General features: G+C 39.7%; 2 protein-coding genes and 1 long non-coding RNA gene across 9 annotated transcripts; 2 read left to right on the top strand and 1 right to left on the bottom strand.

The window, feature by feature from the left end:
* Positions 1 to 71,660: 71,660 nt before the first annotated feature.
* NBEA (neurobeachin) lies at positions 71,661 to 598,896 on the bottom strand. 7 transcript variants are annotated; one of them, XM_064173040.1, is made up of 59 exons: positions 598,252 to 598,896; positions 506,991 to 507,222; positions 500,829 to 500,929; positions 500,477 to 500,572; positions 496,696 to 496,817; positions 489,029 to 489,155; positions 479,429 to 479,548; positions 472,899 to 473,045; positions 466,757 to 466,954; positions 466,194 to 466,327; positions 452,865 to 452,973; positions 451,618 to 451,770; positions 450,292 to 450,460; positions 440,044 to 440,123; positions 439,242 to 439,304; positions 439,036 to 439,133; positions 437,279 to 437,371; positions 434,750 to 434,858; positions 432,903 to 432,984; positions 432,572 to 432,695; positions 432,006 to 432,198; positions 430,715 to 431,734; positions 426,831 to 427,048; positions 425,246 to 425,399; positions 418,404 to 418,427; positions 415,243 to 415,423; positions 414,042 to 414,178; positions 412,432 to 412,539; positions 410,545 to 410,713; positions 409,103 to 409,198; positions 394,909 to 395,347; positions 384,002 to 384,156; positions 379,840 to 379,966; positions 375,810 to 375,937; positions 354,695 to 354,756; positions 342,153 to 342,217; positions 321,230 to 321,338; positions 316,901 to 317,067; positions 272,380 to 272,504; positions 251,603 to 251,746; positions 248,445 to 248,483; positions 236,721 to 236,857; positions 181,983 to 182,100; positions 181,019 to 181,121; positions 174,745 to 174,860; positions 166,629 to 166,741; positions 155,874 to 156,014; positions 149,715 to 149,834; positions 137,329 to 137,481; positions 123,660 to 123,827; positions 99,333 to 99,422; positions 97,651 to 97,843; positions 94,710 to 94,781; positions 92,464 to 92,619; positions 91,428 to 91,598; positions 78,334 to 78,435; positions 75,977 to 76,173; positions 75,131 to 75,282; positions 71,661 to 73,444 (listed from the first exon to the last, which is right to left on the bottom strand). In XM_064173040.1, exons 1-59 carry the CDS (start codon positions 598,522 to 598,524, stop codon positions 73,354 to 73,356), a joined length of 8,883 nt encoding a protein of 2,960 aa, XP_064029110.1. In that variant the 5' UTR covers positions 598,525 to 598,896; the 3' UTR covers positions 71,661 to 73,353. The 7 variants fall into 7 exon arrangements, with proteins under 7 accessions (XP_064029110.1, XP_064029117.1, XP_064029122.1 ...); XM_064173047.1 differs by having other exon boundaries at positions 384,020 to 384,156; XM_064173052.1 differs by lacking the exon at positions 248,445 to 248,483.
* On the top strand, positions 230,175 to 234,822 carry MAB21L1 (mab-21 like 1). The gene is made up of 2 exons (XM_064173030.1): positions 230,175 to 230,494; positions 231,887 to 234,822. Exon 2 carries the CDS (start codon positions 232,899 to 232,901, stop codon positions 233,976 to 233,978), a length of 1,080 nt encoding a protein of 359 aa, XP_064029100.1. The 5' UTR covers positions 230,175 to 230,494; positions 231,887 to 232,898; the 3' UTR covers positions 233,979 to 234,822.
* Positions 598,897 to 737,464: 138,568 nt separating the features above from the next.
* Positions 737,465 to 738,751, top strand: LOC135173790 (uncharacterized). Its single transcript, XR_010301435.1, has 2 exons — positions 737,465 to 737,884; positions 738,446 to 738,751. It is a non-coding gene; the product is annotated as an uncharacterized LOC135173790 (long non-coding RNA).
* Positions 738,752 to 1,027,566: the final 288,815 nt, after the last annotated feature.

Raw genomic sequence — 1,027,566 nt, 5'->3', positions numbered from 1 at the left:
TAAGCACTCCTTATTTCAACCCGTGTGGTTTTGCTATTTATTCTGGATTTTCCCTCCCACTGCCCTGGGGCATGGAGGGGAGCAGTTGTGTGAGCAGCTGTGTGGGGCTCAGCTGCTGTCTGGGCCCGAAGCACAACAATGGTCAGCAGCAGCTTCCAACACTCAAGGACTGATAATGCCTTAAAAACCATTTAGTCTGGCTAATTGAAGGTCTGTGAACTCCTCTTTTTGAAACACTTCAACTAATGATAATGATTCCCTCTATACTCAGTACTGGTGAGGCCACATCTGAGTACTGGGCTCAGCTTTGGGGCCCTCAGTACAAGAAAGACATTAAGATGTTGGAGAAGGTCCAGAGAAGGGCAACAAAGCTGGTGAAGGGTCTGGAGAACAAGTCTTATGAAGAGCACCTAAGGGAATTGGATTGCTTTGCCTAGAGAAAAGGAGACCAAGGGAAGACCTTCTCACTCTTTACAACTTCCTGAAAGGAGACTGTAGCGGTGGATGTTGGTCTCTTCTCCCTAGTAACAAGTGACAGGACAACAGGAAACGACCTCAAGTTGCACCAGGGGAGGTTTAGATTGGACATTAGAAGAAAATTCTTCACTGAAAGTGTTTTTAGATGCTGGAAGAGGCTCCACACAGAGGTGATTGAATCATTATTCCTGTAGGTGCTTAAATATTGCACAGTTATGGTGCTAAGAGACATGGTTTAGCACCAAACTTGGTAGAGTTAAATAATGGTTGGACTTGATGGTCTTAAAGGTCTTTTCCAACTGAAACAAATCTATGATTCTATAATCATACAAGACTGACTTCTGCGAAGAGCCAAAAAAATGCAGCCACTGGAGTGCTGTTTTATTGCCTCAGTGCTGGCTGTGAGGATGTGCCAGGCAACAGGCAGCAAATGAGGACCCTGTAGGCAGCTTGCAAATCAGTAGTAAGTGGTTATAACCAAGTCTTCCCTGGAAAACAGATGGATTTGGTTTGGGGGCTTTGCTTTCATTTTTCTGAACCAGTAGCTTGTTCAAAAATCACACTTACCTGTTGCTGTTTGCTTCTGTCATGTGCAGGGAAATAGACCTTGGAAACATAAAAAAACCCAAACCAATTTACAGCATTACATCAAAGAACTATTCCAAATCTTACTGTGATTCTTCTGTGTGGGCAACAGGCATATAAGGAAGATAGGATCTAGACTATGTCCAGCTGCTCATTCTGAAATACAGAAATTGCAGTCTAGGCAGAGAAATTATCTGAATGGAAATATTGGTCCCTTCAAGTGACATGGAGCTTGGCATTGTTTTTGCATGCAATTGCCACATAGTCAAATCTATTGTGTGATATGATCACATTCCAGGATATCCCCCTCAAATTGATAACTTTTATACTGATATAAGTAGGAGAAATAAAACACAGAGTTGGTAAGCTTGGTGAATAACATGGCAATTAGAAAGTGAAAAGTGAAACTTTGAGCATGGAGGGAGTTGCCTTGTTATCAGAAGTTGCTGAATTTTGGATCAAAACCATGAGTTTGCACTTGAGAGATACTGTACTTCAAAATATAGCAAATTTAATTATGCCAATACTGGGAAAAAACAACCAAACCAAAACCCCCACCTCTCTGGTCCACGGCTCCACCTGCATAGAGAGGAATCAATGTGTGTGTTTCTGTTAAATTCTGAAAAGGTAAATCCACTGACCCTGAAAATAGATCTCTTTTTATTCTTGGCCACATCCGTATCCCTCCTTTCTTAATAGCTGAAAAGAAATTCCTAATTAATATGCCACTAGAGAGTTTTCATTTTTTCTTGAGAATTACCTCTTAATTTACTAGATTAGCCTGATTAAGTAATGAATTTGTCAGTTCCAGTTTTTCCTTAAGAATGTGGAATATCTCATTTTTGACCAGGTGATGCTGAATTGAATTGCAAGAGGAAGATATTTCAGACTAGATTTCTTTTTTTTTTTTTTTTAATTATTTCCTTCATGCACATCTAATTACTGAAGGCTGCAGGGCCTCACAAGCCCTCTCTGCTGGTAGACATAGCAGCCACAGAGCTGGGAGCAAAGCACGGCAACACGGCAAGTGGTTCTCTTTGCACTGAAAGCCATGACACAAAAGGAAGTGTGGTATTGTAGAACACAGTCCTGCTGCTATGACACAGCAGTTTGGTTTTAATGAAATGCTGGGTTTGAAATGCCACTTGATATGTGCAGGCACTCTTCTGCAGAAGTGGTCCCTTCCATTGGCTGGAGGAGGAGAAAATCCTGATTCTCTTTTTTTTTAAACTATTTTTTTTAAACCCTAATATAGATCCAAATCTTTTGTACATTAGTGAAGAAGACCATCCTTCCCTTAACAGCATGTAGTAGAAAAAAATTATGTTGTTTCCATGTTCTTTTTTCAGAACTGTGGGCTTTTCCTTTTGTTTTTGTTGTTGCTAAGAAAACCTCTGTGGGTAGTTAATTATAACATTTTCTTAGGCTCTAGATTCGAATTGAGGACCAAAAAGTGTCAGCCTCTTCTCTTTACATGTCAGGATAAACTCATCCTCATTTCCTGCAGCTTTTCCCTTTTCACCCAAATGGATCACTGAAGTAGCTAACTTATTGACTATATATATGTATTAATGTGCTCAGTAGCCTCATTTGTGTAAAATACGCAGTGGTTTCCATTAAAATGCCAATCTTTATCTCTTTATAGCAATACATTTAGAAGGGATACTTGTAGGTTTCTGCCTGAGATTCAAGGTTTATGGTTTATGGAAATTTTCTGATGCCATTGGAAAGGTTTCATGACCAGCTGTGTGCCTGTATAGAGGAATACGGACTGGCTGAAACTGACTTGTTCTGCCCTGAGGCCACTGGTAAAGCCCTGAGAGAGGCTGAGAACTCAGTCAGTCTCAGGAGTTGGAGTGGGATGAAGGTTGGTCTGTGTATGTCTATGATAGATGGAGAAATCCAAACCACAAATAACCATGTGGCACTGAAATTCCTAGAGACCAACAGCTCACAAATCAAGAGAACGTACTCAGTGAAGAGTGATGAGCTGAAAACGGAGAGCACAAAAACCTGACACACTGAACCAAGCCAAAGTTTCCAGACTGCAGGATTTCAGTGACTCACAGTCTAAAAGGTTTGGTGGTTGAGAAGCCAGTGATGGACAACCAGCTGCTCTGGCTGCACAGCATTTCACACTGCATGAGCATGCAAATGATGTAGTAATGGTGAAGTGCAATGCTATAAAGGGAGAAGCAGTCAGCTGGCTCATACAGAACATGCCAATATGAGGGCAGGAGCTGGCTTACCCAGCTCTCCACTTTGAAGGAATAGACTTAATGTTTTTCACTTGATTTTTCAAACCTGTGGCCAAATGAAGAGCTGACTGCTGCTTTTGTTTTAGCCTCTTGTCTGTGACACTTATGTTGCATTTGCTTTCTATAGCTGACTTGGAGGAAACTCTGAAACACATAAAGCAAATAAATATTTCTAGAAGTAAAACTCTAATGACCTGCAGTCAGCATGTGCAACTATTGGTATCCAGAAACTTTTCGACTTGCCCAAATCACAGGAGCAGCATGTAGCCTCTCTCTGACCCCAACGTCAGATTAGTGGATAGTTTTACATCATTGAATTAGAGCATAGAGATGATAGATAGAGCTTTCCAAGGAAACAAGGGAGAATGAGCTGTCAGTTTGAAAAACCAAGGCCTGTGTGATGGCCAAGATCTTGTTTACTTCTTTTTTTTTATCCTGCTTGAGGTGTTCTTTAAAAGATGGTCTGTGTGGAGGGGTGGCAGTCAGCTCCTCAGGGAAATGTGCAGGCTGCTCCACTGAGCCGTGGAGCCTGCAGAAACAAGCAAGCTACTGAAAACAGTAGGGAACAGAAATGAGGTTGAGGTGAAGGAACAAAATGAATTTGTAACAACCAAAAAGTGGTGAAGTTGGTTGAAGTGGAGGCTAAGAAAAAGTATGTGTCTTCAGGGGTGCAATAAGGAAGAGGAAGTGTGCTAATATATCCTTTTTATTTCTATTCCTGCTCTGTCCAGCATAGTCCCCCTGAGCTTAACACAATTTGGCTGACCAAGCTCATGTTTGAATATAGCCTCTCTGAGAGGTCTGAGGGTTATTTTTGCAGCTACTCCATGGAGGAAAAAAAAAAGGTTTGGTGTGGCCAGTTCAACTCTGCCCTAGTGAGGCTGCATCTGGAATTTTTGTGTCCATTCTGCCCCCCCAACCCCACCATGTTCAAGAAGGACAAGGAACTGCTTGAAAAAGTCCATCACAGAGCCACAAAGACAATTAAGGGAGCAGAACATCTCCATTATGAGAAAAGGCTGAGTGAGCTCTGTCTCTTTAGAAGAGAATGAAGGATGACCTCATTAATATTCATAAATATGTGAAGGGTGAGTGTAAGGAGGCCAAGCTCTTCTCAGTGATGTCCAGTGATAAGACACTGTGGCAGTGGGTGCAAGCTGGAACATAGGAGGTTCCATGTGAACATAAGGAAAAACTTTTTCACTGTGAGAGTGACAGACCACTGAAAGAGGCTGCCTGGAGAGCTTGTGGAGTCTACTTCTCTGGATGTGTTTCTGTATGACCTAATCTAGGTGATCTATGCTGGCAGGGGGGTTAGACTAGATGATCTTTCAAGATCCCTTCCAACCCCTGACATCCTGTGATCCTGTGACTTGAGCCAGTGATGTTCAGGGAGACCTTGGCCTTTTTTAAAAGCCCTTGTGCACTGTTACCTCTCTGCCATCCCAGCAACTAAGTGCCACTGCTCAGTTCAGTGAGAGGAACAGGAAAGTGTTTGCTCTCCCGCTTCTGAAATTAGAATGGACATCAGATAAAGGCAAAGATTTCAAGGCCTGTTCAGCCCAAGTAATTCTGCAACAGAAAAGCAGAGGGGTGTTGCATGTAGGCTCTAGTGCAAACAAGGTAAGTTCAAAGTACTTTTCCAGTAAATGTTACAGTTCCAGGAGAAATAATGAGGAAAAAAAGTTTCAGGGGCAAGTAATATAGGAAAATAAAGTGAAATGTGCCTATCAGACTTCAGAGGCAAAGTAGCCACACGTTTCAGTATGAGTGCACAAAAGGCAGTGAGCTCCAAGCTCAGTTGGCTGGCTGATTTCTACTAATTTGGAGAGAAGAAACAGAATTCTCAAAAATAATGAAGGACATACAAGTATTGTGAAAATCAGCATCTCAGTAGATGAGAGAAGGCTAAATTAGGCACTGACCCTTGTGCTGGAAAGAGGCAAGTGCAAGTCATCAGTGCTCCTGCACCAATGGGCATCTTAATGGTTCTGTCTGCCTTTCTGGAAGGTGTGTTGGACTGTAGTGGCTGAAGGGACAGATGGAGAACTGACTTGATGCTGCTTTGGATTGTGGACAGTGGACCTTCAGGGCGCAGCTTTGGTGTCACCTATTCCCACTTGCAGATGGAGGAGTTGATTTCTCTCTCCTGCAGCATAGTCAAATGGCAAGAAAGTCCTGAGAAGTAGTAACAGCTCCCTTATCTTATTCTCCTCTTTCCTGCTTCTGCTTCATTTCTCATTTTAAAGGAATGCTATTATCCATCCTCTTTTTCTGTAGGAGAGCAGTGCCTTTTTGGCTTCCCTTATTTTTTATTTTGATGCACTGAAACTAGAGGTAAAAATAGCTGCTGCTGGGCTTCCTGTCACAGGTAGAATTGCATCATTTTGGCCTTTCAAATAAATTACACTTTTCTGAAATTTTGTGACCATGCATCACAGAATCATTTTGATTGGAAAAGGCCTCCAAGATCATTGAGCCTACTGCTGAATGTACCTCTCATTGAAATAGACCTCTTCAATATTTCAATCCTGTGATTATTTCTGGAAACCAGCACTTTATTTCACAATCCTAATTTTCTTCTCAGACAAAACACTGATTTTCTTGCTAACTCTTCATAGAAGCTATTATTCAGCCTTACCAAAAAAAGTTAAAAGACTGGGGAGAAAGCAGCAGGGAGGGGAGGTGGAAATCACAAAACCAACCTCCTGAATATTTTCACACTCTTCTAATATTATTCCTCTAAAAAAACCCCACAGGTACTGACTATGCAAGGGACACTGCCTTGCAAGTCTGTGTGAACAGTTCCTTGGTTAATGCTCATCAATCTGAGGAAGGAAACCAGACTGTGAAATGCTGACCCTGCTGCTTGTCCCCATGCCATATGGCAGCAGAAGCTGGCATTGTTCTTTGGCACTTAGACCAGAAAGCTCTTTTGCCCCAGCCCACGGCTGTTTATAGAAACAGTGCTTCAGCCATGACCATTAATGCTGTGCATGTCGGATGACAATGCTGTGAACTGCATTAATCTTGTAAACTTGAGGTACAGCACAAACACTCTGAGGATGAACATGGTGAAGCTTTTAAGTGAAAAAAAAAATAAGTTTGATGTGGTTTAATTTACTAGAAATGAGTAAAAGGAATTCCACTCTTGTTTTTACAGGAGAAATCTGGCTGGAGAGAATCACAGGTCTGTGTAGGGGCCACTGGCTTTATCAGGGAGAATCCACCCTACATATAAATGTTATAAGCCTCTCAGTGCTCTTTGGTCCCAATGTTAAATTCTTTGATAATTATATCTTGAACTACTTCCCTTGGCAGCCTGATCTTTAACCCAGTAACCTCTTTAGATGGACTCTTTTTCCTGTCATCCAGTTTAAATCTTGTCTTCCTTAAATTTAAGTTTATGTCTGTTTCTCCTGTCTCTGCTTTTCATCCTGAGTGCTCACGTTTATGGACTGAGTCATTCCTACTCGAGATTTCTTTCCATTATTTTCTATTTGTTCTGCTAACTTAAGCAATATGTTTCTCTTTTGTTCATGTACAAGAACGTAACATTTAAGAAACTCTTATTTTCACCATTCATTTTCCCCCTGCATCATCTGTCTGACCTGTCATGTAATTCAGTCCTTTTAGATGGTTTTATACAGAAAAACTGTATATGGGATGTGACTGGTCCAGAGCATCAAAAGCAAGTTTTTGAATATTAATTACTCTGCTTTTTTATATCCAGGATGCCAATATGAACACCTCTGAAATCCTTTCTAGGACACTGCCTACTTCAGTTTGGCATTAATTTTACTAATTTTATATAGGGGGTTTTATGTTTTCTAGTTTGTTTGTATAGTGGATCTTTCCTCTCTCTTCCCCTCCTTTTGTATTTGATTACCCTTTTGATCAGTGGATGGATTAATTAGATAATTGTCCCACTGACCTTCAGCAAATCTTTCTTTTTAGAAGTGTGATCCAACAGGTACATGACATAGATTTAGGAATATTTGGGTCTGTTCAGGGTTGCATAATTTGGCATGTTTTGTACGTTTGTGCCACTTTCTTTTCTACCTTCTGTAAGGTGTGGATTGGTGTACATGCCTAATCTGAAGCACTGAACAAAAGCTATTTTGGTCCCTAATCCAGTCTGAGCAAAGGATTGCTTTCCCTCACTATGTCCTTTAACAGAAATAGCCCTGTAATCCTGCTGTGCAAGTCAGAGCACTCACTTTCATCTCATAATTAAATGAGTGTGTCCAAGAAACGTCTTTGTTGCAAAGGGAAGAAAATAACTATTTCAAAGCTTTCAGCTTAAAAGCAGACTAATAGCCAATGAAGCAAATTATTCTTCTAAATCCATGAGCACATACAAAAATGAGAATGGGGAAACAAATCTCAGAGAAGGGCGATGAGGCTGGTGAGAGGCATTGAGCACAGCCCTACGAGGAGAGGCTGAGGGAGCTGGGATTGTTTAGCCTGGAGAAGAGGAGGCTCAGGGGTGACCTTATTGCTGTCTACAACTACCTGAGGGGTGATTGTGGCCAGGAGGAGGTTGCTCTCTTCTCTCAGGTGGCCAGCGCCAGAACGAGAGGACACAGCCTCAGGCTACGCCAGGGGAGATTTAGGCTGGAGGTGAGGAGAAAGTTCTTCACTGAGAGAGTCATTGGACACTGGAATGGGCTGCCCGGGGAGGTGGCGGAGTCGCCGTCCCTGGAGCTGTTCAAGGCAAGATTGGACGTGGCACTTGGTGCCATGGTCTGTCCTTGAGCTCTGTGCTAAAGGGTTGGACTTGATGATCTGTGAGGTCTCTTCCAACCCTGATAATACTGTGATACTGTGTGATCTTCCTTTCTCTACAGAGAAGAGGCAAGGGTCAAGACCACTCATGCAAAACCCTTTGCTGCCTCAATGTGGTTGATTGCTGTCTTCTCTTGGCAAATATTGGTAGGGAATTATATGCAGGCAGGGTGCTACACACATAAGTTTCTGAGTACAAAGTTATATAGAATTGCACCAACAAGATACCACAAGGAGGGGACAGCAAATCTATCTGCTATAAGCAATATCCTGTGCTTTTGTGCTATGGGTAGAACTTTATGGAGCTTGACAAAGTCAAGCACATGCTGGACTTGAAACTGGTACAAGGTCTCACTTAGGCATTTGGTAGATATGTTGTGGAGGGCCTGTAGGCCCGAAAATAGGCTTATTTATGCCTTACCCTGCCTGGACATGTTTTTCTGGCCAAACCAGAGGTAAACACATTAAATGGATAAAAGGGGCACAACAGACCTGGTGCCACGAAGTCTGGCCTGCCCAGGACCCCTGTTTGTGAACATGTTGTGTAAGCCCCACACGCCCAGCTCGTGCCTGCCTGGTGTGAGGCCTGTGATTCCCATAGTTGGAAGGTCCAGGCCTGTGGCTATTGCCTATTATGGTAAGGTTTGGCTGACTGCCAACCTGATTGGTCATTCTAGTGGCCAAAGGACCGTTAATCTCGGCCCACATTTAATAAATAGGGGTACACAGGTAAATAACATGCTCAGGAGTCCCCCAGTCACTCATGTTCAGGCTCACTCACTTATTATTAGACTTAGACTCACCAGCACTGCTTAAGCTGTAGTCTCCCAGCCAGCTGTGCACACTTGCACACCACTGTGGTGAGTTATCAGGACCAGATCCTGTATTGCCTGCCTTTACTTATGGAGCTCAGGCTCCCATGCAGCCATGCACCCTACTGCATGCCCGCTGCCCGATCATTGCCTGGTAATCACTGTTGCTACTGAGTTAACCAGGAGCAGCCTCCATTTGTCTGCATGCAATTGGCCTGCTAGCCAGCATTACATCGTGCTGAGGCTGCATGACATCCTGCCTCTGCACCTGAAGGTCCTGCCTAAGAATCCCTGGACAGAGCATCCAGAAGTAGTCAAGAGACAAGGGCAGAGATTGCATCCTTTGCCAGGAGAACAAGATCAGAGACCGTCATTTTCCCCTGAAGCCAGGAGGATTCTAGCCTCCAACTCCATGGGCAAAGACTCCCCTGAAGTTTGGACACTAGTATAGGCTGTGACATAGGCCGGAGGGTGAGTACTGATTAAACTGAAATTGTAAGTAAATGCTTTAATGCCTCTGTAATTTCTATTGCCTCCTGCCATAGAGCAGAAAGAGCTTTCAGCCCACCTGCTGGGCAAGTAGCATATAGACCCCAAACGGTATTTGCCACAGGGAAAAATCCTCTTTCTGTTTATAGTTTGAATTGTTTGCTAGTTATTAACAAGTTACTGTTGATATATTCCCAGAATGTCTTTCATGACCGTGTAGATCCATTTAATATTAATATTCAGTGCTTGGGGGTGGCGAGAGTTCAGAATATTGAGTTTAATAAATATATGTTTTTATAGAATATTTTCTCACACCATTTAATTTCTCCCCTCTGCCACAATCGGCGTCGGCGGCAGAATACCCCTTCGCGACAAGAGACTGTAACAAACAGATAATGCTATGTCAGAGCATCACTGGCACTTTCCTAACTGCCCTTTCATGGAAAACCTTACCCGAGAGAGGCCAAGTTTCGTGGTTGCAAATGTGAGCGTGCAAACCCATGAAGCATGTGTTAAAACATTCCTAAATTTGCCAGCCAGGATTCCAGTTCAGCCTGAACAACTTGCATATGCTGGCTTTCACTATGTAGGTCACAACAATGACGTCAAGTGTTTTTGCTGTGATGGTGGGTTAAGGTGCTAGGAATCCAGAGATAATCTGTGAATTGAGCATGCAGAGTGGTTTCCAAGGTGTGAGTATCTGCTTTGTGTGAAAGGAGGAGAGTTTGTAAGTCAGGTTCAGGCCAGGTTCCCCTCTGTGCTTGAATAGCTCCTTTCAATCTCTGATATACCTGTAGATGGAAGTATTGTTTCCCCCAGTTATTCATTTGAACCTGGAGAGAGTCATTCAGAAGATGCAATCACGATGAACACACCTGTAGTTAAAGCTGCCTTGGAGATGGGCTTCAGTAGAAGGCTAGTAAAAAAAACAATGCAGAGTAAAATCTTGACCGCAGGAGAAAACTACAAGACTGTGAATGATCTTGTATCTGATCTACTCACCACTGAAGACAAGAAGAGGAAAGTACAGACTAGTTTTTCACATTCATATTCAGTTTAGCCACACTGCTTCACTCACTAGTTAAGAATAGAAATTGAGTCCTAGTGTAGTAGTGTTTAAACTATTGTTATATTGATAATTTGCTACAGCTGACCCAATAAGCTACTAGTAAAACAAAACAGCAACATTGCTGTATTTGGGAAGCAACCTTTATTCCACTCATGAGGATGAACAGCCTGTCTCCTACTTCAGGAACTATGAGATGTAATTAGGGGTGAAAAATGAAGCTAGTTTTTACATTTTAGGATGTTTCAAAGGGCCTGGGGACTATAAAAGCTGAGCTACTCATTCAGAAAAGAAGAGTGGGCAAAGGCAGAAACTTATCTCAGCAGGAGGTAAACAGCAAATGCACTGAATAATGGAATGAGGGAACTTTTTCATGTTACCTCAGTATAAACAGATTAAGCATATTTTTGCCTTTGTTTTTTCTGCCTATGTATTTTATAAACATTTGTGGCTGTGTTGTCTGCTTTGAATATTATGAATAAATGCATGGTTTTGTTTAGCCTGAGGTGAGGGAAGTGCAGCTGGCTCAGGCCTGTGTTTCAGGTTACCCACTGGCAGCAGCAAGTCATTTTGCTTCTGGCCTGTGACAGGGTCAGCCCTGGCCTTTAGCAAATGATTCTTCTCTGCTCCACTTTGCTCATTGCATTCAAGGTGTCCAACAGATCAGGCCCACCAAATCATGTGGGGAGCTAATGCAGGGGTCAGGAAAGGCAGAAATCACTTTCAGCTATCTTAGTGGTGAGGCAGAAGCTCTCTGCTAATCTGGAAGGTGTCAACAACACCCTTCTGGTCCAGGTGTCACAAGGGCTGAGGGCATTGCACTGGGATATGAGAGAATGGAGCTGTTCCCCACCATGGTAGTGAATTTATTAAACAGCTCAAAGCACACTCACAGTTTGATGCCAGCCTCCATGGGAGTGTGGCGAGCTCACTAAGGGAGTGGCTTCGCTAAGAGAGGAAAAAGACCAACAGGTCTGGCAGCTTCAGCTCTAGCAGTGGGAGTTGGACTGGGTGATCTCCGGAGATCTCTTCCAACCCCTAGCATTCTGTGTAACAGTAGGAAGGGAACAGGGCATAAATGCACAGCCCAGGACTGCACCAAGCTGTGCCATCCCACCGTGGGGAAGTCAGACTTCTACAGGCTGAACAGACACTGACCAGTAGCAGCTGCTGCTACATAAATTGATGTGCCACAGATTTGACAAGGGAGCTCTGCAGGTGGACGTATACAAAAGTCCCTGGGAAGGCTCTGACCTGGCAGTGAGGCAGATCTGCCTGCTCCATGGGACAGATTCACAGCGAAACACAGATTGAAAGTGAAAGAGGTGTCATATCTGTCTGCACGGGAGCCTCTCACTCCAGACTGCACTTGTAGTTAACGCAGAGGAACAGGCACTTACAAGAAAAACTCTTCTCATCCTAAGGTCACGTAAACTGTGCCAAACGAATCATCAGCTTGCTCAGATGTACACGTCTGTAAGGCTAGCATTACCTGGGAGCAGTCCTTTCTGATTTTGTGCCTTTGGTCTACCATACTGTTTATTTCCCCAATTCTGTGATGTTCTGAAGAGCATTATCTGTGTTATTGTCATCAGGAGTCAGGATCTCTGTACTCCCAAGACTTGGATTAATTTCAGGCTAACATCTTAGCATGAGTTTTGCAGTGGTTTACTCCATAATAAGTTACAGATTAAGTTATGAGCCTGTACTTTAGATTGAAGTCTCCATGTATTTGCAGGTGCAGGTCCTGTGGGAAAAGGCCTGTCTAATACAACTGTCCATACCTGTTAAGTATGATTGATGAACCTACTGTCCCTGATTGTTGCTTTGGAACAAAGAACCACGACTGCTGCCAAAAGGGACTGATGCCCTGGTATTGGTAAGGGAACCATGAACATTAGTGAACTCTGCTCATTATAGTATGAAAACACACCTCCTGGCCTAATGCTACCTGTTTTCAAGGCAGGTCATACGTTGGGCACACCTCCTTCGACCCAGACCACACCTCAGTCATTCATCCTCGGGCACGTGTGGAAGCCTTAGTCTTGTGGGGGCACAAGGGTTGGAGAGAGGTGGAGTTCAGACATTGGCAGATGTGAAACTGATTATAAAAGTTATCTCCCTAGCAGTGAGACTGAAAGTACAGGTTTCACCACCAGGATCAAGAAAAGATCAGAAGGACCAGCAGGACTGGACATGGGACCAGAGAGATGTCTTTGGACCCTTGCATTAGTGGTAGCTATGAAACACTTTTGCTTTTCTCTCTTTGCTTTATTTTACATTTCCCCTTTCTCTTTTCACTTTTCCTTACCTATTGTGTGCCATCTTATGGGCAAGCAAAGTTTTTATGTTGAACTTCTGAGTTTTTGTACTTTGAGATCACAGGATATCAGGGGTTGGAAGGGACTCAAGGAGATCATTGAGTCCAACCCCTGTGCCAGAGCAGGACAATACTATCTAACACAGATCACAGAGGAACACATCCAGACAGGCCTTGAAAGTCTCCAGAGAAGGAGAATCCATGATCATGGAGTCCACCACTTGGACCATGACATGTTTCTGTAAGATTTTTCCTAGTGGCAGAATTCCTCCACATTTTTTTGGTGTCAGGTGTTGTGTGCTCAGTGAATAGTTGGATGGAGCCTGTTTGAACCACGAATAGCAGAAAGCTTTATTTCGGAGTGAAAATATTTGTCCACACTCAGATGTGATACATGTGCAAATAACTAATTCTCTTGGTTTAACGCAATCCACTCTCACAAGCAAGCTCTCCCCTGCCCTGAGACAGGAGATAAAGTAACACAAAAAGCCTTGGCTTGAGAAAGGGAGTTTAATGAGATGATATGATACACAGTTACCTTACCTATTTCACAGAAAATGTACTTCTGCCTCTGTACTTGGCACTGGTGAGGCCTTGAGCACTGTGTGCAGTTCTGAGCCACTCACTTCAAGAAGGATACTGAGGTGCTGAAGCAGGTTCAGAGAGCTATGAGGCTGGTGAGGGGGCTGGAGGGAAAGTCCTGTGAGGAGAGGCTGAGGCAGGGTTGTTCATCCTGGAGAAGCGGAGACTTAAAGGGGACCTTATCATGTTCTACAAGTACCTGAAGGGAAGTTGTAGTCAGGTGGGGACTGAGCTCTTCTCCCAGGCAACCAGTGACAGGACAAGAAGATGTGACAGGGAAGGTTTAGGTTAGATATTAGGAAGCACTTCTTCACGGAGAGGGTTATTAGGCACTGGAATGGACTGCCCAGGCAGACGCTGAAATCTCCATCTCTGTAAGTCTATAAGAAAAGATTGGATGTAGCACTTGATGGCATGGTTTAGCTGATGTCGTGGTGTTAGGTCATAGGCTGGACTTTGATGCTCTTGGATCATCTTTTCCAGCCTTGGTGATTCTGTAAAAACACAAGAAAAGCACAGGCAACAGCAGAAGCCAGCAATAAAACAACTCCCCCACCCCACAAGCTCACAGCCAGTCCAGTGGAAAAGACTAACATCTCAAAACCAGAAGAGAGAAACATCAACCAGAAGCAAGAATCTTTTTATGTTACAATCCAAACTACAATGCCCTATGATACTTTGCTCCAGGCAGCACTTTCATTTTAAAGCTGCCATGACATCAGCATGGTATCGAATATTCACCAGCAGATTCATCAGAACTTATGACACTAATATTGTTCAGTGCTTGTTCTGATTATTTAGATACTAACAGAGCACTGCAGGAGCAGCTAGGACTTGATGGCATCCTCAGCTTGGGAATGCATGTTACAATGCAATGAGGCAGGGAAATAGCTGTGGGCACCTAAGTAGATTTTGTACCTTAAATCAAAGTAAATTGTGTCTTCCTAGGAAAGAAATGCAGAAAAAAGCTGCTTTGGGAACAGACACAGCAGTAATATGAAGAAGAATGGGGGAAAAAGCAGGTAGGACTATTGCTTTGCCTAATGCCTCTGTAACACAGCAAATGCAAATCCAGAGAGAGGTGCAGGAAACAGAAGAGTTGTTTTGGGATCAGGGGAAAGTACAACATCTAGAGAACAAGAAAAGCAATCTGAAAGATGTGCAGCCATAGTGGTTGAGTTGATAAAAAATCCATTCTTTCTATATAAAATCGCAGTTATTCCTGGGTCTCATAGCATCACTCCTGAAGCATCAAGATATTTCCTATACCTTTTAATGGATATTTCAATTCTATTTTAAACATTTTTTCCTGTGTAAGCTTGTTTCCTCATAAAAGGTCATGACATATTTTATACCCTGGCAGCATAGAAAGCTACAATAGTAAAATTATAGAAGTGGCACTTATTTCTACAATAAAATGAAGAAACAAAATTGTTAAATAAGAGCATTGAAAAAAGACATAGTCCACATTACATAAGATATACTTGTGCAAGTTATGTTCTGCTGTCACAAGCCTATGAGTGTGTGGTGGGTTGGGAACTTCTCCCCCAACAAATTTACCAGACCAGCTCAGACAGCTTGGAAGTAAGATAAAGCTACATTTTACAGCAAAGCTAAATTTACAAGCATATATACACTATGTATTTACACCTATTTACAAATTTATACAATTTAAAAATAATACAGGAAATTAATTTCCCCCCCCTCCCCAGACAAAGAGAAAAAAAAGCCCAGAAGGGGCCAATGCCACCCTCTAGCCACAGAGAAAACCAGCAAGATTTCACGTGTTACCTGGTCAGTCAAGGTTAGTGGAAGAGAGGAGTGAAAGAACAGCAAAAAAAAAAGCCCAAGAGCCAAGAGATTGAAATTGTTTATATGTTGGCTTTTTACACCAGCTGGCAAACCAATAAATGCTATAGACTTTATCATTATTATTCTTTTACAACCAATGCCCTGCTCGTTCAGCTTCTTCACTGAACTTTCAGGAAAGTCCTGATTTCTCTCATTAGAATTTTCCAATAAGCCTTAAACTACTGCAGAAGGGAACTGCCACTACAATCACCAGAGAAGCTGTTGTGGTAGGCCTGGATAGGCCAAAATAGGCTTAAATGTGTTCTGGCCTGCCCAGACATGTTTTTCTGTTCTCCCTCCTCCTGCTACAGGGAGAAGCACCATGATTCACCCAGATGAGAAAGATATGGAGACAGCAATATCATTTCAGTGCCTTGCTCCATTTTCCATCCCTGGTAAGGATTCCTTTTCCATTCCCAGTGTCCTTGAAGATGTAGGCTTAGTGACTGTCTGAACCTTTACCTAACCCTGATGGCTGATATTCATTGAAGCTAGCATTCTCTAGCACCACAGATGACACACGACAGGAAGGTACGGAGACAGCAGCCCATTGTAATTGGGACCTAAGTCTCAGTCCTTATCTGCCATTAGGATGAAAGTGTTAACTTCCAGCAGGCCATTAAGTGAATCTTCACATCTTGAAGAAGTGTCTTTTTGTGGAGCCTGAGTTTAGATCCTTGATTGACATTTTGTTCTCCTGAATCATCATTTTTGTGTACCCATTAAAAAACTTTTGCTTGAAAACTCTCATCTAGCAATTATAGGGATAAATGTAGAAATAGCTGTAATGCTCTGTCATAAAAATCTTGGTTAGTGTTTTATCTTCTCCTGTATTGCATAGTAAACTTGTCTTGAAGATTGATTGTTTTCCAGAAATAGTAACTAAAACTAAGATATGGAAAGATTATATTTTTATAGGGAGTGGTCTTTATATGTTACTGTGGTGGAGGGCCACATTGGCCCAAGCAGGCTTGTTTACAAGCCTATGCTTGCCTGGACATGTGTTCCCACCAAAAGGTGTTTTTCTGTCTAAACCAGGGGAAAAGAAATTAAGTGGACAAAGGAGCACAACAAGCCTGGCGCCTTAGAGTCTGGCCTGCCCTGGTTATATGGTTGATGTAAACAGGTTGCATAAGCCCAAGAGCTTAGCGTGTGGCCCACCTGTGCTCTCTCCATATTTGGGGGTACCAGACCTGTGGACTCTACCTTATTTGACATGCTCTGACCAGCTGCCAGACGCTTATTGGACAGTATTGTGGCCAAAGGGACAATCAATCTTGGCCTACATCTCATAAATAGGGCAATTCAGTGCTCCTGCCACCCTCCTCCGCTCACCTCTGCTGGCCTCTTTGCCACCTGGGGCCACTACCGCTGGGTATGACTCCATCCCACAGTACTTTGCACTGATCCAGTGGACTATCAGCCAAGGCGCTCCTGGCCAGCCGCCGCTCCCAGCCCATCACTGCTCCAGCTCGCTGTTCCCAGCCAGATCGTGCCCGTGGAGCCTTCTCAGACAGCGTGCCCCAATATCCGAACTGAGCTATGTAGATCCATGAGGATAAACCACGTGGCTTTTGCTACACATATTTGGGGCCACAGAGACTGTGACTCCAATTAGTGAGTAACTGAACAATCTCGATTTGAGCAGCTAAGAAATCTCAGTGACTTTGCCCGTGGCACTTTATGCCACAAGACTCTCTACCCAAAGCCTTTCCAAACCTCTACCAAATTCCTTAATCCTGCTGCAAATAGACATTCTGTAAAATATTTTCACAAACTGCATGCAAAGAACTTGTGTGGGTTAACTGTATATAAGTTTGGGGGAAATTCATTAAATTATTAAAAAACCTTTCAAAATTTGGCCTCATATCTTACCCCAAAACACAGACAAAACCCCTTCACAGCAATAAACTACCTCTATGGATCTGCATCAAGTTGCCAGTTGTGGTACAGGCAGTTGGAAGAAGTAGCCTGATGACCAAGTACTGTAAAGTGCTTTACATGCCTCACAACTTGCTAACAAGTGTCAAGTTGTGGCCAGTGATTAGATAACCAAACATAGTTTGTCAGAATTTTTTTATTAGTGAATGCCCCTGAGAGACTGAAAAGCTGTTGAATGATGAAGAGCCTGGGTATGTTCACTTCTGTGCTAGAGTAATTAACTACCTTCCCAAATAATAAAACTCCCAGTGATAGGATTGGATAAAGAGAAAGAACAGAGATGCATGAATAACTTTTCATTTTTCCCTGAAGTCTTCTTTGCAACTTGTTTTCAGCCATCCCAGGGATTTTCTTGGTTTCTGCCAGCCCTGCCCAGTGATTTTTGGTTGCTAGGAAAGCTTATCTTGTCATTTCAGAGATCAACCTTTGTCTGTCACAGAATTTTGTCTTCATGCTGGAAGACAAGTGGACTCACCTCCTGACTATGCCTTCTCTGGTGTCAACTTCTGCACACCCTGGGGGAGACTTACCTGGCTCTGACTCCTTACAGAAGTATCAAGAAGGCATGGACAAGAATCACAGAATCAAACAGGTTGGAAAAGACTTTCAAGATCATCTAGTCCAACCTATCACCCAACATTATCTAATCAACTAAACCATGTCAGTAAGTGCCACATCCAGTCTTTTTTTAAACACTTCCAGGGACAGTGACTCCACCACCTCACTGGGAGGCCCATTCCAATAGCCAATTGCTCTATCTGTGTAGAACTTCTTTCTAACTTACTAATTTTCTAAACCTTCCCTGGCACAGCTTCAGGCTGTGTTCCCTTGTTCTGTCACTAGTTGCCTGAGTACTCAAGAACTACCTGTCACACAAGGTAGACATATTTTTATGGTATAATTTGAACTATTTAAAGAAAAGTAAAGAAATGGATGGGGCTTTGGCCAGCCTGATCTAGGGTAGGGTGTCCCTGCCCATGGCAGGGAGGGTTGGAACTAGATGATCCTTGTGGTCCCTTCCAACTCTGACTGATTCTATGAAATCATATTTTGTAGTCATCTCTTTCATGCTTAGTTTTTATAACATCTTATTCTTGAGGGCAGAGACTATGAATAATCTAAACTAGTGTAAAGCTGAGGTTTCTGAAGGCATTTTCTTCATAAGAACTTGCTTTTTTCCCCCTGCTATATTAATTTCTTCAATTTGTATTTGCTTTGCATCTCCAAACATAAACTAGAAGACTGAGTTTTATGGTCCTTCCTAGAATTCTAAGAGATTTGGAAAAGTGCAGATAAATGTTTCTTGGCATCAAATCTTAGACAAATCTCATAAGGAAAACAAAGTTTCAACAGTGTCTGGTGCACACAGGTTGACTTTTCTGTGTCAGCTATGGCAGATTATTGTTTCACATGGAAACTGGGCAAAATTCTGTTTTTCACAGTGTCATGGTTCACACCTAGATTAACCATGATGGTTTAATTTAGTTTCTGGTTTGTTCAGTTCTGAAGCGCTATGAAAACACAGCACTATAAAGGGGCACAACCTCTGCAGAAAGGAAAACACGACAAGGTCTTGCACTCATGGCTGTAAAATACTACTGCTGAGTTCAGTGTTGTTTTAACAAATTCACTAAACTTTTGCAGTCTGTCTTTATTTAACAAAAAAAAAAAAAAAAAAAGAGAGAATTTTCCTCTTCATTGCACCTGTTGCTCCTTTGCAAGTAATGTGTATATATACTTAAATGTTTACATGTATTTATACACAGACATGTGTGCACACATATATAAAATATGTATGTATTATTATATATGCATATAATGTGTTTGTCTTCTTACTTGAGCAGAATGGCAAAAGTCTAATCAAAACTTAAATATTATCCAGCCCACGTAGAACCAACACCTAGGAGAAGTACCTGTAGCACAGATGTGGGGACTGGGAAAGAAAAATCTGTGTTTAATATCTCTTAAGTGCTATGACAGTTTAACAGAGGTCAAGCTTTGGACCACTGAGCTTACCTTTTTCAGCCTTTACTTCACCTACTTAGGATTCAATGTTGTGAACATACCCAGAAAATGTAAGTACTGAGTTATTTGTTAAAACTTCAAGTTTTTTTGATGGCTTCCCATCAAATATACATGAGGCACTTAGTGCCATGGTCTAGTTGACTGGCTAGGTTGGACTGGATGATCTTGGAGGTCTCTTCCAACCTGGTTAATTCTATAATTCTATGACTCTGGATTGATGATGACTTTTCATGAAAAATAGCTCTTGGTTCTAACTGAACACTTTCCCAGAGGAGCTTTTCAGTGGATATATACCAAGAAGTACATAGTCTCATACAGCATATACTAAAGGGCAGGATGAATATCTAATGGTCTATTCTGCTCATGATATATGTGTATACCCCACTAAGACTCTGGAGCCTACTAGAAGGTAAAATTTAGTTGAGAGGTAGCATCCATGTATCGTATAGTAAACTATAATGTTGCCTATATTGGCTCAAATATCCTTTGAAATAAGAAGCTTTTGCTGTTGCCATAGGGTATTGCACAGAGGCACCAATCACAAAGTGGAACATCACCACAGTAGGTACAATATAAGAGTTCTGAAAAAGTCAAAGAAAATTGTAAAATTACCATTGTCTACTGTATTTTATTACAGGTATTGGAGCAGAAAACAGTAACTAAGAAGTAGCTGTGATACCTGCTTACTATGCAATAATTTGCTTATATCCTTTTCTCATATACAGCTTTTTTCAACTCATCTTTTTTTCCTGTCCCATCCTTACATTTGTCAAGACAGGGTTCCAGATTTAGCAGATATGGACTTGGATCTCTTAATAGTTTGGGATTTTTGTCTCGTTTTGCTAGTGCAGTACTCTTTAAGGGGCAGTAAAACATGTAATTTTTAAATTAGTCTTTGATTTCACATATATGTGTAGAGACAAAGTGAGCTTGGAAGGGTGAAAAGAGCAGAAAGCTTCACTGCATCAGCATATAAGGACTGGAAGCTTACAGCAGTTCCTACAAGCATAAAAAAAACCAGGAAAATCACTAGGCTGCTAGTGATGGCACACTAGCACACGGCACAAAAAGGCCATTTGTAAGTAAGGATTAGGGAAACACTTTTCAAAAGGAGAAATTATCAGTGTGTATTTATGTGTGTGCATGCCAAGATGGCATGCTGTTGGCATGGGTAGCTAATCTCTTAATTCTGAGTATTGGTTTTGTTTCAAATTTTTAAAGAAATATTTGTATCGTTATTATTAGAAAGGAGCTCTTTACAGTGAGGGTGGTGAAACACTGGATCAGGTTGCCCAGAGAGGTTGTGGATGCCCCCTCCCTGGAGGTGTTCAACGCTAGGTTGGATGAGGCCTTGAGCAAGCTGTTCTAGTGGGAGGTGTCCCTGCCTATGGCAGGGGGTTGGAACTAGGTGTTTTTTTGAGGTCTCTTCCAACCTAAACCATTCTATGATTATAGGGACTGCAACACACATCATGTTAAAGTGATGCTGTAGAGTAATGGCCAAGTATAAAGGACACCAAGCAAAGGCTGCATCATTTTTCCTTATTTTTGCTACCTAACTTTGTAAGCTTGCTCTGATTAATTTAATGCAGCTTTCACTTTGCTTTGTCTAAGCTTGAATCTTTTTAAAGGTGTGATAAAAACACAGTGTTATGGTGCCCAGCATATCTTGTTTTCTATTTCAGTCAGTAAGTTAAACAACATTTATTTCCTGACTTTTCCAGATAATACCAGAAAAGGCAGCAATGTTTTAGGAAACTTGGAGATCAGATGAAGAATTTTCTCTTGCCAAACCTCCTGGCTTTGATGGAGTCCCAGCAGGTTTTTGTAAAGATTTTTCCCACTTGCTTTTCCATCTGATAGGGAATAAGTTCAGTAACTCTAGAGAAAATGGCTGTTTGCCATGCAAGAATTTAGCATTTAAGCTAAATCTAATAAATGTCCAGAATGTGATGTGTATTTCCTGATTTCACTGTTAGGTAGATGTAAAGATTTTTATCAAGAATACTGGCCACTAGTCTTCAAGATGCTATCTGAAAATCAATTCGCCAAGATGAGATTGGTTATGTTCACCCCAGACATGTGCTCTGTAATGTCAGACACTTAATTAATACACCCCAGGTCTCCTGTAGATTAAATCTCCTCTCCGTCTGTGTCTCATCTCCAGTGATGCTGAAGAAATATTTCACAGTGAATTTCTATTTATAACTTTATACTTCTTCCCAGTTCTAGAGCTATGTTTTGTTACCTACAGAGTTTGTAATCATCTGAGTCTATAAGCAAGAAGCAGGTAATTATATCCAAGATCAGTCTGGCTTTAGATAACCATATTGAATAATCTCTTTTCTTGTAAAATTTGCTTCAACAGTTAAAATAACTAACACTGGATTGAGGGTTGTGGCTTCTTCTTTCTTTGTTTTTTTAAACATTAAAAAAAAATTATCTGTTCCTCATTCTATATACTCAAAAGTCTAAGACAGAGGATATACTATTCAAGCTTTTAATTGCTTATCAGGCAGTAGAGGCATGGAGCAGCTGACATACCCCACAGATCATTTTTCTATATGTTTAAAAATGTCACAAAGTCATTTATGCACAGCCCTCAAGAGTATCTGGTTCTTAAATGAAGTTTTAATTAGTCATATGCCTTGCTGAATTCTAAATTAACTCATAAAAGACACCTGGGTACTGTTATAGGAACATAATTATAACTTCTACTCAATGTACAAAGCCAGCTTTAAAAACAACAACAATAACAAACCAAAACACAACAACAAAACCCCCACCAACAGTAAATGAAGCAATATTTTAGGAAAGGGATGACGATAATTCTGGAGATATTAAAAATCATCTACATAAATCACTAGCTATTTCAGAACATAAATAGTACTAAATAGTATGTTTAATTCAGGTAAAAGATACATTTGTGGCAAGCATTTATGAAAAAGGAAAGTGGTTTAAAACATGGGAAGAAATAACTGATAATCAGAAGGTGAAAGAGCTCTGTTTTCATGCACTTAGAATGGAGAAATAAGAGTACGCTCAATGAAATTGGAAGACAGTGCATATCAAATAGAGGGGGGAAAGTATTTTCCTTTGCAGTATGATCTACAACTATTCTACAAGGTGAGAACTCCTTAAAAAACTAGCAACAACTTTGTAAACAGAGTTTTTAAATCCTTTAAAAAACATCTGAAATTCTCTAGGGATTAGTTTTAATGAAGGTTGGAAGGCATAACATTTCGGTGAGCTTCAAGGCGTGAACCCGCTTTCAAATAGTGGTAAGTAGAAATAAATGTCATCAGGCCATGATTGGCTCACAGAAAGTTTCTTTTGTCTTTCGTGACTGGGATGGCCCTACCGTTGATAAAATCTGCAGATATTTTCCTTATAATCTTTCTAAGATCCATCTATCTTGAGAAAACCAATAGAATCAGTGAGTCAAAGAATTTGTTAAAATCTTTGAGTCACTGGATTGATTCCAGTGATAATTTACTAGGATTTTAATGAGTTTGACTATAAGAAATGTAAATACTATACTTACTGTAGAAGAATTTATTACAAATAATATCTGAAACTGTAGAAAAAACATCCTAAATATATTGGGTGGTGTTATCAGCAATGTATTAATTATATATTATCTTTATTCAGTTTCTTCTTTCTGAACCTCACAAAAGTAGGTTGTGATTGATTCTTTACACATTGTCATCAGATGTCACAGAATCACAGAATTAACCAGGTTGGAAAAGACATTTGAGATCACTGAATCCAACCTGACTGTTGATGACAGTTGAGCATTAGGTAGTTCTGAAATGTTTTGTTCAGAGAATACCTTTTGTACACCATTGGTTTGACTCTAGAATGGTTTAGGTTGAAAGGGATTTCAAAGTTCCTATCCCCCGCCATAGGCAGGGACACCTCCCACTAGAACAGGTCACTCAAGGCCTCATTCAACCTAGCCTTGAACACCTCCAGGGAGGTAGTGTCCACAACCTCCCTGGGCAACGTGTTCCAGTGTTTCACCACCCTCACTGTAAAGAACTTCCTCCAAACCTTTAGTTTAAATCTTCCCCCTCCCAGTTTAAACCCATTACTCCTCAACCTTGTAAATAGTTGTAGGCCCCCTTCAGATACTGAAAGGCCACGACAAGGTCTCCTTGAAGCCTTCTCTTCTCCAGGCTGAAGAGCACCAACTCTCATAGCCTACCCTCACAGGAGAGGTGCTCCAGCCCTCCTGTTTTCATTTACCTAAAAGGAAAGATTGCAAACTGATTAAGTCATTTGGTACATAATAATTAGAGAAAAGAGTTCACTGCTGTTGGATCTGCTGTAGCTGTAAAACAAAAGTACAGAATACAGCTGCCTATTCATTGGAATTCTTTGCAGGAAGTACTCTACATCTGTTCTCTGTAGCATATAATAGTTTTCAAATTCTTTATAGCAGTATTATAAGGAATCGTATTTGATGCTGTAAACCCCTTGGAAACCAACAGTTCTGGTTGTTCTGGGCAATTTTTTTCTACCTGTCTGATTTCAATATAGTTGCAACTCATTTTGCATGAGAAGTGACTGCTTAAGGAGACTTCTTTGATCTGAGAATTTTATCCCATCCTTTAATCCCATTGTGTCTTAGTTTGTTTACTTTGTTGGCCTGACAGCATAATTTGCATACCTATTCATATTTTCCTGAGTTGGTGAGATTTGAATAACCTTACTGGTTCTGTTTGAACAAGCAGCACCCATATGTGACATTCAAACCCAGACTATTGTCTTAACCAAAGTCATTCCCTTGTCAGATACTTGCTAAACTGGCAACACAATTGCTGCAGCACCTCATTGTCCTTTGCAGAATGGCAGATTAGTGCAGTTTACTGAGGACATAAGTAACTAATTGTTTAATAACTCACTTGGAGTCACAGAATCACAGAATCAACCAGGTCGGAAGAGACCTCAAACATCATCCAGTCCAACCTAGCACCCAGCCCTATTCAGTCAACTAGACCATGGCACTAAGTGCCTCATCCAGGCTTTTCTTGAACACCTCCAGGGATGGCAGCTCCACCACGTCTCTGGGCAGCCCATTCCAATGTCAAATCACTCTCTCTGTCAAGAACTTCCTCCTAACATGCAACCTATACCTCCCTCAGCACAACTCGAGACTGTGTCCCCTTGTTCTGTTGCTGGTTGCCTGGGAGAAGAGACCAACCCCCACCTGGCTACAGGTCAGTCTGTAAAAAAGGAAGAGATTCATCATGTAATTGCAGGAGTTAATTGAAGTGAACAATGTAGAAGGTTCAGCTTGCTTCTAATCAATGAAAATTCTTCCAGTGAAACATAATCACTGTGAGCATAAAAAAATGGTGAAAGTATTTCTAAGAATTATTAGTCACTCTTTGCCTGAGATATTCCTCCCTAAGAAACATTTGGGATAAACACTATAAAGAAGCTTTGGGACTATAAAGAGACTCTGTGTCGTGTAAGTACATCAAAGTGTTGTCTAAAATATAAAACAAAAAAATTCCAAGACAAAAAGCTCAGGGGTACCTGCTCGTATTTAGAAAGTGATTAGAAGGTGATTGTGCACTATTAAGGACTGAAAAGTCAGCTGGAGGCTTGACTAAGAGCAAAGTCCTGTATCTGTGTTCTCTATAGAAGGTACTATTTGGAGGGCATTTCCTATGGGAAATCAGATGCTGGCCTTAAGAGACATTTCGCTCTCTCAAGAGGAAGTTATGAAGCAACTCAAGGAAGATAAATGCAGTGGATTACCAGGAGCAGATGGTATTAATCTGAGGAGTCTGAAAGAAATAAAATGTGAAATAGCAGAGATAGTGCTGAGGTCCTTCCATGTACAGTCATTGTTACTGAGAGCTTCAAAGTAATTTGATTCAATTAATTAATTTTAAAAAAATTTTCCTCAGCAGAGGAGGGTTTGTTCCAGGATCTACTGCCTGGATGGACTTCCTTGTGGTCTCTGGGCTGAGAGGATGTAAGGAAGGTTAACTTACTTGGCCCAGACCAGTATGACTACTGCCGAGGAAAACCTTCAGTGCTTGAACTTACAGGCAGAAAAAGGAAATAGGGAAAAACCAATTCCCAAGTTGAGTCATGGGAAAAGATTTTCAGTGAATGGTTGTTTGCTAGTGTCAAGATGTCAGTAGTGAGGAAGGAGTTGAATAAATCTGTAGGAGACAATGTAATTGTGGGAACTAAAAAATTGTAAAGAAATTGAAAATATGCATATATACATATCTTTGGGCTGAGAAACAAGATGTCAGATAAGGTAAAATCAAATAAGTACAGCTTAAGAAGTAGATCCAACATAAATAACATGTCCTTATAGAGCAATAGCTGGTGAATTCATAAAAGATTCTGTGCAGAAAAATATGGGAAATGTCAAGGAACGCTGAAAAATATATCTGTGGATAAGAAACTTGAATTGAAGCAAATTTATGTGTAGAACAGCACACAAAGTTGGCAGGGAAGGATCTACAGAGGGTCCCAAACATGCTGGATAAATGGGCCAAGGCTAACTCTTTGAGATTCAACAAGTGCTGTATCCTGTGCTTCTGTCACAACAATCCCATGCAATGCTGTGATGGTTTGGGTGTTACCTGCCCCCCCCCCCACTTAAGAAAATCACCCATACTAGACTCAGCCAAGCTAGAAATTAGAATGAAGATTTATATTTACAGCTTAGCACAATATACAAGTATATATTTACACCTACTTTTCTCCCCTCTGCTTTATCCCAGACTTTGCCTTACGTTCAAGGTGAGTTTGGAGAATCAGTTGGGAGCGGGTAGGAAAATGATGGATTAGTTACATAGACAGCAAGTTAGGGAAAGAAGGGAGGCAGCCAAAACCAGAGAGCAACTCTGTTATCTATGTTTATGTTCTTTTTTCATACATCTCAGTAAGCCTATGTGTGAAGTAGACATCACCATTGTTTCCTTTTCACAGCCTACAATCTAATTCCTCTCACTAAAATATCCCAGCTAAGCTCAAACTAGCACAAGTGCTACAGGCTTGGGGAAGAGTGTCTGGAAAGCTGCCCAGTAGAAAGAGACCTGGAGGTGTTAATCTACATTTGTTAAACGTGAGCTAGCAGGTGCTTAAGTGGCCAAGAAGGCCAACAGCATCCTGGCCTCTGTCAGAAATAATATGACCAGCAGCACCAGGGTAGAGATTGTCCCTATGGACTCAACACTGGTGAGACCACATCTTGAGTGCTGTATCCAATTTTTGGGTTCCTCACTACAAGAAAGACATTGAGATATTGGAGCTACAAGAAAGGCATTGAGACAATGGAGTAGGTCCAGAGAAGGGCAACAAGCTAGTGAAGGGTCTGGAGGATAGGTGTTATGAGGAGAAGCTGAAGGAACTGGCATTGTTTAGTCTGGAGAAAAGGAGGCTGAGATCTCAGCTTCTAGAACTCCCTGACTTAGTAAGAGGATGAGAGGAAAAGGCCTCAAGCTGCACTGTAAGTGTGCAGCTAAAGCACATGGCTTAGCACTGAACCTGGAACATGTTTGGATTTGATGAGCTTGAAGGTCTTTTCCAATCCAAACGTTTCTATGATTATGCAATCAATTCACACATATGTTTCCTGGAAGCAAGAAAGCTGTGGAAGTGAAAAGTCTTGGAAATTATTTTCACTGCATCATAACAATGGCAAGATAGTGATAAACATTGTATTTAAAAATGATATCATTACGCATGTCGTCTCTAAATGTTCAGCTGTGACATTAAAAGGAATGCTATTTGTATAACTGTCATTTTCTGTGCTTGACTTTAGATTATATATTTTTAATTAGATGTCATCAAGAAAATAGGAAGTGAGATTAAGTATCTGGAAGACTCTAAGAAATTATTTGTGAGGTTTTCTTTTCTACTTTAAGAACAGGCATGCATTGAGACGAGAAAGGGATGTGGTGACTGAGGTGAAAATGGAGTGGATCTGGAGAGGGAGGGAAAAGCAGAAGCCACATTCTTCTAAGGTGGGCTCCTACATACATTTCCAAGGCAGAAGGTGTTCACAGTTGTAGATGGAGAAGGTGCCAGGAGAGTGAATGTCCAAACAAGCAGATGTGGAAGTCAAACAGCTAGAGAAAGACAGCTGCATGTGTCAAAACATGGTTACAGGACAAAGGCAGTTTGCTTAGAGAAGAGAAATAAAATTAACAGATACAAATGACAGGGACCAGACAGAATAATGGTGATGAAGGAAAAAAGGAAACCAATTACAGCAGAACATGAAGAAAGAACTCTCTTGTCTAAGACTGGAGTGTAAAGAAGAACACAGATACTGTTGTTCAGGTAGTTGTGACACCAAGAGAGATGATGAGACTGATCTGAGGACAGACCCAAAAAAAAAAAAGAGAAAGGCAGTAATTTGCTTGAACATAAAGAATAAAGGTTTTATTAATGAAATGACTGCTCATTACTGTGAGATGCTAGGCCTGCACAAAATATATGCAAAGAAACTAGAGGATGTGCTTTTGATGCACATGAAGCTAGAAAGTATTATGAAATAAAATCTATGAGTCAGGCTTCAAATGAGAGCAGATGGTACTCCCAAAGTCTCACTGAAACAGATGAAAGATAATTACCTGAGTTGGCAAAGTTACTCAAAGAAATGGAAACTCCATTGATCCTCTGAAGAATCCTCCTGTTTGTCAGGAAAGCAGGGACAAAGTTTGACAAAGCTACAAAGATAGTATCCAGCTTGGAATTTTTAGAGATGCTTTGTGACATTGACCACTCAGAACAATTAATAAAAGGCAAATATGTTACATTTCTGTGGGCCTCCCTTAATGTAATCTGATTTTAGACTTCTGGGACTCAGGCTAGCACAGCTGGTAGGGAGATCTCTAACCTTGGAAAAAGAAAAGCAAAGTCAGCAGACACTTTTATATTCTCCAGGCTTGGATTTAAGACATAAATGTGAAAATTCAGCAAGTAGGGGAAAAAAAGTTATAAAAAGATCTCCTGTCCTTACAGGTACAAGCAGATTTCAGAGAGGTAAGAGAAACATACTAAAATAGCCACATTGTCTAGGTCAGCTGCTGACAAATGCATACAGTTAAAAAATATAGGTGTAAAATTGAAGTTAAGAGAGGTGGATTGCATATAATGGTAGATAATAGCATATATGTATATAATAGTAGATAATATCAATACAACAAATTGTAGAATGGACAAAGTTTGGATCAAAATTACATCAGTTAAATATACAACCAAAAAGGATTATTTTGGGGGGGGGGGGGGGGGGGGGCGCTATTAAGTCTTCTGCAATCACCCTGTAAGTGGTCCCACAGTTTTCACTGCTTTTGATCAAAGAAGACAAAGAAGTTACAAGGCTATTTTGTTTCCCTTGGTTTGCCTTCCCATTCTTCTTTGCACCTAGATTACTTTTCTCCTAGCTTTGCTGAGAAGTTTCTTGCTAGTTACTCCTTTGAGGCCACTGAGTATCCTACTGGCCATAATGGTTTTGCTTTGTGACGGGGTCCCTTGACTGTGCATTGCAAGACTTGTTTCTTACATTACTCTGTGAGCTTCTCAGGGCAGTCCTGTTTGTATGCCTTCCAGTGAAGCAAAATGCTGTCCTTTTAGAGAGTTATGAGAATATCTGAGTTGTCTAGAAATGCTTGTGACTTACATGAGGTCGTAAACAAAATCCTATACTGGGGATTTCTGGACTTCATTCTTGAGTGCAGTCCAACAGCATACCACAATTCTGAGAGGGAAAGTCACGCAAAGTGATGACAGGTACTTCCTTGTGGCTTCAGAGATGATGCGCAACCAACAGTCTGAACAGCTTAATTTTGTGTCCCTAAAACCTTTATCACAATGCTAGTGATGGTAAAACATTTGAAATGCTGCATCCAGTTTATTTTAATAAGACTTTATAAATAACTTTGGCTCACGTTCATGTTACAGAGAATTTTCTTATTGAAATTCTGTGTTTATGTACTTGATCTGACTGATTTATCTGTTTTGTTCTGTTACAGCTGAATTGTCCAAAAAAAGATAAACTTGCATTTGTGTGATGTCAGCATCTTCTGCAATAAATTAATACGTTTCATCTGATTGGGTTTTACTATACATTTTTTGCTTGATAAGTGGACTTAAAGTATTCTTTGACCCAACAGCTGTGGGGTTAGAGAAGGGAGGAAATAGAGCTATACTTGCTCCAAGGGGACTGTAGCTTGCTGAATCAAGGATCAGAATGCTCAGTACTTTAATCCAACTTTTTTTATAGCCCCACCCTCGAGGTGCACCACCTGTCTCCAAATACATGATGTACCTTCAGGAATAGAGAAGCCTGGTTATCACTATGAGATTTGTCTACAATCAAGGTATTTATTCCCCATTGCAAACCCAACTGCTCTTACTTTCTGTGTTTGTGCTCTGCCTGTGGGGGAGCACCAGCTCAACAGGTAATCATCCATTGATCCCTTGGTTAACTATAAGCTATTTCCGGGTTAGTCAAGTATATTTGTGAACAAATACAGGCTGGGCAGTGAATGGCTGGAGAGCAGCCCTGAGGAAAAGGACCTGGGGGTCTTGGTTGATGAAAAGCTGAACATGAGCCAGCAGTGTGTGCATGCAGCCCAGACAGCAGCTGTGTCCTGGGCTGCATCACGAGAAGCATGGCCAGCAGGGCAAGGGAGACAATTCTCCCCTTTTACTCTGTTCTCATGAGAACACACCTGGAGTACTGTGTGCAGTTCTGGAGCCCCCAGCACAAGGAGGACATTGAACTGTTAGAGCAACAGAGGAAAGCCATGAAGATTATCAGAGAGCTGGAGCACTCTGCTATGAGAACAGGCTATGAGAGTTGGGGCTCTTCAGCCTGGAGAAGAGAAGGCTTTGAGAAGGCCTTTTAGTAGCCTTTCAGTATCTGAAGGGGGCCTACAAGAATGCTGGGGAGGGAATATTTACAAGGTCTTGTAATGACAGGATAAGGGGTAGTGGGTTTAAGATGGAAGAAGAAAGATTTAAAATAGATGTTAGGAAGAAGTTCTTTACAGCGAGGGTGGTGAAACACTGCAACAAGTTGACCAGAGATTGTGGATGCTCCCTCCCTGGAGATGTTCAAGGCTAGGTTGGATGAGACCTTGAGTGACCTGTTCTAGTGGGAGGTGTCCCTGCCTATGGTAGGGAGTTGGAACTAGATGATCTTTGAGGTCCTTTCCAACCTAAACCATCCTATGATTCTCAATTTGGTGGTAAGTGGCTGATATTTTTTTTAGGAGTGGGACAATTTTTATCTGATCTGTAATATCTGAAACACATAGATTTTTAGATTAATCTGTCTTGGCATTTTATTGTCTGAACTGGTGGTAGGCTGGGCTGTCTTTTGCCTGGTAATCATCAAGAAGTTAACATAAAAGGCAGTAGTCTGTTAGGGATGTGAAATGCATCTCCTTCTGCAGTGAATGGGGTATTTCCAGAAAGGAATTCTTTAAAGCTGCCTCTTTTACACCCAGCTCAGACAGACATAATCAGTTTAATGTGAGTATGTACTGTCATGTGGTCAGGCTTTAGGTGAGAGCAGATTTACACAGAGAAATCCAAAGGAAATGGCACTAGCTGCCTCTTGCTTGATTCTATGACACTAAGTGGCCACACAATGGAGAGCTGCCTGCTCTAATCTCTAATCTTTTCTCCTTTCTCAGAAAGTACTTTTTAATTTTATGGAATATTAGTTTCCAAGGTACCCATCTGCATCCATTAAATATTTTTGCCTATGTTACAAGAGATGTATGCAAACAAAGAATCCAAATTCTAAGGAACTTAAATGCATGAGAAAATTCTATTTAGGGCACAGACTTAGAAAGCTAAGTGTCATACATTAGTTGTTAGAAAACAAGGTTTCTGGGTGGTTAAGATGAATTGATATCTCAAAGCTATTAATACTTAAGATATGTATGTGAGGAAAAACAGGGAGGTGTTCTTTAGGTATGTATTAAAAAAAAAAAGCATAAAGGGGAAAAACAGAGAGGAAAACTGTGGCTGCTGAGAAAAGTTGTGACAGGGTATTTGGCTGAGAAGTAATCTCCTCAGGGAAAAGTCCTCTGAACAAAAAAACCCAGGCAGAGAAGGGGCTATAAAAAGTTCAGAATTATATGCTGGGATATAATGGTTGTAATTGCATTGGTTTTCTTGTTTGTGTTTCTCACAGTTCTTGCAGTAGGTTTTCCTAGGGAGCACAAGTTGACTGTCAGAGACAAGGAGTCAGTTTTGTCATCTGCATGTCACTGGCAGTGCTACTCTCTCAGCAGCACAAAAGGGAGTTTGATGACAGGGGACCTGTGCTAGGATGGGCAACCCTTCCCGCAGCCAGATGGGGCTTCATGATCCTGGCTGCAAGCAATGCAGATGGAAAAACAGCATCGAGAAGGGAGTTGTGGGAGTGGGGATGCTCACAGGACCCTATGCTAGCTGCAGAGACATGTTCTGGGAGCCTGTAGGCAGCTCATTTAAGTGCTTCCTGGCCAGCTTCAGTGTGTGCATGGCACAGCATTCAAGAAGCCTCTATCCTGTTCCTGATAGGAGTACCCAGGGGTTTCCTGACAGCCATGGCAAGTGATGGTGGGAAAAGCAAGCTGTTCAGGAGCTCTGCTTGCCTTGTGGTAGGAATCTGTTTTCAATCTGTATCAGAGGCAGCTACAGTCCCTGCCAGCAGCCCAGTACAACATGGCTAGCAGCCATTCTCAGCAGGCTCCTCAGCCCTTGCCAGCTGCTTGTCACAGCTGTTTTTTTGCCTGCCTTCCCCACCTTGTATCCAGCCAGTAGAGTGTGACAAGGATGGGGAGCTGGGAGAGGGTGACTGCAAGCAGAGCAGTGAGCCTGTCCTACACTGGGCAGAAATGGGAGTGTGGTTGGCGAGGCAGCAGGGGGAACTTGTTCAGAGTCTGTGCAAAAGAATGGCAAAACTGGTAGAAAAACACAGGGCAAGAAGGGGAGTGGTAGTCTTACAAAAGTTATTTTGTTTGTCTTTTAATTGTTGGTGAGTAAAAATGTGTGTGTGAAAGAGTTGCAGATCTATAAAATATATCTCTCTACAGAGGAGCCTGTGCATGGGGCTAATGTGGAGGAGGTGTCTTCTGCTGCAGTGTGTCATGCACGGTAGAAATGGCATAGGTTAAGCTTTCTGAACATAATTTTGGAGAAGGAGATCTAATTTATCCATTTGGGTACTTCGATAGAATGCTGCTCATGTGGTATCTGAGTGCATTTCAGATGCCTTCAGCTACTGGAACTCAGACATTCGCAAGTAAAGTGAGACAAGTGGAAGTTGGGAAGGGTTTCCTAGGGAAGACTTGCCAAAATGAGATTCTTCCCCTGCCTCACATTGCACAACCCCCCACCCCACCCCACCCCAACACACATTTTTGTAGGGTTTTCACTCTAAACCCAAACACGTACCAGAGAAAAGAAGCAATGAGATCTCAGGGTCAAGGGTGAATTCTGCTTGTAGCAACATCTGGTTTTGCTTACACAAGGAAGTTACATGGGTGTAAGGAACAGAAATCAAAAGAAGTACTTAAAAAATGATCATGAAATGCTGGAGAAAATAATTTCTTGTTCCTGTCAACTTTCCCATTCCCTGCCCTTTTGGAAATCCTTAGTTACATTTTTGACCAAAAAGTAAGAAGTGGATTTGAGAAGTCTGTGACTAAACAGAAATTGGGAAAGGAGGGGAAAATGGCTTTAAGCAAAAGAAGAAGAGTTCCCATTTTTAAGAGAAGAAAATCAAGCTTCCCTCTTCAGAAGACTAAGGCAATGGCATATTGTTTATATAATGAGTTGCAGCTTTACTAATATGGAAAGCAAAATAATGTACTGATTGTTTTGTGTCTATAGGTGGAGTTATGCCTTATGCCACTCATTTTGATTTACATGATCAGTCTGTGCCTTGCCACCCAACACTCTGCCCAGGTGCTGGGTTGTCGTAACAAGAAAACCTTTGATACTAATATCATCACTACTGATTTTCAGAGTCCTTTTTAGCATGAAACAGTGAATTCTACAGCAAAGGTAGAACAGATATATAGGACTTGTCTAAATATCTGAGACTCTAGGAAAGTTAGGATTAACAAAAGGATCAACTCAGCACAGTAGACAGCAATTAGATGGTAAAATAGAGATTTATCTGCAATGCAATTACCAGGAGGAACTCCAGCAAATGACTGTCTGACAGGACAGTCACTGTCAGATATCTCTGCATCAAATAGTTGCTTGCTATGGGGTCTATTACAGGGTAGCTCCACACTTTTTGTTTATATGAGGAGATGCAAAATAAGGTGGCTTCACTACACTTTTCAGATATTAAAAGGTTGTGTTCTTCACCCAGAACAGTTTTACCTATCTACCTTTGTGTTGCATTTTCCATTTTCAATCAGTTTCATATGTCACCACTGGGTTCACCAGGACTAGACTGATCTGTTTAAGGTTTGTTTCCACTACCAAGTTTCTGCTCTACCTTTCATGTGTATGATTTTCACATGCAGGTGTGCAAGAGCCTTATCCCAAGTACTTGGTGTTTCAGTCCAGACTGAAATTTCCAGCAAGGCAACTTAAGATATCTCCAATGCATCTGGGTAGGGAAGAAAGACTTGGGATAGGTCCCTTGTACCTCATTTGTTATCAGTTTGATGGTGTTATACTCTCTGAGCCAGTTTGTCTGGTCAGCCAGCAGTGACAGAGCTTGTCCCTGCCACCCAGGTAGTCTTATCAGTGAACTTTAGTGCCTTTCTCTCTTGATCCTACAGTAGCAGTGCTGAGCTGCTGTTTTCACTTGATGCTTGGCTTGGGGCACAGTGCTCATCTTTCAGAATAAAAAGTGCTTGCGTGTCCTAAAGGCAAATTTTTCTCCAAGATTTTGGACTGGTCCCGTTCAAGACAATACAAGTCTCCCCACTATTACATCATGATAACATACAGGTGACTTCTTGATAGTCCTTTAAGTCCTCGTGTCTTATTGCTGGTCACCAGAGGGAGGAGATCAGCACCTCACCCTCCACTACCCCTCTTGATGAAGCTGTAGATTGCAATGAGGTAACCTCTCAGCCTTCTCCAAGCTGAACAAACCTGGTGTGCTAGTTTGAGGCTAACTAGAATATTTTAGTGGGAGAAATCAGATTATAGGCTATGAAAAGGAAACAGTGATGATGTCTACTTCACTCATAGGCTTGCTGAGATGTGCAAAAACAAGAACACAAAACATAGATAAGACAGTGTGTGGGAGTCTTTGTTGAAGTCTGTGATTTCTCCCTGGACTTTTGCTGTGCAACTAATCCTTCTGCTTTCTAACCCCTCTTGCCAATCCTCCAAATTCACCTTGCATGTACGGTATACTCTGGGATAAGGTAGAGGGTTGGAAAGAAGGTGGAAGGGTGGTTGGGAGCCCCTCCTGGGAACTCTGGTTTCTGGAAGGGGTGTTGTGTTTCTGTACTGCTTTTAACTTGTATATTTCTGTAGATAGCTGTATATATTGTAAATATCTGCTTGTATATTGTGCTAAGCTGTACATATAAAGCTTCATTCTTTAACTTCCAGCTCAGCTGAGTCTAGCATGGGTGATTTCATAACAGCTGGGGGGCAGGTAACACCCAAACCGTCACACCTGGTGACCTCAGCCAATCCTCCTAAATCTTGCCCTCTTGGTCACCTTCCTCTGAATACACTCTGATGATTTGATGTGTCTTATATTGAGTTATGCAAAACCACAACACAGTACTCAAGGTAGGGCCACACCAGTGCAGGGCAGAGTGGGACAATCTCTTCCCTCAGCCAGCTGTCTATGCTGTGCTTTATGTGCCTGAGGACACAACTGACCCTTTGGTCTACCAAGTTTTGCTTGCTGCTTTTCAAGCTCTGTTCTGCTGCTGTAAGCAGTTTTCAAAATACAATTGCTTTGTTATCTAGGTGTTCTGGAATGAAATTAAGGTAGGAAACAAACAAACAAAGCAACCCAACTATTTGTAGGTGAGAAGGTGAGTTGTACCTTCTGCCATTATGCTGTTCTCCACAAGGCTTCTGTGTTGTATGCCTCCCACCATTATGCTGCTCTCCACAAGGCTTCTGTGTTGTATACCTCCCACCATTATGCTGCTCTCTGCAAGGCTCCTATGCTCACCATAGCAGCACCCATTTCAGCTGCCAGCTTGTAACTTTACCTGCTAAAATCCACAGACCCTGAACACTGAGCTTTGTCTGTGCTGAGGGAAATCTATGTTTTCAAGCCTCTTCCTTACGTCTCCAAGGATGTCCACATCACAGGTTTCAGGGAGGAGTTTAGAGCATTTTCTCTGGACTGTCTTCTCGGTGGATGTAATTTTTTATGGTATTTTTTTCCCTCCATCTTAAGAAGCTGCCTCCAGGCCAATGCTCATCTCATATCTGCACTGCTAAAGTATGATCCATTTCAGAGTAGATCACATTAAAACTTAAAACATACTAGCAGAAGTAGGAAAGAGTTTGAGCATTTGAAAAGTCAGAGAAATCTATTTCTTTTTCTTTTGGAAAAGAATAAGCAGCTGTATAATCCCACAACATATTCTTCTCTTTGCTAGATCTGTTCATCTCTGCATTTATTGTTCTATTGCAATCTCTTGTACAAAGGAAGTTTGAGATGTGAAGAGAGAAAATATATTCCATGGTCCACCACTGCTCTTCAAATTATTTCTGTAACTTAGATTGTGGTGAGACTGCCCTTTTTCTGTAACCTTCCCTTCCCATGTTCCCTTGTGCCTGTGTTTATCCAAGTTGCACAAAGACAAGGAAAAAATATATGACTGCCAGTGTCTTAATTAATGCATGGTAAAACAAAATGGAGAGGTGGCTGCTTGGAATAAGGGATTTGATATTTGCAGTCTTTTTCGCTTAGAATGTGTCTTTAATGTGAAACAGGTACAGGAAACTACTTTTAGTGTAGTACCTTTACTGATTTATCTCTGTGAAACCAGCCTGGTTTGCTTCTCAATTCACAAAATTAACCTTGGAGTCACATTTTAAGTTGGGAAGACCAATGTTTGAAACTTTGAAGTGTTTTGCTGTAGAAAGTGGCTAAAGATTGATTTTGCTACTGGTATATGCATTCAGTTGTTTAATATGTTCAGTACTAAGTGTGGACATACAACAATGCAGGTCTGTGAGTTTCTTGGGCCTTGAGGGCTTTCTCCCAAGAAGACCTACTGAAAAAGTGCCCCAGTCTGCTGCTAAACAGAAAGTCTTGATGAGTGAGCTTTTTTGGTTGCTATTAAAAAATAAAAGGAGAGTCAGCTTCCACCATCTGCACACTGATTTGATTTTAGTAAAGTCTTAGTTCAGCACAGTAATATTTCCAATGCAGAAAACAAAGGTGGAAAATTTCATCAGCTACACATCAGCAGGATTTTCAGTATTTTCCACCTACTTTTTAAATCAGTGAAGTTCCATCTTGTGTGACCTTTTCCTGTGACTAGCAATGACAGGTAAATTGGTAATGTGAAACAAAAGGACAGGAAGGCAGTTGACAGTTGTTAGGATCTAAGACACAGGATAAAAGAAGGTGTGATAGGTAAATACTTAAACAGTGGCTTTTGTATTAAAGCAGCAGCAGAAGGTGGAATCCATGTATCACACCTTGAAGTGACACACAGAGGAGTAAATGCACAGCCTGAGCTCTACAGGCTGCGTACAAGCCTTGAAGCCAGAGCTGACCTGAAGATGAAGGCTGGCACTGCTGCAGCAACAGCTGAGGAAGCTCCAGATAGAACCCAGGTGACAACTGCACAGAAAGTGGCACTGAGAAGTGCACTGAAACAATTGTTTTAATACCATTCTTGTAGACACAATCAGGCCTGAAGCACTGATGTCACAAGAAGTATCTTCTTGGTGAGCTCCCTGAGTAACCTGTGGGTGCTCTAAGTAGAAGTCAAGAACCTATTCAGGTACAATTTGAGATCTGAGCTCCTCTGAGAACCACATGAGAAAATGTACTGACATGAGACTTGCATGTTGATTTGTGTGGTCTGAAGTTCATGTGAACTGCCACTTGTTCAGCCTGTAGTTCTGACATTCTTCACCTTTATCCCCTTCATCATACCCTCCGAGTTCCCCACTGGGTCTCCTGGGCACAGTATTTGCTGAAGTGTGCTTGCTTTGTCTCTCCAGTGCTGCAGCTAGAAGTCATCATTCTATTTCTATAACAACAGATTAGTTCCCACTTATTCTGTGCACTGATTCCCCTGTATGCCCCAAACTGGTTTCTTTCAGGCATTTCAATTTACTCTAGTTCTCACAGGATGTGTCTCCACTTTTGAGACTTAAGTAGCACCTCAAAGATTTGTATCTTTTCTTGGGTGGCAACAAGAAAACAAGCAGCACCATTTTCCATGAGCTTTCTCCAGGGCCACCAGACAGGAACGCTCAGCTCAGTCCCAGAGGACAGCCACCTACTGCCAGCCCTCTGCAGTGGCTGCTCACAGATGCTGGTTATGGTTTTTGTGTTTGCTGATTTGACAAGTATGCTTTAATGTTGTCAAAACCTTGTTGATGCTGCTTGATTTCCTGCTGAACAACTGTACAGCTTTTAGTACTTGTTCTTATTAACAAAATGATCATGCCATAGGGTCAGATGCTGCTTTCTAGCCTGTGCTGCAGCTGAGTGAGCCAAAGGCACAGCATCCTGTGGGACTGACAGGTGCACATAATTCTGAACTTCTGCTAGTGTGTTTTGGGCTCTGTGTTTTGAACTATTGGTTCCTCAATATTACTAATTATAAAACTTATATACTGCATTACTCTTTCCTCACTCCTTGTACTGAATGGGTCAGCTAAGGGAAAGTTGCTGGAATTTGAACCAAACTCACACCTCCTGGCATTTTGGGGGTAGAGGCTTTATTTTTGAGTACAATTTCTGTTATTAGCAGCTATCCTTGTTTGTGCAGGGTAACATCACTGGAACCACTTTAGCAATATGTGTAATGAATACTTCTGTCCTTCAAATATTAGATCCTTGAGGGCTTTGTTCTGAATTGATGCTCTTCCCTCAATTAAAGGCATAGCAGAGAGCAAGATATGTGAGGTAGGAAAGGAGGGAGCATATTCTTTAACTGCACCTGACTAGAGATGTACTTGAGGTACAAGCAATCCTTTAGGAGGAAAGGGATGGACTCTTAAATCTTCTTATGCCTTCTGATTTCAGAATCAGTGAATGGAAGCTCTGTGACTGTTGCGGAGGGCAGTAATAATTCGTGGCCGAGAAGAAAATTTATCAAAAATAGATTATTTTTTATTTTTACAAAACCCGCCCCCACAACTATATATACAAAGATTAATTTCGTTTGATAAACAGGTTCAGTTGCATGAGAATTCTACGAGGATACCATTAATAATCTGACTATATGTATTTGGAAGTCAGTTTTTGGAAAAGGACTCAGCTATTAATTAATAGCGGTTTTCTTACTAAATTAAGCTAAGCCAAATAACTCACTCAGGCTGGCTCGTGCGGTCTGTCTTCCTCCTCCAGCGGCTGCAGGAGTCGTTAAGGGTCGTTAGGCAGACAAAGGTGTGTGCCTAACACCAAAGCAAGTCCTTAGTCTCTCTGCAGTCCAGGTACAAGGGAGTGAGCAGCTCAGGCAGAGACATGCGTCCAACACGGGCAAAATCCAAAGCGGGAACCCCCAAAGGCGGGAAGACCCCCAATATTTATACCCTTCGCTAGACAAAGGGCAGAGTTACCACACTTTAGGCGCGAAAGCGCACGGCCAATCCCAGCCTGGCTCCAGCGCGGGAACTCACGGGGCAGTCGCCGCCCCCTTCTCGGCTGCAGGGCAGGCGAGGGGGGGGGGAAACCAGGCGGCTTTTCCCCTTTCCCCCCGAAGTCCGGGCAGGAGAGGAATTTAGGGGTACAGGACTCCAGGACAGTGACCTATCAAATTGTTTGCACTACAACAGCAAGGTCTGTGCTACAGTCCCACCTTCTGAGAATGCTCGTGGGTAAGCACTTGCACTGATTCTGTCTGGGGAAGTCAGTCTGGATGGAATTTCTGATGTCCACAACACAGAGCTTATTTTTTTCTAAGAAATGAATGCTAAAATAGTTAAATGTGGGTGAAGCTTACTTGGTCACTCTCATTTGCACAGTGGTTCTGCTACAATAGCTATCCTTCAGGATGTATATGAGACAGTTATAATATGTGGAGGGATGAATGCTCTCTGGTCTTCATTGTATTCAGACATACCATGAAATTGGCTGATTAACTACATTCTAGGACTTGATATTTGCTAAAGATTAAAAGCTTGTATGGAACCACATTTCTCCAGTAGTGTTAAGTGCATAAGGATGATTTGGAGATCAGCTGTCCACATACACAAGCTTCTACTTGGGAATAGCTACATTTTGTTAAAATAGAAACTAGCATCTTAGTGAGAAGCAGATATTTATAGAAAAGTCATTACCTGTAGACCTAACATAGGCCACCTGCTTTAAATATTTGTATTCTGGAAGGCCAACAAACAACAAAAAGTCAGAACAGAAATCCAGGCACAGACATCATATTTAGTCTTTGTAGAAATGGAGAAATTACTTTGCTTTAGGAAAGCAACATTTTAGGTTTTGATACCACACTTGAAGGTTTCACTGGAAGTCTTACAGATAGCAAAGGGGAAAATGGTAATGAGATGTCCTGATTTTTAGAGGAAATCCTGCCCAAACTTAGTGTATCACTGTAACTCCTACTGTGTTCTGAAAGACAGTGCATGGAGGATCAATAAACCACTACTTGTAGCTCACTAATTAATCTAGTCTAAAAGAGCTTCCAGAGCTTTTTGTTCATTGGAGAATATATTTTGTACTGTATACATACATATATAATATTTTTAGTGGACAGGAATATTCATAAAGCATCATAGAACCACAGAATCATTCAGGTTGGAAAATGATCATTGATTCCAACCACAAACTGCTAAAGACCTCTTTGAAATACTTTCTGAGATAGTGATTCACCATTTTCCTGGGCAGCCTTTTCAATTCTTGACAACATTTACTGGTGCAGCTTGATGCCATTTTGTCTCATACTACTGATTGTTACTTGGAAGAAGAGGCTGACACCCACCTTGCTACAACCTCTGCTTTCATGTAGTTGCAGAGACCGATAAGATCTCTTCTGAAGCTCCTTTTCTCCATGCTAAATAACCCCAACTTCACAGAATCACAGGGGTTGGATATAATCTAATCCAACACTTCTGCTAAAGCAGGTACAGCTTGATCAGGTGCACAGGAACAAGTCCAAGTGAGTTTTGAAAGTCTTCAGAGGAAACTAGAAAGTTTGTTCCAGTACCCTATCCCTCTCTAAGTAGCTTTTCCTTAAGTTCAAGTGAAACTTCCTGTGTTCTAGTTTATACCCATTGCCCTTTGGCCTATCACTGAGCACTACTGAAAGGATCCTATCCGTTTTAGATATTTATTTTGGATCTTTATAAGCACTGATAACATCCTGCCTCAGTCTTCACTTTTACAGGCTGAAGAGGCTCAGGTCTCAGCCTGTTCTTCTAAGACAGATCACAGAATCACAGAGCTTTGAAGGTTGGAAGGGACTTCCAGAGATCATCAAATCCAACCTCCCTGCCAAGGCAGGATCACCTAGGGTAGTCAGCACAGGAACACATCCAGGTGAGTTTTGACAGTATCCAGAAAAGGAGACTCCACAACTTCTCTGGGCAGCCTGTTCCAGTGCTTTATCACCCTCACTGTAAAGAAGTTCTTCCACATGGTAAGGTGAAGCCCTTCTATGTTCCAATTTATAGTCATTGCTCTTTGTCTTATTGCTTCTGACCACCAAAAAGTGATTTGCCCCATCCACCTGACGCCCACCCCTCAGATATTTTTATAAGATCTCCTCTCAGTCTTCTCTTCTCCAGATCAAACAGCCCCAGGTCTCTCAATCCCTCTTAATAGGGCAGATGCTCCAGCCCCCTAATCATCTTTGTGGCCCTCTGTTGGACTCTCTCCAGTAGCACCCTGACCTTCTTGAGCTGGAGAGTCCAGAACTGGACACAATACTCCAGGTGTGACCTCACCAGAGTAGACCTGCCAGCCACAGTACTCTTAATGCACCCCAAAATGCTATTTGCTTTCTTGGTCATGAGGGCACATTGCTGGCTCATGGTGAGCTTATGCACCAACACTCCCAGGTCCTTCTCCACCAAGCTGCATCCTGTCATGCTCAACAAATATTGTTTGTTCTACTTGTCTGGCACTCTTCCTCTTTTGGGAACTTTCAGGTTCACAGAGCAACTTCTCTATGGAGTCGCTGTGGTTTCCTCATTCCCAGGCACGGAGCTGCCACCATTCACTCCCAATAAGTTAGAAACTTCACTTTTGCCAATCAGAAGCAGTACAGTATTTTCTTTGAGAGTAGTACTGCCCATCTTCTAGTGAGACATTCCAGTGGGTTGAAAATATAAAGTGATAAAACAGTAAGTCTGAGAGCATCCTGGACTTCTGCTATGTATAATGGGAAGGATCCCCATTTACTTATTTAAGAAATTTCCCTATGCAGAAAAAAATATTTTTAGCAGTATTTTAATTGTATGTGTTGGAAATGGTTCATATCTAATATATTAGTTCTGCCATACAGTGATTAGATCTGTGGCTGGGTCTATGACCAAATATTGAGATATAAAGGACAACATAATAGGGAAAATATGTTTGACCATTAAATAAAAGTGAGAACTAGATCTCACAGTGAAAGTCTGGCCTCTGTGTTTGCCTAGAGCAAACAAGCTGGAAAGGGAAAGCAGTCATGTGGAATGTGGATAAAAATAATTCAGCAGGGATGACTGTAAATACTGTAGAAAAACACTGGTGAAAGCAGATTAAATTCTTATTACAAGCAGATCCCAATTGCTGCAACAGTAAGGAGTAAAACACAGAGAAGAGACAAAATAGTTTAGTTTAATAGTTTTGTGTATACTATGGAAAGATGTCTTTCTAGTCTCATAATATCTTCAGCAGTTATCAAAGCAAATACAGAAGCTGTTTCCACAGCCCTCTCCCAGGGATGGCAAAAATTACTTGCAAATTAATCTATGCAGGTTCTTTCCAGCATAAAAGTATAAAGTGTTTATCAAGATAAGGCAAACATCTGGATTTTGTTTTTTTCAAGTTCCACAAAAACACTGCACTGGATTTTTTTATATTTCTATGTATTTCCTTTTATAATGCATATATATAAAGAATTATGTATATGCAACATTACAAAATATCAAGGGGAAAAACCCACTCTTAAAGAAACTCTGTTTTATTCTTCACAGAATAAAACTGTATAAAAATCTCTTTTGACTACACAGAATTGCCTTTAATTTCAATTTTTGTGGAAACCATTTAGTTCATTGCAGTACCTTAATTATTTCGTGTACACAAAGGAATTGGCTTACAATGTAATATGTGCTTTTGGTGGGGAAGTAATAGAATTAACTGTAATTGCTAGATTTCTTCTTTGAAGACTTACAGATGATGCTTGCTACATAGGACTGGAGATATCCTATATTTTCAAAGGAAAGGAAACTTTTATGACCCAAGTACTTCATTTTGGAAGCACTGCAGCTACATTTTGGTAGTTCTTTGGGTACCTACTCCAGATTATAGCCAATAAACTGAAAATCCACCTGGCTGATGCAACGAGAGATACAGAATATTTCCAAAGGATATGCAAATACTGCTTAGTAAGGTGTATGCTTTGTATCACAGGCCACTGATAGGAGATAGCCAGCCACAGCTGACCATAGAATCTGCTGCATGAGGGCAAAATATGACAGACATCAAACCTTGTTTGTAACTTTATTTTCTTAATCTATACAACAGTGAACTCTCCTCTGTACATTTTTTTTCTTCTTTACTCCCTTTCTCTGCATTCCTCTACATGTAATTTTAAAGTGAAAACATATGACTTACTGTCTAACTCTATCCATTTATTCAGCTGTACTTATTTAATCAGTTTAAATTGGAAGGAGAGTTGACCAACTTTCAAAAATAAATCCAGGACCAGTGCAGTGTATTGTATAAACATAGGTCTAACTTAATTTTTTTGAAGAAGTGAGTGAGGATGACATTTTAGATTACCTTTCTGCTAAAAAAGCCCAACAACAAAAACAAACCAATCCATAATATACATTTAAAACAAATAAACAAAGAGAGAAAAACAAACAAAACAAAACACAAACAAAACAAAAACTTACAAAAAAACCCAACCAAAACATATAACCAAAATACAAAAACAAAATAAAAAAACCCCAACCAAAATATATAACCAAAATACAAAAACAAAATCAAAAAAACCCAACCAAAACAAAAAAAAAGACCCCAGACAAATGAAAAAAATCAAACTAAACCAAAACCCAAACACAAAAAAGCAACAAGGAACATGGTGGTTCTTTACTCAGATTCTTCCTCTTCCAAGACCACAACAAAATCAACAAGCCCTGAAACAACACTGAGAGTTTAAATTAATGCCTTATGGCAAACTGTCAACCAATATTAGCTTTATCATTCAACACAATGTCAGTTTGAAAAGCTTCAGGATCAGGATAGGGCATTTGAATGTTAGAATCCAGATTAACAGATTAAATGAATTCCACTTCATCTTTCAGTCCAATACTGTGGAACAGGACACCTGATTTACTAATCTTCTCTGACTTTTGGGTAAGTATCACTGACTGCAGCTTGGACTCAGACCATCATAAGACAGCATGGCAGATAGCTTAGCTGCTGTTTTCTAGCAACTGCTCTGTTATGTTGACTGGCCAATTTAGATCTCATTAATGCTAATACTGGAATAGGCTCATGACACAATCCTGATCTATGTTTCATGTGGCCTGAATTTTCTTGGAAGTAGAAGTTGTTAAATATTTATATTATGTTAGCATTTAGTGCCACTAAGCTCCATGGACCTGTCTTGCTACATTCTGCAAAAATGTTTAGTTTATGCAATCCTTCTCCTAAGGTGCTGCTGCGCTTTGTCAATGGCAGAAAGCAGCATGCTTTCCAGGCCACTGACTTGCATGTTGCTATGTGCTCGTTCCCATTTTTAAATCTGAACATTCTATAGCTTTCCAGCAAATACCAGCAAGCTTTGTTTGTGCCATTGTTAAGCAAGCACTACTTCATACCTAGCATTGCAATGAGATTTCCAGTTTTCCCAGGGATTTGGTTTTGCTCAGGCAATAGCCACTTGCAAAATTGAGCTCCTCTAGGGTTTCACATGCACATGGAATTCAGATGCACACTTGATTTTACACATGCAGGTGTTCACAGAACAGTGCAAGAGAAACCCAAAAAACCCCCCACATTTTCACAATCAATTTTGGTGTGTGTTTGGAACATGAGCATGGAAATAATAGCACATGGAAATGGTTAAAAACATTCCAAGGCCCAAACATGTTTGTTTGCTGAACAGCATTCTCAAGTTTCTTTTCTTGTGGTAGGCAGTAATATTTCCAACATCTCAGAAATTAAAGAATTACCATATCATAGAGATGTGTTTTGTTGTGACAGCACAATTGGAAGAGGAAATTCGTCTTGGATGAACCTTGAAATGGGATTTCTCATACCACCTTAGTCTGTCTATAGGCTGGATGTTAGGAGGAAGTTCTTCACAGAGAGAGTGATTTGCCATTGGAATGAGCTGCCCAGGGAGGTGGTGGAGGCACCGTCCCTGGAGGTGTTCAAGAAAAGCCTGGATGAGGCACTTGGTGCCATGGTCTAGTTGACTGGATAGGGGTGGGTGCTAGGGTGGACTGGATGATCTTGGAGGTCTCTTCCAACCTGGTTGATTCTATGATTCTATGATCCTGAACCCTCTTCATAGACAAAAGAGAGAAACAAATATTTTTAAAACACATCTCTTTTTGAAGTGTTTGCTTTAGAATGAGAGGAATTGTATTCTTGAAACTTTTGTTTATTTCCTTTATCAGTGAAGGGCACTAAGGACAATTAGCTCTGCTGTGGATGTCTGCAGTGCATATGAGTTGTGCAAACTGAGCCACACTTGATCACCTTCCCTTTCTTGTCCCAATGTCTATTCCCAAGTATATGACAAGTAACTCCCAGTATATTCTTCCCATTCACCTCCTCTTTCTTGGCTGATTCTTTTCTGAAAATAGCAGGAGCTTGAAGTTGTTAAACATATTTTCCACTCTTCAGATTTGTTTCTTGCATGTCTGCTAAATGAGATCTGCATTTGCACCAGTGAAAAACTTGCTGGTTTTGCTGTTTGCTGCAGAGTTTCTCTTTCGGGAATATGGGCCTGAAGTGTTGTTCCTTTTTAATGCTATTTTCCCTTTCCCTTTCCAAGAAGGATAGCACCTGATGGTGAGGCCATGACAGTTGATTAACTCTGGTTATCAGGATGCTTTTTTTTATTCCCATTAAGTCTCTTGCAGATGTGTGATTCCAGCTTATCACATCACTTTGAAAGGAGTCGCATTGTGCTCCTTTGACCTTTTGACCGTTCTTCATTAAAAATTCATTGTTATGCTTCCCTCAAGAAGTGTATATTTCTCCTCAACCATGTTTTAGCCCTGTAAACCCTAACATGCTTATTAAACCCTTTTTTTTGCCTATTCAAAAAAGCATTGCGAAGTAGTGCCTCTGTAGCACCTCCTGTTTAAGAATGCCAGAGCTCTTTGCAGACATAAACATGATAGGAAAGGAAATATCACACTCAAAAAAAGGACAATGCAAGATAAGGTTTTGTGAATTGCCAATGCTTACACAGAAGCACCACAGTAGTATACAATACCTTCTGCATGCTCTTTTTTTCTGACATCCACTCCTTTACCCTAACCACCAGCAGCCTGTAGGAGCACATTCCTCTCTGTGTTTTCAAATTAATTTATCACTGTAGGGATGGTTGATTATGCAGCACCATGTAGTAAATTTTTCCAACTCTAATGGCTGATAGAAGTCTGGCACTGCGATGAGTTCCTGCTCATTTACTCTCTGGGTATTGGGTAGGCTGCTGATGTGAGAATGAGCTTCCTGGGAAGTCTCTCTTAACATAGAAATGTGAGAATCAAAGAATTCAATTCTATTGGATTTTTTCCCCATTAATCAGGGATGTGAATGGTTTCACAACCCTTTGTTTCATCTTCGTTTTTATTGCATCCCAAGTTTTATAGGGAAGCTTTTTTTTTTAATGTATTAAAAAAAAAAACAACCCAGGAGACAAAGAGCCAAGCAATAACAGTGAACTACTGCCTCAGTAGGACTGTTTGTTCAACACAGTCACACAGAGCCAGGCTGCTCTAAAAATGTGTGCAGCTTCAATTCCGTTAAATATAATTTGTCTTAATGCAAACAATAATCAACAGTGCATGTGCCTGTGAGGAAAGAGGGAGGGCTGAAAAGGCAAGGGATCTCCCATACCCTTTGAGGTGATTTCTATAGTCTCATTAATTTATTTAGGGGCTTGGAAAGACTGTTTATTTCACTACAGGAATTGCTTGCTAGTGCAAGCAAGGCTTAATTCATAAGCACTCTGGTGTCGTAGAGTGCTTTACAGTCCTCGCATTGAAGGTGTCCCTGTAGTATTGTCAGCATGGAGAAATGACACAGTAATGTGAAAGATGACTCTTGGAGGCTATATCTGAATGGAAGTCATAAAGCTGCAGCTCATGTAAGTATGCTTTATCTAGCTGCAAATAGACTGTTTTGGGTAAGGATGGCCCCATGTCCACCCCAGTCTGAAAGCCGAGTGAGCACAAAGGAAAATGGTAATGGATTTTCCCTCTCTGCTATTTGAAAGGACATCCACTTTGGGGGGGCGGGGAGGAAGGGAGGGAAGAAGGGGAAGGGAAAAAGAAGGAAACGATTAAAATTCAGCTCCAGAAAACCCAAGGTAAAACTGTTACCATATAAAGATGATGTCTTCCATAAGATCTGCATTATGAGATAGTTGTTCTCAGTGGCTTTCTGTTAGATCATTCCAACACAACTTGGTACCAGATAATGACATGCCTGTTTGTGAGTGGCCCAGTGCTAAGTACACACCTAAGCACAGTGATATGTGCATTTTTGTACTTAAAGCAAATTCAATCTATGAAGAGTGAAAGTGTCACCCTGATAAAGATCCAAGGGGTCCAATTACAGCAGGTGTTCCACTGACTAATGTGTTAATGTGAACAAGCCACTTCTGGGCTCAGTTTTCTATTCTGTTTTTTTTTTCTGTTACCTTTCTCTCACAGCAGCTGCCTTCTCTGGGAACAATGAAACTGGCAATGAGCTTGCTGGGGTCACCCCTGAGCAGTGAACTGGGAGGCAGTCCTCTTCCTACTGCAACTGGGAAGGCACTTTGAAAAACCTCCTGTATATTATGATGGACTTTGTTGTTCAGAAGGAAAATGTGTGACTCTTGACATTACCAAATAGCAACCTCTGCTAGAGCTGTACTTAACCAAGTAAGGTCCATAGTGAGATGGAAGGATTTTCAGTCTGTTGCTACAGTAGAGGTGGCCCCTCCTGCACCCACTCATTTCACAAAGGGAAAAGAGAACTCCCCCTCAACTAGCAGATCTTTTACAGATGCTGAGGGTGGTTTTTTTTGAACACGTATCTCAAGTAGCCACCTTTTCCCTGCTTCAGCTGAGCACAGTGCAGATTCCACTTTGCTCCTGCCTCAGCCAGACATACTGAACATCTTGATCACATTAAGTTGCCCTGTAAAATAGGGGAAGGGGTGAGTGTTGGGGGTTGGCAGCTCTGGGTTGAGAAGTGGTTAGGAGGAAGATTTTAGGGAGGCAGGCTCCCAAGAGGAAGGCTGCAGCTTCAGGAAGGTTGTGCTTACAGTCCGGACAGTACCCAAAACACCTGGAGGGATGCTACTGTCAGTATGGTAACTGGTAAAAGCTTTCAGTTTCCCCAGGAATGTTGCAGGGTGTCTGGGGCTTGCACAGTGCTTTGACCAGGTCTTGGTCCATTCTCTGGCAAATGGTATCCTCCCAGGGCTCCTGGCTTTGCATGGAGATTCACAGGCATGCAGGCAAGCATGGTGTCTTGCTACCTGGCAATAACTTGCTTTCTTTCTCAGCATAAACTTCATTGAGGTCAACTGTGAGTGGCAGTGATGCAACTTACTTGGGGGCACTTGGCTCTCCCAGTCTTGCATGGCCCACGTTGCCGTTACCTGCCAGTGAGGTTGTTCACACTAAGGCTGGCCATGGTTTTGGGTGTCTTTCGGCAGTCTTCTTTCCTATGGCATGGGCACTTCATAGGATCACAGAACTTTAGAGGTTGGAAGGGAACGCTAGAGATCAACGAGTCCAACATCCCTGCCAAGGCACAATCACCTAAGCTAATTTGCACAGGAACGTATCCAGACAGGTTTTGAAAGTCTCCAGAGAAGGAGACTCCACAACCTCTCTAGGTAGCCTGTTCTGGTTCTTCGTCATCCTCACTGCAAAGAAGTTTCTCCTCATGTTGAGGTGAAGCCTTCTATGTTCCAGTTTGTAGCCATGATTTCCCCAGGCACAGAGGTGAGGCTGACAGAGTGATGTACACTTTTTTAAGATGAGCCTAATGTTTCCCTTCTTCCAGTCCCCAGGAACTTTGTCTGACTGCTAGGACTTTTCAGATATCATGGAGAGTGGCTTGGCAACTACATCAGCCAGTCCTCTCAGGATTCCCATAGACCTCTGTGTGTGTAAGTTTCTCAAGTGGTCATGAAACTTTTCTTCACTTAGCGTGGGAGGGACTTTATTCCCCTGGTTCCCATCTTGTGGTCCTTCACCTTGAGAGATGTGAGGATAGAGGTTGCCAGTGAAGACCAAGACACAAAAGTTGTTGAGACCTTCAGCCTTCTGCTTGCCTGTTCTTACCAGCTTGTCATTTTTGTTCATCACAGAGGATGTCAGAATAAGCCTTTAGTTAAAAATATTTCCTCTGGGTTTGGCATCCTGATCTGCTTGCAATCTATTAGATTTCACAGCTCTCCTCGGTACCTACCATATTTTGAATTGATTTCTCCTGTGAATGGTTGACCAGGAAATTGTACCACACTTCTGATGAAATCTCACTGCAGTATGTTTGTCATTCAGCAACAGTGCCTCCCTCTGACAGAAGCAGCTCACACAGAAGGCAAACTCGAGATGGCATTTCTCTCTTTTTGCAGATACATAACATTGCATTGTAACAGGAAGATTATTGCGGCCATGACATGTTGGAGTAAAAATTTTATGTGCCTTGGCTGCCTTGCTGATATACATCCCCTAATCAGGCATGACAGGCTGGGACTCTGCATCAGGCATCACATCTCTAACCCCCTCAACCAAAGAACTATGGTCTTGTCTGACCACACCTTGAGAGAGAGAGAATTGTGTAGCTGGTGAGGAAGTGGTATATATGAATATGTATCATCCACTTGTCCTTTATTGAGATTGACCTTTTCCCACCTAGCTTATTCATCAAATAGGATTTAGGATGAAATTAAGTGTTGGGAAGCTTATCGCTATTAGGGCAGAGGGATTCATTAGTGTGTATCGTCACAGAAGCGTAAGCAGCAGGAATGCTTCAGCAGTGGAAACCCAGATGCTCGGTAAGAACTGGTCTGAGAATAGCAGTGGTAAGAGCACACAACTGTAGATACTCATGGCTTACCCTAGGTATAATAGAAGCACCACAAAACAGTTCCAGAGTCTAGTCATACCTGCTTTTATACATATTTAAGTATGGCTTCTTACGCAATGGCTTCTGAACAACCCTTCTGATGCATAAGCCCCACTTGTTTCTACTGGAGTCACTTGAGTTCCACTGACTGTGGAGAGTAACAGCCGTATGCTGTGTTTTTCCAGTTGTAAGCATGTGGTGGAGGGTCACACAGGCCCCAATAGGCTTACATATGCCCATGCTTGCCTGGACATGTTTTTCTGCCAGGACCCCTGGCTGTAAACAGGTTGTGTAAGCCCTCACACACCCAGCTCGTGTCTCCCTGGTGTAAGCTCGTGTGATCCCCGTATTTGGGATAGTCCAGGCAAGAGCCTTTTGCCTATTATGGTAAGGTTTGGATGACTGCCAACCTGATTGGTCATTCTAGTGGCCAAAGGACCCATTAATCTCGGCCCACATTCAATAAATAAGGCGATTCAGGTAAACAAAGTGCCTTCTGCCACCTCCTCCGCTCACCTCTCCTAGCCTCCTCGTTGCCTGGGGCCGCTACCTTTATCCGCTATATATGACTCTGTCCCACGGTACTTTGCACCGATCCAGCGGGCGATCGACCAGGGCGCTCCCGGCCGCCCATCGCTCCAGCCTGCCGCCGCTCCAGCTCGCCGCATCAGCCTGATCAGGCCCGTGGACTCTTCTCAAGACAGCGCTCCCCAAACCCAAACTGAACTATTAGCTCCACGGGAATCAACTGCGTGGCTTTTGCTACACATATTTTGGGACCACAGAGACTGAGTCTTCCAATTAGTGAGTAATTGAACTCTCTCGATTTGAGTAGCTAAGGAACTTCATTGACTTTGCCAGTGGCACTTTATGCCACAAGACTTTCTGATCAGGACCTTTCCAAACCTCCACCAAACTGCTTAATCCTGCTGTAAAATAGTTCCACTAACTGCGTACAAAGAATTTGAGTGGGTTAACAGTACAGAAGTTTGGGGGAAATTCTCTTTGTATATATGCTATTAAATTATTTAAAACCTTTCAAATTGGACTCATATCTAACCCCAAACACAGACTCAAACCCCTCTAAAACAAAGCAATAGACTTTTTTTTTTTTTTTATGGCACAACTTTCCTGCATAAAAACTTTTGGGTTTTGTTAAGAAGGAAAGATTGTTCACACATTTAAGGTTTGCCCTTATATGAAACACTACCTTTCAGAAACCTAAAGCCCACTGAATGTTAGAGAAGCCATCTTACTTAAAGAAGGGAAAACCAAGTTATTTGGGTTCCTATTTAGCTGTAGATTGGTACGGGATTTACTACGGATTACTGATTTCCCCTCAAGTTTATCCTTTTTGTCGCGAACCATCAGGTCATAACATGAAAGAATGAGCAGCCACAATGGAGATTTCTTCCTGAAGAAAGCCATGTGTATTTGTGTAATGGTCTGTGCTAGTTTGAAGCAAGCTAGAATGTTTTGGTGAAAAGAACTAGATAATGGGCTGTGAAAAGGTAAACATGTTTGTGTCTCTTCTCTCACAGTCTTGCTGAGAACTCTGGGAAGAAGAAGTAAACAATAGATAACATTCTCCATTTTGATTTTCATTCTGCTTTGAGCTTCAGACCTAGCCACATCTCCTTAACCTCACTGCCACTAACCTTCCTTCTTAACCTCTTGGCTGCACCTCTATTCCTTTCTCAGGATTTGGGATAAGGTTGAGAGGGCAAGGGGAGGTGTTGGGGTGGTTTGAGAGCCCCTCCTGGGGACTCAGGTTTCTGGGAGGGGAGTTGTGCTTCTGTATTGTTTATCCTTTGTATATTTCTATATATAACTGTACATATTGTAAATAGCTGCTTGTATATTGTGCTGCTGTAAAATAAATAGCTTCATTTATATTCCCGGAGGCCTTCTGAGTTAGCTGGGGCAATTCCAAAAGTGTGAGGGGGCGGGTAAAAGCCCAAACCATCACATGGTCACAAAGTTATAGATGTTAATTTCCAGTATTTAATTTGTGTGAGCTTCATTACCTGATGTAGGCAATGGAGATGACACTTTCTTTAAAGGCACATTAGTAGTTGATTTTATTTTCTTGATCAATGTAGATATGCTTGTCGGTCACCATCACTGCTGAAAATGTGCACACTTCCTAATGTTTGGGCTTCCTATGTACAAATGATATGGATAGGCTGAGAATTATAAAGAACAAAAAGTCAGCAAGGTGTGATGGTTTGGGCTCTTACCGCCTCCCCACACTTTTGGAATTGCCCCAGCTAACTCAGACGGCCTCTGGGAATATAAATGAAGCTATTTATTTTACAGCAGCAAATATACAAGCAGCTATTTACAATATATACAGTTATATACAGGAATATACAAAGGATAAACAATACAGAAGCACAACTCCCCTCCCAGAAACCTGAGTCCCCAGGAGGGGCTCTCAAACCACCCCAACACCTTCCCCGGCTGCTCTCAACCTTACCCCAGTTCCCAGGAAGAATAGAGGTGCAGCCAAGAGGTTAAGAAGGAAGGTTAGTGGCAGTGGGGTTAAGGAGATGTGGCTAGGTCTGAAGGCAAAGGCAGAATGAGAGAAAAATGGGGAATGTTATCAAACATTTTCCTTCTTCTTCCCAGAACTCTCAGCGGGACTGTGAGCGAAGAGACACAACCATGTTTACTTTTTCACTGCCCGTTATCCGAGAGGTGGGTGTCAAATGAATGGGGTCAATCTCTTTAACTGGTCAGCATCAGTAAGACAAGGAGCAATGACTACAAATTGGAACATAGGAGGCTCCACCTCAACATGTGGAAGAACTTCTTCACAATGAGGGTAATGGAGGAGTGGAACAGGCTGCCCAGAGAAGTTGTGGAGTGTCCTTCTCTGGAGACTTTCAAAACCCACCTGGATGCATTCCTGTGTGGACTACCCTAGGTGATCCTGTCTTGGCAGGGGGGTTGGACTCACTGATCTCTGGAGATCCCTTCCAATCTCCAAAGTTCTGTGAGGTTCTGTCCTCCTGGAGAACTCAATGGCTTTCTTAAGGGGACCTGGGCCAAACCACCACTAGGGGTATCTGTTGTACATCACAACTTTTTCTTTTCTTTCCATGACTGGTGATAATGTTGACGCAGATACTTTGATCTTTGACTGGTTTGACTTCATGGAAAAGATTCTGACTGCATGGATGTCTAAGTAACTTCCAGCAGCTCGTAAATATAAAACATTCCCAAACTGTACTACTGGTTTTATGATCTCCTAAAGTATATAGTCTGACGTATTTTTCAACTGTTCCACATTTCTGGCCAAGTCTTAGGAGATGGTGAAAGCCGAGCCTTTAGTGTCCTGTTCCTATGGCAGGAAGAGCACAGGAAGCAATTGTAGGCTTAGGCAGACGAAGATGGTTTTCACCTGTTTTGTTCTTGAACAGATGTGTGTCATGCTTAGCATCCATTCTCCTTTTACATCTTTATTAAAAACCTCCCCTCCACACAGCATACATTTTGGAAGCTACTTGAACTCTTATTGATGTTGCAAAACTCTTTCCATGGTAGATTTGAGTAAAGGACAGGTATATTCATGTTTTTTTTTTTTTTTAGTAATAACTCCTGTGATTTAAGAGAGGTTTTTTGCCACCACTGAAATGCAGTAAAAACCTCTTTTGAATACTTCTGACAAAGGATGAAGCCTTTCCATGCCTGCACGTGTGCAGGGGTGTGTGAGCAGTATCCACCAGGGAATTGGGTCCCGCTCAGTCTTCCTCATACTGGTCTTGACATTTGAAAACTACTTCGAATTAAGGACTCCCTCACCTCTCAGATCAGCACCTTGCAGACACAACTCTGGGCTTCCTATTTTTGATAACATCTCTATTTGAGAAGTTGTTTCCTCCAGACTTCTCAAATTCCTGGAAATGTATGATTTGTAGAAGACATTCCACTTTGCCAGTAATGTTCTGATTAAGCAGAGGAGGAAGCGAAGGAGAAGGAGGATCTTCACATTGACACATCCTCCTTCTGAACTCTGTGTCCTTCTGGTTTCATTCAGACCAAACATGAGTCTTTGGCAGATTTTTTTGTGTGAAATGACTCCAAGTAGGGCTGTTTCATTGTATTGTATATCAGCAGGTTAAAATTGCTGAGGCACCTCAGAGCACAGTAACTATCACTGCTGTCATCTTATCCAAATCCTGCACGGCCAGCAATGGCACTTTGCAGCCAGAGGGAAACAAAGAGCCATTACTTTCAGTGTCTGCTCCTGATCAGGATATATATATTGATAGTTTGTGCTAGGAAGAAGGGTTTATGAGTGCCTCTGGCAACTGGTGGTGTGAGCTGTGCACCTATAAATTCTAAGTTGGCAATATCAAACAAAAAATATTCTCTGGCTGTAGCCTGAGGTAACAGGGAGTGGGTAAAGCCAAGCCACACTACTAATCCATAATCACAGAAATGACCTCCATGCCTGAACAAACACTATATAATTTTTTTTAAAGCTGGCCAGCACAATATCTGTAATAAAATGTCAGTAGTATAATTCAAACCAACCACAGAAATTATGATATATTGCATTTGGTCATTTATACACAGCGTTGGCTCAGAACAAAGGTTGACAACCATTCAGGAGATCCTACTTCCCGATGAATATTATCGCCAAACCATTCTGCTTTGACAACAATACTTGCTAAGTAACAGACAGCATCTGCACAATAACCCAACTATACAAATTGTAGAGAATTCAGTTTCATTTTAAAAAAAATCAGTAAAAAACCTTGTCAATTTCAGTATAGCTATTATGGATTTTGCAATACTGTAGCTGAGAGAAGACTCTAACCTTAGAGATCTGGCAGCTGTTTCATTCAAGAAGTGATAAACCCATTATATATTCAGTAGATATCCCCCCCATCTGTTAACAAAACAACATTACAGAAAATGTTGGACTAAACTCAAACGGGTTTAATAACTTAGTTTTCTTCCCCACCTCCCCACCCCCAATATGGGGGTTCTGAATTTTTTTTCTGTGGAGTTTCTCCAGGTATTCCAGGCAGGTGTTTGTGCTATTTGTAAGGCCCTCTTGCTACAATGATTTTCATTTTGTGGGAACTTCAATTACTCATCCTGATTCATTAAATTATTGAACAAATTAGTTCTGTTTTGTTTCTAACTGTTTGCTGCATCTGTGTTTCATAGCTGAGGAACAGAAAACAGGATAGCGTCAGAGCTGTATGTTTTGTTAGCCAATTGAATTTAAAATGCAGGCACAAAATACAGAAAATAGGTGGGTTTTTTTTGACTTCTCGCTAAGGTATGATGCTCCAAGTTTAATTTTTGTTGTTTGATATGTCTCCTGTCTTTAGATTGACCTGTTGGAGCATTCTGATCTTTTTTTGTCTCCTCTATGTTTCCCTCCCCCAGAAGACGAGTTTGACTGCAAACTGTCCTGCTGTGGACGCAGTAATGCTCACTCTGTTAGTGAAGACATTTTCTTAGATGAATGCTTTCAATGGTAGTAAATGGCACAAACTAAGGACATATCTCTGGGTTTAAGCATGCTTCTCAAATGCAACTAGCAACACTGGGGAATTTTTCTGACTATAACTGGTTTCTGGGAGACACTTCTTCACCTGATCCTCAGATCTTAGTCTGGCTTGTAGAGGTGTGCTGAGCTATTCTTTGACTACCTCCAAGCAGGGCTTTATTCCTTGTGGCAGTTAAACCTTGTGGTTTAGAATTGCAGTATCCTGTGTAAGGAATTCTTTGTTGTAAGCAGGTTGTATCAAGTCATCCTTAATTCAAATCATAGGATATAATAAAATGCAAATCCATTTATTTACACCATGCTAACAGAAATCACAGTTACCCACAGTTAGAAAGAAACACAAGGGAGAGGAAATCATGCTGAAAATACTGCCACCAGGATTCATCCAGGAAAGCTCCTCTCCTTGTATTTGCCTAATTTGCAGCAGATGCTTCCATGATGTATTTCTTCATACACAAGCTACGGCCTCAGGCTGTGCTCTCTAGGGAAAACCTGCTCTCAGCAGAGCATGTCAGGTTTTTTAGCTCATCCCTCTCCTGGGGTCTTTTATCTTTCTCCTCCCTTCTACCTCCCACCTCTTTACACATTATCTTTTTCAGCCTTATTCCAGGAATACCTATAAGACGACTCAGAGAGGGGTGCCTGGATAGCAATAGCTAAGCTTTAATCCATCCAATGAACTGATCCAGCCAAGAAAGAAGCCAATGAGGAATAGAAAAGAGAAAGAAGGTATCTCCAATATGATCTGCTTCATTATCCACTTTAGCTGGCTGTGGTGGAGGGGCAGCAGCCACAAAACTGAGGCTTCTCTATGCCTCCACATACCTGGACATGTTTTTCTGCCAGGGACCTATGGCAGTAAACAGGTTGTGTGACACACACTCCCCCAGTCCATGTACCCCTGGAGTCCGCCCAGGTAATCCCCTATTGAGAGGGTCCAGGCAAACAGCTACTGCCTATTAAGGTAAGGTTTTGGGCTTACTGCCAACCTGATTGGTCACTTTAGACGTCCAAATGAGCCACGAATCTCGGCTCAGAGTCTATAAAGAGGGGTGCAAAGGTGCACCACGTGGTCAGAAGTTCAGAGCATTCGGAACATTCAGACTCAGCTCTCTGATCCACATAGCAGCACCCTGCTGCCCTGACCTGCTTGCATGGCCTAGACAGAGAGTCAGGCCCTCTCGCAAACATTACTGAGGCTCAGCCCTCTTGCATTGATCTCAAGGCGCAGTTAAGCTGTCTGTGAACCCTTTGAGAAGCAGAGCGCATGCACGCCTGCATTTCATACATATATGGGGAGCTGAGAGCCCCCTGCCTAAGCCTAGGGCAGCCGTACATACTGGCTTGCTATCTTGATTTGTCTACAGAGCTCAAGTCTCCCTGCAGCCTGGCAGACCCTGCTTGCCTGGCATATACTGCTTATCAGCTGTTCTGTAAGCCTGGAAAATTCTAGGCCCAGCAGACCCTTTCCAGATAGTCTGCAAACCTACAAACACAGCCTGCTAGCTGTGAGACTGACTGTGCTAAAAGCTGCATGGACGAATCCTTCTCCTGCACCTGGAAATCCTGCCAGCTGATGATCTCTGGACACACACAGGATCCAGAAGCAGCAGCACCAAGGCAGAGACCACTTCATCAGGAGAGAAGGTTAGAGAAATCCTGTTTACCCCAGAGACTGGGAACATTTATTCTCCTGCAAGCTGGGACAAATTTCAGCTTCACCAAGACCTGAATACTGGGCACACACTGTGACACAATCCCGGGAGGGTGATTAATGATTAATACTTGAAAGCAACACATTTTAAGCAAGCTTTAATTTCTTTGTAATATAAGTTACCTCTCTCTTAAGAGCACACACAGTTTCAGCCCCTACTGGGCAAACAGTATAGTTGTTAAGAGGCATTAAGCCTAAGGAAATCTTTCTCTCTGTCTGTAGTTGTTAATAATTTGATATTTCCATTTAATAATCAATCCCTGTAAATATATCCCAAGCTGTTTTCATAACTTTGCAAATGAACCTGATTTCATAGTGGTTGGGGGTGGTAAAAATTTGTAAATATTAATTTTAATAAATAATTTTATAAAAAAAAATAATACCACCTCAAATTAATTTCTCACCTCCCCCTAACAGAGGAGGAATAAGAGAAACCCCTCCACAACACTGGCAGATGGAAGAAGCCCTATCTGCAGAACAGTGAGGGTCCAGGTTTGTCTGGACCAAATGGAAAGGAGGGGCTGAGTGGCCAGTACCAGTCTAAAAATACCTTAACGTGCATAGATGTGAGGTATTTACATCTGTGTGAGTCACCCCAGGGTGTGTTTGTTTCCAGTGGGGAGAGATAGGTATTACAACAGGAAGATTTCTTTCATTAGGTATCCTGGATACCTAAACCAGGTGTCCCAGTAATTCGGATGACTCTCCCTCCACAAGTGCCTATTTGCATCTTTCCACGGGTTTACATGTGTGGATTTGGATACATGATCTCACACAGCTGAAGCACTGGGTGAAACAAATCCTGAGTTTGGTGTGTGCATTTCCATGCTGAGCATGTCTCAGAGAATGGATTTAAAACCCAGCTGTAAATAGCTAAATGACACAGCCCTATGTAGAGGCTCCTTAGTTGACTTGTCTCAATGGAGTTGGCTGATACTAGACATACTAGAATCGGGACATACTAGACTGGAATTGGTAAGTTTTGAGTCTCAATCTTCAGGGGATGTTTCTACAAGATGTTACACTTCAAATGCTAATGAGTCATATATTTAGTTCAGGGGGTCATGTCAGACTTTTGTGAGAAATTTAGACTTCAGACTAGTTCTTGTCTCCACTGGAAGACATAGGGAAAAGTATGATAAATTAAGTGTCAAGTGTGATATACAGATAACTGTTGCCATGAAGTGTGTTTCTCTGGAATTTAACCAGGCCTGTAAGCCAGTGTATCACTGCAACCTAGGTTTAGTAGTAGTAAAGGCAATTCAAAATGTTTTCCATCTGTATCTGCATACCTGTCAGTCTTCATTTAAGTGAGATCTCTATCATTATATATCTTTTTTTTTAAATGCATGAAACAATTTCAAAATTTCAAAAGCTGTTTTCTCACAACTTGTCTACAAGTGTAGATTCCTACTGTAAATAGCACTGAGCTTAAGTGTCTTCTGGTAGCAAGTGTCTTGAGTCCCTTTAGCCTCTGCATTCTCAATTACACATTGATTTTTTCTTGTAGTGGATAGATAAGGAAAAGTGAACTTGGTAGTTAAATCAAGGTATGCATCTAGTCTTTCCTTAATTCAGATATGGACTTTCTGAGAAGCATTTAGGTTAACATTACCAAGTGTCACTTTCTACTTATCAGCTGTAACCAGCATAAGGATGGACTCTCCAGCTTCACTTTGCAGTTACAGTGACTGGTTTCTGAAGATAGAGAGTTCACTCAGGTGATTCACCCTGAGTGTTATGACAGTTGCATTCTTATTTTCTTCCCTGATTTCACAGCAGTGTCCCTAGATAAGGCTTTGAAAGACAGAGCTAATAGGATGCTTGTCAGCAAGATGGCCTTGCTGGTTAAGAAGAGGAGGCACTTGTATAACTCAGATGATGGTGGTGCTGCTCCCAGTTTCATTTATCTGGATGTTCCTAGTTTATGGAACATGTGATGAACAACAGTGTTTTGTATGATTTCTGCAGGGCAACTTGATTACTCTGCTTTGAAAAGAGGATGCTATGGTGCTTTAGCAAAGCTTTGGAAAGCTGTGCCAGGATGTGTGTTGTGTGAGTTGTCTCATGGGGAGAGGAGGCTGTTGAAACACCTAGCTGTGTGATTTCTGCTCCTTCTGTTTGTTTTCTTTCTGGTATGACTCAGTGGTGCTCAGCCCAGGTTCCATTGCCACATCTAGCCTTCTAGGGAAATATCTTTTGGAAATCAGAGCTAATCTAACTGTCTGTCTGCTGCCTGACAGTCCTTGCTTAGTAGCTTTTTGATGAATTTGCTCCTCTTACTTGCTCAGTCCATCACTTGTACAAAAAAAGCTCTATGAAAAAATCTGCAGTATTTGGTCATCTTTGTGCTTTCATGATAAAATTAACGAGACTGCATTATCTAGGCAACTGCCAGTCATAATGGTAAACTTACTGATCTGACATTTGAGTGATCTTGGGCCAAAAAAAGTTGATTATGATTGTACCAATTAAGCATAATAATATTTATTATACATTAAAAATAGAGATGGTGGCCTGAAGTATTCTCAATAGTATGTGTGGCAACTTTCTCAAGTAGAAATATGTTTGTAGTTGGGTTTAATTTTGTTTCTGAAGTTTGAGTTACATCTCTTAGGTGCAATTAGATATAATATATCTAGTAATAGATATTGTAACCAATAATAACCTTAAGATGTGGCATAACTTTGTTTCTGTTTTGCTGGGTTATCTTATATAGGTAAGATTGCACAAAATATGTAAATAGAAAGAAAGGCAGAGCTGAAAAGAAGCTTGAGGTTACGAGGATGATTAGGGGATTGAAGGGCATGACTTGTGAGGAGAGGCTGAGAGAACTGAGGCTTTTTAGTCTGGAGAAGAGAAGACTTAGAGGGGATTTGATAAATGTTTATAAGTATCTGAAGGCTGGGCAGGGGTTGGGGACAGGCTCTGCTCACTTACTCCCTGGGATAGGACAAGGAGCAATGAGTGTAAATTGCATCAAGAGATTCAGCCTCAATGCAAGGGGGAACTTCTTTACTGTAAGGGTCACAGAGCATTGAAATAGGCTTCCCAGAGAGGTTGTGGGGTCTCCTCTGGAGACTTTCAAGGCCTGTCTGGATGTGTTCCTCTGTGATCTGTGTTAGATTGTGTGGTCCTGCTCTGGCAGGGGGGTTGGACTCAATGATCTCTTTGGGTCCCTTCCAAACCCTAACATCCCATGATCCTGTGATCCTGTGAACACTGTTGGGTAATACAGGACACTGAGGATCCTGCATCTGCCATACTTTGTACATTTAAACACAGTTTGCACATACATGCCTAGGTCTAAGTGCAGAAGAATTCTAGATAGCACACCAATGACTAAATGCTAAATGGTAAAATGCAGTTGCAAATGAGCTGATCCTTTTTTAGCCCTTGTCTTTACATGAATAGTGACTATTTCTGTAAAAGCCCTCTTAAGTTCCACATAGTCTTCTCAGAAGCAACTTTCTACGTAAAAATATTTTTTTACATGTTCTTGTCATGCCAATAGGAGATCCACTTTGTTATAGAAAACATTTACTACCTTTATTACCGCATTAAGTTGATCTCATTATTTAACGTTGTGTTAGGTGTATGTCAAAAGCCACATTCACAGTATCACAGTATTATTAGGATTGGAAGAGACCTCACAGATCATCAAGTCCAACTCTTTACCACAGAGCTCAAGGCTAGACCATGGCACCAAGTGCCACGTCCAATCCTGCCTTGAACAGCTCCAGGGACGGCGACTCCACCACCTCCCCAGGCAGCCCATTCCAGTGTCCAATGACTCTCTCAGTGAAGAACTTTCTCCTCACCTCCAGCCTAAATCTCCCCTGGCGCAGCCTGAGGCTGTGTCCTCTCATTCTGGCGCTGGCCACCTGAGAGAAGAGAGCAACCTCCTCCTGGCCACAACCACCCTTCAGGTAGTTGTAGACAGCAATAAGGTCACCCCTGAGCCTCCTCTTCTCCAGGCTAAACAATTCCAGCTCCCTCAGCCTCTCCTCATAGGGCTTGTGCTCAAGGCCTCTCACCAGCCTTGTCACCCTTCTCTGGACACGCTCAAGCATCTCAATGTCCCTCCTAAACTGGGAGGCCCAGAACTGAACACAGTACTCAAGATGTGGTCTAACCAGTGCAGAGTACAGGGGCAGAATGACCTCCCTGCTCCTGCTGACCACACCATTCCTGATGCAGGCCAGGATGCCACTGGCTCTCTTGGCCACCTGGGCACACTGCTGGCTCATGTTCAGGCGGGTATCAATCTGCACCCCCAGATCCCTCTCTGTCTGGCTGCTCTCCAGCCACTCCAACCCCAGCCTGTATCTCTGCATGGGGTTGTTGTGGCCAAAGTGCAGCACCCTGCACTTGGAGCTATTGAACGCCATCCCATTGGAGTCTGCCCATCTGTCCAGGCGGTCAAGGTCTTTCTGTATAAAGTCTCTTACTTCCAAACATCACAAAACACTGAGATCAAATTCAGACTGAAAAAATAAAGGTGAACTAGTCTCAAATTCACTGAGAAGAAAGTGTTAAACAGGAGATATCACAGTGCCTCCTGTCTTGTAAATGAGTAGGTTTACTTCAGGATGCAAAGGGATCATATACATTTGGTTATTAGTCTTTGTTGCCAATCATATATTACTGTGTACAACCACAAAATGTATGCAAAAGTTGTCCAGTCAGTATACATCATCACTAGCACTTAGGACACTGATCAAACTGGAAGATGCCTTCTGTCTGAAATGCTGCCGTATATTCATCTGCAGTGGCACTTATAAGATTGTCTATTATATCCTCATGGCTTTCAACACAGTCATTTATTTTTCAGCCTCTAAGTATGTTCCTATGAGTCCTTTATTTTTTATTATGCCTTCCCTGTAAAGCCATGAAAGCTGCTGTTTTACTAGTTATTGTCATATGTGGTTGAGAGGCTAGCCTGTACCGTAACATGCAGGGCTCCTTTAGTCCAACAAGGGAGTGAGCGAGCTCCAAAATACAAATTAGGTGGACTGTAGGTGTTGTTCCACACCGACCCCAGGAAGTTGCCAATGCACAAGGAACACACCTTTTAATATTATCCCTATCATGTGCTCAGAATTACAGCTCTGTTCCTGGCTTGACTAGTCATATGGCTCTCTTTGTTGAGAGTTTTGAAGCCCCAGCTCCTCTTCCCTTACTCTCTCAGGCTGTTGACTTGAAACAGCTTCCGGATTAATAATCACATGGAAATGAAGGAGCAGAGAGGGTGTCAGTGAAGTAATTTGATTGAGCTCAGGTGTTTTGGCTCTAAACCTTATTGCTGCAGTCACCAGGCAGAGGGGCTGTTGATGCTGCACCTCAGCAGGGAGCAGCTGATGCCTCTCACACGTCATCAGCATAATCGTGTAATGAGTTCAGGCAGCCACAGCCGCCCAGCCCTACCACTGCACGGGGATTACACCCTATCACCACCACTCTAATCTGCAGCCCTGGGGAGCACAGGTGTAACTGAGCACCTAATTTGGCCCTGCAGCTCTGTTATTATTGGCAGTGTGCAGGGTGGTTTGACCTGATGTGTGAGGTGCAGAGCCTGAGACCGAGTCAGTAACTAGAATCCTTCTCCTTGCTTCAGACTGGAAACTGTGTCTAGGACACAAATGTGAAATTGGTTCTTGTAAGATGTTGTCAATGTCTTCTGAACTTCCAGCCTGCCTGATAGAAATCATTGCCTTCTCTCATCCAGTATTTATGCACTCTTGCCTTTGGTTTAATAAAAGAACCATTTGGCTCTGCAGGTATTCCTTCCCCAGATATTTTCTTAAACCCCCTTTCATCACACTGTCACAATGAGGGACATCTCAGAGAAGCTAGGTCATCTTTGTGTTTACTAGCAGGAGGTAGCTGCTCTGGGTGTCTTTACACAGCAGATTGACAGGAATTGATGTACTCAGTCACTAACTCTGAGGAGGAGAAAGAGCTTTGGTTTGTCTCTGGGAACCCCTGTTTTCCATGTTGCATCAAAAAAACACCATGGAAACAAAACATGTGGTGTCAGAAGACAGAGAAGGCTCTGTGTAGCTCCTTTGTCCCCTCAAAATAGTATGTAATTTGGTATTGTCTCTACTGCTATCTCTACCCCTTTTTATAATAACAGTTTTCTTTCCAACACTGTTTCAACCCTTCCCCACCCTCACCTTGTTTAGTTCAGGAAGCCTGGCAAAAAGCTCAATCAGAATGGAGTTTTCTCTATGGGAATCTGATGGTTTGGGCTGGGGAAGGCTTAGTTTTCTTCATAGTAGCAAGTATGGGGACTGTAACTTGGATTTGTGAGGAAAAGAGTGTTGACACTGCAGAGTGCTGACAGCAGAGTCAAGATCTTTTCTGCTTCTCACTCTGCCCCACTAGCGAGTAAGCTGGGAGTACACAAGAAGTCAGGAGGGAACATAGCCATGACTGCTGACTTCAACTGACCAAGGGGATATGCCACACCGTGTGATGTTCTGATTGGCTTATAAAGCTGGGGGGAAGAAGAAGAAAGACAAGGGGGATGTTCAGAGTGATGGTATTTTATCTTGCTAAGTAATCCTGTCCTACTTTCCTGGATATCACTGAACACCTGCCAGCTGATGGGAAGTGGTGAAATAATTCCTTGTGCTGCTTTGCTTATGTGTACATCTTCTGCTTTACTTATTGAACTATTTACCTCAGCCCATGAGTTTTCTCAGTTTTATGACTCTATCCTATCCAAGCAGGGGTGAGGGTGTGAATGAACAGGTTATGTGGGTCTTAGTTGAAAGCTGGGTTTAAACTACATCAGGAAGAAAACTCTCAGCTAATATGCAAGGGGATAACCTTTTTTTTTTTGCCTCCAAATGCCTTGTTTGAAAGTCTTGCAGCACTTCCATGAATTGGTCAAACTAAATCCCGTCCATTTGAAAATTATTCACAACAGAGAAACATATTAGTGGAAACTGGGCATGTTCTTCCCACTGGCTGGTGGCAGTTTGGGCCTCTGGAATGATAAGGGAGCTTTCTTGTAGAAATCTCCTTAGCCTGGAACAGTACATGAGGCAAAGGAAGAACAGGGAAAATGTGGGCCCACTGCTGAATAAGGTGGCAACCCTGGTGACAGAGGATGCAGAGAAGGCAGAATTACTGGATGCCTTCTTTGCTTCAGTCTTTACTGTTAAGACCTACCCTCAGGAATCCCAGACCTTGGAAGTAAGAGAAAAAGCCTGGTGGAAGGAAGACTCTCTACTGGTCAGCAAAGATTTAGTTAGAGATCATCTGGGCAAATCTGCAGGCCCTGATAGGATGCACCTGCAAGTGCTGAGAGAGCTGAACTGGCTGATGTTGCTGTGCCACTCTCAATCATTTTTGAAAGATCATGGAAAGCAAGAGAAGTGCTTGAGGAGTGGAGGAAGGCCAGTGTCACTCCAGCCTTCAAAAAGGGCAAGAAGGAAGATCCAGGAAACCACATGCCTTGGAAAGGTGATGGAGCAGCTCATTCTGGAGGTCATCTTTAATCATGTGAAAGAAAAGAAGGTTATCAGGAGCAGACAGCATGCATTTATCAAAGTGAAATAATGTTTGACTAATCTGAGACCCTTCTATGATGGTGTGACTGAATGGGTGTATACAGGGAGAGCAGTGGATGTTTGCCTTGACTTTAGTGAGGCTTTTGACACTGTCTCCCATAACTTCCTTGTAGGCAAGTTCAGGAAATCTGGGTTAGAAGAGTGGAAGGTGGATTGAGATTTGGCTACACAGCAGAGCTCAGAGGGTTGTGATCAACAGTTGGAGATGTGTAGCTAGCAATGTTCCCCAGGGGTCAGTAGTGAGTCCAGTCTTATTCAACATCTTCATCAACGACTGGAGAGCTGGGCAAAGTGAAGAACTTCAAAGTGTTCAAGTCCATGGTACCTGATGGGATACAGCCATGGGTGCTGAGGGAACTGACAGATGAGGTTGCTAAACCTCCTCTCTATTATATTCCAAAAGTCATGGCAGTGTGGTGGTGTCTCCACTGACTGGAAACGGAGAAATGTACATAACTCCCATCTAAAAAAAGGTTAAGAAGGAAGAGCCAGAGAACTCCAGGCCAGTCAGTCTGACCTCTGTGCCTGGTAAGATCATGGAGCAGATCCTCCTGGAGGCACTACTGAGACAGAAGTATAGTGGAGAGGTGATTTGCTACAATCAGAATGGATTCACCAAGGGCAAATCCTGCCTGACAAACCTGGTGACCTTCTACAAACAGGTCACAACATTAATTGATGAGGGGTGAGCAACTGATGCCATTTACCTGGACCTTAGCAAAGCCTTCAACACTGTCCCACACCACATCCTGATTTCCAAGCTGGTGACACATGGGTTTGATGGGTGGACCACGAGATGGATAAAGAATTGGCTTGATTGCCACACCCAAAGAGTGTCTGTCAATGGCTCCATGTCCCAGTGGTGGCCAGTGACAAATGGAGTCTCTCAAGTATAAGTCCTGGGACCAGTCTTGTTTAACATTTTTGTTGGTGACCTGGACAGTGGCATTGAGTGCACCCTCAGCAAGTTTGCCAATGAGACCAAGCAGTGTAGTGTGGCTGACATGCTGGAGGGAAGGGATCCATCCAGAGAGACCTTGACAGTCTGGAGAGGTGGGCCCAAGCCAATCTCATGAAGTTAAACAAGACCAAGTGCGAGATCCTGTATCTGAGTCAAGGCAATCCCAAGCACCAATATAGGCTGGGCAGTGACTGGCTTGAGAGCAGCCCTGAGGACAGGGACTTGGGGGTGCTGGTGGATGAGGAGCTCAATGTGAGCCATCAATGTGCTCTTGCAGCCCAGAAAGCCAACCAAATTCTGAGCTGCATCAAGAGAAGTGTGGCCAGCAGGACAAGGGAGGTTATTCTTCCCCTGTACTCAGCACTGGTCAGGCCACACCTTGAGTACTGTGTCCAGTTCTGGGCTCCTCAATTCAAGAGAGATGTTGAGATACTGGAAGGTGTCCAGAGAAGAGTGACAAAGCTGGTGAGGGGCCCAGATCACAAGCCCTAAGAGGAGAGGCTGAGTGAAATAGGATTGCTAAGCCTGCAGAAAAGGAGGCTCAGGGGTGACCTCATTGCCGTCTACAACTACCTGAAGGGAGGTTGCAGCCAAGTGGGGGTCACTTCATGCCAAGGTCTAGGTGACTGGACAGGGTTGGGTGCTAGGTTGGACTGGATGATCTTGGAGGTCTCTTCCAACCCGGTTGATTCTATGTTTCTATGATTGATTCTATGACTTTTTCAGTTACATTAAAAGTGTTTTTTTTCTTTTGGAACATGAATAGTTTGTATTTGAGTGTTAGTTTTCATGGAATAACACAGAAATCTTTTTGGCTAGGCATTGTGGAAAAGAAGTATTACCAAGGAGGATTTTTTAACCAAAATTTTACTTAAAAGAAACTGCTGCAACCATTAATGTCTGGAAAGGAAAACAGTCTTCAGGGGCTGCAGGTTTTGTGCACTTAAAAGTACATTCACGTTAAATGCCTAGAAATGGACATTTCCAGAAGTTGCAGTTCCATAATTTGATTGTCTGCAGACCAGCTATAGATTGATATTAGATTCTTAAAACAAGATTTGAGTGTAATTTAAGTGGTGGCAATGTAAATATAAATGTTTTACCCTTCAGACCCTGCTTTGTGACTGGTTTGTGAATGGTCTTATTATTCCTATGCATGTCTGCAGACTACTCTAGGATTGTCAGTGGAGACGTCTTATTTCTTTTTGCCTTAGTTACAAAAAAATGGACTTGGGCTTTGGCTCTTAATTTTGCTCTGAGCCCAGGCCCTGCTAGATGCTGTGACTAGAATTTCCACTGCTCCCTTTCGCCTCCGTCAAACCTTGTGATTTAATGATTTCTTTGTTTTGGTGTGGTTTTTACTAGAAAGCTCCTGAAGTAACAAAATGATAGCTGAGCTGCTTTGCACACACACATGCACACACATGCATACTTGCCTTTGAAAAATACAGTGCTCCCTTCCCCCTCCATGGCAAACACACAGTGGCAAAAGGGATACCAGAAACAGGAAGACACTTGAAAGAAAGAAGCTGAGCAATAGGTTGAAAATAGCCCTAGAGACAACTCATCCTGAACAAAAATTGCAGGCAAACCTTTTTTTTCCATATTTTTGTCTTTAATGTACATTTCAAAATGTATCCTTTAGCCATGAATACAGATTGCACTTTGCAGAAAACTGTACCCTTTGATCTTTCTAGTTGTGTGTGTGTAGCCTCATCACATTCATTATGGACTGCCATGGAACTTGGAAGGTATTCCTGACTAGTGTACTGGCCAGATCATACATCAATGAAGAAGGATCAGCACCCCTTGGGACACTAATCCAGCCTACATGGAATGAGGTGCATATGAGTATGCTATCTGTATGCCAGTTTCTGCACATATTCATTCATTACATGTCCAGAGTTTTATGTTCCAGGTTAATCCTTCCCACTTGACATTTCTAAGTGCTGTAGTAAGTGTCTGGCTGACAGGTTTATCTCCCACAAGATAGCTTTTTACTATTGAGTGACTTATCAAGTTGGAGCATAGGCCTCTGCAATGAGGCTCTGACAACAGAGGAAGTTATAGCAATGGTGATAGTAGCTTATAAACTCTTTCCAAGGTATCCATTTTCATGGATCTGGAGCTGGTGTCAATAGGCTTTATGAAGTAATGGCCAGGGAGGAACCCTGAACACAAAGTTTATGGGGGCTATAGAGTGAGCAGAAGCTCTTTTCAGTCAGTATTGGTGTTCTCTAGTGTTGGGTGTTCCCTGATGATGAAGGCATGCTGCCTTACATACATAAGGCAGCATGCAAGAGGAACATGAGTCTAAGAACATCACAAGGCACTACGACCTTAGTCAGATGAGTGCCTTTCATGTAAACTTATTCCAATAGCTGTGGTCTGTGATCCAAAAACTGTAGTCTTAGCATGTAGTGCTCAAAGAGGATAATCTTGTGTATTAACTTGTGCTTGGGAGTTGTTACTGGGTCCTAAGACCCATTTATCATGACCGTGCAATATGGTTGATACACTGATGATAACGGAGCCCAGGGAATTCCTTACATGCTGATGATAATGGACCCCAGGGAATTCCTTACAGGTATCTTAACTACATCCAGCACCTTGAACAATACGAAGTGGAAACTCAGGCAGTGTGCTTTGCTCATCTGTATGGTGTAACTGGCATGCTTGCAATTTGTCACCCTCTAAACAAGTCTCTGCAGTTTCCACAGGCTAGGATAGGTTAAAGGCTGGTCCCAGGGAGCCTGGCAGCATGGCTAGAGGCTGTCATGCCACTTGGTCTCAGGTCAGAGAAAGCCCTGACCTGTGTTAATTACTAGGAGAATAATACTCCCACATGACTGCTGGTTCTGCTCGAATAGACAGCTGAAAGATAGGATAGCCTTTTCATTTCAGGGTTTTACCTACTGCAACTCATACCAGGATAGTAGGAAGCCTGTTGAAGAGACTTTTGTGGACCTTCTGGAGCCTCACACGTGCTTTATGCTGAATTTGCTTTAGGTCTCCTTGGCATTAAGGGGGAATGAGAGCATGTGATGGATAAGGGGAGGGACATGGTTGCAAGAGAGAGAAAAGTCAACTTACAGCCTGCTCTTAATGGCACATTAAAATAAGGGGGTAGGAAGGGTTTAGTAGAGGAAAGAGAGAAGGAAGTAACATTGCTGAACAGGACCCAGGACTATCTGTTTGGAAGAAATGGGCTGAGTGTTTTATTGCAGAGGAAATCTGTCCCTCTAACTTTTCTCCAAGCTTCTGGTGCCTTTCCAGAGCCCTGCTGCCACTCTACTGAAACAGTTTGTCTTTTCTCTTACTAGACACTGGTCACCAGGCACTATTTCATTCCTGTTTGGTAGCTCTGTGCAACCTAATGTAACTGAACAGCCATGGGCACTGGATTTATATGCATAGCTGTACAGCATGACTGAAAGACCACTTTCAATTATTATGCTGCATTTTCTGGCAGTCATTAGTTCTGGTACACACTGAGGGAAACTAAATGCATCATTCTTAAATTTGCACAGCTATGATACTAGGATTAGCTTTGCCACAGGGTTTGGTCACTGCAGCATCCTGCCAAGAGTAAGTCTCTTCAAAGTACAAACAGATGCAACTTTTAAGCCAAATCCACTAGTGCTGATAGCTTTTAGCTGTCTGTAATCTTCTGGCACCAGAGGAGGCTTTTTTCTCCCCTTTCTAGTTTCATACATAAAAGCATATTCTCTGCTTCATGTTAGGAATTCTAGGCTGAAGGTAGCTTGGCACTATGGCACCCTTAGGCACACAGAGCCCTAGAGTTAATCCTTTCATGAATAAAAAAAGCACTCCAGGCAGCCAATTTTGCACATAGGTTCCCATTTGTGCAAATGGGGTGCAAATGAAAGAGGACTTCTAACTAATGATGCAAATCTGTAATGATGTTTAGGCATGATGTCACCATAAAGGGACCCATAAACTGACCCAGCTGCTTGGCAGATTTTGATCTACATAAATTCCTCTGTAAACTAATTATCTGGCCACAGTTGATAAATTTTACATGAAAGCAATCTTCAGACTTTTCTTGTCAGTTGCAAATCTTGAAACTGAACTGTAGAAGTTGCAAAGCTAATCACTGGGGTTAGAGATATAAACTGTACTGTACTGCATAGACATACAGATTTCCAGTACCTCTTTGTGCATTTAAATACCAGTGTAAGTGTTAGTGCCCTCATTTTTAGTGCCTGCAGGTAGCACACACGTATACACACAAAAGCCTAAATAAAACCAGTCCACTTTTGGAAAATGTGAGTACAAACTCCATCTAGAAGGCTTCAATTTAAGTATTTATATGTACTAGGCATCTTCCACGAGGAGGTGGTTCACTTGCTGTTATCAGAAGTCAGCCTTTCGCTCCCTGTGTCTGCTTCAAACACTTTTATTCCTGGCAGCACAAAGCTGGCTTCAAACATCCTGCTTTCTTGTCAGCAGGGTTGATGTACTGTATTATAACAAGCAGTCACCACAACTGCTGTTCACAGGCAGCATTTTTGCAAGCACAATCCATGAGATTCTTTATCAACACAATCATTTTTATCCAGTAAATTGAGTCTAACTAGTTTTCCCTTGAGGTAAAATGCAGTAGCCTTTCTTTTATTGTTGCTCTTGTACAGAAAGTGGCATCCTCCTCAACAGTGGTAGGATATGGTCAAAGACCCTAATAGCTGTTGCATCATCCTCCTGATACAGCATAGTCCAATTCTGAACCTAAGACTGACTGTCAGGAACACAGTCAGTAACTGTGTGTTATTTTCACTGTAGGTATATTTTGGTTGCACAGCTGTATTCTTAGTGCTGCATCTCCCTTAACTAAGAAATTGATCACATTTAACTGTTTTGGTCAAAGCTGCTACATCTTCCACAGGCAATTTTCAGAGATTCTCTGGAACCAGTAACTCTCATTTCTATGGAGAAAATCAAGGTAAGTCAGCACAATTTTGCTGTATGACAGAAAAGGTGTAGCTGAAACTTTGGAAAAAGCTTATGATATAAACTGGAGATGTGTGTGCATTGTCTTTTAACCTGTAAGATATCCTCCAAGAGATGGGTCTATAATAATGTAAAAACCACAAACCAACCAAACTATAATAGGAACAAAGGAGTTTAAATATTGTGACAATCACAATTCTCTTTTGGGTTTTTTTCCCTTAAAAAAGTAGAAATCAACTATAGCGAGAAAGGCAACAGTGGTGTTACACCACAAAAACTCCCTTAAGATGGTCTATGTGACTACAGCAGCCTGTCAATACATTCTGCTTGTCCTGTGCCTTTGTGGAAACTTTGGTTTTATAACTTAAACCGTAACAGAGATGGCATATTACCATTATTACTACTACTAAGACTGCTATTATTATTATTATTATGAGTCTGACTTGTTTGGGTACCTCTATCTATGAATGCAATACAGAATAATTTTTTTTTCTTCTTGTAACTCATGGCAAATTTTGCATTCAAAAGTTTTCCTGGGTGCAAAACCTTATATTTTGTGACTAAACTGTACTTTACATAATGCAGAGACTTCATGTACTCAGTAATGTTAATTAGCATTTTGTTCTGCTATATAGAGAGTGCAGATATTTAACTTTTAACATCCAAAATAAGATTAAATTAATTCCATCTTATAAGGTATCAGAACATATCTAAAGTGGCTCCCATCAGATCTTTGCTTTATTTGAGGTCTCTTTAACAGGATTATTGCCTGTTTACAAGGATAGTAAATATCTCTTAAAGGCTTTGATTTTACACTTTTTCTGATCAAAGTATCTGCAGTAGCTTTTCTTCATTTAGTGACAATCAAAACACACTCTGCAACCTCTGTTTTATTTCCAGATACCCCAGGAAATACAACCACCCAGGCAGGCATAATTTTTGGCATATACACAGGATATAGGAGAGTATTTCTTAAAGTAACTGTCTGTTCCTAACGATAATGTGAATGTTCTGATGAAAAGTCCACTGAAATCAAAACCAATCAATGAATTCTTTGCATATTTTATTTTTCTTTTTGATTTCCAACTCACACACATCTGGCATATTTTACATCTTTGCAATAAAACATGGTTACAATAGCTTAAGGAATTTATATATCCAAAATATTTCACCATGATCTCAAGATGAAATGAACTTGTCTTCCAGATGTTCAATAGTCTCCCAATTCTAAGCTACAAACTCAAGATATTGCTTACAGACGGGTGATGAATAACTTAATCATTACACTGATCCCCGATGATTTCCGAATCTTATAAATACAAACAACAATGGAGAGGGAAATTCAGTGCTAAACTTACTAATACAAGGTGGATAACAAATAAGTAATCACATCAATAAATAATGATATGTTCCTGGTGCAAAGTGCCATTACAAAGAATCCATTATCTTTTTAAATAAATGACTGCAAGTGAGTGTAAATTCTGAGAAAATTACATTCCTGTTACATGCCTCATAGCCCTACCGACACAATATGTACATCTATGACAATACAGTCACCAAATATACAAAGAAGAACCATGAATTAAAGTGTATATACCCCTGGGTGTGTAATTTGACCGGTATAATGTGCAGAAAATTATTCCAATAGTTATCATTACAGTATTGTAAAACATGAAGAGCCTTGGTCTGAGTGGCTTCAGGTGAGATTTTTCAGAAGAACCAAAAGGAAAAATTTCAGTCACCTTGATAATGAAGCTAAGGCTGTCAAATAAACCAAGCTGCTCAGACTCAAAACAAGGGGAAAAAAATCACTGGGGGCTCTTTTGCCCGTGATTTGTATGCCAAATGTTAATAAATCCAGAAATATAGCACTTTGTCTGTATTGGGAGTCATTAAGAATTGCAAAGCATTAAACCGAACTTCTCTCTCTGCTCCCTTTCTCTCTACTCTTTGAATTCAAAAGGGAGAGATTTAATTTCTATTGTATAAAGTATAAATATGGCATATGATGGCTTTTTATCCAAATGCTTCATGAGCAGAACTCCACTTAAGAGGGGTAAAGTTGAGATTCAAAAAGTGAAAAACATGTGTTGGTGGAAATGTCAAAATTACTGTTTGCGCCCAAATTCAACCCTTCCACACAAGCTGTACCCTTAGGAGATCTCCAGTTTGATTTGTGAGAATGCACCTGTTCCTTCAAGACATCAGGTTTAAAGTACATGCAAGTTGTAGCTCCACAATAAAATTAAGAAACAGTTTTGTTCTTTATACAAGGTTTTACTTTTACAAAAGTATCCCTTTAAAGTTAAGATGTGCATCTGATGTACAAAGTATCAAACGTATTTTTTTATCTCAGCTTGAAAAGAGGCTGGAGATGGGATGCATGTTAGGTTCAAAGCCTAAACATTGAAGTAACTGGTTCCTCAGAATTTTCAAAAGTCTCTTGTGGCACATCCTACTACCTTTTCTCAATAAACAAAGATATATGAAATAATTACCAAAACATCTCCTAATTCATATAATTTACATGATACAAGCTTGCTTTTCAGCAGCTGGTGTTCAGTTGTGAAAAAACACACAAAGTAAAATGGTTGCTGACTACAATGTACAGCTATTGCTGGGTGTAATGGAATGTACAACGGAGGTCAATGCAGACGTGGTTTTCCACCAGAGACTACACCTTTCATTGCAGCACTTGTGCTCTCAGCTTTACCTGGGCTTTCAGTTCTTCATTCTGTTTCAGTATCTGTTCTGATGTTCATAATGCCACCGATTAAAATCTATATTAAAAGCTACGATGCTGCCAGAAGCCATGCCAGTAATCAGAGTTCTGAAAAAGGTAGAATAGATGGTCAAATTAAGCCTGTATTACCTTCTCACACAATAGTTCACCATAAACAGTTGAAAAAGCTAAATCAATAAGGCTCTTTTTGCAACACTGTCTAAAGATTAAGCTCATAGGTGGGATTCAGTTTGCAATGGAGATATGCTCTTGCATATTCTGTCTTGCCTTCAGCTCACTCTCCAGAAGCGTGTGAGTCTCCACTCGGTCCTTTGTCACATATATGCCACCCCAGATCTCTGAGGTATACCAAGCAGTATTAACTGGTTATGGGTAGGCAATCAAATTAGGCCCTAATCAGTAGTACCATCTCTGCAGGCTGAGACCAACTCTCTACATGTCACTTGGCATGTACTTTAGGCTGAGCTTAATTGTCCTTGAGACTCCACAGCCAACAGAAGGTAAATCACCATGATTTTTACAGGTGCTTATTCCTGCAGTTCACATGAAGATACCTATGCACCTATGCAAAAAAAACTTCACTCAGGTATTTTAAAACCCAGCTGCCTAATGTTAGGCACCTCATGCCACTGGAGGTGCACTGGGATGGCTGATGTGTTTGGGACAGCTAGCTGGCAGCTGGGACACAGGGCCTATGGAATCCACTTGGGGCTGCAGGTGGAAGTAGCTGGTATCCTAGGGCCTTCCAGACAGAATAAGATGCCTCTGTGAAGACAATGGACCTGGCCCTTTGTGATAAGCTGACAACACCTTGGTACTTTCAGAAAGTTTCATACTGAAATGTAGGCCTACATTTACATCGTTTCAGTGACAATAATTGAGGTGATTTTTAAGTTATCACATGTCCTCTAACTCTGACAGCTGAGTTTTAAATTGAATTAGATATCTATCACTACTTCTATCAAACCATTTTAGTGTCATTGTGGGGACTGCACAAATCTAGGTCTGCATATTTCCATTGCTCAAAAAGGTCAAAGGAAAACACCACACTTGCTCTTGGTAGATAGATAAAATTACACATTATAGTCTAGATGCAACCCCAGGGGGTTCCCAATGTACCACAATTTTCTGTAATTAGTTTTATGCCATATCGGTTCACAGGTACTGCCACACTCTGACCCTGTCTGACTATTCCTGTGCTCTTATGTTAATGCAATTTTACTCTTTTTTTTTTTTTTTGCTGAGTGTCTGTCTTGCTGACTTCAATGATGTAAGGACCCACCTTGAAGTTTAGTACTTGCATTACATGACTCAAGGATGAGGGAAAAAAACTGTCAGATAAATTCATTTGATAACAATCACAGAATCATTAGGGTTGGAAAAGACTTCCAAGATCCTCAAGCCCAACTATCAACCCAACACCACAACGCCCACTAAACCACGTCCTAATGTGCCACGTCTACACAGGTGTTTTTCCACACCTGCAGGGATGGTGACTCCAGCACTTCCCTAGGCAGTCTGCTCTAGTGCTTGACCACTCTCTCAGTAAATATTTTTTTTCCTAATATCTAATATAAATGTCCCCTGACCTCTTCTTCTTGCCATATTGCTAGTTAGTGGGAGGTGACCCCCACCTCACTACAACCTCCTTTCATGTAGTCGTAGAATTACTGGGGTAACAATCTTGTACCATATGCTGTTAACAACTGCATGCCATAAATTCATGGTGGTGCAACTTTACCATTTATGCACAACTATTAACAATGAATTCACCTCTGATCATGAGACAGATCCATAGCTCTTATGCCAGCATCACAGCCAGGGTAAATATAGAGCTGCTTGAAGTCACAGGCCTGCCACACTTCCACTACACCATTGTCGCCCCCTGTCACCAGGTTCTGCCCATCGCTGCTCAGGAGGATGGCCTGCAGGAGAAAAAGACCAAATCCAAGCATACAGTTAGCTCTTATGAGAATGGGTCTATGTTGCAAAAATTAATCACCAGACAAGCACTTATTTTGCTCTGCTCACTTAAATTTGGAGAAAAAGGCTCCCACTCCTCCTTCTTCCCAAAGAAAAGATAAACCAACACATAAACCAATTGCATGGTTTCAAACACAATGCATAATCAAAAAGCTCTTTAACTGAATCTGCCACAATTTGAATTCAGCATGTAACATTTCACTATTTGTCCTCCAATACTCAGTGCCATCACTAACACCTAAAGCAGTGCAACGATATGCATTCCTAATGCTGCTTCAAGTGCTAGTGACAGAGCAGCGCCCTGAAGGTAGGAATTCATGTCTTTGCTAATAAAAGGAGACTGGTCTCTTTTAAGAGCATTTTGTTTTAAAGGCACATTTCCCACTGAAATTTAATTCCAAACAAATATTCCAGGAATTCTGTGGGATCATAAACAGTTTTGTTTTATTTATTCTAGAAAAGCTTAAGTGCATTTTCGTATTTGGAGACAGAGAAAACTTGTGTTTGAATATGACTTAAGCAGGAGGTGGCAATCTTACATCTGTGATTTCATTTAACCCACAGTGCAAATAAATTTGATTCATTTTCATAAATAAAGGCGAGACACAACAAATGTTTGTTTGCATTTAGATTTACCCTGGTTGAATCATTGATCTCCATCTGAGCTAAGAGTTTGCCATTAATGCTGAAATTGCTGAATCGTCCTCGTTCATAGTAGATGATGCAGTGACCTTCACTAGATACTGAAATTAAACGAGGATACAAGCAGTTTTCTGTTCCTTCCAGGGCTCTCAGCAAATCTCCAGTAATTGTGTGTACCAGACAAGGACCTTCTGTATATGAAAACATAAGACATCATATATCTGCTTCTTATACAAACTATATGCTCTGTGCAAGAAAGCAACACATAACACATTTATATCACAATAGTTCTGCAGATACAAGATGATGCAGTATTTGGTTGAAGAGTTTAAAATACGCAATAGAAAGGGACATACAAGAGCTAGCATATTAAGAGAATATATACAACATGGCTTAAGGTGGTAGTTTATAATTTACTAAAACTGGTAGGAGCTTCCATTGATCTAGCTTCTAAAATATTCTTTCCTCTTTCCCAGCATTCAGAACTCTCAGTTCTACTGCTTTCCTCCAACAACATGAACTCTCTTTGGCCTGCCCATTCACATTAAACAGATGGGGCTCTATCAGTGACTAGTAGGAGCAATTCCCAGAGGGCATATAATTGTATCACTGTATATTTCTCCAATAGACAATGGCAGTTCCTGTAGGTCCTCTCCACCAGCGATGACATTAAATGCGTAGATTTCAGTCCTGAACTGTTTTAATAATTGGAGTCATCTGACAACCTATAGTTACTATATCTGGACTATAAGAGCTTTCAGGAGACCATGCTCTAATTGTGTTTACTCCAGAGAGATTTTAAGATGAGGTTATACTGTCTTTGTATTGCCGCTGATGAAAGAAGAAAACAGATATGAAATCTGCAATGTACACTTGAAGATGCAAATTTGGTCTATTTCCATTTCAAGCTCTTTTGAAAGTGAGATCTGTACACCTGCTATGAAAAAAGTCTGTTCTGTAATAAATTTAACAAGTCACAGTAAATACTAAATATTTTCTTTTATGAACCACAGGATACTCCTGGACAGCACAGTAATGTCTTCCTTAAACAACTGGCTCATGACCTTGAAAGCACATTCACATTGGCAGGCCCAGCCACCTCACAGTAAGCCCTTTTAACTTCTCTGAAGTTCACAGAGCAGCTGGGTATGCCCAGGCAGAATCACAGCACCAATGCATTCATCTGCAAACCCTCTGCTACAGATTTGTAACTGCATTTGCATAAAGCCTTATGCAGAAAGCCTGACTGGGTCTGGAATTAAAACTTGGCTTAGGATGCTACTGTAAAGACATACAGACTGATGGCTTTTTTGGAGGATTTATTGGATAAGAATATGCAAACATCAACTTGATGCACAGGATTTTTTCCCAGAGGAGTCCTGTATATGTACCTTACCACAGTGCCACAGTTCCAGAGGCACAAGGCACCCACAAGGGAGCACAGACAGTGTGCCACCAGGACAGCAGAGCAATAGAGTCCTGCCATGAAATGCAAGCTAAGAAGCTGGAAAAGGACTGGAAAGGGCAGAACTGAGGAATCATCTTGAAAAGAGGCATCTGATGGAAATAAGGAGGAAGAGAGAATGTAGCACAAAATAAAGTAAGAGAAGAGGGGGGGTAAATAGGAAAAGAGAAAAAACATAGTTTGTCAAATTAAGAAAAGCTAAAAGAAAGTGCAGTGAGTGAAGAAAAGTATATGTGGAATTCAGGGGAAAAGAAGGTAGACAGAAGTGAAAGGGGACAAGAAGAAACAGAAATAGAATGATGAAGTAAACACTCAGTGAGGTGGGTGCTTTATTTATGCTGATTACCAATTATGCAGGAAACTGCTGAAGGTTTGGAAAGGTACTTTGAACATTTGTATCAGAAGTGGCTGAATATTCTGGAATCCATGGATATGTAACAGGGCAAAAGTGTGAACAGATGGCTTAAAAAGTTTAACAAAAAACAGAAATCTGCAAGCTCCTTATTGTTGGGAATCCACCACAAAAAGTCATACTGGGTTAAATGCTGTCCTCAGGTCCAAACCCAAGCAAATTAACCTTGCTTTGCTTGCCTACAAACTGCCATTTGGTTAAGATCAGGATGGAGAACTTTATCAATTACTCTTCCAGATTTGGGAAAAACGGTAGCAGAGACTGAAGTCAGGAGGGAATGATCAACTTAATTTGCATCTAAACCTCTTAAATCCAGGTATTAAGAATGTTCAGAGTAAGATCCTGCAGATTCTCTCAGAATTACAGCACATCTTAGCAAAGGAGACTTTAGATAATTCAAGTGTATGTGGCTTGAGGAAAGATGAGAAGTATCACTAAAAAAGCTAAGACCTAATTCACAAAAACGTTTCTGACCTTTAGCACCACTAATAACAAGTCCCAGCTCTGCACAGACCGACACGCAGACAACTTCATGGTCGTGCCCAGTTAGAACAGCTCGAGGAGCTGGATAATCACCTGGTGAAACAAGAACACAGCAAGAATTTATTTTTAAAAGGAAGCAACAGAGGTATGCCGAACCAGATTTGCCTTATCAACAAAAGAACTGTGCTACAGATTGCCCTTAAATCAGTAAGCATCAAAGAGAGGAGCAGTGCGCTTAAATATCGTACACTTAGGTTTCTGGCCAAAATACACTCAGAGATAACAAAGTTTCATAAGCACAGCTTCTCAATGTATTAATTCATACATTAAGAAAATGCAAGCTTCTTTGGCTTAAAAATTATGGACTGTGTGCTGTTTACAATACACAAATTATAGCAATATACCACTGTTTTATGACCTAAAAATACTGAAATTATACTACATCAAATTAAGAACACAGAATGTGGTGGATTAAAAGCAGCTGTAATATCACAGAATTATATCATAGAAACATTCAGTTTGGAAAAGACCCCATGGATCATTAAGTCCAACCACTGACCCTACCCTGCAAAGTTTATCCCTAAACCATATCCCCAAGCACTGCCAAGCACATAAAGGTCTGTATTGAAAAGACATGCTTCTAGACTTCTACTAAGAACCTGAAGAGCAGCACTGGTTGAATATATTCCTATATTAATCATCACAATTTGTTTCATGAAACTGGGGGTATGAAGAGAGAAGGAATAGCACTGTACTGGAAAGATACTACTATTGCATAGACATTAATGTCTCAGAGAATGCTTATAGATTAAAATTATACCTAAGAATGGTTATGAGTATACATCACTTTATATGTCTCTCTGTGGATACCCATGCCATTTATACCACATTTAATCTATTAAAGAGTAGGACAGATTACTCCCTGAATATTTGATTTTTATACTCAGGATTGAAGTATATTTTATTTTGGGTTCAAACAAGTGAGCATTTATGGAATCTTAGATGAAAAATAGCAACATTGCTGCTTTTTTGCCAGGCAAAGAAAGTTAACCAGTAACATAAAATTAGCAGCTTGCTAGATAACAGATTTCATCTGGTTACATTTGTTTTGTGTACTATGAAATATAGAAAATTCCAAAAGACTGGAGTTCCACCAGTGTGGTACAAATACTTAAAAATGATAAAAGAAATGACCTAGGGAACTCCAGATGAGTTACTGTAACATTACTCCTATGCAGAATAACAAAGTGGTTAATTCACAGTTCTGCCAAGAATGAACTGGAAGCAGAAGTCTCATTAATACCAGTCCCCATGCTGTACTGGAGTAGGTGCCTCGTCAAGCAAGCTGATGTGTTTTTGACAGGATGACAGGTATAGCTGATAAAGATGGCTATGTTAAAATGGTCTCCAGGTATTTTTTCCAAAATATTTGGTTTAGTAACATGTTTTGATTTAAACTTCCTTTACATGGAGCTGACTGTGGACAGCACGGATGGCACAGAAGCTGGTTCAGTGACGAACCTTAATATTTTTTATCCATAGAAAAGTATCTACTATGAGCTATATATTAAGATACTGGAAATTATGATGTCTAGTTAGGAACTGAGAATTCATTGTTGATTGAACAGAACAATAGAATCATAGAATGGTCTGGGCTGGAAGGGATCTCCAAAGTTCATCTAGTCCAACTGCTTTTGCAGCAAGCAGGGGCATCCTCAACTAGACTAGGCTGCCCAGAGCCATGTTGCCAGGGATGGAGCCACAACCACCTCCCTAAGCAGTACTAGTAACAATACAAAGTAGTAATGTTATCTACAGGAGAATATAAAATCTTTGCTGATAAGATACAGTTGCATATAAAAAGTAATACGATGATTCATTAGTAACTGCATAATGAAGAGAGAAAGTCAGTATTTCAACATTATCCACATAGCATAATTAAATTAAAAAAGTAGCAAAATATCTTTTCTTTATTTAATCTATTTTGAATGCAGACCGATGCTCCTGGCCAAGCACAAGTTCTGCTCACTGGCCAGGAGATTGTGTTCTGGAAGACATTGTGATGGAAAAGGATTTATGCAGCCAGAAAGGATAATTAAAACAACATTAACATTTGCTGCAATATGCAAGAATAGCAAATAGGAGTTGAGAATTCTTTTGCCACTGTAGGCCAGAAAGATTAAAGTCTTGTACCCATATTTACAGAAATTAGCTCAAAGAAGAGTCATGCAAATGATACAAAAAAAGAAGACAGAAAGTTGTTACACTGTATTTAAACTATTTTCTATCTTTACTGCACGGGCAACAAAGCAGTGACTTGATCATGGTAGCTGGGAGTCACAGGAATAAAAGATGTCCAATGGCCCAGAATTTTTTCCTGCAGCTACTGATTACAATGAGTCAGTGGCCGCACACATTTCAACCATGCAATAAAATGCAGTTTCACAGTATCACAGTATCACAGTATCATCAAGTGTTGGAAGAGACCTCACAGATCATCAAGTCCAACCCTTTAACACAGAGCTCAAGGCCAGACCATGGCACCAAGTGCCACGTCCAGTCCTGCCTTGAACAGCCCCAGGGATGGCGACTCCACCACCTCCCCGGGCAGCCCATTCCAGTGTCCAATGACTCTCTCAGTGAAGAACTTTCTCCTCACCTCGAGCCTAAATTTCCCCTGGTGTAGACTGAGGCTGTGTCCTCTCGTTCTGGTGCGTCCCTTCAGGTAGTTGTAGACAGCAATAAGGTCACCCCTGAGCCTCCTCCTCTCCAGGCTAAACAATCCCAGCTCCCTCAGCCTCTCCTCATAGGGCTGTGCTCAAGGCCTCTCACCAGCCTCGTCACCCTTCTCTGGACACGCTCAAGCATCTCAATGTCCCTTCTAAACTGGGGGGCCCAGAACTGAACACAGTACTCAAGGTGTGGTCTAACCAGTGCAGAGTACAGGGGCAGAATGACCTCCCTGCTCCTGCTGACCACACCATTCCTGATGCAGGCCAGGATCCCTAACTAGTTTCCTAACTAGAAGACAATTAAACACTAAAACAAATTTAAAAGTGAGCTACTTGTGTAGCTATGCAATATTGCATGGATTTCTGAAAGACATGCATTAGGAATGGAGGTTTGGATGGACTTTTGTGGGTGAATTAATATAGTCCTTTTTTCTTGTGGACACTCACATGAAATAAACCTCTTAATAGATTAGAGAAATAGTTACCTGGATAAGGGACTTGGAAGGATGTTCCCGCTTTCCTACTCTAAAGGAGTGAAATACTCAGGTTTCCAGTCTGATATTAATCTTATCTACCTTGTACCTCTTTGCTCTTGTGTAAGCACTGTCTGTTAGCTACAGGTCTCCCCCTCCTGTGTTTTCCCCACTTAGACAATAAAATAGCCCCCTTGGTCTTGCCTTTCGACTCTGCTAAACAAATCAAACTCTTACAAAAGCCTTTGCAGTGATGGGCCTGCTATTTTTTAGCCACTGTAACAAGTCATTTCTGTGCCTGTCTAGGTCCAAGTTCTTTCTTAGAATTTGGGTAGTCAGAACTACATACAGCAACAGTTCTTGAAAAGTTAGTTTGAATCTGTAGTATGTCTTGCCAAACCCTAACATCTCCTGACATCAAAATTTTAATAGTAATTCCAGTATTTTACTGTCTTTCTGAAGCAGTTGAAAACTAACAATCATGGATTTCTGGACTTCACTTTTGGACCCAATAATACAGGATGGGTCAATCATAGAATATCAGAATCACAGAACGGTAGGGGTTGGAAACGACCTCTGGAGATCACGTAGTCCAATCGATCTTGTCTTATCATTGCATTGTACAGGCACATTAACACTTTCTTATCTGTAATGAAAACAGCTACCCCAATAAAATCTAGTTTCCCAATCCTTAACCTATTTGAACAAAAAGAATCCTTCTGGTTTGGAAACTGAAAATGTGAAATGAAAACTGGGCTTACTGCTAGGGAAGGCTGGACTTTGAAAGAAAGAAAAGAAGATGCTTTGCACTTCTCATTCAAGGCTAGATATATTTTGAGATTTTGATTTTTATCATTTCCTCATCAATGTTGCTGTTGAGAAACTCATCTCTTTTGGTGATTTTATTTTCTCCAAGTATACAAGAGAAAGGTGACCAAAAAAGTACAGTTCAACTAAATTCAGAATTTTCCTTTTTTTTTTTTTCCTCCTTCTGTATGTCCTTCTGAGGGAAATAAAAACCCTAATTCTGCTTCTGGATCATCTTGGTGTGAAAGGTGTGCACAGTGGTGACATCAGACTGCAAAGGTTAATGTCTGAAATTATCAGATGGTTAGAATTTTCAGGGGAAAGAGCTACTAAAATTTTCACAAAGACACTTTCCTCAGTGTTTCCTAGCAAAACACTGTAATATCATGACATTACAAAATGTCAGAATATGGAAAATGAGCATATTTTAACTTGACTTATGAGAAAAAATGCTTATAAGAAACTGCCCCAAAACATATATCTCTGAGTCCTCTTTTTCAGTACATACAAATTAACAATAGAACATCTTTATAAAGAGCAACAGTCCAAAGGTAATTGAAAATGGGATTTTTCCCACTAGGGCTCAAAGAAAAAAAAAATTTAGTAATACTTTCTACAGGACAAGCTGTGCCATGGGGAAGAGAATATCAATCTTATTATATTTTATTGCTAAGGACAGAAGTTGTGAACTCCAAGAATGATTCAAAATCCAGCAAAATATTCTGTCGCTGTTGCATCACCAATGATAGATGCAGCCAGAGGTCAAAAGCTGCAGCTCTGAGGGAATTGCAGGTGAAAATATTCTACCTGTGAACTGAGATACCATCACTGTAAATTCCCTGTAATTTCCCCATAGGAGCACCTTTGAACTGAATTACTACAGGGCACAAGAAAAAAAATCAGCATTACATTTCCAAACAAGTAAGCTTTTCTACAAAGACTAAAATAAAAATACATGTTTCCTTCTCTTTGAAAGAATGTAATGCTTAATAATGTTTTAACATTCTTCTTGAGCAAACAGTACTCTTGCACAGTAAGATAAAAAAAGAAAGACAAAAGAGAACAGGCAGTGTTACTATTTCTCCCATATTGCCCTTTTCCAGAAGTTAGGTACAGACTGCTATGGAGTCTTCTGTATAAAGAAGTGTGGAAGCACAAAGCAAATTCTAGCTTCTGTTTCATCTCTGACTTTGATGGAATCAAATACGAGGCTATACCTGAATTATTTCTTCAAAATAATCTATCTTATGATTAGCACTTTTGAAGGAATATTAATCAGGAAAAAGTATCTTGGAAAAATACTATGATTTTCATGGAAATTAATGTGTAACAACCTTTTCATTGTCAGTAAATAACATCCTGGAGTTTGATGAAAAGATAAGGCTACAACCAATAAATGGGAATTTTCCAAACCAGGAAATAGCCAACAACAATATCCACTGACATAAAGATGCAACGGTTGTAAAAGAAAAACTGCTAACAGGAAAATATTCATATATTCAAAATGTTCTCACCTCTGGCAGAACTGGTCTGTTTTATGAGGGATGTGAGCAGCATTGTAGCTATTTACAAACAACCCAGGCAGGTAGACTTTCAGGCACCTTGTACCTATCCAGACCCCAAAATGCAAAATACAGCAGAGAAGAGTAAGGATTTGTAGCTTCTCTTCCTGTTTCTTCAGTTAAATTGCTTTGGGATCTTTGGCAAGCTGCTGAACTGCTCTGTACCCTTCCCACGGGATACTGCAACAAAGCATGGACACAGCCATTTCTTCATAAAATGCTAGATGCAATTGCATTAGTTCGGATATATCATCAACTCATTTACCTTTGCACGGAGGTCTTAGAAGAAAGACCTCTGACTACCAGAGTAGAGATGGTGCCAGTATATATTACGCAGCAGCCAGAACAGTGCTAAGATACTATATTTTAAAAGTTAATTCTTAAAGTGTACAAACACACAAGTACCACAATAACTCTTTGAACACGCAAAGCAGATTGCATGCGTGCCAATGTGCTTGTGCAGGACCTTCAGACAGCCATCCAGCCCACTTCCTAAGGTAGCTGATTTTAAACTGCTGCTCTTTCAAGGTTAAACCAGGGCATGTTACAGGGTACTAAAATGTAAAGGGATATAGAAGAATAAGTGAATATTCTGAGTTCAAAATGCCTACTCTTTCAAGAGACAAACTCATTAAACCTGTGATGTCCACAATTTTAAACTGCTGCAAAAATATGCTATGTAAAAGGAACACATGGCAGACTTCTAAAAAAAAAGTACAGGTTACCTTGAGAAAGATCCTTTATGGTATTACTTACCTTCCCTTTCAGGTATGTAGAGAACACACTCACTGGGATAGGATGAATTGTTAGCACCTCTAAGGATTATGTTACAATGTTAAACAAACCTATCTTAGGGATGATAGACATAATATTTTCTAAGGGCCAGCACAGCTCCTGTTAGAAAAAAGAGGGTTAACTCTCACACCTCTTGTGGCCTTCCTCTTGGAAGCCACAATAGGTAATGAGAAATGTCAAGTCCCAAGATCAATAAATTTCAGGCTCTAGGGACAAAGCAGGAATAGCATTGATCCTTTTAAAGAACACCAGTCAGGGGGTGAATGTAATATATTGCACAGAGAGGCTCAAGAGGATAAGCGGCCAAGTCCAACATACTTACCTGACAAAAAATTCAATCAGCTTTTAGCACAAGCTGCCTAGCATTCCTTTCTTTCACGTAGGAGTCTGACTCCAATTAAAGTGTGCAAATTAATTTTTATCACTTCCAAATTAGTTTCTGAATTTGTGTCTGTTTCAGATGAAAGCATCTGTCCCTCACTTTTCTGCAATTCTATCATCCACTTTGGTATCTGCTCGAAGATTCAGAGAAAATTCTCATTTTCAAAGCAATTTGTTTGAAGGAAACAGTCAATAAAGCAATCATAAAATATAAAAATAAAGCAAGTATAATGATACATGCTGAACTCTAGGGCATACCATGCACTTTCTTTGCTCCTCTTTGTGATGACTGCTACAGTCACTATGTGAGAAGTCTGTATACAGATTAACACTCAGCTAAAACAAATCCCTACAGATCATAAGAAAAAAAAAATCAAACCATAAAATTTAAAACTCCACCACAATAGTTTTTCTGTTCAATTTATTAGAATTGCAAAGCTTTACATTTGCCAGATCTGTCCTCTGCTTTTGTCTATCTTCCTAAGAGAAAACAGATTCCCTTCACTGTTCTCTCAAGAACAGTGGATTATTATGGTGTGCTCATCAACTTAATAAGGTGCAGGTTCAGATTACCTATTTCAGATGAACAATTTTGGCTCAGAAGTTAGATATCTGACCCTGCAAGATGTCTGAGCATCATTCAGTTCAGTGTTCTTCCCAAAGTTGGTACTTACCTAAGAATAAAGAAATAAAGGGAGCCTCAAACACCTGAATTCAACTGCAGTTCTTAGAGGAATAAATGTCACATCTCCCATCTTTCCAGAGGCATCCCCAGGCACCAGGCTCTAGTGTAGGACATTTTTCTCTTGCTGTTGTTGGAACTTAGTCAGATTTTTGTTGGACTGGAGAATGTATAAGGCATGGAGAAGATTTGCCCTGCATACTGCTGTTGAAGGTATGCAGTTTCAGTTGCTGATTTCTTGATTTTTACTTTTTTCCTTGATTCCTCTATGTCCTGGTTTGAGCTGGGGCAGAAAGAGTCCTCTCCCAAAGGAGGACACGCTTGAGCGTGTCCAGAGAAGGGCGACGAGGCTGGTGAGAGGCCTCGAGCACAAGCCCTACGAGGAGAGGCTTAGGGAGCTGGGGTTGTTTAGCCTGGAGAAGAGGAGGCTCAGGGGTGACCTTATTGCTGTCTACAACTACCTGAAGGGTGGTTGTGGCCAGGAGGAGGTTGCTCTCTTCTCTCAGGTGGCCAGCTCCAGAACAAGAGGACACAGCCTCAGGCTGCGCCAGGGAAAATTTCGGCTCGAGGTGAGGAGAAAGTTCTTCACTGAGAGAGTCATTAGGCACTGGAATGGGCTGCCTGGGGAGGTGGTGGAGTCGTCGTCCCTGGGGCAGTTCAAGGCAAGGTTGGATGTGGCACTTGGTGCCATGGTCTAGCCTTGGGCACTGTGGTAAAGGGTTGGACTTGATGATCTGTGAGGTCTCTTCCAACCTTGGTGATACTGTGTGATACTGTGTGATACTGTGAGGTGAATAAACACATACGGAGTTGGAGGTTAAACAGAAACACTATTTAAAAAAGTAAACAAAATATTAAAGGTGCCAAGGTAGAAGCACACATGTACAGTCAGAACCAAGGCTGGCCTAGACCCACCCCAGCTAAGCTCCAAACCAGACCACAGCTAGGGCCTCAACCAGGCCCCAACCAGTCAAGCTTCTTACCCCTTGACTAGGCCCAGTAGGTTCATATTAGGTGGCAGTAGGCCTCAACTATGCAGCAAGAGGCCTTGAGCACAGCCCTACGAGGAGAGGCTGAGGGAGCTGGGATTGTTTAGCCTGGAGGAGAGGAGGCTCAGGGGTGACCTTATTGCTGTCTACAACTACCTGAGGGGTGGTTGTGGCCAGGAGGAGGTTGCTCTCTTCTCTCAGGTGGCCAGCACCAGAACAAGAGGACACAGCCTCAAGCTACGCCAGGGGAGATTTAGGCTGGAGGTGAGAAGAAAGTTCTTCACTGAGAGAGTCATTGGACACTGGAATGGGCTGCCCGGGGAGGTGGTGGAGTCGCCGTCCCTGGAGCTGTTCAAGGCAGGATTGGACGTGGCACTTGGTGCCATGGTCTGGCCTTGAGCTCTGTGGTAAAGGGTTGGACTTGATGATCTGTGAGGTCTCTTCCAACACTTGGTGATACTCTGATACTGTGATACTGTGTGATACTGCGATAATTATTAAGAAATAACTTGCCAGCTGGGCCCACCCCCACACCAACCAAAGGAGGAGAGAGTCGAGAGCAAGAGCGAGAGAGCAGCTGTCTGAGCAGGCTGCTCTAGGATATCCTGTGGCCTCGCTCAGGAACAGACTGTCCCTGCTGGGACTTTCTGGTCCTCCAGAGGACTTTATCTCTATGGTAGGACAATTAGTCCTAAACCTACCACATTCTATCCAACTGTCAAGTTACACAACATCCACAAAGAAGAGCACAGAAAGAAGAACTGTGCTTTCCACCAAAGCTGGAGGCTCAGAGCGGGCCCGTCCCACATTAATTTATAGACTGATAGCATATGCCTCTGAACATGGGAATGTGGGTTTGAATTTCTCTCTGGAGGCCAAGAACTTCCTCTCTCACTTCTTGGACAAATTTTCTAACCAGAAGGTTTATTACAAGCTATTTTTGAAAGCTACTCCACAGACAACACCTTATTTAAAATCTAGCCAAACTTCAGCCTTCCCACTGCAGTTGTGAGAAGCGCCACGAAATTGCGACAAGCGCAGGCTGAACCAGAAACTCCTTTTTGATACTTACCGTAGAAGTGATAATGTAATAAATGCAGTGATGGGGAAAAATATTTCAGAGCAATAAAATCAGGCTTGCCATACTCCCATAGGCAAGTTTTCATTCACTGAACTGAAGCAGCCACCTGAAAGAGTCTTCTCCAAGACACCATTTTCCTACGTTCTGCTCTTCACACCAGAGCTGATTCTGTATTTCCCACAGACACAGCTAAGGTCACCCTCTGAGCACATGTTCCCACAGGTATTTCTGCAGAAGACTCTACAGAAGGTTAGGTTATTGGCATATATGTTGTCTAGCAGATTTTACCTTATGGATTTGAAATAGAGGAATTTTAGTAGAATAGGTAAGGAGTTCAATCTGACAATCTTTTGCCCCAGAGTACTTCACAACAAATGACCGTGACTGCTACGGTATCTTGTGAAATGCTACCTGCACTTTTCAGTGCAAACGTTAAATGACATAAACTGTTTCGGACTGTGGCTTGCTTTCTCTTCTTTAACACTTTCTGAAACAACTACAGTTTCTTTCAGTAACTGGATGCATTGAAGCTGAAATTGATAATTAACTGTCTCTCAGCTTAAAAGTTCATTATAAAGTCAAGCATATAACTTAGATAATTACTATATCTGACATTTTTCTTTGAAATTTTCACCTTCTTACACTCTGTGGCATAAAATACCTTATCTATGTCTCCAGATGACAGCTTTTGAAAAACTACCCTCCCCTTTTTTCCCTGGAAAATATCACCTACATCTTTCTGGAAATTCATTCTAAAGATGTTAACTAATTGGATTTGACCTACAGGGAACATCTCACTTTCATTTTTCCTACAAGGTAAACCCTAATCTTTTACCAGTGAGTACACAGAAGAAGAACATATGAGGAAATATTTTATACTACTTTGCTGGGCTATACTTATGTACAACTTCAATCATATTTTCATAAGGATTGTTTAGAATGCTTCACTCCTTAAAATTAGTGTATGGGGAGTTCATCACACAATAACTGTTATACCTGCTCATGGTAGGGAATAGAATCTTGCAGTCGTTATTTCAGCAGAAAGATTCTGCAACTGTAGAAGTTTTAATAGGCAGAAGGTCCTTCAGGCACACTTATGTGCATGTTCACAAAAAGTGAAAACAGTTGTTAATAAGGATATGTTTACATCCTATGGAGTTCTGGTTATATGTGGTGGATTAGGATCTCCCCCCCTACTACTGAAATTTTCCAGACCAGCTCAAATGGCCTGGAAGTAAGAAGATAAAGCTACATTTACAGCAAAGCAAAATTTACAAGCATATATGAACAAAATATTTACAAGTATTTACAGCTATATACAAATCAGAAATAATAAAGAAATCCAAACTCCCTCCCAGAGAAAGAAACTGCCCAGAAAGACCTCAAAGTCTCTCTCTCTCCATCTTTCTTTGCAGACAGAAACCGAAACAACAGCAAAGTTTACTTGTTAGCCAAGGTTAGTGGAAGATATTAGAGTGAAGGGAAAACAAATAGAAGCAGCATCCTGGAACAAAGTGGGACAAATTGTTTACATTTTGGCTTTTTATCCTTTACAGCAAACCAATGAATGATACACACTTCATCATTATTTTATTTTTACACTCAATGATCTAATTTCTCTCATTAAAATATTCCAATTAGCCTCGAACCAGCACATTACAGAACAGTCCTATTACATAATTAATAAATCCATGATAATTTTAATCAACATGAATCTTCAACATGTCTTCAACAAGAGTACTAAGAAATGTGGCCAATATATTTTGTAGCTACCATAGTGGTCTTAGGTATTTAATTTTCCCGAGTTCTGCTACCTGTGCCTGTGAGGTAACACTTGTCTGGACGTGACTTCCTACAGCACAGTCTCCTATTTATCTGGCCATAAGGTCTTGTCATCAGCAAAACAGTGCCTTACCCATACAGAGGCAGAGACAGAGATAAAATCATTCTATTTTCACTGATTTCTGTCAAATGACATATATAATTTTTTTTTCCCCAAAATTAAAGATCTCTAAGTCAGACATATCCAAAGGAACACATGTAAGATATCAAACCTGAGATTCCAAAAAGTACCACTTCTTGCATTCAAATATGTTCATGATGATAAAAAAAGTTATGGGAACTAAAATAAATTTATCTGCAAAAGAATTGAAGCAGTTTATATCAGCCAGTAAGGAGGTACTAATAGCAAGGCTGTCCAAGCCTCATATAATCAAAGAAAATAAGGGAAAAGTCCTATTTTTTTTTCTTTAATGAAAGGAGCAAGCTCTTATTTGTTGGTTGCTTTTTTTTTCTGAGTCTAAGCACAGAAATTATGAATACTTGATATGAAACACACAGGCATTCATAAAAGCAAAATGGTGTCCTTTTCAGAACTAATTTCTCCCTGTTTGAGAACATGCTTACAAAGATCTGTAACGCACATAAAAATAAGATACATTTGTGATGGGACCAGTTTTATTCCCCTCTGCCTCTTTCTCTTCCTATGAAAAAAGCAGGAGAAAGTCAGGCGAGAAAGTGAGACTTTTATGTTTCCCTTTTGCTCTGCATACAGATAAACAGAAGAAAACTAAAACAGAATAAGAAACTGCTGCCAGATTAACAAACTATTTATTTTGCAACAAATAAAACACTTTTCTACCACACAGACCACTAAGGAAATACTGTCACTTCACAGCTGCTTCACTGTAACTGATAGGTCTTACAACTGCCTACAGTCAGTACTTGAACCAAAGAACAAGACTGATAGTGGTGAATTCTTCCATGTTTATCTAAAGAAGCAATATCTTTGTCCTGAAAGTAATCATTACAATTAAAAAACTGCTTTAAATGAAATGTAGTTAGTATTGTATAAAAACAGCATATGAATAAAAGTTGTTCTTGTCTTCAGCTATGGTCACATTTCTGGTTTGGGTGAGGTGACCCTGTAAATTAACCGTGCACTTTAACTGCCTTCTTCCATTAATTAATGTTTTTATTATTGTGTCCCTATCACTTTACACAGCATTGATAGTTAGTCCACTTCAAATGACATGTAAACTCTTCCTGACATTTCAGCTTTTCCTATTTTTATTCAGTCACATTGCTTCTCCAAAGGTTTGCTTGCTATAGACCTTTCTCAAAGAGACTCATTTAATTCTATGGCATGTGAGACATTCCCTTTTTGAAAAGGCAAGCAGCTGATATGGCATGCTGTAGCACAAAAGGAGTAAGTTAAAATGCCAGAAAATATTTCTGGGGAAAGGAAAGTCAAAATATAGTGATATACCTCCTGTCACTTAAAGGCCATAATGATCTTGTTCTAGTTTATGATGACATGATGCTGTACGTGACAAAGACAACTGAATTTAAGAATTACTCTTCTCCCCTACTATTATCTGCTACCGTGCACAGTTCAAACATTTTTTGGCTAGTACTCAATGTACTACTTAGCATATGGAGCACTTCTTATACCAACTTTCAACCTGTAAGTGCAGTCATTGATCTATTTGGTAGTACCTTCCGAAGCTGACAGAAGGAACGCTAAAAATGAATAGGTGTGATAGAGGACATCTCTGGAAGGTGTTTTTTACAGAATACTTACTGCTATTTGGATTGTCACCTATAATATGATGTCGACCACTCCAGTACCAAAGCAGCAATGTAGCATCGCGAGACCCAGACACAATGTAGCAATCACCACCAATGTAGGACTCTGATCTGGCAAGGCAAGTCACGACATCCCAGTGGCCAAACACAATCTGAGTTAATTTTCCTGGGGGGGGAGGACAAAGTGTTAGACATTTAGGGGGTTTAGAACTACTTGCAGCATTTAGAAATTAACTAAACCATTAATGAATACTAGCAAAAATGTAATTTCCCCCCCGTGTCCCTTAATTAGAATTCACTATATGCTACAACAAAATTAAAAAATCGCAAAGATAAAACCTTTTTTTCCTCTTTTTTTGTGTTCCTGTTGAGGATTCTGCTCTGTGTCACTCCACAGCCTAACCCTTATTGCTGCAAATCAAGACAGTGCTGCAGTCATTGAATATTAAGTGGAGTTACTATTTAAGTGATGGTGTTAAAACACTATTTGTGAATTTCATGAATGATATGAATAAGACAGCACATGAACTTTTCCATATTGGTGCTACATTGTTATATTTAAGAAGTATATTTCTTCTGTGTTAATGTCAAACTAAGGTTTACTTCCTGCTATTATTGCAATTGTGTTTTAGCACTATGTTGAATGATTTTAGGCTATATAATCAGGCAAACAAAATACTGGCTCCTGGTAGCAGGCTATACACCCAACTTCTATATTACATGAAATAAATATAGAAACAATACAGCCATGAAAACACAGCAACAAATAATTTGATACCATTAATTTCCTGAATACAGCTATGCTTTTCAAAAGTTACCACTAACAAAATTGCCTTTCTATTTCATTTTATACCCTTTATTTTCAAAAAAAGAGAGCATCTTAAAGCTATTATGCTTAAATAATAATGCAGGATTTTATAAACTGCCCTTTGTCGTTTACTGAGGGGTAATAACAGGCATTATATATGATATTATTAAGACAACTGCCCACTTTGTGACCTAAGAAGAAACAAGTAGTTGTATTTAGTCACCTGTTTCTGTAGAATAAACCCTAAAGCTCTTGTCCCAGAAACCACAGATAAGAATGTAGCGATTGTCTGCTGTGACCACGAAGCAATGTGCATTGATCTGGATGCTCTGATCCACAAGGTCTGTGATCTGCCGTTTGTTCACACCAGAGTTATTGGCTGTAACGAAATGCAAAACACATCTTACAAGCAAGCCATTCCAACACCTTCCTGTCATCCACTTACAGGAGAAAATGAATATATTTAACTTTCAATGAACTGTGGATTTGTTGTTGAGTAAGCATTTTTAAGATGAACATTTAGAGCTGTCTATATGGGTGTCAGAAATACAAAATTATCATGAGATTTCTGTTTTCCCTTTGAATAAGACAAAAGATTTTACAGGAGATGACAATTTCTTATAAATGGTCTGATGCACTGCATAATATGTGGTAATATTTTAACTGCTCTGCTGAAGTAGTCTCCAAACCCAAGCTGAACTAGCGGAAAGTGATGGAAGTCGTAAATACCATCTCAGTGCTAACAATACTGTAGAAAGTCAGTTCTTGCTGGTTGGTATTTCTCCTACAGAAAATATTCCAGCTTGTATTGTCTGATCCTAACATCCCCCATACTTGTAAATTAACTTAACTGGACAAAAGACATAAGAATTCAACCAGTGAAGCTATTAAAATCTAATGTGCTTTTCCAACACTATTCCTCAAGCAGGGAGCCAGTTTCACCTGGAAATTTCCCCAAAGAGGGAAAAGAACAGTTCATGAAGAATCCCAGCACCGCAACTGTCAAACAGACTTGTTGGGAAGGACAGAGAGTAACTAGCTTGTATGCTCATATAATGAACAGGATTTGGCAATACAATAAAGGTGTGCTCCTTCTCAGCGAATACTAACTTTGTAAAAGCTCAGGATATGATCTAAGTGCTCTTTACTCACTGGAGAGCGATTGCTTCACATTCAAGTTACCTCACACTCTAATAGCTGTCCAAGTGCTAGACGACTCCAGGAATCTCTTTCTACAGTAGCAGTGGAGGGAATCTTGACAACTAGCTTCAGCTAACAGAAGTTACGTGAGATAAAACTCACTCTGAAAGATGGTTCTTCTAATGTAGGAATATGACTCAATATAGATGATACTCTGAAATTTATTTCTGTCCTTGTTTTTCATTATTCTGCTTGAATTGCTCAAAATTGCTTGAAATAGGAGACTCAATATAAAAAGACCATATTGGAAATTTGCTTGCAGAAGTTAATGCTGTGTTTATATACATTCACAAACCGCATATTAAATTGCCACAGCTTCTGTGATCATCTACTGAAAGTTAACAAATAGCAAATTATTCAGTGAACAAGTGAACACAATTGTTGCACCCTAGCTATTGAGAAGAAATTTTCAAGAGAAAATCATTGTCCTTATATCAGCAAAGCATACAGAAGGAGAAAGCTAATTCCCCTGAGGTACTTCTACATAGATCTTTGAACTGCAAATATTGATACAGACAAAAAAGGAACTTTTTATCTAGCGATGTTTAAAAATGCAAACCTTTTTCTCACTGACACTGCAAAATTGCCTCTAAGAACTTTCCCTATCCCTAATTTCTGTCTCAGAAATATGCCTACTGCAAAACAAACAAACAAAAAACCCCAAAACCCCAAACCCAACAAAACAAACCAAAATACCACCCTCCCCACAAAACAAATAGCTGCAATTAAAAGAGAAATAATGAACATTAGAAAAAGTCCTACAATCTAACAGTTCTAGCAGATGCTAATTCTCAAAATACTTCACTTTCCCAAATATTTCTGCATTTACAAAATACAATCATGTACCAATCTTAAATCCAGTCTTTATTAATTTAGTAATGCCAACTAAATCTTAATCTTAAACTGAAGGAAAAGAAATGGATGTGCATCTGCACTGATACAGTGTTGGCTGTATGAAATGAAAACATGTTAAGTCTACCAAGTTCTCACATTCTATTTTACTAACATGACCTGAGCTTAGAACAGAATTATAGGTATGAGCTAACAAAGTAACTGGTTCTTTCTTAAATGTCAATTGTGGGTGATGGTCAATACCAAATAGCACTCATGTAATTCATTCAGCATCAATAGGTAACACTCCTAGGTCTCCAGAATAAGTATTTTCCTATCTTCTGTGTTAAATGAAGCATAACATACAAATATAGCTTAATCCATAATGATTGAAAATGCCATTTTCAAATACACTGCTACATTTTCATCTTGACATACCAATCAATGGATCCATTTCAATTGGAAGATGATGGGCTTGATCCAAAGAATATCCTGGGGCTCCCCGCAGGCCTACATATGAATGGAAGAAAGAAGCACATAGGAACACTGTTGTCTAATTTTTAATATTATTGTTCCAGTTTTTAAACTTCAATATTTGATTATTATATATATTTAAGAATAACTTCTTACTATGACCTTGTTCTATGAATGTTTTAAGATTCCTTTCTCTGTAGTATACAAAGATACATTTGTTAATTCTTCAGTTATGCAAGAGTAACTATAAAATGTGAAAGTGCTAATTTCATCACCCTCTTTGCCATCACACACATTCCTTAAAAAACTCCTTTAAAATAGTGCAACAGATGATCTTTTCTTACATTTGAGTATGGCATGAGATCTTATGGACATGCTGGAATATGCCCAGAGAAGGGCCATGAGGATGATCAGAGGGCTGGAGCACCTTTCCTATGAAGACATCCTGAGAGAGCTGAGGCTCTTCAGTCTGGAGAGGAGAAGGCTCTCAGAAGACCTTATTGTGGCCTTCTAGTATCTGAAGGGGGCCTACGGGAAAGCTGCTGAGGGATTTTTCTTTAGGATATCAGGTAGTGATAGGACTAGGGGGAGTGGAGCAAAAATAATAGCAGGTAGATTAAGATTGGATGTTAGGAAGAAGTATTTTCACCATGAGGGTGGTGAGACACTGGAACAGCTTGCCCAGGGACGTGGTGGAAGCCTCTCTGGAAGTCTTTAAGGCCAGGCTGGATGGGGCTCTGAGCAACGTGATCTAGTGTGAGGGGTCCCTGCCCATGGCAGGGGTGTTGGAACTAGATGATCCATGTAGTTCCTTCCAGACCTGACTGATTCTATGATTCTATCTTATAATAGCACAGAAAAGAAAAATAATTGGATTAAACGTTGTTATGAGGTTCTCACATACATAATCCTGTAAATGACAGTAACTTAGACCTTTTCATGGATATGGCTAGAATTTCTAGCTGGTAATTGTAGGCTACTGTAAAGTTGCCACAATTAATCCTATGAGTTCTATCTTAAGCAGCCTGTAAGCTGCTGAAATGTGCAACAGTGGCTGCACGCTTAGTGTTATCTGCTCTCCTGCACAGCTTTGGCTCTTCTGAGTACCTTCCCTAGCACATAGATCACAATGCTCACTACCAAACTGCCATATTGCACAACAATATCCTCCATAAGAGGAGACAGAGAGTTCTGCAGAACAAGCTCCATTTTCTACTACTGCAACAGACAACCAGAGGAGGTGAAAGAAAGTCTACTGCTGGCCTCTGTTGTCTTCTGAAAAGTACTGTTCTGAGAATCATAGAATCAACCAGGTTGGAAGAGACCTCCAAGACCATCCAGTCCAACCTATCACCCAGCCCTAGCCACTCATCTAGACCATGGCTTCCAGTCTTTTCTTCAACACCTCCAGGGACGGTGACTCCACCACCTCCCTGGGCAGCCCATTCCAATGCCAATCACTCTCTCTGTCAAGAACTTCCTCCTAACATCCAGCCTACATCTCCCCCGGCACAACTTGAGACTGTGTCCCCTTGTTCTGTTGCTGATTGCCTGGGAGAAGAGATCAACCCCCACCTGGCTACAACCTCCCTTCAGGGAGTTGTAGACAGCAACGAGATCACCCCTGAGCCTCCTCTTCTCCAGGCTAAACAATCCCAGCTCCCTCAGCCTCTGCTCATAGGGTTTGTGTTCCAGGCTCCTCACCAGCTTTGTTGCCCTTCTCTGGACACATTCCAGCACCTCAACATCTCTCTTGAATTGAGGGGCCCAGAACTGGACACAGTACTCAAGGTGTGGTCTGACCAGTGCTGAGTACAGGGGAAGAATAACCTCCCTTGTCCTACTGGCCACACTGTTCCTGATGCAGGCCAGGATGCCATTGGCTCTCTTAGCCACCTGGGCACACTGCTGGCTCATCTTCAGCCTACTATCTATCAGTACCCCCAGGTCTCTTTCTTCCTGGCTGCTCTCCAGCCACTCTGTCCCCAGCCTGTAGCGCTGCTTGGGGTTGTTGTAGCCAAAGTGCAGAACCCTGCACTTGGCCTTGTTAAATCTCATCCCATTGGCCTCTGCCCACCCATCCAGCCTGTCCAGGTCCTTCTGCAGGGCTCTCCTACCTTCCAACAGCTTGGTGGAAGGTAGGAGAGCTTCTAGCTTGGTGTCATCTGCAAACTTCCTTATGCTGGACTCAATCCCTCCGTCCAGATCATCAACAAAGATATTGAACAGGACTGGGCCCAGCACTGATCCTTGGGGAACACCACTAGTGACTGGCTGTCGGGGAGGGCCTGTAGGCCCAAAAAGAAGCTTATTTATGCCTATGCCTGCCTGGGCATGTTTCTCTGCCAGGACCCACGGTCGTAAGCAGGTTGTGGAAGCCCCCACACAGGGGAGAACTGGGAGAGACTGAGAAAACCTCTTTAGAACAGCTCAGTATCTGGCTGCTTAGGTTTATTTAGGGTCCCACAATATCTAACGGTGACCCAGGGGAAGGCTTATGACAAGCTTCTGGGCAGACCTGAAATCTCTCTCAAGCAGCAGACAGTGATGTGTGCTGTCTAGCATACTAGCCAGTATGGATTCCTGAAACCTGGGACATATTAATATCCACTGTGTCAAGAACAGCAGCACTCTCCTGCAAAGCATTATATCAAAGGCTGATCCTGATGTAACCACAAATCGATTGTCTGCCGTGGTGATGTGCTGCTGCTGGGGAGAGTCTTTCCAGGAATGGCACCACAGAAAACACAAACTTTGGTTATTTGATGCAAACCAGGAAAAATAGTAAATTTTTGTGCCCAGGCAAGTGAGGGAAATTAACCCACTTCCAGCTAAGTGGCACTTGAAATTAAAGCTGTACTGTCAAGGTCTTAAATCTGAATGAAATGTGCCCGTGAGAACCTACCTACTGTGTTGTGCCACCGATTGACTGCAAACAACCTGCTGCAAGTGACTGTCACCACGGCCGGTATGGTCAGATGGGGCAGCGTGTTGGCTGCCACGTGTGTGACGGGGGAATTTGATGGGAACTTCAGCACCATGATGACATCCTGCTGCATCTGATCTTTAAACATGAGGGGGCTCTGTGGAAGGAAACACTGTTGAGTAGAAAGGAGAAGAGAGCAGAAGAAAACAGAAGGGATAACACAATTAGTGAGGAGGTCTGAGGGAAAAACGAGGTTAAAAAAGAGCAGGCAAGCATGTGCACATACAGGGAAAACAACACTATCTGTGCATCTACACTAGTAATGGAGGAAAGCAAAATCAGAAGCTGTTATTGGATCATTACACGAGGACAAGCAGAGAGTAGGTATGGTAAGGGTTATTGTTATGGGGTTCAAAATGACCAAAATCAGCACTGATTAATATACAGCAAAATAGAAACTTATTCAGCAGTTAATACTCATACAATAGAGATAACGAATCAAATAAAAGAGTTAATCAATTAATGCATCATAAATATAAACGCTATAACTACAACTGAAAAACAGAAATTCTAGTAGGGACTTGAAAACAGCTATTTAATTGTTCTTAATGATTCTTTCTATGAAATGCAACACTTCTAAACATAGACAATGTAATTCTATGTAAAGCATACACTTATTAGGAAGCCTGAAAGTAATTACAAAGATGTTTGACGATTCTACAACTGACACCACTTTTGTACATGGATAATAATACTGCTATTAAGTACTGGGTTTAATGTGTGGGTTTTTTTACCACGGTGATAACAAATAGAATTATTTCTAGTAGTCCAAATAATCTTTTCTCCTTATAATTTTAAATTATTATTAAAAATATATTCTCTATATATTAGGAATATAAAATAATCATGGGTATTTAACATCCACACATTACTTAAAGTAACACAGCCAACGCTTCCAAATCAATTCTCATTTTCACCTTGTACAACTAGACAGAGTGATTTCCTTGTAGATAGATAAAATGATTGAAACCACTGCACATATTACTGTCTATTTACAAACCTGAAAGTGTCTAGTTCTAAGCATTTAATCAAAGTCACCGAGGGGCACAGAGATCTGTCTCATTCAGTCTGGCTATTTCATGTAATACTTCGCAAGAAGCACAGAGAAAAATGCATTAGGATTGCATTTTGGAGTTGAAATTGAAAATCAAAATATACATTGTATTCTCCCAGGGGAACAGGCAGGAGGATTCCAACACGACTTGAACTCCATTTTTTTCAAGCAGGCATTGTTCATATATCAGCCCCTAACAATGCAGCTTTACAAACAAAACAACACAATCACTCTAAGAAAAGTCTGTAGTTGTTTCCACTACCTGCAGACATAAGAATACAAATCTCTATTTATTCAGTGTAAATTTTATGTAAAAAGGGCCTTTTTATACAACATTAGAGAGGAAAATCCAGGACTATAGGGAGCTAAAGCTATTCAAACCTCCACCTTGTTCCGCTAGACAACTGTGAGCTGTTGCTGCCAGGAGAAAGTACAGCTGTATGGGCAGTGGAGGGCATTAGAAGTGTTGCTCAATGGATACTTTACGACCCACAAAGGATCCTCAGGTTCAAAAGGAATGCATTCCCAGCCAGCGGTTATGTCTCACCAGGTGCATGGCAGAGCTCCGAGGTGGATGGGGCTCAATGAGCAACTGCGATGGCGTCTGTCCAAAGTTCTGTATCTGCGCCTCCATGGCCTGCAGGCAAAGGAGAGGGACTGTCATGAGCAATATGCATCAAGGAGAGAGGTCAGCACACTGTGTGACAATGCAGGCATATCCCAAGTCAGCCATGAAAAAAGTCCAGAAAATTCACCCGGTGCTCTCCTCCCAGGCTGCAGACTCATCCAAGTGTTAGTATTTTGTAGACAAGCTTTGCTTCTCCTTTCAAGCATGCTTCAGTTAACCAACTAACCATTCTCATTTCCAGTAACTGGCATTATATGTGAAAATATTAACCTGTGAGGACATGCAGCTGAGGTCTTGCGAGAGGTTGGGTTTTTTTAACACTAAAAAGAATATATATATACCTTAACAAAGTCCTTTGTAAGAAGGAAAGTATGAGGATCTCTAATAAAATAAGCTTCTGGAATCTTAAATGAGGGGAAAGGAAAGAAAAGCAAACTAAGAAACAAAATTCATGTATAAAATATAATAAAACCAAAAGAATCACCATTTAAACAACACTACTAGTTTAAAACAAACAAACAAACAACAAAAAACCCTGCCAAAAATAGATCTTGCCAGACATATTTAGACTAACATAAAAATCTTTCCAAGTTGTGTACATTCATTTCATGTATTTATTTAGTGTTTAATTTTATTGGTTTGGGTTTTTTTCTGGGGTTTGGATTTTTATCATCATTATTATTATTATTATTCCTGGGCTTTCAGGCATCACAGGTTTGAAATGAAAATGTAGCAATTTCAGTGTATTTTTCAAGACTAAAATCTACTTTCAAAATAAATCTGGAGTAATTCCATAGGGTGTAGAATACAGCAGAGTGCTGCGATGTTTCCACTACTTGAACAAAAATCTATTTAAGATAGATTCTTAAAGATTTTGGCATAAAGATTGCTGCTGGTGAAAGCAACCCTGTTAAAGAACTCTCCTTATTCTTCAGGCTGACACTGTTTTGTTTGACTTTGAAAAATTGAGAATAAAGTGTTCATAGAAAACTAAACTGGCAGATTTTGAAATGCATTGTGCATATTGTACCTATATAGGTAGTGTACCATGCACTACTGACCCTGAATATTCTGCTTGCAAGCTTTATGAATTTTTCACCCACTACCACACAAGAAACATGAAAAAACATTAAATACATGACTATCTTGGTAAATTCTGTTCTTTCTTTTGGACAAAAAATGGTGAGAAGCACAATAAATACTTCATGACACAGAAGAATCCACGTATTTTGTAATCCCTACAAGCCAATCCATATTTTCCTCCTCTTCACAACATAGATGCAAGAACAGATGTTGGAGATTTCCTCACAAGTCACTAATGTCTACCATTCTTGATGCCTTAGATTGACACATATATAATGGAATTCCAGAAACAAACAGCTGACAAAAAAAGAAGCTTAACGCAGAGTCCAGTCAAGCAGCTAAAGCCCATCTGATGCTGAATTATCCCAATACAGGTGATTTCCTATTTGCTAACTAATTCAGAGTGAACTTCAACCTCCAAGGCACAGGGTGCTCTGTGGGAACTGTTGAGCATCTCAGGTTTTATCAACATCATTAATTAATTTTAAATAATTGAATAAATGAATACAAAACTGACCTGTTGGAAAGCAGTGAAAAGGAAAAGGATCTGTGGGTCCTAGTGGATAGGAGGTTGACCATGAGCCAGCAGTGTGCTCTTGTGGTGAGGAAAGCCAATGATATTCTGGGGTGTATTAAAAGGGCTGTGGAGAAGTAGGTGGAGGGAGGTTCTCCTTCCCCTCCACTCTTCTCTGGTGAGCCTGCATCTGGGGTACTGTGTCCAGCTCTGAGCCCCCCAGTTAAAGAAGGACACAGAGCAGATTGAGAGAGTCCAGCACAGAGCCAAAGGTGATTAAGGGAATGGAACATCTACCTTATGAGGAGAGACTGAGGGAGCTGAGGTTCTTTAGCTTGGAGAAGAGGAGACTGAGGGAGTGACCTCATTAATATTTATAAATATGTAAGGAGTGAGTGCCAAGAGGATGGAGCCAGGCTCTTCTCGGTGATGCCCAATGACAGGATAAGTGGAAGCTGAGGCATAGGAAGTTTCATGCAAATATGAGTAGGAATTTTTTCACTGCGAGGGTGATGAAACACTGGGACAGGCTGCCCAGAGGGGTTGTGGAGAACCCTCTCTGGAGATATTCAAAATGTGCCTGGACACATTCCTGTGTGATCTGGTACAGGTGATCCTGCTCTGGCAGGGCGGTCAGCCTGGATGTTCTTTCAAGGTCTCTTCCAGCTCCTGACATTCTGTGACTCTGTGAAAACTAATGCATTTGTGTGACCATATGCGTATGTGTGTGCATGTCTATATAGCAGCTATCTACACATACCATACAAATAGTACCTTTTTACACACTGTGTACAGCTACCATCACTCATGAAGACATTTTATAAACAGGAACACAAACTTCACTTCAGGTAATTCAAAGGGAACACGATCTATCACATTTAATATTCCAGAACTGATTTGCCTGCTGGCGAGGAGGGAAGGGAATTATACTTGTTTGTGAATTTCATTTTCAAAATGACCAAGGCTAATATCAACACGATAAAAGCACTGTGTGATAGATGCTTCTATGCAGACCTGACAATAATATTTTCACAAAAGCAATTTCCTTCTTTTTTTTTTTTTTAATAATTAACAAGGTTAATTCAATTTTAATTTTTGAAAGAAATCTGTGTTGAAATAAGAGTGTGAATTGCATTTGGCAGCAGTACTGAACAAAACCCAGATCTTCTTCTCCCACCCTCTATAATGATCACTTAAATAATATTTCTGTTCTCTCACTGGCACACCAAACTGAATTAGCAAATGCTTTTTCAGTGCAGCCCAACTCTGATTTACACATTTACTTTCATGTTGTTTAGTTTTGGCAAATTCTGATTGTTGGGTTGTAAATTCTGCACATGTGAACTTTGTTGGCTTTGCCTCCCAGTTCAGGTAGATTTATGATAGTAACAGGAGAAAAGAGAAACAGAACGAGATAATAAATCAGGATGAATTTTTCAGATTATGAGGAATAGATAATTTAAACATACCTGTCAAAATCAATTGTTATTTCACAACTGAAAATGTCCTGGTAAATACTCTCTTACATAATTTACATTTTAAAACATTTAAGTTAATGTCAAGTCCTTCTGCAACCAGAACTAATCCACAATCCAGATCCAGATATTAAGGGAATATTGAGCATTTCTACAGGCTTGCACTTATGAGACAACCACCTCTCTCTACATTTTGAGGATAGTAATGTTACCCTTTTCTTTCAAAAATACCCTTTCTAAAACTGCCAATTCTTAGAATTGTTAAAATAATCCAAACGCTGTTTCTTAAGAAACAATACTGAAGTACTGCACTGAGACCATAGTCAGTACAATACCACAGCTGTGTGCAGCTACAACTGGTCCTCCTCTCTGAAACTCACAACAATTTAAAAGGACAGAAAAACCTTGTCAAAACTTAAAACAGAAGATAAACATAAGCATACAGAGATAAAGTGTCTGGCCCAAGGGTATTCCTAATGCTGCCTCCTATCAGATCACTTGACACGAAATGAAAAGCAGGTACAGAACAGATCCGTGAATAATAATGTATTACATTGATTTGTTTACAAGAGAGCTCTGTCTGTATCTGAAATTAAACTAAAATCTGGCAAGTGTATACCACACTTTTCCCTGAACTGTAATTTTTCAAACTAGATTTATTTAAGGGCCTTAAACATTTCATTGTAATGAATCAATTTCTTTTCTCTCAACAGATCTTCAGTATTGTGTGTAAAGTGCTACACCACTTCCTGAGACACACATGCTAGTCAATGTAACACACATTTTAATAAAATACAGTTTATTCTCATTTCACCTTGAAATGTACTTCATGCAGAAACAATAAAAGCTTGGAATTCAGCAGCTACCAGATTTAATGCTTTTGGAACAACAAAACGGGAATTATATTAGTTTTCACTTTCTTAATAAGGTGTTGCAGAAAAGCTATTTAGTGAGCTGATTTGAGATTCCCTACTGTTTTTAATACACACAAAATGAGATTTGTACTCTAGACAATTCAGGGAATATCTGTTAGCATATGATCATGTATTGCAGAAAGATAAAATGGGTTTTAGCCTATTATCTGGTAATCGCGGGCCAGAACAAGGGAAGAAAAAATATCTGCAAACTTACTGGCAATTTCAAGTTTAAAATTAGGTGTGCCACACTTCTCAATTTATACAATCAAGCATAGTACTTTATATTGGCCATTTGATAATAATTCAGAGACAGTAACATTATATGCTTTAAAAAATATATTTTGCTCAAAGAAAATTACAGAATCACACAAACACCTAGGTTGTAAAAGACCCTCAGGATCACCAAGTCCAACCTACTCTATAACCCTACTCTACAACATTCACCTTAAACCATATCCCTAAGCACCACATCCACACGACCCTTGAACACCTCAACCACCTCCCTGGGCAGCTCATTCAGGTGCCTAACCACTCTCCCCATTTTCTTAATGTCCAGTCTAAACCTCCCCAGTCTCAGCTTGAGGTCATTCCTCCTTTTTCTGTCTCCAATTCTCTGTGAGAAGAGACCAGCACTAGCCTCTCCACCAAATGCATTATTGAGTGCTAATTTTTATGCTTGAAGGCAGGCTACACATTCTGCCTTCAGACACTGGGATGCTCTCTGCAAGCTGGAGGAGTGTGATCCAGCTTCCTGTGGAATGAAGAGTTCAGTCCATCTACTTATTATGCAGTCTACTGAATCATTTGGGGTTTATCTCATAATTTTGTTTTTAAGAAATACAATTTGACATTAAATATTTTTTTAAAACCTGTTCATTTAGGTGTAAGATCCATTTTCAGTGGTCAAAGGCAATGCCTCCAACAGCAAGAAGAGTAGAATTCTTCTGAAGCAGAGATGCAGAGCAAAAGAATTGGGTTTGGAATAGAAAAGGGCAATTTTTTTTTTTCAATTGCAATGGAAATTGCAGTGATCACCTAGTCCAATCACCTGATAGTTGGCCAAAAATTAAAACATGTTGTTAAGGCCGTTGTCCAACTGCCTCTTACACATTGACAGGCTTGGGGAAAACCCCACCTCTCCAGGAAGCCTGTTTTGGTGTTTAACCACCCTATTAGAGAAGAAATGATTCCTAATGCCAAGTCTAAACCTCCTCCACTGCAGCTTTGAACCATTACCATATGTCCTGTCACTGGATACCAGAGAGAAGAGACCAGCACCACCTTCCTCATGAGGCACCCATGCTGCAGCCAGGCCCACTGCAGGGTTTTCCCAACACCTGGTTCCAGCATGGACTCTGGACCCCAACAGTGGCTGACCTCTGCTAGCTGCACGCCTGGAACACAGCTCCATGGTGTGAATGAAAGCATGGCAAACAGGGATGACTGGCAGACTCATTTCAGAAGCACAGTCCTAATCTAAAAGACAATGCTAGGATTGACTCTTATGAAACACCACAGAAGTGCAGGTTTTGTTAACATACCTTTGCAAAGATGGGTAAGCCCTGAAGCAGTTTATTTTTAACACACTTCCTTCCCCCCACCCCCCCCGAAAAAAAAAAAAAAAGCTATTAAGAAATGCAGGTAATATCACCAAAGAAGATGGTCCATGGTGCTTCCAAACTCCTCTTTGCTGAGAGAGGCACTTGGTGACTACGTAACAAACTAAACATAAAAACATGAGCACTTTTATTTTGAACCATGTAGGGAAGAAAGAAGTTCCTAAAATCAGATTGCACTGCAGATAGAAAGACAATGCTTTTACTCTTATGTGGTGTTCATTATCACTGATTACTACCATAGAATGTTAAACTTTCTAAAATACATATTATCTGAGGTTCTCTGGGTTTTGATTGGTTTTGGGTTTTGTTTTGATTTTTTTTAACTTATTTAGTCAACATCCCATAATCCTGATATCTTTTGCTCCACCTGCATATCACACTCAGGTTTTTCTATGATCTTGTTTTCCCTTGTGCTTGGGGACTGACTCCAGTGAAGAGAAAAAAAGTATAAGCATTTGAGAAATCTGCAGCATAGCAATAGCCATCCAGCTTTGCCTTTCCTGAAAGTTTATTTCATTTGTGCATCTAAGTGAACACAAGAATCCTCTATATGCTCTCCCATCCATGCAGTCAGCGTGCTCAACAGCCCCCAAGCATTGTTTTCTTCAGAGCAAACATGATTGACAGCTCTTTGGTGGGTAGCATAAGCAGCTTGAAATGTTATTGTTTCACGGGAGTGGTGTGAGGTCCTGCATTTTTATTTGCATGTACAGCTGTTAAGCAGCATCAATATCATTCAGAATTTTGATAAGTTAGGTTAAGAGTATTGATTTCCATTTTATTACTGTATGTTTAGAGGAAAGAAATGCTGTGGTTTAAACACAAGCAATGACTCAACTAGTCTGGAGGCTTCAGTACAGTTGGTTATTTAATCAGGATACCCAAGGGACTGAAAGATGGGCACAGAAATGGATTTTCTCCACAGGTCACTACTTTATTAATTTAACAATGGAGAAGGGGCAAGCTTAAGCTCCTTCCCCTCACAGGAGGTATCTCATTGGATCCAGTGTGCAATTAAATGGCTTCTCAGCAGAAGACCAATAGCTCAGAGCTGACCTTCAGCCTTCTCCCAGAGTCAGCCCACCTCTGAACTTCTTCCTTATTCCCTTGTGAAATGAAACAGCACTATAAAAGGAATAAGAATGTGAAAGGTAAGATCTCTCATTCTCTTCACAGGCATGAACCACATCAGTGACCTTATTTGTCCCAGGGAGCACTGCCTTTTAGCTTTGACATTTGCCTCATTAAGCTACTAACTGTGATATCTAGTTCTTCCCTTTTCCATCTTTATAATTCTTCCGTTCTTGCCCCTGGTGGTCCAATATGCTGCTCATGACACAAAAATATTTTAAACACTCTGGCAGCTTAAGCAAGAAATTGGTCAATCCGCTGCATGTGGGAAATAAATACAATACATCTCACAAACAGCATTATATAAAGCAAAAATACCATAAAGACATCTATTCTACACCCAGGGCAGGTTTAGCTGAGAGTACCTTACTCTTTCAGGCACACTCTCACATGCAAGGTGCTCATGTGCCTGAGCACAACTACATCCTTTTACCTTCCAGCAGCTTATAAAACCCTTGCTTACACTGGGGAAAGGGCTGATGCCAAAAGGCGAAATGCTCCCCTCCCTACCTAACTGTACCAGAGGAAAAAAAAAAACCAAAATATTTTCTACAGTTTTCCTCTTTCCTGTATCCTTCCAACTCTGCCTGGAACAAAGGCGTTTACCACTGGTATAATGAAATTCTCTCATTAAATCACACTAAAAACTACATCAAATTCTGTTGTGCTCTAAAGCATAAGCTCTATTATGCTCTTCAACTTCCAAGTCCTCTGATGTGGGCTAGAACGTTGTTATAGGGGCTCCTCAGGCCGCACTGTTCAGTTCATCATTTTATAGTTGCAATGATTTTTACAACTGTGGGTTTTGCTTACAGGCCATGGCAATTTTGCTGCCTTTTCTTCCCTGATGCTTGTCTATATACAAGGCAGGCAGGAAGCATCCCTTTACTTGTATAGTCATCACTGTGCAAAACTCTGAGCATAGTCTGGAACTGACAAAAGTCATACATTTATTTATAATCTTGTTTACAATGACATTACATTTATTTTCTAGAATAGGATAGAATATTTCAGTTGGAAGGGATGTACAGTGATTATGTAGCCTAACTGCCTGAACAGTTCAGAGCTGATCAAATGTTAAAGCCTGCTGTTAAGGCGATTGTCCAGACACCTCTTAAACACTGACAGGCATGGGGCACCAATCACCTCTCTAGGAAGCCTGTTTCGGTGTTTGACCACCCTCTAGGAAAGAAATGCTTCCTAATCCCAGTTTAAACCACCTCTGGGGCAGCTTTGAACTATTCCCATGTGTCCTGTCACTGGATACCAGGAAGAAGAGATCAGCACCTCCCTCTCCACTTCCCATGCTCAGGAAGCTATAGAGAGCAATGAGGTTGCCCTCCACATAAAGAACATTATATTCTTCTTCTTTCATGCCATTATTCTCTTCAGTTGAAGTATTGTATTTCCTATGTTCATGTTTGCAATAATTCCTGTCCCACACTGACCGGTAACATTTACTGAAACTCTTGTGTGCTCATTGATGTCATGCCAAATGAAATCATTGCTCTGTCATCATTCTCCCAAATCTGCACTAAGTTTATAAAACAAGATGTTGCTTTCTTTGATCATTAAGTTACTCAGTACCACACATTAAAAAAGATTTTACTGCTAAGTTAGTTTTGTGAGAAATGTACCAGCATGATACAATAATTCATTAAATATGTAACTTCAATGCCATAAATAGCAATCAGGACTTTTTATTTTTAGATGATTGATGATTTCTGTGAAACAATTTCTCTTTTTTACATAATAGACAGCCTCAGAAACAAGGATTCCTCCTGCAGTGACAAGCAGATTTGTCTTTTCTGAAGACACTTCCTCACTTTTTTTTTCAAGAAGAATTTTTGATTGTGCTTTTGTATGACAAACATTTAAGGTGACCGACTGAAATAATTTCTCAATCACCTTAAGTCTACCAATACAAGGAAATGCTTCCATATCATCTTTTTGTCATTCAGACAACAACACTTTAGACTACATTCACAAGGCTACATGGAGAAAGCCTCTATGTGATTTGTTGGGTGAGTGGCAAGTCTAGATGATCTTTCCCATCTGGTGCTTAGGTCTATGGAACAAGCTTGTCTTTGACATCTTGATTCTGCAATGCAAATTACTAAAATGTACACCTGCAGCGTAGAATTTCCCTGCTGATATTACTCCTTTGTATTACTCCTTTATGTGATGGTAATCAAAGCATCACAACACACAGAACTGCAGATGTGTCCCTGATAGAACTTGAAAACCAAACCAGTTCTGTTGCCTCAGTGTGCCTCCTGTTGTGTAACTCCAGTTACTAAGAGAGACTCCTTGGTCTTAGCAAGATCTTGATCAGAACATCATTTTCTATTGTGGCCAAACTGACCCTTTCTTACTGAGTTTGTATCACCACATTCAAGAAATGTAAGTTCTTGTTATCCTCAAAACTGCTCTTGAAGCTTTCTTTGCCTGCATCTTCCCATTTGCTTAAAAAAAATAATTAAGATCTATCATAAAAGTTTTAGGTTTTGTCATACTTCTCATTTCTTGACACTCCTGCTCTGGAGTTTTTTGCTTTTAAGTCAAGACTTCACTTTCGTCTCCCTTATGTTATCATTCAACTAATTTCTCTTCATATTTTGCATAAGAAATACAAGCCAGGGTGATGAAATCTTAATTTATGTTTCCAGATCTTTGAGATTAATTTTTTGGTTCGTTTTGAAACAAGAGTAAATTTATGACACAAACATTATTTCCCCAAGTGTGTTATCTCCAATAATGAGAAGTCACTTCGTGGCTTTTCTAAGGCAGAGATCAATTTGTTACATTTCCTTGAATATGAAATGAAAAAAAAAAAACCCTCTGAATTTTAAAATGTAGCTTCTCTCATGAGTGGAACCACTACAGACTTCCAAAGTTTAACAAGAAAAAAGGAAGTGAAGGAATAAAATAATTATATGAAAATTGCCATTATCATCCCTTAGCTGGGAGTCACTAAAGTTTACAGGCATTTTAAAAATAATTGCTGCTGTCTGGGAGGCTGCAATTGTTTCCACATGTGAAAAGCAGTGAATAACAGCCAGAAAGACTGAAATTCCAGTTGTGCCAGCAGTATTTCTCAAAACACCATCAACTGCATTGAGAAACCTGCTACATTTTACAAGTCAAAAGCACTTAGTCTTTTTTGTTTAGAAATGCCTAACTTGATTATATTTTACAATACCTCAATGAATTCACTAACGAATAAAGAAGTCCCAAAGGTCAAGACTAAAAATTCCCATAAAACACTGGGAAGGTTGCAAACATCATTTCTCTGCTTTAATAACCACACTAAGAGCTCCCTGATCTACAGTAATTCCTCCACTTCTACAAGGCTCTCAAGGACTTTGTAGCTACCTCTTTTGCTCCACCTCTTCTGCATCAGGAGCTCCAAATGTCTTTTCTGCCCTTTTCCACACTTTGATCTTCATCTGGCTTCTTATGCTTCATTCCACCTTGGTCTCTCTCTCCCTTTCTCAAGAAGACAAGAGTTGTGTGAATGTTCATTGTCCAAACCAATTCCATTTCCACTCCTTCATCCCACATTTTTATTTCTTTTCTTCAGACATGACAAGAAGCTGATCACTCTAACCTGTTCAGTTAATCACTTTAACCTGTTCAGTTAATCACTATAGTATCACAGAATCAGAAAATGTTAGGGGCTGGGAGGGACCCCAAAAGACCATCCAGTCCAACCCCCCTGCCAGAGCAGGATCACCTATACCACATCACACAGGAATGCATCCAGGTGGGTTTTGAACATCTCCAGAAAGGCAGACTTCACAACCCTCCTGGGCAGCCTGTTCCAGTGTTCCATCACCCTTACAATGAAAAATGTTTCCTCCTATTACACAGAACTTCCTGTGCCTCAGCTTCCACCCATTGCCCCTTGTCCTGTCACTGGGCATCACTGAGAAAAGCCTGGCTCCATCCTCTTGGCTCTCACCTTTTACATGTTTATAAACATTAACGAGGTCACCTCTCAGTCTCCTCTTCTCCAAGCTAAAGAGTCTCAGCTCCCTCAGTCTCTCCTCGTAAGAGAGATGTTCCATACCCTTACTCATCTTTGTGGCTATGCACTGGCCTCTCTCAAGCAGTTCTACATCCTTCTTAAACTGGGACAGTAAACGCAGAGCTTTATCCTGAGGAAAAATTGAAGGTACTTTTGTTTTCCCTATCATTTAAAAATTATTTTAAAATACACTCAGACTCACATGTTTCTGATCCACCACCACTTCCACTAACCAGAATGCTGAGCTGACAGCAGAAGGTAGTTTGTGGAAATGAAGGCAGTGGCATTATGGTTTGTATGCCTATAATAATAAAACTCCTGAAGAAGAAAAGCTACAAATCAGAGAAGGTACTTGTGAGAAACCTTGTTACTCTTCCTCTTCATTGAGGCAGAAGAAAGAATAAACTTGTCCCATTCAGGAAGATCTACAGAAAGACACATGGAGCTATCTGTACTTCGGACAGAGAAGCAGACTGATCACCTCTGTCTTGATTCCACAGTCTAGCCTAGAAAGCAGAATCAGTCAAGCTAACTTCCACCCCCAGCTCTAAACAGGCCAATACATGAAGTGAAAAAAATCAGTGGTATTTTTGAGGAAACTGAGTGAATATTTCTGAAGGGTCCCCAAATTCCAAGTTGAGTGACCAAATGTCTGTGACTTCCAGCCAGGAAAGGCCACAGAAACAGAAAGAGCCTGGCTTTGCTGGTACCCACAGAGCTGCTGGAACAAAAGGAAATCTAACCAGGAAGAGAACAAAAAAAAGTACCCTAGACTTGTTAAAATTCTTTGGGGAGTAATTGGGAGTGGAGCCAAGGAAGTAGCACTGGGCTGCTTCCCATGGTTTTCAGGGAGGCTGATGTCATCAGAATAGTGCACTGCTTCTTACACATAGCCAAATTTTACTCCATGTCACTAAAACAGAGGATTTACTGGGGACTATATTAGTTTTAACACAATTTATTAGCTTCCCCTGCCTTTGTTTTTGCTTAAGACCCTACATGTTTCAACTGACAGCACAGAGACCTTTAAGCTTAGGCATCCTATCCATAAAGATGCAACAGCAATATCAGCAGATTTCACTGAAGCTTTGAAACTACATTCACCCTTGTTTTTTTCATGACAAAGAGGTTTAACAGTGCATGCTCACAACTGGGCTTTACTACACGTTTTATTCTAAAAGTTGCATTGTGAACTTTAAAACTCTCCAGTTGATTTCTTAGAAAGAAACAACAAATTAAAATGTTTGTTTCAGGAGGGAATTATTTTTTTAAAGAATAAAAATTCTCTAATTTCTCCACTTCTTTCATTATTCTTCTGTCCATCAACAGAATTTATCCCTTTTTTTAAAAAAGGAAAGTGTCTGAATTGCTTCCTCACTCTTCTTCTACTTCAATTACATTTTCCTCTTTGATACTGTCCTTTTCTGTCTTAGGAAATGCTCAGATAATAGCATTGTGTTCTGTCAAACCAGTACAAATCTATACATTCTGTGCAACATTCTGACAAAGTTGGCAATACGAAAAAGCAAAAAAGAGAATGTCAATATTTCCACAGAAAATGGTGCAAATGGCACACAAATGGGTTTGGTTGGAGGAAGTTTAGTAAGCTACAAGTCTGTATATCTATCTATACATGACAGATGCTCAGGACGTTTTTTTCAACCTGTTGACTTTAGCCTCTATAAGCTGGTAAAGGACCAGCCCCTCAGACAAAGGAGCTTAAACAGCAAAGAGCTCCAAAGAGTTAAACTGACTCTTTTGAAAAACTTCTACCCATAATGAAGCAATTTAAAAAAATAATGACTACATTAATCATTTGTTCATAAAAAACTAAAAACTTATGAATATAATCCTGAATTAAAGCAAAAAAGATGCAATGATTTATGATGGAAGTTAGTGTAATCATAAGAGGCACAGACTAATGTAGTTACTGACAAAGTAGTTATGTTTATGTTATGCTTATAACTATTGCTATAACAGAACCCAGCAGAATAAAAAGATTTTAAAAGTCCTTATTTTTCTATTTGCTCACAGTGTACATTCTTCCTAACAATGCATTTTTACAGTGCTCGCCCATTCTACGTTGAAATTACTACTTAATGATGCTTCTACAATATCTCCTACAAGATTTGCCTAGTCAAATTAGTTTGTAGACCTTAGGAAGCTCCTGCCATTCTGTCTGAATTTGATCCTGTTACTGCTAGTTAATCTGGCATCAGACTACATAATATCCCTATCTCACCTGGCAAAAGCAACCATCCAAATTCATGCCCTTCTGCTACATATCTCTTTCACTCTGTTATTTTCTGTAGAGCTCTTGAAATCCTCATATACCATACTTCTCATTACTAGGATAGTATTCTCTTATCTCCCCAAATCTTTGTGGTAAGCCATCAAAGAGAGTAACAGAGAATTTAAACCAAAACATTAGCGAAAAGGGTGTCTATTAGTGATTGTTTGTACCTGATGGCAATTCAGCCAGTAGTTGTCAAGAATTCAGATTATACGCAGGCAGTATTTTGAACTACTGAGATCGACATCTTTTGATGCAGAAGTAAATAAATGAAGGCTTTGGATCAAGTCTAGAGAATATCATCACTGTGAAAAATACATGTTATTAATAGCTCAACTAGTGAGTAATCTTTATTGCCAAAAGTAGAATTTACACAGGTTTCAGAAATCCATTACACAGAACACAGACATTTATTTCTACTTAGTTTACAATTAAGAACTTTCCCTGTAGGAAAATGCAGAAGAAAATGAGAAAAACAGGGAAGCAAACAAAAGAACAGGCCTTCTGAAAGCCTGCAGTAATAAAAGAGGACGTGGTACTCAATCATTAAAGAATGCATTTTAGTTGTGACTTTTTTTTTCCTTCTGGTTCATTATTGAAATAAAACATGATCACTGAAGACATTTTTAATGCTGGGAAAGCAGAACAGATTCAGATTCAGCAAACCAAAGTGTCTAGCTTGTGTGATTTGTTCTTGTTTTATAAGTATAAAACTGCATAAAAGTGTGACTTCATGATCTATTTCTGCCTTGTACAAAAAAAAAGAAAACAAACCAAACTCAACTAAATTCATTGACAAAATATTTCTTTGGTAATATAATAAAATATAAAATAAAATGTAGTAATATAATGTAACTGGTCTTCTTTTTATCTGAATAGAGAGCAAACAGGCTGGGGACAGAGTGGCTGGAGAGCAGCCAGGAGGAAAGGGACCTGGGGGTACTGGTAGATAGTAGGCTAAAGACGAGCCAGCAGTGTGCCCAGGTGGCCAAGAGAGCAAATGAAATCCTGGCCTGTATCAGGAACAGTGTGGCCAGTAGGACAAGAGAGGTTATTCTTCCCCTGAACTCAATACTGGTTAGGCCACACCTTGAGTACTGTGTCCAGTTCTGAGCTCCTCAATTCAAGAGAGATGTTGAGATACTGAAACGTGTCCACATTGATCCTGTGAAGCTGGTGAGGGGTCTGAAACACAAGTCCTATGAGGAGAGGCTGAGGGAGCTGGGGTTGTTTACCCTGGAGAAGAGGAGGCTCAGGGGTGACCTCACTGCTGTCTACAACTACCTGAAGGGAGGCTGTAGCCAGGTGGGGGTTGGTCTCTTCTGCCAGGCAACCAGCAACAGAACAAGGGGACACAGTCTCAAGTTGTGCCGGGGCAAGTAAAGGCTGGATATTAGGAGGAAGTTCTTCACAGAGAGAGTGATTTGCCATTGGAATGGGAGGTGGTGGAGTTGCTGTCCCTACAGGTGTTGAAGACAAGACTGGATGAGGCACTTAGTGCCATGATCTAGTTGATTGGACAGGGCTGAGTGCTAGGTTGGACTGGATGATTGTGGAGGTCTCTTCCAACATGGTTGATTCTATGATTCTTTGCTCTCAGCTTCATCTTTCTATCACATGTTGTTTACCATATGAAGGTGTTCTGAGACTTGCAAAGCACATGCTCTTGACTGCAAAGTGTGGTTATGATGAAGGTCCAACCATCTTGCCCACTTTCAGTTTACCCACTGCAGGACACAAGAGCTATCTCAGAGAACAGGCAAGACTTCAAAACTAACAGCTGAAAAAGGACTGATAGGGAAGCAGGCAAAACACGCCTTCTGAAAGGCATCATATAGAGTATTCATGAAGCTTCAGTGTATGTTAGAAGTTCAGTTTGAGAAACAGGTTATACTCTTATATTTCAAGTAAATGTCCCCAGTTATTTTTCAGAGTTTACCTTATAAAGAAATAATTCTATCTGGATTATTTCCCAGAACACGTTCTTCAAAACTTCACTTTATTCTTGACATAAATTGAAAACAATAATATAGATATACTGTACCCAGGCTTCAAAATGGCATTAAAGAGGCACATTATCAATATGTTTAAAACATTTAGAAAGCTCAGCTTGGCACATTTCTAAGTGAATGACTAGATACTTAGACTGAGTAATATCAGTTTCAATAAACCACTGTGTGTGAAATGTTTTGAATAATAGTTAATTTATGCTGAGGTAATGACAGTGTAATATAACTGAAATCTGTAGGAACAGGAAAAAATAAGCCCCTTCCAGCTATTTCTGTTACCATCAGCTGCAGTAATTTTCACCCCATCTCTCTCTCTCTCACACACATAAAATATTACTTTAAGTGTATGTTAAAATGCTTGTTGCCAATTTTAAAAATCAATAATTGGTATGTGTCATCCATATGGAGAAAAATAAAACAATAAGAAGAAAAATTTCATGTAGCAGATCTATATTTTATATATTTCTGCAATAAAGGAGAGCAATGCAGTTATGGTTCTTTTTATATTGGCAAAACATTAAACTCAGCTCGGATGAGACTCCAGGATGATTGGGCAAAAATGAGTATGAATTTTCTAAGGTAGATGAGAACTGGCCAAACAATATATTCCAAATAATGCTCAAAGTAGATTGAGATATTTTTCTGGGCTATGAGTTATTTATAAACTCTGCTTGGCCTGCATCAGGAACAGTGTGGCCAGTAGGACAAGGGAGGTTATTCTTCCCCTGTACTCAGCACTGGTCAGGCCACACCTTGAGTACTGTGTCCAGTTCTGGGCCCCTCATTTCAAGAGAGATGTTGAGGTGCTGCAACGTGTCCAGAGAAGGGTGACAAGGCTGGTGAGGGATCTGGAACACAAATCCTATGAGGAGAGGCTGAGGGAGCTGGGGTTGTTCAGCCTGGAGAAGAGGAGGCTCAGGGATGATCTCATTGCTGTCTACAGCTACCTGAAGGGAGGTTGTAGCCAGGTGGGGGGTAGCCTCTTCTCCCAGGCAACCAGCAATAGAACAAGGGGACACAGTCTCAAGTTGTGTCAGGGGAAGTACAGGCTGGATGTTAGGAGGAAGTTCTTGACAGAGAGAGTGATTGGCATTGGAATGGGCTGCCCAGGGAGGTGGTGGAGGCACCGTCCCTGGAGGTGTTGAAGAAAAGCCTGGATGAGGCACTTAGTGCCATGGTCTAGTTGACTGGCTAGGGCTGGGGGATAGGTTGGACAGGATGATCTTGGAGGTCTCTTCCAACCTGGTTGATTCTGTGATTCTATGATTCACTGAATGAATTATCTGAAATATTTATTGAATACTTGAAGATTCCTCAGCTAAATAGGTGATCAGCAGTTTATTTTGAGTGTCAGTGCTTACCTCTGCCTGGATGCTGAGTTTTTATCACATGTACAATGCACAATAAACAAATCCCAAACCTTCTCATATGTCATTTTGGAACAATAAAAACCAGCCAACCAACCAAAAAAAACCAGAAGCAGCATCCCATGCCCCACACAAAAATACCCCAAAACAAAACAACCCCCACACTACATCTGCATAGATTCATAGAACAGATTCATAGAATGGTTTGGGTTGGAAGGGATCTTCAAGATCACCTACTTCCAATCCCCTGTCATGGGCAGGGGGATAACAGCAAAGTGAGTTTGTTAGCAGAGAATAGAAGTGGGACAGTGTGAAGTAATCCAAGCAAATAATTTCCCAAGCCTGATAAAAGGTAGCTTTGTCCTGGAAAAGGGCTGAGGGTGACAAATAATTGTTTTTGTACACGTGCTGTAATAGCCTTCACTTCTCAAAATCTCTCTTACCATGCACATGCTATTTTTATTAATTATGAGGGAATAAACAGAATCACAGAACTGTCAGGGTTGGAAGAGACCTCAAGGATTACCTCGTTCCAACCTCACTGCCATGGGCAGGGGCACTTTCCACTAGATCAGCTATAATTTGTTTTGCTTCCAGAATGTGTACTTTCCTGACTATAAGAAGATTCTGAATTCCCATTAACATATAACAGCATAACCCAGGAATGGTCATGAATTCTGACCATCACAGATTCACTAAAATACTGACTATAGATCTTCACTATCACATTCATTAACTGGAGTTACCTACAGCTAACTTAACTGCAGATAATTGTTTTCAGCAATAGTAGAAGAATGGCTTTAATTTGGTATGCTATGCATCAGATGACAATTTCTGAGTCTTTGTCAGAAATGGGTTCTGTAACTTAAAAGCATGTGCGCTCAGAAAGTGTGATTGGATGCATTGCTAAAATGTTTCAGTTATTCTGCAGTAAACACCTTCTGAAAGTCCTTTCCTCAGAATGAGAAACAAGTAACAGAGCACATAGCAATTGCAAAACAAAAGCCTATACAATAGGCAATTACTGTGCAGTAACTGACCTCGTGCAATTTACATGTTCTGATTATAGGTGCCCCCTCTCATATTCATTGTCTCCTGGGGAATTTTCTACCTCCAGAAATAAATGTCTTACTCTCAGAAAATCACTGTGCTATTCTTCTTGACCTACAGAGAGCTATCATAACAAAGTGACAGCACATGAAAACTCTTCCTCTATCATTTAGAGGATATGAGCTCTGAAACTCACTAGAAAGACATAATAATTATTATATCCATAGATGCTCCCAGAGAGAAACATAAAAATCCAGTTCATTTTCTGTCGATAACCTCTTAATGCATACAAAACACACAGGGCAAAACCATTCTAAAATAATAAAGGTAGTTTTCCCCAGATTAGCATAAATTAAAACCAAAGAAAAAACAATCAAAATGTCTGGGAAACAATGTATTTGAGAGTGAAGGAATAAATGTAGGCTTCTCAAGAAAAATCAACAGGATGCAGCTACACATTTGTTAGAGAAGAACAGTACCCTTAGCATACAAGAAAAGAAATTCTACTTTAATGACAGTTTGTATTTGATTAACTATTTTTACTATACAGATTCCTTCCATTCTGATTCTGGATATTGATACTTCATCCAGCTTCCTACTTATTTCACCGCTATCCACATCCACGCCTAAGTAGGACTGCTCCTAAAAAGGAAGCAAAGACTATCCCTTGTATGGAGGCAATTAAGCACAACAGAACATGTAAGTGGCTAGTGCTGTGGGTACAATTCAACCAAACAGATCCACAGGGGTGGTTTTGATATTCTTGTCACATCAAAGAAATAGTGCCCAGAAGAAAAGATCTAACAAGTTAAAACCAAAATCAGAATTAATAGGAATAGCATCAAGCAAAAGTAAGAGTAAGCACCTGGTTGCAAGGGCTGGTGCTACTTTGAAAGCATTATGCAGTGCTATTAGAAGAGTGTTAATTTTTTTCTTCATAAATTTGCTAGGTGCAGCCACCAGGGAAAGGCTAATATTCCAGCTCCCTTTGTTAAAGATATATCTATCTTGCTGAGTCTTGACAGCCCTATCATGTCAGCCCTCTGTAGTAGCAAAGAGTGTTTCAGCAAGGAGAGGGGGAAAAAAGGAAAGAAGAAAAAAAAAACCCACAGAAGTGAAAACTGATGTGATCTACTCTGTTTCCTGTGGGCATATTTCACTGCAGCAGATCCAGAGGGCTGCTTTGTTATTCCTGTCAGATCAAAGAAAGAGATACAAGAAGAAAATGTAAGAGGAAAAATAAAATCCAGAAATGAGGATAACTGAAAAGCACTGCAAGACTACTGCATCATTATGACTTTTCAAATTATTTAAATATGCTAAATATCAACTCGCCAGCAAAGCAATAAATATTGCATAGGCCATATGCTCTGGTAACTGGCAGCAAAACTGTCCTAGTAGGATTAGTTTATGGGCACAGCAACTGCCTGTCAAACACTCACAATTTTAATCATTTTTCAATTTGCTGCGTGAGTTGCAAGCATGCTCAGGTATTTTGACAGGTGGCTGCTCAGAAGAAATATCTGAGGCCAGTAGCTTCACACTGCTGTGTTTTCCTACACTTTGGCAATTCCTGTCTGATGTGGGGATACAAGTGTTTGGTGAAGACAGAGGAGGCATGAGAAAGTCCCTGTAGTGTGCTGCTAAGGTGTACTTGCAGCTCACAGAACACAAGGGATAGCACAAAGCTATAGCTGTGTCATACAGTGTTTCACCTGATTTTTTTCAAAACATTTGAAATCACAAAAACCTCTCAGCCTCTAAAAGAGAATAAATCAAGATCTGGCTGTAGTTTTAACCAGAACAAGGGGACACAGTCTCAAGTTGTGTCAGGGGAAGTACAGGCTGGATGTTAGGAGGAAGTTCTTGACCGAGAGAGTGATTTGCCATTGGAATGGGTTGCCCAGGGAGGTGGTGGAGTCATCATCCCTGGAGGTGTTGAAGAAAAGCCTGGATGAGGCACTTAGTGCCATGGTCTAGTTGACTGGCTAGGGCTGGGTGCTAGGGTGGACTGGATGATCTTGGAGGTCTCTTCCAACCTGGTTGATTCTATGATATGAGATGCAAATAATGGTATAAAGCAGTGAAAATAAACCTCAATACTGAAGTGTTTCTCCAGGGGAGATAGTCTATTAGGGAGATAGGAAAGGAGAATGGAAATTAGCATTTCTGGTCTTCTGGTTAATGTAATACTTCAAAATCCCAGCCATTAGTTTACACTTAATTCGTTATCAATAATTGAATAATTAGTGACAGAGCTTTATGATTAGAAATGGATTGATTCTTCAGTGAATGAAAGAAAAAGGAGGTCTTGATTACATGAGGAAAAATTAACAAATGGAACCTTCATATTTGAGCCAATCAGGAAAACATTTCAGTAATGGTTCTGTTTCTTTTCTGTAGAGCTTTCCATCTGAACAACCTGTTCTATGATAAACAGAAAGCCTGAAATAGTATTTTTCCTCCCACTGGGCATGCTTTCACTACTACATGTGATTGATTTATTATGCACTAATTGCCCACTTGATTGTTTTGTGTTTCATCTACAAAGTAGTACTGAAAATAATTTTAGTTCTTCTGTTGTATTTTCTAATGACCAGCGTAACTGTGCTGGTCCCTTTCAGCCACAACACTCTGTTTCAGACATAACCAAGTTCCTAACTTGAAAAAAATACCATAACACTATTTAAAGTTCCCAGGTGTTTGGGAAAAATAAGGCTCTTAAAATCTGGAAACATTCTGGGAGAATCCAGGGTAGCTTCTTGAAGAAGTGAACCAATAATATGAAGCACCATAAATAAAATGCACTTCAGATATTGTTCTTAATACATTAGCACTCCCAGCACCAACCTCCTCAAGTCAGCCAAATCTGTCCAGTGGAAAGGATTTGGATTATGATGTAAACTAAGGGTAAAGACAATTCCAAATAACACCTAATGTCCAACATAACTACTGTTTACATATTAAAAAGAGATACAGGCTTTGTACTCGGGATGTTCTGTCATGTTTCTCCACAGGAGAAGACTGTCATAGTAAAGTTCATTATCAATTACTGCTTTACAAGTACAAGATGAGTTAAGCTGTCATAATTTGCTCCACCAGAGATCCTGTGCTGTCAAAGAATGTCAATTTTTAATCTGACAAAAGGAAGAAAATTATATGTTATTCTGACCTCTAATTTCTTGACATTTTAATGCCATAATTGCTGTGGTTAGTGCTGCAACAATGATTTCACCTGTCAAGTAAGAATGAATCAATATCCTTAAGCTGCTCATCAAGTTTTAGCTTTCACCTCACTGCTCTTAGTTTAAAAAAAGAAGAAAGAAAAACCAACAGAATTTTACAAAGAGCATGTGAAAGGTTGCAGTAAAAAAGTAAACAAAATAATTATTTGGGGCCTTCTAATTTGGGGCAAAATGTTTGTTTTTTTTTTTCTCCTCATTACAATATGAAAACAACTTTCCAACATGCAGAGTAAGAGAGACCAACAGAAGCGACAGAACTGTAGAATTTTCCAATTTTGTAATCATAAAAGTTTTAAAGAATGAAATTAATTTTCATATGCCCTGTGGAGTGTTTAAGTCAGAAATTTCATCTTGTCTTGATCACTACTTGAAACCAATGACAGTGATCAAAATCTTTTTTTGTGGTATCAGAAAATTACAAAGTTGTTTGAAAAAAAATCAAAATTAGTATGTTTAAAGGAATTCAGAATGTTTTCCACATCCAGTGGAGATCTTAAGCTGCCAAAGAGTTATTACAAGGCCAGACACATATGATTTCAGAGACTTCAGTAATCTAAAACTTCATGGTATACCAGCGTTCCGGTTTCATTCATTGTGAAATAGAAAAATAAGAAAAGAAGCCAGATGGAGAGAGCCTTCTACTAAATAGACTCAGAACAAAAGTGCAAGATGGTAATTTTTCCAGTATTAAACAATAGAGCTCCTAGAGAGCTTCCCTATACATGTGCAAGTTTGCATATGACACCAAGTTAGGTGACAGTGTTGATTATCATGAGGATGGAGAGGTTCTACAGAGGGACCTGCATAGATTGAATCAGTGAGCCAATGTCAATGGCATGAGTTTCAACAAGGCCAAGCCCTCCATTTGGGCCACAACAACCCCAAGCGATGCTGGGGCTGGGGAAGTGTGGCTGGAAAGCTGTCTGACAGAAAGGGACCTGGGAGTTCTAATCGACAAGAGTCGAATATGAGCTGAATATGAGCAAGCAGTGTGCCCAGCTGGCACAGAAAGCCAGTGGCATCCTGGCTTGTATCAGAAATGCTGTGTCCAGCAGGAGTAGGGAGGTGACTGTCACCTTGTACTCTGCTCTGGTGAAGCCACACCTCGAGTGTTGTGTTCAGTTTTGGGCACCTCAATACAAGAGGGATGTGGAGGTGCTGGAGTAAGTGCAGAGAAGGGCAATAAAGCTGAAGGGTCTGGAGAACAAATCTTATGAGGAGCAACTGAAGGAGCTGGGGCTGTTTAACTTGAAGAAGAGGAGGCTGAAGGGAGACCTCATTGCTGTGTACAGCTACCTGAAAGGAGACTGTGGAGAGGCTGGTGCAAATCTCAATTAAATTTGAATTGCAGTGTTTCTAAGATAAGAGGCCAGACACCACCACGTGCCACTGTAAACCATACTAAACCACTGTTAGCACTGTCTTAAAAGGTGCTAGTGTTCCTATCCTCATATTTCTGTATTTATAAGTGCTCTTCAGAGACTTTTAAAAGGTTGGGGTTTTTTGCTTTTATTTTCTGCAATATCTTGTAAAAGCCAGAATAAAGTTAAAAGAAAAACACAAAAAGACCAACAGAACTGTATACAGAACATACACTTGTAAGAGAATCACATACACTTGTAAGAGAATCATGACATCCCAATACTCATTCTACTTATCATCAAGATGTCAGATGCTTTATTACTGGCCAGAGAATGTCTGCTAGTCTGAAAAATATAGCTCAAGGAAACAGGTGAAGGCCCCAAATCTGTCTATACTTGCACATGGATTTCAATTTCTGATTAAAAATGAATGAAAAGCATATTTTAAACTTTTAATGACAAACCACAAATCACCACTGTCTAAGATCTCTTGGAGGAGAAAGCATACTATTTTTAAATGTATGCACATAGCTTGCTGTAGCTATACATAAAAAAAACCCAGGGACTCTCTTTTTCGAGACATGCTACCTTCTCATTCTTAACAATTAATTGTGTTTACTGACCTAACTTGTGGCAAAGATTAAAAAGTTGTGAGTTTTAGAAGTTTCTGTGGTTTATATGCTATGGATTGACAGGACATGAGGTAGATGTACAAGTGAGTGAACAGTGAGATCTCCATGAGTTACTCGAAATTTCTGATGACAAGAAGAGCCACAGGAGAGATGAAGAGACTCATCATGTCAGACTATGTCAAATAAGGTGCACAAACAGACAGACAGACCTCAATCCTGCAAGCTGCCCTGTGGGAGTAGACCCTTAAAGTCAAGACATAGGAGTCTGCCCATGCAAATCAGGACCTTAAGCCATGCAAATCCCGTGTATTCATGGTGCCTGACATATGTTTTATGCTTTAAACTGTATTGCTCCTTCATATCTCCAGGTTTGTACCTTACTGACTCTTCTCATGCTCCAAGGTTTTAAACCCAGAAAAGCATTACATAGATGTGAATGTTACATATTTGAGGCAGTGGGTTCCAAATGGCCCTGGCTATTCTTAAAACTAAGCAAATACTGTTTACAAAACATAAGCTTTGCAATGCATGGTGTATAAATCCAGCTGTAAGAAGCTAGGGGTCTGAATGGTTCTTGGTTCTCCTCCTCCTCCTCAAAAGGCACCAAATGTAACAAGATGCAACAATTCACTAATAAAAACCAATATGCCAGCTCTATATTTAGCTGAATGTGAATGCTTTCAGAGACCTGTTTCTTTCTGAAATTGGTAGATTTCTTTCTCCAAGATTGGAAAACAAAACAAACACACGAAAAAACAAACAGCCATGGCCTGGCAATGTATAAATTATTACTGTTTTGCATACGGCAGATGGCAGCTATCTGGGGGAATGGAAGATTGTGTGTACAGCTTCATCACAGCGGTACTCATCTAGCAGCTGTTGCTTCTTCACACTTTTCACCAAATTTCAATTGTTTCATCCAACAAATGGATGATATTAGAAAATGATCATTCAGATTAATGGTCTTATTAAAAACAAATACAGCCACTGGAAGGGAAATGTATCAAGGCTGCTGGTACAATTCTTTTTTCATTTACTGATATATTTTCAAAGCTTGTGCATATGCACACATAAATGTGTGGGTTTTTTTCATGCATACATGTATGCAAGCATAAATACTTGCCCAAGAAATAGCAAACATATTTTATTTTGGCAATGGTCTGTTTATAATTTATGTGATTAACACAAAAGTAACTGGAATAATTGCTTGTGTCTTTCTAGCAAATACATTCATATACATAGTGTTGGCAACATTATCTGACTGAAAAGGTTGGATTTTTTTTTTCCTGGGACTGTGATGCATTTTTTTCCTTCCACCATTTCTACTAAGTAAATTACAAAAGGTAGCAGAGTATTTATTACACAACGCATTAATTTCCCACACCATAACTGACCACTTAATATATTATTTCTGAGTCGAGTGATACACAACAATTTCCTCCACCAGTGCAAGATGGGGAAAGTGCCATTTCTTGTGAGATGACATCAATTTTTAGAATAAAATGGCAGTAAACACCTACCTCCCTGAGGACAGGATCAGTGATACTGTCCAGGTTCACAGAGCCTTCATATGTTAGGTAGTGGAAAACATTGAGTGCACGCACTGCTTCTGGTCCTCGCTGCTTGTAGCCAAATATAAGGTCAATCCACTGATGAAGTTGACATGATACAAACTCACTTTCCAGTGCCTGCAAGTGAAATTCAGAGTTAGAAAGTAAATTACATCTTGAAAATTGCATCCTACTTTTTCATGTTAACTGAGGAAACATAATAGGAATCATCACACTTACTGTTTAGGATGATTTGAAATCCTTCGAAAATTAGAAATCAGAACTCATTATATTGAAAGAAACACTAAAAAAAAACAAACAAACAACCTTCTTCTTTACTTTGGCTTTATATCATCCTGATTTCTTCTTGGGTACTGTTTTTTTCCCAGCTGCAAGGGCTTAATTATTAATTTTTGGGCTCATCAAATGTCCTGGTTTCACACAGCCTGCTCCCACAAGCAAATCCCACTCTCCCACCCGGCCCAGAAATCAAGCCCTGGGTTGAGACAAGGAGTTTAATGAGATGATACAATGTAATTACCATAGCTTGTTTCACAGAAAAGCACACTGAGAGCAGAAACAGCAGCAGAAGGCAGCAATAAAATGATCCTCTCACCACCCACAACTGCAGCCAGCCCAGCTGAAAAGACCAACACTCCAAAACCTGAAAATGGAAGCAACAACTAGAAACAGGAAGCTTCCCATGTTACAATCTGAATGATGAGCCCTGTGATATTTTGCTCCAGCCAGAACTTTCATTTTAAATCTGTCATGATGTCAGCAAGGTGTTGAATACTCACCAGCAGACTCAACAGGCTAAACCCACAACAGCAACTAAGTTAGAAAATTTGCCAAGAAAAAATGATGAAAATCAGAAAACAATTTCCAAACCACAATCTTCCACCTTGTTTCCCAACTAGTTCTAGTTAGCCTTAAAGCTAAAATGGAAACTTGGAGATTAAAAAGCTGTATTGGCTAAATGAGGTTCTGAACTCCCTGTGTAAACAGTGACCAATTTCTCAAAGGAGGAGAGCAATTTTTACACTAGTTTTTTAGATCCGTTTGGTTCACAGGGAAAACACAGTTTAAAAATGGGTTCAAGGATTGCTATTCTTTTGCTCAGTGTATGGAAAAAGATAATTCTAGATCAAAGAAATTATTTCAGTATTATCACTGAGTCTGATCCAGGCAGATAAAGTTCTTTTAAAAAAGAAATGTGTTTTCATTCATTCATTCACATAAAAAGGAGGCTGCGTCAGAAATCACCACTGGACACTGAAGTGTCATGCCATTCACCTTTGTGCTTTGGCAGACCTGTCGAAACCCATGACTGTTATTTCTTAGGAAAATGGATGGGAGGTTTAATAGCTGACATGTAGTTCAGTCTTCAAGGGCTCCAGCATACTGTAAGAAGCTATGCAAAAGTGTCTCAGAGAACCATATAGAAACTTGTGGTATCCTTTTCAGAATCAGAGGCCATCACATGCAGATTGCAATTAATACAATTTAAATAGAATTAATACTACTTAATACTAAATACTATTAAACTAATACTATTTGGTTTCAAAGCATGTCTCCCAATAAGTCATTTTTAAATACCAGATCCTTACTTATATTGCACTGTGAGCATGTGACGTGAGAATGTCTGCAACTACGTCACCCCGTATAATCCTTTTCATAGCATGCTTGATGTCAGCATGCAAAAAAACCCCACAAAACTAATTATGCCACAGCAACCATAAATTGAGTATTTCCTGACTTTTAAATGCTCAATTTTTAACATTCCTTTGTATGTATTTTCCAGCAGTCCTGGTTCACCGGAGAGGTCCCAGGAGACTGGAAAATGGCCAACGTGGTCCCCATCCACAAGAAGGGTCGGATGGAGGAACCTGGGAACTACAGACCTGTCAGCCTGACCTCAGTGCCAGGGAAACTGATGCAGCAGGTTATCATGGGGGCAATAACTGCACACCTGAGGGATGGCAAAGGGCTCAGGTCCAGCCAACATGGATTGCCTCTCCAACCTGATCTCCTTCTATGATCAGGTGACCCGCTTGGTGGATGTGGGGAGGCCTGTGGATGTGGTCTATCTGGACTTCAGCAAGGCCTTTGACACTGTCCCCCACAGCAAACTGCTGGCTAAGCTGTCAGCCCATGGCTTGGATGGCAACACTCTGTGCTGGGTTAGGAACTGGCTGGAGGGCCGAGCCCAGAGAGTGGTGGTGAATGGTGCCACATCCAGCTGGCGGCCAGTCACTAGTGGTGTCCCTCAGGGATCAGTGCTGGGCCCCATCCTCTTTAACATCTTCATAGATGATCTGGATGAGGGCATGGAGTCAGTCATCAGCAAGTTTGCAGATGACACTAAGCTGGGGGCAGATGTGGCTGGGTTGGAGGGCAGAAGGGCTCTGCAGCGGGACCTTGACCACCTGCACAGATGGGCAGAGTCCAATGGGATGGCATTCAATAGCTCCAAGTGCAGGGTGCTGCACTTTGGCCACAACAACCCCATGCAGAGATACAGGCTGGGGTCAGAGTGGCTGGAGAGCAGCCAGACAGAGAGGGATCTGGGGGTGCTGATTGATACCTGCCTGAACATGAGCCAGCAGTGTGCCCAGGTGGCCAAGAGAGCCAGTGGCATCCTGGCCTGCATCAGGAATGGTGTGGTCAGCAGGAGCAGGGAGGTCATTCTGCCCCTGTACTCTGCACTGGTTAGACCACACCTTGAGTCCTGTGTTCAGTTCTGGGCCCCCCAGTTTAGGAGGGACATCGAAATGCTTGAGCATGTCCAGAGAAGGGCGACAAGGCTGGTGAGAGGCCTTGAGCACAAGCCCTATGAGGAGAGGCTGAGGGAGCTGGGATTGTTTAGCCTGGAGAAGAGGAGGCTCAGGGGTGACCTTATTGCTGTCTACAACTACCTGAGGGGTGGTTGTGGCCAGGAGGAGGTTGCTCTCTTCTCTCAGGTGGCCAGCACCAGAACAAGAGGACACAGCCTCAGGCTACGCCAGGGGAAATTTAGGCTCGAGGTGAGGAGAAAGTTCTTCACTGAGAGAGTGATTGGACACTGGAATGGGCTGCCCGGGGAGGTGGTGGAGTCGCCGTCCCTGGAGCTGTTCAAGGCAAGATTGGACGTGGCACTTGGTGCCATGGTCTGGCCTTGAGCTCTGTGGTAAAGGGTTGGACTCGATGATCTGTGAGGTCTCTTCCAACCTTGGTGATACTGTGATATTGTGATATTGTAATAAAACTTGTATGTAAGAAACCAGAATTTAACACCTGTTGTCTTCTCAGCATCCACCTCTGATTAACTTACAGTGAGCAGCCTAACTGTTCTCTTCCTCCTCCAAGCTGTGCATATTCATAAGTTTCTTTTGCACCTGTACATTTTATTTATTAATTAGAACATAATTAACAACAACAACAAAAGTGCTAAGCATTTGCTTTGGTCAGAAATAGCACTGTAAATTCTAAAATATGGAAACCATTTCAGGAGAAAGGCAAATCTTTCCACTATTTAGAGACGGGATATTACATGTGAAAAGATAAATCCTTGGATCAAGTAAGATGTTTCATCCATTACCTTACCTAACATCCTTCCCCTGATGTTAGAATCGCAGAACAGTGTGGCTTGGGAGGGATCTGTAAAAGCTAGCTCATTCAACTCTGGTTGCTCAGAGCCTCATGTTGCCCAGCCTCGAATGTTCCAGTGCTTCACCACTCTCATTGTAAAAACTTTCTTCCTTGTATCTAGCGCAAACCTACCCTCTTTTAGTGTAAAACAATTACCTTTTGTACTGTTGCAACAGGTTCTACTACAAAGTCTGTTTCTGCCCTTCTTATAGGCTCCTTTTAAGTACTGAAAGGCCGTAGAAGCTTCATGTGGGCCCACTTCTCCAGCTTGTCCAGGTCCCTCAGCTTGCTGTTGGCTGCAAACTTCCTGAGAGTGCCCTTGATTCCAGTGTGTATGTCATTGATGAAGATAAAAAACAGTACTGCTCCTCCCAGTATGGACACCCCTTGTCACTGATCTCCAACTGTACACTGAGCCTTTACCCTCTGGATCTAACTGTCCAACCAGTTTCTCATCCACCTAACAGTCCACTCATCAAATCCTTCTCTCTCCAATTTAGAAAGAAGGATGTTGTGGGGGACCATGTCAAAAGCCTTACAGAAGTCCAGATAGATAACATCCATAGCTGTTTGCTTGTGCACTATGTCGTCAGTCCATTGCAGATGACCACTAGGTTTGTCAGGCAGAACTAGCCCTTAGTGAAATATATTGGCTCGTCTGAAGTCATCTCTCTGTACTCCATGTACCACAGCATAGCTTCCATGATCTTCCCAGAAGTGAGGCTGGTAGTTTCCAGAGTCCTCCTTTCTACCCTTTCTGAAAATGGGTGCAATGTTTCCCTTTTTCCAGTCACTACTGGTTGCAAAAAAATCACTGATTTTTTTTTTCAGGTATCATGGACAATGGCTTGGCAACGACAGTAGCCAATTCCTTCAGGACTCTCACTATGCATCTCATCAGGTCACATGGACTCATGCATATCCATGTTACTCAGGTGGTCATGAATCTAATCTCTTACAGTATCACAGTATCACAGTATTATCAGGGTTGGAAGAGACCTCACAGATCATTAAGTCCAATCCTTTACCACAGAGCGCAAGGCTAGACCATGGCACCAAGTGCCACATTCAATCTTGCCCTAAACAGCCCAAGGGAGAGAGACTCCACCACCTCCCCGGGCAGCCCATTCCAGTGTCCAATGACTCTCTCAGTGAAGAACTTTCTCCTCACCTCCAGCCTAAATTTCCCCTGGCGTAGCCTGAGGCTGTGTCCTCTTGTTCTGGTGCTGGCCACCTGAGAGAAGAGAGCAACCTCCTCCTGGCCACAACCACCCCTCAGGTAGTTGTAGGCAGCAATAAGATCACCCCTGAGCCTCCTCTTCTCCAGGCTAAACAATCCCAGCTCCCTCAGCCTCTCCTCGTAGGGCTTGTGCTCAAGGCCTCTCACCAGCCTCGTTGCCCTTCTCTGGACACGCTCAAGCATTTCGATGTCCCTCCTAAACTGGGGGGCCCAGAACTGAACACAGGACTCAAGGTGTGGTCTAACCAGTGCAGAGTACAGGGGCAGAATGACCTCCCTGCTCCTGCTGACCACACCATTCCTGATGCAGGCCAGGATGCCACTGGCTCTCTTGGCCACCTGGGCACACTGCTGGCTCATGTTCAGGCAGGTATCAATCAGCACCCCCAGATCCCTCTCTGTCTGGCTGCTCTCCAGCCACTCTGACCCCAGCCTGTATCTCTGCATGGGGTTGTTGTGGCCAAAGTGCAGCACCCTGCACTTGGAGCTATTGAACGCCATCCCATTGGACTCTGCCCATCTGTCCAGGCGGTCAAGGTCCTGCTGCAGAGCCCTTCTGCCCTCCAACCCAGCCACATCTGCCCCCAGCTTAGTGTCATCTGCAAACTTGCTGATGACTGACTCCATGCCCTCATCCAGATCATCTATGAAGATGTTAAAGAGGATGGGGCCCAGCACTGATCCCTGAGGGACACCACTAGTGACTGGCCGCCAGCTGGATGTGGCACCATTCACCACCACTCTCTGGGCTTGGCCCTCCAGCCAGTTCCTAACCCAGCACAGAGTGTTGCCATCCAAGCCATGGGCTGAGAGCTTAGCCAGCAGTTTGCTGTGGGGGACAGTGTCAAAGGCCTTGCTGAAGTCCAGATAGACCACATCCACAGGCCTCCCCACATCCACCAAGCGGGTCACCTGATCATAGAAGGAGATCAGGTTGGAGAGGCAGGATCTGCCCTTCCTAAACCCATGCTGGCTGGACCTGAGCCCTTTGCCATCCCTCAGGTGCGCTCTTATCACCCCCAAGATAACCTGCTGCATCAGTTTCCCTGGCACTGAGGTCAGGCTGATGGGTCTGTAGTTCCCAGGTTCCTCCATCCGACCCTTCTTGTGGATGGGGACCACGTTGGCCATTTTCCAGTCTCCTGGGACCTCTCTGGTGAGCCAGGACTGCTGGAAAATGATGGAGAGCAGCTTGGCCAGCTCAGCTGCCAGCTCTCTCAGCACCCTGGGATGGATCCCATCTGGTCCCATGGACTTGTGGGTGTCCAGGTGGCTCAGCAGGTCCTGAACTAATTCCTCATGAATTTCCAGGGCAACACACTTCTCCCCAACCCCATCCCCCAGTTCAAGTGGTAGAAGCTTTGCTTCTCTGGTCCCTACATTGCGGTCCATCCACTTGAGAGGGGTGAGAAGAAAGACTGACACTGAAAACTGTGACAAAAACTTGGTGACTACCTCAGCCTTCTCCTTGTCTGTTGTTACCAGTTTGGCAGTTGTGCTCATCCAGGGGGAATACACTTTCTTTGACCTTCATAGTTGTGAGAGTTAGGAGAATTGAATGCCTAGGTTATGTTTCCCTGAGGCAGTTTCTACTTGCATGACCATCCCTTACTCAGCAGCTTGTCATTCCAGAGAAGGTCTTACTGACCCTGGCAGGTTTGGAGAACTTCTATTTCACATGGATGGTTGGTTCTTTAATAACTGTCACGAGCTGAGTTGAATCTGCTGATATTCAATACCATGCTGCTGTTCATTATTAAATAAATGAGTGACTTTTTAACAGCAGCATGTCATGTCTTTGTCTCCAATTCCTTAAGTGGTTCTATTGTGCTATCTTTACAGGTCTAGCTGTTCTTTTAAAAAACTTGAAGTCTTTTGTTCCTTGGGGAAAAAAACCTATAAAGTTTCCTGGAGAAACTTTGGGAAAATTGGTAAGGAGTAAATGTAATTTTTTTGAACTATAAATTTCAGAACTGCATATAAAAAAATTTAAGTTGGAAGAATTGTTGTCGGGGGGGCTGTGAGCAAGGGGATTAACAGTGTTGTACCTGCTAGGCACTGTGTGATGGAAGGCCAGTGCAGTAGAGGATTTGTAATAGAGACCAGAGTAGAAGGTAGCCAGAGAAAGGAGCCAGAGTTGTGAAAGAGAGTGGCTCTATATGGGCCTCAGCACTCAGCAGCCTCTGGCTGTGGGTTGTGATGTGTGCTGTGTGGTGTTCATGTCCTCCCCAAAAGGGTATCCTGTGGGGTATGGTGCTGACCATAAACAGTAGCTAGGGTCCACTCTAGTACAGGTCACCAACTCCTACCTGGCCCTTGGCTGGGGGAAAAGGCTTCTGATCTGTGCTTTGTAACACAAATTGTTTTAGTCAGGGGAAAGTTTCTGATGGTTTGACCTGATTTGCTGGTACTTCTGCAATGCTACTCATGCAATACTTGTAGAATCCTCTCCCTAATTTGCTCTAATGCACAGGCTGCTCCCTCTCCATGCAAAGTACCTCCTGCAAATTTATGAGCTATTCACTGTCAGCAGTACATAATTTGGTTTTTTACAGAATATGCAATATTTAGTAGGCAATAAGGTGATGGCATTTTCTGTATAAAAAATAATTTGTAGGTACAGCAGGAACAACACACAGGAAAAGGTAACAATAAGATCCTTAAATCAGGTTGGTGATGGCCTTAAAGGACAACATGTTTCAAAAACATTTTGGCTTTAAAGCATTTCAAGGAAGTTTAATTTTTTTGGAGCACATTTTCAATATGAAATACGAGGAAACAATTTTACTTCAAAAACAATAATAATTAGTAGTTATATAATTATACAATGTTATTCTTAGGCTTTAAGTTTCTTACTGTTAAACAGAAATGGGTTCATATCCAGCTTACCTTTGATTACAAATAAAATGTACAGGAAATTGTTTTATTCAGGCACTCTTGAACTGATCTTGTTTGAACTACTGACATTCTGGATTCATTCTCCAATAGCAGCATTCCAAATAGTATTTATTTTTCGTGTGGTTTGTTTTGAGGAAGGAATCTCTTGTACTACTGTTTTCAATGGAGTGGTTTCTATTGCTAACAGGTTAATTGCAAACATTGTTATACGTCTAACATACACATATTTTGAAGTAGTAGTACTATGAGTTTTGTGTGTTTGCAGGCAAGTGTATGTGCACTTTCCACAGGCTGAAAATACAGGCTGTAGTTGTTGTAAAATGTAAGTGCTTATTAGTAAGCTAATGTTTATATGTAAACAAAAGGAAGGTATTGCTTAGTGGTATCAATCACTGTAGCCCTTCCCGGACTTTTGTGCAGGATTGAATGTTGCACACTTTCCTCTCTGCTCATCTCAAAATTGTCTCTTACAGAGATTCTATTAGAAGCCATTGTTTTTATTACAATGCATGCTATGTGCTGTGCAGAGTATCAGGAGTTCTGGATATATAAAACATGCCATTCAAATCTCTTTCTAGCTCAACATTCTGTGTTACCTGGGTATTTTGTGTCACGAGAGAACAGGAAAGCTCTGATGCTGCCCCTTGTCTGGACCACAGCTGTCCATGCCCCTCGTGTTTCTGCAGTTCCTCTCTTGCTTCCCTCCCCTTCATAGTTACATGCTGTCTGCCTCTTGCTATTAATTGACATTCAGTACATTTTAAAATACTTTCTTAAAACCACTCCAAGACACTTTGGTTTTGTAGATCTGCTCAATAGCAGACCATGAACTGTTTCAATGTGAGCTGGCTTTCTCTTTTCTCTCCCTTCACACCCATGCTCCTCTGTAGCCATTGAATACATGGACACTCTCTGCTTAACATTTCTCTACCTCATTTACTATTTCTTGTATGGATTATCAGAGTAAAATCTTTGACTCTTGCCAAATTGGCCAATACTGATATTTGAAATTACTTATATTAATTTAAACAAAGTATTATTTTCATGGAAGTCACACAGAAAATGCATTCTACAGATTTAGGTTATTCAGGAATGTCTGCACAGAAATGGATCTTTTAAATGAACAACTTCAAGGCATAAATAAGATTCTTCAGTGATACAGAAAGATTTTATAAGAATCACTGCCACTTCCAATTAGATTGAAACCTGTTAGCTGAGTGGTTTTCTATTGCATTGAGAACAAATCTTGGCAGTATACAAAATAATATCAAAGTCACTACTGAGAAAGTATTATCAAATCTTATCTACTGATTATCTTGTGAAAAAGAATGTCAACTACTGTCGAATGATGAAGAGATAAGATAAATCGCCTAGATTCTTATATCATGGAGATTTCAGAGTAGATGTTTCTAATGACTATTCAAAAAGCTTTTTAATTATGAAATACTATGTATGCTTCTGAACAGCCAAGGAACTGTACAAAAATATAACTGGCAGACAGCAGAAGAGCACAAATAAATCATTTCATAAACAGAAAGAAAATTTAGTCTTAGTAACATTTATGTAATAGAAACAAAACGTGTAACAAAACCAGGGCACCATTCAGTGTTTCAAAAATGTAATTTATAGTGAATGCATTTTACACAATGCTGTAATTTGTAATTTAGTATGTGCACAAGCCATAATGAAAATATCATTATAATTAACTTTGAATTACACGATCCTGCATCTTTTGTTTCAAAACTAAAGAATGCTTATTACAAAAGCTCTGCTTCTGTGTTTCACAGTGGTGTTCCCTGCCTTGATTTAACATGCTTGACTTACTGACTGAATCTGTTCTATTTCTGGCTCTCAGGGCCGCTCTGAGTCTGTGGGGACTGAGAGGCTGAGCAGGACTACAGATGCACATCTGTGGAAGGTTTTATGCGTGGCTTTTTTTTTCCCTGGTAAACTGAGAGATTATGATTGATGAGCCTAGCATTAGGGTAATGTTATCAGGGACACTTTCTGCCTCTGTCCTTTGTGCCATCGCCGAGGTCAGACCATAATCATGTTAGCATAGAACATAGTGCTTTATTAATGTTTCATGAGTTACTCCATAGTAATCAGTCTAGCTTTGTATGGATAAATAAAACTGCTACAACAATCTCTGATGAATATGCTGAGTGCTTTAGAAGCTACTGTAATAGGTCTTGAAGTAACTTGACTGAGTGTCTTTTCTGCTCTTTGTATCAAGTTTAATTTTCAAAAGTTTAAAGGACTCTCTTTTGATGGAAAACCATTTCCACTTCCATTTCAGTGTTTATTTGCAAGTGTAAAACTCTCAGCCAAACAACACTAAAACAACACTAAAACCATGTCTGTTTTTATTAACTTGCACAGAATTTTAGTGAAGCTTGTTAACCAATTGGCTAAATTACACTGATTTCTGTCATTGTACTGCTATAATGTTTTCTAGGGTGTTCTCTATTTGCTTTGGTAAGTATCAGGATGAAATGGTGAAATTCTTGCTGTTATTTAAAGAAAATGGTTACATTCACAAATATGCAAGTAGGCTATATATAGGGATTTGAATAAAAAAAAAGACAAAAAAGAAAGAGAGAAGAAAACATTGCCAGCTAGGGAAAAACAGGATCCCACTGTATGTTATGTACATACATACAGTGATCCTTTCCACTGAAATGGAAATTACTACTGATCCTTTCCACTGACATGAAATTACTACTGCTGGTTTCACTAGACAAGGGATCAGGATAAAATTTATTTGAAATATTCATCAATTTTCTGCGGTTTGCCAGCAAATGTAGTCTCTACTTGCTTTGCTGTGTTGCTGTGTTCCAGGCTTGCACAAGCTTGCTGTGTTTTACACGTCAGCACCACACCCAGATCCATTTTTTCCCCTCTCAAGATAGATTCTTGTATAACAGCCAAAATTTGGCCTGGAGATGACCTAACTGCATAATACATCTGCTGGCTGGTTCAAAACATGGTGTTCAGACATGAGGGAGGGAATGCTAAACTTTACAATCCCTTTATGTTTTTCCCTTACTTTGATCAGCCTCGCTTTAGTGGCCAACTACACTGTATGTGCTAATAAAACCCTACATGAAGAAGTTTATCTGAAAAAAAACAATTACACATTCAAGTTGCTACACTTTCAAAATATAATTCCATTACTTCTTACTATTATTTTTGTGAAAGAGATTATCCTTCTTTAGCTACTTACTACTTTAGAATAAGCTTTAAAAAAATTATGCATATAAGATGCTCTTTAAACATCCCAAACTTGTTCATTTTGTTTCTATTTTCTGAATTCCATCCAAATGTGAATACTTCTTCTGTCATCTAGTCACCCTGAAGTGAGTTTAATATTCCAGGTGCAGTCTCAAAAGGTCCATACATAGGAACAACTGTTTACATCCCTTGTGATGCAATGGTTCTCCATAGATGGCATCAAAATACATTTATTTCTGGTGTATATAGAATTACAGAGGTTTGTCTAATCTAATTACCGCTCATTGTCACATTTCTCTTGCTCCTGCTTTATTTTATTACTATTTTTGTTTCCAGATGTCTGCTACCTATTGAATATCTTTAATCCTTTCCTCCCAAGGTGATTTTCAGTGTATTTTCTGTATCTAATTCAAATAAATCTAAGCTTCTCTATTCTGTTTTCTACACAATTCCCAACTTTGTGAACCTCAAAGTGTTCATCTGAAGACAGCACATATCTGTGTAGAAATGAATTTTAATTACTAATGTTCTTGCTAAAAGTAGACGCTGGGATGAATGAAGGCCATGCATAAATTGCCTCCAGGCAAAGCTATATAATAGAAGTATGATGCTCACATCTGTGAAGACAGGGGTGGAAGGCAGTATAGGAAGGGTAGGATACCTAAGTGAGATCATTCCTGACTTTAGAAATCTGTGAAGTACTCAGTTACTGGAAGCCTGTAATACCAATGCTACTCTAAACTTAACATTGGCTTGTCTGTCTCCTGGCAGCCTGCGCATACATATATGGAAGCAGTTCTTAGTACTACTACAGCTTAATACTGAAAAGGATTTTGCAGCTTTTAACTATCACACTTTCTTGAAAGTGTTGTCCTGAAGGGGTATAAATTTTATCTCTAAATGCATGCAAGCAGCTGTTTTCCTCAATAGCACAAAACGTTTATGCAGAGATCTCCTATGGTATTTTCTTCAAAAACCAGCAGCAACTACATGAGAGGAATTGTGCAATTTAGCAAAAGCTAAAGCTTTTGTTCATGTGATCTCTTCTCGTACTGTGACATTTATTCTCCTGGCCATCATTCCACCTTTGTGGAAAGGTAAAATGGAGAAAACATAGCTTAAGATACAAGAAGAAATATTCTTTATAAAATTTCCCAAAGGGGATCAATATGCATCTCTCAATATATTCCCCAACAGGTGGCAGCTTAGCCTCTTACTGGGTATCACATTTGTATTCTTACCCATGTCAAAACTAAACCTCTTGGTCAAGTTTAGTATGTTTACTCCTGTTTACACAATCACAATCCAAAAAAGAATGCGTGTGCAGTGACATGGCCACTCTGGAGACAGGTACCTGTGACTGCACATCTCAGACTTGTGAAAGCTAATGAAGTGCAAGTCATCCTTAGAGGCCATCTCCCTCTTTGCTAGTAAAATTGCACTTGGATTTATTGAACCCAGCTGTGAATATCACTTGATTTTAGAAAGAATGTTACAATATATGCAGCTGTAAGAGGAATCAGTCAAGAAAAGGAAGGAGAACGTTGTTCTATTTCTTCCTGGAACACATTTCTTCTGATTTGTGTAGTGCATGTCATATGTCTCACGTTATGAGGGCCATCATTTCTTTAGGAGACTGCTGTACATATGTCAAATCATTTGCTTTTCTAAATGAGAGACACTTCTAAAATACATATAGGAATAAGTTTGTTTTTACAATGACTTACTATTCTTTTGAACTTCATATAGCTTTCTTTTTCCTATCATCTCCTGAAAAAGATCTTTAATTGAATTGTTCTTGAAATCAAATTACCAAACTGATCTGAAAATACCCAACACTGCTAGACCTAAAACGCTAACACAAAGCACTACAGGGAATAATGCACAACCTGAACAGTTCTGCAACTGCATGGAAACCCATAGGTTATTGAAAGTATAGTCCTGACTCTATAAGGTTCTATAGATTCTATAAGCCATTTTAAGGATGATCCATTTCCAGAACAGAACCATAAACTGAACTGGCCATAACATCAGAATATACCTTGGTTTTCCTAAAAATTACTAGAACTATAAGTATGTATTAACTCTACTAGTAATAGAGGCATTACTGATCACATTAAAGTATGAAAGATACAACATAGAGAAATGATCAAATTAAAGTATGAAAGATACAACATAGAGCTTAAGCTCTGCAGACTTGATGGTGATTAATATGAGACCAGTTCTTTTGCAAAATTTCCTCAGTTTTTGGCCCACGTTCACATCTCTGTACTTCCAGTTCACCTCTGATGTACAGGTTTGGTTAAGCATTTTTAATAACCTTTTATTTACTTATTTATTTTTGATGTAGAAAGTGGTGAGGAGAAGAAGACTTTAAAGTTTTCAGGCTATCTCTTATTGTTCAGCTTATGTCCATCTGATGCTTTATCATAAGAGAGTGAATAACTGAATTTAATTTCCCATGATTTGGACACGTGCAAAGTAAGTCCACTTTAAAATAAAGGGTTCTGTCAAACAGGGTAGAATGCAAATTCTCCTTCACTTTCTGTTTTCTTTTCTTAAACATAGTTCTGAAGAGTGAAAACCAACATTAGGTTAGAGCGTTAAAACCTATGCTAAAATTAAAGTGCAGCTTACCATCCTGTTGATACGGACAAAGTCTTCAGGCTTTTTGGCCCACGGTGGGAGATCAACATCATTCACAACAACTTCATCTTCCCTGATTCCTAGGTTATAGCCATTACTGTTGACAAACATCTCTGGTAGGTAGTAAAACTCTGGAATTAATTCCTAGAAAGGACAAAATACACAATGAGACCTTACATTTATACAAAGATGATAAATGGTGCTGCCAGAATCAGGCTCTGTTGTAGTACACATTAAAGCATCCTGGTTTTGCTTATGCTGCTGTGCATTTCTAGAAGAAATTTTATAACCTGTTTCCTCGTACTTATGGTCAATCATATTTTTCCTAATGGAATATTCAATCCTTGTTTTTCTCATATCTGTTATTATGAAAAGCCTAACTTCAGAAAGGCTGAAGTTTATTCAATAAACTTCCTATCAGTAAAGCAGATTTCATATCAATAAAGCAGACTTTTTCAGAATAACAGGTACTAAGTAGTGTGCCCAGAGAAGGGCAATGAGGCTCCTGAAGGGTCTGGAGCACATGACCTACAAGGAGCATCTGAGGGAGCTGGCGTTGTTCAATCTGAAGAAAAGGAGGCTAAGGATAGACCTCACTGCTCTCTACAATTTCCTGAAGGGAAGTTGGAGTGAGGAGGGAGCCAGCCTCATCTCCTTTATGACAAGCGACAGGACTAAAGGAAATGGTTACAAGCAGCACCAGGAAGTGTTTAGGTTGGCTATCAGGAGACATTTCTTCACTGAAAGGGTTATGAAACATTGGAACAGTCTATCCAGTGCAGTGGTGGAGTCACCGTTCCTGGAGGAGTTCAAGTGGTGTGTGGACCTGGAGCTTTGGGACATGGTTTAGTGTTGACCCTCCAGTACCAAGTTGAAGGTTGGACTGGATGACCTTTGAGGTCTCTTCCAACCACATATATTCTGTGATTCTGCAGTTCTATGATAGAAGAAATTGTATGCTAAGCTTTTGATAGCATAAATACGTTAGCTTTTTTTAATCACTATTGAATTAAACTACTTAAAAGGGGGGAGGAAAGTTGCTGATATAACTCTGTCCTGATTTTACTTTCTCTATATACTTTAATTGCATAAGAAAAGGTGGGAAAAATAATTCAGTGCAAATTATTTTTTCTACTCTAAGAAAAACAAAATAAATGGAGAAAAAATGTCAGTACCATAAAAATCCTTAAAACAGAAATACATGATGTTTACATTTAGAGACTGGTAACTGAGTAGTGAAGATCACCTACAGTGCATTAATACATTATAGGTAAGTAAGGGTGTGAAGATTTTCCATTTCAAGGACAGAATTATTTTTGACATAATAAATATCAACATTTGTTGCTGTCCATTATTTTAGCAGGAATTAATAGACCACAGCAATAAAAAAAAAAAGTCTAAAGTTTTCTACCTATTTTCTAATATCCAGATATGGATTAATTTCACTAACCTACATTGTTAAAAGAATTATGGTATTCAGTTGTGTAATGTGATCAAAAGTGATGACAAAGCACCTGAAACCTGAGTTTCTCTGTGGTCCTTTCAAGGCTGCAGACATGTGAAGCATAAAAAAATAATCACCGCAGACAAAAACTTATCTAATTAAATCTGATGTGTAGCTCCATAGAGAGTAGAACAGTTAAAACATAGATAGTCCTTTCAAATGTATTCATTTTAAAAAGGAAAGAAGGAAAAGATAATATTTATGTTACAAAGCTAAATATGTTTAAGGAGACAATTTACTTACTTCTTTACATCATATTTAATATACTATAAACAGTCTGAACTCAGATTAGGCTAAACTGCAATGCCAATCAATACTTAACCAGTGCAAAAACACTAACCAAGTCTGACATGCCTGAGTTTGGGCAGTTCATTACGGAATGAGTTGTAGTTTCATAGAAATCCAGCAAAAAAAAACAACCATCACATGCAGTAACTAATACAATGGCAGGTAGAGCAAAGACAAACGAAAAGCAATGTTGAATATCCTCTAAGGCTAAAAGAAAAAAGAATTATTTTACTAACAATTTTGAATTAGACTATATATCTCTAATTTCCCCAGAATATATCTAAAACCAAAATTCAGCTTGTCATCTAAACAGGACTCACTCTCAGGTTCTCTAGGAAGTGCTTTGGTTTTCTCTAACATATTGTGCTAGTTTGAAGCAGGGTAGAATGTTTTGGTGAAAAGAACTAGATCATAGGCTGTGAAAGAAAAACAATGGTGATGTCTACTCCCCTCAGAGTCTTGCTGAAGAAGAAAGGAAAACATTAGATAACACTCTCGCCATTTTGTCTCACTCTCTGGCTGGGCACTTACTGAGCTGCATCTCCCTAACTTCACCTTCCACTCACCTTTGCTTCTTAACCTCTTGGCCGAACCTTTGTTCTTCCTTGGGACCAGGGTAAGGTTGAGAGGGGCAGGGGGAAGGTGTAGGGGTGGTTGAGAGCCCCTCCTGGGGGCTCAGGTGTCTGGGAGGGGAGTTGTGTTTCTGTATTACCTCTTACCTTGTATATTTCTATATATAACTGTATATATTGTAAATATCTGCTTGTATATTGTGCTAGCTGTAAATAAACAGCTTCATTTAAATTCACTAGTCTGGGTGATTTCTAAAGTGGAGGTGGGGGGGCAGGGAACACCCAAACCATCACACATATCCCAAAGAAGAATGAATAACTGTCACAGTTGGAAGAAATTAGACGTCAATCTTTCTACATCTCAACAAACTGCTAGTAACTTGGGAGTAAGAGAAGGCCACAATTCACTATGTGCTACCATACAAAACACTGATAAAGTCAATATCAGAATGCTGAAAGATCACCTAGTCTAGATCAAATTAAAAGTCAGCAATCACATTAAACAATTCCAACAAAAGTAAAGAAAAAAAGTAAGCAGAGGTTTTGGTTTTTTTTATGTGGATGTCTTGAAACACATATTGCTGCTTTTAAGTATCAGCATTTTTATTCAACATGGTGGTGTGCTAACCTGGAAAATCAAATAGCAAACAAGGCTTTGATTCCATCAAATATACATCAACTGTAAAATTTCCTTTTCTAGTTTTAAATGCCTTACGATCAAGTTGTGAACCTTTACATCCAACATATCTGAAAGAGGTGTGCTACCCCGAGACAAAGAAACAGAGAATACTACCAATCTTACAGCTCCAGGGAAATCAACGGGATTTAAGTCACTGAATGGTATTTCCATTTAGCAACTTTATCTTTGTTACTCTTTGCTTTCAGTATAATTTAATGTTCCCTTGTCTAGTACAGCAGAAAACATAAACAGATATAGGATGAATAGAAAGCAGTTGATTAACTTTCTTCATATGATTTACTGTGTTGTATATATTTAGTTTGACCTGTCTTATTCTTGTGCTCTGGAAACTAACCAGTGCCAGACTTCTAAATTCTCTTCAAATAGCACCGTCTCTAGAACCCTAATCATATCAGTCACACAGAATCACAGAATCACACAGAATTAACCAGGTTGGAAGAGACCTCTAGGATCGAGTCCAACCTATCACCTAGCCTTTCTAATTAACTAAACCATTTGGTATTTAAACACATTTGGTATTTAATTAGTTTTTAGTCAAAGTAACAAAACTGTACATAATATTTAAATAAATAAATAAACACACTGTGTTAAAGTCTCAGCATTATCTTAATGCTAATTTTAGTGCAGCTTCAAATTTCTTTACTTATTTGAATACTATTTAGCATGAATTGAACCTCTTCTTGAGATATGAACAAAGCTGCATGCTGCCTTTCCCAGATACTTGCATATTTCCCATTTATGCATCAATCATTTCTTTTTCTTTAGTAGCATTTGGTATTGATTTTACAATTTTGCTATCTTCACCATTGATTAGATTAAGAAACCACAACTCTTACACGCAGCTCAGATAAATCCATTTCCTTCTCATTTCTAGAGAATGAATACATACTAAAATGTAGGCTCACTATGAAAACTTTTTTCACTCCATGAGCATGAATTTTCTAACATTTGGGAAAATCTTCAAAATGCATATGTAGCTACTTAGATGCACAGGAAATGTAACTGATCTGGAGCACTGCAGTAGAAAGCTTTGGTTTTGTGCCCACTGCTTATTCTGTTGTGAAGAAATGAAGAAGCTGTCTCTTCTACCTCATGCCTTGGGGAGGTACCCGGCAAGGATGTAAAGGTGAATACTCCCTTACCCAGGACCCCTGAGCATACTTCACAAGGAGATGTAACAAGCTGAGAGAAGCAGAGAGAGTTACAATTAGCAAGGACAGAGCAGGCAGCAAAGACAGAGCCTGAGAGGTTGCTGGGAAAAAGAAGCTGCAGACAGGAATGAATCTCAGTGGAGATGGCAAGATGACAAGTGGGGCTCAGAGAGAACTGCTTTAATCGAGAAGCCACTGAACACTGTGAGAATGAACACATAAATGAAGAGAAGGGTAACACTATCAAGGGTAGAGTTACTTTTAAAACCTATTTATATTTTTCTTAGCTAGAGACAGAGCTTGTTTTGTAAGTGGATTTGTGCCAGCTCATATTCAAATAAAGATTATGGCTGCAGAGAGACAGCTGTTTTGGTGCTTTTGCTATAAGGACAGAGAACGGATAGCTCAAACATCTAACTGCTCCATTGTCACATTTGGAGAGGTGATCTTGCCCATTCTTTCATTCCAGAAGTGTTTCAGGTGCAGTAACTTTTCCTGCAGATACCTGGCTTCCTGTTGTCCCCAAGTTTCCGTGACAGCAACTCCACAACTTTTCCACCAACTGATTTCAGTATTCTTATGAGGAAGTTTTACCTAATGCTGGGCCTGAATTTTTCATTACACAATCTAAGCATATTTTCCTTGCCCTAGCTATCTATCCCACATGCAAACAAATTACTGTTCTCTCTTTGCTTAATTACATTTGGAAAGCATTATCCTACCCACAGCCTATCAGCTCCTAAAAACCCAAATGAAGTGCAATGATTTTATCTTCTCTATTGTCACCTTGCTTAAGTCTTAGTTACAGATATATAAAATAGTATTTTAAACTCCTCAAATTAGTTAGTAGAATTATTCCTAAACAGAGCATAACTATTACTGTATACACTTTGGCCTTCTTATATTTTGTCACATGCTCAAAACACAGAGGCCAAAATAAATGTTTTGATCAACCTCTGTGGTCTTTAGAGGTTAAGAATACATAATTTTCTGATATTTGCTATTTTTCATTCATTTTTATGGAGAGTGTAATTTGCCATACAACACAGCTTCATCCAGCCATCACCAGTTCCACGTTTTAGAAGGGTCACTGCTAAATTCACCCTGAAGAGAGAGGGACAAGGAGAACCAAAAATTAACAGGGAAAAAAGGTATGGTCAGGGATGGTATTGACACCAGGGGATGGGACACTGAGTACCTTCTGACTTCCAACCTGCTTTTCACTTAACATGCAAAAGAGTTGGTAACTGGATCCTCAAAACTACTGCACTTTCAGTAGCACTACTGGTAAAAGGTCAATTAAAAGCCAAGTCACTACTGTGATATTGATAACTTTATGTTTCAAGCTACAAATATTCATAAGAGACAAATCTCAAAACGTTTTCTTTCTACTGTACAAATATCAAGTCTGTCAGCACAAATCAAGGCATGAAGTAATCCATCAAAAATAACAACATGAAAAAGCTTCCCTGGGAGTTACATCAGTTTGTAGGCATAAAGGCATGCGAAGAAAAAAGTAACTGAGATCAATACATTTCAAAGTCTCATGCTTTGGAAATATTAACAGACCAGATGAGCAATTTAAGTGCATATTGGTTTTATTCATCATTCAGTTGATGCATAATTTTGTATTAACTGATGCAATTCAGAACATTCTATTGGTGTCTTTGCCTTTGCCAAAACATATCAAAGGTTCTAAATAAACCTTTCCAACTACATATCCTGTCATGGGTAATTTCTTACCACAATAAATACCTAGAGTTCAAAGAGTTAAGAAAAATAGGTATTCTAGTGATCTAAATCTATTTGCAGTAATTTCTGTCTAGTTGTCCTTGACATTTCACAAGCTGGTAACCTCCTCTGCTCCCCTCTCATTCACACTTCTAATAAGACAGGTTATCCTTCTATCATTTAATAGTCAGCTACCTTTCAAACTGCCTGCGACGCTTGGCTCTTCTCAGATGAAGAACAATGCAGTAAAGCTACTGAATGGTGTGAAAAACAGGTAAAATGAATATTATAACAGACATTTCTTGTCTGTAAATGTGATCTCTAGTTTATTTTAATAGCTATACTAAAACCCCAAGGTATAGTTAACAGTATTACATGCCTTGTGTCTTTATATAAGAAAACATCCCCAAATGCATTTTCTAATTTACAAGCCTGTGACAAATCCAAGCTGCTGAGAAATTAAACTTAAAATATGTCTTGGGGTGATAGAGGACCACTATTAACACTACCATAACTGTACACCACTTGCATCAAATCTGACGTTTCTGTTTAATATGTTTTGCTAAGGGTATACCATTTTATGGCCTCCCAGTGAAATCAAATCCAACCCAGACGTTTTCACTTTTCTAATATAATTCACTTCAAGGTTTCAAAGCTGCCATTTCTTTTTCTTTCTTTCTTTTCCTCCCAAAAGGTTGATCCCCTGGCATCCATTAATTCCATGAGAGCATAGTACTGGGTCAATGAGTTAGCTATGAGTACCTCTATTAAATGCGTTAATTCACATTAAGACATCTTAATGACATTTTGTCAGAGCTACCTTTCTAACTTCTAACACTGCTATTCAAAAAAGTCATATAACAAGTTTGAGAGGCATTAGGAAAGATTAGTCCCTGAACAAGAGGTTCTGGGTAAGTCAGTGCTATCAAAAACGGGAGCAGGGAGGGGGAGGTAGAAAGGCAAAAACGTGAAAGCTGACTGGCCAAGTTATGGTCATTTCTGGGTGAGTTGCTTCCTCAAAGGTCACTTTGTGAATGCTCATTCCTCCTCCAGCTTGTACTGATTATCTCAAGAGGAGGTGGACGTTGATAAAGGGAGACACAGTAAAACAAATTCTGTTATCCAGGTTGTCCCTTGTGTATTGCCACTCTAACATAGCACGTACCATATTAATTCTGTTTCATCCACTGTAGGTGAACAGGTTTCTTCAAAAATGAACCAAATCAGCCCAAATGTAAGTAACAAAATTGTCTAAATAGATCTTTAATCATCCATTGAACAATATGCTATCATACACTGTATTTTCTGAAGGCTTTTTACCTTTTGACACAATTCAAGATGTAGCAATTGCAACCTTTTTTTTTCTTTTTCTTTTTTTTGTTTTCTTTTTAGATTGATCAAACTACTGCCACAGCCCTATTTTCACTAGCTCACTGTGAAACCATTTAATTTCAGAGGAGACTGCACATAAACAGAGACAGAGAAAACGAGGGAGGGGAAGCAGAAAAGAAGAAACAGGGAAAATGCCACTGAGGACATACATGCCCCCCAAAAACAAAAGGACACTAACCCACGGAATTACAGCTTCCTAATGAGATTCCTTTGCAGGTGTCAGGTATTTGGTTTTCATATTTTAATGCAGAATTCCTAAAAGTGGTTTGGATGTTTCCTTTAAAACTACATTAAGGCTACAAAAGAACAATTGTGTGAAGTGTCTCAAATTTCCAGTTAAAACCAACTTACTTCACAGGCACTTAAGAATTAAGTACCTCATAGACCTTCTCGTTAAACAATAAGAAAAGAAATTGTAATTTCATTTTCCTTAAGAAAGAAAATGAATTTTAAAAGAATTGTTTTCATTTGATCTTGTTAATAAAGACCTAGAGAAATCCATATTATTAGCCAATAGGGAAGCTGAAAGCAAAAACTGTGCCCATGTTACAACGCAGAAGGATGTCAGATTAATTCATTCCACACGCTGTTTTTAAATTATTTCACAACCTGTGCCACAGTAATTAATAAGATTAGTGAGATCAGAGATTAAATGTACTTAAAGCAGCTCAGATGAATTTCAAATGCATGATAAGCAATACATGAATTATGAACACTTGCTATTCTTAACAGTTTTCCACCATTGCTTCTTTGATGGATACCTTGTATTCCACACACCAAATATTGACTATAAAGACTCAAAAAATCTTTAGGGTGGGAAAACGATTTCCAGTGTGCACATCACATGGGAGTCTACATGACTCCCATTTATTTACTGCATATGCAGCCAGAAGAAACTACAAAAATACGCAGAACACTTTGACAGAGAACATGCTTTAGGGTTTTACGCTCACACACAACCTCTATACATCTTCTCTTGAGCACAGTATTTACTTTCCTGCAGGACTGCTAGATAAATACTAGAAGTTGTCAGACAGCTGAACATGAATTTCGCAGTTGTAGAGCTGAAGTCATTTTGTTGTGCAAGACAGTGCTTGCTCTTTGGAAAGTGAACAAAATGGGAAGAGATTTTTGAGGGGGCTTCTTGATAGTTTCTGTGATGGTTTGGGGGTTACCCCGCCCCCCCACACTTTTGAATTTGCCCCAGCTAACTCAGATGGACCCTGGGAATATAGATGAAGCAATTTATTTACAGCTAGCAGAATTTACAAGCAGCTATTTACAATATATACAGTTATATACAATTATATACAGAAATATACAAAGGATAAACAATACAAAAGCACAACTCCCCTCCCAGAAACCTGAGTCCCCAGGAGGGGTTCTCAAACCACCCCAACACCTCCCCCCGGCCCCTCTCAACCTTACCCCAATTCTCAGGAAGAAAAGAGGTGCAGCCAAGAGGTTAGGGAGCAAGGTTAGTGGGAGCAAGGTTAATGAGATGTGACCAGGTCTAAGGCAAAAGCAAGAGTGAGAAACAAAATGGAGAAAAAGTCTTTCTTCTTCCCAGAGTTCTCAGCGTGACTGTGAGAGAAGTTGACATCAATTGTTTTCATTTCACTGCCCGTTATCTAGTTCTTTTACCAAAACATTCCAGCTTGCTTCAAACTAGCACAGTTTCCTAAACCTTACAGATTTTCCAGTCTTGGCATAATGCTTGAATTAAAAATGCATAAAAAGCTTGTGAGGTGTTCCAAGCAGGAACACAACTAGTCTGAGAGAAAAAAAAAAGAGGTATTTGTAGTATTAATAATAGCTTAGTCTCCCATCCTTTTGCAGGATGAACTCTAAGGCCTCAGGGAGAAGTTGGCCCTGATGTCATGGCATTGAGAAATGCAGTTCATTAAGATCTTAAGCAACAAACAAGAGCAACAATTAGCTACTTTATTCATTCTTGATTTATCGCTAAGAAACAGATTCTACAAATGGAAAGGGCCTAAAGGGTCAACTAGCATATCCTCTTGCAAATTCATGATTGTCCCTGATGCTTTTCCAGTGTTTTGTGAGTCTACATTTCTAATAACATTGAGAAATAAGGGGTTTACTCCATCTCCTTTTGAGGATATTCAAATTCAGAGAACACTTTTTTGGTTAAGTAAGCATTTTACAGATCTGATCCCTTTCCTCTGAGGTTTATCTCCTTGTTCGCTGACAATTCTCTTCCTTTTCATATACTTGCATGCCTCATAGCATTTGTTACCACTTTTAGACTTAATTATCCCACATATACAAATACTTTTCATCCTGTATTCAACAACTTCTATGTGGTTTCTGCTCTCCCTATGGCTCCCTCCAGTTTGGGTTTTTTTTTTCTTATATATTTATTTCCACTAGCTATCTCTAGCAAAGAAAGCTCTAAGGATTTGCTTTATCCAGCATGAACACATACTAGAAATTGAATGAGGAAAAAAGCAGAATTTATGGTCTCAAAGAACATCAGAGCTTTGGGAAAAAATGGATGACTAACCAGAATGTTCCACAAAAAATTTAGATGCCATGAGATAATCTAGCTGTTTAACATACAGATATAGCTTCAGTCTCACTACATGCTTTCTGCCATACTGCTGATCTTTAAGTTTCCTTGTTGCATTGACATACACTGCTTAGGCTACTGAAGTGTACTTCAGTAGATTTATTCCAGTAGTGACTTTGTATTAATACATATGGAATATACAATAGTCACTTTGCTGGTGTTAAATACATTTAAAAAATCTCTTCTCATTTCTACCTTTTTCTGTCATTTTCCTGTTTTATTTAGATAGCTTATGAACTTTTCTGTCTGCTTTTATACCCTCTAAAGATTCAGCTTATTTTTTAATCTGCTTTTCTTTATCTGTTTTTATATTAAGCTGAATCAACTTGTAACAAATCAATTCAAGATTAATTTCTAAAATTTCTCTGCATCTTCATTAATTAACAGAACCATATTTTAAATAGCATCTTTAATCCCTAAAGTATCCCTGAATAGAAAGATCAGGGATTATCTGGAGAAAACATTTACTGGCTATAACACACCACATCTGTGTCTCCCATATTAGATTTTCTGTCATGACTTAGCTTCAAATAGTATTTCTGCTTTTACTGGCATAACAGAAATGTGTATATATCTAAATCTGTCTCTGGGGCTCTATGTTAGACTCACAAATGTATTTTAGGATACAATATTTTACAGTCTCTCCACCAGTATAATTGTTTCTATTTTATCCAAGTTATCCCCAACTCCCTATTTTAAACTGAATGACAATCAAGTACATAGCTACCCCACATCTTTATCTTTTGGCTTGCTCTTCTGAAGGTGAGAATCTAGTTCTGAGTATCTTTTTCTAATACTTGCTTCATTTAAATAACTCATGCTTTTAAAATATAAAATACATTTTAAAATCAACTGTTATCCCTCCATAATTCCTGCATCTTTGCAATAGCAGCAGCACTTTAATTTATCCCACTTAGTTCACAGGATGCCTGGTATTTTCATACAAACATTTCAGTTATTTGTTTTAGCCTGTTCAGCCTCTAGTTTAGGAGCAATCCATTCACTAATTATATACCCTAGTTGAATACCATCCCCTCGTCTGCCCACAGATATTCCTTTATCTTCTGAAATGCCTTCATGTACTTAACTGCCCTCCTCCTGTGTACTAAAGCCAGACAAGAAGATTACAGTCACTTCCAACTGTCTTCCCTTATTCCTCACTGTAAGACTCTTATCTTTTGTTTCAGCCCCACTCCTAGGAAGCCATTTCCCCAGATAGTCTGGTGGAATTCCAGGAAAACTAAATTTCATTGACAGGAAAAATCAAAATGTCAGCACTTTCAAGTTGAAGAAATATCTGCATTTCAAATATAGGAGATGTTAACCCAAAGTCCTTCAAAGTTCTGAAATTTTCTTACAAAGGTGACAGTGACAGTATTTAAAATACTATGGACTTCTAGAAAAGCACAATGATGAAAAGGGCTGTAAATGGTTTAGCTTAAATTCTTTTCTTTAAAAAGCATTTTTTCCCATATGTTAAGATGGTCACACAATTTATGATTAGCTATTCCAACTATAATATATAATAATATAACACATAACTACAATGGTATGCTTTGGCCACACACACTTCTGAGATTACATCTTCCTTTGTCAAATTACATAAAAAATATATTGATAATGAGATGTTGATGTCAGTATTACCTAGTGTGAGTTGCAGCATCAAAATAGAAGAGAGAAATATTCACTTTAAAGCAAAGTCTTTTTTCAAAAAGTGCCATTGTTGGTATAGTGCAAAGATAGGCTTTGTCTACCTAATTACTAGAAAATTAGAATCAAGGAAGTACCACACTATTTAAAAATACTGTTAGAATTTGGGTTCTTCTGATAAGGTTTCGTGTATATAAACAATATCCCTTTGTATTTAACAATAGGTAAGGAATAACAACAGTAAAATCACCCTGCTCTCTGGCTGTTTCTGTATATCTTGCAGAAGTTGTTTTAATCTAATGTGTATTGTTGCATAATATCCCCAGGCACACTCAAGTAAAAGCTAAAGCTGTATAGAAAAGCCAACATTTTAAATGGGTCTTGTCATTAATGCTTTATTAATTGCCCTAGGCAATGCAAACCCAGAGCTAGGCAAGCTATAACAATATGACACTTTAAGGTCAAATCCAATTCCTGCTGTGTTTTATGGAGTGGGCCAAATATTGAGTTAACAGCAGGAAAGAACAATTTATTGGGCTTTTCTCCATCTCCTGATTATCTGATCTAAATTAGATCAGTTAGGCTGCTTTTCTCTAAAAACAAAACACCTTTTGTCCTCTCAACTTCAAAGAATATTTGATTGCTTCTGCTAGAAAAACAAACTATAGTAACATCTACCTTTTTCTTAAGCTATACTTATTATACTGAATATAAAAATATGAAATATGAACCCCTCATTGTCCCTACATACACCAAAATACCTTAAATGAAAACATACATTTATCATATATGTTACCTTCACATCCGAGGTATCTCTTTGGCTGTTCCTCCAAGACCTGGCTACTGAAGAGAAGGTTCTGTCTGGGTGGTCAAACTTGCTGTCATTTGCATTTAGAAAGAACGTTGTAAAGGGCTCCTGTAATCAATGACATGAAGATGGATTAAGAAAACAACAAAAGGAATCATGCAGCAGGTACCTAACAAAATCCAAATAACTTTTGCAGCTCAAAGGACTTCATAAAAGCAGAATTAAAGAAAACTATAGGCAGACCTATATATGCATAGGTACCTGTATGGAACATCTCAATACTTCATTGGCACTAGCACATTTTGCACACACAAATCCCAACTTCTGGCAGGAAAGATTATTTTGTACATTGATTCTTTCATAAAAGTAATTACCTATCAGTAGAAGTTCATAATCAGCATATCATAATTCTTACTACAGTATTGCCCCCATACTATTTGAAATTTACCCTGCACATCCTCTTATTTCCTTGTCTGAAACTTTTGAGAGAATCAGGGATTTCCTTCAATAGTAAGGAATTACATCACATTATACACCCAAGATTAAAGAGGACTGAAGTAAATATTTTTCTGTACCATTTAAGAACAATTAGAATATCTATATATGGAAACCATGGATGCAATGGCAGTGAAAGAATCTAAAAAGTGAATGAAATGGAAGAGGGCATGCAGATTTCCAGAGACCACTGTTTCCCCAGTCTTTGCCTGTCTTCCCAATTAATCTTTTCTTTCACACACAACAGCCAACAGAGGCTACTTTCTTTAAAAGAAGATAAAATCTCCAATTTTATCTCTCTAAATGAGATACTGTCATCAAGGTGTCACAGAACTTTTTAAGTAGCTTAAGGAAATTGTTTATATTTGAATAATTATTATATTATTTTTGGTTATTTAAAAAAAATCTAGGGACAGCATCTTAAGTTTCAGTTGTCTGAAATATGGAATAATTTAATTATAACAATGCAGGACATTTTCCTTTTAACTGAATGGTGGAGTCCGATTCCTTTTGTTTTTTTTCTCACTTCATACACCGGTGATTTACTTTTAAAAGATACATTCAAAGCAATAGGTAACAATCTAAGAAACATACTTGCACCACTACATTTTTTCCCATCAGGGAATCCTAATATGTGTTAAATAATTAATTTAATTAAAACACAACATCGTCACAAGGCAGTTTCTTGTTGGAGGACCCCAGCTCCCATTGCAGACTAATTTTGCACTCATGAATATGAAAAGAGTGCGTGGCAAGTCAGGAAGAGGTTTAGATTTTGAACAGAATATTAAAATTTAACATTAGCTCAACTTGATGAGCAGTACAAAAGTATCACAATGAACTGAAATATTGAAAGAAATTAAGTTTTAATGTGTCTAGATTTTACAGTGCTCCATATAGTGAAAATATAAAATATAAATGAAGAAGTGTATGATTCAGACTGAGAGAAACTGCAAACAGAAAACAATGAAAACAGGAATTCGATTACATTAATTTACCTTAAAACTCTATTAATATTCTATTGTTAACATTACATTTAAAGACATTCTTTTAAGGCTAGAATTATTCTCAAATGAATTGCGCCCCCCCACCCCCCGTGTACACATTTGCAATACCAATCTTTGCAAATGATGCTGTTTTTCTAGCTTACTCAGACCAAAAAACTTTCTATGCTGTTCATCTGAGCACAAGAAAAAATTCTGTCTTCTACCAATCCCTATCTATCTATTTTTTCCTTTTCTTTATAAGATCCATGTAATTTGTTGTGAACACAATTGTGGAGCAGACTGTGGGTCACTTCTTAAATAAGAAGCAGCTGATGGATAAAAAAAAAAAAAAAAAGAAGAAGAAACTATACAAATGATGTAATTACAATAAATTATGTAAAAATATTAATCCAAAATTCCATGACAACATTATTTTAAGCATTTGAGACAAATATACAAAAGCATAAAATTCATAATCAAGGATTACACTTTTAATAGCTGAGCACTACAGGGTGCCTTATTATGTTCTGCTGCTATGACCTGTTGTGCCTATCTGTTTGGATTTTTAATCCTTAGCAGAAATTCAGAGCTTTCACTTGCTTTATCTCAGACCTCTCACATAATTTCAAGATAATTTTTATTCTCTGCAAAGTCAAGTGCTTATGTTATATAAATACAATTCATATCTGTATTCAATATACTCATTTAAATACTGTTATTCTATGATACCGATTACTGTCATTTCATGTAAAGGTTTTGTGGCTGTGAAAGCTATAAAGCTGCACAATGTTTTCATTATAACCCCATCTCACTCTTTCCTAATATTCTGAATAAAATTCATGTCTTGTTCACTGCCAACAAGATGAGAAATTCGGGGGGTACTTGATTACAATGAATACAAGCTTGAGCTGTGGGAACAAGGAGATTTTTCATTCAACAGAATTTCTATCCCTCCATTTGCTTTTACAGCACTTAGTCCTATTTGCATCACTTATAGTAGGAGTAGGAGTGAAAGGAGGAAGGGATGTGTCATTCTAAGACATCTTATGTCAAACAAAAAATGTCTTTTCAGTCATCTGTAAGAGGAAAAAGAGTATTTCAGGTTTTGTCACAGCGATGGAAACCTTTTGTCTGATGTATCTGTGAGTGTCCTGGTCATACCAATCAAAAAGAAGGCTCAGATTCACTTCAGTTTACAAGATGATTTTCATCTTTGTATCCCACTGAAAACTCACTTCAGCTGAATGAAGCCTGACTCATAATAAATTCAGAATTTCTTCTACCTTGTACAAGTATTTAGTCATTGCAACAAAAACTGGAAACCAATTATTCTCTACAAAGTCTTTGACTACCACATTAGGAGAACCATGCTCTTTAATACTGGTCTCTGTTTCAGAGATGATGTAACTGGTTCACAGAAACACAACTTTTTCAAAAGCAGCTACTGAGAGCATCCAGTTGCACCATAACTCTTTCACCAAAAATCTGAATTCAAGTTAGAATTCATTATTCTGTCTCCTTTTCTGTTTTCTTCTGTCTGCATTTCAAGCTAACATTCAAGTGGCACTTTGATGTAGCATTCTAGGTTTAAATATTCTTGCCCTCTTCAACTTAAATATTCCCTGGACCAGACAAAAAGCACATGAAAAAATGTTACTCTTGAACTAGGTGGTAAGGTCACCCAGTCACAAACTATGAACATTCCATTTAATTTATACAAAAAATACAACAGAAAAGTAAATCCCTTTCCAGAAAACCTTTTACTCTGTTTGCTGGAGCAAACCTGTTGGTAATGTTGGCTACTACAGAGTAAGCAGAACTGTCTTGGGTTCAGATTTAAAGATGTGTAACGTACAAAACTGTTTGTGATTTGATTTCAGTAACATCTCAAAGGAGGGCAGGGTAATATTATATAAATTGTGATGTTCTCTGTTTTATCAGCATTACTAATGTGACTGAACACTAAGGTAGACTTTCACACACGTCTCTGCAAAGTAGTTATCTGATCTTATCTGCTCTTATCTGAAGCTTTGAAAACACACTAGTAGCTCAGAGCTTCTGTTAAGGATTATACTCTATTCTATTAAGTACAATGAAAGGCAGAACAAAAAATAATAAAGTTATCATTTTTTACTAAGAAATGCGATTTTGTAATCAGTGTTTTGAAGAGAACTGACAGGAACCAGATTGCATCTGTCAAAGTCAACAAGCAAGATTCAAAAGCTATTTTAAGATTTTGTGGCATATACATGGCTTTCTCTATATGTGCTTCAGAATGCATGAAATTTCCCTGCCTACTCCAAGTACTGTTTCCTTCAACACAATGGTCTAGTCACGGATCCCCATTGCTCTGTACTGTTTTGTTCTGCTTCTGTCTTGGCCATCTCATTCCCTGTGTACTTTTTGTCATAGCTTTTTGTTTGCTTGCTTGTTTTCCTCCTAATTTCTCTTTTTCTTTTCTTTTTTCCTTTCTCTTTTATCTTAGTCTTCAGTCTGCACAGCCTTCTCCAGTGATTATACTTTCCACTTCTCTTTTCATTCCCAGTTTATGGTCATTACTACCTAAAGCTCTGCTGTAATGTATCCCACCACATGAATATTCTCCAAACTCTGAAAACACCAAAAGCACTTTTCTCTCTGAATCTCTGCATCTCTTACTGTCACCTTCCTCTTCCTCGACTAGACTGTAATTTACCCTTTATAAAATGTTCTTACAGAGTCTTCTTCACAAACTCACACCAAAATGCCAGGTCAACAATTTCATACACAAAAATCCTACTTTAACTTCCAGAAATCTCACTTAGCCTTATTTATTAATCCTTAGGATTTTAACCCTGTATTTGTAACCAAAAGTACTTCTCTGGGTCACTGTGACTCTATAATCCCCATAGTTATAATCTTTACCAGTCTCTATACACATTTACATTCAAAACTTTATTTTGGGTTTCCATATGCAGGCTTATTCAGTTTCATCACCTTATTTCCTTTTTCCTTTAGCCAAGCTTTAAATTTTCCCCATGTGTGTCTCTCTCTTACTTTTCTTGTCTCCTCTTGCTAGTGACTGCTTTTCTTTGCTGGTGACTGCTACTTAAATAATTTTTGTAATACCTATATTAAAAAGATTTTTTAAATACCTATGTAGGTATTACTGGTTTTAAAATATCTACATAGGTCCTCATATTTAAATTCTCCCTTTGTTGTTTTCACCTTCTGGACATCAGTAATCTCTTCCCTGGAAAGCACTGCTCTTCCTTTTCTTCATTCTATTCTCACATATGTGTTTTGCTCTAACAAACCTAAATTGTCACGTCTGCATTGCAAGGCCATCAAGGCAGAACCTTTGTCCTCTCACTCCTTTAGGGCAGAATAGAAAAAGAGCAAGAACATCTACAACATTACATAAGCAACGGTAGTAAAAATGACACAGCATTAGCTTAATATAGGAAATGAACAGTCCTTAGTGTGTTGTACATTCAGCCTGTAAGCAGACTTTTGGACCTAGGAATTTGCTAACTAGCAAAGCAGAATCTTTTGTTGAATAGCAGCCAAAATTAATAGATAAACATGCAAATAAATCCACTGGTTTTAATACACTTTAAGGCAATAAAGAAGCACATGTGAACCATAAAATGTACTCACAGTACATTAATAATTTAGCAACATTTAAGAGTACAGTGATCACCCCATATAGGAGTGTAATCAACATTTAGTTTCCCATGGGTTACAAAGTATATCCTGAACTCATAGACACATGAACCCTTCCCTTCCAAGCAGAAAAACAGGACATGTCTAAGAGAAGCTGAGATGAGTGAAAACTCAGATGTTGAGCTTTCTGCACCTCTACTTTGCTTGGTTATGTGAAAAACATTCTTAGAATGCACCTTAAGGGACAGATTTTTGTTAGAAGGGTATACTTTAAGGTCAGTAATTCCATAGTGACTCTGTTTTCCCTTAATCTATTTTTTTTGTTAAGCCTTAAGTCTCTTTACCATCACCCCATTTTTTTTTGGTAAATCATTGTGATAACATGTAAACTCAATTCAGATTCCTTGTAGCTTTGGCATTTGGCCCACTTCCCTAGATCTGATTTTGAGCTTAGGATTTAAGCATGAGGTTTCCAGAACTGAAATGGCAGTTTGAAATTAGAATCTATGATTTTACATTTCTGAAAAGTTATTAATTCACTGACAAGCATATTTCATTTGCATAAAATATTACTCCATGATGCCGTAACATAAAACTGGTTCTGTAATTCCCCTCTCAATTTGACACAGTTTAATCTGCTTTTTCTGGAAAGATTTTTCTTTAAGGTTGTATTTATCTGTCTCTAGCTGAAAATAACAAATTAATATATAAGTAACATCAACTTTCCGCCCAGAGACTTTTTTAAGATGGATTTAGTTTTAGATGGATTTTCTTTATCACATGTGTCCTCACGGCACCACAATTTCGTCTCTAAATATGCCTCAGATTATTTGGGCAGGAAGGGCTCCTCATCAACGCAAATGAGTATATGCAGCATACCTAGAGAATTTCTGAGATTTGAAAGTAGGAATGAACAATGAGATTTTCATAGAAAGGTATTTTCATTTTAAAAAAATAATGGTGACAGAAGAGATTCTGTAGATAGAAACACTACTGAAAACCAGATTGCAGGAATACTTACAATACGAACAAGCCAAGCCAGCGTAGAAGTAGATGTAGAGTAGTGAGTGTTGTAATGGTAAGGTGGAGTCTGATCATCCTCCCATGTCTCATACCGTTCTGCATAGAAGACTGCTCTCTTTGGGTTCAAAGCACCAATAGGCTGCAACGGGATAAAAGGTCAAATACAATATTAGCTGAAGAGCAGCATGTCTGATATGCCATAATACATAGAAATATGCCATCAGTACATAGGAAACTCTGCAACCAAAAACAACCCCTCAGATTTTTTGTAATCTCAGAATTTCTTTTCAAAGGCTTTGCGTGCTAAAAGTCTTACGAGTTTCCTTATTTCAACTGACAAACATAATTGATCCACATCTGCAAACTTTCAAGGCCTTCTTGAAGTATGAATTGTTTCCCAATTAATTCAGTAACATTGCTCTGGAAATACACTTCTAAAACTGCATTTAAAATGCATTGAGGCCAAACTAATATTTCTGTTGCTGTCATTCACCATAATCACACAGCTAATGAAAACTGACTTTTGCTCACACAGGATACTTTATAATGCACAGTTCATGATGAAAAGATTTCACATGGAACTGCTGATGGTGTCTGGTGATCCTAAGCAGAAATACTTAAAACCCATGTATAGTCCTGGAGGACTGGATGTACTTTGTGATGGAACAAAGCCAGGTTTTACTGAACAAAACAAACAAGCTCTGTAATTTAAACAAATAGAATTGGGAAATTATTCACAAATTCGAAGTCCCTTCTAAGCATACTTACCAGGCAATATATACAGATTAGGTGGAAAATAAAAGAAGCTTTAAGACAGTAGTAGGAACTGTTGGTTTTGACAGGTCTAATTAGGGTATGTAAGTTTTTCTCTGATTCTTTTTTTTTTACACACTTCATTGTGGAATTTTTTATAGTAAAATGTATTTGTTATCGCTTGACACAAAAATCACTGGGATAACATAAATACAACATAGAGTAACTAAAATGTTGTAGTAAGTATATAAGTGATCTTAAATCTGTTTTTATCAATGAGATAGTAGAAGTGTGTTTATTACCTATCCTCAGATTTTCGCTTCTGTAGTAAAATGAATCAAACAGAAAGTTTAATACTTAGAAGAGAGCACAGTTTATTCTCCACACCAAATAATTTTCAAACTTACTACAATTTTAAATGATTACTTGATTTGCATTAAACAAAAAGTAAGAGTTACAACTGATATTACTAAGGGAATTACGACTTGAAAACATATTCTCAAGGACTTTGACCCTTCTGAAAATGCAAACAGGCATTCTCACATTTCATTCCACTGCATAATGTTTCTACCGCATCAAAACTCAAAGTCATCTGGAATGGAAATAGCCACACAAAGTCAAATCAGGGTATTTCACAACACAAAGTGTGTAACTGAACAATTTTAAAGTTCCAAGTATTTAATTCCTTCCGATCTGTTATGTCTTTTTGAGATGCCTATTAAAAGGCTGACATAGGAGATGATGCTTTCCATTTTTCCGTATTAGAGTTTGTTTTTAAATAGCAGTGTTTGATGAACACTTATGTTTTAAAATGCTATGATTTCAGTAGTTTTCACAGGAAGCACTATGAATGCTTAATACTTTGCTGTGCCTTGGTAATGTTAATAGCTTTCTCATAGGTGTAAAATGTATGAGTAATCCCTATGGAGCAGTGTTATCTGGTGCAGACTGCACTGCCAGACCTCACAAAACATTCTTGAAAAAGAAGTATGAGCTTCCTAGGCTTGTTTTCCAACTACTAGGAAAAGAAATAGATATGTATTTGCATTTTTGTTATACTCAGTTCATTACACATCCTGCCACTGTCAGGAAATACAGTGGCATTATTATATCCTGCAAGTTGCCAGTGAATAAAAATTGTTGTTCAATCACAACATCATTTATTAAAAGACATTCTTTCCCTGTTGGACTGACAAACTGTGGATACATGTTCACTTTGCTAAATCATATCAGGACTCTGGATTGCTTTGCGGACTGCATGGGACCTGCTGATACTGTTCTCATTAAGGTACTGTGCACCTACTTCTCTGGCAGACAATTCCAGTCTCCACCTGCACATTTCAAAAGCTAAAGCAATAATTCACATCCTTCTGAGAAGGAAACACAAAATGGCAGAAATATCAGTGTGATTGCATTTCATAATGGAAAAACACCCTAAGATTATCTCTTCTGACCACTGTGAAGGTCCATTTTACCTGCTGTTACAGTGAGTTGAGGCTATGAAAGACAGAGGTGTCATCTGTCATAATATGATTGTACATATGTGTTTGAAGGCACAGTAGAGAAGAGATATGGTGATTAATGCAAGATTGAAAAGCAAAACTCAAGACTCTTCAAAAAGCATTTGAAGTTGCTCAGATGTCTTTCATCAAATAAGTTTTATGTTTTCATTCTTCATTGTAAACTGATTATGGCAGTGACATCTGTGAAGCATAACATGCCCAAAAATAATTACAAGGCATTTTATTGTATAGACTAGAAAATTTTAATGATAGTTTAACCCATACTTTTAAATAACTGATATATATATATATATATATATATATGTGTGTGTGTGTGTAGTCGCTGTCTGTTCAAGGCAAGGTTGGACGTGGCACTTGGTGCCATGGTCTAGCCTTGAGCTCTGTGGTAAAGGGTTGGACTTGATGACTTGTGAGGTCTCTTCCAACCCTGATGATACTGTGATACTGTGATATTTGTAAGCAATGAAAAAGGTACTTTCTCTCCGGAACTTGACAATAATTTTCTGTAGTCACACAAACCACTAATGCAAGCTCCCTATCATTTTCCAGCTTCTTTAGAGAGAAGCAGTATTTCAATTTAAAAGATAAAGATATAATGTTGTAAAATGCTACATTCCCATTTTCATGTAAAAATGCCAGCACAAGTAGCTAAAATAATCTACTTTCAGAAGACATATGTTCAGTTTATTAAATGATAAACCTAAAAAGCTGTATTCTGAAGATTAACTTCATCCTCATCAATATTCTTTTCAGAGTCAGAATCCATTTTTCTTTCAATTACTTTAGGATTCATTTGAAGAAAAATGCAGAAATGAACAAAATATCTGCTGAATAAAATGGAGTAAGTGAAATATCATGAAATTCATCTTTCTTTTTCCATGGTATCGAAATAATCGTATGAAAATCTCTGGGAAGAATCTTTGCTGGGAATTACCCCTTCTTGCCCTAGAGAGAAAGAATGACAGAAATGAAGGGGCGAGGTAGAGATTGTCTTCATCTAGAAAGTCTCACATTGACATCTCAGATCAGATGACATCCTGGATTGGATGAAATAGTGATCTAGATGGTAACTGGGGCTTCAGGAGATATAGGTTCCTGTCTGTCATTCCACAAAGATTTTCAGTGTTGCCAGGTAAGCCAGATTGGAATGATCAAATTGCCTAAGCAGCAAGATATACTACAGTACAAGTGCCTCTCTGCTTCAGTGGCAGTCCTTTCAGAGGTTTTGGTGCCACACAGTCAGACCCAGCTGGCTCTTAGAATGGTAGGCTACCAGCCTAAGGAAAAGAATCTAGGTGCTCCACATCTCTTAGACCACTGACACTTCATTTTCATTGCAAGGACAACTGAATTTGACTAGTTAAGTATGACTTAGCAGAATAAGGTTGCAGAAAGATAGGTGTCAGTGTCCTTCTATGTAACAAGCCATAGAACAAGAGAAAATGGCCTCAAGTTGTGCCAGGGGAGATTCAGACTGGATATTATTAAAAATGTCCTCACTGTAAGGGTTGTCAAGCACTGGAAAAGGCTGCCCAGGAAGCTGGTTGAGTCATCATCCCTGGAGTTATGCAAAATGTGTAGACATGGTGCTGAGTGATAAGGTTGTGGTGGACTTGGCAGTGCTGGGTTTACAGTTGGACTCAATCTTAAATGTCTTTTCCAACCTAAACAATCCTATGAAACTGCTTAGGTATGACTACAGCTTGCAATACAATGCTAGGCTAGAAATCCCAGAGCTACCTCTAGAGGAGCTGGCATGCAAACGTGGCACCATTCAGGCAAAGATGACAACTGGAATTTCAGAAGTAGTACAGCTGTCTCAATGCAGCTCTTCACAGGGAGAAGAGCTGGGAGCTGCCCACGCTTATACAACTCTGCAGCTTCTGATTCAGTGTCACATCAGTTTTCTCTGACCTGCGGCAAAGAAATACAAGGAATATCCAATCCCTCTTTTTTCTTCTTCTGTGTAAAGAGCCCTCTGTGAAACACTTCTCCCTTACGTAGGAAACCGTACACATTGAAAATGCTAACAGCAAGTACTCAAATCTCTTCTCTGTTGTTGTATAATTAAAAAAAAAAAAAAAAGTTTAACCATAAGTAGAAAAGCCTGTGTGTACCAAAGGAGCAGGCATTCTCTGAAAGTGAACATTTCTGTAAATAAAATAGCAGGGACTAAATTCAGAGAGGTCTGCCCCTGACCTCCTTAGTAGTTATAGAATGTTTGTATGGTAGAATGCTGTTACCCAAAGAAATAGTAACAGTGCATCCTTCAGTAAAGACATATATTTTCTGTAAAGCCTTTCTGTACAGACTAGTAAAGAACCTAGTTTTGCTCTGATGAGGCATATGTAGCATTGGGTAGCAAGTTCTGCAGTATTTCACAAGAAATAGGAGTATAGAGAGTTTTGGTCACTTTTCTGCAGAGTTATAGTGCTATTCTCAGTGCAGAAATTCAAATACTAAGCTTTTAATCTGATACTATGTCTATAAACCAGAGATAAATTTTATTTTCAAATCAGTCCCTCTATCTTCACGTAACGGAAGAAAATTACTTTATTTCCACTTCAGTGAAATTCTGCTGCTGTGTAAACTAGCTAAAATGACTTGCACAAACAATGAAAAGGAAAAGCACAATTCACGTACTATGTCTCAATCCACTACCTTAAACATTAAGAGCTATACAGAAATTGAATCTGAGTCAAATTGTTCTGAATATTAAATAAAAAGATATGTCTCTGTTTTATGAAATGTTGTTCTCCAAACACCAAGTTTGTCTGTTTATTAAAAAAAAAAAAACCTGTGCAAGGGCTTTATGTATTATATAAAATAATATTAACTTAAAAAAAAAAGGGTTTATAATACATTCTTTACTCCAACCTAGCAAAACAACTCACTGTTGTGAGTTTCAGACATGCCAATTCAGACATTTCACTTCTGGTGTACTAAAAGGTGCTGCTTGAGTTTATTTTATGCTTATTTTTCCACTTAAAAATAATGTATTTACTTTAACATTGAAAATACACTGCAATTAATGTCATTCTTTTTTATCTGGCTAATCTCTTTAGACAGCTGGCCTTTGAACCTGTGTATTGTCAATACATCTCATGTTTATAACCACTGGACATGTTATGTTAGCTCATGTAATATTTACTGTTTTGCCAGCTATCTCAATAAAACTACATTCTCTCATGAGGACAGAACTGGATGTAGCATCCTATTTATCCAGCCACTGAAATACTCTGCTTATCTTGGCTCTAATTCATGCAGTAGCTACCTTATCTGTTTATCTCACTTTTTCTTTCTTTTTTTTTATTTTTAATTTTTGAATGTACTGTGCAAAATTGTAACTGAGTACAAAAGAAATACTGAGCTTTATTTGGCTCTGGGTGAATACAGACTTAGATTTTCCTTTCTGCTTGCTTTAAAAAAAAAAAAATCACTGAACAGCAGCAATTAAGTAGGACATTTTAGGATGGTACTTCAAAGTTTCAAATAAATTCTGATTTTACCTGAATTTGTCAACATTTTTTTTCAATACATCATTATCATCATTACCAAACATAAGACTTCTGGCAGGCTTAAAGTGCCAGAGTTTCGCTCATCAAATGAACTTTTCATTTAAGGCAAGAAAATATTTAATCATGCCATTTAAACCAAGTGTGCTAGTTTGAAGCAGGCTAGAATGTTTTGGTGAGAAGAACTAGATTACAGGCTGTAAAAGGAAAACAATGGTGATGTCTGTTTTGCTCACAGCCTTGCTGAGATGTATAGGAACAAGAAAAAAAACCATAGATAACCACTCTCACTTGGGCTGCTGGCTGAGCTGCTTCTTACTCTCTATCCTCACCCTCCATTTTGGACTAATCCACTTTGCTTCCTAATCTCCTGGCCGAATCTCCATTCTTCCTTGGGACTGGGGTAAGGTTGAGAGGGGTAGGGGGAAGGTGAAGGGGCAATTGAGAGCCCCTCCTGGGGACTCACATTTCTGGGAGGGGAGTTGTGTTTCTGTATTACCTTTTTATCTTGTATGTTTCTGTATATAACTGTATATACTGTAAATATCTGCTTGTATATTGTGCTAAGCTGTAAATATAAGCTTCACTCATATTTCCAGAGCCGTGTGAGTCTAATCTGGGTGATTTCCAAAGTTGGGGGGGGGGGAGGCAGGGAACACCCAAACCATCACACCAAGCAAGAATAAAACTACTATTTTTCTGAAGGTAGAGTTGGGCATAGAAAAGAGAGAAGTTTAAGTCACTTTGCAGTGAAACTGGCTCTTCATAAGCCCATAAACTCTATTCCACAGCACACATACTTTTTGGAACTATTAAGTGTGGTTTGCCTTGAAATATTCACAGTTTGATGCATTCATTTGCATTCCTACATTTAGAAGCCTTGGGGCTTTATCACTTCCTTTTCTTGAAATGGCACAGTAATAAGGAGAAGTGGTTATGCTTATCACCACCCATCAGTCAAACACCTTCTATATTAACAAAATAGAATTTTTTCCACTCAGTGAATGGGCGTGTGATGTCTCATACATATGTCAATATTAGTATTACTTTGCCTGGTGAAGAAATAATTTTATTTAACAGTATGTAGGACTGGAAGTAAATGAGGAGGAATTCCCATTTACACTTTAATGAGCAGGGACAAAGCAGCATGTCAAACCCATGCATTTTCTGTAATTTAGGAGTAAAAGTCATACAATTTGGCACAAACAAATCATACCACGTTTTAAGTGTGTTGAAATCCAAAACCCCTCAGTGCACAGTACAGGCTGAATATGCGTTTCCTGTACTAATGTTTAATACCATAGGTATTCCTCCAAAGGAAATCTCAATAAAGAAGAAAATAAGCAGATCACCTAGCAGTTTGATAGTGAAAAGATAATCTATGTATCTATGACAGCCTCTTTCATTAGCTTTTCATCCTGTCAAACAATAAATATAACCTTTAACCTCATGTATGTAATGAATAAAACTTGAGCCTACACTGTCTAATCAAATGAGAGGCCCAATATATCCTACTGCTGCAGCACCTTTCATGCCAATAGGCCCTGCCTTTAAATCTTATGTAAAAGGGAGAAGAAAAAGAAAAAAAAGAGCCCTGATAGAAGAATATCCAAACACTTCAAAGAAAAAAAGGCAGTGGAATTTTCAGACTAATATTTAAATATAATTGTTCTGAGAGAACAAGCAACAACTGGATGTAAAAGTAGTACAATAAGGAACACTACATAAAACCAGAATTCAATGGAATGGAAGGAATGGGTAGGTTACGTGTTCAAGATGGCTTTGCAGAAATGTAAATAATTAAGTCTGAGGTAAATGCAAAAGGCATTTATTTTATGCTGTGATGACATCATAAGCAAGCCAAATAGATCTAATTTCATTTACACAAAACATATAAATTGCGTTTGTTGTGTTTGTACTTAAGACTTGCAATCTTACAAAAGTGAAGCATCACTTTTGAGCACAGGAATCAAAGTTCAAAAAAATTTCATAATTATCCTAACTGATGCCAGAGCTTTGTATGAACCTTGTGCAATAACACATCATTAAAAAAAAAATAGGTATTACAGTTACATTTAACTACCAAACTACTTAAATCAGCGATGGTTTCTCTTTTCACTTCATTGCTGTTGTGGGTTTTTACCACATATCTAATACTGTTACAATTCTAAATAGTTTCAAAAGATTGTTTGAGGGGTATTAATTACTAATTATTAAGGACAGAGGCGTTGTGAAACCTAAGAAGGGCAAACTTGCAGGAAGATAGAAGGTCAGGAAGTGACCAACAGCTTAGCCGGAGGTTCTGATTTGCCATCAAATACGCAGGAACATTTCTCCATTGCAGGCTGAAATCTGACAGAGGGAAGTAGCTCCTCACAGATAGGATACAGTGTGTGTCTGTCCCAGAGGTCTGTCTGAGGCTCGATAGCACACCCTGGTTCATTAATGTGAACAATAAATCACCAACTCCTGCTTTTAAGCACTAGGCCACTCAAGATTCACCTCCCTAACAAGGAAAGAAGGGGCTAGCTTACAGATACAGGACAATATAAAAAATTAAAACAGAAGAGCCAAGGAAATACTTCAGATACATTCTGATTCCGAAGATTTTTACTGGTAATGCACAAATTGAAAGAGGATGCAAGTAATGCATAACAGCCCAAGTTCACAAAGTGAGGTATTTCATATTAACTGGTCATTGCTTTTCAAAAAAAAAAATCATTAATCTATTTTTCATTTTAAAATCATTGTGAAATGAAACCTATCAGATGTTGTTATAATAAACATTGAAAAAAAATACAATTATATCCTTTTTATTCTGAGGGATCCCACAACAGTCTACAGATGTGTTTTTGCATTTATAAATGCATTCCAGATATTGCCAGAGAGGAAAGACCAATTGCCTTAACTACTTTTGTGTAGGTTTTTTTTTCCAGTGGTCAAAAACCTAGCTCTTCCAGAGGAAACCAGTAGTAGCTTTCGAGCAAGGGAATGCAAGTTACCAAATTGGGTAAGAAAAGCTCTTCAGACAAAATACTGCTGTGCACATTGCATGGATTCTTGAAGAAACATAAATAACCAGGGACTTGATTTTACATTTCCTTTCAAGGGAGAGCTCTACTAGGAGCGCAGTGCAGTGGTACTTAATAAGCTATACAAGCACTAATTCCATAATAAGTCTTAACTAACTCATGAGGAAAACCTATCTATTCAACTATCACAGCACTTCCTCTAGCAATTACACACTTTAATAGGCTACCATAAAAATTTGGATTCAACCAAAGCTAAGTATCTAATGAAGGACTCATGACACACTGCCTAATCTTGTTGCACTTCACCACACGCAGTGCTATTAATGCCAGAAATAAATGAGTTTAAGAGATTTTGAAAAGTGTAAGCATCTTAATGAAAGGTTTATCATTATAAACAATTCTAAAGCAGAAGTATTTTTATATATGCTAAAGAACAAGACAGTGCAAGATGATCACTGTTCTTTGTTTAATTAATGTCTGGATTCTCTTGTATTATTCCTGGCACAGATTACAGTGGTGTTACAGAACTGAAAAGCAATTGTGAAACAGACCTATAATATTGGGAAAGTTTTACATAAGGTAAACAGAATCTCAATCAATTTGTTTTCACTTGAAGCATGCTTTGAATGTATCTTAACTTCTGTTTTCATTTACATATTTATTTATCTAAGAAAAAAGGAAAAGGAAATGTAGGTGCCTCTATCTGATAATATGCAATCGAGTCCTGCTCAAATTCTTTTGGAAGTACCACAAAAGCAGGCTTCCAGGAATGATTACGATACATCTGAGTGTACTGCAAGCATACTTCTTCCAACAAGGATATGAGACTATAAGATACCCAGAGTGAGATCTCTCCATTGCTACCCAAGTATATGTGCTTTGCAGGAAGGGGAGGAAAGTAGGCAGTCAGAGATCCCAGAAATTCTCAATTCTGACCAGCAGCAGAAGGGCTGCAGAACAGGATTTGGGAGTCATTTTCTCCTCCCCAGCCTCCTTCTTTAAGTCAGGAAATTACAGCCTCACATAATTTTGAGCTTCACACCACTACTGCAAACAATTTATCTCTCCTGACTGAGGAACTGCAGCAAGGATGCAAGAAAGCTGTCATTGTCCAGACAACAGAAACCTCATGCTGTGGGTCTTGCAAGGCTACCCACCTTCACTGGTAAGAAAGTGCATGCACTTTCTTAATTGATAGGAACCAGGAAAGATACTTCCCATAATAATTTCAAACTCTGTGTTTTGTCTTTATTCCAGTTTGCCAAAAGTAGAGCCTCTCAATATCACAGGATCAAAGTATGTCAGGGGCACGAAGGGACCTCAAAAGATCATCTAGTCCAACCCAATATACTTGTGCTATGCTTGGCCAGGACACACTTTCCAGTCTGTTGACATGTTCAGAGTACCAGAGTTGGGTATAGATGGCAGTCTGGTGTTAGTAAGAGAAACAAATGCTGGGGATTGTGTTATTGCAACACATTAACTGAACAAGTCTGGTTGGGGGAAAAAAAACATGAATAATGACAGGAACTAGATACTCCAGGATAGAAAATACAAAATGCCTCTTTACTGAGTAATTATTAAACCAAAAGGAGATGCTGCTCATCTAGTCACTGCAAAACAGAATGAAAAATTAGTCCACGTTTTTTATTTCCAAAGGATCAGCTTTCACTGAGATAATTACTGAGAGGAAGTGATCTGTTGCACTTGTGATCCGTTAAGTAAGAAGGAACAGAAGAGGTGCAGGTTTTGAACCAGATCAGTCAATGATATGGAAGCAGCATACTGTAAAGATTCAGCGATTGTAAAATAGAAAAGTCTATTTCAGACTTTTCTGACTTCAAGACCTAATGTAATTGGACTATAAATATAAACCAAAATCTCTTCTTAAAAGGGCTGGCTGAGTCTCATTAACAGAATCGAAGCATACCTTTGAAAGATCTCTGAAGTTGCCTGGAAGGGTCAGGTCTAACTCCTCAGATTCATAGTTTGTTAGTACCCATGGAAATACAGGGTATTGGTTCAGATCATTGTACGTTCGTCCTATTAAGAAAGAAAATGATTTAAGAATTAGTAAATAATGTTCACTTCTCCAGTTGAAAAACAATCTGGTGGTTATGGTTTTTTGCATCATGTTCCAAAGTTTCAACATTTGACAGAATCAGGTAGAAACCTTTCAGACAAAAGTAGTTGTTCAGATGTAGCTATCATGAATCAGATGTCAGCACAGAAATCAGCTTACTACAAAGAGCACAGGACCTTTCAAGACCATTTCAGCTGAAACGCACCACAGGCGTTTCATGAAAATATTTTCATACCATGAATGCTGATATTTAAAACCACTACACTATTACCTTCCTTGAAGCTGTACACAGCTGGCAAATATTAAACGAAACTCCAAAGAGCAAGAGGCTAAATTTGAGGTTTGCAAATCTCAGTCTACCTTGGATAAACCATGTTCCCACAGTTGTTCTTCACTAAAGAAGCGCTAGTGTTTCCCTGCGATAGTGGAATCAAAGTGGAAGAAGTAATCACAGTATCACCAAGGTTGGAAGAGACCTCACAGATCATCAAGTCCAACCCTTTACCACAGAGCTCAAGGCTAGACCATGGCACCAAGTGCCACGTCCAATCCTGCCTTGAACAGCTCCAGGGACGGCGACTCCACCACCTCCCCGGGCAGGCCATTCCAGTGTCCAATGACCCTCTCAGTGAAGAACTTTCTCCTCACCCTAACCCAAATTTCCCCTGGCGTAGCTTGAGGCTGTGTCCTCTCATTCTGGTGCTGGCCACCAAGTAATGTTGGCTTTAATACTATTTCATAACCACTTTGAAAATTAAAAAACAATTTCTCCCTGCCAAAAGACATAACTGACCGCTCAGGCCACGCTCTCCAAACCTAATGAAAGAAACATTGATTTCATACCAGCAGCTCAAACATGCAAAAGCCCTCTTTAGATACACTTTCAGAAGAACAATCTGCAGCTGAAGCAAACTGAAAATTATGAATTCATGGCCAGAAAAAGTGTGTTTAAGAAAGGCTATTATTTCTGTGTCAGCTGGTATTTAGCATTATCTAACATTGCATTGATAAGACAAATGAAGTTGCCCAATATAGAACCGTCCACCATGCTGATTTACTGAGAAACCACACAATATGCAACATGAGTCTTAAAAAACAAAATCAGGTCATAAATATATGTGTGTGTGTATTTATATAATATAATTAGCAGACTGAAATAACCCAGGTTAACAATTCCCAGTCCTGTGGCAGATTTACAACCCTGTCTCACTAACTGCTTCCTTCCAGATTCTGGACAGATTCCTGAGGTACAAAACCCGGCACAGGAAAACACAGGCTTCCTTGTTCTGAGTAGCATTTGCTGTTCTCCACAAAAATCAGTTCTGCTTTAATGAAATGTGAAACTTTCACTGCTCTACAAACACCTTATTTTTTCAACAGAAATTGATGAACAAGAATCATGTTTCTATTTTGTACATAGTTTCATTGAAAACAGGAAAAGTGCATATTGTTAACAACTGTGTCCTCAGTTTTACATTTTGAACACACAGATGTTCAGAGGAATATAAAAAAGTGCAAGTAAAACTTTGTTTGAAAAGCAATACTTTGAAACACATAAATAAAGAAGGATAGAAACAAACCAACAAACCCCCTTCTTTGATATTAACAATGAATGAATGAATGAATACAAACTCATTCTGGGACAGAATGAGAATTCATCAAACAACTGAATCAAGAATTTATCCACGTGAAGGAGGTAAAGGAAAGGTATCCTCTGGCAGAATATTAATTGGGTTAGGGTTTTCTGAGGGGGCTTTACATATCCTGAAGTCACACAACTTTGCCTCATTTTCCAGATTCAACAAAACAGAATATTCTTTTGCTTTGTGGCAAGGAATTAAGTACATACAAATTGTTTCTTGAGACTGTGAAATTGAAGGTTCTGTAAAATAAGGCCTTTCTAAAACTACATCTTTGTATAACTAATTTTTTTCTTAACACAGAAATCTTAATTAACAATAGAGTGTGAGCAAAAGCTTCCACAAAAGAAAAACATTTGTGTTTATGTAGACAGACAGACTGAAAAAATATGAGATTCAGGAAGAGAATGACTGAGATGGTTGCAGTCCATTATAAAGCATAGATGAAAAATTACAACTCTTCATATTCAGAAGTTTTGTGGAAAGACTTCACAATGATAAAGACCTTCAATTGAAAGCACTTCACAGAAAAAACATGAAAGGAGAAAAAAAAATTGTTATTTTCCATATTCAGATTTCTATTTAATGCTGATAGTAATTTTATTCATTTCATTTCGGTTCCAGTACGGAGTCAAAAAGATTTTGACTTTTTGTTCTTATTCCACATGGGAAAATCATAAATATGTACACAGTGCAAGAACAAAAAGTCAATCCTGAGCCTAGCTGCTGATACAAGCTCACTTTTGCTATATGGTTTTGATACTTACAGTATGAATATATGAACAAATTATCATGTTGAATTTGCTCCATGTTGGAACACCACAATAAGTGCATTTTTCTACCCCACAATGAGAACTAATTTGAAGCAGCTTCTCTTCCAGCTTTCAAGTTACAAACAACGGAGCCTTTACGATTATGCATTTGATAAATGTAACCATACTCTTGTGAAAAAATACTTACTACTGCAATATTTATAAAAGAAGTTTCATTTATTAAGAGATTAACATTAAGAATAACAAATAATTTGTTAACTAAAAAAAAAAAACAAACGAATGCAATCCTTTTCTTTTTGATAGCAGCACAATAAAATTACTTGAGAAGATGAACCATAATTTAAATTGAGAAAAGAGACCCAACCTACCCCATGAGATAAGCATCTAAGTGGAGGATAGCAATCTTGGTTTGTAATGGGATTATAAATCCCTGTTTCCAAACATGCATAAATACTAGTTAACTTTAGCACCAATGTTTTCTTGATCAGTTCTGGCTTCACAATGATTAATTTCAGGATAAAGTCAGATTGTGAATATATTTAGGTATCTCATCAATTGTCTGATGCTCCCACCAATAATTTTTTTGTTCTTTCTTTAGCTAAATAAATATAAAAATTAAACCTGTACTGCTATTGGTAGTCCCTATACCTTCTCAGAAGCTTCAGATTTTTCCCCCCAAGTAGGCTTACAGAGATTAATATTAAAGGCTGAATATTAAATATTGCAAGCCTGTGACACTAATCTACTTGAACAATAAAACTGAGGCACAGTAAATGAGATCTCAGAAATACTGGATATGTTTCTTCATTAAAAAAAACCTTTTTAATTAAACCATCCAATTTAATGTTTTTATATGGCACTTTAGTTTTGAAGGTAAAGTGAGCTAGAGACAGCTGACAAAGAAATTATAACTGCAATTCCTTGGTGAAAATGTTAATGACAGCAAAATATTGTTTAATTAGATGATTGCAGCATCTGGATTAACACTCTTTAAGAGCGATGTTCCTGTGCTTGTCTGCTTCTTCACACTTTACAGACATTTTGTCATCTCTAGGTCATTAGGAAAGAATTTTTAATGATTTTTCTAGAAGCAAGTAGTTCAAGTTACATCTAATTAGATGACAATAATAAGCCCAACACATGCAGTAGCTAAATATATACATAATTAACCAGTGAGTGCTTGTACATCACAGAATAAAAAAGTGGAAAATGCTAAACAGGAAAAAAAATAAAAAGGAGGAGGAGAAGGGCAAAGAAGTTTAGCTGAATTTATTACCTGACTGAAGATGTAGTTTTTTTTTCACAAACTATTAAAAGTAATCCCTTTCCACTACAAGAAATTACTTAGAAAAATCATGGATATAATTATTCTCCACTTCTTTTAAAAGCTGTGGCAGGTAGGATTTAAAATAATTTAAGTTCCAATAAATACAAATGCTAACATACATTTACTATACTGTAATTTCAAAAGGAAATGTCAGCAGAAATCTGTTAAATAATGAGAAATAGATTTCAAAAGAGTGAGTAATGCAACCATATGACAAAACAATGTCCTGTTCCCACTCCTCCTGCCCCTTTTGCTGTGATGGGAATACTTTAAAGTACTTTTTTCAATAATCTTGTAACTGAGAATAGTAAAAATTACTTGTTCCCTTTATCACGTAGAGGGTTCAGTTGACGTACATGCTGTTCATATGCAATATGGTCTTTTCCTATGTGCTTGAAGAAAGGGCAACTAGCACAATCACAGTTGCTTCCAAGAAAGGATCCCAGAGACAGCAATAAGTAGGAGGAGAGGGAAGGTTTATGTCTACACAACCAGGATAAAAAACAGGGGCACAGAGACTATAACACCAAGACTGACTGATAAGTAGCAGAATGCACTGTTTACCTTTGGGAGAAAAACTCAGAGCTGTAAACATGATGAAATATACTCCTCAGAAAGAGGGCAAGAAAGAGGTGAAGACCTTGGAAACAGAACAGGGAGGCAAGAAAATAGTTGGCTATAGGGCCAGAGAAACAGGTTGAAACGAGACTTTAGAGTTTTGAAAATAGAGAGTGATTTTGAACTAGAACTGAAGAGACATCAGGCAAGGCAACTGATGGCAATGATAGGTGGTTGGATAGAAAATGTTCTAGAAAGAGAGAACTATGGAAGCAGAAAGATATTGTCATGAGTAGAGATTACAGGTGAAACAGCTAAACTGAAAATAAAGCCAGGCAACGTTTCAGAGGTGGTAACAGGGTGATGTATAATTTGTTTTATAAAATCATAGAAAGATGGATTTCTTCCAAGGGGACATTTCAAGATTGGAAACCTTGGTTAAGCACTTAGAGAATATCCAGGGGTCATGCTTGTCAGGACAGGCAAACCAGGGAGAGATTTAAGGAGAGATTCATGTATTTATTTCAGTGGATCAGTTCTACAGAAACCAAACGGTCTGCGTAATTAACAGCGTCAAGAAGCAGGCAAAGGAAGTCTTGTGGGAAAGGACCCAGTCGCATGTAACAAATGAATGAAACAAGTTGGTGCCAGAAGACTTAACATCTGAAGGGCTCTCTTCCAAGGCTCCTAATTAAGCACCATTGTAAGAAGAAAGGAAGCTACAAAGAAAAGGCCAAAAGTGTGCTAAACCACTTTACTAGTGGACCTCTATTTATTTGGAAGAGGAAAAAAGCCCAAGCAATAAGCAAAAAAATGACAAAGGGACCTGAATATCACTTACCAGAGTAAAATTTGCATTTCTCAAGTGCCAACCCTCCACTTATTCGGCTCAGATATACTGAGTAAGCCAACAAAAGCTAAATGGCACAATGAATTAAAAAAAACCTTTGATGAATATATTTCTCAATGGCTACAACCAGTAATAGTGCTAGAAAAGAAGATGCTGCTTAAATGAACACTTACAGTCTAAAATTAGGCCATTGCTGCCTACATGCATAATTACTGGCAAAGAAGTTTTATCTTTTAAGGAAATATTTCCAAAGAAGAAAGAAAAGAAAACACATATCTTGTTTGTATTTGACAAAGGTGGTCATGAATGTATTTAGTAGTCTGTGTTCAAAATAGAAAAGTCTGCATTTTCTTCTGATTGCAAAAGGTCCTGCCTACAGTGTAAAGAAAAATTTGCTTCTGTTTTAACACTCGTGTATCTGGACAGTTATCAGCTCAGTGTTATCAAAATGAGGGCAACATGTAGCAGAGGTACTTTGCTTCCAGTACTGTATTTCTGGTAGAGATAATAAAATTTCTTCCACATACTCAAATTTACCTCCCTGTCTTTCAGGGAATATGTTCTTTACCTACATTTGAATTTCATCATGCACTACTCAAAGACTTCATAAGATGGTAGGTAATGCTGTGAAAATGAACAAGTGAGCCTATAAAATTAACAATGAGATTACATGAACAAATGAGATTTACCCGTAAGAGACTGATACTAAAATATCTGTCATAAATTACATGCTTTGAGTCAAAGAGACCTTACTAAGGTACTGACCACACTTCTGTAAGCTTTTCCAAACACACACAACAAAAACAAAGCCGTTAATCCTATAAACTTCCAGCATAACAGGTAGTACCTCAGATGCAAATGTCAGATCATCCTATTGTAGGGCAAGTGAATGACAGTAGATGATGTTAAGAGAAACATACCTAGTGCAAACACCCAGGTATCTGACTGTAAAGCCTGCCTATCAATACTAGTACCAAACAACAGGTCAAAAAATATTTTTCCTGAGATCTGTGAGATAACCTGAAGGAATCTCTTCAGGCAGAAGCTTGTTTACTAATAGGTACTTTAGTATAAGTGCCACTGCAATTCCTAATTGACTTCAGACTTCATAGTATCTTCCCAGGTTGGGATGATTTGATGATGTACCTAAAAAAAAAATGATTGTAGAGTTTTAAACTGATTAAAAATGAAAAGCAATTTATCAAAAATTATCTCTGCTCTTGTCTACTCTCATTTAAAGAGTTTAGACACAGCTTATAGAAAAAATTAATACATAAAAAGGAAGTGAAGGACGGTTCTGTCAATAATGTATTGGACAAAGATTGAGGGAATCTATTCTACCTTCCCAGCTCTCCAGTAAATCCTCCACATTCAAGTGAGGTAGTCAGGGAGACTGTAAGGCTCTGCCTGCATTTTCTCATCACCAGAAGGGCAGTGGATGTGCAAGAGATACAACATATCTGGAGGCAGGCCAGTGTCCAGAAGCAGGAGAGAGGCATTTTTCTGGCACAGTGCCAGAGAGACAGCAGGGCTCCTTCTTTCAACAGAGATATGCAGGACTGTAGTCATAATGCTCAGGAATCAAGCTGGTGAGCCTGCACTGGACTGCACCCTATGGACTTCCCTGCCCAGGTTTTTGGGAGCTTCAGGGCTTCTGTGTTGTGCTCCAATGCACAAGGTAAACATGCCTTCAGATTTCCAGCTGTTCACTGATAGTACTTCTGTATCACACTGGGATAATTTGATGGCACATTTATTAACACCTATAAGACTGGATGCATAGAAGATGACTACCATATAAACACAAAGGCAAAAGCTTAAGGTTCAAGGCAAGTGATTTTGACAACTCCTGAATTCTGACACTGCCCTGCTGGGAAGAACAGAGTGACTCTCCTCAGACTGGTCAACATAACAGGTGCTACATTTGAGTCTCAAAATAATATTTGTGTCCTATCTGGCCAGAGGATAAACTTAAACATAAAAGTCATGACCAAATAAAGATCAGAGTTGTAACAATAAGAGTATCTAGTGGACTTTAATTTGGGTTTCAAATTAAAGCTCACTGGAGTGAAATGTCTGAGGAAGGCTCTCCACAGGCAGGTTCATAAGCAGCATGTGTGCTGCAGGCAGGATTCATAATAGTAGACAACTTCCTGGAAATCTTTGTATATGGCATAGAAAACTGCTGCTTTTCACACTTGAAATTACCACAGGAGTTAACACACAGAAAAGGGAAAGGTGAAAGGAATAATGCCATTCTGAATGTTTAATTAACAACAATTGCCAGAAAAGCTCTTCCGTTGCCAATAACGAATGGATGTCAACGGCAGTTATTTCTCATTTTAAATACCTAAGCTGATCTTATACTTCAGCTTGAAGAACTAAATGAGAAAAGATGCTGTAATCTAATCATACCATGATCCAGGTGACATCTGTACTAGGCAGAATACTGTTGTTATTCTGCTGTCTGGTTGCTGTTGCTGAGAATGATGAAGTAGCGAAATTACATTTTCCATTATTATTTCCAGACACTCTCTGGCAATGGTTTGTTGACTCTAATAAAGCTTCAGACAAAGCTGTCAGCAGAGGAAATGGCAAAAGGGGAGCAAGAAACAGTCTCCAAAACAATACTTGAATCTAAAGTCTCACAGATAGGTTGTGAATTTTCTGATAATATTTAATGTGTGCATTTCGAAATCTATCAAAAAGTTGCAGCTGAATTCTGGAGGGATAAATGTGTTATGTCAAGACATAGTGCTTGAGACACTGACAAACATAAGCATATTACGAAGGATTCAAGAGTCAGAAACCTTACCTGCTATAGTGTTGAGGAACATCAAGTATTCAAAGTTTGATATCTCCCGTCTCTGCCAGCGCTGAGTCATGTTGGAGGATTTATAAAGCTGTCGGGGAGTGGCCAAAGAGATTCTCCTAGGAAATACATTTAAAAAATGAGGGTTTTTAAGAGCCTCATTAAATGTTAAGATGTAGGGCAATGTTATTAGTGTGATTAATTCTGGATTCTCTCAGAGGCTTTTTTATTTCATTTAATGAAGTCAAGAAGAGACTATTATCTTTATTTGAGAAATTACTAAAATTAAGACCTGTATTTTATTTTACCAGTAATACAGCACTGTAAGAATTCAGAATAATATATTTTATTTTATTCTGAATCTGGTTAAAAGACTGGAAATAAAAGGAACTGCAGACCTCCTGGTGCCTGGCTTGTCCAGAAGGAATAAAAGAAGAATACCATTTCCTTTTTCAAAAGGATAAACTGAGATAAGTTCATTAAGGTGAGTGATAAAGTGCCATACATTTCCAGCACATGGGTTTAAGATATTAATTCCATAAGTTGTGCATCTGCTCCACGGTCATTTATGCTCATATCTCAGTAAGCTTTGAGATTTCTATTTTAGCCTGATTTTCTGAAAGAAACAATGTTTATCCAGTCACCTGCCTGTTTCTCCATAATAACTTCTGAAATGCATTTCATTCAGATTTGGAAGAGAAGTAGAAGCTTCTCATACTTTATGCACATTTTCTAAGACTTCCATGTCTGGATAAGAGGAAAAGAACCAAACTACTGTGATAGGAAGAGAAAACCTGAAACTCTGGCTCTTCTATATTCAATTTGACAACATCACAATAACAAAATCCTGGGCTCAAAGTTCTACATTACCTGTAGTACATGCTGTCCCTGGTTGGTAAAATATAAGAGACTATATTCAGTATGGACTGATGTATTAGAGAAAAAAAGTCTGCAATAAGCTGAAATGGTCTTGCTGCTCACATCTCATCTCTAGAAAAAACAGCCCTTGATGAAAAAAAGACATGGAAAAATCTTTGGAAGGACAAAAAAAAATCTCCTCCTTTTTTTTTTTTTAACATAACTTTAAACCTTACAAACAGGTCAAAACAGAAAATGTTTACGCCTGTTAAAAAAAGAAAAAATGGAAGTGTGTAGCCTATAGACGAAATGAAAGAATGTATCTAGCACTTGCATAGCTAGGCTAAAGTAAATAGGGACATCTGAGGTTTCAGCTTTCAGTTGTACACTAAACACACTAAATGTTCTATTTCTAGATTCTGAATGCTGAGAATTTCCTTAAAATAAGTAATACACAAAGGTGTCAAACTCAGCAGAGATGCAGACTATCTAATTCTGAAGATGTATGTACTTAGTACTCCTACACATGCACTAAACTCTGTTTCTGGAGAAAGGATGAGTAGTACGTGATTGGAGCACACAGTGACCACAACCACATGTCAGAACTGTCAATGTGTAGGCTGCCAATGTTTGCTATACATAGGTTTACAAATAGGGCATATAAAAATTACTATCCAGGTGTAGGTACACCTTCTCTTTCTTCTAAAAATGTTGGTATTTACCTGAAATAGCAGCACAAAAGGTCTTATCAGCTTGGCTAGCTTTATTTCATAGTAGCCTCTAAGATGCCCCCAGTAAATACACTTTATGATACACAGAAGACAATACAAAGATTTTTCAAGTTGTTTCTGTTACATTTCTGAACAATTTACCTAAAGAATTATCTGGATGTAGACATACTTTATATTGCATTTCATAGGATAACAATTAATTCTATAGTGGAACTCTCAAAAATGTCTTGTTCTCAGCAAACTATGACTGATCTCACACTCGAATGGCTGAAAACAGAAAATAAAAACACTGAAGAGATCACTACATTTGCAAAGTATTTCTGTCACAGACTCTCTGTTCCTGATTTATGAATCAGTACAGCTTAATAACTGCTTTTAGGCTTTACTCACAATCTCCTGGGTGTCTCAAAAAATCTACAAACTGTCAAGTGCTGGACTTTGCATTTGAATGTCTGCTTTCAGAGAACTCTACAGAAAAATCAAAACATACTAAAAAAATTCTTATTCATATCTAAGGTGTTTGAAAGATTCACAGTTATTTCAGCAATGACTGGAAAAAAATATGCACAATAAATTGGTTCCACATCTGCTTGCTTCAGTTAACACTGTTTTGTGTTGAGCTAAATCCACCCAAATTTGATCAAATTATTTCTCTCCTTCGATCTGCCATCACCAATATGAGGATGCACAAATGAACGTGCCTCCTTTGCTTCTGCAGAACCATGGAGTACCTACTCAAACCAGCAGAAACTCCCAAAGACTCTCTAATGTACAAGGGACAGTCCACTTTCTAAAGTTTTATATGCTTTAAATATGGCATTGTGGTGAGGGAAGGGATGTTATATATCCCATATGTGGAGAATGACTCAACCCTTCCACAATCACTTTTAACTTGGTTAGCTACAATCCATTTTCATACAAGGAACCCTTGAGCATCCTGTCAAAAATGTAGCACCTGCATAAAATTTTGTGTTGTGTTGCTCCTGTTCAGAAAAAAACACAAAAGGCTTTGGAAAGTCACCAGTTTCTGACTTTTATTCAAAGTTCTAAAAGGCGGTTTATGTTTTGATTACATCAAACCTTAGTTTCCCTACCCTTCTCCCTATCCAAAATCTAACCACTGCAAGCAGATATACTGAGATCTGGAAACTGATCACCAAGCTACTGATGTAGGATGTGGCAAAGTTAAGCTGATACTGGATATAGTCAGTGTACCAGCTAAAACATGTTTTCTCTCATTAAAAACTTAATCACTGGTATTTCTTAGCTTTAATAACTGGAACCATTGTTTCATTTAATACATTAACAACCCATGGGATTTCTGTGAAAGGTACTTAAGGTACTAGCACATGTTTTGGGGTGAAGGTTAACTGGAATATTCTAATGAGAGAAATTAGATCATTGGTTGTGAAAAGAAAATAATGACAAAGTCTGTATCATTCACTGGTTTGCTGAGAGGGAAAAAAAGCAAAATATAAACAATTTATCCCTCTTTGTTCTGGGATGTTTCCTTTCATATCTCCTTTGCTCCACTCTAATATCTTTCACTAATCTTGGCTAACCAGATAACACGTAAGCTCTGCTGGTTGTTTGGGTTTCTGTCTAGGAAGGAAGGGAGTGAGAGAGAGAGAGAGAGAGAGAGAGAGAGAGAGGGAGGGGCTTTGAGCCCCTTCTGTGCAGTTTCTTTGTCCATGAAGGAGTTTGGATTTCTGTATTATTTCTAAATTGTGTATAATTGTAAATACCTGTAAATATATTGTGTATATATGCTTGCAAAACTAGCTTTGCTGTAAATACAGCTTCAGCTTACTTCCAAGCCGTCTGAGCTGGTCTGGTAAATTTCAAGAGAGAGAGGGGGAGGAAAGTTCCTAACCCACTACACTGTATCTTTTACCAATTCTTTGATCTCTATACACTTAGAAAAGAGGCAGCTCACAGTTGGCTTCTGGGATGTTACCTTCACTAAAAATGCATCAGTAAATTACACCTAGGGTGTTAGAACCCTAAAAAATGGTCTGCTAAGAGTGCTGCAAAAAATATGGATATTACTCTACCTATGTAGAAAGGAGTTAATTATAAGGCACAGTACTGTCTGCCCAGTTGTATCATATGGCAAGGTCTTAAGGAAGCTTCAATCAATGCAACATGTTTCAGGAACAGTGAAAATGCATTTATCAAAGACAGATGAATTTGATTACCAAATCATACTGAACTCTTCAACGTTTTACTAATTTTAAAGATGTAATTACCTCTTTGTAACATTAAGCAGAGACTTTAATGCTTTGAAAGCATTAGACAGGCTGCTGGGAAAAGTAGCAAACACATAAATGAGACTTGCTCAGAACAGCAGGTCTGTAGCAGTCCAGGGAGGACATACCAGTTTGCCTGCTTCTAATCCTTTGTGCTATTAGAAGACCATAAATACTGTGCCTTGCCCTCTCCTCTCCTCTCCTCTCCTCTCCTCTCCTCTCCTCTCCTCTCCTCTCCTCTCCTCTCCTCTCCTCTCCTCTCCTCTCCTCTCCTCTCCTCTCCTCTCCTCTCCTCTCCTCTCCTCTCCTCTCCTCTCCTCTCCTTTTTTCTTCCATCTTTGTTAATAAACATCTCCATAAAAACAGAAAGGACTTCTCCATCGAAACAGAAATGCACTTAAATTGCATGTACTGCACTAACGAATATTATACTCCTGAATGCAATTCCTCACGATAATAAAATTAACTTTAAATGAAATGTTTATCAGAGTAGTATCAGAGAGGAACTATTACTTATGAAAATAAAACTAAGGACTTAAGCAAAACAACCAGAAATATTTGCTTTTCTAAAATATTTTAAAGGACAGATCAATCCTGAAAATTCCTCTTAAAAAAGGGTAACATTTTACACAGTGTGGCATCTTCTTTTGGATGCTCAGCAGAATTTCTCCTTACATTAGTTACACAAATAAGCATTTTAAAAAATTAGTATTCCAACATAAACAAAATATTAACTACAAAGCAGCTAGTGAGCCAGATTTCCCCCTTATTCCACTGCATGCCAACTGAAGGCAATAAGGGTATGCAGACAGGAAAAACCATGATTGCAGAGTCTTCATTGTACATAAATCACACCCTGATTACTCAAGAAAAGCAAAACAACTTCACTACCATATGCCAGATTTATTCTGAAGGCTAGCAAGCCTATTTTAGATTCAAATTGAACTTTAATCAAAAAGGTATGGAAATAACTGCATATAATATTGAAGATGGAACTTTTCTAAATAATTATATATCAACAAACTTTTCCAGACAATTATTCACTGAATAATGCACAAAGGATATGAATTTCAAACATAAAAAATGTCATTGTGGATGTGAAGTTCTGATTGAGAAATTTGCATTTTGTTTGTTCTAGAACATGTGGCCATTTCTTTTTCAGAAAAGAATAATATTACTTTCCATTTAGAGACAGAAATTCCTTTAATTTGAGGATGTGGAAGAGTAACACAAATATTAACAAGATGCACCTTCCAAAGAAATGCCCCAACTTTCCCTTGATCTCAGTGAAAACTTGAGAAATTTGGCAGTTTGCCTAAGAACTTCAGCACATTCAAGAGATCAAGCCTTAGGCACTGTGAGGCTCTTGAGCTCATGACAGGGAATGGTGTTCAGCTGGGAACGAAATAGTTCTCCAATCCCACAAATGCTTTGACACTTGAGACTATTTCCACATTCTACACTGGGATAAAACTAGGACAATCTGAAGTTACGTTTGCATTAGATTACTCAGAGAAAGGCACATCCAAGACAGTACACTGATGATACATTGGCTTTTGGTCAACTCAAGCCAAATGGAGATCTGAACCCAAAGGAAGAGATTTTCCTAATTTTTCTGCTGTTTCCTCATTCTCTTATATTTATTTATTTATTTTTCTTTAATTTTCACCACAAATTAATCCTGAACTTAAATATCTTTCACCAAGCTTCTGCTGATAAGATCCTGAAAATATTTTTTGGTAGGAATGGACATTTCTAAACCACCAACACTAAAAAGTGGGGCAGGAAACTTCCCCTCAACTGTATGAAGTACACGTAAATATTGTCTTATTCATCAGTGAAATATAAACACATTCATAATATAAGATCTGACAATTCCAGTCTTATTTCTGACCATAGGTTGATTTAATATCAACGTTAATGAGGTAATTAAAAACTGTACTTTTTCACAGAATGTGAAAATCTTCAAAACTGAACCTTTAAAATAGAACCTTACACTTAGAGCTTTGTACTAATGAATGGAAGAAAGCTGACAAATCAAAGTAGCCACTCTACTGACTAGCAATGAATTAAAACCCACACACATTCATATAAAAAGCAACTGAGAAGATGTCAATAAAATAAAAAAGGCCATTCAGCAAACACAAAATCTGCATAACTATAACAAGGATGAATCTTTGTACATTTATAAAACCTGAGTGAAACCCAGACTTTGAAGAGGTAAGGTATATGTAGTTTTCTGGTCCCTCACTGGAAAATACTTATTACCTGTAATGATTAAAAAAAGAAAATCTAATTTGCAATATTTTTGCTTCTATTTCATAATAACAATCCATAGAGTAAATAAAGCATTTTTTCTCAAACTAACCTTAAGAAAATCTAGTTTTGTGTCAGGAATTTGAATAAAACAATAAACACAAAATATACAGAAGTAATTACCTGGCTTGTGGCAACCCATAGCTGGTTCCTACTCCAACACGTGGTAAGCTGTACACAACTTTCTTCACTGTTGCTTGGTCAGGAAAATTAAACATAACAGAAGCTAAATAAAGAAGAGAAAGTAAGAACTAGTAAACCATCTGCAGACATCTGTTTCTACACCTACATGTATTTTTTAAAAGCTATTTTTATTTGGGAAGAGAAGTCAATTCCACTTTTATACTTCAAGGGAAATTAGAACAGAAACTCCTGGTATTTCCATGTATCACCAGCTGGTTAACATTTTGTCATTAACTCTCCCATTTTGTAGGAGACCCAAGTGAAGTACACTTCAAAAGAATCATAGTTTAGCATCAATCCATAAAAAAACTCTTATCGGTCTGGGGAAGCTGTTGAGTAGCTGGCTTAGCATTCAGTCCTCTAACCGGTGCATTAAAACATAGGATCAGAAACTGCTTAATTCTCTCTTCTTTTGAAATCAAAACTTACATAGAAGCTCCTCAGGGCAAAAAGCTACTGACACACCTTACCAATCACTCAACTCTGATTCAGAGAAACGCAAAAAGAAAACTGAGTGGATCCATTTATTGGTCTGATCCTTTTAACTCAGTTTGTGATTAAAAAAAGGATACATCCTTTTAGATGCTTCACTAAAATATTTACCAAAAATGGAGGAGAGAGGTAAGATCATAGGAAAAGCAAATTTCCTATCAAACATTTGAAGAATTTACCAATTGCAGTGGATTTATTTTTTTAATAAATAAATCTGCTGCACAGAAAGCAGTGAGATTTATGTGACTGATTTTAATACAAAATAAATGAATACATGCAAGAGTAAGCAGTATTGAATCCCAACACAACCACTTTATCAGAGGAAGCATGGAGTTCAAATTCCAAGATTAATAAATAACATGCCAAACAACTACTAGCACACTTCTATGCAATAAAATAAACAAAGGCATACTTCTGTTTGCCATAAACACTTCCAAAGCTGTGTTCTGGAGAAGGTAGCGTCTTGAAAAAACAGCCCGAATCTCACTGAACATCCATTTTCCATGAAGGCCTTCTGTGTAGGCAAGGACCTTTAAAGAAAGTCAAGGTGACAACTGTTACCTATTAGTTATTAATCTTTCATTACAATATTGCATAAGAATACAGTGATTTTTTTACCCATCTACAAAGTACAGTAAATTGCATCTCTTTAAAACCTAAAACCCATGAGTTAAAATATGAAGTTACGTAGGGTTTTTTTGAATGCAGTGAAGTGTAGCTGTTAGAATATCAGTGAGTACTGCAACCTGATGCTCCTCAGGCCTATTTCTCATGAGTCACATCAACTTATTTTACTCAAAAAAATAAACCAAACTAAAACAAAAACAAACAGACAAACAAAAAACACACATAAAAACCCCATCAAAACAAAAAAAAAGAAAAAAAAAAACCAACCAAAACTCAAACTCTACAAGCAAGCACAAGGTAACAGACACAGTTGCCATTATGCTTTGGCTTTATTTTCTCCCAACAGTAAGCATTACACAATTGTCAGTCATGTATCAGATAACAGATTCACTTCAGAAGCTCTGTTGGGCAAAGTACAACCAAAACAATATAACTTTCTATTCACATTCATTTCAGGGTCACAAATTTGAACCCATTGAATTCCATTCATATAAACAGAAATTAGCTGGAACGGTATGCTAACACATACTTTTTCTAAACTTAAGTACATCTAACACTCAAATCCATGAATGGAACACAATTTTTTTTTCATTTTTAAAATGGATGCAAAAAATATTTTAAAATAAAATAAAACAATCATTGCAGTTTGTCAGTTTCTCAGTTGCCTGTGCTGCTCTAAAATATATATATTAATGCCTAGATAATCTTTTCCACTCCTCTTTCACTATTCTAGACATTCACAATTTGATTAGGTATCTGCTTTATTAACTTATCTGTGAACTATCATTTCAGCAGTATGTAGAACAAGTCTTCTTAAATCCTTTTTACCTACTGGAAGGCTACCTTCAGCCCTCCATCTCTGCTCTGGTGGATGCTGCCCTTAGCTGAGATCCTGACGCTTCACCCTATGAGAGATCAGTTGTTTGGGATGGAGACCATCCCCTTGCCATACCCAACTGCACTTCCCAGGCTCTGTAGACTGCTTTCTCCTAGGCTGCAGTTCCTAGAGGAGTTGCAGCCTCAGTCAAACAAACAACAAACACCTTCAGTAAAGGGAAATGCAAAAAGAAGGTTTCAGACTAGAGAGACTGAATTCCTCTGTTCTTCATTAGGTACACAAAAACTGTTGGCATACCAGCTTGTGGTGCTTTACTCACTCTGTTGAGGTCTTTGCTTTCTGTATTCATAACCTCCCCCAACTTCTGTACAGGGAAATGTTAGGGAGACCCTATGTTGCTGCTGTCAATGATCCTTCATGCTTGATGTAACGGAAATTGTATTCCTCCATTATTTTCTCTGATGCAGTTAGTAACACATTTTTATGTATGAAAAAGCTTACTTAAGTTTTTACACTAGAGGTTAAAAGAGCTTCTTGGATTTTTGTTAATTTGTTCTCCATAACGTTTTTCTTTTAACCATGGTGAGTCTATTTCAGAGATGAAGCCACAAAAGCAACAACACAAATATGTTTCAGCACACTTTATAGCATTCTAATGCTATATTCAAATGTCTTTGATGGAGACAGGACAAAGGAATACACTAAGCCCTGTGTTCTGTCTAGATGAGAAGAAGGTTCGAGATAAAATGAATCATAGAATCATAGAATCAACCAGGTTGGAAGAGACCTCCAAGATCATCCACTCCAACCTAGTACCCAGTCCTAACCAATCAACTAGACCATGGCACTAAGTGCCTCAGCCAGTCTTTTCTTGAAGACCCCCATGGATGGTGACTCCACCACCTCCCTGGGCAGCCCATTCCAATGCCAATCACTCTCTCTGGCAAGAACTTCTTCCTAATATCCAGCCTATACCTACCCCGGCACAACTTGAGACTGTGTCCCCTTGTTCTATTGCTGGTTGCCTGGGAGAAGAGGCCACCCCCCACCTGGCTACAATGCCCCTTCAGGTAGTTGTAGACAGTAATAAGATCACCCCTGAGCCTCCTCTTCTCCAGGAGGAGAGCAACACTGCTGATGGTGCTGTTTCCTTCGCCTTGGCTCTCCACACTAACTAAACATAGCCTTGAAGAAGGGAAGGGGCTTGATTTTTTTGGACATCTCCCAGACACACACAAGGGTCTATATGCTTCCCCTGTTCAGTCACAGGCCAACCATGGAATTAGTATGTCATATGACAAGTTCTTGCAATGGTTAAAAATCTGTACCTTACTTTTACTTTGAACTCTGTTGACTTCAGCTTCTAGCCACTAGATCTCATGACACCTTTGCCTGTGAGATTATTCTAGTACCAGATAACTTTTCCTTGTATCAGTAATTACAGTCGGTGATCCAGTTAGTGCTTAGCTTTCTCCTTGATGAGCTAAATAAACCAAATTTTCCTTCAGTCTGTCACTGAGATCAGATAGTAGGATACAGCTAGTATTGTGTATGCGAAATTCAGATGGATATGAATAATAACTGAAGTTTTTATCACCCTCCACCTCTGAATGTATTTTGCTGCTGATACGTATTTTTTATACATTCACAAGTTCTCAAGATACAGAGAGGAAATAGGGAGGAAAAAACTCAAGTTAAAAAAAATAAAAGATAAGTGCAGTCTCCCAGAGAGAGGGTTTTGAAATGTATTTAGTAACAAGATCTACATCAGACAGCAGATTAGCCAAAAAATTAGTTTCCTGACAAAACACTATGCTTCAGGAATTCATGTTCTGTTTCAAAAATGTTTCTAGTTGTCCTATTTTCTTTTCCTAACAAAAAATGTTTAATAGTGACTATATCTGATGTATTAACATTTTAGATGATTTACAGTAATACGCTTAGGATGTCTTGTTATATACCACAGCTCAATTTCAATAAAACAACACTAAAAACACATTGTATATCAGTCATACACTGTCTGCCTCTTTCTTCCTATTCTTCTTAATCAAATATAAAGCAATTACAACTTCGTAAAGGTACATTCACCCACTACCAAACAAATGACTTAAAATAGCACTCCAGTGAAATCAGAGGAAACGAAAGAGTCTATAATTCAATTACTGTCCGCAATTACACTCTTCTTAACTGTCTATTAGTCCTAGAAATATCAGATTATCATGTCGATATCGAATCATCTCAATTATTTCAGTATTTCTGCTGTATTGTTTTCCTGTCCAGGATGTACTACCCGTTTCTGCCATCCTCCATAACATTCATCTAACACTGTTTTCAAGCAGTGTATTAAACCCTCTGTTGTTAGGCATCTACAGCTCACACCAAAAATTACTGACATTGTTGCAGGATTATTTCTTCTTGTTGCTATAGGAGCCAAAACAATGTAATTCAAATTTTCTTAATTTGAATCCTCTGAAAGCTTTAAAAAATCATTATTTTGTTTTTCACTTCAAGGATCACTTTCAGCATTTCACTTTTCATATCACATAAATGAAAGATGGGCTATTTTATTTTTTTTACAGACTGCATGTATTATTGTCAAGGTTTAGGGCTGGGCCAGCCAAAAAACGACTGACATACATTCTCTAGCAGCCCCTCTCCCTTCTCAAAAGGGAGCAAACAGGAATAAGGAAGAGAAACTTATGACTTATGGGCCAGCCAAAAAATGACTGACATACATTCTCTAGCAGCCCCTCTCCCTTCTCAAAAGGGAGCGAACAGGAATAAGGAAGAGAAACTTATGACTTATGAACTCCAAACAAAAACTAAAACAATTTAAATGAAAATAATAATAATAAACCCCAAAATGTTTACAAACCCATCCCCCCTGATGGTAAATTAGTCATTGTCAAGAGTGATGCTGTGGCTTAAGTTTCAGACTGGATTCAGCAGCACCCAGGAATCAGACTTAGGAGCTGGATTCTGGAGCTGGATTCAGGAACTCATGGAAGAAGATCAAGACAGAAGGGATAGAGTCCTCTTCAGATGCTAAGCATTGAAGATGAGAAAGAGAAAAGCTTGGCCCTTGTGATCATTCACCTTTATACTACTATTATATATGTGAAATGAATACCTCACTGGCCAGTTTAGAGTCACCTGAACAGCAGGCACGGCCTTTTTCTCCACACCCCCAACAGAGTACAACAGATTTAGCAGTGACCTTGGTCCACATACCAAGCCTTGGCACTAACTAGAGTTGTTATTGCTATTGAGTGTTATTACTACCAGAAGCAGTGTCTGCAAAACATGCTGCTAATTTCAGGAAGTGCACTTAGTTATAAGAGACTGATCTGAAAAGTAAAATCACTGGCCAGAATTAGTTCTGTTTTAACTCAAGTCAGGACAATTATGTATTTAAATATTTATAAAATCGTGGAAATGCCACTTCATTCACCAAAACACACTGAAATTATGTTACCTAGACATCTGAAGTCAAAACTACCATGTGCTCCATTCCATATTCTATTGTTTTTAAAGTCAGTACTCATTATTTCGGTAGCTGTACGAGTTTTTCTCCTACAAACACTCATGAAGACTTCTTGTTAAAGGTATGCCTTAATGTTTGAAACTTCATCACAAATCATAGAATACTGCATATATGTCCTTAAATAGTTTTAATACATGTTTTAATACAATAAAATCCTACCAGCCAACCAACAATATCTAAATCTGAACTGAGCATAATTTTTCAATATCAGCTGCAATTGTTTGGCTTAAAGCTCATTTCTCCTTGTAAAATCATTTCATTTACTCATAAATACAGCTACTTTTAAAAGACAGCAAGGAGTCCACTGGCCAGACAACAGACTGAGAATAAAATTTTGCTAGGATTGCTGCAAGATGAAGATGTCACCCTAACAATGGAATGAGAAGTCTTTACATCTCAGAGTTCTGTAATACGAAAAATCAATTAATGGTAACAGTTACTTAGATTAGATTAGCAAAGTAGCTTGGGTTGTTCAGAAGGAAAGCTCTACAGAAAGGAAACAGAACCATTACTGAAAAGTTTTCCTGCTTGGCTCAAATATGAAGGTTCCATTTGTTAATTTTTCCTCATGTAATCAAGACCTCCTTTTTCTTTCGTTCACTGAAGAATCAATCCATTTCTAATCCTAAAGCTCTGTCACTAATTATTCAATTATTGATAACAAATTAAGTGTAAACTAATGGCTGGGATTTTGAAGTATTACATTAACCAGAAGACCAGAAATGCTAATTTCCATTCTCCTTTCCTATCTCCCTAATAGACTATCTCCCTTGGAGAAACACTTCAGTATTGAGGTTTATTTTCACTGCTTTATACCATTATTTGCATCTCATATCATAGAATCAACCAGCTTGGAAGAGACCTCCAAGATCATCCAGTCCACCCTAGCACCCAGCCCTATCCAGTCAACTAGACCATGGCACTAAGTGCCTCATCCAGTCTTTTCTTCAACATCTCCAGGGACAGTGCCTCCACCACCTCCCTGGGCAGCCCATTCCAATGGCAAATCACTCTCTCTGGGAAGAACTTCCTCCTAACATCCAGCCTATACTTCCCCTGGCACAACTTGAGACTGTGTCCCCTTGTTCTATTGCTGGTTGTCTGGGAGAAGAGACCAACCTCCACCTGGCTATAACCTCCCTTCAGATAGTTGTAGACAGAATGCACCAGACATAGCATATGAAACTATTCTGGCCTTTTTGATTATTGTTTCTGGAATTGAAATAATCACAAAGTAAGGTGACAAAGAAATGGAGGAAAGCAGTCTGTAGAAGGGCAACCTATTCTCTTGCTAACTTCATGGTAAGATTGGTCACTCCAGCCTCTTGCAAGGAATTGTTGCTTATGGCTCAACATTTCCTTTTTTAAAAGCAGCCCTTTGGGGTGATTCATTAATGTCTATGTATGTGAATGTAATCTATTCTTTCCAATGGAAATTCATCACTTGTCTTTTGGAACCAGATTTCTGGTTCAGGGTATTTTAATTCTAACCTGATTCCTCAGTGAAAGTATCAGTTGACACATAACATTTATCAAGCTTTGTTTACATAGTGCAAAATGCATATATCCATTAATATGTAATATAACTTTTTATTTGGGCTTTGTGGTGGGTTTGTTTTCTGAAATTTTATTTTCTAAGCACTTATTCACTGATTTCCTTCATCATTCTTTATTTTTTGTACTAATAATGTCAAACAAAATGATCAGCAAGGGACAAGGTCGCCTTGCACTTATGTATAGTAGAACTGGTTTGGGTTTTGCTGCATTTCCACAGATACAGTCCAAAATTCCTAAACATTCCTTTTTTTAAAAGTCTGAAAATGATTCCCAGAGTCATGCTTTCTGAATAAAATGGGCATTTCTTGAAATCAAATATTTGGGTTTTTTTTCCCTCTTATCAATGAACAGAAGGGCTTCTGAGGATACTGTAATTTTGATACTGAAAATACTTCACCATTTTACAAAGAAAGATTTATCCACTGCTGAAGTGGATAGCACTACTACGTTGTAGGTATTAACTACGATTATTTTAGTTAGAACACTAAAGGAAAGAACCCTGGTACACCCTTACTTTAGGCATCAAAAGCCCATCTATCTGTTAGATGTCTCTGTTACCCAGCAACGCAAGGTATTCTCTTTGCCATGTGGTACTTCCTTCATTTTCTTTTTCCTCTAGGGATACAAGAAACTTCTATGAATTTACCCTTTCACCTCCTTCTAAGTCTATCTCTCCTACTTCTTCAACTTTAATCTTTCACATTTCAAAAGTATTGGTTCTGCATTTGAACAGGTTTGTCTTAACTGAGTAAGGTCTAGTGGGATGTCGTTGTGTCCTGGTAGCTCAATCCAAAGCAAACCTTCAACTTCTTACTTGAATCAAAAGTTTTGGAAGCATATAATTAAAATAACTATATTGTATACTCACCATTTGTCCCATAACCCTCATAACTTTAAAAAAGTTTCTTTCTATTTTCCAGTGTTTTAAATGTTCTGAATTACATGTCCAGCATTTCCTCCTCAGTGCTGGCAATTACAGCTACAAGTATTTTATTTGTGTATTAACTACATGCTGTACTTTTTTTGGTCCTTTTTTTAAAATCAAGTTTTCAAAGTTGTGTTTCTTCCACTACAAAATGAGCTCTTGTCATCCCCATATATGGTGGTCCTTCAGTTAAAAAAGAATCTTTGTTTGCATTTCATTCTTTATTCAACATTACCAACTTTGGGAAGACAGACTACCTGCAAGAGCCAACCATGAGTCTCTGTTATGTGTGACAACCTCAACTAAAAGACAGGAAGAAGAAATCTGGGTTCAGTTCAGTTACACTGCAGTCCCTACACCTACGTTATCAAAATAAGCAAAAGTTAAAAAGCCTTCGTGTTCCAGATTCCAGGCCAGGAGTTTGCATACGGCTTCTCCTGACAGACATTCCTGTGAATGCAGCTGCCAAGGAGAGAAGAGAAATTCTCAGAAGCTCTCTTGTCCATCCGTGTCAAATCAATATTTGATATTCCCTAAAGCTGAGAAAGTAGGGGGTTTACAATGAAATTATATTGTAAACTTAAACTTAAAAAAAATAAATCTGATATTACCCTCCTGAAAAATAGCCAAACAGTTGTGATGAGTATGGACCATCCAAAAAGTTCTACCTGGGTCCTTTGCCTCCCTATTATCTGGCGAAGATTGTATTTCTTGCTTTCTGTATAAAGTGATATAAGAGAATAATAATAACAAAAAAGGCAAAAATCTAAATTTGTGGTCACCTCATCTTTTTTGTACAGGAGTAAGCCGGTAAGAAAAAAAAAATCAAAATATGCCAAGAAAGGGAAGAAAAAAGAAATTATAATTGTGGGAAAAGCTGCTACTCTTTCTAGTTGTATTTGACATAGCAAGGAATAGTGTGCTTCAGTCATAAAGCAGCAGCCAATTTCATGTTAACCATTTCAGAACAACTTGGGAACCAAAAAATGTCATGGAACTTATCTGGTACACGCCCTGTATTAGTGTCTTACAGGATGCTCCCAAGTTTTCAACCTCAGCACCTAAAAGAGGATGCCTACCAACAGAACATGGAGTACTTCACAAGAGCAGAGAGCTGTCTAGAGCCAGCTACACAAGTGTTCTTACATGCTTGACCCAGGTACACAATAGTTATTCATAAAATGGTTTAGTATCATTGTATGCTTTCATAGGTTAGAAACATAAGAAAACAATTAATGAAAATCATTCCTTTCTGTCAAGGATCTGAATTTCCTTTTAGTGTTTGGTACTATTGCCATTTGCTTCAAGGACAATGTGAAATGCTGAATATAGATCCTCACAGGTGTTACAGGTTTAAGACTAATGCCTTAGTTGTAAATTGTACACACAAGTTTTCCAGAGAATTTCAGAGTCCAGGGGGTGGACTCTTCAAGGGGCTGAACAAAACATAAGATACATCCTTATCCCATTTCATTGGTCTGAAAACCTGGAGTTACAGTGTGTCCTCCCCTCTTCTCTGAACTTTGCTTTACTTGTTCTGTGTCAATCACTGTTTGAGTTACTGCAGTAGGAGGTAAGGCCTCTGTGCTGCAGTGCACAGGACTGGCTCTGAGCTATTGTGTCCAAGGGGGTAGCTGGGCTATTGCCTAGTTGTATGTGCATTTGTATATGTTTATTACCTTTTATATTTAGCCTACTTTTGTAAATAATAACTTAATTTCACTTCCGAATTCTAACTAAGCACAGTAATTTACTTTTTTGGGGGGTAAATCCCAAACACTGCGTAGAGCAAAATCGCCACAACAAATTAAAAACAAATGGCTCCTGTGCACATGCAGCAAACTCAGAGCCATCTAACAATACAGAACTCATTACAAATACATGGCAATTGTATGATTGCTTCGTGTATTCTCAATATAGGCTGAAAAGACAGGCATTAATGGCATGGATCCACGACCTGAAGAGTTTATGAAATGCCATATTGAATGAGCATTTTGTAATTTAAAAATGTTTGATAAAGTACTGGATATGATCAACTTTCAGATTTAGCAGGTGTATTGGGTTTGGCTGAGATGGAGTTAGTTCTCCTCATAGCATCTTTCATAGTGTTGTGTTTTGTAGTGGCAGCTGGAAGGGTGTTGATAACACTCCTGTGTTTTGGCTACTGCTCGGCAGTTCTTGCACAGCACCAAGGCTGTGCTTTTTCAATGTTACCCCCCTCAATAGTAGGTCGAGGGGTGGTTGAGAACTTGGGATGGGACCCAAACTGACCACAGGGGCATTCCACACCATATGATGTGAATTCAGATATAAAAGCTATGGGAAAGAAGGAAGGAAGTGTGGGGGCATTTGTTGATGCCATTTGTCATCCGGAACAACCACTATGTGTACTGAAGCCCTGCTTTCCCAGAGAGCGGTGTACATCATCGGCTGATGGGAAGTAGAGAATAACATCTTTGTTTGCTCTTGCATCTGCACATGGTTTCAGCTTTTGCTTTTGTTCTATTAAACTGCTCCTGTCCTGATCCATGGGCTTCTTGTTATATTTTCCCTCTCCTCTGTCCATCTAAGAAGAGGAATGACAGTGACTTTGATGAGCACATGGCCCCTGGCCAGGGCCAAACTACTACAGCAGGAAAAGTAGGCATGCAGCATGCAAAGAGATATATCATGTCAGGAAATGTAAATATAGCATGAAAATATATTTAAGACATTCCAAATCTGGGTAAGTAACACCTTGTATTTTGCTTTTCTGAAATGGGAAATTGAGAACCTAAATACAGAGGAAGGACAATTCAAATTAGTTTAATATTTCAGTTCATCGACTTACTATTTTCTTTGTATTTTACATACATTTAAGTTACTCTATGAAAATCCTCTCAGACTCAATTCCCATAGTCACCCAAGAGTAAACACTTCCAAAATCTCACCAACATATCATGTAATAATTTTTCATTCTGCCCACTTTGGTCTAGGACAATGGTCTCACTTTCTCTTCTCATTAAGGTTTCCTTTTTACTTCAACATGCTTCCATGCAAAATGTTTCTTTATTGTAAGCCTTAAACACTTTCCCCACAAAGCTCTTGTGATCCTGTGCTCTGCAGGTTCAGCTGAGTACTGTCTGCCATTATAATTTCTCCATTTGCATCAGTTTAAAGCTTTTTAAAAAACAAATATTGGCACTCCTGATTCATTTTTCTCCTCTTCAGGGATCTAAAAAATGCAGATATTATTTTTGTGGTTTTGGACTTTACTTCCGTGCCAGTTTTTCTCAGCTTATACTTCTACTTCCAATGTTTTTTTAAGCTTTCAAGAGGCCCCTTTTCTTGGAATAGAACATACGGTTCTGTTCACCCCAACCTTTTCTCAATTTGGTTTCTTTGGTGAGTGCACCCCTTCAGTATCCATTAAAGCAATGCCCACTCAGCTGAAAGTAACTGACACTCTTATTCCCACTATTCGTTTTCAGTAATCTGAAAAAAATATTTGAAGTTGGCCCATTTTCAGGACATTTTCCTCTTTCCATTGGTAAAATGGTTTTGCATGCTACAATTTTCTGTTTGAGGAAAGTAATGGAAAGGACATGGGGATTTCTTGAGAAGCAGCTGCAGTAATGTTATTAGAGAAAAAATAACAACTGCCTCTAAATATGGAAACATTGTTGCTAAATATTAATATCCAGATTAAAAAAAATCCAAAGATAATATTTTACATATTCTAAATGCATTATTTCTAACTCTGCTTTTCTGAAATATCAATGCATAGCTTTAAATAGAAAAATAGGTGGTACAGAAGTTGAAAGTAGTACCTTTGTGAAAAGAGAGTTCTGAATAAGAGTTATTTTTATTATTCATTTCATAGGTGCCACACATTTAGGTGTCTTTGTATGATTTCCCTTCTACGCAGCATGCAAACAGACTCAGTTTAGACAACTCTTGAAATGTCGGCAATGGACTGAAATTCTTAGGAAGAACAGCATCAGGAAGAGGTGGCAGATTTAGATATTACCACATTATCACAGTATCACAGTATTATTAGGATTGGAAGAGACCTCATAGATCATCAAGTCCAACCCTTTACCACAGAGCTCAAGGCTAGACCATGGCACCAAGTGCCACGTCCAATCTTGCCTTGAACAGCTCCAGGGACGGCGACTCCACCACCTCCCTGGGCAGCCCATTCCAGTGTCCAATGACTCTCTCAGTGAAGAACTTTCTCCTCACCTCGAGCCTAAATTTCCCCTGGCGTAGCTTGAGGCTGTGTCCTCTCGTTCTGGTGCTGGCCACCTGAGAGAAGAGAGCAACCTCCTCCTGGCCACAACCACCCCTCAGGTAGTTGTAGACAGCAATAAGGTCACCTCTGAGCCTCCTCTTCACCAGGCTAAACAATCCCAGCTCCCCATCTCAGAAAAGGTCTTTTTTAGGCTCTACATCCAAACTAAATTCTAACAATTACTGCGTTAAGCAGATGCTTCAGCTCATTTAAAGATTCTAGAAGTGGGAATGAAGCTGATGGCGTCTAGGGGGGCAAAAGCGCATACAGGAACCAAAGACAAATACATTCTAGAGCCATATTAGAGCACAGCCCAACTCAAAACACAGACACTGAGGAAAGAAATAATGGAGCAAAATCCAATGTAGAGAAACTCAATTAGTTCACAAATTAGATTCACAAATCCAGGGAGAAGGTAGTGTTGAAAAATGCTTGTAACTTGAAACTAAACCCAGACATTGTTTCATTCAATTAATTTTTGACAGAAAAGTGCAGTTTTATTAAGTATTTGGTAGATTTGATAGAATTTGTGAGATTTTTAGCTGAGAAAAAATGGAAGACTAAAACAAAAAAATAGCAAGAAAACAAAAAAGCTCTCTTTTGCCTAAAGCTAGAAGTTGGGATAGACAGATCATTTCCCTTCTATCTCAAAGGTACATGAACCAAAATAACACCCTTCCCAACAGTGGTGTCACTTCCACCTCTCTGCTGTATTCTGAATGAGAGGACATAGCTCCTCAACGGTCCAGAATGGACACTGCATCAGTCAGCTGCATCATTTGCTGCCCCAAGGAAAGTCAGTGACAAGCAGCTCCTAGCAAGCTCCCACACACTTACAACTGATTAAACAATAGAAAGAGAAGTTCCCTGACTCCTGCCATGTTTCTGAAAGGACTGCAGAACAAGCATCGCTTGTTAGTCATAATCTGCCAACATACAAGGCAAACTGCTCCCTTCAAACAGGAAAGAAACAAAGCTCCTCAGTTTCCAGGTGAATGTGTTGTCCATCCAGTTACCAGAAAGGACTAGATGAAAATCATGTTCTGCTACATTCTGAAACAGTGCCTTCAAGTATTTAATTTATCTTTATATGTTTAAGTATTTTCCTTGCAGAGAAGTTCTATGACACAGCAAAAGCAAAAAATATAGTAATAGTTTGAAGAAAAAAAAGAATGTATGCTATCTACAAGTACATAATGCATTCTTTCTTAAGAATTAAGTCATGAAATCCTCAGCACCTTTTTTCTTAGTGAGAACTTGCATGGCAACGTACTTGTTCAAAAGTGCAATGCAATAAAAAATGTCTGAAGACTTAAATGTACCATGATGCAAATCCTTAACACGACAATAACTGAAGGCCTATAATTGGTTTGGAGAAAAATACAAAAATTGAGTTTTGTTAAACATTACCCATTTCCTAAAAAATAACAGGTAGAAAGATAGGTTTATGCCTCTCTTCTCTCTTTTTGTAGATGTGAACTCAATGTCATACAGAAGATATATACAAGCATCTTGGATTTTAATAGTTTCCTATTTGACTTAGAGCAGAATGCGTATGAACTAAATTCCATAAAAGCAATTAGAAGGCAACACTTTATTACAGAGCACGTTTTTTCATGTTCTGTTCCTAATATTTCTTCCTATGCAATATTGATCATAAAACAGTAACACTTTGCTGTTAACTTCATATACAAAATCTCTTTTATACTGCCAACATTTGGTAATATAATTGGAGTAATATATATATTGCTAAAATGTTAGGAGTACATTAATTTTTAGAGCAATTTATTTTTATAAACAAAATACAATTATATGTATTGATGAAGTGATCAGTATTATACATCTACAACATCCTCACCACCCCCAAACTTTCTGTATTGCAGTTTGTAACAGCTAAGCATAATCGTCAAGAAATTAAAAAAATCTACAGCTGTCATACACTCGAAGTGCCCAGAAGTGTTGGATATGGAGGGCTACTGACTCCTGGAAGATAGTTTGCTCTGTGTTGGAACTTAGAGCAGATTCAAGGCTACTCTATGCTATGTTACCTTCTAATGTCCCTAAAGAACAATTATACTGCCTATGAATTATGGTGAACACACATCATCAAAACATCTTCATATGAAATTATAACTATGAGCCTAAGATGAGCCTAAGATGGGTTTCTTTTGAACTGATGGAGACGACAAGGTATTATAACACTGGGAAAAACTCAATCAACAGTTACAACATCAATCAAAATTCTACTATGCTTTCTATTACTATATAAGAAACATCTTATATTACTAAGTGTGCAAGGAAAGAAGTGCAAAGTTTTGTCTGAGAATTTTAACTTGGAGTGCTTGCAAAACTGCCTGCTGCTAATCATTTAACGAGTTGGCATTTCACTACACCTATTTTGCTTTAAAATTAGGTAAAACGTACCTATGCATTTTATATTTGCTTTAAGGAACAGTTTTTTTCCCTTTTAAATCAGATACAGTAATTAAGCACTGAAAAATCTGCACAAAAAATTAAAATTGCAGAAGTTGTCAGGTATTGAATATAAACAGCACATAGAAACTTCATGAATTATTTTTATACTACATGCAGTAACAGTAGCCACATTTACATAATATTTTTAGTATGTGAATTCTGTTTATTCTGTGTGTAGTTCCACATCAACTATAATCTTGTTTAATTTGAACAATGTAAAGGGTGGCCTAATCCTGTACAAAAAAATTCTCATGAAAACAGGGAGTACTATTGTCTGCTCAGTTGACCATCAAAAGTGGATTCTGGTGCACAGAATCTTGTGATGTCTGTAAGAGCTAGAGGAAGAAGAGCTATAGCAGATTTAACATACAGTTCCCTCCTCTTCTGACTTTTAGCCAGCTGGAATGCAAACCTGCATGTCTTAAATTTGGGCATACTCACAGGCTTTCCTGTGGTGAACTCTAGGTTCCCAGTATGAAATTACTGCAACACCTGTCAGCATGTAGAGATACTTTGTGTGAATGTGTCTTTGATTTTATCCAGTATAAGCTGCTCCACCATAGAAGGTATTTAGATTTTATGGACATCTGGGTACCGTGCAAATTATGAAAAACTGTGCCATTCCAAGTCGAAAAAGGGTTCCTCAAAGATCCTCAATTAATTTACTATTAACATTTATTTAATTACAATTAAAAGGAATTTATCTTAAGCTTTAAAAAGGGAGTTTATAGTTCCAGATTTTTTTTTAATATATTGCAACAGCTAGCTATTAAAATTCTCCTATCAATCTAGATTCTTATCTTACTTTTACACAGGTTACAAGCTAATTGCTTTAGCAGACAACAAACTCTATTAACTTGTACAGATAGATTACTGTCCATACTGCAATCGGTTCCATTTCTACTGCCATTAAGGTCAGATTTGATGCATATCACATTCCTTCTACAGAAACTAAGCATCCCATGTAATAGGCAAGCTCTGATAGACTTGATTTTGCAAGTTGAATCTTTTATTGCAGCTGAGCATCTCAACTCCTACCATTTGAAGGATAAGCTGAGTACTGAGCACCTAGAAAGAGAGCTCAGCATCCTGTAAATTTGCTTTTTTTTTCATTGAAAGCCAAAAAAATCAGATATAGAGGAAAAAAATTAATGGAGAACAAAAGAATGAAAGAAAGAACAAAAGAAAGAAAGGAAAACTAAAGGCCGGGAAAATTATCATGTCAAAATGTGTCTTAGCTCTCTAAAATGCAATGGTGCCCAAAGTATACTGAAATCTTAGAAAACATACAATGATTCTCAAGTTTCATTCATTATTATGAAACTCGCATTTTATAAGTTTTTTTGTATGTATACATATTTGTGAGAGAAACAAAAAGGATCATACAGTTTAAATAAAGCAGTCATGAGATTTTAATTCAACAGTCCAACGTTTATAGTCACCTTCCAATCTCCTCACTGTACAAACCCTGCTACAAAGTCTGCTAATTGTTACCTTAATTGTTATATGACTGTATCTGGCTATTATGCACAAAAAAAGCCCAACCAACAAACAAAAGACCAAACCTCAACAGCCAGTAGACACATAGCTATAGAAAGAATCTAGTTTTGTTAGTAAGAGTCTACAATGAGATTACTTGCCCTTTTTCATTTACATGAAAAAGGGAATTAATGATGAAACTAAGGTAAAATCAGTTCCCATTCAGCTTTATAGCGCAAAGATGGATGACTTTTAGGGTGATCTTAGAAAGTCCAACACATGCCATTTGACTGCTGGAAATTAATCTTCACTCGGCTTCTATTTCTTTCTATGAACTGCAGTGCAAGGTCCAATAGACAGTCTGATGTGTCTAAGGTCCAGTACATGCTTTTCAAACTTAATTAAGGGAATATAGAAATGTATATACAAAGATGAAAGTGTCTTTGCCTTTATATGTACTGGGGGGAAAAAAAAAGCTGGGGGAAAAAAAGTGAGATGTTTCATAGGGGAAGGTTAAGTCTGATGCTAATGCTTATTTAAAATGGTGACAGTCTGGAGTAGTGAAGCCTTGCTGGGCTGCTTTAATTTCTCCCTGGAATAGCTCTCTCCCAACCTTCGGCAGCACATCAAAGTCTCTGGAGCTCAATTAAAATTGGATTATATTGAAATGCTCTATCTATGGAACTGTGTGCTCACTAACACTTTTCTTTCAGTAATACTCCAGATGACAGTTGCCCATCCCAATTTAAACAGTTGTCATAGAGACCATGAACTAAAGCAGCAGTAACTAACAATACAAAGGAAAGGTAAGTGGCAGGATTTCTGTGAATGAAGGGCTTGGTTTTCAGCCGCAGCACTCACATTGCAAGCAACTAAAGGCAGAAAACAAGAAAACGTTGTAATGCTCTCCACGCTCCTAAGCAGTAGGACAAAGTAAGCAAAATAGTAAACATCTTCCTTTTTTCCCCCTGTAGCTAGAGAAGTGTTTTACACACCAGCATGTTGTAAAATGTAAAATGAGTGACAGTCCCTGAGAAAAACAGCAGGTAACCTCAAAGTCAAACTACAGTCACCAGTCTGCAAATTAAAGTAGTCAGTAGGTACCACACAACTGCAATAGAAAAAATAAAATATTACATGGGTTGTTTTTGTTAATTAAAAAAAAAAAAAGGGGGGGGAAATTCTTTAACTATAGAAAATGTAAATATTTTGTGGTTTTATAATAAAAATCTAAAGGGAAGATTCGATACAAATCTGTAAAATACTCTGAATAAATTTAGTTAATGTTGTGACACTGAACGTGCCTAATACTATCAAACCGTTTTATTACTGGTTTGAATTGTTTTATAATCTACAGCCACGGTGATGTTTGATGTACTGCACCAAAGCTTGACAATACCACCAGAAAACTCTGGCAGCCTCCAAAGAAAACAGAATAATATAACCAGTTTACATTTCTGGCACCACCAGACACCAATGTATTTAACAGCATCGATTGCTAGTAATGATACTATTTTCTCATGTAGATGGCATGTTTCTGGCACTATAAAACTCTTAACCTTTCTTGTAATTGGCTTATGGAGAGTCCCAAGGTTGTTTTTTGTGCCACTGGGCTGATCACCATGGAAATGAACACTTATTGCTGTTTCACTGGAGTGCTCGATTTCTCTTCCAAGCCCTCCGCGAGCATCCTCCTTGCTCTCTCGGGAGCACGGCGTTAGGATTTTGAAGCAGCAACAAGGCAGAGTGCAAAGAGCGCAGGCCAAAGGGGAAGAAAACAAAAATGTGTCAGAAAATGTAAAAACCACATAGATCAGAATTTGTCAAAACAAGGCCTTGGTTTAAACCAACAAGAAGGGCCTCTACTGCCTGGGCCTTGACAAAGTGTGGCCTATTCTTTTTTTTCCCCGTTGTTGTTATTATTTTTAGCCCAGCTGTAGAAAACACCATCTAATGAACCTGTCTGGGGCTGCTGTCCCCATCCTGTCAGGCATGTCAGGAGATGACAAGCACTGGGGACAGGCCGCCGCCAGTCACAGACAGGCCTGCCAGCTGGAGAGTTCAGCCCCAATCTAATCACACCACCAGAAAATAACTTCCACGCTTGCAGCCTGACAGGATGGGCTCAAGGAAAAGAAAGAGGAAATAATAATAATAATAATAAATTTTTAAAAAGAGATTAGGAGAGAAACAATTCTTTTATTGCAATTACAGACCTTTTTTCTTGTTGAGAGAGAGAGAGATGTGGGGGGAGGGGAGAGGGAAACAAACACGTTTGTAAAAGCTCCTAGTACTTCATGCTTGTTTCTATCAGTGGAACTGTTTGTGTCTTTTCTTTATCAAAAAGAAGAGCAATAAAAATAATAATGTCAGCAGTTACAGAAAATGAGACAGCACTTGCAGTACCTGGCTATGATTTTACTGTGTTTATTACTGCGTATACACATTCTTTTCCAACATATATATGAAGATATCTGCAACCATTGGCAGAGCTATACTTACAAAAATATATGACTAATGGTATGTGGGTTTATTCTTTCAAAGAAGCTGGGTTCATTGATTATTATATCTCTTCATAACTATCATGTAGGGTTTGTATTATCATTTGGGAAAAATCTGGTGGGGCTGGAAATTAGTATTTATACCAAGTGCAACAATTTTTAAGAAAAGGATTGGAGTCCACAGCCTCAGCATAGGTGCTTCTTTCCTATTTATACACAGACTATGAATAAACAGAAAGGAAAATCTTGACCAAGTATCTTCAAAGGAGCTGTAATGAAAAGGAAATAGTATACTGGTAGGCATACTGTCTTTCTCATTCAAGAATTGCCAACAGAGATTTCCGCTCCATAAATTTAATAATCGAAAATTGCTAACATAGATCTCTGCTGCAGAAATCTAATAATCATTAAATCCACAGAAAGGGAGGCTGAAAATTCTTATTTAGGAGAAATTAAACAAAGCAGTTCCCCCCAGTAAGCATTAAACCAAATCATGTGGTCCATACGCAAACCAAATTATTTAAAAATACATATTGAGTTAAATTGAAAGTGCAAAGTGTTAACTAAATGTATCTTATCACCTCCTAAATTTAAATCAAAGTATATCTTATGTTTCTTAATAAGTACACCTTAGTCAATAATTTCTGGAATGTAGTAAGGATGAAAAATGATTGGATCATGTAGTACTTAGTAATTATTTTAGGCAGAAATTATGAATGAGAGTAGGTCCATCTAATCCCTATAAAATAATGAAAAATGAAGATTGGTTATTGCATTCTGCCATTCATTCACTCTCTTCTGACATTATAGATGTCAGACAGTCTGTTTAAAAGCTTGCTATCTCTATTCATCTTTATTTCTGGCATGAAATACAGACTAAAATAATCTTGTCAAACCCACATTTAGACACTAATTCATGACCCTCTGCTACAATTTAGAGAAAATTCATACATAACTCTTTTAAAACAAACTATGACCCCAGATGGAAGGGTAATATCTAGATTCAGCTGCAGATATACACTGACTAAAGTCACAGCCACCCTGATGTTTCTGTGTGGATGAGATGGTTCAAGCCAGTAATACAAACCATTTTTTTTCAACCTAGAGACCAATCAGAATTATTTCCTCCATTTTAAGACATTAGGCATCAATTAGGCATCATTTTGCTTTCTTGGGAAGAGATGAGGAATCATCTTTTTCATAACTTAGGAACTACAGCCACAACTGTGAAAAATAAATGCTGAGACTGGATGCAGCCCTCACTGCCAATGCCAGTGAGAAGTGGTGACTCTTGATCTTCCAGCAAAGCCTAAAACTCTCCATTGAGGCCCCAACCTGAAAAACTCATGCAAAAAAAAAGCTGACCATTACTCAAAACCTATCTGTAGACTTGAGAGGAAAAATTCAAATGTAAGCAGATTATTGTATACATAAACCCAGAAATCTCTTCTATGAGCAGGATAGATGCAAGTGTACTTCCACAAGAACTCTAGATACAAGAACAATATAATTTACAATTTATAATCCCCTAATCATCTTCTAAATCTGAAAAATGCCACAAATTCTGTTAACATTTTGATACATAAGCCACCTAGATTGCTAAAATCCTTAAGGGAGCAGGAAATTAAAGGAAAAAAAAAGGTGTTTCTTTGTTGGGGTTTGTGGATGTGGGGGTTTTTTTGTTGTTGTTGTTGTGTTAGTTTGGGTTTGTAGAGTTTTGTTTGTTTGATTGTTGTTTTGGTTTTTTTTTTTTAAGATAATTTTAATTAATTTGACAAAGATAATGGGGGAAAAGTATTCTTATTATAGGAGAAACTAAAGTATGCCATACTGTCCTGATGATAGTAAACTAGCTACCTAGCTCTGCCTCTCCAAGGCAAAGATTTACATGATGAAGGGCAATGACAATGATAGATTTCTTATCTGCTGTATTTGGTATTTTTATATGACCAGTTAGAGATTGACTGGAGGGCAGAAGGGCTCTGCAGCGGGAACTTGACCACCTGCACAGATGGGCAGAGTCCAATGGGATGGCATTCAATAGCTCCAAGTGCAGGGTGCTGCACTTTGGCCACAACAACCCCATGCAAAGATACAGGCTGGGGTCAGAGTGGCTGGAGAGCAGCCAGACAGAAAGGGATCTGGGGGTGCTGATTGATACCCTCCTGAACATGAGCCAGCAGTGTGCCCAGGTGGCCAAGAGAGCCAGTGGCATCCTGGCCTGCATCAGGAATGGTGTGGTCAGCAGGAGCAGGGAGGTCATTCTGCCCCTGTACTCTGCACTGGTTAGACCACACCTTGAGTACTGTGTTCAGTTCTGGGCCCCCCAGTTTAGGAGGGACATTGAGATGCTTGAGCATGGCCAGAGAATGGCGACGAGGCTGGTGAGAGGCCTTGAGCACAGCCCTACAAGGAGAGGCTGAGGGAGCTGGGATTGTTTAGTCTGGAGAAGAGGAGGCTCAGGGGTGACCTTATTGCTGCCTACAACTACCTGAGGGGTGGTTGTGGCCAGGAGGAGGTTGCTCTCTTCTCTCAGGTGGCCAGCGCCAGAACAAGAGGACACAGCCTCAGGCTGCGCCAGGGGAGATTTAGGCTCGAGGTGAGGAGAAAGTTCTTCCCTGAGAGAGTCATTGGACACTGGAATGGGCTGCCCGAGGAGGTGGTGGAGTCGCCGTCCCTAGGGCACTTCAAGGCAAGATTGGACATGGCACTTGGTGCCATGGTCTAGCCTTGAGCTCTGTGGTAAAGGGTTGGACTTGATGATCTATGAGGTCTCTTCCAACACTTGATGATACTGTGACACTGTGATGTAATATCTTAAATTCTTTCACATACACAAGTATTACTTTGTATAGACCAAAGAAAAACAGTCAACTCCTGTTGATTTAAGATAGGGAAGTGTCATCTAACATCACACATCAGTTGGATCATGAAGTGGTACAGAATAGTGCACCCATCTGAAATGCCATACATTTCTGCTAGACTGAATGCAATTATTAAAAATTACTTTTTTTCCTGAACATCATCATTAGTGGTTTTATTAATAACAAAATGTATTGCATACATTTAAAAGCCTCAAAATAAAAAATCTACACATTTTTAAAACAATGCTAAAATTTAATTGTTCTAAGCCCCCAAATTCACTGATTTGAAAGAGCATTTCTACAGATCTTTTTTTTCCTTATAGGCAGTATCTTTCTCAAAACCAGCATGTGCTATTTTATCATTAGTTTATACACTGATGCTTTATGGTGGCATTATTTAATTTATTTCATTCCTGTTGAAGCAGAGAGCTCTGGCCTCTTGACCCCAATTTTCACTTAAAGAAACAAATTTCTTTTTTGCAAACTAACTCAATTTTTCTCCTGTCAACCTTTAGCCTCACTTTAAAATATTAACCTTTTTTCCTATCATGATATGCATCCAACATTCTTGTATCCAAATTTAATGTTAATCACTGTATCTTCTGATAATGCTCTATTCACTTTCAGGTACCTCTGTCAAGCCCACAAAAGTAATTTAAATCTATACATCCTCTTGGAACACAGTAGCACTTAAGCATCTGGTGGGGGGAGGGGGAAAGGCATAATTTCTTTCTGAGCATTTGCATTTTTTGTATTTTGTACTGTAAAATGTTAGCTAAAAGGTGTGTTTCTGCTTTGAAAGTACAACAGGAAACCGAAACAAGACTGAGGATACACTTTGAAAACACTGAGCACTGGAAAATCACCATAACTGCTTCCCTGCCTTTTCTGCTACAAATCATTAGGCAAAATGAAGATACAGCAAAATTAGGGAGAGTAAGCCTGAACTGGAGTAAAATCTTTCCTATGTTAATTTTAATGCTAACCCAGTGAATCACTTGAATGAGTCCTATCAGCGTCACTGACTGAAGAATCAATCTTACATGGATTACTATAAAAAATTTAAAACTTTAACACCACAGTAAATAAATAAGAGTAGTTTTTATATCATTGCCCTACAAGAAACATTTATAATAAGCCATTAGAAATAAGAGTGCTGATTTTGGACTTGTTTGCAAAAATTGTGAGTGCTCTAAACACCTGTTACCTTTGGAACTTTGATGTAGAAGTCAGAAGTACTTTAAAGAGTTCAAGCTTGGGTTTACATACAGGTACTCACTGTCAGAAGCCTATAAAGTGACCTTACTTGCTTTCCCATACAACAGTGTTTCACCCATGTATAACGAAATGATGCGACGAAATATCTATTTGCTTCAGGAGAAGGAATAGTTACGTGCATTTTTCCTTCCTGGCATTAATTGCTCATTTTGAAGAGTCTGTGGTATCATTCATGTAAAAGATTGAAAAATATAAACAGAACGAGTTGTGGAAAACCTCAGTGAATGAAAACAGCAACCCTTTCTTTGGCCATTTCAATCTTTTAATGCAGTGTCCAATAGTGACATGAGTTTCCTGCACCATTAGACTGTACCTTATTTACCATAAGGTAGTCAAGCTATATTAGGAAAAAAAAAATCAGTGAGAGCATTATTCTTGGAACAGATTTTTAAAAATCAGTTGGTTGCTGTTGAAACAGCTTTCTCTCAAAACAGAAAAAAAATGGGTATTTTTAGTATTTTAGAAAACAGATTAAAATTTTACAATGGAACATGTCAACTAGTTCTATAAAAACCCAAGCACTTGAAATGCTTTTTTCTAGTTTTATATTGGAATGAATCCATAAATATGATTTTTCAACTTATTATTAAAAATTAGAATATGGGAAGAGTAAGACTGATTCTGCTGTGATCTGAGCAAAATATTCCTACAAACATTCCCTTTTTTTTTTTTTTTTAAATAAGCTTACACCAAATAACTTCAGGAAGTATCCTTTTCCTGCCTCGGTACAGACAAACGAAATAGATCACAACCAAAGAGTAAAACCAAAGGTTATGGGCAATTGCTGTCTCAAATGTGTTGGGTTCTAACAACATTAAGCTTGTTTGCCCACTAGAGGGCAAAGAGGTGGAAATTAAAATGTTGAACCAGGACACCACATATTTCAACAAATATTTCAAGTAAAACTCCTGACAGTATTAGCTAACATAATATGAACACAGTGTTAGGTGGAACTTGTATTCACTAACTGAGTTTTCCTCCATGATAAATGATCCAGTTCAGATGAGGATGGCAGTACTTCTACACCTCTGGAACCTACTAACGTCTAAGGATTTTCATGGATATCAAACTGAAAAGGTCAATTAAAATTGCAGAGGTGCTTGATTTTAGAATTGTGCTTTATTCAAAACCCACTGAAATCATTCCAAGTTTCAGTAGCTTTGGATCAAAAGGAACTCTGATCAGAGAGAAACTAAAAAGTGGAGGAAGCAGCCCTATGCATAACAAAAAAGACAGAAAGAAAGTGAATGCACTGCATTATCCAAACTATTAGGCCATAAAGACAGAGAGGGTTGGATAGACAAAGCACAACAATAAAACAGTAAATATGTCCTGAAAGATGACGATATCACACAACCATACAACATACCACACAACGAAGTCATCACTATTTGCCTTTTCAGGATGTCCCACTGGTTCCCTGGGTGAGAATTACACCTCAGTTTAATATGAACACATCAGTTCAGATACTTGTCCAAAACTTTTCATAAAGCCAGTTTTGCAGTCAGTGTGTTCCACCCTGCTTAGTTTGGGCCATATATGAATAGTTTGTATGTAACAGGATGAGATTTCTTTCATAATGATGAGTCAAGCAAAATCATCTGTGAATCCCATTGTCAAGCTGGATTCTTCCCTAGTTGAACATAATCACCAGTAACTGTAAGCTACCTGAGGCATATGCCACATGTTGACATTGTAAAATTGCAGTGTACAGCAAAATCCACAAGGGTTATCTGACCACTCTCATTATCTATTGATAATTATTTACTGATAATGAAAGTGATTCTAGACTTCTAAAGGCAACAATCATACTACATACCACGAACAAGTAAAATCCACAAAAAGGAGCATGATCTGAACTGTCAAACACAGAAATGTGTTCTGCCTGTAGGATCACTCAGTTTCTAAGTTACACTGTGCAAGATTATTGTGAGAAGTGTCTCAACATGAGATTCTGAGATTACTAAGAAAACCTCTGTAATGAACCTAAACGGAGTCCCGTAGTCCTGTTAGACTTCTCAAAACATCGTTGGATTCCTGGGCAGCACAGCTTTGCTGAAACAACCTTCTCCCGTACTCTTGTGCTTAATATATCAAAGCATAACACTGAACATAATTCCTCTTGATTCTTTTCACACATATATTTGTCAATTATTGATTAACCATCAATGATGGATAAACCTACTGCAGTAAAGTGCAGCCCCCTCTCAACCTAATCCAGCTTCCAACTCCCTTCTGTCCTCCAGTACTCCTCTCTGTTTATCTTGCTATTACGCATGAGGTGGCAGAAAAAAATCCTCCCCCAGTGACTTGGTTTCAGACTCTGCCAGTGAGTGAGTCTGTGCTGCTGACCTTAGCTATTCTTTCTGAAATCCTGTATATGCCCTTTACCGTATGCGAGCAGTTCAGTTTAAGAAATACCAATTTTCACTACTAGAAAAAACAATTGATTGAGGCATATTTTCTACCTTTTTTTCCTTATCAAACTGCAGATTTTCATCATTCTCCCTTACAGTACCAAAGTCCTTAAAAAAATATTCACACACACACAGAGTAGCTGAGAAATTAATTTCCTTCTCTCTCTCTCGGTGTAAAAACTTTGGAATAATTTCTATCAATTAAGGAAAAAAATCACCTCAGTTTAGTTAATCAAAATCACTCATATGAAATAAACATTGAAAAAAAAAAATCAAAGAATTTGAAGACTTTTTTTTTCATCTACAAAGGTTTAAAATCCAGAAACCATTCAGTGAATATTAATAGCTATATGATCTTAATTATCCAGGCCCTTAACATTGCTTTTGAAATTAGAATGTATAAAGGGAAGGTGACATTATCATCTGAAAATTCTGTATCTATACAATGTTTAAATAATTTTAAAAGACTGTCTTATATACCAAGATTTTTAAATGCAAATGGAATGTTTTAAAAATTATAATCTGCAGTAAAATCAGCTGCTGCTTGAGAATATAGAGAAAATAAGGACAGTAATTGAAATTACTTGACCCAGTGATAACTCTCTGAGTAAGCAAAACTTGACTTTGACAGGAATTATACTTAACACTTCAGGATTGGTCTGCACAACTGCCAGATGACTTCCTGTTTCTTCATCTTGTCTATTAAAACCTAGTAAAACCCTGATACTTTGACATAGTTTTATGTTGTTACTAACATTACAGGACACTCCAGCTTGCCTTTGTGTTCAGAAGAAGCCCTTCTGCTGACATCTATTATGTACAGTCTGTTTGCATTTGCAACTGTACAATGCAAACAATGTGCAGGGAACCTGTTCAGTTCCACCTCATCGACAGATAAAACTACCGAGTTTGGAAGCACAATTAAAAACAGTAGCTGTGGCAAAAAAAATAACATCCTATAGTTTACCATTCTGACCACAGGAAGACCTCAGGAGTATAGCTGCTGTATGTTTATAGAAACAGGGAGGTGACTAAAAAGTGCCCTGTCAGTTTTCAGCTCTGTCTTGCCAGCTGCATTAAAATGCAGCCCTGAGCAATTTTTTATTTTATTTTTTGTGTCTGGAATTTCAAGACCAGAGTACAAAAGAGCTGATGAGCAATGAATGCTTCACCCTTCCTCAATTAATCTTGTCTCTCTACCTTTGCTTTTGCTTTCCCTCTACATGAAGGTAATAATGACACCCTCATCCATTATCCTTTTATCCCTGTTATTCTCGTGAAATTGCTTAATAATATGTTACAGATTCGTCTTCACTCACATAATTCTTCCTGTCATTTGCAGTATATCATCCTGCAAACATACAGCCCACTTTCACTGGCCGTTCTTTGAAGATTATTGTCAGTGACATCTTCAGGATGCGTTTGGAATCTGGAGCATCATTTCCGTTGCGATGGGGAATTACACTGACTTATCTGTCATTGCCAAAAGCACAACAAGCAATTCAGTGTTAATGCAAAGGTAACACAGGTTTTTATCATGCCGCCAGAACAAGAGCTCTTGTAAATTTATGCTAATATGGCCCTTTTATAGTTTAATAACCTCCTCCCCTACTGGAAAAAGGGGCATACACACATGCACGAGCACACACATACACACACACACACACACACACACGCTGGTAGTTTAATAATCTGTGTCACAGTGTGGTAGGTAATTTGTAGCTGATCCTCTTGTAATTATTTATTTTAAATCTTTTTATGAATGCTAATCTTATATAGTACAGCGGATCTCCAGTTTTGTTAGTACATAGAATTTGTAATAGGCAACTGAACACTTCCTATGTCTAACAGTAGGCATCCCCACAACACAAATTCCCCTCATTTTTAACAAAATAATAATGCAGTGTTTGTTTGTGTGTTTGGGGGTTTTGTTTTGTTTTTTCCTTTCTTTTCTCTGAGGCTATGACTGCTTATCCCTTTTGCTTTCCTCATCAAGAAACCCACAGTACTACAGTCCTTCTCCCTGATCCAGGGTGGCATTCCAGAGGGACCCTGGCGATCCTGCCTGCATGCCAAATCTGACAACACATGACAAGCCGGTCGGCGTGCAGTAATTTGACTAATTATACCGGATTAGAGCATATTAATGCAAGCTGTTTTCTCCAGAGTTAATGACCTGCTGACTGGGTTCTGCAAGGCCCCACTAGGTCTACAGACAGCTAAAAAACAAAACCCTGCTTTCTAAGCCCTCGTCATTTCACATCAGCAAATGAGTATATCAAACTACTGAGCAGCAAAATTCAAGCGACATTTTGTGTGCTACAAACCCATGCAGCTTTCCCTAACTTTCCACCTCAAGGGTTTCTTTGATATAAAATTTAAATCTTCCTTTTTTTTGTTTTGTTTTGGGTTTTTTTGTTATTTATTTCCTTCCTGCATTGCACAGCCCAGAAACTGAGGAAGATGAATTTTTTTTTCTAGATTTCCTCCAATTGAAGGAGAGGGAAATAATTTATGGGCGCTACAACTGCAGCAATTTCATTATGATGTTAAGAATCTACACTTCTTCTCAAATAATTCACTACCACAAACAAATTTATGAAGTGGTGTTCTCAAATTAAATGTGTATTTCAGAAGACAATGATTTTGGAATGGATTTTTTTTGTCTATTTTTCTAGATGAATAATTTTTTCATTTACAAATTTTAAGTGAATTAAAAATATTTTTTAATTGTAACTGTATTATTTTAAAATAATTTCTTTTTCACCTTTCTTTTGGTTGTTAGGAACACAATCATTTTGACAAATATGAAACAACTGGGCTGAAATTAAAGGTTTTTTTCTCCCAAGAGCCAAGGATAACCTTTAGCAACATGATGAGGGCTTTGCATGCAGCTGTGTGTATGCACTGTAGTTCTCATATTCTGAAATGTAGAAACAAGCTTTTAATTTAATTATTTTAATGTATACATAACTGAAATATCTTACTAATCTAACACTTATATCATCCAAACTGAAATATCTTACTAATCTAACACTTATATAATCCATTAAGGATTCTAAAATAAATTAACATGTGGAGTTCTTCATATACATAGGCTTGTGTATTCTTATTTAGAGCTTAGAATATTTCAATACTCCACTGAATATTGAAAATATGCCCATTTGGCACAAGACAACAGTTCTTTCTTTTCTTTCGTTCTTTTTAATGCCATTTTTTTTTTAAACACATGTATGTGTTACTTTCTGGAATAACTAAAAATATGGTAAGTTTTTCTTGAAATACACATGAAAGGGGGCAAGTGAATCGCAGCTCAGATGCACTGACCACTTATTTCCAATAGAAATGTATTGCTGGTGCAAAATGCTATCAGTAAATCTATCGCAGGGCATAAATTAGAGTTTCTGTTAGCACTATACTATTTGATCCATTTTAATTCTGCACGTACTTTTGTACTATGTCTCATAAAGGTCTAATTACCTACATCTAGTACATAAGTTATACACACATAACCAAGTACTGCACTTATGCTCATGTGTATCTACTCTAACTCAAGCTGAATTTAAATTTATTTTACCATAAATGAGATCAGAAACCTACTCAATTAGCCCATATGGTCTCTGAGTCAAACTAAACTTGGTACATTCCACTATCAAATTAGTTATGCTTTCCATTTTGTAAGCCAGAAGAAAATTAGGCTGTGACTTGTGCTTGCAGAAAATAATCTTTCTTTCCAGTGAACAGAAGAAGAGTGCCTTAGGAACATTTGTAGTGTTGTAAAACTTCTAGAGGACTACCTCAATTACAGAATTGCTAATAGGCTGGAGAACCTGGCTCTCATTTACTAGACTATCTACAAAAATTGAACTAAAGCCTAGTCTTGCCTTTAATTACCTTAAGGCCTCTGCTTTGCCATCATCCTGAATAGCCTAAAAGTCATCACCCTCAGACTGCGATTCAATAATCTATGGAAAAATGAGATGTCCACTGTGACCTGAAAAGCAGTTATCAAATGTACACAGCAAAAAGGCGCCACCACCCTGGCATTCTTGTTGGCACTCTCAGCAGAGGACTGCAGGAGTGAATGGGTATGAAGGCTACTAAGCTGTCACCTCTAAGGGGGATCCTTTAGGTCATGGGTGAAGCATATCAGGAGGGCAGTGTGGGAAAGGCAGAATTGTTGCTGCTCATGCATAAATAAAGGATTTTGCTCTTCAGGGCTGTCAATCTAGCATCTTTCAAGAGGACTAAATTCACTATACACAAAAAGTGTAGATGGCCCTTCTGAAAGAAATAAAGCTGGCCCTGATCCTCCTCTGGATAACTACATAACTGATTTTATACTGAAGTTCCTTTGACAGTTAAACTAGGTTTAGTAAACTGTTTTGTATGTTAGAAGTTAGAAAGGAATTTTAAACAAACAAATAACCCCAAAAAAAACAAAACAAATAAGGTATATGGTGAGTTTGTTACAAGAAGAATCCAAGTAACTTCATATTTTAATATAGATAATGTTTTACATCAACACATAGAGAGAAGAAAACACAAATTTTAAAATAGGGGGGGGAAGTATAAAATGGATAGTAGTGAAAATATATGCACTGATACAGGGAATTTCAAAGTTTAGACTAGCAGCCTTTTTAGATTAGCAGCCTTCCAAGTTTCATTACTTTTAATTCATGCTGTACAGATTTACTGCAATTAAGAAGAAATATCTAATTCTTGATGGTGTGAAAGGTCTTTTTAGCTAAAAATCCAACCTCTGTAGCTGACAGGATTTTTCAGGCTTTACTTGAACAGACTGTTTATCATTCACTGCTTCAGATATCTGTGACACTCTCACAAAATGGTGACTGAGTGATCTTCCAGAAAGTTACATGGATGCATAAACTGTGCTGTTGTATTTCCTCTTATGGCTATATAAATTCTGGTAGAGTGGGCAGAAGGTTTGTGACACTAAGATCCACACTGATAACTTACCAAGAGCTCAACATTCTTATCCAATTTACATAGAAATGTCCACATGTATATCTGTAAAACACCCTACTGAAATGAATGAAAAAAAAAAAAGAACAGTTTTTCTATTGATGTATTTTATGGTAGATAAATATGAACTAATGACTGGTAATCTTCATCAACTGCAAGCTCTTCAACCTGTAAATTCTGCTATTGCAGCTGTAAAATGCATTCTTCTTTTCTTGCAGACCACCTACGGTACACAAAGTGAAAAAAACAAAACAAAACCAAACAACCTATAATGAAAGGATCTAGGAGGAATGCAAAAGGGACTCTTAGTCAGCATAAGGTGTTCATGAGCTTCATTTTGAAGAAATAATAAAGTATTTTTCAGCTTCTCACTCATGTAACATCAGACCACAAAATATATCTTATGATAGGGAAGTTATTTCATAGCGTCCATGAGTCTTCATTTCAGTCTATGATAGCCTTGTAAAGGGCATTTCTCCAGGGACCAGAATGTCAAAATTCTAAAAAGAAATACCTTTTCTGATGGTATGCAGATTAAAAAATAATTGCAGCTGTTGGATGTGTGTTGGATATATACATGTAATGGCACTCAGCAAGACAGAATACTGCAAAGTAGTGATGGAAACCTTCTTCAATATCCAAGTTCTGTTGACACCCTAAAATACAGAACCATGGCAAACAGCACCTGGAATAAATGCTTCTATAGTCAAGTGACTGGGTTCTTCTTGGTCTAAAAAAAATTAGTAATAAAGAATCTATGGCATTCTGGATCTTGTATTACTCTGATTCTTTCAGATTTCTAGAGCTCAGAACAACCTGAATATCTTCAAACAGGCTTATATAATACACTTCAGTTTCATTTAATTAATTTATGATACTAATTTATGCCAAATCCTTAAAACTGGGGCAATTAAGTAAAAGCATCAAACCAAAGCAAAGTACACAGCTCCACATCATTTATCATTATTTTAACTCTCTTATCCTAGGCAGAGATCTTAAGACCAAAAAAAAAAAAAGCCACAGGAGACACATGCTATGGAAAGATCTGGATAGCCAAGATTTTTGTTTCACCAGTCACCATGTGTATGGCAAATCCAAACAGAAAATGCATTCCCATTCTGATGAAGAAGTTGACAGAACAACTCTTAAATTATTTCTTGTTATTTTCATCGGACACATCATATTAGTATTTCACTGAGAGATGAGCATTTAAAATGTAATTATCTATGGTGTCCAAAGCCCTAAAGCCAGCTTTTCCTGACTAAATGTAAACAAAAATCTGATTGACTACAGACACAGACTACATTAAACTCAATCACCATCTATTATGCACAGTTTACTGTTGAAGCTAAACTCTAATCAAATGAGATTCAAGACACAGGTCAACACTTTTTTTTTTTTAAATTATGTTTTAAGTGATATTTCCTAAAATTTAAATTCAATGAACAATAATATATGTAGAGTTTTTTATCTGGCTTAAGTATTATCTAATAATGATGGTACTAAATAAAACTCAGTAGAAAGCTATAGCATCTGCAAGACAACAGAAAGGGCTTACAGCAGAGACTTCATGAAACATTTAGCTGGTATTTTCCACACACTGATCCAGTGAAAAAGGGTAAGCTGTAAAAATGTGCTTCTGAGAGTTTCAAACCATATTGTACAGAAGTCACATCAAATTAATACTGAGGACCATTTAGAGCTTTTATTCTGAAAAGCTTTTGAAAAGGGATTAAACTATGAAAACTCACATGATACTAAAGTACCTATTAATGGGTTTAGGGGGGAAGGAACAATGAAAGTGTTATTTTTAGATAAATCGTTACTTTGTATGTAGGAGCACAAAGCATTTGCTAAAGAGACACTGCAACAGTTCTCCAGCAATATCCCACACATCTAAACACTGACTAGCAGGAGAATTTTTCTTGTCATTAAGAACAATCTTACACAGAAAAGAGGGTCTTATGGTTTTCTCTTTAATTTTCAACTATTTCCATAAATAATTCATCAGGAAAATGCAGTCGTAGTCACAAACTGTGTAAGTAAAGCCAGCATCGTTTGGACGCTGATACTGTAGAAAATACAACTGCATGTTTGTAGCCATCCGTAGGCACATCTGATTATTGAAAGCTTGCTGACAAACTACTTGTATGAAAAAAGTTTGCACTGTACAATGGATTTAACATGCAGGAAAATTATGTTTTCAAAAAATAACAGGAAACAGCATGAGTGGTTCGAACAAGGAACTGGGGTAGTTGTCATCTCATCAAAAATAATGAATGCTCAAGAGATTTCTAACTTCATCTCTTCCCAGTCATTTGTCCGATAACAATAGGCTACCAGGAGAGAAAAGACTAAGTGCAGAGCACGTTCTTCTTCCTTGGCTCTAGCTAGCACCTGTAACCTCCAAACGACTATGTACCAGCTGAAATCCACATGACGGCAGCCCCAAAAGACAACTAGAAATGTTGTTCCTAGCCTGCTGTGCCTCCATTCAGCAACGGGATGCACCACATGGTGGATGACAGCTTTGTGTCTGCCCATCTTGCAGCCTCCCCTCCTCCCTCGACACACAGTCGTGCACACACAAAACAGTCTTATGGCTAATGATGCAAACATGAAGTGTAAAGTCTCCTTAATTTGACCCTTGTTAAACTCCTAATTGGATTGAGGCGGTCTCAGAGTGGAAAGCAACCCTGGATTATTCAAGAAAGCTTTTACAAAATGAAGACCAAATTACAAAAGGCTTCCACTCTGGCTGCAGGATACCACAAAGAACAGGCAATGAATTGCAGCTGTCACTTAAGTTAAAAATCTAATCAATTGCCTTTTTCAAAAACAGGTAACTTTTGGAACAGTTTCTTCATTGTGATACTCTTCAGAGTGCGCTTGACCCAAATTTAATAAGCTGCTATTAAAGCAGAAGAGCAGCTGTAGAGCAAACACTGTAGAATGATACCGTGCATTCAGGCTCTTAATGATTTTAAAATGACTACAACCACTGCTTCATTCAAGAGGAACAAAGCTCAGGGCTCTTTGCTCAACAATGTCTTAACACAAACTGTCTGAACAGACAGCATTCATTTGTCCTTCATGAACCCAAAAGGTCAGCTGCAGTGCTGAGAACATCTCAACAGTTTAATTGTGTTTCTCCTGTAGGAAGACTGAGAGGAGAAACTTGGGGATTCCTGGTATATGAAAACTAGCCTTCCCTTTTTTTTCTTTTTTTCCCCCCTTTTCCTTCCAAGGAAATATATAGCTTAAGTATGGAGACAAGGGATGCATGATATGCAGACAGGTGTAAAACATGAAGTAATTATAGAAGCTCAAATTAGTTCCTAGGCCTGAGGCAAAAAAGAGAACAGTGCCTTGACAAAAGGGAATAGCAAATAAGGATAGCAAACAAAAAATGGCTTGAATGTGTAAATTAGCAAGAAAAATGAGACAGAAAAGCAGCTTTACTCTACTATTATTCACCACATGAGAACAGAGCAGCTGAACATGATCAAGAGGGCTTTGGAGGAAGAGAGGCAGGCATCAACACCGAAACGAAGCCAAAGAGTGGCAGCTCCGCACTTTCTAGTCAGTCACTCATTATGTGGTGAAGTGCTCTTGAGAAGTGCCTCTTATACTTGACCTATCATATTACTTCTTCTGTAAACACATAATCCCTGCTTGTTAGGTGGTGTCAACACTAGCATTCATTCACTGTGGTAGTCCTTTTGTGTATAGACACTTTAGAAGTGCTGCCAAAACCAAAGAATTGACACCATAATAAAACAATTTGAATTTCAACCAGGTAAACAGATCCTGTGTGTTTCTGTAAAATGTACTGTGTCGAGCTTTACATCCAGTGTCCCTTATTTCACACAAACCTGCTTTCTTATCACAATACTGTTTGCTTTGTGTGCCCTTTTAGCTGGATTAATAACCACCTAATTATTAACATTAATACATAACAGCATAATGCATTATGGCCACTACAACTTAGTTGCTTCAGAAGTTTAAAAAAATAAAAAATAAAAAAGGAAAAAAAAGTTTGCATATTTTGTACTTCCAGTCAGCTAAACAGAAGACATCAAACAAAACAAATTGTGGTTGGCAAAACTGAGTACCTCCTGCACACAACATATTGCTACCACGACAGTCAAAACCCAGAAACCAGGATTTAATCCACTTGTACAGACATTTGAGTTTTCGCAGAGAGGTATTTCGTCTTATTATCACAGAATCACAGAATGTTAGGGGTTGGAAGGGACCTCAAAAGATCGAGTCCAACACCCCCTGCCACAGCAGCATCGCCTAGAGTAGGTCACACAGGAACGTGTCCAGGCAGGTTTTGAATGTCTCCATAGAAAGTGACTCCACAACCTTTCTGGGCAGCCTATTCCAGTGTTCTATCATCCTTACAGTGAAAAGACTTTTCCTTATGTTCACATGGAACCTTCTATGCTTCACCTTGCACCTGTTGCCCCTTGTCCTATCATTATCAAACATGGTAGCTTTTGCTGATAAAAACAAAAAATCATACTTGGGAACATTAACCAATACAAGAAGTTTGAATAACAGAGGTATTCTAGACAGGATATCAACCTAATGTTTATGAAGTGCTCTGAACACTGTTGCAGCCTATGTGACCAAAGATGGACCATTCTTTCATTTCCCACTTGACAAAATATGAGTGAACTTGCTGGTGAGTATCAATGAAATACAATACTAGAGTGGTAGCATTTTGTAAAAATAGGAAGTTTTACAAAGGAGTCCACAAAGATACAGAAATGGAAGATTCAGATATGTAGCACCTCACTGCTCAAAGCTGAACAACTGCATTAGTATTGGGTATACCAAAAGTTGCCCAAGGACTTGAAGAAAGTTTTAAGTTGCTTGAGGACTTGAAGACACTTAAGTCTCTAAAGAAAAACCCAAGAGGACCCAGGAAACTACCAGTCAGCCTCACCTCTCATGTGACCAGCTCGAGCTGAACCTGTTCTAGAGTGGGGGTGGACTAGCTGATCTCCAGATATTCCTTCCAACCCCTACCATCCTGTGATTAGCCGATTACAGACCAAATATTGCAACAAGGTGACATGATATATTACTGGAGCCATGTCTAAAATATAACAAATTATCATGTTACACCAATGTTAGCATTCTCCTGACCAAGAATTTTTTGTTGGGTTTTCTTGGAAAGTTGTGCTCCTATGCACACATAAACTTTGCAGCTGAATGATTTGTGTTCATGCACTGAGCTGTGCATTTCTGGGAAACCCTGCCCCAGGTTGAGGCTATAGGGTTAAAATGACACCAGTGTTTGGCTCATGTAACTTATCTATCAGGCAGCAACAGGAAGCCTGCTTACCATTTGGTCTTCAACTCATTCACCTGGAAATCCACAGCGAAATATTTCCCACCTGTTCTTGCCATTGTGTCATTCAAACATCTCTGAATTCTCAGCAGCTTCAACCAACATGAACAAACTCAAATCAAAAACATCTTCTACCTTTGCCTTTCAACTGTTGCTTATCCCAGTCCTAACCCTTAGATAGAACTTCTTTTCTACATCATTGCACTTTCAGAAATTACATTTTTTACTGGCTTAAAAAAAACAACAAACAAACAATATACAAGATTCCTTCATAATATAGTAGCAAGCATTTTTAATACAATATTTTAATCCTTACCATTACCTCTTTTATTTTTCCCTTCACAATTTTTTTACATTTTCCAAAATTAGACTGTAAAAGGACGCTGGAACCACACCATTTTTCTTTCTCTAAGGCAACAGGAAAATGTTTGTCACTCTAGAAATATTAAACAAGATCAATAACAAATAATGTAGGCTTGTGAATGAAGTCCTCATAAGTCCTATTTCTAGCAATGTTAATTTGAGAAAACGCAGCACCATGCAATACAAGCAAGTTCAGCAGTTTATGCATCCAAGGTCTCATTCAGTCCTACTTATTAGGACTTAACTTACAAGATAAAGAAATACCAGCCAAGGTGTCAATATAATTATCTCCTCTTTTAAAAATGTTCAATGAACTTCATTATAAGTATTCCCTCTCAACTTCTGCAACCTCTGTTATCTGCCTGTTCTCAAATATATTCTATTTCCTGTTCTAATAAAGCTTTCCTTTACAGAAGAGATTACATAAGCCTCTGGACAGGTTAACCTCTAGAGCAGTGAAGGATGATGAAAAAGTGCTGTTGTCACTGTCTACAGCTTTGGAGAACAGCTGCTGGAGAACTATTTTATTTGCTTTTGTAAAGCAATGACTTCTGCCTAGAAAAGCAACAAATACATTGAGTTTGGATCTGTTAAAGCATAGCCAGGAGTATGCCTGGAAATGCTGACACTTTCCAGCATGATTCACATCACAATCACCATGTGGGCCAACTGTGCTTAGGTGCACTGGTAGAGATTCCTTCAAACTGTGATTTCTATTTAGTGTTTCACTTATCTTTATATGGACAAAACCCTATACAATTCTATTTTCATTCAAACTTCTTTAAGCAAAGAATTACTTCTTCCTTCATAATGTGCTCTCTGATTTCCTCTTTTAGTTCTTTTTATTGGCTTTTATTTAGTCCCTTCATTTCAATTAAACAAATATTACTAGAAATTTTCACAGTAATTTTTCATGTAGAGTTTTCATGTCTCCCATTTCAAATTCATTCTCTTTAATTGTTTTGCCTCATCTTCAGTCTTTTTTTTTTCTAACCTAAACACAGCATATTTTTTTGTTGTCTTCTTGTTTGTGATTTATTTCTCCTATTCTGCAAAACCATACAAACTTAGTTAAATGGATATAATAATTGAATCACTATCATTCTGCCTGCACAACTGATCATCACATACAGTATCACATGGTCATCATGAGGTTGGAGTTCAAATTCCTTCCACATTCACTAAGCTCAAAGGTGCCAGCACTTGCTTTACAAGTAGTCCAACATATCACTGTTACTGATCAGCACGTACAAAATACACCAAGCACTGTTTTGTAAACATTTTTTCACAATTTCTAGAAAACAGAAGGTCCAAGTAGGCAGCTTGGACCAAGAAATCTGGGAGGCTGCTAGGAAGAATGGAAGGGCATAACTTACCAGCAGGGTGAGGAAAGTTTGCTGCTAACACCAGTGAGCTTTACAAGTAAGAAATTATCACCCAAAAAGGAACTCAGCTTCTTGGTTCAGTTTCTGCTAAATGGTTATCATTGCAAGCACTAATAAACACTAATGTACTACCATTTTGTAAGTATTACCATGAAAAATTATTTTCACCTACCCATAACTGATAAGCCTATCATATGTACTAGCCCTATCACAGCATAGCATAAATAAATGTCTAGGTTCAAGGTGACTTAAACAGCCATCTCTGTAATAAAATTCCTATAAAGTATCAAAGGAATGGAAATTAATAAAATTAATGCAGCTCCCAAAAGAAAAGAAAGCAGAACAGAGGATGAAACTACAGCTGCAGTTCCCAGCTTTCAGAAGGCCACATTCTGCCTGACGCAATGATGCCTCTTGTAGAAGCCAGCTAAAATCAGACATGAGTTCATGCAACAAAAGTTTGGTCAGCGCAAAAGAATGGCATGTAAGCTTTACTGACCCAACTACATCTGATGCAATTATTGTCATCGTTTTAGCTAGTGCTTGACTTGGACCATTAATCTTAAATATTTTAGGAAATGTTTAAAATTATATACAACAGATGTACAGATGTACTCTGACTAAACATGATTAGTCAGCAAAGAAAACTACACCTGACAACTACAGTATTTTAATGGCACAGAAACATAATTTCAACTAACTATTCTTCAAATATGTGACAGTCTTTCTCCAAGGAAAACAAATTATCTTTTTCAGGCATTTTCCAATATACCAGTCACTGCAGTTTGTCATGGTTCTTTAACATAAACCAAACAAAACTCCAGAAAATGTGCCAGATACTGTTTTCCATCTGTGAGGTGCAGTCTATCTAAGGCTTTCAATTGTAAGTATGTGTCTTGCAATAATCTGGATTGGTAAACAGGTAATATGTGAATTGCCCCAAAAGTCAAAACCTACCACAACTGCATTGTCAGTAAAGCCAAACCTAGATCAGATTTCATATTGCCCTAAATCACTGTGAAAAAATTGTCCTCAGAACACACATTTGTATATGGAGGAAATCCAGAACAAAGCATAAAGCTAAACATTCCTACTAGCAGAGTTCAAATTCAAATTTCGTTTAACAACTTAAGCACAACTGCTGCATGATGATAAACTGCCCTCGTTGAACAAGTCAGTCTTCATACACACATTACATACAGGTATGTTCACGCTCTATGTATACACAAAAAACCTATCTAACACTCCTACCTTCTGATGGTTATCATCTGTGGTATGTGATACTACAGACTCCTACTAGGAGAACATGCTCCATGCAAATGCAAGAGCAAGAATGAAGTTACTGACAGACTCTGTCCACTTTTATCTTGGTGGTTCTGAAGATACAAATTAGGTTGATTTTTTTGTTTATTTCCTTTTATTTCCCAGTGGAAGTACTGATTTTGAAAAATGCTGTTGATATGACAAACTTCTTTACTGGGACAGGTTAGGAAACAGGCAAACTTCAAGTCTGCTGGTGACCACACTGTCTTGCTTAATAAACTAGCTGAGGAATGCTATCTTATAAAATTCACTTCTGAGAACTAATGACATCTTATCACTCATTGTGCTGTTAATATTGCCTTAAACAAACTCCAGGTTGTTTGGTCAAAACCAGATGAAAACAATAATTTGTTCTCAGTAAAGCTGCTTTCCTGGTCACACAGATAATAGGAAGGATATGAATTGCCTTTTCTAACCAGTTGTTTACAAAATACTTTTTTATGAAATGTGCTCCATTTCTAAAAACACTATTATAAGTTTTAACTTCCCTTTATTTCTGTGAAGGAAAATTTTATTTAAAAACAAACAAACAAAAAAAAGCAAAAGTCTTTCAAATCTGGATACAGAGTTAAAGAGTGAAAAATGGGAGAAGATAATATAGCTGAAGACAGATATAATTGAAGGCTATTATTATAGAACACTGATGCTGAGATAGTTGTAAAAAACATCCAGCCAGCTTGGATATCTGTGAAACTGGTAGAAGAAGTGCCAAACCCTGCAGCTTCTGTAAGCCTCACTGCTTCATGACTTCAGAGGTATGTTAGCATCTTGGAAAAAAAGATTTTTAAAAACCACCCTGACAAACAAATGCATGAGTACTTCTTGTAGAGAGGATGAGTCTCACTAATGTCAGTGGATTTATTTGCCTGAGAGACTGGTAAGTCAAGATAAATTAGTGTGAGAATGGTATATCTAAGGTTAAATAAAGGTTGACAACCAGGCTTCAGTAGTGATTTTGGTTTTGTTGCTTTCTGAAACCTGCAAAGCTGGAAGGTATTTCCTTTCCAACTTTTAAATCCTTTTTTTCCACAAAATATCATCAGTTATCAGAAATCAAACTGCATAATAAAGTCTGCTTTGCTTAAAGGTATAAAAGGATCCTAATTTCAATTTATGGGGTTCAGAGGAGCGCCGAGTCATTTAACAGCACTACATCTAAGTAAGTCAGTTAATACAAGTCTGAGAAATGACTAAACAAGACCCATATTGAAGTCAATATCCCTAAAGTTACAGATACCATTTATAATTTCAGTTTATCCCTACAGTTTTAAACAGATGTACCCAGCCAATATCTTTGTAATTAGTCTGTGGTACATTGAATAGCAAATTTTCTCAGATGGACTCCATACCACATGCTCCCATACATGTCCACAGTGGAAGGCACAATATAACCATTTTACAGAACTCTCAGGAATCAGACAGGAGCATTATAAATCACTCTGCGAACAAGCTGTGTACCAGGCTTCATTAGTTATAATTACCCCCAAAATATGCTCAGCAGAATGCACACGTGTCATCTGGGAGTGACACACAATAGAGTGGGCAACTTATAAACTCCTCCAAGCACAGAAAGAGTCCATAAAACAACTGGCCTGTGCATTTGGATTCATGTGATAACACCTCCTATTGCATAAGCCACCAGATGACACAGATGGGACAAATCCAAACAAGGAACATTTCTTTTGTATAGGCATTGGACTTCATTTGATGCCTATTCAACCAACACGCTGAGAAAGCTGAGTATGAAACACTAGATCTTTGTCTTTTTCAATTCCCAGATTGTGCTACACTTGCTCAAAATAAAGAAACATGTATAGTTTTGAATACTTTGAACATAATGACCAAAAGAAAGACAGAAAGAAAGATAAAGAAAACAAAATGGGATGTTAAATTAAACATACTTATGCATAGGCAAAACCGGACACTCTTCCCCAAACTTTAAAAGGAAACATTTCTAATATATTATTAACCACCATCTCCCTTTCATACATTGTATTGCCAAAAGTGGTAAGTACTGACTGAAGCTCGTTGAGAATGAGTATATCAGCAATTAGATCTATTTTTTTTTTGAGAAAATAATATTAATCAACCTTATGTTTGTGGGTCAGATTTCTATTCCTTTAATGGTTACTAAAAATCCAAGTACAACGCAATTATTGCAGCGTTGACCTCAACTTTAACTTTGTTCAGTATACTTGCTCATTTTTTTACTACTTTCTGTACTTTCTGTCAGTCATAACTTTTCTATCTGGGACATTCCAGTCTCATACCAAATGCACATTTTTCTCCTGTTATTCTTGTTATTTCTTTGCATCCATGTACTATAGCAATCATAGCCTTCTCTTTAAGCACCCTTCCACATCTCTTCTGTAGTCTTCTATAATTGCCCACTGCTATGAATCATGTGAAAATATTGGAGGCATTTGTTTACTGCAATGAAACTACGCTTTGACCAGAAGGAAACTGATATTCATATACCATTTGCTGTACCGGCTGATTTAATGGCAAATACAATGCTCAAGTTAAACATAGTCACATATGTCAGTATTTTAATATAAACACAGAAATATACATTGTTTGGATGCTACATGTGCAGACTAGTGCATGTGTACACATATTAACATGACCATCCATGTGTATTTACTTCTATATTCAAGTGTATAAACACACATAAATATGTGTATACACATGTACACAGTTAAAAATCACTTTACACCTTTAGGTGGCATATACAGTGCTTACACTGTATTGTTTCTGATGTGCTGTTAGGAAACTATGTGATAACCTCTCATCTGTTAGCTACTTCCAAGAAAACCCAGAAAACAACTCCAAAACTCTGACTGAAGAATATATTTAAATTAGTAACTTTACATTAACCACATGACACTGAGTTCTGTGAAACCACTCATACCCAAGAAATAAACACTCTGTTATATTTCGATACAGTGGATTCTGAGTTTCACAGACTTTCAGTGGTAACATGAACTGTCATGGAGCGAGCAGAGTATATCCACAATATTGAAGATCAATTAAAGGTCTATTATAAATAGCATCAGTTAACCTGTGATCTGTCAGATCTGTGCATCAGTAACACTGTGTGGATGTAAGCAAGGACAGAGTTTGGCCTGCTTGGCCTCATTTCCGTGTAGTGCAATCGAGAGGTCAGGTTCAGTATTTATGCATTCAGTGCCAGCAAACTCCACACAGTGCTCACAGGCACAGTGGCAGCAATTTCCTATTTTTAAAACATCAGAGAAGCATGAGCAATTTGTGAATATGAGCTGCTATGGTATTTGAAGTTGCTGCCACCTTCCTTCTTTTCTTTTCTTTTTTCTTTCCTTTTTTAAGAAACAGATATTGAAAGTATTCCAGCTAATAATTTCATTCTGACACTTGAGTTTAAAAGGTTAAGTTACTATCTGAAGAAAGGTAATCTGGCTGCCTTTCATAGCAGCCTGCAAGCTCTGCAATCTGCATAGAGAGGGGCATTTGTCATCATTAGCTGAGCAGTGACAGCTGGCACCTAGGGTGTCCCAGATTCAAGAAGTGGTAAAGGCACTCTTTTACCTTAAGTTGCCATCAAGTATAGCATGCTTCATAAGGAGCAATATTTTCTTTTTTGTTATACAGCATGAAATAACAGCAGTGAACACATCTGTATTTTCTTCAGCATAGAGAACAGGCTGATACACAGGTAGCAGTTGCCTGTAGACTATAAGACACCCGGTTTATTATATGAGCAAACATCCAATCCATGTCACTTGAAAATAGCTACAATTGGCTCAAAATTAGAACAGTATATTTTCCTTCAAAGATATTTCAGACTGATCGATTTGTAAATGTTATTTATAGACAAGATAAATAGTGAATAAAACAGTTTTAAATAGAGGTATAGTACTGTCACTTCAAGCTAGAAATGCCTAATTACTTAAACCAGACAGGTTATTAGATAGGGGGAAAAAAGTAGTTCTATACTGGCATACAAACTAATGCAGTACATTAATGCCTTGAAAGAATAGCTGATGGGGCACTATTTCTATAGTAGCATTAGAAACTTAAAAGTATACTTTTATAGTGTATTCACCTGCTAAGTTTCTGCATTTTGTTTTTCAAAACAATTTGATGAGATTTTGCAAATGCATTCATATTTAATATTGTATTTAATAAATGAATGTGTAAAAATCTATGAAAGAAGTCATACCATCAATTATTCAATCTACAAAAGACTGAGCAAAGGGCTTACAAACACTAAAAGGCCCTGAATTGATTATAGAAATAAAGTATAAAGCTATAAAATTATAAAAAAAAAAAAAAACAAACCAAAGCACCACCACCAAAAACCAATAAATGGAAATTATTTTTTAAAAAAAGAAGAAAGAAAGGAAGAAAAAGAACAACCTCATTTATCCAGTCCATTCCATTTGGAAATACTATCCATAATGCTATATTTTGCATTATTATGTAAACTAGTTTTTCACAAATAAAACTAATTTTTTGTGTTAATGTAAAATCTATGCAAATACATGCAGTCATTTATCAGGGAAGCTGACAAGCATTCCATATTGGAGAGGGAAAATGAAACTGCCTCAAGAATAGAGGCAATTAATTATTTCTGTATTTTCTCTTCCTCTGTCTTGAGGCACAAAAGTTATCCATCCAGTTAAAACAGCAAATGAAATAAAGAGATTTTTTTTTTATTTAAACACATATGGCTTTTGCCTGCAATACTGATCACCACAAGGTCTACAGATGCCCGTGGCTAAATTGTACACTGGCAGATGCACACAAGGGAAAACCATGTTAATGCAGCATGGTGAACAAAACAAATGAAGAACTGAGTTTTGGGGGCAGTGAGGGAGAGAGGACCAAGAATGGATTAGGTTACTTAAAAATTCAGCATCGAAAGTTTTTCTTCGTCTTCCACGCCAAAAATCTGAATAGTACGTGTAGAAGAAACATCAACACAGATCCACACAATTTTGTAAGGTACAGGTTATAAATAATGGGCTTGCCAAGATAAATGGCTATATTATTTCATCTTTACGATTAAGGACTAATAATACATAATGAATGTACTCACAGAATATAATGAGAAAACTGTTGTCCAACATGCATGCTGTCATTTTTTACCTACTAAAAGAAGCAATTGGTTGAAGTGTAGCTTAAAATTTCCAGCCTTATGGTACAACCTAGCATATGCCACATATTCTTCTAGGCTGCAAAGGGCTACTAAGATGTCTGCACTTGTTAATTGCTCGTTTTGATAAGGTTATTTTTAAAATGAATGCAAAATCAGCCAGTTCGTTCCTGGAAGCAATTTGAGGAAGAAAGCAAGAAATAGAAAGGGTAGAACATTTGCTGAAAATAAGACAAAATAATGGTGATCAGAATAACTTTTCTCTTGGTAGGCCTGGATATGCTGCATAGCTTTAAAATTACCACTGTAATGAACAAAGAAGTCATAAAGAATATATTTATAGTCAAATTTTGACATGTACTTTGAATATGTCACACAGCATAAGCAAATCGACCCTATTAAAGCCAGTGTTGACCAAAAAAAACCAACTAAAAACCTGAAAGTTTCCTTTAATTTTAAAAAATAATTTCTCAGAATTGGGTATCAAACTGTAAACTGAAAAAAAAAAAAAGTGAAATAACAAAGGTAGCTCCTTTGCCTCATCTAAAACAAAGGAGACTTAGGAGGAAACATTATCACTACCCTAACAGATACCACCTAGCCTACATTTTTTCCTTCTTTTCACTATCAGTAATGTACTACAGACAACATGCCCCAAAGGTTCAATGTATTTCTGCTATTAAGAAAAATCAATATGATAACCAGGTATTTCTATAACAGAAAGTAAGTTAGTGTTTCTTTTTCAACAACTCTATTGGCGATTTAGGAAATTACAAGCCAATGTGTTATTTCTGTAGTCTTTCTCATTTCAATGCTACTGGCACTATGCTGCAAAGGATACAGTGCTGTATATTCTGTACATACATGGTAGGGTAAAATAAGAAGGGTGGTAGGTGATCTAGGTTGAATTATCAATCCAAAGTAAGAGGAGAACTAGTGATTTGATGCTCTTAATAAAAGACTCAGCTCTCCCATAGATAAAATACTACACTCCGCAATGATAATGTTCCATCAATCAGAAGAAAAAATGATCAGAGTGGTGGTGGGAAAACCAACACATTTAAGAGGCCAAAAGATCTAAGTACCAAGTTTTTCCAGAACAGATCTCTCCCTGTCTTCTTTAAATAGTAACCTGTTTGACTTATTTACATTACAGTTGTAGTTAGGATATTTTCAGGGACAATGAATAAATGTTTTTAGCAAGTAGGTTGCTTATGTTTAAGACTGTTAAAAGATTCTGTACCTTTTGGGAATTATAGAAATAGTCCTCAACATGTGAAATTACATAAATAATACAATTTTAATAGGGAATTGAAAAGCATAACCCTTCACTCAGTTCTCTTAATAACTTCACCCTTCTTGTAAAGCTTTAAAGCAGGCTAGGGAAAGCATTTTTGTGGGAGCATCTTGTTAAAATATGGACAGAACAGAATTGTCCTTTCTCAAAAAGCTAATTGGACTTAACAGGAAAGTTCTATGTGACAGAAGAGTAGACTCTATAGCCAAAATCATAGCTGCTCACCAATGTGTATATTTGATGCATTAGCTATTTTACTGGCATAGCATATTTTATCCTATTCAAATGTAAATCTCCAAGAGTTATCTGGCTTTGGTCCTGATCCTGCAAATAACTGCCCATGTGCTTAAGTGTGAGCCTAAAGAAGCCTGTGACCTCACCAGAACCAGCTGAATGTTTCACTAACCATGTGTGCATTGGCAGGACCAGGGCCTTCCTAAGGTTCAATGAAACATATTAATCACTCACAACCAACTCACTCAACTCCCGCCTTCGCTGTTATTTGGAAAGAAAATATCAGAGCGCTATATACTACATTACAAAATAAAGGTCTGCATTGAAATATGCTAGGCATGTCTTTCTATAGTTAAATCAAGATAAAGTGAGTTACACAGGTAATTTACTATACCCATGCTATTGTAAGGGGAAGGGACAAGCTTCATTTTGATTGAAGGTGACAACATGCCTGAAGTATTTGCGGCATGAAAATAAGCAACAAACACATAACATAGTAAAATGTAGTAAAACAATGTTGCTTACTTCTAGCTTTATGTAGGTTGGTGTTCAAAGATGTTACGTAACCTGCTTTCTGCTGGTTTCAACAGCTCTAGCTGCTACCTACAAGACGATGTAGTTTAGTGTACTAGCTGATATGAAACTGTTTTACAGAAAAACACCAGCCATGAAAATAAATGTGCTCAGCACATACCATCCTCTTATCTCAACTGGGCAAATAAGATGTTGCATTACTCATGAAACACAGCATGAACAAATTGAGTGATGTAATAATTTACACAATGATGCATTTCGAATGCTCCCATGCTTCATTTTTGACTTACATTTTCTAATGCTCTAGACCTCACCCAGACCAGGGCTAGAAGCTACCAAGGGGAAAGGTTAATTCAGACATGAAGTCTTAGTAAGCTGCTCATCCAACATACACAGCCTTATTTTCAAGGTCAGTGTTGAATATTTTCAGTCATGTAATCATATACAGCATGAGAGAGTAATGAGAGTTCTGAAGTGTTGAATGACCCACTATAGATGTAGTAGATTAAAAGAAGTTAATCCCCACTGATTCCACACTCTTCTTGCAGTTCAGCAGAAAAGAGCACTCTCCAAGATCTTTAAAAAAAAAAAAAAAACCAACAAACCAAAACCCACCCAGTGTTGGATTGCTTAAATAAAATGCAATACTTTAAGGAATGCCTGGCTGATGGAGAAGTGAACCAAATGAATAATTCAAAGCATTTTTTCCTGCTTGAATGTTTCTCCAGTTCTAGCTAAAATGACAGTTGTGCAAGCTCTATGTTTACTTTTGAGATGTAACATTTTAAAGAAAACAAATCAATTATTGTGGGGGTTGGTTTTTTTCCCCTTTAACAGACCGCAGATTAAAGGAACTTAAGGCATTAACTGTTCATCCCTAAGACCTAGGATGAGGAAGTCCAACACTAATACAAACTCTTCTCAGGCCTTTATTTTTAGTTGGAGGAGAATACATACATGTGTTGAGTTTAGCATGAATGAGTTCAAACTGTGTGCTGCAAAAAGGAGCTATATAACTTTTTTTTTAAAGTAGGAAAATGCAGGTAATGGAAGAAAACTGTTTGCATCTCTCATTATTCAGAAACTTTTATACAAAAATCTAATTAATGAAATGTATGTCACTGAAATGGGACTTTTGCAAACACTAGAGCAACCTACACGTAAACTTAAATTTTTGGTTGTTACAGAGTTTGAAAATGCTGTCAAAAGGTATTAGAATACAAATAATAATACAGAAGATTGCAGATGCCATCAATTCCTATCACAAAAAAAAAAAAAACCACAAAACCCAAAACTGCCTATTTTATATAAACTGACAGAGCAAATGTGGCACAAATATATTTCTTCAGTTTTCCTACTTAGAAAAGGAAAAAAAATGTAAATTTACTGTTGCTGCAAGGATGATATGGATGAAATAACTAGGATGAATTGAGGGGGGCAGGGGAAAAAGATGAGTCAAGAAATCAGATACATTCAATGAACCTTCAAACTCACTCCAGCAATAAGGATAAATAATTTAATCAACTCAGCTTCACTCTTTTCTTCCTACCTCCCAAGTGCAATGCGCAGATATTAAAAAGTAAAACTTTAAAATTCATGAGCAGTTATATGTGTTAGAACTATCACTATACAATAAGAGATATAAAGCAGTATCAACACAAGCTCTTCTTCTGTATATGTATCTGTACGTGCAAACGCACACTTATTCTTCTCACCATATGAAAAAGAATTATTGGTGACATTTTTATATATGGCAACTTCCCCCCCCCCCCCCCCAATTGCATTTTTGGAGGAGTGGGTAAATACCTGCAATCAAAGATTTTTTTGCATCGTTTGGCTTTTTGGATAACATGAACAATACGTGATAGGGCACTACACTTTGAAAGACTTGAAATAAGTAGAGTTCAACAAATGCTGCTATAGTACCCTCGTAATAGGGAAAAATACCTAGAAAACTGTAATTTGGTAAAAGCCACTAATACTATATGGTACCATTGCCATGACAAATGATCAATCATCATTTTAATGAGGTGGTTTTAATCTCAATTTTCCAGAAAAACTCGACACATAGGAAAAAACCACAAAAACTCAGTGACAAAAAGGTGTTCCTTCATTTTGAAATGTATGAAGGAGACATCAACTACAGAGAAAAATCAAGTGTAGTAAGTGGTCAGAAGTCACAAATATGTTCATATTCTCTGTAATATGGAGTTCAGAGAATAATTTTTGGAATCTCAAGCAAACTATCGACTTTTTTCATGATAATTTAGCAGTCACATTTCAGTAGTTGACTTGTGTCAACGCCTAAATGCAGAAATGTTCAAGCTATCAAATGTTCATTGCGTACACATGGAATGAAATACTGTAGTGAAGGTAACAGTAACCTTTAGTACTGAACATCCCCCAGCCAAATCTAAGGCTAATAGTTCCCATACCCATCAACAGACAATAAATACGTATAACCTGGATTACATGATATCATAGGTTAACCTAAGCATTTTATATTCAAAGCTCTGAATTAGGATATATGATTTTTACTTCATTTTGTCGCACGAAAATTAGGAGTTCTGACAGCTTTGAGGTACGACCTTTTCCCCTTAGCAACTGGATATACTGAGCTAAACGCTACGGGGCAAGCAAAATAGCCAAAACCTCGTCCGAAACACTGCCACCGCAGCTCTGCTGCTGTAGCAGCGATAGGAAGCTGAACGGGAGTCGGCGTGCCCCCTCCGCAGGAAGAGGGCTGGTCCCCTTTGAAGAGATTTCAGGAAGGGATAACCTTTTGCCCGCCCGCCGTAACTTTCGTTTTTACACGGAGCTGGTATGTAACCTCGCGGGGAAACAGCTCTTTCTTATTTAAATCCCAAAGAAGCTGCTCCCGACGAGGCAGGGCCGTGACTTTCGCGCCGACCGGCTCCAGGACCGAAGGACCGCCGGCGGCACCCCGCCGCCGCGCCGGGGCGGAGACCAGGGCCCGGGCCAGCACGGCCGCGGGCCTTCCCCCCGCCCCAGGCGGTCCCGGGACCCGCCCGCCGGAGCTGAACGCAACTTCGCCGCTTTTCCTTCCTCCGCACAGCCGTGCCTGCTCTGGCTAACGCCGCGCCCCGTGTTTGAAAGAAGAGCGCGACCGGCATCGCCCCCGGGAGCAGGGGGCGGACAGGACGAGGGCGGTGGGGGTCGTCCACGGGGGCAGCGGGGTGGGATGTGCTGGGTCGGCGAAGTGCCTCCCCCTCCCCGCCCGCCGACGGAGCCCGCGGCAGTGTCTCCGAGCCGACTGCTCGGCGCGCCTGCAACCCATGGGAAGGGTGAGAGGGCCGGTCCCCGCCACGGCCCCTGCCGCAGGTTCTTCGCGCACTCCGGGGCAGCGGTCGGTAAGAGCAGCGGGGCACGGCGGCGGGGAGGCACCCGCCTGCCCCCTCGGACCCAGACAGGACCCCAGTAAGTGCCTGCTCGGGAGAAGCGGGAGTACCCATCCTCCAGGAGCCTACAACCGAACGGTCGCGCATGCCACTGCCCCGGGGGGTAAGGGAGGCAGCAATCTCGGATCCTGTGTGGGGATGGCGGCAGCGGCCGACATCTGCACATCGCGGGAGGCGCCGGGACCATACGCGCTGTGCCACTGCGGCACTCTCTACGGCCGGGGGGGGGAGCCAAGTGTGTCCCGCTCGGCGCCCGCCGCCTAGCCGGGAAATTAGCCGGAGGAGGGAGAAAAGCCGGGAGGAAACTCTTTCCTCTTCGGTTGAAACAGCTAGAAAGCAGCCGCCCCTCCGCCACTGGATAGGGGGCTGCGGCCGAGAAGTGTAAAAGCTTCTTCGGGACGAGCTGTCACCTGTGGTTTTTCAGCGAAGCGCCCTAAGACAGACCTAGTGCTGCTTTACTAAATGGGCAGAAAATGATTCCCACATCAGCTTCCACTGACAGGGCACGCCCGTATAAACACTGTGTGCAATAAAGTTGGTCGCATTAACACGCTGAATAACCGTCTTGACATTCTTTGCGGGACGCTTTCTCCTTAGCGATGGATATGCCTGTGACAGTAACTTTATGAATTAGTAACCGGGCAGTAAAGATTTCAAGAGATTAAAAGCTTTGTTAATGTGCTTTTTCTTAAAAAAAAAAAAAAAAAAAAAAAAAAAGGATTCTCGCACAGTGAAGCTCAGTAAGTGCAACAAAGCAGAGGAGTCTGCCACTCCAGCTCATTTGCAAATGAAGGTCCCGATTACTAACACTTAAGTACTGAAGGAGAAATTTGCTAATTACATATCACACATGAAACCCCAAACTGTCAGATTAGTAGCACTGCCAGCAAGTTTGCAGTCTCTATCATCCCTCCCGTGTGCACATTTACTAAACGCAGCTTGCTAGCAGAGCTCACTGTACGATAAATGCTCCAGGTCTGAAATTAACAGATACTTTTAGTGCGTCTCAAAAAATAGTCGAATACCCACTCTTCCCAACATATTAGTGCGCTAGGAGGAATATAAAAATGAAGCTAAGAATTGGCAGTTGAGATTTACCGCTCGCAGATATGAACGACCTGGTTTCTGGAGGGAACGTGTAGAAGACGTGACAGTACGTTTAGCGATTGATTCTCCTTTCATAAGGTACAAACACAAAACGCAAGGCAGAGGCAATGCCGAAAAGCATTAAAGCTCAAAATCGATTAAAGCCCGTCAGAAGACCTTTTAAAACAATACAAATTGCGGACTTCTGTGTAATATTTTATTCCACAGGTCAGTAAATTTGCTGTGAATCAGCTGCCTTGTTCACTGGCCAGTTCACAACAGGGAAAAAAAAAAAAAAAAAAACCCAAACAAACAAACAAACAAACAAAAAAACCCAAAACACCCACACAAAACAACAACGACAAAAAAGAAACACCCCATCAACCCCAATCAACTTTCTTGCTTGCAGTTACAGACAAGTATCGGGAGGAAAGGACAGCGGGATGTGACGCCAAATGTGAGTTCATGAATTTACGCCTCTGCTCCTGCAGGAGCGAGCCCGGTCTGTATCTCCCTAGTTGATGGATGCCCATTAATACACCTGCATTCACGTCTCGGCCGTGGGTAGGCACGCAGGGGTTCAGTGCGGCGCAGCACAGTTTTGCCAAGTCCTTTCCAAACGCCAGTACCCTTCAAGTCACACCCAAAGGAGAGCGATTTCTCTGGATTTCCAAGCGTACCGATGACCGAGGCGGTTTTTCTGTCGGGAACCTTCTACCTTTCTGTATGTGCCTGCGTGTGTGTGTGTCTGTGTATACATATCTATCTCCTGGAGAGGGATTAATTAGCCGGGTTTGAGCTGAAAGAGGCTGCAGTGACGAGCCCAGTGGCGATTGGCCGCCCGCCTGCCTGGCCCTGCCTTTATAATTTCCACACGAGTGCATCTGGGCTCTTATACAAACCAACAGCCAGCTTCTTCTGACATACACACACACACACACGGCACTTTTTTCCACCATCCGATTAAACACCCTGCATACACACAGTGATTACTACGGGAAAACATAAATAAATAGGGAGAGGTTTTATTATTTTGACTCCTGGAAGCCTCACTGTCTCAGTGCAACTTTTATTTTTCTTGCTGCTGGGGAAGGTGCAGCTCTCGATGCTTTGCTCTCACTCACGGACCCTTTAAAAAAAGGGGGAGGAAAAATATCGCCCCCTCCAGTCCCCCGCCCGTCCCCCTCCCCCCCCCCCGCCCCCCCTCCTCTCGCCACACACACTTCAAGACGGCTGATCTAAAAAAGCAGGAAGAGAGCATCTGAGAAGCAGCAGCCCCAGCACATTTTGAAAAACATTTGTTACATTTCAGAGTGCGGCAGCCTGTTTCTCCTCTGAAGTTGGCTCCAGCCTTAGCAGCCGCATTGGATCCCACAGCCTATTGCGAGACTCCGGTATACAATCCGGATCTCTGCCCCAACATGATCGCGGCCCAGGCCAAGTTGGTGTATCATCTGAATAAATACTACAACGAGAAATGTCAAGCCAGGAAAGCTGCCATCGCCAAAACAATTCGAGAAGTCTGCAAAGTGGTGTCGGACGTGCTGAAGGAGGTGGAGGTGCAGGAACCTCGCTTCATCAGTTCCTTGAATGAGATGGACAATCGCTACGAGGGGTTGGAAGTCATCTCCCCCACGGAGTTTGAAGTCGTGCTGTATCTGAACCAGATGGGGGTTTTCAACTTCGTGGACGACGGCTCCTTGCCGGGCTGTGCGGTGTTAAAGCTAAGCGACGGGCGCAAGAGGAGTATGTCCCTCTGGGTGGAGTTCATCACGGCGTCTGGCTACCTCTCCGCTCGCAAAATCCGGTCCAGATTTCAGACTCTGGTGGCTCAAGCCGTGGATAAGTGCAGTTACAGAGACGTGGTAAAGATGGTGGCGGACACCAGCGAAGTGAAGCTGAGAATCAGGGATAGATACGTCGTGCAGATCACTCCGGCGTTCAAATGCACCGGGATATGGCCGCGGAGTGCTGCCCACTGGCCGCTTCCCCACATCCCCTGGCCGGGACCCAACAGAGTGGCGGAGGTCAAGGCGGAAGGCTTTAACCTTTTATCCAAGGAGTGCCACTCTCTGGCCGGCAAGCAGAGCTCGGCAGAGAGCGATGCCTGGGTGCTGCAGTTCGCAGAAGCCGAGAATAGACTGCAGATGGGCGGCTGCAGGAAGAAATGTCTCTCTATCCTCAAAACCTTGCGGGACCGGCACCTGGAGCTGCCGGGCCAGCCCCTGAATAATTATCACATGAAGACTCTGGTTTCATACGAATGCGAAAAGCATCCCCGCGAATCGGACTGGGACGAGTCGTGCCTGGGGGACCGGCTCAACGGGATTTTACTGCAGCTCATCTCCTGCCTCCAGTGCAGGAGGTGTCCGCACTACTTCTTGCCCAACTTAGACCTCTTTCAGGGCAAACCTCACTCGGCTCTGGAAAACGCCGCCAAACAAACGTGGCGACTGGCTAGGGAAATACTTACCAACCCGAAAAGTTTGGAGAAACTTTAGAGGGTAACTATAACAACAGCCTGACCGAAAAGTCTGCTTGTTTCCTGATAAAGTTTTAAGATGCCTGTTCGAAAAGTCAAATATTTCCACTCGACAATGCAAATAATAATCTCTTTAAAAAAATCAACACGAAAACCAACCAACAAACAAACAACAGTAACAACAACAAAAACCCCAGGATATAGCTGAGGCTCTTCACCGTGAAAAGAAAAAAAAAAAGGCAAATAAGAATAACAAGTATCGTTAGCCGCGGTTTTGTTCTTCCCCTTAAAAAAAAGAAAATAAAAAGGGAAAAAAAAAAAAGAAAGAAAAAGGAGAATCGGCCGTAATTTAATACGATTGTGACCATTCTGCCTAGAAATGTTACCAACGGATTATAACAAACCCGGTATTTTTATGTAAACCCTCTGTGAGTAAAAGCTGTTTGGATATGCCACCTGAACAAATCCTAATGTACCTTTTAATTTGTATCAAATATTGTGATCTCACATTGTCTTTGAAATTGTGGATGTTGGTGTTTTGTGATTTGGTGAACAGAAGTTAAATTGCCATTTTGGATGCTTCAAGGACATTTTCTGCTAAAAAGAAGATACCATTTTAAAAGGTAGATTTTATCACGGTACTTTTGTTAATTGTCTTTTGAAGTGTCTGAACTTAACAAGTTTACATTTTTCGTTTCATATATATTGCTTGTTCTATTTCTAACATTCCATAAATATACTTGAAATGTTATTTAAATATATTCAAAAAGAAGTTTGGATTCTGCTTATATAATAACGCCTGAATATTGGAATTATATATTTGAAAATGCACTTGAAATACACTGGATAATTACCTTTTGTGATTTAGATTTTGATTCCTGTTGCTGATTTATTTAATTACAAGCTAATAAATGAAGTAAAATGCATACGGGCAAGTGTTTCAATACCAGATCAAGTTTTCTACTCGAAAAAACAGAGGAAGCTTTGGTTTGTGAATTTTGCCTTTCTGTGGATTGTTGCTTAAATCCTGTAAAGCATTAAAGTTAAGGGCAGCATCCTGATTTTGCATTCTGAATAGTTTTGAAGAACAGGGAAGTATTAATGGTACAAATGTGTTAAAATTTAGCTCCAGATGACCATCAACAACTGCAAGTAATACTTTTTCAGCCATCGGAAAAGAAATCAATTTCTAAAAGGTTTACTACATGACCCTGATGTGTTTTCTGCTTGATTCTGGACAAAGATGAGGAAAGACAACATGTCTCTGAAACAGTCAGTGTACTGAGTAAGCAGTGAGCCTGACAAAACTATCATTTTGATGCAAGCAGTAAAAAAAAAAAAAAAAAGGGGGGGGGGGCAAAAAAGGCAGCAAAGAAAATTGATAGGTGAAAAGTTCAAACCAGCACCAATAAAGTGAACAACAATATTACTTCTGACCTACAAATCCGTTTTGAAGGTAGTAAGATTGCCAGTTGCACTCCCCTGTGCTCCCACGGCATTCAGAGAGAATAACATGTGTGTGCCTACAAAACTGCAAGTGATCCCAAGTTGCTTATTGGTACTGCAACTCCTGGCCCATCTCAAAGTGCATTTCTTTAAAGCAGCTTTAAAATCAAAACGTGTAACAAGGCAGATTTTGCTTAGAACCCTAGCAGTCAACAAGTGCTGGAAGAGGCCGATTGTCCAGGCAACACTCACTAGCAACTCTTTCCAGCGAGTGCACTTCAACGAAACCGTTATACCCACAGATTCTGACATAATGTAATTTTTTTTAAACTAACCCCTCTTTTCCTCGAGCACTGAGAAGATTGATATCATTTGTTAAAGAGAAATGACTTTACTAATAACATATTCAGACGAGGTCGCTAGCATTTTCTTGGAAATTATTTACATTTTTTCAGGAGAAAAAAAAAGCCCCGAAGTCTTAGTAAAAGTATCTTCCTCATTTCCTCTCTTCTAACATTTTCCAACGCAGTAACAAAGAAATAAAGCAATAGCGAAAAAAGCGATGCAGGCAGAGGAGCGCCCCGTGACATACGTCCCTTCCGTACGCCCCCTCCTCCCCCCGTGGCAGCCCCCTGCTTCGTTCCTGCGGGGAGGAAGCCACGCAAAGGTTTCTGCTCGAGTCACGCACTCCTGCTCTGTTGCGGCTGGGCTGGAGGATTTAGCGGAGGGGAGGGAAAGGGGGGGCGGCGCTGGGTAACTGGTAGTAGTAAATGACTTCAGAAAAAAATCCGGAGCTCTCCCAGGAATCAGCTCGTGGGTGCATGCCTACTTCCCACTTTTTTTATTTTTTTAATATTATTTTTATTATTACTGCTATTTTCTCCCAGAAATGAAGCATAAACTTGCATTTTCGCAGTGTTTACTTAAATGCACCCTGTTTTCTTGCAAGGAAACCAATATTTTCGAAATAACGGGATTCTCCGGTACGCTCGTAAGGGGAAACCCTCTCCGCTGTGTCGCGGGAAGGCAGCGGGCTGGGACTGCTGCTCCCCCAGGGATTTCGGAGCAATTGGCTTAACTACTAAATCTGACCACGTTGATACAAAGGCACTAAGCGAAAGGCTGCTGGGAAACGCTCACGCCGCCGTAATAGAGGAGGATTTAACATCATTAATACATTGCGCTTTTTTTTTTCCCCCCTTTTTTTTTTTTTCCCCCTTTAAATAAACGCAGCTAGAGGCGACTGACGGGAGCGGAGTTTGGAAGGAGGGGGCGGCCTCGGCGCAAATGGGCCGGTACCGCCGGGCGCACTCACCTTGGGGTCGATCTTCTTGAAGGCCGGGTCATCCTCGTCCACCTCGAAGTAGATTTCCGTGGTGGTAATAGAGAGCGTCCCCTTGGCCACCACCACGGGGGCGATGAGCTGTGCCGGCGTGCTGAGGACCACGGGGCCTGCAAGGCAAGGGTAGCGGCGTCAGGTTGGAAGCTCCCGGCCGGCCCATTCCCGGTGGCCCTTCCCCTTCCCTCCGCCGAGAGAGCGCCCGGAGAGCCCCCTAATAAACTCTGTTTGTAAACTGCCGTGTTTATTCCCCTCCTGCCCGCGGTCAGCGCTTTGAACTCCGCAGTCAGGACAGAAGCGAGTTTGTGAGCTCCGGGGTTGCGAGATAAATCAGCCATCAGCGAAATTCAGAGGGGTTAGAGTGAAAAATAGCTGCCTCTTAGAAGTAGGTCCCCTCTCTTTTCATGCCCTTTTGATCCTCGTTAACACTATCGCTGTTTATGTGCGATAGCGGCGACTCATTTACACACAGCTTCGACGTGACAGCAGAGGATCCCTGACCCAGCAAAGCAGTCCGCAATGTCTGCCACATCGAGCCTGTGAAGCCTGTGGACACAAATTTTAACTCTAGGTCCAGATCTCAACTCCGAAAGTATCATGAAAGATACAGAGACTAGCATTGTTAAATACATTCACAGCAAGATAGTCTTTATTTCACCTTGCTGTCACTTAATCTTTTTACAATTACTTTAACAGTATTTCACTTAAGTATATTCCTTATTGAGATGCTTGAACAGGCAGCTAAAAGATGGGATGGAGTAAACCTACTGTTAAAGACAGCCTTTTCCACACAAATTGTTAGGTTTTAATTTAAGGGGAAAACCTCAAAGTTACGCAATGCAAAAGAAAACAGGGGATCACTTTTTCACCAGCTTATCTTCCCTGTGAAAGTAGTCTACTGTTAAAGTGTGGGTGTGTAGGAAGCTCACTCGCTCTAAATCAAATGAAAATACTAAATATAAAAACCTCTAATAGATTCAGCCACTGAAGTGCATAGAGTAATTTATATACACACGTGTAAACACCCCACCCCCCACCCCCCCCACATGCATGCACAAATACACATCTGGCATACAATAATAAAGCCTCAGTACTGAGTAACTAGGTGCAGCATCCATCCAGCACAGGTCTGTGAACATGGCAAACTGATCATCTCAGTGAATGCTGAAAAGGAGGTTGGTTGGCTTATGTAGTTAAAATCTCCCTCACAATAAGGAAAACCTTGCTCAGATGGCAGCGTGTCTGCTTGTACCTTCAGCTGCCGTCCCTGGGCATTCATTTCTCTGGGGACCAAGGCAGCAGTGCAGGGAACTGCAGGGCCTGGTGCGGCCGGGGAGAGCCCTGGGCTGCAGGTCGCACCAAGGCTTATATGCATGGATGCAGACTCTCCTCCTCTCCTCTCTCAGTACTACACGCACACTTTACTACCAGATCTTGCAAGCAACACTTCAAATTATTCACTTAGCCTGAATTAGCCCTGTATCGGTGCATCTAACTGTCATGTTGTTAATGTTTTACTTCACTGTAACACCCAATTTGAGACTGTGTTGCACAATGTTTTGTCATTTGCTCTGCAAAATAAATAAAGAGGAAAGCATGGATTGCTGTGTGCACAAGGGGAAGCTAAACCGCACAGTTTCAGTGACAGCTTTCAGCAGCCCAGCGTGGCAGGCTGGATAATATTGATACAAACTCTATTTTCTTTCATTTTATTGTTTTCCATCTCCTAATAAACCGGGGTAGCCTCTTGACCCTAGTCAGCTGATCGGAATCACATGTGCTAGGCTTGCTTTGCTGCTCTCCCCGACTCGCCTCCATCTTCCCTTCCTCTCTTCGCGGTGAGAAAAGAGCCGAGCCAGGGAAGCCCGGCTGTAGGCTCCAAAGGGCAGGGTGATCGATCCGAAACGCCGCTTTAAAGCCTCATCAATCTTCATCTAGGTTGCTCAAGTAATTACGCCCGATTCTCTTGTACGATTACAAGTGGATTTGGGTTTCTATTCCCCAGGCCCCCCTTCTTTATGTTTACAGAAGGGGGGCCTGGGCAGACAGCGGCTCCCTGCCCTGCAGAAGCACTTGCCCTCTCAAGCAAAGCGTCCCAGCCCTCCCTTTGCCCTTCCCCGCAGCGCGGCCAGGAGCCGCCGCCTGGCCCGGCTCACTGCGATGGGATCCCGAGCCTTTGTGCGGGAAGAAAAGCGCTTTAGAAAGATGCATCCTGGAAACGACTTGATATTCTATCATTTTAAGGAGGCGTTTGTGGGCTTTGCTGAATCCCAGAAGGAAGACCATCAATTTAATCCAATTACCTCTTTTCCCTGGTGTTATGTGGCTAAAATAAAAACAAAGCCACTGCTATTCAATGGTCAAAAGGCCAAAACCTATAATATGATATCCAGGAGAAGACAATAGGTGCACCACAGCTAGCGTGCATGCACTTATGTACTGAAGGAGGGTGCAGAGATGCAAAAGCAAGGGTGGATGGAGAAGGAAAGGGGATATTAATTTCTTAGCTCGTTACTGAATGCTGGGTAAATCCAGGATTTCTGGCTTCCTCTTTCTCCTGAGAAAAGGCTCCGAGCTTCCAGACCAGTACCTTGGCATCTGCCTTGTGTTCTGCTCAAATGACACCCTCGATTTGTTGCAATGTAAACATGTCAGAGGTATTAAAGTGCGACAAAGAATAAGTGTTATTGTACTCTCCAGATAAGAAAACGTTTGCTTCGTTTTGGTTTGGGTTTTTCTGTGTGGATTTTTTTTTTTTTTTAATTCCCTTTTCTTCTAGTAAAAGAGAAGCAAAAAGCTTAATAAACAGTGGTGAAATTAATAGGCTTTTGGGGGACAAGTGGTTCAAACTAAGTTAAAAAGTCTTCACATGCTGTTTTGTGGTTTTTTTTTTTTTTTCCTTTCTCCTGAAAGCACAAAATGAGAAAAAAAATGGTATTAACAGTGTGTGATTTTTACACTTGTCCTTTGGAAATCTCCAATTACAACTTCCAATTCCATAGCATGTTTAAGGAGCACTGAGTCTTTTTGTTGTAGCCTTCAGGGAGCAAGCCAGCCACTGAGAGAATACGAAATTAATCCACTACAGCTATATATAGAGAGGATTATGTTTTAATCCCCTTTGGGATAGTCTCTGGATTTTAAGGATCCGATATTAAAATGTTTACATAGAGCACAATCAAAATACTGCAGATTTTCCATATGGCACCGAGCTACGGGGAAGCTCTCGGTCCCCTTTTCAAACACAATTGATAATCTACTGCAACAAAAGCCGGGCACACCTGAGCCAAGAGCGGCGGGACGGGCTCATTCGCATGCCGCAAAGATAACGAGCTCCGGCTATCAGCCTCACCCCGGTCCCTCTGCGGCAGTGGCGAGCTGCGCTTTTGCAAGGGCTGTAAATATTCATTCTCAGCCTGGCTGCAGCCGCCGAGAAGCGAAGTGCAGTGGGCCTTGCCCGCGGCACCGACACAGGCACACGGTGATACTGCCGGGCGCTCCCAGCCTAGCCCAGCAGCCGCCGGCAGCGCTGAGGGCCTTTCCCTCCCATCTCCGAGGGAAAGCAAACCTGTGGCTGCTCCGCTTCGCCAAACAGCCTGTGGTTCCCGGGAAGGACACGCGTCCAGAGAGATTGTCAGTTGTTGGGGCTCTAAGCCTGAAAACCTCTTTAGAAGAATCGTTTCCCTGCCCCTTCCCAACCTTTCTGAAGAGGTCGGGGCGGCCCACGGCCGACAGGCAGCGACCTAACAAAGAAATTCTGGCTTTAAAACCAGACCAAAAATTACTTCAGATCCACAGGTCCTATACTCTGTTCAAATGGAGCATTTTCCACTTTGCCTGATCCCTGTGGTCTGCACATGTGATTTGCATTTCTAAAATAAACGCTACCGCGAATATACATTTTAAAATAATATTTTCTTTCCAAAAGTAAATGACTGTGGGATTGAATAGTCCCAGTGAATAAAAAGCCCTCCTCCTCTCCGTTAATTTTTGTTAAACTGAGACTTCAATCCTCGTATTTACTTCTTGTATCTCAGCTCTTTCATCTTTCAAGTTCGAGTAGAGAAAATCAATGCAAGTGAGAAGGTCTATCAGGTGAAAGAGTTTGCTATCTGCTACAGCAATGCGAGTAAAATTACATTTCTTGAGGGAAGCTCCAAAAGACTGGTATTTTGGACTTATTTAAAACATTTTCAGTTAAAGAAACTGTTATTTTTAACTCTAAGAGCTAAAAGTGTGTTACATTTATGACCCTAAAAATTACACCAGAGGTGTATTTGCTAAGGTGATTTGGTATAATTACTCCTAAGTAGGATGGACTATACGCTTTTACATGCTGAATTATGAAAACAAGCAATTTACCTGCTGTAGACTTAAAAGTCAAGACTTTTAAATTAGTATTTTGGTGATAACTTGTAAATGAATAAAATACTAGCTAGGAAAAAATACTTTGAAAAAATATCCAATCAGTTACACCAATTTGAATTTACAATCTGTTGGTAGTTACTCTGAAAAATAAAGAGAAGTAGTGAATATTGTCATGTTTAATTTTTAGCTGACATTATTTTAAATTAAAAAAAAGTTTCACATATTGTTTAATGTGGGAAATACAAAACAGATAGATAAAAAATAATAACTTTACTATGTAAAATAGTTTACATAAGCTACAGTTTCTAGTTTGATATGATACTGAAACAGGAACTTTGAACACTAAGAATAATAACAAGGTATCTAAAATAAGACAACTGAAATTCCTACAGGATTTTAGCTGTAAAGTCCAGTGTATTTGACACCAACTTACATTTAGAATTATTACAAATCCTTATACTTGAAACAATTTATTTGTAACACACACTCTCACACACAAACCCCTCAGTTTCATGTAATATAAATCACATAGCATAGAAGCAGAAGTAGGTATAGTCACCACAAGCCTTTGGGGAAAGCTCTCCAGTTGAGAAAATATTTCAACCAATTAACATCATTAATAGAATACATGCACTGCCATGTATTAGAACAAAAAGCAATGTAATATTCTTTTAAAAAATGCACAAAATTTAGATCTTTTTTGTTCCTATTGTCATAAATCTGATCCTAACTACCCTTTACAAAGACTTCTGCAGTAAATATATTGAACTTACATGAGGATGGTTGCCCCCAATTTGTTCTCTACTACAGCTGATACAAGGAGTAACTCCATCACTCAAGCCAAGACTTTTGTAAGAGTGTATACATTATATAGATCTCCCTTTGCATTCTCAACAGTTTCCATAAAGATAATGATTTGCACAATTTTTTCACTGCAAAAGCTGGAATCAAAGCTTAGTAAACATCGCTATTATCTTGTTTTTCTCTTCCACCACTAACAACCTCAGTTCCATCTCCCTGTTTTCAGAGGTATCCAAGCTTACTTTGTTGGCTTTTTACTCTTACACAATCATATGTTTCATATTGTGAAGGGAGGAATTGATTTTTTTTTTCACGTGTCAGGGCCAGTGTGGAAAGGCCCTAGTATCCCAAATTTTTCCCTCTTTCTCCCCCTTTGCTCCATAAAGCATGTAACATTACTACTAACATCAAAGATCAACTTCAATCGTCTTTTTTCAACAACAATAACAACTACAGCAACTCAATTCCTTTGAGTAGTGCCATAACAGCAAACAAATGTGTTGAATTAAAAAGAAAATGGAAGTAAAAATAATATTACATATGTGAATAAAATAGTAAGAAATAAATGCATATTTTCTGATGAGACTGAAAATAGTGTTGCATAAGGGGAAAAGAAGAATTTTCTCTCAGACATAAAAATGTTTTCCATACATTCAAATTAAGTGACATATGCACATCCACAGGTAAATTCTTACTTGGATTTGTTCCTGGTCACATTGTAAGAAAAATACAAAATAGTACTTCTTCCTGGAGAAAAATGTGTTTCAGAATGTTCCTAGGAATAAGTATCTCTTTCTATTGTTCAAAGTATGCTAGAAAGCAACCACTTAATGCAATGGTTACAGAATATGCAGCAAGCTCAATAGCATACCACAGTCAATATCATTAGGTATCTTCTCATTGAATGTCTTATGCAACAATTAGCTGTATGTCTAATAGCCTAGACCAAATCAGAAAATTATCTCTTCCCTCCTTTCACAGGTAAAGTCTGATTTGCTCTGTGGCATACAAGAGAACGTCTGAACCGTGCTCAAGTTTTGAGTGGCTTATGTGGGTTTAGTGTTACTCCAGGATGTGTTCAAGTGCCAACCTGCCAGATCAAGTATTGATGATAATCAAGACTCCCCTTAACAATTTACAGATGGCCAGAGAATTAAATGTTTGGGATATGGACTTCAGTACTGTGACGCACACATTTGCCACTTCACAATTAGATTCATACAGTGTGCTCTGCCTGAAGCTATACCTCGGAAGGACTGAGCAATTTAAGCTGGTTTAGAAACTAACGAGTTGATTATTAAGCAGTATATCCAGATGTGAGTATACTACACTAACACTCTATGACCTGCACTAGCTTCCTTCCCACTTTCAGGTAAAATTTAAGGTAGTTCTTTTCTAGAAAAGAACTAGAAAAGTAGAAAACCTTAAGTGATGCTGAACGCACCCATATAAATTACAGTTTTTGTCTCTGACAAAGTCAATATATCTGCCTATTTAATCAAAAGGTAACAGAAAAACACACCTTAGAAAAGGGTATTTAATGTTGGAAGAAGGAAGGAGAAATCAGAGAGCATCCTTCTGTAGTCGTATACCATCAAAACAGGAGCTCACTGTAATGATTAGGAACACAAGGGATCAAATCCCACTTGCCAGTCTGCATGAACCAGACTTGACAGGTATATTATACAGTCCAGCCTGTGTACCTTGTCATGCCAATAAAGCTCAATTGATTAGAAATTAAATGAAAGATGCAAGCCCTCAGCTTTCATTTCTTTCAGTTTCCACTCTGGAAAAGCTCTTCAGGATAAACTGTAAGCCATGTACTTCTTGAGATCATAGGGGGAAGTGTTATGTTCACATAGCTTGTGATAACTGAAAATTCACTTATTTGGCTAGCTGTGTGTGTAGGAAGAAATACATTGCTGAATTAACGTATAGCTTGCTGGAAGAATCATCTAAGATGCAGTAGTACTAACTTCAATTTTTTTCTGAAAATAAGTATCTCTAAGCACCACCAGAAATAGTTAAGTCTTCTAGTCTAACTGTGTCTACTGTTTGATTGCATGTTTTGCTTTCCCACAGTTAGGGAAGTTCTGAAGATTCTCCCACATGATATTCTCCGGTACCTAATAAAAGGAGAACCAATGTGGCAAGCTCTGTCATACAGGCTTAGGCTTCTTTCCTTGAGCATCTGATTCCACTGCAGAGATTTTATTGTTTCTGAAATCCTTACTCCTGTGTTAAAGTTTGTTCAAAATGGCTTCCAAGTTCAGAAATTGCAAAGATAGAGGCTGACAGAGGATGCTCCTGTAAGACCTTGTTTCTTTAGAAAAACAAGTTAAAAGCAGTTGCACACAGGCTACCAGTGATGACTGTCCAAATGCAATGGATGAGGCTGCCTCTTGTACAATTTCTGGCTAATGAAACCAGGACTAAACAATCTGTCCTCTTGATTGATTTTTAAACTTGCTTCTATAACACCATTAGGGGAAAACAAAACAAACAAACAAACAAAAAAAGGGCAGAAAAAAATCAAGAGTCCTGTCCATAGGTAAATATAGTTCTGGACAAAACCCTACTACTAATCTATGTAGATCTGTCCCTAGATGTTCTTCGGAGGTTTACAGGGATTTTTACACTGGAATCAATTGCAGTGATGAAGAAAGAGGGTACAGAATGGTGGAGTCTGAGTCCTTGTGTTTAGGCCTATCTTTCTGCAATCTCTTTTCTATATGTCAGGTTGCTGATCAGCACATCCATCTAGGATGTGGTACCTCAGGGCAAGAAAGATGCTACAAACTTGAACTAGGTATGTCTGTCTTTGGCTTCACTGTAGTGTAATTTTGCAGCTTTAGAAAATTCAGATAAAAAGATTTCTGAAAGTTACAGGAAAAATAAAAAGAATGTTATGAGTGGACAGCAAGAGCACATGAAGCACTCTCAGAGCCATTCATAGCTACAAAACAACAAAGTTGGAATGTATTTGATTTTATAGCTTGGAAGATAGGAAATCTGCCTGATACTTTAGAAGTTGAAGATGCTCAGACTTAGAGTGGAGTTTAAAAAGGTACAAACAGAAGAACTCTTCAAAGCTGTGCTTAGGAGCACTATCACATGTGACTGACAGCCACGTTATGAAATATTAAGCTATTTTGGATAGTTACATGGAAAAATGGTTAGAATAAACACTGAGATGTCTAAAAATAGCATGTTACTGTGAAAGAGTAGGAAACTGAGGGGGGGTATTTTTCTTTTAAATGTGAAAGCCAATTACATATCAAAAATATAACTGTTTTCAGCTTATGCCTGAATCTATACTCTAAATTAAAGTCATACAAATATGTTTTTCTTTTTTATACTTAGACTTGAGGATCAAAATCTGAATATATAATGAGCATATACGATGGAAATACGTCTGAATTAAATTTCCATGTTTGGAAGTACGAGGCTTGTGTGGTTACGTGTCTACCATAAAAAGGGAAGAAGAATCAACTCCTCTTCCACATTCCTGTCCTTTCCCCAAACATGGCAGCTACTCCCACCCTAAATGAAATTCCTATTTGTAATGCTAATTTGTTAAAAAAAAAAAACGGAGTTGGAGGGGAGAAAACTACTCAAGTAGTGCATGCTGAATACTTTCCAACGATAAACTTGAAAAACTGGGAGAAATAGTAAGACTTCTTTGTGTGTGTGTGTGTGTGTTTTCTATTGAAGCTGTTATTTAACTGATGTATTTGCTTGTGCACATATACACGTACATGCTTTCTTAAAGTAAAAAACCCACAAACTATGGAAAAGCTTAAGGTACCTTAGCCACCTCCAGACAGAGAGAAAAAGAGTGAGAGAAAGAATGTATTAGACAGAGAGAAGACAGAGGAAATGTTTTTAAAAAGAGTAATTACTACTACTGACTGAAAGACTCAGAGGTGCAAGATGTTGGAGGCCAAGAGAAAACTTCTAGGTGGTGTCATTGCCTACTTGTTACACTCAGAATCACAGGATCACAGAATTAGCCATGTTGGAAAAGACCTTTGAGATCACCAAGTCCAACCTATCACCTAACCTATCACTCCTTCCTGGGCTTCCCTTGTGACTGCTGTTTTCTGCCCCCTAGCCCCCCCCCCCATCTGGTGTATGGATGGCAACTACTGCAGCAAAAGGTGAGCACAGATGGGCAGCACAGGGCTCTTGCAATCTCGAAGGACAAAACACTCCAGGGAGGAAGGAGAAGGGCTGGGAAAGGAAGATGAGACTACTTTTGGAGCCACTGTCATGCTTTGCTCTCCAGGATTTGAGAGGAGTGATGATTCCTGTCCTCTAAAACCTCCTGGGTAGGCTGTGGTCACTGCTGTAGACAATAAAATGTGCTATGTCATCATTACTCTGATACCAGATAATGTATAAAAACTTTCTTTGGTTGGCCACAAAGAAATGATGCTTTTTTTTTGTTTTTCCTGTAAAATTTAACACCTTGAAAACCTGCCTTCTCAGTAGAGGTTCAAGTTATCGTTTTTTGCTTTAATTTAAAAAATCTACTGTTTGTCCAACTCCATTAATAAAAACTATAGAAATAATGTTACATACCTGAAATTAATTTTCAGATGGCCACAGAAGAAAAAAAGGAAACAAAGAAAGAAGACTGTCTTGAACCAGTTAACTCTTGTGAACAAAATTTGGTGTCATATTTTGGCCATAAGAAATGTTATTATAACTAAATATGTACATGTAAAAATATATACATGTATAATCTACATAAACATATATATAAATATTTTATATTATGTATCTAAAGCTGAGTCAATCTTATTTGAGTTTTCCATCCCAAAATCTTATTTTGTGAGCTTTTTCTGGCTGCATATGCAGTTCCTTGGTGTGTCAATGTTTTTATTACTTCATCTGGCCCTATAAAAGGCTTCAAAATAATTTCAGAAATGTAAATGAGTCCTTTGTTAGAACCTGGAATAGAAACTTTCCCTACGGGCTAAGTTATTTACTTTTTTTTTTTTTTTCCAGATGCTGCTATACAATTTTGACTACAATTGTATGTAGTAGAACTTCTGGAGCTATTCCAATTTCCTCTAATGTCAGAATCAAATATTTCTTCAGTTGAAAACTACTCAAAATCATGATGATTTCTATTAGTGTGTCTGAAATGAGACAAAAGGCTTATTTTGCATAGGCCACAAAACAGATGTTGAAAATGTTTGGTTACCACCAGACTTGTCTGGACTTCAAACACATGACCTGGAAGTGAAAGGTCTTCTATCTCATTAATAATAATATAAGCTGTCAAATCCTTATGACCTGGTGTGTTCCTTAGCACTGACCAGTAAGTAAATACACAGCACACTGCCAAGAAGTTTGGATAGAGAGCTTATCACATTTAGCCCTTAAGTCAGTATGGACTAACTTCTCAGGCTAGCTTAGATGGAAGATCAGCTCTTGTTTAGACACAGCCATACGGCTTTCTAAAAATATTTCTACAATGAAGCTCAGAGTTGCTAAAAGTTAGGGCAGTGCTGGGATGCTGCGTCTTAATCTTCCCTGGCACATTTACACTGAGGGTGGTGGATGGTGGTTTGCTTTCACCTAGAGACAAATGTCTAAGGATAATGGAAGATTCTTTAATAAAAGTTAAGATACATTTAAACTAAGATGTATTAAAGGCTGTTGATGTCTTTCCTTGGGTTTATTTGGATGAGTTGCTCAATCTCATATAATGGAATAAATAATATATATTTATTCTTGCTGGGCTGCTGTGAGGCTGTAATTCTGAATTGATTTAGTCCATGCAAGTAACCAGACAGATGCCTGCATAAGCCTTCTGTCTTCTTAAAATAACCCAAAGCCTCATATCCTCCTATCTTTGTTTCATTTTTTTTTCTTTCTAGAAACTACTCTTTAGAGAGCAGCGAAAGATCGTGTCAGGCATAGTTTGCTTGGCTATTTGCTGTTGCCACTGGCCATAAAACAGCTGAAATGTTCTCCAGTTGCAGAACATGCGTCTTTCAAAAATGTCGTTAAGACTACATTCTGCTTTTGGATGCACACAAACATATTCAGCAAGTCAGCTGCAACTTCACAACAAAGAGAAGAGAATGGATTTCTAAAATGCAAAATGTATAAAATCTGAGTGGTCCAACATTTTTTTTTTTTTTTAAATGACCTAATTTAGTGCAAGATTGGTGCTTAAAAAAAGTTTTGGGGAAGAATATTATTTATCTATCAAAAAATACACCCCTCTGAGAATGTCACTTTACAATATCAGCATATTTTTCATTTTTTAAAAACAATCAGCAACTAAGCAGGAGAAAAACTGTTAGCAAATTCACATTCTTGGTCTTTATAAAAGGGGATATTTAAGAGTCCTATTTTCAGTGTTAGAAAAGGGAAAGAAAAGGAGAAGAGTTAGTAATATCAACTCGCTACAGTGGATTTGATTGTATTACCCACAGATGTACAATATATTAGAAAACTGTTAAAATTGACTGGACTATCTCAGTCATTAGTTCTAACACAGATGTGACTTGCCTCTTGAAGTGAACAGTCTGGGAAGAAAGGGAGCTAAAGCTGAAACAGAAAAATGTAAAATATTTTAATACATAAATTCTAAACCAAGAACAATTTCTTTCGATAACTCATACTGTGAGACAGTTAAAATACTGCTTTAGTTAAAAATCTCAAAACAAACTTAGAAGTCATAATTCTAAGACCATAGTAACATGGAATTTTATTTTTGTATTTTATTAAAATGCTACTTAAGATAATGAAATCTGACTAACTGCCATTGCAACATATGGAATTCTGAGATTATATAATAAAATATTCAGACTATAATTATTTAAAAATTCCCCATCCCATATGTAATTTATCAAAGTTAACTTTACACTGATTTGTGCCACATGGCTGATGAAAAACTATAGAGAGTCTCTGGAACAAAAGGTATGTACAGATAACTTTGTATGAGCAGTCTCAATCTGTTTCAAACTTTCCTTTTTTAAAGGTTTAACTTCACAAATCAAAATACTGTAATATTTATACTCTTTTACTTAGATCCTTTTAGTTAGAAGTTTTCTAAAACCTAAAGTCCTATTTTTTAAAAAGGTGCCTTTGTTTAATGGAATAAACAATGTTAAATTGTTTTAGTTAAAAGTGGACAATCTTAAATCAATTTAAACCTGGTTTGTAATGATTTTGTTTAACTCCTGTCCCTTACTGAGACAATCCAAATAGCTGTAAACTAGGTTTAAATAGATTTAAGCTTTAAAGTCAAATTGGAGGCATATCTGAAGATAGAAATGCCTATGAACAGTAATGAGATATAAATGATGCTGTGACATGCTATAACCTGATATACCTCAGAGATTTCCAGATCACATGCAGCAAATCTACATAACTCTTCAGAATTAGACAAGAATGGACAGTGTGGTTTTATCGAGAGCTGTTCTTTGGAGCTGTCTGAATTGTTCGAAACTTCTTAGGCATAAACTCCACCTTCCTCCCTACTGCTTTTCTTAGTTTCAGTTGCTAGACTCAAGTCACATTGTATATATTGAGAACTGTGGAAACAACTGACATCATTATATATCAAATCATGCAGTGAAACAGAGGACATGGAAGGATCCAGTTTTTGTTTCCAGTGGGTAAAATTTGCAGAAGACATGTATGATACCATGTGTGGCCACTGACTCTCAAAACCATTTCAACTCCAAAAATGAGCAAGAATTAAATAGTAATCTAACAGTAACTCTATTAAACTCTATTAGTAATATTAATCTAATAGTATAAACAAGGTAGTGGAATGTGGGTTCCTCTGGTGAAATTCACAGGTTTTGGTACACATATAGCCATTATCACATTATCTCACCACACTTGGAGATGCCTTGCTTGCCCTGCTGGTGTTGACAGGGAACAAAAAGGCTAATTTCTGCCATTGGCAGGACAGATATCCTGTCAATATTTAGAAAGTTAATTTGCTTCAATTTATTTTTGTTTTGTTTTTGTTTTTTAAATACTGACATTATGTCCCAATTTCTACAAACTGTAAAAGCAAGGGACTAGAATTACTGTGCCATGTCCTGATGGAGCATAAGATGTACTATATGTGGTTATCTCCAGTAAAAGGGTACTTTGCATATTAACACTTGAGGACATGCTGAAATGCCTTTTTTTTTGTTTTCTTTTTTTTTTGCCTTTTTTTAGCCCAGAGGGATGTATCTAGGGATTGTATTACATCTGTGGGTTTGAATGACATGGCAATATTGGAGTACATATAAGAACTTCATAGATGACTGTGAGATCTTCCAGGTTGAGCAGTATTTTTTCATGTCCACTTTGCAGTTCTAATCAACATTTTAATGTATACTGAAGCCTTTGAACTACAGGTACTATATGCATATTTAATTGGAAACACTGTTCATAGATACAAGAATTTAGCCAAAACAGTACAGAGTTCTACTTCTAAAGCAGAATGGGATATTGTTCGCATTATCCTACTAACAGTCTCACCTGAAAGACTATTTTATTGACCCAAAATAATGGTTAGTTGCAGATTGAGAAAGCAAGCAGATTGACATATTAACTGTGATAATCATATACTGAATGTTGCTCCCAAATAAAAACATTTACTTTTCTCCTCTGCTCTGTTCTAGTTTCAGGTATGAGCCTAACTTCCATGCAGGACTTTCTTTTTTCATTTGAACATTTTTGTTGTTTCTTTTTTTTAACCATCCATTTATGGTCTTACCTTTGCTATGAATTTCCCCTATTGCATCAGAATAAAGTACAGGAGCAAAGATAGTTATTTTAGAAAATCAATTATGTAGAAAAAATCTTGAGACATCACAATACTTTCCCATAGTGAAACAGTTTAATAAAGGTACTCTTAGGTGAATTAACCTAAGCAAATTCACACTGCATTTCACAATTCTCACATTTTTATCTCATCTGAGAGAAGAGTGCCTTTTCAACTTTCAATATGCCATTCTTTCCAGACTACATGTCCCAGGACATGTAATACTGCCTCAAGACAAAAACTTACTAGAGGATGGATAAAACTGAAGCCTCACTGCATACTTCCATGCAAGGAGAAAGGACCAGAAGGGCTCTCTCATGTATACATTTACAGAGGATTCATTCCCAGCTCATATGCTAACAAAGTTCATTGCTTGGTTACAGTTTCATTCCCTCTTAGACACTGGTTACAGCCCGCAACCGTTTTCCTCCCTGTGACAGATGGGTTGACATACAGCAGATCCCTCTTACTCCATCACTGAAAGAAGTAGGTGCCAGCAGGAGTGCAGGTGTCTCCTCACAAGCTCCACAGCACTTGGGATCAGGTCATGAATGCACACAACTGCACTCTGACTCACAAAATCCCGAGGTGTGGAATTAGTCTGCATTTCCATTTAAAACAAAAAGACACACTGCACAGTGTTTTTATAGAATTTTCAATAAGAAGTCACAGGCAGCAATAAAGCACTTAAGGCATTGCTATTTCTCAGATCATGTGAGAGTATGTGCTTTGTAATCAGTTCTCCTAGTTCACGGAAGTAGGACATCATATGTTTGTACTGTAATTGTATGCTTAAGCTATCAATAGTAAGATACTAAACACAAGGGTTACAAATTAACAAGTTTAAAAGAGGCTTTTGGCTCATATCTTAGTTACAATGAACATTTATTATTACCTGCAAGGTTGTCAATCTCTTTCTCTTGAAGCAGGCTAACAGCATCATCATCTCCTTCCAGCATGAGCTCTGTTTCTGCATTCTGATTTACCACAGCTTGACTTCGGAAAGTTTTCTTTGACTTCACTACATCCTCTTCAGTGCCTAAAAAAGTTACAAATGTTGTGAATTTAGCTGAATAATATCTTAAATATAAAACAATCACAGCCAAGTAGTAAAAAAAATACAGTCTAAATAATCTTTATTGAAAAAGGGAAGGAACATTTTCTATGACTTTATCAAACAGTCTTGAATAAAATACAGACTGTTTCACAAAGACTCTCTTGCTTTTAATAACTCCAATTTACTTCATGTTCAATATTATCTCATTAGTTTTCCACCTTGAAGAAAGTAATCAGGAGTTTCTCTCCTGATGGTGTCCTGACTCTGACTGACCTCTGAGAGCTCAAATCTCTAAATAAAGGAATTGTGTCATGATTTTCATCTTAGATATAGGAGAGACAGTATGGTGGAGATGGGTTGTCTCAATATAGAGTAATCACAAGGTAAGCTCTGCAGGCGGTCAAAAAAGCCAAGCATTGTGAGGGAACTTTGGTCTGCATCTGTGTGTGTGTTTTGAAGGAGCACAATAAAAATGGTGATGTATGGACATGTGCCAGTTACCACAAAGAACTTCACAAGTCTTATCCTTTATTCATGCCTACAGCTGACTTCTATTCAGACTGATAGTTCCTTGTGGCACAAGATACACCATCTTATGTTTTGGGAAGGTCCTAATAGAGCTTTCCAGGGTTTATTCACATGATGTAAAAAAATGAATTATAGCATGGCCAAATGATAGTATCATAACTTTCATAGCATACATATGTTTAATGTTATTGTTGTGATATCTACACAATGTTTCTTAGCTAGGGAGAGGTAATTAATTTGTTTGTTTGTTTAAAGTACAACATACTTCTATGAAGCATTAGAAGTATTAACATACTCTAGTCTTAGGCAAGAAAGCTTTCTGATTTTTTTTAACTTGCATATTCACCTTTGATCTGTATAACTTGGAAATTTGCTTTCTACCTAAGCTGCAGAATGATGGGTGAAATCTGAGTGTAACCAGACATGCGTGGATTTTGTCTTCCACAATGCCTGCACTTTAACATGAAGAATACTATTAAAGCAGATGTAAAATGTGGTAAATCCCAGTAAGACTCATTGCCCCATATTAATAAAGGATAATGAAGAGGGATATAGTAAGCAGATAGTGTAGTGAAGAAGCATGGAGCGGAACATGATGCATGGCAGTTTTGTTATTATAATCAGTGGTAGAGGTGTTATTATTTTATCTCCTATTCCAATATGAGTAATTTAATTAATTTGTGCACAAGAGAGTAACACTATACAAATAAAAGATGCTGAAGGCATATTTTTCTGTGACTCTGTTTATCCTGTTTGAAGATCACTGCTAGCATGCCACCTGATAATGGACTCCACTACAGGCTGAGACAACCTCCCGTTTTACATTGGCTGATAGGATCCTTTGATATACTACTGATATTATCCAAACTGCTATTTCTGAAACTTCAGGTCAGATAAACACAAACAAGAAGGCAACCAGCAGCTTTTTTACCAAGCCTCAAACTAAGGACAGCATCTGTAGTCTTCCTGATTGTTGCTATCTTCATGAGGACCATACTGATATTGACAGCAATTAAGACAATACTGATGCCAGTGTACACTAGTGAACTGAGTTGTGCTGTGTTCAGTTATTAGGCTGTGATCATTACCTCACCTGCATAGGTTACAACTTAGTATAACTAACTATAATGATTCATCCAATTTAAAACTGAATAAAGTAGAGAATGATTGGAAAGCTTTTCAGTATTATGTCCCAGCTTTTTGCTGTTGTTGTTTGGCTTCTTGTGGGATTTTTGCTTTGTATGTTGTTTTTTGTTTGTTTGTTTTTCTAATTCACAAAGGGGAGCAAAAATTGTAGGAGCTTAGAAAACCACAAAGGAGTAATGTGCTATAACAGACCTTCAATTTTATTACTTCAGAATTGTCCTGAGTATTTAATTGCTGGATCAGGATCCTATTGAACTTCTGTTTAATGTGAGGGAGTTTAGGATCATTCGACACAAGTAATAGCTCCTGCTGTGAAGCATTTGATACTCAAGGAGACCAGGCCTGAAATGAACTAATACAGTGGAAAAGGAAGCACGAGAATACTGTTCTCCTCCTTTTTGTAGATCTAGTGAGTGTTACAAAAGTTTTTGAGCATTGTAAAATGTGGTGATAATCTTCAAATCAATTACTCCAAAGGCACTGATATGTACACTATTAAAATTATGAGATAAATAGTTTCAGCCCTAAATTATTGCTAACACTTAAAATAAATCGGGAGAACTGGAAATTCAGAGTATTTTAAATCCTTTGTGATAGGAGTTTCAGTTACAAGATTACAAAAATATTGCCAGACACCACTGTATGAAATGTGGCAGAGTAAATTAAATTAGTTTGGCAAATTTGGAGCTTAGCAACAAGACAAATGTTTCTAAAATCCATTCTAGTTTATAATATTAAACCTACATTTATCAAAAGAAATATAGTAAATGGCACTTCTTTGTCTTGATGGAAAAAAAGCTCTGGTTTGACTGTTGTTTAAATTTATCACTTTGTTGAGTGCACCTCAGTTTTGCTGTGCTGTACCAAACATTTATCTAAATGAGAGTGTACGAGACCCAAAGCTGCCCTTCAATCACTATATCCTTTATGAATTAGAGTTCCATTTATCAAAATTACAGCAAGAAGAGTAAGGTCTCCCAGGGCTGTCTCATTACAAGGCTTGTAAACACTGTCCTTACAAAGAAATGGTTTAACACCTAACAAATCAAAAACTGATTGGGAATAGAATTTATTTGAGATCATCTATCTTCAGAAGACGTGCTGTACTGAGTGCACTTCGTGGCCTTTCTACCCATTCATCAAGAAATTAACAAGCAAATACCACAGACCACCAGATCTCCTTGGATCCTGAAATGTGAAATATGTTCAAACCAGATCTGTCACAGATGTTCTATTTTTATATTTCAAGATGATTTCAAAAAAGGTTTTAGAAGAAGAGTAAAAAGCTAAACAACTTGTCTCTTTAAAAGCAGACAACAAACTGAATAAAAAAATTATATGTCTAGTATTGTTAACAGTGATATAAAAAGGAGAGGTGAATAAATGAATGCTTGATATTTCAGCATGCTTAATAAAAAATCAAACCTCAAATCATATTTCAAAACCCCAGAAAAATTACTATGAAACTAAATCCATTTCCAGAATTACCAGACATTTTACTTAAAACTCTTTTTAGGACACAGAGAGTTTGCATTTTAAAGACACAGTACAGAATTTATTAATGGAAGTTCTGAAGTGTAATTAGGAAATATTTCAAATGCATTAAAATAGAGGAAAAAAAACAACTAAACTAGATGTAATTTGAAAAGTGCAACATTTTGACACTGGGGTGCAGAGAACTGGAACTTGTCCTTATCAAGCTCCCTCTTAAGGGATATTTTCATAGACTGGGATTTGGAAAGAAGCCTTGAAAGAATCAGCTAAATATTTCATAAGACTGCATTTTGCACAGAAGTTAAAGGAAATAAGTTGCTCAGCTTGCATGTTAGTGCCTTAATTTCTTGAAATTTGAAGCCTCTGTCTTAAAGATATTTCAAGACAATGCATGGATAAGCCTAGATAAACTATAAAAAAAAAATCCATCTTTTGCTAAACCTGATATTATAGTGAGAATTCTTTACATGTGCCTGTTAAAAACTGTTGTCCTACACTCTCTTCAGAATAACAGAGAGAGCTCATTTTTGAAAGTAATTAAAGAAACCAACCACTGCTCCCTACAGACTCTCAGCTTCCACAAAAAAGGGTGTATTTTACATGTCTGAAGGGTTATACAGGCTGCACAGTAAACTCCTAGAGTACTGCCAAGAATTTACTAATCTTTCTTCCAGTAGCATTACTTTCCTTTAAACAGAAATTAAGCAGATAGAAAAAGTCCATACTGAAGCCTCCCAAAACCCTAGTGAATTCCTGAGAACAGAAGCATTACATGTTATTTTGCAGCTACAGCCTCAAGAAGTACTTAAAGTAGGCAAAATTTAAACAATCAAGTGAGAGGGTTATCATTATTGTACGTCTGTATTCCTACCCCTCTCTTTTCAATCAAATCAATAAATTCCCTGTTGGGTTTGGTAGGTCACAACAAGTTCTGGGGATGAAATCTAAGTTTCAAAGACACTGTAGATGCCCAGATCGACAAAACTGGTTCCCACATAACACTTGAAAATTGGCAGTACAAATATAATGTATTGCTGACTATATTTATGTTTGCATACACATATTTTGTTAAGACATTACACTAAATACTGTAACTAACACAGGAATGGAGATTCCAATTCTCTCTTCACTTTTAACAATTTATTATGCTTTAAAACACATTGTGTTGTTTTTTTTTTTTTTCTCTCTGCACTTAGTACAAAATGAGGTTAAAAATACAGTTAATTTTAAGAAAAGTTTGCTTGGTAATACTGTAACCAACAAAAGGAGACTACTGCTTCTTATAATGTTGTTTCCATAGTTTACTTCAACGAATTACCGATAAGGCAATTTATGCAGTGAGTGCTCTTTGATCTTTGCAGAGAGATGGCAGAATGGAAAGTTAACCTCATTTTAATGTTACCTAAATATACTGACAGGAAATTCTAATGTTTCCAAACATCTGGAAATCTGCTTCATGGGACGGTGTTCTTCTTTTCTACAAGAAACCTTTTTCATATATTGTCTTTTAGAGTTTTATGTGGCTTCTAAAGCAGCATTTTGACATAAGTAAAGTCTGTTCTCTTTACAGTAAAATGCTGCATTTAATTAAAACCTCTCTTTTAGAGCAGCTAAGTACAGTTTTTCTGAAGCTTAGGTCTCCTCAGAAACTTTCAAGGATAAAGCTGCTTTTTTCTCCTTCCAGATCACTGGTATGTACTGCTCTGTAGAACACTGCTTTTGTTGCCAAATTTCAATATTGTAAAGTAGCTTTTAATATCATATAAAATAAAGGAATTCAGAATTAGTTTCTTACTAAAGGCTACCTTATAGGTCATGATGTGAGCTATGAAATTATATCACAGGTGAAATATAATTTATTAATATGGTTTGAAAGAACTAAGCTTTCTCTTGGGAGAGATTTTTTATTTTACAAACTAAATTTTACAGGAAGACTCAAGCTTATGTTTACACAGAATTAAAATGAAACTTTATTATCTACCTTTTTTGTCCGTTCAACATTCTTAGTAATTGAAAATATTTAGTAACTGAAAAAGTTTTGCTAGATAATCTTCCTGCTTTATATATTCTGACAATTTAAAGCCCTGCTTTCACTGCTAATCTTTGCTAACTTGATTAGATGCTGGGATCCCTGCAGCAGTCCCAGCTATGGAGAGCAGCTGCTAGGGAGTCTGTCAAACGACCTCTACAAAAGCTACTAAGATTAAATCATTGATATGGTGACCACTCCACCCCAGCTTAACATCTTTCTGCATGGCTACAGAGCCAGCCCTCCTAGGACTGCTTTCACTTCACGGGAAATGTGCACCAGGTATCCCTGGATCTACTCAGGAGACCGGCCTTCTGACTCTGAGTAGCAGACCAGTGCTGGCATATCATGATGAACTGTCCCCACCTGTGTCTGCTAGAGTTGTTATTTAAATTGCAATGTGTCTCTGGAACCGATGGCTTTGACTGGCATATAATTGAGTTTCTCCAGAAAATCAGAGAAGAGACTGTTATTAAAGGAAGGCTGGTTTTAATAGAGTTAATAAACACCAGATAAATCTAAATAATATTTGAATTATTAAGAATCTTTGAAGAAACAAGGGAGAAAAGTATGAAAATTGCATGAAAACTAAAAATTGCATAGAGTTGTATTGGAAGTTACTTCCACCAAAAGTAAAACCAAATCACATTTTTATTTTCTATATAATATAAATACCTGAAAAATTAAGCATAGACCTTCCATATATTTTTCTTCTAATTTTTTACATGTTATATCTGATCAAGTTATCTTGAGTCATTTGTAATTAAATATTTTATTGTTGCATATGCTTTCTCCTTTAAAATCCTCACATGTTTACTCTGTGTAAATGAGGCTGATGCAAACTATGCCAAGGAGGAGTCTGAGAATATGAGAAGACCAAAATAAGTATTTTTCTCAGATGAGGTTAAGGGCTTTTAAATAATAAATACTTGTAGTTAGTCAAAGTGTTATATATTAACATAAGAGATCTTGCATAAAAATAAAGATGAAGTTACCATGTTGGGTACTTATTAGTTTTTCATTTACAGATAGGAAAACTGAGATTAAGATTAAATGAATTTTTAGAAGTTAACAATATTATATTTACTTGAGATTTCAAGTGTTCTTAATACAGAAGAAAGGATCATGCACTGATCCAGCACTAACCATAAACAGCCACTGAGTGAGAAAGATTTGGATATGTCCAAGTCCAGCAAACGTTACAAGACATTTCAGGTTCCTGAATTCATCCTGATTGGAACCAGGAGAAGTCCTTCTAACAGGAACTGAAAACAATTAAATGTTTACATTTGGATTAAGATGTAGTTTGCCACAGCAACTTGCACACAGAAGAATAGGTTCGTATTTCATGACTGATGACCTTTGCAAATCCCTGTCACTTTGAAATGCAGTCTTTTGGTGCATACTGTACTTTGATAAATTGCAGAAAGAAACCAAATTCTATGATACGCTGTGGATCACTTAAACAGACAAAGATGATATGAAAGAGAACTAACGAAGAACAATAACATTTTCCTAACTGGGATTCCAGCCATTTTACAGAAGTACAGTAATAGCCGAGAGGAAAATAACTACATCACACCAACAGTTATTGCTCAGTGGAAAGGACATCAAGGACACTTGCAAGTAAGAGAATTGGATCAATATTAACGCGATTTTCATTTCATGCTTCCCCAACTCCAGTAAGCTGACAATATACTCTGATTATGTGAACTGCCTCTGAGTAACATAGAAAAGGTTATTAGAGCAAGAGGTGGAAATAGAATGCACTTTTTATATTGACAGGTCTGCTAATAGAGTGTACTGATTTTCAAAACCATGCAATGCATTTTCACAATTTGGTTTTGACAGCAAAAAGGAATTTCATTTATCCTTAATTCAAAATATTCACATGTAAGCAAAGGTTTCTCGAGACAGGCCACTGAAGATGGTAATCAAACTATTTCAACAGAAAAATGTAATTAATAAGGTAAGAAGAAAAAGCTGATTGAATTTCAATATATAAGACATGATAATGAAGTAATGAAATGAATCTGCAAAACGAGGCATCCTATGCTTTTGAAGTAGTATTTGATAAAACATTTTTAAGATAACATGTAAGTGAAACACATCTTAACATTCAGGTCTGGATTGCGTCTGGAAGGTTTCAGGTTAGTTCTCAGTTTTAAATACTTAATGCAAGCACATATTCTGCTTCAAAAGCCATGTTCTGACTCTATCTTCTTGTGAAGTATCAAAGCTGTTGCATTTCTAAAGAGGCATACTCCATATTCAGGAACTGCATCCACATATGCTAGCCTCAGTTTTGCTTCCTGCTCATAAAAAAATCTGACTGAAAAGGCCAATAATGATAAAATCTTGGGAAGAAATGAAATGTTCTTTAGAAATACTAACACTTGATGTATGCCAGTGCTAGCAGCCCCATGGTAACACAGTGGCACCTGAGAAACATGATCTTACCTCCTACACTGGGGTATTCTACATTAATGTATTTAACCCTTACCCTAGAGCCTTCAACCCATGAGACTGGTCTAAACCCTAATATTTTTTAAAACAAAGATATATGCCTGCAGTGTTGTTGTTTGTCTTTAATTATTGAATTATCTCTCTCTGTGTGGACAAAGCATGGACTAGAAGGCAATTTTGCCCCTCAGCACTTAAGCTTTTGCTATCATGTTCAAAGAAGATCAGCTCTTCGGAAACACTCACTGTACATGGATAGAATAGGATGGCTAATAAAAAAATTAAATCATTCTGTAGGACAGAGAATGAAGTGCATGAAGGTTTAAATTATTTTGTAGTAGCTATCATAATTTCAGTAGTTAGCTATTTTAATTTCTACTAAGACTACCTATTTGCAGAAGAAAGGCTCAACAGCTCATGACTAGTGCTTTGTTAATAAGTCTGAAATATTTTTTTCTTAATATGTATTTGTTAATAAGTCTGAAACATTTTTTTTCTTTCTGGAATGGTAATAATTTCAAATTAAATTCTGCTCTTTTGAGACATACAGAAGGAACATCTCATGCAGTCTTTACACAGGGAAAACCTCCTGTACGTGACATAATGCCTTCCATAACTGTTTCTTAAAAAGATTATCCCCATTATATATAGAAATAATAAAACTGTCAATATAATAATGCTACTAGAACACCTTGATTTACTTTCCATTTCATTTGTCTTTTTACCGTGCAATTCCAACTGGCTCAGTGTGCTGCACTGTGTTGTTTGTTTGTTTGTTTTTCTGTACATATTTCACATCATCCTCACATAGACCACCACAACTTTAGAACTGGCATACATAATTCTCACTTCAGCAGCAACCTACCAACCAACTGGTGGGATGAACTGTTTCTTTTTCTGTACAGATTAATGCCTGTAGCAATGCCAGACAAAGGATATACAAATTACCCACAGGATACACACATTTGTGAGGCTGCAGTGTGGTACTAACATTGAGATTTGTGTTTAACTCATAGTGCTACTAAGAGACCATGCTCTAGTAGAAACAGACAGCAGTTCTGTTTGTTTGGTCCAGGTTGCTGCAAATAAATAATTTCCTTCTAGATAGAAATTATCTATCAAATCAATCAAAGCCTTTCTACATGCTTCACTTGGGATATCTGTTTGCTTCACTTGAGATACTCTGTGTTTTTTGTGGTTTGTTTTGTGGTTTGTTGGTTACTGTTGTCCTTTGTTTGTTCGCTGTTTTGTTTTAACAAAAATACTTGCAAATAGAAAATGCATTTGTTTTATGCAGCCTAGCACATGAAAAAGCAAACCAGTAAGGGTACACAAGATATTAATTTAGAAAGCAGAATCTAAGAGTCTGTTTTTAGACCAGCTCAATAAGATAACCAACAATATTTTAATTACTTTGCTTTTGAAATAAGTGAAAGGTTATGACTGTCCCAGGTATCAAGCCAGTGTGGGGATTAAGGAGAGCTAACTCACAGAAATCTTAGCAGCAGTTCAGCAGCATTTTATTTTGCTTTCCACTAAGCTGTCACATGTGGTCTTCCATTCTGGAATGTCTTTCATTCTGCTTTGCAAGGATTGCAAAAGAGTGCAAACCTTCTATTTTGCAACTTGCAAAATTTCTAGGTTTATGTTACATTTTCAACTACTAGTAACACTATTTTCCATTCAGACTGAGTTCAGATGCTATTTAGACAACATGATCAGCTATTTAAAGGGTGTGGGATTGAATGACTTCTGCTATACAGTGAAAGTGACACCAATAAAACACTCCTCAAGCATTATGCATAGTTCTTTCAGCTGGGAAATTACAACTGTTGCAGATGATGTTTAGGGCTTTAGACAAATACACTGTGAAATACATGCTTCAGGCATGCAGTAAGAGTAAGAAAAAAGTCATCTCATGATGTAACATACATGACATGAAAACCAAAATTAAATCACAGAATCACCAAGACTGGAAAAGACCACTGAGATCAAGTCCAGTCTATAACCTAACACCACAACGTCAGCTAAACCATGCAACCAAGTGCCACATCTGGTCTTTTCTTGAAGACCTCCAGGAATGGTGACTCCACCACCTCCCTAGGCAGTCCATTCCAGTGCCTAATCACCCTTTCTGTGAAGAAGTGCTTCCTAATATCCAGCTGTGGTGGAGGGGCAGCAGCCCCAAAACTGAGGCCTCTCTATGCCTCTACATGCCTGGACATGTTTTTCTGCCAGGGACCCATGGCAGTAAAGAGGTTGTGTAACACACACACGCCCAGTCCATGTACCCCTGGGGTCTGCCCAGGTAATCCCCTATTGGGAGGGTCCAGGCAAACAGCTACAGCCTATTAAGGTAAGGTTTGGGCTTACTGCCAACCTGATTGGTCACTTTAGATGGCCAAATGAGCCATGAATCTAGGCTCAGAGTCTATAAAGAGAGGTGCAATGGAGCACCACGTGTTCAGAGCGTTCAGAGGTCCAGACTTAGAGGTTCAGACTCAGCTCTGATCCATATAGCAGCATGCTGCTGCCCTGACCTGCTTGCATGGCCTAGACACAGAGTCAGGCCCTTACTCTCTTGCAAACATTACTGAGGCTCAGCCCTCTCAAATTAATCTCAAGGCGCAGTTAAGCTGTCTGTGAACCCTTTGAGAAGCAGAGCACATGCATGCCTGCACTTGGTACATATATGGGGAGCTGAGAGCCTCCTGCCTAAGCCTAGAGCAGCCGTACATACTGGCTTGCTGCCTTACATTTATCTACGGAGATCGTCTCCCTGCAGCCCGGCACACTGCTTGCCAGCTGTCCTGTAAGCCTGGAAAGATCCAGACCCAGCAGACCTTTCAGACTGTCTGCTAACCTACAAACACAGCCTGCTAGCTGTGAGACGACCATGTCAGAAGCTACACGGACAAATCCTTCTCCTGCACCTGGAAATCCTGCCAGCTGATCATCCCTGGACACACACAGCATCCAGAAGCAGCAGCACCGAGGCAGACCACTTCAACAGGAGAGAAGGTCAGAGAAATCCTGTTTACCCCAGAAGCTGGGAACACTTATCATCTCCTGCAAGCCAGGACAGATTCCAGCCTCACCAAGACCTGAATACTGGGCACAAGCTGTGACACAATCCCGGGAGAGTGATTAATGATTAATACTTAACAGCAACACATTTAGGCAAGTTTTAATTCCTTTGTAAAATAAGCTATCTCTGTTTGAAGAGCAGACACAGTTTCAGCCCTTGCTGGGCAAACAGTAGAGTTGTTAAGAGGCATTAAGCCTAAGAAAATCTTTCTCTCTGTCTATAGTTGTTGACAATTTGGTATTTCCATTTAATAATCCAATCCCTGTAAATATATCCCTACTGTTTTCATAACTTTGCACAATGAACTTGATTACATAGTGGCTGGGGGTGGTACAAATTTGTAAATATTAATTTTAATAAATAATTTTATAAAAAATTAATACCGCCTCAAATCAATTTCTCACCTTCTCCTAATAAGGAAGGAATAAAAGAAACCCCCTCCACCACCCCAGCCTAAACCTTTCCTCGTGCAGCTTCAGACCATGCCCTCTTATCTTGTCACAAATTGTCTAGGAGAAGAGCCTGACCCCCACCTGACTACAACTACCCTTCAGGTACTTGTAGAGAGTGATAAGGTCCTCTCTAAGGCTTCTCCAGGCTGAAAGACTCCAGCTCCCTCAGCCTTTCCTCATAATACTTCCCTCCAGCCCCCTCACTAGTCTCATTGCTCCAGCACCTCAATATCCTTCTGAAACGAGGGGCCCGGAACTGCACAGCACTCGAGGTGAGGCCTCAACAGTGCCAAGTACAGGGGCAGAATTACATCCTTAGTTCTGCTGGCCACATTATTCCTGATACAGGCCAAGATGCCATTGGCCTTCCATGCCACCTGGGCATACTGCTGGCTCATGTTCAGCTGGCTGTCAACCAGCACTCCCAGTGTCCCAGTAAATACATAACTGGAAACATGTATACTATACTGGTTGACATAATTCTTAACAAGGTGTCTTCCTTGTCATGCTGGTGAGTGTGTATTTGAGAATTTATCCATGAAATGTATTCCACTTCTAATACAGTGCTTTCACTATAGGTTTCTTCATCCCTGCCTGTACTTTGCACAAATCTGAACGTTTCATCAGTACACTGGTACTTTCTGTGCATGTTTCAAAGGCAGCACTATAAAATAAGAAACACAAAGTAGTATTGAAGAACTAGTGATACATGTAGGGATATGGAGTAGCCATTGCACTAATTCTGTGCTCCATGTGTTTTGTAAAACTCTTACAAAAATGTTTAATATGATGTAATAGATTCTGTGATAAATACAGGGTAATGTAAAGAATAAAATATTTAGGTATATTAAAATATACACTGTCTTTGAAAATTAATTCCTTATTTCCTTTGCAATCTATACATACTGATGCCTTATGCTTTGTCAAAGGCAATAGGTAATCTATATTGAAGAGGTTCCTGCAGTGTGCTTCTGTTGACTTAACCTAGCTTTAGGTTACAGTAACTAAGAAGCTTGCCTAAACCGGCACTCATTGCCTGAATGCCTCTCATGCCTCCTGCTGACTGTCAGAAAGAGCGGGAGAGCGAAGTCTTCAAATCTGCACTATGGTATCCTAATTCTAGATTGCAATGGTTGCAGCACTGCTGGAATAATGGCCCTCCATTTCAGCTGTGTCTAAGCAGGCTGTCCTAGACAGATCTTCAGAAAACACCTTATTCCATACAGACAGAAGTGAAACTTCATCTTGCATGTTTAGACCCATTTGGTCTAGCTTTGGCTTCCTCACACAGTTATTGGTGCTGTTAAACAACTTTCTCCATTTATAAATGGCACATGTTTCCACGTACTCATATGCAAAGGAGAGAACAGAGTTCTGCAGTCAAAAAGACATCAAGAATAAGAAAGAGTTAAGAAAACTTTAAAACTGAAATATTTTGTGCTTTTTCGTATAGCCAAAGAAGTATAGCCATAGTGAAAAGAAGATTGCTCAATACAGAGTCTTGAAGCATATAAAATAGGAGGTAAAAAAGCACATAGTAAAACCTGCGTCCCAAGAGACACGTTTGCTCAACTGTGAAAGCTGTCCTGAAGAACTCTTATTAGGCTTCCACTGACAGAATGTTCTCCCAAAATATTTCTGTGAGATGCACTGCATATACATGGGTCAATAACTTCTATTTTTTCATCAGTTCGTAATAGAACCAATACACCCTTGACAGGGGTTTTAAAAGTTTTCACATGATAGTAATTTACTGTCTTTGGTAAGTAAGTGACTTTTGTTTTTCAAAATAGTGTATTTTTTGACATGAAAAATGCTTCTAGAACTCCAAGACTGGCAATGGTTGTGATGTTTAAGGCTTAGCAATAGTTTTGCAGGGCAATTTGATTACTTCAAGAACATTCTGGAGTCATATGTTTCCAGATGAAGAAGGGAGAAACAAGTAGTTATGTTAACTGCTCCTAAAAAGCCAGAAGGTTAAAGGCAGCTAAAATCCAGGTCATGCCACACAACCTGAAAATCTCAGAGGGAAGGTGTCAGAAACCAAACACAGAGGTTTTGAGGTAGAAAAAAAAAGTTTTCATAACCCATTTGGCTCTGTGAAAACCTTGAATAAGAGTCAAGACACAGAATCTGATATTCCAGGTTTAAGGAAATAATTGGGGGGAAAAAAAGACTGTTTCATGAAAATGTATTTGAAATATTATAAAGTTACTATGAAAATATCTGTGCTATAAATAGCATATAACAGGGAATAGATATTTGGAGACTGCAAAGACCTTTTAGGATGCAATTTCAACTCATTTCTATCACCTAACGGGCAGGAGAAGCTCAGACACTGAGTGTTCACTACGAGTCAGGACAATAGTGTGCAGCATTCTCCCTAAGCAAACTCCATTACAGTGTACACCTTGAAGGTATCTTTTATTACATTGCAGTGGGCTATAGGAATGAGTATCATCACAACAGTAGATATATTTAATGATAATATATGTATGATGAGAATGGGCAAAGAAGCATCAGAAAGAAGAGAGCAAGTTAAAACTAGTATTTTAGATGTAATTATTCTCACAATTAGGATTTTACTTTGCAGATCCTTCCAGTAATACCTAACATGAGCCCTTATTCCTGGACTTACAAATTTAATTTTAATCTGTATCTGACAATTACCATGCAAAATATTAAGCAGACACAATTATTAGGCCTTGTTTTCCTTAAAACCCTGTGAGGGTGAAATATTTGGAAGTTTATTTGGAGAAGCAGTGGATGGCACTGTTGGGCTACAATTATAAGGCTGTAGATGTAAATCTGAAATCTTAAAAACTTACACAGATTTTTGCAGCTGCTTCAGGCACATAAGTCTGATGTCAACTCGGTCAGAGTATGTTGAAGATTTCACAATGAATGTGGAAGTTAGTTTATATACTGAAAGTTGTGTAATAGGGGTATTATTTCAGGTATTCCAAGTGAAGCAGAATGGCTCACATGCTTGTCTCACATTGCAGTATAATCACATTTAGACTAAAGAAGAATTACTTGACAACACATGTGAGTGTTGTTATGGATTAATGACTGCGTATATATTCTTAAAATGCTCACTACTGAGCATCAAAACTACTAAACCATGTATCTTAGCACCACATCTATGCACCTTTTAAACACCTCCAAGGATGGGGATACAACCGCATCCCTGGGGAACCTATTGCAGCATTTGATAACTCTTCCAGTGCAAATGTTCCTTCTAATATCCAATCAAAACCTCCTCAGGTGCATAGGGAGCAGAGACCAACACTCACTTCACTACAACCTCCTTTAGATAGCTGTGGAGAACAGTAAAGTCTCCCCTTAGCTCCTTTCTTCCAGAATGAAAAAATAACGGTTACCTCAGCCCCTCCTCTTGAGATCTGTTCTTCAGACCCTTCATCAGCTTCACTATCCTCCTCTGGACCCAGCCCAGGATCTTAAGGTCTTGTAGTGAGGGGCTATCATGGGTGCTGAGTACAGGGGGGCAATCACTTCTTTAGCCCTGCCAGTCACAAATGAGTAACTGAGATGTGTTTTCTATTCATAGGCTGGATGCCACTTCTTAAAACTGTTTGCAATTAATTCTCAACTTGTTTTCCTACACACTAACATTACACATGAATGGGGTGAGGGAATGGGGTTTCTCTTTAGTCAAGGGCTTTTCTTCTTTAGTTTATCTTCTGTATTCATACTCAGAACACTAAGTATTAGTTTGGAAAGTTATCTTAAGTAGAGTTCATTATCCAGAGCAAAGTATTTTATGATGTGTGTGTGTGTTACTCATTTTCAGGACAGCACATTGACTAAATAATAAAAAAAAGAAAATTACTATTAAAAAAATCATGGCTCATAACCACAACAAACTCAGTTTCAGTAGTAATAAATATTATATTGTGCATGAAAAATTGGTATTAAAAAAGTGTTTATGATGATCCATTCATACCTGTTCAACATCTTCATCTGCACATGATATAAAACTGGGAGCAGTAGCAGATAAGCTACTTAGGGGTATGCTGCAATCCAAAGGGACTTCAACAGGTTGGAGAAATGGACCAACATGAATCTCATGGAGTTCAATAAGAAATGCAATGTCCTGCATCTGAGGATGACCAATCCCAGGTACCAGTCTATGCTGGGAGTCACTCAGCTGGAAAGCAGCTCTCACAAAAATGACTTGGTGGTCCTGGTGGACACCAATTTGGACATAAGCCAGCAATGTCTGCCCCCGTTGAAACAGTCAGTGTTATTCGGGGCTGCAATAGGCTAAGCACTGTCAGCAGGTGGAGAGAGGTGATCCTTCCCCTCTACTCTGCATTGGTGGGCCACATCTGGAATGCTATGACCAGTTCTCTCCCCATTATTACAAGAGAGATATGGACAACCTGGAGACAGTTTAATGAAGGGCCACAAAGATGATTAAGGGACTGAAGCATCTCCATTTCATGGGACATTCTGATGTCTTATCACCTGAAAATGTCAAAGTAAGCTTGTTTGTAAAACATTGACTTTGTTTTTTAGAACAACATTTGGCACATGCCAAGTGTTTGTCCAAAGTCTCCTCCCTTTATTTCGTTCTAACACTGACTGCAGAAGGCAGGGAGCCTAGCAGTTCCAAAGATGAAAGTCTGAAGGTGAGAGAATCAGCTGCTCTGGAATTCTCAACACTAAGGAGTTGCTCTAAAGCTACAGTTATCGAAAGTTCATCTTGGCACATTTTTCTTTAACACTAAGGATCTTCAGAAATTGATTTGTTTTCTTTAGAGTCCACAAAACATGTAGAATCCCTGTTCTGAAGACAGTCCCTGGTTTGAGTATAACTTCCCATGGATTTTGGACTCTGTTTTATAGCAAGGAACTCCACAGTGTTTCTTTTAAGGGAGCACTTGCTTGAAGTTAAATGTTCTGGGAAAGCAAGTTCTTCAGCAGCCTAAGGAATCCTGCCCACAACTCTTTGAAAGCAGACTTCATATTCAGACATTATAGATTTTGAAACCTGATGCTTTTTAATTGTTTGTATAATGAAACCATATTTCTGATGAAGAGTGCACACAGCATTTACTGAAACTTAGAGCACTAACAAGTCCCAAAAGGAGCCATATACAGTCTGCCTCAGCTAGAAATACACTCTTGAAATAAGGTTGCTAATTAGATGTTCAAATGTATAATGGAATGAGTAGGCAAGTTCAAAAAGAACTGTCATATTGCACATATAAACCATATCTGTAGCTTTATTTCAAAGTTCAAACTTGAATGTATTACATAGTACATTATGAAGATTTTTTTTTTTTTAATTTTCATTCTAAGCATTTGGGATCTGTCACAGTAATCAGCTTAACAGGCCAAATAATCTTGAGCACAGATCCTAGAAGTATTTGACCAGCCTATATATGTTTTTTCAGAACATGGGCACCAAATGATTCATAACAGTTTCTTCCAGTGCAGACTAGAAAACATGTCCTTTCTTGGACCCTCTCTATGTGAGTGGTCTGTGGACCACTATCTTGAAAGACTGAAGGACCAAAGCTTAAAATATTGCCTATTTTGCTTTTAACATGACCTTTGTGCTGTTCTGTGTCATTGGCAGGGTGGTACAGTAGTGTCTCATCTATACTAATCTCTGACGACTGTAAACTGTTAAGGTGATTAACTAGAAAAGACAGCTCTCTCACCACATGTATAGAATCACTGTGAACTGGGTCATATCTGCATATTTCATGCACTCCTTGGTAGCAAAATTTGATAAAGGGAAGCAGAGTTTATAATATTTTATACAATCCTTTTTTTTCTTTTCAATCTAAACTTAAGAACTGTTTAAAATCCATTGACACTAAAATTAAAACTCTACTAATAAAGTTCCCAGGTACTTCAAAATCCCATTACAACTTGCTCTTTGATACTGCAGTAAGTGCCCCTTCAGCTTCACAAAATGAATCTTTATTACAGTAAGAATTTAAAACAAAAGGGCACAGTGGAGACAATGATGAACTAAGTATGCTTGAATTTTAAATCTAGATATGAAAATAATTTTTAACAGATTACAAACAAATCCAGTGCCTAATACCACAATGGAGACTAATCCAAAGGGGAAAATTTTCCAGTCCATCTCCTGTAAATGCTTCTGTGATCTCAACAGCTGTCTCAAAAGACAGCTAAGTATATAGTCACAGAAATAAGCTATAATTTTTCACACACCTGTATACGGCCATAGAAATTAATTGTATTTTCTCATTGTATTTATTTTGAATCTACTTGAGGTAGATTTTAACATTTCTGGTTGCTTCTCTAAAAAATACAGATCACAGGCAGAGCTTTCATTTCCAAGACACCTCTATTCCTTGATGCCTGCATTATATAATTACAGTATCCACACATTCGACGTCATCTCTGATTCAATACTAGAGTAGCTGTAGAGCACTTTTTTATTTATCAAGGTCATATCTTGATGGCTGCACAAGCTTAGATAAATCAGGTGTTAAGCAGGCACATCTCCAAGGAATCTGGAAATTCTCTCATCTGCAATCCTCAGCATATCTTATTATTTACTGCCAAAGAAATGACTGATTAATTTTGTCATCTTTGCTCTGTGATTTTTGCTCAGCTGAAACTGCCTGCCCTCTTCTGCAATGCCTGATCAGACCTATTTAAGTTGATGCCTTTGATCGCAGACACTGAGGAGCTTGCTGACTTAGGCTTTGACTAAACATTCTTCCACTGCAATATTCATGCACAAAATCCTAAATGATAACTGACAGTCAATGTAGATAACAAAAACTTGTGAGAAATTGCCACTATTTTACTGATGCTCAGAATAGCTTTACTTGTACTAGAGATATCAGTCAAGAAGAAAAGTTGCTATTAATATGACGAAGGCCCGACAAATTTTCCTTTGATGAATAGTTTATTTCTCACAAAGTATCTGAGGTCAGGGAAAGAAAGGCTGTTACTGAAAAGCTATGCAGTATGATTTTCTAAAAAATGCTTTAAATACTTTCTGAAGTGTGATATCATACTTAGTTTTGGAAGCTAGGGGCATTTTACTATCAAACTGGTCCAAACAAAATTATCAAAACAAAGCTAATAAAAAACCCCCAAAACCCAAACCAAGAACACAATGAAAGTTAAGCCCTATGAAAAAAAAAATCTGCCTTCAGCTCTTTATTAATCACATTCCAACACCAGAGGCTAAAAGTACATCAAACTGCACCAAATCCTTTTCACATGACAACCTCATAAATTATTCAACTCATTAGTAACATGAAGAGGCATAAAAATAACATCAGTGTTAAGGATGTTTTCTTACAGGGAAAGGTCAGCTAAAAGTTTTAGTATTAAAATTCAAAGGCTTAAGCCTCTGAAAAGCACACCTAGATAAGACCTGTGAATTGTAACTTTAATGCACATTCCTTTCAATTTCTGTATGTTAATATGTCTGCAAAATTAATATAATTAATTTGAATTCTGCAAACAAGACAACTTCAATCTACTGTAATCTTTATGCCACCATCAATTTTGATGTGAACCTCCCTTAAACACACCTGAACTTTAATTTTCCTGTACCGTGAATGCACTAACAGGTGAGTAGTGTGAAAATATACAGACGCTATCCAATACAAAACTAGAACTATTTATGTCTCTCTTTTTTTGGTTGTAGCTTTGTCTCACAGACTAGCTTTACTACCAAGCAGCTGTCCCCTGCACTAAACACAGAAACTACATAAATGTAAACTATTTCCAGCATTCTTGCAAAGATACAATATTCCTGTTGTAAAGGCATGAAACAAAGCCCACGCAAATGGAAAGCTCCTGCTCTTAAAAAACAAAGAGACAAACAAAAAAAACCCCTTACAAACAAAGAAACAAAAAACCTTCCAGGATAATTTAAAGGCTTAAAACTTTGTAATAGTTTTTCCTGTTTAGTGCTAGTTCAGTATCCAATATGAAAAATATCAGTAAGAACATTTTAAAGGGTTTTTATCCCTGTATAACACATAAAGGCCATTTCCCTTACAGAGGCAACACAGTAATTAGCATGTGTTTGCAATGCCTCTCATCTCTATTTTAATGTTTTGAAAGAATGTGGAGAAAAGAACCATTTGGCAAATATCCAGCATTATATACTACTAGGGAAAATGTCTTCCTTAACTTATGAAGAGCTTATGACCTTAAGTCCTTCACATGATAGCTTTCATGCTTAAGTGAATATTAATATATACTAGCTAGTATAACTGCACATGCAGATTTTAGTTTATATGTCTAACTTTGTTGGAATACCTGCTATTTGCCTGAACAACCTGCAAAGTTCATGAAATGCACAGGTCACGCAATGTTGACTTTGTATCTATGATATTGAGAACTTGCGGCAACATTAGCCCTTGGCTACACATCAGCTGAAAGGTTCAACTCACTTTGTGTACAATTACTTCCATTTTTAACTCCTAGAAGAGCTAAAGAATTACAGGATTTGTTTTCAGTATTGCCGTTTCTGGTTTGGTTGTTTTTTTTTGTTTTTTTTTTTTTAACAACAACAAAAGGATATAAAAACATAATCCTATTTTTAAAAGTCCTGTCTGGTAACTTAGAGTGGTACCCCATCTTAAATCTGAGAAATATACTTACTTTCAAATTGGGAGTACTCAGGTTTTATTTGCTATTGCTACAAGTCACTAAACATATACAAATTTTACATGATATATGGAAATTTTATGCCTGTTCCTCCTTTCTCTAGCTACCTCTCCATGAAAATCAAATGTTGTCTAATTCTTCAATTCCTAGACTAATGATCCTACATAGTCAGTTCACAAACTCACAAACTTCATAATAGATTATAAATCAGATGCTAGCTCAATATAAGAAATTTAAAATACTCATCAATAGGAATATTTTAAAGGGTTCTTGTATGGGTATAATGCATGAAGCTCATGCTTTTGTTTAAATTACTTTAAAGAAGTTCTTTTGTATTTAGTGATTTGCAGAAAACATATATGGCTGGATGCTAGGACAAAAAAAAAAAAATCAGAACCAGTTAATTTCTCATTCATAGCAAATATCCAATGGAACTATTACAACACATTAGTTTGATGGCCTAGCAGTTTCATTCTGTCACTCTGAAGAGACAAGTTCAGTTTCTTTTACACGTGTCTCAAAATTAGTGTTTGGGAATGCTAAAGAGGCACAGTGTGAATCCCTTGGGGATGAGAAAAATTAACAGCCCACAAGCTCAAGTCTTCTGGTTTATTAAAGTGTGAGAATTGAAATAATTCCTTTCCTAAAAATATACTGTCCTAGGGATTCTCAACACTGTCTTTAGAAAAGAAGGGACATGATCCTCACGGATTCATGGACATCAAGAAAACATCATAAGGTATATTTTTAAGTAGGAGTTAGTACTGACCATATTCCACAGCAGCTTTTAGAAGAGCATCAGAATGAGTAGACCCAAAAGCATTGCGAACAAATCGCCTCCGTCGTCGCAAATCGTCCTCCCAGTAATCCAAGCGCCAGAAATCATGCAGTTGGCTATGAAATAAAGAACACACAGACATCAGCACCTACCACAGCTTCAACTGGATTTACAAACATTGTACTGTAATTTCACTGCTGCTTTTTTCAGTTTCAGGAATACAGTCTTGTAGAAATATATATTACTAAAACTTACAATATTCTAATGTTTCTTTACATGCATTTATATATTATAAACCTCAGCACTGTCTGTCTCAAAATGTTCTGCCTGCTGCTAAAAACATTAATCACACTGAGCCCATTAACAAATGCAGCATCAAATTACAAGTATTAATGGCACAGCTTGCTTTCTTTTACAGTGTTTTTAACAAGGCTTGTAAATCATAGAATGGACCTTAGTGCAAATAGTTTGCAATTTAATGACTATGGTCCCTTAGCAGACTGAACTTAGAAGTATAAAATATTGCCCACTTGAATTTTGTGGAACTATGATTAAACTAATGTGCTGAAATATTCATTGAAATAATTCCCCACTGCCCCTAGCAACCTGAGAAAATTGCAATTTTATTCATTATTAATAACACTGAATTAGAGCTGCAAAAAAAATCCACCATGTGGTAATTGTCTTGGTAAATTATTATTTCAGCATTAACAGAGTACTAGGACGATTTTATAGCTTCCAGCTAATACAAGCTATTAACAACCATGGCCATCTTTGTGTTACATTGCCTTTTTACATTCAAAAGCAACATTAAAGTTCCATAGAATGATATAAACCACTGTTAATCTGTTTTCAAGCCAAAATACACACATAATAATCTGTTACTAAATTTCAGTTCAAAAAGAAATAACCAGGTCCACTTTCAGAAAACTTCTTGACCTGATCAGCACAAACACCTCTCATATCAATTTTACAAGCGTGCTGCAAGATATTTGGCCAAAGCTGTGTTTTAAGACAACATATATTAAAACATTTGGAACACTATCTAAATGGGAAAATAACTGATACTCAAAATGTTTGTAGATGCCTGCTATCACCAAACTCACAAACATGCTATGCACTTAAAGTGATTCTGCAGATCATGACCTTGTAGACTACAACTAGGGAATTACTGCCTTCAGCCAGTCATTTTCAATTTATTTGCAGAACCCTGGTGGTGCAAGGTCAAAACACAGATGAAATAAAAGAGGTAAGTTTTTCACTCACTAGTATGGACTAGATCTTTGCTGGACTTTTCTAGGTGCTACTTAAATCACTGTTGCCTTCATTTTGCCAAGCTATCTGCTGGTAGCCGTTTCCAGAGGAAATGCAGAAATATGTTAATGTTGAACAGATCTTTAAATTTTTTACCCTTAACCGTTTGTTTGGGTTTTTTTAATGCTTGCACGAGCTCTTATCCAGCTTTACTAAATGCTGTCCTGAGACATGGATGGGTTCTGCAGGGTACAGCACTAAGGGCAGTGGAGGTAGCAGCATACCTTCTAGCCACCTACAAATGTTCAGAAGCAGCACACCATCATTTTTAGTTGGTGCTGTATTTGACATTTTCACTATATGTTTCTTGAGTGTGTGTGGAGGTGCTGCTTTCACTGCTGTCTTGCAGAACAGGCATTTTACTTATCTACAAGTAGTGAGGAAACATCTTAGAAGTTTATTGAGAACTGCTTCCTCACCGGAAGCAATTCTGAGCATCTTGTGTAAAGCTGAGACAGTGTCTCTAAGCTCAGTGGAGGGAAAATGCATCATTAATGGCCTGGCCTACATGCTATGAGACAGAAATATCTTGCTACCATGAGTGCTAATTATCTTTTGCTAAGTAAAATAGCTTACTTCAGGTTTGTACTCCACTACAGTTTCTAGCTCACAGATGTTGTATTAGCCTTAAGTATCAGTCCCTCATTTCTCCTTCTACAGTGAGCACTGAATAATTTTATTGCAGCTGCTAAATCCCCTTGACCCTTATATATTATGAATGTAAAATGAGCAGACCACTGCCCCATAGTTTAAAATACAAAGCTTAAAGATTCCTTGTGCACTCCAAGTCTGTATTTTGAACTGAAAATATCAAAGATAATCCTAAAGGTTTTCTATGAGAGATTTTTTTGAAAAGGAAGAAAGTTTTCAGTTTTAATTTTATCTAAGAGTAGGTCATGATAGGACAGGAGTAAAGATATGTATTAAACGAAAGCTCATTCAAAGACAAGAGTTCTCTGAAATTGTATTTGTCTCAGTAACCACAACAACTGTTAGATTGATAAAATGATACAACTATGTAAGAATAATAATTAAAAAAAAATTCAGAAACTTTAAAAATTACTTTGTAAATTTATGTGTTTGATCTAGAAATTCAATAATTTCATTAGTCAGTCTCAGAAGAATACAGAATAATACAGTATATCCTCAGCAGAAAGTAAACCAAGTTTTGAAGTCACTACTTTAATGAAGTGCTAAGTAAAGAAGTGATGAAATTGACAGAGGATAAAGTCTGTTTTGGGGATTCAAAAAGAGGTCACAAGTTCACCAGGGATCAAAGTCTGAAATGTATACTAATAGTGCAAAATAGAAAAATTGAAATAATGGAATACAAACTGTATTCCTAACCGCAAATTATATGGCTTTTGAAAACACAACTGAAGCTTCTTCCTAGAGTTTTCCACAGTCTGTTATTACATACTTCTGGAGACTAGCAGATGGTATGTGAACACAAAAAAAAAGTTGTCTAAATCTTACCCAGCTAATCTCAGATTTTCCCTTGACTCCTTGAGCAACATCTTGAACAAAAATACAAGACACTTTCTCCTACCCTACTATTAGCAAGAAAGCAGATACCTGAAAAGCTGATGGTTATACTTCTAGTATTGAATGGTTTGAGTTTCATCACTTGCATTAGAGACAGAAAAATAAGTGGGATTTTCCTAAAAAATTCTATTATTGCATCTCTGGATTAGACTAAAATCAGCAGTAAGTAGTAGACTGTAGACACAAGCTCAGGCCTAAAATGAATAGTTTAACCTGCTTTAAAAGCCCAGAACTATGAATTGGATCAGTATTAATTTTTTTAGCCCTCAGATTAGAGTACTTTAGAAATACTTACATTCTAATCCAGTGCATATTATTCAGGCTTTAATTTATTTTAGGAATTTAGGTAGCTGTTAGGTAGTTCCAAATGACAGTTGCAAATCAAACAGAACTACACTTCCACAAGTCAGTCCTATAAGACAGCACATCTGCAAATTGTTCATATCTACTTCTGCTGCAATCCATTTTTCCTAGAAGTGACTCAACTAGATCAAGTCATCTCAATAATTTATTTCTGCAACAAGTATAATATCTTAAAAAGCTTTACTTTTTATAATAATGTATATTATTAATAATCCTTATTTCCATAGCCAACTAGATTATATGTAATTTCTCATTCCCCCATATCTTATACTAGTTAAGTGACATTTTTGAATCAAGGTCGTTTGAATGAATAAGTGCATATTAAGCATACTGTAATGGATTTCATTTTTTTAAGAACCAAAAGTTTGTAGCATCATTCATGAGCTACTTCCACAGACTTTAAATATAAATATTTCTGCATTGTTTAACTGAACAGTTATTTAAAATGCACCTTAAAACACGTGACCTAAAGAAGTCTGCACTATCAGTTTAATTGCCAAGATCATTTCCCTACAAACAGTAATATAATCTAATACAAATCTTTCTCATTCTTATAAAGAAGGCTGATATAAAGCCAGTTATATTACAAGGTTACTAATGATGAAAAAAATTATTTGGAGTGGTGTGCACATTGTAAACTTAATCCTAGACTTCAGATGTGCTATATTTGTTACAGCTAACACAGACACAGAATGCATCTTTACTACAGTTATATAAGTATTACAAAATCTGTTTCACTACCACTGACATCATTGGTGCCCACTTAGCAGCTCACTGTGCATGTCCTCCCACATCAAAAAGCATTTTATCTCGTTAAAGGCCAGCACTGGAAGGAAAGGGGAAATGGTGTTATGCTACTCCAGATAGCCAAGAGAGATTTAGAGGAAATGTCTTTGAAATCTCGCAGGAGCAAAACTCTGAACTGTCCATAATTCTGTACGTTAATCTGTTACCATACTGCACATAACCCTTCTATATATTTGAGAACAAATGTCATTGAGGACTAAAGTATTTGAGCTAGCCCAAACTCTTTCCCTCTTAGAGGTAAAATTGTATAGCTCTCTGTCACCAGAACAATTAGAGGAATACCAAGCCAGCTTGCACAGCAAAGTTCTCTCTGACTTTTCATAACATCTATAGGGCTTGGATTTTTTAAAGACAACTTTTGATTTGCTGTTAACTCTTATGGCTACAGCTCCTAATAAGTGTATGTGGATACTTTTTTTCTTACTTATGGATATTGGCTGTCCCAAACAGCAAGCCTTTGTTCACCTTGTGGGCAGTCAGCATCCATGACAGCAGTTCCATGGCTGTGAAACCCAGTGTGTGTTCATGCACAAATGCAGTTTGTTCTATGTCATCTATGGCTACATCAACTAGAGAAAAATACAAATAGTGGCAAGTAGCTGTACACATGTCCATAAAAGATCCTCAGACTGCAGACCAAAGGATGAGCTGCCAGATGGAAGAGATTAAGTTTGAATATGCTAATGAAGAGGAGCAAGCCCGAAGGCACGGGGGAAGGGGAAAAAGTTGTTTGGAAAAAAGTTTGGTCACAAAACTGGAAGGTTGTCTGAGAATCCACAGTTTTTTAAATACTGTGAAACTGCATAGAAAAGGCAAGGAAATGATTATCTGCAATTTCAAGAATTAGTTCTGGTTATATTTATATAACATATTTTAAAAAGGAAAACTAATTCTTTTCACAGTGTGAAATTATGACTCTGTTTTGAAGAACAAGAAAAAATGTTTATTGGAAAAGCGTAAAGCTTTTCCATAAGGTAATACAAAGAACAGAAAATTTGTTACACTAAAAAAAAGAAACAACTAAGAAAACTCAAGACACAAAAAATGCAAATTCTTAGGCAATATTTTTTACAGTTAAAAAATACAAGGAAAATATAAACATATATGCCAGATGATCGAAGTAGTAAAAGCCTTTGGTAAGGCTTTTACTACTAGCAAATACTATTCAGGAATGGGATAGCAGTAGATACAAGACTTGCATTATAAGTTTCTCTGACTGTTACTGAAACAGAAACAGTGACTCTTGGTTTTATTAAGATGATGAGACAGGAAGGTAAAAATTACTTCCCACATTATAATGGCTAAAAGATAACAGGGCCTTGCTGTACATAAACAGAAGCAAGTACCATAACTACTTACATAAACCAAAGATTTTTATAGTGACCAAACTCAGAAACCTTCACATTATTTTGCCAAAGTATGCTAGAGAATGCCAGAAATAAAACTAGAAATATTGACAACTAAGAAAAATACTAAATAAGTAATATCAATAATAATGTGACTAGTAAGACAGAGAATAAAGATGTTGATGAACCTGAGAGACATCTAATACACTGAAAATTGATAGTTCAAAAAAATCTTTAAGCATTCTTAGGACCTTTTTTATTTTCTCTTAAGTGCATATGCATAATTATTATTGTCAAACATCAGAGTATTTATCAGAGATTCAAGATAGGAAGGAGAAAGTCTCAGAAAAAGAGATTATAATTTAAATAGAAAGATGCAAAATATTGAGAGAAATTTAAGTAATATTTAAGTTTCTTTTAAGAATATGACGTTGAGTGATTCAAATCCTGTGTGAGAAGCTTCATATTGTAATTTTTGGAAGAAGCTGGATTGACATGTTTTAGGGAAGTCACATGGATTAATAAGGATTGCTGGAAACAGGGCTACAAAATGTAGTGTATCAGTACAATACATAGCAGTTATTATGCCCACAAAGTAGTCATGCAGGAAAACAAGCCATGAAGATGAACATCAGCTGGTGGAGAAGGCACTGGCAATAAATACCAGGGGGTGATGACTATGGCAAAGGGCAAACAAGGGATGCCTAGGGTGTTGGTTGGAGATAACACCTCTTAAGGGATGGCTCCACATATGTCTTGTATTTGTAACCACTGCAGCAAACTAGCATGGGTAGAAATGAGAGAGTTCCCTGTGAATTTGGTTAAGCAGTTAGAGTCCTGGACACTGACAGCTGGAGGAGATGATGTGGAAAGCATAGCAGACCAGATAGATGACTTACATCCCAGTGGCATGGCTAGACAGTGCACCAGCACCACTGTATTTATAGGTGTCATGAGAGATTAGAAGTATTTTTGTGCCTCCTGTGAAGGACTGACAAAAGTGTGAAAAAATAAAGTGAGAAGAGACATGAGACAGGAATCATTGGTGAAATTTCAGGAGAAATGTAGACTAAGTCAGAGTCCCTAAAAGGAAAATGGACTTGATAGGAAAGTCTAGAGTTAGGCAGTAAAATAAGAAAGGTAATAGGGTCTAACCAACAGATAATATTAGAATAATTTTATTGGAGCAAGAGTGAAGAGTTGATTAAAAGACTTATTCTAGCAATGTATTCCATAATACTGGGAAATGAGAAACCACTAAGATAACAGGTAGGGATGAAAAGACACTGAAAAGCATACTTCAAAGGTTTGAAATATAATTATTGATTAGTGAAGAGAAAGCAACACTGAGCTGTAAAAAATGGAGAAGTGGCAAGTTTGTAAGAAACACAGTTGTGGGAATAAACTAATGACTATGGAAACCAGTGGAGACTGGGAAATCGTCAAAGTTTTTACAATATGAAAGAAAAAGTGTTGAAGTTGTTTATATTTGTAAAGGATGAATACAATTCACAAACTTGCAAACTTCTACAGAGTTCAGTACTCGTGTGCTGTTGCCTTGCAAGGTTTAGGTGGAGGGGAAGAGTTTTCATGTGGACCTGGAAATAAGGGTGAAATAGAGCATGTAGGAACTCAAAATAAATACTATCCATATACTATTCATATCCAAGAAAATACTATCCATAATCAGCAGAACCAGAGCAGAGGAGTCACCTTTGAAATACAAAAAAGAAAACTGTCAACTCAGTTTCTCTCCTATTATCATGTTTCTAATGGTCTTGCATTAATAATGAAGGACAAAGCTGACAGAAACACAGGCTACAAATGAACAGAGGCTACAAATGAAGACAGAGAAAAAACTACCATAAGTCACCTAATGATTAAGCATCCACCAAACTCCTGGAGAAGAATTTTCTGGGAACTGTTTTAAAGTGCAGCATGCTTGTCAGAACAGTGAGAGTGATTCATGTGGCTTTTATTCTCCTCTAAGGCACTGGATAAAGGTATATTTAATAAATAGTCAGTCTCAAGGAAATCCTCCAAGTTCTGAAACTTTTATGACTTAATTTTGGAGAAAAAATTGAGAACATTGAAGTGTGAAAGATGAAAAATAAAAAAGGGAAGCTGAAAACAGTAATCTCTCTAGATGTATTAATCTTCACTTAGATGAGACATCAGAGAGGAATGTCAGTAGATCAGAAAGAGAGGCTGTGCTAAAAGAGATGCTCCTTTTAGCTATGGCAGCACCTGAAATACAAAATTCTGTCCCAGATTTTATTGTATGGTCTGAAAACTTGCTTCTGATCATCAGGAAAATTCATATAAAAGGCAGACAATTTTTATAGGAATTGAGGATTACAATATATTGTGTAGGACCTGAAGGAACAAAGTGATAACACACAAAGGAGGACTAACAAATGTCCTGACCATCTAGTTATTGTTTTAAAGCTTCAATCTCCAGAATGAGACGTTCATTCTGGAATGGCTTCTGTATTATTAAAAAGTAGTAAGCATATGTCGTGGAGGGCCTGTAGGCCCGAAAAGAGGCTTGTTTATGCCTTGCCTGGCCTGGACATGTCTTTCTGCCAGGACCCCTGGTTGTAAACAGGTTGTGTAAGCCACGCACACCCAGCTCGTGTCTCCCTGGGGCAAATCCATGTGATCCCCATATTTGGGAAAGTCCAGGCAAGAGGCTTCTGCCTATTATGGTAAGGTTTGGCTAACTGCCAACCTGATTGGTCATTCTAATGGCCAAAGAGGCCATTAATCTCAGCCCACAGTCAATAAATGGGGGTGCACAGGTGAGCAACACACTCTGACCCTACCAAAGCTCAGCTCTCTGGCCCTGCCCGCAGCTCTCTGACCCTGCCCGAAGCTCAGCTCGGACCACACTGCACTGCCCTGCTACTCTGACTCACCTGCAAGGCTCAGACATAGCTCTGATCTGCACTTGCAGCACTCAGAGGCTCAGACCTCATGCTTTGACTTATTCACAGCTCACCTGCCTGCGTACCTTAGATGCAGAGCTCATTTAAACCTGCACATATATATATATATAAGGAGCCTATAGCCTCCTAAGCCAGCTACGCACATCTGCGTGCTATCGTGCTATCAGGACCAGATTCTGCATTAATTTACCTACGGAGCTCAGACTCCTAGCACACACACACGGCTTGAACCCATGAAAGACCATGCCAGAGATAGCACAGATATTCTCCTGCTCCTAAAATCCTGCCAAGCTGATAATCTCTGGACACAGCATCCAGAAGAAGACAGCAGCATCAAAGGCAGAGATAATCCCTCTCCAGGAGAAAAAGTTAGAGGAAATCCTATTTCCCCAGAGACTGGGAAGATTCACCTATCTCCCCAGAAGCCAGGAAGATTCCAGCCTCAAAGAGTCCACAGGCAGATCCCTGAAGTCTGGACACTAGGCACAGGCAGCCCCGGAAGGTGATTAATAACTGATAAAGAGTTGTGAGTAAAAGCTTCAATACCTCTGTAATATAAGTTGCCTCTGCCATAGAGCAGAAGGAGTTTCAGCCCACCCTGCTGGGCAAATAGCATAGAAAGGAAACTCCTCTCTCTGTTTATAGTTTGAATGTTGTTAGTTAAATAACAAATTCCATGTACATATTTTATCCTAAATTGTTTTCATAACCATGCACTGAACTGGATATTAATATACAGTGGTTGGGAGTGGTGAGAGTTCAAAATATTGAATTTAATACATTATATTTTTATATAAAATTTTACCACCCCAAATTAATTTCTCTCCTCCACCAAATAGGTGTAGGTACTGAGAATCCCCCTCTGCAACAGCATATACCAAGAAGCAGCAGTTTTAGAGAAACAAGACTGACTGCATAAAACTATATGTAAAAAAAAGTGTAAGAAAAAAGCCATGTACCTCTTAGAAAAAAGCAATGGAAATGATAATAACTCAGATGTCTACAAAGTAAAACTAAAGGTAAGTGAATTTTTTAGTTAGTTGATTTAGCATAAAACATAAATTAATACAATATAACTATGGCAAATCTATCCAGATACTACGACAGAATCAAAGAATCGCCTGGTTGGAAGAGATCTTAAGATTACTGAGTTCGACTATAACCTGTACATAACTGTAAAATGATGTCCCTAAGTTCCTCATCCACATGTCTTTTAAACACCTCCAGGGATGGCACTTCCCTTGACAGCCTGTTCCAGTGCTTGACAGCCATTTCAGTGAAGAAAGTTTTTCTAATATCTAATCTAAATCTTCTCTAGTGCAACTTGAGGCCATTTTGTCTTGTCCTATCACTTGTTACCTGGGAGAAGAGGCTAGTTCCCACCTCACTACAACCTCCTTTCAGGAACATTGTAGAGTGTAAGGAGGCATCCCCTCAGCCTCCTCTTCTCCAGGCTGAACAATCCCATCTCCCTCAGACACTCCTCACAGAACTTGTGTTGAAGACCCCTCACTAGCCTTGTTGCTCTTCTCTGGACATGCTCCAGCACCTCAAAGTTTTGAGGAGCCCAAAACCGAACACTACACTCAAGAGGTGCAACATCATCAGTGCCCCAGTTTGGAGTAAGACTGTATCCCTGGTCCTGCTGGCCACATTCTTGATACAAGTCAGGATACTGCTGATCACCGTGGCCACCCGAGCATACTGCTGGCTCATATTCAGTTGACTGTCCCCCAGATCCCTCTCTGCCAAGCAATTTTAAAGCTATGCTTCCACAAGTCTGTACCGTTGCATAGGGTTTTTGTGACCAAAGTGTGGGATCTCACACCTTGCCCTATTGAATGTCACACTGAATGACACCTACTATGTGTGAAAGTAGAACACTATGTGTAGTACAGCTAAATGAAGCAACAGTTTCCTGAAGTTTCATACTCAGCTCCTTTTAGGCAATCTAACAACACTGAATGAACAATTAAAGTAATCTAAAAAGTCATCAGTTTGACACATCAGAATCATAATGGGTTTATTCAGCAACAAAATATCAATAATAGCAGAATGCAAATGCACCAAATTCTAGGAATAATAAATGGTATTTCTAGAAACACTAAAATTCACTCATCTTTTAAGGTTACTAAAATGAAGACATCTGTTTATCTTTTTTTTTAAAAAAAAAAAAAAAGGAAAAGAAAATGGTTGGAACAACAGTCAGTGCCTTAACTCAGATTTCTAGTTTGGACTCTTTATTCCATTTCAGAATATGCTGTCATCCCTCTAAATAAAGAAGAAACAACCCCCCCAAGTCTCCAAAGGACTCAAATCTCCTTTTTAAAGTTTCAGATAAAGGAAAGTTTGGGTAAAATTAATTTTGGAAGATACATTGAAAGAATATACACAATTTTAGGCCATTTAAAATGCATTTTTTTGTTATACCATGCCATCTCAGCAGTGTTATACCTACTAAGGTATCATAAGTACTGCCACAGTGTCACAGTGCAACAAACTTCAAGTGTAGCAAACTCCAAATGCTGCATTGAGGTTGCCCCTCTCTTGATAGCAAAAAGAAACATAGAGAACAGCTTAGACAAGAAGCAGAACTGCAGATGGCAAAAGTAAAAACTATTCCATGGTAAGTGTGCATCTTTTCTTATTCAAAATGTAGACATATCTCGAAGTTTAACTGACACAAAAATGGAATTATCTGTCAAATTATCTTCCGATTTCAGGTGAAAAAAATTGCTTATTTAACATCTTCTGTATTATATTTGTTATAATATCAACTTATACAGTCCTGGTGTGAAGAAATACAACAAAAAAAATAGAATAGTATAAAATTTCTAAATCAAAATTTTGAAAGCTTTTATGATCTCAAAAAATGAAAGAAAAAAAAATCAGATATTTTTATAGCAACTTACACCCTCTCAGTTTTTCATCAGAAGACTTAAGCAAAATATCATTTTCTGACTAAAAAAAGTTTTAAAACAAAATTTCCATGCAGCTCTTCTTCAGTTTATACAAGTATACCACCTGCTGGTAGCAACATTATTTTACTTCTTAAGCATCTTATTTGTCAGACTAAAAGAAGAATAAAAGTGGGTAACCTCTGAACATAACAAACAGGAGACCTTGTACAACTTTTTGTCAAAATCACCAAGTATTGTGCCACTTTACAGCTGTAATCCATAAGAAATCAGATAAACATCTCAGAAGATAACTTATCTTGATTCTTAAAATGTTAAATGCTGGTTTAAACTACATTGAAAATGTCAGGAAAAGTATTAGCTTTGCCATAAAGGTTCTGTTTTCTGAGCAAGGTCAAACTTCCGTTTTTCAGTCAAGAACATTTGAGTAAGAGGCATGGTGACTTGGTTCTCTCTGTGGAAGGTGAACAACTGGCTACAGAAACCCCAAAAAGCCTGGTGTTATGACCACTGGGAGGTAAGAGAACTCCCTCTAGTAGCTATTCTTTGCCTCTGGTATAGCAACTTAATGCCTGACTCTCTTCTCTTACAGAAATCCACTTAAAGTAAACCACAAAACCCAACCTTTGCCCACCTAATTATTCTGTTTGTTGCTGAGGGTTTGTTTGGTTTTGTTTGATTTGTGTTTTTTTTGTTTGTTTGTTTTTTGTTTGTTTGTTTTGTTTTTTTAATTATTTGTTTGGTTCAGATGTTGTACTGAAAAGGGAAGATAGAGACAACAATTTATGCAAATCTCACAAAGACACACTCCTCCTTTGCCTTCTGCATGAGGGCTGTTTTCTTTATTTATGTAAATGATGGGATATTTTGCTTCTGAGTAAAATGACACTACTAGATTTTTTAGATAGCTTTTTTTATCTTTATGGAAAAAAAAAATCAAATCTATTTCCCCTTTGCATTCTGAATAGCAATAATTCCACTGCATTAGGACATTTCAGTAAGAAAAGCTGCTGGAGGCTAGGGACCCTTTCTTAGTCTATGGGACACATCACTCCCATACAGTCCTCATCAGCACAACACAGAAGTTCTAAGATTTTGCAGATGTTATGATGAAGTAGGTGCTTTTTACAGAAAATACAATTCAGTCTGTATTTCTAGATTCATAGAATAGAGTCAACCAGGTTTGAAGAGACCTCCAAGATCATCCAGTCCAATCTATCACCCAGCCCTAGCCTAGAACAATAAAGTCTTGTCCCATGAAAAAACATCTAGAGCAAACAATTTGCGCTCCGCTAAGTAATCCTAAAGTGTTCACCTGAAACCCAAAGAATGCAAATAGAAGCAGAAATATAAATATATAATTAGGGACTTAGCTTCTTGAAAAAATCTGGGCTTTTGTGACTTATTTGCAATTAAGAGTTGAGCACCAGCTAAAAGCTGCTTTAGTTAGGGTTACCATGCTTGAACAACTGAAAAAATAGCCCCAGGTTTTCAAAATGTGTATCCAAAGTAAGGACCTTGTGGAAGCTCATGAAAACTTTGGTGCCTCACTGGCTCACTTACATGTTAAACTCAGACATAAGTAGGGATAATATACATGTGACTGCTCATGAGGATGCTGCCCCAATTGTTTGCTCCATGCCAGAAACAGATTAAGGTGTCTGGATTTCTTGTGAAAGAACAATTAAAGAAGCTATTGAGCATAAAAATTACAGTCCTGTTTCAAGAGAAACCAGCAAGGACTCATTATCACATTAATGACTCCTGTTTGGCAAAGGCTATGACACACAAGAACAGAGAATTTGTATCTCAAAGTATTTAATTAAAAAACAAAACAAAACAAAAACTAAATATCTTTGAAGTGTTATTCTAAAATCAAGACCCACAGCTTTTTTCTTTTTAATACTGTTTCTAAAAAGCCCATAACGAATTACTGTTTCAAACCTTTATATATTATTCAAGTTGCAACTGCTTAAAGACAGCTAACTTATAAATCTGGCATTGAGATGAAATAATTAGCTTCCTGGAGGCCTATCAATGAACAGCAGCAGTAATCAAAATCTAATAAATAAATAATAAAGTTTTACCTAAGCAATTATTTTGATTTCTATCATGCAGAGCTGCTTATTAAAATGTATGTCTAATAATGCACTATTTTAACAGAATTATACTTTCACAAAATGCTTTTTCAAGCTTGGTAATTGGAAATCTTTGAATTCAAAATTTATACAAGTCTGAAGTTTCACACTTTGTGCAAGTTTTTCTGGAGAGACTGCTTTTTCTCTGAAGTATCACCTGCAAGTACAGCATAAGTTAAGACAAATCACACATCTAACTTCAAACCTAACACTGTTCTTAAGAATTGAAAAAAAAAGACAAGGTGCCCCACTTTGTGGATATGTCTTGACTGGTGTATAAATCGTCATCCCTACCCAAAAATGCAACTTGTATCGATGAACTAAACATTTGCCAAGTGGAATATCCAGGAGTACCACAGAATTTTAAATAGAGACTATATTTACAATCAAATAAATGCTGAAATAATCTTAACTTTGATCTTTTTTGTTCCTGGGAATTTTTTGTAAGACTAAGAAACCAGCTTGGCAAGTAAATCAAAACTGTTCTATTTATACTTTATTTCTAACAGTTAAGAGGTTCTTTAGAAGTATAGAAACAGTCTTCTGTAAAACATACCAAAGTATATCAGCATGACCTAATGGTTTATTTTTGGCTCTGCAAAAGTCATGGGAGAAGAAGCAGAAATGCCATTAAAAAAAAAAAAAGAGAGAGAGAGAGAGGAAGAAAAAGGTTATTTTCTCTCTCTTGAAAAAAAATAGGTTTTTGTTGATTTTGAAGATAAATCAGCATAGACTTTAAAGCATGTTTTGCATATATAAAGTATTTGACAATCCATTATTCTGGATAAACCTTTTAACATTTTCCTTCCTTTTATCTACTCTATCTGTTAGGCAGTTTTGTGTAACAGTCATGGGACACAGCAGATTTTTTCCCTTGTTTGTACCTCAAATCTGTGACATGTATCTGCACTTCCCATGTACTTTCATAGTTCAGCTGATGTTGATATTGTATAGTATGATTTCCTACAGGGATACGGTTTACTATTGTGTAATGTATATTTGTCTCTGTCTGGCTCTATGTTCTTTCTGAATGAACACCTGGCTTGAGGGCAGCACTGTGGAGAGGGACCTGGAAATACTGGTGGACTAAAGGCTCAACAGGAGTGCACAGTATGCTGCAGTGGTAAAGAAAGCCAACAGTATGCTGAGTTGCATAATAAGAGTATCACAAGCAGGGATAAAGATGTCATGCGCCCACACCACTCAGTGCTGGTCAGACCACATCTTAAATAACAGTTGTCATTCCCCGTCATGTAAAAAGGATGTGGACAAGCTGGAAAAAGTCCAGAGAAGGTCCACAAGAATCATCAGAGGACTGGAAAACTTATCATATGAAAGAAGGCTGAGAGAACTGGCCTTGAGAAGAGAAGACTTAGGGGAGACCTCATAACCATGTACAAGTACATGAAGGGCAGCTATCATGAGAAGGGAGACTTCTTTTTCACAGAGTCACATGGTAAAGACAAGGGGTAATGGGCACAAGTTGCTACTGGGGAGATTCAGCCTAGATGCCAAAAAAAAAAAAAAAAATTCAAACTATTAGACATTGGAATAAACTCCCACGGGAGGTGATGGATCCCCCCACATTAGACACTTTCAAGGCCCAGTGTGACAGGGTGATGGACCATATCATTTAAACTATATTCTTACTCTGAGAAATTGGACTAGATCCTTGAGGTCCCTTCCAACCTGATATTCTATGAAGCCATGAATATTCCAATTAAAGAAAAATCAGTAGGAGCAGTATAATAACTGTATAAAATCACCATGAGGAACTGCAATTCCCAACCTTGCTAAACAAGCCGATTTCAACCTTTACATGTTCATTGCTGTTGTTTTTCTTAAGACTTTCTTGCCATAGTCTGCATAGGGGATGAGAAACTAGGACTTTAAGCCTTCTAGCTGTGCTAGTTTGAAGCAGGCTAGAAAGTTTTGGTGAAAAGAACTAGATAATTGGCTGAAAAAGGAAAACAATGGTTGTGTCTCCTTCCCCCATCAGTGTCGCTGAGAGCTCTGGGAACAAGAAGGGTAAACATTAGATAACATTCGCCATTTTCTCACTTTGCTTTTGCCTTCAGACCGAGCCACATCTCCTTAACCTCACTGCCCCTAACCTTCCTTCTTAACCTCTTGGCTGCACCTCTATTCTTTCTCAGGATTTGGGGTAAGGTTGAGAGGGGCAGAGGGAGGTGCTGGGGTGGTTGAGAACCCCTCCTGGGGACTCAGGTTTCTGGGAGGGGAGTTGTGCTTCTGTATTACTTTGTATATTTCTGTATATAACTGTATATATTGTAAATAGCTGCTTGTATATTGTGCTGCTGTAAATAAATAGCTTCATTTATATTCCTGGAGCCCGTCTGAGTTAGCTGGGGCATTTCTAAAAGTGTGGGGGGGTGGGTTACAGCCTAAACTGTCACACTAGCTCTTCGCTGGAGACTTTTAAGACCCATCTGGATGCATTCCTGTGTGGCCTGCCCTTGATGATCCTGCTTTGGCAAGGGGTTGGACTTGATAATCTCCAGAGATCCCTTCCAACCCCTACCATTCTACAATTATGGGAAACCCATTTACTATTACATGAGAAAGGAAAGCTTAGTGACTCATCAGCACTGAGGTAGACAATTGATGAGGGAAGGAAGGATGCATTTAGGTACAGAAGGATGTGTTGCTCTCCCTTCAGAGCAATTTCAGTTCTGTGAAATACAAGCTATGAGTTTAAAAGAAATGTCGCTGTAGAAGTTCAAAAGTGGGATACAGTAAGACAAAATGGAGCTGGACTCAGTCTGTACTTGAATTTAAATGAAAATTAAAATTATAAGCTATATAGATTCTGTTAAATGAGAGAATTGGAGAAATGGCTGATTGACTTGTCCCAGGTTTATATTGCTGTAAGTAAAAGCTACACAGAGGTGTTGCCTGATTGACCTGCTAAGGGGAATGCTAAATAAATGATAAATAAAAATCACAGAAATCATCTCCTCTATTAAAAACAAAAACAACAACAACAAACAATCATTCCTATTTTAAAGAATGGGTTTATGGCTTTATTGATAAAACCAGCAACAAAGAATTGGAGGATTAGCATTCAAAATCCCCAGACTCAAGACTGTAAATGCCTTACTTGGAAATAAAGGCATTTTGAACTGATACAAAATAATGAACATAAAATTATATACATTCAGGAAGTAAAAGCTATATAAATTCAAGCAATAGAAAAAAGAAAAAGCCTACACTCTCAAAAATCCAACTGTATTACTAAAGGAATTGTAAAAGCTTAATATGTAAATACTCAAAACCAGAATACTCTTCATTATGCATAATACAATGTAAAAATTCAGCGGTGTTATTTTGGAGAGTCTGAATCTGTGGTGTAGCATATGCATAGTTTTCAAGAGAAAAATAAAATTTAGAGCAGATTCTAAAAATAAATCTGACTTTAAGTATAAGCCTTTCAGAAATACCATTAAAGTCAACACCAGATTTACAATGAGACATGTTTGAGGATGTGTGTTAGGGGTTTCATACTACCAAAATTTGAGAAAATGCTCTAAGCTACTGAGAGAATATTAATGTACTTTTTTCACACTATAGATTGAATACCAGTAGAAAACTATATTTATACATTGTTATTTATTATATACAGATAAGACTTTAGCTGAAGTAATTTTGTTAACTTTTTTTTTCCTGCTTTCTAAACCAGCTCTCTTTTTTAAAAGAGCAAACAACCAAACTAAAAAGGCAAACTTGCAAAAAGTTTCCAACATGCCTCATAAGAAACGGGTTGAATTGACACCAGAGTGAAAAATTAAATCACTCTGAAAGATTATTAATCTTTTATACAGCAAATTAATGTAAATTCTATTCTTATTTCATGCCTTATGGGAGTTTTCACTGAATAGAACTCCAATAAATTTCTAAAATAGTTTTTGTCTATTCTCTCATGCTTTATTTAAGCACACAGGACTAGATTATACACATCAGGTCTGTACCCTGTATCGCTCACTCAACAGCTGTGTTATTTTTTTCTGATGTTCAATTCAACTAGTACAAGCTTCCTTGTTCTACCACCAGTAGTTAAGTCCTTCCTCAGTATTGTTTCACTGATGGATATTTATAGACTAAGACATTTAATGAGTCCTTCTTTTCCCAAACTATCTAAATCAAGTGGCTGTAGTCATATTATCACTGACCCAAAGTGTCCTTGTCCTTCTGCAGATGTTCTGCAATCTCTGCAGCTAGTGAGGTGGTTCTCAATTGCACATACAAACCAAGGCACAGTATATAACAGTTTGACAATTGTTTTAACACCAGTATCCTCCCATAGTGCAGCAAAGCTGAGTTATAGACTAGTTTACCATTAAATCTGCCTAAAGTTTCTTGTGTGGTTTGGGAAAAAAAAATCACAGAAAATTATGCTGTTCCTCCCTGTTCCTGCTGGCTGCAGTGTTTCCAATACAAGCCAGGATGCCATTTGCTTTCTAGGCCACCTGAGCACACTGATGACTCATATTCAGTCAACTATCAATCAAGATCCCCAGGTCCCTCTCCAGGTTGCATCTTTCCAACCACACATCCACAAGTCTGCAGCTTATCATGCGGCTGTTGTGACCCAAATGCAGGACCTGACACTTGGCTTCCTTGAACTTCAGACAACTAATCTAACCTGTCCAGATCCCATTGTGAAGCTTCTCTATCCTCTAGCAAATTGACAGCCACCCAGCTTTGTGTCATCTGCAAATTTACTGAGAGTGTACTCAATCTCCTCATCCAGATGATTAATAAAGATATTAAAGAGGACAGGCTTCAGTACTGAATGCTGTGGGGAACACCACTAGTGACTGGGTGCCATTCACCAGCAGTCTTTGAGCCATTCAGCCAGTGTTTTATCCAGTGGAAGTGCACTTATGGAGGCCTTGTGCCATGAGTTTCTGAAGGAGAATGATTATTAGAGAGGCTAAGGCCCAGCTAGAACTTAGGCTGGCCACTTCTGTGAAGGATAATAAAAAGCACTTTTATAAATTTATCAAAGCCAAAAAGAAGGGCAAGAAGAGCCTCCACTGCTTACTGGACCAGGAGGGGAACACTATAACTGATGACAAGTGACGAGGAAAAGGCTGAGGTCCTGAATGCCTTCTTCACCTCAGTTTTCAGCAGCAAGGAGGGAGGAGGAGGCAAGTGGCCTCTTGAACTGGGGCATGGGGTCGGGGAGCAGTGTGTTGCCCTGGAAATTCATGAGGAATTAGTTCAGGACCTGCTGAGCCACCTGGACACCCACAAGTCCATGGGACCAGATGGGATCCATCCCAGGGTGCTGAGAGAGCTGGCAGCTGAGCTGGCCAAGCTGCTCTCCATCATTTTCCAGCAGTCCTGGCTCACTGGAGAGGTCCCAGGAGACTGGAAAGTGGCCAACGTGGTCCCCATCCACAAGAAGGGTTGGATGGAGGAACCTGGGAACTACAGACCTGTCAGCCTGACCTCAGTGCCAGGGAAACTGATGGAGCAGGTTATCATGGGGGCAATAACTGCACACCTGAGGGATGGCAAAGGGCTCAGGTCCAGCCAGCATGGGTTTAGGAAGGGCAGATCCTGCCTCTCCAACCTGATCTCCTTCTATGATCAGGTGACCCGCTTGGTGGATGTGGGGAGGCCTGTGGATGTGGTCTATCTGGACTTCAGCATGGCCTTTGACACTGTCCCCCACAGCAAACTGCTGGCTAAGCTGTCAGCCCATGGCTTGGATGGCAACACTCTGTGCTGGGTTAGGAACTGGCTGGAGGGCCGGACCCAGAGAGTGGTGGTGAATGGTGCCACATCCAGCTGGCGACCAGTCACTAGTGGTGTCCCTCAGGGATCTGTGCTGGGCCCCATCCTCTTTAACATCTTCATAGATGATCTGGATGAGGGCATGGAGTCAGTCATCAGCAAGTTTGCAGATGACACCAAGCTGGGGGCAGATGTGGCTGGGTTGGAGGGCAGAAGGGCTCTGCAGCGGGACTTTGACCGCCTGGACAGATGGGCAGAGTCCAGTGGGATGGGTTTCAATAGCTCCAAGTGCAGGGTGCTGCACTTTGGCCACAACAACCCCAAGCAGAGATACAGGCTAGGGTCGGAGTGGCTGGAGAGCAGCCAGACAGAGAGGGATCTGGGGGGGCTGATTGATACCCGCCTGAACATGAGCCAGCAGTGTGCCCAGGTGGCCAAGAGAGCCAATGGCATCCTGGCCTGCATCAGGAATGGTGTGGTCAGCAGGAGCAGGGAGGTCATTCTGCCCCTGTACTCTGCACTGGTTAGACCACACCTGGAGTACTGTGTTCAGTTCTGGGCCCCCCAGTTTAGGAGGGACATTGAGATGCTTGAGCATGTCCAGAGAAGGGCAATGAGGCTGGTGAGAGGCCTTGAGCACAAGCCCTACGAGGAGAGGCTGAGGGAGCTGGGATTGTTTAGCCTGGAGAAGAGGAGGATCAGGGGAGACCTTATTGCTGTCTACAACTACCTGAGGGGTGGTTGTGGCCAGGAGGAGGTTGCTCTCTTCTCTCAGGTGGCCAGCACCAGAACAAGAGGACACAGCCTCAAGCTATGCCAGGGGAAATTTAGGCTTGAGGTGAGGAGAAAGTTCTTCACTGAGAGAGTCATTGGATACTGGAATGGGCTGCCTGGAGAGGTGGTGGAGTCACCGTCCCTGGAGCTGTTCAAGGCAGGATTGGATGTGGCACTTGGTGCCATGATGTAGCCTTGAGCTCTGTGGTAAAGGGTTGGACTTGATGATCTATGAGGTCTCTTCCAACCTTGGTGATACTGTGATATGTGAGATAGCATCAAAGGCTTTACTAAAGTCCAGGTGGACAATGTCCATGGCCCTTCCCTTTCCCACTTAGTGGGTCGACTTATCAGAGAAGATCAGGTTGGTCAGAGAGGACCTGACTTTCTTAAACACATGTTGACTGGGCCTGATGGTCTGGGTATCACATAATGGCTCTCAGCATGACCTGCTCTATAACCTTTCCTGGCACTGAGGTCAATACAGGGACACTGACACTCTGGGCTAAGAACTGGCTGGATGAAGCCACATCCAGTTGGCAGCCAGTCACTAGTGGTGTCCCCCAGGGATCAGCACTGGCCTCAGTCCTGTTTAATAAAGATCCTTAGCTGATGATCTGGATGAGGGACTTGAGTCCAGCATCAGTAAGTTATCAGATGACACCAAGTTGGGAGCATGTGTCAATCTGTTAGAGGGCAGGAGCGCTCTGCAGACGGACCCAGACAGGCTGGATAAATGAGCACAGTCCAATGCCATGAGTTTTAACAATGCCAAGTGCAGGGTTCTGCGCTTCGGCTACAACAACCCCATGCAGTGCTACAGGATGGGGACAGAGTGGCTGGAGAACAGCCAGGCAGAGAGGGAAATGGGGGTACTGGATGACAGCTGACTGAACAAGAGCCAGTAATGTGCCCAGGTGGCCAAGAAGGCCAATGGCATCCTGGCTTGTATCAGGAATAGTGTGGCCAGCAGGAGCAGGGAGATCATTCTGCCCCTGTACTCAGCACTGGTTAGGTCACACCTTGAGTACTGTGTCCAGTTCTGGGCCCCCCAATTTAAGAAAGAAGTTGAGGTGCTTGAACTTTTCCAGAGAAGGGCAACAAGGCTGATAAGGGGTCTGGAGCACAGCCCTACAAGGAATGCCTGAGCAAGCTGGGATTGTTTAGCTTGGAGAAGAGGCAGCTCAGAGGAGAACTTATTGCTCTCTAAACTACCTGAAAGGAGGCTGTACCCAGGTGGGGTTGGTCTCTTCTCCCAGGCATGCAGTGACAGAACAAGAGGACAGAGTCTCAAACTGTGCCAAGGCAGGTTTAGGCTGGATCTTAGGAAGAAGTTCTTCAGAGAAAGAGTGGTTGCCATTGGAATGGGCTGCCTGGAGAGGCGGTGGAGTCACTGTCCCTGAAGGTGTTTAAAAGGAGGCTGGATGATGCACTTAGTGCCAAGGTTTAGTTAATTTGAAGGTGTTAAGCTGGACTTGATTATCTCAAAGGTCTTTTCCAACTTGGTTAATTCTGTGATTCTGCGATAATACTCCAATGATCCTAGAGCAGCAGTAGATCCAGTACTAGGACTATATGGAAATTTTAGAATGATAAAGAGGAATCTCTCCCTAGCTTGCAAGGCCTCTAATCCCCAGATTAATTTTTCCCCAAGAGTCAGTAAGTCATTCAGGACTCTAAGTGTATGTGCTATGGGAAGAATCATGGTTACTCTCTCTGTAATTTTCAAGTTCAATCTGCAAGCAAAATATTTTTAATTTGTAAATTGCATACAAAACTCCAGAGAAATTGCTGTCCAGATCTGTGAAATACACATATGCTCTAACTTCACCAACATCCAAAGGCACGAGAATGCAATTCACTATGTAGCACTGTGCCTGCAATCTTCTGGAGATACTCTTTTGGCCTAAACTTTTTTACTTCCCCCCATAGAATTGCCAGTGAAGTGATTATCTCACAAACATACACACCAATAATAATTTGTGCCTAGACTTTTACAGCTGATTATGTCTGAACATAAATAAAATTAGGGAAGAAATGCTATAGTGGACATGACATGCTTCCCTCATGAATCATTACAGTTTTGCGCAGTGGAACACTGTCTCACTTTACACTAGTAAAACACTGACTGAGATGGGATATTAAAGGTCTAGAATCATATGGATCATCTCTTACCACATTGCTCTAATTCAGAATCCAATTTTTTTCCCTTTTGAAAATACTGATTCAGTGAATCTAGTCAAGGAATCTTAAATCATTCATAGTTAGCTTCCTAAGTGTGATAAAGCTACAACCTGGCACACTGTAGATGGGGGAGGGTGGATAGGGAATGAGAGAGATGCAAGTACATATGTATGTCATTCTCCTCTCTCTGGCTATTACACAAAGTAAAATAGCTCCAGCTGGAAGGATTAACAGAGACGTGCTCCAGAATAAGCTACAGCCTGCTAGGAGAGCCTCCAAGAAGGTGGACAAGGCTATTTCAGACCTCCTCAGCTAAAGAACAGAGCCATAACTGAGAGGCGTATGATAATGATCTTTAACTTTCTGAATGGCATCAAGATGGTGAAATGGCAACAAGGACTCACTATTTCTCCTAAGAAAAGACCTAGGGAGAACACAGATACCCAAGGAACAACTCAAAGCAAATAAAAGTGCACTTTGTGTGAATGTCTCACACAATAATCTCAAGGCACAAAGCTCAATGCTCTGCCATATTGTCGACAGCACAAATTTACATGAATTCTTAAAGGGATTAGACATTTCCTTTCATAGAGGGGAAAAAAACCCCAAACACCCCACAAGTTATTAAACTCAAGGATATCACCTCTGGCTCAGGAAATCCCTGAGCTACAATTTGCTGAAAGCTGGGAGGATATGCTGGGGGAGTATCATGCTAAAGTCACCTAGGGAAATACTACCCTCTTCCCTAGGCCTCCTCAGCTGGCTGCCAACAGATATTGGAGTAGCAGACTTGCAACCTGATCCTTGTAGTTCTCTGTTATGTCGTTTTCCACTGTTATTTTGGGGCTGATTCCCCAGTGCCATCAAAATAGTCCCATGTCAACTAAGTTTCAGTCAATTAACTTTATTCCCCAGGTTAACAGCAGTACTAAGTAACTCATGCCATTGCTCAGTTAATGAGCACAGAACAGCACGTTCTCAGCAGGAGGACTAAAGCTCTCTAAGTACTCTTTTGAAGAATACAGATTTGGCCCAAACCTTTGAAGGTGTTCATACAAAGGCTAAGGCACACTTAGACATGCTGTGAAATTCAGTGGTCCTGAAATACCAACTAGTTTATAATATAAAATCCCTTATGTGACTCCACGAGCTTACATTCATTGCTGGGTCACAAATAGTGTTCTGTAACATTTGAGTAAGATGATTAATTTATAATCTTAACTTCCATTCTACTGAAGTAAGTGCAATAAATATAACTGTATACAGTTGAGATGGGGAAATTAATGTAAACATTAAAAAAAATTCATAGAGCTTCACCAATACTATGGTATTTTGCTAATATAAAAGAGAAATCACCCTGGTTGCACGTCAACTGATGAAATACAGCTTTCACAATTTCTTTCACATATTTGATTAACAATACATTTTTGCTGCCATTTTAAAATGGAGATACCAGTAAAGTCACAAGGCATCTGTGTATGAGAATGTGGCTATGGAAGGAATGTCTTCAACAACTAAATTGCATAGAGATAGATTGTGAGGAAACTGTTAATAAATAAAATATTTTTCAGATTTTGAAAAAAGTGACCTTTTTTTGGACTTGAACAGAAAACTGTGAAACAAAAAGAAACATGAAGTTAAACAAAATTAAAAAAAAAAAAAAAACACAGTATGCTTAGAGTAGCAGTTGATCCATTTAAAAACACCACTTTATCTGTTCTCTTTTCCTTTGCAAAATCCAATAAACTGCCATTATATTCCTTTTAAATAGTTCCATTACAAGGATTCTATAACAACAGACTAATCTCTTGATAATTATAATAAATGCCTGTAATCAAAGCAGGAACCATTTAAAGTAAGAGGAAAGGCTGTTTTCCATCAAACTCATTGTAGTTCCATGACCTTTGGGGCATTAAGCTACATCATATGCTGCCACCTCTAACTGCAACATAGCTTTCCTACCAATCTTGCTCAAATAAAAATAAAAAGCACGAGAGATCAATGGCAATGTGGATTGGCACATGGTAAGAGTTCTTACTTTCCAGCTCTGAGCCTTGTAGAACATAAAAGCCTCAATTTGCAAGATTCCAAAGGCTCAAAGCCGGCAGGATTCAGCCAGCAGCTCTTTGACGGGCTTTGATACATGGTGCTTCCCTTCAGGAGGGAATGGGAGACAGAGCAGACTGGTATTTTAAAAAGTCCTGCCTTGGCAATGTGAGCTGTATGCCACTATTAATGCTTAAGAAAGTATTACTTTTCAGAAAGACAGGACATTTTATCACAAAATTCGATATTGTATTCACATGAACAAACAATGATTTCCAGAGATCATTTAAGAAACTGAGGGCTGATAAAATTACGGGAAATGACTATATATGATCAGAATGGCTTTCATCTGCATTTCGTTAGACCCAGCATTGATTTCACTTTTCAGCTGTGAACAGCAAGAGGCCAGCTGTGGCCAAGGGAGAGAGCAAGCAGTGAACCAGGGTCACAATAGAGGCTGAGCTGTCAGAAAATTTAACACTTTTAATGACTAAATCGCAGCAAAAAATCTTCAAGTTACAACCATTTGAAAATTATATCCAGTGGGTCCCACACACTGTCAGAGAACAGAAGATTTAATTTATGATGAAGTAAAACCTTTGAACTCTAGTTATGTGAATAAACAGCATTATAAGGGGAAAACAAACAGAGCAAGGAAAATATAAAATACATTGCCTTCAAGGCAGAAACAACTACGTTTTACTTCATATTCCCAGATGTGTTAAAGGGAAATTTATGACAGCATACTGAAAAGCAAGATTCCCATTGTGAAACCCTTCACATTTATTTAACTAAGCACAATCACTGAAAATGACCTTTATCCAAACCCTTCACAGCTGTCTTAAAATGATCTAAAACTATTGCCAGATTTTCTTTAACTAGCATTACTTAACAAAAAGTCATTACCCCGGGGCCATATTATACTACTGGCAAGTAAATACAAATCCATTTTCAACAACATGCTACGAAGTTTTAATGAAATACCGGTAACAAATTGTAAACTCTCCATTAAAAAGGTGTCAAACAATACAAATCACCATAGTTTCCTATTCTAGCAATAAATACAATTTCCTTATTTCTGATAACATATTTGTCACCTGTTAGACATACATGTGAACAGAAAAATGGCTAATACTTATAAAAAATTCTTACATTTAAACCTGTTATTAAATGAGGTGTCAAAATTATTATAAATGAAGCTGTTTTAGCAGCATATTGTGAAAAGATATCCTCATCTGTTCTCAAAAGACAGCACATCCAGCGTGTACATTACTCTTATAAAATTAAAGGACTACTGACAATAAATTCATATGGCAGTTTTCATTGCAGTACACTAATAATTTACCAGTGCGTTAATAACATTTGATTCCAAGATTTAAAAAGCAATGTGTCAAAATGACAAATACCTTTATCTTTCTACTTTTTCCACATGAACATTAAACACAAACTTCCCTCCTGGAGATCTAAGTCCACTAACAGGGAATGGGGAAAAAAATTAAAAAATCCTACTTTTGGACTCACAACAGAACAGTTTAGTTTAAAAAAATAATAGTATAGAGCCACAATTAAAGCAGTGCATACTGCGGGAAGGGGAGAAAAAGGACTTTATTAAGGGGCTGGTTAGCTCAGTAAATCATGGCTTTCAGATAAAGATGATGATGGTGGTTCTTTGGTGTGAGAAAGGTACAGGAGGTTCATTTCACCACCAAGTAATTATGCTGACCCAGAGTGTTACCATTTATCATGGCTGAAAGATGACACTCACTGTTAGCCAAGGGAAGCTGCTAGTCAAATGCTTCCATCTAGATCAATACACACCACGTTTTTCTACAGTCAAAAGTAATTATAGAAGAGCAAACTTCACAATCAATAGTCACTCCAGCTAACTTATATTCTGCTGTACAGACGCGAAGGTATGGCACTGTCAATTGTCACTGAAAACTACTGCATTTGACCCAGATTAAAGGGCTTTCCCCCACCTTAATAAAGGATTTTGCTATTTATTTTCTGAGCACAGGTACATGCATTCTCTTTTTTCTACCAGTGAGCAACCATGCAGGTTTTTAAGACATGTTGCAAGAAAATAAAAAAGAAAATCAGTCAATTAAAGAAAAATCAATCTTCCTAACTACTGGAAGATAAAATAGGTTCTGGAGCATTAGTTTCTAAAACCTTCAGTTGAAGACCTGACCTTTGTGAACTGCAAAGATTAGAAAAGAAAGAAAAATATTTACTTAAGTATTAATGTAATTTTCAATATTAAACATATCTTCATGCTTGTCTACATAGAGGTGCACACACAGGACTACCAGCAAGTCAGACAAAATAGGGCTTTAAGCATTTCGGTTTTGTTTCAAAATATATCTAAATGTCAGTTTTGACAACTGCTTTCAAAAAGGCAGAGCTTAGTCTTATAAACCAATCTAACACATCAAGAAAGGTTAGAGGGCAGAAAAAAATCACTACTTCAGTAAAAAAAAAAAAATTGACATCCAATTTTCAAGCTGATTTATCAGTGGAAAGCTAAAATTGATAGTTTGCCATTACTGGGTAGCAGGCTGTCTAAGAAAGCTGTTACAAAGCCTTTCATTTTGATTTAGCCACACGGATCAATACAAACCTATACTGTTTCAATTTTACAAATATTGATTTTCTGATATAACCTCTGTGGGAGAACATTCATCACCTGCCACACTGAAAAAAAATATGAGTAAAATTTTACAAAATAAATTTCAATAACAAAATATAGTGTTCCACTGAGCAAAGTGAAATCTGCTTTTCTAGATAACAGCTAATCAGTGTTAGAGTGATTTTTTGAGTAATACACATTTTTGCCTTTTCATTTCAGAGTCTGTCTTAGGTCCTTAATCCTGTAACTGGATTCATACCAAGGAAGATCACAAAAGTTTAGTTTGCTTTTTTCATCAAGTATCTTGAGATCCTTATCCAGTTTTACTAAATAGGAATACAGACTAGAACTTCAAGTTAAAATAGTCAGTTATGGTGAACATTAATTTCTTAGACTAAGTTGCTTCCCAAACTTAGAATCACTCAATGCTTCAAAAAAGATAATTTTTTTTCCCCTAGGTATCAATGAAAAGGCAAAATTTTAAAGTAGAAACAGTTACTTTACAAACCAAAAACCTTTATCCTCTATTTACACAACAAAATTACTCAGACATTGGGTTTTATGCACCTTAGGTTGTTCTAATCTTACTTTGGTGACATCTAAGAGGTCTGCTGTTCCTTAACATTTGAAGCATATTGCATTTTTAGATGTTCCTTTGCCTGCATATACTGCTTTTGTAGCTACTGAACCCACTCCAATTGATATTAATACTGAGTTCATAAAAAAAAAGTGTGATTTTGTAAGACAGTTTTTAATTGTGTAAATGTTATCGTTTGAAATTATTTCATCAATGCCAAACATGTCATTCAATCTTTATAAAACAAACATTTCTGAGTGTCACACTGGTGCTGGTAAATACAGATAGACTATCCAGACAGGGCATTAGTACAGACAGACACTGTTTTAGGAGGAAATACACCTTGTATAAAAATGTAAGAGTTTTCTCAGACCCAGATGAGAAACAAATGAGAAAAATCATAATCCTATGTTGGCAGGACACAATCTAGGGATGAGCAACACTCAAGAGGGTTTAGATTAGTAAGTGCACACTCAAACTATGTGCTGGTAACACAGGGCATGCAGATTAGCGATTACGAAACAGGACTGTGAAAAATTCCTAAATGATTGCTAAATACTAAGCAAGAGAAAATATTGAAATAAAATCACTGTTTTCACAATGGAAATAATAAATGCTAAACTTTCTTGTGCAATGTCTTTGTAGACTTAGGGCTCAATATGGACACTATTTATAGAAAAAAAGAATGTTATTTATAGCTTTTGGATACTGAATTAATCTTCTTATGTTTACCTGATAGCAAATAATACCAACACCAAAATTTAAAAAAAATAGTATTACAAAAATTCTGTAAGATAGAGAGGTGAGAGACAAAACTATGGAGGAGAAGCAAAGCAATTAGCCTGAATACAGAAATACAGACATGCTAGTTGAACCAGATATGCCTTTTTATTCTGCTCCAAAAATTCCAGAAACAGATCTTAAGTGCAATAGCAATGGCGGTATGCAGCTATAGGAACCATCATACAACACATCCTGTTAGTGTTCAGATGCTGCTGATTTTAACCATTAAATCACCAGAGTGAACCTGAAGCATAGCAAAACCTCGTTAAGGAATCACAGAATCACAAAAGGTTGGTAACTGGAAGAGACATCAAAAGATCATCTAGTCCATAGCAGGATCCCCTGCCAGAGCAGGATCACCTATACCAGATCACATAGGTGGGTCTTGAGTATCTCCACAGAGGGAGACTCCACAAACCCCCTGGACACCCTCTTCCAGTGTTGTGTCACCCTCACAGTGAAAAAATTCTTCCTCATGTTTACATGGAACTTCTTAGAATTTCATGACTACAGTATGTTTAAAAATAAAGCAAGACAGAACTAACTATTTAAACATTTTCACTTCAGATATTAATTAAGCACTATTTTCAGGTCTTTTTTTCCCATCAGCAGACCTCAAATCACTCTGTTAATGGTGTGCCATAATTCCTGTATTAAAGATGGGGAAAAGAAGGAGGATAGATAAAGACTGAAATGATTTATTCAGTGTTGAGGTGTCACCTCATCAGCACTATCAAGATTATAACTTCATTATTTAGAGCATAAAGTGTCTGCTTTCATAGCTGAAGAAAGAATCTTGCTGTCCCATACAAACTGTACTGCAAATTGTGGAGGGGAGAGCGGATGGAACAGTCTGTGTGTCTTAGTTGGCAGTATCATGAATTGCTGCTCTCATTTGTTAATGGTACTTATTAAAGCCACCAATCTCATAAATATTAATAAGTATTTTCAACAAAGATGTTAAAACTACAGGAAATTTGAATAAATATAATTGAAATCTCTCTAAGTTATTCAGTTAAAAATTCCACAATTTAAAAAATATAATTATGTTTATTAACAAAAAAAGAAATCCTGGTGAAAAACAATGTTAAATAATTTCTGAAAAATAATTTATTTCCTTTCATTTTTTTGGTGGAAAGAACAAGTCTTTCATGGTCTCTATTTTATTGGGTTGGGTTTTTTTTTTTTTAATGTAATGAAGAAAGAAAAAGACAAAAGCAACGTATCTTGGTGAAACTTGAGTAGCATATAACTAAAAAAGACAACATTTGTAGGAAATATTTTTAAGGATCCCTTCTCAAGTTGAGGCTTTTCTGTATCTATGTTCTGAACAAGAACAGAATGACCTTCTAAAATGTAATGATGGTGATTATCCATATAATGCTTGTAGCATGCAAATATACAGCAGCCATGGAAAGGAACAAAATCAGGCAGCAACTTCACAGCGCTTAAGGGCTTCATATTTTACAGCACCAGCATTAATGGAAAAGTTAATGTAGCATTGAATAACAGTGAGTTGCTCAGCTGCTGCTGCTGCAGAACATTTAGATCATGGAAATAACATATCATTTTTTCACTCCTGTAGCTTTCTTGACCCACAGGAAAAACAACTCTCATCCACTCCCAAAATCACACACAAAATTATATCTGTGTCACTCCATACCTCAAGAAATATGACCCAGCATATAATTTTTAAAACAAAAAAATCAAACAAATAAACCTCAAATGTGCTGGAGAAAATCTCAAAACTATACTGCGTGACTTTACTCATTCTAGGAGACAAAAGCATGCATGAGCACAATCATTTAATGCACTACACAAACAAACCAGCATTTTACAGTACTTAATTCCTGATCTCAGTACAGGAAACATCCAGATAAATTATGCATGTTAAATTCTCTTGTTTCCCATATACCAAAGAGTAAAAACCACTGAGTGCACTCAGCACAGTGCCATTTAAAAACATTTCATCGATCTAAGTCTAAAGGAAAGTTATGGAAGGTAGACAACACCTAGATACTGTAAATGAAGCCGTATAATTGGCTCGAAATTGAGTTGCATTGACAATTGTGTTTAGGGAGAAATCTGAGGAAGGGGCCACAGACTCCATGACAAAAAATCCTGTAAATCATGCTCCACCTCCATTATTGCTGTCTGGTTTAGAAAAGAAAGGAAATTGTTATGATTAAATGCTGGTATATACCAGTAATCTTTCCCTCCTTTATAAATTCAGGTAATGACCCTAAGAGTCTTGCTCATTCTTGATGTAAACTGCAAAATGAGAAGACATATCAGAATTTAGACTTTTCATTAAGAAAAACAGTACTTCCTCAAATTCTTGAAAATTATTCCAGCTCATAAAGGACTTTAAATTTTAATCTTTCTGCACAGAAGCTGGACTACTAAAACTTCTTCATTTTGTTGTTAATTGCCTTTTTTTTTACCATCAGAAGCAAAATGAAGTGAGGAGCAGTGAGCATGGTTATGGAAAAGAAGATTCCCTTTTTTGCTTTCTCACCCACTCCCAAAACAATCAAAAAGGTGCTACTAATTTGAAATTCAAGCTGCTCAAAAAGATACATAAATGCTTGACTCATACTTTACAGTTTCACTGTTGATGTCAGACATAAGAATAAAAACTAGGTAGTAAGGACCATTGCTTCCTGATCCTCAATGCAAAGGTTTTATAAAATGACTCTTCAGTAACACCTATAGCACTCTCTCAGTCAGATAGTGTTTGTCAGGTAATGTGAATATCTTCCTCTCCCTAAGCTAATTCATCTGCTCTTGGTGTCCAACTGTAATTTCTGAAACCAAAATCATCATCATTCAGTTATATGTATGCTAATTACACCATTCACTGACCTTTATGCTTCTCTAGTGTCTATAATGATATTAGCTATGAATTTCTAATAGGGTTAAAAAAGTACCAGCAGAAGGTCTGCCTTTGCAACTGATAACACCAACTAGTATGGCGAGAAAAACAATAAAAACATTTGAGTAGAAGACTCAATGGAGAACCTAAGAAACTAGCAGCCAGGAAACCAATTATTAACTAAAAACTACCACACAAAACTTGCTCGTGATTCAGCTTCTTATATATGCTTTGGAAAATAGGAAGAACAACAGGAATCTGTAAAGGAATATCCATTTTGCTATTTTCATTTTAACAGCAGGGATTTTTCTCATGGAATGTATGTCTTTTAGAAAATAGCAGCATCACAACATTACTGTGGGGATTGTGAAAAGTGAAATTCAACAGAAGAAGGGAAAAGGTAAATATATTTTCTTGATCCTAATATTAAAGAACAAGAATTTAGAAGTATATTATTTCTGCGCTTGCTTTAGCTTACACAAATCGGGACTTAGTTGATTACTTTCAAAGATGTGGAATTGTCTAAATAAATATTGCGTTGAGAGAGCTGCATTTAGCAATTTGTCACTTTGTCACTGTGTCACTGTGAAATAAAGGAGCTATTCTAGTACTTTCAGAACAGGACACTGACAAGAAAAGGTCTTTGTTTAAAATTTACTGGTGTCCAGCAGAACCTTCTGAACTTCCCTGCAGAGTTGGCAATAACACCCCTTCATAGCTCAGCTAAAGATTATCAAAAGATCCAGATATACAAGGAACACCATAGCCAGGATCCAACATATGACCTGTGGATTTAGCTTCTGCAACACACATTAGAAAAATTTATGTACCTGGCCTCCATTGGATATTCATTCAGAAAGAAACATATCTGTTTCTTTTGAAGGAAGAGAATATATTCATCACAAAATGAAAGCAGGAATATATGCAGTGTAATCAGTCCAAAAATAAGTTGAACATTAAGCCTGAGTATATACACTAAACAACCACTTTTGTTAATGGAAAAAAAAATTAGTATGTAAAAAATCACATTTTTCAATACAATTGGTAACATTCTGCTAACACTGCTGCAGTGTACATAAATTCCAATCTATCTTTTATACTAATTTTAATACTTTGTTTTTACTCCATCAGGCCCTAAATCTTTGTAACACCTTTTTTTCTTAATATTTAATAGACAATTTAGTTTTCATTGAGGCCATTATCAGAGAAATTGTTTGCCATTCCCACAACTTTCCAATCACAGTTTTTCAGTTCCAAGCTTGCTAAAAATGAAAAGGGGACAAATTTAACAGTTTGCCTGTCTGGGTCCTCTAAAAGTATACAAAAATATTTTCATTAGCTTATCGTGATGATCTCAAATGGAAAGAACAGCATTTTATTCTATTGAAACTTTGTTTTGCTTTTTTTTCTTTATCCAACCTTGTTTGGCTTTTAGCCAAATAATGTAGAGCGTTTTCTTCTATTTTCTCTCTTCTCAGTGATACTTAATTGAGATTAACTCAGAAAGGATAGCAGATTCCATTTTGTTCTAGTGGAAACCCATAATACCTTTCTCATGGCTGCTCTTTTTTTTTCTGGCAGGTTTCACCCAATTAATTCTCATAGATTTTTAGCTCGACAGTTCAGTATGAAACTCTACCACTGAAAATATGGTTCACTAAATAAATTTCCTCAACTACTAAGCTGTCATCAACTTTAAAAACATCACTTTTTTTATTCAGGAAAATACAAGAGGCTGGAGTACTAATGAGTGTAAAAGACCATTTATCTGAAAAGAATGCATTGTTAGTTAACAGAAATTGGAAACTGGAACAACTATACATGGAAAAAATATTATAAATTACCATTTTTCAATAGTACCAAAACAACAATTCCACTCACTATGGGGCAAATACATCATGCTTTACTTTTCTGCATGTCTTCAATAGCACAAGATATATTATGCATAAAAATTAAGGCCCTCTTACGGCAAAGTATCCCAAAGGCTCCAGTAGTATTTCTAAATTGGGCCTAAGAGGCATCAAATTTAGCTTCCTCTCTATGTACATTTTTATTGCTTCCTACCATAAGTGCAACTATAACTTCTAGTAAATCATCAAAAGAAATTTCTTACACATGAATCTTTCCTAGACTTCAAATTGTGACTGTAAAGAAACTAAAAAAGCACTCCTACCCAATAAAGATTTCCTATCAGGACAGAAGAGGGGAAAAAAAGTGAATCTGACAAATAAGTGCACATAAATTATAAGAAATAATTTAATTTTAAATTTTAGTCTACTGGCACTGTGTATACAGAATACTATCTAAAGCAATGGCTAGCACTCTCAAACTGAACAGCAGAAGTGCATGTGCCTTAAGCATTTTTTGGTGGATTTTCTAATAATCTTGACAATTGGATATTTTGGTACATTACTGAGTTTTAAATGGCTTGGTGCTATTGCATGTTTCAGACATAAGGCAATATATTCCTGAAGCTGAAACAATCATTAGACTCTGATGTTCATCTATTTTATTGAACTACCCGCAGGGAGCTTTATGGGCATACTCTCATGTCAAGGTCACAGGATTAAGTGAGCAGTGATGACAGTAAACAAGCCTTTTCTGTATATTCTAAAGGGTCTTACTGAGTTACTTAAAATGCCATAAACATAAATAGTCTCCTATCTCTACAACACAGCCATGACAGATCATTTCAAAATATAACACTCTTGAGCAACCGAGTTTACAAGCAAACCAAGAGCCTGTAGTACTGACAACAGATATCAAGATACTGAGGGGCACAAATATTGGGAGAAGCCTGCAATCTGTTATTGTCAGATATTTTATGTCTGTAAAGCGTACAAGAAATATAACTGTGCAGTGCCGGAGAGCAGCAGTTGCACACACACTTGCCTATCACTCCTCTGTAGCAAGATAAGACCTCAAGAAGATTAGAAATTACTGCAGAGTGAGAGGAGATAAAGTGAAATAGGCACAAGCACAAAGTATTTCTTCTTGATGGTAAGGGTACAGATAGATGAAAGCTGCAAATAATAAGGACAGCATAGATGCTGTTGAGATATCTTTGATATCCTCAAACAAAACCTATGAACCAAAACAAAAACCTGTTATGCAGAGATAAAATGTTTTCTTTTTACCATTGGATGACCTGTATGATTGACACCTTGACTTAGGAAAGCTCTGAACAACTTTGAAGCAGGATGATGTACTATAGAATAGTAAAAATAGTAAAAAAAAAAAAAAATCCTCCAAGTTTTAACAGTTTGTTTCTCTCCTCAAGGGAAAAGGATGAAGATGGAAAAAAAAAAAGGAAAATTGAAAATGCAGAACAAAAAGTCTTAATGTCCTGAAGATAAGACTTGGACTGGCATCACAAAAGCTTGCTAAGACAAATCAGGGATTGTTCTTGTGAAAAATGAGAACAAGAAGAATTACTTTTTGTTTAGCACATAATAGTTTACTTCCTCTGAAGTTCAGAGACAGGCATGAAACATTTATTGAGAGTCTGGGCAATGTTAAAAGAAAAAAAAAAAGAGGTAGTACTGTGCTTTGATATTTAACAGAAAAATCTTTATCACACCTTCTGAAAAATGATGGAGACGGAAAATATTTAATTTTGTATTTTTTAAAGAACTAAATGGGGAAAAGGCCAAACTCAGTGATAGAAGGCTAATTCATTAGAATAAGAGAGCTTTTAAAAAGTTATACAAATATGAATATTTGGCATACATGTGTATGACAGTTTGAAAAGCAGCTAAACTTTGGTATTTTAGAGTTAAATTTCTTTCCATAAGAATATCTAAGAGGAAATATACCTCCATCATGGTGAGCCCTCATCTAGAGTATTGTGTCTAGTTCTGGGCCCCCCAGCTCAAGAAGGACAGGGAGGTGCTTGAGAGAGTCCAGTGCAGAGCCACAAAAATGATTAAGGGAGTTGAACATCTTCCTTATGAGGAGAGACTGAGGGAGCTGGGGCTTGTTAGCTTGGAGAGGAGATGACTAAGGGGTGACCTCATTCATGTTCATAAATATGTAAGGAGTGCCAGGAGGATGGAGCTCTGCTCGGTGATGCCCAGTGACAGGACAAGGGGCAAAGGGTGGAAGTTGAGGCATAGGAGGTTCCATGTGGAACATGAGGAAGAATTTTTTCACTGTGAGGGTGACAGAGCACTGGAACCATCTGCTGAGTGAGGTTGTGGAGTCTTCCTCTCCGGAGATATTCAAGAACCATCTGGATACATTCCAGTGTGATCTGCTCTAGGTGAGCCTGCTCTGGCGGGGGGCTGTACCAGATGATCTTTTGAGGTCCTTTTCAGCCCTTGACATTTTATGATTCTATAATAAAATGCAGCAAGTAATTGCCAATTAGCAGAAAGGAAAAATGAGTAGGTGAGTGGTGGCAGTTGCAATGACTTTGCCAAGGGCAAATTGTGCTTGACAAATTTAATGGTACCATGACATGGTACCAGCACTGATGGACCATCAAAGAACAACTGTCATCTACTTGGACCTGTATACAGTATTGGTCTCTAAATTGGGAAGAAATGGATATGATGGATGGAACACATGGTGGGTAAAGAACTGGCTTGATGATTGCGCTCAGAATGATGGTCAACGGCTCAGCATCTCAGTGGAGACTGTGATAAGTCATGTTCCTCAGGGAACATGGACATGTCAAAGCAGGTCCAGAGGTGAACCCCAAAGATGATCAGAGGGTTACAGCACCTCTGCTACAAAGACAGGCTGAGAGAATTGGAATTGTTCAGGCTGCAGAAGAGAGGCCTCTGAAGAGATCTTATAGCAGCCATCCAGTACTTAAAAGGGGCCTACAGGAAAGACGGCAAGAGACTCTTTGTCAGAGCATGTAGTGATAGGACAAGGCATAATGGTTTCAAAATGAAAGAGGGTAGATTTAGATTAGATGTAAGGAAGAAGTCTCTTCCTTGTAAGGCATTTTAACAAATTGCCCAGAGAAAGTGTGGATGCTCCCTTCCTGGAAGTGCTCAATACCAGGCTGGACAGAGGTTTGAGCAGCTCTATCTAGTGGATGGTATCCCTGCCCATTGAAAGGCATTTGGAATAAGATGATATTTAAGGTGCCTTCCAACTCAAACCTTTCTATAATTCTATGCCAAACATGTGATAGGGATGTGCTAGCCTATGCCTGCCTCAATGCCTGAGGCTGACTTAACCACAGAATCACAGAATGCTAGGGTTTGGAAAGGACCTCAAAAGACCATCTAAGTCCAACCCCCCTGCCAGAGAAGGACAACCCAAGAGTAGGTCACACAGGAATGCATCCAGGTGGGCTTTGAATGTGTCCAGAGGAGATGACTTCACAACCATTCTGGCCAGCCTATTCCTTTATATATGGTTCTTTTACAGAGCTATGAAATTATTTTATGAGCAAATAATTTGACATAAATATATTTTAGATAAAGGTTTTGAGAGGAGTGGAATCAAAATGGCTGCATGGGGCTTTCACTTCTGGTTAAACTTTGCATGTGTGGTACTTCCAATAAAAAACATTTGATAAGTATGTCAAAACACCACAGATGTTTCACTTAGAAAAAAATATCTACAGCTTTGCATTGATTTCCTGCAAACTACTTGAATCATCACATGGGAAAGAATCCTGGACTGTATAGGCACAACTACTTACTATGACTTAAAAATTACTTTCTCACTTATTTGTGTCACCAAATAGAGGAAAAAAATGGAAGAATTTTCATTTTTGATCAAAAAAAGACCTTCACAAACCCAGAAAACTTCAGAATTTTCTAATCTGTGGCTTTTGTTCCTTTTTCATTCTTTGCTTTCTACTTTTTCATATGGGGAAGATGGGAAATCCACTGCTGTGCTGTACTGCACAGGTATTACTAGACAGACATAGGAGGGAAACTGAGCATCATGTGAGGGAAGTGTTATCTGCCTAACGAGTAATTCTTTTATCGTAGTTTCTATCTCTGTTTAAATGGACTGCAGGGAAAGAAAGAACACAGATGCTAGGAATATTGTCCAATACTAGCAACTTCTGGTCCATTCTACTGGCACCCATTTCAGAATCTATTTCTACTGCAGGAACTAGGAGGAAAACATTAAGAAAGGCAGTTGGACTTTGAAGCCCTGCTGATATGTTGAAACTTCAAAACTGAGACTGAGATTCCTCAGAAAATCCTGAGCTGAAAATTCAAGGAATCTGACTATTAGATCTATTGTGTCTACTTATCCTATCTTCCTGTTTCATAAGTGTTCATTTACAGTTAAATACAGGTTACAGGGCTAGATGGACTGCTGGTCTGAACTGTTACAGTTCGTGTTGTGACCAGTATCCTGGAAGCTGAATGGCTGCATGTGCACATGCTAGCTGTATGGATCCACTCAAGAAGGAGCAGAAGTCTCTCTCAGTTTGCTAAAATTACACTTCCTCTAAAAAAAAGCTCTTCTTGTGGGGGGAAAAAAATTGATCACAAACAATATCACAGTTTAAAATAACTGAATAGCCTTGCACAAATAGAGAACTGAATATACCTCACAAAAGCAAACCATACCCATCTCTGGTTACACAATACTCCTTTCTTGGCAGGTATCTCAGTGCTGCAAATAGCATCCCAGATCTAACCTGCTGTTGTTAGAAAAGCATATAGCATTCTTCTACCCTCCCTTTTCCGTTGTGCTCATCAAATGCCACAGCATCATTAGCAAGAGCTCCTTCGAATAGTTTCTGCCTTCCACCACAGTGTAAGCAATCAAGGACTGAGGAAGGAAGAGGGTACGTAATAGGCAGAGGATGCAATATAACAAGGTGCAGAGCAGCAGATGCAGCACAAAGTTAAAAGCAAAGGAGGACAAGTAAGAAGATGATTGAAATAATAAATTACTACAAAAGATCCACCAGGTTAGAAAAATTGTCAAACTCACATTTATGTTTAATCACCTCTACAGAAAGATGACTAATACTGGACCTAAAAAGTGAATAAGATTCACACATTTGCAGTCAAACACTGCAAATTTGAACAACAAAAGACAGGACAACATTTTCTTAATGTTATGTTGTAATGATATTTGGAACTTGTAATCAGGGTAGCTAATGAATGAGCGAAAAGAGTGCAGTTCCACCAGCTCAATCTATAGGGATCTATCCTGCAAAGAAAAAAAATATTCTGCCAACTCCAGAAACAGAGACAATTCATAATTCTTACAGAGTATGTACAAAACTACAGATCTTTAACAGATCCTCTAACAGCACACATGTCAAACACACTTCTGGATCCAGTAGACAGGATTTGGTCCTACTCTTTTCTACTGTTCTAAAGCTCCCTTTGTAATTTTTGTCCAGCAGTTAAAATGAGCCAGAAATGAATAGCTAGACTAGATGAAGTTGATTTGCAGTGGAGGACAGAATAGGTTCTCTATCTCTCTGAACTTCCCAAGGCAGCGGCTACTATAGCAATGGAGTCAGGGGATGACAAAGGTTGTTTGTAAAGTGAACTCCTTCTTAACTATATTCCTGCATTCTGGTCCTCCTTGCTGTGAACTGCAGCCTCCTAGAGTCAACTTAACTGCCAAGGCCCACAGGCTAACAAAAATCGGAGGTCTCTTTCCACTCTCTTACCCGGGCCCCCAGCAGAACCCTGCAAAAGCACATGCTGCCTTGAGAGGCAAAACTAGCTGTCTAGCAAGAAACTTTTTATTTCCAGCCTGTTTCCCTAGACGAATTTGGTCTTCACCACAGAATGAGTTTGACAGCTCTGCCCTCCACCATGAATGATTAATTTGTTATGGGTGTCTAGTTTAACCTAAGATGGATTTGAACAGAAAAAGCCCTTGTATACTTGCTTTTTTTGGTAAAGCTGTTTTAATGCAGGTGGAATCTCCTTCAATGAATCACAGAAAGCAAGAGAACAAACTCTCACTTTAAAATGTCATTTTTCTTATTGTAATAAACTTTATGTGTATATCAAAACTGATCATGTGAAAGCATCTACAACAAATATTTCATATTTAGATTTAGAACACTGGAACTCAGAACTCTTCATATTGTCATAGATTACCTAAGCCCATAGGAACCGTAAGGTAGATATATATAGAACTCTTGAATACAAGTTTTTATAAAGTTGAGGTCTCTGATTAAACCAAGAAGCTGAAATAATAGCACAAATAAACATGGTAATGGATTATGGCCTAAAACACAGGCATGCAAATAGTTTACTGGGAATTCCAACTGTACTACAGACAGGTTTAAAGATGTGTATGGGGAGAGAAGCAGATGGGGAAGAAGAGAAGCACCATATGAAGCTGACAGAGAAGACAGAAGGAAGCATATGCTGTGACATGAAGACTATAACCCTGAAAAAATGTTAAGGGTAAGTGTTGGCTTAAAGAAGCTTTGAATACTAAGCTATGAAACACCCTTGATTCTTCCTGAGTTCAAGGAGATAGGATGTTGAATATTCAATATGAATAAGTGACAATGCATCAAAGAAATAACCAACTCCTTGATTTCTCATCTGAATGGGGAAAACATGCAGAATTCTCATTTCAGTAAAATGCTGAAATTAAAAAAGGGGAAATGAGTATATTTAGGGTAAGATATTAAGAAAACATCTAAAAGTGTCAAATTGTGAAAATGAGGAAAACAGAATTAGTTTGCTTTAAGGGCATGACCTATAACAAAGACAAAAAAAGATTTATTTTGAAATCTGTTGTTCTTTATCTGAGATATGTAACAGAAAAAAAAATACTTTCCTTTTGTAGAAAAGTTCATGCTTACACCTGCAAGAAATTGCACAAAATAACTTAGGTTCTCACTTTAGTAGGTGGAGGGGGAAGAAGTTAACACTGAGAAGCAATACAAAATATTTTATTTTGTTCAGGACTGTTATTTTTAGACAGAAGGAGATGTAAGAGTAAACAGGTTCTCAGACCAGCTTGAAATGTACTGACTGATTAATGTATAGATGGGGATAAGTTGTACAGCGCTACTGTGTTTGTAGGCATTTATTCATGTGGCGAAGCATTTGCATCTAATTAATTTCTCCTTCATAAATTAATAGCTAATTAAAAAGGTAATTTAAATGCAAGTCATCTATGATTTTATGTTATTTTTAGTTCAAGTATTTTTATGTAACTATAATCTAACTTAGAAAGATTCATATGGTGTTTTGTTGACTCACACCATTAAACTTCATTCTTGTTTCTGCTGACATTTTGAGAAGAGTTTATGATGATATATTTCAAATTCATCATTTCCAAATACTATAGAATTTCTCCATTAGCTCTTTTGTTTTAACTCCCAGGACTAAATTTCAACATTTCTTAACAATCTCTTTGTGAGAATGAAGTAAACTTTGTGACGTCTACAGATTAAACACAGTAAATGCTGGCTGCTGCTTTCTGCAAAAACAACACATGCAGTCACAAATGCTGGAGAGGGTTATGAGCTCATTGTGTTGAACTGCAAACACAAGGGAAAATTTTCTCTACAGCTGGGTATTTTGCAAAATGAGACCTTAATATTGTGTAATATGAGCACCTGTCATGGAAGGTCAAAACAGACCTAAACATGTCCTGGCTTACCCAGACCTGCTCCCCTGTTCCCCTTCTCTTCTCTCTCTGTGGGAAGCAACATGGTAAAGGAAGATAAAGGTCTGGCGCCATCAAATCTCCTTCTCTCTTTCCAAGTTGTAAACATGGTACCCACATGTGTTTATACAATTGTTTGTATTCTGCCCTAAAAGGGTAAAAGCAAGCCCCAGCTCACCTAATATGATCAGGTTTGGCAAACTACCATTCTGATTGGGTAATCTGTGGCTGAAGAGCCATTAGCATCTGGCTGAATTGATCAAAAGAGAGGAGCAGGTGAATACAATGTGCTCTGCCTCAGTGCTCTCTGCCACTGTATCCTGCCAAGATCTGCTATGCTTTTGCCTTATCTGCGTTGCAGCATTAAGTCTTCTAAATTCCAAACCAACTTTCCTGCATAATAGCAAGCCCTGATGCTTTGGGCTTGTATACCTGGAATTACTTTAGTTTACCAGGAATAAGCATTAAATGCTTTCATGCAATAGGCCCACTTAGCCCGCGTGATATTGTGCCCAGCTGTACATCTGCCAGACATCCTGCCAAGTCTGCACATCTGTGAGGCTTCTGCTGAGACTGGGAGTCCTGGAAAGGGCACAGAATCATCCAAGAAGAACCAGGATCAGGCCTCTCTCCTGAGTCTGGCAAGATCCAGAAGCCTCAACTACTGATAAGCCACCGCAAGAACTCCCTTCAAGTGTTTGAGTACTCTCTGAAATGATAATTTAGCCCCAGGAATCCGGAGATAATATTTTGTAAGTAAATATTCAAAGCCTCTATGTAAGAAATTCTGTAACTAATTCTAAGTGCCTTCTGCCTTAAGCAGAAAGGAGCCTCTCGAGTCCCTCTAGTGGGCAAGTGGTATATTGACCGCAAGAACCTTTCTTCCAGTTCAATTAAGTTTAATGTTTGTATTGCTAGTTATTTCTTAAACGGTCTATATTTGCCTCTGCTTTTTCATCTGTGTAATATTTTTCATGACTGTCCCAAGAACTTACTAAAAATTAAATACTGTGGCAAAATTCCTGGATATCAAAATTAAAAAACTATATTCATTTTGAAAGATAAAAATCCTGCTTGTCCATACCACTACAGCAACTATGTTAAACAACTTAAAAACTGTGCTTTACCTTGAAGATAGACAAAAACATATATATATATATATATATGCACTGAAGCTGCAGATTGTGTATGTGATAGAGAATTGAATCTTTTAACAATTGCACTCATTCTCACTCAAACAGATTTTTACCTATTTTGTCCATTCTGGACATGAAAAGGCACCACTATTGCCCTAGTATTTACCATGCAGAAGAGGTTACCTGCTTCTTTCCCTGCTCCTTCTGGGTCTGACAACAATCTCTCTAATTCACCATTTCAATGAATGGTCTCCCGCCCATGAGATGGACAGGAGACAAGCAGTGTGCCTTCAGAACTGCGAACCTTTTTGCCAACAGAAATAATGGAGTCACTACAGAGGTCTAAAGGTCTGGAGTTTCAACTTATTATTACTTTTCTCAAAAAGTAATTTTGTATTCTAATCAGATTGTATCTCCTGGAGCACAGAGAAGCATCAGTTTATAACAAGACTAACATGGTTACTATTTGTCAGGAATTAAAAATAGAAATTTGAGGTCTGTTGCGTCTTCAGACAGCCAAGATCAGAGGTATATACAATTTTAGAATCCATTTTAATTTCTAAGATATAAAAAGTATTGGAAGAGCTACCTAATTAATTATGCCTAAGCCTCTCTACTTTCTGTGCTTGAAGCCTTTTAAATCTGCCCACTGAGAATCAGTGACCTTGGTCCTTAGCAAAGCTTCGAGGCTGTCCTAAGAGGGCATCTGTCCTTACATGCTGCCATCCTAGACCTTTCCATTCCATCCACTAAGTCTTGATGACAGAAGGTGCAGTTGTGTGGTGGATCACACAGCTACCACGGTATATGGTGAAACCTGCTGTACAAGGCCACTTGCTTCCTGATTGGCTTCTGTAAATGAAGAACTCCACTTCAACACCTATGCTGTCATTATGTCCTTCATTCTCCAGGTTAAGCAGCAGCCAGCAGCTAAAATACGACCAAGCCAACAGCTGCACCTAACACAGCAAGTGCTGAAATGGGAAAGCAGCACTACAAATAATTGAGAAGCAGACACACTGGGAAGTGCCATGACAGCAATAAAACGAAAATTTCTTTTGCTTGAGGTAAGAAATTTGATAGGTTTTTCACAGGTGTCAACCTGCTTCATGGCCCATCAAAACCTATCATGGACTGAAGAGCAAAAAAAGCTGTAGCAGAGGTCTGTTCCTATTTAGGATGCCATCAACAATCTAGGAGAGGAAAGTTAACTGGCCCAAAGAAGAGACGGTCTTCTGAAAATGTTAATGACCAGGAACTGATTTATGCCTGCAAAGTATTCACTGTCATTCAGTTGCTGCTTAAGTTTACATTATTCAAAAAAATTGAAGATATTAAAAGGACTGAAGATTGCTCTTATCTTCCTTAAGTTCAAATCTGCAGATACACAGCTTTAGCCTCAACTAGAGATATCACAAGTGTCTATTATAGACTAAGGATGTTTCAAATTAACCATATCACAATCTTCACTTGTCATTTTTGTAATTTCCACCAGGACATCTGTGGAGTTAGACTACAGAGTTTCTATAACACTTAATTTCCACAGTTCCTACCATCTTAACAAATAAATACACCTCTACCATCATTCAGGAAATGGTTATTTCTTTGGAAGATATAAAGATGATGAACACCAGAAAAAGATTTTTTAAAACACAGTATAACTGCAGGAACCAACAGCACAAAATATCAATAAGAATGAACAGTATGTGTGTAATTCATTAAACATTATTACCGACATGTCAAATTTATTACTTGGTAAATTTTATAACAGGTTTAAGCACTAGCTATGTATTCAAGCCAAATAAAAATAATTTTTGAAAGAATATATTTATCTAGAGCAAAGCATCTGTGTTTTAGTCTACTAGCTGCAATTATTTTTTTACTGAGAGGGTTTTTTAGAACTAAAATGGAACTTCCTTTTCTGCTCTGTCTGACTCACGGCAGACTTAAACAGGCTTTAGGTAGAAAACTGAATTGTAAAAATGTGGATACTTGGAATAAGAATTTCCTTGATTTCTCATTTGACCTGATCTGCCCTGAACAAATAATAAAATATTTGTGGCTAGAATGCAAAACAAGAGAGATCTGGCAGTCTCTAGTTTTGCATGTGGGGCACTCACATGGTACATCCAGGTTCAAGACCTTGCTCTGAATGAAGGAAGGGAGCAATTTCAGCTTAAGTCTTCCACATGAGGGTCAGCACCTTAGCCACTGGCTATTTTTGTGATTCAGAAGAGAAAGGCTCTGTTTTTTGGTATGATATATGAAAATGTTTAATTTCAATTCTGTGTTTAATAGAATGAACTTTTAAAGACGTAGTACCCAATCCAGCTCTGATTAAAACATCAAATACTATGATATCACTTAGATACTGTAGAAATTATATATTTTGATGGTGGTTTCTCTTTAAATTATTTTTTTAAACAAAAGTACTGGCAGAATTGAGATGCACTTTGGTTATGTTCAGTTTTGCACATGCTACAATTAAGTAAAATGTAAGATTTGCTTTAGGCATAAATAGTTTGTGCCTGGCTGACACTGACTGCAGTTTTGCTGTAGGTGAGTTAAGACTAATTTTACTAGTGAATCTTACCAGGCTGGAACTAGATGATCTTTAAGATCCCTTCCAACCCAACCAATTGTATTAAAAGACTTAACAGAGGAAATTTATTTTAGCAATACTAGCTCCTTGTAAATTCATATTTCTGTTATACAATGACTGCTTCTCTTAAACTTCACAAGTAACATTTAAAAACTGCACATTTTAGGTTTGCAGCCTACCTGTGAGAAACAGCTCCCCAGGCACCATGCTTATTTGTCAGTATGTTGAGTATCTTCTGTTTCAATTGATTGGCTGTAACATGATCACGATGCTTTGCAGCACTGATAAGATGATCACACATCTTCTCCTCCTCTCTTCTGTCAGCAGCATACTGAGCACACTGTGACTAGGAATGAAAAAGTACAACCTTATAAAAAATAGGCCATTTAAAATCATCTTAAAATGATAATTCACATTATTTACATGTGATGAGAATTCATTAAAATACTTTAAAGAGGAATGGGACACACCATTCAATGAAGTGGTTCTACTACTATGTGTTATCACTGAAAAATCACTGTTAGAACATGTAAAGATTGAAAACTCAAGATCAACAGCCACAAAAATGTAATTAAAACAATCTAGCTATACATCTCTGTGTGTAACATATGTCCATGGACATGCCTTAAAAGTAGGTCTCTGTAAAGCTTCCTGTGTTCTCTGGTAGAAAATACAGGTACAGCACACATAGCATAATATACAGGGGAAAAAAAATCAGGAAAAAATTATGTCTTGTTAGGGTTCCTTTTGTGTGTTTGTTCAGTTGTTTTTTTAAATTGCAATAAACCCTCACTTAAAAAGCCATTTGTAAATATTATGAATGCTAAAGAGAAACTCCTTTAACTATGAAATTAAGGATTATATTTTCTATTCCATGTCACAACATAGAAACCTTTCATAATATGCTACCACTTTGTGGTGGTTTGGGCTACTTGCCCCTTAAGAAGGCCACAGAGTTGAGTCACCCAGGAAGTCTAGAAAGGTCCAGGAGGTGGACCCTGGAAATGGTAATTTTATTATTCAATCCCATAATTCTGCTCTCTCTTTATGAGTGGGCAGCAAATGCAAACCAGTCTCTTTTTTCCCTTCCCTTGGCTCTCCAGAGGGAGTCTGGTAAACAATGGGGGAGTAAACCTGCCTGCAGCCTTCAAGTTCAGACTGAATATTTTGCTGTGCAATCAAGACTTCTTTAGGCCTAATGGGAGACAAAATGAAGGGGGAAGAGGGAACAAGCACTGGGGTTTTGTGGTTTAGTTTGGTTGGGGGGAAGGTTTGGGGGGAATTATCATGTATCTTCTATCTGTATTGGGTGTTAAGGACTCATATATTCTGTATTTTCCTGTACATCTTTAAGTACAATTTCTGTATTCCTCTCCAATTCATTGAGAGCACCTTTATTTTACTTCCTTCAGGAGAAAAATTTTTTACTGTCAGCTTTTTAAACTAAGACGCACTTCTGAAAAATGCTAATGGTTAAAAAAATGCTCATCTCCTAAACTTGAAAAGATTTAATGTGTTCATCATATTTCTTTTGAGATAACTTTCTAAAATAATGTTGTGGTTATTGACCTTCATGCAAATTCATTTATAAAACTGTCAAAACTCTACGATGTATTTTACTTCTGATAAATCCTTTATTTACACATAGTAAGCACAGTATACTTTTTCAATTTCTTTTCTCAAATTTATGTTAAGTTCAAATTCAGCTTTGCCTCCTAGTAAAAATACCTTCAAAATGTTTGAACAAAGCAAATGTAGCCATACTAATTAAATCAAGACCATTTTGAGTATCATTTTCTAGGTATAAATTTAAAAGGCCAGCTTATTTTCAGAACAATTGATTTTAAAATCAACTGTTTAGAGACATTTTTCCATGCACAATTACTGTGCACCATTTTAGAACATTTAACCAACATTCAGTGCTGTAGTACAATGCTGAATAGAATCCTATTTTATAGTATTCAAAAGAGTCATTAAGTTAACCTGATACTAAATTGTACTTTATTCTTCATATTTCTGCACACTGCCATTTTAGTATAGATCCCATTAGCATTCAGTAAGATTTTACCAGTGGTCTTTCTGTTGTGCTACAGCCATCATTTCAAGCAATCTATCTAGAAAAGAACAATCATTACACTAATTCATAAAGGGTTAATTCATTTTCCAATTTATCTTCTTGTACAGGGAAGCACCAATTAGTACAATGATCTGCCTCAGTAATGAGGTTAATATTTCACCAGCTCATTGGACAGTAAAATTAAATTTTCATTTTTCTTCCTGAACAATTACAAAGGTTAACAAAATGGAAGTTAGCTGTGAAGCACCCATCCTGAGAGGAATTTCCCTGGTCTGGACTGCAACTGGAGTTTACAGGATAAAATTCAGATGCTGGTACAGGGCCTCCTCACTACACAGGTGACACAGTAACTTGGTGCAGCTTGGGCCAAAAAATTTCACCCATAATGATTCAATTAAACTTTAAAAGGTAAAAATAAAATAGCCACTCACTTCTCTGGCTGAGAGCAATGATTAACATGTACTAAACCCCAGAACATATACCTATACAGCTTATTAAAACAAAATGACAGATTTACAATTATGCAACAGAGAACTACCAGAAATCTCTTTATCCCTACTACTTTCAAGTAGGATGACAAATAATAAAACGTTCAGTTATATACCTACCATTATTAAAGACAATATATAAAACAATCTTTCAGACTTTAACCATCACCTTATTTAAGTACATCTGAGTTTTATATTTAACACAGGCTACATTTAATAATTTTCTTTTATGGCTTGCAGATTTTATCTTACTCATCTAAAATGTGTAGCTGAGGTTTTTCATATGACAAATATAATGAAATTTTTCATATATGAAAAATGTGTTGGTTTCCTTATCAGACAAAAAGACTGACTTAAGGCCATTCTTTAGGGAATTTAGTTAATATTCTAAATCCTATTTGCTAACAGAAGCTGGAAGTTAATTGAATATTCTCATTTTGTCTAGAGTTCTGACAGATCTTATACCTCAATGTATTCTTCAAGGAGCAGATAACTCAATCTTCTATTGTCATCTTATGTTACTGCATGATGCCCTGATAAATATCAAATGTTATTTATTGTTGAGGCAATATGAAACTTCACTCTGCCACACACTTAATTGTAAATGTGATTTTATCTAAGTTCAAACTATCCAGTATATGCTTGGTAATAAAGTTGTTGCAATCCCATATGACAAGTGTCTGCTGGCTGCTCTGACATAATGAAGTAAAGGTTATGTGTATCCAAAATGACAACAGATATCTCTGTATCACACTTTTCAGCTAGGACAAGGAGCGCAAGAACATCAAAGCACAGGTTTAAGAAAGCTGTTTCAAGGAGATAAAAACCTCATAAAACTAAGATTACCAGTTCCTATTTCTAGCCACCAGGTGCTTGTTGACATTTTCTGACAGATGAGTAAATTGACATAGCCTTTTATTATTATCAATACTAAGTTAATTCTAATATTAGGTCACTTGCACATTGAAACGTATTCACATATACACGAATGTATGCAAGCACAGACAGGTTTGGAAATAATAAACAGCGATGCTGAAATGTATAAAGCATCATAAAAATGCAAAGCCACATTTGATAAAGTCATACAAAAGTGAAATGTTAATTTTGCTCCATGCCTTTTGCATAAAGTGTTATTAAGAACAAAATAAATCTGAAGATATAATAAAAACTCTGTTAAGCTGTGCAAGGTTTTTAAAAGTAGCTTTTTTGTGTATTTGTATAATTTTCAAGCAATGCAATTTAAATTGATTTAAAAAGGTATTTAAAGTTGACTCCTTTTAGGAGTAAGAACTACAGACATTAAGAGACATGGGAGACAGCTGGTCTTTTTACTTCTTCCAACACTTAAAGAGAATAGAGATTTCAAAAGCTATCTTATTGTCAATAGTCAATGATTCCTAACTAGCAAGAGAGATATGTAATATTATACTTCAACACACAAATTACAGCAAATACGTATTCTAAAGTGCTCCAAAGTGCAAAATGTTCTAATAAAATAACCTTAAAATATTAATTCTGTTTAACAAAACATTTCTATTGTTTTTCATGAAGTGTCTCAAGCGTATCAGCTGCTTTTCTTTCTTATTGAAATAATACATACTACTGATAAAATCCAAGAAAGATAATTACCAATTTGCCTATTTACAATAAATCAAAAAAGTTCTTTGTGAAGCTAAGGGTCTGACATCTGACAGTTTAGATGTTCTGATTAAGAGATTTCTTCAAGCTGCAAATGTTTTCATTAATTTCAATAAGGAGATGAGAAACTAAACCCATTGCTTATGTTTGACATTTACCAAAACTTTTAAAAACTAGTTTTGAAATGCCTTTGATTCTAAAATTCTTTCTTGGAAGGAAAAAAAAAAAATATTCTTTGGGGTTAGAGTACAGGTGACAACTGAGTGAAAACAGAGAAGCAGAAAAGCATTGACTCTCAGGCTTACCTCAAACTCAGCATGTTTGTGGACATCTTCAGCTCTTTGTCTGTTTAAAATAAATTCTGCTTCATTTGCGACACGCACTATATGGTCTTTCATTGCATGACATAATAATCTAAAATAAGAAAAGTCAAAATCAACCTTTGTATTTGATGTACTTAAAATAAGCCACTTCAGCAGATTAACTTTAAATGGAAAAAACGTAATAAAACTATTTTAATACAACTGCCAAACTATTTTAATACAACTGCCAAACGAGTTGGCATGAAAAATTTAATTTTATCCAAACTCTACTGCGTTTGTGAAGGCATGAAGAAATTATGTGTAAAAATCTTGCTGTTTATTATTGAAAAGTTCTTTACAGAAATATATTTCAAGTATGATTTTAGCAGCCATCTCAATATTAATATGGACACTACACTATCACTGACAAGTCTAGACTTAAACTCTTCTTGATACTGTTATATGCTTAAATATACATATTCCAAAGTCTTAAAAAAATAATGAGATTACCAAAGATTTAAAATTCTATTAAAATTGCAAAAATAATATGAATACCCCTTATAAGTTTTTCAAACAGTAGAATGAAAAATGCATCATGCTTCCATGTCTTCATGACATGAAAACTTAGACAAATCTTACATAAAAGGAGGGAAAATATATTAAGATTGGACAAAGATTGAAGATATCAATCAGATACCTAAATTAAAACTTTTGTAAAGACCACCAAATACCATGAAATGTATAATGAAACTGCAACATAAATAACACTGCTTTTAATAATGCTGATATCTTATTGTGCAGGATGAATAGAAGCAACTCCTTCTTGTCCCTGCAGTCCACATCTAAGATTGCCTGCTCTATTAAAAATCACTTTGGTGTTTTTATCAGCATGGAGGAAATATATTTTGGGATGCAAAGATATGACAGGTCTGTTTAGGATCAGGAAGAACTGTTTCTCTTTGTGTCAAATTGGCACATGGTCTGGGATTCTCTTTCTTGCAGCATCAGGGAAATACTTTCAGAGATTCTTATACTAAGAATGTGACATTTCAAGACATTTCACCCTCAGGTTAGTGTCTGGTGCTTTAAGGCACTGCAATGAAAGTTGTGATTATTAGAAGTGAAAATCATGATTATTAAACCTTACACCTATAAGATAGAAAGATTTGAATTCTCTTCTCACATCCTTTGGTGTGTTCTACCATCTGTGAAGGAAGGAAATCACTTAACCTGTGCTACTGCCTAATATGGGTGTGTGGCATGGGAAGACAAAAGTGCTGGGGCCTCTGTTTAGAGATAAAGACAAGCTTGCATAGAGGCTTCACAATAGATACTTAATACTTTTGGTAAGCTCTTTTATTATATCTAGCTCCTTCCTATTCTTGAAAGCAAAGAAGGTTTTGGCAAACTATATATAATCTGAAAGATTTAAGTTGCCCCCATTGTGCTCTTCAAAATTGACCTTTATTTTTAAATCAACTCTGCTGGAAGATATACTTCAGTATTTTATTATTGATAAACGTTCAAATTTTTATTGTTAAGATGTATGTATAACAAACTTCTTTAAAAGGAGAAAATACTAGAAGTGAGTGCTTGACAACTGAAATCAAAGTCTGCATCTTAAGTCTTCTTGAACTTTTATGTATTATATTAACTACCTTGAAGCACCTAGCTAGGATTTCAAAACTGAACACACAGATTTCAAGTGTCTGCTACTTGTAGATCTCTTTCTGAATGAATAAACTACTGAATAAATGGAGAACAGTGCAAATTCATTATCTTTGAGCCAGTTGTGGTCCAGGAAGGATTTCTAGTTTCAAAACGCTTTAGATGAATCAATGAATTTCTTAGGCACTCTTTGCCACCAAGACTGGTGAGAAAAGATCGAGACTAATTTTAACTCAATGGCTACATTACTTGGCCATCTAGGCATAGTTTTTATACCTCAAAAAACAAAGCAAAACAAAAATTAAAAAAAAAAACCCTGCACAACCTCCCCTCACTAAAACAACAACAAAAAAACAAAACCTAAAATAAACCCCCAACTAACAACAACAACAAAACCTCACCAAAACACAAACATCCCCTCCAAAATAACCTAACCCAAACACCAGCCAAAAAAATCCCAAACATCTAAACTGCCCCTGTTCATGAGCAATGATAAATACCTGCTCTCTTATTTTTTTTATTTTTCGTGTTATCTATGGGATCTGTCAATATTATTTCAACTGTGTCTAGCCAGTTGTTTCATGTACTCTCACATCTCTACCACTGATTGTGATTTCTTCAAGAAAAAGACAAAAAGTTGTTTGTATTGTGGTAGCACAGCTGGATTATGACAAAAGTGAGACTACAGCCTATTGACCCTATGCAATCATTAAATAATATTGTATTGATGTGTGCTAATAATAATTATTGTGATTCTTTTACCTTAGGTACATCTAGGCACCTAAGACAGAACTCCAAAGACTAGATAGACTATGCTTTTGCATCTAGAAGATCATTAAGAATTAAATTAGTCTTAAAATAACTTGCTAGAAAGACAAACATTTGAAAAAGAGAAGAGTTAAAATCTAGGCCATAATTTAGAAATTTTGCATGCCTCTAGAATAAGCCTTGCCCTGGATCATAGAATCATAGAATCAACCAGGTTGGAAGAGACCTCCAAGATCATCCAGTCCAGCCTAGCACCCAGCCCTATCCAGTCAACTAGACCATGGCACTAAGTGCCTCATCCAGTTTTCTTGAACACCTCCAGGGACTGCAACTCCACCACCTCCCTGGGCAGCCCATTCCAATGGCAAATCACTCTCTCTGGGAAGAACTTCCTCCTAACATCCAGCCTGTACTTCCCCCAGCACAACTTGAGACTGTGTCCCCTTGTTCTGTTGCTGGTTGCCTGGCAGAAGAGACCAACTCCCACCTGACTACAACCTCTCTTCAGGTAGTTGTAGACAGCAATGAGGTCACCCCTGAGCCTCCTCATCTCCAGGCTAAACCCCAGCTCCCTCAGCCTCTCCTCATATGGCTTGTGTTCCAGGCCTTTCACCAGCTTCGTCATCCTTCTCTGGACACGTTGCAGTATCTCAACATCTCTCTTGAATTGAGGAGCCCAGAACTGACCAGTGTTGAGCACAAGAGAAGAATAACCTCCCTTGCCCTACTGGCCACACTGTTCCTGATACAGGCCAGGATGGATGTTTTGATTTGCAAATGTAGTAAGTGAAAGCAGTTACATGTGTCATCTTGGCTTTGAAAGGAAAAGCAAGGTCTACAACAAGGTCATGGAAGCAAGCCCTTACAAAGGTTTTTGCAAAGGAATTTGCCTACGTGCTTGCTGTACCTGTCCAAGGAAACTTGTTATTTTTTTAAATAAAACCTCACTATTTTAAAAATAACATTTATCTGGCATGAGATTAAGTGGTTGTATCTGTCTTTTCAATTCTCATATTAAAAAAAAGAAACAAAACAAACAAACAAACCAACCCCACAAACAATAGGAATAATTCAGAAAGGATCCCAAACCAGGCAAAATCTTACTCTCACACTCAGTATCAAAGGCTGCCAATGAATCAAAAAATCTCCCTTGCACTGTAAATAACAGAAAAGAACCTCTGGGTCAGCAAATTTGCTCTTTCAATGTTACATACAGCTATGTCACACAAACTTTTATAAACTATCTTTAGAAGTAGAGTTCATGAAAATATCATTAATAAACTATTTTTAGTATTTTCACAAACTCTAATTCATGAAGTGCCTTCAATTAATGAAAATGTGTTTGAGTTGTTTGCCTGCCACACAACTTTAGAAGGTCCTCTGATCATTAACACCCTTTTACTCTCCAATCCAAATGTACTCTTTGGCTACCTTCAGTGTTTCATTTCATGTAAATTTTGCACTTAGATTTACAGAATTCTTCTTTCTGCTGATCTTCTGATATTTCATCTATCCCTATCTTGCTATGCTAAGTAAATCAGCTATCTGACTTCTCTTGTACGGCAAAACAGTAAAAGAGGTTGCCTTGCCTTTTTTATTGGTTTTTGGTTGGTTGATGATTTTGGTTGGTTGTTTTTCCAATTACATACACTGATTTTATAAACCTTTTCTGCAAGTGCATGGCCAAAGCTGTCAGCAGTGTTCTAGACAAATTCTAGCCACTATTTAACTAGAAGCATTAATGCTGTCTTATTTCAGTGGAAATACCTTTTCTGATACAATTTTAGATTTGTGTTTTCCTTAGCCCTATATTCTGTAATTTTGCATGAGAAAATGTCAGTGAAAGATTGGTCATTTACCTCCTCAGACACTTTGCAAAAGATGTACCAACAGTCCCAAGCATATACTCTAAACATTAACTTCATGTACTGTTACATTATAAAGTATTTATGGAACTTATTATCATGTATAATTTTTATATTAGTGCAGATTTGAAACCCATTCTACATATCCTGACTGATATTTCAGTCATCTGCTCAACTATGTCTCCCATCCACAGATTTTTACAGAGCACTCCCTTTTGGGGAAAAGAAAATCTGTTCTCTGCATCTTTGCTGAACCATCATCATGTATTGGAGTGGCCAAGAAGGAGTTTTAGGTACAAAATGTATATATACTTGCTAAATAGAGGGAAGATCTGAAATGTGAGAGCAGTACCATTTTTATGCTCCTTTGTAAACATAATCTTTAGTGAGATCTTGTCACTGACAACTGAACATTGGTTGTGACAGAATTATACCCACTGTCTCATTCTTTCTTATAAATCCTCATCCTGCCTCAGCAAGCACCACCCTCAAAAGACTAGTAGATAGATTGATGTTAAGACAGTGATGAATCAGACCTTTTTGGTCATGCTTACTAATCTCTACACAAACAGTCCTCCCACAGTGCTGAAGAGTTGTATGGAAAGTGTCACCACAGACTTGCTGTACTTTTTATACTGTTTTCCCCTAACTCATGATTGATAAAAAGAAAAAAGACATTGATCTGAAGTAACATTTGGTTTTATCTCATGTGTCCACTTCTTCAGTTGCACCACTGAAATTCTTACCAGAATTGAAGACAAGTGTGCTGCTATGTCTTCTCCCATATCAGCTAATGTCAAGCAGCAACTGATGACCAGCAAAAATTGTATCCTTTTTTGAGCAGCAAATTTAAATGCATAAGGTAGACATTAAACACTGACTTTGTAACTTATGGTTTCTCTTTGCCAAGCTTGTTTTCTATTGATGCCCACAAACTTATGAACCACAGCCGAAGCTCCCTCACTAGGAAATGTATTTGATTTGTTTTAGACTGAATAAAAAAAAAACTTTCTCTAAGGAATTCACCAACAAAGCAGTCTGAAATCACTCATGACTTAACTCCTGGCCCACTTCTGTAGGGAAATGAGCTTTCTGTGCAGATAGCTGTTAAGTTTCCAGGTGAACAAATGGAAAACTAAAGCAAAAAGTAAACAAGATTTGCTGGTACTTTAAAATACGCAGGACAGGGTTTAAGTATTTGTAGGAATAAGAGGAAATGGCAGGCTGTCCTTCACCTAAAAATCAGAGTTCCAGACTTACATGTGACTGCATCCTGGGCAAGAGTACATCTCAGACCGTGACAACTCACAAATGCAAGTTATTTCCAAATGTTTAGGGGTAGATAAGAAGTAATTTTAAATCCATGTGGCTTGCTTTCCTGCGTTCTGTCCTCACCAAGATTATTTCCGAAGTCTAGAGCTGCTACAGGTCAAAGGAAGATGTGAAAAAGGATGTGTAATCAGCCAGAAGCCCATGTTCTTTTCAGATGCTGAGGTTTAAATGGCTGGATTGTAGAGTTCCACATTCCAGAAAGTCATTCAGGCTAAAAACAAAACCAAAAGCCCACAACAAAAAAACCTAAATCATGGAATAATTAGGATTTCTTTAGAAAATGTCTATTTTTTTTTTTAAATAGAGGCAGTGGTAAGACTGCACCCAAACTGCCTTCAAACAACGTAAAAAGCCATGAAATGTCTGCAGCACATTTAGATGTGGACTGGGACAAGTTATGACAAGCAGTTCTATTTGTACCCCTACCAAAACTGAAGGATGAACATGTCTACCCCACTAACTATTTTAAACTCGCTCTCCAGCAGTCAGCAGTGACTGCACAGAGAGAAAGAGGGCTTACTGCTCCTACACGGCAAGGTAAGGCAGTGCTTCATGAGGCCTGCTGGGGCCGTGTGGGCCTGAGCTTGGGAGGGCAGCTTTGGCCTACTCTCAGGCCTGCTGAGGTTGGGCAGGGTGAAGGGTTCTAGGTGGTTTTGATTTGTTAAGCTTGGCCTCGTTTGGGAATGTATTCATTCTACCTGAATGCCTTCTGCACATATGCACTTGTACAGAGAATCTCACAGGATCACAGGCTCACAGGATGTTAGGGGTTGGAAGGGACCTAAGGAGATCTCTGAGTCCAACCCCCCTGCCAGAGCAGGACAATACTATCTAGCACAGAGCACGGAGGAACACAGCCAGACAGGCCTTGAAAGTCTCCAGAGAAGGAGACTCCACAACCTCTCTGGGGAGCCTTTTCCAGTGCTCTGTGACCCTTACAGTAAAGAAATTCCCCCTTGTGTTGAGGTGGAACCTCTTGTGCTGCAACTTACACCCATTGCTCCTTGTCCTATCATGGGGAGCAAGTGAGCAGAGCCTGTCCCTCCCTCCTGTCCAGCCCTCAGATACTTATAAACATTTATCAAATCCTCTCTAACTCTTCTCTTCTCCAGACTAAAAAGTCCCAGGTCCCTCAGCCTCTCCTCATAGCCATGCCCTCCTGTCCCCTAATCATCCTCCTAGCCCTCTGCTGGACCCTTTCCAGCAGATCCCTGTCTCTCTTAAACTTGGAAGCCCAAAACTGAACACGGTATTCAAGATGAGGTCTCACCATGGCAGAGTAGAGGGAGAGGAGTACGTCCCTTGATCTGCTGGACACACTCTTCCTAATACACCCCAGGATCCCATTGGCCTCCTTGGCCACAAGGGCACATTGCTGTGCCATGGTTAACTTGTTATCGACCAGGACCCCCAGGGCCCTCTCCACAGGGCTGCTTTCCAGCAGATCACCTCCCAGCCTGTACTGGTGCAGTTTATTATTCCTCCCCAGATGCAGGACTCTGCACTTGCCCTTGTTGAACCTCATCTCCCTTTAAACTTCCAATCAGCTCGCAGCATTTTTATTTTCACTCCCCAAAAGGAGCAAACATAATTTCTGTCCTCTGGTATTGGGTAGCTGTGCTAGTTTGAAGCAAGCTGGAATGTTTTGGTAAAAGAACTAGATAACAGGCAGTGAAATGAAAAACAATTGTGTCTACTTCTCTCACAGTCACGCTGAGAACTCTGGGAAGAAGAAGAAAACATTCTCCATTTTGTTTCTCACTCTTGCTTTTGCCTTAGACCTGGTCACATCTCATTAACCCTGCTCCTACTAACCTTGCTCCCTAACCTCTTGGCTGCACCTCTATTCTTCCTGAGAACTGGGGTAAGGTTGAGAGGGCCGGGGGGAGGTGTTGGGGTGGTTTGAGAGCCCCTCCTGGGGACTCAGGTTTCTGGGAGGGGAGTTGTGCTTTTGTATTGTTTATCCTTTGTATATTTCTGTATATAATTGTATATAACTGTATATATTGTAAATAGCTGCTTGTAAATTCTGCTAGCTGTAAATAAATTGCTTCATCTATATTCCCAGGGTCCCTCTGAGTTAGCTGGGGCAAATTCAAAAGTGTGGGGGGGCGGGGTAACCCCCAAACCATCACATTTTTTATTTGGCTTTCCCAACGTGGGGCTAGATATTTCAGTGAGTGGAAATTAGCTCTGGGAATTAAGATGAAGCTAATCAAGCAGCTATTGTATTTGGTTGGTGCATTGCTCTGGTCTGGTTTTGTTTTCTTGGCATTTAGTTGGTTAAAAGGTCAAATTGTTGCTTATTTCATTGATCTGGCTTATAATAAGGCTAAAGCTAAGGTTTCAGATATGTTCTGGAGCTGGGGTGATTTTATTCTTGGTTATGCTGGTTTTAATATCTCTGAGAATATTACCAAGGACATTACAGGAGCTCTGGTTAATAATGTGACAAGCAATGGAAATTCTGCTTTAAATATGGCTCTAATGAGAGTTATTCAGCCTAAGACAGGAATCCCAACTGTTTGCATAGGCACATGCTCGTGTAAAACTGTTTTTCTTCTCACAGTTTTTAATATTTGCCTCATGATTTTGATATTCATATTAATTTTGGCATTATTGGTGAAAAATTCAAAACCAGCTTCTGTAAGAGCTAGGAAAAATTCTGTGTCTCAGAAGCAGTCTCTTTCACAGCAAAACAAGGGAACACAGTTATCAGCTTCCCCCTTGCCAGCCTCTGCCCCTCCTTCTCCAAGTGCTGGGAGCACAGCCAGTGTTCCTGCCACTAACGTAAACAATGATAGCAAAACCAAAAACAACAATCCACAGAGTTCAGCAGGAGCCCTAGGAGCACAGGCAGGTACCCAAAATCAGAATGTTCCTAGCAAAAATGAAAACAAGTCAGGGTTGGCAGGCATCCCAAGAGGACAGGCAAACAATCCTACTAGTGCTAGTAACGCTAGCCCAGTCAGTCCAAATCCTAATGACACCAGCTCAGCCAATTCGAACCCCCAGCCAGCAGACCAGAACCAAAATCCTCCTGTTAAAAGCAAGGCAGATTTGAACTCACAAGCTCCAGGTCAGACCCCTAAGGATTCAAACCCACCAAGTCAGACTCCTAAAGATTCAAATCCTCCAGCAGACACATCCAAGTCTGTTGCTGCTCAGGCCCTTCTGGCACCTGCTAAGGCAAAAGCTAAGACAAAGAGTGGTTCACAGGAGGATGTAAGAGATGGAACCTCTGGTGATCAGCAGCAAGAGGAGGAGGATGAGATAGTTAGTCTGCGAGACCTTGTAGATGTGCTGAGACAACAATACTCAAGTGAGAGGAGTGCTGTGAGGTTAGCTGCCAAGAGAGAGGATGGTTCCAATGAGTTTAGGAATGCTATGAGGAAGATTGTGTTAGGCCCGGCACCACCAGAACAACAGGAGGAAGAGGAGGAAGATGACATCCAAGGCTCCAAGGATCCACTCAGAGAGGTCAGGGAAGTTAGGAAGGAATACACAAGGGAATTAGGTGAGCCAATCCTAAGCTGGCTAGTGAGATGCCGTGGCATTGGTGCTAATGCTCTGCAGGTAGGAGACAAGTCTGCCAAGCAGCTGGGACCACTCACTAAGGAGAGTGGAGTGGACAAACACCTGGCAAGTCCTCTTGGTAGGGTTAGCTTGTGGACACGCCTTCTGTTGGCTGTGGCTATGAGATATCCTTCCCGAGATGATTTGCCATGGGCTGCCAAGAAGTGGAACACCGTTGAGCAGGGAATTAAGCTTCTGAAGGAGTTTGCTGTGAAGGAAGTGCTTTATGGAGATCATGGCACTCATGAGCCTGACGATATTCCTTTGGGAACAGGTCTCATGAAGAAGCTGATTAAGCTTGCTCCTTCATCCTATGCTAACATCATGGCCAGTAAGTTTCTATCAAGGAGTGATAATGGAAGATCTTTCACTGTTGGTGAATTCACTGATCAGCTCAGGCAGATTGAGGACAGCTTGTCACATTCTGGTTTAGTCTCTGCCATACAAACTATGACCACAGAGATTAAGAATACCATGAAAGAACTGAAGGAGGATCTTACAACCTCAATTTCCAATCTGGTCAAGGATACCATTCCTGCATCATCTGAATGGGTGAATGTTTCTGCAGTCAGGAACAGACGCCCACCTCCTGCAAGGCAATTCCAGCCTAGGAGGAGACAAATTCCACCTAGACAGCAGCAATCACGTGCGTCACTGTGGATACTTCTGCGTGACACATACGGGGAGAACATGAACAAATGGGATGGTAAACCTACTTCAGCTCTTTCAAAGAGGGTCAGGGATCTGCAGAGTGGCAGAAACAGAGGCAATAATGCCAGGAAAGTAGCTGTCACTTCTTCAGCTCCTGAGAGCAACTGCAATTGTTCCAACAGTTGCAGTTCCTCTCGCAACAACACCAATCACTGTGTACACCCCACATGCCATGTTCAGCATTAGGGGTGCCCTGCCTCCAGCCAGGAGGAGGAAAGGGATAGTGGAGAGAACCGAATCTATTGGAATGTATTCATTAGGTGGCCTGGCAGTTCAAGAGTTCGGAAATACAGGGCTTTAGTTGACACAGGTGCTCAGTGTACTTTATTGCCATCTAATTGCAAAGGGACAGAGTCCATTTCTATCTTTGGAATCACTGGTGGATCTCAAGAGTTAACTAAGGTACAGGCTGAGATCAGTTTAACTGGTAAAGAGTGGAAGACACATACTATTGTAACTGGTCCTGATGCGCCTTGCATTCTGGGAATTGACTTTTTGAGACAAGGTTGTTTCAAAGATCCTAAGGGTCATAAATGGGCTTTTGGAATAGCATCTGTAGAGATTGAGGATGATAAATTGAAATTGTCTATTAGACCTGAACTTTCTGATGAATCTGCAGTTGTGGGACATCATGACATAGAGGACCTGGAAGTGCCAATTGCAACTCAAACTGTTCATCATAGGCAGTACAGAACTAACCGTGACTCTTTGTTGCCCATTCATCAGCTGATTCGTCAATTGGAGAGTCAGGCTGTCATCGAGAAAGCTCATTCACCTTTCAACAGTCCCATCTGGCCTGTGCGTAAACCTACAGGCGACTGGAGACTGACAGTTGACTTTCGTGCCCTCAACGAGGTGACGCCACCCATGAGTGCAGCTGTGCCGGACATGCTGGAACTCCAGTACGAGCTGGAATCAAAGGAGGCTAAATGGTATGCAACCATAGACATTGCTAATGCTTTCTTCTCTATTCCCATAGCAAAGGAGTGCAGGCCTCAGTTTGCATTCACCTGGAGAGGAATCCAGTACCAGTTCAACCGTTTGCCTCAGGGGTGGAAACACAGCTCAACCATCTGTCACTCAGTCATCCACAATGCACTGGAGAAAGGTAAAGCTCCAGAGCACATCCAGTACATCGACGACATCATTGTGTGGGGCCAAACTGCTGAGGAAGTCTTCGAGAAAGGTAACAAAATCATTGACATTCTGTTGCAAGCAGGTTTTGCCATTAAGAGAGACAAGGTCAAAGGACCTGCCAGAGAAATTCAGTTTCTGGGAGTGCGGTGGCAGGATGGTCGCCGTTACATTCCTCAGGATGTGATCAACAAAGTCTCTACCATGGCTGTTCCCACCAGTAAGAAGGACACACTTTCTTTTCTTGGTGTGGTGGGATTTTGGAGACTACACATTCCTGGTTTCAGTCAGATTGTCAAACCTCTGCATGATGTGACTCGTAAGAGAAACAATTTCGAGTGGGGACCTGAACAACAAGCAGCCTTTGATCAGATCAAACGAGAAGTAGTCCATGCAGTGGGCTTGGGTCCTGTGAGATCTGGTCCGGACATTAAGAACATTCTGTACACGGCTGCCAGTGACAATGGTCCAACTTGGAGTCTTTGGCAGAGAGCTCCAAATGAGACACGTGGTCGTCCACTTGGTTTCTGGGGACGTTGTTACAGAGGTTCAGAGATAAATTATACTGCAACTGAGAAAGAGATACTAGCAGCCTATGAGGGAGTGAAAGCAGCTTCTGAAGTGATTGGAACTGAGTCACAATTGCTTTTAGCTCCTAGACTGCCAGTTCTTAACTGGATGTTCAAGGGCAAAGGTTCATCACCACATCATGCCACAGATGCAACCTGGTCTAAATGGATGGCTTTGATAACCCAACGAGCACGAATGGGTAATCTTGACCGACCTGGTCTGGTGGAGGTGATCACCAACTGGCCGGAAGGCACAGACTGTTCCAAACCTCCAGAGGAGAAAATAACTCGTGCTGAGGAAGCTCCTCCCTATGGTGATCTCTCTGATGAGGAAAAGAACTATGCTTTGTTCACAGACGGTTCCTGTCGTCTTGTTGGGAACAAGCGAAGATGGAAGTCAGCAGTTTGGAGTCCAACCAGGAGAGTTACCGAAACGAAAGATGGCGAAGGAGAATCCAGTCAGTTCGCTGAGGTAAAAGCTGTTCAACTTGCTCTTGATGTGGCTGAACGTGAGAATTGGCCTATCCTTTACCTCTACACCGACTCGTGGATGGTAGCCAATGCTCTATGGGGTTGGCTAAAGGACTGGAAGAAGCATGGTTGGCAGAGGAAAGGAAAGCCTATTTGGTGTGCTGATCTATGGCAGGACATTGATGCACGGCTGGAGAAAATTCCAGTGAAGGTGCGGCACGTAGACGCACACATGCCCAAGAGCAGAGCCACTGAGGAACATCAACACAACCAGAAGGCAGACCAAGCTGCTAAGATTGCTCAAGTTGATACCAACTCTGATCTTGACATTGACCTTGATTGGAAACACCGAGGTGAGCTGTTCTTAGCTCGGTGGGCCCATGACTCATCTGGACATCAAGGTAGAGATGGAACATACCGATGGGCTCGTGATAGGTCAATTGACTTGTCCATGGACGCTATCACCCAAGTCATCTATGACTGTGACATTTGTGCTGCTATTAAGCAGGCTAAGCGAATCAAACCCTTATGGTATGGTGATAGATGGTCAAAGTACAAGTATGGTGAAGCCTGGCAGATTGACTACATCACTTTACCTCGATCTCGTTCTGGCAAGCAGTATGTGCTGACGATGGTAGAAGCCAGCACTGGATGGTTGGAAACCTATCCAGTTCCACATGCTACTGCACGTAACACCATTGTTGGTTTGGAGAGACAGATCCTGTGGAGACATGGAACTCCAGAGAGAATCGAGTCAGACAATGGAACTCATTTCAAGAACAATCTTGTGAAAAACTGGGCCAAAGAGCATGGTATTGAATGGATCTATCACATACCCTACTATGCACCAGCTTCAGGGAAGATTGAGCGCTACAACGGTTTGCTGAAAACCACCCTAAAAGCCATGGGGGGTGGAACTCTGAAAAACTGGGACAAACATTTAGCAGAAGCTACCTGGTTGGTAAATAGTAGAGGTTCAGTAAACAGAGCAGGACCTGCACAATCAGATTTGGTCCAAACAGTAGACGGTGATAAAGTTCCTGTTGTACATGAAAAGAATCTGTTAGGGAAAACTGTTTGGGTATTTTCTCCTTCGGGCAAAGGGAAACCTGTCCGAGGGGTGGTTTCTGCTGAAGGTCCTGGTCATACATACTGGGTAATGCAGGAGAATGGTGAAATCCAGTGTATTCCACAGAGAAATTTAACTTTAGCTGAGAGAGCTTAAATTCAGAGTGTGTAGCATAAGTTGTTAGGAGTTTTCTGTTCTAGGTAACATCGGCGCCCAACACTGAGAGAATCTACGATAGAATCTACAGTACGTGAGCACGAACCCAACATCACCTGGGAGCCCCTGTTCTGAGCTTTTGAATCACCTACATCTGATTGAAGTGTGAACTGAACTTGTATATATTGTTTTAGTGTAAATATTGGTTTAGATTAGATTGGAAAATTCTCAGCGATACTCTGAGCGAAGTAGACAGGGGTGGATTGTGCTAGTTTGAAGCAAGCTGGAATGTTTTGGTAAAAGAACTAGATAACAGGCAGTGAAATGAAAAACAATTGTGTCTACTTCTCTCACAGTCACGCTGAGAACTCTGGGAAGAAGAAGAAAACATTCTCCATTTTGTTTCTCACTCTTGCTTTTGCCTTAGACCTGGTCACATCTCATTAACCCTGCTCCTACTAACCTTGCTCCCTAACCTCTTGGCTGCACCTCTATTCTTCCTGAGAACTGGGGTAAGGTTGAGAGGGCCGGGGGGAGGTGTTGGGGTGGTTTGAGAGCCCCTCCTGGGGACTCAGGTTTCTGGGAGGGGAGTTGTGCTTTTGTATTGTTTATCCTTTGTATATTTCTGTATATAATTGTATATAACTGTATATATTGTAAATAGCTGCTTGTAAATTCTGCTAGCTGTAAATAAATTGCTTCATCTATATTCCCAGGGTCCCTCTGAGTTAGCTGGGGCAAATTCAAAAGTGTGGGGGGGCGGGGTAACCCCCAAACCATCACATTAGAGCTACTCATGGCTCTAAACTAGCACACCAATCTTTCTTTCATTTGAGATAAACTGAAAAAACAGATCATTCCCAAGCAGCATTTTTCAAAACAGATTACAAAATGAACATTTGTTATAATTTAGCTAAGGTCTTGCATCCTCTACTCACTCCTGAAGTTCTGCCAACCCACACGTCCAGGAAAACAGATGTTTCTCTGACTTACTTTCATCAGATGCCCATAGCTTAATTTTTCCAAGAAGCAGCCTGGAAATATGCCCCTTTTTCACCAACACGCTTGTTTTGACAATTATTGCTCTTAATAGTATTCATAAGAAATGAAAACTATTGTTGCACTTAGCATCTCTAATGGGATAGATAAACTCATCTAACTTGGAGAGTTCTACAAGATGCAGTACTGCTGTAAATACTTTAAATTCCTGCAAACTTTAGAGGATAATGTCTAATACAGAGGCCTAATTTCAGCAAAATGGCAATGATGAAGAATTTACTAGAAAAGAAGTTGAAATTATAGCATGCAAAGACCAGCTAGTGGGCTACAACAGGAGCACACTGGCAAGATAAACACCATGAAAGGTAACTCTGAATGTTTCAGAACTGTCACAGAAGCTGTAACAGACTTGGTGAAACTGAGAGTTGTCTATCCCACTCCTTGTAAAGATTTCCTGTTTTCATAATAATTTGCCAAATGAAGAGGAATCTGTCTTTCTGAAATAGCGAACACCCAAAGGCCAGCAGTTACAACTGAGATGGTCTGCATCTCAGAATCAGCTTCTCCTTTGAGATATGACTGGATCAAGAAAGGCTGGAAGGTAAGAGGATTCATTGAAACCTCTTGAGATCTAAAAACTCCACCTATACAGACTCCTACAAGTACAAAAATAGATACAGTGTATATTTTGTCTAACATAAACTATTAGTCCAGAGGTCGGGCAAGAATAGCTGCAGTAAAGAACATGAGATCATAAAACCCCACATCTAACAGGGAGCTCAACCTCACGCCTCAGATGGAAGAAATACAGACATTCGGTGCTCATTTTTATAGAAGTACCTATGATAGAAATCCTCTACCAGTGGAAGATGACATTAAAGATAAATTTCCATGAAACAGCAGCTCATGCTTGATAAAAGACTCCTCCAATCAAAAGTTACAGTAATAGAATTTGGTTACGTCTGTCAAACACAGAATAATAAAACAAGTTTACTTCATTTATATACTGTATCTGAGTGCTGCTGCTTCCCCAGTGCTATTTTTTTGCCTGGCTTTGCATATACTGGATTTTGCACATCAGACAAACACTTTGCCCTCAGATGCAAAACACTCATGATGTCTGAGGGCTAGGTATCTTGCACTCCTGGATGACTCAGGTGAACTTCCCATTTGAACCACAAAGTTCCTGAGGTCAAGATCATTGTCAAAATAGAAACAAGGAAGAGTATCTTTTCTTCATCTTTCTTGGACAGAACTACTAAATGAGTTCCTCAAGGGGTGTCTGGGGACCCAGTTGTAAACGCATGTCATAAATCAAACATGGCAAATGGCACTACAGATATACCTTTTAACACAGGGCCTGGGCATTTAAGTATCTGAGACAGTGAATAATGACCGTGAGCTCATTTACCACAAACCACACATATCAGACCTGCCAAATGGCAAAAAAGGATGTCCAAGAGAAAATTTGCTGCAGTTACCCAACAAATCCTAGTTGAAGTAACACGGAAAGAATGCAAGTCTATTAGTCTCCTTTCAGGACTTAATCAGTAATTCATCTATATTTAAACAAACACAAATTTCCAGTCTATTTAAACAATCTACTACTCTTTCCAGAAAATTAGTGATGTTTCTCAACAAAGCAAAGTTTAAAAAGAAAAGGCCTCCTGTGAAATTTTAGTATGACTGGAGGTCCAGGTAGCTGGATATGCAAAAGTATATTTCTCACAGCTAAAGGCAGAAAGCAGATATAAGTACAAAGGTGAAGTTATAAAAACAATGCTTACAATTTAAAATCTAAGTTGAGACATGGTCTCATGTATCCTCAAATTTGTATTATGATCAGACTACTCTTGCTATTTAAAATGAGGAAATTCTGTGAAAAATAAAGGAAATTATTTTAAATTAAACTACAAGGTCATCTCTTTAATGAGGTGAATGTTGTGAAAACATTAAGGGGGGAAGGAAATGGGAGGTGAGAATAGTAATCCAAATCTGAAAAACTAATAGATAATGAACTGTGACATCCATTTCTTAGGCAGGACAGACCCTGAGATACTTCACTTGTCAAAGGCATCAAGGTAGACTATAAAAAAAATTAACCACAACCCTTGGAACCCCATTATATAGTCAGTATTCTATGGAGTCAGTTGTCCATGCATTCAGATGTAGCATTCTAACTCTGATACGTGAATACTGTGGGACACAGTGTGGAAACCTAGCCAGTGTCAAGGTAAATGATGTTCACTGCTTTCCCCATGTCCACAAATCTATTTCTTTAATTGTAGAAGGTAAAGTGTTTAGTCGGTGATGGTTTAGGTTTTGCAAATCTATGTTTGACTGTTCTCAATTACTTTTTCCTTCATGCAGCCAAAACGTACTCCAAAAGGACTTGCTACATAGTTTTCCAAGGGGCAGAAGAAAAGCAGACCAGCTTAAAATTCTCTGGCTTTTGTGGAATATTTTATAGATGAGCACAACATTTGCCTTTCTCCAGGCACCTGTGGCCTGCTCCAGTTTCCTTGACCTTTCATGGAGATAATAGTTACCAGACTTGCAAGAACTTTCACTGCCATGAGATATGCCTATCAGGTATTATGGATTTGTATGGGGCAAGTTGTCTCAAGGAATGCTTGGCTCAATCGTCATCTGGTGCTGGTAGTTCTCCTTGAACTCCTTCATTAAAGACAGAGGTTTGAGAAACTTTGGTGGAGACTTAGGCAAATAAGGCATTGAACATCTCAGTCTTATCTGCCACTGTATCATCTGACCCATTAAGCAAAAGGTCACATTTTCCTTGTTCAAACTGCTACTACTAATGATGCATCAGAAGCTCCCATTGCCCTTGATATCTCTCTTCCAAATCTCACTTCCAGTTGAGCTCTGGCCCTCCCGACAACTTTCTACACATGCTTAAGCATCAAACCAAGTCACTTGATACATCTACTTTTTCCCTGTTCTTGCACTTGGATGACACTGTACTCAAAGGCCTGCCACTTTTCTGGTGATTGTCGATTTCCACATCTGCCTTCCATGGGATTCTATCAGTTTCCTCAATAAGCTAAAATCTGCACTCATGAAGTCTGTACTCTGCTACTCTCTATCCTCACTATTTCAAGGTAACTACAGGCAAACTACAGTGCCATTAATTACCATATTCAAAACCAAATTTTGATTGCTAGTGAATAGCAGATTCAGCTGTGTGTCACTCTTAGTTATCCTGTATCTGGAAGTTGTGCCCAACACTCACTAGAGATTATCTTGACTGCATGTATCCCACCTTGCTGCACTTTCAGAGGATGTCAGGAAAGTTAAACCCTGTGAGAACTAGGGAATGCAATCCTGATACTTACTCATATTTAAAGAATGCTTCTTCCTTTCGCTCACCCTGAATGGGTGGTCTATAACAAACTCTCTCTCCAGTATCATCACTGTTGGACTCTCCTCTTATCTTGTCCTGTAAGTTATCAACCAGACTGTCTTTCATCCCATTTAAGAGCTCCGCACATCTGAGCTGCTCCTTCCAGAGAAGACAATATTCTCTATTTGCTTTTTCCACTTGCCTTTCCCAAGGAACTTGTATCTGCCCATCACAGCATTTCTGTCACATGGTGCAGACTGTACCACCAAAGCTCACTCATTCTAGTGATGTTACAGTTTTGAGACTACATGTGGAGTAAATTCTACTCCTGGTCTCCCAAACTGTATGTATTTGTATACATATTTACTTGAGGGGGATGCTACTATCTCTTGTTCTTGTCATCCTGCATGCTTTTTTTTTTTGACCTCATTCATTATAACACCACTTAAGTGTGGGTTTTAAACTCCTTCCACATCACACCTAGAGTACTCTTTTCATGTCTCTTTTTACAGCCAACGTTGTACATGTATCCAGCTTTTAAGTTAAGAAGCCTACTTATATGCATATGCTAATGTAAATTTGAAATACCAACTAAGGTACTACTAGTGATGCTCTTGACATGTGTGTTACCCTCAACATCACAAATTCTTAGCATGAGACTGATTAAAAAGCATGAGGTTCGAGTTCATAACTGGGATATCTAAATCTTTCAAGTGTATTACAGAGTGATTTTCTACATTTCCAAATTAAGCATCTTTACATATGTTTTCCTTGAAAATATTAGTTTACATCTATAGGCACAGCCCTGCTATATGAAAAAATAACAGTTCCTGTATTTAGAAAACTCTATTGGAGTGGTTGTAAGCTCAATTCTACAAATGTGTGCTTCAGATCTTCCTAAACAAACATTATCTAAATGAAGGAAAAAAAAAACATTAAATTAAGTGATTGAAAATTAAAATTCAATTGATTAAAGTGACAAGAATATATGTATTTTTTAAAACTACAACTAAATTTAAATATTTTATTTCAGAATATTTCTAATAAAGTTAAAGGTAAAAAAAAAAAACACTTGAATTATTTCAATCAGAAACAACAAAAGCTAGGTACAGAGAAATCACCTTATAGCATCCATATGTTAAAACAGATAGACATCTGATTGAAGAGCCTCTGCATTATATTTAAACACCTTTTCTTTCATGTTCAAAAGAAAAAGTTCTCAAAGCTGTTGATTTATTACCCAGGTCTCTCAAGATCTTACCCAGAAAGTCCTTCAAAATATTCTTAGTCTTCATTTTGCTTTTAATAATTTAAAATTCAATCATTATTGCACAGCGATTATATGCAATTTTACATCCCATTAACCCTGCTTTGTTTTAATTATAAAGATCCTTTGTTATATTCCTTTAAATGATCCAGTTTATAATTTCAGGTTATCCTAGGGAGCACTTTAATTCAGCTGCACATTCATCAACTGTTTATGTCCTGTTAATTGTTGACAACTGCACAATTGCATTCTCTAGCTATGATTGATGAATTGCATTCACAAATTCAGCTATTAAGCAGAATAAATATTTATAACAATTTCCAGTTAAAGGACTGTTATCTTTATACCCAAAAGGGTAAATTAAAAACAAATGAGCTGATTGCAAAGGAAAGGACTCAAGTAATTCATACACACTTGTTCTCAAGCTTCTTTCTGACAAAAGTATATGTAGGAACATGTGTCTAAGAGTAGTTGGACTAGACACTCCTTTGATTGGATTTAAGCAGCAGTACTACTTTGTTTTGAAAAGCTATTGTTAGAGGGGAGTAGAGATTAAACTCATATCTTAATACCTCACTGCTAAAAGATGTAAATGTAGGATTTGTTCAGAATGAGCATTTTATCGACAGTGAGCATGCAAATAATATCTGAACTTACTAGCCTGAGCGAGAAAAAAAAAAGGTCAAAACAGGATTGCATATTCCTGTCCAAGAACATAATCTTACTATAATTAGTCTATTACCATGCACTATTTATTGTATAATGTGCAGTACATGACTCAGTCAGGTGAGCCCTGTTCTGGTATAAACTCATATTTGCCACTTCATAGCAAGAATTTCCAACAAAAAGACTACAGTTCTGACTGCTGTGTTGCAGTGCAATTTTAGTGTTCACAGGGAATCTTAATGGATTTTCACCACGCAGAAAGTGGATAATTAGGTACATGCTCTTGATAATATATTCCTGCACTCTCATGTTTTCAAATTTCATTTTAAGTGAATACATGGTTTAACCATTTAGGTATCAGGTAGACCAAAAATAATAAAGAGAAAATTTGATACTTTATGTTAGTAATGACATCTCATTGATGAAAAAAAGTAACCACAAATAAAATGACAGTATCTCTTTCACAAATAAAATGACAGTATCTCTTCCACAGGCATATTGCTGTTTTTTTGGTTTGGGTTTTCTGTTTGTTTGGGTTGTTGTTTTTGTGTTTGTGTGTGTTTGTTTTGTTGTTGGGGTTTTTTTTGTCTGTTTTGTTTTGTTGTTTTTTTTTCAGCTCCACATATCAAGACATTTCTGAATTCAAATAGATTTAATGTACTGGCCAATACGAATCACACACAAAGTGGTTCTGTTTGCCTTTGGCATTCCACTACCAGGAAGGCCAAAAAGTCTCTCTTTGATGCTCAGCTTGCTTGCTGGAAGTACTGACAAACACTGTACAGAGCAGAAGACAGATACAGCATTAAAATTACTTAAGGATTCATAATAAAGCATCTAACAGTTCGCAAAAGCAAGGCAGCTCTTACAAACTGTCTTGTGCATTCTACTGGTCTCAAACTGGACCAGAATTTCTAGATAAAATAATATCTCATGAAACGATAGTACAGAGAAGTGCATTTGCACAATGAATGCTGTGCTAAAACAGATGGAGCAGCAGATGGGCTTACAGATTGGGCTCCCTAGACTGAGTAAAACAATCTTGCTGCTCTGGAAAATGGCAGCTCAATTCTCAAATAAACTCTAACCTATATACAGTTCATGGGTGCTCTATTTCACTCTGTCAATAAACAAAATCTTCAGAATTCACACATTTCCACATGAAATATTTACTATATAAGGTATCTATACAATAAATCTCTTAATTAAAATGGCCTTTACACACTCTTTCTGGAACAGATGGTGAGGAAGTATTATCACCCAATGGAATAAATGCAAAATGACTACTTGTTCAAAAGCTTTAAAATTAATTACCTTCCTTCATTGATGAGCTCAATAAATGCAAGTCCTGCATTCTTCTGAATAGAATTTTGCCATTCCTAAGAAGACAAAATATGACATGATCAAAACCCAAGGATTTCAAACCACATTTCTGAAGTTGACCCTTAGAAGTTTGACTTTAGGCTGAAGGCTAAACTTCTTGATGTGATGCCCTTCTGCCTTTCTCACTTTTTTTTTTTTTGGGGGGCTGTTTTGCTAAAAAAAAAAACAACAACCAACCAATGACTTGGCCATTTAAAAACTGTAATTCATTCTCAAATGAATTATTTTAAGTGGTCATGATTTTTATTTCACCCTTAAGCAAGCTTTAGTTTCCTTGTCTAAAGAGTATGAAAATACATCTTGTTTCTCCAGTTCATGCAGTTGCCCAACGAACATATTAAGTGTGACAAACTATGGCAGCCATAGTTTCTTCACATTCAAACCTTGTTTCTTCCCCATTATAACTGAAAACAAAGATAAACTTTCAAAAGATATTTAAACTACCTAATAGATACTGAAAAGATGACAACTTTTACCTCACTAAGTCACAGAGAAAATTCTCAACACACAACTGTTTTTTTGGTCATACAACACACTGCCTCTATCGCACAAACACTTCTCAGAGATACACAAGATGAAAAAAAATGTTGAGCTATCTCTTTGGCAAGAAAAGATTATTTTCTTTTGAGATAACTCATTAAAGCTTTTCATTGAGAGCAATAAACATTTCATTTTCATCACGCAAGAAAAAAACAAACAGCCACTAAAGCTTACATGGATTATGGTTCAGAGATAAACTTCTAGTCTAAGACTCCATGTTATAAACAAAAAATAGGTAGAGAGAATTACAGTTCCAGAAATATTCTGATTTACATTTCATTTTTTTCAGAACTAAAAGTTCAAGCAGAAATTCCCAACAATTATTTCCTGATGTGGGAGAGGGGAAAAAAATAACAGCTTTGCACAGATAAAGTAAGTTTCTCAAAGAATACCTGTGAAAGTTAATCACTAATAATCAAGGTGTTTCTTACCGATTCTGTGAACGCTCACAGATTTGACCAATTCCTGCATCTTAAAAACCCTAACAACAATAATCTTGTACTCATTACTGGTTTTACAAGAAACAAGCCACTAAAATATCCAAATCATAGGCACACCCCTAAATCATTACTGAGCCAGCTGCGTCCTGATTAGGGAAGCCGGAGTATCAGCATCTAGTCTGTAGGCTATAAAACCACTATAGCAAGTTTTTGCTTCAGCCCTGCTGATTTTGTTATTTTTCAAATTTAGTAATTGAAACAAGCCTAATTATCTAGCTCTTGAAAGCAATTAAATCCCCTTGTTAGAGTACAAAGTTACTTTCAGAAACTGAGAAGGAAAGGATCCAATTATTTAAAACACAGACACCTAGTGACATTTTAAGAAACAATAGTCTGGGTTAGAGACAGTATTATTTCTAATTAGAGCCTTTTACTGTGCATTGTAAAAACCTCTATTAGCACTTTTTTTGAGATGCTCTTCTGCACCACTGCTGTGACTATGTAGGCAGGAAAGCAGAACTGCTGTAGCTACATTTCAGGAAAGAAGCTGAAAGAAGAGAAGTGGAAAAAAAGAAAGAAAAAAGAAAAGGCTTACTAAGATAACTAGAAGAAAGCATGATAATTAATCTTTTCAAGAGAGACAGAGTTTCTATCTCTGTCTTTAAGAAACCAAGAGATTCTTCAAAGTCTTGTCAGATCTTCCTGGTCAATGCAAAAGTCTCATCTATTGCACAGTATCAAAAATGGCTAACTGGATTTTAGGTGAGATATCCTAAAGTACCTGATGAATCATTAGATATCTATGTGGAAACAAACAAATCTCACCTTATGTCTCCATTGGTGGCAAGTCTCATAAATTTATACAAAGTAATTATTAATGATAAAATTGTGTGAAATGTGCCAAAATCCAGTAGGCAACATAATAAAGTAGGACCTCAAAGAAACCAAGACTCATGATTTGTGCATTACTTCACTGCAAACATGACACCAAAAGCCTCACTATAAACTCCATTAATCCATAAGTAAACAAATAATTATTATTACTACCATTTCCTCTCAGTATTTTTTAGTTTTAATGTAACAGATTTAGGATGTTGAGAAATTATCTGTATTCGTGAAGAGGCTTCTTTATTTCTTCCAGTTTTACTTTAAAAGACAAAGCAATACATTGAAATGCTTAGAAATGCCATCATGACAGTTGCCTTTGCAATAGCCATCCAGACCCCCAAAAGTAATTTAAGAACTAGATTAAGATGCTCAAAGAATGGACAGTGATTTTGTTTATATTATCTTAGATGGCACAGAACTTTTTTTCCTCCACCTCAAGAAGCAGAAAAACAATCACCAAATATAATGGACACAGTGATGGTGATTGGAAAAAATATTTTCTGTGCCTCAAAAATGCTGACAATGATGACATGCTGAAGAAATGGAAGACTTGAACAAAATCATATTCCAGAAAATATCTTCTGTAGAAGAATGCATTGATGTTTCCTCCCTTGGGACTCCTGCTTGAAAGGGCAGGGGAGATGACTATGATTGCCAGCAGTGCACCTCTCAGAACAAGGCAAGTCATAATGCTTTGAGAGAGAGGCACGTTTAGAGACTAACACAGAGTTCAAGAATGGTGGCACATCACTTCTTGTACTAAAATCAGAATGAAGATATCAAATTTCATTATCATCTTTATTCATGTAAAGCTAGTAAAATAATTAAATATTATAACTTCAGACATTCAGTTCAATTCCTCTAAGTTTGGCTATGTTCTATGTTTTAATATTTTATATTATGCAAGCTTCTATTGAAGACATCAAAACCATCTAAATTATTAGGATATTGGCAATTGCTGTCTGCAGACCCCACCTAACTTGTCATCCTCCTCTATTCTGCCACTGATTGAAAAGCATCATTGCATGCAAAAACATACAGTACATGTTTCCTGACAAAAGGCTGAGACTGAAACCTGTGATGAAACTGTCCATGAAGAGGAGGATAGAAGGTAAACGAAACTAGGAAGAGTAAAAGCTTAAAAATGCCAAATAATGAACCATAACCAAACACACCGCAGATACTATTTTAAATTTGGGGGGGGTTGGTTTGTTTGGGTTTTTTTTTCTTTCAAATTATGATGGACAAGTCTCAATCTCTGACAATTTTATTTTTTTATTTTTAAATGTAGCTCTCTATTATTTCTTCAAATGTCTCTATATTAAAATAATAGCTAAGGCACAAAGAGGAACAACGAGGCTTGGCATGCTAGGAATCTTTTTTAGTTTATGTTATATTTCTTTCAAAATCATCTCTTGCTTAAAAGATTTTTTTTTTAAATCACGATGCTTAGAAAATTTCCTTTAAAGTATCTTGTGATAAATAACAAAAAATAACTTTGACAAAATATTTTTTAAAAAGAATAGTGGTTCTCAGATTTTTCATAATTTACAGGACAGCTTTTAGCCTTTCTGCTTCTTGCAAGGAAGTCTAAAATTGTGTCACAAATTACCAGTTTCTCAACCAACTGCAGTTACTGGATGGACAGATACTTGGTGTAGATATTGCCCCAGGATTCTCTGTCCAATACAGGTGCCACTGTCATGATCAATTGTAACTTTGGAACTCTCTCTTTTCCATGTTTTAAACTAATCTGAGGGGTTTTTTTTGGTGTCTGGGTTTTTTACCCCTCCCCACCCTTTTTTTTTTCCCTTTTTCTGTCATATTGAACATTTATCAAATTTCCTAGTCTGATATTAATAACTCAGTTGACAACCTTAGTTCCTCCATCACTGTATTTTTCATAACAGCTGAGCTAGATGAAATTCTAGTTTATTGATTCTCTTTTTTCTAAACCCTTGAATCTGTTTGGAGAAATATCTTATACTGAAATGAACAGGTGCTACCTTTTATCAGGAGAAGGAAATTACAACATGCATGCAGTTGAGCTTGGGTTTGAACTCCACATTGTGAAGTTAGTTACCTTCTGGAATCACCAATAACTTGCTTCACTTTAAAAGGAAAAATGAATGGGAAATGATATTTAATGGCAGAAAACCATGCCCATTACAAGCAGGGAAACCCAGCAAAACTAAGATGCAGCCTTATGAACTTTTGAGCAGAATATTCATAATGTTTTGAGAAGATTGCACAGTTTTTATGATCATAGGACTGCCCTTACCATTTGTAGAAAAACTGATCTGAAGACATTGAAATCCTAAAATCTCCCATTAGTGTTAGAACTGAGAATTAGATCTAAGATTAGTTTTACCACCTTTAACCCTTCTCTCATATTCACATATATACTGCTGTTGGTTGATAAACAAAATGTAATCTTTAGATGTATTTAGTTTGGGTGAGCTGTAGTTAATTGTCCCCATAATGATCTTTCACAGTGCTCTGTTTTGCAATGATGTAGCTGGGTGTTGATAACACAACCAGTGTTTTTGCTGCTGCTGAGCAGAGCTTGCACAACACCAAAGCTGTGCTTTTCCAACGTTTCCACTGCCATAGTATGGTGAAGGATGGGCAAGATCTTAGTAGGGGACACAGCTGGGCCAGCTGACTCAAACTGACCAAAAGGGTATTCCATACTGTATATTGAAAGCTCAGATATAAAAGCTAAGTGAAAAAGGAAGTGTGAAGGCATTCGTTGATGGAGTACGTGCTAGGGAGCAAGTCTTGATGCCTGTGAGGGACAGAATATTGTCTGCTGATGGAAAGAAAAGAATGATATCTTTATTTGCTTTTCCCTCTGCACATGGTCTTTTGCTTTGGCTTTTTATCCAATTTAATTGCTTCTATCTTGACTCATGGGCTTTTGGTTATATTATCCCTCTCTCCTGTCCATCTAAGAAGGGGAGTGATAGAGCAGCTTTGGTGAGCACCTGACCCTAAGACAGGGCCAAACCACCACATTACAAGTTACTTTGGGATCGATTTTAGGACTTTAAGGCTGTTCATTCATGTTAAAAGCAACTATTTCCCACAATAAAGAAGTTGAAGAATGACTGTCAATGTCTTCCTGGATGGCAAATCTGCAAGCATTTGAATAAACCAGGCTTCTGGCCAAATCACAGAAAGGGAAAGAATGTGAAACTTCCACTACGCTATGTGGCTATGACTTCAACAACACAACAAATTTAGTCTTAAGCATTAGATCACACTTTCACAAGACTAAATTTTCCCCACTATTTTCTTGGCATGGAGCAATATGTTAATTTTTCACTTTCTTGGAAACACAGAGACCCACTGCCCTTCTTATCATCTGTGGCAACTGCCCCATTTATGTTGCAAATGAAATCAAATATTCCCAGAGGAACATTTCATTGGTATTTTAGAAGAAGAGACTCCCTTAAAAAAATCAGAATGGCAAAACCATTGACATTATCTAAGCAACAATAGGGGAAGAATCAAATTTGTTTAAATAATACAGTATTAACTTCCATCAACTTGCAGAAATTTAACCTATTTTCCAATACAGACTGAAGACAGAAAATACATGCACCTCTATAGTCCTTCACTTAAGAGACATTACAATTATTGTCAACAACATGTGTTGTTGCCATGTATGACTGTTAATCCTAAAAAGCCAATCTACTTATTACTCAACAAACCTTTGATGTTAGAGATGGATACCTGAAGTCTTCCAAAAAGCAAAAGAGAAGACTTCTGATGCACAGAAAACTACTCTTCATGTTGTCTCCTTTATATATACATGGAAGACCCTGAAAACTGTATTTATTAACAGCTTCATTTCTAGAGGAAAAAAATATACATTACATGTTTTCTTCTTCCCCTGTGACTTGTACTGCAGCTCCTTTCTGTTGCTGGCAATTGCATCTAATAATCTGAGTATATTGCATCTAATAATCTGAGTATAGAGTATGTTCTGAATTGTGAAGGAACCCAATTCAACACTGGAACACAAATACGTGTTGAAGTTGTACCACATTTCATAAAGAAAAATGCAGAAATGTTGTACTCACTTCAGCTAGAAAGATTTTATTTACAGAACTTAAATTTGGCCCCATGATAAAATGTGAAGTTACAAAGTCCCAGTTTGGAGCTCCACAACTGATATTTTCATACATCTTTCTAATGCTTTGTCCAGCGTATGACCACCTGTGAGATTTGAATTTATTTCTCTTCCACCAAATGTGAAAATTTCCCTTTTCTTGACTGCCACAGAGGTAACCTTTCCTCCCTAGAGCCCCAGCCACCTTCCCTTTCACCTGCTATGACCTACTGCTTTCACTGCCACTCTAGAAGCACAATTAATTAAAAATGTGTTATTTTGTCCACAGTTACTTTTTGTTTAGGTGTAATTGTTGCCATCATTACATGTACTGGTGAAAGGGAGAGAGCAGGAATATGGAATTAGGCAGGGAGATGTTATGATACATTTGTGAGTCTGATGTGGGCCAAAGAGAAGTCTAAGCTGATAGGCAAAACTGTGGCCTAGGAGTATGATCCCATTAGATTCAGAGATCTGAATTTCAGCTTGCTGCCATGAAAACATGAGTGCCATTTTCTCTCTTCTCTCCTGTGCTCCTAGATCTGCAGTTTTGAATCCCTATCTTTGAGTGATTCAAAAGCTCTGTGGCTTTTGAACGATGGTCTCTGGTAGCTTAATGCACTAAACCAGGAAACAACCATCTAACAGTTTTCAGACGTGTTTGTGAGTCAGCCTTTCACACATCGGCACTGGTACCAAAGTGGGTTTAGCAGAGAAGATGATGCAGGAGAAAAAGTATATCAGATCCAGAACTTTGTTGGGATAAATGTTTTCATGATATGTTGGAAAATGCATTATTGAAACATAAAGTTTCTCTGTGTATGTTTCTGTGTGTCCTTACATTCTACATCAAATTTTAATTCAGGCTTTTGCAGTGATATGATATGCAGCATTGTCTCCTAGTTGCACTGATACAAATATAGAGTCAGTGAATAATCCAACAGGAGAAAGAGAAAAACACATCAAAATGTAAAACATCCAAATTGTTTCCTGATTAGGAAAAAGGAAGATTGTATTTCCACAGGATTTTGCATAACTGACCTTAATTTCAACACTGAAGTTTTAACAGACTTAATTTCATAAAAAGACTAAGTCTCAGGTTCATTTTTCTCTACATTTGAGAAGCAGTCATTATTTAACTTGTCTTCAACCTTCCTAATGCAGCTGGTGTCAAAAAGACAAATAGCAAATGCTTCTGCTACTGTGCTGCTATCACAGTTCCTCAGAAAGAACTATCACTTATCAAACAAAAATTAAGAGTATGAGAACTCTAGGAGTACTTTTGGAGGGAATAAATAAGGCCCAACAAGCATAATGCAAGTTGAATCTAATCCTGGCAACGAGGGAACAGATACAGAATTATTACAAGTAAAGCCACAATAAAAATGAAAATAATGTCTTTAATGAAAATGAATGTTTTTAATAATGGTCTAAAGTTAAAATGTAAAATAGACATACGAGCAGTGTAGAAGAGAAATAAAGAGTCTCAAGATGCAGCCTGGTCAGATACCTGTTGCTAAGTAGAGCTGGAGAATTCCTACTTAAACTTTTCTAGAAAGCCTTGAATAGAGCACGTTAGTATCAAGAAGCATGGCTTGAGTTTCTATTATATGAATCCTTTGTGTTTCCATTATATAAATTCCATATTTCTGGGATTCTTCTAGTCAGAAAAAAAGTTATTCTTTTACATGGTTTCTGTGTTGGGCAGAAGCCCAAGAGTTATCCCATGCTTTGAGGCAGAATTTAACTTCAGATGTGCTAGTGGGTACTGAAATCGATCTTACATTCTGAGAGGTAAACCTATTAGTGAACTTGCTCCGTGAGAACTTCCTCTGAACTTGCACTGATAAGGCACATCTTTTGAGGCAAACTGCTGTAGTATATATAGTAGTATGCAATTGTTATGTTCTGTGTGTGTCAAACTGCCATAAAGTGTTTTATGGACTCTGCTGCGTAGAAGATCCTTCAGAGATCTTTCTTCATTGAGTATGTACTGAATGGCTGCCTGTGGCATGGAAAGACAGACTATATTCACCCCATGCAGCTACAAAGTTTCCAAGTTAATAGATAAGACGGTAAGGACAGACAACTCATTTGTGAATTGTTAACCAACATTTGAAAGGTTTAGCTGAAGCTCAGTTTACACATCAATTACATACTGAACTTTAAGTCCTGGATATATTCTTCATATATCTTGTGGTGTTTACAGCTTAATTCTAAGTGGAACTCTGTGTTATCATTTATTTGAGAACCTCCTAGAAGGTTTTATTTGCAGTGTAAGTACACTTTGGTTATGTATATCCTCCTCGCTCCTCAAGTCTATTTAAAAGGGCTAGCACCTAAAAGAAAGCTTTTCCCTCAGCACAGTGATTCAGAAGAGGATTAGTTTCATTACAGTTTTCCTTTTGAAGCTCAATTACAACTTTGGTCAAACTTGGATCATGGGGCAGGGGAAAACAACACAATGAATGAGCTACTTAAAACTACAAAAATCCTGAAACTTGTCAAATATTCTATAACCACAACTGACAAAGACCTTTTTAACTAAAGTAGTGATTTATCCATAATTTATCCATTATAATAGTCAGTTTTAAACAGGCCAAGTAGCAAGATGGTTCATATACTAAGACAATATTTTCCATTTAAGAAAATAGATTTCCCCTGTTAATAGGTAGGATATATAAAAATATACGTGGCAAGAGATAAAACTCCTTTGGGATAATACCATTCAGTTTCTGCAGGAGCTGTATCCCAAAGAGAAAAATCTGCAAAAATATCTGGAATCAATTAGAAAGCATTGGTAGCTAAAAATATAAGGACAGAGAAAAGAAAGAATAAGGAATTGAAATATACATCTGATGTGAAGAACTACACTGTAAAAAATAATGCATTAAAAAAATAATTCTGTAGTTTATTGAAGAAATCTGCCACTCCAACAGCAACACAGCTGTGACACTCTCAACTACGCTAACGGAACAAAGACCAGCTAATCAAGCACAGATCTTGTCAAACGTAACACATCTTCATTTGTTTCACGTTAAAATAGACTAAGACCAAACGAAAATGCCTGTTCCATGAAAAGTGAAAGTCATTACATGTTTATTATCACATATTTGGCAAATATATATATATATAAAACAAAAGCTTGTAAGTACTTTGGATATAAGAAATAAAGAAAAAGAAAGCCTTCAAATAAACCTGGGTTTTAGTCTACTGAAGAAGGTCATCACAGGGAAGACATAAAATGGGTGCAGGGAAGCAAGATACAGTATAAGGGAGATTTTGAAAGTACAAAGAGTAGAACTTTTTCTTCTTCCCCAAATGGACAAGTGATGCACTATCTCTACAGGAGTTCCTTTACAACTTAAAATATATTTTCCACAGAAACTCAGAATTCCACTGGGGGGAAAAGCTTGATTGCATATCCTTCAGAGTCTAAAAGGCTGCCCATATGAACTGAATTATCCATGACATGTACCTTCAGACATTTGTAATGTGATATTTCATGTAAATTTAGACCATACCTTGGATGTGAGCCACTGGCAATGTTGATTTTATTCAGGAGCTCAGATAAGAAAAAAAATTCTGACATCCTTGCTAATCTGTAGTCGTTAACATGGAATTTCCAACATAAAGAGCATAAAAGCATCTAATTTGCTGTAGCAAATGAAAGGAAAACAAACTCTGCATTTCCCTTTCCTATTCAATGTCTAAAGTTACTCTGTTCTGTGAAAACAAAATTGTACTTTTCAAAGGTTTTTAAGATCATCATCTATCTTTTGAGCAATACATTTCAAACTTTCCCACATAATCTGCAAAGTGCCATTCAATTTGAACACGGAGGATTTACCCATGTGAGGGAGAAAAGCCCTAGTTACAACAGGATTAGTGAAAAACTGCTGTTCTTTGAACAGTCTTTCTACTTAATACTTCTCAATTTATCATATGGAAAAGCACAGGTAGCACTATCTCTTTTACTGTAGAGATGCAGAAAACATCTGCTAAAACCCTAATTCCCTGTTCTGTTAGCTATACGCAGGATTATGGTATTTGTCTATCTGCTATTCTCTTCTAGTCATTTTATGTGTTAGTACTTACAAAAAGAAACAAACCCAAACAACAGAAACACACGAAACCCCAAAACCCTAAATAAAAAAACAAATACAAACACAAGTGCCTTGTTTTTCTTTCCCCCGCAGATAACTGTACAGACCTCTTTAGTACACCTGTAAGGTTAAACACAACGCTCTGTGGAGTTGCAGTTTACAGAAGCAGTGCTTTTGAAGCTAGCAAGGTGAAGGGAGGGGAATGCAATTTGCACCACTACAGCCCTCTGTTGACCAGTTCCTGTAGAAACATCTAACACCACTACTAACAATTCTAGCACCAGCTTTTGAAAGACTTAACTAATAAACGGTAATCAAGAAACAAAATCTTCCATATTTCGAAGTTGAAGAAGCAACCTTGAAGTATCAGATGGGGCATAAACATTAAAAGCTTGCCATTTCCCCAAATAATTGGGTAGCGCTCCCAGGCAAACACAAAAGAAAATTAATAAATGTTCAAACATTTAATTAGGCTTTTCACAGCATTTAATGTATAAAATGAGTCTTATTTGCAAAATAGTCAAATATTTGTTTGAAATAATGAACAACATGTATAACAGTCCTAAAAATAACAAATTGATTTTAGCTGCATTTGTTACATTACTTTGCTTGGATGTCTAAGGAAAAAAGCATTGCAGAAAGAGCTTAAATTTCTCTCTCTTCCTTTCAATCAATATTTGAGGCAAAGTTTCATCTCTAGGGCCCTTAATGGCAGGAATTCCTGGAGCCAGCAAATGAGTAATGTTAAACCTATGATTAGATGATGAGGCCATCAAAGACGCTAGACCTTAATGCTACATTCCACTTTATTCCTGAGAACTGCAGTAAAAACAAAGGCTGGTGAAGAAAGGACTGTAAGTTATTCTTTCCCTCAAGAAAATGTTTCAAAAGCTGCTAAAAAAAAAAACAAAAGAGAGAGAGAGAGAGAGAGAGAGAGAGAAAAGAAAGAAAAGTTGCATGGCATGAACACAGAACTCAGAAGTCTTAATGGATCTTTTGGAATTTTCTTGGAACTCAGGACTTCGCCATTAAGTAAAAAAATTTTCAAGTGCCCTGTTGGAGAAGGTTTGAAGTTCAAATCCCACTGAGAATTCCTGCCAGTGATATATTTTTCTTTTCCTTAACCAATATCCATCCTGGCTAAAAAAGGAAGGGGAAAAAAAAAAAAAAAGGAAGAGTTGGGAAGAAAAAAAATCCAAGGAAAACAAGATCTAATGGTTTCCTTATGACACAAGGTTGAAGAAGCGCAACTTGCAGACTAGCAAACAGCAGGTAAGTTGGAACCCCCTCCCTAAAATAATCAGTTGTGAACCTTGATTATTTTCAGATAGATTCCTCAAATGCAGATCTTAATTTCACTGACTTCTAGACACTTATTTGTTACAGGACATTTTTGGTGCACGCTTTCAATGTGTAGCAGGGAATGCTCAAGTAAAGCTTCAAATAAGTAATTTTTCTTACTAATAATGTAACAAGGTTATATGGGTATTTTATGTACTAACTTGGTTTGAGTTTAACAGGTATTAAAAAATCTGGGGGAAACTTGGTAAATGAGACACTGCTAAAAAGCCCTTCAAGAAGAGTAAAAACTTGTGCAATTATTTGGATCTGTTAGGTTGTTGTGGTTTTATTTTACAAAAGGAGCAAAATTCTAAACTGTTGATAATTTATTACTCCCAGTTTGAAGCAAAAGACTACATATCTGATATTAGCGAATGACACTTCTGTCAAAACAAATAAACTTAAAACTGAGAAATAAACAACCCAAACAGTATGAGGAATTATTTTAGCTTTGAATATTTCACTTGTGAAAGCTGCTCAAAATGTTAACTGATTCATATTTCTGAGAAAACTACTGCTGCTGGGCTAAAACCCTCATAAGTAACTACATTTTTAAAACAGAAATATTTTACTTCTGCCAGTTCTCAAGGACTACCTAAGCCACGTTCCTCTGCTTTTTATATATTGATGGTTACATAGAGTATCCAGTAAGTTATGTCATGTATAAGGAAAAAAAAGCCACCACAAAGTAGATTTAAAAAAAAGTTACAAATTCATAGGCTGATTTCAACACAAAATTATGACAACAGTATCTTTAGTATCTTTCTATACAAGTCTTGGTTGGAAAAAGAGTTCCTATACAAAAACGTCCATAATGTGCATCCATACACTTAAAACAAATACAAATATAAGTTGCATACCCTAGTGAATATGGAGAAACTGTGGATCATATATAGAAATCAACAGGCTACCAGAAGAGACTAATTCATATTCTCTTATACTGACATGGAAGAATCCAGTAACAGCAACATATAATTAGCCTGGCAGTAATCCAGCACTTTGTAAAGAAACTAATACAATTAAAACCAGAGAATGTCTTACCTGTGAACAAAGCAGCATAACAAGTTCAACCACTGAGGTACTTGACTTCATACAAACCAGACCTGCAATAGAGTCAAAAAATGAATTCAAAAGGTTGTTGATATTTAGTTGTCACAGCTTGATGGCTTCAGAAATTCTATAAAGTATCTAAGTAGCATTAATCACTCCAATTCACTGAAAGAATTTTCAAGCACAATTATCTGAAAACTTCATTCAAACATCCTCAAATGTCCAGAAAATATCAAAGAATCACCTTGAATAACACATACCAGGTTCAGGAAAGTATGCTCTTTAACTGTCAGGGTTTTTTTTTTGTTGTTGTTGGGTTTTTGTTTGTTTTTTTAGCATTTAGCTTTGTTCACTAATCAGGTAAATAAATAGCTAGATATGCATATACATAAATACCTATCTATATAATCCAATTAATATATAGTAAACATAAGAAAACCTTTGAATCTCAAATAATGTAAATTCTTAAGAATAAACTGATCAGATATTAATAGGTAGAAGTTATTTTCATCATTAGCTAATTGATTTTTTGTAATTGAAAAGTTAACAAAGTAATGGAACATTAATAAGAAAACTTATTTATATTAAAATTATAAACCATAATTTGTAGAATATGTTACTTAAAACAAATACTGAAATATGCAGCATTACTGTCACTTTTTTGCACTTAAATACAATCTCCAGTACTATAAATAGTTGTTTGCATTTCTAGAGATGTAGATTTGGTTTTGGAGAGAAGGATATCATATCTAAGCATATAAAAGATGCATTGTGAGGAGATGAGGAGGAAATCACACTTCTGTTAATTTTCTATGTGGTACCTACTGTTATCTAAAATCATGCAGACAACGATAGGATGGCTTAGGGCATGGAAACATTTCGGTTGTGTTATAGAAAGGCTAACTTCACAAATACAAACCTTATAAGAAGTAAATAGGAAGCTCAACAGCAAACTGATGTGCTTTAAATAGGTTTCTACAAACAGCAATTAGAAACAAAAGTACTCCTACACAACAGCACATATATTTATTGTGGGTAGTGGATAAATACCCTTTTGTGCCTATTTTGCTAACAACCCCATCCTTATTGTATAGTAACACAGAACACGCTGTAAGAAGCCACCAGGCTTCCATTCTATCAGATATATGGGCAGACAGTTAACTAATGAAATAAGAGGCAGATGTGCAAAGCTCATTTAGGGAGACAATTGCTGTAATTGATCAGCTATTCTCATACTCAAGTGCTAGTGGATCAGAAAGATTAATGGGATACTTATCACCTGCAAGCTACCTCCACTGTTTGAAAGCTGACAAAATAAAATACAAACAGGAGATGGAAGCAGACAGTTAAGCCAATGCAGATAGCACAAATACACAGAATCATAGAATCAGTCAAGGTTGGAAAGGATCACAAGGATCACCTAGTTCCAACCCCCCCTGCCATGGGCAGGGACACCTCACACTAGATCAGGCTGTCTATCCCCTCATCCAGATATATAGTTATCTAATATTTATCTAACATTTTATCATAGAATGTTCTGTGGTTTACTATTAATTCACCTCATGTTCTGTAAAACTCTTTTTGGTTACACACTCTTTTTCCAAAATCATTGAAACGTAGTTCAGATTGCTGCAGGTACCTCAGGTCTATTAAAACAGGATCAAACTAAAATAATACTCCCAGAAATAGTCTTCTATACTTGTGAATGTCTTCACATTCTGATTTTATACCAAAAGAACAAATATATTCATAATGAGCATCCTACACAGTTCCAAAAAATAACCCAATTACATTACATAATAAGTGTTTATGCATCAGCAGTATTTTCTTTCTATCTTCACCAGGTTTAGTGAAAGAAAACCTGGTGTAAAATACACACTTTAAAAAGAAACACATTGTGAGTATTTCCTGGCTTAATTCATTAAATTAGAATTTCTTTATTTTCCAAGACAGTTAGCTGGTGACACTTCTGCCACTTGCGTGGCTTCAGACAACATGAAAAAAATTTGGAATGCCAACAAAACCAAACATGCCTAAAATGGCAAAAGTTAGGATAAGTACCATTATTATGAAAGCAAATTTTCCTGTTTAAATAGTAAGTTCTATATATATACACTATATCTAACTTTTTTTATTGCCTGATGGTTCAATAGGTTTATGTAACAGTGGTTGCCTGACCTAAAATTGGCACCTTTTCTCTATGTGTCTGGACATCACTTCATAATTTTGCATATCACATTTAGTCAACTGCAAGCATGGATGTCCCATTCTAGCATCAGAAAAGAGAATCAAACTGAGTTTGGTGAACTTCAGAAAAAGAAAGAGAAGTACACACCCACTAGTTGTACCCAGCTCTGTAATTGCCTGTTGATCAAAAAACCCATTGATAATAGCCTTTAAGACCTCTTGTAACCAACAGTATTCAAAATCTGACATTCTAAGAGGTTGCTTTTCTGTAAAACAGAAACAAATAACTACCATAGAAACTATCACACTTTTCACATGTGAAAATAAAGAGGAAAGCCTTTCAAAATAAGTTCATGGTGTCAAGGATGAAGGGGAGATCTTACTGCTTTCTTACAGCTACCTGAAAGGAGGTTGCAGGGAATCAGTGTTAGTCTTTTCTTCCAAGTAATTAGTGATAGGATGAGAGGCAATGGCCTTAAGTTGTGCTGGGGAGGTTTAGATTGGATATTAGGGAAAATTGGATATTAGGGAAAAGGAGTGATGAAGAGTTGAAATAGGATGCTCATGGAGGTGGTGAAATCACCATCCCTGGAGGTATTCAAGAAGCATGTAGAGATGGTGCTTAAGGACATGGTATAGTGGTCATGGTAGTTTGGTTACAGTTGGACTCAATGATCTTAAAGGTATTTTCCAACCTTAATGATTCTATGATTCTAAGACAGATTCAAGGAATTACTTTTGACAGTGAGCTCAGTCTGCAGCAGAAACTAAGTGTGCAGCACTGAAGTTGTAAATAAGAAAAGCAGGAGCAGCTATGACAGCAAATGGAGAATTCCATGCATATTCATAGGTAGGAAAAAGGGAAGAGAAACATAAGTACTTTCTATTCGACTTTAGCTATTCATACCATATATTCCTTGAAGCTAAAAAGAATACAGAAATGTGAAACATTCATAGCAGAGCCACCATTTCACATTGTAAGTTTCTTGTTCATCAGCCTCTTCCTCCCACTTCAGGGACTCTTTCCACTCAAATCATATGAGGGAAAGTGTGTGCCCTCTATTATATGCTCCATTTCCTCCTCCCTAACTGCAAAGTGCTCTGGTTTTGTGTTCCTTGTGCTTCTTCCCATTTCTGCTCGTTCCTGAATTGAAAAAAGTAAAGATTTTTTTTTTTGGTCTGTTATGCAAAACAGCTCATCCTCAGAGCTTACTCTCAGAGATGTTGTGGAGTCAATACTAGAGAACAATTAGATGTAGTGGAGGACAGATCCATTTCTGCTTGTTAGAGCAAAGAGTCAGAACGCAGTCTCTGCTTTATGAAGATTCCACATAATCAAACATGTAAGAGTAAGCCAAGGAAGAATCCCTGTCCTGTTTGATTTAGCCTACACAGACCAGAAAATAAAGATCATTTTAGTGCCTTTTTGGGTTTTAAGTTTGCATGACCCTCTTATTCTAGGAAGTCCAACTTGCATGAACTGCCTCACTGCTTTTGGTTTGGTACTAAAATAATTTCCTGCAGCAGATGGCATATATTCTACCAGAAAAGAAAGAGAAAAAAAGAAAAGGGGGGAAAAAGGGGGAAAAAAGTGGAATAAAATGTTCTACTCCCATTTTACAGAGAGAATAGATGGCCAAAACTGGCTGAGGTATCTTCATAAAAATCCAAAATAGAACTTGTAGCACAAATCAGAACAAAGATCAATTTCTCAAGTCCCAAATGCACTAGCTACTGCATTTATTCTTCCTTTTCATCATTTTGCAGGATCCGAGATTTTTAGTGTTCAAACTTCTACGTTTTAACTTCATGAGAAACAAAAATGATAACAAGGGTTGAGAAATAATGGCTCCTCTGATTGAGAACACACAAATCTAGTTTCAGTTATCTTCCACCACCCCACCCCCCTTTCAATCCAATGAGGAAAAGTATTTGCAATTCAAGCTAAAACTGTTGCGTGCATTCTTCAGCTGCAGATAAGTTCTTCCTATACCATCTGTATCAAATGCCATTAAGGAAGCTAATGTAATTACTAAAATACAAGTGGATATTTCCTGCATACAGCAAGGTTAAAAAGGTCACTGTTTAACTGAATGGAGTACGTGCTCTTTATTATTTGCTGTTCTTAGTACTTTTCTTCATGGTCTATTCTCAGTCCATTAAATATAGCCAATGAAATTCAGCAATTTGATGGCAACAATGACCACATATATATAGATGCAAAAACTGGGAGCATCAAGTGCGTGACCTTAGCTAATCTGGAATAAATGACGTATGCCTGGCAATTATCTTGAAGTGCTCTGGTTTACTTGACTTCTTTTTCAGTGTTCTTCTGTTGGCTCAAAGATATGCTAATTATTTCTTTTCACCATGACTTATTAATGTCTAAAAAAAGATTAATTTCAACTGTACTATTTTAGTCATGCCCATGGCATTAGTGAAGTCATGGGTTCAAAACCTCTAAGTCACCATGCTGAACTAGTCAGTGTGAATTTCTATTTTGAAGCAATAGGATGTAGGCTGATAAAATCAATTGCAAGAAAAAATCCTTATGAAATAAGATCATGGTTTTGAACTTCTTTTTATTATTATTAATACAATGTGTGTATGAGTTTAACTGAATACCACCACAACAGCATCTGGTCTTTATCAAGGTTTGCCTGCATTTTCTTTCAATGATTTTACTTCTGTGTCAACTTAAACCCTTATTGGAACTGGAATCAATTGTAGTATCAGTAAAAACAAAAGTTAAGTATTTTTGTGTCTTATGCTCAACTTAGGGAAAAAGATGCAATTAACTACACTTCAGAGCCCGCAGAAATCTTTCACTCAATTATAGCTTCTACTTATCTGAAAGTCTCAAGTATGGACAAATATAAATCTTGAGAATGTTTAATCCATATAAAGAAGCTCGCAGAGAAATCTTGGCTCTTATTACTGCTGTACAGCATGTCACTTAAACTAGAGCATATTGTATAGAAAAAAAACTTGCTTATGACATAATAATGACATGCTATTATATGTACTGTTTTATTGACATATGAAAAATGCATAAAATGTAGTCAGAAAAGAGCACAAGGCCCTAAAACGAGGCATGAAAAAAAGCAAGCTGGAATTTTCCTTTTTAATCTGTGTTTCTGTGAAACTAGATATTTTCTTCTTCCTACTGATACAGTCTTCCATGTGCTTTCAGCAAAACTGCATCATTTCAAATGTTTCACTATACTTACACCACAGTATCTCTTCCTGTAATCCTCACTGACCTCTGCAACAAGAGACAGTAGGAATTTTCTGCCAAGAACTACTGCTTAAAAATTGTGTCTTGATTTTTGATAGACTACTCCCTTACACTCTGTTCAACGTTTGTTAGGAGCGGCATAACAAAGCTTTGAGGATAGTTCATGCTGGTGATAGAAAGTAAAGCATGTTTAGGCTGTGACAGGACTAGGAAAAAAGGTGATGGTGACATTTTGGTTGGAAATGTAAGTTTTTCTTCAAGTTTGTTCTTGCAAAATGTCTTTCTTCTGTCAGCAAAATCTTATGGCAAATATTTTCTTGATATACTCCAATTTAGAATCAAAGAAATAAATTTAGGATTATTTTTTAGGCCATTAGCAAAAATTGCTTGGACAGTTTAAATCTGTATTATTTCTTCTGTAGCATATATTGTCAGTCAGAGAAACTATTGTGAAACTGTGTGAAGCCTAGATTCAAACTGATGTTTTCATTCAATTATCACATTGTTAGTGAGTTCACTACAGATCTGAAAACAAATAGTATGAAGGGAAAATACAAAGATAGGTGATAAGTTTGAAAGTATATGCTAAATAGGTAAAACTATTAACTGAAAGGCTAGAGATGCTTTTATTCCAAGCAAAGCAATCATTAGGAAAAACAAAACAAAAACCAAACAAAAAAAAAAAGTAATAAATTAAGTAATTATTTGCAAAATTAAACTAAAAATTGGTTTCAGAACCAAATATATGTCACATATTTTGTATGCATTTAAATTACACTAATGGTCTTAATAGATGAAATGTGAAGGCTGGCAAATATTCAGGAATGGCAGAAAGTCTGCAGGTGGAAATCACAGCCATGTTGCAAAATAATTACAACTCCACTTTCACCAGATGAAAAGAAACACTGTTCCAATGAACATAACTCACTAAAATAACAAAGTCAAGGTTATGAATTTAACAATTCCATTCAGCAACCTTGTCTGGCAAAACACAACATTACCATCCACTCTAGGGACCATGAGGGATGGCTGTATTACTACTCCAGAACATCCTTTTCAAGGGTAGATCTCCTTTACAGAGTTGAAGAGTGACACAGAAAAATGTGATGAACATGAATTTGATTCAGTGCATTTTCAGCTGATCAAGATATTTATACCTCATGTAGGATTTGTTACAGTGAAAGACACTGCACAACACACAATATTCTTTGTATCTGCTACCTGGAAATTTAGGAAAGGTATCATCCAGGTTACAAAATACCTTTAAAATATTACCAGAAATCTTTAAAACTCATACCTTAAGATTACATCTAAAACAAACACTGGCAGATAAACACAAAAAGTGCATTTTAGTCTGTTCAAATCCAGCTCAAAGGGTTCCACCTTTTGAGTCACCCTTGTAAAATAAAATGTATCATAATACTAGAATATTATTTAAAATACAAAAAAAAGTTATATAAGAGTTCCTTAAATAATTTTATTAAAGTAAGAAAACCTGTACTACTTCTTAACTGCAGCTACCCAAAAGGAACCTAAACGAGGACTATGAAATATCCAGATGGAACCACAGAATGGCAAAAACCCTTGAGAGCATACCCACAGAGAGGGGATTTACTACAATGTGGACATGATTTACTTTTTAAAATCACAGACTTTCAGACTATGAGCCCATGAGCTGTAATGATATTGGCAAAATTGATGCTGGTGCCATATTACTCTAGAGAGTCTAGCCTTGTACCAATGTATGAAATTTTGGTCAGTTTTCCATTACTGTTAACAGGATGCACAAATTCACATTCTTTGATTGAAAGGGAGATCACTTAATCTATTAAATAAAGCCCACTACCACCGTTCAGCTTAATATCTCACTGAACATTTTCAAAACTGATTCTGTTTTTCCTTTAGTGATTGTGGTAAATTTTTTCCTTGGCCAATGGTCATTTTGGATTTACCCAATATGCACATTTGTGTTTCTCTGTCTTTCTTTTAACACAGTTTCTCTCTGAATAGATCTCTCTTCTAAAGTCTTTTGTGACATAGCAAACTAAGATACTTATCTAACTGCCATACCGGGGCAGATCTAAAATTCATAGCAATCTATCATGTATCAATTGAGTGCTCTAATTAGCACTGATACACAAAATGATCCTTTTAATACAAAACAATATAACACAAATATTAATTATGAGAAAACCATACTCTGATAAATTCAGGTAAGGCAGAATGTTTCAGAACAATGTGATACTTATTTTATTGAATTTGGAAATTGAATTTGGGAAGTAAATGTTGCCTGTTCTTCCAAAGTCCTTTCATGTACAATAAGTTAAAAAAAAAAAAAATCAAACCAGTGACCACACTGCATTGCAGCTGATGAAACTAAAACAACTCTCATCTTCAAAATATCTATAAAATTGAGCTATTACTTCTCTGTTGAAGGCTATTTCAGTTTCAGGTAGACTTGACTAACTTATACATGTTTTATCTCAGTGGAAGCCTGGAATAACCGAAAAATAAAGGACAAATCATGCATCTGTCTAGATATAACTTCCATGAATATCATGAATATTTTTTTCCTTTTTTTTTTTTAACCAAGCACCTAATAGTCCACTGTGAAAATTAAAATAGGATCCTAAAAGTCTTCTGATTTTCTCCTTTATTCCATGATATAACTCAAATAAGCAGCTCAAAGTTGTGGCTAAATGTTTGCCTCGGCTGCTCTCAAGTATTCTGAGATTTTTTTCCTACTGATTCCTCTCAATTTCCTTATTGAAATGATGAAACATCTACCCTTCCTTTCCCTCTCTCTTTTTTTCCCTCAGTCCTTCACTCCTCCTCAAAATCAGGAAACATTTCAGAAGAATTATCTGAACAGTGATTTATTTTCAAAGTGTACAAACAGAAATCAGAACACTAATTTCACTCCATAACCATAAGCAAATATTTACACTTTATACCTTAACTACAACTAGAATGCTTAATCTTAATCTCAAGAATCTTCATTTTTTTCTAAAGTTGTCAAAAGTGACATCCTGGACAAGATGGATTATAAGTATGATCCCAAATGGCAGTTTCTGGAATATCACACTTTCCTTGAAAATGCACTACTTAGTGCTATTTTTTTACTTAGGAACAAGGTTTTATTTTTCTCCTGTAATTTATCAACTTTTCCTTAGCTACACTGTATAACTTACTCCTATTTGATGCTCTGTTTTCTATGGGGTTTTTTGTGTTCTCTCATTTTATTTTTTTTAACTTAGGAATTGTCTTTTGTTTCTTTCTTTCTACTACTGTTTTCTAGTTCTTTGTTAGATTCTTTACTACTGTTAAGGGGAATATTATTGTCATAGCATGAGACAATTGAATGACCAAAAAAAACCTAAACAAACAAGGAAAAAAAAGAAAGGGGAGGTAGGGAGAACAGGCAAGAAAAGGATAAACTGCACAGGGGTAATAACTCTGTAGCAGTCCTCCTTGCTTCCTTATATTTATTCTCTCTGGCAACCTTGGGGCCATGCTGAAAGACCAGTGAGTGAACCAGTACAATTTTACATAGGAAGTGTAACAACTCCCTTCCAGAGCTCATGCAGATTCCTAAATTTCTAAGGGCAAGATGACCACCATTCATAGGTCCATACATCTAGGTGTAATCTCCTGAGTAGCATCAATCATCAGCTAATTTTTGTATCTATCTGAGCAAACTGTTGGTGAACCATTACTTCTATTCAGAGGGTAATTTTTTTTCTGAGAATTTCATAGCAAGGGAGAAAAATAAATCTCCATTTCCATGCTGAACTTTGCTGACCTCAGTTGGCAGCCATCAGATATTGCTCCCATCCTGAAGCCCTACTGACAAATGGTAATCATTCTGAAACAGTCTCTCAAAACACAGAACCATGTCATACAGTCACAGATCTCTTGAAATAACTTGTATTTCTTGTGTTTCAGTTTTCTTTATTTACTTGACAGTAACATTGTTATGAGCTCTCCCTAGACCTGCTTTGACATCACTTTGCCATCTTAATTTGACATATCACAACTGTCTTTGTTGTCTGACAAGTTCTTTCGGCATGAGGGTTTTGCAGTGCAGCAAAATCTCCACAGACAACATCACTATTAGTATAAAAAGAATGGATCATAAAATTCCATATACCAACAGACAAAAATAAGACACGATACAAGAAAATACATATTTAGCAGGTTTGTATTTTTTTGTGGGGAAGTAAATTTTAACATAAAGTTATACTAAAGACAGTAAAGATATATCCTCTTAGTCCTTGCAAAAATCATCCCACGTCTGTCAGGAGTCTGTTAAAATTTAGATAAATCAAGCCTGGTGATTCATTAATGTTTATGCTATTGTTAAAAAAAAAAAAAAAAGAAGGTATGTTTTTAAGGTTCAAGGGTAGTAGTGTCTCAAGTTAATTGACCCAAGAGTTTTTGTGGAATATTCTTTGTTTATTGTCTGAAGGCAATGAAACAGGCATATACATATCCAATAAGATGAAATGCAGAAGTGCCTTTAAATCACCAGCACAAGTAAAAGAGTTTTGTAAACTTAGTCCTTGATTAGAAGGTTTCATTCTGGGTCATAAGAACAGATGATAAGTAGACACAGAGTTAAGGAATATACAGAAGGAGAACCTGTAACCAGCTCTAATAAGATTAGTTTTGTAAAGAACCTGGATATAGAGCTCAGGCTACATGGAAAAGGATTATTAGCCTATACCTCACACGGAGTACATCTTTTAGGGCAAATTCTGATACAGAGATGTTTATCAAACTTAGGTAGCTCTCTGGAAAATACTGCAAGGATAATAAAGCAGATTGATTCAGTTTTAAAGCCCTTAGAGGACAAAGAGTGGGGCAGATACCAGCCTAACAGTTTCAAGTCCAAAAATCAGGCAGAGTCCCCTGCTGAGTTCTGAATGATGAATTAAGTGGAATAAGAACCAGAGAACCTCTGCCTGTGGGGAGCTTCACTCACAGCATGAACATCCTGTAGATACTAAATACCTTTTTGGCACACCACCTCGTTTTTCTCTGGACCTGGACAGTAGTGGAGAAAACACTAAGAGGGGAAAAGGTGACTGTTTTAAATAATAAATTGTACAACTTTGTCCACTGATACCACTCAGTACTGCTGTATATCTGGTATCATGAGTCCACCTACAGGCTATGTTACACTAGTGCCTGCACGTGTTAAGAACTTGATCAAGAAACCTTAAAATACTCATCTCCTTGAAATACCATTCCATCGAGCTCTTGCTACTCTTTTTGCAGTAGGAGGTGAAACCTACTGAAAGAAAAAAAAAAAGACAGCTGACCTGGATGACATTAGGAGAAAGAAGGATTACGAAGTCATCAGGGACAGAATACTCCTAGAGTTTTAAGGCAAAAAAAGTCAGTTCTTTCTAAGACCTATAAGGACAGAACACTTCTAGAGTTTTAAAGCAAAAAAACCCAGTCTTTTCAAAAACTTAGCGCTTGCAACTGGAATACAGGCTACTAACGTCAAAAAGAAACTTGAGAGGAAGCACCCAATACTGGTGGACCACAAACAACTCCTTTCCTTACTCTTTAAAGGCTCCACTATTTTGTGTGTTTCTTTATGTGCTTTTAAAGAACAGCAATAGGAATTTGGTTTCTAGAAGTATAATTTTTATAGCAGCATTTTCACAGTAATTTAGTAGCTTTAAACATTTGGTGGCTTCTGTGTTTTCATGGATGGCTTTCAGAGCTTCTTTTCAGCAAAACTGACTACTTTGTTAGCAGCTGTTGTTTTCCTGAGGGCATGTAGTTATATTTTAACTGCATTTTTATTGCACTCTCTTAACCCCTTCTTTTGAATATATGTAGTTTATTCTAAACTTTACAATTACTCTCACATTTCCAGTCACTTTTTCTCCATTGGCAAAGCAACAGAGCCACCTCAATTTGTGCCTAAGAGAAACATCATATATTTTGGATTGTAAAGACAGCCTGATTATTAATTAATGTAACAATAATAGTATAATCTAGGACATATAACCCAAGTGCCAAGAATTTCTACTGTTAAGTTACAGTGGGACCACACAAGCCAAATATAGAAGAGAGGACATGAGCAGTTACTCTCTGTTACATAGCCTAATACATCTTTGTAAGTGTCCAATTCATTAGACAGGGATATGTGTAATTAATTATTGGCAGGTTTACTTTCACAAGGTGCCAGATGCTACGCATTTCATAGTTGCTATCTGATCTCTGATCTATAATGTTTCCTGCCATGTTAAACATCTGTTCAGAACACATTTCTGCACATAGTAATTCAAGGGTTAAATCTTTAAAATCGAATGGATGTGCACCTGCTTTACTTCTGGTGATCTCCCTTAGTGACAAAGAAAGTTTTTAAACATACTGAAGAAAAGCATTATCTGTAACTCATCATTGTTCCAAACTCTTCATCTAAATAGGGCTTGTTTTTGGACAGCAGTGTGATTTCACTAGGATCTTTTTGCAAGTGATTACAGTGAAAGATAGGGAAAAAAAATCTGTGAAGAGGAATTCTACAACCACAAATTAAGGAAAGTGATCTTCCAGTTCACTGGCTTTAATTTCACTGAGCTAAGCCTGAAGCATCAACTCTTACTAGATATAGAGGAATGCATGCTGAGACACCTAGGCCATACAGAAAGGAAGGACTGAAAAATGGCACAGCAGAGAAGGAATGTATTATGAACTTCTCAGCCTTGAAAGTCAGTTCAGAGTTCCTGCCCTAGTACAAACCAATCCATAAGATTCCTGACCCTAACCGACCAGAGTGATCATGTTCAGTGAGACATACATGCATAGCAAATGACACTAGCTTGACCTCCCCACGTAAGCATTTCAAACATTCACCTTGATTTCTAACATCAATTCTGTGATGTCTAATACAGTTGAGTTCCTAACGCTCTCCCTTCCCTGCTTTATCACTTGCTTTCTTGTGTTCCTTATGCTGCAATATCCACAGTATAGTACTGTGCTAGTTTGAGGCTAACTGGAATATTTTATTGAGAATAATTAGATTATAGGCTGTGAAAATGAAACAAGGGTTATGTCTACTTCACTCATAGGCTTGCTGAGATGTGCAAAAACAAGAACATAAAACATAGATAAGACAGTGTGTGTGGGTTTCTGTCAGAGTTTGTGCTTTCTCCCTGGACTTTTGCTGTGTAACTAATACTTCTGCTTTCTAACCCCCCTTGCCAATCTTCCAAACTCACCTTGCATATAAAGTATACTCTGGGATAAGGTAGAAGGGTGGAAAGAAGGTGGAAGGGTGGTTGGAAGCCCCTCTTGGGGACTCTGATTTCTGGGAGAGGTGTTGTGTTTCTGTATTGCTTTCAACTTATGTATTTCCATACATAGCTGTATATATTTGTGATATATCATAAGTATCTGCTTGTATATTGTGCTAAGCTGTAAATATAGCTTCATTCCTTAACTTCCAGCTTGGCTGAGTCTAGTCTGGGTGATTTCACAAGAGTAGGGGGGCAGGTAACTTCCAAACCATCACAAGTACCAACACAGTTTACATCTACACACACTACACAGCTACAAAAAAAAATAGGATTTTTTTTTTAGTTACTTTTCAGTTTTGCCTTTATTCACTACACAGTGATGGCATAGCCTAAATGACAGCAAAGGGTAAACACTGAAGTTGATTAAGAAACACACATGTAGCTACTGCCTCAGTCAAGACCTTGTAGGATCCCTTTTATTTAAAAAGATGTCTATATTCATGAAGGCTGTATAAAAATAGTATCTTCTACACATCCTTTGTTAAACTGGCCAATGCACTGAGAAGTCATCAAGGGAGTAAAATGCTGTTCTTCCTCACCCAGTGTGAACACGTAAGTCTCATACTCTAATGAAATCACATTAATGTATGGCTATGCATTCACACTTTTGCAAGAGCTCTCTGCAATCTGGGATCAAATTATATCTAGCATGAGCCTTATATGAAGCTTGTCTAAATAGACAAACTTCATTATGCAGAAAGAGCAGAAAATGTCTCATACTAAATAAACTTCAAGATATGACTAAAGAACTTATAAAATAGTATGTATACACACACACACAAGCACTTAAAAATTTCAGGAAAATAAGAGGCTTCTTTCATACAGTGACTTGAAAACTGGCCATCTTTCATGACTCAGGGGAAGATGATACATTTCCAACTGCATCTGCAGTTGAGGTGCAGTCAACTGCAGAACAAGAGAATAACACTTTTGTTCACTGATCTCTGCAGGTGGCTACCTGATACTGAATCCATCCATCTATAACCATGAGAACAAATGCAGCCACGACAACGTTAGAGCAATTTAAGGTTAATGCAGAGTATAATTCCTTGCAAGATACAGCACAGATGAAATGGGGATTTACAGGCTCCAAAGACACAAAAAAAAATCTCCCAAACCAGTCAGTAAATACATTCTTTCTTTTCCTCCTGAGAAGTTGGATTGAAGATTATATTTAGAAGTAACACTAAAAACAGTCAAAAAGACTCCAAGTAACATGTTCTCAAATGTTATTTACCCTCATTAGGCATTCTCTTGGTAGAAAGGCTAAGACATCCTGTAGTATCTAACTTCTTTTTATCTATTCTCTTTGGTACATCAAACAAATCAAGTTCCTTGCATTGTACTTCATGGAGTTTATCTTCCATTCATTAATCACTCCTATGCCCTGGTCTTTTGTTCCCTCTGCAGTGTGTGCATCATTCTTGAAGTGCTGACTATAGAACCAGATGGCAGGAGTTGTACTGAAGTTGCACACAGAAATGGAATCACCTCCTCGTATATTTTCCTACTCATCTAGGTATTAGACAAGTCTTCATTGCCTCAGCACTGAGCTTAGAGAAGCCAAAACATGCTAATTATTATAATAATCCCTATACTTTTTGAATAGCTTCATCCTTCATCTCCTATTTTTTAGGTATAGTTTATATTACTTCTTCCTAGAGACTGGACTCAGCCTTTGGCTGTGTTGAAATCCAGGTTTTGGTTTGGGAGATTTTCAGTTATTCCACAAAATGACTCAATGTATCCCTTAAGTGGATTGTTCTTTTTCCTTCTTATTTTGGATATCTCTGTCTAAACAGTTAACTTTTTCTGGAACAATTCTGCATTGTAATCAGGACTGTTAATAAGAATATGAAAGTAGGATCAGAAAGTGCCATGTAGACATTTCAGCACTATGAACAGCTTCAGGTTTTACTAATGTGCTGCTAAATTCCAGTTAATGTGGATTTTGCAATCATTACACTACTTTTTAATTCTCTTGCTTGTTAATATTTATTAATTTATTTATTTTGTTCAGAATGTTGACTACATACTGAAAAGGTCCCAAAAGGTTTCCAAGAGAAAGCCAAGGTAAAAAGTAATACAGGAACAGAACTCCCCTCCCAGAAACCTGAGTCCCCAGGAGGGGCTCTCAACCACCCCTGCACCTTCCCCCTGCCCCTCTCAGCCTTACCCCAGTCCTAAAGAAGAATAGAGGTTCAGCCAAGAGGTTAAGAAGCAAAGGTGAGTGGAAGGTGAGGTTAGGGAGTAAGATGTTGCTCAGCCAGCAGCCAGAGCAAAAGTGAGACAAAATGGCAAGAGTGTTACCAAATGTTTTTGTTTCTCCTTCAGCAAGACTCTGACGGGAGTAGACATCACCACTGTTTTCCTTTCACAGCCTATGATCTAGTTCTTCTCACCAAAACATTCTAGCTAGCTCCAAACTAGCACAGATAGGCACCAAAAAGTACCTTTATTTTTCCAGAAAGTATAAGGGATTTCCAGACCCCTACCATATCTCAGCAAAACAGCTACAATGTTCTAATTGTTCAGAAATGAATTGTTCCAGCATTGGTAGATGCTACACTTGTGGTCTTTGAGAGTTTTTAAAGTAGTGTCATTTAGCACTCAAGTTCTATCTGGGGTTACCAAAAGAGTGTTTTCAGCAGTTTTTCAATTGTTTCAAGAAGCTTCCTGTCAAACACCATACAAAACTAGTCCATCACCACTTCTTCTGGATATTTTCATAGGGCCATGTGGTGAGTTAACGAGGAGAAACAGATTCTGCTCATATCAGCATGAAAATGTTTTCTCTTTCATCTGATTTAAATTGTGCGTGTACCAAATGCATGCCAAAAAAAAATCCTAAGAGCTCTTTTGGAAAAGGGCTACTTGGCTGACCTTCCAGCCAGGTAACTGATACTGGAAGACAAAAAGCATTGCTAATGTTTGTTTGGTATCCCCTTAAAGAGAAGGAAAAGCATTTTATCTCACTGTGTTTCTATCTTGGACCTGTCGTGACAGTTCAGGACGCTCCAAGAAGAGCTGTAGTGAAAATACTTTTACCCATCTGTGCTTAACAAAAAGAGGATATAGCTGTTCTTTCAGATACAGATCAGATTACACTTGCCTGTAACATTTTCACCTAAAAGCTAGAATGTTGTAATGCTCTTTGCATGTGAGGGAATTTGCAGACCATATGGAAACTAGAGTTAGTGAAAACATATCTGTGCAAGTGTTAAATGGAACTCCACAATGAGTGCTGCCAAGCTTAAATATGCGACCTACACATATTGCATGTTTGTTTCCAATTAGATTCTATATGGACAACTTTAACCTTTGCAACTTCTGTTCTCTGTGGCACTGAAAGAACCTCACTTGATGAACCACAGTAGTGATGGGCTGGTTTTGGTATACTCTGAAATGATTTCCATTCAATTGCAATTTTCAACCTATCACAGAGGACACTAATTCTGGGAAGTTGAAATATTTGGACTGTAATAAGACACCTTTGAAGAAAGACCTGGTTTTAGGAACAGAGGCAAAAATGAGCACTACTGCAGAGAGTAAACTGACTAAGAGTTTTACCCGTAACTATGTTCTGCAATGTCAGATTACTACACCATAAAGCCCCTCTGCTACTAGGCACACTTAGGAATTTTCATTAACAAATGTGGGAAACTAACAATTTTGAGTGTAATGGAGCACACAGTTTCAAGGGTGATGCAGCACTGGAGCAGGATGCCCAGAGAGGTTGTGGAGTCTTCTCTGGAGACTTTCAAATGCCACCCGGTTGTGTTCCTGTGAGAACTACCCTAGGTGATCCTGCCTTGGCAGGGAGGTTGGGCTCGATCTCTGGAGGCCCCTTCTGACCTCTAAGGTTCTGTGATTCTGAGTATGAGTAGCCCAAGTTTTTGGTGTAGGCTGACAAGATGATTGCAGCCAGTTCATTTCAACACCATTCAAGAGTTAAGAAGTCACTGCTTAGTTGTCTAATTCAAAGAACAAACCAGCCACTCTTCCATGGGACAGACTGATAGTACAAGCTAAAGCCATTAAATTAAGTGGCATGGCATGATGGCAAGAGTTTTCACCAAAAGCTCAAGACAGTTCAGCTACTACAAAAAGCTGAGATCATAAATTGCATATATATTTTCAGATACCACAGAATCACACAATTGTTTGGCTTGGAAGAGACCTTAAGGATCACCTAGTTCCAATCCCCCTTCTACTAGACCAAGATGCTCAAGACCCATCCAACCTGACTTTGAATACTTCCAGCGTTAGAGCCTCCACTGTTCCTCTGGGCAACCTATTCCACTGCCTCACCACCCCCATGGCAAGGAATTTCTTCCTAACGTGTAATCAAATTCTAGCTTCTTCCAGTTTGAAGTCATTACCCCTAATGCTATAACAACATACCTTTGTACTAAGTCCCTCTCCAACTATCCTGTAGGCCCCCTTCGAATACTGGGAGGGTCTATTTGGAGTCTTCTCTTGTTTGAGTTAAAAAAATCTCAACTCTCTCATCCTATCTTCATTTTTATGGGCCTCTTCTGAATCTGCTCTAGTAGTTACATGTCCTTCTTGTGCTAGAGACTCTAAAGCTGGACATGGTACATAGAGGGGAAGACTTGCCTTGGCACAAGTGCAAGTGGGCAACATCCATTGCTCTTCCTTTTTCCATCAGTGCTATTACCCCTTCATAAAAGTGCACCATGTTTTTCAAGCACAATTTGACCCTGGTGACACTATGCTGGCTACTAGTACCCAACTTCTCCTGTTTTACGTGTCTTAGCAGAGTTCCCAAGAGGATCTGCTCTGTGATCTTGCTGGGCAGAGAGGTGAGATGGTCTGCCCTATAGTTCCCCAGATCTTCCTTTCTTCTCTTTTTGAAAATGGTGTTCTATTTTGTCGTTTCCAGTCAGTGGAAACTTCACCAGACTACCTCAACTTCTCATATATGATGGATAATGGCTTAGCAACTTCATTTGTCAGCTTTCTCAGGACCTGCAGATGGATTCCATCAGGTCCCATGGACTTGTGATTCTTCCAGTGGTCTTGAGCCTGACCTTCACTTTTAGTGAGTGTGTTTTCACTTTTCCAGTTTTTGTTCTTACCTCCTGTAGCTTGGATGGTATGGTTACAGCTCATGCTGGTGAAGACTGAAGCAAAAATGCCACTGAGTACCTCAGTCTCCTCCTTATCCCCAGTGAATAGGTCTCCTGTTTCCTTGCAGGGAGAGTCCATTTCTTGTTTAGTCCTTCTTTTGTCACTGACACACTTAGGTTTTCTGTTGCCCTTGATGTCCCCAGCCATTTTTTTTCTTTATGGACTACTCAGACAACTCCTCTGTACTCCTGCTAGGATATCTGTTCTTGCTTTCACCCTCTGTAGGCCTCCTTCTTGTGTCAAAGAGTGTCCAGTAGTGCCTTGTTCATCTATGTAGGCCCCCTGGCATTTTTGTCTGCCCTCCTCTTTGCTGGGCCACATTGCCCTTGGGCTTGAAGGATGTAATACATGAATTACTGACCAGCTTTCTTGAGACCTTCTAGCCTCCAGAGTTTAATCCCATGGTACTCTCCCTAGCTAATCTCTGAATGTAGCAAAATCTGCTCCTTTGAAGTCAAGCATAGCAACCTTCCTGCACACCCTCTTTGTTGCGTTAATGATCCTGAACTTCACCATTTCATGATCACTGCTGCCAAGCCTGCCCTTGAGTTTCACATTCTCCATCAGCCTCTCCTCGTTAATAAGAACAAGGTCCAGTCTAGCACCTTTCCTTCACAGGAACCTCCTGAATTGCATGAGCACTGCTGTGTTTTCTCTCAAACATATACTGGGGTCAAAGTCTCCCATGAAGACCAAGGCAGGCAAACATAAGGCTGCTCCTGTCTCTTTATAGAGGGCCTAATTCTCTATTCTTGGTAAGGTGGCAGTGGGAGCAGACTCCCACTATAGTGTCACCTGTCATTGACTCAAATTCTGGCCCACAAGCTCTCGGTCATCCATCCCAGGGCAACACTCCCTCAGAGAAGCTCTCAGAGTCTGTTTACTTCCTGAATAGGTATTAACAACACATCTTTCACAGCATAATTTTTCCATAATTAATCTGTTTTGAAAGTATTACAAATATTTTTTTCTGTTCCTGTTTCCTTTGTGCTGCCTCCTCAGTACAGAAAACTGGCTATTTTTCACCAAATCTGAAATTATTAAGCAATGTGCACACACATGCATACACAAGAGCACTAGAGAGACCTCCAGAGAAAAGGCACAGGCCATCAAGGCTGACCTGAGGGAAAGTATTTAGATTTTAGCAAAATGTGATAGGGGAGGCACTTCATATGGACATCATATGGAGGATTTGAAAGAGGAGAGAAGGTATTTTTATGTTATGAACTTGGATAATCAGGAAAAGAAAAGGACATCCTATATATACTTTTGTGCAACAGATACTTTTGTGGTAATTTATTTGAAAGACAAACAGCACCTGCAGACTTGATTACATAAAGTTTATTTGTTCCTCATAAATTGTTATAATGAAAACAAAACCTTTACACATAAAGCAACAGCTTAAACTATTTCCTATAAAACTGTCAAGATAATTACTGCTTGCCAGTAAAAATCAGGTTTAAATTATCAAAGCCCTACAGGAATCCTGTGTACTCATATACCTTGAATCACGCCACTAAACCCTCTGTTTGGCAAAGTCACTACATGGAAAGTTCTTTCAAGAACTTCAAGGACCATCATCAGCTTTAAGTAAACAGTGACAAAAAATTATCAAAGTAAATCAGGTAATGGTCTAGGGAAGAATTTAGAATTCCCTTTTAAAGGGAACATAAGCAGGCAACAATTCAGTTTAGTTGAGATCAAGGGTCTCATACAGACAATGAAGAAAGAAAAGTAGTACACAACGACTACGGAAGCTGCTGAGTTCTCTGTTAAAAACAAAAAAACAACAGCTATTCTAGAGGAAACAAACAGGCATCCAAATCCTGAGGCATGTAGTGTAAAAATCTAAACCATGATTGGATTTTTTTTCTCAGTATCTTTAGAAGCAAGGACTAGTTCTTACAAATCAGTTATAAGCGACAGCGATTGAAGAGAAAGGGAAAGTCATGGGAAGGACAGTAGCTCTTCTGGGTAGTAAACAATGACTCTTGAGTCACAGATGGGACAAAATTTGGAACAGTAGTTGAACTGGGTATTAGCAGAATGCTACAGTAAACAAAACCATGTCTCTGTCTAAATAGACAATGACATAAACACATACTGCCTGGTAGTTGTGTGGCTCTCCTGTGGCCTCTAGCTTTTCAGTCTTTGTGATATACTGGGAACTGCTGAAACACTGTTCACACCAGAGAACAAAGTCAGAACAGTATTGGTGAATAATTACTTGAATTGATAAAAGACTATTTTATTGGGATTCTAGAAACACTAAATTGCAACTAATGCATTTTCAAATGGAAAAAGATAACACCACTACACATTTTGCAATCAGCTTCACTGAAAGGAGAATGGAATCCAGCAAATATCTTACAGCCATCTCAATGACCTCAATGAGAATGTCAGACTACCAAGAATTGCAAGTTACTCATAGCTATAAAATAAGCCATACAAAACCCCTGAGGCTTCTGAGAATTACTAAGCTACTATACCACTTCTTGGCATTATTAAGAAGTAATTTAATTAAACAATAATTAGATTAAAAAAATATTTCAGTTACAAGGTGCAACTATTTCTAGCATGAATAATAAAAAAAGGGCCAGTGTTGCTAGGAATAATAACTGAAACCACAGAAAAACTGTACACGAACACTTGGATAAAACATATGTATAAATAAAATACTGAAGGCAACACTCAAACCCCATAAAAATCCTTGAAAGTATTCAAGGACACTTTTTTTTTAAGTCATCACTTCTTATTCTTCTCTAGGGACAATTCCTTATCTACCTGTCTGAATCCCACCTGAGCAAACAGTGTCCTACCAAATGTAGACACATGTATCGATGATGTTGGACTACACCATTCAATGGACCTTTCCCATAGGAATCAATTACACTTACTAATTTTTTTTTAATTTGTTTTTCAAAGTCAGGCTAAAAGGCTTACATAATTATTCTGAGGAGGAAAAAGCAAATTATTGAGAGATTTTTGTATTCACAGATGGCAAAACATCTCGTGGAAAAAAAAGAAGTACAAAAGCTTTCATTTTTCAATTCTTTAAATGATGTTAAATGTGAGGAAGTGAAATCACAACACATTAACAACCAATCTAGTTATATATCAAAATCAATTACATAAAGTCTTATGAAAAGGAAATATTCATACCACGACTAATAGCTAAAATAACACAATTTTATAACAGAAATAGTACCTTCAATCAACAGCTCTTGTCCATGACTGCCCAACAATGTTCGGGATAGAAAAGGGGCAAAGTCGACAAAAATTTCTCGTAAGAGAGGGGCCACCTTTTCTAAAGCTCTTTCAAGCTTTGCAGTGATACTGAGGAAAAAATAAAGACCATGTTCAGAAGAATATTTAATAGCAAAAGTTAAATTATGTCAAATCATACCTGTTTTGAAGTTGCTGTAAGCTTCTTCAGAAAAGAGGATGATCATAATTTGATCACTCTTTAGTGTTTAAATGGCTTTAAGTAAATGCAAATGTCATGTCAGAGTCAGCAGCATGTCAGTCTCAAATTCTACAACATTCACAGAGTACTCCAGAACAAGTAAAACTTTTGTTCCCATTTTCAAAGATGATAAGAAGAGTGTCAGATATTCGAACATAATTCTGTTTCAGCTGTCTCAGTTTATAGGCATCTTGACTTTTTATATAACTTTGAAAGCTTGAAAGAAAAAGAAGTTTTACACACTCAAAGCAATCATGAGTAACTCCCTTTTTGTTCAAGCATTCAAATAACATCTAGCATTGCAATGGGAGTGTAGGACTAGCAGAGGGAAGTGGACTAGCACAGTTATCAAGAAAATCAGTAATATTTTTTTTTCAAATTTGAGGAAACATAATCAGTTAAAATTACTGTCAGTCATAATCAGTAAATCAATTTGCCTTTGCATTTTTACCTCTCTGCCTAATGAGGCTCCTGGAAGCTTAAAGCTTTCTTTAATTTTACCTCGTGAAATGAAAATAAGTGTGATTTCTGTTTGCTTCTTGAACATCAGAGATTATATTTCTTTGTCTGAGGATACAAACTTAGCAACAGCATGCAAGCATCAGCAGTGTGCCAAGGACTGTACCCCTTAGGATCCTTCTTTCTTTTTCAAACTTAATGGAGCACAACACCTATGCCCTCTGAAACTCTTATGCCAAGATTACAAACCTGCTGTGTTATCTCAAAGTAGTGAACTATTACTTTAAAACAGAAATGAAATTGCATACATATTTTTGTGTACCAAGAACTTTTGCTGTTCTTTTTCAGACTGCTGGTGGCTGAAGTGGTTTTCTTTGTGTATGAATCGTGACACCAAAATATTGGCATTTATAGGTGTGGTTACAGGAACCAGCTACATTTATTGACAGAATCTAAGAGAGTGAACATTGACATTTAAATTTTATGCTGTATCTACTATCTATAAACAATATATAAATGTGGACTTTTAAATTCATATCACATGAATATCCCTTAATTTAAAAGAAAGCTGATACTAGAAATAAATTGGAAGCTTTCATTCATTAGCTTAAAATTACTGAATCCCTACAGCTTATTTTCTTTCAGGATCCTGCTTTCCCATTTCAAATTCAAATAGTGATTTTCTAGTATTCTAAAGGATGGATTCATATCACCAGCTTTTGGTTTAGATAATTAGTCGAAGTGAATTGCACTATGCTAAAGCCTTTATTGACTATATCTGGAAATGCATGTAGTCACCTGCATTTCTTAGAGTTTCTCCTGTACAGTTTACAGTTTTAAATTTTCAATGTGAATCTACCCACACGTTGAGTCCTGTGTTCAGTTCTGGGCCCCCCAGTTTAAGAGGGACATTGAGATGCTTGAGTGTGTCCAGAGAAGGGCGACGAGGCTGGTGAGAGGCCTCGAGCACAGCCCTATGAGGAGAGGCTGAGGCAGCTGGGATTGTTTAGCCTGGAGAAGAGGAGGCTCAGGGGTGACCTTATTGCTGTCTACAACTACCTGAAGGGTGGTTGTGGCCAGGAGGAGGTTGCTCTCTTCTCTCAGGTGGCCAGCACCAGAACAAGAGGACACAGCCTCAGGCTGCGCCAAGGGAAATTTAGACTTGAGGTGAGGAGAAAGTTCTTCACTGAGAGAGTCATTGGGCACTGGAATGGGCTGCCCAGGGAGGTGATGGAGTCGCCGTCCCTGGGGCTGTTCAAGGCAGGATTGGACATGGCACTTGGTGCCATGGTCTAGCCTTGAGCTCTGTGGTAAAGGGTTGGACTTGATGATCTGTGAGGTCTCTTCCAACCTTGGTGATACTGTGATACCCCAAGCTTTTGCTGCTGGAGATAAAAGGCCTACTAGATTAATCCAGACTTCTCTAAACCACGTTTAAAATAATGCTTTCACAGTAAATTTGTTTAGAAGGCCTGATTTTAGAGTACATTTAACTCTGAAAACTTTACATACAATTAAAAAAAATCAAGATCAAAAATTTTACATTTAAATCTTTTTTTAAGATAAGAATCAAGTAATATGGGAAGTGTGGATGTGCTATTAATCAACATATTCTTAAATGGATAGCTGATAGGTCTTGATTATTATAGATCTATTCATGGGAAACTGGAAATAATATCTGTGAATATCTGAGAACAAAGTTTAGCACTGTTTAAAAAAGCAGATCAAAGGACAGAAATTAATATTTCAATAAAGAAGAAAGAACAAAAGGGTTTCTTTTTTCTCCATACAAATCCCTGGTGCACCTACATTTTGAATACTGACTGAGTTCTGGTCCTCAAAAAGAACAAACAGAATTTAGAAAAAGCATACCCCCAAAAAATGCTTCAAGGCAAACAGGTAGCCCATCTACTGCTTTTCTTGTCCACACATGTGCACACAGTGCAGCAAAACAGAGAGACTGATCTGATTCTACAGCTGTTTCTAACATCTATTATACCTTGTAATGCATCTTGCATTAGGGAACTCCCTGTGGAGATTAATGTAAGCAGTTTTCATGACTGAAATGCTTTGAAATACTTTTTCTTTGTTTTTGTGTTTTGCTGTTTTGGTTTTTTTTTAATTGGTTTATTTTTGTTGTTGTTTCTTAAAGATAACAGTGATTTATAACCTCATAAAAGCTGAAGCACAATGAATTCAAAGGGAGAACACTGAAAGTTATCTACTATAAAGTTTTAATTGTTTCTTGGGAGAGGGCAGAAAAAGGAAAAAAGCCCAAAAGACATTTCTTGAGCTAACTATCTACATTTCTGATACTGTGTGCAACATAAAAAAAAGGAGGCATTTTTTGCACTGTATGTTAAATCACTGAAGCACACAGAATCACAGAATGTCAGGGGCTGGAAGCAACCTCAAAAGATCACTTAGTCCAACCCCGCCTGCCAGAGCAGGATCACCTATACCAGGTCACAAAGGAACACATCCAGGCAGGTTTTGAATACCTCCAGAGAGGGAGACTCCACAACCTCCCTGGGCAGCCTGTTCCAGTGAAGCATCAATACTTTTTTTTTTTTTTAAACAGGTTATAGAGGGCCCTTGATTTAAGTTTATTTACTACCTAGCTCATTTCAGGGAATGAAATTCTCTTCTCCATGAGCTTGGTTGCTATTTCAGTCCCATTTTCTTGAAACCATACCTTGATGTGTCTCTGGCCAATTATGGAACACTTGAAAGCTCCTCAGTACGCCCTATGTGCCTACTTTAGAGCATATTTGACCTTGAAAAGGTCAAATATTTGTCTCTGAAGTGTGCTGTGGCACAACTGAATGCTCTTATAAAAATATAACCTACTACACAAAGATATTTAACTGGAATTTCAGAGGGTGCTTTCCTGGCTGTCAGTCAGGATAAGGGCAGTATTAGCTCTCCCATGGCATGAGTCTCCTGCAACACCAACTCAGGTCTGGTGCACAAACACACGTCTGGCTTTGTTAGTTCAGAAAGGTTTGTGTCTCTCTTTCAACTTACTATTGTTAAATTTTGCTTACATTCCAGTTCTTACTGTCACTACTGTGTGATGCAAAATCTCAAAATAACTTTTAATTAAGTTTTAATGTTTGGTATAGTTTGAACACTTTTCAGTTAAGTGTTATTTTAGTATATACATTCTTAGTACTAAAAAATACACAAATATACACTGTATTATATCAGTAACTACACCAATGCATACTAGAGGAGGTGAAATACATTTAATTTTTTTATTTTATGCTACTTTGCATGTATGAAATTGTATTAAAAAATAGAACTCATGTACCTCATGTTCTCAGCTGAATCCTCTGGCATTGGAGCAACAGTTTGGACAGCTGGGAGATTTTTGCTGGTAGCACCATTCACAAAGCTGGATGACGAAGAGGAAGAAGAAGATCCTGAGTCTACTGCACCTGTCCCCCAAAAAATACAGGTCTAAATTCAGTCTGAAGAAACATAACTTTAAGAGATTTTTAACACAATCCTTGTCTTGTTCATCTAATTTTAAATAAGGAAATAATGTTATTTATTATAAAAGAATTCCACATGATTATCACATAAATTAGTACTCTACTTTGCTAGTATAAAAAGTAAAAAAGCTACTGAAATCAGGCAAAACAAATCCTTACCTCATTTTCATCATTTTCAAATTACATTCCAAAGATGAAAACATTTTTAATGTCATCCTGTAAAGCAAGATCTTTCTAAAACAAAGGTATATTTAATATAAGCTAGAGTGGACAACAGAAGTTTAGCTATTTTTATGCAATATATCTATACACACACTTCTTGGCTGCCCAGTTAGAACTGCAGGCAGAAAAGAAAGTGCAAATTAAAAAATGTGGAGAGAAGATAGAAAATGTATATTCCTTCACGAAGTAATACTGGCAAAGAGCGTGTGAGGAGTATTAAGACTGTAATTATAGTTTTTCTGTTTCCTTCCTTAAGTCAAGAAGAATGTTAAGATTTTAAGCCACAGAGGGCAATGGGGGTACCATTTCAATGGGTTGTGAATAGCTGCCCAGTAAGAAGATGCAGACAGAGAATACATTTATAATTTAAGTGGTCTGGGCCAAAGCTAAGGGCTAAACTTAGACTCTAAATGCCAATATATCATGTTTGCTGAAATGGCTTTGTGATCTCAGCCTCTCTGATGCAAATCAGCAAAGGTTCAGAATGGCTATGATCAGCTAGGAGAGCAGCACCTTGATAAATGCCCTCCTTGTTTTGCTGCACAGTCTTTGTGCAACACATCACTGCAAGAGAGGTAGCAACAAATGGCCTTGCAGTCAGGAGTTCAAAGCCTGAGCGGCTCCAATGCTACCAGAGGTGAAGGCAACAGGCAAGGCTTATCTAGGTTAGAAAGGAGGGTTGGAGAAGCTCTCTTTAGAGATCAGTGACATTATTCTAGTAATTGTTTTTAAAATGATAACTGGAAACTCCTTATTGCTGGTCAGTTTTAGCACCTGATATATCACTGTCCTTTACATTACCTAACTGGATATGATTTTTCAGTTTCCTGAGCATCTGTACAAAGCATTTATGGTTTCCTAACTGCTTGAGCAGAGAGTTGATAGTGAAGTGGAGGTTAAACATTGGTTACAGAAATTCTCTGGCAGCAGGGGTGGTTATTATTTATTTTTAACTTTTTAAAAAATATTTTTACAGGTTAAAAAAATAAGGTAAAGATCAGAAATCTGATTCATTCAAGAGAATACACATTAAATTCAATGTATCTAAGTGCAGCAGGATGTGCTGAATTTGCTGATGCTAACTACTGAGTTTCTACATTTACATTAGGAACTGACTTAACCTCCCTGTTTTAATAACACTAGTAGCAGGTGGCTTACACTGTGGATTCTGACTAGGACTAAATACAAACTGCAAATGTACCCAAACATGCTGAGAAGGAAACACAAAAACATAAGGTAGGCTACCTATCCTAGCCTGGGAATCAAAATAACTTGCTGGGAATAAGATAGCTTAAAAAATATGAAAGCTCTATACATATGTATATATATGTGCATGCATGTATTTATATCATTTACATATTTATATTCACATATACATAGATAACACATTTTTATTGCTTCTTCCCTTTTCCTTCCAAAGCCAAATTTTCTTCATTAGAGGTGTTGTCTAAAAATGCAGTTGCAAAGTTGTTTAACCAGGTAGGCTCCCAGAAGAGAAGGTGAAACGGACCCAAAACTACTGGATTAACATAGAAGTGAGAATCAGGATATGAATGACAGAAATCCAATCTAAAACCTATAAAGCCAGCTTCTTACAAAAAGAGATGAAGAAAACCTATCTCCCACAAGATACATTCAACGCACTAAAAGGACTTCAGTAACATACATCTCATTACATTGTGACAGTGACATTGACTATGACAGCGACAGCAGATGGAATGCAAACATTGATGGCAATCCACGAATAACTGAAAGAAAAAACACCTCTCACAAAAGCTGAGCACAGAATATATCTCAATGATAAAACTGTATTTCTAGAGTATCTGTAAAGACAATGTAAATAGGTTTGGGGAGACATCTAGTGTTCCTAGAAAAACTGTATGCTGTTTCTCTTTCAACACAGTGGAAAAAATGCTGTTCCATACACTACTTGAAAATTATTAATAATTTCACAGACTACAAGCATATAAACCACAAAGTATCTGGATACTTTATCTTATATCTCAAAACCTGACATAGATCATCAGTGTTTTAACTCCTGTAGATACAGTTTAATTAAAAATGGCAACATGATGATTTTAATTAAAATTCACACTTTCAATGCGCTATTACTTCTTTTTTACTGTCAATAATGTGTTTAGCATTGCTAAAATGTTAACATAACATTCAAACATTTAAAAAGAGTAGGAAGAGAAGGCCTTTTCAAACTGTTTCCTCCTAAGAATTCATCACTAAAGCTCATTCAGATGAATTCATGCAGACAAGGTTTTACTAAAGAAGTTCAGTATATATCTAGCTCTAATTAGATATGATACCTGCTGAAATGCCATTGAATAAATATTCTTCCTTCAATCAAGCTAATCCATAAATTAGGAGACAAAAACAGTTTTACTGAATTTAAAAAAATCAAAAAACAACCAAACACAAAAGAGGTTATAAGATCCACCAAGAGAAATCAGCCTTTAACCTGCAGTGAATGGACCATGGTACGTTGCAATACTGTCCTGTACCAAAAACAGTATGCAGAATTTACTGATTTTTAAATGCAATTACTTACAAAGACCTAACACATTCCAGCCAAAACACTTCAGATCTTTAATGAGAAGACTGAAAAGCTTACACTGTTCAGTATCTCTTGGAAAACAAGGTTTCCAATGAAGGATATTTTTTGTATGCCTTAAGAGTACCTAAAATGAAATCCATTCAGGATTAACAGAAATGGCTAGACAAATGGAACTGTTCATAGAAGTGGTAACATTATTCAAAGCATTCATTCCTCCAATCTGCCTCAGGATAATTAGAATTTAAGATTTTTTTTTGTCCTTATAAAAATCAAAGTTCAATTACCAAGTATTAAATATAATCTGCAAAAGGAAAGAAAAAAAATGAGTGTGTCTTCACATTATTCCATGAAGTTGAAGGATGCCAAAAGTTTCCCCCTTCATTTTATTCAATCCCAGGGAGATTTTAACTTTCTCAGACCTTGACTGAAGTTGTGATATCCTTGAAGAGAGCTCTTCTCTCAAGTGCTTTTGCTTGTTTTACAAAGAAAAAACTGTAGCCAGACATTTCAAAGGAGCTTAGGTAAACATCAGTTGCTCTTGGAAAGGATTAATTTCTGAATGAAAACCACAGTCTCCATGGTCAACTGGCTCCTTCATGATAGATAATCTCATCATTAAATGATTGAAAAAAACAAGGTACTTTTTCTGCTTCTGTAGGTCACAATAAACAACTACTGTTAAGACAGGACTACAGTTAAATTATGTAGGTTCTTTGGGAAAAATCTTAGGAAAAAAGCATAGCATAATTTTTACTGACAATTAGTAATTGCCCAAAATACTAATCCTCAACAGTCTACAGTATATTAAGTAGTGTGTTGTCTTTACCTTCTTTGACACATAAGGAGGGATTAATTGGTGTATATCATATAAACATCCTCTACTGCAGAGCAGTAGAGAAGTTTGTGCATTTCAATCTAAACTACAGTTCTATATCAGTATTACGGCTAGTTATTCACTTATTTAAGGCTGTGCAAGTCCAATGTGCACTATCAATGATTAGAAAGATACACCAAGGAAAAATCTTGGCTGAAACAAAGGCTGTGATTTAATCTTTCTAGGTTTTTATTTCAGAAGTACAAAAACCGTAACAACAAAAAAAAAAGATGACTAAAAAACAAAATGCCACTAAAAGTAACAAAACAAAAAACAAACAAGAAATAATGAGCGTCACAAAAATATTTAAGGACAATACCTGTTGTATTAATCATACTTTTTGGTGTAGCTCCTGTTGCTGCAAATATATTAGGTGTACTACCCGGCGGCAGTCCACTCCCAGCTGCTGCAGCTCCCACCGTGGTAACAGCCAGACTACCTGGAGGGGGTTTCTTTACTGGTACAACCACACTCCTGTGGAAAAAGAAACAGCAGTTTATTAGAACTGCACAACAGAATCAGTGTTTATGAGGAGATTATGCCGTGTTATAATGGCACCGCTGAGGAACACATAACCATGTCAATTTTCTTAGCCTTTCTGAAATGGGGCATATTAATGGATGCAAAAACCACACTCCTATCTTTTGTCTGCAGCTTTACGTGACTCTGAGATACTTACTTTGTCTTTTAGGGCCCACCTGGTGAAAGATCCTATTCCTTCAACGATATTTTGTGAACACCACTACCGCCTGTGTTCTAGATTTGTAAACAAAATGCTGTGTTGGAAAGGATAGTAGCATACTGACAGTCTATATGCATGCAGTTTTACTCAGTATGCTATCTTGTTGACCTTACTGAAGTTATCTAAGATGACAACTATTTTGCCAGTCATCTGAATGCAGTAGTTGATTCTTCAGTACTATGCATAACTACTCTTCCACCTCTAGTTGACTAACAAATATAGTTTTGCACTCAGGCTTCTAGAAATCTCTCATGCACATTTAAATAACACATCACTTAAACTGAAGACCTAAAATGCAACACAGTAAATATTTGTTTTCACAATACTGCTATCACATCCATTTAAAAACAAACTTTAAAAAGTAGTCTTGAGAATTTGAAGCATTTCAGAGGAGATCAGGTCATTTATAGAAAAATCTGACATATATACAGACAACACTGCCTTCAAACAAACTTATTCCTATTTCAAAACACTTAAAAAAAAACCCTTGAAATTAAAAGATTTGCTGTGCATGTTAAAAAGGAAAGAATAAAAATATGATAGAGACATTAAATTAGTATTTTTTCAACACTGGACAGCTGTTAGAGTGTAGACTATTTCCATTTTTCTATTAAAAAATTATCCTAACAAGTCTGTTTCAGTAGAAAACAGTAATAAAACTTGAAAAGATGTTTTAATCTTGAGATATATATTTTCATCATCATACATTTACTTTAAGCAGATACCCCTTTCTTTGAAATTAATTATTGTGATCAAATAAAACAAGAAAATGCAACTACCTAGGGTAGTAAGGCTGTTATTTTGCTCCAGAATTTCCTTCAGGAATTATTTTGTTATACATCTGTGTAAATAAGATGGATCAAAAGTTGCAGCATATTTTTTAACAGTGATGTAGTTCCTTCATATATGTCTAAATCACATCTCCCTGGATTATAAAGACTGGTGATAAAAACTGTATTGATGAAGCCACTGTGAGAATTATACAGAAGTATTATTTTTTGTGATCTCCTCTTATATGATGAAAGTGTGCAAAAGAATCTGGAAGGAGGGAGCTAACAGTGCCAGTCGATGTCTATGCATTCTGAACAACAGATTTACCACCACCCCAAAGCATGCACTATTAGAAAGGTAATTCGAGGCATATTGATGGTTTTCTGTCTCCTTCCATTTATATTAGAAGAAGATGAGTCTGCTCAATGCAGTAGCTATTGATTAAGACACGTGACGCTAAAATAATTGCTTTTATCTGTAGTTAATAATCTCTTACAATTACTGCTGATATGAAACGTTTACATAGGAGCAGCTACAGGTGAACAAAGCCAGATCTACACAGGGTTGATTAATCTGCTCCCTAGCACAATGTAATTTCCTAAAATTAGCTCTTACCCTCACACAAAAACCTCTAGGTCTATCAATACTTTAAACACTTGAGTTGTATTTTTACAGGAACAGTGAATAAGAACACAAGAGTGATGTCCCTCTAGTACCATAGAAACACAAGAAGAAATTAGGACTTGCATCTTAAGTGGGAGCATCTCCCAATTACATTAATACGGAAACTACTATCATTACCTATATCATCTTTGCAGAGAACTGCAATAGGAGGGCTAAGATTAGTTTGAATGATGAATGGGAATATTTGGGTGCGGAGGCACAAGTTGAGATATGGCAGAAGGTGGCATTCTAGGCTGACACATTCTAGTGTAGAATGCATCATTCTAGACTAATGACACATCCATGATCAGGTTGTCAAGGCTACAGATGTGTACAGCTTCACAAGTTAGAATCATAGAATAGAATAGAATCATAGAATAGAATCAACCATGTTGGAAGAGACCTCCAAGCTCATCCAGTCGAACCTAGCACCCAGCCCTAGCCAGTCAACTAGACCATGGCACTAAGTGCCTCATCCAGTCTTGAACACCTCCAAGAACAGTGACTCCACCACCTCCCTGGGCAGCCCATTCCAACAGCAAATCACTCCCTCTGTCAAGAACTTCCTCCTAATATCCAGCCTAGACCTCCCCCAGCATAACTTGAGACTGTATCTCCTTGTTCTGTCACTGGTTGCCTGGGAGAAGAGACCAACCCCCACCTGGCTACAGCCTCCCTTCATGTAGTTGTAGACAGCAATGAGGTCACCCCTGAGCCTCCTCTTTTCCAGGCTAAACAACCCCAGCCCCCTTAGCCTCTCCTCATAGGGCTGTGTTATCAGCTTCATTGCCCTTCTCTGGACACGTTCCAGTATCTCAACATCTCTCTTGAATTGAGTAGCCCAGAAGTGGACACACTACTCAAACCTTGGAGACAAAAGCAGTGAACTCACAGAGATTCAAAGAAGTGGGGAAGGACAGAAAGACTATTGGCATATCCAAAACTTAAAAATCATTGCCAGCCTATGAAGAACCTATGAAATATGAGGAAGGCTTGAGAGATCATATCCCATGCTCTTCAAGCCATTGCAGCATATTCTGGAGTTAGTGAGGTCTGTTTTGGTTTGGGTTTTAAGTAAAATATTTTTTCCCCTTCCCATAAAGTCTGGTATTAGTATCTGCTGAATTGCTGATAAAATAGCTGCAGAAGTATTTGCTATCTTCCTGCTACTTTTCCAAAGAAGATGATGCTAAATTCAAAGTCTCCTTCTTTACCTTCAGACAGCTCAGTGGTCTTTCAGAGTATTCAAAAGACCACTTAATTCTGCATAACAAAGACTGCATATGTCAATCATAGAACAGTTTGGTTTGGAAAGGACCTTTAGAGGTCATTTAATCCAATACCTAAATGTACTACCCCACTATAAAACCAAAGATGCTTTTTTTAGTAGGACTGAAATTCAGTTCCTATAGCGAGAAATCCTGCCCAGATGTCACAAATACACCTGTGGGATGTTCTACATATGGTTGATATTCTTCTGTAGTATATTCTTCTGTAGTTCTAAATAAGGACATTAGGACTGGTCAGCTGTCACTAAATCACAAATTATAAAGAAACATCATGAGTGTCACCGCTTGAGTTTTAATTTGCTGCTATTCATACCATGCTCCCTACCTCTACCATAAGAATAGGCAAAATCAGTGAGACATCATCATGCCAGACTGAGGGAAACTGCAGTTTTATGACATGTCATACATGGTGACCTTGTCAAAATGTCTTTTTCCTACAGATAAAACAAAATAAAGCAAATGAATATAGAATGATGTTCAGATGAAAGAGACTGAAAAACTATACGAACACCACAATGGAGTGGTCAAAAACGTGTAAAACAATCAGAGGAAGAGCAGAACAAGAAAGGTGAAAGTGGGTGACAGACTGCTTTCAAATGAAAAAAAACCCAACCATTCCAACTACTCTAACAGCAAACACACTGAAAATAGGGAAATCAAAACAAACCAAAACAGATTAACAAAATAAATTTTCACCTAATCATAATATGAATGGGGGAGAGAATTTAACATGATAGATGCTTTACATGTATCTATCAGGAATCAGGTATTCCTTTCAAGGAGGAACAGAAATCCACAGACTAGAAGAAAAGGTTATATATGTTTCCAGCATTTCAGTTTAGGTCTTGTTTTATACAGTGTATTTCGAAATGTTCCCAGCTGGTCCACAATTTTCTGAATCACATCATAATGGTCTGAAACAATCTCTGATGACACAGCCAGCAAAGTCCTAGCAGTAATTTGCTGTAGCAACTGTTTTCATTTCTCTGTTCATTGGGTGGTTTACATTTCTTAAAAGAATTGTAACTACCAATCACTACTCTGTTACTTCAAGTGTCCTTTCCAAATTACAAACCTAAGCCTTAAGTGCTAGAAATTCCTATCATGCTTAAGATGAATGTTGTTGGTACAGCCTGCATAATATTTATGTATTGCTGGTTCATTAATTAACTTCAGCAAATGGCCACAGTATCCTGCTGTTAGCTTTAAAAATTAGTATTAAGTAACTAAATACAAAATAATACCATCAACATGTTGAACTGCAAAAAGAGAAAAATAAGGGGATTAAAAAAATTAAAAAGAAGGTTCTCAACTTAAGTTTTTTAAAAATTTAGCTAGCCAGTGCTGGTGACAGACAAAGCAGGTTAAGCAGCAAAGAATCATTTTGGTTGGAAAAGACAGTTAAGATTATGGAGTCCAACCACATCCTGCACCTCTTCTCTGTTTTAAAATTTAAAGGCCTTCCAACCTAATCAGTCTGGTCAATCAAGAGGTCAGAGACAAATCTCCAACACTGGATATCTTATCCTACCTATCTGAGCAGCAGCAATTAAATTAGAATCACTTTACCCTCTTCTGGGATATGTGAAACCTCTTCAGGCTGAATTAATATTCTTGCTCCCCATTTCCTCACCCCATGGCAGCAGAAAAGACAAGGACTTTCAAGAAGTGCTCTCCAAATAAGCAGTAGAGGCTTCAGGTAAATTTTTCACAGAAGCACTCTGTATCAAACAGCAGCACCTGCCAGACATTTCTGAAGAAATCACAGTAGAAAATTTGGAACAATTCATTTGCTATATTAGATGTTGCATTATTCCTATAGTTAGATTAATGTCTGAAAAGAAAGTTTAGCATTTCTTCTCTGAAAGTTGTTAAGTTATTAACATGTCCTTTACAAACCATGCATACTGCTGATTATCCACTGCTCATGCGCACGTTCACAAACTACTGGTACTGAGAGTAATGGGGGATGAAATGATTAAGTACAGACAGCACCTGTAACTGTCTCCTTGATTCCTGGGAACTTTACAAAGCAATATTTTCTGCTGGGAGAAGACTAAACCATTAATTCATAAGACAGTTTTAGTAAGTTTTCAGGAAAATCAAATCTATTTTTCAGCAATCACATTTTGGAGAATTTAATGATTCTAACAAAAACATAATCCCCTAATTCAACTGTTTTATTTCAATGGCTCTGCAGACTAGTGTGTATCAATGATTTCTCAAACGGTGGGCAATACAACAGATTGATGTTGAATCTCCCCATTCTTCAGTGAATCTTCTCTTTCAGTTCTTTTTCCCATTCTGTCTGTCATTATTTTAAAAAAATATAAAAAAGGTAATAGTTAATTCTATTAAAACTCTGATTAGTCCTCCTAAATATAGCCTATATATAGAAAATATACTAAAGTTACTTTCTGAAGAACTTCTTCCACTGCTCTAACTTGCACGTATAATTCCTCATTGAGTTTCACAAGATATCCATTTTTTCTAGCATATTAGTAACTTTAAACATAGCTCCAAGAACATTCTACAGAAGGAAAAAAAGCCCACAAAATAAAACCAAGACTACAGTACTTCAGAAGTGCATCCTTCAAAAGACTTAAAACATGCCTGTAAAGACTTTAGTGAGCATGCAAACTAGCCCATAGTATTCCAGTTCATAAAGTGATAATGGATTAGAAGGGAATAAGGTATTTAATAGCAGCAAAAATAACCAATCTCACTTCCAAGAACTTTAGATTTTCTGCTTGTGCAAGCATGCCTTCGATTGGAATAATTCTGCTAAGTATTGAAAATAAATGTAAATTACCTCACTTTGAAAAAATAATACATGAGACCTAAAACCACAAAGACTTTCAACAACTGCAGCCCTCTCAAAGTTCTGTACTAGAACAAAAAGTAGACTGGAACAATTGTAAGCTTCACGATGAAGTACCTGGTAGAATCACAAATAAATTCACAAACGTAAATGGTCTAGGTTCCATTTAGTGGGACAAATGTAAATTGACAAAAAAAATCCCAACCAAATAAAAAAGCAACCAAACAAATAAAAGTCACCAGAGAGAAGAAATCCCCAAACCCTAAAAATCAACGGCAGGGATTGATTTTTGTCAGACAAAAGACAAGAAGGCAAAAAGGGATTATTGGAGAGTTATGTTTCATTAGTTGTAAATCTCGGTGAAATAATCCTTAATGTTTTCTTCTAAAAATGTCATCCTAGATGCCATTTTCAGGGAATTCAGTCTGATGTTAAAAGACATGTCATAACTTTGAGGAGCCAGGCTCCAGTGTCCCTGAAATTTGTTTATATAGCTCATAACGTAATTACAGCTACCTTAAGACAGATGAGGCAGAAGGCAGTAATATATTGAAAACTAATTGAAAAATGCAGTTGTCCAGAAGCACTTGTGGGGAAGAGGTCTCTGAAAAGCTGCTCAAAGCTTCAGAGTTTGAAGTGAAATTTTTGATGTTGTCACTCTCAATCTATTGAAGAGCTGACAGACAATCAAACCCGTCTGGCTGGCTGGCAGCTCATTTTGCTGGCAGGTGGCAAACAATTAGACACACCAATTTGTGCCTCCTGATGACATTAAAGCATGAAACTAAGTTGTATGCAGGGCCTAGTGATTTGTGTGAAAGCATTTCAAAAATAATACTCTTTGCCGTGGCAACTCATTTCAGACTGCCACCTCCCATTACGGCTTTGAGCGGTGAAGACGACAGACTTGAGTTACGTGCGGCGCAAGGCCGCTTCTGTTCAATCCGTCATCAGCGCCCCTGAGACCTCAATCCCCTCCTTTCATCAATATCACCTCATCATTTACATTCGATAGTACTTGAACTGCCGCATACATTAACTGCACACAAGTCCTGTTTGATAAAACATGTTGGACATATTTTCTGCTTTTCTATTTCATTTATAACTGCACAAATTCTGTGGGAGAATGCACTGCAGCTTATTGCACAGTAACTCTTAGGATTGTGCTAGCAATGCACAATTAAAAGAACAAACAGAGTAAAACGTAAGTGATAAAACAGAATTATTAACGTTGACTCTGTTTACAGTTTTGCTTTATATGGTGTTCACCTGCATGCAAGATCAGTGATTACAGCTAAAGAAATAGCCTTGAAATAACAAATATACTAATTACTTATTAGGTCAACTCCTCTTTTACAAGGCACTCAGCCATCCAAAAGCAAAAATAAAATAAAACAGTCTAGCCTCACAAGGACTGGGAATATTTTATCATCTTTTGATGTGACCACTGTGCATATTGTACTAAAAAACAAAGTAAACAAAGCCTTACAAAACATTACACTCCCGTGCTCATGAGTCTCTCTAGAAAACAAACATGACCAATAGCTGCATGACCAAAAGCTGAATAAACTACATCAAGAAGATCCTATGGGCATAGTATTAGCTTCTAAAAAATACACAATGTATATTATTTAACTCTTATTTTATATTTTTTAGTGCAATTAAATTTCCATGAACAAGTGTGAAAAAACAATCAGGTTGTCATTTTTTTCATTTTTTTTCAATGACAACTGGGATACTGTAGGCAACATAAAATGTTCATAAAACTACCCTAAGCTAAAATTCCTGTTTCTGTCTCAATATTTTAATTAATTCTCATATTACTTTAACATATTATTCAAGGTTCTTTCCCTTAACCCTCGTTTCATCCACTATTAAGTTATAGCATCAGGTTTTCAATCTGCTCCTCCTCTGTAATTTGAAAAAGAAAAGTGGCAATACCACCATTTTTGGCCTCCAAAGATTGCCACAGCAGTCAGTTAACTATCACAGAATCACAGAATTAACCAGGTTGGAAAAGACTTTCAAGATCATTAATTCCAACCTAACACCTTCTAATTTACTAAACCACGGCACTAACTGCCCCACGAGGCCTCCTTTTAAACACCTCCAGGGACGGTGACTCCATCACCTCCCTAGGCAGCCTATTCCAATGGCCAATCACTCTTTTTGTGAAGAACTTCTTCCTAACATCCAGGCCAAACCTGCCCTGGTGGAGCTTGAGGCTGTGTCCTCTTGTTCTGTCACTGGTTGCCTGGGAGAAGAGATCAGCCCCAGTACTTTGAAAATATGAGCAGGTTGCATAGGAAAGTATTTGCCTGAAGAGCAGTCATCATTCAGTAATGCAGCCATCTGGCTAACATCACACATCAGTATTTTTATGAAGATGTCCACAGTTCAACAACGTACATATAGTTGAAGTTCCTGGTATGCTGGGATCTGCCCGAACCTATCAATTCATAGCTGTTGCTTATGCTAAAAAGTATTACCTATTTCACATTAAATCAGATAGCAAATTCATCTACTTAAGACAAACAAAATATCCCAATAAAATCAGGGTAAATAGATCTTATGTTGCCTAAACGTTATCCATTGCCACTTTTTTAGCTGCAGAAGGAAATAATGCCAAGTGTTGACATGGTACAACATATGCTATCAAGATACAAACACAGCTGCACACTTTGTACTGGAAAGTGTGACATCACAACCTGGTCAGCAAGGTAAAACAATAGGGACAAACGAAACTACTAAACCCGCTAGCTCTTATCCAAACTTGTTATTAACTTATTAAGTAAGCTTTTCCTTGTATTGACAAGACAAGAAATAATGGGTTTAAACTGGAAGGGATGAGGTTTAGACTAGATGTTGGGAAGAAGTTCTTTACAGTGAGGGTGGAGAAACACTGGATCAGGTTGCCCAGAGAGGTGTGGATGCTCCCTCCCTGGAGGTGTTCAAGGCTAGGCTGGATAAGGCCTTGAGAGACCTGTTCTAGCAGGAGGTGTCCTTGCCTATGCCAGGCGGTTGGAATAAGATGATCTTTGAGGTCCCTTCCAACCTAAACCGTTCTATGATTCTATGACTATCTCAAAGAATTAAGAAATTCTGTATTAGCAACTACTAAGAACGACGTTTGAAAGGTACAAGCAGTCACACTGCTGCAAGAAGAATCCAATAGAGGTGCTCACACTAAATACAGGTTATGGCCACCTACCACAGTCCTTTAGTGTTTTTAATGCTTTCTTAAGGCTGTAATTTAGAAACACAGGATAAAACTGATCTCTTTAATCACCTTGGTGTAAAGTTTCCTCTAACAATGACTAAGACATTTCATGCTCCAATTTAATTGTCTAGCATTTTATAAATTAACAATGAATGAAGTATTTTTTTTAACTGATCCAGACAGAAATTTAGCTGAAGAGATTTAAGTTCTCTTTCTGTGGTTACAGCTAGGGGCTATTAATATTACACCTGGCACAATTTTTTTGTACTGCTTGTACATGAAGGCATTCTGGAATATGATAGTTCCTTGCAAGGGGATAAGGAAAAACTGTTTTCACTTCACTTTGAAGTCACTCTAACATCAAAACATGCAAACTAATGAATAAAACAGTACCCTCTTAATGAAATAGATGCTAAATAAGCTTTCTCTCGAACAGTCCTAGGACTTAAAATATTATTAGAAAGGGATAGAATCACTGCATCTAAAGCACATTCCACTTTTCCTATCTTGATCCAGTTTTTATTGTTGCAACAGATTCTGGCTGATTGCTTACATGAATTCTTTCAGAAAAGCAGAGACAAAAGGGAATTAATATTCCTATGGAATTCATATCTTAAAGTGTTTTTTTTCACTCCAATGGTAAAGTCCTCATGTATCTTTGTGCTGAAAATTATGCTGGAAGCATTGATAACATATTGCTTATGATTTCAATGAAGACCTTTCTGACATTTTTGCATGTTTTCTGTAAATGCAGATGGATTTTTCTCAGAGATCACAACACAGACATTTTCTTCCTATATTTTTCACTTCCTCCAGAATTCTAATTCTTGTGCCTGCAATTCTTAGGCAAATCTTTGCCTAAAATTTTGAGATGTTTTCACAGTGGCTTTAAGTCTGGATTCCAATTTTTACATGTAAAACTTATTTTTATGAAGAAACTGGATAGATCTTGGCATATTGGAAAACAGAACCATATCAGCACTCATAACAATTAGCTCCTTGCACCGGTTAAGATTGAACCCACAATCGATTGTGTTACTCCTGTGGAAGGATGTTGTCAATTACACATCTTATCACAGGATATTTTCAGGATAACTTAGATGGACTAGATTTATAAAGAAAAGTATATCTATTAGAAGTGGGGAAACTACAGCCTAAGAAGAGAAACAAAGGACTCTTTGTGGAAATATTCAGTGGTTTATTTTTAAACACTAACTTTTAAGTACATTTGCTGTTTAAAGAACTGAAAGGAAACTGGTTTCCACCATGACCATGCAAACAATTTGCCATGGTTGAAGCATTTCAGTACCAGAAAACAGCACAATGATGGATCCAATTAAGAATTAAGCCTTTGAAAGAATATTTGACTGAATTTCTGCAGTCTGTTCTGTATCAGCAGGTATTACCCCTCTTCCTCACTAAAATGCTGTTTTAAAAGAAAAAGAACTTTATTGCAAAAATATTTCCTTACAACAGGCTTGTTTTCCAAGTACCTCCTAGAGTTTTATTCACTGTTGGCAGAAAACAACAAGCAGAATTACTTTTATCTGTACTATATGGTTTGTTTTGGGATCACAGAAAAGGAGAAGAAATACAGCTGCATTTTAACATAGTCTAGTAGAAAGCAAAAGAAGAACCATGCTTAAAAAAAAGAAACCCACAACATTTTTTTCAAACTTCTGAATTACATCAATATAAAATAGTGAATCCAGTCATATACCTGTCAAATGAGTGAAACTGCATGGGAAGAATAGCCTGAGCTTCTCTCTTCAGAGCAGGATCTGGGTAAGGGATCGGATCCGGACCACATTCTGCAATTTCGACAGGGGCTGCCACAAGACTTTTCAGTATTTCCTTAACATTGATGCCTTTACTTTGGCTGATACTGGATATCGACGATGCAGGTTTCAGCATTTCACTGGGGCTCTCCGTTAAGCTCTCCTGAGATTTCTTCACTTCTGAAGACAAAGTAGACAACAGCTCACTCATAGCATCAGGGCCTGTGCTGGTCTCCAAGTCTGTCCCATTCAAAATACTGGGCATCTGTTCATCTCCAATTCCAGAATCTGTATGAGGAATGGAGCTTTCCAGCTGAATATCTTCAACTGGTGTTGGTGTGTCTTTATCTTTGATATTTTCTGGAAATACAGTCGGTGTCTCTGCAGCGAAATAGAGATTATGAACAATATTTCTAACTCAGTTTGATTATTTTTCTTCAAAATAAGACCATCATGTTTAACAAGACAGGAATGTGCTATAATGGCCACAAGTCTTACTGGTGTAAACCTTAAAAGCTCATTTCATAAACAAAACATTTTGCTTTCAACAGCTGTTTGGCATAAATAAAGGCTCGGAAGAGGGAGCCCAAAGTTGCATTATGCAAACTCAGTGACATTTACAAATTAGAGCCCACCACTCACACAGTAATCAAACAGCAAAATACTGCCAGGAAAAACACGAAACACTATAACCTATCAATTGCGTATCTGTATGACCTGTGAGAGTACTGGCAGAGAAAAATGCAATCACTTACATCTTAGGATTACCACAAAATTTAATCTCTATTGCTGTCAGCAAATATTAAGCTTGCATTCAAAAGAAAACTGCTAGACCTTTTGTTTACACATTTTGTTTAAAACGGGTATTGCAAAAAATGTTTACACACGTATTACACTGAATACAAGTTTATCTATATATGAATGAAAAAAAGAGAAGTGTTACTGCTGATTCTTTAGATAACTCCTCCCTCACAAAAAGCAAAATTCTGTAGTTCTTTCAGATAAATGTTTAGAACAAAATAAACACAGCTTTATAGATGGGCAGTGAAATCTGTTGAGTTTGGAACGTTTCCAGATTGAAACTGACTCTACAACATCTTGTAACCGAGAATAGCATACCTCTATTAATTACTTCAGTGAAACAGACACAACAAATTCATTACATAAGAATAATTTTCTATGCTTAATGGAAAGTTAGAGTTGTGAGTAACCTCTATATACATATTTTTTGGGGGTTATTTTTTTAAGCAACAGACTGGGGTAATTTGTAAAAACAAAAAGCTTGCACTCACTTTTATTTTCAAGCTATTTTCATTGGATCACTTCATTATAAAATTTAGCTGGCCTATGGATGAAAGAGGAACTACTATATGGTTTCAATATAGTAGTTTAGATAATATGGAAAATATTTTATGACATAGCTATATAAAGCTCTGCTCTTCTGACTATCCCAATGAAAATCTCCTTCAACAACGTAGCTGTAATGGTGGCCATATAAATCTTCTCACCAATTGTTTGACACAGCTGTAAAATATGTATTTACCAAACGTGTTTTAAGTGCATGTGTGCAGAAAACAATTGGATATGAAATTATTTGTTTGAACTAATGGCAGTGTACACTCTTCAATTGTATAACCAGTAACAAATGGATATAGATAGAACAGAAGAGTCTCTTAACAATACAAAGTAGAATAATCCATTACAGAGAACATTGTTTTCTTCTTTTAATAACCATAAATGCTGAGGCCACTCCCTTCTCTTCCTCCTAAGTGCCTTAAACACATCTTATCAAATAGATATGAGCTCTTTTTTGTGCAGCAGGAAGTAGAAACTGGATTTATGAGCTGTATAAAATGCACTTAGCCTCTGCCAGGTCAGGAAGTAAAAAAATCCATATTGACTTAGCACTGCCTATATTTGGCACAGAGGATATCTGATCCACAGAATGATGCCAACAGATTTTCTACTTGTTTGTCTTTTAAAGATTCATCCACACAAAAACACTGCTTAACTGAGGGAAGAATAGGATTGGACTACTGGTCAAGCAGATTATTGCCCTTATAATACATGGTAGGTAAAATCGCCTAAGATTGTCTTGTAATGTAAAGGAGAAGAGGGCACTAAAAGGACAGTCTACTACATGGTGAAGCTAGAGTACACCCAATCTCAATTTTTAATGCTGAATACAGAACTGAAGACAATAAAGCTAATGGAAATGTGTTGTGGAAATTCAAACACCCTAAATAAATCAGAAGAAACATTTCTATGTATTTTACAGTAATGGGAATGAACTGACTCTTATCCAGTTTTGAAAGAAGCAGTCTATGAAATTAGCAGTCTAGTACTATTTTTGCCTAACAGGTAAATGGAGAGAGAAATATATAACTGAAGAATTCAATATATTCTTTTTCTTTTTAAGAAGAAAAAAATTATCTGATGAAACACATGACCTTAAAGAAGATTTCAGGATTTATTTTGCAGTTAAAATAGTAATGGAATAAAAAAAAACAGATTACAAAATAGCTATGCAGAGAGCTTTAAAAATATTTATTGCTCCAAGAAAATAAGGGTCAATGTAGTCAAATGCAGTAGAGCTACCTGGAAATTAAGACGACGTAGGAAAAAAAAATGAAGATGAGAAGAAGCCATCAAGTAGTTTTAAAAAAACCCACAAAAATAAATAAATAAAAATAACAAACAAACAAACAAAAAACAACAACCAAAAAAAAAACAAACCAACAACCAAAAGGCAGACTGAGAGAAGCTACTGTGGGAGTGATCCAATTTAAAATTTTAATAAAGATTTCAGGTGAAAAAGTAACAATGTCTTGGTGAAATTTGCTGAGGATAAAGTTAACCAGGTACAACTGATGGCCACAGAAGGATAATTGTAAGAAGATATTATGACAGAGCTACAAATTTAAACAGAGAAGAGATCTGCATCCAGGGACTAACAGAAATTCTTGTTATACCTGGAATTTGTCATCTGGAAATGACGGAAGAAAAGAACCTGTATACATCAGTTACTGGTAACTATTTAGTTACCAATACAATGAAAATACATGGTAAAGGCAAATATGACAAACTTTTCTGAAGAAACAGATCCTGCAACAGTTAATTACTAATGTCAGAAGAGAAGACTTGAAGGAGTTATTTTTGAATACTGTGCACACTGTTATATGGAAAAGATGAAAGATGGAAAAGCCATTATGAAGATTCGTAGTGATCTACTGTTGCAGGATAGAAAAACAGAGTCTGTCTGATATTATCTGGCCAAACTAACACTGAGAAAGTACACAACAGCTATCATATATGTATTTTCAGGTGCAAATTGAAAAACAAAAAAAAAGCAAATCCAAAACAACAAAGCCAAAGCAAACCAAAACCCCAAATCAAAACAGTTCCATTTGAGCAGTGACAGGCTTCAATAGGGACTTAAGATTCTGAAACAGCTTCCCAGTCAGAGTAGCAATTTCAAAAAACCAGAATTAATTCTGAGACACTATAAATAGGATTGTTCTTCATTAGTCAGCAGGTGCCTTGTAATCCATTATTCCCAAAGGAGAAGAAAATGCCTAGAGAATTGCTGTATCTGAAACTAAAAATGGAAGGAAAACTGAATTTGTGGATAGAGAATTGAGATACCACATACAATGCATAAAAATAATTAAAATTATTTAGGAAAAAAGTTATTCTAGATATAGTTAAGTGCATGGTTATTTAATTTACACAGTGACCACACCTGTATCTTTACTCTTACTGTATCTCCAGTACTTAATACAAATACACTGTACTAAACAACTAAGCTTAGTCTGATTTATCACTATAACAATCTCTAAATCCAGTGCATTAACACCCATTTTTAAATCAAGCAAGCTAAATAATAAATGTTTGAAAGGTCCAATATATATATATATGTCAAATGAAAAAAATTCAGCACTGAAAAAGCTGCTTAATAACTGTCTCTCGACTAACAATAGAAGAAAATCAGCATTTGTGACATTCAGATAAATGCCTGACAAGCCATATTACAAAATCTTTTGGATCAGCATTAGTAGCAGAACTGCTGCAGGTAACTTACAAACTCCGTAGCATGGCCAAAAAAACCCAATCAATTATAGTTACTGCTGCATATCGACCAGTTTAATTCTAATTTTATTCTGTGTCATAGCAATTCTGTTGCCTTCAGAATCCAGGAATAAAGAATACTGCTTCATAGTGACTTAGAAAGATCTTAAATCAATAGTGTGCATGCTTTCATAAAGATCCTAAACACTCAAAGCAACTCAGCAAATGATAAACATGAACAGAAGCAAAAAATATAACTGATTGCATCTGTCTATGTTACAACATTGTGACAGTAAGTCTGTAAATTTTCAGCAGACCTCATCAGTTTTCTGCAGCACAAGGCCATGTCAGTAGACAAAGCAGAAACATTACTAGATCTTGTGATCTTAACCCTGTCAAAAATAGGCAGTTGGAAGCCAGATGCCTCCTCCTTACTGTTTTTCATTGTAACTAATGAGTTCATCTACTACATTATGGGAAAAATATGGGCTTAAGTTAACTAAATGACATATTGCCTATCTGGTGACCTCATCTGTCACACTCTTTCCCTAAAATATCTTGTTTGCTTGTGATTTATGAAGTGCATTGTAATTGTTTTAACCTACTGAGTTACCTAAATAGCTCTTGTACTGCTTCCATATGCCTATTTTCTTTTTAATCCATGTTTATTAACTTCATAATAGGAAATTTCCTATCTTCAGTAATTGGATATAATTTTGCCATTATAAAAAAATTGACAATACAAAATATTAAATTATAATATTTATAAATATTATAATTTTAAGAATTATAATCTTAATTTATTTTTTTAAATGGAAAAAAATGTGTGTATGTCCCTATGATCTTTTTTTGTTTTTACTTTCATTAAACCACCCTACTAGACAAAACTCATCCTAGAATTTTGAAAAAGTAAAAATGTATGAAAACCATTTTTTAACTCTTCACAATATGGCTGAAAAAAACATTTGAAAGTCATACTATCCCCATTCATTGTCAAGTTTCTGCTGCAGACAAAATGGCAACATATGGCAGTGGAAGGTCTGAGGCAATCTTTATGCAGGAATTGCTATCACCTCTCAGTCTTCATGTGCACTAGAACATTCCTGAGTTGTTTTCAGTGTAGCTGTCTTAAGACTTTGATAATAATCTTACTATCTCACTTACATACACCCCTTTGTAGTATCCTGTGACCTTTCAGGGACAGTAGACTATAAGCTGAAAACACTTTCAAGCCAAGCAGGCAGTGATACTGCTTCCTCCATAGATGGCAGTCAACTAATCAATTCCTAAGATTTAGGCTACAAAGACAGGGTGAAAATATTACTCCCAGCAACACCAGCCTACTAGTTTTCATATATGAGAAGCAGCACAATTAAATCAAGACAAGAAACTAAATACGTGGATGGAAAGGAAGAGTAAAAGTACAACAGAAGTAGTAACGAACAACAGAGTTGCAATGAAACTGGACTCAGAGGCTGAGGTGCATCTTTGAGAAGAATCATCCTATGAAAAATGTTAATATGCCAACATATATGCAGGCATTTGCTCTTACTGTTTTTACATTTTCTGTGTGGAAATTATGAAGAGATTAGAGTACAAATTCCTTGCACAATGAATGTGACCATAGCTCAATTATTTAGAATGATAGAACTGATTAGTTTGGAAGAGATCTTTAAGATCATCAAGTCCAACTGTTAACACTGCCAGGTCACCACTAAACTATATCACTCATGACCACATCTATACATCTTTTAAATACCTCCAGGGATGGTGACTCCACCACTTCCCTTGACAGCCTGTTCCAGTGCTTTACAACCCCTTCAGTGAAGAAGTTTCTCCTAACATCATGCACATTGAGATGTGGAAGTAGAGCACATGCCACAGCAACATCTGGTTGGGAAGAGCAAAACTGATACCCCAGGGCTTTGACATGAATGGCTGAGGGCAAGAGGAACATGGCTGAAAATCAGAGGACCGGGGAAGGTCAGGTATGAAAAAGTCAGGAGTGGGTTGGCAAATGGAAGGGTGCAGATCTTGACCCAGGAGATTTAAGACAGGTGGTTGGGAATTTCCTTTTAATCAGAAAGGATCTGTGAGGAGAAAGGATATAGCTCTGGACTGGGCCAAATACAGGCTCTTAAGAGGGAGAGAAATCAAGCAGGAGAAAATTAAGGTGGGGAAATCAAAGTTGTGAAGTGATTGGAGAGAAGAGAGCTATTAGCCCTTTTCCACAGATGGACACCTGTTAAGTGCATGTCTTCTCTTTTTGCTCACTGGAAATTGCTTCTATTTGTTCAAATTCCTCAAAAGTCATATAATTTGTTTCTTTCCCCACAATCACTCTTGGACTCAGGCAGGCACACAGGGAAAATCCTTCTACCTCAACAAAAGAAAGAGATTAAAAGAGCCACTTATGACAGACATAACTCTCGATCTGTTGAGGCAATGTCTTTAATCAATGTCTTAATTCTTCCTTACTAATCAAAACTCCTTCACTCAGTGCTTGATAGATAAGACAGCTGTACATCAGTTTGATTGATTGCCTGGTTGCCAAACAAAATGCTACCAGCGCTAAACCAAAGCATTACCAAGATACTAACTAAAAAAGACATGATAAGATAAAGCTATGAAAACGAAAAGCTATATTAAAGAAAGGTTATCTTTGAAGTATAAAAAGAGCTGCTTACATTTGGAATTAAAACAAACAAACAAACAAACAAAAAACAATTAGGAACAACACAGTATTATGTTGTTTGGTGGTTCTTTTCTAGGTGAATTTACATAGTTTTTATCAGTTTCTATCTTGGTTTTTTTTTAAATTCTTATCTTGCATATACTCAGAACCCTCACAATGAAAAAAACAGATTAGTTGGTGGTTACCTATGGCAATATCTGTATTTCTGACCCATGCTTATATAGCTGTTATTCTTGTGACTAAAGTTTTATTGCAGAAGAAATACAAAACTTTCCATTATCTAGGTAGGTTAGAGCATCCAGCACCAAAATTTAACAGTGAAGCACAGAGTATGTTCCATAATGTGATCAAACTTAAACTAAAAGTATTAACACTACTTTGATTTTTTTTTAATTAAAAGACCTAATGCAATTTGATGCAATTTTAAATGATATGCAACTTGTGCAGGTGAAAAGTACCAATGTTATTTTTAAAAATACCTCTATTACAACTGTTTTGTGCATGACTGACCAATTAATTACAAAATATGTGCAAACCTCTCTTCTGAGGCTTCAGTAGTTCATGAAGGGCAATAAATATTACATCAAGATGTATTTATTGCTATCTCATGATATTCAAATGCATGTCTTTTCAGAGATATTTGGAATAAGTGGCATATATTTCATCAATATAGTGGTAGGATAATTTTGAGCAACAGCCAGCAATTCAGTAGAATTTGAATTTTGTCATCCTAACGGTTATCATCCATGTACCTCAGAAGATTTTCCTCTGTTTCTTCAAAACAAGTAGATTTTGCCACGACTCTACAGAGGGAATGGAGCTGAGGTTGTTTAGTTTGGAGAAAATGAGTACAGCTACCTGAAAGAAGGTTGTAGTGAGGGAAGTGTTGGTCTCCTCCCAAGCAGCAAGTGAGAAGATGAGAAAAAAACACCTCAAGTTGCACAGGGGGAAGTTTAGGTTGGACATTAGGAAAAGTTTCTTCAATGAAAGTGTTGTCAGGAACTGAAATGGGTTGACCAGGGAAGTCTTTGAATCATCATCCCTGGAGGTACTTGGAACACATGTAGACATGGTGCTGAGGGCGATGATTTAGCATCAGATTTGGTAGTGTTAATGATTTGACTTGATGACCTCAAACGTCTTTTCCAGCTTAGATATGATGATTCTACGATACTTTGGCAAGCAGTGGAAAATAGTCTTCTAGGCCATTTTGCATAGTTTCTTACCATCATGCAAAAAAAACCCCAAACAAAAGCAACATAAAAATAGGCTGGAAATTTCTATGCTGCTATGTTAGGAATACAACCAACAGTGCAGCAAAGCACAGTACCCAGAGTACTGTCTAACTATGAGAATAGTAAAGTTTGATGCTGTACATGTCTTCAATGAAGACTTTGCAACTTTTTAATATAGTTCATTCTGTCAAGAAGAAAATAAATCAATGGCTTGCAGTCCATCCACAGAACATGCCTTTTAAGAAATCTGTTCATTTATAGTACTTTGGGAAAAAATATAGACAGTGACATCAAGAGAGTTGAAAAGACAATTTTTGACAAAATGTTCTGATAAGCTACACAGCAATTTTCTTTGCACCATATATTATAAGGTGAATTGCAATGCTTTAATTTCTAAAAACACCCTTGAATAAAGCTAAATGAAAACATCTATTTTCAATTGAAAATATCTTTGCATGATGTGGTTAATTAACAGAGTGCAAGTTGAAGTGTGGGGGCAAAAAAAAAAGATTATTCACACTTTTCCTCAGCTGCAGATGTGGGAGTATTGTTTAAAGTAACAGCAGATCATCTAGGTTGGACTAGATGATGTTTTGAGGTCCCTTCCAGCCCCTGACATTCTATGATTAGTCTAGAAAATATTTAAGGTGAGCAAGGATAGCTCAAATAATTATCATAATGGACAAAATTCATCTGAAGTGATCCAGACCACCACAGCTAAAACTACTTGCAACTTGCAGCTGTAAGTTGAAGAGACTACCTTATTTTATGTGGTGTACGATTAGCTGTTATTAACAAAGATATCATGGTCCTGTATTTCTTCTGTGGCAAGTTTCACTACTTGGGTGAACTTTGAGAATGTGCCATTATGCCAGTCTTGATAACTCTCCTACACAAAGACCTGATCTCCTATGATGTTAATTCCATGTGTTTCAATTATAAAATTATAGAATATGATGAGAAGGACCTCAAGGATCACCTAGGCCCATCTTTCTTGGCAAAAGCATCATCCTGACAAGATGGCCCAGCATCCTGTCCAGTCTAATCTTTAAAAGTGTCCAGGGTTGGGGAATTCACCGCTTCCCTGGGGGTCAGTCATCAGCAAGTTTGCAGATGACACTAAGCTGGGGGCAGATGTGACTGAGTTGGAGGACAGAAGGGCTCTGCAGCGGGACCTTGACCGCCTGGACAGATGGGCAGAGGCCAATGGGATGGGGTTCAATAGCTCGAAGTGCAGGGTACTGCACTTTGGCCACAACAACGCCATGCAGAGATACAGGCTGGGGTCAGAGTGGCTGGAGAGCAGCCAGACAGAAAGGGATCTGGGGGTACTGATTGATACCCGCCTGAACATGAGCCAGCAGTGTGCCCAGGTGGCCAAGAGAGCCAGTGGCATCCTGGCCTGCATCAGGAATGGTGTGGTCAGCAGGAGCAGGGAGGTCATTCTGCCCCTGTACTCTGCACTGGTCAGACCACACCTCGAGTACTGCGTTCAGTTCTGGGCCCCCCAGTTTAGGAGGGACGCTGAGATGCTCGAGCGTGTCCAGAGAAGGGCGACGAGGCTGGTGAGAGGCCTCGAGCACAAGCCCTACGAGGAGAGGCTGAGGGAGCTGGGATTGTTTAGCCTGGAGAAGAGGAGGCTCAGGGGTGACCTTATTACTGTCTACAACTACCTGAGGGGTGGTTGTGGCCAGGGGGAGGTTGCTCTCTTCTCTCAGGTGGCCAGCTCCAGAACGAGAGGACACAGCCTCAGGCTGTGCCAGGGGAAATTTAGGCTCGAGGTGAGGAGAAAGTTCTTCACTGAGAGAGTCATTGGGCACTGGAATGGGCTGCCTGGGGAGGTGGTGGAGTCGTCGTCCCTGGGGCAGTTCAAGGCAAGGTTGGATGTGGCACTTGGTGCCATGGTCTAGCCTTGGGCACTGTGGTAAAGGGTTGGACTTGATGATCTGTGAGGTCTCTTCCAACCTTGGTGATACTGTGATACTGTAATTATTCCAATGGCTAATTGTCCTTGTTGTGAAAAATTTTCTACATGTTTAATCAGAATCTTCCCAGCTGTAACTTGGGTCCATTTACCTCCATCTTTCTCATGCGACTCCTTGTAAAAAGGAATTTGCAAAATAATAAAAGTAATTTTTGCTTGCAAATAAAATAATGTATTTGAAAAACAAACCAGAAGATTATCTGTCTTCCATGAGAAGTAACTTTGCTTACTGGGACTATTTTCCTCTTCCTCAATTAGAAACAAATCTTTTCAAAGAACTTGAAATCACCTCTCATCACCAGTAGATACTGAGCTTTATCATTGCTTCCTTACTACATAATGATTTCTCACACATGATCTTTGTGGAAGATTGTGCTAAAGATGAAAGGTAAAGATTTTCATAAGAGGGTTTGCTTGTACATCGGACTGCAAAGGTGTCAGTAGATCAGACTGCAAGATCCTTCCTTTGATGATCTCAAGCACTCAGCAGCTGCTAAAAAAGGACACTGAAACACTTACATGAAAAAAAAGAACAGAACTGGACATCTCAATCATATAACAACAACAAAAAAAAACCAACCCAGTATTTTTAAATACTTTACAATGGAGAAAGGTGCAGCTTAGTTGTATTGCACACAGAGATAGGTAGAGAAGAACTAAAATGTTTATCAGAGGGACAATAGTATGCACTGCTCAGTTGTTACGTGCCAATACAAAGGGCACATACTTGCCAAACGCTAGGTGGAGGATACTATGTAGTGGCTTTTGCATGGATATATAGTTCCTACATTTGAACCATATACATGTAGTACAAGAAAAAGCATGGATATATAGTTCCTACATTTGAACCATATACATGTAGTACAAGGAAAAGCATGTGTCTACAATCACACATTTACAAATCGTAGCTATCTATGGGATGGGGATATTACTAACACACATTAGAAGTCATTAGACTGGATTAAGTGCTTGAGTTTAAAGAATGTCATGACAGCTTTTGTCATTAAAGAAATTTTGTGTCTGGAGGTCAGTTAAACCTACTCAAAGGAGACAGAATTAATCTGAACAAGGCAGAGGTCTACACTAGCATCCTCAGTGAACAGAAAAAGGGATTTCTAATGCCAAATTTATCTCTTTTTTAAGCACATCTCTAAAGCAAGCCAGATGAACTGTGCCCTAAATGTGCAGTAACTTCTCCTCACCTATTAAAAAGGGAGATTAGGGCGACTAGGTCAGGCACTGATTCACCACTGATATTTTCCAGAAAGTACAACTCATATATGGCTGATAATTTTGAGTCAAAAGCCTGAAAACCTAGTGCAGGGCTTTTGGTTACACTGCAGTACTCATAGAAACAGTAAGAATGACAAAGAATGTTTCTATCATTTTTTTACCAGTCAGGTAAAAACTGTTCTCCCCTTCCGGAAAAGGCATTTTAAATGCTATTCTCATCTTTACTACTTCTCCATACTACAATTATGTTGAACTTTTCTTCATCATGTGAATTGAAGAAATCTGATGAACCATAAGGTCTGTAGACCAGACAACTTTTTAGACCACTTGACACACTCTACCTTTTAAATAATTCTTGGTTTAAAGTCTTTATACAAAAATTCTCACAAATGTAGAGAAACTGAGGCATCTGACATCCCAAAAGTCTAAATCACTCTAATTCATTGTTTTTGTGAATAGAAAGAAGCAAGTCTGGCAACATTTAATTTTTGTAGGACTGTGTTTCTGAAACATCATTCAGATGCAAGAGTTAAGTTCTGGTCTGCAACTTTCCTTATGAGTAATATGTGACATATTGAAAAGAGATGGAGCTTTACTTTCATTTTTCAAGTTTTGTTTTGTTTGGCTAAGCACAGACTATTTTAGAAGTACTGCAGAACCTCTGAATTTATCAGAAATTAGTAGAAGCGCTTCAAACGAACTTATGACAAGTAGCAAATGTACAGATAGACACATTTTTCTCCTCCTCGTGAATCGGCTCAGAAAAACAGATAGAGATGTACAGGATATTATAAAGAAAGAAACATTTTTATTGTTAAATGGTAGTCATGGATATCAGCAATTTATTTTTTTCTACCTTTCTCCTTTAAGCACCATAAGATACCACAGCTCATCAACAATATTTGATTAACAGTAAAAGAAACATTAAATCCTTATTTTAACACCTACAAACACTTGTAAGCAAAGGTAGAAAATATTTCCCTGCAAGGTGTACTTTAAAAATCTTTTGTTTCAGTGCTACATTTTATCCATGTATAATATCATCAGTGAACTATGCACGTGATGTGAATCAAAGGTTTCATATCAAGCATAATGGTTTGAAACTCTTGCACTTGACAGAAGCTGTAGTTACCCATAAGAAGCATACACCAATCACATACTGTAATGTGCCTGAGACAACTAGGTTGTCACACAGCTATACATTTATTTGAATTAAAGATATTGCTCCATAGAAAATAGTTAAGTGTCACTAACAAAATCAGTTAATGCCAGTAATATTCCTACTCCTTTCTTACCCTTACTCCAACAAATTTCCTAAACACACAGCTAAGACTCCATCTCCTAAAAATAGATTTATTTCAAATAGCTAGTTCCTGTCCCTTAATTCATAGAGATATGCTACTGCTCACACTTACCGTAGCTCTGTTGAACTATTTGGAAAACAAAACTTGAATGCAAGTTAAAACAAATACAATGAACAATAGTATGGAAGACACCATTCTTAAAAAATGTTTTATCTGAAACATTTTGGGAGTTTATATGGATGCTTCCATTTTTTTCACAAAGTTTTTCCAACTTTTAAGAAAAAAGTAGTTAAGAATAAAATATCCTATGTATGATATACAGAAATATGTTCTAGATGCAAAATGAAAAAGCAGTAGTTAATATTTAGGGGAAATGCTATACTGCTACATAGTACTAACTAACAGCAAAAGATTCCTCTTTCTTTAAAGTCAACAACAGATTAAATCATAAAGATGCAACTACATCACAACAAATACTATATTGGCAAATTGAATGACCCAAAATATATTTTTTTCTTTGTATGGCAGACAATAGTCTTATTAACCAAAATCACAAACCCTTGCTTGCCAGATGATAGAAATTAAAATAATTTATGATATTCATACGTGTGTGTACACCAAACAAATGCTAGGTTAACCTAAGGTTCGTTTAAAAGTTGAAGTAATGAGTATTTTAGCATAATGGTCCTAGAGCAGTCTATGATAAACATAATATGCACTATTACTAAAGCCAGAAGATAAATACTTCTGTTCTTCATAAACAGGATGCAATTTGAATTCTCTTAGGCTTTTTATAAATCAGTCTTTTCTTATGTATTGAGATTATTCAAAATTGTACCAAATGCATTTTCACCAGGTTAAATGTTTTCACCTATTCTACACTTCTGGATTCTGCATGCAAAAAAATGGGGAAATGTACATGCAAACTTGGTTATTGTTCCATTTAGGTAATCCTCTCTTTTTCAAGTCATGATCTCTGTAAAACATATTCCCTGCATTATTATTCCCTGCATCTGTTCAAACAAACAAACAAACAAAACAAAACAAATTAGGCCCAAAACATATAATAGTTGCTCGATCACAAAAGTGGTTCCCTTCAAGAAAAGCACAGCACAGCACATTAAATAACAGGCATAAAATAATTCACAATACATACAATATTGAAGGTTTACATACCATCAAAAAGGCGAGAAAAAAAGCGAGAAAGGAAGGCAAAAGAACAGGCAAGGGTATGGGGAAAGGGAATACTACAGAAGCACTACATAATTTGTGGTATGCAAATATGGTCCTGATTTTATTTTCATGGACTTAATACTGTAGCAGAATAACCACAAACCAAAACATTTACTATTTTCTATATCCATTCCCTCCTCGTGACTCTTTTTAAAATTTTATTTCATAATAGGTAAAAGTTGGTAAATGGTAGTAAAAGTGGGAAAGAGATTTCCTAGAGAAAGGTAGGCAGGAAGTTAAAGTTTTTAAGGTATCATCAGGTCTGATCTCCATGTAACCTGAGGCGTATACTTATTTATCAACAATTACATCACAGTTAGTTCTTGAATTACATTACATTAAATAAGAACACCCAAACAGGTTAGGAGATGATGTTTATATTACCTTTGTAAAATGAGTGGGCAAAGCTCTGCTCAGGAATTAACTTGGCAAGGAATCCATGGTTCAAACTTGGGTGAGGGATAGATGGTATGACCACAACTGTGGAGAAAATCATGGAATCAGATGTGAGCCAGCTAGTATTCATGTGTGGCCTGGTCCACTGTGGATCCATGACAGATATTCTATCTCATTGAAACATGCAAATATGGTATTATCAGTGAAAAAAATGCATTTCTAAAGGAAGAAAACAACTTCTGTATCAAGAGATAGGGAACAGCATACCTATTATTTGGGCACTTCAAGAGCAACATTAATGGGGAAAAAGAGACACAGAAAGAGGTATATATATATATACACATGCACACAGGCAAGACAATCATGGATGAAGTAGTTCACTGAAACTCGCAGTTTTCTTAGTGCAGAACCATTATATATAACCAGGAAAGCACACAAACTTATGATTTCTCATAACAATGTTCATGTAATATATTTAAAATGAAAAGCATACAAACACATAGACTTAAAACTGTATCTATAACTAGTAAAACATTCCAATGAGTAAGAAAATAATGACACAAATTGGAAGATAAATTCTATGCAGATGAAAATTAGCAACTCCATAAATGAAAGTAATAAAAAAATAAATACAAGAAAAAAATATATAAAGCACTTCATTGACAAAATCTGCTTTCAGCTCTTATCACAGGAGGCATAAGTTGAAATCAGTCCAATCAGACTTGAAAAAAACTACTGACCTGACAGTGTAAAATATTTGAAACAAAGCAGGGTACTGTCTGGATCCCTAATTTCTGACAGCTGCTGACAGCCAAACAGACTCCCTCCCTCTCAAGTTGAAGAACACAAGCTAGTAAACTACTAATAAAAATCACAAACAGTTCAGTCAAGGAACGCAATAGAAATGTTTCCTTTCTATCATAATGTTTCCATTGGCTTTTAAACACAAGCACTAACACAGCAGGACTTCAAGAAAGAACTCAGTCCTCCACCACTACTCTCAGAAATCTCACTCAAACAAAAATAGTTCACATGAGCTGTGTTTGCTGTTTATACTTTTCATAGGTTTAGGGGTGAAGATATCTGTTCTTCCTAACAACAGATTCAGGAAGTTGTGCTGGTCAACTGTCTTGTATTTTACAGCTCTAATTCCATCAGGCACCCTGTTTCTTTTTAATTACTCTCAAATTAAATAATGAAATGCATAAAAAAACAAGATGCAAATGGAAATTATTTATACTCTATAAGCAAATACATAGAATAACTGAAATCTGCCAATGTATGTTAAAGAACCAATTGATTATAGAGGAAGAACGTAACAAGTAATTTCCTAATAGGACTTTACCTACTCACTAAAAATACTTGGTAATAAAATCATTATATATAAAAAAAAAATTAAAAACTAATACATTTGAAGAAAACAAATGTACCTGTACTTGTTGGTGAATTTATTTCTTGTCTGATATTTCTACCTGCCTGGCTCCCAGACCTTGCAGTTTCTCTTTGTGGTTCTAGTATATCACGGTATTTGGAGACCATCAGAACGGAAATAAAGTAGACTACTGCCAAAGCTAAGAACTGAGCCTGTTTGCTGTCATCCTGTGTTGGAAAAAAAAGAACAGATCTAAAATATCAGACATTTCCATAGAGTTTTCACACAAGATCATTACCAGGATTAATAAATAATACCCTTCTGGAATATTTTCTCTGTTAATATAGTAGAAAATGGATTATGTAGAAGATTTAATGGATTTTCAGGGGAGTACTGTACACACAGTATGTATTAAGTACTGAATTTTTACAGTTAACTTGGCAACTACACAAATCTCTGGGGCTGTGGTGCCAATGGGCTTTACAAAACACAGGCTGGACTATGCTCTGAGAGTACTTTCAGGGCCTCCCAACAGTAAGGACTTTTGCTGCCCTAAGTATGAGACTCCGAAAGCTCCTGCCACAAGAAGGTAAGGGGTACAACTGATGAGAGAGGTAACTAAGCTTGCTGATGCTCTTCTAGTTAACAATGGACACATAGGCATTTCTAACAGCTTCTGGTAACATGTAAAAGCACAAGGGATATGACCATTGTTTTTCTTCCAGCAACAAATCCCAACCTGCACACTCTGCCTTCTCCCTTAACTGGGTTGTCAGCAGCAATGCCAGTTTTCCAGGGCTGTAATTAAGGAAATTAAGGAAAAAGGCCACACCTTTGTGTCTTTTCCTCACACTCCACATAGTCTGCTGTACTACAGTAACTACCAACTATGGCTTAGCTATTATGTTGATTGAACATTGTAGTTCAACTGAAATATCTGGGGTTTTAATTCTTACACGGTAAACCTCAACACGATAGAATTAAGACTTCAGACTTCAGACCCTATCTGCTCCTATAGTGGCTTCAGCATGTCTTACTTCCAGAAGTATGCATTTTCTATTAGAAATCCAGTGACTGTTTTCCATATTTAATTTGGCTGCAGGTCTTTGCAATTTTAGAAATTCTCTTATTAAGTTCTTTCATAGAAATGCCAGAAACAGTATTTCTCCCTTTCCTTTCTCCTCTAGTTAAGAAAAGTGTAGCAAACAGAAGACCTTGCTCTTCCAAGATGATCAGGTCATCCTGACATAATTGTTTAATTTGTATCAAGTTCTGCTTTATTTTTTTTTTAAAGCTATTTCTACCATCAGTCTTCACTTCAATCCATTCAAACTTGGGCTGGAGAAGTTTAAACATAATGGATCTAATTACATATAAACAATAATAATTTCTACTGTACTACTTCAAAATAAAACACAACACATTGTGATGCACCTTTATGCTAAAAGCTATTTCAGACAGATCTGAAAAAAACACAACAAGATTTTAATGTATCTTTTATATAGAGTATATGTACATATATGTTTGGTAGAGTTAAAATTGTCTTTAAAAATCAATTTGCTGAAGTTCTGTAGCATATATATGTGTGTGTGTATATATATATAATGATATATAAAATGATTCTTCCTCATATCCTAGTTGGACAACGAGCTAATAACTTTAGTTATACAGTTTTAATCAACATAGGTCACAAAAGATTTATTCTGGCTGTGATTACTTGCCCAGTATTAGATGAAGTCTGAGTGTTAAATACACTTAGCTACTAATATCAAATGGCTTACCAGTACGATTTTAAAGTGCAGAAAGTGGCTGGTAGTTACAAAGCCACTAGCAGACAGCATGCAGATAAGATACAAAGTGTAACCCATGAAGAGTATTTTCAACTCTGGTACAGAATATAAGCAATGATTTTGCCAAAGAAAGAATTACAGCACATAGTACTCACCACATCACGAAAAACAACTGCTCGTAGACGATTAATATCAACATCCTGAAGAAGCCTGTCGGGATCTTTTATAGGAGAAAGATTGCCAGGGACATTTTCAAGGGGAGCCTAAAAAAAAAAGCAGTGAGTTTTTTCCCTCCCTGCCAAGTATCAAAGCATTTCTGTTAGAACCTTGACTTTTTTTTGGATATTGCATCAACTTCAGATTGTTTTTACCACTGATATGATTCCGACATAATACTCAGACAAGGATTTTGAATTATTGTCTTAACACTAACTATTTAGATATAAATTGTTGGATCTTCCCAGTATCTCAGAAAAAAATGTATCTCTTCCCACAGATAATATTTTGCACACAAAAAATATTTCAGATAAGTTGTTTTATAGCACTGCAATAAATTATTTCTAATATGTATCTTAAAATTTCTGAGGATAAATATTTGTTTTAAATTCAGTTTATGTTCATTTTACTGAGACTTATTGCAGACTGCTTACTGAATAACTGCTATTATTATAAAAGCATAAAGTAGTACACTTATTAAAAAAAAAAAGGTATTACAAATCACAGAATCAGAAGCACTGCGGTTGGAAAAGATCTTTAAGAACATCAAATCCAACCATTACCTAAATCAACCAAGGCCACTACTACAACATACCTGTGAGCATCATATCTAGACATCTCTGAAATACATCCAGGGATGGTGACTGAAACACTTCCCTGGGCAGTCTGTTCCAGTATTTGCTAACCATTCTGGTATAGAAGTTTTGCCTAGTGTCTAAACTATACCTCCCCTGGCATAACTTGATGCCACTTCTTCTTGTCCTAAAGTCCCCTTCTACTGATTTGCTTTGCTCCGAATGTGAAAAAAGGTGGAGAAACGTAATGCTTTTGTGAGATTTAATGAAATAATATTGTGAAAGAAGCTATGTGAAAAAAGCCATTCAAGAAGACAAAATACTGAATTTAGTAATGAAAAATACAGTAACAAAATAAGGAATCCATTACATCATACAAAGTACTGTATTTTTTTACTCATGGGCAGCAATAAATCTTTGAGATTTTAGTTTGAAGTCTCCTAAAGTCTTAAAGCTACAAAGAAGTTTTTTAAAAAATCCAACAAAGCAAAACACAAATGGATTAATTAAACTGGAAAAACTGACATACAACAGAATCTTAAACAAGTTTCACTCCTAAAAAATCAGATAGAAAACACTGATGTCTAATACACACACAAAGTCTGCTGAAGTTACTGGGACTCAGACGTTCCACCACCAGAGATGGCATTGCAGGTTTTCATCAAAACTGCAAGTGCTCTGACAAATTAATAAAGCCATGCAGGTATATATGACAGATGTGAGTTTGGGGACTTGCTCTTTGCAGGAAACTAAGCAGAAGTGAAAAAGCCATTTAAAACTCCTCTGGTCATACTACTGTGTTAATGTTTTCCTGTTTCAAATAAACTCTCTCACATACTTTTACTTTAAACCAGATAATAACAAAAAAGCTACACTTTTGCCACATAATTTAGAAGGCAATTACAAGTATTTTCTGATCCTATAAAGCAGTAGTACAGATTTGTCATTCTGTTGACAAGGGAAGACTGGGTTACCTTGGCTCCTGCTGCTGCTGCTGCAGTCACACTCTGAAGAGCATCTTGAGTTTTACTGCCGATTAATGATGTTTTGTTCACTCTCTCTCTCTGCCTTTGACGACATTCTAGGCAGTTTCTCACAGCCACACAACAAACTAAAAAGAAGTTATGAAAATGATGCAAGTTGAAGTATTTTATCACTATTATAGTCAGAAAACAAATTAGCACTTTGGTATGTGAGTAAACACTTCCAAATAGTAAGTGTAACACAGTTCTCACATTAGAGGCAGTCAGTACTAAGAAACCATTATGATGACTTCAGTATTTAGTTGAACAACTAAATGTTTTGTACAAATGCTAGATCAGTATACTAAAATTTGAAAATTATTAGTCCTTGAATGGAACCTCTTGAACAAACCTTTTGAATGTTATAGACTGATTATCAATATCTGAAAGCACTTAACAACATGTAATAACATAGTAGGTGGCAATTTAGAATTTCATTAGAACTGATCATTGAGAATAAACCACAAGTGTTATATCAGGAGCAGTATAATTATCAATGACTTAATGAGTGGTGTGAATAATAACAGAACAAAATACAAGTACAGAATTTATCATTTGAGACAAGAAAAATTATGTGGGACGTAATATTAGTAAAACAACATCGTGCCAGATGACAGCCAAAACTTAGTTTTCACAAGGATAAGGGAATATCATTTGTGTAGAGTAGATGAAATCATTTATAATTTTTTTAATTTCCTAATTAATTGTATTAGCAAATAGCTTATAGCAAACAGTGAAGAGAGGTGCCAGACCATTACAATAAGGCCTACAGTGTTTGCACACTCATCCCCAGCTTTAATCTTACATAGCCTGTAAGTAGTCTTCCAAATCCATGGAGCAACGTGCTACATGCAGATAGGAAAGCAGTTTTATTAAAAATATATACAATTCCTTTTACTTATATTTCATATTTTAACTCCCCACGAATACATACAACTTGACATACATAAGAAAGAACAATTTCAGATGTGTCATTTCAACTTATTCTTGTGGCTAAATTGATTCAACCTTAAAACTGTAACAAACTAATAATAACAGGATTTTATCCCATCACAGTCAGTGTAAGTCCTTTCCTATATGTGTCACTGTTTGATCCATCTGTAGCTCATTGATCTGTAAGTAATTATTTAATACATACTGTCCGTCAACTTACCAAGCCTTAGGCACTGTCGCATTAGACCTCCAGAAGACATGTTTTTTTCAGCTTCAATCTCACTAAAATTCAGAGAACTGGCAAATACTAGTACATCAACCATTGCCATCAGACGGCTGAGAAAAGTTACTGCTGTCTCTGCTGACATTCCTTGAGTCACTTCAATATTTTCCAATTCAGTCTTTAAAAGGAGACAAATCAAACAGTTTGAACACAAGTGAAATATAAAGACAGCACATACAAATACCAATCTAAATTATTATGCTTAATAATAAATACATTGAAAATTTACTTAAAATACTCTCCTATTACTAACATTAACATAAATTGGAAGTGAAATTCAAAGCAAGACAGCATGGAGAGTGAAAAAAACTATTTATGTTTACATGCTGTAATAGATGAGAAAAAGTTTAATATAAATGAGAAAGTTATTAGCAATTAAATGAAGACAAAGTGTGGCCACACAGTAAAACAATAAATGGTATTTAAGGGTGCACTGTACTCCTGCATTCTTCCATGGCTTAGGCAAAGTGACAGGTAACAACAAGTAAAAGTAACTAGTCTGTACAGCTTTTATGCTCTTCTTAGATAAGCAAGTAAACGTGAGGAACAGAAGGCAAAAAAGCCCCATTTCCACAATTTGATTCTCCCTGGGAATGCCTGTACAATATAGGAAACTGAGAAAGTCCAATTCTCCTGGAGACTCCACAGAGAGGCTGTGGAGTCTCCTCCTCTGGAGACTTTCAAAACCCATGTGGATGCATTCCTACACAAACTACCCTAGGTGATCCTGCTTTGGCAGGGAGGTTGGACTCAATCTCTGGAGGTCACTTCCAACCTCTAAAGTTCTTTGATTCTGGGGACATCAGGATAGAGCCTACCTGTGCTTCCTCACAAAAGCAAGAGGAAGAATGTAAAAATGTCCTAAGTCACATAGTGTGTAGCTCATGTTTCTCAGAGAATGGCCACTTCTTTCTTAAAGTAGTCCTGGACTCTCCATAATAGCAATCCACAGAAAAATCCTGAATGAGGTCAATATTTCTGAAATCTAAAACAGGGTCCTGCTTTTCTTTAAAAAGATACTTAGATGTCCAGAGTCACATTTACATGCATTCAGTTGTTTAACAGTGCAGATAGGTGAGGAAACAGTAAGTGAAATATATATTTTTTCTAAAGTATGTGTTCAAATATTTTTACTCTGGGGCTAGAAGACATTGAAAATAGGATTTAGTACTTTTGTTGTGTCTATCTGCCTAAACACTATTTTTAAACTGATACATATGGCTGCGTCTTATTGATTGTCAACAGGATTGCAGATTGCAGGGTCTTCTGATGTGTTTGTTTATTCTTAATAATTTTCTTAGAATTAGCTGCAATAAAAATCCAAAATACATTTTGTGCTGTTAAGACTCTTTTCATCAAAAAAATACAAAAAAGGGGAAAAAAGCTTAATTTCCTTACTTCTAAAAAATTAGTATCCTCACTCATGAGTCACTTTTTAGGATATTTTCCATCTAAAATTATGTAAGTGCAAACTCTGCCAAACAGTATTAAGGAAAGAAAAATGTTTTGGAAAATGATGGATGTAATGTGGCATGTGTCAAGCACAATGATAGATACCACTTAATTTAATTTCTCTTAAGGATATTACACATCAATTACATGACTGCTTTGGGAAGCCTTGTCATCTGTCTGGTCTGCCCAGCAAGATCAGAAAATGGTAAGATGATGACTCTCAGAAGACTGCTTTCCAGTCATATCTTTAGCTGGGTCACCCCTGCTTAGTGTGTGCTGTGTTCCTACTCCTTGGTAAAAAGAGTTACTGGGTTTTTTTTATAATGGACTGGAAGACCATTTTGAAAGCACTCACAGAACAAAAATATATTTGCAAAAATCTATAGCCTTAAAAATCTGCTAGAAAAACTCAGAGGTGCTTATAGAAGTTTGAACTTTGAACTCATGCTTGAAATAACATCAGGCTTGCTAGCAGCAAATTCACTGCCTGCTGTTGATTTTTCTCAAGCTGCATCAATCAGAGTCTTAAACCTTGTCAAAATAGTTACCATCTTGTCTTTTTGAGCAACTTATGTAATTGTTTTATGTAACACTTCAGTGTGTTTTACCAAGCTTTGTTCAGACTTTAAAATGAAAAAAAAAACAACCAAACAAAAACCAAACAACAAACAACCCAGCCTTCTTTCTTTAGAAATATCCCTAAGACTCTGCTGGGTGAAATTAAACAAAAACCCCAAAACCTGGCAGTTTTTGACAATCAAACTTACCATCAACTATACCTGTTTAAAACAGCACGTTGATATCCTAATAACATTTAAAATGAGCTCCATTGTTGATCAAGCTGCGTTCAGGTTTTAGCAATATTAGAAAAGTGTAGCTCAAAAATTATTTAAAAATTGAGCTGATAACCATTTCATGGCAGTGAGAAGTCATCTCCCCTACAGTTAACATGTTCAGGGCTTAAAGAGAGGCAGCCTGCACCTTAGAACTTTGCTAACTGCAAGTCCTGCCTGACCAATCTGTTTGGTTTTTTTTTCACTACAGAGTTATTACAGTAGGGGACAAGTGAAGGACAATGGATGTCATGTGCCTGGACTTTGGCAAGGCCTTTAGCACAGCCCCCCACAAAATCTTTGTCTCTGAGATTGAGAGATATAGATTTGATGTTAGCTGGATAAGGAATTGCCTGGATGGTTACATCCAGAAAGTAACGATCAATGGCTTCATGTACGAATAGAGATGACAGAGATGGGTGATGTGAGGTGGTGGAGGCTCCATCCATGAAGATATTCAAGGCCAGGTTTGATGAGGTTTTGAGCAATCTAATCTAGTTGCAGATGCTTATTGCAGGGGAGTTGGATCTCTATCAGTCCCTTCCTACTCAATGCATTCTATGACTCTATATTCATAACTTAAATTAGGTCACAGACCTTCCTGCAATCAGTTCGATAGCTAAAAGTAAGTGCTACACTCGACAGTGCTTTAAGTTACTCAGGGAACAGATGTCAGATGTTTATGTTTACACTTTATATATTGCTATTTGCATCCTACCATATGATATAAGAAAGTAACAGTAATAAAAAAGCAAAATATTAAATTATAAAAAAAGAAGTTATTTTTGGAAATGCAAAAAAAAGGAAACTTACAGCAGCAGTACTAACCTTAGAACCCTGGACATGCAACAGACAAAACAGACAACAGATCACAACAATAAAAGAAAAAGAAAATTATTTAAGTTAACTAAAAATACAATGTAAAATTGAAACAAATTACTATCTTGGAACTTTACATTTTTAAAAATTTATAATTAGAACAGTAAAACTTTTCAGTTCAGCCTGAACATTTGAAAATAAAGACTTCTAAAATAGCTATGCACAAGGAAAACTGTAAATCTTGTATTATTATGAACTCCATGTAAACACTGATTCTTCCAAATCAATGTACATCTGACATAGCACAAGAGCAATTTTATGAAGCAGTGTAAACCAAAGTAATGTTTTCACTGATTACACAAAAATAAAATGAGTGTTTTACAGCAAGCCATTCAACTGAAATGTAATAAAGCTGTTTATCCTTGTATGAGGAAGCAAATGTTTAAAATGCATTGACAAAACAAATATAAATCACAGAAAGCAAACTGGGTCTTCACGCATAATGTTGCTTCCCTTGGAGCAACACAAGAGAGGCCATTATAAATATAACATTTGGGTGTGATTTCTTCAACCTAAACCAAGATAATCATAGATATTTGAACACTTTTGAGCCACATGAAAAAAAGCCTAAAGATTCACTAAACCCTTGGACTGAATAGTCTTCAAATTCAAATGTCCACAATTAAAAAGGTGCATTAAATTTTCATATTTTTGTTTTAGATAGGAGCACAATGGGCTATGGACTAATCCTTGAGTGTTCACTGGTTATATTTTAAAAATAGAGAAAGAAATGAATTTTGAATATTATATTGTTAATATTGCCATCAAAATAGTGGAAAACCGTAACTTAACAGAAACTAAAATAAGCTGAAATCAGCCTTCCTTTTGGAACAGAAAATACCAAGTTCAACCACTTTTTAAGTGCATTTTCCCATTCTGTAACTAGATGCACTTTGAGAATTAAACTGTGGCTACTATCTCTCCATTACACAGTTGAACATTTTTACATCAGTGTGCCAGTGTTGATTGTCAGAATTGTTACAGGTTGCATAGGACCTGTGGTATCACATGAAGTGTGACACAATAATGCCAAAGCTATATACAGGACATACAGGAAAATACCTCCTCTCGGCCTTTAATTCAGAGATTTATTACAGCTTCTTTAAATACTTAAGTTTTGTAGACAGTCATTCATGTAACACCAGCAGCCCTCAGATCACAGTTTGAGAGTGGCTGTTTAAAATGCTTCATGCAAGAATTGAGTATTGTGTTCAGTTCTGGGCTCCCCAGTTTAAAAGGGACGCTGAGATGCTTGAGCGTGTCCAGAGAAGGGCGACGAGGCTGGTGAGAGGCCTTGAGCACAAGCCCTATGAGGAGAGGCTGAGGGAGCTGGGGTTGTTTAGCCTGGAGAAGAGGAGGCTCAGGGGTGACCTTATTGCTGTCTACAACTACCTGAGGGGTGGTTGTGGCCAGGAGGAGGTTGCTCTCTTCTCTCAGGTGGCCAGCGCCAGAACAAGAGGACACAGCCTCAGGCTGCGCCAGGGGAGATTTAGGCTTGAGGTGAGGAGAAAGTTCTTCACTGAGAGAGTCATTGGACACTGGAATGGGCTGCCCGGGGAGGTGGTGGAGTCGCCGTCCCTGGGGCACTTCAAGGCAAGGTTGGACGTGGCACTTGGTGCCATGGTCTAGCCTTGAGCTCTGTGGTAAAGGGTTGGACTTGATTATCTGTGAGGTCTCTTCCAACCCTAATGATACTGTGATACTGTGTGATACTGTGTAATTAGAGACTTCATAGAGTAAGTGGAAGAGCAAACTAATTGCAAGGGGTCTGGAAAGTTACTTTCAATTATCACATATGCTTCAGCTCTTCAAATTTCTTTTGCCTTTCTCAATGTCCTCAGTCCTTGTCATGCTTGCTACCCTTATAGTGAGCAGTTACTACTTCAAATTCCTGGCTTGTACACCAACTATTTTATCTGGCAAACAGATGCTATTAACAGGAAGCATCTTTTGCAAACCTTTTTCCTTAGAGCTCCCCATATGTGCTTTTGTCATACTTGCACACTACCATCAGTACTCTATATTTTATGACCTCCCTATAACACTGATAGAGTTATCCAATATCCCCACTTTAATAAATAAAACATCACAATCAACAGTGGAGCACATCCCAGCTAATACTGTAAACCAACAAAGTAGGTTATATTTTTTGTTCATATCTGCATAATTTCAAATGTTTCACACATACATCTGAAATCAAAGGAAATACTAAAACACATGGCAATAGATTACTGTGAATTGCAGTAAGCTTTCCCCTATATTCCATACAAATGTGTAACCCTCACTGTACTAGAGTCACTCTCAGATTTCTCAGTACTTAGTTTTGATGGATAATACATTTTTTTTCTTTTGTTTTTCCTATTCCTATTTAAAGGTTCCTGTTCACAGCACTATTCAAATCATCCTATCCTGGAATAAAAAAGGCAAGACAAAAGGCAGACTCCTATTACAAGAACTTAATATTGAGAAAATTCCATAAGGAAGATTGTCTGTTCTACAGCAGACAAGTATTACGGAGTAATATTCTAGCCAGCCCAGAAGAATTGCCATTTCACTGCAAACCCTAACCATTCACAGTACTATTTTTTCAGCATGAGAGTGAGCACAAGACAGAATCTGTTGCACAGAAGAAAAAGGTCCTGCAATACCTTCAATATTGAGTCATTTTTCTAAATTTACCACTTTGTTCTTGTCTGCATATCATCTTAATTCAAGCATTTATTCTAATAATGGGAAATAGCTACAATGCATTTAAAAAATGAGAGACAATGAAACACATGCAGTAACAACTAACTCTATAGCAGATTGTTGAGAAGTAGCTTTTGCAACAGACAGCCCAGGATGAGAACTTGCTTGAACTCAGACTGAGACAGCGGAAGCAAGGAAACTGTAAATAGGCAGGACTGTGAAATTGATAAAAGAGTTGTGTGTTTCTGTCGGACATCTTCCCTATTAGAAAACAGGATTCAGCTCCAGGTTAACAATTGTTGCAGTCAATGGATCCCATAGGGATCTGGCTGACCAGCCACTAAATGTCTACATCAAAGAGAGATGAATTACTCACTTCTATTGAGCAGATCTCTACTGGCTAGAAATCTACTCCACACATAAATACTTCAGATGGATACCTGAATTTACCTTAATCCTTTCCTACGTTACATTCTGTTTCATCATCCCAAAAGTAAAGCAGTGAAATTACTTTTATTGTCTGTTCTATTGCCTTTTTGCTCTAATATTTCATTATTCCAGGTCAAAAAGCAAAATTAATTTTCAGAGGTAGATGTGACTATGTGTCCTATTCTACAAATACAACACATCAGGAAAAAATAAGTGAGAATGACTGTTAAAATTTCAATATGGGCATGAAGGTCTTCAGCAAAATATCTGACTCATCATTTTCAGAAGTGAAAAAGGAAGAAATCAAGTAAAATGAGCTTATATTTGTTGACCAACTGCATCTATGTATTGCACATGATCTACAAAATATGAGGGTTTTGACACCTCAGAAAAGCTTCAGAGAGATGAGGTCAGACTTTCAGTGACAGACTAAACAAGATGAAGACTCTCTGGATATAGAGAGACACACCCAGAGATACAACTGAATCCTACAGTCAAACTATATGGAGATGAATAAAGACATGATTAACCACTTAAATCATAGCATAAAAAGCAAGGCATACAGTGACTTTACACATATAAGTAGGCTTTAAAAAAGCACCAAAAATGAAGGCAAGAAGTGTTTCAAAAGTTACATAATTAGTTTGTCAGACTCAGTGCCACAGGCTATTATGGAAGCTAAAAGCTTACATAGCATAAAAAAGATCTAGAATAATTTTATCTGTCATGACTAAATGTGACAGCCTGGACACCTCCTCTAGCTGTCAAAACCCTAAATCCTGAACCAAAGTATCATTAGAGCGATCAATATGCTTGCTCGGACTTCTGTTTTGATGTAAGCTGCAAGCAGACACTGTTGGTGGCAGAATGGTAAACCCACCTGGCCCATGGGCTGACCCAGTAAGGCAGTTCAAGTACCATGGGAACAGCTTACTTCCATAACAATAGTGCAGAATTGTTTGACTGCATTTCTAACACTATACCTTGTTTAAATTGCAAAAATCACAAAACCACACAGAAACACAGGGTGGTTCAGGTTGGGATTCATGAGATGCAGTACAAAATCTAAACTGTATCCTGGGGGGGAAAAAAAATGCCACTAACTACCACTTGAAAAAAATCAATAAATGCTTTTTGATGGTGAGGGTGACCAAGAACTGGCACAGGTTGTTCAGAGTTGGCCGAGTCTCCATCCTTGGAAATACTCAAAAGATGTCTGGGTCAACCGGCTTTAGGTGCCCCTACTTGAGCATAAGAACTTACTCTGATGACCTCCAAAGATCCCTTCCATCCTCAACCATCTTGTGATTACTTGTATTGGTGCTGCCTTTCCTTGTGAGTTACCCTGGCAGAAAGTGTCACTAGAAGGTCTGCTGTAAGTGTATTATGCAGTGGAGACATTATATACATCTTTCACTTTCAGACCATTTTTTTTCTAATTAGCAGCTCTTGAAAGGAGGTGTTAAAGTCTCCTACAACCAACTCTAAGTATGAGATGACTTTGCCCTATCAAGACTGAGAAGAAATATAGTCCTAACCAGCTCTCTATCCACTTTCTCCACAGCAGTTGAAGGATGCAAAAGTGTAAGAAGTCTGAATCAGTATAAAATTGCTCTTCTTCATCATATAGGGATATTCAGAAGTGGTCTGATACCTCATGGGGCATCTGGTCCCCTCATAATTGTGACCTAGAAAAACATGGAGGGAAAGCACACTCTCTAAGGAGAAAAGATGTGCTGGACTCCATGTATCTGTCACACTGATGAATAAATCCACCTTTCTGCTTAGGTTTGTGGACAAGCAATGACAGAGCAAGAATGGAGCTGAATAGTAGGAATCACCTAGACAATTACTTCTCTCCAGCCTCCCTGTATAGCTCAGACAAAAGTAATCCTTTTTTTTTTAAATTTAATTTCACAAAGAAGGATTAATTCAGTTTGAAGCCAACTACTGATCTGTTAGTGAATTAGTTTATTTTATTATTTTTATTTTTTTATTTTAAACAGATGGCAAAATTAAGCATTTAAGTAAAACACACAGCCCCCATGTAGTGCGGAAATGGATGCATAACATATGAATTTGAAAATATAGTCTTTTCTACCAATGCAAGAAAATCACTGCTATTGTAGTAAGGCAGTATCAACAACTCCACAAATGGATATGTAATTTATAAAGCTGTAGCAACTATCTACCTACACATGCACACAGGTATTTATTATCCAGAATAAAAAAAAGAGAAATGATGAAATACAAAATTATTATTCCTTAAAATAGCTCTACAGTGTCATAAAACAGGCTAAGAGCTAAAACCTCTGATGATCATTCAGGGGAATAGCAGCCTAATCAATGCTGCCCATTTTATGTTTTTATATAAAAGGTAGTAAAGAAAACACATTAATTTTCAAGTGATGTCTGAAAGGTTTGTTTTAAAGACTATCTCTCAGTGTCCTATTATCTAAAGACTGAATTTCAAGATGGCTTGGTGTGCACTCTATCATAATTGTCAATATTTACAATAAAGCACTCAAAAAATCATTTATTCAGCAACCCAGAGGTCATTCTTGTGACTATGAACAACTGAAGCCTTTCTTGTGAGTTTTCTATTTTCACTTATAGCAAATATTTACCAAGTTGACACAGTGAAAATAACAGAGATGTACCATTTTATCATTAATTGCCTGGCTGAAAGTCATATCAATGTTTCCTGAAGTGTTAGTCCATACATTCATAAGTTTCAAACAGAATTGTGCTAACCAGGATTTTTTGCTAGCTAACTGGATGTAACAGTAGAGGCATAGTAAAGTAATCTTAGTCGCTGAATGGCTCAAAGAACTGATCTTTTTCTGCTAAACTACATTTGTGTTCTTCAGTGGCTACTGGCCATATTACTACAAAGAAGCTTCTTTGTTACTTTTGGGCATCGTTTGCTCCTGTTTCATAGACTGATATGAACTGCTTATAAGATGATTAAGATAAAACATTCAGTATGAAAGAAATAAAACAGATATATGGGCAGACAAGGTATCACATCCAAATACTGTAATAAGTATTGGCAATAATGCATTACTTATAGAATATTTCTTCCTTTTTCATGAAAGTATTCTATTAGCCTACTTTGCCTGCCTGAGCTTTGATCACCTAAGAACTTACAGCTTACTAAGAACATCAATGTGGCTAAAAGTAGAAGGCTATTTAAATACAAAATTAAAACAAAAAAAGGAAACAAAGGCCAGGACCTAGTGAAGAAATAAGTAAACAGAGTATGAGGGTATAACTTAGTATCATTTGGCATGCAAACAACTGGTGACCAGGCAAAATTTATTTACGAATGTCAATGACTAGCCATCATAAAGCATGTAATTTTCTTACAGTAATGACGACTTATAACCATGGTCCTAATGATCTTCTCTTTCAAACAGAGTACTATATATCTACAAAATATTAGTGCTACCTCTCTAATAAAAGTAGCATTACAGATGCAAGACATTATGAAGACATTGTATATGAAATCTTAATGCTTTTGAATATAAATAGATTTTTCTTTAAGAAACTATCAGCAGTGGAACAGGAATTCCTAAAGAAGAAATGTCAGCAGCAAATTGTTGTTTGTATTATTAACAATTTCTAATGTGACCACTAGGTGGAAATATTGTACTTACAGTTGGGGATGTGGCTGCTGACAACAACGGTAAAATTCCTCCACAAGCAATAATGATATTGTCGACCATCTGGGAAATGAGGTGTATTGTGTTGTGTACAAAAATAATATTTTCATTGCTATTGACAAAGTCCATCACAGATTTCGTGGAGTGACTGCAAGAACAAAAGAAATTATGGATTGAAAAGAAATGGTTAAAAAACCAAGTTTAGATAAATTTATTCTTTGTAACCAGACTATTACTTTTTCTTTGACACAATGGTAAAACTTTGCAAGCAATTTCTCAAAAAATATGAACAGGCCTAGTCAAATGAACAAATAGATTAATATCTATTTTCACAACAGGTTTAGTTTCAGATAACCAGGTGAGAACAATAGCTCATAACCATTTACTTTTACAGTTCTGTTGAAAGCACTTAGGATTGCTTTTCCAGCGTGAAAGTTTATGACTAAGAGTTCACCATAATAATCCAGTGCCATTTGAAGCACCCTTGGTAACATCTAATGATAACACTCACTAGTGTGTTAAAGAAGAAACATGACAATATGGTGATACCTTGACCCAACAATAATTTGCCAGTGATAAATGCTACTAAGATTAGCTGTAATCTCAGCAACTCCTAATTGGTGAAAGGTTGTCTCACAAAACGGTCATTCCCTCAAAATATAAAACACTGAAAATACTGAGGCAAACTCAAGTCTATAAGTATGTGGTTTTTTTCCCCAAAAGAATATTGTTAATAGCCAGCAAACAAAAATTAAAGGCTTCAACTGAAAATGTACAAGCTGAACGTCAATCTCTAACCATTACCTAAATACAAAGTACAAACTCCTCTCCCGTAATTGCCATAAAAGAATTATCAAAATTGTCTGTTTCCTAGTAACTATCACAGAAGAGCTCACTAAACTGGAAATTAAAGGCAATATAAATAGATCCTTGGCTGTAACTATGCTCAGGATTCTTGAAAATGAACTACTCTGTCCTGGCTATTAAACAGTGTCTCTTATACCTAAGGGGCCCATGACAACTAGAAGTTATTGGGGATCTCTGTTAAAGTGTACAAAAAAAAAACCCCAATAAATCACGTTGCTGTCATAAAATACAACATAACCACCAAAATTAACCACAGTCAGAAAGCAGCAAGCAAAAATAAAGACTGTCAACTAGAAAATCACTTCCTTAGAAAATGGTATAGGAAAGAGGTTTCATTTATATGATTTGCAGGCAGAGTAGCTCTTTTTTAATGGATCAGTTGAAGAAAATGGTCATTAGCAGACAGAAATCTTCCTCATGTCTGACACAGAAACAGCAGATTCTAAAACTAAACATAAGCTGAAAAAGCATCTCCCTTTAGTTAGGTATGTACAAGTTGTACAAGCCCTCAAGAGAACAAAAATAGTTAAGTGTGAAACAGAGACATTACAGGCTCGGAAGGGGTGAAAGGGGAAGGCGTAAGATATAGGAGGGCAGACAACACCAAATCTTTCCCTTCCTATTATCCCAGTAACATCCCTTCTCGATCCATTTAATTTTCCCTTGTTGATGGAAATACAACACAGGAGGTGAATAAGAAACCACCACTTACCTTCTCCAAACATGTACATCTGTTTCTAGTGCAAAAAGCAGGTCTGTCAGGAGCCGCTGGTGCATGGGAGACCATTTAAACTCTGGAATACGAAACATAGTTGTGCGTGGACCTGGACTAAACTGTCGTCGCTGCTCTTCTGTCATTGGCATTCCTCGAAATCCCAAGTCAACTCGTAAATCTCGGTCTTGCTGGGTGACAGACCGACCCTGCACCGCCTACAACAGCAAGAAATTCAAAAATCATATTCATAGACTCAACCAAGTCAGAAGAGACCTCCAAGATCATCCAGTCCAACCTATCACCTAGCCCTATCCAGTCAACAAGACCATGGCACTAAGTGCCTCATCCAGGCTTTTCTTGAACATCTCCAGGGACAGTGACTCTACCACTTCCCTGGGTAGCCCACCGCAATGGCAAATCACTCTCTCTGTCAAGAACTTCCTCCTGACATCCAGGCTACATCTCCCCCGGCACAACTTGAGACTGTGTCCCCTTGTTCTGTTGATTATTGCCTGGGAGAAGAGACCAACCTCCATCTGGCTATAGCCTCCCTTCAGGTAGTTGTAGACAGCAGTAAGATCACTCCTGAGTCTCCTCTTCTCACACAGTTCCTCATTTTCCAAAAGCAATTTATTTATCTGGTCTTTTTAACAGGATCATTAGATAGTCAGGTCTAGTCTCCCAAATCTCATTTTACCAATTTTCTCGCATTTTGTAATTGGTTAACAGTTTTATGAATCCTCAGGACATTCTTTAGATTCTCCCAACAAGTGGTGAATGTGAATATCATTCCCTTTCAATACCTAGCCACAACTATTTCCACTTGGTGATTAAAGGAAAAAAACACACATAAAGGATATTTTGAATAATACTGTGAAAGAAGAAGCAGTAAAGAACAAACATATTTGACTGAATTGACAGAAATATTCCTGCCAATGAAATTACTTATAACATGCAGCATTTCTGAAAGGAAAGTCTGGCCCTTGAAATTCACACCTTTGCTTAAACCTGGCAAAATAGAAAATATACTTGCTTTGCACATATTTACATCCTGATCTAAGGAAGCTGTTTAAAATCTGGACATTTAAAAGTAAACAGATATTGATGACACACTTGTGCTTGCAATGTGAAAATGGTCATATCACTGCAGTTGAACTGGAAAGCTTCTTATATCTTTAGTCTAATTTTGATCTTCTGTAGCCACTCTAAGAACAGAGCAGGATTCCCTCAGTCCATTTGACTTATTGGGATCAATATCGTTACTGTTATTTTCCTGTGTCTTTCTTAAAGTTATTTTTAAAACATTCTTTCCTTTTTCTCTTAGATATAGCTAAGATTTTAATTTTTTTTTTTCATGAATATTCTGCATAGGGCTTTCAATTCTACATTTGGTACTTACTAGTTGGGACCATAGGAGAGAGTTAATTTTATATTCTTACATATCTGATCTACTATTGAAAAAGGCACTAATGTTTCTTAGAAGCAAAAAGGAGTTCCCATCTCTGCTTTGTTGTGTTGCTTCTGCTCAGGCCATTTGAACAAAAGACAACTTATTTCTTACTGGTAAAGTAAGGATTGTTGAGAGTTAGAAGTAAGCAACTCCATCCACATACCACTGGTTCTCTTTTGAGTACTACAACAAGTAGTTGTCATGTCAGCAGCAGTTACTGTTTCACAACTGTACCAAAACTGAGGAGCTTTTTTTCCTAGCCAATAGTACTGCATTTGCAATAACAATCTTTAATGTGCATCACATAAACCAACATGAAACCCAAGGTATCGACATTTGGGTGGTTAGCCTTAAGCCTTTTTCAATCATATCAAAGAGATCAAATCTAATGTGGCAGTCTCCATGCACATTGCAACCAAAACATCACTCTTTACTCATGAAAACAATGATGCTTGATTTATGTTTTGTTTAATACATATGCCATCTCTCTCTTTTCTCTCTCTCTCTTTTTTTTTTTTTTTAATTTAAGGTTCACTTTATTTAAACAGAAAATATTTAACCATGGACAGCTCTCAGTTCACAGGGTACTTGGAAACACCCAAAGCAAAGGTTAGACGATGATAACTCTGGTACTTACACAGTTGATAATTAGTATCTTAAAAGATAATTTCTACAGGCTTACTTTATTGTAGTTTATAATTTATTTTAGTGGCAAACAACTGTAATTTAGGTGGTATATGGGAGTTAAATAACTTGTGGAGTCAGACTCTTGAAGAGTACACAGTTTGTAGATAATTTACGGAAGAAAAGATAGGGCTTTTGTAACTAAAGCTTCTGGAAAATATTTTGTTTCTCCTATCTTACAATGATTTGATAAAATTTCATTAAGATTTCTGTATCATTTTAATCTTAACAAAAACAGGCTTGAGGAATTTAAATTTTTATGATTCAGTCGCTGTAGATGAGATTCATCCAGAAAAAAGGCTCAAGAACAGAAAAGTTCTGAAGTGACACTGACAAGATTTTCTGCAGTAGATAGTACAAAGTCAGATAATATTTTTCATTAAAGGTGTATCTAACAAATTCAGCGTTTATGCATGTATGTATGTACATGGAAAGTGGATACCACTATTTCAATTGTCCTTTACTTTTTAAACAAAAGCCCACATTTCAGAATAAAAGATGACTGCTCCTTTTTCCCTGCTATCTTCCATCCATTCGACTTAGAAGTTTCTATGATATTAACAGTAACAAAATTAAGACTTAAAATAAGGTGTTTGGGAACTGAAAGTAATTGATATACTATTTCTATTAAGAGTTTTCAGGGATGGTTCTTTATTACACAGAATACTTTTAAATATAAGGACCCACACATGATGCTTGCTAGCCTGTCACTGAGATCATGAGAATTTTCATAGTTTAGAAAAAAACCCCCACACTTACAGGAGAACCTCAGACTTTCCTTATACTTGTCTAGGGAATGCAAGACCTCCACCCTCTTTTATCTTCAAAACAGCGTTTCTCATCATAAGAAAGAAACTTAGGATAGAGCTGTCCTCCTGTATGTCAGAATCCACTCACCTGAGCAACTGGGGGTTTAATTTTAAATTTGACTTTAAAAAGGAAGATATCTCTTTTGGAAACCATAGATTTCTTAAGATAAATGTCCATTCACTGGAGGGTTTTTTTTTCTGAAAACACTGTCTCTCTGAAGAGTACAGCAGACAGACTTTCATCAGATGACACAGTCTTTGAATGTACTTAAGCATCTCTCTGAAACTCTCTCTTCTAACAATTAATTACACACTACGTAATTCCAGGCAGAGTAGTTTTTTCAATTTTTGTTTGGCTCTTCTCCCATAGTTTCCGGAAGTCTAATATGGAAGTTTAGCCACAGTTTCTCTTTTATTATCACTAAACCACTATTTTTTCTTGTGTTAGGAGCAAATAAGGAGACTACTTACATCAGCATTCCTGTACAGGAAGAAAGACAGTGTACTAAAGTGTTATAAGACTGCACTCTGAGAAAGGTACAGCAAGAGTAAAAAACACTTCAGTGTATTTTCCACAATAAAATACAGAAATATTTAATCCTAAGACTTACTAACAAAAAAGTCTAAAGCAGAATCCTAAGACTATTAGTGAATCTATCCAGAAGAACTAAGGGAAATTGAGTTTTTTTTTAACTAAGTTTAATAAAACTGAAGCATCCACAGTTGCAATACACATACTCTATACAAACACAAAAGCCTTGACAATCCTTAGATGTTATGGTGTTTTCAAAGTAAATAGATTTGATAAATGGACACTTTTCATATAACTAAAGAAATACACTTGAAATATCTCTCAGATCTTATAGTATTAATTCATCTGTCAGCAACAAAAAGTGATTACATCACACATATACAGCAGTACAGTACTTGAAACTTACCTGGGTTGTGGTAGTTGTCTGGATCTTCCGTATCTCCTTTCCTGCCTCCTTACCATCATCAGATCTTTCTGTATCTGATATTATGCTTCCTGCATCAACACTAGGTACAGTTTTGCTACCAGAAGACTCTGTCTCAAGAGTTGTGGCAGTCATTTCAGCATATTCTAATCCTTTAGATGAGGAAGCCAACTCCCTCTCAGAAATGTTACTCATTCCATCTGAAGTTGTGTGAATCTTGAACTCCTTGTCCTCTATTATACTTGAAGCACATGTAATATCTACACTACCTGCCATATGTGCAAGCAATCCCAAATCATCATTTACACCAAGATGCATCTGTGTTTCTTGTACATTTGGAATAGAAATGTGATTACTTGAAAGTTCAGGTAGAAGTTTCTCCTCTTGACTAGGTATTTTATCAAAGAGAAATGAGGTACTGTTAGTAGAAGGTTCATCTTTCTCATCAGCCAGAGTTATTAATGGACCATTATCCTTTTCCTCATTCTTCTTAATAATACCCACACTTCCATGAACATTGTTTTGGAGCTTCTCAACAGCAGCACTATATACATTATCTAAAAGAGATTCAACTTCCACAAGTGCACCATTTTCTCCAGTTACCAGTGTCTCTGGTGATAAATCCATATCATCAAGTTTTACTTCAGTAGCTTCTACCTTTTCAGCTTTTATATCAACTAAAAGGTCATGAACTTCCACATGCACTCCTCCTCCTGGTCTTTCAGAATTTCCAAGGACATCATCTGACACCTTTGTAGCCATAAGCAAGTCCCTTGTATCTGTACTAACAGGGTAATCTGTTTCACTTTCTGGACTTTGACTTTGAGAAAGGTCTTCTATCTCTCGAATTTCCATTCCACCTTTTGCTCCCGTTGTTTGAGAGGAAAGACCTGAGATGGTGCTGACATTCCCCTTCTTCCCCTTTTTTATGTTTTCTTCTTCTTGCCTTTGATACTCTTCATACATTTTTGCTAGATACTCCTTGTGAGCCTCATACGTGACCTAAAAAAGAAATTAAGAGATTACATGGATTAATATATACTGTACGAACTCAGACAAAAAACTAACAACAATATAGACAACAAATTGCATATCGCTTACAAGCTGCTTCACAGCAAAGTCTCTACAACAGTGACCAAAATAGGCCACCTTGACATGTATGGAAATAGCCACCAGATGGCACTAAATAACTTTACATCTTGGCTACATTGCTTGTTCCTTTAGGGGAAGTTACCAGTACTAAAAAAATCATCATCCACGAACCATTTCTTACCTTGGAATGAGCTATAGAAAGAGTGTCCACCCACACTCTCCAGCCTCCCCATTCATATTTTATTGCATGATACAAGAGAATGCGGAAAATGTTGTAAACCATCTCTGTGATCTTCTGCTCTTCGGAGTTCTTAGGGTTAATGTATCCCAGAGAAAACATCCAGTCCTGCCACACTGAACACTGAAGTAAACATCTAAAGTGAAATAATTAGGTCAAAATATATCCAAGCAAAGCTTCTTTTATTTAATGTTATGATGGTTAAAATGAGAGGAATGTATCCTCTGAAACTTCCTCCCTCAAATAGTAGGAAGAAACTTAAAAATACTTTAGAAAGAATATAAATTTCAGATATACTAAGGCAAAGAATACAGCATCATTTGCCAAACTAAGGAAAGTTACCAGAAATTTATTCGATATATTTTTATTATATTTCATTTAAGATATAACTTAAAACTCTACATAGAGTTTGCTGGCATTGTCCAGAGGAAAGAAAAGATGGTGCTTATATAACAAATTACTATTACTAACAAACTAAGGATGAGGAAATACTCTTTGTGGCAACATACCTTCTGTTTTCACGGCTATTACTAAAGAGTTTTATCATATCAGATAGGAACAAACGTCGAACTTCCATCAGCTCGGCACTTGGCGTGGAGTTTTTTAACAGTGTTGCCACCACCTTAAGAATCACTTTGAAAGAATAAATTAGTTAAAGTAACACATTGTGGTAACAGTCATTAAAAAAACAAGGAAAAGTTGCTGACAGCATATAAGTAACTGAAACCCATATGTATTTCAGATACACTAATTAATTGTTCTCACTTACTGAATTATGCTCTTTCAAAAACCCCACAGCCATGAGGCAACACATTTATCATACAAACATATTGTCCTTACTTGGATTCTGAATTTTCACTGTAGAATCTGGCTCTGGATGTGGTTTATGAACAACTTGAGTGCACACTTGTTCTGTCAAAATCTAAAAGAAAATATTATGGGTTTTTTTTACCACTTCTATTAAATGTTACAGCCTTTCTTTGTTAATTTTTAAATTTAAGAACACTTACCATAGCCACACTGTAACTCCACATAAAACACACAAAATATTTTTGTTCTTGAAGAACTGAAGCAAGCAATTTCTCTATGGAAGGCAATCAAGATTTTTATGGCTCTACAGTGGGTGGTTAACTACTGAGTTATCTGACTAAATATACAGTAGTGGTGTTTTAAAGATAGTTCCTTTACATAGTGTCAGGCATTCACAGATCAAAAATTCTTTCATGAGCACTGTACATCAAAATTTATTCTAATACATACTGTTCCATCCACAACCAAATAATTCTTAAAAATGGGTTTGGTTTTCTCCAACTAGGAAAGAGGAACAGAGCTTCATATGATTCATGATTTGTACCTCACAATCTCAATAATCTGTATTGAGGTGACAACATAGACCTTTCACGTTGGGGTATCTGCCACTGGTTCTGTGTGTGCAACTTTATAAGAACAAGCTAAACAAATAACAATATCAACGTGGGATTCTCCATATGTGTATTCAAGCAAATAGAATCATTTCACTATTCCTGACTATTTTAAAGCAGAAATTGAGCTCATTCATTAATCAATAATCAAACTAATGTCAGTTGTAAACATAATATCTTTGAACACCTATTGGTATTTAAAACAGAATGCAAATATTTTTGCTTTTTATGAGAGAACATGAAAAATACCTGCATTAGTTCCCTGGCAAATCTTTTGTTCTTAAAGAACTTCTTTTTCTTCTCCTTTGACTACTATTTCAATTTACATGTCTGTGAATGCTGGACTTTATGAGGCCAGCAACTAACTGTGTTTAGTTGTTATCAGCATGAATAGTTAAAAAAGATCCCTTTTCAAAACTGTGCTATCTTGAAAGGAATGGCACAAAAAAAAGAAAAAAAGGCATCTCTCTGTTTCCAGCACTCTTCTTAGCAAAGGAAACAAACTCCTCCAAACAATGGAGGGGAAAGAGCGATTGGAGGCCTAGAGTATATTTTTTTTGGAAAGTGATAAATATCTTAAACAGCAGGATCTCTCCATCATCTCTTGTAACACTATAAGCAGAAAGTTTTAGAGACTGTGTAAAATTATTAAACTGTTAATAAAAAGTATCCAAAAGCATGGGAAGATGCATCTGAATTACGAGACCCTTTTAAAAAAAAATCTATCTATTAAATTTCTCTGTTCAGAATCAGGATACTGTAAAGCAGAGAGTCTCAACAATACAAAGTCTGGAGAAGGAATCTTATGAGGAGTGACTCAAGGAGCAGGGGCTTTTCAGTTTGAAAAAGAGGAGGCTGAGGGGAGACCTCATCAGTGTCTACAGCTACTTGAAAGGATATTGTGGAGAGGTTGGTGCTGGTCTCTTCTCACAGGTAATCTGAGACAGGACAAGGGGCGAACAGCCTCAAGCTGAGGCTGGGTAGTTTAAATTGGACATGAGAAAATTTTTTTTACACAGAAGAGTGTTTAGGCGTTGGAATGAGCTGCCCAGGGAGGTGGCTGCATCACCAACTCTGGATGTGTTTAGAAGTTGCTTGGATGTGGTGCTTGGGGATATGGTTTAGGGTGCATCTTGTAGACTAGGGTTATTGGTTGGACTTGGTGATCCTGAGGGTCTTTCCCAACTTGAATGTTTCTGTGATTCTGTGAATTGATTCACACTCTTCACAATAGAGATGACAATCACTATGTTTAATAATCTGTACCTCATAAAGCGTGTTATATGTTGTAACGGTCACAGTATTTGTATGCAGCATCAACCTTTCTCCAAGCAGTGTGAAAAGGCTATGGGTATGCATGATTTCAACCTTTCGCCTGGAAGAGAAAATAAAGGCATTAGGAAAACATGAAACACGTTGAACATTTCAATGCAAAAAAAATCAGAAGTCAAATATTTTGGTGTTGTACTAAGAAGTTCTCTAATTTGTTAGTCTGTAAATATTACGAAATAACCCTAAATTTAAGATTTTTCCCAATGAATGCAATTGTAGAAATTCACAAAGGTCTTCTGAAAGCAATGTTGTATTTGGGGGGCTTGTGTATAAAACAAATCATAAGCCATTCTTACCCTCCACAATTTTCACAGTTGAAGAACACAAAGGAATAAATTTTCTATCTTAGTTAGAATGAACCCAAGATATTTACAGGGTGGCTAAAATGTGATCACTACAGAACACATCCTGCTGTCTCAAGGACTTGGGACACTCCAAACTCAGATCCTCCAGTATAAATACTAACATATAGAGTTACCAGTATTGCCTTTCTCTTTATATAGCATTCTCTTGTGCAGGCAAAATAATTAAATACTGGAATAACACACACTACACTGCATGGGAAATAAAATCCTGAAAAGTAATTGAGGAGAATTTTATAGGTATGACAAAAAATACTTCAAACTTAAAAAGCAGAAGAAAAAGCTGCTTACATCAGTGAATTCCACCTGTTCCAAAAATTGGATATAACATCATAAGCAAACGGAGTAGTTCTTGTAAACTGCATAGTTAAATTTATCTACTACTGTAGTGACTTTGAAATAACAAACTGTTATTCAAAATAATTAATAATCCATATGACAGTACCGGAACAATGTAAGAAAAAAAACAGTAAAGTATCTGTAAAATTGTGTGCATTCAAAAGCTAAGAAACTCCCTTTTCATGACTACTGATGACAATAACATAGGTTTAAATTACATAGATTCATTCTACAACTTTTAAAATTAATACATTATTATAATTTTTAACTAACCCCAAAAGAGAGTGGCAACAGCTTGTAACTGGGTTACAGAGCTCAAGAGTTACTTATGAGAAAACCTACAGGTATTCAACCCTGTGAGCTGCATAAAATGTGAACATTTACACATGTTCAGAGGTTTGAAAATTTAGATAAAAAAACTTTGAAAGTCACAAAGAATATTCAAAAGGATTTCAATTACCTCAGTTACATGGAAAAAAAAATTAATTTTGTGCTAAGCACTTAATCTCTCTCAACAATGGAAACCACCATAATTACAAATAGATGCTAGCAACTGGGAAAGGCAATTTCACCTTCTGAAAAATCTCTTTTTTTTTTGTATCTAATGTTTTACTAATAGAGTCTGATTCCATGAATAAGTGATAAATATTTTAAACAAATGTACTTTTAATGAACACAACAAGGCTTCTGCAGAAGTCGTCATCTCGTGTATCTTACTTAATCCAACCGCTATCAATGTGAATGAATTGTAGTAAGTAATGTTTGAAACGCCCTTGGAGATTCCTGAGTGGACTATCAATTTGCTTGACTAATTCCCAGAACGCTCTTTGGCTTGCAGGATTCCAAAAGAAAAATCCCGTTTGGGAGCATATTCTCACTAACTGCTTCTCAATTATCTAGTCATATTTTATTGATCTTACTGAGAAAAACACAACTAGCAATAGAACACTGTGGCTGCACTCCTAGCTCCTTTTCCTTCTAAGGAGGTTTTACATAATAAAGTCTCTTGTGGAGCACGAGGCTCTTTTTTATACTGCACAATCTCTACCAGAATATTGTTCTGGGTTAACCCCAGCAGGAAGCTAACCACCGCATGGAGAAGGGGAAATGTAAGCAGCAGCTGGTTTCACAGCACTGTGTGATTTTAATTCTTTCTTCACAACAAATTATGAAAGATGAGACTAAACATCTATTTCATGACACCCCTTATTTTTTAATGTGACTGTGTCTTGAACAGAGACATGTCCTTACCTCCTTTTGTATGACCATTTACTTGGTCTGCTTGCTTTTCCCTCTGAAACATTCCCATGGCAATAACACACTTCTGTTTAATTTTTCCCATCATTTTAAAAATATTTTTTAAAGGACTGCTCTGAAACTCTATTGCAATGAAAATTCCAGTAACAAATTGTTGATGACACACATATGTGTTTCTTGTTATCCCTAGCTGAACATACAAAACACATTTACAAATATATTTTTGAAAAATGTTTTTTGGTAGTTTTAAGACTTGGATATCAGCATATTGTTTGTTTGGCAGATAATCACTGTATCTTTTTAAGCATCAGGGTAGCAACAAGCTAACTGGAAAATTAATTTTATCCTAATGTATAAAGGTAACAGAGCATGCAAATTACTAATGAGAAAACCCAATAATAGTAATTTCTAAAGACTGTCAAAGAATATAGAGTGATCATGATAAAAAAAAAGACATGAAGAATTACAAACTTAAATACATCGCTATAAAAAAAACTATACTTACTTATGACCCAGGTGTTTAAGAAAATATCCAAGGACCTTCAAAGCTTGCACCCATATACTCTCACTTTTGGAAGCCAATAGTTTATAAATTACTCTGAAAATGAAAACCAAATCCAAGAAGTTTTTTCACTTTATTACTAAATATTGCACCTATACAGTCTTTCACCTCACAGGGCTATGTTTTAAGAAATAAAACTATTAAAAAGGCAATTTACACAAAATGGAAGGATAGTCTGAAAGCAACAAGCACAGCATAGAAGTCTGAATATGAATTCTTTATATTGGAGACATGGTGTCTTTTGGTTTAGTTCAATGTCTTGTTACTGAATGTAACAACCTTATCTTATGCTAATAACTTGGGGAAAAAAATCAAATAAAAGACAGCCTGACCAGTTACAGTTTAAGACAAGAGAAGCAGACTGGAACACATAAAATGTTATCCTGGAGTTTCTCAGAATACATGGAACTGAAATTTTCCCTCTGTTCTTTAAATTCTTACTTAGTGTCCATTCTACACAGGATAATGTACCTATATTTAATCACAGGATGTTTATAATGAAAATGCATTTGCCAAAAGTAAAATATGGCAATATGTCACCAAAATTCTATACACATCTATGAAGCTCCAACCTCATTGCATCAAAATCAGAAGTAGAAAAAAAAATCATTAATCATTAAAAAAATCTTTGAATCCTTTGTTTTTAAGCCCTTGATTGAAAAAGTTCCCCAAATTTAACTAAATTATTACTTATTTAATTAATATTATTGGTTTAAACATAAATTCTACAGTCTTTCAGAAAATACATCAGCCTTGATTTGAAAGCACCAAGAGACAGAAAACATTACCTTTCCCCCTAGACTCTTCTTCAATGAATTCTTAATTTTATTTTAGCTTTCTATTTGAATTAGCTGACTTTCAGGTTTCAGTCATTCTTTTTTTTTCATGGTTCCCCACTAAAGAGTGCTTCAGCAGACAATATCTTCTTATTTTGAAAGGATTGATGCCATTATCAAATGACCTCTGAGACTTCTGTCCTCTGATAACCTAAGCAGACAAACTTCTAATTGTATGCCTGGCAGTTTTTTCCTAGAATGCTTAAATGCTGCAGTTCAGTGCACACTTTCCACTTTTTCAAAACTTACTTTTAAATACTAAAACTGCACCACCAAACAACTTTAATATTGGTACCACAAATGTTACACATACCCCCACTAAGGGGGGAGGGAGAGAATTAGATGTGCCTTCCAACTCAAAGGTGCCTTCCAACTCAAACCATTCTGTGGTTCTTAGTATTTTGGCAAAATAGAGCTCGAATTTATCAGGTAGGAGGTGTTGTTTTTCCCCCTCTTTTATCTTTTCAGAGAAAATTTGGGAGGTTAGGGCACATTTTTTCTTGCTTTCCTCTTCTTCCCTTCAGATTATGTTAAACATCTGAAAACATGAATATTAAAAATTATTCTGAGATAGATACTTGGCTTTTTGATACATCATCTTAGTTACATAATCTATTTGAGATGGAGAAGCAAGTACAATAGGATATTTACCTTCAAATATCATAGTGATATCCTTAAGCAGAATTTTTCTTCCTCCAAGCTAACAAAACCACGGTTGTCGGTAAAAAATATAGTTGAAGTCAAATGGATTGTACTTTGAATGATCAGCAAGTGTGACATTGTTGTAAGGGAAAAAAGAAAGTAATCTGGACAGTGATGCTACTGGGACTACTTGTAAGGTATTTTCTCACTTCACTGTCTTACCGTATCCCATTTCTCTGATCGAAGGCTGGTATCATGGATGCCGGATGTTCGGACATCAGTGCCACTAGCAGTTGCAGCACATCATGGATGTTTTCATCCTGTATGACAAGCATCAATGTTATTCTACAAACTAGACTCGACAGCAGACTTCCCATAGATCTGACGTAATTGCTTATAGTAAAAGATAGGTAAATACAGGAATGTACCTCATGCATTGTTAATAAGTAATTTAATATGCTCTGCAGTTCATCTTCTTTCACACCTCGATCCTAAAAATAAAAACATAGGGGTGCAGTATTCAGAGAATATTTACTTTTTAAGTTTGGCTTAAAAAGAGAAACCTGAGACAAGTCAATTAATTCTACAGTTTTGTTCTATTTAAACTCAAAAGGCTAAATGCTCCCTTTTACTACATTCCTTTTCCTTATCATAACAACAATTCAAACCATTATGAAGTCAGCCCCTTATTCTTGCTAGAGAGGATTCTTATATTATGTACCCTCAGATACAATATACTATTACTGCCACCCTTTTTCCACCAGAAAAAACAGGTGGAATAAACCAGGCCATAAAAATACTGCGTTTTTAGTCTAGTCTCAGACAGCGTATTACACCTCAAAAACTAGACTTCAGCTGTAACAAACAATTTCAGCCAGCCACAGAACCAAGAAAAGGATGAAGCAGTAACTAACTTATCAACTGCCTCTACTCTTTTATTCATTTAATCAGTCAAGCAACTACTAACCATCACATAAAAAAGTGCCCAAATACCTGAAAAGTTCTGTAGCATCATATGCAGTTTCTGTTTGTACATTTAATAAAATATATATGGCATATTTTGGTGAGGCTAATAAAAAAATACTGTATGGATTTCCCACCTCTACATTGACTAGTATGTGCATGAACACCAAAATTAACCAGAAGCAGATACAATACCTGATGGGTATTCCATATTTATTACTATGAAAGATTCAATTACATGTACAAAACAGATCTCAACTGGTTTACCTTCAGTATAAGTTGTTTCAAAAAAAGAAGCATAAACGCTCTTAATGATATGATTTCTTTCTGTGAGGGTCGAGGACCATCTGAAAGAAGCAAAATACATCACTTTTAAATATAAACCAATTCTGTTAGTGACTGGCTTCTTAAAGAAATCACAGTTACTACAACAGATTTAGTATTCCATTCACTTATGTTTATCTTTGCAAATTATACCATTTACAACTTTTCAGCATCACATTTTACGACACCACCACATACATATATATACATGTATAGGTACAGGTGATGTTTCATTCAGAAAAAAAAGAAAGAAACATACAATTTAAAAAAATAAAATACTTAATAACTTGGAGTAAGTAGGCCACTATGTTGAATACAATCTGAATGAAAACCAACACAGAAAGGATTAAAGAAGTATTAGTGGTGGCCATTACCTCTAACAGAAGCTGAAGGTATCACAAAACATTTAATCTTATGCTGATAAACACATATCAAAGCTGAATAACACTCTGTGTCCCAGTATTATTTCCAATCCAGATCAATGCAGCTTTTTAATGGAGATTATTTTAGTCTCCCTTGCCACTCTTTTAAGTGAAACCACTGCTGTACACACAGTAACTCAAGTTTGCAACAAGGGCAATCTGGAGGTAAGTTATATTTGTTTGACAAGCAGGAACAAAGAGAGTGGTGAACCCTCTCAAGTTTTCATCCATGTTTAAGAGTGAAGAGAGGCAAACTGGTTGCTTTCATGAATGAGCAAATAAACCTCAACCTTTTCCCTCCAGCACATGTGAAAACAGTAATGGCAATTTTTACAAAAAAACATATCATACACACTTTAAAAATATAGGAACAATTTTATGTCTATACACTCTACTGGCATCATGAAATATCTATATCCTCCTGTAAGAAGTTTGTATCTATATCCTGGTTTGTATCTATAGCCTAATTTGCATCTATATCTGCATCTATATACTACTGTAAAAGAAATGTTTGGGGTTTTTTTTTTGTGCTAGCTGCAGCTACATTAAATATTGGATGTCTTTTCATGGCAGTGGTGTATTCCTAGACAAGAGCTATTTTTTTCCTAATTCAAATGTAGATTTCTCTATCTGCATCACAGAAATCTGTTTGTTCACACACCCTCTTCCCTCCTACATCTTCCTGGGATTCAGTATTGGATAATACCCAAAAACCAGGCCTAAAGATCGAGGTATTTTATCTTTTCTGGAAGTTTGTAGTTACATAAACAGAAAATAGAATATTTAAGCAATGGGGAGCTCTACAAAGCATTTCAGCAGCAGAAATTTCAAGGAGAGATTAAAAGAAGATATTCCAAAATCACTGGGAACCTGAGTTTCATACTTCTCATTCACATATCCACTAGTTTCTCTGGAGATGAGTGGGACCCCTGAAGAGAACCCTACACACATAGGATACTAAAATTGCTGCTTTCAGGTTATATATTTCAAGCAGCCAATACCGTGGTTTTTTCTTCCATCTTCTAGTAATATTTATTCCTTGTATTTTGGCCATGCCTTGAAGCTTCATTGCATTAGAGACAAACTCTACTCAGAAGACTTTGTCAGTTTGAAAAAATAAAAGAGGGTAAAAAAAGTAAGAAAAACTGCAAGGTATGTAACCATAAGGCAACTACAAAGACTGCAAGGACTCCAGAGATAGCAATGCAACAGTCATCTGACACAGACTGAATGCTATTAATCTAGGAAGCTGGAAAGCTACATAAAATAAATTTGCCAGTATAATTGTTCTGTCACCACACTTATGGTTTTCATTATCAATTGAAGAACTTCAGCATGGGTTTAGGAAGGGCAGGTCCTGCCTCACCAACCTGATCTCCTTTTATGATCAGGTTACCTGCCTGGTGAATGTAGGGAAGGCTGTGGATGTAGTCTACTTGGACTTCAGCAAAGCCTTTGACACTGTCTGCCACAAGAAGCTCCTAGCCAAGCTGGCAGCTCATGGTTTGGACAGATTCACTCTGTGCTGGATCAAGAACTGGATGGATGGCAGAGCCCAGAGAGTGGTGATGAATGGTGCCACATCCAGTTGGCAGCCAGTCACTAGTGGTGTTCCCCAGGGATCAGTGCTGGGCCCAGTCCTGTTCAATATCTTTATTGATGATCTGGATGAGGGGATTGAGTCCAGCATCAGTAAGTTTGCAGATGACACCAAGCTAGGAGCAGGTGTTGATCTGTTGGAAGGTAGGAGAGCCCTGCAGAGGCACCTGGACAGGCTGGATGGGTGGGCAGAGGCCAATGGGATGAGATTTAACAAGGCCAAGTGCAGGGTTCTGCACTTTGGCCACAACAACCCCAAGCAGTGCTATAGGCTGGGGACAGTGGCTGAAGAGCAGCCAGGAGGAAAGGGACCTGGGGGTACTGATAGATAGTAGGCTGAAGATGAGCCAGCACTGTACCCAGGTGGCCAAGAGAGCCAATGGCATCCTGGCCTGCATCAGGAACAGTGTGGCCAGTAGGTCAAGGGAGGTTATTCTTCCCCTGTACTAAGCACTGGTCAGGCCACACCTTGAGTACTGTGTCCAGTTCTGGGCCCCTCAATTCAAGAGAGATGTTGAGGTGCTGGAACATGTCCAGAGAAGGGCAACAAAGCTGGTGAGGGGCCTGGAACACAAACCCTAGGAGGAGAGGCTGAGGGAGCTGGGGTTGTTTAGCCTGGACAAGAGGAGGCTCAGGGGGGACCTCACTGCTGTCTAGAACTCCCTGAAGGGAGGTTGTAGCCAGGTGGGGGTTGGTCTCTTCTTCCAGGCAATCAGCAATAGAACAAGGGGACACAATCTCAAGTCATGCCGGGGGAAGTATAGGCTGGATGTTAGGAGGGAGTTCTTGCCAGAGAGAGTGATTGGCATTGGAATGGGCTGCCCAGGGAGGTGGTGGAGTCACTGTTCCTGGAGGTGATGAATAAAAGCCTGGATGAGGCACTTAGTGCCATGGTCTAGTTGACTGGGTAGGGCTGGGTGCTAGGTTGGACTGGATGATCTTGGAGATCTCTTCCAACCTGGTTGACTCTATGATTACTAGTTGAAGATTTATTTTTAGAAAAATGCATTATTGACCAGACAATGGTACAACTTATTCTATAGCAGAAAACCCCAAAATCATTATATACATTATATGGAGATAAGGAGAGACAAGGAGATCTTATTTTTCAAATCAAACATTGAAAAGTAGGCATTTCTTAAGCCTGTCACTGGACACAGACAACTCAGCATCATCATCACTCAGAAACTGGTAAACAGTACCACTAAAGATTCAAACCAAACCCAAAACAACTCATCAACAAAGAGCCAGTATAGCAACCATAAATCCCTAATGCAAAATAGCAACATTCCTGTTAATTGGCAAAGAGTAAGGATGCTTCTCTTATGCCACACCAGGATGAGTCACTGAATCATTTCCTGCTTTTAGATTCTTTATGTATGTATTTATTGCAGTTAGCACATGATTTGCATCAGATTTTTTAAAAATATATCCTCATAATAAGAGTTAGTCAGCTTTATCCAGACAGAATAAATGAAATAAATTTATCCAATTCATCCTTGCAGCACAGAACAGCACAGAGCAATTATAGAGGCATAAACCAGAACTAATTAAGAGGGAATAAATAAATATATTCACAGAGTAAAGTACAATTAGTACTGGTATAAAAAAAAAAATTGGAAGCTTTGAATAACAAAAATAATGACTTCTAATCCTGTCTTCAGAAATAATACATTCTGTTATCACTTCTACAAGCAAGCAAACACAACTGGCTTTTTTACATGTAAAAAGCATGATCTTTATGCTACTTAAATTAATAAAACATGAAATACGGCAGAATCTTATTTCCACACTTGTGTAAAAAACATCACATATTATGTTGATCACTGAGACCTACTTTTTCTTACTGTTGCAAAGCTAGTGAGAACCAAGTTTCAAACCAATCCAGGCCTGGTGCATTTTTTTCTGTTCAAAAAACCCTTGAAACAACTATGGTTATTTTCTCCTTATAATATTTAGCATAATTCCCACTTCTTTAGCTCACATTCAAAAACACTGGACACTAACGATGCTCTTGAAAACTCCATTTACTTGGACATTAACTGTCATATGTTCTCTAGCAGTAGGCAAGATACTAGTCATAAAGGTGCATTCACAGTAAGTGTTGAGAAGCACACACAAAACACCAGCAGAGAAAAACAAATGCTTGGCTAAAAGTTCACAACTGAACTACAGTACTCAGTGGTCTGGAATTTAAATCCATACAACTATGAAGTCACGAGTACTTCACAGGGCTGCTCCCCATCAGGATCTAAAATTACAATTTAGCATAATACATTTAAGAGGTCCCAACACTGAGTATCCTAGGTTGTGTTTTTTCCCTTAGGACAAAGAAATCTACAACAGGTAGTTTATTATTCTGTTCTTAATTTAATTTCATACTTTCTCATTACTGCACCACTTTTGGTCTATCAGTGTTTTCAGAGAATGCCTTGCAGCTGGCTGGCAGGTAATTCCAGTGAACATTTTTCAAGCTAAATATCCTGGTCGGTTCCAATGAGTTGTCTCTTAAATCTGCAGAAAATGTACATCAAATTAATTCACCAAAATGATTTTTTTTTCTTTAAAAATCTTAATAAGGAAATTATTTAACAGGTAGTAGACACTCAAAGATGAAAATATAACTGTGTTTATTTTTTCCTCTGTTCTTTGATATTAAAAATGATGGGGTTTGCCTCTTCTGAAAGAAAGGCTTGGCGTTTCTTGAAATCTCAGTCTTGTATATGTTTTGAAAAGACAAAACATCAAAGAACAAAGACTGGTAACGTAACACTAAGATGTCTCTGGCAGCCTGAAGCGTTACCAATGAAATGCACCATCTACCACAGTAAGATAAGAAGTTAAATCCCTCACTGCCTATTCTCTTGTTCACTCCTAAAACCCACAAAAGGATATAATTGCAGAAAAAGAGTAATAGAATTGGAGATTATTTTTACTCAATTGCCTCTTTCACTATGTCTTTAGATGCTGCAGCTGTTGAGCAAGGCTATGATCTTCTTCTGACTTCACATATTATTTGGTATGACTTAACAAAATATTAAAGGCAGACATGTGGCACATCAAGAGAACAGCTATAATCACAGTTCCAGTGTAAAATGTAAAGTATAAGAAAGTTAAGAGATTCTTTCCAGTGGAAATTGTTTAGACTTTTACCATTCTATCTGATACAAGAATTACTTCACAAGCTTACTTTTAATACAGCCTTAATAAAATTCAAATTACTTTTGTGTTGAAATCTATTACTAACTGGTAATTTAATTAAAAAAAAAGAAAGCAACATAAAGCACACAGACACACACAAAGTAAAATGCAAAATTTTAAAGAGAATACTTGTCTCCATTATATAGATTCATATAAAAAAAAACCCAAACTTTTAAGAGTAGCTACCAGGCAAGCTGATAAGTATACATTTTGAGAGTTTCTACTACGTCAGAAGGAAACAAATTTAGTATGTTGAATAGAAGAAGAAATATGAGCTTAAAACAGGAAAGTAGTAATGAAAAGAAGATACAAAACCAAATTAGAGGTAAATAATTGAGCAGAGCATTTAAAATCTTTCTAAACATTTGCACCTATTTTTAAAGCCAAATACCAGGAGAAATGAGGGACAATATTTCGCTTTATAACAAAACAGCATAGACCAAATGCGAAGCTTCAATACTGAGCCACTTTAAACAAGATATACTAAACTGTCACTACAGGAAACATGTATACTTTCTGGTTTAGTATGCAGTAGGTTTGGACTGGAATAAGCTGAGGTTAATTCTCCTCAAAGTATCTTTCTAGTGCTGAGCTTTGCAGTGCTGTAGCTGAATGCTGACAATACACCACTGTTTTGGCTACTGCTGAGCTGAGCACCCAGGCTGTTTTTTTCTAACATCTGCCTGCCCCAAGACACTGAGAGTACACAGCTGAGCCAGACTGGCCACAGGGATATTCCATGCCATATGATGTCAGCTCTTTCAAGAGAAGTTTGGAGTAAGATTCGTCCATGGCATTTGTTCTCTGAAAGTAACCACCAAGCGTTAGAGAGCCCTGTTTCCCTGAGACCAAACATCATCTGCTGAAGGGAAGTAGAGATTAACATATCTCTCCCTGCTTTTACTTCCACACCATCTATTGCTTGCTTTATTGTCATTATTAAATTGCTTCTATCTTATAACTGGCTGTTGTATTTTCCCCTCTCCTCTGACCATTTAAGAAGGGAAGTGATAGAGTGGCTTTGGTGGGCACTTGGCCCCCAGCCAGGGTCAAACCACCACATAGTAAGACACAGGAATAGAATAAAATCTTACCTGCAACTAACAGTAAATCAAGCTACTCATATTAAAACATGTTTCAATATAACTGCATAAAAATCATATGCCTAGAAGACAAGAAAATGTCACACTACTAAAACAGCTGCATGCATAAGCTTAGTTTCTAATACGACAGCAAATTATTTGAAGGCATTCTAACACACACAGGGGCAAATTTTGGATGTTGACAAGATTTCCATTACAGGCTTCTTCATATGTGAAAAATCTCATGTCAAGTTAGCTTACAGAGTCAGTTGCCTCTGAAAAGGGAACATATATGCCGTTTCCTTGTATCTTTTTCTGTTTCTTATAGTAAAATTAGTGTAGACAGTGGGTTCATTGACAATGGGTTCTGTTTGTTCATTTTGAAATATCAAATGCTCTCGCAAATGCAAAAACTCTAACCTTCACATAATTATATTTTTCCATGGTAAGCTTCATACTTTTATAAACTTGTTTTGACATATTCTACATTTAACAAACTATAAACTTGCTAGCTATAGTGATCATAGTGGGCGTATGCAGGCTAATAAAAAAATCAATGCACACAAAAAAATACTAGTGGAGCAGTTAACTTTAAAAAAACCATTAAGATTGGTAAGTTGCTGAAAACAAATGTAGAAAGTGAAAAAAGCATTAAAGCATACTATGACAGCTACTTATAGCATTCTAAGACTAGATGCCTGAGTCAGCCAGACCTGCATACCACATTGACGGACTGTGCTTAACGTTAAAAGAAACAGCATCTGGTGAGGGAAAGTGATGTAATATCCCTGTGATTAAACACTTCGGAAAAGTTTTCAGAAATTTCATCAACTGAAAGTAATCAATATGAATTTTATAAAAAAAACTAATATGAAATTAAATTAATATGAAATTAAGTTTAGTAACCCATCACCTCAGCAATTATTATATTTTCACAGTCATTTGACTGCAAATCAGCACAGTTATTACAGCTGCATTATTCAGAAGCAGAGTTAAGAGGAAATAAAGCCTGAGTGCTGATTTACATGGAAAAAATTCTATAGCTATGCTGGATCTGCACATACTTTGCTATCATCTTCCTCCCTGTTCAGCCAACATTTCTCAACTCAATACAAGGAAAGCCATTTTTACAGATAGGAATGTAAGTACCACAAAATACTTTTTATTAGTTGTATTCATTACATAGGACTTTCTGCAGTCTGAGCAACAGGGAGGAAGGAAGAAAGTAACAGACCAACCTTTGAAAAGTCAGGTTTCTCTAGATCGAGCTAAAGAAAAAAAAAAAAGAGGGGAGGGAAGGGTAATTCAGATGGACTGGATAATAATAAGTAATTTGAAGATGTGCATGGCCTCATAGTTCACCAGCTGGCCTCTCAAGGACTGTATGAAAGCCTTAGGAATTGCAATTTTTGATGTCATGCTGCTACAGCAACCCACCAGTATTTACACTACCTGGTTTCCTTTTAGGTAACCTACCAGGCAACCCTCCTGGTTTCCTTTCTGGGACAAACAGAATATTGTCTGGAATTGACACAAACGAGGAGCAAATGTACATTATTCTTAACACAAGAATGAAAGAAAAGGTAGGGAAGTAAACCAGCCACATGCATGCTAATTTAAGAGTTAACTGATTCATGCCTCATTCCTAATTTTGTGTACACCATGCCTTCTGTTCAGACTTTGATGAATACATTACTTCTTTTTTTTTTTGTAGCTATTCAACTGGCATTACAAACAATCCAAAAATACAGCTAACTGCAGAGGCACAGATCTGGGCAGCACAAAAACAAGCCATACCTCCTACAGAAAGAAACATCACATTGTTTCCACAAAAGAGCAAGCCTGACCAGCAGGAAGTCTGTAACATGCAAAACATCTTCAAAGTGTTGTTAGATAGTATCATGACACAGGACTTTTTAAATTAAAAATAAACAAAAAGATCTCAACCCAACCTGCCCCAAAATAATTACAGCAATAACAAGTAGACAGTATTCTCAAACTTACAGTCTTAAATTAGTTAATCAGTTTTCCAGGTCTCTGCCTAGGTATAAAGCTGGCTGACCCCTGGAAAGTTTACCTCCCCACAGCTGGTCATTCCACAATCATAAATACAATGTGCCTACTAGAAGCTTTTCGGATGAACTTCTAACATCCTTATTCCTCACAGAGCTCAGACATGGTTAACTTGTCTGATGGTAACTATACCTATGCAGAGCAACAGTGTGACCCACAACAGAGTAGAACTCTCAACTATGAAGCAAAAAGTCAGTCCCAGCATAGGATTCAGCTCACTCTAATTTCAGACATTTACCACATAGTTGCCAGCATGAAAGACCAGATTCTGTCTGCCTACTGAAATCAACAGAGATCCGATCAATGCAGCTAATGGAGTCTAGAAAGCAAATACCTTTCAAATTAAGTAGCACTCATGGTTCTGTCATCTAGAGATAGAACACAGCTTCCAAAGCATACTAATCAGTGAGATTTGAAATGGTGTAAGGTATCCAAACTACCTCCTAAGAACAAGCAGATTTGACGCAGGATGCATGGACAGCAGATGGGATACCTCAGAGTCTAAAATGATGCTAGAAACCCACATTCCACCAACGGATTCCTGTATTCCACTATCTATAATCAGTAGATATCTATCTCAGATGAAGACATCTTCACTCAAGGCACCAACAATGAATTCAATTCTATCAAAACAGACGAAATCCATAATCAGTGTAAGTAGAATTTATACATTATCAACAACTAATTTTAATAATCTGATATTACAGACTTTTAATTCAAATAAACAAAGAACAGTCTGCTTTTGTTAGGTACTTGCAAAACAAATCTTAATAGCTTCATGAAATATTTTAAATATTATGCTATGAGAGAACTATCAATGGGGTCGCAAATTCAACAGCAGCTACTTCTGTGAGCCTCAACAACTTACAACTCCACTGCCTATTATGATATCTAATCTAGTTACAAGAACTGTTCCTCTGATTTTTATCTATTTAAAATAAAATATTGCAGAAAAACCTTGTGCATTTAGCTCACTTACAAATGAAGAACTATCCAACAACTTACATGCTTTATATGTCACATTCTTAAATATCTGGATATGTGACAGCACTAAAACATTCCCCAATTATTCAATTTCTCAGCATGACAGTAATAGTTACAGAATAAAGATAATTAATAAGTTCTCCTATATAATTTAATTTTTTAAGAGACTTTCAGCCAAATCCTCCCTGCTTTACACAAAAAGTCAGCTAAATGTAATGACATTACAGCTGGAGTGTATAGGATTAGAATGATCTGATGCTCTGGTTAATACACATCTGTTCCACGCAGTATTTAGCTGGTATGCATTATTGTATTTAGTCATTGCTGTCATTCAGTGCCTCCTGAGCTAAGCCAAGCACAGTGAAATCAAACTCTCTTTTACAAGGACAGGGAAAAAAATATATTAAACTAGAAATACAGATTCAGAGACTTCATCAGTGAGAACTAGAAGCTTCCACTTCATTTTCAGGGTCTCTTAACACTAACAAGCATTCAAATCCCACAAAGCTTTCTTTAGCATATGACACACTTAACATTTTCACTTTGTTACAGAAATAAAATAAGGATTTTAATGTTTCTTAAAGTATGTCCACATAGGTATAAGCTGTGTGAGTGAAGACCTGAGCAGGAATCTTCTAGGAATACATATAAATATAAGGAATTAACATCAGATGTATTTGCACATTCCTTGTGCTACTGAACACCAGTACCAATTATTGCCATTTAATTACCTCATTGTCTACAGATTGAAGGAGGTTTCACATATTAATATCATAAAAATTCTCATACAGTACATATTTATATTTTCTTTCTTTATACAGTTCACTTACCTAATCCTTTAGGAGTAATGCCACTGCTATCAGCAGGATTAACCACCCAGTAGTAGTATTTCAGTGTGTGCATTAACTGCAGTACTGTTCCGACTCTGCGAATAGTGTTGTATATCGTAGCAGTTCCAATGAATTCAGCTGACAAGTAGGTATACAAAGACAGCTGCACCTGAGGAATGTAATAAGTTATCCACATAAATGTAAGTTCTGTGTTAGTAAGCTTATCTTGCAGGGTTTTGAGGTTTCACTTTGGACAGGTTATAAAAATGTGAAAAATAATTACAGCTTTAGTTAGGGCAGGGGCTTCACTGACAACCTGGAATGACCTCCAGAGGTCCATTCTAAACCAAATCTACAATTTAAGTTGTGAAAAACACACTGCTTTGTTTATCTTCTGGCTTTTTATACTGGATATAAATATTTTCAAATTTTAGGATCATGTCACATTCCTCAATTGTGTATTTATGAAAACAGGTAATTCATAACATCATAGAATCACTAAGGTTGGAAAAGACCTTTAAGATCTGCAATTCCAATCATAACCCAACTACCGTGAACACTAAACCATGTCCTGAAGGGCCATATCTATATGATTCTTGAACGTCTCCAGGGATGAAGACTCCACCTCCTCCCTGGGCAGCCTCTTCCAATGCCTCACCACTCTCTCAGTGAAGAAGTTTTCCAAATGTCCATTCTAAACCATCCCTTAACAAAACTTAAGTCCATTTCCTCTTGTCCTGTCAGTAGTTACTTGAGGGAAGAGACCAACACCAGCCTCAGTACAACCTTCTTCTGGGTAAGTTGTTATAGAACAGTAAGATCTTCCCTTAGTCTCCTCTTCTCCAGACTAAATAACTCCAGCTCCCTCAGCTGCTGCTCTTTGCACAACATGTTTTACAAATCCCTCACCAGCCTCATTACTCTTCTCTGTACATACTCCAGGACTTGAGTGTCTTTCCTATACTGTGCCACACACTATCACCAGAGATGAAGAGTAACTTTATATAGATTTTATCAAACCAAAATGCAGTAAGTATGCTTAATCTTTAGGAAAACAAATTAAGGCAACCATTGACAAAACAACTGGGTTTCTAGAAACAGACTTCTTGTCATAGAATTAGCCAGAATCTTAGGGAAGAATTTAACTCTTTTTAGGAACTGGAGAACACAGTTAGCAGACTTCACAACCTATAAAATCTTTGCTATTACCATGATTAAAATTTAAAACCAAAAAGAATCCTAAGAGCCATGGTATAAAAGAACATCAGCAGTTACTCATCTAAACTGTTGGAAGGCCATATTAACATCATTCAAGTGTACAGTTACCTTTGCAGGGGTATGTATCCAGATAGCAGGATTAAAAAGGATGTGATCACACAACTGCTTCAGCAGAGGTGCTCCATGAGACAATCCATCTAAATATTTTGCAAATGACAAAAATTGTTCCAGAACTGCTCTGGTTATATGCACTCTAGATGACTGGGGAAAAATAATCAGAAAGAACAAAGACAAAAACTTATTCCTTAATATACTTACAGGAGAAATATGAAGTGATATTTTTCAACAGGTTCATCTTTACTAATTACATGTCATCTAGTATACTTTTATATCAGTGAATATGAAAGTAAGAAAAAATTATCAGGAACTTAAGACTTTCTAATAACCTAATAGTTACATTCAACTGGTTAAAAATACTCATCAATACCTGAGGATAAATACATTTTGAATGTGGTATTATTGTCATTTGATTTCACCATTGGACCACAGAATGCCCAGGTCATAACTTCTTCTCAAATGATTGTTAGACTGACTGCATTCTAATGAATAAAACAGCAGCAGACACGGAGCCATGAGATTCAATTGCAAGAGTATTACTACATTAGTACAGCTGACAAGAATTTGTCTTCAGATTATTAAATCACAGTAACGGGGTTTCGTGGGGGTTTTGGGCAGGGAGGCAGGTAATATACCTCAGACAAGCATCTGAACTGAACCTCATTTTTTTGGTAATTGCTCATCATGTCTGAAAACAAGCAAAGTGAATGTCTCTTGCATTTCTTTCAGGAAGTTACTGTATTACATTTTTTTCTTCAAAACACAGAGCAGAGACACAGAAAATTATCTTGGTTTTTATTATCTCATACAGGCACACAAATTCAAATCTAAATTATGGCACATCCATGATATGTCTGCACAAACTGGGAACCAGAGAACTTTCGTAAAAGAGAGTTTGGGGAACAGAGAGTGGAAAAACACAACTGAAAATGCATTAAAGTAGATCACAAGGAGATCTAAAGTAAAAGCATAAATTAGACAAACATGACCAACTACAAAAAAATGATTCTTTGAATATTGTCATAGAAGAGGACATGAAAGATGAAAAGACTTTTGTAAAGAACTTTTAAGTATTACAAATCAAAAAGACCTTATATCACCAATATACTCTATCAGTCCTTTGAAATAAGTAGTTGAAAATATCACAATAATAGGTGAAATACTAAAAAAGACCAAAAACAACAACAACACAAAAAAAGAAACCCACAGAAAAAACACCCAACAAACTCAAAACATACCTTTTCAAGGAGGTAGCCAATCACTAGAAAACCTTTTCCACCAAGCATTTGTTCCTGCATGGCTACTGAACTTTTAAGAAGCTCAACCAAGAAAGCCAACAGGGTAGCACTGCATGTAAAGAAAAAGCACTTATTCAGATTACAAATTTAGAAAGGTCCATCTTTTACACTCTTAATATTCATCGGCTATGAAGTGATAGAAACAGAATCAACCTGGTTGGAAGAGACCTCCAAGATCATTCATTGAAAGAATACAATCTTACTTTTCCATAGAAAAAGAATCTCAAACAATTGTTCACCTATTGCAACAGCAGGAGTGGGAGTTCGTATTCAAACAGAAGTGCAAAATCATTCTGTCAGCTCTCCTGATTTTATGAGGATTATGCCAGATTTTAAATATTGAGTCCTGCAGCTTGCAGTTCTAGACAAAGGTTTTGCAGTTGGAAGAGGTAGGGAATGATGAGTGGGATCCAGCTGACAGTGACACAATGATGCAGGCAGTGACCATTTCACCATCCAAGATTGGGCGAAACAGCAAAACTTGCAGGCACTAGGTATATCTTTATTCTACACTTTGAGTCCTTTGAGTTACTACTACTACAGAAAACAGGCACAAAAAGGCTTAACTTTTACGTGGGCAGCAATGTTGCCCAAAACCCACAGCAGAACAACAGCAGGGTGGAGAACTTCCATCATACTCCAGACCAAACAGAAAAAACTACTAAGAAAAGCACAGAGAGACTCCAGGAATCACAAGGAAATCACTCTGCATCCCATCCCATACCTTTCCAATCAGTAAGTGAGGGGTTAGGATGAAAAACAGTGTTCAGAAACAGTTATGGTTTGGAAACAGAAGACACATGAAAGACTCCAGGGGACAGATTTGGCAAGAAAAAATTAATCATATGACAGATCAATACACCCTAGAGAAAATAAAATTAAAATCTCAATTGACTCTTGAGTGTTGATGAAGAAACAAAAATACACAACTATCGATGAAAAATCCAGAGCAAAGAGAAAAAGAAAAAAACCCAAAAAGTCTCAAACCAACAGCATTTACAAACGAAGTATTTTAAATGACTTCTCAAGTATTTTCAAAAGAAAATGACAGAATGCATTGTACTACACATACAATGCATAAAGTCATCATTCCTTTTCTTAAAATAGCTACATGAGTTCCTAGCTGTACAAATATCTACAACCATGAAAACACACACAGATGGAAGACACAGGCAAGAGCAAAAACTGTGGCAGTTAGGAAAAAGTGTATGAAATTTCCAACTCGTATTTCAGAAATTTCGGCTTCAGTTACAGTACCTAATCAGCTGAAAGCTCACTTGCTTTCCAAACAAAACTTTTACTTTGAAGTAAGTGTTGAGATTGGTTAATCCATGTTAGCACCAAAAAAACAATGAATATGCTGAGGAAAACAAGTTTCATTCTATTTGGTGAGCAAGGCTGCCAAGCGAAAAGTACACAGTGTAGGCAAAGTACACGCTGTGAACATGAAATGGTGCCTTGTCTTGCTTCATTGTTGAATGGTCACAATAATCAGTCTGAAAATCACACACAGAATGCTCCACAGTGTCAGCAGTAAAAGAACACAGATAATATCCATTTACAGTACTCAAATCTTTTATCAAAACAGCCTGTCAAACTGTCACATCAATTTCAAACCAAGTTCTATGTATCAATTTTTTCCTACCCCAACCAAAGGTTTCTACTGCATTTGTCATCTAAAATAAAGATAGTCATCATTTGTCCTACATGACAATTCTTCAGAAAATCATGTAAAGGGATGAAGATTTATATTTAGAAACTTTTAAAAAAAATAATTGATAGGTCAAAGATAATTCCATATAAACGGTGCTTGCTAACACTGTTGATGAGTAATCTCATGACTTAGGAGGATGACCCATTAGATATAAAGAACAGCACATATTAAAAGCTAAAATACAATAATATTTAATATTTAACATTAATATTATTTTGAAAAGCCAAAAATATTTTGTGATTTATCAAAAGTCTTATTCTTTGTATTGCAGTTTATCTGTCCAATCTATGACCCTAGATGCAAACTGATCGTCTGGAGTTATCTTACAGTAATACAAAATCTGCAAGCAATTGGTAAGACATTCTGCTATGACTCCTAACACAAGTTGTAAGACACACTGACACCCTAACAAGGGAGAATCTTATCTCTTCTTTGTAAATACACATAAAATATACCAGTACATTCAGAATTACTGTGGGCAGTCAATATTTAACCCTGGTAAAGACACACAAATATGAATCGATAAAGTTTACTACTTCAGATAGAGCCCAAATAACCACTTTTTAGCTACTAACCATCTTTATGTGGACTACAGCTAACTAATTAATCCTGCTACCCACACAAGCTCTGCAAAGCTATCCCTACCTATCACTGCAAAGTGATGCCAATGTTTCCAGTTCCAGGAAAACATATTAATTTAGCCAGTATCTTGTGAATGAGCTATGCCTTTCCTAAGTCCAAAACTGCTTTTAACATCTATTGAACCTGACACAAAAAGACATCAGAAGCCAGTTCTGCAAAATCAGCTCAGGTCTGCAAGCAGTAACTCTAGCTCCTAATCCTTCTGCATTACCCAAGATTGCTGCCATAAATAACAGAGCTGACAGCAGTATATGTTACTCCTGATCGTGGGAAAGGGCATGAATGCATCATTACATTTTACACCTTCAAGCACATTAAAATATTCTAAGTACCAGAAAAATAAGCAGCTAAGGAGAAACACCTTGCAGTCACAGTGAAGTTTCAGGTAAATACTGTTTGGTACCACAGTCCTGATAAAAACTAGCATCATAATTTTCCACATCACTATGCCAGTGGTATTCTGGGGTGCATTAAGAAGAGTGTGGCCAACAGACCAAGGGAAGTTCTCCTCCCACTCTGCTCTGGTGAGGGCATGCCTGGAGCAGTGTGCCCAGTTCTTGGCTCCCCAGGTCAAGAAGGACAAGGAAGTACTGGAAGGAGTCCAAGCAATGGCCACAATAAGAGGACTGGAGCATCTCTCTTAATAGGAGACCCGGGGCTGTTTAGCATGGAAAAGAGAAGACCGAGAGGGGATCTAATCAGTGAATACAAATATCTAAAATGTGGAGGTTATGAGGATGGGCCTGGTCTCTTTTCAGTGGTGACCCATTTACAGAGCAGACAGATTTGATTATTTTACTTTAAAAAAAAGCCAGTAAAATAATAATGCCCTTACTGAATAGGAGAGGAAAACAGAAAAGTTGTGTTTAAAGATGTGCACGAAGAAAAACACAGAATATGTGAATCCTTAACACTTAATGCAGATATAGGATACATGAGCATTCGCCCAAAACCTTCCCCTCAACCAAGCTAATCCACCAAACTCCAGTGCTCATTGTCGCTGCTCCCCACTCCCACCCCAACCCGACAACTGTCTCCCATTAAGCCCAAGCAGGCCATTTGCTGCGGCCTTAGAGGTTACAGGCAGGTTGACTGCCACATAGTTATCACAGATAAGACCCCTCCTAAGATCCAAAAGGAAGAGAGAAAAGAGACAGAATTGACTTTGCTGCCAACTTATAAAGTGATAGTAGAGTTATGGGATGGAATAACAAAATTAGCATTTCCGTGGATAACCAGGTCTGGCCCCTGGGATGGGACTTGTCTCTGTGGTTTTCTCAAGGGAATCTGGGACGCCTCCTCCTACCACAACCAGTGAAAGGATAAGGGGCAAAGGGTGCCAACTGGAGCACAGGAGGTTTCACTTGATCTTAAAGGAAAATGTCCTTGCTCTGAGGGTGACAGAGCACTAGAGCAGGCTGCCCAGAGAGACTGTAGAGCCTCCTCCTCTGAGACTTTCACAAACCGTCTGCTCACATTTCTGTTGAGCCTGATCTATGTGAACCTGCTGTGGGGGTTGTTGAGTAGATGATCTCCAGAATTCACTTCCAATTCATATTGTTCAGCGTTTCTGCAATATTTTAGTGACAGAAGAACTGTAAGCATTTGTAAACTCTCACTGGAAGTACGGTACCGCAGTCATCACTGGCTGAAGATGACAGTCAGAAAACTGATTGCATGCTTGGGCTGGTTTTTTTTTCCAGAAACCTTGCTTGCACATGTGTGAGATAAAACTTCTTTTTTTGGAGGACGATGAGGGGAATGAAACTGCACTAAAAAAAACAGCTGTTGAACAAAACACTCTTTTTATATGTTATGTTCTCTGTCTTACATACTTCATGATAGACAGCATTCAGTCTGACTTAAAAGACTTAAGAGTTAACAATTCTCAAGCTAAGCTAATAAACTCCCAAGGGAGGTGGTGGATTTCCCTACGTTAGACATTTTCAAGGTCCAGCTTGACAGGGTGCTGGGCCATCTCATTTAAACTATAATCTTACCCTGAAAAGTTAGACTAGATGATCCTTGAGGTCCCTTCCAACCCGATATTCTCTGAACCTATGAGGCTTCACCAGTCTCTTCAAAACTCCTCTTTCCACATATGTTCAGACTGACCTCAAGCAAATATTTAAGAGTGTGTGTGTTTATGAAAATTCATAGTGACATAACGAATCTTCTCTTCTCAATATTGCATTTTAAGACTTCAGGCTTCTAGAGAAATGACTGCCTCGTTTAGACGACTGTATCCAGAACCTGGAACATATTTCTAAGGATAGTCAATTTATGTAGTCACTTTGGCAGCTGAAAACAAATTAAACCTGAAGGTTTAAAATACAAAAATTTTAATCTGCAGAACCATGTTGCCAAAATGATGCTTTAAAAAAGGCTTTCTTGACACAGAGGAAATAATACTGATTAGAAGGCTGTCTTCTAAGATGAACAATTTTTCAGACACAATTTATCAAGCTTACCAGTAAGTAAAATGCATCAAAATGCAGCAGGGCTCACATTAAACTTGCAAAACTCTGTGCGCTGCCATACAAAATTTCTCTCCATTTTTGCCTATTTTCAACTCCCTTAGATACAAAGGTAAACATAGACACCCTGCCTAGAGCAGACCAGTCTGTCTGCAGTGCAGCTAAGACAACAGATACACAATGAAAGTATGTATGTCAATCACCACAGAATCAGACAATTTTTACTGCAAACAATTATATTTCAGAATGAAATTTTTCCAGCAGTTTTCCATTATTAAGAAAAAAAGACCAAACAAAAGGCTGAAAATGGCTGCAGACCAAACATGAAGATGCTGCAATTGAAAAGGTTATAACATCATTTATTCTATAATCAGTGTATGGTAGAGACAGTAAGTCTCTGGAATACTGTTAAGGAAAACACTGAAGACTAATTACATTATTACTGCGTTGAATGGCTTTTCCCTCAGACACACATTGCCTCTTGTGAAAACTATTTTTCTTTTTGTTTTTATAGATAAAACAGAAGGACAAAATTGATGTTTGTATTATATTCTAATGGGAAGATGTTCATAATATCTGTACATGTTTATGACATTTGTGAAGTCCCTACCCCTATAATTCAGAAGGTTTTCCCATATGAAGTACACTGTACAGTTATGAATAACACTTGTCTTATTCAATCGTCTAAAGATTTAGATTTAATATAAACATTATGCTTCAATAGTTCACCATTATGTTTCAACATCAGAAAGCTTCAGTACTGCAATCTTCAGTCAACAGCCATGCCACGTTTCTCCTTAAATACACCACAGATTCACAAAACCAATAGACTTCAAAATCCCAAAATACAACACTTCCTTCTTCATTAAGAATGATTACACACAAATATTCCATTTCCACTCTCCTTTTATAAGTACAGGAATTTTAAAGAATTTTACATGTTACATGTAAAAGCTCATGGTGGAAATCTGAGAGTTACAAAAACTGTTTGACAATCACTGAATGACACAGAGCCACCCTTGTCAAATTCTATACTGACCTATAGATCCCACTAAGTAAACAATTATTACTGTTTTGTGGAGCTTAAATACAGAATAATTTAGATAAACTATTCTTAGGAAATTAGTTTTTATTATTTCAACTTAAACATGAAGCATCTTATTAGGAACATCAGTCATATATTCAAATAAACTCAGGTGACAAATGCTTTGAAGGAATAAAGAAAACCCTAGAAAGTCAGAAATCTGCACAGGAAGGAAGGAAGGAAGGAAGGAAGGAAGGAAGGAAGGAAGGAAGGAAGGAAGGAAGGAAGGAAGGAAGGAAACCCCCCAAAACAACAACAAAAAACCCAAACAAAACAAACAAAAAAAAAAAACCCAATAAAAACCCCACCAACAAAACAACCTCCCCCAAAAACCAAACAAACAAGACAAATTTTGCTGTTAATTATGGTTTTATTACTACATAGCTGAAGCTGTCTAGTTTACTCAAAATCACAGAATCGCTCTTTCTCATGATAATTCCTCTGATAAAATTACCTCAATTACTTAAACTTTCATCTTGGATTGTGTTTTATATAGTTATCTGGATTGCACTTTACAAAAGGCATTTTCAATCAAAGCAGGCACATAGCTATACCGATCCAAGTATATTATTAATAACTGACAATTTAACATGAAGAGTCTACGTAAAAGAGAATGATGTAAGTAGTTGTTCTATCTGGTTATCTTGGGGAGGATTCTTTATAAACTAATGCCATTTGTACATTCACCTTCACCAAAATAAGACAAAAGGATAGTATGATCAACTCCACTGCAGGCTGTTTATATGATAATCTCAGTAAGCAAATCTTAGCATAAACAGATAAAACTATAGTAAGAAAAATTATACACCAACTTAAAATGAATGCTTTATTTTAAAAAGAAAATCCTACATTTATTGCCCCTTAATTTCAAGTCAAAATGCAATACTGGTCATATTGAGATAAATTATTACTAATATTGATAGTCTTTATCTGCTGGCTACCCATTATATCTCACTGTTAGCAAACAATTTAAATTGGTTTGTCTGGTTCATTAAATAATTTGTTACTTCATCAAAATAGGTGCTAAACATTTCATTGTGCAGACTTAAGAAATCCTCAAGAAGACACATTAGCAATATATTTTGAAGAAGATGATATCCACTTCCTTATTTCATTCTTTCAGGAAGAAAATCAAAGCACAAAGGCTAAGTCTGGATTTCAGACACTGTTTGGATTGCACTTATCACAGGTTGGAAATACAAAAAGGGATTTTCATCAAGGTTTATTCTCTGCTAAAACACGAAATCAAACACTTGTGCATGTTTTAATGCAGTCGACTGCTCTGCTTACTAGTTAAAATTCAATCGTATTTATACAGTCATGTCCACTAAAGTGTTCATGTTGAAAAGTCAAGAAGGATTCCACTTAACTAGGTCAAAGGTAAGATAAACATGGAGCTAAGACACAGAGACTGACGGTGGGGATGGAGAGGAAGCTGCCTTGAGCTACAGTTATGGCATTTCTCTAGAGTTTCCTTAGCTTCCAGTTTAACTACCTTTCTTCTGTCTCCAAGGTTTTGGGCAAGAAAGTGGAGATTATTTAGTTCTTTTGCTTTTCTCCATAACATGTGATGAGGACAATAAAAGAAGACTACTAAATGTGTTTCATCCAAACTGATGCCACTAAACATGAGTCAGTTGAATAAGTGCCATGTGGGAGAACTAGAGAAGGAAGCTGTTACACACCTCTGCTTACATGCACAACATTTTGTGATACAGACAAAAGCCATAAATTAGCCACTCTTAATATTTCTTGGATCTTCTGATGTGGAGGCATCATTTTGAGAGTTCACAAAGAATTTCTATAACATGATACAATGACTGTATTTTCAGAATAAACCATCCAGGCTGTGTAATTTACTAAGCCACAGAATCACCGATATCACAGAACTTCAGAAGTTGACAAGGATCTCCAGAGATCAATCCCCATCGAGTTCAATTCCCCTGCCAATGCAGGATCACCTAGTAGCCTAGTAGTAGTAGTACAAACTAGTGTAGTTTGCACAGGAATGCACTCAGGCAAGTTTTGAAAGACTGCAGAGAAGCAGACTCCACAACCTCTCTGCACAGCCTGTTCCAGTGCTCTGTCACCCTCACTGTAAAGAAGTTTCTCCACACATTGAGGTGAAACCTTCTGTGTTCCAATCTGTTGCCATTGTTCCTTGTCTTACTGCTGCTAACCACATTCCTTCCTGTTTGTGATGATTCCAGTACAACTGATTTCACCTGAGCATAGCTAGGTTATACTTGAGATAGGAAATTTCATGTGCAACATGCACTCCTCTTCCTTTTGAAACACAGGAGAAGAGTGCAAACAGCCCCCAATTCTGTATTCTGAACTGCAGACTTCAATTGCAAATGCAACAACCTCAGAAGCGATCACATTTGTACATATTCTCCAGTTTAAATACCTAGGCCAGTTGTAGCAAACAAGAAAATTCTTGAAAAACAGTATGAGAGGGCAGGTTGGGTAGAATACTAATTGGCATTTGTCTTAATTGTTATCATCATCTTAAAGATAAATTGAATGAAGCTAAAGACATTATTAAGAATTAATGGAAACTCAGATTTTTTTTCATATTAAGGTAATGTAAAAATAAATCAAGACATCAAGTTGTACTTCCTATCAAGCTGCACTCTTTCCTATCTGGGGCAACAAATGGAAACCCTGTCTGTTTCCCATCAAATGATTCGTCTACCAAAAGTAGATAGAGCAACATTACTAGTTGCAGACAGGAATCCCAAAAGTAATTATGCGTATATAAGTAAATGAGTGCAAGACACCAATTTATTAAAGCAAAACACACAAAATGTTTACAGGAAAAGATTAAGAACAGGAGTTGAAATATTACTGCTGCTCCCTCACCAATGTTACCATTTCACTGACTTAAAAGAGGCATGCAATATACTCTGTAATAGAGCTACCTACATTAAAAACAGTGAAAATAATGTAAGTAATAAAACTGAGTGAAAAGATACCTATGTTTACTTCAGTACAAATTTTTGTTAGAGCATTAATGTGGACTTAGGCATTGCATTTGTTTAGTATTCTAAGCAGTAAACCTGTTTTTAATTTTTACTGTATAGTGTATGCAAATTAGCAAATCCAGTTAGGAACTTCTAAGATAAGCATATAAAAAAAACCCTTGGAATGACTTAATCTGCATAAGCAAACAGCTCCAGCTCATCCTGCTTTCAAGTATCTTCCCAATATGGTACAGCCCAAAGCAACAACTTCATCTGAATTAACACTTGTTTTATTCTGTGATGGAACTGGGTCAGTGCCAAAGACTGCACAGCAAAAGCCTTGTCAGAATCAGTCTGTATGTCTGCGCTCCGCAGACACAAATGAATTAGAAACTATATAGAGATAACACAACCAAATAAAGCAATTCCTTTCTATCTATTGCCCATCTTCCCATCATATTACCTATCTAGTATAATCCAGACATAACAACAATAGTATATTAATAGAAAAAAAAAGCCATTGTATTTGCATGGTCAAGTTTTGGTAGACTGGTTGACTTCTAGAAGCTTCCTCTATAGACCCAGTGCCAGCTTCTCCTGACAGAGCCAGTGCTAACTGGCTAAAAGATGACTGTGCCACTGGACAAAGTTGAACCCATTTGGAATGGTGGTAGCAACTCCACAGTAACATATTCAAAGATAAGATTTAAAAAAAAAACAACCTGCATGAAAAGGAGGTGGAATGAAAACTGTAACTGGATAAAGGAGTGAGAATACATGTAGGAATCAACTAAAGACAGCAAGGTCAGTGAAGAAGGAATGGAAGGAAGTGTTCCAATCAACCCACCGTAAAGATCCTGGTGAGACAGGATGACCCCCTTGCAACTCACGAAGGCCCACAGTGGAGCAGATTCACCTGCAGTCCATGGAAGAACTCACATCACTGCAGGTGAATGTCTAAAAAAGTCTATGACCCTCAGTCGAGTCTATTTTGTCCATGACAGTAATCGGTGAATCATCTCCCTGTCCTTATTTTGATCCACAAGATTTTTGTTCTATTCTTTCTCCAATGTTTAATTGAAGAGAGGGAGTGGCTGAGCGTCTTTGCTGGGCACCTGCCATCCAGCCAGGGTCAATCCACCACAAGCATTCTACACTTCTTTTTATTACATCAATACCTTATTGACCTAAACTGCCAATTTTAATATTATAACCACAGTACTTAAAGGCAGGAAACAGCAGTCATGGCATTCAAGGTGAGGGACCACTCTCCTGAATGGCAGGTGCATCACTTAATCTAAGGAAAGATACCTAAGAAACAAATTCAGCTTCCATTCTTCTAATTTCAGTGTATGAGAGCTTCAGAATCTACACAGTGCTTCAAAGGCAGAATTGTAGGTTACTTCAATTCTTGGTCTCATAGAAGATGTAGGCAAGCCACACAGAGGCAGACATATTACAGGAATAAAGAACATTTACAAAAAATGCTATTAAACCACAAAGTTACTATGTTCATACTGTCCTGATTTATAATTTAATTTTTTTTTACAACAAAAAATACTTCTTTTAAAAGGTTCATTTATTTATTTATTAAGGTTTAAAAAGGAGGTTTAAAAAGCAAGATGTTTGAGAAACCCCTTCTAATGTAAAAAAAAAAAAAATCATATATGCAGAAGAGAAGGAGGTGAGAAGTATTCAAAAAAGTAATCTGGAAACCCAGGATACTTACAGGATCTATTTGTACTTCCCACCTCCCAGGAATGTATTAAGACAAAAGGCAGCAACATTCAAGGGACAACTTCTGAGTCTCCCCTAGTTGGCCACCATAAAGACATAAACTCTAGTCTACTCTAGCTGTAGAGTTTACAAACATAACCATCTGCTGTTATCAGGCATCATCAAGGTTTTGCTGTGTTAGTAATGTGGCATAAAGATTGCCTGCTTATAAAATTGCACAGATTGTAATGGGTTCATGCCCCCTATTGCTGTTGTAGATACATTTTCATAGGTAAGGAGAGTGTAAAAAATATTGTAAACAGTTCAACTACATTTTGGAAAGGTACACATAAAGACAGAAGAGTAAAAAAAAAAAACAAACAAAACACAAAACAAGAGGAAAGAAGGAAAGGACTCAGTAAACATACTTCTTCCCTATTTCCACTTCACAAATGATTCTGAAATATAGATCTGTTTTTCATGTTGAGCTTCCTTTCCCTTTTATCTCCCTTTGCCTCCAGAAAGCTTTTATTCCTTTATTTGACTACTTCCTTGTTCAGTTACACTATTGTTTTATCAATATCTCCTTCCTATTAAATTAAATATAAGAAAATAATGCACATACACCAAACCCATGGTAATTCAATGTGTAAGTAACATCTTATCAAGCAGTCATTTCCTTAAAAATCTTCTGAATATGTTCTTGAGTTTGGATCCCATCTCGTCACATTATGTATTCACACAATCACAAAGCATAATGAATTACAGATTGCTTTTTAGAATATAATCTAATTACAGAAGAAGTGCATTGATTTATTCAAAACCAACAACTTATGAATTCAACTAACTCCAGAAATGTTCTGTGCATTTGAAATCGCACTGCATGTTTTCAATCATTGGAAAGACTACAGACATAGGAAGAATTTTGGAAGTTATTTATCTCAACTTACAGAAGTTACATTATATTAGGTCTCCATTTTTAAACAGACCTAATATTTATTCCAAACTCAGCTTATTCATGAATTTAACATATATTTCATTCATGTGTATAGGCACAAAATACACGCAATCTTCCTTAAATTGATACGAAGCAATTTTGCCTACTGCTGTGCCAGTAAATAAAAACATATAGGGACATTTCTTTTTTCAAAATCTATTTCAAATCAAGTGCTGTTTCTTCTATTCCACTTACATCACAGTACTTCAGTGTCAACTATGTAGTGGAGAACAGACATAAAAAAAAGTAAATATCCACTAAGAGGCTATACAGAAACATCTTTTTCTGCGTTTAACACTGAATGAAATAATTTGCACCACTATAAAGCACTCAAAAATAAAATATATTATTTTAAGACTGTACTATTTCTTCTAACGTTGTCCTAAAATATTCTTATGAAACACAATAACTTCCCACACACCAGGAAGAACTGAAAACCAGCGTCCATCTTAGCTACATATATTTGAGTTACCAAAGGGGAAAACAGATGACTGAAGAACCTCACCAAATGAATGCATTTCTTAAATTAGACTGAAATAAGTTATTTTTCATGAGAAATTATACCAGTGTACCACTCTCTTTTTTTTTTTTTTTTCAAAATCAGCAGCAAATTAAGGAGTTAATATATTTATTTTTCAGTTAGGTAATTTATGACTGAACTAGCTAAGATCACCGAAAATATTCAGAATAATAATGGCAGAGTATCCTAAGCAGGAAAATAAGCCAGGTATCCTGGCTCAGGTACTCTGAGTTATGCACCTATTTTAGAAATTATTCAAATGTTGCAGTTGGTTTCTGCCGCCCCTAGACCCATCTTCTAGTAGGTTTTGGTTGCATTACATCCTACAGGGAAACATCACAGCAGTTCTTCAGCATCACCTTTTCAGTTCTGTTACCTCCAAAGGCTTAGGCCACACACTTCGTTCTGACAAGCTTAGACATCTTGACATCTTGTGTCACCACTAGAATAAGAGCTTGCCCTAACAAGCAGGTAGCGAGAGACCTTTGCAAAAACAACCACAGATGAACTAGCTTTGAACAAGTCAGCATGACACACTCCTACACAGTCCTTTGCAGGCTATACTTGGAAGAATTCATCTAACTTCTGTGCAGACTTTGGAGCTAGGGGTTACTTCCATAGTAGCAGAGTGGAAACTTCACCTGTCCCTGCATAAAATTCTCTGTCCCCAGTTACTGTTGCAATAGTTAATATGGCCACAAAATAACTGATCATAGCTCTATGACTTTTTGGATATGCATTGAAATTAAAGGAAATATCTTTTGTTAATCTTGAACATTATTGAATATAAATTAAAATTGCACAGACTTTGAGAAAATATAAACAACAGTGCACTGTCAAGTAAAAGCACACTGGTTTCTAGCAGAAGTTGCAACTGTCACAAAACTACCCTTAGAGATTCTAGAGTTATTTGAAATCATTATTTAATCCAATCACTGTTGTGCCAGTTCCATGTGGAATCTCATCAGAGTCATAAAATTTACACACTTCCACAGTGCACTACTTTTTAGAAAACAGTATTATTTTCAAAGAAGCAGGGGTAAAATATTAAGTCACAGCACTTACAAAAGAACAGCAGCCAAATCTTCCCATGACAAAACCAAAAATATTCTTAGCTTAATTCATTTTTTTATCTGGCTTGAAAGAAGCTTACCAAACTGTTGTTTCCACCTGACTGTCGTGCAGCTGTCGATTGTCTAACTGGGCAAAAAGAGGAAAAAGAACTTGAATTCCTCCAATGGAATGAATTGCACTGTGAATGGAGTGGGTTACGATAGCTTTCACATCCTAAATTAGTAAAACAAATAAACAGAAAAAAGCCAGTTAAACTTCAATTTGAAAAGACAGCTACAAACATAAACAGCATGCATCTTAACACTGAACTGGGTGCAAAAGCAATCATACTCATTTTAACTTAGTTTCATTATGTATGTTTAAATTATGATCACTACACTTAAAGACAAACATTAAAATGAAAAACCTCAGTCTTATACTACACTTTGCCTTATGCTATGAAGTATATATTTTTAAATTAAGAAATGGTAATTTTTTGCTCTAGGCAGTGAGCAAAGAAAGAACAGATCAAGTGAAAGGTATATCAGGAACTGAAGTAATACAAAACAACAATATCTTTGTAGATTAGCACACAAATTGTCTTCTTGTTCAAATAACGTTGAACTAACAGTAAAACCAGAACAGCAATGTAATAGCACAAACCTGAAGCATAAGAGCATGGGGGGAGTGTACAAAAATTGAAGGATTTTCCTTTGGTGAGGATTCAAGGCATAGCTGAGCATCAGTAGCCTTTGCATTATAAGTAAAAGCAATGCTACTTGCAAGTTTTCCATCATATAGCACTTGTTTATGGTGCTCAGCCAGATGAATGTCACTTTCAGATTTAAATTTGAATGTGCTCTGGAAAAAAAAACAAACCAAACCATAAGTTTCACAAAGTATTTTAGACAAAATCCTTGCCACAAAATGTGAAGAAAATACATTAGACTTCAGTGGAAATAGAGCAACTGCTAAACTGTGTTTCAGTTTTCCAGTAGTTTTATGCTACTGAACAATAAGATAATTTAAAATATTCTATTATCTTATTTCTATACAATTTAATTTTTATTTTATTTCCATTAACATGTACATATAATAATTGATATTTTATGTAGTATCATTTCTCTCTGCATTCACTATCAGTGTTAACAAGTTTCAGAAGCAACTACCTTAAATGTGTCACATTAAACAGCTATAAATATGCAAAAACTATAAAAAAAAAGATGAGCATCTGGGACATTAAAAATAAAGAACAAATTACATGCCTTCTATTCTAGTTTACATAAGATTACTCAAAATAAAATATCAACTCTTATCCCATTTTGATTAAAAGAATAGTTATTTTTAAACAGCATTAAGTCCCGTAATTCACTAACAGTCAGGAGTATGTATAAACAAGCTGCTTACACTACAAAACAAAAATCCAAATAAATCAGAAGCACCATTTTTAAATCATTCTTAAATTCAAAGCTTTTACAAACAAAAATTGAGAATTTCTATTGCTCTTAAACACACCACAGTTCATATCTGATCTATGCTTTCTGGCAATGCTGACAAATCAATCAAGCACAAGAAGATAGATTTCTGACTTCCTGCAATGTGCTGTCAGATCTACTTAGCACACAACTACTTTTGCATCTAACAATCATTTGACAGTGGCAAACAGACAACTAGTAGTAGCACAGTTCTGTACTGACACAAATAAAGCAATTTATTAGAAATTGCCACTATTTAGCTACTGTTGCATATATATTTTTCAAATATTTACTCAGATTAAAGTAATTTATTACTGAATTTAATTATGATTCACTTCACTTCTTTTCACTGCATGTAGTTACTACAATTCTCTTTATCTCTTTGGTCCTACCAAATCTTTCCCCCCCTGCCCTTACACAGTAAGAAATTCTGTATCATGAAACTACTGAAGCTACCATCACTAGGATTTTGGTTATCCAGGTTAGAAGAATTAACATAGGCAGTTTATAGGCTATCAACTTCCCCTTCCAAATAAATTACAGGTGCCTACCAATTATGTAAACTTCTAAAACCCATCCAGCTTTTGAAGAGCTCTCAAGGCTGACGAAAACCCTAACAAAATTCTCTTCCTTGCCATCAAGTAATGGTAAAGTGCATTTGCTCAAGTGACTGACACATGGTAATTTAAGGTCTTGTGACAAGCATCCATTTGTATATGGGTCATAACACTGACGTAGACTGAACAGACTGTGGCTGCTGAAGAACCCTTGGAGCAGATCTGTCAGTCAGCCCTGTCCCATACTTGGTGATGTCAAGTAGAAGGCAGGCAGCTATTCCGTGCTGAAAATGTATGAGATGCAGATACCACAACAGAAAATGCAAGTAGGAAGGACAGAAGTGAATGGGAAGTCAGTGGTTCAATCTACATTTGGCAAAGAAGGGCATTGCTAACTTTAGTTGTATTGGGAGGACACTCACAAGCAAGCTGAGGAAAGTGATTCTCTCTACTTGCACTAGTTAGGCCACACCTGGAGTTCTGGGCTACTCAGTACAAGAGATCAATGGATTACTGGGAAGTCCAATGAAAGGCCACGGAAGTAGCTGGGCATCTCTCCTGTGAGGAAAGGCTGAGAGAGCTAGGACTGTTCATCCCGAGGGGGATCTCGTAAACTGTGCATACATATCTGAAGAAAAGGTGCAAGGTCCATCTGTTTTAGGTAGTGACAGGACCAGAGGCAATGGGCACAAACTGAAACACAGAAGTTCTCTTTGATCAGGAAACACATTGTCACTGTAGGAGTAACTAGCAAGGTGCTAAGAGTCTTCATCTTTTGAGATACTCAGAAGATGTTTGGATGTGGTCCTGGGCAACTGGTTTTAGGTGGCCATGCTTTTGGCAGAGGGCTTGGCCCAGATGATCTCCAGAGGTCCCTTGTGACAATCTCAATCATTCTGTGATTCGCATTTGGCTTAAGAGTCCATTTTGTACAGAAGTTCCCAATTTCCAAACCCAGGACAATTCCACTTACTCCTCTGCTCATACTCTAAAGCTGATCTGAACCAGACTTCTTTCGATTGACACAAAAAAAATCCTCCAACTGGTGGCAGTCATTCAGCCCAAAGCATCAGACTACAACCAAACAGATGTAAAAATTGCCAAATATACAGAGTGTGGGTATTCAGTCCTCAGCAGCAAAATTTAATCTAGAAATGTGTTCTTATCATGCCACATGACTTATTGAAGTAGAAAACTCCAAAGTTTGAATATTATGTTCAGAGCTTGAGTTACTGCTTTGTTGATATGGTTGGCTACATTTCACTTATCAGGATATGACTGCCACAGATTACAGATTGGTCCTGAGGAAGGTGATCATTTATCTTCCCCCAAAGCACATTTTTAACTATACTGATAAATTTTTGTGTGCTTTCTGTAGAGACAGAAATAATTTAGTGAATTCATTGATTCACAAAGATATCTTCTTTCTGCCCATACTATATCCTGATGTTTTACCACATGGAAACATTTCTAAGAAAAGTTTTCATGGTTCTAAGCCTTCTCAGATCTCAAAGCTCAAAATGTCTTACCTCTATGTAACTTTTCATAACTTTGCTGTTTTAAATATGACACAGTATTTTGATATAAAATTCATACTGTTTCATAGCCACAAAATTTTGCAACTTTCTAAACCACTAAATTAAAATAAAATCATTTCTATAAACAAACTTTGGCACTAATCTGTCCCCCAGTTTTCAGTGTTTACTATTCCTCAAGAATTTATCAAAGTGAGGCACAAAAAAGTGTCCCATTTTTTTGAGAAAAAAACAAGGACCTTCTGCCCAATGAAAGTGATTATAAGTTGGAAATGCTAGTCTCCTGCTCAAAAGATTATAGAATATAAAAAGAGAGATGACAAATTCTGATATATGATATTCCTTTATGATTTAGAGCAATCTACAGAAACAGAAAAGAAATTCAGTATATGTATACTCTGCTAGGGGCTTGGGAGGACACATACACAGGAGGATGGGAGAAGTTGCAAGCATGCAAGCTCAGACTGCAAGTGATTAGGTACTGGTCACTGAAGGAATGCAGCTCTAAGATCTTCTACAAGCAGGGCATAAAGGCAGAAAGAAGAAAAGAGCCTTATATTTAACATACTCTAAAACTCATATGGGATCCATAATGAAGGTATAAACGACCACTGCTCTTACAGGAATGGGAGAGGGAACAAAGAGAGCTGAGAAATACTCCAGCATTGTCTCCTCCAGTAGAAGAGGAGGTGTTGATCATGGCTCCTATTTAAAATATCAGCAGCTTTTCTCTTTCCTTTAGAAGCAAGACTGCTTCTTTTTGATTTATCATTTACACCTTTTTCTACTGTAGGTTCCATGATCACACATAAGATATTATCTTGTACTATAATAGCTGTGTTGTGTTTGTTGCCCCATCATCACCCCATCAGTTCCAAGGCCAAGTCAATCAGTGCCTCTGCAATTAGGTATCTCTTTTGTTCTGGGAGTTCTTTTGCGTTGGAGAGGGGTGTAACATGAAAGAGACAGTATCACAGTATCATCAGGGTTGGAAGAGACCTCACAGATCATCAAGTCCAACCCTTTAACCCCGGAGCTCAAGGCTAGACCATGGCACCAAGAGCCACGTCCAACCTTGCCTTGAAGTGCCCCAGGGACGGCGACTCCACTACCTCTCTGGGCAGCCCATTCCAGTGTCCAATGACTCACTCAGTGAAGAACTTTCTCCTCACCTCAAGCCTAAATCTCCCCTGGTGCAGCCTGAGGCTGTGTCCTCTTGTTCTGGCGCTGGCCACCTGAGAGAAGAAAGCAACCTCCTCCTGGCCACAACCACTCTTCAGGTAGTTGTAGACAGCAATAAGGTCACCCCTGAGCCTCCTCTTCTCCAGGCTAAACAATCCCAGCTCCCTCAGCCTCTCCTTGTAGGGCTTGTGCTTAAGGCCTCTCCCCAGCCTCGTCGCCCTTCTCTGGACACGCTCAAGCATCTCAATGTCCCTCCTAAACTGGGGGGCCCAGAACTGAACACAGGACTCAAGGTGTGGTCTAACCAGTGCAGAGTACAGGGGCAGAATGACCTCCCTGCTCCTGCTGGCCACACCATTCCTGATGCAGGCCAGGATCCCACTGGCTCTCTTGGCCACCTGGGCACACTGCTGGCTCATGTTCAGGCGGGTATCAATCAGTACCCCCAGATCCCTCTCTGTCTGGCTGTTCTCCAGCCACTCCGACCCTAGCCTGTATCTCTCCATGGGGTTGTTGTGGCCAAAGTGCAGCACCCTGCACTTGGAGACATTGAACCCCATCCCACTGGACTCTGCCCATCTGTGCAGGCGGTCAAGGTCCCGCTGCAGAGCCCTTCTGCCTTCCAACTCAGTCACAGACATCCAGATCAGTGAAGGAAAGGAGAAGACATGCAGAAGCAGCCATTTGTCTTCAGGAGCAATGATGAATGAGCCCTTGCAGCCCATGGAGGACTCCACTTTGGAGGAAGTGACTCATTCCAAAGAAGTCCACGACTGAGGGAAGACTGCACTGGAGCGATCTGTTCCTAGAAAGAATGCTGCCTATGAATGGGCCTATGCTGAAGTTTGTGGAGCACTGTCTCCTTTGGGAGGGATGCCAAACTGCCACAAGGGAGGATTGTGAGGAGTTGTCCCCACAAGGTGAAAAGAGCAGCAGAAACAACATGAAATGGACACAACTAACTGCAACTCTCATTCCCTGCCTTTCAATGCTACTGCTGGGGAAGAGATAGCAGAACTGTGTCCAGAAAGAAGGGAACTGTGAGGGGGCAGTGACTGAACAGTTTTAGCTTCAAGGCAGGTTTTAACCATAATGATATGCAACAGACCTCCTCTTCTCCAAGTAATCTTGACAAATATTTGACTTTTCATGTCACAAACACACCATAAGAGATATTTTCAATTGTCACTGGTGCTTAAGTGTTAGCTGTCATCAAATGATGTAGAGCAATCATTTTCAGCACATTAACTTAGTATTTTTAGAATCTAAATACTGATTTTTACTTGTTATCTTAAAAAGTTTTTATTTTCAGAGTATATGACATATACTAAGAACCTGAAAGTCTGCTTCAGATGATACTGCAAATTTCGGTAATAAAAATAATAGGAAAAGCGCAATAATTGATGATAGAAATTCCAGAGTGTTTAGCTGGGCTTAGATTAATTTTCAAGCCTTTTCCACTAGGCAGTTTCTGCAGACTTCTGCAATGCATCTGCATTGTTTTTCTTGACGAAATAACACTATACCCAGCCATTTCAAGACATAAGTGATTGTTCATACTAAAGATCCATGCTTATGTACGCACCATCAATTTGTCCAAAGTGTCCTCTGAATGTCACTGTCAAAGTATGAGTAAAAAGCTTAACTTTTATTTCAGCAGAACTATTTGAAACTGTGCATTTGAGTAGGATTGGGTTATTACGACTTGCTGAATTTTAATTTGCCTTAACTCAGCTTTTAAACGGGAGGAGCAGAGAAGAAAGTTTTTCCTCTAATACCCAGTACACCAAATACAATTGCTCTAATCCGATCGTCACCCAAAGTCACAAATTTCGCATGCAAACAGATTTCAGCTGTCCTTTAAATAAGAAATTTGCATCTTTCAAAAAGCTGTTGGAAATTGATAAAATTAGGATACTTAAAGAAATATTATTCCTTTGCTGAAAACAATTCACATTGCTCTATATGATCCTAAGAAGAATGTCTCTGTGTATACATAACTTCCAACTATGTCTATCAATTACTTTCCTTTTCAGTGTTGTTTTTTTATTGTTACCTTATATCCAGGTCCTAACTGATGTATTGCAAATATCTGTGCTGGGTTGAGTGCTTCAGTGAATACATACACTGCTCCAAGCTGGCCACAGAACACTCTATTGGCATCTGCTGTCTCCGAAGAGCCAAGAAAACATTTATCATAGCTCTGTATGAGAAAGAAGCAGTAGTGATGATATTTAGTCATACAAAACATACAATTAAATAATTTCATATACAGCTGAAGCAAAAAAACAAAGGTAGACTGTAATAAAGAAAATTCCTTGATCGTTTACTACTTCAGTACCTGATTCCCTACAGTGAACAGCTTAACTTTGAATACTGTAGCATTAATTGTTGCAGAGGTCAGTATTCCAATGCTGTTATGACTTGCTGCTAGGATTTGACTTTTATTAATTGTTCAGTGTATAATAAAATTAGAACAGAACATGCAAGTACCAAATAACCTTCTCTACTGCCTTTTAGGAAATATGAAAACCTTGAAGTTACTTGTAATTATAATCAGAACCTCCACTGCTAAGGCATGAGAACACATGCTGAAATGCACTCTTCTTTCATTGCTGTGCTATTAGATCTAAAGATCTCTAGGAGAAAAGAAAACCAAATATAATTTGGTTTGCACTAGTTCGCAACCAGTGGACTGTCTTCCTCTATGACCACAGCCTATGTAACAACATAATTTGACCTTAAGCTCCTCTTCTGTCTTCTTCCACAATCATGAGAGACATTATTTTCCATTCTTCTTTCCAACAACTACTTCTTTGCACAAAGACCTTCTGCAGTTCCCCACCTGTCCACCTATTATTGCAGATTTGAACTGGGGCTCAGTGGCTTTTTTTTCCCCTCCAATTTAAATGTATTCAATTTATTTTTACAAGAAACAGGTTAAGTTGTTCTGGTGCTTTCACAAACAAATTTTATGCATCAGCTGTCTAGAACAAAGATCCAGGGAACTGAAAAACAAGATGCAGCACAAGAAGACAACAGCAGGAAGCACAAGCACCTTCAAGGCTATTCTCTTAGCTTCCTTAAGTCACATGTTCTTCATTTAAGGATTGGGTCTCACTTTTTAAAGTGAATCTGTAAAACAGTAGATCTGCATTAGGAAGTCTGCTTTTTCATGTTGCTTAGCTGCTCTGTGTTACCCATAGAAAAGCTTTCATTGGCCTGGGGAACAGAATCAAGTATGATTAAATGCTACAGCAACTGATCTAGGTGAATAAGCTACCCACAAGCAAAAGGAGACTCTGGAGTTCAATTCTGCAATGATGTAAAGTAAAAAGTATCCAGGATTACACCTCTGATTTATCCTCCTTTTTTGATCAAACACTTCCAAGTTATTCCCTTGTAATTTTCTACATTTTTTTTAATACAATTTTAAAAGAAAGGAAAATCTGAAAAAGCTACATCAAAACTGATTTGCAAAGTCATATCCAGCATGCACACTGTTAAAGATGGACTATGAAACTACTTTGACAACTGGTATATCTAATAGTGAAGTCTTCCAGCAGTTTTCTGACACACATTCTTGCTACTACAAGGGCATTTTCCTGGACTCTTCTAGTTATTGTTAAGTGTACAACCACCACTGTAACTTTCAATGGATTCTGAGTTTTACACGATAATTACATTCTTGGTCTGTTAACCTCTAGTAATTTCCCGTGCTGTCTTCGGACCAGACTAAACTTCACCATTTTCTGGTGCTTAATTTTGGATTAAGGGTTTCCACTATTTTTATTTAGAGAGGAGGGCTAACTCCTGAGCTTCTAGAGGGTTTATTAACTTCTGCTCCAAACAATCTGATTAGAATCAGCACCCGATACTCATAGCTCATTTGTTCTTACTCCCACTATCTCACATTCCCACAGCTTTCAACCTGATGGACACCAAATAGCCCACGTTTGTTTGTGTGCTAGTTTGAAGCTAGCTAGAATGTTTTGATGAGAAGAACTAGATTATAGGCTGTGAAAAGGAAAACAGAATGATGTCTACTTCACTCATGGGTTTACTGAGAGATACAAGAAGAATAATAAAATTGCAGATAAGGTACTTCTGCTGCTGGGGAGCTCCGAGCTGCATCTCTCTCTCTAACTTCACTCTCTGTTTCTCTGACTGATCCACTTTGCTTCCTAACCCTCCTGGGCGAACCTCCATTCCTCCTTGGGACTGGGGTAAGGTTGAGAGGGGTAGCAGGGAAGGTGGAAGGGCAGTTGAAAGCCCCTCCTGGAGACTCAGGTTTCTGGGAGGGCTGTTGCATTTCTGTATTACCTTTAACCTTGTATATTTCTGTATATAACTGTAAATCTCTGCTTGTATATTGTGCTAAACTGTAAATAATAAGCTTAATTCAATTTCCAGAGCTGGCTGAGTCTAGTCTGGGTGATTTACAAAGTGTGTGTGGGGCGAGGGGGGGCAAGTAACACCCAAACCATCACAGTTTGTTTCTATACATTCTTTGTATTTGTCATTAACAACCACAAGATGAAATGACTGACAGTTCTCTTCCACTTATTCCTTAGTCCAAATCCTTCTATTTTATTTGCATTAAAAAAAAATTAACAAATAACTCTTGGGATTTATGAATCTTGTTACTTAAGGAAATAACTTTCTCCTTAATAGTCTTGATGTTTATAAATCCACCTTTCAAATGCAGCCAAAGTGCTACTGAAGTTCTCAATCTGTGGGCCTTTACTGCCTATGTCAACTTCTTAAATCCTTCTATGGTCTTATCACAGAAACACAAAGTTCTGTGAAAAACATCAGCACATCATGAAGCTTATTTTCATCCAGTTACCTGAACAAATATTTTCCACCAGACCTCAGAAGTCTTATATTTTATAGCTTCTTGAACAGAAGTTTAACACTTTCTCTCATGTTACTTCCCATAACAGGAAAATTCCTAACCAACCCAAAATTCCAAACTGACTTTCATCCCAACATATACATTTGATCTCTTATAAGATAGCTATTTCCAAAAGGCATACAGAGCTGATCACAACTATTGACCAGGTAGCAATTTCACACATTTGACTTTCTACCCTGCCAGACATTTCACTTCATTCTTTTGTCATAATCTCTATATTCCAAGGAGTAAATCTGGATAAAGTCAACTAGTTATTTTCCACTTGCTACTGTATCTTGTGCAGCAACTTATCACAACGAATCTCAGGATTGCCACACTGTTTTTCTGTTTTATTAAACAGTAATTATGAAGTCAGAACCAAGACTGCCTCTATGAAATAAAGCGTATCAGGAACATTGATAGTTGAAACAGCTATTCAGAGAAGTTTACAGTATCTTCCCATTTTTCATCCACACTCATCTCTTCCCTCTAACATCTGGGCTGAACACTGTACACTGTTTTTAACACAGAGAAGTTCCCACAACAAAACGAGAAATCTTGAAGAAGGTTTAAGTGATTCAGAAGTTTGCACAAATGACACATTTTGCAAATTCCTAGACAAAAATGTGCCTGTTAAGACAACGCACATTTGTGAAGAATACAGATGTGAAGCTTTAGTAACTACTTTAATAGCCTGTATCTTGTGGCCCATATGATAGAAAGAATTGAACCCAGTGAATTCATAGCTGTGCATAGATAAGAATTAGAATATTTTTTTTTTTAATTACACACACCCCTCCTTCTCTTTTTAATCCTTATCCATTTTTGTCATTGCATCGTTATTTGAGCACCTTCCAGGGTACATATGAAAACTGTAGACTGAGGTATTTTTCTATAAGAGTTAAATGTCAGCTATTGAAAATAATGTCATAAAACATAAGGGAATTTTACTGCAAGATTGGTCTGGGAAAAAATGAAATAAAAGCATAGTCTCTACCATGACAAAATCCTATGCTTAAAAAACAATAAATGTAATTCAACTCATTTTATAGTCTTGAACTTAAGAATACAAATCTAATGAGCACTTTATTAATCTAAAAACTACAGATTTAATCTAACACATTTTGTTCAGTTGTAGCTTTAACATAATGAACAAGTGGAAAAAAATCCTGTCTTCATAACAGTGTTTTAAATACTACTTCTCTATCATCTTACATTGCTCTTTTATAAGACTGCAAAGAGTAAGATGCACTTAGCCAACAACATGCAACTTCTGTCCCTATCTCGGTTTTCACTGGATGTTTTTGCAACCTGTACTGTTAAATCTACCAGTATAATCTACATAAATAGCTATGCACAATATATGATACAAAGAAATAATGATTGGGTGACTTGCATAGGATTTTTTACCCTCCAAAGCGATCATGGCAAGGTATTTTCTTGTCATCTTGCTATATTCAAGTGAAAGAGTACGAAGATAGAAATTGACTTCTGGATTTTTAAGGGCAGACAAGTGCTCAAGAGCTTCCAAGGCACACTTTTAACGACTCAGTGTTTACACGAAACAAGAAAGTTCTAGAGCTAAAACAACAGCTTCTTTCTCTTCCTAGCTAATGTATAATTGTGCTGAGGAATGTACATACGCATTCCCCTAATTTCCTTTCTATGTCTTTAGCACATCTGAATTTTTCCTGCTGTCTGATAGAATGGGCTTCCTCTTGAAAAAAAAACAGAAAGATAATGATAATCACTGTCTTTCACAACTTATATCTACTGTCCTGTGTACAAAGTAAAACTTTAGCAGAAACTGAAAAAAACACATCTGAAGCTTGGTAAACCAAGTCCACCTTAAGAAAAGAGTGAAATTATGAGAAAGTAGGAAGGAATACTGTAAAGAAAATATCAACAGAAGTAGTAGCTATTCCAGCTAAGCACTTATCACTAAGGATTACATAGAACTAGTAACTCAGCCCAAGATCTCTGACACCTCAGCTGGTTTTTCAGTCACTGCATTCTCACCTATCACAAACCTCTTTATATTACCAAGGAGAAACCATGCTCTGTAAAAACTAAAAGGCTTGCCTTTTCTTGCAAGCAGAAGTACTACCAAGAAAAGAAAGAACGATGACCAGAAGTTCCGGCAGGAAGTCCTACTTATATTACTACACAATATTTAAATTCTTCCTTTCAAATCCAACTTTGCCTCTAGAATTTAGCAAAAGCCACTTAATTGCCTTAAGTACAAAAAAGCTTCCTTATCCTACACATGCAGTCAAAGACATCTGAGAATTACATGAAAAATAAGAAATAACAAAAGTGCAGCAGGCTGATGAATAAAGCACCTCAGAAAGTCTTGTACAGCTTTAGCTGAAGGCAAAGCACACTAGAACCATTTTGTGTGCCTTCCTTAGCCAAGACATTGTGTCAAAAAGAGTGTCTATTTTCTGTGTCATTAGATGTAGACTCTCAAACCTTCTAAATCAGAAGGTAAAAGAGCACAAAAATATATGTATGACTTGTATAGATTTAATTAAAAGATTTTTTAAAATATGAAAACAGATACATTTCCTATAAAAATATAGTGCTAATTTGAACTCAGCCCAATTAATAGATACAGGCATATTTACTGGTATATATGCATCTTCCCAGGTTAAGAATGACTGAGATTTGTCTGCAGGACAAGCAGATACAAGATCACTGTGTCTATTTGAAGTTGCCTTTATGTCTCAAAATTTTCTGACTGGTTTGGAAAGACAACGAGGGAGGATCTTTCTGTAAAAGTTTACTATCCAAGAAAAATTCTCAGCAGTTAATTTGTATTCACTATCAATACTTATTAAATTATCAATATCTAAACACTCATCATAGAATTTTGAATAATGGTCAACTGTTTATTAATGTCAAGTCAAACAACAAGAGCAAAATGTACTTGTTACTTGGAGACAGATTTGAGACTTCAGACTTTGCTTAATGCTACAGATCTCTTGACACCTCTCTTTATGCTTCTGTTTTCTGGGTTTTAGCATTTGTCTCTATCTTGTTGCTTTGAAACTGTAAAATCTACATAGAAGAAATTACCCTGTCCTGTACTCACATAGTGTTTAAAATCACATGAACTACTCTGATCATAGTTCAAGCTACTCTGTTCTACTGCAATTAAATAAAGCTATTCAAAATTTAATGTCTGGTAGCACAAAAAGCATAGAAATCTTTTAACTATTAAAAAGTATCTACCCATGAATACAGCATAGAATTTAATGTGACAAGAAATTAGTACTCTTGTATACCCAAGCAGTATGCATAGTCATTTGGCAGTTATTCTTATGTATTTGGCAGTTTTTCTTAAAGACTTTTCCTCAAGCTAAAACTGTAATATTAGAAACTCTACCACATTTTCCTATGTAAAAAGCCATGTATTATTCCATTGTTATCAGTGTCCTCTATGTGGTATCACATATTTAAATGATTACCTACAGCAGGCTCTCAAAAAAAAAAAATCTCTGAAAATTCCATTTAAAAAAATATGTAAAACACAGCCCCCTTGAAGCCCCAATACTCTTAGAAGTATTATTATAGAAAATCAATAATACATTTAAAGTACATAACTGCGGCAGATTAAAGAAGAAAGGTTAAAAAAAATTAAAAAGAAAGAAAATTAGTTATGATAAAGGTAAAAAATAAAATCTTACATCATTTGTGTTAACATGCCAGGCCATGTCGCCATAGGATACCAGCTGACCATTCACGTAACATCGTATTTCACTGTTTCTCCACCGATTATAGATGTGCACAATGCTTATCATGTACCACTGGAAAGACAGGGAAAAACAGTATTTAGTGGCAGGTTTTGTGCTATAAAACACAAAGTTAATGAATGGCATTAAAAATAAATGACCAGCCTTGTGAATTTATACAAACAAGTGAATCCTTGCAAATCCATAACATTAAAAGTCAAATCCATAGACCTTTAAGTCCAGTCAGCAGAATCATGCCTAAATATAATGAGGCACCTACCTGCAACCCTTTTTGGTATTAATGCCAAAATCAAATACATATCATTAAAAAAGGTGAATACACTTCTCATTTCTGAAAGTGTAATTTAAATACTAGACACTGCAACTCAAAACACAACTGAGTTCTGGTAGGAAACTCTGTTCTACATGCACTTACCTAAACAAATTGCTATCACATATCTCTGCCTTTTCATCACAGCTCTGACAGATATTATCAAATAAAAGGAAAAAAACACAACAGCAAATTTTACAGCCTATTTTATCATATTATCCTGATTGCCTCATACAATTTTCTCCCCTTGTTCTTCACCATTCCACCAAATTTTAGTAAACTCTCATATCATTAGAAATGCATTACATAGAGAAAGCATAAAAGTAAATGCTTCCAAGGATATCTACGGTGATCTTCCAAATAATCTCTTAGATGGGAATCATTATGTCCACAATGATTAAATCAAGAAGAAAATCTTGTTTCCTTTTAAAACAAGACCTTTACACTCATCTAAGACTAGGAATGGACATTTAATCTTTAAGATCCGAAAAATCAACACATACTTTACTATAATGGGCATCCATATTACATCAATATACAAGCCAGATGAAAATGGACATACTGGATAAATACTAGAAAGGGCCACTAAGATGTTTAAGTGATTGAAGTCTCTGGCGTATGAGGAGAGGCTGAGATGGATCTGTTTAGCCAAGAGAAGGCTTAAGGGGATCTTACCAACATGAGGGAAAGGACTTGGGGGTGCTAATGGACAGGAAGCTGGACATGAGCAGACACTGTGAGCTAGCAGCCCAGAAGGCCAATGGCAGTCTGGGCTGCAACAAAAGATGTGTAGCCAGCAGATGGAGAGAGGGGATTCTGCCACTCTGCTCTGCTGGGACTTCACTTGGAGTGCTGCACCCAGCTCTGGAGTCCTCAACACAAGAAGGACATGAACTTGATGGAGCAGGTCCAGAGGACGGCCACAAAAATGATCAGGGTGTTGGAGCACCTTTGCTATGAGGACAGGCTGAGGGAACTGGGATTGTTCAGCTTGGAGAAAAGTCTTCCAGGGGGACTTTAGAGCTGCCTTCCAATACTTGAAGGGATCCTCCAGGAAGACTGCAGAAGGACTTTTCATAAAGGTATCTAGCAACAGGATAGGGAGGAATGGTGTCATGGAAAGTAGCAAAAGGCTCTCTAAGCTTTTGCTATATTGTGTAGTTTCTAGTGCCTCACATTCAAGCCAGAAGCATCGAAAAACCAAAACAATCTTTCAGTCCCATGGGAAGATTTCTCCCCAGAGTAAGTGAAAAGGTAAACACTGGCCATGTTTTCCCTTCCACTTGACCTCGCTTTTCAGACAACAGGATATTGTTTTGGTTAAGTAGGAACGACTATCTCAAGTCTGCCCAGCACCTGTAGGTGGGCTGGCCTGAGGAGTGGTCTTTATATTGTTTGAGTAAAATTATCCAATTATATAGATTGCTTACTGTCTTTTACCAAATATATGTGAACAACGTAAAAGTGGTCCGAGTTGTGGGCTAGTCCTGTTTTGGAACATTATAAAAATGGTGGACAGGCCAGGATCGGGGCCCTTGTGCTCGTGCTCGTGCCCTTGCGCCCTTGCCCTAGCCTTCTGGGTCTGCGTCTTGTCCTTCTGGGTTTTTCCAGCCTTTCTGGTTTTTTCCCGGACTTAACAACAACAAACTGCTCGCCGATCTAGTCTCGCCTCGGGCGGACCCCGAGTCGCAGAGGCTAAAATCTGCATGCCTGGACCCTCATCGGGAGAATGAGAGACTCCTGCCAAGCTACAGACTGTGAGTAGCTGACGAACTATTAACTCAAACCACAGAAACTCAAAAGAACTCTCTTTAAACATCATAGACTCTTTAATTTGCCATTTTCGGAAATGTTACTTTGATCTCAATCAAAAGAATTCACAGTGGTGGTGTAGTTTCGGGAAGAGGGAATCCGCATTCTTTGCAATAAATCACTGATAAAATAGTCAACGCCTCGCGTATTTTCCCCATAACTCTGCCGCGAAACTGCGTTCCTCGACAAATGGTTTCAAGCTCACGGAGAGTAGGGTTAGACTTGATCTTGGGAAGAAGTTTTTCAGTACAAAGGTTCAGACTCTGGCATAGGATGCAGCTGTCTCCTCCCTGGGAGTGTTCAAGGCCAGGGTGGATGAGGCCTTGCAAAAGCAAGTCTAGTTGAGAGGTGTCCCTGCCCATGGTTGGGAATATTGGCAAAGAATAAAGAAGATGGACCCAGAGACTTCACATGTAGTATCCAATGACAGGTCAAGAAGCAATGGGCACAAATTGAAATACGGGGAGAAACAAACTATATGTAAGAAAAGTGGTAGTAAGCAGCAATGACAGTTCAAACACCAGCACACATTGGTTAGAGAACTTGTGGAATCTCTCTGTTTGAACATATTCAAAACCCATCTAGACAACATCCAGAGTAATTTGACCAAAGTGTCCCTTTTGGAAAGGGTACAGCAGCAAGCCGCGAGGATGACTGGGGGACTTGAGCATCTCCCCTATGAAGAGAGACTGAAAACCCTGGTGTCTCGGGTCTAGTTTAAATTTCCAGAGACTCAGACAAATTTGATAGAACCAATAACAATTTTATAAAGAGCCCTTCCCTCTTCCCCTTCTTTCCCAAAAGAAAGGGATTAGATAGAGAGAAAAGGTGAGCACACCCAAATAAATGAATCTCACTCGATTTGGAAGTCAAAACAAAAAGAAAGTTTAACAATAACTTAAAAAGGTATCCGAGGTAGAGAAGTTACAAAGGTTAGGGAAGGGAAAAAATAGCAAATACAAAATGTATAAATACAACCGAATTGTGATGGCTTTGTCCGCCTCGTGGGTGATGGCCACGTGGTGAAACAAAAGAGAACCCAGAAACAGATGGTGGTGGCAGTAAGACCGCAGCAGGGAGAGAAAGAGTGAATCAGGAAGTTCCCTTGCTTTTATGGGACAGGAAGGGGGAGTGGGCTAACCATCACCTGGTGGTGTTCAGACCCACCCCTGGGGAGTGGTCAAGACCACTCCCCCTGGAGTGTTAACCCTATACACCTGGGGCTGTTTAGTGTGGATAAGTGAAGACTCAAAGGAGATCTGAGGGGTAGGTGTCAAGTGGATGGAGCCAATAAGACAAGGAGCAGTGGCTACAATCTGGAACACAGAAGGTTCCACCTCAACATGAGTGGAAACTTCTTTACAGTGAGGGTGACAGAGCACTGGAACAGGCTGCCCAGAGAGACTGTGGAGTCTCCTTCTCTGGAGACTGTCAAAATCCACCTGGATGTGTTCCTGTGTGAACTGTCCTGGGTGATCCTGCCTTGATGTGCTAGTTTGAAGCTAGCTAGAATGTTTTGGTGGGAAGAACTAGATCATAGGCTGTGAAAGGAAAACAATGGTGATGTCTACTTCCCTCAGAGTCTCGCTGAGGCGTTTGGGAAGGAGAAATGAAAACATTAGATAACACTCTCGCCATTTTCTCTCACTCTCGCTTGGGCTGCTGGCTGAGGCTGGCTGAGCTGCATCTCTCTAACACACCCTCCACTCATCTTTGCTTCTTAACCTCTTGGCCAAACCTCTGGTCTTCCTTGGGACTGGGGTAAGGTTGAGAGGGGCAGGGGGAAGGTGCAGGGGTGGTTGAGAGCCCCTCCTGGAGACTCAGGTTTCTGGGAGGGGAGATGTGTTTCTGTATTACCTTTTACCTTGTATATTTCTGTATATAACTGCATATACTGTAAATATCTGCTTGTATATTGTGCCAGCTGTAAATATAATCTTCATTCACATTTTCAGAGCCAGGTGAGTCTAGTCTGGGTGATTTCTAAAGTGTGGGGGGGGTGGGGAACACCCAAGCCATCACACTTGACAATCTCAGGAGGTCCCCTCCAACCTCTAAAGTCCTGTGATTCTATGATTCTTTAAACTGTGGATGAGAGTAGACTGCCTCAACACATTCCAATCTTACTGATTCTGTGAAAAATCTCCTCTGCCTTGAAAATGCCATTTCATATTTAAAAAAATGGGAATAGTAATTTAGAGTCATTTATAATCTTTTTATTTCCAATGTTAATCTCCATTCATGCATGTGAGGCTTCTTTCAGTTTAAGCCTCACTTCTTCCATGCAAGATTTTTGAATTTTTAGCACTGTTGCTATGTGAGAGCATCTATGTCTGCCACTCTAACCCACAAGGCAAACACTACAAAACCTTTGAGCTTTTCTTTACTTAAATGCATGTGCACAAACACATGTGCATTCACGCAGAGTTCATCCCAGCTCATTATCATAACAAATCCAGTAAAAAATAATGTACACCTCAACCTGTAATTTCTTTTTAGCCAGGGAAGTATTCAAGTATTAAACCCTTCCATTCTCTCTTTTTAGCATATCTATCACTGGTATCAGGTTAGAAATAACAAGTAATATAGGTTTTCAATGATAGTTCCTAAGATAAAGGATGACAAACTCCTTCAAGTCCATAACGCAGTATTGGCAGGAAAATAATAGGTCTTTCTGAGATTCCTGCTTGCTTACTTGATTTATGTCCTTCCAACCATGTATTTTAACAAATATAAATTCTTTTACTGTATGATAGCCTCCTTTAAGGCTTTCAAAGGAATAAAACATCCAGTGTTCTTGGGAAATCCACATGGCATGTATTAACTGGATCACAAACCTGTTCATTTGCACAGGAAGGATGCCTCAAATAATTCAACCAAAGTAGAGGACAAGACTCCCACTGCAATACACCATTGTTTTGCCCCCAATATATTAATCTATGTTTTATAATCCTTGCTTTCCATTTTTCTAGATTGCACCCAATTTCTGATTGTTATGAAATCAGATTGTACCCTATTTTTGGTTGTTAAGAGATTGCATGTGTGTGTGTAAGTCTAAGTAAGTGTAAATATTTTTTTCTAAAATCTGTCTAATTTTACATCACCCATTTCTTTGAGAAGATAGATTATACTCCACAATTACAACTTTGGCAAATTTCATACTCAAACTTCTTTGGAACTTATAGGTGCCCACTGTAAGGTCTGGGCAATTAATTACTATCTCATATATCGATTTCTATGCCTCTTCTACTGACATTTCAATTTGAGAGACTTCCTCTGACTCATCCCCAATGACTTGTCTTGTAGTAAACAATGATGCAATTAATTAATTTAGCTTTTTTGTTATTATACTGTATTCTTTAAGGGCTCCTATTAAGCCTTAGTCATTTAATTGCCCCCATGTACTGGAAAACACAAACTATCTTATGACACACAATTTCCTGTAACTTGTACCTTTCTAGTATTTTCCACTTTGATACAACTCCACTTTCTGAACAACAATTTTACACTTACAATGGTCTCTAGTTTGCTATTTATCTGTGCACAGCTACATTGTGAGGAACTTTTAAACTTTCCATTGGAATTTTTGGACTAATGGAATATTTGCTCTTAATCTTTTGTATCTCTCCAGTAGAATCAACTACCTCCACTTTTTAACTGCTCCTTTTTTTCCATTTCTTTGGTTTTTCTTTAAGTGAAGGCTGGGGTTTGTCCCTTAAAAAAAAAAAAAAAATAGCAGAACCTGCATTTCCAAGCTTAGTCTGCATTTTTCAAAATAAAGCAAGAGTCAGTACCTAAGCTCTAGGAATTTCAAAGAGAAATAAATCCAAATGCTTCCTGCACATAGAAGTTTGAACTCTCATCCCAGCTTATAGCCAAGCAGCATAAACTTTACATTAGAGCACTTTCTAATCTTTCCTAGTTCATGAGAGATGCTGCAACAGTCCTCATCATTTGGCTAACAATTTAACATCAATAGTATGGGTTTGCTACTTAATGATTTTTGGTGCACAGAAACTTTATTATTTATTGTTACAATGAACTTATCTGATCAGCCTAACTCTTTTATACAGGGCATCACACATCTATTTGAAAGACCTCCCCCACTACCACTTCTAAATTGAAATGACTGCTGAGTGATGCTCAAGTCAACAAAATTTCCAGTACCTCTATTATGTCAAAACTTCACTCAATATAGACATTTCAGTTTCTCTTTTGGTTTTGGGTTTTTTTAGATACAGAGGAACAAGCATATGTGTATGTCTCGATTTCCTATTACCTCTGTCTCATTTATGTAAGTGTTCTTTGCTGTTGGTGCACACTGCATTTTGTTGACTTCTCTCCTATTCTGCATCCAAGCACATGGTTTTCAGGACCTTACAACTACAAAATGAACCAAACCAAGCTGTATAATTACGCATTTTTACTTCATCCTACAGTCTCTTTCCCTAAACAATTTTCCCCAAAATGCACCAAGACTATGCCTCTGTACTCTAACAAGAGCTTCCTTAGATACTACTCAAAGACACTTCAGATAACAACAATTCTTTTATACTGCTGAAATCTGGAAAGATTAATTACCCACTGCTGTGTAAGTCATATTCATACTCCACAGCAGTACAATCAGAGAGATGAAGCATGACACACTGATTATTTCCAAAGTGTGAAACTTATTTGAGTCTATAATTAGTAAAAGTGTTCAGAATTAGAAACAGAACAAAACAAAAAGGTAGTTTGCTCTTAAGTACAGTACTTTCTTGTTTATACTTTCAAAAGGACTGACGCTGAGACTGGAATTCAAGGGAGGAAAAACCACTGGGGTTTACTAATACACAACAATTTCACTTTGGAGTCATAAAAAGCAGTATACACCTATTAAACACAACATTGTCAAAGCTAGTTTAGCTCTGATGATAGGTCAGCCTATTATATTACATCCATACTTTCTAACTGAGGGGTATGGAAATCAAATTTTTCCATGTATCTTTATAAATAATTGTGTATATAAAGTTGTTTAAAAAACCCACTCATGAAAGCCCGTGTGTTAATAGACCTTAATCCATTTGTATTTAATACATTATGTACCTAATGAAAATTATACACATGACATAGTTAACAGTGGGAAGATCTTGACTTGAGTGTATTGTCTTTCTGATCTCCCTATACAAAGTTTCTGATCAGGTGGTTTGAATATACAATATCACAGTGATTCAACAAAATTGATTTAAATACACTATTGGGAAGTTTAACAAGGATAGTGTTGCTGACAAAAGCTATTTCTGAAATGTTTGTATCTGTATGGAAACAGCTAGAAAATAGCATATCTGAAGACAAAAATCAAACTTCTCAAGGTAGCATTTGGACAGTAAGCTGACACAGCCTCAGGCTGCGCCAGGGGAAATTTAGGCTCGAGGTGAGGAGAAAGTTCTTCACTGAGAGAGTCGTTGGACACTGGAATGGGCTGCCCGGGGAGGTGGTGGAGTCGCTGTCCCTGGGGCTGTTCAAGGCAAGGTTGGACGTGGCACTTGGTGCCATGGTCTAGCCTTGAACTCTGTGGTAAAGGGTTGGACTTGATGATCTGTGAGGTCTCTTCCAACACTGATGATACTGTGATAGAATGGTTTAGGTTGGAAGGTACGCCTAAAGGTCATCTAGTCCAACCCCCTTGCAATGGGGTTGCAGTGCCCTTTGCAGGGACATTGGCCACTGTATCAGGTTGCTCAGAGCTTTGTTATAGTTATACATTTTGAAAATACTTATCTACATACATTTCAAATACATTTAAAAAATACATACCCACACATTTTCATAAACATTTTAAAATACCTATCTACACATGTAATGCTTGAATGGTAGAACTAATGTAATATATAATGAAGAGGAAGACAATAAATTGACATCCTAAACAGGATCTATTTGGATTTATTAGAACTAGGAACTGCATTAGACAGGTTTTCTTTCCTCCTTTATGCATCAGATACCTTCTCACCTCTATGTACACACAAGTTATGAATGGAAAACCATATGAAACCCCTTGCAAATATATTCCATAAGATACATGGCCCGAAGTGTATGAAGCATAACCTCTGAGAAATACAAAACTGGCATGGAAACTAAATTTGCACATACCTGAGCAGATCATAGGTTACTATTTGAAACTGATATTCATGAGATATACATGTATTAGTATTTAAAGAATTAACTATTTTAAGTAAAACAGTAAGGGCTAAAATTTTCCAGGAATAGTATGAAGGAAACTAGTCATTCATAATAAAAATGATCAAAATAACATCTTAAAATATGAAAGACTATTTCTTAGCAAGTAAAAAAATTACTATCTAGACCCCATGAGCTAGTTATCAGTGACATAATCCAAAAGCTAAGAGTTTCATTTGTTCCTAGCTTAAGTGCTTCTCAGTAGCCTCAGATGTGATACTTGAAAAGAAAACTGAACTACCATAAAAAATATAGTCTGCATATAAAATTCTGTAAAACAGAATTGGTTCACACTCAGCAGTTATGTGTTTACAAGACTTTATATATACCAAATAATATACTGGTAAAAGACATTATGGCTTAAAAAAACAAAACACAAATGAGCTCAAAGCTCGAAGACAGAATTAGGGTGATTTTGAACCAGAACCTCATACCAAGAAAAATAATAGAACATAAAGCAGACAAGAGAACAATGGCACTCCCTCCTTAAGAAACTGGTTTCTCAAAACAAAACAATCACTGAAATCCAATATACAAATTCTAAGGCAATTAAAAAAAAAAGCTTCACCAAAAAATACATTCAAGGCTGCTATCAATGGCAAACAATTTTTGCCATATGAATAAGTCAACACTTCACCCAACTAATTGAAATATTGAGGGCAGCAGAATCATTGCTTAGGACCACTAGGCATACAGTAGAAATGAACACTAATATGATCTAGAGAAATAATCAAGATTTATGGTGAAAATGAGAAATCCCAAAACACCACTGTCACAGAAGAAAGTTCTGAAACTTATATCCCCCATCAACAGATAACAAAACCCAAACACTGCCAGCAAAATTGTTCCAGACATTGGCACCAAAGCTAACAAGCACAAAATGTTCAGAAACAGAATGACAGCTTTTTAAAAAATCCAATCACTTTACAAATACTCCAAGTTATTCTCAATCTGATTGCAATTAAGTAGTGTTGTTTGTATTTTAAGATTAAGTGTTACTTTATGAATGGCTACATTTTTCTTTAATTGATCTTGGTCTGTAACTGACATAACTTTGTATAACCATCGGAAAAGCTTCTTATCAACACGAAATTATTAGTAACTCGACAGCACTGAAGAGACTTTAGCCCTTCTTCTCAGGAGCACTTTATCACATTTTCAACATCAATCTTTATTGTAAATACCACTTTGCTTACCTTGCGTGGCTGAAAGTCATACTTTACACAGTGCTGGAAACCCTTGCCTTTCGACTTCAGTGATGTAACTATTAAGCAGTTGCCAACAAAATGAGCAGAATATCCAACACCTTTGCTAGTGCGGAAACTGGAAAGAAACACATTTTAATTAAATTGGAAAAAATGGAGCTATTATATAAAACAAAGGTCCAAATATTACTTTAAATTGCTATGACAAAGAAAATAAATTAGTACTTGGAATGGTGAGGCTAATTTCCTTTTTATTTTCTCTACTTGGAATTTCTTTTGGGAGAGATAAACAACTTCATTGTTTACTTGATTTTAGGTTACATTCTTTACAAAACTCCAAGATAGTAAATATTGTGTCTATTAGGTTTTCCCCTCTGCTTCCTAATCCATTACTGTTTAAAACAACACATCTGATTTAAGTTTTACAGTAAAATTCATCACAGGACCAATGAGAGACATCTCACAATTTTAAGGGGTTAGGAGAACAATGTGGCCAGTATGACACACAATTTGGGATTCCAGGTAATTGTTATGCACAAGAATTATTTCTTTTTCAAGACTCAGGATTTATCTAAGCAAATGACCTATGAAGTTTTAATCATTTGAGTTGTGGATTTTGATTTGTCAAGTTGATAAAGGACTAGAAATTTAACAATGTAAGTTTAGTAAGGTTTTCCAGCTTTCTTGTGGCAAATATCATAAAGACATATAATGCAGAAAGCTCAAACATTTGTCTACTTCTATTTGAAATCAAAAGCATTTTAAAGAGAAATTAATAAAAAACATTTTGCAAAGTTAGCTGCCAGAAATTTCAAACATTACACAGATTTTTTTAAAAGGTAAGTCCATATTTACAACCTTGCCAATTATTCCCTCATGAAAATTTAAGTACAAGTTAAGTACAAAGAGAAGTCAGACACCATTAATATGGAGCACACTTTTTACAGCTTTTAGTACTTTTTAAAAAACCCTCATTACTGATCAAGCCAGAAAATTAATCTAGGGCTGAAATACAAGGTCTAAATGGAGAACTCCATCCATAAATTCTGCAATAAAGCTTTGAAAGCACAAGAAAAGACACTACAATTTTTGAACATTTGTATATGCTCTTGTAGCCCATTAATTAACACTTTCTCATTTCATCAATGGAGACTTATAAAATAATGTAATATTTTTACAACAATGATGTTTTTAATGGTTTCATTGTTGTAACATTTTCATCAAACACTTTTACTAGGTTTTTCATTGTAACATTAAAAGGTTTTCAAAAGGCATGCGAAAAAATGTTAAGATTTCATCTTAAGCAGCTGCTGAAATTGTATATATTTAACCTACCCTACAACAGAAAATCCAATCATGATTTTAATATACAGAAGAATTGCAAAGTTATAGACCTAACTCCATCTTCAGAAACTTAGTTAAATCTGTATATGTATATTAGTGCACAAGAGAAGCAGAATTTTCCTCCTTACTGTCAAAAATATAACTGATAAAGCACAATATTTTGAAAACAAATTAACACCTCACAAGGTGGGTGGTGTGATTAGACCTTGAGATGGCCAGAGCTTTAATCTTCCTCACCTTAAGGGAATTTTTAAAGGACATTAAAAAGAGACATTCAAATTCTAGAAAGCCACTTCTGTTATAACTAATTAGCATACTTCAATCAAATGTGAAAAGCACAGTGATCAGGCTAAACAAAACAAGAGTCAGAACATGATATACTCTCCTCCCTAATGTGTCCTTGCACAGAGGGACTTCCAGCCTTGATTTCAGCTGCAGTACACTATACTTTCTGAGCTCTGATGACCAAGGTGGGTTTTCTGGCCATGAGGCATGCCTTGATTTGGTCTTTCCCTTTACCAACTCACTAAGGTGCTACGAAACTATTTTCCCCAAATCCAAGCTGTGGTTTCCTCATTCTTTCATTTGCCTCTATATGTCATACACAATTCTCCCTTCACTCATGCTGCTGTGCTGGAAGGAAGCATTACGCCCTGGCACAGCCCTTTGTATCGGGTTCTACAGAATCTTCTTTCCAAAAAGGGCACTTCTCTAAATAAACTTTTAAAATCCTCTCTAAATAAATCTAACACATAACTTTAGAGTCAAGAGAAAAATTACATACTATCACCACTGACCTCAATTTATAACTCCATCTCTTTTGAAGACTATATTTAAGATGGACAATTTCAATGATGTGGTTTTCACAATGACCCCACAGGTAGCTATATCCCACAACAAAAGGAACAGTGAAGAGCCTCAGGGGAGAATATTACTCATATATGTAACATAACCTACATCACCCACATAAATAAATTAACCTGCAAGACCACAGTACTGAATTTTGTACAATAACATGAAGGCTAAAAACCTTAAAATACAGCTTCTACAATAAGAACAACTGAATGTGTTGTGGGCTAGTTTGAAACTTTGATTTACCTCCCCGAGGCTTTATGTCATTCAAACAATTTTTCACCAGGCTGTCGCATCTCTCACAATGCCAAATTTGTTTCTCAGTAACATATGTGAACTCTACAAGCTAAAACGGTTTTGGCTAAGAGAATTCTGTTCTGAAGGATATTAAAAAAAAACAAAACATGGATTCACTATGCTCTGACACATAGCGCAGTATGACTTCACTAGAGATGCCAAATAAAATGTTTTTTCTTTAAATTACCAACAGACAATCATTGTAAATACCAGCATTTTTTAAATGGATAAAACATTAAAACTGTGTAAAATGTATCCTACCTACTAGATTGAACAGGAGTAAACCACAAATCAAAACCAAACTAAAAAACAACCCAAACAAATGACAAAAAAGAGACTGACTCTTCAAGAAATATCTACGTGTTTAAACTGTTTCCCTCGTCTAACCACTCAAGTTAGCAGGCTGACTTAGTCACACTATGATCAAACTGGGCTGCGCCTGAAATTTTAAATTCTGAATTGTCCTTCCACATGTAACTTATCGGAGTTCAGTATACAAGAAAGCAATGAAATAATAGCTCATTTCTTACACAACTCTTCCTCATGAAATAGAATGAATGGTTTTCTAGACAGCTGACATTTCAGCTCACATTAATTACTATTTCAATGCAAGAGTAGTTAAAAAAGTGAAAACTCATATATGTTCTCTGTTTACCTCTACATTATCATATACAATTATGTTAATCTTCACATTTTATTCTTTGCCATTGGTAAAGTAGGCTAGGGATTGTCCTCTAGGATACTGCAAAGAAATTCTCTTACATTCATCTATACATGCAGTACTTGTCACATTCAAAGATGAAACACACAGAGACAAGAGCAGTACTGTCAATACCCATATGGTTTTATGAGCCTTTAAGTACCTCCTCTAGCAGCTGGTATACAATTGTGCTACATCATTCCCCTTACAGCTACGTTTTATTTCATCCAGTTTCTCAAAGTACTACTGGATGCTATTACACTTCAGTAGCACAAAAGCATTCTTCCATCCACTGATAAAACTCTTCAGCAACTACAGTTTCTTTAGCTTAAGATTTTACATGCACTTCAATATATGATCAGAGTATTATGATTGAGAAGATATTAATTCATTCTTGCCTGAAAAAAATGTTTATTTTCTACTAGCTTCAGAATTCCGTTATGTGCTTTTGCATGATTATCTCTGTTATTATTGTTGGCTCTAGAGGACTGAAAAGTTTAGATAGCTTATGTTGTGGGTTTTCTCTAATTCTTTTCCAGAGCCAAATAGACAATCTGAAAGAAAGCAATTCTTAACAAACAAAACTAAAAACAAACTAACAAACAAAAACCCCACAAAGCAAAAAAAAAAACACAACAAAAACAACAACAAAACAAACAAACAAACAAAAAGCCATCCCAAAGACACACACACAACCCTCCCACACCTACATAAGTCTCAATATCAGAATTTAATCTAATTTCAGACCTTACTTAGAAGTAATGTCATCCCATCTCTTTTTTGTAGCAGAAATTAGAGGATGGAGACTTCTCCGTTGAGTGTGCTTAAGGTTGGCATTGAATTCCTAAATTTTCATTGGCAAAGAATCTCCACCTCATTTTTAAGGAAACATTTCCAACAATCGATTAAACTGTGATTAATATTATGCTGTGTCATAATATAACTGTGACAGTTAAAGTAAACAAATGTGAAAGACTTCTAATTTTCTTCCAGGATTCTCATGCTCATTCTGTAATTGTTAAGAAAGCCAACATATTGTTCCAATACACTAGTATTAATAGACTATCATTCAGCAGCTGCCCAACATCATCCTCAGACATAATTAGGATTATTTTTTTAAGCAAAAAAAAACCCCAAACCCAAACAAATCAAATAAATTGGTTCACAGTTCTCAAAACAGCATTTAGCTAATTTCAGAATAGTAGCAGTTTTCTCTCACATCTGGCAAATGTGAAAGCATTTCTTTGCTTCCTTTCTCAATTTTTAAGCTCTATTTTTCACATTATGGTCAAGCTGATGTATTGGCTTTCTCCCAGCAGAAAGTTCTCTGGATTTACAGCAGGGATTTACAAATTGAATATCATCCTCGATCAGACTGATAGCCTTCTACAGTGACACGTCTGGATTGGAGGATGGAGAGGAAAGCTGTGGATATTTACCCTGACTTTCTAGCGTGACCTTTCAATACTGTAAAAATGTCAGTGACAAACTAATGAAGAATGAGCTACATAAGTGGACAGTGAGGTTGTCTGAAAACTAACTGAACTGCTGTACTAAAAGCATTGTCTTCAGTGGTATGAGTTCACCTGGAGGTCAGTAGCCACTGGGGTACCCCAGAGGTCAATACTGAGTCTAATCTTTTTCAGCTTCCTCCTTAATAACTTGAACAGTGAGACAGAGTGCACCTTCAGTAAGCTTACAGATGATAAGAAAAATGGAAGTGTCTGATATACCAGATAAATGTGTAGTCATTCAGAAGGACCAGAGCAGGTTGGAGAAACCAGGCCAAGACGAATCTCATGAAGAAATGAATAATCTTGTTTGAATATTTTTACTGCTTTCAATTATCAATTATGGCTGGTTTAGGTCACTACATAAAAAAGACAAGTATTTGCATTGTTCCTAATTTCCTTCTGAGGATGGTGCATTCACTTTGTCTTATGTGTATTACATGGCATGCTACAGTGTCTCAGTTTTGACACTTGATTCTTGTAAAACTGACTTCTTTCTATGGCTCATATGAAGCCCTTCCAAAATTCAATCTTGTTAGTCACAGAAGTTTAATTTCTTATTTTTGATAAATACTTCTCTTTATATATATTCCACAATAGGAGTTAATGTAAGACAGTGAGAACTGATCTATAAAGATTGGCATTGCCAACTTTGTGTGTGTAAGAGAGTATCATCCACCACAAATATGCCCAAAGCTTACTTGAAGAGTATGTGCTGCAGCAAAATACCTATGCTTACTAGAGATATTATCCTTTATTCACTACAATAAAGGAGCTGAAATTCCTTATGTTTTGGGGGTGTACTTTTTCTCCAGGTTTCAAGTTGCAACAACAAAATGCAGAGAACATTATGAAAACCAAGAGAAGCATACATCAACTATGGGGAAAGACAAACTCAAAATGATATTTAAGATGTTTTCTTACTCTGCTGGATTCTTTATTCTAATAAATAGATATCATACTAAGCTTCTTACTACAAGTAAATCAGTAGACATTTTTAAAGGAAACATGGAAATGCTATGGGGACCAATAATAAAAAGTATGTTAAAAATATATTCTTGAGAATATAACATCCAGGTGAGACCCAGATTATTTTGAAAGAAGGTTCCTTTGACAATTCAAAAGGCAGCTTTGTGGGGTTCATTGTTTGACAGGTTCCAGAAAACAAACACCTAATCAAGGAAAAATCTGTTTATTAAGTACAGATATCTGAGGACACATGGCAGTTCTTCATTCTAAGTTATATCACACCTTTGTAGCAAAATGAATATAAGCTAGAGAAAATGTCTGTATCAATGTACTTTGAAATGGAACCAGAAGTAAATTCCCATTGACATAGACAAATATCATATCACAACATCAGAACTACATCATGGAAAAAAATACATACGAAAAAATAAACAATCAAACATCTGAAGTTATTTTGACATAATGCCATTGCTGCTTCTGAATTGTATTGGAATGGGAGGGAATCATATTTATCACTCAGGTTCAAGGTCATTCTGTACTACTAAATATAACAAAAGAAGCACACATCACAGCCTGTGCAACTTCAGAGCACTTTTCCTGTCCTAAGGCAGCAACAAATTCTCAAATCAAATATACTACCTAATGCTGCCAATTCTGAAATGTAAATTCTGTCTCAGAAACAAATTATTATATTGAATTTCTCTGTGCATGCTCTATCATATAATTACTGAAAGAATAAATACAATATAGATCATACTAATAAACAAATATAACCAATAGCTTGAAAGAAATCTTCATGGTAAAATAACTATAGAACTTGGCAGAAAACAAGCACATGGAAAAACATTATCCCAGATGCTGATTTGGAGAAAATAAATACTTTTTTTCCTTCAAAACCCACCTAAATAATTTTTAATCAGATAGTTGTTCCAGAAATATATGAATTATTTTGGTTTTCCAAGTAAATGCACAGTAAGATTTTTATGTATTGACAGTATAAGTACTTTCCCGAGACCACATCTCATGGTCCTCTTCTCAGCTGACTACTAAGAACTTCTGCTCTTTGGACTAGAATGGCTACTAGGTGAGAAACATTACTTTTGGTGACTTCTCCCCTTGTGCTACTCCTGTTTTTGAGCTGATAAAACTTCATAGATCTCACTTATGTCTCTGTTCAGCAGTCTTTAAGGATAAAAGGTAAGCATATTACATAGCAAATATATAAAGGAAGAAATGCTGAAGAAGGTAACAGCATGTTCTGACTTAACAGAACATTTTCCTCATCCTTATTTTCCTCATTCCTTCAGCTAAGATATCCATAGTGAGCAGATGTATTATTAATTTCTGAAGTGAAAAAACCCTAAACATTTTTCATAACTAACAAAAAAAAAATTTAGTATTATAGCACAAATTTTAAATATCAGAGGACTTTGTTAAGGATTTAAACTACTACTTGTACTTCTATCACAACAGCAAAACTGATTAAACTAAAACTGCTCCACCTGCAACTTATGTACTATGAAATATAGATTCCATTTATGTGAACAAGTGATCAGTGGGCCTTTTATGTATTCATAGATCTACTTTCTACTACTTACATGTAATGTGAGAACAGTGTGGTCTGAGTATAGCAGATTTGTTTTGCAATATCTGTATCAAGTGGATATCTTCAACACCAAATAGGAAAATAATGACAGTACTCTTCATTTAGAGCTCTAAGAAGTCATACATTTAAAAACCTCTAAAAAACTACTACAGCAGATATTATGGTTCATCCACAAGCACATGTCTTACATCCATGGATTAAAAAATCAGAAAGCAAAAAGGACAGATGACTTTGTAAGAGTGTAAATACAGTCAATAACTATTAAAATCTGCAGATATTTGAGGAGAAAATGCATGTCAGAAATGAAAACCAGTGACAAAAATTAACCACTGTTAGGAAGCCATAACAGACTGTAACTGAATCATTACAAGTTACTTACCAATAGAGATAGGGCTTGTCCTTATCTACATTGATATTGTTTAGTGGATCCATACGAAACCAGGTGTTAAGAGTAAATCCATTTTGATAAGGCCACTTAGCAATAGGAGGCAATGCAATTGCCTAGAAGAATGAGAGAAGAAAAAGAAAGTCAAATATAAAAGAAAAATACAAAACTCATCATCTTCAAAAAGTGGTTTTGAATAAATAAATTATTTTTCTATCAATAAAATACTGTCATGTTTAAATACATAATTATTGCAAACAGGGGACATGAAACAATTTATGAATGGGGAATATTTACAAGAAAAAAAATAGAAAAATTACTTCTTCAGAAATTAAACTATAAATTTGGCTTTCAGGAAGCATTCTTATCATCAACAGACTTAAACACTACCATTCATCGCAACGGAGTACAACAGATTCATTGTTAAAACTACAATATAAAAAAAAGTTGTTCTCCGAGATTTCAGCACACTATCAGATAGGTTTTTTTTCTTATGAATACTTAGTAAGGTAAGAGATTGAAAAGTTAATCCCTATTCTCAATTAAATACATTCATAGTAAGGCGGGGCCTGGGAAGAATTTTGATTTTTCAGTATTTTATTTTAATAGACAAATTGATTAAGAAGTTTCAGACAACAAGAGAACAAGGCCCTGATATTTAATCTGACTTTGAAGTTAGGCACTTTTGAGTGAGGAAATCAGACAGGAAGAACTTCAGAGATCACCTATAAAGTGTTTTCTGTGCTGCCACCGAAAGATAAAATAGTATGAGGACTACAGGCAAAATGAAGTAATTAAAAAAATTAAGAAAACTGTTTGCAATAACTTAAGAGATTAGGGTAATAGGCACTATTGAGTCATTTTTTCTCCATCATATGGTATAGAATATTTTAAAGAAAAGTAGTTAAGGAAGAAGAATCTCTAATACTATTTCTTGAAATAAGTTGTATATGAACGCAAAGCAGAAGAAAATCATTTTATAAATAACATTAGCATATTATTTTTAAATGTATTTGTTGACATTTTTCAGTTTTAGTAAGAAACTTTAAACTCTTACAACAATTTAAAATAGTAAATATTAGCTAATGAATCCTTGCCCTGATGGTATTACACTCTTACCAAAGCTACCAGTGATACTTACTGAACACTGGCACAGGTTATCCAGAGAGATTGTGAAGTGTCCATCCCTAGCGATGCTTAACAGCCATCTGGACACAATTCTGGGCAGCCTGCTCTAGATAGCCCTACTTCTGCACAGGGGAGCTGGCTGAGATGACCTTCAGAGAATCCTTCCCACCCCAAACATTCTGTGACTGTGTGATACTTAAGAGTCATGGCTGAAAATACTTCTTCAGGAGTACTCAAGTCTTGTACTGTCCCAATTCATATTAAAAATTACAAAGAATTGTAGCAAACTCATTCATTACTTAAAATGAGAAGGGATATGAGTCTCTGACAGTAAAGTCAGAATAACCACACTAGGATTCTTTACCAATGTAGTAGTAAAGTACATAAAAATAAAGGATACAGATTGGGACTGATTTTTGTTATGTTTTATGTGCAAGGGTACTTTATATGAGGGAACTCACAGTGAAGTTTACAATTAGATAGAGAACTGTGCTCAGATTATGATAAGTATTTGAGTTGATTAAAAAAAAACAAAACAACAACACACATTCTAACTCCTCAGTATAAAACACTTAAAGGAACTCCTCTGGGATATCACTCTTGCCTCCTGAGAGGGAGTTCCCTGCCTGAAAGACTCAAAAACCTGCTTGATGACAAACAGGAACACCACCTGGGAATAGTCCTCCTAATGGAGTGCCTAATGTATTACTTAGACTAGTAGACATGTAACACAGTACTGGGAAGAGCACTTCAGCTCGGATACTGAAGTAGCTCTCACAAGCAGATCAGCACAGTAGATCAGTAGAACCTTGCCTCTTCCACACTACCATTGAAGTCTTGGGTATACATGGAAAATGCATTCAAAGAGGACTTTAAAGAGATCTAATATGATACTTAATGTTCTAAGTAAACATGCCTTTTTCTTTGATGTCATCACCATTTATCACTCCTGAAAACGCAAACTCGGTGTTAGTAAACTAGGTCATATCCTATTAGTCTCTTCTAATTAAGTCCTTCCTTGTTTGGGTTACAGAATCATAGAATGTCAGGAATTGGAAGGGATCTCTAGAGGCAGGTCACACAGGAACACATTCGGGAGAGTTTTGAAAGTCTCCATAGGAGACACAACAACTGGTCTGGGCAGCCTGTTCCAATGCTCTGTCACCCTCACCATAAAGAAGTGTCTCCTTATGTTGAGGTAGAACCTCCTGTGTTCTAGCTTGTATTCACTCTGATCCACTCCTTTCCAGATCTTCATAGTGTAATCCAACACGAGCTTACTCAAGAAGTGTAAATTTGAAGCTCACATTTCTTGATTTACAGGTCAATGATGAGTGGAATGTGAAACAAAATCACAACAAGGGAAAAAATACCTACTGTGCATTTCAATCAAGAAACTATGTCCCTGTAGTTGATGTACCTCTCTGGACAGGGAGGAGCATTTCAAATTCTTCCCCTGCAGAACTTTTTTTAAGCTCTGACACAAAATCAAATTTAAGAGAGACATTTCATCAGTGTTTACCTCTGAAGCCCAGAAATGTCAAAGCAGTATGTGTCATTACAGATTTTCGTATTCTGCAACAGCTGTCTTGATGCTGCATGTACTTTTCAGAGAGGTTAACTGTGGTTTTAATTTAGCAATAGAAAATGAAACCCTCTCTTTTTAAAACTCAGTAATTAATTCCTTACATGAACTGCCCTATGCATTTTACTGACACATCTGCAGCTGAATTATCAAAAGATCAAGGAAGTGATCTAGCCAAAAATAACCCTGGTGAAAAACAGTGATTTTTCAGCCAGCTTATTTCCCTGCTGCTATCTGCACAGCAGTAGTTGTATTCACAAAGAACAGGAGGCAGCGGTTTATGCCTGAAGAAAACTATCAGTGCTACTGAGGAAATGCACGAAGAGACAGGTATTTCAGGATTAGTCCTCCCTTAAAAGGTTCCAAATTCTACCATGAGCATATATATTCCATCCAAGAATGGAAATGAACCTCAAATCAGGATTTCCCATTTTTAAGCATTTGTACTGACTGCCTTAATAAAGATATTTATACATTTATCTACAATACTTGAATTTATTTTCAGGTTTTACTGAATGTACATGCAATGAATGGAAGACAAAGTACCTGAGAAGGTTTAGAAAGGAATACAATTTCATTGTCTTAAGTAATCTCAAAAAAGTACAGTCAAAAGAAGACCGCGTTTAAATCATTGCTATAGGGAAAAGAAACAGTCACTGGAGCTCAGACAAAAAGTAAAAGATATAACACAATTTATGACTACGCTGTCACTGTAAACTCTGATAACATTGACAAGCTCATTCCTGTACTTTCCTCAAGCCTCTGCTTTTTATAATATCAATTGCATTATTCAAGCAAAATAAGACTGTCCTTTTTCAGTTGTCACTTCTGCAATAACTTCCCCAGACAAAAATCTACTATTGGATATTCCATCCTCACAGGGGAAACTTTTTAATGCTGTAACTACCTTGCAAACCAATGGAAGACCAGGTCTATCCTACTCAAGCATGTATTTCCTCTCTTGTTTCCTTTTCAGGAACTTCCAAAATCAAATAATAGAAAATGAAAATGAGGAATAAGTTGTTTGTTCCTCAAGTTGTAGAATTTTGGTTGAAAACTTACTGCAGCACTACAGCCAGGGAAGTTGAAAAATGTATCAGGCCCATGTCTCTGTGGCATCTGGTTAAGGACTGATAACAGTTTAACTGCATGTCTTGGCTGTGGAAACAAGAAGAGTACACAAAAGTCAATATAACCATTTTTGTACTTTCTAGGCTACAATGGAAACTGGACAGTATTCGAACAACACAGCAAATTAACTCTAATGTAGTTAGCAAAAATACTTCATAAGCACATGTTCAATCAACATGAAAAAAACTTTCAAAATTCAAGTTTCTATGTCCTAGGAGACAATTTATGTTAACTTCAGTCTCTAATGGAATGACACTTAATGCTTTATCTGATCACAGCTTACCCAGATTCCATTTTCGCCTCGAAGCATGCTGAACAAAAGCTTCAACTCTTTGACAGTGATGCTGTAGCTGGCAAGAACCCCCAACATATCAACTAGAAGATCTTCAAAGGAAAATAAAGTTATTCTGAACTCTGAATTTCATCGTTTTGACAAAAAAAAAAAAAAAATCTGAAAAAGTTAGTACCTTTAAAACTAAGTGTATTCATAAATTCTAAAAAATCAAACTTAGTTGCCCTATACATTTCATGAAAGATTGTACATTCTCACTACTTTAGTTATTTTAGAAGCAAGTTTACATATGCAGTTTTAGATTTTGCATCACACTTAGAACAAAACAGCTATTAAATTTATTAAGAGTTAATTTTTCCCATTTCACAACATTCACCATACATTATGAACTTCCTGCATGCTCCTTCCTATGACATTGTTTTGGAATAAAGGTTTCTTCATTCCTCTGAAGACAGTATTTTTCAAAAATTTCTGACTCAAAAGACGCTTGATATTTTTCTTTAACCTAAGCACAGCAAATTATACTTAGAATTTGTATGGTTCCCATGGTTTTGCTGCAGTGATAATGCTTTTTTTTTTTTTTTTTTTTTTTTTACCAGAATGAAAGACAAGGGAGAAAAAAAAAAAAACAAAAAAGGGAAAAAACCCCACACCTTAAAAATCAGTGAGAAAAAATAAGAGACAACAATAAAAATAAGTGCATAAAATTTATGTAATACAGCTCTCATTAAGACATCTCAAGACCCATAAACATTTAAAGTAATATCAGGTTTAAAATTACTGCTAGTGCTTGAATCATTACTTTAAAACATGGAATTTCATTCTAATAATGTGAGCTTGTGGGATGCTGGACCTTGCCTTATACTCTATATTTTCTTGTAGAATAAAAAGTACTACTCAAAATTATTACTTCCTCTAGCAGGAGGAAAAAACAATTTGGTTATTTTTAATATATAACATAAGGAATTTGATTCAGAGATCCAGCAGTGAAGTACAGAATTCCCAACACAAAAAAAAAAGCTATGATACAATACAATAAGCTTTAATAAAGTTTTTCAATTTGCTCAACAGTCAGAAAATTCATCCCATAAAACTTATAGAAGACATAAATAAGCTCATTTCTTATTTGCGGGACTACATATTCTCTTTATTCATTAGTGAGAGGATGACTCTCAGAGGTGCTGACAGAATAGTTTTAAAAAGCATTTGTACTTTTCAAGCACATGTTGCACTGATTTTTTTTTTAATAATTTTTTCTCTGCAAGTTCCTACATATCTGCTTTTGAGTGAAACCATCAATATCTGTTTAACTTGTTCCATTATGGAACCAATCTCTGTTCCCCAGTAAGCAAAAGGCATGTTTAAAGAATGAAATGTCATTTAATTTACAAGAGACATAGTAAGCTGTTCAGTGAATGAAACTGGCAGGAAAAGCAAAAAAAGGCATTGTAACATGCAGACATTTTCACCACAAGATCTGAATATACTCCTGATGTTCAAATATAGACTTCCATCCCTTTTCTTTAAAGGAACAGTTTATTTGATCTTCCCTTTAACATCAGTGCCACATTACATTTTTTAAGGGAAAGCAAAATAAAGCTAAGAAAACTAAACCCTTTTCTCTTTTATGTTGATGAATTCTGATTCAGCTCCTCCTCTGGTTCCTACAAGCATTTTCTCTGTTCACTGTACAGTCTCCAGCCTGCAATGTGGAGCAGGGAATGATTGCACATAGTCTATGTGAGCAGAAACTGAGAACAGTAACACACTGAAAATTCAAAAAGGGAAATCAGCACAAGTGAATACCAGTCTTTGGCTGAGAATGTCATCATTCTTGTTTTGTGGTCTTAACTTGCTTTTTACATCAAGCTACTTCAAATGTTTCTTTTACAGAAAAAGTGTAGTGCAGAAGCCAAGTTGTTTGGTGAAAAGCAAAACACCAAAAAAAAAAAAAAAAAAAAAACCCAAACAAAAAAAACCAAAACAACCAAAAAACCCAGAACCCCCAACTTCTAAAATGAATGCCAAATGTGTAAACTAATACAAACACAGAAGCGATTGACAAGTTTTTAAAATTACTTATCATGTATTCATTTGTTTCATTGTTGCAGCCCTATACTACCCTATAAAACAGAAAAATTCTTACTTCTGAGTATTTTGATAGGCCACAGGCATTAGAAATACATATTTATAAACAGTGAATAAAACACTGATGGAGAGAAATAACTGTAAGCTCCCAAACAATATAACTTTGGGTAAAACAAAGACCTGAAAGACTGAAGCTCAGTAGGCCACATAAGTAAACATAAAGGAATGAACAACTGTGGAAATCAAGAACACTTAATGCTACATAAAAACATTGCTGTAAATACCTCTACAGAAGATCTGTTTCTGTTTCAATATACCGAGACTTAAAAAGATTTGTATTCTATTACATAACTTCATTCATACATATCAGAAATCTCATATGAAAGAATTCAGCTTGAACCTGGTTTATAAATTCTAATAATCCACTCATCTACAAATGGACAAAGGTCAGAAAACATACTACAACTGGGTTTTATGTTTACTTCAGTTTTTAGTGCTAAATAAAAATCACATCCTTAACTAGTATTTATACTAAGCAGCTTATAGAGGAGTTACAAATAAGCAGAAATCTTGTGGGAATGCTTAATTCACTCATTTAATATGAAAATACAAAGGTAAAAGAAGCAGGCTGTCTTTCAATTAGTCGAGTGCATATATCGAACTGAATGGTGCAGCATTAACTTTAGAAGACATAGTAAACAGCACTGGAATTGTAGATTCAGGAAAACTACCCTCATGCCTCCTTCAGCTTTTAATAGCAGACAGTGATTAGACTGTGAGCTTTAACTCTGTTGGGGAAGTAAATTAATTTCTGCACGTTGGCAATAGCGAATGTGATAATTTTGCGGTTTTTCTTATGGAACCAGTTGCAAGAGGAATGCTTCTTAAGAGCCCATTAATGACAAGAATGATCAAGAGCATTTTTGTTTAAAAACAAGAACTGTTTCAATGCTTAAGAATGCTTCACTTCCAGCAGTTTTAGAACAATTAACTACAGCATCACAACAGAACTGCTGGAAATAAGATGGGGCTCAAGGGAGACATATCCACTCTGTACAAGTTCAGGCTACTTCATCAACCATTCAGACTTATCTGAAGGTACTAAAGACACACTATCCCAGCACAGATGATCTGCTTTACTACTCATCACCTGGAAACAGAAAACTCTAAAAAGTAAACTTCTCAAGGAAGATCCTGTGCAGCTGTTAAAAAAGTGCCAATTGTGCATGCAAATATTTTAGACATCTTTTCCACTTAACCACTGATAAAATGGATGAACATCCCCAATTTTAACATTACAGATCATAAGAGTACAAAGTTAACTTCTGACAGGTGATGCTTCTGGAAAGCAAATTGGAATACAAATTGCAATTATCTCATCTGGATTGCAATTAAGAACTACAAGGTGATTAAGTTTTTATTCTTGAGCATAAAATCTGCAAGATGTCAAGAAGTGAGATATTTGAAGTGCTGAGAAGACTTATGAATCCGACAGTCTCCATCTAAACAAGCTCTTCTCACTGCAAAAGACTGAGTACACATTTATTTGCTGTTGTGTTACTTTTCTAAAATTATGGAAGAGTGGCTTCAGACAGACTGGTCCTGAAAGTGTGCTGTCAGAACATAAAAAAGAGATTATGCTTGTGTTGTCTATTTAAATCTTAACTAGGTCTAATCATGGTATCTCACAAAGGAACAAGTGAGATGACCTAAAAACAAACAAGTAACTCCTCCTGCCAAAAAATAAACCTCCAGAAACTGTACCCTTTACAGATCTTAAAAGCCAATTGCAAAGTTGACTGAGTATTAGCAACTGCTTCAGGAAGAAGTGGTACTAACTTCCTAGGAGTAACCTCTAACACAGCTCTTCAAAACATCCTCCCCAAATGTTAAAAATCGTTTTGTCACAAAATTCATTCTCTTTATTCTCTGGGTTTAGAAAGTTCATAGAAGGAATGAGGCAGAGCAATTCTAGTCATCTGGTGTCAATTACAGCCTCAGCATCTGCATAGCAGATTAGGGAACACAGATACTGCCTTAGCTGTCACTGCTACTGTCATCAAGTGCCTACCATTGAATTTGTTATTATGTGACCATATTCATCATTTCTGACTTATTACCAACACTGTTGCTACTTATAAAAGAGTGGTGAGGTGACTGCAGAAATCAAGATATATAAGTGACATATTTGGTTGCTTCCACACCTATCAGAAAAATTCTCAAAAAATCCAAGTTCTTATCTAGAGTTATCAGAGAAGGACCCTGCAAAGTGTAATTTTGACCATTTAGACAATTTCACATGCACTGCAGAACTCAAATGTCATCAGAATTACAATTTGCAGTTTTGAGTTTGAATTAAGTATGTGCTCTCTTCATCCATGTTAAGTATAATAAAAGGTCAGTTTATTGATGTTTTTTTCTGCGGGTCTCTTTCTGAATTGTTTGTAACCACCCTCAGGAAAAGACTAATGGGGTAGATGCTTCATTATTTTTTCTTTATTAATGTACTGCCCTTGGCTCATATTAATTGTTGAAAATTTAGTGTGACCTTTATATTACCAAATGTTCCTGCATGCCAGATCCAATACTCTGACTTCTGCTCTCTATGCTAGTATGCTTCCAGCACAGAATCTTCTTATTTAAAATGTTTATCTTTTAAAAAATCCTTTATAATGAGTATATCACTACAGCTATACATGTCACCTACGGAAATACTATTTGGGTGAGCTTATAATGGGACAAATTTTATTGGTATCATTGCTGATGTAAGCACATTATTTCCATGAATGAAACTCTGAAAAAAAATCAAGATAAAATGTTTTGTTGTTTTTTTTTTCATCAACTAATGTCCTATACTTAACAGGAAATAAAACAGTATCTTCATGATTATACTATTTTGACATACTCATCAGTCCTGAAAAACAAAACATACCTGGTGAAAACCACCACGTTGTGAATCTATCAATCTGATACACTTCAGTCTGAAACTCACAGTAAAAAATGTAGAATGATACCTCCGGCCTTAAAATTTACAAGCACAATTCTAATCAACAAAGTTGATTAAAAGATTTGCTTTGAAATAAAGAATGTAACACACTTTTTTCAAACACATAATATTACAGACCACTTTATACTGAAAAAAAGCCAAGGTCATGTTTCTGTTTCATGCTCCTTGTTTCTGGCCAGAAATCAGATAATCAATGAAAATCTTATTATTATGGAAAATAGCCTCTTCAAGCTCTCAAATATGCCTCACAGTTTACAGTATCCTACTATCAAACTACATAAAAATTAAAACTTTCATACTTAGTTGAAACAAAGTAGTTGACTTCTGTTCCTCCCCAAGACAAATAAGGAGTAGATAAATAATTATGCAAGGTAGTTCTCAGCTACCATATTTAAACACGACAACCAAATCTGCTTCTCTGACCCAGTAATTCAGAATTACAACCCATACTGTACTAATTAGAGGACACAATATGGACTAACATAAACTTCTTCAGAAGGACTCTGAAAACCTTTGCTGTGCAATAACTTCATTGCTTATTTTCAGAAGGCTATTTTTTTTAATGCTGTGAAAAGTTATATAAAATTACTCCAAAAATACCAGAGATATTATAGCAAGCACAGCTATATATTGTATAATAATTTCTGAATGTCCAGTGCTTAAAATATTAATAATCTCTGATATGATGTCAAATATAGGTTATGCTTAAAATGGATCATAGTAAGAATGATTCAAAATGATCACTGCATTTAAAAACTGTTACACTGACAATTAAGAAGCTTAACTTGTACTGTTCATAATCATATTCAAAATAGCTTTTTTTATCACAAAGATAAATTATCAGTCAGTTACTTTAAGCGATGTATCTACAATGCATCTTTTAAGCTAAGAATACATTTTTGTCTTTTTTTTTTAATTGATTAAAAAATACTTCTGACTCAATAGCAGCAGTAGCCAAAGTATCACTTTAAGTACAAAAATCCCAAATCCTTCCATAATCACAACAAGTTGACACTTCTAGAATGCAAATAATGATTTTATCAGTTGGCAATTTATACCTGCAATCATGTCGTCCACAGTACTCATCTTCAGCAGTACCTGTTCAATTAAGCCAACTTCTGTGCTAGTCTGTAAATTACGGACACTTTTGCGGAGAATTGCTGTGAACATACTCCAAATCTCTGCTTGGCACGTTACATCACAGTGCTCCAGAAGCTCTGACATACATGTAATGCTCTCTGCGTCCTGGATTATAAAGTTCATCTCTAGATCAAATTCACCACCAACCAGCTACAAGAGAAAACAAGAACAGCATTACAGTGTGAAATGCATAGTTTAGTGTCTTTCATACCTTCAGAGCACCCAACACTGAATATTCTCTGCATGATGAGAGGAGTTATCTTGATAAATCCACAGCTGTGACAAGCAAGACAGCAAAGTAATAATCGTGCTATGCAAAACGTAACTTGCACAAAATATACATTAATGTCACAAAATACTACCTTATATTTTGTCATAGCACTGAAAAAAACACTTGCATGTAATAAAATTAAGAGGTATTTGAAATATTCCTTATTATAAAGTAGTTGAAAGTAGCCTCAACAAGAACGATGCAGTGCAAAAGCTGCAGAACCTGAAAAGCTCAAAAGCTATTGAGGCTTTCCAACAGTTCTCTGAAAAGAAATTTGCCTATTTGGAAATACAGAGACACCGAAAATCTCTACATTCTCTCCTGATACAAGCTAACAGATGCCCTTAGTTATGTTTGCAAGACTTTATTGTCCTTTCCATTGTACCACCCAAAGAATCGCGCAATCATGCTCAGAAAAATAAAAAAATCAGTGATCTGCTCTGGATCAAAGCAGACATGGGAAACTTGCTTAATTATACCACCTATCATTCATTCCACAGAAAAAGAAACCTAATGCCGGTGAAGGAAGACACAGCACTGGGAGAGGAACCAGAACTCTGATTAAAAGTGATGTAGCAGCTGTACTGATGACATTACAACTCCATTCTACCCAAACACTTGCAAATGGCTGTCCAAAGTGCTGAGCTCCAGCACAACTACCAGGCATGATACAGTCAAGATAGGCATATCCTATAGAAGAGAATTCACTTGATTGACTTCAAAAATTCAAAGCATCTTACTGAACGCAGTATGAACCTCTGTGTGTATATATATATATACCCCCAAAAATAAACAAACCCCCTTTTAATATCAGAAACATCTTTTCTTTCAATTCTAAGGAAACAAGCCTCTTATGAACCTGCTTTATCCTAGTAACCTTGAAAAATTTGGAAAGCACCAAAGTTACATTTCAGTAACTGCAAATATATTTCCTAATTCAGAAAGGCAGAAGAGCAGAATAAATTAATCCTAAAAGAATTTAAAGGCATTCTTTCCTATTCATTTCAGGAAGTTACATAATTAAATTTACAATAGTATGTTTTAAAGATAATCAAAGAATTAATCTCTTATAAGTGTGCAATTTCAACAGTCACTTTTAATAGGAAGCTTTCATAGCCTGTTTTAAAGGAGTTGATACTGACTTCAAATTGAACTCCAAACAAGGAGCAACCTGGAATACAATGTAAACGTTCCTTTTTTGGTGGTTAAATCTATGCAAATATTCAAAGTCTTCTTCCAAACTCAGTCTGCAGGCAAAAGTAATACAACTAAGCAAGGTCTAGTTTACGCCTTAATTCATACTTCTCACCCACTTGCAAATTACTTCTTCTCTATCAATCAATTGCTAATGAGAAATTAACAATTTTCTAACATTAAGAGCTTCTACTATACTACATATATAAAAAGACTACCTCATTAGTGAAAACTAAGGATATTTAATTACATTCAAATAAAACTACTATCCTCGCTATGATTAGTATTTTAGTTTAGATCATGTGACAGGATATCATACATTACCATATTTAGTAAAAATATGTGTACCAAGGGCTGTCAAACTGTCAAAACTATAAACACATTATTTCTATGGTCATTCTTTAAATCGTGAAACAGTTTTACAGAGGAAAATACTACACTCCTAGGAAACTCAGGTGGAGTCTCTGTTTCTGAAAACAGCAGTTATCACAGTATCACAGTATCATCAGGGTTGGAAGAGACCTCATAGATCATCAAGTCCAACCCTTTACCACAGAGCTCAAGGCTAGACCATGGCACCAAGTGCCACATCCAATCTTGCCTTGAACAGCTCCAGGGACGGCGACTCCACCACCTCCCCGGGCAGCCCATTCCAGTGTCCAGTGACTCTCTCAGTGAAGAACTTTCTCCTCACCTCCAGCCTAAATTTCCCCTGGCGCAGCCTGAGGCTGTGTCCTCTCATTCTGGTGCTGACCACCTGAGAGAAGAGAGCAACCTCCTCCTGGCCACAACCACCCTTCAGGTAGTTGTAGACAGCAATAAGGTCACCCCTGAGCCTCCTCTTCTCCAGGCTAAACAATCCCAGCTCCCTCAGCCTCTCCTCGTAGGGCTGTGCTCAAGGCCTCTCCCCAGCCTCGTCGCCCTTCTCTGGACACGCTCAAGCATCTCAATGTCCTTCCTAAACTGGGGGGCCCAGAACTGAACACAGTACTCCAGGTGTGGTCTAACCAGTGCAAAGTACAGGGGCAGAATGACCTCCCTGCTCCTGCTGGCCACACCATTCCTGATGCAGGCCAGGATGCCACTGGCTCACTTGGCCACCTGGGCACACTGCTGGCTCATGTTTAGGCGGGTATCAATCAGCACCCCCAGATCCCTCTCTGTCTGGCTGCTCTCCAGCCACTCCGACCCCAGCCTGTATCTCTGCATGGGGTTGTTGTGGCCAAAGTGCAGCACCCAGCACTTGGAGCTATTGAACCCCATCCCATTGGACTCTGCCCATCTGTGCAGGCGGTCAAGGTCCCTTTGCAGAGCCCTTCTGCCCTCCGACCCAGCCACATCTGCCCCCAGCTTGGTGTCATCTGCAAACTTGCTGATGACTGACTCCATGCCCTCATCCAGATCATCTATGAAGATGTTAAAGAGGATAGGGCCCAGCACCGATCCCTGAGGGACACCACTAGTGACTGGCCGCTGTTGGGAAACACGTTCCGTGGAGCGCTATGGGAAGATGACTCTTTGTTCACCAATATGGTTAGATGGTCAAAATCCACTTTATTTCCGTGATACAGGAACTTAAATGCATTCTAGCAAGAGGCGTGCTCAGCTTAAGATTGGTTACAGTCAGAGGGTCCAGAGTTACTTGTAAGGCATCAACAGGTCAGCATACCATAACAATCTGAGGGTCAGCCTCTGGGGCTGGCTAAACTCTGCCCACCTGCAGCTGCATGTGGCGGGAGGCTACCCTGTGCCTGCTATCTAAACTCCCAAGACGGATTCAAGGACATTCTCAGCACAGGTTGCTCATGTTTATAATTCTTGTGTGCTGTGCTAACAAGAATTTCTCCAACAGGCCGCCAGCTGGATGTGGCACCATTCACCACCACTCTCTGGGTCCGGCCCTCCAGCCAGTTCCTAACCCAGCACAGAGCCGTGGGCTGACAGCTTAGCCAGCAGTTTGCTGTGGGGGACAGTGTCGAAGGCCTTGCTGAAGTCCAGATAGACCACATCCACAGGCCTCCCCACATCCACCAAGCAGGTCACCTGATCATAGAAGGAGATCAGGTTGGAGAGGCAGGATCTGCCCTTCCTAAATCCATGCTGGCTGGACCTGAGCCCTTGGCCATCCCTCAGGTGCACTCTTATCACCCCATGATAACCTGCTCCATCAGTTTCCCTGGCACTGAGGTCAGGCTGACAGGTCTGTAGTTCCCAGGTTCCTCCATCCGACCCTTCTTGTGGATGGGGACCACATTGGCCATTTTCCAGTCTCCTGGGACTTCTCTGGTGAGCCAGGACTGCTGGAAAATGATGGAGAGCAGCTTGGCCAGCTCAGCTGCCAGCTCTCTCAGCACCCTGGGATGGATCCCATCTGGTCCCATGGACTTGTGGGTGTCCAGGTGGCTCAGCAGGTCCTGAACTAATTCCTCATGAATTTCCAGGGGAACACACCGCTCCCTGACCCCATCCCCCAGTTCAAGAGGCCACTTGCCTCCTCCTTCCTCCTTACTGTTGAAAACTGAGGCGAAGGCGGCATTCAGGACCTCAGCTGTGCACATATTGCCAGCAATCTGGATTGGTTATGTTTTTTCAGTATTTCACCTGGGTGAGCCTCTCTCTGAGGTTACATTATTTTTAGCACAATCACACACAGACCTAAACCAGGTACTCATAGAAAATATTCAGTTAAAGTCTCTTAGATGCTTATCTAAAGACAAAATGAAGCACCTGCTGTGTATTATCTACATTCTATTTCTTTCCAGGCAGGCAATCTAGAAATGGTATTTGTGAGGTCTCAACCTTTGGATACATTCAAAAGCCATCTGCACATACATATGGAGAACTGAGTCTTAGCTGACCCTGTGCAGGAGGGTTGGGTCAGAAAGCCTCCAAAGTTCTGTTCCAATCCCAGGAATTCTATGATGGTATATGAACTAAAAAAATTCAGATACCTAACTTAGGTGACATGGATTTCACCATTTGTTTTTGATAACAGAAGGACCTGAAAATAAGGAAAGAACCTAGTACAACCTCAGTTGGAATGTAGAGATTCATTGGAGACTGATCACCCTTTCCTCAAACATTATTCATTGTAAAATTCATACTACTGTAAATTAATAAACTAACATAGAATAGTTAGACTAAAATAATTCACAGCAGACTAAACTATTTCCATAACTGTATAAGGAACTAATTAACAATGATGGCAAAAAAATAAGAATGTAGAGTGCATTACTTTTTTAGAAGTCATCATCTTAAAATACAGCATAAAATAAAAACAGGAGTCATGAAAAAAAAGAAAAACCTGAACAAAAACATAATTGAGTATGCAGAAATAAATTACTTTGGTTAAATTGTACTCAAGAAGTAATACAAAGGAATCACCTCTGGTTTAAAATGTGAAAAATAAAATACAATGCAGCCAAGAAAAGAAGAACATTCATTACAGAAAATACAGCATTCTCTAAGAAGACTCTGCATCTGTGTTTTCCAAGGAAAAGACAGTAGATAAAAAGGAATAACCAGTCAATCTTCACAACAGAGAGAGGTTATCAATGGAGAACCACTAGGATAATGAGCTGGCAGCAAGTGGGGATACTAATGAAACAACTGAGGTTTGCTGAAGAGCCAAAAATCGTTAAATGCAGTTAAAAAACACCAACTATTGAGAGCTGTAAAGATTTTTCTGATATTAAGTAACTGGGCCACAACAAATATGAGTTCAAAGTCAGTAAATGGAAAAGTAATATCACATTATTATAGCTTTATCCATATGTGCAAAATCACAGGCTCTCAAATCTGCTTTACTGGCCAGAAAAGAGACTACTTTAAATACCTACGCCACATTAAAAATTGTCAGTAGGCAACTATAAAAATTAACAACTAATTTTCAGCTTCCTAACTTGGGCACGATTCTAGATGTGAGACTACACACCAAAAAGAAAAAAATAAATTATACTGCCATAAAGTAACTTACTTTTAATAACATATGGAAAACCTACACGGTAAGACAAATTTCAGCTAGACACAATATGAAAACTTCCAGGAGCCATAATACAACATCATAAATCAGTCCTTCTTCCACACCACACATCTTAAGTACAATCTTTTGTCTGATGTCAAATACTCAGTCTGACTTTGCATCCTTCAAGCAAACATTTAATATTCAGTGAAGACCATGCTTTCACTATGATTAAGTATCCTGAATTATTGCTTGTACTTTGCCAAGCTCATCTATCACTTTTTAAACTATTCTGCATTCTTCACAGCACAGCTGTACAAAATGAAACAGCAAACTAGTGTTCAGGTTATGATTCCAAGTCAGATGAATATAGCCTACAAACATAACTCCTATGAAGATGTACTGAATTGGCAGTTATAAACACATCAGGCTATTTTCCCTATACTGAAGTTGTTTACAGTGACAGGTTGACAGTCTTTGTAAACTGTTCCAAGAATCTATCTTAACTTACACCACTATCCTACAAGCAGCTGCACCTCTCAGAATATCCACCCATGTGGCCATTCCTCAGTAAGTCATCACCACTCATTATGTTATACAACATTCCTGCTCTGGATCACAGTTTTACAAATTACTACTCTGTACAATTCAAATTTACTTTTATTTGTAAATACCTTTTGGGTAAGCAAAGGCTTTTTGCTTGTTTCAATTTTATCCATCATAAAGTGAAATGTGATTACACTTACCTACAACAAAACCAAAGTTCATTATTGTAACCTTCCCCCCACACCCCTACCTACATTACAAGACATGCATTTTGTCTTGATCAAAGAAAGTATAGTAGAACTATGTAAACCAAAGTCTTCACTTCAATTGCTAAATTTGCTGTTCACTGCTGTCAGAGGCACTTCTAACAACCCTCAAATTTGATTCCTATCTGCCTCTTAAAGGAAATTAAGAACACGAATTCCAAAATACTAGACAGTGCCACTGTAAATGGGAATTGATCACAATGGTACAATTACTACAACACTAAACCACATCCAGGTCCTATCTGCACCAAGGCACTCCTTCCATCCCTCTCCTCATTAGCTACTGTCACATTTGCTAAATCTCTTCTGAGACCAAGAATAAATGACAGCATATCACAGTCAACATGACAACTTTTCTCATCTATTTTGGATGAGTTTGTGAGAACCACTTTAGATTAAAAGACAAACAAACAAACCCTAAACAAACAAATGAAAACCCAAACAAAACCAAAGAGAAATGACAAAAACTCCCCAAAAAACAACTATAATAAGTGATCTTGCCTTCTAAGTATGTGAGGTAAGCAGTTTAGAAGCAAAATTATTCATTTACTTTCCCTTCCTGTTCTTCATGTATCTTTCTATGCACTGCAAAACAGCTGACTTGGCATTTAGCACAGATTTCCACAGGGAAAAGCTGGATATAACCAGCTCAACCTAAATATATTGCTATGATTAGAGAGGAAAAAAAAAAAAAAAAAAAGCAAACAGGTAACAACTATGTAAAGTAGATCTTTTCCATAACTGGTATATGGTCCTCTCTTTTTATTTTTTTCTTTTTTTTTTTTTTTTAAGGGGTGGGGGAGGAGGCAGTGATAAAATGCTTAATTGTTGAATGGAGATCTGCAGAGATATGAATTACTGGTATGTCTATCTGTGGTAATTTTCAAAATTTTTTTTACCATCACTGGAAAGTAAAAGGTGCTTCTGGGAAATGATTCATCCCACTGGTTTTAGATCCAACATCAGGATGAAATAAATCTCTTCTAGGAAATGTAGTACCTTTCACTGACTACAAAAGGACAACTAGTTCAGACAGACACATCTAAAGCTCTGTCAGATTAATCTTACCCAGTGTGTTCACAGTATGTTTTATAATCAAATGACAGCACTAAAGATTGATTCTCACGTGAATCACTACAATAGCACATAATTCTCCAGCTTACTGTAAGCTTTTTAAAAGAGTCTTCATTCATTTCAGCTTCAAAAACATTTTAATCCTGAAAAATGTATAGTATGCACACTGCAGTATGCCAATGCAGGGCTGCTACCTGATAAATTTATTGAAATGTTTGAAGTGTTCAGAGAAAAGAAAAGAATTTACATGTCCTTTATGCCTGCAGAGGAAATATGAAGTATCATGTTCAGCTTCACTTTTGCTACTTTGAAGCATGAGTTTGTAATATGCAAGTGAAAGATCTGCCTTTAATTTCTTGTACATTCTTTCTGGGGGGAAGAGAGCACTCTTCTAGGTTTGTGTACTGCTTCTGGATGGGATGGAGTTAACTCTCTTCATGCCAGTCCAGAAAGTGCTGTGTTTTATGTTTGTGACTAAGACAGTACTGATAATGAACCTATTGCTGAGTAGTGCATAGTGCCAGAGATGCCTTTTTCTCACTCTGCCCTCCCAAACTGTTGCGAGTGGGCAACAGTTTGGGAGGGGCTGCAGCCAGAACAACTGACCCTGCATGACCAAAGAGATACTTCACACCATTGTTCTCAGCAAGGAGTCTTTTTCCTTGCTTTTGCTTTTCTGACTCTCTCCTCCGATGCACTGGAGAATGCGTGTGAGCACTTAAGGTAGTGGCTGCCTATTTGGTGGCTAGGATTAACCCTCCGTTGTTTAAAACTTTTCATTTCTATTCTCAAATTTATTTCACACAGTTTTGCCCACTGAGCAGCACTATTCAATTCAGTAAACTCTAACAAATATTATACAAGTAGTCTTAAAGTGCTGACGGGAAGAACTGTAAATTGCACAGCATCAAACCATAATCCAATACAGCAAACTTTGCCTAAGAATATGAGTCCAAATAACCTTGAGCATGGCCTGCTGAGTTCTTCCAAAGACATCACCCTTCAGTGTCTGTTTCAGAATATCAAATACCCAAATTTTATGAGTATACTATAAAGCATGTTTATTCCCCAATTCCAACAAGCCTGCACATTACACCGCCATTATACAGGGAAAGCACTTCATCATGCTTCTCCCCATCCTAGAGTTATTTTCTGTCAACAGTTGTGATAATACCTACATTTTTTTCTCTTTTGTTACATTTCAGATCTTTTTTTTTTTCCAAGCCTGAAGAGAAACAACTGAAGAAAAAATTACATGCTTGGAAGATAATGTATGTTGTGAAAGAATAAAGGGTCTATATGCAATGAAGATTAACTTTGTATTTACCAATGTCCTCCTGTCATCATTGTTACCTGCTTCCGGGCATTAGCTTCTTTGGAACATAAACCAAGAAAAAAAAGTAAAATTTATTACAAGAACTGTCTGCTTTCCTTTTGTTTCTAGGAGGACAGTTCTAAACAACATTGCTGGAACTAAAACAAAGCTAGCAGCTGTCAAATTGAAACCGCCTTTGTTGTAAAACAATTACACCAAGGTTTATTAAGCACCGCTGATGACTACTTTAAAAAAGCATCGTAGTAATTTAAGCAACCATCCTGCCATTTCATAGAGCAAAACTGGTACACTGCAGCTTTAATACACTGCTTAAACAGGGTATCAACTTTTCCAAAGAAAATAACTAACAGGGTTTTCCAAAGAAAATAACTAACAGAAACCAGGTATGTGCCTGCCAATTCTCATTCAGTCCAGTCCCGTGATTCTGGTATTCCCCAAGTCCCTGAATATATGTTTGCTTACTTGATAAGGTCTGCAAAATAGCAGTTGTCAATACGTATATAATGGTACCAGTAATACTTATTTAAAAGGCAATTGTAACATTAAGTCATTTCAGCAAGCTGCCCCAAAGAAATGCTCTTAAGGGAACTGCACCTAAAAAACAAAGGAAAAAAACTAACTCTATCTCAGCTGGTACCAGGACCCTGGTTAAGACATCTGTCTTAAGATATTGTTTCAGACTCTTCATCAATTCTTAGTATCCAAATTACTTTAGAAGGAATGTGACAGGAGAGTTTTAAAGTGTGACACACACTTAGGTATCTTAAATTTCACTGACTTAGGAGAGCTGGAAGAGCAGTCCAGTCACTTCTGACAGAAATTAAAAGCAATAAAGGCATTTTACGTACAAATTCCTAGCTCAAAACAAAACGTGAAGTCAACCTCCCAGTCTGGGGTTTCCATGTCATCGGGAGAATCTCTCCATTTCTTATACCAATCTTCAACAGTTGGCTTTGGGTCATAGCAAAGCATGAGCATTCTGCTCAGGATGCTAAACCTGCAGTTTTATTTTCAGTGAAATAAAATCAAAACTATTCTCAAGCTTGGAACTAAACTGTTTTAACTTTTTCTGGTTTAATTCTTCTTATTTATTCCTTCTGATCTAGACTTAAACAGAGATCAGCCTAGGTAAAGGGAGCTCTTTACCTCAAAACGGGGAAGAGTTAATGACCATTTACTTTAATATGCAAAACCAAGTATCTCAGGGCTTGCCACACCTGTGAAAGCAAAAACGCAAAACCGATTTTTATGAACTATGAATGAGTTAAATGAGCACAACTTAAGAAACATGGAGCATGGTATTTGTAAACAGATATTCCTAGTTCATTTTGCTTACAATACTTGATAGTCCCTTTCTTGCTCTATCATCTCACTTTCACAAACTTTACTCAGATGCAAGTACAATAAAAGTTCATGACAGGTATAATAAGCTTCTCATTTCCAGGATTCAAGAAATCAATTCTTTGGTGCTTTGGGGTTCTGTCTTTTTTTGTTTGTTTGTCTGGTTTTGTTTTAACCAATTTCCTTCCATTTCCAAGCAAGAAGTAACAGAAACTTAAATAACTGAGTTACCAAAATGACAAACTGAATGTACCTTGATAAAATAAACAGCTTTTCCAACTACTCTTTTATCCTCTTCTGCTAGTAAAACTATGCACTTGTACCAACCATTGTGGCTTGTACAGACAAATCTAATAGGTCATCAGCATCTTATTTTTCAGCCATTTACCAAATTCTTTGTTGGCTTAAAAAGCCCAACTTTTTCAAGACCCACAAGGTTTGGGTTTTGTGGGGTTTTGTTTGTTTGATGTTTTTGTTGGTTTTCTGTGTTGTTTTTTTTTAAGTATCTTGAACAATATATTATTCAAATATATAAAGCAAATTTTGTAGAAGTTTAACACAAGTATCAAAGAATGCTATAAAAAAAGCTTAAAGACTAAGAAACACTGAACTTTCAATAATTACTTACCTAATGGTTTTAGTCTAATTTCTATTGCACAACTAACAATACCACACAAAATGTTTGTATAAATGGCAGTCTGAAAAAATCCTGTAAAACACATACATATACACTTCTGCTTCCCCAGATTCATGTGCAGAAGTGAACAGAATGAATTTTCTATAAATATTAACAGAGACTCCAGTAAATGTAAATTATTATTTTCATAGATATCAACATTTATTATTATTGAACTGTACTTGTCAAAGCAGGCTTTTTTTTTGTTTTGTTTTTGCTTGTTTGTTAATTCATAAATGTATTCTGTGACTAGAATAAATCTCAATACAGTTAATGAAATTTTAGTCTTGGAAAATGGTGAATTTTATTTCAGAATAGTCAGTGTGGTAGCTCCCAGGCAGATCAAGGACATTCAGCTTAGAGATCATAGAAGGTATGTTCTACCTACACCTTTTGGCTAAGATTGAAAAACCAGCTACATGCCATCAGGAAAAACATCTCCCTAGCCCACTATCATCTTCCAAACAGCCACCATATATTGACTCTTGGCCTGCAGATCCCAAGCCAGTAACCTGCAAATTGTCTTACTGTCTCTTTCTCCTACCTAGTGAGAGAGGCAAAGCACCTGTTCTCTGCTGGCTGTATCTGTTTTTTGCCCTCTCTATGAAAAAGCCCTCCTGTATACCCCTCTCCACTAGCACCTCTTCTGCAAGCTCCTACTGAACATAGTGGGCAGATGTCACCCCACTCAGGGTCTCCCTTTTCTAGTCTGTTTCCTCTGCAAACTTACACAGTATAATCTGTCACTTAAACAGAACTGAGACAGCATAAAGTCTCACAAGTCTCCTGAGTATCTATGGCAAGAACTATTTCTCTAATTAGCCGTCCTATCATATTGGGCTTGGGTTCTTTTGCAGTGAAATTTGGTTTCTAGAAAATAATCAACACATGCAATTCACTTACCTGGCTAAATACTAATTACCATTACTCACCTTGCATTGCTTTTATAGCACTGCTAGTTTGGTAAGAAACGAAATTACTTACATTCCGCTAATGAAAATTAAACTCTTTGTTACTTATTTGAAAATAAAATACTCCATTTTTCAAATGTCCAATTCTTGTATCTACTTTTTTTATTTTCTCTAGGGTCTTCTACTTTGAATTAAAGATTTTCCTTTTGTCACAAAGCACTCTAAGACTGAAAAGTCTGGACACTATAAATCATGGCTATTCAATGTTTAAAAGTAGAACAATTCCAATGAACTTAGTTATGACTGATACATATAGGTGTCAATGGCATCCTGTTCCAGTTAATGATTAATGATAGAGTGACAGCTCAGGAGAACCAAAATGCATGATCTCAAACAATACTGAAGGGAGAGGTCCATAACAGTGGTCTTACCCTCCTCCACCTCATGTTTCTGAAGAGCAGCAGCTTAATGGAAAGAACTAAGAAACGTCTTTAATTCTCAGCATCTTATATCAGCAATTTTGGGATATCTAGCAACAATTTTGGCATGAATATTCTGAAACTTTTCAACGGCAGTGCTCATCACCAGTTTGAGAAGCCTTACATTCAGTATCACCATATTCATTTTCTGCAATACTCTACTTTTTAATTAAATGCCAAAATCATCACAGAATCACAGAATTAACCAGGTTGGAAAAGACCTTTGAGATCATCAAATCTAACCTATTAACTAATACCACCTAAAAAACTAAACCATGGCACCAAGCACCATATCCGTTCTTTTAAACACTTCCGGGGACAGCAACTCCACCACCTCCACAGGCATCCCATTCTAATGGCAAATCAATCTTTCTGTGAAGATTTTTTTTCCTAACATCCAGCCTAAACTTTCCCTGATGCATCCTGAGACTGTGTCCTCTCATTCTGTCACTGGTTGCTACTGGTAACTATCTAGCATACAGCCTGTTTATCCCAGAAGTTAACATAGGAGAAAAATGCCCTATGTTTAGGCATAGTGAAAAAAGCTCTAGCTCATTTCTGTATAATGACTCTTTACTGATTATAAAACTGATGTTGGACATGTGATACAGTTCCATGTAATCAGCTACATGGTAAAAGTAAGACAACAGTAAATGAGGAAATTGCAATCAGTATTCCTTATATTTAAAAAAAATACGTAAATTTCATCAAATAATAATAAAAAAAATGCTCTGTGATTGAATTAAGCTTTTTCAATGGAGCTTGAACAAAGGCATCCTGTAGAACATACATAATTCTTGTTAATGACCAAAATGCCTTTGACTATATTTTATAAATAAGCACACTCAAATGTATAAACAAACAGAGTTTTACCACAAAGCTTATTTTGTTCCCTAACTACGTTTTGTCACATAAAATTTAATTTATGGCTCACAATACACTTCTAAATATAATTAGTTAGTACAAAAAGCACTAGTAATTTCCCAACAAATACAATAATTTGTAACAACATAATCCTGTTTAGTATGTGATAAAATGCCTAAGAATATCATCCCATTACACACACAAATTAATTTTATAGTGAATTACAAACAAGGTGGGAAAATTAACAGCAAAATTCCTTCTCAATGGCGATATAACTCCTGTGGCTCTCAGTTTTAGTAGTCTGGAGTTTGTTAAATAATCATCATCATCATTTAATTTTATACCAATCTATACACCTATTTATTTCTCTAAATAAAATCAAGAGAAGTTCTACTATTTGTAACGTATTTTTGGGTTTTTTTGTCCTAAGAAGTGAGCAAAATACTGATAAAGGACAGGGATTGTGCTTCAAAACCTCTTTAAAACTTCTCTAAGCCTTTTTTTTTTTTAAATCCTCAAAAGACGCTTCCTTTGGTTAAAAAGGTAACTAACTGACAGATTTGCAAAAGTAAGATTTTTTTTTTAACAGATTTGTCAATATTTGTCATCTCAGAATACTGTAAGAGATTTTTTTTCTGGTTTATAACTGGCCTCCCATAGGGTTTTAGCTGTCATTAATGATTTAAGACTTTTTTTTGTGTAAGGATAAAACTTAAAACCTCAACCACTAAAGGAAGCACCACAGAGACCGCAATGACAGTTGTTTTACAAAGCCAGAAGCGTATCCTAATTGCCTTTTTTTCCACCCTTTTAAATTTATTATGCAGTTCTTCATCCAATGAAATATTTTCTTTAACCCGTAGGAGATAACACAGTGAAGAACAAAACCCAGATGGGAGAGGACAGTAATGCAATGCTAACCCCAGAAAATAATTTTCAGGGAGGAAACTGAAAGGCAGATAAATAAGCCTAAGAAAAAATAATTAATCAGCTTTCCTTATACAAGAAGCTGGTCAGACCTTTTAATTGTTCAGCTTTCCCAAATTAAACACCATTTTATGTACAACTGCTTGTATCTTTTTACATGATACTGAGGTAAGTGCAACAGAATTAGGCTTAGGTACAATTCTGCACCTATAGCCAAGAGTGAAAATGCTGCTTTATTGTAACACTACGTGTGCATTTCTTTTCTATTTATGACTTTATGTAACTAAAGTACCTCACGATATGAAAAATACACACTCACCTTTCTAAAGATGTAACCCATAAGGAAATGAAATCAAATTATCATAGAAGAAAATCCCTGTACAGAGAACAAGGTTATCCAAATATGGCTCTACTTCTCCCACTGTGTTTGCCAGTGTAACTGCTGGAACTGCTGTTCAAGAACATAAAACTGTCAAAAAGGTCTAACTGCTCCCCACGACAAGATGCCAAATATCTACAAAAAGAGTAGATCTTATTGACCTCTGTAAATATCTGAGGAGTGGGTGTCAAGATCAGTGTGCCAGTCTCTTTTCATTGGTGTCCTCTGATAGGACAAGGAACAACAGGTACAAGCTAGAACACAGGAAGTTCCACCTCAACACTTCTTTACAGTGACAGTGATGGAGCACTGAAACAGGATGCCTAGAGGCACTGTGGAGTCTCCTTCTCTGAAGACTTTCAAACCCACTTGGAAGTGGTCCTGTGAGGCCTGCCCTAGTTGATACTGCTTTGTCAGGGGGGGCTGGAAGTCCCTTCCAACCCCTAACACTCTGTGAAAAGTATACAAACAGGACAAGCATATACCAGATCTTCTACATTATAGTTGCAGCTTCCCACTACTTGTGATACAGAAAGTTCTTAAACCAGAAATAATGTCTTTGTTTCAAAAAGCCAATGAGCTTACTTCCATTAATTTCTCTGATCCCTCATCCTTCTTGGAAGTTTAACATCCTGTGACAATGATTCCCACAGTTTCATCATATTTTGTGTAAAAATATCTTGTTATACTTCTGGTATTTGATAATTTCATTTCAGCCCTCTAGGTCTTGCATTTTGAAAAGCAAAGAGCAAGTGTTTTTGACCACCTTTTCTCCTTTATTCACTTCTATCTCAAATACACTTGATCATCTTTTTTCCAAGCTCAGTGGTGCTACTTTTACTCACTCCTTATCTGAAAGCAATAATTAATCAACTTTCTTAGCCTTCATACTTTTTTACTTCTAATACATTCTTTCAAGGCTAGAAATTACCAGAATCTGATACAACATTCACAATACAGACACATTATTTTATACAGTTCCATAAAAATGCTTTGTTTTGCATTTCCTTATTAATGATTCCTAATATTTAATTTGCTTTTATGATCGCTACTAAGAACCAAAATAGGTTTTCTCAGACCTAACATAACTGTGAGTCTGTTTATTAGAGCATTTGTGAGACAGCATAGTTAATACAGGGTAGCAGATATGAAATGAAGTTAGACCTTCTATTGCTCTTTAAGAGACAAGGAGGAAATAGACTTCTGAAACACCTTCCATAAAAGTTAATTGCACCACAAACTCATTCTTGTAAATATGTGCATAAATGCAGCATATAACATGACTGCCATACCTCTCTGTAAATAACACCAAATGTCTCCTTTCCAATTTATGATTCCTATCATAAACTAAACTTATACATAATTGATAAATAATTTTTTAAATGAAAGGGTAATTCCACTAAGAAACAATTAGTATACTAAAGCCTCTCCTATCCTAAACGACATAAATCATTAAAAGAAAAGAAAAGAAAAAAAAAAAGCACCTCTCTCTCTCACAGCAATGCATTACCACAAAGTGGCTTTACTTAAAACACCCAAGACAAGTAGCTACCAAAAAAAAGTTAATAGGCAACATATCCATTTAGCAAAATATTCCATCATGTCTTGACAGTTCTTCCATGCCTTATACTATATTTATTCATCATTCACTCAACTAATTCAGACTGAAGGTTGGAAGGAATACTTAAGGATGCACTTTTAGGGTCTTTCCAAGATGCAGACACAGATTTTGAAAACAACATTCCTAGAGTGAGTTTCAAATACTTCATTTGCCTAAGTAATTACGCAAGTCCAAGTGTAATTCTTCTTAAGGCATCATGTAACCAGATAAAACTGATACCACATATCATGTGTTTTGGTTACTAAGACAACGACAACTGAAGTACCAATAACTACACGGGTAGATGTTACACAATGGAGGAAAACCAAGTGATCTTCACAGCGTTAGAAGAGAAATATCCTAGAGATACATATGATTATTCCTTTAACATATATTTACAGAAGCACAGAAGCACAGAATTAACCAGGTTGGAAAAGACCTCTATGATCATCCAGTCCAACCTATCGCCTAACCCTTTTAATTAACTAACCCACGGCACTAAGTGCCTCATCCGACCTCCTCTTAAACACATAAATTTAATCTAAATTCAGCTAACATTCTCTGTGGATCATGATACTCTTCTTGGATAAAAACATCTGCCATAGTGCAGAATATTTTGTGACAATTATTTTTTCCAGTACTTTTTACCGCTACTTGTCAGAAGAACATTCCTAAACTGATTAGTAAAATAAAGTGGGCATGATTCAAAGGAAAAGGAGGGAGGAGTGAGTTGTAAGAAATCAGGACTTCAATAGAATTAGAAACCATTTTAAATTAGACTTCTACTATGTAGCCAGGTCTTATTAATGAAGACTTTGGTTCTAAAATAATCACAATTTTCATTTTAAATGATTATGTTTGCAGACGACTAACATATTCCTCAATCATATTTCAGAAAAGAAATTAGAATACAACATTGTGACGGTTTGGGGGTTACCCCGCCCCCCCACACTTTTGAATTTGCCCCAGCTAACTCAGACGGACCCTGGGAATATAGATGAAGCAATTTATTTACAGCTAGCAGAATTTACAAGCAGCTATTTACAATATATATACTTATATACAGTTATATACAATTATATACAGAAGTATACAAAGGATAAACAATACAAAAGCACAACTCCCCTCCCAGAAACCAAGGTCCCCAGGAGGGGCTCTCAAACCACCCCAACACCTCCCCCCGGCCCTCTCAACCTTACCCCAGTTCTCAGGAAGAAGAGAGGTGCAGTCAAAAGGTTAGGGAGCAAGGTTAGTAGGAGCAGGGTTAATGAGATGTGACCAGGTCCAAGGCAAAAGCAAGAGTGAGAGACAAAATGGAGAATGTTTTCTTCTTCTTCCCAGAGCTCTCAGCGAGACTGTGAGAGAAGTTGACATCAATTGTTTTTCATTTCACTGCCCATTATCTAGTTCTGTTACCAAAACATTCTAGCCTGCTTCAAACTAGCACAATCCACCCCTTGTCTACTTCGCTCAGAGTATCGCTGAGAATTATCCAATCTAATCTAAACCAATATTTACACTAAAACAATATATACAAGTTCAGTTCACACTTCAATCAGATGTAGGTGATTCAAAAGCTCAGAACAGGGACTCCCAGGTGATGTTGGGTTCGTGCTCACGTACTGTAGATTCCATCGTAGATTCTCTCAGTGTTGGGCGTCGATGTTACCTAGAACAGAAAACTCCTAACAGCTTGAATTTAAACTCTCTCAGCTAAGGTTAGATTTCTCTGTGGAATACATTGGATTTCACCATTCTCCTGCATTACCCAGTAGGTATGACCAGGACCTTCAGCAGAAACCACCCCTCGGACAGGTTTCCCTTCGCCCGAAGGAGAAAATACCCAAACAGTTTTCCCTAAAAGATTCTTCTCACGTACAACAGGAACTTTATCACCGTCTACTGTTTGGACCAAATCTGATTGTGCAGGTCCTGCTCTGTTTACTGAACCTCTACTATTTACCAACCAGGTAGCTTCTGCTAAATGTTTGTCCCAGTTTTTCAGAGTTCCACCCCCCATGGCTTTTAGGGTGGTTTTCAGCAAACCGTTGTAGCGTTCAATCTTCCCTGAAGCTGGTGCATAGTAGGGTATGTGATAGATCCATTCAATACCATGCTCTTTGGCCCAGTTTTTCACAAGATTGTTCTTGAAATGAGTACCATTGTCTGACTCAATTCTCTCCGGAGTTCCATGTCTCCACAAGATTTGTCTCTCCAAACCAACAATAGTGTTACGTGCAGTAGCATGTGGAACTGGATAGGTTTCCAACCATCCAGTGCTGGCTTCTACCATCGTTAGCACATACTGCTTGCCAGAACGTGATCGAGGTAAAGTGATGTAGTCAATCTGCCAGGCTTCACCATACTTGTACTTTGACCATCTATCACCATACCATAAGGGCTTGATTCGCTTAGCCTGCTTAATAGCAGCACAAATGTCACAGTCATAGATGACTTGGGTGATAGCGTCCATGGACAAGTCAATTGACCTATCACGAGCCCATCGGTATGTTCCATCTCTGCCTTGATGTCCAGATGAGTCATGGGCCCACCGAGCTAAGAACAGCTCACCTCGGTGTTTCCAATCAAGGTCAATGTCAAGTTCAGAGTTGGTATCAACTTGAGCAATCTTAGCAGCTTGATCTGCCTTCTGGTTATGTTCATGTTCCTCAGTGGCTCTGCTCTTAGGCATGTGTGCATCTACGTGCCGCACCTTCACTGGAATTTTCTCCAGCCGTGCATCAATGTCCTGCCATAGATCAGCACACCAAATAGGCTTTCCTTTCCTCTGCCAACCATTCTTTGTCTTAGCTTTTGCCTTAGCAGGTGCCAGAAGGGCCTGAGCAGCAACAGACTTGGATGTGTCTGCTGGAGGATTTGAATCTTTAGGAGTCTGACCTGAAGGGTTTGAATCCTTAGGGGTCTGACCTGGAGCATTTGAATTATTGGAGGTCTGACTTGGAGCATTTGTATCCTTAGGGGTCTGACCTGGAGCTTGTGAGTTCAAATCTGCCTTACTTTTAACAGGAGGATTTTGGTTCTGGTCTGCTGGCTGGGGGTTTGAATTGGCTGAGCTGGTGCCATTAGGATTTGGACTGACTGGGCTAGTGTTACTAGCACTAGTAGTATTATTAACATTAGTGGGATTATTTGCCTGTCCTCCTGGGATGCCTGCCAACCCTGACTTGTTTTCATTTTTGCTAGGAACATTCTGATTTTGGGTACCTGCCTGTCCTCCTGAGGCTCCTGCTAAACTCTGTGGATTGTTGTTGGTTTTGTTATCATTGTTTACGTTATTGGCAGGAACACTGGCAGTATTCCCAGCACTTGGAGACGGAGGGGCAGAGGCTGGCAAGGGGGAAGCCGATAACTGTGTTCCCTTGTTTTGCTGTGAAAGAGACTGCTTCTGAGACACAGAATTCTTCCTAGCTCTTACAGAAGCTGGTTTTGAATTTTTTACCAATAATGCCAAAATTAATATGAATATTAAAATCATGAGGCAAATATTAAAAACTGTGAGAAGAAAAACAGTTTTACAAGAGCATGTACCTATGCAAACAGTTGGAATTCCTGTCTTAGGCTGAATAACTCTCATTAGAGCCATATTTAAAGCAGAATTTCCATTGATTGTCACATTATTGACCAGAGCTCCTGTAATGTCCTTGGTAATATTCTCAGAGATATTAAAACCAGCATAACCAAGAATAAAATCACCCCAGCTCCAGAACATATCTGAAACCTTAGCTTTAGCCTTATTATAAGCCAGATCAATGAAATAAGCAACAATTTGACCTTTTAACCAACTAAATGCCAAGAAAACAAAACCAGACCAGAGCAATGCACCAACCAAATACAATAGCTGCTTGATTAGCTTCATCTTAATTCCCAGAGCTAATTTCCACTCACTGAAATATCTAGCCCCACGTTGGGCGCCAATTAAAAATGTGACGGTTTGGGGGTTACCCCGCCCCCCCACACTTTTGAATTTGCCCCAGCTAACTCAGACGGACCCTGGGAATATAGATGAAGCAATTTATTTACAGCTAGCAGAATTTACAAGCAGCTATTTACAATATATATACTTATATACAGTTATATACAATTATATACAGAAGTATACAAAGGATAAACAATACAAAAGCACAACTCCCCTCCCAGAAACCAAGGTCCCCAGGAGGGGCTCTCAAACCACCCCAACACCTCCCCCCGGCCCTCTCAACCTTACCCCAGTTCTCAGGAAGAAGAGAGGTGCAGTCAAAAGGTTAGGGAGCAAGGTTAGTAGGAGCAGGGTTAATGAGATGTGACCAGGTCCAAGGCAAAAGCAAGAGTGAGAGACAAAATGGAGAATGTTTTCTTCTTCTTCCCAGAGCTCTCAGCGAGACTGTGAGAGAAGTTGACATCAATTGTTTTTCATTTCACTGCCCATTATCTAGTTCTGTTACCAAAACATTCTAGCCTGCTTCAAACTAGCACAAACATCTTTTTAATAAAGAAGACAAAACCCTCACAATTTTATTCATTTAATTAAAATTAAAATGTAAAAAAAAAAATGGTGAAAGCGACTCGCACGAGGCAGCAGTCAAACCTGGTATCTGACTTGTTTTGCATCATTTAAAAAAATGCTTACATGCACCTTTTGGTTTTGAAGGAAAAGCACAAATTACTAAATAGTAATAAATCTAAATGTAAGGACTTATAAAAAAGACCTCCTCAAATGAATGAATTCAGTTACTTTTCCTCTCCTTACACAACTTTAAAAGGGGAATAAAATATAAATAGGAACTGTAGCCACAGTTCCCTCTTTTATGGTAAGAAACAAATACTTTTAATCTGGTGGAATGTACCAAAACAATTTTTCAGATCTTATTTTAAGCATGCCAAATTAAATCTCTGGTATTTAATGTTACAGCAATGAAGATCAGAGAATCACAGAATATATCTGGTTTGAAGAAGCCCAAAAGGTCATCTAGTCCAACCTCTGACCCGGCACTGATGGGTCAACAGTAAACCATGTCCCTAAGCACAAGGTCCACATGCTGCTTGAACACCTCCAGGGTGTTCAGATGCCTCTTCCGTGTTGAAAAGTAATCTCTAGTACTGTAAATACTACTACTTTCAATACACATGACAATACTGATGCAAATATTACCTAGCTTAGACACTTCCTCCTCCCCCTACTGATGACTCGGATCAGCATTTTACTAACACACTCAAAGTCTGATTGACATCAACAATTTTAAGTAAGATTTTTTCCTTCATTGATAAAGATGCTTTGTTTTACCAGCCTCCCTGAAGTCAGTCAAAGCTAAGTAGTTACTGCAACACAAGAGCATCTTAACACTGGCAAAATTCTCCTCGTGGAGGTTCTGGTACAGGGGACCATTCTAATGGATTCTGTGCAAGCCAATAATCCAGCTACAAAAGAGTCCATGCGCCAACATAAGAAGTCTCAGAAGCCAGAAGGTGCAAGAGAAGGATGGATAATCACTCATGTTTCACTTAAGAGCCATGTTGACTACTCTACACTGGCAATACAAGAGCATATTTAATTAACTGAAAATCACTAAAGATTTTGATTTAAGCTTGTATTACCTTGAGTGAAGGGGTTTTTTTCTTCCAGTGAGAGAGACACTGTTGTTTCTTTCTGTGTTTTCTTTTAAAGAAGCACTAAACTCTTTTAAGTATTGTTAAGGGAAAATAATTTTTTCTCAGCCCTCCCGAACCTCTCCCCTCATCCCCCCCCCATCTTTTTTTTTTGTCTTCTTTTTTTTTTTAACATCCATTTGGGAAAAGAAAAAAACAAACAAAAATCACAACAACAACAAAAACAACCAACCAAACAAACTGTGCTGGTTTGAGGTTACAAGAAATATTTTAATTAGAGAAATTAGATCATTGGCTGTGAAAAAGAAAATACAGAGATGTCTGTATTACCCATTTATTCTGCTGGGACATATAAAAGCAAGGACACAAACACAGATAAGACAGTCTCTGCCTGGTTATTGCCATATTAACTCCTGCCTGAACCTGCATATTTTTCAACTAGTCGTTCTGCTTCTAACACCCCTTGCTGACCCTTCCAGCTTACCCTGCATGTAAGAGAGATTCTGAGATAAGGGAAAGGGTGGAAAGAAAATGGAAGTGTGGTTGTAAGCCCCTCTTGGACAGTCTGGCTGCTGGGAGGGGTTTCATTTTTCTGTATTACTTTAAACTTGCATATTACTGTATATAGTTGTAAATATCTGTAATATATTTTTATATATGTTTGTAAATATATAAAGCTGTAAACATATAAAACTTCCAGCTGGATGAATTTAGTCTGGGTGAATGCTTGGGGAGGGGGGGGGGGGGGTGTAATTCCAGAATCACTACACAAACAAACAAAACAACACAGCATATTCTTTGAGGAGTGGCTGGAAAGCTTCCTGGCAGAAAAAGACCTGGGGCTGATAAGCAGATTGTGTCCACATGGACAAGAAGACCAACAGCATCCTGGCTTGTATCAGCAATAGCATGGGCAACAGGACTAGGGAAGTGATTTTCCCCCTGCATTCAGCATTGGTGAGGTCACACAGAGTCATAGAATCAAGCAGATTGGAAGAGACCTTCAAGATCTTCCAGTCCAACATGTCACCCAGCCCTAGCCAATCAACTAGACCACAGCACTAAGTGCCTCATCCAGTCTTTTTTTGAGCACCTCCAGGGACAGCAACTCCACCACCTCCCTGGGCAGCCCATATGTAATATTATGTTCAATTTTAGGCTCCTCACTGCGAGAAAGACATCAAAATGCTGCAGTACATCCAAAGAAGGGGAATGAAGCTGGTAAGCAGCCTAGAGCACAAGTTTTATAAGGAGTGGCTACAAGAACTGTGGTTGTTTACCCTGGAGTAAAGGACACTCAAAGGCGTGCATGTTGAACTCTTTTCTCAATTAAAAAGCATTAGAACAAGACAAAACGGCCTCAAATTGCACCAGGGGAGGTTTAGATGGGATATTAGGAAAGATTTCTCCACTTGAAACGCTTGTGAAACGGTGGGAACAGCTGCCCAGGGAACTGGTTGAGTTGTCATCCCTAGGGGTTTTTAAAGGAGTTGGTGGTACTTGATGACATACTTTAGTGGTGGGCTCAGCAGCGTTAGGTTTATAGTAGGACTCAATCATCTTAATGGTCTTTTCCAATTTAAATGATTCTGTGATTCTTTACTTTGAGACACGCTAAACAGCCATATAGAGAGCTATAAAAGAAACAGCTTAATCACACCAAATTGTAAATAAGCTTCACCCCACTTCCCACCACATACAGAGACTCCAATTCCACAACTTGATGAACCCAAAACTTTCCAAAGACTTCAAGTGTGCCTCTTAATGAACAGAGAAATGCACTCCCCAAAACTCAGGCAACTGGGTCAGTGCATACATCCTGTAGGTGACAGACTGTGGGTAAAGTTGCCACTGCATTATTTATACTCAAAAGGTGAAAAAGTTCCTGTTGTGGATGAGAAAGCTTCAGAGGACAGAGAAGCAGGGGAAATATTTGCTAAGTAAAGCTTCAACAAAACAAATATTCCCCTAAATTTTAATCAGCTAGTATTTCTCTGACAAATTATTTAATTGAAATTGCCTTGACCAGATCAAGTGGAAAGTTCCCCAAAGTAGCCTTAACATCATGTTCTTAATACCACTTTACTGCTTCTGAGCTATTTTCATGCTGGCTCCATGGAAACAAAGACATAACTGTTCACTCAAAAGGCTGCCAAATTTTCCACTACAAAATACACTTATAAAAAGCCTTTACTTTGTGTTTTTATTATGAAAGAAGAATAACTAGGTTATTTTCTGTACTCCACTGCAAGCTTCAGAGGCTGGTGTACAGATTCAATCAACACTAACACTGTAGGAAAAAAAGTAATTCTAATGAAGCTTAGCAAACTGTGAAATAAGAAGTCCAGTGGTTCATAACTACTTTAAAGTTCCAGGGTTATTTGCTGTATTAATCATCATGTTAAGGAAACACAAATAAAAGGATACATCTGAAAAACATACATTTACTTTATTTGATCATAAACTCAGTAATTAAGCTGTAAGCTAGTTTTACATAATTGGTAGTATCGAGTTTTGATGCAATATTTATTAAAATATATATTTTCAAGCTTTCTTGCTACCAAAACTTCCTTTAAATTTAACTGATGCCCCTTCATACCAAAAGCATGGATAAGAATGCTTTTTACTACATTGCAAGATGAAGATAATGTTCTTTTCTCCTTTTAATTTATGCCCCTTTTCTCAAGTAAGAGGTTTCCGACTAAAAGGACAGATGATTAAAAATACTATCCATTGTGAAAATGGTTTCCTCTGTTTTTACATACGGAAGAGGTAATGCCAGCACACTTATTATACAAAATTGCTCTGCACAGTCATGGATTATCAGGTGGGAGGACATCAAGAAAAAATACCTTATGTCACAATATGGTTAAAAAATATCTCAAATCTAAGAAAATGAAAGATCTAACTTCTACTACTCTACAGAAAAGGCATTAAGAACAAAACTAGAGACAGTGAGCATCAAATGCAAAAACCTAACAAAAATAATTAGTGGAATATGAGCCCTATTTCCACATAAGAGTTTTATTGCAACCATATTCAGACCTCCATTTACACAATGGCTCCACTCAGAAAAATCCCTATTCAAACAGGGATTTAGGTGAAGGATCTCATGCTGACATTAAATACAATTATTTCACCAATTGTCTGAATATGTTTAATAGTGTATTGCCAAAACAGCAATAGGAAAAGATCTTTTGCATTCCCTAAGTAACTTCTTTCAAAAGCTTGTTTGCCCTTCTCTTGTATTTTAGAATTGACCAGTTGTCAGAATGCATTTTTCATTTGTATACTAAGCAAATTGTAATTCTTTCAAAGAAAACATGAATATGTCTGTGCTTAGATTTACCAAAAACCAGATAAAGGCATCCAAATTCTTGATTTAAAAATGCGAAGCAGGAAGACTTGTGAGGTAAATTCTCACAATGTCTTTTAATTCTATTAAGAATTTACAGCTCATTTTTAATATGCCTGGTTGCAGACTGTGGTCATTTGTTCTTAGGATGTTTCTTTTCACTAGGTTAACAAGACTTCTATAACAGAAACTCTTACTGCAAAGAAGTCTCTACACACTTCAAATCAAGTCACATCCCATCTTTTGTGATAAATTCATTTGAGCTTTGAGTCCTTTCCTGTAAGATACTCTCTCACAGGCATAAAATAAATTATGTTTGAAGGCCAGTAGATGAGGGGGAAATACATATATGAAAAAAAAAAACAAACAAAAAAAACTGGAGATACTTCAGGCATAACAGAGAAGGCAAGGAGAAAAAAAATTATGCACAAAACTGCACAAATATTAGATCACAAAGAGATGAAAGTGAAAAAGAAAGAGGAGTTGGGAGAAATCTAGTAGCCATTTACTTTTAGAACTTTAAAATTCCTTTAAAAGTCAACAAACCAAACAAATCCATTGTGCTAGTTTGAAGCAGGCTAGAATGTTTTGGTAAGAAGAACTAGATAATTGGCTGAAAAAGGAAAACAATGGTTGTGTCTCCTTCCCTCATCAGTCTCGCTGAGAGCTATGGGAACAAGACGTAAACATTAGATAACATTCGCCATTTTGTTTCTCACTTTGCTTTTGCCTTCAGACCGAGCCACATCTCCTTAACCTCACTGCCACTAACCTTCCTTCTTAACCTCTTGGCTGCACCTCTATTCTCTCTCAGGATTGGGGGTAAGGTTGAGAGGGGCAAGGGGAGGTGTTGGGGTGGTTTGAGAGCCCCTCCTGGGGACTCAGGTTTCTGGGAGGGGAGTTGTGCTTCTGTATTACTTTTCCTTTGTATATTTCTGTATATAACTGTATATATTGTAAGTAGCTGCTTGTATATTGTGCTGCTGTAAATAAATAGCTTCATTTATATTCCCAGGGTCCGTCTGAGTTAGCTGGGGCAAATTTAAAAGTGGGGGGGGAGGGCGGGTTGCAGCCTAAACCATCACAATCCATATTTAAAACCCTGTTCTCCTAAGTGGCATAAAAGTAATCTTCCAAGAAAATAAACAGAAAAAATCTCAATCACACTGCTCACTTAACTTAGTTTTGCTCTTACAAAGAACAACTGCATCCCAGAGTTCCCCGCTCAGCACAACAAATACAAGGGCTTAATTTCGTTGAATCTTGCCCAATTGTTAAATGACTCAAGTACTTTTCTTCCATGTAATCTTAAAGACATAAAGGAGATCTTCTATCAGTCCCTTCTCCCCTTGCTCCTACTTAAAAATGTCCCTATCTTCTTCCCTCCTAACTCACTACCTTTGCCATACTATCCTCCCATTTTTCATTAGTTATGCAAGTTCTTTTTTTCTGTGAATAGAGCTAAACCATAGTATTCACGATTTGTTTATACAACTAACTTTAATGTTTTAACTTGAAGTTATTATGTTCTTAATACTAAAATACCTTTCTTTTTGTATTCACTTGTGGAACTGGGAAGAAATTTTCTGAATACGTACCAGAGGAAGAACCATGGAAATTACTGTAATTACTGAACACATCTAATTCATGTAACAGCAACGTATAAAAATATGCATGGAAATACAAGTAAGAAATAGGGAGTTCTATGTGCACTTTCCTATATGTTAATGCTAAATTTAACCCATGTATTAGTTTCCAAATGCTCCTTTATTAGCTATTCCCTTTCATAAATTTAATTTTCATTCTCTCTATACAGGGAAATCCTCAGGTTCTAATCTGAACAATTGTTATGTCATGCACGGAAGGGTTTTGCCTCTTTTTCAAAACACTGCAGGAAATTTTTTTAATTCCTGAAGTCAATTTCAGAAAATCTCAGTCTGGCTCTGTAGGCCATTCTTTAACCACTTACGAGTTTTTTCAAGTATTTTATTTTACACTTTTATATGTCTTTCAGTCTATTGCTGTGCAGCCCAGTGATTTAGGACCTAAAGGAAGTTGCTTTACAGGAATCTGTTTTTCCTACAGTCACAACAGATTCTTGAGTTATGTCTGTGATGCAAATGCTACACTGAGCAAATAAATAATTTTCTATGTGATCAGAAGTAAAACAAAACACATGCACTATACTCAGATTTGTCACAATTGCAACCTTCCTGGGTTTACAGGCTGTTCATGCTTTTCATTGGAAAAGGATCTATAAATATACACACTATCTCACCCTGCAGAGCTCAGATACTATTTGGAACATAAAAAGAGGATTGTTATATTGAACAGCAATGTGAAAACAGATCTTTCCTTTTCAAAGTAAACAGATAACCAACATTAAGAATGTTCCAAGATTCAGTTCTATTCCCCAGTGGTTAAGGAAAATACCTTTAAGAAAGTGGGACTGATTCTTCTTCATAAAATTTGCACCTAAATATAACAGTGCTAATGAATTGATCAGATCATAGTCTAAGTGTTTTAATAAACACCTAATTAAGAAGCTTAAAATGCATAGTGCTTCCAAATGCTTTCTAGATCAACACACTTATCATCCAAGCAGGAAACCAGTACAGCAGGCCTTTTTTGTATCTTAGCTTTGAACATGAGCACACTCAGCTTAAAAGGCTGGAGTTAAAACCATTGCAAGACTGACAACAGACAAAATAGGCACAAACTACAACAAAGTATAAAACCCCTATGTTATATACTCAACACAGAGACACTGCTAGTCCCAGGAATGTTACTGTATTAATGAACATGGCTTCTGCTACACTTGCTATTCTGACACTTCTTACATTCTGTAATAAGGTCTGGTTTTGAGGCTGGCTTGTTAGAGTACTCCCACAAATAGGAATGGAATATACTTACACAGCTACAATGCTAGAATCAGTATAAGACAACGGTAGTCTTTGAAACAGAAATACAGAGGGCAGATTTAATAAAATGATAGAAAGAAAAAATACCCATACAAAAATCAGGAAGTAAGCAAAACGATTCCCCTGACTCAAGCCAAAATGCCCACTGCATAACCAGCTCTTACCTGGTATCAGCACGAGAGAAATGGACCTCAGTCAATTACGCCTTTTAGGATGAGACAAGATGCAATGGCTGCAGAAGTAAAGTAGCTTAACCTGTAGAAAAGGTATCTTACTTTACTCAAAAGAGTACTCTAGGAATTTAACACTTCCTAGAAATAAGAATGGCTGAGAAGAATTATGGTGGCATAGAACAGTGTTCGATGGAGTACAGCTGTCACTGGCATTTACACGTGCTTTGGGCACAAAAGCAAATTTGTGCAGGGGATGCTGGAGGGAAGCAATTCTCTAAGAGGTCATGAACAGACTATCTGCGAGATACTCAATTTCTCAAAATGCACATACGGACTGTTTCTGAAGCCCAGCAAAAGGAAAGTGTCCCTAAGCCTGAATTCAAGGTGACAGACAAAATTACTCAACTTCCGCCGGACACTCCAAGATAAAGCAGCCTATTTACCTGGCACCACACACTGTCCGGTAGCCACACACTGAAACTGCCATGAATTCACACTCACGTGTTTGCCAAAGTACAGGCCTCGGGGTCTTCACTGACTCCTAAGCCTCCGCCTTCGCTTCCAAAACAAAGCAAAATTCCTATAGACAAACACTGTATGTACAGGGCATGGCTGGGAGGAGTTTGCTATCAGGAAGCTCCAGGCCGCATTGTTCAGGAGCAGCTATGAAGTGCCCTGGGCAGGCCACAGCCATTTCCAGACAGCCCTAAAAATGCTCTAACCTGTCCGTACCACAAAACCAGCACCTGCCGTGAGTAGCCTGCTGATCCCCTCCTCAGGTGTCTGTTAGCCTGAGGCGGCAGCCACACGGGCAGGAAGGGCAGGCAACACCAACCTGCTTCTGAGGTGAGGTACAGCCTCCTACGGCAGGCCTAGCTACTCACAGGGGATAGCAGCCACAGGGGACTTGTGCCGGTGTAGCAACACCCCAAGGGACAGCCACTGAGGAAATGCACGTCAGGAGAAGGCAGTGTGGCAGGAGAAACTATTAAGAAGCAATAATAATAAACAGGGAGTCACAGGAGAAAATGAGTGAGCAAAATGGAGGAGATTGCTAAGAAACAAGAAGTCCCAGATGGAAACTGCAATACAAATGATCCCAACGTGTGCCCATGGCCTGCTGGAGAAGCTGGGATGAACCCAGTACAACAGACAGTGACACAACAGCAGGAGAACTGGGGCTCTGGGGAGGATAGGTGTTGAGCTCACCTCCAGACTTGGGCAGGTGGAAAAAAGGGTTCATGCCAGTGTTCTCCTCAATATTCAAATCAATGCTCAAAGTTTGAGTCATCTGGCAATAAATTCAGTGAAAAAATCCCTCATTTGAGGCTGATTTGCCCATGATGCCTTATTGCACAAGCACGGCACTGACATCTATCCAGCCTGTAGGAAAACACTACATTAGAATGTGCAAGATCCAAGGGCACTGAATGCATTTTCCTTCATAACTATTGGGAAAACTACATTTGTAATGGAGATAATGTCCTTTATAAAATCTCAACAGTCCATAAACCATTCTCCTAGTAACTCTAAATCTCTATTCAGTAACAGATTTGAAGGTGTAATTGATTAATGGGACAATGTCATGAGGCAATCCTTCTATGCAAGCTAGTTACTCAACTTCAAGTACTTCTCTGGATTAGAGATACAGCACTTCAAAGAAAAAGGAAATCAAATAATGGTTCATACTCAGAGCACTAACTGAAGCTATCACAGAAAATAAGCAAAAAAGGTAGAAAAAGTACTATGGCCATTTGCAGAGATGTATCCAGAGAACCACTTCAGAGAAATGGTTACTTCTTGTCTTCATTACCTTAATATAGATAATTCCATAATCCTGCCTAATTCTATTCTTAGCTGTTATCACACAACTATTCTATCTTTTTCAGAGAAATGTCATATCAAAGTAAGTTATTTGAGCATTGAAAGGCATTTTACAATGTTGATGGAGGAAACTGTTGGCAAAGTGACTTACCTACTGAGCTTCATTTCCTGGTATTAAACAATTCATTGTTTAGTTTTCAGAGATTGTGCTAGTTAGAAGCAAGCTAGAATGTTTTGGTAAGAGAACTAGATAACGGGCAGTGAAATGAAAACAATTGATGTCAACTTCTCTCACAGTCACGCTGAGAACTCTGGGAAGAAGAAGTAAACTTTCTCCATTTTGTCTCACTCTTGCTTTTGCCTTAGACCGAGACACATCTTTCTAACATCACTGCTTTCTAACCCTGCTCCCTAACCTCTTGGCTGCACCTCTTTTCTTCCTGAGAACTGGAGTAAGGTTGAGAGGACTGGGGGGAGATGTTGGGGTGGTTTGAGAGCCCCTCCTGGGGACTCAGGTTTCTGGGAGGGGAGTTGTGCTTTTGTATTGTTTATCCTTTGTATATTTCTGTATATAATTGTATATAACTGTATATATTGTAAATAGCTGCTTGTAAATTCTGCTAGCTGTAAATAAATTGCTTCATCTATATTCCCAGGGTCCGTCTGAGTTAGCTGGGGCAAATACAAAGTGTGGGGGGGCGGGGTAACCCCCAAACCATCACAGAGATAAAAACAGTTTGTGCTATTATAATAATACACTTTGTAAATGACAGTATAGTCAAACTGTATGCATTCCGTACAGTACTGCAAAGCACAACTCAGCATTGCTTATACAGATCCCAGATAAAAAAAGTGACTTTAGTTGCAGGGCATACAAATTTGTTATCTTTTCTTTTATTTTCTCTATAATAAATTAACTCTAAAATCCTGATGGTAAAACATATAAAGTATGATATTTATGTTCTTAATTTATTCACTACCTTGTACCATGGCAACTCTCAAATCTGCATTTGTAATCACTTCCAGTATTTCCACCTGCTTCCACTGTCAGCTGCCCCTACATTACACTTATTAAGCATTAACAAAAGAGCCTCTAGTATCCCACAGGCTTTTGTGTCTCCCTCCTCTGAGCCTGTTTGAAACGACCTTGCTGTAATGCAACCAGAGATACACAATGGTGCCTTTTGCCCAGGCCCAGCTGGCTTCCTTTTGACTCCTTTCTCTATGCATGCACAACGCTGAAAGAATGAAAAAAATTACGCATAAACCTCACAAATTTTCACAGGTAACAAAGCTATTTACATAGAAACTGTCACGCATTACTAAACACACAAACATTTACTCTGTATTATTTTTTAAGAGATCTGGAAGGAAAAATACTTCAAGGATTTTTTTTAAATGTTAAACCATCAATCATTTCAATTCCACAGCAAAGATACACTACTGTAGCTTTGTATCAGAAATATTATTTACTAAATGTTTGCATTAAACAGATTCTGGAGTCAACTCTAAGAATTTAATTTGGCTTCAGTACATTTTCTACACTGAAAAAAAGTAACATTGTCTATTTCAAGATTACAAATATATTGGAAAAAGCTTTTGCTTATCCTACACTGTCAGTGAGGAATGACTCCAAACAAGGAATCAGACATTTATAAAAAAAAACCTTTAAATAAAGAGAAGAAGAATACATCTTTCATAAGATACTTCAGGATTTATCCTTCTCTTATATAAAAACTATTCATTTTTCAACCATGCACATGAAAAGTTTTTAATCTATATTCTCCTAGTAGCACTCCAGAAGTCCACAAATCAGTAAAATGATTGCTATTCCACACAAACCATGGAATAGGAGTCTAACTTTTGCTAACAAGGACTGGTTAGTCCAAATCTTTTGAAAAGTCTACACCACAGCTGATAAACACTTGGCTTGTCACATACAGGAGCTTTGAGCAAAATATATTAAAAATTAAATACAATCTCCATATAACTTAAAAATTCAGAATAACTGGAAAAGTCAAATTAAAATCTGTATTTCATCAGCAAACTCTGCAGGTAACTCAGTGAGAGGGCAAGACCATTCAACCACAGCATGGCAGTGGTGAGCAGTCCAGGCATCAGTAGCTAACCCACTTAGTTTTTATGTTCTACCATGCATGAGCAACCCCCTTCTCATATTTCTGGCATACCAGGCAGTGGCAAAGCAATTTAGGCCTAAAGCTCTTTTGATGGATTTAGTGACAAGGACCTGAAAACTGAACTGTGTGAGAGAGGAGTGGGGAAAAAAAAAAAAAAAAAAAAAAACCAATATAGCATAATCCCTCACTCTATTTTTTTCTTCGGATTGCCTTCCTTTCCTTTTGGCAATAGGAGTAAAAGTTCAGTAATATTCAGTTATACCTAATACAACAAGTGAAAAATAAGGACTTGAAAGATCTAGAAGCAATGAAGTTTACACCACTCTTTAAGGTAAGCAAGAATGAAATGTCCTAGCATTCTGATGCAATTCCCTTAAGACACCTGATGTCAGTTACCACTACTGAAAGCACTATGAAAAGGCCCTCAACTACCCCTCCAAAATCGTGAAGAGCCTTAGTCTTTTGAGTCAGCTTCACAAACAACATGTACTGAGGCTACAAGCCAGCACATCTTTATCTACAGAAACCTTAGCTTACTGCTGTTGAAAGACAAAAAGTCCAAACCCAACATCTGTTATGAAAAATTAGACTGCCACTTAAGATTGGTACTGGTAAAGAAATAAAACAAGTCCTCATCTGGAAGCTAAAGGCTTTACCATAAAACCTCCATGTAAACCAAACAGATGTTGAGGTTAAGGTTTTTTGGTCAGTTGGAGCTTTGGTGTTGTTTATGGGTTTGGGTTGGGAGTGGGGGTTGGTGCGTGCGTCACCTAATGAGTAGGGAGGTCCATCATTTACTGATGAAACCAAGAAGAGAGAAAAAAAGACCTAAGCTCATCAGATAAAATGTAAAATGTGACCAGAAGAACTAGAATACATTTGGACTACACACCAAAATTTTAAGAATGTACTGTTATAATGGTGTCTTGGCACCAGAAAAAAAAATTATTTAAAAGAGGAAAAAAGGGAAAAAACAAAAGAGCATAAACCGTCAAACAAGATAGAAGAGCAGAGCACAAGAAGACAAGCTTTACTCTCTTAAACAAACAAAATAAAAGATATGAGCAGCACAACTGAAATGTACTGCTCACTAGAAACAGAAAATAAGAAACTTGGAAGAGATACATGCAAAACTCTGTGAGAATTTAAGCACGCACACACACAAAAATATTTGTTTTGAACTGGGGCTCTTAAGTGAAGTCAACCTCAATCCTCAGAAACCTGGACAGGCATATCTTCCAGAACAGAAGTTATACTAGAAAGAACTTTGACACACGGTAGGAATGCCAGGTGAAACTTCATAGAATTGTTTTGGTTGGAAAAGACCTCTAAGGTCATTGAGTTCAACTCTCGACCTGACATCACCATGAACATTAAACCATGTCCCAAAATGCCACAGCTCCAATTTTTCAAATGCCTCCAGGTATGCTGACTCCACCACCAATCTGGGCCACCTATTCCTGTGCCTGACCACTCTTTCAGCAGAGTTTATTAATAAAAATTCAAAGGCATACCACAGAATCACAAAATGGTTAAGACTGGAACGTGGAGGTCATCTCAGACAGACCTACAATCAAGCAAGGCCACCTAAAACTGTATACCCAGGACCATGGCCAGACAATTACTGAATATCCTCAAGCTGAGGGATTCCACCACCTCTCTGGATAACCTGTGCCAGTCCTAAGTCACCTTCAGAATTAAAAAAAAAAAAAAAAAAAAAAAAAAAAAAAAAAAAAAAAAAAGCATTTCCTGCTGTTCTAAAGGAACCTCCTGTGTCTCAGTCTGTGCTCGTTGCCTCTGGGCACCACTGAAAAGAGCCTGGCTTTGCTCTCTTTTTATGCGCCCTCTATGTATCTAGTGTATATAATATACATCAACAAAACCTTTCCAGGCTTGAACCATTGCAGCTCTCTCAGCCATTTCTCATAGGAGAGATGCCCTATTCTCTTTGTGATTCTAGTGGACCTTTACTGACTCTCTCCAGTATATCAATTCATCTCATGTACTGGGGAGCCCAGAACTGAACTCAGTAGTCCAGATGTGGCCTGACAAGTATTGAATACAGGAGAAGGATCACTTACTTGAATCTCCTGCCAACTATTTGGCTAATGTTGCTCAGGATACACTTTCTCTGCTGCAAGGGCACATTACTGTCTCATATCCAACTTAGCATCCACCAGAATGCTGAACTCTTTCTGACAAACTGTTTTACAATTGATAGGCCCCCAACATATACTTGTATATGGTGGTGTTCTTCCCCAGGTGTAGAACTTTGTAGTTCTCCTTGTTGAATGTCATGAGATTTACATCAGGCCATTTCTTTACCCTGTCAATAGCAGCATGACTTTCTGGCATATCAGACACGCTTCCCAGTTTTATGTCATGTGTAAACTTGCTAAGGATACACTCTGTTCCACCATCCAGATCATTCACAAAAAATTTGAACAGCAATGGACCCAGTATTGACCCTTGGGTAGTGCACTAGATAGTGGCCTACAGCAAGATTTTGTGCCACTCATCACCATCCCCTGGCTTCAGCCATTCAGCTACTTTTCAATTCACCTCACTGCCTGCTCCCCCAGCCTGTACATTACCAGCTTTTCTGTGCAGATCTCAGACGACACAGTGTCAAAAGCCTCACCAAAATTCAGGTAGACGATATCCAGTGCTCATCTACTAAGCTAGCCATTTCATCACAGAAAATTACCAAGTTGGTCAAGCATGACTTCCCCCTTGTGGAACAACATTAGGGCACAAAAAAAACCAAGGTGATCGGTGGCAGCCACCAGGGTTTCACCAAAGTCACAGTATCACAGTATTATTAGGATTGGAAGAGACCTCACAGATCATCAAGTCCAACCCTTTACCACAGAGCTCAAACCACACCTCACAAATTTGGTGGTCTTCTTCAGCTTATTCCTCAATTCAATCCAAGTGGTTAATACACATCCATATAACTGTTACCGAAAGCAATCTTTACATGAATTTCCTTTAAGAATAGGCACAACACAAAGAAGACTTTGCAGAAAGATTCTCAGGATGAGGACTAACAGAGGAAATACAACAAAAAGATATTTACAACAAAAGAAGTCTACTAAAGACAACCTTGTAACTGACATAAAACAGTCCAAGAACACACTGACAATGAAACTAGCAGTTTCATCAGCTGCTGCTCCCTAGCCACACATTTCTATAACCTCAAATAGATGAATCTTCTATCACCAAATGAAAGGAAAACTGTTAATGTTGACTGCAAGCATGAAGTCAGAAACATTTTTCAACAGATGGGAATCAGAGTCATTAAGGTTGGATTCAGCTTGACCTTATTTACGATGAAGTTTCATCATTTGTCAACAAACATGCTAAAAAATTGCCAAGAAAATTCTTAGCATCTCTTTATGATCAACATCTATTTCTATTTGGGTTTGATTTTCAGTAGTATAAGCTCCAAGTGTATAAACTTCTCTTCCCAGATTTGACTCATTTCTCAGTTGATGAAGTTCTAATTTTCTCTGCACTGAGTTCTCCAGTGCCCATGCATACAACTGGGTTATGTTATGACAGGGGTCAGCAGATGGCACTATTACACATTTTTTTTTAAACTAGCTTTTTACTCATAAATCTTTATTTAACAGAAACCTTTCCTCATTTGCTGTGTGTGCACGTGCAAACATGCACACAAAAGAGATCAGTTTCAGAAGAACAACTCCAGCCTTGTACTGATGTTCATTCAGGCTACAGTTTATTTTAAAAAGTCTGCCTATGCAGCATTCAGTAATTATCTCTGTTTCATGGATACTCTGTGCTTAACACAAATTATGCCTGACATACACCTAAACCCAGCTCATGTATTCTCTCTAATAAGAAACAGCCATAAAAACCACAGTAATTATTACAGCAATGAAAAAAGTTACATAAATCACATTCCAGCATGGGATTTCCTATTTCCTCTGTAAAGCAGAATATCTAGCAGACTCTGGAACTTGTATGACAAAACACAAAAAGAAAGATTAATACTACTTACATTCTCTTGCAGTCATCTAATTTACCCTTTATAGCACAGTAATTATCACATTGTAGCATTGTTTACAGTAGGATGATTCCTCTACATTAATTTCAGAAGGCCATTCTGACTGAAAACAACACATTTACCCTGGGAAAGTTTTCTCATCTAAAAGTAAAGTGGATAAAAAGATTAAGAGATGCAGAGTGAAAGTTTTGGATGCCAAGTACTTTGGCTACCTTTTGCACATACATCACTTTCTAGAAGTTTAATCAGTTAAAATCTACCATACAAAGTGTGAATTTACAGCATTTTTCTCTTTAGCTGTATATATATAGATCTAGATATCTATCAGCCTTGTTTCTTACGTGCATTCTGACTCCAACATTTCCATCTGTTCAATTATTCTGCATGAATTTAGCTCTTCCATACCACTAGTTTAGTGCAAAATATAGGTAACCTGGAGAAAATATGTAATTTCTGATTAAGAAATTCACAGCATAAACTAATTTAATACTATGGAGAGAGAGAGAGAGAGATGAATGCATTTTTTTTTTCGCTAGGAATGTAGCACCTCTTCCAGCCACAGTCATAAGTCACAGAGAAGTTCACACAAAATAAAAGCGCTGCAAACATCACCAAGCTAGAATTCTCTTCACACTTGCTCATACAGCCCTCCTCTCCTCCAAGTGGCCTCATGCTTTCTCAGCCTTCTCTAATCCCCATTATGCTATCTGGAGTAATCATCTCTCCCCTGCATCTGTGACACCACTACTTGAAGGAAATTCAGAGTGTCAAAAGAGATTAAGCTCCTGCTTCAGAACTTGCTTCAATTCCAGAAAGTCAGAGTCCTGGGGTGAGTACAGTGTCAATGCTTTTGTAGAGAACAGCACAGATTTCAGGACACTACTGGTGCTGAATTGATAGTAATGGCCAGAACAAAACAAGGAAGAATGGAGACTACACAAAATTGCTGGGATAATATTCTGTGGTCCTGCTCTGGCAGGGTGGTCAGACTCAATGATCTCTGGAGGTCCCTTCCAACCCCTAATATCTTGTAGTCTGTAACATGCAGAAACTATTTCTGTGGGCTACTTGCGCTGATCTACTTTCCCTGTCCTCTCAAGCCTTCATCCCTGCACCAGTCACTGAAGAAGAACTTCCAGAAGCAGTGCAGGAACTCACTGAGTGGGCATCCTGCCAGGTTTAGCAATGCAGTCTTTCTTTCTTCTGTCTAGTGTTTAGTGCTAGAGTGAGGAAGAAGTACCTGGAAATGAATGAAGTAAGCTACAGAATCAACAGAGGAATTTCTGCTCATGCTTAACATCCAACACAAATTTACCAAGGGGAGGTCTTGCTTGACTGGTCTGATAGCTGCCTTATGAAACCATGACCAAACCAATAAACAAAGGAAGAGCAGTGGATGCCATCTACCTTGACTACAGCAAGGCTTTTGATACAGTCTCTCACAACATCCTCATAGAAAAGCTCAGGAGATGTGGCGTAGACAATTGGTCTTTAAGGTGGATTGAAAACCGGCTCAACAACAGAGTTCAGGGGACTGTCACCAGTGGCACAGATTCATCTTGGAGGCATCAGTACCGGGGCCAATTTTGTTCAGTATCTTTAGCAATGACCTGGATGAGGGCACTGAATGTACTCTCAGTAAGTTCACTAATACAAAGCTGGGGATGAGGGGGGTAGTTAGAGTCAGGCTATGTCAGGCAGCTTGTCAGGCTATGCTGCCATCCAATAAGATCTGGACAGGTTGGAGAGCTGGGTGAAGACAAACCCCATGAAGTTCCATAAGGACAAGTGCAAGGTCCTGCAAGTGGGGAGGAGTAACAAAAGGCACCAGTACAGGTTGGGAACTGCCGTGCTGAAAAGCAGTCCTGGTGGCCAGCAAGTTCTCCGTGGGACATCAATGTGCCCCTGTGGCCAAGAGAGCCAATTGCATCATGGGGTGCATCAGGAAAAGCGTGTCCAGCAAGTCTAGGGAGATTCTTCTCCTCTACTCTGCCCTGGTGAGACGACATCTAGAATACTGTGTCAAATTTTGGGCTCCCCCTTTCAAGAGAGATAGGGACCTGCTGGAGAGAGCCCAACAGAGAGCCATAAGGATGACTGTTGGACTTGAGCATCTTCCCTATGCAGAGAGACTGAGAGCCCTGGGGCTGTTTAGTCTGGAGATGACTGGAAGGAAATCTCATCAATAAATATAAACATCTGAGGGGTGGGTGTCAAGTGGGTGGGGCCCAATCTCTTTTCAGTGGTCAGCAGCAATAAGACAAGGAGCAACATCTACAAGACTGAACACAGAAGGTTTTGCCTCAACGTGAGAAGAAACTTCTTTATAGAGTGTGACAGAGCACTGGCACAGGCTGCCCAGAGCGGTGATCTTGCTTCAGCAAGGGGACACACTTGATGATTTCTGGAGGTCCCTTCCAACCTCTATGGTTCTGTGATTCATAACCATCTCACTAGTTAAACCTGTCCAGTATGGCAGAGTCATAGTATACAGTTAAAATATCAACTTATATTTTAATTCCCTCATTGAACTATTACTTATTTTTACTGAGCAGTGCAGAGCTAAAGTACATTTGGTCAATTCAGAGGATATTTTAAAGCCCTTTGTACAATCAATCCATTCCATATTTCTCACATAAGGCAAAGTTAACACCCAAAACTATACAATAACAGAATAGAAAGCTTGGACTTTAAAACTCCTGCATTAAGGACCTCTCTTGGTTCAATACAGTGTACAATCATTGCCTTCAAAATCTCAACAAGAGAGAGTGACTTAATAAGGACAACATGAACATGAGCCAGCAGTGTGCCCAGGTGGCCAAGAGAGCCAGTGGCATCCTGGCCTGCATCAGGAATGGTGTGGTCAGCAGGAGCAGGGAGGTCATTCTGCCCCTGTACTCTGCACTGGTCAGACCACACCTCGAGTACTGCGTTCAGTTCTGGGCCCCCCAGTTTAGGAAGGACACTGAGATGCTTGAGCGTGTCCAGAGAAGGGCGACGAGGCTGGTGAGAGGCCTCGAGCACAAGCCCTACGAGGAGAGGCTTAGGGAGCTGGGGTTGTTTAGCCTGGAGAAGAGGAGGCTCAGGGGTGACCTTATTGCTGTCTACAACTACCTGAAGGGTGGTTGTGGCCAGGAGGAGGTTGCTCTCTTCTCTCAGGTGGCCAGCTCCAGAGCAAGAGGACACAGCCTCAGGCTGCGCCAGGGGAAATTTAGGCTCGAGGTGAGGAGAAAGTTCTTCACTGAGAGAGTCATTGGACACTGGAATGGGCTGCCTGGGGAGGTGGTGGAGTCGTCGTCCCTGGGGCAGTTCAAGGCAAGGTTGGATGTGGCACTTGGTGCCATGGTCTAGCCTTGGGCACTGTGGTAAAGGGTTGGACTTGATGATCTGTGAGGTCTCTTCCAACCTTGGTGATACTGTGATACTGTGACTTATATAGACACATTGTTAAGTATTTCTGGATCATAGAATCATAGAATCAAACAGGTTGGAAGAAACCTCCAAGATCATGCCAGAAACAACTGAAATGATCAAATATAGCATATGGGCTTGAAACCAAACCTGTGTATTACACCATGCACTCTGAGTCATTATAATAATTTATTTCAGTATACTAAAATACAATTTTATGTAAATAATAATATCCACCTGTAATTTAAAAGGCAAAGACATTTCAAACATTTTTCTGACTTCCATGTTAATATATACAATGAATACATTTCTTATTCCTTAAAATTAGAAAGACTCCACCTATCTTCAACTACTGAAAATTTTGGATCAGAGTTTGACCAATTAAACAATTTCATTTTAGAATTAAACAAATACAGGAACTGTGTTAGTCACCACATCTAGTTATTGGATATTTCTTTTTCTAATAGGTTAAGGAAATTGAATAGGAAGGAGTGATTTGGAAAAAAACAACAGAGATTAAAACTCAGGTATAACAACATAAAAGTATTTACTGAATTTCAGGAGCAAACCCAAAGTGATAAATTTACTCATTTCATGTCAAGTTTTTGGCAGTTTCTCTTCTTGGGCTGATTAATAACTTGTCACTTGCTGTTCTTCATCCAATTAATTTAAGACTTCAGTTTAAGTCTTTAACCAATTATGATAGCTGAACTCCAAAATGAAGCTACAGCAGGGACAGTCTAGCTTGGAAAAATCAGTTGAATCATCAAATAGAACTACCTAACATGTCTATTTTGGTCAATGTGAGAAAATATAATTTTTAGGTTCAGTAAGATGCATTATCTTCTCTTCTATTATTCCAGCTGATGGCAGAGACATTAGATTAAGCAGCCACATAGTCTTCCAATATATGGCTCTGTGGATGGTGTCACCACCATAAATTTGGGTCCTTTGACAGGTATGATCTATACAGCACCAGGGTTGTTGACACCAAACAGGAGACACCTCTCTCAAAGTGGGAAGAGGGTCTTTACAGAGGAGACTGCAGGGCTAGTGGACAGGGCTTTAAATGGGACGTGAAGAGGGTGGGGGATAAAGTCATCAGGCTTCCATGTAGCAAGGTGTGGGAGGACACACTAGTGCAGGACTAGTAAGGGCTCACAACCTGCTGGCCAGAACCATACTGGGGTCAAAATAATGCAGTCAAAACCTTGCAGAGATGAGCCAGATCCCCTTCAGGCAGTAGCTGCCAAGAGGAAAACATCATGTAGTAGCAATGACATGAGAGGTAGAGATAGGTTAATAGCTACAGAGGTACCTGAGCATGGACAGGTGGGATCTGACCCTAGGGTTGGAGTACAGACTGAGAAAAGAGTTCCCAAAGGTCAGGGTAAGGGAAAAATCAATCAGAAAGTCAGCTCCAATAGAGGCACAACTGAAATGCCTCTACACTAATGCAAGGAACACAGGGAACAAACAGGAAGAATTGAAGATATGTGCAAGTCTACAGGGTATGCAGTTCTGGAGCCCCCAGTAAAAGAAGCACATCAAACTATTAGAGCAAGCCCAGAGGAGGGCCACAAAGATGATCAGAGGGCTGGAGCACCTCTGCTATGAGAACAGGCCGTGAGAGTTGGGACCCTTCAGCTTGGAGAAGAAAAGGCTTCAAGGAGACCTTATAGACTTCAGGCCTTCCAATAACTGAAGGGGGTCTACAGGAAGGCTGGGGAGGGACTGTTTGTAAGGTCCTGTAATGAGAGGATGAGGGGTAATGGGTTTAAACTGGAAGAGGGGAGATTCAAATTAGATGTTAGGAAAGGGTTCTTTGCAGTGAGGGTGGTGAGACACTGCCACAAGTTGCCCAGGGAGGCTGTGGATGCTCCCCCCCTGGAGGTGTTCAAGGCCAGGTTGGATGAGGCCTTGAGCAACCTGTTCTAGTGGGAGGTGTTCCTGCCTATGGCAGGGGGTTGGAACTGGATGATCTTTGAGGTTCCTTCCAACTGAAACCATTCTATGATTCATCTAGAATCAGCATTTCACCACAGATCATTCATAAATTTTTGCATGCTCTTAAAGATTGTGGCTTGATGAAAACCTGCTAATAATTGTAATTTCTAGTCACTTAATACATTTGAAATGTAAATTCAAGAACTTTCTCAAAGGAGGTGAAAAATACCATCTCTGAGTATCAGAAAGGATCGAAATCTATTTATTACTTGTAGGTTGTCTTTTTTTTTTTTTCATATCATCATGCATTTTTCATAGCCAGATGCAGTGTAAACTCTGAAGCAAGAGGCTTATTGGGCACAATACATGAGAGTTAAGGCCATCTCATGACAACCTACATAAACAAAAAGCTCAAAGCAACTTCACCAGTTTTTCACCTGGTAGATCAATTGTTGAAAAATGATTCAGTCATTAATTTTAAATCATGCTTTGATTTTCACATTACATTTTTCTATTTTATCTTCTTAATTTTCAATTTTACAATACAGAATAGACCTCTTCATTTTTGTAAAAGGAACTCTCCATGCTTTTATTTCTACTTTCTGTACTGTTTATCATCGAAAGGGAAGTTTAACAGGCGTACCCCTTATTGCTTCTCAGGAAGTTACAATTTCAAACGCTGTAGTGTTTTGTTCTCTAAGCAAACAACATTTGCTAATGCAGATTCATTTCAAGACAGGATATGGGTTTTTTTTTCCACCCAATTGTCAGCATAAGCAATTTTAAGTGCAAAGTCACTAGAAAGGTCCTCCTCAAGTCTTGTTCAGCAAGAGTAAAGACACACAACACAAACTCCTAATTGATGAAGACTGTAGACAGTGAATTTCCCTTTGTTACCTAATTAGTTAAAATAAAAAATATCTTGGAAATATCAAAGCAAAACTAATTGTTGAGTAATTTCTCTAAAGAAAACGCTACAGAAATGCTATCTCTAATCGGTTGTGAATGGAGATGATTAGCACAATTTACCTTCTACACAAGCTGCAGATTGTGCTTGATTAAAATGAGTGTATATATAGAGTTGGCTCTCCTTGTATTTCTGCTCAAAATTAAAAACACTGTTGGACTACATTAAAGCTTCTGTCTTGGATACCTTGCATAAAGCCTCAGCACCTTGCTAGGTCTTCCTCCTTTTTCCTCTCTCCCCAGACAACCACTATTTGTCCTTGCAGTAAGAAAGGGGACAGCAGACAAAGCAGCAGCTTGTGACGACATGGGTCTGTTTCTGAGAAGACCTACAGATGCTGTGCCCTGAAGGATTATTATTAAGGCTTCCAGCAGAGTATGATTCCCTGTGTATAAAACAGCACCGTAATTGCTCAAGTGATAGACAAAAATCAACCAACAAACACTAACAGAATATTATTCTGTTGTTCTTTTCAAATATTTGCTGCAACAAAGAGCTCCTTGCTATTGCTGTAAAGTAACTGCTTCTATTTACCTGCTTAGCAAACATATTTTTTTAATCAAAATAGTTACAGAAGGAACTTAAGCCATCAAAATTGTGAGTGCATTAGAAAAATTAGTCCTTCCTTTTGAGATCCTGGTCTATATTTCATCAAAAAGACAAAAGAAGAGAATGCCACATATCTTTAAGTCATTCCAGACTACAACAAAGAAAATATGATGTATCTAAGTCAGTTCTGTTCTCTGATTAAATACTTAAGAAATTCTTATTTATTTAAGAGTAAACAATTTATAAAAATAAATTTAAAATTAATTTCTGATTATCACATAAGCTGGGATCTTAATTAAATACAAAGTAGTAATGCTCTAATTAAGAAGTGCATGTGAAGTTTTAGAGCTAAATGTAAGCAAACAGACATATGCTGTTGTTTAATTGCCAAAGCCTGCTTACTGAAGGGCAACCAGTCTACACAGAAGGCTCTTCTGTGAAGAGAAAGAATTTGGAAAATACTTAATTTTATTCTATTTATTTTTAAAGTGTAATAATATCTTCATCTCTATCAGTATCATATCATTTCAAATGGGCCAAGGCACAAAAAAGGCAAAACTTTCTTCCCTTTTTATTCAACAAATGTAAGTGAACATGTAGATCTAATAATTCTAATGTCATGAAGGATGAGGAACTCAGTCAACTGAATCCCCAACCTCCTGCACTATTTCTGAGACTTTTCTAATTGCAAAGTTTATTTTGAGGAACTGTAATCAGAATACCTAAAATTATACATATTTACCAACAAAAGTAGCTCTAAAATATTAGGCTTCGATGCTCACTGACAGAAAGGTAGCATCAAGCTGATTTAGTTAGGGCAATTAATGAGGTAGCATTATAAAATATGTAGTTAATTTTATTTCTGGAAAGCCCTGCCCACAACTATATACTAATTAGTTAAATTTAGGTTCTAATTCAGTCAGGAAAATCTTCACAAGGATGCTTATGGGCAATTCATTCCTTTAGGAGAATAAGAAAATTGGAAAGGTTTAGCCACAAAATGGCTTTGCCCCACTTACAAATAGGTAGCCTGAAGCCCTAGGGAAAGTCTGTTCTACTCACTGCAGTGGAGTAGAAATTTCAAGATAGTCCCTGGCTCCTTTGTGGCAATGTTGGAACTGCTCAGCCATCGAGAGGCTTCTAGATATCCCCAGGGTGCTGGGAAAGAGGCAGACAATCTCTGACCTGATCCTGGTTCCTCTAAACACAGAGGTTTGCAGAGGTGCAGGCAGGATGTTTTGCAGATGTGCAGAGAGCATAATGTCAGTGGCACTTCTTGCCACACTGTAAGGCACTTAAGTGCCTTCTCCTGGGAAACTTGATGCAATTAAGTTTCCAGGTAGTTCAGGCCCAAAATATCAGAGCTTAGCAGCAACTAAGCAGGTCTGAAGCACAAGGCAGAGCAGTAAGGCAAAGGCATCACAACTGCTTGCAACTTAGCTCTATTCCTATTACTTGCCCTAGCAGAATGGCTCTTTTGACCACAGAGATTCACCAATCAAAATGGTATTTGCAAAACTGACCATATCAGGTGAAACCAGGGCTTGCTCACCCTTATTTGGGCAAGACACCAACAAGTACCTTAACACCTGTGGGTACCTGTTTATTTCTGTGGGAGGGGACACAATGGCCCAAGCCTTTGCTTTCCTCCTACCCTTGCTTCTCCCATCAGCAGAAGGTTGGGGCAAGCCAGGACATCTAATGGACCTATTAACCTTCCAGGACAGAAGCTCAGCAACAAGGCTTAACTTAGAAGTGTATCAGAATATTTTAATGGCTACTAAGCACTGAGCTTTCCATTATGCAACATCACTGAAAAAAGTTGAAGTGTCTAAACAGAAATTACTATGAATCAGATACTCTGAAAATATACATTTATCCCTTTAAGTAACTCCTTTGATTTAAAATAAGACTATGTCCAAATTTTAGGGACTAAGTCCTTATCAAACTGACAAAGGCTTGGATACAGTATTTGTTCCCCAAATGTCAGCAAAGTACACCAAATCACTAAAGTGTTGTATCCAAACATCTGATTCCTTAATTCACACAAATAAGAAACTAGGGTTTTCTTTCAAAGTCATCAAAACTGGGGGAGGGGGTAGGAAATGTCTATCTAGGATTGCAGTCAGCCCTAGTTCTGACATGAGCCAGCAGTGTGCTCAGGTGGCTAAGAAGGCCAAAGGCATCCTGGCCTGTATTAGGAATAGTGTGGTCAGTAGTAGGGAAGGGACCACACCCCTGTACTCAGCACTGATGAAGCTGCATCTTAAGTACTGTGGTCAGTTTTGGACTCCTTACTACAAGAAGCACAGTGAGGTGCTGGAGCATGTTCATGGAAGGACAGTAAAGGTTAGTGAAAGGGAAGGAACTGGGTTGTTTAGCTTAGAGAAAAGGAAACTGAAGGAAGACCTTATCACTTCCCAAAATTACCTGGAAATAGGTTGAGACAGGTCGGGTTTGGTTGGTTCAACCAAGCAACAGAAAACAGGATGAGAGGAAATAGACTCAAGTTGCACCAAGAGATGTTTAGATTGGATATTACAAAGAATTTCTTCACTGAAAGAGTTATCCACCATTGGAAAATCTCGCCCAGGGCAATGGTGGTGTCTCCACCCCCAGAAATATTTAGGTGATGCAGATGTAGTGCTTAGGGATATGGTTTAGTCAAGAACTCAGAGTTAATGACTACACTGGATAATCTTAAAGATCTTTTCCAACCTAGGCAATTCTGTCATTCTGTGAACTAATTGTAAGCACTGTTTTTTTTTTTTTTTATATGAAAGAAAACCTGCTGCCTGACCTTTTACAGACTTACTGTGAGAAGAGGAGAGAAAACAAGTTAAAGGTCTGAAAATTAAGCTCTGATAACAATCATGGATTTCTATACAGTCCAACAAAGAGACTTTACCAGTACAATGTTATTTGTCACATCTCTCTGTACACAAATGAAACAATGATCTTTCCTCCACAGCCTCTTCTTTCTGCACTCAATACTTGAAAAGGCTGAAGAGAAACAAGTCATTCAAGGAGGAAGTCTACATTTTAAAACATTTAAACAAAAATTATTTTGTAAGATGTAATCTTCCAGTTTTGGAAAACTGCTATAATGATCATTCAAACTACAACTTAATTTGACCTAGAAATATTTGCTGTCTGTATTCTTTAAATTAAGAAGTTAATATGAACCATTTCATAATATGTTTAATTAGTCAGTTCCTGACTGAAAGATGAAAGGGGGAAAAAAGAAGAGCAGGAAAGAGTGAACTCTAACAACTAGGGATTGAGAGGCCACTCTGGATACTTGCAATAAGCAATAATTACTCCTACATTTTGTAGTGTGCAGACACAAAAATTTTGCAAAACCAAGGCCTTAGGATCACCAATTTAACATGTCAGGACTTGTCTCAAAAAAAAAAAAAAAAAAAAAAAGAAGAAAGTTCTGAAACTTATTACCTTAATTTATTTTTCCCCTGATGAAGCTGATTTTCCTGTCTATAGAAAAGGAGTTCAACTAAGACAGACATTTTTCACTCTTCTGGAAGAATTTCAGGTACCTCATGAGATTATTCCAGATCTGTTTCAATCTGTGTCCACCCTATATCCCACCACTGCTCTGGGAAAAGGCTGGTCAGAAGCCCCTTCCATTTTTGAGGTGAACAGTTTTGTCTGGAGTACACCATATAGCTGCAAAAAGAGCTGTTGGATATACACAAATACAAATTTACAAATAAAAGTCTAGAACTACTATTGTGTCAAAGGAGATGTAAATATTTAAGATAAGGGAACAGCACAGAGATTCTAAGCATAAGTACCTTCAAACTTCCCTTTCTCTTTGTGCCGTGAGTGCAGGACTTTATTTTTACCAACAGTGTTTACTAGAGAAGCAGACTACTCTTTTTGATAGTTCTCAACAGAACATGCATTATGGAATGAGCAATAGTCAAAGCAACGTTTAATATTGTATTTCTTATGAAGGATTTTGTTAAGAAAAGATTTGATCATAGCATTCTAGAACTCCAAGATCACAGAGATTTAGATGTTATGCAAGATCCTTATAAAAACAGAAATGCTGGAACAACAATGGAACAGAGCTCTACTGTAAGCAGACTGAAATTTCCATGGAAAAGAAATCAGCTAATAAGTATGTACTAGCTTCGTATACAAAATAGGGATTAACCTATTTTCCTCTATGTACCATCTGGATGCTAGGAAATGAAAAAGTCCCTTTTTACCTGCTACAAAATTTAGATACTTAATCATATTGTGCTGAACTTTATCCCCCATTAAAACTCAGAGGTACTCCTGCACATTTTATATTCCTGGATACTAATTTGAACTTCCTGCTTTGCTCAAGAGGTAAACACTACAAGTTAAAAATCTTATAAAATACATTTATTGTTTTCATTGCATAACAAACAGAGAAAATAATGAAGAATGCTAGGTCACAGATTATTTTATGCCAATATGTTTTAGCTGACATGAAACTTCGTAAGGCAAATGGCCAAAATTATGATGCACCGTGCAAGAGACTATGAAGTCCTATCACAGTTTTAAATATAATCACCAAAGATTTCGTCTAGTTTCATAGAATAATTTCTGCTGATCAGCAGGGAATTCAAAAGCAGTACTCTAGTTTAGCACATGCACCAACACAGAAATAGTTGTTCTTTTGAGGCTGTTTGATAGTATTTCTTTTTCAGTTTTCCTCCATGTAAGACACACCCACCACTTCTCTTTCAAAGAAAAGTTACCATAGATGAGCCTCACTGTCATTGAGGAAGAGCTTATATCCACAAAAGACATCACACCTCTACTAAAAGATTTGAGACACACTATAAGACCATGTGAGCAACCTCTGAGTTGAATTTGGACTTGAAAAACCTTCCCAGCAGGTTTTAGGCTTCATCTACTGTTCTTTTTTATACAAGGAAAAATACAACTACTACAGCAAAGCAGAGTCTCTCCACTGGGCATGACTGAAAGATCCTCTTTCAGAATCCTCTGAACCTTAAATATGGTATTCAGGTGATAAAATTCTTGCACAATCTTGCCATTGTTTGTACAGAAATAATCTCTTATAGCCAAAAGCATATCACAGTTGTCAAGTTTATGAAGCACTAAGTTACTCTCAGTTAAAGGCTTTCCACTAGATTAAAACTGTTCTAAGCTGTTGTGCTTACCACACTGCTGTCATGCTTATTACTTATGTTATGACATATGTAGACCCTAGACGTGTCTCCTGAGCGGTGTTCATTACAAGAAATTGTGCTGCATCTTTATAACCTCATTAACTGAGGTGATACAACAAGTTAGAAATTATTAAATTCTTTAGTAAGCTTTAGACATCTATAAAGGCACAGATAAATGTCCACATATAATGAATCGGGCACGTGATCTGGTTGGAAGGTATCCATGCAGCTCCTGCACAGGAAACTACAGTCCAGCAAAACATGAACATTTGTAAAAAATAAAACAAAACACAAAACCCAACCAAACAAAAAAAGCACAACAAACTAACCAACCAACCCAAAACACACCACAAAAGCAAACAAACACTAATCCAAGGGCCTAAACCATGGTGGGGAGAAAAAAATAATATTTTTTTTTAAATCTTGTTTGAGTACTACTTATTCACTTATTCAATTCCTCTCTGGAAACAGGCAAAAGTAATTAAGCCTTCCTTGATCAGAAGCATTTTATGTTTACAGAGGAAACATCTTCATGCAAAGGAGACAGAGGCAAAATAGTTAATCCAGTGAATGGCACAGTGAAGTGTGTTAAATGGTGTTCATCCTCTCCTTCACCAATAAAGGAAAAATTCATATTCAAGAAGGAAAAAGATTCACATGGTAACAACTTTATTAATCATAGCATTTATCAATGTTTCCTGGGAGCAGTTTGAAAATAGTGCTGGTAAATTAATGGATGCCTAGAATGAAATTGTGGAGATTTGATCCATGTTTCCCGTATTTTCAGTAAGGATCCCAAAAGAGAACGGGAGCAAAGAAGAAATCAGAGACTTAGCTGGGTAACAGCATCCATGACAAAAAAAAAAAAAAAAAGAGGGGGTGGTTTGAAGTACTGAAAGAGATGACTGCAATGACACAGAACGTCTTTATAAAGGAGATATGAACACATCTTTGATTTCACTGCATTGCTATACTTTCATCCATCAATACTGCAAACATATGCATAGTGCCTCCATAACTAGGTAGCCCTTAGCAATACTGAACGATGTTCTTGCATTTCACATTGTGGGCTCTACAGCCTGCCTAGTATTGAAAACAGGATTTATAACTGATACTGATATGTCCTTAACTAATTTTTACTAATAGCATTAATCTGTATCTACTGATTCATTTGAAGAAAAGTAAAGGTCAGGGCTTAAAAGACATGGAAACTGTTGGTCGCTGCAGGATTGCTTCTGATGTTAAGATGCTAGTGAGAACAGTCAAGCAAGTAACTCAGACTTCTATTTGTATCACACACACGTTCTACTGGATTCCAACAAAAATAGCACAGACGTGTACAGAACACAACCAAGGTACTGATTCATATAACTACTTAACACTGATGCAGTTATACAGTGCTATGCTGTGATACACAATGAAAGCCACAGCTAGTAAGATGTAATTTCCAGTTGCTAAGCAATTAAGGTTTACTGATATTACACCATGAGTTATGCTCTGCTGCTTGCCATTGTATTCACAGAGCCACTGTAGTGACTGTTCAGGCATCAATAATATGAAATGTGAGCCCTGGAAGAGGATTGGGGTACTTAACAAAAATATTAGGAGTTAATGCAAAATTTTCATCAGCGGCAGTCTTGGTCTGAGCTCTGTAAATAATGTGTGTTATCTGCCTTTATTAAATCAGGTTAATGAGTTTCCTGTAAAATGTCTACAGAAATGAGCACACAAACATCTAGTGTGTTTGCATCACCCTACAAAAATTAAGAAAGTGAGGCAATTCTTTGTTAACTGTTCTAGAGTTTGATTCACTTTCTATTTCAAGGCAAAAAAAAAAGAGGGGGGGGGGGACAACACACGACAGGAAACAGCCCCATACAGCATCCACATGTAAGAATTTCTAAACTGACTTAACTTTTACAGATGACAAAAGTTCAAACAGAACCAAATATTACCCACAAAATACTTGTAACATGGATATAGTTAATATTTGCAGAGAATAGACACCTTTGTCATGCTAAAAAATAAACGGCCTTTTACAACTAAACACTACATTTCTGCTCATTTTAAATATACACTATTTGTGGTGTATCTGGGTGTACTGTGCTCAATTATTGCATCATTTTTGGGGGGGGAGGTTAGTGTGAGGGTAGAGAAGGGTATTAATATTTGCACTGCCAGTTAACTGATTTTTACCCACATTTTGTGAATGCCAGATGTTCTGGCTTTGGCTATGATAGTTTTGGAGGTTGTGGGTTTTTTATAATAGCCAGTACGAGGCTGTGTTTTGGATTGTTGACCAAAAGAGTGCTGACAACAGAAGGATGTTTTATCTGTTGCTGAGTCGTGCTTGCAGAGCCTCAAGCCCTTTTCTTCTTCTCATAGTACCCCACAAACGAGCAAGCTGGGGGATGCACAAGTTGGGAGGACACACAGCCAGGACAGCTGACCATATGACACCACAACTAGCAATAAAAGCTGGTGGAAAGATAGCAAGAAGGAGAACACATATTCAGTTACAGCATTTATTTTCCCAAGTGTTAGGCATTATGAAGCCCTGCTTTCCTCAAGATGTCTAAACCCCTGCCTGCCAACAGGAAGCAAACAATTCCTCATTTTGTTTTGCAAGACAGTATGCCTCTGGCTTTATCTATTAAACTGTCTTCATGTCAATCCATGAGCTTTTCCACTTTTGTCCTTACTATTCTCTGCCACACCTCACCATGGGAGGAGTAAGTAAGCAGCAGTACAGCGCTTAGCTGCTACCACATAAAACCCACAACAGATATTGTTTTCAATACCAAATTTCCCAATGCAAACATGTTTTCTCTATATTAAGAGATTCTCATTGCTCACTTAACCTTTGTGAACCTTACTTTTTTTGTAAATAAAGCATAGTTTAGGTAAACCAAAGGGCACTTTTCAATCAACTAGTCAAAACCTACAAGTAGGTAGGGAGAGCCACCCTCCAGGAAGATCCTGACATGCTGGCTGACCGGGCAAGGAGAAATTTGCTGTGTGAAGTTTAACAAGGCCAAGTGTAGGGTCTTGCACTTGAGAACATGTAACCCAGGAATGTAGCTCAGGTTGGGAGCCACCTGTCTTGAGAGCAACACTGTGGAGAGGGACCTGGGGGTCTTGGTGGACAAAGGGCTCAACATGAGTGAGCGGTATGCTGCAGTGGCAAAGCAGCTAACAGGTTGCTGAGTTTCACTAATAAGGGTATCACAAGCAGGGATAAAAATGTCATTCTCCCACTCTACACAGCACTAGTCAGGCCACATCTTGAGTACTGTGTACAGTTTTGGTCCCCACTATACAGGCTGGAAAGGGTCCAGAGAAGGGCCACAAGAATGATCAGAGGATTGGAAGACCTGTCATATGAAGGAAGGCTGAGAGAACTGGGTTAGCTCACCCTTGAGAAGACAGGGGAGACCTCATAACCACATACAACTACGTAAAAGGGAGGCTATCATAGAATCAACCAGGTTGGAAGAGACCTCCAAGATCATCCAGTCCAACCTAAAAGACTCCCATTTTACAGAGTCACATGATAAAGACAAGGGGTAACAAGGGGCACAAGTTGCTACTGGGGAGCAAATGGATGCCAGAAACAGTTTATTCACCATTCAAACTATTAGACATTGGAATACGCTCCCAAGGGAGGTGGTGGATTCCCCTACATCAGACAGTTTCAAGATCCAGCTTGACAGGGTGCTGGGCCATCTAATTTATACTACAGTGTTATGCTGTGTTGGAGAATTCTTGTTAGCAGAGGACACATAAATAATAAACATGAGCAACTGTGCTGAGAAACGTCCCTGGGACACTGCTAGTCCAGAAAATCAAACTGTAAACAGGTGAGCACCCCACACACAGCTGCAGTGGGTAGAGTTAGATAGCCAAAGGGACTGGAGTAGGTGGTCTGGAGGGCTGACCCTTGGAATGTTATGATATATTAACCTATGCAGGCATTACATGTAACCTTGCAATCATCACCTGTAACCAATCTTGATGGAGCACACCTCTTGCTAGAGTGCATATAAGTCACTGTATCACGGAAATAAAGTGGATTATGACCATCTAACCATATTGGTGAACCAAGAGTCATTTTACCCAAGCGCTCCACCGGCAATGCTGAAAGGTTGGAGTAAATGATATTTGAGGTCCCTTCCAGCCTGGTATTTTATGAATTTATGAAATTAATACTTTACAAATAGGAAATATATGAAATTATTTTCAGCACATTCTTGCATTACAAAATTGATCTTGGAAACTTAACATCTTTTACCAATGGCCTACTTGCAAATTTGTCAAATCTCGTTTTTTGACAAGATCCAAATTCAACAATGGAATTTGTCTCACAGGTGGAGGGAAGGATTATGAAGGGCTTTCAATCTGTGGCAAAATCCCAAATGGTTGAAAACAGAAAGATTCCCTGTATATTTTAGTATTACTCCTCAAACTTCTTTGTGATACTAAACAAATATGAATATCCAGTACTATCTCAAACCCAGGTAATTAATGAAGACTAATGTAAGTACATATGTTGCCCCATCTAGCTAAACAGCAGAAGAGCATGTCAAGGCATAGCATTCAGCACCTAGAAAACAGATGTTGTAAACACACTAACTCACCTTCCACTTTCTGTACTGCTTTCTTACAATATTACAATCAATATTAAAGATTTTGTATTTATCTTAATTATCATTTACGTAATATATTTTTGTATCTTAAAAGACTTCCTAAAAAAATTGTGCTTAAAATGTTTTACCTGACAATTTACTTTGAAGCACAAAGTGTTATCCTTACTATATTGCAGGCAAGTCTCAAAACAAGAAATGTCAAGGACTGAAGAACATAAAAAATATCCCCAGTTTTCACACCAAGGCATGTTTTTTTACTGAATCTTATTTAACAGCTAAGCTGTTACTTAGCAAGCCCCAAACAACCCTATCATTACATGTCTCCTTGGAAAGCTAACAAGCCATGGCACAGAACAGCTTTCCTCGGTTCAGGGACAGCTACAGTTCTTCTGGATCAGGTTCCCATTCATGACAGTAATGCTTCCATTAACCTGTATAGTTATCCTCCTTTAATTTGAAACAGTTCAGAGAGAAGAGTGGGAATAATATTTAGGCTGCTTCTATAAAGTCAGATAGACTTTTAAGTATAGTTTCGGATCATATCTCCTGGTCCAGAACAAAGCTGGAAGCCAACCTGTACTTCAGGCAGCTCAATGTAGCTTCCCTTCAGTTTCTAAGATCTGACACAAAGCACAGAGGAAGCAAAACAGCACTAGGCATGCTGGAATACATTGCAGCATCAGGAGAACATGGTTAGCGTTCTCTAACAGGAAAACAAAGAGGAGTACTTCACATCAACACATATAGCTGTATGACAAAAAGAATATTGAAAGGAAGGTCAGATCACTAGTGTCAGCAGGACTAGAGGAGAACAGAACATTAATACTACCATCATAGAAAAAGAGGTACCAGGAATATTACTTCTCCCTTCCCTCACCTCTCCCTCATGAGAGGAATTTAATTAGAGTTTTAATTAGAGCCTGAGGCCAGAATAAGAGTTTTCATACTGAAAAAGTTTGATGACCTGCCATACTAAGTCAGACAAAAAAAAAAAAAAAAAAAGAAAATCTAGCTTAAAAAATACCTGTTTATTAACAATACATTAAAAGATCAAAATAGAAAGAAATAAGGATAGGGAAAGCATATATATTGCAACTTAATTTTCCTCCCTACAACTGCCAACACTTTCTTTGGACTTCTTGAGCTAATGACTATATACTTTCATGTGGTAGCTTCTCCCACAAAAAGTCCGTAGCAAGTTGTCTCAGAACTTAACTACACATTATGTTGAAAAGCATCTTAGTTCCCTTTGAATGTTCTCTACCTGTTACTTTAGTATGACAACTCCTAGTTAGAAGAAACAGCAAACCTGCTCAGCTCTCATTATTTCACTGTCAATTGTGTTTGTAATGATACCTAAAATTTCCCTTCCTGTGCCTGACGATTGACCTAACATTTCTATTAATCAGTTTCAATTACAAGGTTATATTCTCTGAAAAGTAACAGTAAACTTAAGGATCATTGGTCAGTATGCAAAATTACAAATTACTCCCTCCAAATACATACTTGCACTGAACTCCCATTTTATCAGTTGGATTTTTACTTATCCTCATTTACCCTGTAGTGTCTGTGATCTTCGATATCTCATTATTCGTACCTCTTCTAAATGATTTATGAATAGATTAAGAGCACAGGCCTCAGTTCAGATCCTTATGGAATTGCACTGATGACCTCCCTTCAAAGCAGGACATTTATTTTGGTCCTCTTCACTGTATATTTTAACCAGTTTTTACACGCTAAGAATCTTCCATTATATCATGGAAGCTCAAATTCTTTTAAGAGCCTCTGGAGAAAAACCTAGCCAAATACTTTATGCATACGAGCATTTGGTGTCATCCAGTTTTCTTCAGAAAATGCTGATGCCTAAAACATGTTGAATCCTTTTCAGTGTTAACCCATGTGCTCTCTAATTCTATTCTGAAATGTGATTTCTACTTGCTTATCAGATATACTGACCTACACCTCCCCTGATCTCCTCAGAACCATTTTCATTATTATATACTATAATTCAATTTCTTCATACTTGAATTCCTTAAAAATGCTGGGTTCAGATGACTTGGGCTTATTAGCTGCTTCTTCACATAATATGTACAGTTCCTGCTAGGGTCAGCAGAGTGGGATCAAGCAGCTCAGCAGCCAAATACTGAATAAAGAAAGTTGTGTGCTGCTGAACACACTGCTGACTCATGCAGCAAGAAACGGCTGCTCTGCAAACCCCAGTAGATCGACACAGCCCAACTGCTGACGGGTCCTTAGTAACACAGACTCACCTTTAACGGAATCATCCTGAAACTGTAATATACTGCAAATCTCCAATCCTCAGGTAACAGTTCAGGGTCAGTGAAGTTTTATTTATTTGTTTTAAAGGCAATAGTTCAAATGAAGAGTTCTGCTCTATTCAGCTAGCCAGCCCCAGGAGAAAACACATGTACCTTACACTTGTCACACTACTGAGGGACTGCTGCAAGGCACATACAGGCTATGTGCCAAACACTGATCCACAAGAGAGGAGGTTGAAGCACGGCACGACCCCCTCAAAGTTAAATGAGAGCTAAAGAATCAAACAGAATCAGCTCAGATACTTTGTCTGCACATTTGCTTCCTAAAAAATCAGTCTCTTTTATACTGAAACAAGTTGTAGAACATGCCCTCCTTTATTTAGCAAAATACCTAACAGACACAAATCTCCCCAACTGAAACTAAACATTCTTTTGATAAAAGTTAAATATAGTATACTAGGTTAATGTACATATCAGTGGGGGTTGGGCTAAAAAACAAACCAAACCACACCCCCCCCCCCCCCCAAAAAAAAAAACCACAACCAAAACCCCCAAACAAAAACAACAAAAAATCCATACAAAAAACCCCTCCCAAACAACAACAACAACAAAAAAAAACCTTTCACTCAGTCTTTCTCTCTTTTCCTGAAGATACTCATTAAGTAACAGATGTTGCACTCGTTTATCAGCAAGTGGAAACAACCTACAGCGACAATTGTGTCTGTCACTGGTTATGGTAGAGGAGAACATTACAGGCACTGTTTGGCATACTTCCAGTCTGATTTTCTGACATCATGCTGCATCGAGCAGACTGCAGGCAACACTGAAAAAACAGAGCTGCTGAAGAATTACCAAGTCCTAACATTGCAGCCATTTGGTCTGTATTAAGTTGATGAGGTTTTTTGACTCAGAAACCCCAACTCATTAAACCTCTTCAGAGCAAGATTTTTATGTTCATCTCATCACAACAGCAATATTTAAAAAATATTATTTAAAATTTACATTTTATATTCTAACACTAAGGCAAAGAAAAAATTATCAAATAGCAACAGATATTCTCAGGACTTTGAAGTCAATATTCTTGGACAGCAAGCTTCAGATAATGTACATGCAAACATTTTTGTCTTTACCTCCTTTTACTAGCCACAGGGGGCTGTAATACTGTTTACAATATATAATGTTTATATAATATTTAATATAAATTCACAAACTGTAAATTAGAACATTCATCAACCTACAGACCATATACTTCCCTAACATGGAATTCTAGTAATTGTTCTTCACTACTAGTCCAATATGATACATATCACCAATATTCAGGATGACTTTAGGCAAATCCTATCATCCTAAATAAGTAAACTAAGTCACAACAGGCTGTTTCTGCAGCTGTATGCAGACATATCTGACTCAGCTTCATACCATTACAATAAGAATATTAATAGTTACCTTCCCTCAGTGGAACAGTTAGATGTAATTGTGATGTTATGAAGCATCATGTGGTAGTCGTAGGAGCCTATAAATAAAAACACTTCACTTTCTCCTATTGTTTTTACAAATTCAGGAGGCTATGGACATTCAAACTCTCAAGTTCCTTACATTAGAGCTACTCTAACAATGCAAAATTCACTTGGCACAATTACTCAAAATTACTTTCATTTATCATCCTACTTTTTATACCACTCACATATATTTTGTCTTTGAACCAAAAATCAAGCATGCCTTATTTATTTACATTTCCACTGTCACTTCTATTACCTGTTAGCTAATTAATAAGAAAAGTTATTGTAAAACAGAATCTGAAAAGAGAACAAGAAATACAGCTAAAACAGTGTTCCTTCTCAGTATGATGGATACATGTCAGTAATCCCCCCAACCTCCAACTAGAGCTTGATTACTTCTCTAACAAAAAATCTTTAATAATCTTATCAGTAAATTAAAATCTTCTTCAAACACAAATGTCACTTCATATTTAATCTATCATCAACCACGTCCAGAGAAGAAGCCAAACATTGTGACTGTCTTATCCTTAGAACATTAAGACACCTGGGTTTTAATACTCATTCCAACAACTGACACAGAGGAAGATTTTATACATTGTGATGATTTTTTTCCTAGTATTTCTTCATGATTTAAAACTGTCCTTATTGCATTCTAGTAGTATCACTAACAAAACTACTGTTTTCCCCCAGCAAAAATAAATCCACATTTTAAATATGGGTAAGGACTAAGGAGCAGACCAAACTGGGTGATAATGTTGTGGGTTTACTACAGCCCAGAAAAAGAAGTTGATGAGGTCCTCAAGAGACAGATAGAAGTAGTCTCAAGATTGCATCCTTGGTGCTCATGGGTGACTCCAGCCACATGGCATTTGCTGGAAAGGCCACATAGTGTAGCACACAGTCCAGAAGGTTCTTGCAGTGCATTGATGGGAACTTTCTGATGCAGGTGGTTGAGGAGCAAGTGAGGATAGGTGTGCTGCTGGACCTTGTATTAACAAAGAAGGTATGGTTGGAAAGTTTAAGGTTGGGAACAGCCTTGTCTGTAGTGACCATGAGACGGTGGACACTAATATCCCAGTGCCCAGTGACAGGATGAGGGGCAATGGATACAAACTGCAACACAGGAAGTTCCACCTCCACATGAGGAAAAACTTCTTTACTGTAAGGGTGACTGAGCACTGGAAGAGGCTGCCCAGGCAGGTTGTGAAGTCTCCTTCTCTGGACACTTTCAAAACCCGTCTGGATGCATTCCTATGTGGCCCAACCTGGGTGCTTTGGTAAGTGGGTTGGACTAAATCTCCAGAGGTCCCATCCAACATGTACTTTTAAGGTGCTTGACATTTTATGTAAACTACTGATTCTGATTTGTTCAGTTGAACAATCCATTAATTTGTGGCCAGATCAAGTTCTTCCTCATCTTGGTAATTTTTAAATTTATTAAACATATGCATACAAGACCTATCAATAGACTTATATATATATATATACATATAAATTTTTTTTAAGTTGAAAAACATTCCTTTACCTGTCACTATGTAATGAAAGCCCTGGACCTCAGCAGGCTGCAATAGCAGCAGGTGGACATCAACTGCACAACAACAAATGGTTGTAGAAAGATGCAAAAAGATGATGGACACAGTATGATGGAAAGCTGATGTTGTAACAGAAATACAATGTGATGAACTCCTAATGAGCCACCACTGTACCCAAGGTTGAACTTTGATCTTGTCCAACTGCTCCTAAAAAACACAGAATGGTTTGGGTTGGAAGTGACCTTAAAGATCATCTAGATCCAAGCCACGTGGCATGAGCACGGACACCTTCCACTAGACCAAGTTACTCGAGGCCCTATTGAACCTGGCCTTGAACACTTCCAGGGAGGAGGCATCCACAGCTTCCCCAGTGTCACATCACTCTCACTGTAAAGAAATTCTTATCTAGTCTAAGTCTATCCTCTTTGAGTGTAAAGCCATTACCTCTTGTCATATTGCTACAAGCCTTTGTAAAATGTCCCTTCCCATGTTTCTTGTAGGCCCCTGTCAGGTACTGGAAAGCCAGTACAAGGTCCCCACAAAGCCTTCTCTTCTCCAGGCTGAACAGCCCCAACTCTCACTGCCTGTCCCCACAGGAGATGTGCTCCAGCTCTAAAGGCTTCTTCCACCTTTGGAGACAGAGATAAGGTACACATCCTGAGGGGGGCATATCAACTTTTTCCTTCCCTACATGGAAGTATCACAAAAGAAAAGCAATCCAAAGTCTGAAGGTAAGGCAAGCTTACTATGACCCAAGAAGTTAGAACCAAAAGGACAGTCCTCCTTCCTTCCCCTCCTAAACTCTGTGTGAGGAAATGTATTGACTTGATCTGTGAATACAGTTCTCAACTTCCAGAGGTTAATTCCATACTGTTTTACCCTATACAAGTGGAAATGTATAAAAACACTTGAAGATCCTAGTTTTATCCTTCTTGAAAGTGGTTCTTAGACTCAGTCGAAAGACTGAAGCATTCTCTCACAAAAGCCTTGAGAAACATTTCTAAAATGGTCCAAACGACATGGACAAGTAGGAAATTTTAAAATACTTGGCAACTAATTGAATTTGTTTTAATTATGCAGGAGTCTGGTTCACATAAGCTTTTACTATCTATGTTGTGCTCATCTTAAAAAGCCTGCAATTAAAGATAAGCATTTTTATTACAATTTGAAGTAAAAACACTCTTTGGGTTTCCACACACATGCTTATAGGAAACAAAATCCCTGGAGAACAAGGTTTACTTGGTGAAAAAAGTGGATTAGAAAAATTAAAGATAACTTTGTGACCTTTACAAATTTATTAGAATTTTATGGGGTTTCAAGGTATGCAATTTCACTACATAAACAAAATGTGTGTAATTTAAATGACTTATCTGTAAAATAACCACTCAAAACTATGTTGGTCTTGCTGAATATGCAGAGGTAAACTCCAGTTAATCTCTAAAAAAAGGCCATCATTTGCAGATGTTGGATAAAGAAAGCTTATTAAAGTAAGCAGATAACTATTAAAAGCACAAGCAGCATTTTTCAAATTTACATAACCAGCCCAAACACAAAATGCTATTTTTTTTTTCCTACAAGCAGGTCATTTACATGGGTAATTAAGTGGCAACAGACTATACACACAGTATTTACATATTTACCAGTTCAATCTTAAGAGAAAGTTAAATTAGAGAATTATCAACAACACTAAAACCACACTATCACAAGACAAGACACAGTGAAGCAGTTAAATCAATCTAGCTTCCTGAAGATCTCTCCACATTTTATCTCGTCTTAATAAATCTCACTACTATAAATTTCATGTGCTACTTGAAGAATAAAGAAATCTGGAAATCAAATATTTAGTTGTGCAAACATCAACACAAAAAGTGAATATGTATGTTGCAGAAATGTGCATTTGGATCAAATACATTAAATATCTTGCTACTATATTACTTAAAATTATATTGCATTTCACAAGACACATTTTAAGCTCTTTTAAAAGATGTAGATACCAAGTAAAAGATTAATACATACAAGACTTCAATTACAAGCTTTGTACTTGTATTTATACACTGTATTTCCTTGATTTGGGTCAATCTAACTTTTTATCATGGTATTACAGCAGTGGGTCTGACTTGTACAGCAGAGCCAACCAAGTTAATGTTCTCAGACAGGCTGCAATGGGTAAGCCCATGCAGGGCTCCAGGAAGAAAGAAAAAAAGGTAATTCGAGAACTGCAGTGATCATTTGACACCGTGGAGGAAAATACACAGAACCAAACCCAATTAGAAGTGTTTCACAACTAAGGAATTCTCCAGTTGCTATAGTAGATTGCACAACTATGGAAGAACTCACGGCATGACTCTAGTTTAAATGGCTCACTGACCTAAAGAAAGAAAATGCAAGTAGCCTGGAACACACCTTTGACAAATAACTACAAACACTGTAGATTCCTCTGTCATTCATCAGAAACACACCACATCAACTGAAATTGCAAACTGAGGATAATTGATCATAAAGACAAAAATCCTTAGACTTAACTATTATCACCAGCATTTTTCCAGTCAAAAAAAAAAAAAAAAGGTAGTGCTTAACTATTCCTGCTCCATTTTTCTACATCCTTCTTTCACTCCCTTTCCCATTCCCCAAATATTAGGATTATCTTTATTTTCATTCCTTGTTGTTCTTGTGGTTTATACCTCTTCCCATACATCTTCCATGTTACCAACAACAGTAATCTTTCCTTTTGATGAGATGATGTCTCTTGAATCTTCTGCATTTCAAATCCTCTCTTTACACCATCACTCAAATGCCACATTATTTCCCTTTGCTCTCTTTTTCCCCTCTACCACCCATTTCTACCAATATAGCTATATGTTCTTACTTTTTGTTACTCATTAATTCACACTTCCCCCAATGCATCTTTCCCAAACCTTCAGTATCAATATCAATCTTATCATATATTCTTGAATCAATTTTATGACTGAAATTCACAGACAAGTGCTAACACAGCTAAAAAAATCTTCAATGCAAACCCCTCAATTAATGATTAAAATAACTACAAATAAATTAAGATGCCATAAATCATGAGGTGTGTAAATTTCCTAGATCAAGTTTGTGTTGTAAATAGTGAGGCATATCATGGTACTTCAAGTAAAGAAAAAAATACTCTCTACTGGCAAAAACACATTTTGGTATTGTTCAAGTAGGTCTGTAAAGAGCTACTTTTAAAGGGACGTCAGTAAGAAAATGCTCTTTGCAAGTATCTTTGCAAAAAGTTTTGCATAAGGAATTAGAATTCAGGAATTAAAAGGCAATTTCCATGTCAAAGCAAGCAAATATGAAACTGTTATGACACAAGCATGAGGGTTTTAAAGAAGGCAAGGTAAACAATTGCTTATTGCAAAAGAACATTTTATCTCAGAATATTCATCTCAGTCTCCTAATAAATTTATTTTTTTGGCATGCATTTTGAAAATACTTGTTGAATCAATGCTAAAGAGCCACTAGCTTATACAGAATGGAAGATAACTTTTTGATTGCCAAGCAGTGGTAAATGGACTTCATTAAAGTAGACACTCCTGGGCAGTCATTTTAAAGATGGAATAAAATTTGGTACTCAGTTTCATTGCATCACTACAGAAAACAGCAAAGGCCACATCAGCAGTCAGCTTTAACAGTCACACTTACAACAACTTACACACGAAGAACCTTAAAAAAGGGGAAGTAGTAGAAAAGGTAGTAGGCATAAAGCATTGAGTTGAGCACAGGTTCTCCAATAGAGACCAACAAGTCTCCTGTAAATGGTAATGTTGCCCTCCAGTGTTCAACACCATTTCTTTAAGGAATCACTCCTAATTAGTATCTCCATCAGTCTCTTCAGACATGCTCAATTATAACATCACTGAAGTGGAGAACAAGATATGAGCCCCAGGCTAGATATTCAATGCAGAACAGACAGAGACAAGGATTTTAATTTTTTGCTGTTAACGTTAAGAAAAGTGTGTTTCTTTCACAAAACTGCCATGAGAATACCTTGCTTAGTTTCCTTCTTTTTGGAGCTTGATGCCCAAAAATTATTTTGCAAAGCTTTACAAGTTATGACTTCGACAATAATTATTGTACAAATCCACTACTCAGATGCAGACATAACAAACAGCAGTTCTCTAAAAGACGCAAGAATAGATTATTACTGATATTTTTTAAAGTGTTAGAACTTCTAAGGATAATGTCATAAATAAAACTGAGTACCGATTTGACAAAGTCTTCAGTCTATAAGGAAGACTATCATAGATACTAACTCTGGGCTTGAAATCTTACAGAAATAAATGGACAGGACTATTCTTTGCCAAAACACAATAAGGCTTTCAATAAAATCTTTATTATTTCACAAAAATTACTCCATATGGGTCAGAAAATACACTTACTTTAACTAGGCAACTAGCATGTAACCAAGAAAAAAGTATCTATGAGAGAGATGCACAATGCAAAATAGGTAAAATAATGAATTTGACATTTCAGTGACTTTATTCTAAATGTTGTCTGAAACAATATGTTTAAATTTCTAGTGGAAAAGATGATATATATTTTACATAAAGTATAACAAAATTGCCCAATAAAAATAGTTATAATTTTACCAATATAATAGTTTCCATAGCAAATAGAAAGAAATAAAAGTCTAGGTTGAAAAAATATTGTTATAAAGCTCCCACAAAAAAAGAAAAAAAATCAAAGTTCATATTTCAGATTTGAATATGTCAATACCATTAGCTACACCACAAGAAGACAGATGATATTGACTGTGCAATAATGGATTTCAAATTAACTAAAAATTAATCACTAGGTGATTAAGAAAACATCCGCATCATCAAATCTGAGTGATCTAATTTTGTTCCTAAATAAAGGGCTAATCTCTTGAGAGAAAGATAATAAAAAAAAACAACTCTTTTCTCAAGTCAACTGAAAGATCCTAATTCAGGCTTTATCCCACTATCACAGTACCACAGTATCAATAGGGTTGGAAGAGACCTCACAGATCATCAAGTCCAACCCTTTACCACAATTCTCAAGGCTAGACCATGGCACCAAGTGCCACGTCCAATCTTGCCTTGAACAGTCCCAGGGACGGCGACTCCACCACCTCCCCGGGCAGCCCATTCCAGTGCCCAATGACTCTCTCAGTGAAGAACTTTCTCCTCACCTCGAGCCTAAACCTCCCCTGGCGCAGCCTAAGGCTGTGTCCTCTCGTTCTGGTGCTGACCACCTGAGAGAAGAGAGCAACCTCCCCCTGGCCACAACCACCCCTCAGGTAGTTGTAGACAACAATAAGGTCACCCCTGAGCCTCCTCTTCTCCAGGCTAAACAATCCCAGCTCCCTCAGCCTCTCCTCGTAGGGCTTGTGCTCAAGGCCTCTCACCAGCCTCGTTGCCCTTCTCTGGACACACTCAAGCATCTCAATGTCCTTCCTAAACTGGGGGGCCCAGAACTGAACACAGTACTCAAGGTGTGGTCTAACCAGTGCAGAGTACAGGGGCAGAATGACCTCCCTGCTCCTGCTGGCCACACCATTCCTGATGCAGGCCAGGATGCCACTGGCTCTCTTGGCCACCTGGGCACACTGCTGGCTCATGTTCAGGCAGGTATCAATCAGCACCCCCAGATCCCTCTCTGTCTGGCTGCTCTCCAGCCACTCCGACCCCAGCCTGTATCTCTGCATGGGGTTGTTGTGGCCACCTCTGTAAGAATCCTTCTCCATCTCTGCTTTTCCTTAAATGGCTATAAAGTACATCTATGGAGATGATAGCCTCAGACTTGCTAAATATTGGACACCATAATCACCACTAGTGCTCCAGTCTCATTTTATCCTATCCAGCCAACGCATTCACAGTCATCAGAGTCTCATGATGTAGTGCTATGTTTACTAATACACAAACTTCACAATCTTGCAACAAGTGTATAGCTCAAGCCTAGGAAAAACAATACTACTCCACAGCATCTTTAATTACTCATTCCACGCCCTGCAGCAGAGCACTTCAGTCACCAGACAAGACATACCTTCTTCACAGGATGGTAGTTAGTAGGTTTTTTTGTTTGGTTGATTTTTTTTTTTTTTTTTTTACTTGCTAGAACTGTGGAATTTTGCCATTCTGTCACGTGGTAAGCAGTATCTAAATACCCCTTCAGAATGCCCTTGCTCACATTCTTCTGAACATTAATACATCTATGTTAACACAATGCTTAGCAGTTGGATTAGTCTCAGAAGTGTGAAATAACACACTGAAGTTTGACACCAACTCATAAAATCAACAACTAAGGTAAAAGGATTGAAAAAGTGCCCAAAATTAGGATAACTAAATCAGAGTAAGTTATGCAATAATCTGACCAGATCTATATGCAGATCTACACGGCCACGATTTCTCTACATTCAAAACTGAACCATTAAAATCAGACAACTTGTCACACATAGGCCACAAAAGCAGCATCTGTGCTTCATCAGTGCAATGTACTTTACAGTAAATTATGTGTGCTGCTACAAGAAATACTACAGATTTAGCAAAAAAACAGGTAATGTCCTCTTGAATTCTTCTGCCAGGAACCAAAGGAATATAAAAAAAATAACGGCACCTTGAGATGTTGTTTAAAAAGACCAGAAACACCATACCAGTACCTCTGTGCACCCAAGTGTCTTTACTGTAGAATCATAAAAAAGGACAATCTGACATTTAAAGCATTTTAATTAAAATAAAATTAAAACACATTGTGATGAACTATTAAATCTACTTAAAGATATAGATCTTCATGCCTTGTGTAAAGTAAGAAAAGTTTTATCCTGCTTTTAAATAATGATAGCTATACAGACATCATTAAAAAAAATCCACTTAAATGAAAACTTCATAAATTACCAAAGTTCTGTATGTTATCTGATGAATGATGTCATGGTAGTAAATTTTCAAGTAGCTAAAACTAGTCAAGAATCAAGGTAGCTTCGCTACTAGAATCTGTGGATGCCACTGCAACAACTACTGCCACTGCAATCTCAGCTACCTGTAAGCAATCACTCCAATCCAAATAAGGCTTGTATCAATCTTCCAACCAGATTTCCATGACCTTCAAAAATTCCTCCAGTATTCTGTTTTCACTAAAATGAACAGTCATAGAATTTAGTGCCAGTGGAACAGTCTTACCCATACATTGTTATTGCAACTACTTGTGACAAAAAGACCTGAGAGGTTTCAATAGGGATACAAGGTCTAGTAAGACAGGAGGAGAAAGTAAACAAACTGGATAAGGATTTATTCCATGTATCACACACTTAAGCAGTGGAAGGGAGTGGGATGCAAACAGTATGTTTTCAAAACTAGGGGATTTAAAACTAAGAGATTATGACTTCAATCTGTTACAGCAAGCTCATGAACGAGAAACCCAAAAAACCAAACTGTAATCAAGAAGTATAGTTCCAAAACACACTTTTCACTCTAGTGAAGAATGGAAATTCTCATTTTAAAACATTTCTAATTCATCATTTATAATGTTTTTTTCTGTTTAGATACAAAGTAGTTTTCCACAAGAAATAATTAGGGCACCTGAGGAAAAAGACAGCTATAAAATTATGTGTGATACAGTAAAAAATCAACAGATCTTGTAATATAACAGCTAAGATGTATTGTATAAAAATGGGAGTGGGTTAGGTTTAAAAATAAACACTATACAAAGAGTTTTGTAATTCCTTCCCAGAGGAAGGAATGCTAAAACACATTTTATATTATGTTCAAAAGCAGCAGAGAATTTGTTTTCTTCTTGGAGCTTTATAAGTCTGTATTTCATTGAAGGGTGGGAGAAGAAATGTAATGATCTATGCTCAGTTCAAAGCTGGCATCTAAGAAATCTCAGAGGCATGTCTTTCCTAGTGGGTGAAGTAGCATGAGGAAATTTTTTGGTTACATGATTTCCCTGCTCTTAAACTCTTCCCTATATAACTATTCTTGGGTCTTTGGTTCAACTTGGCACAAGCCATGTGTTAAAAGCCAACCTATTTTAATGAAATAAATCAAAACTTTCTTGTGAAAGGAGGTGCTTTCAGGCTTGCAGTCTCAAAATAATAAAACCAAACATGCAGTGAAAGAGGCACAATGAAAAACTCCATTGAGGAATTAACAAGTTATACTGACAGACACGGGCAAGTTACTTTGTCAGAGCATTTACAAATTTCATTTGCTAAAGCCAGCACCTACATCCTACATTTTATCTTTCTGTGGCAGACTCTTGAAGTATGGGTTTAAATGCATACCAAGGCACACTCACACACAAAACAGATCATTACTTTAGATAGTTGTTTAACTCAAAAAAGAACACAGAAGGCCATGCACATGAAGTTTCATTTAAAATGATGCGCTGGTTCTGGCTGAGATGGAGTGAATTCTCCCCACAGCATCCTCGCTAGTGCTGTGCTTTGTGTCTATCGCCAGAAAGAGCCTGACAATACAGGAGTGTTTTGGCTGCTGCACTCTTGCAGCACTCACACAGCATCAAGGTTGTCTCTCCAACGTTATCTTTCCCCTCAAAAGCCAATAGGCTGAGAGCAGGCAAGATCTTGTGAGGGGACATAGCAGACAGCTGACCCAAATTGACCAAAGGGATCCCATGACATATGACATCTTCTCAGCAGTAAAAGCTAAGAGAAAGAAGGAGGCATATGTGGCAGGGGGAGGAGGGGGGGAGGGCAGGGGGCATCGTTAGTATGACATTTGTCTTTTATAGCCATGCATACTGAAGTCCTGCTTCCCTGGAACTGGCTGGACATAAGTAGAGAATAAGCTTTTAATTTTTCTTTCCTTCTTTATTAAACTGCCTTTATCCTGACTCACAAATTATGTTCCGTCTTATTTTCTCACACCTTGTTGTCACAAGGAGGGGAGTGATAGAGCAGCTTAGTGGGTACCTGGCATCCAGCCAAGGTCAACTCGCCACATAGCAATAATGGAGGGTTGGGAAAGGAAATGTCTTTTTTTCTTTCCCTTCCAAAAATCACAGTAGCTAATCAAGAATAAATTTCTAACTTAAAAATCAAATCACAATGTAATTAAGACTTGTTTAAACAGGTCATCAAGCGTGTTTAAACATATGCTGATTCTAGCTTTTTCTCATTTTGGCCATGAACAAGGTGTAATCACTCCAAAGGTTCTGAAAACAGTAGTGTTTTTAAACAGTGGAATGAAGACCAAAATGCATAGTTAGCAGGACTCTAAATATAACCTTCAGCTCCTCCCTTTTTTAATCCCCATAAGACTGATTAAATGATTCCTTTATGTTTCCTTGGTTAACAGTAGGATCCCTGCAGCAGAGGAGTGTAACAGCTTACAGTTTTCCCAGACAAATACACTTCGAATACTTACAGCAGTCAGATGCAAAACTTCTCATAAGTAAATAAATCTGCATTTTTTAGGGAATGAATTTCATAATGGGAAAACATAGATTAAACAGAATAAAATTCAGAGTAAGAGCCAAAGTTATCATCTTTACTTTTAACTAATAAAAAATGGTCAAAGTTTCACATCTACCTTAACAGTATTAACTGGACAAAAAGGTTCCTCCTAAGTATCATCTTTACTTAACCATCAGGTTGGAAAAGAAGATTGGTAATTAGTATACCTGAATGGTTAAAAAACCCCCAAACTATAAAAATAGGTAAGAGGAAAAGTCAGAGCATGCCTTCATTAGCATCATCGTTCGTGAGACCAGATGTGTGCTTTTGAACAAATCGTCTAGATTTCTCCATACTGAATGTAGATCACAGAATTGTCACGGTTGGAAGAGACATCAAAGACCATCCAGTTCTAACCCCCCTGCCATGTGCAGGGAGACCTTGCACTAGACCAGGCTGCTCAGAGCCACATCCAGCCTGACCTTAGAAATTTCCAGGGATGGGGCTTCCACGACCTCTACGGGCAACATGTGCTAACGATGGTAGAGGCCAGCACCGGATGGCTGGAAACCTATCCAGTTCCACATGCTACTGCTCGAAACACCATTCTTGGCTTGGAAAGACAAATCACGTGGAGACATGGAACTCCAGAGAGAATCAAGTCAGATAATGGAACTCATTTTGAGAACAATCTTGTAAAAAACTGGGCCAAAGAGCACGATATTGAACGGATCTACCACATACCCTACTATACACCAGCTTCAGGAAAGATTGAATGCTACCACCCTAGTAGTCAAAATACAAGACATTCACTTCTCATACACTTCTCAGTTCTCACTTTTTCTTCTCTCTGGTGGTCTGTGTGGTTGCATGTGCCTTAATTCTTTACTCCAACCTAACTCTTTATCCTCTAATCTTCTTGTCATCTTTTTGACATCTCACCTCAGATCTCTCCAGATTCATAATGTGAGATATATGGGGGTTGATCTGGTTATTTCTGAAGGGAGGGAAAGAGGGGGAAGGGGAGGACGATTGGGTTGGGAGTCTCCTGGCAGTCTGTTTCAGGAGGGATTTTGTGTTTCTGTATGACTTTAGCTTGTATTTAACTGTAAATATTTGTGTATATTATATATATACACATACATGCTTGCAAATTGTGCTAAGTGGTAAATATAGCTTCCTTAACTTCTAGCAGACTGAGACTATTCTGGATAATTTGGGGGCGGGTGAGGGGACAGGTAACTTCCAAATCATCACACCATCCATTGCTCATGAGGAAAAATCATGCTTGAATCTCATTCACTTACTAATCCATAGAGGTCTTACCAGTTTAAAAACAGGTTTAGGAAAGAAAGGCTCCTAGCATACAAAATCCCTTTCACAAGGGACACACCTGCTCTAGGTGATCCTGATTTGGCAAGGAGGTTGGACTGGATGTTCTCTAGAGGTCCCTTTCAACCCCTAACATTCTGTGATAGGGATCAGCTAAAAGATATCCTATTTATCCTCTGAGCAAGTCTTGCAAATACACAACAGATTTGCAAATCCTACCTAACAGGCTTACCTTAGTGAGACAACAATGGCATTTAAGCTTCTACTCAGTCACAAGCAGGGTCACAAGCACTTTCTCTAACTCCTCCTCTTCCCTCTCCCCACACTGACTACATTCAAATCTTAGTAACCAAGAAATTAGTAGAAATAAAATAAGACAGACTAAAGTCCTTGAGTAGACAGGGCTGCACGCTCCATTTGAGCTCTAAATGAAGAATTGATCCCACAGAAAAAAACTTAAGGGCAGGCTGCAGCTTCTATTTATATAGTGTCTTATTTGCTCAGAATCACAGAATGTTTTGAGTTGGAAGAGATCTTTAAAGATGATCAAGTCCAACTCCCCCTACCACAGGCAAGGATATCTTTCACTTTCAGGTTGCTCAAAGTCCTGTCCAACTTTGAAAGCTTCCAGTGATGTGGCATCCACAATTCATCTAAGCAACTTGTTCTCACTGTCCTCCTCATAAAAAAAATTCTTCCTCATATCCATTCAGAATCTACCTTCTTTCAGTTTAAAACCATTGCTCCTTGTCCTTTCACAACAAGCCCTGGTAAAAACTATTCTTCCATCTTTCTTACAAGCTCTTAAACACTTTCTTATAAACTCATCACTTTGGTAAAGGTAATGTCTGATAGGCAAACTAATATTCATACACTATTCACAAGGACTGATTTATTTCAGGGCACAAACTCAGATTTCTGCTTTGTGGAAGAAAAACAACGCAGTTGTGTTGTCATTCACATGTGCATCATAATCCTGAACACAAGACAAATGTCTGGCACATGGTCTTTATCAAAGTTACACTACACTGGTGAGCAACCTGTTTCTGCAGTGTTGATAGGCCCATGTTGCTGTATCTACATGAATAAACTTTCCAAAACAGCTGATAAATAACAACCAACTTGGAGGTAAAGACTTGATAATCCCGATGATACTTCCACTATTTTGCAAAAAAAAACCATCTCAGGAGAACAGTGCAAGCAGCACTCTGAAGGTATTTGATCTCAAGAACATGTTAAACTGAAATATATTTGGGCATAAAGGGATCAGAAATTATGTCTGCTACAAGTGGCCATGCATACACAGGCTGCAATTTGATCACTGACCCAAGATGACCTTGGGATAGCAAGTAACAACTAGCAGTGAGATGAGTATTTTTGCAGCTAACAATCACTCCTAAGGAATGAAGGTGCTGATGAAAGCAGTTTGAAGTATGCCCATGGTAGCATGTTTACTCTGCATTGGCCATAGCTGAGGTTTCAGGAACTTCATGCTGATAAACAAAAAAAAAAAATCTTGTGAGACCTGAAGTGCAATACTGGCTTCAAAGAAGTCTGTTTTATCATAGAATCGTACAATCAACAAGGTTGAAAGAGACCTCCAAGATCATCCAATTCAACCTATCACCCAGCCTTGTCCAGTCAACTAGACTATGGCACCAAGAGCCTCATCCAATCTTTTCTTGAACAACTACAGCAACAGTGACTCCACCACCTCCCTGGGCAGCCCACTCCAACAGCAAATCACTCTCTCTGTGAAGAACTTCCTCCTAACGTCCAGCCTAGACTTCCCCCGGCACAACTTGAGACTGTGTCCCCTTGTTCTATTGCTGGTTGCCTGGCAGAAGAGATCAACCCCACCTGGCTACAACCTCCCTTCAGGTAGTTGTAGACAGCAATGAGATCACCCCTGAGCCTCCTCTTGTCCAGGCTAAACAACCCCAGCTCCCTCAGCCTCTCCTCATAGGGTTTGTGTTTCAGGCCTCTCACCAGCTTTGTTGCCCTTCTTTGGACATGTTCCAGTATCTCAACATCTTTCTTGAATTGAAGAGCCCAGAACTGGACACAGTACTCAAGGTGTGGCCTGACCAGTGTTTAGAAACCAAGTTTCCTGTTAAGAGTATAACAAAGTCTAATTATTAACTTTTCTTCAGATACTGAAAGAGTCTTCGGTAAAGAAGGAAGAATCACATTCTGAGGTACTTTAAAAAAAAATTGGTTTTAAGTGGCTTATAAATTCATATTAAAAAAGGAATTTTAGAAACTACACTAATATGGTAATCTATGAGAAGGGGATGACAATTAAAACAAGCTGTAAAAAGAAATTACTTAACCCCACAGAGTGGGGTTCTACAACAGATGGCTGGCTATAATACCAAGCACAGGCCTTCTGCCTGTGTTTAAGGAATAATCATGATGTATTTCAAAAAATTAAAATATGGAAACAATTCTCAGATTGGCCAGCCTTTTCTTTTATTTCAATTTGTAGGGTGAGAGACTACAGCGAGGAGGAAAGAAAAATAAATTAGCTTCTTGCTTTACAGTTCTAAACCAGCCTTCTCATTTTAAAAGAATTTCTTGATGTCTTACTACAAGGGACTGAAGCATTGGAGCATATCTTTTGTAGTGATAGTATATTTTAAATTTGGAATGGCATCAGTCAGTTACATGGATCTATCAGTACATCCTCCTTCTAAAAGGCCTCCCCCTCTCTACTAGGAGTCTGAATTTTGCAGTCAGAAATTTCCACTTTTAAGAACCACATTATGTACACCCAATTTCAACCACCACCTTAATACCAATTATTGTAGTTTCTATGAGTCAAACCCTTGACTATGTTGTGGCTATCAAGTTGAAGAAAACCCTCCGATGTAAGAACTTCATTGCAACTAAGGAATCAGTGACTGCCATACTGTTTAGTTACTACTAAAATAAGTAAGCTATTCAAATTAAAAAGCCCATCGCAGTGAAGACAGGAAGGCACTTCTTTTCTGCAATCACAAACTGCAAATCAAGGACATACAAACCAGTGTGCTGCTGCAGCAAAGAAAGCCAACAGGAGGCTGGTTTGCATCAACAAGGGCATCCCCAGCAGAGAGAGAGTCATCATTACTTCAATCTACTCAGCAACTGTCAGGCCACATCTGGAATGCAGTGTTCAGTTTTGGTTTTCGATACCCAAAAAAGATACGGTCAGACTGGAGAGGATCCACAGAGGGCTACAAAGGTGACTGATGGACTGGGAAGCCCATCTTATGAAAAAAAGCTGAGTGAACTGGGTTTTCTTAGTCTTGAGAAAAAAAGGCTTACAGAAAACCTTATCACTATGTTCTAGTATTTACAGGGTGGCTTACGACTTACAAAATGAGATTCAGGCATGAAAATATGCCAAGAACCTCAGTATTTTTACTTAAATAAAATAAATAAATCATAGAATGGTTTGGGTTGGAAGGGGTTTTAAAGTTCACCTAGTTCCAAGCCCCCTACCATGGGCAAGGACACCTGTCAATAGACCAGGTTACTCAAGGCCCTATCCAACCTGGCTCTAAACACTTCCAGGATTGGAGTCTCCACAACATGTTCCAGTTCCTCATGGAGAAGAATTTCTTCCTAATATCTATTCTAAATCTATCTTCTTACAGTTTGAAGCCATTGTCCCTTCTTCTGTCACTAGATACCTTTGTAAGAAGTCCCTCTCCAGCTATCCTGTAGTATCTTTCAAATGTGGGAAGGCTGCTATAAGGTCTCCCCAGAGCCTTCTCTTTTCCCAGATGAACAATCCATACTCTCTCCACCTGTCCTCACAAGAGAGGTGCTTCAGGCCTCCAATCATCTTTGTGGCCCTCCTCTGGATCCACTTCAAAAAATTCTGTATCCTTCTTCTGTTGGAGACTCCAAACACAAATCTCATGAGAGCAGAAGGGGAGAATGTCCTCCCTTGACCTTCTTTAATCAAACTTTAGTGCAATACAGGCACACATTGTTACAGCAAGAATGTCTAATGCAGCCAGAAAAGAGAAATACACAAAGTAATTTTGGAACACAGCTTTATAAATACTGAAACTGAGAAATTCCTGAGTGTGAAGTTTTTTTTCTCATTCATCCTTTTATTTCCATAAACCATTCAAGCTAAAGGAGGACCCTTCCTAGCTCCCTCTAAGCACTGACAGTAAATTACAACTTGCCAATGGAGGTAAGAGTTGCACAAGATGCTTAGTGATGTATTTGAACACTTAAATCAATATGAAATTCAGTTAGTAACCTGAGTGTGCAAGATACATGTTACCCATACATGAACGTACTCATGTAGTACTGCTTCTTTGGCTAAGGAAACACTTAAAAGGTTTAAAGGATGGCTTTTATGTTAATGGACAACAAATCTGGGATCAATATTTCAGAACTGTATAAATCTTATAATTCAAAGTTGCTCTGGTTCATAAATCTGCTCTCTTCAATAAAACTAATCTGCTGGAGTTACATTCCAAAAAATGGTACTTGGACTACCTCCACCACATAATTATTTCCTCCACCAATTACCTAACAGAACATGATGACCTATCTGCCATAAGAGTTTTCATGAAGAAACATAAAAAAAGTTATTCTTAAATATAGAAAAACAACTAGAGCTTCAGGAAAAATTCATACACATTAGTTTTTCCTGTAAAACAAAAAAGTTGTATTGGCATCTATGCCAATGAATCAAAATATGCATTTGCATAAGCCTACAAGTAAAACATTTTCCCCTTACTATTAGATGTTAATCACATAAGTTTAAAATGTTCATTGAAAACATGCCCTCAAATAAAACGTACTAGAGCCATTAAACTCTTTGTTTAGTTTCTTATATGATTTTGAAGGATATTTTTGTTGTTCAGAAGTCATAAGAAAATACATAAAAATCCATGAAGAATTACAATCCACCAGGATAAGGCATAAATTAACTTCTTTCTTTTACTGATGTTGCCTAAAATACAGCATTCTCTCAAAGCAAAATTTGTATTAGTAATCTAATTCTAGCTCTTCATAGATCTGTCTATCACAAATCACTGTGGAGTGAAAACTTTTACAGACCACACCCACAGCTGAGACTTCTTGATATCCACTCACTATTGCATTGTGCAAATTTCCAGCTTTATTTTTTAGGTCAAAGAATGTTATTTAAAAGATTTGGCATTCTACAGAGTTTTTAAAAGAATGGCTTGACTCTCAGAATGTATTTATAAAATATTTTTTAAATAAAATTAAAACAACTTGAAATCAATTTTCCATTGTTCTTTATGAAAAGTAGATTAGTGAAATTAATGTAAACATATGCAGGATTTTTACAGAAGGAAGTATTTCACTAAAATACTCTATGAATGTTATTTGAAAATTATGTTTCCATCTTAAGGAATGCAGAGCTAGAAATATTTGATTATATTTCATTTGAAACCTATTAAAAAAAAATCACTCAAAAAACAATTAGCCCCAGAATGTGTAAGAAAGCACAGCTTTGATGTTCATAAAAGCTGAAGGATAGGACAAAAGGTATTTTTTTCCCTGTTTACTCAGTACAGAAGACAATGCTAGCCTTACTTTCATTCAGTAGGTTAGACACTCACTTTGAGGAGTGACAAAGTGTTTTGGGAAAAGAAACTGCAATCATTTTAGCTACAGATAACCTGTCATAGTGAAGCTATGGAAGCTGAAGGGAGAATATAATGTAAATCTAATCTAATGAGCCTACAGGCAAGATCAAAAAACAAATACAACAGAATGGAAGCTTGCACCAGATACTTGGTTTCTGTTTCCTTCAACAAGAGTATCTAGCCAGTACTCCACAGAGTAATTGAAATGTTTCTTCAATACTTGATCTCCATGACAATTAAATGCGAAAGTAAAGCCGTAACCCAATGTTCAACATCACTTAGATCAAGGATAACACTGAACTTTACCAATGCAGATCAAAATAAGACTTTAAAAATGCAATCATATATCAATAGTGAAGGTGATAAACAATTTTTGAAAAAAACAAATGTTTAAACACATTAATTCAAATTTCTATTCTGAAGAAAGTCCAACCAATCATTGGCCAATAAATGTCTAAAACAACTGATATTGCCCCAGTAAACAGATACATCCATTTTTTAATCCAGTTTTATCTTCTTACTTACATCAGCATAGCTTTTTAAATTTTGGTTTATTTTTACTGTGTACAGCTCTGTTGAGTCCCTTCATCTCAAAGGAGCAAATTTTATTCACTTGTTAGTAATGTGTCACCAATGCAACCATGAGGCTACTCTCTAGGCAACTCTCTATTGAGTTCAAAAGAACTGTACAGGTCAAATAAAGCCACAATTTTCAAGCAAGGAGCTTTAAAGTTTTTAGAAAGGAAAATAAAACTTTTTTTTTTCTCCCATGAGCGTGAATAACAACAAAAACTCACAGTTTTTGGAAGGTATCATATTTTTATATCTGCATATGTTCCACCATGCTAGACTTGGATACATGCTTTCTCAGTTTTGGCTACTACTAGTAAGAGGCCTTCCATTGTAAATTGTTCAGTGAGTCATGGTTTAATAGTCTGTAACTGATCCAAGGCTCCTTATTTTCTAACTTTGACCAGCCTTCACAGGTCTTTAAGGCTTCAGAATTCTGTGATTCAAAACTGAATAACAGCTACATTACCATTTTCTTCATACTGCAGAAGTGCCTCCAAATGCTTATATTTACATTTATAATTTCCTGATGCTCACTAGGCATTCCATTTTCTTTCATTTTTGCCATGAATTTTTAAATAAGAAAAGATGATCCAACTGAACAATGCATGTGCAGTTCAATGGCACTTTGCAATTAAATGTGCCAGACATCTGTGAAAGCCTTAACTGGCCCTGTGCAATGGAAAAAGGAAGGATTCTACAAATTCAAAAGCACGCAGAATTAAACAATGTTAATCTCACCTACACAAAGAAAATCGTATGTAAGCATCCACACACAGCCTAGCTATCAAAGACAGAAAGACAGATAAAGACAAACAAATGCTTCCACGTAGAACATACACACATATACTGGTCTCTGGCAGTCAATCAAATAAGAAAATACGAAATGCTAGCGATAAGAAAGGAGTTCAAACACAGCACAATCCTTTCTTCTAAAAAAGGTTAGAAAAATCTTCAAGCCTTCCAGTAAATTTCACAGTAACTGTAATATGGCAGTATAAGGCTTAACTAAAAACTAGGTGAGTGCATTATGAACATATCCAGAACCAATACAGAGCTACAAAGATTCTGTTCATTTGTTAACATTTTAATTGCAATTTCCCATTCAATCACTGTAACAAATAAATTACAATTTTCTCCTATACAAGAGAGTTTTAAATAGCAGTAGCTGCCTGATAAGACTTGAAAACATTTAATTTCATCTTTGATACATACTTAATATTCCAAGCCACGGTAAACATCTCAACTACTATGACCTCTCTCAAAAAAAAAAAAAAAAAAAAAAAAAAAAAAAAAAAAAAAAAAGAGAACAGTTACAGTGTTTTTTTCTGTCCAGTAAAGGACTTGAAAAGTACAACGTAAATAGAAGACTTAAATCCCACAAGACTCAAGTTCATTGTGAATACTGGGCATTTCCAGTGGATGCATCACACAACGGGTGCTAGTTAGTAGGAAATAATCCCTACATGTGTAAGTAAAAGCAATAGAGCATGAATCATTAAGTACTTCCCTCCACATCGCACTGAAGTGGAATGTGTGATTAGTGACACAGAAAGTTTAATACAAGCTGTTTACTGGTATACGCACTGTCGTCCAAGAAGTCTCTAAATAGCTTCATGTACATGAAAAGAGACATTAGCAGTCTGCATGAAAAAACAAGCAGATTTCTCTCTGTTAAACAAGACCTTCTAGAGGCAGCAATGGAGCTGCTGAATAGCTGTGTACCACTGCCAGTTCTTCTAACTAGTCAGAACCTACTGGTGTTATCAGAAACAGCAATACACCCAGGACAGACACTATGCATAACTAAAACTTGTTCATACCTCAAAAGTCTCAATCACTTTTCTTTTTTTAATTATACCTTACCCCTGCAAATGTCAACACAATGAAGAAAGTCTACAGATTTCAAAAGCTGAGAACCAGCTGTTTGTTGAAATACAGATAAATGAATAGTAGTGCCTATCGATCAATCTCTGCATAAAACTGTAATTCTCTTTAAAAATATAAATTAAAATATTTCACCCACCCACAGGTTTTTCTGTACCTTCTTAGCTATATTTCAAAATATTTATATAATTTAAACATAATCTCTCTCCCTGTAGTGAGTTGAACTTGTCTGGATGCCAGAAGCCCACCAAGCCACTCTGTCACTCCCCCCTCTCAACTGGACAGGGTAAGATGTAACAAAATGCTCATGGTAAAGATAAGGACAGGGAGCTTACTCAGGAACAACCATCATGCACAAAACAGACTCAACTGAGGGAAATTAATTTATCATCCATCAAATCAGTGTACAAGAATTCGAAAACAAAGCCAAATCTTAAAAACACCCCTGCCCCTCCCTTCTTCCTGGACTCAACGTCATTACCCATTTTCTCTGCTTCCTGAGCAACACGCAGGGACAGGGAATAGATGTTGCAGCCAGCTTATCACATATTGTCTCTGCTACTCCTTTCTCCTTGCTCTCTTCTCCTTGACCCAGCATGGCATCTCTCCCATAATACAGTCCTCCATCAACTTCTGCAGCGTGGTTAATTTCCAGAGGACATAGTCCCTTAGTGCTCCAGCACTTGGTCCTCCATGGGTTCACAAGTCCTAACAACAAACCTTTTCCAGTACAAGCTTCTCTCCACCATTACCTTCTTGCATCCATTTACTTTAGCATGGGGTGCTCCACAAGTCTACAGGTGGATATTTACTCCACTACTAACCTCCATGGGCTGCAGGGGGTCAGCCTGCCTCACCCTGGTTTTCATCACAGACTGAAAGAGAATCTCTGCTTTGGCACCTTCTTCCCCTCCTCCTTCAATGACTTTGGTGTCTACTGAGTTGTTGGTCTCATTCTCCCTCTTCTCCACAACTTCTGCTCTGTTACCCCTACAGCCACCTCCCGCCAGTACCAAAATCCTGCCACACAAACTCAATGCCTTCTCTGAGATCAGGACTATATCACTTTAATCACCTCAAAACAAGCACCTTCAAAACCTGAGCACTGTCCCAGATACTGTCCCCAAAAAGCACAACAGTCATTTTTTTCTATGACATTTCATTCCCTAAAGATCAGTCTTACTATTTTTTCTCTACAGATTAGAACAACAAGATTTAATGCGGTTTTTGGGTTTGGTTACAGCACAAACCTATTGACACAGAACAGTTAGTCTTAACTTAGAAATATGAGAAGAAAATAGTGACAATTAAAAATATTACTAGGGAAACTGGAAGATTAAGAAGCTGGAAGATACTTAGACTATAGCAGTACCAAAATGCATTAACAATTACTGCTAAATGCTACTTTTCTCAATAGCTCACCAGGCAGTATTAATTTTTAATAATGCCTCAGCAGCCTTTCATTGTAGTGTTTTAAAGATCTCATTTTGCTGCACTAAGCATGGACTATTTTGCTATATTTAAATTTTCTAAATAAATAGATATGTCAAGGAGTTTTTCTTAAGTCAAAATTTGTTTTTAGACCACAAGCAATTCCCTTCTACCTCACAGGAAATCTTTAGGGTTTCTTAAAGGAATTTTAAAATCAAAATTTACATTGGCTGCACTGTCAGCTGCAGCTTGAACCACATCCTACTTGTACTAGGACATAAGTTGCCTCTTCAAAAATTCAACACTGTACAAAATTTGTAAACTCAAGATTTTTCAAAAACGTATAGTCAGTTCAGATGTATTGCTTAAGAAAAAAAAAACAATCCTCATCCTCAAAAATATCACAAATCCCCAAAAGCTCAAGAACCTGTAAGAGTCTGGGGGAAATACAATACTTTATGAGACAGTAACATATAAAGCCATAACATGACCATGGACACAGTTCAGGAAACTGAATCCCTATGTTAGCAGGCCAGCAGCAGGTTGCTAACCAGGTTCCTTACCAAGGAGGCCCTAAAATCTACTGCAATTCCAGCGAGCTCCTAAAATTATTCTGACCTCCAGAAAGGATTTAGATTGTATCAACAATTCAAACTTCTTACTTCTTTTTCTGCACATCTGGACAATGTCAAGTTTTGATACAAGACAAATTCAGGATTGCTCTCAGCTAGAAGGAAATATATTATGCACTGCTCTCTTTTCAGGGAGAAGTAAGTTTTGGCTAAAACAGAGCTTGATTGACTTAAAACACATTGAAAATCCAGGTATGTCATAAATAGGGCAGCAGAAGAGCTCAATTACAACTATACGTAGCAATTCAGAGGACAGGCTAGAACCGCAAGCCAACACCATGGTAAACAATCCGAGAGCCTAAACCTGGACTAGGAAAGTATTTTCTATTTACACTTTGAAACTTCTTATCTGCTTGAAGTTTAGTTTTAGGAAAATAATTTCTTGAAGTTCAACACTTAAAACATTCTGAAGCCCAAATGCAGGCTTGAGTCTTGTATTAACAGATGGTGTGAATTCCCTCTTACATGTCAAAAATTAATAAAGCATCATATAGCCAGTCATTTCAAGGTCTCCATAAATCCAGATGAACAGAAGATAACCTACTGTATTCAGCACTTTTGACTCATGCCGCTAACAGCTTTTTTAAAATGTAAAGCTTCCTTTCAGCAATGTAATTTCCAAATAGTTAAACTTTACCTAAATGGTTATTTTTGGTAGCTATACTCTTAAAACAGAAGCAACTGAAGAAGTACCAGGTTTGACAGTCTAAAAGCTATCATCTTATATGGTCAAGCCTCATCCACTTGAAACTTCATTTTCCCCCTTTCCTAGCTTTGCCTTTAATTGTTGCTTATAGTCACACCAAATGACTCTTAATAGTTTAAGCTGCTTGGTTCCTGTAAAAATTAAAGCTTGCTTAATAAACTACACTGCCCAGCGAAAAGACTTGAAAACTCTCTTTTTTTTTTTTTTTTTTTTTTTTTTTTAATTAACCAGGAAATGCAACACAGCTAGCAGATCCCAATTTCTTCTTAGATAGAATTTAACCACTTTTTATTAACAAAAAGTCACATCAGCTATTTACTATAATTAATTTTCTCTTGTTATATTCATATTGGTAATAATGGCAATCATGACAACTTTAAGAATGGGAGTAACCCACTTCTAGGTTTTAGGAAATACATATTGACTACTTGATGGGAGAACAGCCTGTTCTGAAGACAGTACCAACTCCTACTCAGTGATCACTATCTTTAAAATATGAAATACTGTATTGTATCAACTATCAATGACTGACTTCTCAGTGGTCAAGCCTACACATTGTTCTAGTCACAATATGCTTATTATTGTACCCCCTAAGTTACTCTGAACAAATTATTTTCTTTGCATGAAACATGAACTAGAAAATTTTCTTACACAAGTATCATTGCTTAATACATTGGTTTAAGTTACATATACACACATAAAATGCTATTGAACATTTACTCTATAAATATTAGACAACATACAAAGTCACAAATCTCTTCTTTTTGAACTCAGGGCAGAACTTAAACAGTTTTGGCTTCATACTGAATATTAGCTTTTTTTTCCCTTCTGATATCGAGCACCTGTAACTTTGAAGACTATGACAACTCTTCTAGTTTAATTTCAGTTCATGCTAATTCATTGAAGAAGGTAGTATTTATAGTATACATTAAGAGCCACAAAGTTTAAGTCAGTATTAAGCCATTTAAATTAACTTCATATATATTCAGCCACATTTTATATTTCTGAAATCCAGGAAAGAAAGGTTACCTACAACTGGGATCTGCAGAACTGACAGACACTCTCAGGTGTGTGTGTTTCATCCAGGACTATCTATTAACAAGCAGACACAACAGATGAAAAGCAAACACTTGCTGTGGTGGCTCATGAAGGTCTATTTTCTCTCTTAGCTGCATGTAGTGCAAATTGTCCTTTGCTGGGTTAAGCACAGCAATATTGACAGGATTATTTCTGGTAGAAATTGCAACTCCTACCGCAAGATGAGGAAAAGGGTTGCTATAATTAAAAGGTTTGCAGAGTCTACTTCCCACTTTTTGGAAAAGGAGTACTGTTATCTGTGCAAAGAGAACAAATATTATCTAAGTGTCCAAATGATTAAGGATTTTAACATCTGACACACAAAGAAAGGCTGAGAAGAACTATGATTGTTAGCCTTAAGAAGAGAAAGGTTTGAGGAGTATTTATATATGTCTGTGTGTATTTGGGGACCTGGTGAGGAAGGAAGCGGGGGAAGGACAGGCAAGAAGTAGAGATAACGGACCTGGGCTCTTCTCTGTGTCACCCAGCTACAGGATAAGTAGCAGTGGGCATAAAAAACCTCCACTTAGGTCTAGCTAAAAACTTGCCATGGGAGTCTCCATCCTTAGAAATATCAAAAACCTAATTGGACAAGATCCTGAGCAACTTCCTTTAGATGACCCTGGTTTGAGTACAGATTTTAGTCTAGGGACCTCCAGAAGTCCCTCCCATCTTCAGGTATTCTACAATTCTTTGAAGTTTCTGTCATTCTGCCAGTTGATGAAAGTGCTCTGATAATGAAGTTTCAGGAGAATCTCGTGATTAGCATAAAAGAAGAATGGAGAGGCATAATTATTGACATGATTTTGATGACACAGAAAAAAAAAGTGTTGCTATTAGGACAGTATACTGAAGCTTCTTTTCAGATGGACTCAATTCACTTCTGCCTCAAACAGCAGACACAACTCTAACAGGCTCTTCTTCTAAGTATTTCTGCATTCATATAATGCTATCAAAGATATTAAAAGATACAATGGAGGATTTAATATTTCCACAAGGAACAGAGTGGATGAGAAAGTCTTTTCAATCATCTAAAAGCTGCACAAAACAAACCAAACAAACCCAAAACAAACCAGCTGACTTCTGTAGGCCATACGTGCCATTGCCAAAGACACAGAAGCAGCAGCAGGAAAGACAATTTTTGGAACCCTAGAGGCTCCAGACAGAGGCTTCACAAATATCTTTGGGGAAAAAGAATTAGAACGGAGTAGCTCTAGCCTCCTGAGCATCTTGCTTGAAACACCTTACTCAGTCAAATGCAGTCTTACACAAATGTTTTCCTAAGTTTCAGCTATTCAGTCTATGAATATTAACACTGAAGTAGCCATCAGTCACAGAAATGACTCACAAATACCACACCTTCCAATTTACTTAGATAATGTATTTCACTGGAGTAACAGAAGGAAAAGAGGAGGTGCTGATATTAATTTCTGACAATTGCACATCAGTGAACTCCTTGATCAAGGAAGAATATGTTACAGCATACTACCCCACTGGACAGGTAAACAGTGAGTTTATAATGCACTCTCAATCTCAAAAGAGAAGTCCCCAGCCATGGAAGTATAGCACACTACTCAGTAAGGCTCTTCATCTCCTTCTTTCCATAACTTAATCACAATGCAGCTTTCAGAGGCCTGTGATAAGTTTCATTTATTAAGATAAAAATGACTCTTTGAAGACGGATGACAATGCTTTCTACAAAACTGGGTTTTACTTCTCACTTCACAAACAGCTCTTGCCCCATTCTCTCAACATTCCAATTCCTGCAACTAAACAGCTGCAGATAGTGCCCTTCTGCATAGATGATGAACCCTCCAAGTCTACTCTCCAGACCACTGGGAAGCTCATTTTCACTGCATAACACACTCAGATGTATTAGATCGTATTTCCTCACATTATGGAGATGCTACATAATTTGAGCTGAAAAAATGTAGCTACTTTCTGATATATATATATATAAGTCCTATTAGAGGGGAAGACAGCTTTCCCATTTTGCTAGGTATAACACATAAATTCTACTTTATGGAAGAATGCATCCCTGATTTTTAAAGTATTTTTAATTGAAGTTTCTTAACATTAAATATGACACAGTCAAGAGTTTTATCTCACAATTAGTTCAAGAAATATTTTTTGGATGTAGCAAGCTACACAAAGCACTGCTGAAGAGTAATACCAAATTCTGATCTGTCAGGCATCGGCAATCCAAGACGCAGCTTGGCTTCAGCCAGTTTGTTACTAGCTTAAATGTGCATTTCGTGGTTACTATTCTATATTTAATGAAATCATATCTTACTGTTTTCTATTTCTTTCTGTAGTACAGAAGAGTCTTTGTTTCAACAGACTGTACAGGTTCTTTTGTGAATCAGTGGACACATTTTTTCCAAATTCCTACTTGTGTTTATAAATGGTCAACGCATCTTTCTACAAATCAAAAAGAAAAAAATGAAAAACCCTGTAATAGTGGCTCTTAAAATAGGCAGTCAAAAGTCAATATAATTTAGAAAATTTCATGTAATTGAATATTTGTCATGGAGTATGAAGACTTAAAAAGAAAAAAAGTATGATCACATAAAACTGATTAGAGTGTCATATTACTGGTACTGGATTACAGAACGCTCTATTCAAAAAATTATTATTTCCATCCTTCTGTTTATGTTGTCCTGGTACGAAAAAGCATTACTAAAAAGCATGATACAAATAACAATTTCATATCTAAGTGAATATAACTTGCCCTGTCTCAGAGAATTCCAGAACCTATCCCACATAGTTAAGAAAGGCTTCCAATAATAAACAGAAGGGCAGTGAAAAAAAAAACAACTTTCCAAATATAGAAGTCATGCATTCACAGGACACTGAAGAGGATAAGCACCATTCACATTTATGCAAGCTTTGTTATGTTGGAACAATTTCACTGATGCTACCCAATTTTAAATTAAAGCAGGGCAGTCACATTACAGAGTTGCACTGATATTAAAGAATCAATATCACTGGTACAAATCTCAGTGACACTAACACTCAGACAACTTAGACTTACTTATTGAAGATTACCATATTCCATGTATTTCAACAGTAGAACAAACTCTAAACCACAAAAATTACCAGAACACAAATTTTAGCAGATTCAGTAGGCTGATCAGAAGTTGAAGTGCTTCTCTACCAAAAATAACAGAGATTAATGTCATTAACAATCTTTATAAATTGGAAGTTATGAAACTATAGTTCAAATAGCTGAAATCGACCATAATCCTATAGTTGAAACAGATATTTCTATCATTAAGGAAGCAATATGTGACTCTCCACAAATAATTGTCTTTTTTAATTATTCATCATCTTTATGCTGAATATCACATATTGAATACTGTATCATTCACAGCAATCCAAACCAAACCTTTACAAGAAGGAAGTGGCCCATGTCTATTGAGCCCTTCTCATCACTGTTCAGAATACTTAGGGGGCAAGAGGTCTCTGGACCTACAGGCAGAGAGGCAGTCGCTGTGGATACTCAGGCCCCAACAGCAGGCACAGGAGCTGCACCAAAGAACCAGCCTGTCAGTATCAGTCACCCATGTTTGGAAAAAAGAAACACACAAGGAATGCAGTTCATCTTGCAAAGGATTAGGATGAATCAGGGTCATCACAGGACCAAGAGCCAGAGGTGCCTGCACAGTCTTTATGCCTGGCCTTGAAAGATGGCCAAGGACAAATAACAGATGAAATGGCTAGCAGGTTCTGACAATGAGGAAGGTCTCTCTTCCTCTGTACAGGCCTGTGTTTCAGCTGAGAAGCATCCCAGGAAGTCCATATCCTCAAAAAGAACATGTCCTATTCCCCAACTGTATGGTCCTGTGTTTCAGCTACAGGGAACAGGCACTTCCCTGTCTAAGGAGGAGGATCCGAGAGGTATACACTACACTATATTCTGTGGTTTTACTTATATGTCTGTGGGGAGAACACAGGGAAGCAGACGAAAACCCTTCAGTCCTAGCTGCATGAGTTTGCAAAGTGCAAGGGAATTCTCCCCAAAGGAACATTGCCTCAGATTCTAGTGGGAGATAGCCCAAAAAGAGCAGAAGAACTGCTTCTGATCCTTGGGAAGTGACTTCCAAAGAATCTTCCCAAGATGCAAGTAACTCCACTCAGAATTAGAAGTGCCTTGCCTGCAACCAGGTGGAGGAGAGGGACAGTTGGGCTTCACAAGTGCCATCTGCAAAAGTATAAAGCTTTAGTAGATACAGATGCATAGTGTACTCTGATGCCATCAAACTACAAGCAGTGGAACCTATCTATGTTTCTGGTCTGACAAGGGGATCCCAACAGCTGGATGAGCACCAAAATGCAGGCCAGAGTTTCCTTTCACTGGAAGGAGTGGAATGGGTCACAGGAATCAACTGCCCCGAAAGTGGAAACAGCCCCACCATTTGGACTGATCCAAACTGTACTGCAACAGGATGCAGCTCTGGAGCACCTGCAGTAAGAAGTCTGTTGTGTACTGTAAGGCAATCTCACTTTGAATGAGAATATACAGTGAATGATGCATGATGGATGTTGATGTTAATTGCTGCTGAGCATGACACAGATGGTATAGAACAAGGGGTGGAGTATCTTGTGGGTTTAGCTAATAGAATGTGCTGGTGAGTATTTGATACCATGATGATGTCATGCCATCTTTAAAACCAAAGTGCTCACTGGAGCAATGAATATATCATGGGGCTTGCAGTTTGGATTGTAACAAGTTTCCAGTTGCTGCTTCCAGTTTGGGTTGATGGTCTTTCCCTCTGGGCTGGCTGTAGGTTGAGGGAGGTTGTTTTATAGCTGTTTTTTGCAGGTGCTTCTGCTTTTGCCATGGTTTTCTGTGAAACAGGCTAAGGTAATTGTACATCATATCATCTGACTAAGCTCCTTATCTCTACCCAGGGGACTTTTTTTGTGTATTACTTTCCCTCCCAGTCTGTGGGTAGGGGACTTTTGAGAGCAGACTGTGCCAAAGTAGTACAGTATATAACTAAGTACACAGCCAAATGCTTAGTCTTGTAAAACACATGGTTTAAATGGGGAATCAGGTCATGCTTTTGTAAAAATAGCGTCCTGAAAGAGAAAGGTGCTAACCCTTTGCTTGATGCAAAGGAATAAAACATAGGTAGGGTTTCAGGTGAGAGTAGGCAGAAAGGGCATACATTGGAGGTGTTTTATTAATACCAGCCTCGGAGTTTTATTACTTCAGTGTGATAAAAATAATAAAGTAGTCTTTAAGTATTCACCTTCCTTATAATCCATTAACTGAATCCTGTAAAGACAAGTCAGATGTAAAGCTAAGAAGAAAATAGCTATCCAGCTATTCAGAGTCAAGTGGTAAGGCATACTCAGTGACATGCTCACCTTGGCAGATTTTAAAAAGTTATCAATGTATCAATATTCCATAACAGAACCACAGCAAATTCCAAGACACTTGCTGAGATCTCACTAGTGCTTCATGACTGATACAAAGACTGAACAAACTTCCTACTCATAAAGATCTCCTGTCAAAGATCAGTTTAAAAGGCAAAAATAATCAGTTATACTAAAACAAATTAAATGAATATTCATGCATTCAAAGATTTTCTGTAAGTTTTCCATGCCAGAATTAGATAATGACAACAGCTATAGTATTCCTCAATAGCTGCCCATGAAATGCTATTACAGACTTTTGTATTGGATACTGCTCTTTCCATATGGCTCTGGTAGTTTCTAACGTAACATCCAGAAACAGTATGGAGATAATATGAACAGAATAAAAGGGACCTGCTGGGACAGGCAATAACTTGGACAAGGACTGCTATCTCCAGTTAGGTACTACCTACAACAAAAGTGATTCTTTCCCCCAACACAAGAGCAGGACTGTGCCACAAGGATGTTGCATCAACCAAAAACATAAATGGATTCAAAGAATCCAAATATCAAAAGGCAACATTAGCTCAATATGATCCTCAACCAATGTTCAAACAAAAGGGAGTAAAAATGAAAAAAAAACCCAACCAAACCCACTTTCTTATCTATGACTCCCTTTACATTTTTGCTTATGACCACTGCAATGGAAAGCCTGTAGGGCAAGAAAGATCTCTCAAACAATCCAACCCATTTCTTCTGAAGCTGCAAATGCCACTCCTACATATACACAATGTGACAGAGCACTAAAAAATGGCTTACCTCTTGTGATGGGTGACTAACACTGAAGCAGGATGGAAAAGCCAAGAAAATGAGAAGAGCTAGGCAGAAGCGTGGGCTGTAGTCAACAAGCACTGCAAGAGACTTTTTGAACTATGCCTGGTGTTTGACCTAGTTCTTATAAGCACCCTCTAGCCTGACAAAACATACATAAAAGCTTTCAGGAGAGTATAAGGAGAATGCTGGTCAGACACACCTGTATCAAACTGAAATCTGTTCAAATCTGTATCACATCATCTGTTCAAGATGCAAAGGCAAAACGAGCAGCATGTGTCAGCACCAGTCACAATTTGTTAGTATCAGCTGGCTTCCTGTTCCACACCTTCCTTATTCTGCACTGCCATAGAACCACTGCTACAAAACTGAAAAAGAAAAAAATCTAGGAAATTCAATCTGGAACAAACTTTCTAAAAGCTAAGAAAGAGCACAATTCATGTGGTCACATTTGATGAAAGCTGGTCATAAAGAGACAGTTCAAAATATACACTGAAGGAAAAAAATACCAAGACTATTTAAAATACTTAAAAAGCAAAGAATGAAAGGAATAAGTCAGTAAAAACAATGGAAGGCCATTTGAGATATATTATACAAAAACTAATTAAAGCCACATGTGGAAATCTTGCACTAGGAAATGTGTGGAACAAAAATACACTTGAAGTAGAAGAATATGGTGGAGATAGATCATTCTGTACACTTGTAGTATCATATTTACTGAAAATTTATTTTTAAATTAAAAATCAGTCTAATAGGTATCAGACATACAAAAGTGTATCAAGATGCAAAGGAAATATGTAGAAAATCAAGCAGTACATCTATCATAGTAATAACAACATCTTTGACAGTACCCTAAGAAAACTAATAGAGCTGTTCAATGGGGAAAGACCTCCTCATCAAGAGAGGAACAGACCTGGTGTCAAATACAGCCAAAGAGCAATCACTAAGAGCAACTAGAGGATTATATCGTTTGTAAGGAAAGCTTTTTCCAGTTTGGTAGTTTGCAGTACACAACAGTCAGTGCACATACATCTCAGAAAGTGCATGCTGAAACTGGGAATTCATATTAAAGCTAAAGATCAAAATAAATACCATCATGAAAGAATGCAGGAGGTACAATGAGGAATTCCTTGCTATATTTCTAGAAAAGTAAAAATAATACAGTATTCTGTAAAATCATTCCAGGAAGGCCTTCAGCTCATAGACTCTTAGCATCTTCTGACCTTCACAGTATTAACAATAGCATGATTTTCCCAAGGATAACTGTAAGAAGTTCATATTCATGGCTGAACTCTCTATATATTATGTCTTCTATTATGATGTTAAATAATGAAAAGTAACACAAGCAATACTAGAAACTCTAACAAGTGAAACGCCATTAAATAAATTCACTAGTATAACAGAACTTTGAACACATGGTTAATTTTGAAGGAAAATAAGTGTCACAAAGAAAAGCATCAAAAGAAACAACTAATCCCATAGGCAGCACAGGCATACCCAAGAACAAAATACTGTCTGAACTGAAAGGTGGCAAAAGTGAAAATCCAGCAACACATTAGACAGAGAAAAAGACTTTTAGCACTGCACAGAAAGCACTCCACCACCTCATAGATACAATAAATTACTGTGTCCACTAAGATCAGAATGTACTACATAAAGTAAGTCTTAAATTTAGTAACAGTAACCAGTGTGGGGCCACCAAAAACTTAAAGGTATTTTTTTTTCAAAGGAAACTAAAATAAAAATGTGGCAAGAAAGAATGGTAACCATCTCTGTGACAAGGGTAAGACAAACCAAAGTTTTGCCTTACACATTTGCTACTGCTTCCATGAAGAAATATTGAACTGACTTACTTTAGCTTTACAGAGATGACAGCAGTAATCTCAGGTAATGGAGGGGAGGGGGGGGGGGAAATCTCTATTTTTAATTTCTGGTTCTATCAGACAATAAAAGAAGTCTCAGCCATGCAGAATTACAATGCCAAAAAGTTATTAGCTTATAGATACCAAATATGTCATAGTATGGGCAATATTTCTCTTGGAGACCAACATCAAACTGAAATCAGCTCTTTAAGCATTGTTCACTCATTACAATACTTGCATTAAAAGTTATTCATAAATACTAAAGGCTGAAGAAAAATACAATATCACCCCCCCCTCCAAAAAAAAAAAAATCAAGTTCTTTTCACTCCCAAACACCCCTCAAAAAATGCTTCTAAACCATGAATATGTATTTTACCTAAAGTCACTACTGAAATCCTTAATGCAGAATCAGATAATTTTTTTAGTAGTTCAGGTATATGGCATTAGCTTTACTTTTTATCTGCCAAATTCACTACATTTGTTTCATATACAGGCAATGTAAGTTTCAAAAATACAAGCAGAAGTTTGACCCATTCACTGCACTCAGCAAAAGGATCAACAGACACAATATAACCTCTCTCTGCTGTGGGAATACTGACTATTGTATATTACAGTCCATCTGTTAAGTAATGACTGATCCAGAATGCATCGCTACTGCAGCAAACTCCCAAGCAGTTTCACATTCATATACATCTCCCAATGCTGAGAGAACTGTTAAGCACTCTTGCATTTATTTTAAAATATGAGCATTGTTTCCAGCAATAGGAACTTATTAGCAGGTAAATCCTATATGCAAGCATTGTAACAAGCACTACGTGTTGACACAAATACCAAAACCCATTTGAACCTCCTCCCCCAGACAAGCCAATGTGAGTCCAGTTGCTGATGAATTAACAGCCAGAATTAAAATAAGCTTAAATATCAGTAACAATAATGAAAGAAAGACAACCAGAAAAGATTTAAATATCTTTGTGTTTGTCATGATCTGCACAAAGCAAGTTAATAAAATGACTGCATGTCATCCCCTTCTTTGGAGTGCTGTTAAAGAAATAGGTAATAATCCAATAAAGTTATGATGACTTATACCATACTTGAAAAAAAAAAAAATTACGTTTCAGTTGTGTCAAACAGCTTGAAGAAAGGAGTGCAAAATATAATAGATTACTGTTTTGACAGATTCACAAAACTATTAGGGCTTTAACCCTGTGTGTTCAGATAAGTAATAAATATTAAAATTATCTGACCAGACCATGTCTTTCTCTGCATGCTGCAGCTTTTCAATTCAATCTATGCTAGGTCAAATGCAAATAACTGTCAAACAGATGAACACATCCTTTTAAAGTGTTTGAAAGAAAATATATTCTCTACATGACTTTGTATAAATTGAGGGACGGTTAGAGGGATTAAACTCATCTGAAACAAAGGCAGTTTCAATTAACTGCCATTCAGTTTTGGGCAGTCATTTTTCTGTCCTATTTTATATGCAAAAATTGTGGATATTTAATTGACTGAACTGCTTCAAAAGCTTTGCTGCAGCAAATCTTGCATTCAGGAGCAGCACCAAATTGCACGTAATTGAAAGTGATTCATTTTTTGATCCACTCCTTCAGCTTCTGTAGGTTCCTAAGGCTTTGGTGTAGGTAGCGCAAAAACATTAAGTCATACAGTCCTGCAGTAACTCTTTCACTCCATGAAGTGAGCAGATGACTAAGGAGCTACATTTTAGCATTTTCTTATTTCAAGCTATTTACCAGCGTATGATAGTATTCTGTAATGCACAGACCTTAAACAAAATTAGCAGCAGCACTTTGCAGACAAGAATGTGCTTGGGAAAGCACGACAGATTATTACGATGTAAGCAACCCAATACAATACTTCAATACAAGTAACTCTTTATTCCAGATATAAAAGCATATTATTAAATCCTTGCAAAAATCTCCCTCTCCGCCTTTCCTCCACATAACATACTCAGCAAGCTCAGAGAAAACAGGGTTAAACCTTTCACATGTTTCAGCCACTAAGAAAAGATACCAGCTCAGGCTGCTTTTTATAATGTATTTCAGTTAAAAACTGATACTACATTCACACCACTGTCCTTCCAATGAGGAAGCCGCTAGGTCACTGGGCAGCGTCCAGAACCCGAAATTATAAATTACTTAATCTCCTGAATTTTTACATTGTGAATTGCACATACTCCACTTCTTCAGGAGGCGGCTGGGGGGGAGGCACTGACAAGGGGAAGTGGCCTATCTGTACTAGGTAGGGTCCTGCTTGGAGTTTAGGGAGCGCTGAAGGGGTTTCTGTCACATGCACAACGAGGAGACATGCAGGTCGCAGCATTAACAAGAGAGAGGAACAAGAGGAATTTGGGAAGGAAAGATGGTTGGGGAAGGGCCATGCGTGTAGGAGGGACACAGGGACAGAGAAAATGAAGGTCCCTTTCGGGTTGCACAGAAGCGGAGGGGGGTTGTAGGGAGCAGCTCCCGGAGGAGGTGGGGTACGCGGACCAGTGCCCAGGGGCCCTATGCCCACCGGGGCGTCACTGGGGCGGGGTGCACGTCCGCTTACCAGGTTCAGCACCGTCTCCACGATGTCCCGGTTGCTGACCTCCCCGACCTGGATGAGTCCGATGAGGACGGCGAATTTCATCCGGATATTGCGGATCGGCACCGACGGGTTAATCATTCCCGCGGGGAGCACCACAGACCCAGAGCCCGACGCCCTCAGCTCCCCCATCACCGCAACGCTGCTGCCGCCGCCTCCGCCTCCACTGCCGGCCCCGACGGAGATGAGTCCCGCGGGCTGCGGGTCCGGCCCCGACACTGGCTTCTCGCTCGCCATTTACCCCCCGCCGTTACCGGCACCTGCCGCCTCTGCCTCCCCGCCCGGCCGGGCCGAGCCGCGCATCCACCGCAGTCGCACCCGGCGGGGCCGCAGGGAGCCGGCCCGAGGCGCAGGCACCGTCCCAGGAGCCGCTCCTCGGCTCCGCTATAATGAGGGATTATTATGGGCGCCGATGCCCCGTTAGCCGAAGGCTGCCGAGCCGGGGCCGCCTCCCAGCCGCGGGGCAGGCGGGGCAGGCAGAGCGGGTGCCGTGAACGTGGCGAGGCGCGGCCCGGCGGAGGCGAGCAGCGCGTGGGGCTGACGGCGGCGCGAGCGATCGCCGCTGCCGCTGTTGTTGTGGAGCCGAAACCGCCGCCGCTCACGCCGCCATGTTGCCGCCCCCTGCCTGCGGTAGCCGCTAGGGCGCCTGCGCCGAACCCGTCTAGGGGAGTGGCCGAGCCAAGCCCCCCCAGCCGGCCGGCAGACAGGTGAGCAGGTGCACGGGGGCAGCCTTGCCACCGTGGCGGCGCGAGGAGCTGCGCTGAGGTGTGGAGCCACCGCCTCCCGCCGGGGAACCGCACGCCTCCTCAGTCCGGCGCCCACCCACTCCGGAGAGATTGTGCACTGCTGCCTGAAGAGAGAGGGAGGCGTCCGCCTGCCGGCTTGGACGCGGGATCTCCCCTTGGCCGAGACCTCGGCCTCTCCCCTCCGCCCAACGGCGCCCCCTGCGCGGGGAGCGAAACGCTGAGCTGCCCCCCAGACGCTGCGGGCTAGCGGTCCCTGCCATGGTAGCTGGCGCCGGCTGGAGGCCCCGATCTCCGGGAGTGCCCCCTCCTCGTCTCCCCAGGGACCCTGCTGATGAGGGGCCCTGGGCTGCTGGGAGACCTGTTAGGCTTCTCGGTCGGCTTCCACGCTTTCGAGCCTCTGTGGTCTCTGCTGTGCCTTCCACACTAATCACACATCATCGGAGGGATGTCCCATGGGTGGGGACGTTTTCAGGTGGAGGGAGTTTAGCAGCTTCGGTCTTGACAAGGGTCACACTTGAGTGAGGGTGTCAAGGGTTGTGCAAGGTCTCCTTAGCTGAGATCTCCTTGGCCGTGACATCTGAAACCCTGAGAACTCCTGTAGTGCTTCTGCAAGCAGAGGGGTATTTGTCTAAAGTTAATACATTCACTCCTTTCCCTTGGTGATAGTGTTACATACAGAGATGTCCAGCAGTTTTACTGAGCATTGCAGTGATGCCTCAAGGTGATGAGTATTTTTTCAAGCCCTTCCATTATCATCAGAGAAACAGAAGCACCTCTGATATTTTGAAGAGGATGAAATTATTTAAGTACTTTGAATAAAGTTCTATATATTTGCTCTGCATATAGACTCATAGAATCAACCAGGTTGGAAGAGACCTCCAAGATCATCCAGTCCAACCTAGCACCCAGCCCTAGCCAGTCAAGTAGTCCATGGCACTAAGTACCTCATCCAGGCTTTTCTTTGCTGCAGGTCTCCACCCCTCTTCTATCTTGGCTTCATAGGGGCTGTCGTTGTAAATTGAACTTTACAATCTTGTCTCCTGGTCTCAGAATACCATTCATTCTGTCTCTTCTGTAACCCCAAATTTAAGAATTGCTGGTCCTCTTATATCCAGCTTTTAAATGTATAAACACAGTGAATTAGCAGGACATTATCACTACATCATGCAGGATTACAGCAGATGCTTTAAGCTCCACCAAGAAAAGAAGAAAAGAAATAGCTCTCTACAATGGGATGCATTAACGCTACATACTTAACTATGCAGTATGTTACATTTACTTGTTTGCAAGGTCAATAGATGCTTAACTATGCATAGCCACACGACTAAAATCATGGTTAGCTGGGAACCACAGAACCAACTTTATTTCAGAAATCTGCAAAAGAGGGGGGTGGGGGGGGGTGGGCGGGGGAGAACCCAAAAGATTGATTGTGGGAGATAAGAAAGCACAAAGTGTTCCTGGAGAGAAATATCTGTGCAATTTCCCACCATTCATGAGCAACTTTGTGTGACTCAGAGTAAAGCACTACTTTAATTTTACAGAGTTTTTGAGGGGCCAGAGGTTGAATATCCCCCCAACCTCATAGCAGAACTAGCAAAACCAAATACACATGCAGTCCGCTGCTTTGCTTTAAAGTCAGCTGATATGAGTTTAAAGCCCCAAAGAGGGGAGTGCTCAAGTGAAGTAGCTAGGCAGACTTTCAACTGTAGTGGATGAGAAGCACTTGTATATCACAGTGTGAGTTCTAGGCACAGTAACTTCCAGCTAGTGGATAATGATGAGCTGATCAAGTAGTGTGTTTCAAATTGCACTTGCTGTTTCTGTCCTTGGTTAAAGTAAGACCTGTTCTGGAAGCTTTCAAAGAGATTCTACAGGGAAAAAAATAAAAAAGAAAGAGGCAAAAATCTTTAACTTGGGAATGTTAGTGAAAGCATTCATTACTTGTTTTACTTTACCTCATTTTCCATTAAAAAAAAATCACAAACAAAACCACAAACAAAACACCAAAACAAACAAACAAAACACCACTAGAAGAAAATCACAGAAGTAAACAAAGGTGGAGAAAGAAAAAGGGTGCAGGTGGGGGAAGGGAGGCTGCCCAAAAGTGTTAATTTTGATTTCATAAAGGAATTGTTAATGTTTTAAATTATTCTTTCTGAAAACCAAGTGTCCTGGATACCCCAAATTCCTCTCACTCTGTGGTTTGAATGGGAAAGGAAAGGCACAAAAAATCTGTTCCCCCCCCTTCCCTGAGGGCTTGAAAGGAGGGAGCAAAGGGTGCTTCCTGCATGTGAGTGACCCATGCAGATGCCCATGCTGAAATTGGGCTGATGATTGGCTCTGTTTTCACACCTACTAATGGTGAATGGACACGTTGTCTATGAGAAAAGTGTAAATATAGCAAGGCTTCCTGCCTTGGGTTTCTTCCTGCCTTGGGGTGCTTCCCGCCTTGATAGTTCCCATCTGGAGAGTCCCCTGCCACCGTGAAGGACAAGTTCCCACCGTGACTGAACCATCCCTGATTTGGACAGCTCTCCTCACTCTTTTGCACCCTTTGTGCAAACCAGCAGATTTTGCAAGCCTCAGGTCCTTGGAGAGAGCAAGCCAGAAGCACCTGGACCGCCCTCTCCCAGACTCTATCAAGTAACTAATTGCTGGCTGCCTCCCAGATGGTGAGATCCTAGCAATTTTGTCTCTCCCCTGCTGTTGTGAGGGCAGCATCATCCCACCACCATCCCACTCAGGTAGAAGTGCTCAAGATATTTCTGAGTTTGGCAGCTCTGTGACTCGTCTCAGACTTCGGTGGCACGGATCTCTAATATTGGACATTGCCAGTAACATCATAGGCTGCTCCTGAAGAAAGAATCTAGATATTTGCTGGGTGCCTATTCCACATCCGTGAGTGGGTTTTCCCTTAATCTTCTGCTCAGCCTAATTGACAATGGGGTAAAGCTGTGTTTATAGCTTAGCCTTTTCCATTTCCTGACTTCCTAAATAGCCAAACTTTTCTATAATATATTTTGTAAGATATTCCCAATTGAACCGAGTCTGCTAATAAACTAAAATTATTTTTTTTTATATAGTTTTGGGGGAAGGGTTCCAGGAAAATAAAATAATTCTATTTTTATATATTTCTTGACTTGGCCATGTGAATTCCCTGCCTCCATGCCACCAAGTAACCTTTTAGAGTTTAAGAGTCCTTGAGTTTGTGTAAACTTCATTAATTGTATATATAAATATTTTCAAATATTCACGGTGCAAACTTGAAACCTAAACCTGGAAGTCTGTAACATCATAAAAAAAAAATCATAACATGTTAATTTGGATCTCTATGCACTCACAAACTTCTACAAATCCCAGAACACCCTTGTAACTTTGAGATCCATTGTTACATTTGGTTACAATTTGTCAGCGACTTGTTCATATTTGTAATTGAACAGCTGGATCAGCAGCACAGCCGCATAAACTTACTTTCTCTAGAAAAGTGGGATAATGAGATATGGTTTGATGTTTTATTATGTGTTCCATACCTCATACAACTGTTCACAGAAGACTCCTTGGTTTACACATGTAGTTCTTGACTACAACTGTTCCATATACATCTACCAATACATTCCTTCAATGTCTGATAAAGCTGAAGGCATGAATTTGTTTAGAAGTTTTGTTTAAGAAATCCTTCATTATATAATTTCCAGTTTAGGACTTTAACTGATAGAGCCTCATTTCCTCTGCTGAAATCTCATTAATATCCTACATGTATTAAAGGAAAAAAGCCTCTTACGAAAAGAACGTGAATTCCCAAGATTATGTTTAATAGGAGAAACTTTCTTTAGTTCTTATTCTTGTATTTGTTTTACAAATTTTTACAAAATATTTTTCTCTATTTTTATAAGCTGAAGCAATGTTAAGTAGCTGTCTTGTCTAATTAACGGTGTTTGGTTTTGATAAGCAAACTTGCATTGAGGTGAGCCATTCATCAACTCATGTGAATGTTATTATAGCACTGGCATTCTGAAAAAACAACAACTTTCTAACACTAATCTCAGCCCAGTAATAATTGCAGCCCTTGTGTTCCTTTGCTTCCTCATCAGATTGAAAACTAAAATAAGAATATGTGCACTAGAAATGCTAGAAAGCACGATTCATTTCTTTTAAAATAGTATTCGTCTCATCTAGTGTATATTGACATATACAGTAAAAAGACTGTGAGTTCATTAGTGACAATTTTTGTGGGGTCCCATTCCAGCAAGGTGTTCTGCATTAGCAAATTCCAATGTTTATGTAGTTGTAACCATTTTCAGTTCAGATTGCAAGATCAGTCACTGACATACACCCAGGCTAGGTGGGACAGTAGCCAATATGTGTGGAAGCATATTGTTCACTCCTTTACCCTTCACGAAAAAACAAAACCTATGCCAGGATCTGATCTTGTACGTTTCTGTACTTCTCACAGCATTTTGCTCCCCACTGAAATGAGAGAAAGCAGTGTATTTGCTCCCAGAGCATTCGTTTGCTACACCTGTAATAGATGACAGAGAGTTTCTTTTATGATACGATATTCTTGAAATTTTCTCAGCATCCATTCTCCATAAATGCCAGAAGGTAATCTCTAATACTATTTCAAAAATGAAAAATAAAACCATGTATCCATGTTCCTATGTTTGCAACAAGCAAACAAACAGATGGGGAGAAAATAAAGCTAGCAAATAATTGTTTAAATTTTTGTCTCAATCTTTATTGCAACTGCAAAATAAACGGTAGCAATACTGCCTTCTTTTAGGGGTGTAAAAGTCTCATGCAGTCATTCAACTGAGAAAGCTTGAAAAAACATATTTCATAAGACAGACTCCTGGCTACCAATAATGAAACTACTGAAGTGAATAGGGACTGCATTGTGCAGAAATATATATCTGCTAAGTCTTAGAAAACATTTTCTTTTTCAATAGTGAAATTATGTAGATCAGAACTGAATCATGTTTGAAAAAAAGAATTGTCATTGATCTGCTACAGTGGCATCAAAATACAGCCTGCTTTACCATGTCCATATGAGAACTCCTGTTGTGTTTAATTAGGCTATTCTCATGAGTAAAGATAATGTGATTTGTTCCTGCGCCAGGCTGAAGAAGTGCTATTAGCCCCTTTCTCTTGAAAACCAGGATTTCTTATGAGCTTAAAATAAAAAGCTAGGAAATACAAACTGAAAGGTCATGACAGCACCTAAATTTACCCTGCTGTGCATACCTATTGCACCAAATAGTTACATTCACCGTTTTTAAACTTCCACATGACAGGGCGCATTGAAGCAGAACTAAAAAACCTGAGGTTAGAATTTTCTTGCTTCTCTAACTGTAAGTGATTCCTACCTACTTTTTTTTTTTTTTTCAAATTCCTTTTATTTAGTTGTGTGTGTGGGAAAAAAAAATACCTTGCATGTATTTCCAGAGGCAAGTTTTGTTATATCCTGTGCAATTACAGAAAAAATGTAACAGGCCCTCCAAATGAGAGTATAAACATTTCAATCATAATGAAGCAGATAAAGCCAGTATGACTTCACTAAATTATTTTACTTTTTATTGCAATAGGTTATTCAAATAATTCATTTGTAATTTAAAAAAGATGTAGTAAATGTCTACATGGAATTTATGTTATTCAGGTTTCTCTATGCATTTTGCAGTCAGAGCAGTAAAAATAAAATAGCTTTTATGTTTATTATTCTCATGATTGTAAATACTACTAGGAAAAATTCATTATATGTAAGCTTTTAGTGAAAAAAAGACCTAATAGACTCAGAAGTAGTGAAACAGTAACCAGGCATACTTAAAGTATAGCTCTTTTGAATTAAAATACTTATTCAATTTTTCTAGGTTTTGTTGTCATTGTTGTCTTTTGGGGAGGTTCTTTTGTTGTGGAGGTTTTGTTTTGTTTTGTTTTGTTTTTTTCTTATGTGCTTTCACTATGGTACAATCATAGTAAAAGGTTCATAGACTTAAATAGCAGGATTTGTGATATTACAGCAAACATGCAGCACAATTTGTTATGGTGATGCCAGCTCTTATGATATTAGTTTTGAAAGAGTTTATTCTGCGATTGATTCACAAATCTTGCTGTAAAACCATGAGTTTGAGCTGCTTATTCTCAATTGTTTTTTACAAACATCTACAAGAGCCTTTTCCCTACTGAAATGAATACAGTAATTTTTAATATCAAACTTATTAATAGATCAAATATTATGGAGGTCAGTTACTAGCATTGACTTCTCTGTTGGTTCTTTCCATAACTGATTTTTTCATTTCATTGTTATTGATATCTCTTCTCACAGATCTGTAACTGTTTCAGTCTATATTGTTGGCTCTTGCACAATGGGAATTTGGTAACAAGGACACATAAAAATCTATTTTGCAGGCAACAGTAAGGACAGTAAGAAAAATCATGTTAACTTCTTCTCTCTCCATATGCCCTAATCTGTGTTAATCAGTCCATTTGCATACAGTATGTCCTCTAGTGCTCATCACAGTGTGGCAAACTCAAAAAGAAATGAGTCTCTACTGCCATTGGTAGTCCAAGACATTTTTTACAACTAGATTTCCATGTGCTGTTTTTAGTAAAAAAGTATGTTTTCTTATAAATTCCAAACTCTAATTAGGGTTGAAAACATGTAGCTCTTAGCAAATTAATTCAGGTGTCTTAAAAAATTATACAAGCAGCAAGTGTTGTTTTCAGTTCCATATGTATGAGCTAAATTATCACTGCCTTTGACATTTTTCTTTTAATGTGTTTCTAGACAATAACTTATGATGGAAATTAACTTTTCATGGAAACATTTTCTGCAATAATACAGTAAACTAATCGTTGCTATTATACATGTCTATTTGCTGAAGAAAAAGTCCTTATTCATTGGCAAATTATGTTTATTTTTAATGTTTCTGCATGTTTTTTCCTTCAACTACTTAGAAACAAATAAATGCTTAGACAGAAGGATGCAAATCACACATTTTCTCTCGATACAATAGTATGACCAAAATCAGGAGACAACGACTCATGAGCTTTCATATTTCATTAAAAGCATTTTCCCAAACAGATGCAATTATATCATAACTTCAAGGACTTAACATTTATAATACACCAAAACCCAGACATCAGTGAAAGGTTTGTGATTGATAGGCTAGTTTATGGCAAGAAAGTAGTGTTTAATGGCCTAATTTTGTTATCGGGGAACACTCAACAGCTTACTGAAATATCATTGATATTATCAGCCAGAGCCCACAGAAACTATGCACATTATTTCATGTTATTTCCCTGCTCACCACTTTTTTTTTCTACTCAGTGTTTGTCAAGCTTCACCCAGACTACTGTGTCCAATTTTGGTCTGCACAGTTGGAGAAAAATGTGGACAGACTGGAGAAGGTCCATGGGAGGGCCACAGAGATGATCAAAGGGCCATTCTATAAGAAAAAAAAACCAAAGGAGTTAGTTCTTCTCTCCATGAAGAAGACTCAAGGATGACCTCATCATGGTATTCCAGTACTTAAAGGGCAGCTACAAAGAGACTCCCTCCTCACAAGGAGCCACATGGAGAATATAAGGTGCAATAGCTGCAAAGAAAGCCTGCGTTCAAGGGCTCTGGGAATGTAAGCATAATAAAGAATATTTTTGCACTGAAAATGATCACTGAAACAATGTGTGCAGGAACATGTCAGAATGCACATCACTGGAAGTTTTCAAGGAGTGATTGGACAGGGTGCAAGCTAATCTCTTCTATGCTCTCTTTTACACAAAAGATTGGACCCGATGCATTTTGGAGGTCCATTCCAGCCTGGGCTGTTCTATGATTCAGTGATTCTATGATTCTTTTCCTAAGATATATATATAGCTATTATTTCTGTAGCATTAGAAATAGTTTGGAAAAAAAAAAACAACCCTAAGCACTCAGTAAACAGATTCATTATATTCCTGCATAACATCTGACTTCAGAGCAACTTCATGAGTTAAATTAAGTGCAGAATTTATCCAAAGGGATTTATTTAGTTACCTATTTGCTTGCACTAAAAATAAAAGAACGTGTTATTAAGGTTAGTTCTTGTGTTTTCTTACATCACTGCCAAAAAAAAAAAAAAAAAAAAAAAAAAAGGAGCTATGATACACTTCTTCCTCAAGTTCCAAGTATTATTTATTTTTCCTTGCTTCAGGATTTCCCTTCAGGATATTTTATTGACATTGGCTTAATCATTTCAATCTTTGGTTGCAAAATGACTGTTGCAAGCAGAAATGAAAATAACATATATTTCTGGATGTTTACAGTTTGCCCAAGAAAGTAAATAAAAGTTACCCTGTCATCAGAATTCCAATAGAGCTTATTTCTAAGGTCATAGTCTTGGGTTAATTGTTCTGCATTTTTCCTGAAGTAGTGCTTAGAACTGGACTGACTACTACAGTTGAGAGTTTACAGTACTGTGCAGAGTAGAAAGATTGCTTCACATGTCTTGAAGGCTACACCTTTGAAAGTAAAAATGCCAACGTTGTTTGCTTTTATTGCTGCAACATGACATTGCTGACTCCTACTCAGCTTGCGATCCTCTGTTGCCCCTGGATCTTGTTCTGCAGAAGTACAAACAAGCTGGATGAGCCACATCCTGTATTTGTGCTATTTAGTATGCCTTCTAAAAGTAATGCCTCAGACTTGTGTCTGTTCAATAACATCCTGTTTTTCTCATACCGTTCCTACAGTTTGTCAGGATCATTTTGAATTCTAATCTTGTCCTCCAGTGTACACATAGTTGCTTCCAGCATAGTGTTGTTTGCAGATTTAATAAGCATACACTCTATTCCATCATCCAGATAATTAATGGCATTATTATATAGTATCAAACCTTGGTCACCCCTGCAGAAGCGCACTTGGCACTGTTTTCGATGTGGACAGTGAACCATCTATGTCTACTTTTGCGTTATAATGGACAGTATATGTAGGTTCATTATAACCTTATAATAAAGGGTATATACAGAGCATATTTCCAAGTCTTACTTTCAAAATATATTCTAAGACATTTCTAAAAGGTGAGCTGACAAAGGCATGCATGATGTAGTCTAATTTAGGCTGGCAGGGTCCTTGGGATGGGCCCTGGTCTAATTTTCCCTTCTCAGACCCCCAACCCTCAACACTGTGATGTCTTAAGCAGGGTCAACTTTGGAGTTTGATCAAATATTAAACTTAGGGTGCTGAGGAACCTTGTCCAGTTAGGTTTTGGATATCTCCAAAGATGAAGATTTTACACCCTGTCTGTGAGTCTTTTTGCAATATTTGCCATACTCATGGTGACTTCCCCCCCCCCCCTCCCGCCCTGGTAATTAGGTAATTATAATGAATTTGCCCTCATGCAACTCTTATTCAGTGCCTCTCGTACTTTTACTGTGCATATCCAAGAAGTCTGACTCCACCTACTCTGTTTCCACCTGCCATTCTGATTGGTTATTCTGTGTCCAAAGGCCCATTAGTCTTGGGCTGTATTAATAAAAGAGATGAGAAGGTAACACAACATGGCTCTGCCATTCTATTTATGCTTTCTTGCTGCTTGCTACTGCCTGCTGCCATTTCTCACTGCTTCAGTGCATCCTGGACTGCCTGGAAATTCCACTGTCTTATTTTACCAGGAACAGGCTCTAAATGCCTCCATGTGATTTGCCTGCATAGCCAGCGTGACATTGTGCTAAGACTGCACATCACAAGACATTCTGCCTACACCTGAAAGTCTCCTGCCAAGACTGGAAGTCCTGGAGATACACAGATCATCCAGAGAAGCCAGAACCAAGTCAAAGATAGTCTGCCTGCTTTCCCCAGCAGCCTGTGAAGCCTAGGTAGAATCAGAAGCCTCAGCGGCTGACAAGACAGTAATAGAATTCCCTGGAAGCATTTGGGTACTGTATGAAGCTGTAGCTGTCCCTGTGAGTTGGGAAATAATATTTTGTGAGTAAATATTTAAAGCCTTTTATAATTCACCATTGCCTGCTGCCATAAGCAGAAAGGAGCTCCCTAAGTCCATCTAGTGGGCAAGCAGTATATTGACCGCAAGTGGTATATTGACTGCAGGAACCTTCTCTTCCAGTTCAATTGAATTCAATTCATGTTTATATATTTTTGCTAGTTGTTTCTAGATCTAGCTATTATCTGTATAATGTTTCCATGACCGATTATTATTAAAATTAGTGGTTGGAGGGGCAAGACTCCTGAATATAAAAATTACTAACAAATATTAATTTTGAAAATACCATCTCTCAATTAATTACCCCTCCATAACACATCTTCAGTACAAGCCTCTGGAAACAAACCTCCAACTATGTCAAGCCTGATCAGCTGCTTGATATCTCTGCTGCCTGCAGAAAGCAGTCTCTAACCACTATAGCCTTTTAGTGCCTTTTAATGTCACTTTTCAACATACAGATCAGTCACATCCTCTGATGGAACTTGCTTTTTGCTTCTGTTGCAGATGTCCTCCAATTGCACATGTTCAATAACAGAAAGAGCCTTTTTTCTTTTAGTGGAAGTCACAACTATTTCTAGACACTACTTATTCAAGTGCAGCTTCTGTTGACCTCTGACAAATCATGAAGAACTTATAGATTTCCTCCCATTCACTCACTCCAGCACTATGCAGTCTGTTCATCTTCCTTGGCACCTTCACCTGGCAGATCAGTGATCCAAGCAGAGAATGCCTCATACAGGTGAAAACACTGCACTTACAGCTAAGTCTTGGAGAGAAGTGGCAGGCACATTCTGCAGCCTGGGATCTGGATGATTAAGTTCTCATCCAGAACCTTCATTTCATTCAAGACTTCTGTGCCAGGAGCAGACAGTCTGGCTGCAGCTGGGGAGCATGTGGTGTGGTACACCAGTATCATCATTGTGCTGACTCTTGCAGTCCTGTGCAATATCAAAAAGAGACTGCAAACTCCTTTGTTTTTCCCTTTGGCATGAACTACTTCAGTCACTGCAGAATTCCTGGGTTTATCCCATTATTTTTTTTTTGCATTCCTAGTCAGTAGCACTTTCTAAGAGGTGGTTCAAAAAGAAGCTCAGGTACAACCATTCCATGCACACAAGATTACCTGCCTGGTAGGCAGCTCATTTTGACTGCTGGTCACAATACAATCACTGTGAATGCTAAGTCATTTTTTTTGTCAATCTTCAGAAGATGTATCCTCAGCTCAAGTCCATTAAAGGATTTGGTCAGTACTCTTCAGACTTTAGTCAGGCTTTCTAGGACGGCAATAAAGAGGACAGTTAGATTGAAAAGGGGTGGTAGACTGGTAAGGTAGAATAAACTTCCCTGAAACTATTTGCACAGTTATATATAATTTTCTTGCTAAAAACATAAACTTTTCAGCAGTCTTTTTATAAATGTATGACTTATTGTATGTGAAAATCCACAAACAACATTTACCAAGATAGCCAGTGAACTGGGGAAAATTCCCCAGGAAAACAATACTTTCCAAAATGAGTCTCATAAGCATTATAAAAGGTATTGCAATATATTTTAATGTATCATTTGGAAATTAGTAGATTATCAAGCAATTACATTGTCATACTAGGAAAGCACAAGAAAGCAATTATAATTCATAGAAACATAGAATGGCTTCAGTTGGAAGGGACCTTAAAGATCATTTAGTTCTGTCCCTGCCATAGGCAGGGACACCTTCCACTAGCCCTTCATACTCAAAGCTCCATCCAAGCTGATCTTGAACACTTCCAGAAAGCAATCATCCACAACCTTCCTGGGTATCCTGTTCCAGCACCTCACCGTATTCACAGTGGGTAACTTCTTCCTTACATCTACCTTCTTACAGTTTGAAGCCATTACTGCTTGTACTGTCACCACATGTGCTTGTTAAAGTCCCTTTCTAGCTTTCTTATATGCTCCCTTTAAGTGCTGGAAGGCCACAAGAAGATCTTTCCAGAATCTGTTCTTCTCCAGCAGGCTGAATGACTCTAAGTCTCTCAGCCTGTCTTCACCGGGTAGGTGCTCCAGACTCTTGATCATCTTCATCGTCCTCCTCTGAACTACTCAAGGAGGTCCATCTCTTTCTTATATTGGAAGCCCCAGAGATGGATGCAGTACTCCAGTCAGGGTCTCATGAAAGTGGAGAAGAGAGGAAGAATCATCTTCCTTGATCTATTGGTCACACTTCTTTTGATGCAGCCCAGGTAGCTTTTAAGAATACATTAAACCAAATTTCTTCTACATAGAAATTATTCAAATTCTTAAAAATAAAACCATATTTTTTCCTTACATTTAAACAATTTCTGTTTATACTAATACAATGCAGTATATCATGAAGCTATTTTCCCTACAGGTTATGCAGTCCTGGCAATTAATAACTGAAATGCAACTTTTGATTCATGCTAATGTTTTATTTTATTAGAACTGTCAATCTCACTGTACTTTGTACATGTTGCATCTCACAGAATCACAGAACGATATGGGTTGTAAGGAATCTCTGGAGATCATCTAGTGCAACCTCCCTGCACAGAAATATGTCCAGGTGGGGCTTGAAAGTCTCTAGAGAAGGAGATTCCACAACATCTCCGGGCAGCCTGTTGCACTGCTCCATCATGCTCAAAGTAAAGACATTTCTCATTAACTTCAAATCAAACCTCCTGTGTTCTCAGTTGCACCTATTTCACCTTGTTCTACCACTGGCCACTGAAAAGAGTCCAGCCCAATCCTCTTGACCTCTGCCTTTTAGATATTTATAGGCATAAGGTCACCTCTCAATACTCTTTTCTCCAAGCTAGACAGTCTCAGGTTTTCAGCCTCTACTCCTGAAAGAGATGCTCCAGTCCCCAGTTCATGTTCATGGCCCTCCATTGGAATCTCTCCTGCTCTGTCTCTCTTGAACTGGGGAGCCCAGAACTGGAGAAAATACTCCAGGTGCAGCCTCACCAGGGCAGAGTAGAATGGGAGGAGAACCTCCCACAACCTGCTGGCCACACTCTTAATGCATCCTTTGCCATGAGGGCACATTGCTGGCTTATGGTGAACCTGTTTGCAAGGACTCACAAGTTCTAACCTTTACCATCTTTATAAACAGCTTGCAAGGTATTTGGTTTTGATGTAGATGTGAGGAAAACAAGATCTTCAGTTTTTAACTTCAGTGTTAAGTGTGAATAAAGGTTACATAAATAATTTCTCCTTTCATGGAGTTTTCCTCCAATTTAACATGCGTCTACCAGATCTTATTACAGTTATCATATTTCCACTTTTATTTCTTTCTTAAGTTTGGATCAGCTTTTATCACCATAACAAGGCTGTCTACCTGTATGTTTGTATTTTTTTTCAGAAGTGAGGAAAATTATAAGTAATGTAACTTATATAATTTGTCTTTTATTCCCTCCCCCAGAATTCTGTCATTATTTGGGTTTTAAATACCTTAAAAATTAGATATCCTCTGCTCACTATGAGTATTGCCCTTGCTTATGTTGTAGATAGGCTTATTTGGAACTTCTGTTAACTTCCTGAAATCAAGTTTTAGTAGCAATCTCAGCCTGAGAAGCCTTTCTTTTAAAATAGTTCAGTTTGTGAATAGTCCACACCACTGTCCAGACTTCCATTCTTAGATTTAAAAGCAAAAATAGAGTTATCACCTTATGAACTTCTAGCTAAATGTTTCTTTAGAGAGTTGATAAAATCCCATTTTGACCTGCTGGTGATCCAGCACACTCTAATAAAATCATCACATTTACTCTCTGTTTGCTCTACCTTCTGCTCTCAAACCAGTCCCCTCTCAGAATATAATTTTGTGGCATTCACTTTCATGTGTGATGGGACAGACACCTTTATCTTTTTTTTTTCTTTTTAATAAGTATAATCACAGAAATTATCTGAATGACCAGTTGTGCTAGTTTGAAGCTAGCTAGAATGTTTTAGTGAGAAGAAGTAGATTACAGGCTGTGAAAGGAAAACAATGGTGATGTCTACTTCCCTCAGAAGTCTCGCTAAGGAGTTTAGGAAGAAGGAGTGAAAACATTAGATAACACTCTCGCCATTTTCTCTCACTCTTGCTTGGGCTGCTGTCTGAGCAACATCTTACTCCCTAACCTGACCTTCCATTTGGCCTAACCCACTTTGCTTCTTAACCTCTTGGCTGCACCTTTATTCTTCCTGGGAACTGGGCTAAGGTTGAGAGGGGCCGGGGAAGGTGTTGGGGTGGTTGAGAGCCCCTCCTGGGGACTCAGGTTTCTGGGAGGGGAGTTGTGTTTCTGTATTATCTTTTTACCTTGTATATTTCTGTATATAACTGTATATACTGTAAATATCTGCTTGTATATTGTGCTAGCTGTAAATATAATCTTCATTCATATTTCCAGAGCCAACTGAGGCTAGTCTGGGTGACTTCTAAAGTGTGGAGGGGCAGGGAACACCCAAACCACCACACCAGTTCCACTGATAGATTTTTTTTGTTGTTCTCCACCTGCTGTTAAGTCTAGTGATGGTAGCGGTATGGTTTGGATTGTCTTTGGGCTCTGTTTCTCTGTACAGAAATACAATTGCCTAACAAAGCCTGTTTTGGAAGATTTAAATGAAATACCTGTCTTTCTGGGGTTTGAGGGTTATTTTCTTTTTGTGCAAATGTCCATGTATACAACTGCCTGCAGAGATGGCAAGTGCTCTCATAGACTGTGTGAAGAACAGCCTACAGCTGACCAATGTGAAATGGTAAGAGATTGTGTTTGAATAAGAACTTAAATCAGGGCTGCACAGTAAGCCTCTCTGTTCACCATAAAATTCTCCTCAGCAGCTCTGAATCTCTACCTTCCTTGGGAGCATATTTTTTGAATTGGAAAGTGAAGGCCCTTTTTTGCCTTCCCATCAATTTTGCACTTCTTTCTGCATAAAGATCCATCAGAAAGGGTAAACATTGTCCCAGTAGCAGTCACCTAATTCCACCATAGTGACTGGGGCAGTATCTGTGCAATTAGGAACCAAGAGTTTAAAACTGATCTAAGGAGAAAACAGAGTAGTGCCAGCACAACAGTCTGTATGGGATGTAAAAAGCAATTTCCACTGTATCCTCTTTGGCCTCTGATGAATTGAAGAATTCAATCTTACCCGTTCCTTATGGACATAGTCTTCACTGGACTGTGATTGGATTCATTCAGGTGTTTAGATGGTGTAAACTTGTGTGTTACAAGCTTCAATATGCGCTTCAGGTGCGTAGTAGCTGAAGCTGAAATGTTGACCTCAGAGACAGAAAATTGTTTCTGTCTCATTTTATCTAACAGTATGTAAAATAGATACACTTGATATATAGTAACTTGTACAAATAAACCTTATTCCTTAGGAAAATGGCATCACAGTTGAAAGTATTTGTCAGTTGCACAGCGTATGAACCTGACAAGTTCAAAAGTCCCAGCTACTGTCAGTTAATCCAAACACTGAAGCTTCTTTTTAAAATTATTTTTCAGAAATCATTTTCAAGATGTGATTTTACAACATGAAATCAGGATTACCATGGTCTTTAATTCTTTGGACTGATTGTCTGTTCTCCAACTCTCCTATCCTTGCACTGTAACATAAAACATAATATATGCAGCCTATAGTGTGGATACTCTGTGCCAATAGGCAGAGCACTATCTTTTGTTTGTAGTTGGTCAAGGTCTGTTTATCAAGGCTATTGAAAGGACTGAAATTTTTAGTTGTACTTCTCATGCTAGATGAGTTCCTGGTTTAGCAGATCCTCAGTACCTATTTTATTTGTCACTTTTCCTAAATATTGCTTCCTTGTGGCTTAGTCACTGAAGAATAAAGTAATTCCTGAGTTCATACTGGCTCCTTTTAAGTTTTTGTAAAAAACATTCATCTTAGGTTATCTACTTCAGCTATTTTGCCCTTAAATTACTATATCCCTTCCTCAGTTTCTTTTCTTAGACCTCCTTCTCAAGCCAAAACACAGACTTGCATTCTGGATATATTTATAGTGATTCTCTCCTTTCTAGAGAGGTCTGGATTAGACCCACAATTACACGTCCACCAAAATTTGTTTTGATATTTTCAGCATATCAGGTACCTTCAGAGAGTCTAAGTGAGTTTCATATGGCAGATGAACATGCCACATTTTAATGATGAAGAATGTATTTGAATCTATGACAATTTGTACAGACTGAACTCACATAGTCTCTGCTGCAATCTTTCAAAAAAGTGATTGAATTTTGTAACCACATTGCAGTGTTCAGTCTGTAGTTCCAGAGAATCACAGAATCACAGAATGTCAGTGGCTGGAAGGGACCTCAAAAAATCATCCAGTCCAACCCTCCCACCCCCCGCCAAAGCAGGATCACCGATACCAGATCACACAGGAATGCGTCCAAGAGGGTTTTAACTATCTCTGGAGACTCCACAACCTGGGCAGCCTGTTCACAGTGAAGAAAAATCCTCCTCATGTTTCCATTGAACTTCCTATGCCACAGCTTGCACTCATTGCCCCTTGTCCTGTCATTGGGCATCAGTGAGAAGAGCCTGGCTCTATCCTCTTGGCACTCACCCTTTACATATTTATAAACCTTGATGAGGTCACCCCTCAGTCTCCTCCCAGCTAAAGAGCCCCTGCTCCTTCAGTCTTTGCTTGTAAGAGAGGAGTTTGATTCCACATTGTATAATACTTAGGTACCTAAGATTTGATAAATAACTCTTTCTGTTTATACTACAATAGGATTCTTATTCAGCTCCACAAATAAGCTACTGCTTGCAGCTCACTGAGTTTCTACTGTGTTAAAAATAAAGAATCCTATTCGCATTACTGTAACTAAGCTTCTCAAGCCAGTATTCTGACCTGACAAATTGGGATTCCTGACAATGAAGTGTCTTTGTTACTGAGTAAAATGGGACGCTCACGAAGTTGCTATGTCTCTTACTAGATCAGAAAGGAATTAAATTTCTCATACCTGGGATACAGATGCACAAGAATGGAATCTTTGTAACCTCTACAGCCCACAAAACCAGTTACCGCAAGGTGAGTAGTTACTTGCCTTTGGAATTATTACTAAGCATATCCAAATAGATACTATTCTTTACACAACTATCAGAAATAAACGTAAGGATATGTTTGAGACACAATCTTTCATGATAGTGCTTTATGTGATTTACTTTTCTAGTCACAGTACAGATGAGGAAAGAACTTAAAGAAAAAAAAAGAAGGAAAAATCCCTTAAATGCAAAATTTCCAACCAGAATGCTCAGAATTCTTCATTGCCATCAAGGTACTGAAAATTCTTCCTGAAATAAAAAATATTGTATTAAACTTCTGTTTTGCTTGTACATGTTTATTCCTGTGATTGTTTTTTTTCCAGATTTATGACTCTGACTTACCACATAATCCAAATGTTAATGTGTTTTGCACAAATGAGTACCATTATATGGCTTTTACAGACATTGCTACAAAAAAGTTTTACATTCTTTGGTGATGTTTGCTTCAGTTATGGAAAGTATCATAATACAAATATGACTCTGAAGCACTGAAATCATGCATGTGAATATATAGCATTTTACTCTCAGTGTTATTGCTAAATTCAGCCTTTGTTTTCTGTTGTTTTCAGTGTTCATCGTATCTGATTATAGTTGTTGTTCTTCAACCAGATTTTAGCATAGCCAGGAAAACTTGATTTTCTCTTGCCTGAATGAAATACATGCAATAGGATTTTGATTCAAACTAAGTTTTTCAGTAGTTTTAAAATGCACATTTTTAGTCAAATAGTAAACCACATGATGCACTGGTTTAATAAGGCAAGTCATTCTATGTGAAAAACAGAATTTCTCATCTTATTTCTGAGGCCTTCTGTGGGAATGTCACCCTTACTGAATGCATAAGGATGTGACTGAGAATTTCTGCTATATCAGCATTGTTGTTTTCTTATATTAAAATTCAAAGTATGGAGGAAAATTAAAATAGAGGAATCTTTATGTTTAGATTCTAAGTTGATGATTATGGTATAAAACCATGTGGACAGCCTGATCTAAATGGAAATTAAGTGGTGGTGCTGTGTAATTTGACACCTAAATATTCTCATTTATTGCTAATAGTATCTCTTTGTGATATAAAAGGATAACACATTTAGGTTAATACAAACCTGGACAGGTTTTGCGGTCCTGTTTTCAATCTTTAAAAAGCAAATAAAGTCTGCTAAAAATGGCCAAAAGGCATCCTTTTACTCTTACCCTTCTCCAAACTTTAACTTCTCTTCTATTGAGTGTGAGATTTGTAATTCCTGTAAGTCCTCATTTGAAAAGAACACCACTGGAATCAATGTCATAACATGTATTGCTGTGCATAAAAACCTGGTCCAAGAGTTTTTCTCCAGTAATCCGATAATACGAATGTAATTAAGTGTCAAAGAATCTTGAGGTATTGGCAGTGTAAACATTAAATATTGATCACCTGCCGATTTAATTTATGAGCATAAATATAGTCCGAGACAGTGCCTTGAACTTAAGGAGCATACTGACATAAAATAAAGAAAAGTGGAATAGAAAAGGCATTAACATTTCTCTAAGTGACACTACAGAGGGAATTCTCAGGCCAGATCATTTAAAACAAGAGGAAAAAAATCCTTCATCAACAACTGCAGGACTAGAAGCAGCACAACATGGTTCATAGAATCATAGAATCCTTTTCACCTTTTCCCTTCATGAACCCCAGGAATGCATATTGCTTCCTCTGCAGTGTCAACACTATTGTGAAAATTTTGAACAGTGTGGAAAAACCTGTGGGTGACACTGCCTGTTTCCTTTTCATCTGCTACTATATTAAATAAATAATGAATGCATTTATTTATTGAATTATTAAACTGTTTGACCATGTCTAGCAGAGCATAAATGTTTCAGAGACAAAAATGATAAGTTCAACCTGGACAGGAATTGCTTTACAGTAAAACTCAACCTACTGGAAATATTTATTTACAAACACAGATTTTTTAAAACCCCCTTTTATTTCTTTCACCAAGAACAAATATTAATTTCTTCCACATATCAATGCTATCACACTATTTTCTTAATCATTTGTTTTTCACTTCTGAGGTCTTGTAATCTTGTTAAAATCTTTATAGTTTTAAGATTAGAATGAATTATTCTAGATGGTATCATGGCAGTGCCAAATGAAAAGAACACCCATCCTTCTTTTCCTACATGTTTTGTATTTTCACTGTCAAGAATCAGTGATAATGCCAAATTAAGGCTTTTTGGTGTTGTGGTCTTCCGGAGAGTAGCAAGATCAAAACCTCAGATATCCAGAAAAACACAGAATAAAATGCAGGTAAATGCAAATTTAATTTCTCCTTACATTCATTGACAAAAATATCTACAGTACTTCAATGTTTGTTTTTCACCAGAAAACTGGCATGTGCCTCTACTGCTCAGTCAAGGACCAGTTCCAATTAACTGTAGGGATTCAGTCATCTAGGCTAGAAGCTGGCTCTCCACACATCCCTCTATAATCCACACAGTGAAATGCCTGCAGAAGTTCTGAGTCACTCTTCCCAAACACTTCTTTTTGTTGACTAGAGAGGCATTTTTAGGGCCACGATAGACCACCACGTACTTAGAATTCCAGTTAAAATTTCAAACATAGATGAGATGAATCCAGGTTTTACTGCTGAAAGCTGGATCATAGAAGAACAAGAAAGATGACTGTGTTAAAACCTTTGGCCTTGATTTTCCAGGAACAGAAAAAGATTCATTTTTTGTAAGAAATAAGTCTAATTAAAATGGTTGTGCTTCTTATATACATTTGGCTTACTATTGTGGACGGGCAAACTTTCTGTAAAATACTTTTATAGGCTCTACCTACACAATCCCTCTATGGCTTCTTATAATGGAATAGAAATAAAAGTCATGGTGTAAAATATATGGAGGGTGGAGTTTCTAAGAGGGTACAGTCCAAAATTACAGCTTATAATTCTCAACATGTTAACAGATAAATGTTATATTGGTTAGTGTGCTAGTCTGAAGCAAGCTAGAATGTTTTGGTGAAAAGAACTAGATAATAGGCAGTGAAAAGGTAAACATGGTTGTGTCTCCTTCCCTCATCAGTCTCGCTGAGAGTTCTGGGAAGAAGAAGGAAAACAATTAGATAACATTCTCCATTTTGTCTTTCACTCTGCTTTGAGCTTCAGACCGAGCCACATCTCCTTAACCTCACTGCCACTAACCTTCCTTCTTAACCTCTTGGCTGCACCTTTATTCTTCCTGGGAACTGGGCTAAGGTTGAGAGGGGCTGGGGAAGGTGTTGGGGTGGTTTGAGAGCCCCTCCTGGGGACTCAGGTTTCTGGGAGGGGAGTTGTGCTTCTGTATTGTTTATCCTTTGTATATTTCTGTATATAACTGTCATTTATATTCCCGGAGGCCTTCTGAGTTAGCTGGGGCAATTCCAAAAGTGTGGGGGGGCGGGTAAGAGCCTAACTAACTTTAATAGTATGACATTCATTCTTTCTACCATATTCAACATTTTGTGATACTGAAGGGAAGGGTACACCCACTTCGTAACAAGCAGCATCATACTTACCCATGACAATTAGTGCATGTTCTTTCCACTGATTTGTATTGGTTAGTCTGTTATTTTGTTTTAAAAAGAAATTGAGTGGGTCAGGTAGGATGCTTTGGAGGGAGATTAAGCCTTTCCTGAAGAGCAGGAAAGCCTTTCCTGAAAATCATCATGAAGTGAAGGCTGGAGGGTACTGAGAAAGTGCCTGGCCATTGGAACAGGCTGCCTGAGAATGTGGAGTCATCGTCCCAGGAGATGTTTAAAAGGAGACTGGATGAGTGCCATGGTTTAGTTAATTAGAAAGTATTAGGTGATAGGTTGGACTCAATGATCTCAAAGGTCTTTTCCAACCTGCTTAATTCTGTGATTCTCTGAATGTTGAAAAGGGAAGAGGGAAAGCCATGGGAAAGAGTTTCACACTCTAAGTTCATCGACAAAGAATGAAGTGATGAGCAGCACAATAGTTGCACTTCTTGCTTTGTATCACCAGTAACATGGGCTTGAGTGACTCCTACAATCTGTGGGTTCCTATGATAATTAATTGTCTGTAGTCTTTGTTATATGCTTTGCCATGCCCAGGATGCTCCATCTTTTTCTTGTGAGAGTTAATAGTCAATCTAGGCAACTGATCCTTTAAGGATATTTTTCTTTTAACTTCTCCAAATTACAGTTGAGACATAGTTGAGCTTAAATGCAGATATGTAGAATTTATCCACCTGTCATTTGAGAATTACAGTTACTCTAATGCATCAAAAAAGTTAAGCTTGCCAACTCTCTATTTGCATTATAGTACTGCCAAAAAGGATGTAAGTACCCTGAATGAGAGATCAGTTAGGGATAGTCATTGCTTACTTGTTCCTGATAATCTAGAAAAACTGGTTTCTGTGGGAACAGAATGCTGAAACTGAGAAATAGTTGGATATTATTTCACTTTCCTACCATTACCTTACTGGCACAAATACAACACATGGGATTCCCTCCCACCAAAAAAGGGGCAAAAAGAGTTAAATAAAACCCATCAGCATACCCTGCTTGCAGCTTCTTGAGATACCCAGTAGGGTCCACACATCACAAAAGATTCTGTCAGATGTGTAGACTTGATGATCTGAAGCATGCAATGTAGAGGGTTGTCTTTGTTGATGAGCTCCAGCAAGCAATATCCTTGAACAGACCAGCATTCCCTGAGGGCTTCAGAAGGATGAAGCATCTACATCTACCACAATTCAACAAAGAGCCAGAAGAGCTGACAAAATGTATTTAGTTAAAGCAGGCCTTATCTGCATACCTGATGTTTTCCCCCCTTTATAAAGTGACAAACCCATTTCAGTTCAGTTTAAGGTGAGGTGGTGTTATTTGAATAGAAGTAGGCAGGCAAATTCTGACAATTATCTCATGAGTAGGGGGCATCTCCACATGGCAAGGATGCTCTTAGGAGAGCTCGGAAGTCTTATTCACCTGGCAGGAGAAGGACTGTCCAGGGTTTCCTCTCCACACCAAGAATTCTGAGACCATGTGTATTGTCCATAAACGGCAGAGGCTCCTTGTTTAAGTGTGACAGCAGAGATGTCAGCAAAACAAATATGAGTAGCAAAACCCCAATATTCAAAGTGTAAGAAAACTAAATAAACCTCACGATATGCATTTCATTTATGATGAGAACAGAGTTGATAATATGTCATAGAATGATTTGATTCGGAGGAGACCTCTGGTGGTCATCTAGTCCAACCCCCCTGACCGAGCAAGTTCATCTAGAGCAGGCTGCACAGGACTGCATCCAGGCAGGTTTTAGAATGATTCTGTAGATGGAGATGCCAGCAGCGATTTGGGCAGCCCACTCCAGTGCTCCAATACTCCAGCACTGCTGAGCAGTGCTTACATTGTAGAAAAACCTTTTCAGGTACTCAAACTTCCTGTGAGCAGGCTGGATTTGTAGGAGCTGGGAGAGGGCACAGCCAGGCCAGCTGACATCAACTGACCAAAGAGATATTCCATAGCATATGATATCATGCTCAGCAATAAAAGCCCAAGGAAGAAGGACAAGAAGTGGAACATTCAGTTACAATTTTGTCTTCCCAACTAATAGTTACACATGATGGATGTGTAACTTTCCTGGAAATGGCTAAACATCTGTCTGTGGATGAAATGCAGTGAAATTAACTCCTTGTTTTGTTTTGCTTGCATGTGGAACTTTCACTTTACTATTCCACTGTCCTTATCTCAACCTATGAGTTTTCTCACTTTAACCCTTCCAATTCTCTCTGCCATTCCTCTGTGGGGGAGTCATTGAGCAGCTGCATGTTGCTTAGGTTCTGGATGGGATTAAAACATGGCAAATACTCCTATAAGAGGTTTTCAGTTATAGCAGAATTCCCAAACCAGCCTTCTTGTCTTATCATATCATATGTATTGGTCTGATTCAAGTTTCCCAGAGCCTCGAATACCTAACAGAACATTCAATAATAGGATGCTTTCTCCTCTCTCCATTTTGGAAAGAAAGGAATTAGATGTAGAGAGGGAAAAGGAGTAAAATACCAAAAGAATAGTCTTGCTTTGGTTTGGAAGGTGAAAGAAAAAAAAATTTACAATAAATAAAAGGTATTTAAGGTAGAGGAATTACAAAGAGGTACAGGAAAGGGAAACAAGATACAAAAATATATAAGCAACCAGATCTATCACAACAGATGGAGGTAGATTCATGAAGGGGTTGTCCACCATGTGATGGGGTGGTCACGTGGTAAAAACAGGAGCAGCAGAAACAAGGGTGGTGCTATCAGGCAGGCAGTAAGGACAAAAAGAGAAAGAGGAACTTCCTCTGTTTTTATAGAAGGTATAGACAGGAAGTGGGAGTGGGCTAACCACTCCACCTGGGGTCAGGTTCAGACCACCCCCAGGAGGGTTAACCCTTTACATCATGTTGCAAAGTTCAAAGAAGACAGTGCAAGACAATGCTCGGATCTGGGTACTACAAGAGTTTGAAGAATTTAAATCTGGATTTCAGTTTCACCTAATTATGTTCAACTCAATTTGTATTCTTGATTGCTGTCCACTACTATTCTATAATTCATATGAAATACGTAAATTGTAATTGTTCTGGTTCAATGACTTATAAAACCTGGATAAAAAGCACTGTTGCTTCATTTTGTGTATATTTTGTATTGAATTGGATAAACTCAGTATTGTTTTGATTTGGTACAATGCAGACTAATTGTGTTTGTGTTTTAAATGTTGCCAGAGACACCAATATATCCTGTCATAATAGGCACTGTGCAAATATTGCTTCCTAACATAAATGTTTTTTATTTTAAAAAAATAATTCTAATATTCTTTATAGCTGCACTCTTGAACATAAATGAAGAAGAACATAGGCTCTTTGGGAGTTTTGTGTGACATCAGGACTGGGTCTTGAGACCTGGGAATGTAAAATGAAACTTGAAACTATCTATGCTTCATTTGTAGCATAAAACACCTTTTAAAATGTAAAACACCTCTTTAACTATAAAACAACATTGATCTATTCTATTTTTTTAGATGATCAGGTACAAAAGACATGTTTTTTTTTCTTCTTACTCCCTTTGGATTTTCTTTCATATAAGAACTGCTATTTGACTTTTTCACTGACCGTTGAGCCAATATGGGCAAGTACTTTGCAATTTATATCATGTTTCTTTTCATTCCTAAACACCCTGTGCATGTTGTTATCATCATCCATTTATATGACCATTTTATGTATGAAGTTTTAGAGTACTAAGTGTAATGTCCTTGCCTTAATTTGGTCCTTGCAGTCTACTATGTACGGAATTAGGGTTTTTTTGTGTCCCTTATGAATTCTTGTACAGTCTCTTGCTTTATATGTACAAAGAGCTTGTGAAATTGCTGCCTCTGAGAATTCATCCATGGTCTCAGAGACTGAAGTCAGGTAATGGCCTGTATGTTAGTTTACATAGAATAGGGATAGGCTATTTCAGTTGGAAGAGACCTGCAAAGATCATCTGGCCAATTCAAGGCGGAACAAAAGTTAAAGTATGTTGTTATGAGCATTGTCCAAGTGCTTCTTACTTGCTGACAGGCATGAGGCATTGACCACCTCTCTAAGAATGTCTGTTTCAGGGTCTTGCCACTGTCTCAGTAAACAAATGTTTCCTGGCATCAAGTGTGAATCTCACCTGATGCAACACTGAACCCTTCCCAGGTTACCTGTCACTGGGTACCAGGAAGATGACATTAGAACATCCATCTCTACTTCCTCTCTTCAGGAAGCTGTAGAGTGCAATGAGATTGCCTCCCAACTTGCTTTTCTCCAAACCTGACAAATCCAAAGTCTTTAGCCACTCTTCACACGATGTCATTCATCTCTTTCACCAGTTTTATTGCCTTCTTCTGGACACGTTCAAGTACCTTCTCTTCTTAAACTGTAGAACCCAGAACTGCACACAATATCAAAATGAGGCTGCACTAATGCCAAATATAGCAGAATAACCACCACGATGTTCAATAATCACCATGCTGTTCAGTGTGCACCCCAGGATGGGGTTTGCCCTCTTGGCTACTTGAGTACACTGATGAGTTATAATAACCCTGCTGTCCACCAGCACCACCAGTTGTCCATCTTCAGGACTGCTCTCCATCTACTCCTCATCAAATTTATACTTGTGCCTGGTGTTACTCTATCCCAGGTGCAGAATCCAACATTTTTTAATGTTAAAATTCATGCCATTAGCGACTGCTCAATATTCTGATCCATATAGATCACTGTGCAAGGCCTCTTATACTTTGAGAGACTCAAAGAGCACTTCCCATTTAAGTCTAATTGGCAAACCTGCTGATAGTGCATTTGACTCTTGCATCCAGGTAATTGACAAAATTATTGAACAGAACTGGCCCCAGGTAGGATTGACTTTGAGTAGCGCGGCTGGAGAACAGTCACCAGCCAGATGTAGCCACATTCAGCACAACACATTGAGCTCTGCCTCTCAGATAGTTTTTCACTCGGCACACCATGAACCTGCTTGGCCCCCAGCTAGAATGATGCAGAAGAATGCTACGAGTGAGAGAGCATTAAAAGCCTCACTAAACCCCAGAAAAACTACATCCACCACATTTTCTTCATCATCTGGACAGGTGACCTAGGAAGGTGACTAAGCAAAGCATACATTAGTTAAACATGACTTTCCTTTTTTGAATCCTTGGTGACTTTGCCAGATGATTGCACTGCTCTTTAAATGTACTGTATTGTTCTTTAAACATCCAGTATGAACTGAGGTCAGGTGAACAGCTCTGTAGTTCATGAGTCTACTCTCACGCTTTTTTCTTGTAAATTATAGTAACATTGGCTAGCTCCCAGGCAGCAGGAGCTTGGAAATTCAGAAAACACTAAGAATTTCTTTACATTTATCTGATAGATGCCCCAGATATGAACTGGGAGGATCACCCTTAGAAGTAAAGTAAACTTCTCTAGAATATCTATTTCCACATTTTCCTGCCTGATAAGAAGGTCAGTCAAGATAATAAAAGGTGTGAACTACATAAAAAAATCAACTACAACCCTCTAAGAAATTAACTGGAACTACAAAGCCATTTCAGGTGTACAGCAGGCATTGTTTCCAAACTTTACATTACTATCTAACTCCTCTTTTAGAAGACAGAAAATGTTAAACTAATAAATACTAGCTACCAGAAAAAACAACCACAAAGAAGTCCTTTTATAGATTCCTAGCTGCAGAATCATATCTGTGACATTCTGCCATTTCTTTGTGAATGACATCAGTAAATTAGACAATTCAGTTTAGGTTGAATGCTGTATGTAGCTTTTCTAGAAATCCTTAGATAACCACTGTGCTCCTTAGACTGCTGTCACAGCAGTCATAGTAGAAGAAAACCTGGCCTCAGTCAATACTTCCTTTACAAAGCAATATCCTGGTGAATATAGCCATCATGCATTCCAGCATGCTTTTACCTCTATTTTATAAACAGCTGTATTTAGAGAAGCTTCATTACTTCCTAATTATACTTACTTCCCTCTCTTTTTCCCTCATTAAAAATTGGATAGTCAGCACCTCAGCAATTATATCATCATCACTAATTTTCTTCCTCTTCATTTATTAATTGAATTTCTTTTTTCCTTTTATCCTTTTGTAATTTTTCTCTCCATATGAAAGTCACAGAATCACAGAATGGTAGGGATTGGAAGGGACTTTGGAGGTCATCTAGTCCAACCTCTTTGCTAACACTGATCTGCCTAGATCAGGTTGTACAGAAACATGTCCAAGCAGGTTTTAAAAGTTTCCAGAGAAGGAGACTGTCATGGAGGGGATTTCTCTATTCCTCCCCTGTTAGGGGGAGGTGAGAAATTAATTTGAGGTGGGTTTGATTTTTTATAAAATTGTTTATTAAAATTAATATTTACAAATTTACACCACCCCCAACCACTATGAAACCCAAGTTCGTTTGCAAGTTTATGAAAATAGCTTTGGGATATATTTACAGGGATTGATTATTAAATGAAAATATCAAATTATTAACAATTATTGACAGAGAGAAAGATTTTTAGGCTTAATGCCTCTTAACAACTCTAGTGTTTGCCCAGTAAGGGCTGAAACTGTGTGTGCTTTCAGATAGAGGTAACTTATACTACAAGAGAATTAAAGCTTATTTAGGTGTGTTGCTCTTAAGTATTAATCATTAATCACCCTCTTGGGATTCTGTCTCAGCGTGTGCCCAGTACTGGGGTCTTGGTGAGCTGGAGTCTGTCCCGGCTTGCAAGGGATGATAAAGCTTTTCCCAGTCTCTGGGGTAAATTGAGTTTTCTCTAACCTTCACTCCTGGGGTGATCTCTGCCTCAGAGCTGTTGCTTCTTCTGGAAGCCGTGTGTCCAGGGATGATCAGCTGGCAGGAATTCCCCAATGCAGGAGAAGGATTTGTCCGTGTAGCTTCTGACACGGTCTGGCAGCTAGCAAGCTGTGTTTGCAGGTTTGCAGACTCTCTGAGGGTCTGCTGAGCTCTGGGTCTTTCCAGAGTTACAGGATAGATGGCAAGTAGTATTTATGCCATGCTGCAGGGAGATTTAACTCCATAGATGAATCAAGATAGCTCTAGGCTTTAGGCAGGGGGTCTCTCGGCTCCCCATATATGTATGGTGCAGGCATGAATGTGCTCTGCTTCTCAGAGGGCTTGCAGATAGCTTGGCTGCACCTTGAGATCAATGCATGAGCCCTAAGCCTCTGTAATGCTTGCAAGTGAGCAAGGCCTGATCCTGTGTCTAGGCCAATGCAAGCAGGTCAGGGCAGCAGGATGCTGCTGTGGATCAGAGCTGAGTCTAAAATGCTCTAAGCTTCTGAACTGGTAAACAGTCTGGATCGTCTGATCTGACTGAACAGGACTGAACACGTGGTGCTGCTGTGCACCCCTCTTTAAAGGCTCTGGGGCCAAGATTCATGGCTCGTTGGACATCTAAAATGACCAATCAGGTTGGCCGTAAGCCAAACCTTGCCCCAGTAGGCAGTAGAGACATGCCCGGACCCTCCCAATAGGGGATTACCTGCCCGGACCTCAGGGGCACACGGGCTGGGCGTGTGTGTGTTACACAACTTGTTTGCTGCCTTGGGGTCCTGGCAGAAGAACATGTCTGGGCATGTAGAGGCATAGAAAAGCCTCAGTTTTGGGGCTGCTGCCCCTCCACCACAGAGACTCCACAACCTCTCTGGGCAGCCTGTTCCAATGCTTCATCACTCTAAAAGCAAATAACTTTTTCCTTACATTTAGGTGGAACTTCCTGTGTTTCTTTGGTTTTCAGAAGACATTCAGGTAACAAAGTGATTTGAGAACACTGCTCATGAAAGAATAAATATTTACCTGATTTTGACAGATTTACTAAGTGTTGTGTTGTGGCTACCAAGAAGGCATAGGACTGGAAAGATAGCTGTCAGCAGATTTTCTCTGGCTCACATATAACCTTCATGCAAAGGCGCCCAAAGCATCCTAGGTATATTTTGTATATCTAAATGAATTAAGTCTGTGTATGTGTCTGAAATGATCTTTCATGGATAAACATAAAGAATACACCCAAAAGCATTGTATTTCCATGCTAGTTGTACAGAAGTAATAAAATTACTGTCACATAATATTGGTATAATGTCGTATGTATAGTATGGTATTCTTTAGAGGCCTCAGTCAAGAAGAGGATCTCAGAGTAGCAGAACTCTACAAAAGAGAAATTATCACATAACTCCTGTCTCTTAAAAAAAAGTACTGATTCAGAAACCCACAAAGCCTCAAACATTTTTCACATAAATTCTTTATGTAACATTTTATATGGAAATGTACTCCATGTGTCCCTTGATAATTTTCTTACTCTCACTTCTGAGATATTTCCATCATGTTTTTTCCAGACCTTCCCACTGTTGCATTCTGTTAAACAGCTTTGCTGCTGATCACAAGTTTATTTCCTACCCTCATTCACTTTCCACTCACATACTTTCACTGTATTTCTTCATTCTTCCTCATTCTCTTCTGCTGTTCTCTAACAATTTCCACAGATCTCATTGCTGTTTTTCTTCCATTTCTTTTTCTGACAAATGCTGCTCTGCACATGTCTCCATACCTCTGAAATATTATCCTAACTCCTCCCTCTGATTATGACATGCATTTATGCAGGACTCCTCCAGGACATTCCTGCTCTTTAAAATTAAGTGATTCTCTATATCAATATGCTGCTCCCTTCAAAGGTCCTTTCTTCTGTGGCTACCATCCCAGCAGATCATCCATTTAGTCTGCTCCCATTCACTGTCATTACACTAGACCATCTTTGTGATGTAATGTTCCCTCACTGGTTCATGGGTTTCCCATGTCTCCCAAGTGCCTTCTAAATAGGAAATGGGTACATGCTTTAAAGTTCATGCAAAGTTCAATTTTGGTATTATCAACAGCAAGCCAAAATCTCCAAAGAGCAATATTTCCCCCTTTCAGTCTTTTATTGTCCTTTTCTATATGGGCACTCAAAGTGTTCATCATACCAACTCTTATTAATTCTCTTTGTCACTGCAAAGTGACTGAAGCTCAATGTTTCACTTGGGCTTCTCCTTCTGATAATATACATAGTTCTTTTTGTTGAACTCATAGTTGTTTCTTGCATCAACAGCTAATCCTGAAAGCCTTCAAGGGAAAAGGAGACAGACTGCAACAGGGAATAGTATTTTCCAGGCTTAGATTTATTTTCTAATCTGCCAAATCACATGCAATTCACATCTCTAGCAACCCCACTGGAATGCTGGACATTCATCAGGACTCCTGACATTACTCAATAGCTCTTCCTTTCCTTTAGCATTCTCTTTTCATGCAATCATGTGTTTATTCTGCCTTGTCTTTCACCAGTTTTACAGTCAGCAACTATGGGGAAGTACTGCTCAGATGAAGAGCAAAGATAGAGGAAGAGAACACTAGTATCTCTAATACCAGAACTCTGCCTTTCACTCCTACCATATAGGCAACCTAGATCTAAGAAGCAAATACCACCCAATATACATATACTGTACACTGGCATAGAGTAACTGCAGGACCTTAGAGCAGCTGCAGATGTCCTACTGCAATTCTTGCCACTCTGTTATTGCTCAAGGCCTCTTGAAGCCCAGAGTCCTTCCCTAAACCAGTCACTGCTCTTTTGTCATACACCACTGCCTACTGCAGCTACACCAGTTTTTCTCAAACTTCCTTCCCCAACTACTTTGCCATTCCCCATAGACTCGTAGGCTAAGGTCCTTTCACATTTCTCTTTGCCTGAAAGATGAGCTGCAAGTGCATGAGTCAGAGTAGCGTTCATTTTTCTACAATGTGAGATTCAACAGGCTAAGATCTCCACTCTTGCCAGTTGCCCTGGCTGTGGAATTAATTTTGCACTTCTGAGGAAGAGCAGAGATGAAACAGCAAAGCTCAACAATTCTATACATCAGGGGTCCTCAAACTACAGCCCACAGACCAGATACAGCCCCCCAGAGTCCTCAATCTGGCCCACTGGTATTTACAGAACCCCCTCACCCCTCTCCCGCTGGGGGCTGGGGGGGAAACCAAGCAGCCACTCCCTTCCACTTCATCCACTTGCAGGCCTTCGCAGCCCCCAAGCACCTGCCGGTACTGGACTGGAACCAAAATATACTCTGGCTCCTGATACTATCGGGCTGGAACCAAACTATAGTTCGGCCCCCAACACTATTGGGCTGGAAGCAAACTATAGTCCAGCTCCCAACCAACTATAGTCCGGCCCCCGATGGTGTCTGAGGGACAGTGAACTGGCCCCTGTTTGAAAAGTTTGAGGACCCCTGCTGTACATCCCCCATTTTTATTCATATATTCTAATTTCTCCCCACTGCCTCCCATGTTTCACCCCATAGATTCTGGTAGCACCTCCTGTGGAAAGACTCACTACAAAGGCATCACTTCTACTCTGGTCCTATTACTTATGTGGAAGATGAGTCACTGTACAAACATGACAAGATTAGCATCCTGTCCTCTTGTGGCCTGCACTGTGAAAGTCAATATGGTAGCCATTATCCAGATTGTGTGAATCGTGCCAGGAAAGAAAAAGAATCAGCCTCCTGCCAGCACATTGTGTGTTGCAGATTTATTACGCTGATGATTTCTTTTGAATGTCACAAATGTGACACATTACTTTAATAATTTCTGTAAAGAAACTGCAAGATGCATAACATGGTGCTATTGTTCTGTACTGCTGCACTTGGATTCTTAAGTTTGTCCTGTTTGAAAGAAAGCATAAATAAACAATCAGGAAATACTCATTCTTAATTGAAATTCAAATGGACAACACTGAGAAACTGAACACTGCAAGTTTGTACACACATTCCTGTCATTAACCAAAGTGGATGTTCACTGACCCTACCTCTTACGTCAGCAAATCTGAAAAAAAATAATCCTTGCCTGGATAAAGGCTACTCTTAGATTGTTTCTTTATTTTAGATTTAGAAGGGCACCTTATTATCACAGTGGTATACTTTTGTGATGTATCAATGATACAGTTTTGCTGCTAAAATCAGTCTGAATTTCTGAAGGCTTTCATTAATGAAATGCTGGGAAATTCTGAGATGGGGTGGGTTTTGGTGTTGGTTGTTGGGTTTTTTTTGTAACGAAAATGCTGCTCATATATTTGGAGATAAGAAGATGGGATGTTAAGGAATGGCATAGAGTTTTATTTGATCATTTTTCTGGAAAATGAAGTATTTTTTCAATATTATTTTTTCATGCATGTATAGATGTTCATAGTCTCTCATCTCCAAATAAAGTTATACCTTTTTTGTATATGTATAACATATATAGAGAGAGAGAAGAGAAAGAAAAATTGCATCCAGTTTCAAAATCCAATAAACCTGATACTTGCTTCTTTTATTTAGGGGACTAGATTTACATTTACTGCAAAGAATTCATATTAGGTAAGACAAACTATTTGCAGGAGGTGCTAGCTTTTAGATCCACTGGAATATTTTGGTGAGAAGAATTAGATTATAGGCTGTGAAAGGAAACAGTGGTGATATCTGCTTCACTCACAGGCTTGCTGAGATGCATAAAAACAAGAATACAACTAGATAACACAGTCACTGTGTGTCTCTGGGTGCCTGTACTTTTCTCCCTGGCCTGCTTTCTGTGTAACTAATCCTTCTGCTTTCTAACCTCTCTGGCTGATCCTCCAAACTCATCTTGCATGTAAGGCAAAGTCTGGGATAAGGTAGAGGAGTGGAAAGAGGGTGGAAGGACGGTTGGAAGCCCTTCCCGGAGATTCTGGTTTCTGGGAGGGGTGTTGTGTTTCTGTGTTACCTTTAACTTGTATATTTCTGTATATAGCTGTAAATATTGTAAATATCTGTTTGTATTTTGTGCTAAACTGTAAATATAACTTCATTTCCTTAGCTGCCAACTCAGTTGGGTGATTTCACAAGAGCAGGGGGACAGGTAACACCCAAACTGTCACGCATGTATACACGTTTCATAGTCTCTCACTTCCAAATGCATTCATAAAGTTATACCATTTTTTAAATATATATAAAAGATAAATATAGAGAGCAAAGAAAGAAAAATTGCATCCAGTTTCAAAATCCAGTAAACCTGATACTTATTTCTTATATTCACAGAACTAGATTTACATTTGGTACAAAGAATTCATATTAGGCAAGACAAACTATTTGCAGGAAGTAGTGTTATTAGAAGCTGACGTGTCACAACAACTTATGTAACTGGAGATTAAGGTCTTTTTCCAAATAGAGCCATTTCATATAGAATATTTTCTCTCTCAGAAGATTAGTTTATACGTGCACAAATAATTTGCACTTCTTTTGGTAATCTGACCACCTATGATCTACTAGTAAAATATATTCGGTCTCTTCTCCCAGGTAATAAGCAACAGGATGAGAGGAAATGGGCTTAAGTTCTGACAGGAGAGGTTTAATTTGGATGCTAGGAAAAAATTCTTTACTGGAAGAGTGGTGAGGCATTGGAATTGGTTGCCCAGGGAGGTGGTGGAGTCACCATCCCTGGAGATGTTCAAGAGGCATGCAGATGTGGTGCTCTGGGATATAGTTTACTGGTTGTAATAGTTGGGTTACAGTTGGACTCGATCTTAAAGATCTTTTGCAGCCTCAATAATTCTATGATTTTCCTAGCTATAAATTATCTGAGTTGTAGTTCTTATTCCTGATGTTTTTTTCCCCTACAGTTTTTAGCAGTATAAATGCAAGAATAAATACATGCAAGATTCTCATTTGAAAGACATAGTGTCATGGAAGGCTTGAACAGGCCCAAGTAGGCCTGAACATTTCCTGGCTTCTGCTCTCCTTCCTTCTGCTGATGGGAGAAGCAACCATGGGAAAGGAAGACAAAAGGCCCCTGGTACCACCACGTCTGTCCAAACTTGTTTGCAGGGTACCCACATGTGTTTATACACTTGTTTGTGTTCTGCCCTAAAATGTAAAAGTAAGCCCTGATTTCACCTAACATGGTTAAGCTTGGCAAAGTGCCATTCTGATTGGCTAATCTGTGTCCAAAGGCCCATTGAACTCGAGCTATATTGATAGAAAGTGATGAGCTGGTAACACAACATACTCTGCTGCCAGCAACATAACATGCTCTGCCACCAGCCACGCAACATGCTCTGCCATCATAGTCATGCTTGCTGCTGGTGCCATTGCTTTCTGCCTTATCATGCTCTCTGCTTCTGGCAGCATTCTGCCTCACTGCCTCATTGCACCCTGCCATGCTCTACAGCAGGGGTCCTCAAACTACGGCCTGCGGGCTGGATATGGCCCCGCAGGGTGCTCAATTTGGCGCAGTGGTATTTACAGAACACCCCCCATGCCTCCCTCCACCGGGGGTTGGGAGGGAAACCAAGCAGCCACTTCCTGCTACTTAGTCCACTTGCCAACCTCCCAGGCACCTGACGGGGCTGGGCTGGAACCAAACTATAGTCCGGCCCCCAACAGTGTCTGAGGGACAGTGAGCGGCCCCCTGTTTAAAAAGTTTGAGGACCCCTGCTCTACAGCATTATGTTTGCTGAGCTATAAGCTAGCCCTGCTACATAGTAACAAACCCTAATGCTTTGTGTCTGTGTGTCTGGAAACTGCTTCCAGTCTAAAAGGAATAGGCACCAAATGCCAAAGTGGCAACTGCAAGTCTTCTGTCAATACTGCACATCTGCAAGACATCCTGCCTACACCTGCCAAGAAGAGGAGCCCTCGAAGGGACACAGATTGTACAGAAGGAACCAGGTCAGAGATCATCTGCTTCTCTTCCAGCACCCCTGTTAAGAGCCTGGGAAGACCAGAAGCCTCAGCAGCTGACTAGACACCAACAGAATTCCCTGCAAGTGTTTGGGTATGGTCTGGAAACTGTAGTTAGCCTTGCGAGTTGGGAGCCTCTTTAGCAAATCTTCAGCGAACTTTGTAATTGATTCTCACTGAATCCTGACCTTCTGTCTTAAGCAGAAAGGAGCTTCTTGCATCCATCTAGTGGGCAAGTGGTAAAATTGACCTCAAGAACACCTCTTCCCAGTTCTAATGGTTTAATGTTGTATTATTGTTAGTTATTTGTCCTACATTCAGTTATTCCTTTATGTAATGTTTTCATGACCGTTGCACAGAACCTAAACATTATTAAAAATAACTGGGTGGGTGGAAAGAGAGTCTTGAATATAAAAATTAATAAACAATATTAATTTTGAAAAAAATCCTGCGTGGTATCCATTAATACTCCTCCATTACACATAGTAGTAAATTAACTTGTGTAAATTCAAACTGCCAATGCATAAGAGCCATTTGAATTTCTTTTTTTTTTTTTTTTACCTTAAATGTAGTATTTTCATGAGTGCTAGAAAATATTCACTTTTGTTGTTATAAAGCACAGGAAAACACCTATTTTGAAGGGTTAATGGGGAAAATGGAAGGCTAAATAACAACATCATACATTGCTATGGTATTTTATGTTTCCTATAATGTATTAATAAAACATCATTACTGTAGCATTTTACGTTCCTATAACTGTGTCTGGTTCTGGGCTTCCCAGCTAAAGAAGGACAGGGATGTCTGAGAGTCCAATGGATGGCTACAAGGATGGTTAAAGGACTGGAACATCTGTCTTAGGAGGAAAGGCTGAGAAACCTGAGGCTATTTGGTAAGGGGAAGACTGAGAGGGGATCTTACTAATGTTTACAAATACATGAATGGTGGATGTCAAGAAGAAAGGGCCAGTCTCTTTTCAATAGTGCCCTGTAATAAGATGAAAAGAACTGACACAAACTGGAGCACAGGAAGTTCCACCACAACATGAGGAAAAACCTCTTTACTGCAAGGGTAATGGAGTACTGGAACAGGCTGCCCAGAAAGTCTGTGGATTCTCCCTTTCAAAACCAATTTGGAGGCATTCCAGTACATGGCATTCCTATTCCAGGTATACCTCTATTAACAAGGGGGGTTGGATTCGATGATCCCCAGTGTTTCCTTCTAACATCTACACTTCTATGATTCTATGATTCTGTGTGTCAATGGTTTCCTAGTAACAAAGCGTTAGTAGGCATTTAAAATGGGATAGAATATTTCTTACTGTAATTAGCAGCTATTCAGTTTCTGAGAAAACTGAGACCATGAATGCCTACTTCATTTGTCTGCACTTGATTACTGAAGTACATAACATAATTTAGAGCTATCTTTTATTGTATTTGCATCTCAGATGTTAAATAAGATACTTTAATGATCTGAAAAGCAAAGTTTATTCAGATAACCTCAGTAAGTGTACTGTAAGTTGTCTTTCTTCCTTAAACTACGTAATACATATAAGGTATTATATAGATAGGGTGTGATATCAGGCTTAAAGTACATTAACCTAGTTAAAGTGTCTCAAATTAAATATAACATGCAATCGAATTCTTCGAAGTTTTCTTTCATTGGAAGCAAGTTAGCTTATCCTGGGCTTTATAGGTCAGTTTAATTGATGACTCTTTTAATGTTACAGATTCTTGAGAGTAGAAATTCTATTAAATTTCTCCTGGTAGATTGGTGTGAATATAAACTTTTCACACTTTACAGCATTATAGTACTTAAGTTTGAAAATGAAACATTTTTACATGTGAAAAACACAAGGGTAATTCTGCCTTTGAAGTTATAAGAGTAATGTCCTCCCTTCTCTGTGCTAGTCTGAAGCTATATAGAATGTTTTGGTGAGAAGAACGAGATTACAGGCTGTAGAAAGAAAACAATGGTGATGTCCACTTCGCTCACAGGCTTGCTGAGAAGTATAGGAACAAGAAATAAAAACATTAGATAACCACTCGGCACTACTCTCGCTTGGGCTGCTGGCTGGGCTGCATCTCTCTAACCTCACCCTCCATTTTGGGCTAACCCACTTTGCTTCCTAACCCCTGGCTGTACCTCTATTCTTCCTTGGGACTGGGGTAAGGTTAAGAGGGGCAGGGGGAAGGTGCAGGGGTGGTTGAGAGCCCTTCTTGGGGACTCAGGTTTCTGGGAGGGGAGTTGTGTTTCTGTATTACCTTTTACCTTGTATATTTCTGTATATAATTGTATATACTGTAAATATCTGCTTGTATATTGTGCTAGCTGTAAATAAATAGCTTCATTCATATTTCCAGAGCTGGCTGAGTCTAGTCTGGGTAATTTTCTAAAGTGGGGGGGTGGGCAGGGAACACCCATACCATCACATTCTTGTTGAAAAAAGGTTTTATAGAGTGTGGTCTGTTCCCATAAACAGAGTTTACTACAAAATATATCTGCATTTTCATTGACTCTGGTTTTTGTGTCAACAGTAAATGGAATACAGTGATCTCTTCATACTGTGGCTTCTTCCTCTTAGTTATGTCAGAGACCATTAATTTATCCTTATCATTAACACTTTGTGCCACGTTGTGCACGTTTTTGATACAGTGATTTAGAGTAAAGGAAATCCCCAGAACTCAAGACAATGTTGTATTGTTCATTACTTCCTTGGATACACTTCTGATTTCTTTTTTCCTGCTACTGTTTACACATATTGTCTGGCATATTCATTTATATTATCAATACATCTGTAAGGAAGAGGTAGAAACTTGTTTTGGAAGTCCCATAATTTCTCAGCCCTGGCACTGTATCACAGATAGTCAGTTTGAAAATTCATTTTTATTCATGATAAAATAAAGGATCAGGGTAGATGATACACACACACTGAAATATGACTGATATCTGAGACAGCAAAAGCTGATGCTTTGCTTTCATGTTTTGTCTAGACTCAAAGTCCCATGCAGTAGACTCAAACAGACTAATACTGACTGTATCTGAATGACAAAACCCCATGACATTATAATTACATTTTTTTTGTGATATCCATGAGAGACATTTGCCAATGATGTGCCGTATAAGAAAAGCTTGGACCCAAGGTTTTTTAAGCCTACTTTTTCCTATTTTGCTGTGTGACTGTGTAAAGAACGACAGACTATTTTACCATGCTAAACCCTGTGTAAATAAAGAAAAAAAAAAACAGCAGCAAACTAAGCATTTTAATGCACCAAATTTTCAGTGAGACTGAAGTGAAAGTAGTTATCTGTGGAGGAGTTGAATTGGGTTAATGAAACCAAATGGCTTTTGCCCTGTGTATATTTCTGATCCTGTTGTTCAGAAAGTTAAAATTTTCACATCAAATAATTTGATTACTCTGCTGCACAAGTGTAGGTTTCTTTTCTAATAAATGCAGTGCTTTTTTTTATATATGTGTGGTGGAGGGGCAGCAGCCCCAAAACTGAGGCTTCCCTATGCCTCTACATGCCTGCACATGTTTTTCTGCCAGGACCCATGGCAGTAAACAGGTTGTGTAACACACACTCGCCCAGTCCGTGTACCCCTAGGGTCCGCCCAGGTGATCCCCTATTGGGAGGGTCCAGGCAAACAGCTACTGCCTATTAAGGTAAGGTTTGGGCTTACTGCCAACCTGATTGGTCACTTTAGATGGCCAAATGAGCCACGAATCTCAGCTCAGAGTCTATAAAGAGGGGTGCAAAGGAGCACCACGTGTTCAGAGTGTTCAGAAGTTCAGACTTAGAGGTTCAGACTCAGCTCTCTGATCCATATAGCAGCACGCTGCAGCCCTGACCTGCTTGCATGGCCTAGACACAGGATCAGGCCCTCACTTGCATACTTATGAGGCACAGACCTCTTGCACTGATCTCAAGGCGCAGTTAAGCTGTCTGTGAACCCTTTGAGAAGCAGAGCACATGCACACCTGCACTTGGTACATATATGGGGAGCTGAGAGCCCCCTGCCTAAGCCTAGGGCAGCCGTACATACTGGCTTGATATCCTGCATTTATCTACAGAGCTCAAGTCTCCCTGCAGCATGGCACACTGCTTGCCAGCAGTCCTGTAAGCCTGGAAAATTCTAGGCCCAGCAGACCCTTTCAGACTGTCTGCTAACCTACAAACACAGCCTGCTAGCTGTGAGACAACCATGTCAGAAGCTACACGGACAAATCCTTCTCCTGCACCTGGAAATCCTGCCAGCTGATCATCCCTGGACACACACGGCATCCAGAAGCAGCAGCACAAAGGCAGAGACCATTTCACACCAGGAGAGAAGGTCAGAAAATCCTGTTTACCCCAGAGACTGGGAACAACTTATCATTCTTCTGCAAGTTAGGAAGATTCCAGCCTCACCAAGACCCGAATACTGGGCACACGCTGTGACACAGTCCCAGGAGGGTGATTAATGATTAATACTTAAAAGCAACACATCTAAGCAAGCTTTAATTCCTTTGTAGTATGTTACCTCTGTCTTAAGAGCACACACAGTTTCAGCCCTTGCTGGGCAGACAGTATAGTTGTTAAGAGGCATTAAGCCTAAGGGAATCTTTCTCTCTGTCTATAGTTGTTGATAATTTGATATTTCCATTTAATAATCCAATTCCTGTAAATATATCCCAAGCTGTTTTCATAATCTTGCACAACAAACCTGATTTCATAGTGGTTGGGGGTGGTACAAATTTGTAAATACTAATTTTAATAAATACTTTTATAAAAAATTAATACCACCTCAAATTAATTTCTCACCTCCCCCTAACAGAGGAGGAATAAGAGAAACTCCTCCATGACAATATGCAGCATAGTTTGCTGTTTATACTCAAGTGGACTTACATTTTTCCCTAAAAAGTCTTCTATTAGTTTTTCAGTACTATAGCAGACACTATCCTCCTGTGGTTGACCATTATGACACAGGTGGATATACTCCATTTTCTTATGTGACCACTGCTTTACTTGTAAGATGGCAGTGTCTGAATGCTTGCGTTTTGACCTGTGTCTTGTTTGGAATCTCCAAATCAGGCTGTACACAGTAGTAGGCTAGAGTGATCTCAACCATCAAATACTATCACAAGGCTGTGTGATCATTAAAGGACTCGAATTAGTCAAATACACCTTTTGACAAGATGTGCCTTAAGTCCTGGAAAGAAGCCACCTGAGAGAGGGAAGCTACAATTTCACTGAAGAATATCAGCTGATTGGGCTGAATAGCAGATGAATACTGAAGTATCATTGCACTTGGATCCATCAGATGTTGTATCAGAGAGTTTCCTGGAATGTACCGTAACTACTACATGGCTTTCATGTCTAACTAAGCAATGTGTACTTGAGTCATATTACGCATTACCCAATAGGAGATTGATCTGATCCTGAGAAGTTCAGGTGTTGGTTTTGGTTATTCTAGAGAAACAAAGAAGAAATCTCACTTTCTACACAACAGCTGGGAATTCCTATAAGATCGTTGCATAGCTGTTTGGAGACTACAGAACAAGGTTGGATTGGGAAACTTGGTAGACTACTTCTGGGTTCACTTTGTTTTGACTATCTCAAGAGAGAGAGACTCCACAGCTCCCCTGGGCAGCCTATTTTGGTGTTCTGTCACCTTCACAGTGAAAAAAAAATTTCCTCATGTTTATGTGGAATTTCCCGTACCTCGGGACTGAGTGGCTGGAGAGCAGCCAGGAGGAAAGGGATCTGGGGGTACTGATAGATAGTAAGCTGAAGATGAGCCAGCAGTGTGCCCAGGTGGCCAAGAGAGCCAATGGCATCCTGGCCTGCATCAGGAACAGTGTGGCCAGTAGGACAAGGAAGGTTATTCTTCCCCTGTACTCAGCACTGGTCAGGCCACACCTTGAGTGCTGTGTCAAGTTCTGGGCCCCTCAATTCAAGAGAGATGTTGAGGTGCTGGAACATGTCCAGAGAAGGGCAACAAAGCTGGTGAGGGGCCTGGAGCACAAATCCTATGAGGAGAGGTTGAGGGAGCTGGGCCTGTTTAGCTTGGAGAAGAGGAGGCTCAGAGTGATCTTATTGCTGTCTACAACTACGTGAAGGGGCATTGTAGCCAGGTGGGGGTTGGTCTCTTCTCCCAGGCAACCAGCAATAGAACAAGGGGACACAGTCTCAAGTTGTGCCAGGGTAGGTATAGGCTGGATGTTAGGAAGAAGTTCTTCACAGAGAGAGTGATTTCCCATTGGAATGGGCTGCCCAGGAAGGTGGTGGAGTCACCGTCCCTGGGGGTCTTCAAGAAAAGCCTGGATGAGGCACTTAGTGCCATGGTCTAGTTGATTGGTTAGGGCTGGGTGATAGGTTGGACTGGTTGATCTTGGAGGTCTCTTCCAACCTGGTTGATTCTATGATTCTATGATTCAACTTCCACCAACTGCCCCCTGTCCTGTCACTGGGCACCACCCAGCAGAGCCTGGCTCTATCCTCTTGGCACTCACCTTTTACATATTGTCATAAATAAAAGGCATAAACCCACGTTCATGCAAAATAAGGCTTTTAATAGAGTTAGAGAAATCAAGCAACATACAGACCTGGGTGCGCAGGGAGCCTCTGCTCTACCCTAATGTGCACCGATTGTTTCTTTCTAATCTTCTCCTTTTATATCCTATTCTAATATATATTCATTACTAATCCTAGGAAAAGGTTGGGTTTTTCTTATCAGTTCCAAGAATGGGAGGTATTTTTTTTGTGCATTTTTTTTTATGCGGTGGTCCCTCTGGTGGTGGTCTTCAGTGGTGAAGTAAGTGGTCTTCCTCAAGTGACTTTTTCATGAACTCGAAGCCAGCAGTGTTCTCTGCTCAACTCTTCCTTTGTTTGCTCATGTGCATGAGCTGTCTTCCTCACCTGTTTTTCTCCCCCATCAGCACTTCTGGTCTCTAATTTTTTTATTGCTCTGCTCCTCGTGTCTTATCTTAAGCTAAGTGCATAGTTTTGTGGTGGTGCAAGGGAGAGTGCAGCTCCATTCAAATTCCCCTTCCTACTTATTTTGTGGCCTCTTGCCATGGATTGATCAGATAAAAAAAATATTTCTCACACATATTTATAAATATTAATGAGGTCACCCCTCAGTCTCGTCCTCTCCAAGCTAAACTGCCCCGGCTCCCTCAGAATCTCTTCATAAGGAAGATATTCCACTGCGTTAATCATCTTTATGGTTCTGTGCTGGACTCTCAAACAGTTCCGTGTCCTTCTTGAACTGGGGGGCCCAGAACTGGATACAAGTGGACACTGACAGTCTATTTATGTGACTGCAACTGGAAAAAAAGTACAAATAAAGCCCTCGGGCATTCTGTGCCCTTTGAAAAAGTTATATTTCTGCAGTACATTTTCTATAGATTGAGCAGGAATGAAGATTAAGGCCTAATAAATTTGCAGTATGTAGCAAATGAGTTCATATTCCAATGATGAAGTGGTATGCGCATAGGATTTTGAAAACTGCAGCACTCTAGATTGTCATTGATGGATATTATTGTTTATTTAGGTTTTTTACTTCTTGCTGTTAACAGATATTTGCTTCCAGTCCATCAGCTGGTACATGCTTTTAAAGACAAATAATTCTTACAAGGCCAGACATCTCTTAGTAACAAATGGGAAGACAGTGAAAGGCTTAAATAGCATGCTTATAGACTGCTCCCATTTTTCAGAATTCCCCAAAGCATAAACTTTTTTTTCCTTTAGGAAATCTCTAACATGGAAATATGACTGGTTATAGTACTTATCTCCTGAGTATGTCAGTCCTCTAAAGCATTGAACAACATCTATTAATTAAATGCTTTTGACTGACTACACTGAATCTCTCATCTCCTAAGGGTAAGCTTGATATACTGAGATTAAACTTTTCCTGGTGATTGTCTGAAGAGCAAGAAGAAATATCTTGAAGAGATTTATTTTTTCCGTACATCCAAAAACTTAGAGTAACTTACTGCAGAAATCACACTCAAAGCTCTATTTTGAGTTTTATGTACAGTCTGATGCATGAAAGTGCTCAGAAAGAAATCAGTACTAGTATGGGTATTCAGGCTGTAAAAAGATCACAGTATCACCAAGGCTGGAAAAAACATCTGAGATCATCAAGTCCAGCCTGTAACCTAACACCATGACATCAGCTATAACCATGCTGCCAAGTGCCACATCCAGTAAGATGTCCATATATTGTGACAACTTAATTTGAGTCATTCAATGGATAGAAAAACATTCTAACAGAGGTAGGTACAAAGCATTTTCCATAAGATGAAACACTGGGAAAAAAAAATGTTCTTTTAATCATTTAGTAGCTCATCCTAATTTAAAAATATAATCTCAAGTAAAGCAGATGAGCCCCTAGAGATTTAAAATTATTTTCTTGCAAGTAAAAATAAAGTGTGTGATGGAGTGGTTCACTTCGATACCAACATTTTGTGGTTTTTAATAATCAGGTTGGTGGTCACTTTTGCATGTAAGGTAATAATGTGAGTTATTAGTACAAATATCCATTTCTTTGTCCAAAGGGAGTCCTCAGTGCAGGAGCATAGATCAGCGTTTTCTCCTGGAATCTCCATCTAATATAAGGCTGTTGTGTTTAATACAGTGAAAGTTTGGCAACTCAATCCTAAGCATCTTTTCACTTGAGAGAGACTATTTGGAGCATTTTTCCAAATCTATGCATTTGAGTTGTTTGTCTCACAAGGTAAGCAAGGCTTCTAATTCCACCTTTTTCCAGGAAAAGAAAGCAAGGTGCCACACTCTTCATAGTATCAATCAGTTTCTTTTTTTGCCCCGTTTTCAGTCAGCTGGTATAATTGCTCCTTAAACTAACTAGGCTTCCCAGATCTGGTGCCTCTTCTCAGTATGTGGCCCTTTGTAGTCCTGGTGGGAAGCCCATGTAATCACAGCAGGCGTTAGGTACAGTTCTACTTCTGAAAGTGGTAGCAATATGGGGACATTGTATATGAATGTTCACACAGTATTTTTTACTTCTGATTAAAAAAACCAAATTCCTTACAGAAAATTCTCAAGCTTTCTGTGATATTAAAATGACCACTTACTTTATACCTAGTGAGGAGGAACAAAGATCTTAAAGTTGTAAAATCAAACTCTGAATGAGATCTTAGTTGTCTCTTTTAACATGGTCCAGCTATATGAAAATATTAAAGAAAATTTCCAGACTTTGAAGACAAACAATTATGGATATTTATCTTAAGATTACTTTTTTTTCCTCTAAGTATTTACATTCAGGTCTGTAATCAAGTTATCTTAGGATATTATCACAGTATCACAGTATCACAGTATCATCAGGGTTGGAAGAGACCTCACAGATCATTGAGTCCAACCCTTTACCACAGAGCTCAAGGCTAGACCATGGCACCAAGTGCCACGTCCAATCCTGCCTTGAACAGCTCCAGGGACAGCAACTCCACCACCTCCCCGGGCAGCCCATTCCAGTGTCCAATGACTCTCTCAGTGAAGAACTTTCTCCTCACCTCTACATTCATAACTGTAGTATTTCTTTTGTCCCCACAGGATGATAGTGGGGAAAAGAGTCTGATTTGAGCTGACATCGCAACTAAATATTTGACTTTGTGTGTCCACTAGCATAAGTACCCAAGGCTGCTCTTGATAGGTAGTGTTTGTGATAAGGCAGGCCTCTGTAGAGCACACTAGCAGACACTTCAATTTTAGATTTGACGTCTGTATTCCCCAATACATTATGTTGTGGTTTTAACAACTGAACTCAGAGGACACAAATCTATATACCCGACATTGCTCACATGCTTGTCATGTCACGTCATGGGTTAGGAACCTCACCCCTACACTACTTGGAGTTACCCAGACTAACTCAGATGGTTTTGGAAGTAAGATGAAGCTGTATTTAAAGCACTGCAAAATTTACAAGCATATATATGCAAATATTTAGTATTATATACAAGTTAGAAATAGTACAGAACTCATGAATCCCTCCTGGATGTCCCAGGAGAAAGTGCCTGAGCACTATATACACCTAGATTTTTTACCCCACTCAGCAAACCAATGAACGATATAGACATCATCATTGTTTTCTTTTCACAACCAATGATTAAATTTCTCTCGTTAAAAAATTGCAGTTAGCCTCAAACCAGTTTCTATGTTCTGCACAAACACATGAAATATTTACAGTTTTGTATGACAGTGTCTCTCAATTACTTCAGCATTTCACATCCTTCTAAATGACCATTTTCTTATTTTCCAAATTTCTTCTTTTCCCACTCCTGTCCCTCAGATATTAAGAGAAAAGGTCATTGCAGGAAAAGGAGAAAATTTGCTAAAACAATGGATATTGAGTCTTAAACAAACCACATCAAGTTAAGACCCAATCTACATGCCTATGACAAGGGCTCTACATCCCATAACTTGAATTCAAGGCAGCTCTGCATCTAGCATCTGAGCTTGAATTTCCCGGTTACCAAAACAGGAAAAACATCTGGCACACCAGTTTGTGCCTAGCATAACTTGACTGATATCTTTAAAATAATCTAACTCATTCTATGTTTCAGCCAGGAAGATGATGTTTGTCTCTTTTTCCTGTGAGGTTAAGAGGTGAACTTTTTATTCATGCCTTCGTTCATCAAATTTATTCATTAGGTATTTCATGCCTGAGTGAAAGACTTTAAACTATGTTATTAAAACATCAAAGTACACAGAAAATTGTAGTATGAAAGAATAACATTTTGAGACCCATTCATTTTTGCCTTTTAAATGCACAGGATTTTTTTTTTCCATAGTTATCCATTACTTACTTCCATTCCAGTTTTTCCAAAATCCTATTTGTTAGGTTCCTACCACTGAAGAAAGATTGTTGCAATGCAGGATAGAAGGTTTTGCTGGATTTAGTAAACCCATAAATATATTTACCATGTAGGAGCCTTGTATGATGGATAGTTTTCTTAATTATTGCATCTTTGAGCAACAACAAGGATTCACATATATTATTTGCATGTGCTTGCAGTTTTCGTCCATACTAGTGATTGATTAAACTGCTTTAGTGTAACTATTTCCTAGGCACACATATCTGACATGAATTGAAAATTTAGCCTGTGCAAATAATGACAATGTTTTCTGGAAGCCCTGTGGGCCTCTCGTGACATTGTGGAGAGAAAAAAAAACCCAGATTATTAGAAATTGCTTTATGTATTAAATCCTCTAGGGCCTTCCAGAGACTAGGAAGTTTAATGAGCATTAATTCTGCTTTAACTACAGAGACCACTAATTTCTTATAGACAAATAATTTCTGATATTCATTAGCATGGATTCTTCAATGCTATATCTAAACCAGCTTTTTCTGGCTAGTAGAGAAGTGTATCACAATTTGCTCAAATTAGCTGCAGCACCTTAAAATATGCATTACCCTGATAGGTCCTGACTCAGTGAAAGGTGATGGAAGGGAACATAGCTCACAAGTGCTACATGGGAGAGTGACTAAATGTCTTTCCAGTAAACTAAATAGCAAGATCCACACAAACAGTGCAGTGGGACAGCACTGTGTTCTGTTTGGCATAAGCAGCATCCGCATAGCTTTCAGCTGAAGGATATCACATTCACAAACTGCTGACAGATTTGATGTTGTCTGTGCAGCAGAATAAGTGACTCGATATTTGAATAAAAGTTTGGTAGGTGGTAAACAGAGTCACCCTTCACATTGTTACCAGGGGACTGGGCAGCATTGCAAGATTGGTTATTCCTTTGTGTACAGTGGTGGCTAAAGTTGTGACATCACAATGCTGCGCTATGAGGTTGTGGTGAATGTGCCTGTTTCAGAAGAAGCTGAGATCTCTTGTCATTTACAGATTCTGTCATTCCTCCTAGAAATCACATAGAAGAAAGCATCACTGCTGTATCTTGAATGACAGCCTTGATGTGTGACTGTGGCCACTCACACACATGCATACTGCAGGCACGTTGTAGGTGGAAACTGAAGTGGGTAAAAACACTAACAGGATGGCACAGAATTGCCTGTTCTGACAAACCACTGCCTTCAAACTTCAGGCAGCAGTAGAGGATGCTGCCCACCTGTTGTCTCTGCATCATTCCCATGCTAGCCCCCAGCAGGTTTAAGGGGATATGCTGGTGTGACAGACTTATCTAGAACAGTCTATCAAGTAGGCATCTAAATTCAGTTGGATTTGCTATGTGTCTCATTCTCTCCTTTGAAGTTAATATGCCACTATTGGTCTAGTTTCTCTTTCATGGCTCTTGATATATTTCACACCTAATTTACCGTAAAGTAATTGATTTTATTTATAGAGGACAAGGATGATAAAACAATGTTGGTTTGGCTAGGGTGGAGCACTGACTATTTTATTTGGAGGCAAAAGACACAAAGGTTATAGTATAGTTTCAGTTTACTTTCTTCTAAATCAGTCTCTGGTTGCTTGTTCTGTTTCTGCTGGTCATGGTGGTAACATTCCTATGAGAACTTATTGGGAATGCCAGTACAGAAAAAATAATGGATCAAACCATAACTTTATCGCTGACTGGCATAACATAACTGTGAGAAGCAAAGATATGAATTTAGAAGGAGAATCTTCTGGTTTTCATACATCTCATCTGAACACCTTTGTTACAGAGAAATTGCCCCATACTGCTGGCAAAAAGACTTTGTCAGACCAGATTTTCATATATTTTATTAAAAGGACGAACTACTCCAGCACTAAACATATGCATCACCCTCATTAAAGCTATTATTACTGTCTGAGATTATTTAATAATGGACTAATTTGAGGATTAAACCAAGATCATAATTGAAATTGAATCAATATGCCAATGACATCAAATTATAAAGTCACCAAATTAACATAACAACCATGAGGTTGGCAGAAGAAAGAAGCAGGTCTTTTTGTTTTGCTCTACCTTAGTAGCTCAAGGAGAAGTTGTCTCATTTGAATCAACGAGCATTCCAGCTTGAAAATGAGCACTGCTTGGTAGGTGAACTTCTAGAAAGGAAAATTAACCATAACAGGCAGTTTTGCACAAGAGCAGAGGCGAAAGTAACTCTTCTACCACTCATCATTTCACAGTATCACAGTATCACCAAGGTTGGAAGAGATCTCACTGATCATCAAGTCCAACCCTTTACCACAGAGCTCAAGGCTAGACCATGGCACCAAGTGCCACGTCCAATCCTGCCATGAACAGCCCCAGGGACGGCGACTCCACCACCTCCCCGGGCAGCCCATTCCAGTGTCCAATGACTCTCTCAGTGAAGAACTTTCTCCTCACCTCAAGCCTGAATTTCCCCTGGCATAGCTTGAGGCTGTGTCCTCTCATTCTGGTGCTGGCCACCTGAGAGAAGAGAGCAGCCTCCTCCTGGCCACAACCACCCCTCAGGTAGTTGTAGACAGCAATAAGGTCACCCCTGAACCTCCTCTTCTCCAGGCTAAACAATCCCAGCTCCCTCAGCCTCTCCTTGTAGGGCTTGTGCTCAAGGCCTCTCACCAGCCTCGTCACCCTTCTCTGGACACGCTCAAGCATCTCAATGTCCCTCCTAAACTGGGGGGCCCAGAACTGAACACAGGACTCAAGGTGTGGTCTAACCAGTGCAGAGTACAGGGGCAGAATGACCTCCCTGCTCCTGCTGACCACACCATTCCTGATGCAGGCCAGGATGCCACTGGCTCTCTTGGCCACCTGGGCACACTGCTGGCTCATGTTCAGGCAGGTATCAATCAGTACCCTCAGATCCCTCTCTGTCTGGCTGCTCTCCAGCCACTCCGACCCCAGCCTGTATCTCTGCATGGGGTTGTTGTGGCCAAAGTGCAGCACCCTGCACTTGGAGCTATTGAATGCCATCCCATTGGACTCTGCCCATCTGTCCAGGTGGTCAAGGTCCCGCTGCAGAGCCCTTCTGCCCTCCAACCCAGCCACATCTGCCCCCAGCTTAGTGTCATCTGCAAACTTGCTGATGACTGACTCCATGCCCTCATCCAGATTTCTAGCTGAAGCTCATAGCTACTAGAGTAGTTGTTTTATTTTTTCTGCTCTGTTTCTTCCATAAGTAAAAATAGGAAATTTTGCAAATTTAAAATTCAATGGATGCTTCTGAATGTGAAATTTACTTGGAGTTTTTGAGAAGACAGTAATGACACTTTCACAGTTTGAGCTGTTAGGATTCTGCAAGTAGTCTTCTCTGTTCATACCCTTGCACTATCACATAGAAGCTCTGTCCACACAGAGCGCAGAATGACACCTTCCTCAAAACAATGCAAGTAAGTGACTTGTAGATTTTCCTGGTCTCTCTGCTTTATGTGATCGTTTATTACAATCGATCTTTCATGTAGCGATGGGCTAAAAACAGCACACTACTACACCTTTCACTCCTTCCTTTGGACATCTTGTCAGATAAGAAAGGAGTACTTCTGTGCTATGTGGTCTTAGTTGTCATACAAAGCATGTGCCACATTATCTGGTATATTTTCTTTGTGACTTTGGGACCGAGTAGATAATTTGTGAATTTCAGTTACGGCCTGCCCTGAGCCTCACTTAGGGAGTAATCTGTAGGTTTTATGTTAATTCATTAAGTTTCACTCTGAAATTACTAGCAAGGTTAAAAATCTGTTATCAGAACATTATAATAAAATCTATGAGATCTATACTAGAGAAAAACATTGCCAATCTTTTATATGGTCTGTGAATTAGGATCCAGTTCTTGATAGCTGCAGGAATTACTAGCAACTGTCAACATTTGGTTAAATGAGTCAATAACCTAGTTACTTCTTTGCATCGGGCAAATAAAACCATGAAAGTTATGTGGCTTCACTCAAGACAAAAATGTATGGATTGCTCCAATCACTTTTAGTCTAACCATGCACAGTTTTGCTTCTATCTCTTTATGGTGAACTTTCATCTACTGTAGAGCAAACTTCCCCTGAGCTGTGTTCAAATATGGACTTCACTGTTTGACAAAACAGTGCAGCCAGTTCACAGGTGAACTATAAAATAGAGTTTTCCATTCTAAGAAATCAGAAAATTGAAATGAGAAGAGCCTGTGATTAAAACATAACAACACGATGATAACGTTTTATAGGGGCATGCAAGTTTCCTCAGCACTCTACTGTCAGTTCAGGTCTCCATGGCTTAATGACTGCATGAACCTTACAAACAGGAGCGAGCCATTGATTTGAACAAATTTAAGCATGCACTGTGGGGGTAGAGTTGTATCTCTGCAGGGTACTCATTATTTTTTGTTGTCTCTGAGTTGCTGTGATGTGCACAGGATAAGATCGGCCTCTCACAAGGCCCACCTCAACTGGCAAAATGATGCACATTTCAGAGTACCAAGTGGTGCAAGGCAGAATGTGCAGATGGGGTGGAGCAGCAGGCTGAGAGGAATGTTGTGTAGTTATTCCTTTCATTTTTCCAGAAACTTGTGTCCTCTCTTACCCTTGTGCAGGGGGCATGGCTCATTGCCCAAGACCATTTAATCGCATGGGCTAGGATATGAACTGCCAACTGCCATGTCTGGCACATGATAACAACAGTTTTGAGCTTACTGCAAAAGAATCCAAACAGTACATGGTTGCTTTCAGAAATTATATAGCTTGGGTTAAAATGCAGCTGACATTCTCTGTATACTGTGCAAATATAAAACCAGATTTCCAACATTTAATATTGACAGCTATGGGGAAAAAGTGTTCTAGATGTGTCCTTCAGTACAAAGGGAAGATACGTGAAGAAAAAAAAGACATACTAATATGTAAATTTTTTTTATCCTCATAGGAAATCTTTCTCATCTTTCCAGAATTGCCAACAGCAGTTTTCCAGGAAATCACAGAATCACAGAATCACAGAATGAACCAGGTTGGAAAAGACCTCTAGGATCATCGAGTCCAACCTATCACCTAACCCTTCTAATTAACTAACCCACGGCACTAAGTGCCTCATCCAGCCTCCTCTTAAACACCTCCAGGGATGGGCACTCCACCACCTCCCTGGGCAGCCCATTCCAGTGCCACTCACTCTTGCCATGAAGAATCTAATCTTTGCTCCTTTCCCACCTCACATTTCCCCCTTTTTTCTCCCAAACTCACAGCACCTGGGTGCTGTTGCAGTTTCCTCCCACCCCAGGTGTGACCACTTTGCCCTCCCTGCTCACTCTCCTTTATAATCAGTCCCAGAAGAGGCAGTAGCTCCAAGTTTGCCCAACTGGGCAGAGGATCTTCCTCCCATCACCACTGGTGAGTCTCCCACCCTGGTGAGTGCACTGGGTGAGTGGTGGAGGGGATCCAAAAGGCCGGGGGGCCTGGTGGCCCCCCGGCTATGTAGGACTAGGCTTGATGATTGCTCTAACATCACTCATGGGTGCTGGCTGAGCTCCTCTGTGCTTAACTGCTGCTTTCTGCTCACTTGTCAATCTTCATGGCACTCCTCTGGACTTGCTCTAACAGTTCCATGTCCTTCTTGTGCTGGGGGCTCCAGAACTGCACACAGTACTACAGGTGGGGTCTGACAAGAGCATAGTAAAGGGGTAGAATCCTTACCTTTGCCCTGCTGGACAGGCTGCTCTTGCTGCAGCCCAGCACACAGTTGCAGTCTGGGCTGCACTCACACTGCAGACTCATGTTGAGCTTTTCATCAATCCAGGCCCCCAGGTCCTTTTCCTCAGGGCTGCTCTCAGCCATTCACCCCTCAGTCTGGATTTGTGCTTGGGATTGCACCGACCCAGGTGCAGGATCTTACACTTGGCCTTGTTGAATGTCATGAGGTTGGCCTGGGCCCACCTCTGCAGCCTGTCCAGGTCCCTCTGGATGGATCCCTGCCCTCTAGCAAGTTTACTGTGCCACACAGCTTAGTGCCATCTGCAAACTTGCTGAGGGTGCACTGATTCCTCTGTCCATATCACTGACAAGGATGTTAAACAGCACTGGTCCTGGCACTGACCCCTGAGAGGGCCACTTGGCACTGGTCTCCAGGTGGCCATTGTGCTCTTGATCACCACACTCTGTGTGCCACCATCCAGCCAATTCCTTATCCAGCAGTGCTCCACCCATCTAGTCTGTGTTTTTCCAGTTTGGTGACCAGGATGTCATGTGGAACAGAGTCAAATGCCTTACTCAGGTCCAGGTAGATGATGTCAGTTGCCCTTCCCTTGTCTACTCTTGGTGTGACTTCTTCATAAAAAGCCACTAAATTTGTCAAATATGATTTGCCCTTGGTGAAGCCATTGCTAGGTACCACCAATCACCAATTGTTTCTTGGCACATGTCTGTTTTGGAGCATTTTATGCATCCCCCATCCCTGTGGACGGTGGTGTCTAAACGAGGACTGTGATTCTGTCAAGCTGCTGCTTATTTCTTGAGAGGCACAGGATGATCATAAAATCATAGAATCAACCAGGTTGGAAGAGACTTCCAAGATCATCCAGTCCAATCTGTCACCAGCCCTAGCCAATCAACTAGACCATGGCACTAAATGCCTCATCCAGTCTCCTCTAAACACCTCCAGGGATGGCAACTCCGCCACCTCCCTGGGCAGCCCATTCCAATGCCAATCACTCTCTCTGGCAACAACTTCCTCCTAACATCCAGCCTAGATCTCCCCCAGCACAACTGAAGAATCCTGCAGAAGTTTCTTCTGAAGACTGCAAAGAGTCATGTTTGATAAATGGACTTACTGTGTTAGGATGCTTCTCATCCCTGGATTCCTTTGGTGTAGTGGCCCAGATACTTACGCTATGAACGAATCTGATTAAATCTGGGAAATCAAGGAGTGAAAATAAAGTGTCTACCCAAGAACACAGCAGCTTACTCTGACACTTATGCATAGACACACACAGAGACAGAATAATACAAATACACAGACACTTAATTTAAAAAAATTATTTCTATCATCACATAAAAATGTGTGGAGTTGGCAGTTAGACAAAATAGTGTGACACAACATTTTTTTTTTGGGAGGTGGGGTAGGGTGGGTGGGTTAGGGGAAGTCAAGCCAAAACCAGTTATGCAATTTAAAACTACAGATCTGTGCAGTGTTGTCCAGAGCTGCTGATCATTAAGTGGAGTACCTTCAATTCTATTGAATTGTCTTTTTTTTCTGAGAAATTACTTCACCAGCTCTCAGACTGCTGTGCTTTACTCATAACAGGAAACAGTCATTGATAAATATTGGCAGGACAGAATCTGACACTAAGATGACTTATGCTAATGAGATTTTGAACATTTTGGCATAATCAAAGAAACATCATATGTAGGTTTCATGCTATGGCTGCATCTTAACTGCAGTGTGGGTCCTCCTCCCTCAGTGATCGAGAACAAGGCTAGGGCTGGGGGATAGGTTGGACTGGATGATCTTGGAAGTCTCTTCCAACCTGGTTGATTCTATGATTCTAAGAGGCATTTTAAAGGGCACTGCAGCTTCTTCTCTTCTCTTCTCATCAAATTGGTTTCTTTCCCAGGCTGCCAATATTTCATTTATTTTTCTCTAAATGAATGAAGCTGCTGAGTATTTTATCTCTTTACTTCAACATGCTGTATTGACTTTTTATGCTGTCATTTTGAACACTAAATGAAATGCACTGTAGTTGCCAAATTTCTAATGGTGGCTTTCCTTTCATGAGGAAGTGACATATGTTTAAATCTTTCTGTTGGTGCTTAGAGAGTATAGTGAGTTTGACTAAGAGCTCAAAACCAAGCCACAAACCAGGCTATAATTTAATCTGAAAACCCCCTACTTCTCAGTTTTGAGTTTGGGTAGGAATTGTGTAGTTCAGGCATTTTCCCTTCATACCAACACAGCTGTAATAATTTGTTTCTACTTAGGATAGAATGGTTTGCTTCCAACCTGCATTTCCACTTGCTGGAGTCAGTTTTTGAAACACTTCATGCTATGTGTATTTATGTTGATTTTATGAAGTGCTTCCAGTGAGGACATACTTTATGAAAAGCATTTTTAATGTCTACAATTATTTCAATGAATGCCCAAAGAAATTGTTTTTAAGCAAAATAAACTTGAAATGGAAAATGGAATTCAAATTTAGAAATAAGGACAGAGAGCAGAGCAAGTGATCACATTCTATATTATGTAGAAAGACACTTGAGTGAAAAGGATTATTTTCATCATAAAAAGCTTAGTGAAGAAGTTGTTAATGATTTTGATTAAATACATATCCCATTTTTCACTGGTCTGGAGATCCGTTCTGCCTGTGTGGATATGTAGACTGGAAAATCCCTGCTGCTCTTTTACAAGCAAACAAACAAACAAAAAGAATGGCTACAGAGCAGACTCAAGCCCAAATTAATATTATTTAGGTAGTTATTAATCATACTATTGGCTATAGTGTAGTCATTACTAGTGGTAAATCAATTATGTTAGTAGAAGGAGGCTATATTGATGACACTCTTGAAGGAAACCCTGTTGCAAGGATATCAGATGGAGCAAATGTTTGGGGTCCTTCCTTGAAGAACCTTGAAGAAATTTTCTAGGAGTGCTTTCATGTGCCAAACTACAACGGCAGGTTCTGATCTTGGAGTGAACATAAACTATTTAAAAGAACAGTCTGGATGCTTTATCCCAGAGTTAGAATAGAGTATACAGGAAGTACTGCTTGTTGTTGAGGTAAAATTCTTCCCACATCTCCTCTGGAAATAGAATAGAACATTCCAGTCAGACTTTCAGAGGACTTGGCTGCTATGACAAAATCCAATTCTAATATCAAAAGGCAGGGATTATTGAGGTGTGTTATAGCTCTGTTTTCTCATGTTTCTTATGAATTTCTTTTTCTGTCAAAACTGCAGACCTTCTGCTGTTTTGGAATTGTTGATTTTGTTCAGTTGTCTTTATGAACTACAGTTTGAGTCCAAGGGATAAACCCTTGGAAGAAGATTATGCCCCCCATCAATAATGTGGTTCCTTAAAATGCCACAAAGTGATCCTCAGTAGGATGCATAGATGCATCTGGAACTCACTGCTGCTTATTAGCTCACAGTTATTCCAATGCAGTTCTCAAAATTGTTTGCCCAAGCAAAATATTCTGCTATCCATAATGGACATGCTGAGAGGTTCATCAGCTGCTGATTCCCTACAAAATATTTTTCTTACTTCATGTTTTTATGTTACTATGAAGTGACAGACACAGTTGTAAATTCTGTAAATTACTAAAAATTATTAACAATATAGGAATTATGGAAAAACTGAATAACAACCAAACCCTTTGTTCTCTGGCTGCTGTTCCCACCTGACTAATCACAGTATTAAAAATTAAGAGTTTGAGCTGCACATCTTGACACGTCCCTATTTCTCCGTCTAATGAAATTGTTTACTGTGAAGAAGACAAGAAAAGTATTGCATTTAGGAAGCTCAGTACTGCAGACATTGGAGGTCTAACCATTATCTCCTTTCTTCAGCAAATCCTCATAGAACAGATTCCAGTGACTGTGTAAAAGATGGCAGAGATTAAAGCAAAACAAATGCGTTCACAGAAGCAAAATTAAAAATGCCTGTAGTATGCAATTACTGGGTACCTCAGAGAGCCATATGTCTGCCAGTTCTTTGAGGATTAGGAAATGAAGAGAAAAATTAAACCACTGAAGTCATTCTCACTCAATGACTTGCATCATGTCTGGTGCACATTTTATCATCAGCAATGTAGTAAATGCATCCCTGTTTCTCTGATAAAAGGAGCAATACCAGATGATTCCATTAAAGATTTCCAGGGTAATATTGCTAAATAATTTGTGAGAAGTCAATCCTGACAATCATACTTGTCAGAACTTAAGAGCTTTGATTATATAGAATCGTTTCAACTGTAGTGGACTTCCAGTATCTGAAGAGGGCCTACAGGAAGGCTGAGGGGGTGCTGTTTGCAAGGTCTTTTAATGACAGGATGAGGAGCAATGAGTTTAAACTGGAAGAGGGGAGATTTAAAGGAGATGTTAGGAAGTTCTTTACAGTGAAGGCTCTTTACTGGAGCAAGCTGCCCAGGGAAGTTGTGGATACTTCCTCCCTGGAGGTATTCAAGGCTAGGTTGGATGAGTCCTTGAGCAACCTGTTCTAGTGGGAGATGTCCCTACTTATGGCACGGGGTTGGAACTAGATAATCATTGAGGTTCCTTCCAGCCTAAACCATTCTACGATTGGAAAAGACCTTTAGTATCATTGAGCCCAAGCACTACCTAGCTCTTCCAAGTCTGGTACTAAGCCACATCCATTAGCACAACATCTGTTGATAAAAGCCCAACTGGCTGGTGCTGAAGATCGCAACATTTTCATACTGAAGTTGCAGCAAGTTTGAATTGTTTGCTTTGTTACCTGATTGCATCTCTAAAATCAAAGGGAAGGTTATTTCTTAGAAATGGTTATTGTAGACATGGATCTGATTGTAAAGTTAGGAAATGGGACACCTTTGCCTGTAAACCTTGTATAAGGATTACCTTACACAACAGTGCATAAGTGTAATTTCTGTGTCTTTATTCTTTGGGGATATTAATCAGTCATGCTTTTGGAAGAACATTAGGGGCAGTTGATCCAAAGGCACATAAAATGAATACAAGTATTGGGATAGTTATTTTTGCACAAATTCACAGTCTTTAAGGCATTTTCTCATAGAGCTTTTTGCTATAAGAATCTAAATAAATAATCCATAATTCTACAGGAAAGAGAATGCATCTACACTTTGCAGCCAGAACTCAAGCACCAATATATCTATGAAAAACTGTGATCAGGGTGGAGAAATATGTCTATCATACAACAAAAAAAACCCCAAACCCACATTCCCAGAACTTTGCCTGTAATTCAAAATGAAACCAATCATGGGATGCTCAGTTTGTTCTAGGTATTAATGAAACACCGTGCACTCTTCAACACATAGGAGTTCTTGTACCTAAATTGTAGAATACATTGAAAAGAAAGTGTGTTTCACAAGAAACAAGGGGGATGAATCATCCTTAGTTTGAACATTTGAAAATTATAAAATTTGGTAAACTTAAGATGCTTATATTCTTGGTGGACAGAAAAAAACCCCACTATGCTGTCCTGCGATGACAGTCCAACAAAGGGCACATTGGCACATTAATCCTTACTTGATAGCACCTATTTTATCCTACAAGGATTAGGTCAAGCTTAACATACCATTTTTAGACATCTGAAGTTAGACAGTTAGACTTCTACTGAACAAATCCTGCTCTACATGCTTTGTAGAATATTGTTAGTGGAAATAAAACATGATTTTATGCTTTAAAATACACTGTTACACTTTTTTTTTAAAAAAAGGATTCCTAAATTTAGTCTTTCTGATGCTTTTTTTCCCCCTTAATGTTAAGTTGCATTGCAAACTCACATTTAAGACCTCATATATTAGTCATTCACTACTTTACTGTAAAATTAACATTTGTTACCTATAAAATCAAACACAAATCAATGAAATAGTGAAAACAACCATTATGACTTCACTCTCTGAAAAATCAGGAAAAGTACATATTTATTAAAAAATGTAAATTTTGAACACTTCCCTGAATTTCTCATTAGTAGCATTAATGATAGCCTGACTGTGTCATCTTGCAAGTGTCTGTCTGGATTATGGGCTAGAGACATATACTGCAATACCCTGCTAGTCAATTACCAAATTCATCAAAGATGGATTTCAAATACTTAGCTTGCTGTTCACTTGGTGTTCACTAAGAAACTATGGGCGTGTGTCAAGTTCTTCATTGTCTGCGTGGCTGTAGAAATAACACAGTGTCAGTCAGCCTTGGAAACTGAGTTACAGCTGGCAATTATATTTTTCTGCACAGTTGTTAAATATTTAACATTTCCTCTTGTCCTGTAGGGAATAAATTCAAGAGAAATTACTTCCTCTCTATATGGTCTCACTTCTACCAAATGTCCCCAGTACGCCTTTGTTATGATAGATAATGTTTGGTTCCATACAGCTACTACCTGCTCCATTTGGAAACTGTAATCAGGCTCATCCAGTTTTACGTCCTTGCTTGCTAGATAAGGTCTCTTTGTGACATATTTTTAAGTAGATCATTTTCAGCCAAGGTCTTAGGTGCATATCAAAATGCTCAGGGTGTTACATTATTAGAAAAAAACCAAACCTATACATTTAAATTATTGCCTTTTTTTGTGTGTGTGTGTGTGTGCACTGGAAAACAAGAAATTCAAAACAAATGAGAGGAAAACAAAACAGAACAAACTCGAAAACCAACCAAACAAAAAAAACCCCTGAAACTCCACCACCAAACAACACATGAAAAATGCCTTTTTTATTATTATGAAGTCTTTTCCATCTATTTGTGTGGTGGAAGGTCCAAATTATGCCTAGAACACATATCCACCACATGCCCTAAACACCTGCCTGAATACCCACTTTGGCCCCCCTTTCCCGCTTCTTCTTCCCTGGTGGAAGAAGCGGGAAAGCAGATAAAAACTTTGGTGCCTCTCAGTCTATCACAGACCCCATATTCGGCCTTGTTTTTCAGCTTGCTTTGTTTTGTGATGTCATAAATGACAGGCATAAATTTGCATTCATGCAAGTTAAGGCTTTAATAGCATTGCAGGAATCAAGCAATGTACAGGCCTGGGTGTGCAGGGAGACTCCGCTCTACCCTAATGCACACAATTTGTTTTCAGTTTTCTCTTTTTATATCCTATTCTATTACATATTCATTACTAATTCTAAGAAAAGGTTGGGTTTTCCTTCTCAGTTCCAAGAATGGGAGGTGTCCCTTCCATACATGTCTCTTTTTATCCGGTGGTCCCTCTGGTGGTCTTCAGTGACGAAGTAAGGAGTCTTCTTCATCTGTCCTTTCCATGGACTCCAAACTAGTAGTGTCCTTTGTATGACTCTTCCTCTGTTTGCTCATGCACAAAGGCTGTCTCTTCCACCTGCCTCCCTCCTCCACCAACCTTTCTTGTTTCTAATTATTTATTGCTGTTATCTTAAGCCAAGTATATACTCTTGTGATGGCTGTGCAAGGAGGAGTGCAGCTCCATTCAAAATCCCCCTTCCTCCCTGTCTGTGACCTCTTGTCACGAATTGATCAGATCAAACATATATTTCTCACAGTGATAAACACAGGTCATGATCCTAGGCCTTGAGAAATAATTCAGGATTGGTTCTAGCTGTGGCTTTATCTGATGCTGTTGGTCAAAGACGCTGGTCAAAATGCTTGAAAACCTAGCCAAGATGCTTGTTTGCTCCTGCTACTGCTTTTGTTCGCTACCTCTTTGCCTTCAGTGCCTCTGTGTGCCACGACACTTTGCATCGCGCATAATTGGGGACTTCCCTATCACCGGCAGCCCTGACCCTGCCTGATGGAGCCCGATTATAGGTAACACCCAGCAATGACCTAGCAATGAGTTGCAACATCAGGACTTGCCGGCCAGCCGCGCCAGCCCGAGGGACGACTCCTTGCTTATACACAGCACTCGATTGGACTGCTCCAGCCTGCAAACCTGGACCCTGCTTTGCCCAGGTGGCTGCTGACCGCCCAATGACTTCCTGAGAACTTGCCTTGTGTCCGTGGTCCTTCTCAGACAACGTGCTCAATCTGGACTAAACAAGCTGCAAAGCCACATCGCATCATTACCACCTGAAGTCCACCACCTGGCTTTCACTGTGTTCATTTTCCCATTTATGCTTTTGGAGCGCAAATATTGAGACTCTTAAGCAGTGAGTAACCTAACTCTGCTTACTCAAGTTTGTAAATGTTTGTGCTTAACCTTCCAGTGGCAGTTTGCGCTGCCAGTCTCTCTAGTTATAAATGTTTTCTAAAGACTTTTCCTAAATCATTTAATCTGACTATTTGTATATATTCTGCAAAATACTTTTACCAACTGCATAGAATCTGTGTGTGTGGTAATTGTAAATAAGTTTGGGGAAATTTTCTTTGTGTAATTAATAAACTATTTAATATTTTTACAGCGGCCTCATTGCAGTTCATTCTTAACCCAGGTTCAAACCTCTCCTTAAAATTTTTGATACAAGATCAATGTACATTTAAATACTTAATTTAGTGAAAAGATAATGACTGTCCTCTTAAATATTCTTACTATTTGCATTCTGTAATTCATCTATAGGCTTGATTTTAAACATGATTACTCCATTTTTACTGAGCACCAGTGTTGTGAAACAGTGAATGATGAAAAAAAATATTCAACAGCACTTGAGAATATATTTACTATTATTATTAATATGTTCTTAACATTAGCTTTGCAGGGTCTGAATAAGCAAAATCATAGTATGTTCACAGAATCACAGAGCCACAGAATCAATGTTAGGGGCTGGAAGGGACCTTGAATGATCACCTAGTCCAACCTGCCTGCCAGAACAGGATCACTTATTGCAGGTCACACAGGAATGCGTTCAGGCAGGTCTTGAATATCTCCAGAGAGAGAGAGACTCCACAACCCCCCTGGGAAGCCTCTTCCAGTGTTCCATCACCCTCACAGTGAAGGATTTTTGACTCATGCTTACATGGAACTTCCTATGCCTCAACTTCCACCCCCTTGACCTGTCATTGGGTTTCATTGAGAGAAATTTCACATAAAATAACTGTTGTCAATGTAAACTTAATTATAAATCAGAAAATGTTTTGAAACTGTTTCTTCAGGTGAAAAATATACCATCCAAATTACTTGAGTGGAATATTTCAGAGAAATATTAAACTCAACTATTAAAACTCACTCTTAGCTTTATACTCTCAATTTCTAAATCTTACGTGAGAGAAAGATCTTTTTATTGGGATGAGAAAAAGGGAGGTTGTAGCCAGGTGGTGGTTGGTCTCTTCTCCCAGGCAACCAGCAAGAGAACAAGGGGACACAGTCTCAAGCTGTGCCAGGGGAAGTATAGGCTGGATGTTAGGAGGAAGTTCTTCACAGAGAGAGTGATTTGCCATGGGAATGGGCTGCCCAGGGAGGTGGTGGAGGCACCGTCCCTGGAGGTGTTCAAGAAAAGACTGGAGGAGGCACTCAGTGCCATGGTCTAGTTGACTGGCTAGGGCTGGGTGATAGGTTGGACTGGTTGATCTTGGAGGTCTCTTCCAACCTGGTTAAAGAAAAAGAAAAAAAAAAAAAGGTAATGGCTACCCCTTCAGCTTGTGGAAACTTACAGGTGCCCCTTCAGCAAATGATGGTGAGCTCTGAGTCAGTCATCTGTTCAAAGCGTGATCTAGAGAAGGGGGGATTGGTGCCTGAGAACATACTTCATACTTTCAGTGATACTGAAAAAGTAATTTTCTTGGAAAACTCATTAAAAGGAGGCCCTTTTTTTAACTATATCTATACCAGGCAACAGAAACAAAACAAAATAACCCCCCAAACAATCAGACAAATTAAAAAACAAACAAACAAACAAAAAAACCAACCCAACAAACCATTAAGGGAAGAGCTGCTCCTCTTCATACCTTTTCTCCTAGTCCTGGAGAGATGGATGCTCTTCCAATAATGAAATATGAACAGCCCCAGAGGTCTTCCCTCTGTCCTGTGAAGGCCCTACTGCCACCTTAGGCACTGTAGTATGAGACCTAAAGCAACTTAAACACAGAGGATTTATGGTCTATGGCATCAGAAATCTACTCAGGGAAGTTTCAATGAATTCAGAAACCTCAGGAATATCAGATCCACAGATAATATGTTCTGTTAGGTTGATATCTCAAGATAGGCAAGGCTGCTGCCATGCCAGAATTGCTATTCCCACATATATACTTTATGAAGAGAAGAGAGATCTCTTCCCAGATGACCACCAGACAACAGGAGGAGAACTACTAATGCACACAACAAATGAAAAAGAGAAAGAATAACTAAAGGTTACATGTGGAGTTTTTTTCAGAGCATTCACTGCTTTTGAAAATTCCTCACTAAATATGTTCCTTCTAAAAGGTTGGTTTGTACCAAAATAGAATGCATTATCCAGTCAGTCTCCATGGTAACTTTGTTTTTTATTAAATGGAAGAGGAAAAAAAGCCTAATTAACTCGTATGACCTTTTATTTGTTAAAGTGTTCTTTTATACCTTTAGTAACTCTGTCTGCTGTGTATTGAAAGACACCATTTCCCTTTAGCCATTTATTTCAAAGAATTACAGGGTTTTCATATTAAGTTTTGATCATTGTGTGCAAACTGCAAATGGGGGAGAATGTGTATCAAGGGGGGAGAATGATGTCTCTCTACCTCTTGAAGCTTCTCTTAACTTTCCCATGTAAAGCTACTTTACCTTGATGATAAAGGAAGAATCACAGAATCACAGAATATCAGAGGCTGGAAGGGACCTTGAAAGATCATTCAGTCCAACACCCCTACCAGTGCAGGCTCACCTACACCAAATCATGCAGGAACGCATCCAGGCGGGTTTTGAGTATCTCCAGAGAGGGAGACTCCACAACCCCCCCAGGCAGCCTGTTCCAGTGCTCTGTCACCCTCACTGTGAAAAAAAATTTCCTCGTGTTTATGTGGAGCTTCCTATGTCTCAGCTTCCACCCATTGCCCTCACTGGGCATCACCAAGAAGAGCCTGTCTCCATCCTGCTGGCACTCACCCTTTATATATTTATAAACATTAATGAGGTCACCCCTCAGTCTTCTCTCCAAGCTAAAGAGCCCCAACTCCCTCAGCCTCTCCTTGTAAGGAAGATGTTCCACTCCCTTAGTCATTTTTGTGGCTCTGTACTGGACTCTCAAGCAGTTCCCTTAGGTCCTTCTTGAACTGAAGGACCCAGAACTGGACATTATATTTGAGATGTGACCTCAACAGGGCAGAGTAGAGGGGGAGGAGAATCTCGACCTACTAACCACAGCTCTTCTAATACACCTTACAATGGCCTTCACCTTCTTGGCCACCAGAGCACATTACTGGCTCATGGTTGACTTTCCACTCACTATGCTCCTCATTGTCTTCACAGAATCCTAAACAGTAGACTTTCAGCAATGGTGTCTGGTGGTGGTGAAGTGCAATCCCTTAGACAATTACGTTAAACCTTTTTTCCAGGGAAGTAAAATAAAATAAATCACTTTATCCAAGTCTTTCCAAAGCACACTGAATCAAAACCCATGAAAAAGAAAGATAAAATAATACAAGAAAGTTTCTGAAAGAAAAACGTCAAGGAAATCTATGGACCTGGTTGCAATTCCCATTGTGGCTTCTTATGCAATGGTCCTAAGAGAGGTATGTACTGTAATGTACATTAACAGAACGTAGAAGGTAGGGCATCTCTGGCTCTGTGGCTAAGGAATGGACTGCATCATATTCTGGTCCTGACCCTGAGATATTATGTATTCAGAATACCAGAATAAATATTTTAAACAATCTAAATATTTTCCAAAGAAGTTTTGTTTCTTCAGAATTTGATGTAAAACTGAAAGAAGAAACTCATTTGGGAATTGAATCTTGAGTTTAATTTTCTGAATTTTCTATAAAATGTAACAATGTTTGTTGAGTCTGTCTCCAGATCTTCCTGTAGCAAACAGCATCTGGGGTGGGCAATCCTGACTCAGTTAAAAGGTTTTACGGAAAGGCTTCAGCAGCAAAGCTGCTGTATGGCTCTTGGCTGCTTAGACCAATCTCGACTGAGGAAAGCATCATTATCAGTGAGGGGGAGCAGAAGGAAGAATAAAACATCCAGGCTTTCAGACTAAGGATACACCAAGTGGGTTATGTGAATTACAGATGTACATGTGAGCCTCCACCCACCACAGGCGTCCTGAAAACTGCTTTCTATTTGTAGATATCCATTGCCAAAACTTCAAGCGACAACAGCGGGTAGCAGAATAATGTTCATCCAGGGCATGATGGTACACCTCACCCTACTGGGATGCAAACCTGGCAGGTAGTTGCATCATCTTAAGCAGGGCTCCCACAGCAACTCTGTCCTCACCACCTCCAAGGCACAGCCTTTCTGTGCACCTGGGGTACATAACACCAGCAGTGTTCATAACTGGGTCTCGGATACTTGAAGAAATTATTTTTCTCAGAGAATAATGTGTTCCCATTCCTTTCTTTAAATAACATGATACAGCTGGTATTTAGGCTGTGCATTTAGTCTGAAGAGGCACTGAGGAATTCCTGGTGAATCTAGTAAATAAAGATTTGAAATGTCACTGCTCCATCACAGCGCTTGGCCTAATTGAAGCTGGCTCCAGCAAACAACAGGTCTAGGAAAAATCTGGTTTAGAGCCACTGATTCTAAGTAATGCATCTTGTTCTCAATGCAATTGTAAGCCTCCTCTTAGGTATTACAGGAAGGATTTTTCTTGTTAGATATGCTGGTTCCAGAATGCAGCTCTTCTTTGTATATATGTGCTTTGTACGTTCATTTAAGCTTCCAAATGGCATAGTGGTCTTAGATACAGGCTGGTTTTTAGGATTTGTGCTTTCCATTTGCTTATTTATCTGCAGCTTTAGAATTTCTCTGCAATGAGTACATGGTGGTTCTCTTTACACAATGTCATCTTAGATTAGACAGACTATGCCCCTGGAACTGTATGTTAGGCACTACCCTTGATAAAAAGGAGCCAGTCACATAGGGTAAGGCAGGCTAGCAGCTTTCCACGGGAAAGAGATCATTCCCAAGTCACACATTAGAAAGGAAATAGAATGAGGATATAGTGCATGGTGCTGGGATCTGTTCACGTGGTAGAAGGCACCAGGGAGGAATGGAAAATGTTTGAAAAATGGTTAGAATATGTGTGTGGTTAAAGGCAAGCCTTGAGATAAGCAAATGGAAGGAGAAATTGCATTTCTTCTGCATTACATTTGCAGTGGGTTCTGGTCAAAGTCCAAGGTAGCAAAAATAAATGTATTTTTGAATAATAAAGTCTGACTGATGAGATGGAACTGAGAAATTTGGCTGCGTCAAGCTGTTACGGCATTTTTACGAAGGATGGAACACAGACTAAAATATAGGTGTAGTTCCTCTAAAGTCTGGAGAGGACAGTCAGTAAGGATTAAGAAGCCTCTAGAAAAGGCTAGGGAGAGGCTGGTTTTGCCTTTATTAAAGGCTATGATGGTGTGTAAATGCAAATTACATGAACATAGGCTAAGACTGCAAACATGTGTGTCTGCTGCTGAGTAGAATATTTAGCCCCCAGCACTGGGTGGCTGTCACAGGGACATGTGAGGTAGTGTCCACTATGTTAAACTGACAGCCTTCATCCTGCAAAGTTCTGGCCTTCCTGGGCTTTCTTACATGGTCTCTGGCCTCTGATATGGATTAGGACTTTCCCACACACACTATTTGAAATTTACCAGACTAGCTCAGACGGCTTGGAAGTGAGATAAAGTGATATTTACAGCATGGCAAAATTGACAAGCATATACACACAATGTATTTACAAGTATTTATAATTATATACAATTATATACTAATTAGAAACAATACATAAATCCAAACTCCCTCCTGGACAAAGCAAACTGCCCAGAAGGGCTCAAAGCTACCTACCCTTTCTCCTGTTTCAAACAGGCAAACAAAACCAGTAGCAGCAAAGCTTACGTTGTTAGATCTTAACCAAGATTAGAGGAGAGATGTTAGATTGGAGTTAAGAAGTGATTATATCCAGTGACACAGGCCCAGGTGAAAGTGATTGGTTATATTTTGTCTTTTTATCCCTCTCAGCAAAGCAATGAATGATACAGACTTTATAATTACTTTATTTTCACAACCAATGCTCTAATTTATCTCATTAAAATATTCCAGTTAGCATCAAGTCAGCACATTCATAGACTAGAGTAATTTGGGTTGGCTTTTTTTTGTTGTTGTTTGTTTGCGTTTGTTTTGTTGTTGTTGTCATTGTTATGGTTTGTTTTGGTGAATTCTTTATTTTCAAGTCTCCCTAATAATTTAAAGTCTGTATTTCAGGCTATCATACAGAGCTGCTGATTTTTGTAATGAAAATGGAGCATGACATGACAATAGAAACAGATGTATGGAGGTTTTTTGGAGGTGCACAAGAGAGTTTGGAGAGTCACTTGGAATGGTAGCAGAAAAAAAATCTGGTATGTTCTTGTCATTGCTGCTTTTTGATAGCTGTCACACACCAGAACCATGCCAAAGTTTTGTTTTAGAGTGTGACGGTTTGGGTGTTGCCCGCCCCCCCCCCCCACTTTAGAAATCACCCAGACTAGTCCCAGTCAGCTCTGGGAATATAGATGAAGCTATTTATTTACAGATATGTGATGGTTTGGGCTCTTACCCGCCCCCCCCACACTTTGTAGGTACCCAGCTAACTCAGACGGACCCTGGGAATATAGATGAAGCAATTTATTTACAGCTAGCAGAATTTACAAGCAGCTATTTACAATATATACAGTTATATACAATTATATACAGAAATATACAAAGGATAAACAATACAGAAGCACAACTCCCCTCCCAGAAACCTGAGTCCCCAGGAAGGGCTCTCAAACCACCCCAACACCTCCCCTTGCCCTCTCAACCTTACCGCAGTTCTCAGGAAGAAGAGAGGTTCGGCCAAGAGGTTAGGGAGCAGGGTTAGTAGGAGCAAGGTTAATGAGATGTGACCAGGTCTGAAGGCAAAGGCAGAAGTGAAAAACAAAATGGAGAAAAAGTCTTTCTTCTTCCCAGAGTTCTCAGCGTAACTGTGAGAGAAGGAGACACCATGTTTTCATTCCACTGCCTGTTATCAAGTTCTTTTACCAAAACATTCCAGCTTGCTTCAAACTAGCACAAGCTAGCACAATGTACAAGCAGATATTTACAGCATATACAGTTATATACAGAAATATACAAGGTGAAAGATAATACAGAAAATGCAACTCCCCTCCCAGAAACCTGAGTCCCCAGGAGGGGCTCTCAAACACCCCTGCACCTTCCCCCTGCCCCTCTCAACCTTACCCCAGTCCTAAGGAAGAATGGAGGTTCGGCCAAGAGGTTAAGAAGCAAAGGTTAGTCCAAATGGAAAGTGGGGTTAGGGAGTGAGATGTCGCTCAGCCAGCAGCCCAAGGCAGAGTGCCACAAAATGGCGAGAGTGTTATCTAATGTTTTTGTTTCTTCTTCAGCAAGACTCTGAGGGGAGTAGACATCACCATTGTTTTCCTTCCACAGTCTATAATCTATTTCTTCTTACCAAAAACATTCTAGCTTGCTTCAAACTAGCACATAGACGAAACTAATAGAAGGAATAAACCAACGTCTGTGCAATCAAGGGACAAAGCTGGCAACTTCCATACTCATGAACCTATTAGTCTCCCAAATGCAAAAGAAAAATCTCTTCAAATTCATTAAGACAGAGAATTTAAACTGTAATGGGAGAAAGCACAATCTAGAGCACAGTGGAACATGATACCAACTTCATCCTGATGTAGGTTTCATTGATGGCTGAGTGTCAGCCAGAGGCACTTGACAGACACCCATCAGGGAAACAGATAAACTGTCTCAGACAGAATACTCTTAGTCTATTTGAAACCATCACAAATTGCACTGTTGAAGCCAGGACAAGTTGTTTACTTTTGATCATCCCGTTTCCGAAGAAGCGCACGTAAGAACGTGGTGCAGTGGCACTGTGATGTTGCAGCAGATCTGCTGTTTTCTGCTAGACTCCTAAACTTGCAAATAACTTGTGGCACTGTGCTGCAGAGCAGGATGCTGAGGCACTGTGGGAGACAGTTCCCTTGTAAAGGAAGGCAATGTGGAATTAATAGAGAATATGAACTAAAGACAAGCTAGGGTGTGATCTGGGGTCTGGAATGGTTTTGTCAAAGGTACCACAAGACCCTGCAGGATAACTAGTGTTCCCAGACACTCCCCATATAGCTTGCAGTGTGAAAATAGCTGGCAAGGCCAGAAGGTACTATGTGAACCTGAAATGAATGAGGAAAATCAGTCTAGGTCTTCCTCATGTGGCATGTCCTTTGGGAACAATGTAACAGAAGGTAGCACGGATAAAGGATTGGAAAGGACTTGCCCATGGGATGCTACAGTCTGCTATTCATATCCATGCTGAGACACACCTGGACCCAGACTCATGAGGAGCAAAGAATTAGAGTTGCTGGCCTTTCAGTATGCATGAAATGCTGCATCCACATGCAAGAGAGCAGTAGCTCAGAGAAATATATGGAGAATCATTGGCATGCTGCTTGTGGCATGTGACATAGCTATGGGATGCTGAGTTTAGGCCAGCAGCCTGGAGCAAAATTAAAACCAGAGTTTTAGCAGTGCAGGATGCACAACAAGGCACTGAACACCTGGAATTTTCTCAGAACAGGTCTCTGTCTGTTGCAGAGGACCTGAATTGGAAACCACTTTCTCTAAACAATCCTGCTCAGAAAATCTGTGACTTCAGCTGCCACACGACCTGATGACATACTGCTCCATGAGTTCTGCTTAAGCTCTGGCTTTCCAACAGCATTGCATTTTCAGAGTTTCTTTATTCTAAATGCCGTGCAGAGAGCCAGGAGGACAAACAAAATGTCACATCAGACACTGAAGAAGTGCACATAACATGATCATTATAAAAGTCTTTTTCTAAGGCTCAATGCAATTTCTGGTATGGGCAATCTAGACTGAAATCGCTGCTCATAAGGAAAAACTGCCCTCAGTTTTGCTTGGTCAAAGAAAAGACTGGAAGGTTAGCAAGGCACTGAATTAACATCCCAAATATTTTATATGACAGAGGCCAAGCACTGGGAAAAAAAGGCTTGTGTTCAGTAAGATCCAACAATTTGGGAAACACCAGTATCAGAGCATTCACTTCCTATACCTCTTGGAAAACTGGACAATTCTTTTTCCCTTCTGCTGTAATCCATTCTGTATAAATGTTAAAATGGAAAATACATAATATTAGTCAGATCAGGTATGGCTCTGTGAAAGGCTGATGTTACAGTAAGCATTCCTGTAATAGCATTTTATAACTTTCCAATAGCTTTATATGTGTGCATATATATAATGTATATGTATTACCTGTGCAAGAGAGCAAATAATTATGTTAACAGTAAGAACTCCAGCATTTCACAGCAATGTAGTCTAAAAGAGATTAAGAAGGCAATTTCAATCTATTGGACCTGCCTGGATGCAGTGCTTTGTGATCTGGTATAGGTGACCTGCTCTGGCAGGGGGTATTGGAATAGATGATCTCCCAAGGTCCCTTCCAGCACCTAACATTCTGTGATACTGTCCAACAACCTCTTCCTCATATAACTCTGGTCTTTTGCTAATACAATACTGTGCCATGCCACACTAGTTACTACAAGATTAGAAGGGCACTCCTGAGTTATCAGCTACAGCAGGTTCATCTCCTCTTATGCATCAACTAACCTTTTTCTAGAACAGATGTTGAAAAAACTTGAATGTGTTCTCCCTCAAGTCTCCACACAACCCATTCAGCACTTCATGGTGCTGCTTGTAAATAATCTAATCTGCAGTAAATATAGTCATAGTCTGTTCATAGCTATGTCAAAGCATAAATAGATCTGTATCTCTCTTGTTCTTTCTCTGCTTGTGGTATTTATAGAAAGCAATGACACCCCCACTGAGCTTTCTTTCTGCTTGTCTAAGTAGCCACGTTTCTCAGCCTCATCTAATAAAATATGGTTTCCATTCTCTAGAATGGTCTGGTTAATTCTCCTTGAGTTTGGCTTATCTGAATCCATCTCAATGAATGAAGGTAAACAGAAGTGTACAGTCTACCTGATGAGACCTCCAGAGGGCTATACTATTCATGCTTCCCTCTCTCTCTCTGTTGGAAGCAGATACACTCTAGATTTAAACTTGCATTTTTCACAGTCTCACTGGCAGAAGTGGTTCTGCCAGTTTAGTCTGCACCTGGAGTACTGTGTCCAGCTCTGCTGCACTCAACACAAGACATGGACCTGATAGAGCAGGTCCAGAGCTAGAACAGGTTTCCCAGGGAGGTAGCTGAGGCCCCATCCTTTGGTATTCAAGGTTAGGCTCTAGAGGACTCTGGACAACCTCATCTAAGGGAGGATGTCCCTGCTTACTGTAGGAGCATTGGACTACATGACCTTTGGAGGTCCCTTCCGATGCAAACTATTCTATGATTCTCTGACTCTGTATTAGTGGACACATTTCCAGTATGTCATACTCTTCTCTGAAACTCATCAACAGTTTCCAAGTATAAATTCCTGGTTTACAAATAAAGTTCCAGAGCTGTCTTGGTCTACATGGCACCACACCTTGTGCTATTAAACTGCTGTTCATTAGTTCCAATTTAGTCTTCAAGGCCATTCAGTTTTCCTTCATTATATTCTCATCTTGGTCTATAGAGCTAATGTTAAACTTCAGCTCACCAGCAAATTACTATATATTTTTTTCCCTGCATCATTATCTTTCTTTCTGTCTTGAAAGTGTTCCTGAGAGCTAACAGTACATTTTGTCTCCAACCTTGTATTTTTATGCTGTCATGATCAGGTTTCTTTTCATAACAAATGTCACTTTATTTTGTGAATATTCTTACTGATTTCATTTAAGTAATTTGCAAAGCATCCTGGTTTGAGTTAGAATAGAACTAATTCTGTTCAGTGATTTCTCTTCTCAGTCTCTTCATGGTAGCTGCGCTTCCTGAAAGTAACAGCTTGTTTTTGCAAACAGTATTTGATTCTAGCAGTAATGTTTCTAGTAAGTGCCAAGGCTTGGTATGCAGGCCAGGGTTACTGCTAAATCTTGTGTACTGTTTTAGCATGCAGAGTAAAAGCCTGTACCTGTAGGGAGGAGAGAACAGTTCAGGTGGCCTTAAACTGAACAATGTATTCCATTGCACATACTCAGAATAAAGCTGAGGGATTACAAATGTCAAGATCTCTTCCTCTTCTTCAGTGGCTATCATCTGAGGATGACTGTTCTGCTCTCAATACCAATCCATGTGTTCCTGAATCAAGTTCCAGAATCCAGCTCCTGAGTCTAGTCTGGAACTTCTACTACAGCATTGGTGGAGACAGTGAATAATTCTCATTATGAAAGATTCATTTGATCCTGGATTTGTTTTCATTACTATATATTTAATTTTACTCTTATTATTTTCATTGCAATAATTTTAGTCTTATTTTCCAATTCTTAAGTTTACCTCCCTTAGTGCCTTTCTTTGCCCATTTGAGATGGAAAAGGGATTAATGGAGAACATCTGCCACTCATTTATTGGCTGGCCCAGCCTTAACCCTTGACAATAAGATACAACTTGCCAAGATCTGCATTTAACTTGGAATGTGTAACAGTACAATGCACATCTACTTTACAGACTAAGTAAGAATTTGCCAAATACTTGCATGGTTATCCATTCCATTCTGCTTTTCTGTTTATAAACCACTCTTTGATCAGAAAGAATAGATTCTTCTCCATAAATAGACAAGAAAAACAAAGTGACTGAGATTGTGTTTCCCCAGAAGCAGTAGCTTTCAAGCAACATCATTTGAACAAGGCACAACCTTGTTCGTTCCTTCCTTCTTTCCTTCTCTTTCTTTCATAGAATAAAGACAGAAGATTTATGATGTGTGCAACTGTGTTAGAAGCTGATCTGTATTCATTTAACCTGGGGCCCCTAATAATAATGTAGTTGAAATAATTTTAATTACTATCATTCTTATTTGAGATAGTAGAATGTATTTTTCATTAAAATCTGTACCTTGTTAAATTAACTCAGCCAGGCATCTTAAACAAAATGGCATTAAAAATGAATGTGCCATCTATTATAAGGAGATGCAACATAGACTACATTTAACTTTTTTTGACGTTGTGCTATAAATCAGGGATGAATCACAATATACATCACTTGATCATGTGCTTTATGATTGGCAAAGCTTGCACAGTGTCTTGTTTGGGAGGAAAACAGGTAGTGTCTTTCAGTATGCTTGGGAAAAAAAAGACTAGCACACATAATTTTCAGGACAGACACTCGGACACTCCTCTCTTTAGCTTGCTTACCATACTTTGCCACCAGAGCAATTATTTGTTCCATCTGCTGTTTTAACTTTACAGGTGTCTGTAAACTGCTTATTTCCATTAGTGGTGGTTGAATTTTGTTGAGTCTTCAGTGCAGACTAGCAGCATCATGGGGTCCAGAAAGGGAAGGGCATCACAGGGCACCACCACATCTGAACAGAGAAGGATGGTGGTGGCTACCAGTTCAGTCAGCAAGTTTGCAGATGACACCAAGCTGGGGGCAGATGTGACTGAGTTGGAAGGCAGAAGGGCTCTGCAGCGGGACCTTGACCGCCTGCACAGATGGGCAGAGTCCAATGGGATGGGGTTCAATAGCTCCAAGTGCAGGGTGCTGCACTTTGGCTACAACAACCCCATGCAGAGATACAGGCTGGGGTCGGAGTGGCTGGAGAGCAGCCAGACAGAGAGGGATCTGAGGGTACTGATTGATACCTGCCTGAACATGAGCCAGCACTGTGCCCAGGTGGCCAAGAGAGCCAGGGGCATCCTGGCCTGCATCAGGAATGGTGTGGACAGCAGGAGCAGGGAGGTCATTCTGCCCCTGTACTCTGCACTGGTTAGACCACACCTTGAGTACTGTGTTCAGTTCTGGGCCCCCCAGTTTAGAAGGGACATTGAAATGCTTGAGTGTGTCCAGAGAAGGGTGACAAGGCTGGTGAGAGGCCTTGAGCACAAACCCTACGAGGAGAGGCTGAGGGAGCTGGGATTGTTTAGCCTGGAGAAGAGGAGGCTCAGGGGTGACCTTATTGTTGTCTACAACTACCTGAGGGGTGGTTGTGGCCAGGAGGAGGTTGCTCTCTTCTCTCAAGTGGCCAGCACCAAAACAAGAGGACACAGCCTCAGGCTGCGCCAGGGGAAATTTAGGCTTGAGGTGAGGAGAAATTTCTTCACTGAGAGAGTCATTGGACACTGGAATGGGCTGCCTGAGGAGGTGGTGGAGTCGCCGTCCCTGGGGCAGTTCAAGGCAAGGTTGGATGTGGCACTTGGTGCCATGGTCTAGCTTTGAGCTCTGTGGTAGAGGGTTGGACTTGATGATCTGTGAGGTCTCTTCCAACCCTGATGATACTGTGATACTGTGATACTGTTCAGTGAATGATAGGCAAGTCCCCAGCATGGGGCAGGTCTGGAGTCAACCTGGAGGTCAGCCTATGGTCAGAGTCCAGATCTCGATTATGGATATGGGGCAATGCACAGGCATGGTGTCATGGAAGGCCTAAACAGGTCAAAATAAGCCTGAACATGTTCTGGCTTGCCCAGACATGTTTTTCTGCTCTCCCTCCCAAACTTTCGAATCCAGTTCCTGAGTCCAGATCCTGAATCTGGTCCTCGTCTGCTGCTGACTCCAGTCTAGGACTCTGCCACAGCATCAATGGTGATGGTGACTAGTTGCCATCAGGGGTTCTGTGTTTGATATTTGGTTTGTACTTATTTGTATATTTTTATTGTTAGTACTTTAAGTAGTTTTAGTTTGCCAGTTCATAAGTTTGTCTCCCTTACTCCTTTTCTCTTCCCCTGTGGGAAAGGACAGGGTTTAATGGAGAGTGTCTGTCACTCATTTAATGGTTGGCCCAGCTTAAAACCACCTCCTTGGAAGAAGGCAGGTTCCTTGCTGAGTCATCTTAGAAGATCTTTTTAGGAGGAGACTTCTCTGAGGCTTTTTAACAGAACATTCAGCAACAACTCTCTTCTGGGCTAGGCACCTGCATCATTATCTAAATTGGCCCTGAGCCTAGGCAGACAAATCCCCAGAAGCAGGACGATGTACTCAGTGGTCTGACATTCAGTATCATTGTATATATTGACTATCATAGAGGAAATCATATTGTTCAGTGTGAAAAAGTGCTCCCAGATGGCAAATGAACAAGTGCTGTGGTTACGTTATTCACTGAAATTATTTGAAAATGATTGCTGTCTATGACTGAGGCTAAGTAGATTAATTGGTTCCTGACCAGATACTCAGATTCTTGAGTTGAGGCCCAAAGAAAAAGCTGCTAATAGAAGTGTTTCAATTTTGCTACCAGCAAACTTTGGATGTTTAATTATCTCCCTATCTTATTTTTTTGAGAAATAATTTCTTAGGCTTGCAATAATGTGAGCATCTTAATGCCATCTTAGCTTTTGTGATTCCAAGATTTTCCTTAATGTCTGGTAACAGCAATGTAGGTGAAGGCAGACTGATTTGTTAAATCAAAGAAGATTAACTGTTAAGTGATACTCTTCACCAACAACCGGATATTTACAAAGGCATGTAGTTGATAGAATGAAGGGTGACCACTTCAAACTGGGAGTAGCTAGATTTAGATTAGTCATTAGGAAGAAATTCTTCACCATGAGGGCTGTGAGGCACTGGAACAGGTTGCTCAGAGAAGTTGCAGAGGCTCCAAGCCTGGGAGTGTTCAAAGACAGGTTGGACGAGGCTAACAGGAGGTGTTCCTGCACATCACAGCAGATTGGAACTAGATGATCTTTAAGGTCCCTTGCAAATCAAACCATTCTATGATTCAATGAAATAAAAAGAAGTTCAAGATACAAACAGGGAAGTGATCTTGTTTTTCTCAGTTTTCAGCCATGAGAGAAAGCTATTTATTAAACAGTGGTGAGCTGAGAAGGATGTTGGAAGTGTCTCTGCCTTTTTTATTCCAGCTCTTTTGAGAGAAAAAGCACTTAGTCTCCACTGTTTCTGAATAAGCAGGACAGCATCAAAGATACCTGGCTCCACTCGTTCTTTCTCCTAACAAAACTAAGCTGTAGGATCAACAGAGACAACAATTTTTATATCTCCTCTCTTGGTATTTGCTTGCATCACTGATTACTTTTTCCATGTACTGTACTTGAAAGAAACATAGCCAGTTTAAATCAGAGAACATTTGATCATTCAAATTTCTCCACCTTACGGCTGCTTACGTTTAGGCTTGGATTATTCTGTATGACAAATAAAACTATTTCTTTTAAAACACTTCTCCAGCCTTCTCTAAATATTTGAGTTCCCAAGAAGGTGTAATGTCTTGGCTGTTCTCCTGTCAAAAGCATATGTGTAAGCCAAAGTCTGTTTTGCATTTACAAATTAAGAGTCCTCTCAAACATTAAGGGAATGGATCATCTCTCATACAAGGAGAAACTGAGGGAGCTGAGGCTGTGCTGTTTGGAGAAGAGGAGACTGAGAAGTGACCTTATCAATGTTTATAAATATGCAAAGGGTGAGTGCCAGGAGGATGGATTCAGGCTCTTCTTGGTGATGCAGGGTGCCAGGACAAGGGGCAGTGAGTGGAAGCTGAGACATAGGAAGTTTCATTTAAACATGAGGACTTTTTTCACTATGAGGGAACACTGAAACAGGCTGCCAAGGGGGGTTGTGGAATCTCTCTCTCTGGAGATATTCAAAACCTGCCTGATTGCATTTCTGTGTAGTCTGGTATAAGTGATCCTGCTCTGGCAAGGGGGTTGGACTAGATGATCTTTCGAGATCCCTTCCAGCCCCTGATAATTCTGTGATTCTATGATTCTGTAATTCAGGAAGAAATAGGGATGTAGAAATAGTTAAATGACAGAATCAGAGATTATAATTAGAAGAGAAAGATTTCCCAGGGCTAGCAAGAAAAATTACAAAATATTTAAAACAAAACAAAACAAAACATTTTAAAAAGAAAGAATCACTCTACTGTAAGCACAGAAATGACTGACATAAACTTGTATGGAAAAGCATGACAATTTCCATCAAAGCAAAGGAAGACAGCAAAAAGATAGACCTTTTAAATCATTAGTATCCATAGACCTTAATAGTCCTATGGATATTCCTTTGGATAATTAAATGAAGTGGATTTGAATGGAATACACTTGATTCCATTGAGAAGTGTATTTTTATCACGACATGTTTTCACTATATCCTTTTGCTGGGTCACATCCAACTTAATTGGGATGTGGTGCTTAGGGATATGGTTTAGGGTGAAGTTTGTAAAGTAGGGTTATCGATTGGATTTGGTGATCCTGCGAGTCTTTTCCAACCTGAATGTTTCTGTGATTCTGTATTGTCTGGCCAAATGAATGGTGTGGTGAAATCTATCTTATTGTGGGTATTAGGTTATATGTTGCTTTCCATGTATTTGGTAAGATCTTTATCTTCACTAGGCATTAATCTGATGCATATGCATTAAGAGGTAAGAATACCCTTGTGACTCTCAAGGGAACTCACAGTGTATTTGAAAGATACCGTGTCTGTAAATGTAACATTTGCTTTTCTGCAGCATTGTTATTCTTGCTTAGAGGAAGAAACAGAATGTAGGATGTGCTTGTTCTGTAATTTGACTCTTTTCATAGTATTTATTTCTCTGAGCCCCTTTTGTTTCCCTTGACTTCTTGTTCTGTTCTCAAACACATATGATAATCTCACTTCACTCTCCTACTGCTGCTGTTTTCAAGTAGTTGTAGTTATAAGTAGCTAACCTGCTGAGACACAGTTTATTTAATATCTGGAGCTGTCTTAGGGACCTGACATTCATGCAGAATACAAACAATTGTCTGTGGGCAAGTGACCCTCCCTGGACTTACTTGAGCAGGTCCATGTCTTTCATATGATGGGAACCATAGAGTGGAACAGAACCTTACAAGTGAGGTCTCGTGAGAACAAAGTAGAGAGAGTGAAACGTGTTCTTTGACCTGCTGGCCATTTTCTCTTGCTGCAACCCAGAACATAAATAGCTTTCTTAACTGTGAGGATGTTTTGCTGGCTCATTTTCAGTTTTTCATCCACCAATACCCCCAAGTCTTTCTCTGCAGGGCTGCTCTCAATCCCACCTCGCTCAGTCATTATTTGTGTTTGGGATTACCTCAATCCAAAGATCTTGCACTTGGTTTTATTGAACTTCATGTAGTTCACATGGGCCCACCTCTCAAGCCTGTCAAATTTCCTCAGGATGGCATGTCTTCCCTTCAGCTTGTTCACTGCAGCACTCAGCTTGTTGTGACCAGAAAACCTGCTGAGGGTGTGCTTAATTCCACTATTCATGTGCCCAGCAAAGATGTTAAACAGCAGTAGTCCAAATACTGAATCCTGAGGAATGCTGCTGGTCTCCACTTGGACATCATGCTGATGACTGCAATTCATTGAGTGCAACCATCCAGTCAATTCATTATCCACTGAGTGGTCTGTCAAATCTACGTCTCTTCAATTTAGGGACGAGTATATGGTGTGGAATACTGTTAAATGCTTTGCACAAGTCCAGGTGGATGATGTCAGTAGATGAGAACGTTAGGAGATTTTCATACATAACAAATAGTAATCTTTGAAAGTGTGTCTAGGCTTTGTGTTAACACAATAAATTCTTTTGATTTCTTGATAATTTTGTTCAGCAGGTTCCTCATAAACTGGGGAAAAGCATAAGCAGATCTCAAACATGTATATTCTGTGGTTATAGGCTTCTTCATAACATGAAAATGAAAAAAAAAAGGGAGAGGGAATAAGAATCTTCTACCTGAAACGTCCAAGTATTCCATTTCACCTGGCTGCCAAGATCTTGGAATACTTGAGAAGTTTCATTTCCAGCTTGAAAACACTGTTCTTGCTCATTTTGAATGCCAGAACCTCAGAGCCCTCTTGCGTGGGGCCAGTCTTGCTTAAAATCTCTATTCATTGTTCTGGATGAAGGGATTGAGTGCTCTCTCAGTAGTCTGTAGACAACACTAGTGTAAGTGATGATTTGCTTGAAAGTAGGAGGGCTTTTCGGGAGGATCTGGGCAGGCAGACGTCAGTTGTATGATGTTTATCTAAGCTAAGTACCGGGTTGTGCATTTGGATCATAAGAGCCCCAGGCAACATTACAGGCTTGGGTAAGAGTATCTGGAAATCTGTCAGGCAAAAAAAGTACTTATGGGTGCTGGTTGACAGTCATATGAACATATGAACATATGAGCAGTGTGCCCAGGAGGCCAAGAAGGCAAACATACTGACCTGTATTAGGAATAGTGTGAGGTCACCAGGAGCAGGGAAGTGATCATGCCTCTGTACTTGGCACTGGTGAGGCTGCACCTTGAATATTGCATTCAGTTTGGGGCCCTTACTTCAAGAACATTGAGTTGTTGGAGATTGTCCAGAGAAAAGCAACATAGCTGGTGAAGAGTCTAAAGAACAGGGCTTATGAGGAGTAGCTGAAACCACTGGGATTGTTTTGTTTGGAGAGGACAAGGCTAATGGAGACCTCATTGCTCTCTAGAACTACCAAAGGAGGCAAGTGTCCATTCTCCCTAATATCAAGTGATAGTATAAGATGTGGTCTCAGGTTGCATCAGGGAAGGTTTAGGCTCAATATTAGAAAAAATTACTTCCTGAAAGAGGGGTCAGGCATTGGAATAGGCTGCCCAGGTTGGTTGTGAAGCCATTTTCCTTGGAAGTGTAAAAAAACACATAGACACGGCACTTTAGGACTTAGTTTAATGGTCATAGTGGTGTTAGGTTGATGGTCGGACTCAACCATCTTAGAGATCTTTTACAGCTAAATCAATTCTATGATCTTATGATTAATTAGATGCTCTCTGACATTCACCTCAACTTGAGCAGGGAGATGGGGAGAACTCAAATAATCCATCTTCTTGGGCCACGTCTTGTTTCCAGATAAAGTCAGGTCAGAAATGTTTGTGCAATTAAAGTGATCATTTGCTAATAAGATATTTTCTACAGTGTTTGTTTCTAGAAAACATTTTGCCTCATTGCACTACTGAGATCAGAATTGCCTATTTCAACATTTCAAAACCTGTAAATGAAGCTCCAATTATCATCAGATCAATTGAAAAGTAATGAGGCTTTACAGATTTTCATTTTGTTGGTTTGTTGTTTTTTGTTTTTTTTAATGCCTGATTGCTAAAGTGTCAAGATAAATTCCAGCAGGTATTCAAACTTCTTTGCATATCTATGAAGCATAGTAGCTTTCCATTTTTTGATCTGAAAGCCTGGATTCCAGTGTTCAGATGGCTTGAGGAGGCATGGCCAGAAGAAAATAATTACAGATACAGAGGTACAGAAAATAGTGCCTGAGAGGCCTGGAACACAAGCCCTATGAGGAGAGGCTGAGGGAGCTGGGGGTGTTTAGCTTGGAGAAGAGGAGGCTCAGGGGTGACCTCATTGCTGTCTACAACTACCTGAAGGGCAGTTGTAGCCAGGTGGGGGTTGGTCTCTTCTCCCAGGCAACCAGCAATAGAACAAGGGGACACAGTCTCAAGTTGTGACAGGGCAGGTATAGGCTGGATGTTAAGAGGAAGTTCTTGCCAGAGAGAAGGATTTGCCATTGGAACGGACTGCCCAGAGAGGTGGTGGAGTCGCTGTCCCTGGAGGTGTTCAAGAAAAGCCTGGATGAGGCACTTAGTGCCATGTTCTAGTTGATTGGTTAGGGCTGGGGTATAGGTTGAATTGGATGATCTTGGAGGTCTCTTCCATCCTGGTTGATTTGATGATTCTAGTGACCCTCTTATATTCTGCTTCAGAGACACTATCTTCCACAGAGAGGTCCCAAAGTGAATGAAAAGAGAAAAAGAAACAAAAAGAGTAGTTTTTTTTCTAAATAGAGACAGAGATATAGAGAGGGAAAAGCTCCCATCTGTTAACACATTTAAGCATATTTAATGTAGAATTTCAACTCCATTAAACAAAACACATACAAGCCTGATTTGGCTTTAATAATGTTCTTAAAACCCACTTTCTTCACTAACATTCCTCAGGAATTTTTTATTTATGCCCTATGCTGGGTTGAGACTAATTGAAACATTATATTAGAGAAATTAGATAATTGGTTATGAAAGGAAAATAATGATGAAGTCTGTATCATTCATTGATTTGCTGAAGGGAATAAAAAGCTGAAATGTCAACAGTTTGTCTCACTCTGTCCTAGGACGTTTCCCTATTTGCTTCCTTTTCAGTCTGCTCTAATATCTCTGTGCTAACAAATAGCAAGCAAGCTTTGTGTTGACTCCTTGTTTTGATTTCTGGCTGAAAAGGGAGAAAGAGAGGGTAGCTTTGAGCCCTTCTGGGCAGTTTTTTCTTTGTCTGGGAGGGAGTTTGGCTTTCTGTGTTATTTCTAATTTGTATATAATTGTAAATACTTGTAAATATACTGTGTATATATGCTTGTAACTTTTGCCATGCTGTAAACACATCTTCACCTTACTTCCAAGCCATCTGAGCTAGTCTGGTAAATTCCAATAGCGTGTCGGGGGGGGAAGTTCCTAACCCATCACATGCCCATTACATATTTTCTCTGAACTGGAATCTGTCTCAGATTCAGGTCACCTAAGTTTGGGCACCCGATTAAAGTCCTGACATGAACTCTTTTCAAGGCCTTTAAACAGCCCTCCAGTTGCACAATGTGGTCTAGTGGAAGGTGTCCCTGCCCTTGGGGTTGGCACTACATGACCTTCAAGGCTGCTTTCCAACTCAAACCATTCTGCGATTCTGTGATTGCTTAGTAGAAAGGGATAACAGATACTTGATGTGTCTGCAAAATATTTACAATTATGTATGATATGTGCAGTCCACAGTCCCAGATGGATTTATAGTTTGGAAATGTCATTTCAACAGCTGACCACACAACTGTCTTTTTCTACATTATTTCTAAAATTGACTGATTCTCCAAACTGATGAGGCAGAAGCTCTTTTCACTACAGAATAATGGGAGGGGAACAGCAGTGAAAGGGGAATTTGATAAAGGAACACAACCATCTCAGGCAGCGCGACCACAGGATGAAACTCTTTTAAAGATGAGGCCCTAGGAGGTACTTTAATGACTCCTTCCAAATTAAAACAGGTTCATAATTCTGATTTGAATTATGTAAATCATGATGGAGCACTGCCATAGTAAAGGATATAAATGTTTCTGAATATCTAGCCATGCATTCAAGAACACCATCTTTGCATCATAGAGTGATGATATTTGTCAGGCAAAGAAACATTTAATACTGTATATGCATTACATACTCTGCAAGCAAACCAGTTTAGCAATACACTGAGAATTTTTGGCTGTATCTGAAACTGCTACCAGGTGCTCACCCTCAAAAATATACCAAGCTCCTGTTTGTATCTCTCTGGTTTTAGTAACTAGTAGAGTCAGCATCTCCAGAAAACTCTGGATGGTGGTCAGTTATTCTCTGAATATTATTTTTGTTCTGGTTTTAATATAAAGATGATATAAGAACACATATTTTTAACAAAATTACCATTTTAAAAAATGTCAGTAAATATTCAAAGACAAAACTGCCTATTGAACTGTGTGCAAATGGCTGTGTTTATAAGACTACATATAACAGAGGAAAAAAATTAAAGAATAATTATCTGTAATCTGACACTAGTTTTCAAAATAATAAGGAATTCATGTCTTTATAAAAAAAATAGGAATTTAACAAGCACTTAAGACTGGATGAGGTTTTTTGATTTTTAACACCTTATGACTTAGCATAGGGTTAAAAACATTGAGGTAAAATAGCTATCATGATTGGATGTGGTGTGTTTAAAGGTATATATTCTTCAGAGGAAGAATAAATATTAAGCTATTGGCTCAGCTCTAGATATTAATGTAGTACCTAGTTAAAAATCAGGAAACTGTTGTACAGACAAAATACAAGTTGCTTAAGTAAAACAATTCTTTGAAGAAGAATTGTGAGAACTACTCTAAGGATTAGAATCATTATGTTGCATCCATGGACAGAGTGGGAGCTGGAACTGTCAGTCTCTGAAATGTTGCTATAAATAAATAAGATTGTGAGTTGTTTAATTGCAAATTAGATTTTAACTTTCCACTTACAAACCAAAAACCAGAGAGAATGCAACTGAATGGTACTGACAAGATATTTCTAGAAATGTTGGTTCAAAGTTTTGTTCACACAAATACTAAGAGTAAGAAATAATGTTTAAGACTATGAGAATAGTTTACAAAAACTGAATTTTGAATAGACTGAGCAATAAAATGTTTGCCTTGATCTATGTACATTTACTTAGGAGTAAATTTAGCTTTTTCGTCCAAGATTCTCATCTGCAAAAGAACAAGCTTTAAATATTTCTATCATACAATGTAGTGTCTCTAAGAAGCTATTGGTTTGGAATTTCCTTAAAGTTACAAAAGGTCTTCAGAATTTGCATCTCAAGGAAAGAAGAAACTTGGAGGTGAGGGTTCTTGTTCTATCAGGTTCAATTGCAGCCTCTGAACGTCATGAGGAATAATCATGAGTAGAAAAAAATAGCCAGAATGAGACAGTAAAGATCAGGCAGAAGAGAATTGCGATGTGCCCCAGTCAAAGTAGATTAGGTACTACATTTGAAGTTATGATGAGTAGGATAAAAACTATTTTTCAAAATATTAAATTAAAAAATGCAAAAATCACAGTGTCAGTTCCTGAAAGATGATAGTAGCATCTGTACTTCCATGTTATTTTTATGATAGCAAACGGCCATGTTATTCTTGGAGGGAGGTGAACCTCCTATCTGTGTATCACCCACAGAAGGTCAACGAAGCTGGTGAAGTATCTGGAGAAAAGGTCTTACGAGGAGCAGCTGAAGAAACTGGGATTGTTTAGTCTGGAGAAAGGGAGGTTTAGGAGAGATACTACTGCTCTTTACTAATTGCTAAAAGGAGGTTGTAGTGAGGTGGGTGTTGGTCTCCCAAATAACTAGTGATAGCACAAGAACAAATGGCCTCAAGTTGCATTATGGGAGGTTTAGATTGGTGTGATAGTTTGGGTGTTCCCCGCCCCCCCACACTTTAGAAATCACCCAGACTAGACTCAGCCAGCTCTAGAAATATGAATGAAGCTATTTATTTACAGCAGCACAATATACAAGCAGATATTTACAGTATATACAGTTATATACAGAAATATACAAGGTAAAAGGTAATACAGAAACACAACTCCCCTCCCAGAAACCTGAGGCCCCAGAAGGGGCTCTCAACCACCCCTCCACCTTCCCCCCTGCCCCTCTCAACCTTACCCCAGTCCTAAAGAAGAATAGAGGTTCAGCCAAGAGGTTAAGAAGCAAAGCGGGTTAGGCCAAATGGAAGGTGAGGTTAGGGAGTAAGATGTTGCTCAGCCAGCAGCCCAAGCAAGAGTGAGAGAAAAATGGTGAGAGTGTTATCTAATGTTTTCAATCCTTCTTCCCATACTCCTTAGCAAGACTCTGAGGGAAGTAGCCATCACCATTATTTTCCTTTCACAGCCTGTAATCTAGTTCTTCTCACCAAAACATTCTAGCTAGCTTCAAACTAGCACAACTGGATATTAGAAAAATGTTCTCAGCTGAAAAAGTGGTCAAACATTGAAATGGACTGCCCAGGAAGCTTGTAGAGTCACCATTCCTGAAGGTACTCAGAAAATGTGTAGACATGGCACTTTGAGTCAGGGTTTAATGTTTAATGGTGTTGGTTTGACACTTGGGCTCAATCTTGAAAACCTTTTCCAACTCAAGCAATTCTATGATTCTTTCTGACCTAATATACTAACCCCCCCCCCCCCCATATTTCTAAGAAGGCAAATCCCATAAAGTAAGCACAGTATTGAGCTTAAATAAGATTTAATTATTCCTTCCTGTTTTCTTCCTGACATCTCCCCCATATGCTTCAGTTAAAATAAATATCATGATCTTGACTGACAAAGTGAAGCCAGAGTGAACTACGAACAACTGTTTAACACAGAAAAGAAATTACCTCAAGCAGAGTAGAAGCCTCACTCAAGAAATTTGATATGCTCCCATTGGAAAATAACCATGCTGCAATCTGGAAAAAAGCTGCCATATGAAATCACAGATTTTGGTGTCAGGTTTTATAAATCATTGTGTCAGTGCAGGGCATTACTTTATGACTGGAAAACTATTCATTTCAAAATAGAAGAATACAACTCAGCATCAGCCACAATACCTTGAGCAGAGCTTTAGAATAAACTTGGAAGGAACATTATTTAATAACATTGAATTAAATAGTATAAGAACATATTTTTTAACCAATGCTAGATAAATCCATAATAGCACAATATCTCTCTTGGGAAAAAAAAGAAAAATATTAGGCAAAGAGCTAATGTATCTGATACTTACTGAAGTGTGGGTTGTGGCATCATTTGAAGCACTTACTAAACCCAGATAGAGACATTTGAATGTCTAAGGAAGGTAAGGAGGAAAAGACTGGTTGTGCCAAAAGAAGAAGCGTGAATCTAGGGAATGATTGCCACTAACTAAAGGATGATTTATGGTCTCTTTTGGCAATTTATTAATGAGGTGGGTGGAAACTGTAGGAGTCTACTAGTTAAACATGACTATGACGCAATTTTGGCACTAAAAGACAGATAATCACACGTTTTCCAGCAGTACCTTCAGTCTAGAAAGTAAAGAAAAGCTTGTAAATATGAGTACAGTGAGGTTCAGCACAGTAGGAGCAAAGATCATTGATTTGTAAGGCAGAGATGGACCAATTATGTAAAGGGAGTGCCCGCAATAACAAGATGTTGTCCTTGACAATTGAGAAGCTCCCCCCCAGACTCATGTTTATAGGCTGAAAGCTGAAAATCAATGCAGGTCTTAGGAAATTCATGATAGTCAGATGCCCATTCATAGAAGCTATTTCAAATCAGTTGAAGTTTCACAATGTGGAAAAGGAAAGAACATAAACCCTGTCTAGGATTCTTAAATGCCTTGCTAATTTGTTGTAGTTAATTGGAAGGAGCTTCCATTCTTCATAATGAAATTCACCCAAGAGCACCTTTACTGAAAAATGCTGCCCTGCCTCTCCCTCCAACAGACCAGAACCACAGCCAAAATAAAGCACCCCAAAGTTTCCCCAAAGTTGATATATTAACCAATATATTGGTGTCTACTCTACCAGAGTAGAAGTATGTATCTAAAATGAAGTTTATCTGAAACCATAGCAATCTATTTTCTTTGCCTAAACTAGCCATCTAAGCTCCTTCCATGCCTGATGAAAGAGCTCTGCCTTATCCTGAAGCAGGTGCCCAAGACTGATGGAGTGAATTGCATTTTGTAAATGCTTGTCCTGGTCTGTTGGGCTATAGACAGTCTTGATGTCCAAGATGCCTATCTTACACATCATTAATTCTATGTGGAATGGAAAGCACATTCTGATGGTTATTCACTGTAAGAGAAGGGGGCTAAGCTTTATGTGTACCCTTCAGAGTCAGGGCACCAGCTCCTGTAGAGGATGATAGAGCGTAGGAGCCAAACTTTAGCCCCAGTTAGTTGCTCATTTTTAGTGATGTTAGTCTGCACCTGATTGTCAAGCTGAGTAGGATGAGTCTTGACAGTCATGAGTGGAAAGCAGCAGGTGAAGTTGAGTAGCCAACTTTTTCCTTTCTTTTTCCAAAATGCTTTTGCTCATTTTTTCTGGCAGGGTGCCAAACAACATTAGGCATGGTGCTTTGAAAAGAAAGGAAAGTTGCAATACAATACTTTACAGCAGTGCTGGAATACAGAGCCTCATCAGTTGCTGCTACACCACTGCACCCAGCTAGGCATCAGGAATCAGAGCCTGGATCCATGGGACCCATGGCCAAAGAGACAGCTGTTATGCAGTACAACTCTGGTAGAGATGAAGGGCAAGAGTTTCCCAATAAAGCAGCTCCAAGAGCTTCAATGTTGGGGAACATAGGCTGGAGGTATCTCACAAAGTCATCCATGTGAATGAGCTTGAATATGATTTTCAGTTCACAATGAAATAAAGTCTAATTTGAGGTTCCTAAGAATGTAAAAAAAAAAAAAAAAGCTTGGTAATTTGGTAAATACTGCAAGTTCCCTTTTCACTTTGGGAGCTGATAGAGCCCTTTTGTGTACAGCGTTCCCCTAAAACATTTGGACTCTCCCCTGCTGTACAAAAAAAGGAGCTGTGTTTCTCCACATGTAAATGTGGGATATCATTCATGGTCTGATAACAACGTTGACACTAGAGCTTTACAAAATTAGGAATGGTTATCATTATTTACCATGGGGATAACATTCCTCTACTTTTCCAGTTCTCAAAACTAACCAGACTATTTAGCTTTAAGCTTTAAACTTTAAAAAGCCAAATTAATGTGGAACAGTAAAGCCACCTGCAAAATGTGATGTATGGTAGCTCCTGAAAGTTGCTAATTACTGGAATCAGGCAGTTTGGATTGAAACTTACAGGGCAGCAAGTAGGACTTTCATTCCCACCTATTCTATAATTACAGTATTATTCTCTGAATGATTCAGCAGTGCACTTGCATGCTTATATATTTTTTTCTAATCAATTCACTTATTTTCTGTTGTCTGCAGTGTTTGTCCCTCATCAGGGGTGTCAGGAGATAGATCCTTTTCCCAGAACATTAACTGCTCTGTAGGATGAAATAAGGATGAAGAATTTCTCCCTGGAAACTGCCCTAATTTTGAGAAGAACCCAAATAGCTTGTCAAGTTGCTTTCCATATTACACCTAAGCATTTGTCTGAGTATAATTAACCCCTCTACAAACACTATCCTTTGCATGTTTTGGTAAAAAGAAATATTACAGGCTTTCTGTACCTGCCATAAAAGAGCAGAAGTAGCACACTGATGACATTTTTCCTTAGCAGATCTCCTTGAAGATTACCAGACCCTGCCTTAGAGCAGTTTAATTGAACTGAGTCCCGTAATCTGTACTTCCCTATGCGCACTGGGCTCACAGCGCTCAGTGGGTACCATATGCTGGACTGGACTGGGCTTTAGAATTTTAAAGCATTAAAATGCTGAGCAGTGGATTAAACTTTCTTTACTCAGACAGGGCCTCATGTTAAGTATTAAGGTCCTGAGATTATGGTAGGGTTCTTGTCTGAAAACTAGTAATATAGCTATATGTAAGGAGCCCTCTTTGAAGGCTTTCATTCATATTCTGCAAAGCTTCTTCATCTTTCTAACCTTTGTACCAGCTCTTTAATAGGCAGAGACTAAGTTTTCCTTTTTTTTTTAATGATAAAAATAGATATCAAAGTTAAGTTAGATATTTGATAAAGAAATAGCTATCAGATAAAATGTATTTTCTGAATATTCCAACTTGCCATGTGATGTCAGCTATTAAAGCAAGAGAATATTTTCATATCCTGTTTTGAGAGACAGAGGAAATTGAGCAGTTGATGAATGGAAATGAATTAGGTCGACTCATGGTTTTCCTTTCTTAATATAGCAATTCAATTAGTGTATCTCTTGTTAGAATTATTTCTTACCAACTGCTATTTTATACTTGTGTGAGCTGCCACAAATAGAGATTTGTATTATTAAGGAAAATATACCTCTGCTGTCATGCTGATGAACACTATTTTTCATTTTATTCATACATTTCTTCTGATTTTGATTTTCCTTCTTGACAAAGAAGTAAGGTTTGGAGCCAAAAAACATATGGCAAGGCTTCATTATTGATTTAAAACACTGAATTGAATTTCTAGTTCTGGCTTACATTGATGCTGACTCTGTTTTGCAGGGGTTTGCAGGTACCTGGCGTCATCACAGGGTAAGAAAATGACCGTAACTTTCAAGAGAAACCTGGGTTTCTCAGTCTGTCACCAAAAGGTGTCAGAAAACATCTGAAGCAGCACATTTCTCCTGATCTTCTCCACAGCTGAGTCCTTAATTTCCACTTGTTGATATTTCATTCTGACTCAATTATTAAGATGCCATAAATCAAGGGAAGTTTTACTCTTGTTAACTAGTTGGGGGTTCCAGGCTCCAGTGAGTGAATAAAATAATGAAGAGTTTTTACATAGTTGATCAAATAGTTATGTTAAAAAGATTAGTTATGTTACAAAGAGCTTAAAAATAATTAAGACAATTAAGTTTGTACTTATTACAGAGCCCAAATGGTTAGTTAGTGAGGTGCAGCTAATGAACATGAATAAAAACTATACATAATCTGTAGCATTGTGGAACTAAGAAAACAAATCCAGATTCCTGACCAGAAATTGTTTCAAGCCTCATTGGTGTTAATTTCAAAATGCAGCACTACACTGGAACTAATCCAATAAAAACTCTGAGAGTTCACCTTCATCATCCTTTTTCCTCATTCCTTTCGGCAGAATATTCTGTGTTCACACTCTGTTTTGCCACAGTTGTTCCTTTCATTCAGATCCTTTGCTAAACTGGAAGGTGTTTCTCCTGTAGAACTGCAAATGTATTTGTAGTTCAAATTCCACCTAAACCTGCTGTTTGAAAACACCTTATTTCAGTGGTCTTATTATGCCATGCTCAACTTTTAAATTTTCACTTATATTCTAGATTTATTCTACCTTCTAATTGTATGCGCTTTGGGAGACTCACTTTGCAGAAGCCATCTGTCTTGGTAGCACATTCAGCTCCCTGTGTGTATCACAAAAAAAGTCCCTCCACATGCTTGGTATGGGCTTACTTAAAGGACTGAGAAATTGCTCTTCTCCCCAGGATAATTCTGTCATCAAACTTTCATGGTCTAAGGCTGTATTAGCTTTCTCTGGTTTTCTCCTGTCACATTACAGAAAGCCCCCGCTGAGAAAATCCCCTGGGCAGGTTGTGGGCCTCAGAGATGTGTCCTCCAAGGGAGACAGAGTCTTTTCTACAGTGTCTTTGGAGACGCTGCTGAGCAATCCCACCTCCAGGGTAGCAGCCCTCCAAGGGCTGAGAAGGAAGGAAGTGAAAAGGAGCGCCTCACCGCTGAGACTTTCAGGATAAACATTGGAGAAAGGAGGGGGCTTTAAGATTCCCTAGGAATTGTGAAACACTTCTAGAACAGAAGTAGTTTTTTCCAGAATAAGTAGGTTCTTTTCCTCTCTCTCTCTTTTTCTCTCTGCAGAAGAACAATCTATTGAAAGTGATTAATTGTATATTCCCATGTAAAGGAGAGGACAGAAAGTGACAAGATTAAAATGACAAGTTGTGAATAATAATCTCAGTAAATGAATTCTCTGGTAAGTAGGGCAACAAATAATTTTTTTTTTTAATTTAGAAATTATAAAAGAGCCTAGAAATAAGAAAAAGAAAACTAGAATGTCTTCTTTGGAACTAGGATGGAAAAAAAGCTTTCTTGGAGGAAGATTAGAGTGACATAGCAGTGGAAAAACATAAACTATATGGGATACACAGTATAGACTATAATGGAATTGATAGTATATATCTTACAGTGTCAAATCAAACAAATAAGCTCAGAGTCTCAGATAGCACTGAAACCTTGATGGCTGTTGGAATTTCCATTTTGAATAGGAAACATCTAGCAATATCCAAATAAGGCAAGTGTTTTTTGTTGCCTGACAAAAGGCATCAAAAGGCCAGGAAACAGAAGAATAACAAAAGAAGTTTTGCTTATGATCCTGCTGAGAGAACATGTCACATCAGGGGACAGTACTGACACTAAGTTTTTAGGCAACAACAACTGGCTGTGCTGTACTGCAATTAGTCAGGGATCATGTAGGAAGAGATGAAACTTGTTGCTTACTCCTGAGCAGCGCTCTTTTTTTTTTTTAACTGAAAAGATTTTTTATCAAGTACTTTATGAAGTATAAAGATCCAGCAGTTTTGCAGTCATATAATGGTATCTACTATTGTCCCATTTAGTGTCAAAAAGAGAAAACAACAGAAGTGTAACAAAATGTTGTTTCTTGTTAAGAAGAATACACAGGGGAGAACTACTAGGTAAAATATGTTTATATGACATGTAAAATGCATTAAAAGGTTAGACAATATATAGTTTCCTCAAGGAAAATGAATATTACTTATGAAAAAGTGTTAGAAAGACCAAGAAAGCTCTTAAGCCAGAGTTAAGATGACTTCCTGTTAGAGTTCCATGAACAAAAAGGTTCACAGATAATGTGCATCTCCTTTGTCAGGAACACTGTTACAGAGATAACTCACATGAATCAAAAGAGAAAATTTTAACAAGGTTAAATGTTGCAGCATGGTGCTGCTTGTAAATCTCTGCTTGCTGTGGGAACCGTGGTAAACAGGCCTATAGACCAGTGTGATCAGAAGCCTGCCACCAAGGACTCCAGACGATTCAATATGAATTATGCTAAAGCCACTTTATTACGTAGAGCCCGAGTATATAAGCACTCTGCCAGCAGAGCACACACCTACACATTAGCATCATTAGTCAAGGACAACCCGTTACATCTGCATACACACCTTGTTATTCTCGTTAACGAGGTGTCTGTTATCTATGCCTTCTGAGATAAGTTAGCCAGCTGCTTGTGAGAACCAAGGTTTGTTATTATAAGGATCTGCCTGTTGTTTATTCCCTTCACATCCTTTCCCACAACTCTTCTGCACCTGCACCCCACAACTCTTCTGCACTCTGCATCCCCATAGTTAAACATAGGAAACCAGAGCAGTAATAAATGGTTAGTTCTTCCAGTACGTGGAAGTCCTGGGCTATCATTCCCCGTTCAAAATGGAGATCCCCACTGCAACTGTTCACGATGTTAAGAGGTGACATGGAAATGAGGCAAAAATAGTGAGATGACAGATTACTGATATAAGTTTTAAAGACACATATCAGTAGAGATCTGATTAATGGAAATTACAGAAAAAGCTGAAGATAGTGATTTACAATGTAATAAAAATCCAACATAAATAAACAAAATGTGATATTCCTCAATATGTTGATATCCTGACCAGCTATTACCTAGGAAAGATAAATTCAGCTTATAGTAGCTGTATGAAAATACTAGTTCAATGCTTATGAGCATTAAAAAAGAAAATGGAATATTATTAGGAGAATTCTGGGGGAAAGAATAGAAAATAAACCCCCTAGTGATCTTGCTGTAGAGGCATATTACCTTCAGTATTTTCCCTTCTAATTGCAGTTCTATTCAAAGGTCTGAGAAGATTTCATAGAATTGAAAAATGTACCAGTGGCAAGTGCTGTCCCTTAAGGGTGCATATTTATCACTCATATTAAACGTTTAACATCTGTGCTGGGAACATGGACTGTGAGATTGTAAACACCCTCAGCAAGTTTGCTGATCACACCAAGCTGTGCAGTGCAATCAAAATACTAGAGGGAAGGGATGCCATCCAGAGGAACCTTGACAGGCTTGAGAGGTGGGCCCATGTAAACTACATGAAATTCAATATGGGTCAAGGCAATCTCAAGCACAAATACAGGCTGAGCAATGAGTGGGTTGAGAGCAGCCCTGTAAAGAAGGACTTGGAATATTGGTGGGTGAAAAACTGAAAATGAGTCACCAAAGTGTCCTCACAGCCCGGAATGCTAATTGCATCCTGGGCTGGATCAAGAAAAGGGTGACCAGCAGGTCAAGGAAGGTGATTCTCCTCCTCTACTCCACCATCGTGAAACCCTACCTGGAGTAGTCTTTTCAGCTCTGGGTCCCCCAGCACAAGAAAGACATGGCCCTGCTCAAGCAACTCCAGAGGAGAGCTGCAAATATGACTGAGGGACTACAACACCTCTTCTAGGACAGTCTGAGTTGGCATTGTTCAGAGTAGAGAAGGGAATCCTCCAAGGAGACCTTATTGCAGCCTTTCAGTGTTCATAGGGGATCTACAGGAAAGGTGGGGACAGGCTCTTTATCAAGGGGTGTAGTAATAGGACAAGGGGTAATGGTTTTGAATTGAAAGAGGACAAATTTACACTAGATACTAGGAAGAAATTAATTACTGTGAGGGTGGTGAGACACTGCAACAGGTTGCCCAGAAATGTTGTGGATGTCCCTCTCCCAGAAGTGTTCAAGGCTAGATTGGATGAGGCTTTGAGCAACCTAGTCTACCCCATGGCAGAGGGGTAAGGACTAGGTGATCTTTAAGGGGCCTTCCAGCCCATTCCATGATTCCATGACATCGATTCTGTGATTCTATGATAATGAATAGCTCTTCTACCAAAGGAAAATTGTGGGTTGGCCTAATATATTTCCCCTCATCTGTTGCCAAATATCCTCTCTCAAAATAGGATATGAAAATATTCTTGTTTTTACAGCTTACTTGACACCAGATTCAGTAACAAACCTTGGCCTGTTGTGTTTACTAGTATAGATGTGTCCTAGATTTGCTCTGGGAGGTTGAGCTGCCTGAAATTGATATTACTGAAAATCTGAAAGATCCAATGCCAAATAACTATTTTCTTTATTGAATTTTTATTTTGAATACATCATAAAAAATACTGGGTTACATCCACATTATTCTGATATTTTCTTAGAAGGTTTTAGTGAAAGGGATGTCATGGATAAGGAGAAGGGAACAAACACCTTAAGATTTTGGTCCTGATGGAAAACTGGAAAACATCTCCAAGAGCTGAACATAGATGCATTATTGTCACATAATAGAAGAATAAATCAATCCAGCTGTGAGCATGTCCACGTTCTAAGTTTCAGTTCTTTCAGTAAGAATTTATCTAAGAAAATCAAGAATTACCTCTAAGCATTCAAGTAAGTTAAAAAAAAAAGCAAAAACCCCACTCACCCAAGCAAAAACCAACCAAACAACCAAAAACCCCAATATGTGTTTATAATATGTTTACATTTTCAAGAGATACACTCAAAATATTGAAAAATAAAAATCTCAATTTTTTTACTAGTCCTAATTTCTCTGTCACATTTTCCATCTGAGATAAATTATCCTGTCCCACTTAGACTCTTTGCTTTTTCTTTTCAAACATTAAGAGTAACTCTGTCCTAGTCACTCTTTCTGAGATTTAGGTTGGGTAGGTTCACTATTTACTGAAAGTGTATAATTGTCCTGGAGTCCTGTATACCCCTGAATTCCTCTCCCTCTGTGATTTGAATGGGAGAGGAAAGGGCACAAACAGATTATCGATGGTATCCTGTAGATCTTCTCAAAGGAACTGAATCTGGTAATTAAAACTAAATTAATTTCTGTGTAAAGTTTTGGGGGCGAGTTTTTGGGAAAATAAAATATCTCTATTTTTCTATAAAATTCCTGCCTCAGCCACATTAATTCCCTGCCTCCACAACAATAATGTATTTCACCTCAGAAGCCATTCTAGGTCTACAAAAAGTAGCAAAATAAAATAAGTCACAGTTATCTTGTGAGTGCACTAATATCAGAAGGATAATAACAAGCAGTGTATTAATCAAGCTCTTAGATGTGAATATAGCACATCAGAAGGATAATAATAAGCAGTGTATTAACCAAGCTCTTAGATTTGAATATAGCACATCAGAAGGATAATAATAAGCAGTGTATTAATCAAGCTCTTAGATGTGAATATAGCACATCAGAAGGATAATAATAAGCAGTGTATTAACCAAGCTCTTAGATTTGAATATAGCACACTTTTCCTTATTTGACAGCAGTACAAGAGGACAGTGAATTGGTGTAGGATGCTAGCAGCTATATTTTTCTTCCAGTTGTTCCAAAACCGTTCCAGTTCTGGCCTGCAAAGACTAAAGTAAATAAAACTACACACTACAATTCAAAAACCTGAGGCCTTCATACGTGCTGGCAAGACTTCAGTGGAACCATAGCTGTGTAATTGCCACTGGATTGCAGTGCTCTTGTTCTGTCTGCTCTTTCAGCTGACTGAATGTGCACAAATGTCAAAAGAGATAAAAACGGAGTCACTTTTAACAGTGATTATGTAGTCTTATACCCTTTACATTGCACAACACAAAGTACCTCTTATTATTTAACTTTATAAGAATATTCTTTCCCATTTAAAATCTGCGTTTAAAGAGCACATGGCCAGCCCCAGTGTGTCATGTCTGTGACGGAAGCTTACATACTCCACACTTAACCCTGATCCCAGCAAAAAACTCCATCTGAACAGCAAAAAACTAGCTAAATCCCTCTAGCCATATCCATACCCATGAGCTGTACCAGATAAGACCAATGATTCTTGTCTCATGTGTCCATGTCACCCTGCTGAGGCGGTCAGGGGACTTTGCAGAGCAAGCTCTTAAATCCTGACTAAAAATACCAAGTGTTGGTATTTGTTTAGAAGTTTACATGCCTTTGGTATCTGTTTGGGCATCTTACACACCACAATTCCTTTTATGAAAAGTGAATCAGCTTTTAACGTTGTGGGCAAAGCCTCTTGTCTAGGTAGAGACTGGTGGCAAAAGCCATCCTATCTGGTCAAGTTGCAGGATCTCCATCTTAGGATCTCCCACCCCAAAATCATCCAACGGTGCTGAATCTGGATGTCATTGTTCAGTTCACGGGCAAGAAGTGACACAGAGAAAGCATATGGCTGAAACATTGGTACACACATGTAGAATAAAACCCAATCAATTTAGTTTGTGCATTTACTAAGGGATGCAGTTTACGATCGTATTTCCACTGAAGACATTGGAAATCTTTTTATGAACTTCAGTAGGAGTTAAATCTGATAAAAAATGAAGACCACTAATAAACTAGGACAATGCTCCATTCTTTAATGAATATTCTTCAGTTAGATGTGCGATTTCTCTGTATCTTTCTCCTCACCTGGAGACTGCTACTTCCTATTACAAGATCTAGGTTCTGAAATACAGTTTAAGAGATGTGCTGTTGTTTGTGGTGATTAGAAGATTTTCTTAATGAGAAAACCCTGAAATATTTGAACTTTTATTTTTCATTATTCATATGCTGATTCCTATAAGGAAGCATGACTTCTTTATATAGTTATTGAAACCTGGGGCTGTTTAGTCTGGAGAAGAGAAGACTGAGAGGAGATCTGATCAGCATATACAAGTATCTGAGGGATGTGTGTCAGGTGGGTGCGGCAAATCTCCTTTCACTGGTCACCAGCAATAAGAAGCAGTGGCTACAAATTGGAATGTAGAAGGTTTCACCTCGGCGTGAGGAGAAGCTTCTTTACAGTGAGGGTGACGGAGCACTGAACAGGCTGTCCAGAGAGGTTGTAGAGTCTGCTTCTCTGGAGACTTTCGAAACCTGCCTGGGTGCACTCCTGTGCGAACTACTCTGGAGAATTCTGCTTTGGCAGGGAAAATGGACTCAGTGATCTCTGGAGGTACCTTCCAACCTCTAAAGTTCTGTGAATCTGTGATTATACCTTGCAAAACTGCACAAATATTACATGATGTCTGCTATTAGAGAAGAGTGTCTTTTAAAAGGTAACCAGCTATGTATTTTTGCAATTTAGCTATCTCATTTAAGAACTTTACTGTAGAATAACATTAATTTGACAGCACTAACATGTTGGCTTCATTGTGCTGTACAAAATTCAACAAACTATTTCTGTGTAAATGTGTGTGTCATCTGTGTTGTTATCAAATATCACAGTTTTAGCATGATTGATTTTGTTGCCATAAATACATGAGCAGCCCCTGGATCTTCTTTTAAATGAATTTCTGAAAATTTTGTGAATTAGCACTTTCTAATTATAGTCCTAAAATACAGTTTTCTGTCTAGATCAATATCACATCCCTGTGGCAATTAATCATGTTCAGACTGCATCCCTTAAAGGAGAAATATAATCCTTTTATGTACACCAGAAAACGCGTTCTCTGGGACAGGATTTGGAGACTGGCCAAGCTGCACATGGTGCAGGGGGAATTGTTTGTAAGGGATGATAAGACACTCCTCTTACATACATACAGGGTAGAGTTTAGAATGCTTGGATTTCTTAATGTAAATTTCTCTTTGTTCAAATGTTTGTCTTGAGAACTTAAGCTGGAAAGGCAACTAAAATCTTGCTGTTTATTTTTCCTTTAAACCAGATAGATACATACTTGCTTAACCTTGACTTTAATCCGCAGCTTTGATAAGATTTTTTGCTGCCAGGACCATACTGAGTTTGAAAATGTCCATAGGGTAATAGAAAATGTATAGTGGTGATAAGCAGTAATTTCACAGTTAACTGATCACGATAGTAAAAGATGCAGTGCACCCTCCTAATCTTGCCTTACACTTTCTCTCTCTCTCTCTCTTTCTCTCTCTCACTTTTTAAATTTTTATTTATTTATATCAGCCTAATCAGTATTGCCTGGTAGTTTTATACAAACTAATGATCCAAAGAAATAAAAGACGTCGCAGTGAAAGTGCCTGACACAGACTTCCAGCTGTGGTCAGGTACTGGGTACACTCAGCAGGATAAGAGGATGTACCCTTCTGAACTCAGTCTAACACATCTCCAATATCTTACTGGTTAGGTCCTGAGATGCAGGATGAGTATCTTCCATAATCTCTGGGCTTTGTTCCACTGTTGTAATTGCTTAGGACTACACATATGTTGGAGAAATTCTTGTTAGCACAGCACACAAGAATTATAAACATGAGCAACCCGTGCTGGGAACGTCTTTGGTTCCCAGATAGTTCAGGAAATCGAGCTGTAAACAACTAAGCACCCCACACACAGCTGCAGTGGGCAGAGACTAGATAACCAAGGGGCTGGAGTGGGTGGTGATGGAGGCTGACCCTTAGAATGTTGTGATAAGTTAACCTATGCACACCTTACATGTAACTCTGGATCCTCTGACTGTAACCAATCTTGGTGGAGCACACCTTTTGCTAGAAGTGCATATAAGTTACTGTATCACGGAAATAAAGTGGATTTGACCATCTAACCATATTGGTGAACAAAGAGTCATCTTCCCATAGCGCTCCACCAAACGTGTTTTCCGACACACATGTTGCAGATTTCCACAGCTCAGCTGATGAGAAATTATTTGTTACACTGCTGTAAGTTTATTGTTTGCACTCATCTATATTTATGTCAAATCTCAGGAAGAACTGAACTGAATCTTTGTGTGTCTGGATTCCTTAACAGGAAAAAAAAAATCAAAATAAATATAAAGTGTGTTTTCATGACCAAGAGGAAATTCTTCAGTGTTTGGTGAAAATTGAATGTACTGGTACATTTTTGAACCTTGAGCCAGCAAGATGTCATCTAAGAAAGTAAGACTGAGTGAAGGTTGTCTTGGGAAAAGCCGGGTAGAGACTGACTCACACCAACTGAGTATCACGCAGTATCACAGTATCACAGTATTATTAGGATTGGAAGAGACCTCACAGATCATCAAGTCCAACCCTTTACCACAGAGCTCAAGGCTAGACCATGGCACCAAGTGCCACGTCCAATCCTGCCTTGAACAGCTCCAGGGACAGCGACTCCACCACCTCCCCAGGCAGCCCATTCCAGTGTCCAATGACTCTCTCAGTGAAGAACTTTCTCCTCACCTCCAGCCTAAATCTCCCCTGGCGCAGCCTGAGGCTGTGTCCTCTTGTTCTGGTGCTGGCCACCTGAGAGAAGAGAGCAACCTCCTCCTGGCCACAACCACCCCTCAGGTAGTTGTAGACAGCAATAAGGTCACCCCTGAGCCTCCTCTTCTCCAGGCTAAACAATCCCAGCTCCCTCAGCCTCTCCTCATAGGGCTGTGCTCAAGGCCTCTCACCAGCCTCGTCGCCCTTCTCTGGACATGCTCAAGCATCTCAATGTCCCTCCTAAACTGGGGGGCCCAGAACTGAATCATAGAATCAACCAGGTTGGAAGAGACCTCCAAGGTCATCCAGTCCAACCTAGCACCCAGCCCTACCCAGTCAACTAGACCATGGCACTAAGTGCCTCATCCAGGCTTTTTTTTCAACACCCCCAGGGACGGTGACTCCACCACCTCCCTGGGCAGCCCATTCCAATGCCAATCACTCTCTCTGTGAAGAACTTCCACCTAACATCCAGCCTATACCTACCCTGGCACAACTTGAGACTGTGTCCCCTTGTTCTATTGCTGGTTGCCTGGGAGAAGAGGCCACCCCCCACCTGGCTACAACCTCCCTTCAGGTAGTTGTAGACAGTAATAAGATCACCCCTGAGCCTCTTCTTCTCCAGGCTAAACAAGCCCAGCTCCTTCAACCTCTCCTCATAGGGTTTGTGTTCCAGGCCCCTCACCAGCTTTGTTGCCCTTCTCTGGACATGTTCCAGCACCTCAACATCTCTCTTGAATTGAGGGGCCCAGAACTGGACACAGCACTCAAGGTGTGGCCTGACCAGTGCTGAGTACAGGGGAAGAATAATCTCCCTTGTCCTACTGGCCACACTGTTCCTGATGCAGGCCAGGATGCCATTGGCTCTCTTGGCCACCTGGGCACACTGCTGGCTCATCTTCAGCCTACTATCTACCAGTACCCCCAGGTCCCTTTCCTCCTGGCTACTCTTCAGCCACTCAGTCCCCAGCCTGTAGTGCTGCTTGGGGTTGTTGTGGCCAAAGTGCAGAACCCTGCACTTGGCCTTGTTAAATCTCATCCCATTGGCCTTTAACCACCCATCCAGCCTGTCCAGGTCCCTCTGCAGGGCTCTCCTACCTTCCAACAGATCAACACCTGCTCCTAGCTTGGTGTCATCTGCAAACTTACTGATGCTGGACTCAATCCCCTCTTCCAGATCATCAATAAAGATATTGAACAGGACTGGGCCCAGCACTGATCCTTGGGGAACACCACTAGTGACAGCTGCCAACTGGATGTAGCACCATTCACCACAACTCTCTGGGCTCTGCCATTCAGCCAGTTCTTGATCCAGCACAGAGTGAATCTGTCCAAACCATGATCTGCCAGCTTGGCTAGGAGCTTCTTGTGGCAGACAGTGTCAAAGGCTTTGCTGAAGTCCAAGTAGACTACATCCACAGCCTGCCCCACATTCACCAGGCAGGTAACCTGATCATAAAAGGAGATCAGGTTGGTGAGGCAGGACCTGCCCTTCCTAAACCCATGCTGGCTGGGCCTGATCCCTTGGCTATCCTGTAGGTGCTTTGTGATGGTACCCAAGATTACCTGTTCCATGACCTTGCCTGGCACTGAGGTCAGGCTCACAGGTCTGTAGTTTTCTGGCTCCTCTTTACGACCCTTCTTGTGGATGGGTATCACATTGGCCAGCTTCCAGTCTTCAGGGACCTCTCCAGTGAGCCAGGACTGCTGATAAATGATGGAGAGTGGCTTGGCCAGCTCAGCTGCCAGCTCTCTCAGCACCTTAGGGTGGATCCCATCCGGTCCCATGGACTTGTGAGGATTCAAATGACGCAGCAGGTCCCTTACTGCTTCCTCATGGATTAGAGGGGGACTGTACTGGTCCCTGACTCCATCCACCGCTTCAGGAGTCCAGCTGTCCTGGAGACAACCTGTCCCACTAGTGAAAATTGAGGCAAAGAAGGTGTTAAGCACCTCTGCCTTTTCCTCATCCTTTGTCACTATGTTCCCCTCTCTATCTAACAAGGACTGGAGGTTGTCCTTGGCCCTTCTCTTGCCATTCATATATTTAAAGAAACACTTTTTATTTTCCTTGGCAGCCGTGGCCAGCCTGAGCTCCAAGTGGGCTTTTGCCTCTCTAATTTTTCGTGTACAAGACCTAGCAACTTCCTTGAACTTCTCCTGGGACACCTCCCCTCTTTTCCAAAGGTGATACACTCTCTTTTTAATCTTTAATTCCTTCAGCAGCTCCCTGCCCATCCAGCCTGGCTGCCTCCCTCATCAGCTCATCTTCCAGCTCAGTGGCACTGCCTGCTCCTGTGCCTTCAGGAGTTCTTTCTTGAAGCAGGTCCAACCTTCCTGGACCCCTTTGTTTTCAAGGGCTATTTCCCAAGGAACTTTCTGAATTAGTTCCTTAAATAGGCTGAAGTCTGCCCTTCGGAAGTCCAGTGTGGAGGTTCTGTTGATGCCCCTCCTGGTTTCTCCATGTATTGAAAACTCTATAATTTCATGGTCACTGGACCCCAGGCAGCCTCCAACCACCACATCCCCTACCAGCCCCTCTCTATTTGTGAGCAGCAGGTCAAGCAGGGCTGCCCCCTGTTAGGCTCACGTAACAGCTGGGATAGGAAGTTGTCTTCCACACATTGCAGAAACCTTCTAGACTGCTTCTTCTCTGCAGTGTTTAAGTCCCAGCAGATGTCTGGTAGGTTAAAGTCGCCCACCAGAACAAGGGCAGGTGATCTTGAGGCAGCCTCCAGTTGCTTAAAGAGTAATAAATCAACCTCTTCTTCCTGGTTGGGTGGTCTGTAACAGACTCCAACCAGGATATCAGCCTTGTTGACCTTCGCCTTAAGTCTCACCCATAATGACCCAACTTGATCATCTTCGATTTCTACCTCCATGACATCCAGAGCATCCCTAATATACAGAGCCACTCCCCTGCCCTTTCTCCCTTGCCTGTCTCTCCTGAAGAGTCTGTAGCCATTGATTACAGTATACCAATCATGTGAGCCATCCCATCACGTTTCAGTGATGGCAACAATATCATAGTTTTCCTCCAGCACTAGAGCTTCCAGCTCTCAAATTAATTTGCTAAGCTTTAGATCATACCCTGATTCAAAGGGCTGGAGAAACATGGCATGTCTTTCCTATAATGAGGGAAAATGTGGCCAGGAAGGCATAGAGCAGGTTAAAACCTATTAACCTCTTTTCTAGTTCATGTGCATTGAACTTTATACAAACTGTCCATCAGTTCCTGAACTTTGAATTCAGGTTTACTCAGACCTTCCTATGGCAGCATTCTCAGTTCAGCACAAAACTGCAACTTTAGATTTATAGTATTTATAGTATTGAGGATTTCCTTGATAGAACTGATTGTGAGGATTTCTTTGATAGAACTGATTGTTGATCCATTGATTCAAACCATCAGTATCTTTTCTTTTGGGTGGATTTGAGTTAGTTTCATTATTTTTAATTTCAAAAGCTTTAGGAACACAATCCATCTATAAAGATATAACCTCACTGTGACAGGCACCTTTCATTTTTACACAAAAACAACAGGATCTTCACTACATTGTCCCATTAATATTTCCTCTGTGCTTATAATATGGTGAATGAAAAGGAACTAATTGATTATAGGAAGCTGGATGAGTTTTAAAGCTCAACAAGAAATAAAACAGAAATATCAACACTGCCTCTAATGAGCTTTGCCTGAGTTGTGGTGGTCATGGAATGGGAAGTTCCTTCTCCGACTCAGAACACAACCTTAACCTGAATTTTCTCCTGATGAGATCAGTGAAGTGGGTACCAAGATGCTTATATCTCACATACTTGAAACAGAGAGAAAAACCTCAAAACCTGTTTTCAGTCCCCAGGAGACTTTTTGAAACAACTCTTTTATTTAATAAAATATTGCATACTGTTTTATTTCATTCCCATTCAGTGAGAAGCCATTAAACAGTTGGACCATTCTGCAGTTACCTCTCTATATTCCATTCTGCTGGTTGCATTTAGTCAAGAATACAAACATTTTTGGGGAACTTATGCTGTTCTCATTGATTATATTTCTATTTAAAACAGTGCATGTATGAGCAGAATTTGTCTAGATCTTGCAGGATAAACTGCATCATCCAGTTCCCAGTCACATAACTCAGATGTTATTTCTGATTTAACTAAAATATGAACAGATCTGACCTAAGATTTGAGATAAGATTCATTTGTCATAAGACAGATATCTAGGAGTTATACAGAAAGCTTGACCTGTCTACCTTAGGTTCCTTTCAAATCAGTGGAGAGAAACAGGCATTCACAGTGGGGGTGTGATGATTTGGGAGTTACTCACTCCCTCCCTTCCCCCATGAAATCATCCAGACTAGATTCAGCCAACTGGAAGTTAAGGAATTAAGCTTTTAATTCACAGCTTAGCACAATATACAAGTAGCTATTTACAATATAGTACAAATATTTACAGTTATATAAAAGTTAAAAGTAATACAGAAACACAATACCCCTCCCAGAAATCAGAGTCTCCAGAAGGGGCTCACAACCACCCTTCTACCTTCTTTCCACCCCCTACTCTTATCCCAGAATCTGCCTTATGTGCAAGGTGAGTTTGGAGGATCGGCAAGGGGAGTTAAAAGCAGAATGATTAGTTGGGTAACACAGATCCAAGCAGAACGTCAGAAGCCCAGGGAGAAAACACAGACACTGACAGACTCCAACAGACAGACTCTCTTATCTATGTTTTTGTTCTTGATCTTATACATCTCAGCAAACCTGTGAGTGAAGTAGACATTATGATTGCTTTCTTTTCACAGCCTATAATCTATTTTTTCTCATTAAAATATTCTGATTAGCGTCAAACCAGCACAGAGGGTAATTTCCCCTTAGATCAGTGTCCTTGCAGAGAGGATGACTGCAGGTGTCTAAGAGGTCATTTCAGAAATTCGATACTTAGAGTAAAATGGCAGAAAACTTGATTATTCATCTAGTAATTGGGATGTTCACTCAGCGAGTGTATAGGATGGGGACAAACCATTTCAAGACATTGTGCATAGGATGTTTTTAGTTTGCCTCAGCCAAAACAGACCTGCAGTTTATAGGCAGATAACTGACCTTCATCTGACTGTATGTGTTCTGTTTCTAATTATAGAAACCTTGCCTTATTTTTCTGCATTGCTGTAACTTCAACAGGAAGGGAGAGCACTCCTGCAATCTTAGCAAGTGCGTTTTCAACAGCAGGGGTGAGGGACTAAAGCTTAAACTCCTCAAGGTGATGAGCAAGCAGAAACAAGCTCCCTGGCTCTGCTCATCAAGAGCTGAGGAGCTGCTGCAACTGTAAGTAACCAGGGTCTAGATGCTTAGGTGACACTTTGACACACCTTAAATGGGATTGATGTTAGCCACACGATCAGGAGAGAGCCTTTCTTAGATGAAGACCCAAAGGCAGGCATGCAGGCTTCATTGTTAGTCCCTCGCTGTGTCAACTAGAAAGCTGAAATGAAGGTGGTTAGGACAAGACAATCACAGGGTTGTCTTCCCCTTCCAAGTCTACTTCTACACTTTCTCCTAGTGTTGTTATGATCGAAAGTGTCAATGCGAACATTTTACTTTTCCCTGTGCCATCTCTCTGGCCTCTTCAGCCATTACCCTGTCCAAACACATCGTTTCCTATTCCAGCTCATGTCTTTTCCTGGTGGTTAAAAAATACTCCTTACCAAAATTTTTGACAGCTTCTCAGGCTTCCACCTCTGACTCTTCAGTACCAGACTGGTATCTAGATGCTTGAAAGCTAGTCATTAGAGCACCTGATTAGTAAGTGATCAGACAACTTCATAGCATCTATTTGCATGAATCTATTAGTAATAAATGATGCGCCTAATGTTTTGGATGGGAATAATTGTGTAGAGTACTACATGCAGAGCAGGCTGTTACAAATCAAAGAGGAAATTACTACAATTGGGTAGAGTTTTAAAGATTATAAAATAAGATTGTGATCAAAAACCTCATTTAAATGGTTCAGTTTTTATTTGGTTATAGCCCACAACCAAGGATGTACCAGTCTTATGTTATACACCAACCATAGATTAAGCAGTGATAATGTTTATTTTCTTTATATGGGCATTTACATCAGTTTGATTAAAAATGAGTGAGGCTAAAGAAAAATCAATGTTACTCCACACACACATACAAAAAAGTCTTTCATATCTTTTGTACTTCAGAGTTCAACAAAGCACCTAAGAAACCAGCAGATCTGACCAGTTTATGTTTGGTTTCTTTAAGATAGTGGTATGCTCTGCTCCAAAGATGATTTATTTTCTTTCAAATGAATGTATTTATCTCCCAAATAAAGTTTCTGTAGCATTCCTTAGGCTCCCTTTAAGCACACATTGGAGAGACACAGTTGATCTGAAGGGTGATTTATTCCTCCCTAGATTAGTTTTCCAAGATTTGTAGAATTAATCTATGGAAGTGTCACTTTCTCTTCATGGCAATGGAGGAACTCTGGACAGTGAACACAGCCTTTAGGTGACCAAAGTTAAGTGAAACTAGATTTGCCTATTCTCTTTTCCCTTTTTTTATTTTATCTCCAATGTTCTTCTCAATCTATTCTGCCTTCTTCTCAAATATTTTTAGTTTTATGTATTATATATGCTTTAAATATTTCACACACAGAGGATCACAAGATATTAAGGGTTGGAAGGCACCCAAGGAGATCATCAAAACCAATAAGACCTGAGGGCATTCAACACTCTGAAAAGTTAGGTTAATTACCTGAAATGGACTGTATGGATCAATCTGACAGTTTCAAATATGGATGAAGCTATTTATTTACAGCTAGCACAATGTACAAGCAGATATTTACAGTATATACAGTTATAGACAGAAATATACCAAGTAAAAGGTAATACAGAAACACAGCTCCCCTCCCAGAAACCTGAGTCCCCAGGAGGGGCTCTCAACCACCCCTGCTCCTTCCCCCTACCCCTCTCAACCTTACTCCAGTCCCAAGGAAGAACAGAGGTTCGGCCAGGGTGGTTAGGAAGCAAAGTGGATTAGGAAAGAAATGGAGGGTGAGGTTAGAAATGCAGCTCAGCCAGAAGCCCCAGTGAGAGTGGTTATCTGTGTTTTTATTTCTTGTTCCTGTACATCTCAGCAAGCCTATGAGTGATGCAGACATCACCATTGTTTTCCTTTCACAGCCTGTAATCTAGTTCTTCATACCAAAACATTCTAGTTAGCTTCAAACTAGCACAGTGATGATATTTACATGTCTCATTTGTATGGTGAAAATGCCTTCTTGTACAAGATTGTCCTTCGCCAGTCTTTGAATGTGGAATAAAAACATGTAAAGAGAAACAAAACCCCCAAATGATAACATTTAGTAGAATTCAAGCCAAGCATGTTATCCAACAGCCACTACAGCTCTTGTGTTAACCAGTCTGTTTCTTCTTCAAAGGACAGGAAGATAAAGGGCAGAACAATTTCCTGTGTTTAGTCTGCCTCTATCTATAGAAAAGCTCCTCTTCCCTTTGTTCTCAGCATTAGAAAGACATTCCTATGATATTAGGCTGTGAAGTCTGTGCATTTCAAAAGGACATTTATGCTGTTGGTTATGGCTAGTAAATTCATGAGGTTTCCCACCATGGCCAGTTCAGTACAGATAACAATCTCCTACCTCTTTTCTTTACCTCTACTTACAATGCCACATCCAGTCACTAATGCTGAATATATCTTTGTGTCTTGCAGGATATCACAGCAGGTCATTACTCTTTACAGATGGTAAATACTCTTTTTATTGTATCATATACACATAGTTGGTATTTTGCCAGAGTCCAATGTAAGGGGATGCTTGTTAATCTCCACCTGGCCATTAAGCACCCTGACAGAAAATTGACAGCCATGTCTGTTGGATTCCCTGGAGTGGCTGACTAGCAAGGAAGTGCTGTAATCTTGTGTCTTGGGTTCAAATGCAAGTTCCCAGAGACTCTTATAAATTTGGTAGACCCAATGACAATTTATAGAATTTATAGAGTTTATAGAGTGCCCTCCCCTCCTCCCCCTCCTTTCCCCAAAAGACAGGGAGGGAGATAAAAGGTAGGGACACCCCAATAAATCAATCTCACTCAATTTGGAAGTTAAAAAGGAAAAGTTTAACAATAACTTAGAAAAAGGGATTGGAGGTAGGGGAGTTTACAAAGGATAAGGAAGGGAAAACAGCAAAATACAAAACAGGGATGGATACAACCCGAGTGTGTGATGGTGTCTCTGCCTCGTGGCTGGTATGCAGTATCAGTGTGTGTGTGATCATGAACGCAGGTAGAGGAGGAACGATCAAGAGAAAAGAGGGCGAGGAGCAGGAAGTGCTCCTCTTTTATACCGCAGGAAGTGGGGGGGAGTGGGCTAACCATCACCTGGAGTGTGGCCCACCCCTGAGGAGGGGCCGAGACCCCTAGGGTCAGGTTCAGGGTCACTCCCCCAGGAGTGTTAACCCTATACATTCCACCCCTTGGTTAGACCACTTCCACCTTCCTATGAAACAGTCTTCTTCTCCAAAGATGGGAAAAGTGTCCATGGGTTAAGAGTTCGTGAAGTCCTTCTTGGTCCCCGGCTGTATCTCAAGGCGATGTGCTCCTCTGGCCCGGTGCAGGTTGGTGAGGTGTGAGCAGGGCAGGAACGGAGGAAAAGTCAGTGAAGCAGGAACAGTTTTTTTTGTTGGAACTCAGGAAAGTCTTTTTCCTCTGTGAAGAAAAACATCAGGAACAGTCTCTCTTGGTGTCTGGCATCAGGGGAACAGGTGTGGATGAGATGGCTGTAGACATCCTCTGGAGGGAAATCAGGAACAGTCTCTCACTGCAGGGCATCAGTGACGAATCAGATGCAGGGTTCTGGTTGGACGCCGTGGTGTGATGCGATGCTGTAGGACTCTGGATAGCTGCTGCTGTGATGTAGGTTCTGTTGGACGCCGTGTAGTGGTGAGGGTATAACTACAAAGACAACTTGTAACCCCTTATGAACTATAATACAAGTATTGCACAACTATGATACAAGTATTGCACAACTATGATACAACTATAATACAAGATAACCTGAAAGTATCTGGAACACATGGAATCAACTCTGAGATTTCAAAACCTTTTCAGCTAAAGAGAGATTTCTCTGAGGGACACACTCGATAACACCAGTTTCCATCATCACCCAGTATGTGTGACCAGGACCCTCTGCAGATACCACCCCTTTGATAGGTTTTCCCCCACCAGAGGCAGGAGCAACCCACACAGTCTTTCCCAGTAGATTCCTTTCACAGACTACAGGAACTCCATCTCCCTCAACTCTGGGCAGTAGGGCAGACTGAGCAGGACCAGCTCTGTTAACTGATCCCCTGCTGTTCACCAGCCAAGTGGCTTCTGCAAGGTGCTTCTCCCAGTTTCTGAGAGTTCCACCTCCCATAGCCTTCAGGGTGGTTTTCAGCAGGCCATTGTGTCGCTCAATCTTTCCTGCAGCCTGTGGGTAGTATGGGATGTGATAAACCCATTCTATCCCATGCTCTTTTGCCCAGTTGCTTACAAGGTGGTTCTTGAAATGGGTCCCATTGTCTGACTCTATTCTCTCTGGGGTACCGTGTCTCCACAGGATGTGGCTCTGCAGGCCCAGAATGGTGTTACAGGCAGTAGCATGAGGTACTGGGTAGGTTTCCAGCCACCCCGTGCTTCCCTCTACCATGGTTAACACATACTGCTTGCCACTGCGAGACCGAGGCAGAGTGATGTAATCAATCTGCCAGGCCTCCCCATATCTGTACTTTGACCACCGTCCCCCGTACCACAAAGGCTTCATGCGCTTAGCTTGCTTTATGGTGGCACAGATGTCACATTCATGGATAACCTGAGTTATGGCCTCCATGGATATGTCCACGGATCTGTCTCGGGCCCATTGGTATGTGGCATCTCTTCCTTGGTGACCAGAAGAGTCATGTGCCCACCGAGCTAAGAACAGTTCACCTTTGTGCTTCCAGTCCAGGTCAATCTGGCAGATGTGGGCAGCCTGGTCAGCTTGGTGGTTATGCTGCTGCTCTTCAGTGGCTCTGCTCTTTGGCATGTGAGCACTGATGTGTCGGATTTTAACTGGCAGTTTGTCCAGGCGTGCAGAAATGTCTTGCCAGAGATCAGCAGCCCAAATAGGCTTCCCTTTTCTCTGCCAATCATTTCTCTTCCACTTCTTCAGCCACCCCCATAAGGCATTTGCTACCATCCATGAGTCGGTGTAGATGTATAGCATTGGCCACTGCTCTCGTTCTGCAATGTCCAGGGCCAGCTGGATGGCTTTCACCTCAGCATACTGGCTGGATTCGCCTTCTCCATCTCTTGCCTCTGCAACCCTGCGTGTAGGGTTCCAGACGGCAGCCTTCCATCTTCGCTTGCTGCCTACCAGGCGGCAGGATCCATCTGTGAAGAGAGCATATGCCTTTTCCTCCTCAGGGAGGTCACTGTATGGGGGGGCTTCCTCGGCATGGGTCACTGCCTTCTCTTCTGCTGGCTTTCCGAAGTCAGTGCCCTCTGGCCAGTTGGTGATGACCTCTACAATGCCTGGACGTTCGAGAGTCCCCATCCTAGCCCTCTGAGTTATCAGAGCCATCCACTTACTCCAAGTGGCATCTGTGGCATGGTGCGGAGTCGAACCCTTCCCTTTAAACATCCAAGTCAGGACTGGAAGCCTTGGAGCTAAAAGGAGTGGTGACTCCGTCCCAATCACCTCAGAGGCAGCTCTGACTCCCTCATAGGCAGCTAGGATTTCTTTCTCTGTGGGGGTATACTTGGTCTCTGAGCCTTTGTACGCCTTGGTCCAGAACCCGAGTGGGCGGCCTCTTGTCTCATCAGGAGCTTTCTGCCATAGGCTCCAGCTAGGACCATTCTCACCGGCTGCTGTGTAGAGAATGTTCTTAATCTCTGGGCCGGTTCGAACTGGTCCCAAGGCCATGGCATGGACCACCTCTCGTTTGATCTGGTCAAATGCCACCTGCTGCTCAGGTCCCCACCCAAAGTTATTCCTCTTTCTTGTAACGTCAAAGAGGGGTTTCACAATTTGACTGTACCCGGGAATGTGCATCTTCCAAAAGCCCACAAACCCCAGGAAGGATTGTGTCTCCTTCCGGTTAGTGGGTTCCACCATAGTGGCCACTTTATTCACCACATCCATAGGGATGTGGCGTCGGCCATCCTGCCAGCGAACTCCCAGGAACTGGATCTCTCTGGCAGGCCCTTTCACTTTGCTTCTCTTAATGGCAAAACCAGCATCCAACAGGATATTAATGATCTTCTCACCCTTCTGGAAGACCTCCTCTGCTGTCTCACCCCATACAATGATGTCATCGATGTACTGCAGATGTTCCGGAGCTCCACCCTTCTCCAGTGCAGTCTGGATGATGCTGTGGCAGATTGTAGGGCTGTGCTTCCACCCTTGAGGCAGTCTGTTCCAGTGGTACTGGACTCCTCTCCAGGTGAAGGCAAACTGCGGCCTACATTCTTCTGCAATGGGGATGGAGAAGAAAGCATTAGCAATGTCAATTGTGGCATACCATTTGGCCTCCTTTGTTCCCAGTTCATACTGCAGCTCCAACATATCAGGCACGGCTGCGCTGATTGGAGGAGTCACTTCGTTCAGGCCTCGGAAATCCACCGTGAGTCTCCACTCCCCTGTCTCCTTTCGCACTGGCCATATCGGGCTGTTGAAGGGCGAGTGGCTCTTGCTGATGACAAGCTGCTGCTCCAGGCGGCGAATCAGCTGCTGTATGGGTAGCAGGGAGTCTCTGTTGGTGCGGTATTGCCTGCGATGAACTACACGAGAAGCAATAGGTAACTTGACATCTTCCACCTTGTGGGTACCAACCACGGAAGGGTCATCTGACAAGCCAGGCATGATAGACAGCTGCTCTTTGTCTGCAGTCTCTACAGCTGCTATGCCAAAAGCCCACTTGTTCCCCTTCGGATCTTTAAAGTACCCTTCCCGGAGAAAGTCGATCCCCAGGATGCAAGGTGCATCAAGGCCAGTTACTATGGAGTGCTTCTCCCACACATTCCCAGTGAGGCTTATCTCAGCCTGCAGCACAGTCAACTCCTGAGACCCCCCTGTGACTCCTGCAATTGTAACAGTTTCTGTCCCCCTGTGGCTGGAGGGGATCAGAGTGCATTGGGCACCGGTGTCTACCAACGCTCTGTACTTCTCGGCTTCAGAAGTGCCAGGCCATTTCACAAACACATCCCAATATACTCTGTTATCCCTGGCCTCCGCCTGGCTGGAGACAGGGCACCTCTAATTCTGAGCAGTGTGACTGCATGAGGCACATGGACCTGAGTTACTGGCTTCACCACCCCTTGAGCGAGAGCGCTGCCTGCGGGACACTGGGGCAACCCCTCTTCTGGAGGAGTTATTCCCTGTGTTTGTCCCCTGCAGTTCCCTTACCCTGGCCCATAGAGCTGAGGTGGGCTGGCCATGCCATCTGTCCATGTTTTCCCCATGGTCACACAGTGTTCTCCAGAGTGACCCCCTGTGTGTACCCTGTCTGCTCTGGGCTGGTCTCCTGCGGGGAGGAGGAGGAGCACGGCGGCATGTGTTCCTTATAGCTGAGACTTGCACCCATTCTGAAGGTGAAGAGCAGTCATCCTCTGCCTTCTGCATTTCAGAGAAAGAGGCTTTTAGCTCGTTCATTTCTTGGGTGAGGGTCTCTACAGTGGCAATTAAGGTTTTCCTCGACAAACTGTCTTCAAACTGTCTTAGGTCATTCACAAACTCCCTGATTGTGGGAAGGTTGTTGGGGTCTCTGCCCAGCAGCAGTGCTCCCAATGTGGGGCCATATGTGGAAGGGGCACACTGAGTCAGTTTCTTTAAGAGGGCTGGCTTCATGCGGACATCATCAGGGTCCGAGGGCCTCTGGTCGGCTCCATAAATTATCTCTTGAACCGCCATTTGCCTCAGGTATGAGATACCCTGTTCCATATCTGTCCATCTAAGGGGATGGAAAATCATGTCATCCTTAGTCGGGTACCTGTACCTCACAGCTATCAGAAGCCTGGCCCAAAGTGAGTGGGTACCATCGAGCCTTCCCAGTTCCTTATCCACACCTCCATCCCTCGACAAGGATCCCAGTTGCTTTGCCTCCCTCTGATCTAGGTCCACTGTTTCTGCTCCTGCATCCCAGCATTTCAAAAGCCAGGCTAAAAGGGACTGTCCGTTTGCCCTTGCATACTCCTGCCTTATGTGCTTGATTTCCTTTCTGGGCGTGGAGCTGATAAGGATCACTCCATTATCAGGTCCATTTCCAGCTGGTTGCTGTTGCTGGGGGGTGCTGGTTCCCGAAGAGGTCCCTTGCCCTGGATCGGTATCTGCGGGAGGGTTTTGATTTGATCTTGCTGGCCGCGTCGTAATTGGCGCCAGGTGAAGGGGGCTGGGCTGAGGGGGCAGGGTCCGGGGGGCTGCCCTGGGCGGGACCGGAGGCGGAGTTCGGGGCGGAGCCGTGCTAGGGGCGGTGCCTGCGCTGGGGGCGGCCGGAACGGCCTGACCTGTCTGACCTGTCGCCCAACCCCCGCAGCTGCAGCTCGGGCAGTGAGGACCACCCCTCCCCCTAAGCACCCTAATGGCGGCGCCCACCCGATACTTCCACGTGTCCCAGTTCACCGCTATCTTATTAATTCCCAAACCCAAATTTACACACAGTGAAATAACAGCTATCCAGTACCATTTTTCCCCCAAAATATCTGGAGCTTCTGTGCTCCAATGCATATACTCAGATTGATTCCATGTTCCAGAAACATTTCTAAACACAGTGATATTACTAACAGAATTCAGGAAATAGGCATAGACTCGGGCAGGCAAATGCTTAGAATATTCCCAGAGCATATCAATGACAATCCAGAAGACATGGTAACTTATAAACTTTAACAGCCAGCCCCACAACAGCCATGCAAAAGCATTAATGATTAAGACTTTCAGAATATCCATTTTTTAACTTCCAAATCTTCTCTGAAAGAATTCTTTCTACCTAGCCCCACGTTGAGACGCCAAATAAATTGTCTTGGGTTCAAATGCAAGTTCCCAGAGACTCTTATAAATTTGGTAGACCCAATGACAATTTATAGAATTTATAGAGTTTATAGAGTGCCCTCCCCTCCTCCCCCTCCTTTCCCCAAAAGACAGGGAGGGAGATAAAAGGTAGGGACACCCCAATAAATCAATCTCACTCGATTTGGAAGTTAAAAAGGAAAAGTTTAACAATAACTTAGAAAAAGGGATTGGAGGTAGGGGAGTTTACAAAGGATAAGGAAGGGAAAACAGCAAAATACAAAACAGGGATGGATACAACCCGAGTGTGTGATGGTGTCTCTGCCTCGTGGCTGGTATGCAGTATCAGTGTGTGTGTGATCATGAACGCAGGTAGAGGAGGAACGATCAAGAGAAAAGAGGGCGAGGAGCAGGAAGTGCTCCTCTTTTATACCGCAGGAAGTGGGGGGGAGTGGGCTAACCATCACCTGGGGTGTGGCCCACCCCTGAGGAGGGGCCGAGACCCCTAGGGTCAGGTTCAGGGTCACTCCCCCAGGAGTGTTAACCCTATACATCTTGCATGTTAGTTTTACTGAGAAGACACTGTCATTTTTCATGTTCACCCTAAACACTATGCCAGTCCTCAAGTCCTGGATAATATCAGATGTTGAATGTAGTCAGGAAATTATGAATAGTACTCAGCTTTTGAAGAGTGAATTAACACCTTTTCCTTAGCCTTAGAACAAGAGTTATTCCAGTTACCAATGTGACTCTGCTTGTTCCCCAATATGTCTTTAATAGAAAAATGCATAGCAACTGAAAAAACCCCAAACCTTCTTTACCTTTTCCCCCTCTAGAAAAGCAGGGTTGTATTGTGAAATAGTCAAATAACCTACCCTTTCATGAATTATCTGCCCTCATTGCAGCAAAGTTTGCACTGAGTATGAATGCAGGAGAAACTTCAGACATTATTGTTAGCAAAAATGTGCTGAGGAAAGTATTTCTTCAGCACTGCCTCCTAATTGAACACTAAACTAACACTCATTTTTTGCCTTTCAAAACCTTTGAGAGTATCGGGACAGAGAATCGCATATGATGTTTTCCCATGGCCTCAATTCTTGAAAAGCAAGTGTAAAGTATGGGAAGAATTCATCAACAGAGGTTTTTAGAGAAGTTTCTCATGTAACATAAAAAGGCCTTTTTAAATTCTGTAATAAATAGACATAGTGTAGAAACCTCATAGATGCAGGGCTATGATAAAAAAAACCTATAAAGCCTTCAGTTTTTGCAGCATGTCTTTCAATACAGAGAGTTGTATCAACAGGAAATATAAATCTCATTTTTAATAGCCATTCATGCTGTGTTATATAGATCACAGCGGAGTTTGGCCTTCCATGTGAAGACAATCAAGGCAGACACTGAAAATCCTAATAAAAACTGGGGGAACTCTACAAAAGTGCAAACACTCACAAAAAAAGAAAAGAAGAAAGAATTCCTTAACAGCTGTCACAGGGAAACAGTGATTGATGTTTTGTGTAATGAAACACAAGACTCGTACTAAGTAATAAGTACTTAGTCATCATCCCACTAATTACTCAAACTTCATTATAAAGAACACCGAGGCCACAATTAAATATTGTACATTAGCCCTCAATCTAATTGCATAGCCTTTTTTAGACGCCTTGTAGAAGCAATACATTATTTAATTATTTTCATTTAATGCATTTTTAAGCAACATTTAAAACCACATCCCACAGCCTAGGGACTTTTAACAAATCATTAAAACCACTATTCATGTGTACAGTAGTACTGTTGTAGCCACATAAAGCTGGCATCCATTTCAACTTCATTTATAAAAAGGAAACATGGAAACCCACAGGCTAGAAAAGTCCTGACTCTGGCTGCCAGAGCTTTAATGGGGTTTCACTGAAGTAAACCAGCCATAATTGTATCTGTATAGTATAAAAAATCACCAGGAGTAAGCCCTGGCATTTTTTCCTGAGACTTTTCAGAAAAAGCGACTTCCTCGGAGTGCTCCTGAAAGACATCTCACAGAGGCTATTCTGATGTGGTGGTTTGGGTGTTACCCACCCCCACACACTTTGGAAATCACCCAGACTAGACTCAGCCATTTCTGGAAATATGAATGAAGCTTATTATTTACAGCTTAGCACAATATGCAAGCAGATATTTACAGTTATATACAGAAATATGCAAGGTAAAAGGTAATACAGAAACACAACTCCCCTCCCAGAAACCTGAGTCCCCAGGAGGGGCTCCCAACCACCCTTCCACCTTCTCCCACCCCTCTCAACCCTAACCCAGTCCCAAGGAAGAATGAAGGTTCAGCCAGGGGGTTAGGAAGCAAAGTGGATTAATCAGAGAGACAGCAGAGAGGTTAGAGAGAAATGCAGCTCAGAGCTCCCAGGCAGAAGTGCCTTATCTATGTTTGCATTCTTGTTGTTATACCTCTCAGCAAGCCTATGAGTGAAGTAGACATCACCCTTGTTTCTCTTTCACAGCACATCTGGTCACAAAGACTTCCTCTGGGGAGAGTGGACCACCTACATTTAATCCTATGTACCTGTGTTTAATACATATCTGGGGCTAAGCTCTAGCAGTCACTTAACACTCAATGACCGCTTTCCAATGGAGAAGGGGAATCAGGAATAATAGAGAAGAACAACATGATGAAACAAAAACAGATTTAACAAAATAGGTAAATAAGTGTCCATGTCAGAAAAAGTTACACTTAGCCCAGCAAAAGTTCATCAGTCACAACAGCCACAAAAGCAGTTCTCAGAACAAGGAGGGAAAAGAATCACAGAGTCAGTCAGGGTTGGAAAAAGCCTTCAAGATCATCAAGACCAACCTATCACCCAACATTATCTAATCAATGAAAAGATGGCACTAAGCACCACATTTAGTCATTTTTAAAATGCTTCCAAAGATGGTGACTCCACCACCTCCTTGAGCAGCCATTCCAATGGCCAATCACTCTTTCTGTGAAGAATTTCTTCCTAACATTCAGCTTAAACCTGTGCTGGCACAGCTTGAGACTGCATCCTCTCGTTCTGTCACTAGATGCCTGGGAGAAGAGACCAAGCCCCACCTGGCCACAACCTCCTTTCAGGTAGTTACAGACAGTGATAAGGTCTCCCCCAGGTCTCCTCCAAGCTCAACACCCCCAGCCCCCTTCAGCCACTCCTCATAGGGCTCATGCTCCAACCCCCTCACCAGCCTTGTTTCCCTTTCTCTGGACATGTTTGAGCACCTCAACATCTTTTTTTAAAATTGGGTGGCCCAGAGCTGGATGCAGTACTCAAGGTATAGCCTAAGTGGTGCTGAGTACAGGTACTGGTCCTACTGGCCACCCTATTCAGTGCCAGGATGCCATTGGCCTTCTTGGCCACCTGGGCACACTGTTGCTGGCTCATGTTCAGTCAGCTGTCTACCAGTACCCCCAGGTCCCTGCCCTAGTGAGACTTCACCTGGAATATTGCATCTGCTTCTGGGCTCCCCAGTTAAAGATCTGCTTGAGAGAATCCAATTGAGGGCTACAAGGATGATTAAGGGACTGGAGCATGTGCCTTGTGAGGAAAGACTGAGAGGGCATCAAATGTTTTATAACTGTGTGAGGGCTGAGTGTCCAGAAGGAAGGGATAGTCTGTGCTCACCTGTGCCCTGTTACAGGACAAGGGGCAGTGGATGTAGACTACAGCACAAGCAGTTTTCTCTCAACTTGAGGAAGAACTTTACGGGTCACAGGGCACTGGAACAGGCTTCCCAGAGAGATCTGGACTCTCCTTTTCTGGAGACTTTCAAGACCCATCTGGATGCATTCCTGTGCAACTTGCACTAGGTTATGTGGTCCTGCTCTAGCAGGGGGGTTGGACTTGATGATCTGTGGAGGTCCCTTCCAACCCCTAACATCCTGGGATCCTTCAGCACTCTGTCCCCAGCCATTAGAATGACCAATCAGGTTGGCAGTCAGCCAAACCTTACCATAATAGGGAAAAGGGACTCGCCTGGACCTTCCAAATAGGGTAAGCACATAGGCCTAGCACTAGGCAGGCAGGAGCTGGGCGTGTGGGGGCTTACACAATCAGGTGTCCTGGGCAGGCCAGACTTTATAGCACCAGGTCTGTTGTGCCCCTTTGTGCTCGTTTAATACGTTTACCCCTGGTGTGAGCAGAAAAACATGTCCAGGCAAGGTAAGGCACAAATAAGCCTATTTTCAGGCCTACAGGCCCTCCACAACAGTTTACTAAATGCAAAGGCTGCTGATGGGACAAGCAAGTGAGAGGCAGAGGCAGCTGATTTTAATGTTGCTCCTTCCTCTGAACTATCCACAAACACTACAGTGTTTTTGATGCCTGAGAGCACATCAGGGGATTCCTGCGCTGCTACCCCACCAAGATGTGTGAGTTAATAAACAAAATCACAGAATTAGAGATAAGCTCTACAGACTGAGGAGTCCAAGTGTCTGAGGCTAGAGGACAGAAAACGCGATGGCCTGCCAGCTTCCTGCTTGTTTCTGGTGGAGCTGCACATTGAGGCAAAACTGCACATTTGGATGGATCTTATCTCAGCAAAAAAAGGCACAGCAGAATTTTAACTGTGGAGAGCTTTTTGTAAATTTTACTAGAGTTATCACTTGACAGACAGCATTTTTTTTTTAGCTATCCCAAACGCTGTGGTCTTCAGATAATGCATGAAGACTATCTAGCTTGACATTTAGCAATGGCAAAGATAGTCTAAAAGAAGTAGATTGTGTATTTAATCAAACAAAGTTTATTTAATGGTGTCATCTTTTTTAGACTACTTACTTTCATTAGCTGTGACCATATGGAGCTCACAGATGGCAAAAAATAAAACAGTGATGTCCTGTTCAAATAAGAAGGGAGTAAGAACAGCAAATAAATTGCTAGCAAAATCAAGATGAATGATGCATGTGATATATATTATATATGTCAGAGAGGACTCAAAATGTCATGTAACACTTGAGCCTGGAATAGTTTTCAGTCTGAACATCAAAAAACTGACATGGGAGAAAATTCCTATAGATTACTCCTAAGGAGGGCAGAATAGATTCTTGAAAATGTGAGAATAAAGGCTTCCTGCCACTCACCAGCTCTATTTCCACTTTGGTTCTTCCATGCTGGATTTATTCTCTTCTTCCTTCCCTAAGGGTATTGTTAGGGTCACTTTTTCCTTGACCCTTTCTGCTTCATCTCTTTTAAGGACAGATTTAGCTCTGAATTCAGTATTGCATCTTGCTGGACAAGGAGACATTTTGTGAACAGCATGGTCCATTGTTTCTGTCTAAACTCAAAAATAAAGTGAATCTGTACACTGTCTGTAGTACCCATTCTCCACGAGTTAATTGGGAGTAGGATTGCAGGATCATGAACCCAAAGTACAATTCTCAATGGCTACACCCAGGTAGATATTTATCTTTGTCTCCAAAGTTTTACCAAAGCCTTCTTATTAATTTGTATTACCTGGTGCATATGAAGTGGCCGAATAGGGTTGTAGCAAACAAAAAAGTCATGCTGGGGTGTTGTAGTGATGGCATGAAACCCCCACAGACAAAGACAATGGTTTCAACACTAGCTGAAAGGTATTTTTGCTGTTCATCACCTGCACATTACGACCACTGTTCTTCAGTTCTAGCAAAGTCAAGAAGGAAGGCTTAAGGCACAATTATCTGTAGACACAGATGTTTTAAATTCAGCCATTTGACTTGGACAGGAGCAGAGACAAATGATCCCACAGCATTGAGAAGGTCAGTTGCATCTATTTTCCTCTCTGAATTTAACTGTCTCCAGCTTGGTTTGTCATCCTGCAGACTACATCTGTCTAGGTATGAGGGTGTGTTGTTTGTTCCTTTAATTTTCACTGATGTTTGGATCAGCTCATTTTTGTTTTTAATCAGCATTTTGAAAAATTATGTTCACCTTAATTTACCAACTGCATGCCAATAATATTTGACAGTTGTTTGGATGTGTTTTTTCTTAATTCTGGGGTAAGAACGGAGGACCTTCATTGTAGGCCACACCTTGAGTACTATGTCCAGTTCTGGGCCCCTCAATTCAAGAGAGATGTTGAGGTGCTGGAACATGTCCAGAGAAGGGCAACAAAGCTGGTGAGGGGCCTGGAGCACAAATCCTATGAGGAGAGGTTGAGGGAGCTGGGCCTGTTTAGCCTGGAGAAGAGGAGGCTCAGGGGTGATCTTATTACTGTCTACAACTACCTGAAGGGGCATTGTAGCCAGGTGGGGGGTGGCCTCTTCTCCCAGGCAACCAGCAATAGAACAAGGGGACACAGTCTCAAGTTGTGCCAGGGTAGGTATAGGCTGGATATTAGGAAGAAGTTCTTCCCAGAGAGAGTGATTTCCCATTGGAATGGGCTGCCCAGGGAGGTGGTGGAGGCACCGTCCCTGGGGTTCTTCAAGAAAAGCCTGGCTGAGGCACTTAGTGCCATGGTCTAGTTGATTGGTTAGGGCTGGGTGATAGGTTGGACTGGATGATCTTGGAGGTCTCTTCCAACCTGGTTGATTCTATGATTCTATGATTCTAGGCAGGTAAGGATACTGGTACCTAGCACTTTAAAGGATTAACTTAGACACAAGAATAGAGAGCAATTTTGGATCTGTAGAAACAAGGGGAAACGTTGCTACCTGATCTTCTGCTGCCTTCTCTGTATTAATCCGCTACGTGATTTGAGTTGTTATTTGCCTAGATGATAGCCTTTTTGAAACTAGGATTGCATTCCTGTGTTCTCTTTCCACAGCACTCTGCACTCTAAAAGTACTATGCTGATGCACCTATAGGCGCTCTAATATTATATGTAATAGCAGAAATCATGCTTTCAGTCTGATACAAGTGATGGGTGGACAACATTAGTAAGACTGAATATGAAAATTGTAGGAGGGCAAATGTGTAATATTTAAGCAGAAATCATTTGTCTCCTTTAGTTATTTAGTCTGCTTATTACTGACAAATGTAAAATTTATTCTTTCCTAAGAAATGGTTAAAAGCAAAGAGGGCTTAGCTGAGAGGATCAAATCTGTGAGATGCCAAAAATGTTTCTTCTCACCATATCCTACTAATCCTCTTGAAGCAGGCATTATGCAAGACTTCCTTGGCATTCTTTAAGATATTCAGTGTTCAAATTAATTCTCTATTCAAAAGCATGAGCATGCACAATGGTAGGATACATTAGCTCTGTGCCATTTGATACGCAGAAACTGGGTACGGTCTGAATTAAGAAAGATCAGCTAGAGAAAGAACATGCAGAAAGAGATGTGGCATTTAGCGATTACAGGCCAAACCCACAATGGGATTTAGATGGGTTGTAGGTCTGAAGTCCAAAACTGCAATCTGAAACCCTCCCATTCTTGAACTGCTTTACACCAAAGGTCTCTACAAGCCAGTATTTCCTCACTTCAGATGTTTCTTCGCATGTGTACGGATCTACCTGGTGCTAATAGTGATAGTCCTCATTCCTTGGAATCCATTTTGGGATTTAGAAGCTCATCAGAAGCATATCATGTAGGTGTACCAGTGGATGTACTGGCGTCCAGACAAAAATAGAATGATAAACTAGATTCTAGATTCTTGTAATTGTCTGAGTTTTAAAGTACCCTCGTGGTTACTAGAAGCTTGCCAGCACATTTGAAACATCAGTTCAATCCTATTTTATGCCGACAAATCTAACACCAAACTCTTTTCCTTTGAAGAACGTGTCCAAAACAAGCAAAAGCCTATGAGAGGACATGTTCTACTTAACTTCTTATTGTTGCATCAAAGCACAGGGAAGAATGCAGCATTCAAAGAGGTAGAGAAATCAAGTGGCAAAGAGAGTGCAGCTGAGTGATTAGGATGTTTGGGCGTAAACTGTGAGCTTAAGGAAGACTTAGCTGATATTATTAAAGTGGTTATTACTATACTCCATCATGGCCACACTGACTACCATCATCTCTGTTTAATCTGTTTCACTAAGAAATTTTATAGGGAAATTAATATAGCAAAATTTCTTTTTTTAAAGGCCATGATACTACTTAATTGTGAGAGCAATGCCAGTTTATTGTGATACTGTAAATGCATTGCACATGGAGTGTTTGTGACACCAAAGAGCTATTGGTACATTCTTTCTTCTCTAATAATGGTTCTGATAATGTAAGGATCAATAAGATTAGTTGGTTTATTGTTCCTCCCAAAACTCTTCAAATATTTCTTAAAATTAACTATTTTCCCAATGTTCTTATTGGAGTTAACAAGACTTTTCTCCAAAAGTAGTGTGATAGCTCTATAGTGATACTTTATTTCACCAGCACTTGTGGAAAAAAAAAACACAACACAACAAAACCACAACCAATTAAAACCTTTTGTAGTTCTTCAGAGCTCTGCTCCTATTTAATAGCTCATGTTACTAATTGAAACATACTTTCAAATACAAATAAGACTCAACTTTTTGGTTATTCTGTGGATGCTGTCATGGTTCAGGCCCAGTTAGCAGATGCTTTTGTGCACACCTGTGCATCATAGCTAAGTACACTGACCTAAATAAATGAATCTTATACAGAAATTATTAGAAACAACTCCTCTGCTCTGCCTCTTTGCAAATTTCATACCTCAGAAATCCCTTAGTCTGTTTCTTATCTCAGGCTCCTCCCTCTCCTATTTTAACTAGTGATTTACCTCAAAAAACCCTGAGTGATCTGCAAACACTTTCATATATGAAAGAGCATCCCCTTACAGGCTTAATCAACAACCACTGAAGTTGATGGAGGAAGCTCCTGCTGATTTGAGTCGGAACAGGTTTGAAACCTTTAACCAGGTGTATGTCTTAATCAGAACAAAAAGCTGTTCTGTGAGGTCTCTGGATTGAGCAGATATCATTGTATGTAAATGAATAATCCTTATCAAGTTTATGCCAATGCTGCTTTTTATTCCTCAGTTAAGTAAAACACAATGAGATAAAAATCTATCTGTATCAAGTGAGTTTACTGATATCTGAGTTTTAACGAGACTCTTCTAGCATCAAATATCACAACACCTTCTCTAGTGAGGCACAAAACTCAGCTTCAAACAGTCCCCAAGAAAAAAACACATTAGTTTTAGAAAGATTTATGTCTGTTACTTTTTCATCAGTCTTGCATTACCGCTGCCAAATTCAAATTCTAGAAAACATTCAAAGTCACCATCAGGTGGGATGAGTAGGTAGAAATCAGAGAACTAAATCAAAAGCATCAATTGAATAGACACATCAGAAAAATAACAATAATGCACTCTGAAGTTAATGCATGACTATTACCTGACTGTGGTTGTAAGAGTTCATCTCAGGCGGCTTAGGCAAAAGTATGTCATTTCAGCATCTGAATCTGTGCTAGCCTGTGACATAATTGAAGGTCTAAATAATTACATGTGTCTTGATGGATGCCTCGAGAGTAAGAGCTTTCCTTTTAGTTTCCCAAGGTCTGTGACCCTAGTTGTAGCAAGGATTTTTGCTCCACAAAAATTAGCTAAGGAAAACATCATGAGGGGTGTTTTAGTGTTTTTCTTTCCAGTGATGCATGGTCAGACTTGAGGCAGGGCTTGCAGGTAGGTAGTGCAGTCAGCTGCACTGGGGAAAGGACATCACAGTATCACAGTATCATCAGGGTTGGAAGAGACCTCACAGATCATCAAGTCCAACCCTTTAACACAGAGCTCAAGGCTAGACCATGGCACCAAGTGCCACGTCCAATCTTGCCTTGAACAGCCCCAGGGACGGCGACTCCACCACCTCCCCGGGCAGCCCATTCCAGTGTCCAATGACTCTCTCAGTGAAGAACTTTCTCCTCACCTCCAGCCTAAATCTCCCCTGGTGCAGCCTGAGGCTGTGTCCTCTTGTTCTGGTGCTGGCCACCTGAGAGAAGAGAGCAACCTCCTCCTGGCCACAACCACCCCTCAGGTAGTTGTAGACAGCAATAAGGTCACCCCTGAGCCTCCTCTTCTCCAGGCTAAACAATCCCAGCTCCCTCAGCCTCTCCTCATAGGGCTTGTGCTCAATGCCTCTCACCAGCCTTGTCACCCTTCTCTGGACACGCTCAAGCATCTCAATGTCCCTCCTAAACTGGGGGGCCCAGAACTGAACGCAGTACTCAAGGTGTGGTCTAACCAGTGCAGAGTACAGGGGCAGAATGACCTCCCTGCTCCTGCTGACCACACCATTCCTGATGCAGGCCAGGATGCCATTGGCTCTCTTGGCCACCTGGGCACACTGCTGGCTCATGTTCAGGCGGGTATCAATCAGCACCCCCAGATCCCTCTCTGTCTGGCTGCTCTCCAGCCACTCTGACCCCAGCCTGTATCTCTGCATGGGGTTGTTGTGGCCAAAGTGCAGCACCCTGCACTTGGAGCTATTGAACCCCATCCCATTGGACTCTGCCCATCTGTGCAGGCGGTCAAGGTCCCACTGCAGAGCCCTTCTGACCTCCAACTCAGTCACATCTGCCCCCAGCTTAGTGTCATCTGCAAACTTGCTGATGACTGACTCCATGCCCTCATCCAGGTCATCTATGAAGATGTTAAAGAGGATGGGGCCCAGCACTGATCCCTGAGGGACACCACTAGTGACTGGCCGCCAGCTGGATGTGGCACCATTCACCACCACTCTCTGGGCTCGGTCCTCCAGCCAGTTCCTAACCCAGCACAGAGTGTTGCCATCCAAGCCATGGGCTGACAGCTTAGCCAGCAGTTTGCTGTGGGGGACAGTGTCAAAGGCCATGCTGAAGTCCAGATAGACCACATCCACAGGCCTCCCCACATCCACCAAGCGGGTCACCTGATCATAGAAGGAGATCAGGTTGGAGAGGCAGGATCTGCCCTTCCTAAATCCATGCTGGCTGGACCTGAGCCCTTTGCCATCCCTCAGGTGCACTCTTATCACCCCCAAGATAACCTGCTCCATCAGTTTCCCTGCACTGAGGTCAGGCTGACAGGTCTGTAGTTCCCAGGTTCCTCCATCCGACCCTTCTTGTGGATGGGGACCACGTTGGCCATTTTCCAGTCTCCTGGGACCTCTCCGGTGAGCCAGGACTGCTGGAAAATGATGGAGAGTGGCTTGGCCAGCTCAGCTGCCAGCTCTCTCAGCACCCTGGGATGGATCCCATCTGGTCCCATGGACTTGTGGGTGTCCAGATGGCTCAGCAGGTCCTGAACTAATTCTTCATGAATTTCCATGGGAACACACCGCTCCCCGACCCCATCCCCCAGTTCAAGAGGCCACTTGCCCTGAACTCCTCCCTCCTTACTGTTGAAAACTGAGGTGAAGAAGGCATTCAGGACCTCAGCCTTTTCTTCATCATCAGTTATAGTGTTCCCCTCCTGGTCCAGTAAGGAGTGGAGGCTCTTCTTGCCCTTCCTTTTAGCATTGATAAATTTATAAAAGTGCTTTTTATTATCTTTCATGGAAGTGACATGCAACTTGGGAAATCTTAATCAGAATTTAGTGGAGCAGAAATCTTACCCTCTGTGGCGGCTCAGTTTGCCTTTCTCAGGAGTTCTTAGTGCCCACAAACCAAGCCTCCCACCAAGAAAAGCCATGGGCACTGAGAGACTTCTATTGCATTATTATCTGCCAGGTTCCATTGCCATACTCAGAATTAAGTGTTTCAATGCAAAGCTTCAGATAATCTTAGTTCACATGTGCTAGCAGCTGCACTAGACAGACCAAATCACTACATTTTTTTACTATTATCTATTTATAACAGTGATTTTCTTTCTTGTCAGTTTTATCCTGTGCTTTAATTGAGGCATTTTACTGATTTATCAGGTTGTATGTACGCTTTGTGTACATGCAGTTCTTTGTGGGTTATTATGTACACAGATGTGCTCTAAAGATTAAAGAATAATTCCACTTGCCTCCAGAGTTAGGTAGATGGTGGTGAGCATCCATCTGAATACACATGCCAATGTAAACACAGTTGGTAGTTGTCAAATTTGAAATGGAAAATGGGTTTAATGCTGTGGATACCTCCTGTGTTTCCCTGTAGGGTTTGCCTGGCTGCAGGAATGAAGGTGATGGGGAATATGCATTTGTTTCCTTCATCCAGAGGCTCCATCGCCTCATCATGTTGGAGAGCCCCTATAAGACAAGTACATGTTTCTCATTGAAGGCCAGACCCTGTCTTTGCCTGGGGCCATTGCTTGCGGGTGAAAGGTATTATAGTATATGAGTTAATACAGAGGAAAAAAGGCAGATTAATAATGAAGTAGAGTGGACTTTAACAGCACTTCTGCTCTGTTCCTCTCTCGGAGGATTAAAAAGATGATACTGAGTTGGTTTGCTAAACAAATCTGTTCAGCTCTTGACCTTCAGTGCTGCTGAACAATTTACTTCTGCCATAACCATCTCCCTCATTTGCAGAGATATAAACAAAAAAAAAGGGCGCAGCAAGTTTCAAAACAACGCATCGTTCGAAGGAGACGCGTGCACTTTGTGACACTGAGCTGACCTTGAAGCATGCCACACAGGACATCTGTAGCTGCAGGGAAGCTTACAGCTAGTCCTGCCTCAGTCACTGCCAGTGCGAATTGTGTTGGAATGCCTTCCAAGGCATTGTTTGGCTTGAAATAGCTTCACATTTTAGAGTTGCTTTGAATTTTCTTCTTTTTTTGTGTGTTTTCAGTTTAGACTTTGGTAGACTATATTAAAAGGATTTTCTGCCTTGCTTCTCTTCTTTCTCCCCACTCCCTGCTCCGCCAGCTATTCTCTTTTCCGTTCTCAGCTCTGGGCTGTTGCAGTGCTAGTACATACTATTTTAAAAAGCTAACGGCTGGCTCAGCCAAGCTCTGATCTTTTCCATTATTAGAAAGTTTAAAGTCACTATCAACCATAGCAGAGTGGTAGGGGAGGAGGTTATCTTATGGCCCTTTTGTGCAGCCCAAGATAATAAATTTAAACCCTGTAGATAGCAGCTCCCATACAGGATTACACAAATAATAAAAAGGCCTGGGAATTCTAAATAAATAGTCAAGCAGCTCAAAACATGGATGTGAAGGGGAACTGCAGCCTTTTCTGCAGAAATAACGTCTCTTTTTCTGAACTAACATTAAAGCCAACTCACTTTGAGAGTAAATACAAAGGTTTTTCAGGTGCCCCAAATCAAAATAATGTTAATATGAATTTTTCAATTAATTTCAAATCATAATAAGTATAAATGTTATATTGGATATGAAAGAGAATGTATCCATCCCTGCACCTCCATTAACCCAGCATGTCAGTCTGCCTCTACTCATAGCTACAGGAGGCAGAAATAGCCCTGAGTCTTGTCTTAGGATGACGGTGCCTGGTTCTCTGAGCTCCTTCTGTTACCATGAATGCATGTGTGTGTTCCAGCACATGATGACTTATTACACATATAAACACACCTACATATTTTTTTGCTAAATTCACAATATTTAATGAATCTTTAATCTTTATCACGTGCATCTTTTCCAATAGCAATTTTCTCTCACTTGTTGTAATGTCCTCATTACTTGCTAGTGCATCATGGAGGTTCCAATCCTGCAAATTTTTGGTTATACGCTTAATGTCACACCTGGACATCATGTGGACCTGTCTACAAATGAATAGCCTTAGGTGTGTTGAGATGGTACAAGCACTTTCATAGACCTCTACGTGTGCATTGCACAACAACAGAGAAAAGATGCCTAAGGCCTATACATATGGAACAATCCCTTCCTTTTCTAGAATGAGCTTCATTTGACATGGTCTGAGTGATGCTCTGTGTTTTACACAGTTACAAAACAACTGGATTTCTCTCAATACCTGGACTATATTTCTGTGATCATTAAGGCAGTGTTTATTAAGTAGTGCCAATTCAATTTTAGGGTTTAAAATACCAAATCTGAGATGCTGTCTTCACATGATGCACAATGCTGAATTGGAACAAGTTCACTCTGCCAGTTTGAGCTCTTACTAAAATTCTGAAGGGGTAACTTTGTCTCATAATATGTTCTGCTAGGTCATGCAGCTGACACAGAGTCAGCTGGGCACTGCACAGTGTGTTCTGGCTAAACAAAAGGAAATGTAGTTGTGTTCTCACACCTGGCTATCATATTTGTACCATGAAAGATGATCTGGTTTTAACAAACAAGAAACCAAGGATATAGTTTCAAGTGACATTTGAAGATGGGAGGTTGCCTCAGAAGCCTGGAGATGGGAACCAAAACCTAAGTATGTTTTGAAAGACAAAATAGTCTTGAGGACTGGGATATTTAAGCACTCCTGGTAGACTTCCCAGGTGTTGTCCAAGGCTGCTCCTGAAGCCAGCTTTAGCCACAGCTCTGGGAGTGCTACAGTGGGGTGGGGAGCCCCAAAACTGGGCTAAAAAAAAAAAAAATCCTAATGAATAAAAAGGCAACAGAATAACACTAAGAAAATCCTTTTACAACTGAAAAATGTTGCAAAGACAAATATTACGAGGAGTGTTTAAAGCACTCTGATATGGGTCAAGAACTGGCTGGAGGGCTGGGCCCAGAGAATGGAAGTGAATGGTGCCACATCCAGTTGGCAGCCAGTCACTAGTGGTGTTCCCCAACGATCAGTGATGGGCCCAGTCCTGTTCAACATCATTATTCATGATCTGGATCAGGGGATTGAGTCCAGCATCAGTAAGTTTTCAGATGACAACAAGCTAGGAGCAGGTGTTGGATCTGTTGAAGGGTAGGAGAGTCTTGCAGAGGGACCTTGCTAGGCTGGCTGGGTGGGTAGAGTCCAATGGGATGAGATTTAACAAGGCCAAGTGTAGGATTCTGCACTTTGGCCACAACAACCCCAAGCAGCGCTATAGGCTGGGGACTGAGTGGCTGGAGAGCAGCCAGGAAGAAAGGGACCTGGGGGTACTGATAGATAGTAGGCTGAAGATGAGCCAGCAGTGTGCCCAGGTGGCCAAGAGAGCCAATGGCATCCTGGCCTGTATCAGGAACAGTGTGGCCAGTAGGACAAGGGAGGTTATTCTTCCCCTGTACTCAACACTGGTCAGGCCACACCTTGAGTGCTGTGTCCAGTTCTGGGCCCCTCAATTCAAGAGAGGTGTTGAGGTGCTGGAACATGTCCAGAGAAGGGCAACGAAACTGGTGAGGGGCCTGGAGCACAAACCCTATGAGGAGAGGTTGAGGGAGCTGGGGTTGTTTAGCCTGGAGAAGAGGAGGCTCAGAGTGACCTTATTGCTGTCTACAACTCCCTGAAGGGAGACTGTAGCCAGGTGGGGGTTGGTCTCTTCTTCGAGGCAACCAGCAATAGAACAAAGGGACACAGTCTCAAGTTGTGCCAGGGAAGGTATAGGCTGCATGTTGGGTGGAAGTTCTTCACAGAGAGAGTGATTTCCCATTGGAATGGGCTGCCCAGGGAGGTGGTGGAATCACTGTTCCTGGAGGTGTTGAAGAAAAGCCTGGGTGCTAGGTTGGACTGGGTGAGCTTGGAGGTCTCTTCCAACCTGGTTGGTTCTACAATTCTAGGCCAGTTGTATTATTGAGCTTTAGAGTGTTAAATGTTGTAGTCTATGTATAGAGTATAATAAACCTTTTTAAAGCGAATACTTTTACCATTACAGTAGAAATTTTGCAATTAGTTCTTTTTTTATATCTCTAAGGACTTTTCCAACAAATCCTTCCTGACTTGATCTTCTCCATTATCTAAATAAAATGGATGCCTGATCAAATCCTAAAGTGGTGTCTCTATGGTTGACTCATTAGCTCGCAAACATGTATGTTACTTGTCCCTGCTATGGAGACAGTATAGGGTGGATGCCAGTGGGCGAGAATATTGATATTGACCCAGATTTGTGCAGTTGCTAGCTAAAGGCTGAATCCAAGCAGTCTCCAAGGGAATCAAATCTACCAGAATAAATCGGTGAAATTCTGATGTCTGAGGTACATTTGAAATGGAAGCAAATCAGTTCACTGTATCATAACCTCACATTTTAATTTCTGAAGATATGGATTTTTTTTTATATCTCTCTATATTTTTTTATATATAGGAGTTGGACTCTGTTCTTATGGCTTCCTTCCAACTTGAGATATTTTATGGTAATACATTTTTAGTTATATGCTGTCCAGTATTATTGTCTTCAATAAAACAAGGTGTTGTATTGTATGATTGTTTGGCATGCTCTTTTAGAGTTTAAGCTGAAATTTCACTTTTGTACATAAATAACAGCATGGTTTATTAGGATTTCACAGTGAATGTTGTGTCTGTTAGTCAGTTAATGTTATTGGTGTTCCATAGTAACAGTATTTTTGAAGTATAATTTGCTTAAATGGTTCAAATGTTTTTGCAGAAGGCTTTGAACTGTTTGAATTACATTCATGGTGTTTCAGGTATGGCATTCTTAATGAACTCTCACTTTAGTGACCTTTTGAATAAAATCCAAGAACACTTTGGATTATTCCTTCTTTCTTTGCCCTGAAAAAATCTGCAAAACTTTTAATATAATGGGAGATGTTATGGTAATCATAGAATCATAGAGTCAACCAGGTTGGAAGAGACCTCCAAGCTCATCCAGTCCAACCTAGCACCCAGCCCTATCCAGTCAACTAGACCATGCCATGTCACCATTTCTTTTTTTTTTTTTGTTACTATTGTCTGTACTTTCAAGGCTGAAGTATCATTCCTTTCTCAGCCTTCTGCCTCCTTCTGCCTGCCCCATACCAGTGGTACTTCTACAATTAAATTCATTCTCTCTTTACTTGTGGAAACAAAAAACATCCCTACAGGAAAGCTTCCCTTCTTCTTGTCCCAGACTTCACGTGTAAGATTTTTTTTGGTAGAAATCAGTGATTATGTGTATGAAAATGGGAGAGAGAATAAGAACAAGAGATGTCATTTGATCAACATAAGACTTTACATGTTTCCATATTTGTTTCAGTAATGTCATGCATTACGAAGTCTGAATACAGAGATTTGTGTCTGATAGGAACAGCTTTGGCAACAATGAATTTACATCAGCTTGCCTGGGCCAAGTACTAACTGTGTAGTATCAGAGTGATAAATCATTTTTTTAAACTAAAAATAAATACTGTGCATCTTTGGGACTTGTTTTAAAGGCCTCTGAAGACTGGAAAAAAACAGCTTTCACTTCCATGGACTTTGGACTGTCTTAGTGTCCAGCTTTTTTTATCAAATCCCACCAAGAATGTCAGCGTAAGTCTACCACAGATTTGTCAGTTGCCTTGGTCTGCATAGAAGGCTGTCAGCTGAGAGAAGCTGCTATTAAGAATTGGAACAAAATGATGCACTAACAGTAAAAAGATAAGTGAAATACACTTTCTCCAGGCAGCTTAAATACTGCACTATTATTTTAATTGTTATGCAAGACAACTTCTGTGTCCTATAAGGATACACTTTCTTTTTTTTTTTTTTTTTTTAAATGGGACCGTATAAAGCAAAAATATGAGTGACTTGCAGTCTCAAATACAACATTATTCACTAACGTTGAATCCTACATAGAAAAGCTGTTTTTGACTTGTACTAAAGCAATTTTTTTTGTTGTCAGAACTGCACATTAAAGATTTTATACAAAAAGAAAAAGCCCATCATAGGTAGCTGTTTTCTGACTGAATTCTGGAGTGAGTTCTCTGAAGTGCTTCAGAAAGTTTCTAATTTTCAGATATCAGCCTCAGTTTCTCTGGGTTGTGAAAAAAACAATGGTTAACTGCCAAAGGTCAAGTTAAAGATCAACTGGGAAAATGCCCAGTATGTCCCCTATGTCCAGTATCCACTATTCTAGTCTGGCAAAATCTTGATGCTGCAGGAGAAATTAAGATTGATCTGAAGTTTTAGAAGTAACAAGCACTTGCATTACAATTCTTTAGTCTTAGAGTTATCTGTGAGCGTAATCATGGGGACACTGGGATCAGGCAACTTGTTTCCTGTAAGTCGTTTAGCCTAGACAAGAAAAACACCAAACAAATCAAACCTAAAAGCTCCAAACTCATGGCAAAAAGCAATTCTCTTTCAAGGTCTTTAAAGGATTTTGAAGTTGTTACAGGTGAAGAAATAGCCTGACTCTGAAAATACCCATTTCATACTGCAGTTGTTTTGTTTCCCATAAACAAAGTTCTGTAAGGAACATGTTAAATATTTCATGATAGCAGATCCAAGATGTGGTGTTCAGCTAAGTTTTATCCTCTGTAATCTGAGGGGAAAAAGGCCCACTCTGTGCTTTTACCTAGGGCACTGGCAGAACATGCAGTGTTTATAATGTTTACAGAGCTTCCATACCTTGAATTACAGTCCAGTTTAAATTGCCCTGTGTTTTGTCTTCTGAGCTTAAAAGTAATTTAGCTGCAGCGTGATGAATAATAACTAAAAAAAGATGCCCAAACCCCAAAAAAACAGAAAGCCAGAAATACCCCTACACCCCACACAAAAAAAGCCACAAAAAAACCCTCACAAACCTCCACCAAAGAAAAAAAAAAGAGGGGGGAATAAAAGAACCTGGTGTAAGATATTCTCATGCATTTTGAGAGCCCTGAGTAACATCTGATTTTACTGAAGCAAATAACTTTATTAATTGTGAAACAGGGCACACTTTACCTTCAGTGTCTTCATCTCCTACCTATCAGTGAAGGAGGAAAAGTGTATTGAAACAAGCCATACTGAAAAGGCTTGTCTCTTTCCTGTTGACAATGCCTTACTGATATCCCCTTTCTTAACTGAGATGTGAACTTTCTCTCTACAGCAGCATCTTTACATTTGTTCTCATATGTATGACAATTTCTAGCAATTGCTGCTTCCCTTTCTACATGATTTAAGTCCATAAACTTTTTTTTAAACCTTTATCCTGTGGTTACATTCATCCATAACATATGCCTCATTTTCCAGCAGAGTTTATGTCTTTTCCATCCATCTTTACAATACTGTAAAGCAATCTCTGTTGTCTTCATCACATACTACCCATGGTTTGCCTAAAAACTCATCTCCATAGTTAGCAGAGGAGAAGGGCACAGAGCCACAAAAATGATTGAGGAAGTTGAACATCTTCCTTAGGAAGAGAGACTGAGGGAGCTGGGGCTTTTTAGCTTGGAGAGGAGGAGACTAAGGGGTGACCTCATTCAGGTTTATAAATATGTTAAGGGGTGAGTGCTGGGAGGATGGAACCAGCCTCTTCTCGATGATGCCAAGTGAGGTGGTTTGGGTGTTCCCCACCCCCCCACACTTTGGAAATCACCCAGACTAGACTCAGCCAGCTCTGGAAATATGAATGAAGCTTATTATTTACAGCTGGCACAATATACAAGCAGATATTTACAGTATATACAGTTATATGCATAAATATACAAGGTAAAAGGTAATACAGAAACACAACTCCCCTCCCAGAAACCTGAGTCCCCAGGAGGGGCTCTCAACCACCCTGCACCTTCCCCCTGCCCCTCTCAACCTTACCCCGTCCCAAGAAAGAATGGAGGTTCAGCCAGAGGGTTAGGAAACAAAGTGGATTAAGTCAAAGAAACAGAGGGTAAGGTCAGAGATGCAGCTCAGCCAGTTCCCCAGCAGAAGTGCCTTATCTATATTTTGATTCTTGTTTTTATACATCTCAGCAAGCCAATGAGTGAGGTAGGCATTAGCCTTGTTTTCCTTCCACAGCCTGTAATCTAGTTCTTCTCACCAAGACATTCTAGCTAGGCTCAAACTAGCACACCCAGTGACAGGACAAGGAGCAGAGGGTGGAAGGTGTGGTGTAGGAGGTTCCATGTGAACCTGAGGAAGAATTTTTTCCCCTATAAGAATGGCAGAGCACTGGAACCAGCTGCCCAGGGAGGTTGTGGAGTCTCCCTCTCTGGAGGTATTCAAGGAGCATCTGGATGTGTTCCTGTGTGATCTGGTATAGGTGATCCTGCTCTGGCAGGAGGGCTGGACCACATGATCCTTCCAGGTCCCTTCCAGTCCCTGACATTCTATGATTCTGTGATTTCCGCAGTGATTGTTTTGCATTGCTCTGCTCTAACCACAGTAATATAGACACCTCTAACAAAATGGGGCACCCCTCCAGAGAAGGGCAACGAGGCTGGTGAGAGGCCTTGAGCACAAGCCCTACGAGGAGAGGCTGAGGGAGCTGGGATTGTTTAGCCTGGAGAAGAAGAGGCTCAGGGGAGACCTTATTGCTGTCTACAACTACCTGAGGGGTGGTTGTGGCCAGGAGGAGGTTGCTCTCTTCTCTCAGGTGGCCAGCACCAGAACGAGAGGACACAGCCTCAGGCTGCGCCAGGGGAGATTTAGCCTCGAGGTGAGAAGAAAATTCTTCACTGAGAGAGTCATTGGACACTGGAATGGGCTGCCCGGGGAGGTGGTGGAGTCGCCGTCCCTGGAGCTGTTCAAGGCAAGATTGGACGTGGCACTTGGTGCCATGGTGTAGCCTTGAGCTCTGTGGTAAAGGGTTGGACTTGATGATCTATGAGGTTTCTTCCAACCTTGGTGATACTATGATACTGTGATAACACATGGTTGATGAGGGTGTTAGTTCATTAAGGCCCTCCTAACAGGAAGATACAAAGTTCTACCAGTGTAATGCAGCTGGAATACTTCAATTAGTTTGATCTGTTAGAGATTTTTCATTGACATCCAGAAACTTCACAGCTTTATTTTGAGAGCTATTTACAATCCTTAAAGTGTAAAAGACTTTATTTTATTGTATACTTTGATACAATTTGCTTATTACATATTCTTTGAAATTACTTTTCTATTATGACACACTGAAGAGTAATAAGAATGTGTCATTTTTATACTGTACTTTTCTGATCATTTTAGTATAAACAATATGTGCTGACATAAATAGCAGAATAATAATGATGAGGATAGGTGATTTCACAATGTTATATTGCCCTGCATATACAAAGACCCAATACTGTACCAGTTCAAAACAACACAGGTTCTCTGGCCCTTGGCGTTGAACAGTCCTCCAGAGTTTTATAATACAATGTCACTTTTTTGCCTTCAGTCTCTCCCACTTTGCACTTGCTGTAACTTTTACCAGTTGGTGAAACTTGAGCCCTTGGTGACAGAGGCTCCTGCTTTCCTGCATCAGCTGGGCATTCAGCAAGATGAGTGGAATGTGGGGAGTGGGTTTGAAAGGCTTCCTTCCCTATTGCATGTGTCTTTACAGCAGCCACTGCACAGCTTGTTTCTGCACAAGGCTGTGACTTTTTCAACTGCTTCTCCAGGTGTTACCAATATTATGCAATGAAGTAGTTGTTCAGGGAATGATGCCTCTGCTGACATGACTGCATGTGCAGAAGAGAAACTACTGATTCTCTGAAGACAAAGATACTTCCTGTCAAATAATGGTGAAAAATACTTTGCCTGGTTTTCATACCATGTCTTGCAAAAGACAATAGAGTTGCTTTACATGTTGCTTCTTCACATCATTTTTGGCTGCCCAATCCTGTGACAGTATGTAGCTGTTAAAGCTGATTTTCTTGTACATCATCTCTCAGTTTTAAAGGGTCAACAGAGGCAGATTACACATTGTAGTAAACCCAAAAAGCTTAATTTCTCTGTCTTGTTTTCATCTTATTACCTGACAGTTTCATTTGGTGTTGAATTGTCCTTTTGTTTTGAGAAATGATGAGTAATCATTCTTTATTTACCACTTCCTCATAGTTCTAAAATTCTGTATTAAGTGCTACTATTTTGTATTGATAGTTTAATGCTGTGTTCCTTTAACATTTTTTTATTCTATCCTGCCTTGGTTTTCTCTTTTCTACTTTGAGGGTGTTAAGGAGGGGATTAGGTTTGAACCTGGGTTTGGGGTAAAATGCACTGAGGCTGATGTAAAACTTATTAAATACTTTATTAATATATACAGAGAAAACTTCCCCAAACTTATTTCCCACTAACCCAGACAGATTCTGTGATGCATTTTTGCAGAATGTCTATATACAGTCCAATTAAATGATTTAGGAAAAATCTTTAGAAATGTTTGACTAGAGAGACTGGCATCACAAACTGCTGCTGAAAAGTTAAGCCTAAACTTTTACCAACTTGAGTAAAGGGAGTTAGGGTACTCACTGGTCAGAAGTCTCAGTATTTGCACTCTGTCATGGAGGGTGGCAAAGCCCCTAGAAGGTCCCCATGTCATGTAAGTTACAGTGTCTCACATTGTAAGCCAAAAGCATCGTAAAACCAAAACAATCCTCTGGTCCCATGAGAAGTTTACTCCCTAGGGAAGATAAAAGGTAAACATCGGCCAATGTTTTCCAGCTTTCGGCCTTGGTTCCCATGCACACTGACCACCTGCTGATGGGCCGAACTTTGGGTGGTTCTACAGGCTGTTTTGGTAAGAATTGCCCAATTGTACAGGTTGATTATAACTTTGTACCAATCTGTAAAAATATCGTAAAAACTGTCAGAACTGGTGAGCACAGCTCTTTGGAACGTTATAAAATGGTGTGTCTGCCTGGATCGGTGTGTGCTGTACGCTGCGAGCTACCAACCGACCAGCTACCGAACCAGCTGCCTGCCTACGGCCCGTTCCGACTGACCAGCCTGCTTCAGCATACTTGCCTGCTTCGGCATGCCTGCCTGCTTCAGCCTCAGCTCGGTGTAAGACTGCTGACGCCCGATCCTCAGAGGCCGAGGGCATGCTTGGGCCCGATCCTGGCCGGGAAAAGGGGACAACGCCCTAGTGGTGCTCCAAAACCTGCTAAGCTGCTGTGACTGTGAGTAGACTGATGAACTCTTAAAATCAAGACTGAACAACTTCAAAGACTCAAAGAACTCTTTAAGAAAATCAGAGACTCTCTTTTGTTTACCATTTTCTGAAATGTTACTCTAGCCTTATCAAAGAATTCATGTGGGTAACTTAGTTTTCGGGAAGGGGATCTTCACATTTTAGCAATAAATCACTTGGTCTTTACAAGTCAGCCTGGCGTGTTTTCCCCATGAATTTCCCATGAAACTGCATTCCATGACAAAAGCATAAACAGGAAAACTTGTAGTGAAAGCCAGGTGGTGGACTTCAGGTGGTAATGATGCGATGGGGCTTTGCTGCTTGCCCAGTCCAAACTGAGCATGCTGTCTGAGAATGGTTCATGGGCACAAGAGAGGTCTTCCATGGCTCTCAGGAAGTCATCGGGTGGTCAGCAGCCACCTGGGCAAAGCAGGGTCCAGATTTGTGGGCTGGAGCAGTCTGACTGAGTGCTGTGTATAGCAAGGAGTCAGCCCTTGGGCTGGCACAGCGGGCTGGGGCTTAGGCTCGGCAAATCCCAATGCTGAAACCTGTTGCTAGGTCATTGCTGGGTCATCATCTGTATTCAGGCCCCATCAGGCAGGGTCAGGCTGCCAGCTGTAGGCAAGTCCCCGCTTAGGCGCGATGCAAAGTGTCGTGGCACACAGCAGCACGTAAAGCGATGGCAGCGCAAACAGGTAGGGAACAGAGCAAAAGCAGCAGCAGGCGGCGAACAAGCAGGGAGAGGAGAGTATCTTGTTTGCCTGTATTCCCCTATTTATCAGATGTGGGCCGAGATTAATCGTCCTTTGGCCACAGCATCATACCAAATTAGGAAGGGTCCACAGGCCTGGCTCCCCCAGATATGGGAAGAGCACAGGCCTTGCACCCGGTAGGCCACAAGCTAGGCATGTGGGCTTACACAACTGCGTTATACAACCGGGGCAGCCCAGAGTTTGTGGTGCCAGGTCTGTTGTGCCCCTTTGTGTCCGTTTGATAGGTAAACATGTTTAAGCCTATTTTGGGCCTATGTGCCCTCCACAGCAGAGGGATCCTAGTGTAGTTTGTAGGCATCCATCTCACTCATGTGGTTATCCAAGTTTCCTTTATTTGATTTTTTTTTTAAGTTCTCCTATATAACAGTAAGGGTTGGCACCTCCAGAATCATGGGGTCTGTGTCCAAGTGGAGTCCTTCAAGGATCAGTACTGAGTCTGGTCTTGCTTAGCATCTTCATTGACATTGAGTGCACCCTCAGCAAGTTTGCCAACAACACCAAGCTGTGTAGTGCAGCTGACACACTGGAAGGAAGGCATCCATCCAGAGGGACCTTGACAGGCTGGAGACGTGGGCACATGCCAACCTCATGAGGTTCAACAAGCCTCATGCAAGGTCCTGCACCTGGGTCAGAGCAATTCCAAGCACCAATATAGGCTCAGCAGCGACTGGCTTGAGAGCAGCCCTGAAGAAAAGGAATTTGGGTTGTTGGTGGATGAGAAGCTCAACAGTGTGCCACCAGTGTGCACTTGCAGCCCAGAAAGCTACATCAAGAGATGTGTGGCCAGCAGGTTGAGAGAGGTGGTTCTCCCCCTCTACTCCACCCTAGTGAGACCCCACCTAGAGTACTGTGTCCAGTTCTCAAGCCTCTATTACAGGAAAGATATGAACATGCTGGAACATGCCCAGAGAAGAGTCATAAGGATGATCAGATTGCTGGAACACCTCTCCTATGAGGACAGGCTGAAATAGTTGGGGTTACTCAGTCTGCAGAAGATAAGGCTCTGAGGAGACATCATTGTGGTCTTCCAGTATCTGAAGAGGGCCTACAGGAAAGCTGCAGGACGTCAGGTAGTGGTAGGACAGGTATATTCAGATTGTATGTTAGGAAGAAGTTCTTCACTGTGAGGATGGTGAGACACTGGAACAGGTTGTGCAGGGAGGTGGTGGAAGCCCCATCCCTCAAGGCTTTTTCAAGGTCAGGATGGATGGGGCTCTAAGCAACCTGATCTAGTGTGAGGTGTCCTTGCCCATGGCAAGGGGATTGGAATTGGATGATCTTTGAGGTGCCTTTCAACCCTGACAATTCTGTGATTCTGTGTGTTGGAACTGATCTCTGGAGATCATCTAGTCTAACTAACACAGGTATGCCTAGACTAAGTTGCACAGGAGCACATTCAGGCAGGTTCTGAAAGTCTCCAGAGAAGGAGACTGTGGTGGAGGGGCAGCAGCCCCAAAACTGAGGCCTCTCCATGCCTCTCCATGCCTGGACATGTTTTTCTGCCAGGACTCACGAGGCAGTAAACAGATTGTGTAACACACACATGCCCAGCCCGTGTACCCCAGGATCCGCCCAGGTAATCCCCTATTGGGAGGTCCAGGCATGTCTCTACTGGCTATTGGGGCAAGGTTTGGCTTACAGTCAACCTGATTGGTCACTGTAGATGTCCAAATGAGCCATGAATCTCTGATCAGAGTCTATAAAGAGGGGTGCATAGCAGCACCACATGGTCAGAGGTTCATTAGTTCAGAGCATTCATGAGTATTCAGACTCAGCTCTGATGCACAGCAGCACCCTGCTGCCCTGACCTGCTTGCATGGCCTAGACACAGGATCAGGCCTTACTCACTTGCAAGCACTACAGAGGCTCAGACCTCATGCATTGATCTCAAGGCGCAGTCAAGCTATCTGTGAATCCTTTGAGAAGCAGAGCACATTCATGCCTGCACTCCATACATATATGGGGAGCTGAGAGCCCCCTGCCTAAGCCTAGAGCTATCTTGATTTATCTACGGAGCCTGTCTCCATGCAGCATGGCATAGACCCTGCTTGCCAGCTGTACTGGAAGTCTGGAAAGATCCAGGCCCAGCAGACCCTCAGACTGTCTGCAAACCTGCAAACACAGCCTGCTAGCTGTGAGACCATGTCAGAAGCTACACGGACAAATCCTTCTCCTGCACCTAGGAATCCTGCCAGCTGATCATCCCTGGACACACGGCATCCAGAAGAAAAGGCAGCATTGAGGCAGAGACCACACCAGGAGAGAAGGTTAGAGAAATTCTGTTAACCCAGAGACTGGGAACCCTTATCCTCCTGCAAGCCAGGACAGATCTTCAGCTCCACCAAGACCCAAATATTGGACACACGCTGAGACTGAATCCCGAGAGGGTGATTAATGATTAATACCTGAGAACAACACACCTAAGTAAGCTTTGATTCCTTTGTATTATAAGTTATCTCTATCTGAAGGGCACACACAGTTTCAGCCCTTGCTGGGCAAACAATATAGTTGTTAAGAGGCATTTAGCCTAAGGGAATTTCTCTCTGTCTATAATTGTTAATAATTTGATATTTCCATTTAATAATCAATCCCTGTAAATATATCCCAAGCTGTTTTCATAAACTTGCAAAGGAACCTGATTTCGTAGTGGTTGGGGGTGGTACAATTTTGTAAATATTAATTTTAGTTACAAAAATAATATAAAAAATTAATACGGCCTCAAATTAATTTCTCACCTCCCCCTAACAGAGGAGGAATAGAGAAATCCCCTCCACAATAGAGACTCCACAACCTCTCTGGGCATCCTGTTCCAATGTTTCATCACCATCAAAGCAAAGAAGTTCCTCAAGTTCAAGTGAAAGCTCCTGTGTTCTAGTTTGTAACTCCATGTCTCTTTCAAAGAGAAATTCTCAGTGACTCTTGAGTCATGGAATCATTCATGTCAGAAAAGACCTTTAAGATCAAGTCCACCTGTTAATCTAACACTGCTGAGTCCATTAGTAAACCATGGCCCCAAGTGCTACATCTGCATGCCTTTTGCATACCTCCTGGGATAATGACACCACCAGTTCCATGGGCAGTCCATTCCAGTGCTTGACAACCTTTTTGGTGAAGAAAGTTTTCCTAATATTCAGTCTAAACCTCCCTAATATTCAATATAAATCTCCTTTCAGGTAGTTGTAGTGAGTGATAAGTCTCCCATCAGCCTCCTTTTCTCCTGGCTAAAGAACCCCAGATGCCTCAGCTGCCTCTCATAAGACTTGTGCTCTAGACCCTTTGCTAGTTTCATTGCTCTTTGGACACACTTCAAGACCTCAGTGTCTTTCTGGCAATAAGGGGCACAAAATATAATACGATATTTGAAGTGTGGCCTAACCAGTGCTGAGTACAGGGGGACAGTCTCTTCTCTATCATTAGAATCAGAGTTATTGATGATAACTAGCACCTGTCAGTCTTAAAATGATTGAAGAGAGCTACTTTTCCCCTGTTTGTTACTTTGTGTTAATGCCTTAGTATCAAGACAGCAGCATGGCAAGATAGCAGATGTGAGTCTGCAGAGCAGCTTCAGACTCTTCCAAATTTAGTTGGCCAAATTTGGTTCAGAGACTGGAAGGTTAAAGACACAGAAGACCACACCTCCTTAGGTATCCTGTTTCTCCCAGCCGACTCCACCATCTGTGTTCTGCAGAGATCACAGCAGGGATGGAGCAGGATTGTGGAAATATCACTGTGCAAAAATAAGTTTGGCTGCATTTTGCATGGAGGACATCTTAACTAAGAAGAATAAAATTAAAATCTAAAAACCCCACACACAACCAAACAAGGTAAGGCAGGTACAAAGGAGAGGAGTTAGTGGGTTTGGAGGTACTACAGAGTAAACACAAAAAGTCTGTCTTTGTTATCTGTGTAGACAGAAATTCAAACAATTTAGACACAATAAGGTCCACTTGTTAGATTAGCTTCTGGGCTCTTTTGGCAAAAAAATCAGTAGATCAAATCATATTAGATTTAGAGCATGAGCTAGCCTTCCATGCTCCTTGTCATGTGCATGCAGACTAACTTCCTGATGAGTCTTCAGAAAGTGTTCAAGCTACCCAGTGCTATGCAGGTGCTGTTGAGAGTAGTACTGATGACTTTGTTGTGGGGAAACAAATAGCTCTCACTCAGCCACCTGAAAAACAGGCACGGAAAGCACAGCAGAACTGAATGGTCAAAATGATTTTGTGTCCCTTGGGCACCGTCTCATGGGGAAGAATGCATCTGGTCCCTGTTTCTTGTAGACTGTATTATTTTGTCTAAACTTTGGACTATGTGGTTGTCACAGACTTGAAGGCTAAGTCATGTTTTTGTGGGAACACTGTGATTCCCTGGAAAGATGAATGACACTCTTTGTAGTTTGACTGGTCACATGAGCCCATAGTGCACAGCAAGATGCATGTCTTGTCTGTGGAGTCCCCTCTCATTTGGGCAGGATACTATATCTACAGCCAGCATTGACATCTGTCATACTGTATCCTGTGATGAGTGTATATGATACTGGATAGGATTACCTTCGTGACAGTGTTAGTAATAGATGGTCTTGCTCTTCCAAAGTGGTAATTTAGGATTCTCACTTTGTTTCCACAGTGTCTTGCCACCCATATCTTGACCAGGCAATCCAAAGTCCTCCTTCCACTGTGCATCATCCTCTGGCAGCAAACTCCATTGCCAGGAGGAACCATGAAGTAGAAACAAAACCAGCTTTTCACAGCTCATGACAGTGGCCCTGAGCATAGAAGGGTTTTTCAGTCCACTGTAGTTAATATAATGTTTCCAGCTTGATACAGCCCCATCACAGTGTACTTCTAACCCAGAGGTGTTGCAGGGTAGAGGTATCCATCCAGCATCCCTATTAAAAAAAAAAAAAAAAAAAAGTCCATCTGAATTGTGCCACATACTTCAGAGTATCAAAATGCTCCAATTCTGGGCTACTAATCAGGAAAAGGCAAAGAACTGTTGCCACCTGCAAACTGCTGAGCTGCAAGAATGAGGAGCTCAAGTTCTCACTCAGGTACCCTTTGCCTTTGCTCCCCCATACTTGCCACTCTTTGCTTCCACTGCATTTCATGGTTAGAAAATTAGCTATATGAGGATTCAGGTCCTGCACTGCTGATAGAGGGCAGCAAAGATAGTAAGTAAGCTGCAGAGTGGATGTGAGAGGGCTGGTATAAAGATGCTATGAGGGCTGCAGACTGAGCACATCTGGGTGTGCTGACACTCAGCCTTTCATGAACCCAATTGCTAAAACCTCAGTACTTGTCTACATTAGCAGTGGTAATGTAAATAATAATGACTTTTGAGAGAACTGGATCAGAGTTGGGTTTTGTGCAAGTGTAAACTGAAGCTTTTAAAAATAGTAACACAATATTTGCAGAGCATAAATAAATAATAGAGAGGGTCAGTTAGAAGAAGTAATGTCAGTACAAATAATAGGAGACTAAATTAAGGCACTTAGTTTTGCTTCAGATTAACCAATGTCTTTGCTTACATGTGTGAAATTAAGTAAGTGCAAAAGCTGTTGCTGGAATACTGGATGTTGACACTCAAACCTATCCACATATTGTATTTACAGGTGCATTTCAGTATGACTGAACCACTGCATGGGATTTCATGGACTCCATTAGCCTGTCAGCAAGAGATCAAAGAGTCGTTTGTGTAAGTTGTCATAAGTCAATGGCAGTCAGATCTCAGGCATGTAACTGAGATTTAAATACTCCCTGAGATAACAGTGTCCATGGTTTTACGCAGACTCTCTGCAGAGGAGGAGAGGTTCGAGCTAACAGGAGATTTATTTTTTTTTAATCTTTGCCTGAACAACGTGATCATTCTTCAACTCTCATGTTTGTTGAAATAAAGCAAATATTTTAAAAGCACAAAATATGACTCCCTAGAGTAAGAAGAAAATAGAGGCTTACTTTTGTCAAAATCTCTTGGAAAACAAAAGCAAAAATCTAGAGAACTCACAGTATCATTAAGCAATGACTGAGATAATGTTATACAGCATCCTTCCAGCTCCTTCTTTTCTGTTCAAGTCTGCTGTGTGCTTCAGCCTAAAGGCAGAAGAAGCAGCTTTCATTCACCCCTCCTACACTGTGTGGGACTATCAAATGACAGCCCTGGAAAGTAATCATTATTACGACATAATAAAATGATTTTGTTTTAAAAAGGCAAACCAGCCATTAACAACTTACTCAAGCTAATATTTCTGCTGTTTTCATTTAAGTGTTGCCTCTTCTGTGGCAAATATAGAAACTCTTGAATTAAAAAAAAAATGTTTTAAAGTGCAAGATTTACACCAAACAACAAATTTTTGACTGAAGTTTTCCCCCTCTTGCTGGAAAACTGAAATCAGTTGGTATAAATGTCTAGGATGACAAAGCACAGCTTGTACCCAGTTCTACAACTCTGATTGTCTAACGCCCACATTTAATAAATATACCCTTTACTTAATGGCACTCTTGAATTTTTAAAAATGTTTAAGTTTAGCTTGAGTTTAGGCAGTGCTAAGTGCCTTGCTTTATTAGAATGACAGTGAGGAATTTTTGCTTGGAAGAATTTTTGCAACAATTAGGCGTGAACCCCCTCCCCACTTTAGAAATCACTCAGACTAGGCTCGATATAAAAGCTTTTTGTATTTTTCATGCAACTGAGGAATGACAGCTGTAGATCTAAGGTATCTTCTAACATGTGTTTTTCTTCTTCTATTAAAATTTTGCTTTATATCTTAAGATTATGGGTCTTGTAAAACGTTTCCTGGAAAATCTTGTTTTGGAGTACAGATATGTTAGTAGTTTTGATACTCACTTGAATTAGTTAGTGAGCAGAATAAATTGCTGTTTAACATGAGAACGAGGGTAAGAATTTGTCCCCCACTAGAGATTTGCTATACATATCCCAATTCAGAGTTGGACTTCTCAAGGTTTTTACTGTAAAGACTTAATTTTGCAGTTGATATTCAGTAGAGATCTTGACTATGCATTAGGTTTTAAAGGCTTGATTAACAGCTAGTGACACCAACGGAATCTAAACTTGTAAGTACTTTCCTGGACAAGGTTGTACCTCATCACTTGTTTTGAAGCTATGCAGAACAAAGACTCCAGTCACAACAACTGGCATAATTTCTGTTTATACTGTTCTTGGCAGCTTCATCTGATTTCCTCTACTTTATCTCATTTTAAGTGTACATGCCTGTATGTTGATTAAAAAAAAATAGGCTATATCCAATATGAAGAATGACAATATAGCTCTCAAATTCCCATGATCCAGACAACATGCTTCCAAATTGCGTCATTATGGGCAGTTTCTTTATTCCCAGGCAAGTCCTTCTGAGCTAGGTATAGGACTCTATAGGCGCCCTTTGTCACATTCAGCTATTTCTAATGTAGTTATGCAGGTTTGTTATGAAGACTGAAGGCTACTTCAGGGCAATGCTGACCATGCCTTCAGAAGGAGGTCAGTGCATCACATGTGCTCTGTCCTCTGTCTGCCTAGGAGGGTTCAAGTGGCTGCACCAATGACCTCGAGACCCTGCTGAGTATCAGAGCCTTTGCTACCCAAAGAAATCTTCCCTTCTCAATATCTCTGCTTTAGCTCAACAGTGGCAAAAGCACCTTGGTCAAATTTGTACACTTCACAGTTCCTCAAAGTGTACCCTTTCTCTGTACCTCCTTGCTATGTATATGAAGTTCTGGCTTATATATATGGATGTACTGAACTAGTACAGCTCAGCTGAAATGCTGTACAATTTCTAAAATTCATAATTATCTGGACAATTCTCTGAAGAAAATCACAATTCATAGGGAATCTAAGAAAAAATGCCATCCTAATATATTGATATGATTTGTAAACCGAATATATCCACATTTCACTGTTTCGGGAGTTATCAATAAGAGGCAGAATTTGTGGAAAGTCTCACCTTTCCTGTTTACCTGCAAGATAAGTACTGGATTAATTCCTAAACATGCTTATCTTCCTCTTATTTTGCCATAAAGGTATTTCAATTGGCATATATTTCCTTCTTACAATTAACTTTAGCTTTGCAGAGAAAGACTTGCTCTTTTCAAATGGGAACTTCTTTAGCAAAATTTTTGACTCCACACCTGTTGTGCGGGTGGATTGTGGTTTAATTCTGGATGGGTGAAGAGGCAGTTGTGTTAATATTATATTTAATTTACAAGTCAATGCTGTAGGACCTCAGATTACCGAGTGGTGGAAAAAGACACAGCAACATAAGTGTCATCTGCTTCAAAGACCTTATAGTTTAAGCTAAGAATGTCCACAGGTATGTCCTGTTCTGCCCAACAGATGACTAAGGACTGGAATGGTTGTTTAATTTCCTATCCTGGAAGAAAAGCATTAGCAGTAAACAATTTTAATTTTGGCAAGGATTGAAAAAAAAAGGAGGCATTAGACAGTAGGTCCAGTCCCATAGCCCTTCAAATTTCCCAACTCAAGACTAGGCTGAATTTCATATTTGCAGAAGACAGCAAAATTCCACATTACAAAAAAACTCATATGGATATCAGCATCTACATTCCTGAAAACCCTTAGTTGTACTGCTGTGTAGAACTTGAAGTGTACTTCTGTGTAAACTTGGTGAAGTATTTCCATTTATTCATTAAGTCACTCTTTCCTCTATTTTTTGTTTGTTTAGGGGTTTTGGTTGTGGATTGTTTTCCCCATTTGTTTGGGTGTTTGTTGGTTGTTGATTAGTTGAGGTTTATTTTGGTTTGGGATGGGTTTTTGTGGTTTTTTAAGAGATAATTCCCTGTGTGACAAGTAGCAGCAGACTGAGAGGCAGAAATGCTGGAGCTTTCCCTTTGCCCTGGTAAGAGGCCTGGTGCAATGAGGAGATGATCAAGAGAGATGTTGAGGTGCTGGAATGTGTCCAGAGAAGGACAACAAAGCTGGTGAAGGGCCTGGAACACAAGCTCTATGAGGAGAGGCTGAGGGAGCTGGGGTTATCTAGCCTGGAGAAGAGGAGGCTCAGGGGGGACGTTGTTGCTGTCTACAACTACCTGAAGGGAGGTTGTAGCCAGGTGAGCATTGGTCTCTTCTGCCAGGCAACCAGCAACAGAACAAGGGGACACAGTCTCAAGTTGCGCTGGGGGGGGGGGGGGGGGTATAGGCTGGATGTTGGGAGGAAGTTCTTGCCAGAGAGAGTGATTGACACTGGAATGCGCTGCCCAGGGAGGTGGTGGAGGCACCGTCCCTGGAGATGTTCAAGAAAAGACTGGATGAGGCACTCAGTGCCATGGTCTAGTTGATTGGCTAGGGCTGGGCGATAGGTTGGATTGGATGATCTTGGAGGTCTCTTCCAACCCGGTTGATTCTGTGAGTTTTCACCATTGAGCTTTGTGCTTTATGTCAGATCTATGAAGTTAAGTGCTCGAGGTCAGAGGGTATTTTTCCATATAGGCAGATGTAATTCCATTGGTTTAATATCATCAGCCACATTTACATTTTGATTCTGAAAATACCAGTGCTAAGTCTGATTAGCTGAGATGTCAACTGAGATATGGACAGCCATCTTCAGGAAGCTGACTCAATATTATTCATTTTATGAAAGTAATGGAAATCAAATAAAAACTTTGAAGTTAGGAAGAAGCCAAGACCAGATGCTCTGTATGGGAAGGAAACTGGAAGCTGAGATTCACAATAAGGTCAGCAGAGGTAATACTCTCAGAGTCCAGGGACATCACACTACAACTGAGCATAAAGTGCCAAGCAAGCCTGTGATAGCAACAATCATCAGGCACAGAACAGCTTTAACCCAGCAAATCCTCAGCAATGAGGCATGTCCAAGGTTAAACTAGAAAGACAGTATGGAGGTTCAGGACCAAACTACTCGTTTGTCATCTGTCCTTGAGCATAGCCATCTAAACTCCAGAAAAGGGGAGGCTATGGTCCAGACTCTGAGTTCTCCCAGCATCTTGTGGCCAAGTCCTGCAAGATAACATATGGATGGACTAGGAGAGGTTCTGAGCTCCTGGATTCATATTCACATCCTAGCTCTATACTTACTTCATCCTGGAGCCAGACCTGGGTGTGCCTCAACTCCTTTCCTTCATGCCTGGGCTCTTACAAAATAGGTTGCAGGCAAACTGATCATGAGATGAGTAAATATCAGCCAGGTTTGTGGTTTTTTTTTTAATGAATCCTATATATCTAAAAAAAAAAATGAAACAAAACACCAAAACAAACAAACAAACAAAACCCACCAAGCAAAAAACCCCAACAAACAAAAAACCAACAAAACGGGGTGCCAGGGTAAGTGAGAGAGACAGCATTGGAACAGTGCAACCATGATAAACTCACACTGGCTTTGCTAAGTTTTGGTCACAGTGAAAATGGCAATAATGCTACAAATGTAAAAAAAATAATTCTTACATTATCTAAAATACCTGTGTCTGTGTCTGAAACATCTTCATTTCACACACTAGAAGCAAAGGCATAGGCTTGGCAGTGTTGTCAAGGTGAAAATTATTCCTTCCTATTCATTGGGAAGAGAAGTCACATTGCCTGAGGAGACTGGATGAACATCTCTCCTTTCTTGCACAGCTACAGTATCTTAGCTATCATGTTTTAAGGTACTCTGAGTTATTCTCAGGCATATTTAAACATGTGCTGAGCCAACAACAATGTGCAGTGTTGTGATAGAGACATTGGCAGAATGGCATATATGGTTTATGTCTATGTATGCACAGTGTTTGAACACAACACTTGCATTCTGCTCATCTGCATACTCCCTGGCTCTGTTTTAGAATGATTTGATCAGGTCTCCAGCTTAATTATCTGCAGTGAGGCATACTGCAGGTAATATGGATATGGGCTTGCTGCTGCCACCTGGCCTTGTATCTACACAGTGGTCCAGTGGTCTCTATGCTTTTTCATTTCTAATTAGGGATGTTCTCAGAGGTTACTGTCCAGGAGAGGCAGTGAAATATTCTGACATCTTGTCCTTCCCAGAGTTTTTCTGTATTTTCTGGATCCCTGGTCACCTCATATGGGTGGACTTTCACCTTTGAAGAGTTTGAACTGCTTAGCCATGTGCACCATATGACTGTCCATTAAAGAGTGTCTGTGAAGGCAGATGCTCTTTTCATTTATTTTAAATCTTCTCAAGGGAATGTGCTTTCTTTTATTCTCTCATTAAGGTTCAGTAAATATCTAAGTTATTCCTAGATAAGGACAGTTTTGGCAGGATGGCTTCCAGGCACCACAAAGCAAAATACATTGGGCAGTCTAGTGGGATCTATGAGATCAGCAGGCTTGGTCATGTCAGAAATGAACTACACAGACACCTCTTTCTCCTCCCTCACCTCACTTTGTTTTACTCTAGCCCCCTATGTTCACTGTTAAATGCTTGAGAATACTTTGGGGTTTCTTGTTTTTTTGGGTTTTTTTTTGTAAGGAGATTTTTTTTTTCATGTTTTGTTTAAATACTTAAATGGAAAATGTAATTACTTTTATATCTTTAATTCTTATGGCTTTCTTGCACATGGAGGATTGTGAATGAACATTGTAGTCAAGAGACCAAAAATGAATAGTGCAAAGTATCCAGTACTAATGTACCATTCTTTTGGAAGGAAATTCTGCCAGTGAATGAAATTTACTTCAGCTTACTAAACTGATTTTACCTTGGATAATATCCATCCTTGAGCTTTCTCTTTTATAACCAAAATAGAGTGAGTTACAAAGTAGAGCTTCCAACTCTTCAATCTTTGTCATGTCTCCTCCCTAAACTCTAATACATCAGAAATCTTATGGACACTTAGAGAAGGAAGCAAAATCTGACCACATACGAAAACACAATTTTCTATCCTCATACTGGAATTTTCCTGTTTACATAGCCTTTTAGACCTTGGATGGTATCAGATTTTTGTGTTCAGGTTCTCCAGTGTTGCTGGAGAAATTGCTGTGAAATTCTTTTCAGTCTGCTATCAAGATTACACTCCCCTTACCTGCATGTGTAATCTGTATTTTATATTCTTGGACATGAGTTTATATTTATTCCTCTTGCTTTACATTTTGCCTGTCTGAGCAATGCTCAACACAATTTTCTTTAGCAGTGATAGTCTGATCGCTCTTCCTCACCCTTAACACTGTGATATGCAAATCTTGCCTTCAGTGAGGTTATGTTTACTTCCAGGTTGCTGAGGATAGTGTTGTTGTAGGACTGAATAGGCCAAAATAGGCTTATATGTGTCCTGACTTGCCCAGATATGTTTTTCTGCTCTCCCTCTCTCTGATGTGGGGAGAAGCAACCATGGCAAAGAGGACAAAGAAGCTGTAGCCATTGTGTCTAAGGACTCTGGCTTGCTCAGACTTGTTTTGCTTCTGTTTACAACCTGTGATGAACAAGGTGCACACACTTGGCTTGTGCCTGTCTCGTGCAAGGCCTGTGTTTCCCCCAAATTTGGGTAAATCAAGCCTATGGCTTCACCTAACATTATGAAGCTTGGATAACTGCCATTCTGATTGGCTAACCTGTGTCCAAAGTCCCATTAGTCTTGGGTTGTACTGATAAAAAGAGATGAGCAGGCAACACAACATGCTCTGCCATTGTATTTGTGCTTGCTTGCTTGCTGCCTGCTACTACTGCAGCCATTGTTCCCTGCCTCTTGCAGTGATTCTGCCGTTACCTTCCTAATCTATAAGTTAGCCCTGCTGCTTAATAAGAAGCCCTGAACTGCCTGGAAACTGCCTGCTTTGAGTTTACCAGGAACAGGTTCTAAATGCCTCCACACGATTGGCCTGCATAGCCAGTGTGACGTCCATGCCAAAACTGCACATTGCAAGACATCCTGCCTACACCTGCCAAGATGAAGAGCCCTGGAAGGGACACACAGATCATCCAGAGAAATCAGGATGAGGTCAGAGATCATCTGCCTCCTTTCCCCAGAACCCTATGAAGCCTGGGAAGGATCAGAAGCCTTAGTGGCTAACAAGACATCAACAGAACTCTCTGCAAGTATTTTGGGTACTGCCTGAATCTGTAGCTAGCCCTGCAAATTGGGAAACAATATTTGTGAGTAAATACTGTTGTGGAGGCAGGAATTAATGTGTGGCTGAGTCGGGAATTTATACAAAAATAGTTATTTTATTTTCCCAAAAACCCGCCCCCAAAACTATATATACAAAGATTCATTTAGTTAATTAGCAGATTCAGTCGCATGAGAATTATCTACAGGGATACCATCAATAACCTGACTATTTTGGAAGTCAGAAGTTGGAAAAGGCCTCAGCTATTAATTAATAGCGGTTTTCTTACTAATAAAGTTGAGCCAAAATAATTCACAATCAGGCTTTCTCGTGCGGTCTGCCTCTCTTCTCGCTCCCTTTTCAGCGGCTGTAGGTGGATCGTTAAGAGTCGCTAAGCTCTTACAAAGGTGTCAATGGGGAAGTTGTTCTTTGAAGCTTTCTGTATTCAGCTTAGGCGAGCGGGGGGGGGGGGGGGGGGGGAAGTCTCAGGCAAGCACAAATGTCTAGGCATGGACGAAATCCAAGGCGGGAACCCCCAAAGGCAGGAAGCCCCCCAGTTTATACCCTCACTAGACAAAGGGCAGAGTTACCACACCTTAGGCGTGAAAGCGCACAGCCAATCCTGGCTCGATCCCAGCGCAGGCACTGCACAGGGCACTCCTCGTGCAGGCAGGACCCCTTTGCTCACCCCATTCATGCCTGCAGGGCAGGTGAGGGGGGGGAACCAGGTGGCTTTTCCCCTCCCATTCAAGCCACGGAGAGAGAGGAATTTAGGGGTACACAGGACTTCCAGGACAAATACCTAAATTGCCTCTTGTAATTCACCAATTGTCTTCTGTCATAAACAGAAAGGAGCTTCCCATGTCCATCTGGTGGGCAAGTCGTATATTGACTGCAAGAATCTTCTCTTCCAGTTCAATTAATAGAATCAGCCAGGCTGGAAGAGACCTTCAAGATCATCCAGTCCAGCCTGTCTCCCATCCCTAGCCAATCAACTAGACCATGGCACTAAGTGGCCAATTCAGTCTTTTCTTGAACACCTCCTTAGACAGCCCATTCCAATGGCAAATCACTCGCTCTGTGAAGAACTTCTTCCTCTTTCCAGATCCAGTTATTCCTTTGTACATTTCCATGACCATTGCAAGAGAACCTAATTATTATTAAAATTGGGGGGGGGGGGGGGGAGGGGGCAAGACTCATGAATATTGAAAATGAATAAACAATTATTTAAAAGATACCATCTTGCATTAATTACCCCCTGCATTACAAGTGTTAACACACCTCAGAATGAGATCTTGCTCCTTGGAGGACTCCAGAGAAGCCCACAGACTCAAACATTCTTTATTTAAAGTTTTGTAGTCCATCAGTTCACTAGTTTTTAATTCATTTACTATGTGAAAATTTTGGGGGTTTTAAAATTTCTTGACCAAAATATATAACATTGTCAAATATTTTTTCCTCTGCTGATTTTATATCAATGTTGTTGTTTTTATTGACCAGCCCTTCTTATCACAAAGAAATACTAATTTAAGCATCAACAAAATTAATTTCCCTTAGTAGTGTTGTAAGAACACTTCACAGCAGACGGAACATCTTTATCTCTCTTTTGATTTTCACCCACCTCAAGAAGCAGCTGATGCAAATAAACTTCCCTTATGAGGGAGGCAGGGTGTGGAAGATCCTTACCTCTCCAACTGGGAGAGGACAGAGGGACTGCCTCGTGTCAGTGGGTGCAGACTCCCATATCCCTGAATCTCTTCTTTCCAATGGGCAACAGGCCCCACATTAGATTAATCTACCAGCCCAGTCTATAGGAGCCCCACTCCTCCTAGAAGGACTTAACTTATCAGACTTTGTGTAGTGATAACATTGTGACCCAAGGTGTAGAACAAGAAAGACCCTCCTGGAGGAGGAAGGTGTGAAATACAGCAACGACCCTGCTCCCCCTTGGCACGTGGATGCTGCTACATCTGGTGACAGCGGAAAAAATGCTACTTTGTTGGTGATACAAATCGTCAGCCTAAGGCCTGGGGTATAGAAGATGACAAACAAGTAAAGGAAGAGGATTAAGCTGTTATCAAAAGCCCGGAATCTGACCTGCAGACTTAATAAGCCTACTTCAGTAGACTGACCGAAGGATGTTCCACCCGTGAAGAGACTGAGATAATCCCAATTTAAAGCTGTAACACAGGTGCATTAAGCAGCATGAGTTACAGACTTGTAACAAGCAGAATTTTGTTTGAACTTGATTGAGAATTGCAGAATTTGGTTCCAGACTATTACTCAGGCTGTATTAAAAGTTCATTATTCCATTTTGCTGTGTACCCTGGTTCAAAACCTCAAGTGTTTAAGGACCTGTTTAAGCATAAGCATGTGAGTAATGCCAGCTTTGTCTATGGGACTTTGTCTGTCATCCACACATGAGTGCTTAGCTGCAGCAGGCGAAAATGTTCATCTGCATGTAAGATAAGGTGCTTTGACAGTGCTGCCTTCCAGCGAATCGCAAGTTTAATGGCTCTGCAAAGTGTTTCTCTTCTGGTACCAATTTCAGGACAGGTATTGATTTCGCATCTCTCAAAAGCTTTTCCTACTGTGGTTGTGACTCTGTTTTCATGTTAACACCTGAAAATAACATGAAGTAGGTATCTTCCAGAACAAGCAGAAGTATAGATAAAAGATCCTCTCATTACTTTGTTAATTAATTCCCATGTATTACTATGTGGAAATTATGTTCTGTTACAAATGTCCTAAAATGCAATGACTTACTATTATTTAATTGGTCACATGGTATTTTGGCTAAAAAGCTGATTCTATGTGAGGGCATGCTACGCGGTGTTTGTTTCTTGCCTACAATTGATTGCTCCTCAGGAAGTGAACACACTGTGCTCATTTCTTTTTCCACAGTAATCTCTTCTTTTTGAGATCTCTAGCACTGTAATCCCTTCCTTTCTACATTCAGTAGTTTAAGTCTTCTTTTCCAGCGTGACAGGCTTTAAATAACTTAATGACTAGGTGTCTGCAAAATCCCTTCCCTTTACATAGTCCTCAGTGAGTGCTGAGAGTGTTCGGCATTATTCTTGCTGTTTATAATATCTGAAAAAAACCCACCCAAATTTAATTACAGCCTTATGCTCAGCCATGGACCATGAAATTAGTGGGAAAGGGTAATGTACAGAAATTCATACCCTTTAAAAAGGATCAGGACTAGAAATAACAAAAAATGTGGTTTTGTAAAAATTCTCTTCATGTGCAACCTGCGCCATTACTGCATCACATAAAAGAGAAACAGATGAAAAGTCAACATTTGATGTTGCCTGGTTGTTAGCAAGTGCATTTGGTCCTTAAACAGTGAATAACAACATAAAAGCCCTACCAGGTAATCTTCAACTATACTTCTTCATTTTTTATAGTGAATTTTATGTGTACATGATTGACTGTTACTGCTGTGTGACACAGAATCACAGAACAGCAGGCATTTTGTTGGAAAGAACCTGCAGAGAGGGGTGAGGACTAAATCAAATTAGGTCAGAGGGTAGAAATTTTATTTAACAAATGAACTCTGGGACAGTGCTTCAGATTTACATATGGACAGCCCCACACAGGAAAGTATTCCTCATTCTGTCTTGCCCTCACAGGGTCAGCCTAGGCACCACTTCACTGCAAAGCAACTGGCCTGATGGATCAGAGCCATTTTGCACTGATGCAAAAGCAGACCAGAGGGGTGGGAACCCAAGGTCAAGTCCTCTGCTGAGCAAGACTGGCCAGCAGTCATGTGTGAGGCATATGCAGCCTATGGGCCTTTGTTCCCTCATGAAATACATTTTATATTTCACTCTCATGTATTAGAAAATGTTGAGATTCTGATTTGAGAATCGCAGGACTTTGGTTGCACACTTCTATTCTAATTTCAACAGCACAGCACTCTGCTAATGAGGAGAACCCTTCAGTGATGGTAATGAGGAGTCCAAGTGGCTCCTTGCTGCAGCTAGGTACCAGCCTGTTAGATACTAGCCTATGTCTAAGGTGAGAAAATTAACTTCAGCTCCAGTCCTGCTTTACTTCTAGCATTCTATAGTAATACCCTGCTAGTCATAGGAATAAGAAACCAACTGGGATCTACGTGCAACTTGCTTGACTTTGATTAGCACATCCCACTAGAACTCAGCATGGTTTTGTATTACTCTTATCCTTTTGAACTTGCTTCATTTTACTAATTTTGCATTGGCCTAATTTATAGTACCTGAGGCCATTGCCATCATTTCTGTACACATAGTAGTCTATATCTAATGAGCTGCTATGAAATAATTTCCTTTTTATCTCTAGAAGCTCTATTAGTAACTTTAAACAAGTACTGTTCATCCCTAGAGCAGGTCTGATCTCTCTCTGTTGTTTTTCCATTTTTGGCTTTGTTTTTCTTTTTTGTAGGTCACTTTTTCTCCATAACTTAATTTTGTATCTATTATCTCTCGTAGAAAATCACACCTTAAACAAGTGTAGTTGGGGATTTGCTTTGACCTGCTAACATGAAGAAAAAAAAATCAAACAATATGTGTCATAAACATTAATGGGAAATATAATAATTAATTGCTTAAAAAAATATCTCCACAGTCTGCTGGGTGCGTGGTTTCACCAAACCCAAGGTACTCAGAAAATGTAGAATGAAAAAACTAGTGAAGTGGGGTTAAATTTGGTGAAACTGTTCTCTTAGGTTTATTCAAGATTTTGGTTTACAGAGTTGAAATGTAAAGGTTAAAAATAATACTATGGTATTTGATGCTTGTTTCAATATGTGGTTCCAAAAGCACTTAGTGAATAGTGACTTGTGATGTTTTGAGGAATAATTTTTCTTTCTATGTTAAGCCCAAGTGAACTGAGGCACTGAAAAGTGACTTGGTCAGTTTCAAACACTGAGTGACAGATAAGAAGCAACTCCACAAGCTGAAAGCCTCCACTGATTCAGGCTGGAATTCAGTTAATTTGCTTCACTGGAGCCTGCATAATGCTTTGGTTTGGGTTTTGAGTAAAAGTATTAACACACCAGTACTTCAGCTGTTGTTGAGCAGTGCTTGCATAGCACCAAGGCTGCTGCTTTTTCCCACTCTGTCCTTGAGAGTAGGCTGGACGAAAGCTAGAAACTGCAAGGAGGCATAGCCATGACAGCTGACATGGAGTGACTAAAGGGATATTCCATAATGTATGATGCTCTGCTCAGCAATAAAATCTCAGTGAAAGGGGAAGGAAGGGAGATGTTCATGGTTATGGTGTTTGTCCTCCCAAGGAACTGTTACACACGATAAAGCCCTTCTTTTGTGGAAGTGACTGGACATCTACCTTCTGATGGGAATGGTGAATAAATTTGTCACTTTGCTTTTGTAGGCAGTTTTTTCTTTCCCTATTAGACTTTTATCTCAACCCACAAGTCTTACCTCACTTCTGTTTCTTCTGCATCCCACGGGAAAGAGAATTGAGTGAGTGGCTGTGTGGGTGTTTGGCTGCTGAACAGGGACAACCCATCACAAGTTCTCAGGACTTTCATGTATATTTAGTGCTTGAATAAAGTATTCTGCTCCCAGAGGTAGTTAACTAGTCAGCATCTGGGACTTCGGACTTAAAAAAAACCACCTACATAAAAAGAATTTCAGGTGAAGAGAAAGCAAATGACTTTTTTCTAAATAAACCTTGAAATGCAGTCTTATACTTAGATGAAATAAATTTATTTGTGTCATCTGAGTGGAATAGTCAACCCATCAAACTACAGCATACTCTAAACAATCATTTTATGACCTTCTGGTAGAAAAGTTCAGTAGAGAAAATTCAGTACAACAGAGTGTTCCCTGGACCACCAATTAGACAGTGTCATAAAGGTATGATTCATACACTTGGAATAAAGTGGTATTTTCTGTATTCCTTCAAAGCACAGGCAAAACCAAGAAAAAAAAACTGTATTGCAGTGTTGCAGATCTAGGTTTTACTCATAGACTCACACTAACACTGAAGTAAAAAACAAAGCATCCTGTCAGCCCTACTAATTTTTCAAAGGAAAAGCAGAATAAGTGTGTTTGACATGAACTGCTTCCTTAAAATGAATCTCGTCCTTCCAAGACAGGAGAAAATGTGCGTAATACAGTTGTAGATTAGAATGTTAAGGGGACATTTCCAACCTAATAAAAGCAAACATGCCAAAACAGTCCTCTTTGAAAGCGTTCTATTTTTATCATTACGATTTGCTGTAACTGAAGTAGACTCAAAATACTGTATTCATCTTATAAACAGCAGTTTTGGTGTAATTATTTCCTCTGTCTGAATGTATCTTTCAAACACCAGCGTAGAGTTGGAAGAAAGAAAATGAAGCTATTTTCCCCTCTCCACCTCAAATTTTGATACAAGAATAAAATCCGTAAGTACGACAGAAGAAATGTAAGGTAAATGTTAATTTTAAATATTTTTCATTCACTGTGATTCAGGCTGAGAGTGCTTGTACCTAGTTATTAATGTTGGATAGATTTCTTTTTTCATTTAAAAATAATTTACTTGTAAAGAACTCTATTTAAAATGCTGTGTTGTCTTTTAAACAAATGACTTCATTGCAAAGCAATAGATCACATATTACATTAAACTTCAATGTATAGAGTGGTTAAGAATTTGTACAGATAGTAAAAGGAAGTATAAAGCTAATTTTTAAAGGTAACCTACACCATTTATGAACAGAACATCAAAATGATGTAATATATAGGGATCAGTTAGGAGTTCGTGTCAATATCTGCATACCTTTCTACACGCACGCATCATTAAAGGAAATGTTACAAAGAGAAAAGGTAAAGCAAGCTTAATAAGTGTTCCCTTCCTCTGTAGGCCTTTTTACTTAGTGAAAAAGTTGATTTGTGCTCAGATTTTCAGAAGTACCTTTAATAATAATTTCTCTTGCCATTCCATTGTGCCTGATGCACAGAGTGTCACAGTGACTTGAAAATGGTATGGATAGAGGTTTCTGCTGCTTTCTTTATACCATGATTTTTGTCCTCATCACAGCAGAATATTCTTCCTGATTCCTTCGGTAGAGAAGACTCAAATCTCAGTAACTGCTATCCAGAAATAGCAGGAAGGTGGAAGAGTTTGTGCTAAAGAGCCATAAGCATTAGTGTAAGGACTTAGACATAGGATAAGCTGTACACTAAGAAATGCAGAAAGCAGGGCTGCAGGCTAAGACTGTCTTGATGCCGTTGGTCAGGTGCTTTATAGTAACAAAGTCTCCTCTCTGCTTGGGATTTATAGCCATGTAGTCCCAGCCTTGTTTGACATGTGAGTTAACCTGATCCCTCTGGAAAGAGGATTTTTCAGAAAATGGAGGAGCATAAGTTTCTAAAAATCTGAATTTTGAACATGAGGACCTAAGTCCTTTTGTAGTTCTAGAATCAGAAGGAGACTGTCAGGCTTAGAATGATAAATGCCTTTGCCAACATTATAACTGACCATAGAAAAGCAATATGTCATACTGTAAGTGCAGTTTAGGAAGTGAAAGCAATTTTAGCAGAGCTAAGGAAGCACATCTCAATTGTGGTGGTAGAATATCAAAGGGAAGAATGTGACGATGAAAGAAATGACAGTGTGAAAGGTGGAGCAACCCATGAGTATGCAGTGAACTTTCTCTATACAACTCTATAATTGGAATTTCTTTGGGGACATACAGTAAGGCAAATCTGATTCCTCACCCACTTTTGCAACCTTACTGTTAGTGAAACTCCAATGACTTTGACTGAAGAAAATAAGAAGATAATTGAGTTCAGAGTCCTTGCTTTGAAGATTTAACAATCTAATTTTGGACTGGGGTAAAAAAAAAACCAAAACAAAACCCAATTAGGGAGGAAAGGAAGACACAGTCCCTTAGGTTATGCTCATGCCTTTACTGGATCCGCTACATGTCTTTAAATAGAAGCTCTAAGTTACCAGTTTATGAACATCATGAAAAATAAGGAGATATTTGCTTTTATCATATACGGCTGGAACACAAATACCCAATTTTTGCATGAATGCCATAGTTAATTTTCTGCTCATGTGTGATAAAATTGTAAAGCTAACATTACTGGAGACATCTGCAAAGCTATATGTGATTTACCCTCTTTTGTTTTTACCAAACTAAAGAACTTGTTTTCTCTTTGAGCCCAGATCAGTCCTCCAGACCTTGCAGAAAGATACATGTGAAGTCCTATGTAACTCACGTTTTAACAACTGCCACTGATGATTATATCACTAATTGTACTGTGACTTGCCACTATTTGTACTGCTCTACTGAGCTGCACTTGGAAATTGATATTAAGGTAAAGCCTCTTCATTAATATGTATCTTCCCTTTAATCTTATTTTATGTACTGGCTAAAGTTAAAACCTCCTGCATTGCACAGGCAGGAGTAAATTAATTCATTTCCTGCCTTTTAGAGCTTGTTGTCTTGTTTGTAATCACAGCCAAAATTTTTCCTTTCAAAATTCAGTTCTCCCACTTTAGCTTGAAGCCTTTGTTTTCATTCTTGGGTGTGATATTAAAGTTTAATCCTTGAGGATGATGAAATATATTTCCTGAAAAGTATTACAGGTGTAACGGAGGAAACAGATCCTGAAATAACAGATAGCTGCTGGAGTTTTGTGATTTTGATTGTGCTTGCCTTTATTGCCAATAGAGTAAGCTTGCTTTGCTTTGCTTTCTTGTATTCCTCAATAGCCACATCACAGCACTTCAGAATCAGTAGATTTCTTCCTGTAGACCTTGCTACATATCAGATACAACTCCTGGAACACAAGTGAGGGCCTTTCCCTTCACCCAATGTATTCATATTCATGAATTGTTTTGGGTTTGTTTTCAGCTGAAGCTGTAAGTGTACTTTGACAAGAGCTTTGCGCACTCTGCGATATTCCTTATAGCAATCTAAAACAAAAATAATTGCTGAATCAAATTAAAAATCAAATCCTATCAAAAGGTAGGTGTGCCACTAGCAGATTGCCCAGCTAGCTGAAAACTAGTGCTCTGGTATACACGTGTTGAAACTCATTTCTATTTGCATTTGCTATTTCTCCCCACAGTACATGCTTTGCTGGGTTCTTCTTTCTTTCTCCTTCTGCCTCCAAACCAGAGGATTCAAATTTTTGTTAGAGTACAGATGAATTCAGGGAAGGAAGAACAGTTAACTTTGGATCACAGGATGTTAGGGATTGGAAGGGACCTCTGAAGATCTTTGAGTCTGACCCCACTGCCAGAGCAGGACCATGTAATCTAGTGCAAGTTGCGCTGGAATGCATCCAGACGGGTCTTGAAAGTCTCCAGAGAAAGAGACTCCATAACCTCTCTGAGGAGCCTGTTCCAGTGCTCTGTGACTTTTACAGTAAAGTTCTTCCTCGTGTTGAGGTGGAACTTCCTGTGCTGTGGTTTACATCTATTGCCCCTTGTCCTGTCACAGGGCACAACTGAGAAGAGGCTGCTCCTTCTTTCTTGACACCCAGCCCTCATATATTTATATACATTTATTAGATGTCCTCTCAGTCTTCTCCTGTCAAGACTACACAGCCCCAGGTCTCTCAGCCTTACCCCATAGGGCAGTGCCCCAGTCCTCTAATCATCACTGTAGCTCTTCGCTGGACTCTTAAGTAGATCTCTGTCCCTCCTGAACTGCAGAGCCCAGAACTGGATGGATTATTCTAGGTGGGGCCTCACTAGAGCAGAGTAGAGGGGGAGGACAACCTCCCTTGATCTGCTGGCCACACTCAACGCACCCCAGGATCCCATTGACTTTCTTGGCCACAAGGGCACATTGTTGTCCCATGGATAATTTGTCCACCAGGACTTTCAGGTCCAACATACAGGTGCATGGAACACTTCACACAATGTTTATTTTATATTTACTCAAAGAACCAAACAAGTCATAGGTATTTTTACAAAGAGAGATGTTTCACACTCAGTAGCAGCTAAGGAAGACAAAGAAGATGACTAAACATGGATAATCACTCTTAGAAGATATGCAAGCATGTATGGCAGTAATAATGAATTCTTAACATTGCTAACTCCTAAAAGGTCATGAATGACATATGCAGTTAAGTGTTCCATGGCATATATTACAGATTTTGGAATGGAAATGAGCTGATGAGGTGAGATAAGATTTTTAGAAGGCTTAGGTTACATTTCAACATACAGGATCAGCCATTGCTTGGCCACTGTCCTAGAGATATAGACATACTGCTATGGAACAAACAGGAGCTACATGGTTTCCAAGGGTTTTGCTCTCTGTCCTTTGACTCTACAACCAAATAAAGCAAGAGGAGAAGATCCAGGTAATCCTTAGGTGCCTGAAATGAAAACTATGTGAACATGAGGCACTTAAATACTGGAAAGCAATAAAAAATACCTACCTAGCCCTGTTAGGCATCTAATACACTCTTAGTGCTGGAACATTCCATGAGGCAAAACATGTTATTTATAAGACCAAATATTAATCTATCCCTATGAGATGAATGAGCACTTTTGGAAAAGGTTCATTTCTTTCTTATCTGCATTCTAAGTGGGTGAGATGAATTGTAGAAAGGCTCACGTCACTAATTAAAAAGGCAGTGTAGGCTGACCAGCCTAGATATATTGATTTACATTGGCAACATCCAAAATTTAAGGTGAGATAAACCCTAAGTTATCTGTGAACCAGTCTAGTACATGTCACTATCTTTACAGAGCAATTGAGCCAAGTATGAGTTTCTCATTGACACCAACTAAATGCTGGATTCTGCAACTGCAATAAAGTAATATTTATATTACTATATATTAAAGTAATAAGTATAAACCAGGAGAGAAGTGGCAGGAGAGCAACCCTGCAAAAAGGTATCTTAGAGTGCTGGTTGACAGCATTCTCAGTGTGAGTCAGCAGTGTGTCTTGCACAGCCAAGAGGGCAAACTGCATCCTGAGGTGCCTCAGACAAATAGATGTGTTGCTCTAGGGGTGTGATTTACTGGTGGAATTGGGGCAGGTTTAGGGCAATTTTAGGTTTATTGTTGAACTTGACGATCTTAAATGTCTTTTCCAACCTAAATGATTCTATGATTCTAAAATTGGCATAACCAGACAATCAAATATCATCCCACTGTGCTGAGCATTGTTCCAACCTCACCTTCAGTACTATGTGCAGTTCTGTGTGGAATTTGAGCTTGATCAAACACTGAAGCAGGCTTCCTAGAGAGACAGTTACTGTTCCAAGCCTGTCAGTGCTTAAAAAGCAGTTGGATAATGCCCTTCGTAACATGCTTTAACTTTTACTGAGCTCTGAAATGGTATGGGGTTTGACCAGGTGGCCAAGAGAGCCAGTGGCATCCTGGCCTGCATCAGGAATGGTGTGGTCAGCAGGAGCAGAGGGGTCATTCTGCCCCTGTACTCTGCACTGGTTAGACCACACCTTGAGTATTGTGTTCAGTTCTGGGCCCTCCAGTTTAAAAGGGACGTTGAGATGCTTGAGCATGTCCAGAGAAGGGCAACGAGGCTGGTGAGAGGCCTTGAGCACAGCCCTATGAGGAGAGGCTGAGGGAGCTGGGATTGGTTAGCCTGGAGAAGAGGAGGCTCAGGGGTGATCTTATTGCTGTCTACAACTACCTGAGGGGTGGTTGTGGCCAGGAGGAGGTTGCTCTCTTCTCTCAGCTGGCCAGCACCAGAACAAGAGGACACAGCCTCAGGCTGCGCCAGGGGAGATTTAGGCTGGAGGTGAGGAGAAAGTTCTTCACTGAGAGAGTCATTGGGCACTGGAATGGGCTGCCTGGGGAGGTGGTGGAGTCACTGTCCCTGGGGCACTTCAAGGCAAGGTTGGATGTGGCACTTGGTGCCATGGTCTAGCCTTGAGCTCTGTGGTAAAGGGTTGGACTTGATGATCTGTGAGGTCTCTTCCAACCCCTGATGATACTGTAATTTGATTTGATTCAATCTGATTCGACTCCATGTGGGACCCATGGATTGGACAACCCTGTATTAAAGTCTTCCAAAAAAGGCCAGTTTCATAAGTTTACTATCAGCCCAGGCTTTCTAACCAGATTGCACCTTTAATGGTGCTGCCACTTGGCTCCTTTGTGCATTTACTACCTAGCAGCTTCAAATCTGTTAAAGGTTTCAAGCGCTTCATATAATACAGCACATGCAATGAAAATATGTTATGCTGTTTAGTTCAAGAAGAGACGGCATATAATTGGATGAAGTCCAATTCAAAAGACATTTAAAATGTGACTGCAGAACTATAGGCGAAGGCTTATTTTCAATGTATTCAAAACCTCAAAGGAAAATAAGACCGAAGTGAAAACCTGAAATGACAGCTGTTATTCTGATTTTTCTGATTTACAGCATTCAGACTTCTGAGCTAATTGAAACCAACATATCAGAGTTTTGAATGAACTGATGAGGTTTGAAATTCTCCTGGGTTTCTAAAGTGAAGTAACACCACAAAATCACAATAATAATTCCTCCATATCTGGAGACTCTCAATGGAAACATTTTACTGATAAGAATCTGAAAGATTGAAACCTTCTGCCTGTGCTTTAGATTCTTAAATCTGGGCACTAATTGATAAAATGAAATCTTGGATAAAGAAAATCTTTCAAATAGAAGACCAGCAGCACTTCAAAAAAATTCCCTTGGAGGGCATTGCTGTAATGACTTCTGCATCTGTTTTTTAAAGAGGACTGTACATTTTTCAGTGTCCCAGCAGCTCGGGGTGATCTGAAACAGGCAATGACAATTGCTCAGAAGCATCTGTCTCTAGAATCTTCCTCAAGTGACACATGTATCATCTAAATTTTGCTTGCACCTGTAACTTTTGTAGAAGTCTAATTATTTCCCAACAGGATGTTGAATTGTCTTATGTATCAAAGCAGACAAGGAAACCCTAGCATATGCTGTTGACCCAGACGTCTATGAAAGTAGACATCAGCCTCTTAAGACCTGGGCTGCCTTTTGCTTCACAGTCAGTAAGACTGCACTTCCAGTAGGTGCAAGACCAACAGCAACACCAGACTCAACTACAGCACGCTTGATCCAATATCCAGCTCATGTCAACAGAGGCCTTGTCATGGCCCACAGTCTCATTTGTACAGGGGGCCTGTATGCAATCACAGGCTGGGCCAAATCCTCTGTGGTCTAGTATTCTGGAGAATCTCCATAGGCTTGGGTTTTTGGACTGCATTTGTCCATCTTGTACTAGGTGCTTCCTTGGAGATGTTTGAAGCTGAGACTTCCAGAAGCTCAGCACAGTGTATGCCTTAATTCAGGTGAACTTGAGTTCTGCCTACAGCCTCTCACTCCTCTGCACCGGGTTACTTCCAGAAGACAACAGAAGCCTTTCCTGTCTGACTGGCATTGTCACTGCAGATAGACAGAAAGACTTGATGGTGCTTACAGGGGACTGGATGCAGTAAACTGGCTCAGGTTTAAACTTTAACTGCAGAGCTCACACAAAATTGTCTTCAGAAATGCCACTTGGATAATGCCACAACCTGAGCTGAGAAGCCTCTGAGAAATGAGTGGTGCCAGTTCACATCTAATATGGCTTTGAGCTCACTCAGTGAAGCTAAAATACATGGGGCAAAGTGTGCTTAATGCTGCTCTGAGCCAGTTTGTTATGCTACAAGGGCAGTGCAGTCTGCTTCAGGGCCTCTTGAAAGCAAGCATGCTGACATTTGTGAGCATCTGAACATTTTCTAAACTGAGAGCCTTTATATATCACAATGTGAATTCCGCTTCCACTGAAGCTCACAAAAACCTTCTTAATTTCAATGAAGCTAAATTTAACCCTTTGTTGGCTGTAAGGCTAATGTGCTGTTCAGAATAGTTTCTGACTGTTACTGTGTCTGAACTTCTGAAGCATGATAATGAAGTGTCACCTGCTCTGCAAGGTTAGTGCTTGGCAGCTACTTCGGTATGATCAGGCTTTGCAGGAGGATTGAGTCCTTCTCTTCCAACTCGTCCCAAGTGGTAGCTGCTTTGTTACATTCAGAGTGACCTGGATTCACTTTGTTTGTGATATGAGTCTCAGAAACAGAAGTACTGGGAGTAGGGTACAACATCTTAATTTTCTAGTTGTGAGACAGATAGGGTCAGCTAGTGGTATCAGTCCTTCCAAAAGTTAAAGGTTGTCTCAGACACAGTCTTGGTCTAATAATGCACTGCGTGGATTTCCTGCAAACGTCTCCAGGAGCTCAGGGATCTCTGTGCTGTCCTTCATTGGGTCATAGAGTTGTGCTTCAATACAATGGTGATTCATAATAAATCCATTCCCTTCTTGTACACGGTCAAAGACTCCAGTCCACTATTCTGAGATGCAGTTGTATCTTCCCTAGAGCTCAGAATTGAACACCTGTTCTGCAGTGGATTGTTGCAATGGTTTTGTTCAGCTTATTTTCTCAACACTTAATGCTCCTCTGCTGTTACTCCTGTGCTACTTTCCACCTGCAGCACAGAATTTTAATCAAGATGGAGGTCAGAAGACAGCAGGGGAGCAAAAATTGTCCCTGCAAGAAAAGTAGTTTTCAGCTAGAGGCGGGCACATTGAGAGTGTCCCTGATTTAAAACACCATTCACAAGGTGTAGGTGGACACCTCCAGATTCCTTCCTGGTGTGTTGCTGTAGCTTCTCATTCTGAAGATATCACTTGGGACAGCAAGGAGCTGCTGGCTGGAGACGTAGTGTGTCACAATGTGTGACACCCAGCCATTGGGAGAATGGCTCACTCTAAAGTCTTTGCTGAAATGTAACCCTCAGATTTAACTAGCTTCAGCTGCTTGCTTAAATCTGTGATAACACTCTATGAACGGCTGAACAGATGTCTGTGCCCCCCTGTTTCTCATTCTAGCATTTCTTCTTTTTGTTGGTTTACTTGTTCTAATAACAGAGATTCACTCAGGTGGTAACTTACTACTCCATCTTCTCATTAACCGCTCCCACAAAACACCACAACACCAAAGAGTTCCCTGCTGAACTGCAAATTACTGGCACTGCTGTCTTCTAGCAATTATAGGCTCTTTTTAAAAATCATTAAAACTGGTCACAGCTACTGTGAGGGTTTCCTACATTGTTTATAAAAGGTTATTACACCTTTCCACCTCCACCTTCTGGGACAGGCAGTTCACATCTCTACATTCACGTGCCTCAAGATCTTGTTCTCTCTTTATCTCAGAAATACTTAATAGGCTCTGAACTGCTTTTTCAAGCATGCTTTGTGTCAAATTCACATACAGTTTACACTGACAAAAGCACTTGTATGAGGGTTATTATGAAACATAGGATCAGCCTGGCGAAAAAAAAGTCTGTGTGTGTATTTTGCAGGTTAGACACACTCAGGAGTATGCTCACCTGAATGTGAACAGGTGAGATTCAATACAGTGCTCTCAATGCCTCCTGACTACCTTTGCACTGGTGCTGTCTGGTTGTTGGTGAGCAGTGAGTTATTTCATAGAAAGGCACTAAAACATCTGTTGCAATGGAAGAAAGGACTAACAGACATCACACATTTGTAGTTCATGATCCTTACAAGCATAGTGTTGCTACAGACAAACAGGTCTTGTGAAAATAGATATTCAGGCCACTCTTAGCAGAGCAATCTAATTAGCACTAGCCAATGATAAATTAAAACATAGATGTAATCAAGATCTTATCAAGGAGCAATGAGAAGAGACAAGAGCTCAGTATGACGCTATCATCTAGAAGCAAATAAACACATACTCCTCCAGCTGTTGCCCCACGGAACAGCTGCAAAGGCCACAATTGTACTTTTCCCTTCTTTACCTCATCTTCCCATGCAACTTGCAGTGAAGTCCATGAGGAAGAGGACTGACAAATAGAGGCGCATTGAGCAGAAAGCAGTGATGGTGTCAAAGGTGGAGGTTGCCAAGTTCATGCATTACAGCTATGGCCTCCCCTTGGTCTTCTCACTTGTACATAATCAATATTTCTTGCACATAACTAGTACTTCCATTGCTTCTGAAATGCTTGTACTCTAGTGGTAATCACAATATTTTACTTGTAGCCCTATTTAATATTTTCTGTTAGTATTTCTTCAGGCAGGTTCCTGTCAGCAACTTGTGCTGCAGTATTGTGTAGATTAACTCTAGAGTCCTTTCAATCAGCAATTGAAATGCTGCTGTATTGATTTTATTAGTGGAAATTGACTTAGTCTTTTCTTTCAAAGAAATGTGTGTTTGTATGTTTCCTTAATTCTGAAACAGACTGCCTCCAAGCAGAGGAGAGAGCAGAAAGCAGTGGAGATGCCTGGATGCACACCTCTGTGACCTGACTTAGATTATATGGCCCTGCTCTGACAGGAGGCTTGGATTCTCTTTGGGTCCCTTCCAACCCCTGACATCCTGTGATCCTGTGAGCTTAACCTCCTGAGGAAGCTTGTACTTAACACGGAATTTTAAGAAGGGTAATATCAAAGCTACCACTGAAAGGAAAGATCCTTTTATTTCTTGTAAAACTCTGTTAAAACCAGATCATAATTAGACTGCCTGGATGCAGGCCAGTGATCAGATTCTTCTGGAAACTATTTCAAGTCGTTATTTCTTACAAAAGGTTTGTGTTGTTTCTGTGTTTGTGCCTACAAGAAAAAAAAAAAAACATAAACTTGATAAGCAGGAAAGTTGCTAATTAGATTAAAGATAAACCCTGTGATATTATAAATATTATAAACCCCTTGCACCTCCCACATGGAAACATCTATTTTGAAGGACTCTTTCACACATATGAAATAGACATATTTAAACAGATCAGGTGACAGCATTTGTGATAATAAAATGTACCCATAACTATCTCAGCATCAAGGATCTCTGGTAACATCATACACAAAGAATGAAAATTCAGAACCAGTGATGCAGCATCTGGCCACAGAAGAGAGAGGAAAATGAGAGGTTCCATGAGGAGGTAGCAATGAGTGGATCTGAGGGGCTCAAATTGTGAATGCATTTCAGCACTTCACATTATTTTTATGTGTTTTCGAACTCACCTTGGGATTTTGCTAACCGCTCAGTCCAGAGCTCTCCAAGTTGCTGCCCACATCAGCCTCAGTTTTGCAGACAATTTCAGCTGGAACACTAAAATAAAATTCTAGTAGCTGTTTTGGCAGCTCCCATACTTTGGAGCCACAACTCAAAACATGCTCTCAGTAGGAACAATGTCCTTACTGCCCTGAATAAAACCTGCATCCAGTTTGTAATATTTGTCATGGCTGTGCTGGGGGAAAGGGCCATTGATTTGTGAGCAAGACTACCTGGCTAGTATGGAGACTGGGTTTGGTATTTGCAGAAAATTCAGGCTGTCTAGTCAAGTCATCTGAGATAAAAAAAATCTTAGTAATTGAGAACAGGACTGATTTAATTAAGTGATTATTTGGAGGTCAATAAAAATCCTGAAAAATCCAGAGACTAAAAATGCTCAGAACTGAGAAAAAATGGGGCATAAAGTGCATTCCTATGAGTAGATCAGTGGCGTTGAGGTCTAAAGGGTAACACCAGGTACTAGAGGGACATCACTCCTGACTGACACATGGGTATTAGGAGGAAGTTCTTCACAGAGAGAGTGATTTGCCATTGGAATGGGCTGCCCAGAGAGGTGGTGGAGCTGCCGTCCCTGGAGGTCTTCAAGAAAAGCCTGTATGAGGCACTTAGTGCCATGGTGTAGTTGATTGGCTAGGGCTGGGTGCTAGGTTGGTCTGGGCAATCTTGGAGTTTTCTTCCAGACTGGTTGATTCTATGATTCTTCATCAGCTGCCCATCATGCCCAGACAGACACACTTCAGGATGATGTAGAAGACAGCTTACTATTGCTAGTTGTCACTCCTCAAATAAAGGGGGACACTTCCACCTGTGAAGAATTGCGTTTACTCTTTTGTGAGTGAAAGGAGTGTGGTGGTGGCTACTGGACTCACACATTTGTGAATTCTTATATTTATGAACTGAGATCACAGAGCAAGGCCAGGATCAGAGGATGGGAGGAGGAAGAGAAGCGACTTGTTTTCACAAAGTCCCCAAGAAACACAAGACTGTTGGATTTCCCCCTTCTCTTTCAAATGTAAAATTTCAGAAAGAAACTTGCCATGGCAGATGACAAGAGGCCTGGTTCTTCTTAACTCTTCTGTTGCCTTCTTTGTCATAAGCAGCATAATACTGTTGGCTCAAGAAGCCTGTCATCTACAAGCTTTAGTGTTTGATCTGTATCACTACACATTTGCCCTGTTCAAGTGTATTAGCATCTGCTATTTCTCACTGCTGGGGACTGGTTACTAGGCTAGATCATAGGCCAAGCTTATTTAGCCCTCCCAGCATGATTAAACTTCAATATTTTTAATTTTATAAAAAAGTTATTGTAATTAAATGTGTCAGTCATTCACTTTCAGTTATTAAAGAAGATAATTAAAATGGACCATCAAGACACATTTAGGAATAATAAGAGAGCACAAACTACACAGGGACAGAGGAAAAACAGATTGTCCAAAGCAGTAGAGCAGTTTATTTTAATACCTGCAGCACTAGTTAAAAGGCAAGGGAACTATCACACATTTTGCATAATAATTGGAACTATAGCTCTTGAAAGCACTGATTATACCATGTTTCTATAGTACCCAACCCTTGGTTAACTGGAATGCTAGCAGCGTTGTTCCCTGCAGCAGTACTTTCTTTGGGGCGTTATCTCTTAGGACATAGAGTTTCTTGTTTAATTTTACCCTTGTTAATAGGTATGGATTAATTTTGAGAAAAGCAGACTAAGGTAACAAATTAGAAAAACAAAAGCTCACCTCATTTCAGAGGTAGTAATGAACTTGATACAAATCATTGACTTCGTGTAATCAGCTTTTATTTAATCAGCAGTTTTACCCTGTGAAGTACTTGAAGGCCAAGACTGGACTCAAGCTCTCTACTCCACCTTTCCAGCTTACTCCTCACCTTACAGGTTTGCATGTTCTCATACTGGCTGTATGCCCAATTAAAACAACAAGATTTCCCAATGTATTAATTATGTTTTCCTTCCAGGAGAAAATGACTCCAGATTTAGTGTTGCCTCCTCCATGCAAAACAAATTTAAAAGTCAACTGTCTCATCTCTTAAGTAAGTTTATTACTCATTAAGCTCTAATGTAGAAGAAGTCTGAATAAGGTAGGAATGACACAGGGCTTATGTGGCTCACACTGTCTCAAGTGGCAAAGGATCATGCTTACCTTGTTGAAAGGCAGTGACAAGATGGAAGACTGGGAACCTTTTTGCCAAATCTGTTGCTGTTTGTGTATGAAATGGTCACAGTGTTTTCCAACTCTGAGTGCCTGAAAGAGAAATCTTGAGGTTAGGAGGGAGTTAAAACTGTAAATCCTAGGATGAAATTCATCTGGTGAAATACAGGTTGCCTACACCTGAGTATTTCTGTTTAGCTGCTTTATTAAAGTGATGAGGGAAACAGGCACTAAGGCATGACATTTCTTAAAGGCAGGTGTCTAAAGGAAATCAAGTGCATTGTGTCTGAAATTGCTAGATTTTCTTGTCTTGTAAAAGCTCAAGTGTAGGCTAAGATGGGATGAATACATTTTGCTGTCACATAGGCATTGGTTTTGCTTCCCTGAAATAGGTCTAACAGCAATGGAGGAGAGAGAGCTACCCATATGCTTTTTCCCTGGCATTTTCTACTGAATGCTTAAAGAATTCCACCCCTTATGTACCATAGTCCACTTTTTCCTACTTCTAAAAAAAATCTTTTCTGTTGGGTGTGGATCTTGAGAGCAGTCAGCCTAATGAAAATGAGCACAGTGATCTGCTTTTGAATGCATTCAGAGAATGTACAGTGCAAGTCCTGGTACTCCCTGAGGTCTGACGTCAGTTCCACAGTGCAGTGCAATTGCTTCCAGAGAACCTAGCTTGTCACCTGGGACTCTAGTGTAATTTAAATGATGTAAATCTTTAACTTCCATGATGAGTTAGCCATATTGATCTTCCCGAAGGGGGCACTTCAGCAAGTACGTAACATGAGTTGTGGAGTAACTGATAACTTTTCTAATTGTACAGCCTGAACTAGGCTGATAAAATACTAGATTTATAGATATTATTGCTTTGTAGTGAGCTCTCACATCTCTAATTTCCATCTGGTGTGCAGAAAGGAAATTTGTTTTCCTCTAATATGTCAGACTGTTAAATGTATGTTGCTTATGATCTTGTACGTAAAAGGCACATTTGATATCACTGAAATGCACAACATACCACCAGTCCTTTAGTGTGAGAGCAATCTAATCCAAAGCTTTTGTTCTACTGAAATTGATCCAGGTCTTTTTGAGAGAGAGGCTTTTCTCTTTAGGTCAGCTAGTTTGCCCTGGTTTGCCTAGTACATTTGTAGTGCTGTATTGAGCATGGCTGTCACCTGTCTCAGAGGAGCTGCCTACGCTGATTGTGGCGGAGGGGAGAAATTAATTGGTGTGAGATAATAATCTATAAAAATATATATTTATTAATTTAAATATTCTGAACTCTCACCACCCCCAACCACTGTGTTTAATATTGAAAGGATCTTACATGGTCATGAAGACATTCTAGGAGTAATATCAAACCATAACTTATTAATAACTAACAAACAGTTCAAATCATAAACAGAGAGAGGAGTTTTCCCATGGCTTAATGCTCCTTGGGGTCTATATACTATTTGTCCAGCAGGATGGGCTGAAAACTCTTTCTGCTCTATGGCAGGAGGCAACAGAAATTAGGGGCATTAAAGCATTTACTTACAAATTCTTACTAATTATCAGTTACCCTCCAGGGCTACGTCACAGCCTATTACTAGTGTCCAAACTTCAGGGGAGTCTTTGCCCGGGGACTTTGAGGCTGGAATCCTCTCGGCTCCAGGGGACAGGAGAATCTTCCTGGTTTCTGGGAAAATGCCAGTCTCTGACCTTGTTCTCCTCGCAAAGGATGCAACCTCTGCCCTTGTCTCCTGGCTTCTTCTGGACACTCTGTCCAGGGATTCTTGGCAGGACCTCAGGCGCAGAAGGAGTACAATTGTTGTGGAGGCAGGGAATTAATGTGGCTGAGTCAGGGATTTATACAAAAACAGAGTTATTTTATTGTCCCAAAAACCCGCCCCCAAAACCATATACAGAAATTAATTTAGTTTTAATTACCAGATTCAGTTTGTTTGAGAAAATCTACAGGATACCATAGATAATTTGACTATTTTGGAAGTCAGAAGTTGGAAAAGGCTTTAGCTATTATTTTATAGTGTTTTTTCTTAACAATAAAGCTGAGCCAAAATAAACTCACAGTCAGACTGGTTGAAAAGGGTGGTCCAGCTGCCTGTCCACTCTGGTTCTTTCTCAGAAGCCATAGGAGAGTCGTTACGACCTTAATGGGTGCTAATGGGCGAAGCAGTCCTTTGGAGCAGAGCGCCGGGCTCCTTCTGCAGAATCTATCCAGGCAGGGGGGGGAAGTCTCAGGCAGGCACAAACTTCCAGGCAGGCACAATCTCTAAGGTAGGAACCCCAAAGGTGGGAAGTCCCCCAATATTTATACCCTCCCTAGACAAAGAGCAGAGTTACCACTTCCTAGGCGTGAAGGCCACAGCCAATTCCAGCTGATTCCAGTGCGGGCACTGCACGGGCACCCCTCATGCTGGAAGGGCCCCTTGCTCACCCCCTTCACCCCTGCAGGGTTGGGGGGAGACAGGTCTTTTCGCACCTTTTCCTCTCCCATTCAAGCCACAAAGGGAGAGGAATTTAGGGGTATACAGGACTCCAGGACAACGATGCCGTGCAGTCTGAGCATGGTCTCACACTGGCTAGCAGGCCAATCACGTGCAGACAAGGCTCAAGGTGAGGAGAAAGTTCTTCACTGAGAGAGTCATTGGACATTGGAATGGGCTGCCCGGGGAGGTGGTGGAGTCACCGTCCCTGGAGCTGTTCAAGGCAGGATTGGACGTGGCACTTGGTGCCATGGTCTAGCCTTGAGCTGTGTGGTGGAGGGTTGGACTTGATGATCTGTGACGTCTCTTCCAATCCTAATAATACTGTGATACTGTGTGATACTGTGATACTGTGACAAGTGGAGTCTGCTCCTGGTTAACTCAGCAGCAGTGATGCGCTTACCAGGCAATGATAAGGCAGTGGACATATAATAGGGTGCACAGCTGCAATGGAGTCTGAGCTCCACATATATACAGGCAGGCTTAAGGGAGCTCTGCAAATGAATACGCAGGCAGGCAAGCAATGCGGGGGAGCAAGCACGTGTTTACCTGTGTACCCCATTTATTAAATGTGGGCTGAGATTAATGGCCCTTTGGACACCACAATGACCAATCAGGTTGGCAGTCAGCCACAGCTTACCATAATAGGCAAAAGCCACAGGCCTGGACCTTCCAAATATGATAAACACACAGGCCTAGCACCCGGCAAGCATGAGCTGGGTGCATGGGCTTACACAAACATGTTTACAACCACATTATACAGCCTGGACCCTGGGCAGGCCAGACTTTGTGGCACCAGGCCTATTGTACTCCTTTTATCCATTTAATGTGTTTATCTCTGATTTGGGCAGAAAAACATGTCCAGGCAGGGCAAGGCATAAACAAGCCTATTTTTGGGCCTACAGGCCCTCCACAACATCACCACATGAAAAGTGATGGGTTGAAGTGTTTCAGGATGCCAATTATGAGAACTACTGTGGTTAACGTATTAGAAATTAGTCCAGGTTGCAGGAGTAGAATTCACGTCTAGTGGAGAATATACATCTTGACTTTTTTGAGGTCACTGGAGAAACTCACTGACTTCTGTAAGGCCAGAACTGTAGGCAGAGATTTGCACTTGCTACTCTACCAAGAGAACACAAGTGGGAGCAGAACCAGAATTACAAGCACTGCCATGGGCTCCTGGGATGATTCAAACACTGCAGATTGGAAGAGGTCTTCCTCGAGGAGTCCTGCCTTCAAGTGGAGGAATGGCACTTTGAAGATTGCTCTGGCCGTGCAAATCTCATTTTGCCCAGCAGTCAGGAAACAGTAACGCCAAATACTCCCAACAAAACCAGCAGAGAGCTCACATACATGCCTTGCAGTTATTATTTTTTAATGTACCTCTTGGAATTAAAAACAAACAAACAAGCAAACTCCCCAAAACAGTCCTATTGTTTAATATTGTATTTCATATCCAAGGCTTACAGTAGAACATCTCTGATACAGGGGAAAAAGCTATTAAGGGAGTATTAGCTGCAATTAGGTAATAGAAAATCACAGAAAAACAGGTAAGAAACATGAATGCACCACACAGGAAGTAAGAAGTGGAGAACACACATTTATCTTTTTCATTATTAGAGTAGTTCAGAAGTCCTGGGGCTATAGTAGGGCCATAGCCTTTCTTCCTTACTCCAGGGAGCTGGGATGAATAGAAGAGAGTGCAATGCTCTGCTTTTACTCCTTCAGGACAGACTTGGATTAGACTACACATCCCAGTCTTCCTGAACTAAAACCAAAGAGGTCATTTCATAGGACTGAATTTGCTTTTCAGCAGTGCCTCTTTGTAAAACTGTCTCCTGGCTCAAGTCTGCTCCTCGCTCAGAGGGTAACTGTTTTTTTACTGTATCCAAAGTACATGATCAGTATGAAATGCCTGGGATAGGTTTCATTCCTTTCTGATCACCCTCTCATTGCTGTAACTGGAGCTCTGCCTTGTAGGTAGGGTAACTGAGCTAGTATATGTCACAGACCAGACACAGAGCAGTCAGGGATTAAGGGGAAAATAACAGAAGGAAAAGAACAGATGCCATCAACATCTGGTATTAGCAGTGCCAACAAAAAAGGCACCTCCAGCCTTCTTCCCTACCTGAAATAGGTTGCTAAAGCTGCAGGCTGACTCCAGCAAAACATGAGCTAAAACTGTATGTTTGCAATTGAAAATATGAGGAACACAAGACTGTGTATTTCTTGGCCACTGACTCCAGACTGTTGTCACAAGTAATTCGGGTGCACGAGAGGAATTCATCCTTGGGCAGCTGGGAGCCCTTTGATGTTATATGCTTCCCCACCCCTACCCCTTAGCCTTGCTGGAAGGCTCTTACAGGACTTCACTGGAACAGCAAATGTAATTTTTTTCCAATATCCAATTTTAATTCATTTCTTGGACGATATGTTTCATGGAGGTCTCTTCCAACCTGGTTGATTCTATGATTCTATGTGTCTTTTTGTGCTTGTAAGAGTATTTCCTTTACATTAACTCTATTTTCTCTTTATAAAAATCTATTTTGTCACCTCTCTGCCACCTTTGTTTTGTTGAACTGAACACTAATTTTTCATACAAAATATCCTTCCTATTCCTCTGATCACCATAATAGCTCTTCTCTGCATCTGCTTCAATCTGAGATCATCTTTCTTGAACCTATCTATGAGGATTTAAATTATTAGATCTATAAAGGGAACTGGAGACTTTCAGGTACTTTTTTTCCAGGAATGTAATTTGCAGTGCTGAATTTAGTGTCAAAACTCCTTTTGTGCTGTATGGCAAAGAGTAAATAAGTAAGGATGAGCACAAGAAACAGTGGGAAACATGTACCTACCAAGAGGAAGTGTCAAAAAGGGGAGAATATGATATTTTATCTATAGTGTAAGAGTAACTTGTACTCTGAATAAGCACACCTTTTGCTGTCTCCTTTCTGGTTTAATAAACATCTGCGTAAATCTTCTTCTAAAAGAATCTGAGAAACAGGTTGGCTTTCACTTTAACATCCTAAACCACTGCCTGAAAGCAATGGACTGTTGGTGAAGAGCATTGCTGACTACAGATGTCATATAAACTTGCAGCTTTGCCAGTCATCTGGCTTGTTTTGATTGGCATCACAGAAAGAATTTATGCTTTTGTGACACAGTTCAATAGATGACAGAAGTGTCTGATTACCTTTGTCAGCTTCAGGAGACTACCACAGACATCCTCATTTCAGCAGTCAAAAGGCACATGAGGTGAAATCCACCCAACGTAAGTCTTTGTATATGAGGTCCCTATCAAGGAAGACTCTCAGCACTACAGGGGAAGTCTCCTGGTTTATCAGAAGAAAAACTTTGCTGTCTGACACTTGCAGAAGTGTTACTTTAATAGTCCTGGTGTATATCTCACTGTTGTTGCATGCTATCAGCTGTGTTTAATTCCACCCCCTGCTATCACAAATTAAAGACAGACATAATGCTAAGTTATGCATAGTAAAAAAAATCAGAATAGTCTACTGCCTGATTTAATGATGGGTTAATGTTTACTTCCAGGAAGCTTTTAAAAGCACTTTACCCAGTTGTATATTATTGTAAAAGAACTACATGCACAGCTGACTGGGACGCTAAACTCTACGTTTGATCCTCTCCAGTTCTGTTTCTTAGGGAGTTTGAGCCACATGGTTGGTTGGTGTCTCCAGGAACTAAAAATCATTATCTTCTTGAGATTCCTTTTTTGCTAGGCAGCAGAGCAGACAGTGCCTAGCCCCCCAGTTCTCTCAGTAATTTTTGCTCTCTGTCTCAGGGACCATCTTTATGTCTACAGACCAGGTAGATGAGTGGGCAGTGATAGAGAGCGCTTTGTGGTCTGCTGAATTGTGACCCTGCAAAACTAGCTTGGCTCAGCCTCAGGCAATGTAGATGAGTACAGACATCATCTCAACAGGACAAGGTGGAATAGTTTTAAGCAGAAAGATGGTAGACTTGGATTGAACATAAGAAAGAAATTCTTTACAATGAAGGTGGTGACACAGTGGAACAGATTGCCCAGAGATATTGTGGATGCTCTGTCATTGGGAGTGTTTCAGGCTGGACAGGGCTCTGAGAAATGTGATCTACTGCAAGATGCAACTGACCATATCAGAGGATTTTAGGATATTAGAAGTCATTTAATGGTCTGCCCAGGGAGCGGTGGAGTTGCTGTCCCTGGAGGTGTTCAAGCAAAGACTGGATGAGGCACTTAGTGCCATGGTCTAGTTGACTGGATAGGGCTGGGTGCTAGGTTGGACTGGATGGTCTTGGAGGTCTCTTCCAAGCTGACTGATTCTATGAGTCTATGATTCTATGATTTAAAGGTTCCTTCCGAAAATCTATGATTCTATTTAATTTTAAAATTCTCCTCCTTCAGTGCACTGGGAGTCACTGCATTGTGTAATGATGGGAACAGCCTTTCACCAAAAAAAAAAAAAAAAAACAAAATTACTTATAAAAGACCATGAGAAAACAGTAGGAAGCAATAATTCACTTTAATCAACTCTTACCACAGAATGATTGATATTTTATATTTTCACTTACAGAGTCATGGAATCATAAAATATTAGGGATTGGAAAGGACCTCTGAAGATCATTGCATCCAACCCCCATCAAAGCAGGATCACCTAAGGCAAGAATGCATCCAGACAGGTCTTGAAAACCTCTAGAGAAGGAGACTCAGCAACCTCTCTGACAGTCTGTTCCAGTGCTCCATCACTCGCACTGTAAAGAAGTTTCTCCTCATGTTGAAGAGGAGCTTACTGTGTTCTAGTTTGTAAGCATTGTCCTTTGTCCCTATCACAGGACACTGTTGAAACAAGACTGGCCCCTTCTTGTCACCTCCCCCTTCAGATATGTATAAATATATAACAAGATCTCCTCTTGGTCTTCTCTTTTCCAGACTGAACAGCCCCAGATCTCTCAGCTTTTCCTCATAAAACAGATGTTCCAGACCTTTAATCTTCCTCAAAGCCCTTCACTGGACACTCTTTAGTACATCCTTGTCCCTCTGGAACTGTGGAGCCCAGAACTGAACACAATACTCCAGATGTGGTCTCACTAGGGCAGAGCAGACAGGGAGTCCACACTCTCCTTAATGCACCCCAGGATACCCTTGTTTTTCTGGGCCACAATGGCGCATTGCTGTCCTGTGGATAACTTATTGTCCACCAGGACTCCAAGGTCCTTCTCCTAGGGGACACTTTCCAGTGGGTCAACCTCCAATCTGTACCTGTGCATGGTGTTGTTTCCAGGCTCAGCACATATACACCCCCATGTTCTTCTTGTGGACAAATATTTCTGTACAACTTATGCCAGATGAGACCTTACCAGAGCTGTTGAAATGATGTCAGTGCATGTCTGTGGATTGGTTTGTAGGCCTGTGGAAAAATTGACTACACTTACAAATTCATTTAAAGTATAGAGGGCTTCCCACAAAAAGGATCTTAGAGTACCTAGCAGACTTCTAAACTGCACAAAGTAGTCAATGTTCTAGATACAGAAAGAATAAGAAGCTGAAGTTTTCTCTTTTTAAGACAGCAAGCTAAGCCATGACTTGCAGCACTGCAACAGGTGCCACTATCAACCAAGACTGCCATGTTGTAACTGACATTTCATTTTACTCAATTTTGAGTGACTAGAGCACAAGATAAAACAACATCTCCCACCTTTCACCTCCAGCACAGGCTGCTCAATTCATATTTTCACATCCAACACAGAATAAAACTCAAGTTTCTTGCTCCTCCTCAGGAACTAATACATAAGCAGAGTGTACGGGGACTAACCCTCTCAAGGCTTTCTCACACATTCTGAGTAAGAGAGGAATTGTGCTGTGAGATTCAGGGATTACTTGATAAACCTCTGTGCTAGTTTGAAGCTAGCTAGGATGTTTTGGTGAGAAGAACTAGATAACAGGCTGTGAAAGGAAAGCAATGGTGATCTCTACTTCCCCCATAGGCTTGCTGAAAGATATAAGAACAAGAATCCAAACATAGATAACTCACTCCTGCTGGGGACCTCGAAGCTGCATTTCGCTCTCTAGCCTCTCTGCCATTTCTCTGATTAATCCACTGTGCTTCCTAACCCCCTGGCCGAACCTCCATTCTTCCTTGGGACTGGGGTAAGGTTGAGGAGTAGGGGGAGAAGTGGAAGGGCTGTTGGGAGCCCCTCCTGGGGATTCAGGTTTCTGGAAGGGGAGTTGTGTTTCTGTACTACCTTTTACCTTGTATATTTCTGTATATAAATGTGTATACTGTAAATATCTGCTTGTATATTGTGCTAAGCTGTAAATATAAGCTTCATTCAATTTCCAGAGCCAGCCCAGTCTAGTCTGGGTGATTTCTAAAGTGTGGGGGGTTGGGTAACACCCAAACCATCACAACCTCCTATAGCAGTGCAAGTACAGTTTAACAAAAACCAGTATAACTCTTTATCTCAGTTGTTTTTTAAGGAGTGGCTGGGCACTAGTATTTTCTATTGAAAACCAAACTCTCCATTCATATGTAAGTAATTTTCTTCCATTAAAACAAGCAGGTTTTTTGTTTGGTTGGTTGGTTTTAATTGTTAGCAGCAGCATGACTTAGATGTTCCATATCTCTTTCAGGGTGAGATTAGCTGCATAACATTTGCAAGCACAGGATGGCCAGCAAGCATATTGCCACTGGAGACCACTGCAGAAATGTAAACTCTGAGCATGATTTGTCGTGGGCACTGGGAAGGCCTATTATTCTACAGAAGCTCTCTCTTTCTTACATCAATTTATTCCTTTTTTAAGAATAACTTTAGGAGCCTATAATTAATGAAAATCCTTAAGGAAGGAAAAACTGTTAATAAAAAACACAGTACCATCATTATGAAGTGGCAAAAACGGGTGTTAAAAATTGCCTAACAACGCAGCATTTTAAGTGTATTCATAGAACACATGAAGCAAGGATATTCAGCACCAAAGAAAACTCTTTGTTCTTATTAAGCACATTGCTATGGCTTTTCTTTTGCACATGATCACTTCTGTTAGCAGTGTAGCTATATAAAGTTCCAGCTGCATATGGGGCTGTTCATAACAGTTTCAGGAATCCTGGAGCTCAGCAGTATTTTAGCAAAGGAAAGCAATCCCAGAACATTATTTCTGATAGAGTCATAAATTGCTTTATTTCCATATGTTTAGAATAATCCTTTAATTTCATCCAATTGAGAAGCTTAACCCCTCTTGTAGTAGTGGTATTCTGCTACGACAGAATGGGAGTAAAGAAGAAAGGTGGCAGGGAAAGGAAACAGCTGGTATAAGACCAATAGACATCACTGGGAAAAAAAAACCCATGCACAGGGTTTTGGCCACACATCCTTTCCTCAAGTCTGAAATCTGAAAGAATTTCAGCTCTTCCAACTTTTATTTCCTTTTATTTCCTTTATTGTATAAAGAAAATAAATAGATTGAAGGACATGAAGATGAGTGGGAGGTGTTGTAATGGATTTGCAAAGTGATAACAATAGTTGATCAATTTTATAGTTTCTGGGATTAGGAAACTGTCTTGGTGGACATGGAGAAAGCTGTGGATGCTGTTTAGTTTGAGTTTAGTAAGGCTATTTATGCTGTTTCCCGTAACATCTTCATAGGCAAGCTAATGAAGTGGAAGTGGACAGTGAATTGGGCTGATATCTAGCTGAATTGTGGGACCCAGAGGGTTATGATAAACTGTGCAAAGTCCAGTTGAAGGACAGCCACTAGTGAAGTCTGTGAAGCTACTAGTGAGGGTTGCTACTTGGTCCTATACAGTGCAACTATTTCATTAATGTCCTTGAATGATGGGATGAAGGGCATGTTTTTGAAGGATGCAAATGTGAGATAAGTGGCTAATACACCAGAGGTGTGTGCTGCCCTTCACAGTGACCTTGGTAGTTTGAAGAAATGGACCAAGAGAAATCTCATCAAGTTCAGCAAATAGAAAGGCCAAGTTTTGTCCCTGCATGGGGAAGAATAACTATGTGCACCAGCACACACCTGCTATTCAAGAGCTGTAGAGTTGCTTTGGGAAAAGGATATGCACAATGCTCCATTGCAGCAAAGGCCAACAGCCTGCCCCTCCCAGACTGCACTAGGAAGAACATTGTCAGCAGATCCACAGAGGTGATCCCTCCCCTCTACTCATCACTGATGAAGCCATATCTGTAGTCCTGTGTCCAGTTCAGGACTAGATGATCCTCAGAGATCTCTGACAGCATCTGGGATTCTGTGAAATACAAAAATATATAGCTGAATATATATAATTAAACATTTATACCTTTTGTAGCTCAAAACAATTTTTATTAATATAAAAAAAATCTTCAGGGGACTTTGACACCTCTTTCATGATAATGATCTTTCAATTTATTCTGTGCCTAGTAGAGAGCAAAATAATAAGAGCCCAAAATCAACTTTGCACAAAAGCAGTTTAAATATTTTACATTTATAGTCTGTCTTTTCTTTGCACAGAGCCTAATATATATTTTAGCTGTAATTATTGTTATTGACTGTAAGCAAAAGAGATGTGAAAAGAGTACAGACATTCTTCTCACTCCTGGGTGAAGGGAACATTTCGTTTTAGGTATGACATATTTTTCCAACTATGAGTGGAAATTTCATTTGTCTCCTGCATATGTTACCTTGTGACCAGGTTGCAGTTGCTACCCTGTATAAAAGAAACATCCAAATGAAGTGTGTAACATTGGTTGTTCATGTAGTCTCTGTTGAATCAAGACAGGTTAGGCTTTATGTCTAAAACGTGGAGACACGTGTTCTTTTTAAGCTTCTGGAAATGTCACTGTCACAAGCCATGATCTTGTGATCATTAAAACTATCTGGCTTCTTGCTACGAATTGAATAGTAGCTTGACCCTCAGTGGACATGTTTGCATGCTCAGGAGGGGCATATGTGAATCAGGTGAGACGTGTGTGTATCAAGTCTTCTGGTGGTGACAGGCAGGATGGAGTAGCATTTTGAATCCATCACCTATAACCCTACAGATGGGAATACTGGCTATATGAAGTGTCTAGACATCCCTTACCATACCATACAGTCTACCCAATGCTTCTGTCTCTTCCCTGCTCTTCTGTGCTTCATGTTGCAATTATTTGCCTGCTATCATTCTGTAATGCCATTAACATTATGCAGTATAATGCAGTTGCAGAATATTGATGGCGCTCTAGGTCGACCCAGCAATTACTGTGGAAATGCTTAGAAAGGCTACTGTACATTATAAAAACATTAAAGTGTGAGCACTGTGCGATAATGATGGAATTATCCTTATTCACTTCCTGCTGCTTTCTGAATGCTGCACACAAATTGAATAGTAGATAATCATATTCCTACCTGGTCATTTTCCACCTTTGGTCTCTATATCATGTCAGAAACAACTGCATCCTTTTACTGCAGCAGTTGCGTAGGTTTGACTAACAAAAGCTTGCATAAAGAATTAAGCATGTTAATACAGCAGAATAGTTCTGTTTGCTTTTTTATTCTTCACTTCTTGCTGAACTACGTTTTTATTCAAGCTCTGGTTCATGAATTGAAAGAGATGTCAGATTTCCACCCAGTGTAATCATTGCTAGACAAGACTCTTTTTTTTTTTTTTTTTTTTCATTTGCAATGAAGTAATTGAAGACATGGAATAACTATTACCCAGCACATAGCTCTATTCACAGCGTAGTGAAGATAAAGATATCATAACACAGTTGGAAGAGACCCTCAGAGGTCATCTTCAGTGAGCAGGGCCACCTCCAACTAGATCAGGCTGTCCAGGGCCACACCAAGTCTGATCCTGAATGTTGCCAGGGATGAGGCCTCAACCATGTCCTTGAGCAATCTGTTACAGTATTTTACCACTCTCATTGCAAAGAACTGCATCCTTGTGTCTGCCCTGTTCCAGTTTAAACCCCTTGCCTGTCATCCTATCATCGCTACAAGCTCTTCTGAACAGTCCTTTCCCGGCCTTTCTGTAGGTCACTTTTCAGGCATTTGTAAGGTCTCCCCAGAGCCTTCTCTTCCAGGATGAACAACCCCAGCTCCCTCAGCTTGTGCTCATAAGAGAGGTGCTCAGGCTCTCTGAACATCTTTGTGGCCCACCTCTGAACCTGCTCCAGCAGGTTCATGTCCCTCGTGTTGAGGATCTCATAGATGAACAAAGTACTCCAAGTGAGGTCTGAGCAGAGCAGAGTGACTGAATCACCTCTCTTAATCTGCTGTCCACCCTTTTGGTGATGCAGCTAAGAGTGCAATTTGCCTTCTGGACTGCAAGTGCACACTATTGGCTCATGTCCAGAACCCTGTTGGAACACTTCAGGTATTGGAAGGCAGCTATAAGGTCCCCTTAAAGTCTTCTCAGTGGAGTAGGTCCACTGACTTCAAGGACATAGCACAAATATGAGATACATTGACCAGACAACTGCAAATCCTGAATTCCTGAAATTGGAAAATCTATTGTCTGTCTTTTTATTTTGTGTTAAGTATCACTTCAAGAGCTTTTGAAACCAGAGCAATCCCCTTGCCAGTCTCTACCCTTCAGAAAGGAGAATGCTTGGGTCAGTATGCACATGGGCTGTTAATACCTTGTACCACAAGACATAAGCATCAGTGGCTTCATTTGGTGTATCAGCTGCTTATATTTAGCTCCTTTACTTGTGTTTGAATAGGCTTTCTGAGTGCTTCGGCAGTGATTTATCTTTTTGGGCAGCTGTTCCTTTTGTGTTGGAATTTTTAGGGATGTTTTTCTCCTTGGTTATGGAATTGTTCATTGGATGCATATTTGCCAACCTTGTACTTTTCCCGCTAAAAGAAAAATAACTGATGCCTTGAGGGAGAAATTGAGGTAATTTCAACAGAACTCAAGTACATTATTATTTCTGCATTTTATAACTGCTACAGTTTCCTTTAGTCTACTTGTTATTCCAGTTTCTGATGTCTCTCCTGCCTCTTTATTTGGTAAAGCACTGTCAGCTCCCGAGGATAGCAGCAACATAGTTCTCTATAATTTCTCACTCTTTAATTATTAATTAATTACTTCTCAAGGTTTTCTTTACAATGTTCTTTACAAATCCGTCTGATCTGTAAATAGGATAATATGAGTTGTTTCTTGAACACTTTACTGGGACACGTTTCCTGATAAACGTTGTTGAAAGTTGGTATATACAGCTATTTTTACATCTTGCTCCTCTGGAGTAGCTGTAATGGGATGACTGAAGAGGTCATGGCATGCTGAATGATATCAAAATTAGCTGGTGTGTAGTTACTAGTTTCATAATCTGGGTTGCTCCTGCTTTCCATTTACTGTTGGTGTGAACCCTGCTAAATCTCAGTAATCTGAGGTCTGATGAGAAAAGACTTGACCTCAGTGTTTTTGTTATATATGGGCTGGCAAATGCTGTCACTGCCAGGTAAAAGCCTCTTGATTATAATTTATGTCAGGAACTAAAAGGAGAGAGTGATACAGCTTAAAAAATTTGAACATAGATTTATTCCTCAGATATAACAAATATTTGAAGTATCTATTGTTTCCTTGCATCAATTAGAATGTGAAAAAAATAAAAATAGTTGTGCAGGTAGCTCTTGGCTCAGTGTTGCACATCCAGTATTGGCAGAGGGGCTCAATGTTTTTTTGGTTTTTTTTTGTTTGTTTGTTTGTTTTGAGATAATTTCCTACCTAATTTTCTACAATTTACAAACAAAAGTTTTTCATTTGAATATTTAGAGACCAGAACTAAACTGTAGTTCTGCCTTCCTGCCTAAAATCAAATGCTCTCAATTTTGCATGAGAACCTAGCCTTTTGCTCCCAAAAGCTTCAAGACTCAAACAATATCACAGGATCATAGGATGTCAGGGGTTGGAAGTGACCTCCACAGATCATCAAGTCCAACTCTCCTGCCAGAACAGGACCATAATCTAGTGCAGATCACACAGGAACTCATCCACATGGGTCTCGAAAGTCTCCAGAGAAGGAGACTCCACAACCTCTCTAGGGAGCCTGTTCTGGTGTTCCATGACCCTTACAGTAAAGAAGTTTCTCCTCATGTTGAGGTGGAGCTCTCTGTATTGTAGTTTATACCAGTTGTCCCTTGTCCTATCACAGGAAGCAATCCGGAAGAGTTTGTCCCCTTCCTCTTGACACCCAGCCCTCAGATATTTATAAACATTGATTAGATCCTGTTGGAGAGATTCTTGCTAGCAGAGGACACAAAATGATAAACATGAGCAATCTGTGCTGGGAGCGTCCTTGAGTCCATCTTGGGAGTTAAGATACCAGGCGCTGGGTAGCACCCCCCACATGCAGCTGCAGGGGGTGGAGTGCCAACTGCATGTGGCCAGAGTTTAGCCAGCCCCAGAGGCTGACCCTCAGATTGTTATGGTATATTACCTTATCCATGCTTCACATGTAACCCTGTACCCTCTGTATGTAACCAATCTTGGTGGAGCACGCCTCTTGCAAGAAAGCATATAAGTCTCTGCATCACAAAATAAACGGACTATGACCATCTAACCATACTGGTGAACAAAGAGTCATTTTACCCAGGTGCTCCACTGGCAAGATCCCCTCTAAGTCTTCTCTTCACTAGACCAAAAAGTTCCAGATCGCTTAGTCTCTCCTCATAGGGCAGTGCTCCAGACCCTTAATCATCTTCCTAGCCCTCTGTTGGAGTCTTTTGGGTAGATCCCTGTCCCTCCTGAACTGGGGAGCATCTGGGCAACATCTAACTCTATAGAGGAGATCTGTTCTTTCTCTATGTAACTGTTTAGAGCAAGAGCCTACCTGCCTGCTCCCACAACACATGAGGGGATGAGTAACACTCACAACTCAGGGCTGAGATGAAAAGAGTTTAATATAAGATATCATAAGCACAATGCATAATTACCTTAGCTAATACTCTAATTAATCTAATAATACAATGCATGATTACCTTATCTTAGCCTAATTTCAGGAGTAGGGGAAAAAAACCCAACATAAATCAGAAAACCCAATCCAGTGCTACCTAACTCCCACCCGTTCTGCTGCCATGCCACCAGAAAACAGCACAACACCCAAGAACCCTGAACCCAGAATCAGCAACCAGAACAGGAAGCCTCTCATGTTGTAGTCTGAGCTTCAAACTCCACAACACTTTGCTCCAGTTAGCACTTCCATTTTTTGAAGCTGGCAATCCTGCAGCATGGTATGAATAGCAGCAGCAGGTTCAACTCAATCCATGACACCCTGAAATACAAAATTATTATTAGAGGGTTTTTACAATGCTGCGTAATCCTTGAGATTTTCTAAGTCAACCTGAATTCTGAATGTGTTGGACATATTTATGGCCCAGAGGTGACAGTTCAGGTGATGGTGCAGTATGTTCTTGTAACACAAACCTAATCATGACCCTGCAGGGACTGGTTCATTTGCAAACACTGGAAACCTAACTGCAGCATTCAGTCTGCATACAAAGCCCCCTGGAATTTATATAAATACTAAAGCTGCTGTTTCGAGGAAGTGAAACAAAGATTGAGTGTACAGATTGGATAAATTCCATGGGAATACAGTGAACTTCACAATCAGTAATCTATATGTTGAGATATGTCACACTTCCACAGACCTCTGACCCAGTTCTGCAGTTCCACATAACCAAGGTTCAGGCAACAGTAGTTAGATTAGACGTGTCCCTAGTGCTAAAAAATGCCACTCTTTTAAACTCATATTTATACTTGCATCATATAATATCTGACCCTTTTAAAAAAGAGCCAAGAACCAATTTGTCTATCAGGGAGCACATATGTGATGGGACTACGAAGCCAGATGTTTGCCTATAATTGAATCAGACCTGGTGTGTCCAGCCACTGAAATGGAGACATGGATAGGTCATCTCATGACCTATTTCCTCTGTATTCTGTAAGTGTATTATGATTTAGGGCTCAAGAGTATGCTTCCAGAGTGGGCTTTTCATTGAATATGGATGCATCAAGTATCATATCTTCTTTATTAGTCAATACTAGGTTATGAATGAAGATCTATTTTGTCCTATCAAATCTTAAATGGCTTCTAAATCTATTCTCATCAACTGTAGCTGTCAAAACACTCATTCAAAGTCTCATAGTGTCACAAGTATAATAAATATTAACAAGTTTTTCAGAGCAATTTTAATATGTTGCACTCTTCAGCAGAGAACCTTTCTTAATATAGTCAGTAATGGATGGGTATTATGGGTGGAAGTGTTGTGATGCTTGATAAGGATTAATGTGTTTGCTTATTATGTTGGAAATTATCTCCTCCTGAAGCCCTTTAACACTCTTGTCCTGAAAAATCACTTTTCAAGGCTCATCTGTATAGATTTAAAAGTTAGAACTCTGAGTTTGAGCAGAACACCCTAGATTCCTCTCATATAGAGTGCTTGTTTAGGAATCCTTAGGATGCTTTGCACCACCAACCTCATCATGCTAGGCAGAGAACCTCAAAACAGGTGTTGCTGACTATGAGATGTCCACAACATTGTCACCCTTCTGTGAAAACTGCCCATATCTAGATTTGGCCACTTGTAGTTCCCTGTAAAATAAAGTTCTGAGGGCTTTGATTCAGTTTGAAGTGGCCAAAACAATCAGCTTGTTTTATGATGTAAAGCTTTTTGAAGGTGCTGTGCGCAATGCAGTATGGTGTAGGATGGTGTGCAAGGCCTGCTAGGGTGTTGATAAGGGAGTAGCTCATGTGCAGCATGCCATGCAGCTCTGCCAAAAGCACCTGGTGCTCACCTCTTGTCCTGGAGTCCTGTACCCCTAAATTCCTCTCCTGCCCAGACTTCAGGGGAAAGGGGAAAAGCCGCCTGGTTTCTCTCCCCCCTCGCCTGCCCTGCAGCCGTGAAGGGGGGAAGGCTGCCCCGTGAGTTCCCGCGCTGGAGCCAGGCTGGGATTGGCCGTGCGCTTTCGCGCCTAAGGTGTGGTAACTCTGCCCTTTGTCTAGCGAAGGTTATAAATATTGGGGGTCTCCCTGCCTTTGGGGTTCCCGCTTTGGAGTTTGCCTGTGCCTGGACGTATGTGTCTGCCTGAGCTCACACACTCCCCTGTGCCTGGACTGCAGAGAGACCTTCAAAGATTTGCTTTCCTATTGACACCTTTGTGTGCCTAACGACCCTTAACGACCCTTAACGATTCCTGCAGCCGCTGAAAGGAAGAGGAACACAGACCACACGAGCCAGCCTGAGTGAGTGATTTGGCTTAGCTTAATTTAGTAAGAAACCGCTATTAATTAATAGCTAAAGCCTTTTCCAACTTCTGACTTCCAAAATAGTCAGATTATTGATAGTATCCCTGTAGCTTAATTCTCATGCAACTGAATCTGCTTATTAAACTAAATTAATCTTTGTATATATAGTTGTGAGGGCAGGTTTTGGGAAAATAAAAAAATAACTATTTTTGATAAATTCCCACTCGGCCACATATTAATTCCTGCTCTCCGCAACACCTCTGAGGCAGCTGGCTGGTCCTCAGAGAAAACCATGTGATCTGGGCAGTCAAGATTGCAGGCTGGAGAGCTGGCCAGGGAGAAATTTAATGAAGTTCAACAAGGGCAAGTGTAGAGTCTTGCACCTGGGAAAGAGCAACCCCAGCTATCAGTATAGGTTGGGGACTGACCTTCTGGAGAGCAGTGAAGGGGAAAAGGACCTGGCAGTCCTGGTGAATGAAAGGTTGACCATGAGCCCACAATGTGCTCTTGTGGCCAAGAAGGCCAATGCCATTCTGGGGTGTTAGTAGGTCGAGAGAGGTTCTCCTCCTCGTCTGCTCTGCCCTAGTGAGGTTGCATCTGGAATATTGTGTCCAGTTCCGGGCCACTCACTTCAAGAAGATGCTCAGCTTGAGAGCGCCCAGTGCAGAGCCACCCCAATTAACTTAGTCTCGCATACTGTCAAGGTATTTTACACAAACGTTCTCTCCAGCTGTTGTTGCCTGTGGTTAGTGAATGGGCAGTGTTGGCAATGTAATCCTCACGGCAGTTTAGCAGCTGTCTGAAAGGTCCAGCACCATGTCTCGTAAAACAGAGCTGTGGGTTCAGTTCGCTAGCAAAGTCATATCCTGGATTTCTGTCACAAAAGCACAGACAAAACAAAAAGACTTCGTCCAGCAAGGTGGTGTTAGCACATCTATTCCAATGACAAAACTCTACTGTATCTCCATGCCCAGACCCTCAATTGCACTGTTTGTGGTTAAAGCAATATTTCACACTGCTGTTACTTCCCACTATGGATGTTCTCATTTCACCTTGATTCACCCTCTGTTCAGTGCATACTTCTTTTCAGATTGACTGTGCATATTGTTCCACCCTTCCAACTGAGTTAGCACAATCTTGAACAGATAACTTGTCTATCAATCACAGCTGTCTCTGAGGACTACTTTGAGTGGTGTTTCAGTGTAGCTGTTAGAGTGCGCATACTGATCACTCCTCCAGTTAGGCCTGCCCATTATCTCCTGTGCTTGAACAGTGATCTATATTTCATTTTAGAAGAAAGGAAAAGCAAGGATATGTGTCTGCACGATAAACACTTGGGTTGTTAAACCCTAGTGGGATAAATCACATTCTCAGGGTGCTGAGTGAGATTCACCTTTTTTCACTGCCCTTCTCCCCATGATCTTAAGCAACTTAGTGTGATCGATTTTGAAAGTCTAGGTCTGAGTCACTAACTCCTTTCTGCTACTATAAGAGGAAACTACTTACCTGAAGGAGGGTTTTAGACTTCATAGTATCAAAAAAAGTGCTTAAAAGTTAGGTCTTACAGTGTCCCAGACTGCAACAGTAAAAATTCTTTCCTTTTACTCAGAGCTTGAGTCATATTTTTTCCTAGCAGTTTCATTCTTATTGTGACCAATTTTGAATCCACATGTGTCAAAGGAAAAAAAAAAAAAACTTCCTGTATAAATCCTGCATAGTGTAAGCAGCTCTGAAATACCACTGCTGACTATTACCCTTCTTATACAAGATATCTTAGGGTCCTGGCTCTCCAGCAACCAAATAATTTGCTTAGCTTGCTTGTCTGATACCTCGAGAAGTACACTACTGTGGATCAGTCTCATCTTGCTGTGAAGATGAAATGGAAATGGGATGCACTTGCAGATTTAGAACTGGGAAGTACCTCTGCAGTGTGGCTGAGCTGACACAAAATGTTTTCCTCAAATATTTCAAGTGAAATGTAGGTACATCAGTGTTTTATGGTCCTGAACAGCTCAGTCCATGCAATGTCTTGAGGAGTTGAGAACTGTTGTTATAGAGATAATTACAACAAGAGCTATTCTGAGCATTTAGTCATTTCCAAGTTTAGAAATAGTGTAATATAATATATTCTAACACAAGAAACTTAAACATAGAAACATCACCAAAGAATAATTTAGGAGACACTAAACTCAGTCCATAGTATCTACTCCTCTTTATGCACAACTTTCAAATGATGAAACAGACAACTCAATAAGGACCAGAACCTCTCTGTGCTGATGGATATGTTCAAACAGCATATATCAAATTCTTTTTACTTACATCTAACTGTATCAATTGCCGTTTTTTGAAATGTCATGTTATGCTCTCTTGCATAGAATTTGATTCTGTTACCTTCCCTTGGTCAGGCAAGTGAATTTTATGGGGCCACACCTAGGCTATTCATCTGAAGGCAATGAGGCACATGTGGTGCCCTGGCCTCCTTCACTCATCACTTTTGTCACCTTTAGGAATACTAATCACTTAAATAAAGATAATTTCAAAGATGGAAGGTATCTTTGTCTTCACATGAAGATCATTATATAGCATGGTTGGTGTTAAGTCCACCATTTAGCCAGGTTATATGAGTCAAGTGACAGCACAGCATCTGGCTAGCCTTTAAATACAGCATCCAGCCCTCAGATACATGACTTAAAACAGATCTTCATCTTGATGCACCTTTGAAATTTCTCTCTTGAGAAATTGTTCTTTACAATGAGGGTGATGAAACACTGGAACAGTGACCTCACTAGTTACAAACCTCCAACTAGAGTCCATCCCATTGACCACAACTCTCAGACTTCTTTCCTTCAACCAATTCCCAGTCTGCCTCACTACCTGATCATCCAGACCACACTGTCTCAGTTTAGCCAGAAGGATGCTGTGGGAGACAGTGCCAAATGCTTTACTGAAATGAATGCTCAGTATCTGGAATTTCTAAATAGCTTAACAAAGATGTAAACTTGTAGCTGCAGATATTGATAATGTATGCATCTCAGCAAATAAACTCAGGAAGAGTTTATTCACTCTAGGCTGGATTGGCCAGCTCCTGGAGCTCAGGTGAGCAGGATGCACCTGTAGAAGAAAACTCATCCATCCAACCAGATGAAACTCAGAAAAACAGGCAAACAACAGCAACAAACAAACAAAACCAAATCAACAAACCAAAACACAAATGTAAAAATATGAGGAGGGAGGGGGGAAACCTTTGTTGCTTTATTCATTCTGGATGAAAAATCCTGTTAGACCTCTCAAATCCAGCATAAATTAAAACAGTTTTCAAATTTCTCTCTGATTTGCTGGGATAATGGGTGCTTTAAGACTGCCCATACTATGCTGCATGAAGACACAAAATGAATACAGTTGTCTCTTGTGCTCACCACAGCCAAGCTCTGCTCTAACACATATAAAGCTCAAATCCTTTGCACCTCTTTTACTGAGGCTGCAATCCCAATGAAGTTGTATTTGGTGCTGTTTTCTCTGAGATAAATTAACTTATATTTCTTCCAAACTGGATGCTGGTTTGCTGGGTTCAGCTTTGGTTTTGAATCTTAAGTCTCTGTCTTATATCACTATCCTCACTGGTATTAAGATTCAATCAAAATAATCCCTTTGTACATGACATCAACAGTAAAAAGAAATGTTGGATATCTTTGTGGTCTCCTGTGGTGTAAAGGAATCATATAACATAAAAGAAAAAGGGAAAAAGTCAAAGAGGATCTTCAGAAGATTATATTTCCTTCTCTTCTACATAATGTTCTTCTGTTCAAAACCGTGGAGACTGTGATTCAGGAATGACTCTTAATGCAGCTTCCTGTCATAAAAAGTGCTTTATTATACCCTCTTAAAAAAGCTTGCAGATGGAGAGCCAGAAACAGCATCCCCAAATGGGAATCTGTTAGGTGCTCTGATTAAGGGCTGTCTAATTGAGACACTCAGATCTTTGTTTGAGTGTGTTTGTATATGGGAAGTCTAAGCACCAGCAAGTGGAGAAAGGCGTTGCGCTGGGGAACTTCAGTCCTCTGTGTGTGTATGTGAGTATAAGTACACACAAATCACACGAAATTGAAACCAGATCAGCAGCAAAAACATAAGAGGTCTGGGGCTCCAGCTACCAGACAGATGCAGGTTGGGGTTTGGATACTGGAATGCTCAGGGATCTGAAGGCTGACCACTGCAGAGACATTTGGTCTCGACTAACCTCTGTGTGATAGTAAAAAGAGGTCTGAGTACTAGCAGGAGGAGTCAGGCAGCAAACTTTGGTGTTTGGCATGGCTGGGGCTCAGCATTTGGAGAGAATTCAGGAGTCTAGCATCTACTAGCAAACTTCTACCCTGATCAGAAAGAAGGGATGGGATGAGGCTGTCTGTGTGGGTACTGTGTGTTTCCTGTTGTAAAGGGTTAAACCTCCTGGGGGGTGGATCTTCATTGACTGGTGAGGCCAGCCATGCATAAATGTATTTGTCTGTGTGTACATGTGTGCCTAACATTCACATTCAGCTTCACTGCTGGTTGAGCAACTGGTAGCTCAAGTGTATTGGTGCACTGGATTTGAGAATTCCTAACAAAGCTAGTGCTCTTTTCAGATGAGTGTGACCTTGGCCATCTCTGCTGACACAGTCATCAAACTGCCCATACAAACCACATCCTGGCAGTTCCATCTTCTGCATCCATTCCTACAGACTTAGTTATGCCATAGACTTCAACCACATTAAAACTGGACAGATCACTGGGCTACTAAAGTATGATTATCCAGGAACTGATGAGTGTGGTTATCCCCTTAAAAAACATCATTGAGAACCAACACCAGAACTACTCTAAATAACCTCTGAATTGAGAGAGAAAGAAAGTTGTTTTAATTTGTATACAATACTATAACTGCATTTTCAGTTATATCTACATTTTGAGTCTTAAGACTCAAAACCAGGCAGGATGGCAGATGCCAATGCTCTTTCTATAACAGCAAGACTTGATATAACATCCTTTCTGGACTTACCTGCCCTTCCATCTGTCATTCAGTGCTCCTGTTGCCATTGATGTAGAGGGAAATTTTGCCATCTAATTCATTTGCAACATCTGGGAACTGTCCAACAATGAAGGGTCTAGAAATGTTTGTCTCACTGGGAAGACTTCATTTGTTCTTCGTTCCTTGCCTAAGAACTGTTTCTGTTGCCCTTCTCTCAGGATGGATGGGACAGAGCTTCAGGATTTGTGAGGATGGAAATGATGCTTTTCTTTGGTTAGCTCCTTCTAAAAGGTGTCTCTAGCAGGAGGAGGATTGCATCTAATCTGAACTGTTTAGGCGTCATCATAAAATTAAGAGTTGAAATACTATTTCCTGTCTTCTTAAGTTTCAATTATTTCAGTTTATTCAGTACCATTCCCACTTTCTCAATGTCTCCCAGTGGCTCTGTCTTGGAGATGCACAAAACAAGCAGAAGAATACCCTGAGTTCTGTGTTGGATTCTGCTCTAATTAGTGAGTAGAAGGTAACCCTGTAAATTATGAGCTACAGCCATGTCAATGGTTAGTTTAGAAAGGAAAGATTAAAGTAACAATGCAGGTAGTAGCTGGAGTTTTGTGTTATGCAATTCAGAAGCATGGAGAGAAAACTTTGCACTGGAAAGTGAAAGAGGCTCAGAAAATACACTCGAATGCCGAAACCGATCAACATCCACATTGTTTAATTATTGTCATGGTCCTTGCTCTCTTCTGGACTATTCAGATAAGCTCTCACCAATTCCAGTGCCACCAAAATAAGGAGACATTTTTTCTTTCACCTATACTGATATAAATGAGAACTCATTCTGTCATTGTAAAAGTACAGCAAATCCAATTAGATTTTTTTTTCTTCTTCAGTTATCCACATTCAGACCTTGCTTTTCCTGGATCAGAGTTAGCTGAAATTAGATGACTAACAGAGAATTCTTGAGTTTTGGTGGGAAGGTGTCAAGGTCCAGAGGAGCAGAAATGAACAGTATCACTGTCCAGAGGAGCTAGACCAGTTCTTATGGATTCCGTGTTGTGAAATTAAGGTGCAAACGAGACCATAGATCACCATGAAACTGTTTATTAAAGGATAAGGTTGGGCAAAACGGAGGGAGAGAGGGGAGGAGGGGGAGAGAGAAAGATCAGAACTGAGTGAGAGAGGGGAGAAGGGGGAGAGAGAAAGATAAAGAGATCGATGGAGAAGAGAAGAAGGAGCAGGGAAGGGAAAAGAGCTGCTATCATATTACCCTCAGCCGCAGATGAAGGGGGGAGAGAGAGACGGGTGGTGGCCCAGGGATGATCTTCTGCGGAGTTTGTCCGAGTTTCTTCATGTGGTGTGCAGTTCTGGTGGTCTGGTGATGGTCTGCCCTCAGTGGTCCGGTGGAGATGTCACTGGTGGTCCGATGGAGGTGCCACTCTTGGTCTGGTGGGGATGCCACGGGTGGTCCAATGGGAATACCACGGGTGGTCCGATGGGAATGGTGGTCCGCTGGGAATGCCACACTTTTGCAGGCATTTCTCCTGCCTTTTTATACAGTTTTTTTCTCAGTGTCCAGCTGCAGCCCCCCCAGGGCATCTTCCTGTGCATTCTCACACATTCGCAGGGGTCCGGCATTGCCGAGAGGAGGGCCTCCGCCCTCTCTCGGTTACACCTGTCCACACCCTGCATACACATCCCTTGGGGGCAGCTGAGATAAGATTGAGGCTTCCTGGGCAGTCCAGCCAGGGTGAGGTCTAGGAATTTCAAAGGTATTGTCTGTTGAATTGCATCTCTGAGCTTTTGGGCTAAGCACCGAGTCTGAGTCCCAGAAGTAACAAGGTTAAGGAGAGATGATGCAATCTTTGTTGATTAAGGAGGGACGATGCAATCTTTATCTTTGTTGATTAACAAGAGAGAGGATCAGACTCTCACAGAAGGTCACATTTTTTCTTGAACTGATCTCATCTTTAATTAAAAAATGTTCTGCCTTCAATTTTTTTTTGTTTATATGTTTGTATTTTGTTTGGGCTTTTTTCTTCTTTTTTTTTTTTTTTTTTTTGGGGGGGGGGGGGGGTGTTGCTATATGATGATGTGTCGGAGTCCGGAGGCTGGTGAGATGCGAGATCGGAGTACTGACGAGTCGACTCATCAGCTTGCTATGCATCAGTACAGCTTTATTAGGGTAGTGAAGTTTCTTATATAGTGCTCAGGGGAGGTGTATCCAGTCAGCCTGGGGCTGGCACAAGTGAACAGTACAGATTGGCCCAGAGCCACGTGCAAGGTGCAGATAGGCTGCCCTGTGCCAAAAACAACCTGTGGTTCCCACCCCAGGGGACTGGCAGGCTCAGCCCCCTGGAGCTGTGTCCGCCCCAGGGGCTGGCAGGTCCAGCCCTCTGCAGGTGTGCGTGGGTTGCTCACTTGTCCACAGCATAGCTTCCTGAGCCAGCAAGCTCAAGGACATCTCCCTCATGTTTACAGCTCATGTCCCGCTGCGGGAGAATTCTCCCACAACGATGCAAATATGTCCATGCATTGACTTGTCTCACATTCTGTGCAGTACGGATTGTTGGGTAGCAGGAACCTCTCCTGCTTTCTGAGCATAATTGGATGGCAGTCAATATTTAGAAGAATGCATTGTTCTCCTTAAAATATTCCCTGTTGTTCATAAATTATAATCTTTGCAATCATCTGTATTCATTTACATTTGGAAAGATTAAACAAAGAATGGTCTTTTAAAATCCTGGTGGGAATTTTATTTGCCAAAAGGTCCATTAGGAATACTTGCTACAATTCTGTTGAAAAAATCTCGTTGTCTGCAACAAATTGTCTTAGTTGGAGCTAGAACACAACTAATTACGAGGAGAGGCTGAGGGAGCTGGGATTGTTTAGCCTGGAGAAGAGGAGGCTCAGGGGTGACCGTATTGCTGTCTACAACTACCTGAGGGGTGGTTGTGGCCAGGGGGAGGTTGCTCTCTTCTCTCAGGTGGCCAGCACCAGAACGAGAGGACACAGCCTCAGGCTGCACCAGGGGAGATTTAGGCTTGAGGTGAGGAGAAAGTTCTTCACTGAGAGAGTCATTGGACACTGGAATGGGCTGCCTGGGGAGGTGGTGGAGTCGCCGTCCCTGGGGCGCTTCAAGGCAAGGTTGGACGTGGCACTTGGTGCCATGGTCTAGCCTTGAGCTCTGTGGTAAAGGGTTGGACTTGATGATCTGTGAGGTCTCTTCCAACCCTGATGATACTGTGATACTGTGATACTGTAATTCTGTTCAGTGGGTTTACTGTTCAGCTAAATCTCAGGATCCTAAGTGAGTGCACTTCCTCAGGTTAACAACAAGTCTTTGTAGTATCTGCTTATAGAAATGAGAGTGCGTGATGTTTATAGTTACTACTAAGGAATGACATGCAGACAGGCTGTCATGGAGGGCCTGTAGGCCCGAAAAGAGGCTTGCTTATACCTTGCTTTGCCTGGACATATTTTTCTGTCTGGACCCCTGGTTGTAAACAGGTTGTGTAAGCTCCCCCCCCCCCCCCCCCCCCAGCTTGTGTCTCCCTGGTGTAAGCCCATGTGATCCCCATATTTGGGATGGTCCTGGCAAGAGCTTCTGCCTATTATGGTAAGGTTTGGCTGACTGCCAACCTGATTGGTCATTCTAGTGGCCAAAGAGGCCATTAATCTTGGCCCACAGTCAATAAATAGGGGTGCACAGGTAAACAACATGCTCAGCTCAGACCCCTGCACATCTCAGCTCAGCTCTGACTCACCTGTATGGCTCAGACACGTGCTCTGACCCACACTTGCAGCGCTCAGCTGCTCAGACCCCCACACTTGGATGCAATTGCATAGCTCCGATCCTAAGACCCTCATGCTCTGACCCTCATTCGTAGCTCACCTGCCTGTGTACCTTAGATGCAGAGCTCATTCAAGCCTGCACACACACACACATATATATAAGGAGCCTGTAGCCTTCTAAGCCAGCTGTGCACATCTGCATGCCATTATGCTATCAGGACCAGATCCTGCATTGCCTGCATTTACATACAGAGCTCAGACTCCCAGCAGCCGTGCACATCCTGCATGCCTGCTGCCTACCATTGCCTGGTAAGAGCCATTGCCGCTGAGATAACCAGGAAGCAGACCCTGGATTGTCTGCACACACACATGGCCTGCTAGCTGTGAACAACCATGCCAGAGACAGCACGATGTTCTTCTCCTGCTCCTGAAATCCTGCCAGCTGAGAAGTCCTGGACACAGCATCCAAAGGAGCCAGCAGCACCAAAGGCAGAGATAGCCTCTTCACCAGGAGAACAAGGTTAGAGAAAACCTATTTCCCCACAAACTGGGAAGATTCATCTTTTCCCCTCAAGCCAGGAGGATTCCAGCCTCAGAGTCCACAGGCAGAGACCCTGGAGAACTGGACATTAGACACAGGCTGTGATGCAGCCCCAGAGGGTGATTAATAACTGATAAGAATTGTGAATAAAAGCTTCGATACCTCTCTAAATATAAGTTATCTCTGCCGTAGAGCAGAGAGAGTTTCAGCCCACTCTGATGGGCAAATAGCATAAAGATCCCAAATGGCATTAAGCCATGGGGAATCTCCTCTCTCTGCTTATAGTTTGACTGTTTGCTAGTTAAGTAACAGATTCTCTGTACATATTTTATCCTAAATTGTTTTCATAACTGTGTACCGAACTTTAATATTAATATACAGTGGTTGGGGGTGGTGAAAGTTCAGAATATTTAATTTAATAAATCTATATTTTTAGATAAAATTTATATCACCCCAATTAATTTCTCCCCTCTGCCAAATAGGCGTAGGTACCGAGAACCCCTCTCTGCAACACAGGCACTTGCTTATACTTGCTCCTATGGAGGCCAAGGTCACTGTTAAACTTTGTGTACTGTGTTGGGGTGACATAAATGAAAGGACTGGAAGTAAACTAAAATGTAGCCCTTGCAGAGAGGAGCAGACAGGACAGACCACCAAAGCTCACTAGGAAAGCATTCCATTCCATGTATGTCATACTCAGCATAAAACTGGGTGATCACAAACATTAAGCCCTCTTCTTCAATTACCAGCATCTGGGGACACTGTCCATTCTTCTGCCTTCTGCCTCAATATGCACTCAGGAATACTCTTCCTGAATCCAATTCCTGTCTGCCACTGTGTCCAGTCTGGGAATTCCCCACTGCCTGCCCTGCAGTATCAGTGGAGAGTGACATGGTTGACTTCGAGGGATTGAGTTGGATATTGGTTTTGCACACATTCATGCATGTTTAATTTCATTGTCTCATTAAAGCTGTTGTAGTTTTCCTTTCCATTCCATAAGTCTCTCTTCTTTAAGTCCTTTCTCTTCCCCTTTGGGAAGTGAGCGGTGTTAACAAAGAGCATCTGTCATTTGTGTAAAGGCAAATTCAGCCTCAACCGCTAGAGCAAAGAGATGGCTTTGAAATATTTCTCATACATTCTGTGATACTTAGATGCATTTATATATCTAAAATGTTCTAATTCTGTATTTACTACAAATTTTCAGATTGCATTTAAGCTGATTAATATAAATCAGCAGTACAGAATAATAGAACCTTGCCTCTACAAATATAGCAGCATTAATAACACTTCTTTCCTGTTATCTTTATTCAGCTACCTTGTGTTGATTAGAATTTCCTGTGGTAATATGGAGTTCTTGACCATGATTTAAATTCTGAAAGACTTTATGATGCATAAGGAAAGCTAAGATGGTGACACTTACTTAATGTACTGAGTCTGCAAGAATATATGGGATAGACATATGAATGTAGACTGTCTTTGAGCAAGCATGGCATGTCTTAAGATAATAAAAGTAAATTTAAGCCTTATAGAAGGATCTAGGTTAATGTAAAGAGTAAAATTTTTGTGCTTTTCCCTACTAAATATGGTCTCTCAAATTTAATATAACCACCAAATCTGACATTATCATGCTACATAGGCAACCAATGGGGAGAATGGGAAGTTTTAGGGTAACTTTCCTTTGACATTTTTGAGACATTCACATTGAGTCTGAAATGGATTTTACCCTGTTTGTCCAAAGGCTTATCTCCATGAACACGAAGGAACACACAGGAATAGTGTCAGGCAGAGGAATCCCAATAAGCTTGTCAGAGAAAATAAAGCAATCTGGCCTGGCTCATGCCAAGGTTGTGTTAAGGAAGCCATCAGCCCAGTGGTCTAAATGTTAGAGTCAACAGGAGATGCTTTCTCAGTCACCTTACAGACTGAGAAGGATTAGTGCCTATATAGGTCTGGGATGCATTACAGAGTGTAAAGAAAAAACATCTTGGAATTGTACAAGACTTAATATGAGATGTTGTCTTGGGTTCAAATGCAGGTTCCCAGAGACTCTTATAAATTTGGTAGACCCAATGACAATTTATAGAATTTATAGAGTGCCCTCCCCTCTTCCCCCTCCTTTCCCCAAAAGACAGGGAGGGAGATAAAGGTAGGGACACACAAATAAATCAATCTCACTCGATTTGGAAGTAAAAAAGGAAAAGTTTAACAATAACTTAGAAAAAGGAATTGGAGGTAGGGGAGTTTACAAAGGATAAGGAAGGGAAAACAGCAAAATACAAACAGGGATGGATACAACCCGAGTGTGTGATGGTGTCTCTGCCTCGTGGCTGCCACGTGTTGTGCTGGTATGCAGTATCAGTGTGTGTGTGTTCATGAACGCAGGAAGAGAGAAAAGAGCAAGAGCGTGAGGAGCAGGAAGTGCTCCTCTTTTATACCGCAGGAAGTGGGGGGACTGCGCTAACCATCACCTGGAGTGTGGCCCACCCCTGAGGAGGGGCCAAGACCCCTAGGGTCAGGTTCAGGGTCACTCCCCCAGGAGTGTTAACCCTATACATTCCACCCCTTGGTTAGACCACTTCCACCTTCCTAAGAACAGTCTTCTTCTCCAAAGATGGGAAAAAGTTGTCCATGGGTTAAGAGTTCTTAAAGTCCTTCTTGGTCCCCGGCTGTATCTCAAGGCGATGTGTTCCTCTGGTCCGGTGCAGGTTGGTGAGGTGTGAGCAGGGCAGGAACGGAGGAAAAGTCAGTGAAGCAGGAACAGTTTTTTTTGTTGGAACTCAGGAAAGTCTTTTTCCTCTGTGAAGAAAAACATCAGGAACAGTCTCTCTTGGTGTCTGGCATCAGGGGAACAGGTGTGGATGAGATGGCTGTAGACATCCTCTGGAGGGAAATCAGGAACAGTCTCTCACTGCAGGGCATCAGTGACGAATCAGATGCAGGGTTCTGGTTGGACGCCGTGGTGTGACGTGATGCTGTGGGACTCTGGATAGCTGCTGGTGTGGTGTAGGTTCTGTTGGACGCCGTGTAGTGGTGAGGGTATAACTACAAAAACAACTTGTAACCCCTTATGAACTATGATACAAGTATTGCACAACTATGATACAAGTATTGCACAACTATGATACAACTATTATACAACTATAATACAAGATAACCTGAAAGTATCTGGAACACATGGAATCAACTCTGAGATTTCAAAACCTTTTCAGCTAAAGAGAGGTTTCTCTGAGGGACACACTCGATAACACCAGTTTCCATCATCACCCAGTATGTGTGACCAGGACCCTCTGCAGATACCACCCCTTTGATGGGTTTTCCCCCACCAGAAGCAGGAGCAACCCACACAGTCTTTCCCAGTAGATTCCTTTCACAGACTACAGGAACTCCATCTCCCTCAACTCTGGGCAGTAGGGCAGACTGAGCAGGACCAGCTCTGTTAACTGATCCCCTGCTGTTCACCAGCCAAGTGGCTTCTGCAAGGTGCTTCTCCCAGTTTCTGAGAGTTCCACCTCCCATAGCCTTCAGGGTGGTTTTCAGCAGACCATTGTGTCGCTCAATCTTTCCTGCAGCCTGTGGGTAGTATGGGATGTGATAAACCCATTCTATCCCATGCTCTTTTGCCCAGTTGCTTACAAGGTGGTTCTTGAAATGGGTCCCATTGTCTGACTCAATTCTCTCTGGGGTTCCGTGTCTCCACAGGATGTGGCTCTGCAGGCCCAGAATGGTGTTACGGGCAGTAGCATGAGGTACTGGGTAGGTTTCCAGCCACCCCGTGCTTCCCTCCACCATGGTTAACACATACTGCTTGCCACTGCGAGACCGAGGCAGAGTGATGTAATCAATCTGCCAGGCCTCCCCATACCTGTACTTTGACCACCGTCCCCCGTACCACAAAGGCTTCATGCGCTTAGCTTGCTTTATGGTGGCACAGATGTCACATTCATGGATAACCTGAGTTATGGCCTCCATGGATATGTCCACGGACCTGTCTCGGGCCCATTGGTATGTGGCATCTCTTCCTTGGTGACCAGAAGAGTCATGTGCCCACCGAGCTAAAAACAGTTCACCTTTGTGCTTCCAGTCCAGGTCAATCTGGCAGATGTGGGCAGCCTGGTCAGCTTGGTGGTTATGCTGCTGTTCTTCAGTGGCTCTGCTCTTTGGGATGTGAGCACTGATGTGTCGGATTTTAACTGGCAGTTTGTCCAGGCGTGCAGAAATGTCTTGCCAGAGATCAGCAGCCCAAATAGGCTTCCCTTTTCTCTGCCAATCATTTCTCTTCCACTCCTTCAGCCACCCCCATAAGGCATTTGCTACCATCCATGAGTCAGTGTAGATGTATAGCATTGGCCACTGCTCTCGTTCTGCAATGTCCAGGGCCAGCTGGATGGCTTTCACCTCAGCATACTGGCTGGATTCGCCTTCTCCATCTCTTGCCTCTGCAACCCTGCGTGTGGGGTTCCAGACGGCAGCCTTCCATCTTTGCTTGCTGCCTACCAGGCGGCAGGATCCATCTGTGAAGAGAGCATATGCCTTTTCCTCCTCAGGAAGGTCACTGTATGGGGGGGCTTCCTCGGCACGGGTCACTGCCTTCTCTTCTGCTGGTTTTCCAAAGTCAGTGCCCTCTGGCCAGTTGGTGATGACCTCTACAATGCCTGGACGCTCAAGAGTCCCCATCCTAGCCCTCTGAGTTATCAGAGCCATCCACTTACTCCAAGTGGCATCTGTGGCATGGTGCGGAGTCGAACCCTTCCCTTTAAAAATCCAAGTCAGGACTGGAAGCCTTGGAGCTAAAAGGAGTGGTGACTCCGTCCCAATCACCTCAGAGGCAGCTCTAACTCCCTCATAGGCAGCTAGGATTTCTTTCTCTGTGGGGGTATACTTGGTCTCTGAGCCTTTGTACGCCTTGCTCCAGAACCCGAGTGGGCGGCCTCTTGTCTCATCAGGAGCTTTCTGCCATAGGCTCCAGCTAGGACCATTCTCACCGGCTGCTGTATAGAGAATGTTCTTAATCTCTGGGCTGGTTCGAACTGGTCCCAAGGCCATGGCATGGACCACCTCTCGTTTGATCTGGTCAAATGCCACCTGCTGCTCAGGTCCCCACCCAAAGTTATTCCTCTTTCTTGTAACGTCAAAGAGGGGTTTCACAATTTGACTGTACCCGGGAATGTGCATCTTCCAAAAGCCCACAAACCCCAGGAAGGATTGTGTCTCCTTCCGGTTAGTGGGTTCCACCATAGTGGCCACTTTATTCACCACATCCATAGGGATGTGGCGTCGGCCATCCTGCCATCGAACTCCCAGCCCTTTCACTTTGCTTCTCTTAATGGCAAAACCAGCATCCAACAGGATATTAATGATCTTCTCACCCTTCTGGAAGACCTCCTCTGCTGTCTCACCCCATACAATGATGTCATCGATGTACTGCAGATGTTCAGGAGCTCCACCCTTCTCCAGTGCAGTCTGGATGATGCTATGGCAGATTGTAGGGCTGTGCTTCCACCCTTGAGGCAGTCTGTTCCAGTGGTACTGGACTCCTCTCCAGGTGAAGGCAAACTGCGGCCTACATTCTTCTGCAATGGGGATGGAGAAGAAAGCATTAGCAATGTCAATTGTGGCATACCATTTGGCCTCCTTCGTTTCCAGTTCATACTGCAGCTCCAACATATCAGGCACGGCTGCGCTGATTGGAGGAGTCACTTCGTTCAGGCCTCGGAAATCCACCGTGAGTCTCCACTCCCCCGTCTCCTTTCGCACTGGCCATATCGGGCTGTTGAAGGGCGAGTGGCTCTTGCTGATGACAAGCTGCTGCTCCAGGCGGCGAATCAGCTGCTGTATGGGTAGCAGGGAGTCTCTGTTGGTGCGGTATTGCCTGCGATGAACTACACGAGAAGCAATAGGTAACTTGACATCTTCCACCTTGTGGGTACCAACCACGGAAGGGTCATCTGACAAGCCAGGCATGATAGACAGCTGCTCTTTGTCTGCAGTCTCTACAGCTGCTATGCCAAAAGCCCACTTGTTCCCCTTCGGATCTTTAAAGTACCCTTCCCGGAGAAAGTCGATCCCCAGGATGCAAGGTGCATCAGGGCCAGTTACTATGGAGTGCTTCTCCCACACATTCCCGGTGAGGCTTATCTCAGTCTGCAGCACAGTCAACTCCTGAGACCCCCCTGTGACTCCTGCAATTGTAACAGTTTCTGTCCCCCTGTGGCTGGAGGGGATCAGAGTGCATTGGGCACCGGTGTCTACCGACGCTCTGTACTTCTCGGCTTCAGAAGTGCCAGGCCATTTCACAAACACGTCCCAATATACTCTGTTATCCCTGGCCTCCGCCTGGCTGGAGACAGGGCACCTCTAATTCTGAGCAGTGTGACTGCATGAGGCACATGGACCTGAGTTACTGGCTTCACCACCCCTTGAGCGAGAGGGCTGCCTGCGGGACACTGGGGCAACCCCTCTTCTGGAGGAGTTATTCCCTGTGTTTGTCCCCTGCAGTTCCCTTACCCTGGCCCATAGAGCTGAGGTGGGCTGGCCATGCCATCTGTCCATGTTTTCCCCATGGTCACACAGTGTTCTCCAGAGTGACCCCCTGTGTGTACCCTGTCTGCTCTGGGCTGGTCTCCTGCGGGGAGGAGGAGGAGCACGGCGTGTGTTCCTTACAGCTGAGACTTGCACCCATTCTGAAGGTGAAGAGCAGTCATCCTCTGCCTTCTGCATTTCAGAGAAAGAGGCTTTTAGCTCGTTCATTTCTTGGGTGAGGGTCTCTACAGTGGCAATTAAGGTTTTCCTCGACAAACTGTCTTCAAACTGTCTTAGGTCATTCACAAACTCCCTGATTGTGGGAAGGTTGTTGGGGTCTCTGCCAAGCAGCAGTGCTCCCAATGTGGGGGCATATGTAGAAGGAGCACACTGGGTCAGTTTCTTTAAGAGGGCTGGCTTCATGCGGACATCATCAGGGTCCGAGGGCCTCTGGTCGGCTCCATAAATTATCTCTTGAACCGCCATTTGCCTCAGGTATGAGATCCCCTGTTCCATATCTGTCCATCTAAGGGGATGGAAAATCATGTCATCCTTAGTCGGGTACCTGTACCTCACAGCTATCAGAAGCCTGGCCCAAAGTGAGTGGGTACCATCGAGCCTTCCCAGTTCCTTATCCACACCTCCATCCCTCGACAAGGATCCCAGCTGCTTTGCCTCCCTCTGATCTAGGTCCACGGTTTCTGCTCCTGCATCCCAGCATTTCAAAAGCCAGGCTAAAAGGGACTGTCCGTTTGCCCTTGCATACTCCTGCCTTGTGTGCCTGATTTCCTTTCTGGGCGTGGAGCTGATAAGGATCACTCCATTATCAGGTCCATTTCCAGCTGGTTGCTGTTGCTGGGGGGTGCTGGTTCCCGAAGAGGTCCCTTGCCCTGGATCGGTATCTGCGGGAGGGTTTGCGTTTGATCTTGCTGGCCGCGTGGTAATTGGCGCCAGGTGAAGGGGGCTGGGCTGAGGGGGCAGGGTCCGGGGGGCTGCCCTGGGCGGGACCGGAGGCGGAGTTCGGGGCAGAGCTGCGCTAGGGGCGGTGCCTGCGCTCGGGGCGGCCGGAACGGCCTGACCTGTCGCCCAACCCCCGCAGCTGCAGCTCGGGCAGTGAGGGCCACCCCTCCCCCTAAGCACCCTAATGGCGGCGCCCACCCGATATTTCCACGTGTCTAAGTTCACAGCTACCTTGTTAATTCCCAAACCCACATTTACACACAGTGAAATAACAGCTATCCAGTACCATTTCTCCCCCAAAATATCTGGAGCTTCTGTGTTCCAATGCATATACTCAGATTGATTCCATGTTCCAGAAACATTTCTAAACACAGTGATATTACTAACAGAATTCAGGAAATAGGCATAGACTCGGGCAGGCAAATGCTTAGAATATTCCCAGAGCATATCAATGACAATCCAGAAGACATGGTAACTTATAAACTTTAACAGCCAGCCCCACAACAGCCATGCAAAAGCGTTAATGATTAAGACTTTCAGAATATCCATTTTTTAACTTCCAAATCTTCTCTGAAAGAATTCTTTCTACCTAGCCCCACGTTGAGACGCCAAATAAATTGTCTTGGGTTCAAATGCAGGTTCCCAGAGACTCTTATAAATTTGGTAGACCCAATGACAATTTATAGAATTTATAGAGTGCCCTCCCCTCTTCCCCCTCCTTTCCCCAAAAGACAGGGAGGGAGATAAAGGTAGGGACACACAAATAAATCAATCTCACTCGATTTGGAAGTAAAAAAGGAAAAGTTTAACAATAACTTAGAAAAAGGAATTGGAGGTAGGGGAGTTTACAAAGGATAAGGAAGGGAAAACAGCAAAATACAAACAGGGATGGATACAACCCGAGTGTGTGATGGTGTCTCTGCCTCGTGGCTGCCACGTGTTGTGCTGGTATGCAGTATCCGTGTGTGTGTGTTCATGAACGCAGGAAGAGAGAAAAGAGCAAGAGCATGAGGAGCAGGAAGTGCTCCTCTTTTATACCGCAGGAAGTGGGGGGACTGGGCTAACCATCACCTGGAGTGTGGCCCACCCCTGAGGAGGGGCCAAGACCCCTAGGGTCAGGTTCAGGGTCACTCCCCCAGGAGTGTTAACCCTATACAGATGTTAAGAGGAGGAACAAAAGGTGAGGAAATAGGGATCAAAGTAATTTGAGGAGCTACCAGAATAAAATGTGTAAGTCATATGTAAACAAATTGCCCAGCCAATCTTGTGTGATCACCACTGTTTCTGTTTCCCAATTATTAACTCAATTTCTAACTACTTTTTTTCTGTGTTTGCATATGGAGGTCTGAGTGCCGGCAACTGGAGTGGCAAAAGAAGTCATATGTGGGAGTCTGCTTGCTTGTGTTGTCAAGACCCGGGGAGAACAGGGTGTATGCATGTTATGTGAACATGTCAATGTGTGTAGGCACTAGTGAACATTAAGGCAAATTTGCTCTAGAGTAGAAGAAGAGGCTTGAAAGACAGGTGCTGAGACAGTTGTAAGTATGTAGGAGAGTCAAGAAGGACTGGAGAAACCAGAGAAGGTCCTGGCTTCTGAGACATTAGGGTCTGGACGTTGGCTGAGGGAAGGAAGATCAGGCTGTTGGCACTAATTGTGTTGTGTGGGCTCTGATTTATGTGGCTTCCCATGAATGTGAGCACATATATTGTGTGTATCTGTGTACATATGACTATTGGGATGTGGTGATTTGGTCCTGGCTGGGGTTCAAACGCTCTATCACTCTCCTTAGATGGATAGGGGAGAGGGGACAATACAACAAAAGGCTTTCAATAAGATAGAAACAATTTTAATAATGCAAAGCAAAAGAAAGGCTGCACTTGGAAACAAAAGCACACAAAGATATTACCCTCTGTTTCACATCAAGCTAGATGATGTTTTGGTCACTCCTGACAAGTAGGACTCTGTGTAGCAATTGCTCCAGAGCACAGATGCCATCAGTGAAAGCCCATCCACTTACTTCTTTCACTCAGCTTGTATATCTGAGCTGACATCATATGGAATACCCCTTTGGTCAATTTGGGTCAGCTGGCCTAACTGTGTCCCCTCCCAAGATCTTGCTCACCCTTCCACATACTCTTAGAGTGCGGAAATGTTGGAAGAGTACAGTCTGGGTGTTCAGTCTAGCAGTGGCCAAAACGCTGCTGTGTTGTCAGCACCCAGCTACAGCATGGCAAAGCACAGCGTTATAAAGATGCTCTGGGGAGAATTAACTCCAGCTCAACCAAACCCAGTACATGGTAACACATGCTCAGCCTTGCTGCTAGCTGAACCTGGAGCAGCAGCAGCCTCACCTCTGTCAGGCTGGTAGGTTTGGCAGCTCCTAACACCCTAGAAGTGCTGGTTCTGTTCAGTGACCAGAGATGATCTAACTAAAGAGTTTACATTAGGTCATACATGTAATAAATGTCTCCACGTGGTCAGAGAAGTCGCTTTTTGGAAATCTGGATGAGTGAACAGCAAATGGAGATAGTGCCCTTTGCTACCTGTCAGGCTAAAGGAGCAACAGCCCAAGCAGTTTAAAAGCATCCCCCAGAGTCCAAGAACACATCTTCCAAAATCAGCAGCCCACCTGCAATGGCAGAGTGTCTGCATCAGTAACACCAGCTGGCCACAGAGGTTGTGTAATGTGCTGTTCTCAACTCCAATGAATAGTACTTTTGAATTTAAGGAAGAGTGAAGGCTTACAAAGGCTTCCAGGCTGAAGTGCCATTTCTACGTGCACAAACAGTTCTCGCCCAGTGAGATGCATGTGTACTTCTGCATGCAAAGTACCGTGAAAAATTAACAAGGGCAGAGTATGTTCAGTCCCTGGGATCCCTTCCAGCATGTGTGCTTTATTATTTCCGTAAGCCAAAACACATTACCTTTCTGATCTATACCTTACTGACTTTGCTCTAGGCTGTTAACTCTCAAGTCCCCTGAATATCAGAAAATTCTGTTTATTATATCACACAAATTGAACCCATTTATTTCTAAAAGCTTGAGGCTGGATGCTGAGCCACACAACAGTGAATTTGTAATGCTGCTCTGAAGTCAGAGAACTGAGTCTGGTTTAAATTAATGTAAATGGAATTAAAAACTTTTGCATTGATTCCTGTTTACAGAATGTGTTATGTTCACATCAGTTTTCTATTTATTTATTTTTTCCAGGCACATGATGAATCAATAATTAGAGCCTAGAATGATTGTGCACAGATTACAGATGATCATCCAGAGACATTCCTATTATAATCAGCAAGAAAAAGAATATTCTATTATTTAACTCTTAAACAATGCCCTTTCTTGCAGGGGAAGAGAAAGTATTTTGAAATGGGGATTCTTTGGAAAATCTTTGAGAAATGCTCTGTATTGCAAGTAAATAGTTTGTTTTCCTTTTGAATAGTAAGTATCTGTCATAAAATGGAAAACCTTGTGGCAAAATTAACTTGTATCCTGACCTTTTGCTTTTACTTTTTTTTTCTTCAGCTTGACCTACTCACAGCCTCAGCATCACTTTATGAATAGACACAATTCTTAAAGTCTCTTGACATTACAGGCCTACTCTCTAAATAATAGGGTTTTGTATGAATAACTCATGGACATATAGACCTGTCTAGACCTTTGTCTTACAAACAAACAAGAAAAATCAATTAAAAAGCATATACTGTAAGAAAAAAAAAAAGAGAGAGAGAGAAAAAAAAAACCCAATAAATCTATGGCATTTCGAATGTTATGTAGTTACAGAATAGTGAAGGAAAAAGAAATAAGGTTTCATGAGAATTTTGACGACGCTGAGCAGAAAAAGGCAAATTACTAGAAAGGACTTATTATTGTAGCATTCTGTTGTATGACTCTGAAACACTGGATGGTTAGATTGGGTTACATAGGCTTCACGCAAAGGAGTTAAGGCAAGATGCAGCCAGACACAGAGACCAAAGGAGAAGCAGTGAGAAGTTGTGCTAGTTTGAAGCAGGCTAGAATGTTTTGGTGAGAAGAACTAGATTACAGGCTGTGAAAGGAAAACAATGGTGATGTCTACTTCGCTCATAGGCTTGCTGAGATGTATAAAAATACAAGTCAAAACATAGATAACACACTTGGCACCGCTCTTGCTTGGGCTGCTGGCTGAGCTGCATCTCTCTAACCTCACCTTCCATTTTGGGCTAACCCACTTTGCTTCCTAACCCCCTGGCCGAACCTCCATTCTTCCTTGGGACTGGGGTAAGGTTGAGAGGGGTAGGGGGAAGGTGCAGAGGTGGTTGAGAGCCCCTCCTGGGCACTCAGGTTTCTGGGAGGGGAGTTGTGTTTCTGTATTACCTTTTACCTTGTATATTTCTGTCTATAACTGTATATACTGTAAATATCTGCTTGTCTATTGTGCCAGCTGTAAATAATAAGCTTCATTCATATTTCCAGAGCTGGCTGAGTCTAGTCTGGGTGATTTCTAAAGTGTGGGGGGACAAGGAACACCCAAACCATCACAGAAGTGAGTGCCTTATCTTATATTTTGGCTACTTGTGTCTCTCAGCAGAACACATGAGTGGTGTAGACATCACTATTATTTCCTTCTTGCATCCAGTCATCTCATTTCTTTCATTAAAATGTTCCAATTAGCCTCAAACCAGCACACCTGCTGATGGAGGTTCTGGTACTTTTGTGCCTAAATTAATGTGTGGTAGAAATATTACATGTGGTACTCCGTGTTCATAAATTCATAGGTTCATGGAATGGTTGGTGTTGGAAGTGATATTGACGATCATGTAGTTCCATCATCCATGACCTCACTGGGCAACCTGTTCCAGTGTCTCACCACTTTTACTGTAAAGAATTTCTAGTATCCAGTCTAAAGCCATCCTTCTCAAGCTTCAAGCCATTCCCTCTTGTCCTTTTTACAACAGTTCCTTGTAAAATGTCCTCCTCCAGCTTTCTGTAAGGCCCATTTCAGGTACTGTAAGGCCTGCTATAAGGTCTCCACAGAGCCTTCTCCAGGCTGAACAGCCTCAGCTTTCATAACCTGTCCTCATAGATCAGCTGCTCAGCCCTCCAATCACATTTGTGGCCCTCCTCTGGGCCTGATTTAACAGTTTGATGTGCTTCTTGTGCTGGGGGCGCCAGCATTAGAAATACATAACTAGAGATTCTTCAGGGCAGCAAGAAATGCAGCCCTTTTTCTGTCTCTTCTGACATTCTCTGAGTGGTGCTGCGTGACCAGTAATGCAGGGAAGAAAAGAAACAAAGAGCTGTCCTATAGTGTGAATTTGCAGGTACCTAATGATGCTGCAAATCATATGTTGACAAGATATTTTGACACCTCAAAACTCTACTGCCTAACTTTTTTTGGACTTAAAGAGCAATTTTGGAAAGCTGATTGGTATACAAATGCACTTTGTCCCTATGATTTCATTAAGCTTGTCACAAGTAAATTAGGATAGAAACTATCTATTTAGGCAAAATGCATTTTGATTTAAACCTTATTTGCTGATGCCAACGGGAATTAAGAAAGTGAAGGCTAACAAAGACATAATGAAATGCAGGAAGTAATTGGTGCCATCAAAGAAAAACCTTCTGGAACCTTCAAATTGGTTTCAGATGCATGCTCAGCTCCGTGAATGTTTTATAACTCATTTTCAAGAGAGAATGTCAAGCTCTTGGATTCAGATAAATGATGGAACATAACCTCTGCTTCTGAAATATTCTGCCCCTTCATTAAAGGGAAACTCCAGAAGGTGGAGCAGAGTACAGGAAGAGAGATAAATGGGAGGTGAAGGAACATGTCATGAAGAGAAAGAAGAATCAAAATTTCTTTATTTGAGTTCAGGATGCATTACGCTCCGTATTTTTGATCAGTCAGTGTTCAAACAGCTTACTGCCATTTTGTACTCATGGAAACATTTTTCTTTTAGTAACTAAATTAAAAGCAGAAGAAAGCAAAAAAGTAGATGACCTTATTTTCCTGACTTCTCTCTTTTCTTACTCTTTCTAGTTCATTAAAGTTCAAGGACTACAGGAAAAATAAGTTGGTCAGTAATTGTGGTTCACTTAATATCTTTCTTGAGCAAGGTGGGATTTGGAGTTAAATTACAGAGCTTTCTGTTCTCATCTGCTCTGTAATTGGAGTCTTATCCAAGAAGAAAAAGAAGGGAAACTAGTGTCATGCCAGGAATAGTTCGGGCAGCTATCAAAGGATATAGAGACTGACTGAATGAGTTGAGGTTATTCTATATGGAGAGAAGAAGGCTCCAAGGTGACCTTGTCATGGCCTTCCAGTATCATAAGAGAGCCTACAAGAAAGCTGGTGAGAGGCTTTTTAGGAAGATGGGTAGTGATAGGAGTAGGGGGAAAGGAGCATAACTAGAAGTGGGTAGATTCAGACTGGATGTTTGGAAAAAAATTCTTCACCATGAGGGTGGTGAGACACCAGAACAGGTTGTCCAGGGAGGTGGTGGAAGCCCCATCCCTGGAGGTTTTTAAGGCCAGGCTAGATGGGGCTCTGAGCAACCTGATGTGGTGTGAGGTTTCCCTGCCCATGACAGGGGGATTCGAAATGGATGATCTCTGAGCTCCCTTGTGACTCTGACAATTCTGTAATTCTGTGATATTTGTAGCCTGTTGCAGTTTCTCCTTATTTAATGCACTGAATAAAATGACTATCTACAAGAGAGCTCACAAGATATGGGTGTTTCTTTTCTTGAATGTGCAGTACATCACAACTCCTGTGAGATACCTGCATCTATGAAAGCAAAGAGAGGTTTGTCAATGTGACTGAATACACTAGACAGTAAGACACAATCAGCAGTGAGGAAAAACAAGGAAATAACAAAGGTTGCTATACTTAGCTGTGAGGGTTTAATCTCTTAAGGCCTCTTCTCTAACCATGGGAGAAGCTTCTGCCAGGGACAGCGCAGAAGGTGATCCCAACTCAAGATGCTCTGAGCAATCTCCTTGAGCAATCCCAGGCAGTCACCAGAAACCAAGTCAGGGAAGAGCTGCCTTCTGTGACTCATGCATGTGTGGGCAGGTTCCCATCCCTCCACTGCATTAAAAGGGACTAGTAAAGAGCAAACATGTTGCATGTGAGAGGCTGTATAGGGTTAACACTCCTGGGGGAGTGACCCTGAACCTGACCCTGGGGGTCTTGGCCCCTTCCCAGGGGTGGGCCACACTCCAGGTGATGGTTAGCCCACTCCCCCCACTTCCTGTGGTATAAAAGAGACAGGAGTCCCCTGTCTCTTCCTCTTTTGCCTTGGCTCCCTCTGGACACACACACTCATACTGCATACCAGCACACCACGTGGCAGCCACGAGGCAGAGCACATTGCTCGGGTTGTATCTATCCCTTTTTGTATTTTGCTGCTTTCCCTTCCTTATCCTTTGTAAACTTCCCTACCTCCAATACCTTTTCTAAGTTATTGTTAAACTTTTCCTTTTTAACTTCCAAATCGAGTGAGATTGATTTATTGGGGTGTGCTTATCTCTTTTCTCGCTCCCTATCTTTGGGAAAAGGAGGGGGAAGAGGGGAGGGCACTCTATAAATTCTATAAATTGTCATTGGGGCTATTAAATTTATTAGAGTCTCTGGGAACCTGCATTTGAACCCAAGACAGAGGCCTGGACACAAACTCTATGAAGAGAGGCTGAGGGAGCTGGGGTTGTTTAGCCTGGAGAAGAGGAGGCTCAGGGGGGACCTCATTGCTGTCTACAACTCCCTGAAGGGAGGCTGTAGCCAGATGGGGGTTGGTCTCTTCTCCCAAGCAACCAGCAATAGAACAAGGGGACACAGTCTCAAGTTGTGCCAGAGGAGCTATAGGCTGGATGTTAGGAGGAAGTTCTTCCCAGAGAGAGTGATTTGCCATTGGAATGGGCTGCCCAGGGAGGTGGTGGAGGCACCGTCCCTGGAGATGTTCAAGAAAAGCCTGGCTGAGGCACTTAGTGCCATGGTCTAGTTGACTGGATAGGGCTGGGTGCTAGGTTGGACTGGATAATCTTGGAGGTCTCTTCCAACCTGGCTAACTTGTAGAGATCAAGTGATTTATTGCTCAGACACAGAGATCCCCCTCCTGAAACTAGATCACCTACGTGAATTCTTTTGATATGAGGTTGCAGAGTAACATTTCAGAAAATGGCAAATAAAGAGAGTCTGTGATTTTAGAGTTTTCTGAGTCTTTGAAGTTGTTCAGTCTTTAGGTAAAAGAGTCCGTTGTTCTACTCACTGATAGGCAGTTCAGTTCAGCTGGATTCGAAGTTTGGGGCGGTGTCCCTTCCTTTGTCAGGATCAGGCCCAAGCGGGCGGTTCGCCAGCTGCGGCCTCTGTATTCGAGCAGGCCGGTCTGGAGCAGGAGCGAGGCAGGCAGGTCTGTAGGCAGGCTAGCGAGCGAGCAGGAAAAGGCAGCCAAAAGGTTCCCGATCCAGGCAGGCACACTGTTTTATAATGTTTCTAAAGAGGTGTGCCCGAGCATTTCAGGTAATTTTTACGTTATTCTTACAGATTGGTACAAATTATAATTAACCTGCACAATTGGACAATTTCTACCAAAACAACTTCCAAGACCACCCCAGGTTTGGCCCACACCAGGTGTTGTGCGGGCCTGAGAACTGCTGTTCCCCCGAACCAAAACAGTGGCCAATGCTTACCTTTTATCTCGACTAGGGAGAGATTCTCTCATGGGACTGAAGGATTGTTTTGGTTTCTTTGCGATGCTTTGGCCTTCAATGTGAGGCACTAAAACTTGCACAGCATGGACCTGTTAGGGGCTTCTGCTGCCCTCCATGACAGTGGCCTGACCAGTGCTGTGTACAGGGGAAGAATAACCTCCCTTGTCCTACTGGCCACACTGTTTCTGATCCAGGCCGGGATGCCATTGGCTCTATAGTGTTAGTACATTTCTGGCTGACTGAGCTAAAGAAATCACAATTTTTCTTCATCTGCACTGTCTCAGATATTTGTTGGTGACCCCTGCTGTCAGCTACTATTTCTTAAGTGCCATTCTTTAAATCTTTCACATCAAAATGAGGGAACTTAGCAAAGATAAACTCTTAGAAGTGCCCATCTCGTTCAAACAGAAATGAGTCAGAGGGACTTTGTGCACAAGGTACCACTAAATCTGAGCAAGCAGCAGTTTCCAGGGGGAATGTGATGGTGAAGGCTGCTGGTAGTTTCTTTATCTGACAAAGAGGAAACATGGTTCTTACCTGATTCTACAGCAGTCTAAAGGTAAGCCCATATGGATAGTCATGAGAGATCTAGGCAAGATCAAACTTTATAAAGTTCAAGGCTGACTCTTCTACCTATGCCAGGCAAAGGGTTGGAGCTTCACAACCTGCCCTTCAGGTAGAGATCCTACATCAGGTCTAAATGTATTTAGAGCCAAATGGCACACGCATCTAGGCATGAGTGGACAGACATCTAGCATTAACCAAAGCCCCACTAGTCTCCAAGAATGAAGATGGGTGCTGCCATGCTCTATTGAGAAACCAGATGCTGTCCATGCTCTGTGCAAGCCAAGCACATGGCAGAAATCGCAACTAGGATCATTGCTGGATTTTATCAGATAAGAAGTGCAAAACTAGCCTGGGAACAAAGAAACTAAATTGTCATGTAAATATGTCCAAATTTGGTGACATAACGAGCTGGTTATGGCATCTCAGATGGCCTCAACTCTCCCTTTCTGGTTTATAAACACCGTGGTTTTAGCTGTATCATCAGCCGTAACAGGAGGACCAAGGTGTGATAACTGAACAAAGCTTGTCTTCAGCTTGGTCAAATTGTAAACTTGTATCTAGACCTTGGATTTCCTTTGAAAGTGTACTAACCAGAAGAGTATCTTGTGAAGGACAAAAGCCATCAGCACAGGCTTGTTGTCTTCTCTGATTGCATTTTGAAAAGAAACAAATGAGACACAAAAAGAATTGTCATTGCCGAGTGGAGCCACATATAACACACACAACCAATGACATAAGTCACAGAATATGCATCGTGGAACTGACACTGCTTTAAATTTGATGGTCTTGTTAATTTTTATTTTTTTAGGAGAGAAGTCTTAGGTAGCTTTGATTAATGTGAAGATCTATGATCCTGATAAGACAAGAAACAATGTAACTTGTTTATCACAGAAATCAGGCCACCTATGCCTTTATCTCCTGTATCCACTTTGTAGGTCAAGGTTACACTCCCAACATTAGATGTTGCAACATGACTGCCTTAGTTAATTTCACATCATTCGTTCAGTCACTAATGGTCACATTTTTCTGGACTTGCTGCATGCTCTGGTCTTACACAGCAGAAAGTTCATGACTGATCTCTGACCCTGTCTTGGCTTTCCAGTGTCACATGGGACAAACTACTTATTTTCTGTAAGATGTAATTCCTTTACGAAAAATGCCCTGTATGAAAAATGAAGATAATATTATTCTCATGATTTGCAAGCCATTTTGAGGCTCAGTGAAAGAATGGTAGTACATACAGGAATAAAATATGAAGGAAATTGCTTAGTTTAAGAATACTGGGACTAATATCACTTTTAGATTAAGGGACAACATACAGCAAAACCACATAACACAATTTTACCTCTATGAATTTATGAATTTCTTGCTTCAAACAAGGCTTAATGGAATTCTGTGAGATAAAGCATCACTAATCCAAATTAACTCTTCACAATTGCCACTGATTCTAGACAAGTACAGTAAAACCTTAGTTTTATAAAATACATTCATCTGAAAAGCCATTATTTTGTCAAAAACATCTGAAAACTCTGTTTTGTTTCCAGCAGAAAAATGCATTACTAAAACATCCTTTTGCATCAACTCCATGCTTAGCATATTCTGGTGCGTGAAGTGTTTTGTGACAAAGAATGCTTCCAGCACATATCAGTTAATCTGGGGCAGTTTGTAATGCATACACATCTTACAAGCATACATAATGAATACCTAAATATAAGTTTAACCCAGAGATGTGGTGATTAGCATTTTTTTTCTTAGGTCATTCTAAAATTTCTTCAGTGATTAGGCAGTAACCATCTATGAATTAGGTTAAGTTCAAGACAGATTGTTCAGATCGATCAGGCCGGTGAACTAACAGGCATACAGAAATGCAATTCCAGATCATATCAGCCTTTATTCTCATGTTTCATGTCTATCAGTGAGCAGGGATTTTATATCAAAATGTAGAAAATAATTAATACCATAGTTTCCTCTCCAAAAGTTCTAATCTCCATTAGTTAACATTAGCTGGATCTCATGTCCTCTCTCAAATGCATAGTATAACAAATACATAGTACAACATTTTTAGAGCTACATGTGGTGCAAGAGTGCTTTGCATCAACTGTTATTCATCTTCTGCTTTATATTCAATTCTCACTTTTGTTTTCAGTTTTACTAAATACCAAAAAAACCCCAGTGATGTCATGGAAATAACTTTCCCATGAAAATACATTATGCAAGATTTTTTTATTTATTTTTACCTTTTATATCAGGAATAGTGTGGCCAGCAGGACTGCAGAAGTTATTGTCCCTCTGTACTTGGCACTGAGGAGGTCATACTCCGTTATGTTATGTTTTGAGTGTCTCCAGTACATAGAGGTGCTGGAGCATGTTCAAAGAACAGGAATGAAGTGGGTAAAGGTCTGAAGTAAAAGTGTTGTGAGGAGTAGCTGAAGAAACTGTAGTTTAGCCTGGAGAAAAGGATACTGAGAGGAGACCTTAAGACTCTCTGCAACTGCCTGGAAGGAGATTGTAGGGAGGTGGGCGTTGCTCTCTTCTCCTGAGTAACAAGTGATAGGGTAAAAGGAAAAGATCTGAAGTTGGTGCTGGAACATGTCCAGAGAAGGGCAACAAAGCTGGTGAAGGGCCTGGAACACAAACCCTATGAGGAGAGGCTGAGGGAGCTGGGGGTGTTTAGCCTGGACAAGAGGAGGCTCAGGGGGGACCTCATTGCTGTCTACAACTCCCTGAAGAAAGGTTGTAGTCAGGTGGGAGTTGGTCTCTTCTCCCAGGCAACCAGCAAGAGAACAAGGGGACACAGTCTCAAGTTGTGCTGGGGGAAGTATAGGCTGGATATTAGGAGGAAGTTCTTCCCAGAGACAGTGATTTGCCATGGGAATGGGCTGCCCAGGGAGGTGGTGGAGTCACCGTCCCTGGAGGTGTTCAAGAAAAGACCGAATAAGGCACTTAGTGCCATGGTCTAGTTGACTGGATAGGGCTGGGTGCTAGGTTGGACTGGATGATCTTGGAGGTCTCTTCCAACCTGGTTGATTCTATGATTGTGCCAGAAGGAGTTTAAATTGGATAGTAGGGAAAATTTCTTCACTGAAAGGATTGTCAAGGACTGGAACATGGTGTCAGGTGTCATGGATTGACTTGAACCTGCTGCCATTATTCATACGATGCCACAAACATGCTAGCTTCAAAATGTGGAAGTGCTAAGTGGAGCAGAGTATTATGGGGCTTGAAGTTCAGATTGCAACATGAGAGGCTTCTTGTTCTGGTTGCTGCTTCTGAGTTCCAACTTCTTGGGTATTGGCTTTTTTCTGCAGGCATAGCAGTGAAATGAGTGGGAGTCAGGTAGCTGCTGGTTTGGTGTTCTGGTTTATGCTGGTTTTTTTGCCCTGTGTATTTCACTGTGCTTCTGCAAATAGGCTAAGCTCATGTAATCATCCATTGCATTATTAGATCAGTTAGATTATTAGCTAAGATAATTATGAATTGCAATTATGATATATTATATTAAACTCATCTCTCTTTATCTCAATCCTGAGATGTGTGTGTTACTTCTCCCCTCACTTTTGTGTTGGGGAAGCAGGCAGGTTAGCCATTGTGCCAAACCATTACACCAGGGGATTAGTTGAGTAATCATCCCTCGAAGAATTACACATGTGGTCTTAGGGGCAAGATTTAGAGGTAGGCTTGGCAGCGCTAGTCTAACAGATCTAAAAGGTCTTTTACAACCTAAATGGTTCTATGAATATGTGATTTTCTGGCAAGGAATTTTTTTTTTTTAATTAAATTCAGGTGAGTTTAATTGCTCTACTTAGCTTCTTTATTGGGCTTGATTTCTATGAAATTCTCTCTCATAACTTTGCCAGGCTAGACAGCTTATGTATTATGTGGTTCTTGATAGCACTTCAATGTCTAGATTCCAGCTAATGCCCCATAACCTGGTTCTATTTGTCAAGGTCATTTGTTATGTACTTCTTTAGAATACAATTATGTCACCATAGGCACTGTTGTCTTCTACAGCTTTTAGTATAAATTAATACCTCATTTGCAATTTAATTGGAACAAAAGGTTAAAAAAAAAAAGTCAAATCATAGAATTTTCTGGAGATCCAGATAAATGTGCAGTATTTACTCTGCAGATCACAGTATCACAGTATCATTAGGGGTTGGAAGAGACCTCACAGATCATCAAGTCTAACCCTATTGGCAATAGGTTGGCTAAATTTAAAATAACCTGGGGCCCTGAGATGAGGCAAATGACAGCAAACATTCTCTCTATGTCCAGGAATAAAAAAATTAAGTTCAAAGAAGCTTTCTATTACCTAACTGTATCTCCTGAGAGTTTCAAGATTTCACTCAGCCCAAAACCTAGGGAGGAAAGCTCTGCTAATGCATATAGTTGCAGGAGTTTTCTTCCTTTGTTTTTTCTTGGCATAATTTACAGCAACTAAATTCAGTCACACTCCCTCCTCTCTGGTTATCCCAGTATGTGAGCACCTGTGCTGGGTATTTCACTGGAGGAGAGCATTAACTGTTTTGTTCTGGCCTATTATGTGGACTGGGAGGACAGACGTGCTGATGTGTTCACCCAGAGACACAGCTTGGGGTATGCAGGAGTGAGGATCCTTCCTCTGTACACAGGTATGTACACCAAAGTATGGCACTTCTGTCAGACACCCTTGTATTAACCCTTTCCTAATTTGTGAAGTAGCATTATTTCTCGTTCCTGTATTTGTTTTTGGTGTGTAGCTCCAGCAACAGCAGTGCTGCTGTCTATCTGCATTGCCTGAAGGGTGAATCATGTAAAGAGTATCTCATTGTCCCCCTACTTGCAATGATAAGACTGAGTACCTCTCAAAGCCATTTCTGCAGACCAGATCTACATTGCTCAGCACTTCTTACACAGCTTCTGTTCAGATTGTAGGCACAGTAATTTGGATGCTTGAAACATGTAACCTTGTTCTCATTGTAGGCAAGAGATATTTGGGGCTCTATTCGGTCACTTAAATGGACATCTAGTGCCTGTCTCTTCCTTGGTTGCCTGCTGTCCTCTATGCATCCCCTTTGTGTCCAGTTTTCTCACACATCTCTTTATATTTGTTTTTCACATGCATACTCCCTCTATATATTTCTTTTCAACAGTATAATCATGCTTGGCAACCTTCAGACAATTTAGCTCTCTACATGCTCCAGCTAGCCTAGGCTGGATTTGGTGTACATTTTATTTCAGGAGAGCAGAAACTATTTCCTCCCCTTTGGCTCAGTATTGACATTCACATTATTATTTTTATATTTTATCAGTGTAGAATGTCTTTAATATCAGGACTCTTTTGTACAAAACATAACATAAATATCATCAGAAAGCATAATGGTCTCTATACTACATTATTTAGAGTAAGAAAGGGACTTCTACTGCTTTTACTTTACATAGGAAGAGCGGAGAGAAGAATGGAAATATTCAGACACCTACAGATAGTGAGTTTGTAGAACTATCAAAAGTGACTCACAAGAAATTTGAGAGTATCTGCTTTCTTAATATGTCCTACTTCTTCACCAAAAGAGTGATCTCATCATACCTCTTGTAGATCTCTTGCTCCACTTCACTTGAGGTCAAGAAGTTATTAGCTTTCTCTCTAGTCTCTGCCTGCAGAAATTCTTCATACTGCTAGCATGATCATCTGCAAATATTAATGGATATATAAATATATCCCCTGGAATGCTAACATTACTCGAGATGACTTCTATTTTTATGTGTCAATATGGAACAAGTAAATACTGTTTGCAGTGACTGTCAGCATAGGAAAGCAATCTCATGACTGTAATAGTACTACAGTTCCTCCATACAAAACCCTAAGTTTTGTCAGAAATCCAAATGACAGTGTTGCCATTCTTTTTGGAGCTGAAGCCAGAGCTGTGACTCATTATGGCTGTAAAAGATCTCTAAGATCATAGAAGAGCCAATGGCATCCCGGCCTGGATCAGAATCAGTGTGGCCAGTAGACAAGGGAGGTTATTCTTCCCCTGTACACAGCACTGGTCAGGCCACACCTTGAGAACTGTGTCCAGTTCTGGGTTCAATTCAGGAGAGATGTTGAGGTGCTGGAAGGTGTCCAGAGAAGTGCGACAAAGCTGGTGAGGGGCCTGGAACACAAACCCTATGAGGAGAGGCTGAGGGAGCTGGGGGTGTTTAGCCTGGACAAGAGGAGGCTCAGGGGGGACCTCATTGCTGTCTACAGCTCCCTGAAGGGAGGCTGTAGCCAGATGGGGGTTGGTCTCTTCTCCCAGGCAACCAGCAAGAGAACAAGGGGACACAGTCTCAAGTTGTGCTAGGGGAAGTATAGGCTGGATGTTAGGAGGAAGTTCTTCCCAGAAACAGTGATTTGCCATGGGAATGGGCTGCTCAGGGAGGTGGTGGAGTCACTGTCCCTGGAGGTGTTGAAGCAAAGACTGGATGAGGCACTTAGTGCCATAGTCTAGTTGATTGGCTAGGGCTGGGTGCTAGGTTGGACTGGATGATCTTGGAGGTCTCTTCCAACCTGGGTGATTCTATGATTCTATAAATCTCCTTTTACCAAGTTGGTGTTTTCTCACCTCTCGAGGACAAAGCAGCAGTCAGGAGCACAGTTCAACAGGTATACCTTTGGCAAGTTAAGGCACACAGCCAAAATGCATCTCATACTTTTTCATTGTCACCATTTCTATTGCAGCAGTTTGTATCATGGTTTAATGCAGCCTTCTTTCTGATTTATTATAATATGGGGGAAAAAAAAACAAACAACAAAAAAAAAAAACCAACAAAACAAACACCCCCCCCAAAAAAAACAAAACAAAACCCCCAACCAAAAAAAAAAAAAAAACCAAACAAACTAGAACAGATTAAAAATGAACAAAAGAAATTTGAGAATTTCATGTTTCAGATGGACAAGCAAAAAGAACTGCATTATTGTGTAGTAGAAACGAGGTTTGTGGATGCTGATAATTCAAAACATGAGAGGATTACTTGTAGTAAAGGAATTAGAATTAAATCATAGTTATTATGCATATTAGGGTATAGAGAGAGGGTTAAATTTATCCAAAATACATGGATTACATAGTAATATTAACAAGCAATCTTGTTCAAAGGCTGTGTTTTAAGTTAAGAAATTAAGTTGTTTCTTAAGAAGTGGTAAATTACAGTTCTACTGACAGAAAAGTATAACATAGGATCATAGAATCATAGAATCACCCAGGTTGGAAGAGACCTCCAAGATCATCCAGTCCAACCTAGCACCCAGCCCTATCCAGTCAACTAGACCATGGCACTGAGTGCCTCATCCAGGCTTTTCTTGAACATCTCCAGGGACGGTGACTCCACCACCTCCCTGGGCAGCCCATTCCAATGGCAAATCACTCTCTCTGGGAAGAACTTCCTCCTAACATCCAGCCTATAGCTCCTCTGGCACAACTTGAGACTGTATCCCCTTGTTCTATTGCTGGTTGCTTGGGAGAAGGGACCAACCCCCACCTGGCTACAGCCTCCCTTCAGGGAGTTGTAGACAGCAATGAGGTCCCCCCTGAGCCTCCTCTTGTCCAGGCTAAACACCCCCAGCTCCCTCAGCCTCTCCTCATAGGGCTTGTGTTCCAGGCCCCTCACCTGAAAGATCATCTAGTTCAACTATTATCTAACTGCCAGGGCCACTACTACACTATATCCTTGAGCACCATATCTAAACTTCTTTTAAATGCATCCAGGGATGAAAATCTAACCACTTCGCTGGGCAGCCTGTTCCAGTCTTTGATAACCCTTTTGGTGTACATTTTTTTCCCTACTGTCTTGCCTAAATCTCCCCTGGCACAAGTTGATGTCACTTCCTATTGTCCTATCAGTTGTGACTTGTGACAAGAGACCAGCACCCACTTCTCTACTACCTCCTTTCAGGTAGTTTTCTCTCAGCCTTCTTTTCTTTAGACTAAACCCCAACTCTCTCAGACACTGCTCATGAGATTCATTCTCAAGACCCTTCCCCCGCTTCATTGTCCTTCTCTGGACCTGCTCCAGCATCTCAAGGTCTCACTTATATTGTGGCACAGAAATGCCAACACAGTATTCAAGGTGGAGGAGCCTTACTTGTGTCAAGTACAGTGGGACAGTCTCCTGATAGCAACACTGCTGTTGATGCAGGCCAGGATGCTGTTGGCCTTCTTGGTCACCTGAATATGCTGTTGCATCATATTTGGCCAGCTGTCAGTCAACACCCCTGAGGGCTAGCCACTCAACCCCAAGCCTGTAGCATTTAATGTGGTTGTTGCAGTCCAAGTGCAGGACACAGCACCTGAGCCATATCACAGGCCTTAGTCCATTGACACAGCTTCTCCAGGCCACTCTGAAGAGCCTAGCTTGGTGCCATCTGCACCAGCTTTCCCTACTTTTTTCACCAGATGACCAAATCCAAACAGGTCATCAACCTTTTTGAACCACAGAATCACAGATACATTCAGGTTGGAAAAGACCCTCAGGATCACCAAGTCCAACTGATATTCCTACTTTACAAGGTTCATCCTAAACTATATGTCCAAGCGCCACATCTAAATGACTTTTAAACACATCCAGGATTGGTGACTCAACCATGTCCCTGGGCAGCCCATTTCAATGCCTCACCACACTTGCTGTGAAAATATTTTTCCTATTATCTAGTGTAAACCTACCCAGTCGCAGCTTGAGGCCATTCCCTCTTGTTCTGTGACTATTTACCTGTGACAAGAGGCCAGCACCAATCTCTCCACAATGTCCTTTCAGGTAGCTATAGACAGCAATGAGGTCTCTCCTCAGCCTCCTCTTTTCCAAACTAAACAGCCCCAGCTCCTTCAGTTGCTCCTCATAAGATTTATTCTCCATGTCCTTCACCAGCTTCATTGCCCTTCTCTGCACTTGCTCCAGCACTTCAACGTCCTTCTTGTAGCAAAGTGCCCAAAACTGCACGTGGTACTCAAGGTGTGGCCTCACCAGAGCCAAGTACAAGAGGACAGTCACCTCCCTATGCCTGCTGGACACAGCATTTCTAATACAAGCCAGGATGCCATTGGCTTTCTTTACCACCTGGGTACACTGCTTGCTCATATTCAGTTGCTAGTCAATTACAATCCCCAGGTCCCTTTCTGGCAGACATCTTTCCAGTCACACATCCCCAAGCACTGCTTGGGGTTGTTGTGGCCCAAGTGCAGGACCTGGAGGTTGGCTCTGTTGAAGCTCAAGCCGTTGACATTGCCTATCAATCCAATCTATCCATGTCCCTCTGTAAAGCCTCCCTACCCTCATGCAGATCATCACTGCCACCAAACTTGCTGTCCTCTGCAAACTTTGCAAAGGGTAGGTATGAGCTAGCTAGCCTAAACTTGTTATCTGGAATGCTACAGGAAAAAAAAAATCCTAAACTTCTCAGATTGAAAACATTTCAAGGATAATACAGTAAATAATAACTCATCAATATGGATTCGGCATGAGCAGTCGTATCACTCCAGCTCTTTCCAGTGAGATAGCAAGACCCAGTGGGTAGGCTAGAAATAGTAAATATGGTACATCCTGAATTCAGTAAAGCTGATGGCACTGTGCCTGCAACATTTTCATAGGCAAATTTAGTAGCTATTATTGAAATGGTTTTTTGTCCAGAATTTGCTTTCAAAACAGGGAGATCCTATGAAGTCTTTTCTGATTAATATTCAAAAGACACTTTGAATACTGTGATGATGGAAGAGGGAGGTAATCCCACACAGATGTGCAGATGACAGAAAGATAAGAAGTACAACACACACTTCAATGCTCAGAAGCAGCATTGAAAATGGAGTCAATAAATTAGAGGACTAATCTGAGATCGATACAATGAAATTGAATACGGCCAAGTGAAAATTAGCACACTGTTAATTCCAGAAAGTACAGTTGTTTAGAGGAGTCTGAGCTGAAAAGTAAAATCACTGAACAGAATCCGTTCTATTCTCAAACCAGGACATATTGCCAGATGATATCAGTTGATATCTTGTTGTCAAGACACTGCACAAACAGCTCTGTGATGCAAGCTGAGCAGCCTTTGCTAGGGAGAGCACGTGTTCGAGTAGATACCACAGGCAGATAGAGGTAGATGGAAAGACATATAATGTGTAAACAGGGTGACAGTTTGTAGCCATCTGAATTACATCTGCAATATCTTTCTCCCCTGCAGTTGTTAAGGGGTTTTGTGGTGTTTTGCTGTGTTTTTGTGGTTTTTTGCTGTGTGGAATCTTGGCACCCCAAAGGAGAAGGATTCAGCAGAAAGGCTGTAGGTAGGTGATATATAACAGCAAAGGGCTCAGTTTTCTCTCCTGTTATATGAGATTTTGGAGCATATTTGTTGAACTGCAGTCACAGTTAGAATCTGGAAGTTATCAATTATTATCATCCCTGATATAATTTCTTTTCAGTCATTATTCAGCAAACATGACTGGAATAATGAGTACATTATTATCAGTGAAATTGAGCAGAACAAATCTTCTAGATCATTCTCAACATTTCTTGTTGTGCTCCATGTTTCTTACCTCAGTTTGCTCCCACATCTTCAATAATCAGTCTTACTATTTATCCAGAAAAAAAACCCAGATGTTATTTTCCTTGGTATTGGTTTAAATACCTTTTCTCTTGGTGACACTAGGAAACAGGCTGGGAAATGTTATCTGCTTTTCTGGTGCTTATAAAGTAGATGAATGTTTAATTATAGCTATCTCACTGTGAATTTTAGAAAGAAGTTCAAAAGGTCTTAGCCCTCATCCACTGATAAAACTTAATAGACATGGTTTTACATTTTTATTGCAGTCATTTGGCTCTTAATACTGTATAAGGATTTTAACATTCACACTCACATCTCACAAGTAATTTTGCATTCAATCAAGTGAAAAGTTGAAACTTGGTTGGCTAAAATTAAAGACACTTGTCTTTACACTCACCTGTGACAACAAAACCTTCTACTGGGTATTTATGGAGTCTGTAGGTATATGGATTTCTCTCTCCTTTTCCAATTAGAATAACATAATTTTCAAAGAAAGTTAAATTCATCCTTAAATAAGGTGTTGGATTAAGGAATTACTATTTGCTTGCTGAAAATAATAGCTTTCTATTTGGTTTGCTTTCTTACAATACAAAAGAACTGCCCAGACCTGCTGACAAGTGTTTACACAACAGCAAAATCATCTGGACAACATTCTTACTCAATAATTCCTTTTTATTTGTCATAATTTGTATAAACTAGGGCTTAAGCAACTGTGAACACCTGCAGAGAAGTACAAATCGCACACCACATTTCACACCGTTATAGATCTCTATTCCTAGCTGATATGATGCCTGGCAAACCAAAGTTGGCCCAGCTTCTGCTAGCCAAGTCACATGAAGATAAATCCTCTTGAAAGCAGGATTTGTGAAAGTTTTGTAAGTCATTAATTGCAGGATGTAAGACAACACAAGTACTTTTTTGGCAGAGGAGCTACAAAAAGGTGTAGAAAGATAGCGCTCTAGAATATGAAGATAGGCAACAATGACCCTATTTTACCTGAGGCTGCATATCTCATCCATGTAGGTAAAAAACCAATGGTAGAGGCAGAACTATGTTGTGTTAGAGATTCTTCCTGGGGTGAAGTGCAGTGCACTGCAGAGCATTGGGAATGTTTGTGACTGAAGAGAAGCATGGAATAAAAATGTTGAGTAACATTGATTAGGGGATACCTCCTGATACGGCAGCGAATTTCATACATCCATTGCTATCACAGTGATAATTTAAGGGGTTCTGAGATAACAATTTAGGAGCATAGCAGATTTCTCTAAAATAATGGAATAATTAAGGAAATGCAAAAGAAAATTTGAGTAACCTATAAATCCTGACACCCTGGAATAATCTGTCAAAATTAACTTAGTATTACATCATTCCTATCATAAAGTATATTTGTTAAAATTTCCATAATCAGCAAGGTATTTATTCACATCAGAAGACTGTACCCTGGTTTTTCCAGTTATTTGAAGCAGAACTCTCTTTAGTGCTCAGTTCCCAAAGTATTTATCTTCAATGCCTATTGCATCAACTTCAGGAGTTCTTCTTCTACAAATGAGAGCAGTCAATGTTCTTCCATCACCGATCCTCTACCATTGCTTCTTCTTCAAGATTTTTCTTTTATTCTTTTTTCTGAATGAGAGATTTTTAATAGTTTGTTTGTTTGTTTCTGCCATAGCTGGGCCACTGCTTAAGTAAGTAGCTTCAGGAAATGCTCTCACCATCAATATTATTCAAAATACCTGAAAATGGTTCTGACCTATACAAAAAATGTCAAGGGTGAATAAGCTAAGTATAAGCTCATCTGAAAATTGAGAGTTCGGAAATTCAACATGAGCTCTAATGTTGTTAAGTTCACATTTCATTAGAGAGAGCAAATGAGTGATAATAGTATACACAGGGGTACTGGATTTTAAAATATATGCTGTGGTTCCTATATCCATTTAAAATTATATCTGAATAAATTGTACTGCTGTGACTGGACAAACAATTAAAGGCAATGACCAGTCAAGTGTGGAAGCAGGCTTAGATCAATGAACCAGTCATCCATGAAAGATGCAGGTGACTATGCACCAAGCACTTGCAATCAGGATGTGCAGTTGAAAAACACTGCAAACTGATCCAGAATAAAACTCAGTTACATTACTGACACAGAACACAGCTACTAGGCTGGATGTTAGGAGGAAATTCTTCACAGAGAGAGTGATTTGCCATTGGAATGGGCTGCCCAGGGAGATTGTGGAGTCACCATCCCTGCAGGTGTTGAAGAAAAGCCTGGATGAGGCATTTAGTGCCATGGTCTAGATGACTGGATAGGGCTGGGTGCTAGGTTGGACTGGATGATCTTGGAGGTCTCTTCCAACTTGGTTGATTCTATGACTTTATACTGCAAAGTGGGTGCTGCATATTTCACCTGACTGTATCTGATCTTTTAAAATTCTTGGTGAGCTGATGAACTGACAGGTATGTACGAGGTAGTACTTGCAGGTTTCTGGTTTCTTTAAGTCCTGAAATAAATCATGGACTCCAATGAAACAAAATGCTAGAAGGCAGCCTCAAAATGTCCTTGACTTTATTATCTAGCTCCAATACAAAATCAGACATACTTTCTTTCTGGAGTCTCCCTCTCTGGAGATATTCAAAACCACCTGGATGCATTCCTGTGTGATCTGGTATAGGCAATTCTGCTCTGATTGGGGGATTAGACTGGATGACCTTTCAAGGTCCCTTCCAATCCCTAGCATTCTGTGATTCTGTGATTCTGGCACATACTTCTCTAACATGTCTGTTCTTCAAAATCTCCAGTGCCAGGAAATCCATAACCTACAGAGAACCTACAGTGTTCAAGTGTCTTGACAGCTGAGAAGCTTTTTTAATATCTAATTTAAATATCTCTGTTATAAACCAGGCCCATTTCCTCTTGTCTTGCTGATCACTGACATTGAGAGCAGTTGATTACTGTTCTAACAGTCTCAAATCTCATAACACAATTATCCTGTCCTGTCTCAGTCTTCTCTTTCCTGGACTGAACAGTCTCTTCATCTTTTTCTGTGAATTTTTTAGATTACTTACTTTATCACTCAGCATTTCCTTCCACTTTATCCATAACCTTTTTAAATGATGGATTTCAACATGGGACATAATGTTGTGATTGAGTTTCTACCATTTGCTCCAGGGAGTGTAATAACTATGTAGCGTATTAATAATTAATTATTTACCTGCTAATATTTAAATAGAAGGAAGTCTTGCATGTAATGACATTTTGAACTGTGACTTACTACTTTTGTGACAGCGTCTCAAACACCAACTCATTTCACATGACTCCACCCCAAGCCTTGCTTACAGCACTGATCTCTTTTTTCTCATTTTATATTTATGAATTTATTCTTTGTTTTCTTTCTGTCTCCTTCTAGTAGTGATAATGCTCAAAGCTTCTAATTAGTACCATGCCACAGGCCTCAATACCATGAGGATCAGAAGAAGAGACAGGGAGAAGCAAGCTTGATGCAAGCCAATCCAAATCCAAATCAGTTTATTGCATTCCAATTGTGTTTTTATACCTTTCATCAGAAGGCTACAAACTGGACTAAACTGCAATTGGCTACATGTACTTGTGTTAGAATTCACATACTAATTGGCATAGACATTCATCATATTTTCTCAGCAACACGTATATTGTGTCTAAGCATTCTCTTAGCAGAGATAGGCTAAAACCACAGACTCCAGCCTTACATTTGCTCATATTTGTTACACCATTCTCTAAGGTCATTCCAACCTTCCACTTTAACTCAGCACTTCCTGAGCTCATGCACTCTCGCCTGTCCATGGCTTATGTTCCAGTGTTTCAAATTCCAATAGCTGTACCACAATCAGACAATTCCATAAAATCACTACATTTAATATTACTATATTCAACAGTACCAAGACTTGGGCATGACCAGGGTCACTGCTAAATCTTGGGTACTGCATTGGAGGTGCAGAAAGCAAAACCACTGTGGCTACAGAAAGAAACAGACAATTCACATGATCTTAAACTGGCCAGTGAGATATCCCATGCCATATACAATATATTCAGTACAAAGCTGAAGTAAGATGAGAGTCAAGCTCTCCTCTTCCTCTTCTTCAATGACTGGCATCTGAAGATAACTCCATTTGTTCTACCTTTAATCCCAATCCATGAGTTCCCAAATCCAGTTCCGTACTGCTAAACCACAGAACACAAAACTGGGATTCTTGATTTGGCAACTGAAAGCAAACAAAAAAAAGTCTTACTTGCACCCAATGGATAAAGAAGAAAACCCTGACTTCAGATACATGAATAAGACCAAATGCCCAATGTGATTGACATGTAAATCGAAAGGAAAACAGGCACAGAGAACTTTCTTTGGTATTCATCAGACATTTGATTAAATCACAGCACAGCAGATTTCCTTATTCTCTTTAGCTGAAGCTATCACCTCAGCTAACTGGATTTCTCTGTTTACTAAGCCTGACTGTGGAAAAAAAATGTGTGAAAATTGATTAGGCTAGAAAAAATTGCCTGAAATAAATAATTGACTGAAATAAATTGAGTAAGAATTTAGACACTGTTGGGTAGAAAAAAAGAAGAACATTTTGCATCATTTCATAAAAGGAATTACATTTACAAGCAAATAAAATTATTATCTTCTGAATAGCAAATGACACAAAAAACTGCATTGCAAACTGGTATAAGGAACTGGAAAATCAGGAAAATCAGAGATTCTTTTAAAATGTAATTAATAGTTGACACTAAGTACTTGCCTCTTCGTTATTTTAAATAATTTATTAAGATGCACTTAATAATTTATTAATAATAATTAGTGATTAAGTTAATTTCTACCTAAACATAGTATTTTTTTTTCTTGCTGAAATGGAGAGAACTATTCACTCTTTTAGGATTCCATCCAAGTTAAATTTTATCTCATTAAAAGAAAAGAATCTGATTGACTAAATGGGAATTAGGGCAGATACATTGAAGCAGAAGCCCAGATATATAAAACTGTTGAGGAATTAAGCTGCTATTGAAATCAGATTAAGTGAAGACTGGATATAAATTTGAGAATGCATAGGTCACTTTGTGGAAGTTAAGGAAAAGTCTAAGTTATGGTAACTACCCAGTGGAAGTGCTAAAACATATTAAGCAATCAAAATTTAAAAACTCATAGAAAGAGACAGTAACTCATTCAGGTACTGTCAGCTCCAACTCATTTAATTGGAAAACTTTCCAGATGCTAAGAGAAATTGTCCATTCCTAACACAGGTGCTATGACAAAATGACATGTGCGAGATGCCAAATAAGAAAACTACTATTCCTGACACTAAAAAATGCATGAGACCTTGTACATATACCTGCTAGTTTGAAGCAGGCTAGAATGTTTTGGTGAGAAGAACTAGATTACAGGCTGTGAAAGGAAAGCAATGGTGACATCTACTTCACTCATAGGCTTGCTGAGAGATACAAGAAGAAGAATCAAAACATAGATAAAAGCACTTCTCCTGCTGGGAAGCTCCAAGCTACATCTCTCTCTCTAGCCTCTTTGATTAATCCATTTTGCTTCCCAGCCCCCTGGTCGAACCTCCATTCTTCCTTGGGACTGGGGTAAGGTTGAGAAGGGTAGGGAAGAAGGTGGAAGGGCTATTGGAAGCCCCTCCTGGGGACTCAGGTTTCTGGGAGGGGAGTTGTGTTTCTGTAATACCTTTTACCTTGTATATTTCTGTAGATAACTGTATATACTATAAATATTTGCTTGTATATTGTGCTAGCTGTAAATATAAGCTTCATTCAATTTCCAGAGCCGGCTGAGTCTAGTCTGGGTGATTTCCAATGTGTGGGGGAGTCCCAAACCATAACAATATACAAAGTCTTTTGTTAACCTGTGAGAAAATAGTGCCACTACTTAACTAGTTGGTTAGTATTAGCAATCTTGTTTTGCAAAGAAAATAATTATGGAGAAATATCATTTCAATATAACTAGCATTAAACAAGCTGGCTATCTGGCCAGTATGTGTATAAAAAGACTGCTGCCTTCTGACTAAATTCTGACTCAAACTCTACCATTTTTTATCTGTCAGACAGTAAGAATGTGTTGCATGTCTTTACTTGTTGTTCCAAACTTCTTTCAGATCAATTCACTTTTTTTTTTGTTACTTTGTGAAGTTGATGCACCTCACTCAAAATTTTTATTTACAAAAGCAAAACATTCATTTTCTTCATATCATCAGCTGTAGGTATACACTGCAGGTGTAAGATTTACTTGTTCTCACAGGAACCTAAGATCTAGCAGCAGTGCAAAGCTGGCAGTTTTCAATGGGGTCACTGTAACTGTTCCTAGCACAGACAGATATAGAAGGCTGCCTCTTAACAGTCCTCAGTGTCTGTCTTGTAGGAAAGGCAAGAAGTGGATTAACATCTGCTAAAGGCAGTGGGAGTTCTGTCTTCACCTTCATGGAAGCAGCAGAGAGGACAGAGTGTTCTCCATAAGAAGACCTCTGCTTTGAAACCAGTAAAAATTCCCATTAAGGATTTGCTGTAGTAAATTTATAATTACTGGCAAGAATTTGTTAATACTGTGATGATAAGTCGTGTCATATAGACAGTATAATTTACTAATGAAATATCACCTCTTTGCAACTATATTACCCTCTTCAAATCATTAATCATTGAAATAGATTACAAAGTGGCAGACTTTAATATTAATGTAATATTTAGATGCTTATCACTCACACTTAAGCATTGTTACAAGGTTATAGCACAAATTCTTAATATTAATTTCCTCCAAATGTGTCTCCTCATTGTGCTTTAGTCATAATTTGCTTTATGTCTCTGATTGTGTAGCAGTTTTAGTTATTGTTATACCATGCCACATTTATTAAGCTGAAGAAATTTTCACAGAATCAGGATCCTCAGGATCAAATCCACCTGGTAACCCTACTCTACAAGGTTCACCCTAAACCATATCCCCCAAGCACCACATCCAAGTGACCTTTAAACACATCCAGGGTTGGTGACTCAACCACATCCTGACAACTCTTTCCTTGACTTTTTTTTTTCCTAATGTCCAGTCTAAACCTACCCAGTTGCAGCTTGAGGCCATTCCTCTTGTTCTAGTGCTGTTCACCTGTGAGAAGAGACCAGCAACAATCTCTCCACAACGTCCTTTTGGGTAGCTGTAGAGAGCAATGAGGTCTCCCCTCAGCCTCCTCTTCTTCAAATTAGACAACCCCAGCTCCTTCAGTCACTCTTCATAAGATTTATTCTCTAGGCCCTTCACCATCTTTGTTGCCCTCCTCTACAGTGTCAATATTTAGCCAGCAACATCAGAGGGGGAGCTCCCTACAAGTGAAAGATCACTGGAGCCAACTGCTGCAACCACACATCCACCAATATAGCCCCCCGTGGGTGCATACCACAGTTCTCAGCTGACAGGTGTCAGAGCAGGAGAAATGCTGAAGTGTTCCATGGCTCCTGACTGAACTGTGCAGTGAAAATAAACTTTTGCATGTGCACAGATCAATCGATGCATCACCACTCCTTAATCTAGGAAAAAGGCAGGGAAAAGTCTGCAGGATCCACCTCAGCACAGAACCTGAGTTCCCTTCCAGAAACCCCAGCACTGGCACAGCCTGCTTGTGCTGGGATGTGAGAGCTGGGTTGCCAGTCATCTGGGTGCCAATGCTGTGTACCTGTGTGATGCTTCTCAAAAACCCCAGAAAGTCCTGCTGCAGCACCACTGCACAGGTATGCTTCAGACATTCTCGCTGAGGTAAGTATACTCCCATCATTGGATTATGAACAACGTTGCCAGAGGGTTTCTTGAAAGATGCTCCCAGGTCTGGGTGCTGCCCAACTCTTCCCGTTGTATTAACTTCTGCATTGTCATGCCTCCTAATTCCACAAGGAATTGAGTGGAGTCACAAGGCAATCCTGAGGAAACCAGACCTTCCGAGTACTGCTGTTCATAGTGTGACTGCAATTTCTTTGTCCTGCCTGTTGTTCTATTATTTTACAAAAATTGCTAGGCTTTGCACCACCAAATGGAGCCATTCAGAGGATCATGAGACTCTCTTAGGGTAACAGGAAAACCTGAGGTAAAGGACAGGACTGTTATTGCCACTCAGATGGTTTAATCTACATGTTCGCTCCAAAATATAGGACTTATCCTCTCTTGTACACAAGTTCAAGCTTTGTGACCACGCAGAAAAAGTACCAGGTATATTGCAAAGAGTACGTACAGAAAACAGCTTTATTTGACAGCATGATCATAGAATCATAGAATCAACCAGGTTGGAAAAGAAATCCAAGGACATCCAGTCCAACCTAGCACCCAGCCCTAGCCAGTCAACTAGACCATGGCACTAAGTGCCTCAGCCAGTCTTCTCTTGAACACCTCCAGGGATGGTGACTCCACCACCTCCCTGGGCAGCCCATTCCAATGGCAAATCACTCTTTTTGTGAAGAACTTCCTCCCAACATCCAGCCTATACCTCCCCTGGCACAACTTGAGATTGTATCCCCTTGTTCTGTCGCTGGTTTCCTGGCAGAAGAGACCAACCCCCACCTGGCTACCACCTCCCTTCAGGTAGTTTTAGACAGCAATAAGGTCACCCCTGAGCCTCCTCTTCTCCAGGCTAAACAACCCCAGCACCTTCAGCCTCTCCTCATAGAGCTTGTGTTCCAGGCCTCTCACCAGCTTCATTGCCATTCTCTGAATGGCTGGAGCATTCCCAGAAGATGGGAAAAAAAGGATCCTTGAGTCTCAGAAAGCTGTTCCGTATTTTATTTTCATGTCTCTTAGGATCAAAAGTAGAGAAATTGTTGGTAGCAAAGTTGAGAATTAAGCCCAGCAGTCCAAGCAGTAGGCTAGACAGACTAGGTTTACTGTCATGCTCCTACCCAGAGAACCAGAGGAATCTTATTCTGAGTCCATCCCAACCCAAACCATTCTATGAATCAAAGTGCCAAAGCAATAAAGCATGCATATCTGAGTGCTTCAATCGGAAAGTGAAGTCAGTTTACTTCCTAGATAAAGGCTCTACAAAACAGGCTATTATATAAAATTTGAGGAAGGAGGAGAGGCAATGCTTCTTTCTCATTGTGGTGGAACGCAGTTTCGCGGCAGAGTTTATGGGGAAAATACGCGAGGCGTTGACTATTTTATCAGTGATTTATTGCAAAAAATGCGAATTCCCTCTTCCCGAAACTACACCACCCTTGTGAATTCTTTTGATCGAGGTCAAAGTAACATTTCTGAAAATGGCAAATTAAAGAGTCTATGATGTTTAAAGAGAGTTCTTTTGAGTCTCTGGTTTGAGTTAACAGTTCGTCAGCTACTCACAGTCTGTAGCTTGGTAGGGAGTCCCTTTCTCCCGATGAGAGTCCAGGCGTGCGCAAGCTTCCTGCATCTGCGACTCGGCGTCCGCCCGAGGCGAGGCTAGATCGGCAAGCAGCTTGTTGTTGTTAGAAGTCCGGGGAAAAACCAGAAAGGCTGGAAAACCCAGAAGGCTAGGGGGCCAAAAGCCTCGATCCTGGCCTGTCCACCATTTTTATAATGTTCCAAAATAGGACTAGCCCACAATTCGGACCACTTTTACGTTGTTCACATACATTGGTAAAAACAATAAGCAACTTATACAATTGGATAACATTACCTAAACAATATAAAGACCACTCCTCAGGCCAGCCCACCTGCAGGTGCTGGGCAGGCCTGAGAAAGTCGTTTCTACTAACCAAAACAATACCCTGTTGTCTGGAAAGCAAGGCCAAGTGAAAGGGAAACATGGCCAGTGTTTACCTTTCACTTACCCTAGGGAGAAATCTTCCCATGGGACTGAAAGATTATTTTGGTTTTTTCGATGCTTCTGGCTTGAATGTGAGGCATTAGAAATCTGCATGACATGGAGACTTTAGAGGGGCTTTTGCTACTCTCCATGACACTCATGTTTAGCTTTTAAAAGAAAAGCTGGGAGCTGGTAGGGGAGTTTGATCTTCATGGAGTAGTAGGCAGCCTTTGAAAACCTGTCACAAGCTGTAAGAGAATTGGTGATGGAAGAAATTGCTGCAGTAGTTACAGCAGAGTGAAGACAAGGAATCTGTGTGAAATGGATTACTAGAAGGCAAAGTGGAGAAAAGAGACTGACAAAAATAAAGATAGGGAAGGGTCATAGGGTATGGATAAATAGACCGAAGGAAAGAAACTAGAGGACCAAAAATAGCTACGCAGGAAAGCTCCGTTCAGGATGTGAAGCCCAAGCAAATAAACTTAGATTTGAGTGAACACAGAGACTAAGGCCAGGGCAGGATATGAAGGCAGGACTTAGGAGTTCTCACGTTAGGTATGAGAAAGGCAGATATGGTTATGCACACTCTTCTCCAGAGGTGGGAGTGAATCCCAAGGCTCCCAGTGTTAATCACTCCTCCACTGCTAGCTGGAGACTCAGTGGGAAACTACGCCATCCTAGACTCTGCTTACCCCTATGAAAGTGATCTCCTGCTACTGCTGTCAGCAGCCTGAGCTGGAGTGATGGAACTCTTTCAATTATTGGTAAAAAGTTTTACCCTGCAGACTGCTTGTTCTCTGAAAATCACAATTCTGGGCTTTGGCAGTAAAGCACACACAATGCTCACGCTGGTGTTGCCTGTGTGTCGAATGCTCAACCACAGAATTTTAATTTTCTTCTTTCCTTTTGCTGTGCAATAAATATTACATGGGTGCAATTACTGTCTGCCGAGTTAATAATTGCCTTACGTATCCAAGCAAGTCAATTTGCTCAAGAAAAGGTCAGGAAACAGGCTTTAGTGTTGCTTCTTCTGCCTTCTCACTTTGAATAGAAAACACTGGAAGGTTTCTGCAGCTCTTGTTAAGCTTTCAAATCCAAAGCTACCTTTGGAAAATGGTGGATTTTCACAGGCAAGGCTGTGGATTTTCACTATGGATTTTCTAATTAACCTGCACATGCATGCACAAAGAAAAGAGCGTGGCAATGTTTACCAAAATCAATGTGATTACAGACCAATATGTATTTCTATATAAAACTATTTCCCTAATCCAGCCATCCTGACCAATTTTATCATTTAAATTCCACATGAGGAAAAAAATATGGTTTTTTCTATCAATAAATAAGAACAGTTTTAAGAGGTCTCAAACATGTCAAGTGTCAGGTAAAGACAATCCTTCTTTTTTCATGTTGGGGGATTTCATTCTAATAATGAGTAATAATAACTGAGAGGAGAAAATAAAGTAGTCATTTAATAGCTTTACAGAGTGAATGCTGCATGGAAAGAGTTCTCTGGGACTTGAGGATGTTCGGTAATCATAGGATTACTAGAATTAACCAAGTGTTTTAACGTGGAGATACTGCTTTATTCCTAACTTCTGCTTCACTTCCCAAGCTTTCAGTGATCAGAGGCACAAGCCAAGCTGTCAGGCACCCGATCTACTTCTAAGTACTGCAGGGAGCCATCTGGCCAGGAGCAAAATGCCAAGGAGAGGGAAAGAGAAAGGAGCAGCCTAGGTGAGAAAAATCGTGGAGCCAGTTGATTGATAGGGGCCCTTGCCTCACAGTCCTCAGCCAAATTCCCTTAACTTCAGTCACACATAAAATCATCTGCTTAGACAGCTCAAGGCCTGACAATCAAATCACTTGTGACATTTCAGTGGTCATTGTGATGAAATTACTCTGCTTTCTCTGCCAATTATGACTGTGTTGGAAACACAAAACAGTGGAAAAGCTCAAAAATAATATTATTATAAACACACAGTGAATGAAGCAGGCACAGAGGCTGTGTGAAGATCCAGTGGTCAACACTGCCATGTCACTGGGAAGGAATGTGAAATGGACAGAAATTGGTTCCCCTGAATGGGTGTGGGAGGTTCATTCCTTCACTGATCACCCACAAAACGGCTTAAATGCTTGTTGAACAGATAATGAAATAATGGCTTGACTACAGTTCCACTCTTCGAATTCTACACAATAGTAAACATGAGGTGCAAATCTATCTAAAGGAGGGACTATAATTTTGACACCAAACAGGGGGGATAGACAGTTTGGCCCACCTCACGCTCTCCCCCATTTGGCATCCTGGCTTATATCAGGAATAGTGTGGCCAGCAGGTCTAGGGATGTCATTGTGCCACTGTACTTGGCACTGATGAGACCATACCTTGAGTTCTGTGGTCAGTTTTGGGCCTGTCACTACAAGAATGAAGTTGAGGTGCTGGAGTGTGTCCACAGAATAGCAACTAAGCTAACCTTGAAACTTGAGTCTTATAAGGAATGGCTGAGGGAACTGGGAATGTTTAGTTTTCCTAATAGGAGGCTGAGGGGAGACCTCATTGCCTTCTGAACAATTACCTCAAAGATGAGGGTCAGTCTCTTCTCCCATGCTAGGTCCTATACTTGGGTCAGGGCAATCCCAAGTACAAATATAGGCTGGCCAAATTGTGGCTCAAGAGTAGTCTCATGGAGAAGGACTTGGCCGTGTCAGCTGATGAAAAACTCATCATGAGCGAGCAATGTGCTGTTTGCAGCCCAGACAGCCAAGGGTATCCTGGGCTGCATCAAAAGGAATGTGACCAATAGCAGGAAGGAGGTGATTCTCCTGCTCTACTCTGCTCTCATGAGATTCCACTTGGAGTCCCAGTGTCACCAGCAAAATAAGGACATTGAACTGCTGGAGCAGGTCCAGAGGAGGGCCATGAAGATGATCAGAGGGCTGAGCACCTCCCCTATGAGGATAGGCTACAAGAGCTGGGGCTGTTCAGCCCAAAGAACGTTCCAGTACCTGAGGGGGGTCAACAAGAAAGCCTTCCAGTACCTGAAGGAGGTCAACAAGAAAGCCTGTAAGGCATTTTTTCACAAGGGGTTGCAATAGGACAAGATGTAATAGGCTGAAGCTTGAGGAGGGTAGATTTAGACTAGATATTAGGAAAATTATTTACAGTGAAGGTAGTGAGACTTTGAAACAGGTTGCCCACAGAAGTTGTAGATGCCCCTCCTGTGGGTATTAAGGGCCAAGCTGGATGAAGTCTTGACCAACCTGGTCAAGTAGAAAGGGCAGGGGAGTTGGAATTAGTTGATCTTTAAGGTCCCTTCCAGCCATTCTATGTGTCTGTGATATTGTCTTGGAAGATACATGTCCTGGCTTGCTGAGGCATGATCCCATGGTTCATTTCCCTCTGGGAGGGGGGGGAGGGAGGGGGGGGGGGGGAAGGGGAAGCAGAATACAGAGAGAAGACAAAAGGCTTGGAGACACCCACCTTGAGGGTCCAAGACTTGACCAAACTAGTTCCTCCCAATTAAGGGAAAGCAAGTTCTTGACTTCACCTAATAGGGTCAGAGTGGCAATGTGCTGTTCTGATTGGCAAAGCTCTGTGGCCGAGGTGGCCATTACATTCAGGCAAAATAACGAACAGGCTCCTGTCACATGCTTTTTTGCTCTTCGCTTTCACTTTTGCTCTGCCTGCTCTGCCTGCCACATCATGCTCTGCTTCACCTGTAATGACTTTCAAGACACTGACAGAATTCCCTTCAAGTTTTGGGTACTGTCTGATACTATCTTGTGTGTAAATATTCAAAGCCTCTCTCTAAGAAATTCTGTAACTAGATTCTATTGTGCCTTTCTGCTTTAGTAGCAGAAAGGAGCTTCTCAAGTCCCCTGGTGAGCAAGATGTGTAACTGAAACTAAGAACCTCCTTCCAGTTTTAAGTTTAATTGTAGAATCATAGAAACAACCAGGTTGGAAGAGACTTCCAAGATCACCCAGTCCAACCTATCCCCCAGCCCTATCCAGTCATCTAGACCATGGAACTAAGTGCCTCATCCAGTCTTTTCTTGAACACCTCACTTGCATTTGCTAGTTACTTCTTAAAGTGTTCTAATTTTGCCTGTTCTCTGCGTGTATAAGTATCCAAACCATGCATTTTGAACATTATAAATAACTTTTCTGTGGAGATTTAATGATAATAAACAATTTTCATAGTTATTAACCATCTTCATCTGGATATAAAAATTAATCTTGATTATTGATTTTGCATACTTCATAACAGATATTAGGAAAAAAATATTCAGAGAAAGGGTTATCAAGCATGAGAATAGGCTACCCAGGGAAGCCTGGGGGTATTTAAGAGATGTATGGATGTGATGCTTAGGGACATGGTTTAGTAGTAGTGGCTTAGCAGTGGGGAGGTTGTGAGTTCAAGGCAAGCAGTTGGACTTGATAATCTCAAAAGTCTCTTCCAACCTTAACAGTTGTACAGTTCTATGATATTCACTCAACCAATTCCCTTCTTTGCATGCAGCTAGATCTACAGCAGACAGGATGTTTTGCATCTGATGTTAGGCCTATGGTCGTGGCAGTAAATTGGCATATATATTAAGAGGGACACCCAGCAATGCCTAGTACTCTAATCTCTGTGGACCACTTAGAACACAAGAGGATCCATCTCTTACCAAATTTATCTTTCACTAAATACACAGACTGTCTACTCCATGTCCATACAAAAGCTCATCTATTCTTGAAGAGTACTAACATGGCTGAGTCAGAAGGCAAAATAATCAAGCAAAAGTGGACAGAGCCAGCAGATGAAGTTGTGGAATGACATCCCACGCCTCTTCTTCAAACCCCAGGGGTGTCATGAGACATGATGAGCCCAGTGGTAGGAGACTAGCCCCAGCTGTGGGACTACTAGCATCAGAGGTTTGGCCTTCCTGATATACACAGCTCTATCACTCCTACCACACTCCCTTCACAGAAGGTGTCACCTGAGCTGTTGACCATAGTCGTCACTGCCCTTCCCTTCACCCAGACAAGTGCCACCAATGCTCCTAACGCATGCCATGGGCAACAGAATTTAAAATGGACAAGAAAAGAAGGCCACAAACCCCTAAATATTTTCCTCTCTATAGAAAATTTGCAATTTTTTTGATACCTTCACTTTGGAAATCTTCTGGCCCTCAGTTTGACCTTGGTCTCTGAGCAATTAGTCAGCAATGAAACAGCTTTGCTGTTTTAATCAGCTTTACAGACACTGAAGGAGGAAATTTAGACACCTTCAGGAAACACAGAAACACAGCTGCCAACTTGGAAATGTCAGTATTAGCCCTGGGCACCTAAATACCTATGGGGATCTGATCCTCAATTGCAGTTCTTTCATCATAATAATAAATACTGCTACAGCTTTACCCTTAGGTCACACAGAGCAGCTGTCACTGCCATGAGCACATAAGATCCAAGGGAGTTGTGGATTACCAGGTTCCTTTTAAAAAAGACATTTCCTGGTTTTGAGATTCAGAGATAGAGGGTAGTAAACATCCATTTCATGGAAGCATGTGCTTGTTTGTGAAGATACAGATCATATTTCCTTTGGAAATCTGTATCACAGAAGCCACAACGTGGACTTTTCTTGCAGGAATGTCATACCATGAAAGCTCACTCTAGCTTCTTGTGGAGGATTAGGTCAAGGACCTACAATCTATGGCATTTAAGTTAAAATCATGAAACAGATCCTTCTGGTAGCTGCAATAAGGTGCATGAATAATAATGAGTTGATCAGCAACAGCCAACATGGCTTCACTAAAGGTAAATCATTAGTGACTAATCTGATGGCCTGTGACAGGGCTACAGCACTGATTGACTTGGGAAAAACAACTGATAGCATTTACCTGAGCTTGTGCAAGGCATTTGACACTGTTCCACATGACATCCTTATAAGTAAGCTGGGGTGATATGGATTTGATGGATGGACCCCTCGGTGGGTAATGGACTGGCTAGAAGGTCACACTCAAAGAGTTGTGGTTAATGACTCAGTGTCTGTGTGGTGACCAGTTACAAGTGAAGTTCCCCAGGGGTCTGTTCTGGGTCCAGTTCTGTTCAACATCTTTGTCAGTGACATGGGCAATGGCATTGAGTGCACCCTCATCATATTTGCCCGTGACACCAAGCTACATGGTGTGGCAGAATCACCTGAGGGAAGGGATGCCATCTAAAGGGACCTTGACAGGCTTAGAACTGGGACAGTGCATCTGCATGAGGTTGAACAAGTCAGAGTGCAAAGTCCTACACCTGGGTTGGGCCAATACCAGATGCAAATATAAACTGAGTACAGAGTGGGTTGAGAGCAGTCCTGAAGAGTGAAGTATGGTGGGAGTGCTGAGAGATGAGAAGCTTAACATGAGCTGATAGTGTGATCACACAGACCAGAAGGCCAGCTGTATCCTGGGATGCATCTGGAGAAGTGTGGCCAGCAGACCAAGAGAGGCAATTCTCCCCCTTTACTCTGCTCTTGTGAAACCCAAGCTTGAATATTGTATCTAGTTCTGGTGTTTCCACCATAAGAGGGACACAGATCCATTGGAACAAATCCAGAGGAGGACCACAAAGATGATCCAGAGGCTGGAACACCTCTGCTATGAGAATAGGCTAAAAGAGCTGGAGTTATTCAGCCTGGAGAAGAGAAAACTCTGGGGTTACCTTATAAATGCCTTCCAATACCTGAAGGGAACCTACAGGAAGGCTCTAGAGGGACTTTTTAGAAGAGTGTCCACCAATAGGACAGGGGGGAATGGATTTAAATTGAAGGAGAATTAATTTAGATTGGATCTTGAAAGAAATTCTTCACTAGAAGGGTGGCAAGACCAGAGATGCCCCTCCCCTTCCCCCAGAGATTTTCAAGGCCAGGTTGGATGGGGCCTTGAGTACCCTGGTCTAGTTGAGAGGCATTTCTGCCCATGGAGGGGACGTTGGATTAGATGACCTCTAAGGTCTCCTCCAGTCTAGGCCATTCTGTGATTTTCTGATTCTATGACAATGTTACATTTGATAATAAAGTAGATACAAAATTAAATAGCAGGGTTTACCATAGAAAACAACTCAGGATTGTTTGAACAGCGAAGTAATAATGTATACACATTTCATACTAAAACATCAGCTTTATCTCCTGTTATTCTTGCTTCTTCAGAGTTCAAATCACATTGTTAGTGAACTAGAATGCAGCTTTGGATCTTCAATCATATTTTAAGTAAATAAGCTGCGTGTCAGTCAAGAAATGGCTGTGGAATATCGCAGAGAGCAATCAAAACTCTGTGTTTCCTCATGGAAAGGTAACATGGTATGGAAATGGTAACACACTTCAAAACAGATTCCAAGTACTTAAGTACATAAGGTTCATTCTTGCATATCAGCTGAGCATTGCTGAATTTAAATGTCCACTCTGATTCCTCTTTGATTGTTCCAGCACTATATACTATTCATCAAGACCTAGTTGTAAAATCAACTGTGTATTTATAATTTATCAGAGTACTGAGTGAACTAGATTTCCCCATTCCAAGAAAGGCAGAGTGCCTTCAGTCCATTGTCTCAGTGGGAGTTGTGGAAGTTCAGTACATCACCATATCTTGTTAGTAATGCAATCTGAGTTTTTGTTGTTGCTTGCTTTACAAAAATGAGATAAGGTTCTAAATTCCTGTTCAAACACAGGAGAATAATAGTTTTTATTAATAGTCTTACTAATAAGGGTGCCAAAGTAGCAGAAGCTAATGCAAAGTCAGACAGTCACACTTTAATAAATCATTCATGCAGTAAGCAGCTGGTGGTGCAAAAGTAATAGCACCCTCACTGCTACCCAGAAGATAAAACCCTTTTGTCTTCAGTACTGAATTTCACTCAGCTTTTCACATAGTCACATACATAAGCTGCCTACTACCCACAGCGAAAAAGGCAGAGAAGTAGAACAACCGTAAACATACATGCTTAAAAAAGTCAATAATTAATTTATTCTTCTTCCCTGCTATCTTTTGTGGCAGTACAAAGCCTGAGTTGCTGCATTAGGTGAAAACACACAGTAGGAGATGGAGTGGGGGTGGAATGAGCCATGAGAAGTTCCTACAATCCATGTTGTTCATGTAAACACAAGTCTCAGATGGCCATTGCTCATTGACTCCTTTGCAGCCCTGGAGAATCTGTACCAGTCAAGCTTTATGAGCATCATAGAGGCAATACATATTCACTTCCAAGATGAACATATGACGCAGTGGACTCTAGAGCCAACGGCAAGAATTTAAGCACAAATTTCTCTGCCCTAGGTGCTATAGAGCATGAGGAATGCATTCAGCAACTGTGCAGGAAGATAGGGTTAGGAGGAATGGTTCTCACTTCTCCTTTCATACTGTCTTCCTGACAGCAGAGTCTTGCAAAACTGTATGTTTGGAAAAAATGGAGAGAGGGAACGAGCCAAGTCATACAACAGTCAAGAAAAACAAACAAACAAACAAGCAAAAGGAACAAGAGAGCAGCAAATCCTTGGTCTGCTACTTTCTTGCACATCTCCAAAAAGCTCTAACAAGGCACCAGGAAAATCCCATCTTCATTTCCCAGTTTGAAGAATTAATTCTGTTCAGTGCTTTTACTTTTCAGCTCAGTTTCTTCCGAGTCACTGCACCTTCTGAAGCTAATGTCCTATTTTCATAGACAGTGTCTGCTTCTAGAATTGATAATATGTGATGTTTATAGTTAGTACCAAGGGTTGGTATGCAGAAAGATTATTGCTTATATTTGCTCCTGTGGAGACCAAGGTCACTGCCAAATCTTGTGCACATTGGGAGTGCAGAAAGGAATATGACCAGCAGAAAGAAATATGGTCAGGCTTGGCTAACTGCTGTTTTGATTGGCTATTCTGTGTCCAAAGGCCCATAAGTCTTGGCCCACAATGATAGAAGATAGATGCAGGTAAACACAGTGTGCTCTGCCATTTGTGCCTGCTGTTGCCTGCTGCCATTGCTTACTGCCTTCTTGTTTGACTGGGAACTCCACTGTTGTGAGTTTACCAGGAACAGACTGTAAATGCCTCCATGCAATTGGCCTGCATAGCCAGCATGACATTATACTAAGAGTGCACATTGCAAGACATTCTGACTACACATGAAAGTCTCCTACCAAGATGGGAGGTCCTGGAGATAGACAGATCATCCAGAGGACTAGGTCGGAGATTGTCTGCCTTCTTTCCTCAGCACTCTGAAGCCTGTGAAGAATCTTGTCAGTGGTTGACAAGAATGCCAGAAATGAGAGCGTTTGGATGCTATCTGAACCTGGAGTTGGCCCTGCAAGTCTGGAAATAACATTTTGTGAGTAAATGCTTAGAGCCCCTTTCTGATTCACCATTGCCTTCTGCCATAAGCAGAGGTGAGCTCCTTGAGTCCATCTAGTGGACAAGTGGTATATAGACCATGAGCAGTATGTGGCTGTGGGGACATTCTCTTCCAGTTAATTAATGTGTATATATTTAGCTGGCTATTACGAGCTGTAGTTATTATCTGTAGAATGTTTCCATGACCGTGCAAGAACCAATTATTAAAATTAGTGGTCAGGAGTGGTGAGAGTTATGAATACCAAAATTAATAAACAATATTAATTTCGACAAATATAATCTCACATTTATTAATTACCCCTTCATAACACATATATGTCATACTTGGCATAAAGTTGAGGGATCACAAGAATCAGGCTCCCTTCTTGAATGGCCAGAGTCCAGGGAGGACTCTGGTCATTCTGCCTTTCATCCCAATTCATGTGTTCCTGAACCTAGTTCCAGAATCCAGGTCCTGAATCTCATTCTCTGAGTCCAGTTTGGAGTGAAGAAAGGCCCAGGAAATCTGGTCAGTATTCTAGAACTACCTCCTCTAAGCTCAGGAGCAGTGCATGCCAAGAAAGAAGAAGAGTGCTAAGAGGCTCGCTTGGATGACCAAGATGATCCTGGACTTACCTGGGCAAAAAAATAAGAGTCCATAGGCAATGGGAGCAAGAATGGGCCACATGGGAGGAATACAAAGAAGCTGCCTAGGAAGCTAGTGACTAGGTTAGGAAATAAAAAGTGCAGATAGAATTCAGTTTGGCTAGGGACATAAAAGGGAACAAGATGAAATTCCTCAGGTACATCAGTGACAAAAAAGAAGGCTAGGGAAGATGGAGGGTGTCTCCAGATGAAGAATGAAGACCTAGTCTTAAGGGATACAGAGAAGGCTCAGGTACTCAATGACAACTTTGCCTCAGTCTTCACCAACAAGGGATCTAGCTGTACCACTCAAGCTCCAGATGGCAAGGGTAGAAAGTCAGAAAAAATCTGCCCACTATAAGCAAAGACCAGCTTCAAGACCACCTAAAGAACCACTCCATGCACAAGTCCATGGGGCCAAATTAGAACCATCCATTTACAGGTCCTGAGGGATCTACAGTATGAAGCTGCCAAACCACTGCCCATCATATTTGAAAGGTGTAGTCCCTGCTGTCAGGAATAGGCCAAACATAACACCCATTTTCAAAAAGAGAATATAAAGGAAGACCCCAGAAGCTGCAGGCCAGCCAGTTTCATCTCTGTGCCTGGAAAAATCATGGAGCATGGCCTCCTGAAGGCTTTGCTAAGGCATATGGAAAATGAAGAAGAGGTGTGTGCTAGTTTGAAGCAAGCTGGAATGTTTTGGTAAAAGAACTAGATAACAGGCAGTGAAATGAAAAAACAATTGTGTCTACTTCTCTCACAGTCACGCTGAGAACTCTGGGAAGAAGAAAGACTTTTTCTCCATTTTGTTTCTCACTCTTGCTTTTGCCTTAGACCTAGTCACATCTCATTAACCCTGCTCCTACTAACCCTGCTCCCTAACCTCTTGGCTGCACCTCTTTTCTTCCTGAGAACTGGGGTAAGGTTGAGAGGGACCGGGGGGAGGTGTTGGGGTGGTTTGAGAGTCCCTCCTGGGGACTCAGGTTTCTGGGAGGGGAGTTGTGCTTTTGTATTGTTTATCCTTTGTATATTTCTGTATATAATTGTATATAACTGTATATATTGTAAATAGCTGCTTGTAAATTCTGCTAGCTGTAAATAAATTGCTTCATCTATATTCCCAGGGTCCGTCTGAGTTAGCTGGGGCAAATACAAAAGTGTGGGGGGGCGGGGTAACCCCTAAACCATCACATTTTATAATTGGCTTTCCCAACGTGGGGCTAGATATTTCAGTGACTGGAAATTAGCTCTGGGAATTAAGATGAAGCTAATCAAGCAGCTATTGTATTTGGTTGGTGCATTGCTCTGGTCTGGTTTTGTTTTCTTGACATTTAATTGGATAAAAGCTCAAATTGTTGCTTATTTCATTGATCTGGCTTATAATAAGGCTAAAGCTAAGGTTTCAGATATGTTCTGGAGCTGGGGTGATTTTATTCTTGGTTATGCTGGTTTTAATATCTCTGAGAATATTACCAAGGACATTACAGGAGCTCTGGTCAATAATGTGACAATCAATGGAAATTCTGCTTTGAATATGGCTCTAATGAGAGTTATTCAGCCTAAGACAGGAATTCCAACTGTTTGTTTAGGTACATGCTCTTGTAAAACTGTTTTTCTTCTCACAATTTTTAATATTTGCCTCATGATTTTAATATTCATATTAATTTTGGCATTATTGGTGAAAAATTCAAAACCAGCTTCTGTAAGAGCTAGGAAAAATTCTGTGTCTCAGAAGCAGTCTCTTTCACAGCAAAACAAGGGAACACAGTCATCGGCTTCCCCCTTGCCAGCCTCTGCCCCTCCTTCCCCAAGTGCTGGGAAGACAGCCAGTGTTCCTGCCACTAACGTAAACAATGATAAGGATAACCAAAACAAGCCACAGAGTTCAGCAGGAGCCTCAGGAGGGCAGGCAGGTACCCAAAATCAGAATGTTCCTAGCAAAAATGAAAACAAGTCAGGGTTGGCAGGCGTCCCAGGAGGACAGGCAAACAATCCCACTAATGCTAATAACACTGCTAATGCTGGTAACACTAGCCCAGTCAGTCCAAATCCTAATGACACCAGCTCAGCCAATTTGAACCCCCAGCCAGCAGACCAGAACCAAAATCCTCCTGTTAAAAGCAAGGCAGACTTGAACTCACAAGTTCCAGGTCAGACCCCTAAGGATACAAAAGCTCCATGTCAGACCCCTAAGGATTCAAACGCTCCAGCAGACACATCCAAGTCTGTTGCTGCTCAGGCCCTTCTGGCACCTGCTAAGGCAAAAGCTAAGACAAAGAGTGGTTCGCAGGAGGATGTAAGAGATGGGACCTCTGGTGATCAGCAGCAAGAGGAGGAAGAGGAGGCAGTTAGTCTGCGAGACCTTGTAGATGTGCTGAGACAACAATACTCAAGGAGAGGAGTGCTGTGAGGTTAGCTGCCAAGAGAGAGGATGGTTCCAATGAGTTTAGGAATGCTATGAGGAAGATTGTGTTAGGCCCAGCACCACCAGAACAACAGGAAGAAGAGGAGGAAGATGACATCCAAGGCTCCAAGGATCCACTCAGAGAGGTCAGGGAAGTTAGGAAGGAATACTCAAGGGAATCAGGAGAGCCAATCCTAAGCTGGCTAGTGAGATGCCGTGGCATTGGTGCTAATGCTCTGCAGGTAGGAGACAAGTCTGCCAAGCAGCTGGGACCACTCACTAAGGAGAGTGGAGTGGACAAACACCTAGCAAGTCCTCTTGGTAGGGTTAGCTTGTGGACACGCCTTCTGTTGGCTGTGGCTATGAGATATCCTTCCCGGGATGATTTGCCATGGGCTGCCAAGAAGTGGAACACCATTGAGCAGGGAATTAAGCTTCTGAAGGAGTTTGCTGTGAAGGAAGTGCTTTATGGAGATCATGGCACTCATGAGCCTGACGATATTCCTTTGGGAACAGGTCTCATGAAGAAGCTTATTAAGCTTGCTCCTTCATCCTATGCTAACATCTTGGCCAGTAAGTTTCATGCAAGGAGTGATAATGGAAGATCTTTCACTATTGGTGAATTCACTGACCAGCTCAGGCAGATAGAGGACAGCTTGTCACATTCTGGTATAATCTGTGCCATAAAGACTATGACTACAGAGCTTAAGGAAGGTATTGAGAATGGCATTAGAAATGGCATGAAAGAACTGAAGGAGGATCTTAAAAACATTACCAATCTGGTAAAAGACACCGTTCCTGCATCATCTGAATGGGTGCATGTTTCTGCAGTCAGGAACAGACGCCCACCTCCTGCAAGGCAATTCCAGCCCAGGAGGAGACAAATTCCACCCAGACAGCAGCAATCACGTGCGTCACTGTGGATACTCCTGCGTGACACATACGGGGAGAACATGAACAAGTGGGATGGTAAACCTACTTCAGCTCTTTCAAAGAGGGTCAGGGATCTGCAGAGTGGCAGAAACAGAGGCAATAATGCCAGGAAAGTAGCTGTCACTTCTTCAGCTCCCGAGAGCAACTGCAATTGTTCCAACAGTTGCAGTTCCTCTCACAACAACACCAATCACTGTGTACACCCTACATGCCATGTTCAGCATTAGGGGTGCCCTGCCTCCAGCCAGGAGGAGGAAAGGGATAGTGGAGAGAACCGAATCTATTGGAATGTATTCATTAGGTGGCCTGGCAGTTCAAGAGTTCGGAAATACAGGGCTTTAGTTGACACAGGTGCTCAGTGTACTTTATTGCCATCAAATTGCAAAGGGACAGAGTCCATTTCTATTTTTGGAATCACTGGTGGATCTCAAGAGTTAACTAAGATACAGGCTGAGATCAGTTTAACTGGTAAAGAGTGGAAGACACATACTATTGTAACTGGTCCTGATGCGCCTTGCATTTTGGGAATTGACTTTTTGAGACAAGGTTGTTTCAAAGATCCTAAGGGTCATAAATGGGCTTTTGGAATAGCATCTGTAGAGATTGAGGATGATAAATTGAAATTGTCTATTAGACCTGAACTTTCTGATGAATCTGCAGTTGTGGGACATCATGACATAGAGGACCTGGAAGTGCCAATTGCAACTCAAACCGTTCATCATAGGCAGTACAGAACTAACCGTGACTCTTTGTTGCCCATTCATCAGCTGATTCATCAATTGGAGAGTCAGGCTGTCATCGAGAAAGCTCATTCACCTTTCAACAGTCCCATCTGGCCTGTGCGTAAACCTACGGGCGACTGGAGACTGACAGTTGACTTTCGTGCCCTCAACGAGGTGACGCCACCCATGAGTGCAGCTGTGCCGGACATGCTGGAACTCCAGTACGAGCTGGAATCAAAGGAGGCTAAATGGTATGCAACCATAGACATTGCTAATGCTTTCTTCTCTATTCCCATAGCAAAGGAGTGCAGGCCTCAGTTTGCATTCACCTGGAGAGGAATCCAGTACCAGTTCAATCGTTTGCCTCAGGGGTGGAAACACAGCTCAACCATCTGTCACTCAGTCATCCACAATGCACTGGAGAAAGGTAAAGCTCCAGAGCACATCCAGTACATCGACGACATCATTGTGTGGGGCCAAACTGCTGAGGAAGTCTTCGAGAAAGGTAACAAAATCATTGACATTCTGCTGCAAGCAGGTTTTGCCATTAAGAGAGACAAGGTCAAAGGACCTGCCAGAGAAATTCAGTTTCTGGGAGTGCGGTGGCAGGATGGTCGCCGTTACATTCCTCAGGATGTGATCAACAAAGTCTCTACCATGGCAGTTCCCACCAGTAAGAAGGACACACTTTCTTTCCTTGGTGTGGTGGGATTTTGGAGACTACACATTCCTGGTTTCAGTCAGATTGTCAAACCTCTGCATGATGTGACTCGTAAGAAAAACAATTTCGAGTGGGGACCTGAACAACAAGCAGCCTTTGATCAGATCAAACGAGAAATAGTCCATGCAGTGGGCTTGGGTCCTGTGAGATCTGGTCCAGACATTAAAAACATTCTGTACACGGCTGCCAGTGACAATGGTCCAACTTGGAGTCTCTGGCAGAGAGCTCCAAATGAGACACGTGGTCGTCCACTTGGTTTCTGGGGACGTTGTTACAGAGGTTCAGAGACAAATTACACTGCATCTGAGAAAGAGATTCTAGCAGCCTATGAGGGAGTGAAAGCAGCTTCTGAAGTGATTGGAACTGAGTCACAATTGCTTTTAGCTCCTAGACTGCCAGTTCTTAACTGGATGTTCAAAGGCAAAGGTTTATCACCACATCATGCCACAGATGCAACCTGGTCTAAATGGATGGCTTTGATAACCCAACGAGCACGAATGGGTAATCTTGACCGACCTGGTCTGGTGGAGGTGATCACCAACTGGCCGGAAGGCACAGACTGTTCCAAACCTCCAGAGGAGAAAATAACACGTGCTGAGGAAGCTCCTCCCTATGGTGATCTCTCTGATGAGGAAAAGAACTATGCTTTGTTCACAGATGGTTCCTGTCGTCTGGTTGGGAACAAACGAATATGGAAGTCAGCAGTTTGGAGTCCAACCAGGAGAGTTACCGAAACGAAAGATGGCGAAGGAGAATCCAGTCAGTTCGCTGAGGTAAAAGCTGTTCAACTTGCTCTTGATGTGGCTGAACGTGAGAATTGGCCTATCCTTTACCTCTACACCGACTCGTGGATGGTAGCCAATGCTCTATGGGGTTGGCTGAAGGACTGGAAGAAGAATGGTTGGCAGAGGAAAGGAAAGCCTATTTGGTGTGCTGATCTATGGCAGGACATTGATGCACAGCTGGAGAAAACTCCAGTGAAGGTGCGGCACGTAGATGCACACATGCCTAAGAGCAGAGCAACTGAGGAACATCAACATAATCAGAAGGCAGATCAAGCTGCTAAGATTGCTCAAGTTGATACCAACTCTGCACTTGACATTGACCTTGATTGGAAACACCGAGGTGAGCTGTTCTTAGCTCGGTGGGCCCATGACTCATCTGGACATCAAGGCAGAGATGGAACATACCGATGGGCTCGTGATAGGTCAATTGACTTGTCCATGGACGCTATCACCCAAGTCATCTATGACTGCGACATTTGTGCTGCTATTAAGCAGGCTAAGCGAATCAAGCCCTTATGGTATGGTGAGAGATGGTCAAAGTACAAGTATGGTGAAGCCTGGCAGATTGACTACATCACTTTACCTCGATCTCGTTCTGGCAAGCAGTATGTGCTAACGATGGTAGAAGCCAGCACTGGATGGTTGGAAACCTATCCAGTTCCACATGCTACTGCACGTAACACCATTGTTGGTTTGGAGAGACAGATCTTGTGGAGACATGGAACTCCAGAGAGAATCGAGTCAGACAATGGTACTCATTTCAAGAACAATCTTGTGAAAAACTGGGCCAAAGAGCATGGTATTGAATGGATCTATCACATACCCTACTATGCACCAGCTTCAGGGAAGATTGAGCGCTACAACGGTTTGCTGAAAACCACCCTAAAAGCCATGGGGGGTGGAACTCTGAAAAACTGGGACAAACATTTAGCAGAAGCTACCTGGTTGGTAAATAGTAGAGGTTCAGTAAACAGAGCAGGACCTGCACAATCAGATTTGGTCCAAACAGTAGACGGTGATAAAGTTCCTGTTGTACGTGAGAAGAATCTGTTAGGGAAAACTGTTTGGGTATTTTCTCCTTCGGGCGAAGGGAAACCTGTCCGAGGGGTGGTATCTGCTGAAGGTCCTGGTCATACATACTGGGTAATGCAGGAGAACGGTGAAATCCAGTGTATTCCACAGAGAAATCTAACTTTAGCTGAGAGAGTTTAAATTCAGAGTTTAAATTTAAGTTGTTAGGAGTTTTCTGTTCTAGGTAACATCGGCGCCCAACACTGAGAGAATCTACAATAGAATCTACAGTACGTGAGCACGAACCCAACATCACCTGGGAGTCCCTGTTCTGAGCTTTTGAATCACCTACATCTGATTGAAGTGTGAACTGAACTTGTGTATATTGTTTTAGTGTAAATATTGGTTTAGATTAGATTAGATAATTCTCAGCGATACTCTGAGCGAAGTAGACAGGGGTGGATTGTGCTAGTTTGAAGCAAGCTGGAATGTTTTGGTAAAAGAACTAGATAACAGGCAGTGAAATGAAAAAACAATTGTGTCTACTTCTCTCACAGTCACGCTGAGAACTCTGGGAAGAAGAAAGACTTTTTCTCCATTTTGTTTCTCACTCTTGCTTTTGCCTTAGACCTAGTCACATCTCATTAACCCTGCTCCTACTAACCCTGCTCCCTAACCTCTTGGCTGCACCTCTTTTCTTCCTGAGAACTGGGGTAAGGTTGAGAGGGACCGGGGGGAGGTGTTGGGGTGGTTTGAGAGTCCCTCCTGGGGACTCAGGTTTCTGGGAGGGGAGTTGTGCTTTTGTATTGTTTATCCTTTGTATATTTCTGTATATAATTGTATATAACTGTATATATTGTAAATAGCTGCTTGTAAATTCTGCTAGCTGTAAATAAATTGCTTCATCTATATTCCCAGGGTCCGTCTGAGTTAGCTGGGGCAAATACAAAAGTGTGGGGGGGCGGGGTAACCCCTAAACCATCACAGTCCCTGCTGTCAGGAATAGGCCAAACATAACACCCATTTTCAAAAAGAGAATATAAAGGAAGACCCCAGAAGCTGCAGGCCAGCCAGTTTCATCTCTGTGCCTGGAAAAATCATGGAGCATGGCCTCCTGAAGGCTTTGCTAAGGCATATGGAAAATGAAGAAGAGGTGATTGGTGGTAACCAATGTGGCTTCACCAAGGGCAAATTGCATGTGACTAATTTGGTGACCTTTTATGACAGAGTTACAGCATCAGTGGATAAAGAAGGAGCAACTGATGTCATTTATCTGAACTTGTGTAAAGCATTTGATTTTTTTTTTCCTCTTCCTGTTTCTGACTGTCAATACCACTGTGCACTATGCCTGTCACTCACACAATGAAGGGCAGGAAAAGCGTGTGCCCACAGACAGACTCGACCCACCAACACATAGGAGTCCAGGCTACTGGATGCAAGGAGTGCTGGAGCCTCTCACTCACTGTAGAAGGGGAAGGGGTGAACAATTGCGCCAGGTGTGAGCAGGTGAACTTTCTCCTCACCTTGGTGACAGAATTGAAAGATGAAGTGGCTGAGCTGAAGGACGAAGTGTCCAGGCTCCGGTCAACAAGGGAGAATGAAAGGGAGCTGGATCTGTGGGAGCAGGCCCTACAGATCGCCCCTGCTAAAGGAACTGCCCCTGGAAACAGGGAGGGATGGGTACAGATCCCTGTCAGAGGCAGTAAGGGAAGTCCACCCCGGCCCTCTCCTCCTCTTCCACTGCCCTTGCACAACAAGTATGAGGCCCTGCATGCACAGGGCAGGGAGGATGAGAGGGCTGAGGAGCATCCAACTGGGATGATGCCTAGGGTGGAGCAGTCCCCACCAACTGTGGTGACTATCTCCACAAAAAACAAGAAAAAGAGAAGAGTCTTGGTCGTCAGGGACTCAGTCTTGAGGGGGACAGAGGGACCAATTTGTCGTCCCAACCCATCCCACAGGGAGATCTGCTCCCTTCCTGGTGCCAGGGTCAGGGACATTGCCAGGAGACTCCCTAACCTAATCCAGCCCTCTGATTATTACCCTTTGCTGGTAATATAGGCTGGCAGGGATGAGATAGAGAAGAAGGGCACCAGGGCAATTAAAAAGGAATTCAAGGCCCTGGGGAAATTGATAGATGGGGCAGGAGCACAGGTGGTGTTCTGCTCCGTTCCCCTTGTGGCAAGAGAGTTCACAGAGAGGAACAGCAGAACCTATGACATCAACAACTGGCTCAAGGGATGGTGCCAGCAACGGCATTTTGGCTTCTTCGACCTTGGGGGAACTTTTACTGATCCAGACCTGCTTGATCCTGATGAGGTGCAGTTGTCTAGGAGGGGCAGGAGAGTCCTGGCACTGGAGTTGGCAGGGCTCATTAGGGGAGCTTTAAACTAGGTCTGAAGGGGGTGGGTGAGGCAGTTACTCTCTCTGAGAAGGAGAGAGTGGGAAGGAAACTAGGGACAATTGAGGAATCGAGAGCCCAGCTGAAGTACATCTACACCAATGCACACAGCTTGGGTAACAAGCAGGAGGAACTGGAAGTCCTGGTCCACCAGGGTGACTATGATATAGTCACCATTTCAGAAACTTGGTGGGACGACAGGCATGGTTGGAGTGCTATACTGGGGGGATATAACCTCTTCAGGAGAGATAGGCAAGGGAGAAAAGGAGGAGGGGTGGCCCTGTGTATTAGGGAGTCACTCCTTGCCACTGAGCTCGAGGTGAGGGATGAAGGGGTTGAGAGCTTGTGGGTTAAAATCAGAGGGAGGATTAACAAGTCTGACATCCTGGTTGGAGTCTGTTATAGACCACCCAACCAGGATGAGGAAACAGATGAGATATTTTACAAACAATTGGAGGCTGTCTCAAGATCATCAGGTCTTCTTCTTGTGGGTGACTTTAACCTGCCAGACATCTGCTGGGAACTTAATTCAGCAGAGAGGAGGCAGTCCAGGAGATTTCTAGAGTGCATGGAGGACAGCTTCATGACCCGGCTGTTAAGTGAGCCTACTAGGGGTCAAGCTCAGCTTGACCTGCTGCTCTCCAACAGAGAAGGGCTGGTGGGAGATGTGACAGTGATTTCATGATAAGGAATTGGCTGGATGGCTGCACTTAAGAGAGTTGCAGTTAATAGCTCAATGTCCAAGTGGAGACCAGTGATGAGTAGAGTTCCTCAGGGGCTGCTGCTGGTACCAGTGCTGTTTAACATCTTTGTCAGTGATACAGACAGTCACATTGATTCTCTCTTCACTTTTTCTCCTTTTCTTCATCTTTGAGAACAGAAAGAAGTTAATAGGGAACATCTGTCACTTGGTTAATGGTTGACCCAGCCTTAACACTTGACAGTTCCAAATGGTCCTTAATTTCATTTAATCATAAAGTGTGAAAAAATTTGCTACTTTCAGGATATGTGGACCACAGAAACAAGGACTGGCTTCAACAAGCCCCAGAAGTTTCCTTACACTGGCAGGAACCGTGTAAGGACACTTCTGGGGCTTATTGAAGCAAATACTGCTGATTCAGAAGTCTTTTACACTTTCTCAGGGACTTGACCCCTTTATGAAAAGTTAAAGGTTCTTGTCTGTATGGAAAACACTGACATGCAGAACAGGGGTGAATAGATGACCTGAAGCAGTAGTCATCATCTCTCCTAATTGTGGCAGTGTAATAAATGCAAGGAAAATGCATACAAACTGACAGTGCTGCGGTCAGGAAAAAATCAGTCTCAATCCACAGGCCACGATATCAACTCTTCTCAGGCTATGCTTGCTTTCTTCCTGCAGTTTCAGAGAGAACTGAGCAAGAAAGCCCCTAAAAGACCATGATCCAAATGGAGAGGGGCAGGACAGGGAGGGAAAAGAGCAGATCATATTTCTGATTAGGAATCTTAATCACTCTAGCATAAATGATGAACTTAAGATCGTTGGCAATAGAAATAGTTGAGGTAACAGATGGCAGGCAGCTCCTGTCAGAGAAAATTGTTCTGAGCGTGAGCTTAATCGAATGGTTCCTATCTATGTAAATTAACAGGGCTTTCAAACCGCGCATCGGCTTTCAAACCGCGCATCTCAGCTGGGCTTTCAAACCACGCATCTCAGCTGGGTTTTCAAACCGCGCATCTCAGCTGGGCTTTCAAACTGCGCATCTTCTCAGTTGGGCTTTCAAACCATGCATCTCAGCTGGGCTTTCAAACCACGCATCTTCTCAGCTGGGCTTTCAAACCGCGCATCTCAGCTGGGCTTTCAAACCGCGCATCTTCTCAGCTGGGCTTTCAAACCGCGCATCTTCTCAGTTGGGCTTTCAAACCATGCATCTCAGCTGGGCTTTCAAACCGCGCATCTTCTCAGCTGGGCTTTCAAACCATGCATCTTCTCAGCTGGGCTTTCAAACTGTGCATCTTCTCAGCTGGGCTTTCAAACCGCGCATCTTCTCAGCTGGGCTTTCAAACCATGCATCTCAGCTGGGCTTTCAAACCACGCATCTTCTCAGCTGGGCTTTCAAACCACGCATCTTCTCAGCTGGGCTTTCAAACCATGCATCTTCTCAGCTGGGCTTTCTGACCGTGCATCTTCTCAGCTGGGCTTTCAAACCATGCATCTTCTCAGCTGGGCTTTCAAACCACGCATCTTCTCAGCTGGGCTTTCAAACTGTGCATCTTCTCAGCTGGGCTTTCAAACCGCGCATCTTCTCAGCTGGGCTTTCAAACCATGCATCTCAGCTGGGCTTTCAAACCACGCATCTTCTCAGCTGGGCTTTCAAACCATGCATCTTCTCAGCTGGGCTTTCAAACCACGCATCTTCTCAGCTGGGCTTTCAAACCATGCATCTTCTCAGCTGGGCTTTCTGACCGTGCATCTTCTCAGCTGGGCTTTCAAACCATGCATCTTCTCAGCTGGGCTTTCAAACCGCGCATCTTCTCAGCTGGGCTTTCCGACCACGCATCTTCTCAGCTGGGCTTTCAGAATAATTTTCAGGGGTTTTCAGGTCTGTTCAGTGAAATACTTCTTGTCAGAGGTCAGTTCCCAGTTTTCAGGTGGTTAGATGTAAGAACAGTGAATGTACTCTCACCTGTCTTCAGAAAGCAAATGCTTGCTAGTGCAATCTGCTCTTCATCTTATAAGCGCATTCCTTACAGAAATTATTTTGTCTGAGCCATTCTTAGAGGTGAATATCTGCCTAGGTGAAATTTTATTAGGTAAATAGTTTGAAATTTCAATAACTGCTCTACTTGAAGATATTGCAGTAAAAAAAAAAATAAAGCAAGGGAGTTGCACTAACTCTTTTCTTTAAATTCACAGCCTCTTGTGGATTGTTGCCACTGTGTGACAGGACATTAGCTCAGCCAAAGAAACCGTTAACTGTTATTAACACCCGAATAATCCCTAGCACCAGGATGGGGCTGTGGCGCAGCATAATTGCTCATGAGAGCTGTAAACAGATGCCGCACGTTATACTGACATTTGCAAGAGAAGCGTGAGCAGTGAGTTTCACATTCTATTGTGCAAATGGTGTGCTATTCCTGGGAGAGGAAGTGAAGAGAATTCAGTATAGGCAGAAGAGCATAAATGGGATTTCTTTGTTAGAAAATCTGAAGTAGTGAATGGTGCATGTCTACTCAATTCATTAAGTTTACAAAACCCAGAGAGGACAGGGTGGTACAATGGTCAGTCCTATTCTCTGCTGCTTTGCACTGTGTGGAAAAAAAAATAGTATTAACAATTCCACTGAAACAGATATAAAATGTGAATGCAGAGTCAAAATATCTGTCAAAATACCTGAACTTCAGAGTTGTCTCACTTCAGCACAACACTGACATCCCATTTCAGATCAAATACACCTGCAAAACATGCTTGTATTAGGTTTGTGCCTTGGTCCAGACCTCTGCATATTCTTGAGCCTTTTCATGAACTACATTCCCAGCTAGTCTGTTGTCTATTTCTGCCAATACTACCTCACAAATACTAAGTTTTCTATAAATTTTGACAAGGTAAAAATTCCTTGAGCCAGGTTGTGATGGAACAGGAAGTCTGGTCTGCTGCCTGTAAATATGACATCAAGCAAAAAGCCTTTGTTTAATTATGAAAATGCTCTCATTTAAGGATCATTCATGTTAATAGCAGATGATGGGTCAAATTCCTTGCTGATGTTCCAGTTCCATCACTTGTTTGGACATCTGTCAGCCACACACTTATGAAGAAGTTGTTGTAGTTTATAGTACTGATTTACTACAAACACTTCACTCTGCAATAGCTGCCTCTGTAGCTTATTCGGGTCTGTAGCTGCCTTGTTTCAATACCTCTTTGTTTAATTTCAAACAGAACTTCACATTTGGAAAATGAAATTGTAAACAAATTAGCTAAACAAAGTGTAAATTCACATAAAAAATCCAGAAAAATACCCAGTGCAAAGGCCTAGATACTTATTTGATGTGGATCTTCACTAAAATCAAATCAGATTCCATACCCACTTGTCATAAAGATCCACACATATCAGCATGGTTAGCATGAAAGGAAAGTAGCTGGATGTGACATGACTCCATGTGAACCACAGGTGCAATTACCTTGTTTTTTCCTTAAGGTGTTCATGCTGAGAGACATCTAAAGACTGCAACAGTCAAAAGTAAGATTTATTTGCATGTGAAAACAATAAGTGAGAATAAAATCTCTTTTTAAGGCATGCACTCAGCATTGCTGTGTGAGATAGATCAAATTAAAAGGCTGGAAATTAGGTATCTCTCTCCCCACCATGCCTTTCCAAGGGGCATTTTGCTTTCAGTTTTACTTTCTATCCCATTCATTTTCAGCATACTTCTGGGCTACTCTATCTGTCACAGAGTTTCTTCTGGCGCTCAGGAAATCTAGGGGCATTGCTTTTGGTCTGTATCCTGCTCTATAAATCAGTACTCTGCTCCTCTAGGGAGCCCATGGATTGTCCCACTGCAGCCATGCCTTGCTGGCAGTGTCTCTAACTCATCTATAATCCCACAACACTTCCCTTGGAGCTGCTCCCAGCCAAGCCTGCCCAGCTGCTCATGAAGAGCACCAGACCAGTTTCCTCATTGCATGTCCAGCTACTGGACACCCTGTGTTGTAATTAAGGCAGTATAAGCAGTCATTCCACTTCCCTGCTGCCTAGTTACATCTCTGAGCAAAACATAACATATGGAATATTTACAGTAAACTGTATCCCAAACCAGTTCTGCCATCTGTCATAGTTGTGAATAATGAGATCCTCATACTTCCACAGAGTTATACATTCAAAGATCTCCCCATAATTGCAGATATTAATAAATGTGGACACCTGGCATTCCTCTGACGATTGTATTAGTCCCTATCAACAGATGGGGAAAACAGGGTGTGAAGATATTGAGGGTAGATTTTACATCACCTAAATATAAGACATTCTAACTACTCAGATTCTGTCTTTAGCCTATAAAAAGAGGTATAGGGACCTGCAGAGGGCTACTTATCACACATTTTCTGGACTCCAACCTTTGGGATGAACTGTCCTTTGGAAATGTCTATGTTCATTGACTGCACAAGGAAACTTGACACCAAGCTTTCAACCCTACAGCTACCATTTATATGTTTAATATTAGGTGAGATGATTTCATACGTGAGTTAGTAATGGGGAGTACGTTAGTGAACTGAACAGGTGAGCCCATTCCATAACTCTTGGCTCAAAGCACCTCAGCTGAAAAGCATACGGGAATGGCATGGGCCCCAGCCTCCAACGCGCTGTGCAACGTGTAAGGATGAAGCAATTATTGTGACATGTTTACACTTTTAGTATAGCTTCTGACAGCTGACCATAAAATGTAGTCTTTGGAAACTGGTATCTTCTTGACAAGAAGTGGGAATAAAATTCACAGGAGCAAACTGAAGAAACAGAGTTAAAAGAAAACATAGGACTGATAGAAGCAGAGCAAAAGGTTTTTGAGACCACCAAATGGACAATCACTGAAAGCTTTCCTTCTGTATTAGATTGGTTTTGTAGAGAGGACAGGTGGTAAGTAGAGCTGTTCAGGTCAGTCCTTACATCTGCTTACTTGGAAAGAGGCATGGTCCAGCTAAGCTGCCACAAGGCTAAAACTCAGAAGATTTGATTTCCAGGTCTGTCAAATGACCTGAAAAATCATTGTCACAGCCAGATCTTTTCATGCTTTTATGCTTCACTTTCTGGATTTATCAAGTGAGAGTAGTTATTATGTAAGTTTCCTTTATAAAATATTTCCAATTGACTAAATGTAAAATTGTATTTCCTGAGCTAAAGGTTATTAATTAAATCTCTGATACAGTTTGTTGTACTTACTTTAAAAAAAAAAAAGTTGGTTTTTTTCATTTTGAACTTTGTGATAGAAACCTGTAAGTGTAGATAAGATAAATGACTTACATACATACATCTGTGTAAATACATATGTACAGGTAGATCTTACTACCACAGAGAAACACCATTACATACTTAAGCAGAGGTCAGGTACTGTCCAGGAGCACTGAACAGCAAATTGCCACCTGTCTAGTGCCAGAATTGAGCCAACGGTGATATGTATGGTTTGCTTTTGCAGTGCTCAGTGCCAAGGATAGCAATGTTTTTCATTGTGGTTTTCAGTAGAACTAGAGGAATTTGATGGGTAGGTAGCAAGAAAATTTACTGCACTTGGCCCTAATTTCTTACACCTTCTTCTCCACCAAGGTGCAAATGTCCTTTGGCTGTTCTGTGCACAGATCTATCAAGCAGAGATGAATGATGGGAGCATACCACTAAGGCGATTTTGCTCATGTAGTGAGTGTGTTTAGGCAGCTGCTATAGACCCTACTTTGTTTAACAAATACCTATTTCTCATCCTTCCAAGGAGTCTGTTTCAATAGGAATTTAAAAGCAAAAACTTCACTTAGGTGCTATAGTGTCTAAGAACATATGATTCCCTGGAACAAAATCCTTTCCTTATTGACATCGTGGAATCATAGAATGGTTTAGGTTGGAAGTGACCTCAGAAATCATCCAATTCCAACCCCCTTGCCATAGGCAGGGACACCTCCCACTCAAGGCCTCATCCAAGCAAGCCTTGAACACCTTCAGGGAGGGAGCATCTACAACCTCCCTGGGCAACCTGTGCCAGTGTTTCACCACCCTCACTGTAAAGAGCTTCTTCCTAACATCCAGTTTCAATCTCCCCTCTGCCAGTTGAAACCCATTACCCCTCATCTTGTCATTACAAGACCTTGTAAATAGTCCTTTCCCAGCCTTTCTGTAGGCCCCCTTCAGATACTGAAAGGCTACTACAAGGTCTCCTCAAAGCCTTCTCTCTCCAGGCTGAAGAGCCCCAAATCTCATAGCCTGTCCTCACAGCAGAGGTGCTCCAGCCCTCTGATTTCGTGGCCCTCCTCTGGACTTGCTCCAACAGTTCAATGTCCTTCTTGTGTTGGGGGCTCCAGAACTGTGCACAGTACTCCTGGTGGGGTCATCAGTTTGCTGTCAAGGACGTCTTCACCCTTTGTCTTCAGTCCTGATTTCACCTAGTTGTTTATTTGCCTATCACATTTTTAGAACCTCCTGCAAACTTGAGGACAAAGGACACACTTACTTTTACTGAGTCCTGTGATGAGTCTTGAACTATTATATGATTCATCAGCTGCCATAAACCAGAGTAAAGTATTGTATGAGTGACTGACTTGCATCCCCCCCATATTGAGCTTATTTTTCAGAAGACAATATTGCTGGTTTTGCCTTTTCCTGTCTACAGTGCTCTGGATTAGCAAGAAAATAAATGTAAGTTCTCTATGGTCAGCCACATACAAAGTTATAAACACTACACAAAGCATCAGAATGTTAAAAACATATTTTCATGGAGCAAAGTAAAAATGGAAAGCCAGATGTTCCAGCAAGAATCTGCTTAGAAACCACTATCCTTAATGAGGAATGTCATATAACCTATTACAATGTCAGTCGGTAAGTCACAAAAGAGACTGAAAAGTAGTTATTAACATATTTTAATTAAGAATAAACAGTAGAAACTTAAAGCTTGTAATGTACTTCTTTTTCTACTTTTCTCAGGTCCCAGATGTGCACCCACGTGCACATTTGCTGGAGTATTTAGTTATGGCTGCTCCAAAGCTATGGGATATGTATCCATTCATATGTGCAAGAGCTGTGACCTTAAAGCAGACAGAACCCCATTTAAATAGGCATGCATGGCAATTTTCTCTATTTCATCTCTGGCAATACAAATCATTTTAGTGAGGATAAGATGCAAAATTACAGTTATGTTTAAAAGAAATTCTTTGCATTATGAGTCAATGGAACCTGAAAGGCTATTCAGCAGAACAAATGAAGAAAGATGTCTACCTTACGGTGGAAGTCAGTATCTCTTAGGCTACAACAGGAGATTATGCACATAACTCTGTGTCTTTTGTGATATGGAACAGCCTAGTGCATCAAAGATGCAAACATGGCTGGAAGCTATGGCAGAGAATTTGGAGAAGACACATGACCTCTGGAAACGCAGATGAAGGCCAGCTGCTACATCTCAGAGCATCCCAAATGGCTATAGAAGTCTGTGGATGGTAATTGAACCAGACTCCAAGGTCAAGAGTCTGGAGTTGAATCAGTGTGTGGCATTTTTATGGGATGATATCGTAGAACCACAATCTAACTATCATAAAATTATCAGAGCCAAGACTTCTTGTTGGAGCGTCAGGAAGAATGCCAATACATCCCTCGTAAACTGAAACAAATTGCAACTTGCACAGATAATCACTGGAGTTCTAAAGAGTTCTGAAAATCTTCCAAGAACTCACTAGGAGATGGAGAAAGTTGGATCAAATTTCTCTTAGAAGCATATCTATTTCTAAATTTATCTACAAGTGGTAAAATTGCTGTCATGTTTCAAAAAATGTTTAATCAAAGTTTTTGATGACAACCTGAAGGGAGGTTGTAGCCAGATGGGAGTTGGTCTCTTCTCCCAGGCAACCAGCAATAGAACAAAGGGACACAGTCCCAAGTTGTGCCAGGGGAAGTATAGGCTGGATGTTAGGGAGAAGTTGTTGCTGGAGAGAGTGATTTGCCATTGGAATGGGCTGCCCAGGGAGGTGGTGGAGTCACCGTCCCTGGAGACATTGAAGAAAAGACTGGATGAGGCACTTAGTGCCATGGTCTAGTTGACTGGCTAGGGCTGGGTGCTAGGTTGGACTGGATGATCTTGGAGGTCTCTTCCAACCTGGTTGATTTTATGATTCTGTGATATACTGTGTGTATCCATCACTGTGATGAGGTTGCTAGTCATCTTGTTTGCCTGAGCAAAGCATGCAGCTGACATTATTGGTACTAAACAGTATATAACTTTATTTAATAATACAACTTTGCAGGATTAATTTTTTTTTTTAACTTTAGACAAATGAAACACACACAATCATCACAGTTTGTAAGATTAAGCTTTAGTTGCTGTAATACATCTGGAATCTTTAAAAAACATGGTGAAATACGCTTTGAAGTCACTGCATTTGGAAGTAGAAGCCTGGATGTGGTAAGGAATTTAGTATCTTCTAAGATATTTAATTTTAAAATTCAGTCTGAAATTCATTTACTCAGAGTTGCCATCAGACAGTTATCAGCCACTGACTTCCAGGAAAACATGGTGGGATCCACTTCAGTGCTAACCTCCCTCTCTGCACCTGGTAGACAGGTTTTTTGGAGGTGGTGGAGGAAAAAAATATGCAAGATGGTATAATTTCAGTGTTTGACTTTAGAGGAGATGTCCAAGCCATGGATTCAGCCTATTTCCCCTGGTTTCCAAAGGGTGGTCCACACAGCTTCATTTAGATGTCTGGATCATCTATGGGTTTGTAGAGAGTGACCCTGGAAACTGACACTGAAGAGGATACCACATAGGGATGGACAGAAAATCTGCAGAGTTCAGAAAACTTCCCACTCTTTGGAACTTCAATTTCTTATCCAGGATGAAAATGTTTTCCTTTCAGCACAGCTACTCTGGTGGGATCAATTCCTTCCTTTTGAAAGCCACCAGTTTGTTGTCTTTTAGGACAGGTCAAAGGTATTGAACTACTAGTTCTAGAAGAATGGAAAGGACTCAGATGTGCATTTGTGGAGGCTGTCCTGTAGATCACGTTACACATCCTTCCTGCAGGGTGGGATATAAGGAAGACACAGAGTATTTATCTGACTGTACCTTAGCCTGGCATGCAAGATCTATATGGTTAAAAGGAATACAGTTGAAAAAGAGTATGACTGCAAGACTTTTGTTCAAACAACACACTCTGTGTTTCTGCCTTTGCTTCTGGATGATCCTTCCAACAGTGGGAGTGCTGTACATTAAGTTATGCACTAATAGGTTCTCTGAGATTTCAAGTCAGCATGTAGAGTGCCTCACTTCAGCTCCTGGGAAGGTTTTAGGTCAGCTCCAAGGTACCTATTGATTTTGAGCAGACAAGCAAGGCAGAGATGCTTAAATTGCATTTAAATACAGTTGCAGCTGAGATTTTAAAAGTATACATGTGATACTGTGTAATCAAAACAGTGTCACAGAAATGTTTTAACATCAATGTTTACACTTTAAAAAAAAGGAAGAAAAAGCTGTTGAAAAGCAGGGCTTGCTAGCTCTAGTGCAGGTAAACCAAAAGAAACAAGAGACCGTGAAGCTCATTGCCAAGTAGAGAGCACACTGCAAATGTTGCTTGCAAATACTGAATGGAGCACAAAGGAGCATGTTAATGAAGGCAAAGCAACATCACTGAATGCTGTATTAATTAATCACTCACAGTACTAATTACTCTTACCAAAAAAAAAAGATCAAACTTTTGAAGAGCTCTGTAAGAAAACAACCATGATGGCAAACACCACACTGACACCGGGGTACTATATCCATTAGATAAGGTAATTCAGATATTATCAGTCTCACACAGGTGCTGCAGTTGCACTGATCTACTGATGAGTAAAAGCTGACTAAGCGAAGTCCAAGTTCAGAGAGCATCTTTCACTGGAGCCAGTTATAATGCAAATTTGCCACAGAGCTAATCTAATATACTTAGTAAGGACACTATCAGCCTGTTAAAGCATGACAACAGGATGCTGCCTTTATTTTTTTTTTAACAAAGCATCTGCAAAACTTGCGATGTGTATAAAGCATCTTTACCTTGTGCTGTACATAAAGCATCTATTACCTTGTGCTGTACATAAAGCCTGTATTACCTTGTGCTGTACATAAAGCATCTATTACCTCGTGATGTACATAAAGCATGTATTACCTTGTGCTGTACATAAAGCCTGTATTACCTTGTGCTGTACATAAAGCATCTATTACCTCGTGATGTACATAAAGCCTGTATTACCTTGTGCTGTACATAAAGCCTGTATTACCTCGTGATGTACATAAAGCATGTATTATCTCGTGATGTACGTAAAGCCTGTATTACCTTGTGCTGTATATAAAGCCTGTATTACCTTGTGCTGTACATAAAGCATGTATTACCTTGTGCTGTACATAAAGCATCTATTACCTTGTGCTGTACATAAAGCCTGTATTACCTTGTGCTGTACATAAAGCATCTATTACCTTGTGCTGTATATAAAGCCTGTATTACCTTGTGCTGTACATAAAGCATCTATTACCTTGTGCTGTATATAAAGCCTGTATTACCTTGTGCTGTACATAAAGCCTGTACTACATCTTTTAGGAAAGGACAGGAAAAACAATACTGTTCTGCAGTGTGTAGCAGCTGCCTCACTCTAGTATGGGGAAGTGTTACTACATTCATCGTTGGCTCCGTTTCTTTCCCTATTGTTGGCAGCAGCTACATCTGTCTTAGCAACTCAGGATATTATTAGGTAAACTATGAACATCTTCCGAGGCTGCAGACTCTCAGATCATCAGTGTATCTGTCACATTTCTAAATCATGAATTACGTGTGCAGAACTGAGTCTTCTCAGTGTCACAGCATGGACCTTGGTATCAGCTGTTTGGTGCTAGCAGCACAGTCCCAAATGAACAAGTCACTCCGGGTCAGCTTCCCAGCATGGTGGAACAGCTCATCCACCTTTTCCAGCCACCAATGCAGCTCCTGCAGGGGTTTTCTCTAAATACATCTCCCTGTAATCCTAGTGAGAGTGAGTTGTTGCCCCAGATCCCGTATTTGCTCTGAGGGATAAAATACGGAGCATCTGGTGCCATACAGATGCAAGTGGGCAAGACTGGAGCCCACCAGAAATCAGAAGCTGGAAAGCCTGGGTAGAGGTACCTCACAAGCAGGAGACTCACAGCAAGAGCCCCATACTTCAGCTATTGTAAATGCCTAGGGCCTTCAGCATCAAAAGAATCTAAAGGGGCAGTTTATAGCTCATCCCTGGAAACCTGATCAGAGCAGTGCTGTAGGTACAGTGAGAATCCTTCTCATCCTGCCCTGTCTTCCTGTTGTGACTGCTGCAGACCCACAGCAGCACCCTACAGCTTTGCAGCCCACCAGCTCCATATCCAGGTTTCAGGCCCTGGTGAAGGCAACACTCAGCCTCCTGGGCCTCAGGATGGAGGACTCAGGAACTCTCAGCAAGCTTAGACTCACACTCGTGGTCACGACATGGTTGAACAAACCACTGCTACAGTCTGAGTGTGATGGCAGGACTGCCTTTCTTCTGAAAGTCTGCAGTTGTAGAAAATGCTTTGTGGAAGTGCATCATCTGCAAAGGCTGGCTTATCTGCTTGTTGTCAGAAGATTGTTGTGGTTTCTCTGAAGGCAGATACACAACAACAGTGCTAAACAGCACATGTATCCCCCTTTTAGGCAGTTTGCTTACAGCAAAGATCGTTACAGCATTTACAACTCTTAATAAGCTCAGCAAATTGCATCAATTACAAAGTTTAGATTTTCAAAGGAGTACTGGGAGCCTAAACGATTTCTGTAAACATCTATTACACTTTTGGTGAAGGAGAGTACAGTATTTTCCAAACCTGGAGGAGGCTCTGAGTACCCACATAATAAGAAAACCTTTGTCGTGTCAGTTGAATGGACTCCATAATGCTTGTTGGCTACTATAGTGAGAACGTTACAGCAGAATAAAATGCAGCTTGAATGACTCAATTGTTTCTGTATATATGCATAATAACATTCTCTCAACATTTATTCCAACTCCTCACACACAACTAGTAGGAGCAGTGTTGCTGGAGACATTATGACCTTTACTGTTGAATATGATGATATTAAGTAAGCAATAAAGACAAAAAAAAATGCAAGGCAAGTGGAGGCTTGGCCTTATCCCACTGCTTTCTTTGCATTCATAAGAAAACATACATTTGCACTCATATGCAAACAGTGGTAATGAGATGAAAGCTTCACTGGTCCTCCATTGTACATAAAGAGGCTATCATGGACAAGATGATATTCTGTAAAAGGCTGGACTGTCTATTACGATGTCTGCAGAAATGAAATCTAGTTCTTTATGCTTTTTCTCTTTGGACCTTATTCTGTTCTCAGCAGCACTGGCATAAATCAGCAACATTGAAGCTATTTTGAGCATGAATGTAGCACAAATTAAAAGAATAAGGCTCAAAAAAAGCTCATATTATCAATATGTACTGGAGTTAAGGAGAATGATAGGAACAAGAAGATAAATCTCAAAGTCAGTTACCTGTTTGAAAATTATAGACTTCGCTCAGAATAAGGTGTTAATCTTATTCTCTTTCCTGAACTACTAAGGTCATAATATATTTCAGCTTTCTCTGATCACCAGGACACAAAGCCCACTTAGGAAAATTATTTCACTGACACCTCTTCATAGCAAGACACTTATATTGTTGAAATACACACAGCAGGCACACAGTAATTAGTCTGTTGATAGCTATTAATACTGATAGACTGGTTGCTGAGCTAAATTAGTGCACATTCTTATCAGCAGGAGCTACTCTAAAAAAATTAAATCATAAAATATGATCTGTAAACCAACATCTGATTTAATCCTGGATGAGATGCTTGGAATTAGACACATCCCTGAAAGCTCCTTTTATCAAGGTGAATGTTGTACTACGTCCTTGTACTAAACTACAGTTCTGAAATCAAACCATGTGCATTATAGCAAAATGTTGTAATTTTATTTTTAAAAGAGAACTTAACTGAATGATGCTTGGAATTAGACACATCCCTGAAAGCTCCTTTTATCAAGGTGAATGTTGTACAACGTCCTTGTACTAAACTACAGTTCTGAAATCAAACCATGTGCATTATAGCAAAATGTTGTAATTTTATTTTTAAAAGAGAACTTAACTGAATGAACTGAAATCACACAGAAGATGCATTGAATTTCAAAGTATCCTCATTTATTTCCCATTTTAAAGCATGCTGTTCCCTGATTTTGTCCCACAAATTAATTTAAAAGGCGTTGCAGAATCATCTCCCAACAATTGCACTGGAACAGATGAAACAAATCTTCTGTTAGACCAGCATTGCCCTGAAATCCTGATTCACATCAGTACAATATTTTCCCCGGGTGAACACATGCCTGCATTGTCTTAACTTCATCCTCTCATGGTATTGAGTGGTTTGTAATTTTATTTGGGTAATAATAAGACTTACAGAGATTTAATGGGAGTAGCAACATATTCTTTCTTGGCTTCCAGAGCTAGAGATACAGAATATGTTGAAGGTGAGAAATCAGACTTCACTGAATTATTTTGTCTGGGTGCATTTTCAAAGTTAGAAACCGATGGAAACTGCCTGCTAAAAATCTCATATTTGATTTTTTGGACTTTTATGGCTATATATGCCTGTGGTGGTTTGAGAGTTCCCCTCCACCTCGCTTGCCAAGAGATTCACCAGACTAACTCAGCTGGCTGGAAGTTAAGGATGAAGTCATATTTTACAGTGTAGCACAAATTTACAAGCATATATACACAATATATGCAGATATTTACAATTATATACCAATTAAAATTAATGCAGAAATTCAGAAATCCCTCCCAAACAGCAGAACTGCCCAGGAGGGCTCTGAATTAACTCCCCTCCTTCTTCCTACCCCCTCCCCTATCTCAGAAGGCTTATGTGCAAGGGTGAGATGCAAAAGAATCCAACAAGAGGTTAGAAGGAGAGTTATTAGATTGCATTACACAGATTCAAACAGAGACAGTTAACATAGCAAGCAGCAGACAGAGACTGAGAAACTTTGTTATGGTTTCTTGGTTTTGTATCTCTAAGCAAAACCAATGGGTAATATAGACATCACTATTTTATTTTCACAGCTAATGATCTGATTATGTCATGAAAATATTCCAATTAGTCTCAAACCAACACAATCCACCCAATGTTTTGCTGAGAATTATCTGTCTAATCTAAAACAATATTTACAAGGATGAATAGTACAAGTTCATAGTTTTAGTTTAGACTTCATGCTGACTGTCTTGGATGTAGGTGATTCAAAATCTTAGAAAACAGAAAACAGTTTGTCTCTTTACAGATGAGAAGAGAACAGGGACTCTTAGGTGACATTGGGTTCATGCTTACATACCTTAGATTCTCTCGTAGATTTCTTCCTTTGGATGCCACATTGTCTAAAACAGAAAGTCCTAACAGTTTGCATTATACACTCTGAACTTTAAACTCTTTCAGCTAAAGTTAGATTTCTCTGTGGAATACACTGGATTTTATCATTCTCCTGCATTGCCCAGCATGTATGTGCATGACCAGGATCTTCAGCAGAAACCACTTCTCAAACAGGTTTCCCTTCTCCCAATGGAAAAATACTCAAACAGTTTTTCTTGACAGATTCTTGTCACATACAACAGGAACTTTACTACCATCTATTGTTTGTACCAATTTGATTGTGCAGGTCCTGCTCTGTTTACAGAACCCCTACTATTTATCAACCAGGTTGCTTGTGCTAAAAGTTTGTGTCTGTTTTTCAAAGTTCCACACCCCCCCCATGGCTTTTAGGGTGGTTTTCAGCAAACCATTGTTCAATCTTCCCTGCAGCTGGTGCGTAGTTGGGTATGTGGTAGATTCACTCAATACCATTCTCTTTGGCCCATTTTTTTAGAAGGTTGTTCTTGAAATTATTTCCACTATCTGACTCAATTCCCTGTGGAGTTCCATGTCTTCACATGATTTGTCTTTCCAAACCGAGAATGGTGTTACATTCAGTAGCACATGGAACTGGATAGGTCTCTAACCACCCAGTGCTTGCCTCTATCATCATTAGCACATATTGCTTGCCAGAATGAGATCGAGGTAAAGTGATGTAGTCAATCTGCCACATTTCTCCATACTTGTACTTTGACCATCTCTCACCATACCATAATGACTTGATTCATTTAGCCTGTTTAATAGCAGCACAAATGTCACAGTGTCGTGGTAGGCCTGATAGGTCCAAAATAGGCTTATACATGTCCTGGCTTGCTCAGGCATGCTTTTCTGCTCCACAAGAGAAGCAACTGTGGGAAAGAAGATAAAAGAACCTGGAGCCACTAAGTCTAAGGATTCTGGCCTACTCAAAGTCCTGTGGTAAGCAAAGTGCTGTTGTGGAGGCAGGGAATTAACATGACTGAGTCAGGAATATATATAAAATAGATTTTTTTTTTCTGAAAACCACCCCAAAACTATATACAGAAATTAATTTAGTTTTAATTATCAGATTAAGTTTGATTGAGAAGATCTTACAAGGATACCATATATAAATTTTATTATCTTAGAAATAAGGAGATGGAAAAGGCTAAGCTACTAAACATAGCATTCCCCACTATTAATCAGGCTGAGCCAAAAGTTTATTCACAGGTGAGTTAGGCTGTCTAAGAGAAAGGGCAGTCCAGATGCTTGTCAGCTCACTCTCGTTCAAAGGACATCCAAGGTTCGTTAGGCCTATTGAGCTTGCACAAAGGATGCTTATGATGGGAAGCCGTCCAAAGCAGGGATGCTCTTGTCCCTCAGGAGCTTGTCCTTTGGAGTGCCAGGGGACTTTTTCTGCAGAAACTATCCAGGTGGGGAGAACTCTAAGGTGAGAACCCCAAGACATCCTGCCTGCACCTGAAAGTCTCCTGTTAAGACTAGAAGTCCTGGAGATACACAGATTGTCCAGAGGAGCCAGGAAACAAGACAATTGTCTGCCTTCTTTTCTCAGAAGCCTGGGAAGAATCAAGTCTCAGCAGCTGACAAGACAGAGTTCTCTGAAAGTGATTGGGTACTGTCTGGGACTGGCTAGCCCTGCGAGTCGGGTAATAATAATTTTGTGAGTAAACACTTAAAAGCCTCTTTGTAATTCTCCATTGCCTTTCTGCCATAAGCCTTGAATCCATCTAGTGGGCAAGCAGTATAGAGATAGCCTTCCAGGAGGCGAACAACTGTTTCTGATGGCAGAAACATTTTCCCGTTCAGAAAGTGAAGGAATGCTATTCTTTGCCAGTTTGGATATGGAGGTTATAAATTCTTCCTTCAGTTCTTTCATGCTGTGTTTTATACCATCATTTATCTCTGTATCCATAGCTTTTATAGCAGAGACTACTGTAGAGTGCAACAAAGTGTCCTCTGCTTGCATCATTTGGTTGGTGAATTCACCAACAGTAGGAAGCCTTCCATTGTTATTGATTGCTAGAAATCTACTTGCCAAGATATTAGCATAAGAGGAAGAAACAAGTTTAATAAGCTTCTTCAAGAGACCTGTTACAACAGGAATGTCATCAGGATCCTGTGTACCAAGATCTCCATAAAGTACTTCCTTCACAACAAACTCCTTCAGAAGCTTAATTTCCTGCTCAATTGTGATCCACTTCCTAGGTGCCCATGGCAAGTCATCTTGGGAAGAATATCTCATTAACACAGCCAACAGGAAGCGTGTCCACATGGTAACCCTGACAAGAGGGCTTGCTATGTATTTGTCAAATCCACTCTCTTTTGTAAGTGGCTCTATCTGCTTTGCAGACTTGTCTCCTACCTGTAGGACATTTGCACCTATAGCACAGCATCTCCCTAACCAGCTTAGGATTGATTTTCCTGTTCCCTTTAATATTCCTTTCTAATGTCCATGACCTTTCTCAGGGACTCACTGGAACTCCGGATATCATGCCTCTCCTCTCCCTCTGCTGGTGCTTGGTCTGGAAGAAAAAGTCTCTCAGAAACGTTCTTATACTCCTCAAAGCCATCATTCTTGACTGCCACTTTCACATAACTTTTCCCATCATCACTATATTGGCACTGCAATGCTTTAGCTACATCTCGAAGACTAATTTCCTCTTCCTTCTCTTTCTGTGTGCCAGATGTGTGTTCTCCTAAATCCTCTTTCAAATCACTCCTTACCCAAGTTTTAGATTTTGCTTTTACTTTTGCTGGCACCATAAAGGTCTTGGAGCTCCCTTCCAAAGGATTTGAATGGTCAGAGGTGTGTGCTGCTGCCTGCAGATTCAAACTAAGATTAGAGTTAGAAACAGCAGAGACCTGAGAAACAGCTGGACTGGATCTTTGGCTGTCTGTCATGTTACTGTCAACAGCCAAGACTTGGCATTTAGCCCAGAATCTGCAGGAGGAAGTGTCTTTGCCTTGGTAGAGATGGCCAAATCTGCCTTACTAGTGATGGCCAACACCCCCTTGTCTCCCTCTGCAGGACTGACACAGATGTTGTTTTCAGAAAGTTTATTTCATGACCTTGGCCAACCGTTGCTATGTCTCCCTCAGAAGTCTGTGAAACTTGTGAATTCCTTTTCCTATCTTTTCCAAGCTGCCTGCTTACAAGAGAGAGAAGCGAATTTCTCACACACAAAGCTAGTATTAAAAGTATCAAAACCAGAATTACACACAGAAGGCATATAACTGCATTACGTGTGTAAAATTCTCTATGGGACTCTGGAAGATCATTTTTGGCCTGATAATTCTCATTGGAGATGAGAATGAAATGTATGGTTGATCATACTGTAGATTATATCCATCAGAATATAAATCTAAGTAACATGGTCCTGAAATTATCAGAGCTGGACAGAACTGTGTTCATAGCTTTTGAAGGATAATAATTGTGCGATATTTACCAAGCAAATAGTGGTATATAAATAGAACCTTTATCAATCTCTTGGATTAAAATCAGCCTTAAATGTTGCAATGTCTTTAGAAAAAAGGCATGTTATTTCATTGAGGTGGTACCACACCAGGGACAGGGACTTTGTTAGCATTCAGAGTTTCCCCATTTTCAATGGCTACTTACAAACACCATGGAGGACTGCTGCTATGACCATGCATTCAGGAACAAAACCTCTTCTTTATCTCAGCAGAATGTACAAATGTCCAAGGACTGTATTGAATTGTTTTATGCTTGGTAATAAGATCAGTTTTGATAGTAGGTTTGGTTGATTTGCTTAATGATGATTCTGAATGTTCTCTGCTCTGCTGCAAAGCATTGTAGTATATATTTTTGCATTTACAGTAATGACTTCCTTGCTGGACTCAGCTCTTCCTTATGTGCTATTTAGACTCACTGAAAATATCTACACAGTTAAATAAAACAAGACTGGAAGCAAATTGAGCTCTCACACCGTCATCATGTGGGACTAGCTGTCCTGCATCAGCAATGTTCTGTGTAAGACTTCTCTACAGTAAATATCTCTTGGACAAAGAGACTTGGTGTGAGCAAAAACTGAACTGGGAAGTGAGCTAACAAACAGTGAGTTGTCAAGGTGGCCCTCCTTCACACAGACTTACAAACTGATGACCTTCACAATCTTTCTCAGAGTATTATGTTACTTTTTTATTCATATCAATATACTATGGTTTGCAACCCACCTAACAAGACTGTAATGGTCCTGGTCTATGTGCTGCATATATCTTAATTTTCAGGTACTTTTATGCTGAAGATGGGTGAATTTCAGAGTGACTTGTGCAGACACCCTAAACCATGTCATGTATATATAGCACCTCCCTGGAGGTGTTAAAGCACTTGTAGACACAGCACTTTGGGTCACGGTTTAATGGCCATGTCAGTGTTAGGTCAGCGGTTGGACTTGATCTTACACATCTATTCCAATCAGTGCAATTCCATGATTCAAACCACAATCAGCCACTGTAACAGAGAAGAGACATCTCTATTGTTTTTCAGTGGCTGCCTTGGTTTATATGCTTGATGCTGTTTTTTGGGTTTGTGCATGAATTTAAAACTGGAGCATCTGTTAGGAGGAGTATTTGCCATAGTCAAATAGAAGTTATTGAACTCACTACAAGGATAAATGGGTGAAATTAAAGGGCCTTTCATATATATAAGATGAGAATAGCTCTTCTAATGGACCCTTCTGGGCTTAAACTTTATGAATCTATGTTTCATTTCCTGCTTGCTCAGTGATCGAGATAAGATATTGCTAAGGGAGATACCAAGAGCTTTTCAGAGAACAACGGGTAGTCTATTAATCTAAAAGTGCCTACCTGCCCAGTTCAGGCTAAGGTTAACAAGTTTATTGTTCCACTTATATGGCCTGAGATCAGAGGATATCTATCTATTTAAAAATCTTCCTAAAAGGAGAAATCGAGAGTAAGCAAAGAAACTTGGAGGAAACCAGTATGGGGAGTCAACGAGGCTGTGGCTGTGGCAGAGCCTGTCCAACTCAGTTAAAACATCTTAAGTACCTAAAACTAAACAAAATGTAACAGAAGCTGGGAAATAAGCTGAGATGTGGGTAAACCTGGATGCTACATTAACTGCATTCCCTGCTTAGTTAAACTTGCAGAAAGTAAGTACTAAATTCTGCTTTAGAAGATTGTTTTGGATCACTGTTAGCAGCTGCTGCTGGCAGTTTTGATAGGATAATCTCCAGAGAGCAGGACTACTTGGATCAGCCAGAAGTCAGAGAACAAGCCTAGTAAAACAGTTTGAAACTGTCAGTACAAGAGTGGTTGAACTACAGTGTTTCACTGAGGTCTTACAGAGCCAGTGTGATCCAAGCCATGTTAACCTGTAGCTGGGACCTTCAAGGGCTGCTAAGAGTACACAGACCTCTGTTTTAGCAATGCCTGCCTAACTTACAGTGCATGGCTGACTGACATATTCTTAGCCCTCCTAGCCTGTTCCCTTTCATCATAACTCACAATATTTTGTAATCCACTTGGTCTTACTGCTTAGCAACATACATTTTTCTTGTTCTAATAGTTGTGTCTATTTGAGATTACGAAGATACTTGCTACCACAGCTAAAACATAGATCTGGAAATTAGGAGGGAAGGTTCAACCTGCATTTTTACTGAAGAGGGTCCATGGCGCAGTATAATGTTAGCTACCAGACTCTTACTCCTACATTTATACCAATCAATAGGTTGCCCAAAATACGTAGGATAGTACCTTGCTAACAGACATATTGAAAACAGTTAACTGCAGTAAGACAGGATTCAGCAAAGTCCTGCTCTGGGGACTCCAGTTGCTGCCTGAGCCCTATTGTAGGTGTGCCCATCCCTGCCCCTGTCTGCTGGATGGGGTTGGGATCTGCCCTGCAGAGAGCTGCTCTCATGGATAGAGCCCTCAGGCCCTGTGTCAGAGCTGTGGGACAGAGGCTCAGCAACACACAGCAGAGCTGATCTGTTCTGTTCTCTGCACTAACCATGAGGCTCAGAGTGTCTAGAGACAGGACATGTTTGGGTGTGTATTGGAGGCTTGGCAGGGATGAAGGCAGGTTGATGAATAGTAAGAAGAGATTTCCTTTATCAGAGAATAAACTTGTGGCTGGATCAGTGATTTGAGAGGGACATGGATAGGCTGCAGAAGTAGGCCCAAGCCAACCTCATGGAGCACAGAAAGGCCAAGGGCAAGGTCCTGCACCTGGATTTGGGCAATCGGCAATCCCAAGCAGAAAACCAGGGTAGGCAAGGAGTGGCCAAAGAGCACCCTGGCGTAGAAGGACTTGGCGGTGTGAGTTGGTGACAAAAGGATAGCAGGTGTTTACTCTGTGTCATACCCCAGATTAAGTGCTCCCCTGCTGTTGCCTATAACATACCGATGGCCTCAAGTGTGGCAGAGGGAAGTTGAGAAGTCTCATCACTGTGGCCAATGTTAGATCAGTGGAGTCTTCCAAAGAAGAAAATACAAGTTTTTTATCATTTTTACCAGCATGCTGAGAGCATTTCCATAGATGATTCATTTGTATGAGTAGTGTGAACCAAAATTAAGTTCAAATTCTGCACTTACACCAATAAAGAGTGTAGGAGGTTGTGGATTTTTTTAAGATCCCACCTAAATTATGTTTTATGTAGCTTGATAAAAAGATGCATTTGCAAGTGTTTAAAGTAGCTCTTCTCTCTAACCACAACCTATCCCTCAAACTCCACTTTTCCCTGGGATGTTTACCCCTGCAATGGCTTCTTCAAGTCCAAATGTCAACATTTGCACTCAGCCGGTGAGGAAAGATACAGAACATGAGTTGTCACTTAAAAGCATTGAATATTGTGTTATAGACACCTCTCAATAAACCTATAATCCCACACATGTGTACACTGATAAAAACGGATTTATTTTGGATACTTACCGTATGGAAAGAAACTTTCTTGATACCTCAAATAAATAATTAGGAAAAGGCTGATTTAAGGCATTGAAATATTCACTTCTAATTGTCAGCTCAGTTCTAAATGTCTGATCTTCTAGAAAACAGCGCTGCTGGTGCAGGATTAGTCACTATGTTGGGATGTGTTTCTGTGCATGCCTTATGGACAAAATTCTGTGGGTTGAGATAAACTGCATATTGCTGACACTCTTCAGTATGAATACGTGTGAAGTGAGTGAATATATTTGAGTCTTCTTGTGTGTTTACGTCAAGTGCTTAGGACTAATCTTCAAAACTGGCTTTGTCATGGTGTGAAGCCATTATCTGCATTGGAATGGCCTATTGTGTGAACCTTAATTTGCTGATGCCTGTTCTGGCGCACAGCCAATGCCTTTCAGATAATAGAACACCTGAATATGCAAGGCTGTCTCTGGGAATGTAGCTCTGGAGTTCACGACCTGAGCCATGCTTCCACCTTTACCTAGGGAACCTGATCTTCTTGAATTACCTGATGACTTCCAAGAATTAATGCAAGAGCTGTCTTTCTGTGTGAAAGAAGCCTGACACAAGATTGGCTAGGTTATCCTTTTTCATGGTAAAATCTGTTGTGGTTGTCTTGTCAGCTTTCTTGTGACTTATCTGTTCAGGGCAAAGCATGTTCCTCTTGGTAATGGTGAAGGGGGTCCACTGTGCCATCAAGGTCTCCAGAACCTACACCTCAGCAAGAGATCCCAACTTTGACTGATGTGTGGGAATTGGATAGTGTGGCAATCATCTAGACAAGATGTTTCATTGCCAGATATGCCCACTTTCCTCTCAGACACAGCCCTGTTCCTACCTCATGGATTTGTGCAATGCTTATTACATCTTTCCAGTAGGAGCTATAGAGGTCAGCAACAGTATTATTTGAACTTTGAATGCCTACTGCATGTTTTTGCTTTGACCATTAAAACATTTCATAGTCCCTACAGAGCTCAGCCCACTCACGATTACAATGCGGGCTTGCTCTGGACTCTAAGCCCATAACAGTAGTTCCACATTTTCTTGATGACTCCCAGCACAAATGACAGATGAGAGTATCAGCTTTGTTTTCCTTAAATGCCACCTTTTCAAACTCAGGCTGGAGTCCTGCAGTGAATATGACTTTTTCCATTTTGTGCAAAGCTCAAATCCTTTCAGACAGTGCTAGGACCTTTGTTATCCTGCCTGATTTATTGACTTCACCTAGTGTTGGGGAAGCTTTACTTTTGTTTTTGCATCACTGATGGGCCCTTAGAAATCCAGTATAACTTTCACTGGCACTTCCTAAGCACAAGTAGACCCCAGCTCACAGTAATTTAACTGTGTTACCTCTGAGGAATTAACACCAGAAGCATGTTTTTTTCCCCTCTAACACAAGCAGATGTAGTTATGAATACATGTAAGAAAATGGTGGTAAGTAAGGCTGATCTGGTATTATTTTTCAGGGCTGAGTAATCCATGAATTGACTTAGTCAGTCACATGTAACCTGTGAAAAAGCATTCCCAATTTCCAGAATATCAATATGGTGGTTTTATCACATAACACCATTAGGCTAATAAGAGATTATGGCTGCTGATCTTGTGTTGTTGTGGGTTATTAAAAAAGCTGTCTTGATGTCCCAGTTATATTTAAAATGCCAGACTAATACTAACACACACACAAAAAAAGCAGTTTTATCAGATTAATATCGACTTGAAGAGTAGATTTGTGTTCAGCCCATTATTTTGGAAAGGAAAGAATACCCCCTCCCACCCCCCCCCAAAAAATAATTATTTCTACTAAATTGTAATTTTCTGCAATTTTCATAGCTATGAACCATTTTTTTTCTGCTCTTGGAACAAAATGCGGGTTTGTGGGGATTTTTCCTTATAATTTTCACTGTTTCAGTGCATTAAGAGTAATTTTTTTAAAGGAAATTTGATGTCTCATATTTATCGATTAAATGGATTTAATATGAAAACCCCAACATGTAGCTCCTCCAGTGCTTTCCAAAATTATCTTGATGGAAATCCTCTATAGTTACATACATTATAAGACAGTAAAAAGTGGAGTAAGAGCTGGAGGCATTGATCTCCCAGACTAAGCCACATAATTGAGCTGAAGGGATTTTATGTTATTTGTGCTGCCGTTGATAATTTAGCCTGAAGTTCTAAGTGAAACTAATGATCATCACACAGTCCTGCAGGACTTCAGTCTATCATTATGTCATTACACACTGCCATGTTCTGTCTCTGTGGAGTCCAAAATGCCTGTCCTTCAGATAAGAGCTAGATCATAGGACATCAGAATACAATGCAATGTAGTCCCAAATGCTATTTCAATATCCTGAGGGTGCTGTAACTCACATTTCTTTTTCACTGGACCTGCTAATGTTTTGCAGGCACAAAATAGCTGTTCTTCTTGCACTCCTTTAGTATGGATATCATCAGCCTACCTCCAAGATATCAACATTCCTGCTAGGAGGAAAATTAGAGCCTACAGATATCAAATGAGTGCACAGAATTGACTCATGTCCTGAGTCAATTTAGGTTTGCAAGTTTGCAAAAGGAGGTCTGAGGGTTTCAGAATGAAGAATGATCTCTGGAAACTTTTTTTTTGTAACAGGCAAAATACAGTACAGTTTTGTGCCAATTGTGAAAACTGTCCCTCTTAGTTTATGTCACAGACAAACTGCATAGAGGCAGTCCAACTCACACATGCCTTAGCAGTGTATCTTTGGGGATGATAGAGGTAAGCAAACATGGTGCTGCTGTAACCACAAGGTAAGAAAAGTATTTTTGCTCATGTTGTTGCAAATTAAGATCAAAGAAACACAGCTAACTCAAGGGTAATTAACTAGATGATTGTTGTTAGCTTGCTTATTATTCACCCTGTGCAACGTGTCTTGATCTAGCCACATATTCCTCTAGGTGTGCTCTGAATGCTGGTCACTAACACACTTCTGTTACTGCCAGATTATTTCAGATCTCCACTTGGTATGAAAAGTTATTCTTTCATGCATCCAGTCTACCTTTTCAAGTAAATCACAATTAGTCTGAACACTTGAGTAACAAGCAGGGAAAATGAGGCAGACATCCTGAAAATGCTGAAGGGGAAGAGAAAAAAGGTCCTGAGAGAATGTGTTTAAAACAGTCTGTTAGCCTGCATATTGCTTCCCTCAGATTCCCTAGTGGCTGGCTCACATAGGAGTTTCATTTTTTATCATAGAAGATCAGCTGAAGATAACTTCTTAATAGAAAATGAAAGTTTTATATTTGCAATCTGCTAGAAAACTACACAATTAAAAGTAACCTCACAGAGTCTAGATGAGAAAATGCAAAAAAATACCAGTGAATGGGATCAGAATTTTTATGAAAAAGTAGACAACCACAGCTTGTTAAAAAAATCTAATATCTGCTGCCCCAAACCCCTGAAAGTTTGTCACATGTTGCTTGATACTAGTTTCCCTGCCTTTCTGGTGGTTTTTCTAGCATATTTTCCTCCTTCCACATGAGTAAATTATGTTCATAAAATAGAATTTTGCCATGCCAAAAACCAAAACAGTTTCACTGAGGGAGTAATCTGTAATATAGGAAAGATAATTACTTGAGTGCTGGATTTAAAGGTGATGTTAGCATATTGTTCATGCCAGCAGTAAGGTATACTTGTGCTCCTGTTTGGTATATGAAGTGTTTGCTTCAGGTAAAGAGTAACTCTCAACCTCATTCATTAAATCAATAACAGTAGTGGAGGACATCAAAAGATGTCCCTGAGTCGCTGCTTGCAACTTCAATAGGGCCACATCCATATTATTAAACACATCCTCTCTGGGGAATGGTTCACCACTCTATAGTCAACTGGTGAAGAGAATAGACAGGGTCTGTACATCATTCAGAACTACTTTGACCTAAAGAAGGCTAGGCACTGATGTTGCATAGTAGTAACTCTTCAGATAAGAGTTATGCTACAGTACCTCAGGATGCAACATTCTCATAAGTGTCAGAGCAACTTGGCCAGGATTTAGGATATAATTATTGCTGCATGTATTTTTTCTCAGTTCTAAATTCAGAAATCATACAAGTGCCACATGGAAGCCCATCAATAAGAAACTGAGAATTTGGAGGGTTGTTGCCTGCCCTCAGATGCAAACATGTGGGTATTTGTGAAAATGAAGAGCCTTCTGGGATCCCTAGGACTGTACAGGATGGAGGAAGATACATCTTATGCAGGCTGATGCATATTGGCTTTTGGGATTGGTCCCTTCACTGAGGTATTTGCCTACTTGTACCCGATTTTTGGTTTTGAGATAGTTGGTTGGAGGAAGCAAACCAGCAATTTTTCAGGTGTAGACAATTTGCCTTGTCCTCCCATTATTTATAAGAGGTCTACAAACATGACCAGTTTGTAGAACAGTACTAAGGTGCCTCATTTTGATGGTCGAGTGAGAAACAATTTGCTCCTTTCCATCACTGGAATAGATGGTACCCTTGTGCCCCATCAGAGCCAATGCAAATCTGTACCATCTCAGGCTGACACAAACAGAGGAGAAGGCAGCAATATTTTGACAAGTTTATTGGGAAATTTTCTTTAGAAATTGACTTGCTGTGAATAAAAAAGAGCACAGTGACTCAGATTTCTGTTTCTTCATCCAAAAAGCTCTTCAATGCCAGGTGACTGATGAGATTAAAATAGTCATTGATGATACATGTCTAAGACATCTTACTCTTCTAAAGGTACATGAGGCAAACAAATGCCTATAGACGCAGCTAATAAAGAAGAAGGAATACACAGCAACTGAGGAAGCAAAAGGAAAGGGAAGATCACATTAACACACTATTTCCATCCAACTGAACCAATCAAACCCAAATGAGGATGAGAATTATGACATGTAAAGCACTCACTCTGGTCACCAGCTATGCTACCATTGTTTTTAACTGCTTACTTAAATAAATAAATACATTTTAAAATTATAGATACACTTAAAGCTTTTCTTAATTTCCATTGATTTTAGCTTTCTCTTTGGCAGTGGAGAGCTTCATGGTGTGGAAACCTCAGCCTTTCCTGTGCAATCGTCTTAACTATTCTAAGGCAAACATCATTAAATTTATTTACATGGTTTCCTGATCTTTCACAGAACAGAAGCTGAACACAGGAAAAGATAGTCCTTGGCTTTGCAGTAGACTTCCAGAACTGTTAATATGACATTATAGATTATTTTAAAACACAGAAAGCAATGCCACCCTTAAAGCATCAGTTCACAATGTCTCACATTGTTTACATGTAGTCACCAAAGACTTTGTCAGCAGCTGCCATATGAAAACTTATTATTACACAATTATATTTTGACTGTGACTGTCAAAATTGTCACCAATAGGAATTTGGCAACCACATCAAAAATGTGTTTCAGAACTATAAGTATATGTCTAAATGAGAATGCAGAGAGATCTGAGTTAATTTTACCCCTGCTCTGATCTGATCCTGAAGTGCTGTGCCTTAGCTAATACTTCCTGTTGAAAAGACAAATTATGGTTTTGTAGGCTGGACTTAGGACAATGCAAACAATCGTTCTGAATATCCTGGCTGGTATATCCCTCTATAAATTGTGCTTGGGCTGTGTGTTCACCCATTCAGGTGTGCCTGTGGGTGCTGAAACTGAAATTCCACTACACTGGCAAACTCAGGTGATGGCTTCTGTGCATGGGGAATCTCCACTTTAGCATTCAGATGAATTTTTGTATCACCACATGGCTTTACAGATTTTCAAAACTTTTCCCTTATTTTTCCCTCTTTATTTATTTGTCTTCAAGACAACTTTTTTCAGGCTTGTTGTGGCAGTAACTCTCTGATTAATCATAATTGTTTCTATATGCTTTAGTTCTGTGCATGCAAGGATTTGTTACTGGCAATTTAATGTTCCTACTGGACAGCAATATGCTAAGAATTAGCCCTTTGTGGAATGTACTTAATGCACTTACTATATATACATTGACATGAAAAGAAATAAAGATATTTCATCTTGTAACCTCTTATGAAGTCATGCAAGCTGCTTTCATTTTCTATTTTCAAGTGCACTTATTTCAAACCTTGGACATCTGCTGTCACACAAAGTAAGAGATCTATAAAAAGGCAACAAGATTTGTCCTGCTATGAGTTACATTACAGACAGTGCATAGAACATGTGGGTGTAACTGGAATTGTCAGCAATGGATACCCAGTGGGGTGTTGTAATTATCCACAAACTCATATATCCTTCCAACACTGCCAAAGAAGGGCATGCAGCAGAGCTATTGTTCGTAGCAAGAGTGATCATCACAGTGTGCTTACAAGCAAATTGTTTGCAGTACAGAATAATCTCTATGAAAGTACATTAGCCGAAGACATTTTCAAAGCCACTTATCCTTGCTAGACGTGACTGTTGTCATTCCCCCAGGTATTCTTCCTGCTAAGTGATACTGCCAGCAAAGAAACCTAGGCTAAACTACAGGACAAAATAGATTTGACATTGCCATTGGTGTTATCTCTTCTGATAACAGCAAAATTATGCTAGCATGTATATATATCAACAGCAGAATGTCTTGAGTACTGTCACCAAAACGTTTGAAAAAGAGAAGAAAAAGACTGTAGGCCCTGGTCAAAATTATAGTTGGCTGCTCAGAGAAGTTCTCTATCTTAGAAACAGGTCTTTCATACGTGCCAACAAATTATGTCATGTCATCAGCGCAAACGGCAGCAGCCTCCCTTCTGGACGGAGGGTTTTATATCCTGGGGCAAGCTGTTGTGATGAAAAGCTGCTAATGATGGACTCATAGCCAACATATTTCTGACATAGAGTCCCTGGACTAAGAGATTAAAACTCTTTCATCATACCCTACCTGTCCCATCATAATATCACAATTTTTATAGTTCTGTTTCTCACTGTGAATTAGTCAACCTGTGGCAGATAATTGAAGTTGGCACTGGGTTTCAATAAGGAAGGAAAACAGAAAGTTTTCTCAAGTCTTGAAACCTGATTTTTTTTTCTTTCTGATGCTGAGGGAAAAAAAAAAAAAGAAAGGAGTGTTTTAGGTGGAGAAAGAAAATAACAAATCCACAAACAAGAAAGGAATAATGGAAAAGTAAAAGAGAGGTGTTCAATAATAGCCCATAGTCTGGAGTTGAAGCACTCAACTGACATAGGAAAAAATACCTTTCTAATCTCACCTCTGAGAGCATCTTAGAGCTAGTGAGTCTGTTGATTAGGGGTTCTTAGCTGTGATGTAAGTAGATTGTTCCTAAATGCTGATATAACTGTCTGCATGCATCACCATATAGCCCCTAAGCAGGAAACTAATGGCACAACCAAAGTAATTTTATTACATTCATGTTCCAAAGTTCTTGGATTTTGTTAATTTAGTTTTCATTGCTCTCCATCACCAAACTATTTTGTGCCATTTCATGCTCTCCCAGCCATATGGGATACAAGATAGTCATTCTTCAGAGCTGTATCTTGAAAGTCTTGCTGTAGAAAGTCTCTTTTTCTATTGTTAGGCTGCACCAACCCATTGTACTTCAAATATTTTGTTCCTTGAAGTCCTACTTATAATTGGTTGGTTTGTGGAGGTTTGAGGGTTTTTTTAGACCTATCTGTATTTGCACCTCTCTGAGTTCAAATCCTAAGCACAGCTCTTCATAATTATCTAATCAGAGTGTTATTGTTAATCTTGATCTAATCATTGCATCAAAAAACAGAGAATGGTATGCTATAATAAAGTGGATTTCCATAATGACACAGATTAAATTGCTTTACAATCCCAATTCTTAGAACTACATTTTTTAAACTACTGGTAGATGACCATTGGTAGCCTGTTGAGAGTGGTTTATTTCATTTACCATTCCATGTCTCTACTACTTAGAATCACAGAATAGAAGCATAGGTTTAGGTTTAGGTTGGAAGGGACCTCAAAGATCATCCAGTTCCAACCCCCCACCATAGGCAGGGACAACTCCCACTAGAACAGGTTGCTCAAGGTCTCATCCAACCTGGCTTTGAACTCCTTCAAGGAGGGAGCATCATCAACCTGTTTCAGTGTTTCACCACCCTCACTGTAGAGAACTTCTTCCTACTTAACACTGTACTCTTCATATCATCAATAAAGGCTTCTGCTATGATACCTGAGCCATTTTGCTAGAATGAAAAATGTTTACTTCACAAAATACCATCTTCTTAAATGCTATCTGTAAAAATACAGTTATCCCAGAGGATTATGAAAAGCTAAGCAAAAATAAAAGAATTTAAGCAATAGCTACCTGGCCATCAGGAAACTGCTGTTAGCAACTAAAACAAGTTAAAGCAAAGTTGTGGGAAGCTCAGGACAAACCTAGTCAAAGCCTGACAAGTTTGAAGGCCTGACAGATTAATTTTGAAGCTTCTGGTGTGTTACTAGGGATGACAATTTGTCATCAGTCTCTGGCCTACAGAGATATTCTTAGTAGCACAGGACACTGACTTTCAGTCTTCTGCCTGGAAATTCTTCCTGACTTCACCAGGGTGCACAAGGCAAATTCAAAACTTTCAGTGATGTTTAGGATCAAGAGTACTGACTTGACAGATGCTCATCAGCCCTACTGCCTTAGGCCTCCATCAGCTATTCAATGGAGAGAGGTGGGTATCACATTTGTTATGCCACGGCTGAACTCTACTGTGGGCAAACCCTACTCTTTTCCTACCATGATGTAGTGGTGGATAATACAGGATAAGTTTTGTGGTTAGCTTTCATTCAAGTTCTTGGTTTCTGCTTGACACTTACTTAACTCCCGTAGTCCATCTCATTGGGATCCTTTGTACCTGCTCAGCAGTAATAGAGGGCTTATTAGCAAGTCACCTAATTTGGGATTAATCTCTGTGATTAAAGTCAGCTGGTATCTGAGAATTTTATCTCAGAGAGTTGCTTAACAAATGATGGCCCTGTCTCATTTCTCACAGAATCTGGATGCAAATTTCTAATGAGGATGCTTTGTAGAGCAATCCCAGTGATACTGTTCAGCACTAATTTGTGTCGTCTTTCTCCAGCAACTGTCAATAGAAGAAGGATTAAGTAGATTTTTACCTTCAAATACCATTCTGGCTTACTCTTACACACACATGAAAATCATCTTCCCTTTTTCTTCTACGTACACACTTCTACTTTTCTTGAAGGAATACCTGCAACTGACATATGCTTTGTGCTATGGAAATGAGAGACTTTTTATTTGTCTTGTTTAATGAGAAAATACAAAATCAAATTGAAACAGTAGGCAAAATAGCTTATATATAGATATAGATATATGCACAAAGCAACATGCAGTCATGCCTCCTCCAGGCTGGAGCTGTCGTCAGTTACAACAAAGCCAACAGTCAGCCTGTGCAAAATACACCAGTAACACATCATTCTTCAGTTCATACAGAGCTTTGCATGGGGTGTTATCCAAGAGAAGTACTGGTTTTGGGAGAAAGCCAATATCTGGGAATATTTTCCTCTCCATCTGATGTGAAAGAGTCTCAGTATGTTGCTGCAATTGCTAAAGGTTCTAGCCAACAGCTATCCAGATGTCTGAGGTCACACATACCACCACACCACCAACTGTATCTCAAAGAGACATGTGGAATCTGAGAGCCAGTGCTTCATACACATCAGAAGCCTATAAGGCTGAAAAAAAAATACTCTCTGAGTGGCATGAGGTGATATGGTGCCAAGTAGTTTAAAAGTCTTCCCAAACATATGTGTTTACTTTGCTCTGAGGCACCAAGTCCACTTCGATCACCACAGAAGTCAGAGCTATAAAAGCAATTGGTTCAGGGAGATGGAAATAATTTTCTTTTTTTTCATATGCCTTTGAAATGGTTAGTTGTCATCTAGTAGATTATTTTGGCATCCTGGAAGCTTGGGGGACTGCTGAGAAAGACAATGGAACAGAAATACTTTAGAACAGGAAGCTGGTAACAGTGGAGAAATTGAACAATGGCAGAAATGCAGTTAGGGCCATTTTTTACCCAAATTGTCCCATTTACATACATTGGTTGGTGCTGTTTCGTATGGTTAGAGCTGTAGGAAAGCAAATCCTTAGTCTAAAGGAGTGTTTTGGGAAAAAAAATAAGTGTTTGTCATAATGCATTTTTACTGTGCATGTGGGGGAAAATGATAACATAGAAGGTATTGCTCTTGAGCTATATCGCCAGTTGCAGATAAGGTGAATGCCTGCTAGCAGATTCCTGTTTACCTTGGTGAGATTCTGTTTTTATTGATACCAAAGCATAGTTCTGTCTGTCAAAAGCATCACTTGCTGTAGTGCCAGTTAAACCTTGAAGCCCTTGTGGAATATAGCACTGATACCTTGTACTATCGGAGTGGTTTTAGGTGCATAAGGACACAGGAAAATCAATCATGTTAGGAGGTAGGATGAGAAGAGTTTCAAGACTGCTCCAGACATAAAGGCATGGTGTTTTCAGTGACCCTTCTCCTACCACAGGTGAAGATTTATGAGCCTGAGTTGGAAGAGGAATGGAGAAGAGGTGGAGAGTTGTCCACTGGGCTATGCAGCTCTGTGAACACCCTCAGGGAGAGGAAGTGACCAGGGACTGCCTTAAAGGCTTTTTGGAAAATAGGTTTCAGAATGAGACTTTATCACATGAGTCCAAGCCCTCCTTGACATCATATGACTGACCTTCATAAACATGTCATCCATGAGTCATGTGCAGCTGCGTATCAGGAAATACTCCCTCACTGCCCTCCTATCACTCCCACCTCCGTCCCTGAGCAGCTCCCCAAGCATCACTCAAATCAGTGCTGCCATCCAGCAGGCAATGGTGCCATGGAGCTCCTGGTTGAGAGTCCAAGGAAATAGGTTTGCATCTTATGGCATGCACGGGGGTCCTTCTCTGGTTACCCATTTTGATTCTGTAGAAAAGATCTTTAATAATCTAGATATTTCTATAGCTAAGACTACCCCTTGTCCCTCACCCACTTATCATACATTTGGCATTGCTAGTTACACTGGTGCTAACTATACTGAGGAGCTGGGCAGCTGTGAGCACTTGCGTAATGCATTCTATGCCTTCAGCATTGCTTTTCTCCTTTGCTCTCACACGTCAATAGAAAAGATGCCTGTGTTTATTTTTCTCCCTTTCTTGCTCTTCACCTGGTCTCATTAGCCTCTCTGGGGTTCACCATTAGTAGGTATGACTTCCTTAAAGTACATACACTCATACACCTCACCCATTGCTATTTGTCTGTGCTGCCAGTGCCCGGGGCTATCTTGAGGACTATTTCTCTGACAGTGCCTAATGCAATTGTGCGTATTTCATTCTCATCTGAAAAAAGAAAACCTGCTTCCCTTTTCCAGGTGTACAATGACCTCTTTCTGCTATTTTCATGTTAAAGCAACTCTTTTAAGACTCTGTCTTTTAAGTAAGAACTTAAATAAAAAATGTTTTTGTATGCTATTTTAGCACTGTTAGTAGCCCCACTGCCTTTGGCCGCCTCTGAGGCTGCTCTCCTTCCAAGCCTGGGATGTGAAGCAGCCTGCTGCCACAGTCAGTGCAGCTATCTTTAGCTTTCAAAATGACTACTGTTGCTGCTCTGAGGCACCAGTAGTGATGGTTTTCTGTGTTGTTACAACTGTTCAGCCTTCCAAATGTTATTTTTAGGATGATAACCTTTGAGATGAACCTTCCCACTTAATCTCACCAGGTCTCCCAGGTATAGGTATGACTGCTGGGAATAATCAGGTCTATGAAAGTTTAAAGCGAATCATCTTCATCTCTCATTTCCATTTCACAACTTTATCTCTCTTGCACATGCGTATATACACATGAATGCAGGAAGGTGTTGATGGGGCAAGAAATATGTCCTTGAATATCTGAAGGTCTATTACTTTTATTGTATTAAAGAAACCACATAGAAGCAGTCACCTTAAAAGCTTTACTGTGAAGCAAAGAAAAATCACTGAAAGCAAGTAGATTAAATTAAGAAATAATGGTCTAAATAGGTTAATGACAAAATTCAAGCCAGTTTCACACTGGAATAGCTCTGCTGACTTCACACACTCTGAAATTCATATTCCTATGAATTCAAAACAGATGAAAAACAGAATTAAAATATTAATCAAAATTTATTCCATCTCATGCCATTGGGAGATATTTTAAAACCTTCTTTGTTGTTCAAAGAGGTAGGCTCTGCTTCTCATTGGTACAGTGGAATACTTTATTGCACTATCTGACAGTGTATTTACATTTAAGAAGGGCATAGCATTCCATACCAGGTACCTCAAAATACTTACTTCTTTTTTTTTTATATATAGCACAAATGGCTCTTTGAATGTCATTGACAGTTTGAAACATTCAACAGATACTACAAAAGTTCTACAATGTGACCTTGTGCATCCAGCTTTGAAAGAATGACTCCAAGTGTCAACAATAATCTCCTGTTATCTACTACAATTTTTGCTGTCATAGGTATCCATTTCCTACTTTAGTATTTTAATGTAAATCCCTGTGATACACAGCACTAAGTATTGCACTTTTGACCTTCTAAATTGGCAGATTTGGACAACAGGTTAGATGAAATATCCTTAAAATTTACAGGAATGTCCATAGCACACTGGTTTTTAAATTTAGTTTTGTTTTAGAACTGTGATCCCACACATGGGATATCTGCCTAGCTTGCCATGGGACAGGAAGACAAGTTTATTTAGTGCTCTTTGGGACCAAGGTCATTTACAACCAAGAGGTGTTTATGTTAAATGAAGATCCACAAAGCTGCCCTGCCAAATGGTTGAAGGAGGGAGTCTTGTGAAGCTAGGATGGCCCTGTTTTGACTAAATCTGATAAAGTAAGGCTAAAATGCCATAAACCCAACTTCGAAACAGATTTTAATGTCAGAGTGCCCAAGTGAAGATCTTTGCCTAATTAACTGCAATTTTAATATTAAAGTTGGCACTCTTTGGTATGCTAATGAGCCAAGCTGAGTACATGCTAAACATATATGACTATATTGCTCAAGTCTTCTTCCAAATCACACCAAGTATCACCTAGAAGGAAGAGACTACCTGGGCTAAGCTGTAAAACCCAGAAGTAGAACACCTCTTGGGGCCCTGCCATCTGCACCAGCACCAGCAGCAAGTGGTGCAGCAGCAAGAGGTGCAGCAGCAAACAGCATCTGCTGTTGATGGGATAGTTGACAGACTGTGGTCCTTCTCCTCCACCCAAGACAGAGACACCTTTCTTGGTGAGAACTGCATCTTCAAGATATGGTATAACTTTTGCTGCATTTCTATTTTACATTAGAGATATTGCAAAGGTTTGCATGTCTGACTGCGTCAGATGTTGCTCAGGATTTATTAGCCTGAGATCAGTCTTGCAGTTAGTGAATTTATCATTGGCAATCCCAAATCTGTTGTTCTTGTCATTCTAATAAATTAAACCATTTGTTCGTTTTAACTTTCTGAACCTGTTTCATTGCAAGTCCTTACTGAGGCACTGGAAAAAAAGACAAAGGTTCATTATGTCATATAGTTCCAGTAATAGTCCTGGGCTCTGAGACAGTCATATATTGGGATCTTAGCCATAATGCAGCACTATGCTTATTTTTCTTTGTTCTTGTAGCCTGCAGCTGATGTAAAATATTGTTCCTGTATTGCCACTAACTACTTACAGTAGTCATTTCATACTTCTGCAGAGCACGTTTGTGGAACATAAACAGTGAGGGCAGTGTGAGCAAAAGAAGAAGAATGGAGAAATAAATGAACACAAATAATATTAATAAAAAATGACATTCATTGTGATCTGTCATAATACTATTTATACATAAATACTTAAACATTCACCTTTTTTTTTTTTTTGAATGAAACTATTTCTAAAACCTAAAAGTTGCAGAAATCTATTGTAAAATGGTTTTGTCAATATTGTATATTGGTTACCTCCCTCTTTATAAGTTTTTCATTTGGTCTGAAAACAGAAATAGTACTCAATAACTCATCTAGTGAATGAGTTATCAACTGGTGTGAAAGAAAAGCAATCACATCCAGCATGTTAAGAATCCAAATGTGGAAAGTCTCCATGCTGATGCATCATGTAATTGTTGATGATAAATTAGTTCTGAAATAAAGTGCAGTTTCACAATTTGAGACCATATTCCCACTCAGGAGGTTGCATAGTCCCATGTTCCCGCTTTAATCCATACCAGCAATCACAAAACTGCTCAGTGTATCAGATCCAGTGGTAGACCCATGAGACAGAGGGGGGTTTATGGGACAGGCTGTGAGCAGGATTAAGAAGCTGAGCGGGACTGATTGACATCTGACAACATGGTATAATGCAGGTGTGATTGAGTACTGGGGAGATGGAAAGAAAGATCTGCCTTTCAGCAGCAGTAGTAGCTTCAGTAGTGTTGAATAAAATAACTACAAAACCTCACCATGAATTAAATCAATCTAATATCACACTCTGAGTAGTACTTTAATTCATTTCTAAGCAAAGTGAGTGAGTTTACAGTCTTGATTGCATTCTCTTGTCTTTCTTTTTTCCAAGTCAGAAGTCTGCCTACATCACTTCTAATTGTGTTTACCACTCTGGCCATCACACATAGTTTACAAGGCTGTCCGTATCACACAGCATTGCCTTCACTCTTTTAAGTGACAGCAAAACTGAACATGAGGCTATTTAGTATCACTGATTCTTTGCAAATTCCTTTGATCCATCCTGTAAAACCTTTCATCTCACTTAGATATTCCAGTTCAGGGATCATGCAGCTATTTTACCAAAATGCATTATTTGTCTGGGATGCTTTGTTGACAGGAAGTTTAAGCTTCACCATCTCCTCACACAAAGATTTTGCTAAGCTTTGAAATTGTTATTCAGTGAAGTGAAGTGGTAAATCTGTCCTCATCCACGGTGTTCAGACTACTGACTGGAACATTTTGAACTGACATTATTAAAAAGAAATATAACCCAGATCTCTCTCTCTTTCTCTTTTTTTTCCCCCCCAGTTTTATTTGTCTTCACTGATGTATGAAATTTCTTTTAGGTTGTTACAAATCTTCATCATTTTTTTTTCTTCACTTGTCATAGTAACACAGACCTTTGTTGTATTGCTGTTTTCACTAGTGAAAGAACATGACTTGAAGTTCAAATGGGCAGAAATATTTACTTGCATTTGTTGGGGAGGGGAAAATTAATCAATGTGAGATGATATTTTCCAAAATTAACATTGCTTATTAATTTTGCTATTCAGAACTCTCGCCACTCCTGACCACTGATTTTAATAATATTTTGGTTCTTACATGGTCATGGAAACATTCTATGGACAGTATCTACATCTAATATAACCAGCAAAATAGATAAACATTAATTGAACTGGAAGAGACTATTCCCATGGTCAAACGCCGCTTGCAGTCAATATGCTGCTTGCCCAGTAGATGGGCCCAAGCCCTTTCTGCTCTATGGCAGAAGACAGGAGAGAATTACAAAGAGGCATTTAAGCATTTACTCACAGATTATTATTATTATTACCCTCGTGGGAGATAGCCACAGTCCAGACAGTGCCCAAACGTTGTCAGGGGCCTCTGTCTTATTGGATGTTGAGGCTTGAATCTTCCTGGCTTCTGGGGAAAGGACACAGACAATCTCTGACCTTGTTCTACTGGCTTCTTCTGGATGATCTGTATGTATGTCCAGGAATTCTGAGCAGGACCTTCAGGTGCAGCAGGCAGGATGTCCTGCAGTCTCAGCACGATGTCACGCTGGCCACACAGGCTGATCACATGCAGACATCCAGGGTCTGCTCCTGGTAACTCGCAGCAGTGGAGTTTAGCAGGCAAGCAATAAGGCAGTGTGCAATAGCAGCAGGGCTGGGCACAGAGGAGAGAGCACAGCAAAGAGCAGGGAAGCAAAAGCACATTGTTTACCTGCATATCTCCTTTTATCAATGTGGACCAAGATTAATTGCCCTTTGGACACAGAACATCCAATCAGGATGGCAGTTAGCCAAACCTTACCCTATTAGGCACAGCCACAGGCTCACTTTTCTCTAATTTGGGGAAAGCACAGACCTTGCACTAGGCAGGCACAAGCTAAGGGTGTGTACCTTACGCCACAGGACCCTGAGCAGGCCAGACTCTGTGGCTCCAGGTCCTTTTGTGTCCATTTCCAAGCTTGCTTCTCTGGTGGAGCAGAAAAACATGCCTAGGCAAGGCAGGATGTGTACAAGCCTATTTTGGGCCTATCGGGCCTACCACAAGAGCATTCAGAAGCAATATTTATTATGTGCAGTGAGACTTTACCATCTTGGTCACACCAAAGTCAGTGGGCTGGGTTACAGTGGGGATTTAGTGTCTGAGGTCTTTGAGAATGCAGGCCAGCTACTGCAGTCCAATTGTTGTGGAATTGTGTTTTCTAAACACAGGCTCTCTGTCCTCGTTTAGGGCAGAAAATTAGCACATTCACTTGAGAAAAATCCTAAAACAGCTGTTCTCATCTGAGTTAGAGTGATGGCTTCCTTGCTCTAACTCAAGGAGAGATATTCTAGCCATTGGGAAGAAAGGAATAGAGATTTGTAACTACTTTTCAGAAAGGAAATTGAGGCTCAATATGAGCTTCTCAATATGAGAAGCAATGCTTTAAGTGGACAATTCTCCTTTTCATTTTCACTCATCCACTTCTACTAAGCTCCACATGACTGACATCAGGCCATGATCCATGCACTTTTGAAACTCTACCAAACATAAACCCTATGAGGAGAGACTGAGGGAGCTGTGCTTTTTTAGCCTGGAGAAGAGGAGGCTCAGGGGTGACCTCATTGCTGTCTAAAACTACCTGAAGGGAGGTGGTAGCCAGGTGGGGGTTGGCCTCTTCTCCCAGGCAACCAGCAACAGAACAAGGGGACACAGTCTCAAGTTGTGTCAGGGAAAGTATAGGGTGGATGTTAGGAGGAAGTTCTTCACAGAAAGAGTGATCGGCATTGGAATGGGCTGCCCAGGGAGGTGGTGGAGGCACTGTCCCTGGAGGTGTTCAAGAAAAGACTGGATGAGGCACTCAGTGCCATGGTCTAGTTGACTGGCTAGGGCTGGGGGATATGTTGGAATGGATAATCTTGGAGGTCTCTTCCAACCTGGTTGATTCTATAATTCTATGATTCTACTATTCGAAGTTTCTTCTAAGTTTAAACATTGCACACGTCATTAGCATGGCAGCCAACTAGCAGTCCAGAAGATTAGCAAATCCAATGATGCCAAATGATTATCCTGGTGTGAAAGGCAAATGTCTTTCATTACATGAATCTAAGAAAAATGAGGGTATAGTCAAATGGTGGTTTTCTTTTTCAGTACAAATGAACACTATAATCTGTGACTGAATTACTTGAATACTCTTTGGTGAAGTATTTAACTAGCCATTTTTCTTTCCTTTTTATTTTCAGTAGATAAATATACATTTAACTGTGCACTGTTGAAGGTGACTTTACAACAAAACCAGGTTCTTATTCTCCTCTATGGACCCCATTATTTCATGCCTCCTAAGGTTTTTGTGAACTTCCTAATTTTTCCTAAGTATCACTCTACATGTTAACTTAAAGATTTAATAAGGACAAAATATGTATGGCCAAGTTACCATTTTCAAGCATAACTTTTCAGAGATGCTATGCAAATAGATGATAAAACCTGTCAGGGGGTAGGTGCACAGCATTTAACATGATAGAAATAAAAAGTATTGCAGCTACATATCCCAGGAGGAACAGTGACACTGAAGCAGCTGCATTCTGAACTGCACACAAGGAAACCACCCCAAAACCAAACCCCAAAACTGTATAACGTTCAGTAGACCAAAAGTGTTTAAAGGAACTTAGTGATCATTCTATTATGCGTGTATTTTTAATGTTCTGTATTATTTTGTAGCTCTAATTCAGAACAAGAAAGTCAAATGTCCACCTTTCCCAAACATATTTTAGATGTCACTCACCTTTGCCCTTCTTAATTCTAAGCCTTTTGGGTGTAACTAAGACCATTCTACCATTTTAAGCACAGTACTTGTTTCGCATTTGTAAGACATCCTTTGAGGTATTAAGAACACTGTGGTTTCTCTCAGACTCACTGGACAAGCTGGTTAGATTCAGTGATATACACTGGAGTAACCATTGCCATTTGAGATGCCCTAAGGTGTCTAGAAAACATCCACCGCAACACAGGACCCATGAGAAACTGATGATCGTCTCAAACAGTCACTAGAAGCAAGTGGGAATACCTGGAGGCATCTCAAAGAACTGGATGTATGATAGTGACATAAAGCTACCTCTAGGCAACGGAACTGAATTCGTGGGATTCATACCTCCTAGTTTTTGGCACCCATCAGAGGTGCCAGTGGTAAGAAACTGGTCTCATCGGTCTCCCTAGGGCAGTGTCATATTGCCTAAATAAAAGTTTCCAACGACTTTTCAGACACCTTGTGGAAACTGACACATCTCCCTGAGGCCTGCAGGCTTGACAAAGGTTCTAGGGGACACCTGTGTTCCTCTCTGGGAACTAGAGGCTAGAAGGCTGCTTTAGGGCAGACAAAACGATAAAGCCAGGTACATTAGGTAGCCAAATCCCACCTCTTGTGCAGTAGGTAAAAGGAGGCATGTTTTGATTCTAGACATGGATGTTGAGAAACTATTTCGGACATCCTCAGGGAGCTCAGCTGGCCTCCACCTGCTGATCATGAAGACTTCTTTTTCCTGAAATCTAATGCCAGGTGTACTTGTACACTCTCTAGGTATCCTGGCTCTACTATAGTATTTGAAACTTTGTGTCTATATCAGAGCAACCAAGACAAGTCCCATAGCTCTGTCGTGCAGGGCCTGTAGGCCCAAACAGAGGCTTATTTATGCCTGCATGCCTGGACATGTTTTTCTGCCAGGACCCCTGGTTGTAAACAGGTTGTGTAACACACACACACCCAACTCGTGTATCCCTAGGATCTGCCCATGTGATCCCCATATTTGGGAGAGTCCAGGCAAGGGCCTCCTGCCTATTATGGTAAGGTTTGGCTGACTGCCAACCTGATTGGTCATTCTGGTGGCCAAAGGGGCGCATTGATCTCGGCCCACAGTCCATAAAGAGGGGTGCACAGGAGAGCCACGTGTTCAGACTCAGCTCAGTTCAGATCTGTTCAGCTCAGTGTAGCTCAGCTCTCTGACCCACCTACAAGGATCAGACACAGAGTCTGACCCTCACCTGAAGCGCTCAGCCACTCACACACACACGCTCGGATGCCCTTGCACAGTTCCGATGCTCACTGAGGCACGGACCTCATGCTTTGATTCCATTCGCAGCTAACCTGGCTGCGTGCTTTAGATGCAGAAGCTCATTCAAGCCTGCACCCATTTGTATATATAAGGAGCTGATAGAACCTCCTAAAGCCAGCTGTGCATATTTGCAAGCTATATCATTTATCTACGGAGCTCAGTCTCCCAGAAGCCTGGTGAGAGAACCAGGAAGCAGACATCTGGACTGTCTGTCAACTCACACACACGGCCTGGACCCGTGTGAAAGGACTGTGCCAGAGCCAGCATGGACATGCTTCTCCTGGAATCCTGCCAGCTGATAATCCCTGGACACAGCTTCCAGAAGACAGCAGTATCGAGGCAGAGACCATCCCACATCAGGAGAACAAAGGTTAGAGAAAGAAACCTGTTTACCCCAGGGACTGGAAAGATTTATCATTTTCCCCTCAAGCCGGGAAGATTCCAGCCCCACAGAGCAGAGCCCCTGGAAGTCTGGACACTGGGCACAGGCTGTGACACAACCCCGGAGGGTGATTAATAATTAATAGCAAGACTTCTAAGTAAGCTTTAATTCCTCTGTAATACAAGTTGCCTCTCTGCCTTAGAGCAGACAGAGTTTCAGCCCACCCTGCTGGGCAAGTAGCATAAGTTCCCAAGCGGCACTAAGCCAGAAGGGAAACCTCTCTCTGTGAATAGTTTGAAATAGTTTTGCCAGTTATTGACCAAATCCCTGTATATATATTATAGCCTAATTGTTTTCATAACCTTGCACAAAAGAACTAAATGTTATTACACAGTGGTTGGGGGTGGAGAGAGTTCATAAATATTAATTTTAATAAATTAATTTTTTATATAAAATTTATACCACCTCAAATTAATTTCTTACCTCTGCCAAATAGGTGTAAGCACCAAGAACCCCCTCCGCAACAAGCTCCAAGGATAGTATTTGGTTGCCTTAGTATTGCTGATCAGTAAAACATTAGGCAAACTGCATAAATGGGTCCCCTTGTAATTTTCCCTATTTCTTTTCACTTCTTTCCTCTTTTGATATGTGACAGTGAAAGAGAAATGGATGGGTAGCCCTCCTTTCTGTATCCAGGGCTTTGATGATGGTAAAATATGGATCAGACATATAAAATGAAGACAAATCATAACAAGTAATGAATAAAAAGGAGAAAGGAGGTGGGGCATAATTACAGCTTAAATTCCAGTATTTGTGGAACAAGTTGTAGAATAGATTTTGTGAATCCATTTCTTCTCTAAGTGGATGTTTCTGATGGTCATTGAAAACCTAAAGCTGTTTAAATTGGACACAGTATGTCTCCAGGTGCATTCATAATGTACTTAGCCTCAGTGACACGCATGACACTCCGTTTGCACAGATTCAAATGCAGCTGGCAAATTGGAAATCTAGAAGTTCTGAAGCCTATTAATATTGTAGCCATGCCTGCAAAACTTCAATACATACCTTTGATGTTTGAAGATGTGTTGTTATAACATGCAGTCTGTCTGACATACCAGCCCATTTTTGACTGCTGCTTAAACACAAGGTGTAAAATAGTGTAAGATCGAGTCTTCCATTTTTGTAACCCTAGCGCAGTCAAATTAACCTGCAGACGTTGTGGACAGATGAAAAATTGCACAGAATCTCACATTTCATTATCCTAACTGCCAGGAGTGTGCCATGAAACATTCTATCTCCTGACTAGGAAATGTCCTCAGGAAATATTACTTATTTATGTGGTTTTGGTTTTGCAAAGAAAAACACTCTGAAAGCTTTTGTAGGATAATTCTGAATATAAGGAAATGAATCAATAAACTCCTAATGAGGGTATTGACATTTTCCCCTTGGGGTGATAGAAACCTCTCCACCAGAATTTCAAAACTCAGAGCTGTGTCATTAAGATCCCATATAAAATGAGAGTGGGAAAATAAGTAATTAAATAGATGAGAAAATAGAAGATGGGGGGGGGGGGGGAGGGAAATGGGGTCTTTTTCTTCTTCATTTTTTTTTTCCCTACTGGTAAAATGCCCTTTTGCATTGTAACATGAGGCTCCAGAACAACTCCACCAAAAAAGGTGGAGACACTTATCAGCATACACTAGATAATAATGATAAATTTCTGCCACAGTGTCTTGTCTTGGTAAGCAGTTTACAATATATGGATGTGATGGTTTGGGTGTTCCTCACCCCCCGCCCCCAACTGTGGAAATCACCCAGACTAGACTTAGGTGGCTCTGGAAATAGGAATGAATCTTATGTTTACAGCTAACACAATATACAAGCAAATATTTACAGTATATACAGTTATATACAGAAATATACAAGGTAAAAGGTAGTACAGAAACACAACTCCCCTCCCAGAACCCTGAGTCCCCAGGAGGGGCTTCCAACTGCCCTTCCACCTTCTCCACCACCCCCTCCCCCAACCTAACCCCAGTCCCAAGGAAGAATGGAGGTTCAGCCAGGGGGTTAGGAAGCAAAGTGGATTAATCAGAGAAAGGGCAGAGAGGATAGAGAGAGAAGGAAAATGCAGCTTCAAGCTCCCCAGAAGTGACCTACCTATGTTTGGATTCTTGTTCTTGTATCTCTCAGCAAACCTATGAGTGAGATAGACATCAGCCTTGTTTTCCTTCCACAGCCTGTAATCTAGTTCTTCTCACCAAAACATCCTAGCTAGCTTCAAACTAGCACAATGGAGCATGATAATCATTTAAAGTATGACAGACAATACAAGAATATCATGACCACAGAACTTTTGCAGTATTACTTAGGTAGCTAATGAGGCAAAAATCATTTGAAGACTACCTCTGAGCATAGCTAAGGGAAGATTTTAGAACTTTGCTAAGGACATCCCAGATGCTGTTTCTTGTTTCTCATGAGCTACCACTATGAAGTAGGAAGATGTGTATGTTAGGAGGCACTTCCACAAGCTTTTCAAAAGTGCAGTATGTGAAAATGACCATTAATGGACTAAAAAATACAAAAGGGAAATGAGCAAGTAGTGCCACCACCAGATTTGAATTGTGCCATCCCCAGCCTAAATTGGATTGCACCGAAAAAATGTGCATGTTAGAAATTGTCCTCCCCTGTCATCCATACTCAATGTATTGCAAGGATCAGAAACCAAAACAAAATGCTGCCAACTATTTTCCCGTTACTTAACATAGTTCATTTTAACATTAGGGTGAAGAATTTGTGGAAGATACTACTGTACTTCAAGATTATGATGTAGGTAGTGACCTATGTCCCTTTTTCAGGAAAGTTCTGATTTGTTCTCGGAAGGACCATGAGGGAAAAAAAAAGGAGGAAGTTGCATTATGAAGGACAGCTCAAGCTTTAGAAGGTCTCTGTGTCCACTTGGCTTCATTCAAGTGTCAGAGGGGGCATTCTTCCAGCTTATCATTTTTTAAAATAGACCTGTAGCTGTAATTCATTACTTGAACTTTATTTTCCCATTCATTTAAAAAGAGAATAAGCCTGAAGGCCTACATCACACTGTCCTTCATCCCCACAAAATTATTCTCAAGAGTTAAAGATCAGCATGAATATTCATGACAGTTTAATAGCTTCTCATCCCTGCTTGAAGATATACAGTATATTGAGTCTTTCTCAACTAATTACTGTTCTCTGCTTTATGTTTCAGCTACTACCTCTGTTGTCAACAGACAGCTTCTTCTGTAGTGACTTATGACTTTGTTGTTGCTGTAACTCCTTCAGGATAAAGACTTTTTGAGCCCTGACCAGGCTGTGCCTCACTCAAGTAGTCTTTTGAAACAAACGGTCCATCTCAGACACCAAATCAAGATCTTTCTCCTGTCTTCATGAAAATAATCCTCTTATTAGGGACTGTAAATCAAAATGTGGCAAGGAATATGTTTCATTATCTCCCTGTATTTCCTTTATAGTTTTTGCAACCTTCACTGTACTGCTTTGAACATGCATGTGGTTCCCAAAGCTTCTATCATTCATTTTCCACCTTCACCAGTAAGTGGAGGCTCAAGAGTTATTCAGCTGTCTTAATGCAAGTTTCTAGTCAATGCCAATCCATTTCTCCAGACTGTCCAGATCCCTGTGAATGACAGAATGACTCTGCTACATTCTGCCTCATCATCCAGGTCCTTAATGAAGATCTTAAATACTGGGCTCAGTATTGACCGCTGGGTTACACTGCTAGTTACTGGCTTGCAACTAGACTTTTTAACATTGATCACCCCATTTGGACAAGCATTTCAAGATGAGATGAAATGTCCCCTGAAGTGGTCAGTCTCTGCCTGCAGATCATGGGATGAAGGTAAAATAACAGTAGCAGGTTTCTGTGGTGCATTAAGAATGTGGCTAACAGGCCAAGGGAGGTTCCCCTTCCATTCTGCTCTGCCCTGGAGAACTTACACCTGGAGTACTGTGTCTGATTCTGGGCTCCCCATTTCAAGAGAGATAGAGCTACAGGAGAGAGTCCCATGGAAGGCCACAAAAATTATTAAGGTACAGGAGCATGTCTTATGAGGAAAGACCTGGGGCTGTTTAGCTTGGAGAAAAAGAAGACTGAGAAAGAATCTTATAAATGCATATAAATATCTAAAAGGTGGAAGTCATGAGGATGGGGGTGGACTCTTTTCATCGGTGGCTGGTGATAGAACAAGAGGCAGTGGATACAACCACAGGAGGTTTCAAGTGGACTAAAGGAAAAAAAATTTTTTGAGTGTGATGGAGCACTGGAACAGGCTGCCCAGAGAAGTTGTGGAGTCTCCTTCCCCGGAGACTTAAAAAAGCCTGCCTGGACATGTGTGCTGGTTGAAGGCTAATTGGAACATTTTAATGAGAGCAAAGAAAAATATGAATGTGAAAAGAAAATAATCATGATGTCTATAGCACTCATAGGTTCTGCTGAGAGGTATAAAAACAAGAAACATAAACAAAGTCAGTGAGTGCCTCTGGCTGCTGCCGCTGCATTAACTATCTCTGCCTGAACCTGTGTAACCTGAACTAATCACTCTGCTTCTAACCCCTTATCTGGCAGCCTCACCCCTGCACATGAGCCTTCTGCTGTAAGGGAGGGGGATGGAAAAAAATGAGGGGAGCTACTTTGTAGCCCTCCTGGGTGGCTCTGCTTTTCAGGAGGGGGTTTGAATTTCTATATTATTTTAAACCTGTATATAGTTGTATGTAGTTGTAAATATATCACAGTATCACAGTATCATCAGGATTGGAAGAGACCTCACAGATCATCAAGTCCAACCCTTTACCACAGAGCTCAAGGCTAGACCATGGCACCAAGTGCCACGTCCAACCTTGCCTTGAACTGCCCCAGGGATGGCGACTCCACCACCTCCCCGGGCAGCCCATTCCAGTGTCCAATGACCCTCTCAGTGAAGAACTTTCTCCTCACCTCAAGCCTAATATGTATATATTGTGTATATATGCTTATAAATTTTGCCTTGCTGTATATATAGCTCCATTCCTTAACTTCCAGCCATTGGAGTGAGTCTGGTGAATTCAACTTGGTGGGGGGGGAGGAGGGAGGAATCTCCCTAACTACCACAACATGTTCCTGTGCAGTCTTATTTAGGTGAAACTGCTTTAGCAGGGTATCGGACTAGGTGATCTTAGGAAGTCCCTTCCAACTCTTACCATTTTGTGCTTCTGTGATTGCATGATTAGGATAAATAGCTACAACATGGCTCTGGGCAGATGAGCAACTCACATATCTGTCTACCCACAAGTGCGTTGCCGTGTAACAGTACATGTCTTCAAAACCATGAGTGACTGGATGAAAGCACTGGTTCATTAAAACAAACATTATGTTGTTGGAGGCCAGCTAATAAATAGATAACGATAAGACATTCCTAAGCTGATTTAGCACTCTTACTTTCCATCTTAGGCATTTTTTCCATTTCTCTGAAGTGCATCTATGTCAGTACATTCTGCATTTCTTCTGAAGTCTCCAAGAAATGGTTTTTTCCACTCACCCAAGGGTGCTGAAGTTCTTGGCTAGTATCATCTGTTAGTTTCATCACTGCTGTTTATTTTCTCTTCCAGCCCTTACCTCACCAAGTAATTAGCCCTTAAGATAATGTGCTGCTTAACACTCTTTTTCGAATAGTGTTTCGTTAGCTTGCTTTCTACATGATAACACAACCACGTGAATAGCACAATCATGTGAATTGTGAGTCTTGAGAGCCTGAACATATTTTAATGAATAAAGTTTAATGAAAGGCAGCAGGAAATGTGCATGACTCAGATCCACATATCTGCTGCTTTTTTTCAACTTGTGTTTTTCAGTTCGCCCCCCAAAACCAAGTCTGCCTAGTAAATGCACTTATAAACTCATGCTCTGCGCTGTAGCACGTTTTGAGGGCCTCATTCACCTTCATGTGAGTGCACATTGGCTGACTGTAGCAACATAACAAGAAACAAGGCCTTCTAGTCCCCATTTAGTTTCTGTCATTTGTTAGGTATTGCTTGTATCTCAAAATATCAATTTGATACTTGGGAGACTGAGCATCTTGCAATGGTTCTGAATACTGCAGATATCCTGCAATATCCTTGGCTGGTGTAAATATGCCTTGCCCCAGGAGAGTTTATGATCCTAAAGTGATTTGTTTCAAATGAAGTTTGGCCTGTGAAATGTGTGCACATTTCTGATCGGATAATGAACAGCCATGATACCCAAAAGTAGATGACATCAGGCCTCTTTCTCCTGCATATGTATCAGGTATGCAATAAGCAGTTTCTAAGAAAAACACATTGCTTGCCATATGTTGAATTACAGCCTCTATCAACAGGATTATTTTCTTGAAGACAGTAAATTGGATTTGCTCCTAAAAGTATCTATTGGTAGTTCTGTCTTGAACATCCTTATCTACCTTTATGACTGCTACACATAAACTGTGCTCAGCTTTTCCTCTCATGATTTTCTGCAGATGTTCCATGAGAAATACTAAAATCTATTTTATTTTTAGTTCTATTCGACTTCTATGGAACAAGAAGTCCAAGGACAGTGAAGAGAGACTTCAGGGCACTGGATAACTGAATTTAAGAGTCGGGAGCACAAGTGATATTCTCCTCTATGCCCCAGGTTGTGAGGAGTAATGAGGAAATAAACAGGAAGAGCCAACAGATCAATGTCTGGCTCAAAGCTTGGTATTTTCAGCAGGACTTTGGGTTCTTTAATCACAGGTTGATTTACAGGATTCCAGGCCTGATGGCAACAGATAGGATATACCTGTCTAAAAGCAGGGAAAACATGCCAGCACAGGAGCTAGCAGAGCTCATTGAAAGAGTTTAAACTAGACTGGAAGGGGGTATGGCACAGAATTTGGTTTCTTAGAAATAAACCTGATGGCAGTAAACTAATGTTTGAAGAATTCTGCACTGGCAAGGATTTTCAGCCTGCCATTTCAGTGGAGACAGGGAATAGCGACCCACCCAGCAGCAAAGGTGTTAGGACTGCTGATGAATTAGCAACCATAGGAGTACCTGAGAACAGTCAGGTAGGCATTAGGACTTCTCCTTGTGAAAAGGTGGCAAGACTTTTAGAACAGCTGAAATGCACCGACACTAATACATACAGCACAGGAAACAAATAGGTGGAGCTGGAAGCCATTGAGCATCAGGAAGACTATGATATAGTGGCCACTACAGAAACATGGTGGGATGTCTCACAGGGCTGGAATGCCACAGTCAATGGCTACAAACTCTTCAGAAGCAATAGGCAAGGAATGAGAGGTGGTGGGGTGGCCCTGTCTGCCAGGGAGTGTTTTGACTGTTTTGAGGTTGATGATGGTGATGACAGGGTTGAGCTTTTATGAACAAGAACAGGGGACAAGACTGACAAAACAGATATCCTGGTAGACTTCTGTTATAGACCACCCAACAAAGATGAAAAAGCAGATCAAATATTCTTTCAGTGTCTGGGAGAAATATCACAATTGCTAGCTCTTGTTCTCATGGGGGAATTTAACTTCACTGATGTCTGCTAGAAATATTGCAGAGAGAGTAGTCTCAGAAGTTCCTAGAGGATGTGTCCTTCTATAACAATTTGTGATGGAGTCAACTGGGGAATTCACCCTGCTCATTGTGAATAAAGAAAGACCTGTGGGTGATGCAACAGTCAGGGACCTTCTCAGGCACAGCACATGTGAATTGATAGGCTTCTCAATTATTGGACAAGAACTGATACCTTGGCCTTCTAGCAGGCAGACCTTGGCCTGTTTCAGTGACTGGTCAGCAGAGTCCCCTGGGAAGCAGCCTGAAAGGCGAAGGAGTCCAGGAAGACTGGACACTGTTCAGGAGGGAAGTCTTAAAGTTACAGCAACAGGCCACCCTCATGTTCCAAAAGATGGATCAATGGGAAGGAAGACCCCCGGCTGAATTTGGTTGCTGCTCAGGGAGAAAAGGAGAGCTTATGGTTGTTGAAAGAAGGGGCAAGCCACTCCAGAGGACTACAAAGTTGCCGTTAGGCTATGAGAGGAGAAAATTAGAAGGACCAAAGCCCAGTTGGAAATGAATTTCTCTTCAGCTGTTAAAGAGAAATGGAAATCCTTCCACAAATATATTAGTAACAAAAGGAGGACTAAGGAGACTTTCTGTACTTTCTTGGATGCAAAGAGGAAGCATAGTGGTCAAGAATGAGGAAAAAGCTGAGGTACTCAATAACTTCTTTGCCTTAGTCTTATTAGTACCACCAGTTATTCACTGAGCTGGAAGACAGGAATGGAGAGCAGAATGAAAACCTTGTAAACTGAGAGGAGGTGGCTAGTGACCTACTGCACCACCTAGACATATACAAGTCTGTGGGGGCAGAGAACATTACACCCAAGGGTACTGAGAGAATCAGCCCAAATGCTCACCAAGTCATTTTCCATTATTTGCCAGCATTCTTGGATAGCTGGGGAGGTTCCAACTGACTGGAAATTGGCAAATGCATAGCCCATCAACAAGAAGAGATGGAAGGGGGACACAAGGAACCACAGACCTGTCAGTCTGATGTTGGTGCTATGGAAGGTCATGGAGTACATCATCTTGAGTACCATTATGCAGCATGTGCAGGACAACCAGCTGATCAGGTCCAGCCACCATGTGTTCGTGTAGACCAGGTCCTACCTGATGAATCTGATCTCCTTCTATAATAAGACAGTCCACATTATGCATGAGGTTTAACAATGCCAAGTGCCAGGTCCTGCACTTGGCTCACAAGAACCCTGTACAACACTACAGGCTTGGAACAGCCATGGGTGGAAAACTGCCCAGCAGAAAAGTACCAGTGGGTGCTGGCTGACAGCTGTGTGAGCATGAGTTAGCAGTGTGCCCAGGTGGCAAAAAAGGTCAACAGCATCCTGGATTGTATCAGGAACAGTGTGACCAATAGGAGCAGAGAAGTGATCATGCCCCTGTTCTTGGCACTGGTGAAGACCCTCCTTGAATACTGTGTTCGTTTTGGGGCTCCTCACTATGAGGATGTGCTCAAGCATGTCCAGAGAATGGCAACAAAGCTGTTGAGGGGCCTGGAGAACAAGTCTTAAGAGGAATGACTGAGAGAACTGGGATTGTTCAGCGTAGAGAAGAGGAGGCATGGGGAAGGTGTTATTTCTCTCTATAACTACTAGAAAGGGGGTTGCAGGCATGTGGGTGTTGGTTTCTACTCTTTAGTATCAAGTGATAAAATGAGAAGAAGTGGCCTCAGGTTGTGCTAGAGGAGGTTTAGGTTATACACTAGGAAAAGTTTATCTACCGAAAGAGCATTTAGGCATTGGAAGAGGCTGCCCAGAGAAGTGGCGGAGTCCCTGAAGTTAAAAAAAACACATGTAGCTGTGGCATCTGGAGACATGATTTAACAGTCATGGAGTTGTTAGGTTGATGGTTGAACTCGATGATCTCACAGGTCTTTTTCAAGCAAAATAATTCAATGATTCTATCGTTTTGAGGTGTGAGAGGAGATGTCACCAGTTCATTCAAGGGGAGGGACATTTTGGCTGCTCAAAGCACTTAACATTTCCATTCATCTTCTCCAAAATGCAATTTAAAGTATTCTTGTGGTTTCAAAGCATTATTTCACGACTTTTATTGTGACCTTCAATTCTTTACTCCATTTATACCATAAGTGGGGACATATGTAAATTCTCCTGTGGGGAAACAATTTTAACATATGGGAAGCCTGTTTGAAAATCAAGAGAACAGAGGGCTGGATGCTGCCACATTGTGACATAAAACTTCAGCATTGCCTTGAGTCTACCTTAAGCTCAGGATGAAACAAGGCAAGAGGAATGGGCTACAATACAACTCCAGACATCCACACATGGATAACACAAAATCACTAAATTCATAGCACCTAGCTTGTTCCCTTCTGCCTCATGAAAACAATACCACACATCATTCACATGCAAATCATTATTCCTTAATACTTCTGTGTACTCCTGTTTATCTGCCTGCTACAGTCCTGCCCCAGTAAAAGGAAGAGGAAATGTCACTATCAGGGATGTTTTTAGCAAGAGCTACTGGTGATCCCACACCAAACCAGGGAAGGGTTTTTATTGCTCAGGCAACTGAGGTTAACAAATGCAATGAACACTGAGCTCAGTAAGCCAAAACTAGGGTGGTAGCTTGGGAGTTTCCCACCCTTCCACGGATTCACCAGACTAACTCAGCCATCTGGAAGTTAAGGAATGAAGCTATGTTTACAGTGTGGCACAATTTACAAACATATATACACAATATATGCAGATATTTAAAACTATATACGATTATATACAAGTTAAAAGTAATACAGAAATACAACCCCCCTCCCAAACAGTAGAACTACCCAGGAGAGCTTTCAAACCAACTCCCCTCCTTCTTTCCACCCATCCTCCCATATTTCAGAATCTGTTACATGCAAGGGGTGAGATGCAGGAAGCCAGATAAGGAGTTAGAAGCAGAATAATTAGTTGGGGTTATGCAGGTTCAGGCAGACAGTTAATGCAGCAGCAGCAGCCAAAGACACTCTCAGTGACTTTTGTTTGTTTCTTGGGTTTACATCTTTCAGCAGAACAAAAAAATAGTGATGTCTATATCACTCGTTATTATTTTCTTTTCACAGCCAGCCATCTAATTTCTCTCATTAAAATCTTCCAATTAGGCTCAAACCAGCACAACCAGACAGCCCAGAAGCGTGCCTAGCAGGCTGCCAGTGCCACACGAATTCACAACAGACCAGCAGAGTGGCAAGCAGTGACCTCCAGGTCAAGTTACAGTTTTAGCAGATCCTGGTAATGCTCAGGCCAACATCTACAGCACCAGGCAATTCTGAATCTCACCTTGTTCAGGTCTGTGGGTAGCTGTCCTTCCAAGACAATTTACGGTGGGCAATAAAAAGCTGTTGGGATGAAAGGCTCTGCACTCCCAAAGGTCATCGTCTTAATGACAGTGATTGTCTCCCAATACCCCCTTTGCATTGTGATTATGGCCCTGCCTTGTACTTAGGTGGAATGTTCTAAAGCAGCACAAGCAACCTTCACTGTTAACTTCAGGTTTTAAAGTGAAGTTCTATTCTGAAAAGTAACTATGTAAAAATGTCACCTTTTAACTCAATCAGACACTTTAATGTGTTCAGAAGCAGAACTATTTGCTTCAGTGACAAAAACAATAAGCTTTTAGTACTTTTTTGCTTGTGTTAACTCTATGGAGCAGATACAGCTAAAATATTGGACTAGATTTCATTTCTTCTCAGCTGCACAAAAACTATTTATTAATATTCAACCATGAAGCCAATTGCCAATTTTAATTTGCAATTTCTAATTACAGTCTCAGAACTAAAACACCACCAGAGGCAGGAGATGAACAAATCCCAGGGTAAGGTTTATTTTGCAGACAGTGATGTTCTCGATGTCATTATTTGAGCACTGTAAGCTATGATAAACCCACAGAAAGGAGACTAGCTTTCCAGATTTACAAAGCTGATAATTGCCATAATTTTTTATCAGTAGAACACTGGGAGGACCTTAAGGTAAGGGCTGGAGCACTATCATAGCACTTACACATTTTTCAGCAATGTTCAGGGTTTTTTTATATTTTAAATGACACACTGACAAGATAATGTGAAAGAGGGAATGTTTCCTCTGGGGACTACAGTTAGGATGAAATTTCAGATTTCAAAATCAGGTTGAGTCTTAATTTCTGTGCAGCATGGCATCTCTTTTTCTGAAGGGCTTTCCAAAGCTCTCTTTCTTCCTTGCTCCTTTCAGTGAACTTGCAAAGGTATACCACAGACATGGAGCAGCTGGAAATCAATGACATCTCTGACACTGATTTCATTGCTCTTTCCACCGCCCTGATAATTTTCCTTCAATTAATGCTTTAGAGTGGCTCAGGGTAGGTGAATGCTGATGCAAGTTTGCAAGGCATAAATACAGAGAAAGAAGGGGCCAGGAAAACTGAAACCAGAAGATTACAAGGAATAGTGAGTGAGAGATGACTGGGTGAACACAATAAACCCCAGATAGGCACACTCCAATTTCCCTTAAATCTCACTTCCTCTTGCTTAGTATCCACTGAACAGCTTTAGGCTGTAAGAAGCCTTTGGCTTCTGAAACAACACTCAAACACACCACGTTTGTACTGTTCACTTTTAATGCCTGTGGATATTCATCACAAAAAGTACTACAAACATTTCACCGCCTTGAGATACTTCAGTCCTTATCATAATGATGTAAAAAAGCCCTCTTTGGGAGAGTCAGGATTGTGAGTAGTAAACAAATGCTTCAATTGACAACTTTGGGCCCACTAATACTCTCATGATGCCTTTTTATATCAAACATTATTTTTTTGTCACTTTTATTAAAGTGCCAAGCAAGTGATGCTGTAATCAAGTGACTGTCATTCCTTTACAGTCTGTTTGTCATTTCAACAGTAAGAAAGCTATTCCGCACAAAACTGGGGAAGGTCCTCTTTTTGTAGAGGGTGTTCTTTCCCCCAGGTTAGAAAGGGACCCTGTTCCGTGGGTTTAGAGTTATAAACAACCCCCAAAGTGTCGCAATTACAATGATCTTCTGCACCTGTAGAGTACGAAAGTGATTTGATTTATAACCAACCCCTTCACTTTGACGAAACCACTTGGAAGTGCTGTTCAGTGAGAGTTGTAACTCAGGTAGTTAAAGAAAAAGCAGAGAACGTGAGAGACTGGACTAAAGCAAAGAAAAGAAGAGAGGGCATAAAAGACTCATACTGAATGAGAAAGGGCCTTTTTCTGAATCAGATTCTCACCATGACTTGGGGTTAAGCACCTGTTTAATCTTGTGGTGGGATGGCTTGAAGCAGAGCCCAGGAGGCCATGAGTGTCTTTCCATATAATTCTACAGGTGATGGATTGCATTCTCATTGAGCACAGGGTATGATTTATTAAGGACTACAGATTATTTACAACCCCAGGTTTGTACATTCATTATTTGAAACTACATGAGCAAGGAAAATAACTCTGCTCTGTTTACAACTGTTAAAAAGTAGAAATGGGCAAACCTTGAAAAACTGTCCTATATCTTCCTCCTTTTCCACATAAAGCAAAATTCTTCTAGGTTTCTAGACAGAACTGTCCTTTCCTGCTATTATAGCTGGCTGGAAAGACTTTTCAGGACATACAAATGAAGCCCTTCATTTGTAAAGCCTTTTTTCGCTACTTCTGTGATTTTTGGTGTTAATGGTTTCACTCAGCTGAAATGTAACAATAATTCATAATCAATCTGTGAAACATTTTTATTGTAATAAAGAAAAGACAAATATCAAGCAATTGTACACAAATGTTGAGAATGTCAGTAACCATGGAAGCCTTTTGCTTTCTGGGCACACTCTCAGCCAGGCTGCAAAATGAATTTTCATTTGTCTTTTCTTCTGGCCCAGAGCTCTTGTGCTTGTTACTAAAAACAGCCCAGCTTTACTAGAGAAGAGTGCTGGTGCTTCTCTGTGTAGCCCTGGGAATTATGAATTTCTTTGAGTTGCCTAGCTCTCACAAGTTGTAAAGGCTACCTTTGAGCTGTCTTGATTACTTTTCTAGTACACTCCTAAGTCCATGACATGGATGTTCAGAACTGCTAGAAGGAACAATGAGCAACAGCAGCAAAGAAGAACTGTTTAAACTCTTGCACTACTTCTTATCCCTGCCTCCTTGGCAGAATCAACATTTCATGCAATATTTTTGACACTGGTATAAGGACTGTGAGAGTATTTGCAGAGACACAAGGGAGCCAGTCTTCAAAAGTGGTCATCAGAAGTCCAGTTAAATTTGACAGCTGTTAAACCAGCTCAGAAGAATTTTGAATTCTCACTCATTTGGGAATCAACTGATATAATGATGATGAAAATCATAGAATCATAGAATCAACCATGTTGGAAGAGATCTCCAAGATCATTCAGTCCAACCTATCACCCAGCCCTGTCCAGTCAACTAGTCCTCTCTCAAGCACTCCTAGGGAATATGTAGAAGTTAGTGTGGGTGGGGAACTAGTCCCAGGAGGCAGTCTGGGTGAAGTTATTATTTAAGCTAAGAAACCTTCATTATACAGATGTGGAAAAACTGTGCCACTTGGCCGGCACAGAGGTCTTGGCACTGTTTAGTTTACTAGTACAGATGTTACCTTAAACTTCCAAGATCTGTCCATACACAGAGTAAGTACTGTTACAAATTAGAGTCTGGTTTTCTGGAAAGACTTGTAGCTGTTCTCTTACAAGTACTTAGGAGGAGCATAAGCAGCTAAGTTAAGCATTTTAATCTATATTACACTTGTTTCCCAAGTCATATTTTTAACAGCAAATGACAAAGTCATGCAACGGTGTTCCTGTTGCATGAATTAGTAAGAATTAGGTGTTTATAGCAGGTGACAAAGCAGAAAGAGTACAAGTTTCATTTGCAACAGATTTGGCTCATCCTGAAAGCTAAATATCAAATTATTTTCATCCAATTAACAACCAGCAGCAGTTAGAAATTGAATTCTAAAGAAGAATTCCTTTGGTGTTGTGGTGGTTTAGGCTGTAACCCACCCCCCCACACTTTTGAGATGCCCCAGCTAACTCAGACAGGCCCCGGGAATATAAATGAAGCTATTTATTTACAGCAGCACAATATACAAGCAGCTATTTACAATATATACAGTTATACACAGAAATATACAAAGAAAAAGTAATACAGAAGCACAACTCCCCTCCCAGAAACCTGAGTCCCCAGGAGCGGTTCTCAAACCACCCCAACACCTTCCTCTGCCCCTCTCAACCTTATCCCAAATCCCGAGAAAGAATAGAGGTGCAGCCAAGAGGTTAAGAAGGAAGGTTAGTGGCAGTGAGGTTAAGGAGATGTGGCTCGGTCTGAAGGCAAAAGCAAAAAGAAAATGGAGAATGTTATCTAATGTTTACCCTTCTTGCTCCCAAAGCTCTCAGCAAGACTGATGAGGGAAGGAGACACAACCATTGTTTTCCTTTTTCAGCCAGTTATCTAGTTCTTTTCACCAAAACATTCTAGCCTGCTTCAAACTAGCACAGGTGTCCACTCACTTTAGGCACCTTCAATTGCACATTTAGAAGGTAACCACAGAAAGAAAGTCCATAAGAAGAAAAAAAAGAAAAAAGGATAAAAAGTAAATTGCCTCCTTGGGTTGGATGGAGATCTTTGTATTTATTGACTTAGTTGAATACTTCTTTATTGCAGTAGTTAATGTAAAAACATTAAGCAAGTCTGTCAATGTTAATGGAATTTTTGGAGCTTCAGGAAAAAACCTCAAACCACAGGGACCCCATTTTTACCTAAATAATGCTACATGTCCCACTTTGGCTAATTACTTCTCTGCTACCTCCACTGCCAACGATGTCCTTAATAACATCAGTTAGGGTCAGAAGTGGATTGAGTAGGTGAGTTGGAGATAAGAAGACCAAAGGAAATACTTCAATTTCTAGTGTGAAACACATCACAAAATGTTTGACTGCATCATTTCCCAACAATTACTCTAATTCTCCATTTAGAAGATAAAGAAGAAATCTATCCTTTAAACTCTCTTTGCCATAAGGCTTTCTTTTCTTTCTCATAAACTCCTCTGTCAGTTGACCTACTTGAGGCAGGAAGGCCAGATGAGACTTCATCTGCAGGTGGGTTATGCAAAGATCTGGCTTCCCTAATCCAGGGGTCAGGTATATGCCTGTAAAAGCCTGAAATTAATCCAATAATATACTAAATTACTTTCTTCTGATACACCTTTGTGCACAGCAGCAGGCAGTCGATGGGGGAAGCCACTGCAGGGTGGTGAATTAAAGGATGAGGATGCAGTTCCCCACTTTGCTTTCCCTTGGGAAAAGCTGCTGCGTAAGAAAATAGTTTGAGAACACCACTTAATAAAGCAAAGATTGCAATTACATGGACAATTCAGTTAGAAGCTAAACTTTATTTGGCCTGTTCTTCAATGTGAATTTTTGGAAAACAGTAAAATATAGAGGATTGAAAACAATGTTTCCCTCAGTGAGTTGTAAGTAGTTTGTTTATATATATATATATATATATATACAGGACACTAGTATTTTCCATTGATGCCTCCATCTTATTCTAGTACTCCTTTTCTGTCTCTGAGAAAGTTCTTCACAAATTATGTACATTGGAATATTTGGTTCTCTAGTATACAATTTACTGTCAATGGCAATTATATTTTCTTCATAGTATAGACTCCAGTCTGCTAGAAACTGGACTGAAACCAGCAGATAGCAGTCATGATTTATAGCTACTTCTGTGCTGGACAGTGTTCAAGTCAATGACAGAATGAAAAGCTCAGTCACCCATTACCAATCACCCCAAACATACAGTCTCCCTGAATGTATTTAATTCTTCAACACTTATTAAAATAGCTTCATTTAAAACTGTATTCAAGGGCCCTGCAGTTCCAGCCTCTGATGCTTTTTATGTAGGCCAAAGAGTACTTGTTCTACAGGATTGAAGGAGGATTAATCAGCAAATTGGCTGCAACTTCCTTCAGAAACAGAATGCTGATTTTTAACTACTCTATTTTAGTGGTATCTCTAAGCCTGAGAATAGATTTTGTGGTATTCAGCATGTGACTCATGTTCTCTTATAACTTTGAATTATGCATTTTATCTTTTCTTCTGGTTTTAGTTTTTACCCACAAAGAGTTCAGACCCTCCCAAATAAAAGCAATCAGTGCGTTTCTAAGGCTCTTTGGTTGGTTTTATTCGTCAAGACTGAAGATACCCTGAGTCCATCCCTGGACTGAGTGCTCGTGCCTGCCTGAACACCTGCCATATCCTCATCAGCTGCCCTGCCAAGTCAACTCTTTTAGAATCTCACTTTCTCTCTCCTGTTTTTGCTTCACTTTTGAGACTTCAGAAGCCTTGCTTTCCTTGTGGAGTGGAATGGCAGTATTTTTTGAAAGCTCCTCTGTGAGAAAATCTCTCTGCTGATCTGCTGTGATGCCTTTTTGTGCTGCCACACTGCAATTGTGGCTCAGACTTAGGAAAAACCTTTCTGAGTTAGAATCTCTGGCAGACAAATTGCTCCAATATTTTAGCTGTCTGACTTACTCCCCTTTCTTACTATTTGTAGGACCATAAGATAATTTAGTTTGCAAGCAACTTCATATTTCTAGTGTGAGTTTTTGTGTCTAGCAGGGTCAGATTCAAGCTCAGCATTCTCCTACTACACACCATCCTCACTGTAGGTTGCTGGGGAGCTGCTACTGGGTGGCTGCAGAGCTATGCCCTCTCCAGCTATGCAAGTCCAGGTCAGGTTCTCACAGGGCAAGTGCTCTTCTTCCATACATTGCAATGGCCTTTACTAGTCCCTCCAGTTTATAAACATCTTTCTTGAACCGAGGAGCCCAGAACCAGATAGGGTAGCCTAGATGTAGCATAATAAATGTTGCAGAGGGAGTAGCCACTTCCCTTGATCTGATAACTCTGTTTCTATTCATAGAACCCAGGATATTTCTGTCTCTCATTGCTGCCAGGTCCACTGCTGGCCCATAATCAGCTCACTATTCACCAGACCCAAAGAGCATCTATGGCAGAGCTGCCCCAGGGCAGAGCCAGTTTATCCTCAGCCTGTGTTGTTACAATTGTTTTTCCCTGTCTAGGAGCAAGACTTCGCATTTTTCCTTATTGAATTTCATGAAGTTGTTGTTGGCTGTTCCTCTAGGCTTCCCAGCCTTGCCTTTGTGCTTGCTGGCTGCACCCGCACTTTGGTGTCACCCGCTAAACTTCCTCCAGTTTCTCTATAGAAACTCATTTCTTTTTATCTCATTTCTTTTTATCTTAACTGCTTACTAAGTACAAGGTAAATTGCATTCTGCTCTGTTGTCAGAGCTAGCAAGCAGAACTCTCCCTGTTTTAATCCAGATCATACTCCTTCTTAACACAATGCTCTCTCATTCATAGCATCCAACCACATGGATATGGAAAATGTACATTTCCTCACTGCTGCAACTAGGTGCTTTCCTAACAGCAGTGTAAAACCTTAATCAAAGCTTAAAGGAGCAGGGACTGCAACAGTGCACTTTTGTAATGCATCAGTAAAACCAAATGCCAGCTCTTTCAGTGCCAGCTGATTAGTCTAATCTCAGACAAACCAGTTGGTAAACTGTGCTGTAAGAGTATTTCCAAACTGAATTCCTTTCTCTGATATGGAAATAGTGCTTAAAGTCTTCGAAAACACTATTGTAATTTTAATGAGGAGACTAGAGGATTTTAAAGTACCAAGCAGGCTTTGTAATCTCCATTAACACATTTTTTAAAACACTGATAGTTCTCAGATCAGTCTGTTTCGTAGATTCCAACAATCCTAAAAGAAGAATTGGCCATCCTATATTTGCTTTAGTTTTCTGGTTTATTGTAATAATTAAAGGATCATTAATTTTTAACACATATGTGCATCTCCCTGTAAATAGAAAACTCAATGCACAATTACTGTTCCACATTTTCCCAGTGGAGAAAAAATAGGGGAGAGGTCATTTTGTCCTACAAATACACAGAAAATATATTTTGCAGCTCAAATATATGCCAGCAAGTATTTATGAATCAAAATACGACAACACCAAAAGGATGATACTAAAAATATCAGAGAAAACATTAGAATGGAAATACACCTATTTGTTTGTCAGCCAAATACTAAACCTGGGCTAATGCTTTACCTTTGTCAACCCTGTCTGTTTGGTTTGGGTTTTTTTTTCCCCAAACCAGTGATTAGCATTAAAGAGAAAATCCTGCTTTTCTATGTGCTTTCTATAACCACACATCTCTTCTTTCAGCAGATCTTTTGTCCTCTGACCGAGATACACGGATGTTCACCTGAAAAGCAAGTGCCTGACTGTCATTACTCATCTCTGAATGCCAGCTTCAGAGCAAGGAGAAGCCAAGGCTCTTGAAATAAGAAGCAGCCAGGGAAAGTTTCAACAAGCACCTCTGTCAGTGACCTCTTGATGACAAGTTTGTTCCCTTCCAGAAGGCACCAACTGGAGGAGGCGATCAGTGTCAGACTGATCTGTGCGTGTATTAACTTATTTATTGCATTAGCAACACCCAAAACAAAACTAAAAAGGTATTATCAACAAAGGGTAGTAAAGGACAGGAGTGAAAGCATTATTCAGAAATAGATTCCCATTTATCTGTCATTCCCATCTAGAACCAGGTCTACTGCCTTCTTTTTCCAGGCATCACTCAAAGTCATAAATGTTTGGGTATTCCCTGAGGTGAGTGAATTGTTGGATTCTCTCTCCCTGTGTTCTTTGGGGGATAAGAACTCATAGACTAACAATTCTTCAGATGAGTACATCTTATTTAAGCGTATTTATCTTTCCAACTTCATTCAGCATCTCAGATTGGAACAAGTTATAATTATCAGCCCTGGGTGTCTATAGGGCTACAGACAGGTTGGGAAATGGGATGGAAGCAGCCATCACCTTTTAATTTGAAGTTTTTCTTCACCATAGGTAGTGCTGCACATTGGCTGTTCCACTTAGCTAGCAGATGCCTTTGATGGTAATAATCCTCTGTGTTTTACTTTTTTTTCAGAACAAATGTTGGAGTCCATCAAGCAGCTTTGTTTCAATCTGAAAAGATCTATCTCATTTCTGCATTGCTAAAGCATGAAAAACACAGTTTACACTAAAAGCAAAAGCACCTAAATCAAGGTGAAGGTCCTCAGATGCTATCCTGATCAATATTACAGCAGTACATGTAGTAATTATTAGATGTAAACGTTGAAGTTAGGTTTTGTACAGAAACAACACTACAGAAAGGAAAAACAGCTGCTCAGAGCAGACCTATTTCAGATGCTGACTGGATTTGTTCTCACTATGAGTAGCTCAGTACAGAACAAAACTGTGATTAGAATAAGAAAACTTAGTTTGAATGTTGTAAGATACCTGTAAGATGTGAGACAGTCCAATCAAGCATAAGTACGATGTACTCAAGAATCCTGTTTTTCAGCTCCCTAGCTATTTTAAATAGAAAATGCACTACACTTATCAGACCCTTTTCCTTTTGCAGCATCAATTGCTTGCCTCAGCTTATAGTTTTCTATATATTTTTGGTTTGCCAAAAGTATTTCGTGGCAAGTTCTCCTTCTGTTTCAAGACGGAGAGAAAAGGGCACTCTGAGGATGACGCACTGTTCTTTGCGCTAGAACATTTTCTTACCATGCTAGCCAGAATAAGCAATTGTGCTAGTTTGAGCCTAGCTAGAATGCTTTGGTGAGAAGAACTAGATTACAGGCTGTGGAAGGAAAACAAGGCTGATGTCTACCTCACTCATAGACTTGCTGAGATGTATAACAACAAGAATCCAAACATACATAGGAGAGTCCTGCCACTTCTGCTGGGGAGCTCAAAGCTGCATTTTCTCTCTCTAGCCACTCTGCCATTTCTCTGATTAATCCACTTTGCTTCCTAACCCCCTGGCTGAACCTCCATTCTTCCTTGGGACTGAGGTAAGGTTGAGGAGTAGGGGGAAGGTGAAGGGGTGGTTGGGAGCCCCTCCTGGGGACTCAGGTTTCTGGGAGGGGAGTTGTGTTTCTGTATTACCTTTTACCTTGTATATTTCTGTCTATAACTGTATATACTGTAAATATCTGCTTGTGTATTGTGCTAAGCTGTAAATAATAAGCTTCATTCAATTTCCAGAGCTGGCTGAGTCTAGTCTGAGTTATTTGCAAAGTGGGGGTGGGTGGGTAACATCCAAACCATCACAGCAATCTACAGAGTAATAGCTTTTGTCATCAAGATGCTCTATGCTGCACGGTAGTCTGCCCTCTCTATAATAAAGTCATTTAGTGTCCTGTGAGTTTGTTGACCCTTTTGTAAAGTCAGGCCAAAGATACAGATTTTTTTTTTTCAGTACCTCACAGAAAAGAAGCTGTTATGTGTAGTTTATATTTGTCAGAATTTTCAAGACATTTACTAGAACATACTTGAGGCACTATTTTCAGTGAATTATCAAAATGCTTCGAGTGTAAGGTCATTTCCACTTATATAATTCACAAGGAAAATTTCACCATCTTCTGTCTGCAATGCCAAAGAAAACCTGATCACTGAAAATATTTATTGACATTAACTGCAAAAAAAAAAAAAAAAAAAAAAGAAAGGATTCTCTGAGCTAGAGAAGGTATGTTTTTTCAGTTTTATAAATGTGAGTCTGTCTTGCAGATAAATGGGCATAAATCTTGCTGTGGCACATTAGGGAGGAAAAGGCAGAGCAGGGAGTAGAATTTTTGAGTGGAAGTCATCTTAGCACTTCAGACATTAAATATCCAGTCTAAAATTGTCTCAAGAGAGGCATCTCCTGAGCATAGTACCTCACACAGCGAGATAGATGACTGGGATACGTTGCCCTCTGAAGATGTATCTCCTCACTGGTCCTGACAGGCACTCTGCCAACGTGATTTGTCTTCAGACAGCTGAGGTTTGAACTGCTACCTTTAGTACTGCTGTTTCCAAGGTAAGCACGAGAGTAGCTACGTAATGGGCACCTTGATTGAGCAACCTAGGTCATTTCTCCAGGCAGTTTATTCCCAGAAAAGGAAGCAGCAACCACATCAGAGCTGGACATTGTGTTCTCTTTTTAAGCCAGAACTGCTTTACTAATATGGATACAATATAGAATTTCACAGAGGAAACAAACATTCTTGAACTTAACCAAAATGTCCTGGCAGGAAAGCTAGCTGGTTAGACCATTCCAGCCTGCAGTCTCCTCAGAGGAAAGCTGGAGTGTTCACTCGGCACGTATTTTTAGAGGGCAGGCTGTGCTACTCACAAGAGAAGACCGGCAGTGAAACTGCAAACCACATAACATCACAGATCTCTGTTCCCATACACTGAGTACTCCAGTAAAGTCAAAATATTGTTGGTTTAGTTCCATCAGCTCACACTGAGAGTCCTGAAGGGAGACAAGGAGTCATGCTGCTGTGCTTACTCATGCAAAGGAAACTAAAATCTGTTATGAAATAATAAATGCGGTATGAAAGACCTAATGCCAGTCTAATCACTCTGCAAATCTTGATCTTAAGAGGCAAAAGTGCTTGTGCTGCTCAGTGACAAAATGCAGCACTGAAGCCAAGTGGGGATGAGAAATACAAACACTTTAATATACCTTATTTTCCCCTTTTGTTCTGAAGTCTGGGTTCCAAAACCCATTTCATGTCTGCATTAGTAAGAAATGACATGTAATGGGCATGAATCTGCAGAGCAGAACAGCTGGTGCTAAAGATCTACATGTCCCACTATACCTATTTCAAGCATCAGCAGCACTTCAAGTGACTCCAGTCTTATCCCATGGACTGAATGTCCACAACTGTCTGGAACATGCTGAAGAGTCTCCTGAAGCCCATCATTTTGTTTAGTTCAATCAAGAGGAGTCCATCTTGCATGCTCAGAGACTGCTCCATGACCCAAAGCAATGTACACAGGGAAAATTGGGAGATTTTCATTGATACATATCCTCAGCCTGCACGAAAGCACTGAACTAGGTTCATTGAGAATTGTTTTCTGCGACTTGCTGGCAAACAAAAACTACATTCCCGGGCAGTTGACTCTCTACAGCTTAGTCTGTACTACTGAAATTAGATTGTCAAGTCCACCTAACAAACATGCAGCTCATACCTGAAAAAGGAACTACTTTACAGGTAGAATTACACCATATTTTTAAACACCAGCTTTTATATTGGCATCTTTTACCAGGATAAACTGTCTAGAAGGTTGCATTTTCCACACTCTGCACTTATAGAGCTACTTTAGCAAGAATTTTTCATTTAGATGTTTCATAAACTCTCTGATGTCTACACCATTCTGAACCAAGTAAAAATTCCAGAAAGGAATCAAAGTGCCTAATATTCTGTGATGATTCTGTAATACCTAAACCTTGCCCTGGTGGACCAGAACGCTTTTCATAAGCACGCTTGATTCCATCAAAACAAATCTGACCTCACACACTGAATGCCTGCTCTATGCCAGTTTTAGATCAGATGTTGTGAGCTAGAATCTGCTTCGTATAATGCTTAAATAATCGTGGAAAGAATGTGGCCCAACTGTGAGAAACCTTTAATCCCCTTCCCCCTCCAAACACAGGTGCATACAATGACAATTCTCAAAACACGTCTTTCTTCTGACCTTTTACACTCTTCAGCTCCGTTTTGGTATAGAACTGTTTCCCTCTGTCACATTATACATTAATTGACTTCATGTTCTTCACAGCCTGAGGTTGCCAGAGAAGCAGATAAATCTGTTCTGATATCTGAGATCTGGATCCAAAACCATAAAAAATATGTACTTGAAAATAAAACTCTCCAAGGCTTCTGCCAAGGCCCCTGGCTCTTGGGGTGAAACCCAGAGATGAGACTTGGCTTCAAGTTATAAAAACAGATGATGCTTTCAGTAATAGCAGTCTAAATCTTGTAATTAGTAAACAGTGTGATGGAAGATCTTAAACTCTGTCCCTCAACAGAGTTTGACCAAGACAAGCATGAAGGAATATACCTTTGTATGCATTTTCACATATATACATACATGTGTATAGAGGAACTCCTTTACTTTGAGGGTAGCAGAGCAGAGAAGCAGGATGCTCAGAGAGGTGGTGAGATCTCTATCTGTGGAGTCATTCAAAACCCACCTGGACACCATCTTGTGCAGCCTGCTTTAGGTGAACCTGCTCTGACAGGGGAGTGTGGTGGAGGGCCACATAGGCCCAGATAGGCTTGTTTACAAGCCTATGCTTGCCTGGACATGCGTTCCCACGGGAAGGTGTTTTTCTCTCTAAACCACGGGAAAACAAATTAAGTGGACAAAGGAGCACAACAAGCCTGGCGCCTTAGAGTCTGGCCTGCCCTGGTTATATGGTTGATGTAAACAGGTTGCATAAGCCCACGAGCTTAGCATGTGGCCCACCTGTGCTCTCTCCATATTTGGGGGTACCAGACCTGTGGACTCTACCTTATTTGGCATGCTCTGACCAGCTGCCAGATGCTTATTGGACAGGATTGCGGCCAAAGGACCATCAATCTCGGCCCACATCTCATAAATAGGGCAATTCAGTGCTCCTGCCACCCTCCTCCACCCACCTCTGCTGGCCTCTTTGTCACCTGGGGCCACTGCCGCTGGGTATGACTCCATCCCACAGTACTTTGCACCAATCCAGTGGGCTATCAGCCACGGCGCTCCCGGCCAGCCGCCGCTCCCAGCCCATCACTGCTCCAGCTCACTGTTCCCAGCCAGATCGTGCCCGTGGAGCCTTCTCAGACAGCACACCCCAATATCTGAACTGAACCATGTAGATCCACGAGGATAAACCACGTGGCTTTTGCTACACATATTTGGGGCCACAGAGACTGTGACTCCAATTAGTGAGTAACTGAACAATCTCGATTTGAGCAGCTAAGAAATCTCAGTGACTTTACCCGTGGCACTTTATGCCACAAGACTCTCTACTCAAAGCCTTTCCAAACCTCTACCAAATTCCTTAATCCTGCTGCAAATAGACATTCTGTAAAATATTTTCACAAACTGCATACAAAGAACTTGTGTGGGTTAACTGTATATAAGTTTAGGGGAAATTCTCTTTGTATATATATTAAATTATTTAAAACCTTTAAAAATTTCAGCCTCATATCTTACCCTAAACTCAGACAAAACCCCTTCACAACAGGGGGTTGTACTTGATGATCTCCAGAGGCCATTTCCAACCCCTGTCATTCTGTGATGCATACACATACACACACACACACATATGCATGGATGCAACTCTCCTGAAGTCCTGTACCCCTAAATTCCTCTCCTGCCCGGACTTCGGGGGGAAAGGGGAAAAGCCGCCTGGTTTCCCACCCCCGTCTGCCCTGCAGTGGTGAAGAGGGGTGAGGACTGCCCCGTGAGTTCCCGCGCTGGAGCCAGGCTGGGATTGGCCGTGCGCTTTCGCGCCTAAGGTGTGGTAACTCTGCCCTTTGTCTAGCGAAGGTTATAAATATTGGGGGTCTTCCTGCCTTTGGGGTTCCCGCTTTGGAGTTTGCCTGTGCCTGGACATATGTGTCTGCGGGAGCTCACACACTCCCCTCGCCTGGACTGCAGAGACCTTCAGGGATTTGCTTTCCTATTGACACCTTTGTGTGCCTAACGACCCTTAACGACCTCTTAACGATTCACCTGCAGCCGCTGAAAGGAAGAGGAAGACAGACCGCAGGAGTCAGCCTGAGTGAGTTATTTGGCTTAGCTTAATTTAGTAAGAAACAGCTATTAATTAATAGCTAAAGCCTTTTCCAACTTCTGACTTCCAAAATAGTCAGATTATTCATAGTATCCCTGTAGCTTAATTCTCATGCAACTGAATCTGCTTTTTAAACTAAATTAATCTTTGTATATACAGTTGTGGGGGCGGGTTTTGGGAAAATAAAAAAATAACTATTTTTGATAAATTCCCCACTCGGCCACATATTAATTCCTGCTCTCCGCCACAGCAACCTGGATCCACAGCACAACGTCCCACTCACTGGACAGAAAGATACAGCCAGTCTTTGCAAGGACAGAGACAGTCACTTCTTTGCAGTAAGCAGAGTTGGAAGTGCCAAGATGATGAGTAGAAAGCATGCCATTTTCTTCTTCAGCTTACCTGGTTGCAAAAGACATCTTCTAGCAGATTCCCTTAAGCCTACAAGCAAGAAATCTAATGTGGATGTGGACAGCATCCATGCCTCTTCTTGATGGGATGACACTATATAGCAAAGCTCTTCAGACTGGGCAAAATCTGAGCATGAGCATTTGAGGAAGCATAGTAACCAGGAAACTTAGCTGCAAAATAAAGACTCAGGTTCTGATAACATACAGGATCCTTTCTGGGTTTTCATCCAAGTGAATAATCAACTTGATAATTGGTTGAATAATCAACTTGATAATTGGTAATACCTACACTGCCCTTCAGCAGGCATCACTATTACAGAGGAAGAGTGATCTCTGTTCCTGTCCTTCTGTCTCACAAAGCTTGCATTTTTGTCCCTACAAAATGGTGTGGTTCTGGAATAATGTCCTTGCCCATCACCTGCAGAGCCACACAGTGTTCTGTTGGAGTTAAGGTAGAGACAAAGTTGCCCAATGCTAGGGGAATGATGATGTAAGACACTGCACTGTCACTGACCTCCTTAATCTGCTCTATGTTTGGAAGTGAATTGCCAAGTTTTCTGGGAGAAATATGGAGCTGGATGCTGCGTTCAGACCAAATGGTAGCATTTTCAGCCTTGGACTGGAGCATAAATTTGGACACTTGAGAATCTTTTGTCACCAGAACTCAGGTTTTTCAACTGCTTCAGCAAGTGAGGCACCTTGGGGGGGAAAGGAGAAGTTCTCTCTTGTACCAAATTACACATAACCTGTATCCAGAGTTCTTAAATACAGTTTCGCTCCCAAAATTCTTGAGACTGAAACTGGACAGAGAGCAGCAGCACAAGACTTTTGTAGTAACCATTCAGGAACTTCTCATCTGCACCATAACCTTGTTTTACACAATGATGTCCTATTCCAGACTCAGCCTAAATTCTGATGAGACAAATTCCCAGCAAGAAGAACAGAAAAAAATTGATCCCAGGCTGCGGTCATCAGTCCTCATTTTCTGGAATACATGGATTCAGCTAACACAGCTTCCAGATGTTTTCAGTCTAGTGACACATGAGCATATCTGCATAAGGGGACAACAGCCTTCTGGTTGCTGCATGAAATCTGTCTGGATGATTATTTGGACAGAATAGAAGTGTGATGTTGGTAACGCAATAAAATGCTTTAAATCTGGAGCTGTGCATAGGGCTGTAGAAGTGATTCTTTGCTTGCTGCCTTACCTTCACCACACTTTTGTTTTGTCCAGATGGCTCTAATTTTGGCTCTGAGTCTATTTCCTGTTTTAGCTGGCAGTGCAATAGTTGAACTACACTCAGGAGGTCTGGCTAGACTGCCAGACTGTCTGGCAGCGATGCTCCTTGGAGAATTGTATCTGGCCCTTTCTCCATGGCAGGGACTCGGATGCTCTTCAAAATGCTGTAGTACTGCACTTTCAGAGAAGGAATTTAAACATGGCTTCCAAACAGTTTTACTTCGTGATGTACCACAGGACAACTCAATGACAAGCTTAACAAATTGCTCCTGGTGCTGAGCACATATAGAAGTTGATATCTTGCAGCCTTGTACAATGCAGATAGTAAACACATGGGCAGTTACCCAGATTTTCATCTCATCGCTCTCAGAGCTGTACCTGAGTCTGGAAGAGATGTCACTTGGAATGGCTTCACTTGGGGTTTCTGCACTAGTCTGGTACTGACTGATCAGCTTGGAGAACAAGGTTTCATATTCAGAAAGATCGAGAGCTGAACTGGCAGTACAGCTTTGAACTAGCAGTACAGCTTAGGCACTGCTTCAAGCTAACCAAATTCCTACCTATTTTATGGGGAAAAAAACACTCACCTTGTATTGTGTTGCACTTCTTTTAAAAGGGGGGGGGGAAATAAAGAGGAGTGCTTCAGACCAAGACATTATCCTTTTGCTTCAAATCAAGGGCTTTATGGAATCGCTGCTTCTTCTACAGGAAGAGCTATGTCTAGGACATCTGTGATAATGGGGCAGCAGAGGCCACTTACACCTAGGAATTTCCATAGTCCTCCACAAGTAAGGAACAAGATCATTAGACTTGTCTTCTGCAAAGCCCTTTGCAAAAATTACAGAAAAGAGACAGATTAATGTGAAGACATCCTCAAACAATGCTTTGCTATGGCCAGTGGAAGAAAGTCTAATCTGTGTACCTCACATAGACACACTGTTAAAAAAAAAAAAAAAAAAGGAAAAGAAAAAAGGTGAGTGAAATGCATTTAAGCAAGCAGTTGGCATAAACTACTTTAAAAATACCTGATATTATTCATGTTACTAATTTTATAGGCAAAGCAAAATTATATTAAAAGAGCTTCTGAGAAACTAATACAATTCTAAATAAAGCTTGGAAACAAATGATGAATTATAATGGTGTACTGAATGAAGTCATCTGCTCAGTACAGTTTACTAACCAAGCAGTTGGAGAATAGAACATTCAGCTTAGGTCTGTGAAGGTGAAGTGGTCTTCACCAAAATGTTAAAGTTCCTGAAGCAGTGTGTACTCAGAAGGCAAAGAGACAGAAGAGACACAAATAAAACCTGCTTTCCCTCTCCACATCTTCCCTTTTTGAATAACAAGTTACAATTTCCCTGAATATGACATTGGTCATTAACATACACAGAAATTTTCAACTGAAACTGACTTTTTTTTTCCCTTTTAATCACTTTTCTCAGGAAACTAACTCTATCGTAGCTGAAACCAGGACACACACCTGCACTTCCTGATCAGAGGAGGCATTTGCATTACCAGAGGACAGGAGTTGCAGTCTAGTATCTTTATTTTTTTGGAAATACAAACTGATATCTCCTGACTTTAGATAGCCACACAATATACACTGGTGTCTGACCTAGCTGAAAGCTTCTTTGGTAAGGAGGAAGATAGATGCTTTTAGAGCATGACTTTGTACCTGTTTCAGGATAAGATGAAGAGCACCTGGGAAGCTTGTTTTATTCCATTAACCATGAAGAAGTTCTAGATGGCAAACTCAGATACAGATGTTTGCCCTGCAGATGTCCATAACTAGTCACTGAGGTCTGTGGTAAGGGAATTTTGGCTGGGTAAAGCTTTAAAAACCAATAGTTTGTATGCCCAGGAATGGATAAACAGAGTTACTAAGCCTTTCCTTCCTCCATTTCCTGATTTGAATTTGAAGGTCCATATCTTTTGAACACTAGTAGAGGTGACTGGCTGTTGTACTTAAACCAATACACTGATTTCAAAGGTTAAGACATATACATGCGTGTTCTGGTGTGATTAGTATCTATTCTCATGACAATTTAACTACAGAAAATGGCCACTGAATCTGTTTCCATTAAAAGGCTAAAAGAAGGTTGGGGAACAAGAAAAAAATCTCATACACTGAAGAGCTTTTCTACAGTCTTTATTTACCTTCTCCCATGTAATGGCTCCATCTTTCTCAGTAACGTTCATCTAAACAGCTGTAAAACCAGATTAAATCTCTTACACAGGCACTGCGATTCAGAAAGAAACAGGGTTAAATTCAGTTTCATTTGCATCACTTCTAGAGTCCAAGGAGAAATAAATTATGGTGGCTGAAAGTCAGTTTCCTTTTCCACAGTAGTTTCCACTGGCATGGAGAGTTCATGTAACTTCAATAATCAATTTCAAAATCTCTATGTTTAATTCAAATCACTTTCCCTCTGCATTAAAACACAGACAGACTCTAAAGAGTAGTTATTTGCTATAGCACATCAGCCCTTAAGAATGGATGAAGATTTCTACTAAAAAAAAAAAATAAAGTTGGAGTTAACTTCAGTTGCTGAAGAGCCACAAGATGAAGTGTAGCAGTTCTCAGCTAGCCATTAATGACGTTATCATTATGCATACCATGCTCCGCCAGAAGTCTGCTGACATAAGGCACTGTTGTGAAGTAAGGAGTGGTGGAGAACACAAGTTTTAAAGCAGCGTAATCACACTGAATTTGAATGACTTGATTCTGCAGGACTTGAAAAGGACAGTTTGCTGAACTCCACTCCAAACACATCCTTTCTCATAGGCCACAGATTAGACTTTGATACAGGCTTTAGATTTCAGAACAGCTTTCATGTTCGAAAAATGTTGTCGCAGACATGGGACTGCACCGTTAATTTGGCAGGATATCATTCTCTTCACTAGCACTGTGACATATGGGGGTGGAGGAGGAGGAGAGATGGGAGGGAAAGGTGGTCGTTTTGCATCCCTAGTCAGCTGTCTCTCCTTCTTTTTCTGACACAGTCATCCATTGCAATCCCTCACTGAACAAACTTGGCAATCACAGGGGCCAGATGTCAAAACTCGGCTTTGACTGTAAGCCTCCGATGCTTGCATTTGGCTTTGTCGCTGGCTTATTTGTGGGCAGTCCACATTTGTTTTAAAATGGTAAAGCTGTTGACTTAGCTTCATTGTCTCTAAGCCTTCAACTTTATTATATGCAAAATCACCATTTTCTATGCACAGAAAATACCAAGTAGCCAAAAATCCGTAATGCTGTCCTTTCCCCCCCCCCCCCCCCCCCCCCCGCTTTTTTTTTTAAATGCTGGAACAGATCAACTCTATGGTTAATTAGCTAATCTTTTAGTAATCTAAAATCACTAATCCCCTTATTAAATCCAAATACTTCAATCTGTAAGGAATTTGGAGAGCTCACCCTAGACTGCTTTTGTGTTTACAAATCTACCGTGCATGTCAGTAAACAGCAAAGAAATGTCACAGTAACTTATGAGTTCAGGCTCAGAGATGGTTACATACCAAAGCTAATTAGGAAAAAAAAATCTTGGAGGATGCGAAAGCATTTCTCTGAAGTGCTGCTCTACTCAGCAGCTGCAGACGTGTACCAGAGATTGTCACCTTCTGCAGGGAGTCTCAGTTTTCTCATACAAACTCTTCAGCGTGAACAGGGGACAGCTGAGCTGGGGCCACAACAGAAAAGGCTTGAAGATGGATTCCTTTTGTGGAAAGAGTAATCTGCTACTCAATAGATTTGAGATGTATTTATGGAGCTGCATATTGCTGCCCAGTGATGGGAAAGGGATGTGGGAGATGTATTATAATTTCAGCTCTCATAAAAGAAGAATGAAATGTGCTAGTTGGAGGGAAATAAAAAATCATTATTACCAACAACAATGAGGATTGAGAGGAAAAAGAGAAAGCAATTGAAAGAAAATGCATTGCAGTACTTTTATGCATTACAGTATTTGTCCATATTCATTTTTAAGAAGTAAAGCTGCTGTTCCTTTTTAATGACTAAAGGTGCTTCACATTAATTTTGGAAACCTGTGTATGGAGTCCACTATATTTTAATTATTTCTTGCCCTGCCTGGGATATTAATGTTGCGATTTACCCTTGAAAGTGTATTGCCATTAGTAATTTATTCAAAACTCAGCCGGTTCTATGACTTTATCAGCCTGAATTAAAACAAGCAATGGAGGAAGTATGCTGCCATCATGTAAGCTGTAGAACATCATTGTTTTCAGTAGCTGATGTGGTCAGTGTACTCAAAGCATTCCTTCAGTCAGTGTTCTGGAGCTCTTCCTTTCCTCAAGCAGCTAATCACTAACAGCAAAAGATCTTGGAGATTTAGCTCATGGTCTTAGATTTAGGATTTGAGCCAACAGTGTGTACTTGCAGCCCAGAGGGCCAACCAGATCCTGGGCTGCATCAGGAGAAGTGTGGCCAGCAGGTCGTAGGAGGTGATTCTCCCCCTCTACTCTGCTCTGCTGAGACCCCACCTGGAGTCCTGTGTCCAGTTCTGGAGCCTCTATTACAAGAAGGATGTGGATGTGCTGGAGAGTGTCCAGAGAAGGGCCACTGGGATGATCAGAGGGCTGGAGCACCTCTCCTATGAGGGCAGACTGAAAGAGTTTGGGCTGTTCAGTCTGGACAAGAGGAGGCTCCCAGGTGACCTTCTTGTGGCCTTTCAGTGTCTGAAGGGGGCCTACAAAAAAACTGGGGAAGGACTTTTAAGGATATCAGGGAATGACAGGACCAAGGGGAATGGAGTGAAGCTGGAGATGGGTAGGTTCAGGCTGGACGTGAGGAGGAAATTGTTGAGCATGAGAGTGGTGAGAGCCTGGAATGGATCACCCAGGGAGATGGTTGAGGCCCTATCCCTGGAGGTGTTTAAGGCCAGCCTGATCTAGGGTAGAGTGTCCCTGCCCATGGCAGGGGGTTTGGAACTAGATGATCCTTGTGGTCCCTTCCAACCCTGACTGATTCTGTGATTTAATAATCCCATCAAGTAACACATCTCATATGCTGTACTTTGTTTAGATGCAGCACTTCAAGCCAATGCTTTTATAGGTTAACTGTTAATGTCTGAGCTGGCCAGAAAGTGTGTTTAATAGATATAATTTTCTGATTGTTAAGGTCCATATGATCCACCCCCTGGCACTGTGTGCCTGTGTGCTGCTGAATTTAATCATGAGGTATTTGCACTTACTCAGTATATTGGGCAAGGTTTTGATACTTGGCAGGGGGGGGCTACAGAGTTGGCTTCTATGAGAAGCTGCTAGAAGCTTCCCCTTTGTCCAACAGAGCCAATGCCAGCTGGCTCAAAGACAGTCACACCTCTTGCCAAGGGTGAGCCCATCAGCTATGGTGGTAGTGCCTCTGGAATAACATATTTAATAAGAGGGAAAAAAACCCACCCTCAGCAGAATAGAAACTGCATCCAGAGATAGGAGGCACATTATGTGGAAGAAACAACTTTGCTGACACCAAGGACAGTAAAGAAGGAGGAAGAGATGCTACAGGTGCTGCAGCATATGTTCCCCTGCAACCAATAGTGAGTACCATGGTGAGGTAGGTCATCTGTCTGTAGCTCATGGAGGACCACAGTGGAGCAGATATGCACCTGCAGTCCATGGAAGACCCCAAATCACAGCAGGTGGATGCCTGAAGGGTACTTTGACCCTGTGGGAAACTCATCCAGGCTCATGGCAGAACCTGCAATCCCATGGAGAGAGGAGCTCACACTGCAACAGGTTTGCCGGTGGGACTCATGACTCTGAGGGACCCACACTAGCGTAGTCTGTTCCTGAAGGACTACATCCTGCAGAAAGGAATGACTCTAGGTAAGTTTGTGAAGAAATGTAGCTCCTCATAGGAAGGACTCGTGCTGGAGAACTGTTTCCCAAGGCAGGAACCCCATGCTAGAGCAGAGGAAGAATGTGAGGAGTACTCTTCCTGATGAAGAAGAACTGGCAGAGACCACAATCCCTGTTCCTTGTCCCCCTGTACCTCAAGGGAGAAAGAAGTAGAGAAAATTGGAATAAAGATAAGACCAGGAAGAAGAGAGGGGTGAGGACAAATAATTTTAAAGTTAGAGTTGATTTCTTATTGTCTTGCTTTGATAGGTTAAAAAATAAATTCGTTTCTGTGAGTCAAGTCTGGTTTGCCTGTGGCAGTAATTTGTACATGATCTCTCCCTGCCCTTATCTCGACCTCACAAGTCTTTTGTTACATTTTTATTTCCTTCTCCAGTTGAGGGCAAGGAGTGAGGGAGCAGCTTTGGTGGGCACATGGCATCCAGCCAGGGTCAACCCACCACGCTGAACTATTGAAGATGCCTGACAGACTCATTTAACTCAATGATTTAAGATACCTGGAGGTCAGAGGGTGTCATGGTGAATCCCAAGGATTTTGTTTCTCTAGTTACTAATTTGGCTATGCTCATTTTAAACGTCCTCTAGAGTTGGCAGCTCTTTCCTAAACTTCTTACAGAGCCTGTCAGAGATTGCTTTGCTGTTTGACAAGGGGTTGTTCTGCATTCCTGGACCAGAGGCCAGACTGTGGCATCTGATCTTACTGGCAGCTTTCTTTTAATTTATCCAAAATATCAGCTACTTCATTGCCTTAAACTAAGAGCTCTGAATCTTTGTTCTGATCTAGCTTATGAGGCAGCCTACTGCACAACAGTCACTACTTTGTGCACAGAACTAGAACATTTTTGGGAGATGGAACCAGGCTGTGGAAGCAAAAACTGGTATAAAGTGAAGCTTTCACATGACAAACTTGTTGAAAGCACTAAACAGATGTTTTTTCTTTTGTAAGAAGAATATTTCCTTTGTTCTCCCTGTCTGTGGTCAGTCCCACTGGAGTCACATGAAAGTTGTAGTATAAAGACAATATCAGAGCAGCAATGCCAAGGGACAAAGTGAGAAGTTTATTCTATTCTGTTTTGGGCTTTGTTTTTCCTTACTGTCCCAGTGTAAATAAATAAGATACATACTGAAATATCCCACAGAAAATCCCACTCTAGGACTTCTCTACAAGAAAAGTGGCAAGAAAAGCACAACATGAGAACACATTTGTCACACTAATGGCCTATCCCCTGCCAAGGAGTTATGCTTTCCACTCAGTTATATTTTCACTCCATAATACAGCTACTGAGGCATTCAGATGCGAAAATGCTGATTACAAATGTGAATTAAAAATGCGAGTTCCTGTATGATACTGAAGAGAAATATTCAGCTCAGAAAAGGAGTCACAGAAATCAGTACACTACATGAATGATATCTCTTCCCACCAGAAGGAAATGTAGAATAGTGCCTGAAGTCTTGTCCTTTCTTGTCTTTAAAGTAGACACTTTCATTTTTTACTTACTTGCTTGAGAATTGGTTTTAGTTTAAAGTCATTGTGAAAACTGTGCTTTCTCATAAAATATGCCTCCTGGGTTATATAAGCCATATGACTGCCTTGTCATATGAGACATGGCAGCATTATTCATTTCTTGAACAGAAAGGAATGAATCACCGAATCACAGAACCTTAAAGGATCACAAGAAGTAACCTCCAGTTACCATCAAGTCCAATCCACCTGCCAAGCAGGATAACCCAGGGTAGTTTGCACAGGAATGCATCCAGGCAGGTTTTAAAAGTCTCCAGAGAAGGAGACTCCATAACCTCTCTGGGAAACCTATTCCAGTGCTCCATCGCCCTCATTGTAAAGAAGTTTCTCCTCATGTTGAGGTGAAGCCTTCTATGTTCCAGTTTGTATCCATTGTTTCTTGTCTTACTACTGAGAACCATCAAAAAGAGATTGGCTCCATCCACTTGACACCCACCTCTCAGATATTCATAGACATTGATCAGATCTCTCTGCCTTCTCCAGACTAAACAGACTTAGGTTTCTCAGTCTCTCTTTGTAGGAGATGCTCAGGTCCCCCAGTCATCCTCACGGCTTACTATTGGACTCTCTCCAGCAGGTGCCTGTCTCTCCCGAACTGGGCAGCACAAAATTAGACACAGTATTCCAGGTGTGGCCTCACCAGGGCAGAACAGAGAGGGAGAAGAACCTCCCTAGACCTTCTGGCCACATTTTTCCTGATGCACCCCAAGATGCCATTGGCTCTCTCGGCCACAAGGGCACATTGCTGGCCCATGCAGAACTTGCTGTCCATCAGCATTCCAAGGTCTTTCTCCACAGAGCTGCTTTCCAGCAGGGCAGCCCCCAACCTGTACTGGTGCCTGTTGTAAATTCCTTCCCACATACAGGATCCAGCATTTGTCCTTATTGAACTGTAAGTAGAGACTGTTCAGCAAGGGAATGTCTTAGGTCCCTTGAACCCTGGACAGGTTCAAACTCACTATCTCAAGAAGGAACACAAATCCTGGGAGAGCAGCGCTTTCTGAACTGCTTTCCAAAACAGGGGAAGTGACACAAAGCAATGCAAGATCATTCATCCAGCCTACTGCAGCATCAGGTAGGGTAAAGGTCTTCTGTTGTGAGAGAGGATCACAAGGGTACCTTTGGAGATCTCCATCTAGGCAGGGAGTAGTTGTTCAAACAACACGCACTCTTCAGATCAGCTCAAACAAGTGAGCAGCAAGTGTGCTCCAAATGAAAGCTTCCAAATATGTGACACATTGCCAGAAGATAAGGAATGAGAATGAAATCCAGGTGTGCAATGGGACAATGTACCTGTACCTTCAGATACTTGTGCTTTCAAATTGATACTTTGAAAAGTGGAAATAATTTAAAGTAGCTTTCTATTTAAAAGCCATAAGGACAGTTACTGACAAAGGAAGGGGAATGACAAAGGTCTTCTTGGGCCTAAACACTCATCAAATATGAATGAATACTCATAAATATACAAACTACTATTTAACCAGCAATTGAGCTGATTCACAGAATCATAGAATTATAGAATGGTTTAGGTTGGAAGCAACATCGAAGATCATCCAGTTCCAACCCCCTGCCATAGGCAGGGACACCTCCCATTAGAATAGGTTGCTCAAGGCCTTATCCAACCTGGCCTTGAACACCTCCAGGGAGGGAGCATCCACAGCCTCCCTGGGCAACCTGTGCCAGTGTTTCACCACCCTCACTGTAAAGAACTTCTTCCTAACATCTAGTTTAAATCTCTCCTCTTCCAGTTTAAACCTTTTACTCCTCATCCTGTCATTACAAGACCTTGTCAATAGCCCCTCCCCAGCCTTCTTGTAGGTCTCCTTCAGATACTGGAAGGCTACTATGAGGTTTCCTCAAAGCCTTCTCTTCTCCAGACTGAAGAGCCCCAACTCTGGTAGCCTTTCTATTCTAACAATGTATAAAGCATATAATGAATTTGTGCATGTGTACATATATATGTACAAGTAAAATACTTGAAAATTGTATTTATGTCCTTGTATAAAATATGAAATAAGAATAAATTATTCTACTATACCCTTTCCAACTGTTTTAACTTACAGGTTGTAATATTATTGCTCAAAAATATGTAAAGCCACCTTTCAAATACCGAGTGAGACCTTTTTTTCTTGACGCAAATGATGTGCTGTTCAAACACTCTAATTTAACCTACCCTGTTACACGGGGTAAAAATACAGTGTTAGAGGTGAAACATATCTTTGAACTTCCAACCTTTCTATAGAAGAGATGTGTGGTGGGCAATCTGGCTCCTCTGCAATTTGAACACTAAAAATGTGAATGTGGATATCAGCACAAATATAGCAGTTTATTCACACGTACTGGAAGAAAAATCAGTTGCTTCTAACATGAATTCAGAATAAGGATCACTGGTTAAGAAAATAGAAATTGCATTTCAAACTATCTTTCCTCTTCTGAACTTGCACTGTAGAGAGGAGTATTGTTCTCATGTTAAGGCTCTATTTTCATCACTTTACAATAAGCATTTTGCACAACAAAGGCTGTTGGAATAAGAAACAATGGGATTCATTAACATTCCTAAGAGATTCGGTGCTTTAATGCTGTCAGTCTGACGTGCAGTACCTCTATACATGATAGCTTACTACAACTATGTTAACATGCCAATGAGGAACATAAGGCTGTAGAGAAAGAGTGGTAGAAGAATAATCCAAGAAGATGGAAATAATTCCAGGAAGAAAAGGCTAAAGCCTTTAGGTCTAATCAGCTTCAGCACAAGACACTGAGACTCGAGCAGTGCCAGAGACTTTTCACAAGCTGTCAGCAGAGGCACAGCACTCGTTTCTTTCCTACAACACCCTAAGGAATGCAAGGTCTCCTTGAGATCTGAATCATGCAAATGCTATTGTCCTTTATTGCACAGGACGACGAATTTCTCAGAAATGCATGTCCAGCTAGGAGGCTTCTGAGGCAACAATGCTTTACTGTACCACACTACAGTTTTACCCATTTCCCTTCTGTCAGATCCAATCTTAGTCCAGATAAGTGTGAGAATCAGAAAGGGTCTTTACCCAAAAACATCATGTGTCGCAAGAGCCACTCAATAAGAAAGCAGTCATATAAACATGACATAACCAATAAGGAAGCAGAGATCACAGTCCATTGTTATTAAAGAGGCAGAGTGAACACGACTATGACTGAACTATGTTAAGTCTGTTTGTTGTCTTTAAACCCTGATAACTAAGAACAGAATAACCAAAGCGAATGGAACCTCTTGGCCAGCTCAGCAAAGCTTGCTTTCTTGTTGTTTTGTATGTCATATTAATCTCTTCCCCAGACACAAATTCCTTTTTTGGGAGGTATACATCTCACTGTTCCCATTCACATCTCCTTGGGACCCTTCACATTTCATACAGATTCAGCACTCCAGTCAGCTGCCAAGAGAACACTTTGCTGGCAGGTGCACGTATAAGCAAGAAGACACACAGAGCACATTTTGATCACTGTTTGAGTAGAGAATGCTTTTCAAGGATCATCTCATGTTAGAATCCCAGCCCAGCTAGAACTTTCAAAAGCTAAGTGGTCTATTTGCCTAAGTGGACTTCCCAGACAGGAGCCTTTTAAAAGTACAGTGACCTTCCACACAATTGTCTAAGAACACAAAAAATCTAGGCATACATGCCTAGCTCTACAGGAAGGAAACTAATTTCCAGGTATTTTCTCAAGTTTTGAGTAATCCAATACCTTCTAAAAGAGTTACATAAAATCCCCATCCCTAGGTCCTGTCTTTTAGAAAGGTACTCCCCTCCAACAACCATCACCACATCACCTAAATCAAATAGAAGTCTAAATCCATTTACCAGCTTGGACATACTTACGTAGGGATAACATAGGGATGATATAACCATAGGGATAAAACAACCACAAGGATAACAGCCAAAATGTAAATCACTCCTTGCCAGAGCAAGTCAGGTGCTGAAGATACTTTAACAATTTCTTTCCAACAACCAAAATATAAAACACCTCAGACTGGTACACTTCATTTCAAAAAAATAGCTATGTTATGACAGCTTTGATGAACCTGTAACCCATAGATCATTAATCTGTCTCCTCTGCTTTTCTGCAGCAAATCAGTAGGAAGGTGTCTTCCAATATTTTACATATGCATGGCTTTGTAATGGTTTCAAAGGATTTCCTCTACAGCACCTACTGAAATAAAGTTTCACTCAACAGCTGAGACTGTTCTTGCCAGATGATAGTTTAGAATTATTTTTTTTTTATGGTTCAATATGTAAGCATCTCTGAAAATTATGAATTTAGTGCCAAAAATAGATTAACTTTTAATGAGAATGGCATTTACCAATGTCCCAATGACTCACTCATCACATACTATCATTAATGTACCCAGTAATTGTAAAATGTTGCTGCCTACAGAAGATCTGCTCACAGGGACCTGTGAAGTCAGCATCTTTGCCTTGATGTAGACTATAGCAACTTGCTTGACTACTGAACCTAATGTGTCATTTATTTTTACTGCCCTATTTGCACTTTGTTCCTGTTTCTTTCAGAGGTTATATTCTGCTTTCCATGACCAAGCTATCCATCGTTATAAAGGAATAAGAATCTTTAAGAGGATGAGTGCCAAATGCTATACTTTATCGAGGTTGAAATGCAGGCTACTACTGCCTTCTGAAAAGCAAACAAAAGAACAAGTTGAAAAGCTGTAAGATTTCAAAAAACCTGTTCAGCAGATAAAACACCTCTCTGCAGCAGAACCACTGGGATTATTAAAGTAAATGCATATCCTTCATTCTCCCCAGTAAAATTAGAAAGGCCTTTTTATGAGCTGTATGTAGAGTACATACACAAGCTTCCCAGTGTCTCAGGACAGTGACAGGACAAGGAGCAATGGGTGTAAGTTGCAGCAAAAGAAGTTCCACCTCAACACAAGGGGGAATTTCTTTACTGTAAGGGTCACAGAGCGCTGGAACAGGCACCCCAAAGAGGTTGTGGAGTCTCCTTCTCTGGAGACTTTCAAGGCCTGTCTGGATGTGTTCCTTTGTGATCTGTGCTAGATAGTATTGTCCTGCTCCGACAGGGGGTTGGACTCAGTGATCTCCTTTGGTCCCTTCCAACCCCTAATATCCTGTGATCCTGTGATCCTGTGACAGTACTTAAGTGCTACAGTAATTAATCAAGAAAGCAGAACGGGACAGATTATCACTACACAGTTTGTGAGAAGACTGTGCAAATACAATTTCATTGCTTATTGACCACGCTTTTCCTGATGCACCCCAAGATGCCATTGGCTCTCTTGGCCACAAGGGCACATTGGTGGCCCATGCAGAATTTGCTGTCCACCAGGATTCCAAGGTCTTTGTCCACAGAGCTGCTTTCCAGCAGGGCAGCCCCCAACCTGTACTGGTGCCTGTTGTTACTCCTCCTCTGATGCACTTGTCCTTATTGAACTTCATAAGGTCTGTCTTCACACAGCTCTCCAGCCTGCCCAGTCCTCATTGGATGGCAGCACAGCCTGATAGGCTATCAGCCACCCCCTCCAGTTTTGTATCATCAGCAAACTTGCTGAGGGTGTACTCAATGCCCTCATCCAGGTCACTGATAAAGATATTGAACAAAACTGGGCCCAGTACTGATCCCTGGGGAACATCACTGGCCACAGGCCTCCAAGTTGACTCTGTGCCACTGATGACAAGTCTTTGAACTCTGTTGTCAAGCCAGTTTTTGATCCACCTCATAGACCAGCCGTCTATGCCACATCTCCTGAGCTTATCTATGAGGATATTGTGGGAGACAGTATCAAAAGCCTTGCTGCACTCAAGGTAGATGACATCCACAGCTCTTTCTTCATCTACTCATTTGGTCATGGTTTCATAGAAGGCTATCAGATCTCACCTTGGTAAATCCATGTCGGTTACTCCTAGTAATCCTCTTTTCTTCCACGTGGTTAGAGACAACCTCCAGAATGAGCTGCTCCATCATCTTCCCAGGGATGGAGGTGAGGCTGACTGGTCTGTAGTTGCCTGGGTTTTCCTTCTTGCCATTTTGTAAGCCAGATATTTTATAAGGGATTAGACAAAGCTCTGAGAAGAAGAGGAAAATACTGTAGTCTACAGGTTCTACTAATCTTTCAATTGCTGTTACAGGTTATTTTCAGAAGTTATTTCAAAAATCAACTTTATTAACTAATTATCAACAATAATAATACAGAAATGACCAATCACAGATGAAATTATATGTGTGTCAGTGATAATTGCATAAGCAAACAACCGATTACCTCTGTCTTTTCTCCCCAGGGAGGAACAACACAAAATCTACATAATCCCAGTGTGGTTTTAGTATCATATTTGCCTACAGAAGAGCTGCATCCACAGCCTAGAAGAAAGCAGGAGATAGAGTTAAATCACTATTTATTGTAAAATAGCCTTACTTGACCTCAATATAGATTTGGAGGGCAAAAACTGGAGGGGAAAACACAACTTTTACAGAGGAATTACGCTGATTTTCAAGCATGAAAGTGGGTCAAATCTGCTGCATAAATTATTCAAAATGAATTGTTCATTCAGATTTATACCGAATAGATTTGAAAACACACTGAAATTGAGATCACAACTGCTGTAAAGGTAAAATTTCTTTAGCATATTGCAGAGAACAGCTCTAGTATCTCAACTTTGTGAAGCACCAAAGTGGCACTTATTTATTTATTTATTTATTTATTCATCAGGGTCATCTGCATTACAGAACAATCCATCTGTCAAGGAAACTTTAGGCACAAAAAGCCACAAAGAGAATGTGTATTTCATTAATGGTTAGCATTTAAGGAGAGGTAACTGTCGTGGAGGGGATTTCTCTGTTCCTCCTCTGTTAGGGGGAGGTGAGAAATTAATTTGAGGCGGTTTTGATTTTTTATAAAATTATTTATTAAAATTAATATTTACAAATTTATACCACCCCCAACCACTATGAAACCCAAGTTCGTTTGCAAAGTTATGAAAATAGCTTTGGGATATATTTACAGGGATTGATTATTAAATGGAAATATCAAATTATTAACAATTATTGACAGAGAGAAATATTTTCTTAGGCTTAATGCCTCAACAACTATATTGTTTGCCCAGTAAGGGCTGAAACTGTGTGTGCCCTTCAGATAGAGATAACTTATACTACAAAGGTATTAAGGCTTACTGAGGCGTGATGCTCTTGAGTATTAATCATTAATCACCCTCCCGGGAATCTGTCTCAGCGTGTGCCCAGTATTGGGGTCTTTGCAGCTGGAGTCTGTCCCGGCTTGTAGGGAATGATAAAGTTTCCCAGTCTTCCCAGTCTTCCCAGTCTCTGGGGTAAACAGAGTTTCTCTAACCTTCTCTCCTGGGGTGAAGTGGGCTCTGCCTCAGTGCTGCGGATTCTGCATGCTGTGCGTGTCCAGGGATGATCAGCTGGCAGGAATTTCCCAATGCAGGAGAAGGATTTGTCCGTGTAGCTTCTGACACAGTCCCACAGCTAGCAGGCTGCATTCATAGGTTTGCAGACTGTCTGAGGGTCTGCTGGGCCTGGGTCTTTCCAGACTTACAAGATTAACTGGCAAGCAGGGTCTATTTCGTGCTGCATGGAGACGAGCTCCGTAGATTAATCAAGATAGCTCTAGGCTTAGGCAGGGGTTCTCGGCTCCCCATATATGTATGGTGCAGGCATGAATGTGCTCTGCTTCTCAAAGGATTCGCAGGTAGCTTAGCTGTACCTTGAGATCAATGCATGAGGTCTGAGCCTCTGTAATGCTTGCAAGTAAGTAAGGCCCAATCCTTTGTCTAGGCCATGCAAGCAGGGTCAGTGCAGCAGGATGCTGCTGTGGATCAGAGCTGAGTCTGAATGCTCTAAGCTTCTGAACGGTTTGAACCTCTGGACCATCTGAACGTCTGACCACGTGGTGCTGCTATGCACCCCTCCTTATGGACTCTGGGCCGAGATTCATGGCTCGTTGGACATCTAACATGACCAATCAGGTTGGCCGTAAGCCAAACCTTGCCCCAATAGGCAGTAGAGACATGCCTGGACCTCTCAATAGCAGATTACCTGGGCGGACCCCAGGGGCACACGGGCTGGGCATGTGTGTGTGTTACACAATTTGTTTGCTGCCTTGTGGGTCCTGGCAGAAAAACATGTCTGGGCATGTAGAGGCATAGAAAAGCCTCAGTTTTGGGGCTGCTGCCCCTCCACCACAGTAACATGAGGGAAAACTCGACTGAAAATATCCACTAGTACTAGATAATCACACTACAGGCTTGAGCCTCTCCAGTAATAAGGTGCAGGGCAGTTTGGCAGGCACAGAAGCTGAATGCAAGATGCATCTGTCTTTAGGACTGATTCATTCTTTCTGGCGCAGTCTGTTTTCCCTAGCATAGGAACACTTAATCCAGCCCCCTGGGGATATTTATGCTGATAAATACAACAGGCTCTGTTTCAATCCCGCTAACTAGCTGTCTCCCTTCCCATCCATTCTAAGCACCACTAGCCAGCTGCAAGTGGGCAGAAAAGTGCTGGGGCTTTCAGGCCCCGATGTGAGCTCCTGCTTTATTTGGGAGTATGGCTGAGAAGAGATAAGGAGGTCTCCAGCAGCTGCCGCCTGCACTTGCTTGTGCCCATCCCATGATGGAGATCTGTCAGGCAGGAGACCCAGGCCAATCCTTTTGAGTACCTTGTCAAAGCAACCTTTGCAGCCTGATCACTCAGAAAATTCACCAGCAATGCCCTGCCATAGCAACTCAGCCTCCAGCAACATCTTTGTGGGTTTCAGTAGGAAAGTACAGGTTTGGACAAGATGGGCTTTTTCTGAGAAAACTGCTTTATTTTTCCCGATTCATTTTTTGGCAACAGCTTTGGTTTTGCAGGCACCTCATGGAAAACACTTCTCTCAAGACAAATTTTCCTTGACAGAACTTCATTGATTGAAACATTCATATCAGGGATGAATCTGGCCAATTATATTTCCAATTTGGGTAAACATCACTTAGCTGCTTTAGCATGGTTTGCTCTGATAAGCAATACACATAGCTGACATACAGAAATTAAGGCAAATCCATTGAGTAGCTCTACTGGATACAGCTGAGAGATATATATACTAGAACTCTTGAGCATACCATAACTAAAATGTATAGTATGTCACTCTCAGCAAAGGAACATTCCTGTCTTTGATCACATATGTGCTCAGCAGACCACTTTCTAAAGGCTCATGACTTTCACTCTTGTTTTTTTCAGTACAATTGGTACAAAAGAGAAGTACCTTTGGTACTTAACAGTGTGCAGGATCACACAGCATTAGAAAGATGACCTTTTCATTCTTCTCCACACAGAGTGGTTGTAAAACATGCTGAGCATTGCTCTCTCAGCTGCTGAGTGGCAGAGAAATTATAGCAGCTGAAAGGAAAAGGTACAGGTTAGATAACTATTTTAAGATAACTTTCTTTAACCTTTTCTAGCAGTAGCCAGCATTTTATTTATTGTTTATTTGAAAAAAGTGGTACAGTGAAACTTCCTCACTTCATGCATATCATTTGTGGGGAGAGAAAGAGACCCTGCTTGAGGAACTTGCTCTGTTTTGTTAATGTTAAAAACTTGAACAAGATTTTTATGTATCCTCACTCAGCACTATGGCTACTAGCCAGGCTGAACTCTTCTTCAGAAATGCTACCTGCCCTTGCATCCTCTGACCACACATGGCTCAGGTCAGAGTGGCTGCCCTCTCTGGCCTCAGGTGCTACCTGGGTCTCTCCTAAAGGCTGGCACCCCAGTGCCCAGCTGTCCTGGCATCGGTGCTGAACATCTTTTCTCCCATCTCTCTCTCTCCCCCTCTCATGCTGTTTTAACTCTAAACTTTAGGAGGAAAAAAAAACAACTAAATCCTCCAAAAAACCCAACCCACCTAACCACCAAACACAAGCAAACAAACAAAAATAAAATTAAACTAAGCAAAGCAAACAAACAACACCCCCCATCCCCCCACCCCCCAGCCACATCTGTTAGAACTGACATCTGCAAAAATACATGAGGGTAGAAGTAAATCATCTGCTGATGTGTCTGGAACACACAATCCCACATAACACAGAGCTAGATCATTAGAAAGAAGCAAACCTGCACTTAAAAGAGATAAAATCGGCACACAGAAGTCCTGCCTATGGTTCCTGTCAAAAAGAGACCTTGGCCTCTAGCAGCTTCCACAATTTCCTCATGAGGCCCCAGGATGCCCAGGATATAGTGGTTCTCAAAGTCTCCATCTGGAGATGAATGGCTTTGGTATTATTCCCTTACCACTGTAATTGGAACTAAATGATAGAAAAGCAATTTCTTGGCTGATTTGGAGACACCATTTCCCAGGTTATAATTAAGAACAAGTCAATGGTTAGTAACAGATCTTCTTTGCTTAGTCATAAGCTGCTTCTTTGAAATATTTACCTCAATGGAGGTTAAAAAAAAACACAACCAAACAAACAAAAATGCAGAAGCCACAAGGCAGACTTACACACAACTAAATGGCCTTTTGCTCTTGGGAATGGCCAGGGAAACAGTGTGTTGTTGTGGATGTGGGCAGACATGCACTGAATAGTTATATCTGGGTTACCCTCTCAGCAGAAGGAAAATGGCACTATCAGCATCTTACCTTCCTCAGGTCTTCATCCTGTAGTATGTTCCTAGCCTGTCACTTCTGCCTGCTAAAGCTTCCCTGGCCCTGTGAGCCCCCCCAGACATTCAACATTATGCATTGTACCTGAGTCTCACCTCACAGAGTGTTCCCATCCTTGCAGATAAGAAACAGGTGAGAGGGAAGGGAGCAATGATTTCTCCTGCAAGTTTTCCTTTCTCATCACCTCCCTTCCAGCTTAAAATCTCATGTGACTTGTCCTAAGATAACTGCAGCTCTTAAGGAATATAGTCCTTGAAAAAATCAGCTCCACTTGTTAGAGTCATCCTGGGCTGAATTAATGAGACACCTTTTTCTCAGAAAATGTAGATCCTTCATGCTCTGACCCTGAAGCAACTTTCAGGAATACCTTCTCCCTGTCTTCTCAATGTCTTCACATTATCTGCTGTCTTTTATGAATTTCTCCCTGTAGACAGCTGCTTCTCCAGTACCTCAGAGAAGACAGTACACCAGCTTTTTTGACAGAAAAGGTAAAACAGTGAGTGACAAGGCTTAGTGGACAGTCAGAGGTGACAAGGTGGTCTGTACTACAGTCTCAGTACTCCATCAGCTTGTGGAGTGCATCCTTTGGTAGCATGGAAGCGGGGCAACAGGTGATAGGGCTGGTGACAGGCAGAGCTGTCCACAGTCTGCCCTACTCCAGCACAAGCACTACGATTGCACAGAATGGGATCCTGCATACTGTGTTTCATATTCTTACTGTATAGGGTTAACACTCCAGAGGGGGCGTAACCCTGAACCTGACCCCACCTCCCCAGGGGTGGGCCACACTCCAGGTGATGGTTAGCCCACTCCCCCCACTTCCTGTGGTATAAAAGAGAGAGGAGTTTCCTGTCTCTTCTCTCTTTCCTTCGCTCCCTCTCGACACACACACTCACACTGCATACCAGCACACCACGTGGCAGCCACGAGGCAGAGACACCATCACATTGCTCGGGTTGTATCCATCCCTTTTTGTATTTTGCTGTTTTCCCTTCCTTATCCTTTGTAAACTCCCCTACCTCCAATACCTTTTCTAAGTTATTGTTAAACTTTTCCTTTTTAACTTCCAAATCGAGTGAGATTGATTTATTTGGGTGTGCTTACCTCTCTCTCTCTATATATATCTAATTCCCTATCTCTGGGAAAGGAGGGGGAAGAGGGGAGGGCACTCTATAAACTCTATAAATTGTCAATGGGTCTATTAAATTTATTAGAGTCTCTGGGAACTTGCATTTGAACCCAAGACACTTACTTACACTGGAAAGGTCCAATTGTCAGCACTTTCATGATCAGGTGTCTCAATTACCAAGGCTCCCAAGTGTACTTCAGGGACCAAAAGTCTAAATTTAGTGCACAGTTTACAACTTCTCTGTTTCCACAAGAAAATGTTAGAATGACAAACAGATATATTTGCTTTTTTTCAGCTGCTGCAAGTTTGCTGCAGTACACTTGCATCACTGCAGTGCAGAAGTAACAGCCAAGAGAGCAGGGCAGAGGAGGCTGGTGCCTGAACCAGCTCTATCCAGCCCAGGATCTTACAAGGGAATGGCTTTTCATACCATCACTAAATAGGATGAGTAAAACAGAAAAAGAAATAATCCCTGTTGGCCTTCCAGAGACATCACAAAATTGACTAAGGATGTGATTTTATTCTTGTCAAATTTAGTTGGCACTATAATTTTATTTGCATTTGATTCACAGACACAATAAAGGGGATGATATAACACTAGAGAGAGGCAAGTGTTATGTGCCAGGAGTATTAATCTCACAAACAATCACCTGCACCAAGTGACTGGAGCAAGAAATAACAGTCTCTTAGTAGTACTGTGGTGTGTCACACACGACAAATTATTGCACATCATTCCATAAAGAGCTGCTGAAATATTTATTCAAACTATACACTTTTGTTTTTGCAATTGAAATATAGTCCAAGTTGATGACAAAGGCTATTTCTTTTAAAAGGGGACCTACAGGAAGGTTGGGGAAGGATTGTTTAGGAGGGCTTGTAGCAACAGGACGAGAGGCAACGGTTTTCAACTGGAGCAGGGTAGATCTAGGTTGGACATTATGAGGAAGTTATTTACCATGAGAGTGGTAAAATACTGGAATAGATTGCTCAGAGATGTGGTGGAGACCCCAACCCTGGAGACATTCAAGGTCAAATTTGACAGACCTCTAAGCAATCTGATCTAGTTGGAGATGTCCCTGTTGACTGCAGGGGGGGTTGGACTAGATTTGAGGGTCCCTTCCAACCTGATGCATTCTGTGATTACTTAATATTTCTCCTTCTGGATTGGATCTGCTATTCTTAACATAAAAATCTCTCAGTTGAGGTGTTTATCTGTTAATTATTACAGCTGAATATGTATTAATTATCTATGAGCTGTATTTGAAACTCATATGTTTTCCTTATCCAAACTATAATCTGCTGGTCATGCAAATGTGGATTTTATTTACTAACCAAGAAAGGATTCACAATTTCATTAAGAAATCACCGAGGAAGGGAAGTTTTCTCCATTAATAAAAACAATTAACGAGTTGCCCAGCTGTGTTACAAAGCAGGCTGCTGCTTCTAGGCTGGCAGGCTGACAGTCTAATAATACAGTGCTAATTGGTATATACTAAGCAAGATATTCAGCCTTTGGTTCTTATTTCTACTGATCTCCATTCACACAAGCAGATTTGTTTTAAAGATTTCCTTAAAATTAAAATAAAATCTTGATTTGTTCTGAAGCATCAAACAGTCAAACCCTTTGTAACAATGAAAGTTTCTGAGGACACTGAGGAAGGTTTGCCAAGGAAGAGTTTGACTTTGTGATGCTGGTGGGGCTGCTGCAAAAAAGTGAATGGACTGGGCTGTAATTCCTGCTTCTCCTTCTTTGCTCTTCAAACAAACATGGCAAGAAAATAAAAGTGTTGCTCAGAGCAAGGAACAGTAAGCAGAGCTAAGGGATCTGATCCGGCAGTAGCTGTGGAGCCAGATTATTTGCAGAATCTTCAGGGAGGCATTAGGCCTTCCAAAGCATCTGTGCCTCTTTCTTCCTACCTTGATGGTGCACTACCTACAAACATGAAATGTATTGGCATTGAATGCTTTTCCACAAGGTAAAACCTCTGCTCAGTAGCTGCTTGTGAGTGAATTTCTCATAAAAACCCCAAACAAACACTCAAAAATCTCCTAACACACAAACAAAACAATAAGAACATCACAAAAATCCCCCCAGCCAGAGTCACAAAAAAAAACTCAAAACCCACAACCAAAACCACAATGAAGCAAAATAATAGCAAATCAACTGCAAAATATGAACCAAATACGCAAATCACAGACACACATGCAAAATTTCCATTCCAAGATTATATGCTTAGTTCTGCTGTAGCCAGGTAGGGATTAGTCTCTTCTGCCAGGCAATCAGCAACAGAACAAGGGCACACAGTCTCCACTTGTGCCGGGGAAGTATAGGCTGGATGTTAGGAGGAAGTTCTTCACAGAGAGAGTGATTGGCATTGGAATGGGCTGCCCAGGGAGGTGGTGGAGTCTCCGTCCCTGGAGGTATTGAAGAAAAGACTGGATGAGGCACTTAGTGCCATGGTCTAGTTGACTGGCAAGGGCTGGGGGATAGGTTGGACTGGATGATCTTGGAGGTCTCTTCCAACCAGCTCCAAAAAAAGAAAAAAAAATATTTGCCACAGCTCCTTTGCCATGTGTGTGGCACAGCTGATTCATTTCACACCCAGAAAGTCTCCACACAAGCCATTTGGATTTGAGTCAGCTGCTACTACAAGGCAATCAGATGCCCTAGTATTCCCTCTGCACAGTACCCAGACTGGTTTGGTACATTCTGCCTGGCTCCAGCTACTTGCTCCAGTCTGCATCCTCAGAACATGTCCAGCAGCCACCAGAAAATCCCAAAATGCCACCAAATAGCTCAAAACCAACCTAACTTGCAGCCATCTTATTTATCTGTTTGACTCATGATGTCAATCTTAGGTTATTAACTAAGCCTTTCACTGTCTTTGGGAAATTAAACTATGAAGGTTTAGATTCCTAGAAGTCCTTAGGTGATTAATGGACCAGATGATTTTGAGCAAAGGATTTAGAAATATGTCCTTTTCTGACTTACCTCCTACCTACAGAGGCATCTGTGTTCTTCTCTGACATTCCATATCTGCAAACAAGATCACACAGCAAGTTGGGGAAAGGATGCTACAGCTCAGTGTCCCCTTGAAGTGGTGCAGTAAGCACAGCATACTTCAAGTCAATTAACTTGAGCTGGGTGTGAGAGCAAAAAGAAGCCAGTAGGTCAGCTCTGTCACAATTTTCCACTTCTGATTCGTAAATTATTTGCCATACTCCGTCACAGAGCACCCACCCTTACACGTGAGGCATCCTTTCAACTGGCAAATGAACCGCCTGGGGCAGACAAACAAGATTACCCATTGCTTAGTGAAATCATATTTGCCAAGCCACACAACTGAGTAAACACCCTGAAGGAAAACCATTTGTCATAAACAAATGTATCATAATGTAAATATTATATAAAGAATATAAATATCCCTTGAAGGTGCCCCATAAATAAAATGAGAGCAAAATTAGTTTATTTGCTCAGGTACTACATGTATAGTGTTGTAGTCATCAGTCTGTACAGGTAAAATTCAAGAATAAAGCCGTGCAATTGATATCACATACGAAGTTTTCCTGCAAAAGGAGGGGAAATTGCCTTGCAGATGATATACAGTACAGCACAACTGCATGAGCATCGACTCTTAATCAGCTGGGACACAGGCACAGTCTACCAATCATAAAGAATTTCCCTCTTCCTAGTGGGACTTTTTAAAAGATGTATTATTTTGCATGTGTCTGGCCACAGTGTTGCAGTGCATGGTTTCTTTTTGAGATGTTGGGGGTTTGCGTTTAATTGGTATAGTTTTTCACAATCTGCCCATGCAGCTGTGTAACTGAGCTCAAGAGTTATGAATTACTTTCAAAGTCATTCTTAACTAACACTTTTTTTCCTTTTTTTTTTTTAACAGAAAGAAGCCTTTTATACCACAGTTGATGGAATGCATAGATTAAAATGGAAACTCTAAAGGGTTATCTCTAACCTTCATAGGCTCATAGACCTTCATAGAGCTTCACAGACCTTCGTCTTTGACCTTCACAGACTCAGGTCAAACCTAGCCATGGAAATTAGCAACTGCATCTCCAATGACAACAACAACAACCACAAAAATCTACCAAAGACTGAACTGAAGGTATCAGGTTTTCACATTTCACATCTCTCCTATGGCAAATTGAATTACGATGGCAGAGATACACCTGGCACAGTGAGGAAGCCTTTATGAGATAGTCACATTATAATACAGTTTCCTCAATGTAATTACTCAGGCACAACCTCTGCCTATAATGAAAGACAGTACTTTTCATATTTGTCCTTGTTATAGATGCCAAAACCTATTATTGATCTGGCCAAGCAGCCCCGAGGGGAACACAATCAATGGGTTTATAGTAGAAGGGATGGTAACATGTTTTTGAGGCTACAGCTGAGAAAGTCTAACTCCTCCCACTCAAAGGACAGGTATGAAGGAGCTACTTGATACAATGTCCTCCTTGCTCTTCAATCTCATTTCCCATGTTCTGAGACATAATTCTTTTGCTCATCAACTATTCCTGGCCTTTGTCATTACTTACTGCACAGGCCAGATAGTACCATTTGATGTTTCCTTTTGTCTTCACAGCTGTGCCAAGTGCAATGTATCTGGCTCTGCCAGGAAAAGGCTCTCAGAAAGGCTATTATGGCATGAAGATATGAAACTCCCTTTACTGCCTAATAGATCAAGCCTTGTCCTATGATGACAGCAGCAAGTGGCCCTTGCCATATCTGGTGTCTCTGGCCATACCTGTTGGCTCTGGTCACACCATGACATCTCCCGGTGCCCAGAGCTGTGCTAAAAGAGACCCAGTCTCATTGAGAGGATTTTGCTGATAGAATTGCAGCCAACCCTCAAGTTACCTGTAAATGTCATTTGTCCAAAATATAGCAGGTGCAGTGGTCCAGCTCAGGATGCATCCTGTACCCTGTACTATATATATCCTCCATGTCCTTCTTCTCAGTGGTCTCAGCACAGAGAAAGGGGGTGCAGTCTCCCAGTGCTTTTTTGGTGACAAGGTGATGTGAGCTAGGTGAGGAGTAGCTCACCTTCACCCTGGAAATGTCTGCTATGAGTTTTCAGTGACTCCAGCCAGGGCTAGCTAATAGTGAAGGTATAAAAAAAAAACACAAGATGCTGTATATTCTGCCTACTCTGTTCAAAGACAGTAAAGCCTGCCTTTTACAGCATGAGTACACCTTGCCTAGATTGATGAAGTCTTCAACTCAGCTAGGAGCCCCAAACTCAATCAGTTAAAATATCATAAATTACTCAACCACAGGATTTGTGGGATTCTGACAGAATCTTATTTGGAAAACAAGGCTGGGAAATTACTATGCTACTCAGAGAGTGGCTGGGAGGTTCTATTTCTCTCAGTAAATACAACAAAAGCAAACTCAGTTACATTATTTCATGGTGCCCAGAATGTGGAAACTGCTAGCATGCAGGACAACATAATAACATGCCAGTAAAATCAAGGCACAGATCACAGCTGGAAAAAGTAGGCATTTGTTCACATTCTGGAGGCGCTTTCTATAGTGCCAGAAACATGACAGCTTTGTGATCTTTCAGTAATAGCTTAACTAGTGTATTTTACCTTGTGTTTTGAATAAGTTTAACAGTAAAAGAGGAGAACCACGAGTCTCTACCTGTTTTGTAGCTGGCGGGCATTAATCATACATAATTTTGAAGTGTTTCTTTTAAATTAAATGAATTGGAGCTTAAACCACTGCAATAAGAAGTTGGCTTCTTTTCACTGAGGCGCTGTTATAGTTTTGTTGTATAGCAATGTGAGTCACAAAGTGAAATTGCAAAATTACACAGACCAGTAGATAAAGCATTTACCAAAACTCTCTCTGGCAAAGATGGCATGCTTTGTTCAAAACACTGCCTGAACACATGTAACAAACACAAAATTATGTTCCTTCAGCCCACCTTCAATGCTCTGCTTCAGTTTAATTAATTTCCTTCCCTTCCTTATGTAAAACCTAGTGTCCGTGACAATCCTGGCAGCCTGAGAGAATGAATTGTCAGTGCGTTGAAGACATCACGTCCAAGTCTTCTCGGTGCTAGCACTGTGCTTCAGAAAACGGCAGAGCCTCATCATGGTACCTAAGTCGCTGTTGTGGAGGCAGGGAAATAGTGCAGCCGAGTCAGGAATTTATACAAAAATAATTTTATTTTCCCAAAAACCCACTCCCAAAATTATATACAGAAATCAATTTAGGTTTAATTAGCAGATTCAGTTCATTTGAGAAAGTCTACAAGGATACCACAGGTAACTTGACTATTTTGGAAGTCACAGTATCACAGTATCATCAGGGTTGGAAGAGGTCTCACAGATCATCAAGTCCAACCCTTTACCACAGAGCTCAAGGCTAGACCATGGCACCAAGCGCCCTGTCAACCTTGCCTTGAACAGCTCCAGGGACAGAGACTCCACCACCTCCCCAGGCAGCCCATTCCAGTGTCCAATGACTCTCTCAGTGAAGAACTTTCTCCTCACCTCGAGCCTAAATTTCCCCTGGCGCAGCCTGAGGCTGTATCCTCTCGTTCTGGCACTGGCCACCTGAGAGAAGAGAGCAACCTCCTCCTGGCCACAACCACCCTTCAGGTAGTTGTAGACAGCAATAAGGTCACCCCTGAGCCTCCTCTTCTCCAGGCTAAACAATCCCAGCTCCCTCAGCCTCTCCTCGTAGGGCTGTGCTCAAGGCCTCTCACCAGCCTCGTTGCCCTTCTCTGGACACGCTCAAGCATCTCAATGTCCTTCCTTCAGAAGTTGGAAAAGGCTTTAGCTATTAAATTATAGCATTTCCACTTAATAGCAAAGCTGAGCCAGTTACTCGCAGGTGAGCCAGACTGGCTGAAAGAAGGGCGGTCCAGCTGCTTGTCCTCTTGCTCTCTTTCAGAGGCCTTTGGAGGGTCGTTAATAAAGGGTGCTAATGGTGGGAAGCGTCCTTCTGAGCAGAGCGCCAGGGGCTCCTTCTGCAGAGTCTATCCAGGTGGGGGGGAGAAGTCTCAGGTGGGGGCGAACTCTAAGGTGGGAACCCCAAGGCAGGAAGTCCCCCAATATTTATACCCTCCCTAGACAAAGAGCAGAGTTACCACTTCCTAGGCACGAAGACCACAGCCAATTACAGCCCAATTCCAGTGCGGGCACTGCATGGGGCACCCCTCATGCCAGAAGAGCTCCTTGCTCACCCCTTTTCACGCCTGCAGGGCGGGGGGGGGGGAGAAACAGGTCTTTTCCTCTCCCATTCAAACCACAGAGGGAGAGGAATTCAGGGGTATAGAGGACTCCAGGACAGTCGTGGGTGGCAGGGGTGTCCTAAGAATAGGCAGCATTACACAGAGATCTAGCACAGAACATGACAGGTGAGGAAGTAGATGGCAAAACTGACAATCATTTTTCTGGCACACTGTGCAAAGTGGAGCTACCACAGGCTTGTTCTTTCTATAAACACCAGATATCACTTTTAGTAGTATGACTGATACCAGCCCAGGCTTGCAGGCATCCACACTCAATAGCAAGTTATAGGGCTGAAAATTAAGACACTAAGCCTTAGCTTAAGTTCCATGGCAGCTGCAGCCCTGGTACCAGCATATTTCCCTGGGGTGATGCCTAAGTGGGCATAGCACTACTATGCAACACTGCTCTCATGTGTGAGTTAGAACAAAACGGTTCTGCACGTTGTTCCCTGCTTGGATAATTTGAATAATCTGGAGCTTGACAGCATGAGCAGCAGTGCCTGGTGCAGAAGGAGCTGTATGACAACTGCTGATTTAGTTTTATTTTATTTATCTTGGCACAGCAGTACCAGGTCCAACACTGCATAAGTCTTTCTGTAGAGGGTTTTGGACAAAATGAGACCTATGATACTTGAGGCTGCCACAAACCTTCTCTGGAGAGCTGTCATCCTTACAAGAAGTAGATCAAGACAGAGTCACCACTACTGGTAACAACAATGTCTATTAACAGTACTCATACTGTTTTTACAATACCTGATCTGATCTCTTCTCCAAACTCTCAAGTTTTACAAATAATCATTGACCTTATGTATCAGATGGAAAAATGCAGCAGCTCTCTGAAGGAAGAAGCTCAGATCACAGCCTGAATGACTTCATATTTTTATGAAGAGCTTCACTGGAAAAATGCACAACATTTATCTTACTTATCTTTAAGGTCTGCCAACCACTTCACTGCCTCATGCTGTTGGATTTATCAGGGCCATGGCAGAATGCAATTGAGATACACTGCCCCCACACATGCTAATAGCCTGACTTCACAGGGAAGAAGAAGAACTAGATAAGAGAGAGCACTTCATCTTCTCAAGACTTTAAATCTAGATCTGGAAAAGAAAGGAGTCTGGGAACACATGCTAGATAACAAGCAGAAGGTCTGACAGGTGCATAGCTTCTGAAACAGCAAACATAGGCAGTGTAATCCTTACAGAGAAAAAAATCGGTTTAGGAAATTGCACAGGCTCAGATGAAAGATACATAAAAAGTATACTTTTAAAAATCCCCCCAGCCAGGGTACCCTCAGGCTGGTTTGCTCAGCATAAGCACACCTTTTTTCCCTTCTCCAACATTACAAGATTTTACTTCTTTGCTTCAAGTGACTGATACTGCTGCTGGGGCCAGCCCGTGCACTTGGGAGTCACCAGGCTTGGTTAGAGCTGCAACTGCTGCCACCTTGCAGTCCCACCAGTGCTAGCCAAGGGGTCTCAGATTAGTACCTTTTCTTAATCCTTTTGTGACTTCTGATGGAGCATGATAAAAAGTTCCTACTTCACTTTGTTTCACCACAACGTGAGGAGAAACTGCTTTACAGAGAGAGTGACAGAGCCCTGGAACAGACTGCCCAGACAGGTTGTGTAGTCTCCTTCTCTGGAGACTTTCAAAACCCACCTGAATGTGTTCCTGCGGAACATTCTAGGTGATCCTGCCTTGGCAAGGGGATTGAACTCGATGATCTCTGGAGGTCCCTTCCAACCTCTGTGATTCTGTGATTCATTATTATTTATTGCCTTCCATCCTCCGTCCATATTAAGACAAAAGTGATGGCAGTGTAAGCACAAACCACTGCCTTGCATCACCTTAGTACACCTCAAGGTACTACTAATTCCTACCAAAGGAGAATTTAGTACCTTCTGGGAATTTCACTGATATGATGTACAGTTGATAGTCACATAAGAAACCCAAGTGCCTCTCTCGCTCACATGTTCAGGAAAGTTTCCCAGAGGACAGAACATTTTCCTCTCCACCTTCAAAAGGATTTCCTCCCTCTTTTGATAGTTGTTTGCATGATGTTGTTTTCCAAGTCTCTATTAGCAATAAATATCTAGGAAACGTAATGAACTATGCAATCTAAGAACTTGTAATTCTTTCAGTATCTTTCCTAAAAATATTCACATAATGCAGTTTCAAGTGTCCAGAAATTGCAGGAATATACAGATGGATTTATCTCATGGATAAGGTCTCATACATACTAAGTGAGGTTCTAGTTCAAAACGTGAAGTATCAGGAGTATTAAACTGGCTTTTTAAACCACAATTTATAGCTATATTATGCTTTATACAACATTAGGGATTCAGCTTATGTTTCCTGTAACTGTTAATTAAGAATGAGCTGCAGATGTGTTTACAGAAAGGAATTTCTCTGAGATAAGGCTGCTGAAATCCAATATGCAAGGTATAGTCTTCTGTCTGACAAAAACATGCTCAAAATTAGTCGTGTTAAGAAAGCCTAAGACTCTAGATCAAAATCCAGCTTTATTGATATTCATTATTCTGCGATTTCATTCTGCTAATTCTTAAGCCTGTAGTTAGTAACACAAATGTGCATGCAAATTTTGTCCAGACACTTTTGCCTTTTTATTCTGTAAATATATCACATGCAAGATCTACCAGCTAGAAAGAGAAGGGACCTGCATTTCTCTGGGTTACCTGATGCTTGCTGGCTTTGCAGCAGACACCACAGATTTTTTACCCCTTGCATGTGTTCTGTGGTGTATAGGCAACTATGCTACAGGTTGCCTAAAATATGACTGATACTGTTTGTGTTTTCAGGATCAACCAAAGAGATTTTTTTTTTTTTAATAGCAGAAATGGAGGGATACCTGTGCCCAACCTGCTGTTAGACAGGAGTTCTAAGGATATGGTTTAAGCCATCATTCAATCTTCATTATTTCCAAATCATTTGGTAACTTGTAGCTGACAGTGGGATCTGCATCATGGGTGAAAAGCAGTGTGGTGGTGTTGCGGAGGGGGAATTAATTTATGTGAGATTATATTTACCAAAATTAATATTGTTTATTAATTTTGATGCTCAGAACTCTCACCATCCCCAAACACTAATTTTAATAATATTTTGGTTCTTACATGGTCATGAAAACATTCTATGGATAATATCCAGATCTAGGAATAACCAGCAAAATATTTGAACAGTAACTGAACTGGAAGAGAAGGTTCCTGCAGTCAAATGCCACTTATGGTCAATATGCTGCTTGCTCAGTAGATGGGCTCAAGCCCTTTCTGCTCTATGGCAGAAGGCAGGAGAGAATTACAAAGAGGCATTTAAGCATTTACTCACAATATTATTACTACCCTCGCAGGGGCTAGCCACAGTCCAGACAGTGCTCAAATGCTGTCAGGGGACTCTGTCTTGTTGGACATTGAGACTTGAATCTTCCTGGCTTCTGGGGAAAGGACACAGACAATCTCTGACCTTATCTCCTGGATTCTTCTGGATGATCTGTATATATGTCCAGGAATTCTAAGCAAGACCTGCAGGTGCAGCAGGCAGGATGTCCTGCAGTCTCAGCACAATGTCACGCTGGCCACGCAGGCTGATCGCATGCAGACATCCAGGATCTGCTCCTGGTAACTCACAGCAGTGGAGTTTAGCAGGCAAGCAATAAGGCAGTGTGCAATAGCAGCAGGGCTGGGCACAGAGGAGAGAGCACAGCAAAGAGCAGGGAAGCAAAGCAGGGAGGCAAAAGTAGGTTGTTTACCTGCGTATCTCCTTTTATCAATGTGGGCCAAGATTAATTGCCCTTTGCACACAGAATAGCCAATCAGTTAGCCAAACCATACCCTATTAGGCAAAGCCACAGGCTCACTTTTCCCTAATTTGGGAAAAGCACAGCCCTTGCACTAGGCAGGCACAAGCTAAGTGTGTGTACCTTACACCACAGGACCCTGGGTGTATAATAACCAGACTGAAGATCTGGAAGGAAAATGAAGCTATAATTACAAAAACAAGCTAAAAATTTAGAAGTATAAAATGCAATTGATATGTACAAGAAGCATATATTTACATATGTTTACAATTCAGAAACAACAGAAGACCCTCTTGAATTGTCCCCCACTCCTCTGGACAATCCCTGAAGGGATACCAGTAGCTGCCTTCTTCCACTCCCTTCCTTGTACCTCACAGCCACAATAGGCCAGCAGAAGGTCAGGAAAGAGATAAGGAAGTACTGCAAAGCAGAGGAAAGAAGAGAAAAGGAGAAGACAAAGAATAGTTTATGCAGCAAGCAAATGAAATCATACAGACTTAGCATTATTTTGCTTTTGTATCCAATCTCCTATTTTATTTATCTCTTGCTATTTTCTACTCAATGTCTCTGGAATTTTCCTATTCCTGTTTGTTTATAAGTAAGAGATAAGCTAGAGGGTTAATTTTAAACCACCACACATTTCTGAACATGTACAAGTGGTACATGTAGCAAACATTAAACTGCCAAAAATGTGAGAAGACATATTTTTCCTCAGGTGCCACAGACCTTTTCTGGAAACACTTCCTGGAATCAAGGACTTGCAGTCCTATGTCCTCTGGACTAGACTGGAACAGCGTAAAATGCAACGACAGCAAAAAAAAAGTGGTGGGGGGAAGAGAGAGAGAGAAGATTAAAGGGGGAAAAAAGTCCATATGACAAGCAGACCAAAAAAAAAGCTAATTTAATTACAGCAAATATACCACAAAATGCACAGCTGTATCATCAGTTTGCAGAAAACAATATTTCTCTAAAGGGGTGTGACAAAAATCTTAGAGACCACAGGATCACAGGATGTTAAGAGTTGAAAGGGACCCAAAGAGATCAAGTCCAACCCCACTGCCAGTGCAGGACCACACAATCTAGCACAGATCACAGAGGAATGCATCCAGACAGACCTTGAAAGGCTCCAGAGAAGGAGACTCTACAAACTCTCTGGGGACCCTGTGCCAGTGCTCTGTGATCCTTACAGTAAAGAAGTTCCCCCTTGTGTTGAGGTGGAACCTCTTGTGTTGCAGCTTCCATCCATTGCTCCTTGTCCTATCCCAGGTGGCAAGTGAGAAGAGCCTGTCCCCCTGCTTGTGACACCCATCCCTCAGATATTTATAGACACTTATTAAATCCCCTCTCAGTCTTCTCTTCTCCAAATTAAAAAGCCCCAGATCCCTCAGCCTCTCTTCATAAGGCAGTGCTCCAGTCCCCCAGTCATCCTTGTAGCCCTCCACTGGACCCTCTCCAGCAGATCCCTGTCCTTCTTAAACTGGGGAGTCCAAAACTGAACGCAGTACTGTGGTGGTTTGGGTGTTCCCCACCCCCCCACACTTTGGAAATCACCCAGACTAGACTCATCCAGCTCTGGAAATTGAATGAAGCTTATTATTTACAGCTTAGCACAATATACAAGCAGATATTTACAGTATACTCATTTATATACAGAACACCCCTCCCAGAAACTTGAGGCCCCAGAAGGGGCTCCCAACCATCCTTCCACCTTCTCCCACCCCTCTACCTTACCCTAGATGTTGCCTTGTGCCCCAAGGAAGAATGGAGGTTTGGCATGGGGGATTAGGAAGCAAGTGCATTAATCAGAGAGATGGAAGGTGAGGTAAGAGAGAAATGCAACTCACAGCCCAGGCTGTGCCCAAATGCCTTATCTATGTTTTTCTTCTTGTTCTTATACCTCTCAGCAAGCAAATGAGTGAAGCAGACATCACCATTGTTTCCCTTTCACAGCCTGTAATCTAGTTCCTCTCACCTAAACATTCTAGCTAGCTTCAAACTAGCACAAGTACTCAAGATGAGGTCTCACCAGGGAGAGACCAAATAAGAGCCAAATGGAAACACAAGGTTTTCCTGTAAAACAGAAGCCAAACATCTCACAATTAGGTATCTACACCACATTAGCATTCAAAACTGTAGAATTTTCACTGACTTTGGTGTGATTTGCCTCAAATCCTCTTATCTCGAGTCACTTCATCATTGGAAATAAAAGGACCTGAAGATACTCTGCTGTTGGCATGCTCCACTGAGGCTATCATCAGGAGGAAAGTGTGCTGTCCTTTGCTCCCATCTGGCAATCCCTGGAGAAAGCAATGGCTATTTCCCACAACTAGTCCAAACATATTTACACTTTGCTTTCCTCATATACACACAATTGTCAATATCTTGTATTTTTAGTTTACCTAATATCATTACTGTATGTATTTACATCCTAAAGTATCCCTAATGAATCAGGTTATCTGTCTAGTCTGATTATTAGTGGTAACTGACTCTGAGGGTTGATTAATACATTCTCAAATTATTCAGGAAAGCTCTTGAAAGAGCCTACAAACTTTACCCTTTTTGCAACCACAAAGTGTATTATGAGGCCCACAGCTGCCTGAGGGTTGAATATAATCAATAATCCATAAAGATAATTGTTCCCACATGATTGGTGAACAACCTCAAGCTGAGTGCATAAGGGCTAACACAGTAATTGACGTTTCTGTTGGGTTTCTATACTTAATGCAATTTGCCTTGAATAAGCCAAGTCATCCCTTCTGTTGGACAGCAAATATAGATTTAAGCTTTCCTCTAGGGTATTTCACATAAAGGAAAAAAAACATACTTTATGCTCTGTTGTTAGTTAAAAGCCTGAGTTTAGCAAAATTTGTATTTTAATTGCCCAAAATATTCTAACTAATAACACTAATACTTCACAGGCAAACAGTAGCTTCCATCTCATATGTTCTTCCAAGTGATTAACTTTCTAGTATTGCTTTGAGGCAATTCATTATATTTATCCCAATTTTACAGATGAGGAAAGCTGTGTGTTCAAAGGCATTGAGTCAGGATTAAAAATCAGGCAATTGTCTTAGAAATGCTAAGACACTATTTTAAAATTAATTAATTTAAGCCTTTTTGTGTGTGTGTTTTCAGCGTTCAGTGGGCTCAGAAGTCATAAACATCAGGGCTTTCTCCAAAAATCTAAGAGGTAAGCTTTCTAAGGAAACTTGAACATCTTCCTGACATCATACAATTTGAAACTTTGAGAGAAAATAAAATTATGTTTGGGCTTACTGTCAACAGTAAAAGGAAAATCAAAGAGTAAACCAGAACTCAGAAATCTCAGCATTTCTGTCTTTCTTTTTTGTGTTTTTGTTTGTTTGGAGGTTTTGTGTTGCTGTTGGGGGGGGGGGTGTTGTTTGTTTGGGGTTTTGTTGTTGTTGGGTTTGTTTGTTTGTTCTGCTTCATGCCACAAGAGCACAGCTTATCCTCTAATTTGCTCCCTTGGTCTCTCCCATGCTGTATAGGAATTCAGGCAACAATATTTCTGGATTTCTGTTGAACTTTGTAAGAGTAGCATGCATGAAACATAAGAAACACCATCACTGAGTGACACAACCAGAGGTGTCTTCTCTGTGTTTGTGCACTGGCCAGCTACAGACCCCACACAGGCTTCACAGAGTGGTCTCTCCCCATCACCAGGGATGCTCCAGGCAAGCTACACTACAAAGCCCTGCGGCTGCTGCTAAAGACATTGCTGCAGGGTTTCTTGTCTTGCCAAGCCACTAAACACCGCTGGCAGATGGGCATATCGGCAAGGAAAACGAGCACAATTATTTAGAACAATGACTATAGGGCCTTTCAAGCTCTCACTAATCTTATTAGAGTGCAATACTTCCAAGTACCTTGGCTAAAATGGTGCTTCCTTATATCACTTCTGACTGCACTATAAGAAGATAATTCCTGAAGCTATTTTCCTTCAGAGAAATCCTAAGAGACTCAGAGAGGTGGAAAGCTGTAAGTTATTTCTACTTTCTGGAAGGAATAAAGCTCACAGACAACCACAGAAAAGCTTATTAACCCAAGATTCTATTTTTATCAACAAACAGGAAGTGTTACCAGACTATTACAGTTGCTCCAAACCCTTTCATTAGATGTATCTTTTCAAAATCTAAACAGAAGAAAACAAACTCATGAGATAGCAGCAAATGACTAAAGCTTGTCTGTGTCTTCTGGAAGAAAATGTCTGATGCTTTCTCTGGCTCCTCTATCATCTTTCTTAACACACACTTTTGTCTCTTCATTGCCTTTCTTGAGATCATAGAATCATAGAATCAACCAGGTTGGAAGAGACCTCCAAGATCATCCAGTCCAACCTAGCACCCAGCCCTAACCAATCAACTAGACCATGGCACTGAGTGCCTCATCCAGGCTTTTCTTGAAGACCTCCAGGGACAGTGACTCCACCACCTCCCTGGGCAGCCCATTCCAATGCCAATCACTCTCTCTGTGAAGAACTTCCTCCTAACATCCAGCCTATACCTACCCTGGCACAACTTGAGACTGTGTCCCCTTGTTCTATTGCTGGTTACCTGGGAGAAGAGGCCACCCCCCACCTGGCTACAATGCCCCTTCAGGTAGTTGTAGACAGCAATAAGATCACCCCTGAGCCTCCTCTTCTCCAGATCTTCAGATGCATTTTGCCCAGACAATGTCTCATCATGTTTGATAGAAAAGAAAATGTTTTATGCTTGATTTTACAAACCTTAGGTGATACCACAATCTCAGAACTTTCCACGATTTTTTTTCTTCTTTCCTCTCCCTCCTTTATTGCTCCCCACAGCTCTGTAAAAGTCCTCTCATCAGTACTTTGTTGTAGCAGCTTCTGTGTTTTGCAATGCTAATGGTCGTATTTCTAAAACCAGCAGCAGGCAGGTGAGTCCCTTGCAGGTCTCCACACTGGCTTACCAGAAAGAAGATTAAAAAATTATGAACCCAGTACCTGGCTCAATAACACTTCATGATCAAAAATGCTGTATATTAACTGGCAAAGAAGGTATCTGTTAGGGAAATAGTGTCCTTCTAGCCCTTGAAATATTCAAATGTCCTTAAAACCCAAAGGTGAACAATTACATCAGCTTCCATCAGCAATGGCAGAGCTGTGCCCATTTTTGAACAGCAAATCACAGATCTAGGGTGGAGAAAAGAAAAAACTATTTGTCTCCTTCTTAAAAAAACCTATTAATAATCAAACATCATGAGAAGACTGATGAAGAAGTCCATTTGGCTAAGGTGGCACTTTGTAGCCACAGAAAATTTCCTGTGATCATGAACTCTGAACTCACATACTCATTTGTAAATGTGAATGAAGAAAGAAAAAAAACTTTTTTTTTGCTTGTTTAGAAAAATTGCTACTTTTAAAGTAGATTGAGTGTATTAAGCTTGCCTAGAAATTCTCTGTCACATTACGGACCAAATTTTACTGAGTTCATCAAGTTTACTGAATTCCTTAGTTCTCCAGATTCCACTTTAATTTGTTATTGTAGAAGAGAAATATTTACTTTTTGCCCAGTATAAGAGGACATAATGCTGAGCTGTTTGCCTATCCCAAAGTAAAAGATATTTGGAGAAATATAGAAGTCACAGTATTTGGAAATTATGTTCCTTGATTCTGGCCTTGCTATGTGTATTTTAGACAAAGCAGACACACCCCAGTTAATCTTTATTAATCTACCTTGGCATGAAAGGAAAAACATGAATTAAATCTCTTTAATCTGTTGACGGAAAGGAAATTAAAAACTTCTTAGAAGATAAAGACAGGGAAAATTCAAAGGGAACAATGGAATATTGCACTGTTTAAAAGTAGCTCTGAAAACAGCAGTCTTCACATCAGCTCTGTATATAGCAGTGCTCTTCCAATCACAAATCAGCCCTGTCTGCCCACACACTCCCACAGATCTTGCTTCTGTCCCACACAGATCTTACTTCTGTCCCACAGTCCATCACCTCAGCTTGCAAAACATACAATAGAATCAGAGAATCAACCAGGTTGGAAGAGACCTCCAAGATCATCCAGTCCAACCTATCACCCAGCCCTCTCCAATCAACTAGACCATGACACTAAGTGCTCCATCCAATTTATTCCCCCCCTCAACAACCTTACAGGTCAGCATTTCCCCTCCCTGTATTTCTTGCTATCTCAGTGTTTCCTTCAAAGATCTGGATTGCTTTATTTCTTGCACCACTGCACCTGCACACCTACAGCATGGTATCATCTCTGCTGGGACTTAATCTCTTTTTCTATTTCCTGCATCTGCTGTAATTGAGACTAGATTACTTTATGTAAGATATGTTTTAACTGATAGAAGTGTACTAAACAGCAGCAGCAGGGTCTTTGTCATAAAACACCTTTATTTAATACAGACTGAGCCTTCACTTATTTTCACCTCAGGAGCTCCCTGGATGTGGTAGGCATTTAGGAGCTATCAGTGTATGCATTTTCCATGGACTGATTCACTCTTCCCATTAAGCTTTAGCACCCACAATTGCCACAGGGACTTTGTCCACAGGCTAGCTGTCCATTGGGTGAAATACATCTACTTTTGTTTGGTTTTAATATGCCTCATACAATCTCTGTTAAATGCCTCTATACTTGTACTGGAAGAAATGGTGAATATACCAATCCCTACCTTCTTCTCCATACTGCTTACAATGTTTCACACCTCTGTCTTATCCCTTCCTGTACTTGCTTCTTTCACACCATTGAAGAATCCTGGTTTACTTAAGTCAGTACTCATATGGAAGTTAGTCAATTCCCATAATGATTTTCATTGCCCTTCAGAGTGTCTTTGCAGCTCTAAAATCTCTTTTGGAAGATGAGGGGAGCTGTGTTTTATGCATTACTTATAACATGAGCAAGCCATTAATTCTTACAATGGCATTATGACATTTTCTGGTTTGCTTGCTATTTTATTCTAGTAATCCTTAACATTTGCATCTGCTTCTTTGACTGCTTTGAGTACTGAGACTGCCATTTTCAAATAACTATTTATTATAACCTCAAGATCTTACTCTTGAGAGGCAATGGTTAGCCAAAAGGCCATCATTTCATATGCAAAGTTAGACTTTTTTCCTCTGTGCATCACTTACACGTTTCTAGAGTAAATTTCACCTGTCATTCCACTCTCTATTCACTCAGTTTCATAAGATCTTTCTGCCAGCCTTCACATTCATCCCTTGCCCTTGCTCTTAGTCCTGCTATGAATAATTCTGCATCATCAGCAATGTCATGCCATTGTTCATCTCTTCCTCCAGATAGTTTATGTATATGTTGAACAGACTATGTACCCACCCAGACCTTGACAGAAATCCAACAGTTACTTCCCTCCACTGCCCCCTCTCCCTCCAACCATTTACTCAAACTTTTACAGAATCACACAGAATCACAGAGTGGTAGGGATTGGAAGGGACCTCTGGACATCACCTAAAGCACATTTCAGAGGGCCGCATCCTGACAGATTTTGAGACCTTCAGGTGTAGGTGGGATGTCTTACGATGTGTGGTCTCAGCACAACATCGTGCTGGCTGTGCAGGGCCAATCATGTGAAGGCATTTACAGTCTGTTCTTGGCAGTTAGAGTGGCAGTTATCCAAGCTTGACCATTTTAGGTGAAGCCATAGACTTGCTTTATCCAAATTTGGGAAAAGCATAGGCCTTGCACAAGGCAGGCACAAGCTAAGCATGTGTGCCTTGTTTACCACAGGATGTAAACAAGTCTGGCCAAGCCAGAGTCCTTAGACTCAGTGGCTCCAGGTTCTTCGTCCTCTTTACCGTGGTTGCCTCTCCCAAAACAGAAGGAGGAGAGCTGAAAAACATGTCTGGGCAAGCCAGGACATGTATAAGCCTATCAGGCTTACCACAAAAGAAGGCAACTCCACCATCTCTGTTCCAGTGCTCTTTCACCCTCACAGCAAAGACTCTTTCCCTCACGTTCCAGTTTCAGTTCCTTGTGGTTCAATTTGGAACAATTAATCAGTAATACAAGGACTGTGTTTTTTATTCCATGACTTAATTTCCTCTTTTTTTTTTTTTTTCTTTGAAGGAGTCTGTTGAAAAACTTTCAGGACCACAAATGGAGAACAGTCCATCACATACACATTCCTGCTATTTGCACTAAGGAACCTCAGCAGGCATGTATAAGACAAAACTTCTTACTAAGGTCACATCAATGACGCTAAAATAGGTGGGACTCATCCAAAATGTCTGATAATTCTGATCCTTATGTATTTTGCACTGATTTCCCTTCCTGAATGTTGGATATCAGCCTCATTGCTCCCTGAGACTCTTTTTAAATATTGTGTGTCAGTAAGTTCCTTGTGGGGAAGTTAGATACAATTTAGAGATTTTCCATTCCTCTGTACCAATGTGTTATAAATTTGTATATCTGATGCCAGATTTTGACAATAGGAACTCACCCCAAGTCACTTGCTCTGTTCTTTTCTACTATATAAAGATCATTGATATATTGCATTGGGAATTATTAATCTTTAGGTCATTGGTTTTGGGTTATGATTTAGAAGTACACATACATCTTAAGCATCCCTACTGCTGAGTCAAAACCCAGGATGTTTTGGTTTGGTTTTTTTCCTCACAAAAAGCTGAATGTTAATACATCACTATTAGTTAATCTCAAACCCTTCATCTATTAAAAAAAAAAACAAAACACTCCAATTTCATCCCAGAGTTTGGATATTTTAAACTAAAGTTCTCACTATGCTGCATACGACTGCTCTATCATAGGTTCCATAGTGAGCTGCAGATGTGACAAAAAGCTCCTTGAGTAGATTTTGCAACAGTAGCTGAGGGAAACATACCAGTGCCCCAAATGGCTGTGTCCTGAATTTGGTCTTAATTTAAGTAATCAACAAGGCATTTATAGCATCCATTATAGCATGCATCTGTGTTTGCATAGTTCTGCTCACCTGTTCATCCATTATCCTTAAAGACAAAACTGCTACTTAGGAGGAAAGAGACATACAGATGGATGCACTACATCTTGCTGGGAGCACTGGCTAGGACCAGTGCCCCAGAAGGAGAAAGCTGAACACCATAATGTTAATTGTTAGGGCTGGCTGGTTACAGAAAGGACTTTTTATTCACACAAAACTGTCATCTAGAATACTAATTTCTTCTTTAAAACTAAAAGATCACTGGAATTTCACTGTAAATTCAGTCTTCTGGAAAAAAAAATCAGTCTGGAACCTTCCAAAATCTCTGAGACACTCAGACTGCTATATTTCAATTCTGCTATCACAGAATCACAGAATGTCAGGGGCTGGAAGGGACCTCAAAAGATCATCCAGTCCAACTCCCCTGCCAGAGCAGCATCACCTAGAGCAGATCACACAGGAATGCATCCAGGGGGTCTTGAGTATCTCCAGAGATGGAGACTCAACAACCCCCCATGGCAGCCTGTTCCAGTGTTCTGTCACACTCACAGTGAAAAAAATTCTCTTCATGTTTACATGAAACTTACTATGCCTCCACACAGATTTTTTTTTTTTTTTTTACCTTAATCTTCGAAAAATGAGGGTTTGTGTTCCAGGCCTTTCGCCAGCTTCATCCCCCTTCTCTGGACACATTCCAGCACCTCAACATCTCTCTTGAATTGAGCAGCCCAGAACTGAATGCAGTACTCAAGGTGTGGCTTGACCAGTGCTGAGTACAGGGGAAGAATAACCTCCCTCATCCTGCTGGCCACACTGTTCCTGATACAGGCCAGGATGCCGTTGGGTCTCTTGGCTACCTGGGCACACTGCTAGAGATCCACACCACAGAAGCCTGAGGTGAGTGGCAGAGCTGCCAAACTCAGAAATGTCTCTAGCACTTCTTCCCAATTGGGATGGTTGTACTGCCTTCACATCGGCAGGGGAGAGCCAAAACTGCTAGGGTCCCCCAGTCTGGGAGGCATCCAGGAAGTTGGCTACTGATATGGTCTGAGAGAGGGTGGTCCAGATGCCGCCGCCTCTCTCTCGAAGGACCCCAGGCTTGCGAAGCCTGCAAGTTGGCAGAGAATGGTGCAAAGTGAGGAGAACAATTCAAAAGCAGGGACGGGGCAAAATCAAAAACCATGCAAAAAGATAGGAGCTGTCCAAAAGCAGGGACAGTCCAGTCATGGCAGGAACCTCTCCTGTGGGGCACTCTGTTAAGGCAGAAGCTCTTTCAAGACAGAAATGCTCAAGATGGGAACCTCAAGGCAAGAACTCTCAAGGTGGGAACTCTCGCTCTATTTATCCCTTTTCTAGACAAAGTGTCCATTTACCATTTATACTGGGTGCAAGATCCCAGCCAATCACCAGCCCAATTCCAGTGCAGGCTTCCCCACGAGTCAGCGCAAGTGCAGAAAGGTGCCTTTTGATGCTTCCTCATTCAAGCCCACAAGCAGGGTGGGGGGAAGCAGTTTTCATGCCTTCTTCTCCCATTCAAACCCATGGAAGAAAGGAATTAAGGAATTTGGGGTACCCCTGGACAGAGGGGAAGGGTAGATTTATGTTGGACATAAGAAGGAAGTTCTTTATATTTAGAGATTCAAATTATGGAATAGGTTGTCCAGAGATGTGGTTGAGGTTTCCTCCCTGAAGATATTAATGATCAGACTTGATGTGGGCCTGGGCAGCTTGATCTAGTTTGGAGATTTCCCTCCTTACTGCAGGGGTTTTGAACCCTTTGAGGGTCCCTTCTGACCTGATGTAATCAGTGAAGCTGCTGTCCCTCCACTCCAATAAAGTGGCTGCCCAAGACAGGTAAACAACAGCTCAGCATTGACTCTGCCCTCGAATTAGAAGGCAGCTAATCCATGAAAAGCATTGAATCAAACCTAAACTCACAAATTAGCCTTTAGGAAAGGGATTACTTCTGATGTGCAGCAGAGAAGCCTTGTGTGAAATAGGGAAGAAACTGAACTATGAACCTCTTGAGTTTCCAACTAACATGGTGACCTTTTGGGTTCTAACAATTTGAGGAGATTTTAATATGGCACGTGGCATTTTTTAGCCTTTGAGGTTTTACACTCATCAAATTCTGGCCATATGTTGCAGATTCAGGGGTTTACAGGTTAAATGACCTTGCTAGAAAATGACACCTTCTGGAGCACCACAGTACAGAATACATAATCACTTTGTAATAATTAACAACAGAAATTGTTACATCTGGTTAAAGTGACTCATTTAAACAGCTAGAATGTATGCTTACTATGCCATTCTTCACACCTTCATAGCCAAAGCTGTATCACTGGTTTTACTTTAAATCATGTCATTTAAGGCTATATTATTTTATTTGGTGGTACTTCTACCTTTCAACACATGACCAGGAAACTCTGTGACACCAGACTGCGTAGCATGCGTTTAAACTTCAAAAAAGTGACAGAGGAATAACTGGGCTTTGCTCTGCACCTAGTAAGGCTCAGGAGCCATCCCAGGAGGTGACTTTTCCTGCTGACCACCTAGCTGGCCCCAACCTTCATTTTCACAAGGCAGTTCTCATAATGTCATTGAGTGGTCTCTAATTGTTTGGAATTAAGAGAGCAAGATTTATACCCAAATTAGGAGGAGCAACTCTCCCACCATTGTGTTCCATAGATGGAGAACAGGTATTGAGAAGGTGTGGACACAGAGAAAGCTTGTGTCTTCCCAGAACATGCTGCTCTGCAGAATGTTAGAGGCCTGGCTGTTCAAGCTGTCATAACTCCTTAAGAAAGCTATTCATTTTTTCAACACCACAACTGAAACAGTTTCTATCTCCCTGCCTGTAATGTATTCACTGAAAACCAGGGGGGAGGAACTGTTCCTGGAAAGGCTTCCAAATTATGTAGCTTAATACATTTTCTTACAGATGTCACTTAACAGCTTTCTTAACAAAAGGTGTGGGCTTTTTAATTTTCCTGTATAGCCATGCAAAGTATTCCTGAGAGAGCACAAGGGTGATCTTCAGGAGACCAGAAATGACAGTAATAAATCCAGCCATAAGACAGGCACTCTTGTGCTTTAGTAATCCACTAATGATAGCTCTCCTGGGAGTGGAGAGGCACTGGGCCCACTCTGCTAGAAAGGTCCCCCAGCAAGTCTGCAGAGAAAAACAGGAATAGATACCTTGGAGTGCTTAATGCCTATCCTCTCTCAGTTCTCCTGCTCTCCTCAGAGAAAAGCACGTAACAGGGAAAGTGCAGAGCCTTGCTCAGCTCACTGCTGTCTCTTCCCTGTCCTAAGGCAGGCCTGAGAGCACCTGGCAAAAATGCTAAATGATGCTGACTCCCTTGATGCTGCTAGGGAAGACAGCCTGAAGCACACACAACACAGCAGCCTCCAGAGTGGGGGAACAGTGGGAGCCAAGTCATTATCCTCCAAAATAAAATATCATTTGAAACTAATGTTCTAAAATGCAGTCACCTGTGTTTAATTAGGGACATAATCAAATAGGTACTATACCTGGGATTAGCTCTAGGACATTCTGGCACAAGCAGAAGTTTAGAAACAAAATGGTTGCATGCAATTAGTACAATTTGCTCTGACCTAGCTGTCTGAAACAGTCAGTCACACTGTATCTGAGCTGCCAAGGAGCAGTGGAAATAGAAACACCAACTGATCAACAGATAGATTTAATAAGCATTGAGATTTTCCCAGGGAAAATTAAAAAAAAAAAAGGACAGTATTTTGGATTTAGTGCATCATCTGGGCATCAGGCCTCATTTCAAATCCTCCTTTGTCTGGTGCAAGGATAGATTTCCAGATTGGTATGTCCCCTGCAGAAGGTCGGTGCTGATAAAGTGCTGACAACAGAAGTGTTGAGTGCACCTTGCAGGCATGCTGCTGCACAGGCATCTAGAGCCATACACTTGCTCACTATGCCAAGTGGAAGGGGGCAGGATGGAAGCTTTCACAACCCTTCACAAATACTCTTGAGACCTAGTAACAAGGACAGCATTTTTGCCATTTCCATCTCCCCATGTAGAGAAAAGCCTTCACACCCAGCAAATGCAGAAACTGATACCATAAATGTTGCTATAATGGGAAGGCACAAAGCTGAGGGTGAGCATGCTGTCAAGTCTTGCATAGATAGTTACATAAATACCGTTGTAAAAGCATTACAGATGCAACTAGCAAATGTGGACTTTAGTTTCAACAGCTATTCTGCAACCTCCTCTAACTCAGTATATTTAGGCAGCAAAAACATTCTGCATCCCTTGAAGACGAAGACAAATTTCTCATTGTTTTTATCTTCTTGGATCGGGAACCCCTTCCCTTCCCTTCCCTTCCAAGTGCTACCATCTTTGATGGTGTGCACAGGAGTTATAATAGCTTTATATATTAAGACATTGCATCCAGTTTCTGATTTCTCCTTTGGAATGGGTCCAAAGTATCCTATATCATGGATGCGCCGTGGGCCACTTAGGGCTCCTGCTTCCTGAACGTGCACTGATTAAACCAGTCTGGAGCTTAGCAGCCCATTTTCTGGAGTTATTTTGCCCTTTGCCTGCTATACCTACATACCAGTACCAACAGCACTTTATAATAAAGTGGTGATAATATTGTGGGAGAATGACATTCCTTATGGATGAAAGCAAATATAATTTATGTATGAAAAAAGATGCATATCTATCCTGTTTATTCAGTCTGATGATTTGTATATTATGTTTATATTTAACAGGTCTCTCATTACAATATATGATGCATAGTTATGTGTCCACAGTCTCTTCTCATTTTTGTTTGTACATATGTTTCCTCTTGATTGAAGGAAATCCTAAACAATATTTAATAATAAAAAAAGAGCATTCATCTGATTTTTCAGAGTAGCATGTCTTTCAGCAACTGTATACAGCTTCCACAGAATCTGAATCACAGAAAACATTCAGTTGGAAGAGACCTCAAAGATTATCCAGTCCAACGTTCAACTCAGTTTAGGGTTAATCCTAAACCATGTCCCTAAGCACCAGGTTCACACACGACTTAAACACCTCCAGGCATGGTGACTCTACCACTGCCCTGAGCAGACCATTCCAATGTTTGATAACCCTCTCTGTGGAGAAATACTTCCTAGCATCCAGCCTGAACCTCCCCTGGAGCAGCCTGAAACCATTTTCTCTAGTCCTGTCACTTGACAACAAGGAAAAGAGGCTGGCCCTCTCTTCACTCCAACCACCCTTCAGATAGCTGTAAAGAGAAATGAGGTCACCCTCAGCCTTCTTCTGCACCTTAGAGGCTGAAACTAAACAGTGGGGTGGATTTGGTTTACAGTGAGAACAATCTGTCACTGGAGTAACCTCTGTAGGGACACAATAAAGTCCACATTGCTGGATAATCACATTGAGGCTTCCTTTCATCATGAAAGATTGAACCAGATGATCTTTGATGATTCTTTTTAACTTGGGCTCTTCTATGATTCTGTTCTACTCTGTAATGCTGGAAATAGAATAACAAGGATCCTAGGCCCAAACATTGTGCAGTACCAGGGGTAGAATGGGGGCAGTGGGGGAACAAGAATTTCCAATCTTTTTCAGCTTCAGTAAAGAACAATAAACCAGCAGAAGTGAATTAAGGCTACACAGCAGAATTCTCCATCAAGGGAAAGGAAAAGTGGAAACGCAGATGAACTTTGAAGAAGTATGAGGTTCTTCCTCCAACTATAATCCTGCCATACAAAATTTACTGTTCTGGCTTTGCCCAGCTTTATCAATGTGATAGAACATTTCTACCAATAAAAGGTATACAACTATGAACATCCTGCAACTGGCATTGATGTAAATAAAGCACCTGCAATAAACTATAAAAGTCAATTGTCCTGAGAGATTAATCAAGTAGTTTGAATTCAGTTACCTGAGCATCCAATTGGACCAATAAATTACTTGCAACAATAGAAATCTTCCAGAAAACAATCAGTGTTGTTTGTGTAGCTGTTTGTTTTGTACCTGACAAAAACGTGATACTTTAAAATGCACATTGTGAAGTTAATCAAAACCTTGAAGAATCAGTAATGAAAGAATAGAAAGCAGCAAAGCAATTTTATTTTATTGCAGTCGTTTATAAGCTTCAGCTGAAATCAGATGCCATTAGAATAGTTACTACTCCAATGGGTAGAAAGCACTGCTTCCCTCATAAAGAATTTAATCTCTGAGACAGTAATTGGGACTGATCCCATGTAATTTTAGTCAGGTAAAAAATATGATTAAAATCTAAGATAGTTGTTCAGACTCCTCCAAAGAACAGTGGAAAGATAGAAACTCCTCCAGAGACAAATAATTTACCTCACCCACCTCAGATCTCTCTTCATGTGAAGCATGTGATCTTGTGCAGTGTCTTTCATACTCTTGCTATTTCTGTCTACTGAGTACAGAGAGAGATCTATCTCTCAAGTTAGATACTCAGCTCAAGGACAGCCAAGTGAGATCCAGAATTATGTGCCCCAGGGTTATGAATTGGGATAGCAGCAACAGGGCAATGTGAATGTCCACGTCCGCTGAGTGTGTGTAAGGAACCCTGGACACACGGTAAGTGGTCAGTGAATAGGTCAATGAAGATAAGGTGAAACTGATAAAAGAATTTGGGAGTCTTTTCAGGACTGGGTGGCTACAGTTTCCCAAGTTGCTAACAAAGGCATCAGCAATATCTGATTTCCAAAAGTCACTGGCTTTTGGGGTGAAGGCAGACTGGTATTTGTTCATATTTTTTCCTGATGTATTTGAGCTGTCAGATTTTGATTCACATCTTTCAATGCAACTAGAGTAAATAGCATAACATACATTTATAGTTCCAAGATTCAATACCTATACCCAGAAGCTGAAAGATTAAGAGAAGCATCAGGAGGTAAATATGTTTTAAAAATACATAATTTTTTTCAGGTATGTACAAGTCCAGAAAGTTTCCTCCTTTGAAAATTCTTTAAACTTATTGAGAATGATAGAATTACATCAAACAAGCTGAAAACATGGAAGAAAGTATAAGTTAGCTCCTTTAATAGCTCAGGATAAGCACCACTTGATATTTCTGCATCATTACATCCAAGATCAAACAGATGATACTAAGTAAAAGGTCCTTTTTTCTATGTACTTTTCCAGATCTTACAGTGCCAAACAATAAATAGAGAAAGAAACAAAATTACTATGACTATAACTCAGGAATGTTTATTTTCCAGTATTATATTCACATCTATTTTCCATTTTCTTAGGTGCCATTAGTGCCAAAGGTACAATAGAAAGAAAGTGTCAGAAATTTTACAAGAGTTTTGCAGGCAAATCTAAACCAGGATGTTTTAAAAAGCAATCAGCAATCAATTTAAACCCCCTTTAGCATCAGTCAAAACATTTTTAAACAACAGCAATAATCTGAGAAATTTCTCGTAGTGACCTGAGATTTTGTATCCCAGGAATGATGTAGCAATGGGTAGCAGTTTTGCTGCCTTTTTTTTTTTTTTATGCTAATTTGCCTTTTTTTTTTTTTAATGCTAATTTGCTTCCAAGGACCTTCCACCTGACTCTACCTTCCACAGTCTCTCCTGCTATTGTTTCAATCTGAGATGAGATGCATGCAAAATATCTACAATCAAAACAGCAGAAAATAATTTACCAACTCAACAGAAGAACAGCCAGACTGACAAATGACACGCAAATTCTTGAAGCGTTCCATAATTTTTTTTTTCGAGCACAAGCCCTACGAGGAGAGGCTGAGGGAGCTGGGATTGGTTAGCCTGGAGAAGAGGAGGCTCAGGGGTGACCTTATTGCTGTCTACAACTACCTGAGGGGTGGCTGTGGCCAGGAGGAGGTTGCTCTCTTCTCTCAGGTGGCCAGCACCAGAACGAGAGGACACAGCCTCAAGCTGCGCCAGGGGAAATTTAGGCTCGAGGTGAGGAGAAAGTTCTCCACTGAGAGAATGATTGGACACTGGAATGGGCTGCCCGGGGAGGTGGTGGAGTCGCCGTCCCTGGAGCTGTTCAAGGCAGGATTGGACGTGGTCTAGCCTTGAGCTCTGTGGTAAAGGGTTGGACTTGATGATCTGTGAGGTCTCTTCCAACCCTGATGATACTGTGATACTGTGATACTGTGAAATCACAAGCTTAACAACTGCCTCCCTGCAGCTCCATTGTGTACCATTCAGTACAACATTTCCCATCACCTTATTGCTTTTTTTTTAAAGGCCTGGCCTTGCAGTTTGCAATCTATGAGACTGCTGAGCTCTGTGGAAATGTTAATTTGCAAGCTCTTCGAGGCACAGACTGTGTCTTTACTTCTGTGAGGCACACAGGACGCTATTGGCGTTTGCAAACATTTGCTGGGACAACGTAATAACAACTCCTTTACAAAAACCACCTAGGAGTGGATTTAGAGTTCTCCAAATGTCTTCCGTTACAGTAGACAAACGAGTAGCACATTAAGTAGCCCATTCTCACCCCACACAGAACCAGCCTGAGGAGATTACTCAGTACCATCACATTTCTCACTAACACCAAATGCAAACATCTCCAGCACACATGCACTTTCGATTCAACAATGTTATCATCACCCTCAGTGCACACATCAAACAGCTGAAAAGGACCTGCTAGTCATTGGTACATAAATATGCTCTGCCACATCGACTGGGGTAATGGAGTGCCTAATTCTGGCACTGTTTCTAAGGTGATATAAATCTAAGCAGTGGAAGAGATGCATGCAGTAAAATAAAGTTCATGGTCAAGATAAATGTTGAATCAAATTAATTCCATTGAACTACAAAAAGCAAGGAGATCATCTAGTTCCACACATCCCTGGGGCCAAGTAGGAGAAACTCATACTGAGACCAAAGCAATTTACTTGCAGTCAGGTCTAAATTTTTAAGACACCTGGACCACTGATGCTGTTCTGGGTGTACACGTGCTATCGCTATACTATAATGAACACTATCAATCCAAAGGCAGAGAGTGGGACAAAGTGGATGAAAAATTCCTTTATATATACATGTGTGTGTGTGTGTGTGTGTTTATATAAATACAAATATATGTATATACATACACATGTATATATATAGGTATATCAATAAAAGTGTGTGCATATATATATATAACTACGTATGTATGTATATATATATATTTAAAAAAACATATGTATACACATATACATACTTAGTATCACTATAATGAACACTATTAATCCAATGGTCTAGAGTGGGACAAGGTGGAAGAAAAATGTCTTTATATACATACATGTGTGTATATATGTGTGTGTGTGTATATGTGTATATATATATATATATATATATATATATATATAAAGACACATGTGTAAGGAACTGGTTACAAGATAGAGTTCAGAGGGTGGTGATCAATGGTGCCAGGCCCAGCTGGATAGCTGTGACCTGTGGTGTTCCCCAGGGATCAGTGCTGGGGCCAGTGCTGTTCAACATCTTCATCAATGACACTGATGAGGGCACAGAGAGTCTGCTCGGCAAGTTTGCTGATGACACCAAACTGGGAGGCTTGGCTGATACAGCCGAAGGCTGTGCAGCCATCCAGCGAGACCTGGACAGACTGGAGAGCTGGGCACAGAGGAGCCAGATGAAGTTCAACAAGAACAAGTGCAGAGTCCTGTATCTGGGGAGAAATAATAAACTCCACCAGTACAGGCTGGGAGGTGATCTGCTGGAAAGCAGTCCCGTGAAGAGGGACTTGGGGGTCCTGGTGGATAACAAGTTAACCATGGCACAGCAATGTGCTCTTGTGGCCAAAGGGATCCTGGGATGTATTAGGAAGTGTGTGTCCAGCAGATCAAGAGACATTCTCCTCCCCCTCTACTCTGCCCTGGTAAGACCCCATCTTGAATACTCCATTCAGTTTTGGGCTCTCCAGTTTAAGAGGGACAGGGATATGCTGGAGAGGGTCCAGTGGAGGGCTACAAGGATGATTAGGGGGCAGGTGGCATGGCTTACGAGGAGAGGCTGAGAGACTTGGGACTTTTTAGTCTGGAAAAGAGAAGACTTAAAGGGGCTGGCCAGGAGAGGGGAGACAGGCTCTGCTCACTTGCTCCCTACGGTAAGACAAGGAGCAATGAGTGTAAATTGCAGCAAAAGAGGTTCCATCTCAACACAAGGGGGAATTTCTTTACTGTAAGGGTCACAGAGCATTGGAACAGGCTCCCCAGAGAGGTTGTGGGGTCTCCTTCTCTGGAGACTTTCAAGGCCTGTCTGGATGTGTCCTTTGTGATATGTATTAGATATTATTGTCCTGCTCTGTCAGGGGGTTGGACCCAATGATCTCCTTGGGTCCCTTCCAACCCCTAACATCCTGTGATCCTGTGATCCTATGAAGTTTGAGGCTAATTGGAATACTTTAGTGAGAAAAATTAGATTATAGGCTGTGAAAAGAAAACAATGGTGATGTCTACTTCACTCATAGGTTTACTGAGACATATAAAAACAAGGAAAAAAACATAGATAAGACAGAGTGTCTCTATCTGTTGGAGTCGGTGTTGGTATCTTTTCACTGGACTTCTGCTGCTCTATAATTGAACTCATCATTCTGCATCTAACCCCCCTTGCCGATACTCCAGACTCACCTTGCATGTAAGGCAGACTCTGCGGTAAGGTAGAGGGGTGGAAAGAAAGTGGGAGGGTGGTTGGGAGCCCCATCTGAGCACTCTGATTTCTGGGAGGGATATTGTGTTTCTGTATTACTTTTAACTTTTATATTTCTGTATATAGCTCTATATATTTGTAATATATTGTAAATATCTGCTTGTGTATTGTGCTAAGCTGTGAATATAAAGCTTCATTCCTTAACTTCCAACTGTCTGAGTCTAGTCTGGGTGATTTCATAAGGGGAGGGGGTGGGGGGTGTGTAATTCCCAAACTATCACAGATGTGTGTGTGTGTGTATATATATATGTATGTAATAGAATCATAGAATCAACCAGGTTGGAAGAGACCTCCAAGGTCATCCAGTCCAACCTAGCACCCAGCCCTAGCCAGTCAACTACTTCATGACACTAAGTGCCTCATCCAGTCTTCTCCAGGGATGGCAACTCCACCACCTCCCTGGGCAGCCCATTCCAATGGCAAATCACTCTTATTGTGAAGAACTTCTTCCTGACATCCAGCCTATTCTTCCCCTGTCACAACTTAAGACTGTGTCTCCTTGTTCTGTTGCTGGTCACCTGGAAGGAGAGACCAACCCCCACCTGGCTGCAACCTCCCTACATATACTCATATATGTATGTATGCATGTATATATATCCATATATGCTTAGACATACACATATGTATATACATACACACACATATGTGCGTGTGTTTGTGTGTCACAAAAGCTTTTGTCTTTTATTCTCACTTTAAGATGTTTTTTATGGTGCCTTGGTGGTATAAAGTAGGTAAAGGAAAATCAGAAGAAAATCTAAGTTAGGCAAGGGAAGCACATAAAACTAATCGTGAATGAGGTCAGACTGGTACAGCTCTCAGCTAATATGCAAAATGAACACTCGGTTTCATATCATTGATTTGATCCACTGTTTTGCAATTACCAATCAAACATTCCCTTTGGAGGCGGACATCCAGAACCAGTATTTCAAATCAGGAAATAAAATATCATCCAATCACATTAAGGAAATGGAGAACACGGAGTGAAACTTAATGTATAATTACATTATTAATACACCTCCTATACATTCAGATTATATAAATCTTGCATGACTAAAATAGAGTTAGCAAGAAAAGAATCCTGTTTTTTTTCTTACAAGCTGGAGAATGTAAGTCTAGTTTCAGTCCTCTTCTGGTACTAGAACTGTAGACTGCAATACTAAAATTTGGAATCTGACTCTCAGCAGGGGCACCCATACTACAACTCTCTTTGAAGACAGTGAAGGAGATAAAACTGACTTAGAGATGATCAATAGGAAATGCCCATTAAAGTATTCCCATCCTTTTGGGGACCTTCAGCAGAAAATATCTCCACTTGGAGTGTTCTGGCTAGGGAGAGGCATCTGTACACACAGAGCTTACTTATTTTAAAAGACAGCCACCAAATGAGCAAAAGGGGATGTCAGCACTTGACGGTAACGCTGGCAGGCAGAGTTTGCACTAGCCAGCAGTGTGGCAGGGCTGAGATCTTGACCTCATGCTCTTCTGCCTGGTGGATTTGATGTGCTTTATCTGATGGAGTGCAGAAAAGCACTGGAAGTTTGGGGTATTTGGAGAAGGGGAAGAGGTGAAAACTTCTTGCCCTGGTGAAACCGCACCTGAAATACTGTGCCTAGTTTTGGGCTCCCCAGCTCAGGAATCTCCTGAAGAGTCAAATGGAGAGCTTCAAGAATGATTGCAGAACTGGAACATCTCTTCTATGAAGAAAGACTGAGAGAAGTATGGCTGTTCAGACTGGAGAAGAGAAGGCTGAGCGGGGATCTTACCAACATCTATAACAGTGTGAGGTGTGGGTATCAAGATGAAAGTGTCAGTCTCTTTTCAGTGGTGCCCAGTGTTAGGACAAGGAACAATGGGTACAAGTACAACACAGGAGTTTCCATCTCAACACGGGGAGACGTTTCTTTACAGTGAGGGTGAAGGAGTGCTGGAACAGGCTGCCCAAAGAGGTTGTGAAGTCTCCTTCTCTGAAGACTTACAAAATCTGTCTAGGTGCATTCCTGTGCAGCCCACTCTAGGTGATCTTGCTTTGGATGGGGGCTTGGACTCAATGATCTCTGGAGATCCCTTCTAAACCCTAACATTCAGTGATTCTGGGAAGCCAAAGAGGAATGCTCACAAGCCAGAAATACCTGATGTAAAGAAAATAAATCTCCATTTCAGCTGAGATGGGAGAAAGCAGTTCTAGTTCCCAGCTATGGCTTTTATCCAATAAAGATTTGATGTAGTGTGAGTAAGCAGTCCAAGGACTTTTGCTGATCATTCTCTTATTTGACTAAAGTGAGAGGATAGTGTTGTACATATTGATTTTCTAATCAAATTAGTGCCTGGCATTTCCCCTCCATATGTTCATTCCACTGCTGTGCAAGGCCTGCTAATGTCCCACAGGGTTAGCATCTAACTTGTAAGTTTGTTGTCCAGTGCCTTCTCTGGGCATGAAGAGAATGAATAAGGCTCTCACTGTCTCATAACCATTAATAACCAGCTGAAATGGAGATTTATTTTTTTTTAATCAATGATGCTGCCAGTAGAGAATCAGCCTTGCATCTAGCAAAATTAGTTCAGTTACTGATTACACTGCTTCAGATTTCCTCCCTGACCACATGTAAATAACTACATCTCATTTTGCCTGTTTCATACTAAAAAAAGTCTGAGTTTGATGAAGACATCAGAAGTTTTTGTCAGCAAAGAGCAGAAACTAGACCACTGAAGTCTCTCTCCCATGCAAAGCAAGCAGTCCAGAGAAGTTGAGTTCTGCTTTCCTGATTTCTAGTGGCTTCTTCACCTTTATGCAACCTAAGAAGCAAGTCCTGGATTTGGTCCTATAAAAACAGAGGAAGAAACTGTTACGTGCATTTCAGAAGTATCTCATAATGTTAAAGAGAAAAATCTTGTTACAGTGCACTCCAAATAGCCTATTCAAGGTAAACACATTTATATTTATTACATGAGGCAGCAATTCACAAAATGTCAGCATTGTAGCCAAGACAACAACATTACCCAAGACATAGTCCAGAAGCAACAAAATGGTTTATGACACTTCCTGTGCTCAGAGTCCTCCTTCCTCATTCCTAATGATGTCTAATGAAAGGGCTGTACCAGCGTGCATGTGTGGCTATGGCCAGGCTAGCAGCCTCACACAGATGTTTTTTTCAATAACCCAAAAACCACTCAAGGTAGTATATTAAGTATTGACACCAAACTTCTTCCCCTGTAAATCACACTCTCAAATAGCACCTCCAGTAGGTTTTTAAATGTTTGGGTTTCTGATTAAAGGAACTTTAGTAAAATAGACATAAATTTACTTCCTTTACCTATCCAATGATTCATGTAGTTTATCAATAGGAAAATAGAGAAAAATAAAGAGAGTCTGAGCCAGTTAGAAGTTTTGAAGGAACAGCTGCAGGAGTTTCCTTCACAAAAGTAGTGGCAAGTATTTGGCAAAGAAAACAACCCAAACAGAGGGAGCAGTTTCTCTCAGTGCTGTTTCAAGGGACAAGACACTCTGAGAAAAGAATTTGGCTTATTTTAATTTGAAAAACAGTGAAATGCTCTGTCTGGCAATACAGACTTTGTTTCACAATTACAACCTCTAGTGCTTCCGGGATCACTAAACACAATCATAAGTCAACACAAGAATTTAACCATGAAAATAGACACGTTTTATCAAAGTACTTAAACCAGGCCACTATGTCTTGAATAAGGATGCTGTTCTGAACTTCTTTCTGTAAAATGCTCTGAGGCAAAGCTTTGAAAATGCTGAGCAGCATTGTGCTTTAATGAATTTGCAGAAAGAGAAGTGACAAAGAATTGATTCCAGATTTTCAGACACATCATTGTTGAGGGCAAAACTTACTTAATTTTAAGACAAATTATGTATTTGGAAAAAGCTGACCTGGCAAAAAAAAAAAACAGAAAGACTATACCAGAACCTGACTCCTATCTTGTGCATTATAACAGGCATTTCACAAAGCCTGTTATAATCAAAACCAAAACAGAACCAGCGTTGCATTCACATAGTAGCAACGATCAGTGCATAAAAAAGCTTAAAATCACCACAGAAGCACCATAATGTCACTGACATTAAACTTATAAACCATAAATCAATACCTACCCACTCTCTCCCTCAAAAAAACAAACATAATCATAAGACTCTTAAAATTATACAGAAATGTCTAAAGTAACAGATAGCTTGGTCAAGATGCCTACCTATTTTCTGTAGTATTATACATATCAAAACATTTTCCTTTCTAAGCTTCAAGCACTCATTTGTCTTTTTTATTTTGATGTGGCTTCCAAGAAAGACAAGACATTGTAGTCAGAGTTGCAGTATTGGCTCTGTAATGTTCTCTGATGGGCAAAGCGTTCCTGCAGAGACATTTATTAATGAATGGGCTGATAATGCTTATCATATGCCTGAGATAACCTCAAAAGAACCTACAAATACAACTAGAGGTGAGCAATGTCTGTTCTCGTGAGGGTTTCTTAGCAATAAATTGGATTTTCAATGCCAAATATATCACATCTTTGAAGAAAAAGCAATCAGACCTTTGAGAGTCTACTAGCTGTAGAAAGTGCTTAGGAAATAAGAAAAGACATATTACTTGTCTTCAAAATCATTGAATTCATCAAAGGGCAAAGAATTCAGCATCTCATTGAAATGCAGCCTTCCGTGTCTTTTAGTTCTGATTCACAGGAAGGTAGGGAATATGAGTTTTCGAGTGTTACCTCCTCTGGTAAGCAGGATTGATAGAAGCAGTCACATTATTCAGACAACAAAGATGATGTGATCCCCTTCTATTTCCCTCATTAGTATTTCATTATGGGCATCAAAAGAATTTCTGAAAACACAAATTTTCCGAGTACCGTCACACCGTAAGATTCACAGCTACAGTTCATGTTGAAGTGTAATTATTTGTACCTAAATGTATGCTTTTAAATTAAATTAGTCTTTGAGGCTTACTCCTCTGCCAACTGCTATTTGTCCTGCAGGAAAACAACTCCTTGAAGAAATGCAAATAATTCATGGTTCTTGAGGGCCCTGGAACAATTACTATGCTATGTGAGTTCTCAAAACTGCAGTAAGTAGGTTATATAGCCTTGGCATCTCCAAGCTAGGAGCAGGTGTTGATCTGTTGGAAGGTAGGAGAGCCCTGCAGAGGGACCTAGACAGGCTGGATGGGTGGGCAGAGGCCAATGGGATGAGATTTAACAGGGCCAAGTGCAGGGTTCTGCACTTTGGCCACAACAACCCCAAGCAGTGCTATAGGCTGGGGACTGAGTGGCTGGAGAGCAGTCAGGAGGAAAGGGACCTGGGGCTACTGATAGACAGTAAGCTGAAGATGAGGCAGCAGTGTGCCCAAGTGGCCAAGAGAGCCAATGGCATCCTGGCCTGGCTCAGGAACAGTGTGGCCAGTAGATCAAGGGAGGTTATTCTTCCCCTGTACTCAGCACTGGTCAGGCCACACCTTGAGTACTGTGTCCAGTTCTGGGCCCTTCAATTCAAGAAGGATGTTGAGGTACTGGAACATGTCCAGAGAAGGGCAACGAAGCTGGTGAGGGGCCTGGAGCACAAATCCTATGAGGAGAGGTTGAGGGAGCTGGGTCTGTTTAGCCTGGAGAAGAGGAGGCTCAGGGGTGATCTTATTACTGTCTACAACTACCTGAAGGGGCATTGTAGCCAGGTGGGGGGTGGTCTCTTCTCCCAGGTAACCAGCAATAGAACAAGGGGACACAGTCTCAAGTTGTGCCAGGGTAGGTAGAGGCTGGATGTTAGGAAGAAGTTCTTCACAGAGAGAGTGATTTCCCATTGGAATGGGCTGCCCAGGGAGGTGGTGGAGGCACCGTCCCTGGGGGTCTTCAAGAAAAGACTGGATGAGGCACTTAGTGCCATGGTCTAGTTGATTGGTTAGGGCTGGGTGCTAGGTTGGACTGGATGATCTTGGAGGTCTCTTCCAACCTGGTTGATTCTATGATTCCATATGGCTGCATCTGAAATAAGATGCTTGGGTGGGTTGTAAAGTGGCATAGGTGAATACACATAACTGTGTTCTAAGCTCAGCTACAAGCCCTAGGCCACCAGGAGTTCATCAAGTGGTCAGACATGGGTCAATTAAACTCTGTGACCATTTTTATTATCTGGGAGCTAAAGTCTTTAGTTGAGATTAGACAAATACAGATCTTGACAGACTACGAACACTGCACTGGTACACTGCTCCTGAGTTGTTTCGATGAGCAGCATCTCACATCACAGATAAAGCTAAAAGGAAACAATGTAAAAAGACACTAAAATGCTGGCATTGCTTCTGTGTCCTTTACACATGAGAGCCATTATACAGAGCTGCCTTTACAAAAGCTACACAAGCAATTAAGTGAAAAGGAAATAAAAACAGTAGATCCTCTAGACATGAAAATGTGACATATTTCTGTGTGGTCAGACTGCGGTTTTCCCTGAAAAAGTTTTCCCCCACAACTCTTGCCTCGCTTTTGTTAACTGTTCCCACTCTGAGATCACCAAAATGACAGAATCATGTAAGAAAAAGTTGATTTTTTTTTTTTTTCCTTTGTGTTATTGCAGTCTTGTCTTAAGCTGGGCTGGCTTTCTCTGTACTCTACAAAATCTCACCACACTGTTTGTAAGAAAGTACAGTGGGGGCCAGCAGTTACACTGCTTTTTTTCTGGTATCCTTCTCGTCAGTGTCCTGGAGTCCTGGATATCCCAAAATTCCTCTCCTTCTGTGGTTTGAATGGGAGAGGAAAGGTGCAAAACAATCTGTTCCCCCCCCCCCCCCCAATCAGCAGGCATGAAGGGAGTGAGCAAGGAGCCCCTCTGGCACGAGGGGTGCCCCATGCCAATGCCCGCGCTGGAATCGGGCTGTAACTGGCCGTGGTCTTTGTGCCTAGGCAGTGGCAACTCTGCTCTTTGTCTAGGGAGGGTATCAATATTGGGGTACTTCCCACCTTGGGGTTCCCGCCTTAGAGTTCTCCCCTGCCTGGATAGTTCCTGCAGAAGGAGTCCCCTGGCGCTCCGAAGGACAAGCTCCTGAGGGACAGGACCCTCCCTGCTTTGGATGGCTTCCCACCATAAGCACCCCCTTAATGCAGGCCTTAAGGAGCCTCGGGTGTCCTTTGGCAGAGAGCGAGGGGACAGCCTCTGGAGCTCCCTTTCTCTCAGCCTGACTCACCTGTGAGTGAACTTTAGGCTCAGCCTGGTTAATAGTGGGGAATGCTGTGTTTAGTAGCTTAGCCTTTTCCACCTCCTGACTTCTAAAATAGACAAATTTACCTATGGTATCCTTGTGAGATCTTCTCAATCTAACTGAATCTGCTAATTAAAACTAAATTAATTTCTGTATATAGTTTTGGGGGTGGGTTTTTGGGAAAATCACATAACTCTATTTTTCTATAGATTCCTGACTCGGCCGCATTAATTCCCTGCCTCCACCACAGTCAGTACATTTCATCTCTTGAATCCTTTATGCTATCCCCATGGGATGGACTACAATGTAGAATATGAAGTCCCAGATCATAGGGGGTTTTTCTGCTTTCACATTTTACTTTCCTTTCCTAATCATCTCAAAATTCTTAAAGTAATTATTAATTTACTCTTATTTTGTAATACTCTTAATTCAATTATTCTTATTATCCTTGCAATTCTTCTGATTTTCCTTCCCCTTTTAAAGTATTTTTAGAACAGAAGCAACTATGCACATGCAAATTTTAATGCAAATTAATAATTAATATTTAAAAATTATTAGGAGCTTGTTCATTTTTAACAAACAAGTGTGCTATATCTGCTTCACACACACACAAATCTTGGATCTTAGACTCAGTTCAAAGGCACTTGCAATTGAATCTTGACTTAAGATACAAGAACCATAAATCAGTAAAGAAGGTGGAGGGGAAACATACTACTGTTCCCCCAGGCAACAGCAATTTCACTGTGTTGCACCAGTGATGCCATTGATTGTGGTGAATATATAAACAGATTGTCTTTATTAACAAATGCAATTCAGACATGAGAATCAGCTGTATTTTTCTGGAGCATACAACGTCTGGCACTTTGTAATATGGTACCTTATCACTCTCAGAGCCTTCACAGGCGTTTCTTCCCAGTTTCCTGAAGAGCAGTACTTTGTTTAAGCTATGAGCTTAACCACACTGAATGGCAGGAGGTAGATACTGTGGAAAGGATTTCCAAAATAAAATAAAATTGGGATTTTTAGAAGTTAAACTCATTTAAGTCACTAAGAAGATGGAAGGAAAGAATATCCTCGAAAGCAGGTTAAGTTTTTTGTCAGGTCAGTCATAGACACTCCTCAGTCAAACACTGCATTGCACTCGGCTACCGTCTCCTTTTCTGCATTTTGTTTCACAAGGTTTAGATCATAGAATCATAGAATCAGCCAGGTTGGAAGAGACCTCCAAGATCATCCAGTCCAACCTAGCACCCAGCCCTAACCAATCAACTAGACCATGGCACTAAGTGCCTCATCCAGTCTTTTCTTGAAGACCCCCAGGGACGGTGCCTCCACCACCTCCCTGGGCAGCCCATTCCAATGGGAAATCACTCTCTCTGTGAAGAACTTCTTCCTAATATCCAGCCTATACCTACCCTGGCACAACTTGAGACTGTGTCTCCTTGTTCTATTGCTGGTTGCCTGGGAGAAGAGGCCACCCCCCACCTGGCTACAATGCCCCCTCAGGTAGTTGTAGACAGCAATAAGATCACCCCTGAGCCTCCTCTTCTCCAGGCTAAACAACCCCAGCTCCCTCAGCCTCTCCTCATAGGGTTTGTGCTCCAGGCCCCTCACCAGCTTCGTTGCCCTTCTCTGGACATGTTCCAGTACCTCAACATCTTTCTTGAATTGAGGGGCCCAAAACTGGACACAGTACACTAAAGGCATATAGCAATGATAAGACTTTATTGTTTCACTGAAAAAAAAAAAAATAAGGCCAGAGATGATTCAGAAGTTTTCCAAGCTGGAATTTCAAAATAAAGCACTCATCTTCATGTGGGAGCACACACAAACCAGAATGGCCTGGTTTCCATAGCACCAAACACCCCAAATGGAAAGCAGCTCTGAGGAGAAAGGTCTTGGAGTCCTGGTGGACAGCAAGTTCTGCATGAGCCAGCAATGTGCCCTTGTGGCCAAGAGAGCAGATGGCATCCTGGGGTGCATCAGGAAAAGTGTGGCTAGCAGGCTTAGGAGGTTCTTCTCCCCCTCTGTCTTAGTGAGACCACACCTGGAATACAGTTCAGGAGAGACAGGGACCTGCTGGAAAGAGTCCAGCAGAGAGCCATGAGGATGACTTGACTTGAGCATTTCCTCTACAAAGAGAGACTGAGAAACCTGGGGCTGTTTAGTCTGGAGAAGACTGAGAGGAGATCTGATCAATGTCTGTGAATATCTGAGGGGTGGGTGTCAAGTGGACAGGGTCAATCTCTTTTTGATAGTTCACAGCAATAAGACAAGGAGCAACGACTACAAATTGAACACAGAAGGTTTCACCTCAACATGAGGAGAAACTTCTTTAAGTGAGGGTGATGGAGCACTGGAACAGGCTGCCCAGATAAGTTGTGGAGTCTCCTTCTCTGGAGGCTTTCAAAACCTACCTGGATGCATTCCTGTGTGGACTACCCTAGGTGATCCTGCCTTGAACTTGATGATTCCTGAAGGTCCCTTCCAACCTCTAACGTTCTGTGATTCTGTGAGACAACACAGGAGTGGTATGTGTTCATAGGTAGGAAAACTGGTCTTGTTCCTCTGCCCTGAGGACAGAGATTTACTTTGGGTAGCCACTTCAGGAGACTTTGCTTAGTTCAAGGTAGTTCACAAAGTTAACACAAAGCATTAAATAACCAAATAGCTTTTCTAGGATCACATTTGGTTATTTTATCTCCTAAAAAACAACAACAACAAACAAACAAACAAAACCCAAACAACCTGCAGGCGATAGGAGTAATTAGGAAGCAGAAAAGATTTTTATATGGGAAGTCATTGAAAAAAATTAATCACCACTCATGGTTTCTAATCCAGCAATGCCTAGAAGTCAGATACTTGCATTTGCTGGGCACATATGCACACAACAGAGATAAATCCTCTGCCCAAATTGGTTTGCATCAGGAAATGGTAAAGCTGTGTAGGCCAACAAACAGTATGAATAGAGGCTGTGTGCACTGATTTATCTCCTTTCATTAGACAAGAGACAAAGAAGGTTCAATGGAATCAACAAGTATTCAGCTGCTAGCAGGATATGCACTTTTTTTTTGTGAAGCACAATTTACCTTGGAGTTCAGTTGCAAGATGTGTCTGAGCTACAGGGCTCAGCAAAAATAGGACCTGGGAATTTGGTCATACACTGAACCTCCAGACATTTACATTGCTTAAGCATTATTTCCCATCTTTTCTCTCTTAGCAGCTCCAACTTGCTTTCTTGCAAAGCAATATTTGGGATTATCTCCCTTTGGACAATACAATTGTTCTTGTATGGACAACACTACACCAATTTGTCTCTTTCTGCCCTCCAAAGATACCCTCAAAGGATCAGCTATTCCCAGATGCACTCCAAGGATGAAATACATGTCTTTGGTTTCATGCTGTTAAAATGCCACTCTCACAGACTCTGACATTTTGCTGACATTATTTCAGAAACTTTGAGTAGGGAAAACATTAAAAAAAAAACAACAACCCCACAGAAAACAATTATTCTTATGTTCTAGTGCCACCATTTGGGCCCTAAGGAAATACTGGGCCAAATCACCATATGGCAGACACACTCCACAGCAGAGTATCAGTGTGAATACAAGCCAGTTGGTGCCATCAGTCTTGGGGATGGAGATAATTTCTTGGCCTTCCTACAGCGTGTGAAGTGCCACATCACTTACCCTCAGGCAGACGATGAGTCTGCATCTGTTTTATTTACTAGCATAGATGCAATTGGTGAGACCAACAGCTTAGGAGGACCAAAAAGTATCTGATGGTTGCCAAGTGAGGATGAGAACCTACACAGCTAAATTAAATACAAAACAAACATTGCCTTAGATAAGAATTCTCATGTTTCAGGACATCAGTTAGTAAAATGCCTGTGATTAGACAGAAACTACCACCTCAGACAAGTTTATCCAGTATGTAATTACCTGCAATAGTTTTCCATTTTCTGCAGTACAAATCTTCACACATCACTGGTTTGATCCAGTCTGGCAACTTTTGTGACACTAAAATTGGCGTCCAGTCATGTCACTGTTCAGCTAATATATCCCCCAACACATAATGGCCAAATAATTCCTCTGCTACTACTGGTCTATTTGAAGTCTATGAATTTAAAGCAGTAACCTGTTTCCAGCGTGAGGTATTAATTTATTGCACTAAGCTATGTAAATTGCCTACGAGAGCTTCCTAAGCAGCATGAATTTGGTGATAACAAGCACTTCCTGAACAGAATGCATACTGTTAGCTCCCCTTAGTGAGAGCAAGAGTTGCTTAGCATTTGGGGATTAGAATCGAGTCTCTCAATCCTCGTTTGATTCTTGGCAAAATTTGGTTCATGGCCTATATACCACACAGGTTCAGCTTGCCAACCACCATATGATCCTCCCACAAGTAAAACATGTTGGCAGAAATTTGTTGGATCAGACACAGACACCTAGGAGTATGATCTAACGTGACCTACTTGTCTGTGTTCTCTTCATAGGACACAAAGGGGATAGGAAGCTCTACAAAGCAATTAATTTAAATTTAAAGGCTAGAATTGATTTTCCACTGATTTCTAAAGAGCATCTCCAGAGATTTATCTGAGACATAAACAACCACACTAGATATTTACAATTGAGGTGCATTCCACCACCACTTCTAGGCTTCAGTAGCTTCAGCATTTGGAGACTGGAGTGCAGGTAGGTGCTGCGAGGACCTCACCACACACAAAGCTTTGCAGTTTGCTGCTTCTGTCTCAGGGCTGGTTGTGCACACAAAATTATGCCACACTTTTCCAATCACCGTGCACAAAGCTGTCCCAGGCTCAGTATCTGCTGCGGCCTTGACCTCATCCTGCATCAGCTTATGTGCATACACCCTCACACACATCAGCTGTGAAACGGGAGACCTGGAGTCACTTCCTCCCTTTTCTTCCCTCTCCTCCTCCCAAGATAATTTCCTGAACTACATTTGCTGATGGCAGAGATGGAGGTGGATAACAAGTTAACCATGGCACAGCAATGTGCTCTTGTGGCCAAGAAGGCCAATGGGATCCTGGGGTGTATTAGGAAGTGTGTGCCCAGCAGATCAAGGGAGGTTCTCCTCCCCCTCTACTCTGCCCTGGTGAGATCCCATCTTGAATACTCCATTCAGTTTTGGGCTCTCCAGTTTAAGAGGGACAGGGATCTGCTGGAAAGGGTCCAGCAGAGGGCTACAAGGATGATTAGGGGACAGGAGGGCATGGCTGATGAGGAGAGGCTGAGGGACCTGGGGCTTTTTAGTCTGGAGAAAAGAAGACTTAGAGGGGATTTGATAAATGTTTGTAAGTATCTGAAGGCTGGCCAGGAGTGGGGGGACAGGCTCTGCTCACTTGCTCCCTGTGATAGGACAAGGAGCAATGGGTGTAAGTTGCAGCAAAAGAGGTTCCACCTCAACACAAGGGGAAACTGCTTTACTGTAAGGGTCACAGAGCACTGGAACATGGAGTCTCCTTCTCTGGAGACTTTCAAGGCCTGTCTGGATGTGTTTTTCTGTGATCTGTGTCAGATAGTAATGTCCTGCTCTGGCAGAGGTTTGGACTCAATGATCTCTTTGGGTCCCTCCCTAACATCTTATAATCCTATGATCCTATGAGGAGGCATCACATCCTGCAGGAGATCCTCCTCACTGCAGACAGAAACGAGGCCAGAAAAGGAGGCTGAGCAGGAACTAGATGAAGTTTCCCTTCAGGAAGGAAAAAAAGAAGGGAATAGGAACTTCAGTTCCTCTTCTCTGGTCCTCAGACACACCTTGATTTGGGAACACAATTTTTTCTCCTCATCCTTTGACTGTTTGCTTGGATACTTTTCTAGCACATAGAAGATAAAGATATTAAAATATTGATGATGAGGAAGGAATCAGCCCTTCTGTTTCATAGGCATCTCCCAGTGTTTAACCTAGTATGTTTAAGCACTACATTTTCAGTTCTGGGTGATGGTAACTACAGCTGCATTTGGTGAGGAATCGAATGTTTGCAGCATGCACTGTTATGTCATTGGGGAATGCTGACTGAATTCAGAACCGAGGAGTCTGCAGTCAAAAGGATTCTTAGTTTTGCATAAAGGGGAACTTTCAAAGGACAGCTCAGGTACCCCTAGAGTTTAGTGGCATCTAGATAGATGGGTTTAGATTGAAATTTTGGACTTTAGGGAATTACAGGCACATATTTTTTCCACTAGTGCCAAATCACTTTATGCAGTTTTCATATTGTTTGAAATTGAAACTATCCTGCAATTGAAACAGGAGGACAGGACAATTTAAAATTAAAATAGAGAATGATGCACTGAAGGACATAGAAGCAGAATAAGGACAGAGTTGGAGAAGAAATTTAGCAAAAAAGGTGTAAGGAGAAAAAAGGCAGAATTAGGATGGAGTAGGAGAAAATGAGAACAATCAGAATTAAAAATAAACCCCACTTTCTTTTCATGTTTAAAGCTCACAGCTAGTAAGTTGATTGGCATCTTACAGCTCTGCCACAGCATTACAGAAAGAGCATTTGAAGTTACCATTGTGTGTTTTATGTGTTCCTTAATCATATTTGCAAATGAAAGATGCATGATTTACTATGTACTAAGGTCTAGAACATTAACACTAGAGTCTAATTAGTAAATCTTGGAAAGAAAGGAATGCAAAATAATGCTTTGCTCAACAACCTTGTACATAGAGTGGAAGAATATCATCAGCATTAAATGCCAGATAAAACCATGGCCTTATTAATTTTCACTTGACTTTGATACAAATATATCAACTATGCAATTATTTCAAAATTCTAGTGGCACTAAACTCTCCCCATCTCATACTTCCTCATCTCACTTTCACCTGCAGCAGCAGGGAGCATTTTTCCCTGCTAACCTGCAATAAATTCTACCTACAGTTGCCTTCAAAGGAGATCTGCTGAAACTTAAAAATAAATGAGACAAGACTAAGATTAATAAAATAGGCAAGGATAATTGCTCATTTTGTTATGACCCAAATTCAACCTATTAAGGGAAGGGTATAAGACTCCCTTCTAGTTAAATTGACTAAAACACTCTGCAACATTGGAGAATAATAAAGCACAATTAAAAATGAAAATCACCTGGGGTTTTAAATACCCAGGAACCACAGTAATGGAATAAGAAGGCCATTTAAAGGTCAGCATCTCATAAACAGTGCCCTCAGAGCAATTTCTCAAGAGGAAAAGCATTTCAGATGGACCTACCATGTAGTTTATAAAAGAGAAGGCTTTTCCCATTCTGAAGGAAGCCAAGTAAAATTAAATGACTTCCAAGAGGCTCTGGGAGCCACTGCTTCATGCCTCAGGTTCAAGAGGAGGCATTCTTATTCCAGCTGGCATTCAGTGGGATTGTTTGGCAAGGTAAATCTCAGAAAACCATGCTTATAAAGTCATGTGTTTTCCAAAACAGTTGTTTCTTTGGACATGATATCTGCACGGCAATCTATGAGCTCTCCCTGTGCAGCAGGTTGGGGTTACCTGAGCATCTTCACTGGTGTACAACATGAGGCAAAACAAACGATGAAGCTCACAATTTTCTCTGAGCACTAGGAGAAACAGCATCTGTTTAGGCCTTGTTTCACTATGTAGCTGTGCTCCTCAGGCAGACTCTCTGTGGTCTCTCATAAGCACACACCATCCAGTGCATCCTTGGGATCAGCGCTTCCTGCCAAACCTGTGTGAGCAGTGAGTGTATTGTTGCTGCTATGGGAGTTTTCAAACTCTCTTTGCTGAGAATACTTGCCTGAGTGCACTGCATAAACTCATAAGAGTTTGATAGTTTGTCCCCAGGAGTAAAAATGCAGAAACCATTACAAAACCGTAATATTGTTCTTTATACTTACAGAGATTCTGCAAGGTTGGAAGGAAAAAAAAGATTCTTCTCCATTTATGAGATCTTTTTGCCCTTCATTTTTCAGACTTAGAGGTAGTATTGCATTCCAGCAGGGACTGTACCACAGAGCTGGAAACATATATTATGCTCAAAAAAACTTTATCTTTAATTGACTGCAAGAAAACAAGGCAACTCATAAGAACATCTATCAGAAATCTGTCAAAGAAATTATATGGCTAGAAAATTATTTTTCAGCCAGGCGGGAATATTGAATACAGTGTCTCAACAAAAACTGTACTGCATCAGCAAAAAAAAAGCTAGGAAGGATTTGCAAGACCCAGCAAGTTCTTTGCCAGCATTTACATGTGTATCAGGGAGGGGTGAAAGGTGATATTACACATTTATTTAGCCTGTGTTATATCTGAGCCGTCATAGAACACCTCATAACCCCATGTCCAGGGAAAAAAGCAACAGAGTAGTTTGCAGAAAGCATTACCATGTGCAAAGCATGTTTCACATCTCATGCAGCTGCATCACAGATTGACATAAATCAGTCATTTCAAAAGCTGTGTAATGACAGAGAACAGCTATACTCAGGCTTTTGATGAATTCTTTTAAGTTGTGTCTTAAGAGTTAACCTAATAGCAATGCTGCCTTACACAACATAGCTTTCACTGGCTATTTATAGGCATTAAATATTTCATTAGTTCCTTTTCTGAATGCCTTTCTTCTGCTGAGCTCAGATTCTGTACTCATCCCTCCATCTGCCCTCTTTCTTCCATTTACACACTGCAAGTTTACTGAATACTTTACTCCCTATTCATTTCATTGTGCTCCTTTATCCACACAATACATCAACCCATCAAGTCCTCCAGAAGTCTTACTGGCCAAAAAAAAACCCCAGAAGAATTCAGCCATCTTGCTGCGGATGTCTGTTGCTTGTAAAGTACCATACATTTGTTTTAGGGTTTTTTCAATATGACTGACATTGCATGGTGTTATTGATATTCCAAGAAAAAAGTCTCCTCTACATGTTCTCCTGGAACAGTTCATTTTACAGCAGGCTGACCACGCACTCATTGTGCACAGGCAGTGCATGCAGAGTCACAGGAGCAGCTGATCAAACACAAGTGAGATGAATTCAACTCAGTATATTTTCCACTGCCTGTAAAAGAAATTTGGGTTTAATAGCTTTTGGTTGGGCCTTGCTTTAGAGCTATAGGTGTAAAAAATAAGACAGGCAGCTGGACAAATTTTCTTCCCTCAAGACTGTAAAGTCACTCAATAAACCTCCTTCTATACTACAACCCTGAAAGTGATGGTAGAAAGTCTGCCTCCACTTGAGTCTATAGTAAGACTCCTGTTCACATCAGAAGCAAGTGGCTTCAGTGCTAATGAAAGCCCTTTAACTACACTGGGTATTCTAAATAATGACTCAATATAGTCACTTGTTATAGCCTCCAGACTTTCCTCCAGATAGGATTTTGCAATTTTTTGCGAATGTCACATTTTTTTCAAAGGTACAGATTTCTTCCATCAATAAAAGGCAGCCAACACACCAATGCCCATTAATACTAAGCTGTAATTTTTAAAAGCACTCCTGAAGACAGCATGGAAATGGAACTGCAGGGGAAATGTTATATAGGCCAAATTAAATGGTCAGTGCTGTTTTATGTCTCTGCTGGAAGCTGCTATTTCTAGGACCAAAGTAAATGTTAAAAGAATTACTGGTAAAGATGTGACATCTGGCAGATTCATACAAACCTAGGAGGAATTTGTAGACTTCATATGTGCCTAACATTTTATCTTAGACTGACCAAAGTGTACACAGTAAGCACCCAGACAGGAGAAAAAAACAAACAAATTGCAGTTTATTGCCCTCAACACACCAGCGAAAATGGATTTTGGAGGGAGAAATCCACATTGTCAGCTGTCTGTTCACAGCACGGATAAATCTCTGTGTGTAATTGCAGCATTAGTCACACTGGCTAACAAAGGCACTGCAGTGCCAGCAGAGGACCCACGGCAGAGAGAACATAGGTCATCATCTATCCGAGCCACCAGCTTTCCTTCTCAGCTGCCAGCATGGCTCAGCAAAGAGGAGTGCATGGTGGAGCACTGTGCTCGCCTCCACCCTCCCTGCACTCTGTCGCTCTCCTGCTTTGGTAGAGGGGGTTGGACTCGATGATCTCTTTTGAAGACAGAGCTCCAGACAGTTTGTAATTTAGTAAATCAGTAAACTAAGCAAGGGCTTGACTCTAAAAATGCAGTCCTCATGTAATGATTTCATCAGTTTGTAAATAGTAGCAGAGGAAGACTATTTTTGAGTGATGTGTCTTACATCATCATTGTTTGCAGCTCTGGAAGACCATAATTGCAAACATAGAATTGTGAGAATAATCTGTGGAGCAATGTGTTAGATTTGCCATCAGCTGGAGTCACTAAATCAAGTGTGGACACCTCTGAAAAACGTATTCTAGCTCGATTGCAAGACAAGTCTATGTCACAGGCCTGCATTGTACAGATGGAGGATATGACAGCAGCAGCTCTTGCAGGTATTAAAGGTCACAGTTGGTTTAGTCTGCTTTGCCAGACTGGTTTGAATTTTTGTCACTCTGAGATTTTGGGTTATTGCAACGTTTGTATTCGTCATCTTGAGGAGAAATATCAAAAACAAAAGTACAAAGCCTAGCCTTTAAGGATATGAAAACAGAGTAAAAGTTCTTAGAGGGAAAGATACCTGAAAAACCTTGGCTGATTCTGAGGCCTTCCAGAGGCTGCTATTAGACAAAGCCTTCCCCAAAACCCACTGTAAAGATGTCCTGAAGTCCTGTACCCCTAAATTCCTCTCCTGCCCAGACTTCGGGGGGAAAGGGGAAAAGCCGCCTGGTTTCCCTCCCCCCTCGCCTGCCCTGCAGCCGTGAAGGGGGGGAGGACTGCCCCGTGAGTTCCCGCGCTGGAGCCAGGCTGGGATTGGCCGTGCGCTTTCGCGCCTAAGGTGTGGTAACTCTGCCCTTTGTCTAGCGAAGGTTATAAATATTGGGGGTCTTCCCGCCTTTGGGGTTCCCGCTTTGGAGTTTGCCTGTGCCTGGACGTATGTGTCTGCCTGAGCTCCCACACTCCCCTGTGCCCGGACTGCAGAGAGACCTTCAAAGCATTCGCTTTCCTATTGACACCTTTGTGTGCCTAACGACCCTTAACGACCTCTTAACGATTCACCTGCAGCCGCTGAAAGGAAGAGGAAGACAGACCGCAGGAGCCAGCCTGAGTGAGTTATTTGGCTTAGCTTCATTTAGTAAGAAACCACTATTAATTAATAGCTAAAGCCTTTTCCAACTTCTGACTTCCAAAATAGTCAGATTATTGATGGTATCCCTGTAGGTTAATTCTCATGCAACTGAATCTGCTTATTAAACTAAATTAATCTTTGTATATATAGTTGTGGGGGCGGGTTTTGAAAAAATAAAAAAAACCCTATTTTTTATAAATTCCCGACTCGGCCACATATTAATTCCTGCTCTCTGAAACAAAAGAGCATTTCATAGAATCATAGAATCCACCAGGTTGGAAGAGACCAGCATTCTATGGTGCCATAACTGAATGGGTAGATTCAGGGACACCAGTGGAAGTAGTCTACCTTGACCTTAGCAAGGCCTTTGACACCATCTCCCATGACATCCTAGCGAGCAGATGAAGAAGTGTGGCATGGAAGAGCAGACAGTGATGTGGGTTAGGAACCAGTTACAAAATAGAGTTCAAAGAGTGGTGATCAATGGTGCCAGGTCCAGCCGGATAGCTGTAACTAGTGGAGTCCCCCAGGGATCAGTGCTGGGTCCAGTGCTGTTTCACATCTTCATCGATGACATTGATGAGGGAACAGACAGAGTCTGCTCAGCAAGTTTGCTGATGACACCAAACTGGGAGGCTTGGCTGATACAGCTGAAGGCTGTGCAGCCATCCAGCGAGACCTGGACAGACTGGAGAGCTGGGCACAGAGGAACCAAATGAGGTTCCAACAAGGACAACTGCAGAGTACTGCATCTGGGGACGAATAATAACCTGCACCAATACAGGTTGAGAGGTGATCTGATGGAGAGCAGCCCTGTGGAGGGGACCTGGGAGTGCTGGTGGATAACAAGCTCTCCGTGGGACAGCAATGTGCCCTTGTGGCCAAGAAAGGCCAACAGGATCCTGGGGTGTATTAGGAAGAGTGTGTCCAGCAGATTAATGGAGGTTCTCCTCCCCCCTCTACTCTGCCCTGGTGAGACCACATCTTGAGTACTGCATTCAATTTTGGCCTCTCCAGTTTAAAAGGGATGGGGAACTGCTGGAGAGGGTCCAACAGAGAGCTACGAGGATGACTAGGGGACTGGAGCACTGCCTTATGAAGAGAGGCTGAGGGACCTGGGACTTTTTAGTCTGGAGACTAAAAGGGACTGAGAGGGGATTTAATAAATGTCTATAAACATCTGAGGGCTGGGTGTCAGGAGAGGGGGGATAGGCTCTTCTCACTAGCTCCCTGGGATAGGGCAAGAAGCAATGGATGGGAGCTGCAACACAAGAGGTTCCACCTCAATACAAGGGGGAACTTCTTTATTGTAAGGGTCACAGAGCACTGGAACAGGCTCTCCAGAAATGTAGTGGAGTCTGCTTCTCTGGAGCCTTTCAAGGCCTGTCTGGATGCATTCCTCTGTGACCTGAGCTAGATCTTGTGGTCCTGCTCTGGCAGGGGAGTTGGACTCAATGATTTCTTTGGGTCTCTTCCAACCCCTGACATCCTGTGATCCTGTGAAAGGAAATATTGGCCACAAGACAAGCACTCAAAGGACACTTCCTTAGGGTTAAAAAGTTCAGAAGTGTGTTATAAGGAGCTAAAAGCATTTGAGAAAAGCAGTTTAAAAATACAGATTAAAGGCATTGTTCTAGTTTGAAGCAGGCTAGAATGTTTTGGTGAGAGAAAGTAGATAATTGGCTGAAAGAGGAAAACATGGTTGTGTCTCCTTCTCTCACAGTCATGCTGAGAACTGTGGGAACAAGAAGTAAACATTAGATAACATTCTCCATTTTGCTCTCACTTTGCTTTTGCCTTCAGACCGAGCCACATCTCCTTAACCTCACTGCCACTAACCTTCCTTCTTAACCTCTTGGCTGCACCTCTATTCTTTCTCAGGATTGGGGTAAGGTTGAGAGGGGCAGGGGGAGGTGTTGGGGTGGTTTGAGAGCCCCTCCTGGGGACTCAGGTTTCTGGGAGGGGAGTTGTGCTTCTGTATTGTTTATCCTTTGTATATTTCTGTATATAACTGTATATATTGTAAATAGCTGCTTGTCTATTGTGCTGCTGTAAATAAATAGCTTCATTTATATTCCCAGGGCCTGTCTGAGTTAGCTGGGGCATTTCCAAAAGTGTGGGGGGCGGGTTACAGCCTAAACCATCACAGGCATGAGGACTTGGAAGTCTGTTTCTTTTAAAATTTGGAAGTGCTGATACTGATCAAAAAATTTCAGCAGGGCTAAACTGGAGCACTCTGTGTTGTATGAAACAACAAACCTTCCCTGTTGCTCCAAGGTCCTCCTCCCACTGAGAGCTCCCTGTGCTGAGGAGTTTATCCACCTCAAATTGAAAATCATAGACTCACAGAATCATAGAATCAACCAGGTTGGAAGAGACCTCCAAGATCATCCAGTCCTAGCCAGTCAACTAGACCATGGCACTAAGTGCCTCATCCAGGCTTCTCTTGAGCAGCTCCAGGGACAGCAAATCCACCACCTCCCTGGGCAGCCCATTCCAATGCCAATCACTCTCTCTGGCAAGAACTTCCTCCTAACATCCAGCCTATACTTACCCCAGCACAACTTGAGACTGTGTCCCCTTGATCTCTTGCTGGTTGCCTGAGAGTAGAGACCAACCCCCACATGGCTATAGTCTCCCTTTTGGTAGTTTTAGACACCCCTTTGCCTCCTCTTCTCCAGGCTAAACAGGCCCAGCACCCTCAGCCTCTCCTTATAGGGTTTCTGTTCCAGGCCCCTCACCAGCTTTGTTGCCCATCTCTGGACATGTTCCAGTACTTCAACACCTCTCTTGAATTCAGGAGCCCAGAACTGGACACAGTACTCAAGGTGTGGCCTGACCAGTGCTGAATGCAGGGGAAGAATATCTTCCCTTGTCCTACTGGCCACACTGTTCCTGTTACAGACCAGGATGCCATTGGTTCTTTTGGCCCCCTGGGCACACTGCTGGCTCATCTTCAGCCTACTATCTATTCCAGGCTGAAGGCAAAGGTTCTTTTCCTTCTATCTAGTCATCGAGATTATATCATTCTAAACAGTAAGAGATTCTTCAGAGCTACAAGTAAGCTGTCTGCCTTAACACTGCCTGATCCTGTGCAGAGGTAGGTATCACAATTCTCTTCACCAGCCCACTTTATTAAGGAATACAACCCTAAGACTATGAGATCTTGATCTTGCATTGAAGTGTACATGGGACTCATTCATACTGAAGCCACGGAAACCCTGCAAACTGTAGCATCACTCTCAGACTGGGACTTTTTTTTCCCCTTTAGAATCTAACACAGCAATGCCCCTGAGACAGCAAGGCACTGCTGCAGCAGTATTTAGTAGAGCACAGTTACTAATATGAGGTAATTTGCATGATTAATCAATAACGTTTTGTCCTGAATTGTAAAGCATTTTGGCAGCTTTTTGGTTCTAGGAACATGCTAATTAACAGCCAGTCTCTCAAATCTTCCTCCAGCCGTGCTGGCAACATACTGGACCTTTGCTGGCTGGGGGCAGGGAGGAGGATTCCAGGAAGGTCATTACTGAAATGTATGATACATGCAAAGAGCAGCCTCAAATTTCAGACTCGTCTACTCATTTCAGACAGCATTGGAGTCCCACAAAGGGCACATAAAACCTGAGGTTTCAGGGATGACAAAAAAAGGAGAAAGGACAGCAGGAGTGAGGCAAAGAGAATAAATCAGGGACTGAAAAAGCCATTTTCCTCATTTGTGAGGAGCGATCAGGAAAAGTGGAGAGAGAGAGTTGGAAACTTGGAGAAGAGGAGAGGACAAATAAATGTAAATCATGTATTTTGTTTACAATCACTGAAGTCTTCTTAAGTGCATACAAAAGAAACTGCCTTCACTTTGAGAATCTAGCATGTTCTCAGCAGATTGAATGCCTTTCAGCAATCAGATGCCCTCTGTACCAGAGTAGTTTTGTATGCAAACAAGCTGTGCTTTCCTTTACGTGGTTCTCTACCTCACTAACAAAATAAAACAGTCATAGTACAACAGCTCCCCAGCACACCCTTACCTGAAAAATTCCCTTCACAGTAACCCACCAGTGGTGAACTGTTCAGCATGAGCCAGCAGGTTGGGAGAGAAACAGCATCTTAACCATCCATTGACTTGAGAAAGACTCAGGACCATTGTAGTGGTAACCATTTCTGTACATGCAGACGCAACACTTGCCTGGGACGTATTTGATTTCTACATGCAGAGGACTGAAGTTACTTAGAGTGACTTTGGAGAGAGTTTTACATTTGTCCCTCCCTCACTATAACTTTCAGGCCCCTACAATTTCCCATCATCTCAAACAAAATATCTCATTTTCCCCTCCAAAGAATTCAGCAACATAATTAATAGTAAGAACTAACCTTCGACTGTATGCATGCTCTCATGTTCTCAGCCAAGCAAATCCTTCATTTTGTCGGATAATTTCTTTTTAATGTGGTGGTTGCTATTATTTCTTGATAGTGATAAAAGACCTGAAGCAAAATTCTTCTCAGAGAATTTGAGAAGCGGGGGGGAATCTTTGTTGGCTGAAAGGAGGACATTTAATGCACACAGAAGGTGTTAATTAAAAATCCTTAAAGCTGACATTGTAGCCCTAAAAATTAGGAATATTTTGAGCCTTAAATGTCTCAGTTATCACCACAGAACATGTCTTCCATGACATCCATTTCTTTGCCCTGAGGCATTACTACAAAATTAAAAATGGGCATTTGGAGCTAGTAAGCTTTGATCTAATTGAATTTGCAGTAGGATCAAATCATAATATGCCCATGATTTGCTGATCTCATTTCTCCCTTCTGGCAAGGGTTTGTCAAGTGATGCTAATGGACGCTTATAACTTACTAAGAGCTTTGCTACTAAGTAAGCCGATTTTTCACTATGTAGCTTATTGTGCGGGAGCTCAACAACAGCAAAAAACCCAAACCTGAAATTTGTACGCACTCTAAGTGACAGAGGAAGCTTCCAAGCTACTACAATCCAGTAGGTATGACATTTACTTCTGTGGTTTTCTTTAGCTGGCTTAGTGCACACCACACTGTATGAAGTGGAAAATCAATTAATTTTGGAAACAATTTCTTTTTATACACTCTCTTCTGTGGATCCAATTTCTCATCTGTTCAGAGAATTCTTCTGGCATAAGCAGAGTAAAACTGATGAATATTAAACCTCAGCAATCTAGTAAAGATTAGTGCTTACCCAAGTTTCAATGAAATACACAGAATCACAGAGTGTCACAGTATATGTATGCCCATGTATCCAGAGCCATAAATACTATATACATGATGAATGCATAGGCTATATGAGTTTACAAATGGAGGTTCTGAATTAACTTTTATTATTATTTTTTATTTTTTATTTTTCAGTATCTCAGATGAAAAAAAAATTACTTTTGCAAATGAGAAGTCACGTCAGTCATCAGTGAAAGAAGTGTACAGAATCTGAAATAGCAAAGCAATTGAACATGAAAAGTTTGGCATACTAAAGAAGGGTGAGTAATTTCAACCCACTCAGGAACAGGTGTGACTTGTTCATAAACCAGCTAGGGAAAAAAACCTTGTTCAATTACTACTCTGTGGTAAATAACAAATTACCATAGCAACTTCATTTTCAAACAACATGTGCATACATTTTGTTTTAGAAAAGCTTGAGTCAAAAGCTTGCATTTTACTACCATGCCATGACTTTTTTACTGACTTTACTATCCAAATTCCATGAATTTCCATCTCCTTATTTATACATGATGCCTTGGCCATGACCTGAACAGGCACATTAAGGCCGTTTGTATTACTCAATTCATGATTAAAATATTCTGCCTGATTGTTGAGATTGTTACATTGAGCCAATCCAGCTTGTAGGTTTTGTGATAGAGGATATGCTAAAATCAGATGGGTTTTATCAGAAATCACAAATACCCTCAGGCATATGTGTGTGAGCAAGTGTGTAATAAATTTTATAGTTATATATCTTTGTGGTCTTGATGAATTTGTAAGAATTTTGCTTTCCAAGAAGTAGAGAATTAATCAAAGGAGATCTGATCAGAGTTTGAATATAAACACATATTGGAAGGCCATCAAATTTAACTGAGTGGCCATACAGAAACCAAGTCTTTGTGTAGAGCTACACAGCCCACATGGTGTAGAAGGAGCCCCAAACCCCACTGTTGCCCAAGCTTTGTTGTACAGTAACATACACATACTTCCAAATCCTGGCCCAGATTTTATAAAAGAAATGTTTCTCAGGAACAATCCATCTGTGGAGCACACAAAACTAGAGTGATTTGTGATTAAATTTTCTCTAGAAGCAGTATAAAGGCAGCTACTGCCTTTATCTCCAGGCCTGGATCTGTGTACCAATGTCTATGGGTTATACAGGACCAAATAGGTAGCATAATTTTAATACTCCAAGTCACAGAATAAAAGAACATTAGAAATTGGAAACGGCCTCCAGAAATCATCAAGTCCAACCCTCCTGCCAAGGCAGGATCCCCTAGGGTAGTTTGCACAGGAATGCATCCAGCAGGTTTTGAAAGTCTCCAGAGGAAGACAACCTCTCTGGGCAGCCTTTTCCAGTGCTCTGCCACCCTCACTGTAAAGAAGTTTCTCCTCGTGTTGAGATGAAACCTTCTACATTCAAATTTGTAGCAGTTGTTCCTTGTCTCATTTATCCTTGTCTTATCAAGAGATTTGCCCCATTTGCTTGATATCCACCCTCAGATATTTGTAGACATCAATGAGAACTCTTCTTAGTCTTCTCCAGAGTAAACAGTCCCAGGTATCTCAGTCTCTCTACATGACGAAGATGCTCAGTCTTTAAAATATGTATGATCTGGACTTTGCACCTTGAAGGATGATTATTTTTGTTCTGATTCATGTACTGAGGGATGTTTCATCTGTTTAAATTAACTTGTGCAGGTAGAAATCAGTCTCCAAGTAATCTTCAAACTTGGACAGATGATCAGAATCTGCTGTCATTGACAGGTTTCTATTCTGCAGCCAGTAACAACTGGGAGTTTACTCAGTGTTCCCATAACCATCTGTTGCCTCCACAATGATAATTTCAGTCTGGATACCTCTATTCTATCTATGCTTATGTGACTCAGATGGCCAAAAATATCAGAATGGTCAGCCACATAAGAAACACTGTCTCCTTCAATTTGAAAAGTATCTCAGATCCTTTTCCAATTCTATGAAACTACTCCAGAAGGTTGGCCAGTAAAGATAAGCCATGTGTGCAACTGTAAGCCCTGGTACTCTGTCATCATTTTTCTAAACAATAAAGGAAGAAGGTGAAGTAGAAAACACAGGCACTTATTCCTTAGCTAGTCTCATCTCATAGTTCACTGGGCATCATTTTTGCTTGAAGAAGTTCTCTGAACTGAAGCACTCAATCATCAATAGATGCAGTGAAACAAATCTCTTCTCATTTCACTGGCAATATGCAAACAGTAATACATCTCTTGCCTGAAGAATTTCCTGTTCATAGCACAGTAATTTATCTCACAGAATTATCTTGCTTTAGTTATTCATTCTAGAAGCTTTTAAAGAAAAGAGATTAAAAAAAAAAAAAAACCCACCACCATTCATCCACAGAGCTAACATAATTAGTTGCTCAAGTTCACCTGTGTCCAGTGACTCAAGTCAATTGAATTGCAAATCATTTTCAACGTCACTCTATGCAGGCTGCATCTATATCAGCATTTGGGTCTGCAGCAGGTGTGCCGTTTGGAAAGAAGTCTCCCAGTTGCAGGGCTTCAGTTATCATGGAGAGGAGTCATGTTAATATGCACAACCTGAGTTCCTTCCAGTGAATCTAATCTGGCAGATGCATTTCAGGGGAGCACCTAAGGCACTCCAGATGCTCATGGGTGTTCAGTCCAAGCAGGAAGTTAGAGCTATGCCAGAGTAAGACTCCCTGAAATGCAGATAGATGTCAGGTCCACAGCTGTAACTGCTCTGTTTTTTCTGCTTTGTTTTGCAGGTCCACTCCTCTCAGTTTGTACCATCTACTAATATAGATACAGGTCCTGCCACGGAGTTTTGCTTCACAAGACTTTCTTGTATGAAGCAACAAGGTCAGTAACATTTTATTGATATCACTGGCTGGGCTGCATTACCTCCTGCCATCTTTTCATCTTTGTATTCAAGAAAGAAATGCAATTCAATACAGGTGTAAACCTATCATATCTTTGCCATAAACTGAGTGACATGATAACTTGTCTTGTCAGATAGTTTCACGGTGCTGTGCATCAGCTGGAAGGTTGAAAATGAAGCAAATATTCAAAGTTTTTCTGTATCTCCCCTCAAGCCACAATGAGAGGCAAGTACTGATTCGAGATGACACTACATTTGGTTTGGAAAATTTTGCAGTTGCTTTAGCCCAAGATGGAAGCTATTGTGTAAGTAGCAATAACATCTTCTCCTTCACATTCTTCATTTTCTTTTTTCATGTAGACCAAGTGTACCTTGAGCCCAGATAGATTTTCCCTTTAGATAATAAAAACAGAGCAAAACACTCAAATTAGCACAAGACTTTCTAGAGAAAGACACAGGGGCTTGGACTGATTCTGCTCTGGCAGGGGGGTTGGACTGGATGATCTTTTGGGGTCCCTTTCAGCCCTTAACCTTCTGTGATGCTGTGAATTGAAACAGCCCCACCTAACATTAGACAGATGCCTGAAGCATTTAGAAGTAGACTGAAAATACAGTCCCAGAAGCTGGAGACGGGACAAAGCCAAAGAATCCTTTCTTGAATCATCTTTCTATAGCTCAAATTTTTCAACTTTGGAAATTTTTACTCTGGTTGGAATGCCTGTCACACAGTCATAGAGTATCCTCCACTGTCCAGGAGGGCCATCCCTTTGACCCTGACCTGCTGCATCTCCCATGGTCTAAGCAGCAGCAGTGCAAGTCTCTCTCTTCCCTTGGCCTTGAAGGAACACATAGTCAGCATGGGTATCCCAATATAGCTGTCACATGGTAGGTTTTCAAGATTGTAACTAGCCATGTTAGTGCAAGAGATCTGCAGATGAAAATAGATGCTGTAACAGCTGGTTGTCATTCCTGTCTCAGTTTTCTGATCATTCTCTAATGTTCCTCAGCCAGCAGCATGTAGGGCAGTTCCTCCGTTTTATTTCAGTCAATGCTTCTCTGCAGTCCATGGAGAACTTTCTTCATTCTTTATAGTTGGTAGCTGCTAAATTCTGTTGGTTGGGAAAGAGAAGGAGCAAAGGACATTTCAAGTCTCATAATTTTTTCTTAAAAACTAAATGATGGGAGATGCCAAGGAGAAGTGCTGCTTTATATACTATTCAAGTCCAAGGCAAGGAACACCATGTGTTTGTAGAGCACCTTTTCATGATCTTCATTATAGCCATATAAAATTAAACCTAAGGATTGGCATTTATTACTTCTATTTTTCCACATTGAGGTTCATATTTGTATATGTAGGTGTCCACATTTATCCTGTATCTACAGATAAACTACAACAATTACTCCATCACCTGATGATACTTCCTCAGCAAAGAATGGGAATCAGGAAAAGGAGAGAAGACTCACAGGCTAAAGCAAAAGCAAGTTTCATAAAACAACAAAAACTAACCTGGCTGGTCACAATAAATAGCAAGGCAATTCTTGAGAGCAGAAGGAAGAGTGACAAGGTCAGGAGAAGCAGAAGACAACTTCATCCAAACCCACTCCCACACCACTTCCTCACCCTCAGTAAAGCTCTTTAAATCACAGAACATCTTGTCCACCCCTCCTGCAGTGTGCAGGGACACCTCCAACTAGATCAGGCTGCCCAGGACCACATCAGTTCTGCCCTTGAATGTCTCCAGGAATAGGGCCTCAACCACATCTCTGGGCAACTTGTTCCAGTGTTTTACTACTTTCAATGTTAAGAACTCCCTCCTTATATCAAACCTAAACCTACCCTGCTCCAGTTTAAAATCATTGTCCTTCCTCCTATCATTATAAGCTTTTCTAAACAGTCCCTCCCCAGCCTTCCTCTAGAACCCCTTTAGCTACTGAAATGCAGTTGTAAGATCTCCCTGGAGCCTTCTCCTCTCCAGGTTAAACAACCCAAAACTCATTCAGCCTTTCTTTGTAGGAGAGATGCCCCTGATCATTTCTGGGCCCTTCTCTGGACCCACTCAAGCAGGTCCATGTTCTTCTCATGTTGGGAACCTCATAGCTGGACACAGTATCCTGGGTGTGGTCTCACCAGAGCAGAGCAGAGAAGAGCAGAGTGGCAGAATCACCTCTCTTGATCTGCTGGCCACACTTGTATTGATTGATGCAGCCCAGAATGTGATTTGCCTTCTGGGCTGCAAGTGCATCCAGGTCCCCTTCAACATAAGCCAGTCTATGATTCTATCATTCTATGACTGATGTTTCATGTCCAGCTTCTTTTCTTGTTCTCCCTTTATACTGAGCACATGTTTATGATATAGGATGCACCTGTAAGCCAACTTGAGTCAGCTGTCCTGGATGACTTGAAACTGCTAGTGGTTTGTGGTTTGTGGATTGTGGCTGGCCTAGGATTCTGTCTCACAAAACCCAGAGCAGTAGGAATGTGTGTGTTTGGAGAATGTTTTACATGTATTTGTTCTATGCACCATGTTTTGATGTGTCATGGACCTCTTTGCATCCTGGAGACATGAGGTTGGTAAATACTTCTAAGTGCAGCTACAATCTCCTCTTGGAGCCTGGGGTTTATTTCATTCAGAGTCAACAAGAAGTCAGGCTGTTGCAGGCTTTGTTTTATGCTAGTGACAGTTTTCTTTAAACTTAGATGGGCCTATAGTCAAGAGAAATCTCCGGGACCTCCAGAAAAAATACATTCCAAATGTTAGCTGCATTTTTAAGCCCTTTCGTTATGGTAGATGCTAGTCTCACTGTTAAAGCTTCTGCAGGGCTCCCCACAAAGTCAGCTTTGTCAATTTGGCTTTCCTGATTTGATTATCCTTAGTTTGTCTGTGGTCAGAGGCTAGCTTTCACAGTCACAAGTTAACTTTGTTTTGTAGCTTCTCAGAGTGTGAAATTTCACCTAGAGGATCTCCTGTCAGTTGCTGCACTTGAGGCACCCTCCAAAAAGTAAGAGAAATTCCAAGACTACAGAAAGTTTCTCCCAGTTCTACTGGTATGCTATTTATCATTAAAACTGAAATTGTTTCCCTTGCCCCAAGAGCTGTAGAACAACATAACCTTCCCCATCCTCAGCTTCACCAGCCACAGCATGACAGCTGCTGGTCCTCTGTCCAACGTCAGCTGTAGGGTTCAACTGCTTGCTACAACTTCAAAGCACAGGGACTGTCAGAAACCAAAGCAGCCTCAAGGAAGACCTTACAAACTGTCAGAGGCTCTGTGTGTCTGTTAGCTCAATTTGCTTGTGTTAGAACAGCGCTGAACCTTGCTGGGCATTGAAGGACCAGTGGTACACATTTACCCCTGTGCCCCACAGAAAGACACAAGTCTTTCCTCCCTACCTAGAGCTCTGGAGGTGAGTCAAGGGGACTATAGGCATGGAAAGAATGAATCCTCTAAAGATTATTTTTTAAATCTCTTGACATTCTGTAGTTACAATGATAGATCATTTGTGTCCCAAAATAGGGTGCATCTTACCTTCTGTCATTACATGACAAATCAGACAAGTGCTGACATTTCATGGCTTCATAGTGACTTTGAACTCTGAGGCTTATCTTACAAGGAAAACTATGAGAGCGTCTTCACTTGAGAATTCAAAACTAGGCTGAGCAATTCACCAGAGAATCCATGGTAAGAAATAATCATTCTCTGACCACTGGCCTAAACTACAAGGCCAAGCAGGACTTTCCCAGTTTTCATTTTTGTTATTCCTTGCTGTCTGATCACTTGGAAAAGCATAAAAGTTCATATCAATTAAGAGAGTGTCTTTTTGTGTGCAAACTTAGAGCAGAAATCTCAGTACATGGAACTGCACTTTGCAAATCACACTTTCAGGGGCATTTCTGGAACTCCATTTCTGCCAGGCACCCTCACAAATGCCCAGACAACCCAAATAACAGCCATTGAGATTTCTTTTAAATCCCAACTTTTCCTCACTGATGCTATTTTGACGCTACAACAACATGGCACAGTGCAATTTCATTCTTTTCTTCATTCATAATCGCTCTTTTGATTCTGAAAATAATGCTTCTTGCTAACTGCAATGTGAGTTGCATTCAGTTTGTTGTGTTATCTAAATTTAAGCAAGTATTATAAAGCCTGCACAGTTCCACAGAGGGACGGAATGTTCTCATTCCTTCAATTGCTCACATTTGAATATAATGTTCACAAAGACATTTGCACTTGTTCTTCTTCCTTATAATTACAAAACTTAACACTGTTGTTTAAAATAAGATATGTTTGAGTCAACAGGTCTTTCTTAGCTTAATTTTCAGCCACTGCAGGCTTCTGTTCTAGCTTCCATTCAGGAGTAAACATGTATCACACAAAAGTACATTTTTTAATGTTCTTGTTGATTCAGGCTCAGTTTGTTGCAGAGATCCTGGCCTGTTCAAACGCTGCAGCTACTGAAAACATTGTTCAAAAGGACATGTGCCTTAGCAAACTCAGTAGGAAACCTCCCCATTGCATGCAGGGTCACTGAGCTGGGTCTCAAGCCTTCCAACACCTGGCATAAGCATGCACTTCAGGGGCTTATACATGCAGTTTCACCCTCATGTCTGCACCAGGGCTGGCTATGTTAGAGCTGGGCATGAGTAAGGATGCATTGTTTCATGGGGCAAGGCTGTGTGTCAATGAAGTGCAGAGCCCTTGGAATATATCTGGCCCTTTAGCTCCCTGAAACAAGACTATCTCCTCGTTCAAAGGGACAACCATAACATATACAAGTTTGCATAGAACTGAAAGGGACCTCCTTGGTTACTGAGCTTGCTCAGCTGGCACTATAAGCAATCAGGTCATATTAGCAGTTCAAGTGATGCACAGAGCTGGGCTGCTCAACATCTTACACCTCATGCAGTTATCCCAGCGTGTGCTCATTAAGAGAGGTCCTTGTCCTCACAGTACCAGTTTACCACTTTTATCCTTGTCTGTTGGTGGAAAGTAGCCAGCACCCTGGATTAATCAGGTTTACTATGTGTCAGCATGGTGAACTGAGGCACAACAGGGCTCCTACTCCAGTTTGGATGGGCTTCCAGATTTCACTAGCCAGTAACCATCACATACAAAAATATAGCAAGGTTCAGGTTTTGATCAATGTTTTAAACTTACCTTTTAGCCCTGAAATTTGGAAATTAGAAACTCTTGGTTTGGAATGGAAATGCTCCAGTGGGACACTACTGACCAAGTCCAGCACTGGCTAGAGAAACTGGACAGGATACAGCACCATTCACCCACCAAGGTTCATAGTGATGTCCTCCCAGGCTCATAGTGATGTCCATCATAGCTCACAAGGGACAGAAGCACAGCTCCTCCAGGAGTACTGCCCCACAGTCTGTTTTACATTGCTCTGGAGGCATCAAAGCTCCTATGGCAGGTTTTGACTGTGCAAGGTAACTGCTGTCTGGAAATAACATGAATTGTAGAATGCTTTCACAATCACACAATATAAAGAAGGACACTGCCACATTAATGGCCAGAAGCAAAAAAAACACAGGATGTTTATTTAAGCAGTGTGATATTTACTGTCACAAACTGAAGGGAAATACAATTGCAGAATAAAGAAGACATAGCAAGGGATTAAGGATGTAAGTTCCTTTTAAGCAGGAGCAACAAGCATCTCTGTACCTTTCAATCTGGATGTATACATAAGCAGATCTATTTTTTTTTTCACTCAAGAGTACAGCTCAGAAATGCTCTTAATTAATCATTCATATGAAATGGTCTTAAGGAACATCATACTTGAGGTCCACCCTGTAGTAAAAAGTGTTTTTCTCAGGCCTAACAGGGACATCCATTTCTTTCAGTCTAACACATTGGGTGGCTCTGCTCTTTATGCACGGGAAGTGCAGCCAATTTGAGACACATTTAAGTAAAGCCATCCTGGCAGTTATTTGCCTCAGACGAAAGAAAGTAAGGGCAGCCTTCAACATCTGACTCGGGTTGCTGCATAGCCTCTTTTAGTTCCTCAAATGTTATGTCCTCATTAAAATGTCACCTTACAATAATTCTCTAATGTACTGGCTTCCGCCTTCATTAGCTGTTGAACCAAGGCTAGTAATGGAAGAACAGATTACCTTGAATTTACAATGGATTAATTCCACTCCTTTTAGCCACAATGATGAATCACCTTGTGTTTACAATTGAAAGACCAGTAACTTTGAGTAGAATGAAGAATGGATTAATATATACATATATATATATATATACACAGTTTTAACTATCGGCACAGATTGTTACAAGGCCCCAAAGCAATAATGTGGTCAACAAGTAAAAACAAGCTCTGATATAACCCAGCAAACAATGCTTTCAAACTGCACTTGTTTTAATTAGTTGTATATCCCACCATTTCTCTCTGACAACAGGATTTGGATTCTCTCTCACAGATGCAGTATTTTCAAAGGAGAGGTGGAATCTAAGACATCTGCACAGAGACTTCCTTTCTGGAATGTTCACCACCTAAAACCTTTCTGGAATGAAAGAAAATCAGGGGGCTGAAACGTTTCAGGATGTAATTAGGAGACTGAAAGCAAAACTTGGGCTGAAATCAGACACTCATTTCTGTAGCCTGGAACATGGCTGGCTAAGGGGTGGATGTCCTTCCGTCTCCAATTGGCTTGAAAGTCTGTTCTATTTGCTGTTCTGAGAGAGCATCAGGATCAGCACACATTCTGCAAAGTACTGAAGCATATATAAAGCCACACAGACTGACCAGGCAGCAGAGGCACCTAAAAAATTACCCTCATATTTCTCTGGCTGAAGAACCTTGCAAAACCTACAGAGAATTATTTTGACTTATAGAATCCCTGTGGATGCTCTACTGGAGCACTGCTACACAGACTCCTGGTGTCAATGAGAATTAATCTGCATTGGAAAGAACCTTTGAGACATATTCCTCTGGCTATTTCTCTGGCTGTATGGAGTAGTTCAGTATTAATTACTGTAATGGGTCCCAAATTCTTAAATACTTTAATAGAAACACTCAAGGAAACAAACAAAACTACTTAGGAGAGATAGTAGTAGAAAGCATGACACAGTCAGTAGTACCTAAAAGGTACCAGATCTTATTCACAAAGAAAAGTTACATAGAACATCTTTATTAGTAATTTTTAATATTTTTCTTTGTTTGATTGTGATTTTTTTTTTTTGTTGTTGTTTATAATCCTGCTTTAAAAGCACAGGCAGAAAAAGTCTGAATAGGACTGGACTTCAGCAAAGCCTTTGACACTGTCTGCCACAAGAAGCTCCTAGCCAAGCTGGCAGCTCATGGCTTGGACAGATTCAGTCTGTGCTGGATCAAGAACTGGCTGGATGGCAGAGCCCAGAGAGTGGTGGTGAATGGTGCCACATCCAGTTGGCAGCTGTCACTAGTGGTGTTCCCCAAGGATCAGTGCTGGGCCCAGTCCTGTTCAATATCTTCATTGGTGATCTGGATGAGGGGATTGAGTCCAGCATCAGTAAGTTTGCAGATGACACCAAGCTAGGAGCAGGTGTTGATCTGCTGGAAGGTAGAAGAGCCCTGCAGAGGGACCTGGACAGGCTGGATGGGTGGGCAGAGGCCAATGGGATGAGATTTAACAGGGCCAAGTGCAGGGTTCTGCACTTTGGCCACAACAACCCCAAGCAGCACTACAGGCTGGGGACTGAGTGGCTGGAGAGCAGCCAGGAGGAAAGGGACCTGGGGGTACTGATAGATAGTAGGCTGAAGGTGAGCCAGCAGTGTGCCCAGGTGGCCAAGAGAGCCAATGGCATCCTGGGCTGCATCAGGAACAGTGTGGCCAGCAGGACAAGGGAGGTTATTCTTGCCTTGTACTCAGCACTGGTGAGGCCACACCTTGAGTACTGTGTCCAGTTCTGGGCCCCTCAAGTCAAGAGAGATGTTGAGGTGCTGGAACATGTCCAGAGAAGGGCAACAAAGCTGGTGAAAGGCCTGGAACACAAACCCTATGAGGAGAGGCTGAGGGAGCTGGGGGTGTTTAGCCTGGAGAATAGGAGGCTCAGGGGTGATCTCATTGCTGTCTACAACTATCTGAAGGGACATTGTAGCCAGGTGGGGGTTGATCTCTTCTGCCAGGCAACCAGCAACAGAACAAGGGGACACAGTCTCAAGTTGTGCTGGGGTAAGTATAGGTTGGATGTTAGGAGGAAGTTCTTCTGAGAGAGAGTGATTGGCATTGGAATGGGCTGCCCAGCGAGGTGGTGCATTTGCCATCCCTGGAGGTGCTCAAGAGAAGCCTGGATGAGGCACTTAGTGCCATGGTCTAGTTGACTGGATAGGGCTGGGTGCTAGGTTGGACTGGATGATCTTGGAGGTCTCTTCCAACCTGGTTGATTCTATGATTCTATGAGTGCCACACTTACATACATTTACTGGCTCAGCATAGTGCTGTGAAAACACTTTGTTGGCATGGGGAGGGAGTGGGGATTTGCTATCATGTGTTAGAGATAAGAGTGAATCCAAATTTATAACAGACAGCAGCTACTTCATATGTGAAGAAAAACAAAACAAAACAAGAAATCATTTAGGAGCTTTTCCTAAAGGCTTTCTTGTACCTGTAAAAATACACTGTAATTCTGTACAAAGTAGATGACAAATACAAAAAAAATGTGTTAAAATGATCAAATTGTCTAGTAACAGAGTTTCACATCTGAAAATTAGTTTATGTATGTATACATATCTAATTTTTTACCTATGTGTTTCCTTCTCTTTTCATTTTCCAGCAAACATTATTTATCTGTTTTGACCAAGCTATAAAAACCTAGAATACCAAGCCAAAAATACAAGTAAAATAAGAAGGGAGGGGAGAAAGGATGTTGTTGGGACAGAAGTTCCCTAAGGGACAAAGTGAAATGAAACATTTTAGCTCACCAAGCAAATACCATGTTAGCCTCAAAGAAAGGGCAATATTTTCATCTGACTGGCTCAAAAAGATCGCCAGGATCTGTTCATATTCCATTTGCTTCCCAAGTGAAGTAAGGTTGTAGTAAGGATATAAATAACGTAACTGTTAGATGAGAAAACTTACATTAATTTCATCTGCAGCAATTAATGTTCTTAATATTTTTTCCATCTCTTTCTCTTTGGGTTATGGACTGGACTTCTATATTACTGTGCTAGTTTGAAGCAGGCTAGAATGTTTTGGTGAGAAGAACCAGATTACAGGCTGTGAAAGGAAAACAATGGTGATGTCTACTTCCCTCATAGGCTTACTGAGATGTATAAAAACATAAGTTAAAACATAGATAACACACTCAGCACTCCACTCTCAGTTGGGCTGCTGGCTGAGCTGCATCTCTCTAACCTCACCTTCCATTGTGGACTAATCCACTTTGCTTCCTTACCCCCTGGCCAAACCTCCATTCTTCCTTGGGACTGGGGTAAGGTTGAGAGGGGTAGGGGGGAAGGCGAAGGGGTGGTTGAGAGCCCCTCCTAGGGACTCAGGTTTCTGGGAGGGGAGTTGTGTTTCTGTATTACTTTTACCTTGTATATTTCTGTAGATAACTGTATATACTGTAAATATCTGCTTGTATATTGTGCTAGCTGTAAATAAATAGCTTCATTCATATTTCCAGAGCCGGCTGAGTCTAGTCTGGGTGATTTCTAAAGTGGAGGGGGGGGCAGGGAACACCCAAACCATCACAAATACATAGAATTTGTTGTCCTATCTGAGACAGCAGGAGAGCAAATGATTATAGATGTGGCTAACATAAGATTTTTTTTGATCATGCAACCACCTTCCTCTTAATTTCAGCAACCTAACAATCCCATTCTTAATACAGAGTTGAAGGCCAACTACTGCATTCATAAAGCAAGTTTTGCCTGGAAAGCAAAGTTTATCAGAGTGAGAGATACTTCCTTTATGTACAACCTGCAATCTGCTTCAAACTCTCTTCATCTGATTGCAAAACAACTGTGGTGGAGGGGCTGCAGCCCCAAACCTGAGGCCTCTCTACACCTCTACATGCCTGGGCATGCTTTTCTGCCAGGACCTATGGCAGTAAACAGATTGTGTCACACACACACCCCCAGTCCGTCTATCCTTGGGGTCCGCCCAGGTGATCCCCATATTTGGGAGGGTCCAGGCAAACAGCTCCTGCCTATTAAGGTTTGGCTTACTGCCAACCTGATTGGTCACTTTAGATGGCCAAAAGGGGCCACGAATATTGGCCCACAGTCTATAAAAAGGGGTGCAAAGGAGCACCATGTGTTCAGAGGTTCAGACTTAGCTGTTCAGACTCAGCTCTCTGATCCACATTGCAAGCTCTGACCTGCTTGCAAGGCCTAGACATAGGATCTGGCCCCCACTTACATACTCACTGAGACTCAGCCCTCTTGCATTGATCTCAAGGCACAGTTAACTCTGTCTGCGTACCTTTGGAAGCAGGGCACATGCACACCTGCACTTGATACATACATGGGGAACCGATAGCCCCTAAGCCGAGAGCCAGCCGTGCATACCAGCCAACTACCTCCAATTATCCACGGAGCTCAGTCTCCCAGCAGCCTGGCACACACTGCATGCCCGCTGCTATAGCCTGAAGAATCAGGTCAGCAGACCTTCTAGATTGTCTGCAAACCCACGAACACAGCCTGCTGGCTGTACTGCAGACCGTGCCAGAAGCTGCACGGACAAATCCTTCTCTTGTTCCTGGAATCCTGCCAGCTGACCATCCCTGGACACGCAGCATCCAGAAAACCAGCAGCATCAAGGCAGAGACCACCTCACACCAGGAGAGAAGGTTAGAGAAATCCTGTTTACCCCAGAGACTGGGAACACTTATCATTCACCTCGCAAGCCGGGAAGATTCCAGCCTCACAAAGACCCGGACACATTGGGCACAGGCTGTGACACAATCCCGAGAGGGTGATTAATAATTAAGGGCAACACATTTAAGTAAGCTTTGATTCCTTTGTAAAATAAGCCACCTCTGCCTTAGAGCAGACACAGCTTTCAGCCCCTGCTGGGCAGACAGTATAGTTGTTAAGCAGGCATTAAGCCTAAGGGAAATCTCTCTCTGTCTATAGTTGATAATTTGATTCAAATCCCTGCAAATATATCATATCCTAATTGTTTTCATAAATTTGCACAAAAGAACTATTCAGTGGTTGGGGGTGGCACGAATTTGTAAATATTAATTTTAATAAATAATTTTATAAAAAATTAATACCTCAAATTAATTTCTCACCTCCTCCTAATAAGGGAGGCATAGAGAAATCCCCCTCCACAACAACAACTGATTTCTAGTTTTCATTTCATAGTGTCCCCAGGTGAATCTGTCAAGAATCTACCACTAAGACACTGTGAGAATATCTTCCTTTCTTCAGACACGTGGTTGATTCACTTATTTAAACCCTAACTCCTTCAGGGTATTTTGCTCTTCAAATGTACAGAGAGATCTTTCCTTGTGTATTGTTTAAGGAGATATCACTGTTGTCAGTTGTGCCATTTTTATTTGACTCCTTGATACTTGATGTTTTTCCGAACGTCCAACCTAAACCTTTCCTGGTACAGTTTCAGGCCATGCCCTGTCATCTTGTCATAAGTTGCCTGGGAGAATAGCCTAACCCCCATCTTACTGCAACTTCAGGTAGTTGTAGAGTGTGATAAGGTCCCCTTGAGTCTTCTCTTCTCCAGGCTGAACAACCCCAGCTCTCTCAGCCTCTCCTCATAAGACTTTCCCTCCAGCCCCCTCGCCAGACTCATTGCTCTCCTCTGGACTTGTTCCAACACCTCAATCTCCTTCTTGAAGTGAGGGGCCCAGCAGCTGAGGTGAGGCCTCACCAGTGCTGAGTACTGGGGCAGAATTACACCCTGCTGGCCACACTATTCCTGATACAAGGCAAGATGCTACTAGCCTTCTGTGCCACCTGGGCACGCTGCTGGCTCATGTCCAGCCAGCTGTCAACCAGCACTCCCAGGTCCCTCTCTGCCAGGCTGCTCTCCAGCCACTCATCCCTCAATCTGTGGCACTGCATGGGGTTATTGTGACCCTGCACTTGACCTTGTTAAACCTCATACTGCTGGCCTCAGCCCATTGACCCAGCCTGTCCAGGTCTCTCTGAAGTGTTTTTTCTACCTTCCAGCAGATCGACTCTCCCCCCCAACCTGGTGTCATCCATAAATTTACTAACAGTAGACTCAATCTCCTCATCAAAGCTATCAATAAAGATGTTGAATAGAACTGGGCCTCGTACTGATACCACTCATCACCCTCCCTAAGGCTTTTCCTTTACTTTTTCACACCTTTCCACACTGTTTTACTTCCTGAATCCTCCAGCTATTTCTAATACTATCTCAACAGCCCTACTTCTGCCTGTAATTTGACTTTTCTTATCTCTGTGAGACTTTCTCACAGCTTTTTCTGAGCAGTCTGGGTGATGATTATGGAGCTGAGCTGTGGGTCCAGGTACACGGTCAGGGAAACACCGGCTGGCAGGAGAAAGCTTGCAGTAGGGGCTACAGACAGTGTAGGAGGTTAGCAACAAATGTAATAAATTCCTAAATACATCAATCTACTCTTTCTGTCAGCATAATGTATTCACATATACACAAAAACTTCTCTGTGAGTTATAAATAGCTTCCTTCTGTAAGCTAGCTAGTTGTGATGGATATCAAGTGCTTGGCATGGCATCCCCAGGCACCCATAATTCCTAACCTAAGGAGAGCTTAGAGACACAACATCTGTAAGACTGAACCTAAAATGACAGAAAAGTATTGAAGGTCACACAAAATAATTTACCTCAGCTTCAGGTATTTGATACATGAGAAGGTTTTTTTTGTTCCTTGGAAATGTTATGAAGTATTTTGAGAACAAGTTAGAAACAGAAATTTACAGATTTGTACATTTCAGTGACGGAGGAACCATATAAACTGACCTGCGTACCACAGGCTATGAAACTCCACCAAGTAATTGCCACATGAAATTCATTAATCTGTGGGGGGGTACAGTAGTGCTCATCTCCCCATAGAAACACAGAGCACATCAGGAAACTATTTTCTAAGGAAAAGAAAATGTTAAGAGCTGTTTGCTAATGCAACTCTGTCTACCCCCTTTTCTAACATGTTCGGTCGAAGATTTCAGAGAGCTCTGTAGAGCTGTGCTGCAGTAAGATTACAGAGAATAAATAACAAGTACCTATGCAGTTTGTACACTGCACTTCTTGAGTATTCTAGCAGCTATGGAGAAGAGGATAATAAATTATCCTTATGCAGCAAGCAAGGAATGGGAAGTTAAAATAAACATGAAGAAAACTGAAGATGACATAAAGCTTTTACACCCAAGGAAAAAATACTCTTGGTAAATGGAAACTAATAAAAGAGCTGCAGCATGCATTTACCTTCGATATCTTTTCACTTTATAAAATTATGATCATGAGAAAGAAATTATAAAAAGAATCTAGGATAGATGGGGAGCATCTGAAAGGATGAATACAGTTCTGGGAACAACAAAAGCCCCTTTCTTTGCAGAGAATGCGGGCGAGGTAGATAGCACTCTGTGTCTTATGTCAGAGCAGGAAGAGTAGAAGTAATAACAGAAGTTGAGCACAAAAGAAAGTACCTGAACAGAAGAACTAAAGAAATCTTGTTTCATGAGGATTTTTCTGGCATATCCAATATCACATCTACCCACCTCAAAAACAAGAGCTTCTCCATGTTCCTTCAACCACTCCTGCTGTATTACACATAGCTTTCTCCAGCATCTTATAGCTGCTCCATTCTAGTCACAGTATCACAGTATCACAGTATTATCAGGATTGGAAGAGACCTCACAGATCATCAAGTCCAAGCCTTTACCACAGAGCTCAAGGCTAGACCATGGCACCAAGTGCCACGTCCAATCTTGCCTTGAACAGCTCCAGGGATGGCGACTCCACCACCTCCCCGGGCAGCCCATTCCAGTGTCCAATGACTCTCTCAGTGAAGAACTTTCTCCTCACCTCCAGCCTAAATCTCCCCTGGCGTAGCTTGAGGCTGTGTCCCATCACTGTCCTGCTCTTCATGTAACTCACCTGCCTACATATCTCTTTCCCATCTACCTAGAGGGGCTTACTAGCTGAGCAAGAGACTACACAAACAAAGAAGAGGGCTACAGACATGGGCTACAGCCATGCTGGCTGTCCATGTGGCTGCTGTTAACAGCATTGATGGCGTTCAATGTTAACAACATCAAATCCTCTGCTCTTTTCACTCAGAAGGGATATTAATAAAATCAATCTTCTCTACTCTGTCCCTGATTATCACAAAAATTGTATAACTCAGTCATCTCTGCCTAAATCTGCTAAAAAGAGGCAGTGAGAAAAACACAACCTTACTTCTCATGAAAACAGGCTGGGGGGGAAAAGGGCTTTTATTAAGTAGGGGAAAACAGAGGAAAAAATCCCCACGTCATCTTCAGAGGGCTAAATCCCAGTATGCAGGCTTAATGTTTCTCCAAACAAAATGCAAAAACCTATTTTAAATGAGTCATCAGGACGCCAACTACCTAATCAGAATAATTACAGGATCTCAATATTATCCATTACTTTTTTGTTTTAATTGCACGTGGGAGGTAGAAAATGAACCTAAACATTTGGTTCAGAAACAAGGCCTTTGTGACTCTCTCAAGAAGGAGGAGTGCACTTCTAAGTGTTTCACAAGGAGAATGATGTACAATCACCAGTACAAAGGACGATACAAAATGTACTCATCTAGCCAGGGAAAGAATATCTAAAGTAAGGTTTGAAATTAATAAATGTATAAATAGATTAATCAAACAATAATAAATGTATAAATAGATTAATCAACCTTCTATCAGAATTAAATGGTTATGAGACAAATATGTATGTAATTTTTACTTCAAGTTTCTTATTTCCTTTAACTACAAATACAGAATCTCTTAGCATATAAACTTACACAAATAATTGTTCAATTAGGTAACACTTCTATAAATGTAACTAATGTTTCTATAAATGAATCTGCATCCTGATGAAGAATAATTCTTTTTTTCTATTTTCTCAAGTCTCTCAGCAATAGACACTTGAACAAATGTGAGACAGCATCATTCTAATAAATGACTGTAAGACACGTAACTGGGGAGATGGAAAGAAGACAGATAATTACTTATCATTGTCACTGCACAGCTTTTGTAAAAACACAATGTTTGAGTGCCACCTGGGACATGGGACGTATCTGTCCCCCCAGCTTAGTGATTTTTTAATGCTATTGAGAGAAGGGCCAGAACCTATTTCAGTGACAGTGATGAAAACACTGATGAGCCTTGCAATGATCAGATATTTGGATGTTAAAGGAGATGCCTACAGTGTTGTTTTCAGAGCAGAATTTTGTATCTGAAGTTTTTCTTCTAGAAGTAGTTTTTAGCCAGCTGCTGCTCTCTTCCCAAGAGAAGGGTCAACATGGAACTTCTTCCTTGTCCCGTTTTCTTTTTTATTGCATCCCACCAGGAAAGAAAAGTTCTACTCATCTAATGTCAGGAATGAACTTCAGCTGCCTTAGCTTTCATATCTTGCACTGGAGTTGGTCACTTAGCTTTTGCTACAATCAAGGGAGAAAAGTATTTTTAGTGGTTGGTTGACCCATATATATGTTTTAAACATCAAGTTTAACATAAAGCATGTATTTTAGGGCTGATTTTTGGGTTCTATCTTTTTCCTTTGGTGGCGGTATACAGGTTGAACTTTTGACATTTGATTCCTCTAATTTGTTTTAGGCATTTATTTTGATATCAGTCTTGCCCAAACAGTACCAATATACTCTGAACTTAGGTACATGAACTTTTGATTACACTCAGAGATGTCTAGAAGGAAAAGGCACAATTTATGGATATATCTATTCAAGTTAGCTGCATGCAAAAGCTGTCCTGGTTCAGAGAGAAGGAAGAGGTGATCCAAGGACATCCCAACACACCGATGGCTGGAGGTGTGGTATGCACGATTCCAATTACAACTGACACTGAAGCTGATGCCTTGATGAAATAATTACTGAAGCTTGCAGGAAGCTGCAAAGATTCATACATATGCATCAGGAACCCTACTGAAATGTGGAAGAGTAGCAGCTGACTACAATCCAAGTCACTGGGGAGCAGTGACAATTTTTTTAATGTCTTTCAATGTGTAGCAACTAATTTTTCTTGTCCACCAATTATCTTAAAAATGAATAATCTCGATTGTCTTTGTTTTGTACACTGTGTTCTTCAAACTCCTTTGCATTGCACATTTGTAGTCAGAGACATCTAAGGCTGAGTTTCCTGTTGAGATTTCCACCATCTAAAAAGCATTATGGTTATCACTGATGGAAGGCAAGCAAATTGTCATGAGGACAGAGGCAGCCTGGAAGAACTGGGAGATCTTCCCACCAGCTTCAGAAGAGACATGAATAGAAGCATAGAATCAGTCATGGTTGGAAGGGACCACAAGGATCATCTAGTCCCAACCCCCCTGCCACGGGCAGGGACACCCTATCCTAGATCATCAGGCTGGCCAGAGCCCCATCTAAACACCTCCAGGTACGGGGCCTCAACCACCTCCCTGGGCAACCTATTCCAGGCTCTCACCACTCTCATGGAGAAGTAGCTCATCTGTGAGCTGAAGGAAACACAGTTCAAAGCCAAAACAGTGTGCAAGGCAGCTGTAAAGTCTGTGGTTAGTTCCCCTCCCTGTACTTGTCTTAAATGTAGCCAATTACTTCATGGCTTTGCATTCAAGACAGACAAACTTGTTTTCCTAGACGTTTGCCTAGCAGACCGGCAATTTCTGAAGACCTGGTAAGATGCAGGTGGACTCCCAGTTCTCTGTCATGAGGAAACATCCAGAGTCCATCTTGGAACCCCTGCAAAGCATTAAGGAGGCAAGCCCAGACAGCAATTTGGCAAGGAGAGTATCCCGTGGGCAAGGTGGTAGGGATTCTCTCAATAAATAGAAGGGAGTGTGGGGACAGCCAAGGTCTGAGGCCATCACACTAAACTCCCTACCTTCACCAGGTATGACTCTCAGAAGAGAAGAAACACTCAAGCTATACACATGACCTAGTATTTTCCTGTAGTTTAGAGAGAAGACCCAGGTCTTATTTGTGCTGTATATTTATGCATGCAAAGATAGCCATGGCTGGAAGATCTTAAATCATACAATTTTACTGAGCAAAGACATGAATTCTAAGGTCAAAAGGAGTATGTTCCTCTGACCTGTCTTTTCTGCTCATGGCACTGGGTTTGCATTTACTTTCCATGCCAGCAGCAGCAGCAGTGTGTGGGTGCAGCAGAGCGATGGATAATGCATGTGTCTGCAGACGAGGAAGGCCAAGTGGCTGACAGATAACAGGTCTCCGATTTCTTCATTACGTTCACCAGTCTCACCCTTCCCACAGACGACTTCTGCAGGCAATTCCTTTATTTCTGTTTGCACCACTAGATGGCAGTAGTAGGTAAAGGCTTGCCTTGGGCTTTCCTTCACGCCCCCAAACTCTGTTTACTCACTCTGCACAGTTTCAGGACACTGGGTCCAGTAAAATTGTTTTCCAGTAAAAACTGTTTTCTCTGAATGATCAAATGTTGATACAGGTACTATAGATTTAGCATTCGCTGTTTGCAAAATCAACATTTCTTTCCTTTTCTAATCTTCACACCCTCTCTCCCCACACATACTTGCTGAATCCAGTGTGGGTACAGATTACAGGCAGCAACCATTACAGGTAGAAACAAACCTCACTTGCCCCAGAAATCTCACTGAAGATTTTTTTAAGTACTGCAAATTTCACATAGCATTTCCAGCAACTGCTTCTTTATGGGCACTAAGGGGTCTGGGCAGCTGTTCTGCAGCTTCTGAAGCATCCAAGTGCTCTCCTTCAGTCTGCTGTGCCTTTCTTTCACCGCTTGATGACCTGAGTGGGAAGAAGCACCCCCATCCAGCTCAGCTCTGCCCAGCCGGGTGCAAGGGGGCAACCATGTCTCCTGACACTTGGCCTTGGAAATTTGTTAGGAGAGAAGGAACACAGTATTATAACTTCCTCACAACTCCAAGGGCAGGCTCATCTGTTTTGATTTCAAGAAAAGCCTGGATGAGGCACTTAGTGCCATGGTCTAGTTGATTGGATAGGGCTGGGTGCTAGGTTGGACTGGATGATCTTGTGGGTCTCTTCCAACCTGGCTGATTCTATGATTTTATGATTTCTATATGGGACACATTTAGCTCTGTAAATGCAGCTAACAATTAATAAAACATTGAATTAGATCAGAAAAATCTATTCCAGACCCTCACTAACATTTCACCAGTGTGCTTCATACCAGAGCTGCTTTGCACAACCACTATCATTAGAACAGAGAGAAAACAGTTGGTGCAGCTGTTATTTGATAGGTCAAATATTATCCTTAGTTATTGATAAAGTATCACAAAAGCATCATTTAGTATGTTCTTGTTGCAAAACACCTGTTTTAGCTCAGGTGTTGCAGAAACCCTGATTACCTTGCCACGGAAACGTGGTCAAGGCCTCACAGAGCAGTGTGATCAAAGGCCATGCCACATGGGCTCCAGATGATTCAATGTGAATTATGCCAGAGACGTTTATTGGTCATTTGGTTCTCAATAGAATCATAGAATCATAGAATCAACCAGGTTGGAAGAGACCTCCAAGATCATCCAGTCCAACCTAGCACCCAGCCCTATCCAATCAACTCGACCATGGCACTAAGTGCCTCATCCAGTCTTTTCTTGAAGACCCCCCAGGGACGGTGCCTCCACCACCTCCCTGGGCAGCCCATTCCAATGGCAAATCACTCTCTCTGTGAAGAACTTCTTCCTAATATCCAGCCTATACCTACCCTGGCACAACTTGAGACTGTGTCCCCTTGTTCTATTGCTGGTTACCTGGGAGAAGAGGCCAACCCCCACCTGGCTACAATGTCCCTTCAGGTAGGTGTAGACAGTAATAAGATCACCCCTGAGCCTCCTCTTCTCCAGGCTAAACAGGCCCAGCTCCCTCAACTTCTCCTCATAGGATTTGTGCTCCAGGCTCCTCACCAGCTTCGTTGCCCTTCTCTGGACATGTTCCAGCACCTCAACATCCTTCTTGAATTGAGAATACCCTCAGGGTCACGAGGTACATGCCTATACATTAGCATAGTTAGTCAAGGGCAACCCATCCATCAGCATAAAACATGCCTGGTTCTTCTCATTAACGAGACGTCCATTATCTATCCTTTCTGAGATAAGGTAGCCAGCAGCTGGTGGGAACCAAGGTCAGCATCCTCTTGTTAGTATCCTTCTTCTCTGTTCCCACATCCTTCTTCACTTTGCATTCCCACAAGTTCTTGGTGACCAAAATATGGATATTAAGATTAGATTCTCTCTAATAGATATTTATTATAAATGGATCAGAACAAATTAAGTGCCACACACAGTAAGTACTACATACACGCTGTCAGTCCCTTGGGCACATGCTCATGTTCAGTTTACTTCATTTATATGACCCCAAGGAAGACCCGTATGTTAAAGTGCAGATCCATTTACTTAGAGCTGTATTTACTTTTCAAATGGATGGCACCAACCTAGAATGATGGTAACAGATGGAAAAGCCATCCTTTCATTTAGCAAGAAATAAGATTCTTGTAATTTTCTCAATAGAAAAATCTCATAATTATGTATAAAAATGCCTGGTTTGTAGACTGTGCCAGACTAAATACCAATGAGTATTTTCCTACTTTTTACATAACTACAGATATAAACTGAAATAACACCCAGACAATACCCTCTATATCTATTGAGGTTAGTCTGGATTAAAGCTTCCATTTTCCCCACGGCTATCTTTCTTTTGTAAGCTATTGAAGACAAACATATCTCTCTTGTACTGACTTTTTCTTCCTCTTCTCCCTTTCTGCCACAGGAGAAAACACTTAAAGTTAAAACTAAGGAGCAGATCCTCTGGTGCTGAAAATCAATATTGCTCCAAAGAACTCAATGTATGCAAGTTTCTATTATCTGCAAAACTGGGCCCACTGGATTTTCATTCCACTTCAACATCTGAGGTGCTTTTTGATTAAAAAAAAAAAAAACAGAAAGCAGGCAGTTCTAAACAACTCTTTAATTTATACTAGAGGAAGGTTTAAAGTTTAATGGTGCAGTTTTCTGCTTGAATTTCTCCTTTCAATCCATAAGTACATACACACTCTGTTCTGTAACTTCAATAGAATCATATAGAATCATAGAAGCAACCAGGTTGGAAGAGACCTCCAAGATCATCCAGTCCAACCTAGCACCCAGCCCTAACCAATCAACTAGACCATGGCACTAAGTGCCTCATCCAGTCTTTTCTTGAAGACCCCCAGGGATGGTGTCTCCACCACCTCCCTGGGCAGCCCATTCCAATGGGAAATCACTCTCTCTGTGAAAAACTTCCTCCTAACATCCAGCCTATACCTACCCTGGCACAACTTGAGACTGTGTCCCCTTGTTCTATTGCTGGTTGCCTGGGAGAAGAGGCCACCCCCCACCTGGCTACAATTCGTTTCCAGGTACCTAGTTCAATTAGAAAATGTTCAGAGAAATGGCTGCATTAATAGGGCAAACCTCTTCCAGAAGAAATATGTTCTTACAGTTAAATAATTTGTTGCTGGCAGCAGGCAGTTTGGAGCACCTTTCTGCTCTCCACAGTCTTTCTGTGTGTTCTTGCACAAGCCACCTACAAGTTGCTTCTCAGACCTGAACATGGGTACTTAGGGAAGTCTCCAAATTCAGAATTTTGTAGCCCTACACTCCAGTGTGGCCTGCACACACATGAAATGTCTGCTTCTCATTGTGGAAGGCAGAGTTGTGCCTCAGCCATGATAGCTCAAACCCTTTGGGTAAGTATCTGAAGGTAGGTATGACTAGTATGGATCTCAATCTCAGGCCATAGATTCACCACTGTTTTAAGTCAGCGCTGCAGTCTTACATTTTCCCTGCTCACACATTAGTGTCTGCTCCTGTTTTTCTCATGTCCCTGCACAAGCAATCAGGCAACTGCATGCAAAATAGAAAACAAACCATATCTTGGGCTGCAGCAAAAGAACTCTTGCCAACAGGTGAGGCAATTCTTCCCCTATACTTCTGGTGAGACCCCACCTGGAGTATTGTGTCCAGCTTTGGAGTTTCCAGCACAGAAAATGGATCTGTTGGTTCAGAGGAGGGCCACAAAAAATACCAAAGGGCTGGAACCTCTCTTCTGTGAAGGAAGGCTGAGTATGTTGGGATTGTTAGGCCTGGAGAACAGAAGGCTCCAAAGAGACATTATTGTGGTCTTTCAGTACTTAAAGAGGGTATATAAGAAAAATTGGGACAATCTTTTTTTCAGGGCCTATTGTGATAGAACAAGAGATAATGTTTTTAAGCTTTAAGAGTGTAGATTTAGACTATATAATGAAGATTTTTTTTACAATGAAGGTGGTGAAACACTAGGACAGGTTGCCCATCAAGACTCTAGAAGCCCCATACCTGGAAGCATTCAAGGTCAGGTTGAACAGTGTTCTTTGCAACCTTCTCTAATGATGTCTGTGCTCACTGCAGGGGAAGTAGGACTAGATTACCTCTAAGGCTCTGTTGTGGAGGGGAAATTAATCAATGCGAGATGATATTTTCCAAAATTAGTATTGTTTATTAATTTTGATGCTCAGAACTCTCTCCACCCCCGACCACTGATTTTAATAATATTTTGGGTCTTACATGGTCATGGAAACATTCTATGGGTAATATCTACATCTAATATAACCAGCAAAATAGATAAACATTAGTTGAACTGGAAGAGAAGGTTCCTGCAGTCAAACACCGCTTGCAGCCAATATGCTGCTTGTCCAGTACCTGGGCTCAAGCCCTTTCTGCTCTATGGCAGAAGGCAGGAGAGAATTACAAAGAGGCATTTAAGCATTTACTCACAGATTATTATTGTTACCCTCACAGGAGCTAGCCATAGTCCAGACAGTGCCCAAATGCTTTCAGGGGACTCTGTCTTGTTGGACATTGAGACTTGAATCTTCCTGGCTTCTGGGGAAAGGACACAGACAATCTTAGACCTTATCTCCTGGCTTCTTCTGGATGATCTGTATATATGTCCAGGAATTCTAAGCAGGACCTGCAGGTGCAGCAGGCAGGATGTCCTGCAGTCTCAGCATGATGTCACGCTGGCCACACAGGCTGATCACATGCAGACATCCAGGGTCTGCTCCTGGTAACTCGCAGCAGTGGAGTTTAGCAGGCAAGCAATAAGGCAGTGTGCAATAGCAGCAGGGCTGGGCACAGCAGAGAGAGCACAACAAAGAGCAGGGAAGCAAAGCAGGAAAGCAAACCGCAGGTTGTTCGCCTGTGTATCTCCTTTTATCAACATGAGGCGAGATTAATTGCCCTTTGGACACAGAACATCCAATCAGGATGGCAGTTAGCCAAACCATACCCTATTAGGCAAAGCCACAGGCTCACTTTTCTCTAATTTGGGAAAAGCACAGCTCTTGCAGTAGGCAGGCACAAGCTAAGGGTGTGTACCTTACACCACAGGACCCTGGGCAGGCCAGACTCTCTGGCTCCAGGTTTTGTGTCCGTTTCCCACGATTGCCTCTCTGGTGGGGCAGGAAAACATGCCTAGGCAAGGTAGGACATATATAAGCCTATCTTGGGCCTATGAGGCCTACCACAACAGATTCCTTCCAACCCTAGCATTCTATCATTCTATGAATAGGACTGGTGGACAGATTTGGACTAAAACTGTAAAACCAGACTCCAATCAGCCCAGACCCACTGTGCAGTCTGACTACCTCATTGGTAAACATTACCATCTGGTGATATCCATGCAAGCAAACAGAATGGATCACAGACAGGACCCAAAAGGCAAAAGGTGTGGTGAGAGCTGCCTGCTTATGGACCCTGCATTCTACCCCAAAACAGGATGATCTCATCTATACTGCTTATTTGGACCAGTTTCCCAAAACATGGCCAATAGAAAGCTGGGGGAGCCTAGTCTGAGCCTTTTCCATTTGTTTGTGCAGACACAGCACTGTGAGAGGGAGCAATATATGGTAATGCTGCATTGGGATTGGTTTCATGATAAGGAGACAGGAATACATATTTTTTCTAAAAATAGGCCATCTTGTCTAGTTAGGTTTATGTGGCCTGTAGCAGCATCAGGGCACCATTGGTCAAAAAGTAAAACAACCATCTGGCTGCTTTGGCTCAGAGTTACTTTCTCATGGGAAGAATATTCTCACATATTTTCTATGGGAAAAACTGGCTCTGTTGCTCTTCTTTGAGCCAAAACATTCTGATGTTTTTGTGACAACACTGTTGTGCAATTAGGTTTGTACCTTTGGTGTCCTCTATCTCCTGCGGTTAACTCCCAGATCCGACTCTGTCTACACAGGTACAACCCTCCTCTCCTTATCCCTACAGCTGCAGTGTGGCCCTGGAGATGTGTCCTGAGCTCACAGTCTTGTCCACCAAAGACTGAATGACACAATAGGCGATTCAACCTCCAAACCCCGTCAGGCAGTGTAACATTGCAGAACTATGCAGCTTTTTGTACTCAGCTGGAAAAAGATGAAATGTTCAATTGTTCCTGAAGCCATGCATTTCAGAACATTTTGTTCCACAGTGCATGTTGATATTTTGACTTCTTTTTCCAAACTGGATGAAAATTCCAACTTTTGTTCAGCTCTTGCTGCAGCTTCTAGTTCCTGCTATAACAAAAGTGAACTTTCTGTTCAAAGAAAAATAGCTTTTCACAAACAGTTTCAGGGATGCCTTGTACAACAGCTGCAATATTTTAAGATTAAGCTTTGCTCTTTACAGAGTACAACAGATTTCAGGATTTTCATCACAGAAAATGGCTGGTTTCTGTTAGTTGCATTACATTTTGTGTGTGCTATATATTTCTTCTTCACCTTGCTCATGACAGGACTTTCAATGTGAACATACAGTATGTTCTGCTCTAAGCTACTCTGGTGTAACTGCACTGATTTCAGAGGCTATGCAGAGCTTTGAATTCTGTTCCCACAACTGCATGTTCACACACTCTGCAAACAAGCTTGCTCTCTGTTGCACTCCTTGGAGACACAAATTCAAGACTGAGTCAAGATGCCTAGAAAGTACAGTTGTGATTGGTGTTCAACATAGTTTGCTCCTGACAATAGTTGTAATTAATCAGGACTTTCCACTCTTCCACTCCAAGACTGTGGTTACTTTGGAGTTCTCATTTTTCTCTTTATTTCAAGACAGAAAACTATGACAAGCAAAGATAATTTTTAAAAAATAAATTCCAGGAAAGATTATTATATGATGTTATGGTATTGTTTGGAGTGCTTTAAAACTGACAGCAAGGTTGCTTTGGGATCAGAATGCTGTACTGTTTGTTTTCTGAAGGGGTAATGACTGCAGAATCATAGAATCATGACACCAAACAGGTTGGAAGAAACCTCCAAGATCATCCAGTCCAACCTAGCATCCAGCCCTAGCCAGTCAACTAGACCATGGCACTAGTTGCCCCATCCAGGCTTCTCTTGAACACCTCCAGGGACAGCAACTCCACCACCTCCCTGGGCAGCCCATTCAAATGCCAATCACTCTCTCTGGCAAGAACTTCCTTCTAACATCCAGCCTATACTTCCCTCAGCACAACTTGAGATTGTGTCCCCTTGATCTACTGCTGGTTGCCTGGGAGAAGAGATCGACCCCCGCCTGGCTACAACCTCCTTTCCATGCCCCCAGGTCCCTCAGCCTCTCCTCATAGGGTTTGTGTTCCAGGCCCCTCACCAGCTTTGTTGCCCTCCTCTGGACACGTTCCAGCACTTCAACATCTCTCTTGAATTGAGGGGCCCAGAACTGGACACAGTACTCAAGATGTGGCCTCACCAGTGTTGAGTACAGGGGAAGAATAACTTCCGTTTTCCTACTGGCCACACCGCTCCTGATACAGGCCAGGATGCTATTGGCTCTCTTGGCCACCTGCGCACACTGCTGGCTAATGTTCAAGCCTACTATCCACCAGTACCCCCAGGTCCCTTTCTTCCTATTTCTTGCAATATAGAAAGCACTGCCTAGAGGATAATAAAGATAATGAGCAACTGTGTTCTTGAGAGCAAATGTCTTTCACATGGCATATTAAAAGGTGTACTTCCAAAGAGACTAGGGTAGCTATAACTTTGTAATTCACAGAGTTGTTCCAGATAGAAACATCTGCCAAAATGTTGCATGGCAACACAATATAATGTTTTGGGTTTTTTTTCGTTTCATCTATGATTTTGTTTTCCTTCTGCTCACATACAAATTGGGTAGCATACACTGTGTAGTAAATTATAACGCCTAAAATTATCACCTTTCAGAAAAAAACTTTTTTTTAATGCCCAGGACTTTATCTGAGTGCCTTTAAGCCACTCAAGGTAGCTGTTTGAAAGTCAGTGACTTATCAAAGAGCAGTAGAAATAGTAAGATAGCACTGGAGCACCACTTGATGTCTGGGGACTCAGCTATATCATCACCTCTACTAAGCAGAATTCTTCCATGATAAAATCTTTACCACTTTTACAGTGGTTTATGAACTTTAATTATCAGATCTGATTTGCATATACATTGACTTTGCTCTTCTAATTCACAGATGCAAATCACCATACAAAAGGAAAATATCTGATTAATAGATCAACTTCTAACAACCTAAGTTCTCACATGTTCAGCTTCCTGTCAGTACTGAGAGCATCCTTTGCTCATTTAACTGATTAGTGGGGAAATAGCAATATGCCCAAAATAACTTTTGATATAAACATGGATTCTATGTAGGCATATCACAGAGATGACATGTCAGAAAATTTTTCCAACCATTTCCACAGGCTTCAGGCAGGAGAAGATTTACAGACTGTATCACCGGTTTCATCTGCAGTGTGAGCACGCACATCCAGCTTAGATGAGCCCAGGCACTGTCCTCAGTTCCCCAGTTTTATACACTGGTTTGCAGTAGATATGCACTTCAGATACCTATTCCTACACATAAAATCTTTGTATATATGCTTACCACTAAGATTTGTGAGCTACAGATTTCCCACTGCCAGCAAGTACAATCTGTAAGAATTTGTGTTTTTTAGGAGACACTTTACTTTTTCATCACAATTCCATCATAGAGGTGATTGAAATCTGCTTTGCGTCACAAGTGAAGGTCTAAACCTTAGATGAAATGTCCTGTTTTCAAGACGAAATAGGGAAACAGATTCTTATGGGCTTGCTAAGCCTGAAGGGAAAGTATGGCATATTTGCAACAGACTGCACATGCTTCAAGAAAAATGTGATAGCTGTGCAATTCCACCATATCCAGTGCTAGCTCAGGGATAAGAGCAGTTAGAGAATAGGATCATACTATTCCAGATACCAGTGAAGGCACAGCCCTCAGGTGAAGGGTCAGACTTTCCTGAAATTGCTAGACAAACCTTATCCCAGTTACCAATGAAGGGAATTCCATCAGTGCACAAGTTGATGGCTGTCCACTGCTGAAAGTGGATAAGCCACACTAGCACAGGTAAGTGCATAACCATAGCAGTTGACTGACACTGGCCAGTCAACTGCTGGAAGATTGCAATCATTGTTTACAGCAAGCACATGGGCTGGATGGGACAATCAGTAAGGAGTGTCTGAGGGAGCTGGGGTCGTTCAGTCTGCTGAAGATAGAGCTGAGGGGAGACCTCATCAGTCTCTATAATTACCTGAAGGGAGGTTGGAGCCAGAAGGGGGTCTGCCTTTTTTTGGTGTCAAGCAACAGGACTAGAGAAAATGGTTACAAGCTGTGCCAGGGGAGGGTCAGGCTGGATATTAGGAAACAGCTCTTCACTGAAAGGGTTATCAAACATTGAGATGGTCTGTCCAGGGCAGTGGTAGAGTCACCATCCCTGAGGATGCTCAAACACCATGTACACCTCGCACTTAGGGACATGTTTTAGTGTTGATCCTTCAGTGCTGGAACAAGGGTTGGACTGGATGATCTTTGAAGTCTCTTCCAACCAGATATATTTGTAGTGGAAGATCAAAATAGGCCTAAACATGTCCTGGCTTGCCCAGACATGTTTTCTGCTCTCCCTCTCTTCTGCTGATGGGAGAGCAGAGGGCAGGAAAGGAAAACAAAGGCCCTGGTGCCTTCCATGTCTCTTCCAAACTTGTAAAAAAGGTACCTGCACATGTTTATACACTTGCTTGTGTTCTGCCCTAAAAGGTATAAGCAAGCCCTGACTTTACTTAACGGCAAACTGCCATTCTGATTGGCTGATCTGTGGCCAAAGTTCCATTAGTCTTGGGCTGTATTGATAAAGAGAGGATCAGGTAAACTCAGTGTGTTCTGCTTTAATGTGCTTCTGACATTGCTCTGCCTTGTTGTGCTCCTGGCATGCTCTATACGCTGCATAATAACATGCCCTGATGCTTTGGGTTCATCTACCTGGAAACTGGACTTGTCTCAAGTTTACCAGGATTAGCATTAAGTGCTTTCATGAAGTAGGCTCACTTAGCCAGCTTGACATTGTGCCAAGACTGCACACCTGCAAGTCTTCTGCCAAGACTGGGAGCCTTGGAAGGAACACAGATTGTCCAAGAGGAACCAGGATCAAGTCAGAGATGATCTGCCTCTCTCCCAGCACCTTGTTAGAGCCTGGGAGGATTCAGAAGCCTCAACAGGTGGCAAGACAGACAGAAATCCCTGTAAATGTTTGGGTACTGTCTGGAAACTGTAGTTAGCCACAGGAATCACAAGCCTCTCTGCAAAACTCTTAAGTGAATCCAAGTGCCTTCTGCCTTAAGCAGAAAGGAGCTTCTCGAGTCCTTCTAGTAGGCAAACCATATAATCAACCATAAGAACCTCTTTGCAGTTCTAATAGTTTAATGTTTGTATCATTGCTAGTTATTTCTTAAGTGTTCTAGATCTTCTCTTTTCCATCTGTGTAATGTTTTTGTGATCATTGCAAAGAACCTATTATTAAAACTGTGTTCAGTGGCGAGAGTCCTGGATACCAAAATTAATGAACAGTATTAATTTCTGAAAAATCCTATCTCACACTCTACCTGCCACTACAATATTCTGTGATTCTGTGAAATTAAGCTTTTTGCTTGCCATGGTTATGGCTAGGAGGAAGGAGGAACCAAAAGTATCAGAGGCCAAAGATACTAGAGTCTGCAAGGCGTTGTGGTTTTAACTGCAGGTTCCTTTACAGCCATGTGGGAAGCAAAGGTAAGGTGGGTAATGCCTGAGTATTGAGAAAGCCTGGCATTTATAGGCTAGGACACATAGGAACCCATTTTCCTCATAACATAATTGTCATCAATGAGGTGTTAGCACCAACAATTACTCTGGAGTAACTTTTGCTTAATATGCCTTAGAATAAGTTTAGGTCAAATACAAAGCAGTTTCTGTAATAGAGAGGAGAGCACATTTAGTGGGTTAAATGGAGTATGCATTTAAACAGACATTGACTAAGAGTGCATTTAAATGCTACTGTGACAAACACAGTCCAGACTGCAGCACTCTGCACTGCAACTGCAGGGGTAAATTTGAGCACTTTGCTGTGGAGGTAGGGAATTAATGTGGCCAAGGCAGGAATTTTCATGCAAAAATAGTTATTTTATTTTCCCAAAACCCGCCCCCAAAACTTTATATACAAAGATTGATTTAGTTTAATTAACAGATTCAGTTGCTTGAGAATATCTACAGGGATGCCATCGATAATCTGACTATTTTGGAAGTCAGAAGTTGGAAAAGGCTTTAGCTATTAATTAATAGCATTTTCTTACTAATAAAGTTGAGCCAAAATAACTCACAATCAGGCTGACTTCCTCCTGTGGCCTGTCCCTCTGTTCCTTTTCAGCAGCTGCAGGTGGGTCGTTAAGGGTCGTTAGGCTTACAAAGGGTGTCAATGGGTGAAGCAGTCCTTGAAGCTCTTTCTGTATGCAGGCCAGGCGAGGGGGTGTTGCGGAGGGCAGTAATAATTCGTGGCCGAGAAGAAAATTTATCAAAAATAGATATTTTTTATTTTTACAAAACCCGCCCCCACAACTATATATACAAAGATTAATTTCGTTTGATAAACAGGTTCAGTTGCATGAGAATTCTACGAGGATACCATTAATAATCTGACTATATATATTTGGAAGTCAGTTTTTGGAAAAGGAGTCTGCTATTAATTAATAGCGGTTTCTTACTAAATTAAGCTAAGCCAAATAACTCACTCAGGCTGGCTCGTGCAGTCGGTCTTCCTCCTCCAGCGGCTACAGGAGTCGTTAAGAGTCGTTAAGGGTCGTTAGGCAGACAAAGGTGTGCCTAACACCAAGGCAAGTCCTTTGGTCTCTCTGCAGTGCAGGCACAGGAGAGTGAGCGAACTCGTCCAGGCACAGGCAAAATCCAAAGCGGGAACCCCAAAGGCGGGAAGACCCCCAATATTTATACCCTTCGCTAGACAAAGGGCAGAGTTACCACACTTTAGGCGCGAAAGCGCACGGCCAATCCCAGCCTGGCTCCAGCGCGGGAACTCACGGGGCAGTCGCCGCCCCCTTCTCGGCTGCAGGGCAGGCGAGGGGGGGGGGAAACCAGGCGGCTTTTCCCCTTTCCCCCCGAAGTCCGGGCAGGAGAGGAATTTAGGGGTACAGGACTCCAGGACATCCCACCCCGGTGGTAATGAGCATCTTTGTCTAGAACTTGAGTGAGAAGTGATCCCCCTTCAATTTAGGAACCTATTAATATATATATATGGCTTAGCCTTTTCCAACATTAACAATAGGTAATACATTAATCGCCCCAACAATATTTAACAATACTTAACAAGGCTTAACAATAGCCCAAACAGTATTAATAAAGCTACACAGTCAATTCGAAGATTGCTCTGTTCCTGGTAGAGCAACCAAGTTCATGGCAGAGCCTTGGATGCTCTGAGTCCATGGCTGGAGGTCACAGTCCGTGGGTCATGATGCCATCATCCACTGGCCACCCCGGTGATATGACTCCATCTCTCGTGTAGCTGGTTCTCCCTTTCCCAGGTGCTGGTCAGGTGGTCAGGAACTGGTCCTCTGCCTCGACCTTAACCTGTAAGGAGACAAAATCTGCCTTGGCCTATAAAGGCCAGGCTTAGCAATTAATAGTTGGGGACGATCCACCGTGTACTGATCCGGTGGCCTTTTGTACTGGGGCAGGTGGTCAGTGACCACGTGGCTCACCTAGGCAGCAGGTCTTTATTCTGGGGGCTTCTGTAGCTCTCCCCGTGACTGCTGACCATTAAAAGCTGCCGAGCCACTATTACAGTAATTCAGTGTTTTGCCTCCCGTGTGGGAGACGAGAAAGGGTTAACCTTTCTGTCTGGGGACGAGCTGCAGTTCCCAGCGGGGGGGCTGCCGCTTCTGGGCGAGCCGCTCTGGGAGCCACCGCTGGGCATGCCGCTGCTGCTGGCCCTGGCGCGGCTGCCTCTGGATTTTGCAGCCGATTTCTGAAGGCACCGCACTAGATCCTTCAGCTGCCAGTCTGCCAGCTGCCTTAAAACAGTTTTTGGTACCCCTAAAGTCAGGGCTTGTCTATACCAGCTGTTCTTTTCTCTGGGTCTCCAGTCACTCTGTTGGTCTCTGCCCCTTCCCCTCGGGGAGAAGCCTGAAGGACCGGTCCCCCTGGGGGGGCAGTCCTGCACTGGCCGGACCTGCCTGCGCAGAGTCCTGGGATTTTCTGGGGGAGAAGTACGAGACTGTCTCTCCCCAGCCCCTTTTCCTTCAGGAGACCCAAACCCAAACTGCAGCCCATGGGCATTCAAGTCAGTTAACAGTTCAGCCCAAGTCATTACGTGCTCTTTAGCACCGTCGTCTGAATTCTCTGCAATCACACGTTCAATTTTCTCAACATTCTTCATTAGTTGGATTTGCAGAGTTGCTGGCAAACCCTTCATAATAGGGTGCAGTCTCTCCGGGTCCACAGGGGCATAAAATGGGCAATCATAATGTCCCTTATCATAGATAGCCTGGACACAGGCAAGTCTGCGGAGAGCAGTGATGAGCTCAGAGGAGCTGGTGACCTTTAGTTCCGTCGGCTCCCCCCGGTAGGCTGGACGGACACTGCTTGCCCAGTAGGCTATCCGAGCGGTGAGGCTGTGTGTCCCCTCGGGTTCACGTGTCAGGAACACATCGTCCCCCCAGTCTCCAGCAGCTTCCTGCGAGTCTAGAAGGACCCGGTCCCCACCGGCTCGGGACACTCGATACACATAGTCAGCGACTGAGTCCTCAGGATCTCTCGCATATTTGACTTGTAAGTCACTGAGCTGTGCGTCTGTGAACTGTTTTTTGATCACAGTGGTCCCTGCAGCGCCTTTCCTGCCCTTCACGGACTCAATTCTTATCACAGGCAACACGTGCCTCTGCACCGCGGCGCCCTCCTCACCGGAGCTCTCTTCACCGCTAGCTACGGGAGAGTCCGGTCGGGACCTGCGCTTTCTGCGTGGCTTTGAGGCTTTCTGCCGCGCAGAGGCATGTGCAGAGGAATTCTCTGAGTCTCTAGCAGAGTCTTTTGTGCCTGGTTTCGGGGAACTCCTCTCCCCCGAAGAGCCCCTCGGGGCATTCTCTGCCTTTTTCCCCGATTCCCGCGAATCACTCCATTCAAATTCAGACACGGAGACCGAAGAGGTGGTGTCTGCAGGCGTTACAAGCCTTTCTTTCATCCGGGCAGTCAGTGCCGCGGTCAGGCTCTTTGTCTGCGCCAGCATGCTTTCCCAGATACTTTGGCATTTAGCTTTTTCGGCTAATAAATCCTTTTCCAAGGCCTGAATTCTTTTTTCATAATTTTCAAATTCGGCCAGAGTCTGGGTCACAACTGACCCCAGAACAACAGAGAAATGCTCCGTTGGAGACTCAGAAATCACAGGGTCTGAGCGCTCATCTAATTTCTCCAGGATTTTCTCCGGATTTTTACAATTTTTCTGAGCCCAAATTAAATCAAGACCTGTGATTAGGCATCCCTTTTCTTGTAGAAATTCTATGATTGAACTACCCTGCATACACTGCGCCATAATGTTGCGGAGGGCAGTAATAATTCGTGGCCGAGAAGAAAATTTATCAAAAATAGATATTTTTTATTTTTACAAAACCCGCCCCCACAACTATATATACAAAGATTAATTTCGTTTGATAAACAGGTTCAGTTGCATGAGAATTCTACGAGGATACCATTAATAATCTGACTATATATATTTGGAAGTCAGTTTTTGGAAAAGGAGTCTGCTATTAATTAATAGCGGTTTCTTACTAAATTAAGCTAAGCCAAATAACTCACTCAGGCTGGCTCGTGCAGTCGGTCTTCCTCCTCCAGCGGCTACAGGAGTCGTTAAGAGTCGTTAAGGGTCGTTAGGCAGACAAAGGTGTGCCTAACACCAAGGCAAGTCCTTTGGTCTCTCTGCAGTGCAGGCACAGGAGAGTGAGCGAACTCGTCCAGGCACAGGCAAAATCCAAAGCGGGAACCCCAAAGGCGGGAAGACCCCCAATATTTATACCCTTCGCTAGACAAAGGGCAGAGTTACCACACTTTAGGCGCGAAAGCGCACGGCCAATCCCAGCCTGGCTCCAGCGCGGGAACTCACGGGGCAGTCGCCGCCCCCTTCTCGGCTGCAGGGCAGGCGAGGGGGGGGGGAAACCAGGCGGCTTTTCCCCTTTCCCCCCGAAGTCCGGGCAGGAGAGGAATTTAGGGGTACAGGACTCCAGGACAGGGGGGGGTGGGGAGAAGTCTCAGGCAAGCATGAACATCCAGGCAGTAATGAACTCCAAGGCGGGAACTCCAAAGGCGGGAAGCCCCCAATATTTATACCCTCTCTAGACAAAGAGCAAAGTTACCACTTCCTTAGGCGCGAAAGGGCACAGCCAATCCCAGTCCAATTCCAGCGTGGGCACCGCACGGGGCACTCCTCGTGCAGGCAGGACCCCTTTGCTCACCCCCTTCACGCCTGCAGGGCAGGCAAGGGCGGGGGGGGGGGGGGGGTGGGGGGGGAATAAACCAGGTGGCTTTTCCTCTCCCATTTCAAGCCACAGAGGGAGAACAATTTAGGGGTATACAGGACTCCAGGACACACTTTTATACATAAACCATCTAGGAGGACTCACAATTCTGGGGCTGGTCCACATGCCCAGAAAACTAAAACCCTCAATACCGAACCAGATTCAGAGCTAGTGAAGGGGAGATTCTATTTTCCTCCAGCACCTTGACAGTGTAATAAAGGGAAGAACTCCTAGGAAAGCAAGTGATTCTTATTGGTTTCATGGAATGAGAGTCCTAATACATTCATCCAAAACAAAACAACCCAAACACTTACTCCATATGTTCTGATATACAATGTGTTATTGGTGAGTTATTTAGTAAACACTTTGAAAAGATACCTGTACTGCATGAATGATAAGAATGCACAAGGAAAGAGATATTATCTCAGCATGAGAAGGGAAGACTGCTGTTAGTATCTGAAGATTAAAGTACAATTCTTGAATTTCAAATCTGTTACCTTTTATCTTGATGTCTATATGTAGAGGGGACTGTCATGACCAATTCTATTTAATGTCTATGTCTGAGAGTTGTGTGAGGCATCCTATGTGCAGTCTAGATGATTTGTGTGCTTTACAACTTTGTAAAAATCATTCTTCTACTTTTCATCATATTTATTTGTGGATGGATTTCTTGCTTATAGAGGACGTGAATTGAGAAACATGAGCAAACCCAATCCATACTGCGACATCTGTCCTTGAATCCATCTCAGAGGCAGGAACTAAGGTGATGGAGCAAACCCTCACGTCCAGCTGCAAGGGGGCAGGGTCTGCTGGCTGCAGGAGGCTGACCCATAATTGTTTGTATAAGTGTTAAGCCTATCTCTGTCTCCCACGTAACCTTAAGCCTATCTGTGTCTTCCAAATGTACCAACCTTAACTAAGCTAGCTGTGCATGCCTCTTCCAAGTTAGCATATACAATACACTGTATCACTGCAATAATGGGAGCACGACTTTAACCACGTTGGTATGGCACCATGACTCTGGCTGCCTTCCCACCGACATTTATTTATCTGATAGTAGCTTCAAAACCATTACTATATAGAGAAACACACATCTTAGAGAGTAGAGGAGCCCTATAAGTAAGGAAATATAAGGACCTGAAATACATCTACATGCCAATAACAGCCATTATACTCTCTATCCTATTTGCTACTGCTTGGGAAAAAAATAGAGTGGAGAAAGGAAGTTTTTTTTAAGATATTCATAGAATCATAGAATCAACCAGGTTGGAAGAGACCTCCAAGATCATCCAGTCCAACCTAGCACCCAGCCCTATCCAGTCAACTAG

This window comes from Pogoniulus pusillus, chromosome 3, assembly GCF_015220805.1.
Source record: "Pogoniulus pusillus isolate bPogPus1 chromosome 3, bPogPus1.pri, whole genome shotgun sequence".
NCBI classification, from domain to species: Eukaryota; Metazoa; Chordata; class Aves; order Piciformes; family Lybiidae; genus Pogoniulus; species Pogoniulus pusillus.
This window is presented reverse-complemented; position numbering and strand designations above follow the sequence as displayed.

Bases quoted from the DNA above. Each gene is read 5' to 3' on its own strand.
- NBEA (XM_064173040.1), bottom strand. From the start codon at position 598,524: ATGGCGAGCGAGAAGCCAGTGTCGGGGCCGGACCCGCAGCCCGCGGGA. The intron at 432,199-432,571 runs GTATGTTGCCAC...ATTTCACTTTAG, and splicing joins AATAGCCGTGAAAACAGAAG to ATGTTTACTTCAGTGTTCAG. The intron at 236,858-248,444 runs GCAAGTCACATC...CTTGCCTTGCAG, and splicing joins CAGACTGTTCACTTCAAGAG to GCCCCGTGGTCCTCAGCACG.
- MAB21L1 (XM_064173030.1), top strand. From the start codon at position 232,899: ATGATCGCGGCCCAGGCCAAGTTGGTGTATCATCTGAATAAATACTAC.